At 37.7% G+C, this 1,012,500-nt stretch overlaps 10 protein-coding genes and 3 pseudogenes across 27 annotated transcripts in view; 7 read left to right on the top strand and 6 right to left on the bottom strand.

The window, feature by feature from the left end:
- Positions 1-64,751: 64,751 nt before the first annotated feature.
- On the top strand, positions 64,752-573,937 carry LOC129775497 (dipeptidase 1). 4 transcript variants are annotated; one of them, XM_055780303.1, is made up of 12 exons: positions 64,752-65,854; positions 147,978-148,067; positions 255,753-255,782; positions 433,171-433,286; positions 531,375-531,776; positions 531,841-531,997; positions 548,928-549,060; positions 549,138-549,535; positions 561,315-561,399; positions 572,405-572,480; positions 572,650-572,788; positions 573,074-573,937. In XM_055780303.1, exons 5-12 carry the CDS (start codon positions 531,622-531,624, stop codon positions 573,179-573,181), a joined length of 1,251 nt encoding a protein of 416 aa, XP_055636278.1. In that variant the 5' UTR covers positions 64,752-65,854; positions 147,978-148,067; positions 255,753-255,782; positions 433,171-433,286; positions 531,375-531,621; the 3' UTR covers positions 573,182-573,937. The 4 variants fall into 4 exon arrangements, with proteins under 4 accessions (XP_055636278.1, XP_055636277.1, XP_055636280.1 ...); XM_055780302.1 differs by having other exon boundaries at positions 255,753-256,468; XM_055780305.1 differs by lacking the exon at positions 147,978-148,067.
- Positions 99,374-124,282, bottom strand: LOC129774293 (uncharacterized). Its single transcript, XM_055778010.1, has 2 exons — positions 123,281-124,282; positions 99,374-99,541 (listed from the first exon to the last, which is right to left on the bottom strand). Exons 1-2 carry the CDS (start codon positions 124,280-124,282, stop codon positions 99,374-99,376), a joined length of 1,170 nt encoding a protein of 389 aa, XP_055633985.1.
- LOC129774292 (uncharacterized) lies at positions 179,013-199,968 on the bottom strand (annotated as a pseudogene).
- On the top strand, positions 528,543-528,619 carry LOC129780890 (U4 spliceosomal RNA; annotated as a pseudogene).
- A 120,467-nt stretch (positions 573,938-694,404) lies between the features above and the next one.
- On the bottom strand, positions 694,405-695,505 carry LOC129774291 (zinc transporter ZIP3-like). Its single transcript, XM_055778009.1, has 2 exons — positions 695,009-695,505; positions 694,405-694,948 (listed from the first exon to the last, which is right to left on the bottom strand). The coding sequence occupies exons 1-2, from the start codon at positions 695,503-695,505 to the stop codon at positions 694,405-694,407; spliced, it is 1,041 nt and encodes a 346-aa protein (XP_055633984.1).
- A 72,580-nt stretch (positions 695,506-768,085) lies between these two features.
- LOC129780975 (U4 spliceosomal RNA) lies at positions 768,086-768,154 on the bottom strand (annotated as a pseudogene).
- Positions 768,155-808,104: 39,950 nt separating this feature from the next.
- Positions 808,105-902,477, top strand: LOC129776558 (ABC transporter G family member 20). Of its 5 annotated transcripts, XM_055782267.1 has the most exons (10): positions 808,105-808,260; positions 808,787-808,924; positions 844,934-844,983; positions 894,953-895,253; positions 899,701-900,642; positions 900,698-900,914; positions 900,974-901,151; positions 901,211-901,397; positions 901,454-901,719; positions 901,776-902,477. In XM_055782267.1, exons 4-10 carry the CDS (start codon positions 895,009-895,011, stop codon positions 902,075-902,077), a joined length of 2,337 nt encoding a protein of 778 aa, XP_055638242.1. In that variant the 5' UTR covers positions 808,105-808,260; positions 808,787-808,924; positions 844,934-844,983; positions 894,953-895,008; the 3' UTR covers positions 902,078-902,477. The 5 variants fall into 5 exon arrangements, with proteins under 5 accessions (XP_055638242.1, XP_055638239.1, XP_055638241.1 ...); XM_055782264.1 differs by lacking the exon at positions 844,934-844,983; XM_055782266.1 differs by lacking the exon at positions 844,934-844,983 and having other exon boundaries at positions 808,119-808,245.
- Positions 902,478-962,171: 59,694 nt separating this feature from the next.
- Positions 962,172-965,077, top strand: LOC129779051 (odorant receptor 10a-like). Its single transcript, XM_055786305.1, has 6 exons — positions 962,172-962,497; positions 962,583-962,772; positions 962,892-963,282; positions 963,347-963,445; positions 963,518-963,670; positions 964,439-965,077. Exons 1-6 carry the CDS (start codon positions 962,221-962,223, stop codon positions 964,493-964,495), a joined length of 1,167 nt encoding a protein of 388 aa, XP_055642280.1. The 5' UTR covers positions 962,172-962,220; the 3' UTR covers positions 964,496-965,077.
- Positions 965,078-970,387: 5,310 nt separating this feature from the next.
- Positions 970,388-971,602, top strand: LOC129774290 (uncharacterized). Its single transcript, XM_055778007.1, has 3 exons — positions 970,388-971,179; positions 971,241-971,381; positions 971,441-971,602. Exons 1-3 carry the CDS (start codon positions 970,388-970,390, stop codon positions 971,600-971,602), a joined length of 1,095 nt encoding a protein of 364 aa, XP_055633982.1.
- A 14,673-nt stretch (positions 971,603-986,275) lies between these two features.
- Positions 986,276-988,733, bottom strand: LOC129776642 (CLIP domain-containing serine protease B4-like). 11 transcript variants are annotated; one of them, XM_055782393.1, is made up of 7 exons: positions 988,545-988,725; positions 988,152-988,487; positions 987,794-987,884; positions 987,625-987,739; positions 987,178-987,555; positions 987,011-987,110; positions 986,276-986,946 (listed from the first exon to the last, which is right to left on the bottom strand). In XM_055782393.1, exons 4-7 carry the CDS (start codon positions 987,713-987,715, stop codon positions 986,343-986,345), a joined length of 1,173 nt encoding a protein of 390 aa, XP_055638368.1. In that variant the 5' UTR covers positions 987,716-987,739; positions 987,794-987,884; positions 988,152-988,487; positions 988,545-988,725; the 3' UTR covers positions 986,276-986,342. The 11 variants fall into 11 exon arrangements, with proteins under 11 accessions (XP_055638368.1, XP_055638369.1, XP_055638370.1 ...); XM_055782394.1 differs by having other exon boundaries at positions 988,373-988,487; XM_055782395.1 differs by having other exon boundaries at positions 987,817-987,884; positions 988,373-988,487.
- Positions 988,734-994,905: 6,172 nt separating this feature from the next.
- The window catches only part of LOC129780303 (phospholipid-transporting ATPase ID), a 145,255-nt gene continuing 127,660 nt past the window's right edge, over positions 994,906-1,012,500 (top strand). Inside the window, exon 1 of the mRNA XM_055788407.1 lies at positions 994,906-995,178. The gene's annotated coding sequence lies outside the window, so the exon portion shown is untranslated. The remainder of the gene's footprint in view (positions 995,179-1,012,500) is intronic.
- On the bottom strand, positions 1,002,187-1,003,323 carry LOC129780305 (uncharacterized). The gene is made up of 2 exons (XM_055788409.1): positions 1,003,011-1,003,323; positions 1,002,187-1,002,723 (listed from the first exon to the last, which is right to left on the bottom strand). The coding sequence occupies exons 1-2, from the start codon at positions 1,003,034-1,003,036 to the stop codon at positions 1,002,441-1,002,443; spliced, it is 309 nt and encodes a 102-aa protein (XP_055644384.1). The 5' UTR covers positions 1,003,037-1,003,323; the 3' UTR covers positions 1,002,187-1,002,440.
- Positions 1,003,812-1,006,268, top strand: LOC129780304 (mutS protein homolog 5-like). The gene is made up of 2 exons (XM_055788408.1): positions 1,003,812-1,005,975; positions 1,006,038-1,006,268. The coding sequence occupies exons 1-2, from the start codon at positions 1,003,814-1,003,816 to the stop codon at positions 1,006,240-1,006,242; spliced, it is 2,367 nt and encodes a 788-aa protein (XP_055644383.1). The 5' UTR covers positions 1,003,812-1,003,813; the 3' UTR covers positions 1,006,243-1,006,268.

The following is a 1,012,500-nucleotide window of genomic DNA, read 5'->3' as shown; positions in this document are numbered from 1 at the left end:
GAGTAACACCAAAAACTTTCTAACGGCCCATATCATTCCTGTTCTTGATTGGCCACCGTGTAGTCCGGACTTAAATCCCATTGAGAATGCTTGGGGAATTTTGTCAGCAAATGTATTCGCACAGGGCAAGATATTTGAAACTAATGGACAGTTGAAAAAAACTATCATCAACGAGTGGGCTAAAATTACTCCGAACACGGTAAAATCCCTCATTCAGTCTATGCCAAGGAGGCTGCAAGAGGTTATTGTGAAGAAAGGCGAAGCAACACACTACTAATGACATTTGTTTCGATTTTAGACTGGAAATAAGGTGAATAAATACTTATTTTCAAAGTGGTGTTATATTTATTTCCACCTCAAAATAACGAGATAAACGAACACTTTATGCATAGCCCTTTAATTCAATTGCTCGACCAGAACCAAATGATAGGTAATCGTTCTAAGATTCTAAAAATACAATAACAAAATATCTTTGATCGAGAACTTTGCAAAAAGGAACATTAACAGGGATGGCGTTATATATATTTCCACCAGTGTATTTGGGTACGACTCATATGTAGTTTTGAGCCAAAAAATACCCAATTTCTGTGGAAAACTCATATTTCTTCCAACCCAAACGGAATACAAACTTTTATTTGAAACAAAAATACTCATGTTTTGTCATTTGTCGAATTCATTTGGAATTTCTCGAATACAAATATAAATAATAAAATATATTAAGCTGTTGGAGGTTCAATCGAATGGTTTTTATTCTACATCACAATCAGTGTTTTTTCATATCGTATGTGTGTAAGTAATGCTGTAGAAAAATTTACAAATTTTTGTATATTATTAGGTTTTCTTTTTATTGAAATAATAAATCAATCTGTCATTTGAGTATCAGTTTGAGCTTGGATAGTGTGTACACTTTGTAGTTGCTCTCCATGATTGACCTGAACCAGCGAAATTGTACAACGAACACTTTGAATGACGCTTGGGTGTAGCAAAAATCCAAAAATTATACTATACAGCATTTTTCGCAGAACGGCAACAAAAAAATTGAACCGAATCGGTTATGCGGTAGTGACGGTAACGGTGACAGCAAGTGGGCGTTCCAAATTTCAGTTTGCTGCTGTAAATACCTTCTTCATATCCGGCTTATAATCCACTGCAAAAAAAGTCAATTAACCCGGAAACAATGCTCGAATTGACGAAAAATGAATGATCGGTCGAAAAAAAATTACCAATAAGTCCGAACATATTACGAAATTCAGACAATCTCACTCCCGGCAAAAGAATGAAAACATAAATTCGCTTTTTAGTACTTCGATTATTACGTTACTAACGTTTCAATGTAAAGTGTTGGTTGGCCGATGGTTTGCACGGTTTTGTAGAAGCAACTGAAGATGGTTGATTTAAAATTAAATTTTTTTATGCTGTTTGATCAATGGAAGCAACCTTTTTTTTTGTAGACGCGCTTTCAAGTACATTTTGCCCTTTATTGGGCCTGATCACGAACGTCACTTCACGGTGAAAACGAAGTGAATTGTATATAACCTTATTACGGCTGTCACCGTGTGTGTAGAATCCAGAAGAGTTCATCTGTCGTGACAACTTTGATGAACTCGATGTTATTATGAATACCACGATACTTTCATGTCACGGAGAAAAACAGGTATATTTGTCACTTGTGTTTTAGATGGTGAAAGCTAGTCACGCGGAATGGAGTAAGTTTAATTTCGTATTTATTTAGCTTTTTTGCTATCATTTTGAATCTTGTATTGTAACAAAAGATAAACAAACAGCAATTTACCTGCCTGGTGGCATTTTTAGAATGAAATTATGACGTATCCAGAGGACTTAAATTTGTTTATTTGGATTCGGTAAATGTGCCATGGGATGTAATTAAGGATTAAAAATGTAGTTCCCGTAGGCCCATTGAAACATGGCGGAGGTCTACTTCCGATTGTCCTGAATGAACAGAATTTTTGTGTTTCTATTTTTAGGATTAGACTAAGAGAGAGTTGCAACACCATAAAATGGCAATGGAGGCCACTGGCCCAAATACGATCATGATTGATTATATATAATATTGATTTGCTGATATTTTGAATATAAAATAATAACTGAAAAGTTTTTCCAACATTGCAGAGCTAGTTTTTTGTAATTCGAACATTCACAATTGGCGGACCAGACCAGAATCAGGACGATAGTTATAATTTTTTACGTTATAGATATTCTCAACGGTATTGTTTTGAAGACATACTTTGAATGAAAGAATATTAAAAAAGTGATAATAAGTTTCAAAGAAGGAAAAAATTAGTCTATCATTGCAAAGCATTCACAAGATACTGTTTTTAAATTCTTCTCTAGTTCTTTTCCCATAATGTTGATATCCGTCTAAAGAAAATCTGAATCACTTTCCGCTTTTGTCAAATTCCTTGAAACCCATCAAATGTTTTCTATGAGGATAATGCTTCTGACCGACCAGTTTTTGTTTGAATAATTAAACCAAACCTCATGTCCCGTATATCAAATTACACAAGAATTGGAAGGATAAGAGGATTAAAATTAAGTATCCCATATGGGAGTAGCTCAGACTATACTGATCGTGAGGTGGATAAATTCGGGTTTGTTCTGAGATATAGAAAATATTATTATTCATCAAAATTGTAAAAACGGTTCATAAAAAATGATTTTATATATTTCTCACTATTCAAACGAGTAAGACAGAGCTAAGTACAAGAGTATGCGAGATTTCGATTATTAAACATAATAGTCATGTTTTATCTCTAGCGTAAAATTATATTCCCATATGTTTAACAATTACATTATTCCCGAGCAACCAAGTATTCCTCCTCATCTTTGAGCCAGCATTTCGCGAACGTTGTTTCGAGAAATCCCAAGATATCAGAAAAACGTAAAGCTGGTCCTGTTATTGTTGTTAAACCGGTAGAGTTGATTCAAAGTAACGATAGTACCCGAAATGAAATAAAGAAAAAACTCGATCCAAAAATACATAATGTCCGCAGCTTTCGAAACGGGAAAGAAGGCTCGATTATTATAGAGTGTACAACAGTAGAAAAATGTAATTCGATAAAATCCGATATTGAAAGCAAATTAGGTGAAAATTATAAAGCTGTTGTCCCGAAACCATTAAAACCAAAAGTGAAAATTTTGGGAATGTCTGATCGGTATTCATCTGATGTTTTTATAGATTTGTTGAAAAGTCAAAATGAAAACATCGGGATAGGTGACGTTAATGTGGTTGCTATCTATGAGAATCCACGCTTCAAGTACAATAAATATAACGTAGTGCTTGAAGTTGACAGTAAGTCTTTCAAAAATTTAATAAGCGCTGAAAAAGTCAACATAGGATGGGATCGGTGTCCTGTAGTAGAAACATTCAATGTTATTAGGTGCTTCAAATGTGGAGAGTTCGGCCATATAAGTAAAAATTGTCCAAATGATGAAAAATGTTCTAAATGTAGTAAGCAACATTCCACATCTGAATGTTCATCGATATCGACCGAATGCGTTAACTGCCGAAAAATGAATAAAGAACGTAAGCTAAATTTGGACGTCGGTCATCCAGCATATAGTACAGACTTCCCAGTTTATAGAAACATTATAGAAAAGAGGAAATCTATCATTCGGTACGAACAATAGCAAACAACGACAAGTGCTCGAAGTAAAAACACTAATATTCTGTATTTCAATATTGCTGGGTTGCCTACACACTTCAGTGAATTGAAACTAATTGTAGATAACGAACGTCCATCGTTGGTATTTCTCACAGAAACTCATATAGTAGATGCGGAAGCTTTCGACCAATACTATATTTTGGGTTATAGAGCTGTTTTTTGCTTGTCGCACTCCAAACATACTGGAGGGGTTGCTATGTATATCCAGGAATCAATATGTTTCAACATTCGGTTCAACGAAGCGATTGATAACAATTGGTTTTTGGGTATAGTTATCGAGAGAGGCATTCAGATTGGAAATTACGGACTATTATACCACTCTCCCAGTTCTAGTGACCAGCGTTTTATTGAAGTTTTAGATAACTGGTTAGAGCATTTTTTAAATTTCAGTGGAATTAATATTATCGCTGGTGATTTCAATATTAATTTGTTTGATGGCCTGAACTCTTCCCAATTGAAGTGCCTGATGAATTATTTCGGATTAAAACAAACGGTTTTTGAAGCTACACGAATTACCCAGTACAGCAAAACACTGATTGATCATGTTTATACAAATTTCGACACGGTTCAATCATTTACCGTTGACGAACTGAAAATAACTGATCATGAAACTATATTTATTAATTTCCATGATACTAACTGTGAAACAAATGATAGAGTTTTGACAAAGTGCTGGAAGAATTATTCGAAGGAGGCTCTGTGTGCTCTTGTAACTAGAAGCTTGGATTCTTATCCGGTATCGGGTGATTTAGAAACCAGGGCATCTTTTCTTACAGATTCTCTGCGAACATGTACTAAAAAACTAGTCAAACTTAAGATGGTCGAGACTGAAAACACGAGCTTTTGGTATTGTCTTGACTTAGTGCGAATGAAACGTACGAGGGATAGATGTTACAAAAAGTTTCGTAGAACTAATAGTGCTATCGATTGGCGTTATTATACAGTTGCTCGCAATAATTATTCGAGATCGTTGAAAAAAGCCAGAACAGATCATATCCAGAGAAAGATCGATCAGAACAAAAATAATAGCAAACAGTTGTGGAAAATGTTAAAAAGGTTGATGATATCTAAAAACAGTTGCCCGCGATCCATAACTTTCGAGAATTCAGTTATAACATCAGAAAACCTAATAGCCAATAAGTTCAATTCATATTTCGTTGACAGTGTTTCACTTATTAATGAAAGTATCGATTTGGTAAGTGAACCTGACGAAATAGTACAGCCGACGGCCAGTAGATGTAAACTGGATTGTTTTCACCCAATAACTTTTGCGGACCTTAAAAGAATTTGTTTTGCACTAGAAAAGTCGGCTGGTATTGATGACGTCAATGAAAAAAATGTTCAAGATTGCTTTCATGTTATTGGACATTACCTGCTGGACCTGATAAATGATTCATTAAGAACTGGGCACGTGCCCAAAGTTTGGAAAGAATCTTTAGTGGTTCCAATACAAAAAATTGCTGGGACGATTAAATCCGAAGAGTTTCGTCCTATCAATATGTTGCACACTACAGAAAAACTGCTAGAATTAGTCGTTAAAGGCCAGCTGGTGAACTATTTGAATAATAACTCATTACTAGCACCAGAGCAATCGAGATATCGGGAATCACATTCCTGTGAAACCGCCTTGAATTTGGTGTTAGCTAAGTGGAAGGAATATATCGAGAACAAAGAAGCGGTCATTGCAGTGTTTTTGGATTTGAAACGCGCGTTTGAAACTATTTCCAGGCCCTTGTTGTTACAGACTCTGCGGCGCTTTGGTTTAGAGGGTTCGGCATTCAAATGGTTTGAAAGTTATTTGAGTAATCGAATACAGAGAACTGTTTTTGCTTATTCTGTTTCTGAACCAATAGCTAGTACGTTCGGTGTTCCACAAGGAAGCGTGTTGGGGCCTATTTTATTCATAATGTACATAAATGACATGAAACGAGTCTTACGTTTTTGTGATATAAATTTATTTGCGGACGATACAGTTCTGTTCATAGCAGCTAGAAAATTGGAATCCGCAGCATTGCACTTAAATGGAGATTTGCATTGTCTTAGTAGTTGGTTGAATTATAAGCAGTTAAAATTAAATGTTGGAAAAACCAAGTACATGGTATTTTCTTCGAGATATTATAACACCGAGTGTTTGGTAGAGATAAATGGTGAGACACTTGATCGCGTTAGAGAGATAAAGTATCTTGGTGTTACTATAGATGAGAAACTGCTCACATAGATAATGTCATCAAAAAAATTGCAAAAAGATACGGTATCATGTGCCGTTTAAGAAATGAGTTGACAATTTCGAGTAAAATTCAATTATATAAATCAATAATATCGCCACACATAGACTTCTGTTCATCCATTCTTTTTCTTGCTACTGAAACATAAATGTTGAGGCTACAACGTTTACAAAATAAAGTAATGCGCTTAATTTTGCGTTGTAATAGATTCACTTCCTCAGCTTTCATGTTAAACACGCTTCAATGGCTATCTGTGAAGCAAAGGATTGTATATTTAACTATGGTGTTCGTTTTCAAAATTATAAATGGATTGCTGCCTCGATATTTGTGTGATCGAATTGAAAGAGGAAGTGATATTCATAGATATAATACCAGAAATGCAGACGAAGCACGAACGCCTAACTTCTTAAGTAGAGTGTCACAGAACTCCCTATTTTTTAAAGGTGTAACTTATTTCAATTCGATGCCTAGGCACATTAAAAGAGCAACCACATTAGTGGATTTTAAACGAAGTGTATTTCACATATCAAAAATGTAATATAAATGGTTAAATTGTAATGAACGAAGTTGTTTTCAACGAATTGTGTTTGTGTATGTGTATGAAAGAATGAACTGCCATCTTCGTCCCAATGATAATGAAGGATTTTTTGTATGTTTATAAAAATGAAAAGAGAAAAAAAAGAAAATAGAAAGTAGTCTACATAAGTTTGAGCACGCGCGCGATAATGCAGCCATGAGAAATCTGAATTGTGATAACGATTGGAACATGGTAGAGTTTGTTCTTATTGTGGAATTGGATATGTTAGTTTCGTTAAAAAAAAGCACAACTATGATTGGGGTTCGTTTAAGATCGAGGGAACGACTGTTGTCAAGTAAAGAAGGCTCAATAGCTATTTCTGAAGGATCAAGCAGACAACCGTCAGAATGAAGGGATAGGCTACAACCTGAAATTCATCCAACGGGTCAAATGTTCGATTAATCTGAAGAGTTAATAGTCTGACAATTTTGGCAGTCAGGTTACAGTGAACTCAGAAGATGCTATGGGATAGCTTGACGGGACAGCCAGCGTTTCTTCTTGAGATTTGACTGAACTGAAAGATTTGCTGTGACTTCTTACAAACACGTCCGAAGAAACTTTTGAATAGACGAAGCTAAGTGAAATACCGATATCACAAAGAGGTGATTTCATATCTGCAAATTAAATCAGTTCGTTTTTATTTGTAAAACTGGTTATGTATTAATTAATTATCAACTAGATAATCGACCAACTCAAACCTATGTAGGGGAATGAGGCGGGACCTTCATTATTATTATATCTTCACGAAGTTCATTTTTACACGCAACTGTCCGTGACAATGATAATAGACACAAAAAGATTGAGTGAAGTGTAAGTGACGTGAAAGCGGCAGTGGCAGGCCCATTGTGTCTGTCATAATGGATAGACAAGACATTTTTCTACAGTCACATATGAGGGGCTCAGAATGCAAGGGGTGTAAGTGACTTGATCGATTTCTCTTCGTCAACTTTTTCTTTGATTTATAACTTAACTGCAAAAACGTTCCAATTTGAGTTTGCTATAGAATCTGATAGATGATGTTCTGACCTACCTTCCACATTGTCAAATACAGCTGGGAATGAGTTTGCAGCTAAGTTATGACTAAAAGAGAGAGTCGATGTAGAGAAATCGATCAAATCTCTTACACCCCTTTCATTCTAAGCCCCTCATATGGTCTTTCACACCATAATTTGTCGAACTTTGTTGGTGTAAACGGCTTCCGTTTCATTTGGTTAGGTACTCAATTCACAATTCAATTTTTTGGGCATCGATTTATCGAACAGTACCCGAACACTCGGTTTTAATTGATTCTGCCTTTTGGGACTTCGTTTTGGCTGCTTTTGCCGCCGATGAGTCTGCAGGACCTCCTTGGTACACATAACGTTAGTCGTTGAGGTACCTTTTTCGCCACGTCTCGCCTTTATGCTGATGGATGTTACTTGTAATAATCTCTTGTCTCTTTTATCGTTTCATTAAAGGACCAGCAACACTAGGGTGTCCACCACGTCTTGGGAAATCTGAAGAAGTACTTTGTTCTCCATACTTACGTAATGTGGCCAGAGCTGTTCCGATGCTCATACCATCATCCGTAGATAATCTTCTGACCGAACAATCACTCAATAAAATCCATTTTCGTTGATCGGATAAAAGGTCACGCTTTTTCAAACGTCTTCTTCGTACGAGGGTATGATGATGCCTGAAAATATGCTACAACTATTTCATTTGGATGTAAACAAAAGGACGCAGCCAAAATTAGATTGAACATTGCAAGTAATTTGAAATGACAGTTAATCGTTACTGTATTCATACTTATCGGAACAATTTCTTTTTTATTTTGTTTGCAATGATCGCAAATCATATTCTTCTTTGTTATTATTTCAAATGCCGTTCTGAATCATATTTCGGACACGTTGTTGTAATATCTTGAAATGCTTAATGCACTGATGATATAACTATCAATTTAATATCAAAATTGCTTCCTTAAAATAATCCCTTGGTTTCACTATCATTTCACATTAGAACTACATTTAAATTATAACAGAATCGGCAGAAACCTTACAACACTACTCATTTTCGTTTGTGTTTGACGTTTCCATAGCGTGAGCACGTAGAATTTACCCGTTCATAATCATTTAAATTTCTCCCGTGTTTCATCAGTTCTCATCATTGTTAACAGTTTACTATGATTGCTTGGTAAGTGTTTCGCAGTTGACTATAAAATATAATCAAGTGTAATGTAATTATCGTCCAAAAAATTACAAAATAAAGTGACCGAAATTTGAATTCAATCTGTCCGAAATTTGATTTAGTGTACGAAGTTTGATTCTTATTCGCTTCATTTGAAATGCATTTTATTCGATGATTTTTTGACGTAGAACTACGCCTTTCATTAAGGGTGCCAAATCAGAAAAAAAGGTCGCGTTTTTATGAAATAAAGTTAACGTTAATAACTATTTTTGCCGCGAACGGATATTGGCGATTTACATACCAAACGAATCGGAAATCCCCTAAGATTTGTTTGATATTATATAAATCACAATCCCCTGGTGTGTACATAGTTAAATTCATGAAAACTATAAGCGTTTCCATTTCCCCATACATTTGTTTTGCTGATTTGTGTGCTTTCCCGAACAGAGCTGTCAATAACGAGCAACTTATCGACGAACAACGAAGTGGAAATCGTAAGATTTCAAGTCTCCGTGAACAAAGGAAAGGAAGAAGAACGAAGGGGAATATTTGCCTCGAGTATAAACAGTGGATCTCGCTGAGGCAAACTTTAAGTCTCGTTCTGTTTTCAAAGCAATGAACATCGCTTGTTCTTCCTTGTTTTGCGTCATCACATGCCTTCGTTTCGGACTGAGCTGTGGACGCGACCAAGTTATGCTGATGTCTCTGGTATTGCAATCATTGCATCAAACTGACGTCATTGCATTAAGTTTCTGATCTACACAATTGTGTGGGGAGTCATCAAGCTAGGCTATCGTCGGCTCACCAAGAAAATAAATGTTATGGAATTTGGTTCATAACCCGTACGTAAACATAGTGCGGGAGGGAAAAATTTGCGTTGGGGTGTTAGAAATGAATCTCTGCTGAGGAAAATATTCAGTCTTTTTCCAAGCATTCAATGAATTAAACTGACGGTATGGCGAAGCAGGCGTTTAGGTTATGCGCCAAAAAGATATTTGGGGAATTCCAAGCATCTTGATTGTCGCGCTGGAATGTTATAAGTTATTTGGGTTCACGTGCCAGTTGCAAAACTACTTATAACTATTTGCGCTAATCTTGATCATAATGAAGCAATGCTACTCTTTCGAAGTTGTTGAGATTAACAGAAAAAGTTTATTTCATTTATTTAGTCACCAAGAAAGTAAATGTCGTTCTGGAAATTTGTAAGTGATTTGGTTTCGCTTGCCAGTAGCAAAACTTTCTCCACTAAGGATGACAGCTGCACTTATCTTGAGCATGGAAAAGTAGTGCAACTTTTTTTCGAGTCCAGAAATATTAACAGGAGCGTTTCTATTGAGAATAGCGCAAAATGATGAGAAGTGTTTATATTTTTAGTAGCTTCAAGCCACCGATGTATGGCTCTGCATGCATGCTATGACGAACGTTTGTTTGGCGCTTGGTTGACGTTGTACGAATGATGTGCGATTCTACTGAGGCAATACTAAATAACATGTAGCATGATATTTGATACTTGCAAGTATTGACATTGTTGTTGTTTCCATGCGGTGTCAAAGATATATTGATGTAGTTATGAGATGTGGAATAATGATGCTGGTACAACAAGTATATAATCGACTGTAGCTGAGTCTATGTCTATTGCGAAAAAGGCCACCGGAATAGCGTTCGAGATAAATTTTCAATGCATTGACATGAAACAAATTGCGCCATACGATCAGCTAGTGTATTTTTCTGCGAGGGCAATTCTATAAAATTCTACAAAAAAAGAAAACCATTTCAGGGCGATCAAACCAATCTACTAAACAGTTATTTGTAAAATTTCACAGCATTATAAAATAATATCCGAAGTTATCAACAAGCGACTTGTATAAAATAACAGTGTAGTTATACGTCAACAATGCGGTCGTATCTTGGACACAACCTCCTATAATTTTTTATGTTTTCAATCAAATAGGTACCAAAGTAGAAAGCTTAAAAGTATATTGAACTAATTTATTAAAAATATCAACCAAATAATACCTGTGAATAAAGTTTAGATCTGTTTTCTGCATCATATGGCTTAAGCGTCCGAAATATGATTCAGAACGGTACGAGCGCAAAAAAAAAAAATAAATATCGATATCATTTGAGCGGTGCTACAAATTGGTCAACATAATAACAACGTCATGTTTCGGCAAAGCTTTGTTTCATCGGCATCTGGGAAGAATGCATACAACTCAACCGGGAATGTTTATGTAGGTATGTTAAAAGGAGAATTTTCTATCGCTTTAATTTTTTTTGTTTCCGAAAACGATAGTTAATAATGCATTTAATACTGAATGGAGAGTCTAGATTCGTTAAGATACAGAGATATAGTCAGTTTTGCATTTTTTTTTGTAAAAATCCATTGGATCATTATACCATGAGGTTGCTACTGGCATCCAACTCCATGCTTTTAAGAGCCAATATCAATGATTTTTTTTATGATTCTATAGGAGGACCCGGGTTCCCCAAGGCATTGAGTCAATAGTAAACTTCGATTGCGTTGCACTATTCTTTGCTTCGGATTTGGTACATACTTTCATGTTGTGCATATCGTAAGGAGGGGGAGGAGGAAAATCGACGATTTCAATAAGTGGAGTCGTTTACTCTCCGTTCATAATAAATTAGCTCTTCTAGATGTTTGATATCCTCAGAAAGGTTAAGGTACCGTGTACACTGACAAAATTTTTCTGGATCAAAACCATATAGTTTATAAAAAAACAACACAAATGCTCCCAATATTTTGCTAACAATCTCCCAATGCGAATTACCGCTGTTATTCCACTCGTAAAGAATCTGCTCACCGCGACAATAATTTCTGAATGCAGCATAAACCACAACTAGTTTCATTATATGCGTCCGATTCACCTGGCAGAAGTTTTCCGTGCTTTTTCTCAGGAGAACTGCCTGGATAGGCAATGCAATTCCAGTGACCGGCTTCAATCCTTCATAAATCCCCCTTCAAGGCTCGTTCTCCCTCAAGGGTTAGCCCCAATATGCTGATTCGCCGCAGTGCAATTCGACGAGGTAGATATATGAAAACAACAGATCATTATCAAGATGAGTGTACCTTTTCAACTCCGGCAATGTTTTCTGAAATGTATGCTGTTTTTCTGCACCTTGTCTAACCGTTGCTCATCGCACCGAACATTCCACGGAGGTAGGCTGTTGGGCAGAGGGCGCAAATGTTTGTTTTTACCGAGTAATACTTCTCCGTGTGGTATTATTGGCCACTGAAGTTGCCGTTCGGAGAGAGCTAGGAACACGTTATAATAAAGTGTACACGTAGAAAATGTGAAAGACAAATCGTGTTTGTGTTTGTATTGTCTGTTAAATCACTTAAACATTGAAATACAAGACCCAATCCTAGCGAAATATTAGATGACGTTCATGATTAGAACTTCATACCATGAATTGTAGAATTCCTAGCGACGTCATCGAAGGATTAAATTGCGACGCAATAATTCCATTCATTTCATGGTTAATAAATATCTTTTAGCTTCAAATGAAAAAAAAAGGATTCTAACGAGGCTGTATACCATCCAATCTTATTTCCGAGCGCAAAAGATAGGAACATACCACCGATTGGAGATCCTGTGGTTATTTCAGAATGAAATATTGCATTGGCGATGTTCATAGGGCTGCATCCTATCTGTGCTTGCTGCCGCCCAACCGTAGCCCAATAGCAAACCCTCTAAGAAGGAATGAAATGCCACCGATCAGGCCCAAGCTGCAGCAAGATTCCGACCTATCTGGAAAATGTCGAAAAGAAACAATACAAAAACCCTACCAGGATTCAACGCGATTTAAGTTCGCTTCCATTGCATACCCACCAGACGAATGCATCCTTTGTTTGCCCAACCAGCAAAATGAATTAATCCATTGGGAGTACTCCCCGTCTGCCGCGAACGCATCCCACTCACCCATCCGACTCGTCCGACCAGGACCGGAAAAATTATATAAATTCCTGCAGTTCCCCGTTCGCGGCGTTAGCATTTGCTCATCCTTTTTTTTGTATATCTAACAAAAAAAAAAAAATATTTGCCATCCGATTCAGCTAATCCGGGCCTTCACTCGCCTGCAATTTTAAGCGGGATGGAAAAAGTACCCCAGTTCGAAGTTCGCCATCCTTTTTAACGCATCGGAACAGTAAAAAAATTCAACATAAAAACGCCAAGTACAATTCAACAACAATGTGTGGCATTTTCCCCCGATTATGCACCCACCCTCACACAATTCGGAAGTGTCCCTTTCGTGCGAATGTTTTCCACTTTGTATGTGAACTGAAACGGAAAAGAGTTGTCCAACTTTATGCTTCATTTAGCCGGTGGTACTATTAGTGCATTTTTGAATTTTGAACATGTACCAGCAGCAAACTCGCCATGTCCCCACTTCCATTCCAGAGAATTAGACTAACTAAAATGAAGCTGCTGTCCCTCGGCAATAGTTATGAATCAAATGCACCCGCTCAAAACTAATCTGTCATTTGCAATGGGATTGGGATTCGGTGGACATAACCACCCTCTTCTAATGAATCCCCGGGAGTTTTATCCGCCGATTGGGCGAATGAGAAGGTATGGGATGTTGGGAGCAATCATTTACACTCACTAAAAGCCATAGTATGTGTGTGTGGGATGGAGCAATGTAATTCGATCTATTTTATAGCATCATCGTAAATCAAATATAGCCATAGCTGGATGAATTCAGAATGAATTTTAGGATTGTGCCAATGATGATGATGCTTACAGTAAAAGGTGTCTCAATAAGAGCGATAGGAGTAATTCCAAATGAAATCGACAAATGACAAAACATGAGTATTTTTGATTCGAATGAAAGTGTGTATTCCGTTTGGGTTAGAGGAAATATGAGTTTTCCACAGCAATTGGGAATTTTTTGACTCAAGCGTAACTTTTGAAAAGGGTGATTTGAGTAAGAGAAATTTTTGATAATTTATATCTCAAAAACTATGAATCGTACCGAAATAGTGTCTTAGAAAGAGTTATAGAGTATTGATGGTTGAATATGAAAAAATGTACACTGAGAAAAAAAATTAGTACTTTTTTTTATTTACAAAATAAAAATTCAATTTGCGATTATAAGCGAATTCATAATATCTCATGAAAATGACGGCATAACACGACAAACATATTTAAAGGGCCTATTTACTATAAGAAAGACAATAAATTACAAATTTTTTTTTAAATATCTCGAGAATGGCTACATTTAGAAGGAGATTGATAATAACCTTTTTTGTTTTAAATAACATCAGGATTCAGGACTGCTAACATACAAAAACTCGAAGTTTCGAAAATTCCTAAAAATTTGATGTTCCACAAAGTTCATCAAAAATAGTTTTACCATCTTGGGCCCATTTTTTTATATTTTCCACATGGCTTCTATTTTAATGTAAAAATTGAAAAAAATATAAAAAAATACAAATTTGTCGATATCGCAAATTAAAATTTTATTTTGTAAATAAAAAAAGAGTACTAATTTTTCTTCTCAGTGTATATTTTTTTTTTCAAATTAAGCCAACAATACTCTATAACTCTTTCTAACGCACTATTTCGGTACGACTCATATTTTTGAGATATCAATTATCAACGATTTCTCTTACTCAAATCGATACGCCCTTTTCAAAAGTTACGCTTGAGTCAAAAAATGAACCATGATGATGTATTTGGAAAAGTTGTTGGAAATTATAAGCAAATTCATAACATTTCATGAACATGACGGTATAAGCACGACAAACATACTAAAAGGGATTATCTTTATGTATAAAAGAGAGTTTTTCCAAACGTACGTATAACTCATCATCACGGGAGAACGGCTGATCAGATCTTCGTCGTTCATATATTTTGTGAGTTTGTCTTCACCCAAATTAGAATGATAGAGTACTTTGGAAAATATTTGTGATGATTTGAAAAATTCGAAAAAAAATGGCTATGCACATCTTTATATATAATAATAATATAATATAAGAATAATATAATTTAAAATAAAAAGGGAAAATTCGAAAATAAGAGGTACGCATATGTATGTTACGCTGTGAAAATCATCATTTAGATCAATTTTGCAGATCTGAACGATGACATACGAACTCTCTTGAAGTATATTCGTTGTTTTTACCAACCAAAATATTCTCTAGAAATACATTATATGGCAGAACAACGTTTGCCGGGTCAGCTAGTTTACTATTAAAAAGACAATAAATTAGAAATATTTTTTTAAATATTTCGAGAATGGCTACATTTAGAAGGAGATTGATAATAACCTTTTTTGTTTCAAATTACATCAGGATTCATAATTTGTGGCTAAAAATGATTGTTAACATATAAAATTCCAAGTTTCGAAAATTCTTAAAAATTCGATGTTTCACAAAGTTTGTCAAAAATAGTTTTACCATCTTGGGCCCATTTTTTGAATGACTTCTATTTTGTATTCAAAAATCAAAAAAATAAAAAATATGTATTTTGGATATTGCAAATTGAATTTTTATTTTGTAAATAAAAAAAAGAGTATTAATTTTTTTTCTCAGTGTATATTTTTTTCATATTCAACCATCAATACTCTATAACTCTTTCTAAGACACTATTTCGGTACGACTCATAGTTTTTGCGATATAAATTATCAAAGATTTCTCTTACTCAAATCGATACGCCCTTTTCAAAAGTTACGCTTGAGTCAAAAAATTCCCAATTGCTGTGAAAAACTCATATTTCCTCCAACCCAAACTGAAATAAAATAAAACGCAACAAAAAATATTGTTATATGTTATAAATATTGAGTTTTTATCCGATTATCACCAAATTTTCAGGGAGTAAAAAGAAACAAGCTTTTTCAAGTTTTGGCATCATTCATTTCATTTATTCATTTTCTTTTCAAGATATATATTTTCGTTGAGGCCCATGTGCCGACAATTTTTGCCTTACGACTATGTTAGTAGGAGGCGATCTGGCGTGGTGGTAACATCCATACCTCGCACGCAGAGATCACGAGTTCAATTCTCACTCCCGACATTCTTCCAAAATTGGGAGTAAAAGTGACGAACCAACCGAAATGTGTTGAAGGTTACTGTAATAGAGAGACTATGTTAGTAATATGTACCCGATTACTCGCGGTTGGCTCGAGTTTAGTATTACATTGTATTCTCTTATATGGGATGTTACAGTCTCCAATGCTCTGTACGTGTGGCCGACAAGGGATACGACGCTCCCCTAGTCTGTACCTCATATCAATCGTGGTGCATCTCTCTTGACTCGAATCCAGGGTAGAATGGTCACTGGTCGGCACGATCTTCAGCTCAGCTCACCTTGGCCTTAACCTCAGCCATAAGGTTCTGCACGACCTCAGAATCGACAGTTTTTTTTGCATGTTAACCCATGCTTTCTTCACTTCTTTTACATTCTTCGTTTTATAAGGTGCCCCTTCATAATGGCCCATTATTTTTCTACTGGGCGAAGTTCTGGAGTGGTTGGGGGGTTCAGACCTTTCAGCACGAAATCCATATCATTTGCCTTATAGCACTCTAGTACGTCTTTCGTGTCGGATCGTCGTGAGCCTTCAGGAGAGAGAGAAGCCGTCTTTGGAGACACTTTTCCGAATGCACCTGTCCATTCATGGTGCTTACGGTAACGAAGGGTGTACTCCGCTTTCCCCTAGTACAAACTGATTGTCACATTAAGAAGTTCTTGGCGAACTTCGACATCTTCTGTGTCCGGAGGTTCTCGGGAACATCAAACTTATCCCTGGTGGTCACATTCCGGTTTCCTGGAATCTAGTTGAAATGCGCCTTCACATATATCTCGTCATCCATTACGCAGCAGTGCACTTTCGTCAACTTCTGGTCGCATAACTTCCAGGTACGGATTTTTGCGACCGTATTCTGTTTATTGTCACGATTTGGGGACTTCTGAATCTTAACTCTTTGTGATCGCTTGTCTGCTCTCAGCATGTTATTTGAAAGTGTCTCAAGAGACAAAATATTTTTTCTTCTAAAGCGAAAAGTTCTGATAATCTCGGACCACAGAAATCAGTATTTGACTAACTACTGGTTTAAATTATTTTAAAGTAGTTGTTTTTAAAGAGCAAAAAAATTGTTTGCATGAGTGTATTATGTAATATGAATAATCTATGTAGAAAAGTGCTGATCTTTTCGGATACACATTGCTGGCATTAATTACACATTTATTACATCAATGACAAAAGTGTCTCATATTAGACGGATCATAAAACTAAAATTATGTGTTGATTATACTTCATATGATTTACTCTTGGAGAGGGTTTCGGAAGATTTCACACAAAGACGAATTATAAAATATAAGCTTTATATAAAAACACCATATCAAAACACATTGTTAAATTAACACACATAGATAGTTTACAAAAAAAAAATAAAATAAAAAGGATGTTTATTTTCCATAATCTTGTATTTATCACTGCTTTTTCAAGGAAAAATAATTCCGACCAGTACGACACCGACAATACGACGAGTCCAGCTTGAGTTTTGGTATTCTGCACGAAAGTCTTGCTCACATGCAACTTTTTAGCCACATCTCGAACTGAGGCGTTCGGTTTTCGTTTGGGTACTCCCTCGAAGAATTGGCCGATTAGCTTTTGTTCCTGTTGGATTGCAATTCTGGGACCCTCACCACAAGACATGACATGTGGTTTCAATGAAACTGCTAAATTAACCGTCCACCGCCCATGTTGTTTTATTTATCTAAAAAAACCTACTCCACTTTTATCACGAATTTCCGACTTTCAACATAAAATACTTCTAGCAGAAAGCTGCCAGCATAAAAACAATGTGTATTTGTGATAGATGAAAATATTCTAAAGACATTCTAGTGGGGATGAACATTAAAAATAATGTCTGAATAATTTGAAAAGAGAATCCGCAGAGCCCTGGCTTGGGCTGTAGAGGGTTAAGGTGAGCAAACAGAAGCGTAAAACTAAGGAGTTGTCTGGGCTCGTCGAAGTACGAGAAAACGGAACAATAATGTGGAAAACCAGCACTTGTAATGCATCAATATTCTGGTAGTCTGAATAAAGTTTGTTACATGAATAAAAAAAAAAGTTGAATTCATAGACTGATGAATAAATGTAATGCACTTGCATTAGCATATAGAATTAGGAATGGAAAAAATGGAAAAGAAATGGAATAAGTTTTGTTCTTCACAAGTATGAACGCGGAATAAATAGTCCTATTCCAAGAAAAAAAAGCCCGGGTAGAGTTTCACCTATTATTTCACGAATGGATGGCGACAAAACAAATAAGTAAAAACCGCGAGCATAATTTACGCTTACAGGGATCCAAAAAGCATCAAAGCTGCTCGGTTCGTGGTCATGTTGTGCTGCGTACTCCATTCAACGTCATTTTAATGAGAATAGTTGGGCAAACACGGTGGAAAAAGGTTAACCAAATGCCAAACTGGCTCACGGCTGGACACATGATAGCAAAACCCACACACACACACACCCACACACATTCACACATAAATGACATTTGAAACTCAATTTCAGACTTTCGTTATTATAATATCTGCTGGGTTATGTCCTGTTTGATGTTCTCGAGAAATTTCCCACTTTTTACTGAAGGTCGGTGGTGCTGGTTGGAGCGCTCGAAGTTGTATAAATATACGGTGCCGTCGTGTGATGCTACTTTTAACACGCGGGATTACCTCTTGGACACTTTTGCTGTTCAATGTTATCCAACAGAAATACCTTTTGAATGCATGAAATATCTTCAACATTTTCATTGAATAATACATTGGGAACGCTTCTAAAAACGAAATATAATTTACATATTCAGGACCATTTACGTCATAAGCATTGCTATCTGTATTCATGAACAAACACTCATTCTTTTGAATTTTATCTTTCCAGCCTGCGTTTTCTTGCAAGTCAGCACCTTTCTGATGACGCGAGATCTTCAAATTCCCCGGGTGAACCCAGTGATTCTGACTTACTGTGGAAGCCCTGGAAGCCCTGGAGCCACCGACTCAGTCGAGCGGTCAGCTGGTCCCTGCAATCGAAGTCGTCCTGGCCCTGTGGTCAGAGATGCCAACCTTCCTGATTTTTCTGGATTTCCCAGACTTTTTAGCACGCTCCCTGATATCCTGACGAACACTCAATTTATCCTGATTTTTCTGAAACGATCCTGATTTTTCCTGATTTTTGTACTCTTTACATTATTCGTAATAAATATACTGGTTTCCATGTCAACGTTTTCTGTCATGATAATTCTCACTTGTATATATCTTACATTAAGTTAATTCTCTAGACGCAAAGCTGTACTTAACTTTTTTATCTCTACCCTCAATTGTTTCGTGGCTTTTCAAAACATTGCTAGGAAATTTTATGAAACCAGATTGTCTGATGAATTTATGAAATTACAACGAGATTAAGTTTCAGGAACAACATTGCTTTATTCAGGATAATGTGTATGAAGATGTATCCTCAGAGTTATTAGTGTAGAAATACGTTTCAGAGTGTAAAATTACTAAAGAAAAATATTTTCAATCCACGGTCAACATAAAAAGATTTCATATGTTATTTGTTCGTCTGATTCAAAGTAGAATCAACTTTAACCCCTTCACGTATAGCGTCGACCCACACTTGTTGCGATGAGACTGTGCCAGAACGTACAAAATCGAACCTCATTCGTGGTCTATCGATGTGAAATGGATACATGCTTCAGGTGTGTGATGATGCGGGACTGATGTAAGTAAGTAAGATGTACACACTCAACAGAGTATCGAGACGAATCAATGTTCTCGTGTTTGGGCCCTGCTGTAGGAAATTAAATCATACGGCAAGGGGTTAATGATGGGATTATGGTTGATATATCTATAACCGTACTAAATATCATAAAAAATAGGAAAAAAATTCAACAAGTCTTCCACTACTGATATGCTTTCCTCATTCATTCCAAAGCATGGATGATGAATTTAGTAAAAAATCTATATTGATTTCTCTGCAATTGTCTGTAGAGATGCTGTAGTTTTTCGGAAAAGATAAAAACGATGAAAAGGTTAGGCGAAACACTAGCATTTCCGCATATGCGAGGATTTATACCATGCTTATTAATTCTTTTACATAACCTGTCTTCGTCCGAAGAAAGATATACTCTGTTTCTGGTGGGATTTGGAATGGATTCTGTATTATGAGCTATTACCAAGCAACCTGTTTATCACATGTATGGCTCGCAGCAGTTTTCGACGAGCAAGCATACATGTTCTGGGAGGATAGAATGTTTAAGTTGTGTGAAAGATGGCGAGAGATTGTGAAACAGAACCATGGATATAAAATTAAATTATAATGCTTTGATTGAAAATTATGTTTTTGTTTTCCCAAAAATCGACATTAACTTTTCGGACAACCCATTATGAGTTATCCTGATTTATCCTGATTTTAATTTTCATTCTTCCTGATTTTTTAAAATTATAGTTGGCAACCCTGTCTGTGGTCGAGGCTGATGAAAGGGATCTCCAACTTGTGTTGACAGGCAAGTATCTTATTATTCGTGATGTTCCTTCTCCTGATGCTTCGTCAAGTTGCAGCGTCGCCGATGCGAGCGATTCATCTGACCTTCTCGTGTATTGCCAAAACTTTGGTGGAATGAACATGATCGATCACCCTCTCCACGACAATACCCGACGCTTATCGCATTTCAAGAGCGAAGTTATTAATCTTAACAACCGTATGCTTTACATCTGCTTTGTATGTGAGGAAATGTGTTAGCCGATTTTTTACGTAGGATTGCGTCTACTGGGAAAAAATACAAATTGAAAAATGGAAAACCGATGGCATCGCGACAATTCAAGTCATTTAACTCAGCCGTTTCCTGATGGATTTACGAGATATTTGTGTCAATTTATTTGGGCGTTCCTTCACAGTTTATTCCAGTGAAGCAAATTATACATTTTATGAAACCAACTAACGAACAGTTGAAAAATGTAAAGCATTGTCCAAACGAAAATTCCGCGTTCTGATTGGTCGATTGGTAATAGCAATCCGTGCTCTATCAGTTGCTCCTTCAATAAGCATACCAGACTGTGCAATGAAACATGCGTTTGGTTTGATTTATTGCTGCGCCAAATCTTACGCCTGATTCCTATGTTAAGTGTTATTCTAGACAGCGGGCAGAGTATGCCAATGTCAAATTAACGACAATGTTGCCCACAAGTACTGGGTTGTCACAGCTTCTTGAAGTTAGGACGACGATGTTGATATTTTCGGGTGCGAAAAATATTGAATTGATTCCCCTGTTGTTTTTTTCATAGACCACTACCATTGCAAAGCCTGCTGTACAAACTGGTCGACCGAAAATCGCGTTTAGGAGAAGAAAAATATTGCAACGTAAACAACGCTTTTCTACTAGCAAAACTCTCGTGAACTGCGTAGCAAAATCGAGGACTTCATGACTACTGAGACTAACAGTGGGCCAATTACTCAGGGAAGCAATCTTGACCCTCTGCTATTCTCGCTATACAACAATGACGCAACTTCACTTCTGGAGAACGGGTGCTACTAAAGTATACATAGAAGACACAAGAATCTTCGTGACCGATGATAATGAATATGATTGTCACCGGCATTAGGAGGTACTGGACAAAATTGTATATTAGTGCTGTACCAACAACTTGACCCTCAGGGGGTCTCCGTAGCCACATTGGTTGCGCGTTCGCTTAGTAAGTGATCGATCGTGATTTCAAAACTCAGTGCCCTCATTGACCATCTTTGTGTTGTTACAGAATAACTACGTCCACGCAACAATCATCAGCGATGGAGATCGATCCACGGTCGAAATAAGATCGATTCATCCTCTGCTCTGCTCTGCAAGACACATCGGGCTGCTGTTCTATAAATAACTCAACAATGATCAATCAACTGTCTCCGTTGTCTGGTCAAACTGGAGAATGGAAGAACAGAAGGAAAACTCTTACGCCTAAATGGCTACTGTGTAAATGTGTACCAAATGCAATGGTATAGAAGGGAAAACTCTAATGCCGAAAATGGCAACTTTGTAATGTGCTAATAATAGATATGATAAACATGTACACATGTACACGATTTAAATTCGGCTCTGTTACAGCTAAAATGCTAATGAGCCTAAAATAAACAAAAGGGATAAAAAAAAACTTGACCCTCAGTGTTCCGAAGTGCTACGTCATCGGTTTCCATCGCAATAAAGCCCCTCTGCGATTCACAATCATCTTGGATTTGTACCACAGTACCGTAATGGGTCACATTGAGGCTATTCAACGTAAATCCGACAAATTTGCGCTTCGCGACTTAGCGTGGAAATATTCTGTCGATCTGTTCGCTTACCAGAATAGATGACAACTGCTGGGATTGGAAACGTTGGAACAAAGGAGGAAGAACTCAAAAGCCGTTTTTTACTGCCAATCAACTAAACGCCGAGCTTGTCGCTTCGGACCTCGTGGTCCATGTGGACATTTACATTCCTAACTACGCACCCAGGACCTCCGGATTGTTTCGCCTGCCTACAGGCCTGCGTACAGGACAAAGCAATGATGCGTAGTTTTAATGCCGTGTTTAGTTTATATGAATTCAATTGAATACTCACTCAGTTTCGCACAAGGCTCCGAAGGAATTAGAGTTAGATATTATGTATAAGGACCATACAACGTTGACCGGAATTAAATAAATAATAATTAACGGCTAGAGAAATTGGTGCGAGAGCGGACCTCTAGTCAACGGGTTCAGCCCGTAAACCGAACGCTGCACAGAACCCGCAGCACAAGAAATCACCATGGCAATGCTGCACCTGAAAATGATGCTGCGATTGCACGACGTCACTCGCCCACTTTGACAGACCGACAACGATTATTATATCTGCACAAGGTTGGAGACGGGCATGTCCGGTAGACCAAGGATACTGAAAATGTTCAACGAGAAGTTCCCACGAGTTGCTGGCTAACTAAAAAGGAATAAGCTTTACACAACTGGGTATGAATAAGCTTCACAGACGAGCTATTTTATCGCACAACATGCTATCTCCGGCTGAAATAGAAACTATCAAGATGGAAGTGCAAGGGGAACTGCGTAGAGAGAGTGGAGAATCGAGCGATATGTCGAGAAGGAACTCTGTAACTCTGAGTACTTCGTTCGCTAGTGAAAGACGTGAATCGATTGCACCACCACCGGATCCAGTGGAAGGGCCTAGAGAATAAGAACTGACAGAGGATCAACTACGAGGTCAACTAATGAACGAGTTAGCTTTCTGTACACAAGATTCCGAAGTTGCAGTATTCTCACCGACTGACGATTACCGTTCAAGTACTCTACCAGGAAGTTCTACCTGTTTACCGGAAGTCGTAAAGAACCTAGAGGAGCTGCAATTTGCCCTTTATTGTGGAGCTGTAGCTGTTGTACGGACGTTGGGAATGTGCACCTTTCACCAAGACGATAGACAGAACCGCGTACTCTCCAAAAAATCGAAACCTGCTTGGATGAGACGCCTGGAAGGTCGTATCCAAACCCTCCGAGTAAAAATCAGTCGACTAACGCAGAACAAAATGGGGAAGTCGATCACGAGATCTGATTTGTGGAGTTGCTGAAAATGTTAAGCCGGCAGAGATCTCTGATCTTAAGGAAAACCGCAGTGTTCTATCAGAAAGGTTGAGACGTTATACGGAATGTACGAAAAGGTATGCGGATAAATTTTTGTTCAGTATGAACGAGAGGGTGTTCTACAGCCGGACCAAACAGAAACGAAACAAGTACGATGGTGGTCTTACTAAGATTGACGAAGCTACCCAGTTTTGATCAAGCTAATGGGAGAACCCCTTGCAACACCGAAGTAACAGGATGCGGCTGGCAGAGGAAGAGGAATATAGAAACGGACTTGAAGCAATGCATTTTTTTTTACTTTCACTTCGTCTTAGATTTAAAAAAAACATCTCACAGACTGACAAATCTTAAATACTACCTAATATTCCTAATTCTACGTTTAAAAACACATTTAGATACATTAAAATCGAAGTGACATTGAACTTTATTAAACGCACGGAAGCAGCTGGACAAAGATAAAGATTTGCCCGTACGACGTTGTATGCGGCCGTATTGCCAATAGCTGTCTTTCGCGGAGCTGTCTGGTGGGAGCCTAAACCGTATCTCGCTGATTAACTCCGCACAGTCGATGTTTCCGGACAATAAATCAAAGACAAACAGACGTTGAATTTTCTTCCGCCTCGCCGAAAGCGTTTCTATATCAATAAGCATTCAGCGACTCTCGTAATCAGGAAGATGAACGGGATCATTCCATGGCAGTTGTCTTAAGGCGTAGCGGATAAAACAGCGTTGCACTTCTTCGATCCTGATGATGTGCGTCGTATGGTAAGGAGCCCACACGCATGCTGCGTATTCAAGGACACTTCGAACCATTGAGCTGTACAGAGCCTTCAGCGTGTACGGGTCACGGAAGGACGGGTGGTTCCGCCGGATAAACCCTAGAACAGTGTATCCTTTTGCGATGACGTTGTTGATGTGTTCGGTAAACTTTAGTTTGATGTCGAGAATTACCCCGAGATCTTGAATGGAGTTAACGCGATCGATAACAGCAGAACCGATGATGTAGTCATGGGACAGAAACGATTGGCGCCTTGTAAATGTGATTGTCTTGCACTTGCTGATGTTCAACTCCATGCCATTATCAGCACACCATGCAACCAATTCGTTCACGTCAGCTTGTAGAGCACAGCAGTCAAATATGGAAGAAATTTCCTAAATATTTTTAGGTCATGAGCGTAGAAAAGCTTACCAGACCTCAGCCGGCTGGCGAGATCATTGACGAAGCGAATGAAAATCAAGGGCCCAAGAACGCTCCCTTGAGGGACGCCGGATGAAATATGATATGTACGGGAACGAGTAAATACTTCCAACTCTCACGAAAGCTTTTCTATCGGTTAGATACGAGCTGAGCCACTCAGTTATCCATTCAGGAAGTCCAATATGTTTGAGTTTCGCGATAGCCAGTTCGTGGGGGACTTTATCAAAAGCTTTCGAGAAATCAAAATAGATAGCATCTACCTGACTGCGACTTTCTACAGTTTCCGACAGAACGCTTATGTAACTCATCAGATTTGAAACGGTTGAACTTTTCTTCACAAAACCATGTTGAGCATCAGTTATGAACGAACGAACCACATTAAAGAGACTCCGGTGGACGAGTTCTTCAAAAACTTTAGCAATGCAGCATAGTATCGAGATTCCTCGGTAGTTACCAATGGCGTGAACACTACCAGACTTGTGAATTGGAGTGATCGATGCCATCTTCCACACCTCTGGAAACCTACGCTCGCTCAGGGAACGGTTGAAGATTGTGCTGATAGGAGTTTTCAATGCATCTGCACATTCCTTTAGAAATGCTGGAGGTAGACAGTCTGTACCGGCACCCTTGGAAGCGTCAAGGTTTTTCAAAACTGCAGTACGTCATTTGGAGCGAAAGTTAATAGCGGAAGGTTTATGTCAAACGATGGAATGTTTCGACCAGCCGCTGATAAACTGGGAGTGTCACGATTGTGCACGCTAAATTATGCCGAGCCCTAGTGTTAGCGACTTTAGTTCCGATGCGCGGATAGAACTCGGAATCGAAAAGTGTATGGACAGCTCCACAGTGGACGATTAATGGAGACTGGAGCATTCCGCATAAACGAGAGTTAAGTGATACAAAATTTGGTGGAAGGCAAATTCTATAAGTACCTGGGATTTCAGCGCCCAGTGAAGCAAAATAACATCATGAAAGCAAAAAGAACTTCATGGGACGCATCCCCAGCGTTTAGAGCAGGGATTCCCAAACTAGTTTTGGCGATAGACTCCTTTTCCAGAATTATGTAATACCTCAGATCCCTATAGCCAATTTTTCTCCTATTCATACAAATTACTCACCAATTCAAAAACTTTGCTTAGGTTAGTAAGCTTTACATCAATTTAACATCAAAATTCAACGAAATAACTAGACATTCAGTAAATATCAAACATGAACAAAAATTGTGATCTGATGGATGATCATGGATACTTATTATAGTAGATCAAAAGCTATGAAATATTGAAGAAGTTCATTTTTGGGAAAAGGGGAAAAATGATTTTCCGTACCATCGGTTAACATAGCATAGCTGTAATCATAGCTCAAAAACAAAACAAAATCGCACATCTGTTTTTGGATATGTTATACAAAAAATACCTCAGCTTTCAAGTGAAAGAAAAAGTCCGAAGCCTTATAAACTATTAAAAAAAAACAATCAATAATACCGAAAGCAAAATTCAAATTTTCAACAGATGTAATTCAGTTGTTCAAAAGTTTAAAAATTTTTTTTTAAAAAAGGTATTTTTGGAAAAAGGGTAAAACATTGATTTTTCGGATCATCCTAATTTGCGAAAAGGAACAAAACTACCACTTTTCACGAGATTCTGAGAACCACTATATCGGTTTGGCATGGAATGGCTGTAAAATCCGTAAATATGGTTCAATATTGGTGAGTTGAGGCCTCGAATCTTAGTTCATTTTCAAATAATTTCTTTGTTTTGTTAGAACTTGTTCAAGCTTTTTTACTTGCCGAATTTTTCGTCTTGAGCACCATGTGCACGCAGTTTTTGAAATTACTACAGTCATACTTTGTGCTAAAGTATTTATCATTCTAATGACAATACAATATTTTATAACTTAAACAGTATCTTGAATGTTTCAAATAAGAATTTGAATTATTAGGGGTAATAGGGGTCAATTTTCAGACTTCGTTGAACCCCAAAATCAGTTTTCGTTTTTATCGACCCCTAGGAAACCAATATCGACCACAAGGAGTCGACTACTTTGAGAATCCTTGGTTTAGAGTAAGCGCATATTAACAAAGTATTATCAAACACGTGGCTGGTGCAAGGTGAATTCTTTTCTGAGACAGTAAACCATTCCAAACCAAGTAGCCATTCAAGACCAGATAATAGCGACCAAAAACTACCGGAAGTACATCTTGCACGAAAACGTTGTCGACTGTTGCAGGAAGTGCAATAACGTAGGAGCGAGGAGTAAACACGTCATAGCCGGATGTGGAGCGCTAGCCGAATTAGCTTATCTCAATCGTCACACCTCGATTGCCAAGATTGTTCATCAACAGCTAGCATCAAAACGCAACATGGAAAATCAGTTGGTTCCCTACTACTGGTATGTTCCGGATCCGGTTGTGGAAAATAGCTGCTACATGTTGTACTGGGATTGGAGATCATTACGGATGTCCGAATACCAGCTAATCGCTCTGATATTGTGGTCTACGATAAAAATAAGAAATAAGTACTGATAATAGACATCGCAATACCGTTAGATATTTGCCCATTGTCAGATACAGATTATTTTATCCATTCCTTGGAGTTTTAGACGATAAAAAATACGTGCAAGCAAAGCAGCTGTCTGAACATGCAAAATGGCCGAACCTACCAGCATAAGTGGAAGACATGAGACATGAGACAACATAACGCAACAAGAAATCAATAATCGAATATGTATGCGTAATCCGCAGAAAATCAAAAACTGCGATACTTTCTGGGCAACCATTGTACTCATCTACGTTGAAAAATTGTTGAAATCTACCAATTCACACGGTAGTAATAATATCACAAAACAAAAATTGTTAAATTATCCAAAGTAACCCCACACGACGGTACAGGCATGATTGTTTTAGTTGTCGCCCGCAGGTAAATGCAGCGTTCAGAGTTTGCGTTGGTATCTATGTTAACATGCTAATGACATTCAGTGCAGAAATTATAAAGGCAGAAGGTATAAGATCTCTTCTATACGAAAAAAATGAAAACAAAAGTTAAATGTCTCTGTGTAAACATCCAACGAATGGCGATTCTGGCCGGAAAATCAAACTCGTCTAGGGCAACATTTACTGTGAGCTTATGGTTTGTGGAGATCTAGGATCTGTTACCACTAATGATGCTGTACAGTGCAATAGTATTTGAAACAGTTAAATATAACTTCGGTCGAAGAGACCGGACACGAGGGACAGGATAGCCGCAAAATAAAACTGCTGCCACATTTAAGAGTTTTAACCCCATTTCGCTTATGGGACTGGGAACGGTGGGAGAACTCTGAAATGGAGGTGGTTGAGTGGAGAGTCATTAGTTACTACGGAAACAGAATCCCTGTTATTCTGTACGGTTAGATGAATCCGATTATAGCTTACAGAAAAAGTTCGAATCGTTCACTATGCGAGAATGAAAAAAAAAAACAACAGAATAAACACCCTTCTCAGGGGGTCAACAAATTATAAACGAGTGATAATGATTTAATCTTCGAGCTGATTTAACAATACCTAAAGAATATCATTCTCCTTTTGATAGCCTATGTGATTAATCGTTCTCTTCATTAGGTACGCATCATCTAAAAATGATCTCGCGAATTCATTAAAAACAACACTAATTCCGTTCTCCATTCAAACATTTTTTGCATATCATTGTGCAAAGGAGAAACGAAAAAAAAGAAGGCTCCAAACAAAAGACAAACTTTTCTCCAGCCCCGCAGGGTAAGATTTTTTTAATCATCGTGCGGTGCGTTTACTTTTTAGTTTCCGCCATCATTTAGCGGGAAAAACTTCCCGAATAATGTTTCGTTCACGGCTCGCAACCCCCTTCTCCAGAATAATTTGTATACGCTTTGTCACAATGGAATAAAAAAAGAAGATACATGCGATCAAAAAAGGACGCATCCTGGGCGGAAAACACTGCAATAATGTGCCTCATTTCCACCAATAAATGAGACAAAACAGAGCGCGAAACGAGGATCGTGTATCCGAGTTCAGTCAGCCGTGAATGGTACATGTGAACACTGTGGTAACGGTGTCTCTTCAGCCAAAATATTGTTGCTTTGTATTCCAGGTTTGGCTTGTCATTTCCAGGAAGGGAGGAAAAAAAATAAAACAACGAACACGCGCTCGCTCAATTGCGGAAATGTTTATTTAAAGGCTGTCAAAGTGTAGGAAAACTTTTTCCGGTAAGTTTCGCTGATTCAGTAGTGGTGTTGCTGGTTTTCCGCAACAAATACTTTGGGGCGCTCAATGGTGGTACGGGGGGATGTATGGCGAGCAACATGATAAGGGAAACGAGCATTAAAGCTCTGCTGGCTGAGGTGGGTCATGATAGCGTGAACTGATTTGGAAAACACAGATCAAAGTGTCAAACGAGTTAGCACTCTCGGATACACGCTGGAACGCTGGAAAGGTCAAATTTTGTTCATTGTTTTTGGTCAATGTGGCCAAATAGATGTTAAAATAACACGTTCATTTTTGAACTTATGACACCTATGTGTTCGGTATTAAGTATTTTTAACAATACTCGAGTGTGTCGCGACTGGAGTCAATGTCAAAATCGAAAAATAGCTTTATATACATTTAAACGTAGAGCTACGTTTAACCGGAAAATATATGATATAAAATGAGAATCTAAAATCCGAACATGTAACGAAATAATGAAAGAAGATTACATATATACAAATCAAACTATTGAACAATTGAACACTTGAAAAAAGTCGATTGAAACGGTTGAAAAACATTATTCAACAAAATAAATTAGAAGAGTGGTGTCCAAGATACGCGCGCTTTGTTCCTGAAACATTTTAGAAATTTGAGAACGAGACGCTTTATTGCAAATATTTGGTAGCACTGACAAGGACCGATGAATGAATGCTTGCACTGAGTATGGGACACGGGCGCAACAAAATCCCAAATTGAACAGAATGTCAAATCAACTCTAAGCATTAACATGCATTAACATGTATGTATGGAATCAGGAACGATACTGAAACATTGAATCTATTAAATGTCCAAGTAGTTTTCTAATCTCTTAGAAAAATACATCTCCAATGCTCCCCAAAACACATTTTCCTAAGGAAATAATCCACAAATTATACTATAAAGCGCCTTCCGCCGAACGCCAACAGAAAATCCGAATCTGATCGGTTTTGTGGTGATACCGGCGGCTCACAGTGGGCCCTAAAAAAAGACGGTCAAGTTTTTTTTCTCGTCCTACCTTACATTTTAGAGGTTGGATGTCTCCAGAGAAGCTGTTCATAATATTGATTTGGATGATAAGGCTTTTTCTGACTTAGTGACACAAACACAAATCGATTCTGAAATTAACATGTTGTAAATAAATATCAACAGTAGATTATATATGAAGGAAACTGAGTGAAATATTGAGTAAAAAGCAAAATAAAATTTGGCATAAAAAGTGATGTACACGAAGTATCCGACTCTTAAAAAAGGCGTACGCATATTCCGAACCCTGACGGAATAAATGTCGTTGAGTATTGGTACACAAACGTGCACTGTTCCGGCCAGAGCCAAGGAGGAACTCAAAAAAAAAGAAACACACTTTATTATCTTCGCATCAATTTATTTAAAAAAAAACACAAATAATTTCAAATTACACTATAACTAAAACCTCTAAACCAAAACACAAAAACACAGAAGGCTCACCTGAAACAAAAGAATATGGATTAATTTGTTAATCGAATTGTTACTTACCTCATTTTATTGTGCAGGAGCTTCAAAGGGCACACAATTACCTGAAATGTAAATTGAAGTCAAAAGTATTATTGGAAACAATAAACTTACCTCAAAAGACGATATCCAAACAATAACAATTCATCAGAGAACAAACTGACTTTTCTAGAAAGGTATCAGACAGGGACAGAAAAATTCTATTGCTATAATATAAGGTCTATTGTTTATAGTGAACATTCTAAAATAACCCGAGCAAAGATACCATCCACAATAGAATTCACTAGAGCGTATATCATATAAATAGGCCACGTAATGTACAGAGCATCATTCGTTAATAAACCATCGTAGAGTTTAGTCTGACTGACTTCTGCAAATTTAAATTCGGAAGAAGGAAATTCTATACGCTGTCCGGTTAACATTTTCTCCGTCTAAATGTGAAATTTGGCATAGCCAGAAGTACTGGCGGAAACATGCACATTTTTGTATACACTCATACCTCGCTTTACAGCCTAGATACGTTCCAGGGCCGCTAAGAACAAAGCGGTAGGTATAACGAATCAATTATTCTAATACGAATTCATACAAATTCTACTAGATCGGTTTAAAATTTGTTTAGCAAAATGCAAATCGATAATCGACAAATCATTTTTGGGTAAAGTGGAAACAAAATGATTTTTCGGACCATACTAAAATGAAAAAGGGCGCCCTAATAAAACAAAAATGAAAAAATACTGGTCTAATGTTTAGCGATAAAGAACAAAATTACCACTTTTGACGAAAATCTGAGAACCACTCGGATCGGTATGGCATATGTCATATCTAATTTCAAAAAGTTACAGATCAATTTCCCCGGTTGCTATTTTCATGTAGGGGTCTCAATCCAATGATTTTTGCCATACATTACAATGTGTGCTCATTTAGAGAAGTAATACTGTAGAAAAATGCACACATTTTTGTATTTAATTGTTTTTTTTTTATTATTGAAATTGAAAACACCTTCCAGACATACCTGCTTTAAATCGAATTTACTGCCCAATAAAATTATACATGATTAAATGAAATTGATGGTAAGTGCTAGCTAATAAATTAAACTTAAATCTAAAATAATAAATATAAGAAATCTTTTTGTGCCATTGACATTTGGTTGCTTTCCAAAGATATGAAAAATTACTGTTCGATTTTTCAAACGCTTGGTGCAAAATGGATTAGGGTATTCAAGCTGAGATTGGTAGTGAATGTAAACTTCCGCAGAAGCGAGACAGAGACATATTAAGTAGGTGAGACATTCTTAAAAAAGACATTGACTTTTGTGGATTGGAACAATTTTGAGGATTATGTGTATCAAAAACCGATCAATGCAGATATCTTCATCCCACGTATAAGTGCCAGTTTAGAAAATAGTTATCCGATGGTTGAAAAAGCACTGAAACCCCCGTCAAAAACGTTGAGGTAGGTTCGAAAACAGCAATGAAATATTTCCAACAAGTCTGTAATCGTTCTAGAAAGATTATTGACGAATTTCATGCCAACTCGTCTTCGGAGTTGGCAGCACCATCTCAGTTAGCAGTGAAACGTTGTGAGTGTAAATACATGAGTCTTTCAAGCAACTTTGCATACTTGAAATATTCAAAAAAGAATTAGACTATTTTTTGGAAGGGCCAACAATCTTTCCTTAATTTTTTACAAAAATACTATAACTTCAAAACTGTAATACATAAAAAATTCGAGTCAACGGATGAAATGTAGGAAATTATTTAAATTTTCATAAAAAAACAAATATTTTTTGAAAAAAAATTTCGCTGAAGAAAAAAATATTTTTAAAATTTAAATTCATTTTTCTCAAAAACGTATATTTTTAAAATTCTCAACAAAAAAAATATATATGAATAGACCTTACAATTTCCAACAAGTCGTCCATACATCGGAAGATGGGCACTTTTACAGGGAAAAAGTTTTTCTAACAACTTTTTCATGTTTTCTTTGAAAAAATTACAACTAAACCTAATTTTGTTTAAAATCAAGATAACAATATAGTGTATTCGACAAAGTTTTAGATCTTATTAAAATATGAACTTTCGTCGAAGACGTCAACTTTCTATCTTTTATAGTTTCTGGAATATAGGGCATTTTTGTAAGGAGAGCTTCTTGACATGTTTCTGAATAGAAAACAAATATCAGAGCATGTAAATAGCGATAATTTATACATACAAATGTTACGAATTAAACATTAACAGTAACTTTTTAAACAAAAATAAGAAACAGTTGTTGTTCGAAAAACTTTTTCCCTTTAAAAGTGCCCATCTTCCGATGTATTGGTGACTTGTTGGGAATTGTATGGGCTATTCATATCTATTTTTTCAGAATTTCAAAAAACATGTTTTCGAGAAAAAATATTTTTTTGTTTTAAAATTTGATTTTTTTTATTCAAAAATTTGCTTGATATTTTTTAATGAAAACGTAAATAATTTCTTATATTTCATTCTTCGATTAAAATTTCGTAGGTCTGATAGATTTTGTGTGGGAATTTTTTTGAAATTTTGAGTTTTTTTTTCAACTTTTTTTCGAGAAATCTTACTTTAAAAGCTGTAAGATCTACAAAATGTTGATTATAGAATGAAATGTGTTTTTTTTAATTCTAAAAAATATATATATATATTTGGATACCCCATACAATTTCCATCAAGTCACCAATACCTCGGAAGATGGGCATTTTAGAGGTAAAAAGTTTTTCGAACAACAACTTTTTCATGCTTTTCTTTAAAAAATTACTATTAATGTTTAATTTGTAACATTTGTATGCATAAATTATCGCTATTTACATGCTCTGCTTTTTCTTTTATTCACAAACATGTCAAGAACATGTGAATCGCGAGAATTTACACACAAAAATGTAACGAGTAAAACATTTTTTTGCAGGGCTCTCCATACAAAATGCCCAAAAACTATAAAAGATAGAAAGTTGACGCCTTCGACGAAAGTTTTTTAATATGATCTAAAACTTTGTCGAATACACTATATCACTATGATGACTTTAAACCCATGACCCATGTGTTTACACCCACAACGTTTCGCTGCTATCTGAGATGGTGCTGCCAACGGCCAGTCGAGTTGGCATGAAATTCGTCTATTGAGAAACATGGAAATCATGGAATATTTTCGTCTAATAATTCAACTCACAAACACCAGTTAGTCAACGGGTTGAATGGAAATTGCCGATATGGTTGCGGATTATCGACAGCAGGTCTACCAACGACCGGACTTAGATAAACATCTTCGCCTGTAGAAACGTTGAGTTTGAGGATCAATACAACAGCGCCGTTTAAATGAATGAACTGTTAGATTTCCGTCGAGGATAGTATCGATGAAGCTAAGTCCAGAGCAAAACACTGCGAATTTTAAAGTTCAAGTTCCTGTTTGCCTTTGAAATTAAGCTCGATTATTGAAAGAGAGCTGTGGAGATTTCTCAATCAAAGATTCTTTAGAGTGTGACTAATGGAGGATTTGTTGCTCAGATCTGAATTGAATGTTAAAGCGGTTAGTTAGGAGCATGTTCAACATTGCTTCCGAGATGGGGTTTTAGGAGCTTCAGAGAAATATAGTCATCTTCATATTTGTGGAGGATGAAACATCCAGGCATTAAAAATTGAAGATTGGGGATTACGATTAACAATCGATCATCTTTACTTCAACATGGCAATACCGCTAAGGGAAAGTGCAACAATTAGATCAAGATGTGTTTCAGACTCTTCCGGAATTCCGGAATCAAGAATTCCAGATAGAACAAGTAACACCTTGCACAGGCTACAAACCCTGCAAATTGCCCTGTGAGTGTCAGTGTTGCGAGGGACTTTGTACGTGATTTATACAATAGTGGAAGGAATAAATTAGAGTGCTGTTTGAAGAAACGTTTCAAAAAAATAATTGCAGGTATCCTGATGAGCGTTTCCTCACTGGCCTTGTAACAACAACTTAAACAGCAACCAATCAAAACAGGTGATGTCTTCGCCATATTATCAGTTGACAAAATGGCAAATTAGGGCACACCGTTCAATTAAATGAGAAACTTAGGCGTAAAAATTTGTCCGCCCCCAAAATTTCGAGGACTGTGAAAATCATCACTATTTCATTAAATGAAGCATCAATTATTCCACCCAAATTTAAATCAAAACTCGGCAAACACAAACACATCCTCTCAACGCACTGATGGTCGAATGTGACAGATAATGGTCTTTATTCCACGAACCCCTGACAGACACCATCCTCTGGTCCACCCAACCATTTCCCAATCCGGCGAGATGTGAATTGTAAAAGCTCAATTAATTCGTGGCCATTGTTGATAACATCGATCGATTGTGGATGGCTGATGTTGCTGCGGCGCCGTTACCCCCCATCCGGTTAGTTCTCTGTCGTGATTATTGATGTTCGATCAAGTGTTCCATTTCGGGGCAATTGTTTCCCCGCTGATAGCGCCGGTCGCTTGGTTGTGGAATGGTGGGGGCTTAATCGGTTGTCGTTGCCGTAGGTGTTTGGACGATTTCAACTGAATCTGAGCCCAGGGGCCACCAGAGGAGGAGATGTTTTGCGGTCGTGAAACAGTTAGTGCAATTACCAAAATTATGAGCTCCGTTAGTTCGCTGGTAATAGGTGAAATGGGCTTTTGCTTCTGTTGAAAAAGGGCGACAAGTTGGAACAATGGATGATTCGAAGCGTGATGCCGAGTTGATCATATGGAATATCGACTGGTTCGCGCTAATCCCCGGAACCAGCACTGCTTTTTTACTACAATCTGAGATGGAAAGTTATATGTCGAGTTGTACTGAAATTTATTGCGGTTTAACAGGGATAACGGTTTATTTTTTGGTTTTCCGAAAATAATCCAACCCACAATATTCGTATCGACATTAATAATCTTCACCATCATTGACAAAGTTCCCATGATGGCGTGCGGTGTTACGTTTTTGCGCCAATTTTTTTTTTGCTATACAAATTGCGCTTTGAGCTTTCGAATCCACAATCGTTTGTACGGGTACCGGTATTGATTTGGTGGATACTTAAATTCACCAGCAACAATGAGCACTGCCAAAACCACTGGCTGCAAACAGCTGTCATTACCGTGCACATGATGGCCGCACAAAGTGATGCTGTGGCTTCGACATCAGTAGTTATTGCAGAAGCTGATGATAGTATTCAACCGCACCCGTTTCCCACGAGTCGTTGATCCGTCGGCGGAATTAAGTTCAGCCCGAGTATAGGTGAGTTTGGATGCAGTTGATTTTCTGATAGGATGGTTGATTTGTGAAATTATAGTTCTGCCGACTACAGGTTTCGTTCGATTTTGACAATGATTTGTGCGTTCGGTACTCGATTCGAATTGATATCCGCATCCCGCATTGTATCGACTTTTGCGGAGTCCGATACTTGCTTAACAGACGTGTTGCTGCGGGAATGAGAAACTGGATGGAGAAGGAAAGTCTTGATTGATGTGCGTTCAAAAACGTTATAATGATGAGCTGACATCCACTTACTGTTGAATGTTGCAGTTCTCCCAGAATAAATCAGTATCTTTTCCTACACATAGGCTAATGGACGCTAACTGTTTATTGCAGTATGATCCTTCCTCTGAAACTGTCAATGTTTGATAATATCAGCAAACCTTCAAATTGAGTGATTGTTTGTGCTGTGCTGTGCAAATCGTTGCTTTGTGCATTGTGCATGTTGGAACGTGTATCGTCAAGCGTCAGGCTCATAAAGTGAATGACTTCAAGGGACACGCTCACATTGCATCGTCGCATTTGCTTGGCTCGCATATGGCTAGTCCGCTCGAACAGCAGGTTGCGCAGTGCGTCCAAGAACTAGATACCCCCCCTTGTATCTAGTACTTGCTTGTATATAAGCTCTGTTCCTTTAACATTCCAATTTATCTCGTGAAAATCATCCGGTGTTACCTTCAGCAAAGGTCGTTCAGGGTATCGTTGAATGGCTGTTTGTCAAACACATTTTCCATCCAGGCAGGGGTCCCGCAGGGAAGTCTGCTGGGCCCTTTGCTGTACAGCCTTTACACTACGTGGAGAAGAATTTGAATAGGTGTTCCGCTTTGGTTCGATCTCTGTACCCTCTGATCTGTCGACGATCCCGTCTCTCAAAGGTGAACAAACTGGCCGTCTACAATCAAATCATAGCTCCTGCCATCCTTTATGCAATTGTGGTGTGGGGGTCATGTGCTCAGACTCACAGGAACAAACTCCAATTGGCGCAAAATCGTGCATTGAGGATGATTCTTGATCGTCCTTTTGACACAAGGATCTCGGATCTACGCCTAGAGGCTTATATCCAAAAACTAGATGCAATTATGTATGAAACAAAAGCTAAATTTGTTGAGAAATCTAGATCCTCTGAATTTGACCTGATAAAAAATTTGTATATAGTGGATTAGTTAGTTAGTTAGTAGTTTATAAGTAGTCTCTTTCAAATTTAATTTCAAACAATACCATTAAAATGGTGAACAACTGTCAAATTTAGAATAAGGAACTTTTGCTCAACAGTATGATTTTAAATCCAAAAGCCGAACCAAAGATGTAAAGCCCAGACTGTGTCACTTGAACTGTAAAATATGTATTCAAATAGCAAAACATCTGAATAAAAATGCATTTAAGTTGTAAAAAAAAAAGGACGCGCTCAACATTTGCTTTCTCTCTCATTCCCATATTCACAGGCTAATATATCCTGGAAGACACAGCGCACAGCATAACTACTCCTATCTCTTTCACGCTATTGCTGTACATAACGATAGAATAAGATTCGATCACTGAGTTAAGCATTTCATTCATTCCTGTATACATTTTCTTCGAATAAAGACGTTATTAAAACGAGCTCTTGTAGTGATTATTTATTTTAAAAAGGAACCTGCGAATTGGCCACGATACTAATTCATGGCGACCATGACGTTAGAGTGCTAAAATTAAACAGTGAAAAAGTGTAGCAATAAACAGTTTTATAAAATAACGAACAATTTATATGTTGCTCGCTCGCAGTGCAATTGAAACGAAGCTAGACATTGCTAGTGTTGTAACGCAATATAGCAAGTGATACATTTGCAATTACATCGCGCGTGATCAAGGCAAAATCACAAGAATGCTGAAAAATATGTATCTGAAAAAACTGTGAACAGTAAATGTGTCCGAAAAATATTCAATACTCGTGTGAAAACGCCGATTTTTCGCGATATTTGGAACGGTCGAATCTTGAGTGTGGCGAGTGCATTTTGTTTAAACTGTTTTCGTTCGATTAAAATTTGTGTGTCATGCTAACGTATATTATGGCGTAAAGTATCGCAAGGAAAATTCTGCGAAAAATTGTGTGTATATGTACATATGATGAACTTAAAAACAAAGTGAAAATGAACAATGGAATTATTTAACCCGATTCAGCATGATTTAGTGTCCAGCCAGTATTTAGCTAACAAAAAGGTATAATTTTTACTAAACAAAATTAAAATTTAATAACTAAAATGACGCTAGTCTATATATGTAGAATATAGAATTAATGTAGTTAACATTTTTTATTAAATTATTTTTATTATGTTCATTAAATGTTATTATATTTTTTTATATAATTATCATTATATTCAAATATTAATTTTTCTTCCCTCTATTGTACGTAAAAAGTATACCTAATGATACAGTTTATTGAGGTAAATTTGGAAATTGTACTCAAAATATTGAGCAATTTAAAAAAAATCAATATATAAGAAAATAACAACCGAAACTTTACAAGATAAATTGCAATACACGAAAGAATTATATACTGAGATCGAAGAATAGCTTATTATACATGAATCAAAAATTTCGGAACAAAAATTGAAAGTTTTGATCAAGGTTTCTAGAGAGACTAGCCACGAAATAAAAGAAATAATACATAAAAAATTAAAGGAAAATAACTAGAAAGATATAAACGAGGAAACCATGGTAAATCCAAATCATCAAGCAGATGCACCATTTGATATGAAAATGGCAACTGCTCTGGTTCAAAGCTAGCGGATTAGATGCATTTATTGACTCGATAGAATTATTAGCAGAGTTGATACCGCAAGCACAAACTGCCATAGCAGTAAAATTCATAAAGACCAGACTGAATGGTAAAGCACGATATGCTCTATCACCGAATCTTCAGACTATACAAGACATTGCTCAAATATTCAACGTCAGAAATTCAAATTTTAGAGCAAGAGGACGTGAAGCACACAGCGATAATTATCAAAATAATAGTTTTCGTCGAGATCATCAAATAAACTATGATTATACTCCCTCTACGAGTAACTAGCTACTACCAGAATAATAATATGAGGAACAACTATAGAGGCAAATTCAACTATCGAGGTGATACTCGAGGCAAATATAATAATAATAGAAGAAATAATTACAATCACTTCAACCAAAGTAGGATTGGACAGGGATATCATGTGTATTATTCACAAACGGAAAACTGTCAAGTCCCCCAGCAAATACTAGTTGGGGGATACCACGAAAGCAACGAAAGAATATCAAATCAAACCACGCAACAAACTTCGCAAATGCAACCAAACCAGTAACAAAATGTACACCAACATCCAATGAATTTCAGACGATGAATAAGACGTGTTACCAAATCAACACGAATTGTTCAAATTTCATCTTTATTTGTCTAGCATTTTCAAATACTACATGTACATTATTAGTATATTCTGGAGCTGAATTGTCGATTTTTTAAATTACCCGTATTTATCAATCGCCATTTATAAACACAAATGAAAAATATACAATAACAGGAAAAAATAACCTACCAGTACAAACTTTAGGATCAACTTTAACAAAGATACTTCTTCCAGACAATATAACAATCGAGCACACATTTCAGTTGGTTGGCTTTTCCAATACCAACTGATGGTAGTTTAGGCCGAGATTTTTTGACAAAATTTCGCTGTACCATAAATTATGACACATGGATATTATCTGGAAATTTTAATTCTGTAGGAATCGAAATTCCTATTGAGGACAATTTAAATGGAGAATTTATTCTTCCGCCACGTTGGGAGGTACTGAAACAAATTTATACCGTAGAATAATTTGAAGATCAGGTTCTGATAGCGAATGAAATTAGCCCAGGTTTGTTTTGTTCGAATGCTTTGATAAATAATTACAACAAATTGGTAAAAATCATGAACACAAATTATTATTTTGTAAAAGTAAACAAAAACTTTTCAAAAAAATTGATACCATTGAAAAAATATGACATTTATTCGTTTGATAAGTTGAACGATGAGAATCGAAATATGAAATTATTACCAGAACTAAAAACCGACCACATACCAAGTACTCACAGACAAAATTTAACTGAACTATACTTGAGATATAACGATGTATTTGCTTTAAAAGAAGATACACTTACGTGTAATAATTTTTATAAACAGTCCATAAATTTAAATGATAAAAATCCAGTCTATATTAAAAACTATAGAATTCCTGAAACCCACAGAAAAAAAATAAATAGTCAAATAGATACAATGTTAAATGATAAAATAATTCAACCATCGATTTCACCATACAGTTCTCCAATTTTATGGTTCCAAAGAAATCGACCAATGAAGATACAAAATGGCGACTTGTTGTAGATTTTAGGCAGCTTAATAAAAGAACAGCTGCTGATAAATTTCCTTTACCCCGGATTGAAGACATATTAGACCAGTTGGGTAGAGCCAAGTACTTTTCAACTTTAGATCTGATGTCTGGTTTTCATCAGATTGAAATCGAACAAAGATAAAAAAAGTACACCGCTTTTTCAACAACGACAGGTCACTACGAATCCAATAGATTGCCGTTCAGGTTGAACATTTCTCCCAACAGCTTTCAACGAATGATGACCAATGCACTCAGTGGTTTACTACCTGAGTGTGCTTTCCTGTACATCGACGACATTATTGTTATCGGTTGTTCAAAGGGTCATCATTTGAAAAAATTAGAATGCGTTTTCAGGAAACTTCAACATTTTAACCTCAAACTAAATCCAGAAAAGTGTCATTTCTTCTGTACATATGTTACCTATTATCTCAACATGGTATATTACCTGACTAGTCTAAACATGATGTCATAGTAAACTATCCCAAACCTATGAATTCAGATGATGTCAGAAGGTTCGTAGCCTTTTGCAACTACTATCGGAGATTCATCCCCTATTTTTCGGAAATAGCATCACCTTTAAATGTATTACTAAAGAAAAATGCTAAGTTTGTTTGGAGTGAGGATTGCAAAAACGCTTTCAATGAATTAAAAAACAAATTGATTTCTCCGCAAATACTCAAGTTCCCGGATTTTACCAAAAATTTCGTACTATGTACAGACGCGTCGAAAAATGCATGTGGTGCAGTTCTATCACAACCATATGGCAACATCGATCTACCGATTGCTTACGCAAGTAGAACTTTTACTAAAGGAGAGCGACATAAGTCCACAATCGAACAAGAACTTACAGCGATTCACTGGGCTATAACTCACTTCGACCGTATTTATACGGCAGACGATTTATCGTTAGAACAGGTCATCGTCCATTGGTGTACTTATTTTCGATGATCAAAACTGACAAGAATGAGGATAGATTTAGAGGAATTCATTTTCGATGTTAAATACGTGAAAGGAAAAGAAAATGTCGGTCCCGACGCCTTATCACGTATCAGCATTGAATCCGAGGAACTCAAAAATCTACAAGTATTGCCAGTACAAACCAGATCTATGACCAAAACACAGCAACAAAATCCGAGTTGAATTCAGACTACTAACAATATTGAACACCTCGTAGCTTATGATTCTATTAATAATATAGATGCATTTAGCATGCCAAAATTGATGTTTTTGATAAGAAATAATGATATTAATATAAAAATGTTAAGGAAAAATGTGAAAAAGAATCTTGCCCTAGCGCATTTTCCTTATGTATTAAAACAGTTCGATTTAAAAAAATATATATTGACAATAAATGAATTGGCGGCCAAACTTGAAATTAGGAAGCTAGCAATTGCAAATGATGATTCAATATTTTCGCTGGTAGATAAACAGCTGTTCAAAATGACTTGTAATAACATATTGCAATACGTCGAAATAATAATTTACAAACCGGCACAGATTATTAAATGCAAAAATGAGATTAATAAAATAATTTCGGAAAACCACGATACCCCTTCGGGCGGACATGTTGGTACATCAAGGCTGTTGAAAAAGTTAAGGAGCTCATATTATTGGGTCAATATGAAATCAGCTATTAATAATTATGTGAAAAACTGCACGAAATGCAAGCAAAATAAACATACACTGAAAGCTAAGGAAATATTTATTGAAACTACAGCACCAATGAAAGATTTTGATGTCGTGTCCATAGATACGATTGGACCATTTACGAAATCCATTAGTGGAAATCGTTATGCATTGACAGCCCAATGCGATTTAAGTAAATTTATTATAGCTGTACCTATAAGAGATAAACAAGCAAAATCTTTAGCAAAGGCGTTTGTCGAAAATTGCATCCTTGTACACGGTTGTCCTATATCAATTAAATCTGATTTGGGAACCGAGTACAAGAATGAAATATTCCAACAAATTTGCAAATTTTTATCTGTGGAGCAGAAATTCTCTACTGCTTACCATCCAGAAACTATTGGCAGTTTAGAAAGAAACCATCGCTGCCTAAACGAATATCTACGTCAATTTATAAACGAACAACACGATGACTGGGATACATGGCTTCCTTACTACGTATTCAATTTAACACAACTCCACATTCCGTTCATCAATATACACCCTTCGAATTAATATACGGGAAACAGGCAAACATACCACAATCTATCCGAAATTCTACTACCATTGTTGAACGAGAAGTTATCAAAGCTCTCCTTTGAGCAGAAAAAACCAGCGTTTTTATGGAAACTGCTAAAAGCTATTTATTTCGATAAGTTCAAACGTAAATATTTCATTTCATTTCCTACTTACATTTGGTTGCCTTATCTTCTTTAGTTCAACAATTATTCTTTTATTATCGTATGCCTTAAATTTACTTTCTTTATTCAATTCAATCTACTTTCTTTTTCTTCGACTATCGTTTTTCTACCATCTGTCATTTCTACCTTGTCATTTTTGGACGACTCACACACAATCAACTGTGGGAACTAGGGGACTTGCTGATTCTTCCTCAAACGCCGTAACATTCCCCGGACCGTAACACTGGTCAGCTCTCACCAGACCAGTTTTACTAGGACTCAGATCTAATACAGCCAGCTTTGCTACTGGCCTCAGAAGAACTCCTGCAGTAGTCTGTACCCATGCCTTACGCACTCGACCATCTGGACCGGCACGTACGCCCAAAACTCGTCCTCGAACCCAGCCATTGCGTTTCTTATCATCGACTATGATTACAACATCCCCTTCTTTCATCGGTCTCACTTCTCCAAACCATTTGGTTCTCCGAGTTATCGTAGGCAGATATTCAATTATCCATCTTCGCCAAAACAAATCAATCATTCTCCTACAGAAATCCCAATCGCTACGGCATACAGCTTCCGTGTGTTGGATCGTTCTAGACGGCTGCAACCCCATTGGAACTCATGAGCAAAAAATGATTTGGTGTTAAAGCTTCTTGATTGTCTTCGTCAAGTGGAATGAAGGTCAAGGGCCTTGAATTGACGATTCCTTCCGCTTCAGCCAATACCGTGGCAAACATTTCCTCCGTAGGAAGCTTCGTAGTAGAAATGGCGTAGAAAGCTACTTTGATGGAGCGTACCATTCGCTCCCATGCTCCACCCATATGGGGCGATGATGGAGGGATAAACAACCACTTCGTATTAGCGTTTGTGAATGTATCAGCCAACTGTAAATTGATCCCTTTGCTCTCACTTTTGAGATCGTTGCTAGCGCCCAAGAAATTTGTTGCGTTGTCACTGTATATCTCGGACGGTGATCCACGCCGAGCCACGAAACGTCGAACTGCCATCTTGCATGATTCCGTGGACAAAGAGTGTACGACCTCTAGGTGAACAGCACGAATGGACAAACAAGTGAATAATGCCACCCAACGTTTAACATTACTCCGCAAAACTCTGATGGTGATGGGGCCAAAGTAATCCACGCCCACAAATGAAAATGGACGCTGAAATGCTCCCAATCTCGCAGCTGGGAGAGGACTCATTCTCGGCACCTTCGGAACGGATTTGACGATCTTGCACCAGGGGCATTCTTTAGCTACTTGTCGTACAACTATTCGAAGATTTGATACGTGAAAGCGTTGTCTCATCTCATTGACCACCGTTTCTTTATTCTCATGCAGGAACTTCCAGTGATACCACATGACTACGAGATCCGTGACATAGTGTCCACGTGGGAGGATTATAGGGTTCCTGGTATCATAGGACGCAAACGCTGCTTGACTGATCCGGCTTTCCATACGCATAACGCCATTGGCATCCAGAAATGGACATAATTTTAACAATTTGCTATTGCGATCTGAACTCGGTTTCGTTTCTCTCGTTTTTTCTTGAAGTGCAGATATTTCTTGTGGCTAAAACTCCTTCTGAATTGTTCGGAAAACCCATGCCTCCGCTAATGCCAATTCTTGCTGCTCTAATGGGCCCTGAGTTGTAGTGGCCTTATGAACCTTCGCATTCACGTTACCAGCAAACCGGATCACGTATCCGACAGTACGGATTAATATTCGCCACTGCGAAAATCGTTTCCAATCGATTCTTGAATCTGAGACATGATGCTCCATAACCCATTTTGTACATTGCTCTTCGTCGGTCTCAAAATTTGCTTCTCCCGATGAAGGCCAAAGCTCGGCCCTCGTGTATAAAAAATCCAAACCGGCTCCAAACTTAGTTCACCTTTCCATTTTGTAGCGTCATCAGCGACGTTTAAATCGGATGGAATCCAGTTCCACTCTCTGGGATTTGTCTTCTCGAGAATCTCTCCTATCCGGAAACCTACGTACTGGCGATATTTACGTTGATCAGAACTTATCCATCCCATCACTGTTTTGGAATCTGTCCAAACAAACCTTTTTGCAATTGGTAGAGAGTGCGTCGCGCATATTTCTTCCACCAATCGAGCACCGAGAACCGCAGCTTGGAGTTCCAATCGTGGCACTGAAGTTAGTTTGAGTGGAGCCACCTTTGATTTTGCGGCCACCAGTGAACAATGTGCTAAACCAGCTACTTCCGCTCGTAGATACGCAACAGAAGCAAATGCCACTAAACTAGCATCCACGAATACGTGCAATTGGATGTTCGAGAGTTCAGAAGTAGGCTGCCCCGGAAAGTAGCATCGCGGTACTCTCGTCTTCTCCAATGCAGAGAAAAGATCCACCCACTGTTTCCAACGTTGTTTCAATTTTTCAGGTATTTTCTCATCCCAGTTTGTATTACTTCGCCACACATCCTGAATGATGATTTTTCCGTGGATTATAAAATGAGACAAGAATCCTAACGGATCGTAGAGACTCATCACGGTTCTCAATAAGGCCCGCTTGGTAGGCCATTCAGGAGTGTCTACAAATTTTACCGAATACGTGAACACATCTTCACGGGGTTTCCATAAGACTCCAAGAACTCTTTCCGATCCACCAGAGACTTCATTTGCAAACTCCTTCACTTCGGCGGACTCTAATTCACCCAACTTCCGAATAACTTTTTCCGAATTGGACATCCAACCTCTGATTGAAAACCCTCCTCTTGAATGGATGAACGTTACTTCTTCCGCTCTCTTTATAGTTTCTTCCTCGTTGTCCAAACTATCCAGATAGTCGTCAACGTAATGCTTACGTTTTATAGCATCAGACGCATCTGGGTATTGTTCGCTATATTCACTGGCATTACAATTTTTAACGAATTGTGCTGAACACGGCGAGCTAGCTGAGCCAAAGGTGGCTACGTTCATAAAATAAACTTGCGGTTCTTGTTTAGGGTCTTCCCTCAGCAGTATTCGCTGCGCTTGTCTATCGCATTTTCTCATAACCATCTGATGGAACATTTCCTTAACATCGGCACATATTGCCACTGGCCGTTCTCGAAACCCTGTGATTACAGTTTTCAACGGTACGAGTAGATCAGGTCCTTTTAACAGCATGGTATTTAAGCTAACGCCATCTACTTTGGCGGATGCATCGCAGAAGATGCGAATTTTCCCGGGTTTCTTGGGATTGATAGTTACTCCGAGAGGCAAATACCAGATTTTATGAGGATCTGCTTCAAGTAGTTCTTCTTGGGACGCCTTTTGAATGTAGCCTTTAGCTTTATAGTCTTCAATCTGCTTTTTCACAGCTTCACCCAGCTGTGGATCTACAATCATTCGCCGCTCCAGGCACTCTAACCTTTTCCTTGCCATGAAGAAACTATCGGGAAACTCGAACGCGTCGAACCTCCACAATAAGCCGATTTCAAATCGGGATCCAATTCGCTTGGTGGTGTTATTTAAAATACGCTTTGCTCGTAAATCTTCTTCTGATTCTGGTGTACATTGAGTTGCTACTCCCATACTCTCTAATGAAAAATATTGCCTTACCAATTCATGTAACGCCTCGTCTCTCTCTCCGTACATTGACATATATGTAGATTAAAACCTTGAAACCTTGAGTTGTCGTTACCAATAAGAATTTTGGGAACAGCATCCAGATAATCTTGGATCGGCAAATCTCTCAGATACGGGTAGGCTCCAATCAGGCGCTCGTAGCATAGGGATTGATTTGGTAAACCTAATTTCTTTACGGTATGCGCCTTGGCAATTACGTACTTCCGCTGCCGTTGACCACCGGATATCTGCAGTGAAACTTGTCTGGAATCATGCTCACATCGAGTGACGCCGGCGGTCCAAGTCAAGCACAAATTACTGGAACGACCTTCCACGCCAAGGACTTCGGCAAGGGAACTCTCTATAAGCGTAACTGATGAGCCGTCATCTAAGAACGCAAACGTCGTAATTGAACGTCCCTGTCCGTAGAGTGTCACCGGAATTATGCGGAATAGTGACCCTTGGCCTACTCGATGATGGTTCTGGACAGCAGTATTACTCGAAGTGGCCGTATTCATAGTCCTTTTGTTAGAATGTAACAAAGGATGGTGCCGATATTCACACCCATCAATATGACAGCGCTCTTTGGATCTGCACGGACGTCTTCCGTGAGAAAATAAACAAATGCGACAAAGTGATAATTTTTGCACCAACTTCCAGCGCTCATCAACTGTCAATTTTTTAAAAGAATCGCAACTTTTCACTCTGTGCTGTGAATCTTTGCATATCAGGCATTGTTTTATGCCGAAACTGTTATCCACCGGCTTCGGGTGACTATCTGAGGTAGTAGCTTCTGCAGAATGAGAATTGCAGTAATTCTTCTCCTTCATCCGATGATGAGGGATTTTCGTGTCCACCGTCAACGTGACCTCGGTGGCTGCCGATACTATCGTCGACATGTACGAAGCGAATGTGCGAAGGTTAGCTCCCGGCTGTTGCCGTTTAACCATTGCCCAGTCCAGTTTGAGATTTGACGGCAACTTATCGACTAGCTCGAAAAGCAATATGGGGTTGTTCAAATGAGCCTCTTGCTCACCAGCCTGCAGGTGATCGCAGAGGTTCTGAACTGCCATACCAAATCCTATCAAAGTCTCCAGCCATTCGCTATCCAACTCTTGACGAGTAAAGTTCAGTGTCGGTATTGTGCGTTGCCACTTTTGCTATTGTGCTATTGGTACGAGTGAAGGTCATTGCTGTCCGCTTTCGACCTGACCTTTTGTGAAGTGGAACGAAGGAACAAAGGAACCAGCGCTCTTGCAGCGAGCCGGATTGCGGCTGTTGAACTGATTCGGCATAACGGGATCGCCATCGCGTGACTGTCGCAAACGGGATTCATCATCACGTGGCTGCGTAAGCTATTCTTGCGCTATTGTGTTGTCTCCGTAGCGCATAGCCTCTGTCTCTCCCTGATTAGGGCAGTAGAGCGCATTATTGGAACAACTTATATATTAAGGTACACATATTTATTATTAATATTATTATTCAATTCATTTGTTCATTGTTTGATATTATTATCATTATCATAATTTTTTTTTTGCTATTTTTTTTAAGATTATTGTTAAAATCAATAATAATTTAGAAATAAGACAGAAATTTTTGTAAAATGGAGAATAGTGGAGGATTTCCAGAGATGGAGACCCCGATAATGAATCTCATATAAGATCTGGGAAAAAACATAAACGAGTCCCTCATAAGGAAGATAATTCTTCTGGGGACGAATCCGCTCATCCTACCAAGCCCCCCTCTAAGAAAATTGCAAGCCTCCCTTCTCAACCCACTGTTACTTCCACTCCCCCTCTCCCATCATCGATTTCGCTTCCCCCTTCTGATGCCTTCGATCCAACCCAATCCTCGTTTTCGTCCTCATCCTCATCCTCGTCCTCGTCCTCGTCTTCCCCCTCTGTTGTCTCCGCTCCACGTGTCAGAGTTTATCCAGAAGATGCACCTGGAACTGGCCCTTGGGTTGTTTTCCTCCGGCCAAAACCGAAAGGAAAAAACCTTAACGTGATTCAGATCATGAAAGATCTGGCCAGATACACTTCTGTATCTGAAATTCGCAGGGTTAGACCGAACAAATTGCGAGTTGTCGTGAATGAACGGAAACACGCAAACGAGATTGTTGCTGATCAACATTTCACTCTCGAATATCGAACATTTATACCCTCCCATAACGTAGAAATTGAGGGGGTGATAACTGAAACGGGTCTGACGAGCGAACAAATAAAAGCAGAAGGAAAAGGCAAGTTCAAGAAGCTCCCCTCAATGGAAGTGAAAATCTTGGACTGTTGCCAACTCGGGAAACTTTCCCATGATGGGGACCAAACTAAATTTACGCCGTCAGACTCGTTTCGAGTCACCTTTGCTGGTGCCGCCCTCCCTGACTACGTTATGGTGGACAAATTGAGACTACCTGTGCGACTCTTCGTGCCAAAGCCCATGACTTGCAACAAATGCAAGTCAGTTGGTCACACTTCGGATTATTGTGCCAACAAGGAGCGCTGTGCCACTTGCGGAGAGCAACATGAGGGGAAATCCTGCAGTGCGACTGAGCATAAATGTCCATATTGCGGGGGATCCCCACACGAGCTCTCAGTTTGTGAAAATTACAAGAGTCGCTGGGAGAAACAGAAGCGCTCTTTGAAGGAACGCTCGAAACGCACTTTTGCGGATATTTAAAAGGGCGCTTCTCCACTGGCCCAACAACAACAACCGATCAACACACAAAATGTCTTCGCCACGTTGCCCGTTGACGAAATAGAAGCGGACACAGCTAACGGGGGCACACCGTTCATTTTCCAAGGGAATCCCCGGCGCAAAAATATGACCACTCCCAAAGTTCAAGGACAAGCCCCTCCGGTGATACCCCCTGTTAGCATGCCTAAAAAATCGAGTGCAGCGGACAAGCAAAATCAGGTTCCTCCTGGTTTCCGTGGGAATAATTCACCTTCGAATGGCCCAGCACTCGAGGGGACATCAAAAACCCCAACTGTCCCTGTTATTCCGTCCAGTTCAACTTCCCAATCGGGATTTATAAAGTTGTCTGACCTTTTGGACCAAATCTTCAAGTGTTTTAATGTTTCTGACTCCATCAGAACCCTTGTCATCTCAATGCTTCCAGTATTAAAGACAATTTTGCAACAATTGATGCAAACATGGCCCCTCGTTGCAATGATTATCTCTCTTGAAGTCTAATTCAAATAGAGAGGTCGGAGATATCACTGTTTTACAGTGGAATTGTCGTAGTCTTATCCCTAAATTGGATACATTCAAAATTTTAATTCATAACTACAATTGTGATGTTTTTGCTCTGTCCGAAACTTGGCTTTCTTCGCGAGATGATATCTCTTTCCACGATTTTAATATTATACGCTTGGACCGTGATGATAGATACGGAGGGGTGCTTTTGGGGATCAATAAGTGCCACTCATTTTTTAGAATTGACCTTCCACCTATTGGAGGGATCGAAGCTGTTGCTTGTCATGCAAACATCAGAGGCAAAGACCTCTGTATTGTCAGCTTGTATTGGCCTCCGAGAGCTGCGGTTAGCCGCAAACAACTTGATGACATGTGCTCACTCCTTCCTGAGCCACGATTGATCTTGGGAGACTTCAACTCTCATGGAACTGCCTGGGGGGAACAGTACGACGACAATCGTTCATTGTTGATATATGACCTTTGTAACAGCTTCAATATGACCGTTTTGAACACTGGGGAAACAACACGTGTACCTAAACCTCCTGCTAACCCAAGTGCTCTTGACCTCTCGCTTCGCTCGAATTCACTATCGTTAGATTGTAAGTGGAATGTAATCCAGGACCCCAACGGTAGTGATCACTTGCCAATCAAAATTTCCATCACCATTGGGTTGAATTCTTCTGAATCTATAAACATGGTATATGACCTCACAAGACACATTGACTGGAAAAAATATGCGGACGCGATTGCTCTAGCCATCAATTCCAGAGATGGTTTACCTCCATTGGAGGAGTATAGCTTCCTTTCTCGTTTGATCTATGACAGCGCGGTTCGCGCTCAAACGAAACCCATCCCAGGTTCCACCATTTCCCGAAGGCCTCCCAATCTATGGTGGGATAGCCAATGTTCCAAGCTTTATGTAGAAAAATCGAATGCATTTAAAGCTTTTCGGAAACGTGGAACTCCTGAAAATTTTCAAACGTATTTAGCCCTTGAAGATCAATTTAAAAACTTAATCAAAGGGAAAAAACGTGCTTATTGGCGAAATTTCGTGGGAGGTTTGTCACGAGAAACGTCAATGAAAAAATTATGGAAAGTGGCTCGAAACATGAGAAATCGCTCTTCAACGAATGAAAGCGAAGAATATTCACATCGATGGATTTTTAATTTTGCACGGAAGGTTTGTCCTGATTCCGCTCCTGTGCAAAAAATTGTTCGAGATATACCACAAGGTAGGTGCGATCTTGATTCCGAGTTTTCGATGGTAGAATTCTCTCTTGCTCTGCTCTCATGTAACAATTCTGCTCCGGGATCGGATAGAATTAAGTTCAACTTGCTGAAAAACCTCCCTGATGTGGCGAAACATCGCTTGTTGAATTTATTCAATCGGTTTCTGGAGAATAATATTGTTCCAGATGATTGGAGACAAGTACGAGTTATAGCTATTCAAAAACCCGGAAAACCCGCGTCCGACTTCAATTCGTACCGCCCAATAGCAATGCTGTCTTGTATACGGAAATTGTTGGAGAAAATGATCTTGTTTCGCCTTGATCGATGGGTTGAAACGAATGGCCTACTCTCAGATACACGATATGGGTTCCGCAGGGGCAAGGGGACGAATGATTGTCTTGCGTTGCTTTCTTCAGAAATTCAAATGGCTTACGCCGAAAAAAAACAAATGGCTTCAGTATTCTTGGACATAAAGGGGGCCTTCGATTCTGTTTCAATAGAGGTTTTGTCGGACAAATTACACTCTCGGGGTCTGCCGCCTCTATTGAATAATATGTTATATAGCTTGCTTTGTGAGAAACATTTGAACGGAGATTCGGCAGTAAGTCGGGTCTCTTACATGGGCCTCCCCCAGGGCTCATGTTTAAGCCCCCTTTTGTACAACTTCTATGTAAGCGACATCGACAATTGCCTTACACAAAATTGCAGCCTAAGACAACTTGCAGATGATGGAGTGGTGTCTGTCGTAGGACCAAACGAATCCGACTTGCAAGGACCCTTACAAGATACTTTGAACAATTTTTCAACCTGGGCCATTGGGCTAGGGATCGAATTCTCCACGGAGAAAACAGAGATGGTGGTTTTTTCTAGGAAGCATAGACCAGCAAAACCAAAGCTTCAACTTTTGGGTAAACCGATCACTCATGCTATGTCATTCAAGTATCTTGGGGTCTGGTTCGGCTCCAAATGTACTTGGGGGGCCCATATTAGGTATCTGAGTAAAAAATGCCAACAAAGAATAAACTTTCTCCGTACAATTACCGGCACCTGGTGGGGAGCCCACCCAGAAGATCTTATAATGTTGTATCGAACAACTATTCTCTCAGTGATGGAGTATGGCAGTTTCTGTTTTCAATCAGCTGCCAAAACACACCTCATTAAACTCGAGCGAATTCAGTATCTTTGTCTCCGTATCGCGTTGGGATGTATGCCCTCAACGCATACCATGAGTCTCGAGGTTTTGGCAGGCCTACTCCTACTAAAAGCTTCAATTTATTATCTCTTCGGTTCTTCATCCGGTGTAGGGTCATGAACCCATTGGTGATCGGAAATTTTGAGCAGCTGATCGAGCTAAATTTTCACTCCGGGTTCATGAGTTCATATCATGAATTCATCTCCATGCAGGTTGATCCTTCTTCGTATATTCCCAACCGTGTTTGTTTCCCTGACTACATCAATTCCTCTGTGCATTTTGATCTGTCCATGAAGCAAGATATCCATGGATATTCAGATTACCAACGATCGAGGATCGCTCCAACGATCTTCGATGAAAAGTATGGGGGTATCAATTGCGATAATATGTACTTTACTGATGGGTCCACTATAAACGAGTCCACAGGATTTGGCGTGTTCAACGAATTTTTTAGCACCTCACACAGTCTTCAGAATCCTTGCTCAGCGTATATTGCTGAATTGGCAGCAATTCATTGGGCGCTGGACAGCGTCGCCTCACGACCTGTTGAACACTATTACATTGTAACGGATAGTCTTAGCTCTGTCGAAGCTATCCGTTCAGTGAGGCCGGAAAAGCACTCGCCGTACTTCCTTGAGAGAATACGAGAAATTTTGAGTGCTTTATCCAGACGCTGTTATGTCATTACCTTTATCTGGGTCCCTTCACATTGCTCCATTCCGGGTAATGAGAGGGCTGACTCATTAGCATAGGTAGGTGCAATTGAAGGCGATATTTATCAGCGTCAAATCGCCTTCAATGAATTTTATTCTTTAGTCCGCAAAAATACCATCGCTAACTGGCAACGCAAGTGGAATGAAGATGAATTGGGCCGGTGGTTTCACTCGATTATCCCTAAGGTTAGCCTCAAACCGTGGTTCAAAAGTCTAGACTTGAGTCGGGACTTTATTCGCACCTTCTCCCGACTCATGTCCAATCACTGTTCGTTAGATGCACTACTCTTCCGTTTCAATCTTGCCAGCAGCAATCTCTGCGTTTGTGGCCAAGGTTATCACGACATCGAGCACATTGTTTGGTCGTGCGAGGTGTATCTGGTCGCCAGATCGAATTTAAAAAACTCCCTTCGGGCCCGAGGAAGACAGCCCAATGTGCCGGTGAGAGATGTGTTGGCTCGGTTAGACCTTGATTACATGTCCCATATATATGTTTTCCTTAAAGCTATAGATCTTCGTGTGTGATTGCCCCTACATCCTTATACCCTCCTTTCCTTCCTTTGCGTGTAATTCGTCCCCTTGCTATAAATAGTAGAATAAGTTGAAATGTAAATACACTATAGATATACGAATAGATTTATAAATTGAGTGTTCATCAACATTGTTACAATTTCCTTATATCCCATCCTTCTCCTAAAAATATGTCACCCTCCTAAACTCGGGTACACCGCGAGTAATCGGTTTTCCACCTTACTAACCATAGATGTAAGAAAATTGTTTATATATATATATAGTTTTAAAATTATATTTAAGAATTCGGCTCCTTTAAACTTAAGTAACTGAGCCTGTAAAAATAAACGAATTAAAAAAAAAGCAGTGTTGCGCGGTACAAAAAAATATGTTTCCAAATTTTAATTTTTTTCAGAATTTTAAGATCTAGTACTGGTTCAATTTATATTCAAATATATTTGGATTTGTTTTTTGATATTTGTGATTTTTCTCAGAAAATTTCATGAACTGCACGGTTCGAAAATATCTAATAAATTTTTGATAATTTGATTTTTAATTAAATTCTTTATTTTTTCTTTTCTGATTATATTATATTCGTGTATTCGTAAAAAAAAGCCCCGAACCATATCACTTGCGCTTTGGAAAATATAGTATAGGGTACCAAAAAAGAAAATTATTTTTTCTGAATCCTTATATGATTCACCATAAGAGCTATGGTTAAAAACGTAGTTTTTCTTTGTTCACGCCATTCTCAATTGCTTGGAAGAATGAAGATAGATTCATGATTAATTATTGTTATCACGAAGACAATACACAATCTCACAAGTGGCAAGCCATAGGAAAGTGGGGAAAAAGTCGTCAACCTAAGGAATATGCCCATTTCCTGCGTCCACTGTCGCTACAATCTCCGTTTTTCGAAGAATATTGTAGTTCAACTTACTGTTGTTCAAGATAGCCAACGGTTTTTACTATTAAAATTGAACATTGTAAGCCGTTAACCATCACTGACCACATTGCCCTCAAATGACAAAACACCGGTCGAGCTCGTTTATATGCAGACACGATTATAACGGGTGTTAAATAAAAAATGAGAATTTTTTCAATCACATATAACATTTTTTTTATTATTTTTTTCCATCGATTTCAGTATTTTTTATTGATAACATAATGTATTTTCTTCAAAAAAATGTCAGTGAATGTTTGAGTAAGAGCCGTGGTCTGCTGTTCTACGCAACTTTGTCGCGATGCTCTCACAAGAACGTTGTACGGCACTTACGTCCATTTTCCGGATACAATTCCGGATTCTTGTAGTCAGTTGCTTCGTGTCCTTGGCCCTCCAATTGTTTTTATACACTAGGGCACTGAGTGAACCAAAGAAATCCTCTATTAGGCGGCACTAGGGCAAGTTTGTTGAGTTACGTTGACATTTTTTTGAAGAAAATACATTATGTTATTAATAAAAAATACTGAAATCGATGAAAAAGAAAAAAAAAATTTTATATGCGATTGAAAAAATTCTCATTTTTTATTCAACACCCGTTATATGGCTCGATTATACACAATTAAAAAAACCCTTTTTTTATATTTAAAATATGACTTATTTAAAAAAAAAGTAATATTCAACGTTGATGTTATTATAAGTACAGTAGAGTACAAATTGTGATTTTCGAGGATTCTTATTGAAGCCCACCAGGAATTGTTTAAAATTATATTGCAGCGAAGGAATAAAGGAGTCGGGTGTCAAAAAACAAATGGTAGAGCAGTTGGAGAGCTTCTATTTGATTGATAGAAACAATCGGGCTCTTTATGAATTTATGGGATAAAATTAATAATAACACCTTCAAAACCACCAACTTTTAAGATTATCACTTCCAGAATGTTATTCAAATCCTCCAATTTAGGTGTTTCACAACTATATCCTGTTCTTAATTTTCTCATCTTTCATACGAAAGCAACAGAAACGTCTGACATAGCGTACTTTTTAAAGTAGAGCCAGTATGAGACAAACAGAGTCCAAAACCGAAAAACTTCTATGACTCTGTCGTTGTTTACATTTGACCATATGCGCAGAAAGATTTTTTTCATCAAATATGATCGTCAATCATGTTTTCGTCAATGATGTTTTCTGACTTAAAGGGGATAACTCAATAAATTATATATTATTATTATTTTTTGACGTAGGACTACGTCTTTCATTTCTATACCGGGGTGTAAAATCAAAGTTTCGAAAACGAAAGCGTTACGCCGGAGACCGAGATTTTGAGTGTTAATAGCTCCTAAACAACTGTACGAAATGGTATGATAAACACTTCATTCGAAAGATAAAATGTCTACGCGTTCTATACTTGTTACTTTCTGATCCAAAAACTTGTTTCAATAGTCTTAAATTTGCTTTCAAAATAGGCTATTGAAATCACCAATCGGTATATAAGCGAGCGCCGCTCGGAAATCCACTCAGTTCTAATTGAACAGCGGTTGGAGCATGTTGTCGCTGTTGTGGTGAAGCTCTTCATTTATCATGAAAGCGCGGATGAACGGTGTCACCAAGAGCCTGTTTGTGCACCTTAGGCCAGAAGGGAATCCATCAGGAGGAGAGTGATGCTACAAACGGTTCCCCGGGAAGATCTCGAAGCAGCCGCTACACACACACACATACACGCACGGAATTCTTTCCGTTTGGATCGAAAAAGATCCGGAAAATAATCTGCCAGTTCCTCTAGGAATTTAAAAATACATTCATGTGAAAGAGTTTATTTTAATGTTTTCTATCCATGTAACACTGTGACCAAATATGTATCAATCAAGTGCTATTAACAGATGGTTATCGAGTTAGCATTAACCACTGGTGGGCTTCCAGTATCGAGGAAAATGTGGAAATATCTAATCGTTACTGAAAATAATCTGCCAGTTCCTCTGGGAATTTAAAATTACATTCATATGAAAGAGTTTATTTTAATGTTTTCTATCCATGTAACACTGTGACCAAATACATTAGGTTTTGTGATTTTTCAATCAATCGCAATCAACAGGATAGCTTCTGAAGATTATTCTTCCCCATCAGTAGGATATTTCCGTATCCAATATTGGATGCATAAAACCTTGTGCCTCCAACGTAACGCTCTCGTTTTCGAAGTTCTCCAAATATTCATTCATTCAGAATGAATTCAGATTCAACTTCATACAAATGATCTCTAAATCAACGATAGTCCTACGTCACCCTTGCGGTTATACCATAGATATGACCCACTTCCTGTTTTTTTTATATTCAAAAAACCAAAGATATAGTTTGAACCTGGGTAGACTGTACAATTCGTAGTAGCTCTCCATATTTGACCTGAACCAGCGGAATTGCACAAAGAACACACTGTGTTGGATACAACAATTAATTATAAATTCGGTGAACCCCCCGACATAAACTATTTTGCTGCATAGGTAAAATCGTTTCGTCTTCAAACTTCACTAACCAATACCAAAGGAATGAATCGAAGCTAGAAAGGAAGAGAAAACAATAAACAAAAAGGAAGTATTGTGACTATAGGACACCTAGGAGGATAAGCCGATTTTTTAAAACCCAAAACCATATTTCCGAAATATTGTAAAACTATTGTAAATAAAGTAGTGAATTGTAGTTGTATTCTAAAAATAAGAATAAAGTTGTGTAGTTAGGCGTTTTGAAGTGAACGAAGTGTTTTGCAAAATTAATTTACATATTTCGGTGATTCGAACTTCAAATAGTCAATAACGACGCCGGCCATGTCCTTACAGTCACCAAGGGGAAGGGAAGGAATGTTAGTATGATATTCGCCGCCCGAAGGCCAGAAGGGTCGCCTCTATAGCGTAGGTTCCCTAGGTTTTATGTGACCACGACGGTATATTTTATGATTCATTTTTGTCGAAGTCGTATTTTTTAAATATCTATTTTTGCGAGTGTTCTTTGATAGAAAGGACATCGTGTGTTCTGTCGAACCAAAATTTATCTCTGAGTTAGATAACACGAGAAAGTAGCATTCACATTGCCTATGGTATTAACACAGCAGTCATCAGTATACGCCCTCACAGTTTTATCGATTGCGATCTCTGTTCGCCCCCATTCGCCGCCGGAAGGGAAATTTAAATGTCGATCTCGTGCACCTTCGGTACGCTCCCAGCGTTCTAAATTGGAACCGCCAGCGCTAAGTAGAAACGCCATTTCTGTCTTCCCGATTATTGCGCCCAATTTGAAATTATAATTCAAACTACTCACAGATAATTTCTCCCACTCGGATACAATAACAAACAACAACACCACCAAAGAGAGTAGCACCCTTGTCAACGGTATTTTACTTGTTTGCGGAAATGAGTTTTGTGCCGCCTTCGCTTCCATCACCCCCGGCCAGCAACAATCCTCCAGGGTCTTGTTTGATACGGGATGGCAAAAAGTGGCTCACCGCCAGGATGTCATTCGACACGCGGACACGGTGAGTGAACAGGATGAGCGAGGGATTGCTGTAGTGTGTGAATGACGGTGAGTGGGAGAAAGAGAGAGAGATGGACAGAGAATGGACGGCGAATAGAACAGTTACACGACAGTAAATTAACTCCATCTACCGCAGAACAAAACAAGCAGTGGTGTCACTAACTAGAGCATCAAAGTGGTCATTCGTAATTGGTGACGAAGGCCGCATTCACATCGAAAAACATGAATGTCCCGGTTCGGGGTAACACAACCCATCGGGTTAAATGGTCCCCATAGCCAGGTGAAAAGTCAAACGGGACCGTGTATTGATGCAATCCACAGGAAAACCACATGAGAGGGTGTATTGTGTGTATTATTTTTTGTTATGACCAGTGAAGCCGATTGGCGCGGAGCTTTGGAATTATTGTGCAGCGGTTGTAAAAAAAACAAAACACCAAAATGCAATGCTCTTTACAGGGTGGTAGGCTTGGGTAGCCTCAAAAAATTGTATGATGCGCATTAAACAAACAATGTTAGCCTTTAGAAGTTGTTGTGAAGAGCGAAAACTTGGGCTACTTCAATCCCCAAAAAAAAAACATCCCGAAAGTAGAATAAACGTTCGCCCCGAGTACTCCTCCCTTTTAATTGCTCATTAGGTTTATCCAAACAGAACAGCTCATAAACTCCAGCCTCGCTTTCCCTTGGGGCCGATGAGCATACAACAACAAAGAAGATTGTTTTTGTATTACAAATTTACTATATCTCATCCAGCGAATTTTCCCACACAATAATAGCCGGTATAATTTAGGCTTTGTTTTGCTTTTGGCAGAATAAAATAAATTACTTGTGAGCTGAGTGCGCTAAGACAAAAAGTATTCCGCCGGTCGCTTGTCGGGTTCTTGAAGCTGACGATTCCGTTCGCAGGATCCATTTTGTCGGGCTTCATGGATCATATCAATTCATCTATTCGCGCGAAACAAAACAAAACTCATTGATATGTGCTCCACCTGCACAATAGGTATATTCTCTCGACGAATCCTAACCTAAGTTACACATTCGGGTGTCGTGCTAGGCTCGAAAAACGATGGATTTTTTTTGGGGAACAACTTCGTTTTTCGAGGTGTGAAAACTCGTGACAGAAGAGACCTTTTCCCGAGAGAAACAAGGACCATCCGAGGGGAGAGTAGCGCATGAGCATTGATAGGTAACTCTTTCTCCCACTCTCGCTTTCATTCTCTCGCCGTTAAATTGCGATCCTTGGCGTTAATCCGCTGATTCAAATCGAATCAAGTTTTTCACAAACAATGCAACTTCAGCGTTGAATAGCGGTAAACGATGTAGATACAAGTTATTTAAATGAATTGTTTTATGAATGATGCTTGACTTTTTTCTTCACCTTCTTGAATCGTACGAATGTTAATCGATAAGCTTTTCAAAGCACGTAAATTTATAAATCAGTAGTCAACTGTAACCGTTCTGTAGTTTAGATAACAAAAGAACTACGAATTAGTATAAGCCCAGCATCAGTATAGTATGCCTACAGAACATATGTTTGAAACGAAAAATATGAATGGAAAATACATTTATCATTAGATTTTATATCTCATGTAGTAGGAGGTATTGAAGGAAAATTGTTTCTGATAATGATTATTATGATAATGAAGTTTCAGTGAGAATATTGTGATGTTATTTTAATAATAGTTGAATAAGTAATAAAGTGGAAGAAAGAAAATTGGCAGAATGGTGAATGACAAAAAAACAGAAGAACAAATTTTCCCGAATTTATTCTCAAATTTTAATAAATAACATATAAAAATTTATTTTTACCGATTTTGCACTTTATTTCCTCATGAAGACATTCGAAACTTTGAGCGGCCAAGTTCTAAATGGAACATACTTTTATTCTGCGTGGAGTGAAGGTACCTCCTTTAGATTACCACACCTGAAGGCAGATTGTTAAAACATTGAAACCTCATTATTAATAAAGGTTAAACACGGAAATCTGGACACCTTTTAAAGATAGGTTTTTTAAATTTTTTACGCTTCAATTAAGACATTTTTGAATATTTTTTCCCAAAATTCCAGTTAACCCAGTTTAGAGCGTCAGTCGTGTCCCTGTTCCCGCATAGACCTTAACCATTGTTGTCAACGCAATGTAAAATTTCTTCTATTATCGTTCCGAGAATTATCAGAAGATGCGTTCCAAGCAAAATTTCGGAGAAGGCTCCTCCAGAAAATAAATTAGATATATGCAAAGAATTATATTGTAAGCCATTCCCCATGTGATCCTACCGCCAGTCTAATGATATAAATTGAGCTGTTGCTTTCCAAACACAAAAGACAAAAATTTCAACAATGTGGGAGCAAAATTATTCATTGGCGCTTTTCAAGCTGGTAGCCCATCCACAAAAGAGATATTAAAAGTTATTTACAATTTTTACATAATTAGAAAAACATGATTTTTTTTTTGCTTGGAGAGAGCCTGTGTTCATTTAGACGTATTTTTATGTTTTTTGGTGGTTGGGGTCTATCAGATCTATAATTCAGTTTTGACGAATTCGTGCATAGTTTTCAAATTGGAAGTTGCGTCAAAGACATTGCAAGCCGGATGGAAAGAAGAAGAATTTCCAAAAGCGTGAGTTGTGTTTATTGTTATAGTTACCACTAACACAATCGATTTCGAACTTTTCATTGGAATTCTACGAAAGATGCTGAATAGTATTGTTTGTGAACTTCTTGTTTGGGAATTATGTTTTTGGAAGCGTTGGAGATGTAATTTTGCTAAGAGTTACAGAATAATAAATCGGATATTCGATAAGTTATCTGAATTAACAGCCCTTGTTGTAATTCTACGTTTCTTCGTTAATGCCCCCAACATTACCCGCCCTTTTTTTCTGAAATATTTATTCAATATGTCCTCTTGGACATTATCTATACCCCTGCCCCCTCACCATGGACAAGCGTGGACATCTTCGTATCCCTTACCCTGCCTAAATTTGTTCATGTGGTATTTGTAAAACTCCTAAGGTCGACGGAAATGTGTAGTTTTGCACTTTATGTTTAAACTGACATTCTTGTGATATGTAAACATTTCACATTGAATGTAAATATTTACGTAATGTCTACTAAAAATCTGGTGAAAATTTAAACTAATCTAACCTCAAGGGGTATTCTAGTGTGGAGATACGAATTTCGGATGTTTTTTAGAGCTCAGAAAAAACACGACAAATAATTTTTTACCATCCATTTTATCATTATATGCTTATCTATCTTTTCACAATAAAACACAAAATACAAAAAAATACAAAAAAAAAAAATTGTAAGGGGTTGTATCTAGGACACGACCGCATATTTTCGACGTAGAACTACGCAATTATATCATGCAATCCACTTGTTTACCACTTCGAATATTATTTTAGAATTATGTTCTTCGTAACAAATAAATTTTATGAACGTTTGATATTAGGCTGTCAAAAAAGTCCTGCGGTATTTCCGCGAGGTGTCGTTGTAAGCGCGTAGTTCTAGTTGTATTCATTGTATCGAGTCATACTATAGCTTGTTGGAAAGGTATAATATAGTCCTTGACAGTGTTTTGTTTGGTTAAGTCGTTCGTGAGTTATAGTGTCGCAAATATGGAGCAAAATAAAGAGAAAATCCGACATATTTTACAGTACTACTATGACAAAGGCAAAAATGCATCTCAAGCTGCCAATAAAATTTGTTCAGTTTATGGACCCGATACAGTTTCCATTTCCACCGCACAACGATGGTTTCAACGTTTTCGTTCTGGTGTAGAGGTCGTCGAAGATGCGCCACGCTCCGGAAGGCCTGTCGTCGAAATTTGCGACAAAATCGCTGAATTAGCCGAGAAAAACCAGCATAGTAGCAGCCGTAGCATCGGCCAAGAGCTGGGGATAAGTCATCAAACCGTTATTAACCATTTGAAGAAGCTTGAATTCACAAAGAAGCTCGATGTATGGGTGCCACACACGTTGACGCAAAAAAACATCTTTGACCGTATCGACGCATGTGAATCGCTGCTGAATCGCAACAAAATCGACTCGTTTCTGAAGCGGATGGTGACTGGCGACGAAAAGTGGGTCACTTACGACAACGTGAAGCGCAAACGGTCGTGGTCGAAGCCCGCTGAAGCGGCTCAGACGGTGGTCAAGCCCTCATTAACGGCCAGGAAGGTTCTGCTGTGTGTTTGGTGGGATTGTCAAGGAATAATCTATTATGACCTGGTTCCCTATGGCCAAACGCTCAATTCGGACCTGTACTGCCAACAACTGGACCGCTTGAAGGTAGCACTCATGAAGAAGAGGCCATCTTTGATAAACAGAGGCCGCATTGTCTTCCATCAGGACAACACCAGGCCACACACTTCTTTGGTGACGCGCCAGAAGCTCCGGGAGCTCGGATGGGAGGTTCTTTTGCATCCGCCGTATAGTCCGGACCTTGCACCAAGTGACTACCACCTGTTTTTGTCCATGGCGAACGAGCTAGGCAGTCAGAAGTTAGCCACAAAAGAGGCCTGTGAAAATTGGCTATCCGAGTTTTTTGCCAATAAGGAAGCGAGCTTCTTTAACAGGGGTATTATTAAGTTGGCATCTCGTTGGGAACAAGTCATCGAACAAAACGGCGCATATTTGACTTAAACCAGATGATTGTAACTAATTTTATGAACAAATGAAAATTCAAAAAAAATAACGCAGGACTTTTTTGACAGCCTAATATGATGCCTAGGACTACCAAAATATGTGGAGGGATGAATTGTCAAACGTTCATTGTATTTTACATTTCCCTCTAAAATTATTGCACATCTCATGTTTACGTAGTTCTCGAACCGCGAAAGTTCATTCACCTCTGGTATCTGAAAGGATGATTTTCCCAGGCTTCTCAATTTAAAAGTACGTTTTAGGGAAACATATTCCGGTCTGCACAACGACAAGCGAGTACAAAATTACTCAACACCAAAAAATACCCCCGACTTGCATGTATATTTGCAAAGCGGATTTCCACAGGTACATCGATTTTGAGATCTGTGTTGGGGAAACCGTAAATCGGGTCTATCAAAACTTGGCAGTTAGGGCGTTTAGATAACGTTTGACATTTTACAGTTATTCAATTGTTCATCCAATGAAAAATAATATTTTATTAATTGTGATAGACGCGTAGAAATATTTCCTATCAATTGGTGCAAACATCTTTCCGATCTGTTAAGAAATGTTCGAGTTATAAGCATTCGAAATATGGGTAGGGTTAGCACACAAATCGGCAGAACAAATGTACAAGGAAGTTCTTCCAGTTCACAGTGAAAATAGTTATTAACGTTAACTTTATTTCATAAAAACGTGACCTGTTTTCTGATTTGACACCCTTCCTGAAAGACGCAGTTCTACGTCAAAACAATTAGCGAATTTAAGTTGCGAACTGGACTGTGAAACCGCAAAAGCAATACTTCAAATTGAAGATGACATACATAACTGATTTGCAGCCCAGTTAACGTACGCCCTGTTATAGATAAGTCCAGTTAAAGATATTCCAGTTAGCGGTTGACTTCAGTATATGACGGGTTGACGAACATATTACGGTGGGTTTAGACTAGTGATATAATCATGTGAAGATATACGAAGAATTTATAGAAATCGCATCAACCGTTTACACTAGCGCGAACTTATATAATGAATATATTAATATTTTCGGTGAATGACGATTTTTTTTGTGTTCACCGATCCACATATACTTCGTCTACCATTCCACCCTGTTATGTGTCACACTGATATTCATTAATCATTTTCAGTTAGATAATTGAATAACCTGCCAGAATATGTATTCTACGTATTCTACGTAATAGAGGACCTCTTTTTTTTCGAAAATAGTGAAACATTGAACAAAAAACTGTATCTGATAATGATTTTTTATATTATAATGACAAGCTTTTGTGGTAATATTAAGAAATCTGTAGACAAAAAGTAAAAGTAAAAGTCAGGACAACATTCATAAACCACCAAAAAATTATTTTAATTCAAAATATGACGATTTGAAACTAATTTCGGACCTTCTAATCACATAATGTATCTTTCTTTCACGTCAACTTCAAGATTTAATAAATGTCCCCTTATGGAGTAAAAACTACAAAAATCAGGAAGAATCAGGATCATTTCAGTAAAATCAGGCAAAATCGAGTGTTTGTCAGGATATCAGGGAGTGTGCCAGAAAGTCTGGGAAATCCTGAAAAATCAGGTAGGGTTGGCATCTATGACTAGAATAGTTACAAGCTGATGAAGTGAGGGGGTTCTAAAACATTGTGCTATGGCATACACGATTCCAGTGATTCTGGTTATCTAAAACAAAAAAATCTAACAGATTCTGAATCAAAAAAGATGCTGCTATTGCATGAACCTCAGCCAAGTCAAACATATGTTTTTTGACTAAATGACGGCCGTGTGAAGAGAAAAAATGCTGTCTTTTACGTTTCAAGATTTAACAAAAAAAGAAAATTTTAATTTTTTTTTTTTCATGTGACAGAGAGATGCATTCAGTATGTTTATATAAATTCGACATAAATCGGTTCAATAGAACTTGAAATATCGTGTACGCCAGTTTAAAAAAACTAGTTTCGAGATAAAAGTATTTTGTTTTTATCCCATTTGTTTATTTCAGGCTCATTAGAATTTTTAACAGTAACAGAGCCGAATTTTAATCGTTTACATGTCACATGTTTATCACATCTATAATTAGCACATTACACAGTTGCCTTTTATCGGCTTTATAGTATTCCTTCTATACCATTGCATATGGTACATTACATTTCACAGTAGCTATTTAGGCGTAAGAATATTCGTTCTGTTCTTCCATTGTCCAGTTAGACCGGACAACGGAGACAGATGATATGACCATTGTTAAATTATTAATAGAATAGCAGCCCGATGTTTCTTGCAGAGCAGAGCAATTGTATGGATGAATCGACTTTATTTCGACCGTGGATCGAACTCCATCGCTGATGATTGTTGCTTGGACGTAGTTATTCTGTAACAACACAAAGATGGTCAATGAGGGCCCTGAGTTTTGAGCTCACCATCGATCGCTTACTAAGCGAACGCGCAACCAGTGTGGCTACGGAGACCCCCATATAAAAGCATTTGAAGTTGATTGTTATGACCTTATTATATAAGATACCGCATCACAAAAATGGATCAAAATCGATAAATAATGGTGTTATCGAAAAGTCTTTCCTAGGATATATTCTTGAATGCTTGAGCTTCAGAAATATGAAATTTTTTTTTTTCAAATTTATAGACTAGAATACTGCCTTAACAGAGAAATAAACCGAACATTTATTTACATCAAAACAACGTATTCTGGTTAATCGAATATAATCGATTTATATTTATATACACCCGTTCCGATGCATATGATCGTCAGTGCCGTCCGAGTGCCATTACAAATTAACGGATTGAGCACTTGCAGTCTCATCCAGCCGGCGCTCTCTCTTTTACGAACAATAACAAAAAGTAACTCACCTACTCTCGCGGGCTGAATCCTTTCGCTCTCGCTGTTCCATCCTCCTGTTCGAGTGTGGAAAGATTTTTGCGTGCTTCCTTACGCTTCGCTCTCACGCTTCGATAGCACAGCAAGTGCGGGAACCGCGGGAGCGCAGAAAGGCAACATTCGCAAATCCTTGTGTGTTCCTGTTATTTTCTCAATCCCGACCTCCCCGGCTTCGGTCGTCCGCGTTTCGTTCCGAAGCCACGCGTTGATGGTGCTGTCCGAGGTCCGCCTGAAAGTAGGCCAACTCAGTTGCTCTCGAGCGGTGTTCCGAGATAAGCGTCTGTACCGTTTGCTGGTCCACAAACGGGTTCTTTTCCTTTCGTAGCCCACATTCCTTCGGTTGGGGCAGCATATGAGACTTTACATATACCCGTCATTGCCGCCGCCATCTCTGTGAAGCAATTTGTACGCGCGCGGGTGTGTTTGTTGTTGTTCTGGTCCTCCGACCGTGGTGTATCCGAATTCGCGATTTTCGTGGTCGCCAAGGGTGGGGGAATCGATCCGAGACGCAGGCAAAAGGAATGTGTGTGATTCAAAGAGCGGCAGAAATAATTTTTGGTTGCTCCTTTTTCGGTGGGGGCTGAAGGGCCCACATTCGCCGCAAGCCATGGGCGGTTGAAAATTGATTATTAATAGCGTTAAAGCGGCAGGACCGAGCCCTTCAGTGGTTTTACATTACATTGAATAAATCCGGTATGGGCGGAGGAAAGCTCCAGAAATGTGTGGGGGTTGTTGCGTTGTGCGTGAGAAGTGCTCATCGATTTGTTCGTATCTCTTGCCATAAATCAAAATATATGTGTGCCATGACAGTGGCGGGGGTGTTGCAACATTAGTTTAACTTCAGACGTGATCTGCGTTCCTGAGGAGAAGAAACAAGAGCCCAAAACCTGTGAGTGAATTGTTTGCCGGTCTAGTGAGCACCAGATTGCAAAATTTGTGGCACAAACATGTCGAATCAGTGTTAGACAACTAAATCGATTTTGCTAATCTCGTTGGTATGTGTGCGCTTCAAGCTGTGGTAACAGAAATGCTCAAAGTGCCAGTGGAAGGGTTTACATGAAGTAGGAAAATTATCAGTGATTTTGTGAATCAGCCAGAAACGTAAACGACAACCGTCACCTCAAATACAACGAAAATTCTTGCTGACAGTTTGAATATACCCGGCGAACGAGGATTATCAGCGAGGACCACCCGCAGCGAACGGGAAGATCCGACAGTGACAGACAGAGAGGGAAAGTGATCGACCCTTAGCACAAAGTGAGTCCCATTTCCGTTTAACTTTGTATTTGAACTAGTTCAACAACCCGGAGCTACTGTCAACCTAACCCGGTCCAGCCGAGGAGAAGCAGTGTGAGGAAATCTTTTGCGGAAATTACCGCTATCTCTGCTTCGCTGTCGTCTGCTTCCTGCTGTCATTCCCAACCACTCCGTTAACTTTGCAAAACTGACCCGCTTTGTAGTGCGGCCTTTTCTATTTCCACCCACAGTGGGAAGGCTTACGTAATTCCATTGTCAAGAGAGGCGACGGGAAATCGCGGCATGGGGCGTGGAGCGAGCGCTATCGGTTTCATCCGAGTCATTGTCGGATCCGTTATGTTTCATTTCGCTTCCATCACCACGAAGTGCCAGCCCATAATTTGCACTAATTTATCTTTCAACTTTTGTCCGTGTATGTTACTCATTGCCGTCATCATCGTCATCCTTCCAATTGCCAGATGGTGTAGTCATACACATCCTCGCCGGTTCTGTTAGCGGCGTTTGTTTGTTTTGTTTGTCGTTATTCCTTGTTAGACGAATCGGATGATTCAGGCGTTCGCCGAGATGAATTACTGCTGATGATGATGATGGACATCTGCTGGCTGTTGCTACTTTCTGAGGAATGTCCTGTCGAAACGGTGTTCCGTTAGTTGATGGCTCAAACGTGAACGATTTGTTAGAAAATTCTAAAGCAGCTGTGACGAAAGGAAACTCTCCATCGCTGGCGTTAATCATTCCCCGTCGAAGAAATGGTCATACAGGTTACCCCCGCTCACAGATGGGAATGATTCATTATATGCGTGAGGATAAGATAGGTTTTTGATATGATAGATGGAATAGATTTTTGATGGAATGGGTTCGAACAGTTTATCACTCACATTTCTGTTCAAAAATCTGATGAAGGGTGAGGACTGAAGGGATACTAAAATGATTAGGGAAATGTTGAACTATTACTACCGACTTGTCTGTATTTCATGTATGAAAATGATCAGAATGTGAGCTATTCTTCGCGCCGATTTCTTTTATCGATCTATTCCGGTGTTTTATTGTACTTGTTAAAAGGCTTATATCATCAACAATTTCGAATATGAGAACACTGTTTAACGCCATAAGGAAGTATATATTTTTTATATTCAAATGTTGGGAAACATTCCTTGAAAAGTCAAGTGTAGAAACAACCCTTGAGTGAGAGCAATTATGATTAATCTGTAAAATCTCTTTTATGAAATTTGTTTGTGTTTATTTATGTTTATAATTTTTGATAATTTAAATCATATACCAAAGAAGAGCGCAAAAGTAGAAAATATAGGAAATTTAAGGCAAATTTACAACAAACATTATAGAGAATTCTCGTCAGAATTTTATATGTAAAATTAAAATGTAATTCTTAAAAATAACAACCACTCATTGGGTGTCGATTTAGGACTTACGGGATTTTTTCAGATAACGTAAGGTGTTTCCGCTTACTGTAGTGTAAAGTAATGCAATAGGACGTTTCAATTTTAAATATTAGATTTTATATTTTTAGTAGCACGTAAAACGGTAAAATTCTGGGTTGAAGGGAGCAGGAAACAAAGTCACATGCAACCCAATCCTCTGCGTTGCGCTCAGTGTTGCCACATGTACAGATTTATCTGGAAAGGATTACCGATTTTTTTTTCACTTGAGATAGTTTAATATTTTCTTACATCGTAGCTCCCGGATGCGGTTAGTAATTATGTGAGTTTTTTCCATGCCATCGAATTCGCCCCGCAATTTTCTCCACGATCTTCCGTGCCGTAAAGTCGCTGATCCCGTGTTCCTTCGCCATTTTCCGCGCGTTCACAGTATTGGCCCGAATCGTCTTTTTGATGGCAGCGGTAACCCTCGAGCTGATCTTGGGCGAGCTGTGGCCACCTTCTCGGATAGTTGTCTGTTTGTTTTCTCGGTATAAGACCCTTTCCACCGGAACACGGCGATTGAAATGTCTTTTCGTTTTCGTCATCAAAAACAATGTGATAATTGAATAATTTGGCATCAATTCTTGAAATCCGGAAAGTTTAACAAATGGTTGTGTCCCATTCGCCGGAAAACCATTCACCCGAAACACGTTTACCCGAAACACATGTACCCGAATGAAATTCACCCGAATGCAACAAATACCCGAATGTAACAAACATCCGAATGCGATATTTATCTGAATGGAATGTTTACCCGAATGAGAATGAAAGATTCCGACAAATCAGATTATGAGTTTCGTCGAATCTCCTGTTGATAAATAAGATTACATCAAAACAACATGAAAAAGCAACAAAACTACGAAGTGAAATGATAAATTGTAATGAGGAAATTTGAAAATGATTTTGAAGACTTCGCGGTGTCATTTCTGAAAATTAGTGTAGACACAATTGACATGCCGTCTTCCTTCCTTTCCGTATTGATATTTAAATCCATGAGATCATTCAAAAATGAGCATGGGTTATGGAATATTTCGAAAATTAAACAGGTAGTTTTAACGTAAAAAATTTAAGCATAAATGCCATGAGAACGTGGAAGGAATTGATAAAAGAAAAGGTATTCACGTATTTACCACCCCAGTTTTTATATTAAATTTATTATTCCGTGATAAAACTTATTCTGAGGTCAACGTAATGGAGACGAAGCCCCATTTAACGAGGATAAAGAACCTAGGCGGCATCAAGCCGCCGAGTTGACGCAATCCGAGTCGGCCGCCAACCCGCAGTCGGAAGCGGCGGCCTCTCGCAAGCAAACCTGTGTTCAACCGATTGCCCGGTTTGTTTGAAACATAGGAGACGATCCTTTAGTTAGGTTAGGACGGCATACCTGGTGCATTACGGTCGGCAGTCAACTCAGATTGCATCACCTTGTCGGCTTGAGACCGCCTCGGTTCCTCATCCTCGTTAGATGGGAACCGCTTCCATCACAGTGATCTCAGAATAAATTTTATTACGAAAAAAAAAAATCATAATAACAGTTGCACTTTAGTGCCATAATACGTATGTACCAACACTGTCAGCTTTCTTTTAAGTGGACGGGTTGAGTCATCCATATGAATAGATACATTTTATAATACGTTATAAAACTGCATTATTTCACTTTTCATTATTTTGAAAAGGATTTTATCCTACGCCGCTATTTCTCAAATTGCACTACCCACAAAAAATACGAACTTTTTGGATGGAAATGAACGTACAAGACAAATATGATCTTTTTATAATACTCATCAGAAATAAATATATACAATTACTTCCTAATAATAAAATTTGCGTATTATTCGAATGTATCCTTCTTTCGGGTAAGTTCGGGTTGATGTTACATTCGGGTGATTGTTACATTCAAGTAACTGTCGCATTCGGGTAAATGTTACATTCGGGTAACTGTTATATTTGAGTAATTGTTGCATTCGGGAAAAAGTCGCATTCGGGTAGCTGTCTTTCGGGTGAGTGGGTTTCGGGTAAATGTGACACAATCTTAATGAATAGGGGCTTTAGTTTCTGAACTGGTCAGCTTGTTTACCAGATCAAAACCCTATCAAGACCTCGCGAGGAGTGATCGTACGAATAGTACATGCATCTTACAAACAGTGTGAGTGATTTGAAGAGCTTAAACGAGAAGTATCCTCTGCGTAGAACTAGATACACACTACACCATGGCGCAGCTTGGTCAAAACCACACCGAATGGGTTGTTTGAACTGTTTGAAAACTAAAGATGACCTACGAATTAGAAACTCGTTGTGATTCATGTGAAATTAACGTTAATTGTGTAAAGGAGTGAGAGTTTTTCCATCTGGTTCTATAGTTATGCACTGGAATTTTTGTTTTGTTGGATGTTTCGCGCCTGAACACAACAATAAAGTTCAAATGGCCAGTTTTATAAATGAAGATAGTTATTATTCCCCACACTATGTAGTTCAATTCAACCGACCTCTTACATATCTCTGGAAACTGAAACTGAAAAAATGGAGCGGTTATATAGTTATGAAACGTGTATAACGAGAATTTGTAAATTCAAATCTGCTAGCTGAACATTTTTCAATTATTATTTTTTAAGTTGGTACTACTGTCAGTGGTCCTAATGTCAATTTTGAGCGCGATTTGTTATTTCAGTTGTTTACAGTGTCATTAAAAACAAGTTAACTCTTTTTGCTCGGTGATTTTTGATATGATGTTGTCCATTCGGAGTTCCTCCTGGAGAGCAAAACGGTCAATAAAGTTGACTTGGTGTTATGAGGCGTTTGAGAGAGGAAATTCGTCGCAAAAGCCCGGATTTGTGAAAGAACAATACTTGGATTTAGCACCACGATAATGCATCTGCTCAACGATCGATCATTGTGAACCTATTTTGGACCAAAAATGGCACGAATGTGATTGAACAAGCAACGTACTCTCAAGATGTGACCCCGTGTGACTTTTTCCTAATTCCAAAACTCAAATTACCGCTTCGTGGGACCCGTTTTGACAGTATTGAAGATATAAACACGAATTCGCTGCGTGAACTGAAGGAAACTCATGAATACATCTATAAAAAATGATGGGTCTGGGCCTAGGGGACGAACGGGGTCTTGACATAGGACTGTGATTGGGTGTAGTAATTGCATTGAATTGAGTTTTTTTTTATTGTTCCAAATTTGTATTTTTTTTTCTCTTTTGATAAATCAAATGGAAGCCCTGAAAAAAACCGTTCCTTTCTTGTATGAACTTGTATCTTTTCAAGGGGTTAGACGAGATAACGAGATTGAATCCGGAACCACATTCTGTTCAAAAATATACACAGAAATACCATTAAAGCAATTACTACCCTTTTCTTCTGTTTATTCGATTGTGCAGAAGAAGACACGGAGTCATCATTTACCATTGAACACTTGTCTGGATAGATAAGATAAACATAAATATAAGCCTAAGTTAAATAAACCTATGACTACAGAAATGTATTATAGATAACAATAGCATTTTCTCGTTGTCCGGAATATTGTTTGAAGGGGGTTGTAATAACTTTATAGCCAGGTGATTTATATTAAGTATCATATGGCCATGAGTGCTCTCTTGGTAAGTTCGTGTAGCTGATTTAGGGAACTGATCTCGTTGGGTGCTAAGTTCTGCTTATGTATAGGGAAGGTAAAGTAGAATGGACAAGTGCATTTGAAGAAGTGAAGTGTACTTCCAAGGAAGACATCGTGACTACTCAAGCTATCATAATCTGATATGCGTGAGTATACCCATTCGAACTTAAAAATCAGTAGCTAGTTGAATTCATTAATTGCATTTTTACATAACCAAATAACATGCTCAATATTATGACAGCCTGGACCAAAGTTACAAAAATTGTTAGAAGCAATACCTACACGATAAAGACGTGAATTGAGCCCGAATTGAGCGATCTTTGGGGATAATAGAGTAAAACTATCTTCCAAAATCATCTCTCCATTGATTTTGCCAACTTATAAATGACTATTTGTCCGGAAAATGGAAAATAACTCGTGATACGCATCGACTCACATTGTGAGCTAACGCCGAATTGCAGGCAAAAAGATTACTCGTTGCGTCGAAGAGGAAAGCCAGTGGTTGGTGCAATCGGAAAAACATATCCATTTTTATCGTCAAATTATTTAACTTTTTCACTATATAGTAATGCATTGAAATCCGGACGCTTAAGCGCTTACGAATATAACTTCAACCACTAAAAAATATTGACATATCATAGCACTAAAAATTAGCGTTCCTGTGGAATCAGAAGGCCTTCATCTATGTTATGAATCACAGAACTCCACAAAATCATGTTATATTTGTTCAAAATTTGAAATTTCTTTCATCGTGTCATGATTTTAAATCCGGACACTTTTTTAATCATGCTTTGAAATCCGGACACTTTTGCTTTTAAATCCGGACACCTGTTCTTTTTGCAATTCTTTGAGATAAATTATTTATTAATTATTGTAGAACTTATTAACGGGTGCGTCATAAGTAGCGGGAATAAATGGAAACGGATTTGGTACAAAAGTTATTTATTAATTCAATTATTTATTGGCGCCATTTATATATATTTTCAAAATCCTATCAATATGAGTATCAAATGAAAGGGCTTGATTAGTAGAATACAGTAGTTTATGGAAAATGTAAATCCAAAATGGCGGCCGCTACAAAATGGCGGATTGCATATTTTCTCAGAACCCCATCAATATGGGTATCAAATGAAAGAGCTTGACTAGTGGTATACAGTCATTGATGAAAAATATAAATCCAAGTTGGTGGCCACTACAAAATGGTGGATCACATGTTTTCTCAAAACCCCATCAATATGGGTATCAAACGAAAGCGATTGACTAGTAGAACACGGTTATTCATGAAAAATGCAAATCCAAAATTATGAAGAAATTGATGAATGGTTATATTGTAGAGAAATATACTAATGATACAGATAATGTACTAAAAACTTTAAAATAAAATAATTAAAAAACACTTTTTTAAGTTCAACGGTTTCATTATGATTAAACATAATAACAATACAGATGATGTACTAAAAGCTAGAAAATAATTAGGCATGTAGCAATTAGTAATTATCACACCCCTTTCTTCATTAATCTAGGGCATTGATGAGACTAAAATAAAATCGTGGGGCATGTAATGAAACAACAAACTGAAGGTAATGGCCCCGTCACCATTTTGAATTTGCGTTTTTCGTAAATAAGTGTGTTCTAATAGTCAAGACCTTTCATTTGGTACACATTTTGATGCAATTTTGAAAAAAAAATATGAATATGAAATTCGCCATTTTGGGCTTTCAAGATTACGAAATACGCAGTTTTATAATGACTGCAGAGATAAAGGTGTGTTCCAAATTTCAGATCAATCGGTCAACAGTAAGGGGGTGAAATTTTTATAAATGTAGGACAGCGCTACAGAAAAAGTTACAAAGTTACCCACGTACATACAAACAGGTCATATAATCGACCCCGTCCTGTGTACCGAAGAGTTTTGCGGTTTCCCGGATCGAAAATCTTTGCTCCACACTCCATACTCCATACTAAGGCTTCTAACATACCCCTATGCAACTTCTTCAATGAGAAATTTAATCGTCAACTTTTGACCGTCCGGATTTAGAATCATTTTCTGAACGTGCTTTTTATTCCGGACATAGGTTTGTGAAATTCACATTGATTTTTGATTTTTAACATTTTTATGTTCACAGCTAGGTACCATGTTTGACACTAAACTAAATTGACACAATAGTAACTATCAGGCACATCAATTCAACATGCAAAAAATGTCATGGTTTTAGCATAATATTGAATGTAATGAAAAAGTGTCCGGATAGAAAAGCGTCCGGATTCAGAAGCATCACTGTACTTTCTGTTCGTGTTCAAGCAAATTTTTTTGAATAATTTTCTGTCTAATACAACATATAACACATACATATGTCGAAATAACGATTTTGAGCAATATGCGCTTGAAATCTCTTAATGAAGCGTTTCGATGACTGGATTATTTTGAAGGTGATTTTAAAAATTTAGATCAAGCATTTTCTTTAAAAACACAAAAAAAAATTCGTTCCTTTATTAGTGAAAAAAAAATGCGGACAATATGGAATGCTTACATCTATGTCACTACTAACAAAACAGTAGTTCGTCAATGGCAAGAACACTCTAGAAATAAAAAAAAATCAGTGGCAGGTCATCGACATAAAATGCTTGGGAAACATTAAAAGAGAAATGTTGCTCAATAACCGCGAATAATCCATAATATTATTAGCAGAAGAAACGAACATTGCAATGTAAGTTTTGATTGAACGGAATTTCATGTCGAAATATATCGCGCTGATCTCGGTAAAGACTTTGTTTCTTCTGTTGTTAACGATATGCTAAATACGACACGCAATAAATGCGATTGTTCAATCTACCAAGACGGTTAAAAACGATTTTTGCTTATGGGTGAGTTGCTGGCCCATCAGTGATTTCATTTTTAATGAATTGACATCGCATAGCACCCGAACTATATTACTTAAAATCTCTGTGATCTTCTTGTTATAGAGCATTGTTACAACTCATGAGTATCGTGAGCATCGTTTCATTTTCCAACTGAGAACAACATGTTTTTACCAATCTGGGTTAAGGGGCATAATTCGGTGGAATAGCTGTAATCTGAGCGAAAAACTGGAAATGCGATGGGTTTCATTTCTATTGGTTGTGTGGAAGAAATTCTTTTTTTTTTTCGCGCAATCATAACCGCTGCAGCTGTTGCCGAAACTAGTTCCATCATCAGAGAACCAGTGGTTCTATTTCATGCCAGAACCACGTAATTAGTTTCATGCGACACACTGCCATGAGCTGAAATTACGTTCGGCAGCGCGCTTTTACATGGTAACATGTGGGAACGAATTGGTTCTCTCGAGCTGAGAAGAGTCCTTGTACCGCAACGTCCCCAAAAAATAATGAATAATAAACAACAGCTCGGTGGATGTTAATTAGTAGATTCGATAAATACCACTACCCACGATAGCGAACTTCTGGCCACGGATCGATTTGTTCATCTGGGATAAGTGAAAACAAGCATTCGCTTCCCCTCAGATGATCTCAATAAACTGACCCACCCCAAATTTCACCCCACAACTTTTCTTTCCCAGTGCCACTGCGTCGTGACGAGATCTCGCTATTGATTTCCTATCAACGCTTTCCGGACTTCTCCCTGTGCCATCCCATCCAATATCGTAAAAGTGTTCCTCCCTCTTGCCGGCGGAAAAATCCATAACTTTACTTTCTCTCCAAAGCCAAAATTTTCTTCGCCACTTCACCAGATGCGTTAGCCAACTTGTTTCCATTCCGCTGGCTCGTCGTTTTGCCACCAAATTTATGCTCCGTGTGTGTTTCGTTTGCCCGCTCGCACTGGATGTACTTATTTCCGACGGAAGCAGTTTTGATACAATCAGAAAATTGGCTGGCGGTTATCGCCATCCTCGAGGCTCCGGATGAATGCTTGTTTGTAGCTGTGGCACCAGGTCAAGTGACGCGCAACAGTGTGGGGAACCCGTATGAGCGTGACACTAAAATCGTTTCGAGTGCATTCTTCATGCACCCGACCGCGACAGCGAATTGCATGGGCATGAAAGCTCTTTATTTATGCTAGTGGAACATTTTTATGTTTCACGAAGGTGTCTCTGAGGGTACCTCTTGGTGACGGAACGGAGGTTGTTGCAAGTTCGTTAAGGAAACAAAGTTCTTTGCTGTCTCTTCCGTGGATGGGGATACGGAATTGAACAATGATTTTAGACCAGGATACCACTGAGGCAATATTTAGGAAAACATCTAAACTGTGGTCCAACAAATCGCAGAGATGCATAAAAAAAACCATTATATTCAATTTTTTCCCTCAAAAATGTAGAAGTTTTTACAATTGGATTGGAAATACATTCTATCGAATATGTACCGGGATTTTGTGTTTTCGTGAAAATGCTTTATTTACCATCTTAATTTATATTTTCCTTCTGAAACAATACACTTTTTCCAACAAACAATCTAGTCATCGAAGCACTTTTTATAGGTAGCTGTATTCAGGAATTGCCTTCAGTTCACGCAGCGAATTCATTTTTATGTCTTCAATGCTGTCTAAATGGGTCGCACGAAATGGTAATTTGAGTTTCGGAAAAAGGGAAAATGTCATGTCTCGTTGCCAGTAACTATACGTTGGACGAACGTGGGATCAGATTTTGATCGTTCAAGCATATCTTCAGCCACTTGGTTGCGATGAAATTTTTGAACAAAATTGAGCTCTTGTGGCACTAGTCTTCGACTTCGAAACATCACCTAAAATATAACGAACAGTCTTTTGAAAGATATTCTTAAATTGAATTTTTCAGACATAATTTTTAAATTGAAAGACATTGCGATGGATTTGAATAGAAACCATTTTACTTTTTTCAGGAACGAGAAATTTTGTTCGAAATGTATTAGATTTTTCAACACTTTTTGTGTTCTTCTCAGATCACTGTGCAATATTTATGAAGGTTAAAATACAACCAGATGATTTCGTACCGCGAGGTCGTGGATATTGGAAATTCATCAATTATTTTTTGAAGATACAAGGGTTGTATTGATTGAAGGAAACAATTTTCGAATTCATTTGAATTCAACATATTTGCTGCGTAAGTAAAGAATTTGAACAAACGCCAAGTCATATAAGGTACCTTGGTTTTGATGGCTGTGTTAGGAAACACATGTCCGTGGGAGCAAAATTCTCCCAACTTGCATGTATTTGCAATGCCAATTTCCACAGGTGTCTTGGTTTCGATGGCTGTGTTGGGAAAACCGTAAATCGGGCCAATCAAAACGGAGCAGCTATGCCGTTTAGATAGCGCTTGACATTTAACAATTGCTTATCTCATGAAAAATACCATTTTTCAGATTAATCACTCACGCCAAAAAAAAACGAATAGTTCCTTATAAAAATTTGTTTCGTTCCGTTGATGGTAACATTGCATTCCCCACTTCGGGACGATAATATTCGGCTACTCGTTCAGTCTGATCGGATGGTTTTCAGTGTCAAGATGTACAATTTACAAGAACGTGTATTTTTAGTCAAATCGTATTACTTGAGCAACCGAAGCCTTAATGAAACGTTGTCCTCTTATGGTAAGAATTTCAACATTTCCGGACGTCGATTATTTCCGCTGGGGGTACGTGTAGGACCGTTTCTATGTTAATAAGCCACAAAATTTGGAGGAACTTAAACAAGAAATAACTCGGATTTTCAACAGCATCGAACTAGTAATATTTATTAGAGTTGTGCATGAATAATTTTGTTCACCGTTTAAAACGCGTTATCGAAAAAAGGGGTGGTCACATCAAAAATGTCCTGAAATAAGCTTTATTTTCGTGTTTTAAAAATAAAAATCGGTTCACTTTTGTAGAAGTTATTAAAATTTGTTGCGTGAGCGTTTAATCTGATGGACCCTGTATTGATTGTGATAGCTGCGTAGAAATATTTCCTATCAATTTATGCAAACATCTTTCGGATTTATTAAGAAATATTCGAGTTATAAGCATTCGAAATCTATCAATTTTTTCCTGCATATTTAGTTCTTAAGTTTTCATTTTACCATCCCCCCCCCCTTTTTTTTGCGGTTAGACATAGTCCCACGACAAAAAAGGAGGTTGGGAACCAAATATAGTACTACCACGATTATCTGCGAGCGGATGATACGCAGTGCTCATAGATCTCACAGATCTCGACGACTCGTGCGTTATAAAACATTTGGCATAAAAATCAATTTGAAAACCCCGATTTCCTGTACTCTCCTCTAGGGTGATTTTCCGGTTTTCAAAAAACATGCATTCATGTATTGGATATTTTATCGTGCAAATAAATATTTCGCACGAAGTTTCATACGAAAAATCGAGAAGGCCATTTTCATTGACACACTAAACCATACATTTTGCCTCGTATCTCGAAAAAAGACTAAGAGCCAGAGTGTCGATTTTCGACAAAAAACAAATGTTTCGATATGACAGTAGATCTCGACGTTTTATGCAATTTTAAGACTTTTGGTATCAAACAAAATTTCTAAAGCAACATTTTCATGTTCACAATTCATTTCATGCTCGAATCGCTTCTTGATTTCGTGCAGTCATCCTGAAAAACTGACTAGAAATGTGAGAGAATGGCTAACCGAAGATATCTATGTTAGGGAAAATTTCGATTTAACGACCACGAAGCTTTCGTATGGTCATTTTCTGAAATCATCAATCCAGACACCGAGCGTTGAGGATCGTGTGACTGCCGATTGAAGAGTCGTTTGGGAAAACGTATCTATCAATTTTCACTCATCTCAGAATCGTTTCAAAGCTTTTGGATTCTAAATGATATAATTACAAATCGTGGAAAATTACAAGCGTATAATATAGGGAACATGACTTCTGACAACTGCGACAAATGTGGTTTAGTCTGTAACCCGCGACGCTGGGAAAGCGTGCGAGCCAGTCGCTACCGGGGCTTTTACGTAGATAAGCGGCTGGCTTGTGCGCCACTCCTGCGAAGAGAAGACCAGCCGCCGCCGTGTTTGCTGTAGTTGCCCGGCTTTGAGACACCCAACACCTGAGGGCGGGTTTGTCCTTTTGTCGCTAAACTCGGTTTGTTCCGCGACTGTTGGCTGCGCTCCAAAGAGAGATCCGCGACACCGTTTGTCCGCGTTCCGAATTTCACTCCGGTGGTTCTCAATGAACACCGTTTCTACTGAAATTTTCATCACTGGATCTACCTCAATGATGATCGGTCCCACCCACCTTGAAGCTTGCTTCAGAAGAGGAAGCAGGGGTTGAAGCTGTATGCAACAACAGAAACGAGTCTCAACCCTGGACTCGTGTCCTCACACTGAAAAATCTATTCGGTTTGACGGGTTTTAGGCCACACCGCGAGCCAGTAAATACGCAAAGTTTTCCTTGCATAACAATCAAGAGCTACATAAACATTTATTTACAATAATAATTTTTGAAACAAATTAATTATATATTTCCCCACAACGGATTCATTTCAGATATATCTGAGACAACATAAATTACGAACATTATTTTCCTTAAACATCTATATAAACATTTTATTTGGTAATTTGGGTTTCGATCCTCTGAGACCCATCGATTCTCTGAACGGCACGTTTCCTAACTACTCTGTCGCCTCATCTCATCCAGGCTTTTCTTTCTGCCGACGGACTTGCGCTCACTGTCGGTAAGAACACTCTTCAAAATCTAGTGTGGCATTTATTAGTTGTGTGGTTCTTCTGTCTCTATTTATTCCCTACATGCGCATGTATTAGTTACGGAAATAAATAGATTTGTACTCACGACCTAGGATTTTACGTGGTTCTGCTTTACCGTCGTTCGCTGCAGACGGTGAATGGGACAATGAATCTCGAGTACGCACACGGACGAGTGACGGCTCCGTGCTGCGTACTGTGTGCTGTTTTCCCTTTTGGCGCGAGTGCCGTCTTGCGTACCATCAAGGTGTGATGGTAACTTCCAACCTCGCACGTGGGGTTAGTAAGCGGCTTTTTCTACATACCACATAAAAAAACGAAATACCACAAAAGCCACAATAGAATTATTGTAATTTTAGCCACGTGCCACGTTTTAGGCTTACCTCCAATTGGGTTTGCTGGTGCACTGGAGAGTATCTAACTTCTTCAGCGTATCAATTAATTCGCACTACTAGTTTTCTAATCTCACTACATATTACAAAAAAGGAGGAAAAAACAGGATAACCTTTAGTATACCAACTGCGATGCAACTTACTTCCCGACTTTTACCTTCAACACGGGTAACACGCGGTACAAAATCACTAACCGCTTCCGCCTTCTTCCACGGACAAAGTCGGAATGGGCGACCACACTTTTCGATCCTCAGATCAGCCAGATATTCATTGGAATTTACTTTTCCGTACATACCTAATATCACTTCTCTGTTAACTCACCGACATATAACCATCAGTGAATAAAATATCAAAATATTAAACCACTCAAAATGCTTAATATTGAAGCAGCTAAAATTACATCCACACGCGGAATCATGCATGGAAAATGTAACTATACAAATCAACCATCTGTCCATATTACCCCCACTACCGTATTACCCGCGGTTCCCCTAACACCAAGCGGCATTACGGTTGACAATAAGAGTAATTACCTTCAATTCAAGGGTAATAGAACCTTCGATGTTTGTTTTTAGAAGGGAACTACGGGAATTGAGATGGAACAATAGAAACGTTTCTGAAATCTATTTTGGAAATTTTGAGAACATTTCTTGATCGTAACGTAAGAAATAGACAACAAAAGCAGAAAAAAATATTTGAGGTTAGTTCATGAAAGTAATTGGAGATGTTATGAATGTTGAATACGAAGCAGGAAAATGGATAATGAGAAAATTAAAAATGCTGTTGCAATTGCATTCAAAATAGCATTGGTTAGGTTAATAATATACATTTTTTAATATATATATATATATATATATATATATATATATATATATATATATATATATATATATATATATATATAAAATGGAGAAATAATTAATACGAAGCAGAAAATCGGATAACGAAAGAATTTAATATTCAATAAGTAAAGTTAAGAATATAACTTGTATAACATCTGTGAAAAGAACAAAAAAAATATAAGGTTGTGTTCAAGACACGACCGCATTGTTGACGCAGAACTACGCTGCAATTTAATTCAAGTCGCTTGTTATATTTTATAATGCCACGAAAATTTAGAAATAACCATTCTACCAGTTTGATCGCCCTGAATTTTTTTTGACGTGGGACTACGTCTAACCGGAATATACGGGGGGTAAAATGAAAACCTAAACACAAAACATGCAGGAAAAAATGCAAGATTTCGAATGCTTATAACTCGAACATTTCTTACTGGATCGGAGAGATGTTTGCATCAATTTATAGGGAATATTTCTACGCATCTATCGCAATTAATAGAATGTTATGTTTCATTAGATAAACAATTGATTAACTGTGACATGTTGAGCGTTATCTAAACGCCCTAACTGCCTTGTTTTGAGTGGCCCCATTTACGGTTTCCCCAACACGACCATCAAAACCAAGCAGACTTGTGGAAATCGGCATTGAAAATACATGAAAGTAGGGCGAGCTTTTGCTCGGTGTGTTCCCTAACAGAGATTTCAAAACTAATGTGCCTGGAGAAATTGGCATTGCAAATTCATGCAGGTCGGAGGTATTTTTGTTCTATAGAAGTTGAAGTTGTTGGTTCATGCAAGTCGGGGGTATTTCTGCACCCGCAGTTTTGTTTTGCATAGCGGGTACGGGTACGGCTACGGGTACAACGTTTTTGCTCGGTTATTCAAGATTGCATTGAAGGATATGCCTTCATATGTTCAGCTCACAGAATTTCTAAGCACACCATTTGATGATTAGGCAAAATGTTGATAACCATTTGCTGCGATAACGCCTATTGATTAAACAATATGCGTTTAAGGTACATGTTCGAAACTGAGTGCCTAAAGTTCATCAAATCAAGCAAATTCGCAGTTCGAGAAGTACATACACTTGAGAGATGCAAACTTTAGGGGTAGAAGTAAAATAAATAATCGTTTGATAATTCTTCCGTTCACATATTTTGTCCTATCCATCATACCAAATGTAAAAGGACTGTCATTAAATTTACTTGAAACGAAGAACATAATCTATCACAATGCATGAATCGACATTACATAGCCTTTGTACAATAATTTTACTCACATTTAATTGAATTGGAAAATTGTTTCATTCAATCAAAAATTTAATCAATACAAACAAATGATTGCTAAGCTAAGATAGTCCCACGTCAACCTTGCGGTTATATCATAGATATAACCCACCCATTTTTTTATTGTAGAATTATTTGACGATAATTGTTTGATGATTCATCCTTGTGCTCGCAGAACAATACATGCTCGAGATAAGCACTGCTGCAATTCTTAGTGGAGAAAGTTTTACTACAGGCAAGCGAAACCAAATCACATACAACGTTTCAGAACGACACTTACTTTCTTGGTGACTAAATAAACGAAATAAACTCTATCTGTTAATCTCAACGACCTCGAAAAGAGTAGCACTGCTTCATTATGATCAAGATTAGCGCAAATGCAATCCTAGTTGAAAGCAGTTTTGCGACTGGCACGCGAGCCCAAATAAATTAATAACTTGATGTAACTTATTGAATATCTTGGTATTTCCCAAATAGTTTTTTGGTGCACAACCTTAACATCTGCTTCTCCATAGCGTCAGTTCAATGCATTGATGACAGAAAACAAACAATGTTAACTGCTTGGAAAAAGGTTGAATGTTTGCCTCAGCAGAGATTCATTACCAATACCCTAGCGAAAATATTTCCCTCTCGCTATCTCCCCTCCTTGTTTATATTTATCATTACGATTGAATAATTTGCAACACCAAACAATCATCAATCATAGCATAAAAAATTAGGCGATAGTTGCATCGTTACAGGGCCAATGCACACGGGAGCAGATATAAATGAGGTTTCTTGCTTGATACTTTGAACTTCTTCAGTTCATTCGTCTGTAACCTTCAAAAAGGCCCTTGGAAAACTTTACTTTATCCATAACATTACTCCTCCACCCCTATTGCCTTGAGAAAGGCATTCGATCCCTCGCCGTCCAGCTCGCCCAGCAACAATGTTGTTCAGTCGATTTCCTCACGAAGAATGAAAGTTTGCCTCAGCGAGATCCACTGTTTATACGCTAGGCCAGGGGTTTTCAAATGGTGCTCCGCCGGAAATTTGTGCTCCGCTAAGTTATAGCAAATGCTCCACTTGAAAACCCACCTTGGAATAAAACAATCTTTAATTCGATTTCACAGCGCATACAGTGCTTTATTTTGTTTACTTCGGGTAAAATGCCGTGTAACTGCGGCACGCAACCGAAATATAGTTGTTCCCAGTTAGGTAATGTCAATGCAAGTAGGATTTGTTTTGTTGATGGAAAAATGTAGGTGCTCCATCTATTTTTTTTTGCTATAAAAAGTGCTCTGCCATAAAAAAAATCTGAAAACCCCTGCGCTAGGCCAATATTCCCTTTCGTTCTTCTTCTTTTCCTTTGTTCACGGAGACTTTACATCTTACTATTTCCTCTTCGTTGCTCGACGATAAGTTGCTCGTTATTGACAGCTCTGTTCGGGAAAGCACAGAAATGGACAGAACAAATGTATGCGGGAATGGGAGTGCTTCCAATTTTAATTAATTTAAACCATACGTAGACTATGGTATTATAATGTATAGCATATCAAACAAATCTTAGGGAATTTCCGATTCGTTTGATATGTAAATCGCCGAAATTCGTTCGCGGCAAACATAGTTATTAACGTTAACTTTATTTCATAAAAACGTGACCTGTTTTCTGATTTGGCATTCTTAATGAAAGACGTAGCTCTACGTCAATAATTATAAAAAATCTTTTTACTTGAATTACAGTTCGCACATCTGGATACCCTATGCTGTTATTTATTGCATAGTAATGATTTGAGATATTTCATTGAAAGAATATCATTCTGAAAAATCTGATCTGTGTCTGAGTAGACTATACCAACTCATTAGGATCGAACAAGACAAAATAAATACATTTCAGTTCATTCAAGATGACTGATTTGAAATATTTTTGTTTTTTTTTAATATTCTGTTGTCTTGTCGAGGTTGCGTTACTTTCTGTGTATTAGAGATAGGAAATTGCGCTACGTAGGAGGGGGGGAGGGAGCACCCGTGCCCGAGTGGTTAGCGTCTCACATTATCATGCCGGGTGTTCGGGTTCGATTCCCGTTCTGGTCGGGGGATTTTTCCGCAAAGAAAGTTTCTTCAACTTGCACTGTGGTCACGCGTATTCTAGAGCTTGCCCCTCGGAATACATTCAAGGCGTGTTATTTGGCTTAAGCATTCTCAATTAAGTATTAATAAATGACACTAGTTAATGCATACGTTGAGACGGTAAAAGTTCCACAGGGAACGTTAACGCCATTCAAGAAGAAGAAGGGGGGGGGGAGGTGGTCCAAAATCCGGATTTTTAGCGTTACGTAATTTTCGCACGAAGCCTAACGAAATGTTCTTCAATGTATAGGTTATCTTCACTGACGAAGAAAAGCTCAATTTGGATGGTCCGGATGGTTTCAACGGGAACTGGCGTTATTTACGGAAGGAGCAACAGTATTTTTCAACCAAGAATTTCGGTGGAGGCTCGTGCATGGTTTGGGCGGGATTCTGTGCTACCAGAAAGCTCAAGATAGCTTTCATATCATTCAAGGATTATATACATGTTCTGGAAGAGAGGTCTCCTATCGTTTTTGCGTGGATATCGTCACAAAAAATTCACATTCCAGCAAACCAATGCTACTGTTCATGCAAGCAAGGAAACTAAGCAATGGATAAAGGACCAAAAAATATTTTTTGGACTGGTCGGCTCACTCTCCAGATTTGAATCCTTGTACGCAGAATCTACACTGAGGGGAAGCGGTTTCGGAAACATGGAAAAATATCGAAAAATCCGTTCAGCAGCGTTTGGCAAATAGTATTCCAACTCGAATTTTCCAGGTTATTAGTCGAAATGGCAAGGGTACCAATTATTGACATGTAAATCAGCCGATCGTTTTGAGTTTTTCATTGATAGTTCTTATGAATTTAGAAATGGTCTTATAGAAACTGTACAGCAGAAATTATCTTTTTTAAGCACAATAAATGAATAAACAACTCTTTTGAACGAAATTGACGTTAAACATACTTTATTCTAAGCATTCAACATTGTATGAATGCATCTTGTTGAAATTCTAACTGTTTGTGTTGCATCGAGATAGAATCAGGGTGGTCTTATAGAAGTTGGACAGAGTGTACAAGGGAGTATTAGACGACCCGATATGCTCCTGTGGAATTTTTATTTGTCAGAAAACAATATGTTGGGAAGATTCCCGGACGAAGTAGTTGCTTGGTTCTGTTAAACCTAGAGATTTTCTGATTCTCAGTAAGCTTAACGTGCGTAAACGTCGCTTTTGAGTTGCCTCAGTGAAATCCCGGCTTTAGAACAAACGAGTGCAATATACAAAATTCAATTCCTAACGAGAGTTAGATCGCAATCCGACAACATTCAGTGCTGTTAGTTTAATTTTTAGAAAGATCGACTTGTGCACAATAGAAAAGCCAACCAGTTTGCCAACCATTTCGAGTTAGCAAATTAGAGAAGTTTCCTCATCTGGACAGATGCACTGATTGCACGAAACTGTCATAACCTCCCCCCATTCCCCTCTTTGCTTGTTTTCTTTGAATATGCTACGTAATTATTCGTCCGTAGCGAATGATAGTCCAGCGTCAAAACAACTACCACACTGACTGTAAAATTAGTTATTCAAGCTTAAATTGCTCATGATATGTTTATGATGCGGTCGTTGCAGCTGAACAAGACCGCAGCACCGAATTAAGTTGAAAATATGCTTAGAACCAAGTCTGTTTTTTTCTGATTCCCAAAGAGCCGAGAGTAACTTCATTGTTCAGCCGAAATGCTGACCGGGAGGACAGAACGCAAGACACCGAGAAAGTGTGTATGTATATGGGGGACACATATGTGTGACTTAATTCTGCAAAACCCTGTCGTTCCCGAGGCTATAAACTATATGATCATGATAATGTTCTTTCGCTTCACGAGGAGGGAAAAAATGAAGAGGGAACAGCAAGACTCCATTGCTTCTTGGCGGTGGGAACAGAAAAAAAGGTCAGAGCAAACAAAATCCGGCTACAAGCCACACGGGTGTCGTTGGGCCCTACCGTTTGTTTGATAGCTAGTGCGTGTTTGGTATTTTTCTTTACGAGAATGACTTTTCGTCCCATGTACTTGTACTCTTCTGCGGCAGCTTCAGTGCCTCTCGATTTGGATCTTTCGGTTGAACAGAGGGAGACGAGGAGGCACACCTTGTTTGCTTAGGTCCTCCGAATGTTGGAGAGTCAACTTGGCCAAGTTTTCCGACACAAGTGTCCGTAAAAACACACACACACAAATCTGTACTCGGAACTTTGTGTTTTTGCGATGTTAAACCGACTATTAACAACCCAAATGAAAGTCAGATTCTACTAATCGGGTAGGCTGGGAGGCAACCTTTTATTGGGTATCGATCGACGGCACTGCAAATACCGATGGTTTAATGAACTTTGTTTCGATTTTTATTGTTTGATCCAATGGCTGGGGTGGAGTGTGTTCCGGTGCGAAAGAGTTGATATTCATATACTGGTGTAAGAACCGTACGTTATGTATGATAAACATTTGGATAGTTTTTGTTTCGTACATATTAAAGTAAGTTGGGCAATCAGATACGTTTCAAAATGATGAAAGATTGTTTACGGATGCGCTTGAAAAGGAGCAAATCTGTTCATCTACAGTGCTTTCATAGTAAGAATATAATTCCGTGCTACCGTGAAGCAACGAATACAATGCACATTGCTTGGTATCTATCATTTGATTTCTACAGTGAATAGATTGCGTTCGAAAAATAGAAATACATGCTCGTAACGTATTCTTGAAGTTCCAGTCTGTACGAAGGAATGTAAATGGTAAAATCGAATTCAGACAAATTCACATCATATACATCACATCAAAGTCATGATCCAACGAGGTATCGAGCTACTCTTATAACGATGGAGAATGCAACTATCGAGGTGTTCGTAATTTTGTTTTTTCCGCACCGGCAGCATTATCTGTTGCTATGGGATTTTAATATACAGCGATGTATCGATCATATCACTGTGCGTTTTTATCTCATCCTGTTTATATCACTCTTGCTTTTATGACTAAAAATGTTTCGATTGTATCACGTTTTCCAAAACATAATGCATAATAATGTAAAATGTTCTTAGTCAGAAATAAGTCAGAAATACAATAACAAATAAAGGGAATCTTCGATATAACGTACCCTCGATATAACGTCACTCGATATAACGTACACATTATCAAAGTCCAAAAAAATATTTTTTTGGATATTTTTTTTCTGAAACAAAAATAAATTATCTCTATTTTGATACTACAGCTTGTGTTGTAACTTTAACCAATCCCTAAATACAACTGTTTTGTGATTCCGAATTCTGAACGAATCAAACTTCAATCAACATAACGAAGGGAAACATCATGAGAAAAGTTGGCTTCGTCTTCTAATTGAGTCCTTACTCAAACAGCAACACAATAAAGGAATATAAACTACGTTTCAGAGTTCTTTATTATGCTTCGATATAACGTACAATTCGATACAACGTACAATTTTGAAAGTAAAATGTACGTTATATCGAAGTTACCCTGTATATATAATATTTCCCAGCATTCATGCCAACTTTAGTCATCGCCAGGTATACGGGAAATTTTCTTACTGTGTAATTTCCAGCAAATACCATTTTTTAACGCCCCTCGTACTATTTTGATGAATTCAGAATCATTAACTATGAGTTATTCTGAGCGACTTTCTCTTTGATTGTGTGGAATGATGTTTCCTAAATTTGACCCGTGTTGGAGACATTAGTAGAGAGTTTTAAAAATAATAGTTGTTGTTGAAGTTCTATTGATACATTGTTTGAGCTGGTTTTGTTACGATTTATGTTGCTCTCAGTCACCGAGGGTATATGGTCTGCCAAAACGAACCAAGCGCCATTTTTTAAAAATTGAGTTACTTACACCACTGCACAATGGTCCAGGAGATGCATTCAAGTGGAAATTAGCATTTAGAGCTCGACAGTTATTCTCTAGACAAAAACTGTCTTAGACAAAGTTGTTACTCATGGTAGAGCGCTCGTTTTTATGTTGTCAAAAATAGGGTGACCAAAATTTTCAATGAAATAAAAAATCTAACTTTCTTACCTTTATAGATAGAGGTAAATATAGTTCGACAATATTGTAGCTCCAATTATTTTAGACATCTTTGTAGAGCAAAGTTTTTCTCTATCTCTTGAAATAACCGATATAGCGCTTTTTTTTCTAAGTTACTTTAGGGTCACCATGAAAAAAAAACTATTTTTTTGCTCTAACTTTTATGTTTCAAATTTTATATGCAAACTATCGTCGAAAGACTTTTAGAGTTTACTAATACAAACATTTTTCGATGCAGAACTTGTCAATATCTCAACTTTACTCCAAGTTATTGATACTTATTCCCAAAAAACATGCTCTTTTCATTTGTTTGTCATTCTTTCTGGGGCAAACATAAACAAAGTTTATTGGCGGCATTTGAAAGAGCATATTTCACTCTACATAATGTGTGATTTTCAAAACTATGTTATTTTTTGCGTTTGAGTAAATTAAAATTGAAATCATGAGTTTTTGGTTAAAAAACCATTACTCAAAAAACAAAAAATAACATAGTTTCGAAAATCACATATTATATAGAGTGAAATCTGTTTTTTCAAATTCCGTCAATAAACATTTTTTATGTTTGCCCCAAAAAGAATGACAAACAAACGAAAAAAGCATGTTTTTTGGGAAGAAATATCAATAACTTTGAGTAAAGTTGAGATTTTTACAAGTTCTGCATCGAAAAATGTTTGTATTAGTAATCTCTAAAAGTCTTCCGAAGACAGTTTGCATGAAAAATTCGAAATATAAAAGATAGAGAAAAAAAAAACAGTTTTTTTTCCATGGTGACCCTAACGTAACTTAGAAAAAAAGCGCTATATCGGTTATTTCAAGAGAGAAAAACTTTGTTCTACAAAGATGTCTCAAATAATTGGAGCTACAACATTGTCGAACTATGTTTACCTCTATCTATATAGATAAGAAAGTTAGATTTTTTATTTTATCGACAATTTTGGTCACCCTATTTTTGACAACATAAAAACGAGCGCTCTATCATGAGTAACAACTTTGTCTAAGACAGTTTTTGTCTAGAGAATAACTGTCAAGCTCTAAACGCTAATATCCACTTAAATGCATCTCCTGGACCATTGTGCACTGGATGCAGAAAATAATAATCTATCAACTGTAAAATGACCATGACATTCGGACAATTGACAACAGCCCCTAAAAAAAATCGATATAGCAGACTATAAAAAAAACAAAATTGCATTCAACCGAAGCGAACCATGAACCCACAATAAAGGGTGTGTCACATCAAATTGCATCACGGAAAAAACGCTGCAGAAATTTAATTTTTAGGAATTATATCTTCAGCTTTCGCTTATAATCAGATAAGAGTGTATAGATCACATTGGCCATGCTTCACTGTCAATTTTTCGTAAATTTGGAAAAATGTCGTCGAACGAAAATGAGCGTCGTGAATTAATCCTGCACACTCATTTCGAGAATCCGGAGTTGTCACATCGGGACATCGGTAAGATGTTGGGAATCGTCCAATCCACGGTCAGCAGAGTACTAAAACGATACTTCGAGAACCTAACCATAGACCGGAAGGTGAAGAACGGCAAAAATGGATGCTCCTTCAGTGTAAAAGATCACAAGCGCGTAGTTAAGCAGTTTAGACGTGATCCGAGAAGTTCGGTCCGGGATGTCGCCAATAAGCTGAATTTGTTAAGTTCATTCGTTCAGCGGACCAAGCAGCGGGAGGGCCTGCGTACATACAAGGTTCAGAAGGCTCCTAACCGCGACGAAAGGCAAAACATGGTGAGAAAGACGCGAGCCCGGAAGCTGTACACCGAAATGCTGATGAAGCCGCATTGCCTGGTAATGGACGACGAAACCTACGTCAAAGCGGACTTTCGTCAGCTGCCGGGCCTGTTGTTCTTCTCCGCAGAGGACAAATTCAGCGTTCCGGAGGAGATTCGCAAGCAGAAACTATCCAAGTTTGCCAAAAAGTACATGGTGTGGCAAGCGATCTGCTCTTGCGGAAAGCGGAGCGCCCCCTTCGTGATGACCGGCACGGTAAACGGGCAGGTTTACCTTAAGGAGTGCCTACAGAAGCGCTTACTACCACTATTGAAGCAGCACGAGGGCCCGACCATCTTCTGGCTGGATCTCGCTTCGTGCCACTATTCAAAGGACGCGTTGGAGTGGTACGAAGCCAACGGGGTCACCTTCGTGCCAAAGAAAATGAACCCGCCCAACGCGCCGGAGCTTCGCCCAATAGAGAAATATTGGGCGATTATGAAGCAGGCCCTCCGGAAGAACCCAAAAGTTGTCAAATCGGAGGCGGACTTCAAGAGAAAATGGATTTCTGTTCAAAAAAAACTACAACCTGACGTTGTACAGAACCTTATGGACGGGGTAAAGAGGAAGGTGGGAGCATACGGGCTTGGGCTCGAAGTATGAATAAAAAGAAAATGCCAAAAGTTGTTTAATAGTTTTTATTTTACTGTCTAAAATTTTCAAAAGGATCGGTCTACTGGACGAATTTCTACAGCGTTTTTTCCGTGATGCAATTTGATGTGACACACCCTTTATGGCATCAGACGATAGTGATCGTTTACTCCAAGAAGGCAGATCCGAATCTTCAACAGATTTTTCTGTTTCGGGCCGCTCCTGGAATCAAATGTCGTCGGGATCTGGTAATCTTTGGCTGCAAAGAGAACGAAGTTTTGCGTGTCTAGCAGCAACGAAATTTAGTTTTTTTTTTCATTTTCATAAAGGTTCTGCATCAGAAATTGACGAAGATGTGTACTTACAGCATGGAAGAGAGTATTGTATTTGACATCCTGTTTGTAACAAATGAGCGATTAAATGATAGATCTGATCAGACATAGTCAATTAGTGGGAGCCCAAACTTCAAATTGAAATATCTCAAAATACTGTTTTTGGCGCTTGGTTCGTTTTTGGCAGAACCCCGATCATATTTCGTTGGTTCCAGAAAGCAACACAGCCTATGTCGCAAGGCTTTGACTATGACCGTGATTGAGTGGGCACGGGTACTACAGCACGGCTGGTACGGCTATCATATTAGTACTGAATCATTACAAAATATGACACTACAGAAGCAATAACTTTTGGATCTGACTATACGGAAATGGGAATTTCACGGTTGTGTCCTACATTGAACTCATAATTGGTCGGTGTTAAGTCAGACCGGACCATGTGACATTTTTCTGATTTCGAGATAAACGAGCTTGAAGTTTGGTGCTATAAGGGGTTTTCGTTGAGTATTCAAAACTATTTCGATACGCTATTCCTGTTGCATGCATATTTTTTCAAATCTGATCAATTACTTACCAAATATTCAACCTGATGCAATCAATAACTCGTAAATTTCAATTTTGCGACTTGGTCCCCTCTGACTTAACACCGATCAATTGATCTCAGACTCTGAAGATAATAATAATATGAATAAAATCTCACCAGGAAGAAATTAGCGATGAGAAAATTTTAACAGAATTTCCAAAAATCCGGAAGTATATTTTTCGAAGATACGACTTTTTGAACATTGTCAAATTTTACTATTCGTTTCGTCTATTTTCTGTATATTACAAATGAAATCTGAATCTTTTCTCTGGCTTCAATCGGTTGATACCACGATTAATTCTGGAGTGTTATGTCATGAACTGGAAAAAAATGAATGATCCGCTCGAACAGATTCAGTAGGAACGAATCAGAGAAACTTCGATATATTAATTCCGAATTTTGAGCCTAAAATCCTTACCGTATGCGTGATAATGTTTGCATATAATGCTTTGGTTTTCTTTGCATACACGTAAGCTATATCTAATATCACAATAGGCTGATGAAGTAACAGCGTATTCGTGATTTTTCCCACGCGCAAATGTCACAAAAAGACTTTTCAATCGCCGCGGGAGTGTCCCGGTGGACCGTGAAACCGAGAAAAGAGAGGACAACTGTCCGCGAAGGTGGCCACAGGTCGTCCGAGGTCATCTTGGATTCCGAGGGTTATCGTTGCCATCAAAAGGAAGTTTCGGGCGAATCCAGTGCGTGATACATGAGAGAGAGAAACGAATACATTTTGGGGAGAGTCACTTCAATATGCATTGAAGTCCATTTGACTAAACGCCCGAATGACTGTAGAGACATGTTGACGGAGAAACTGCTGGAAGAAGCCAAAACTTATTTCCAATTGAATATGAAGGGGAATTTCGTAATAGTCCGCTGACTATCCTCAGTTGAATATGATTTTGCCAAGCCCTGCATTTTACCAACCGTATGTAAAATGAATGTCAGATGCAATGCAAATCCCTACCAACGATTGGTACACGTTATTGATATATTCGCGGATAGCAACAACACATATGAGTAAATTATTTTCAATAATTTTCAAACATAGTTAGGGTATATGTTAAACCGATAAACCGACGGCTTATACTGCCGGTTTGACAAAAAAAAAGTCATATATACCATTTTTTTTCTAAAAGTTTAGTGACTCGTTATCTTTCCTAGATCGGGTTCATATTTCTTCTTATTATTAGATGGCACTTACCCTCCTAAAAGAACCTCGACTACTCAACGTAATATTACTTGCATCGTTTGAATGAAGCATTTAGTGGAGATTACTATGCCAAATAACACGACCTGAAATAATTTTGAGTGGTAATTTCTATAATACGCAAGTATACGCAGGTTACCCCCCTCCCCTCGACATGGGTAACGTTAACCATTCATCCATGGACTCCACAAATCGAAGTATTCTAACAAAGCTAAATTAAAGGTTTGTCATATTTTTTGCCTTATATTTTGTTGATTCTACGGTTTATTCTAAAGCGCTTGCATGAATGTAGTCTAATGCGTAGTTAATTGCTATATTACCTATTTGTTTCTATCCCAGTATTTCAGGTAAATAAAGTTCACATCAGATTGATTCCTAACCTAGCCTTAACTGTGCTAGCGAATCCCGTCTCCATCAGGAGGATATAAATAAGAAATGCTTGCAAATGTCTATGTTTAGTAGAGTGAAGTTTTCATAGCTTAACTTCATTTTATCCTAGCAGTTCAAATTTTGCTTTTTGGTATCGCATTAGCAGTAGCTAAAGTTTAATATTATTCATCTTCTATTCCAATACTATTAAATTTGTTCTAAATATTTTTACCTAATTGCGTCTGTATCATTCTAATTAACACATTCGAATGGCTAATTCCTACTCTGTAATTAGCCCCACCAGAAGCCGGGTTCTCGGAGAAGGTCTATTCGACCGTTCTTTGGAAAAAATATGTTCTATTACACGATTTACTGCACACCTCCACAAAACGCTCCTTAAGGGCGGAACGCAATACATCATCGGTAATTATTATTCGCACGCTATTCACGCTGAATTCAAGTAGACAAATTTCTCACAAACGAAAATTCCCAAAACGTGTTGCAGATTAAGTTGAAACTTTTTTTTTCTAGACAAATAATTCACCCACGCTCGCACAGTTCTTCGAAGCTCCGAATAGAATTATTTCCTTCCTCCTTCACCGTGGTAACCATCGTTCCAACTTCTTCGAATCACTCGAATGTTTGACTACGAACAGCCCATATCTTGATCCATTGTGAGTGCCAGGACTGCAGGGAGGAAGAAAAGACACCATCCATCCGCTGGATGTTTTTTTTTCACATTGATCACAAGAGGTCTGTGGGAAATTAACCTTCTTGCTATTTTTCCACGCCGTCTGACCACTGTATATTGCGCTTTTTAAATTCAATGTGTGGGCGTTGGAGTTATTCTCACTGAGGAAATATTTGCAGGATTACTCCATATTTCGGATTATGGGTGCAATTTGTTCATTCCTCCGGGAATGGGTTGAACGAATCGGGTTACCTGGACTCGTGAAAGCCATTCAAAACTACTGGAGATGGCGGAAAGAAAAAAAAACTAAATAAACCATCACTCCCCGGTAGGGTGGAATGATGTGGCATTCCACTCGGAAACATTTTTGAAATGTAGCGCAAATACCCACACAAAAGAACTGGCAGCTTTATGCGCATTATCCTTCGCTGATGTCCATCATCGCGAACGGTGCGAGACACTGTGAACCACCGAAATGTATCCCCGCTTCTTTGGACGGTCCAGATAAGACTCGTCATCAGCCAGTGCCAGAAAGAAAAAGGGTCGATGTTGTGTCAGACAGCTTGAGTGAAAGGTTGATTTCTGTTTCTGATGAGGTTTTTTTCTCGTTGGCTTTTCACGGTATCCTATTTTGTGGCCAGTTTCGACAAAAATTCGAATTTAGTTTTTAGCACAATGTACACGTTTTAGAGTTTAAATTCCGCCGGAATCGAATCAACGGTACTAGAATTTTAAGATATTTTTCCCTGCGAATACTGACAATCCGCTCTGCCGATTTTAGTCCAACGTGAAGAATGTAATTAGCCCCATGAGAGTAGCGCTACGGGGACCGCCTCTGGGCAAATTCTGGAAGCCGGATGAAGAATGAAACTGCTCAGCAGCGGCTCAACCAGATCTTTGACTTGCTTTCCAGCGAACGCAAGCACGTTGCCACCATTTGTGGAGATTTTCTTTCCTTGTTTGCCGGTTCGGAATTCCTACCTTAGGAAAAGTATCCGTCTTAGGAAATCGCTGAATCATCTTATCTTGAAGAGGGGAGCAATACGTGGGAGGAAAATACCTCACACAAAGTCTAAATCCCAACTAATTCGATCAAGCGACTGGCTGAGGAGCACGGAGGATTGTGATGGCGATGATGAGGATGATGTTAATGATAGATATCGCAGAAAAATGACGAGCTCCAGTAGCTTGGGAGTGCGTGAATTTTTCTGCTGACTACGGAAAATGTAGGCAGTAATGTTCAACAGGTATTTTCTCGTAGAGCAAATTTCGATGTAATGATACCACACCTATAGCTGGCCTAGCTTCAATTCCAGCATTTAAGATAGACATGTAACATGCAAGGTATGCAAGGCGTTGTCATTGGCAGTTGAGTAACCTTAACTGAAATTTCAATCTGTGTGGTTTTCGTAAAAAGAAATTTGCTGAATCGATATTTCTTACAAGTTCGACCTTGATTCCAGTGGAGAACGCAAATTGTTTGAGCGTCGTCTTAGAACATCATTTTCGATTGATTTTTCTTTTCTTGATTCAGCTCCCATGATTTTTTTTTCATTATTATAGAGATTTTCAGCCCCGGGCTGGTTCATCTCTTTAGTCTCTTTAGTCTTTAGGGCTGGTTCATCTCACAGTTTCTATTGGTTATTTGTAACCTTGTATATCTGTGCTCTTGGCGTTAACTGCTTTTCCCAACTATTCAGATTTGGTGGATGAGACACAGTGCCGTTCGGTTATACCAAATAGTTGGATAGAATTGCGGAAAACCGAATTCAGCCACGATTTGCAATCATGACCGAGGACTTTGTCTGTATAGTAATTTGCTCTTGTCCCAGAAGTTGCTAAATGGTTCGCTTTCTCGTCTCCGAGGATGCCGCAGTGGTCTGGTATCTATTCGAAAACATTATTGGGTAAGGCGCTGCCTTGTATGCCTTGGATTCATGGGTGACGTGAACGTGAAGAGGATAGGGCAGTGATAACGCTGGCAGAGTCAGTTAGTATCTGGAGTGATTTTTCTGGAGCTGTGGTAGTTGCTATGAAGATTACCATGGCTTCGGTGGTGAATATTGAGCATGACTTGGGCAGATGATAAGAAGCGCAGAGGTCCGTTCAACCAATGCCTATCCCAGCGGAACTTTTTGAGCCATCCGTGTAGGGAATACAATGACCGCTGTATTTTTTATTCAGGCAATATGGGACCGATTTTCGTAGAACGATGGATTTATCTCTAGCAGGGCCCGAAATATTCGAAGATGAAAAATGAAAATCGACTCTCCTCTCAGTAGCGTCACTTCGACTAGGACTACTTCGGCATTCGCCATCAACATGATTTAAATTGATTAGAAAAAGAAATTGACGAGTATTGAGCGCGAGGAAGACTGATGAACTATTCTAGTGAATGATTATTCCAATTAACGTGACTAATGATTACAAATCTGCCTCTTCATTCAACCTGACTTCAAACCACACTTCTACTTCCTTTGATATGAATCTTCTTACCCGCGTACACAATCTTGTTTTTACGTCCATATAAAGTGAAACGAAAACTTGATTTCTGATGTAAATATGCAGTTACATCATTAATGGACGGTTTATTGTTTACACACCGTGAACCAGAGGTGCCAGGTTTGAAGACATGTCTTCATTTTGAAGACATTCGACTTACTGTGAAGACATTCAATTTTGTGAAGACATTATGAAATATATGAAGACATTTCAGTATGATAGCGTGCCTGGAATTTTGAGAGATCTTATTTAAAAGAAATTCTAACTATTGGTCGAAATATCGTCAAAAAATAGGGCTTTTGTGTCAGTGTCTTTCGCTCGCTTTTTATCAGTGTCACTTGTTCACTTTTGTTTCATATTAATCAACATAGACTTTTGTCCCGGGGTCATTCACTTGCTTTTTCCAAACTTTTCCAAGCTGAAAATCCACAAGCATTAGGGTGGCAGCGAAGATGGTCATATCAAATTTCAAAAACCGACCATGTACATTTTGTTTATTGGCACAAAAAAATGACCTGTGCAAAGTTTCAGCTTGATCGAACATGAAAGCGCTCAAAGTTTTGATTTTTTGATCCTTGAAAATTTTTCCAAAGGGAAAATTTTTCCTCACTCCCCAGTGAGGGAAATTTGGAAAATCGAAATTTTGTTTTCGATGCTAAATGTCTTAAAAATGTATAAAACGTCGAGATCTAGTGTTATCTTCAAAAAAAATTTTTAATCGAAAATCGACTTTTTGGGACTTGAGACTGAGAGGCCAAAACAACAAAACTTCGAGTGCTTTTAGACACCCCTAAATCATGTCCGATCGAACTGAAACTTTACACAGGTCATTTTTTTGTGCCAATAAACAAATTATACATGATCGGTTTTTGAAATTCGATAATTATTTTTTTCCATACCTTCATTGCCTCTCAGGCTAAGTCCCAAAAGGTCGATTTTCTCCCGAACATTTTTTTTGAGATAACACCAGATCTCGACGTTTCATGCATTTTTAAGTCATTTGGCATCGAAAAAAAAAATCGATTTTCCAAATTTCCTTTACTCCGCTCTTGGAAGATTTTCAGGAATCAAAAAATCAAAACTTTGAGCGCTTTGAGGCACCCCTAAATCATGTCCGATTTAGCTCAAACTTTGCACAGATCAGTTTTTGGGCCAATAAACAAAATGTACATGGTCGTTTTTTGAAATTCGTTGATGAAATTTTTTCCTTACATCCCTTAACAAGCATATAGAATGAATTCAACAACAAAACGACCTTTACTTCAAATTCTGGAGAACTTGCAGCGGTCTAAATACATATTGTCTCTAGAAGGCATTAGTTCATTTGAGCTCGTGGATTCGAATGTATTGTAAAGGGTGTGTCACATCAAATTGCATCACGGAAAAAACGCTGTAGAAATTTAATTTTTAGGAATTATATCTTCAGCTTTCGCTTATAATCAGATAAGAGTGTATAGATCACGTTGGCCATGGTTCACTGTAAATTTTTCGTAAATTTGGAAAAATGTCGTCGAACGAAAATGAGCGTCGTGAATTAATCCTGCGCACTCATTTCGAGAATCCGGAGTTGTCACATCGGGACATCGGTAAGATGCTGGAAATCATCCAATCCACGGTCAGCAGAGTACTAAAACGATACTTCGAGAACCTAACCATCGACCGGAAGGTGAAGAACGGCAAAAATGGATGCTCCGTCAATGAAAAAGATCACAAGCGCGTAGTTAAGCAGTTTAGACGTGATCCGAGAAGTTCGGTCCGAGATGTCGCCAATAAGCTGAATTTGTCAAGTTCATTCGTCCAGCGGACCAAGCAGCGGGAGGGCCTGCGTACATACAAGGTTCAGAAGGCTCCTAACCGCGACGAAAGGCAAAACATGGTGGGGAAGACGCGAGCCCGGAAGCTGTACACCGAAATGCTGACGAAGCCGCATTGCCTGGTAATGGATGACGAAACCTACGTCAAAGTGGAGTTTCGTCAGCTGCCGGGCCTGTTGTTCTTCTCCGCAGAGGACAAATTCAGCGTTCCGGAGGAGATTCGCAAGCAGAAACTATCCAAGTTTGCCAAAAAGTACATGGTGTGGCAAGCGATCTGCTCTTGCGGAAAGCGGAGCGCCCCCTTCGTGATGACCGGCACGGTAAACGGGCAGGTTTACCTTAAGGAGTGCCTACAGAAGCGCTTACTACCACTATTGAAGCAGCACGAGGGCCCGACCATCTTCTGGCCGGATCTCGCTACGTGCCACTATTCAAAGGACGTGTTGGAGTGGTACGAAGCCAACGGGGTCACCTTCGTGCCAAAGGAAATGAACCCGCCCAACGCGCCGGAGCTTCGCCCAATAGAGAAATATTGGGCGATTATGAAGCAGGCCCTCTGGAAGAACCCAAAAACTACAACCTGACGTTGTACAGAACCTTATGGACGGGGTAAAGAGGAAGGTGCGAGCATACGGGCATACGAAGTATGAAGAAAATGCCAAAAGTTGTTTAATAGTTTTTATTTTACTGTCTAAAATTTTCAAAAGGATCGGTCTACTGGGCGAATTTCTACAGCGTTTTTTCGTGATGCAATTTGATGTGACACACCCTTTATTTTTATATTTTTACTAGTTGGGCCTATACTATACCATAGATACCTAGATACCTAGATTTTTTCAAACGACCACTTCACAAATCGAAGGTTCTTGGGTTACATGATCAGTTTTATTGATATGGTTTTGAGTTACAACAAAAACTTTTGAACTGAAATAAACGAACTAAGTTATCACAGTTCCGTTTTTGTGTAAGAACTGGATCTATATTAACTCAATCATCGGTCTATCAAGTCAATTATAATTTCTAAACTCATCAAATATTGTTCGCAGCTGCGCAGTATATGCTTTGTTCACATTTATTGAAATAAACTACAAAACCTCAAGGTAAGTTTAATGAAATGCGCTATATAACAATACAACCTAGAATAAGCATTGAATAAGCTATCAAACTTTGTTTAAATGTAAGGTTTATTTTCCTCCCATATGATTGTGAAGACATATGAAGACATTTTTTCGTTCCATGGCCAAACATTTGAAAATAATACCTGGCATCCCTGCGGTGAACTCAAACTAACGAACTTAGACAATTATCAGGTATGCTATAAAGGTCCTCGTGTAGTATTAGTAATGTGTACAGTTTGGGAGGAATTGTAAACAAATTGTTCACTTTGTCTCCGAGTGATAATTTTGTGAAAAAGCATATATAAAAATGGGTTTATATAAAAAAAATTTACAAATTTGTCAGCGTTTCTGAACACAACACTGCACGCTATTTTATATGTGTGACTAATTTTCGTGTACGATACGAAAAAATCGAGCTCACCTACAGTATATGTTAAACCACGTTGAACTCAAACATCGGTACAAGCATACGTGATACGTGCGTTCACTTTGGGGGGAGTCACTTCAATATGCATTGGAGTCCATTTGACGGAGAAGAATGAAATACGATAGACGAGTCGTAGAGTGAGATGGCAATAAAACGCCCGAAAGACTGTTGAGTCATGTTGACGGAGAAACTGCTGGAGGAAGCCAAAACTTATTCCCTATTGAATAGGAATGCAAATTTCTTCATAGTCCGCTAACTATCCTCAGTTGAATATGACTTTGCCGAGCCCTGATCTCTAGTTTTGAACTTGCCTCAAATATTATCATCGTCTTGGATTTCGGGGAAACTCCAGTTCCTCGGACCACAGTGAGGGAGTTCGCATATTGGTGGCAGGATGAGATTGCAATACTAATTTGATAAACCACTGGCTAACTAAACTATCTCAGTATATATTCAACATGTGAGATAGGAAGAATCCCCAAATCCGCACAGGCGGCATCAGCAACAGTCGAAGGCAGCAAGCATGATTCGGTACGGATTGCCTCGTTGTATGTTGAAACTAGTTGCTTTACAAGTAACTTAGTTACTGAGGATAGGAGTTCTGTGCCGTAATGAAGTGTTGTTTCCACGATGGACCAGCTAGAACTTATTCAGTATGCTGAGAACGGTGGTTTTGGCTATTGGAGGGAGGCGTTATAGCGTGGAGTATCAGATATCATCTGGACCGGCGGAGTTTCCTTTGCTATCGGCCGGTGCTTGATTAAGTTTTGCTATGTAGAATGATTGATTGACGAATGTCGGTTCGGAGTCGTTTAGAACCAGAACGTTTTCCAGTAGATCTATCGAAACATTTCTTCGCGTAAAGGTGGTTTGAGACTGTCGGAGTGCAGAAAGGTCTTTGAAATATTCCAAAATATATCTGGATGCTAAGGTGGAAAACGCTTGGCCACACGATGCGTTTTTCTTCTCGCTTTTATCCCGCCTTTAGTTTCTGGAGACCATCAATGAATCAAATTTGTTTTTAAGACAGTCTCAGTAGCTGCGTTGTGTAGAATACCCAGGAGTTCTGTAACATCGTTTGGCACATTGTCATTTAATTTTTCGTCTCGCCCTATCCCAGCGTGGTCTTCGCGAGGTCTCTGGCTGAGACTCGCCGAGATTGATCAGGATTGGATAGCAGTCGCTCCTCATAGGTTCACTGACACGAAGTTTAATCGCTGAACATTTATGCTTAATTGAAGCACGCGGAACTTTCGAGTAACTAGATTTTTCTCCAAATGGGTTATGGGCAGTGTTGCCAACCTACAATTTTTTCTTGGATATCGTACAGTTTTTTAAAGTATGCCAGCAAAGTAGTCAAAGACACAAAATCTCCAGTTTTTTTTCAAATTTCTACAGTTCTATCCAGTTTTTTTTTTATTTTTTCGTCATTTTCAAATGTTTTACTCTCCCAAATTCTACTCTTTGGGCCCATACTTGTTTACACTAGAATGTGTTTGACATAGTAAGGTTCTGTGGGCATTATATGAAAGAATCGAGTAGTTGTGTAAGAATATTTACTCCTATCTCAGCTATAATCAGTTACGAAGCACTAAGTTTGATGAAATTAAAATTCTTTTAGAGTTGAAACCCTTGAAAATGCTTCAATCGTCAGCCACGCAATGAATGTCATTGGAAAGTGTTGTCAAACGTATATTGGAACGCTACAAACCGCTCGGAATTTATTTTGGTTGTTCAAGTAAATAAGAACTACGTGAGTCTTTTACCATAATGATTTAATGATTAGCTTTCTTGTCTTATACTCCAAGCATGGTGAGCAAAATTGTTCAAGAAAATAAGAGCTACGTGAGTCCTTTACCATAATGATTTATTGATTAACTTTCTTGTCTTATACTCCAAGCATGGTGAGCAATATTAACATAAGCGAATATCCGAAACTATTCACTTATCATTTGAATATTTCAAGAATAGTCAGGACACTTTTGGATAACTTTTTTTAAGGCAGACTGTATGAAAAATATAATCATTCTGAACCACGTACAGTTCGATAATAAAAATTATGTCAGTTTGGATAATGTTTATGTAGGTGACGCGACTGAAAAGTTGATCCATGGATATTTGTCCGTATGTAAAATTTCAGAATCGAATTGAATTGCTGAATTGATGACTGATTCGATAAGTTTTTACATTGCGCTCTGCAAACAGTAATTGATCCAACTAATGTCATAGAAAGGTAGCATCTGTCAACTGTTTCGCTTCTACAAAGTCTTCCGAATGTCTGCGATCGAATATATTCAGCATACAAATTGAACGAAACAAAACTAAGAAATAGAATTGGAACAAAAACTATACGAAGAATCCCAGCTTCCAAGCATTATGTGAGTATGCATACAGAACGGTCAGGATTAGTTACAACGACACAAAATATAAAACGAAAGTGTAATGTTAAAATGTATGATCACAAAGAGGATAAAGAAAATTAAAAATGTTACGGTACTCACGTATTGAAATAAATTCATTTTCATTATGAATTTATTTTTTTCGCAATAAAATTTATTATGAGGCCAATGTAATGGGGTCGAAATCCTTCAGTTAGGTTCGACAGAGCGTTAGCGAGCGTCGGACGGCATTCGTTTGCCTAGGGCCTAACGTTTGCCGGTTGATTTTTGCTAACATGTTGACACTGTCACTGTATATTTTTATTTTTATTGTTAATGTGAACATAATTGAAAAAAAAAATTTAAGAAAAACAATTATTCAAGCTTTTTTTCAGTTTATTCCAGCTTTATGCATTTTTTTTTTCAATTTTCCAGATTTTTCAAAAATTTGGTTGGCATGAGTTATTTCAAATTTTCAAATCAGGTGGAGATGCCTATTACCCTTTATTTTAAATTTTGAATTCGATGGAGACTTCGGGTACTGGCATAGCTCTTTCTGGTTCATGTGCCCTAGTACATCAATGCGTGCTTGAAATCGAACTTAACACTTTACCGTCCGCATTATTCATAAAAAATTAAGCGCTTGGCTTCGGCAACGTCAATTCGGATTACTTGGCTTGTCGACGGCCGTTCTTGACATAATCGAGAAATTATAAATTGTTTGGTTATACTTATTTCATCGTTAGTTCTCATATGTTCTCAACCCTGTTCCCATACTTTCATAAAATTTCGAAGATATACATACGTAAATATTGCAAACCTATCCATATTCCCCTCACTATATGTACAAATGTTCTACTTTCCGATCTGTTTCACTTTCAGTAAAAAAAAACACTTTTTTGTTAAACATTTGGTCCATTAATTCGAAAAATAGCATATTGAATTGCAAGAAACTGCATTTAAGTTTGGGGAAACATGAGTTTCGAAAGATATAATATAGGTTCTTCTTAACATGTCCGTATTCCCCCCACCACCCCTATATATAAAAAATATATAGCAGGTTGTGTTCAAGACACGACTGCATTGTTGACGTAGAACTTTAATTCAAGTCGCTTGTTTATAACTGAGGATATTATTTTATAATGCTACGAAAATTTTGACATAACCATTCTACCAGTTTGGTCGCCCTGAAATGAGTTTTTTTTGCTGTCATCCTTGGTGGAAAAAGTTTTGCTACTGGCAAGCGAAACCAAATCACATACAAAATTCCAGAACGACATTTACTTTCCTGGTGACTAAATAAACGAAATAAACTCTATCTGCTAATCTTAACAACCACGAAAAGAGTACTGCTTCATTATGATCAAGATTAGTGCAAATGCAATCCTAGTTGAAAGTAGTTTTGCGACTGGTACGCAAAACTGGAACCCAAGTAAATTAATAACTTTTTATAAAATATTGAATAACTTGATAATCCCCAAAAAAAATTTTGGTGTACAACCTAAACACCTGCTTCGCCGTAGCGTCAGTTCTAAGCATTGATGCAATATCAAAGTCACCAACGAAGCTTGTATGATGACAGAAAATAATGAATGTTAACTGCTTGAAAAAGGCTGAATATTTGATTCAGCAGAGATTCATTACCAATACCCTAGCGCAAATATTTCCCCTCCCGCTATCTGCCCTCCTTGTTTATATTTATCATCACGACTGCATAATTTGCATCACCAAACAATCGTCCATCATGGCATACAAAATAGACAGAGTCAATGCAAACGAGAGCAGATACAAATGGGGTTTCAGCGTAGCGAGATAAACTATTTTTTACGTACGGATTATGGAGCACGCACGTACCCACACAAATATCCATATATCGATGGCTTGAAGCCACTAAATATTCACACACTTATCTCCGCTTTGCGCTCTTCTCAACAGAAGCCTTTTCTGTTAAAATTGGCAGTCTAGATTAGCTTTGCTGTCATCCTTTGTGGAGAGAGTTTTCCTACCGTCATGCGAAACCTACATTTATTTTCTTGGTGAGCTGACGATAGCCTAGCTTGATGATTGTGTAGCTCAGAACCTTAATGCAATGTCGTCAGTTTAATGCAATGGTTGCAATACTAGAGACATAAGCGAGTGAGTAACTTGGTCGCGTCCACAGCTCAATCCGAATCGAAGACATGTGATGACGCAAAACAAGGAAGAACAAGCGATATTCATTGCTTTTCCTTGCTTGTTGAATTAGAGAGACTTTAAACTTCTTCAGTTCATTCGTCTCTAACCTTCAAAAAGGTCCTTGGAAAACTTTACTTTATCCATCATATTACTCCTCCACCCCCATTACCTTGAGAAAGGCATTCGATCCCTCGCCGTCCAGCTCTCCCAGAAACGATGTTGCCCAGTCGGTGTCCTCACGAAGAATGAGTTTGCCTCAGCAAGATCAACTGTTTATACTCTAGGCAAATATTCCTCTTCGTTCTTCTTCTTTTCCTTTGTTCACGGAGACTTTACGTCTTACAGTTTCCCCTTCGCTGCTCAACGATGAGTTGCTCCTTATTGACAGCTGAGTTCGGGAAAGCACAACAAATGTATGAGGAAATGGGGATGCTTCCAATTTTCATCAATTTAAAGCATATACAGACTATGGGATTGTATTGCATAGCATATCAAACAAATCTTAGGGAATGTCGGATTCGTTTGGTATGTAAATCGCCAAAATCCGTTCGCGGCAAAAATAGTTATTAACGTTAACTTTATTTCATAAAAATGTGACCTGTTTTCTGATTTGGCACCCTTAATGAAAGACGTAGTTCTTCGTCAAAATGTCAAAAATCAAAAATCAATGTAAATTTCACGAACCCATGTCCGGAATAAAAAGCACATTCAGAAAATGATTTTAAATCCGGACGGTCAAAATTTGACGATGAAATTTCTCATTGAAGGGGTTGCATAAGGGTATGTTAGAAGCCTCAGTATAGAGTGTTGAGCAAAGATTTTCGATCCGGGAAACCGCAAAACTCTTCGGTACACAGGACGGGGTCGATTATATGACCCGTTTGTATGTACGTGGGTAACTTTGTAACTTTGTCTGTAGCGCTGTCCCACATTAATAAAAATTTAACCCCCTTCCGGTCAACAGGGGGTGATCTGAAATTTGGAACATACCTTTATCGCGGCCGCTAAAAAATAGCAGATCTAATATTTTCTCTAAACCCCATCAATATGGGGTTGGGCTTGACTAGTAGAACACAGTTATATATATGAAAAATTCAAATCCAAAATGACCGCTAAACCCCATCAATATGGGGAAAGGGCTTGACTAGTAGAACACAGTTATATATATGAAAAATTCAAATCCAAAATGACCGCTAGCACAAAATGGTGCTATATATATTTTTTCCAAATCTCATCAATATGGGTATCAAACGAAAGTAGAACACAGTCATTGATTAAAAATGTAAATCCAAGATGGCGGCCGCTACAAAATGGCTGATCACATATTTTCTCAGAATCCCATCAACATGAGAATCATTGAAAGGCTTGATTAGTAGAATACAATTATTGATGAAGAATGTAAATACAAGATGGTGGCCACTACAAAATGGCGGATAACATATTTTCTCAGAACCCCATCAGTATGGGTATCAAACGAAAGGGATTAACTAGTGGCGGCCATTTTGGATTTGCATCAATGATTGTATTCATATTGATGGGGTTTTGAACAAAAATTTGGCGCCATCTTGTAGTGGCGGCCATTTTGGATTTCCATTTTTTATGATTAACTATTCAATCTCTTTCATTTGATGCCCATATTGATGAGATTTTGAGAAAATATATAATCCGCCATTTTGTAATAGCCGCCATCTTGGATTACATTTTCCATAAATTATTGTATTCTACAAATTAGGTCCTTTCATTTGATAGGATTTTGCAAACATGGCGCCATCTTGTAGTGGTCATCTTGTGAAAATACAATAAATAGTTGAATCAATGAAAAACATTTGTATCAATCGTGTTTCCATTTAGTCTCGCTACTTGTGACGCACCCGTTAATAAGTTCTACAATAATTAATAAATTATTTCTCTCAAAGAATTCCAAAGAACACACGTGTCCGGATTTAAAAGCGAAAGAAGAAGGAAAGCGACCGATTGCTTCTGATGCTCTACGCGAACTGTCCCATGATTTAGCATTGCCACGAGTAATCTGTGCCGGTAGCTTTTCCGTGAAAAATGAACAAGTAAAGATGGTTTCATATTATTTTGACACGGTCGAATAATCATCCAAGAGAGGAGACATAAAATCGAGATTTAAAAAAAAATTGATGCCAAATATCTCAGAATAGCATGAAACGTCGAGATTTACTGGTATGTTATGTCATTTTTTTTTGTCAAAAATTAACTTTTTGGCGCTTCATCGATTTTTATCGATTTTTGATAGAATTTTTTTTCGAGATAACAGTAGATCTCGGTGCTCCATATAACTTGAATAAATTATGTATCAATATTATTTCATGTACCATGGGTGATTTTCGGCTTTCAAAGAACTCAACTTTGACGGCTGTGCGACACTAGTGATTGAAGTCTGATTGAGTTAATATTTTGCATAGGATAGTTTTTCATGGGAATCAACATTTTTAAGAGAGTCCCGTTTGAAAATGAGAGATGACCATTTTATTTGGCACTCTAATGTGTATATATATAACTGGTCCGATCAGACAAAGCCATCACAAAATTTTCGAATCGAATATTACTTCTGACCAGCGCCGTGTCGTCTCGTGTCGGCTAATGAAAACCGGCTTCATGTAGCGGCGAGGCACAATTCATCTGCCGAGAGTAGAAAATATCTCATGTGAGTTCTATTTCAGTCTAGTTTTACCCAGCAGTCTGTCAACAACACATGTTAAGGCTAAGTGTCAATTTAGATATTTTTAAATTGGATTCTCACACGTAGCGAGATGCGACTAAACCATGGCTTTTTACAGGTCCAATGGAGATTTCTACTAAAGAGTTAAATATGATTGTTATATTTCCCTACTTCATACAATGATACCCGAAAAGAGAAACAGGCGAATTGTGTAAAAAGGAAGTCCTATGTCAACAACGCAATTGTGTATTAGACCACACCCTTGTAATTTTTTACTTTGGAAAAACAGATACATTAATCATCTTCGACAACAATGTTATGTACGCGAGCCCTCAGATGAGCATGACTAAATTCATGACAAACGCAAACTCTTCCGAAGAAGTTCCGTGTAATCAACACTCGTTCTCTCGCGGAAGTCACAATTGACGATAGGAAAAATAAACTCGGCTCACAGCCACAGGAAATCGAAGTATGTGTTCAAATCTGACTTGCCGTCGGTACCCACTTGAAGGCGGCGTTTGGCGTCATGCTGTGTACCACATCCCATTCCACCGCCGGTTTTGTTTTATCGATTCGCATGCCACCGCTGATCGGTCTAACCAGTTCTTTGGTTAGGGATTTTCTTCTTCTTCTTCTTACTTTCATCCAACCAGCCAGGAAACAATCCTTAAGTGTCACATTATTTATTTGCCCCGGGAGAAGTTTTGTTCGATTCGTTTGATTGCGGTGCCTGCTGCTGAGTTTCCCACTTTCCGTTTGTTCTTTCTTTTAAGGAAATCGATAGTATAGGTGATTACTGCTGCCGGCCTTCGTCATGCTTTTTGTTATTTATAAAACGAAATGGGAGTTGATATCAATACCAGAACAACAACGAAAAAATCCCACACTGAGAGGAAGTGGATGATTCCGATAGAACGACATCTGGTAGTGTAATATTGTATTTGTCAACACTTTGGAAGAGTTGGGTTTTTTGCACTGTTGCGGAGAAGATTTGTATTAGATTGTCAGTGGGTGTCGATGAACATCCGATTAGAAGAAGAACACTGTGTGATGTGTTAACTCAGTTCACCTGGAAAGGGTAAAGTCTGGAATCTGAGACGTTTTCTAACTGTAAGTTATCACGCAGCAAAGGCATTCTTCGGCATTCTTTTGCTGAGCTCTACCGAAAGTGCTTCAACTTTCTTCTATTCCACGAATGGAACGGGAATCGAAGTTGGATGTTTGCTACTGTCCCGTTTAAATATTTGAATATGTTTCGTCTGTAAACTTCTGGCTGTTTCAGCACATCAATTACATAATAGCTCTATTTGCGAACAGTAACAATGGGAGGGATGTTACGTGAATTCCACTCGAATAACAAGCGACAAGAAATTTAACTTACATAGGATTGTGACTGCGGAATGAAGATATTAAACGAAGAATATTGGGAGGATAGCTCTCTTCCTAGTAATAGAGTCATACATGTTATAATCTGAATACCTTTCATTTGCTGTATAGAGATCAAAAATCAAAAGATACATATTTTTTGGGAATGGTATACCTACATTTGGGAACAAAATCGGAGATAACGTCTGCGATAGAAGGTTCGAAAAAGGCGTTTCTTCTCAATTTTGAAAACTCTGCCAAATTCACAAATATATGTATGCAAAAATGGAAGCAAATTAGTCTGAAGTACAGTTGTTCACTCTACTGAGTTCATTTGAGTGCTAGGGAAAGTCAGCTCTAGCATACTATCGGTACAAAAGGCTTCTCAAACCATGAAAGAACCACAACCGAAATTTATTTCGAAAAAAAAGTTTGGATCTCTCCATTGAGTATTGAATTCATCCGGATCTATGAAAAGTTTTTAAATGAATTTATGTGATTTATTAATTAATTTCTATTAATGCTATTCATTTCCAGTGCATGTTGATGTTATATAGAGGAGACTGCATACGTGCATCTTTATGGCGAATTTGTGAATTGATAATTGTGATAATTGTGATGTACTTCAAACTTTTGGGGGAACATTTCCACAGAGTTCTTTGTCACATTCTCTAAGTATCTGGGTAGCACTTCGTATTGAATTGCACGGATTTTGAATAATTTGACGTTTGTCATGTACTGAATTCTTTGGTTGTTTTGATCAGAATTTTGACCATTTAACTTCGATCTACTTTATTCGATCGCTTAAGTCTTCGGATAATTTCTCGAATATTTATTCAATTATTTATTAACATCGTCATTATATCATACAGACTGAAAATAATATCACTTAAGTTACCTCCGAATTCTACGAATAAAACCTTGCAAGGTTGCGGAGTCCATGGAAGATGAAACGATCCGAAACGGTTTTACATAGTTTGCGAACGAGAGGTTGAACGATGACAGCAGGATTCCCAGGACGTTCACAAAGATGTTGGAAATCAGCGGACCGAGTACATTGCCTAGAGGTGGGAGAAAATCCACTCGGAGATCCGCATGATCCGTTCCGGGAAGCCCATGAGTTTCATCTTATAAACAACGAGAATGTGTGGCATAGTATTGAATGCTTTTGTGAAGTCTCGCGAGTCAGAGTTAATTCGTAACAGATCTAATTTGTTGTTGTTTATCTGTGTTTTTTCTCTTTGGCATGAAGTCATCGGGTTTTCGTTTTTCTAAAGATAACATGAAAAAATAGTTGCTAGAAAAAAAACTTCTTCTGTACTGCCCAAATATGCATGGTTGACGTAACCACCAACACCACTAAGTGATATAAAACGCTTTTGTCTTGTTTTTAGCTGACTAATCATGACTGGGAATAATTTATATAGAATAATCTGTCTCTATTTGATAAATATTAACGATCAAAAGTGACCCGGAGGAGTTTTATGATTCTTGTTATTTTTGTTCAATTGGAAAACACAATTGATGCTTATGTCAGCCATGCATAATTGTGCAGAGTAGCAGGGCCCTTTTTCCGATGTATGGATTGACTTGTTGGTGATTATTTGGCTATTCATATAATTTTTTCGAGAATTTAAAAGAATAGGTTTTTGAGAAAAAAGAGTTTAATTTACGCCGAAAAAGCGTAATTTTTCAAAAAATTGTATTTTTCCATGAAAATTCAATTTGAGTTAGGTGTGGAGGCGATCTGGCGTAGTGGTAACATCCATACCTCTCACGCAGAGATCACGAGTTCAATTCTCACTCCCGACATTCTTCCAAAAATGGAAGTAAAAGTGACGAACCAGCTGAAATGTGTTGAAAGTCACTATAATAGAAAAAAAAGAATTTGAGTTACAATTTTTTGTAAAAATTGAGAAAGAAACTTTGGCCTTGAGCTTGAGCTTGAGCTGGGTAGAACACATCGAATGACGCTTGGGAGTAGCAAATCATTTTCATTGTGCAAGTTCCGGTGATTCGAGCGTTGAATAGTCAATAACGACGCCGGCCACGTCCTTACAGTCACCAGAGGAAGAGAAGGAATGTTAGTATGATATTCACCGCCCGAAGGCCAGAAGGGTCGCCTCTATAGCGTGATTCCTTAGCGGATATCATGGAAGGGATAGTTGTTAGTGGGGGGAGGTAGGAATCAGGATTCACTGTGGTGAGTGATGTGGTTAGGAGTTTATTCAAAGGAATGGATAAACTCCTAATCACAGCATAATAACCTTTTCATAATAACCACGGATAACAGCTATTACACCCATCCTCCTTGGAGCTTTGGACCCTCTGCTCTGGTTCTCAATAGTTTCAGGTTCTTTTTCGAACATTCTGCTATAGAGATCCGTCATTCTCAGGTTAAAGAAAACAATTTTGGCCTTATTCAAAAAGTATTCAAATATGCGAGGGACCTCGGTGCGGGAAGTTTTGGAGTGGAAAAAAGTACATGTGTTCATTTTACATAGAGTATGAGAGTACCATAACTGCATCGGGTTTCTTGAATTTGTCGAAGAAATATTGCTTTGGTTCATTAATCGAAGTTGTATCCATTTTTCGCATAAACTTCTTTCCAAAAGTGGCATCATTTCATTGATCACTGATGAAACTGTTGGTTGAGCCATACCAGGTGAAAAGTTTCCTCCTACATTAATTTGGTACGACCCACTGGCCAGAAGGTTCAAAGCGGCCGCTAATTTTGAAGCTGCAGGAATAGCAGTGCTTCTGAAATATGGTTGTATATAAAATATTTTAAAAATGATTCTCGGCTAAGCCTGAAATACTACCCAAATCTTAAAACAAAAGAATAATTATTTGTAGAAATCGTATATCAGACAAACTCACTCATTTTCACTTAGCGAAAGACTTATATCCCTCAACTCCCTCCTGTGGAATAAGCGTGGTCTCTTCTTCACTATCGCTGTCGTGAAAAAACATTTCGCAGTATTATTTTTAATCACAATTCATTCAATTCATTCAATTCATTTTTAATCATTTCATTTGTTACTTTGGAAAAGATACTCAACACCGTTATTTATCTCATTGCACAACCCCTACAATATATATGAATATTTGGATAAAAGTGTACGTACCAACCAATGCTAGTAAATGGGATAAAAATCAATATTGTAAATGTTCATTTCTTATTTATTTCAATAAATTGAAAGGACTGAGAGTATATGGGGAAAACGACTTTGACTTTGTCGTTGGGAAATGGCTAAAAACACTTTGATTTGAAATTATACAAAACATTTCTCTCGTTAGCTAAGTATTTTCCGGAAAAAATGTACATCGAGAATGCTTAAGGTGAAGGTGGAACGAAGCCATTGTAGTAGTATAGGTAAAATCACGTGTTCTTACGAGGTAATAGTGTTTGTGAGAGAAGAGCAAAGCACACCTTTTGTTTAGATTTTTGTACGTAAAATTCACTTATCAGACTGTGTGGAGCTTCACTGGCACGAGTCTTAGAATACATTTGAAAAAATAACAATTCAATACTAAAGTAAAATGTATGAACGAAGTGTTCCGATGAACAATTGCTAATTTAAATATATATACAAGGTGTATTTGCATATGAAGTAAAATTCTGATTATACTCGAGCATTACAAGAGCGAATTTATAACGCATGCGAATTGGGGCTCGAACTTGATAATTCCTTAATATTTTCCTTCGTTGATCGTATTTTTTCACATATTCACGTTGGAGAGGAGGGTTAGGCTCTTCTCTTCGTTGGCCGAGGCATTTTGATTGAATGTAATACTTTTCCGTCTACTTTTTTTTACAGCAGACGTAGCCGTGGCAGTGTTACGAGCTCTGTACCTTCTTAACCAAAGTTGTTAAAGTTGCTAAAACTTACATTATAGTCCCATTAAACGTGAAAACAATAATTGTATTGATATCAACACAATTTCATTTTATTGATTTTCATGACATGAAACGCTATGACTCAGAAATGCCAAAAAGATATTGTTGCTTTCACCAATACAAACAAAACCATTGCGGAAAATTGAAAAATGAATTCAACTTTCAGAGTACTAGCTCGAGTTTTCCGACGTTTTCCACTATACATTGCGACGGCAGATGAAAATTTAATATCTTGTGAGTAATCGATTAGAGTTTGGTTGATATTACTTGATGGGAAGTGTGCGAAAACAATCATTTTCTCCACACTGTTTCGCAAAATTATTGATTTTGGGCGAGGGGTGAGGGAGAGAGATGAAAGAAATGAGCGCCATTGTGGCAGCCATTTGAGGATTCCTTCCACCGTCACCTTGAAATTTGAATTTCGATTTTAAAAAAGTATGGAAAAAATTGTCCGTGCATTTATCCACTGGTATCGGAGATGAATTAATTTTAAGTCTCCACAACAAAGGAAAAGAAGGAGAAAAATCGCTAAGATTCTCTACAATTTTTTCTCAGACACCATGCTTCTCCATAACTCTCGATTACTGATGGAAGCATAATTTTTGTCCTGCACTCTGCTCTCTCAAAATAAAACTATTTAGTAGCTCAGTTACAAATTAACATTTAAGGGCAATCATAACGGTTTAAATCATAACGGTTTTTGTTGCATGAGTGTTAGATATGACTTTTGCTATTGTTGCCCTTGAAACCCTTCACCCCTTGTGCCCTAACCAATCGAAGTCTGGTGGTATCATGTTTGAGGTAGTGTGTGAGAAAATTGGCAGAAAACATGTTATTTATTAAAGGGGGACTTTAGAAAGTCGAAAAAATCGTTTTTTTTTGCATTTTAACATTTTCCCAACTACCAACATCATAATAATTCCTATATTGGCATCGAAAAAGTGCACCCGTGGCCGAGTGGTTAGCGTCTCATATTATCATGCCGGGTGTTCGGGTTCGATTCGCGTTCTGGCCGGAGGGTTTTTCGTAAAAGAAATTTCCTTCGACTTGCACTGTGGTCACGCGTATTCGTATTAAGAAATCTCAACTAAGTATTAATAAATGACGCTAGTCAATGCATACGTTGAGACGGCAAAAGTTCTACAGGGAACGTTGACGCCATTCAAGAATTGGCATCAAAAAATAAAAAATACACTTTCAAATATACGTAACCAATCCCCGAAATGCCTGAACACTCAACCGTAATTCCAATATCCGAAAAAAAAAATCACGTAATTCCGTTATTTTTCGACCATCCAGAGTCTCCCTTGAGCTTCTAGAACATAAACTGCTTCATTGGCCATTCAGTCATTTAATATTACATAGAATTTTTTCCACCACACCATACTATACCGTATTTTAGTTCTGTACGAAAATAGAAAAAACCAACATAATATTTAACACATCGCTATATTTATATGGTTATGGTGTAGATTATCACAACAGGCGGTTGATAAATTCCCAGGCTATGGCATAAAGAAATTATACATAAATTATTTCAAGAACAAATATAATATTTCAACGTTAAGGTGAAGGTTAATTAGCTATCATAAGTACAGTAGAACAAAAAAAGTTTATTTGAAGTTTTTGATTGATGATGATGATGATGATGAATGATATTTCAGCAAAATTAAGAAAGATGTTGTGGCCAAAGAACAAATTGTAGAGCGGTTAGAAAACATCAATTTGGTTGATAAAAACAATCAAGTCTATCATGAATTTTTGGAATAAAAAGAACAATAACAGCTTATAAAAAAGTAACTTTTATGTTTTTCACTTCCGAAATGTTATTAAAATCCATATATTTAGACGCTTCACAACTATATTTTGTATTAAATTTTCTCATCTTTCAAATGAAGGCAATATAATCGTCATACTCAGCGTACTTTTTGAAGTAGAGCCAGTTTAAGGCAAACAGATCCAGGATCAATTTTTATATAGATTTTGTGGACTAACGCCGTTTTTTGCCAACTAAGTCAATAGCAAATATAATCAATCCTATCAAACACCTTTCCTTTGATCTGATAAAACCATGTCGTACAGAAATATTTTTTTTAAAACACAAGAAAACGAAAGTTATGAATCGTTCATTCCGAGGGTACGCAGAGCATTTTGTATTTGTGGTACAATTTGCGATGAACTGCTCCTCTAATTGAATCCAAACTTAGAAAAATCGGCTAAATAAATGGGTAAACGTATCAACATGGAAAGTTCACAGGTGTTCAGGACACACTAGGCTTTTAAAGTTTTCTAAACAGCCTTCCATTTTGCGATGCGAGCATTAGTTATTGAATTATACATCACCAAATACGAAGAGCAAATTTTTCATTGAAATAAAAATATCCCTGTATTGAAAGATTCTACAGGAACCTTTCCGGGATAGAATGTAAACTGGTTGATAAGGTTAATTGAATTTTCAATTGACTTAGTTGAAAGAAATTAGGTTAGTCTACAAAATCTTTGAAAAAACAGAAAGAAATCGATTTCTTATTTCTTCTCGATATTGTTGTCCACTTTATCTAAGCACGCAAAGGAAAACATATGTTCGTAAAATATTACAAATCACGTTTTAAAATGATGTATATACCATTGTCATGGGTTGATGGGAAATTTGGCTCGCACTCTGTTCCTCTAATTTTTTTTTGTCGTATAACCAAGTCTGTTTATAATCGGGTCTAACCTGTATTTTTAAGCGTTTTATTTTTCCAAAGTATTTTTTAATTCTCCATCGCAAGCTAAGCCCAAATAGTTTTTTTCAAGACCAAAATTTCTAAAATCCAAAATTCCGATTCCTGAGCTATCATAATCGAAGCGTCCTTCTGCCGAAGGACCTTCCGTTCCGGTCAATGGTCAGAGCTACCACCCGCGCATATCCTAATTAATTATGTCTAAGTCATGTCCTACGAAAGATGTGTCCATTTGTTGTCCTCCATAAATTAACTCAAGACCAATCTGAAAGGCAATCTGAAACACACGTTTGAGATTTTTTGGCCATCGAAATTCCGAGTAGAATGTTTTGAATGAAATAAATAACTTCGATTATGTTAATAAATCTCTTGTTCAGTTCACCTTAGAACGCGCCTTGTGTGAGGGAACACCTGAATAAACATCAAAGTGAAGATACCATGGATACTTGTGATGCTCGAGACGCCAGATTTTTTGAAAGGCGAAACCCCTTTTCTGATAGAACTCAAATTTCCATTTACAACAACGAAAGGAAATATCTGCCCAAATGATGAAAGTCCCTTGATTTGTGGGGTCTATAAATATAGATTGTTCATTCTCCAATGAATAGGAGGCTTCCACTTCATCCTCCGAAACAATAAATTTTTCGAAAGGTGTAAATGGTGTTAAATGGAAAATAAAAACCGACCCTTGTAATCGAAACCGATTTTTTCTTTCAACCGTTGTCCACCTCCTCCCCACCTACGGTCATTGACAAACGAGATGATAAATTGTGAGCATCAACTTGATCCTTTTTTTTTTGGCGCTTTCCATCGTCCGGTATTATTTTATTCAATCTTCGCACAACAAGTTCACGTTCCGCGCGTTGCGAAAGGATCCAATAAATCGAGACCGATATTAGCTTCAGGAACACGCCGGGTTGCATGCTGTGGCAGATTAGAGCACAGTGGAAAAACGAACTTTCCCGGTAGAGATAAATCATTCACGCTGTTTCATTCGCAATCCACCACCAGCTGCAGCAACAACAACGAAAAATGCTGCGGGCATCCGCTGGCTTTGTTTCATTCTGGACATGATTTTGGCGAGAACAAATAAGGAACAAATTTGGTTCATGCTATCTTCGTACTTTCAATGCTCTGCCAAAGTAAATAAACATCGTCGGAAATAACTTCTCCCCATTTTTCCCTTCTCCCATTTTTTTCCTTCAATTGCCCCGTTTGAATTTTCTTTTCTATCACTGGGAATGGGCTCCCACTCGGATGAGGGTGAACGTCCATAAGGGGGAGTATTATAATAATAGCAACAATGAAGGCAATAAAATTGTAGAAAGCAAATAATTTAAAATGTCTTCAAGGCAACGCAAATTATGGGGTATGGTGCCGACCAACATGTGTACAACCGATAAGCATCTGTTGTATAATTTGTCCTTTTTCCATTGGCTGGTTTCCCGCTTGACAAAAGTATTAGTATGCCGGTGATGTTCGGCAAAGTTCGTTCCTTCGGCATTTTGCGAAGACACATTCGTTGATTCTCCACGCATAATTTATGATGATGGCGAATTTCGATGTTCCGCCTGATGACGCTGTGCGTACTATCCTCCAAAACTAACAACAGAAGAAAGAAGATAAAGTAAGAATGTTCTTCCGTCGGTGGATTTTCCCCCATTTATCATACCAAGTCGCTGCCGAGTAGCGACTCACGATCGCTCTGAAGAAAAATGAAGAAAAAAGCCCTACGACACCGGCTGAGCGTTGACTTATTCCGTTCTATATATTTTTTTACCCCCGTAGGGTATTTAGATGGACAAATCGGATCTTTTTTTCTTGCACGAAAAGCGCGCTTTGAATGAAGATCAGCCGCTCAGGAGGCCCTTGACAGATGAGACGCCTCTCCAAAGCGAGCTGTTTTCACTCATTAGCAATCGCCCTTCGGTAGAGAAAACCTTCGGTGGGGGTTCTTCTTCGGGGGATAATCTCTAATCTACTGCGAAACTTGTTGAGCTTGTGAATCATTTCATTTGAACTACTTCAAATGCCATTCGAGCCGGAGCTAATTGAATATGCAAACGATATGCGGAAGAGCTTCGGAGACTCATGCAATTTTTCAATTTGTACGACGTAACCCCAGATGACGGCAATGGGGGCGTAATCGTTTTCATGTCAAAAATATTAACATAGCGTGTGTAACACGTTTTGTCATCATTAGTGCCAATCAATCAATTTCTACTCAACCGCATTGGTACCCGCCGTCGATGAGGCCGCCGAAGAGCTAGGAAAAATAAAACCAGGTCGGGTTAGTTCATTGTTCAAAGGGGGTGTTGAAGCTGGCTATCACCTGTCAAGTTACGCTCCATTGGAACGAACGCGTCAAGATCAATCAAGCGGAGTGTTTGTGTTGTTCTGTTATTGCAAAAAAAAAAAAAAAAAAAAAAATGCTCCACAGAGAAGAGTCACAAAGCCGCAATAAGTGGTGCAATATTCACAATCGGTAAACAAAATATAATGGATTTTCAACAATGCATCGATTGGATTTAAATTTTTTTCATGAAGTAGTGTATCATAAAGGCGAGGTTTGAGTATAATTTATGACGAACTTTCGGTGTAATTGAAATCATAGTAGCTCTGATTGCTAGTGTTTTTTCCTCGAGCCGTCTATCTCTAAAATATTGTTAGATCTGTTTGATATCCGAAGATGCTGTTGATTGTACACAATGTACTGTTTCTATTTCGCATCGAATGAGATGAAGTTGCTTAATAACGAGGCTAATCTGAAGAAGTAATGTAAAATGTGTGAATATTTACATTATTAAGTTGTATAAGATGCTCATAAAGATCTGCCAGTTTAGAATCGTAACGTTATCCATCTGATATATTCCAAAATCTGTCAGATTTGAAATGAAACGTTATTGGAAGAAAATTTACGTATTGTAGTTCATAGACACATGAATGAAAATTCGAACTTTGGGTTTGATACGAAATCAAACCAAATACATAATTTATTAGATTCATTTGTATTGAATGAGCAAGTGGAAGAGTACAGATTACTTGTGCCAATTGACCAACCAGAACGCGGGATTTTCGCTTGGTCGATACATGACATTTTTCAATTGTTCGATAGCGAGTTTAATAAAATGTATAATTTTCTCCATTCGAATAAATTGTTAGGGAGCTCCCAAGTCCACTGATGCAAATGTCTCATAAATCCGTTAGGAAATTACTGAACAACAAGCTCTCGAAATATGATTTTGTGTTTTTCAATTTGTACCCACAATAGTTCCCTAAAGTCGAATTCCTACGTTAAAAGTAAGAATAAAACGAGTTACTTTGATACTTGTCAATGATGATGATGATGATGATGATGATGATGATGATGACGATGATGATGATGATGATGATGATGATGATGATGATGATGATGATGATGATGATGATGATGATGATGATGATGATGATGATGATGATGATGATGATGATGATGATGATGATGATGATGATGATGATGATGATGATGATGATGATGATGATGATGATGATGATGATGATGATGATGATGATGATGATGATGATGATGATGATGATGATGATGATGATGATGATGATGATGATGATGATGATGATGATGATGATGATGGTCCCGCCACCTTCCCCTACAGAGGTTTGAGCAAGACGAGTTATCTAGAAGATATTATTTTTTCTCAGCTTTGAAATCTGTTTAACAAAAAAACCAAAAATTATTATATATTACCAACAGGTATAAATTCAAAAAAAATTATTTTATTACATTATCAAAAGAGAAGCCAATATTCAGTGTTGTCCTCCGCAGAGCCGATAGGGTCCCGACAAGGCCCTTGCAGCCAATTGGTCCACCAGAGCACAAGTCCAACCTCCAGTCTAGTTTTGGATAGACAATGATCATCCAGAGAAGTCGAGAAATTTTCCTTTACGAAAAAATCCTAGACCGGTTCTCACAAAAACTTTTATTTTATATCCTTTATATCTGTGCGACGCGCACGAGGCTCAAACTTTTGTAGACTACTTTTATTTTTTTTAAACTAATACAAAAGAAAACAACAAAATAAAAAATAAAAATAGTCCATCATCACCAAGATCATGACACACATAATACTGATAAATTCAAATTTAAAAAAATTATAATAAAATGGAAACAAATTCTACATTGTATAATCCATTAAAAACTTCGTCTAATAAAGTATTCGTTGAAAAAAAAATATAAATAAAATCTGCAATAAACTGTCCACACAAAATTATCCGTTCGTAAAAAACATCGTCAGTTACTATTCTTCGTCAAAAATTAAAAAAAAACATTAACTCAGCTGTTAAAAAAATACAGCTCTAATGTGTGAAATACAGTGCCTCTTAAATTCTTCAAGTGTTGTAGCGCATTTAATATGTCTTGGCATCGAGTTGAAAACATTTATTCCTTTGAAATACAGCGAATTTTGTGAAGCACATGTCAAGAATAGTGCTTCCTTGGCCGAGTGGTTAGCGTCATAACTAACATTCGATTCCCGATCTGGTCGGGGGAATTTTTCGTCAAAGAAATTTCCTCTGACTGGCACTGTGATCACGCGTATTCTAGAGCTTGCCACTCAGAATGCATTCAAGGCGTGTTATTTGGCATAGAAATCTCAACTAAGTACTAATAAAAAATGACGCAAGTAATACTACGTTGAGACGGCGAAGTTACTCTAGGAACGTTAGTGCCATTGAAGAAGAAGAAGAAGAAGAAGAAGAAGAAGAAGAACATGTCAAGAAATTGGTTGTTCTCAATTCATTCGCGTTTCTAGTGTTATATCTATGAAAATCACTTCCTCTTTCAACTCGATCACTCAAATATCGAGGCAGCAAACCGTTAACTACTTTGAAAATGAACACCATAGTTAAATAAACAATTCTTTGCTTCACGGATTGCAGAGCGTCCAGCATCAAAGATGAGGAAGTGAACCTATTACATTTTAGCGCTGTAACCTCGATATTTGTGTGTTATTGGCTAAAAATAGAATGGAAGAACAAAAGTCCAAATGAGGAGAGATGATTGATTTGTACAGTAGTATTTTGCTGTGAATGGTCAAATTGTTTTTCAATCGACATAAGATTTCATACTTTTTGGCAATTTTCTTGATGACATTGTCAATGTGAGTGTTGAACTTGAGTTTGTCATTAATAATCACGCCAAGATATTTGATTTCCCGAACGCGATCAATAGTCTCATCATCAATTACAATAGAGAAGTTTTCATTAGAACGATTTCGCGAAATTACCATATATTTAGTTTTACTTATGTTCAATTTTAGCTGCTTATACTTCAACCATCTGCTTAAAGAATGTAAATCTCCATTCAAATGTAGCACGACCTGATTCAAATCATTAGCTGCAATGAATAACACAGCAAAAAGATTGATGTCACAGAATCGTAAAACTCGTCGCATGTCATTGATGTACATAATAAATAAAATGGGCCCTAATACAGTTCCCTGAGGTACTCCAAGATTATTCCCTACGGGGCTGGAAATGAAATTATTAAAAATAGTCCGTTGAGTTCTGTCATACAAATAACTTTCAAACCATTTATATGCAGTACTCGCAATTCCAAAGCGCTTAATCGTATTCAACAACAAGGGCCTAGAAATTGTCTCGAAAGCGCGTTTAGGATCCAAGAAAACAGCAATGATGGTATCTTTACATTCTAAATTCTCTTTCCGTTTTGCTAACACCAAGTTCAATGCAGTTTCACAGGAATGACCTTCCCGATTGTTCTGGTATTAGCAAAGCGAGGTGCAATCGAGGTGCAGACTCTTCAACAACAAAACATTACGGAATGTTCGAATTCTTTGGTTGTTAAACTATTGCTGTAGTTATTTGGAATATAGGCTTGAATAGAAAATGACTTCCTTGGAGCACCTTTGTTTTTAAAATGTGATGGTGGTGTTGGGGGGATGTTACGTATAGTCTTTCGAGTACTCGGATAAACCAGCAACGATTGAGGCATTTTGAAACAACATTACACGGATCATTACATCACTACATAGATCCGAGCGAGCTAAATCGTACAATGATTCCATTTGCGATACGACACACTACTTTTTTATTCTTCCAAATCACATGACAAGTGATTCAGCTTGTTTGATTTTCACCTTTATACTGTTTTTTGAAATTAAATTTTGATATGATGATTTTTTCATAAGACTAATTCAATAGTTTTGTTTTCTTTAAATACAAATTGATAACCTACACATAATTTAATATCTTACTTAGTTTAATTTTGTTTAGTTTAATTTGTTCCTTATAACGCTGTAAACAAACTTGCACTCGGAACATATAGCTTTCAATAACCTGTATAGATAGGTTATATAGTTCTATATGTTCCGAGTATATGTTCCGCTATATGTTCCGAGTGCAAGTTTGTTTACAGCGTTATAAGGAACAAATTAACCCTTTTTTGTCACCCGGCATTTTTGATATGATGTCAATTCGGAATTTCGTCCGGAGAGCCAAACGGTCAATACAAAGTACTATCTTGGCGTTATGAGGCGTTTGAAAGAAAAAAAATCGTCGCAAACGTCCAGATTTGTGGAAGGATAGCATTTGGATTTTGCACCACGATAATCCAACGATCATTGTGAACGAATTTTTGACCGCAACTGGCACGAATGCGATTGAACAAGCACCGTATTCTCCAGACATCACCCCGTTCGACTTTTTCCTATTTCCGAAACTCAAATTACCGCTTCGTGGGATTCGTTTTGCCAGCTTTGAAGACATAAAAACGAATTCACTGCGTGAATTGGAGGCAATTTCTGAATACAGCTATAAGATGTGTTTCAAAGACTGGCTTGTTCGTTGGAAAAAGTGTATCAGAAAGCATTTCATTTTCGACAGAAAACATATCATTTCATGCCTTGAAGCGTCAAAAAGGCAAATAATGTCATCTGTCCTCCAACGCTTTAAAATGTTTGTATGTATGGGAGCAGACATCTCTTTCTTTTTTTCTTTCTCATTTTTTTTGAGGATTGCACCCAAAAAAAAAGTCCAAACGGCCGGCTGGAATGCAAGACTGTTGTATACGATACGATATCCACATTGCTAATGATGCTGTTGGTGAAGAGCGTGATAATATTACATCTCATTACAAATTGAATTTGGAAAGTGTTTTCTAATTTTACTCCTAGAAAACGCTTTCCAGCATAAAGAAGATCTATATCCATCTCGATCTGGGCTGTGGCCAAGTAATGCGTGCTTATTTGAAACATATCTCTTGTTTCGCTCGCTCGTATTAATCTTATATTGCCATACTATATCTATATATATAAAAATGGAATTCTGTCTGTCTGTCTGTCTGTCTGATTCTTATGGACTCAAAAACTACTGAACCAATCGACATGAAAATTGGTATGTAGGAGTTTTTGGGGCCGGGGAAGGTTTTCATGATAGTTTGATGCCCCTCCCCCTTCTCTGAGAGGGGCTGCCATACAAATGAAACACAAATATATGCGTTACTCGAGAATCAATCAAACAAATGAAACCAAATTTGGCATGTGAAGGTTTTAGGGTGTGTTGGGTAGCTGGTTCGATGCCAATACGCAGGACCCTATCCTGCGTTTCGTCGACCTGGGACTGTCGCGGTTTTCCTTCCTGGGTTTATAATTTGGGGGGTGAGTAACCACCAAATAAACACAGCACCAACTTGAATATGCACTACAGTCTGTTTATTTATAATTCACAACTCATATATTTACAATTCATTCACATTTATATTATTTACAGGTAATTTTAATATGACATAAATAATTTGACCGTTCCAATGGCCGTTTCTTCCAACTCTCTTTTTTATAAACCTTCTATTTTTCATCTTCTTTTTTGTTTCTTATGATTTCTTGTTTGTCTTCCTTTCTCCTATCTCTTTCTCTCCTTGTTTTGTATCATGGTTTTTTTGTGTTGGTAAATTTCAGGTTTCCAAAGCCAACGAAGGTCACCCATGCAGCAAATCATAAAAGTGGGGGTTTACCGAATGTAAAATATTCTCGGATTGTTCAGTAACCAACATTCTCGCCCGCGCTGAAATTACTTAATTTCTGAAATGATAAATAAACCTCTCGCATACTGGATTGGCAGCTCTCCTAAATTTTCCTTGATGATATTTCTAAACCTTTTATCCTTTTTGTATTCCATTTCTCAATTATCGCATTTCCTTCCTAATTTCCCGATTATTGCATTTATCAAATCTTCAAATTGCCCAATCCTGGTAATTCCTTTTTACCATTCTGATTTCATCCCAAGTTCCTTCTAAAATCTTGCTCTCTTGGCAGCACAGGATTCTTCAAAATTTCTCAAATTCATCGTGGTGAATCTTCTCCATGAAGGCTTATCTGTTGATTTTAGGTTCAATAATTCTCTCCCATTGGTATAGTTAAATATTGATGTGCGGATATTGCGTCGTTTGTTTGACCCATCCTTGATAAATCTTTTATCAAAGTTTAATTCTTTGGATGTTGTGGAAATATTACAACATTCTACGCGAGTAGTGCTTGGTATACTAAAAGTCCCTGCAATCACCCATCCGAATACCGAGTCTGTCAGCTCTGGTAATCCGTTCCCGATATAAAATTGACTTCCCGATTTGAAAAATTTGTTGAAATGTTGTATTCCGAGAATCAGGTCTATCGGTTTTGATCTCGAAAATGCTGGATCTGCCAATTTCAAGCCCCTTGGTATTTTCCAATTTCTTACAAATATGTTTGAAGTTGGTAGATTGTCTGTCACCTTATCAAGCAATCGGAATTCCATCTCACACGAAAATCCTTCTACTCTCGATCTAATATTTGCCTTAACCTTTTGTTTTACCCTTTTATTTGTTTTGCCAACGCCGATAACCGATGCTTCTGCTGGAACCCTTTGGAGTCTCATGAGGTGACAAAACTGTTCTGACATGAAGTTGTCCTCAGATCCCGAATCTAGCAATGCTCTTGCTGGATAAGTGATCCCTTTATCATCTTCCACAAGAATGACAGCCGTTGCTAGTATAACCGATGATTCCTTGGTTGATATTGTGTTTGATGAAACTATTGCAGAAATGTTCGAATGTTCACCATTTGATTCCATTCCAGCTCCCCTAATTTCTGGTGAAATATTCCCTTGGTTTGATGACCTCTTCACTGCACAATATTGAGGTTTGAAGCATATCAATGTATGGTGTTTCTCCATGCAATTCCGGCATGCATATCGCGAGTTACAGTCGGTTGCTTGGTGTCCCCTCCGGAAGCAATTCCGACATAGCGAAAGGGTACGGATCAAATTATCACGAGCGGATATTGTCATCTGTTGGAACTTCGGACATTGGTAAAGGAGATGGAAACCTGGACAAACTACACATTGTTCCCTGGACGATATCAATGCGTTATGGCTAGTTTTGGCTAAAGGTATTTTCCCCTTGAATTGTTGTGAATAATCCTGATTCGCCTCGACGGATTCTTCGGGAAGTGAACTAAGCACCCTTATTCTCCTCTGTAGGAATTCCGTTAAATCTTCGATCGTATTATGCTCCTTTGGAGTAGAATGCTCCTCCCAGCTTCTGCGTGTAGTTGGATCCATTCTCGAACACAACACATCCAGTAGCAATAAATCCTTGTAATCGGCTGGTTGTACTAGTTGATCCAAAGTTTTAACGATACTCTCAAAAGCTTCTAAAAGTGACTGCAGTTCGGCTACCGACTCTCTTGTAACGCTTGGTAAATTAAAAAGTGCCTGCACCTGCCTACGCTTGAGCATCTTGCTATCATTATAGCGTTTCATTGACGCATCCCACGCTATCTGGTAATTCGCTTTGGTGATTGCGAGCGAGTCTATCAAAGACCTAGCTTCTCCTACTAAGCACCCCTTTAAATAGTGGAGTTTTTCTACATCTGGTAAGTCTGTTTTGCAATGAATCAATGACAAATACAGATCCCTAAAGCTCAACCACTCATCAATGTTGCCATCGAAGGTCTGCAACTTGATTTGTGGGAGTCTAACGTGCTCATGGATTGGTTGTTGGTTGGTAATTGAAAGGTTCAACTTCTTCTCTGGCTCCTTGACCTTCTCAAGTAGCAAAGATTTCGCCCTGTAATAACGATCGCCAAATTCCGATCGTTTCCTGGAGTAGGTTTCGTCATCGTCATTGAAATCTTCGTGCATCTCGATCTCCATTGTTGTGTCGTTGAGCTGATCCCATAATTCGTCCAATTTCTCTATACGAACTGTCGCTGCAGTCGCTGGAGTGTCATCATCCATCGAGTCGACAAAACGGCAAATATCGTCGAACATTCCCAATAGAGCCTTCAACCTCGTTTGAAGCGCCTTAAGTGAAGTATTCCGCGTGATTGGTGCCATAATTCCCAAAGTTGTTTCGTAGGATAGGAAATACAAATTATGTAGTACTCAAAAACACCAGCCACGGCTGGGCATATACTGTGAACTGACCTACGGAATAATTGTTGGTTCTAGTATCCAAAAGCAGTGTGCCGGCTGATCATCGGAATCACATCTGCTGCTCCTCATTAGTAAAACGTGTAATTTTCAAATTCGAGTACCCCTCGGTTACACGTTCCACAAAAATTCAATCGAATGCCAAACCAATACCAGTGTGCAAGATGGAAAACGTGGGTGTAGTAAACAATAACAAACTCCAGCTTCGGCTGGACATATACAGTTCATAAACTGACCTTAACAAGAATAAGGGATTCGATGTGCGGTGATTTCTACGGTAAGCGGTGCGATTAACCGGTGTTACGATGTGATTTCGTACTTTGGTCCTCAGTGATGACAAAATAGTGCGATGACATCCGTTGGCCATATGATTTTGCCTTCGGCTGGGTTTGTGTTGTTTCTCCGATGGTGATATATAAATAAACAGTTGGTGTAGATTTTGCCAAAATGTCTCAGCAGCGGCTGGACATATCTCGTGTATATATTTACCTGGACAAACCAGGAATTGAAGCCGACGAAATGTTCTGTGATGCCACAGTGTACCGTATGTGTTGTGCCAACCCGTATTTTGACATTGATTCCCAGCGAAATGATTGATCGCGATTGCCCTGGATGGTGTGCGTGCGTGGATCCCGTATTGTTTCTGGAGAACCAGGAGTTGCACCCGGTGTTATGATGAATCAATGTATCGGTTGTGATCAAGTATGCTCGATGGATTGGATATGCCTTTGTTTTCGTTGATCACGTGATGTTGTTCGATGACCCCAAATGTTGTTTGTTTATATCTCATATCTTTGTTTGCATATCATTTCCTCTGGTAATTTATAAGGTAATTGATGATATAGTGATCAAACTAGTAAACAAACCGAGCCGTATTCGGTTGTATGATGTGAGTTCCTCAGCGGTTGTGTGGATTATTTTAATGAAGAATCGCTTTTGGTTGTGTGTGTTGATTCCGTTGTTTCTCGAGTTGTGAAATGTAAATAAACGCGTGGTGTAGATAACAATAATTATCCCAGCATCGGCTGGACATAAACTATTTGTTTATTTACCTGGACAACCAGGATTTTGAACCTGGTGTTGAAGTTGAAGTGTAGAATCGAGTGTTTTTGATATGTTCCTTTCCTGTTGCCTTCGGTCGGATTTACTGTAGTGCGAGTCAGTATGATGTGGATTGGATATTATTGATGCCAGTTATTGGTTGGTGGTGCAGTGGAATTCAGTTGAGTTGGTTGTGATGGCGGATCTTCGGTTGTGTCGTAGAATAAACAATGGCGAATCCCCAATTCGCTGTTGTATTGGCCCAAGTGATGGCGGATTTTCCTTTTCGTTTGATATAATTTGGCTGCTGAATCCTTTCCGTTTATCCGGTTCGAAGGACCAATGTTGGGTAGCTGGTTCGATGCCAATACGCAGGACCCTATCCTGCGTTTCGTCGACCTGGGACTGTCGCGGTTTTCCTTCCTGGGTTTATAATTTGGGGGGTGAGTAACCACCAAATAAACACAGCACCAACTTGAATATGCACTACAGTCTGTTTATTTATAATTCACAACTCATATATTTACAATTCATTCACATTTATATTATTTACAGGTAATTTTAATATGACATAAATAATTTGACCGTTCCAATGGCCGTTTCTTCCAACTCTCTTTTTTATAAACCTTCTATTTTTCATCTTCTTTTTTGTTTCTTATGATTTCTTGTTTGTCTTCCTTTCTCCTATCTCTTTCTCTCCTTGTTTTGTATCATGGTTTTTTTGTGTTGGTAAATTTCAGGTTTCCAAAGCCAACGAAGGTCACCCATGCAGCAAATCATAAAAGTGGGGGTTTACCGAATGTAAAATATTCTCGGATTGTTCAGTAACCAACAGGGTGCAATAAATGTTTTTACGGTGGTTAGACACTCCACCCCCTCTCTAAGGGGGAACTGACATACCAATGAAATACTTATTTCTGTATAACTCGAAAACTAATCAAGCAAATGGAGCCAAATTTGGCATGCGAAGGTTTTAGGGTGCAATAAATATTGCTATGGTGGTTAGACACTCCTGCCATACAAATCAAACGCAAATTTCTGCATATTCGAGAATTAATCGAACAAATGAAACCAAATTTGGCATGTGGAGGTTTAGGATGCAATAAATGTTTTTTTTTTCTTTATTATAGTGACTTTCAACACATTTCGGCTGGTTCGTCACTTTTACTTCCATTTTTGGAAGAATGTTGGGAGTGAGAATTGAACTCGTGATCTCTGCTTGAGAGGTATGGATGTTACCACTACGCCAGATCGCCTCCTGCAATAAATGTTTTTACGGTGGTTAGACACTCCACCCCCCTCTCTAAGGGGGAACTGACATACCAATGAAATACTTATCATGTCATGGCATTTTCCGTCATTTGTAACAACATTAACATTTAATGTAACAAATCGGAATGACAAAACATGAGCTTAAAATCAATTTTGGGTGTAGAACGAACATTGCATTTGGATTCTGAGCGTGTGATTGTGATGCACTTGATTCGCAATCGTATATTTTGATTGTGCTTGGCTGCTGTATTAATTCAAACTATTTGAAAATTGGTATACTAAAGGGTGTGTCACATCAAATTGCATCACGGAAAAAACGCTGTAGAAATTCGCCCAGTAGACCGATCCTTTTGAAAATTTTAGACAGTAAAATAAAAACTATTAAACAACTTTTGGCATTTTCTTTTTATTCATACTTCGAGCCCAAGCCCGTATGCTCGCACCTTCCTCTTTACCCCGTCCATAAGGTTCTGTACAACGTCAGGTTGTAGTTTTTTTTGAACAGAAATCCATTTTCTCTTGAAGTCCGCCTCCGATTTGACAACTTTTGGGTTCTTCCGGAGGGCCTGCTTCATAATCGCCCAATATTTCTCTATTGGGCGAAGCTCCGGCGCGTTAGGCGGGTTCATTTCCTTTGGCACGAAGGTGACCCCGTTGGCTTCGTACCACTCCAACACGCCCTTTGAATAGTGGCACGAAGCGAGATCCGGCCAGAAAATGGTCGGGCCCTCGTGCTGCTTCAATAGTGGTAGTAAGCGCTTCTGTAGGCACTCCTTAAGGTAAACCTGCCCGTTTACCGTGCCGGTCATCACGAAGGGGGCGTTCCGCTTTCCGCAAGAGCAGATCGCTTGCCACACCATGTACTTTTTGGCAAACTTGGATAGTTTCTGCTTGCGAATCTCCTCCGGAACGCTGAATTTGTCCTCTGCGGAGAAGAACAACAGGCCCGGCAGCTGACGAAAGTCCTCTTTGACGTAGGTTTCGTCGTCCATTACCAGGCAATGCGGCTTCGTCAGCATTTCGGTGTACAGCTTCCGGGCTCGCGTCTTCCCCACCATGTTTTGTCTTTCGTCGCGGTTAGGAGCCTTCTGAACCTTGTATGTACGCAGGCCCTCCCGCTGCTTGGTCCGCTGGACGAATGAACTTGACAAATTCAGCTTATTGGCGACATCCCGGATCGAACTTCTCGGATCACGTCTAAACTGCTTAACTACGCGCTTGTGATCTTTTTCACTGACGGAGCATCCATTTTTGCCGTTCTTCACCTTCCGGTCGATGGTTAGGTTCTCGAAGTATCGTTTTAGTACTCTGCTGACCGTGGATTGGACGATTCCCAGCATCTTACCGATGTCCCGATGTGACAACTCCGGATTCTCGAAATGAGTGCACAGGATTAATTCACGACGCTCTTTTTCGTTCGACGACATTTTTCCAAATTTACGAAAAATTGACAGTGAAGCATGGCCAACGTGATCTATACACTCTTATCTGATTATAAGCGAAAGCTGAAGATATAATTCCTAAAAATTAAATTTCTACAGCGTTTTTTCCGTGATGCAATTTGATGTGACACACCCTTTAATCATCAAAATCTGTTCGCCGTTAGCTGTAAACAAAGCATGTGAACAGAAGTAGAAAGTTATAGTAATGGTTGCGTTGTTGTGACATCGTTTCGATGAGGTAGAAAGCCATCTATTCGCTCGTGACGTTCTCTCTCTCTCTGCGACTATATAACGAACGCTGCATTTGATTTGCAGTGGTTCATGAAAATTGTAACTCACAGAAGCATAAATAGAACCTTATAGACAGCACGGGTAGGTAAGCACAAACTTGTGCAGAACAATTGTATGGAATAGTGGGAATGCTTCCAATTTTGTTAATTTTGACCATTTACGGATTATGAAATCGTAATGTATAGCATGTTTAACAAATCTCAGGGAGTTTCAGATTCGATTGGTATGCAAATCATCTAAATCCGTACGATGTAAAAATAGTTATTAACGTTAACTTTATTTAATAAAAACGTGACCTGTTTATGATTTGGCATCGTCGATGAAAGTCGTAGTCCTACGTCAACAAAATTACACGACCACAATTTCGACGTAGAGCTACGTAATTACATTATTTAATCCGCTTATTTTTCATCTTGAAAGTGTGTTCATTCCACCTGAAAATCCATTATACTCATTGTCGCTTCCCAAACTTGTGATAGGAAGCTCCAAGTCGTCAACGCGAATGAACTTCTCGCTCCAAAAACAAATAACATCGCTCCGTCTGTGCTACAGGTACGTATTGAGAACCGGCTGCCTGACAATATAAATGTATCATGTATTTGTCGGTTCATGCCGGTATGTTTCTGATAAAACCTGTGCGAACTATCGAGAAATGGCGAAGCCTAATCGCAGTGGCTCCTCTCTCCTCTCCCACTGTCCGTACAACAAACGATTCATTTGATTTGTGTAACACGAATATGTCAGCATCTTTGGGTTCTTCTACAACAAATTACTGATGAAGGCAATCGTCGAAAGCTACCAGCGCTTTTCGTTTATTTGGTTCCGTCCTCATTCACGATTGATTTGCGCTGCCAACTCACACCAAACTTTTGACGTAGGATTACGTCTTTCGGGAACATATTGAGGTACAAATTGAAAATCGAAAATCGAGTACATCGTGAAAATTGTCCAATTTCGAACATCTATTGCTCAGTCATTTCATAATGAAGTGAGATTTCGGCACTCCATAACAATTTTTTTATATTGAAGGCAATAATATATGTCATGAATCTAACTATCGAACAAATGAAAAATCTCAACCCCTATCCTAAAGGAATTCTGAATTCCACTTCTGAAAGGTCGAAATTGACGACACATGCAGCTGGTCTCTCACAGAGACTTCAAAACCAAGCTGCCTGGGGGAAATCGGCATTGCAAATATATGAAATTCGGGGCATTTTTGTATTGCAAGTAAGGTGAGTGATACAATTAATTCTAGCAAATAAAATATGAATTTGGAACTTTAATGTTGGTTGCTTCGTGAAATATCATATTAATGACCGATCGTGTATTGTGAAAAATTTAGCACAAGTGTAAGTGTAAAATTGTATATGGTTACAGTTGTGTTAAAAATGACTTGATATATATTTTTTTATCCCTTTTGTTTATTTTAGGCTCATTAGCATTTTAGCTGTAACAGAGCCGAACTTTAATCGTGTACATGTCACATGGTTATCGTATCTATTATTATCACATTACACTGTTGCCATTTTTCGGCTTTTGAGTATTTCCTTCTCTACCATTATATATGGTACATATTTACACAGCAGCCATTTAGGCGTAAGAGTTTTCCTTCTGTTCTTCCATTATCCAGTTAGACCGGACAGCGGAGACAGTTGATTGCTCATTGTTGAGTTATTTATAGAACAGCAGCCCGATGTGTCTTGCAGAGCAGAGCAGTTGTATGGATGACTCGATCTTATTTCGACCGTGGGTCGATCTCCATCGCTGATGATTGTTGCGTGGACGTAGCTATTCTGTAACAACACAAAGATGGTCAATGAAGGCCCTGAGTTTTGAACTCACGATCGAACGCTTACTAAGCGAACGCGCAACCAATGTAGCTACGAAGACCCCCGACGATTTATTTCAATTTTCATAAATAAAGACCAAGGTGTGTTCCCGCTCGAGAACTGGTCGTTTGGTTTAAGCTGTCTGTTATGTTGTGTTCATTTTCACCAAAGGAAAATTTATACGGCGAGAAAAATTGGAAAAGTGAAGAAATATTAGAAAAAGTGATTTCATCTGCTCTACATATAGTATTAGGTGTTGTCAGTCCAATTAAAATTCGCATTGGGTTGAATAAACACTCAAAAAGTAAAAATTATAAATGAAAATTACCTTTCCCATTTCAAATATGTTTCCTCTATAATAGAGTAACATGTTTTTACTGATGAGAGAAATTGATAATTGTGTTCGGTATTGGTAATTATCTTATATTACATTAATGAGTTTTTTTCCTATATTTCATCCAAAACGGCGATGTAATTCTTCGAACATATCAAAAATCAACAGAGAGCCTTATGGAATCCTACGTCAAATGTGCGGTCGTGTCTCGGACACAACCCTACTGTGACTTTTTCCTTTTCACACAGATATCGATAACAAACTATAAACACCTTTGCTCCTATTTTCCGCTTGAGGTGGGATTGAACACCAGAACATCCAACACTAAGGTTTTCCTACTGGAATTTGAAAGCATGCTTCCATGGAAGTTGTATCTGTATAAGTGCAGTGTATGTTTACATTCAAAAATTCTGTATACTCTTCCATATCCGCACTAATACAAAAAAATCCCGTATACTGCTGACATCTTCTTTGTCGTAGCACACTTTGATACAGAGGGCCTTCTCTTCTTCGAGGGTTTGTAGTGAATGTGAACGAAAATGCACTGATGTTACGCAATATTTTCCATTCTTGTATCAAGATGATGTGTATATGTGTGTAAAATCAACATAAGGCATGAATGATGTCCGCTCGATGCGTTATGCTTGCTAGCTCGCTCGCAACTGTAGTTTCATTCCGTTCCATTCCATATTTAGTTTTAAACTTCCTCAGTTCATTCGCCTCTAGCACTGAGAAAGGCCCTTGGGGGAAGGAACTCTACTTCATATTCCTTCTTCACCTGTCTTAATAAAGACAATCCGTTTCCGCTCGACGCTCATCGGCAACGATGTTGCTCCGATGGCCACCAAACGAGAAGTGGTGTGGTTTCAAATCGCGAATGGCTTATTTAAACAAAATAAGTTGAAATCTAGCAGTTTAGTTCAGTTCTTTGTTTTAAAGAGGCTTTAAACATTCCAGTTCATTTGCCTCAACAAAAAAACTAGCAGAAACGGGTGTATCAGTTGCTTGTTTTTGACGGTACGGGACGGTAAGCACACAAATCTGCAGAACAAATGTATGGGAAACTGGAAATACTTCCAGTTTTCATTAATTTAAACCGTTTAGGGATTAGGGAATTGTAATGTATAGCATATGAAATAAATTTTAGAGAATTTTCGATTCGATTAGTTTGCATATTATCAGAGTTCGATCGCTGTGACTCATTAACTTATTAACGTTCTCGTTATTTCATAAAAACGTGACCTGTGACCTTCTGGTTTGGCACCCTTCCTGATCTACGTCAAAAAAGAAAGACAGAAAAATGAATAAAGGTAATGGCGAATAGTAGTGTGCAGGAATATCGCGAGCAAGAGATAGTTTCCCATACTAAATCAAGAAATGTTTTGTATACTCGCTTAAATTAATTGTCCATGGGTTCCAGCAGACATTACATAAGCCTATATCTAATCTGAAAAAAAAGTTATCTGAAGCAACACACGAAGCCAGCTTTCAACAGAAAATGAATTGAATGAATGAATTTTAATGAACCAAAATATGTAGGGAAAATAATAGGGGCTCAAAACGAAAGGAGTGTGAGTGACATTACTGTTTTTTCTGCATCGAATCTCCTTTTGGTCAGAACTTAGCTGCAAACACATTCCCAGCTGTATTTGAAAAAATGAAATATAGGTCAGAACCTCCCCTATCGGATTCTGTAGCAAACTTAAATTGGAACGTTTTTGCAGTTTAGTTATTAACTAAAGAAAAAGTTGATGAAGAGAAATCGATCAAGTCACTTACACACCTTTCCTTCTGAGCCCCTCAAATATTTGAGAAAACATAGAATAAACTCACATTTAATTTCAATGTCTTCCGTTTTCACATATCTTGATAAACCAATTAATCAAGAGTCATTGAGCACTGAATATAAATTGGTTCGTTTAATTAGACACATGGGTAAATATAGATACTTTAGTAGGAGAGGGTGGCCTAAACCAACTATCTAAGTTATAATGACACCTAGGGTACCAAAAACATAAGCTTTTCGTCGACTTGAGTATCGAATTGTATAGTGATATTCGATTACTTTTTGTTTTTCCTGTTGGCGTGGGTAATGAGTTGGATATGAATGGAGAGAAATAAAGAGCCAAATAAGAAGTTACTTTTTTCGACATTTTCAAAAATAGTATCCCTTAAGTGATCCCACACGGATCTCAGGAAAATTGTTTCAATGCTGACAATTGACCTTACACTGCTTCCTTCATTATACAAATCCACAATCTTGTAGAGATTGTAGAAAATATCTTGTAGATATTTTGTTTTCATTGCTTCAATCGCCGAATTGAAACCCGCCGCATTTATTTACGTAGATAGTTCTCAAACTATTGAGCGACTGAAGAACCATTCCAACGGAAATAAAAATGAGTATTTATAAGTATTATTTATTCCAAAATCTTAGTTCAACAGTGTCAGCAGTATTTTACTTTGTTTACTAAAAATTAATTCAACGGTGGCCGGCAATTCATTTATGGTTCACAATTGTCGTTGACATCTCATCAATCAGTGCAATTAACGTCATGTGTTACACACGCGACCATGTCCCGTAAATGAACACCTACGCGCAAGAAATACACCTTTCTGTCGGCAGTCTTCCGAGGATCCCAGCGCGCACATAAACAAAACTTTCGCTCGTAAAACAAAACCAGCAAAGTTTAAGTTTAAATTAAATTAACAATCCCGAGAAGGAGGGTGATCGGCGCGCACGCGGCTGAGGACTATCATGGAAGCACCGGAGATTTGCACAACGTCAGTAATATAACACTTTTTAGCTAATTGCCTCGAAGGACTACTGAGCCCCTAGCGCTTCTTTGGAGGCCATAACCGGAGACGAAGGCCGACTAAGTGTTGATTAGTGATTAATTATGGAAAGCCCTCAAAACGGGGAAGGTGGCGCTATCATAATGGATCAGATGTCTTAAACTTTCATGAAGGGGTTCCGTCGCCGCCCCGGTGCTTCCGATTGCGGCGAATGGAGTTTCCCAAGACGGACGAAAGGTGAACGCTCGTTAGTTTGGCTCGTCCTATGTGCATGGGCCAGAAAATCCCTAGCTCATTCCAAAGTTTTCCATTTCGAGATGGTTACTGCTGAGTGGAACGGATTGTTCCGGTTCCACCCAATTGCCAGCTAGCTTTCGTTTCCACCGACTCGCATAATACATTTCAAACTTTGCAACAGTCTGTTCAAACATTTGCTGTGGATTAATATTGACAAAGTTGAATTAATGATCAGCAGTCGGGTTGGATGAGTCTAACTTTATCAATGTAAATATGCTTTATGAACTAGACGAAAAGGATAGCATTATGACAGTTTCAATGTTTTCAACGTGAGAATGTGGCACTGGAAATAAATTTATGTTCTGAAGTGAATACTCACCATAAGCTTGAAATTTGTCCTTTTTCACTAGACAATAAAAGAATTGTTCTATAAATGTTAAGTGCAACTAAGGAAAGAGCAGAAACCCCAAGTAAAGATCATCCACTGCACCGCGTCGTGGAGGCCCTAATGATCTCATTAAACTTTTATTGAAACACTGCCAGAAAACGAGCTGATAAACAGTTTCACCGAGTATATACCTTCTTCAGACAGCAGTTCCAGTTCACAAAAGAAACCTACCTTTGAAGGATGCTGGGGAAGTTTTGGAGGCGAGCCATAGTCCAGCTCGTCACCTTTCCCAAATGTTATGTCATGGTGTGCCAGTTCCCTCTAGCAACTACACACACTCGTGCAACCACCTAGAACAATGGTGACCTTTTGTACGGCTTTTTATTTTGAGAAACACCACTTCCTCTCTCAACTCCCACCATCTAAGATGACCATCAAAGAATGACTTTAATGAATCCGCGCATCCCTGATGCAACCATTTCCTCCCTCATGATGTTGCACCGGTTTGGATGAAAAGGGGACCCAGAAAAAAAATTTACGCCCAGCGAAAAAGCTCAACCCGAGTAAGAAGAGCATAAAACCAAGCAGCAATGGGCCACAAAAAAGCGCAGTCCGGTGCTAACGAAGAATGTATGCTTTTTATCTCCTTGTCGTTCTTGTCCTACTGCTTTGTCTGTTTAAACAGGCGAGAAGCGAGTTAGTGCTCTCACTCCAGGGATAGCGAAACAAACAGGAAAAGTGGGGAAAAATTCTCTGCACCGAAACCAGGGCGCCACATGGAATTACGTAACACGTGTTAAACGTGCTGCGGTACTGCTGTTGGGATTTGGTCTGCCGGCTGATATGGCCGAAATTAAGGTATTAAACTTTTGAGCAGTGTCACACTCCGGGGAAATACATTGCACGAATAGCGTTGCTTGGCGCGCTAGAGAGGCACATGGAATGATAACTGTGGCAGTTGGTTGTTCGTGAATCTACTTTATAAGTACAGTGCTAAAAGAGTATTTTATGCGGCATTTGATTTCAAAACGAATGCTCAACGATGTTAGATACGGTTGTTAGCTCAGGGTGTTTTAAGGAAATATTCGGGTTTGTACAATAGTTCACAAATGTTACCAAATGATATTTGTTCTACCTCGAAAGCCACCAGCGATCTATCGATACATCAAGTTTACTTAGCGCTTGGTTCAAGCTATTTCGCACCTCTAGAATATAGCGAGTAGCAATCCCTCGCCAAATCAGCCGGGCGCTGATACGACCCACTCCATTTTTTTTTTAAACTTGGTACTTATGATGGAAACTACCTAAAACCACAATTTTAATTATCATATGACCTATTTGAATTACGATTGATTTTTTAACACGTTGAGCTCCTGATTGTTCTTGCTGCACCTTTCATTCAGTCCGCTTTAAGAGTATTTTCACCAGTGTTCGAAATCTTCAAAGATGAAAAACGAAAATCGACTCTCCTCTCAGTAGCTTCGCTTCGACTAGGACTATTTCGGCATTCGCCGTCAACATGATTTGGAAAATGAATTGAAGAGCGTTGAGAGCGAGGATGACTGATGGACTATTCTAGTCAATGGTTATTCTAAAAGACGTGACTAATGAATACAAATCTGCCTCTTCATTCAACTTCACTTCAATCCACACCACACTCTGACATGAATATTGTTACCCGCGTATAAAGTGAAACAAAACTTGATTTCTGATGTAAAAAAAGTAGTTGCACCATTAATGGGCGGTTTATTGCCTACCCATCGTGAACTCAGACCAACAAACTTAGACAGTCATCAGATATGCTATAAAGGTTAGTATTAGTAAATAGCATGCAAAATGGCGTGTAGTTTGGGAAGAATTCCAAACAAAATTTTAGTTCACTTTGTTTCCGAGTTCAATTTAGTGAAAAAAACCATACCGAAGAAAGGATTTATGTCAACAAAATTCACAAATTTGTCAGTGTTTCTGAACACAACTCTGCACGCCATTTTCAATGTGTGAGTAATTTTCGTGTACGATACAAAAAACAGGAAATGGGTTATATCTGTGGTATAACCGCAAGGGTGACGTAGGACTATCCTTGATTTAGTGATCATTTGTGTTTAGTTGCAACTGCATCAATTCTGAATGAATGAATAAATGAGTATTTGGGGGATTTCGAAAAAGAGAGCGTTACATTGAAGGCAAAATATTCAGCAATAGAAGCAATCACACTAAAGTTTTACAATACATAATACATTGCTTGTATTGTGATATGATTTGTATTCCTTTTCCAATAGACACAATATCTGTTGCATCAAATCAGTCTACATAATTTTAGCGTTCGTATTTTGGTCGCAGTATTATATGGATAGAAAACATTAAAATAAACTCTTTCGCTTGAATGTTTTTTTTTCAATTCCTAGGGGAACTGGCAGATTATTTTTCAGCAACGATAACATCTTTCCGGAATCTTCTCGATGTTGGATGGCAACCAAACGAAAATAGTTTCGCGCGTGTATGTGTGGTGTGTGTGTGGCGGCTGCTCCGATGTCTCCGATGTTTTTCGATGCTGATACTCTTTTAGTCGTCTTCTCTTCTCCTGATGGATCGGCTTTTCTGCGCTCCCTCACTGTTACAAACAATCTGAATGCGTTTCAGGTCAGGTCAGGCCAGGTAAAGGGATCGAGGCCTCGCCGTCCAGCTCGTTCAGCTCGTTCAGTAACGATGTTGTCTCGTCGATGCTCTCACGAAAAATGAATGCGTTTCACGATGATGATGATGATGTTGGATTAAAGAGGCTTTAAACTTTTCAGTTCACTGCGTTTCACCACCAGAGTATCGCTTGAGTATGCTTTTTGTCCGTGATTGAATCGAGAGAAGGTGTGGTTTACGATGGCAATTTGGAAGGCAAACTAGAAACGAATGAACTCTCTGAGTTTGAAACTTTCAGCTACTGAGCAATAACCGATTGAAAATTATATGATTTTCGCTTTGCGAAACATTTTCCGTTGCGCGCGCATCCAATATTGGATACGAAAATATCCTACTGACGAGGAAGAATAATCTTCAGAAGCCTTCCTGCTAATTGCACTTGACGATAACGATAACATCTTTCCAGATTCTCCTCGATACTCGAAGCCCACCAGTGGTTAATGCTAACTCGATAACCACCTGTTCATTGCACTTGATTGAAAAATCACAAAACCAAATGTATTTGGTTGCAGTGTTACCGATTATATACCGATTGGTAATTTCAATAGCCTGTTTTGAAAGCAATTTTAAGGCTATTGAAACAAGTTTACCCTTTATGAATAGTTAGTGAATTATTTATATTCACTACCTACTACTCGATTTATATAGTTTTGTTGAGAAACGTGGTATACCTTCATTCCCCTGTATATTTCGACATTTTGGGATAACCATTATTAGCTAAATAATTAAATTACAACTAATGTCACGCAAAATAGCACTGTAGCTTGGAATGGTTATTGTTAGCTCGCTTGAATAGTCAGCAATACAATTATTTCTCTCTTCATTCACAAATACAACAAAATATAGAAAAAGCAATAGCAAAAATGTGTAATGCAATGGTTTTGTATCACAACCACACATAAAAATCTTTCTGATATCAAATGACCCGTTGCGGTAATTAGGGCAGATTACATATATTTCTCATTAAAAAAATAACAAGAGAGGAGTAAACACTGAAAAATGCATTCGATGTATGTTTTAAGAAAAGTAGTGTAAGCAAATGATGTTGTGAAAAAGTAATTTGCAAGAAAATGTTGACAAAAAGTTTAAAATGGATCATTTGACCCCTCGTGGTAGGTTTAGTGTTAAATAAAGGGCTAGACTAGTAAAACACAGTATATCATCAAGAATTCAAATCCTAGATGGCCGCAGTCACAATATAGTCAATTACTTCTCATTTCATTCGGTTTCATTCAGCTTGACCTGTTTGTATGTATGATTGTATGTCTGTAGGGTTGTCCCACATTAATATAAATTTGACCCCGTTCCTGTTGACTGATCTGAAATTTGGAACAAATCTTGTCTCTGTTGTCATTATGAAACTGCGAATTCCATGATCTTGAAAAAACCAATTTGGCCACCGCTATAAAATAGTTTATTTCATATTATCTTTAAAAAAATGTTAATTGGGAAATGTGTATCAAATAAATGGACTTGATACGGAGAACACATAACATTATGAACAACACAAATCCAAAAAATTTGCCGCCACAAAATGGACGACTTTGTATATTTGCGATCCCCTCACTATCGATATCAAATAAAATTATTTGACTAATAGAATACAGTACATAATGAAAACATTCCGAAAAAAAAAATAGGTAAGATGTTGGAAATTGTAGAGAAATGTATCAATGCTACAGAAAATATACTAAAAACTAGCAAAGCTTTTTATGTTGAATGGTTTCATTGCGATTAAACATAATAATAATACAGAGAGTGTACTAAAAGTGCTCCCGTGGCCGAGTGGTTAGCGTCATAACTAACATGCCGGGTGTTCGGGTTCGATTCCCGTTCTGGTCGGGGGAATTTTTCGTCAAAGAAATTTCCTCCGACTGGCACTGTGATCACGCGTATTCTAGAGCTTGCCACTCAGAATGCATTCAAGGCGTGTTATTTGGCATAGAAATCTCAACTAAGTACTAATAAAAATGACGCAAGTAATACTACGTTGAGACGGCGCAGTTCCTCTAGGAACGTTAGTGCCATTGAAGAAGAAGAAGAGTGTACTAAAAACTTAAAAATAATAAGGCAAGTAGCAGTTAGTAGTTATCACACCCCTTCTTTCATTAATCAAGGGCATTGATGAAACTAAAATAAAATCGTGGGACACGTCGGATTTCCACTATTCACAGTTAGTGGTTTCATCAGAAGCCCCACGAATTTACTTTAGTATCCTTATTTTGTAACTGTCAGTCCCAGTGATTAACGTTTATAACGAAAATCTGAATGTCAGTCCTTAGGGACTGACACGGAGCTGCACGTGTTGAAGGACGTATTCAAAATCATTGATCTTTCCTTCGAAAAATCGTAACTCAAGACCCAGATGTATGAATAAAATATGATATTTGACAAAGTTGTTGTAAAATCTATGTACTATTTAGTAAAAATAACATTTCAAATGCACTGTTAAAAAGTCTTACTCAAAAACTGAATTTAATATCGAAAATTTTTATACCTCAAAACACCCCCATTCGACCTTTTTTTGTATATTTTAATTGGAGAACACTCCCAATTTCACAAAATTCGATGAGAAGTGCAGAAAAATACAGATATGAATTTATGAAATTTCAATACTTAGTGAAAATTAGAAAATTTAAGAAAAGAGTTTTAGAGTGGTTAGCGTCCCACATATTAATGCTGGACGTTTAGGTTCGATTCTCGTTCTGGCCGGGGGATTTTTCGTCAAAGAAATTTCTTCCGATTTTCACCGTGTTCACGCGTATTCTAAAGCTTGCCACTCCAGAATGCATTCAAGGCGTATTATTCGGAATATAAATCTAATAAAAATGACGCAAGTAATACCTACGTTGAGAAGACAAAAGTTCCATTAGGAACGTTAAGAACATCCAAGAAGAAGGACATAAAAAAGGAATCTCCATGCGATTCTACATGGAAACTTTATATAACGTTTCACTTGAGATATACAAGTTTTTAATATAGAATTCAAATTTTGAGTAAGATTTTTTAGTTAAAATGTTGTTTTTCCTAAATTGTCAATAATTTTCCAACAACTTTATCAATCATTATATTTTAATCAGGTATCTGGATACGATTAACGATTTTATGAAACATAAAATTCGATGATTTTGAGTACGCTTTTTCAAAAAATTAGTCGTAATTTAAATTGGTCATATGATAATGAAAATTGTGATTTTAGGTAGTATCCATCATTTCCATCGTAAGTTTCAAAGAGTTTCAAAAAAAGTGGAGTGGGTCAGGTCAGCGGCCATCTGATTTGGCGTAAAATTGTTCTATAGGGATGTATCCATCGGGTCAATATTAAACTTGTCATTAGTCTGATTTTCGGAATGTTCTGCCGGAGTCTGGTCAATCTCTATTTTTTCTTCTTCCCTCGATACAAGTGGATGTCTTTCCATACGTAAGACTACGTCTTTCAGTAAGGGTGCCAAATCAGAACACATGTGTCGTTTTAGTGAAAAAGTTTTACCGTTAATAACTATTTTTGCTTCCAATGAACTGATGATTCGCATACCAACTGAATCGGATTTTTTGAAGATTTGTTTTATATGCTATACAATACGATTAATAATCCGTAAATGGTTCAAATCAAAGAAAATTAAAATCCATTTCTTTTTTCCATACATATATGTTCGTTCTGTGCAGTTCAGTGCTTTCCTATCCGTGCCTTCAGTAACGAACAACTAATGTAGCAGCGGTGTACAAATGAGGTTTATATATCACTGCAAATCAGGTGCGCGTAAATTGCTCGCTCGAAATGTAAATGCAGAATTCGTTTTTGCGGAAACTGTGGAGAGAGAAAATATTGCAATTTAAACTCCACCCTTTTTCAACTTATTAGGGTTTGGATAAGTTAATCGCTTTTTCAGCATCGCGTCTTTCCTGATGTTTCCCAATTTTTCTCGATGCAAAGTCCAAAAGCGAGATCATCTTGGAGTGTCGATGATATTGTGAACGGAAGATATCGCGCTTAGAGGTTTGGTTTGGTGGAGGTAGCGCGTAGATTTCCATGCCTCTGGTAGATAGAGCTTCCGTTTTTTTGTATCGCATGCACATATTGTTAGTTTAATTATACGTTGTCAAAAACAGATTGATTGGTTAAAAATGTGGAATAATGGTGCTGGTGGAACAAATATATAACCACCAATGACCGAGAGTGTGTGTGAATTATGAATCAACCATTTTTAACTACATTTATAAAACCACTCAAACCATCGGCCTTTTTCAGAGCCACCAAAATCCGGGGAGAGTTGTTTATAAAATTTCAATGTATTTCAAAACTTCGGACATTGTTTTGGAATACATCGAAATTCTATAAACATTTCAAAACTTCGGATATTGTTTTGGCATACTTCGAGATTTCATAAATAACTCTTCACAGATTTTGGTGATAATCAAGCGAATTGAATAAAATAATTTCCAAGTCCTAATTTAGCAATACGGTCGCCACTTGGACATAACCCATTGTTATTTTTCTAAATACTTAATAATAGACTTCACGATTTATATTATTATCCCGCGAATGCTTTTTGTGTTCGTTATATAGGAATTCAATTTCTTATTCAATTCTGATTCTTAAAGTCTGACTCACAGTTCCGAAGAAACAAGAAGAGAGTTCAAAATTGTCCAAAAAGATTATAGTCATCAGTTTTGTTTTTGATGCAACGGGAATTTTAATAAATTATTACCTTCAAATCATTGATACAATAACAGGAGAATTGTTTTTTAGTACTCACCAGATGTTCTAAATACGAAATGATATCATTGTTCTTTTGAATAACTAAACCGATTCCCCAATTCTGCTCTCCCATTCACAACATACATTTGGTCTGCCATTCCATGCTAAATCGATATAGTGATTTTCAGAATTTCATGAAAAGTGCTAAATTTAATCTCTATCGCAAAACATTAGATGTGTATATTTAATTTTTTCATTAGGGTGACCATTTCAATTTTAGGGATTGATACCCTTTTTCCAAAAACGACCGATCTGACCGATTTAGATGATTGACATATCAAACTAAAGAAAATTAGCTGGTATTTTCAAAAAAATAAAAATAAAAAAACCAGAAAAAAATTAGAATTTTGTTTTCGTAATTATTGGTTGTATCTGTTTATATAGTTTTCATGGTAGTGGGACCAAGGGCGCTTTTTTAAAAAAAATTCTTGATAGCTGATGATTTTTTACATAAAAAACCTGAAAAACAGAGATGTGTTCTTTTTATTTTTTGAGTTACTATTTTTCAAAATTAACATGTTTTTAGTTTTCGTTCAATATTCCTGTGCGACTAGAAATAAATTTCTATTGCAAGTGTAATATTGTTTCAAGGCATATTAAACTAAGCTCATTGACTTTAATTTGATATGTCGATTATCTGAATCGGTGCAGTAGTTCAAAAGTTATGACTTTTTAAAAACATCATTTTTGGAATAAAGGGAAAAATGATTTTTCAGACCATCGGTTGACTTTGAAAAAATCATAATTCAAAAACAAAAAAGAACACATCTCTGATTTTTAGATTTGTTATGTAAAAAATCCTCAGCTTTCAAGAAAAAATATCGAAAAATATAGCGCCCTGATCCATTGACCATAAAAACTACAAAAAACAGATACAATCAATAACAAAAAAAAAAACAAAATTCTAATTTTTGGGAATTCTTTTTTTAGAAAAAAAACCAGCTAATTTTCAAAACGATTTTTTTAATTATACCCTAATGAAAAAATTAAAAATACAGGTCTAATATTTTTCGATAAAGAACAAACTTTTCTCAGAAAACACGTTTCACGAAAATCTGTGAACCACTATATTGGTTTGGCATGGAATGGCTGTGTCTTGAGAAATACTGATTCAGCGGGTGAGTAAACAGCCGCTAATCGGATAGGTTGAAACCCTTCAATCCGACACTCCGAAGTTTATGCATTGAAAACATTCCGAGTTGTATTGCAAATCGTATTCATGAGCCCAATCTGCCCAAAATTCCCAGAACAAAAACTACTCTCTATGCTTCCAAACGCTCCAACAAATTCAGCCCAGTTAGGTACCGATTTTCTAGGCCACACTCCCATAAATGACGGTACCGCTTTCATTCAATTATTTCAGCGTCGGTTCGTTAGGGGAGTCCTCTTTGTTTTTTGTCATTTTCCTCCAAATGCCTACGCCTATTGAGGTGCCATACCACGGTGACTCAATCGCTGCCGGGATCAACCGTGAAACTGTCATCCCCAGCACTACCGGTGCAGCCCGGCTGGAAGTGGAAGTTATTGAAAATCCCGACACAGTTTCCCGCCCGTGTAGACGAAGGCGATGACGACGAGGATGGCGCATTGTGTTCGGTTTCAGTGCTCGTTACACAACCTTCATAGTGGCAGGTCATGCCAGGTGGGAAAAATTTTGCGGCTTTGAAACCTTCGGTGGCCTCGCTTGTGGAACGCGTTGTTCAACAAACCACCGAAGCGCGTTTCTCGTTGATTATTGAATGTGTGTCACCGTGGCTTTAAAGGCGACTGTTTTGATACACCACCAACCGAGCGCACCGGGGGAAACGCATCTCACAGTGGCAAAACCACAAATTGAGTGTTTCGAAACCGTTGCCATTCCGTTACATCTCGAGTTGCTGATTCTCTGTACTTGTATTTCATTTGTAAGTAGCTTGACATTCTCGTACTTCATGCTAAGACAGAATATATGGCTATCGGAATTAATAACAGAACCGGAAATTGGTTCCGGTGTAATGGATTCTTCCTTTTTCACCCACCGTTCAGACACGATGGTCACTTGTTAGATTCGCCCCATGTGCGAGGGATGCGACGAAATTGTCCTTCGCCTGGGACTGACATATCAATCTTTCCGGTCTTCGGGCGTGGTCCTGGTGAGATTAATGTTTCACAGCGGGTTGTCTCTTCGTTGAAATATATTTATCTGCTGAAGGATAGGCTTGTTACAGGAAATAGGTCAAATGAGAAACAGCGGTGCGTGAGAATCTACGACGGGTGGGGATGTGATATCTAAAGCATCTGATTCGGAAGTGTGCTGAAATTTGTCGGAAGGGAATGTATTTTAATGAAAGCCAATGAGTTACTATTTTATACAGTAAATCATAAATCGAATTATTGCTGCCCGAGTACCTCTTACGCTAAAGTATCGAGTTTATTCTCACTCCTGACATTCTTTCTTCGGAATAAATGTAAAGCTGTTGGCCGAGTGACGAACCAGCCAAAAGACTGAAAGTCACTATAGACCAGGGGTGGCCAAACTTTTGAGCATTACGGGCGACTAATTGTTCAAATGTTAGGCTGCGGTCTACCAAAGTTGACTGTATCAAAAAGTCATTAGAAAATGAATGTAGTACTAGATAATACAACAAAGTTTTAACCCTCCTGTCCTCCCGCACGGTGTCATAGACTGTATATATCAACAAATGCCACACAATATGATAAACAAGTTAAAACTGAAATATTATTGAAAATATAACAAATAACCATTAGAAAAGTGTGTAAAATACATAATCTACGTTGAAGACATTTCTAAAAATTTATCGTGTTGTAGAAACATGCACAAAAGATGTTTATAAAAACGTCCAATTAGAAAATCAAATAACCAATTATTCATGTCGCATTACAAGTCTGTCCAATTAGCTAGATGTCCAATTAGAGGCGAATCACTGTATAACTAAAAGAAAAAAAAACCAGAAAATATTTTATCTTTAACTTCGTCCACTTTGAATAGTCTCAATTGATTTCTCCTCATAACAAAATTTTGACCGTGAAAGAGATAATTATAGGAAGAACATAGGTAATTGACGAATTTACGTTGGATTTAAAACCAGATGGCGCAGCGAGTAAAATGATGATGTTTTGTTTTTTTTTTGTATGGAATTGGTTCAAATTTTTTAGAAAAATCAGAATTTATCTTAAAATTTCTTCACGTATTCTTTCTACGCTAAGGTTAGAGGTTAGAAAAGTATATTTTGAAGAATGTGTTGGTATAAGTGTTATAACTTTGATTTTTTTCGACTAGGTAAACGATGAGTAGCATGTGTTGTACTAAAAATACTGCAAATCCTTCTTGTGTCGGTTCTTACATTATCAATGATATCATCCAACTTAATGTGATATCGATTTCATTACCATTATCCACAGTATTCATAACCTGTATGCATTATCAAACTCAAAATTTTCGAAATTTATCAATGACTTTGGTCCAATCGCGTGTTGTAACCAACGTAAATATATAAAGCCATAACTTTCTTACCATATACTGACGACATTTAATGGTTGAAATGAATCTAAATAGAAATAAAGTGAATAATCACGATCGAATCTTGTCTTCCAGTGCGTAGAATAAACAAACATTATCACTTTCGTAGTCCTGAGCTCTAATGTAGGTGTCGCAAGAGCTGATTCAGCTTTGCGTAAATTCGTCAATACTGATAAATATTCAATGATAAATCATTCTATAAACTAAAAATAATTATCGGTTACTAAACAAAATTTATTTTCTGTAAAGTTTCATCGTTGATTTTCTTCAAATTGCCATTTATGAACATACAAATCATTTATTTTCCATAAAAATACAGCTAAGATGATTATTATATTCCTCAATTAACTAGAAAAATAAGAACTATCTATCGGAAATGTTGGCCCCTATTATATAAAATGAATCGAACGGTCAATTCGATCCTTATAACTATCACACCGAACAAATTTTCGTATTTTGTAAATCGATAGAGTCTTATCGAATCGGGTTCTTTCTGGAATGTCGACGAATTGCATATTTTGAAATGTTTCTTAGAGAAAAATATCTGGAATCAAACAAGCAAATCAAACAGCTCAAAAAATTATGCCGACAGCTTTCGCCCGATTGTGTCTATAGCAGCGAAATAGAGCTAACGGGCAAAATTCTGTTCAACTAGTATTACATAAAAGGACCCAATATTTATTATTAGAAATTAATAATTTCTCATTCATCACTGTTGTTCCATTCATTATAATTTTTCTTGAATTTTTTGCACTATTAATTCACATTACTTATCATAGTTTCAAAGTTACAATACTTCATTAAAACCCGCATTCGCAGTCTTCAAAGGCGAAGTTTTCTTCAAAAATTTAGTTTTCATTAATATTCGAAACCTTATGCCTTATGTGACAATTTTTTGCTTTGTTACAAGTTATGGTCGAACAACTGGATGTGTTAATATTAAATAACAACGATTTGAAAGAAAATATTAAAGCGGAAACTTTAATGATGAAATATCTACTCTTACAACTAATATGTTTGAATGAGGTGAGCATAAACACCTTATAGAAAGATCACGACAAAAGGACTACCGTTTAGTCATCCCTGCTATAGACGAATTTCATGCCAAATCGACTGCCCATTGGCAACACCATCTCAGATTGCAGTGAATCGTTGTGGGTGTAGAGACATGGTCAACTTTGAATACGTGAAATTTCAAAAAAAAAGAATACTTTTTGAAAATGGCCGAAGTGTTTTTTTTAATTTTTTTTCACAGAAATTTCTAGCTCAAAATATATAATTCCTATGAAATTTTGATCAAAAAATGAAATACTCTTGGGTGACTTGTTGGTAATTGTATGGGAAATTAATATAATTTTTGTTCAGAATTTTGAAAAACAAACAACTTTTTCATGTTTTCTTTAAAAAATTACTATTAATGTTTAACTAGTAACATTTGTGTGTATAAATTATGGCGATTGATATGTTCTGCAACCTTTTTTTTTCTATTTAGAAACCTGTCAAGAACATGTAAAACGCAAGAATTTACACAAAACAAAGTTACGAGTAAAACATTATTTTTCATAAGTCTCCATACAAAAATGCCATATATGAAACTATGAAAAATAGAAAGTAGACGTCTTTGACGAAAGTTATTGTATGGGCTATTCATATATATATTTTTAGAATTAAATAAATACATTTTTGAGGAAAAATTATTTTAATTTTTTTTAAATTTTTTTTCAGGGTAATTAAAAAATGGTTTTTTTGTTTTTTTATGAAAATTGAAAATTTTCTACATTTTATTCTTTAATAATTTGTTTTAGTTATAATACTTTTTAAGTCAGAAATTTTTATAAAAAATTTGGCCCTTTTTTAAAAAGTAGTCTAATTCTTGTTTTCAAGCATGCAAAGTTGCTCAAATGACCAATGTCTTTATACCCAAAACGTTTGACTGCAATATGAGATGGTGCTGCCAACTCCCAAGACGAGTTAGCATGAAATTCGGCTATAATACATAAAAAAGTGTATTATTGATGTGTAGTATTTTCCAGCATTATTTTAATGTTTCTGTATAATACTAGATCCGCTTGTAAATCTGAAGCACCTTTATACAGTATCTCTTAATTCATTTAAACTGTCTACAGCTCACATACTTCCAGTTTGTCGTTTGTACATGTCTAATTTTTGATGTAACATCCATTGGAGTTGATGTACTCTCTCTGGAGATTTTTTTCGAATTCTTCAGAACGAAGCATCCACAATAATGTAAAAAAAATTTAAAAAAATCAATCATCTGATTGCCTTCTGACTAGTGTTTTCCCCAGCGCAAACAATGTATCTCTGGCAATCTAAATTCAATTAGCTATATTTATTATTCAACACCAAACAGTACTTCTGGCAAAACTTTTCCTGCTGCCGAAGTGTACGATCAAAGTGGTTGTGATAAATGATGGATACACACTTGAGTGACGTTGACCTCGTCAGAACAGGAAAAAAAACTTGGAAATATTCGCCTGGTAGCAACAGGCGAACTTTGAGACGGTGCCTCGGAATTGAGTTGTCGTACCAGCGGGCTGAAATTTGTCAAAACTGGGCTAGAGGGCGCACCTCACGGCGGGCTAGTCACAGCACATGATTAATGATTTGCCCGCAAAACATTGTTCGTGCAGTGAAGAATTGTTTGCATGTGGTTTACAGGGTGAGAGATTGGCCTAAAATCAATAAAAACGAAATGTTCAAATCGCCCGGGAAACTCTGAAAAGTTGCACGAGCGAATGGTAAGTAGCGGAAGCAGATTGAATTAATTGCTTGGAAAACATTTCCCAAAGTTTTTGACCACCGTTCGGGTGAATCATCCACCATTTTACGCCGGTAAAAAGCGTCGGATGCTAATTGTATTACCCGACAGTTCACAAACAAAGCAAGAAAGTGCTCTCGATATAAATCCCAACAAAGAGAAAAAAACGATCCATCATAATTTCATCCCAATTTTTCTGTTCTTCCATCCACAGGCATCTGATCTGAACATAAAATCAGCCATCATTACTTCAAAATGGTTGGCTTAGGTACGACCGCAACGGGGAATTAAAACCATTTATCGGGTGAGTACTGATATTGCGGATTGAGCACACGTTCAAACAATATCCATATATCAGGAGTATTTTCCCACGATATGAAAAACAAAAAAAAACTAATGAACACGTTCTTCGGGTGATTAGGGCGGCTTATAGGCGCCCTCTCCCTACTCCGGTTTCACTTTCGGATGGGGTATAATTGATTATGTTCACGAATGGTTTGGTCCTTGGTTCGCACGGTTCAAAACAGCGAAGCCCACTTTTAACGATTTGACGGGGGGAAACCCATCGGCGATTTACTGTGGTGGAAGTGATTCCCGTTTAGCATATCGTCTGGTCGTAAAAAAATGAAGCGAACCGAGAAAAGTCGTAAAAAGGTGAACGTCAGACTTATTCTTGGTTTGTTGCTTGCTGTTTTTAGGGTTCCTAAATGAGCTGTGACTAAAGAGAATGGCGACCGATGGGTGAAAATGAGACTCCAACTAGAGATTCTTTTTTTTCGTTGTACCACCTTTCGAGGGCTTCCCAGAAGGTGGGCATCAGTTTGTTTCGGGTGATGTCGAGAAATTATCGAAATGGCTTGTAACAGCGAAATTATGTGGAATGATATTTCTTGCGATAAATTTTATATTTTAGGAGGTGATTATACCGTGACTAGTTGGGGGGAAGTGAGAGAAAGTCAGCCGATGGTAAATGTTTTCGTTGGGATGCTATCGGTACGAAAGCAGTATTGTGTATAAAGTTTTCACCTGAATTGGGGATCAAAGGGGAGATTCATCAGCGAATGGAAGGTTTGCGAGTGCCGGGCAGTGTTATCCGATGGGAAAACGTCTGCACAAACATCTTTTGGCTCCTTGATATGATGTTTCCAGATCTTCCAGTTTTCTGGCTGGCTTTCCAGCTGTTCAACAAGTGTTGTCGTTCGATGAAAAAAAACAAAAAATTTGTTGTCAAAAATCAAGTTTTCTGGTGAAAAAACGACGGAATAGGTTTCTGGGCTGTTCAAAAAGTCAATTTTTGACAAGAAAAATCAAGATTTTTTCAAATACAAAAATGTGTTCCCATCACATAGAACACATATTTAATACGGAATAGTCAATTTTCATTCGAAGCTCAATTTTAGAAATGGGCTTTGAGAAATGAGAAATCAAGTTTTCCAATTTTTCCCATTTTACTCTAAAATTTTCATTTTTGTATGTCGTAACAGCAATCATTGAAGTTGAAGTTGTGTCACAATTTGAACTCAATCGGTACCGAATTTTTCGAGGTGTGTGGTGCAAAACAGAAACGAACAGAATATTTTTATATACAACCATTCCATGCCAAACCAGAAGTAGATACAGTAGAACCCCGATTAAATAGTCGGGCAAGCTCACCGCAAATAACGAAAATCGCGGATAACGCAATAAAGGACTAAAATGATGTGCAAACACGAAAAAAAGATGTATGGAAACTTTTTTTTTATCAATACACAGCTACTCATTAAACTATCCATCTGTAGGATCGGGAACACCAGTGGCCAAATAATGTAAAAGTCACGAAAAAAATGAGCATATCACTCACTGACAAAGGAATGCCTATATATTTATTATAGAACTCGCTTTCGCAAATAATCCGCACCTCGGATCATCAACTCGCAGCTAAATGGGGTTCTACTGTAGTGGTTCTCAGATTTTTGTGAAAAGTGGTAGTTTTGTTTCTCATCGCAAATTATTAGACCCGTTTTTTATTCTTCAGAGCACCCATTTCCATTTTAGGGTGGTCCGAAAAATGAATGTTTTCCCTCTTTTTCTATATTTTTTCCAAAAATGACTTTCTTAACTTTTGAGCTATTGGACATTGTGACCGGATTGTTCTTGCTGTACTTTCCATTGAGACCGCATCATGAGTAATTGCACAATATCAATGTCGATTCTCGCTACCAAAGATACTTATTGTGAAAAAAATAAAATAGTCAGAAATTCCACTAGAAAGTAGATACATGTCGTAACACATTCGAAAACAAACCAGGGTCTGGTTTTTTTGCATGTTTAGTAACCGTTAGTCTCACCGATTAACGTTTTTCTGAAGAAAAGCTCAATCAGGGCTGCCACATATACGGAATATTCTGTATTTTGAAGATTTTTCGCCAAATTTCAGATACAGAATCTGAATCTGAATCTGAACAGAATTACAGATTTTCAGCAAAGATACAGAATTAACGGAAATTTTTCAAATTTAATTTTAAATATTGAATTTATTACAGTGTATACATAGATACCTTGTTTATAAAAATATTGAACGCAACGCAACGAGATGACTTTCGTTGGAGGCAGTGGCTAAGCGGAATCTTGAGCGATTTGAAGAGCTTAAACTATTCTTTTCGTTCCATGTTAAGCATGACGACAATCAATTCGCCAATCGTATATTGACTCATTTAAACGATCCTATAACTAAACCGATTTTACTGTTTCTAAACTTTGTTCTACTGATCATCAATAACGTCAATTGCGCTTTTCGATCAGAAAGCTCTCAACTTTGCGAATTTTATAATAAGACAAGGATGTTGTTGTTGATCATGTTGGGTAATTTATGTTTGGAGACCTACGTGCAACGATTCGCTGGTGCTAACCTTGATGTGACAGTTTTTGAAGACTTTCTGAAGAAGCCTGAGGATGTTTACGTTGGTATCGATGTAGAAGAAGCTGAAAAATGTATTGGATGCAGCTAGCAAGCTGACCTTCAAATTGATTTGTCGTGACTTCTATATTGAACTCGTGAAACAGATTTCAAAGCGATTTGATTTCAGCTATCCGGTTATCAAGCTACCAAACCTTAATGATTTGATGCGCCGATTTCCTCATTTCGTTGAAGTAGGTAATAGACAAGGGTTCGTTAACGAAGTCAGGCTACTCAAGAGGAATCTTATGGGGCAAAAATTGAGTGACTCAAATATAACTTGGTCCCAGCTGTTGGATGTCAAAAGGCGCGATGAGAAATTTTTGTACCCATTGCAAAGGTCGTTTGTAGGACACTTTTTGATAACATTCATCAGCGTGTGTTGAGCGAATGTTTTCGCTTTATAATGCCAACAAAACAGAGTTTTGTTGGCATTATAAAGTTTTTTTAATTAGTTTTCGAGTTATGCAGAAATTAGTTTTTCATATGTATGACAGTCCACCTTAAGAGAGGGGGGAGGATTGTCAAGCCACCATAGAAACATTTGTTGCACCCTAAAACCTCTTTATGCCTAATTTGGTTTCATTTTCTTGATTAATTTTCGAGTAATGCAGAAATTTGTGTTTCATTTGTATTGCAGTCCCCCCTAAGAGAGGGGGGAGGAGTATCTAACCACCGTAAAAACATTTATCACATCCTAAAACTTTCAAATGCCAAATTTGGTTTCGTTTGCTTGATTAATTCTCAAGAAATACAGAAATTTGTGTTTCATTTATATATATATATATATATATATATATATATATATATATATATATATATATATATATATATATATATATATAGTATCGGTTCGAGGAGGAGCTTCAAGGATCAAATTGACTTAACATTTGAAGACAAAGTTCAACAAAACCATACATAAACATAATACAATTCAGAGGATTTTGAAAAAAACCATTTTATGATTTATTTTGTTCTATTGATTTGACTTAGCAACCAATAAATGAAATGCTAAAAATATAGATATACAGATTTTCCATAAAATTATACAGAATTAAATGTGGCAACCCTGAGCTCAATGTCAGCCCCTAGGGACCGACACGGGGTTCGATTGTTTAGAGTATTTCCCTTTCACTTTTCACTTCACGCTTTGAGCGGGCACTGGTTTATATACAGATTTGTGTGAATAGTCTGTTTTCAAAGCTTAAAAATGTTTAAGCTATTGAAACAATTTTTCGAGTCAGTAAGTAGCAAGCATATAAGTCTTGTACATTTTATCTTTTGTTTAAAACGATTATCATTCCATTTCGTTGATCCGGAGCTTAAAGAAGGAATGGATTCCTCTTCGGAATTACTCAGCAAAAATAATATTCCTCTACCCAAATAATTGGAATTTGTATACAAATTATTTTAGAACGTTGCTTTCATCAATGTGATTTCATTGATATGGTGAAATATCAAACATCAAATAATAAATATAAAACATTTCGTATTCTTCACTATCAAATCCATAACCAATGGCACCCATCTTTATCGAATTATCATCGATACATGTTTCGTTCAGTACGGTTACAGAAAAAATTGAATGTGGAGAGAAGAGCATAGTGTTTGAAAGAGCGAGCGAGACCATCTTCGTGTCGCTTTTCAATCACAACTAAATGGATTTCCGGGCGGGCCCCAGCTTATATACCGATTTGTATAACTATTAGACATTTTATCTCTTAAATGAAGTGATTATCATACTACTTCGTTTAGCCGGCAAAGAGATACTAACGCTCAAAATCTTGACCTTCAAGCGTCATGCTCTCGTTTCCGAAACTTAGCCTACACACCGGTATGGGCGGTATGGGCAAAATCCAGCCCCCGGCCAAGAGGATATGATCCGCGAGTCAAGATGTGTTGCAAATTTAGCTGTCATTGCCAAACTATCAAACTACTCGGTGAGCTCAAGGCAGATCTGTGAAACAAGGTGCGCCCATTCGTTAATCATAATTAACTCGAAACAATCGTCAAATTCACGAAAATTTAAAGAAGGAAGTTTTGCAATCTTAAAATTTGAATGGAGATCAAGTTATTCGATTACTTAAAACACGACGTTTTAATTAACATTTGGGTATACATTTCACAATACACAAAAATTACAAAAACTCGCTATTATGATATAATAGCATCATCAGACACAATTCCAGTTCAATATTACGTAATACGTAATACAGAAAAGTAAATTTTCATTCATTATTTTTTATTTTAGAAGTGTGTTAATGTCATCCTGTAAATTCAGCCATTACAATTTAAAGAGTGGTTTTCATATTTTGACCCACCAGGCGGTATGTTAAGCGCCTTGATTTACACCAGCTTGAGAGTTTGGCAGACTGCAATGACATTTTTTTTGTTTCTAGTATGAAACGATCTGAGTCAACGCAAAATACCGAGTTTATCGATCCTAACCGATCGATAAACTTTTACTTAGTCGCGGCAATACATACACACACACTCTTTACAGATGCACGGGCCGAAGGTTGTGCAGTCCACTGATCATTCAACAAGAGCCACAGGTTGTACCGCTCATGACAACTCTACACGAGCTGATGATTGCGCCGGCTAGTGACCATTCTATCCTGGATTCCTCGAGTCGAGAAAGACGCACCACGCTAGATATGGGGTACAGACTAGGGGGGCGTTGCTGATTAATGGTCAGCTGCATCCCAATAGGAAGTATCCCGTGTCGGGCACACGTACAGAGCATCGAAGACTGCAACATACCAATTATGAGAACACTTGTAATACTAACCTCGAGCCAACCGCGAGTAATCGGTTACATATTACTAACATAGTTGTAAGACAAAAATTGTCAAAATATTGGATTCCCGGCCCCGTCAGGCTAACGCCACATGTGCCTTAATAAAATATATATTTTGGGAAAAAAAAACGCAAAATACCATATTAACGCAAGTTATTGGTGAGCGGGAAGGTAGATTCATGGGCATTGCGGATAACAAATGCATTTGAAAAAGGAAGAGAGTAGAAGGGAAAAGAAAATTATACATACACGCATATTGAGTCTATATTGACTCACTCGTTATTTTATTTCGTGCGATCCTTGCAAAGGAGTATTCATGCATCGAATGTTGTTCTCCACTTGTTTGTTATGTTCACTCTCAGTCCCGAATAAAGATGATCGGCGAGTGAAAAATGATTCATCGTGCAATCTCACGATTGCTTACTGCATTCTCTTCGCCATGATTATTAAAAGCATATACAAGAGTGATTTAAAATTAGGTGTGAAGAAATGAGCGAATGAACTTTTCCATACTTGCACACCGGTACAGGAATGAAAGACCTAGTCCTACGTCAAAATAAACGGATTTCACCCGTATAAACTAAAATGAATCAATTGAAAATAACTCTGGCTGAACCGAAAGGAACAAGTAAGAAATTAATTTCCATTTATTGGTTTCTAAAACTACAAGCCTTGCTCGGTGAATCTTTCTTTATGGAAGAATCGTGTAAACATTTCATAGGAACAGGACGATATTGTTATATCGCCAAATCTGAAATGGGAGACAGATGGTAACATGTTCACGACCCAACACTGATCGTGGGCAAACGCGATATTTGAAATGACATTATCATCAACCCTTCATCACGTTGGTAAGCGGCTTTGTGTTGTGTAAAACTAGGATGGAAATTTGCGAATAAAATCCGGTCAATTACAATAACGAACAAAAAATAAAATGCTCTGTTCCAACTCGTCCCACATTTCGGTTGGCTTTTTGTCACATGATCGTTGGCAGCTGGCACAAATGAATCCCAGCGAAAAACTGTCAGTCAATCTGTTTCCGATGGCATAATTTAAACACGAGGCCAGTTTCTCACACTCATTCAGCCAATATTTACCCCTTTCGGTTTCATTTGTGGTGCATTTTTTTCCCTACTGTTAACTTTGGGAAACTTTCTCGCTTTCCGGTTTTTCCATCTCGCCCCCGGTGGGTTGGATGGAAGAACAAGGAAACACCCAGGTCGTTTTTGTCGGAACATCTCATCCTCAAGTATGCTAATGAGAGTGCTATTCTCCAATCTCTGTCTTGATGTTATTTTTGGGCTGAAATGAAGACGGTGATGCTGCGGGACAGGGGAGGGGCAGTGCGATAATGGTCAGCGAACGCATACATGAGAAGGCGCTTTCCGAAAGAAAGACAACACAATAATGAAGATTAATAACGAAATCATGGATAAGCGCGAAAAACGGGCACAAACAATATCTAGGTCGTGCCAAATTCTAGCTTCCCATGATATTTCCCCCGAAGCGTGTGGCAGTCCATTAATCTGTCCGTTCATGCTGTTCTGACGGTTCGAACCTTTGTGGCCTTTGTTTGATTATTGTTGTTTTCGTTGTCGTAGCTGTATATGGAAATATGCCAAGAGATGTACGATAATTGTTGATGGATTGGAGGAAATTATTGTGTATATTTTCTCTCTGCTTCCCGCATCGCACCCACTCGCGCTTTGTGCGTAGCTGTGTAGAGTCCTTGAACGACTCGATCCTGTGTGGTGTTTGTTCTTGGAGCGAAAGAACGAATTGGTTCAGTTCGTTTGTGTTGTTCATTTTTATTTCTTTGGGAAGTTTCATTGAATGGGCTCGAAATTTGTTGATGCGATTACTCAACACTCACTTTTTAAATTTAATCCCTGTTAATCCAACGCCTCATATTTCCGTGCCACTTTCCGGGAAAGTGTCGTTGAGAAAAGATCGGAACCACGTCAGGGCTGCTGCAAACTTCGGGAAGGGCCCTGTGTGTACACACTAATCATAAACATAAAATAAAACTATGTTAATTTCACTCGACTGAGCATCAATGTGAGCAACCGGCAAGAGCCATAACAGAGGCAGTCTGCTGAGCAGCGATGATAGCGGATGATAAAACAATAAAACACTGCAGGCTGCCTCTCTTCGGAGCTGTGCCGGCTCGAAAACAAAAGCATCCTTAGCATCCTGAGTGGGTAGAATCATGCAGGGGGTGGGCGAGTCGAGAAACGACTGAAAGGGATTGAGAGTAGTTTCATTGTATTGTATTGGAATGAATTGCGATTACGATTTGCTTCTGTTCCAAAGTGTGCCATATCACTGCGCTCGCCGCTTTTCGGTGTCTGTGCGGGGGTGTTGTCAGAACGAACGAAAAAGAAAATAATGTCGAATTGGTATTTCAATCAAGTTTTGTTGCAAATTCATTGCTTGTTAGAATGCTTATCCAATGTTAGATAGACTCGAAGACGGAATCTGTACCTTGATTGAGTTCAGATGCACGGTACAGTTTGTTCACAAGAACACACACAAAAAAAAGACGCTCGACGTTTTCAGTAATAAGTAGCTTCTTGAAGCATGGCCATATTAAACGCATTTATCGGGCTTCTTGGGATCAACCGTTATCTATTTTTTTTTTGAAGTTACAGCATCCAACATAGTCCCGAAAGCATAAAAATGTTATGACCCCAAATAGCATTCAGAGCATACAGAAAAAAGCTTTCAGCGCATCTATTACAAGCTTCAGCCAAATTGCAAAGACCTCGTAAACTATTTTTCATCAGCATAATCCTCCCGATGATGTGATGGGAGCTGTACAGATGATGCAAATGTTTATCAGTTTAACGGGAGCGTGGAAATGGCCGCACATACACACACACACACACCCATCCACCTGAAACAAAACAAGTGGAGAGAATTCTTCCTGTGCGCCCCGCTGCCACCGGACGATCCCGATCCCTTTGCCACATTTTTGGTTTCATTTTCGAGATTAAATTTCATGGAAATTTTCTCCCATTCAACCGACCGGCAGCGAGGAGCAAGCACCGGATCCCATCACAGCATGTGAGCATTTTCTGGGGCACCGGGTTAACAAGTTGGCAGCTATTTACTTCCCGACCGTTTGGCCCCAGTTGTGGGAGTGAACTGTGCGAAGCACGTTGCAACAAATTTCAGGATCTCCCACCCATTCAACGCAGTATTACGCTCGATGGAGTGCAAAACAGGCGATGGAGGAAAAGTTATGCCCTTCTGCGTTGTTCTTTTCATATGTATCGTCACTATTGTGTGCGAAACTTTGCACAGTATGAGCATTCAGATTGAATTACGTGAAATTTTTGGTGAATATTTGCGCATTAAAAATATTTCTTCTTCGTTCTTATAGGATCCTCAATAGATGAAAATGATGTGATTCAATGAAAATATTACTTGAAAATTCTGTATCGGACAGGGTATTTGCAATTGCCAACGAAAAGTAGTGAACATTGAAACTGGAATTTATAATGAGTTGCATTTACAAGTTGAGAAACTGTAATCAATGCAGAGAATCTATCCAGCCAAGTAAATGTAAGGTGCAAGAAAAAACTTTGTACTGAACTAGATGTGCGCATATTTTGAGAATGCATTTAGAAGCAGACGGTTTTAGTCGGTACTGTTGGAGCGACTCAGATTAAACCAATCAGAACGCGGGATTTTTGTTTAGATGATGCTGAGATAGTGGAGGGGATGGTTAGAACTGGGATAGTTTAACAAGCTAATTTGGTATCAGTGAATCCATAAACCTAGCTACCTATTGATATGTGGCGTTGACCAAAACCCAACTCGTTTTGTATGGATCAAAGCTGAGCACATTTGAGCACGATTTATATTTTTTTAGATGGATCAATTGTTGATAACACAGTTTATGTAATGACGAATTTCATGCCAACTTGTCTTAGGAGTTGGCAGCACCATCTCAGCAGATAGTAGTGAAACGTTGTGGGTGTAAAGACATGGGTTAATTAAGAAACTTAGCATACTTGAAATATTGGAAAAAAAATTGGACTACTTTGTGGAAAAAGACTATTTTTTTTCTTACTTTTTTACAAATAAAATTATAATTTAAGAACTATGATACCTACAACATTCTTGACAAAGGATGAAATGTAGGAAATTGTTTAAATTTTAACAAAAAAATACCAAAAATTTTTTGGAAAAAAATTTCGCTGACAAAAAGTTATTTTAAAAATTAAAATTAATTTTTCTCAAAAACATATTATTTTAATATATATATATATATATATATATATATATATATATATATATATATATATATATATATATATATATATATATATATCTTCTTCTTCAATGGCACTAACGTTCCTAGAGGAACTTCGCCGTCTCAACGTAGTATTACTTGCGTCATTTTTATTAGTACTTAGTTGAGATTTCTATGCCAAGTAACACGCCTTGGATGCATTCTGAGTGGCAAGCTCTAGAATACGCGTGATCACAGTGCAAGTCGGAGGAAATTTCTTTGACGAAAAATTCCCCCGACCAGAACGGGAATCGAACCCGAACACCCGGCATGTTTGTTGTGACGCTAACCACTCGGCCAAGGGAGCACCTATATATATATATATATATATATATATATATATATATATATATATATATATATATATATATATATATATATATATATATATATATATATATATATATATGTATATGAATAGCCCTTACAATTTCCAACAAGTCGTCCATACATCGGAAGATGGGCACTTTTACAGGGAAAAAGTTTTGCGAACAACAACATTTTCATGTTTTCTTTGAAAAAAAAAACCACTTATCCTAATTTTGTTTAAAGTCAAGATAGCGATATAGTGTATTCGACAAAGTTTTAGATCTTGTTAAAATATAAACTTTTGTCTAATACATCAACTTTTTATCTTTTATAGTTTTTGGAATAAAGGTCATTTTTGTATGAAGACTCCCGAAAAAAAATTATGTTTTGCTCGTAACATTTTTGTATGTAAATTCTCACGTTTGACATGTTCTTGACATGTTTCTAAATAGAGAAAAGTTAGCAGAGCACATTACATTGCGATTATTTATACATAAAAATGTTACGAATTAAACATTAATAGAATATTTTCAAAGAAAAAATATGGAAAAGTTGTTGTTCGAAGAACTCTTTCATGTAAATGTGCCCATCTTCCGATGTATGGACGACTTGTTAGAAATTGTAAGGGCTATTCATATATATATTTTTGAGAATTTAAAAAAATGCTTTTGAGAAAAATTAATTTTAATTTTTAAAATAACTTTTTTGTCAGCGAAATTTTTTTCCAAAAATTTTTGGTATTTTTTGTGAAAATTTCAACAATTTCCTACATTTCATCATTTGACAAGAATGTTGTAGGTATCATAGTTTTTAAGTGATAAATTTTTGTAAAAAATTGAGAAAATAAATTTGGCTTTTTCCAAAAAGTAGTCTAATTATTTCTCGAATATTTCAAGCATGCAAAGTTGCTTAAATAACCCATGTCTTTACACCCACTACGTTTCACTGCTATCTGAGATTGTGCTGCCAACGGCCAGTCGAGTTGGCATGAAATTCGTCTAATGCATTTACAAATTTATCGGAGTCAGACTGTGAAATATGGCCTATTTCCTCTTGTAATCGACTTCAACTTCAGAGAAGATAATCCAACAACACATGTTTACCTTTGATCAAATTTGAACCATTGAAACAGTTGAGAAAACTGGTGGCCATATAGGTGCCACTGCCCGTTAACCGGTGCCGCTGCCTTGTAAAGGGTGTGTCACATCAAATTGCATCACGGAAAAAACGCTGTAGAAATTTAATTTTTAGGAATAATATCTTCAGCTTTCGCTTATAATCAGATAAGAGTGTATAGATCACGTTGGCCATGGTTCACTGTCAATTTTTCGTAAATGTGAAAAAATGTCGTCGAACGAAAAAGAGCGTCGTGAATTAATCCTGTGCACTCATTTCGAGAATCCGGAGTTGTCACATCGGGACATCGGTAAGATGCTGGGAATCGTCCAATCCAAGGTCAGCAGAGTACTAAAACGATACTTCGAGAACCTTACCATCGACCGAAAGGTGAAGAACGGCAAAAATGGATGCTCCGTCAGTGAAAAAGATCACAAGCGCGTAGTTAAGCAGTTTAGATGTGATCCGAGAAGTTCGGTCCGGGATGTCGCCAATAAGCTGAATTTGTCAAGTTCATTCGTCCAGCGGACCAAGCAGCGGGGGGGCCTGCGTACATACAAGGTTCAGAAGGCTCCTAACCGCGACGAAAGGCAAAACATGGTGGGGAAGACGCGAGCCCGGAAGCTGTACACCGAAATGCTGACGAAGCCGCATTGCCTGGTAATGGACGACGAAACCTACGTCAAAGCGGACTTTCGTCAGCTGCCGGGCCTGTTGTTCTTCTCCGCAGAGGACAAATTCAGCGTTCCGGAGGAGATTCGCAAACAGAAACTATCCAAGTTTGCCAAAAAGTACATGGTGTGGCAAGCGATCTGCTCTTGCGGAAAGCGGAGCGCCCCCTTCGTGATGACCGACACGGTAAACGGGCAGGTTTACCTTAAGGAGTGCCTACAGAAGCGCTTACTACCAGTATTGAAGCAGCACGAGGGCCCGACCATCTTCTGGCCGGATCTCGCTTCAGGCCACTATTCAAAGGACGTGTTGGAGTGGTACGAAGCCAACGGGGTCACCCTCGTGCCAAAGGAAATGAACCCGCCCAACGCGCCGGAGCTTCGCCCAATAGAGAAATATTGGGCGATTATGAAGCAGGCCCTCCGGAAGAACCCAAAAGTTGTCAAATCAGAGGCGGACTTCAAGAGAAAATGGATTTCTGTTAAAAAAAAACTACAACCTGACGTTGTACAGAACCTTATGGACGGGGTAAAGAGGAAGGTGCGAGCATACGGGCTTGGGCTCGAAGTATGAATAAAAAGAAAATGCCAAAAGTTGTTTAATAGTTTTTATCTTACTGTCTAAAATTTTCAATAGGATCGGTCTACTGGGCGAATTTCTACAGCGTTTTTTCCGTGATGCAATTTGATGTGACACACCCTTTATAATCACTTTACTGTGTCGTTGGTTATTCAAAAATCAAAACAATATTTCTAGTGCAGCAAGAAAAAATGTTTTTTTTATATAAATTTACGAAGAAAAAATAGAAAATTTGCATTATTCATCAAATACACTATGAATTTTTTTCTAAAACTGCATCATTTTACACAGTAGATCGTTTACAGTGAAAAACTTATCAACTAGTTGCTTGTTTTCAACGAATTCAAACAGAATTTTCTGTCTGCGCTCTAAAGTCGTGGTTTTGTTAAATAAAAAGCTACTCCCAAATTAATATCGTACATTTTTAGCAGCCCAAAAAAAAATGATAGTGTTGCCAGATACCTTTAAAATTTCTTGGTTAAGTAAAATATTGAAATAATTTTCCAAGTGCATCGAACTTTTTTTTTTTTGGGTGGCAATGTAGTTAGTTGCCTCGGCCTTACAAAGGGTTAAATAGATTTAAGTAAATTTTACGCCCAGTAGTAGATATCCTAGTGGATTTAGAGCAAATAATCGATGTAGACTCCATATTTCAAATATGACGCGACGGAAATTGAGTCACGAATAATGTCGTGAATCCTAAAGTAGCAAAGAAGAAGGACAAACAAATCTAGAATATTCGATAGGCTTCGAATTCACGAAAAAAACCCCATCGATCTTTCCTTTTTAGCCGCCGAACAAATAAGTTAGTTCTAGTGACGATTGGAAGTGATTTTCTTTCGTTCGAGCATGTAGAAAAGAAGAGTTTTCGTAATTTTAATTTGAATTTCTTTCCCAGAGATTTTCGAAGTTTTCTTTAATATAAAAAACAATTAAAAGTGGGTCATTTATTCATATAGAATACAATAGGCTTTTGTGTAATTCTTACTTTTGTTTGTGAATTATTGTAGGAAATTTCTACAGAGCATAAGTTGCAGCTGTTCTTTGCGTACCTAGAAAACAGGTCCTTGTGGCTCCTAGTGCGTGTCAATCGAACAAAAAACAGCAAAACATTTTTTTAGTGTGAAATGTCACCTTAACAACGAGCATAAATTTTGAATATATTGACCAATACTATACGAGATATCGATCACTAAAGAGAAAATCGAGAGAATAATAGATTTTTCTCCCAATATGATATTAATTACACTATTAGTTTTGTATGAATGATTGACTTTCAAATTCGATTTTAAACATTATCCAGTCATTTGAGTCTCGTAGCATTTACACGTAAAGGAAAGCTGTAAATTTCAAGCAGTCGCCATAAAATTCATAGAATGAGATATTGAAATCTGTCAAAAAAAGAAACAAAAGTAAAAAAAAATACATATAATGCGTATAAGAACAGTATTATAACACAGCGAGATTCTAGAGCATTTGAGAGAAACAAGGTCATCCGAATGCCATTAATCTGGATAGAACGTTTACCCGAATGGTAAGGAATTCAATTGTGTAAATGATCTTGATGATAAGTAAAAATCAATGAATACCACCCGACATAAAAGCTCATTTTCGAAAAAGGAGTATTTCTTGGAAAACATTTATTTATTCAATAATATGCTTGTTCGAATTCATCGAATTCATCGAACATCGATGGAATTCAAATACAGGTCGGATTCGATCATACATTGTCTCCAATTTCTTCTCACATATAATCGAAACATAAAGAAAGAAAAAAAAAAAAATATATATATATATATATATATATATATATATATATATATATATATATATATATATATATATATATTTAAAAAAAAACGTTTGTTTACCTCAAACTGACTCTACTTAGATAAGTGCGGTACGTAGGACGATTCTGTTGCTTCCATTAGAAAGATGAGAAACCTTAGTACTAGATATAGCTGTGAAGCATCTGAATTGGTGGATTTAATTAACGCTTTGGAAGTGAAAAACATAAAATTTAGTGGTTCATAAGGTCTTATTATGAATTTTATCTTAAAAATCCATAATAAACTTGATTGTTTCTATTGATAAAATTAAAGCTCTCTAAATCTAACTTCTATCTTTTTCAATTTCGCTGCAATATCTATATAAAAAATTCCTGTTGAACCTTCAATAAAAAACTTCAAAAATCACGACTTTAACTCCACTGTACTTATAATAGCCAATTCATTTTCACCTTGAAGAATTTTCACCTTATTTAAGAATGAAGTTAGTCAGTCGGTATTCAATGATTAAAATAAAATTAGAGGAGGGGTAATTTTAAAATAAAATTAGAGGAGGAGTAAATTTTGAGTAGCCAGCTACTTGGTTGGCGCTTAAAAATCAGTCATATGTTTTAAAACTATTATTTTTGAACAAAAGAACACTGCTCGTGGATGAAATCATATTACAAGGGGTTGCCAGCTTAAAGATTGATTGATTATTTCAATGTGTGCGCCATTCTGACAACTGTCATTTGTTTTTTATTAAGTTTGCTTTGCCATTTCGCCATGAACAAAACAACGGCTGCAATTTTTTTTCCCGAAATCATTGTTTCGACATAATCCTCCATTAAAGCAAGCATGGATAGTTTGCGCACCACTTTCCCTTTACGGGACAACGCATCGTCAGAGATGCTACTTTACGGTGCTTGATGCGCTGGATGGGCCAGCACTATGGATGATTTTCATACAAGCAATATTTCTACTTGTTATGATCGAAACAAGTTGCTTAAGATTATTTGTTACTATATTACGGTCAAATTTTGATAATGCGTGTATTTTTGTATTTAAAAAAGAAATTATGCATGTATTTGGTCGGAATTCAGACCCTCCCCCTTTTAGTGGATGTCCTCCCATTCTAATACGTTTTTAACCACCTCTAATATTTAAGGAACATGAAGGGGAAGAGTGGTAAAAACGGACACCTTAAGTATTTTTTTTCGTGAATTCCACAAAAAATATATAGCTATCTCGCCTTAAATTGATAGTCTAGGTCTTTTTTTATAATAAAACTTGTCTTTGAGGAAAAAAATTCACAAAAAGAATGTGTCCGGCATCCTCGAAAAAATAAGATTGAGTCGGGAAAGACGGACACTTGGCGAATAGAATAGACACCTGGGGTGGGAAAGATAGATACTAACTGAAAATTCATGTTTATGTACTCGATAAGTTATGAAGGTCTTCAAATAGGCCTTAACACTTTCGATGCCCCGTCACCCAGATATGAGAGACACTTTCCTTGCTCAAATTGAGTAGGATTTTTAGAAGGAATTTAATAGAATATGCACCTAAATGTAACAATATGTGTTTTACAGATTGAATTCACTTTTGTTCTTAAGTTCCCTAAGAATAGAACTCACGTGCTCGATACCTAAATTTATTATACAGTTTTGTTAAATTTATTATATAGCGAATCAATTCACTGATACTTGCTTAACCGATATTTGTTGAAGTGAGTCGAATCTGAATAGCTAGAACTTGCATTGGATACATAATAAATTTATTATACTAACAGGTAGCAGGACAGGACTTTGGGAGGGTTGGCGGACTTCGGTACAGCTATCTTCAGACGCTCTTTCTCGGTGATTGCCTGCTGCTCAAACACGTCCGAGCTAGACTAGGCAACGAGACTAACCTTGATGATTGTATGAATAAATTTCACGTAGGTAAATTTTTTTATGTACGCTTTAATCACTCGGCTCGACATGGGTTAGTGAAACACAACTATTTGTTTTGATTTTAAATTTTTTTCGGTCAAAAGTTAGACATTACAGTAAATTTATACAATATTACTTATCAGCCACATTAATTCAACATGTAAATTATGTTTTGGTTTTGATATATAAAATCTCAAAAGCATAAACGCAGCCACAGGCCCGATTCAAAAGTGTTGATCTTAGTTCTCATCAGTTTTTGTGCTCATTTCCCTCCACAATAAAAAACCATTTCTTCGAGCAGATTCAGGCCATAATAATTAGCGCAAAGATTCCGGTACTCTCGACGTAAAACATGCCAAGGAAACAACACCCAAATGGCAAAGCGTTTAACGTTGTCGGAATCACTTTTGCTTCCCCTCTCGACAGAAGGTTTCCGTGCGGCGTTTGTGTGCGTTCAACAATCGTGTTTCGTTTTGCCTTCTTCCACAAAAATTTCCGTCATGCCAGGGGCTGTTTGTGGAACATGTTCTTTCCTCTTAGTAACTCTGTTCCTTACGTGAGAACACTACATGTTTTTCTTGTCGAAACGTTGCATGCTTAACTTTTTGAACTATTATTCCAAGCCATATGCATGGGCGGGTGGAACTCGGGCTCATATGCTCTTCCTTCATAATAAGATGTAAAGGAACAAGGATTCTGCATAAGAGCAAATTCTACCGAGTGATGTAAGTATGGAGGAACGTTTACTTTTAAACTTCGTGAGATGATTAAAATAATTCCAGCGAGCTAGGTTCCGTTAGCGGAAAAAGTTGAATACTTCGTTGGTTGGTTTTTTGTTTCTGTAAAGCAGCACTGTACAGAGTCAGCTTCATACGTTCTATTATACCACAATAAAACACACACTAAAATAATTTCAAATATAATTATATCAAACAAAGTCAATGGAAAGCCGCAGTATGAACAATGCCGCCTCGAGCGTAATAACTATGAAATAGAAGCAAAATCGTAAAAACAAATAAAATAGATCGAAAGGCCCAACCGATTTCACTCTCATAAGAAATCGCGCAACACGCCGATAGAACACTCTTCCGCTGATTTTGAATATAGCGAAGCCAAAGCACCCCTCGATTATCATGCGCCGAAGCAAAACAGATGGAACGAGGGGTCACCTCGATGGTAACAAAGTTCGCTCGAAGCTCCAAGGTCTAGGTTCGCTCGTACGCAGCGGCCCGGCAAAGCTGAATATGCTTCAAGTCTTTATCGCTCCACGCAAGTTCCTTTCTCTCGGCATGAAATGGAACTCAAGCAGACACTAGTCGGAAACCGGAAAGCTTCGCCTCAAAACGGATAGCGCGCTAGATTCGCATATCCATCGCAGGCAAACCGGCACACACGCACACAGGAGTCGGGAAAACAACTTCGAGAAAGCTTCTCACACATTTTGCACCGACAACCGGTAGCAGCGTTTCGCTGCTGATGGCCCCCCTTGGTACACCCGGACCTCCGCCAGGATGGTGAAAGTGGGAGGTCGGATGAACAGCACAGACACTTCCGTTAGATTTGCTTCTAGCTGCCGGAGATCCCTCCGGACGCAGAGGCCTGTCTGTGTGCATAAATGAGTGTGTGTGTGTGTGTGTGGCGGGTGAAGGTGGTTGAGTTTAGTAGGGTGGGAGAGGGCTATATTCATTCCTGCGATAGTTTCCATCTCTCGTTCTTCAACGGTGAGAAATTCCTGCTAAATCGTTCGTCAAGAGGCTATCGACTGTAGAATGAATGCATAATTTATGATTATAAATATGAGGTTCCTGGTTGTGCTATCAGTGTCACCCGTTCGAGCGAAACGCTCTTTTAAGGATCGGAAAAATCGGAGACTATTGTGATCGATGTCTCAGATATTGTAGTTGTCAATTCACAGCTAATGGCATCTTTCGTGACTTTGTTATGTTAGTTATTGTATATTTTTAGATGCAAAACATCAGTCGCATGCATAATATATTTTGTTTATATCGGACGGGAGACAAAGAATATAGATCTGGTTCAGGAGGAATATAGTCGTTCCATAGCACCAATCATTTTGCTCTAATCGAATCGAATCTGTACGCATGTTCTTATATTTCGAATTATTGATTTTTTTTCACAAAGAGATTGCGATTATTTCATTTATCATAATTCAAACTGTATTACTTTTTTTTTTAATAAATGTTCACCAGCATCATCCAATACCAGATTGAAAATTATGGTAGATGTTATTCATTCTTTTAGAATGTTACTAAAGGTTAGATATGGAGAATACTTTTGCATCTTTAATCCCTCTCTGAACCTGAAAATGCTTCAAATTAGTGCAAATAACGCAAGCTAAAATAATACATGGTCAAAGTGAACAGATTTGAAATTGAAGTAAATTCGATAAAAAGCGATAAAAAATCATTTTAACCGATGTACTATTTTGTTACTAAGATATACTGCCGTTCTACGCATAGTTGTCACATGTTCCAAAATCAGCAACTGAGAAAGACGCATTCAAAGTTTTCTAGCATATTTGTCTACCGAAAGCTTTAAGCATTTCGTTTCAGCAACACACTGGGGTTTTATAAGCAGAAAACTTTTGTCAAATGGAATGTGAAAAGATCCCCTCTTATGAATCAATCAATCTTGGTTACGGGCTTAAAATTTATGGTGGAATAGTTATGCATAGAATATCAACATTGGACAATCAAACGTGATGTTGTTTTCTGAAATACTGGGAACAAACAACGAGTTTTTTTTGTGTTTTTCCGAAAGATTATGCATAAAAACATCGTTTTGTTAAGAAAAGTGAAAATTGTCAAAAACTAACATGGTAAAACCATGAGTAGAACGGCAGTATAGCCTCGTTTTAAAATTCGATGAAAAGAAATGCTTGTTATATGAACTGATATCCCTCAAACGGGTTGTAGCAATTGAAGTGTAGAATGTATCATCCGCCACTTCATTATCCAGAATGTTGTGTTCCTACGGCTTTTATAGATATTTGTGATTTTTTTCACTATAAGAGCTATGGTGAAAGAATGAGTTTTTCTCTTTTTTTTCCTCATTCTCAATTGACTTGGAAATGAAAATTTGAGAAAATACTCAAAGTATATCTACTATGGTGTACCACGACAAATTGTAACAAAATTCTATCCCCGCGTAAAAAATCCTGGGTGTATAGAATTTATATAATTTTTCAAAACTGTTTTTCGATGATTATTTTTTGAACTATTTATTATCAAATACGAATTCGAAATTATTCGTTCATACAATAATATCTCAGTACTGCATGGTCCACAACAACGTTATAGAAATCAAATTAAAGATAGTTAATTGGATTTGCTATCTTTGAAAAAAAAAAAAAGGAAATCGATTTCCCATTTCTTCCCGATATTTTTATCCACTACATCTACATTAGGGTGCCAATGAAAATGGTCATCTCTAATTTCAAAAAGTTACCTCATTAAAATGTTCACCACCTCGAAAAAACACCCTATGCCAAATATCTGCTCATTAGGACTTAAGGGAGAGTGGCGCAAAGGGGTCAAAGTTTGAGTTTTTTAAAAATCGAAAAATCACCCAAGGGGGGAGAAACGGAATCTGGGTTTTCGAAAATAGTTTTTTGATGCCAAATGTCTTAAAATTGCATGAAACGTCGAGATCTAGTGTCATCTCGAAATTTTTTTTTGTCAAAAATCGACACTCTACAAATCTTAGTATTTTTTTCGGTATACGAAACGAGAAGTATGGTTTTGGTTGCCAATAAAAACAGTTATCTCGATTTTTCATTCGAAACTTGCTACGAAATGTTGATTTGCACGATAATATACCCTATGCAAAATATTAGCTCATTCGGACTTCATTTACTATCACAAACGTTAAAATTTGAGTTTTTTTGAAAAACGAAAAATCACCGAAAATCGAGGTTTTAATATTTTTTTTTGCTGCCAAATGTCTCAAATGTCGATTTTACGTCTGAAAAATCGATTTTTGAAAAAAACATTTTTTTTAGATAACTGTAAATCTTTACGTGTCATGCAATTTTAAGACATTTGGCATCAACTTTTTTTTTATAAACCCCGATTTCCGATGATTTTGCCGTTTTCAAAAAACTCAAATTTTAACGTTTGCGACACCAGTAAATGAAGTCCGAATGAGCTAATATTTTGCATAGGGTATGTTACCGTGCAAATCAACATTTCGTAGCAAGTTCCCAATGAAAAATCGAGATAACTATTTTTATTGGCACCCTAAACCATACTTTTAGTTTCGCATTCCGAAAAAAAAACAAGTCTCAGAGTGCCGATTTTTGACAATTTTTTTTTCGAGATGACACTAGATCTCGACGTTTCACGGGTTCGATTTCCGTTCTGGCCGAGGGATTTTTCGTCAAAGAAATTTCCTTCGACTTGCACTGTGGTCACGCGTATTCAAGAGCTTGCCCCTCGGAATACTTTCAAGGCGTGTTATTTGGCTTAAGAAATCTCAACTAAGTATAATAAATTGACGCTAGTTAATGCATACGTTGAGACAGCAAAAGCTTCACAGGGAACGTTAACGCCATTCAAGAAGGCATCAAATTTTTTTTTTGAAAACCCCGATTCCCTTTACTCCCCCCTTGGGTGATTTTTCGATTTTTAAAAAAGTCAAACTTTGACCGCTTTGCGCCACTCTCCCTTTAGTCCGATTGAGCTGAAATTTGGCATAGGGTGTTTTTTCGAGGTGGTGAACATTTTGTATAGGGTAACTTTTTGACATTTTAGGGTCGATTTTTTCCCATACATTCATTGGCACCCTAATCTACATACATTGAAATTATGCTTTAAATGCTTTAAAGAAATTCATATCCCATCTTCATGCGTTGATTTTTCACGGTTTTCAAGCATTTCAAAAATCGCATAAAAATTTCAACTTTGCACTCTGTTCCTTCATTTATTTTCGATTGTGAAAAAGTTTTATTTCCATTTTCGATAAATTTATTAATTTCCCTCCTACTATTTGTATACATTTTGGCCCATACCTTTTCTTAGACTCTATTCCAGCCAACGAAAACTTGGCTGAAGATGGATAAAAGTATTCTCTATCCAATGAGTAATATCAAAAAATGTGTTGGTTCCTTTCAAATAACTTTTTTCAATTTTCTTTGAATTAATTTATTTCCCCCATACAAGTTGTATAGGTTTTGGGCTATAACTTTTCTTAGACCTTTTTTCCGACCAATGGAAATTTTGCTAAAGATAGAAGAATGTGTTTTGGGTCCTTTCAAATAACTTTTTTTCAATTTTCTTTAACATAATTAATTTCTTCCATACAAGTTGGCTTATAACTTTTCTCATACCGTTTTTAATAAATTTGTAGCTGGAAGGTATGTAAAATAACTTCTATAACTCTATTCGAACAACTTTTTTTTTGATTTTCAAAATTCTGTAAATTGTCCTATATTAACACATGCTCACGTTTCAGTCTATAACTTTTCTCTGGGCCTTATTCCCGAATACACTACACGTGAAAACAATGTGGAGTGAGTACAACCTTATTCCGGATTGCACGCCACTGTAAACATTTGGTTGAATTCATTATGAATACACCAAGTTCATCCACCGATGTTATTCTGGTTTACACTTCACGCTCTCGTTTGTGTAAACAAAGCGATTCCCCGTGCTCATCATAATCATACACTCTCCCAAAAAGTTAGTATATATGACGAGTTTTTTGGTAAATATTTCCAATGATTAATAATATTTGAATCTACTTGAATCTATTTTTCAAGTGCGTTTTGGTTGAAAAAAAATTCTTACAGCTTTTTTTCCCCATACTGTCAAACGTTTCTCATATAAAAAGAGCAAACGTTTTCATCACTCGGGCTTTGTTTATTAACCTTTTGTGACTGAAATAGAATTGAAATAAAGGTTGTAATTTGGGTAATTCGTATTTTTAGAAAGGAAAAAGTTCAAATAATACAACTCTAGTGTTCGAAATAATTAAAACCTAACATTTGGCGAGAAGTAAAATTGAATTCCATTCCACGATTGGGTCTGATCCACGGCTACAAATTAGGAAAAAATACACAATCATTACCACAAATAGCTACGCCAGACTACTCAATTCTCACCATTATCCTCTCCCTGGACCAGCGTGTAATTACTTTTCAGCCAAACACAATCGGGAAATATAACGAAGCTGACGAAACCCTGGCGGCATTAGGTGAGGCCTGCTCTATGCCCCGTTGCAATATTGACTTGACGCGCAGCCTCAGTGGATACGGAACCTCTGTCGTGACGAATCCGGAAAACATCCAATTGATCGAACCACCTATCACAATCTGCAAAGCGTTTATGAAGTTGTCCTTGACCAAATCCAATAGCATAAAGATGAATTTAGGACTCGACAGGGTTCGTTTTTGTGTTTCGAAGTACCCAGATTCCTTATTATTGAAGTAATGTCTTCAAATTCTCCCGCAGCAGACGAGGACGAATCATTGCTATCCAATATGTATCAATATTAATTAAAGAACATAAATTGAATTGATTGTCAAGAATATTACTTACCTGTCCCGAATTTGGGTTAATTCGACCTTCTTCTGTGAAGAAATCAATATCGGAAAGTAGTGCCGTTCAACTCAATTATCTACTCGGTAATTAGACTAATAATGTTATTTTCACATTTTCTTCGCGGTTGCCAGTAATGACAATCGTAAAAAATACTAACACCGCGAAGTAAAATGAATCATTCGTTGGTAGGGATGTGTATTGCATCTGACATTCATTTTACAAACGATTGGTAATATTTACAGAAAATATGTACATTCTACTAATGTTTGAATTACAAAAGATTTGGAAGCTTTTTTTTAGTAATCCATTTTCTGGGTGTATCGACACAACTCGAGGATAAACAAAATAAAATACAACTGACGTTTCTCTTAGAAACGACATTGGAAATGAACACACGGTCATTTTGGTATCCACTCCACTTAATACACGAAGTTCATTTTTACACTTCACGAAACGGGAATAAGTACAACAAAGTGAAGTGAGATGTAAGGGTAGTGGGAACGTAAGTGTACGTGGATACGGGAATAAGGCCCTCTGTCACGATCAAGAAAAAAATGAATTATGTGGAAAGAGGAATGATTCAATTCTCTATCTAATTAGCATGATTTTGAAGGTTGTTACTTGGTAAACAATCAATTTATTTCAATTGAAATAATTCATTATTCATTAAATCCAGCAAGACGCTGAACAGAAACATGCACGCAACAAAAACTTTTATTCACTAATTTCACACAAGTCCGTAAAGAAGGAACGCGAAAACGAGAAATCTCGTGTGCGGTCCACAAAGTGTTAAAAGAGCACAGGTGCTAACATATGAGAGCTTGAAATGGTTATGGAGGCATAATTCAAGTTCTACTAGGTAGCTTTCGATTCCCCTACCAGAGCGGAATCCAAACTGTCGTTCGTTCAAGAGCTCCTCTCTTTCTAGCAATCTCTTCATTTTTTTTAAATACTTGCAACAGCATTTTGACACGATTGGGAGGTGCACATGTAAAAAAAAACATTTCGTTGCGTTCCATTTTTCACAAATCAGAAATGAAATTTGTTGTTTAAGCAAATAATAGTGTGTTCTGACTGATCGTCAGACGAGTTAGGAGTGGGTACCAGCCTCTTTTAACCATACGATATTTTATAACATTTGTGGACGAAAATTGAGGTTCGAATAACCTAATAAAATCGCGCGCACATAATTTGTTTTTAGAAGCTTAAATTTTTTTAGTAAGGGAACTACGATAATTTAAAATGTGTTGTTAATTTAAATGAGTGTACATCGTTATACAAAATTAATCCATTCAATTAATTGCTTTCAGAAACATCCATTAATCACGCACAGTTATTCTCTGACCACTGTTCGGTCAGGCGGTTTCCTCTTCAGAAACACTTTACCACTTTCAGAATTTTCATCCACTCGTACCATAAATAACCATAAAACAATAGGCCTTAGTCATCGCTGGAAATCAAAACATATTTTTATCGCCTTCGGAAGTAATCACCCATGTTTTGCGCCGTTCATCACGGCTAATTTTAGGCTCTGCCCCCATCTGCCCGTCCATCCGTTAATTCGTTAATGCGGCGCTAGGATCGCACCGCTTCCATGTGCAAAGCCTTGCTCGTTTTCCCATGGAAAATCGGGCACTTGCCGGCATTGTATTTTCCGTTGGTACGCACGCACGCAGACTGGCAATCCTCCCTCGACCCTTGATGGTACTTCGGTTCATTTTTGTTTCTTGTGTTTCTTTTTTGTTTCGGTCGATGGCAAGGTGAATGAGTTGTAAATTTATTTACATCCTCTGGCATTATTATTCATGGGCCGAGAGTTGTAAATAATGAACCAATATTATGACCCAGCGATAACGAAAAAAGGAAAGGATTTGAAAGAGAGGTGCTCCATGGGAGCGTTAACATCTGTTTAAGTCTTCAAAATCATTAACAATGATAAATAAATGTACCACCCCATACAACGGGTTTAGGAAGTTTTACATCATGGGGTAATTTATTTTCATGACAAATTTTGTCTGGTATGTCAAGTTGTTTCCAGGAAGGAGCCATATTTCGTGAATTTTGTTATGCTTCCAAGACTAGATAGAAAAGGGTTACTTGCGCCGAGTAATTATTAGAGATGAAAATTAAATATATTTTGATAATTTGCAACGCAAATTGATTCACCAACTTATCAACGCCGGACCCCATACTGCAAATGACGTCTTAGGAGTTGGCAGTACCATCTCAGATTGCAATGAAACGTTGTGGGTTTGAAGACTTTGGTCATTTAAGCAACTTTACATACGTGAAATCTCAAAAAAAGGAGAAAAAAAGGGTCTGAGTCTAGGGGCATGGATGTTTTTTTTTATGTAATTCTTTCCATTGTTCAGAAATCTGTTATTTTGACTCTTTTGAAACACCAAATGGTGGCCCTTAAAAAGTCCGTTTGTTATCTGCACTCATAAATTAGCTTTCTTGCCAGAAATTCAACTGTTCAACTGTCTAACTGAAAATGATTAATGTATAACATTATGACACATAATAGGATGAAATGGTAGACGAAGTCGGAATCGGTAAATAATTTTTTTTTGTCATTATTACATTTTGTCATTAAAACATTGACTAATGTTGAAAATACTTACAATTTCGTGATATTTTCAGGCAAAATACACATGAAATCATTAATTTTTAATAGCTATGGTATTGTAAGTCATTGGGAGTAGTAGCTTTATCAGTGAAATAATGTCCGTTGGCAGCCTATGTGCTTCATTCCCGTACACACTTCACGGTGAGAACGAAATGAACGACACGTCATCGAACTAAGTTTTACGAGTTAGTAAAGCGTCAAAGATAATAATGGGTCAGTCAGTCAGTCAGTCAGAATGAACACATTTCGACTAGAAATTATTAATGAAATTTAGCTTCTTCGGTTCAAATTAGTGTTCAATGTGAATGAAAAACTTTGTTTTCATCATGTGATGAAATAATCTCTTGTAAAAATTGTATCTGCCTTAAAGCGACGCGTGTGGAGTCAGACAAAGAAAGTACACATCCAAATGCACACGCAAACGTTAACGGTTAACGATCGAAGTCAACGTCAAAGTCAAAGTAATCATTAAAACGCAAACATAAACGCACTTGCGCACATGCACATGGATGCATACGAAGAGTTAATCAGAAGTATTTGATCGCAAATTTGATAGTCAGCGCCACTCGATGAACCAGGCGTGTGCGAGCCATTGATGGCAAGTGCCAGAGAGAACGTGTAAACAATCACATTGTAAAAACTGGGGGTCGGTTTAGAACCATCCCGACTTTTCCCAACGCTAGAATAAAGAGAGCCAGAAAAAAGTCACCATGTTATCAAATTGTCAGCGTTATGACTCCTTTCATTTGACACTACTGAAAATTCGGTAGAAAGTACCGTTCCTGAGATACAAAGAGGGGTAAGTTCTGGATCACCAGTCGCGTTAGGACCACATTCCCCTATAGGATGTACCTTTAGAAAGGGAAGGGGAGTTCTCAGAGGAAAGTGAGAGGTATTAAGAGTAATAAAGAACATAAAAAAAGTATACAGTTTGCTACAATAAGGTGAAATTCTCATTTAATACAACTTTTTGATTGTGTGACGTGACAACGCTTCGTGGAGACTGTTTATTCGCACAGAGCGCGTTGTCGTATCACAAAATGAATGCCGATTTTTGCAATGTTCTTGCGAGTTTTTTGAAAAAACTGAATATACAGGAATCACCGTTCATCTTTTGTTGACAAATCATAGAACAAAGTTTATTTGTATGTTTTGAAACGGAATTGAAAATACAACATTAATGTTCAAAAGATTGAAACCGCAAAAAGACAGGGGTTGTCACGTCACAAAAGTATTGGGCTGGCAACAAGCGAATTGAACTGTAAAATATGCGCCAACTGAAGATTCTTGTAGGAAATTTTCTCTATTTTACTTTAATATCGTTTACTATTTGGAAATCGTTTGATTTATACATGAAAACGAAAAAAAACTGTTTTTAGTGAGTCAAAACGTTGTCACGTTACGCTGGAATTGGGTCTAGAACGAATTATTGCACACAATCTTGTGTTACATATAACATTTACGGGAATAATACATGATTTAACTTTGCATACGCTTGCAAAACATTCCTCTTTTCTACGTTAAATTGCTCACTGGTTTTACTATTCACACTGTTGATGTCTCTGGTGAAAATGCTGGATAAATTTGCCGTCTAATGGTGTATATTATAATATATATCGTAAGAACGATTTTGCGTGATATGCATTTGAAAACTATTAATTTTTTGATACATTTTTCGTAGAGTAACCCCTATATAGATCAAAGGCGTAGTCCTACGTCAAAAAACTACTTTTTGAAAGAGGCGAAAGTTTTGAAGTAGGATTACGTCTTTCGGGAACATATTTGGAGTACAAATGGAAAAATGAAAGTAACCTTAAAATATGTCCAATTTCAAACGCTTATTACTCAGTCATCTCGAAATAGATTGATGCGATTCTTGCGTCAATCGAATTCGGCACTCCATAACAATTTTTTACATTGAATAAAATAATATTTGTCATGAAACTAACTGTCGAACATTTTAAAAATCTCAACCGTTATTCAAACGTAAATACAGGAAAACCTGTTTTTTTGTACGATTTTTTTATGCGATTTTTTGTGCGGTCCCCATACCCCGCACAAAAAAAGGTTTGCCTGTACCGCGTTCTGATCAGTCGAAATAGAAGCTACAAGCTTTCTGTTGTACTCACAATCAGTGTTGCCACACGTACAGATTTATCTGGAATGGTACAGATTTTTTAGTTATTTTTGGTAAGATTCTGTAGGGTACAGAGTACAGATTTTCATCAAAAAGTACAGATTGGTATATGTATATTTTTTCCGCGGATGATTTTTTTTACATTTGAACAAAGCTACATTAAGGTACATGATTACTCTTACGCTGCAGTATCGCTTGGTGCGGCAGCTCGAAAATATAATAAATGATTGTATGCAATCTAGATTCGGACAAACTATGTATAAACATCATCAAACACACGAATGATGAATGAAATGTAAATGTGAAATTAGTAGTAAATAAATGAGTATTTTTATGGTATAAAATGGATTTTTCTCTACAACGAATATTTTTGGTGGTACAGATTTTTGGAAGAAAAAGTACAGATGAGTAAGCATAAAAAGTTTCTTTAACAAAATAATCCAAAATGCTGTGTAACGCCTCTATATTTTCCCCTATGTAACGCTCTAGGTATTGTCCCAAAGTTTCAAAATATTCATTGGAATTTGTTCTGCGACACCTCGTTGCTTCAGAATCGGTACCACCAGCAAGGTACCGATTTTCAGACAGCATCCAGCTCTCAACAGCATAATAATTATTCGTGCACTAAAAAAATGGAAAATACATCATCTAATATACCTCAAGCAATACCCAAAATACTCGGACACTTCACTTCATTCCCTACATCCGAAAAAAAATTAAAGGTTCCGACCAAAAGGAGCAGCCACAGTAGCAGCGAAATACGGTTCCCCCAACACAGACTTCAAATCCAAGGTGCCTGGGGAAATCGGCATAGCAAATACATGCAACCCGGGGGTACTGTAGTGGTTGTGTTTAATTATAGAGACTTTAAACCTTTGCAGTTCATTCGTATCCAGTCTTGAGAAAAGCCTTTGAGGACAACTTAAACTAAACTCCATGTCTTGAGAAAGACTCTTCATGTTCGCACTACGCTTGTCAGCAATCGGTGCCCACTATACAAACATCAAACAGAAAGTGTGATGAGATGAAGGAGATGACATGTTGGAAATTGTATGGACTATTCATATCTCTTTTTTCAGATTTTTAAAAACACATGTTTTCGAGAAAAAAAATGAATTTTAATTTAAAAAAAAAATTCCAATAATTTTTTTTTTCAAAAATTTGTTTGATATTTTTTAATGAAAAGTTAAATTATTTCATACATTTCATTCTTTAACCAACATTTTGTAGATCTTACAGTTTTGAAAGATTTTTCAAAAAAAAATTTAAGAAAACTCAAAATTTCCAACTAAAATTTCTCACAAAATATCTCAGACCTACAAAATTTTAGTAAAATAATGCAATGTAGGAAATTATCTATGATATAATTAAAAATATTAAACAAATTAAAAAAAAAATCAATCGAAAAAAATATTTAGGAAATTTAAATTAACACTTCTCGAAAACATGTTTTTTGAAAATTGTGGAAAAAAAGGTATGAATAGCCCATACAATCTCCAACAAGTCACCCATACATCGGAAGATGGACACTTTTACAGGGAAAAGTTTTTCGAACAACAACTTTTTCATGATTTCTTTGAAAATTTACTATTAATGCTTAATTAGTAACATTTTTGTGTGTAGATTATCGAGATTGACATGCTCTGTTTTTTTCTATTGAGAAACATGTCAAAAACATTGCAAATGCGAGAATCTACTCACAAAAATGTTACAAGTAAAACAGGAAGTTCAACATAAAAATGTTATATATTCCAGAAACTATGAAGAATAGGAAATTCACGTCTTGAACGACGATTCCATAATACAATAAGATCTGAAACTTTGTCGAATATACTATATCGTTATCTTGACTTTAAACTAAATTAGGATTCGTTGCAATTTGCTCATAAAAAAACATGAAAAAATATGGAGCCGTTTGTTTTTTACGAGAGCATCAATTTCTGACTACATAACCGCCTCAAAACGCAGAATTTTGGCAGCTACAACAGATTGGCATAAGTTAAAACAAATATTCAACATATATTGAATATACCATTCTTTCATCCACCCACAGACATATTTCGCGATTGAGGAAAACAATATTCTAGGAATATTTGCTAAATTTTGAAAGCTAAATTTCAACGAAAGTTGACTTCGACAAAACGCACAAATGTGATTTGTTATGCAATTCTGAACGTCGACTTCTAATGGATGACATTTGACTTTCTTTGCGCCGACGCTCTCATCAGCCCTAGTTTGCCATCCTAGGAAGAGAAGTGATGGCGCGGAACCATCACGCCGACACCCTACTGAGCCACTAATGCATCGGTGGTTCGGGGTTGGATTCGCCTGGACTGAATTCAATGCAAATAAAATAAGTGAAATCGGATTTGGGGATTCCCAACGAATGAACAAACACAAAAACTCAAACATTGATAAAAAGGGTGCGAATAGAAAAAAAACTCGCCGATAGAAACAAGTTAAGGCTGCGATAAGGCGCAAGTTCCCCTTTTCGCTCACCCGTCACGAGTTTTTACAAAACTTTAAACTCATTCGACTGAAATTCCCTCTGACGGAACTGATGGGCTAGCTGAAAAATGGAAGGCGCGAAACGGGCTACAATCCTAGATAACAAGATTAAAAAGCGACTTTCTGCGGTGAGAAAGCTCCAACTGATTAGGATGTTTTGGAATGATTTTCAATTAGCCGCTGTTTGGTCCAGTGCGATGCGGTGAGTGGGGAGGAGATGATTTGGAAGGTTGAATCCTGTGTAATGAATTTCCCGCGAAGGCATTACGAAATTAAACTTCGCTAAAGTCTTTTGGTTCAATTGAATTCAACCACAAGTTAAAGTGGAAAGATCAAGCCCGGAATGAATTCATGTGAATCCATCACCTTGGTTAGCAAAGTTTGAGGAGCTTGTGACGAGTTCTTAGAACTTGGACATTTGAGGAGGGCAATCATTTCTTTTATTATTTAATTGCGTTCAATTTCCGTGAGTTACGTGTGTTTGTGTAGAAGTGAAAGTTGAGAAGGAATAACTACCTTTTGAGAAAAATCACCTATCGCCTCAATTTGGTCCAATACGTATGAAACGCTATTCCAATTCCCGATAGGAAGAAAGAAGCAAATAAGTAAACCGGTCTATGGGAAACAAATCGCAGTGAACGGATTATTCTCGAGATCTAGGGACTGTCTGCTTATATTTCCTGTCGCTTTCTACAGCTTCTCTCGATACAGGTAGAGTAAAATCCTATTTCCGATTTATTTCCTCATTCAGAGCTGCAGAGAGGCAAAACAGACGGTAGATGAATCTACTCGAAATGTGATTCGGATGAGATTGGATCGATTTACAGATTAGGAACGAAGCTGAACATACTGATGAGCAAAATCGATCCGCACCACTGTCATCTACAGATAATGGTTGTCAGCTTTTACCGGGATTATCAAGTCGAGCACTGTTGCAAATTTAATTTTTCCAATCGATTGATTCACTAGTTTAATTAATTTGACATTTCACACTTACAAACATATTAATCGTTATAAATTGTCGGTAAACTGTTGAACTTCAATGGTGCCAGTGAAATCTTCCTGTCTATGGGTTTATTGTTTTGTTCTTCGGATTTTTTGAACTGCTTGAGCACGATCAGATGGGTTGTGATGGACGACACTATCTGTAAGTATCGGGAATGTAGAGGGCTTTCGATAACATCAAATAAACTCACTCCGATAGCGATGGTCAAATCAATCGGAAACAGTCCACAAGCGCTGATCCTGGGTGAATCGGACATCATATATGCGATAATAGCGTCTGCCTAGTTCGAGATCAATCGGCATGTACGACGGGTGTAGAACGAAAAAAAAAATTCTGAATGTTACACCGACATTGACATTGAAACAGGTAAGTGTGAATGAATTTATTCTGACTCGTGTGTTGTGTCCCAACCTGTAAGAATTGCCGTGAATTTAGTAAGGTGCTAGGGGACCGAATTGACGGTTCGTAATGCCGTGCGCTATGTGAGGAGTTTTTTTCTCCGTTTGTTTAAATTGTATTAACACTATCAAATATGTTGTCATCGAAGACAGGATCTGTAAATTTTAAACAAATTTCAAATTTATAAACTAAACATATGTCAACAAATATTACTCACCTCGGAAACGACAGACAAATTTATCGGAAATAATCCATAGGCGGTGATGTCAAGTGTAGAGAATGACATAACCGCAATCAGTTCATCCGCCTAACAATGTTTTGTTAAATAAATTGAAGTAATGTAATCAGTCATTTAATCGATACTATTCAGCCCCATGCTTTAATCGTTTAAACAAATGTATTGAATATGAGAAATAGTTCACGGCATTAATGAATTACTATTCATTACTTCATTACTATTATTATCATCCTCGATATTTACGGGTTTCGAGACCTCCGAGGGCAAACTACTGTTTTTAATTCCAGATTAGAAAATTATTTCGGGTGGTTTTCGCTGCTTCCTTTTCAGCTAGGATTTTGTTTTCCATTGGTAATTGGTTTCCATTGGCCTCTGCTGGAATCCTATTTACCACGATGTGAGACTAAAATAAAATAGTGGGGCATATGATAGAACCAGTAACTGCGGCTAATGGAATATCCGATGTGCAACACGATTTTAGTTTAGTTATTTTCGTTATTATGAAATACGCATAATTATACAGCCATTCCAAACCGCTATACTGGTTCTCAGATTTTCGTGAAAAGTGCTATATTTGTTCTTCATCGCAGAATATTGGAACCGGTTTTTCTTTATTTTTTCATTAGGGTGCCCATTTCCATTTTAGGGTGTTTTTGAGATATGAATTTCCAAAGTTCCCCGATGGTTAAAAAAATAAAAAATTTCCCCCTTTTTACAAAAAACACTGCTTTGAAAAAACCATAACCTTTGAACAACTGGACCGATTCAGATGATCGACATATCAAATTGAAGGCAATGGTCTAGTCTTCTTTGAAAAAATCTTACATTTGCGAAAAAAATGGATATTTGTTTCAGTAATTATTTATTGTGTTTTTCATGTTTTTCATGGTTTTCTCGGTTAAAGATAGGGGGCGCTTTTTTTATATTTTTCTTGATAGCTGAGCTTTTCACATAACATATATAAAAATCAAAAATGTGTCTTTTTTCGTTTTTGAGTTATGATTTTTCAAATTTAACTTGTTTTCAGACTTCGTTCAATATTCCTATGTAACTAGATTAGATCTATGCGATTGGAATCCGTTTTTTCGCAAGTGTAATATTTTTTTCAAAAAAGAATAGCTTATTGGCTTTAATTTTATATGTCGAGAAATCTGAGTCGGTCCGGTAGTTCAAAAGTTATGAATTTTTAAAAAAGTCATTTTTGGAAGAAATGGCAAAAAATGATTTTTCTGACCATTGATTGACTTTGAAAACTTATAACTTAAAAACGAACAGAATCACATCTTTGATTTTTGGATATGTGTAAAAAATCCTCACCTTTAAAAAAAATATAAAAAAATATAGCGCTCTCAAGTCCAAAGCGTTGAAAACAACAAAAAACAAACACACTCAATAATTACGAAAACAAAATTTAAAATTTTATGTTTTTCTAAAAACAATCCTACTAATTTCCATTAATTTTATATGTCGATCGTCGAAATCGGCCCAGTAGTTCAAAAGTTATGAATTTACGAAAAAAGTCATTTTTGGGAAAAAGGTGAAAAAATGGATTTTTTGGACCATCCTAAAATGGAAATGCCTATTAAAGCCTATTAAAAAAACAAAAAAATACGGGTGTAATATTTTGCGATAAAGAACAAATATAGCACGTTTCACGAAAATCTGAGAACCACTATATCGGTTTAAAATAGAATGGCTGTATAATGACAACATAAATAAAGGATCTTTCATCTAATACCTATATGCAGGTGTTGCATGAAATAATGTAATTGGCCATTTTGTGACTGCGGGCAACTTGGATTTGCATTTTTCATGATCTACTGTGTTCTACTAGTAAAGCTCTTTCATTTGATACCCATATTGATGAGTTTATGAGAAAAAATGTAGTCCGCCATTTTGAAGCGGCCGCAATCGTGGATTTTTAAGATCATGGAATACGCAGTTTCACAATGACAGCAGAGATAAAGGTACCTTCCAAATTTCAGATCAAGCGATAATGAATAATGAATAATGAATAATGTGAATAATAATGTGCGATAATGTCAATAAGAATGGGATCAAATTTCCATTAATATGGGATTCTAGTAACAGACAAACAAACTGCTCAAGCGAAATAAAACCGTTTAAAAAATGGACTGATATTAGCGATTTTTCATACAATTACCCTGCCACCTGGTGGTGAATCTATCTATGCATCGTCAATATTAGCAACACTGTTGTGTACAGAAAAAAATGACCACGTTAAAAGTTGGCAACAGCATCGTGACATCGTGAGGCCCTTGGACATCGCGAGGCACTTCGTGTCCGCCGCATATAGTCGATCCGGCATTTGCAAAATCCTCTCCTCTCTGGAGAAAGTCGAAAGCGTCGCCATGGTCATAATGAATGACGAGACCTACTTGAGGCTGGACGGTAACGAATGACAGGAGATACGATCAACAAGATGAAAATATCAAAGCCGATGTTCTTTTCTTCGGGGCTTGCGGTAAACAGAGAGATATACAGTACGAAGTGCCTGCCGGAAGTTGCCACCTTCTTTAAGAAGTATCACGCGGAGGAGTATGTGGTCTTTTGCCCAGACCTGGTCTCGGCTCATAATGCTCAGAGATCACTGGAGGTTTGACTGGGTGAAGAAAATTGTTGTACCGAAGACCGACAACCCTTCCAACGTACCGTTGCTGCGACCGATAGAACATTTTTGCCTGTTTTTTTAGTTAAGTGTTTGAATCCCTTGCGCTGATTGAGATTCGAACAGTCAACCAAGTCTCAAATGATATAATAAATCATCAGACACTCATGTTTTTTGATCCTTCAGGTCGACTATACAGCGGTCTCGTCGATTTTGTTCGCTGCAGAACGCAAGTTTGCTTTGAACTGTTAGTTCCCGAATGACGTAATATTGCTTTGGAAAATTCAGTTTGTACAATACATAACGTTTCTGTGTCAATACAACCCTAAAATTTCAGTACTATTCAGAGAATATAGAAGACGAAGACTGTATTTTACTGGTAAAGGCCGGTTTAGAGTTCCTGTGAACGTGAACTTGAACAGGTGGTGGAATAGGACAATCATTTCACGGTGAACTACATTGCGAACAAACAACTCAAAAAATAGTGGTGAATAGAATGATTTTGTTCACGTTCACGTTCATATTAAAATTTCGACAGTGAACGTGAAGTAAATAAACATCGATCTTCAATAAAGTTATTCGGATAAAATATACAGTTGTTCACGAATCAACCCAAACCAACGAAGTTTTTTAATCCGCGCAGAGATCCGATTGATTGAAATTGTATCCATATCAAAATTTTCATTGAAAACTTGAGAATTGCTAAACATATCCTTTTATAGTTCACGGTGAAATAATTTTCAGAATGCCTTGGGACATTCGAACGTGAACATGAACGTGGAAATATTTTGACGTCTATATTCACCACTGTTTTCACGTTCACGTTCACCGAAGTCGGTGAACTATGTTGAGTTCATCAACATCTCGATTCCACGGTGGAAATTCATAACTGTTGTGAAATATTGAATTAATTCATTTTTATCAATATGAATTGTGTTTAAACATGTTTTTCAACTAGAAAATTTTTCTTCCTATCGTTTCAAGATGTTTTAGTCGCGTTTTATATATGGACTGATGAATTATTAACAAAAAAGTGTTTGTCCGCGTTCACGGGAACTCAAAACCTACCTTAAGGAACAATAATTTTCAGAAGTTTTCCTGTTATTAGCATCATTTGCATCTTGATAGAATAAATTACAAAAAGAATGTTTTTGGTCGCTGTATTGTATTATAAGTGTAAAACCCAAACAAAAAATAAACTCTTTCGCTTCAAAGCATTTTTGCGTTCTGAAAAGAACCGGATTTGATTTGCTGATAAAAAAAAAATCTTTCATGTTGAGCGTGATGTGTGGCGACGCAAGCTTTTCTCGAAGCCGCTGCTGCTCCCTTTGGCTTCTGTGCAGCGGTTTCTGAGGATTCAGTTGACTTTTGCTTTAAGGAAGCTGCACCGGTAGTAGCAACAGCTTTCTTCTTGCTGATCGCCCCAACTTTTGACACCAGCAAGTTTGGCTTTTTTGGGCAGCGTTTGCTGTTTTTTTACTCCCTGGTAGCAGCGGCGGATTGTTTGCCAACAACGATTATATTTTTCGGCTTCTTCTAGGCGGCTATGCCCTACTCTTTTTCCATCAGACTTTTCTGATTTCTGAGCTAGCACCAGATTATATACAGATTTTTGTGATTTCAACAGCATGCTTTCAAAGCACTTTTTAAGCAATTGATACAAGTTACAAGAAGTAATAATCATATAACACGTAGATATTTTATCTTTCGAATGAAGTGATTATCATACCATTTCGTTCAGCCGAAAAAGAGGTATTCACGCTCAAAATCTTGTTTCTCCAATGTAATGTTCTCGTTTTCGAGACCAGTATAGAAATTAAAGTCGTAGTCCTACGTTAAAAGCTATGCGAATAGTCGTTGGAATAGGCACCTAAGTGTAATTGTAGGATATGTAGTGAAATAATAAAATTATAACCATATCATCATAATGTTTATACTACACTTTTTATTAATTTATAGTGCGCATGGTTTGTACTGCAGCTTTTTGAAAAACCCATATAATATGACTTTGCCATGTGTTATTGTTATCAATTCATCTTCAAATTAAAAAAAAATATTGCTAGATCATGTAAGAGTTGTCCACAAACTAAGATTGATCTTCATTCTATAATTTATCCGCAAGTTGGGCTCCGCAAGGAACTCAGAAAAGTCGCTTTGAACGTGTTAAGCGTTGAGCTTCAATGATGAGCCGATAACACGAGGACCTATTAAAGGAGGTATTCCATCAAGCAGGGGTATAATCTTCATGTAAGTGGTACCGGAGCTTGAAGAGGTTAGGTTAGCTTTATATAGGCCAAAATAGGTTCGGATAAAAGGCACTGAAGGTCTTTTTTCCGCTTGAGACAGTCAAAAGGCGATTGGGATACATGACCAATTCGTGGCTGAACAACCTCTCTGCAGAGCGTTGCCCGCGTGTGATGGAAGCTTGGTGGAGCACCGTCTCGTCAGCCTGCGCATGAGGTACGATAAGGTGTTGCTTTGTGTGATTATACGAAGGACTCACTGGATGTCAGGTATAGCAATCCGTGCATGATAAAGCATCTTTTCCGTATGGAAAGCATGAAGATGATAAAGAGTATTCTATTGATCATGGCCCCAGACACTTAGGATTGGCCATTGAGGGTAAGAACTATTGAAATAGGTGTAGTGAAATATATATGGAAATATTTTTCAAGAGAAAAAATAAAAGCGAGATTCTCCGAGATCTATAATAGAACATAGTTAGCCTCTCAATTCGAAAAAAAAAGAATATGCGCTAGAAGTAACATTCATCCGAGACATACATAATTCATGGGATGAAAAGTCCCGGGATTTTTTATGAAAACAATCGTTTAATGGGCAAAGCTGTATTTATTCCTCAACATAGTTTCCTTCGAGGGCAATACACTTGGTATAGCGAGTTTCCACTATTTCGATTCCTTTTCTGTAGTATCAAACGTCTAAGTCTTCGAAATATGCCATAACGCCACTCTGCAGACTGTCTCAGGAGTGTGGTAATGGATCCACGCTTCATCCATTGTCACAAAACGTCGAAAGAAGTCCATTCGATTACGCTTCAATAACGCCAAACCGGTTGTTGAATCATCAACGCGCTGCTGTTTTTGGTCGACGGTCAGGAAACGCAGCACCCATCGCGCGGATAGCATTTTCATGTTCAAAATGTCGTGCAAAATGTATCCCACTCGTTTTTTTTAAATGTCTACGGTCTCAGCTAACTCGCGTAACTCAATTTTACGATCGTTCGAAACGGGTCGGTGCGCTTGTTTTACGATTTCTGGATTCGTAGCCTCATTTGGCCTTTCAGAGCGCGGTGTATCTGCGGTGTTTGTACGACCCATTTTAAATTCACTAAACCACCGATAAATTGTTGTTCTCGAAGAAGCAGAAGATCAAAAACATTCCGTCAACCACTGCATTGATTGTTCAGAAGTTTTTCCCATCAAAAAACAATGTATGATCAAAATACGATATTTCTCTTTTTTCCATTTTCCATACGAATGTTCAGGTAGTGACACTAAAACAACTGTAGTTTGTGAACAAATAAACGAAATGTGATGAAACTTCAAACATAAGCTAGCGACGGATGAGCCTCTCAAAATGAATCTTGTTCATTTCTAGTTACGCCTTCTATTGAGAAATCCCGGGACTTTTCAGCCCATGTAGTATAAAGAAAGAAGCTCAACCGGCTTGTGTTATATCTGAACCTTGTATTTAAACATACGAGCAGCTCCTTACTATACAACAATGAATAACGCAACTCCATTTTCGTAATACGATGGATGATCAAGGTGGATATTATAATCATATATTCGCAAGCACATGATGACACATGGGGTAATGGTCACTTGTTTGTTTGGTAGTATCCGTATTTATGGTCACCTTAAGACTGAAGAGTTTCATGACTTTTGATTTGCTCTGTACTTCAGTAGAGCTGTCTCATGTCAAAATGTGTATGGTAAATTATTTTGGTTTGTCCAGTCGAAAATATGATCTTGATTTGTCCAGTTCTTTGAATGCTCTAGTTCAGCGCACCTGTGTCAAATCAGGTATTCAAATGTTTCCAAACATAAGAATAAATTTGAAGACGAAGACAATATAGGAGTGCGTTTTATCACACTGAAATCCATTGTCACTTTCGAACGAAGATCAATTTCGTTAGCGCAAACATCAAATGGACTAACAACGCTTGTCAATATGTGATTGTGGAACATATGCGAATTGAATTTTTAAAATTTTTCCCATTTTCCTTCAGAGATTTCCGAAATTTTTCAATTGTCATGTTTGGTTGAAATATGTGTATTATTTTTATGGGACCCTCTCTCCGTTCCAGAGGAGGGAGTGGTGTCATACCATCATAGAAACATTTCTCGTACCCAAAAACCCTCACATCCCAAATTTGGCTCCATTTGCTTGATTAGTTCTCGAGTTATGCAGAAGTTTGTGTTTCATTTGTATGGCAGCCTCCCCTTAGAGAGAAGGGAAGAGTGTCGAACCACCATAGAAACGTTTATCGATCCCTGTTACCCATCTTCGACCCATCGATATAGAACAGGATTGAACCATTACGAACATTGGGGCCAGCTTCATCTCATACTGAACGAGAACGAGAATTTACTGTGTTGAGTGCTCACCCTTAGAATGACCAAAAAAGGTTGTATCCTGAAGAAAATCTATATTATGAATGGTTCAATATGATGACAGTAAACTCAAGCAATGTGAAATGCAAAATCTACTCGAATTTCTTTTGAAAAATAATTTTTGGTTTGTCCGGTTTCTAAAACCGGGCAAACCATGATAATAATTTCTCTTTGAAAGAAATTGTTAAAAACATAAAAAAATTTATAATTTGAACACTTCATGGTATTATTAGCAACTAGAGACTTTGGGCTTTTCAACAAACCCAAACTTGTCTTGATTATATGTTATTTTCATGAAGAAAAATCGATTTGCATTTACTAGTTGGACTTAAATTGGACAAACCAACATCATTTACCTTATAAAAACAGAAATCGCTCTCTCAGTAGCCCTTCGAAAACTTTAATTGCGAATGTAGGTGAATAGGTCCAGCTTCTTTCTTACATGTACCTACTATTTCAATAATGTTTTAAACAAACTTGGAACAACGCATAAATTTATCCCATGGAATTCTCTTTATACGAGGGCCGTTCAAAAAATAAGTTCCAGTGCCTCAGAAATCGCGGAAAAATAAAGTTAGGACAAAAAACAAGACGTTCGGCGGTCAACGATTCGATAACACTGAAGAAATTCGTGACACAGTTACATTGTACTTCAAAAAAGTTGACTACTACGCACTTCGCGCTCGGAATAGAAAAACTCGTGCCACGCTATGAAAAATGCCTCGAACGTTACGGCGATTATGTAGAAAAATAGAAAATAAAACGTAGATTACGAAAATCGCCTTGTTTTTTGTCCTAACTTTATTTTTCCACGATTCCTGAGGCACTGAAACTTATTTTTTGAACGACCCTCGTAAAGGGTTTTCCATTCCGGGCTTCCGAAAGTATACAGCCCTGCGCTGACAACCGTTTGACATAGCTGTCACCCAAGCGTCATATCGTTAGTTGAATGTCTGCCATTTTACAATATGAATCGTTTTAGCATCGCACAACGTGTTAATTCTGTTAAATTATACTATGAAAATGATGAAAACCCGGCAAATGTTTTTCGAGCATTACGGACGGATTTTGGTCGCCATGGACGGCCTACAGAGCACACAATCGCTAATGTAGTGCGTAAATTCGAACAAACTGGATCCGTAGCGGATATTGTAAAACCTGTGCATCATCGTAATGTTCACTGTTTTCCCAGCAGCTGTATATTAATCTTTTGATAGTATAAGTTCAATAAGTTTATCTTCCCTCGAAACAAAAGGAATAAGCGCTGAATCTGTATTCACAAACCACAACGCCGAGGAAACTCGCATTCAACTCACCTTTCTCCTAAAGTCCTCCTCGCTCGATTTGAATTTGAGCCGATGAAGATAGCAGATCAGCTCGTGCCATCTGCGACGGACATTCTCGCCGCTGGAGAACAGTGCCCAAAACTCAACTCCGTGCAGCACCAATAAGCTGCAGGCAGCCGCTGTGTAGATTTCCCAGCCTTCGTTTGCGAAACCAGACTCGATGTTATTGAGCAGGTAGTACAGTTGTACAGTTACGCAGATAAAAGCCGACAGCAGCGAAAATACGACCTGTCTGCCAAAGCATTCGTTAATTTTGGCGGCCAGACACTGCAGCTGTTCGACCACCTCGCGAACGCTTTGGATCGAATACATCCGGTAAATGTCATGTCGATCCTTTATGTTGGTCAACGTGGCGACTCGGATCAGCTTCTTACCTGCACCTGCTGACGATGAAATCAACTTGTGCTGTTCAGTTTCGTTCGGAATCATTCTGCAAGAAAATAAAAGTTGAATAAACAGGATACAGGATATAATCTCTGTCCGTGGACAATAACAATAACAATGGAAGGAAAACAATAGGGAAATTACTTCAAACCCTTAAGCAGTAGCGTCGATCGATCGGACAGGAATAGTATGCATCCGATGAACTGGAAATTGAATAGCAGTAGACCGAACTGAAAATATAAAAAAAATAGAGAGAAAAGGGTGGGTGAAAACAGTCATTCGGAAAATTAAATGTTTTCATTTTTTGTTTTCCCCTCGCGGCAGCTGGGATCGTGTACGGAACGGATGAAATTGGAAAAGTGGCGAGCGGAATGTCCCTGCTGCTGGGGGTGACTTTGACATAGTTCATTGCAATCGATTGTAAATTTCCAACGGTTTTAGAAATTAATTGGCTTGTCTTCGACAAATTGTGCTATTGAGTGGGTGGTTCATTTCGCGAATTTAGTGCTCTGAGGAAGCAAAGCGAAAAATTAACACACTAAAAATGTATGTAGCTGGCGTAAGGCACGATGTCGGTGGCAATACGAGAGCTGTTTTATTCGCAAATTGTGACTGCAATTCGCATTTTATTTCTGCTCTGCTACCAAGTGCCTGGCGTAATTAACTTTACGTGCCATAAAGCAGCGCATTTAACGGCGGCGATGGGACCGAGTGACATCAATAATGTAAGATTGTTGTTGTTGTTGCATTGAGCGGGTGCATTATTACTAGATGCCTCTCGGAGGTCTTGACGGTATGTTTTCGTAAACATGCGGATGTGTTCACGACTTGAACTTTAGTTTTCTTCTGGATATTTCGTTTGGTTCCAGGTCTACTTCATGGGTGGATAAAAAAAACCAAACACCCTCCTATAGTTCCTGGTGAGTCACTATCGATGTGGGTTGTCTGTCTCTATCCCGATGGAACGTAATTCATCTTCTATTGATTGAAAAAATTGGCAAAATAACAGGTCCGAATAAAGGTTAGGCATAGTGAAGCAGCTCATACTAGATTCGCTGCGAATCCCACACATTAAAACCTTCCTAACCGTCAATCCTGTTTTGGCCATCGTTTGCGCCTGCGCACCGCGTTTTGGCCATGATTTGGCCATTTTATCGGTCAGCATCTGCCTCTGAAATCGACCTATTTTGTTGCCATTCAATTGCGATTCGCAGATAGAAATTCGATGAGATTTTTTGCGCGCAATTTTGCCCAAAAAATCTCATCAATACCTACATAGAGCTTCTTTTTGTATGTAATCTGCACCAGTATAAAAACGACGAAATTAAAATCACACATGATTGAAAATATGATTATTAACACTTATAAAAATGAAGTCTGGCTGAAGTCGAAATAAAATAACAATAAATAGCAGAAACATGGTGTATATTCGTTTTTCTGTTGTTCATCTTTGATGCAACCACAAAATATTCTGAGAGCTGTATTTAGTTTAGTTTAGTTTATTTATAAATCATGACTTAAGACTAAGTGCTCTCTTGGCCGAGTGGTTAGCGTCATAACTAACATGCCGGGTGTTCGGGTTCGATTCCCGTTCTGGTCGGGGGAATTTTTTGTCAAAGAAATTTCCTCCGACTGGCACTGTGATCACGCGTATTCTAGAGCTTGTCACTCAAAATGCATTCAAGGCGTGTTATTTGGCATAGAAATCTCAACTAAGTACTAATAAAAATGACGCAAGTAATACTACGTTGAGACGGCGAAGTTCCTCTAGGAACGTTAGTGCCATTGAAGAAGAAGAAGAGACTTATGACTAATGCCTTTTTCTTGCCATATCGGTAGCATGTAGGTATAACACCATATGCATTAACTTTATACTTATACAACCAAAATTACTTAAAATTAAATCCTCTGTTGGAAAAATGAAGTGCAGCCTTTCTTGAACATTGCTTCCGAACAATCACGTTTTAAATCAAGTGGGAGTGAATTATAATACACCATATCCTTCACGAAAAACGATTCTCCATTAAGAACAGTATTATGAACCGGAACAACGAAACCCGTGGTGCGTCTCCCTCGAAGTGGCGTAAGCTTGGAAAAAAAGATAATTTGGTGCTCTCCGATTCAGAATCTTTTAACGTAGGACTACGTCTTTCATTTCTATACCGGGGTGTAAAATCAAAGTTTCGAAAACGAAAGCGTTACGCCGGAGACCGAGATTTTGAGCGTTAATAGCCTCTTAAACAACTGAACGAAATGGTATGATAAGCACTTCATTCGAAAGGTAAAATGTCTACGCGTTATATACTTGTTACTTTTTCATCCAAAAACTTTTTTCAATAGCCTTAAAGTTTGTTTCAAAACAGGATATTGGAATCACCTATCGGTATATAAGCGAGCGCCGCTCAGGTATAATTGAACAGCAATTGGAGCATGTTGTCGCTGTGTGATGAAACTAATTTCGTTTATCATGAAAGCGCTGATGAACGATGTCACCAAGAGCCTGTTTGTGCACCTTAGGCTAGAAGGGAATCAATTAGGACGAGAGTGATGCCACTGAGAAGGCGACCAAGAAAGTAACAACATCGAAAATTGGTTCCGCTTGAGGCATCGGAGCAGCCACATCACACACATACACATACACGCGCGCAACTCTTTTCGTTCGGTGGTTATCGAGCACCGCGCAGAATCCGGAAAGTTATCGTTGCTGAAAAATAATTTGCCAGTTCCCCTTGGAATTGAAAATTACATTTAAGCGAAAGAGTTTATTTTAATGTTTTCTATTCATATAATACTGCGATCCAATGCATTTCGTTTTGTGATTTTTCAATCAAGTGCAATTAACAGGAAAGCTTCTGAAGATTATTCTTCCCCAGCAGTAGAATATTGTCGTATCCAATATTGGATGCATTAAACCCTGTGTCTCCATTGTAACGCTCTCGTTTTCGAAGTCCCCAAATATTCATTCATTCAGAATGGATTTAGATTCAACTTCAAACAAATGATCACTAAATCAACGATAGCAGTGATTTAAGCAATTTTAGCTTCGTTTGCACAGGTTTGCATAGTTTGCAATTTCGTACGAAATATTATCTTTCCAACGTCTCTAATTTTCCAACGTTCCTAATATAACCCGATCACACTTTTATAACTCAACTGTCATCTACGTATTGAAACATACTGGATTTTTTTACTGCAAAGTAAAGCAAATTAGGTTCAATGTATCGTCGATTTTTGTTAATAGAATCTTAGAATAAATAAATTATATCTAAACATATATAAAGTACGTTTAATGCTGATCTGGAAGGTGTATGATATGAGGGGCTTAGAATGCAAGGGGTGTAATTGGTTTGATCGATTTCTCTACATCGACTCTCTCTTTTGGTAATAACTTAGCTGCAAATGCATTCCCAGCTGTATTTGACAATGTGGGAGATAGATCAGAACCTCAACTATCGGATTATATAGCAAACTTAAATTGGAACGTTTTTGCAGTTGAGCTATTAACTGAAGAAAAAGTTGATGAAGAGAAATCGATCAAGTCACTTACATCCTAAGCATTCTAAGCCCCTCATATTATATCATGTTATCATTCAAATATCGTTTAATATATTTGACATACGAACTACATTTCAACTTATTCACGAGGTACCGTTCTGAATCATATTGCGGACAACATCATATTTCGGACACTTTGTTCTAATATCTTGAAATGCCTAATGCACTGATGATATAACTATAAAATTAATATCACAATTGCTTCTTTAGAGTAATCCCTTGGTTTCACTATCACTTCATTTGAGAATTACATTTGAATTATTACACAGTAGGAGAAAATTCATCCAAAATCCAAAATCCACTCATTATCGTTTGTGTTTGACGTTTGCTTAGCGTGAGCACGTAGAATTTACCCGTTCATAAATATTTAAATTTCTCCCGTGTTTCATCAGTTCTCATCATCGTTATCAAGTTACTGTGATTGCTTGGTAAGTGTTTCGCAGTTGAATATAAAATATAATCAAGTGTAATGTAATTTTCGTTCAAAAAATTACAAATAAAGTGTCTGGAATTTGAATTCAATCTGTCCGAAATTTGATTTTTTTTTACAAATAGTGTCCGTAGTTTGATTCTCATTCGCTTGATTTGAAAAGCATTTTATTCGATGATTTTTTTTATGTTTTCAATCAAACAGGTAACAAAGTAGAAAGCTTAAAAGCTAATTGAACTATTTTTTTTAAAATATTAACCAAATAATACCTGTGCATAATGTTGAGATCTGTTTTCTGCATCATATGCCTTAAGCGTCCGAAATATTATTTAGAAAAATAATATTAATATACAGCCATTCCATGCTAAACCGATATAGTGGCTCTCAGATTTCCATGAAAAGTGGTAGTTTTGTTCTTCATCGCAAAATATTAGATCCGTATTGTTTTATTTTTTTTAGGGTACCATTTCCATTTTAGGGTGGTCCAAAAAATCATTTTTTCTCAACTGTTTTCAAAAATTCAAAACTTTTGAACCACTGAACCAATTTAGATGATTGACATATCAAATTGAAGCTTATGAGCTAGCCCTTCATTACAAAATTTTGAACCAGAAAATTAAATGGATTTTATTTTCGAAATTATTGATTGCAGTCGTTTTTTATTGTTTTCATGGCTTTGGACTAGAGGGATATATAGCGCTGTTTTTTCTTGAATGCTGAGGATGTTTACATAACATATCTCGATATCAGAGATGCTTTTTTTTCGTTTTTAAGTTATGATTTCTCAAAGTCTCAAAGTCTCAAAGTTGCCCTTTCATCCAAAAATGCCTTTTTTTTGAATTCATAACTTTTGAACTACTGGACCGATTCATGTAATCAACATATAGAATTGAAGCCTTTTTTTTTAAAAAAAAACTTACACTCGCGAAAAAAAATGGATTCTAGTCGCATAGATCTAGTCTGGTTGAATAGGAATATTGAATGAAGGCTGAAGACAAGTTAAATTTGAAAAATCATGATTCACAAACGAAAAAAATACATCTTTGATTTTTGGATAAGTTATATAAAAAAGACTCAGTATTCAAGAAAAAATACAGCGTCCTGTATCTTTAACCGAGAAAACTATGAAACACAATCCATAATTACGGAAACGAAAATCCAAATTTTTCGCAAAAATTATATTTTCAAGTTTCAATTTGATTGTCGATCATCCGAATCGGTCATGTAGGGCAAAAGTTATGAATTTTTGTAGTGGAAGAAAGGCGGAGAAATTGTTTTTACGAACCATCAGTTAATTTAGAAAAATCATATCTCAAAAACGATAAAGAAGCATCTCTGATATCAGCAGCAGCACCCCTCTGAGTGCAGCAGCAGCACCCCTCGAGCAGGCTTTTATGCGCGAATAATATTTCCACTTACCTTTGGAATGCTGAATGCTAGCCAGTAAAACAGCGTCCAGATCAGGTTCCAGTTCACGCCCATCATGTAGTTCAGGGAACTCGAAACTCCACCGCAGATGATTGTGACTATTATGAGGGTCAATTCCAATTCCGTTTGTTAAAGATAGAAAACAAAAAAAAACAAAAATAGAGAAATTGTTTATTTCTTATGGGCTATAAATTGGGATACAGTTCGTGCTTTTTATCTCTTCAATCACATTCAGGATCGCTTTTTCCGATCATCGTCCCGTTTTTTATAGGCATTCAGCATTCAGTGTAATCAGCAGAAAAAATAACTTCAATGAATACTAGAAGCTCTGCAGGTCGAACTCGATTACAGACTATATACTGACTCGATTATAAATGATTCGATTATATACAACTTTGAACTCGTTTATATACGATTCGAGAATATTTGTTTATCAGAAGCTTTAAGAATTTCAGTTTAGTAATACACTGGGTTTTTTATAAGCACTAATCTATTGTGTGGAATAAATTATATTTTTTTATATATTGCACTGTAGTTTTAGCTAATTAGACTTAAGTTAATAATTATGTAGTTATAATATATTCAAATAGTTTTAAAATGTATTGCTTGATGGTGGCTCTTTATCCACTTTAGCCTAATTAAATCAATAAAGGAAAAAAAAATATTGTTTGATGAAATGTGACAAGATCCTCTCTCTTGTATGTTTGATTCGAATGAAAGTTTGTATTCCGCTTGGGTTGGAGGAAATATGAGTGTTCCACAGCAATTGTGAATTTTTTTAATCAAGCGTAACTTTTGAAAAGGGCGTATCGATTTTGGTAGGAGAAATCTTTGATAATTTATATCTAAAAAACTATGAGTCGTACCGAAATAGTGTCTTAGAAAGAGTTATAGCTTATTGATGTCTTCACATGATAAAAGTATACACTGAGAAAAAAAATCAGTACTCTTTTTTTTATTTACAAAAAAAAAACTTTAATTTTAATGAATTTTCGAAACTTCGAATTTTTGTATGTTAACAATATTTTTTAGCCATAAATTATGATTCCTGATGTGATTTAAAACAAAAAAGCTCATTATAAATCTCCTTCTAAATGCAGCCATTCTCGAGATATTTTGAAACATATTTCTAATTTATTGTCTTTTTTATAGTAAATATTCCCTTTTAATATGTTTGTCGTGTTATACCGTCATGTTCATGAAATTTTATGAATTTGCTTATAATTTCCAACAACTTTTCCAAATCCATGATGATGTATATTTTTGATTTATATGTTTAGGAGTTACGTTGAAAATCATTTGAGCACATGTGGGTTAATATAAAACGATATTAAAACATGTTTTTTTTTATCTTAATACAAACTTTTAACATGTTATACATGTTGCGCCAACAGAACACAACATTTATAAAAAGAAAAAAATATAATTCTCTACAATTTGGTCAAATAATTCCTATATTTATCGGAGTTTAAGAGATACTAATAATAATACTAGAATTTTTGGCATTTATTTTTTATTAACATTTATTTTTATCAACTAACAATTTTTTTGTATATAATTTAATTTTTTCATTATTTTCTTATATTTCTACACACATTATGATAACTTGCTGCATTGTCGTTAGAGTACAACTTTGCTGCTACTTCATTCTCGGGTACAAGTACAAAAGAATGATACCTTTGGGTACCTGGAATTTGTTTGGTGTTATCATACATGCTACTCAATTCTTCCACACCCTGATCATATTCTTCTTGTGACATATATGAAAATGACAATTTTGTAAGATAGTCTTCTTTTCGCCTGCTAGCCCAGTCAAATAACGTTTTTGCACTCGTAATCGGATGTTCATGCTGCCTAGCCAAACTAGCTCTTGTTGCCATCCGTTTTAATGAACCACCAATTACATCACAAGGTCTTTGCCGTGTGATGTTGCAAAAAAATGCCATTCAGCGTCAATGTCGTATTTCGACTTAAACTGACTTAAACTCGCAAAATTTTTCCTATTTTTATACTGGGATGCAGCACCATCCGACGTGAATTTTATTCTTTTACCTGCATTTGTTGTTTCAAAAATGTTACTAATTTAGAAATAAATACTTGCACAGCTATTGTATCATGACTTAAAACTTCAGATATAACTACAAAGCTTAAGTTTGCCAGAGAACCTTTTTCATCTCTATAATAAACAACGAATGGATGGATTGTTGCTTGATCATTGTTCCAGTGATGACTTTGAACTTCATCTCGGAGCACAAATGAATAATTTTCGGAAAAATCGCAAATCACAACAACCTCATTTTCTTGCAAATTAGCTTTTATATTGTTAAGAAATATGGACTGTTGTGTTTTAATGTAATCATGAGTAAGTAATTTTTCTATTTTTTCGCGAAAATACGATACAAATTCTTCCACCGGTTTTACAAGAGTTTCTATGTCGCATCGATCAGTAGAAATCCATAGTGCATAAGTGATTTCAATTAAATTGCGTTCCTGAAGCTCATCTAGAAACCAGTTTCCAAACTCGTCCATTGTTGGGCATTTTTTACATTCACGAAGGTAACAGTATTTTGATCTATTTGATATGTTACATAGTATTTTTTCCATATATTCTCTGCATTCAATGCTAATTCAATTTTTTGAGACTATGATTTCCTGAACTACTCAGCAATTTGCAATGCTTCGGACGCATTGATGCAAAAGACCTAAATCCAATTTTGCAATTTGGATTAAGTTCCTTAAATCTGTTGAAAGTTTCTCGTAATGGTGTTATTAATAACCTTTTTTGGATGTGTTGACGCTTCCCATCTTTGGCTACAGAAACATAGTCTCTTTCTCCAGGTAATGATCGACTGATATCGTTGTCATTATAAAATTCCAAAACATGATTTTTAACATCTTCACTTAAACTTGGTCAATATTTGCTATGTGGTGTCGACAATACGCCTTTGGCATCTGCCAGTTTTTTGGCTTGAATTGCCATATATTTATTAACGCCAAATTCTTCTTTCATTTTTTGCATGGACCAAGACTTAGGCAAAACTGTGAAAATTCTAACTTTTTCTGATCTTGTTGTCTCTGTGTGGTCAAATTTCTCCTTGAGCTGATTGATAATATCATCAAAATCTTTTGCCTTTTGTTTAGAGTTCGACTCTTCGTCTTCTTCATGTGAAAAGGAAAATAGATTTCTTTTAATGCCTTTAGAAATTTCATTGAGTTTTTGTTCGGGGTAACTATCCTGTCCAAGTCTTTTCGTCATTATTGCTGAAACGTTAATACCGGCGATTCCCTTGTTGAATAGCTCAATTTTGTACGCTCGGGAATACTCTGGTATATTGCTGTTTTGGGAATTTTGCGAAGATGCTGAAATGACTGAAACTATTGATGGTACTTCTTCTAAAGTAATTCCTACTGCTGTACTGATCTGCTCCTCAGTATTACACTGCTTTGGTTTGGAAGAGTATACAGATAAACGGCATGATCCGCAAATTTTTTAAGATGTATCTAAAAGGATATTGCATCCCATTGACTTAAGTTTCTCAATCATTGACACGGTTAAGAAACGTTTTTCAGATGAACATTTCTCACCGTCTTTCGGAAACGGTCTACAACACGAAAAAAAAAATTTGTAGTCCATTGTGGTATACTGTTATTCACTCTATAAGGAAGATTGTTCGACTGATGAACGATGTTTGAATATGAGTAACTTTATATACATTATAGAGGTACCTTAAAGGTACCTGACCTTATATACCTGTACAGAGGTAGCTTAAAGATACCTGACTTCAGGTATAATCTAGGCATAACGTAAACAAGTTAATTATATTTGTACCCATAACGTCCGGTTGAATCAACAAGGTGTATTTGTTGTTGGGATTTCAATTCTACTGTTCGTGTTTTGATTGTGTAACACGAATAATATGTTAAAAGTTTGTATTAAGATAAAAAAAGATTTTTTAATATCGCTACATTTCGTGTTAACCCACATGTCTTCAAAAGTTGTTCAACGTAACTCCTACACATATATTTTTACCATAATGATGTATTTGGAAAAGTTGTTGGAAATTATAAGCAAATTCATAAAATTTCATGAACATGACGGTGTAACACGACAAACATATAAAAAGGGAATATTTACTATAAAAAAGACAATAAACTAGAAATACTTTTTAAAATATCTCGAGAATGGCTACACTTAGAAGGAGATTTATAATGAGCTTTTTAAATCACATCAGAAATCATAATTTTTGGCTAAGAATGATTGTTAACATACAAAAATTCGAAGTTTCGGAAATTCATAAAAATTCGATGTTCCACAAAGTTCGTCAAAAATAGTTTTACCATCTTGGACCCATTTTTTTAAATTTCTACATGACTTCTATTTTATATGAAAAAATTTAAAAAAAAATAAAAAATATGTATTTTGGATATTGCAAATTAAAGTTTTTTTTTGTAAATAAAAAAAAGAGTACTATTTTTTTCATGTTTAGACATCAATACGCTATAACTCTTTCTAAGACACTATTTCGGTACGACTCATAGTTTTTTAGATATACATTATCAAAGATTTCTCCTACTAAAATCGATACGCCCTTTTCAAAAGTTACGCTTGAGTCAAAATTTTTCCAATTGCTGTGGAAAACTTATATTTCCTCCAACCCAAACGGAATACAAACTTTCATTCGAATCAAAAATACATGTTTTTAAAATCTGCATTTTTTGGACGATTTCATTCGGAATTGCACGCAGGTCACAGTAGATCATGCAAGAACCAAATCCAAGATGGCCGCAATCACAAAATAGCAAATTACTTTATTGAACGGTTTTATTTAGCTTGAACTGTTTGTATGTACGTTTGTATGTCTGTAGGGTTGTCCCATATTGATAGAAATTCGACCAATAGGAACTGACCGAATTTATAAAACACCTTTATCTCTGCTGTCATTTTAAAACTGCTTATCTTAAAAAATCCAAGTTGGCCGCCGTTTCAAAATAGCTGATTCCATATCATCTCAAAAAAGATTGATTGAGATATGTGTATCAAACGAATGAACTTAATTTGGAGAACACACTATGTATTTTCTGCAATCAAGTCAATATCGGTATCAAATGAAATTGTTTGACTGATAGAATACAGTACAATGGTTTTATTGTAGAGAAATATTCTAATGAAACAGATAATGTACTAAAAACTAGAACATAAAATAAGTAAAACAAACTTTTTAAGGTAAACGGTTTAATTGTGATTAAACATAATAATGTACTAAAAGCTAGAAAATAATTAGGCAAGTAGCAGTTAGCAGTTATCAGACCTATCCTCTATCACACCTCTCCGTCTTATCTAGGGAATTGATAAGACTAAAATGACCATGTCAAACCGATATGGGGTTCTCAGATTTTCGAGAAGGTGTTTTCGAAAAAAAACAAATGACTTGAAACTACTTACGAGTGCATGCAAGCATGGATGCCCGTCGCATCTTTGCGTTCACCATCGTAGACGAAATACTGAACAGAGATCGTATTTTCTCATCACAAAGTGCGAACATTGTCAATATTTCGCTAAAAACGGCTCTATGGCGAATAGCAAGTATTATTGCCGATATGAAACTAACTGCATTTGGAACAAACTGTGAAATGGAAATAATATTATTTTGGTTAGTCATCGGTTGCACTTGCGATAACAATGATACCTCACCTGAATCCAGTTGGCTACATTGGAGGTATTCGAGGTGTTGCTGGCCTGCCAGTAGATGCTCACCAAGCAGAAGGTGTAGAACACAAGCACCAGAAAGCTCGGAAGCAACTGCTTAACGAAATCGGTCGTCGCATTGCGTGAAACTGCACCATCTAGTCGGAACGGACACAAACCAAATAGTTTCGAGATACTGTAGAACAGTTTTATTGACTTCATTGCGGTTATCGTTATGCCGTGGTTCAACTCGTAATTGGAAATTCGGGTTTATTTGTTAATCAGCTGTACACTTTCTTCTTGCTATAATTGACACTTGATGCAACGAATCGAAAAAACAGAACGATAAACTTTCATTCACATCAGAATTCGATCGAAAGCGAACGCGACCAGCCTGGCAGGAATCAAATCTCAGCTTGTAGCGCCCGGTGGCGCAGTAATTGGAAAACTAGCTCAACCGATCCGAACTTTTGTTCGGTGCTTCGTTGTTTCGTTCTGGTCATCAACACTGAGTTTCGTCCTTGCGTCCCGACGGATACGCTGAAATTGATTCAATAATAAAACTTTTGTTCCGTTCGAGCCATGCATTGTGTTCACCCAATGGCGATTACCAAACGACAATTAGTTGCAACACGCAGCGCTCCAAAGGGTGAAAGTCGCCATCAACGCCCGGATATTTTTTCTCGCCTTTCTTTCCTCGGACTGACGCAGGGTGAGGAGTATCGTTGCAAATATTCTGGTCATTGGGTGGGTGGGCGCACACAACAAAAGAACCACTGATTGTATTGGGCAAGCGGCGTCCAATCGGGGCGCTGCGTTGAGTCGCTGCCGGGCGTAATTAGTTTTTTGGAATTGATGAACTTGTTTGCCGGTTGCACAACCGCTGGCAGTTTCACGACGTGATTTTCGGCATACGATGAACAGGAGGAACCCAATTTAAGTGGATTCGACGAAATTACCATTCCACCAATTAGTAGCACCGGTAATGCAATCAATTTCGAGCTTGCGGAAAAATATAATGGATGTTCTCGTTTCCCATAACGAGAAGGAATTAGATACCGCACGAAACGCTCTGTAATGCAATGAAATACACGAGTCCCGATAGGATTCCATGCCTACACCAAAAGCAAATTTTAATTTGATATATTGCCACTCAGTAACTAATTTCGATCCGTGTGATCGTGTCGATCTCACCGACCGTGATAAATTGGTGTTTTGTACACTAAATAAAAGGCTTTTCAAACCCTGTTTTCTGTTTACAGCTCATTGAATTTGAAGCTCCGAAATTATCACCCATCTATTAATACGCGAGACGTGTTTGTGTTGAAAATTTGGCCGAATTGTCATTCGCTTACGTCTCGACTCGAGCACGATCAGTTTTTCTCCTTCACAGGGACACGACATAGTTTCTGGTAAATTAGGTGTAAACTCCTTTTCCCCGGCAAACGATGAACCATTTATGGAATGCGATTTGTTTGCAACCACGCGGGAAAAATAATGGTCCGTGTCGGTATTCGAATCTGCGATGTATTAATATCCAATTTCAGAGCCCCGATCGAACAGAGCGGAATGTGTGCTGTGGAACTTCAATTCATTCAAATTAATTCACATTCCAGACGTTGAAAGAGAATGCTAATTAAGTGATGTATTCAATAGCCAAGCTTTGATTTGCTGGGTGAATCGAAATTTCAAAATGTTTTTCTATTGGGGCATTGAAAACTGTGGCTTTTATGCCTTTATTGAGTTCATATTATTCCATTAATTGGTTGCTTTATAATCCATTGCCACAAACCATGGGATCGTTATTGATTGAAACATTTTCTATTATGTGCGACCGATGTGTTTTTCAATTCTGTTATTATCGAGGCTTGTTTGTTTTGATGAAATTTTGATCATAGATGACATCAAACAACACCATTTCAGAAGATTCCGTTTGTAATGTCATGTTTTTTTTTACAAGCTTGTCATCAATGTCATTAATAATTATCGCAAATTTGGTCATTTGATCCAGCTTTCAGGTGAAAAAGAGTTGTTGGACCAGGAATAGTGTATACAGCATTAATATTATTTTTATAAACAATCAAGTTGATCATGCAATTTTAGGAGGAAAGTCGAAAAAAAAAACTCAGAAAACACTGAATTATTTTTGTTTAACTTAATTCCACTAATTCAACTACTTAACACCAAATTCTCTCAATTTTCGAATGGGAGCAACCGATATTTTTTTCTAAGTGGCGTACTTCTTTTTTAGAACTAGTTTGGCAGATCTCAAAACAAGAAAAGTTCGAAAACTCTGTCATAAGTGGGATATAGATAATCCATAGAAGGATCTTTGAGATCTTTCAGTAGTAGTTAAAGCTACAACACCTAGTACAGGATTTGCATTGATAGGTGAATTAGATACTGCATCACAAAAGTGCTTGGAAAAAAATATTCAAGACGCTCGAATTGTAGATTTTTCAACCATACGGGATAAAACGTTGATTGCTTGAAGTGGAATATAGTAGCGAATTTTTAAGAGAAAATAAGCCTATTTGGAAGAATATTAATTGAACAATTTTTCAAGTTAGTACAAATATCCTGTATAAGATAGTGTCATGTTTTTTATAAGTGGCGAAGAAATCTTGTACGAGAATTGTTTCTGATAATAGTTTTGTATTGTTGGGTCTTCTTCTTCTTTTTCTTCTTCTTATTAGATGGCACTAACGATTCTATAGGAACTTCGCCGTCTCAACGTAATATTACTTGCGTCATTTTTATTAGTACCTAGTTGAGATTTATATGCCAAATAACACGCCTTGATTGCATTCTAAGTGGCAAGCTCTAGAATACGTGTGGGTACAGTGCCAGTCGAAGGAAATTAATTTGACGATAAATTCCCCCGACCAGAACGGGAATCGAGCGTCCGGGTCAACTTTAAACTTAGACGAAGAATTGGAGACATAACTCGATCAAGATTCGTGTCAAACGCAAACAGAGTTTGCAGAATCATTGGGAGTAACGCAACAAGCTATTCCTATACGATTCAAAGCCGCAGTATACATTCAAATACGAGGAAATTATGTTCCCTACAAATTGGAAGCAAGAGATGTCGAACGGTGATTTTGCATGTCCGAAATATTGCTTGAATGGTATAAAAGAAAGTCTTTTTTGCATTGAATCATTACCGCAGACGAAAAACGAACTCACTACGACAATCCAAACACAAAAGATCGTATGATCACCACCAAAGCCGAATATCAATGGTGTCAATGTTATGCTCTGTATTTGGTGGGATCAAAATGGTATAGTCCACTATGAGCTGCTAAAACCAGGTCAAGCGACCAATGGAGATATCTACAGGCAATAATTGATCCGTATAATAATATTTTTTCAACAAAATCTCTATATCGTTAAGGTATTTTCTACCATTTCCAGAAAACTTGTAACTTCATTACATTGAATGTTTATTTGATACGAGCTCTAGACGAGCTTGTATAAACGTGAAGAAGTGGTTTTCCATGCATTCGGTAGGAATGTCCCCACATCCCATCTGCGGACCACCTGAATCCACCAGATTGCTCTTTTCTGAGTATCTTGCAGGCAAGGTTTGATCGAGGATGAAAACATTTTTCTGAAACATTGAGTAGCAACTTCAACTTCAACGAATTAGGGAACCTGTAAGAAATAGAGTCGCCCGTTGGTGTTTCATACGTTAATTGATAAACGGGGAAATTAATTCAATTTAAATATTTCAGGAACTTCATTTCATCTACCTGAGATCAATCCAAACTGAAATTTCTTTTTTTCTTATTCTCGTTCTAGGTAGGTATGCCTTTATTGTCCACTGATAATTGGATCTCTATAAACTGGTATGGCGCTATTCATCCTTAATACAGAGCGAACTCGATTATTTACAGTCTCTATTTTCTTTTCACTGTATATAATCGAGACAAAAAAAAAGTTTTTTTATTCGTTTATTATGCATGTATTTTCATTTTCTGAATATAAGAGAAGAATTTGATTTTTGATTCATCATCTTGAAGTCAGAAAGCACCTTCCTCATATGAAAAAAATAAATTTATCTTTATGAAACTTATATGAAACTTTTTTTTTGTTTCGGACTATGTTGCCTCAACCTGACTCTACATTGAAAAGAACGCTATGGAAGACGATGCTGTTGCTTTAATTTGATTGATTAGAAAATTTAGTACAGGATATAGAAGTCCAACATCTAAACTAGCGGATTTTGATAACGTTTTGGAAGTGAGAAACTTAGAAGTTAATAATTTTTATTGTGTCGTTATTAATTTTATCCTAAAAATTTATACTAAACTTGATTGTTTCTATCAATTAAATTAAAGCTCTCTAACCGCTTTACAAATTGTTCCTTGAAATCCAACACCTGTCTGTCTTAATTTGGCTGCAATATCGAATTAAACAATTCCTGGTGAAGGGGGTCTCCGTAGCCACATTGGTTGCGCGTTCGCTTAGTAAGCGATCGATCGTGAGTTCAAAACTCAGGGCCCTCATTGACCATCTTTGTGTTGTTACAGAATAGCTACGTCCACGCAACAATCATCAGCGATGGAGATCGATCCACGGTCGAAATAAGATCGATTCATCCATACAACTGCTCTGCTCTGAAAGAAACATCGGGCTGCTGTTCTATAAATAACCCAACAATGATCAATCAACTGTCTCCGCTGTCCGGTGGTCCAACTGGATAATGGAAGAACAGAAAGAATAATCTTACGCCTAAATGGCTACTATGTGAATGTACCATATGTAATGGTATAGAAGGAATACTGGCGAATAACAACTGTGTAATGTACTAATTATAGATATGATAACCATGTGACATGTACACGATTAAAATTCGGCTCTGTTACATCTAAAATGCTAATGAGCCTTAAAAATAAATAAATGGGATAAAAAAAAATTCCTGGTGAAAATTCAAGCAAAATCTTCAAAAATCACAATTTTTACCTCACTGTACATGTAATAGCCACTTAAATTTCGCCTTAACGTTAACAGGTTACATTTATTCTTGAAATAAGTCATATTTAAAAAAATAAAAAAATTGTTTTTCAAACTGTATATAATCGAATCACATATAATCGAGTCTGTATATAATCTAGTCCGACCGGTATATGAACCGATATGAAAAAGGTCTACCGTAAAAATTGCTTCGATTCTGCACAAATCTTGTATATTAATTCTGTATTGAAAGGCCTATAGTTGTATTATTTTTATATCGTCACTAGGGAGCACAATCCTTAATTAGGGAAATCATTAATAGTTTTGTTCACCGATTGCGCCTAATGCACCCATTTGTGGAAATTTAGAACGATTGAACTGCTTGGTCGATTTTAGACATTTTGAATTGAATGTATGGGACTTCTTAATACATCGTTTGATTTAGGCTCGTTAGAATTTTTAGCTATAACAAAGCCGGATTGAATCATGTACATGTATATGTCCTCGAATAACACACACTATTAGGGGAAGTGGGGGCATAGTGGTCACCCTAAGGAATATGCCCATTTCCAGCGTCCACATACCGCTTAAATTTCCGTTTCTCGAAGAATATTATAGTTCAACTCATTGTTGTTCAAGATAGCAAACGGCTTTTACTAGAAAAATTCCAAATAGTACACTTTTCATCATTAGGAAAAAAGGTGTAAAATTGAACGTGGAAAAAGTGGTCATCTAGGGGGGGGGGGGTGGTTAGGCAAAGTGGTCACACGCACATATCAAGCTAAATGGGATTGATTTATGCGTTTTTTCGTCAGAATTTGTTCAAATCATATTTGATATAGTAGGCACATGTATGGAATAAGCTTGGCCTATTCACCTAGAGTCTCAATTTTAATTTTCTCATGCATCCAAAAACGTAGTAAGAAACACATAACGTTCCGCATAATGAGGCTTGGTTTAGTTGGAGTGGCATATTTATCCAGGGTCTAAGCCACAAAAGGATTTTATTCAAGAGCAGAATGTGATGATGTATATCAGCTTTAGTGAACATATCATTGTAAGTTGTTATTCACCTATGACCACTTTGCCACCAAACATGAAAATAATTTCTATGCTAATTAATTGCTACGATTAAACAAAATATATGTTCACCTCTCCTAGAATATGTTAACAGTCGTCCAAACTGATGATTTTTCCAACATATCAGATTGAATAAACTAAATTTCACGAGAAATTCCTTAGATACCATGCGCACAGAACTACGACCTAAATGTTATCGAGAGAGCAATTTCTGTTTTTATTTATATTTTGACATGCGACATCTCTACTGAAGTACAGGGTGACTCAAAAGTCATTAAATTCTTCAAACATAAGGTGACTATCAATACGGGATCTATAGTCAATAGTTATGCTACCAAACAAGCAGGTGACCACTTTGCTCCCACTACCCCTACCTGTTTGCTCCACTGTTAATTTAGACTGTACAGCGAGACAGATTAAACGAAGCTTCCATGAAAGCTTTCTTGTTGCTAGTAGCAGAGCGTGTTTAACTCTTTTCCGTAGGGGAAGATGGGGTAAGACCGCCCGGTGGGGTAAAACGGGCCGCTTCCAGTTTTATAAGAAATCCTCAGTTTCTTGGCAAATATGTTACACAAGAAGCATGATTAGTCTATTTTTGTCGTTTCGAAATATTTCTTTCTGCGTTAAAAGGTATGTAAAATGTAATATAAAATGCTTGAAAAGTGCAAAATAATGTAAAAGGTGTTCTGAGGGGAAGACGGTCCACTTTCGACGGAGTTAAAGCGCCATACGTCGTGATATTGAATGATTTTCATATCACATATTGCTCGTCTCTTTACACACAAATACCCCGAAAGTACATAAGGAAGTCGTCGAATAATCGTCCTTATAGATTCCGATAATTTGGTAAATTTTTCACGAATATTTGAAAAACTCTGCACGTGGAATATTGGTAGCCTTTTCAGAAGTTTGTGTGTAGTTTATGAACAACCCTAGACAACACTGTTCCTGTTAGTTTTGCCAGACTAAATTGTTTGAAAATAACATCGCTCCATCTTAGCCCGTCATGGTTCGTTTCACCCCACGGGTGGTCCTTGTTACCCCGCCAACGATAAAAAAGCATTTTTTCATCATTTCAAAAAATTATGAAAAAACGCAAAAAAAAGTTATACAATCAACAGTTATACATTTTTAGTAGTAGATTATTAGATACTCAATGATATGGAATACAACAAATAGGGGAAATCCTGAAGGACGTTTGAATGAAAATTGGTTTTCTTAGGGGGACGGTCTTACCCCGTCTTCGCCTACAACATCGAGTCTCACTAGTGGTGTACTTGCATAGAAAAAGAAAAAGAAAGCTCAGCATAGTAGTGAAATCACTTGATGTGTAACATATTAAATAATACGGGAAGTGGTCGAATGAAGAGAGGCTGAATCTCTATTAAACTTGATGATTGTTGCTTGGACCTAGTTATTCTATAATAACAGGTATAGTGTAGTTTCTTTTTATTCACTGTTAATAGATATATGAGCTTTTGTCTCATAAACCATTGCACAATGATCCAGGAAGTGCAATTAAGTGGAAATTAGAATCTAGAGCTCGACAGTTATTCTGTAGACAAAAACTGTCTTCGACAAAGTAGCGAACTGATTGGTTTCAGCTGCCGCTAATCGCTCGAAATGCAAATACAATGCTGAAGAAGGAAAGTACTGCGACGTAAGCTCCGCCTTTTCACCCGGTTTAGTTTGGAAGTACTTCGATCCGCGATTCATCAGTCATTAAGTTGACAACCAGGCGCCAGTGGATAGCTTAGTTTAGTTCTCCAAATTGGCCTTATTTAAGGAGGTATTCTAGTATAGAGTCTAGAATTCAGAACGCTTTTCGAGCTCCGAAAAAATAAAACAAGGAATATTTTTGCTATCCATTGTATCAGGTATCAAGTCGGACTCGATTATATGTGATTCGATTATATACAATTTTGGACCCGATTATTTAGTTTGGAAAAAAATATTTTTTAAATATGACTTATTTCAAGAAGAAATGTAAGCTTTCAAGGTTAAGGTGAAATTCAAGTGGCTATTACATGTACAGTGGAGTAAAAAATCGTGATTTTTGAAGATTTTGCTTAATTTTTTATCAGGAATTTTTTAATCGATATTGCAACCCAATTAAGAAAGTTAGAAGTTGGGTGCCGAAGAACAAATTGCAGAGCGCTTAGAGAGCTTTAATTTGATTAATAGAAACAATCTAGTTTAGTATAATTTTTTAGGATAATTAATGATAACGCATCAAAAATTATTAACTTTTAAGTATTTCACTCCCAAAGTGTTATTAAAAGCCATTAATTTAGATGTTGTACTACTATATCCTGTAACGAAATCTTTTAAATGAAAGCAACAGAATCGTCTTCCATAGCGTACTTTTTATAGTAGATCCAGTTTGAGGCAAGAGAGTCGAAAATAGAAAAAAATTCTATTACTCTAATATATCGTCTATCAGAATCTGGATAAATTTATTGTGAGAAAGGTGTTTTCTGACTTTAAGGGGATGAATCAAAAATCAAATTTCTCTTTTATATTCAAAAAACCAAAAATACATGCAAAAAAATCGAATAATTTTTTTTTTGCCTTGATTATATACAGGATTTGATTATACGAGGGTCACTATTTATATTTCGGGAATAGGAACAAAAACAAATAGTTAAGCTGCGAATATATTTTTATTGTTTTTCAAAGTACTCGCCACGATGATCGATACACTTTACAGCATGCGCTTAAACCAATTTTCAAAGCATTTATTCCAATCGACACGAGCCTTTTTTTGAGCGATTGTCAAACTATGTGGGATCCAACGTGAACATAATTTTCGCACAACTAAGTGTTCATGTAAAATCGCATATATGCTGGTGGAACTAATGCTTAGGGATGCCTCAATCTCACAATAGGTTACATGACGATCTTGCTTAATCATTTCGTGCACAGCATCGATGTTTTCTGGCACTACAGTCGATTTTGGACGACCTTCACGAAACTCGTCGGACAGCGAATTACGACCACGATTGAATTCACTATACCAGCGATACACAGTGGTTTTTGATGGAGCTTCAACGCCAAAAGTCAAATTAAGTTGATTGACGCACTCTTGTTCTGATAATCCACGTCGAAAGTCGTAAAAAATCATCGCACGAATATGTTCACGATTCAGTTACATTTTTTTGCCGAGATCAAACTTTCAACTAAATATAAAATAAACAAATAGCGTCCGTATGACAAAATGTTCTGAGTACGTATATCGTCAAAAATGTCAAACTTTACGATGGAACCGTCAGATGGACTCACATGACATCAGTGTTGCCAATTCCCGAAATATAAATAGTGACCCTCGTATACAGCGAAAAGAAATCAAAAACTGTATATAATTGAGTTATCTATTTTTTGACAATAAAACAAAAATTAAAAGTAAAAAAAAATATTAGAATAGTTACAAGCTGATGAAGTTGTGCCATGGCGCACACGATTCCAGCCTTTCTGGTTATCTGAAACGCATTGGTCTTTTTGAAGCAAATGAGCATAAAAATTTACAAAAGTGTATTCTTTTGATACATTATTACACCAGCAGCTCACACATATAAACAAGATACATTTAATGAAGGCGGCAAAAAGTTATATGGTAAAAAGAGTTTTGCGATGTTTTGATCTATTTTTTCCAATTTTGGAGATGACGATTTACTTACCTAAAATAACTGAAAAGTTCGAAACTACACCGTCAAGGAAACTTTCATTCTATAGTAGATGATAGTGCGTATTCGTTTTTGTGAAAAAGTTCAAGATATATTTTTTTAAATTCGATTAGTTCAAAAGTTGCTTGTGGGGCAAAGGTGCGCAGTGGCTGTGGGGTAAAAGTTCGCACTATTGTTTTGCTCTAAAAAAAATTTATAAAATGTTTTCAACAAAAATTTTAACGGGACCCACAAGAAGAAAACTGATTTGAAGAAATGTGGGTATAGATCACGTAAATAAAAATAATTTCTGTGGGAACTTAAGTGTTCGAAATGATTTATATCAATATATCAATTGTGGGTGGGACGAAGTTCGCCGGGTCAGCTAGTTTGTCAATAAAAACGGATTCAAATGTAGGACATTTTCGGACATCTTATATTGTCAGTCTACTCCCTCCCGTAAATTTCCACGTGGTGTGTTCGACAATTACGCCCACTCTTCTCCACCCATAAAAACCATAGAACACTCCCCTCCTGTCTACTGGACGGTAGTAAAATATTTAAAAAATATTATTTATTATTGCTTCATGCGATGGAGGGATGCATACAGATTGTATTCATATAAATTCGACGTAGAAAGGTAGAACTTGAGATATCGTGTACGCCAGGTTAAAAAAAAACTAGTTTCGAGAAAAACGCGTTTGTAGTTAATTGTTATGGCTGCACTAGATTAGATACCTCATCAATATTTTAATCTCTCGTTAACACGTTGAGCCCAGCGTCGGTCCCTAGGTAGGTAGGAAAGCGCTGACTGACTGGTACTGACAGTTATAAAATACGAATATAAAAATATATACGGTTTGTTTTCGGATGTTTCACAAAATGTGACTACTTTCAAGTCGAATTCCTGATTTTATTTTGTTTATACAACCAGTATCTTTGGGCACTGGAACCGACATTGATATTATGCAAACGCTCTTGATGCGGGCTAAAGGAAAAGCGCAGCAAGAAGAATTTAAGGCTTAACGTATTCAATAATTGGATTTGGGGTATATTCTTTTTAGGGTATATTCTTGAATGTCTAAACTTAAGAAAAATTATGCAATTTTTTTGGATGTTTTTCATTTTTCCAAACAAGACCTACCGAAAGCTTTTATATACCTATTACTACTAAACCGATTATTTCGACCAGTGTGATATTTAGTTGTTAAAATATAAAAAATTCAAAGGAAATAAACTGTATTTAGAAAATGTGTTATATTATTATTGGAAAATATTAAATAAAATTGCAAGACAAAATCTTGTGTACAAATGATACAATCAATCAGTCTGATCGGTCAGTAGTTCTAGGGTTAAGGCGAATGAATTGCAAATGTTCAAAACCTCTGTAATTAAAAATATCATCATCACCATTTGTGTTTTATTCTCGCTTATGGTGAAGGTGGAAGCTAGCCACAAATGGCTGCCACAATGGCGCTCATTTCTTTCATCTCCCTCCCTCACCTCTCGCCCGAAAATCAATAATTTTGCGAAACAGTGTGAAGAAAATGATCGTTTTCGCACACTTCCCATCAAGTAATATCAACCAAACTCTAATCGATTACTCACAAGATATTAAATTTTCATCTGCTTTCGCACCGTATAGTGAAGAACGTCGGAAAACTCGAGCAAGTGCTCTGAAAGTTAAATTTTCGTTTTTCAATCTTCTGCAATGGTTTTGTTTGTATTGGTGGAAGCATCGTTATTTTTTCGACACTGATGCCAAACAACATCATCGAAACAGCTATAAAAACCACTCAATAAAATATTATTCCGGAGTCATAGCGTCCCATGTCATGAAAATCAATAGAATAAAATTGTGTTGATATCAATACAATTATTATTTTTACGTTTAATGGGTCTATAATGTAAGTTTTAGCAACTTTAACATTGGGTAACAAAATTGTATTGCAGAGCTCGGAACACTGCCACGGCTGCCTATGCTTTCTAAAACAGTAAACGGAAAAGTATTACATTCAATCAAAATGCCTCGGCCAACGAAGAGAAGGGTTAAGGCTTTCCAACGTGAATATGTGAAAACAATACGATCAACGAAGGAAAATATTAAGGAATTATCAACATCGAGTTACTATGCGGAAGAACTTATTAATACCAAAAGTGCCCCAATTCGCATGTGTTATAAATTTGCTCATGTTACGCTCGCGTATAATCAGAATCATATGCAAATGCACCTTCTATATATATTTATATTTGCAATTGTTCATCGGAACATATCGTTCATACATTTTACTTTAGTATTGAATTGTTATTTGTTTTTTTTTTTCAAATGTATTCAAAGACTCGTGTCAATGAAGCGCCACACAGTCTGATAAGTGAATTGATCTATTTACGTGTGCTTTGCTCTTCTCTCACAAACACTATTACCCCATTTTTACACGAGGGTTTACCTATACTACTACAATGGCTAGCTTCCACCTTCACCTTAAGCAAACGAGCAGCGAACAACCACACACACACAAAGGTTTCGTCCGACGCGGAGTCTGAGGGCCAAATCGCTTCGGAGTGTCGATAGTGTGTTGTGAATGAAAGATGCAATTTTGTCTTGAAACAATGAACAAGATTCACCGTGTCGATTATTAGATGGACCATGATGTCCAGATCCTTTCGTGTAGCGAAGAGAAATTTAAATTCATCCACCTACTCCGTCATTCTTCAGGAGAGCGCTCCTCTTTGGTCTATAACCACCATTGTCCTAGACATGTACTTGCGCGCGGGTGTATCAATTTAGTGAAAATGCCATAACTGCAGATGGATGTCAAACCACTGATGAAACCACTAACCGTGGATAATGGATGGCTAGTAGGATTTCCATTATCTACGGTTAGTGGTTTCATCATATGCCACACGATTTTATTTTAGTCCCATCAATGCCCTAGATTAATGAAGGAAGGGGTGTGATAACAGCTTCCTTCTACGTGCTTAATTGTTTTTTTAGCCTTTATTACATTATCAGAATTATTATTATGTTTAATCACAATGAAACTGTTTATACCTAAAAAAGTTTTTTAACTTTTTTTTACAATAATCCTTAGAAAATTAATTCAGAACATAATTTTTATTGTATCGTTAATACATTAATTGTACGCTGATTGAGAAAGTTGAAAACATTTTTCGTATCCGTTTCTCTGAAAAAAAAATCATCCGAATCGATTTTTAATGACATTCGTTTAAGTGTTTCTAACAGTAATCTTCGAATGTCATACCGAAGTTTCATTGGAACGTCTACATTTCCCAAAACTGTTCCACCAACCAGCTATATAAAAGTTTCATTCTTAGTGAAAAAATAATCGTATGTCGCACGAATGACAATTGCAAAAAAAATTGTACTCGAACTTTTTTGCAGAATAGGATAGCTGATGGAAGATAGAATCAAGTTAGCCGCCATCTGGCAAATGGCGATGGGTTATATTCACGCTCGGTCCAAAAACGAAATTGCTGTATCACCACTATTAGTAGCGAGTAAGAATCGTACAGCACGCATTAATAAGAGCGACGATACAAGTGCCAGAACCACCGCCGCATATCATAGCGGAACATACAAGGATAAATGTGTCTATCATTTGACCTGTTCAACAGCGTATGGAAAGGCCTCCACAGGAAGCTCGAAGTGTCGAAACTTGGGATTTTAGCGAACCTTCCTATGTGGAGGCATTTTCTGCCTGGGAAATAATATGGTTCTATGGTTCCTTGAATTTCACCAAATTATATTTGCCCATCTCGTGTTTCAGTTTCCCTCGAATATACTCATTTTACCCTACTAGCCCCTCTTCACGGGAATATGTTAGCACAGTCTGGCGAAGGGATGAGCAAGAGTATGTTTTAATCCACGCCACGGTCGATCCTTCCCCCCTTCCCCTCTTTTACGATGCCACCGCTTCTACCATACGTTAAATAATGGTCAACCGAGTTAGTATCGGTTACGGTGTAATGGGATAATAATGTGGTGGGAAATGTTTGCTGCAGAGCACAAATTGATGGTTCCATGTTAAACTGTCTGGCCGCTAATGTCTCACATAAGCCTCGCTACACGGCACACGTGTCGCGTTTACGCTACTTATTTATTATACCGGCCAAATATGTATGAGATTTGCGATTCACGGAATAAGTCGATGATTCGGTATGAATTTACAATAACGATCGTCCTTCTGGGAAATTATGTATTTCATTTGTAGGTAACACAAGAGGTATGGATGATAAAAACGTATATGTAGAAGGAAAATATCATCTTTCCTGTCCTGCTTTACTGGACTATTTCAGTGTTCACCATTGGAACTATTTAACGTTCACATCCACAAATTGCGGCCACCCGAAGTCAACAGTGAAACCAGACCACCCGACTCCCTCTTACAAGCCCAGCAATGCTGGCCCAGAGATCTACGACAAGATGTGTCGTTTTCGGGTAAAGTGACGTGCTCTCGTTAGTTTTATTCGTCTCCCGAGGAAACGCACAACAATAGATATAATCCGATGGGTTCAGCTGCTCTGGATACGAACATGGTTTGCATGTGGTAGGGTTTTGGTGTTATCGTGGGGTCAAATTTGTGGACAATTTAATTGGATGCAAATCCTTCGCCCCAAGCTGGGAACGACCTCGGTCATCATTTATAGAAGAAACGCAACCGGAGAGCTCTGTGTTCGCCGAACGATGATGGCTGAGGATGAAATATTCCCTACGGTTGATAGCGTTTCAATAATCGTTGTGGTATCGAACGACCGACCGACCATCATTTGCTATCGCAGCATGGTTAGGATACTCGCGTAACTCTTCACCGTACGATAGGGCATTATATTACTACACAAGAGGATACAATTAGTGAGCGTTTCTGTAGTGAAACGCGGTTTAAAAAACACTGGCATATATGCATGTTTTCAATTGCAATCGTTTAAAATATAATGATTATCAAATATTAGTGAATCTAGTAAATCCTCAAAAGTAACCAATTCGTTGAACGTTTCTTTGAGGTTGAACTGGCTGTGGCTGTTTTTTATTCCTTGAACCAATCGTATTCTTTTCACATTCTTTCATCTGTTTCCAATTCACCAGATGAAAAGAATCAATGAACCGAATTGATCTTTCTCAATATTTGTCGTTTTATGTTGTCTGTGAGGACGAAATCCTCCGAACAAAAGCAGCGAGTTTTGCGAGAAACGTTCAATCTCTTCCAGCTGTTGAACGAGATCCGCGTTTGGGAAAATAACTGATTCTAGAGAAGACGAAAGCCGTTGCTCAGTGACAAACGCTTTCGATGTTGATCGATTTAGGCTGTGTTGAATTTATGCTTTCAAAATCTAATGAAGCATAGTTTTGAGATCTTTCAGGATGAATTTCTTCTCCCCTGCTAAGCATCAATTCATCCCCTTTTGTTTCGTCAGTAGATCTGGAGCAAGAATCAATCAGTATTTCATATCAAATGACAAATCGTTCCCGAAATAATAGCTTATGGTGCAGAGTAATAGGTGAGCAAAGTTAGATCAGAAGCAACGCGCATTAAAGCAATATGGTAGTGCAAAAATGTTTTTTTGGTTAGCATGCCTTACTTAAATTCTTTGGAAATCAGAATAATCCGGAAGGTTGATGAAGGCATCATACTATATAAGTTAAGAGTTGTAACGTGCTTTGAAAATTAATAATACTAATTTCATTCGAAGCAGTTGCCAATGCGATTTTCTTTACATGAACGTGTCAGATGGGATGGTTCTAGATCTCATACATTGCGTTTTGTACAAAGTGGCCAGTTCGGATGAGTAAAACAGTAAGGAAACAATACGTTTTCTGACAGATCCAATGTATTTCGCTGTAGCTCAACTTCTTGCAGAAGACTCTATACTAGATCAGCTGATATGACACATTCCCGACTGGATGATATGCCTAATGGGTTTAGATTGCATGGATTTCCAAATTCGAATGTTGGGTGACATGGGACATGGTATATTTCGCCATTACGGTTCTGCTGGAATTTTCAACCATGATAAGGGTGTCTATTGAAGTGTCGAGCTATATCCATTTTTCGTAAGGAAAACATCTCATTAAAAAAAAAAAAAAAATCATGAATATTGTAAAATCCCGCACTGGAATAGCACACCCCTGCTTGCGTATGGAACTGCTTGTGGAACTCGCACTTCACAATAGAGCAATTCTACCCGAAATCAGCCGGCCGCTGACCCGACCTTCTTGGTTTTCTTGAAATTTGGTACCATATGATGGATATTACTCAAAATCACAATTTTCATTATCATATGACCAATTGAAGTTACAACTGATTTTTTAAAGGAAAAAAAGAAAAATAACGTTTTGAATGCGCTGTCAAAAAATCTTACACAAAAATAAATTTAATATTGATCTTTGTATCTGAAAACCAACGGTTGACGTACAGTGGTGCCGTTGTAAACTCACCAAAATGAAGATAAAAATTTTTGAAAACTTATAGAATTCCAATACTTTAAGAAATCGTAACCATTCAAGGAAAGTAGCATAAAAATCGAATTTACATGCGATTCTACATGAAAAACAATACAAAACGTTTTATCCTAGGGCTGACCGTTCTCGAGATATAGTAAAATGTCGGATCCTCAGTCGTAGTATCCAGCAGAAGTATGAATTTTTGAATATCTCACGAGCATGATTTTAATTATATTGAATTGGTCACATCTCTAGAACGGTGAGTCATAGAATAAAATGTTATTTATGGTTTTTCATGTTCAATTGCATATACATACTATTTTTCATGTTACTTTTCTTAAATGGTTACGATTTCAGAAAGTACTGAAATTTCATAAATTTTCAAAATTTACATCTCCATTTTGGTGAATCTGACATGGCACTACTATGCTTTAAATCAGAAGTGTTTTTCAATAGAAATATACAGAAAAATATCGAAGGGAGCGGTGTTTTGGGATATAAAAGTTTTTATATATAATTAAATTTTTGAGTAAGATTTTTTAACATTTGCATTTAAAATGTTATTTTTCTTAAATATTCCATTGATTTTCCAACAAACTCTGTCAAACATCATATCTTAATCAGATATCTGGATTTTGAGTTAAGATTTTTTGAAAAAAAAATCAATGATTTTGAATACGCCCTTCTAGAAAATAAGTCGTTATTTAAATTGGTCATATGACAATGAAAATTATGATTTTGGGCAGTTTCCATCATAACAACCAAGTTTTAAAAAAAATCGGTGAGGGTCGGGTTAAGTTTTAGAAATACGAAAAAGTCACATTGGGCTATACCGAGAGAGTATGGTCAATCATATTTGTGTCATTTCTTGTCGAATATTTGTTCACAATGATCAATTGATGAGCTGGTGCATTTTCGTGGTCTAAGATTAAAGTGTTAGCCTTCCACAAAACAGGCCGTTTGCGACGAATTTTCTCTCTCAAACGCCTCATAAAGCTAAGGTTATACTTTTATTGACCTTTGGCCCTCCTGAAAGATTTCCGAATGGACATATCAATATTAAAAATCTCCAAACAAAAACGGTAACTTGTTCTTAATGACAGATTGCGCTAAAAATTACGAATCGTTCTTTCTGAGAGTTGCGTGAGATTTTGTACTTCTGATATGATTTGCGAATCAATGCTCGTTTAATTTACTCCAAACTTTGAAAAATTGGCTAGAAAAAACGGCTGAACACATCAATATGAAACGTTCACAGATGTTCAGGGAATACACTAGGTTAAAAATTTGCCTGCAAACATTTGAACTTACTGCGATCTTTGCAGAATTACAATGGATTTTGTAAAGCACTATAAAAAAAGTCACAGGAGGGTTGTGTCCGAGACACGACCGTATAGTTGACGTAGGATTCCGTTATGCTATCTGTTGATTTTGGATATGTTAGAAGAATTACATCGTTAAACTATTTGATAATGATTTGGTGGCCCTGAAAAGGGCCATTTTGTTTGGTTGTTGGATATTGTTTGTTCTCTCCACCAGTGTTCACCGAGTGATGATGACAGAAGAATGGTAAACAGTCGTTGGATGGTGCGTATCAGATAAAAGAAACCGAAGTGGAACGATATATGGTGAAAACCGCCCTCTCTGATCCTAGACGAGATGCCTCCTATGTTATGTATGGATTAAATAAAGAAAAAAAACTCACCAATGTAGTATAAGATAATTACCAATACCGCACACAATTATCATTTTTTCCCACCAGTAAAAACATGTTACTTTAATATAGAGAAAACATATTTGATTTGGAAAAGGTAATTTTCTTTTATGTCTTTTACTTTCTGAGTGTTTATTCAACCCAATGGGAATTTTAATTGGACTAACAATAACACAACATACTATATACTATATGTAGAACATAAGAGGAAATCATATTTTCCAATATTGTGCTAAATTTTTTCACAATACACGATCGGTCATTGATATGAAATTTAACGAAACAACCAACATTAAAGTTCCAAATTTTATTCACTAGAATTAATCGTATCACTCACCTTACTAGCAATATAAAAATGCCTCCAAATTGCATATATTTGCAATGCCGATTTCCCCCGGGTACCTTGGTTTTGATGTCTCTGTGAGGGAATACATTTCGGTAGGAACAAAAACTTCCCCTATTTTGATGTATTTGCAATGCCGATTTCCCCCAGGCAGCTTGGTTTTGATGTCTCTGTTAGGGACCCGCCGCATGTGTCGTCAATTTTGCCCAATCAGAAGTGGGTATTTCCGTTAGGATAGGGGTTGAGATTTTTCAATTGTTCGATAGTTAGTTTCATGACATATATTATTTTCTTCAATATAAAAAATTGTTATGGAGTGCCGAAATCGGTTGACGCAAAAAATTGATCAATCCATCGTGAAATGACTGAGCGATAAGCGTTTGAAATTGGACAATTTTCACGATGCGCTCGATTTTCGATTTTCAATTTGTGCCCCAATATGTTCCCGAAAGACGCAATCCTACGTCAAAACCTTGTTTTTGGCACTCTTTTGAAATCGATGCAAAAAATTTAAATAATTTTTTTTCTTCGTCAAAGTAACGAGTGCAGAATTGGTTGGAGTTTTCAAAACTGCCTTTCGATTTGCGTTGCGATGGTTGTTTATTGAATTATTCATCATCGAAAACGAAGGAGTAATTTTTCATTCAAACTGAAATATCTCTGTGTGGGAAGGTTTTTGGATTGGATTTGCTGTTGGCTTGATTAGCAAAAAATGTGTTCAGAATATTCTTGAAAAAACTAAAAAAAAATCGAATTTTCATTTTTATCCCCATATTGTTGCCAATTACACCTACACTAGGGTGGCAGCGAAAATGGTCATGTTAAATTTCAAAAACCGACTGTGTACATTTTGCTTATTAGCCCAAAAAAATGACCTGTACAAAGTTTCAGCTCAATCGGACATGATTTAGGGATGCCTCACAGCTCTCAAAGTTTTGATTTCTTGATCTTCGAAAATCTTCTAAGGGGGAGTAATGGAAATTTGGAAAATCGATTTTATTTCCGATGGCAAATGTATTGATAATGCCTAAAACGTCGAGATCTAGTGTTATCTCGAAAAACAATTTTGGCCGAAAATCTTTTTTTTTTGGGATTTAGCCTGAATGGCCAACAAGTCTAAACTTTGAATGCTTTGAGGCTTCTCTAAATCATGTCCGATTGAGCTGAAACTTTGCATACGTAATTTTTTGGGCCAATTAACAAAATGTACATGGTCGGTTCTTTAAATTCGATATTTTTTTCCATACCTTCCTTGCCTCTCAGGCAATGTCCCAAAAGGTCGATTTTCGGTCAAAATGATTTTTTCGAGATGAAACCAGATCTCAACGTTTAATGCATTTAAAGTCATTTGGCATCGAAAATAAAATTTCGATTTTCCAAATTTTCTTTACTCCCCCCTTGGAAGATTTTCGAGGATCAAAAGATCAAAACTTTTTGGGCCAATAAACAAATTGTACATGGTCGGTTTTTGAAATTCGAAGAAGAAATTTTTTCCATATATCCATTGCCACTCTAACCTACACACACCAAGATAAAAATATTTACGCAAAATATTCTAATACCTTTGTATCTTCAAAATTATGTACATCCCATCGATATGCGTTGATGTTTCACGAAGTTACAGCATGTCAAAAATCACTTAAAATTTCCGATCTCGCACTCTGCTCCTCTAATTTTTTTGTCGAGTGCATATAGTTCTTCATATAAAATCACATATGGACTCAGTTTTTTACATAACTATGATTTCGTAAAGTATTAAAATTTAACTAAATTCGAAATTTTCCAAATCTCATATTTTTATTTCGGTCAGTCAAAATTTTTTAAATTAGAAGGGATTTCCAATGTAATATGCACTGCGGGGGATACGTACATCGTAAAAAACCGCGTTAATTGGAAAATCATGTCATCTAACGTCAGAAAACCATGTCATCTAAAATCTACGTAAGCATCGTGATAGAGTGCGGCACTAATTTCTGTCATAAGCGCTTGGTTCCGTCTCTGATTACCCTCATTTGCTCTAAGGGAGCATGAATTGGTCACCGCATTGTTTGATGAAAACAACAGTGTCGGTATTGAATGTTCACGAACGGTGCAATCGATCGATGTAGGGATTGTAACTCGCGTAGTGTATTTCCAAGAAGAATCTATTTCTACATCGAAGGATCATCCTGTTTTGCACACCAACGTTACCGGACACTTCGAGTGGATCCGTGCGGTAGCTTTTATAAGTTTTAGAATTTTGAAAACACAATTTTGGCTTATCCTTTTGGTATCACTCATTCGAAACATAAAAGAACTACGGGTTATGTTTGTTACTTATTGATCCAAAACTTTGTTTCAACAGCTCAACAATTGCTACAAAAATTGATACTGAACTCACAAAATTCTATGAATAAATGCTTTAAAATCCACTCTGTCATAATTTTCCGTCGGCGAATTTTGCTCGCCCTGGTCAATCCCGTATCCATTCTGCTACCGTGTTGAGCGAACGTGCAAAATTTTTCACACTAGAATACATTCGCCGAATATGAACGAACGAAGCATAGAAAAGAGCTTGCACTTTTCTGCAATCTTTCGAAATATCCATTCAGTCACAATTGTTCAGATGCAACCTCAAACAAATCATTACTAAACCAACGGTAGTCCTACGTTAACGTTGCGGTTGTATCATAGATATAGCCAGCATCTAGTTTATTTTTATGTTAATTTCACTTTTAAAGTAAGATGTCCAACAGGTTATTTATTCTATATGTTATTTTTCCTAGAAGCTCCGTTGATTTTAAAACTAATATGTCGAGAATCTCACTCAGATTAGATAGCTTACTTTTAAGCTTTGATGTTTTGGGTTTTTTTAAACTGATTGTGAATAGTTTTTTTTTAAATCGTAGTTGTAATTGTTCACATGCCCTTCAATTTTTACCAATGATTTGGATATGAGACGGGTCGCCGTGAAATTCGTAGCAAACTATTTCAATTCCGACAGAAAACAGAATCGCATTAACATGGTTGAGGAGCTTTTGGACTCTGTCCGCGACGGCCCAAATTTACTCCAGAGAGTCATAAATGGTGAAAATCTTGGCTTTATGGTTATGAGGTGGAGACCAAAGTTTGAACCACTCAATGGAAACTGATGAATTGGAATAGGCAAAAATCGAAAATGAGCCAAAACACGTGCAAGCAAAGCTGCTACCGCAATCTAACACGTTCGTCATCCAAAGTGGCTTTTCTGAGTTTCTTGCGGAGCCAAACTTGCGGATAAATTATTAAATGAAGATCAAACTTAGTTTTGTAGACAACTTTTACATGATCTAGCAATATTTAATTTAATTTGGAGATGAATTGACAACAATAACACATACCAAAGTCATATTATATGGGTTTTGCAAAAAGCTGCCATACAAACCATCCGCACTATAAATTAATAAAAAGTATAGTATAAACATTATAATAATATGGTTATAATTTTATTATTTTTGACGTAGGACTACGTCTAACCGAAAATATAGGGGGTGAAATGGAAATCTAGGCACTGAACAAGTAGGAAAAAATGCAAGATTTGGAACGCTTATAACTCGAGCATTTCTCAATAGATCGCAAAGGTTTTTGCATCAATTGATAGGAAATATATCTACGCATCTATCATAATGAATAACATTTCATTTTTCTTGAGATAAATAATTGAATAATTGTGAAATATCAAGCATTGTTAAAATGCACTATGTGCCCATTTTTGATTGGTCCATTTTGTGCTCCTCAAATCGTACCGACCAAAACGGGCAACCAGAGCAGCAGCGAGATAGACTGAAGCACGATTGGAAAGGAAAAAGAAAAAAATGAACGAAACATTGGTCGCAGTCTCACACATGCGTAATTCTCGAGCCAGCCAGTCAGCTTAAAAATCCCCGCTCCGCTGCCGTAACGATCATTCTCATTCAAACCGTACACCACATCGGTTCGCATTACAACACATCAACAAACCAACCCAAGCAGCCATGTCTGGACATGGTAAAGGAGGAAAAGTGAAGGGAAAGGCAAAATCCCGCTCGAACCGTGTTGATCTGGAGTTCCCCGCAAGGGTAGCTAGGCCGAGCGCGTTAATACCAGTGCACCAGTCCACCTAGCCGGCGTTATATAGTTTCGGCCGTCGAAGTGATCGAGTTAGCTGGCAAAGCTGCTCGCGACGATAAGAAAACCCGCATTCGGAACAGAACACATTCGGTTCGGGAGACATCAAGACAACAGGCAGTTGCAGCGAGTGGCGAGTGGCAAACGCAATCACAAAACGGCATCAGGTAGCAGAAGAAAAAAGTTTGTTCTTTATACAAACTGCTTTGGTGGTAAATGCAGAACAAGGCGGCATCGAGGGCGTTCGAAATGGTTTTTTTCAAAACCACGAGTACTAAGTTTTCTAAATTGGAACCATTCCATAAAACAAGGCGCTTTTCAGGGCCATTAAACCTTCCAAAAAAGAGTTTAGGAAATACAGTTCAATGCTTTCTAAAACAATATCCAAAATAATAATAAAACACAAATTGATTTTGTCATAATTTATTTGCCAGGATATGATGAGTATGTGAATTTGGCAGTTGTTCTGAGCTTATTGATTTTCACCAACTCTTAAATTGCTTCTAGATTGAAAGTACAGTAATTTACACTTATCTCGACATTTAGCTAATTGGACGGACCTGTAATGCGACATATTTAGTTGGACATTCCTCATTGAAAGCCGACACTGTACCACTGTCATCGCAAATGTTCAATTACAGGTTAAAATTACCTCCAATCCGATACTGAGTGGTGGTAATGCGACGTGCCATTGAATGTAATTTACTGTAAAATATGTCACAAGCTGGATGGGAAGAAATTTTCCAACTGTGAAAGCTGTGGCGAGTGGCAAATGCAATCGCTAAACAGCAAGGTTTAGCCGAACAAGATGGGGATATCGAGTGATAACAAAAACACAACACCAAAGGTTCTTCTCAGAACCATCAACATATTCATAAAGAGTAAATAGTAAACTAATCCATTTTTCAGGTAGATAGGTAGGTATTCAAAAAAAAATAGGTAGGTAGGTAGAAGAAAATAAAACAATATATTTAAAATATATATTTAACAAAAGCTGTCCCCTTTGCATAGTCCTACGTCACTCCGGTTATGTCCCCGACATTACCCACCCGTCTTTTTTACATATCCTATAGTTACGAATAGGTGCCTATTCTATCAAATTCCTTTTGAAAATCCTATTCAATTTGAACGAGGAAAGTGTCACCCATATTTGTGTGACGGGGCGACGAGAGGGTTAACTGAACATTCAAAATGGCCGAACTTGTCGGCATAATTTGAAGACATGAGTACTAACATAACGACATAAAAAAATGAAATATACGTAACCCGTATTTTTTTTAACAGACCTTGCTTTTTACATAACACTTTTGACGTAGGACTTCGTCTTACATTAAGGGTGCCAAATCAGGTCAACAGCTCACGTTTTTATGAAATAAAGTTAACGTCAATAACTATTTTTGCTGCGAACGGATTTTAACGATTTGCATACCAACCGAATCGGAATTTTCTAAGATTTGTTTGATAGATTACTATCATTACAATCCGATAGTCTGTATAGGGTTCAAATTCGCCATACATTTGTTCTGTCCATTTGTGTTTCTGTTTCCCGAACAGAGCTGTCAATGACGGGTAACTTATGCAGCCGCTAGAATATAGAATATAGGGCGATAGCGAAAAGAGAATATTTGTGAGGTAAACTCCACCCTTGCATAGTGAGTGAACTGTCGCTAGCGTATAAGTATTGCATCCTCTCTGAGGAAAATTCTCAGAAACAACCCGATACAACAAATATCGCTTATACTGTTCGTCTTGTGTTTTATGTTTCCCCTCGAGCTGTGAACGCTAGCGAATATTTCACATGAAGTGCATCTGGCGTTGCAGTGCATCTGGAAACTTAGAACTTGTTCATTTCCTGTATATGTGAATAGCACATCCTCAATACTTTTAGTTGCCATTCATATTTGCTTTCGTGCGCATCGGCTCTGTTCTGATGCAATCAGCTCATAGCTTATTTGGCGGTTTTGAACGAGAGTCGAGAAACGATTTTTCGTAAGCGGTCAATCTCGCGATGTTTCATTTTCATCTCGCTGCAACTGTGTGCATCTGTTAGATGCGTGTTTGATGCTTTTTGATGCTTTTTGATGCACGGAAGATGCCTTTCGTGAAATACTCAGTGCAATGCGTGCATTGATATAAAGAAATCAATTGCGACATATGACCAATTGGGTGCTCCCGTGGCCGAGTGGTTAGCGTCATAACTAACATGCCGGGTGTTCGGGTTCGATTCCCGTTCTGGTCGGGGGAATTTTTCGCCAAAGAAATTTCCTCCGACTTGCACTGTGATCACGCGTATTCTAGAGCTTGCCACTCAGAATGCATTCAAGGCGTGTTATTTGGCATAGAAATCTCAACTAAGTACTAATAAAAATGACGCAAGTAATACTACGTTGAGACGGCGAAGTTCCTCTAGGAACGTTAGTGCCATTGAAGAAGAAGAAGAAATATGACCAATTGGTGTATTGTTCTCGCAAATGCAATAAAGATTCGTTGCTTTTCGAAATGATTCTACAAAACCTCGCAAGCCATTAAACCTTTTCAGGGTATCCGGAACTTTTTACTAAAGAGTTATTCATGAAATTTCGACATATTCGTAAATAATATCAGATATGATAAACCAACAAATGAAAAAAAAAAGATTGCGTAGTCCTACGTTCCAAGCGGTCGTGTCTCGGATACAATCCCTCGAATTTTTTTTCAATTGTTCCGAATTGATTGTGCGGCGACATTAGATGGATATGTTGTTTTGATATTTCACTGTGATAAAACTGAATTTTAAACCCCTACATCGTTAAATCGAAAATGAGAGGAATCAAAGTGTGACAAAAACCCACGAAAGCCCCTATTGAACTTTCAGTAAGGATCCAATTCCACCTCTGATTACCCCTTAAAAAACAATTTCCCGTCTTTTTTATTAATCATTTCTTGGTGCTTCGGCTCTTTACGATTCGCCCGAAATCCTCTCATTTACGAGTATTCATTGTTGTTATTCTTTCGCAGTCCGAACCGAGAGTAACTGCGTCTGAAGTGTGCCCTCCAAATGCCAAATTGAACCAATTGCAAGAATCTCAAGAAGTAAACCCGGCATGGATTTGTCCGCATTGCCTTGCGGTGGGGGTGGGGGCGACTGATTCCATTGCCATTGTGTTTACTGATAGCAGATTTTGGCGACCTTTTTGATCCATCCGAACAAGAATCGGGTTTTCCTTTCCGATTTTCCCATTCACACGCGCACAGCCCGTTCTCCTCACCCAGGTGACGGGTTGGTTTCGAATCCATTGCGGTGCGATATTGGTTCAATTTAAAATTTGTTATTCAATCGGATTTCGGCATTCGAGCGGACTGGAGGCTGTGCTCATCGACCGGTGCTTCAATGGGAGGAATAGAAAATAATACTGCTGATCAAAGCCGCTTGGAAATATATTTTTCCCCTCGCGTTTGGCTCGAGATTATTTTATTGCGGTGCGGCCGTTCGGATTTCGCTGAACACATTTTATTTCCTGCAGTGATTGCGCACCCTGGCTGCCCGAGGATTAGGAGATAAAAATCAAGCGATTGGAAACGGCTTGTGGCTAGCAAAACCGGTGGCACGCACCGCACCGATCTGATTCTATTCATCAAATCCCGCTAAACAAGTAAGGCTTCTCGTATTACACGGAAAGCCATTTTCAATTATCTCGCTTCATGTTTAAATATGTCCAAACTTTGACAATAGCTGCCATATGAAGCATGCAACTTATTTTTAATGCCCCTGCCAAGTCATCCTTCATTACGCAAAATTAATGTAATTAATATTTAATCTAAAATATTCCACGCCAAAGCAGAGCTGTTCCGGGTTGGCGACGAAGATGCTTGCTTCCGCAGCGCGTACCCCACCCATCATTCCGGTGAAGTGGCCCGTTTTCTAAACACTTTATTAATGTCGGTAATTTTCTCGCCTCGGTAGCTGCTATCGCATCGTTCATTGAAATGATGATTCTTTTAATTTTCACAAGCCATTAGACGCGCGGCGCGGGGTTCATGGCGTCCAGCCACATACAAATACATACGCGCATACACGCACACACACATATTTTACGCGGTTGTGGCTTCCTTTTCGAGCGAGAGAAGCGGATATAGTTAGCATGGGACTATTCGAGATTATGGGATCTGGGTTGGATGTGGCTTCATATTCACTGGAGAGAAAAGGATTATGAAAGATGAGATGGATAGTGCTCTGTGGACAGACAGAGGATCACACTTTTAAAGTGATGGAAAACTTAACTTTCCTCAGTGTCTCACTATATAATATTGCAAACACAGTTGATATCAGTGCTCCCATGGCCGAGTGGTTAGCGTCACACCTAATATGCCGGGGGTTCGGCACAAAATTGAATTTTTGGTATAAATACGCTCAAACATTCATGTTATCTTACCAATCGCAGAACTCTTCATTGATTGATTGACCCATTTGACCAATTGAAAATTTCCTTTCACTATAAATTTCCTACTACTTCTACCAAAACTCGTCATCATAATACAACATTGTTTTCAGACACAATTCTCGTTCATTATTCTTCAATCACTTGCAAATAACATGATTCTCCGATACAGAAAATATGATAAAATAAAGACAGCTCAAATCGGACGAAACCTTCACATGCAACATTTGGTTCCAATTGCTTGATTAGTTCTCGAGCTATGCAGAAATTTGTGTTTCAATATTTGGGAATATTTCTTCTAGAACCTCTAGAAACTACGGTTTTATTTAGCTAAAACTTGAATAATTCAAATTTATTGCTTTACGTCCATAAAATCGCCGATAGAAGATCGTCACAAAACTGCTCGACAATGTGATCAATTGAGGTGAATTGGGGATACGGTTTCTGGTTATAGATCACTACATCGAACCTAATCTCAATATTCTGTTCTATTTTTTCTAACGCAAATTTTGACATTTCTGTAGTGTTTCTTTTGACCACCTTGTTGCCAATCTTTTCGCACTCCACTCACCAAGAATGTAGAATAAAAGAAATTAATAAATCGATGCACGGAGCCTATCCTTAACTTCGGTTTGAAGTTTTTCTGTGTGGCTTGTTTTGGCTCCCATTCATTAACATTTGAATAGGGATTTGAGGGAATTGGAACGAATGGGAGCTGAAACAAAACACTCAAAACTGTCGAATTGACGTCTCCTGGCACTGATTTATGCAGTGATCTATGTATTAGAATTCTGGAATAATTTTCAATTAGGTCCCACAATATTATTCCAATACTAAAACGAGCACATTCAATACCAAAACAACACTGCTCAAGTATCACTTTGGTATTCAAATTATCAAATTTTGGTATCTATTAGATTTATCTCTCCAATTTTTTAGTCTTACTCGTCGGTATTTTACTTCTTATATTAGACTTGTCCAAACCAAATATTTGTATCAAGATCAAAATGAGCTATCGTTTAGTACCATGAAAAACCATGAAAAACTATTATCCTATTGATGTAAGCGGAAGCAAGGTTACTTGGGTTTTATATTAATATCAATACAAGTCAAGGGAGAATATCTTTTGAACTTTAGAATGATTTGGGGGATCTATAACATCTGATATTTATACAAACTCAAAGCTCTATGATTCATTTTTGGTAAGAGTTTCTCGTATTCTGCACCATTCGCACAGAATTTATATACTAAACATCGTTTCTCACTTGTGTGATGCACGCCTCATTTTATAGACACACACACATCAAATTCTAGCTTTTTTTTCGATCGTTCTAAACAAAGCATAGAAACAATAACGCGCCTCCACACCAACCGCATGCACTTGTTTGAAGAAAAACAACTCAACAGAGAAAGCAAACCAGATTCAAGCGCGGTGTAAAAACAAGTATAGAAATGCGGCGCAAAATACGGCGAAAAACGCGTCGCAAAACTCGGTTCATAAACGATGCTGACAACAAAACATTTCATCTGGGTTTCAGAGCGTGCTCATTCGCCACAGCGCATGTGTATACAAGAAGTGAGAGCTCAACTGAGTACAAAAAACTTGTGACACATCAGCACCGCATTCTGAAGACTACGTATAGCAGGGAAACAGACAGAAGGAAATCGAATGTTGATCACGAATGGAATTATTTTTTTTTTTTTTATTAATTCGTTTATTTTTGCAGGCTCAGTAACTTAAGTTTAAAGGAACCGAATTCTTAAATATAATTTTAAAACTATATATATAAACAATTTTCTTACATCTATGGTTAGTAAGGTGGAAAACCGATTACTCGCGGTGTACTCGAGTTTAGAAGGGTGACATATTGTTAGGAGAAGGATGGGGTATAAGGAAACTGTAACAATGTTGATGAACACTCAATTCTTAAATCTGTTCGTATATCTATAGTGTTTTTACATTTCAACTTATTCTACTATTTATAGCAAGGGGACGAATTACCCGCAAAGGAAGGAAAGGAGGGTTATGGAATCATTGGGATTTGGGTTATTTACTTGGGGAAACTTTTCCTATGCGGTCCCTAACCGGCCCTAACTGCATAGAAAAAGATTTTTTCAAGTTGTGTAGAGAAATCTATTTTTTAAAGTAACTGGTAAAGTTTTGTACGATTTTTTGTGCGATTTTTGTTGTTCGGTCTCTATCCCTCGCACAAGAACAAGTTTGCCTGTACAGTGTCGGAACATTAGTCATAATGTCCTGCAGCATATGGACTCTATATTATTTCACAAACATGATTTTAATTATATAAAATTGATCATATCTCGAGAATGATTGACCCTAGGATTATATGAATCATAATTATAAAAGATTATATAAAGTTTTCCGAATCGCATATAGATAACTTTTTTTTTTCTAAATTTCGAAATACCAGAAAATCTATAACATTTTTTTGTACTGTGTATTTTTTTTAATTATTTTATTTTTATTATTAGATATTTGAAAAAAGAAACAGCTTGAAGATATTTATCAATCTAGAAAGGCCGTAAGAGCTCATTTAAATATGAATTAGAGTAGTACTGAATGTCGAAATCCCAAAAAAAAATTTTTCAGAAATTCAATATTTTTTTAGTACTAAAATTTTTCTTGATACACCGTGGTAAGATGCACATTCAGTATTTTTTTCAAATGTTTGTCTTGGAGCTATTGAGGATGGCGTGAAATAAACGAAAAATTACGTTTTTCACTATAGATCCTACGTCAAACCACATAGGGATTCAAATAAACCGCCAAAATTTCTTATTTAATATCCTTTACAATATTTACAATACAGCTAGTGATTTGGTTTGGGGGCACTTTTTACTCCCTTACCCGGCCAGGCCCTTTGTTTTAAATTTTACTAGAAAACCCTTTGAATGGTTTTCTAGTAAAAATATATTTGAAAATATCGAAGTCAATTTTTGAGTAAAATTTTTAACGATAGGTTTGAATTGTTTTTTGTCTAAATAGTTTAAGAATTTCCCAACAACTCTGCCGTACATCATGTTTTAGTGGGACGTCTGGATTTTGAGTTACGATTTTTTTGAAAAAGGAATAATGATTATGCATACGTCTATCATAGAAGTCTTGATCCTTATTGGCGATAAACTCTAGCAATAGATTTTTACAATCTTCTCTTCAAACCCAATTTCTTATCACTCTAGAAATTTTGCAATGTGAGGAAAAGGTGGTAATCGCTTGGTGCCGGGTTCGGGCTATATGGTGGATGCATTAAAATATCCCAATCAAACTCTCGGAAATGGGGGCCCTGCGTTGTCCTGATGGAACACAGAACCTCTTCTGTTAGCCAGTTTTAAACTTTTTTGGTCAATCGCTAGCTTCAAACAGTTCATTTGTTGACTGTGAAGATCTCAATTTAGTATATTTTACTAAAATAAAAATAAAACAAAAATAAAAAAAATTGGAAAAAAATATCAATGCACGTATTTTACTGTTTCAGTATCGACACCATACACACTGTTCGGGCGCAGGCGCGACCCGTCAAATTATTTGCACAATTATCGCTCGCTGGAAAACTTAAACTCTTCAAGGGTAGTTCTTAAATGAACTGCTCGTGATAATTGTGACTCAGGTATTCAACGTTATAAAGACGAACGAATGGTGTCTCGATTAACAATAAAGGTATTTTATTTTTGGACTGGAATTTACACCACTGCGTTCGCACGGATAGCTGCACCGTCGGAGAGATGCAACTGTACCCCTTTTGCTGTTCTCCTTCTGCTGCTGCTGTTGCTGCTGCTGCTGCTGTGGTTATTATTGCTGCTGCTTACTGCTCGGTGGTCGACGTCAAACTGCACTCTGCACGATGATTTCGGAATATTGCTTGGTGGTGGAATGAAAACTGAACGTGGAGCGCATCGTGCTCGCCACTTTTATAGCGGATTGCATTGTTGCGCATATTCGGTGGGCGTGGTTTAGGTTGCTGAATATTTGTTCGGCACTCGGAGCGTCGGGCGCGAACATTCTCCCCCGGTTGGAAATTATTTTTCAATTTGCAAATATGGTTGTTGATTTTCTTTGTCTTCAATTGGTAAAGGTGCAAGCTTGCTGGTCGTCAGGAAGGTTCCTTGAAGTTGTCATCGGTCACTCAAAATCGTTGTAGGATAGCCGCTGGTCCAGAAGTCCAAGTGTATCGTCGTGAAGTTGTTCTTGCTGCAGAATTCTGAAGTTCTGTGATGAAAGTCGGATTACACGAACGATGAATTGGTTTCAAAACTGTATGATGTGGATGTTTTCTGGACGGATATTCTTCTTCGTTGATTTATCGACAATGATTCAAATTTTTGTATTTATCGATGACTGGTTTGTATGGCGTTTTTGGATTTTCCCCTTTCGGCTGTCGTTTTTCCAAGAACAGGAAACGTTTCGGAGCAAGTGCGCTGGAGTTTCTCATCTGAGTTTCATCACGTTGATAAATTTGATGAAAATGGTTTCGAATTTTTCTACCTTCTAATAACACAGGCTCGGTAATATTCACTGCAACATTAGCACATACTGGATTCGGCAAATCTTCGGTATTTTTGTACGATCCAGCAATGACCCATCCAAATTTGGTCTCGTGTAGTGTAGGCAAGTTATCTGCTAACTGCAGTTGAGTTCTTTGAAGGATTTGGAAAAATAATTCTACCCCGATAATCATATCTACCTCATGCGGACGGTGGAATTCTGGATCAGCTAGTACAATTCCGGACGGGATATTCCAAGGTTCTACGTTCACTCTGGTGATGGGAATTATGCCAGTGATCTTCTCCGTTATTAAGCAATTAATATCGGCTGTAAAATTGCTGCATCTGGATTTGATGTGTACGCCAACTTGATGACGAACATTTGACCTTGATCCTCCTATTCCGATTACTGGTACATTTGCAGGGTGTCTTTGTAAACCTAGTTTCTTAACCATCGATTCTGTCAAAAAGTTCACTTGGGAACCTGAATCGAGTAATGCACGAACCTGATACGTTTGACCATTTCTACCCGTTACGTTCACCATGGCTGTCATTAGGAACACTTGGTTACTTGTCTGCTGGATTGCACTAGAGCATATGGATCGTTCCATAGCGATTGGGTTATAATTAACGTCACTTGGTTCCTTCCTGGATTGGCTTGGATTTTCTTCGATCTGAGTTTGTTGCACATGGAGCAATGTGTGGTGACGTCTTGCACAAATTCCACATGTTTTGGACGATTGACACGACGATACACGATGTCCCTTACGTATGCAATTAAAGCACAAGTTGGCTTCCCTCACCTTGAGTTGTCGCTGTTCTATGCTCAAACTAAGGAACGATGGACACTTGTAGTTTTGATGTTCTTCAATACAAATTTCACATAATACATTTGAGGTTGTTGCAGCATGTGATATACTCAATGGATGATTGGGTGCCTTCATTGAAAATTTGAGGTTGTTATTGTTTGGATTCATTACTTTTGTTGGATTCGCTGACTCGCATCTCTCTAAAACTTGACAATGATCTTTCAGGTATCTGATGGTTTCTTCCAGGTCGGGTAACTCTCCATGCTTTAATGTTTTCTCATAATGTTTACGTGTTTCAGTATCGAGACATCTAGTCAATAAATAGTTTATAATTAGGCTGGAGGTTGCGTCTATGGGTTGATTCATAAATTTCAATCCCTCCACGTGTCGGGCACAGATTTCTAATAAATTTCTCAATTCCTTATAGCCTTCTCTTGACATCACCTTCATAGATAATAATCCATTGATGTGGGTGTCGATGATGACCCTGGGATTCTCAAAACGCTCTACCAGAAGCGACCAGGCTTGTTCATAATTATTATCGTTTATCATTTTCGCACTTACAATGCCTGCTGCTTCATTCACTAAGGCGTTGTTTAAGTAATGCAGCTTGGTCGCGTCGGAGTCTCCACATCTCCCAATGATATCCGTGAAGAGCGCCTTAAACTTGGGCCATCCTTCGTAACTTCCATCAAAAGTCGGTATCGGCGCCTTCAAAGGTTGTTGTTGCACAATGATTTGGGGCATTGCCTGGTTCACACCGGCAACCGCCATTTGGGTTGGAGTGGTTTGAGCTTGGAAAAATTCCATCAATTCGTTGATTTTTACGATAGCATCTGTATGAATAAAATCGAATTCATCGAGCTGCTGGTCTTCTTCTTCTATTTTCCCAAAGGCGATTTGCGAGATAATCTCATTGTGTTTGCACACAAATTCCGAATAGTGCAACTCCAACTTTTTTGAATATGCCTTTATTTGAGCCACGTTAATACGAGATGGATTTGTTAATGATTCGTCGAGCAGCTTCACGATGGCGGTAACGCGCATCTTTATTTGTCCGCGCTGATAAACGAGTTGTTTAATTTGCTCCATGGCTTCAGTAATGACAAGAACTTTTGATTTCGGGGAATGTTCAATTGGCATCACACACGCGAACAAACTTAATCGGTGAAACGTGCACTGTACTGCTACGAAAACTAAACCGGCGGCGACGACTGACGAATCACGGTTAGATTACCACACGCGGATCGATACGAAGTCAATAAAACACGCACTGGCATATACAGCCACGAACAACTGAACGGCGACCGCGACTGAATTTATCGTTAGTTAAATTCAAAACACTCAGATTCATAAAATGGAAAACACTTTTGTCACGTATAGATTACCCTTGTGATTTCCAATTATTTCTTTTCCACTCTACTCGCAAAATTAAAATCTCCTTGGGCGTTGGTCTGCGTCTCGTGGATAGCTGTACTCGCTGGTAATTTCGATGCTTGCTGGATTTTTATTCGCTGGTAAATAACTTCGAAGCTCACTGGTTGGCTGGACTGTTCCTCACAGGATGGAATCCGGTTCGAAGGACCATGTTCGGGCGCAGGCGCGACCCGTCAAATTATTTGCACAATTATCGCTCGCTGGAAAACTTAAACTCTTCAAGGGTAGTTCTTAAATGAACTGCTCGTGATAATTGTGACTCAGGTATTCAACGTTATAAAGACGAACGAATGGTGTCTCGATTAACAATAAGGGTATTTTATTTTTGGACTGGAATTTACACCACTGCGTTCGCACGGATAGCTGCACCGTCGGAGAGATGCAACTGTACCCCTTTTGCTGTTCTCCTTCTGCTGCTGCTGTTGCTGCTGCTGCTGCTGTGGTTATTATTGCTGCTGCTTACTGCTCGGTGGTCGACGTCAAACTGCACTCTGCACGATGATTTCGGAATATTGCTTGGTGGTGGAATGAAAACTGAACGTGGAGCGCATCGTGCTCGCCACTTTTATAGCGGATTGCATTGTTGCGCATATTCGGTGGGCGTGGTTTAGGTTGCTGAATATTTGTTCGGCACTCGGAGCGTCGGGCGCGAACACACACCAATCGCAATTTCAGCGGCCTGGCTTGCATTTTCGCATTTATAAAAGAAAAAAGTATAAAATGTACCGAATTTTCTCTTTGTTGACCTCCATTGTTAACACCTTGTAACTCAAAACTGAATGGAACAAACAAGAAACAGTAAAAGATTTTTCTAGTGTGAAATGTCACTTTTACAACGAGCCTTAACTTGAAATTGTATGATCGATATTACGCGAGATATTGATCACTAAAGCCAGCAATCGAGAAAATAATGGATAACTTTTTCCCCAACCTAATAAATAAAAATCTCGTGTCACGGTGTTTGTGGTCGAACTCCTCCGAATCGACTGATTTTCCGGGTCAGCTAATGATAATATAAAATTGTGATTTTGGGTATCCATTTGGGGGCGGTATAAAAAAAACTGAGAGGGACGCATAAAAATCTGCCGTTTTCGGCAGATTTGACGTGGAATTGCTCTATAGGTTCATTGATGGATCATGTTCCCATATACTTTTGTGCTTTTGAGTTCGAAAAATATGCGTGATTTCTGATTTGCTAACCTATCAGATGCACCGGAAATTATTCAACTTGTGGAAACCATAATACTATACAACTCGGTTGAAGGTAAAAAGAGCTTAATGCGTCGAGATTACAGTTAAATACGGATAAATAATACACAATATCATTCTGGGAAAAGACGAGTGTTACGCTTGAGTTTTTGTTCAAAGGTTGTTTTTTTCAGAATTGTTTCAATATAATTTATCTGTTTTTAATACCAGAACAATTGAGCGATATTATTTTGCATCCATCCGGGACATGAACGTGGCTTTTTTTTCTTTGTCAGAAAATTGATTATAACATGCCCATGTTCTTCATGGAAAGTGTGTCCCACGAAACGAAACAAAAGCAAATAAATTTTTCTCTTCGTACATGTTTTTTTTTTGTTTTTCCATGGGAGAGAAAAAAAACTGATTTTCCGGCTATTGACGATGTTGGCCACTTGTATTTTCACACCGAGAAGTATGAACACATTTTGTTATTCTTCCGCTGGTATCCCTTTAGGGTCGTTTGTTTCACTTCCGGAGCCGCAAAATGTCGATTACGTTCGGACGGCAAGCGGAATCCTCCGTCGGTGGGAACTGACCGTGCATTTCGCCGGAAAGTGAACAGATGTTTTTCGTTTCACACATCAAAGAGAGTTATCGTTTCCGGCTGTGATTAATTGGCTGTGAGAATTCCCTGCTTGGATGCTTATCCAGGATTGGCTTTTTTCTGTGGCCCGGAGAAAAGGATTCCTCCGGAGATTGCGGCACGGGTGAAACTATAAAGATGGAAATCACAATCCCAAAGTATAATAGACTTTCATCCACCCGAGAAGTCATTTCGACAGAAAGCTGTCGCTAAAGAATCTCTGTCTCACATATTTATCGGGAAAGTTTTGCTTCACAAACCGGTGAAGAAATGTTTGGGCGAATTTGGCTCCTACGGTTGAGGTCACCGATGTTACTCAATCTGAACGTGGTATTGGGCGGAGGATTTCGTCCGAAATATGGTCAGCCATCAAATCACGAGGGAAAAGAATGACGAAATCCGATCCGGGTTCTGTTGGAAAAAGAAGATTGACGCCGATGGAACGAACGAAAAACTTTTACCATTCGAAAGGGAGAAACTTTCACAATAACTTTCGCTAGTTAATAAAACTTGTTTTTCGTTTATGGCCAATATCGAAATTTAACAGGCCAATATCGAAATAAATCAACAATGGAATGCAAACGAATGAAGCGATTTTCAAATCCGAACTGAAATACTTTACATAATTTGTGTCAATGGATTAGCGCTAATTTTCTGACTTTATCTTGAAAAGCGTTCGTTTCACAAATTCTGGCGGCGAGAAATCAGATTGCTGCTCAAACGATGGGTTTAGTTGGCGGCAATTTAATGCGACCTGTCGTACTAAATCCATCCGCTCTTTTTACTCAGTAGCAAAACAACAAAACCGAAATTAGAGAGATCGATTCAACTATCAGAGCGACTCGGCATTCAATTCCCACGTGCAGTTTGGTTTCCGCCGCAGTTTTTGAGCCCAATATCCCTCAAGAAAAGATCCGTGTTGGGTGAATGTGTACCATTCCGCTTCGCAGGACCCAATGAAGATGTTCTCATTTATCACAGCCCAGCGTTGACAGAGGGAACCACGAAGAAGGAGACGGGGCTTTCTGATGGAAAGATACCGAACGGTTGAATTCCATTTGCTTCGAAGCGGAGATGATGGAGGATTCCATTCACCTGCCATGGGACGGGATGGGTTGGGGATGGGATTGTTTCCACGAAGGAGGCTGAAGAAATATACATCTTAAAGTTTTAATTTGAATGTTTTCGGCACCCGCCGGAATTCCGAACGTCGGCCCGTTTCGTTAGTGAAACGAGTTAGAGTATCGGAATGTGAAATAAAATTTCACGCTCGAAGAATTTCTGAACAAACAATAAACCCGCTAAGCTTGCGAATTAATAACAGGAACGCGTGGTTATCCCCAATCTGCTCCAATAACGTGAAACATTAGTTTCTCATGGCTACAAGAATACAAGATTCGATAAATCCAAAAGCGTTATTTTCGTCATAGTTTTTGGATTGGAATTTGACAGGTTCAATCAAGAATAATAAGCGTATGAAGAAGTTTTGCGCATCAATTTCTCCACTGGCTTTTCCAATGGCACGGGTGAAATTGACTCACATTCACCCGAAAAACGTTTACCCGAAGCACATTAACCCGAATGTAAAAAATACTCCAATTACTCTCACCCGAATGCGACATTTACCCGAATGTAACATTTACCCAAATGAAACAAATACCAGAAGGCGACATTTATCCGAAAGCGACATTTACCCGAATGCAGCATTCACCCGAATGTAACAAATGCCAGAAGGCGACATTTACCCGAATGTTGCATTTATCCGAATGCAACATTCACCCGAATTTAACGTTTACCCGAATGAAGAAAAATTTTGACAAATCAGATTATGAGTTTTGTCGATTCTCCTGTTGATAAATAATATTAAATCAAAACATCATGAGAAAGCAACAAAAATACGAAGTAAAAAGAAAAATTGTAATGAGGAAATTTGGATACTTTGCTGTAATTTTAAGAAATTAGTGTAAGTCGTCTATTATCCTTTCCGTATTGCCCTCTAAGGTTGAGACATATCATTCAGAAATGAACACCGTCTATACAGTGATAGACATTCGTTTAGCCGCACTTGAAAAAAAACTTGAAACACTTACAAAACAACTAGGAATGTTCTTTTTATCGGGATACTTATTTGCTGTAGTGATAGTATATTTAAGTCATTTTTATTGAAAGGACGTGCGTCACAATCACACACACACACACACATACAAGGCGGCATCGGTGGATATAAACATTCAAACGTCGTTTTTTTTCCCGAGACATACGTTTAGCCGCAGGGCATAAAATCGAATTTTCGCATAATCACCAAGCCTTTATCTGTGTTTTTTGAAAAAAATAATTCGGAATGTTCAATTTACAAGATAAATATTAGATGTGCAACGTAAGAAGTTGGTCAGATTAGTGATTTATGTAGAATTTAAAGGAATGGCGACAGGTATTTTATTGACGGAAGAGGGGCGGAAAATAATAAAGATATTCAGTGAACTAAAGTTTTATAATCGCTCGATCGTAACAAAAAATCGTCTATCTGAGAAAGTGGTACGGAATTTCTTTAAATAGTGCCATATGGGATATAACGACCAACAAATGGGAACAACGAAGTTACTTTGCGTCTTAAAGGTCGAATAAGACACGAAGCAACCAGGAAACGATGTCCTACTCATTCATTAAGGCAGAATCGGTTGTTCCAGTAACGAAGGACATAATGCGCGCATCTTGAATGAGTCTCCAAACATCATTTGGAAGAAACTTCAAGGGAAGCCGAAACTGACCGCCACCCATAAGCAGAACCATCTCATTTTCGCCCGGCAATACATGGAATGGAAACTAGATTGGAGAAATGTTGTATTTTCCGGCGAAAAAAGTTCAATTTGGATGGTCCGGACTGTTACAGTTACTATTGATACAATTAAAGTCAACGGCATGCCGTCGATTGCAATCCCATAGAGAACCTATGCAAAATCTTGGCCGAGATGGTCTATGCAAAAGGATGACAATTTGACAACATTTCCAGTCTCAAGGCAGTAATTTAGGAATGTTGGGCTATAATCAATATGGCAACACTTTAAAAGCTATCTGACTCGATTCCAAATCGAGTTTTCAAAGTGATCCGAAATGGAGGTGGACATAATAAATATTAGCTACCGATTGGACTCGAAATTTGCCGCACAATTTTTTATTTATTGAAATTTTAGGATGCAGCTAAACGAATGTCCACCCTGATTCCACATATTTGAATTACTTAGAAAACAAAAAGTGAATTTATACTTTTTTTTTAGAATGAATTCGATGAAAATAAACAAAAATCGTCTTTTATGAGCAAAACTGTACAAAGAATTGACTTGCTTTTAAAAATATTGAGGAAAAATAGGGTGCGGCTAAACGAATGTCTACCACTGTAGAAAATTTCGAAAATTGAGCAGGTAGATGCAACAAACAAATTTTAAAGCATAAATGCCTTGAAAATGTGAAAAGAATTGGTAAGAAAATTAGATGGTTTATATCTATGATATAACCGCAAGGTTGACGTAGGACTACCGTTGGCTTAGTAATCATCTGTTTGTATTGATTAAATTATTGATTGGATAAAACAATTTTCGAATTCATTTGAACTCAACATATTTGCTGTGTAAGTAAAGAATTTGAACAAAGCCATGTTATGTAAGGCACCTTAGTTTTGATGGCTGTGATAGGGAACACATTTCGATGGGAACAATACTTCTTCGAACTTGCATGTACAATAGAACCCCGATTATCCCCGTAATAGTCTGGCTAGCTCATCGCAAATAACGAAAATCGCGGATAACTCAATAAAGGACTGAAATGAGTTCGAAACACGAAAAATAGATATTTCAGCATGAAACCAATGTTTTATCAATACAGAAATCATTAAACTATCCATCTGCAAGGTCGTGTACACTAGTGGTCAGATAATGTGAAAGCCATGACAAAAAAAAGAGCATGAAACTATCACTCACTGACAAATTCCGGGAAGGTCTATGGATTTACTATGGAACTCGCTGTCGCGCATAATCCGCACCGCGGATCATCCGTTCGCGGATAATCGGGGTTCCACTGTATTTGCAATGCCAGTTTCCCCAGACACCTTGATTTTGATGGCTGTGTTAGGGAACATACTTCGATGGGAACAAAAAAATTCCCCCTCTCACTTGCATGTATTTGCAAAGCGGATTTCCCCAACATTGATATTGAAGTCTGTGTGGTGGAAACCGTAAATCGAACCAATTAAAACGTGGCAGGTAGGGCGTTTAGATATCGCTTAACATTTCACAGTTGTTCAATTTGTTTAACTACTGAAAAATAACATTTTATTCATTGTGATAGATGCGTAGAAATATTTCCTATCAATTGATGCAAGCATCTTTCCGATCTATTGAGAAATGTTCGAGTTATAAGCATGCCTAATCTTTTATTTTTTCTGCATGTTCTGTGTTTAGGTTTTCATTTGACACCTCATATATTCCGGTTGAACGAAGTTCCACGTCAAAGAATGACACTTACATATAAACGCCACCACAGCGTGATTATTATCATGAATTCATTTTGTCGCAATGAAATTTATTCTGAGGTCAATGTAATGGAAGGAAGGCGGCCTCAAGCCGCCAGGGTGGCGCAATCCAAGTCGGCCGTCGGAAGCAGCGACCTCTCGCATACACACCTGTGTTCCATTGATTGTCCGGTTAGTTTGAAACGAGACGATCCTTCAGCATTCCAACATCTTTTTCATAAATCAAAAACTTAGCTTTTTACAGGAGGTTCGACTGTCTAACTGAACATTATGAATCAATATCACATAACAGGGTGGAATGGTAGAAAATATGTCGTCATTGATTACAATGAATATAAAGTTTATGCGGAAAGTACAAACAAAATGTTAAAAATACTTATGGTTCCGTGATATTTCGAAGCAAGGTACACATGAAATCATAAAGCTGCTTTTTTTAATGGATAGCTATGGTATTATGCTTTCTTTGCAGCCATCTCACTAACCCACGCCACCATCAACATCACCCTTATTCCTGCACATTGACAGGATTTCTAATTTGTTTGATAGAACGAATTATTGCAACCAATTTTGTGTTGCATACAACATTCACTGAAGCTGAAAGAAAGAATGCATAATACATACTTTACCTTTACATTCGTTCGCAGAACATTGATAAAATTGCAGGATAAATTTGTCGTCTAATGGTATATATTATAACATATATCGCAAGAAAGATTCTGCGTAATATGCATTTGGAATCTCGTAATTTTTCGTTACATTTTCCGTAGAGTGATACCCTCATATAGAAATCAAAGACATAGTCCTACGTCAAAAGTAATCTACATAGAGCAGCTCGATGTAAATTTCCGTCTGCAGAAAATAAGGTTTTCATTATTATCGCGTAATTTTTTGGGGTATTTTTCGTTACTTTCCTTAACCCTTCAAAACCCAAACTTTTTATTTGCGTGAATAAACTATTGTTGATCATATTTTTGTTGAGAAAATCGAAAAACACAACGGTAATTTTTTGAAGTTACGGCTTTTTTATTTACACCCCAAAACCAGTAATCCTCCTTAAAGTGGAGTTGGGGGCATCCGGTCGAAAAAAAATCATTTTTCTTTTGATCAACTGGTATGGTTATTCCTTATGATGGAAAGCATAAAAACAATTCTGGTGTAAATTGGTGTCGCATTCAAGGTATATGACTTGCGTTTCCGATGTGCATCTCGGGTTTTTGCAAGTCCTCTTTCCGGATATCTGTAAAATGATCCATTCTATCATGCCTGACATCAGAGGGTGGAAAATACGCTCGCTTCGAAGTGGATGGTTTCTTTGTGGTGATCATACGTGGGCGACTGGGAATTTTGCAAAACATTTGGGCTTGATAGGATTTCTTAACCTCATTCCGTAAGTTCGGTAAATGAATATATAAATGAGGATTCAAAAAAAAATCTGATTTTTTTGTTTTTAAACTTCGGATCAGTTGTACTAGCGGTTTCAGTGAACTTTCCGGGTCCTACAAGTGAGCCTGACACATTTGACTGCTTTTTTTTTATTTTTTTTTTTAAATTCGTTTATTTTTACAGGCTCAGTTACTTAAGTTTAAAGGAGCCGAATTCTTAATTAAATTCGATCTGGCGACCAGATACACCTCGCACGACCAAACAATGTGCTCGATGTCGTGATAACCTTGACCACAAACGCAGAGATTGCTGCTGGCAAGATTGAAACGGAAGAGTAGTGCATCTAACGAACAGTGATTGGACATGAGTCGGGAGAAGGTGCGAATAAAGTCCCGACTCAAGTCTAGACTTTTGAACCACGGTTTGAGGCTAACCTTAGGGATAATCGAGTGAAACCACCGGCCCAATTCATCTTCGTTCCACTTGCGTTGCCAGTTAGCGATGGTATTTTTGCGGACTAAAGAATAAAATTCATTGAAGGCGATTTGACGCTGATAAATATCGCCTTCAATTGCACCTACCTTTGCCAATGAGTCAGCCCTCTCATTACCCGGAATGGAGCAATGTGAAGGGACCCAGACAAAGGTAATGACATAACAGCGTCTGGATAAAGCACTCAAAATTTCTCGTATTGTCTCAAGGAAGTACGGCGAGTGCTTTTCCGGCCTCACTGAACGGATAGCTTCGACAGAGCTAAGACTATCCGTTACAATGTAATAGTGTTCAACAGGTCGTGAGGCGACGCTGTCCAGCGCCTAGTGTATCGCTGCCAATTCAGTAATATACACTGAGCAAGGATTCTGAAGACTGTGTGAGGTGCTAAAAAATTCGTTGAACACTCCAAATCCTGTGGACTCGTTTATAGTGGACCCATCAGTAAAGTACATATTATCACAATTGATACCCCCATACTTTTCATCGAAGATCGTTGGAGCGATCCTCGATCGTTGGTAATCTGAATATCCATGGATATCTTGCTTCATGGACAGATCAAAATGCACAGAGGAATTGATGTAGTCAGGGAAACAAACACGGTTGGGAATATACGAAGAAGGATCAACCTGCATGGAGATGAATTCATGATATGAACTCATGAATCCGGAGTGAAAGTTTAGCTCGATCAGCTGCTCAAAATTTCCGATCACCAATGGGTTCATGACCTTACACCGGATGAAGAACCGAAGATATAATAAATTGAAGCGATCTTTTAGTGGGAGTAGGCCTGCCAAAACCTCGAGACTCATGGTATGCGTTGAGGGCATACATCCCAACGCGATACGGAGACAAAGATACTGAATTCGCTCGAGTTTAATGAGGTGTGTTTTGGCAGCTGATTGAAAACAGAAACTGCCATACTCCATCACTGAGAGAATAGTTGTTCGATACAACATTATAAGATCTTCGGGATGGGCTCCCCACCAGGTGCCGGTAATTGTACGGAGAAAGTTTATTCTTTGTTGGCATTTTTTACTCAGATACCTAATATGGGCCCCCCAAGTACATTTGGAGTCGAACCAGACCCCAAGATACTTGAATGACATAGCATGAGTGATCGGTTTACCCAAAAGTTGAAGCTTTGGTTTTGCTGGTCTATGCTTCCTAGAAAAAACCACCATCTCTGTTTTCTCCGTGGAGAATTCGATCCCTAGCCCAATGGCCCAGGTTGAAAAATTGTTCAAAGTATCTTGTAAGGGTCCTTGCAGGTCGGATTCGTTTGATCCTACGACAGACACCACTCCATCATCTGCAAGTTGTCTTAGGCTGCAATTTTGTGTAAGGCAATTGTCGATGTCGCTTACATAGAAGTTGTACAAAAGGGGGCTTAAACATGAGCCCTGGGGGAGGCCCATGTAAGAGACCCGACTTACTGCCGAATCTCCGTGAGAAAAGTTCAAATGTTTCTCACAAAGCAAGTTATATAACATATTATTCAATAGAGGCGGCAGACCCCGAGAGTGTAATTTGTCCGACAAAACCTCTATTGAAACAGAATCGAAGGCCCCCTTTATGTCCAAGAATACTGAAGCCATTTGTTTTTTTTCGGCGTAAGCCATTTGAATTTCTGAAGAAAGCAACGCAAGACAATCATTCGTTCCCTTGCCCCTGCGGAACCCATATTGTGTATCTGAGAGCAGGCCATTCGTTTCAACCCATCGATCAAGGCGAAACAAGATCATTTTCTCCAACAATTTCCGTATACAAGACAGCATTGCTATTGGGCGGTACGAATTAAAGTCGGACGCGGGTTTTCCGGGTTTTTGAATAGCTATAACTCGTACTTGTCTCCAATCATCTGGAACAATATTATTCTCCAGAAACCGATTGAATAAATTCAACAAGCGATGTTTCGCCACATCAGGGAGGGTTTTCAGCAAGTTGAACTTAATTATATCCGATCCCGGAGCAGAATTGTTACATGAGAGCAGAGCAAGAGAGAATTCTACCATCGAAAACTCGGAATCAAGATTGCACCTACCTTGTGGTATATCTCGAACAATTTTTTGCACAGGAGCGGAATCAGGACAAACCTTCCGTGCAAAATTAAAAATCCATCGATGTGAATATTCTTCGCTTTCATTCGTTGAAGAGCGATTTCTCATGTTTCGAGCCACTTTCCATAATTTTTTCATTGACATTTCTCGTGACAAACCTCCCACGAAATTTCGCCAATAAGCACGTTTTTTCCCTTTGAACAAGTTTTTAAATTGATCTTCAAGGGCTAAATACGTTTGAAAATTTTCAGGGGTTCCACGTTTCCGAAAAGTTTTAAATGCATTCGATTTTTCTACATAAAGCTTGGAACATTGGCTATCCCACCATAGATTGGGAGGCCTTCGGGAAATGGTGGAACCTGGGATGGGTTTCGTTTGAGCGCGAACCGCGCTGTCATAGATCAAACGAGAAAGAAAGTTATACTCCTCCAATGGAGGTAAGCCATCTCTGGAATTGATGGCTAGAGCTATCGCGTCCGTATATTTTTTCCAGTCAATGTGTCTTGTGAGGTCATATGCCATGTTTATAGATTCTGAAGAATTCGACCCAATGGTGATGGAAATTTTGATTGGCAAGTGATCACTACCGTTGGGGTCCTGGATTACATTCCACTTGCAAACTAACGATAGTGAATTCGAGCAAAGCGAGAGGTCAAGAGCACTTGGGTTAGCAGGAGGTTTAGGTACACGTGTTGTTTCCCCAGTGTTCAAAACGGTCATATTGAAGCTGTTACAAAGGTCATATATCAACAATGAACGATTGTCGTCGTACTGTCCCCCCCAGGCAGTACCGTGAGAGTTGAAGTCTCCCAAGATCAATCGTGGCTCAGGAAGGAGTGAGCACATGTCATCAAGTTGTTTGCGGCTAACCGCAGCTCTCGGAGGCCAATACAAGCTGACAATACAGAGGTCTTTGCCTCTGATGTTTGCATGACAAGCAACAGCTTCGATCCCTCCAATAGGTGGAAGGTCAATCCTAAAAAATGAGTGGCACTTATTGATCCCCAAAAGCACCCCTTCGTATCTATCATCACGGTCCAAGCGTATAATATTAAAATCGTGGAAAGAGATATCATCTCGCGAAGAAAGCCAAGTTTCGGACAGAGCAAAAACATCACAATTGAAGTTATGAATTAAAAATTTGAATGTATCCAATTTAGGGATAAGACTACGACAATTCCACTGTAAAACAGTGATATCTCCGACCTCTCTATTTGAATTAGACATCAAGAGAGATAATCATTGCAAGGAGGGGCCATGTTTGCATCAATTGTTGCAAAATTGTCTTTAATACTGGAAGCATTGAGATGACAAGGGTTCTGATGGAGTCGGAAACATTAAAACACGTGAAGATTTGATCCAAAAGGTCAGACAACTTTATAAATCCCGATTGGGAAGTTGAGCTTGACGGCGAAACAGGGACAGTTGGGGTTTTTGATGTCCCCTCGAGTGCTGGGTCGCTCGAAGATGAAATATTCCCACGGAAGCCAGGAGGAACCTGGTTTTGTTTGTCCGCTGCACTCGATTTTTTAGGCAAGCTAACAGAGGATATAACCGTGGGGACTTGTTCTTGAACTTTGGGAGTGGTCACATTTTTGCGCCGGGGATTCCCTTTGAAAATAAACGGTGTGCCCCCGCTAGCTGCGTCCGCTTCCATTTCATCAACTGGCAACGTGGAAAAGGTATTGTGTGTTGAGATTGGTTGTTCTTGTTGTTGGGTCAGTGGCGAAGCGACCTTCAAAATTTCCGCAAATGTGCGCTTCGAGCGTTCCTTTAAAGAGCGCTTCTGTTTCTCCCAGCGACTCTTGTAATTTTCACAAACTGAGAGCTCATGTGGGGATCCCCCGCAATATGGACATTTATGCTCAGTCGCACTGCAGGATTTGCCCTCATGTTGCTCTCCGCAAGTGGCACAGCGCTCCTTGTTGGCACAATAATCCGAAGTGTGACCAACTGGCTTGCATTTGTTGCAAGTCATGGGCTTTGGCACGAAGAGTCGCACAGGTAGTCTCAATTTGTCCACCATAACGTAGTCAGGGAGGGCGGCACCAGCAAAGGTGACTCGAAACGAGTCGGACGGCGTAAATTTAGTTTGGTCCCCATCATGGGAAAGTTTCCCGAGTTGGCGACAGTCCAAGATTTTCACTTCCATTGAGGGGAGCTTCTTGAACTTGCCTTTTCCTTCTGCTTTTATTTGTTCGCTCGTCAGACCCGTTTCAGTTATCACCCCCTCAATTTCTACGTTATGGGAGGGTATAAATGTTCGATATTCGAGAGTGAAATGTTGATCAGCAACAATCTCGTTTGCGTGTTTCCGTTCATTCACGACAACTCGCAATTTGTTCGGTCTAACCCTGCGAATTTCAGATACAGAAGTGTATCTGGCCAGATCTTTCATGATCTGAATCACGTTAAGGTTTTTTCCTTTCGGTTTTGGCCGGAGGAAAACAACCCAAGGGCCAGTTCCAGGTGCATCTTCTGGATAAACTCTGACACGTGGAGCGGAGACAACAGAGGGGGAAGACGAGGACGAGGATGAGAATGAGGACGAGGACGAGGATTGGGTTGGATCGGAAGCATCAGAAAGGGGAAGCGAAATCGATGATGGGAGAGGGGGAGTGGAAGTAACAGTGGGTTGAGAAGTAAGGCTTGCAATTTTCTTAGAGGGGGGCTTGGTAGGATGAGCGGATTCGTCCCCAGAAGAATTATCTTCCTTATGAGGGACTCGTTTATGTTTTTTCCCAGATCTTGTATGAGATTCATTATCGGAGATCTCCATCTCTGGAGATCCTCCACTATTATCCATTTTACAAAAATTTCTGTCTTATTTCTAAATTATTATTGACTTTAACAATAATCTTAAAAAAAATAGCAAAAATAAAATTATGATAATAATATTAAACAATGAACAAATGAATTGAATAATAATATTAATAATAAATATGTGTACCTTAATATAAAAGTTGTTCCAATAATGCGCTCTACTGCCCTAATCAGGGAGAGACAGAGGCTACGCGCTACGGAGACAACACAATAGCGCAAGAATAGCTTACGCAGCCACGTGATGATGAATCCCGTTTGCGACAGTCACGCGATGGCGATCCCGTTATGCCGAATCAGTTCAACAGCCGCAATCCGGCTCGCTGCAAGAGCGCTGGTTCCTTTGTTCCTTCGTTCCACTTAACAAAAGGTCAGGTCGAAAGCGGACAGCAATGACCTTCACTCGTACACGATTCACTCGTACACGATTCACTCGTACCAATAGCACAATAGCAAAAGTGGCAACGCACAATACCGACACTGAACTTTACTCGTCAAGAGTTGGATAGCCGACTGCTTTTTAGTAGTATATATTTTTGTTCTTCAATTTCCTGGTCATTGTAGTATTCACCATCGCTCCCGAAGTCGTCTTCAGGATCTACTTCGTCATAGCTGGTAAACAAACCTATGAAAGTAGAAGGGTCTGAGCCTAGGACACGGACGGAAGTTTGACGTAGGACTATGATTGTTCAGAACACTTGATTAATTAAATATAATTCTTTTCATTGTTCAGAAATCTGTTAGTTTACCTTTTTTGAAATTCTAAATAGTAGCCCTGAAAAAGGGCCGTTTGTTGTATGTATTCATAACCCTCAAACGGTTTGTAACAAACAAAGAAAGACAATAAGCTTCTGGTAGAAAGCTCAACTTTCTAACTGAAAATGATCAGTGGGACGCATAACAGGGTGGAATAGTAGATGAAGTATATGTGAATCAGTGAACAAAACAAAATATATCGTCATTGACTACATTGAATTTAAAATTAATGAATGAATTTATCATGAAGTTGCATTATTTTTAATGAAAAGCTACGCCAGTGTGATTTCCATTGTCTTAATCTTATTATTTTTTTTTCTGTGAAATAATGTTCGTATGCAGTTATCACAAACGTGTCGTATTGGTTCAACTGCTCAATCTATCATAGAAGGAATTAAGTCATTGAGAATTATGAATATGAGTCATGAAGAATATTAATATTTCATTTCGTTTAATTTTTGTGATGCGATGTAATGCCGATCTCAATAAGTCTTCGCGTGATAATCGCTATCTCCTCCTAATTAATGGACGATCACTGTATGGGAGACACTCTCCTCGTTGCTTTGATGAAATCTCGCATGAAGCTCGAGTGATGCATAAAATCTTGCATCTGATTACTTTAGGATCTTGGATCTTGGTTAGATAGAACGAATTGCACGCAATTTTGTGTTACATACAACACTCATGGGAACGAAGTTGGAAGAAAGAGTGCACAATACATGATTTACCTTCGCATCCGCTCGCAAAACATATCTGTATTATTTGTTAAATTGCTCACTTGTTTTATTATTTCCACTGTTAATGTCCCAGGCGAAAAAATGCTGGATAAATTTGCCGTCTAATGGTATATATTATATTATATATCGTAAGAACGATTCTGCGTAACATGCATTTGAAAACTCTTAATAAACGTTACATTTTTCGTAGAGTGACCCCCTATATTGGAATCAAAGACGCAGTACTACGTCAAAAACACAAAAATAGACTCAATTTCTGCAAAACAGCTGTATCCGATGTTAATTTTCAGTAGATTACACCTCAGCAGGAGTCTGATTTTTTTTTGCTCAACTGCCCAACACCGTCTCAAGGATAACCCGCCTTTACCGAAAAACTGTAATTTTTTGTTACCATAACAATAACTTGATGTCAAACGTAAAATGCTAATCAAAATAAACTTACCGACCAATTTTTCCACCAATGAAATGTTCAAAAAGTGTGTTTGTTTTTCGTTTGGAGTGCGCGACCGAAATCGAATAATTTTTTTTTTCCTCTTTTATCTCGAATTTCCGGCTTTCAAAATAAAATACGTTTTTAGAACGTAATCCGAATCTGTCATTCCGAATGCCGGAAGCTATTTTAGACATAAAGAAAGAACAAAATTACAAAAAAAGCGCTTCTAACTGATTTTGGTCAAGCCTTTTAGGTCGATCATTTTAAGGCCTATTTGAAGACCTCCAAAACTTATCGAGTACATAAACATGAATTTTCAGTTAGAGTCCATCTTTCCCTTCAAATGTCTGTCTATCCCGACCCTTCCTTATTTTTGTTGATGCCGGACACATTAATTGAGCGAAATGTATGTCTTTCAAACAATTTTTATTATAAAAAAAACCTAGAATATCGATCCTAGGTGAGATAGCTATATATTTTTGTGGAATTCACGGAAAATCGACTTTTACTTAAGGTATCGTTTTTTACCACGCTTCCCCTACATAAACTTCTCGAGTGGTTGACGCATTTATATATTTACATTTTCGAATCAGTACATGACGAAAAGCCAACCGGTTCTACATCCATCACATCATGTAAAAGCTTTCCAATTTGCATTGTAGATTTGCAGCCCATGAAGCTCAACTTGTCCACATTGATGTAATTTTAAATCTATTCCAAATCTCGCAAACAACCATCGGGTAGGTATTTACGGAGAAACAAAGTAATAAGCTGAGATTACATCTTATGCCCAGGCCGGGTTGCAATCCTTTTAGTTCGAGGAGTTCGTCTCCGGTGCAGCGATGAGTTTTATTTCATGCTCCCGACAGTCGGGAAACAAAAACGAGAGCGAAAAGTTCCCTTCGCTTTGTCGAGAGTCGGGGTAAAATAATACCCACTCCAGATCCTTGCATCGACTCGCTGCAAGCATTCTTCAAAGCTCAAGCGGCCCAAGGTTTAGTCTGGGCTAGTACTTGGACTTCCTCCCGTTGTAATCACACACAAACACACACACACACTCCACCACTCTCCATCTCCTTTAGCAGTCATCGTCGTGACTTGTTGAAAATTCACTGAACCCGGTTTAAAGGTGAACTTAGAGATGACGACGAGGAGAAGTGCAGCGTTCACATGCTACAAAGTCATCAAAAATGTGGAGTGCTCTCGTGGAAAACGTGAAACTTGGCGCTGCGAGCCAAACTGAGAAAAATGCCACATCGAGGGATGCCTTTTTGTGCAGCGAAGACTGTGTGTATTCACTTGGGTCTTATGGCTTTCCTCAATGCAATAATAATAAAACGAAACGGTGTGTTTGTGTTTGCTTGATGCGCTACGAGTGACACGAAGGAACAACAAAGGACGACAGACGAACGGGATGCATGGTGACAGCTAGCAATATGGGTCTTTTGCAGGGATGAAAGAATCCAGACGAGAACAAACCATATTGGAAAAACTGTGAATAATAATCAAGCAAATTTGCCATCGAATCCGATGGCGTCGAATCTGCTAGTTGAGACATTTCTGAAAATGCACTTCCCATCAACTACCCAGATTTGAATAAATCCCTGTCGACACGATGGGCTGTCACGTGTTCTAAAAGCACAGCTTCCCTTCAAGTATGCATAATGGGTTGTGAGGTGTGGAGCGGTGGCATGTGCTGGTGGCAACCCTGAATCGACATACACAGGAAATGACTACCCATTGAGCTGGAGCATGGCACAATATAAGCAAGCTCAAGTGTGAATGGGGCTCTGTTTTTACACGTTTCCACTTGTCGTCCGCTTCTTCGTTTGTTCGCAAATGGTCGAGGAGCGGCACGAGACGCGACATGGATGTACTTCCGTCAACTGTAGTTCTTTGAGCTGCAGCAAAGTGTGATGTACTAAATGTCGACTTTTGTGTCAGGAGTGCAAATGCAGATGATTAAAAAATGGCTGCCGTTCCGTCATAAATAGTAACGCCCAGAGCGCCGCGTCAGCTGACATTTCGCTGTTTGTTCGAAAACGGCCCGCAAGGAATGCTCAGGCATTGTGCTGCGTGGAGAAGCTTCTGGAAGTAGGTCACCTGTCCACGTCACGGTTTATGTGAAGAGTAGAAAGAGCATTAAATGTGCCACCGAAGCATTTGTCTCTCACTAGGGTTCGTAACGATTCCCGAGAGAATTGTTTCCAGATAATCCTGCCAATGGAGCAAGACTAATCACATTTTTTTTGGACACTACGTTTCTCTTGAAATATTGCTATGGATTAAATGCATAGACGATTCACCAATAATTTTGAACCTGCCAACTCTTCATTAGTTGCTCTGTAATTATAAGAGACACAATCAGGAGGAAATTGAAACTGAAAAAAACGCTGTGTGAAAACGCTTGCAGAACTGAGATACAAATTGGTTGGAATAGAGTGTCTGCTGTACTATGATTTTATCAACCCGATCGGTTTGAGCAACAATCATTGTGTTGAGAAGGAAATCTGCTATATGTTCCAGATTCACCTCGTTTTAGATGCCCCGCAATGGCTGGCGCTAATAATGCGATCGGTTGTACACTCTGTGGGCACAATACTGTTCAACATTTTTGTATATTTCTGTTTCATTGAAAAAAATCGTGTGGGTAATGTCGCGACATAGAAGAGACATAGAACTACACTAATAAATTTATTAATTTATATATACAGCACGGACTCGATTATATACAGTTTTTGATATCTTTTCACTGTATATAATCAAATCATGTATGTAATCGAGCCAAAAAAAAATTTTATTGGTTTTTTTTTGCATGTATTTTTCGTTTTTTGATTCATTCCCTTAAAATAAATTTATCCAGGTTCTCTCAGGAGGTGATAGACGATCATATTTGATGAAAAAAATCCTCCTACGCATATGTTCGAATTTCAACAATGGCAGAGTTATAGAACTTTTTTTTTGTTTCGGACTCTGTTACCTCAGGATATAGTAGTGAAACAACTCAATTAAGGGTTTAATAATTTTCATTGTTTTATTATTAATTTTATCCTAAAAATGTATATTAAACTAAATTGTCTCTATCAATTAAATTGAAGTTCTTTAACCGCTCTACAATTTGTTCTTTTACGCTCAAATTAAGAAAGATAAAAATTTGGCTGCAATATCGATATAAACAATTCCTGGTGAAAATGCAAGCAAAATCTTCAAAAATCACGATTTTTACCCCACTGTACATGTAATAGCTACTTAAACTTCACGTTAACGTTGAAAGATTACATTTTTTCTTGAAATAAGCCATAATTGAAATTCAAAAAAAAATTGTTTACCAAACTGTATATAATCGAGTCCAAAATTGTATATAATCGAATCACATATAATCGAGTCCGACCTGCACATCCATTCCATGCCAAACCGATATAATTTTCAGACCTTCGTGAAAAGTGGCAATTTTGTTCAATATCGCAAAATATTAGGTCCGTATATTCTATTTTTTTATTGGGGTCATCATTTCTACTTTAGAAAAACATTTTTTCTCATTTTTTTCAAAAATCACTTTTTTTAAAATTCATAACTTTTGAACTGCAGTACCGATTCAGGCGATTGACGTATCAAACTAAATCCAATTAGCTGTTTTTTCTGGTCATCACAATATATACTGGATTCTAGCTGCATAGATCTGGTCTAGTCACATAGGAATATTAAACGAAGACTGAAAACATGTTAAATTTGAAAAATCATAACTCAAAAAAAAGAACTAAACACCTCTCTGATTTTTGGATATGTCATGTAAAAAAATCTAAATTTTTTAGAAAAAAAATAGCGTTTTTGGTCCCGAAACCATTTGAAGCATAGAAACAAATACAATCAACCAAATAACCACGAAAACAAAACACAGCTTAGCAAGCGTAATATTTTTTCAATAAAGACTAGCTGATTGGAATTGATTTGATGTGTCGATCATTTACATCGGCCCAGTAGATCAAAAGTTATGAATTTTTGTGATGGGAAAAAGGTGAAAAATGATTTTTCAGTTCTAGCCGATGATGAAATTTGAAAAACCGTAACGAAAAAAACGCCCCTCTTATAATTTATGTTATGTTTAATGCTTTCAGCTTTCATGAAAAAATATAAAAAAATAGACGCCCTTGGTCCCAAGACCATGAAAACCATAAAAAAAACAAATACAATCTATGATCACGAAAATTGAATTCAAATTTTCTGCAACTGTAGTCATAAAAAACTAGTTGTGCCCTGCCATGCTTTGCTGTGGCACATTGTGGTTGTATGGTTGAGCTGAATTTTTCATTTTTTTTATGTTGTTGTGTTTGGTTGTTTTGTATATTGTATCATAGTTTGAGCTCAATCGGTTCCGTACTTTTCGAGTTTCTAACGCGCACACAAAAGAACAGAACATTTATTATATATATATATATATATATATATATATATATATATATATATATATATATATATATATATATATATATATATATATATATTAGGCTGTCGATTGATATGTCGATCATCTAAATCGGTTTAGTAGTTCAAAGGGTATGAATTTTTGAAAATAATTTGTCATATCATTTTGTCTAAAAAATGAGAAAAAAAAAGATTTTTCGGATCACCCTAAAATTGGAATTGTGACCCTATTAGAAAAAAAAGGATAATAGGAGAGAATTATGTCAAATCATCAAAGAAACATCTGTAGTACCTCTCACATGCCAAGTTTGGCTCCATTGGCTTAAATAGTTCTCGAGTTATGCAGAAATTTGTGTTTCATTTGTATGGCATCCATCCCCCTTAGAGTAGAGTAGAGAGTATCCTTTCACCCACCCATATCGTAGGGGATATCCATCGTTGTTGGTCATTTAGACCCATTATCAGCAAACCGGAAGTCAAAACTTGATTGTATTCGTTTTCCGCTCGTCAGTTATTTTCACTCATTATCTATATAATTGGGGATGTATGTCATTTCCGGCCAATCGGGAGTAGTTTCGCTGCAAAAAATTGAAGGTCGATTTAGGACCATGGGTGGGTGGACTAAGGACCACAATTTTTGAAAGTGTCGAAAAAAATGACTTCCGATTTGACCTCTGTTTTCCCCCTTTTTATCACTCATGAACCACACCGACTAGCATAAAACGTAGTTTAAGAGTTATAGTATTCATTTCAATACCGAAAATTATTGTGTAACAAATTTATGTAATGAATTTTATGTAACAAATTGCCGTTGCAAAAAAGGATGTAGGAGAAGGTGGCTCTGACCCGACCCCCTAAATTGCAACCATTCATCGCATAAAATTCTCGTTTTTTGACGATTTCGTCATAAAAGTGAATACTGTAACTCTTAAACTATGTTTTATACTGGTCGATGTGGATCATAAGTTCTAAAAAAGGAAAAACAACAGAACAGAGAAAATCGCACGAGAAAAACGAGGAGGCAACATTATACATACAGAACAGAAGAAAAACAAAGGGAAATCGAACGTTGATCATGAATAGAATCATTAGTATTAGGTGTACCGATAAGTTTCTTCGGTTTTACAACAGATGGCGTAACTTGATTATTATTCCAGTAAATCAAATTTACAGGCATTCATTGGAAAGCTACTGTCATTGCGCGTCTTTTTCAGTATATGTCAGAAAGTTGAAGCGTAAACAACCTAGATTTTCCACTTCCAATATGTCGAATTTCGTACCAACGAGAGTGTTTTTGCGGGGAGTGTTACTTCATTACTTCAATATGAAGAAAAAAGCTGCGAAATGTCATCGCATTTTGGTGGAAGTTTATGGTGACCATGCTCCAACTGAGTGAACGTGTCAGACGTGGTTTGCACGGTTTAAAAGTGTTTATTTTGACTTAGAAGACGAAGAACGTTCCAGACCGCCAAAAAAGTTTGAAGATGAAGAATTGGAGGCTTTACTCGATCAAGATATTATCAGATACACTTGGAGTAGCTCAGCAAACCATATCCGATCGTTTAAAAGCAATGGGAATGATCCGAAAGATAGGACATTGGGTGCCGTATGAATTGATGCCACGAGACGTCGAACGCCGTTTTTTCACGTGCGAACAACTGCTCCAACGGCATTAAAAAAGGGTTTTTTGCATCGAATCGTTACTGGCGATGAAAAGTGGGTCCATTACGACAATCCTAAACGTCGGGCAACGTATGGATACCCCGGCCATGCATCAATTCACGGCCAGAATGTTATGTTATGGTGGGACCAGCTGAGTGTGGTGTACTATGAGCTGCTAAAACCGAATGAAACCATTACGGAGTAGAGGTCCTCCGTAATGGTTTCATTCGGCAATTGATGCATTTGAGCCGTGCACTGAAGGAAAAACGGCCACAATACCAGCAAAAACACGTTAATGTTATTTTGCAGCACGACAATGCTCGGTCACGTGCCCTAGAAACCGGTCAAAACATACTTGGAAACGCTGAAATGGGAGGTCCTATCCCTCCCGCCGTATTCTCCAGACATTGATCCGTCCGATTACCCCTTTTTTCGATCGATGCAACATAGCCTGGTTGACCAGCACTTCTCCAATTTTGATGAAGTCAAAAGTTGGATCGATTCGCGGTTAACCTACAAACCGGCCAATTATTTCCGCAAAAGGGTTCCGTGAATTTTCAGAAAGAAGGGAAAAAGTTGTGATTAGCGATGGGCAATAGTTTGAATATTAATTTGTAACCATTTTTTGCAGAATAAAGTATTAATTAAAAAAAAACGAAGAAACTTATCGGTACTCCTATTATTTGGGTTATTTACTGAAGGAAATTTGTGTAATTGTGTAACGTAAAACTGTTTTTGAAGCTACTGGTGAAGTTTGATACTATCTTTTTTATGCAATTGTTTTTTGTGCGGTGCCTATCTCTCGCACAAAAACAGGTTTGCCTGTTTTAAGGAAGACGATATACATTTCTCCAAACTAAACTAAATCAAACCACAGAATGAAAGATTTTTTATATTTAGCTGCCGGCGAGTCAAAACAGAAAAAAAAGTCCGACGAGCTGAACAAGAGAAAGAACGACAGTAACCCATCAGTTCCAAATTGAATTTGATTGTCCCACAGCGTGGAATCCATGACGGCGACTCGATCGTACAATGTTTTCAAAATCATTTTCTACTAATCTCGTTTCAGTAAATCACAAAATAAAGCATCATTATCAGCCTGAATAACGGTCTGATCTTTGGAAGTGTTTTATACGATTTCCGTCAATCACAAAGTCTCACTTCAAGCGCGCTGTTTACTCACGAAATTTCCATCCTTCCAGGCACAATCCAAAGCGCCCTACAGATCATGCTCTGATGTTGGGATTTTGCTCCCGCAATTGAAATGCTACTCCCAAATGTGCTCCCACGGTTTCGGCTTCATTCGCTATATACATACATTCGAGCACCTACCTACGATAACCTAGATTTTCCTCTTTCTTCCGAATCGTTACAGGTAGCAGCAGCCCTGTTGGCAAATAAAAAGGTACGAAAAAGAAACAAGCAAGCTGAATGGAACATAAATTGGAGAGACGATAAATTTTCTTTGCCCCCCAACCAAAGGGGCTGGCAGGCAGTGGCCTGGCAAGGTTTGAGGGCACCCAATAAAAGCAAAGAATACGAAAAGAGTTGGGAATGTAGTGTGCTTCGGTTGATTTTTGCCGTTGCTTTTTCTATAGGGGGTTGGGAAAAGCACCATTAAAACGAGGACGGTTGCTAACGTTTGGTGTTTTCCAAAATAAATATTTTCCATCCGATCGGGGGATATTGTGTGTGAAGAAAAGTTTCGCAACGCTCGAGAGATGCCGACGGGGGTAAACGGATAAAAAGTATTTATCTCGGCTGCCTTCCCGCAGGAAAGGTTTTCCTCTTCAACGGCAAGTGCAAAGTGTCGCGCCAGGAAGGCAGGAATTGAGCCCGGCGACATCCCAAGAAAGTCCCAAATAAATCAAGGGTGAACATAGTTGAAGAAAAACAACAAAAAAACGAACTTTCACCGTCCGACACCAGCATTACCGGCGGCTTGGGGTTTGTGACAAATGTTATTGTGACCCGTTTCAAGCGTCAATTTGTTCGACGAGGTGAGCGTAAATTAACTCCCCCGAAACATTGACCGGTGAATGGACAGAAACACGGCGTCGGGAAGTGAACCACCGGGAGAAACAAAAAAAGGTAAGTTATAATGAAATTGATGAATATTGCACAGGATAAAACAATATTTTAGTGGACAATGAATTCATTAAACATGCCAGTAGAAATACACTCAATTTCCTTCGTATTAATATGTTGTTTCCTTCCATTTCCACTAAGGACTCAATTTCATCGAAGAGTCATGTGTCTACATGATATGACTATTACACGCAACTACGTTTACGTAAATATCTTAATATTCTGGCTCTGACTAAATATCATGATAATAACCGCGCAGTTATGGTCATATTACGTGTAACACGATCTGCCAGAAGATCTGAGGCGAGAGGAATTAATTGCGAACAGATACCCCGCGCGAGTGCAAAATAGAAATAACCGTTGCCATTATTACTAACATTTTTTCCCCGGTCCCCACCTTTATTGGGCCAATCCTTTACGATTATAGCTTACTTCACCCACAACATTTGTACACGTGACGAAAATCGCGCCTTGGAGCTGATACGACCCCGACCCCTTACGCGGAATCTGAAATTCGTTTTTTTTTCTTCACCCGAGAAGGGTAGTGTCGAAAAAAATTCCGAGACAGATGTATGTAACGGCATGTGAAAATGGATCCCCAACATGCTATCGTGATTCGATCTTGTGTTTCCCGTCGTCCCGTACTAATGGTGTGACGTTATATCGTTGCCACTTATTTTTCCTCTTCGCCGGGTTTTCAAGTGCCACTTTGAATCTGGGCGTCTCTCAGTGATTTCGGCTTCGGGGACCCCTCAACCACAAATCACGCCAGGGCCACGGTGGCATTCAATTTATTTCTGGTGGCGTATAGGTTATCCTGAGGGAGTGAAGGAAGGAAAAATGTAACAAAAATAAGTCTTTGGATCTTGGATTGTGTGTTTTGTGTTCAGAAAATTCAATTTTACCAGCTTTTCAATGGATATTTGTGTTTAGATTGAAACCAGTATTGACTGGTATATTACCAGTGCTACCATGGTTCCTTGAAAACTGAACATTTTTCGACGGTATGTTTCTTCGGTTGTTAATTATGTCTCAATGATTGATTATAAACATCTGACCTTCCATGGGATTAACAGTAACAATGTTTGCATAATTCGTTATGTTTTTTTTAAATTCAGATGTTTGTTAGTTTTTTTTTATTTTTTGTTATTTTCTGTTTTTTTTCATCTTTTGCTTCTCTTCTTCTCTCTCTCTCTCTCTCTCTCTCTCTATATATATATATATATATATATATATATATATATATATATATATATATATATATATATATATATATATATATATATATATATATATATATATATATATATATATATATATATATATATATATATATATATATATATATATATATATATATATATATATATATATATATATATATATATATATATATATATATATATGTTCGTGGTCAAACTCCTCTAAAACGGCTCGACCGATTTTCATGAAATTATGCACAGAAAATTTGGTATGCATAAGAATAGGACGTAAACTACAGGGTTTTCCAACTTTAAATTCCGAAAGTAAATTGAAATAAAACACACTTAGAATTCGAATTTCGATGAAACTTTTATTTCAAATAAAAGTTTGGTTTATGTCATTATGTGTGAAATACAACATCATTCAAATGTCCACCTAGGGCTTCCTCGCACACCTTAATCCGGAACAGGTAATTTTCGCTGACTTTTCGGCACATATCGCCCCATATCTCGGTCATAACTTCACGAATGTTGTCTTTCAAATGTTCAAGCGTTTGCGGAGAGTTGGCATAGACACGGTCTTTCGCATAACCCCACAAAAAAAAAGTCTAGCGGGTTCAAATCGCATGATCTGGACGGCCAATTGGCATCACCAAAACGCGAAATTATGCGTCCCTCAAATTTCGTTCGCAATATGGCCATGTTCGGTCGTGTTGTGTGGCACGTGGCGCCGTCCTGCTGAAACCACATGTCATCCGTATCCATATCTTCAATTTGTGGCAAAAAAATCGGTTAACATGTGGCCACAGCGCTCACCATTCACAGCTACCGTCTCGCCGTCCTCATTTTCAAAGAAATACGGCCCGATGACTCCACCAGACCATAATGCGCACCAAACAGTGACTTTTGGCGGATGCAATGGCCTCTCAACAATCACGTGTGGATTTTCTGAGCCCCATATACGGAAATTTTGGGTGTTCACATAGCCACCGAGCTCGAAATGTGCCTCATCGCTGAAGAAAATTTGATGCGAAAATTCAGCATTTTGCTGCTGTTGTTCGTTCATCCAATCGACATATGCCCGACGCATTCCATGGTCACCACGCTCTAATTTTTGTACCAGTTGGACTTTATATGGATGTAGGTGCAAGTCCAAATGCAAAATTCGCCACAATGATGTGTTTGACAAGCCCAATTGCTGAGCACGCCGTGGAATCGAAACATTCGGGTCATTCACTTCATCGAACTTTCATTCTCACATGCACCAATACCCTCAATTCGGCTAAAATCATGCGTATTGTCGGCGAGCAAGAAATCTTTTTGAATAAACGTAATGAATTTTTGAAATTCTCGGTTTGCAAGGTGACGATCACGTTATTGTCATCAATTCTAATAAGACGCCGACTGGAAAACACGTGTATGCATGCAATGCGTATGTTGTTGAAGACATTGCTGGAGTCATGGTAGGCGACTGCACAGCGACGCCGGAAATTGTGATTAGAAAAAGAAACAATAATCTGGAGTTCATCGTGGACACCCACCTTTCAAACGACGCTCTTCATCTTCTTCTTCAACGGTACTAATGTTCCTAATGTTCTTAACGTTCATCATCTCAAAGTAGAATGACCTGCGAACGATATAGAGGTACAGAGCGAACGACTGCGATTCTAGACAATCAGAAGCGGTGGTGGATCAATAAAGAAATACTAAAAACGGCGGACAACAATCCACAAATATCAACAATACTCATATTAATGTTGAGTGAATAAATGAATGAATAAAGCAATATGGCTGTGTTTCAAATTCAGAATACCGATGTGAATACTCCTTGATTGAATGACAACGACGGAATAATGCGTTACCAAATTGGTCGGTGCATCAGCTCCAATGAAGTTGTCTGGCGTATCTTTGGTTTCCCAGTTTATGAACAGACCCAGCAATTATAAATTCAGCCGATTATCTCGAAACCGGCAAACGTGTATTTTTCACCATATAATTTTTATGTCAAAACAACGTTTACAGGGTCAGCTAGTAGTTAATACAGGAAAGCATTGCAAATTTTAGCATTCTTTCGGTGCTTGAACATTGAATAATTGCGTAAATAATGAAGTGTTAAAGATAAAATTGAAAGTCACTGGAAGTCACAAACTTTCGAAGTATTGATCATATTTGCAAGATGGGGGAATTTCTGAAAAAAATGTTCTTAAAGGTCAACTTTTAGTACAAATTCCAATTATTTTGATAATAAAAGTATTACGATGATCTTTTATAATTCTAATGGTAATATCAAATCACACGCTTGTGCTCAAGGGTGTGTCACATCAAATTGCATCACGGAAAAAACGCTGTAGAAATTCGCCCAGTAGACCGATCCTTTTGAAAATTTTAGACAGTAAAATGAAAACTATTAAACAACTTTTGGCATTTTCATTTTATTCATACTTCGAGCCCAAGCCCGTATGCTCGCACCTTCCTTTTTACCCCGTCCATAAGGTTCTGTCCAACGTCAGGTTGTAGTTTTTTTTTTGAACAGAAATCCATTTTCTCTTGAAGTCCGCCTCCGATTTGACAACTTTTGGGTTCTTCCGGAGGGCCTGCTTTCTATTTCTACAGCGTTTTTTCCGTGATGCAATTTGATGTGACACTCCCTTTATTGGTACTGCTCAAAGTATTAGTTTTCGAAAATTTTCAAATTTATGTTCCACACATTTTAAAAAAATTACAAAAATATTCTTTTTTTTATGTTATTTGCATTGCCCCAGTAACAACAAAAAGTTTTTCGAAATGTGTGCCTCAAAACAGGCACACATTTTTTCAATTTTGATTGACGACAATAAATAAATAAAATATAGGGTAAAATGATTTAAACAACATTTCTTATATCTTCATTCAATTCTCCTTTTTACTTCCTATAGTCCAGTGATTTTCAACCGGTGGGAAGTTCCCCCCTAGCGGGGAAGTAGGTCATTAAAAGGGGGGAATTGTGCAAGGGAATCATTTTTTTTTATTGTAATCATATACAAGCAAATTTGTTACGAATATAACTTGAAACCCGTTTATATTCCTACATTACTGATAGGGGTGAAGAATTAATCCCAGTAATTTTCGTAAAAGGGGGAATTGAGAAAAAAAGGTTGAAAACCTCTGCTATAGTCCATACTGCAGCATTTTTTTCAAGGAGGAATAGTTCGAAGGGTTTGTTTTACGTTTACATGTTCATATACTTTCTATCAAATACATACCGGGATTTTGTAATTTTAAATCTTTTCGCTGAACATTTTTCAATTTTATTTATAGTTGGTATTACTGTTAGTGGTCAATTTTGAGCGTGATCTGCCTTTGGGTTTGTTAACAGCATCATTAAGAACTATAACTTTTTTCATGCTCGACAATTTTTGATATGGATAATACTATTGGTCAAAGACATTGAGTCAAATTTTGTGTTGCAAACAATATTTCTTGTTTCGAAATGTTAAAAAAGTTTCAAAATACATTGTCGAACTATGTCGAAAACACGGGTGTATGAATGATAAAACGCATTCAAAGATGGCCGAGAAGAGATGAACATTTGCCTCGTCAAGGACGAGCATTCACTTCTTCAATTGATGAAATCACCGTCAAAACAAAAGGAATACTGCTCCGAAATTGTCATTGAGGTTTGAGAGAGCTAGCCCGTGAATTAATTATCTCTAACGAAACCTTTTGTCATATTTAGGTTGATATTTTAGGCATGAGAAAAGTTGCAGCTTGACTAGTGCCAAAAGAGCTCAATTTTCATCAAAAAACTCATTGCAAATAAGTGGCTGAAGACATGATTGAACAATCAAATTCTGATTCCACATTTAAGACATGAAAACCAATTCATTGGGTGAATTGAAGAAAAAATCGTGAATAAAACAATAAAAAGAGTTTCGGTGACCGAACTGATCGTTGGAAAAAAGATTATTGCTTTTAGAAGGGAACTATTTTGAAGACAATAACAAAAATTTAAATGATAAATAAAGCTTTAAAACACAGTTTTCCGATATATATTTGACAGAATGCACACCAAGATAAAAGCATGTTCGTAGCATATTATACATTTTAAAGACGAAGCATTAAAATGATGTTCATCTCATTTTCATGTTTCAAGTTACAGCATTTGAAAAATCAGCTAAATATTTCAACTTTGCACTCTGTTCCTCCAATTTTTTTTGTCGAGTATACTTGAGAAGCTGAGTGATTACTTTTCTTATGACTGAGTTCTGCATTGAGGTTGTGTAGCACTAACTGCATTCGCAAGCAAACGAGTTTGCATGGCCATTCAACACGGTAGCAAAATAGAAACTAACGCACGATTTCGGTTTCGTCAGGTTGCTTGGATTTGTAGTCTGTATTAGAAAATCACCTTGTGGCAGGTGAAAGTGTATGAGAATCATATTCTTTTTCTTGGGTACGATTTCATAATGTGACGATGTCTGTAGTGGACTGGACAAATATGTACAAACACATATTCTTTTACTCGGGTGCATTCGCAAACGAACGATTTTGCATGTCCGTTCAACGCGGTAGCAGAAGAGAAACTGGCAGAGGTTGGCTAGCCAAGTGTCATGCATCAACCGCTGATCAATTGGTGGCTTTATATTCTGGTTGATTTATAGTGATTTCGATAGTTCGCTTTCGGAGCAGTTTTTGAGCTATCTAGACAAGTTTTCGGGGTCAATATATAACCTAAGATAAGATCAGACAACTGGATTCTTACTCTTATTCGTCGTCCAAAAACGAAGCCATGACATAAAGATGCCAGGGTTGCCAAATATTAAAAAATTTCTGATTTTTTATATTTCTGTTTTTCTAAATCGTAACATTTGGTTGGTGCGAATTTCAACTATGCAATCTCAAGAAAATGTTTCAAAAGGATAAACAAATTCTTTTAAATACCCATACCTATAATATAATAATGATATCCATAACAACTCGCCCAAGATTGTCTGGAGAGTCTTTTCTCGTTGATTCGTGCAAAACAACGGCGCTCAACTTCATTGCAATTCAGGAACAACTTGAAAATTGTGACTCTTTCGCAATACATGACCGTAGTACCGAATGCTTCGTATACAGCCAATACACAAGAACATCTTGATGGAATGATGTACTTGCTATCGGAGCGTCGCGAAGAATGTTCAGCCCTGAAATTGATGGACAGTGAAGCAGCATCGACATCATATCGAATTTCAGCTTCATCTAAGATTAGTGAGAATGTAGATGACATGAATATTGAATTCGACTATGAATACACCGTCGATGAAGCGAAAACTTTCCTCGACAGAACAGAACAAAATTCGTTGTTCTATATAGCTGGTTACACCATCAAAATAAGTCAGCGGGAAAGAACATGTCAGCAATGTAACAAGAGATTGGTAGTCAGCAAAACACAACCTGAATTGTGTCTAAAGTGGTTATAATTTTTATCAGTGTATACATCTCAATAACCCTCAGTGCTACACTGCCTATCCACAATGGAGCGGTGTACGCTTATGTCAAAATTCTATTTTATCAGAACTGTACAAAAATTTAATTCAATAAACAACGTGTTTATCTTTGTTTTGATAATTTCCGTTTTTATCTTTATAAACTACGGATCCCATTAGTATTAACCATCTCTTTTTTTCATATTTACGAGATAGAGCTATCAACTCTCCAATTTGCATAGTGAATGATGAGATTTTCCATTTCTTCTTAACAATGGAAAATATAATCCGAAATATGAAAACGCATTAGGGACCTAACGAAGCTAAATTGACAAATTAGTGTTTTGAAATTTTTTTTTCCATTGAAAAAAAAACACACATACATAAACTTGTATATAATTCCTTCACATTTCCTTTCAACTAAATATCATAATATTCATAAAATTCACTATTTCTAAATTCAATCCAAATCCAACGCTATTTATTTTTATTGGCAACATTGGAAAAATCGACTTTGTTCACTAAATTTATCGAAATCAACCAATCAGTGACGTCAGCGACTGACAGAAATTTGGTGCGTAAAAGACCCCCTTGTCTGATCTCATCTTAGATATAACGAACGTGTCTTGTAGACAGAGATGTCAACCTTCCTGATTTTCCAGATTTTTTGGCATGTCCCTGATATCCTGACAATCACTCAATTGTGCCTGATTTTTCAGAAATGGTTCTGATTTTTACTGATTTATGTACCTTTTACTAATTTTCAAACTACGTGTAAAATCGCGAAAGGCTGTTGAATGTGGAATAAAATAGAATAAATAAGACTCTATATAGAAAAACATAGAATAAATGTAAGTTTATAGATAGACACACATTTATTATATTTTATTATGCTTTTTTTCCTGTACCCTGTACTCCAAACGTAACGCTTTCGTTTTCGCAACTTACATTCTAGTACAGAACGTAGTCCTACTTCAAAATATTTTTTCACTACTCGACTATGGACAATAGACGATTGCATTATGGTAGAGTTAGTACGTTTAAGTGCTCATTTTTACGCTCATTTTTATGTTGTCAAAAATGGGGTGACCAAAATTTTCGATAAAATAAAAAGAAAATATTTCTTATCTTTATAGATAGAGATAAACCTGATTGGACAATACCGTAGCCCCAGTTATTGTAAATAACTTCGCAGAACAAATATTTTTTGTACCTCTTAAAAAATCGATAAAGGGTGTGTCACATCAAATTGCATCACGGAAAAAACGATGTAGAAATTTAATTTTTAGGAATTATATCTTCAGCTTTCGCTTATAATCAGATAAGAGTGTATAGATCACGTTGGCCATGCTTCACTGTCAATTTTTCGTAAATTTGGAAAAATGTCGTCGAACGAAAAAGAGCGTCGTGAATTAATCCTGCGCACTCATTTCGAGAATCCGGAGTTGTCACATCGGGACATCGGTAAGATGCTGGGAATCGTTCAATCCACGGTCAGCAGAGTACTAAAACGACACTTCGAGAACCTAACCATCGTCCGGAAGGTGAAGAACGGCAAAAATGGATGCTCCGTCAGTGAAAAAGATCACAAGCGCGTAGTTAAGCAGTTTAGACGTGATCCGAGAAGTTCGGTCCGGGATGTCGCCAATAAGCTGAATTTGTCAAGTTCATTCGTCCAGCGGACCAAGCAGCGGGAGGGCCTGCGTACATACAAGGTTCAGAAGGCTCCTAACCGCGACGAAAGGCGACGAAACATGGTTGGGAAGACGCGAGCCCGGAAGCTGTCGAAGCCGCATTGCCTGGTAATGGACGACGAAACCTACGTCAAAGCGGACTTTCGTCAGCTGCCGGGCCTGTTGTTCTTCTCCGCAGAGGACAAATTCAGCGTTCCGGAGGAGATTCGCAAGCAGAAACTATCCAAGTTTGCCAAAAAGTACATGGTGTGGCAAGCGATCTGCTCTTGCGGAAAGCAGAGCGCCCCCTTCGTGATGACCGGCACGGTAAACAGGCAGGTTTACCTTAAGGAGTGCCTACAGAAGCGCTTACTACCACTATTGAAGCAGCACGAGGGCCCGACCATCTTCTGGCCGGATCTCGCTTCGTGCCACTATTCAAATGACGTGTTGGAGTGGTACGAAGCCAACGGGGTCACCTTCGTGCCAAAGGAAATGAACCCGCCCAACGCGCCGGAGCTTCGCCCAATAGAGAAATATTGGGCGATTATGAAGCAGGCCCTCCGGAAGAACCCAAAAGTTGTCAAATCGGAGGCGGACTTCAAGAGAAAATGGATTTCTGTTCAAAAAAACTACAACCTGACGTTGTACAGAACCTTATGGACGGGGTAAAGAGGAAGGTGCGAGCATACGGGCTTGGGCTCGAAGTATGAATAAAAAGAAAATGCCAAAAGTTGTTTAATAGTTTTTATTTTACTGTCTAAAATTTTCAAAAGGATCGGTCTACTGGGCGAATTTCTACAGCGTTTTTTCCGTGATGCAATTTGATGTGACACACCCTTTATAACACTTTTTTTCGAAAATGCGTTAGGGTTTCCATGAATAAAAAAAATTAAAAAGAAACTTTTTAAGTTAAACGGTTTAATGTACTAAAAGCTAGAAAATAATTTGGCAAGTAGCAGTTAGTAGTTATCACATCCCTTCCTTCATTAATCTAGGGCCATGATGAGACTAAAATAAAATCGTGGCGTTTGACGAAACAACTAACTGTGGATAATAGAAATCCAACGTGACCCACGATTTTATTTTAGTTTCATCATGGCCCTAGATTAATGAGATACAGGAGACGCCTAAGACGCCACGAAACCCACGATCGGACAAAAGGAAGAGGGATACCCCAGGGGATGAAGAAGACCTGAAGAAGGTTAAAAATGACAACCTGGAAAACAAAAAGGAAGGTGAAGGCAGTGGATGGCGAACTGTCGAAAAACAGACGGAGAAACGGAAGAAGAAAGAAGAAAAGAAGAAAGGTGTGCAGGAGACAAAAAAAACCAGGCCCAGACGCGAGCGAAGTAAGGGAGATGCTCTGATCGTCGAGGTGAAGGAAGGAGTGACTTACGCATCACTCCTGCGGAAAGTGAGAGACGATCCGGAGTTGAAAGAACTGGGAGAGAATGTGGTGAAAACCAGGCGCACCCAGAAAGGAGAGATGCTCTTCGAGCTCAAGAGGGATCCGGCGGTCAAAAGTTCAGCCTTCAAGGAACTGGTTGCGAAGTCGCTCGGTGAGGAGGCGAAGGTGAGGGCTCTATCCCAGGAATCAGTGGTCGAATGCAGGAATCTCGACAAAATCACGACAGACGAGGAGTTAATGCGCGAGTTAATAGAACAGTGTAAGCTGGACAATATACCAATGACGATCCGTATGAGGAAGGCGTATGGTGGCACGCAGACGGCGTCGATACGGCTCTCAACAGTCGCAGCCAATAAGATGGTAGAAACGACCAAAATAAAAGTTGGCTGGTCGGTTTGCTCGCTGAAGATGGTGCCCCGGGTGGCCAAGCGGATGGAGAGATGCTTCCAGTGCATGGGCTTTAGACATCAGGCAAGAAGCTGCACAGGCCCCGACAGGTCTGAACTGTGCAGGAGATGCGGTGAGAAAGGGCATGTTGCGAGAGACTGCACGAAGCAACCGAAATGCCTGCTCTGCAAACCAGAGAACGGCAGCGACCATGCGACAGGAAGCTTCAAGTGTCCCTCGTATAAGAAGGCGTTAGCAGAATCGCAGTAACGGAAATAATTCAGATCAATCTGAACCATTGCAACACAGCTCAGCAACTGTTGTGGCAGTCGACAACAGAGACAAAATGCGACGTTGCAATCATAGCGGAGCCGTACCGAGTACCCCGTGATAATGGCAGCTGGGCGACGGATAGCTTAGGGATTGCTGCAATACAGGTGATGGGCAGATATCCTATCCAGGAAGTGGTTGGAGGTTCACATGAAGGTTTCGTAATCGCCAAAATTAATGGAATCTTCATGTGTAGTTGCTACGCACCCCCGAGATGGACAACTGAGCAATTCCACCAGATGCTAGACGCAATGACCGAGGAACTAATCGGTAGAACACCGATCGTCATTGGAGGCGACTTCAACGCGTGGGCGGTGGAGTGGGGAAGTAGATGCACCAACATCAGAGGGTACAGTCTACTGGAAGCTCTAGCAAAGCTGGAAGTAACGTTACTGAACGAAGGTACCACCAGCACTTTCCGGAAAGATGGGCGCGAATCCATCATCGACGTTACTTTTTGCAGTCCGTCGCTGTTGGCGAGTACGGAGTGGAAAGTGTGCGAGTCGTATACGCACAGTGATCACCAGGCGATCCGGTACAGAATCGGTCAACGAAACCACGTGCTAGTTCGGAGGACAACAAGCGGAGAGCGGAAGTGGAAGACGAATGCTTTCGACAATGACCTTTTCGTCGAAGCACTTCGTCTAGATAGCGGAGCTTCAGATTGGAACGCAGAAAAGTTGACAGATCTACTGGTGAGAGCATGCGACACTACCATGCCGAGGAAAGTTGTACCAAAAAATGGAAGACGCCCAGCTTACTGGTGGAACGACTCTCTTCGCAACCTTCGCGCTAGCTGTCTTCAAGCCAGAAGACGCGTTCAGAGAGCACGAAATAGCGCTAATAGAGAGGAACGTAATACGGTGTACCGAGCAGCTAGAGCCGCCTTGAAACGGGGAATTACACTGAGCAAAGCGAACTGTTTCAAGGAGCTGTGCCGAGATGCAGATGCCAACCCATGGGGCAACGCGTATCGAGTCGTGATGGCGAAGATCAGAGGACCTGTGACGCCCGTCGAATCGTGTCCCGAGAAGCTGAAGGTCATTGTGGAGGGTTTATTTCCGATGCATGATCCTACGATATGGCCACCGACACCGTACGCCGAAATAGCTACCGAACGTTCTCAAGTTTCCAGTGAAGAACTGGTAGCAGTGGCGAAGAGACTGCAGGTAAACAAAGCGCCCGGCCCCGACGGAATTCCCAACGCGGCCTTGAAAACGGCGATTCAGGCGTTCCCGGACATTTTCAGGATAGTGCTACAGAAATGCCTGGATGATGGTCACTTTCCTAAGAAATGGAAGATCCAAAAGTTAGTGTTGCTGCCAAAACCAGGAAAGCCCCCGGGGGTACCAACATCCTATAGGCCTATATGCCTGCTGGATACTCTTGGGAAACTCTTGGAAAGGATTATCCTCAATAGACTGACGAAATGTACGGAGAGTGACCATGGTCTGTCAAAGATGCAGTTTGGATTCCGGAAAGGCAGGTCCACCGTTGATGCTATCCGGACAGTGGTTGAAAAAGCAGAGAAGGCATCACAGCAAAAGCGGAGGGGCGACCGACACTGTGCTGTAGTAACGATCGACGTGAGGAATGCTTTCAACAGCGCTAGCTGGCAAGCCATTGCCGAGTCCCTACACCGTATGAAGGTTCCTGGGTACCTGTGCAGAATTCTAGGAAGCTACTTCCAGAACCGCGTCCTAGTCTACGAGACGAGCACGGGGCAGACAACGTTGAATATAACGGTCGGAGTACCACAAGGCTCTATCCTGGGCCCAACGCTCTGGAACGTAATGTATAACGGAGTACTGAATCTGAAGCTTCCCAAAGGCGTGGAGATCGTGGGCTTCGCGGATGATATCGCTCTCACAGTGGCAGGCGAGACACTCGAAGAGGTGAAGATGCTTGCAACCGAGTCCATCGTCTCAGTAGGGAACTGGATGCAAGCAGCGAAACTGCAGATTGCTCATAATAAAACGGAAGTATTATTGGTGAGTAACTGCAAATCCGTGCAGCGAGCGGAAATCACAGTCGGGGAACACGTGATAACTTCTAAGCGTAGGTTGAAATACTTGGGAGTTATGATCGACGACCGGCTGAATTTCAACAACCACGTCGACTACGTCTGCGAGAAAGCAGAGAAGTCCATTAGCGCGATAGCGAGAATAATGCCGAATAACGCAGGACCTTGCAGTAGCAAAAGGCGTCTCCTGGCTGCTGTATCCTCGTCCATACTGCGGTACGGAGCACCAGCCTGGTCGGCGGCTCTCGAAACCCACCGGAATCGTAGAAAACTGGACCGTACGTTTCGGCTCATGGCGATGCGAGTTGCGAGCGCGTATAGGACGATCTCGTTGGAGGCAGTCTGCGTTATCGCCGGCATGATCCCTATTGGCATTACTCTGGCGGAAGACAGAGAGTGCTACAGACGAAAGGAAATCAGGGGTATCCGGAAAACAGCGAAAGTAGAATCACTCTTGAAGTGGCAGCAGGAATGGGACACGGCGGAGAAAGGCAGGTGGACGTATGGGCTCATACCGGTACTATCGACCTGGCTGAACAGGAAGCACGGGGAGGTGAATTTTCATCTGGCACAGTTCCTGTCTGGACATGGCTGCTTCAGGCAATATTTGCACCGGTTCGGGCACGCAACGTAGCCACTCTGTCCGGAGTGTGAAGATGTGGAGGAAACACCAGAACACGTGGTATTTGTGTGTCCCAGGTTCACCGCAAGACGCGAGGGGCTACCTGCCCTTCATGCCGGGAACATAGTAGAGAAAATGTGTCGCGACGAGGGCACCTGGAACGCTGTGAACAGTGTAATCATACACATCATGTCCGAGCTACAGCGGAAGTGGAGGGCCGACCAGCGTAGTAATAACCCCTGACCATAGAAGAGGAACTAATGCGAGGGCTGTTGCAAAGTGTAGTACCCCACGAGAGTCGTTGTGACGGAGTGCGCGTTATGTTGGAGGGCACTGCCTAATCGGCGCTCCGTTGGGAAGAGAAATCCTGCGAGGGTGGCTGTGACGGGGCGCTCGTCAAGATGGAGGGCGCTTCCTAATCGGTTCACGTCTCGACAGGTGAGAAACCCCGCGAGGGTGACTGTGACGGGTTGCGCGTCATGTTGGAGGGCAATTCCTAATCGGTACACGTCTCGACGGGTAAAAGGAAGCCTGTGCTGCGGATGTGCGTGGCGGAGTACAACGGAAACGTAAATGAGATGTATAGAGAAAAAGGGAAGGATCAACGCTAGTTAGCGTTGAAAACTCGTGAAGTGCATGAGCACAGCCGCCCCCTGAAGTAGTCGCCTGGATGTGGTCCCGGGGGGAATGAGGCTACGAGTAGAGGGCTTGGTTTTTGTGGGTGCGATCCCCACTCGACGTCTGGGTTATCCCTTCCCAGATAAGGCTGGAAGAGCGTTCCTCACCTCTATAAAAAAAAAAAACAAACATACAAACATACAAACATACAAACATACAAACATACAAACATACAAACATACAAACATACAAACATACAAACATACAAACATACAAACATACAAACATACAAACATACAAACATACAAACATACAAACATACAAACATACAAACATACAAACATACAAACATACAAACATACAAACATACAAACATACAAACATACAAACATACAAACATACAAACATACAAACATACAAACATACAAACATACAAACATACAAACATACAAACATACAAACATACAAACATACAAACATACAAACATACAAACATACAAACATACAAACATACAAACGTACAAACATACAAATTACAGGGAAAACTAAATAAAACCGTTCGAAAAACGTTTTTTTTCCAGCTTTTATATTTCAAGTTCTACATCAAACTGTATTTCGAAGACTTTTAAAGAACAAAGACAAACAATTTGCGATGCAAAACAATTTGCGATGCAAACAATTAGTTAGTTATTTATATTTCTTCCCCAAAAATACGCCCACTTTATTTGTTTGTCGTTCTTTCTGGGGCGAACATAAAAAATATTTATTGGCGGCATTTGAAAGTGCATATTCGACTATACCTAATGTGAAATTTCATTTTTAATTTCATTAATGTTTTTTTTTGTATTTGAGTAAACTTTCATTTCATTAATGTTTTTTTTTGTATTTGAGTAAACTAAAATTGAAATCATGAGTTTTTGGGGTGAAAAACCATCAATAACCTTGAGTAAGATTAAAATATTGATAATTTCTGCATTTGATATATAAGAGTTAGAGCAAAAAAAAAAACGTTATTTCGTGGTCACCCTAATTCAGATTTTGACGAAGGACTACGTCTACTGGACCGATTTAGATGATCGACTTTTTAAACTGAAAACATTAAACTTTTTCGAAAAAAATATTACACTTGCAATAAAATTGGACTTTGTTTTCGCAATTAAAGATTGTATTTGTTTACATGGGTAAAGATAGAGTGCTCTATTTTTTTATTTTTTCTTTGAAAGCAGTGTTTTTTTTTACATTACATTTGATTTTTCAAAATTAATTTTTTCTCCATTTTTTTTTCTAAAAATGATTTTTTCAAAAATTTATAACATTTGAACTACTGGACCGATTCGGATAACCGACATATCAAGTAGAAACTTGCGGAAATATGATTTTGTTTTTTTAAGTATTGATTGTATTTGTTTTTTATAGTTTACTAGCTGACCCGGCAAACTTCGTCCCGCCCAAAATTTATTGTTTGTCATTTTTATTTTGTTCGAATACCTTCAAACATTCACGTTCTCTTCCTAAGCGCAAGTTAATGAGTCCAATCGCAGGACTGTTCATTGATTGATCTTCTAATCGACCCCGTTGAATTTACCTTTTACTGAAAAATTCCTAGTATTTCTACCAAAACTCATCATTATAATGTCAGATTATTTTCAGACACAATTCTCGTTCAAGATTTTTCAACCACTTGCAAATAACATGTTTCTCCGTTACATGGAATAAATGTTTGATACAGATAATATGATAGAATAAAGACATACCACTCCACTCTTCTTAGAGAGGAGGGAGGAGTGTCTATTCACCATAGAAACGTTTCGTGCCCCCTGAAATCTTCACATGCCAAATTCGGCTCCATTTGCTTGAGTAGTTTTCGAGTTATGCAGAAATTTGTGTTTCATTTGTATGGCCACTTAGAGAGAGGGGTGGGGTGTCTAACCACCATAGAAACATTTACTGCACCCTAAAACCTCCATATGCCTAACTTGGTCTCATTTTCTTGATTAATTCTCGAGTAATGCAGAAATTTATGTTTCATTCGTTCTCGATTAGTTTTCGAGACATGCAGAAATTTGTCTTGCACTTGTATGGCAGCTCAGAGAGAGGGTGAAGTGTCTAACCACCGTGAAAACATTTATTGCGCCCTAAAAGCTCCATATACCTAATTTGGTTTCGTTTGCTTGAATTATTCTCGAGTAATACAGAAATTTGTGTTTCATTTGTATGGCAGCCCCTTAGAGAGGAGGGAGGAGTATCTTATCACCATAGAATCATTTATTGCACCTCAAAACCTCCGGATGCCTAATTTGGTTGCATTTTCTTGATTAATTCTCGAGTAATGTAGAAATTTGTGTTTCATTTGTATGGCAGTCCCCCCTTAGAGAGGGGGAGGGGTCTCAAACTATCATGAAAACCTTCCCCGGCCCCAAAAACCCCTGCATACAAATTTTCATGTCGATCGGTTCAGTAGTTTCCGAGTCCGAGACAGACAGAAATCCATTTATATATATATATATATATATATATATATATATATATATATATATATATATATATATATATATATATATATATATATATATATATATATATATATATATATATATATATATATATATATATATATATATATATATATATATATATATATATATATATATATATATATATAGATATAGCTTAGAATAGAGGGCGCTATATATTTTTTTTTGGAATGCTGAGGTTTTTTACATAACATATCTAAAAATCAGAGAAATGTTTTTTATAGTTTTTGTCTTATGATTGTTCAAATTTAATATGTTTTGGTTGCGCAGGTTCGGAATAAAATTAGTTCATCTGTTATATTTTTTCCAATCGATTCACTAGGAGTGAGACTCGGTATTGTAGGTTGTAGGGTTAAGTCTAATTCGGGGAGCTTATTTTTACGCATACCCACTTTACGATACGGTTACACCTATTTAATTAAAGTCAGTTTTTCCATTTTCCCTGAAAGTTCATCTTCCATTACGGCCTCGACGAATCAGCGAAAGCAATTGTCGACGAACGCTTTGCCACAATTCAACCTCCTGATTGGATTTATCTCCACAAACATCGTTCCGTCGAGGGGCGAACCTGTACCTGTTTTAGTTAGTTCTTGTCTTTTTTTTTACCCAAACAATTGCTGTTGAGCTGTCGGAAGAAGCGCTTCTCGTTGATCTCGTCAGGACGGAACCTGCCGTCCAAGCCAGGTCGACCTCGCTTATGCGCCCTGCGGCTCCCAGTACAAAACATACGGCTAAACGGCCACGAGAAGATAAAATTCAAATGTATAAGCTTATCGCAGTGAGCGCATTTTTCCCCATCTCACAGATGTCACTTTCAAAATTGGGTCCTGGTCCAGAGTTTCCCTTACAATTTCGTTTCATGTATTTGCCATTCCGTTCTGTTTTCGTTTCTAGTGCCCTTCGCACCCATTCCCAGGCCGTAGCTCAGCTAGTGAAACATCAAAAGCTGCCCCGTGCAGTGTTCGAAATTCGAGCAAAGCGGCGGTGGGATAGATCTAGTTAAAATTAAAAGCACGTTACGGAAAGCAGCACTGAGTGGGTGGAATCTTTCCCTAAACCACAGCTGCATGGGCGCGGGGTTGACATTTGGAGTACGGCGTAGAGCTGTAATTGTCATCACCCACCGAGAAGTGGAACAATGCCCGTGGAGCGGAAAAAAAGTTACACGTGATGGATACAAATTGTGTCAGTTCTGGTCAGCGCATTTTGTGCCACTCGCATGGGTTTTTCCGAACTCCGATGTTTCTTTTTTCTCCGCGGTTAGCGAATACATTCATTGTACTGGGAAGAACGTGTTGTGCTAAAACAGTTAGCTATGGAGTAGAGTTAAGGAAAGACTGTTCCATGTTTTGCCAACAATCCGTAAATGGTCACTAATTCCCTTCTATTCATTGGGCGTTATGATTCGTTAACTCATATCAAAACCATTTCTGTTTTATTCTTCAATTCAGTGGAAATGAAACATCCCATCAGTGCGGAAACAAACAGCTTGCATTTTATTACGACCTACATTAAACTCTATATCTCTCCAGTTCCAGCAACTACCACCATAGAATACCCCACTCTATAGATCAATAACTCACAACTTGGCCTCGTTGCCGGAAATAAAAACCTCCCTCAACGAACGGGACGAATAATAATAATTCCAAATCCGAATTCTTTTCCATTCCTCAACTCGGGCAGTCACAACGCACAAATCATGCCCTGAATCTCTGCTTATGTTCCTAATGACCAATAAAGTATTCATAGATCTGTCTTGGTTTTGTTGCGTGTGTCGTACTGCTCGAACAACAACATATCATCAGACTTCATAGTCCAAATTGTTTCGTCTTCGCTTTCCTTCGTCACTACCCGGAAGGTCACCGAGGTATGAGGGAGTCGAGGAATGGTGATTGTACATAATAAAGATATAAACATGCCATTAATTCTCGGGTATCCCTGGCAGTCAATTTCCGTTAGCTGTTGTTGTGTTTTCTTATGTACATTGTCTTGAGGAAGAAGAAGAAAAAAAACATCAAACCCGGAGTTGTACTTGATGGGAACTGTTCGTCTGAGCAATGCTCGTCCGGTGTGAGGAAGTGACTTAGAAGTAATCGAAGAAGAGAAGAAAAAAAAAAGTATAGCATGAAGGAAGAACATTCCAGGAGAACATGATCACGCAGCAATATCCTGCTTAATAGCAAACAATCTCACTCGCTGACAGTATGCGGGAGGATATAGAACCAAAAAACAGCGTGGAGGGGAACGGAAGTTAACGGTTGGGCCAATATGGCTAAATTGAATGCCATTATATCAGCGGCAGCGCTTGGTGGAAGAAATATGGCACAGGTTGGCTCCCAGTGGAATTCCTCGTGGAGGGTTGAGTCCATTACAGCAGCGGAAGTGAAGAGAAGTAATTGTTGGTGTTTTTTGTATTATATGGTTAAAAAAACGTAGTTTTAAATGTTTGTCGTTATTAAAATCTGTTTTAACCCGTATGTCGCTCAGCGCGTTCCGTTCGTGTTTCTCGTGGAGCTCGATTGTCTCTCTGACACCAATTTCCATTATGAAAGCTCGTATGTAAGTGAGAAATGTGTTTTCTAAATTTGAGTGGGAGATTAAGAAAATTAACTTTTCTTTTATATTCAAAAAACATGCTACATGTTCGTCTTGCGTTACATAATATGGACGCGTCCCAAACCCGTTTTTCATGATACGTAATTTATGTACCGCACCGTAGCAATCAGTGTGACGTAAAACATAAACAATATCATCAATATAACATGAAAGGAAAATCTTAATATTTGTATCAATAGTTAAATTTTGATATTCGGTCTATTTCTCAATTATCATAGAATTTATGGAGCAGTCAGAATGATTCAAACACACCACATGAATTTCATATTTTAGATTATCGGCGCTAGCTTCTGTCTTCTGGCAGCGTTCATTCAATATTCATTTCGTCCATACTGGACCTAACAATTCATTACATTATATTTACTGCCATCGACCGAACTGTAAACAAAACAAGGGAATCCGATTACCAGAAAAATTATCCATAAGCGCAAGCGAGTATGGATATAGATCAGTTATGCTAGGATCACTCCGACGTAGCCCAACCAACGATGCACTATGGACAATTTCCATACGAGCGAGCGGACGAAAATATTTCCATAATTTTTTCTTCACTTCTGGTATTTTTTTCCACTTGTTATGATTCAAACAAGTTACCTAAGACCATTTGTGATTTTTTTATATTTTTTCTAGAAAGCTGAGGATTTTCCACACAACATATCTAGAAACCAGAGAGGCGTTTTTCTTCGTTTTTGATTTATGATTTTTCAAAGTTACCCGATGGTCCAAAAAATCATTTTTTCCCCATTTTTTTCCACTACAAAAAATTATAACTTTTGATCTACTGGACCGATACAGATGATCGACATATCAAATTAAAGCCAATGAGCTAGTCTTGTTTGAAAAAATATTACACTTTGAATAAAAAGGGATTTTGTTTTCGTAATTATTGATTATATTTGTTTTTTATAGCTTACATCGTTTCGAGACCAAGGGCGCCATATTTTTTATATCTTTTTCCTGTAAGCTGATGTTTTTTCACATAACATATCCGAATACCAGAGAGGTGTTATTTTTTGTTTTTAAGTTATAATTTTTCAAAGTTGTTATGTTTTCAGTTTTCAACATTTCTATGCGACTAGACCGGATGTCTGTGATTATAATCCAATTAACTGGTAAATTTGTCATTTAAAAAAAAAAAGCTAGCCAGTAGGCTTTAATTTGATAAATCGATCATCTGAATCGGTCCAGTAGTTCAAAAGTAATAAATTTTTGAAGAAAGTCATTTTTGGGAAGAAAGTGGAAAATGATTTTTGCACCATCGGGTAACTTTGAAAAATCATAACTCAAAAACGAAAAATAACTCCTCCCTGGTTTCGAGATATGTTATGTGAAAAATCCTCAGCTTTCCAGAAAAATATAAAAAACTATAGCGCCTTTGGTCCCGAGACTATAAAAAAAAACGAATCCAATCAATAATAACGAGAGCAGAATTCAAATTTTCCGCAGGTATAGTATTTTTTCAAAAAAGACCAGGTGATTGGCTTTAATTTTATGTATTGATCATCTGAATCGGTCTAGTATTTCAAAGGTTATGAATTTTTGGAAAAAGGCATTTTTGGCAAAAATGCAAAAAAATGTTTTTTTTTGAACACCCTAAAATGGAAATGGTCACCCTAACAAAAAAAATTAAAAATACGGGTCTCATAATTTGCGATAAAGAAAAAAACTACCACTTTTGACGAAAATCTGAGAACCACTATATCGGTTTGGCATGGAATGGCTGTACATTTATCCGTGAAAAAAATAACAAGAGAGGAGTAAACACTGAAAAATACATTCGATGTATGTTTTAAGAAAAGTAGTGTAGGCAAATTATGTTGTGACAATGTAATTTGCAAGAAAATTTGGACTAAAAGTTTCAAATGGGTCATTTGACCCCTCGTGGTAGGTTTAATGTTAAGTGATATCTTGACAAATATTGCGAATATTTTTGAAAGCTGTGAGTCGTTTAAGTCGTGAGTTTAAGTCTGTGAGTCGTAGTGCTCCCGTGGCCGAGTGGTTAGCGTCATAACTAACATGCCGGGTGTTCGGGTTCGATTCCCGTTCTGGTCGGGGGAATTTTTCGTCAAAGAAATTTCCTCCGACTTGCACTGCGATCACGCGTATTCTATAGAGCTTGCCACTCAGAATGCATTCAAGGCGTGTTATTTGGCATAGAAATCTCAACTAAGTACTAATAAAAATGACGCAAGTAATACTACGTTGAGACGGCGAAGTTCCTCTAGGAACGTTAGTGCCATTGAAGAAGAAGAAGAAGAGTCGTTTAATAGGAGACATATTTTCACTAATTTCAATGCATAATACTTAACTGTATACATAGTATAAATAGTTATTATTCAATAATTCACCAAAGTTTGATGTGTAGATAGCTATCAAATAACACCCCAGAAAAATCTCATGCCGAGCATTATACAGAACTACTAAAATGTTAAATATTGGATAGAGTGATTCTTTTATGTATAACCATATGAGTCATTGCTGATTTTGAATATCAAATAAGTTTTTCTATTGGAATTTCAACATTTTCGAAATGATATCTTATTTACGCTGAGTGGGGGTGAGAATGATTCAAACATAAAATTGAACATATACAACTATGTTACAATTTACATTAGGGTGGCAGCAAAAATGGTCAAGTAAAATTTCAAAAACCGACCATGTACTTTTTGTTTAATGGCATAAAAAAAATGATTTGTGCATAGTTCGAGCACAATCGGACATATTTTAGGGGTGCCTCAAAGCACTCAAAGTTTAGATTTTTTGATCCTCGAAAATCCTCCAAGGGTAATTGATTTTGGTTTGTCCAGTCGAAAATACGACCATGGTTTGTCCACTGTTTTGAATGCTCTAATTCAGCACACCTTTGTCAAATCAGGTATTCGAATGTTTCAAAACATATAAATAAAATAGTCTTTTCCATGATTTACAGTAGTTTTATAGTATATTTTTACGGATTCACATGTTTTAAAGGATGATAAATACACTTTCTATTGATGTTAATGCGCTCCTCAATTGAGCTAACTTTTAATCAATCACCAGATGATTATTCGGCACGTATTCATACCTTTTCTGGATTATAACACTCACAAATATTGTAAACATCATGCTTGCACACCATTTGTATCAGATTTTCGGAGCTAAACCATTAAATTAACGCATTTCGATGACTTCAATTCTGATCATGAGTTGACCAATTAATTAATGTTGTTTTGTCCACATGATTTCTATGGCAACCGCTTGGCGCGCTGCAGTTTGTTTATTTTGTCCTTCACACATGGCAGAAATAAAGTTTGTTTAAAGGGTGTGTCACATCAAATTGCATCACGGAAAAAACGCTGTAGAAATTTAATTTTTAGGAATTATATATTCAGCTTTCGCTTATAATCAGATAAGAGTGTATAGATCACGTTGGCCATGCTTCACTGTCAATTTTTCGTAAATTTGGAAAAATGTCGTCGAACGGAAAAGAGCGTCGTGAATTAATCCTGCGCACTCATTTCGAGAATCCGGAGTTGTCACATCGGGACATCGGTAAGATGCTGGGAATCGTCCAATCCACGGTCAGCAGAGTACTAAAACGATACTTCGAGAAGCTAACCATCGACCGGAAGGAGAAGAACGGCAAAAATGGATGCTCCGTCAGTGAAAAAGATCACAAGCGCGTAGTTAAGCAGTTTAGACGTGATCCGAGAAGTTCGGTCCGGGATGTCGCCAATAAGCTGAATTTGTCAAGTTCATTCGTCCAGCGGACCAAGCAGCGGGAGGGCCTGCGTACATACAAGGTTCAGAAGGCTCCTAACCGCGACGAAAGGCAAAACATGGTTGGGAAGACGCGAGCCCGGAAGCTGTACACCGAAATGCTGACGAAGCCGCATTGCCTGGTAATGGACGACGAAACCTACGTCAAAGCGGACTTTCGTCAGCTGCCGGGCCTGTTGTTCTTCTCCGCAGAGGACAAATTCAGCGTTCCGGAGGAGATTCGCAAGCAGAAACTATCCAAGTTTGCCAAAAAATACATGGTGTGGCAAGCGATCTGCTCTTGCGGAAAGCGGAGCGCCCCCTTCGTGATGACCGACACGGTAAACGGGCAGGTTTACCTTAAGGAGTGCCTACAGAAGCGCTTACTACCACTATTGAAGCAGCACGAGGGCCCGACCATCTTCTGGCCGGATCTCGCTTCGTGCCACTATTCAAAGGACGTGTTGGAGTGGTACGAAGCCAACGGGGTCACCTTCGTGCCAAAGGAAATGAACCCGCCCAACGCGCCGGAGCTTCGCCCAATAGAGAAATATTGGGCGATTATGAAGCAGACCCTCCGGAAGAACCCAAAAGTTGTCAAATCGGAGGCGGACTTCAAGAGAAAATGGATTTCTGTTCAAAAAAAACTACAACCTGACGTTGTACAGAATTTTATGGACGGGGTAAAGAGGAAGGTGCGAGCATACGGGCTTGGGCTCGAAGTATGAATAAAAATAAAATGCCAAAAGTTGTTTAATAGTTTTTATTTTACTGTCTAAAATTTTCAAAAGGATCGGTCTACTGGGCGAATTTCTACAGCGTTTTTTCCGTGATGCAATTTGATGTGACACACCCTTTATGTAGAATGTGTTGAGGTGAACACCTTTAAAATGCCCAATAAAAGGCAATATTCTGAAAAAAGCCTAAATTATGAATGGATCAATATGATGACTGTAAACTCAAACAAGTGATTTCTAAAACCAGACAAACCATGATCATTTTTTGGACAACCTATGATCAGAGGTGTTCAAACCATGATCATAATTTCTCTTTGAGGAAAATCGTTGAAAAACATAAAAATTTGAATAATTTCAACGCCTTATGGTAGTATTAGCAATTAAAGACTTGGGGATTTTTCCCAAACCCAAACTCGTATAGACTATATGTTATTTTCATGAAGAAAAATCGATTTGCATTTACTTGTTGCGTAAAAACACCCTAAATTAGACAAACCAAGATCCTTTACCCTAGAAGGATTTTTTCATCAAATATGTCCGACTATCACCTCCTAAGATTCTGGATATTTTTTTTTGTGTGAGGAAGGTGTTTTCTGATTCGGATTACTTAGATTGTTGCCGCCCGTTCTTCACATTATCGGGAAATTATATATTGTTAAGTTTTACTAATCTCATCGTTAGTTTTCATAAGTTCCAATCATGTTTCCCTGCTTTCATGAAGTTTCGAAGATATGCATACGTAAATATTACAAACCTGTCCATATTCCCCCCTCTATACGTCCATGCGGGTTATCGTCGAAAAAATGTTCTACTTTTCGATGCTGCGCCGGTCACTGAGATAGTATTCGCATGTAACCACTGTGATGTCGCCGGACGCCAAAGTGTTAAATGAAAATCAAATAAGTATGGATGGTGTAAACACCATAGAGTGGCTATAAATCAATGGAGGCGCATGATAGTCTAATCCAGGGGTTCTCAAACTGTTTTGGGCAAGAGACCTCTTTTCCAGAATTAAGTCATACCTTAGACCCTCATAGTCAAATTTCTTTAAAAATCATATCTTCATGTTTTTTTCCTTACTGAATGATTATCAATTTGCAGACATTGCAGTTGGTTAAATGAAGAAACTGGACATTATTTTCTCCCGGAGGCGATCTAGCACCTCTCACGCAGAAGGTCACGAGTTCAATTCACATCCCGACATTCCTCCAAAAAATGGAAGTAATGTGACAAACCAGTCAATAGTGTTGAAAGTGTTAAATACAGAAACAAAATATTTTCTCATCATATTCAACAAAATAAATAGAGATAAAATTTAGTAAATCTCAATCTCAAATACAAATTACTCACAAACTTTGAAAACATTCAAATCGCAAACCAATCTATCAACAACTACCAAAATATCAAAATACGGTTGAATATTGGTTAGTTAAATCCTTAAATCTCTGCGTTCGTTGATTTTCAAATGGATCCTTCGGTTTCGCGTTGTTTGTAACCATAATGAAGCCTTTTTCGACAAAGTATGATGATGAAAAAACGAAAAGATATTTTTCAGCAATGTCTCACACCGCAGGATACTGTTTTCCAATGTTTCGTTAGAACTAGAAGATCTAAAAACCTTGGTTGTACTCCTGCCTCATCTGTGCTGATGATAATCAACTTTTGCATTATCACCTTGGCTCATTCCATGTATGTGATATAGTACTGATTTATTATCCATTGAGGAATTTGAAAATTTTGAAGATCTAATAACATTTTAGTAAAATCCTCGTGTAATGCGCCCAAGTGAGTGACATGTTATAATATAACATGGTCTTGAAGCTTTTGTGTTAATTTTGACAAATGCGGAAACTGTGAATACTTTCTTCTGCTTAAATTTTGTTTTGAAAGTTTTGTTAGAAGGGCCGATATTATTGATATTGTTTCAATCAAGTTGAAATCTGAAACACAAATTAAAAAAAGCTGAAAATATAGCTGAGCAAATAATCGAGTGTTCAAAGAATTGCTTCGAAGGTTTTTGATAGCACTCATAACATGAAATAACATGATGCGATCTAGGGCTCAGATTTATTACTACTAAATATTGTCTGTGAATCAGGCGGTGAATGGCCAGTACCTTACGCAGTTGAAACTTTGAGTGAGCTGTAAAACCACGATGACGACCAACCATAAATGGTGCACCATTAGTCTCAATGTTCTTCCATGGAATACCTTTATCGGTAAAAAAAAACCCGATCGATTCTCCTCTGGTATCAGTCCTTATATATGAAACAAAATAATTTCTTGGCACATATTTTCATCTTGAATACATCGAACATACCCTAACAACAGAGCTTCATTGCTGGGTAATGTAGACTAGTCCAGCTGGAGAGAAAATCTGTTGGTCTATAATAAATTGAAAAACATCTTTCGCTCTTCGCGACCCATCTCAATTTTCCTAAAATAATTTAAAAAAAAATTGTTGCGCCATGCACATAGATGACCAAGCATCTTGGAAATCCTTTTTCAATCACTTTATTCTAGTTCACTTCATTTAGCTATGTAAATACCTTTAATCTCTTGAATTAAATTAGAAGTTGAGTACATTAACATTCAAGCTCCAACATATTACAGAACGCATATAAACTTGCAACCTAAGGGCAAGCTTGTTATACAGTAAAATATCTGGAACGTGTTTGGACATGAACTTGATGATGACTTCCTTCGTGTTAAAACGCGTATATGTTAAAATGCAGAGAAATGTTAAACATGCCTGAAGGACTCGTACGCTCAAACACATTATCTTGCACGAACCTGTTAACGTTTTTTTTTTACTTGCCGAATTTTTCATCCAGTACTTTTTGTCCTTTTTTATTTTCATTTTGTGCACGCTCATCATTTTGTTGAGTTTCTAAAATGAACAGCAATAATATTTTCTACTAAGATATTAATCATTCTCAGGGTTGCCACATATACTGAATATTCTGTATTTTACTGATTTTTCGCCATATTTCAGATACAGTCATAAGGATGTTTTTGGGACACTTTTTGATAATTGCACATTCATCAGCGTGTGTTGAGTGAATATTCTCGCTTCACAATGCCAACAAAACAAAATTCGGAAATCGGTTGGCTTCCATCGATCAATCTAAAATTGATGGAAAATTTAAGAAATGCAAAGTTCAACAAAACCATGTGTAAACATCATAAAATCTATTATTAGAAAACTTTTTTTATGATTTATTCTGTTGTATTGATACACCTTAAGCAAACCATGAATAAGAACAATAAATTCAAAATGAAAATAAACCTTTCATTTCATTTTTCCGTTAGTTTTTTGATACATTTTTTTTGCTAAAAATACAGACATACAGATATTTTCAAAAAATTTTACACATTTTGCCACATTTGATGTGGCAACCCTGGTCATTCTTATAACAGGGTGATTCACTTAACACAACTTATGGAGCATCTTGAATATTTCAAATAAGAACTTTTGTTATTTCATAGGGGTCGACTTTCAGACCCCGTCGACCCCCAAAATCAATTTTCGTTTCTATTGACCCCTGGGAAAACGAAATCGACCTCAGGGGGTTGATATTGACCACTTTGAGAAACCCTGGTTTAATCGTATAGGAATGGACTGAAAATATGTTTACTTTGAAAAATCATAACTCAAAAACGATAAAAATCACATCTCTGATTTTTGAATATGTTATGTAAAAAACTCTCTTTAAAACTCGCTTAACTTACGCTTACGCTTAACGCTTAAACTTAAAAAAACAAACACGGAAACTGAATACATTTTTTTTCAAGTGTGATATCACTCCAAAGAAGAATAGCTAATGAGCTTTGATTTGATATGTCGATCATCTAAATCGGTTCAGTGGATCAATAGTTATGAATTTTTAAAAATGTAAATTTTTGAAAAAAGGGGAAAAGTTGATTTTTCGGACGGAAACGAATACTGTAATAAAAAGTAAAAATATGGACCTTTTATTTAGCGATAAGGAACAAAATTATTAATTTTCACGACAATCTGAGAACCGCTATATTGGTTGGAATGACTGTATAATTAACATAGCCTAAACATTTTCTTGCACATGAATACCAAAAAAAAAAAACAAATAAAATTTGTTATTTGTTTATTGTAATGATTGCTTTTTCCTTCATTGGAAAGTTGTTTTTTTTTTGTTTTCACCGAAATTGTTCCATCATATATTTTCTGCCGCTTCCACGACAACAAATTACTTTTACAGTTCTCAGTACTAGAGTGCACTCGTACTCCATCCGTTCCGATCCCTCCATGTACGAGTATTGCATGCAAACTGATCAGGCCGAACTAGCGAAAACACATGAATATTCATTAGCAATTAAATTACCCTCCTCTTATTTGCAAGACATTAAACCTCGGCGACGAAAATTGCTTTATCGCTTTCATCGAACAAAAAAGACATATATTAACATGCAAATATCTCGCCATTGGGAAGTTTCCATTTTCTGGCCACCGCCAGCCCGGATCGTTCCACGCGGCCTTCCGAAACGCCTCTGGCCATGGTATCGCGGGAAGCGAACGGCCTCGTTCCTAACTGAGCTACAAATGTGAAACATTCGGTTGGATCGTAAACAACATTACGCGAATGTTTACTCCAATGGAAGGCCAATACATGAGTTATTCCGGCATTGCTAGGGGTAGGGGAACGGATGCTTGGAAGCAAATTCGAAATTATCAATATTAATCCAACCAATTGACGTGGGCGACGGTATGAAGGATCTCGTTGCTTGTCGTTTGATGGCAACATTTTATTCGTGTCGAAGATTCCCTTCCATAAATATGTCGATCTCAAGCGCGATATACACGCCCAATTTGTGTTCCCCTGGCGCTCTCGTTATGCTTCTGCTGGAGAGCGAGATGTAAACACATTTTGGATAATGCTCTCGGCAAATTGTATGACATTAAAATAATATGAAATTTTTCGAGTGCTTCCACTGCCATTGTAAAATATCGCTGCTGTCTTCGGGGCCGCTCACTAGCCGGGAGTGTGTTTCATTTTCCAGGCCTCCAAGCCTGAAGGGAAAGCGACCAGGAGAGCAGTAAAAGTGGCGTCAGAATCACGATCACGGGGCGGGTCGGACCGTGTTCAGAAATGGCCCTCATAAACATTATTATTATCAAGTACAACATCATCAACAGCATGTTCTCGACTACTTTTGAGTCGTCGTTAGGCTTCAGAGCTCTGCTCCACCCGGTTGCCGCCTGACTGAAGCAGGAGGCTGTTAACAGAAAGCGAAAAGCTTCCTGAGAGAGTGGGTAAAATAGCAACAAGCACTGCTCCTGGCTTCGTGTTTTACACATTTAATTTGCCGAATATTGCTAGGCAAATTAATTCAACTCATCTCACTTTCTTCTTCCACCGTGAATCCGTGCAGGCATAATCACACGAAGAATGGTTGTTCACGCTAAACAGCATCTAATCTGCGCTTAATTTGTTTGTCTGGGGCGATACGTTTAACCCGTTTTCTTCGAAGAAGTGAAAAAGTCCTCTCGGCATTTGCAAATTAAACCCGAGGGGAAAAGATTCGAAGCAACTCTAAAAGCAAATAAAATAAAAAGCTGAAATCGGTGAACAGCGTTAAGACCGTGATGTTGATGAGGAATGATCTAATTGAATTGAAATATGACCCATTGTCGGAAGCGACTACAACTTTTGTAACTTCAATCTGCCTCTGATATGGTTGATGGCTCGCCGAATTTCTTCATCAAAAAGTTAAATTGTGAGAGTTCGCAGCAATATTCCAAAGACAACACGCTGAGCTGGTTGCAAGCACGTTTCCCATCTGGGCACCACGCCCCCCACTTCGATGTGCCGGGTAAACATTTCATTTTAAACGCAAACATCGTTGTGTTTTGTGTTTCCTTTTTTTTGTGTGGTTTGTTTTTCTTCTACTCATCAAACACGTCTCTTGCCTCGATAAATGGATTGGGTACTTCACGTCGAACGAAATTTCTGTCACCGGTGTATGGAGAGAAAAGTGATTATTTCTCTACGGCACGGCTCGATGCAAAAAGTTAATTAATTTAAACATCACACCACTGCGCTCGTTTGGTTTCTCGGAAAAGCCTTCCCCGATAACCGATTCTACGGCAACGAACGTCGAACGTGGAATCAATCAATGGAACGTGGTGTGGCATACAAATTGATGAAGTAGTTTTGAGCCAAGCGGAAGAGACGAACAGATCCTGGAATGGCGCCGTGTCGGCGTCCAATATTCCACCGAAGTGCCTCCAAATGCTAAAAAGTATGATACATGCCAAGCGGGAAGTAGCAAAATAAACACGCATCGGCATGAATGTTTTGTGTGTTTGTTCTCAGTGGGCGGAACGTTTGAAAAGCTTTTCTCCCCTCCCCAAAAAATATCTGAATTTTTTATGCCCCGCCACTCTCGCGAGGGATCGAATTGCGGAAATTGGCAGTTTTGTAGCAGATTAACAGTCGGCGTACGGCCGGCATGTTACGGTGATGTCCACTTATGGAACAGGTCGCGTGTACCTTTCCCCCGACGGATGGTTTTGTTTGGCATCCGTTGCCTGCCGATGTCCAACGCAAAAGTGGAACGGAAAACAAAAAAAAAATGGAACACACTGCTAATACCTATGGGAACAGCGATGGTTAGTTTGCACATTGAAATTCTGAATAGTTTTGCTTTTTTTTCAACTACCGCGGATGTACGGCATTAGAGAAACAGATATGGCCGTACAACTTTTCGTGCATATTAACTTTGTATGTTTGCATTTTAGATATGGGTAATACCTGGACGCTTTCCGGGTTAAGCCGCATGATGTGGCAGTAACAGTAGAATATAGTTCTGAATAGGCATTCTGTTTCTCGATAATTTTATTTCAAAACAAGCTGACCCGGTGAACTTCGTCTCGCCCGAAATTATTTTGCCTTAGGACTATTGATTTCTATATAGGGGGGTCACTAGGGCGCCAATGAATGTATGGTAAAACAATCGACCCTAAAAAAAAGTTACCCTATACAAAATATTTACCACCTCGAAACAACACCCTATGCCAAATATCAGCTCAATCGGACTTAAGGGAAAGTGGCGCAAAACGGTTAAATTTTGAGTTTTTTGAAAATCGAAAAATCACCTAAGGGGGGAATTTTTGATTTTTCGTTTTTCCAAAAAAAACTCTAATTTTAATTTTTCCTAATTTTTATTTACTCCCCCCTTGGACGGTTTTTTGATTTTCAAAAAAACTCAAACTTTGACCGCTTTGCGCCCCTCTCCCTTAAGTCCGATTAAGCTGAAATTAGGCACAGGGTGTTTTTTCGAGGTGGTGAAAATTTTTAATGAGGTAACTTTTTTTGAAATTAGAGATGACCATTTTCATTGGCACCCTAGGGGTCACTCTACGAAAGATGTAACGATTTATTAAGAGTTTTCAAACGCATATTACTCAACATTGTTATTGCGACATATATTGTGTTATTAGACAGGAAATTTATCCAGAAATTTTTTGCTTGAACGAACAAAAATTGCAGTAAAAAAAGTTAAACAATTTGACGATTAAAGTGGGTATGTTTTTTGATTGCTCTAACCACTCACTTTGCTCCCCGGCGCAACGCGCAATCTTTTTGGCTGCAACTCGGCGTTAGCTCACAATGTAAGTCTGTGCATATCACGAGTTATTCTCCATTTTTCGGACAAAAGGCATTTCTAAGTTGGCTGAATCAATAAAGGAATGATCTTGGAAGATGGTTTTACTCTATTGGGCTTGAGCTTGAGCTTGGGTAGACTGTAGTTGCTCTCCTTGATTGGCCTGAACCAGCGAAATTGCACAAAGAACACACTGAATGACGCTCGGGAGTAGCAAACCATTCTCATTGTGCAGGTTTCGATGATTCGAGCTTCAAATAGTCAATAACGACACCGGCCACGTCCTTACAGTCACCATGGGAAGGGAAGGAATGTTAGTATGATAATCGCCATCCGAAGGTCAGAAGGGTCGCCTCTATAGCGTGGTTAAGCTATTATCATGGAAGAGATAGTTGTTAGTGGGAAGAGGTGAAAATCAGGATTCACTGAGGTAAGTGATGTGATTATTTAAACGCAAACTATCGACCACTGTACAAAACAAAAACCTAAAAATCTCGTGTTGCGACACGCGGCAGAAATTATCTTAAGGTATCCTGAAAAGGAAAACCTGTAAAATGAATTGGAACGACTATACAATCTATTATTTATCGCATGTACTTTTTATCGAAATCTAATCGCGGCAGCGGAGAGTTTGGGCAACTTGAGAAGGTAGTATAGAGAAATCTACATAATCTATTATTTGTCGCACGCATTTTTGTTTCGAAATTTAATCGCGATGGCGGAAAGTTATATTTGGGAAACCCGAGAACGTAACCGAGGTAAATCTATATATTCTATTTATTATCGCACGTACTTTTCATCGAAATAACTTTCCGCATTATCTTGTCGATGCTGTTGTAGTGAATGTGAACGAAACTGCATTGGTATGTTGTAATATCTTCCATTCTTCCATTCTTTCATTCTTTATTTATTATTTACATCAATGACATGCGACGAGCTTTACTATACATGTCGGACTCGATTATATACAGACTCGGTTATATATAATATTGGACTCGATTATCTACAGTTGGGAAAAAAATATTGTTTTTTATATTTTAAATATGGCTTATTTCAAGAAGAAATGTAACCTTTAAACGTTAAGGTGAAGTTTAAGGGGGTATTCTAGTGTAGAGACACGAATTTCGGACGTTTTTTCGAACTCCGTAAAAATAAAACAAAGAATATTTTTACTATCCATTATATCATTATTCGTTTATCTATCTTTCAACAATAAAACAAAAATAGGACGGAAAAAATATATTCATAATTAGAATAGTTACATGCTGGTGAAGTGAGGGTGTTCAAAAAAAAGTTGTGCCATGGCGTACACGATTCCAGTCCTTCTGGTTATCTTAAACAAAAAAATCGAACAGATTCTGAATCAGTAAAGATGTCGCTATGGCATGAACCTCGGACAAGTCAAAAACATGGGTTTTAACAAAATGGCGGCCGTTTGAAAACAAAAATGCTGTTTAAAACGTTTTTTTTTTGCGTTTACCGATTTTTTAAAAATAGTAAAATTAAAAAGTTATAATTTTTTATTGGTTCATGCGATAGAGAGATGTATGCAGATTATTTTCATATAAATTTGACATAAATCGGTTCAGTAGAACTTGAGATATCGTGTACGCCAGTTAGAAAAAACTAGTTCCGAGAGAAACGCGTTTGAAGTTCATTGTGATGGCCGTAACAGGTTAGATACCACATCACTAAGATGGCTCTAACTAGGTAAATAATAGGATTTTCGATAAGTCCTTTCTAGAGTATATTCTTGAATGCCTAAACTACAGAAATATGGTAAAAAAAAAATTTCGATTTTTTCAGATTTCTAGACTAGAATACCCCCTTAAGTGACTATTACATGTACACTTGGGTAAAATCGTGATTTTTGAACATTTTGCTTGAATTTTCACCAGGAATTGTTCATATCGATATTGCAGCCAAATTAAGAAAGATAGAAGTTGGGCGTCAAATTGTAAAATTGTAAATAAATGGTAGAGCGGTTAAAGAACTTCAATTTAATCGATAGAAACAATCTAGTTGAATATAATTTTTCAGGATAAAATTAATAATAACACATTAAAAATTATTAAATTTTAAGTTTTTCACTTCCAAAATGTTATTAAAATCCACTAATTTAGTTGTTCCACTACTATATCCTGTACTAAATTTTCTCATCTTTCAAATGAAAGCATCAGAATCGTCGTCCGTAGCGTACTTTTTAATGTAGAGCCAGTTAGAGGCAACAGAGTCCGAAACAAAAAAAAAGTTCTATAACTCTGTCATTGTTGAAATTCTAACATATGCGTAGGAGGATTTTTTCATCAAATATGATCGACTATCACTTCCTGAGATAATTTGGATAAATTTATTTTGACGTAGGACTACGTCTTTCATTTCTATACCGGGGTATAAAATCAAAGTTTCGAAAACGAAAGCGTTACGCCGGAGACCGAGATTTTGAGTGTTAATAGCTCTTAAACAACTGAACGAAATGGTATGATAAACACTTCATTCGAAAAATAAAATGTCTACACGTTATATACTTGTTACTTTTTGATCCAAAAACTTGTTTCAATAGTCTTAAACTTGCTTTCAAAACAGGCTATTGAAATCACCAATCGGTATATAAGCGAGCGGCGCTCGGAAATCCACTCAGTTCTAATTGAACAGCGATTGGAGCATGTTGTCGCTGTTGCGGTGAAGCTCTTCATTTATCATGAAAGCGCGGATGAACGGTGTCACCAAGAGCCTGTTTGTGCACCCTAGGCCAGAAGGGAATCTATTAGGAGGAGAGTGATGCCACAAACGGTTCCCTGGGAAGACATCGCTACACACACATACACGCGCGGCTATTAACAGGTGGTTATCGAGTTGGCATTAACCACTGGTGGGCTTCCAGTATCGAGGAAAATGTGGAAATATCTAATCGTTACTGAAAAAATCTGCCAGTTCCTTTGGGAAATTTCAAAATATATTCATGTTAAAGAGTTTATTTGAATGTTTTCTTTCCATGTAACACTGTGATCAAATACATTTGGTTTTGTGGTTTTTCAATCAATCGCAATTAACAGGATAGCTTCAGAAGATATATTCTTCCCCATCAGTAGGATATTTCCGTATCCAATATTGTATGCGCCCGCAATCGATTATTGCTCAGTCGCCGAAAGTTCCGAGCTCAGAGAGTTCATTCCCCTCTAGTTTGCCTTCCAAATTGCCATCGTAAACCACACCTTCTCTCGATTCAATCACACACAAAAAGCATACTTAAGCGATATTCTGGTGGTGAGACACATTCATTTTTCGTGAGGACATCGACAAGACAACATCGTTGCCTAACGTGCTGGAGGAGGTGGACGGCGAAGGATCGACACATACACGCGCAGAACTCTTTCCGTTAGGATGCCATTCAGCATCGAGAAAGTTCCGGAAAGATCTAATCATTGCTGGAAAATAATCTGCCAGTTCCTTTGGGAATTTTCAAAATATATTCATGTGAAAGAGTTTAATTGAATGTTTTCTATCCATGTAGCACTGTGACCAAATATGTTTCAATCAAGTGCTATTAACAGGTGGTTATCGAGTTGGTATTAACCACTGGTGGGCTTCCAGTATCGAGGAAAATGTGGAAATAACTAATCGTTACTGAAAATAATCTGCCAGTTCCTCTGGGAATTTTCAAAATATATTCATATGAAAGAGTTTAATTGAATGTTTTCTATCCATAAAATATCCATATAATACATTTGAGTTTGTGATTTGTCAATTAAGTACAGTTAGCAGGTTAGCTTCTGAAGATTATTCTTCAGAACAAGGTTTTTCTTATCCTATATTGGATGCATAAAACCTTGTGCCTCCAACGTAACGCTCTCGTTTTCGAAGTCTCCCAAATATTCATTTATTCATTCATTCAGAATGGATTTAGATTCAACTTCAAACAAATGATCTCTAAATCAACGATAGTCCTACGTCACCCTTGCGGTTATACCATAGATATAACCCACTTCCTGTTTTTTTCATGTGAGAAAGGTGTTGTCTGTCTTTAAGGGGATGAATCAAAAATCAAATTCCTTTTTTATTTTCAAAAATACGAAAATACATGCAAAGAAAAACAAATAAAAATTTTTGTTTTTGACTCGATTATAGAATTCAGGATTCGATTATATACAGTGAAAAGAAATCAAAAACTGTATATAATCGAGTCCGCGCTGAATTGCGATATTAATCTTTTTGATGATGATACTGTGTTATTCATTGCAGCTAAGAATGTATATGAGGTCGTTTTACACTTGAATGGAGATTTGCGTTCTTTAAGTAGATGGTTAAAGTACAAGCAATTGAAATTGAATATTAATAAGACTAAATATATGGTAATCTCGCGAAATCCAATAAATGAAAACGTCTCTATTGCGATTGATGATGAAACCATTGATTGCGTTCGAGAGATTAAATATCATGGCGTTGATGACAAACTTAAGTTCATTACTCACATTAACTATGTCATCAAGAAAATTGCCAAGAAGTATAGAATTTTGTGTCGACTAAGAAACTAATCTCTATTTGCAGTAAAATACAGCTATACAAATCAATCATCTCTCCTCATCTAGACTTTTGTTCTTCCGTTTTGTTTTTGGCCAATGAAACGCAAATATCGAGATTAGAGCGCTTGAAGAATAATTTTGATTTTACAATGTAGCAGGTTCATTTCCTCATATTTGATGCTGGACGCTTTGCAATGGTTATCTGTGAAGCAAAGAATTGTGTATTCAACTATGGTGTTTATTTTTAAGGTAGTTAACGGTTTACTGCCTCGATATTTGTGTGATCGAGTTGAAAGAGGAAATGACTTTTATATAAAGGGTGTGTCACATCAAATTGCATCACGGAAAAAACGCTGTAGAAATTTAATTTTTAGGAATTATATCTTCAGCTTTCGCTTATAATCAGATAAGAGTGTATAGATCACGTTGGCCATGCTTCACTGTCAATTTTTCGTAAATTTGGAAAAATGTTGTCGAACGAATAATAGCGTCGTGAATTAATCCTGTGCACTCATTTCGAGAATCCGGAGTTGTCACATCGGGACATCGGTAAGATGCTGGGAATCGTCCAATCCACGGTCAGCAGAGTACTAAAACGATACTTCGAGAAGCTAACCATCGACCGGAAGGAGAAGAACGGCAAAAATGGATGCTCCGTCAGTGAAAAAGATCACAAGCGCGTAGTTAAGCAGTTTAGCAGTGATCCGAGAAGTTCGGTCCGGGATGTCACCAATAAGCTGAATTTGTCAAGTTCATTCGTCCAGCGGACCAAGCAGCGGGAGGGCCTGCGTACATACAACGTACAGAAGGCTCCTAACCGCGACGAAAGGCAAAACATGGGGGGGAAGACGCGAGCCCGGAAGCTGTACACCGAAATGCTGACGAAGCCGCATTGCCTGGTAATGGACGACGAAACCTACGTCAAAGCGAACTTTCGTCTGCTGCCGGGCCTGTTGTTCTTCTCCGCAGAGGACAAATTCAGCGTTCCGGAGGAGATTCGCAAGCAGAAACTATCCAAGTTTGCCAAAAAGTACATGGTGTGGCAAGCGATCTGCTCTTGCGGAAAGCGGAGCGCCCCCTTCGTGATGACCGGCACGGTAAACGGGCAGGTTTACCTTAAGGAGTGCCTACAGAAGCGCTTACTACCACTATTGAAGCAGCACGAGGGCCCGACCATCTTCTGGCCGGATCTCGCTTCGTGCCACTATTCAAAGGACGTGTTAGAGTGGTACGAAGCCAACGGGGTCACCTTCGTGCCAAAGTAAATGAACCCGCCCAACGCGCCGGAGCTTCGCCCAATAGAGAAATATTGGGCGATTATTAAGCAGGCCCTCCGGAAGAACCCAAAAGTTGTCAAATCGGAGGCGGACTTCAAGAGAAAATGGATTTCTGTTCAAAAAAAACTACAACCTGACGTTGTACAGAACCTTATGGACGGGGTAAAGAGGAAGGTGCGAGCATACGGGCTTGGGCTCGAAGTATGAATAAAAATAAAATGCCAAAAGTTGTTTAATAGTTTTTATTTTATTGTCTAAAATTTTCAAAAGGATCGGTCTACTGGGCGAATTTCTACAGCGTTTTTTCCGTGATGCAATTTGATGTGACACACCCTTTATATAATACTAGAAACACGGGTGAAAAAAGAACACCACATTATTTCCTAACAGCCAAAAATCATTCATTCTAATTTTTGACAACGAGTCTTATACGAACGGATATCTTAAGGGGGTAGTACACTATGAACAACATAAAAAGTATGAGATTTCGCGGTTTTTTTTTCAACGAGAAAATAAATTACTATGATTAATCTGATATCACAGTTTCATTAAGTACATATTGCTTAACAAACAAAAAATCAATTGGTGTCAATTGAACTGTCCCCCGAATAGCCGCAACCGGTTTGTTAAACCCTTTCAGTCAAAACCTTGTAAACTGGTGGGAGTTCTACAAGTTTTTCTAGTGGACCGATTCCAACCGATGTTTTTTTTTACTTAATCTTGGATATATTTCCTGTCATCGTACGTAGGATCTTTTCGAAATATTGATTTTATTTTTGGGAAAAAAATTGCATTTTCGCCACAAAAATCGAGATGAAAACATTCACCAAAATTTTATTTTTCAAAATATAAAAAAAAATCCTACGTACGATGACAGGAAATATAGTGGAGAAACTTGGAAAACCAATTTCATCTAAATCGCATGGACCGTTCCGGAGGTAGAACTCCCAACAGTTTGCAAAACGTAGATTCGAGAAAAACACATTTTAAATTTTGGATCCGCGCTCCTTACACAAAAACTTAGGTCCATTAATTGGCTTGTAACTTTGGAACGGAGCATCGGACAAGCCTGGGATAAAAACTACAGTAAAGTAGACAGCCTAGAGAACATCCTTTGAGAAAAAAATATTTTTTTTATTTTTTTCAAGTTTCCATAGTGTACTACCCCCTTGATGTGAACAGCTCGGTTAGACCTTGATTACATGTCCCAAATATATGTTTTCCTTAAATCTATCGATGTTCGTCTGTGATTATCCTTATATCCTTATACCCTCAATTTCTTCCTTTATGAGTAATTGGTCCGCTTGCTATAAACAGGAGAATGAAATGTAAATTCACAATAGATGTACGAATAGATTTAAGAATTGAGTGTGTGTGATTATCAACATTGTAATAATTTCCTTATACCCCATCCTTTTCCTGAGAAAAATATGTCACCCTTCTAATCTCGAGTTCACCGCGAGTAATCGGTTTCCCACATTACTAACCATAGATTTAAGAAAATTGTTCATATATATAGTTTTAAAAATATATTTAAGATTTCGGCTCCTTTAAACTTATGCAACTGAGCCTGTAAAAATAAACGAATTTATATAAAAAAATAAACATTGGAAATGAATTTTATATGTTCGTTGTGCAGCGCTCACATGCTCGCTCGAGACTGTTATTTCAAATCGCGGATGTCTTCTACCAAATAAGTTGGAACCGGGCGGAAACGAATGTATTAGTTGCTCGTTAATAACGGCACGGGTAGGAAAGCTCACAAATCGGCAGAACAAAATGTATGGGAAAATTCCATGTTTCCAGTTTTTATTAATTTACACCGTTTAGGGATTAGGAAATTGGAATATATAGCATATCAAACAAATCAGAGAGATTTTCCGATTTGATTGATATGCAAATTATCAGAGTTCGTTCGTGGTGAAACTAGTTATTAACGTTAACTTTATTTCATAAAAACGTGACCTGTTTTCTGATTTTCCACCCTTCCTGAAAGACGTAGTTCTACGTCAAAATATTATCATAAAGCAATCCCACGTCAAATCAATCGGAACATGCCGATTTTGATCTCGATCTTCTTGAAACATTGTACATAAGTTTACAACTACCCAATTATGGGAAAATCGTCATCACAGATACTAAAGTTGAGTGAACATTCATTTTTGAAGCCTCTATAGAATAACAAATTGAAGTTGAAGTTATTGATTCATGGAAGCTGGGGGTACTTTTGTATCCGCATGCGTTTTTGTACTCTGAAATGTGTTTTCCTAAAACAGACTACAGAAGCGGGTACAAACACAACACTCATTCAGTCAATAATTTAAACAATACAAAAAAAAAGATTACTAAGTCAATGGTAGTCCTTCGTCAACCTTGTGCACACCCATTTTTATATGCGACTTTTTCTGTGCGGTATATTAAAAAGATAATATTTATTGAAAATAACGGCCATTGAGCTTTTTCAAGCGGTTTTATTTAATTTGACCGGTTTGTATGTTTGTCTGTAGGATTGTCCCACTTGCACACTATATTATGAACAACATAAATCTAAAAAGGTCACCGCCACAAATCGGTCTACTATGTAATTTTTGCAACCCGCTCAATATCGGTATCGAATGAAATGATTTAACCCATAGAATATAGCACATCATGAAAACATTCCGAAAAAAATGAAGTGAGAAATAAATAATTTAAAAAAAAAGTTGTTGAGAAATATGCTAATGATATAGATAATGTACTTAAAACTAGAATATTTCGTTTTTATTTCAGTCTCATCAATGCCCTAGATCAACGATTTTCAACCGGTGGGGAATATGGTCATTAAAAGGGGGAATTGTGCAAGAGAATATTGCACATTTAATTCGCCCAGAAGATTTATTATTAGCAAAATTATTAGCAAAAAATTGCCACAAAAATTTTTTGGATACGCTAAAGTTTGCGATCCTCGACAAACATTCCCATATCTGAAATGTAATGTTCAATTGAACATCTTCAAAATGTTTGAAAGACTTTCGTGATATGAGGTGTACTTTTCCATAATGTTCTCAAGAATTACGATTTTGGCGGAAATATATACCTTTACATATCTTTTTTGTAATCAGATACAAGTATAAAATCAAATTTATTCAGAATATAAATTGAAACCCATTTTTATTCCTTCATTATTTTACTGATATGCTACAGACTTTTTTTTTATAAAATACTGACAGGGCGAAATCACTGAGATTAAGTTTCGTTAAGGGGGGAATGGAGTAATAAAGGCTGAAAACCACTGTCCTAGATTAATAAAGGGAAAAGTGTGATAACTGCTTATTGCTACTTGTCATCTTTTATTTAGTGTTTAGTACCTTGATCTGTGTTATTATTATGTTTAATCACAAATCAACCGTTTAACATAAAAAGTTTTATTTGTGTTTTTGAAGTTTGTCCTAAAATACATTTGTTTTTTTCAAAAATTGCCCTTTGATCAGAATAATCGTTCCATCCGTAGAAAATCCCTGTATGTACTACTATCCCGGAAGCATGTATAAAATTTCATCTGAATATATTAAGGTCAGACAGAATTTCGAACATTTTCAAGTTATTCCAGTAGTAACGACTCTCCTGCATGAGAGTCGAGAAAATTATAAAGTTACAAGTCGGATTTTCTGTTGGAACAATCAGCTGACAAGATAATTCGTAGTTGTTAATTGAATTTCGTTCTCTGCTTGTCGCCTGCCTCGTTTGGCGGATGACCTGAAAATATTGATCATATAATTACGTGATGAGTCTCAGCAACATACATCATCATCATTTCGGAGCTGAGCCACTTCTCATGACATAAAATTTAATTTCTGACCTGTCTCCGCGCAATGGCTGCTAATTCATTATGCTGCACCTAACGACGAAAACAAGTCAGCAAAACATCCATCAACGTTGTCTCATCTGTTGTTCGTTGCTCGGTGCTTCTTCCCGCGGGGTTACTAGCGGAGGGAGGAATGATTTCAATTTGCATTTCTCGTCCCGCGAAAACAATCCTTCTACTCGAGCTTTGGGGCAAATGCACTCTCCGTGACGCTTGTTGCTCCTGGGAATCACTCCACCCCGACAGTGCCTAACCGAAGAGCCGATAGATCTTTGGGGAAAGTGGCACATCGAAAGTGCCGAAAATATTGGGTAAATGGAAGGACTGTAAAGAGGTCCCTTCAACTGTGTTGATCATCGGAAAGGGGTGGCAAGTGAAAAGTGTTTGCAAACATCGATGAAGAGTAATCATAACGAAGTATGTATTACAAGTGTACTCCACAGTTCTGGAGAGAACGACCGGATTCATGTTCGTTTGCAGCGATGCCACAAGTATAAGGAGCACTTTGTTGCTTTCCTTTTCCACTTTCCTACTTTCCTTGCCACTGTGAATATAATGATGATGATGATGATGATGACGATGATGGTAGCGATAGTAAGACTGCTGCTGCTCTAGTGTCTTCAACGCTAATTTATTTAATTTGAAACATTGTCTTTGATGCGTCCTTCGTCCGTTATGCTTCCGTGGATTTGACGCTCTGGTGATTGACAAAGAGTTCTACAAGAAACTGACTTTGTAGATGCAGATAGTTTGGTAATTGAATCCAGCGCTATCCAAGTTGTCAAGCATGAAATCCAGTTAGTTGAACTTCAAATTCTGAACGGCATTAGACCGAATCAAATTTACATTGGCGAGTTAGTGTGAATCATTTCCAGCGAGTGCTGAGCTTCCAATGTTATTCAAACAAAATTTGCAAGCAAATGATGCTGTCAAATCCTCCTGCGAACATTCACTTCGAATTCAATCGACAGGCTATCTCCTATAATCATGCTCTCTTTTGTTCTTCGCTTCACTTGATGTGGCCACATGACTGAGCATCGAGTCCCGATGGCGTCGAATCCTCGCAGCAAAGCTAATTTTCTTCGCCCAAATGGTGCGTGGATGGATCCGCATGGTTTGATTCGGACCCGTTGCTGAGTAAATATCAACCCACACCATGCGCGGTGCGGCAAATTATTCCGGAAGCGGTTAGAGTACAAATTTACAAAGAGCCATTTTTCGGGTGGTACCGTGTGGGGTGCCGTGTATCCTCCAATCACCCCACCAGGGAGAAGTTCAAGGAAAAGCCCACCCGAAAAACTGGGTGCCACCGCGGCAAATCTCATTACCGGTAATGGACTTGGTGCGTGCCTGGAGTAAACAAATTTCAACACTGCCGAATTAGGAGAAGGTTGAGGAAACTATCGGAGAAGGCGCGCGCGTGAGTCGGTAGCGACGGTATATCGTTATATTATTTATTCATGCAAAAATGCTGAATTTTTACAAGTTGATTTATCGTGTCGGCATGAGACGGTGTATGCGGTGAAAGTTGGGTTGGGTTGGAATTCATTAAATCGCGGTTGGAGCTGTTGGGCGTGTACGAATTGATCTTTCATGTTATTTCGAGCGATTTTAAAATGATGTAATGATCGGAAATACCATGGATTTTCTTTTATGTTGCGGAAATGTGAATTTAATTGAAATGAAATTTCTGCGGCAGTTTGGAACAACTATTGGAATTTTATCAGTATAGTTAGATCTGCAATACAAAAATTGATTCGTACTATGATAATACACTCGACAAAAAAATCAATGGAACAGAGTGGGAAGTCGAGAATTTCAAGTGATTTTTGATATGCTGTAACTTTGTAACAAAATCAACGCTCGTAGATGGGATGTACATCATTTTAAAGCTCCAACTTTCAGGTATTAGAATATTTTGCGTATATATTTTTATTTTGATATGTGCAAGTTTAGTGGCCAACAAAATCGGGAAGAAATTAGAAAAACATTTTTTTCCTGTTTTTCAAAGATTTTGTGGACCAATATAATTTAGGTTTTTTTCATTTGATTCCTACAACGATCCTGTAGGACCTTTCCATACAGATATATTTCTGTTTGAATGAAAAATTATCCCTTCGCCTTTGATGATAAATGATTCAAGAGGTAATGATCGCACCGCAAGTCGGGGAGCAGTTTTGAGAACTCCAATAAATTCAGTACAAAGTTAATTTATTGCTTCAACGAAAAAAAATTCATTTAAATTTTTCGCATCGATTTCAAAAAAGTCCCGAGAACAAGTTTTTTGTAGAGTTTTAGAGAATCATTTGTAACTCAAATAATCTGTAAAGAAAACAAGAAACGAAAATCAAACACGATTCAGCGTGTGGATGTAGTTTTTGCTGCATCGATATTAATCATTTAAATTCAAAATTCAATTCGCTGATGGATATTTTTCGGTCTTGAAACCAACAAAGAAGCGACATTAGGTTTGTACGGAAAAGTAAATTCATTTGTGAGTGCATAATTTAAACTATTAAAATAATTGTACTGACGGAGTATGACGGACAGTTGCCAGTGGGAGTGAAATGGAGTGCGAAAAGTCTGTTCATTCTATTTCTAAGGAATTCGCTGTGTATATGAACGGAAATTGAATCGCCAAAGATGGACTGTCTAGATTAGGTTCTCAAACTATTTCGGGCAATAGACCCCTTTTCCAATATTAAGTGATACTTCAGACCCCTATAGGCAAATTTTTTAAACCAATATATATTTCTAGTTTTTGTTTTTTTCATATAAAATTCTTACTAATTTAAAGACTTTGTGGTTGGATAACCTTTCATAATTCCGTAACAACTATATTGTCACCCACAGAAAATATATTTTCAAGAAATCATTCAACCCTCCAAGACACTTTGTGTCTTTACTACATACTTTGTAGAAACCAGAATGCTTATCGGTGCTCTGAGAAAGCCAGCTTCCCAATCCCTTCGGTGAAATCAGTGATGCCATTTTGAATAACTGTTTCAATACAATTAGCACAAACTAGCTTTCCAAACCAACTCAATAAAGTCAAATTGGACTGTAGAATTTTTCATTTTTAGATCTGGAAAAATCTGGACAATTTGCGGAAAGTCTGTACTAGACAGAGGACGATCAGGATATCTGGATGCTTTACCAAAGACTTGAAGATTTCAGACAAATCTGGAAGTATGGCGACCGTTATTTAACCCTTTGAGGCACAGAATTTAAGAAAATTAAAATACCTATGTTGCCCATAAATTTTATATCATTCAAAATTGAAAAAAAAATGGTGTGTTGTCATATGATGATAAATCTTGCCAACGCAATATATTTCTGACATTTACTTATGGCGTTGCCAACCACTTTACATAGGAAGGTTCCGAGAAAAATGTATGAGCATGCAAATTTGTATCCCTGCTGGTGACTTTCTTTCTATTTCTACTAATGCAATCTTTTGAATTCAATTAGTAAATGGGTGTATTTAAACTCCAACAAATTTCAGAACGCCAAATGCACTTGCCAAATTTTGCATCTAATGCGAATTTATGCGCGCTCATCTATTTGTTGAGTTTTTGAAAAGTACAACAATAATACTTTCTACTAGAAATCAAGCTGGATCACGTAACACAACTTATACTGTATCATGGAAGCTTCAAACAAGAACTTGTGTTAAATAATGGGAGTCAATTTTTAGACCTCGTCGACCCCCAAAATCAATTTTCGTCCATGTTGACCCCTGAGAAACCAATATCGACCGAAAGGGGTCGATATCGACCACTTTGAGAACCCCTGGTCTAGTACTGACTGGAACCAAAAGCAAAATATTTTAGGGTCTGTCCGTTTGTACTATTGAAAAGCATAATATCACTTCTAGGTGGATTAATTTGATTTTTTTCAACATGTACATTTATTAGTGATGAGTTCAGACCTTGGTTGAATAAAATTATTCCTCTCACGAGGGATAAACTTCTACGCTTCGTACGACCACTTTTGTAAATTGGCTAAAGTATTTCGAACACCAGTATATTGAATTGTAAGAAACTGCATTAAAGTTTTGGGAAACAGTATTCAGATTTCCATGGAAAGTAGTAATTTTGTTCCTTATCGCAAATAAGGAACTTATCTATATTTTTTATTTTTCATTAGGGTGCCCATTTCCGTTTTATGGTGGTCCAAATAATTAATATTTTACCTTTATTTTTCCCAAAAATGACTTTTTCCATAAATTCATAACTTTTAAACTGCTGGACCGATTTAGACGATCGACATAGAGTAATTCCAAATGAAATCGACGAATGACAAAACATGAGTATTTTTGATTCGAATGAAAGTGTGTATTCCGTTTGGGTTAGAGGAAATATGAGTTTTCCACAGCAATTGGGAATTTTTTGACTCAAGCGTAACTTTTGAAAAGGGCGTATCGATTCGAGTAAGAGAAATCTTTGATAATTTATATCTCAAAAACTATGAGTCGTACCGAAATAGTGTTTTAGAAAGAGTTATAGAGTATTGATGGTTGAATATGAAAACAATGTACACTGAGAAAAAAAATTAGTACTCTTTTTTTATTTACAAAATAAAAACTCAATTTGCAATATCCAAAATAATTTTTTTTTTCATACAAAATGGTTGTCATGCAGAAAATTTAAAAAATGGGCCCAAGATGGTAAAACTATGTTTGACGAAATTTGTGGAACATCGAATTTTTAGGAATTTTTGAAACTTCGAATTTTTGTATGTTAGCAATTATTCTTAGCCACAAATTATGAATTCTGATGTGATTTAAAACAAAAAAGGTCATTATCAATCTCCTTCTAAATGCAACCATTCTCGAGATATTTAAAAAAATATTTCTAATTTATAATCTTTTTTATAGTAAATAATCTCTTTTAATATGTTTGTCGTGTTATACCGTCATGTTCATGAAATATTATGAATTTTCTTATAATTTCCAACTTATAATTTTGATTGATTGAAGTTTGTATTAAGATAAAAAAGATTTTTTAGTTTCGCTACGTTTTGTATTAACCCACATGTCTTTCGTAACGTAACTCCTGAACATATGTCTTTACCATAACGATGTATTTGGAAAAGTTGTTGGAAATTATAAGCGAATTCATAAAATCTCATGAACATGATGGTATAACACGGCAAACATATTTAAAGGGCCTATTTACTATTAAAAAGACAATAAATTACAAATATTTTTTTAAATATCTCGAGAATGGCTACATTTAGAAGGAGATTGATAATAACCTTTTTTGTTTTAAATAACATCAGGATTCATAATTTGTGATTGACTGAATGATGACTGCTAACATACAAAAACTCGAAGCTTCAAAAATTCATAAAAATTCGATGTTCCACAAAGTTCGTCAAAAATAGTTTTACCATCTTGGGCCCATTTTTTAAATTTTCTACATGACTTCTATTTTATATGAAAAAGTTGAAAAAAATATAAAAAATACATATTTTTTGATATCGCAAATTAAATTTTTATTTTGTAAATAAAAAAAAAGAGTACTAATTTTTCTTCTCAGTTATATTTTTTTCAAATTAAGCCAGCAATACTCTATAACTCTTTCTAACACACTATTTCGGTACGACTCATGTTTTTTGAAATATAAATTATCACAGATTTCTCTTACTCAAACCGATACGTCCTTTTCAAAAGTTACGCTTGAGTCAAAAAATGAACCATGATGATGTATTTGGAAAAGTTGTTGGAAATTATAAGCAAATTCATAAAATTTCATGAACATGACGGTATAACACGACAAACATATTAAAAGGGATTATTTACTATAAAAAAAAATTAATTAGAAATATTTTTTTAAATATTTCGAGAATGGCTACATTGAGAAGGAGATTAATAATAACCTGTTTTGTTTTAAATCACATCAGGATTCATAATTTGTGGCTCAAAATGATTGTTAACATACAAAATTTCGAAGTTTGAAAATTCCCAAAAACTCGATGTTCCACAAAGTTCGTCAAAAATAGTTTTACCATCTTGGGCTAATTTTTTAAATTTTTTGCATGACTTCTATTTTGTATGAAAAAATTTAAAAAAATAATTAAAAAATATGTATTTTGAATATTTTAAATTGAATTTTTATTTTGTAAATAAAAAAAAGAGTACTAATTTTTTTTCTCAGTGTACTTCTTTCTCATATTCAACCATCAATACTCTATAACTCTTTCTAAGACACTATTCCGGTACGACTCATAGTTTTTGAGATATAAATTATCAAAGATTTATCTTACTAAAATCGATACGCCCTTTTTAAAAGTTACGCTTCAGTCAAAAAATTCCCAGTTGCTGTGAAAAACCCATATTTCCTCCAACCCAAACGGAATACACACTTTCATACACAAAAAACCGTTTTTAAGTTATGGATTTTTAAATGTTCGTGAAATCATTTTCTCCTGCGTAATTATTCGTAAACAAAATTAAATTTTTCAGGAAGTGCAATATTTGTCAAAGAGGATTTGTTAATTGGCTTCAATTTGATTATAGATTCTCTAAGTCGAACTATTACTTCAAAAGTTATGAATTTTTGGATAAACCCATTTTTGGAAAAAGAAGGGGAAACAAATTTATTTTTCGGGCCACCCTAAAATGGAAATGGGCACTCTAAAAAAATAAAAAATAAGAGTTTAATATTTTGCGATCAGGAACAGAAAACTTTTCACGAAAATCGGAGAACCACTGGCATAGAATGGCTGTATGCATACGCACTCCAACATAAACATTCACTCCTCTCCCTCACCCACAATCTCTTGAAAACGAACGTTACGAATCGTTCATTCTGAGAGTCGCGTAGCATTTTGTACTTCTCCTCTAATTTACTCCAGATTATGAAAAATCGGCCAGAAAATACGACGGAACTTATCAATATGAAACGTTCTCAGGAATGTAAGGAATGCACTAGGTTAAAAATTTGCTTGCAAACATTAGATATTGCAGAATTTTTTTTAAAACACTACAAAAAACCTGTATTTGGCACTTTTTTGAAATCGATACGAAAAATTTAAATAAATATTTAAATGATTTTTTTTTCGTCAAAGCAATAAATTAACTTTGTACAGAATTTATTGGAGTTCTCAAAATTGCCTCCCGTTTTGCGGTGCGATCGTTACCCTTGAACTATTCATCATCAAAGATGAAGGGGTAATTTTTCATTCAAACATAAATATCTCTGTATGGAAAGGTCCTACAGGAACGTTTCAGGAATCAACGTCTCCTACGATTTCAGTAAAGCCAATTTTGATGGCATTAATAATTTTCTTTCTTGTGTGAAATGGAACAAGGTTTTCCACGATTGTGACGCCAACCTCGCTGCATCAACTGTTTCTAGATTTGGACTAATGCCGATCTGCAATATCGTAAGGGAGTATTCTAGTGTAGAGGCACAAGCTTTGGACTTTTTTTCGAGCTCCGAAAAAATATGAATATTTTTACTACAGACTCCGTTCGATTTTGGCACGTTTCGTTTTTGGCACCGTTCGATTTTGGCACATGTGCCAACGGTTTTTCTTAAATCCGGTTTTTAGTTTTCTCGTCTTTCATTCAACTAAATTAAACTCAATAAAAGAAAAATATTATGATCCTTTTTGTTGCCTATATAAATGGCTGGAATCGGTGAACTGGTTCCGGAATATGGCCGGAACATGCTAATGTAATGGGCATGATCAAAGCAGGGCTTAGAACCGTACTATGCCCATCCTATGAAAATTACTCGGGATTTAAAGACTAGTCTATTAGAGGTCATATCTGGTGTCTAGGTCGTCAATGGCCACATGCGGACTTGCTTTGGTTGCGTATCGAATACTTCTGGGGTGGCCATTCTATTATTGAACCTCCAACAGCATGTAGTCAATTGGTGAACATAATACATGCATAGGACATTTCTGGTCTCATCTGCATGTACCCTCACCCCGTAGTTTCAACCCTTGGTAACATTGGAATGTTACACTCTTAAGGTGAAATCGTTGAGCTGCCTCTGCGTTTTTTTGTTCTCTGCGAGATGTAGTTTGTCTCGGTACCTTGTTTTGGAAACTTGTATTACCTGTTGGCCCATATGGGCTCTAGTAAATGTATCACATTTGGCGGCAGAAACATTACCTCTAGAAAGCCGTCATCCGAAATCAGCTCATGTTGGGAATGATGGGCCGTGCAATTGTCAAGAAGGAATGACCTTTGGTTTGATTTCATCCTGTAATTTTTCGAATATTTGGTACGAGAGACTCGTGAAATCACTTCTGAAATATGTTGCGAGTCATTCATGCATTTTTAGATGTGGCATATTTAACAGGAATTTAAACGTTTTCGTAACCCCTTGGGTTCTATGTTTTTCCAATCATAAACTTTGGGAATTTATGAGTACCCGTAGCATTTGCGCAATGCAGAAAGGTCACTCTATCTTTTTCCATCTTCAGCCCCGAAGCAGTATACTCTTCAGTGTTGTTTGATCGTATTAGTTTTTAGTGCAAATCGTTGGAGCCAGTGTTGGAAATAATCATCTTCGCTAAGATCAAATGCATAGATTTTCGAGTTAGGTTGCATCGAAAACCTATATATTCTAAACGAAAATTAAAATGACAGATCCAGGCAACCATTGAATATGAGCAAATGAACTTTTGTCTTTCAATATTTTGATGTTTATTTTTTCCACCCAGTGTCATTTTCATCTTGATTATCGGAAACGTCAGAACTGAATTTCATTTCAGCCAAATGAATATCAGCTGTTGTTAACTTCTAACCAGAGGCTGCTGTGTGCGGTTGGGTTTTGCAGTTGCCGGATGCCATAATCGGAAATACCTTATGAAATTCCTGATGTCGCAAATGAATTGACGGTAGCTAAAACCACTTGTTGTATCCATTCTGCATATGCCGTTGCTACCGTCTCGCCAAATAAAATTTATTTTGAACTTAAATTCACTGCCAGAACGAATATCGTTTCGGATGTGATGAATATCAATTTGTTGCTTTTGATATTCAAAGTATAAATAACAGCGAAGTTATAAACCCCACTCAATGTCGCATTCATTCATTATAGCAAATTTGCTCATGCAACAGCGATATGAACAAAATGAACTCGTTTGTTAGTGTCATCAATATAATGAGGGCAGTGTGTTCCAAGCTGAAAAAAGTCATTTACACTGGAACAAAATCATATTCGTTTCTCGTGAATATTTGATGATATTCTAAGACACTGGTTGGAGCTATTGTGTTGAACGTTAATAAATGTAGTTTAGAAGCCCAATTCTGAGAATCTCTGTAGCTGTGAATCATTGTATCTGTGAATTAGTATCCAGTGTACTCTTTCCGATGTACCGTGGTAACATTCAAAAGCTGTAATTATGGATCGGTAAACCTTAGTTCCAACGGCTACCATTACTACACGCATGCACCGAACATTTGGATTTAGAACACAACGTAGGGTATGTGACCACCATATACCATAGTGTACCCAAGGAGAACCGAATCAACGGCTTTGTATAGCTGTTCAGCAGTTAATATTCGCTCTTGCACGTTAGATAAGAAATCCAGTTTGTAGGGTTCCACGCTTGAGGCATCACTAAATAGTTTCTCCTTCGAAACCTTCAGGCGCCGGATGTCAAAACAAGTTTCGCCCTTTTTGCAAAATTTGTGGCTTTTGCAAAAAAAATTTTCTGGCTTTTCCTTTTTTTATTTCATTCCTATTTAAAATACCTGCGAGGTAAAACTGCAACGAAGGCGGCCGAAAAAATTCGTGCAGTTTATGGACCGGATTCTGTAGCGATTCGCAAAGCACAGCGTTGATTTGATCGATTTCGTTCTGGTGTAGTGGCTGTCGAAGATACACCCCGTACTGGTGGGCCAAACGTCTCGGAAACCGATAATATCGTTGAAATCATCCAAGCAGACCGGCATGTGAACACACGCTCGATTGGCCAGGAACTGGGTATAGACCATAAAACCGTTTGGAACCATTTGAAGAAGATTGGATTCCAAAAAAAAACTGGATATATGGGTGCCACACGAGTTGACGCAAAAATTTTTTAGACCGAATCAACGCCTGCGATGCACTGCTGAAACGGAACGAACTCGACCCATTTTTGAAGAAGATGGTGACTGGTGATGAAAAGTGGATCACGTACGACAACCTAAAGCGAAAAAAGTCGTGGTCGAAGCGCGGTGAGCCGGCCCAAACCATCGCCAAGCCCGGATTGACGGCCAGGAAGGTTTTTCTGTGTGTTTGGTTGGATTGGAAGGGAATCATCCACTATGAGCTGCTCAACTATGGCCAGACCCTCAACTCGGTTCTCTAATGTGAGCAACTCGACCGTTTGAAGCAGGCGATTGACCAGAAGCGGCCAGAAATGATCAATAGGAATGGTGTTGTTTTCCACCAGGACAACTCTCGGCCTCACATATCTTTGATGACCCGCCAGAAGCTGCGGGAGCTCGGATGGGATGTCCTATTGCACCCATCGTATAGTCCGGACCAGGCTCCAAGTGATTATCATCTCTTCCGGTCCATGCAAAACGCTCTTGGTGATACTAAGTTGGCCTCAAAAGAGGCTTGCGAAAACTGGCTGTCTGAGTTTTTTTTCAAATAAGGAGTGGTGGTTTTATAAGGGGAGGATAATGAAGTTGCCTTCTAAATGGCAACAAATTTGCGAACAAAACGGCGCATATTTGATTTAAATTGGATAATTTTAAGTATGTTAAATAAAGCGTCAAATTTCGATCAGAAATACGACATTTCTTTTTCCTCAACCCTATATGTAATGGAATTTTCAAAAAGTCCTTTCTAGGGTATATTCTTGAATGCTTGAATGTTTGATTTTTTCCTCAAATTTCTAGACTAGAATGCTGCCTTAAGTAGATGAAGCGAGCTGCCCTCAGACGGTTCACCAAGTACCGCACGAAATCTACTAGGAATACATACTTGAAGATAAACAACGAATATAAGCGGCTTAACAACTGTGTGTACAACGCTTATTATGACAATCTGCAAAGACGCCTCAAGAGTAATTCCAAAAGTTTCTGGCGCTACGTCAATGAACAACGGAAGGAATCTGGATTGCCCTCAACGATGACCAAGTGCAACAGTGCAACATGAAAGGAACTAAAATCCTCCCTGGTTTCTGGCCCAGACGGTATTCCATTACTTGTTATCAAACGTTGCATGCATTCACTAGCGAAAACACTCGCAACAGAGTTCAATCTATCATTGAACACTGGCGTATTTCCGAACTGTTGAAAACAGTCGTATGTTTTCCCTATGTTTAAAAGAATTGTTTCGAATTATCACGGTATAGCTGCGTTGAGCGCCATGTTCAAAATGTTCGAGCTGGTCGTCCTTCATGAGCTAGAGTACAGATTTACACCATATATTTCTTAGGATCAACACGGATTCATGCCGAAACGTTCAACGACAACTAGCCTACCTTGCTTCGCATCCCATGTAATACACCAGATAGAGAATGGTCAGTAAGTGGACGGTATATATACAGATTTATCCGCAGCATTTGATAAAATGAATCATCAAATCGCAGTTGCTAAATTTGATAGATTAGATATGAATAGTGATTACCTAAGTGATCGTAGCATGTCAGTCAAGGTTGGTGACCATGTTTCGACACTCTTTCCACTTTGGTTCGGTGGTCCCTAAGGAAGTCACCTGGGACCGTTTTTATTCCTGCTGTACATGAATGATGTCAACTTCGTTCTGAAATGTCTCAAACTCTCGTGTGCTGATGACCTGAAGCTGCTCTACACAATAAAGCAGCCACAAGACGTAGTTTTTTTTTTGCAACAACAGCTAGAAGCATTCGCTGAATGGTGTTGTATTACCCAAATGTCACTAAACGTGTCCAAATACGTTGTGATTCCATATGGACGCAAACACTCTCCTCTCTTTACTTCGGTTATGCTTTGGAAGACGTGCGATCACAGCGAGAATCGACTGTTAAAGACTTGGGCATCCAGATCGACCCGAATCTAACATTCAAAGATCACATCGCATTAGTCGTGTCTAAAGAATTTTCGCAGCTGGGATTCGTCAAAAAGTTTAGGGATGTATATTGCTTAAAAGCTCTGTACTGTTCAATTGTGCACCCTATTCTGAAGTATTCGTCGGTCATCTGGTCTCCTTACTACCAGAATGAAATTCAACACATTGAGGCAGTACAGCGCAAATTCGTTCACTTTGCTCTACGTCTGCCTAGAACCGATGCACTCTCATAAATTTGGAGTTACTATAAGAGAAATGCAACGTGTTCTAAGCATTGGAGACATCCTGCAAGGCAATACGGATTGTCCTACTCTGCTCGACGCTTTAGAAATCAGTCTTCATACGCACTCGTTCCTCAGTACCCCTACTGCTAGAACCAATTATGGTTTACATGAACCATTGCGGAGTATGTCTTGTCTTTTTAATAGGTGTTACCATGTCTTCAATTTTAATGTGTCGCGTGAAAAACATAAGTTATGTTGCTTTATTTTCATCTACAACTGCCATTGGGGTACAATTTTACCTGTAGACCAAATAAACAATAAATAATCAGGTTAATTGGAATTGTTGGTTATCAAAACATTGTGTTGACAAATGAATTAAAAAGTTATAAAAAGTATCATGTAAAAAAGGTCACACTTATGCCCAACAAGCATCGTGCTCGAATTCCAATAGCTATGTTCGTGTGTGTGTCATGTCGGACTCATTTGGGATTACCCTCGTAAATGTTGTTCTTTTGATTCAATCATATTGTCTTCTTACTCCAACTCGCGTTGTCTTGTTTCATGCATTTTCTACGTAAACGGGAAAATTATTCGCGCCAGCAGTAGGTGCGAAGCAGCGCCTGAATAGATGTGGGATACATGGTGGTCCCCCTACTTCTACCCTTACCTCCCACTCCGTCCACATCGATCTTGTGAACCGTCATCTGGCGTTCATTAGAGCATCCAACAAGTCGCAAACCGACGACATTAGCGGAACCCCAGCAATCCGTCATGAGTGGAAAAAATTGAAAAAATAGCACCATTCACAGGAGTCACATTGCCGTTACCCGCCATTAGCAGATATACCTACTCTTTTCGCTGCCTTTGGTTCTTTCAAACAGGGCACGGAAGAAACAAATCGAGGCCTCAGATGTGCAATGTGGTACAAGGATACGAGCGAGCGAGCGAGAGAGGGGCAAAAAAGAATACCTCTCTAATTATCCCAACGATTACTAACCTAATTTTCCAGCTCATTAAAAGTAAGCCGAGATAAATTGTGCGTCTTCGTGGCGTTCGGTCCGCTGCCGAGGAAATGGTAGCGTCCGGTGGTGCGGTTTTAATGGCGCTCTTTTGTGTACTTTTTATCGCGATCTCATGAGCAATTCGTTTTGATTGCATCAAGATGTGCTTCCGGGTTCCGTTTGCATTAGCTGAATAATTGCTTCGCTTCGCACCGTCCGGTGAAATCGGAGCGGTGCGCTCAGATTTGAATGCCTGGCTCCCGTACCTGTCCCGATCGTTAAGCTAATTATAAATTGTCCAGAAGAAGTGATATTAAGAGCAAATAAATCTCTGCCTAGTACAAAGAAAGATTTGTTACGAAGGGATTTTCGAGTCGTGTTGTTTTGACATACTTGTTGTGTAAGTTATTCACAATTGTGAATTGAATCAGACACATAGTTGAATTCTCGCGGTAGATAAGCATTTTTTTTGTTTCAAAATAATTGAATAATATAAGCTGAATGTGTGTTTTATGACGAACACATTCACCTGTACACACTACAAATGAAAAAAAAAATATTGTATCTATAGATTCCTTCATCCGTGGGGCAAATTTATCACAGGGGTGAATTGATACTGAAAAGCAACTTGCAAATGACATCATGCGACATATCGAATTTCATGATTTGTCAAAATCAGCACACTGGTATCCATTTTAACGGGTTTCGGCCACTAGGTTATCCTAGATGGTCTCCGGATGACCTGCAAATTAAACTTTAAATCGAGATATGAGAAAGGCGTGACTACACCTTTATATAGACTAAATCATAATTGTGTATCCTTAAACCCTGAATTACCATTTTAATGGCCGTAGGCAAAGAAATCAGTAAATTTATATACATTTTTGGGCATATTGCACTAGAAAAAACTTGGATCAAAGCTCTAGTTTAAAATTTTCCACTTAAAAAAATCCACACTAAAGCTTACGGATATTTTTTTTAACAAACATTTCCATAACGCTTTGTGATCTTAGGCAAATTGGTCGCGATTTTGAGAAAAATGTGAATACTTCCTTAATTTTTTATTGATATTTAAACCTAATTATTTTTAAAGCCATTACTGGTTGAAAAATAATTAGGTTTAAATATCAATAAAAAAATTAAGGAAATATTCACATTTTTCTTAAAATCGCGACAAATTTGCCCCCGGTATACGGAACCATGATTTTATTTTTGTTTCTTTTCTGATAGCCGTAATTCATTGAAAATGTATTAGGAAAAGTATGAACTCTGGTTATAAAAATAACGCAGGAGGGTTGTGTCCGAGAAACGACCGCATAGTTGACGTAGAATTCCGTTAGGCTTTCTGTTGTTCGCTGATTTTGGGTATGTTTCAATGAATTACATCGTTAAACTCTTTGATAGTGATTTGGTGACCCTGAAAAGGACCGTTTTGTTTGGTTGTTGTGTATTTTTTGTTCACTCCATCAGTCTCCAACCGAGTGATGATGACAAAAGGATGTTGATTAGTCGTTGAATGATGCGTATCAAGATAAAAGATGGTGAAGTGGAATGAGATATGATGAAAGCCGTCTCTGTGGCTCTGGACGAGATGGCTTCTGTGTTATGTATGGATTTTTTTATTTTTTTTAATCTATATTATAGTGATTTTCAACACTTTTGGCTGGTTCCTCACTTTTACTTCCATTTTTGGAAGAATGTGAGAATTGAACTCGTGATCTCAGCGTGAGAGGTATGGATGTTACCACTACGCCAGATCGCCTCCACATTATGTATGGATTAATTATCATTATCGAACACAATCATCAATTTTTCTCACCAGAAAAACATGTTACTTTATTATAGAGAAAACATGTTTGAAATGGAAAAGGTAATTTTCTTTTATTTTTGTTTATTCAACCCATTTCCATTTTCGCATCAAAACCAACGGAACACGATGCTATATTCACAAATGCGAATTTCAATTGGACTAACAGTATCTAGCTGTGAGTGCGAATGTGAGTGTGAACATTGTCAACATATCCTGATATCCCTTCCTTTTCCTGAAGAAAAATGTCACCCTTCTAAATTCGAGCAAACCGCGAGTAATGGCTTTCGTCGTCCAGAACGGAAGACGTCCCGCTGTATTTTTTGGTCATCCACCGACACTGTGATTTAACCGTCTCAATCTGCTCCTCCGTGTACTCCGGCAACCTCGTCTTTTTCCTGCAGACGATTCCTTCCATCTTGAGGGTCCGATGGATCAATACGTGGGAGCAGCCATATTTCCGACCGGCGACACGCAGGCTGGTTGCGTCCTTGTTGTCAAACAGCTTCTTTAACGATGTCTTCCTCTGCTTCGTCATTATCGTCATCGGACGACCACTTCCGACCTTCCGCTCTACGTTCAGGGAACCCAGGATACGATATACCGTACTGACAGGTACATTTTCTTCCTTAAAATGTGCCACCGTGAACTTTTTTCCTTGCTGGAAATGCGTTTCGTAGAACCGTACAATGCGTTTGCGGAGCACGTGCTGTTTCGACGCCATCTTTGCTTTGACTAAATTCAAACTAGCAAAACCAAACACGCCTACTGTTTCTAGGGAGCCCAAAGAGCAATTTTCTTGGAGAAAGAAAATTTTACGCTCTATATTTGAGTTACTGAAAGGTATTGAAAAAATTCTCATTTTTTATTTAACACCCGTTACTTGTAACTATACAGATAGGAGTTTGGCTCCTTTAAACTTATGTAACTGAGTCTGTAAAAATAAAAGATTTAATAAAAAAAAAGTATCTAATACGATATTTAGAGCATATGGGAAATCACTTTTTCGAATATTCCTTCACTTCTCCATTTTTTCTCGTCACATGAACTTTCCTTGGGTGAAAATGAAAAAAAAAACAAAACAGACGACTTAAACCGGACAATCTGTTCTCGAGCGGGAACACACGATGTTTTTTGTTTATGAAAATTGAAGTAAATCGTTTCATATTTCAAGTCATTTTAACACAACCACTACCATATACAATTTTACACTTACATTTGTGCTAAATGTTTCACATTGTATGATATGAAATTTCACGAAGCAACCAACATTAAAGTTCCAAATCTAAATTTTATTTGCTAGAATTAATCGTATCACTCCCCTTAATTGTAATGTAAAAATGCCCCCGATTTCGATATATTCGCAATGCCGATTTCCCCAGGCTCATTGGTTTTGAAATCTGTGTTAGGAAACACATTTTGATGGCAACAAAAGCTCCCTCAACCAGAGTTGCCAATAATATTTTTCGAAAAACTGGAAAATTATTCTTAAAAAAAAAACTAGAAGAAAACTGGATCCTGTAAAACCGTTTTATTTTAAGAGATTTATATAAAATGATTCCGTTTTACCCATTTCAATGCTTGAGAAATACAATTGGCTGCGAAGTCTCGTGTAGTATTAATATGTAGTTCATAAAATGGCGTAATAAACCATTAATTAATCATATCATCCGAGCAGATCAAAATGAAGTTTCCCGCCACTCGAACGTTACTCTGAAACAATATTCGAGGATATTTTTTTTCCAGACATGGTTTTATTTGGGTAAATCTTAAAACATCTCGAATTTTTTGCTCTATGTCATTACAATAAATGATCAGCACACCTGATCTCCAATGTGATTAATTGAGGTGCATGGGGACACGGTTCCTGGTTATGGATCGTTGCATCGAACCTGATCTCAATTCTCTGTTCTTGTTCTTCGTAAGCGAATTTTGACATTTCTGTAATGTTTCTATTGATTGTTTTCCACACTCACAAATAGTTTAAAAATGTTAAGAGCAAACAAAAATTATTAAAAATAAACGAACTACATTTTTTTCGTCAATTAATGCTCGCGTTCAAAATCATAAGGTCCCAGCTAACATTTTGGCAGGAACTGAAATTTCAGTATTATTGACTTCAAAAGTATTATTGACTTCAAAACTTCTCTAAATTTAATTACAATTCAATTTTACTCCTCGCCAAATATTAAGTGTTTATGATTCTCTCTTTCATCAAGTGTTTATGATTCTAAACGCCGGAATCATATTATTACACAAATTACAAAACTTATTTCATTCGAGTTCACATAATATACAGAAAATCAGGATCAATGCATAATACATTAATGAACATATTTCAGCTGTCGAGCTTTGTTTTTCTCATTTTCCAAAGTTTTTCCGTGTTCTGACGGCGGTTTTGCCGCCGACTCGAATCGTGTGACCTCGGCGGATTGGGCCGCCTAGGTTCCTTAAACTCGTTAGATGAGGACTTTTCCCCCATTTAATTATTCTTAGAATAAATTTTATTGCGAAAAACTAAATTTATAATGAAAAGTATGCACCGGAAGCGTTAATATATAAGTATCGTAACATTTTTAATTTTTCTCATCCTTTTTGTGACCACACATTTCAACATTATGCTTTTGTTTTACATTTTGTGTCAATCTCACTAATCCTGACTGTTCTTTACACATGTCTACATAATTTTTAGAAGCTAGAATCCCTCGCATAGTTTTTATTTCTGTTCTGTTTCTTAGGCTTGCTTTGTTCAAATTGTATCTTGGAAGCAATTGTTCCACGGTTGCTGAGGAATGTGGCAGAATCAGAAATGTTGGAATAATTTTGCTCAATTTGGGAAAAGTTAAATTATTGTCATTCATTTTTAGTGACAACATTTTTACCCAAAAGAATGAAGCAGCCTGGCGTTCGTTCACAGTGAAGTCAGAAAAAAACAGATTATCGATATCCTGAATATAATTTCGATCGCAAACATTCGGAAGACTTTGTAGAAGGGGAACATTTGACATATGCTTCCTTTCTATGACCTTAGTTAAATCATTTTGATGATCAAATGATTATTGAAATTAAATTCTTTTAGCACTCGTTTGCAGAATACAATGTGAAAACTTCTTCAATAGTGCCCTGGATAATCTTGCTCATATGCAAAGCAAAAAGTTTGGGACTCTCGCTTTGAGATAATCTGTTAATATTGTGCACCATGCTTAAAGCATAAGACAAGAAGGTTGAATAAATAGTCTTTACGGTTACCCGTCATAGATTTAACGTAGTTATTATCTACTTGAACAATTGTTGTACTTTCAAAGGTTTCAACTCTAAGAGAGTTTGATTTTCAGCAAACTTTCTGCTGTAAAAATTGGAAAAAGCTGAAGATTTTTTGCCTTTGGCTGTTTTGCTGGCGTGGTTAAACAAAAACTGGCAACATCCAGGAAAAACTGGAGCATGGCAACTCTAGCGCCAAGCAATAGTTCTCATTCAAATTAAAACAATTTTATTCGGCGGGTCTGCTGTTCTGATAGAGAGTTAGTTGATTCACACCACGGTATTCGTGGGCACTGCACCTTCGTGATTCGCTTCTTTGAATAATACTCCGTATAAAAAAAAATATTAACGTGGAAAGATAAGAGAATAGTCACGATGCTGGGTATTGCATTGAACCTACAATATGATTGGCCCAAATTCTTCACTTACGAATTAAATGAAAGAAACAAAACATTTTCTTGAAGCTAATAGGTACCTTGTCGAAATGTGCTTGTTAGTTTAAAATGTGCACATTCTGAGTATATTAAAAGATAAACTTGGTCCACTCCGACTGAACGGATCATTGAAAAATGCTGGTCCTCAGCGTGAATGATCGCAAAATGTACTATATTAGGGTGCAATTTAAGCTGTAGCGATGACAATGAATTCCAATTTGACGATTCTATTGACGAATACTGTCTAAGATAATTGAAAATGGGCTTAACATGGTTGCCGTGCAATCTTATTCATGCCAGCAGTAGATGGCAGAGACTATTATGCTGAACGCAAACAAATGTGTATGCAGTTCCAAACTCAGAATCCTTCTCGCCCTAATTTTCATAGTATAATGGCACACTTATTTAATGGCACACATATTTCGAAATAGTTCAGTCATAGTGAACCAACTCTTAAAAAATGCTTCATTTGGTTCAGTCAGAGTGCACCATGTACGTATAGGCAGCCAAATAACTGTCTTTTTTGGCATGGTATTTGATGTTTTTTTACTACTATCAAACATCAAAGTATTGCCACAGAGTAGCTAACATTTCTGAGAACAATATTGGTCGAAAAAAATAAATGTTCGTTTTTTCTCGAAATCATAAAAATGTCTTCTTTTCTTTCTTTTTTTTCTGTATTATAGTGACTTTCAACACTTCTGGCTGGTTCGTCACTTTTCCTTCCATTTTGGAAGAGTGTCGGGAGTGAGAATTGAACTCGTGATCTTGAGCGTGAGAAGTATGGATGTTACCTCCACGCCAGATCGGCTCCTATAAAAATGTCACATGGTCCGGTCTGACTTAACACCGACCAATTATAGATCATATAGCCACATTAAAATACAAGTAAAATATCTGTCTTTCTTTCATTTTTTATTTTGTGATTTATTTTCAGAAAATGCACTGAACCCTTCGCATCATTTTAAAGCTATTTTCAGGTATTCGAATATGTTACGTATATATTTTTATCTTGATGTGTGTAGGTGTAGTGGGCAACAATATCGGGAGGAAATGAAAAATCTCTTTTTCTTTGTTTTTTTCAAGAATATTCTGGACTAACACAATTTTTTGCTAGCCAATTCAACAGCAATTCCAATTAACCTTATCAACCAGTTTTTATTTGGTTCCAAGAACGTTCCTGTAGGACCTTCCCACACCGAGATATTTCAGTTTGAATGAAAAATTACCCCTTCGCCTTGATGATGAATAATTCGATAAATAACCATCGCATGATGAATAATTCGATAAATAACCATCGCGCCGCAAGTTACGAATCGTTCGTTCTGAGAGTCGCGTAGGATTATGTACTTCTGACACGATTTGCGACTAAATGCTCTTCTAATTTACTCCAAACTTTGAAAAATCTTCTAGAAAAAACGGCTGAACTTATCAATATGAAACGTTCACGGATGTTTAGGGAATACACTAAGCTAAAAGCTTGCCTGCAAATGTTAGAACTTACTGCGATCTTTGCAGAATTATAGTGGATTGTGTAAAGAATTATAAAAATCCTGTTTTTGACACTTTTTTGAAATCGATGCAAAAAATTGAAGTATTTTTTTTTTGTCAAAGTAACAAATTATCCTTGTGCAGAATTTATTGGAGTTTTCAAAAATGCCTTTCGATTTGCGGTGCGATGGTTGTTTATCGAATTATTCATCATCAAAGACGAAGGAGTAATTTTTCTTTCAAACTTAAATAATTAGGAGTGGCAAGGTCCTACGGGAACGTCCTTGAAACCAAATAAAAGCTGATTGAAAAGGGTAATTGGATTTGCTGTTGAGTTGGTTAGCAAAAAATGGTGTAAGTCCAGAATATACTTGAAAAAACAAAGAAAAATCGATTTTTCATATCTCCCCGATATTGTGGCCCACTACACCTACACACACCAAGATAAAAATATGTACGTAAAATATTCTAATACCTGAAAGTTGTAGCTTCAAAATGATATGCATCCCATCGATATGCGTTCATGTTTCACGAAGTTACAACCTGTCAAATATCACTTAAAATTTCCGATTTCGCACTCTGTTCCTCTATTTTTTTTTGTCGAGTGTATAATGTAACTCGAACCAACATATATACATGAAATTTTTCTTTGTTATGGCTTACTGACCAAATGACATCTCAGAAAACAATTAAAATTGGTTATGCTCAGAGGTAATCCCAAATGATCCCTATACGATTCCTATCCCTATTCAACTGAAATCGGAACAACTAAGGAACGATTGAAACACTCAGCTCAGTACACCAATCAAAATCAGCAACACGAAGAAATGGCGGCTTTCGCAACATAAATCACTTCGTACGGGTCACACCGAATGTGGCGATAAAATCTCAAAGTCACCCTCTCCAGCTTCGGAAAGTTCTGTAATCTAGACCAGCAGCAGAAACTTTCCGCTGAGCACAGAGAGGCAAGCAGTCGAAGAAAATAAAACACGAAACCAGCATCACCACCGAAATTTCCTGACCCAACAAAGAGCCATAATGAGCGGATCTTCTTTCTGGGGACGTTCTCGATCAGCTCGCAACGCAGCAATCGCTCAAACTGTCAAGCGAATAAAACGAAACCATGGCATGGGGCCATGGGTCTGAAGGAATTTCCCCCCATTCTCGCCCCGGGGAGCAGCAGCTTCTTTCGTAGCGGATATAAATTGTATGCAAATAGACTGTCGTTGGTTTCCTTCCGACCGTTCGCAGCAGCACACGATCACGGGGAGTACCTCCGGCTCTCGGGATGGCGCCTGGCAATACATTACAGCTGCGAGCTCTCCGGCGGAGTAAGAGGGAAGTTAAATTGACGTTCTTTTTAAGTTTGCTGAGCGATGCAAAATATACACTCACAAACACACTGGGACATTTATTCAAGCTTCAGTCTGTTAACACTCGGATTTCAGCGTAAGTACTCGACTATGCTGGAGGGATTTTGGAGCCAACTGTTTGACATTGCTGTTGTTCGCATTCGGCGAGTGAGATTTGTTGAAATTAAAAGCAGTGTTACGCCTGGAGCTATTTGCGTAAATTCGCTGCGATTATCTGAGAAATCGTATTATAATTTAACAATTTCTCAAAAGTGTTGTTTGTTTTTAATTTAATTGGACCTCACCAAATCTAGATAGACTCCAATCGAGTTCGATAATCTACGAGAAAAGTTCTGCTATTACAAAGCGTTTCCACCCTATCACGATGGGCTTAAATTGCTTCGACTGTCAGCCAACCTATTTTCGGATACCATATCATCGTCAACTGGGTGCAACTTCACTTTGATCTATATGCAGGATTATACATTCCATCGTACCGGCGTACCATTCGTAAATCACAAACAAATGAATGTTTGAGGGTAATTTCCGCGATCTAAAAGTACACTTGCAAAAAGAGCACTGCAAACATCAACCGTCGACTGAAACACGGAGCAGCTGGTATACAATGGCGCGACCAAATTGGCCTGAATCAAAACTTCCTACGGCGAGCACTGTTATTTCCGGCAAACACCAGTAACTCCACATCCACCGGTCTACCCTTCTCTAGCGAATCCCACCATGTTCTACGTCAGACCGAACATTCCTGTTAGGAAAGCCACGAGACAGAGAAAGTGCCGAGGCAACATGACGTTTGAGCACAAACAGAGCGCCACTCGGTTCTCGGCTAGGCCGAAAAGCTACAAAATCATGAATTATTACTATTCAACTCCAAGGATTAACTCGTGGCCACCATATGTGACCGAGTTGGACAGGGTTGGAGTAACGCTCGTAATGGAGTGGAAAAGTGAATTATTTATATTTTTATACAGAGGATCGCAAACATAAATTATTCGTCGTTTTTTGGTAATGCTAGAGAGTGCAGCTCGATGGTTTCATTATTCCGTGATCTGGCCCTGCTTTGTCACCATAGTGAACACTGAGAAAAGACCCGCGACTGAACAAAAATTACAACGTTGTTCCATATCCATTTTTTTTTTGAGCACTACGCTTACAACCTGATGTCAGTCATCAAGTGTGAAATCAGCTAGGCTTTGTCATTCCACAATTTTCACGGCACTCGTTCTTTCTCTCCATCGGAAACTAACCATAAGAAGGATTATTCCCACTCCAGCGCAACTAATAATTCATTCCGCCGGGCGGAATATGCTGCGAGTGAACCCATAAAAGCATCCCTTTGCTCCCGCTCACCCAGCCAGAAGGGAACTGTTGGTAATCCGGCTTACGGCTCCCCTTCGGCAGGAGATTCTGTCCCAGAACGTGCCAATGGGACGGTCCCACTCGAGAGGTGCCACGGAGGACATAAACAATAATGGACTAGAGTACGATAATTAAGATGGATAATAATGTCACACTTCGCTGGACACTGCTAAGCTCTCGGCTAAGACGATTCTGCAAAGCCCGGGCTCGAGTTGAATTGGGTAGTTTGGGGGTATTGTGTGCTAAGCGGGACACGTGTTTATCAATTATTCAGAGCCAATCGATGGATACCGGAGCGGGGCTGACAGGAGGAGCATGTAATTCAAGGAGCATCGATCAAATCATCATTTTATCACATTTCCGCGAGTTCGGAGTAGAATGTTTATATTAACAGTGAGGCCACGGATCATCAGATCACAAGAGGTGCGGTATAAAAACAAGAAGTGGGTTATATCTGTGATATAATCGCAAGATAGACGTAGGACTCGGTAATCATTTATTTGAAATTGCATCTGAATGAATTCTTAATTAATGAATGAATGAATATTTTGAAAGAATGCTGAAAGTTTTGCTTTATAGCGTATTTCAACCCTTATCGAATTTTTCAATTCACCGGATTCAATAGTGCTGACAATTCCTGGACGTCCCCGTGATTTGAATCTGTTCTCATTCCAACTGTCCCCTCCAATGCGTTACGTGATAGGGAAACGATATGAGACTTAGGATAAACGAATAACACCAAATACGTAGCAGATGCAGAACATTTTATTCGCGGAGTACAACCATTTAATTTATACCAAACTACATTTATTTCTACAATTGAGCCTTTGAGGATGATGATACCGAGTTAACTATGGCGAATTAAGAGAGTCATTTTTTTTCTACTACATTTTGTACTACTAAGATGGAAAGCGTTAGTCTTTCTGGCTGCGTTCTTGTTTCTAAGCTCCGTATCTACTATCAACTGTAACATAGCGTGTGGGTGGATGAGTATAAGTATGGAATTGTTTTTAACATAAAATTCAACTCTTTCGAACTTGTTAGTGGTCCCGAAACGAACCGCTGGAATTTGAGTGGCCTTGTAAAAGCAACTGAAAATGTTTGATACGTGATTCATTTTTGTTTTCTTGACACGTGTTTAACAAACGGTCAACAGGAAGGGGGTTAAATTTCAATTAATGTGGTACAACGCTACAGACAAAGTAGCAAAGTTACAAAGTCACAAACTAACAAACGGGTAGATAAATCCGTTTAATAAATTAGTGCAAACATAATTATATTACCGTGAGAAAATTCGTTTTTTTTTTATGATTCGATTATCCGGGCTGAAAAAAATCAATACTCCGGATAATCGAATCCGACCTGTGTTGATATTATTTTAATCTCAATTTTTTATATTTTTATATCAGAAAATTCCTATTTATATGTTTTATATGCTATTTTGTTGAAAGATCTATGAAAATTCCAAAAAATAAAAAAAACCTGAAATCGGTGTAAATAGCGTAAAGTGCTATTGAAATTTTGTTTATTGTTTTCCGCAAGTATCAAATCGCATATCGTCAATCTTCGCGGTTGCGATTAAAGTTCTGTAAAGCGTACTTACTTTAGAATACCAATGGCCACTATCGAAAAATTAAAATTATAATCCTCGCAGTAATATAATCTGAACCGCAGATGCACATACAATTAAAACATTGATTTTTTATTATTTCCCCGGGGCCTCCGTAATTTTCACTCCAATTCACATTAGAGAAATAATCAATGTTTTCAATGGTGTGAATTAATTAACTCTCAGAATAAAATTATTAAATTTTTAATGAAAATTATTATGTGATGTTTTCTGAATACTTAAGACACCAAATCTTGCTTGACTCTTTACTCAATCAGTTCTGAATTAATCTAGAACTGAATCATGTTTCTATAAATTACGTAATTTCCTACAAAATTTATTAGCATAAAACAAAATCATTATCAGGCACAATTTTCATTCGAGTTTTTGCAAATCCATTGCTATTATTTGATGCCAAAGAAAAGTGCCAGGCTGAAATTTTTTTTGACGAAAACCATTGGTGTAATTTTGATCACTGGCGTTAAAGAAACCCCATTGTTCATTTTTTTTAAATTCTCAGAAAATCAAAAAAATGTAGAAATCGAAAATTGGCCGAAATCTTTTTTTTTCTGTAGAAGATTCAATTGAATGATTTTTTTCCTACGCCACAATGTGTGTTCTTATATCAAAGTAATACTGTAGAAAAGATTACATATTTTCGCGTTTTATTAGGTGTTGTTATTTGTTATGTTATATTATGCACTTTTCGCACATAGTTGCTATGAACCGATTTTATTGCAAAATAGAATTATACAAAATTGAATGAGATTGATGGTAACTGATAGCTAATAAATTAAGCTATCTTCTTCTTGAATGGCATTAACGTTCCCTGTGGAACTTTTGCCGTCTCAACGTATGCATTAACTAACGTCATTTATACTTAGTTGAGATTTCTTAAGCCAAATAACACGCCTTGAATGTATTCCGAGGGGCAAGCTCTAGAATACGCGTGACAGTGCAAATCGAAGGAAATTTCTTTGACGAAAAATCCCCCGGCCAGAACGGGAATCGAACCCAAACACCTGGCATGATAATGTGAGATGCTAACCACTCGGCCACGGGTGCACGGGTTAAGCTATCATTTGATGCCAAAACATAGTTGTTTCTCAAAGCCATTGCAAATTATCAAATTTTTAGTTCGATTTTTAGAACACTCGGTACGATATGGGTTCATGAATAAAGTTTTAGAGTAATTTTGAATATTAATATATTGTTATTTTTCCTAGATAGTCGATTATCTTTTCAAGTACCTTGTCATCATATTTTGATCGGACAGCTAGCTTCCGATTTTGTCATGACAAAAAATTAAGGGTTGTGTCCGAGATGCTTTTGTCAGGCTGTTTGTATTCTTAGTCCGTGTTAGCGAGACACGTTGTGATCTGCACAAATGCATGCGGGCGTTAAGGCACCCGCAGCTTACATGTATAATGAGTTGACGTGATTATGATGTTTTAAATTATAGAGGATTAAAACTTTCTCAGTTAATTGGCCTCTATCCTTGAAAAGGCCATATTATAAATTCCTGCATTGATAACGATTGTTAATGGCTGTTCAAATCGATTGATGCAAAAATCTGGCAGATCCATCATTAAATTATAAAGCAATAAGCACTCAAAATAGGACGATTTTCGTGACGCGATTAATTTTTATTTTCTTTATTTGTACCCCTAACATAACAAGTCGTAATCCTACGTCAAAAAATGTCAGCGATTATGGATACGACCATGAGTAAAACAAGTCAAAATAATAACTGATCATTAGATTATGGAAACCGCAAAAGGTCTTTAATAAATCGTAGAGGATCGGGGCATCGGAAGACTGATATTTTTCATTATTTGGTCACTCAGACGATCGAGAACCTCTTCGAAGTAAATTCATGGCTGGATTTCTCCCCTTTTTATCAGTTAGACAAAATTCTCGTCGCATTCCGTACCCGCCAACGAGATTGAGGACGCTGAGGTCCTCATGAATAATGCATTGCTTCTGCCAGCTCCAATTACGCCTAATCCGGTAATCACCTAGCAAAAGCTGATAGTCTAATCAAGAGCCAATTACTTCCTGCTCACGGAGCTGCCAAACCTCGGCTGCCATTAGGTATGATAAAATTCATACCAGGCACCGTCACGAGTAAATCATTATACGCGCCTCCCCGCCGTAAGTCATCACCTTTCTCGATGTACAATCTGTCACTGCAATCAGTCAGGCGCTGACAGGACGAAAGCGAAGAAAAAATCCTGATGGGGCGCATAAGCGTGGGTTATTATTAGGAAATTATTCTAAATCGCTCTCACGCTGGTTGCGCTGCGGCGTTGCGTTCGCCCATGACAGCTCGTGTGGGTCGTCAGGGTTCGGAACAAGCTGACAGCTCGGGTGATGCGACCTCTATTGCGGGCGTGTATTGACGACATATTTCCAAGGATAACATTGTCATTCAGCCGAACCGGTGCTCGTCGCTCGGGGGACCGTAATCAGTGTCATAATTTTTAATAATAAAAATTCAAATTTCAGATTTTTATTAAACGTTTGCACGTCTTTTGCCATCAGTTTTTGTCGGGTCTCTAGAGTTAGTGCGCTGTGAGATTGCTTCCTGAGTTTTTTTTTGTGTGTGTGTCAGTCGCTGCGAATGGAAACACAAAATCAGTGCGGGGATGCTGCGGAATATGAAGGGTATATCAAACAAAAAAAGGACGCGATGGAGGAGAAAAAGAACATAATAAATAATTCCGGACGCTCTCAGCACGAACACTTGGTGTGATGAAGCTTCACTGAATATCACATCGCGGGTCTTGTGGCCCAACAGATGCGAAACCCGCCGTTGTCCTTTGTCAAACGTATTACATTCGATACAGGAGAGCTGCTACAATACTGGCTGCCGAGGGTCTTCACTAAGTTTCCTCAAATAAAGTGGTTTATCGTTCCCCAAAGTGTACTCAGAGTGAAAAGAAAGCCGCCAATGCGGATGATAATCAGGTGTTATGTGATTCCGGGTTTATGAATTATGCATTTCAAACTGACACTTTTGATTTCGAAGCCGAATTTGTTTCGGTGCAGTGCAGTGCATGCGAAGTTATATATGCGTGTACGATGCCTCAATTGACTAAAAATGTTTTAATGTTAAATGGTTTTTTTCTGCCCAAATTATTTCTGATGTTTGATACCAGGCACTCAAAAAATAAATTATAACCCCAATTGGGGTGATAGAATATTCAAAGTCCAACAGCCATTGCGCTGTTTTCAACAAGTTCAATAATTCAGCTTTCCAATCAAACAACTTTTCGCAATCTTTCGAAGCGTCTATTGTTTCCCGATCCAATAGCGTTCATAATGGCATAGTTTGCATAATTTACACATTCCACCTCTATCTTCGTTGCGGAAACAACTCATAACTCTCACGTATCCGTTTTCTGCTCCCCCGCCAGTAAAGCATATTGGTGTGGTTCCGAGTCCTACGACGTGCAGGGTTGCCAAACCTACCGATTAATTCAAGAGTCACTAGTTACATTTTTTTGGGTTATGCAGAAATTACAGTTTTTTTTTCATTACGTTCTAATATTAGTTATGGCTTAATTATTTGATTATGACTAAATTTTTGGTTTCATTTCTTTCCAGTGTAATTTTTGTATCACCTTGCCTATTTCAATTGTTTATTCTATCACCTACTTCACCTGTTTCATTCATCATTGACATTCAGGTATGACGTGATCCTGACGTAAAGGTTCGAATGTCTGCGTCATGTATGTGTCAAATAAATAAATAAAACTATTTGTATTTCCCCCACAAAAACAAAGTGAATTCAAAGTCCGAAAATGCGCTCAAACTGTCAAAAAAACTACCATTTTGTCTTTCTTTGATACTTGTTGTCGTTTTGAGGATTAAAACTATCAATTGGTTTTCGAGGCATGAATGCTAAGTATTCATCTTACCACGATAAAAAACCCGTAAATTACAAACAGTATGCCGTATTGACAGTCATCTTATGTTTGAAGAATTTAATGACTTTTGAGTCACCCTATACATCAGTAGAGCTGTCGCATGTCAAAATATAAATAAAAACAGAAATTGCTCTCTCGATAGCCATTAGGCCGTAGTTCTGTGCGCACGGTATCTAAGGACACGAAGGTATCTAAGACACGAAGCCAGTTTGAAAATGTTCAAATTTGAATGAAAATTTTTACATCATGTTATTTAATTACTTGAAACACTCATTTCTGACTTTTATTTAACCATTTGTCTATACATTTGCAACATTCTTAATGAACCTTTCCATTATAATATTCTTCAGAAACAATTTTCGTACCAGAATTTTTTCTTCTTCTTCTTCTTTCTTCTTATATGGCACTAACGTTCCTAGAGGAACTCGGCCGTCTCAACGTAGTATTACTTGCGTCATTTTCATTAGTACTTAGTTGAGATTTCTATGCCAAATAACACGCCTTGAATGCATTCTGAGTGGCAAGCTCTAGAATACGCGTGACCACAGTGCAAGTCAGAGGAAATTTCTTTGAAGAAAAATTTCCCCGACCAGAACGGGAATCGAACCCGAACCCCCGGCATGTTAGGTTTGACGCTAACCACTCGGCCACGGGAGCACAATTTTTTCACCACCTGCAAAAAAAAGTGTTTTTCATTTAAACAGATTGCTAATTTGGTACGGAATGGTTATTTTTCATTCATAATTTTAATTTCAAAAACGTGTTCATTCCACCTGAAAATCAATAAATTTTTTGAGGCTCACCCAAACTAGTAAACGAAGCTCAATGCCATCAATGCGGATTTTTTACGTGTTTAACTATAAGCGCAAGATAGCAGCATTAAACATAAATCGGATATGACATCAATCGTTGGGTGCTAATTTTCCGTCCCAAAGAGAAACCTCTGAGAGTGTCCCAAATTAAGATCTGACGTCTATGTCTTAGAAATAAATAAAGTCAATAAAGATTTAAACTTCGCGATGCGCTCACATATTACAAAGATACCAACCCGATAGAGAAGAACTCTTTTTTCACTGATGAATCTAGAGTTTATATTTCGGCACACATTGTTGAAACCGATGGTGTTGTTTCGGGAAAAAATCTTCAACCAGAAAATTTTGTAAAAACTAAGGGTATCTCCTGTAATCTGAATATTCATCATATTAAAGTTTTGGAGGTCAATTTAGGGTACAGAAAACAAGTATTTTCCATCTTATTTAGAGTGTCCTTCGAAGGCACAGCGCTTTCAAATTATGTGCTATTAATAAACTTCGTCTCCCAGTTCGGTTATATACTCCTAGAATAATGACTTGCTCTAATTACTCACAGCTAGGTCACAAAATCCTACTGTTGTAATAAAATGAAATGTTCAAAACAAGGAGACGTCCGTGATGAAGACACTTGTAACAAGGATGCTGAATACAAATTACGTTCGATTAAACTCAAGCGGTCACTTTAGAATCGTTCTAATCAATCCTTCACTGATAGGCTCAAGGTAGCTTCTTCTCATGAATCCGAAATTACAGAAAATCCTTACTGTGTTTTATGAGAGGATGATGAATTGAATTCTCCATTTGATCCAATAATCACAAGAAGATCCAAGAAGAGAAAAAAAACTTCCTCCTCCAGGCCTTCTAAAAAGAGGAACAAACACTAACAAACCAGAATCATCTTCTAATTACCCTGCTCCTTCCAAAAATAACCCTACTTGTTTGGGAACCTCTAACTATGACGTTAATTTCCCCAAATTGTCAAGTATTCCCAAATTTACTTCTTAATCGATTCCTGAACCCCAATCCTTTTCAGGAGATATTTCCTTTACATAAATTGTTCGATGGATTTTTGATATTTTTGGAACAGATTCATTGACGTTTGGCTTCCCTCTATCAGTCAGATAGCTAAACAAATGATTTGAAAGTGACCCGTCCTCTCGTTCATTAATTTCGATGCTTAAATTATTGAATAAGTCAAAGAAATCCACTATTTTACAGTGGAACTATAGAAGTCTTCTTCCTAAACTTGACTCTTTCGAGCAAATGCTCCATTTTTGGATATCTCATCATACCATTATATCATATCTGAGACATGGTATTGTTCGGACAATGTGTTAAACATCCATGATTTCAATTTTATTCCCTTAGACCGTGATGATTTCCATGGAGGAGTTACCGTAGGTATGACGAAAGGTCACCTATTTCATAGAACTCCTCTTCCTTTAGTCACAGAAATTGAAATGGTTGCATGACAGGCACGTATTTGGGGTACAACCAAAATAAATTTTTAGCACATGTTTTGGCTTCCCGATTGATTACATTAAATAAGCCTAAAAATAACAGAAAATGCGCTTCTCTCCAATACTTGTATATCATATCTATTATATACTAGCTGTACCCTGCCACGCTTTGCTGTGGCACATTTTGGTTGCATGGTTGAGTTGATTTTTTCTTTTTTTATGTTGTAACAAAAATCCTAGATGTGTTTGGTTGTTTTGTATATTGTATCATAGTTTGAGCTCAATCGGTTCCGTACTTTTCGAGTTTTTGACGCTTACACAAACGAACAGAACATTTATATATATATATATATATATATATATATATATATATATATATATATATATATATATATATATATATATATATATATATATATATATATATATATATATATATATATATATATATATATATATATATATATATATATATATATATATATATATATATATATATATATCGATAAATTTTAAATCACTTCGGAACACAATTTCAGTTCATAATTTTGTCAAACACGTGGAAAAAAGATGTTTCCATCTCATAGAACACATTCATTACTGAATAGTCAATTTTCATTAGAAGCTCAATTTCAGAAACGCGCTCTGGTCATATATAAAATCATTTTTCTTCCAATTTTCCAATTTTTTATGCCGTAACAACACTCCTTGAAGTGGATTGTATATTGTTTACAACTTTGAGCTCAATCGGTTCCGTACTTTTCGAGTTTTTGACGCGTACACAAACGAACAGAACATTTTTATATATATAGAGATATGCTACATCAATATAAGATAAATTTGTACGAGCGAAACAGGATACACATTGCAAATAAGCACGTATTGAAGATTTTCGTGTAGTTTACCAAATACACGGCGATTCTCGTTTATGTTCTTCTTTTTACTCTTAGAAAACACTTTCCAACATCATTTAACAATGAGGCGTAATATTATCACGCATTTATGCAACAGCTCCACAACCTTGTATTCCATCTGGCCTTGGTTATATCCCCGTTGGCATCGTATGGATTTGTTTTTCGATCACAAAAGAGATGGAAAAAAAGAAAACAGAAAGAGATGTTCCCATACATACAAACATTTAAAAGCTTTGAAAACAGCTCATTATTCGCTCATTTGACCCTTCAGCACACGGAAAAGCATTATTTCTGCCGAAGATGAAATGTTTTCTGCCAACGCTAATTTGGGTGTTGTGATTTGTTTTAGGAGATTTCAACTTTCATGGGTGAGTCTGTTGGTGATCAACGGGCCAATTTGATTTATGACCTTTACGTGGACTACTACATATCAATTTTCATTACTCTTTGGAAAGTTGCTAGAAAAATGAGAAATTCAACTCTGAATGCATAAGTTGAATGTTCAGAAAGATGGATCTTTGATTTCACCAAAAAGATATATATACAGACTCAGCAGCCGCACCTCCTCCCTTCTTTGAGACATCTGATGATATTGAGCCTCCGTTCAGTATGACTGTATTATTTCTTGTTTATGTTTCATACAACAGCATGACTACGAGTACAGAAAGGATCAAATTTATTTTGTCGGAAAACCTTATCGGGAAGGCGAAGAAACCTTTTATGAAATTGTTTAATACTTTTCTTGAGCAGAACGTTGTTCCGTACGAGTGGCGACACATTAGAGTTATAGCTATTCTGAAACCATAAATCTACGTCTGATTATAATTCTTCTAGACCAATTACAATGCTCTCCGGCATTCGAAAATTACTAGAAACAATGATTCTCTGTCGTTTCGATAACGGGGTAGAATCTAATAGGGGAAATGCGGTTGAAATTAACAGGGTTGGTAAAATGAACCAGTGCTCAAACTTCAATAATTTAACTAAAAACCAATTGATACTTCTTGATTATGCTATTTTTAGAACATGTCAAGCTATAACATAACAGGTATAACAGGGTGTATATGGATGAAACTGTCAAGTGTAGAAAATAATAAATAAAACAGAAATTTCTCTCGGGGTAGCCATTCGGATGTAAATTTGCGCACATCGTATTTTTCCCGTGAAATTTAAATTATTCGACCTGATATGATCGACAAATCATCAGTTTTGACGACTGTTCACATATTCAATGGGAGGTAAACAGATATTTTTGTTGATTTCGACGATTAACTCGTATTCGAAATTTCTTTGTTGTTTGGGGCAAAATGAGCCACTACCGGATAACGACTTTTAATGTTATGTTTTCTGAAGCTGATATATCAAATGTTGCTCTTCAAAGAGTTTCTTTTGTTGTTTTGACCCTGGAAAAATACGCCACCCTAACCAAAACCAAACCTCAATATGTGAAGCGTTATGTGTTTCTTACTACGTTTTTGTACGTATGAGAAAATTCTAATTACTACTCTAGGTAAATTGGCCCAGATTATTTCATGAGTATACCTACTTTCTCAATAATGGTTCAAACAAATTTGGATATGAAACAACGTAATCTAACCCATTGAGCATAATATGTACAGGTGTTCATTTTAACTGCACGCTTAAAAAAAATGTTCTTTTTTCTTTGAATGAAATATGTACTATTTTTATTTTTATTCCTCAGGGTGTTCATTTCAACCACTTTTCCCCTAATCTTCTCCCGCATTCGCAGTTCGAGTTTTGTGAAGGCAAAGGAACTAATGCGCTGCTTTCATTAGAAGTTGACATCGTCTTGAAAAAGTTTTTACATATGATAGAGCGCTCATTTTTGCCCCACATAAAAAATGTTTGTTGGTGGAATTTGAAAGAACACATTTCACTAATGTCAAATTTCAGAATGACAACAAATTTCACTCTAAATACAGGGTGGGCCATTTAAAGTGGAAGGATTTGTTTTTGCAATAGCAAAGTAAAGAAGTGGAATTTAAAAAATTTTTTTTTTGAAATTCATTTATTTTGGTCCAAGGAGATTTGTTCTAACTACTTTTTGATTATGATATCTCGTAAATGACCGCCTCTGGCATTTTCTTTCGGTCTTTCGGCATTTTCCATCACTTTGCCCAATGTTTCGGCCGATATGGCAGCAATTTCTTGTCGGATATTGTCTTTCAGCGCAGCCAGGGTCCTTGGTTTACCAGTGTATACCTTGGATTTTAAATATCCCCATAAAAAAGTCAGGAGGCGTCAAATCAGGTGATCTCGGTGGCCAGTCATAATCGCCGTTTTTCGATATTAATCTTCCGGGGAACATTTCGCGCAATAATTTGGTCGTGGCAGCCGCTGTATGGCATGTAGCGCCGTCCTGTTGGAACCAGTAATTGTCCAATTCATTTTCACGAACAAATGGCAATAAAAAATCGCCTAACTCTTGCGAACGATGGCGACCTGATGTCGATGGAGTCTCTGCAACACTGGCTCGAACGGCATCAATATTCTCGTCGAAACGTCTTGGTCGTTGTCTGGACAGATGACTGGCATTACCAACACTACCAGACGATATAAATTTGGCATATAATCGACGTATAGTGTTGTCTCCAGGCGATGTTTTAACTTTATTTTTATTTTTCCACGCACGTTTTAACACAATTGAGAAGTTATTTTGAATGTACAGCTGAACAATTTCAGCGCGTTGTTTAGGTGTGTATTGTTCCATGGTTAAAATTGTACTGAAATGACGCTTCCAACGCGGTATGACATTTGTTAATCTGACATCTCTGTCAAAAGTTATGGGGTTGCCAGATGCTTCCACTTTAAATGGCCCACCCTGTAATATATGACTATGGTATTTTTCGTGTTTGAGTAAATTAAAATCGAAATCATGAATTTTTCGATGAAAACCCGCCAATAACTTTGAGCAGGATTAAGATATTGACAAATTCTGCATCGCAAAATGTTGGTATTGATAAGCTCTTAAAGGCGTACAAAGACAATTTTGATGTAGAAATTTAAATACAGGTCGGACTCGATTATCCGGAGACTCGATTATTCGGAGTATTTTATTTTTGATTTTCGGAAATTTTGAATAATTTGTATAATAATTCTATATTGAATAGCTAATATGGGTATCAAACGAAAGGGCTTGACTAAAAGAATACAGTTATTTATGAAAAATGCAAATCCAAGATGACGGCCACTACAAAATGGCGGATTTAATATTTTCTCAGAACCCCATCAATATGGGTATCAAATGAAAGGGCTTGACTAGTAGAATACAGTTACTTATGAAAAATGAAAACCTAAGATGGCAATCACTACAAAATGGCGGATTACTTATTTTCTCAGAACCCCATCAATATAGGTATCAAATGAAAAGGCTTGACTAGTAGAACACAGTTATTTATGAAAAATTCCCAAGAATGTATCAAAAGAAAGTTCTCGACATAGCAGATAATGAAAAATCCGATTTCAAGATGGCCGCAGTCCCCAAACAACTAATTACTTTTTGAAGGGTTTCATTCAGCTTGACCTGTTTCTATGTATGTTTGAATGTTTGTTGGGTTGTCCCACATTAATAGAAAATTGACCCCATTCCTATTGAATGATTGATCTGAAATTTGGAACATACATTTAATTCTACTGTCATTATAAAACTGCGTATTCCATGATCTTGAAAAATTCAATTTGGCCGCCGCAAAAAAAATGGCTGAATGGCTTGATTTGGAGGATACACTACACTATGAACCACATAAATTCGAAAAGGTCGCCGCCACAAAATGGTCGATTATGTATTTTTTTCAACCCCCTCAATATTGGTATCAAATGAAATGATTTGACTAATAGAATACAATACAGGTCGGACTCGATTATATGTGATTCGATTATATTTAACGTTAAGGTGAAGTTTAAGTTGCAATTACATGCACAGTGGGGTAAAAATCGGGATTTTTGAAGATTTTGCTTGAATTGTTCATATCGAGGAATTGTTTATATCGATATTGCAGCCAAATTAAGAAAGATAGAAGTTTTGTGTCAAAGAACAAATTGTGGAGCGGTTAAAGAACTTCATTTTAATTGATAGACATTCTAGTTTAACATAAATTTTTAGGATATAATTAATTATAACACATTAAAAATTATCAACTTTCAAGTGTTTCACTTCAAAAACGTTATTAAAATTCACTAATTTAGTTGTTCCACTTCTATATCCTGTACTAAATTTTCTCATCTTTTAAATGAAAGCATCAGAATCGTCTTCCGTAGCGTACTTTTTAATGTAGAGCCAGTATGAAGCAACAGAGTGATACCTTTTTCTATAAAATTCCTAGTATTTCTAACAAAACTCATCATTATAATATCAGATTATTTTCAGACACAATTCTCGTTCAAGATTTTTCAACCACTTGCAAATAACATGTTTCTCCGTTACATGTAATAAATGTTTGATACAGAAAATATAATAGAATGAAGACAGCCCTAAATCGGACAATTTTTTCCCCCAGAAAGGTGAGAGGAGTGTTGAACCACTTTAGAAACGTTTCTTGCCCCCTAAAACCTTCACATGCCAAATTTGGTTCAGTTTTCTTGATTAGTTCTTGAATTATTCAGAAATGTATGCTTCATTTGTATGGCAGTCCCCCCTCAGAGAGAGGGGAGGAGTGTCTATTCACCATGGAAACGTTTCGTGTCCCCTAAAACATTCGCATGACTCCATTTGCTTGATTAGTTTTCAAATTATGCAGAAATTGTTTTTCATTTGTATGGCAGCTCCCTCTTAGAGAGAGGGGTGGAGTATCTAACCACCGTGAAAAACATTTATTGCATCCTAAAACCTCCACATGCCAAACTTGGTTTCATTTGCTTGATTAGTTCTCGAGTAATGCAGAAATTTTTGTTTCATTTGTATGGCAGCCCTCCCTTAGAGTCTAACCACCATAGAAACATTTATTACACTCTAAAACTTTCACATGCCAAATTTCGTTCCATTTGCTTGATTATTTCTCGAGTAATACAGAAATTTGTGTTTCATTTGCATGGCAGCCCCCCCTTAGAGAGGGGGTTGGAGTGTCTAACCACCATAGAAACATTTATTATACCCTAATACCTCCACATGCCAAATTTGGTTTCGTTTGATCGTTTAACTCTCGAGTAATGTAGGAATTTGTGTTTCATTTGTATGGCAGCCCCCCTCAGAAAGGGGGGAGGGGTCTAGAAATATCATAAGAACCTTCCACGACCCCAAAAACCCCTACATACCAATTTTCATGTCGATCGTTTCAGTAGTTTCCGAGTCCATAAGAATCAGACAGACAGACAGACAGAAATCCATTTTTATATATATAGATTAGGGTGATCATAAAAAACCGTTTTTTTTGCTTTAACTTTAATACATCAGAACTGTCTTCGTACGACTTTTAGAGCTTATGAATACCAACATTTTTCGATGCAGAACTTGTCAATATCTTAATTGTATTCAAAGTTATTGATTGTTTCAATTTTAATTTACTCAAACACGAAAAATAATATAATAACATTGAAAATCACATATCATGTAGAGTGAAATATGCTCTTTCAAATGCCGCCAATAAACTTTGTTTAAGTTTGCCCCAAAAAGAATGACAAACAATTGAAGAGAGCGTATTTTTTGGGAAGATATATCAATAACTTTAAGTAGAGTTGATATATTGACAAGTTCTGCATCGTAAAATGTTTGTATTAGTAAGCTCTAAAAGTCTTTCGAAGACAGTTTATATGTAGAATTTGAAATATAAAAGTTTTTATTTAATTATTTCATAAATACAACAGGCAACAGGATGTATAAAATACCATTCTATTTGTTATGGAGTACGGAAATTTTTACTTCATGTCCGCTGCCTGTACTTATATTCTGCATCTGGAGAGGATTCAATATTACTGTTTACGTATTGCTCTAGGATGCATGCAGTCAACACATACAATAAGCCTAGGAATTCTAGCTGGGATACTTCCTGTACGCTTTTTCGAGTTGTCATTCCGTTTTTAATACACTGTTAAACACTTAATCCGAAAGTGATACCAAACTTTAAAAAAATGTTAAGCTCAGACGTTCAAACTAGGCGAATGTCCCGGTAGCGTTGTCCTACTCACAGAGGCTTTTCCCTATTCATAAACACGGCTCATTGTTAGTTAGCGTTGCAGAGCCATTTGAAAATAAATTCAGTACAAAAAAAATCAATACAAAATTTCTGAAAAAGTCTTCCTATTGGCAACCCTGATGCCGTACCGGATGGACCGGGTATGGTGAAAAGTTCGGCCTGTGGTTTATCGTGACATCGAGAATAAATAACATTCCCAATTGTTTCCGACGACGAGGGTCTGCTCAACTAATCGACAAGCATTTGAATTATTGAGGTTTAAAATTTATGTTTTGTTACCGCATACTTGCGCCCGGCTAGTCAACACCGAGCCCAGATGTGATGATCCACAATTCCGGTGCTGAATCAGGTGGACACGTGCCGATTGGTGGGAATGTAGCTGCGGCTCAGCCGATATTTTCACGATGCCATTTCCCTTCAGTGAGAGAGCGGACATGACTCACGAGGGGTCTCTCAAATTTGAAACTATTATATCGAAGGTGGTGAACAGATAAACTAGAACGAAGATAAGTGAAATGTTCAAAATGATAATGATGTGAATATTATGTGCCACATGTTTTCTTCTGAGTCGAATAAATGTTCTGAAAATCATCAAATCATCGATAACTTTTTCCACCCCTCGTTCCGACCGGTTTTGGTTTGAGCTATGCTGAGGACACGCCTATATCGGGCGATCATATTGGATTATTTGGCCTCTAAATTTTCCGGCTCAACTCGTCGAGAGTTGGGCGCTTTGTGGAACTGGGAAATGAATGATGACATTGCAAAATTTATGCATCCAAATCTTTCGCATCGGCACAGGCACAAAAGTGCCAATCGTGACAAATTCGGCATCTCTAAACTTCGCGAAAGTCCTCCTACTCTGCCGTTGCGTTCGATGTTGATATTGCCGCAGCCCATGAGAAGGCAAGCAGAACTGACATTTCTGTCCGATTGGAGTTCACTGGCACCTGGTGTCCGTAAGCCCGTTCCTGCTCACAGAGTGGGAATTCTTTTTTATTTGCGAAACAAATGCTGATTGGTTCATTGCTTGCATGGAAATTTTACCCAGGTGGCAATCGACGAATCGATTTTGAAAAATATGCTTTCAGACGACCGTTGTTTAGTGCTATTATTTTATTTTTTATTGACATTGAAAAAAATCATTTCATAGCATTACCGATACGCTTTGGGGCATTCCGTTTAAGGTGGTGAAATTTCCCATAAATTATCTGTTGATTATCAAACAAATTAAAATTGAAGTCATTGAAGTTAGTCACAGTCTGCACTTCGATATTCAAACTTTGTTCATAATCCAAACAAGTACTATTAGTTTGTGCCGGAATTTTACAACCCAACTTGTCGATCCCATTCCCAAGCCTTTCGTCTCAACAAGCGCTCAAATCAAAAGTTTACGACGCCATTGCAATTACCGGGCTGGATTAATGTCGTGGAAGTAATGTTACGACACACGAAATGGTCCTGTTTTTCCGAATCTCTCCATTCCTATTTCGGGAATCTCTGTCGAAGGCACTCTTCCAGCTAATCATCCGCTGCCGATCATTATCGTTTCCTCCAATTTGTCCAATGACGAAGCCGTCGTCGGTGTCCTCGACAACGATGACACCGATTGCGGCAGTAGACATAACAGTGCAACACACTGACGTGCACACATCACTCACATAAATGTCGTACCAATCACATAAAAATAAATTGGAGCCAATAAACGGGGATGATTATTTACACCACTTCAGCTGTGAATTCCCATCGGAGCGTGAACGGAGCACAATGAAGAGGCGGTGGTCTGGAAGTTCGTCCTGCGCCTCCCGCGGGATCAATAACAGTCAAACAGAGACTCGTTGCTACATTTGTTGACAGCGCAACTTCCAGCACCAATCACATCCCTGGCCACAACTGGTGCCATGGTAGCGACGGTCGGTTCATTACTTAGTATGGATATTGGATGGGAGTGGATTTGCCGTACGCGTCGAACTCATTAGACGAATCCAATTTTGTTTTGCTGGGGAGAAAGTGGAGAAGTTGCCCAAGATTTACGAAGTTATTCGACCGAGAATCGTACGAAACATATTCGAATTTGTACCACTCTTGAAAGGTGGACCGGGTTGAAATGGAATTACAGATGAAAGAAGAATACGGTGTCGGTCGGTATTTCTCCGCAATCGAAATGGAATTGTCTATCTTTTTTTTCGGGACCCTACTTGCCAATCAACGTTGAATTCAGCGAAGAGTAAACACTAATCGTCTTACTTTTTCCGTCTAGTTGCTTCGTCTGGGCATAGCTGAAGGACTATTTTCGTAGCTTCCCGTCGTAAATCGGGTGGAGAAACTGTTCGTCCATATGTATCACAACGTCAGGATGGTATTTCGTTTCAGCAGTAATTATATGTAGATTGGAGCATTTCCTTTAGGAATGGAATGAATGGGAATTAATTGAATATCCTCTGTTGTTATATTATGTTTGATGGTTCTAGATCCAGAAGTGATTTGGTGATCGGCTTCCTCGGTCATATCGTATCGGCCGCATATCTCATTTCACCGAGTCTTCAATTTTTTCTATCGTGAATAGCACTTCAACCCTAGTGGAGAAATTTCGCAGTAAAAACAAAAAAAAAAAAAAACCAATCGTAGAGCAGTCTTAGAAGATTTAATTCGCTTGTAAGAACAATAACATAAATAATGAAGTTTTGAGAAATAAATTGAAGAACATAAATTTGAAAAAAAACAAAAAATTTAAATTTCACTTCATTTTCCTATCTAGAATAAGGGTTTTCAGATCTTATTATCGTTTGAGCAAAATATTTGACGGAGCACTGAATATTTATTTTTCTAAACTTTAACGGTGTATAACGGTCTGAACACTAGGGTGCCAATGAAAATAGTCGTCTCGAATTTCCAAACGGGATTTGATTCCTGTTGTATGAAACGTCGAAATCTACTGTCATCCCAGAACATTTTTTTGTCAAAAATTAACCTTATGGAATGAAACACGAGGCAGAACATATGGTCTATGGGGAACTTCGACGAAAAGGTTTCTAAGACTGTCCTCAACTTTTCCCAAAGTATTTTTATTTATTCAAATTTGTTTTGAATTTTTATGCTTGTTTGAGCATAGTTATAGGAGTACCGGTAAGTTTTTTCGTTTTTTCTCAAAAAATAATGCTTCATTCTGCGAAAAAATAATATTCTAAGTATTGCCCATCGCTAGACAGAACTTTTTCCCATCTTTCTGGCAATTCACGGATCCTGTCTCTGCCCAGAGAGGTGTCTTAGTGGAGTTTCGAAGATTGAGTAGAGTATCCTGTCTACAGCGCGTAATCTCTCCGTCCAGATAGTTTCTGAACATAGATCCAGACTAATAGAGATGAGAATAGACTGGCGACCCAATAAGTGAAAAGGCGTGATCGAATATAAAACCTGTTCACGTTAAATTCCGGACACTTTTCTTTCAGTGTAGTTTATGAAATATTTCACTAATCACTAATGACATATTTCACTTACATGACAGCTGAAACCCTCCTCTTTATTTAGATGACCAACATGTTAAGATTCTTCTTCAGTTTGGCGTCGAATCAAGTGGAAGTACGCAAACGCATTTTGCGCGAATGGCAGCAAAATCCACGCGATCTCGCCAAAAAGCTAAAACCGCCGAACAGTACCGTGTTTAGTGTGTGCAAATCGTTTGACCAGTGCTTAGCTGCGGATCGGAAGGTTGGAAGCGGAACAAATCGAAAAGTATGCTCCCGACAGATGGACCGAAAGGTGGTTGCCATTATTGAGAAACATCACAACCTTTCAGTTAGAAATGTGGCTCGAAAGGTTGGAAAATCAAAATCATATGTACAAAAAGTGAAGCAGAGGCATGGAGTGAAGGCGTACAAAGTAAAAAAGGTGCCCAATCGTGATGATAAACAAAATTTCACTGCAAAAATCCGTGCTAAGCTCTACACCCAGTTTTTGCAAAAATGTCCATGCGCCATAATGGACGATGAAACTTATGTTCTCGAAGACTTCAAACAGCTTCCGGGTCTCGCTTTTTATACTGCAATGCGAAGGAATGCTGTAGCCGAATGTTTCCGGACCAAGAAGCAGTCTAAACTCCCCAAAAAGTACTTGGTTTGGCAGGCCATATTCAGTTGTGGCCGAAAATCCAAATCCTTCGTCTCCACCGGCACTATCAACAAAGATGTCTACGAGAAGGAATGTCTCCAGAAGCGGTTGCTGCCATTCATAAGAAGCCACGCCTCTTCAGCGTTGCTTTGGCCAGAGTTGGCCTCTTGTCACTATGCAAAATCCAACCTTGAATGGTATAATGTACATGAGGTCAAATATGTGCAAAAACAGCAAATCCACCGAACTGTCCAGAACTTCGCCCAGCGGAAAAGTACTGGGTTCTGATTAAGCGAAAACTATTCGAAACTAAGAAGAAAGGCATTAATGATTTCAAGATGCGATGGAAAAGCGCCGCCGCCAGCATATCTGAGGATACTGTACGGAACCTAAAGGCAGATGTTCTCAAGAAAGTTTGTGAATTTCACAGACAACGTAATTAACATCGAAGTAAGCTTTCCTTGTTTTAGATATAAGTCTATTTTACTGAAATAAACAATCGGTTTTGTTGTGTTACGTGAATTTTTGTTTTACTGGCATCATCTCGGTGTCCGAAATTTAACGTGGACAGGCTTTAGTCAATAATATGATCTATACCGATCGAAGGATTTATTGCGACTGAATCTGTTCTGAATATTTCTTGCCTTATGTATACGACTGATCTCATAGTCATTTAAATAGCGCAATTGTTGTAGTTGCGTCTAGAATATTTGCCATATACAATTACGCTTTGTATAGTGGGTTCGTTTCCACGCGTTCCTGTCCTTTGACAATTTGCTTGTTATTGTTTCTGTGTTGTGATTGGTTAAACGTTGTTCTGTTAAACTGTTGTGTTGTTTTTCAGTTTTGCCCGTCTGGGCCGTAGCAGATCCCTTGGCGGAAATAATCGGCCGGTTCGTCGGCTAACCACGAATCGATCCAATTTTTGACTTCATCAAAATTGGAGAAGTGCTGGTCAACCAGGCCATGTTGCATCGATCGAAAAAGGTAGTAATCGAACAGAGCAACGGAACGGAGTTTCATTCGGTTTTAGCAGCTCATAGTACACCAAATCCAGCTGGTCCCACCAAATAGACATCATAGTCTGGCCGTGAATATTCCGCGCGGCCGTCGATGTTAATGCATGGCCGGGATATCCATACGTTGTCCGACGTTTAGGATTGTCGCAATGGACCCACTTTTCATTGCCAGTAACGATTCGATGCGAAAAAAAACCTTTCTTTTATGCCGTTGGAGCAGTTGTTGGAGCTGCTCTTTCGGATCATTTCCATTGCTTTTAAACGATCGGATATGGTTTTCTGAGCTCTACTCCAAGTGTTTCTGCAAAGTCTTGTTGCGTTTGTGACGGATCTTGATCGAGTAAAGCCTCCAATTTTTCATCTTCAAACTTTTTTGGCGGTCCGGAACGTTCTTCGTCTTCCAAATCTAAATTATCACTTTTAAACCGGAGCATAGTCCCCATAAACTTCCATCAAAATGCGATGACTTTCCGCAGCTTTTTTCTTCATGTTGAAGTAATGAAGTGACGCTCCCCGCAAAAACGCTTTCGTTGGTACGAAATTCGACGTATTCAAAGCAGTGTCTTAGAATATCAACAAATATTCACGAGAAACGAATATGATTTTGTTCCAGTGTAAATGACTTTTTTTCAGCTTGAAACACACTGTCATCATTATTTTGATGACAATAACAAACGAGTTCATTTTGTTCATATCGCTGTTGCATGAGCAAATTTGCTATAATGAATGAATACGACATTGAGTGGGGTTCATAACTCCGCTGTTATTTATACTTTGGATATCAAAAGCAACAAATTGATATTCATCACATCCGAAACGATATTCGTTCTGGCAGTGAATTTAAGTTCAAAATAAATTTTATTTGGCGAGACGGTAGCAACGGCATATGCAGAATGGATACAACGACTGGTTTTAGCTACCGTCGAGTCATTTGCGACATCGGGAATTTCATAAGGTATTTCTGATTACGGCATCCGGCAACTGATATTCATTTGGCTGAAATGAAATTCAGTTCTGACGTTTCCGATAATCAAAATGAAAATGACACTGGGTGGAAAAAATAAACATCGAAACATATTGAAGGACAAAAGTTCATTTGCTCATACTCAATGGTTGCCTGGATATGTCATTTTAATTTTCGTTTGGAATATATAGGTTTTCAATGCAACCTAGCCCGAAAATCTATGTATTTGATCTTAGCTAAGATGATTTTTTCCAACACTGATTCAAAGTGAAAAAAACTATGTTGTTTGCGCATCAACTTTTTGACATATACTGAAAAAGACGCGCAATGACAGTAGCTTTCCGACGAATGTCTGGATCTTTCGGGATTTTATTATCTGAAAAAAAATCCATTTAAAGTTTCCATAGAACGCAATGCCGCTTTTTTATTATTACATAACATATGTACTTTCATTTTTCGTTTTTTTCCTTCTCTTCTTTCTTCTTTCTTCTTTCTTCTTTCTTCTTTCTTCTTTCTTCTTTCTTCTTTCTTCTTTCTTCTTTCTTCTTTCTTCTTTCTTCTTTCTTCTTTCTTCTTTCTTCTTTCTTCTTTCTTCTTTCTTCTTTCTTCTTTCTTCTTTCTTCTTTCTTCTTTCTTCTTTCTTCTTTCTTCTTTCTTCTTTCTTCTTTCTTCTTTCTTCTTTCTTCTTTCTTCTTTCTTCATTCCTCTTTCTTCGTTCTTCTTTATTTATAACACACTACCAAACGAAACAAAGACAAGTTTTGCAAGGAGCGTTTTAAAAACGATTTAGATGTGTGACCTGTTATATATTTAATATTACGGTGTGGATTAACGAAGTATTGACGGATAGATTACTGTTTTTGTGCGTATATGTTTATCTGTATGATGTACTATTATAGTGATGGTATATCCATTACTCTCCATTTCAAGAGTCGATCGATCACATTAGGAGATGTTATCGGAATCTGGTAAACTGGGACTTTTCTTGTAAATTCACGGCCAGTACGATGTAGGTACTAGGTTCAATTCAATTTGATCTTGTAAGGATGTAGGTCAAGATCATGAGAGACTGATTTCGGTCTTCCTCAATTGATGCGCTAGCGGCAGCAATATTCTCGACACTACGGGCACTCCTTTGTCTCACTGGCACAGGAATATTTTGTACTGTGCCTGTGGATTCAAATTTTTCCACTAGACACTCAGTTGTTGATCTGGCAGGACGATTATGACGACCACAAATTGGACGTAGCGCTCTTAAAAATGAGGCCATTGACTCCGAATTTCGGTAGTAAATTTTTATAATCTCGACTCATCGTTGGGTCTTTTATTTTTCCATTATAAAATGCCAAATCTTACTGAAGAGAAATGTCAAGAGAGCGAGAGAAAATATGGCGTCATTTGCTGTCTCTATCGGTCTACTTTTGTAGCGTCCCTATTGAAATACCCGTTACTATACTTTTCATTTAACTATACGGATGGTCTGTATCTGAGAGAGAGGAGCCAGCTCGCGTTTGTTGTGATCACCGTTATGTCAGCGCGAACCAGTCACGGTGAACCAAGGAGAATTATTGAAATATGTAGAAAATTTCAACATGAAATTTTTTTTGCAAGACATTTTATGTGAAAATAATTTTGACGTCGGACTACATCTTTCATTTCTATACTGGGATGTAAGTTCGAAACTTCGAGAACGAGAGTGTTACATTGGAGAAACAGGATTTTGAGCAATAAAAGCTCTTCGTCGGTTAAAAGATATGGTATGATAACCGCTTCATTCGAAAGATAAAATGTCTACGCGTTATATGGGTGCTACTTATTGATCCAAAAACTTGTTTCAATAGCTCAAAAATTGCATTGAGAGCAAGCTATTGAAATCACAAAAATCTGTATATAAGCAGGTTCCAGCTCGGAAATCCTCTTAATTATAATTGTATAGCGGTTAGATCAATTTGGAACAGTTATTACTAGTTTTTCCGTGATAAATTGCGTGTTTCATTCGATAGATCCGAAAACCAAATCCTCAAAAATCGCTGCATGCAAGCCGAAAACGCCGAAGCCGTAGAAATCAGCAGCAGCTTCGAAAAAAACTACCATCGCCACACATAACGCACAACACGAGAGAAAACAAGATAGTCTTTTCAGCAAATCAAATTCAGTTCTTTTCAGAAAGAGTTCTTTTTGTAATTTCTTCGATCAAGTGCGATCAACGTAAGATTACATCTTTCGAGCACTTATTAGGGGTACAATGAATCTTGAGGAATTCATTCCTGCTTGACACTCGCACAAACAATGTTCACTCATCAATGTCACAAACGGGAAGTAGGTGTTGTGAGGGAGGGCAGAGTGAGCGCAACATTTATGTAGACTGATTGGAAGCGACAGATATGTTGTCTATGAGAAATGGTATACAAATTATATCACACATAAAAGGGAGAAAGAATCTTGACCCTTTTAGTTTTGTGGGCATGACTAATTAACCTTCACTATCGGTCAATTCGATTGGATCTTCAGTGATACTATTGTCTTGATTAGTGACCTGCATGTCAAATTTAAAATTTGTAAATGAATGGTGATGGGCAGGAATATCATGGCAAAGATGACGAGAGACTGGTAAGATAATTCTCATCTTCATCCGAATCGTGATCACTGACTGTTAAAAATTCAGACACAGCATCCTTTTTAGTCAACCTATTAGGCTGTCAAAAAAGTCCTGCGGTATTTTTTTTTTGAATTTTCATTTGTTCATAAAATTAATTACAATCATCTGTTTTAAGTCAAATATGCGCCGTTTTGTTCGATGAATTGTTCCCAACGAGATGCCAACTTCATAATACCCCTGTTATAGAAGCTAGCTTCCTTATTGGCAAAAAACTCGGATAGCCAATTTTCACAGGCCTCTTTTGTGGCTAACTTATGACTACCAAGCTCGTTCGCCATGGACAAAAACAGGTGGTAGTCACTTGGTGCAAGGTCCGGACTATACGGCGGATGCAAAAGAACCTCCCATCCGAGCTCCCGGAGCTTCTGGCGCGTCACCAAAGAAGTGTGTGGCCTGGCGTTGTCCTGATGGAAGACAATGCGGCCTCTGTTTATCAAAGATCGCCTCTTCTTCATGAGTGCTACCTTCAAGCGGTCCAGTTGTTGGCAGTACAGGTCCGAATTGAGCGTTTGGCCATAGGGAAGCAGCTCATAATAGATTATTCCTTGACAATTCCACCAAACACACAGCAGAACCTTCCTGGCCGTTAATGAGGGCTTGGCCACCGTCTGAGCCGCTTCAGCGGGCTTCGACCACGACCGTTTGCGCTTCACGTTGTCGTAAGTGACCCACTTTTCATCGCCAGTCACCATCCGCTCCAGAAACGGGTCGATTTTGTTGCGATTCAGCAGCGAGTCACATGCGTCGATACGGTCAAAGATGTTTTTTTGCGTCAACTTATGTGGCACCAATACATCGAGCTTCTTTGTGAATCCAAGCTTCTTCAAATGGTTAATAACGGTTTGGTGACTTATCCCCAGCTCTTGGCCGATGCTACGGCTGCTACTATGCCGGTTTTTCTCGGCTAATTCAGCGATTTTGTCGCAAATTTCGACGACAGGCCTTCCGGAGCGTGGCGCATCTTCGACGACCTCTACACCAGAACGAAAACGTTGAAACCATCGTTGTGCGGTGGAAATGGAAACTGTATCGGGTCCATAAACTGCACAAATTTTATTGGCAGCTTGAGATGCATTTTTGCCTTTGTCATAGTAGTACTGTAAAATATGTCGGATTTTATCTTTATTTTGCTCCATATTTGCGACACTATAACTCACGAACGACTTAACCAAACAAAACACTGTCAAGGACTATATTATACCTTTCCAACAAGCTATAGCTATAGTCGAGTCATAATACAATGAATACAACTAGAACTACGCGCTTACAACGACACCTCGCGGAAATACCGCAGGACTTTTTTGACAGCCTAATATTATTATTTCCATTGGACACGAACAAAATTCCCTCAAAATGCATCTGAGAGAAATGTTAACTCTTTTCATTGGAAGATTAGCACTTATTTTATATATTTCACATACGCTGCATATTCAAATTGCATCAGAGAATATACAATCATCGCCCACATTGCAAAAATCGATTCAACCAGTGAAAGAATGAATGAATGAATGAAAGAATTCGTGAAAACTGATTGAACGATCGGAAAAAGTCACAAATGAACTCAAAACACTCATAAATTCACACAAGATCTCCACCGACAAACAGATCATTAAAATCAGTTTGCTTCTTATTTCGGATATTGTTTACAAATCATCGCAATAATTCTTTAGGACAACTATATCGAAATCACCAGAATTTTAAAAAAAACTTGTTTGAATGGGCCGATGCTGCTGGAAGCCATGATGTGGACTGACCTGGTACATCTTTTATTTTTTGCTACATGATCAGAGTTCAAATTTTTTACCCACCGTATACTACTGTTAGACGCAGTCCTACGTCAAAACTCAAACCGGGAATAAAAACGCACAAATGTACTCACCAACAAAGGTTCACGTCAAGTTTGAACACTTTTCTCATGCATGAATGACAACAACTTGCTTGATTGAAATTTTCAGATTGGAATTTTCTTGATGAGAATGCGTAAAAATAATAAGAAGAAAACAAACTATCTGTCATTCAGATAGCTCCTCTCTCTCAGGTACGTATTGCATTTTTTCGCGAAACCCATATACTATTACTTTGGCATGTGTTATTGTTGTCTATTCGTCTTCAAATTATAAAAAATATTGCTAGATCTTGTAAAAGTTGTCAAACTAAGTTTGATCTTCGTTTAAAAATTTATCCGCAAGTTGAGCCCCGCGAGAAACTCAAAAACGTCGCGTTGGGCGACGAACTTGTTGAGGAAGGAATGGATTCCTCCTCGGAATTACCCAGAAAAATAATACCCCCCTTCCCAGCAATTGAAATTGACGATCGATTACGGTATGCATATAGAAATTATTTTATAACGCTGCTTTCATCAATGACGAATTTCATGCCAACTCGTCTTAGGAGTTAGAAGCACCATCTTAGATAGTAGTGAAACGTTGTGGGTGTAAAGACATGTCATTTAAGCAATTTTGCATACTTGAAATATTCGAAAAACAATTAGACTACTTTTTGGAAAAAAAAACATTTTTTTTTCTTATTTTATTACAAAAAATTATAACTTAAAAACTATGATTGGAGGCGATCTGGCGTAGTGGTAACATTCATGCCTCTCACGCTAAAGGTCACGAGTTCAATTCTCACTCTCGACATTCTTCCAAAAATGGAAGTTAAAGTGACGAACCAGCTAAATGAGTTGAAAGTCGCAAGTCACTATAATCCAAAAAAAAAACAATGATACCTACAAAATTATTGTCAAAGGATGAAATATAAGAAATAGTTTGGATTTTCACAAAAAATAACCAAAAAAAATGGAAACAAATTTTATATATTAAAATATATATATATATATATATATATATATATATATATATATATATATATATATATATATATATATATATATATATATATATATATATATATATATATAAGTTAAAGAAGTTAGGCCTTTGGGAAGGTTTTTAAAAAATTATAAACGAACTACCTCACTTGAACATCGAATTATGACTGACTTTATTCCTTACTAATTAGCCTGAGCTGAGTTCCCTAACGCGGCGTACGGTTATGCTGATTCTCCAGTTTGGTTCCGGTGAGTTCGATCGTGGTGGACTTCGACCTGGCCAAAGCGCTGAGCCTTAGGATTGTGTATCGAACGATAGGTCGATGTTTCGATGGGTCGTTGGTATCGATGATGTTGACGGTGCAAATATTCAGGTCGATGCGCCGTCAATGATGATGCGCTGTTTGTTCATGTGTCGCCCGGAGAACTGATGCGTTAGCTCTATTGGAAGTGGGTCACCGCTGTTGTTCGGTGGTTAGTTGATCTGTTCGTGTAGTACATGGGGATGTGGGTGTTAACTACTCTCTCCCTAATGAAGATTCGTCTCGAATCTTAAGTTGTTTTCTTCGGAGGTACAATTCGATGAGGCTGCTAGAATTGAAACCGCTGTTGTTGATTGTTGCATAGATGAACTTCTGCGAGTATCGTTGAAGTTGTTTGTGCTGGGTTTTCTAGTGATTTGTCTTGTTGGGTTTGATCTGAGGAGAGGGAAGATGTCATGCTTTTTGTGTTAGCATAGGGTTTTACCTCTGTTGATACATTTCGTGGTGTGGTGTATACTCCAATATGTTTCTTCAGGCTCATGATTGCCAATCCTATGATCATGGCTGCGAGTGGAATCAGGAATCCAATCATAGTATGTTGCAGTGTTATGTGGTCTCTTTGCAGTTTATGGATGTGGTCTCGGTTTTCAATTCTAAGCAGGTTTACTTGTTGCAGATCAGGTTGGTTGAAGATTACTGTTGGCTGAAAGTTCACTCCGATTGTTGAAATAGTTCTGATCTCGTGATGATTAATTGTCCTCTTGTCGTCGTATTTGCTTCCATTGATTGAAACAGAGCAGTTTGGATATTTGATCAGTAGAGTTCCCGTTATCTGTCTCGATTTGATGTTGCAATTTGAATCCAGAAGAACGGATTTATCAGCGTTTCTCACGATCAGCGTGTGGTCGTCGATAGGCTTAATGTCCATTCCGATGCGATGTTCCTCGTAGGGGCAAGATGCGTTGATTCCTCTTAATGCGTTGTCGATACAACCGTCGCCTGTTAAATTCGTGAGCTCCTGTCTTTGGCAAATTCTATAATTTTCAACAATTGTACATTCGTTATTTATTCCTAGTGTCAGTGTTTTACTCAGAACAGCTGAGTTGTAGGGTGTCGATATAATTCTGTTTTTTCTTGGTAATGTTTCAAATCTAATATATTGGAACTTTTCTGACATAAATATTGGGATCTTGATCACAAATATTATTTTTGTACTTTCATGATGTGTTTCTATACTAAGAAATTCATAAATTTGGTCAATATTGTTAATGTGAATATTTTGTTCTTCTAACTTTTCTAGTACAAACTCTGTTTCATTATTGTTTAATATTGCCCTAGATAAAATCCCTATTTTCGATAGTTGTACAATTTCAAAAATGTCTCTTAGTTGGTTGTTTAGTAGATCTAGATTGAAAAATAGATCGTGAACTATTCCTTTTAAATGATTTTCATATTCTGTGTTTACGTTATTGGCAATTCTCGATATTCTTCTTAAAACCTCAATTTGGTTTTCATTTACGTGTCTAATTAAATTGTTAATTTTAGCTTCGAATTCCTGATTGATTCTGATTTGTCGGTTGTTGTTGTCAATAAGTGTGTTGGTTTTGGTTTTTGAATTTTCTATCGTTTGTCGGATTAATTGTAAATCGTCGTCGTCTAAATTGCCGGTCAATGATTTGATAAACGTTCCTAATGGGTTTAAGAGTCCTCGTTTCTGTCGGTGTATGGGTTTCAACTGTTTGTAATTGTCGGAAATTTGTTTCATCCTAATGTCCAATGTTTTAAGGTATGGTTTCGTGAAATTTTGTCGTTCGAACTGGTGTAACGTATACTGGAGGTTGGTGAAACTACTTTCGAACTTTTCCAAATCCACGATGTGGAGATGGAAATGTTGAGATGTGATAATCTTCGCTTCTCTCTCGCTAAATGCTATTATTCCATCATGTCGTGAGAGGTCTGTTATCGTCACTTCTGCTGTAACATCAAGGGCTAATCTGGAATAGAGAAATATGTGAGTACTACTTTGGGTTTCGAGACGTCATTTTCTTTGACGTCTTATTTTTGTTTTATGTATCGTTCTTCCATTCTGATCTTGGAAGGTTTTTGTGTTATCTCTTGCGATTTGATATCGTTTATACTTATCCTTTGTTTTACTTTTGACCCCTTGGCGCGCGACGTATACAGTTTCGTCCACTTCCAGTGATGGGTCAGCTTCCTTGTTTTTGTTGTGGTGCTGTAAATCTTGTTTTTGTTTTTTAATGAGAGCTAATGTTGCTTCATTGTATATTTCATTCCTTTTCCTAACAATTTCTTCAATGTTACTCGGTCTCACCTCTCCCTCTTTTATTCCAAAGAATACTTCTTTGGGTCGCATCTTGGTTGAAGAGTGAATAGTGTCGTTATAAAGTGCTACAGTGACTCTAAACAACTCTTTCTTACTTAATCCCTCATGTTTCGATCTACAACAGCGAAACATTTCTGCAATTGTTGAGTGAAATCGTTCAACGATTCCATTCACTTCGCTTTTATTAGATGGTGTGAAATATGTTTCAATTCCTAGTTCTTCTAACATGCCTCTTACTTCAACAGACTTTAGTGCTGGTTCATTGTCACTGACCAAAAGTCTGGGTATCCCATATGTTGAGAAGAATTTTGTCAGTCCTGAACGGACGTCAGGAATCGATCTCGATTTAATTGGAAAAAGTGTTTACCGGTTTTTCGGTACATGCGATAAATTCCGAGTCATCGGTGTCTGCCGAATGTTGCGTAGCAGCGTCTGATGAAGAATCATTTTGTTCTTCATTCAGATTTAAATTTTGGGGAATTCTAGAGAGGCCATCGGCAACGACATTTTGTTTTCCGGCACGATATCTTATATCGTAGGAATAGTCCATTAAAGCAATCATCCATCTGGCAATTTTACTTGATGGATCTTTCAAGTTCACGGCGCAAGTAAGCGGCTTGTGATCTGTGTATAAAATGAATTTATTTCCGAAAAGGTACGGTCGGAAATATTTGGTTGCCCAATAAATAGCTAGTAACTCCTTCTCAATAGTGGAGTACTTTTCTTCGGTTTGACTGAGTGTTCTCGATGCAAAAGCAACAGGTTTATCTCTTCCGATTGGACCTTGTGAGAGAACAGCTCCTATTGCGTATTTGGATGCATCTGTTGTCAATATGAAGGTTTTTTCGAAATCTGGGTGTATTAGAATAGCGCTGCTAGAAAGTATCTGTTTGCACTTGTTGAATGCTTTTAGAAATTCTGGAGTATGTTCTACTTTCTCATTTTTCCGAAGACATTGTGTTAGCGGTTTCGTTATCCGGCTGAAATCCTTTATGAATTTTCTATAGTATCCCAGTGTTCCTAAGAAGGATTTAATGTCCTTCTCGGTTTTGGGAATTGGCCAATTTTGGATAACTTCAATTTTTTCTGGGTTTGGTTTTACACCTTCTTCATTCACCACGTGACCGAGGAAGGAGACCTCTTTCTTCAAAAATTCACTTTTGTCGAGCTGTATTTTTAAGTTGGCTTTTTTAAGAGCAGCGAAAATTTTATTTAAGTTGTTGCAGTGTTCTTGTAAACTGCTGCTGAATACAATGATATCGTCCATATACACTAGGCAGATAAATCCGGCTAGGCCTACCAGCACAGCATTCATTGTTCTCTGAAATGTTGCCGGGGCGTTTTTCAGCCCGAATGGCATTCTTAGATATTCGTAGTGGCCGTTCTCAGTTGAAAATGCAGTTTTTTGAATATCGTCTTTTTCCATCAGAATTTGGTGGAATCCCGAAGCTAAATCTAGGGTTGTAAAATATTTACTTCTCCCTAATTTATCTAGGATATCCGTGATATTCGGTATGGGGAATTTATCATCCACAGTTTTAGCATTGAGCTTTCTGTAATCAACGACGATTCTCCATTTTTGAATACCTGCAGCATCCGCTTTCTTCGGAACGACCCAAATGGGTGAATTCCATGGTGACGTAGAAGGACGAATTATGTTTTCATCAAGCATTTTCTGAATTTGTTTGCCGACTTCCTCTTTATGGCAATGAGGATACCTATAGCTTTTCTGATACACAGGTATCTCATCATGGGTCAAAATTTTATGTTTCACAACATTAGTAGCTGTAAGGGGTTCGTTGTCGAGGTGAAAAATATCTTGATTTTCCTCAATGACATTGATCAAACTATTTTTCTCTTCTCTGTTTAAATGATCCAGACGAAGTTGGTCCATAAGTTTTCTGAATCTGTCAGGACGAGCTTCCAAAAAATTGAATTCGTTTTGCTCAACCAAGCATTCAAAGTTATTAAGAGTGATCTCAAGTGGATAATCTAATGAAAGTGTTTGATTCTCAGTTGAACTGTTCTTGAGACTGACAATGGCTTTATGACCTACTGCTTGGTATAAACCAGCACATATGAAAAGGTTTGTATTGATTTCGAGATCATCTTCTAGTAAAAAATCACCTGATTGCTCGGAAACTGGTATCTCTATATTATGAATGGTTTCTCTTGAAATTTCCTTTGAGAAAGGTTCTGGATGTTTTCTGAGCATCTGAAGTTTTGTTCCTAATATGGTTATGGAATTGTCATCTGTTTCAATCTTCGCTTTAAGTTCCTGAAGCGTTTCATACCCAATAAGGCCGTGGAAAAAATTATGAAAATCAAAAATATGAAATTTGAACGATTTATCAGTTAAGTCGGGAAATGGATTGAAGTCGACATATCGTTCAATTTTGTGAGTGCCTGAGATGTTGGAGACAACAGTTGGTGTAGGCAGCGCAAAGGATTTTTTCACAAATCGGGGGCATAAATAATTTTTGTTAGCTCCCGTATCTATCAATAATTTCAATCCAAACCCTTGACGTGTGGGAATTTCCATGTAAGGGATGAAATTTTTTGAGTTTACCTGGGGAAATGGGATGTGCTTTCCAGTTGAAAATTTAGGTTATCGACTGCTTCGCTAGAAGTTTCTTGTTCGTAGGTCTCATTGGAAGTTTCTTGCTCATTTTCTAAATGTATTTCTGAATGGTCTTCTTCGTATGAATAATTATCCATTGGCGTTGGGTAGTAATCGTGGTGATAACTTGCCAAGGGATAACATTGATACTCGTATTGATACTCTTGAGCGTTTTGTTGAGTTTGTTCAATATTTCTTAATTCCGTTATCCGTGCTGGTCTCGGTGGGACAGCAGGAAAGAATTGGCTTCTTGCATTATAATTATGCGGTGGTCTATTAACGTAATTTACATATTTAGAGCGAATGGATTTATCAGCATTCATTGGACTCGGTAATGCTTTCCGAAGTTGTCCATTGTTGGTATTATTGCCCTGAGGTGGAGCTGGAAAACGAGGCGTAAAGTTTGGTCTGGTTGGAATACTTTCATGCTGATATGATTGATATGGTTGACGGGGAATAAATGGTCGATGATTAAACATCGGTTGACGAGTTTGTAATTGAGGATAAAAATGTATTGGTTTGGGTAAACGTGGTGTTAAAGTCGGTTTACTTAAGCCCGTACGACTTTGATAGTTACGTTCTTCTACCGCAGCATCAAATGCTTGTTTTATATTTCTGGGTTGACGTGCACGCACGTTCCCTCCAATCGGCTCTTTCAGCCCTGCTAGGAAAACCTGTAGAGCATTTTCCTTATGCGTCGAGTTTCTATCATTTTTAATATTCTCTTCTCTTGGAGAAATATTAGTATTATTAATTAGTAAGGATAGAAGATTTTGTACTTGTCCAAAAAATTGTTCAACTGATCCGTTTTGCTGAAGTTGAAACAGCTCGCGGGTAAGTGTGACTGAGTCACGTTTATCATTATAATAAGCGATGAGATTTGCTTTAATCTCATCCCAGTTGAGAGAAGTTCCATAAGTTTCTAGGACTTGGTCCGCTTCATTAATTATTTTGCTTCTTATAGCTTGAAGCCAAATTTGCTCGAAAGGTGTATTTTTAATAGGTTCCATGAATGGCATAAAATGTTCGACGGACCTAATGAAACTATGCAACTTAACGGGATTGCCGTCGAATGGTTGCAGTTCTCTCACCGCTTGGGGTGTTTGGAGAGATTTCGTAATCTTTTCAGCCTGTTCGAATATTCTGTTTGTTTCTTCAATTCGATTCATGTTCTGTCTAGGGGGTAGTAAAGGATTCGGTTGAGGTGGAGGAGGAGGTATTGGGTTAGGAGAATTGTTCATTTCCGTGTTCATTTCTCGATTTCTTAAATTATAGGGATGGAAACGGTCCATCAAATCCTATATCTCGGGGGTGAAGAAATTTGATTAGTTTTTCTTTAGAATTTTCTTAAATCTAAACGCGATATTTTATATGGCGATTGTTTCTTACAATCTAAACGCGGCTGGCTACACACGGCGCAGATATTCTCTCTGCTGTGTAGACACTGTGCTTTCGACCGGGGGAAATCTTATTGTACCGATCGCATCTACCACAGATATTCACTCTGCTATGCGATCAGTCTCCTACGCGGTGTGAGATTAGCACTTCACCGTTGGATGGTCTGATAAGAACTTTCCGCACTAGTGGAACTACAGATATGCTCTCTGTTTGTTACACACTAGTTACTCGCTACGCGAGGTGGTCTACTTGCACATACGTTTAATTTCTTTTGATGATGATATTATTAATATTTATGCAGATATCAATTCTGCCACATTGGGTGTTTTAACTTTAGTTATATAGAAGGTATAAGATAATAATTGTGGAGAATTACTTACATGGAGAATAAAACTAATATTCGCAGAGTGGTTCTTCCCGATAGCACCTTCATTGATTGATCTGATAAATTTCTTCTTTGAAACAAACATTAGTAATGTTCAAGTCTTTTTCGAAGCACACGTATTGTCTTTTGTATTTGGGCCTCTTTTTCTCGTTATTCAGTTAAACTTCACTTTGCACTAGATTATTTCTATTTTCTGTTAATCCGATATTGTTCTGCACTTAATCAATTCGATCACTATTTCATATCTATTTCGAAACACTTGAGCGGTAATCGCATCCTACCGACTGCGCCAGTTAAAGAAGTTAGGCCTTTGGGAAGGTTTTTAAAAAATTATAAACGAACTACCTCACTTGAACATCGAATTATGACTGACTTTATTCCTTACTAATTAGCCTGAGCTGAGTTCCCTAACGCGGCGTACGGTTATGCTGATTCTCCAGTTTGGTTCCGGTGAGCTCGATCGTGGTGGACTTCGACCTGGCCAAAGCGCTGAGCCTTAGGATTGTGTATCGAACGATAGGTCGATGTTTCGATGGGTCGTTGGTATCGATGATGTTGACGGTGCAAATATTCAGGTCGATGCGCCGTCAATGATGATGCGCTGTTTGTTCATGTGTCGCCCGGAGAACTGATGCGTTAGCTCTATTGGAAGTGGGTCACCGCTGTTGTTCGGTGGTTAGTTGATCTGTTCGTGTAGTACATGGGGATGTGGGTGTTAACTTATATATATATATATGAATAGCATTTACAACAATTTTCAACAAGTCGTCCACACATCGGAAGATGGGCACTTTTACAGGGAAAATGTTTTTCTAACAACAACTTTTTCAACAAGAACAACAACAACAAGATAACGATATAGTGTATTCGACAAAGATCTCAAGACATCAACTTTCTATTTTTTATAGTTTTTGGAATATATGTAATTTTTGTATGAAGACTCCTGAAAAAATAATATTTTGCTCGTAACATTTTTGTGTATAAATTCTCACGTTTGACATGTTCTTGTTTCTAAATAGAGAAATCCCAAAAAGTCGATTTTCGGGCAACAAAATTTTTTCGAGATGACACCAGATCTCGACGTTTTATGCATTTTTAAGTTGGCATAAAAAAAAAATCGATTTTCTAAATTTCCTTTACTCCCCTTTAAAGATTTTCGAGGATGAAAAAAATCAAAACTTTGAGTGCTTTGAGGCACTCTTAAATCATGTGCGAATGAGCTGAAACTTTGCACAGATCATTTTTTTGGACCAATTAACGAAATGTACATGGTCGGTTTTTGAAATTTGACATGACCATTTTCGCTGCCACCCTAGGGCACAGCTTATATACAGATTTGTGTGGTTTCAATAGCTTGTTTTCACAGCAATTTTTAAGCTATTGACACAAGTTTTCGGGTCAATTATCAACAATCATAGAACTAATTTTTTCTTTCGAATGAAGTGATTATCATACTAATCTTCTCAGTCGGCAAAGAGGTAGTAACGTACAAAACTTTTCATTACAAGCGCTCTCGTTTTCGAAGCTTTGAACTCACGCCCTGGTACAGAAATGAAAGATGTAGTCCTACGTCAAAATATCTTATCGCGTTTCATTCTTCGCAAAGCAACAAAAAAATATGTTTGCGTAAATTATTATGTATGCTGACTGAATTCTATCGAGAAATTTAAATTAATGAAGAAAGTACCACAAGCGTTAGTAATGAATACTAGAATTGTTTACATCTCCATCCAACATTTGCGGATGGAAGCTAAATTGAGCCACTTTTGAAACAAGCCTCGTATTGAATAACCAACCGCTCAGAAAATAATTCTATATGTATGTGCATCTACACGCAGAAGTTGTGTTCGCACATGTTCCGAGCAATTTCAAAATTATTCTCTGAATATAAATTAAAGCCATTAATTATGTGCTATCATTTTGGAGTGCAGCTGCCTTCAAATTTCAAATCCATTCCAAACGACAGTTGATGAACGATACAAACATTCTGTATTCAATTATTTTTCCATTCTGTCATTGCCAGATGAACACCAATCCATAAACAGTTTATACAATTATTTTTTCATAATGGTTTAAGTGGAGAGAAAGCGAAACGAAGTAACGACCGATTGGATCTCTAATTTTATTGTATACTGTTTTTCTCCACCAACGCGGTTGATTTTTCGAATCGCATTCAGTCAACTCACAAACATAAAGCTAATTTTGCATGGGACAATGAATTGTTTTGGCCATCCGAGTCATCGCGAATACCCATTTTTATTTTGGCGTGGATTATTTGCCACTCCGTTGACTCCCGTCACTGGTTGTTTGCCCGGCGCCGGGAATGGATTCTGATGAATTAGATTGATGAGATGCAGGATATATTTTTTGTGCCTTCGTTTGCTTTGCTCGCCTAGCTTTTGTTTGTGTTTGGCTGTTTGTGTGAGTGGGTGTTTTTTTTTATTGTGAGTGGCGTTCAGATCAGTCCCGCCACAAAATGTCAAACCGAACAGCACATGTCAACTGATAAAGCGTTTCGTTCGTTCACTGCAACATTTGAACAGGGGACAGCCCGCATCGGTGAAGTGATGGTTGGAATTCGCGCCGGACCGTGTTATTTCCTAAATTTAGAAACAATTGTATTTTCTTGTTCATCCCACCTAAATCGGATTAGCCTGCCGAAGCGGAGAATATTTTAGCATCACGAAATGGTCGAATGAAGGCGTGCTCTTTCGCACGAGCAGCTTGATTAGAAATCACGGAATTGTTTTATCTTGATTGGTTTGTCGTATATGCGAAATTTGATTTGCCTATGTTGTTCATTAGGGTCTTGTTGCCTTTAGATCATTGTTCGCAATATGTTCGCGGAAAGTCACAACGAAACAACACTGTCGGAGTATTTGACATGAGCTTACACACATTTAGCGGAAGGAGTTTTGTGCAGAAATATGAGGAGAGCAAATTACGCATACACAGCACGGTAGGATTAAATGTTAGCTTTTCAAGATGAACAATTAATCCAGGCTTTTGCTTTTATACCTGTCGAGCTTATGCCCTCACGATGGATGATTGAATTTATTTTTGCCAAATCCCTGAATCTCATTATGGGATTCTCACGAAAACCTATCATATATATTGATCTGTTGCCGAAAACGCAAAGTTCAAATGTGCCCATCGCGAAGCTAACAGTAATTATGCTACCGGCATGTTTGCAAGTAAATATTTAATATTCATATGAAATATATTTGCATGTGATTTACGAGAGCCTTCGCCAGGCACCATCCTACATAGAGCCTACATAGCACAAGTAATGTGATGAAAATGCGGTCAGAGGTGGTTGGGGTGGAAAGGCACAGATACTTTCAATTAATTGAATTTATTATCTACCTTGAGGATATAATGAACATCTATGTCAACAACAACAACAACTTCATGTGATAGATTGTCAGGAAAACAACAAGTAAAAAACGAACCCAAACCTGAGGCAAGTGTTCTCTTTCGAATTGCGGGGAGAATGTGTGAGTGAAAAGTGGAATACATTGAATCAAAGTCATTATCCTTTTCATAAATAACACAACAAAGGAGCGCTGATGGGATGCCAATTGCCGCTCGGGTGATGGGGAGGCCGGGTGACATTTTTATGTTCACCACATGTTCGGAGTCCGCCTTTTTGCTGATGATGAAGGGCTGGTCTCTGCGGGTGCCTGATGTTGAATGGGATGGTACTGAATCCCGGAAGCTCGCACAATGATGCAGCGATGGTAGTCGTCTTTCATTCGCAACGCGCGCCACAATACGCTTCCGAAGAGGCGCAAAGCTGGAATGAAGTGTTTACCGCTCTCACGGTAATTACAGCGACAATTATGGACTCGAGTGACAGTATGTAAATGTGTTCGGAAAGATAACATAGTTGCACTACACGGTGTTGTCGTGTATCGTGAAAATGGGAATTTGTTGATATTGATGTCGATAGTTACTTAGTGTAGGGATCAAACATTTCCAAAGCTATTGATATAGTAGAAATTGAGATTTACACGTACAGGTCGACTCGATTATATATAGTCGACCTTTTTTTTTCAACAATTATTTTCAAATCCTATGCATAATCGAATCTCAAGAAAACAATTTTTTCATTAATGTATGAATGTCAAACATTAATAGAAAAATAGCTTTTTTTGTGATTCGATTATGTATTGGACTTGAAAATTAACGTTGAAAGTGAAATTGCGATTATATATAATCGAGTCCGACCTGTATTACAATTAATTATATCCTCGTGAGCAAAGAAAAGAAAACCCAATTTTCTCTGGAGTTTCTGATTTTATTTCAGACTAGCTGACCCGGCAAACTTCGTCCCGCCCAAAATTTGTATTTTGTTATCAATACCTTCAAACATTGACGTTTTCTTACTATGAGCAATTTCATGGATCCAATCGCAGAACTGTTCATATATTGATCTTCTAATCGACCCCATTGAATTAACCTTTTACTATAAAATTTCTAGTACAGGGAAACTTCGATATAACGTACCCTCGTTATAACGTACCCTCGATATAACGTCACTCGATATAACGTACACATTCCCAAAGTGTAGAGGAAAAAAAATTCAATATTTTTTCCTGATAGAACAATGAATTATCTGTATTGTGATGCTAAAACAAGTTATGTACCTTCAATCAATCCCGAAATACAGTTGGTTTTGTGATTCGGGATTCTAAATGAATCAAGCTTTAATCAACAGTACGAAGGGAAACATCATGAGAAAGGCTGGCTTCGTCTTCTGATTGAATTTATTCATTAACTTTACTAAAGCAGCATCACAATAATGTATTATAGACTACGTTTGTGAGTTCTTTATTATGCTTCGATATAACGTACAATTCGATACAACGTACAATTTTGAAAGTGAAATGTACGTTATATCGAAGTTTACCTGTATTTCTAACAAAACTCATCATTATAATATCAGATTATTTTTCAGATACAATTCACGTTCAAGATTTTTCAACCACTTGCATATAACATGTTCCTCCGTTACATGGAATAAATGATTTATACAGAAAATATGATAGAATAAAGACAGCCCTAAATCGCACAATTTCTTCCTCGAGTTCTGCTCTTATCAACACATTCGGTGATACTTTTTTATTGGTATAGATATAAGAAGATATAGGAGCGCGTTTCATCGTGCGTGGAACATATGGGAATTTAATTTTCCGAATTTTCCCTTTTTCCTACAGAGTTTTCCGAAAATTTTCAATTGTCATGTTTGGTTGGAATATTTTTGGTTGAAATATGTGTAATATTTTTATGGGACCCCCCTCCATTCCAGAGGAGAGAGAGGTGTCATACCATCATAGAAACATTTCTCGTACCCAAAAACCCTCACATCCCAAACTTGATTCCATTTGCTTGATTAGTTTTCGAGTTATGCAGAAGTTTGTGTTTGTGTGCCCCCTGTAATTTGTGGTTCATTTGTATGGCACCCCCCATTAGAGAGGGAGGTGGAGTGTTTAACCACCATAGAAACATTTATTGTACCCTAAAACTCAATATGCCTAATTTGGTTCCATTTGCTTGATTAGTTCTCGAGTTATGCAGAAATTTGTGTTTCATTTCTTTGACAATACCAATTTTCATGTTGATCGGTTCAGTAGTTTCCGAGTCCATCAGAATCAGACAGACAGACAGACAGACAGACAGAAATCCATTTTTATATATATAGACTAGCTGACCCGATAAACTTCGTCCCGCCCAAAATGTGTTTTTTGTTATCAATACATTCAAACATTCACGTTTTCTTACCAAGCGCAAGTTCATAAGCCCAATCGCAGAACTGTTCATTGATTGATCTTCTAATCGACCCCATTGAATTTACCTCTTGCTAAAAAATTCCTAGTACTTCTACCAAAACTTATCATTATAATATCCACTTAATATTATACCACTTGCAAATAATATGTTTCGTGCCTCCTAAAATCTTCTCATGCCAAATTTGGCACCATTTGCTTGATTAGTTTTCGAGTTATGCAGAAATTTGTTTTTGATTCGTATGACAGCTCCCTCTAAGAGAGGGAGGAGCAGTATCTAACCACCGTAAAAACATTTATTGCACCCTAAAACTTTCACATGCCAAATTTGGTTTCGTTTGCTTTATCGATTCTCGAGAAGTGCAGAAATTTGTGTTTCATTTGTATGGCAGCCCCCCTTAGAGAGGGGGAGGGGTCTCAAACTATCATGAAAACCTTCCCCGGCCCCAAAAACCTCTACATACCAATTTTCAAGTAGATCGGTTCAGTAGTTTCCGAGTCGATAAGAATCAGACAGACGGACAGAAATTCATTTTTGTATATATAGATTTCAAGAATAGCTCATTTCATGTTATAACACAAAACGGATATAAAGTTACTGACCTAGCCGCTAAATGGTGGCTTTACTCTTTTCTACAATCGTCACGAGAAATAAAAAACGACCACAAGTAAAGAATAACGACAAAACATGATAAATATCCTTAGGCATTGTAACATGATTGATCATTAGTAATATTTTGTCGCTGAAAATTCATATTAGTTCACTAACTCGCATTTGTGAACAATTTATCTGCCAACATTAAAGAAACGTCGTCCTTGTTCGGGTCCTTCCAGGGAATCGAAAGCGGCTTGTTTTTACAGGACTTTTTCTTGTCGTCGCAAACTTCGCCATTCAATAACATTTCAACGGTTGTTTTGTGCCGTGTCGAACGTTGTATTCATCATTGCCGTCCCGAGCAGTCCCTTCCGTGTACTGAATTTAATCTGGCTCAACAAATACATGCTTCATTGACCAATATTATCGTTCGGCTACCCTCTTTTCCATTTTCTAGCGAAGTTAAGCGGATTAAACGTCGAGTGGACTCCAGAACCAGAACCAGACGTGATGGGAAAGCATGTCTCGAACTGAACTAAATTGTGCACTCGTGATATCTAAAATGATATCTAAAATCAAATTCGAGCACTATAAATTGTGCTCGAATATTTGGGATTTCTGTATGATGAAGAAGATTATATGTTTCTCGATGGACTGATTGCGGGAAAATTAAATTGTAGCGTTCGAAAGATTTATTGACTAGAAATCAAATTCATGTAATGACTAATACTATAATCATTTGTTCTTCTGATTTCATATTAATTCGCTCATTTTTATTCTCTTTGCAGGTAAATAATTCGAATAGTTTCAAACACTGGAGTGGGAGCAGACATCAAAGGGTTTGCTATTTATATATGTTATATATACAGCTTCTATTTATTTCAATGTAACGATCCTTTTTTTTTTTGTTTTGCCAATGGAGAAAGAGAATGCGTGCGTACGTTTATTTCAAATTAACTTACACAGTATGATGTCACGTTGGTAGAGAATGAATTGAAGTGTCGTTAAATCCAAATCACATCCGATCAGCGAACAATGTCTTGGTTATTTTAAGATCTATAATTACCATATCGTCCAACTGTATTGGGAATTGTTAATCAGCTCCTCAAATTCGAAAAAAAGTTAGTGAACAATTTTAGCGAATGTGTTCGAGTTGTCTAAAACCGAGAGAAAAGTACAGTTTCGTTCAAAATAATAGCAGTGCTGATTTAAAATCTGAAATAAGATAATAATTTGTAATTAGCGCTTTGCTCCCAATTTTCTTCATAGTGTATTTTGAACAGAGTTTCGATAGAACAAGTGTATGGTATTGGTTGCAAAATTTTATTTTATTATTCAATAAAATAATAATTTGTTCAAAAAAGTTAGTGTTCAAAAAAATAACAGTACTTCAGTCAACACCAGGAAAACATGATTAAAATGATGAAAGATTTCGAAGTTGTTCTGTAACATGATTATCCACCTTAGTACTTTGTGGCGTAGCCCTTAATTCTTAATAACAGCAGCACACCGTTTCGGCATAGAGTCCACAAGTGCTTGGCAGCGAGAATCGGGTATTGCAGCCCACGAATCACGAATTACAGACCATAATTCTTCCACATTTTTTGGTCTGGCTTCAGAAATAGCGCATTTGACATTTCCCCACAGATTTTCAATAGGGTTTAAGTCTGGAGACTGCGCTGGCCACTCCATAACCTCAATATTCTTCTCCTTAAACCACGCCTTAGCAGGTTTGCTCGTGTGTTTAGGATCGTTGTCCTGCTGTCCTGCTGCGCTCACCCATTTTAGTGGCATTTCCTCCTCAGCATGAGGTAACATAACCTCACTGAGTATCTTGGTGTAGCCATGTTGATCCATGATGCCTGGTATGCGATAAACTGGCCCGACACCGTTGTACGAAAAACTTCCCCATATCATATTTTTTTGCTCCGCCGTGCTTTACTGTCTTAACCGTGTACTGCGGTTGATATTCCGTATTGCGTGGACGTCTCACATACTGACGACAACCTGTTGACACGAACAAAACTATTTTGGACTCATCCGTCCACAAAACATTACTCCATTTTTCTTTCGGCCAATCGATATGCATTTTAGCAAATTTGAGGCGATTCGAAACATGACGTTTTGTCAACAATGGTACTTTCCGAGGACTACGTGCGTATAGTTTGGCTTCTGTCAATCGTCGTCATACTGTAACAGTGCTTACAGTTAAGTCTAGTTCATCTTTGATCTTATTAGAAGACAAAGTTGGATCAGTCCGTGACATCTTGATGATTCTTCTATCAATTCTTTCGGAAGTGCAACGTTTCCGGCCACGAGTTTCCAACTTGTCTTTCCATTGCAAAGCATTGCTTATCATTTTGGCCGAGCACCCCACTGTTTGCTGTACTTGTCTGTAAGTTTTGCCTTGATTTATCAACGTTTTAATAAAATTGCGCTGCTCCTCAGAGCAATGTTTTCCGCGACCTATTTTCTGCAATACAAACAAAACAAACATATTTTCTTGCACATATCTTAGTTTTTATATACTTATCGAATAACAAAATAGCAAAACTTGTATAAAACTCCGAATCGATAATATTTTGAACAACGCGAAACGGACTCAGCCGGAAGTGTCAAATGAAATATACACTGAACGAAATTGTATTGATATAAACATAATGTGTTTTGAACGGGTGATGACACCTTTATATAAAGGGTGTGTCACATCAAATTGCATCACGGAAAAACGCTGTGGAAATTCGCGCTTCTGTAGGTACTCCTTAAGGTAAACCTGCCCGTTTAGCGTGCCGGTCATCACGAAGGGGGCGCTCCGCTTTCCGCAAGAGCAGATCGCTTGCCACACCATGTACTTTTTGGTAAACTTGGATAGTTTCTGCTTGCGAATCTCCTCCTGAACGCTGAATTTGTCCTCTGCGGAGAAGAACAACAGGCCCGGCAGCTGACGAAAGTCCGCTTTGACGTAGGTTTCGTCGTCCATTACCAGGCAATGCGGCTTCGTCAGCATTTCGGTGTACAGCTTCCGGGCTCGCGTCTTCCCCACCATGTTTTGCCTTTCGTCGTGGTTAGGAGCCTTCTGAACCTTGTATGTACGCAGGCCCTCCCGCTGCTTGGTCCGCTGGACGAATGAACTTGATAAATTCAGCTTATTGGCGACATCCCGGACCGAACTTCTCGGATCACGTCTAAACTGCTTAACTACGCGCTTGTGATCTTTTTCACTGACGGAGCATCCATTTTTGCCGTTCTTCACCTTCCGGTCGATGGTTAGGTTCTCGAAGTATCGTTTTAGTACTCTGCTGACCGTGACGATTCCCAGCATCTTACCGATGTCCCGATGAGACAACTCCGGATTCTCGAAATGAATGCGCAGGATTAATTCACGACGCTCTTTTTCGTTCGACGACATTTATCCAAATTTACGAAAAATTGACAGTGAAGCATGGCCAACGTGATCTATACACTCTTATCTGATTATAAGCGAAAGCTGAAGATATAATTCTTAAAAAATTAATTTCTACAGCGTTTTTTCCGTGATGCAATTTGATGTGACACACCCTTTATTCATGTGATTAGTTGATAACATCAACCATCCATACATGAATAGTAATAATAATATAGAAATAGGCTTAGGCGCTGCTTTTATTTTGAACACAACTGTATATACAGCCATCGGCCATGGTCACAAACAAAAGACGCTTGCATAAATTTTAATTTTAAGTGTATTCCGTGTAAAGTATATCCATAACATTTGTCTTGAATTGATCAAATTCAACCTTTCTCTCTTTGCAGTCCCAATCTTTCTTGAAAAACGTTTCAGCTGGCACGCACGATATTCAGTGGGATTTCATCCCAAATCTTCTCCGAGCGTTGCTTGAAAGTATTTACAGTCAATTCTGCGGTGCTGCAGATATCCGATTATTTCGTTGGTTGTGGTGATCCTATAGCTGGAAAAAAATTTCGAACGAAAACAAAATTTCACAATCACCATGCCGCTTGAGCAGCTGTTCACATTTTTCGACTTTCTGCTTTTCAGTCAAACCGTGCACCCATTGTTTTTCGTATGGAATTCCTCAGGGTTGACTGCGAAATATCCAGTTCCAGAGCCATTTTACGTCCAGACAGACCAGTATTCCATCGAGTTCGTTATCTTACTCGGTTGATGACTTCCGGACTCCTCACAGTGCATATACGGTTTGGTTACAGGATTGGGGAGTATTTTTCAATAACCGGTTTCCTTGAATAGCTTGATGGTAGGAAAGATGAATCTTTCGTTTATTCCGAGTAGCTTCAGCTTCTTTAAAATATCACACATTCGATTATTGTTCAAAATATACTCATCACAAGTCCTCTTTTTGCGTTCATGGTTACTACGATTCATAAACCGTTGAAAATTCAGAACAAACTTGCAAGCTGTGTTGACATTCAGATACACTCTGAACGAAAAATATGCAAACACGTCTGTGATTAACCTAACTTTAATTAACCCTTTGCGGCCGGAATCAATTTCCCCTGAAAGAGATTCTCTTATATTTCCACGCTGATAATATTCTATTTATACCGAGTACCGTTACCTATTATTCATAGAAACTTTTTATGCATTCGTGAAATAGTTCACTAGACATTAAAATTACCTTAGAAAAAATGTAAACTATTACATAGTTGAATAAAGTATTCAGATTAAATCTTTGCTGTGGTGGCTGTGAGCAGAAAAACGACCGCAAAGGGATAAAAACGTCCAAAAACACTGACAGTTTTTACTACTCATCATGTAGAGTCTTCTAAATTTTACATCTCTTTCGTAGACGTGCTCCCGTGGCCGAGTGGTTAGCGTCCCACACACCGGGGGTTCGGTTTCGATTCCCGTTCTAGTTGGGGGAATTTTTCGTCAAAGAAATTTCCTCCGACTTGTACTGCGGTCACGCATATTCTAGAGCTTGCCACACCAGGATACATTCAAGGCGTGTTATCAGCCATAGCAATCTCAACTAAGTACAACTAATAAAAATGACGCAAGTAATACCTTAGTTGAGAAGTCAAAAGTTCCACTGGGAACGTAAGTGCCAGCCAAGAAGAAGAAGTTCGTGGAGGTCTCTGCGGACGGACAATGGACTTTTCCTTTTTTGAACGTCGGAACAGGAAACTACAGTAACAAAGTTAGAAAATTATTATTCAAAAGTTCGCATTAACCGACACGGACCGAAGCCGAATGTTTGACTCTTTTTGACACATAACATTTGCTCAAGGTGTACTGGTCAAATATATTCGATACAAAACACGGCAAGCGAATATTCAATTATTGGATGCCTAAAATATTATTTCGGTCTGCTTTTGGAACCTGTCGGTACATGGTTAGGTTACCTTAAATATTTCAGTCGATTTTTTTTCCATGTTCGATGTTTGACATTGTTCGCCACTGTTGAAAATTGAAGAGTAACAAACAAAATAGTGTATGACAAAATTCAAACCAAACTTTATCTGTCAAAAAGTGTCAAATATTTCACCTCAAATGGAAGCCCTGAATAAATCGTTTCTTGTATGAACTTGTATCCATCAAACGGATTAGATGAGATAATGTAATAGAATCCGGAGCCACATTCTGTTCAAAATTGTACACAAAAATACCATTAAAGCCAATACCTACGGCGGCTTGCACCCTTTTCTTCTGTTTATTTAATTATGCAGATGAAACCAAGTAGTCATTATTTATCATGTTTAAACACAGGTCTAAATAGTTAAGATCTACATACATATAAGCCTAAGTCAAATAATATAGTATAGATAAAAATAGCATTTTCTCCTTCGTTGCCACGTTTTCCGGAACATTGTTTGTAGGGGGTTTTAATAACGTTATAGTCAGGTGATATATATTGAGTATCCTATGGCCATGAGTGCTCTCTTGGGATGTTCGTGTAGATGCTGTAGTGAACTGATCTCTTTGGGTGCTGAGTTCTACTTATGTATAGGAAAGTCCCTCCTATATGGAAATTAAAGACATAATCCTATGTCAAAATCAAAATTGAGCCGTACTTTTCGAGGTGGGCCAAGTCACCCCGACTTGCCCTACATATCCTTTTTTCAATTCCCTTGTGTTTCTGTGTGTGATTTATGTACGTTTGTCATATCTGTTGAAGAAAGGGCGTCTGGCCTGCTCAAAAGTCGGAAATTGAAAAAGCAAAAATTAATCGCGATTAGTACGGTATGCTTGTGGAGCTAGCACTCACGATATGTATACGTGAACAGGATTATCATTCCAGATTCAGTATTCAATCTGTTCAGAGTCAGTCTGTACTACACACATGGGTGTATGAGTTCTGTATAGATGATCGGTCAATTTCTGATTCCATTCGTTATTTACGGTTTTCGAAACCCTCCACTGCTGTTTTTTGAGCCGTAATGTTCGGAATGTTATAATATGGGGTTGTGTTAACAGTGTTAGCGGCGCTCCCGTGGCCGAGTGGTTAGCGTCCCACACTATCATGTCGGGGGTTCGGGTTCGATTCCCGTTCTGGCCGGGGGATTTTTCGTCAAAGAAAATTTTTCCGGCTTGCACTGGTCACGCGTATTCTAGAGCTTGCCACTCCAGAGTACATTTAAGGCGTGTTATTCGGCATAGAAATCTCAAACAAGTATTACTAATAAAAATGACGCAAGTAATGCTACGTTGAGAAGGCAAAAGTTCCACTGGAACGTTAGAGCCATCCAAGAAGAAGAAGAAGTTAACAGTGTTAAGTAGAAAAATTCAAAAATATATTTAAATACAGTTCCAACGAAGCAATGTTGCCGAGTCCATATTCAATTCGGATTAGAATACATCAATTATCGATTATTATGAGCTCCTCTGGTTGATCAAATTCAACATGAGTCGCCTTGATTTGCGTTATCAGAATTTGTTGGGAGATAAACGAACAAATTTCGGTTAAAAAGAACCCGATAATTGCACGTATCGTGCTTTTAACTTTCGTAGCTCATGCGTTCGTCGCTCTAAAACCCGTACTTGATTGCTTATAAAAAAATGTCAAAAATTATGTTTAATTAGTTTTAGTTTATTAGTTTGAAGTGGTTTCATTTTATTATGAAAAATCCCAGCAAATGTTGAATTCAAATAAAAGATGTTGCCACATGATGGTTTACCAAAATTAGCACCTTTGCAATATTCCATTTCTGTCCAACCTCATTACACATGACCAACAACGATGGATTGAATTAGGAAATTCATCCAACCTTACGAGCTTCGCTCGATCCCAAACGCACTCAAACCTCAAAAAAAAAAAGGCCAGGATGGCTCCCGGCGACTACGAGTTTGCTCATCGAAGCTGAATCCGACCAAAGGCGGAAGCGTTCGTTCAGCCCCACTTCCAATCACACTCATTTGCATTCCCTCTTTTGACGTTTCGCAAATTAGCTTCGATTGTCACCGTACCGTATCTCCACCGCGATTGTACCGCTGCACGGAGCGGTTCCGTCAATAAAGCATCCACAAATTGAAGAAATATCCTTTCCAATTTCTGTCACTTCGATAGGATTTGCTTCGGCAGAAGAGCAACGGCAGCAGGCAGCCTCGGAAGGAAACTCATTAAAAGCTTTTGATGGGAAATTGAATATCGATTTTGGAGCGGCTCCCGGCACACCTACTCTCTGTTTGCTTCCTTTCACAGATCGCACCTGACGATGGGTGTTGGGAACGAGTCCTTGTGCAACACAATCACACAAAAAATAAGCTCTCGCATCAAATAACAACATCCTGTGGCTATAACACGTTCTAAGTGAAATAAAAGCAATCACGTATTTCATTGCCCTCATTTTCTCGTGCATTTTTTCTTCTGTTCCGATGCTAGGGCTGCTGCTTGGTCTTCTCATTCCAACCATAACAAGCTAGACCTCGAAGTACCGGCGGTTGAACGGATTTTATACGAAGCCGTTTTTATGCTTTCTTCCCTCTTGCTTCCGTTATTGTGTATATTTGCAGTCAGCTGACCGGCGGACCCAAACAGCTGCAGTGTGAGACCCTAGCTCGCCTTTCGCAGTCATTTTTTATGGTTGGTCCATTTTTTGCCGCTGTCGTAAGCTAATGTGGCGCTGTTTCGCGTTCATTTCACCCGGTGCCTTCTTTAGCGCATATATGAGGCCAATTAAAAGTACATACATTCATTAAACGTTGGTTCGTTTATTTTGCCGCGGCAGGACTGCTTTTTAGCGCCCATGTACCATGCTGCACACCGTTGAAGATACGCGCTGCCCAGCAGGGTGGGTTTTGCTCGGACTAGTTCGAGGAAGCTAATTTCCCGTTTTGAGGTGAAAAATCTAATGCGAAGTGAGCTAAATAGGATAACAGGTGTGATGTAATTAAATGAAGTGAGTTGAGCCATTGCTTGAATGGGAGCTTGACGATATGGAATGTGTATCTATAATGAAACTTTATAAATAGGAACATGTACTTTTAATAAACATTGTAAGGATTGGAATTCTTGTTCATCATCGCTCTTTCACTTCTACATTTTCGTCTATTTGAGAGATTTTGGAAAAAAATACTGAAAATGAAATAACGCGTCAAACATCGTGTTATCAAGTTTCGATGAGTTTGAAAGTCATCCATTATGTTTTTGGTCTCAATTGGTGCTACACTCAAACATCGAGCTTCTTAATGAGAACAGCTTAGCACAATTCATTTAAAACAGTTTTATAGTCGATCTTTAGCATCTGGACGATGCTACGACTACTAACATGCCGGTTGACTTCGATTATTTCTATGATTTTATTATTATGTTATGTTTTTATTATGATGAGAATAAAATAAAATCGTGGCCCATATGATGAAACCACTAACTGTGGATAAAGGAAGTTCTATTAGACACGTCATTTCATTTGATACCGATATTGAGGGGGTTCCAAAAAATACATAGTCGATCATTTTGCAGCGGCGAACTTTTATATCTGTTGTTCATAATGCAGGGTGTTCTCCAAGTCAATTACCGATTAACTTTTTTTTAGATAACTAGATATAGATTATTTGAAACTATAGCATTCCGGGATACGCAGTTTTATAATGACAACAGAGATAAATGTGTGTTCCAAATCTCAGATCTATCGGTCAACAGCGAGGAGGTCAAATTTCTTATAATATGAGACAACTCTGCAACTATAAAAACATCATACCATATTGTGCCGGCGGCCATTTTGGATTTAAATTTTTCGTCTAAAACAAATCTATCGATCGCAGCTGGAGGACGTTGGGAAGGTCGGCGGTTAAGAAAATAGCTCCGATGGGATTCGAACTCCAGTTGTTTGGATTATCAAACATCAGCTACCTTGCACGGTTATCTGGAATATAATTCTAGAGCAGTTGAAATTCGTACATATGATACGAAAGAGATGCAATCGGTTTTAAAAATCGAAAAAAAATCCTCGCCTTGTTACAACCCATGGATCAAATTATTATTCAAATGGTCAAGCCCAGCTACAAACAATAGCTCATGCGTGAGTTTTTTGGACCCCAAAAAGCTCACCCAGTCTATGACATGGTTAAGCGAATCAACATTAAGGATGCTATGTTTTGGGTGGTCTAAGCTTGGGACGAGGTATTGGTTAATTCCATTGTCAAGTCATAGAAAATGCCGATATCCCGTTGTCGGTTGTAAGAGAACGCATACTTTCGATTCAGCGGAAATGGATGGACAGAGACAATACCGTGCATGACGAAGAAGTGATGTTTGAGGCTCTGAACGATGATGAAATAGTCAACATTGTTTTGCATTCAAATACATCTTTGTACGATGATTTACCCTGTTTTTAAAAAAAGTCAGTAAAAAGGACGTCAGCAACTATTGAGGTATCGCTTGCCTTTGTTCTATCTCCAAATTACTTGTAATAATTGGGTTGGGCACTATCTCCCATGCCTGCAGCAGTTACATCTCCGACCAACAACACGGTTTCGTGCCCAAAAGGTCTACTTCCACAAATCTGGTGTTGTACTCATCGTTCATCGCCCGCTCTCTTCAGTCTCGTAACCAAATCGATGCTATTTATGCAGATTTCTAAGCCGCGTTCGATAAAATTAATCATGACATCGCTGTCGCAAAACTCCAACGCCTTGGGTTCCATAGTTTTCTTTGAAAATGGTTACACTCATATCTTACTGATCGTGTGATGTCAGTGAAAATCGGCGACACCGTTTCATCTCCTTTTCGGGTCATATCGGGCGTATCTCAAGGAAGTCATCTCGGTCCTACATATTCCTGCTTTATCTCAATGATATTAGTTTTTGCGTAAAGTGTCACAAACTTGCATACGCGGACGATTTTAAATTATCAGTCAATAGTGACGATGATGCGATATTCCTTCAGCAACAACTCGATATTTTCTCTGAAGGATGCGAGACAAATAGAATGGTTTTGAATCCAGCAAAATGTTCAGTCATATCGTTCACGCGGAAACGATCGCCTGTTACATTTTCGTATAGAATACGAAATATCCCCTTAAACCGTGTTATGACTATCAAGGACCTTGCTATCATCCTAGATTCCGAGCTAACATTCCGCGATCATATCTCGTACATCATCAACAAGGCATCTAGGGTCATAGGCTTCATTTTTCGCGTCACCAAGCTGTTCAAAGACGTACATTGTATCAAAGCTCTCTATTGTGCTCTAGTCCGCTCTACTCTTGAATACGCGTGCATAGTATGGTCTCCCTACTACCAAAATGGAGTCCAGCGGATTGAGACTATCCAGCGAAAATTCGTCCGTTTCACCCTACGTTACTTTTCCTGGAGGGATCCTTCGAATCTACCAAGCTATGAGGATCGTTGTAAATTGATCGGACTCGATTTGCTGAGCTTACGTAGGGATTTAGCGAAGGCAACTGATCAGATCTGATTTCTTCGAAAATCGACTGTGCTGATTTTCTTCAGTTGATCAAAGGTTAAGCCTTCGTAACCTGCGTTTTCATACTTTTCTCCGACTCCCTCACTCTCGTACAAATTACGGTTACAACGAACCCGTATCGAGTATGAGTATGTTGATGAAGATGAAGAGTCCGAAAATTGTAATTAAAATGAAACAGCCTAGCACTCCGGCGGAGCACGTAGGGAAAGGGTTAAATGGAATCGATAAAGTTATTACTTGGGCTGAGGAAAACGGAAAACGGAAAAAAATCCTGTTGCTAGAATTACGTGCAACAATTTTAGAGAAAATTTACTATAGTTAAATCACAAAATGTTAGCTTTCAATTCTTGCTTTGTTGCATATTATGTACATGAGAATGACTTTCTGCAAAAATGTTGGTTCCCGCGAAAAATACCCTATGCAAAATTTCAGCTCAATCGGCCTTTTTTTACTAGTGTCGCAAAGACGTCAAACTTTGAGTTTTGAGCGGTCAAACACCCAAGGGATATTATCAAAAATCGACTCTCTAGGACCTAGATGACAAAAAAAAATCGAGATGACAGTAGATCTCGACGTTTCATGCAATTTGAAGATGTTTGAAATCAAACAATATTTTTCCAAAACTCCGAAATCATGTACTCCCTCATGAAATGTACATTTTACTCCCAAATTAATGTACATTGGGCGATTTTGCGGTTTTAGAAAAACTCAAACTTTGACGTCTTTGCGACACTAGTAAATGAAGTTCGACTGAGCTAAAATTTTGTATTGTGTATTTTTAGCGGGAATCAACATTTTTCAGGAAGTCGCTTTCGGAAATTTGAGATAACCATTTTCTTTAGAACTCTGATGCACATGAAAAAAAAAATATATAAATTAAATTATAATTAATAAAATAATTATTTGCCAAACAAGTTTTATTAATTTTACTTCGCGATAATGTCGTTATATATGAAGATGTTAATTAGACATCTTTTAAGAATCCAAAAAAAACCCTGATCATCCTAGCTACACTCATGTTTCATTAAATTATCATATTAGGTATGTTTGAACATTAATTCAAAGTATTCATTTGAATTTAGAAATTTCTGCGTATATAAATCTACTGCGGATAATCGAAACTAATTGTATGGAACAACCCCTATTTCAGCCCCCTTTCCTACCAAGCTACGTTCAATTTTGTTCAAATGATCAAATTTATAAAGCATATTAACAAATTATTCAAAATTTCTGATCTAAGAAAAAATCGAAAATTGAATACTGCGGAAAAATATCTGGATAATCGGTTTTTTTTTTGTCTGTATTATAGTGATTTTCGGCGCTTCAGAAGGCACACTTTTTGAAAGGCAAATTGCTTATAATGAATTTTTCCACATTCCTCGTCAGTATACGCTCGTAAGTTGGCAGCGCATGTGGAGTGAAGATGAGTTCGGTCGTTGGTTACACACGATTATCCCTAAGGTCTCGACGAGTGCATGGTTCAAGGGATTGAATGTAGGTCGTGATTTCATTCGCGTGATATCTCGGCTTATGTCCAATCACTTCAACCTAAACGCGCATCTCTATCGCATTGGGCTCGCAGCAAACAATCTTTGTGATTGTGGCGATGGCTACCACGACATCGAGCATGTTGTCTGGTCGTGTATCCGGTTCCATGCTGTTCGCTCTCAGCTCTCTACAGCACTGAGAGCACAAGGCAGACAATCGGATATCCCCGTCCGGGATATCTTAGGTAGCCGTGATCCTGATCTTCTGCTTCATCTATACCTGTTCCTCAGAAACGCCGATGTCAACGTTTAATAATGTTTCCTTCGTTGTGTCCCCGTTTCATATCCCTCCTATCCAAACGATAAACTTTTACTTAGTCGCGGCAATACATACACACACTCTTTACAGATACACGGGCCAAAGGTTGTGCAGTCCACTGATCATTCAACAAGAGCCAAAGGTTGTACCGCTTATGACAACTCTACACGAGCTGATGATTGCGCCGGCTAGTGACCATTCTATCCTGGATTCTTCGAGTCGAGAAAGACGCACCACGCTAGATATGGGGTACAAACTAGGGGGGCGTTGCTGATTAATGGTCAGCTGCATCCCAATAGCAGGTATCCCGTGTCGGGCACACGTACAGAGCATCGAAGACTGCAACATACCAATTATGAGAACACTTGTAATACTAACCTCGAGCCAACCGCAAGTAATCGGTTACATATTACTAACATAGTTGTAAGCAAACATTGTCGAAATATTGAACTCCCGGCCCCGTTAGGCTGACGCCATATGAGCCATAATAAAAATATATATTTTGGATAAAAAAAAAAAAATATAGTGATTTTCAACTCATTTGGCTGGTTCGTCACTTTTACTCCATTTTTGGAATGGAATAGATGTTTGATACAGAAAATATAATAAAATGATGATATCTGAAATGGGATGACTCTTTCCTCGAGTTTTACCCTTACCCTTCTAGTTGCAGAAATTTGTGTTTCATTTGTATGGCAGCATGTCATGTTGAAGTCTGCGTCTTGTTAGAGCTCCGCAGTTACAGAGCAAATGTTCCGAGGTTTCACTTTCGGCATTACAAAAGCGACAAATATCATCTTTTGCTAAACCTATGTTTTTAAGATGGTATTTACTCGGACAGTGTCCTGTTACGAGACCAGTGAATGTGCTAAAGTCTTTCTTATTAAGGCTCAGCAGTTGTTGAGTTAATTTATTATTCGGCGTAATACATTTTGTTGCTTGTTTAAGTTCTGTAGCTTTCCAATTGGCTGTCACTTCCCTGTTTTCCGATTTCTTCAGCTCACTTTTCCACACAGTCAGAAACTCCACAGGTTCTGAACCAGTGAATGGTGAGTTTGAGCCGTTTATGGCAAGTTCATCTGCTCGCTCGTTGCCCTCTATACCTCAATGACCAGGAATCTAGTACAGTTGTACCGAAGTTATCTGACTTAATTGCCGTAAAAGGGCATTCATTCCCAGACAATTTTTGAAGAGCATTTAAAAGCATTTAGAGCTTTAAGTGTCGCTTGACTGTCTGAGATTATGCAGATGTGAGCATGTCTTTGCTTGCTTAGTTCTCGAGTTATGCAGAAATTTGTGTTTCATTTGTATGGCAGCCCCTCCTTGGAGAGGGGGGAGGGGTCTTGAGCCACCATAAAAACATTTGTGCTCCCTGAAATCTCCTCATGTCAAATTTGGTTTCATTTGCTTGATTAGTTCTTGAGTTATGCAGAAATTTGTGTTTCATTTGTATGGCATTCCCCCTTAGAGAGGGGGAGGGGTCTCGAGCCACCATAGAATCATTTATTGCCCCCTTAAACCTTCACGTGCCAAATTTGGTACCATTTGGTTAATTAGTTCTTGAGTTATGCAGAAACTTGTGTTTTATTTGTAGTTTGAGCTCCAATATTTCCTGAACTGATTCAATCCCTTCTTTTGTCTTTGAGCTGTGCTTTTGCATTTGAAACATAAACATTCAAAGGAAATGCATTTTCACGACAGTATTAGTGCACTTTTGGAATTTACATTCTCTGTGCTTTAGTAAGAAAAATATACAAGATGTTTTTTCTTTATTGTAACGCTATATGAAATGGGAAAAAATACCATTGACCTTTCAAAAAATCTGTGAGTTCTGTGTGAAACACAAGAAATTTGTAATCTGTATCTACAGATCTTGGTTTAAAAAAATCTAAAAAATCTGTAGATACAGATATTGTGTAGATATGGTAACCCTGTTCGAGATGCATCTATCGGTGCTTGCTTACTGGCCGCTATTAAAACCATTAAAACATGTGTTTTATCATCTTGTCTCAGGAAACAAACCTAATTCGGTCCCAGAATTGAAGCTAGCTGCTCAAGCATATACGAGCCCGTGAATTTATTTAGGAATAAACATGGAATTTTGTTACGTTAAATGGCAGTCAGCAAAGAGAAAATTCGGTACATTTTACACTTTTTATTTCATAAAGGCGAAAAGACAAGCCAGGCCGCTGAAATTGTGAATGGTGTTAATGGTGCTGATACTGTAACATAACATATGTGCATTTTTTTTATTTCAATCAACTTATTTAATTTTTTTCTTTTTTTGACGTAGAACTACGTCTTCATTAAGGGTGCCTTCCCTACCCATGCCGTCAATAACGAGCAACTTCTCGGGGATCAACGAAGGGGAATGATTTAAAGTCTTCGTGAACAAAGAAGATAAAAAGAAGAAGAAGGACGAAAGGGAATATTTGCCTAGGCCCAGAGCATAAATATTGGATCTCGCTGAGGCAAACTTTCAGTATCGTTCTAGACACAAAGCAATGAACATCGCTTGTTCTTGCTTGTTTTGCGTGATCGTCTTCGTTTCGGATTGAGCTGTGGACGCGACCAAATTACATACTCGCTGATGTCTCTGGTATTGCAGTAATTACATCAAACTGACGCCATTGCATTAAGGTTCTGAGTTACATAATTGTGTGGGGAATCATCAAACTAGGCTATCATCGGCTCATCAAGAAAAAAAAAATGTAAATGAATTTTGTCTGTGATTTGGTTTCGCGTGAAAGTACCAAAACTATCTCCATCAAGGATGACAGCTAAGCTAATCGAGACCGGAAATATTAATAGAAAGGGCTTCTGTTGAGAAGAGCGCAAAGTGAAGGACTTGAACAAAATAACAGCGTAGTTCTACGTCAACAATGTGGTCGTGTCTTGGACACAACCTCCTACAATTTTTTAAATGTTTTTACTTTTTTTTAGTGTAATATACTGACTTCAGATCGCTACTGCCAACAACTGGACCGTTTGAAAATAGCGATTGACTAGAAACGTTCAGAATTGACCAACAGAAATGATGTTGTGTTCCATAAGGACAACGCAAGTCCACACATCTCTATAGTGACTCTAGGAGCTTGATTGGGATGTTTTAATGCATCCACCATATAGTCCGGACCTGGAACCAAGCAATTACCACATTTTCTCGTATTGCTAAACTTCCTGAGTGAGATTTAAAAAAAAAGTGAAGAATCGATTGCTAGAGTTTTTTGCCAATAACGCCCAAGACTTCTATGAAAAAGGAATTATGAAGCTACCTTTAGAATGGCAACAAATTACAACAAAATGGTGCATTGTAACTTGACCAAAATGGCAGAACTGATCACGACTGCTGATTGCTATTGGTTGAAACCAAGAGACGTCTTTGTCATTTTAAATTGGGAAGTCAGCTTCTATGATAAAACTTCTCTGCTAAAAAAAGAATAGCACCATTTGCGGAATTTATACAAAGGACTTTCGAGTATGTCTGAATCCATTTTGAAACCATTAAACTTTCATCTCTTTTCTTCCTCCGATTTCGGAATGAATATGTCAAAGTTTTTCCTGAAAACTTTCTTTCAAAACTTGCATACCCTTTTAATGACTCAATGTGGCTCAACTGCACCATAGCGTAGCAAAAGCTTCCACCATCCCACGCATCGAATGTCGGATGTTAATTAACCTGTCGCGGAATCAACTCTCTGGATCCGGTGCCAGTCACAGCTTGATTGCATTTTAATAATTGAATCAAATTCGTGTTCGTGCTCAATCAGCGTCGGATCATAGCAGCAGAGATTTCATACGAATGGGACAATATAGTGCCAGAGGCAAAGTGGCTAAATTCGGTACGAATAAACAGAAAAAAAGTAGAAACAAGTGACATAGCAACGTGACAAGACAAACTTTGGCATCGCTCCTCGGCTGGCGGGAGAACCGGAAATTCGAGGAAACGAGCCAAGTGTCGACGAGCACTCGATGATGTTCTATTTCCCACGAATAAACGACAGAAATAATAAACCTATCAGACCACATGTCGCAACAACCTGTTTTGTCAGTGATTGTTGCTGTTTCCCCCGACCCTTTTGCCCCCAGTCGCTATTGCGCTACGTAGGTGTATTGAGAATATGTATCCACCACGTGCCAGCATCTTCCCACCCTCTGAAAACTGCTCGAAAATGTCATGATGTTGGAGGGCAAGTTTTTTCACGCGCGTCAGCTGGAAAAAAGCTGTTTTGTGGAAAGGAAGCACGGCGCGGGAAACGATAATGAGACAGATCAAATCATCGTTATCATCGGCAGACAGCGTTCGTATCCACGGGCGGCTGCTGTGACAGCAGCCTATTTAAGGAACTTGCAATGTGACCTGGCGGCGGCAATTCGTGCCGATAAGTACCTGCCCGCGGCTAGGAAATAATGGTGATACCATGTACTAGACTCTGGGGAAAGTATAAATCCACTATAAGACTTTTTTTTATCTGAAAACGTTGATTTTTGAGCAAAATTTCGCCGTGGATAATGAAGTTTTTCTAGAAGGACTTATGCTGAACCAAACGTCAGGAATGATTATTATGAATGACAGAATAGAAATCCATATTCGCCGAATTGGATTAATTTTAATTTATTGATAGCTTCCCCCTCCGTTTCGCATTAAAAGAGAGGGAGCAAAGATGGTTGATCTATCATCCACAATATCCACTTATCTCCGGCGCCTTCTACTTGTTGAAACAGACGTCTTAATTGCAATCAACCCTCAACCATTTCCGGGACAGAAGCTGAAAGCAAAATGCTTGACATCTTCCCTGTTGGTCAAAGCCAATCAAAGCAACCCTATCATCCTTTCTAACTCATATCCGGTACCAGAGTTACTGGAATGCCCATACCGATGCAAGCATCACTTAGATCAGCAGGAATCTAACATTTTAAACAATTTACATTCTGCTATACTTTGCTGGTTGTGGCAGTCCTTTATAACGAGGAACTAGGATGCGAATCGTCGTCTTCTATGTGGGGGGTCAGAAGAATCAAATATTTATGCATCAGTTTCGCATCAAACCTTGCCGCTGTCCATACCGGCTCGTAGAAAGCTCCGAGAAAATTTGACATCAATCGGTCGGTGGGAAAGAAAATGGATGGTTTCTGTTTTCCAGTGTCTTTGAGTGGATCGGAGCACCACTCAAAGGAGAGGTTCTACCATCTGCAGATTGTTCCACTATGGATGCTGCAGGGAGTGTATCATGTTCCATCGCTTACAGAGCTATTATCTTCGTGTCACACCATACCCCTTCACCCACGGTCTCAACCATGAGAATGAAGGCGTTTAATGCACGACGATCGGATTTGGTGTTTCTTCTTCGGATAGGCCAGAGGAGGAAGCATAACAGTTTACCCTAGGAGATATTGGCTGGAATTCCACGGACTGTCCGGGTTCTGGACTGTGCGGAAATTTCCCTAACATGATTTGAGAAGGGAAAGTGGAAAAGCTTTTTGTTATGAGTGCCTGGTGCTCAACTATTAGATATGAAATAGAATGTCATCTGCAGTATTGCAATTCTGGTATGCTTTTGGTTGTTAATTTCCAAGAAAAATTGATTGAAACATTTCAGAAAGGATAAATAGATAACCAAATCTGAATTCTACTAGAACTAATGAAGACATTGTTCAGTTTTCGGATACAATTTCGTAATGTATCTCTTTCGGATCACAGTTTTTTTGCTTGTTTATCTGTATCAAATTTCAATTGTATCAACTGGACATCCTTTATTTGTTTTATAACAATTGGCAGGATTTTTTATATATCTCACATTTTGATTGACAAAAATAGTTTGCATGCCGATTTTACTGTTCTAGAAATGTTGACTTGTATCTTATTTGGTCGTTGTTTAGTTGGACCGGACTTAGTAACATACACTAATTATGATTTCGAGCAGAGATTGAAATGTTCACCGATTTGAGTGAAAAAACATTTTTGCCCACAGGGAAAAATAGTTGAGAAAATAGGAGGCGAGAGAATGTTATACGATGATTTTTATTTTTCGGTGAGTTATGATTGCCGAAAAATGGTTTCGTTGATGCCGATAACGGTTTTTCACTTCTTCAGTACAGCTGAAAACATTGCATGAAAATATGCGATGACATCGCATTTCATCGTGAAGTGAACAAGGGATGGGTTAATATTTTTACAATTCAGACGCTGTCCAAACGCAAGTCGTTTAGACGCTGTCTAAACAGGCTAACGTTACTAAAGTTAGCTCTGATTTTTTGCTTCATACTTTCAGTACCAAATGAGAGACGAAAAAGCATTCTTTCCCACATCTCTTTCTCTCTGAAAAAGAACGTTCGGTGAAAAGGAAGAAACGAAAAATCCAACATTGCACGACTCATCGAAGACTCGATTGATTGACTGAATACTTTTCTAGCAGACGAGCGAGAATTTCCATCTCTGTGCCTCTCTGATTTCAAGTATAGGAGAAGTGTGTAATACGCACTCCCTAAGCGAGAATTGATTTATCTTGACCGTGCTCTTAAAATTTAAGGTAACAACTACGTCAGTACGTGGATTAGTTAACCCTCAGTCATCTGTAATCGTTCTGTATTTTTGATACTGAATAACAAAAGTGCTACGAATTTTATTTTGTCAAGTGCCCAAATTCTAAATTTCCAATCATACGGTGTTAAGAGCTCAGAGAAACAGCTTGTATGAATGAGAGATTCCATCAGTCTATTCCCTTCATGCCCACCAGCGAAGAGAAGAAACCGTTCCTCCGGTGAGCGTGTTCTCCCAGTATTCGTGCATTAATTCTCCAGTCCGCGCTCTTGTTTTCTTGCATTCTCTGAGCACATAATATAGATGCCAGATATGAAGACATGTTTTCGTTTTGAAGACATTTAATTTTGTGAAAACATACTGAGGTCATTTCAAAGTATGTGAAAAAAATTGTTTGCGTGATTAATCGAACGTGATTTAGAAATATCGTGATGGTTTGCTCATTTTTGTTCATTATGATTACATTTGAAGACATTTATTCATGCCATGCAGAGATATTTGAAAAAATCATCTGGCATCCCTCACATACAAGCTCTCGTAAGAATGTTTTACGGCCGAAAGCGAGCAAATTTCCCCGATCGAGGGTATGCCATACTGCCCGATGGTAAGCTGATGTGGAAAACATCAAATTGAGAAAGAAAAGAATCCTTTCTTACCATTTCCCTCATCTGATATTAGGCTGTCAAAAAAGTCCTGCGGTATTTCCACGAGGTGTCGTTGTAAGCACGTAGCTCTAGTTGTATTCATTGTATCGAGTCATACTATAGCTTGTTGGAAAGGTATTTAGTCCTTGACAGTGTTTTGTTTGGTTAAGTCGTTCGTGAGTTATAGTGTCGCAAATATGGAGCAAAATAAAGAGAAAATCCGACATATTTTACAGTACTACTATGACAAAGGCAAAAATGCATCTCAAGCTGCCAATAAAATTTGTGCAGTTTATGGACCCGATACAGTTTCCATTTCCACCGCACAACGATGGTTTCAACGTTTTCGTTCTGGTGTAGAGGTCGTCGAAGATGCACCACGCTCCGGAAGGCCTGTCGTCGAAAATTGCGACAAAATCGCTGAATTAGCCGAGAAAGACCGGCATAGTAGCAGCCGTAGCATCGGCCAAGAGCTGGGGATGAGTCATTAAACCGTTATTACCCATTTGAAGAAGCTTGGATTCACAAAGAAGCTCGATGTATGGGTGCCACACACGTTGACGCAAAAAAACATCTTTGACCGTATCGACGCATGTGAATCGCTGCTGAATCGCAACAAAATCGACCCGTTTCTGAAGTGGATGGTGACTGGCGATGAAAATTGGGTCACTCACGACAACGTGAAGCGCAAACGGTCGTGGTCGAAGCCCACTGAAGCGGCTCAGACGGTGGTCAAGCCCTCATTAACGGCCAGGAAGGTTCTGCTGTGTGTTTGGTGGGATTGTCAAGGAATAATCTATTATGAGCTGCTTCCCTATGGCCAAACGCTCAATTCGGACCTGTACTGCCAACAACTGGACCGCTTGAAGGTAGCACTCATGAAGTAGAGGCCATCTTTGATAAACAGAGGCCGCATTGTCTTCCATCAGGACAACGCCAGGCCACACACTTCTTTGGTGACGCGCCAGAAGCTCCGGGAGCTCGGATGGGAGGTTCTTTTGCATCCGCCGTATAGTCCGGACCTTGCACCAAGTAACTACCACCTGTTTTTGTCCATGGCGAACGAGCTAGGTAGTCATAAGTTAGCCACAAAAGAGGCCTGTGAAAATTGGCTATCCGAGCGAGCTTCTATAACAGGGGTATTATGAAGTTGGCATCTCGTTGGGAACAAGTCATCGAACAAAACGGCGCATATTTGACTTAAAACAGATGATTGTGACTAATTTTATGAAAAAATGAAAATTCAAAAAAATACCGCAGGACTTTTTTGACAGCTAAATATATTCACTGGGAACTCGACTTAATAAATATGACCCACAGTTATCGCCTCTGAATCAGTTTCAAGCAATAAAAACCTTATAGAAATGATGTAGAAAATTACATCGAAAATCGCTTCCAAAGAAAATTATTTTTCTTATTTTTTTAAAGCATGTTACAAATCTAAAACTTGCGTGGTAGGATTCGATCATTGACTAGCACGATTGCCTATATCCATTGCATTTCTATTCTTGCTAGTTTACGAGAAAATCAGGCGGGTCAAATTGCCCGGCAGGCGCGTTTTAGACACATCTCCCCTAAATCGAACTTAAAGTTTGTGTAGTTTTGGTAGCTTCCAGTTATTCTACTTAATTGTTTTTCTTTGGCACGGTAGTGTGATGGCATTACCAAAAAACATCTTTAACCCCTTGCCGTATTATTTAATACGTCACACGTCAAGTGATTTCACTAGCCTGCTGGGCGTTCTAGCGCCGTATGTTATTCAAGTACCCACGAGTGAGACTTGATGTTGTACGGGAATGGGTTAAGGTAAATCAAGAGGATTTTACGCCCAACATTTCATTTGAAATTCCTTCCATTTTCTGGTTGTTAGAAAAACGTGGCTTCTCTCGGGTCGCTATGGTCGCATGCACTTGGTCTACTCTGACTGTATTACCACAGGGTGTCGACTTAAAATCCGAAAATAAATTCCCTGATATTCCCTGATTTTCCAGTAATTTTCCAGAAAAATTCCAGTTGTAGACTAGTAATTAAATTATTCAAAAGTATTTTAGCTGTAGCTCCTAAAACATTTAGCTAGCTTAAACAATGAAATTTAAGAACGTCTGTCGATTTTTTCCACTAAATGAATTGTTTGTGATTTTTAATTGAGTTTCACGACGACTGACGAGTTTCGTAAAAGATTTTAAAAAATGGATATACTAATACAGTTCATAGTTATTTTGAAGGAGTCTCAAATACTAGCACAGAATTTAACATTTTAATTTTGATTCGGATCAATTTCATGTAACTTCAATTTCATGTAACTTGATGCTATCCTTCCAAAGTGAAGTATAGCATCACAAACTTGTCGCATAACACAACCGTTTCCTCCCACATATTTTCACATTCACATTCGCTAATGGAAAAGCCCTCTCAACGTTGAGGATTCTAACGAGAGACAGAAGACCATTTTGACTAAAAACTTCCGTAACCAACAACCAAAATCCGTCAAATATCAAACAAACCAATAGTCAAAAGCTTCTCGAATCGTTTTCCCTCCATTTTCTATCGGAATCAATGATGGAAAGATCAAGGATACTTCAACGCAGTGCTTCACATCTCAGACGAAATTTCAAGATTTGTCAGTCGTAAAATTTTGGCGAGTTTTTTAATTCTTTGATGAACCATGAAAAATATACAATCCGAAGCTACCCGAATTCAAGAGCTTTTTTCCTTCATTTTGAAAAACCAGTTGCAGCTCGCGTAGTATGACCAATTCACGTTCATACCGTCCATCGACACGAAAAGAAGTTTGTTCAAATATATAATTCCCATGCCTTCTTTAAAAGCTGCAAGTTCATCCCTGATGCTTGAGAATGTCCCAAAAACATTGACGTCATATAACGATTCACCAAACCAAAGGTTATGATCTGCCAAAATATGACATTTAGATCCATCTGTGGTCTCTTTGTAGTCTTGTTCAAAGACTCGCCGAAACCAATAATCAAATTCTAATTGACGGAATTTCATTTTTTCCAGATTGGTGACGAACTTCCCTGATATTCCCTGACTTTCCCTGATATTGTTTGAATTCCCGGATATTCCCTGATTTTCAAGGATATTCAAGGTAGTCGACACACTGTGCCATTTCTCTATCACGAGTAATGAACTGGTTAAAAGAAAACGATTTCAAAAAGTACATATTGAAATTTCATATTTTTTTCAAATTCATACCACCATTGATGAGTCCGACACGGCATCGCTACACGTTAAATTTTGTTAAATTATAAGGGGTTTACAGTATAAAATGGGTGGGTTATATATATGATATAACCGCAAGCTTGACGTAATACCTTAGCTTAGCAATATTTTTTTTGTATTGATTAAATTCTTTATTGAATGAAACAATTTCCCAATTCAATTTAATTCAATATATTTGCTTTGTGAGTAAAAAGATTGAACAAATGCCATGTAGGGTCAATTCATGCAGTGTGATAGATTATGTTCATCGTTACAAGTAAATTTAATGACAGTCCTTTCACGTTTGGTATGAAGCCTAGGACAAAATAAGTTTAGAAAATCGTGTTAGAAAAACATAGTCTAGTCTGCATAAAGGCAAGCGAGTACGAAAGTATTCGCAGTTTGCATGAATTTGAAATGCCGATTTCCTTCAGGTACCTTGGTTTTGAAGTCTGTGTTGGGAAAACATATTTCAGTCGGAACAAAAATACCGACTTACATGTATCTGCAATGCCAATTTCCCTACGCTACGCTCCCTACGTCTGTGTTAGGGAACACATTTCGGTGGGAACAAAAGCTCCCCCTACTTTCATGTATTTGCAATGCCGATTTGCCCGAGGCTGTTTGGTTTTGATGGCTGTGTTGGGGAAACCGTAAATCGGGCCAATCAAAACGAGGCAGTTTGGGCGTTTAGGTAATGCTTAAAATTTTACAGTTATTCAACTGTTTCTAGTGAAAAATAACATTTTATTAATTGCGATAGATGCGTAGAAATATTTCCTATCAATTGATGCAAACATCTTTCAAACCAGTAAGAATTGTTCGATTTATAAGCATTCGAAAACTTTCATTTGTTCCTGCATGATCTGTGGTTCTCATTTTACCTCCGGTATATTCCGGTTAGACGTAGTCCCACGTCAAAAATATCTAAGGAGATTGAGATATAAAATTATATTATATTAATAGTATAATACAGGTCGGACTCGATTATCCGGATTATTGATTATTTTTTCACTCCGGATAATCGAGTCATAAAAAACGAATTTTCTCTCGGTAAACGTAATACAATTATGTTTTGCACTTATTTATTAAACGGTTTTACCTAGGTTGATCCGTTTGTATGTTTGTGACTTTGTAACTTTGTAACTTTGTCTGTGGCGCTGTACCACATTAGTAGAAATTTAACCCTCTTCTTGTTGACCGATTTGTCTAAAATTTGGAACACATCCTTATCTCTGGTGTCATTATAAAACTGCGTATTCCATGATCTTGAAAATCCAATATGGCGGCCGCTACAAAATGGTGGATTATGTACATATTTTCTCAAAATCCCATCAATATGGGTTTTCCCAAGATCCCGTCAATATGGGTATCGAACGAAAGGGCTTGACCAGTAGAACACAATTATTTATGGAAAATGTAAATCAAAGATGGCGACCGCTATAAAATGGCGTATTACAAATTTTCTCAGAACCCCATCAATATGTATATCAAATGAAAGGGTTTGACTAATAGAACACAGTTATTTTTGAAAAATGCAAACCCAAAACATATTTTTGACGTAGAACTACGTCTTTCAGGAAGGGTGCCAAATCAGAAAACAGGTCACGTTTTTATGAAATAAAGTTAACATTAATAACTATTTTCACAGCGAACACATTCTGATAGTTTGCACACCAATGGAATAGGAACTTCTCTAAGATTCGTTTGATATATATCTAGTACAATTGACTAATGTATAAACAGTTTAAATTAATGAAAACTGGAAGCATTCTCATTTTCCCATACATTCGTTATGCCGATTTGTGTGCATTCCCGAACAGAGCTGTCAATAACAAGCAACTGATACATTCGTTTCTGCCCGTTTTCATCATATTTGGTTTGAATAAGCAATCCGCGATTTGAAGCCACACCACTTCTCATTTGGTGGTCATCAAAGCAACATGGTTGCCGCAGAGCGTCGAGTGGGAGAGAATTATTTTCATATCGGGTGAAGGAGGAATTTTGTGTGCTAGTGCGGGAATGGAAGAGTATCCAGAATTTTGGGATATAGATTTACACTGCATTTATTTAGATAAACGTATATTTCATGAAATGATGCTTTCAAATTCAAGCAGGGTAACCTTACTGTTGCATGTTGTGGGGTTCGATCACATCTCAAGCGGAATATAGGAGCAAAAGGGTTCATAGTTTGTGATCGATATCTGAGTGGGATGGAGAAAGTCTGATGCGAGTTGAACCAAATAAACGAGAAGTGCTGATAGCTTTCGACTCTACTCGACTTATTCGAATCTACTTAAGTAATAAAACATTAAATAGCTATGCTAAAAAGATACTACAAAAATTTCTATGCATTCTAAAATAATATCTGAAATGATAAACGAGTGGATTGAATAATATAATTCCGTAGTTCTACGTCCAAAACTGCAGTCGTGTCCTAGATACAACCCATTACAATTTTTTCAAAACCTGATCAATATGGGTGTCAAAATAAAATTCTCGACTAGTAGAACATAGCAGATAATGAAAAATCCAATTCCAAGATGGCCGCAGTCCCCAAAAAACTAATTACTTTTTAAATGATTTCATTCAGCTTGACCTGTTTCTATGTATGTTTGAATATTTGTAGGGTTGTCCCACATTAATAGAATAATTTACCACGTTCCTGTTGACTGATTGATCTGAAATCTGAAATTTATGTTGTTTCTTATGTTTTGTGTTCTCCAAGTCAAGCCATTCAGCCATTTTTTAGCGGCGGTCAAATTGAAATTTTTCAAGATCATGGACTACGCAGTTTTATAATGACAGTAGAATTTAATGTATGTTCCAAATTTGAGATCAATCAATCAACTGGAACGGGGTCAATTTTCTATTAATGTGGGACAACCCTGTAAACATTCAAACATACATAGAAACAGGTCAAGCTGAATGAAACCATTTAGAAAGTAATTAGTTGTTTGGGGACTGCGGCCATCTTGAAATTGGATTTTTCATTATCTGCTACGTTCTACTAGCCGAGAACTTTCTATTGATTGAAGAGATTTTGAAAAAAAAATGGCGCTATCTTGTGGTGGCGGCCATTTTGGGTTTACATTTTTCATAAATAACTGTGTTCTACTAGTCATGCATTTGAAACCCATATTGATGGGGTTCTGAGAAAATATGAAATCCGCCATTTTGTAGTGGCCGCCATCTTGGATTTGAATTTTTCATAAATAACTGTATTCTACTAATCAAGCCCTTTCATTTGACACCCAATTCAATGGTGTTCTGAGAAAATATGAAATCCGCCGTTTTGTAGCGGCCGCCATCTTGGATTTGCATTTTTCATAAATAACTGTGTTCTACTGGTCAAGTCCTTTCATTTGATACCCATTAGCTATTCAATATAGAGTTATTATACAAATTATTCAAAATTTCCGAAAATCAAAAATAAAATACTCCGGATAATCGAGGCTAAAATTCCGGATAATCGAGTCTCGATTTAATTTTTTAGTAAGTTTTTCCAATAATGTATTTGAAATGTTATTTTTACCGAAATAGTTCATTGGTTTTCCTACAACTTTATGAATTTTCGAAAGAAACATCTATAATGTTAATTACCCTGTTTTGACAAATCAATCGTAATTCAAATTAGTCATATGATAATGAAAATTGTGATTTTTGGTAGCTTCCACTATAAGTACAAACTTTTAGAAAATCTGAGAGGGTCGGCAGCGGATGGTTTTAATTTATGTAAGAGGGAAGCTACTTATGTTCATTTACATCGAAATCGAATGTGAGTCAGAGTCAGACCAGGAAAATGTGCTGGCCAGAGATCTCGCGTTCTGATAACAATTCACGTTTTAGAGTATTTCCAATAGCGGAATTGCCCAGGTGTCCTGCTGCAATGAGAAAATCTGAATTTATGTTGGCCTATATTGGCATATAGCATAGACAAAAACACATCCATTCCAACTGTTAGAAACTCTAAATTCACACAACTTTACATTAAGCTTTACATAGCAACTGCATACTGAAGTACCGGAAAATCCCTGGGAAACACAGTCAGTGCTGTAGTATCTGAGATTACGTTCGTTTTTTTTATCTTCACCCAACCACGATTCCCATCGTCCAACCAGCCATTTGTTACCATGGAAGTGTTTCTGACTCTGCAAAAGTCTCCACGCTGGAAAGGACTTGATGGACTTTACAAACTTCACGAAACTCAGCTGGCTTGTGTCAGCATTTAATTTCAAATTACATGGTAATCTACTGCTCCTCGGCTCGGCTGACAACGCCGTTTTTGGATATACATGTATATGCGTTTCTCTGTCGGCTTAAGAAAGGCTTACTTCAAGATGGTTGGTCGGATGTTTCCGTGAGCGTACTTTGTCATTGCTAGGGGAAAGTTTTGATGATGAAATGGAGCTGACCAATGGTAATTTTACGACGCTGCAGCCCAGGGCCGGAACCAACCGTCGTACGTTTCCGGGATGCAAAATTTGGCTACCTTTAAATTTTGGGAACTTTGGGATGCTTTTATTTGCATGATCCAAAACATTTCTCAAACTTCGTCCCGAATAGCCGTCAGCACGGGGAGCTGAAAGGAAAGTACGGAAAATAATGTCTTCCGCAATTGAAACCAGACGAGAGTGTGGCGAACAGTTACTGACTGAAGCCAGCTGGAATGAATTTTGCGAGGGGAAGCCAGAATGAAATCTCAGCTACGTAACAGTCCCGAGCAACTAATTAATATTGTTGGATGAATGGTTTGCGCTTGGCGGATCTTCTAAGGGTTGAATTGGATAGAATATGAATGATAGCGAATGCAACAGTAATTACGACTTGTAGCGGATGCGAAACGGTGAGGGACCTATTTAGTGATTGACAACGAGCCTTTCCATTTTTATCTGATTATAAATATTTTTGTCTCATCATAAAGTTCAAAAATTCTAATGACATCCGTAGATGTTTGAGCAACAGACAAACAATTAACAAGAGAATAATAACAACTTTACCGTAATATAGCATCCATCTTCATTACGTTTCAGTTCAGCTGCGATTTTCTATAAATCAGTGAGCATAATGAAATCACAGAGTGCGCATTTCAAAATCTTCTGCATGCACAATCCGACAGTCTGTCCCGTGACGGTTCCGCTTCCTCGGACCCTTTTCCCCTATCAGAAACACAAAAATCATGACGAGTAAGAATTAACTCACACCCCGACTAACGTGGCAAAACCGAGAAAGCGCGAGATTCGAAATAAAAGGTAGAGACGAATGAGAAATTTTCGTAATAATTCATTTTTATGGCCTCGCCGGGTTCGCTTACTTTTTTTTTTGTTTTCTCCCGTTCCCGATTGGCGCAACGCTTTTCCGGTTCTCGAGCGAATTTTCTTTTCATTTCGTCTCTTTTCATTTTATTTTATTGTTATTAAACCTATGTGCACTTCGGAACGTAAATACATTATGAACTAATAAATTATTCGAGCATGAAGAGTGATTTCTGGTTCCTGCCGGAGGCTTCGGGTAGAAACGTGTCCGGATGAACGTACAGGAAAAAAAATACTCATATGAGCGCACATAAACATGTACATACTGTCGATGCTTACACACCCATCGATAAGTGAGTACTCTCTACTCTCTACTAGTTTCAATGTTGTGGAAAATATTTATTTTCCCCGCTGCGAGCAAACGGGAGTTTTGGATTTAGGGCGGTTTGGAACCTTTCATTTCTTTGTTTTTTTTTTGATTAATGGATTCAAATTGGATCCTGTTTATTGTGACCCAAAGTGAGTTTCGTGGTTCATACTCACGCTGGCTACAAAAGGACTGTAACCAGTTTGGGTTAAAAGTTAAAACGATCAGTTTGAGGTTAATAGAATATTATTCTCTTTGGTAATCGATTGATTTATTGCCGTTTAGGCTTAATGTTTCCCGTAGGGGCCAAACGGGGTTCACTGGGTAAGTCAAGCTAGAATATGCCGCGCCGTGAAGGGTGGAAGGTGGGAGACCCCGAATAAACTTTCCTTTTTTTCGGAGTGAAACCTTGTATTATGAAATCATGTTGACGACGCAACATTTCAATTCATTTTTCAGCTTTCAATATACACCCTGTACTCAGGGTGCAAATTCAATCTCTCCCGTTGAAACCAGTGTTGATATGATTAGGGCGACTTGGGTGTAAAAAACGCTTTTTTCCGTTTCCACCCATTCCTAGAAAAACAAAAAAACCTTTTCCCCGCTTCAACCTTAAGCCAGCTGACTTCAATCGCATCCCTTTCTTTATTTCTCTAGCCCATCTATCCCAACGCAACTTTAGCCAGCCACAAAGCGCTCGATCTTGCTGCATTCATCTTTTGTTTGTGTCCTTGGGCGTCATGGGGTTTCTTGAAGCTCACTACGCTACCACAACCACTATGCTACGTGAAATCAAAGCTGCAAGTGAATCGGAGCGCGATGGAGATGAAAACGCTTTGCCATACACAAAATAAAGAGAGAGGAAAAAAAAGGATATGAAACACACACACACACACACTTCGCACTCCAAGGACGACGATGACGGCCACGGGCTCTGATGGTTTATGTTTATTTTATGGTGAATTTTAATTATTTTTAATGATGATGCTCGACAGTAAATGATAAAGCATGTACCGCACGCTGGAGAGGTGAAAGACGGAAAAAGAGCAGAATCACAAGCACGAGGACCAATCTGGGTGGGGCTTTCAGTGGCGTCGAACTTTGGGCGGTGCGTTAACATTGGTGGACAATTTTTATCCCGCTTAGTCTTTGGTAAATTAATTTAAATATCAATTTTAAATTTAATTAGAATGGTAATATGAAAGTATGTTCCCCCTCGGATTAATGGCTGCCATCGGAAAACCCAGCCAGGTGTCAATCTATTGTATGGAAAAATTAACCGTATACATACTTTTTATAAAATCGCATCTTTCCTTTCAAAAATTCCCAAAAAAAAACGTTTTATTTATGTTTCTTGAAATTTCTTAAGATTCTCATCTAATTAAAATTGTGTTGGCAAATATCATATTTTTGTAGTTTTTTGTCATATATTTTGACGTAGGACTACGTTTTTGATTGCTATATAGGGGGGTCACTCTACGAAAAATGCAACGTTTATTAAGAGTTTTCAAATGTATATTACGCAGAATCGTTCTTATGATATTTGTTATAATATATGCCATTAGACGGCAAATTTATTCAGCATGTTTTTCACCTTAGACATCAACAGTCGAAATAATAAAACAAGTGAGCATTTTAACAAACAAAAGAGGCATGTTTTGCAAGCGGGTGCGAAGGTAAATCATGTATTATGCTAGGAGGATGGCAGTGATGATAATGCGAGGACTTGTTGAGATCGGCATTACATCGCATCACAAAAATGAAACGAAATAAAATATTAATAATCTTCATGACTCATATTCATAATTCGCAATGACTTAATCCCTTCTATGATAGATTGAGCAGTAGAACCAATACGAGATGATTGTGATAGTCTGCAAACAAACATTGTTTCACCGAAAAAGCTTCTGCCAATAGTGAGAATAACACATAGGTTTAGAAAGAAATAACAATAGCACCATTTAAAATAAAGCAACTTCATTATTTCATGTGTATTTTACCTCAAAATATCACGAAATCGTAAGTATTAAGTATGTTTTGTTTCTTCCCCATAAACTTAAGTATGTTTTGTTTCTTCCCCATAAACATCATATTCAATGTAATCAATGACGATATATATTTTGTTTCGGTTACCGATCCTCATATCCTCCATCTACCATTCCACCCTGTTATGTGTCAGACTGATATTCATTAATTATTTTCAGTTATACAGATCCTACCAGAAGCTGATTTTCTTTTTTTTTCGTTACAAACAGTTTGACGATTATGAGTACATATAACAAACGGCCTTTTTCATGGCTACTATTTGGAGTTTCAAAAGAGTTAAACTAACAGATTTCTGAACAATGAAAAGAATTACATTAAAACAAAACAACTGTTCGCAACATCCACAGTCCTACGTCAAACTTCCGTCCGTGCCCCTAGGCTCAGACCCTTCTACTTTTTTACAATACATTTAATTCACTACTCTACAAAATACAGTTAAACAAACTATAGCCTATGTTATATCTATTTCTCAAATATTACAAAAGGTGATGTTTTCTTAAAAAAAAATTATATTCCAACATGTTCGCCATTTCGACTGTCGAGCTGTCGTCTATAAGAGCAATCGGAGGGAACTAGTGACGATGCTTGGTGCGCTTTGTGTGTCTGTGGAATCATTTCCGTTTTTTATTGAAAAATGATTCCGGTCAGAATGTAGCAGTTAATGGCGACCGCTATAGGATAATGATTGGTGGAAGTTATGCGTAGACTCTTGGATTATGGTATAGAGACTAAATACGTGGTATCTGCTTGAGGTTCAAACGATTTGTGAGAAAATTTATTTTATCAACCCTGGCAAATCAACAACATGTTACTATGGTAATAACAGCGATGTTGCTAACTGTAATACGTGAGCTGCTATGATCAACAATGATCACCGTTTTTTGCATCACAATTGAATGCCCTAAATGTGGAGAAGTTGTGGTTTCATCAAGACGCTGTAAAATATTTCACCGCTCGTGTAGGTATCTCAGGAAGCATGTTTATTGTTAATTCTGTCACCAATACTTGTAATAAATTTTAAATCAATAATTCTTTGCTCCACCTATTTATTCCTTGGTTCTTAAATTAGTACGATCTTGACAAAAAACTTCAAACGCTTCGAAACTATTGGGTTGAGGATTAAATTCGTAGCGTAGATTTTTTTAAACATAAAACATTAAGTATATCAATAAGTTAATCAATTATACATTCGCCGCAGTTATTTTTTTCCGACAATTTACGACTGGTTTGGCGACCTTCAAAATTGGACGTCATCGACGTCGGTGTCGCCATTTTTGAACTTTGAAAGCCATTCCCGTGCTGTAGACCTTATCCATACTCGTCGCAAATTTCCTGAACTACTTCGGCAGCTTTCTGACCTCGATGAAAAGCAAAAAAGAACATATTCCATTTATAAGCCTCAAAACTAATAAAAAATTCAATTACTCAAACATACAACTATCATACAGGGTTTTCCATATCGGGCCTCCGAAAGTATACAGCCCTGCGCTGACAACCGTTTGACATAGCTGTCAACCAAAGCGTCATATCGTTAGTTGAATGTCTGCCATTTTACAATAATTTTATTAAATTATACTATAAAAATGATGAAAACCCGGCAAATGTTTTTCGAGCATTACGGACGGATTTTGGTCGTCATGGACGGCCTACAGAGCACACAATCGCTAATGTAGTGCGTAAATTCGAACAAACTGGATCCGTAGCGAATATTGTGAAACCTGTGCATCATCGTGATGTGCGTTCGGCCGAAAATATTGCTGCTGTTGCTGCCAGTGTGCAGGATGACCCGAATGTTTCGATTCCACGGCGTGCTCAGCAATTGGGCTTGTCAAACACATCAATGTGGCGAATTTTGCATTTGGACTTGCACCTACATCCGTATAAAGTCCAACTGGTACAAAAATTAGAGCGTGGTGACCATGGAATGCGTCGGGCATACGTCGATTGGGTGAACGAACAACAGCAGCAAAATGCTGAATTTTCGCATCAAATTTTCTTCAGCGATGAGGCACATTTCAAGCTCGGTGGCTATGTGAACACCCAAAATTTCCGTATATGGGGCTCAGAAAATCCACACGTGATTGTTGAGAGGCCATTGCATCCGCCAAAAGTCACTGTTTGGTGCGCATTATGGTCTGGTGGAGTCATCGGACCATATTTCTTTGAAAATGAGGACGGTGAGACGGTAACTGTGAATGGTGAGCGCTATGGCCGCATGTTAACCGATTTTTTTTGCCACAAATTGAAGATATGTATACGGATGACATGTGGTTTCAGCAGAACGATGCCACGTGCCACACAACACGACCGAACATGGCCATATTGTGAACGAAATTTGAGGGACGCATAATTTCGCGTTTTGGTGATGCCAATTGGCCGTCCAGATCATGCGATTTGAACCCGCTAGACTCTCCGCAAACTCTTGAACATTTGAAAGACAACATTCGTGAAGTTATGACCGAGATACCGCCCCATATGTGCCGAAAAGTCATCGAAAATTACCTGTTCCGGATCAAGGTGTGCGAGGAAGCCCTAGGTGGACATTTGAATGATGTTGTATTTCACACATAATGGCATAAACCAAACTTTAATTCTAAGTGTGTTTTATTTCAATTTACTTTCGGAATTTAAAGTTGGAAAACCCTGTAGCTTTGTAGCGCAGAAAGAGTTCTATCGAATGAATACTTATTTTTTGCAAACAGCAAACAAATCGTTTTATTTAAGCTTTTGAAGTTTTGTGAAGCTGGCCTACATGATATCTCAAGTTCTACTGAACCGATTTATTTGATGTGAATAAATACCTATACTTCCTCTATCGCATGAACCAGTCATTATTTTTAAATTTTACTATTCAAAAAAAAAGGAATCGTCATAAGACATGCTATCGTCATATCGTCAAAAAAATGGTTTTGACCTGTCCGAGGTTCGTACCTTAGTAGCATCTTTACTGGTTCAGAATCTGTTCGTTTTTGTCAAGATAACCAAAAGGGCTGGTGTACACCATGAAACAACTTTTTTTAACCCTCTACTTTACTAGCTTGTAACTATTCTAATTTTGATTATTTTTTTTCCGTTAAGTTCTAGTTGTATTGTTGAAAGATAATAAAATAATTAAATGATGAATAGTAAAAATATTCTTTGTTTTATTTGTTCAGAGTTCGAAAAAACGTCTGAAAGTCATGCCTCTACACCAGAATACCCCCTTCATTTAAAAACAAACTTGCGTCTCCATAATAACAGTCTCGACATATAGCATTAATGGAGACGCATCGGTGTTTCAAAATAAAACAAGAAACACTGAAGATTGAAGGAAGCCACAAAAGGCTGCCACAATGATGCTCATTTCTTTCATCTCCCTCCCTTACCCCTCGCTCGAAAATCAATAATTTTTCGAAACAGTGTGAAGAAAATGGTCGTTTTCACACACTTCCCATCAAGTAATATCAACCAAACTCTAATCGATTACTCACAAGATATAAAATTTTCATCTGCCGTCGCAAGGTATAGTGGAACACGTCGGAAAACTCGAGCTAGTGCTCTGAAAGTTAAATTATCATTTTTAAATTTTCCGCAATGGTTTTGTTCGTATTGATTGTTATTTTTTCGACGCTGATGCCAGACAACATCAACGAAACAGCTATAAAAACCACTCAATAATCAAAACAAACTGTGTAATTTGCTCTTCTCTCACGAACACTATTACCCCATGAAAACACGTGCTTTTACCTATACTACTACAATGGCTTCCTTCCACCATCACCTTAACATTTAAATGATATATGTACAAGTCGGATTCGATTATGTACAATTTTAGACTGGATTATATACAGTTTGATAAATATATTTTTTATGCATTTCAAATATGATTTATTTCAAGAAAAAATGTAATATTTCAACGTTAAGAGGAAAGTAAAATGGCTATTATAAGTACATTCATTCATTCGGGTGACGTTCCACAACTGTTTTCTATATTAAATTTTCTCATCTCTTAAATGTAAGCATCGGAATAGTCCTAAGTAACGTACTTTTCAAAATAGCAAACATAGCACGAACCAAAAAAAAATCAATAACTCTGTCATTGTTGAGATTCGGATAATTCTATCAAAATACCTTCTATCGATTCATTGATCCAGCTATGTGTTGAAAAGAAATGCTACAATCTATTTAACAGTTCTTTAGTGATAGCGTTTTATATAACCCACTTGATAAAATCCTGGAGAAAATCCAAACTGGTCTATTACAGTCCATTGCAAGTCATGGTCGATTTTAACGAATGCTTTATCAAATACCACTCCCTGCAACCTGCAACTGCGATTGAAATTGAATTTCTAACACATGATTAATACGGTTTTTGATAATATATTATGGTCGGTATCGGAACAATGAACGTCGTTGATTTTTCTAACTATACTGACTTCATATTAAATTAGAGCTTGATGATATTTACCTAGAACTAAAAAATGATTACACAATGTTAGTAAGAGATTCGTAATAATCCATGACTTTTTCTGTTTTGATCGCAAGTTCTATTTTGTCCAGCGCAAGCTCGACCTATCATTCTGGTATAGTCTCTTCTCAAGATTAACTAGTGTATTTTCGTAGTTTTGGGTGTTTTTTGGAAGATCAATTATTTCACAGAGGAAATTGTGATTGGGATGATCGATTGATAAAAGATATTATCTAGAAAAAATACAGCCAAACATTGATCAATTTAGATTTAGATTTAACTATCATGATCTCCAGTTGAACACCAACGTTTTGATTTAGTTTCTCCACGAATTTCCTGAAAAAATGATGTTTTACTCGTTACATTTTTGTGCGCGAATTCTCTCGTTTGTCATGTTCCTGACATGTTTATAAATAGAAAAAAAGCTTGCAGAATATGTCAATCGCAATAGTGTACACACAAAAATGTTACGAATAGAACATTAATATCTATATTTTAACCTAAACATGAGAAAGTTATTGCTAGAAAAATTCTCTCTCACTAACAGTGCCCTTTTCTTCGTTTATGGGTGACTTGTTGGCAATTGTATGGACACTGTTACACTGTTACAGGGAAAAAGTTTTTCTAACAACAACTTTTTAATGTTTTCTTTGAAAAATTTACTATTATTGTTCTATTCGTATCATTTTTGTGTGCATACTATCGCGAATTACATGTTCTGCAAACTATTCCTTTACAGAAACATGTTAAGAACATGCCAAACGCGAGAATTTACACACCAAAAAGGTTACGAGTAAGATATTATTTTTCCAGGAGTCTCCAGACAAAAATGTCATATACTCCAGAAACTACAGAAGATAGAAAGTAGATTAAAAAGTTCTTAAACTTTATCGAATACACTATATCCATACACCTTGCGATGCATGGATAACTTGTTGGTCATTGAATGGGTTATTCTTTTTTTTTCTGAGGATTCCAAAACAAAACTTGAAAAATGAATTTCAATTTCCAAAATGTATTTTTTAAGGTTTTTTTAAATATTTTTTACAATTTCCTACAATTCATTGTTGAACCAAAATTGTGTACTATAGTTTTTCAGTTAGAATTTTTTGTAAAAAATCAAGGGAAACAATTTTGCACTTTTCAAAAAGTAGTCTCTTTTTTGGAGATTTCAAGTATGCAAAGTTGCTTAAATGACCAATTTCTTACACCCACATCGTTTCACTGCAATCTGAGATGATGCTGCCAAATTCTAAGACTAGATGGCATGAAATTCTTCATATATTGAAGGGAAAGTTATCATGTTTAAGTGCGAGTATCATGTAAAGTGCGAAGTTGAACTTTTTAGGTGGTGGTTTTTGAAATGCCGGTTGGCAGTTTTAGTGTTAAGCTACCGTAAGAAACGAGCCAACAATACGTGTTGAAAATAACTTTCCTATGTTTCCCGCTTCCAGAAAAAAACGTCAAAATTGGACACATGAGAACCCACTGTGCGGTGTTAGCATCCCTAAATGAGTACCCCTCTCAGACACGGGTCGCACGTGCAGGACAAAAAGTATAATTAAACTTTCATACTCATCGCGCCTTCATCAGAAGATGATGAAGACGACCTTCTGCGAGAGCCAACCAGAGGCAAACAAAAAAAAAGTTCATGGAGATAAAAGCCAAGGCGCGCTTCAACACTGATGACCTACCCAAAGATCCTCCTGCCGGCGTCCTTTTGATCGCCCATTGGACTTGATTGCCGCGCTTAGATTGATGAGCTTTTCTTCCGCACACCGTCTCTGTCGTCCTTTTGGGATAATCCTCTTTTCTTGCTTGATGGCTGGACTCGGAAAACAGCTTATACAGTTTCTGCATTCAGATTGTATATCACTCTTGTCCCTCAAACATCTGCCGACCCTTTGCGTAAAATAAAAATTCACTTGACTAAATGGAAAACTTCTCCTGATGAGCGAGAAAATGTCGTCGGCGACGACGGGTTGGGTGGTGATGGTGATGATTTTGCTTTACATGATTTGTGGCCAGCCGGAAGCAATCTAAAATTTATGACCTTCATTGAAGCTGTAATAAAGTCATCAACGAATGGGTTGAATCGCTCACGCCCCCTGTCTGATTAAGCCGCAAAGAAATATTGACATTCACTGCCGGTTGAGAAATATTTACCCATTTACCGAAATAGGTCGTTCGGGGGTGAGTTACGATTCAACGAGACCAACGAGCAAACCATCAAACGATGGTTAAATCCAATAACGGGGAACAATTATACCGCTCAAGTTTCCAACGATACTGAGATAATGACATGTTTGATAGCTTTTTTTGATTACATAATAAACGGGAATCTAACCATGATTTATGATGACTCGGTCACACATGAGCTCATGGGATAATCAGTTGCTGAAGATGAAAACAAAAAACAAACGATCCTTCAGTAAATCAATCAAACTCTCGTCTACAACATTCTTGGATACGGGAATAGTCACATTCATGGAATTGTTCCCCGAGAAGCAATTATACAAGCCGAAGAATGTATCCTTTACGAGCTTCATGGCGCAACCGAACGTATGATTGTTTGCCAGCAAATAATTTATCTTGATTAATATTCGGAATGCTGGTGCGTTCCTTCCATCCTCGGCCAAAGTTGAGACCACGCGATATAATGCTAATCCTCTCATGCGCGAAACTGTCGTGTCTGATAGCAAATCATTCGACTTGCTCGTGTTCTCATGCCTGCTTAGGGCAAAGATAAATAGAAACCACAGCAGAATTACCATACATAGTGGGTATTATGTATCACTACTGTGTGTTCGTTTGGCTTTGTTTGCGATACGCATGTCAAACAAAGGTATGCGCTGATAGGGAAGGTCCTTAACCTACAGTGAGGGTTCCAACTAATGTGTTATCATGAAACGGAAAAATATTTCCAGGTTTAGATATCGTATGCCATAAAATAAAATGGACTACCGGATGGCGATGCAAAATATCATCAAAAGAAGGAAAACTACATTCAATTGTACAATTTTTCTTTAAATCCAAGGTTTATTAAGCCTTCTACAAAAATGCTTCGATGTTCTTTTGCCATGTCAGATTAAAAAAAAGGATGCCAGCATGTTTTTTAAGCTTTTTCGGGGCCTTAGCGATCAGCTTCTTTTCCGTTTTGGTCACGAAATAATTGGAGTAGATCCTCCGTTTGTATTTTTTTTTTATTTTAAGAAAAAAAGCAGTCGAAGTACATAGTTTGTTTGTCATAACGTAATTATGAGAATCCTAAGCGCAAAAAAGGGGGACTCTTAAGCCGGCTCATCCACTGGGAAGCCAAACCGTTTCGGTCGAAAGACGATGCTCTGTGTGTGGTGGTACCAGGATGGTATGGACGGTACAAATTGCTATCGACAACAAATGATAAATTTGAATTTTGCATTGAGGGATAAAAAAGACCGAAATGGGCCCGAAGAAACGATGAAGTGATATTACACCTTGAACACGCACTAGCGCACACCGCTAAAGCTGAAAAGGACGCAAAAACAACCTTGTATTCCCCAGATCTGGCCTCATCAGATCATCACCTTTTTGATTCAATGGGACATGCACTTTTAGAGCAGCACGTCAAATGGTTTTCGTCGAAACGTAAAAAAATTTTATTGGAAAGGAATTCATGATTTACCTGAGAGATGGGCGAAATGTGTAGAATCAGACGAGAATTACTTCGACTAGAAACATTTTGAGGTTCTTCTGAAAATTACCTTTTTTTTTCATCAGAAAAACTCGCACACCTGGTAGGTATTGTGTCAGCCAATTACCAGGCTCATGTACATTTCACTTCCAAAATTGTACGTTATATCAAAGCATAATGAAAAATTCAGGTACTTATATCATCTTATATCACTTTTTTGTGTTGTTTGGAAGGGGTAAGTAAATAATGATAAATAATGTTCAACTAGAGGATAAAGTAAATAATGATAAATAATGTTCAACCAGAGGATAAAGTAAATTTTTCTTATGATGTTTCCCTTCATACTGTTGATTAAATCTTGATTCATTTAGAATCCGGAATTATAAAACCAGTTGTACCTCGGAATTGGTTAAAAGTACAAAACATGTTTTTATATCAAAACATAGATATTTTATCGTTCTTTCAAAAATGATCATTATAGAAAATATTTCTTTACAGTTTTGATGAATCCTCCATCATAGTTTGGTCAACAGTGGCCATATTGTTCCACGATCTCTTCGTGTATTCAGCATTCCGAGTAACTTTGGCAACAATTCCGCAATTCCACTTCGCAATTGCCCAAGATTTTTCGATTGAGCGGAATTGGGGGCAATTGAGAGGATTGATGTCTTTTTCAATGTAATCGATCCCATGGTCATGGGGTACCACTGAAGCACCCCTCGACTGTAAGTTACCAAATCTGGCTAAAAACTTCACCAGAAGTTACTGCAGGTATTCTCCCCTATACATTTTCGAGTACATTGTCTTGATTGTGACGAAAACCTTGGTCACACCTTGGCTTCCGATCGTATATTCCACTAAGACGCGTCCTCAGATCCATCAGAACCACCCTTGCACGTTCACGAAATCGTTTCAGTACATCATGCACTGTCGGTTTAGCCGATTTTGTGATTTGAGTACATGGTCACGTCGGATTTTTAATGTGGCTGTTGGAATGCTATCATCCACCCAACACTACATCACTGATATTATAACCACTCTGAGAATTGAACGATCTTGAGCACAAGAAGAGTTCACAATTGGTAACGGCTGTGAGAGCCATGTATGTATGTGGGTCGTTTAGGTTTGTTCTGTTATTTTGTTGTATATTCGAAGACAGAAGCAATAGACAGGCAAAGTAGAGAGAAAAGATTGTCCAGTCAGTTCAGGTTAATAGTCATCAGTGTTATTACTTGTAAAATTTGTTGTGTTATGTTAGAATAAATGTAAAAAGTCGTTGAAAATAAACGTTGTTTGTGCTGTTGCTATGAAGTGCGTGGTCATTTATTCATCGTTCATTTTCATCCTTCGAATCATGCAATAATTCCGCACACCCAACAATCAAACGAGTGTTCGTCCACCCACCACCCATTGGAATACAGCCTGCGCGAAAGGAGTTTGGGTGGAGTTGATCAGTGGCTGTCCAAAATTCATTTTCTTCTCTCGACATCCATCCTGCACAACTTCTTTAAATGGAAACTGATCAACCTGAACTGTCTGTGTTCCTAAAATTGTATTGAGGAATGACTATACACCCATACCTCGCTTTACGGCCTACATTCGTTCCACGAAATTCGGCCGCAAAGCGAAAAGCCGTATAAGGAATCAATTATTCTAATACAAATTTATACAAATTCAATCAGATCGGTTCCAAATTTGTTAAATATGTAATACGTCGCTGCCATACGTATGAAACTCCAATTTCTGCAATACTCGAGAATTAATCAAGCAAATGGAACCAAATTTGGCATGTGGAGGTTTTAGGGTGCAAGAAACGATTCTATGGTGGTTAGAAACTTAGTTAGAGAAATTAAACACAAATTTCCGCATGACTCGAGAATTAATCAAGCAAATGAAAGCAAGTTTGGCATGTGGAGGTTTTAAGGTGCAATAAATGCTTTTACGGGTGGTTAGATACTTTACCACCTCTCTAAGGGGGAGCTGCCATACAAATGAAAGGGAAATTTCTACATAATCCGACAACTGATCAAGAAAATGGAGCCAAATTTGTCATGCGAATGTTTTAGGAGACACGAAACGTGTCCATGGTGAATAGACACTCCTCCTGTCTCTCTGAGGGGGGAGGGGACTTCCATACAAATGAAACATACATTTCTGCATACTTCAAGAACTAATCAAGCAAACTGAACCAAATTTGGCATGTGGAGGTTTTAGGGGGCAAGAAACATTTCTAAAGTGGTTCTACACTCCTCTCACCTTTTTGAGGGGGGGGGGAATGTTTCTGTGATGGTATGACACCCCTCCCTCCTCTGGAATGGAGAGGGGGTCCCATAAAAATATTACACATATTTCAACCAAAAATATTCCAACCAAACATGACAATTGAAAATTTTCAGAAAACTCTGAAGGAAAAGGGAAAATTCGGAAAATTAAATTCTCATATGTTCCACGCACGATGAAACGCACTCGTATATCTTCTTCTATCTATGTCAATAAAAGAGTATCGTCGAATGTGTTGATAAGAGCAGAACTCGAGGAAGGAATTGTCCGATTTAGGGCTGTCTTTATTCTATCATATTTTCTGTATAACACATTTATTCCATGTAACGGAGAAACATGTTATTTGCAAGTGGTTTAAAAATCTTGAACGAGAATTGGACCCATGAACTTGCTCATGGTAAGAAAACGTGAATGTATAGGTATTGATAACAAAAACAAACGTTGGGCGGGACGAAGTTTGCCGGGTCAGCTAGTATCACAATAAACTTAATCCTTAACCTTTCTAAGGCGTGTGATTCGAAAGCATAACTCCGCATCAAACATCACAAACCAACCAAAACCGACAATCTTCACCGAGTGCATGTAATCCTGCTGCCATCTTCGATTGAAGCATCAATGTCTAATTACCATCGTACAAACTTTAATTGCCTGAGTGGATGCATGTACTCGCGGAGTCAAGCGAATGAATTAGCCAAAGCTATTAAGTTTCCCACACGCGTCGCTCCCTTACCGCGCCCAGACTCAGATTACTCTCGGGAAACTTTCCCACCCAGCTAACGAGTTCGAAGTACCGAGATCTTCGTTATCCACCACCTACCACCTCCTCCCCGCACCGTTGCTTCGAATCACTACATTCTACCATTTGACTTGACAAGGCAAAACCGATTTTGGCGGAGCCCGCGCGAGGGGAAAAACTTGTTATTTCCCCGCAATAACTCTGCTAGCTCAGGCTAGGAAAAACTGACACTCGGAGAGCACCCATCTTCCACTGCCAAACCCACAACCCAGCGAAAAATGAGAAAACACTTTAATGCATAATGTATGACGATGAAAATGAATGTCTCAAACTAGTTGGAATAAATTTACGTTTTGTGTAAGCTCGGGAAAAACTTGTTCCCTTCTACTTTTGCTAGCCATTTTGAGTTCCCTTTTTCCCCGTTTTTTTTTGCGCTGCCCACCCATATCTGTGTATACAGTTGTAGTGAAGAAGCTTTTGAAAGTAATCACCGCATACCCCACTCAAGTTTCTTCGGTCTCCTTTCCAGTGTTAGCGTGGCGTTTACGTGGCGAAACAGATCCTCATGTTAGAGCTTTGGCTAACTTTGCGCTGAGTGGGAGAAAGAGAAAGCTGTGCTGTCTGCAATGTTGGATCATCCAATGCCGGGATGTGCATTACGTTGTGTATTTCCACCCCCGAAACTTTGCTATTTTGCTATGTCCTGAAAATCAGGACTCAGTACTGCGCTGTATTTGCACCGAGCACTCCACGTAATGTAGGAGGTAATTGGATTTGGAAATTGAAATGACTGGCTTCAGTGTAGTCCAGTGCTGAACAGAAAGCTATTTTGGTTTTGAATATTTATAACATCATTTAAATTGGAAAAACTGATCGTACGTGCGAATCAAAATGGCTACAATTTTGAATCACAATTCCATCCGTTTCATGGCAAGCATTTCTGCGTACTCGACGTTGGTGTCTAATTGTTAAATAAAGCTAAATTTGTTAACCAAGAACAACTGTTGACAATAGCAGTCAGTGCCTATCCCAGATAACACTCGTCGAGCTAGGGACTAAAACTGCACTACATTTTCCCAAATTCGCTTGAAACGTTCTCGGATGGCTCTACTGCTTAGGTTGTAGTGGATAGAAAAGATTTCTTGGTTAATTGCATGGTGCACCGCTGGGTACAACCCTGAAACTTCCACATTTCAATAACAACCGCGATGTCGCTTCACTTTAGACATTGAGGGTAACAAGCATTTTTTTTTTGAATAATGGAAAAATTAAACGAAAATGTTTCTCGCCGGCTCCTGCACGAACCAGTCATTAGAAAGAAAATTTAATTTTACGCTTCTAGGATGAATAACGAAATTCATTGCACCGTTCGTTGTCTCGGGGTTCTTTCGTATTTTTTGCGAGTTCCACACAAATGTTTACCACAGAAGGCACTCTTTCTAGATGTCCTTTCGTTGTGTATGTATGTGTTTGTATGTTTACTAGAAAGAATATATGCATGAATGGACTTTTGGAGCTTGTTTTAAAACTAGCTCTTGTCTGCGCGTAGTTTTTGGCAAATTTGCATAAAAGAATAACTCGTAAAATATTTTTCCAAGAACGAGACGGAATGGAATTGTCTTCAAATTTGCCGCTCACTCGAAACGATGGAATGACGATTCCACTTGGCTTCATCACACAACGCTAATAATGCATTGCATTCTTCCGTACCAGCGCAGATGGGTGATTTGGTAGTGCTCCAACTGGGAGAATGACAATGCACTTGGTACGATTGGTTCGCTGTGTTATTTTTTCTCCTCGGTGTCTCTTTCTATGCTGAGGCCACACTCTATATATGCAATCTCTTCTCAAAAATGTGGCCTAGCTTCCTCTCCCCACTCGGCATTTATTCGGCAAAGAACGGGGCTAACAAGCCACATTAATATTTATTAAAATATGTTATTTGGCCGGAATCCCTCTTTTCCGCCTAGCTCACGTTCCGGTGGCGGCATTGGCCTTACTGAAGGGAAAGTTCGATTCCGAAATTATGCAAATCGGAGCTGCCGTTTCTGCTGCTGCCATATAGCTCATTCCGATTCCGTTGTGGGCTCAATTCATGGACTCGGAGCCAAACTTTACCCGAGCGGGGCTAATCATTTGATGAAATTTATATTCCCGACGAACCGTACGAGCGGATGGCAATGCTTGTGGGTGAAACAACGACGGAATTATTGATATATGAATATAATCGTATCCCGATATGAGATTTCAATAGGATTATCATCCCTGCGTTGTTGGATTACATTTCAATATTGGAAACGATTACATTGATAAACAGTGCCGGAAGAATAGATGATGAATTTGGGAGCTGAATTAATATTACGACTATACCGTAGCGTTCGCCAAGCGTGCTCATCGGGTAGCCAAAGCATCAGTTTCCCGCTTTTATTCATGCATGCTTTCGCAATCGGAAATGTTGCGATTTAAATCCAATCAAAAACATCGAATGATGGAATTCCAATCAAGCTTCATCCCGTTTTTATTATTCTACTTGAATATCATTAATATTTCGTATTAGAACTCTTAAAGAAAAAGAAAAAAAATATTTCCATTGGAAGCTTACAGCAATAAAAAGAATAAGGCCGTCCGCAAACGGGTCAACTGAAACACGATCTCAACTTGTCCTCATCTCAGCTGTCAAACTTGAGTTCAACTTCGATCCGCACACGACGAACCTCGAAACTGACAGGTATCATTAAATTTTGTCTGTCATCCTTAAATCGCAGAACCTCACTCTGGAGCTTTTGTGAAGCGACAAAGACAATGGATTTTTATGTGAAATGAACACAGTTTCAAAATAAAAATTATGAAGAAAAAATTACCTTTTCGTGTCAAATACGCATTCTGTGTAATTGAATATCACATTTTTCACTACTGGAGAAACAATCTTGATCGTAAATGATGTCTGAAGATAATTTTATATGATTATAATTAGTTTTTGTGAGATTATCAGAAAAAAATATAGAAAAAGGATTAAATTAAGGTCAGCACCACGTGTTTTCAATTATTTAATAATATCAAATAAAATATTAATTCAAATTTCAACGATCTAAAACTGCTTTCAGACCTGCCAATCTGATGGAGATTGTAATTTGTCATATAAACAAATATAAACAACATATAAACAACGCCATAGATGTCGACACCGTAAAATTTCTTTGACGAATCAGTTGAACTAACCAGTGATGCCAGGTTTGGAAATAAATCTGTTTACATGGTTTACATGTTTACAGGTTTTTGAAACCGACAATTTCACACTTTTCCGCACATGAAACATATAAGTAAACTGCTATAGTGAATTGAAAATATTCATTTTGCTTAAAACAAATATTTTTGTTCAGCAACAGAATCTATTTCATGTTCATGTTGTATCATCATACACTGCGTTTCACAACTATAGAACCACTCATTTTTTCTAAGTTTCCAGAGATATGTAAGAAGTCGGATGCATTTAGGTATATAATGTAGGACATAAAACTATCTTCATTTGAAATACTGGCCGTTTGAACTTTATTGTTGTGTTCAGGCGTGAAACATTCAAAAAACAAAAATTCCACTGTTTCATAACTATAGAACCAGATGGGAAAATTCTCACTCATTTACAAAATTAACGTCAATTTCACATGAATTACAATAAGTTTCAAATTCGTAGGTCATCTTCAGTTCTCAATCAGTTAAAATAACCCATTCGGGTTGGTTTTGTCCAAGCTGCGCCATGTTGTAGTGTGTATCTCGATCTACGCAGAAGATACTGCTCGTTTAAGCTCTTCAAATCACTCATACTGCTTGTAAGCTGGAACTACTATTCGTACGATCACTCCTCTTACGATCATGATTGAGTTTTGATCTGGTAAATAAACTGACCAGTCCAGAATCTGAAGCCCCTATTCAATAGACCATGCCTTGACTTTCCGGATGTTACGAATTGATACCAAATTACCCATTTATCACGGTGTTTTTGATCTAAAAACAGAAGTAAACGATTCTAAAGTACTTCATTGCACTTCTGACTGTACATTGGTGTTGATGAAAAGCTATCTGAACCAGGCCGTTTTGAAAGTATGTTCCTTAAACCATCAAACTGCCGCCTGTAAAGTTACGAGTTGAAAAATTACATGACACGTTCCGTAAGTCCTTCCAGTATGAATAAATTCTATTCAAGTTGTATTTATTTTTATCAGAGTAGTTCTCCTGATAGAGTGAAACCCATGGGATTAGCTGCCACATTAGTTTTTGGACCCGCAGATTTGAAGATGAGATTTTTATGGTTTGGGGAGAAATCCTGGTTTAGGTAGCTTACCATCAAATCGAATGAACAGTCAGAGGTGCAAAGAAGTACTTCAGAATCATTTACTGCTGTGTTTACATCAAAAACAATGTGATAATTAGGTAATTTGGCATCAATTCATAAAATCCGGGAAGCCATGGCATGGTTCAAAGAATAGGGCCTTCAGATTCTGGACTGGTCTGTTTATTAACCAGATCAAAACTCAATAAAGAACTTATGAGGAGTAATCGTACGAATTGTAGATGCAGCTTACAACCAGTATGAGTGATTTGAAGAGTTTAAACGAACAGTATCTTCTGCGTAGAACGAGATACACACTACAACATGGCGCAGCTTGGTCAAAACCACCCCGAATGGGTTATTTAAGTTGATTGAGAACTAAAGATGACCTACGAATTAGGAACTTATTGTAATTTATGCGAAATTGACGTTAATTTTGTAAATGAGTGAGAGTTTTCCCATCTGGTTCTATAGTTATGAAACACTGAAATTTTTGTATTTTGAATGTTTCGCGCCTGAACACAACGATAAAGTTCAAACTGCCAGTATTTTAAATGAAGATAGTTGTTATGTCCTACACTATGTACTTCAATTCATCCGACTTCTTACATATTTCTGGAAACTCAGAAAAAATTAGTGCTTCTATAGTTGTGAAACGCAGTGTATTATGTTCATGTGGTTGAATATACAATTTTATTTCGAAATTCATATTCACAGAATTCTGAATTCATCTGTTATTAAACTAAAAGCATTTTAATCATAAAATACATTAATAGATTACTTAACCCTTTCACGTACAACACTCTAACTCCTCTCACTCGATATGACATGATTGTGCCAAAATGTACAACATCGAATCTCTCTCGTTGTACGCTTGCATATGACAATGCGCCAAGACGCTCAGCAGAGTTGTGAAATTATTCGATACGTGACCCATCGAAGCGTTCGCGTTTGGTCCACTCTTTTGAAAATTAAATCGTACACGAAGGGGTTAATATGGAAATAGATTATTCGAGCAGAAACAGACTGAAAATTTATCAAAGTTAATCGTTCATAAGAAAAATGTGTAAAAATTTTTAACAATTAAAAGTTGTGATTACAAAAGATAAAATATGTAATATGAGTCGATTAACCATTTACGGTCGTATGACTGCTCTCAGTCGCCACAGCAAGGAGCCGTACTAATATTATATTTTATGCAACCATATATTAGTTAACATTTTTTGGACAAATCTTAATGTCTCGTAAACCTGTTCACGAATCATTACGAAGCTCTTATGAATAGAAGATAACGGTACAAAACAAAAAAATATAGGAGGTTGTGTTCAAGACACGACCACATTGTTGACGTAGAACTACGCTGTTATTTTGTTGAAGTCCTCCGCTTTGCGCTCTTCTCAACAGAAGCCCTTTCTATTGAAATTTCCGATCCCGATTAGCTTAGCTGTCATCCTTGGTGTAGATGGGTTTGTTGCTGTCATGCGAAACCAAATCACACACAACATTTCTGAACAATTATTTTCTTGGTGAGCCGACGATAGCCTAGTTTGATGATTCCCCACACAATTGTGTAGTTCAGAACCTCAATGGAATGGCGTCAATTTGATGTCATAATTGCAATGCCAGAGACATCAGTGAGTAATTTGGTCGCGTCCACAGCTCAATCCGAAAAGAAGACATGTGATGACGCAATAACAAGCGATGTTCATTGCTTTGTATCTAGAACGATACCGAAAGTTTACCTCAGCGAGATCCGATATTTATGCTCTAGGCAAATATTCCCCTTCGTCCTTCCTCTTCTTCTTCTCTTCTTTGTTCACGGAGTCTTTTATTCATTTCCCTTCGTTGGTCGCCGATAAGTTGCTCGTTATTGACGGCATGGGTAGGGAGGCTCAGAAATGACAAATGCATGGGAAAATGGAAATGCTTCTAGTTTTCATCAATTCAAACCGTTTTCACACCTTGGGATTGTAATATGTAATATATGGCATTTTTAGAAATATATGATATCAGTCATTTTCTAGCTGCAGACAAACTGGATTTATTAACTGGATTTATTATATTATATTTATTATGGAAAATGCATAATAATAATGACAACATAAATAAAGGTGTGTACTAAATTCAAAAGCAAACAATCAAAAGGAAGGAAATCTGTCATTTGATTCCCATTTGCGGGAATTACATAAAAATGAAAATAAAGTAATTAGCCTTTTTGTAACTGTTGCCATCTTCAATTAATATTTTTCATAAATAATTGTGTTCTATCAGTCAAGCCCTTTCATTGGATACCCATATTGTCATCAATACAATAATATAGTAAAATTCAAATGCATAACGAGCACACATTTCTATTTGCTTTTTCATATTAATGAATCCTTGAAGCATATTTTATTTTTTGTAAACTCATTTGATAAAACAAACTTACACAGATTCACAAAAAATAATCTGGCATCTTTTTAACGAACCACAGAAAATAACGCGAACAAAAATTGAACGAAAATGTTGTCAATCTTGAACAGCGGCAACTCGACATGCTAGGTTGCTTCCAACAGGTTGATTCAACCTTGTCAACTAGAGATGTGCCATCCGCTCATGAGCTGTTCCGAAGAATCGACTCTTTGAAGTGAGTTGACGCGGAACAGCTCGCAAAAAAAATCAAACAGCTCTTCAGCTCACTTTGATGATGATGAAGGAGAGAAAAGAGCTGTAGAATTGAAGAGAGTGTGTGAGCTGTAAGATTCAAATGAACTGACCGTCTCTCGCTCTTCGTGTTAAGACATCAGTTTAGTTTCATTTGTCCCTCGTCTTTTCAACTGTTATATTCGCGTTGACGGCATTGAGCTTTGTTTACCAGTTTAGGGGGCGCCAAAAATAATAATTGGCTCTCAGGCAGAATGAACACGTTTTGACGTAGGACTACGTCTAACCGGAAGATATAGGGGGTGAAATGAAAATCTAGGCACTGAACAAGTAGGAAAAAATGCAAGATTTGGAACGCTTATAACTCGAGCATTTTTCAATAGATCGCAAAGATTTTTGCATCAATTGATAGTAAATGTATCTACGCATCTATCATAACTAATAACATTTCATTTTTCTTGAGATAAATAATTGAATAATTGTGAAATATCAAGCATTGTCCAAATGCACTTTGTGCCCATTTTTGATTGGTCCATTTTGTGCTTCTCAAATCGTACCGACCAAAACGGGCAACCAGAGCAGCAGCGAAATACAACGAGGCACGATTGGAAAGGAAAAAGAAAAAAAATGAAGAAACATTGGTTGCAGTCTCACACATGCGTAATTCTCGAGCCAGCCAGTCAGCTTAAAAATCCCCGCTCCGCTGCGGTAACGCTCATTCTCATCCAAACCGTACACCACATCGTTTCGCATCGCATCACATCACATCAACAAACCAACACAAGCAGCCATGGTTGATTATGGCAAAGAAGGAAAAGTGAAGGGAAAGGTAAAATCCCGCTCGAACCGTGTTTGTCTAGAGTTCCCCGCAAAGGTAGCTAGGCCGAGCGCGTTAGTGCAGCAGTGCACCAGTCCACCTAGCCGGCGTTATATAGTTTCGGCCGCCGAAGTGATCGAGTTAGCTGGCAAAGCTGCTCGCGACGATAAGAAAGCCCGCATTCGGAACAGAACACATTCGGTTCGGTGGACATCAAGACAACAGGCAGTTGCAGCGAGTGGCGAGTGGCAAACGCAATCGCAAAACGGCAGCTGGTAGCAGAAGAAAAAAGTTTGTTCTTTATACAAACTGCTTTGGTGGCAAATCCAGAACAAGGCGGCATCGAGGGCGTTCGAAATGGTATTTTTCAAAACCACGAGTACAAAGTTTTCTAGATTGGAACCATTCCATAAAACACGGCGCTTATCAGGGCCATTAAACCTTTCAAAAAAGAGTTTACGAAATACAGTTCAATGCATTCTAAAATAATATCCAAAATAATAATAAAACACAAATTGATTTTTTCATAATTTGTTTGCCAAGATCTGATGAGTATGTGAATTTGGCAGTTGTACTGAGCTTATTGATAGTTGGGGACTTTCCTGATCATTCAATTTTCACCAATTCTTAAATTGTTTCCAGATTGAAAGTACAGTAATTTACAATTAGTTCGACATTTAGCTAATTGGACGGACATGTAATGCGACTTATTTAGTTGGACATTTTTGTAAACATAGAGATCCAAATTATGACCCCACATTGAAAGTCGACACTGTACCACTGTCATCGCAAATGTTCAATTACAGGTTAAAATTACCTCCAATCCGACACTGAATGGTGGTAATGCGACGTGCCTTGAATGTAATTTACTGTACAATATGCCACAAGCTGGATGGGAAGAAATTTTCCAACTGTGAAAGCTGTTGCGAGTGGCAAACGCAATCGCTAAACAGTAAGGTTTAGCCGAAAAAGATGAGAATATTGAGTGATAACAAAACAATAAACTCTTTTTTTTTCCCAAAATATATATTTTATTAAGGCACATGTGGCGTTAGCCTGACGGGGCCGGGAGTCCAATCTTTTGACAATTTTTGTCTTACAACTATGTTAGTAATATGTAACCGATTACTCGCGGTTGACAATAAACTCTTTAGATTGAAGATTTTTGTGATCCTGAAAAGGACACTTTTTAGCCTGCATGTGAATCCAACAAGCGAACAAATCGTAATGAATGTATTTTTTTGCCATCGCTCCCTTTTAACGCTCATTTGTTCGTCTAATTGGACTCGCCCCTTTGGCTGAGTCTGCCGATTGGTCTCTATCCTGTGAGTGTGTACCGCTAGAGTACAAAACGCGCGGACCCCAAAAAATATTTCATTTTTTTTCAAGCCGTAAATCAGTGTGGTTGTATGGCATCGTTTCACATCACATCGCATCAACGGATTGATGCCGGAGCACCAGTATACCTAATAGCGGTTATAGAATTTCGGCCGCCGGAGTGCTCGAGTTGGCTTGCGAAGCTGCTCACGACAATAAGAAAACCAGCCTACAGCCTACAATTTCAGCGAGTGGCAAACGCAATCGCAAAACGGCAGCAGGTAGAAGAAGGAAAAAGTTTGTTTATACAGACTGCTTTGGTGGCAAAACCAGCCACCGTAAAACACGGCGCTTTTCAGGGCCATTAAACCTTTCAAAGAAGAGTTATTAAAAGTTTTTCACAATACCAATGCATTCTAAAGTGACATAATATGACATATAATATAAACTGATTTATTTTGGTTATGCTTGTTCTTGAACTTATTGGTGGTTGGGGTCTTTTAAATTGATCATTCAGTTTTCACAAACCCATACATGGTTTCCGAATTAAAACTGGCTTCACATTGTATGCAGGATGGCATTAACGAATTTTCTCGGTAGCAAGAACTGCTTTCTTTGGTTGATAACTGATGTTGAAAATTGACTGACGTTACATCTGCATTGTATAGAAAAATAACTAAGGAGCAACATGATGAGCTATGTATTTCCTGCTGATCTGTTCTTATTTTAAAGGACTTTAACCCGAAGGTCATCCGTCCCTGTATTTACTGTTGGTTTTTCAGAACGCTTATAGCTTGTTTATTTCTCGACAGATCGTAGAGTTCGTCTCCAAAACCTCAGTTCTTTTTCATTTTTATTTACTTTGTTTGCGGAGACTACAAATCTTACAATTCATTCGTCTCCGAAACCACAGTTTAAGGTACGGTAATGTGCTCAATAGTGAAATATATGATAGTGAATGAGCTGATGACCACCTATGCATTCCCTATCACAGCCATCATTTTGATTGTACGATATGTTCATACGCCGAAAGATGCTCGGCGTCGAACTTTTAATAAGTACAAAGCCTTCAGAAAAAAATCAAGAATAAATTTTGTAAAAAAAACGCAAACACACAACACCAACACCCCCAACATGTTCATAAAAAGTAAACAGTAAAGTAATCCATTTTTTCAGGTAGATAGGTAGGTATTCACGTAGGAGAAGAAAATAAAACAATATATTTAAAATATATATTTAGCAAAAGCTGTCCCCTTTGTATAGTCCTACGTCACTCCGGTTATGTCCCCGACATTACCCACCCGTCTTTTTGAAATTCAAATTATTAATGAAAATTAACTTCTGTGTATCAAATGAGTATTCTATTTCAATGAAAAACACTTTGTTTGCAGGCGGTGCAAAAATCTCATAAGATTTTTTTTTTTTTTTGAAGAAAACTTTCTATTGTAATGTAAAGCCTCAGTAAAAATGTCGGAAATGTTGTACTCGCCGAGTCTGTTGTAAATAATAGTCTGGAATACGTTTTTCAAGTAATTAATAATATGGTGTGAAAAATTTCATTTGAATTTTAACATTTTCAAACTGGCTTCGTGGCTATCGAGTTTGGGACCCAAATTGAAAGTCGGCACTGACAACTGAGCTGAAGAGCTGTTCATAAAGAACAGCTCATTTAGATGAGCTGATATGATCAGAGCTGTTCATCATGATGAGCTGATTTGCACACCTCTATTGTCAACTGGTTGCCCCGTGTGCGGACTACCATTTAATTTCACATGCTTTCAACCTGCGTCAAGTTGAAGTTGGTTTTCAGTTGACCCGTGTGCGGACGGCCTAAGGAGGGTGATATTCAAGACACGAACGCATTGTTAACGTATGACTACAATCGTATTGCTTTCAATTCGCTTGTTTATCACCTATTGTTATCGTAGGGAGAAACGAAATTCGATAATTATATTTTTAGTAGAGCTTTTTGGTGGCCCTGATGCGTAGTGTATTTTGGTAGTATATGGCAGATGGCTGTCTAGTTAGAGCGAACCTAAAAATAGCAAGTCACTGAGTCAATTTATGAATACCTCTCGCCTGATGTCACATTGACATGCTTTTCACCTTTTTTTATTTCATCCAGGCTTTAACATTGAAATTTCGCAACGTGATATGTGCGTAACCGACTCCGCATAAGCAGAACCAAGTAATAAGTAGCTATTTTACATATTACCAAGAGTAAAAAACTACTCCCTCTTGGGTGATTATTAGGTTGTCAAAAAATTCAAACTTTGACGTCTTTGCGACACTATATGTAAATAAAGTCCGATTGTGTAACCGGTACCGTTCACCAGTGATAGGTTCAGATGATAGGTGTTTCCAATTTCAAAATTGAAATTATTGAAATTATTTCGGTGGCTCTACATATTCATAATCATTTAAATCGAAATGATTTATTTCTGAATGTTCTCGGGAGCTGTGTTATCGGACACTGGTGTTTTGCCCTAGTTATAGGTTTGATTCTGAGGCCGCTTTATTATAACATAGCAGATCCGCATAATCTAAACTCACTGTAATATTTTTTCAAAGAAGACTTATAGGCTTAAAATTAATATGTCGAGCAGCTGAATCGGTCCTGTAGTTGAAAAAAAGCATTTTTGGATAAAAAGGAAAAAAATAATTTTTCGGACCATCGGATAACTTTGAAAAACCATAACTCAAAATCGAAACAAACGCCTCTCTGATTTTCGGATATGTTATGTAAAAGAAAAAATACAAAAAATATGGCGCCCTCTATCTTTACCCGAGTAAACTATAGAGATCCAACACAATCAATAATTACGAAAATAAAATCCAATTTTTTTCGCAAGCATAATATTTTTTCAAAGAAAATTAGCTTATCAGATTTTATTTGCTGTATCTTCTTTTTTCTCTATCAGTATTATAGTGATTTTCAGCACTTTTTGGCTGGGTCGTCACTTTACTTCCAATTTCGGAAGAAAGTCGGCAGTGACGATGAATCCTGACCTTTAGCGTGAGAGGTACGGATGTTATCACTATGCCAGATCGCCTCCCATTTGCTACATCGATCATCTAAATTGGTCCAGTAATTCAAAAGTTATGACATTTTTTCAAAAAAGTGGAAAAATTCATTTTTTTGGACCACCCTTACATGGAAATTGGTACGCTATTGAAAAAATAAAAAAAAATACAGGTCTAGTATTTTGCGATGTGGAACAAAACTACCAATTTTAACGAAAATCTGAGAACCACTATATCGGTCTGACATTAAATGGGTATATATCACTGCATAATTCAATGCCACAGACGTCAGTTTGACAGTTTTGCATGGTTTATTTCAGCTCCCGATAAAATTCGTCAAAATGAATGTCAAAATTCGCGTTAGAAGAAAAAGTACAGAAGATTGAAGTTAAGTTCAATGCCGTGATCAATAACCAGAAACCGTCTCCTTGCACCTCAATTGATCAATTTGTCGAGCAGTTTTGCGGTGATCTTCTATCAGCGTAAAAACAATCATTTTAGAAAAATAACTTCGCCTTCTTGAAATAAAACGGTTCTACAGGATCCATGTTTCTTCCAGAATATTGAAAAATGTTATTGGGAACTTTTGAAACCGCACCGTTGGCAGTAATAAAACAGTTTCGGTGCTGCTAAAAAAAAGTAGCGTGCCCACAGCGGTGTGCATCATTTTTTTATCCCCTTTGTTTATTTTAGACTCATTTTAGACATCATTTTAGTTGTTGCCATTTTTCGGCGTATTCCCTTCTATACCATTGCATATGGTACACATTTACACAGTAGCCATTTAGGCATAAGAGTTTTCCTTCTGTTCTTCCATTATCCAGTTAGACCGGACAGCGGAGACAGTTGATTGATCATTGTTAAGTTATTTATAGAACAGCAGCCCGATGTGTCTTGCAGAGCAGAGCAGTTGTATGGATGAATCGATCTTATTTCGACCGTGGATCGATCATCTCCATCACTGATGATTGTTGCGTGGACGTAGTTTTTCTGTAACAACACAAATATGGTCAATGAGGGCCATCGATCGCCTACTAAGCGAACGCGCAACCAATGTGGCTACGGAGACCCCCGGAGTGCATCATAGAGGCGAATGAACTGCAAAGTTTAAAGCCTCTCAAAAACAAAGAATCAAGCAGGGAGTACATCAGACGTTATCCAACCATCGAAGAGTGAAGACCAAAGTGAATTAGAAATTAGAAATAAAGTAGATATGAAAATGTGAAAAGTTATAGTCTCCAGTGTTTGCATTCGACCACATCATCTCTGTGTTGATAGAACTTACAAAAACGTTAAAGGGATCAAATGAAATTGGTCATATCTTAAGAACGGTTAGTCCTAGGTTGAAACGTTATATATAGTTTTCCATGCAGAATCAAATGTAGATTCAGTTTTTCATATTACTTTCCTTGAATTGTTAATGATTATGACCCACCTCATACCCTTACTAAGTTTTGAACTGGCCGATTTATCTAATAGATAATATTTATATTTAACCAAATAAAGATAACAGTATTATAAAACATAAGAGCGAACTGACTCTGTTGCAGTCATGAATTACTAACAACATAAATAGGTAAAAACTTTAAAAGAAAAACAATGGTCCTATCCGTATCGACATTAACATAATGATAATCCCAACTCAATATCATTGAAAGAGCTGCCAACATGACACACCAAGCAAACTCATATCGATAAGTCCGTAAAATTTAAAGTGAATAATTCGGCTATTTCAGTTTTTAGAATACAAAATTCTGTTATTTTCTGATAATGATAGTATACTCGTATATATCTAATGGTGGATATGGAAACATTTGTTGTTATGAAATGAATGCTATTTATTTGAACAATAAAATGTACGGACTCCACGATGAGAAAACATCTCCTATTTTTGAATATATTATGTAAAAAAACCTCAGCTTTCAAGAAAAAAATAAATAAAAATATAGCGCCTTCGGTTCCGCAACCATGTAAACTATAAAAAAATGAGTGGGTTATATCTATGATATAACCGCAAGGTTGACGTGGAACTACCTTAGCTTAGCAATCATTCGTTTGTATTGATTAAATTCTTGATTGAATGAAACAGTTTCCAAATTCAATTGAGTTCAATATATTTGCTCTGTGAGCGAAAAAAATGAACAAATGCCGTGTAAAGTCAATTCATTTATTGTGATTGATTGTTCTTCGTTACAAGTAAATTTAATGACGGACCTTTCACGTTTGGTATGATGACTAGAACAAAATATATGTACGGAAGAATTATCAAACGTTTGATGAACCAGCCTAAGGCTGAAAATCTTCCCAATAAAGACAAAAAAAAATTATCAAACGATTATTTTATTTTACATTTCCCTCTGAAGTTTACACCCCAAAAGTGTACATACTTCTCGAATCTCGAATTTGCTTGAAACTGGGAAGTTCATTCGCTTCTAGTGTCTACACGATTTTCCCAGGTTCCTAAGTTTAGAAGATCATGTTAGGACAGACATATTCCACTCTGCACAAAGGCAAGCGAGGACAAAAGTACTCGCAGTTTGCATTTATTTGCAGAGCCGATTTCCCCAGAAACCTCGGTTTTGAAGTCTGTGTTAGGGAAACACATTTCAATCGGAACAAAAATACCCCCGATTTGTATGAATTCGCAATGCCGATTTCCCCACGCTCCATGGATTTGAAGTCTGTGTTAGGGAAACACATTCCAGTCGGAACAAAAATACCCCCGACTTGCATGAATTTGAAATACCGATTTCTCCAGGCACCTTGGTTTAGAAATCTCTATTAGGGAACACATTTCGGTGGGAACAAAAGCTCCCCCTACTTTCGTGTGTTCTTCTTCTTCTTTTTGGCTTTACGAGGGTTTAAACTTTTCAGTTCACTCGCCTCTAGGCTCTTTCGTGTGTTTGCAATGCCGATTTCGCTGCTTGGTTTTAAAGTCTGTGTTAGGGAACATTTTTCGATGAGAACAAAAGTCCCCATACTTTCATGTATTTGCAATGCCGATTTCCCCAAGGCTGCTTGGTTTTGATGGCTGTGTTAGGGAAACCGTAAATCGGGCCAATCAAAACGATGTAGTTGGGGCGTTTAGATAACGCCTAATATTTTACAGTTATTCAATTGTTTATCTAATGAAAAACAACATTTTGTTAGTTGCGATAGATGCGTAGAAGTATTCCCTATCAAGTGATGCAAACATCTCTCCTATCCAGTACGAAATGTTCGAGCTATAAGCATTCGAAATCTTTCATTTTTTCCTGCATGTTCTGTGTTTAGGTTTTCATTTTACCCTCCATATATTCCAGTTAGACGTAGTCCCACGTCAAAAAACAAATACAATCAATAATTCCGAAAACAAAATCCGAGTAGTTCAAAAGTTTTTTTTTAATTTCTTTTCGCTGTTCGGAATTTGAGACAAAAGTGTTCGGAATCTGAGACAAATTTGATTAAACATATTTTTAAATTTTCACCATGAATATGCATTTGTAAATCAAATTTATTGTAGTCAAATGAAAAAAAAAGCTCTATTGTATACAAAAATCAAATCAATTTCGCAAAAAAGTACCATTTTGAGAGATGAGACACTGTTCAATGACCATCAAACCTTAAGTGCCCGCAATTTGAGACAAAACGCAAGTCTTACTATAAATAAAATCGCTAAAAAATAAAGCGCGGTCGTCGTGAACAGTCGTAAACGGTCGTAAATGTTCGTATTCTTGACGTAAACACAAACATAGTGAGAGAGTGAGCAGTGAGCAGCTGCGATGCGTTTTTTGTGTGAGAGAGTGTGTGCGTCTGCGTGTGTTCGTTTGCGTGTAAATTTGCGTGTATGTGTTTGTGTGTGCGTTTTTTTAGAGCAGCGAGTAGAGAGTAGAGAGAGTGGAAAGGAGAGAGTAGAAAGGAGAGAGGAGAGAGTAGAGAGAGTACTGAGTAGAGAGTAGATATAGTAGAGAATAGAGAGAGTAGAGAGTAGGTAGAGTAGAGAGTAGAGAGTAGGAAGAGTAGAGAGTAGAGAGAGTAGAGAGAGTACAGAGTAGAGAGTAGAGATAGTAGAGAATAGAGAGAGTAGAGAGTAGAGAGTAGAGAGAGTAGAGAGTAAAGATAGTAGAAAGTAGAGAGTGGAGAGAGTAGAGAGTAGAGAGAGTGAAGAGTAGAGAGAGTAGAGAGTAGAGACGGTACAGAGTAGAGAGTAGAGATAGTAGAGAGTAGAGAGAGTAGAGAGAGTAGAAAGTAGAGAGTAGATAATAGAGAAAGTAGAGAGTAAAGAGATTAGAGAAAGTAGAGAGTAGAAAGAGTAGAGAGTAGAGAGTAGTGAGAGTGGAGAGAAAGTGGAAAGTTTAATATAAAGAGCAGAGAGTAGAGAGAAGAGAGAACAAAGTATAGAGTAGATAGTAGGAAATGAAGAGTAGAGAGTTGAAATTCAAAGTCAAAATTGGAAGAGCAACAATTGATCGCAGAGAAAGAGTAGATGTTCGAGACATAGAGATATTTGGACTAAAAAAGAAACATTGAATAAAAGAAAAGAAAATAAGTTGCGAGAGTCTGTTTGAGTGCAACAGCAAAGCTATTCAAATGACTTTGCGGTAAACTTATTAAAACATAGAATTGGGCCGCTATATAAAATAGAAAATTGTCAGAAATTCGACGATTCGAAAAACATCGAAAACAAACATTTTTTATATTTCCTTATTTTGTAACTGTCAGTCCCTGTGATCAAAGTTTTTCTAACGAAAAATTCAACGTCAGTCTCTAGGGACCGACACGGGGCTCAACGTGTTAATCGATGTGCCCGTTAGTGCAGGAAGTAGAACAAAAGTTGAATCTCATTAGTGTAAGATTATTGAGGTTATGTTTAGTTAGTAACATCTCTTGGAAGATCACATATATAGTTTTTGGCAGATCGGTCTGTCTATTTGCGTTTCGCTTTCATTTGAGCTTGAGCTTGAGCTTGGGTAGACTGTACAATTGGTAGTTGCTCTCCGTGATTGACCTGAACCAACCAAATTGCACAAAGAACGCACAAAATGACGCTTGGGACTAGCAAATCATTCTCGTTGTGCAATTTTCGGTGATTCGAGCTTGGTCAATAAAGACGCCGGCCACGTCCTTACAGTTACCAGAGGAAGGGAAAGAATGTTAGTATGATATTCGCCGCCCGAAGGCCAGAAGGGTCGCCTCTATAGCGTTTATCATGGAAGGGATAGTTGTTAGTGGGAATAGTTAAGAAAAATCAGGATTCACTGCGGTAAGTGATGTGATTCTAAAAACATGAACTCTCAACTATTCGGCGAAAAGAGATTTTAAGAAAATATACACTCTTATCGAACCGGTCATGCATTTCGTTATTCATCGTGCGTAGTACATAGATATTTTTCGTGACCTGAGAAGGTCATAAGAAGCCTCTAAAAACTATTGGTCCGGCGAAATATTCCATCATTTCACGCGCATTGTCTTCATTCAATCCCGTTCGTAGCGATAGAGGGTTATATTTAAGAAACCTGAGAACCGAGAGAACTCCTCTAAAATTGATCGGCCCGGTGATATATTCCTTCATTTATCACGCATATGGTTTATAGAACTCCAATCGTAACGGAGTAAAATTTTCTTTGGGAAACCTGAGAAGATAGCCAAGAGAACTCCTCTATAACCAATCGATCCGACAATTTCTTCCGTTATTCTTCGCTCATACGCTTTATAGAACTCGTGACGGAAAAGAGTTATCCTTAGGAAACCTGGTTACCGAGAGAAATCAGCAATCAGTCGGACCTGTGATATATTCCGTAAACCATCGAGCATATTCTTTATCGAACTTTATCGAACACCCGCAGTTGCAGGAAAGACACTGTCGCTACGAAATACTTAGTCTAAACAACCAATCAAGTTATGCATTTTTCGCTTATATAAGTACATATAACACTTTTGAACAATTCTATTTGCGTTTCGCTTTCATTTGAATTGAGAAAGTCGAATTTTCTTTGAAATTTCAAAAATGTCTTTGAAATTTATTTTATCCGACCTGGTATCTTCGAAAAATCATCAGTTGAACGACTGTTTACATATTCTACACCCAAACTAGCGTTGGCAGAAAACATTTCATCTTTGGCAGAAATAATGCCATTTCGTGTGCTGGAGGGTCAAATGCGTAAATAATGAGCTGTTTTAAAAGCTTAAAAACGGTTTGTATGTATGCGAGCAGACATCTCTTTCTGTTTCCTTTTCTCATTTCATTTGGGATTGTGCCAAAAAAAAAATCCATACGACATCAATGGGGATCGAACCAAGGCCGGCTACAAAGATATTTCACACGACCACGCTATTCATATAGCTGCCAGCGCTGTTTCATAGAAGCGTGATAATATTACACCTCAGCATAAAATGAAGTTGGAAAATGTTTTCTAAGAGGTTAAAGAAGAACATGAACGAGAATATATCTTTCTCTGTCTGAGCCGTGTATTTGGCAAACTATACGAACAGCTTTCATATGCTTTCATTTAAATATGTCTCCTGTTTCGCTCGCTCATATTGGCTCTAGCATATATATTATACAAACGATATACGTGTAGTGGGGAGTAGTACATTTTCTGTTATTTTTCAGTTCATTCAGTGTAATAAATTGGGATGCCATAACATGTGCTAAAAATTAACTTTGGGTGTAGAAGAGGTAAATTTTTTTTTTATTTTAGTAACTAATTTGCATTCGAAACTACTTTGTTGTTTGAGCCACCACTGGACAACGACTTACAATGTTATTCTTTCCTTATCACGTGTTGCTCTTCAAGAGGTTCCTTTTGTGGTTTTGACCATGGAAAAATATGGCACTCCAACCAAAACCCAGCCTCTTTAACCCTTTGCGGTCGTATTAAATTTGTACATGGGTGTCGGACTAGACGGAATTATTTTTACTTGAAATAGCAGTGGCACATATCTTATAAAATCATGGAGGATAAACCAAACTTATTTTTTGTGAATTTTAGATATGCAGTAAATTGCAATGTGATGTTTTTCTATAAAAACTTATATTTTATAATTCTCCTTCGTTGGGTATCTTTCGAAAAAGTTCCCAACATGCAGTCCTGGTTTTTGACTTCATGTATAGCAGACATAACTAGTTTGCCGTCTTCCGCCCTTCATTTTTCTGTTTGAATATACAGGAAAATCATTGCTTCGTTAGGTTTTCAAGTTTTCTATTACGCCTTCCCCTAAGGCATTGGTGGCAACTTTTGTTTACACTGAGTACCCTTATCTATTACACATAGGTGCACCGTTTTGATTCGTGAACAGGTTCACTGGATATTAATATATTATTTTTTTATTTAAATCGTTTATTTTTACAGGCTCAGTTACATAGGTTTAAAGGAGCCGAACTCCTTACTGTATTGTTACTAGTATATAAACATTTTTCCTTAATTCTAATGTTAATAATATAGGAAACCGATTACTCGCGGTCGACTCGAGTTTAGAAGGGTGACATATTTTCTTCAGGAAAAGGAGGGGATATGAGGATATATTGACAATGATCACACTCACACTCTCAATCACACTCTCAATCACACTCATCACACTCAACTCTTAAACCTATCTTATATCTAATATGTATTTACATTTCATCTTATTCTTAAGAAGGGATCCGATCTCTCACAAAGGAAAAGGAAAAGGAAAAACTAAGGGTGTAAGGACAATCACACACGAAGATCGATAGCTTTAAGGAATACATATATTTGGGACATGTAATCAACGTCTAACCGAGCCAACACGTCTCTCACCGGCATCATGGGCTGCCTTCCTCGGGCCCGAAGGGTAACTACTAAATTCGATCTGGCAACAAGATACAGCTCGCACGACCAAACAACGTGCTCGATGTCGTGGTAACCTTGGCCACAAACACAAAGATTGTTGTCGGCAAGATTAATACGAAAGAGTAGCGCATCTAACGAACAGTGATTGGACATGAGTCGGGAGAAGGTGCGAATAAAGTCCCGACTCAAGTCCAGACTTTTGAACCATGGTTTGAGGCTAACCTTAGGGATAATCGAGTGGAGCCACCGGCCCAATTCATCTTCGTTCCATTTGCGTTGCCAGTTAACTATGGTATTTTTGCGGACTAAAGAATAAAATTCATTGAAGGCGATTTGACGCTGATAAATATCGCCTTCAATTGCACCTACCTTTGCTAATGAGTCAGCCCTCTCATTACCCGGAATTGAGCAATGTGAAGGGACCCAGACAAAGGTAATGACATAACAGCGTCTGGATAAAGCACTCAAAATTTCTCGTATTCTCTCAAGGAAGTACGGCGAGTGCTTTTCCGGCCTCACTGAACGGATAGCTTCGACAGAGCTAAGACTATCCGTTACAATGTAATAGTGTTCAACAGGTCGTGAGGCGACGCTGTCCAGCGCCCAGTGTATCGCTGCCAATTCAGCAATATACACTGAGCAAGGATTCTGAAGACTGTGTGAGGTGCTAGAAAATTCGTTGAACACTCCAAATCCTGTGGACTCATTCATAGAGGACCCATCAGTAAAGTACATATTATCACAATTGATATCCCCCTACTTTGCATCGAAGATCGTTGGAACGATCCTCGATCGAAGATAATCTGATGTTCCATGGATATCCTGCTTCATGGACAGATCAAAATGCACAGAGGAATTGATGTAGTCAGGAAAACAAACACGGTTGGGAATATACGAAGAAGGATTAACCTGCATGGAGACGAATTCATGATATGAGCTCATGAATCCAGAATGAAAATTTAGCTCGATCAGCTGCTCAAAATTTCCGATCACCAATGGGTTCATAACCTTACACCGGATGAGGAACCGAAGAGATAATAAATTGAAGCGATCTTTTAGTGGGAGTAGGCCTGCCAAAACCTCGAGACTCATGGTATGCGTTGAGGGCATACATCCCAACGCGATACGGAGACAAAGATACTGAATTCGCTCGAGTTTAATGAGGTGTGTTTTGGCAGCTGATTGAAAACAGAAACTGCCATACTCCATCACTGAGAGAATAGTTGTTCGATACAACATTATAAGATCTTCGGGATGGGCTCCCCACCAGGTGCCGGTAATTGTACGGAGAAAGTTTATTCTTTGTTGACATTTTTTACTCAGATACCTAATATGGGCCCCCCAAGTACATTTAGAGTCGAACCTGACCCCAAGATACTTGAATGACATAGCATGAGTGATCGGTTTACCCAAAAGTTGAAGCTTTGGTTTTGCTGGTTTATGCTTCCTAGAAAAAACCACCATCTCTGTTTTCTCCGTGGAGAATTCGATCCCTAGCCCAATGGCCCAGGTTAAAAAATTGTTCAAAGTATATTGTAAGGATTCTTGCAGGTCGGATTCGTTTGATCCTACGACAGACACCACTCCATCATCTGCAAGTTGTCTTAGGCTGCAATTTTGTGTAAGGCAATTGTCAATGTCGCTTACGTAGAAGTTGTACAAAAGGGGGCTTAAACATGAGCCCTGGGGGAGTCCCATGTAAGAGACCCGACTTACTGCCGAATCTCCGTGAGAAAAGTTCAAATGTTTCTCTCAAAGCAAGTTATATAACATATTATTCAATAGAGGCGGCAGACCCCGAGATTGTAATTTGTCTGACAAAACCTCTATTGAAACAGAATCAAAGGCCCCCTTTATGTCCAAGAATACTGAAGCCATTTGTTTTTTTTCGGCGTAAGCCATTTGAATTTCTGAAGAAAGCAACGCAAGACAATCATTCGTCCCCTTGCCCCTGCGGAACCCATATTGTGTATCTGAGAGTAGGCCATTCGTTTCAACCCATCGATCAAGGCGAAACAAGATAATTTTCTCCAACAATTTCCGTATACAAGACAGCATTGCTATTGGGCGGTACGAATTGAAGTCGGACGCGGGTTTTCCGGGTTTTTGAATAGCTATAACTCGTACTTGTCTCCAATCATCTGGAACAATATTATGCTCCAGAAACCGATTGAATAAGTTCAACAAGCGATGTTTCGCCACATCAGGGAGATTTTTCAGCAAGTTGAACTTAATTCTATCCGATCCCGGAGCAGAATTGTTACATGAAAGGAGAGCAAGAGAGAATTCTACCATCGAAAACTCGGAATCAAGATCGCACCTATCTTGTGGTATATCTCGAATAATTCTTTGCACTGGAGCGGAATCGGGACAAACCTTTCGTGCAAAATTAAAAATCCATCGATGTGAATATTCCTCGCTTTCATTGGATGAAGAGCGATTTCTCATGTTTCGAGCCACTTTCCATAAATTTTTCATTGACGTTTCTCGTGATAAACCTCCCACGAAATTTCGCCAATAAGCACGTTTTTTCCCTTTGATCAAGTTTTTAAATTGATTTTCAAGGTCCAAATACGTTTGAAAATTGTCAATGGTTCCACGTTTCCGAAAAGCTTTAAATGCATTCGATTTATCTCCATAAAGCTTGGAACACTGGCCATCCCACCATGGATTGGGAGGCCTTCGACGAATAGTGGAACCTGGGATGGGTTTCGTTTGAGCGCGAACCGCGCTGTCATAGATCAAACGAGAAATGAAGTTATACTCCTCCAATGGAGGCAAACCATCTCTGGAATTGATGGCTAGAGCAATCGCGTCCGCATATTTTTTCCAGTCAATGTGTCTTGTGAGGTCGTATGCCATGTTTATTGATTCAGAAGAATTCAACCCATTGGTGATAGAAATTTTGATTGGCAAGTGATCACTACCGTTGGGATCCTGGATTACATTCCACTTGCAATCTAACGATAGTGAATTCGAGCAAAGCGAGAGGTCAAGGGCACTTGGTTTAGCAGGAGGTTTAGGTACACGTGTTGTTTCCCCAGTGTTCAAAACGGTCATATTGAAGCTGTTACAAAGGTCATATATCAACGATGAACGATTATCGTCGTACGGTTCCCCCCAGGCAGTTCCGTGAGAGTTGAAGTCTCCCAAGATCAATCGTGGCTCAGGAAGGAGTGAGCACATGTCAACAAGTTGCTTGCGGCTAACCGCAGCTCTCGGAGGCCAATACAAGCTGACTATACAGAGGTCTTTGCCTCTGATGTTTGCATGACAAGCAACAGCTTCGATCCCTCCAATAGGTGGAAGGTCAATTCTAAAAAATGAGTGGCACTTATTGATCCCCAATAGTACCCCTCCGTATCTGTCATCGCGGTCCAAGCGTATTATATTAAAATCGTGGAAAGAGAGATCATTTTGAGAAGAGAGCCAGGTTTCGGATAGAGCAAAAACTTCACAATTGAGTTTATGAATTAGAAATTTGAATGTATCCAATTTAGGGATAAGACTACGACAATTCCACTGTAAAACAGTGATATCTCCGACCTCTCTATTTAAATTGAACATCAAGAGAGATAATCATTGCAAGGAGGGGCCATGTTTGCATCAATTGCTGCAAAATTGTCTTTAGTACTGGAAGCATTGCGGTGACAATGTTTCTGATGGAGTCGGAAACATTAAAACACGTGAAGATTTGATCCACAAGGTCAGACAACTTTATAAATCCCGATTGGGAAGTTGAACTTGACGGAAAAACAGGGACAGTTGGGGTTTTTGATGTCCCCTCGAGTGCTGGGTCGTTCGAAGGTGAACTATTACCACGGAGGCCAGGAGGGACCTGATTTTGCTTATCCGCTGCACTCGATTTTTTGGGCAAGCTAACAGGGGGTATAACCGGAGGGACTTGTCCTTGAAATTTGGGAGTGGTCACATTTTTGCGCCGGGGATTCCCTTGAGAAATAAACGGCGTGCCCCCGTTAGCTGTATCCGCTTCCATTTCGTCAACTGGCAACGTAGCGAAGACATTGTGTGTATTGATTGGTTGTTGTTCTTGAGCCAGTGGAGAAGCGCCCTTCAAAATTTCTGCGAAAGTGCGTTTAGAGCGTTCCCTCAAAGAGCGCTTCTGTTTCTCCCAGCTCCCAGCTTCTGTTTCTACCATCACGTAGTCAGGGAGAGCTGAGCCAGCGAAGGTGACTCGAAACGAGTTGGACGGCGTAAATTTCTTTTCTTCTCCTTCATGGGAGACTGTTCCGAGCTGGCGGCAACCCAAGATCTTAACAGTCGTCGAGGGCAGTTTTTTAAAACGGCCGGTACCTTCACTCGTAATGTATTCGCACGTCAAGCCCGTTTCGGTTATCACACCCTCAATTTCGACTATGTGAGAGGGAATGTAGACCCGATACTCAATTGTAAAATACTGATCGACAACAATCTTGTTTGCGTCTTTTCGATCATTCACGACAACTCGCAATTTGTTTGGTCTAACCTTCGAAATTTCCGAAACGGAGGTATACCTTGCCAGATCTTTCGCGATCTGCATGACTCTCAACGCCTTTCCATTTGGCTTAGGCCTGAAGAAAACAACCCAGGGACCGGTTCCGGGCGCATCTTCTGGATAGACCTTTACACGGGGAGTGGGAATAACAGGGGGGGAAGGCGAGGACGGGGATTGAGAGTGGGAAGGCGAAGGTTGAGAAGGAGCGGGAAGAACAGAGGGAGAAGACGAGGTTGAAGGTAGAGTGGGATCGTTAAGGGCAGATGGGAGATTTGCTAGTTTTTTTGAGGGAGGCTTGGTAGGGTTAGCTGACTCGTCCCCAGAAGAAGTATCTTCCGTATTTGGTACGCGTTTGAGTGACTTTTTTTTATCACTTAGGAGGGAACTAGAGTCAGAGACCTCCATATCCGAAGGTCCCCCACCCTCTGCCATTTTAAAATTGGCACTTATATTCTAAGTATTTTTTTTTAAATAATATTTCACAATAATAATAATTCACAAAAACAAACAAAAAAAAAACTTATAATTAATAAATATTTTCTCTCACTATATTCAATCTTATTCACCTATGAACGCACTCCAGTGCAGATGAACGGGAGCGTGCTGAAAGCTCGTTGGTGGTGGGAATGTGCCTACGACACCACTACACACAGTCGTCGGTGAAAGCTTACCCGCACTGTCACTGTTGGCACGATGACTCGGCGAAATCTCCAATGTCGGCGAAACAGCGACAAAACAAAAACCAATGCTTGGCTTTCCGAGGATGAAAGCCTCTATCCACTTGCAGGCAGGGCACTTCACTCACTATTCAGATAGCGAAATGAACTCTTCAGCGGCAAAAAAACAACAATCACGCGGTAACCGATAACGGAACTTGGACGCGACTTTCCTTCGTCTGGTTACTTCGGGCAATCGGCGAAGAATGGGATATTAATATACGTTGAGAAAAACAGAACTGATATGTCGTTGAATAAAGTATAAGATTAGTATATTTCCTTACTGTGGTGGCTAAGAGCAGACATGCGAACGCAAAGGGTTTAACCCAGCCCCAGTTAAACGTTTTTGTACGTATTAGAAAATTTCAATTACGACTCTAGGTGAATAGTCCCAGCTTATTTTACACACGAACCTACCATTTCAGACGGCGCCAGTGGTTGTATGGTTAGCGTAACAGCCTCACAATCCGATCGGCCTGGGTTCAATCCCAGCTGGCGTCGTTGGGATTTTCTGAGGCGAAAAATCTCTGGTTACGTCTTCCTTCGGAGCGGAAGTAAAAGAAGTTGGCCCGGCTCATGAGTTGTTGAGTCTGATAGGTAGGAACAGGTGGAGTCGCCTCCCTGATGTCGGTGATTGGCACTAAAGTGGCGGAAATAGGCCGACGAAAAATAAGCGAAGATAAAAAAAAAAAAAAACCTACCATTTCAACAACTATTTTCAAAAATTTAGATAGGAAATAACGCATAAATCTATCCCATTTAGCATGATATGTGTAAATGTTCATTTTACCACCACCATGTGATAATTTACCCCGCGGACAAAAAATATGCTCGATTCGAAGACTTTTTTCCTTTTGATGAAACATGTACTATTTTTATTTTATTTTATTGCAAAAATCGTTCGATGTCTTGAACAACACTCGGTTAGGCTAGAATATTCTTCGAAAAACAGGGGTTGTGGACGAAGTGAAAGGGCATATTCATTTCATCACCTCTTCCCCTACCGCTTTAATTTCATCCTTCGGTATAGATGAAAACCGTCCACCAACACCGGAACAGACAGAGACATTCTTCATTCGAGAAACTCTGCTCAAATAATCAGCGTACTCCGAAGACATACATCGTAATGATTGAATACATTATGGTATCTATCAGCCGATAAAAAAGTAGCATCTCTTGAAATAGCACTCGTTGCTTGGGCAAATCAACCAGAATTGCGCCAAAGATAAACGAAAATGAATGGAAAACTTATGTACAGAAAACTGAGGTGCATACATTTGAAGCCCCACTCTTTAGCTATAGAACTCAACAAGCCAGATTACTTTATATTCCATTTCAAAGAAAGGAAGAAAAAAAACATGACTAAAGGTAAGTGGACATGACAGGGCGTCAACGGCCACAACAGTATCGGTCGGCAGAAAAAGGATCAAACATCCATTTATCTAAATCATTCGATTTCTGTTTTCGTTCAGTTGAAAACGGGTGGAAGACAAGAAACTCAAACGAAACGAGCAGAGCACCTTCCGTTTGTTTACCCTTTTGCAAATGTTTTCTTCCGATCGAGATCAGAATACGGCCTTGGATGGTCCCTGCTGATAAGTGGCTCTGATATGTGGATTGGTTCATGCTTTACCCCCTCTCCTACATCAGTGTTTTCGGATGATGCAGCAGCAGCATAAGCTACTGATAGCTTCGACTATCCCAGCTAGTTGGTTTCACAGACTCTGATTATCTGCGGCAAATTATCCCCGGAATATGCGTAAGGCGGACTGGTACAATTTCCAACCTTTCTGGAAACGTTTGGACCCTTGCCATGATGCTCTCATCATCGGCATTGTTCACCCCAATCTGGAATCGGTCCGAGAACCTCACGGATCGAGGGTATCCAACTAGCCCTAGTGATGCTGTTGGAAATACTCACCGTAACCAGAGATAACGACGAAATTGTGCGAAATTGATTTCTCCTTCTCGGTATTTAGAGCTACATTGTGATAACGAACCGTACCACCAAAACTTGCGATGCTCCTCTGAGAGTTTGATTCGATACAAACGAAAGAGCAAACATTTACAGAATATCTGCACTGATTGCAGATTGAAGAGATATTGTACCAGAGGGGTCCTATAATTGGGAAAGTTTTCCTCAATCAGGCAAGTTTGCGATGGTTTAAGTTTGATTCGAATTTTGATAGCAATTATGTTTGAAAAATTGCAGCCGATGCAAAGTGCGCTGTTTTTGTGTCATCTGTTTCTGACCAGGAAAGACTAGCAACAAACTCGATAGCTCGGACGAGTTGTTGAGGATGGTAAAATAGTATAGTGTTATTTTCATCGAATGGTCATTCTTACACTCTCTATAAAATTCTTTTCCTCGAAAAACTTATTTGTTTTAGTCTTAGGAAAAAACGGACAAATATCGTAGAACGAGAGATTGTTTTGAGATAGAGTTTCTGCTTTAAAAAAAAATAAATTTAGAATTCATTTTTAGCAGTGTTTTTGATATGGTATTTATCTTTAATTATACATTGACTATAATATTTGAGCAAATTTAAGTTCGTTTTTGCTGATAAATTTGCCAATATGTAAGGGATTTGCAGCTGTGGACAGAAAACCAATGTTCTCGTCACAAACAAGACAATGGACTCGAAAATGTAGGGGAAATGCGGGTAAGACGAACAGGGGGGGGGGGGTATGAAGGACATGTGGTCGATTTGAACAGTTAACTGTTGAGTTTCATATTCATGTTGATTAGCACCCCTTCTACGTGTTATTTTATGATACTTGAACTACCCTATAACATGTACGGCCTGTCAAAAGTGGAAAAAGCAAACTAAAACAGAAAACCATATGTAAATCTGCGTGCGGATGTAATTTTTGCGGCTACGAAATTAAGCTTTTTGAGTGGTTTAACTCCAAATTTTGATTCACTGGAGCTTATCTTTCGGAAGGTACGTTAACATCGTAGCGATTTTGAGATGTACCAAACAGATAAATTCATTTGTGAGTGATAAATTCAAATGTTTCAAATAATCGTATAAGTGGGGGGAAACGGATAACTGCCAGTGAGGGTGAAATGAACAGTTTTTATAGCTGAAATAACCCTAGTATTTTTTATTTAATTTTTTTTTTCATTTTTTCCCCTCCACTCACCCCCATCTCGAAGAAACTCTTATTCGAGAATCCTAGAGTTGGGCACCAATTATTTTTTGCTGAAAAAAAAAATTTTAAGACAATTTACAATTCCACAGGACAAAACAAGATATTTAGGACTTCGTAGCAACTGGCTGCAGCCAGAAGAGAAGTAAATGATGGTATGTCCGTTAATGCTGCCGCGATCAAATACCAAATCCCTAGAAGTACATTGATCAGACTCCCGTACATTGGTGCTCCCGTGGCCGAGTGGTTAGCGTCATAACTAACATGCCGGGTGTTCGGGTTCGATTCCCGTTCTGGTCGGGGGAATTTTTCGTCAAATAAATCTCCTCCGACTTGCACTGTGATCACGCGTATTCTAGAGCTTGCCACTCAGAATGCATTCAAGGCGTGTTATTTGGCATAGAAATCTCAACTAAGTACTAATAAAAATGACGCAAGTAATACTACGTTGAGACGGCGAAGTTCCTCTAGGAACGTTAGTGCCATTGAAGAAGAAGAAGACATTGATCAGACGTTTGGCAGCACCTGAAATGTCTATGAGGAAGGGGCCGAGGGAGAGAATTTTCAGTGCGGAACAGGAACGTGAATTGGTGTGACATTTGTAGGACTTGAAATGTCGGTTTTATGGCATTAGAAAAAAGACGTGTCAAAACTAGCATATGAGTTAGTTGAACGAAAAACCCAAGGCCAATCCTTTTAACAAAGTTAAAAAAATGGAAGGGCGTGACTGGCTTGACGGATTTCTAAAGCGAAATCCTGAAATATCATTCCGAAAACTAGAAGGTACATCGGCTGTGCGCGCTCATACAGCCGTCATACAAAGAGCTGAAAAGGCGCAGATGAACTTTGTAACAGTACTGTGCTGCCCTCCGATTGCAGCAATACAATGCAGCCGCTTGACGTTACATTCATGGGGCCATTTAAGCGTCAGTATGCAAACGCCTCTGAAGTGTTCTTATTCCAACACCCAGGAAGAGTTATTGGTATAAAAGATGTTGCTGAATTTATGGGAACGGCATTTATCTGGATTTAGATCATCTGGAATATGGCCCTGCCACCGTCATGTGTTTCCGGATGATTCGTATGCACCGTCAGAGGTCACGAATATACAGGAGTTGAAGCCCGAAGAAAATCCAGTAGCGAATCAACCTCTTCCCATTATGCCAAAAGGACAGATTGTCGGTGAACAATAACTTGAGGTAAACACATCGTAGGTCGAGGTCACTAACAACAGCGTTCAAGAATCTAGTTTCAACGTTACACCAGAAGACATTTTTCAAAAGAAAAATTCAAAGAAAAAGCGAAAGGGTGAATTCTCAGTCGAAATTACATCTGAATCCAACCGCCAAGAGTTGGCGACAGCGGATGCTTCCAAGGAGATCAGATTGATTAAAAAAGTAAAAAAGACAGCAAAACGAACGAAGCCGGAAATATTCCGGAGGATATTCTTTGTGACCGGCGTGGATTGTGTTTCACTAACTCCATAAATGGCTCGGGATGGAGTAAATGTTTCAAATGTGCTACTCGTTTGCATAAAATTTGTCATGAAAGAAAAAATATATGCAATGAATGCATTTGATGAGTACACGGTGATCTGTATATTGAACCTCTTTACCAAGTAGTTTTACATAAGTTTTGTTTGCTTTCATGAATTGAAATAAGACTGATAAGAACAACCATTGAACGAAATATGTATTGTAACATTCATCTCTTCTCCTAACATCAAGACTATAAATTGCCAGAAAACTACACTTTTAATTTGAACTCGCCGATCTAAGTAAATGTGCCTATCTGTACTTCTATCATTCTAGATATGGATTTTCGGTCAAATTTTTTTTTCGAAATAAGACCAGATCTCGACGTTTTATGCATTTTTAAGTCATTTGGCATCGAAAAAAAAATTTCAATGGATCAAAAAATCAAAACTTTGAGAGCTTTGAGACACCCTAAATTATGTCCGGTGGAGGTGAAATTTGGCACAGGTTATTTTTTGACCCCATAAACAAAATGTACATGGTCGGTTCTTTAAATTCGATAATTATTTTCTTTCCATACCTTCATTGCCTCTCAGGCTAAGTCCCAAAAGGTCGGTTTTCGGCCAAAATTTTTTTTTTCTAGATGAGACCAGATCTCGACGTTTCATGCATTTTTAAGTAATTTAGCATCGGTAAAAAAAATAGATTTTTCAAATTTCCTTTACTCCCCCCTTGGAAGATTTTCGATTAATTCAGTTTTTCAACGTTCGAAATGAATTCATGACATCGCTGATACAATCGCGACAAATAAATTTCTACGCCTTGCGTATTATTTAACCTGTCCATATTCCCCCCACCATATAGCCACCGTTATACCCGCACCCCAAAAAAAGTTCAACTTTTCGGTCTGTTTTCATTTCAGTGAAAAACAATGGAAACACATTTTTGTGAAACATTTCACCGATTTATTCGAAAAACAGAATATTGAACTGTAAAATACTCCATTTAATTTTTTTTTTTTTTTTGAAAACTAGGTTTCCAACGACATAGAAGTTCTCCTTAACATGTCCGTCTTACCCCCAATTTCCCTATAGGGAAGAGTGCCTGCAGAAACGTCTCCTTCCGTTTATTAAAGCTCACAAGGGTCCCAGGTTGTAACCAATGATTTCAATGTTCTCGATTTTCAGGGTTATCCAGACTGTTTCATGCTATTTTTCTGATTTCTTCGTAATAATCATTATTTTCCCGATTTTTACTTCATAAGAATGAAAATCAACCGCGGTGAGGGTGTTTTGGCTTTCTGGCAAAATTTTCATGGTTTGGAATTCAAAGCGATTCGTCATATTTTCTTAGGTACTTAGTGACCTTAATAATGTAGGGAAAAAACCATCTCTAAGTAATCCTGATTTCATTTAGATTTCTATTTTATGCTTCCTGATTCCAACTAAAATGCTTATGAAACCCGGAACGTAATAATAATTTTCATTGACAAACCTCGCATTAAAATAATTGACTATAAATCGTTAGTAACAGAATTGTTCATTTTATACTTTTCTGTTCCCAAATTTGTGTGTTAAATTATATAATATATTTTTCATTCTCTGTCTTCTTACAGCTGCGTTAAAATGTTCTGATAAAGTCGGATAAATCCAATTCGAAACAACACGCACAAATGGCACGCACATGTGATCCTTGCTACCAAGATTTATTGATTGGCCTAGGCTATAATCGGTAAGTCTCAGTATTTTTCCGAAAACATAGTTCCGAAGAAAATGTATCTACCGTTCCCTCGATCCACTCACAATTCACCACATCCTCAGAATCCGCATCCGTGTGGGATCCTTGCCGCACTACCACCATGTTCCTCTACCCATGAAATCCAACTTGAGATTTTCCAATCCAATTTTAGAAGCACAAGAGGAAAAGCTTTCTTTCGATGGAGCAGCCGCGACTTACCAGAATGTTTTCCCCAGAAAGAATCACTACCTACCCGACGCTGATTAACCCTCTTTCGGGTCCGGGCCGTCGGGACGCAGGCCTAAACACCGACGCAGACACACATAATGAAAACATGTCATCATCAGTTTCATTTGGCATGTCCCCTTCGCTCTCTTGGGATAAAAAAACCGAAGGATTTTCTTTTTTTTGTTTCGTTCTTGGAATGTTCTTAGAACGAGACAGTCATGAGGAAAGCATGATGGGGACGGCATACTAAACCTGGGGGAAGCTAGCATTTGTTTTCTCTGTATGGTCCCCACTCAATCCAAAGCAGATTATCATTTTTGGGCAGACAAAAGATGATCAGTTGGATGCGAAATGAAGCGAGTGATATCCGGATGGCAGCAAGCATCTTTACTAGAGGACATGGGTATAATACGTGTCTATCGGGTAAAATGGCCGGAACTTTTTTTTTTAAATCATCAGGAATATAAATGAATCGTCAAAAATTTTGAGCATAAGAATGAATTGTTTCGAACTTGCAAGAGAATGGGGGAATATAGTGATTTACGCAATTAACGGTTAACCGACACAATCATTTGAAATAAACCTTCAAAACGTCAAGGAAATCTCGATAGAAGGCATTATTAAGGCAACGAGATTGCGAGTACATTTTTTTCGTAACGTGTTAAGAAATTTGAAAAAGAAAATCTTCTTTGTACGTTATCCGCATCGAAGATCCTAATTTGTAGCAATCTCGTGAATGTTCATTCAGTATGAATGAAACGAATACCAACTCGTCTTAGGAGTTGGCAGCGTCATCTCAGATTGCAATGAAACGTTGTGAGTGTAAAGAAATTGGTAAAACATTAGATTACTTTTCGAAAAGGGTCAAAGTTTTTTTTCGTAATTGTTTACAAAAATAATCCAACTCAAAAACTATACCTACAAAGTTTCGGCCAAAGAATTAAATTTATGACATTTTTTATGTTAATTTTCAAAAAAAAATATCAAAACATTTTTTTCCAAAATTTACACTAAAAAATTTTAAAATTAAAATTCAATTTTCTGAAAAACGCATTTTTTTAAAACTCTTAAAAAAATTATATGAACAGCCAAAAAGCCATCCATGCATCGAAAGATAGGCAATAGGGTACTAATGAATATATAGGAAAAAAACGATCCTCAAATTTCAAAAAGTTACAAACATACAAATGTTCACCAAAATGGCGCAAAATGGTCAAAGTTTAAGTTTTTTGAAAATTAAAAAAATCATCCAAGAAGGGGCACATGATTTGAAAACATGGCGTTTTCGAAAAAAATAATGCCGAATATCTTAAAATTGCATGAAACATCGAGAAGTACTGTCATATCGCTTTTTTCTGTCAAAATTCGAAACTCTGGGAATTTCGACGACACTCACAACGTTTTATTGCAATCAATTTAGAGTGCTAATGATGGTCATCTCGATTTTTCATATGGAACTTTGTGCGAAATGTTGATTTACACGATAAAATATCCAATGCAAAATATTAGCTCAATCGGATCTCATTTACTAGTGTCGCAAAAATTTGGATTTTTTTTTTTGAAAACCGAAAAATCTTTTCCATGTTTTCTTTGAAAAAAACACAAGTGTATTTAGAAAAAGTTTTAAATCTTATTGAAACATGGACTTTTTTCGAAGATGTCAACTTCTAACTGTTTCAGCTTCCGGAATATATTAAAACAATTTTTTAAGTGTGAAAAGAGTATTTTTTTATGTAAATTTAAACGATTTGCTTGATTATTTGACCAAAACGTTGTAGGTATTATAGTTTTTGAGTGAGAAATTTTTGTAAAAGAATAAGAAAACAACTTTGACCCTTTTGTAAGAGTAGTCTTTTTACTTTTATACTTTATACTTTTTTTGCTTAAATGACCAATGCATAATGGTCCAGGAGATACAATCAAGTGGAAATTGGCATTTAGAGCTGTCTTCGAAAGACTTTTAGAACATACTAATACAAACATTTTACGACGTAGAACTTGTCAATATCTCAACTTCACTGAAAATTATTGATATTTCTTCCCAAAAAATACGCTCTCTTCAATTGCTCGCCATTATTTCTGGGACAAACATAAGAAATGTTTGCTGACGGAATTTGAAAGAAAAAAATTTTACTCTAATAATATGTGATTTTCAAAGATATGTTATTTTTTGTATTTGAGTGAACTAAAATTGAAATCATGCGTTTTTGGGTGAAAACCTATCACTAATTTTGAGCAGTATTAAGATATTGACAAATTCTGCATCGCAAAATGTTGGTATTGATAAACTCCAAAAGTCGTACGAAGACAATTTTGATGTAGAATTTTAAATATAAAAGTTAAAGTGAAAAAATTGTTTTCTCATGGTTAACCTTATGCAACTTAGTTAAAAAACAAATTTGTGGGAAATATTTATTTTTTAGACAAAAACTGCATTCGACAAAGTTACAACATCTGATACAACGCTCATTTCTATGTTATCAAAAATAGGGTGACCAAAATTGTTTAGAAATAAAAATCTAACTTTCATATCTTTATATATAGAGATAAACATAGTTCGACAATGTTGTAGCCCCAATTATTTTAAACAACATTGTAGAACAAAGCTTTTTTCTATCTTTTAATATAATCGACTAGCTGACCCGGCAAACTTCGTCCCGCCCAAAATTGGTTTTTTTTTGTTATCAATACCTTCAAAAATCCTTATATCCTTTGCGTGCAATTGGTCCCCTTGCTACAAACAGTAGAATAAGTTGAAATGTAAATACACAATAGATATACGAATAGATTTAAGAATTGAGTGTGTGAGATTATCATTATTGTAACAATTTCCTTATATCCTTTTCCTGAACAAATATGTCACCCTACTAAACTCGAGTAGACCGCGAGTAATCGGTTTTCTACCTTACTTACCTTAGATTTAAAAAATGTTTATGTATAGTAATAAAAATATAATTAAGAATTCGGCTCCTTTAAACTTATGTAACTGAGCCTGTAAAAATAAACGAATTTAATAAAAATAATAATAAAATACCTTCAAACATTCACGTTTTCTTACTAAGTTTATGAGTACAATCGCAGAACTGTTCATTGATTGATATTCTAGTCGACCCCGTTGAATTTACCTTTTATTTTAAAATTCATAGTACTTCTACCAAAACTCATCATTATAAAATCAGATTATTTTCAGACACAATTCTCGTTCAGGATTTTCAACCACTTGCAAATAACATGTTTCTCCGTTACATGGAATAAATGTTTGATACAGAAAATATGATACAATAAAGACAGATTCCTCCCCTCTTCTCCCCTTAGAGAGGGGGGAAGAGTGTCTTTTTACCATAGAAATGTTTCGTGTCCCCTAAAATTTTCACATGCCATATTTAGCTCCATTTGCTTGATTCGTTTTTGAGTTATGCAGAAATTTGTTTTACATTTGTATGACAGCCCACCCTAAGAGAGGGGGAAGGAGTGTCGAACCAGCATAGAAACATTTATTGCATCCTAAAATCTCCACATGCCAAATTTGGTTTAGTTTGCTTAATTAGTTTTCGAGTTATGCATAAATTTGCGTTTCATTTGTATGGGAGCCCCCTCCCTCTTAGAGAGGGGGGAGGAGTGTCGAACCACCGTGAAAATAATTATTGCGCCGTATAACCTCCATATACCTAATTTGGTTTCGTTGGATTGATTAATTCTCGAGTAATGCATACATTTGTGTTTCGTTTGTATTTGTGTTAAAGAGAGGGGGAATGAGTATCTAACCACCATAGAATCAGTTATTGCATCATAAAACCTCCACATGCCAAATTTAGTTTCATTTGCTTGATTAATTCTCGAGTAATGTAGAAATTTGTGTTTCATTTGTATGGCAGTCCCCCCTTAGAAAGGGGACAGGGGCCTCGAACTATCATGAAAACCTTCTCCGGCCCCAAAACCCCTACCGAGTCTATAAGAATCAGACAGACATCAATTTATATATATATATATATATATATATATATATATATATATATATATATATATATATATATATATATATATATATATATATATATATATATATATATATATATATATATATATATATATAATATATATACCATTGTGCAATGTCCTCACACTCACGACGTTTTATTGTAATCACTTTTACTGTGTATGTACTAAAGTAAATGATGTTTACACTTGACTTCTGGTTAACTCATCAACATGCATACTTTATTTTTAAAAGCACAGATAAAATATTTACAAATTTAACTAAGAGAAGCATAGTATACGTTTCTCCCTTATATGTTCATTTTTTTATATTCTGATTGAGGGTGGGGAGGAATAATAAATAATAATCTTTCATTTAGAAACAAGGGCCTTTTCGCTCACAGCGGGGATTCATTGAAATTTACGTTTGTTCGCCTAAGCTGCTCGTTTGCTCCGGGTCTATATTTGTAGGCTATTTACACCGATTCGCAGAATATAAAGATTAGACATGATGATACAGTAAAATATGGATTGTCAAATAAGGAAAAGAAAAAATATCAATTTTCCAATGGTAATCTTGATGACATTGAGAAAAATAAAAACAAACCAAGAACTAGAACGGAATCCACCAACTGCGAACGTAACAATCATCATACGATTTGTACAAAAACAAAACCCGATTATTCATTGTTTGCGGAGATACAGAAAACTTCAAATCGAATTTCAACTCCTTGATCTGGCGTTAACAACTTCTTTTCCCACTGCAAATATTTTCGCCTCTTACCGCGTTTTTTTTTTTGTTTTGTTTGGTAAGTAAACGAATTCAATTATTTTACCCATGAATCCAATATGCCATAAATCTGCGAACGCAAGCTATCGCTCTTTTTGACACTCGGCCGAGCGCTGCTGTGTTTCCCCGTTTGGCTTTCAGTAACACGTACTGGTTTTCAGCTCTTATCTGCTCGCAAATCCCCCATTTTGTTGTGAGTTTTTTGGAGAGGTTATTTTAGTGCTCCTCGTATCCAAATACACGCACGATAATACCAGTGGCGGTTGAAGTCTGGAAGCAATACATTCACTCGCGCGCGCACTGAAAAACAACCACCGCACGAGAAAACAACAACAAAAAATGCTCCAACCGAAAACATATAATTTATATGTAAATGATGATGACACACTAACGCGTTATCCGGGGCTTGTTTTCGACCATCGTAGGCTCGGCACGGCAGGCTTGGAGCGAGCGGATTTCAACGCCCGGTGGAGCACGTATGTGACCCCCACCCCATACAGCATCATAAAGCACTTTTTGCTTACGCCGAATGTCACACCAAAAGTGCTGGATTTTCAATTTGAAATCAACGCCGCCGCAGCCGCGGTAACAGATGTGAGCGCGAGATTTCATGAATTTGAATCACATAATGCTGTATGATGAAGAATTTTTGAAAAAAAGCTTCGCTTGCGTAGGGATATACGAATGGGTGTTGTACTTAAACAATTAAGAATTTGCTCATTGCCAGTTGATCGTGGTTGGTAGAATCATGGTGGTTAGGTGAGATTAGTTATACGGAGTTTGTGTGTTTTTTTTAATTAGTACTAAGTGGAAATTCCCGTTCAATTGGTCATGCACAACTTGATGAGCATAAACCAATTTTTACGGTTAACGGATTACGCTAGACGAAGTAAGAAGGGTGTTATTTCGTACCAAACATAGCTCTCAGACAGAGCTGGCACAAGCTCTACTCAGTAAGGTTTGAGTGCATTTCAAAGATTGAAAAAGACAAATATGTAAACCACGCAGTTGAAAATGTGAAAAGTGTTTATGGTTCTGACACAGCCAATCACGTGCAATTTTGGTACTTAACGAATGTGGCTATAAATCGAAACATGCCTCTTTCAATACCACTTTTTTTCAAAGATGGTCCAAGACAATACATTTTGGTGAAATGTTTAATTGAATAGCATCCTTTTGCGTGCGAAATGAAACACTTGGGCGATGATAATGACTATAGCCCATTCGAGCAGTTTCAATCGTCAATGAGTTAGTTTGAGTTTTCCTAGCTGATCTTCTTCTAGGCTAGAAGTGAATGAAAAAATGAAACCTTCATCATTCAACACTACTATTACAATTCTAATACACAGTCTAACTCCAGCTAGTGAGCAATCTGAAGACTTTCATAACAAAATTAGAAAAAGCAAAATTACTTTGGAAGAGGAGGAATCGCGTCAATGCTCATGCCATCTGGTGAAGAGTGCTTCTGTATTTTTGTATAACACTATCACATCGTTGTTATTTTTACGCGAAAAACTTCGGCGCGATAGCCTACTCAGTGCAAAACGTGCCTAAACATAAGGGAACAAATTGTGGCATATGGCTTGCTTGTATAATATTTTCTAATTTGCCGCCCTTGAAGATAAAAGCAGGCCTATGTCAAAAATCAAATAACCTGTCAATCTAAATAAATCATTGATTCACGTTCATCTCCAGCCGTAGTGAATTATTCAAGTGAGTATTTACCGCACCAGATCGAACCCCTGTCAAGTGTTCCAACCCGGTTGGCCGCATACCACAACACATCAGAAATCGTCCGTCAATGAATCCGAATAATGTGTTATTACGGTTGCACGAAAGTGGGCGGACCGCGGGTGTTGTAAATCCAGGACGTGTTACCGCATTCATCCATCATGTGTTGTTACCACAGGCCCTAACCATCACGTCCGCAAAGGGTCTCGGCGCTACCAGCGGCGGATTCCAGTGCGAAAAACTAATTTATAGTCAATGCAGCGCTTGTACACGTCTGATCCCCTGTCGGGTTGGCCGGTGGCCAGCGATGAAACCGGACGTCGTGGTGCAAATCGTACACTCACAGGGGGGAAATTCATTGTGTTGTTTTTCGGAGGAAGAGTTCGATTATTTACGATTATATTGGAAAGTTATGTAGCAATTCCGTCACAATTGTTACAACAGCGCGTATCTTGCCGGTGAGTTATTAGTTCCACTTGTGAGATATTCACGATATTATTTGTTGTTGTTTGTTGATGAAACGAATAATGACAATAAAATCCTAGAAAAAAACATGTATCTGAAGGAATTCGTGGAACTGGTTGTGCTTGCGTGTTCTGTGTGTTCCTCGTAGAACCAGAAATACTTTCTCCAAACAAGGATAGTAGCACCAAAACAAATGTACACAATATAATCGTTTATGTATGAAATATGGGGACAGGATGGTCCAACTATCAATGTAGGTTCCATTTTCATGTTTTGTCTTTCTACAAACATTTTCAATTTATCACAGAACAGGTTTCACATAACATTCCGCAGAGCGGTGAACATGTCGATCTTTGTATCAGGAAAGTACGGCTCAGCATTAATTTTCTTTTAATATTGCAGAATCACATCGTTTACTTGTCGAAGCGAAGAAAATACCAGGTATATAAATATGATAGCGGAATTTACCAACAAATCTAACTGTCAATGTGATCCCCAGCATAATGCATTATTGGCAATAATGCTATGGCATCTAGCTAAGGTATTTCATTCAAAACAAAACTCTCTCGGTTCTTGAGTTATGAAAAAACGTTTTTCGGTCAGCATTGATTTCCTGCAACCATTTAAAAATAACTGCTGCATGATCGCATCGAATGCTTGTCTGAACTTACGGTTCATAAAATTTTAAAATTGTAATTTTGACGTGAGAAACGGAGAGCGTAAAAAACCTTCAAAAAGTTCGAGAGGTGGACTGATAGCCCTTATGGACGAAGCTCACAATCAAAAGCTATCGAAAAGACCCAATATTTAGGTCGGAAAACGGGTTCCACATGAGCTGAAGAAATTATAGCAGGGAAATCGAAAGATCACATGTAAAATGCCAGGTAGAAATACCAGGAAGCACTCCGGTTTCACAGAAGGATTTAAGGATTATGAGGCCAAGGCTGCATATGTGATTTCTACGTGTCGGTGGCTAATAGCGATATTTACATTTAGTGATTTAGTTGAAACAGAACTTTAAAATCAACAATGAATAAGCCAATTACAGATAAATCTTATTAGGAAAAGCATCGAACGATCAGAAAATTTGGGCTGCAAAAGGAGCTCTTGCCTTTCATACACATGGTTTGAAATTCGGAATAATGCGCATGTCATCAAAGATGTCTCTGAAATCACAAAAAAATATCGTACTCGTAAAAAGATAGAAGCCGCCATCTCCGAAGTGTTTCCACCGCATGGATCGTAAAATAAAATAAAAAATAAAAATATAAATAAATTTTATTATTTATATATATATATATATATATATATATATATATATATATATATATATATATATATATATATATATATATATATATATATATATATATATATATATAGTCGATTTTTTTACGATCAGCTTCCTCCTGCTAGCATGCATGTAGTTTTAAATGCATTGATCCCAAGCTCAATTAGCCCTGCTTCGTGTTTCAATCGGATATATATTTCCGCTGCAATCGCATAATTTTTTCCGATTATATTCACGGCATCGGCGAAGCAGATAAACTGACTTGTCGAAAATCGTGCCTCGCTTGTTGAAGCCCACTTTCCGCATAAACTCCTCCAGCGCCACGTTGAAGAGTAGACATCGAGAATCATCGCATTTTCGAAGTCCCCTGTAAGTGTCAAACAATTCCGAGAGATCGCTTGAGCTCTACACACCGTTCATCGTTCCTTGGTTCAGTCTTTTCAGCTTTTGGGGAAAGCGGTGTTAGTCCATCATTATTCATAGTTGATGAATCATATGCTGCTTTTATTTTCACGCAGAGTCAACGAGCAACCGGACATGAATTCGACCTAAAAGAGAATCTAGGATAGAATTTTATGGGCACCATTTAGGATCGTGATTGCACGGCAGTTCCCACAATCCAGCTTGTCACATTTGTATAGATTTGCTTGATTAATTCTCGGGTAATGCAAAAATTTGTGTTTCATTTTTACGGCAGCCCCCTCTAAGAGAGGGGGAAGGAGTATCTTAACACCATAGAAACATTTATTGCATCCTAAAACCTCCACATGCCAAATTTGGTTTCATTTGCTTGATTAATTCTCGAGTAATGCAGAAATTTGTGTTTCATTTGTATGGCAGCCCCCCCTTTGAGTGGGGGAAGGACTGTCTAACCATCATAGAAACATTTATTGCACCCTAAAACTTTCACATGCCAACTTTGGTTTCGTTTGATTGATTAATTTCCGAGTAATGCAAAAAATTGTGTTTCATTTGTATGGCAGCCCCCCTTTAGAGAGGGGGGAGGGGTCTCAAAATATCACGAAAACCTTCCCCGGCCCCAAAAACCCCTACATACCAATTTTCATGTCGATCGGTTCAGTAGTTTCCGAGTCTATGAGAATCAAACAGACAGACAGACATCACTCCATTTTTATATATATAGAAGATATAAATACATATATATATATATATCAAAGAATTTCAATGGTTTGGTCATAAACGTAACTTTGATAGGTGTCCTGATTTTTAACTTCGAACAGATGGTATCCCTATGTGCCGGTGAGAGATGTATTAGCTCGGTTAGATCTTGATTACCGTTCTGAATCATATTTCGGACAACATCATATTTCGGACACTTTGTTCTAATATCTTGAAATGCTTCATGCACTCATGATATAACTATGATATAAATTTAATATCACAATTGATTCTTTAGAGTGATCCCTTGGTTTCACTATCACTTCGTTTGAGAATAACATTTGAATTTTTTTTTATCTGTATTATAGTGATTTTCAACTCATTTGGCTGGTTCGTCACTTTTTACTTCCATTTTTGGAAGAATGTCGGGAGTGAGAATTGAGCTCGTGACCTTTAGCGTGACAGGCATGGATGTTACCACTACGCCAGATCGCCTCCGAACATTTGAATTAACACATAGTAGGAAAAAAATCAACAGCACCACTCACTATCGTTTGTGTTTATATAATCAAGTGTAATGTAATTTTCGTCCATAAAATTACAAAATAAAGTGTCCGAAATTTGAATTCAATCTGTCCGAAATTTGATTTAGTGTCCGAAGTTTGATTCTTATTCGCTTCATTTGAAAAGCATTTTATTCGATGATTTTCTTATGTTTTCAATCAAATAGGTACCAGAGTAGAAAGCTTGAAAGCATATTGAACTAATTTATTAAAAATATCTACCAAAAATTGTCTGTGCATAAAGTTTAGATCTGTGTTCTGCATCATATGTCTTAAGCGTCCGAAATATGATTCGGAACGGTACATATCCCAAATATATGTTTTCCTCAAAGCTATCGATATTCGTGTGTGATTGTCCCTATATCTTTATACCCTCCTTTTCTTCCTTTGCGAGTAATTGGTCCCCTTGCTATAAACAGTAGAATAAGTGGAAATGTAGATACACTATAGATATACGAATAGTTTTAAGAATTGAGTTTGATCATCAACATTTTTATAATCTCCTTGTATCCCATCATTGTCCTGAAAAAAATGTCACTCTTCTAAACTCGAGCCAATCGCGAGTAATCGGTTTTCTACCTGACTAACCATAGAATTTGGAAATTGTTTATATATCTAGAGGCGAATGAACTGCAAAGTTTAAAGCCTCTTAAAAACAAAGAATCGAATCGATTATATATAGTTATAAAAATAAAGTTAAGAATTCGGCTCCTTAAAACTTATGTAACTGAGCCTGTAAAAATAAACGAATTAATAAATAAAAAAGATGGTATCCCTATCCCAGGGGCACCATCAACAAAGCTTACACGGCCAAATCGCTATAGATGACAATGCTTTGTAAATGGTGCGATGAGAAGAGTTTGAAGAAGTGTACTATGAACTACTCAAACTAGGCGGAACCGTGAATACTGAACACCACCGACAAAAAATGATCAATTTGAATCGAGCTTCGGATGAAAAACGATCAGAGTACCAAAAACGGCTACACAGAGCGATTTTATTGCATGATAATGCTCCATCGCACATTGCGAAACCGGTCAAGGAAACAATTAAGTCATTTGTTTGGGAACACTTGGCTCCTTCCGAATATCACCTTTTTGTATCGATGGGACATGTACATGCTGAGCACTCATGTTTTCTTAAAAAAGCGAAGTGTATTTCACTTGTACACTTGGTATAACATTGATTAATGTTTCTAATTTTCCATATAATTTCAAAGTATTCATGACGTGAGAAACGTATAGCTGTCGAAAATGATTCTTTGTTTCAGAACTAACATTTAAATGTAGCAGCATCTCGCAAATCAATTGAAGGCAACTCAAAAAGTCGCCACCTAGCGCTGAATTTTAAAACACTATCATATTCTGTAACTTGGGTAGTGTTTACATACCAAAGTTGAGATTGATACGAGTTGTTGTAGTGGAATTATGACTAAAAATTTCAAAGACCTCCGCATAATGATGTGTTAATTCTACTATTTTCATCGCGGGTGAAGTAATGTATTATAGTGGAACACTTTGTTTCGATTAAATTGATTCAAAGGAAGTCTGATCCCGGTCGCTGTATCATTCTGGAAGACGCAAAAGTACTGAGACGAAGAGCTGAATGAAAGGTACCATTTTTTTCAAATTCCTAACAGCTAAGCATTGTTGGCCATTATAAAGAGTCTCATTACTCAAATTGGTACTTTTACGCGAAATTATTGTGGTTTTTGGATACAATAGAATCTTTTCTTTCATTTGTCCGCCATTAAATTGAGTTACAAATACTCATGGTGAAAAACTAAAAAAATATGTTTGACTACATTTGTCTCAAATTCCGAACAGCGAAAATGCGTTTGAAAAAAATCACTAGACCGATTTAGATGATCGATATATCAAATTAAAGCCAATTAACTATTCTTCTTTGGATAAATACTATACTCCCAAAAATTTGGATTTTGTGCTTCGAAACTTGATTCAAGTTCCGAATTTGCTAACGCACGCATTTTAACGCTGCTTTTGAAAGTCACTTTTTTGCAAATACTTAGTGTTATAAGTTATATACAGTATCGATACCTGTAAATGATGTTGAAATGAAGCCTACACCACAAAGAATGTTAAGATTTTTATCATTCAATTATTCTTAACATTAAAATTCAGTAAATTTACATTTAAAAATGAAGTGTTCGGAATTTGAGACAAAACGGTAATTAGAGTCTATACGCAATGTCTGAGTAAAATAATTAAAAAAAAAAGCCATGAATGGAATTACTGTGATTATGGATGACGAGAACATATGTTAGTTTCTGTCATTTTATCTGTATTTTCAATGGTTCAATGTTGTGACAAACGGAGACTAAAAGGTAAGCGTATCAATTCCGTAAATAATACCTTTGAAACCAGTGAACTTTTGTGCATCTTGTGACAAAAAGCTACGATAAAAGTGTAAAATACTACTATATTTCTCAAAAACCGACAAAAAAATCAAAACAACACGAAATGTGTTTGTTTGAATCTGAACATATGAAATTTCATACATTAGATATGTTGTCCTTGAAATCAAAAAGTATTTTTCGAGTCACAATACATGTTGTCAAATATATACCGGAAATTTGTATTTTTAAATAGAATGCTTTATTCATCATCTAATTTTATATTATCGTCTTCAAAATAAGCCTCTTCTGAAGCAATACACTTTTTCCAACGAACAATCCAGTCATCGAAACATTGTTTATAGCTGTATCCAGGAATTGCTTACAGTTCATGCAGCGAATTCACACTAGTAATGATGCGTTGAATGAACGTGGGAAGAGAGTTTGAAGGCATCACTTGATTGTGATGAATTTTTTGAAAAGAATGAGCTCTTTTTGACACTAGTCGTGCTGCGATTTTTCTCATACCCAAAAGCATGAACCAAAGTATGCCGAACGGTCTCGTGTGAGATATTTAATTCACGGGCTGGCTCTCTCAAACTTAAATAACGATTTCTGTGCACCATTACTTTCATTTTGTCAATGTTTTTATCAGTTGAAGAGGTAGATGGTCGTCCTTGATGTGGCCGTCTTTGAAGGTCTTACTATACTATTCCTACACCAGTGCGTTTCGGAACCATAAATTTTGTTTGCAACACAACATCCATATCAAAAATCGCCGAGCACAAAATGTAAACCATCTAAATGACATATCACGCTCAAAATTTACATTAAGACCACTGACAGTAGTACCAACTTAAAAAAAAACAAAATGTACAGCGGGAAGATTTTAAATTGATAAATTCCCGGTATGTATCTGACAGAATGTATATTGAATTTCACCTCATTTGGGGTACTTATGGGTCATAATTGAATAATTTAGAAAATGCAAAAATACATCGGCACGCATAAATTATGATTTAAATATTTCATCTATTTCTTCTGTAAGACACGGACTTACACTGCAGCGCTTCACCTTTTATAAAAATGTAGGAAAAATTCTGCTGAGTCTCTGAAGCATTTAAAAAAAACTGAAGCGTAAAAAAAATTACCTTTAATCTTCAACAATTTTATCAAATTAATTTTTTTCGAGTTATTCTCCAAATCATCAAATTATGCCCGAAATCTACATGTTCTAAGAAGGGACAGTCCAATCTCAAACATCTGTCTAACGATGTATAAGAAACCCTGGTTTAGGTGATTTAGTGGAAACCGTTGAAGATGGTTGATTGATGATTCATTTTTGGCCTCGCGGGAACAATATTTTATATATATATATTTCAAATATGTCTTATTTTAAGCGAAATTTTTTTTTAAATAAATTTTTGTTTACACTAAAAAACAAAGAAAAATATATGCATAAAAAAATTTACACAATACAATATTTACACGATTATATACACTGGAGTCACTTTTTACGCGGGGAATACGTGGCGCGTGAATAAAAACCGCGTAAATTCCAAAATCCGCCTGAAAAAACGCGTAAATACATAAATTCACGCAAAAGAACTGCGTAAATTCCAAAATCCGCGTAAAAATAAACCGCGTCAATTTGAAAATCCGTGTAAAAATTGAACAAACAGTGAATTATTAGTTTAAAATGCAACCTTTACTCTAGCAATTGAGTAAATGATGTTTTTGCATGCTACGATCATAATTATTGCTTCTACTTTTATTTTCCAGCTACTAATCAGTGATACTACAAAACAAAAATCGTGAAAAGTCACAGCACCGCGTAAATTTTGAAATCCGCGTTAAAAAAACCGCGTTAATTCCTAAAATCACGTAAAAATAAACCGCCTGAAAAGACACTTCAGTGTACAGTGAAAAGAAGTCGGAGACTATATATAATCGAGTCCGCCCTGTAATTGGCGCTTGTGACGGAACATAGTGCTTACGACGGAAATTAGTACCGCACCCTATTACGTGAATTTTAGGTGATTTTTTTTACGCGGACTTTCGAATCAAGCGTTTTTTTTACGAAGTACCTATCCCCCGCGTAAAAAAATCTGGCTGTATCACACAAACACATTTTTATCTTGGTGTGTGTAGATAGGAATGGACAATAATATCGAGAAGAAACGAAAAATCGATTTGTTTTTATTTCTGTATTTTATTTTTGTTTTTTAGCCGATCGATCATAGTTTGGAGTGAAGTAGAGGAGCACTTCAGCATAACAAAAATCACCTAAGTATTTCGATTTCGCACTCTGTTCCTCCAATGTATATAGAAGATGAGTAAGGGGCGATATTCGGAAATTTATAATGAAATGGTTGAGTAATAATCAGAACTACGTCTTTGAAGTGTAAAAAAACACCTACTTTAATTCCACTTTAAACAATTCCAAACCGCTCTCGAGCTTGTTGACCTAATCTGCCGTAATCTTGCAAAGTGACGCAAGCGCCACTGGGACGAATTTTCAGTACGGGACTTTTCGTAAAATTGCATGTATAATCAGCTTACGCGTACATTACGAAAATCTGATCTGTACAAATTGTGTGCATTTGATGGAAAAACATTGCCATCGGCTTGATTTTTGAAAAAATGCCGTTTCATTTAAGCTATGTTACCAACGCCAGTTTGTTGTGGATACTGCAAATTTTAATCGCTGTTTCCACAACCGATTGGCGTTCATCCATAAAAGTATGCGAGAATCTGTTTCCAATTATTTTCTCCAAAATGCCACTGTTGAGCGGAGCATGAGAAGGCATCAGGGAGAAAAGTTCTACACATTTTCCGACTTTGTAACATGTGTTGAACAGGCTAACATAACATAGAACCCGATTGTAACAATTATAGACAGCACCATTTTTTTCCAATCCAAAATGCAATTGAAAACATTGAAAACATAAAATAATGCCGTCCAAAATCATCCGATGTAAAGCAGATACAGTTTATGCGAGGATGTTTTGAGTTTTGTTACAAAATGCGTTTCGATGGAGGATTCAGAAAAGTGCAGCTTTTCACCAAATCCGACATTTACCCTTCAATCAACACTCAGCTTCAATCCATCTGAAAGAGAAATGAGCAGGTGAGAAATTAAACAGCGTCAAGAAGCTTTATCGCTTGATACCTGAGGATAGAAGACATCATTGCCATCGAAAGACATCAATTCTGGTAATCAATAATGAAATGAGTTTAAACTAATTAGTTCCAATTTTTATGTTCAATACGTGATCGATCAAGGATAATTTTTCCCTTTGAGATGAGTTTGATTTTATGAATGTAAATATTTGACGAGATTTATGCTCTGTTTATAAATCTACAAGTACATGATTTGTAGTTCTGAAACAAAATTGCTATTATAAATGTAGCACTGCATGGGGATGGACTGTTTTGAATTAAAATGTTTGGCATGACGAGCTTTTCGGAAAAGTGATTTTCATTATACCAAACGTTTATTACGGAAGATGTTTTATGTGAAGTTTGCTGTCCCTGCTAATCCATTCTATGCTATCAGATTAGATAAAAAAAATTACTTCGCATCACAATCAAATTACGACACACCATAGGGAAAATGGCGCTTGCGCCACTCCGTTTTTAGGCTTTTACGAGGTCATTTTTTCACATTTCTGTAAAACTCCGCAGTTGTTTGAAAGCCACCCGATTTTCAGTGTTACGTAATTTATACACCACGCGTTCGTTAGGTACACAAATTACGTAACGCTAATAAAAAATACGAACGCCTAGAATCGACCTTTTTGAAGGTCGGTCGCCCCATATTTTTTTTATCAAAGAGGTTATTCTTAAATTTCTTTACATTCTAAAATAATGTTTGAAGTAACATTTATATTGTTTGTTTTTTTTTTGTTTTTTTGATTTTTCTCATTAATTTACTTTCTTTTCTATTTTCACATTTAAATCGATAAGAAAAAACTCATTTCGCTCGATTCCCACTTATGGCTATGCTTTGTTTTGAAAATCATAAAGAAAAAAAATTGCTGTCCCCCAACGAGGCAATAAAACGGAGCACTCTTATTGCCGTGTGAAATGGCCAAAGTTTGATCAACCGAGCGCATTGCTGCCAAGCAGTATACTTGGAATTACGGAAGACAAATCACGTTTCTGTTGGTTTATTACGACATTATAAAATGCTACCCATAAAGCGTTGACTCTCTCGCTCTTTCTCTCTGACTCCACCAGGGATTTCCACCAGTTTCCACGTTTCCCACGCCAGACGATGCGTCACCTTTCGTAACCGAGGGGAAGTAAATATGGTCGCTGCGGGCGCAAAGTGTGACTCGATTTCATGATTCGTTCCTTCCCGGGCGACCCAAAAGGGAATGGGTTTGGTATGATGGATTTTTTTATTGGGGGAGATGCCGGTGTCGTTCCCCTTTCTCCCACGAGAGCGAAGTTTTAACACCACTTGCGTGAGCCTCCAATAAAAGGACCCAATTTGGTTGGCGAGTTAATTTTGAATTGCTTCGTTTGACCGCAATTCCGGGAATTAATTCGTGTTCTTAGTTTTCAATAGTTGGCTGTTGACCGAACCATAAAATTAGGTTTAGCGTTAGCAAATTGACGCATTCATTTACTTGTATGTTGTTTCAATTTCTTATTACAATTCGAGACCGCACATTCCGAACAATGCATCTTCAAATAAATATTGGAAGCAGTCAACCGGAATCAAACAGATGTTTTCATACCAGTCAAGCGGATACAGAAAAAATAACCATAACTCATCACAGTCGATAAACGTGGGCTGCAATCATTAGCAGCTCAGATGTTCTCGCACACGAGCAAAGTTTTGTCAGATTGATGACAAATTAATTAAAACTTTATCCCGGTGTATAAGACCAAGTCCAACGATGCCGTCGAGGGTGAATACAGGAAAAAGAAAGTACGAACAAAAGCAATCATCTGTGGATCATATGTGGGCCACCGCAGAGGTCCACCCCTCCCCAAAATCCCATCTTGATCCCAGCACCACACCATCCATGTTTGCTACTATGTTGTCGCATAATCACACCAACGCTAACATTTCGTGTTTTTTTTTTCTGTGCAACGCTCCAAACGATCCCTTCGTCAGACGTCGTGGTGATTAATGAAATTTTGTCGCAACTATCCTTGTTTGGAAGAAGGCTTTCTGCTTCTATGAAGAACGCACAAAAAAGCACGCCAACACAACCAGTTCCCCACACAACAAGGAGCAAAGACAAAGTTTCTGCTACGTATGATTAGATTCCGTAATGCCAACGCGAACCCATCATTTTTGGCCGCAAAAAGAGTGAGTGATGGAAGGAGCTGAAACAAAAAAAAACTTTGGCATGCGTTCTTCCTAGAAGCAGCATCAGAAAGCATAACCAGGCGGCAGAAGGCCTATTGAAAACTTAGAGTACCTACATGCTTTCGTTCCGCTGTCAGACCACGTTGGGTGCAACGTGGGTGTTGAATTGTAAAGCAGGACAATAGTGCTATGGAGTAGCAACCAAGGACAAAATTAGGCTAAAATTGTCACTATTTGAAACTTGATTTCGTCACAGTGTACGAGCGAAGTGTTACACAGGAAATGAGTGACGTAAACGTGGTGTGTGAGAAAAAGCGATTCTCCTGTTTGTCATTAGTCAGACATCATTGAATTTCACTTGCGAATGATGAGTCTCAATGAGTGTGACAAGATTCGGGGTGGGCTCTTCCCCGAATCAGGAAAAGTTTTCTGCTCTTATTTCACATGTGGCGGTTGTGTACATTTCCCGAAAACTAGCTTCGCGCGTTCGCTCGTCAAAATTATGATGCCGTTGCACGTGAGTGAGTAGCGATGATACGAACAAATGACATGGCGTGACACAGGAAAGCGGAAGTTGTGGGTGGGAACTTCCCGACTGCGTACGTGTTCCTGTGCGAAGTTGGATAAATTGTTTGACATGCTGTGCTTCGCGTATGGCAGTCCTCTTGTTGGGCACAGTGGATGAAATATCATTCGAAACTCTGTACACGAGGTTCGCATCCGTTGTGGGAAACTTTTGCTCAGTGTTTCTGTCATCAAAGTGGAGCAGTGACCAGTGAAATGAGACGTATATGCTATGGCTGACTATCAATCATATTACTGGAGATAAGAAATAATTTCAATATTCATACATTCATTGAATTTAGTTTGCTCTCAAACTACTGCTTCGAATAAGCAATATGTAATTTGTGGAGAAAAATATATTAGGTACTAGCTGACCCGGCAAACTTCGTCCCGCCCGAAATTAGTTTTTCAACCATTCACGTTTTCTTACTAAGTGCAAGTTCATGAGTACAATCAAGTCCAATCGCAGAACTGTTCATTGATTGATCTTCTAATCTATCCTTTTAAAATGCCTTTTACCATAAAATTCCGAGTACTTCTACCAAAACTCGTCATTATAATATCAGATTATTTTCAGACAGAATTCTCGTTCAAGATGTTTCAACCACTTGCAAATAACATGTTTCTCGGTTACATGGAATAAATGTTTGATACAGAAAATATGATAGAATAAAGATAGACCCCTCCATACAAATGAAAGGCAAATTTCTGAATGACTCGATAACGAATCAAGAAAATACCAAATTTGGCATGCATTTTTATTTTTGAATTTATTTTGTTCATAATGTAGTGTGTTCTCCAAGTCAAGCCATTTTTTAGCGGCGACTAAATTGATTTTTTTCAAGATCATGGAATACGCAGTTTTATAATAGCAGAAGAATTTAAGGTATGTTCCAAATTTCAGATCAATCAGTGATCAGGAACGGGGTCAAATTTCAAGTAATGTGGGACAATCCTACAAACCTGGGCGCTGGACAGCGTCGCCTCATGACCTGTTGAACACTATTACATTGTAACGGATAGTCTTAGCTCTGTCGAAGCTATCCGTTCAGTGAGGCCGGAAAAGCACTCGCCTGTTATGTCATTACCTTTGTCTGGGTCCCTTCACATTGCTCAATTCCGGGTAATGAGAGGGCTGACTCATTGGCAAAAGTAGGTGCAATTGAAGGCGATATTTATCAGCGTCAAATCGCATTCAATGAATTTTATTCTTTAGTCCGTAAAAATACCAACGCTAACTGGCAACGTAAGTGGAACGAAGATGAATTGGGTCGGTGGCTTCACTCGATTATCCCTAAGGTTAGCCTCAAACCATGGTTCAAAAGTCTGGACTTGAGTCGGGACTTTATTCGCACCTTCTCTCGACTCATGTCCAATCACTGTTCGTTAGACGCGCTACTCTTTCGTTTTAATTTTGCCGATGACAATATCTGTGCTTGTGGCCAAGGTTACCACGACATCGAACACGTTGTTTGGTCGTGCGAGGTGTATTTTGTTGCCAGATCGAATTTAGAAAACTCTCTTCGGGCCAGAGGAAGACAGCCCAATGTGCCGGTGAGAGATGTGTTGGCTCGGTAAGACCTTGATTACATGTCCCAAATATATGTCTTCCTAAAAGTTATCGATCTTCGTGTGTGATTGTCCTTATATCCTTATATTCTCCTTTTCCTTTTCCTTCGCGAGAAAGCAAATCCCTTCTTACTAACAATAGAATAAGGTGAAATGTAATTACATATTAAATATAAGATAGGCTTAAGAATTGAGTATGATGAATGTGAGTGTGAACATTGTCAACAAATCCTTATATCCCTTCCTTTTCCTGAAAAAAATGTCACCCTTCTAAACTCGAGCAAACCGCGAGTAATCGGTTCTCTACTTCATTAACACTAGGATTTAAATGTTTATATATACTTGTAACAATACAGATAGGAGTTTGGCTCCTTTAAACTTATGTAACTGAGCCTGTAAAAATAAACGATTTAATAAAAAAAAATCCTACAAACATACATACAAACAGTGCAAACTGAATGAAACTATTTAACACTAGATTGCCCAAGCAAGTCATTTCGACTGCTTTGCAATTTCAATTAGGAACGCTGTTATGTATATAATGACACAGTTTCTTAGAATATTCTGACTTTTTATACAACATATAACTGTGTTTATTAATAATTGTAGTTACCTCCCCCCTCCTTCACTTCCGGAGATATATATGTGTTATACCTATATAGCCCAAAAGCAGTCATTTTGACTGCTTGAGGAATTTTAAATAATAAAATGACTTTTATTACATAATTCACTAAATTTCGTATATTTCTTTTTTCGTATATAGTTTCGGAATTCTATTGGAAGGCAGTTTCCATTTCGATTACCGTCGCATGATAACATACAAGTACATGATAAATTGTCACATTGGGCGTATATGTACTTGATAAGTTGCAGTTTCTCAAAAAATCTAAAGTTGTAATTATTGTTCGAATCTTTATGCAGTAATATTTGCTCTAACAAGTTGTTCATTTTATTTCTCTTGAGGCCTAAATGCAGGAAATAAATGTCGAATAAAAATGAGTTATTGGAAAAGTAAACGAACATAAGTGAAGTGTGCTTCGATGTACTGTAGAATCAGATACAAAAAAATCTGAACTATCATGTGGAGATGAGGCAGATTGTATTCAAAGTGAAACATCTGACACTGAAGATAACGATGAGGAGTCGATCACCAATGATGAAAATGAAAATGTCATCAATATATCCGGGAAAAGGTGTAGGATGCTAAGCAGTGCAGACTCTGATGAAAGAACAAAAAAACACTTTCCAGGAGAACGGAACAGTCGTCGATGGTAGTGTGTGATCAAAATTTGACGAAACTGGTGTTCGTGGAAGTATTTTCAAGGGTGTGAAAGGGCCAACAGGTAACGCAAAAACGAGCATTGTGGCAGATGGTCTTATGTCGTTGATAATAGATAACAATATTATCAAGCATATAAAAAAACGCACAAATGTAGACTACTGAATTTTGAGGAATGATTGAATAACAGAATTATCTGAAATTTCTGCATTTATTGTAGTTTCATATGCTTTTGAAGTTTTGAGAATATTGAGAATAGTCAAGCTTGTTATCAACCAGGGCAAAATATTACAGTTGACGAGCAAATATTTTCGACAAAAACCAGATGCAGATTTTCACTGTATATGCCTAATAAACTCAACAAACTTGGCATACAATTGGAATGAATGTTTTGAATGGTGTTCTTTTTTGGAGAAATATCATCAATGCTTTTCAGTGAACACGTTGTTCTGAAACTTGTCAGACCATTTACAAGATGTTCATGAAATATCACGACCTATTTTCCCTAGCATGTCACTCGCGACAAAATTATTGGCAAAAAAAAACAATTCTCGTTGGAACCTGTAACCCGACATGCCTTCTAGGCGCGTGAGTCCTTCCTAACCGGGACTCTGCGCAGTCAAGCAGTTGGCTCAAGCGCCACTCCCGTAAGGGAGGCCAACCGCCGTGTTTTTGGTTGCCCGGCCAATGAGAATCGAACTCCCAGGGCGGGTTTTTCTTTCTTCCCCCAAAACCCGGTTTGTTTCTCAATTTGATCTGCGCTGTAAAGTGAACCCGAACACCGCTTGTCCAGAGGACAAGATTAAAGCCCGAGAGTGCGTGGACCGATCCCCAGACCACAAATTTCGGCAAATTTTCCTCACTGGACCAATTAGCGAAAATATTGTCCACAACGAAGCTCGCTTCGGAGCGTAGGAGTGGATGTTCAACTAACTGCAACAAAAAGGAGTCTCTTTGCAGACTCAAAACCTTTACAACAACAAAAAAATCAGTTGCCGGTACTTAGGCCACACCGCTAGCCAGTAAATTACTCAATACAATTCAAAAACAACAACAACAATTTACATCAAAAAAACTTATTTATTAAAATACAGGAAAACGAACTGCAGCATAACAACAAAACTTTTTTAAATTTATTTTACACATAACAAAAAGTTTAATCTACTCCAAGCTCGAACATCAAATCATTGGATTTGCAGACATAGCAATTAGCTCACTACACTAAAGGCACATATAAATAGATTTGGTAATGGCGGTTGACTTTCTAGTCATACTGCTATGGCTTCCCTATTCACTCACATTCAATGGCTATTGTGTGTGTACTTTTGTGTGGTGTTGCTTCTGTTCTTGCGCTCTATAGCGCACCTCTCATTTATTAGCGTGTTGAGTATTTTTTTCCCTACATGCGCATGTTAAAAGGAAAATAAAAATGGGTACTCACTACCATGGATTTACGTGGTACGGCGGCGAAGAGCGATGAACTTCCGCTGATGACGAGCCGCCGGGAGCGCGAGAATTTTGCTGGGGCCCTCGTGTTGACGGAGAGGGCCAATTCCAACGTAGCCGTGGGGTCAGAAGTGGTGCCACCTAGAAACAACACATAAAGAGCGCACACACAAGCCCTTTACCATAAAGCCACATTTTGCAAAAAAAACCCATGCTTACCTTCAATTGAATTTGAACTATTACGCACTGGAGGAGTAAATTTTAAATTTAAAATTGAGCTAACTGCGCTCACTAAAGAAACAAAAGAAAAAGAACAAACAAAGAAAAAAAACACAAATGAGCTACACTAACTATGGCGTGAAAAGTACCAACTACCTTTTGAACTACTCGCGATTTCACAAACGGAACTACACACTGCTGCCTCTTCCACGGGCCAAGTTGAAATGGAAGAATATTTCTTCGAAGTCCTCAGATCAGCGCAATGATAAAAAGGACCGGAACTACGCAATTATTAACGATATTAATAATACGTAGTCTTACCCTCAACCCCCTTGCCTACGTCTGTCCTCTTTTCAAACATTTTCGGGCGATTATCTTTAATCTCCCGAGCGCAGCTTAAATCGAGTCGCTCGCCGGATTCCGAATTCAAATACCAAGAAAACCCGCCAAAAACTCTCCCGGTTAAGGAAACGTGAATTTCTTAGAAAAAACTCACACGAGTGTCTAAGACATTTTCTGAGACGTGTCTTGGCTAAATTGAGCCGTCGAGTTACATCTGGCACTCAATTATAGCTAGCAGTGAAATCGGAAAGGGGAAAAGCACTCGCTTTGCAGTTCATCCGAAACATACACATATGAAAAGACACTCAGATTCCACACACGGGAGTTGTGTTGAAACTGACGTTCATACTCATAGAAACGAGGGGCTCAACAATACTGAAATCAGTGCAGCGCTACAAATCATTAGGGGAAACAAAAGGGAACTATCCAAATCAGCTTATTATACGGAAGATAACATGCCTCGTTTTTCAACTCTGTTATGTAAATCAGAGAATTGTGTTCTTACAGTATATAAAAGCGGACTACATAGAAGAGTAGCTGTTCTAGATTCTAAGTATGAATATCTGAAAATTTATATAAGTAAAAAAAACACATGAAGAGATTTCCGTTTTCATTTTCAAAAAAATACATAAATAGTCCTAAAATGATTTTTTTAAGTAAAATAATTTATGTATTGTTAATATTCACTATAACTTGTTATCTAACTGTGAATGATATAAAAAATATTGAAAATTATTTATATTTTTTTTTACACATCAGATATTATTTCGCAAAGCAAACATTTTGACTGCTTTTGGGCAATATATACTAAGTTCTAATGACACCAGAGATACAGCGCTACAGACAAATTTACAATGTTACAAAGTCACAAACATACAAACGGGTCAAGCTAGATAAAACCGTTTAATAAATAAGTGCAAATCATAATTATATTACGTTTACCGAGAGAAAATTCGTTTTTTTATGATTCGATTATCCGGAGTGAAAAAAATCAATACTCCGGATAATCGAGTCCGACCTAGGGTGACCATCTGTCCTGATTTGGCAGGACATGTCCCAATTTTGAGATCTTTTTGGTACGTCCTGATTTATTTTTCACAATCCAGCCTTTGTCCTGATTTTCATGAGAAATTCAATTTTGTTGCAGAATCAGAATTATTTTCATTGAATTATGTTTTTGAGTAAAACCTTTTTTATCGAAGACCAAAGTTTTATAAAGAGTAGTAGTTGTATCTTCCACGAGATCTTTCAACTATTTTCATTTACAGATTTTGGTTCACTGGCCACGGAGATGTTTTTGGGTTTTGTCTCGATATTCCAAGTTAATTTGTTTTTCAAAAGTCTAAACGAAAGTGTCATTTTATCGAAGAATTGCGCCAGAAGCACCCATTTTTCACAAAAAAAAAACACTTAAGGATTATGAGTCCAACGCTGCATACGTGATTCATAAGTGTCGGTGGCTCGTAGTAATATTTAGATTTAGCCATTTTTTGTAACAGAATTTTGAAACCAACAATGAAACATTACAGGTAGATCTGATTAGGCAAAGCATATCCAAACACCGAAACACTGCCAGAATTTTGATTTGGCATCCACTTCCAAATCCATTATAAACTATGTGATGCAGTAATCCAGCCGCTCATAAAATTTGGGTTGCAGAACGAGCCAGTCTTCAGCGTTGCGTTGCGCTCGAGTTCAATTCTCATCAGCGCGCGCTCAAAGAAAACTCGTATACTCTCTTGATACGAAGCGCACCGAACTCAGAAACAAGTGAACCCAAAATCAGCACGGCGCAGAATGCAGATACCAAACATCCCTTCTCACTTGTGTGGTACAAGTCTCATTCTATACACACGCACATATAAAATTCTAGCGCCCGTTTTGTCTCCGCTCGTTCTAAGCTAAGCATAAAAACAACAGTGCGTCCCCATACGCACCGCTTCAACAAAGAAAGCAAAGCAGACAAACAAGATTCGAGCGCAGTTTAAAATTGGGCATATACACCGGTGTAAGGATACGGTGCAGAAAGGATGTCCGAACTTTAAAGCAAGATATTTGATGACTCTGAAACCGCCAAAAAATCTCCTGTGCTCGTAAAAAAGAAGGCATCTTCTTCGGAGTATTTTCACCGTATGGATCGCCCAATAAATATGTTAAATAATAAATTTCAAGGGTTTTCATTTATTTATATCTCAAAGAATCACAATGGTTTGGTCATAATCGTAACTGTGACAGGTGTCCTGATTTTCAACTCCGACCAGATGGTATCGCTAGTCCGACCTGTATTACATTAGTTTGGTAGAAAGTAACCAGCTTCATCCATCACCCTGTTTTTTATCTTAAACTTGCGATTTAAATGGTTTTTTTTTGTTAAATTCAAACGAGAGAATATGATGTCAAGTTTACTCACTTAACCAACTGCAATGTTTTGGTGAGTATTTTGTATGAATAAGAAAAAAACTAGAGATAGATTTTTAACACTCGTATACTCGCGCATTGGTCTGTCAGACCGTGAAATCAATAATTCGTTCATTTCTCAGAAAATATCAACACTACGACTTTGCGATTCTCTCTAGCTTCGTTATTCGTCGTTCGTCATCGTTTAGCGTATCGCATGTGTTGGTACAAAGGGGACGTGTGCCACTTTTTTCACACTTTCGGTCTGACACACCGACGCGAGTATAGGAGTAACTTTTTTGGACAAGTGTCTTTTTTCATATTCTAGAATATTGTTGAATGAAATGTATAAATTAATGTTAGTGGCGTGGAATATTCATTGAATATAATGCATAAGATCATTACCGGACTATTCTTATTTGATTTCAGTCCCTTTTGTAACTGGATTGAACGGATCCATATATTAACTATTTTTCGTTATATTCATACGTTCAAAAGCAAAATATAAATGTTCGACTTTCGTATAGTTTTTCGCTAAATATAATGGTCATACATATACACACTTGTTAAAGGATTTCACTTGTGGAAGAATTGTAAACAGTAAACTATAAACTAGTCGGTGGCTTATGGTAATTTTTAACAGTTACAGTTTCGGGAATATTTTTTTATAATGCACAATATAGACAAGAAAACAAGAAAAAGAAAAGGAAGTTCCTAGTTCATTTTATATCATCTTTTTATGTCCCATCTAAAAAAAGGCATTAATTCTTAGTTTACCAAGAATACAGAGACAAAGAATATGCAAACTTCATATTCCACAACCTTTTTCATCTGGTAATTATCTAGAAGGCCGTTATACATTCTTCTCTTCGATGAAAGACCCGAAAAACACGTAACAACTGCATGAAATGTAAAAAATATGTTTGTTTTGACATGCAGTTATGCCATGATCTGATTCTTACTTCAATGAAACCACAATCGATTAATACCTTTTTTATGTTATTTTATAACTGTTTATACTTCCATGAATTATATTCAGTTGCTTACTTTTAATTAATAACAGTGAAAAATTTGAATTTCGTTATTTGTGTTGAAGTATCGAAAATTACTTTGTTTTGAGAAGGCTGAATACATAATGAATACAAACATAATAAAGACGAAGAAAACAAATTTTTTTAGTTTTTTCATTCAATCATACTCTTTTCTTCAAATAAATGCCAATAAAGCCTGAAAAATACACAATGGCAACATTACAGTGAAGTTCAATTTTCGGTCTGTGACACCGTGCGCGAGTATACGTGTTATGATTTTGCACGCGAGTACAGGAGGGTTAAATATGTTTGGGTATAACGATCTGAGGTATCATTTCATTCTGGCAAAGGGGTCTCTTGCCCAGAATAGTTTGAGAATGCCTGCTTTAGGGCATGGACCATGATTATTTGTTCAGCAATTGATGATTGAAAATTGTGAATTTAATCGTAATGAAAATTCAATGTAGTTAGATTCATGTTTTCATCGTAAAATGTTGTTAAATTTAAATTTTTTATATATTTTTTTATAAATTATTTTTTTTAGTCAGAAGTTTGTTATTAAATCTTTAATTTTTAACATTTAATAAAATCAATAAAATAAATGATATTCAAAATAACAGAAATTTAAAATGAATTAACACAAGTTTTTATCTATTGTATTAGTATTATTTACCAAATAATAAGTTATCTACTTACAACATAATTTAGTGAATTCTTGCATCAGTGAAATTTCCGAAATTCAAATCCAAAGATTTTTCGGTAGCAATCCAGATTATTTTAGGCAAAACACCGTTTTGTGTTTTTCCACTCTTCCGGTAGAAATGACTTACTTTCTTCTGATCTCTTTAAACGAGATCCTTTTTTTTGTTTACTTACTTGAGGTGGTAGGATTGCACCTAGAAAAAAAAATTATTACGCTCATATCATAAATCATTTACGCTTTATACAGGGAAACTTCGATATAACGTACCCTCGTTATATCGTACATTTTACCTCGATATAACGTACACATTTCCAAAGTGTAAAGGAAAATTTTTTTCAATATTTTTTTTCTGATAGAACAATGAATTATCTTTATTGTGATGCTAAAACAAGTTTTGTACCTTCAATCAATTCCGAAATACAGCTGGTTTTGTGATTCCGGAATCTAAATGAATCAAGCTTTAATCAACAGTACGAAGGGAAACATCATGAGAAAGGTCGGCTTCGTCTTCTGATTGAAGTTATTTATTAACTTTACTAAAACAGTGCTCCCGTGGCCGAGTGGTTAGCGTCAAAACCTAACATGCCGGGGGTTCGGGTTCGATTCCCGTTCTGGTCGGGGAAATTTTTCTTCAAAGAAATTTCCTCTGACTTGCACTGTGGTCACGCGTATTCTAGAGCTTGCCACTCAGAATACATTCAAGGCGTGTTATTTGGCATAGAAATCTCAACTAAGTACTAATGAAAATGACGCAAGTAATACTACGTTGAGACGGCGGAGTTCCTCTAGGAAAGTTAGTGCCATATAAGAAGAAAGAAGAAAACAGCAACACAATAATGTAATATAGACTACGTTTGTGAGTACTGTATTATGCTTCGATATAACGTACAATTCAATACAACGTACAATTTTGAAAGTGAAATGTACGTTATATCGAAGTTTACCTGTACTCATTTAAACGATCCTATGACTAAATCGATTATTCTGTTCCTAAAATCTGTTCTACCGCTCATCAATAACATCAATAAAAATACAGATTCTTTTGTAAAAATATACAAATACAGATATACAAATTTTTTTAGAAAATTTTACAGAATTAAATGTGACAACCCTGCATAACACATAACCTCCAAAACAGCAACACGTTATCTAACGTTATCTTACTGTGCTAAATAAAGTATTGGAGTGTACGTAACAATAATGGATTTATTTTACCCCAACTCAACAAAACAACTTTCGAGCTTCACTCCTAAAATGTTTCTCTCATTTAACCATCCAATGTATCGTCAGCTCAATACGCGTCATTCTCCGCAAGCGCACGGAAGCTGTTTTATCAAAACATGCACGTGGAACGCTTCAAAATATCTAACGACATACACTAACAAGCTTATCAGCCAGTGCGAACGACATGATTCGTTCAAGATGCTGTGCTCCTCCGGCAATGTATGCGATACGGTTGTACATGAGCCGATAAAGCGCTGCGGCCACAAAATGGCTGATCAACATCACGCGGGTGCGAGGTGCGTAGGTAGATGCGTACCCCTCAGCACCCCCGTGAGCTGTGGGAGCGGACGGTGTAGTAGTACAGAATAACTAATTACTGTCAATAACGTTCAGCCGGCATTCGTAACGGAACGGCCTGGCGGAGCGATTTCGTTCCGGATGGAAGCCAACGGGGCGACGATTTGACGAGAACAATGTGTCGTATGAAGACGGCAGGCGTTTTGGGGAATGCGTTGGTCGAATGAAGCGTGGTACGATGTTCATTTAGTTGTGTATGTGTGTGTGTGTGTGTGTGTGTATGTGTGTGTGTGTTTGTTCGTATGTGTGTCGTGCGAGGAATTGGGTACACGGTTGGAACGGACCCGCCTGCCAGCAGATGGAGTCGACGAGATAAGGAGTCGTCACGCTATCATATTGCTCGTCTGTTGTTGGGCCACCCGGATGTCTAGTGACGGGATATTGATGCTGATGGCCGACAACGATGTTAAAACGCTCCACTGTAGAAGCTCTTTTCTACGGGTTATTGATTAATATAAATGGCGTTTCGATTGACTTGGCGGACGATTAATTTCCTCCGGGTACAGATACTGTTGACTCTGGGATGGATGGAGAAGAATGGGAAAATTACTTACATATGAGCGTTCCGGTATGTTACCGAACAAATCGAGCGAACAGCAGTTATGTGCTCTAACGGACAACATATACACTTCGTGTTTAAATACCACTGTTTCTAACAACGCATGAGAATGGCTATTTATTTAATGAACGTGCACAACAGGTCTCGAAACTCGCTCAAGTGCAAAGGTTTCAGTCAGTTTTGGAGTACGGAATCTCTGAATTACTTCGCTATTTCTCCAAATAGTAACATTATAACATTATAACAGTTATCGATGTCTGTTTATTCTACATGTATTGCTGCCAACAAAGGCACCAAAAATTTAAACCAACGAAATTCACGACTTCAACACGGCTTGAACAAATCAAGCAGAAAAGGAAGCAGCTGGGAGATTCCGTGCAATTTTTCAAAGGTGGGGTTCTGTTTACCGCTTTTTTGTACTCTCTGTACTTTTCAAACACATCAGAAACTGCAGCTCATGCAGGACAGCAGCACCGGAAGCTTTTTACGAAGCGGATGTTGGCTTAAATTTCAATCTTGATAGATACCGTTTCATGTTCATGTTCATGTTCTTTTTTTGTTTGTTCATTGTTCACTTGCGATGAGCTGGTTTGTACGGCTAAATAAACAATTATAGTTTGTTTCGGCTAAAATTCGGAATCAAGAAATCAGTTTCATTTCAGCGAAAGAAATTTTAAATATGCTAGTAAAATGCACTTTCTGAAAACAACTAATGTTTTTTTTTTCTAATGACGTCGCGATCTTTTCATCGAATACCCCGGTGAGTCCCCTTGACACTCTTTTAAAGCGTCCGTTCAGTAACTGTCCAGTATTTCTTGTTTAAGGAGAATCAGAGGCATTTTGGTACATTGTGGTAATGTTGGCCAATTTATAGTTCGCGTTGAACAGCAGATCTCGGGAGGGATATTTCATTATCGTACATCACACGTTAGTTTGAGATCTGTTCTATTGTAGTGCGACGTGAAACAATTCCTCTGATTTGAGACTACTTACGAAGCAAGACCGCCAGAAAAGAGGGTCACTGGAGAATGTAGAAGAATTTCTACCAGGAGGAAAGAGGATGGAGGATCAGTTGAATTACAAAAAAAGGCGAGTAGTTTTGAGTAGTTTTGTGATGTGGTGTTACAAATTGAACTTCTCGACTTTGTCGGAAAGGCAATGGACGATGATGAGAACTCCAGTCAATTGTTGGAACGTACTCAATTGAAGAATGCCAGAATTTACAAAAAAAATTAAAATTATTATTTTCAGAATCAAGCATATATGAAATAAAGTGATGATATTGTGATCAAAAATTGGATCGATTCGTGGTTAGCCGACAAACCAGCCGATTATTTCCGCAAAGGGATCCGTGAATTGCCAGAAAATGGGAAAAAAGTTGTGAGTAGCGATGGGCAATACTTTGAATATTAAATTTGTAACCATTTTTGCAGAATAAAGCATTGATTTCTGAAAAAACGAAGAAACTTACCGGTACTCTTATTATAATACCTACTATGAAACCTCCACTTCCCAAATTTAGTTCCATTTGATTGATTAGTTTTCGAGTTACGCAGAATGTTTTTTTTTTCTTTTATATTTTTTCGAACCATCGGTTAACTTTTAAAAATCATATCTCAAAAACGAAAAAAAAACATCTCTGATTTCGAGATATTTTACGTAAAAAAATATATATATAAACTAATATTTTTAGTCCGAAGCCATGATATCAATAAAAAACGACTGGAATCAATAATTACGAAAATAAAATCCATTTGTTTGCGAGTTCAATATTTTTTAGTAAAAGACTAGCTCATTGGCTTCAATTTGATATGTCGATCATCTGAATCGGTTCAGTGGTTCATTTTTGGGAAAATGTGGAAAAAAAATGATTTTTTGGACCACCCTAAAACGGAAATGGCCACCCTAATAAAATAATACGGAACTAATGTTTTGCGATAAAGAAGAAAATTATCACTTTTGACGAAAATCTGAGAACCACTATTTCGGTTTGACATGGAATGGCTGTATAGATAGATTGGCGAAGAATAAAAAATCAAGTGATTTTCGACAACTTTTATGACTTTTAATGTTTTTCCATCAAGAGAGTTTTGCAGTGATCGCAAAAACTGATGGTCAGGCGAGGCAAGGTTCAATCTGTACAACGGACGCATCAAAACTTCCCATCTAAGCTCTGAGCTCCCTCAATTCTTAGCGCGTCATCAAACATTTGTGTGTTGTCATGATGGAACACAACCAAACCATTTTTTAATGGATTCATGTTCCGGATGTAGGACAAGGTGGCCCTGACCCGGCCCCCTAAATAGCAACGGCCATTCATCACATAAAATTTTCGTTTTTTGGCGATTTCGTCATGAAAATGAATACTATAACTCTTAAACTATGTTTTTACTGGTCGGTGTGGTTCATAATTTAGCACTTATGAAAAAACAGAAAAAACAGAAGAAAGATAATCGCACAAGAAGAAGGGGGAAGCAACGTTAGACATACAAAACAAAAGGAACAAAAAGGAAATCGAACATTTTTCACGAATGGAATCATTAGGATTTGGGTTATTCGCTTATAGGATTTTTTATATGCGGTCCATATTCACCGCATATTTTGTTTTCAAATTGTGTAACGAAAACTGTTTTTTGAAGCTACAGGTGAAGTTTAAATTTTGTATGCGGTGCCTATCTCTCGCACAATAACAGGTTTGCCTGTATTACAAATTTTGCGTCTCACAATATCATGCCGGGTGTTCGGGTTCGATTCGCATTCTGGCCGGGGGATTTTTTGTCAAATAAATTTCCTTCGACTTGCACTGTGGTCACGCGTATTCTAGAGCTCGGAATACATTCTAGGCGTGTTATTGGGCTTAAGAAATCTCAAATAAGTATTAATAAATGATGCTATATAATGCATACGCTGAGACGACAAAAGTTCCACAGGGAACGATAACACCATTCAAGAAGAAGAAGAAGTAGAAGTATTACAATTTTACATGGAGTAGTACCCTTCAGTGGCTTAGGTGGCCGATTGCAATCAAGACGTGTTATATCTGGAATGGAAATTTCAACCGAACACTAATAAAAAGACGCAAGTTACACTATATTGGTAAGGCAAATTTCTCTTAGGAACTTTACGCTATTAAGGTGGTAATACACTATGGAAACTTGAAAAAATTAAAACAAATAATTATCATTTTTCTCTGGGATGTCTACTTTACTGTAGTTTTTGTCCGAAGCTCCGTTCCAAAGTTACAAGCCAATTAGAGGACCTAAGTCTTTGCATAAGGAGCGCAGATCCAAAATTTAAAACGGGTTTTTCTCGAAACTAAGTTTGGCACACTGGTATTAGTTCTACCTCCGAAACGCTCCATCCGATTTCGATAAAATAGTTTTTCCTAGATTCTCCATTAAATGTACTGTCATCGTACCATTTTTTTATATTTTAAAAAATAAAATTTTGGTTTGGTTGTCTCTATTTTTAAGTAAAGTCTCGGACGTAATATCCTGAGTTTACACATCGCTTTTACTGGAAAACATTCAAAGAGGATCATCTTCCGAGATACAAATGAAATACAAATTTCTGCATTACTCGAGAATTATTTAAGCAAATGAAACTAAATTTTGCTTGTGAAGGTTTTAGGGTGCAATAAATGTTTGACGGGGGATGGTTAGACGGTTTGATGATGATGGTTAGACTCTCCACCCCCCTCTCTAAGGGGAGGGAGGGTTGCCATACAAATGAAACACAAATTTATGAATTACTCGAGAATTAATCAAGCAAACGAAACCAAATTTGGCATGTGGAGATTTTAAGATGCGATAAATATTTTTATAGTGGTTAGATACTCCTCCCGGCCTCTAAGGGTGGGTTGTCATACAAATGAAACACGAATTTCTACATTACTCGATAATTAATTAAGCAAATGAAACCAAATTTGGCATGTGGAGGTTTTAGGGTGTTTTTCGGTGGTTAGATACTCCTCCCTCTTCTTTAAAGGGGAGGGGGGGCTGCCATACAAATGAAACACAAATTTCCGCATTACTCGAGGATTAATCATGCAAATGAAACCAAATTTGGCATATTGAGGTTTTAGGGTGCAATAAATGTTTCTATGATGGTTAAACTCTCCACTTTCTTCTCTAAGTTGTTGTTAGAAAAACTTTTCCCATGTAAATGTGCCCATCGTCCGATGTATGGAAAACTTGTTGGAAATTTTAAGGGCTATTTATATCTATTTCTTTCAGAATTTTAAAAGCATTTGTTTTCAAGAAAAATTAATTTTAATTTTCAAAATTTTTTTTTTCAATGAAATTTGATAATTTTGAATTTTAAATGATAATTTTAAATGAAAACCAAAATAATTTTCTACATTCCATTCATTGACTAAAATTTTGTAGGTCTGATATTTTTTTTTGTAGGTTTTTTGTAAATTTTGAGTTTTTTCAACTTTTTTTCGAAAAATCTTAATTTAAAAACTATAACATCTACAAAAAGATGGTCAGAGAATGAAATGTAGGAAATTACTTAGGTTTTCATTAAAAATTATCAAAGAATTTTTTGGAAAAAAATTTCATTGAAAAAATATATTTTGAAAATTTAAATTCATTTTTCTCGAAAACATATGCTTTCAAAATTCTGAAAAAATAGATATAAATAGCCCTTAGAATTTCCAGCAAGTTTTCCATACATCGGACGATGGGCACATTTAGATGGAACAAGTTTTTCGAACAACAGCTTTTTCATTTTTTTCTTTGAAAAAATACTATTAATGTTTAATTCGTAACATTTTTATGTATAAATTATCGAAATTTACACGCTTTGCTAACTTTCTCTATTTGGAAACATGTCAAGAACATTTGAGAATTGTGAGTGAGTATTTACACACAAAAATGAGACGAGCAAAACATAATTTTTTTCAGGAGTCTTCATACAAAAATGACTTATATTCCAAAAACTATAACAGATAGAAAGTTGACGTCTTCGACAAAAGTTCACATTTTTATAAGATCTAAAACTTGGTCGAATACACTAATCGTTATCATGACTTTAAACAAAATTAGGATAAGTTGTATTTTTTTCAAAGAAAATATAAAATATCCAATTAGACTTATCAACCAGCTTTCATTTGATTCCAATAACCTTTCAGTACAGAGATACTTTTGTTTGAATTAAATATGTCCTCTTCGTTTAAGAATAGTTCAATAAATAATGATCGCATCGCAAATCGAATGTCACTTTTGGAAACTTTTTTGAAATCGTTGCACAAAAATTGAGTAATTTTTTTTTCGTCAATGTAACAAATTATCCTTTTACAGATGATTATACTTCAAGAATTAACAACACCTCAATATAAAGGAATATAACGATGTTATGCCTAAAAATCAATAGCATACTGAGAACAAAAAAAAATTAATATTCATCTCGAATCACAATTTAAAAGGGAAATAATCCGAAAATCCTCCATGGTACTTGTCGGTCTCGGTTGTATACAGTTTGAAAAAAAAAATCCTGTTTGTGTTTCAAATATGCCTTATAAAATATAATATTTCAACGTTAGGGTGAAAGTAAATTGGCTACAATAAGTACAGTGGAATAGAAATCGTAATTTTTGATGATTTTAATCAAAGACACACCAGTAATTGCTCAAAATTTTATTGCAGCGAAAGTAAAAAAGATAGAAGTTGGGTATCAAAAACCAAATTGTAGAGCGGCTAGAGAGCTTTAATTTTGTTGATAGAAAGAATCAAGTTTATTGTGCATTTTGGGATAAAATTAATAATATACCATTAACTTTGAGGTTTATTATGTCTTCTGAAGACTGCATTTCACGCCTTCTCACACCGTTTCAATTCTGTTCACGAGTGTGGTTCGTCATAATCATGCATAAGCCAAAATCTTCATCATGAGTCAGTACACGTTAAAGCATGGGAATGTGTTAAGAAATAAGATCTTCTTCACAACTGTATTTCACCATGGCAGCAGTTCTCTACCCTCATGCTTCACCAATTCATGCCAAGTTTTACTCCACCGAAACACTGCTATCACATTTTCGTTTCATTTTTGCTCGCTAAAATCAAAACATTATTCAGTGCCATTAAAACCTCATTTGCCATTAGACAACAATGGTCGTGTCCATAATAACGATCGACCGACCACGGGGAAGACCCCAGCGAGCGCGGGTGGGAATGTTCCGGTGGAGGATATTCTCTCACGGAATGTTCAGTAAAATTCTTCATTAACTTTAGACAGGAATGTGCCATGTAATGGCAATCATGGCCAAAGCGAGCACTATGCGCAACTTTCTCACACCGCTGAAAATCATCTTACTTCGAATGTTTGCACGATAACGATTATGACACCGCTCGGCGCGAAATGTCCACTAATATTAATTAATGTTGAAGGCGGGTGAGTTTTCGAACATTTTTCAAATCGCATCCTTTGGTCGGTGGTTTGCATGCCAAAAACTCACGCCTCGTTGTTTGATGGATCGCGAGACATCCGTTGGAAATAAAAAAAAATCAGGGTTCACATTCCCCGGAAGCTCTTTCGAGCCCTCGCGACACGGCACATTAAGCTTATTTAACATTGGACGATTATCGTAATAAGCTTTAACGATTACGGTTCTAATTTCCATTCCCACGAGGCTTCTTTCAGCGAATTCATTTCGGCCGCGAGCAAAGCCTAACGATGTAACTTTCCGCGAGAGTCAACGCGAAGAAATGCTGTGATTATTCTAATTTGGTCCCTTCCACAATACGTAGGAGCAAAACAAAGACGTTGCACAACACTGCGGGGGAGCCCAAATTAGTCAAACCCAAAATCAGACCTCGCTGGGCCTGACGATTCAAATTATGATATTAATCACTTCCTCATCCATATTATTTTACGACGACGACGGCCGTTCAAATTAATTGACATTTTCGTGGACCGGGTTTGCGTTTGTTGCCAAATGTGTTAATGAATATGGTCATTTTAACGAGCTTCAGAGAAATTGAAAATGTTGATACCCTCCACGAAACGTAGTTCCTGTGCCCAGGAAAAAATAACAATAAAACTCATAGCTCTTCTTGGGAAGCGCGATTATCCACATACAGGTCAAACACCGAAGGTAGCTCTGCAAATGGCCGTAATAAAACATGGACCCCATCCGCTGGGCTAGCCACGTGGCAACTCAATGTCAGTCGGGAGTAGCAATAATAATGAACTGAAAATTACTTCACATTACTTCCCCGCCGTGACCTACGAGCTTTGGTCTAGCCCATCATAAATCGCCGGACCCAAATTAAGTATTATTTATGATTTTAAACTAAAGAATGCACAATACCGACGGCACGGGAATCCAGGTGGAGGTCTAGCACCGGCCGAACGTGAGATTGGCGTGTTGTAGGGTAAGAGTGTGATTTATCACGAGATTATAGTAATTACAGGCGCTGTGGGGGCAGGATCTCGGGTCACGGCGCTGGTTTCGGTGAACATGAGTTATTTTACGCAGGTGTTTAATGACGGAGGAAGACGATTGCTTTGGACCGAGATGGATGCCGTGAGATCGGAAGAAGGTTGAATTAAGCGGTTGGTACCCATCGACTGGGGAACCTGAGTCGGTAATTATTTCGGGTAGCATTGTTTCCCTGACGCAATTTCAAGAGGTTCGTCCAACCTAGGAAACATTGAAAGGGATTACACTAGAAGGTTTTTACGATGAAAATCGGATTTGAAGAGAAAAAATTAGAGGGCTCTGAGGGACACGACCGTAATATTAGTGTAGGACTATAGAATGATTTTACTCAATTCGCTTCGCTTCGTATATGTTTCAGATAATGAAAATAATGTTCGTGAAATAATAGAAAGAAAACTTCTGTTGGACATTACAATTATGGTTCCGACACCGTGTGGAAATTTTACAAATATTATTTTCATTATAAATATTTTTAAGAATATTGAAGAGGTCATGTTTTGAACTATGATTTTTTTAAATATTATATTCAACTTTTGAGTAAGATATTTAACGGTATATTTTCTATGTTTTTATTTCTAAATGATTCATTGATTCCCAACACTTTAACTGTACATCATATTTCAAACAGAATCTGGATTTCGAGTAATACTTTTTTTTATGCGTCCTTATCAAATTGGTTATTTGATAATGAAAATTTTGATTTTAAATAACTGCCACCATATCTACAAAGCTTCATAAAAAATGAAGAGGGTAGAGGCAGGAGTGAGCTAATTTAGTGTGGAAATGCTCTGAAAAAATTTCGCTGTTCCACTGAAACACACTATTATAATATTGAATTATCTTTAGATGCGATTTTCGTATAAATTTTTTTCCCACTTGCAAAAAATGTGATTTTCATGAATATAAAATACATATTCAGCCATTCCATGCCAAATCGATATAGTGGTTCCAAGTTTTTCATGAAAATTGGTTGTTTTGTGCATTATTACAAAAATATTAGACCCGCATTTTTTCATTAGGGTGCCTGTTTCCATTTTAGAAGTTCAAAAGTTTTGAATTTTTGAGAAAAAGTCATTTTTGGTAAAATAGGAAAAATGATTTTTCGGACCATCTTAAAATGGAAATGGGCACCCTAATGAAAAAAACATAGGTCTAATATTTTGTTATAAGGTACAGAACTATCAATTTTCATGAAAATCTGAGAACCACTATATCGGTTCGGCATGGAATGGCTGTGTTTGATATGAAAATATTAATTCATAATTTTTATTTTGAAAGGGTGTTCATCCAACCTGAAAATTAATTATTGTCATTGTCGCTTCCCAAACTCAAACAAATTTTAAAACATTTTCTTCAACAATATTCCAGCTCAATATAGTCAACGAATTTTCTTCCTGTTCCAAAAACAAATATGTCCGCTCCGTCTGTGCTCCCGGTTCGTACTGGAAAGGTATTTGTAGGCCCTTGTCCGCCTTAATTGTACTTGGCGTATAGCAGAATCAACCGCAACCAGTAGGGGAACCGCGGTAATACGGACAGTTGGGGTAATATGGTCAGGTGGTTGATTTGTATAGTTACATTTTGAATTTCAGATTTCTGTTAATGAGAACACCTTCTACATGTTATTTTATAATATTTAAGCCACCCTATGGCAATGAATACTGATCAAAAGTGGAAAAAAGAAACAAAAACCGAAAATCATACATGATTCCGCGTGTGGATGTAATTTAAGCTACTTCGATATTAAGCATTTTGAGTGGTTTAATATCAAAATTAAATTCGCTGATGATTATATTTTGGTTTGTGAGTTAACAGAGAAGCGATATTAGGTATGTACGGTAAAGTAAATTCATTTCTGAGTGAAAAATTTGAATAACTGAAATAATTGTACTGGTGGGTAAAACGGACAGTTACCAGTGCACAATGGTCCAGGAGATGCATTTAAGTGGAAATTAGCATTTAGAGCTCGACAGTGAATCTCAAGACAAAAACTGTCTTCGACAAAGTTGTTACATATGAGTAAGCTCTCATTCTGATGTTGTCTAAAATAGGTTTACCAAAATTTTCGATGAAAAAAAAATCTAACTTTCTTATCTTTATAGATAGAGGAAAAAATGGTTCAACAATATTTTAGCCTCAGTTATTTTAAACAAATTTGTAGAACAATTTCATCATGGTCACCCTAATGAAACTTAGAATAAAAAGCGCTATATCGGATATTTCAAGAGATAGAATAAAAATTTGCCGTACAAAGCTGCTTAAAATAATTGAGGCTACATTATTGTCGAACTATACTTGCTTCTATCTATGAAGAGAAGAAAGTTAGATTTTTTATTTAATCGAAAATTTTGGTCACCCTATTTTTCATGGCATGAAAATGAGCGTCCTATCATTTGTAACAACTTTGTTGAAGACAGTTTTTGTCTAGAGAATAAAGATCTTCCATAAAGTTGTATTATATCTAAGTTGCGTTAGGGTCACCATGAAAAAACGGGTTTTCTGCTCTAACTTCACAAATACAAATACAAAAACAAAAAATAACATAGTTTCGGAAATCCCACATTATGTAGAGTCAGTTATGCTCTTTCAAATGTCGTCAACGAACATCTTTTATGTTTGCCCCAAAAAGAATGACAAGCGAATGAAGAAAACATATTTTTTGGGAAGAAATATCAATAACTTTGAGTGGAGTTGAGATATTGGCAAGTTCTGCATCGCAAATCATTTGTTATAGTAAACTCTGTAAAAGTTAGAACAATAGAACCGTATTTTATGGTGGCCCTAACGCAACTTAGAAAAAAGCGCTATATCGGTTATTTCAAGAGATTGAAAAAAACTTTGTTCTAAGAAGTTTTCTTAAATAACTGGGGCTATAACATTATAGAACTATGTTTACCTCTATTCATAAAGATAAGAAAGTTAGAATTTTTATTTGTTCGTAAATGTTGGTCACCCTATTTTTGCCAACATCAAAATTAGCGCTTAATCATATGCACTAACTTTGTCGAAGACAACTTTTGTCTAGAGAATAACTGTCGAGCTCTAGATGATAATTTCCACTTAAATGCACCTCCTGGACCATTGTGCAGTGAGAGTGAGATGGACTGTGAAAAGTCTGTTTAATCTATTCCTATGGAATGCCCTGCGTCTATAAATGGAAATTAAATCGCCAAATGTGGACTGTTTAGAAGCTAACTGGAACCAAAAGCAAAATAGTTGAGGGTCTGTCCGTTTATACTGCTAAAAAGCACGATATCACTTTTAGATGTATTAATTCGATTTTTTCATCATTTAACAGACATTCGTGATGAGTTCAGACCTTGGTTGAATAAAATTATCCCTCTCGCGATCGATAAACCTCTACGCTTCATATATTACAAACCTGTCCATATTCCCTCCACTATATGTCCATATTACCCGCATTGAAAAAAATGTTGTAGTTTTCGGTCTGTTTTAATTTCAGTAACAAACATTGAAAAACACTTTTTTGTGAAATATTCGGCCAATTAGGTACAAAAACAGTATATTGAATTGCAAGAAACTACATCAAAGTTTTGGGAAACATGAGTTTCCAATAACATTAGAATTAATGAAAAATGTTTATATATACTTGTAACAATACAGATAGAAGTTTGGCTCCTTTAAACTTATGTAACTGAGCCTGTAAAAATAAACGATTTAATTAAAAAAAATGAGTTTCCAAAGATATAATTGAAGTTCTTCTTAACATATCCGTTTTACCCCCACCTCCCCTACAGGCTTATTTAAAAAAATATTCACAAACACATCAAACAAATTCAAAAACATTTTCTTCAGAAATATTCGTATCGAATGATGCCACTTGAATGCTGTCGTTTCATTTGTCAAGAAATGTCATGCTTCTGGTGAGTCGCCGTTAAACGAAGAGCACAATGGTTCTGGTGAGTCAGCGGACGATATTTGATTTTGTCATCTGCATAGCACTATCCTCGTGTTTCCAGATGAAGCTTGAGCGCAATGAAATATATCACCTCCATAGGCCTTAAAATACAAAAATATAGTAAAATAAAAAAATATACTAAATCGTACAGACATATTGGAAAGCGGCACGATATAGTTGGGCATTCCCAGTATTTGTCCCACTTGACGATTAGCGTTTTGAATAGTTTGATCCTGCAGATTGCGATTGCGTTGCGGACTCAACAGTTTCCTTGGGTGGAGACGAGCACAACACAATAAAGCCACAGTAAATCATACGATCAGCTTATCAGAAAAGATTATACGACGAATCTCATGCCAGCTCGACTTCCCATTGTCAGTACCATCTCAGATTGCACTGAAAAGCTGTGGATGTAAAGACATTGGACATTGAAGCAACTGTGCATACTTCGAATCAGAGTTACCAATTTTCTAGTTTTTCCTATATATTGCCAGGTTTTTTTAAGCATGCCAGCAAAACAGCCAGAGGCAAAAAATCTCCAACTTTTTTTATTTTTTCTTCATTTTCAAGTGTCTCGCTCCCCCAAATTATACTCTTTTATGCCCAGACTTGTTTATGGACAATACAGGCAAACCTATTTTTGTGCGGTCCCTTTTTGGGTGATTTCTCGTTTGTGCGACTCTTTTTGTGCGATTTTATTATGACAACGGGTCTTGAATCACACAAACTAATCGCACAAAGTCACACAAATGAAAAATCGCACAAAAATAGGTTTTCCTGTATATGCATGTAAACCCATGCTTGAGAGAATCGAGCAGCTGTGTGAGAATATTTACTCCCATCTCAGCTATAATCCGTTACGAAGCAGTAAGTTTGCTGAAATTCCAACTCTTTCAGAGTTGTACTCTTTGAAAATGCTACAATCTCCACCCACGTGGTGAATTTCATTGGAAAGTGTTGTTAAAAGTATAATGGAACGTTACGAATCGCTTTGAATTTATGTTGGTTTTTCAACTAGATGAGAAAGAATAACGTAAGATCTATGACGGGTAACCGAAACGACTATTTATTTAAACTTCTTGACATATGTTCTAAGCATGGTGAACAATATTAATAGATTATCTGAAAGCGAGACTCCCAAACTATTTACTTGGCATTTGAGTATTTCAAGATTATTCAGGACACAATTGGATAACTTTTTCAAGGTAGACTATATGAAAAACATAACCAATCTGAACAAAATACAGCTTGTATAATGTTTATGTAGGTGCCAATGAATATTTTTCCGTTTGTAAAATTTTAGGCAGCGCCGTAGCTGAATTGAAGACCTTTTCGATAGTTTTTTTACATTGCACTTTGCAGTCATGTTTTAGAACGATTTGATTTCAATGATCATTTGAAATTATTTCAACATTTCTGATTCTGCCGCATTACTTAACAGCCGTTGAACGTTTGTTTTCAGAATACAATTTGAACAAAACAAACCTAAGAAACAGAACAGGAATAAAACCTATGCGAGGAATTCTAGCTTCTAAAAATTATGTAGACATGCATAAAGAACAGTCAGGATTAGTTAGAATGACACAAAATGTAAAACAAAAGCATAATGTTAAAATTTGTGATCACAAAAAAGATGAGGAAAGTTGAAAAATACTACGGTACTTATGTATTTACGCCACCGGAGCGTAATTTTCACTATAAATTAATTTTTTTCGCAATAAAATTTATTTTGAGGGGGCGAAGTACCCATCTAACCAGGATAAAGAACCGAGGCGGTTCTAATTTTTTGAATTGCACTGACAAAAAAAATTAATATCATTTTTCTCAAAACGTTTTTTCATTCTCAAAAAAATATATGAATTACCCTTACAACTATCAATAAGTCATCCATTCATCGAAAGATGAGCTCTTCCACAGAGAAAAAGATTTTCGAACAACAACTTTTTCATGTAAAAATTACAACTAATTCTAATTTTGTTTAAAGTCAAGATAGCGTTATAGTTTATTCGAAAAAGTTCTAAAGCTTATTCAAATATGAACTTTTGTCGAAGACGTCAACTTTCCATCTTTGATATGATATTGATATTTGATTTGATCTGTAATACATGCTGTTTTTGTACTGGAGACTCCTGAAAAAATTAATGTTTTACCTGTATAATTTTTGTGTGTAAATTTTGCGTTTGATACGTTTTGGACATGTTTCTAAGAAGAAAGAAGTTGGCAGAACATGTCAAAAGTGATGATTTGCAAATGTTACGAGGTAAACATAAATAGTTTTTTTTATCCCATTTGTTTATTTTTTTAGGCTCATTATCATTTTAACTCTAACACAGCCAGGTTTCAATCGTGTTCATGTACATGTTTATGGTTCTTTAAATTGTAAATCACATAGTAGTAGTAGCCATTTAGGCATAAGAGTATTCTTTCTGTTCATCCATTGTTCAGCAGACCGAACAGCGGAAATGGTTGTTATTTATGCCACAACAGGCTGATTTTTCTTGCAGAGTAGAGCAGTTGTGTGGCGTGGATCGATCTTCATCGCTGATGATTGTTGCGTGGACGTAGATAGTCTATAACAACTCAACGATGGTCAATTGAGGGCCCTCAATTTGAACTCACGATCGATCGCTTATTAAGCGGACGCGCAGCCAAGTGGCTACGAAGACCCCCCCCATTAATAGTTATTTATAAGAGAAAACAAGAAAAAATTGTTAAAAAAAACTATTTTCCTGTAGCAGTGCCCTCAGTTCGATATATGGATGAGTTTTTTCAGTTCAGTTTTTTTTTTGAAAAGCGTAAAATCATCCAAGAGTAACATGAAATCGGAGCTTTGAAAAAAGAAAGGTGATGCCAAATGTCTTCAAATTGCATGAAACTTCGAAATCTACTGTCATCTCGATTTTTTTTGTCATCTAAAACCCGAAATTCGATTTTTGATAATATTCCTTGGGTGATTTTACGGGTTTCAAAATAAACTGAAACTCTGACGGCTGTGCGACACTAGAAAATAAAGTCCGATTGAGCTGAAATTTTGCATAGGTCTTTTTTTTCCATACATTCATTGCCACTCTAATGTGCATAATATGCAACAAAGCAAAAATTTGAAACTAGCGTTTTTCTCTAAAATATGTTTACCTAATTCTCTCAGCAGGAGTTGTCTTTCCAATGGCAATCCGATTTCCTCAGCCGAAGTAATAACTTTTTCGATTCCACATATGGCTATTCCATTTGAATCCCAATTTTCGGACTCTTCATCTGCATCAACCTGATGTAGTTCCAAAACTGATGGAGCATTCGCACCCTCGGCAGTCGAAAAACCGAATGTTAACCATCGTAGAAGTGAGTGAAAAAAAAAATCAATCTTCCGGATAATCGAGTCCGACCTGTATTTCATTCCTCGTCCTAAATTTTGTAGGTCTTATAATTTTTCAGTTAAAACTATTGAAAAACTAGAAAAAAAAATAAAAATTTCAAAACATGTGTTCGTATGAAAGCATTTTCCATTCAAGTAACATTGCGTACTTGAAATCTAAAAAAAATCTAGACGACTTTTTGAAAAAAGACAATTTTTTTCTTCAATTTTTACAGAAAAATATAAATAAAAACTATAACCCCTACAACATTTTGGTTAATGTATTAAATATAAAAAATTTTCATTTAAAAATATAAAACAGATTTCTAAAAACAATTGCACTCAAAAAATATCTTGAAAATTAAAATTTATTCACAATTACAACTTTTTTTCGGATTTTAAAAGAAATTATAATTTTTTTTTAATTATTTTTTGGGTATTAAAGTAATTTTAATTTGTTTGATATTGCTGAAACACAAAGCAACATAGAAAATTGTAATGACTAAATCTGGAAATTTAGGGGGAGATTATACGGGAGATTTAGATAATTTTGACATAAAAAAATCTAAAGCATAAAAAAGCATGAAAGTGCGAAAAGAATTGGCAAGAGAACAAAATGTATTATTTTATAGATTTTTCTTTTGTGTTGATTTTATTAGTTATCAATATTCGTATTGGATTTACCAAATGTAAATATATAAATTTAAAAAAATCAGTCTAAAATTGTATATAATCGAATCATATATAATAGAGTTAGTATATAATCGAGTCCGACCTGTAGTACTGAATTGGTAACATTAGCATTCCAATATTTCAAATTCAAAGATGAGACATAAATGGAACTCCTGTCATGAATATCGTCGAAATCGATAAAAATAAGTGTACATATTTTTTCCAAATCAATGAAATTTCTCCAGTGATACACAAATTTAATCACAAATTAAATAATCCCGAACAATTGAAATTGCTCTTAAATGACAAAACGTAAAATTGGGGCAAAAAATATCAAACTGTTCAATTGGAACATCGGATAGTACATCCAAGCATTCCGTGTTGCCAAGCAACAAAATATGAACGGTGGGTCACTGTTGTTTTTTTCACGTTTAGTTTGTTCTCTGAATTATACCGTTGTTTCACATCTCGCAATGTATTTTATCGCTAGACTATCCCGTTTCGCGCACTCTCTCTTCCTTTTCACTATGCCTCTGTCCACATAAGCCACTGGATTTTAATGTATCGTTACATTTAACAAATGGACGCAATTAAAGCAGCCCCGCTGTGATGAATAGTTTTGTTGTTTGGGGTACCTTCCCTGTCATTAAGCAAGGATTGAACCATATCAGGTTGTTTGCCTAATGGCACGGAATAAAATGGATCAATGACATAAATAATATCTGCGATAATAGCATAATTCATCTTCCACAATTTCTATAATAACAATGCCGAGATGCTAACGGCGACGAATTCACGATAATTTTCAAGACCAACGTTAAAAGACTCCCAATCGGCCATTAGTGTGGTTGCCCTTCATTCCCCTTAAAACCATTATTCATATCCTATTAAAATCTTTCCTTTGTCCAGACTGATTCTCGAAACATTTCCAAACAATACTGATAAGATTTTAGAAAAGAACGGTGATAAATTACATTTTGCTCCTTCCGTTCACGTCGGAATCGCACCTTCCGGCCGCCCAAATGCCAGTGGAGAGAGAGAGAGAGAGAGAGAGAGAGAGAGAGAGAGAGAGAGAGAGAGAGAGAGAGAGAGAGAGAGCGACTGGGAACGAGCGACTGAGAACAAAACTAGCAGCCGAAAGGAAGCGCAAACTACCGACACCCTCAAAAAACGATTCCCCAAAGTACTCTGGAAACATCCCATTAAGGAAAATGATTGCGAGCAGATCGAAGGAAACAAGTAACTTTTAATCAGATTCCAACTTTATCCTATTGGTTGGCTTCTCGCCGAGGAACGGTTCCATGGGGCGAGTATCCCTTTCTGGCGGCTCGGTTGTACACATCGAACAATGGATGCCACCTTCCGGTGCACCTTATTCGATTAAGAAAGCGCAGCGTTATAGAAATATGCTCTCTTATCGAATGTCTCCAGTGCGGACGAAAAAGTTTTTGTCCCTACCAAAGTTGTGCCTGTACTGTCATCGTCAGCAGAGCGACACCAATGATGATGATGATGCTGATGCTGATGATGGTGATGGCGGCATTGGGGGGAGGTTACAGCTTGCAACTTTTTACAGCAAGAGTTCCCCGGTAATTGCATCTCGCGAACGCGCTTTCGGTAACTAAATCAATAAAGGACTGTTTTTACCGGCTTGCTCTCAGTCGATGGCACCAGATGTGTCTGTATGTGGGTGTGTGTATGTGTGGGTGGTTGAATCGGTGGGATGAAGATGCTGGCGAACACAAAATAAGGAACTTTCTCCGCTTCACTGACTATATTGCATTGTACCCAATTGGATGAGCATCGACAAAAGGCGCCGGAAGGGTGTCTCTCCGTCTTTCACCGTGCAAAGACGAACTTTGCCACCCTTGCCACCACCCAATTGTACACCCCCGTGATGAGGCGGAGGACTTGTTGGACCTATCGGCTTGGCAATGGAGGCGGCCGCGGCGGTGGATAATACAAGATAAGAAACGGAAACTTATTTAAGTGGCGATCGTCAGAATGGAACAAGAAATTGGACCCTTTGTCCATCCTGTGCTTTATAGTGGTCTTGTCATTTATTTTTTCTCTCTTCTAGTTGTGCATGGGACAATGGGCTTTCAAATGGCCTTTTGTGTTCGTTTTTATATGAATTTTTATACCCATTGACACGTGTCAAGTAGAAAGTCGATTCGAGAAGCGCTTACGAATATCATCGTCCAATGTTTTCATTTATCGAATCGCTTCTCCGAAGTCAGAACTAACGGTATCTCTCTCCATTGTGATTGGTAGATGTTACGTCAACTGAAGTTCATCGCATTTTTGCTGTACAGTTTACAAGAAGCAAAAACTAACTGGTCGTATGAACAAGCGCCTACACGAGGGCCAGAAGTTTTAACCACATGCCATACGAACGGAGAAGCAATATAATGAAGTTTTAATCAGAAGGGACGAGATAGGCCGTACACGAGTTACCAGCATAAACCAGTTGAAGAGGGTCCAAATCAGAGTCAACCAAAATTTTGCTTTTTACCGTCCGGAATCCAATTGAATGGGCGGAGTGAGGAGAATTTGGCGGTATTGTTGGGCGACTGAACGTTCGCTTCGGGTCCCCTGTCAACTAGTTAAGTTCGGACTTATTGTGGAAATAAAATAAAGTTGTCCGAAAGTTCCCAGGATAATTGGCTTTTGTTTTCTTGCGAACAATGGATATAATAATCACGGAATACTTCGAGTTTGTATTTTCTTCAGAGGCTTTCCACATTGTTGGTAGCGAAGACAGGCCCATGTTTTGTTCGAGTTTAGTACGCTCGGCATTAAGTCCCATTCACAATGTTTTCGCACAGAATCTTGAAACACTTTTGGGAATAAATGCGTGGCCCTTAGGGATAAGAATAGAATGACAAATGTCGAGCTTGTAACTGTACTTTGTGGAAAAGGATGGTGATTAGATGGAGAATAGAGGGAGTCCATGATAAAGTTTAGACTATTCATAAATGGTACGTCCGATTATTTTGATATTTGCATAGAAGACTTCAAAACAGGTTCTGCTGCTTGTAAACAGTTTTTAACACTCCTTTTTAAATTTAAAACAAGCGTGAAGTAGAGAGTTTTGCCATGCAAGTAGGAGGAATAATGATTATATACCGTCGATGGGGGTAAAAATGGGTCAAAAAAGGTAGTTTTCGAACTTTTTGTTGAATAACTATCGTTGATTAGAGTAAAACACAATTCTGATTATGTAGAAATGTTCTCTAATGATGAACACTCGTAAGTGTTCAAGTCATTGTTGAATAATATAAATTTTTAACTGAACTACAATTAAATGAAATTTGACCCTATCGGTCAAAGTAGTGAATATTACTTTCTATTAATAATTGTGTTTAGAAATCAATTTCTCAATAATTTCAAGATAATTTAACAACATGTAATTGTCTTGAATGATTATTTGAGTTACGAAAACAGTGTCAATCCACCAAGAAGTGCGATGGAAATGTTTATATGCAGCCAAAAACAATTACAATCAATAATTACGACCACAAAATCTGGATTTTTTCAAGTGTAATGTTTTTCAAACAAAGTTAGCTCATTGGCTTTAATTTGATATACACCCAGTTTTTTTACGTGGGGGATACGTACCTCATAAAAAAACCGCGTTGATTCGAAAATCCGCGTAAAAAAACCGCGTTAATTCGAAAATCCGCGTAAAAAAAACAGGTCACCTAAAATCTTCGTAAGCATCGTGATAGAGTGCGGCACTAATTTCCGTCATAAGCGCTGAGTTCCGTCACAAGCACTGATTACCGTCATATGCTCTGATTGAGCATGAAACGAAATGTGAGCGGAGCGAGCGATGTAATATTGCTCTGGTCTTTTTTTACGCGGTACCCGCGGTACCCCGTAAAAAAACCTTGGTGTATCGATAATCTAAATCGGTCCAGTAGTTCAAATGTTATGAATTTTTAAAAAAGGTTTTTTTTTTGGAAAAAGGGGGAAAAGTTGATTTTTCGGACCACCATAAAATAGAAATGATCACCCTGATGAAAAAAGTAAAAAAATACGGGTCTAATATTTTACAATGAGGAATAAAACTACCAATTTTCATGAAAATCTGACAATCACTATATCGGTTTGGCATGGAATTCAAAGGGCCTGGCCGGGAAATTTTGGTAGTTTATTTGAACCTCTATGTGGTTTGACGTAGGATCTATAGTGAAAAACGTACTTTTTCGTTTATTTCACGCCATCCTCAATAGATCCGAGATAAAAATTTGAAAAAAATACTGAATGTATATCTTACCACGGTGTATCAAGAAAATTATAACAAAAAATTTCATCAAAAATTTTAGTACTAAAAAAAATAATTAAATTCTGAAACTTTTTTTTTTTGGTTTTAGAGATTCAGTACTACTCTAATTCATATTTAAATGTGCTCTTACGGCTTTTCTAGATTGATAAATATCTTCAACCTGTTTTTTTTTCAAATATCTAATAATAAAAAAAAATTAAAAAAATACACAGTACAAAAAAAAATGTTATAGATTTTCTGGCATTTCGAAATTTTGAAAAAAAATATAACTTTGAGATCCACTCCTGCTCAAATTTTTATTTGAATGCGTTCGTATGTGTCTTTTTTCTACATGTGGTGTAATTTTTCCTGAATTTTTAATTTTTAAGAGCATTGTGTGACACAAAAATAATTTTCTTCCTCGTCTGCACTATTATTTTTATTTTTTTGAAATCGATTATTTTATTGTATTCGTGGTTTTCAATTGAAAGATTCAAATAAAAAAAACAAATCGGATTTGTGGTCTAAAAGTTATATATTTTTTCAAAATTTCGAAATGCCACAAAATCTATAACATTTTTTTGTACTGTGTATTATTTTTTTTTTATTATTTTATTTTTATTATTAGATAGTTGAAAAAAAAAACAGCTTGAAGATATTTATCAATCTAGAAAAGCCGTAAGAGCACATTTAAATATGAATTAGAGTAGTACTGAATCTCTAAATCCCAAAAAAAAATTCAAAATTTAAATATTTTTTATAAAAAGTATAAAAATTTTTGATGAAATATTTTTTTGATAATTTTTCTTGATACACCGTGGTAAGATGCACATTCAGTATTTTTTTCAAATTTTTATCTCGGATCTATTGAGGATGGCGTGAAATAAACGAAGTTTTCACTATAGATCCTACGTCAAACCACATAGGAGTTCAAATAAACCGCCAAAATTTCTTATTTAATATCCTTTACAATATTTGCCATACAGCTAGTGATTTGGTTTGGGGGCACTTTTTACTCCCTAACCGGCCAGGCCCTTTGTGCTTGACCCATTCTCACCCCCACTCAGTGTAAATAAGAGATTATTTCGAAAATATTGAAATTCGAATGGAAAAAAAAATTTATGTTCAAAATCAGTAATGGCTCATCTGGCAAGACTTTAAAGAATCATTCTATCCAATATTTACGATTTCAGTAGTTCTGTATAATGCCGAGCATGAGATTTTTTCTGAGATGTTATTTGATGGCTATTTACACATCAAACTTTGATGAATTATTATATAATAATTTGTTCTACAGTTAAGTATTATGCATTGGAAGTTGTGGAAATATGTCTCCTATTAAACGGCTCACAGCTTTCAAAAATATTCGCAATATTTGTCAAGATATTACTAATAGTTACTTTCTCCATTTTTGACTCAATTTCACCCCCATAACCCACTTATTCACCCCCATCATCGGTACGTGATTTTATACGCTCACCTGCGAAATCCATTAGCGTCCGTAGGTGACCTCAAAAAATTACTAAATATAGCTATAAAAGGAAGGTACTTGATAAACGGCTTTCAAGGCTGCTCGTAATCAAATTTTAAAGCGAAACAGTGCATCGTGAACTGTGATTGAAAGTAATCCGAAAAATCGAAGCTGATTCCAATATCTTAAATCGAGTTTAGGGGAAAAAAAATCGATACTCCCCTAACATGTAAACAAAAATACATTTTATGAAATAATCTTCTCTGGTATGATAGCTCAGATTTGTATTCTCTGGCATGGCCTATTCGATTTTGTGTCTGTAGATAAATCCGCGTTCCGGTTGCTTAGAAACTAAGTCAATAATGAACTTTAAGAATTACTTCTTTTGTGAGCTTCCTGCATAATTTCAATCAAAGGTTTCAGTTTTCTTTTCTATTAGTTCTTCCCTCGTGTAATGTAGTTCGTATAACCTTCAAGATACACAAACAGTTGTGAAATCAACAGAAATGTGGAATCTGGGATTTGCGTCTGCGAGGCGTGTTCTGGCCATTTTTTGGACACCAAATTTATTGCACAGGTCTCAAGTCGCTTTGTTCCCAATTGAAGAAAGATCATCTGTACATATTTTTATCTGGGAGTTTATGGGTGTAGTGGACAACAATGCCGGGAAGAAAAAAAATCGATTTTTTTCTGTTCTTTCAAAAAAATTGTACACTAACACAATTTTTTGCTAACAACTCAACAGCAAATCCAATTAACCTTATCAAGCAGCTTTCATTTGATTCCTAGAACGTTACTGTAGGACCTTTTCATACAAGGATATTTTAGTTTGAATGAAAAATCACCCCTTCTTGATGATGGATAATTCAACAAATAATTATTGCACCGCAAATCGAAAGGCAGTTTTGAAAACTCCAATGAATTCTGCACAAGGATAATTTGTTACTTTGACGAAAAAAAATTTAAATGTTTTGCATCGATTCTAAAAAAAGTGCTCAAAACAGAATGTTTGTAGTGCTTTGCAAAATCTGTTTTAATTCTGCAAATATTGCAGTAAGTTCTAATATTTGCAGGCAAATTTTTAGGGTAGTGTATTCCCTCAAAATCTGCGAACGTTGATACGTTTAGCAGTTTTTTCTAGCTGATTTTTCAAAGTTTGGAGTAAATTAGAGGAGATTCAATCGCAAATCGTACCAGAAGTATAAAATTAGGTTGCTAATGAAAATGGTCATCTCGAATTTCAAAAAGTTACCCTCATAAAAAGTGCAACACCTCGAAAAAAAAACTCCCTATACAAAACATCAGCTCAATCGGACTTAAGGGAGAGTGGCGCAAAGCGGGGAGTAAATGGAATCTGGGTTTTCGAAAAAAAAATTATACTAAATGTCTTCAAATTGCATGAAACATCGAGATCTACTGTCATCTCGAAAAATTCCCCTTACTCTCCCCTTCGGTAATTTTTTGATTTTCAGAAAATTCACACAAAGCCAAACGATTTGCACCACTCTTCCTTAAGTCCGATTGAGCTGAAATTTTGCATAGGGTGTTTTTTCGAGGTGGTGAACATTTTTAATAAGGTAACGTTTTGAAATTTTAAGGTCGTGTTTTTCTCGTACATTCATTGGCACCCTATACAAAATGCTACGTAACTCTCAAAATGAACGATTCGTAACTTTCTTCTTTTTGAGTTTGTGGGTGAGGAGTACGTGTATTGGTGGAAATGCGTATGTATACGTAAGAGTATCATCACTTCTTGCAATCTACGTACCTACAAACGCATGAAAACGAAAGTTACGAATCGTTCATTTTGAGAGTAGCGTGGCATTTTGTACTTCTGGTGCGATTTGTCATTAAACGCTCCTCTAATTTACTCCAAACTTTGAAAGTTCGGCCACAAGAAACGGCTAAACGTATCAATATGAAACGTTCACAGATGTTCAGGGAACTTACTGCAGAACTTGCAGAATCATAGCAAATATTGTAAAGCACTATAGTAATCCTGTTTGTGACACATTTTTGAAAACGATGCAAAAAAATTAAATAATCGTCAAAGGAATTATGCTTATGCAGAATGTATTGCAGTTTTCAAAACGGCCTTTCGATTTGCGGTGCAATGATTATTTATTGGATTATCCATCATCATAGACAAAGGGGTAATTTTTCATTCAAACTGAAATATCCTTGTATGGAAAGGTCCTACAGGAATGTTCTACGAACCGACTGAAAGCTGGTTGATAAGGTAAAACAGAAAAATAGATTTTTTATTTCTTCCCGGCATTGTTGTCCATTGTTTCCGGCATTTCCGATTTCGCACTCTGTACCTCTAATGTTTTTGTCAAGTGTATATATTATACACAAATTCGCCTCTCGCTTGAGCAAATGCTGTACCAGTATGGATGGATATCCCATTTCATTATACTTTTATGCTTGTTTAACCCTTTCCCGTACAACATCGAGTCTCACTCGTTGGTACTTGAATAACATAGGGCGCTAGAACGCGCAGCAGGCTAGTGAAATCACTTGATGTGTGACGTATTAAATAATACGGCAAGGGGTTGAAGAGATGTATGACTATGTCAAAAAATGTGCTAAAAATTAATTTTGGGTGTATGAGCAGCCTGAAAAGGTTACTGAGAGAATACCTGTTCATCAAAATGGATTGGCGATATCTTACAAACAGACCGACATTATATGTATGGTGAGATTTCTATTTTTTCACGTAACGTTCTATAAATATATACACACGACGGCTCATAAGGTCTTTATGAGCAGTCTAGAAGGCTACCTACCTACCTTTTCATCCCGATGTATAACAAACCGACCGACATTATACGACTCGTCGTATAGAAAAAAAATACTCGTGATTATTGATTGTATTTGTTTTTTTTATGGTTTTCATGGTCTCGGGACCAAGGGCGCTATATTTTTTCGTGTTTTTTCTTGAAACCTGAGGATTTTTTACATAACACATCCAAAACCAGGGAGGCGTTATATTGTTCTTGAGTTATGATTTTTTTTAAATTAGCGATGGTCCGAAAAATCATTTTCACTTTTCCAGAAATGACTTTCTTCAAAATTCATAACTTTTAAATTACTGGGCCGAAATGGGAGCTCTATAAAAAATTTAAAAATACGGGTCTAATATTTTGCGATAATGAACAAAACTACTACTTTTCACGAAAATCTAAGAACCACTATAGCGGTTTGGCATGGAATGGCAGGGAATCTCTATGGACAACCTGACAACCGATGATTCATCACAAACGGACCAACGATTGTATGGCTTATCGTATCACGAAATTCCTCATTTTTACGCAAAGTTCCGTAAACATGTATTTTTAAATATTTTTATAAGCCTCTTACAAGGCGGGTCCATTGCCATTGCCATTGATTTTCCCAGTCGAACTATGTTCCTTTGAAGGGATCTCTTAAAAGTAAAAATCCACCATCTACAGCGAAAAATATATTTTCAAACACGCTTTGAGTGCAACACATGATGATAATTAGCACGACCTTCTCTCACAAGGCCACCGATTCCTAATTAATAATGCTGCTCGAAACTGGTTGTTTAGCCTTTTTTAAGGCCAAGGCAACTCTATTGCCACCCAAGAATAATATTTTTTTCGCTGCACATGAAATATTATTTCAATTTTTTAGGCCACGAATAATGAACGATGTTAATTTGGGAGTTGTAATTGTAACAAAACCACAATTTTAGAGCGCCGAAAGAAAATTCTGCTTAAAATTCGTTGAAAATACAACAAGTTGATGAGTTTTTCACCGTAAACACTGGATCTATTGTATCATGCAGTTTTTTTTTCAATAAAATAAATAGTGTATTTGATTTAACGTTCAAGTTTTAATTTTTTCTTTGTAAGTCGAAATATTGTTTTTATTTTTTCATTATTGCGTCTTTGAAAAGTGAGTTTTAAAGGCAGCGGCAATTAGTGCCTTTGGAGTAAAGGCAGTGGCAACTATATTGCCACCATTTTTTTCCGCTGTTTCAATAGTTTTTTTTTTCAATGGTAAATATGTGTTCTTCCTCATGTAATAAATATGTTCTCTGAAGTTTAAGTCGATTCCTTGCCTAGTTTCCACGACCTTTTAAAGGGTTAACTAGTTCGATTCATTATTCAACCCTATCAACCCCTCCCCCTTAAGTAACGCAATTCCGATCTCTAACACACAGTAAGTAATGCAATTTCTTAACGCAATAAATTCTAACTCAAAAGCTACAAGATCTTCAGAATTTCGGTCATAGAAAAAAATGTAAGAAATTGTTTGAATTAATTTAAAAATAAAAAAAATGACATTGAAAATTATTTTTGTTTAATTAAAATTCATTTTCTTGAAAACATCAGTTAGTAAATACTATACAGCATTCATAAATACATTAACCTTACGTTTCAAGACGAACTGGCGTGAAAGGGTATATGGAGGGTGAAAGTGTCTAAGAACCATAGGTGGATGGGCGATGGTGAGTGGTAACCTTTCCTTTTATCCACCTATGGTGAGATGTAATTCTTTCTTATTTTATTTTTATTTTCTTAGTTTCAACTTATTACCAGCTGGTTTTTTCTTCCAAGCGATAGTTATTGCTGTTATTAATAATTCGGTGGTGGAGAAATGACAATGCTCAAGAATTATTTCTTTCCGATTATCCATTTCCCGAAAAATGGAACATTTTCCAAAATCTGCAAAGTACAAATATGCTGCGAAAAATAACAATGGTATTGTGGGTTGGGAGAGTATCATTTAGTTGAATAGAATCATCATTAAGGTTTTCTTCATCAATGAGATAGCCCATAGGATCCGTCGGAAGGATATTCTCATAATATAATCTCATTAAATTCATGGTTCCACGTACTGATGATTTCCTTCACCTCCTCCAAACACGAAATTATACGGACCGTTGCTATCACCTTAGGTGACCTTTTCAACAATACTTGCTAAATTAATCGATGCTTACGAACATTCACAATTGAAAATCTATTAATATAAAAATGGATTTCTGTCTGTCTGTCTGTCTGTCTGATTCTTACGGACTCGGAAACTACTGAACCGATCAACATGAAAATTGGTATGTAGGGATTTTTGGGGCCGGGGAAGGTTTTCGTGATAGTTTGAGACCCCTCCCCCCTCTCTAAGGGGGGCTGCCATACAAATTAAACACAAATTTCTACATTACTCGAGAATTAATCAAGCAAATCAAACCAAATTTGGCATATTGAGATTTTAGGGTGCAATAAATGTTTCTATGGTTTCTATGGTTCTACAAATTTTGGGCGGGACGAAGTTTGCCGGGTCAGCTAGTGCAAAAATAAATTTAAAGAACATTTCGCCTTCCAAGGTAAAGAAACCAGGAAGCGCTGCGGAGATCAGATGTGTTGGTAATGATTCAACAGAAAAAATGTTCGTTATGGCTAACGTTCGATTTTTCAAACACTCAATTCACCCACCTATTTTTTCCTGTAGGAGGCTCAATCGAATGGGGTTTGCCCTACATTACAATTCTTTTATCTTTTTTTCTGTATACTGCAGAAATGATCACATATTTTTGTATTTGATCGTGTTTTTTTTCATTGAAATTGAAAACACCTTCCGCTATTATTGTTTTAAATCGAATTTATTGTCCAATAAAGTTATACAAAATTGAAAGAAATTGATGGTAAGTTGTAGCTAATAAACTAAGCTACCATTCGATGCCAAAACATTACATATGGTTACTTTTAAAAGCCATGAAAAATTAACGAATCTGCTTTTCGATTTTCCGAACACTTGGTAGGATACGGGTTAATCATCACATAATGTCTATGATGATAGTATTGTTCTCGAAGCAGAATATTCGAAGTGTCGTTCTCTCGGAAAATAAAACGCCTCTTCCTTGCTAACTATCCATATTCCCACACGGCATGATTCAGCACATTTGTCAGAGCGTTTGCATCCTCCACCCCACCCACAACACACTTCGATAGCTTGGTGTGGAGAAATTTTAGTTTGAGTTTGCAAAGTCACTATTTATAATGGATGTATACGCGTCTCGTCCCGAAAGCTACTTTGCGCATCATGAACAGGCGATTTCAATGAACAAAACAACCGCTGCGTCATGTCAAGGCGTGATGCTATCAGCAATTGTCAGCAAACCTTGCACACCTTCTGTTGGCACCGTAAATAAAAGTGATTAATTATACTATGTGTGGTTGTTGTGTTGAATTCGAGCAGAGCTGCCAATGAACTTAGGAAAAATAGCTTCGGAATGACCGAGGAGCACTTCTCAGCGGTAACAAGAAAAAAAAACCACTTGTGCACTCCGATGCACGGAAACCCACCAATCGCGTAAATCGCTCTAAACATTTCGAATGTTATGAAACCATCAACCGTTACGGAAAACCCTCCCAGGAAGGCACAAAATAACATATTTGTTACATTGTCGCTCTGAGCGCCGCAGCCACAGCTCTGGATGAAGCAATCTAGTGTAAATTTTACGACCTCAGCCATGGTCGGAGGGCATCGTTTCTAACCAGATCCAGCTGGCATCTATAGCGGTGCAACTCGATGGTTTCAGCACGAAGAATAGCGTCAGAAAAATCACAGCGCCATAACCATAAAAATAGCAAAACAACGACCAATGCAGCAGCTATCGGGCGGAGTGAGCAAAAACTGTGAAAAATAAGGAGCAAAAAATGTTTCGTCGTATAAATAGACATTGGAAAACAATTCGTGATAAATTACCATTTGTTATCATTGTCGCAAGGGGGGAAATTTATTTGTTTGTTTTCAGTACGGAACTTTCCATTGCCCCATGCTTTTGTTTGGATGCGCGTGGCGGACTGGTTGAGTAGGAGGTTGCAGGGGTCCGAACTGCTGTTCAGTTGGGCCAGGGTGTTGTGAGGATGTAGTTAAAGCTTACCGTTCCCGTGAACTGTGAAGAGAGTCACACCCAACTGACGGAGATTTCGCGTGAGAAATGCAATCGCGAAACGATTCCATAGGAGGGAGAAGTCATCGAGGCACGTAAATGTGAATTGCGAATTGTCAGAAACGTTATCCTCAGGGGAGGCCGAGAGCTAGGTCTCCAATTTGTCATGGATTTGTCACGATTTTTGCTCGATATGCATCCGATGAAATGGTGTAAAATACAACTGTAGAATTGGAATGTGAGAATTGTAGTTTTGGCTGTTTCTTTCTCAATTGTTCACATTGCAATTCATGGATTCCATCATTCAGTATGGCATCTTAACATGATGGTATTAAATTCTCTGTACTAGTCTAGAAACAGTATTTGGAGTTAGGAAGCTGGAATATTTCAATGAAATATGATTAGTATAAATCTACTAAGTCGATTGGAAAATTCGCGGTACGACTCATAGCTATGAATAAGACTCGAGGTTACCACTTCGATCTAGAACTGCGACAATAAACTTCTATGAGGACTGAGCCATGGAGAATCAGATCCAAAACAAGCAAAGGGCTGAAATTCACCCAAGAAGGCTCCACGTGACAAAATACCTGACTTACAGAAAAAAAAAGTATCATCCATATGACACAGTAACTTTACATACCAGCAATGTTAAACACGAAATTGGTTGTTGATTCATACTTTCCCAGTGCGAGAACAAAAAACGAACTGGAAATTTGAAGGAGTTTGGGTATTTATGATCAATGCATGTATCATACTGAGTGTGCATCGCGAACGTTATTACTTTTTGATTAAAGAAATAATAAATTTTGTAGCTTTTTTCTAGTTTCGTTGGGGTTACCAGGAAAAAACGGTTTTATGCTCTAACTATTATATTTCAAATTCTACGTACAGACTGTCTTCGAAGAGCATACTAATACAAATATTTTGCGATGCAGAACTTGTCAATATCTCAACTCTACTCAAAGTTATTGATATTTCTTCCCAAAACATACGCTCTCTTCATATGTTCGACATTCTTTCTGAGGAAAACATAAACAATGTTTATTGGCGGCATTTGAAAGACCACATTCCACTCTATATAATCAAATATTTTCAATATCTCTATCCTACTCAATGTTATTGATATGGTTTTCACTGAAAAACTAATGATTTCAATTTTAATTTACTCAAATATAAGAAATAACACAGCTTTGAATATTTCACATTATGTAGAATGAAATATGCTCTTTTAAATGCCGCCAATAAATATTTTTTACGTTTGCCTCAGCAAGAATGACAAACAAATGTAGGAAGCATATTTTTTGGGAAGAAATATCAATAACTTTGAGTAGAGTCGAGATATTGACAAACTCTACATCGCAAAATATTCATATTAGTAAGTAAGTTCTAAAAGTTCTTCCAAAACAGTTTGTAGAATTTGAAATATAAAAGATAGAGCAACAAACGGTTTATTGCATGGTGCCCCTAACGCAACTTAGAAAAAAGCACTATATCGGTTATTTGAAAAGATAGAAAAAACTTTGTTCTACGAAGATGTCTCAAATAACTGGGGCTACAACATTGTCGAACTATGTTTACTTCTATCTATAAAGATAAGCATGTTATATTTTCTATTTCATCGACAATTTTGGTCACCTTATTTTTGACATCATAATTCATCATCTCTTGTATGTCTCTTAAGATCTTTCCCATGTTATTCCTAATCCCAGCGATCTGCTTAAGTTGACAATCCAGTATAATGTAAATTTTACCGCACGAACAGCTTATTAGACTTTAGGCAAGTCTTTTTTTTTGGACCCAACTCAAAAGTTATACATTTCGTTATACAGTTTCAATAAAACTCTATTCCTAGATAGGTGCGAGGTACAACTACAAAGGATAACTCAATGGAATCAATTTTCCTCAAATCTTAAGTTTATTAGGCCATCTTTAAAAATATTGACCGGAAATCCTTACGGCAGTTGGGCGGAGCATTCATGGCCGATGAAAAGATGAATGCCGGCATGTTTTCAGCTCTTTTGAGTCTTGGCGATCAGTTGCCTCTGCGTTTTGGCTACGAAATTATTGGAGTAAATCCTCAGTTTGAGGTTGTAGTATTTTTGATATTTCGAAATTGGTCCGGATATCGGAAAGTGAACTACTATCGGGCCGGATACCGGATAGTAGAAAAAAAATCAATAATTTGTCACTAACACGAGATAACTTATATGTTTTTCAAAATTAAATTAATATTAACTCGTAACATTAATTCATTAACACAATCACTTTCATGATAAACTGGCTTATCCGGCAAACTTCGTCCTGCCTACAATTGCTTTTCTGATTTAAATAATTTCGAACACTCACGTTCCACGAAAATTATTTTCCTGTGCGCGATCTACACTGCGTTTCACAACTATAGAACCACTCATTTTTTCTGAGTTTCCAGTGATATATAAGAAGTCGGTTGAATTGAAGTATATTTTTTTATCCCATTTATTTATTTATTAGGCTCATAGCATTTTTTAGCTGTAAAAGAGCCGGGTTTTAATCGTGTACATGTACACATGTTTATGTTTCTATAAATTGTAAATTACACAGTAGTTAGTAGAAGCCATTTAGGCGTTGAGTTTTCCGCTCCATTACATTATGGTAAATTACACCGTAGTAGAGATTTAGGCGTAAGGGTATTTTTTCTGTTCTTCCATTGTTCAGCAGACCGGACAGCAGAGACAATTGATATTGACCATTGTTGGGTTATTAATATAACAGCAGCCCGATGTTTCTTGCAGAGCAGAGCAGTTGTATGGATGAATCGATCTTTGTTCCACCGTGGATCGATTTCCATCGCTGATGACGGTTGCGTGGACGAGTTATTCTATAACAACACAAAGATGGTCAATTGGGGGGGCTAAGTTTGATCTCACGATTGATCGCTTGGTAAGCGAACGAGTAACCAAGTGGCTACGAAGACCCCCAATTGAAGTATATAGTGTAGGATATAACAACTATCTTTATTTAAGGGACTGGCCATTTGAACTTTATTGTTGCGTTCAGGCGCGAAACATTCAAAAACCAAAATTTCAGTGTTTCATAACTATAGAACCAGATGGAAAAACTCTCACTCCTTTATAAAATTAACGTCAATTTCACATGAATTACAATAAGTTTCTAATTCGTAGGTCATCTTTAGTTCTCAATCAGTTCAAAACCCCATTCGGGGTGGTATCGACCAAGCTGCGCTATGTTGTAGTGTGTATCTCGTTCTACGCAAAGGATACTGCTCGTTTAAGCTCTTCAAATCACTCATACTGTTTGTAAGATGCATATACTATTCGTACGATCACTCCTCATAAGTTCATGATAGAGTTTTGATCTGGTAAACGAGCTGACCAGTCCAGAATCTTAAGCCCTTATTCATCAAACCATGCAATGTCTTTCCGGATTTTATGAACTAATGCCAAATTACCCAACTATCACATTGTTTTTGATGTAAAAATAGCAGTAAATGATTCTGATGTACTTCTTTGCCTTTGCCTAAACCAGGCCTTTTTGAGAGAATTCTCCCCAAACCATAAAAATCACATCTTCAAAGCTACGGGTCCCAAAACTAATGTGGAAGCTAATGCCATGAGTTTACCAATTTCAAGAAAACTTCACTGATTAAAAGAAATCCAAAACTTGAATAGAATTTCTTCATACTGGAAGGACTTGTAATGCAATGTAATGCGTGTAATGCAATTTTTCAACTAGTAACTTTGCAGGCGGCAGATTGATGGTTTGAGAAGAAAATTTTCAAAACGGCCAGGTTCAGATAGCTTTTCATCAACACCAATGTACAGTCAGAAGTGCAATGAAGTACTTCAGAATCATTTACTGCTGTTTTTACATCAAAAACAATGTGATAATTGGGTAATTTGGCATTGGTTCATAAAATCCGAAAAGTCATGACATGGTATGATGAATAAGGGCTTGAAATTCTGGACTGGTTAGCTCGTTTACCAGATCAAAACCCTATCAAGAACTAATGAGGAGTGATCGTACGAATAGTAGATGCAGCTTACCAGCAGTATGAGTGATTTGAAGTGTTTAAACGAGCAGTATCCTTTCCGTAGAACGAGATACACTCACCGTCGCCCCCCCCTCGACAGATAGTCGAACACCAGATGCTATCCCTGGTCTTTATGCACAATGCTACAGTGCGTGCGGCAACTCTCGGTTGAGACAACGATACCTCATATCCATATCCCTAACCTGATCCATCCCACAAAAATTGTTGCCCCTCTAACCTCGAGTAAACCGCGAGTAATCGGTCGAAACCTACTAAACATAGATTTAAGTTGAAATTCTGTAAAAACAAATCATGAATTAGTGGCTCCGCAAAGCTCATGCGATTGAGCCTTACAAATAAATGAATTGGAAAAAAAAAAACGAGATACACATTACAACATGGTGCAGCTTGGTCGATACCACCCCGAATGAGTTATTTGAACTGATTGAGAACTAAAGATGACCTACTAATTAGAAACTTATTGTAATTCATGTGAAATTGACGTTAATTTTATAAAGGAGTGAGAATTTTTCCATCTGGTTCTATAGTTATGAAACACTGGAATTTTTGTTTTTTGAATGTTTCGCACCTGAACCCAACAATAAAGTTCAAATGGCCAGTCTTTTAAATGAAGATAGTTGTTATATCCTACACTATATTCTTCAATTCAACCGATTTCTTACATATCTCTGGAAACTCAGAAAAAATTAGTGGTTCTATAGTTGTGAAACGCAGTGTATATTCGCAGTATATAATTTCTTCTTTGACATATACATCTGACGCAGACTGAGACACATCCTGATACTGACTGTTCAAGTCCGTTGCTCCGTTTTTGAGTTAAATCGTGCGGAACGGACACCAAATCATTTTTATTTAAACCCATACCTATTGAATGTAACATGAAGTTGTTTCATGTTATTATTTTATGTACAAATGTATGTACTATTTTATGTATGTATAATAAATCATGTTACATGTTTAACAAATTGGGAACCGATAGGATTGAATTTGTATGAATTTGTATTAAATAATTGATTCGTTATACGGCTTTTCGCTTTGCGACCAAGTTTCGTGGAACGAATATAGGCCGTAAAGCAAGGTATGGGTGTATATAGGATTTTTAATCGACTGATTACGCTTTGCTTCGTAGCCTGGCCAGAGAACATTCTTTGACTGTAAACACTACTAAAAGGCGCCAAATGATAAACTCTAGCAAATCTTGTCAATTGGAGGTATTGCTTCATGTTTAATGACCACCAAACGTATTGAACGTGATTACGATCGATTCGAAATATGTTCGCATAACAGTAGATTTCGTTAGCAAAGGGATGTTTTTACTTTTTCTCTGCACAGAGGCACCCTAATCGGTATTAAATATGAGGGACTCAGAATGCAAGGGGTGTAAGTGACTTGATCGATTTTTCTTCATCAACTTTTTATTTAGTTAATAACTCAACTGCAAAAACGTTCCAATTTTGGTTTACTATAGAATCCGATAGATGAGGTTCTGACCTATCTTCCACATTGTCAAATACAGCTGGGAATGTATTTGCAGCTAAGTTATGACCAAAAGAGAGAGTCGATGTAGAGAAATCGATGAAATCACTTACACCCCTTTCATTCTAAGCCCCTCATATATGATAAACGGTACCCTAGCGGTATCATATATAGTTTACGACCTATTCTCATGCCTACCAAGTTTTTTTATGTATAATTTCATCAAAACCGGTCGAGCCGCGACGTTGGTTATTACGTTATGTGTTTCTCATTGCGTTTTTGTACATATGAGAAAGCTTCCAGGACTCCATGGTTAAGCTACAACATGCTCTTTTTTTTCAATTAAACGGTTTTTATTTCAATTTTAAACATCAGATACATTGTACAATTTGTTTACGTTTTACATTTTTTTTTCTCCTTTTCTTTATACCGCTACCTAATTCTATATGTTACAGGATGCCGTTTTCCCGCGGCCGTCTCGGGGTTAAAATGTTAATCGTTAGTTGGGAAGGGATCTTAGTCTACACTAACCTAACTTAATCTAAACTATACCGATTACCCGCGGTATTCTCGGGATTAACCTACAGCACACTGACATTTCCTCACTCACACAACCATACGCTCATCCAGTCATCCATTACAACACATTCACCCAGTCACCAAACTCTTTTTTATTAAATATTCCTAAATTCCTTCTTTTATCGTATAACAAATTTGCCACATTCCCTTCAGAAAAATTTCTGATGTTGTATTCGACAGCTACTGTTACTAACCGCTTCGAAAACGGGAAGTGTAGCCGTATTTCGATGCATGAAATGGGCATATTCCCACCGCTCCCCCTGATGTTTGGGAATAAAACAAACCTGACGATTCTATTAGGTGTTGTTTTTTTCATGGGCCTTTTTGGGAAAAAGTTTCTATTTTACCGAGTAGAGGAAGTGGTGGTAAAACGGATATGTGAGGAAGATTTAATTGTATCTTTGTAAACTCATGTTTGCCAAAACATGAATGCAGTTTCGTACAATTCAATATATTGTTTTCCATTGAGACTTTTTCCTACTTCCGAAACTTAAATTACCAATTCGTGGGATTCGTTTTGACACCATTAAAGACATCAAAATGAATTCACTGCGATAACTGAAGGCAATATCTTAATAGAGCTTTAAAAGTGTTTCAAATTATTGGATTGTTCGTTGGAAAAGCGTATTGCTTCAGAAGGGGCCTATTTTGAAGGCGATTATATAAATTTAGACGAAAAATAAACCATTTCCTTTAAAAACACAAATTCCCGATTTAAGAGATGAACCAGCCTACGGCTGAAAGTCTCTATAATAAAGAATAAAAAAAACAAATTCCCGAAATATATCGCTTAAGGCATATGATGTCATACAGATCTAAACTTTATGCACAGGTATTATTTGGTTGATATTTTAAATAAATTAGTTCAATATGCTTTTAAGCTTTCTACTTTGGTATCTATTTGATTGAAAACATAAAAAAAATCATCGAATAAAATGCTTTTCAAATGAAGCGAATAAGAATCAAACTTTGGACACTAAATCAAATTTCGGACACTTAATTTTGTAAAAAAACATGGATGTGATAACGAAAAATAAATTTTGGGCGGGACGAAGTTTGCCGGGTCAGCTAGTAGAGAATAAAAAGGGATTTGGCCGGTTCTGCAGCCCATCATGATTTTCAAACGCGTGTTTTGTAGGGGATTGTTCCATTTAGGCGCTTTTTCTCACTGCGAATAAGTGGCGCTTTTTCTCACTGCGAATAATGTACCTAAGGTCTAAAAAACTGAAAAAAAGAATTTGTCAAATATGAGGAGTTGGCTGGAGTTGGAACACACACATTATATTCTAGGCGTGAGAATTATTATCACGCGTTAAGCTGGAGCTGAAGAATTTGAGATATCAAACACAGGAGAGCTCAACTAACCAACGATGATTCTGGGAGAATTATTCCTAGACAAGTAATATTTATCGATTCTTTCACTGTTAATGTTGCTATTGATGATATTGATACTCTTCCAAAGCAATGTTCATCTCATTCTCGCAAATAAGTCATGTTCTGTTCAGGGTTAAACAACTCAACCAACCAAGTCACCCATTTTGGGTCGTTTTTTTCCTCAGCTCACAGCTCAATTGGCTTGTTATCTCAAACTCTCACCACTTGCGAACTTTCGACACCTTGACAACCCAGTTCATGGCATGACAAAGGAGACTAAAAAGTTTCAGATCCACCCTTCTCCTCTCGGCATTTGTATTTTACTTCATCGTTCGTGTAGCTCATGCCACGACTTGGTGGAAACAAAATGAGAACAGAGAAAAAACCCTTCCGGTCTGGAAATGTTCTCACGTTTCGTCCTGTTGACCCCAATAATGGTCCGACTACACCTCCGTTTTTTTTTTTGCACGACATCGGGCACAAACTGTCATCCTGCGATAACAATGATGAATGAGAAAGCCAAATAGTAAATCCGCAGAGATGAGATGGCATCCCATCCAAGGGTATTCTTTTTTTCCCCTATCCTGCCGATGGTGAATTACCTCCCATTCGCTTGAAAGCCAGCGGTTCGTGATCGGAAAAGTCAATTTTCTTCCTTTCATTGCCACTATCGTGGTCGTGGTAGGACAGCGTGGTTACAGCACTTTTCACCAATGGTCACGTGGAATTTCACCGTAGTTACATGGTGGTTTTCTCGGTCCGATGAGCGTCAACGCCGAGTGGTGACATTTTGCGTCTTGTTTAGTTGAAATCCACATTATTGGACCTTGGAATGTTTATACATGTACATAGAAATGGCACAGATTTCAGATTCATTCCTCTGTGGTTGGTTTGACAATATTGAGTTTGTGACACACTTGCAATGGAAGGAGATAATGTTTACCGAATACCTAGAACAAACACCAAATCAAACATTACCGAACACATCGTTCACAAATTTCTGTGCAATCTCTTTGATATTCAGTGGCCGTGACTGCGTGGCGCCGAAATGCGAGTAGCTTCCGATTCATTATTTGCAATGTTTTGATGCTCACTCAGTGGGGAAATCCAATCAAGCACAAAACATGAAATATCGGAATGGCAACGCCTCCGCCTTTTTTTCTCCACCCCGCAGTGTATTGAATCTCTTCCTGATCACCGACGAAGATGACTATGATGGTGGCGATGGAAAAAATGATAACGCAGTGACGGTGATGGATTTGAACCGATCGGAAACACTTAGTAACCACTTTCGCGCAGTAAAAAAAGTCTTTCCGGAATGGTGGCTCGTGCCCTCGAACGAACGATAACATGCAAACAATAGGTTGGATAAATGAGGGTCATTTTTAACGTAGAGTTTTTTTTCTATATATTCTATTTGAATCCCATTCTGGTTTGCTGAAAACGAGGGAAGCATTTTTTTATTATATCAGGTCAATCGTGCAATATAGTTTAGGGGAAGGAGTAGAGCTATTTTGTTCAGTTGATAAATTAAACTTGTAATTGATATTGTTTTTTCCCGATCAATTAATTAGAACTGGTTTCATACATTTTACAAAAAAAGTTGTATAGCTCAGAGATAACCGTACAGAATTGGTCATTTTTGCCTCTGGCTCAGATTCCGATGAGGCCTCCCTGAAAGAGTTTTCTTCGCAGGTGAATGGTTGGTGTTAAACATTTATGGTTGTTGTTTTTTTTTACTTTTTGGCGTTTAACATTTGGCCTCACATCGAACATTTCGTATTCTCCGCTATCGAATCCATAGCCAATGGCACCTTTTGACGTGGGATTACGTCTAACCGGAACATATGGAGGGTAAAATGAAAATCTAAACACAGAAAATACAGGAAACAATGAAAAATTTCGAATGCTTACAACTCGAACATTTCTTAATTAATTGGAAAGATGTTTGCATCAATCGATAGGAAGTATTTCTATGCATCTATCACAATTAATAAAATGTTATTGTTCATGAGATAAACAGTTGAATAACTGGAAAATGTCATGCGTTATCTAAACGCCCTAACTGCCACGTTTTGATTGGCCTGATGTACGGTTTCCCCAACACAGACGACAAAACCTAGGAGCCTGGAAAAATCCGCACTGCAAATAGATTCAAGTAGGAGGTATTTTTGTTCCTACCGAAATGTGTTTTTCTAACACCTACCTCTAAACTGAGGAGCCTGGAAAAATCGTCATTACAGATACTAGAGGCGAAAGAACTTTCAAAGTTTAAAGTTAAAGTTAGTATAAAACGTAGAAGTTGAAGTTGTTGATTCATGCAAGACGAGGGGTACTTCTGTACCCGCATGTTTTTTTTATTCGCACTCCGGAATGTGTATCTAACACGATCTACAAAAGCGGGTACGAACACAACGCTTTGGCTCGGTTATTCAAAACTGCATTGGAAGATATGCCTTCATATCTTCTGCTCACTGAATTTCTACGCATACCGTTTGATGATTAGGCAAAATGCTGTCATTAAATTTACGAGGGTCGTTTAAAAAATAAGTTTCGTTGCCTCAGAGATCGCGAATAAAAAAAAGTTAGGACAAAAAATAAGGTGATTTTCGTAATCTACGTTTTATTTTCTATTTTTCTACATAACCGCCGTAACATTCGAGGCCTTTTCCATAGTGTGGCACGAGTTTTTCTATTCCGAGCGCGAAGTGCGTACCGTCCAACTTTTTGAAGTACGATGTAACTGCGTCACGAATTTCTTCAGTGTTATCGAATTGTTGACCGCCGAACGCCTGTTTCATCACCGGGAATAAGTGATAGTCGCTGGGGAGTAAGGAGGATGCTCGAACACAGTCCATTTGATTTTTTTCAATTGTTCTTGAGTTACGCGAGCAGAATGGGGCCGCACATTATCGTGGATGAGGAACACTCCTTTCGTCAATAAATCTGGCCTTTTGTTCTTCATCGTGGTTCTTAATCGGTCCAAAACTTCACAATAGGTGATGAAACAAGCGTTCGGCGGTTAACAATTCGATAACACTGAAGAAATTCGTGACGCAGTTACACCGTACAGTAAAACCTGTTTTTGTGCGTTTTTTTGACGTAGGACTACGTCTTTCATTTCTATACCGGGGTGTAAATTCGAAGTTTCGAAAACGAAAGCGTTACGCCGGAGACCGAGATTTTGAGCGTTAATAGCTCCTAAACAACTGAACGAAATGGTATGATAAACACTTCATTCGAAAGATAAAATGTCTACGCGTTCTATACTTGTTACTTTTTGATCCAAAAATTTGTTTCAATAGTCTTAAAATTGCTGTCAAAACAGGCTATTGAAATCACCAATCAGTATATAAGCGAGCGCCGCTCGGAAATCCACTCAGTTCTAATTGAACAGCGATTGGAGCATGTCGCTGTTGTGGTGAAGCTCTTCGTTTATCATGAAAGCGCTGATGAACGGTGTCAACAAGAGCCTGTTTGTGCACCTTAGGCTAGACATGAATCCATCAGGAGGAGAGTGATGCCACAAACGGTTCCCCGGGAAGATCTCGAAGCAGCCGCTACACACACACACACACACACACACACATACACGCGCGGAATTCTTTCCGTTTGGATGCCATTCAGCATCGAGAAAGATCCGGAAAATAATCTGCCAGTTCCTCTGGGAATTTAAAAATACATTCATGTGAAAGAGTTTATTTGAATGTTTTCTATCCATGTAACACTGTGATCAAATATGTTTCAATCAAGTACTATTAACAGATGGTTATCGAGTTAGCATAAACCACTGGTGGGCTTCCAGTATCGAGGAAAATGTGGAAATATCTAATCGTTACTGAAAATAATCTGCCAGTTCCTCTGGGAATTTAAAATTACATTCATGTGAAAGAGTTTATTTTAATGTTTTCTATCCATAAAATATCCATATAATACATTTGGGTTTGTGATTTGTCAATCAAGTACAGTTAGCAGGTTAGCTTCTGAAGATTATTTTCAGAACAAGGTTTTTCATATCCTATACTGGATACATAAAACCTTGTGCCTCCAACGTAATGCTCTCGTTTTCGAAGTCTCCCAAATATTCATTTATTCATTCATTCAGAATGGATTTAGATTCAACTTCAAACAAATGATCTCTAAATCAACGATAGTCCTACGTCACCCTTGCGGTTATACCATAGATATAACCCACTTCCTGTTTTTTGTGTGATTTTTTGTGCGATTTTTATTCTTGTGTGGTTTTTTTGTGCGGTGTATGAAAAGAAGCATATTTGACGAAGTTATCGTCCATTTAGTTTTTTTTTTGATGGTTTTTATGCATTTCAGTGCGAAAAAAGCATATTTGCGTCCCAATTATCCACTTCTGAAATCATTCCCCTTCTCTCATCAAATGCATTAAGTTTTTCTAAGTTTTTGCATGACATAATTTCTAACAGCAACACGTTTCGACTTGCAACTAAAAGCACAAAACAGCCACGCGCAACTGAAAAGACAAAGTGTCCCATCGCAAAGCAGGGAAACAAAAGGAAATTGAACGGTGAATGGCGTGGATTTGAGTTATTTTCTTGGGGGGAAACTTTTTTTATGCGGTCCCTATCTACCGCACAAACAAAGTTTTTTTCAAAATGTGTACCAGACACGATTTTTTAAAGCTGCTGGTGAAGTTTTGCACGTTTTTTTTATGCGCCTTTTTTTGTGCGGTCCCTATCCCCCGCACAAAAACAGGTTTGCCTGTACTTCAAAAAGTTGGACGGTACGCACTTCGCGCTCGGAATAGAAAAACTCGTGCCACACTATAAAAAATGCCTCGAATGTTACGGCGATTATGAAAAATAGAAAATAAAACGTGATAAAATAAACGTTTTTTGTCCTAACTTAATTTTTTCGCGATTTCTGGAGCACTGAAACTTATTTTTTGAACGACCCTCGTACTTGTGACGAAGAACATAATCTATCACAATGCATGAATTGGTGTTACATGGCATTTGTTCAAATTCTTTACTTACTAAGCAAATATGTATCCTGAGAAGGAAAACTTGTACCATTAATTAGATTTTCAATTTCTCGCACATATTTGTTATCGAAATCCAATCGCAACCGCGAAGTTTTAACTATAGAGAAACCTGAGAAGGTAACCGAGAGAACTCATCTAGAAACTATCGCTCTCCATTATAATATAAATTAACACACTAGAGCTACTACATTTATACTAGTTCCATATTTTGGTTAGATTTGATGAACTTCTGTGCGAAAATGGGGCCACTCGAATCGTATGCAAGCGCGAGAAGTAAACAGCTACACAGAATTGCACCGGTGCGGCTGTCAGTGTTCCCTCGCTCCACCCGAAATCGGCCACACCAAGCGAACAAGCCTGTCTCCCTACTACAGTTATCGTACAATCAAACCATCATATGTACTCGGATTCAATATAACTGCACTCAAGGCTACGTTGACAGTGGATCCGAGCTCACACAAAAATTTGACTGCACAACTGACGACAAAAAACAAACTGACGAGAAAAAACAAACCACTCTGCCCGCTCGAAGCAGCGAGTCCAAACAAAGCGAGGGAAAGCAATGTATCCACACCAATACCGTCCAATGCAGCTGCAATCCCACGACCGTACACGTCTCGTATTGCCACACTCTCGCATACAGTCGCATCCACCATCACAGTACACGAGAGTGTGTGTGTGAACACTGATTCTGATTTTAAAATCCAAGTTCTTCGACCCTTTGAAAAAAAGGCTCAACATAGAATCGATGAGGAAAGACATTCGAAATACAAGCTACAAATACAAATACAAGCTAATCACAATCTACACAAACTACTTTAGATACGCAACATAAAGTGAATTCTGATAACTCCATAATGTGAGGCACATCCTGGCACATCCATCCAGTTTACATTGTAGGAACTGCTGCAGCCCAGTTAACGAGCACCCAATCTGAGACCAACCCAGTTGAAAACACCCAGTTAGAGAACGATTACTGTGCTGTACTGCAATACAAATGAAACAACTTAGACCTGTCATCAGTGAAACCGAACATTAGAGACGCATTCGCTAGAAATGATAATAGGTTAAGAGAGAAAGGAAAGCCACCAGCCTATAAGTGAATCCCACTCTCCGAATCAATCCGACACTCGCTCAGAAACATGATACATACACACATATCCGCCCGTCAATTCTACTTCTTCGAGTTATTGGCTGCAGCGGGAACTCCTGTTTTGATTAAGATTGTATTTAAACCTGAAACCGTTAACAGTTACCGGAATCCGAATTAAAAGAACACAGCAGCCATATGAAATGAAATGAAATCGTAGATCTCTACCCACACCCACAAGAAATTAAATGCAATGTTAATAATATGTATGAGATAGGAATGAAAAATAAAACTTAGCTCGTATCCTCAGCCAGCGATGTCAGCGTTTCTTTTCGATGAGAGACGTTCACTACGGCGGTGCAAAAAATCAAATCTTCATACTCGTTAGCAACTCCAAATCAATCACATGAAGCTAAGCATAAATTTTCCCATAACAAATATTTGTAAACAGTCTTCGCGAAACCGATTACGCGACGATAAAAACACACACGCAACTGAGAGCGCGAGAACTGAGAGAGCCACGAAAACGTGAGCGTGACGAACAAGAGCACATTGCGAGAGTACCGACAATTAGAAGCACAACGTTAGAGAAAATTCTAACTAACAAACAAATACGAGCCGAAATAAAGTCACAGGAGGGTTGTGCCCGAGACACGACCGCATATTTGACATAGGCTTCCGTTAGGCTTTCTGTTGATTTTGGATATTTTTGAAGAATTACATCGTTAAACTCTTTGATAATGATTTGGTGGCCCTGAAAAGGGCCGTTTTGTTTGGTTGTTGGATATTGTTTGTTCACTCCACCAGTGTTTATCGAGTAATGATGGCAGAAGGATGGTAAACAGTCGTTGGATGGTGCGTATCAGATAAAAGATACCGAATTGGAACGAGATATGATGAAAACCGCCCTCTGTGATCTTAGACGAGATGCCTCCTGTGTTATGTATGGATGAAATAAAGAAAAAAAAAACAATTATCAATTCTTCTCATCAATAGAAACATGTTAATTTAATATAGAGAAAACATATTTTAAATGTAAAAGGTGATTTTCTTTTATAATTTTTACTTTCTGAGTTTACACCAATATGTTCCCGAAAGACGTAATCCTACGTCAAAATAGCTTCTCTGGATCTGTGGAGTCACTTTTTATTTTTATTTCACTATAAAACATGGAATTCAACCGAATTTCACTGGTTTTCATTCCACTAGAACAATGTTCATCAGTTTCACTGACACTTCAAACGGCAGGAATCGGAAGCACATCAAGGTCAAAGCACGGAGCGCAAAAACACACGTCCACTCCTGTAAATGTAAACGATTTGCTGGTCTAAAACTCAAAAAAAAAATCTGAAATCACTCCGATTGACTTCTCTTTTTTTCTTATCTTTATTAAATAAGAATGGAACGCTAAAAGTGTTGGAAAGCACAGAACTCAAGGAAGGAATCGTCCGATTTGAATCGTCTTTATTATTTTGGTATTCGTTTCTGTCCATGAATCAATATTACAGAGAGAAAAATCGGAAAATTGTCGGCAAATTCTGAAGGAAAATGAGAAAATCGGGAAAATTTAATTCCCATATATTCCAAAATCACATCGTGATAAGCATTATTAGTCCGTTAGATATTTGCGCTAACAGGATTGATATTTGTTCTAAAGTAATAATGGATTTTCAGGTGGATTAACTCGTGTTTTAACGTGTTTCAAGCATTCGAATAATATCGAGTAAATTAATGGCCTCACACCACCGTATTTGTTGACGGCCATCGCGAATTTATTGATTTTTTTTTCTATTATAGAGTCTTTAAACTACAAACCGGGTCAGCTAAATTTATTCGTTTTTAAGCCAATTCGTGATGAGGACTGAAGTTTAATTCCGGAGTATGGGAAAAGTGTATTTTTTACAGAGAGGGTTTGAAAGTGATGTTATAAATTTCAATAATTCTTGTTTTGTTTTGTTTATCATTTTCTGATGATTTTTCGAGAGAGTGTACCACCATACCACCAAGGACTAAGAATCGACGAAGAACCAGAAAAGTCTTTATAAACATAATCGAATTCCAGTTGTTTAGACACGTGGTGAAAATAGTTTTTTTTCCTTGTGACCTTTTGATCTCGCTGAATTCGCTTCTACTTTCCAGCTGTCATATTCACCCACGCCATCATTTGTATCCCATCACAAACCCAAACAGAACATATTTGGCCGTCTTCAACATCATCTACAAGTTGGCCGACCAGCTACGCGGTCTGCGTCTTCTTTACATCCCCACGATGCGCCACATACCCAGCGAATTCCGTAACTTAAAATTTTCACTTCGCCTCACGCCAAAACCACGTTGAATACACAAGCTGTCGAAGGGATGCCTCCAGAGTGCACACGTTCCGTTCGCTGGCACAATGTGTAGCCACCCACCAGAAAGACGGTGTAGATTGTGTGGGCGGAAATGGAATCACTTCAACAAATGGAGTTTTGATAGAGATTGGTGATAAAAATATCAATTTGGGCACATAAATATGCAGCTCCCGCAGCGCGCCCGTGCCTGGGGTAAAAAATAAATTTAGAAACTATTCAGGTAGTGTGGTTTTCAGCTTGGGATTGGGAGCTTATGTCACTCAAAGGGAAGAATGCAGTAGAGATTATGCGAACGACAAGTTCTACCCGAAAATGTGGATTAAAATATGACCAAACAAACAGTATCCCCAAGTGAAATAATTTGCAATAAATTAATTTTCTGCTGTCTCGTTAGGAAAACACAAACTCAATGTTTTATATTATGAAAGACAGAAAACCACCCCTACTGAGCTCACTAAAAATCTTGTTTTAAATTACTCACAATTTTACGGGCCCCCGTCCACCGTCCTAACGAACACTTCATTGGGGGAAAACAACAACGGAAAAAATACAGTGGCTGGAAAGCTTTCAATTTTAATTTTATAAACAATTTATTGCTTTGAAAGAAGGAAAAACATCCCTCCCTCGGTTGCCCTTTTAACTTCGGAAAAACTTCGGCCAAGCTTCGACTCGACCCGAGATGAGGGCAGTAGAGTTATAAAACCTAGAAAAATGTACGCCGGGTAGAAAAGTGGCCAATAAAGAGTGGAAGCATATTCTACGACTGGAAAAAAAACCCTGAAAAAAAACTAAATGCTGTCGGATATAGTTGTTCGGCGATATGAGGGGTGAACCTTCGGCTCTGAAGAACGCCGACTCCCTCGGGTCATATTTCTTCCCTTAAATTGTTCTACAGAAAGTATTGGAGAAGCAGAGCCGATTTAGTTTATCGAAAACTTTCAGATTATTAAACATCCCATCTGTAATATGTTATTTAAGATTGAAAATAATCGCACACGAAGGATAGAAGTAGCTGCACCGAAAAAAACATGCACTCAACTTTTTCAATATTCCTGTGGAGATTTCATCTCGAAGCTGTAAACATTGTTTTTGCCTACGAATGCTTACAGCTTGAAGCCAGTTACATGCGCTTCTCTTTTGAATATGAAGAATACCAAAATAACATATCAATAGCTTCACAACTCCATTTCAAACATATTTCACGAAATATCATCATTTTATAATCAAATTATTAAAAACAGGTCCCATTGAGTTTATAAGTATGGAGTTGTATTGAGCTGGAAATATTAGGCTATTGTAAATTTCACTACTTTATACGCAAATAAAATAGAGACGAATCAGGTCCTACACCCAAAATTATTTTTTAGCACATGTTTTGGCATCCCGATTTACGTTAAATGAGCTTGAAGAGCTTTTTCTAAGTTTCCAGAGATATATAAGAAGTCGGTTGAATTGAAGTATATAGTGTAGGATATAATAACTATCTTCATTTAAACGATTGGCTATTCTAACTTTATTGTTGTGTTCAAGCGCGAATCAATCAAAAAACTAAAATTCCAGTGTTTCATAACTGTAAAACCAGATGGAAAAACTCTCACTCCTTTAAAAAATTAACGTCAATTTCAGATGAATTACAATATGCTTCTAATTCGTAGGTCATCTTTAGTTCTCAATCAGTTCAAATAACCCATTCGGGGTGGTTTCGACCAAGTTGCGCCATGTTGTAGTGTGTATCTCGTTCTGCGCAGATGATATTACTCCTTTAAGCTCTTCAAATCACTCATACTGCTTGTAAGCTACATCTACTATTCGTACGATCACTTCTCATAAGTTCTTGATAGGGTTTTGAACTGGTAAACAAGCTGACCAGTACAGAATCTGAAGCTCCTATTCATCAAACTACACCATAACTTTCCGGATTTTGTGAATTGATGCCTGTTCATCACATTGTTTTTGATGCAAACAGTAGTACATGATTCTGAAGTACTTCGTCGTACTTCTGACTGTTCATTCGTGTTGATGGTAACCTATTCAAACCAGGTCGTTTTGAGAAAATTCTCCCCAAACTGCTCCCGTACAAAAAAACATTTAAAGCCTTTGAAAAGGTGTTTTTATTTGTTCACTAGCAAGCCCGGCAAACTTCATCCCACCCAAAATTTATTTTTTCGTTATCACATCCACGTTTTCTTACTAAGCGCACGTTCATGGGTCCAATCGTAGAACTGTTCATTGATTGATCAACTAATCTACCCTTTTAAATTATTTTTTTCTATAAAAGTTCAGTACTTCTACCCAAACTCGACATTATAACATCAAATTATATTCAGACACAATTCTCGTTCAAGATTTTTCATCCACTTGCAAATAACATGTTTCTCCGTTACATGGAAATGTTTGATACAGATAATATGATAGAATGAAGACAGTCCTAAATCGGACAATTCCTTTCTCGAGTTTTGCTCTTATCAACACATTTGGCGATCCATTTTTATTTATATAGAAAGAGGACGATATAGGCGTGCATTTTATCACATTAAAATCCATTTCCGCTTTCGAACGAAGATCAATTTCGTTACCGCAAAAATTAAATGGAATAACAACGCTTGTCAATATGTAATTGTAGAACACATGCGAATTGAATTTTTCGAATTTTCCCCATTTTCCTTCACAGTTTTCCGAAAATTTTCAGTTGTCATGTTTGGTTGGAATATGAGTATTATTTTTATGAAACCACCTCTCCGTTCCAGAGAAGGGAGAGGTGTCATACCATCATAGAAACATTTCTCGTGCCCAAAAACCCTCACATCCAAAATTTGGCTCCATTTGCTTGATTAGTTCTCGAGTTATGCAAAAATGTGTATTCCATTTGTATGGCAGCCAGAGAGAGTGGAAGAGTGTCGAACCACCATGGAAACGTTTATCGATCCATAAAACCTTTATATGCCAAATTAGATTTCATTTGCTTGACTAGTTCTCGAGTTATTCAGCGCACATCCCCCTCTCACTGTAGAGAGGAGGAGGAGTGTCAAACCACTTAAGAAACGTTCCTTGTCTCCTAAAACCTCCACATGCCAAATTTGGTTCCACTTGCTTGATTAGTTTTCGAGTTATGCAGAAATATGTGTTTCATTTGTATGGCAGCCCCCCCCTTAGAGAGGGGGGATGAGTCTCGAACTATCATAAGAACCATTCCCGGCCCCAAAAACCCCTACATACCAATTTCCATGTCGATCGGTTCAGCAATTTCCGAGTCCATAAGAATCAGACAGACAGACAGAAATCCATTTTTACAGATATAGACTTCACCCTTCAGCACACGAAAAAGCATGTTTGCTAATTGTGGATAATGGAAATCCAACGTGCCCCATGATTTTATTTTAGTCTTATCAATGCCCTAGACTAAAGTTTATTTTTACTTATTTTATTTTCTAGTTTTTAGTACATTATCTGTTTCATTAGAATATTTCTCTACAATAAAACCATTGCACTGTATTCTATCAGTCAAAAAATTTCATTCGATACCGATATTGAGTGGATTGCAGAAAATACATAGTGTGTTCTCCAAGTCAATTTCGTTCGTTTGATACACATATCTTAATCAACCTTTTTTTTTAGAGATGATATGGAATCAGCTATTTTGTAGCGGCGACCATGGAATTGGATTTTTCAAGATAAGCAGTTTTAAAATGACAGCAGAGATTAAGGTATTTCATAAATTCGGTACCCTACAGACATACAAACATACATACGAACAGTTCAAGCTAAATAAAACCGTTTAATAAAGTAAATTGCTATTTTGTGAATGCGGCCATCTTGGATTTGGATTTTTCATGATCTGTTGTGATCTACTATTCAAGCCCTTTCATTTGATACCCATATTGATCGGGTTTTGAGAAAATATGCAGCCCGCCATTTGCTAGTGGCAGCCATCATAGATTTGCATTTTTCCTAAATAACTGTGTTCTACTAGTCAAGCCCTTTCATTTGATACCCATATTGATGGAGTTTTGACATAATATGTAGTCCGCCATTTTGTATCGGCAGCCATCTTGGATTTGTATTTTTCATAAATAACCGTGTTCTACTAGTCAATTGATACTCATATTAACGTGGTTTTGAGAAAATATGTAGTCCGCCATTTTGTATAGGCAGCCATCTTGGATTTGCATTTTTTCATAAATAACCGTGTTCTACTAGTCAAGCCCTTTCATACAAACATACAAACATACAAACATACAAACATACAAACATACAAACATACAAACATACAAACATACAAACATACAAACATACAAACATACAAACATACAAACATACAAACATACAAACATACAAACATACAAACATACAAACATACAAACATACAAACATACAAACATACAAACATACAAACATACAAACATACAAACATACAAACATACAAACATACAAACATACAAACATACAAACATACAAACATACAAACATACAAACATACAAACATACAAACATACAAACATACAAACATACAAACATACAAACATACAAACATACAAACATACAAACATACAAACATACAAACATACAAACATACAAACATACAAACATACAAACATACAAACATACAAACATACAAACATACAAACATACAAACATACAAACATACAAACATACAAACATACAAACATACAAACATACAAACATACAAACATACAAACATACAAACATACAAACATACAAACATACAAACATACAAATATACAAATATACAAACATACAAACATACAAATATACAAATATACAAACATACAAACAGATTACATGGCAAGCTAAATAAAACCGTTTAAAAAAGAATCAAATTGAAAAAATGGGAACTTTCTATAGCAGTATTTCTTCACGTAATAATCTATTTTTATACTAAACTTTCTTCAACTAAACTTTCAGAAGTTGTTTAGAAATCTCAATTCTATTGGGTCTATTGGGTTGGGGAATAAGTTCATAGCGTTTTTATATTTCTTTATTTTACAGCGATTTGTTAGCTGTTTGGCAAAGGGTAAGTATTCATTCGATAGAACTCAATCTGCTTTACAAAAATATGTCAATTGTAATTTTGAGTCATTTAATTTTTGATAAGCTCTGAGGCTTAACCCGAGACATTTGTGACGTGTATGGAGAAGATCTACAGCATGGAAACGGTATACAAAGTTCAGAAATGGTAACTTAAACGGTCGATGACACGTCCCTTCTGGATTTGATTAAGAACGTCTCAAAACACTTTTGAAGCAGAATGGTCGCCAACCCAGTCGTGAATTGGCGGAAAAATGAACAGCGGCGATTATACAAATTATATAATTGATAAATATTGTTTTTCGTTCAAATAAAAGCTACGCAAGTTCTAACCCAATATATATATATATATATATATATATATATATATATATATATATATATATATATATATATATATATATATATATATATAAAACAACTCCATGTTACAATAGAATATGTGTGTATACAGCAATTCCATGCTAAACCGATATAGTGGTTCTTTACATCGACATCGAGAAAAGTTTTTTTTTTGCCTTTATAGCGAATCATTTTAGGCCGTAAGTCGAAAACGTACCTTAATTGAAGAGGGCCGTTACAGCGAAATGCCGTATAAAGAGCGGCCGTATAGCGAGGTATAGGTGTATAAGAATAAATTATACGGGTTAAGAAGAATTCCGCACGTATATGTCGAAATAAACTAATGAAAACGATAGTTACGAATCGTTCATTCCGAGCGTACGCAAAATATTTTGTACTTCTGGTACAGTTTGCGATGAAGAGTTCCTCTAATATACTTCGAAGTTTGATCGAACGAGTAAAAAAAAAACGCTGAATGTATCAATATAAAACCGTCACAAGGGTTTTGGGGATACGCCAGGCTAGAAATTTATCTACTTACATTAGAACGTATTACAATATTTACAAAATTACAAAAGATTTTCTGAAACACTACAGAAAACTTATTTTTGGTACTCTTTTAATATAGATGCAAGAAAATGAAATTATTTTTTTTCGTCAAAGCAACAAATTATGATTGTACAGAATTTATTGAGGTGTTGAATTAAAAAGAAGAAAAAAGAGGAAAAAATATAGGGAATTGCGCCCAGAACCCGACCACATTGATAACGTAAAAACATTTTTTTCGTTCGATTCCCTCTTCGGATATCATTTTTGAATGCGTCAAAATTTTAGTATTAACCCATTATTATAAATGTTTGTCAGCCCTCAAAAGTCCGATGGCTTGCGTGATTTTGTCGCAATTCTCTCGTATCTCTCGTTCTCTCAAAAAGCCAATTTAAAAATATGATTTTATCCTTGACAAAGGATGTTGACTGCTTGCTATCTAGAACGATACTGGAATAGAGACAGCTTATACAGTCTAACCTAATGTTTTTGTACATTTTTATTACATATCACCAAACAAAGTAACAATGTTTTACGTACAGTGGTATCGTAGTAAACTCACTAAAACGGAGATATAAATTTTTGATTTTTTTTTTAAATTTCAATACCTATATAATTTTTTGTAACCATAATATGAGAATAAGTTTTACATGAAAACTATATAGTCTGAGTCTAAAATTTCTATACGATGTCGGAACCCTAGTCGTAATGTCCAGCAGCAGTATGCATTTTCTAATATTTCACGAACATGATTTTGACTATATTAAATTGGCTATGTCTCGAGAACGGTTAGTCCTACGATGAATGTGTTATATATAATCTGCTGATTAGCTGAAATGAGACTTTGATTTAAATCGCGAATGGTTTAATTATACCGAAAAAGTTGAAAACGGGAAGAAACCCGTTATTGACGGTACGGTAGGTAAGCACAAAAATAGGCAGACCAAATGCATGAGCAAATGGGAATGTCTCCAATTTTCATTAATTTCAATTATTTACGGATTAGAGAACAGTAATGTACAGCATTTCAAACAAATCCGATTCGATTGGTATTTAAATCATTAGAGTTTGTTCGTAGTGAAAATAGTTATCAATGTTCACTTTATTCCACTGTAGACTTAGCTGATCAACCATGCAAAGATTGCTTTCGTCTCTTTCAAAGCCCAATCAGCGGACTTTCTACAAAACCGATGAACGACAAACCTGATTGAGGATAAATAACTGTCAACAGATTTTGAATCCAAGATGACCTCTATGAGCTATCAATATCTTATCATTCCTAATGGAAAGCACTGTATAATCTGTTGCTGAAATCCGAAATCCGATAGGATGTGAAGTCAGAATTATGATATTGACTTGTACATGTAACATGTAACTTAATATTTGGAATCGGGATTCGATTAACAGACACAACATGATTTCGAACCCGAACATGGATCTTATTCTGGAATTTGGACATCAAATTTGAGATTGTTGACCGAAATATTTCTGTAACGTGACAACGAAAATCTCGAAGATCTGCGAAACGATATGGATTCCCTGAATACATCCTGAGAGCCAAGATGGATAATGGATAATAGATTGAAAAATGCACATATAGTTTATTCATTTTAAAAAATCATCTTTTTTTTTGAAAAAAAAATAATTGACACTAAATTTTGAACAACTTAAAAATCATCAGGCATTTTGTTTGTTACAATTTTGGAGTGTGAACATTCATAGCCAATACATGATCACATTTATAGTATGGAGAAATTTTAGGAAAACATTTCTTCAAAGTTACTTCTGATATATTTTATATACATGTCAGACTCGATTATATACTGGCTCGATTATATATGATTCGAATATATACAATTTTATGCTCCTTGTAAAGTTAAAAAAAAATATTTCAAATATGACTTATTTCAAGCGAAAATGGAATATTTCAACGATTAAGTGAAAGTAAATTGGTTATTATGAGTACAGTGAAGTAAAAATCGTGATTTTGGTAGATTCTAGTTGAAGATTCACCAGGAATTGTTTAACATATTGCGGACCGCTCACGAGTTTTTTCGTGTTTCGCGTTCCATCTGTTACGGATGGATCACGAAATAACTCGTGTTTTCTACGCTTAATGTTAAATCCTTGGTTTGCCAAGAATCTAACAAGGCCTACCGATGGTTCGCCGTGATCTCATCCACATCGAAGGAAACGATCTCTTTCATGGAATCCGAACAAATAAAGCGTTCAATTTTGCCCAAAAACGTGCGGTCCTTAATGTGTTAAAATGATATTGCAGTGAAATGAAAAATGATAGGAGTTGGATATCAAAGAGCAAATTGTGGAGCGTTTCATGAGCTTTAATCTGGTTGATAGAAACTTTTTAGTTTATTATGTATTTTTTGGATAAAATTAAGAATAACACATTGAAACCACTAACTTTTAAGTTTTTCACTTCTAAAATGTTAAATTAGTATCAATCTCACTAATATGGAATTTTCACAATTGAATACTCTATAAAATTTTCTCATCTTTCAAATGTAAGCAACATAATTGTCCTACGCAGCGTAATTTTCGAATTAGAGCCAGTTTCAAGCAAACTGAGCCCGAAACAGAGAAAAAGTTCAATAACTCTGTCATTGTTGAAATTTGAACTTATGCGTAGATGGATTTTTCTAATATGATCCACTAAAACCTCCTAAAAGAGTTCGGATTTTTTTATGTGAGGAAGGTATTATAAGACTTCAAGCGGATGAATCAAAACTTAAATTCTTCTGTTTCAATTAACAAACTAAAAATATGTGTTTAGAAAACAAATAAACAAAATTGTTTTTGACTCGATCATATACAGTGAAAAAAATCGGAGACTGTATATAATCGAGTCCGCCTCGTATGCATTTCATATACATATTACGTTACCGGATTACGTTGAATATTTGAAAATGAACCAAAAGTTAACCTTAAAGATTTTTCCTACTGACGTTTCTCCATTCTGCTAATGTGATAAGAATCTCAGGTATGACTTTAAGTTTAAGCCTTCCAGGTTTTAAATAAAAAATTACGATTTTTGAGTTATTCAAAATTCAATGTTTATTTTTTATATTTTCTTTAGGTTTTTTTTCTTAGCGTATATTTTAAGTCTTATGAATCCCCTACAATTCGTTTTTGTGTACAACCAACGATTTTCCTACAGCTTACATTTTTAAAAATAAAGTTCATACTAAAAGGCATACGCTCTGTTTAAATAAATGTAAAAAGTATGTCCCGTTGAGTATACTCAGTTTCCTAAGGCAAATGCGTGTGCAATGTTCCATTCAAATGGGTGCTACTCGAATATATATGAATTGAGTACACAGTGATGTTCACTTTGTGCCGTAAGTTCCAATATAAATTCAGGGTTATTTGTCCCTCATTAAAACTCAACTCACTCCCGAGGCGTTCGTCGTCTAATCACATTTCGTATTCTCTTTGATCTCCTCATGATTATAACCTTTTCTGATCCAATTTAGATTCTAAAGCAGACACCGAAAAATTTAAAAAAAAATACCAGCAAATTCTCATATGTATCGCCTTCCATCCCGCTCGGTCCGCTATCTCTGCTATCGTCCCTTCAAAGCGGACACACTTTATGACTTATTCAAGATCTGACCCCAAACGATACATCCGTGTCACGTTTACCTGCTGCACCCAAACATGTGGAAAATAGAAAATTCTCAAGGATACCATTTCCCTGTTTCTCTTGCCGCTCTTCAAATCGTCAATGGAGATGGGTGGGTGATGCTGCAAATAGGAACAGTTGCAATCGCTTGGAGATATTTCCCAGAGCTTATCATTAAATTGCAAATAACGATCGCCTCAAAGTGTGCGATTGTGCAACCGACCATGGAAAGTGGGTTTTGTTAATCTGGATTTCGAGATGAACGGAGAGTGCAGTTATTTGTCTCGTTTGCTTCACTCGGGATACCCATTCATAGTTTGTCTGGCGACGATGAGCATTTCCCAAGCGCCGAATGAAATTGTCCGAAATAGTTTAGAGCTTTCAAACGGGCGCTTCTCTATACTTTCTGGTAGCATCGTTGGTTTTTTTTCCTCTTCTGACAGACATGCAAGAAGATTGCACTCGCAAAAAGGAACTTTTGACCCAAGCTCTGGCTGGAATCAAAAATGAGAAAACCGAGACAAGAAAGCGAATGATCCGTATCTGTCTAGGATCAAAGCGTTGGCACATACCCACACAGCTATCTCATTTGTGTACATAAAAAGTGGTCTTCTTTGGAGTAGAAATCAATGCCCGATCCCGAGAGAAGAAGGGAAAAATGCATTCCCAAAAGGCACTACTACACACGGCATCAGGATTAAAGTGTGGTTTTGTATTACGTATATCTTCTACTGCTTGTGTCCATAAGAACACGTATCATCTGGAGTTTTTTCTCACCTTCGTTCTCCAACTGGCGAGGATGTGGTTTCACCTGGCAGAATATCGAACCATGTGTCCGTCGGTGTACTTGTGGGGTAAGCAATGATACCGGTATTGATCTTGCCACCAAAGAAGCGTTTTGCTCTACGTTCTCTCGGAGGGCTCCGTTCTACGGCAAAGTGTTGTGTATTCCATTTCAATGCCCACGAATGCGAATGTGCAGTCACTGGAAGCCTGCTAGATTTCGATTCGTTGTTGATAGCTTTTGCCAGAAACGGCTGCAGAATTCACTCTTCAACCTGGTGAGAAATCGAAACAGAATCCAGCCAGCCACTTGTTTGAATTTAATGATCGAAAAACTTTGAGACTTCATTTGGCTAGTTGTTTTTAATGATTTAGTTTTTTTTTGGCGAACTGAACATTCGTTCGAATGTGTTTTTTTATTGGCTTAGTCCCAATCAAAAATCTTTGCGTAGCTGGGAATTCCAGCTAAAATCAGAAAGGTGTCTGATAGACAGTTTCCGAGTTATTATTTTCGGCACTTATTTAGGGAACAACCTATAAACAAGCAGTATTACAGCCATTCAATGCCAAACCGATATAGTGGTTCTCAGATTTTCGCGAAAAGTGATAGTTTTGATGTTGATCACAAAACATTGGAGGAGGCGATCTGGCGTAGTGGTAACATCCATACCTCTCACGCAAAGATCACGAGTTCAATTCTCACTCCCGAGTAAAAGTGACGAACCAGCCGAAATGTGTTGAAAGTCACTATAATAGAGAAATAAAAAATAACAATAATAATAATACAAAACATTGGACCCGTATTTTTTTTATTTTTTATTAGGGTACCCATTTCCATTTTAGGGAGGTCCGAAAAATCTTTTTTTTTTAGCCCCTTTTTCGTCGTCCAATAGTTTGAAGGTTATGAATTTTACATTAGGGAGATCTATAGCTATAGATGAATTTATTCACGTGAAAATAGGTTTAAACGGGTGAGAATAACAATGATAACCTTATTCGAGGTGCATATAAATTGTGTTCGGTTATTGTGGTTTTAATGTCATCTATTGTTCTCGTGCTTAATGGAATCGCATTTGAAAATTTTGAAAAAGAGTCAACTATGGTGAGCAACTTTTGACCGTTTAAAAAGAAAATGTCAATGTGGACTCTGTCGAGAGGTTTTTGCCCGAATGTGCTTTTTCTAATTAGTTTGGGTGGATTTCTGTCATATTTGGCTTTTTTGCAAATATCACAGGAATCTACAAAAATGTTGACCTTTCGATCGAGTTGTGGGAAAAAGTATGTTTGAAGAATTGGGTTCCGGTTTTCTTCGATTCCTCTGTGTCCGTATTGATGTATTCTTCTGATGATCTCGTCCTGCTCGGCATCCATTCTGACGTCCTCCATCATAGTCTCTGAAATGAATACTTTGTAAATATCAATTGAAGAAAAATGGTTTTTATACGTCTCCTGCATTAGTTGTGCTAATGAGATAGGTACTTTTATACAGCTTAAACCCTTCGGATTCAGGGTCCGTTTCAATGTTTCTACTATGTCCTCTTCGGTGTATACTCTGTTTACTTTTAAGTGTGTGATACTTTGGGAAAATTTGTTCATATGCTGCAAGTTCTATGTTTCCTATCTTGAATATGATTTAAGTCCGGAACACATTGATATGTCTCTCAGTATACCGAATAAAGTAGTCATCACTTGTATCCGCTGAGTGTACCGTCATTTCGTCACTTTCATTTTCTGAAGGTTCGTATCCTAGCTCAGAAGGTTCAACGTTTAAGGAAAATGATGATTGCGAATGTGCATTCAAGTATTTTTCTATGTTTACGCGCGACAACGCGTCAGCGACAACGTTTTGTTTTCCTGGTTTGTAGATTAATTCATAATCGAATTCCTCTTATAATTCTGTGGTTTGAGTTCGTAAAAGAAAATGTTAATGGTTGGTGGTCGGTAAATATTTTAAACCATCTACCTTAGAGATATGGTCTGAAATGTTTCACTGCCCATACTATCGCGAGAAACTCTTTTTCAGAAGTAGAATATCGTTCTTCGTTTTGTTTAATGTTCGTGAGGCGTATGCGATGGGTCGGTCGTTACCTGCTGGCCCTTGTGACAAAACTCCACCAATAGCGTGGTCACTCGCATCGGTTGTTAGTGAAAATTCTTTGCTAAAATCTGGGTAGATTAATACGGGGTCAAGCGTCAAAAGTTGTTTACACTTTTCAAAGCATGTTACTACTTCTGGTGTAATTTCAAATTCAATGTGCTGTTAATGGCTTTACAATTTTTGTGAAATCCTTAATAAATTGCCTGTAGTAGCCAAGCATTCCTAGGAATTGTCTTACTTCTTTTTCGCTTTTTGGTATTGGCCATATTGCTTCAATTTTGTCGCTGTTGGGTCGTACTCCGTCTTCAGAGACTGTATGACCTAAAAATTGAGTTTCTTTTCTAAAGAACTCGCATTTGTCAAGTTTAATTTTTAATCTTGCTTCTTTCAATTTTGCGAAAACTTACGATAAATTTTTCAAATGCTCTTGAAGTGAAAAGTCGCTGGGGCATTCTTCAAGCCAATGACATACGAGTAAACTCATATTTGCCACCATTTACGGAAAATGCAGTTTTTTCTGTGTCTTCCTTCGCCAACTGAATTTGGTGGAAGCCAGAAACTAAATCAATTGTTGAAAAGTATTTAGCCCTTCCCAATTTGTCCAGAATGTCTGTTATCTCTGGGTTAGGGTACATGTCGTTAATGGTTTTTTCGTTTAGTTTTCTGTAATCTATAACTAAACGGATTTTCTTCTGACCGGACGAGTCTGATTTCTTAAGACGCGTCCACACTACGCCGAGCGGCCTTGGCCGCCCGGTAATCCGACTAAATGTGGACGTACCTCCCGGGCAGCGTTGTCAATGTTCCAGTTTAAACTGGATTCTTCCAGCTTTTTTTCTTCGATCTAGTCAAACAGTTAAACCTTGAAATCTTCCAGTTTTTTTCAAATATTGTCCAGTTTTATCCAGTTTTTTTTATATTGTGCTTTAGTTTTACCAATTTTATGTGAAATAAATTCACAATGTATAAATATTATCCCTCCCTCACCCTTTCTATTCCTTAACCAATTTCGTTTTTTGACATTATTCGTTCGATCGATCAAAGAGGTATTTGCCTTGGATCGATATTTCTTTTCTTAACACTCTCAGTGTTATTTTCCTCCTGCTTACACTTCCGAATTCAATACGATTAGTACGCAGAGCGTGTGGTGTCTACCCAAGCAGCAACGTTCTAGGTTTATATACATATTATATGTTCTAGGTCCTCCAAAACATGCTGAAGTTCAGACCAATTGATCTACCATTTCAACAACGACTGGTGCAATGTTTATAACAAGAAATCTAACCCTAAATGGTTCATAGAGCCCGCGTGCTATGCTGACTTTGAGTTTATATAAGCATTTTATGTTATAGGTCCTCCAATTCATTCTGAAGTTTAGAAGATCATAGGATCAATGTGCTCCATTGACTTTAATTGATATGAATATTAAACCCAAGTAATATTGCTTCCGTTTACATCCGTTTACATCAATCGACCCTTCAACGAAATGAAAATCCGAAAATCTCATGTGTCACAACATGCAGCAAAGATTATTTTTAGGTTACCTAAAAAAGGAAAACCTGTAAAATTAATAAGACCGGCTGTATCTTCCTCAATCGAAATCCATTCCATCCAATCCAAAAGAGCTTCTCACAATTAAAACCTGAGTAGGTATCCGAGAGAACTTCTCTAAAATCAATCGTCCCGGCAATACGTTATTCATAGCTTTATAGTACTCCATTCGCGACGGCGGAGAGTTAACTTTGGGAAACATGAAAAGATAACCGGAATAATTCTAAAATCAATCGGACCGGCGTTATATTCCGTCATTCATCTATATTGATATATAAGTTCTGATGTTAAGCGGCCCTTACACGATCAGTAGCATTGACATTATCAGTAATGACAATAGTAGCAAAAATCACTCCATTCCGCATTATCATTATTCTTCAACCCTACACGATCATTCTTATCACTTGCAGGAATGCAGCAACTCTAGCCTTCATAGTCGTAAGAGAAATCAACACATTTTCGAAATTAAAATTATCAATGTAAATTAAATTTATTGTGTCAAATAAACATCTCCATCAATAACTTGGAAGGTTTTCTGCAAACAATGAAAAAATCTTAATCGAAACTTGTTTCTAATAATGATTTTTAACGAACATATAGGCAATTTGATCTTTTCTTATAATGGTTTTCAGTAATGGATGAAGAAGGTACAGAATAATTTGTTATGAGCATCTGTATATTAACCATCGCGAAAAAAATTGTAACGGATTTTCAGATGGAATGGGCAAACTTTTAAAATCAAATAATATAAATGAAAATCATTTTCTTCCCATCAAATATGTTGCTCTATGTAGTAGAGTAACTGGTTTTCCGCATATGGTGAAAAAACCTTAAACTAAAATAATATCTGAATTCGATTCGGGTATAATTTTATTTTATAATAATAAATTTTAGTAGGGATTTCAGAAAAATTATAAAAAATTGATTAGCTAAGGTTCAGTGCTACGTATTTTATGCATTCTAGTAACAACAAGTAATAACTTTCATTCAAATTTTAGATATTTAAAATTCTCTTGGGCCCATTAACCCGATAGAGAATAAATTTCCTCCCAAACATAGATTTTAACACAAGATGTCGCACAGTATCCTAGACACCACGAATGATAGTGTCCCTGCCCTATTACAGAAATGATGGAGCGAGATCAGAAAATCTGGATATGCATCATTATTGCCCGTCATATCATTTTTTAAAATCTTACACGATCATTGTTATTGTCTTTCTGACGAAGTAGTGTCATTATTACTTATCGTGTAAGGGACCCTTTATGTTTAATTTTATGGGTGAACGTGAGTTTGTCTTGTTCAATATAAAGGACGTCTTTGAATTTAGCTATCAGTCCTCTCAAAGCGCGTCTCTCTCCATTGTTCATGTGGTGGTCTCGAATAGTGTAGTTAATAGGGTCAACTTGTTTTGGTAAATCAATCAAATCGAACGGGTCATTTTCATTCATTTCTTTGTATGGTTAATCGCGGAGTGTGATTTTGTTGGAATTTATTTCCAGTGATGTTTTTAAATGGTTTTGTGCAGCATAGAAGGCTGAATACCTTGACTTCTGTAGAGTCCAGGCAATATTGTGAAATTTTTGAAGGGTTTTTATTCGTTAATAAAAAATTTCTCCATCTCTCTTGATTTTAATTTTGATGAATTGAAATTCTTGTTCTATAAAATTTATCTTGTATTCTTCGGGGAATTTTCTCTTCATTTGATTTGTTTTTCTCCCAATTTTCAAAGTATTCTTACGGATATCGATTTGAGCATTTAAATCTCGTAATGATTCATAGCCTATCAACCCGTCAAGAAACTTATGAAATTTGAAAATACAGAATTTCTATTTTTTATTAATAAGGAATGGATCGCATAGGGCGGATTTGTTTATTGAGTGTGTCATGCTTACGATTGTGACCTTAATTCCCGACTCGGTTTTGCAGTTGTTTATGTTAACGTGTTCTGGGGCAAGATAATTTTTGTTCGCACCTGTGTCGATCAAAAATTTCATTTCCCCTTTTGAAGTTGAAATTGAAACGTAAGGTATGAAGTTATTGTTGGTTATTTTCTTGTTTGTGGTATTTCGTCCACGTGAAAATTTAGCTCATCATCAACGAGGTAATTATCGTCGTCTGAGTCATGTAATGAATCATCAACTTGCTGTGAGGTGTCGGATTCTTCTTTACGTATACTATTGCCCTCATGATTATTTGTTTCCGCACGAGACCTAGCGGTTCTCATTGAGACGTCTTCGTCACCTGGTATATTTCTGGTGGTTTTAAATTTCCCTGAACTGAACGTTGTTGCTATTGTTCATATTTGTTGGCTTTACTTTAGTCGAAGAAACGGGTGAGTCGATGAAACGGGTGAGTATCATGAGGCTCACCAGATTATTGATGGCTTTCATTCAGAGCCTATAATCTTCCATTGTTGCTGCCGATGATTTTATGGCAGTGTCGATAGTCTTGATTCTATTGTAGTATTCTGGTAGCTGTAGCGTGCAGAATTCACAGCTACGGTTCCGCCACTGTTCTAAGGATTTTTGAAGGCGAGTGGCTTAAGCGCCAACTCTAAGAGGACCACTCGCGCGAGATTTGCCCGGCAAAGGACCAGTCTTGCAACTGGCCTCGGAAAATTGTTAAAGAATCGCTCGAAGAGTGACTCATCCCAAAATGTTTCCTAAACGCTTTCCTATGCCTTGCTCGGCTTCTCGCTCAAGGATCGGAGGAAATTCGCAAGAGGACCTGGTGGAAAAGGACGCAACCAAAATGACCTGCTGTTCAAATTTCACCTTTCGCTTCAGAGACACGAGTGAGATTCAAAGAACACTCAACAAAATTATAATACTCACAAACGTATATGTTCACCCGAGACTCAGACGGTTTTTCCAAATAACGAAACAAAAAATATTCTATTTAAACATTCATTAACTTAGCTACATTACAAATATAATTTCCCTAAATTCCCTAATTCCTAACCCTACTGTATACACGTGCGTCTCCATTTGAAAATCAAAGCGCCGTCGATATTATATTCCGTGATCACTCAGCTCAGTTCATCATTCAAAAAAATACCCACCCACATGCGCATGTTCATAAAAGGTTGGGTACTCACGGTTTGAACTCAAACTGGCTCTGCCCGGAGTGCAGTTGTAGCGTAGCACTCCCTTCCGACGGAAATGGCTTTGTCGGGAACTTTGACTCCAGATCGTGGGGTCAGCAGTGCGTCCAGCGATGTTCCGAGCCTCGAAGATGATACATGTTCGAGGGAACAATAATCCCAAATAAACCGCCGTCGAACGGCTGTTCGACGCAATCAGTATAATTGCTTTATGGTTTGAAAAAAGCTTGACTTTACCTTTGGAGCTTTATTATTTAAAGCACACACGAACTTAACGAACTCCTAATATTCAAATTTCTTCCGCTAATTTCCCTATCAAATAGAAGTAACACAATTAACACATTTGGAAAAAAACGTCCAAACCAAGACCAAAAATTACTCCTAAAGACACACCGCGACGCGATTTCGAAAAAATCGCACTCCTGCCTCGTCCATAGATTGGGTCAAAGTGAACGAGCAAAAAGTATTACGGTTGCTTCAACAATTAACCCTTTTCCACCAGGAGAACAATATTTGCCGAAGCAAATAATGTTCTTTTTGAACCGCGAATTTCCCCAGATCCCCAGTCATGCAGCCAAACAAGTCACAATTGTCCGCTCTTTGTTTCAAGGTTGAGCCAGCTAATTCTCGCGATTCTTCCACGAAACCTGGCTTCTTTATTTTCCTCGCGCATGAGTGACCACTTAGAGCGTCGCTTAAGCTACTCGCTCCTGTATTGGTGTGGCGGAACATGAGCTTTACCTTGCTCTAAGATGTTGTGTTGCGTACAACAGCACAACGATTTCATGCAAGTTATGAACATCGTTGTGTGCAATGATCGACGGAAAAAAGTCTGTTTCATTTGTACTGAGTACTTATGTTTCATCAGAAGTTTGGCAAGTGTGGCTTAATGATGCACGGAACAATATTAAAATATTAACATAATAATTCCACCAACAAATAAATAAATAAATAAATAAATAAATAAATAAATAAATAAATAATTTAACTTAAAAGTAAGTGTTTATGTACAACACAAAAACAAAATACATAATACTTAACCAGAAAAACAAGAAATGCTAAATACTCCAATACACAAATGTACACCTGTTACATAGTTCCGGCATATTCCAGCCATGCCTGAGTTTCCTTTTTGTTGCCTGAGAATGTTGGCAGATTTTTGTTGGGATCAGGTGTTCTGAACTGTAAGAACGGGTCGTCAGCTTTCGCTTTCAGACTATTTATAGTACCTATCAGTTCATTCTGGTTTTCGGTTAAGTGTTTTATGTGGCTGAGCAAAGCCTCGATCGTCATTTTTATACTTTGGATATCAAAAGCAACAAATTGATATTCATCACATCCGAAACGATATTCGTTCTGGCAGTGAATTTAAGTTCAAAATAAATTTTATTTGGCGAGACGGTAGCAACGGCATATGCAGAATGGATACAACAAGTGGTTTTAGCTACCGTCAATTCATTTGCGACATCAGGAATTTCATAAGGTATTTCCGATTATGGCATCCGGCAACTGCAAAACCCAACCGCACACAGCAGCCTCAGGTTAGAAGTTAACAACAGCTGATATTCATTTGGCTGAAATGAAATTCAGTTCTGACGTTTCCGATAATCAAGATGAAAATGACACTGGGTGGAAAAAATAAACATCAAAATATTGAAAGACAAAAGTTCATTTGCTCATATTCAATGGTTGCCTGGATCTGTCATTTTAATTTTCGTTTAGAATATATAGGTTTTCGATGCAACCTAACTCGAAAATCTATGCATTTGATCTTAGCGAAGATGATTATTTCCAACACTGGTCGTCTATCTTCTACTTCGCGAGACAGGGCAGTGACGTAGCATCGTAGATGAAGTCGTAAGCAGACTGCGACTTGCTCGAGGTGGTCGCAATTCATTAGCGGAATAAACTCGCTGTTGAGTTGAGCTTTAACGGCGATTAGCGCTCCACCTCCCCGAGAATGCTGGCTTGATAACCGGCTCCGATCACAGCGATAGAATATGTAGTCGGTCGAGATCTCAGCACTATCAATGTCCTCCCGCAGCCAAGTTTCAGTGAAGACCAGGACATCGTAATCGCAACTAGTTAGCTGCAAACGTAATTACGCTGTTTTGGTGCGTATACCTCTGACATTCTGATAATACACGGAAATAAGACGTTCAGAGGAGCGCGTTCTCATTCCGACTCCAGAGGTTGAGGATGAATAGGGAATATCGGATGGTGCTGACGATTGACTGAAATCGTTTGGACTATCAGGTACTAAAATCAGCGGTATACGAGCATCGGACGTGTACTTGCCTGTGGATACAGTTTGGAAGTCCCCGTCTCCTCACCCAAACACAGGACCGGAACGACTGTAGGGTACTAGCGATATGAACTTGACTGTGATGGGGGAATAAGGGGCTACCAAATTGCTTGAATCTTTGCGTCCCGGGATGACAGCGTCTGGTTTAAAGGTGTGACTGGAGATGTAGGCTTGGTTTCTAGTATCAACATCGATGTGTTAAATGTCAAATGTTGAAATGTTAAATGTTGAAAGAAAAAGTTTTTCAATCACTTACAGGAGAATGTTTATCTGCATTTCCTGGAGTCCGGGTAGGTTGTGCCGGTTTGTAGATTCGAACCCAATGGCGGGATAACTTCTCCTGGCAGCTGCGAGACCTTGATGTCCACTCAGGTGTCTCATTAGTCTGTCTGGTGTCTGCTCCGCTTCAAACTCGGCAACGATGTTCTAGATTTACACTCTGTTAGCACTGTACACTTTTGTTCACCATTGGCCTTTAGACTGCGCCAATCACTTTTGTCTCAAATTCCGAACACTATTTTTGTCACTGACTCATATTCCGAATACTTTTGTCTCAAATTCCGAACAGCAAAAATGCATTTATACTCGCAAAATAATGGATTTGGTTTTCGTAATTATTAATTGTATTTGTTTTTTTTAGTTTACATGGTTTCGGGACCAAGGGCGCTATATCGGTATCGATACCTGTAAATTATGTTAAAATGAAGTCTAGAACCCAAAGAATGTCAGGATTTTGATTATTAAATTATTTATAGCATTAAAGCACAGTAAATTCACATTTAAAAATGAACTGTTCGCATCTTGAATCATGCGTAGAAACTTGATTCATATTCCGAACACTAATTTAAATGAACATTTCTGCATAAAATATCATTTTTTTGACGTAGGACTTATCTTTCATTTCTATACTGGGGTGTAATTTCAGAGTTTCGAAAACGAAAGCGTTACGTCGGAGAACGAGATTTTGAGCGTTAATAGCTCCTAAACAACTGAACGAGATGGTATGATAAACACTTAATTCGAAAGATAAAATGTCTACGCGTTCTATGCTTGTTACTTTTTGATCCAAAAACTGGTTCCAACAGCCTTGAAATTGCTTTCAAAACAGGCTACTAAAATCACAAATCAGTATAAAAGCGAGTGTCGCTCGGAGATCCACCCAGTTATGATTGCGCAACGATTGAGGTACCATCGCTGGAATGAATGGTTTTTTCTCTAACACAGAATTCAAAACCATGGAGCCAAGGGAAATCAGCATTGCAAAATAGATATAAGCAGCGGATACTTCTGTGCTCACTTGTGTTTCTGCAAATTGGAATGTTTCTCTAACATAGACTTCAAAACATTGGAGCCTGAGGAAACTGGTATTGCAAATTAGATACAAGCAGCGGGTACTTTTGTACTCGTTTGCGCTTTTGTAAATTGGAATGTTTCCCTAACACAGAATTCAAAACCATGGAGTCTGGGGAAACTGGCATTGCAAATTAGATGCAATCAGCGGGTACATTTGTGCTCGGTTGCGTTTTTGCAAATTGGAATGTTTCCCTAACACAGACTTCAATACCAGTGAGCCTGAGGAAACTGTTATTGCAAATTAGATACAAGCAGCGTTAGATACTTTCGTACTCGTTGGCGTTTTTGCAAATTGGAATGTTTCTCTAAGGCGGCTCACACACCAGAGCAGTAATGAACTAGCAAGCTGCAATACGCAATGTGCAACAGGCAACATGCTTTGTTGTGCTTCGCATACCGAAGCAATAAAAACGTCTGACATTATGCAAACAATCTACTTAATGAACGAAACTTGCCAAATTATGGGCGATAAGTTGCTTTTCAACAGACACGTTGTTTTGCTAGCGATATATATTGCCCTACAAAGGCGATAGCGATATCGTATTGCGTCGGTGTGCGAGATCAACAAAAATTCAATGGAAAAACTCATTGATGATAATATTGCTTATTGCATGTTGATAGTTGCTACTTGCCTATTGCTCCGATGTGCGAGCCGCCTAACACAGATTTCGAAACCATGGAGCCTAGGGAAACTAGCATTGCAAAATATATGCAATTTGTGGGTACTTTTGTACTCGCTTGCGTTTCTGCAAGTCGGAATGTATCCCTAACACGGATTCCAAAACCATGGAGCGTTGGCATTGCAAATGAGATGCAGCGGCGATATCGTACTCAATGATAACCACTACCATAATGAATGAATTGACCTAAATTGGGATTTTTTGCAATTGAATTCGTAAATTGTTTCATTCATTCACTAGTTCAATAAATAATTTAATCAAAACAAACAAAAGATTGCCCTGTGCAGCGGCGATATCGTACCCAATGAGGAACATCCAAGGGACGATAATTGCTAATTGAAAAAACACAAATGATTACTAAGCAACGGCAGTCCTACGTCAACCTTATATATCATAGGCATGACCTATCCACAGTTTTTTCAACCATTTATTGTACAGGGTTTTCCAACTTTAAATCCCGAAAGTAAATTGAAATAAAACACACTTAGAATTCGAATTTCGATGAAACTTTTATTTCAAATTAAAGTTTGGTTTATGCCATTATGTGTGAAATACAACATCATTCAAATGTCCACCTAGGGCTTCTTCGCACACCTTAATTCGGAAGAGGTAATTTTCGATGACTTTTCGGCACATATGGGGCGGTATCTCGGTCATAACTTCACGAATGTTGTCTTTCAAATGTTCAAGAGTTTGCGGAGAGTTGGCATAGACACGGTCTTTCGCATAACCCCACAAAAAAAAGTCTAGCGGGTTCAAATCGCATGATCTGGACGGCCAATTGGCATCACCCAAACGCGAAATTATGCGTCCCTCAAATTTCGTTCGCAATATGGCCATGTTCGGTCGTGTTATGTGGCACGTGGCGCCGTCCTGCTGAAACCACATGTCATCCGTATCCATATCTTCAATTTGTGGCAAAAAAAAAATCGCATGGGCCATAGCGCGCACCATTCACAGTTACCGTCTCGTCGTCCTCATTTTCAAAGAAATATGACCCGATGACTCCACCAGACCATAATGCGCACCAAAAAGTGACTTTTGGCGGATGCAATGGCCTCTCAACAATCACGTAGGGATTTTCTGAGCCCCATATACGGAAATTTTGGGTGTTCTCATAGCCACCGAGCTCGAAATGTGCCTCATCGCTGAAGAAAATTTGATGCGAAAATTCAGCATTTTGCTGCTGTTGTTCGTTCACCCAATCGACGTATGCCCGACGCATTCCATGGTCACCACGCTCTAATTTTTGTACCAGTTGGACTTTATATGGATGTCCAAATGCAAAATTCGCCACAATGATGTGTTTGACAAGCCCAATTGCTGAGCACGCCGTGGAATCGAAACATTCGGGTCATTCTCCACACTGGCAGCAACAGCAGCAATATTTTCGGCCGAACGCACATTACGATGATGCACAGGTTTCACAATATCCGCTACGGATCCAGTTTGTTCGAGTTTACGCACTACATTAGCGATTGTGTGCTCTGTAGGCCGTCCATGACGACCAAAATCCGTCCGTAATGCTCGAAAAACATTTGCCGGTTTTTCATCATTTTTATAGTATAATTTAACAAAATTAACACGTGCGTGTGCGATACTAAAACGATCCATATTGTAAAATGACAGACATTCAACTAACGATATGACGCTTTGGTTGACAGCTATGTCAAACGGTTTTCAGCGCAGGGCTGTATACTTTCGGAAGCCCGAAATGGAAAACTCTGTAGATTCTTATCATTTTATGCACTTGACATGAAAACAACAAAGGAAATAGTTGAAAAAACTACAAAAAGTGAAAAATTAACGATGCTTGTTTTTCACAGAATTTGCTAACGAAAATATTTTATCATTGGTTTTGACTGTCACTTTCTCGCAAATGCCTAATATTATCAATTATAGGCTGCATCGATATCTGTAAATGATGATAAAATGATGGCTATAACCCAAAGAATTTCAGGGTTTTGATTATTTAATCATTTATAACATTAAAGTTCAGTAAATTTACATTCGAAAATGAAGTGTCATGCGTAGAAACTTGATTCATATTCCGAACACTACATCAATATTAATTTTAATGAAGATTTCTGCATAAAATATAACTTTTTTTCACCCAGTTATTGTAGGTTCATACATTCTCTAGCACTTAACATGAAAACAGCAAACAAAATAATTAAAAAAAAACTACAAAAACTGAAAAATTAACGATGCTTGATTTTTACGGAATTTGCTAACGCAAACATTTTATCATTGGTTTTGACTGTCACTTTTTTGCAAAAATATTATAAATTATAGGCTGTATTGATATCTGTGAATGATGTCAAAACGAAGCCTATACCTCAGAGAATATCTGTGTTTTGATTATTCAATTATTTATAACATAAAAGTTTAGTAAATTTACATTTAAAAATGAAGTGTTTGGAATTTGAGACTGTTCGTCATATGAGACAAAACGGCTACTACGGAGACTACTGTGCATCCTCGAGAGCCGCTTGTGTTCTATAGAACCGATCGACGCTCAACTTCAATCAAGGCAGAAAATAAAGAGAATTGTTATTTACGGGTTTTGCCAATTTGCGTCCGGAGGAATAATCCTATTTGTCGTCCACAAAAGGGTTTGCCTCGGGTAACTTTGCTTCGACTGTGCTCTTCCTTCTCCAATCGGAATGGTTACGATCAATAATTGCTGACGGGATTGAACAAATCATCAACTCGATTCGAACGGGAATAGGATCAAATTTTAATCAACAATCCAGCGTTTGACCATTATCCGGTTCCCAACCGAATGTTGATTCTGATTCAACTGCAGATGATGTCACATTGTGCGGTTAATCCCTCAGAATGCCTCCTTCCATCCACACATGTGGGAGTTCGATTACGAAGAAAGCTGATTATGTTCGTTCTTTTCTCATACATGAAATCACGCACACACAGGCACATCAACGGTCTGTACCTTATGAAGGACATGTTTGCGAATTATACATAATGAAGTTCAAACAAGAGTCTGGCTCCAACTGGTTCCGGCACATGCCGATGAGCGCTTGTGCTCGTCTATTCTCGATGGATTGTTGAAATTTGAAAATATCTGCTTTTTTATCTCTTTCCAGATCCGATTAAAACTGCCGTCGTTGCGAGGGCTACCGTTTCATCGAACGGCTCGAAAGCTGCCATCATCAGCCTGGCTTATTCAAACCCGTGGCAGTCGGATTAAAGCAGGAGCGTCGCATTGGCTGCGAAGATTGAGACGACCTTCGTCATTTTTTTATATCGAAACCGACGTCACCCTTGCCGCCGCCGCCGCCGCCGCCACCAGACACCATCACCGTAAGTTGTGGTGGGTGCTGGGTGGGGGCCATGCGTCGCCGGAAGCCTGTCGAGGGCTTCCTACTGTGTGGTCTCTTCTTCTGGACGCTACTGGTGCATCTGATCTCGACATGTTTGGCGATACAGCTGGAGGAACGTATGGAGATCGTGCGAAAAGTGCTGAAGGAAGTGCCTTTGATCGATGGGTAGGTTAGAGTTATCATTGTCTTCACATGACGTTAGCAGTAATCGTATCAATTTTTCCAACAGTCACAACGATCTGCCATGGAATATACGCAAATTTCTCAAGAACCAGCTGCGGGAGTTTCGATTCGGCGAAGATCTCCGCGATATCACACCATGGTCAACGAGCGCCTGGAGTCACACCGATTTGCGCCGGTTGAAGGAGGGAATGGTAGCAGCACAGGTAAGAACCAACATGATATTTCGACGACTGAAGACGAAGAGCGAAGGAAAAACAAAACGTTTCCTCAACAGTCCCTCCCCTGATCCCTGATGGCCATTAAGTGCAGGCTCACGGGCGCAAATTTTGTTCCGGAAAACTGTTGTTTTTGTGTCGTTCCACCCACCCATCCTCCCCTGCTTCCACACACTCAAACCACGACAAATGAATCGATGATGATTGCGAGAAGTTTGTTTCGAGTCTCTGTGGGCTCAGGTTCGGTTTTCCGGATGATGACGCAGATAAGTGTTCATCATCGAGCTGTTGGGAGTGTTGTTCTGGGAGTAAGGCAGCCCCACTTTAGTCGGTCCGATTTTTGTCGTTTGTTGTTATTATGACGACTAGAGAAGAAACGCACTGTCTGCAAACTGATTTCCGTTATGCTGTGTTTGCTTGTGTATCTTCGCACTAGAGGGTTCTCATAGAAACTATAGCAGACCAATTTTCGTTTCGAGATCTGGAAATTTGGAAATTTCGTCGGAAAACCCGCCATAACTCGGAGTGTCGTTCAGTCAAACCATTATGATAGACCGTTCCCTTCAAATGGTTTTTTTTCGCATCTGAAATAAACATGAATCCATTTCATTTCCGCAAGCCCTCCCGAGGAAGTAAATATTTTTACGACCTTTTTTTTCTTCTGACCATAAATCTCGTCCTTTTCGCATTACCTTTTTTATGTTTGTCTTGTTTTTTTTCTCTCTACATCAGCCGGAGATAACGGTGGGAAAACACAGAAAATCTTTGCTCTGCATCTGGGCTACAATGCTCAACTGCCGGCTGCGATTTGGGTGGAAGATACTTGAGCGGCACTTTCGCTTGATGTCTAGAGTTATATACTCCACCCACCGCCGGCAAGAAATAGGGAGGGGTTGCCTGCAGTCAGGTTCTACCGAGGAGAAGGCCGAGCAAATGGAAAAAATAAAAGTGAAAATGAAAGTCTAGTCCGTGCGAAATGAAGACGATCTTGCTGTCTGGTGGTCGCCTGGAGCAATCCCTCTTCCACTACGGTCGGCACTAAATCATATCTCTTTATTCGTCTGGAAATGCCTTCTGGTACTGTCGGACTGTCGGTCGGTCGGATGCTGCGCTTGTATGTTTGCGGTTTGAAATATTGGAGGGTAATAATGATAATGGAGTATATCTTGCGATAACGGTTCTCGATAGTTTTCGAATGTCTATTTGAATGATTCTGATAAATAGGTTGTGGCACCAGGAGTTATCAGTTATTGAAAATGATGCTTCCAAATTAGCCCGACCTTGTTGTGGGTCATTTATAATTCAATGAGGGTAAGTACCGAACATTTATTATACATTTGGAGGCAATGGAAAGTTCTTCTACTTCTATCGTGATACGTTGGATACAAAAAATGAAATGAATAGAACTACAGTACTACAGTGATGTCCAAAATAAAAAAAATTAGGCCTTTACCTCGAGGAATGGGTGAAAATGTGTTTTTGTTAATTGTTAAGACACCGGTGAACTGTTTTTCCGTCTATACAACCTGGATGAGATAGACCTTGGTTACCACTGTTGTCATCGACGGATAACATTTTTTTTTGTTATTGTTGACAATTATTGGATGAAATAAATTGATTGAATAAAGTGATGAATAGTGGAAGGAATGAAATATTTTAGAGCTGAAAAGATTAGGAGAATTGAAGAGAGAAATTAAATTATACGAATATTTAAATAAGATATAAGTTAGCAAGATAGAAACGAGAACAATGAAGATTAGCGCAGACGTAGAAATTTTATTTTCAAATACAGAAATTCCAAGATTGCAAAAAATAAAAAAGAGACTGAAGAACAGTGAAAGGTTGGAAAAATTGCAAAACGAAGAAAGTATTCATGTAATTTTCTTCTCGTAAATTATTGTTTAAGAATAATTATTATAATATAAACTTTTCACTTTTGAGCCGTTGAAAAATAAATACACGAGCTACAACGAAGTAGTTTGAAATCGATGGGAACTCATAAAACACGTCCCGATATAAATATAAAGTCATTTGTTATATTTAACAAAAATATATCGCAATAATCTTCCTGAATCTTCATTCAAAAAGCAGAATCACTTTGGTATGACCATCTCAAAAACCACGAAATCCAAAAATATAAAAGTGTTGTCTACATTGATTGGCGTAGGACTACGACTAGGACTACGATATTATTATTTGTTTACTGTTTCAGAATGAAAAGACATTTAATAACAAGCTCGGAAAAACTTCGTGAGTTTTCCAGGTGAAAAAAGAACTTCTTGAAATAAACATTATGAATGTAAATCAACTTTCCTGTATCGAATATGTATTCTTTGTAATAGAGTAACACATGTTAAACATGTGGTAGAAAAAGTTTTAAAAAAGTGTGTCTGATAATGATTTTATATTATGATGATGAGGTTTTAGTTGAAATTCTGGGAAATGCTATCAGATTAGCAGGCCCGAACGAAATTTAATGAAAGTTTATCTCTGCAGTATTTGAAAACACACAGTCTTGACCCTTATAGCTCGATAAGGGTCAAGACTGTGTGTTTTCAAATACTGCAGAGATAAACTTTCATTAAATTTCGTTCGGGCCTGCTAATCTGATAGAAAGCATAGTTTGTCGACCCACTTTCTTCGTCATACGGATAAGACGAATAGTATCCGACTTCATATCTCAAGTAGACATGAAACATAAACCGAAACCCAAAATCGTCCGTTGAAGTGTTTTTTCAGTCATTTGGCTCCTTGGCACAAAGGCACAGATAATTAGAGTTTTAAAACCGGTTCTTTCGTTGTTTTTAACACATTGCGGACCGCTCACGAGTTTTCTCGTGTTTCATGTTCCATCTATTACGGATGGATTACGAAATAACCCGTGTTTTCGACACTTGATGGTTAAATCCTTCGTCTGCCACGAATCTAACAAGGCCTACCGATGGCTCGCCTTCGTCTCATCCACAACGAAAGAAACGATCTCATTCGTGGAATCCGAACAAATGAAGCGTACAAGTTTGCCCCAAAACGTGCGGTCCTTAATGTGTTAATATGACTGTTGATATAATTTTGAAGTTATCGAGACGAACAATTTTATTCATTTCAAAGCATTAATATTTCAACGCATCATGATCTTTTAAAGCTAACTCTCAGTCTAACAGAACTGCTTCTGTTCACTGACTGTAGTGAGACAAGAATCTGTTTCTGTTTCAGGAACCTCAACCCGAATGTAATATATCCCTGAGAGTAAAAATTGTAAATGAAATTTTTGTTCCCGGTGCCAGGGCGAATATTATGAATAGGGAAGGTGCGGATAAAACGGACAGTAGGGGTATAATGGACTGGTGGTTGATTTGTATAGTTGCATTATGAATTTCAAATTTATGTTGATGGGAACCCATGCTATTCTATAATATTGAAACCATCCTATGACTATATATACTGATGGAAAGTGGAATAAGGAAACAAAAACGAAAATCAAAAATGATTCCGCGTATGGATACATTTTTTGCGACTTCGATATTAAGCATTTTGAGTGGTTTAATTGCAAAATTGAATTAGGTGATAGTTATATTCCGGTTTGTGAGTTAACAAAGAAGCGATATTAGATATGTACGTAAAAGTAAATTCATTCGTGAGTGGCAAAATTTAAATTATTGAAACAATTGCATTGGTGGGGTTGAAATGGCCAGTCACATCCAAGATCACATCCAATGCTTGATGGAGAGTGAAGGGAAGAATATTGAACTCTTTTTTCTATTGCTTTCTCTGTTTGTTCTATTTCAGTTACTGGACACACAAACATTGAGAGAGAGTAAAATTATTTCTCTCGCGAGCGATAAAATTCTACGCTTCGTATGTTATGAACCTGTCCATATTCCCCCCACGACATGTCCATTATACCCTCATCGATAAAAATGTTCTACTTTTCGGCTTGTTTTAATCTCAATAAAAAAACATGTAAAAACACATTTTTATAGAACACTAGCTGATCCGGCAAACTTCGTCCCGCCAAAAATTTGTTTGATGTTATCAATACCTTCAAACATTCACGTTTTCTTACTATGAGCAAGTTCATGGGTACAATCCCAGAACTGTTCATTGATTGATCTTCTATTCGTCTCCGTTGAATTTACTTTTTACTATAAAATTCCTAGTATTTGTAACAAAACTAATCATTATAATATCAGATTATTTTCAAACACAATTCTCTTTCAAGATTTTTAACCACTTGCAAATAACATGTTTCTCCGTTACATGGAATAAATATTTTATACAGAAAATATGATAGAATAAAGACAGCCCTAAATCGGACAATTCCTTCCTCGAGTTCTGCTTTTATTAATACACAATTGGCAATCTTTTTTTTTTTTTTGGTATGGATAGAAGAAGATATAGGAGTGCGTTTCATCATATTAAAATACAATTCCAGTTTCGAACAAATATCAATTTCGCTAGCGCAAACATCAAATGAACTAACAGCACCTGTCACTATGTAATTGTAGAACATATGGGAATTTAATTTTCCGAATTTTCCCTTTTTCCTTCAGAGTTTTCCGAAAATTTTCAATTGTCATGTTTGGCTGGAATATTTTTGGTTGAAATATGTGTAATATTTTTATGGGAACCCCTCTCCATTCCAGAGGAGGAAGGGGTGTCGTACCATTATAGAAACATTGCTCATACCCAAAAACCCTCACATCCCAAATTGTGCTTGATTAGCTTTCGAGTTATGCAGAAATTTTTGTTTCATTTGTATGATATCCCACCCTTAGAGAGCAGGAGGAGTGACTAATCACCATAGAAATATTAACTACATCCTAAAACCTCCACATGCCAAATTTGGCTTCGTTTGCTTGATTAATTCTCGAGTAATTCAGATTTTTTTTTTTCATTTGTATGGCAGCCCCCCCTTAGAGAGTGGAGAGTCTAACCATCATAGAAACATTTATTGCACCCTAAAACCTTCACATGACAAATTTGGTTTCATTTGCTTGATTAATTCGCGTAGTGCAAAAATTTGTGTTTAATTTGTATGGCATCTCCCCCTTAGAGAGGGGGGTGAAGAGACTAACCACATTTATTGCATCCTAAAACCTCAAAATGCCTAATTTGGTTTCATTTGCTTGATAAATTCCCGAGTAATGTAGAAATTTGTGTTTAATTTGTATGGCATGCTTTTCAGTTTTGGAAAACATGAGTTTCCAAAGATACAATTAAAGTTCTTCTTAATATGTCCGTCTTACCCCCACTTCCCCTGTATTTGTACGGTGCAGTTAACTGAATTGACAAATAAAACAATACCGAATAGGAGAACGTAATACGCACCTATACTACGAAGTTAACTCCCGATTTGTTTGTATGCAGCGTGGAAACAAAAATGTTTCTACATACTACCAGTGTTGCCACATTTAAATCTGTACCAGAGCGGTCATATGTACCATCAAAAATATTTGTTGAAGAGACAAAAATAATTTATTAGCATTGAAAAAACAAATCATTTATTCACTAAAAATATTACATTTGCAAGTCATTCGTGTGTTTGATGATGCTTTTTTTGTAATTTTTTTTAATCTATCATTTTTTTTAAATTGTCGAGCTGCCACGACGATCTTTGACCAAATTCTTTGATCTCAAAATAGCGTTCATCGTATCGTTGCTGAGCCGATTTCAAAGCTTATTTTTGTTCTTAGTATATTCAGAAAAAATCGCTCGACAGTTGCCTAGAAGTGAGGCATAGTGAGAACGTTACAAACAAGGCATCGAAACGGCCGAAAAGGCGAGCGAACCGTCAATTCATTTTAGGCATCCAATGTTTGCCCATCAAACCCTGCACATGCTCGTTTTCTGAAATTGGGATTTAACTGGGATTTAACATTGCCGTAGACTTGAGCGTCAAATCATCAAAATCGAATCTTTTTCTCATTTGTTTGATCAGCTCTACGAAGAAACTACGACAAATATCCTTTGAAATGATCTGCCTTTCGCTGTCCATTGTTCTAATAAATTCTTCTGCTGCTATTTCAACCTGAAATTCTTGTCGCTTTTCAAATGATCTTCAAATTCAATAGCATTGGACATTACCAACGTAAGATTCTTCGCGGATATTAGCGAGAATGATCTATTTTTTTTTTGGGCAGACTTATCTCACTTCTTAACTAGGCGAACCTAGCCAGAATTTTCACCTGCCCCCGGGCTTCTGAATGCCAAAGGGGGACTAGGCTCTGCGGAATGCACGTATCTGCATGCTCGTGCTGTTTTAGTCCTGACCGAGGAATTGTCGGACAATCGCGCAGGTGCTAAGGATGACCGACTTTTGGATGCCGGCCAATTCCTTCTCGATGTTCAACACCTTTAGCGCTTCCAGAAGTGTCTTCGGGATAATTCCAGTTCCAGAGAGAACGACTGGAACAATTCTTGGGACCTCCCTTAGCCCCCACAGTTCCTTGAGCTCCACGGCCAATGGTCGGTACTTGCAGATTTTGCGACCGTGGGTCTCCTCCAGATTCTGGTTCAGTGGAATAGCGACATCGATGATGGTGACTTTGCGGTCGCTCTTGTCGTAAACCATTATATCTGGGCGGTTGTGGTGGATCGAGAGGTCGGTCAGAACAGTGCGATCCCAGTACAGCTTGAAACGGTCATTTTCCAGGACAGGTGCAGGCAGGTACCGGTAGTTTGGTACGTTGTCTTCCAGTAGAGCACATTGGAGCGCCAGTTGTCGATGAACAATACGGGCCACGTTGTTGTGGCGCTCGGTGTAGGCTGCGTTGGCCAAAACGGGACAGCCTCCCATAATGTGCTCTATGTTTTCACCTGGTTGATGGCACATCCGGCAAATGTCATCAACGTCTTGATGCCAGACGTACCGCCTGCAGTTTCTCGTCGGCATTATCCTGTCCTGGATGGCTATCATGTCGGCTTCTACTACTGAAGAGAGTTCACCACGCGTTAGCCACAGATTAGATGCGGCCTTGTCGACGTGTGGCCGGTCCAGTTGATGGGGGTGGGCACCATGCACTGCCTTCTGCTTCCAAGCTGCAATCTTCTCCTCCACTGTCTGCAGATTGCAGTTGAGTTGGTACTCCGCTTGCGCCAAGTGCAGAGCGCTGTATCCTCTGTCGGCGGCGCAGACAGCCCGGTATAGCGCGTTTTGGTTGGCGCGTTCTGCGAAGTACTCTCGCAGTTGTCGTACCTGGGCAACACACAGTGCAGAAATGTCGACGATTCCAAGTCCCCCTTCTTTGCGTGGTAGTGAAACTCTCTCCAGTGCCGATTGAGGATGGTGCATTCCGGCCTCTTTGAATGCTTTCCTCATCCTCCTCTCAAGGTCCTCTAGGTTAGTTTTGCTCCATTTGACTACACCAAAACTGAAGGTCAGCAGGGGAACCGCGAATGTGTTGATCGCGCGTACCTTGTTCCCCGCGTTGAGGAAAGTCCTCAGGACACAGTTCACTCGACTCAAGAACTTGTCTCGCAGCTCCGTCTTGATGTCGGAGTGGCGAATCCCGGTGAGCTGTCGGAATCCAAGATATTTATAGGATTCGCCACGAACCATGTCTCTTATAAACTCGCCGTCATAGACCTCGTAGCCTCCGGATTCGGTAAGTTGTCCTTTCAGCAGGTGGACACAGCGACACTTGTCGAGGCCGAACTCCATACAGATTTTTGATACAGATACAGATTTTTTATTTTTTTTTTTTATTTAAATCGTTTATTTTTACAGGCCCAGTTACATAGGTTTAAAGGAGCCGAACTCCTTACTGTATTGTTACTAGTATATAAACATTTTTCCTTATTTCTAATGTTAATAATATAGGAAACCGATTACTCGCGGTCGACTCGAGTTTAGAAGGGTGACATATTTTCTTCAGGAAAAGGAGGGGATATGAGGATATATTGACAATGATCACACTCACACTCTCAATCACACTCTCAATCACACTCATCACACTCAATTCTTAAACCTATCTTATATCTAATATGTATTTACATTTCATCTTATTCTTAAGAAGGGATCCGATCTCTCACAAAAGAAAAGGAAAAGGAAAAACTAAGGGTGTAAGGACAATCACACACGAAGATCGATAGCTTTAAGGAATACATATATTTGGGACATGTAATCAAGGTCTAACCGAGCCAACACGTCTCTCACCGGCATCATGGGCTGCCTTCCTCGGGCCCGAAGGGTGACTACTAAATTCGATCTGGCGACAAGATACAGCTCGCACGACCAAACAACGTGCTCGATGTCGTGGTAACCTTGGCCACAAACACAAAGATTGTTGTCGGCAAGATTAATACGAAAGAGTAGCGCATCTAACGAACAGTGATTGGACATGAGTCGGGAGAAGGTGCGAATAAAGTCCCGACTCAATTCCAGACTTTTGAACCATGGTTTGAGGCTAACCTTAGGGATAATCGAGTGGAGCCACCGGCCCAATTCATCTTCGTTCCATTTGCGTTGCCAGTTAACTATGGTATTTTTGCGGACTAAAGAATAAAATTCATTGAAGGCGATTTGACGCTGATAAATATCGCCTTCAATTGCACCTACCTTTGCTAATGAGTCAGCCCTCTCATTACCCAGAATTGAGCAATGTGAAGGGACCCTGACAAAGGTAATGACATAACAGCGTCTGGATAAAGCACTCAAAATTTCTCGTATTCTCTCAAGGAAGTACGGCGAGTGCTTTTCCGGCCTCACTGAACGGATAGCTTCGACAGAGCTAAGACTATCCGTTACAATGTAATAGTGTTCAACAGGTCGTGAGGCGACGCTGTCCAGCGCTCAGTGTATCGCTGCCAATTCAGCAATATACACTGAGCAAGGATTCTGAAGACTTTGTGAGGTGCTAAAAAATTCGTTGAACACTCCAAATCCTGTGGACTCATTCATAGAGGACCCATCAGTAAAGTACATATTATCACAATTGATATCCCCATACTTTGCATCGAAGATCGTTGGAACGATCCTCGATCGAAGATAATCTGATGTTCCATGGATATCCTGCTTCATGGACAGATCAAAATGCACAGAGGAATTGATGTAGTCAGGAAAACAAACACGGCTGGGAATATACGAAGAAGGATCAACCTGCATGGAGATGAATTCATGATATGGGCTCATGAATCCAGAGTGAGAATTTAGCTCGATCAGCTGCTCAAAATTTCCGATCACCAATGGGTTCATAACCTTACACCGGATGAGGAACCGAAGAGATAATAAATTGAAGCGATCTTTTAGTGGGAGTAGGCCTGCCAAAACCTCGAGACTCATGGTATGCGTTGAGGGCATACATCCCAACGCGATACGGAGACAAAGATACTGAATTCGCTCGAGTTTAATGAGGTGTGTTTTGGCAGCTGATTGAAAACAGAAACTGCCATACTCCATCACTGAGAGAATAGTTGTTCGATACAACATTATAAGATCTTCGGGATGGGCTCCCCACCAGGTGCCGGTAATTGTACGGAGAAAGTTTATTCTTTGTTGACATTTTTTACTCAGATACCTAATATGGGCCCCCCAAGTACATTTGGAGTCGAACCAGACCCCAAGATACTTGAATGACATAGCATGAGTGATCGGTTTACCCAAAAGTTGAAGCTTTGGTTTTGCTGGTCTATGCTTCCTAGAAAAAACCACCATCTCTGCTTTCTCCGTGGAGAATTCGATCCCTAGCCCAATGGCCCAGGTTGAAAAATTGTTCAAAGTATCTTGTAAGGATTCTTGCAGGTCGGATTCGTTTGATCCTACGACAGACACCACTCCATCATCTGCAAGTTGTCTTAGGCTGCAATTTTGTGTAAGGCAATTGTCAATGTCGCTTACGTAGAAGTTGTACAAAAGGGGGCTTAAACATGAGCCCTGGGGGAGGCCCATGTAAGAGACCCGACTTACTGCCGAATCTCCGTGAGAAAAGTTCAAATGTTTCTCACAAAGCAAGTTATATAACATATTATTCAATAGAGGCGGCAGATCCGAGAGCGTAATTTGTCTGACAAAACCTCTATTGAAACAGAATCAAAGGCCCCCTTTATGTTCAAGAATACTGAAGCCATTTGTTTTTTTTCGGCGTAAGCCATTTGAATTTCTGAAGAAAGCAACGCAAGACAATCATTCGTCCCCTTGCCCCTGCGGAACCCGAATTGTGTATCTGAGAGTAGGCCATTCGTTTCAACCCATCGATCAAGGCGAAACAAGATCATTTTCTCCAACAATTTCCGTATACAAGACAGCATTGCTATTGGGCGGTACGAATTGAAGTCGGACGCGGGTTTTCCGGGTTTTTGAATAGCTATAACTCGTACTTGTCTCCAATCATCTGGAACAATATTATGCTCCAGAAACCGATTGAATAAGTTCAACAAACGATGTTTCGCCACATCAGGGAGATTTTTCAGCAAGTTGAACTTAATTCTATCCGATCCCGGAGCAGAATTGTTACATGAAAGGAGAGCAAGAGAGAATTCTACCATCGAAAACTCGGAATCAAGATCGCACCTATCTTGTGGTATATCTCGAATAATTCTTTGCACTGGAGCGGAATCGGGACAAACCTTTCGTGCAAAATTAAAAATCCATCGATGTGAATATTCCTCGCTTTCATTGGATGAAGAGCGATTTCTCATGTTTCGAGCCACTTTCCATAATTTTTTCATTGACGTTTCTCGTGATAAACCTCCCACGAAATTTCGCCAATAAGCACGTTTTTTCCCTTTGATCAAGTTTTTAAATTGATTTTCAAGGTCCAAATACGTTTGAAAATTCTCAATGGTTCCACGTTTCCGAAAAGCTTTAAATGCATTCGATTTATCTCCATAAAGCTTGGAACACTGGCCATCCCACCATGGATTGGGAGGCCTTCGACGAATGGTGGAATGGTGGAGCAATCGCGTCCGCATATTTTTTCCAGTCAATGTGTCTTGTGAGGTCGTATGCCATGTTTATTGATTCAGAAGAATTCAACCCATTGGTGATAGAAATTTTGATTGGCAAGTGATCACTACCGTTGGGATCCTGGATTACATTCCACTTGCAATCTAACGATAGTGAATTCGAGCAAAGCGAGAGGTCAAGAGCACTTGGTTTAGCAGGAGGTTTAGGTACACGTGTTGTTTCCCCAGTGTTCAAAACGGTCATATTGAAGCTGTTACAAAGGTCATATATCAACGATGAACGATTATCGTCGTACGGTTCCCCCCAGGCAGTTCCGTGAGAGTTGAAGTCTCCCAAGATCAATCGTGGCTCAGGAAGGAGTGAGCACATGTCAACAAGTTGCTTGCGGCTAACCGCAGCTCTCGGAGGCCAATACAAGCAGACTATACAGAGGTCTTTGCCTCTGATGTTTGCATGACAAGCAACAGCTTCGATCCCTCCAATAGGTGGAAGGTCAATTCTAAAAAATGAGTGACACTTATTGATCCCCAATAGTACCCCTCCGTATCTGTCATCGCGGTCCAAGCGTATTATATTAAAATCGTGGAAAGAGAGATCATTTTGAGAAGAGAGCCAGGTTTCGGATAGAGCAAAAACATCACAATTGAGTTTATGAATTAGAAATTTGAATGTATCCAATTTAGGGATAAGACTACGACAATTCCACTGTAAAACAGTGATATCTCCGACCTCTCTATTTAAATTAGACATCAAGAGAGATAATCATTGCAAGGAGGGGCCATGTTTGCATCAATTGCTGCAAAATTGTCTTTAGTACTGGAAGCATTGCGGTGACAATGGTTCTGATGGAGTCGGAAACATTAAAACACGTGAAGATTTGATTCACAAGGTCAGACAACTTTATAAATCCCGATTGGGAAGTTGAACTTGACGGAAAAACAGGGACAGTTGGGGTTTTTGATGTCCCCTCGAGTGCTGGGTCGTTCGAAGGTGAACTATTACCACGGAGGCCAGGAGGGACCTGATTTTGCTTATCCGCTGCACTCGATTTTTTGGGCAAGCTAACAGGGGGTATCACCGGAGGGACTTGTCCTTGAACTCTGGGAGTGGTCACTTTTTTGCGCCGGGGATTCCCTTGAGAAATAAACGGCGTGCCCCCGTTAGCTGTATCCGCTTCCATTTCGTCAACTGGCAACGTAGCGAAGACATTGTGTGTATTGATTGGTTGTTGTTCTTGAGCCAGTGGAGAAGCGCCCTTCAATATTTCTGCGAAAGTGCGTTTAGAGCGTTCCCTCAAAGAGCGCTTCTGTTTCTCCCAGCGAGCCTTGTATGTTTCACAAGCTGAGAGCACGTGTGGGGATCCCCCGCAATATGGACACTTATGCTCAGTCGCACTGCAGGATTTCCCCTCATGTTGTTCTCCGCAAGTGGCACATCGTTCTTTATTGGCACAATAAGCAGCCGTGTGACCAACTGACTTGCACTTTAGACAAGTCATTGGCTTTGGAATAAAAAGTCGCACGGCTAACCTCAATTTATCTACCATCACGTAGTCAAGGAGAGCTGAACCAGCGAAGGTGACTCGAAACGAGTTGGACGGCGTAAATTTCTTTTCTTCTCCTTCATGGGAGACTGTTCCGAGCTGGCGGCAACCCAAGATCTTAACAGTCGTCGAGGGCAGTTTTTTAAAACGGCCGGTATCTTCACTCGTAATGTATTCGCACGTCAAGCCCGTTTCGGTTATCACACCCTCAATTTCGACTATGTGAGAGGGAATGTAGACCCGATACTCAATTGTAAAATGCTGATCGACAACAATCTTGTTTGCGTCTTTTCGATCATTCACGACAACTCGCAATTTGTTTGGTCTAACCTTCGAAATTTCCGAAACGGAGGTATACCTTGCCAGATCTTTCGCGATCTGCATGACTCTCAACGCCTTTCCATTTGGCGTAGGCCTGAAGAAAACAACCCAGGGACCAGTTCCGGGCGCATCTTCTGGATAGACCTTTACACGGGGATTGGGAATAACAGGGGGGGAAGGCGAGGACGGGGATTGAGAGTGGGAAGGCGAAGGTTGAGAAGGAGCGGGAAGAACAGAGGGAGAAGACGAGGTTGAAGGTAGAGTGGGATCGTTAAGAGCAGATGGGAGATTTGCTAGTTTTTTGGAGGGAGGCTTGGTAGGGTTAGCTGACTCGTCCCCAGAAGAAGTATCTTCCGTATTTGGTACGCGTTTGAGTGACTTTTTTTTATCAACTGAGTCAGAGACCTCCATATCCGAAGGTCCCCCACCCTCTGCCATTTTAAAATTGGCACTTATATTCTAAGTATTTTTTTAAAAATAATATTTCACGTTAATAATAATTCACAAAAACAAAAAAAAAAAAAAATTATAATTAATAAATATTTTCTCTCACTATATTCAATCTAATTCACCTATGAACGCACTCCAGTGCAGATGAACGGGAGCGTGCTGAAAGCTCGTTGGTGGTGGGAATGTGCCTACGACACCACTACACACAGTCGTCGGTGAAAGCTTATCCGCACTGTCACTGTTGGCACGATGACTCGGCGAAATCTCCAATGTCGGCGAAGCAGCGACAAAACAAAAACCAATGCTTGGCTTTCCGAGGATGAAAGCCTCTATCCACTTGCAGGCAGGGCACTTCACTCACTATCCAGATAGCGAAATGAACTCTTCAGCGGCAAAAAAAAACAACAATCACGCGGTAACCGATAACGGAACTTGGACGCGACTTTCCTTCGTCTGGTTACTTCGGGCAATCGGCGAAGAATGAGACGCGAGAATGATCTAATGAAAATATTTTAGTCGGAGAAATTTTTAATAAAACGTAAAATGATTCGTGGTTCAGTGCCCAAGCTCAGCCAGACAACGCCCCGTAATATACAGGGTGGGCCATTTAAAGTGGAAGGATTTGTTTTTGCAATAGCAAAGTAAAGAAGTGGAATTTAAATTTTTTTTTTTGAAATTCATTTATTTTGGTCCAAGGAGATTTGTTCTAACTACTTTTTGATTATGATATCTCGTAAATGACCGCCTCTGGCCTTGACCGCAAAATGTGTCCTTTTTTCGGCATTTTCCATCACTTTGCCCAATGTTTCGGCCGATATGGCAGCAATTTCTTGTCGGATATTGTCTTTCAGCGCAGCCAGGGTCCTTGGTTTACCAGTGTATTTCTGGATTTTAAATATCCCCATAAAAAAAAAGTCAGGAGGCGTCAAATCAGGTGATCTCGGTGGCCAGTCATAATCGCCGTTTTTCGATATTAATCTTCCGGGGAACATTTCGCGCAATAACTTGGTCGTGGCAGCCGCTGTACGGCATGTAGCGCCGTCCTGTTGGAACCAGTAATTGTCCAATTCATTTTCACGAACAAATGGCAATAAAAAATCGGCCTAACTCTTGCGAACGATGGCGACCTGATATCGATGGAGTCTCTGCAACACTGGCTCGAACGGCATCAATATTCTCGTCGAAACGTCTTGGTCGTTGTCTGGACAGATGACTGGCATTACCAACACTACCAGACGATATAAATTTGGCATATAATCGACGTATAGTGTTGTCTCCAGGCGATGTTTCAACTTTATTTTTATTTTTCCACGCACGTTTAGTTAACACAATTGAGAAGTTAAAGGGTGTGTCACATCAAATTGCATCACGGAAAAAACGCTGTAGTAATTCGCCCAGTAGACCGATCCTTTTGAAAATTTTAGACAGTAAAATAAAAACTATTAAACAACTTTTGGCATTTTATTTTTACTCATACTTCGAGCCCAAGCCCGTATGCTCGCACCTTCCTCTTTACCCCGTCCATAAGGTTCTGTACAACGTCAGGTTGTAGTTTTTTTTTGGAACAGAAATCCATTTTCTCTTGAAGTCCGCCTCCGATTTGACAACTTTTGGGTTCTTCCGGAGGGCCTGCTTCATAATCGCCCAATATTTCTCTATTGGGCGAAGCTCCGGCGCGTTGGGCGGGTTCATTTCCTTTGGCACGAAGGTGACCCCGTTGGCTTCGTACCTCTCCAACACGTCCTTTGAATAGTGGCACGAAGCGAGATCCGGCCAGAAGATGGTCGGGCCCTCGTGCTGCTTCAATAGTGGTAGTACGCGCTTCTGTAGGCACTCCTTAAGGTAAACCTGCCCGTTTACCGCGCCGGTCATCACGAAGGGGGCGCTCCGCTTTCCGCAAGAGCATATCGCTTGCCACACCATGTACTTTTTGGCAAACTTGGATAGTTTCTGCTTGCGAATCTCCTCCGGAACGCTGAATTTGTCCTCTGCAGAGAAGAACAACAGGCCCGGCAGCTGACGAAAGTCCGCTTTGACGTAGGTTTCGTCGTCCATTACCAGGCAATGCGGCTTCGTCAGCATTTCGGTGTACAGCTTCCGGGCTCGCGTCTTCCCCACCATGTTTTGCCTTTCGTCGCGGTTAGGAACCTTCTGAACCTTGTATGTACGCAGGCCCTCCCGCTGCTTGGTCCGCTGGACGAATGAACTTGACAAATTCAGCTTATTGGCGACATCCCGGACCGAACTTCTCGGATCACGTCTAAACTGCTTAACTACGCGCTTGTGATCTTTTTGACTGACGGAGCATCCATTTTTGCCGTTCTTCACCTTCCGGTCGATGGTTAGGTTCTCGAAGTATCATTTTAGTACTCTGCTGACCGTGGATTGGACGATTCCCAGCATCTTACCGATGTCCCGATGTGACAACTCCGGATTCTCGAAATGAGTGCACAGGATTAATTCACGACGCTCTTTTTCGTTCGACGACATTTTTCCAAATTTACGAATAATTGACAGTGAAGCATGGCCAACGTGATTCAGCTTTCGCTTATAAGCGAAAGCTGAAGATATAATTCCTAAAAATTAAATTTCTACAGTGTTTTTTCCGTGATGCAATTTGATGTGACACACCCTTTATTTTGAATGTACAGCTGAACAATTTCAGCGCGTTGTTTAGGTGTGTATTGTTCCGTGGTTAAAATTGTACTGAAATGACGCTTCCAACGTGGTATGACATTTGTTAATCTGACATCTCTGTCAAAAGTTATGGGGTTGCCAGATGCTTCCACTTTAAATGGCCCACCCTGTACATCTTGTTTTCCTCGAATACAGCTTTACCACTCCCCTCGCCAAACTCAACGCCACGAAAGTTATTGAAGAATTGAAATTGAAGAATAAAGTTAAATCTGCTAAGGTTATAGGGTACTTGATGCAAATATAACAAAATTAGGTGACTGAATATCTTCGGTTTCTAAGAAACGCCAATTTCTTTACGAAGTATTACTTTTGTATCTGTCTTATTCATTAGTTTTTGATTTGATTGCGTTGTAGTAGAAAATCAAATTCAGGGACTTTAATCTCATAAACAACGTATCCTATCACAAGGCATTAGTGGGCTCATGAATAATATTTCCGAAAGGTGAAAACCCATCTGTTATAACTCCATTAGTTAATTAAAGCCCATCATAACTTGCGAATCTCTCACTCTGCTCGAATTTTACGCACTCATTCCGAGCATTATTAGGTATGATATGCCAAAATCACAGATTATTACTGCCAGACACTTTCGAGAGGTTTTATCTCTTCGTGACGCCCCCGAACGGCAACAAATACGAGGGCAGTCACAGGGGAGGGGCAAGACACGCAACGAACCACTTTGTTATTGCCACTTTATCCGTTTTATTGCCCTCGTCGAGCTACATTTTCCGGCCGGTGGCCATGTGTCTCCGAAGGCCAAACTAACGGCCATCGTCCTGACGACGGCTGATGGTGTGTAAATCACGCCGTCATCTCTTTCATTTCCTGCAGGGTATCATCCCGTTCGATGGTGTTGCGGAGCAATTTACGATCTGTTCGTGATCCCCCGGAATTCCCTCATACCCACTGCCGGTCGAAAACATTTTTACGGCGAAACTTCTTCGTCGGCATTTGGACACATAATTCATAACGTCTCTATTTCTACTGTGTGTCTGTCATTCCAGTTCTGGTCAGCATATGCGCCCTGCTCCTCACAGCACCTAGATGCCGTACAGCTGACGTTAGAGCAGATAGACTTAATACGCAGATTAGTGAATCTCTACCCGCAGCATATGGCTCTCGTGACGACAGCCGACGGTAAGCGGCAGACGTTTTAATTGATGATGCGATTTTTTACTGAGATTCTTTGCCCTCTTTCCATTTACTCTCGGTAGGAATCGAGGAAAGCCATCGCACCGGAAAGCTGGCCAGTCTGATCGGCATCGAAGGCGGCCACTCGATCGGGACCAGTCTTGGGGTGCTGAGAACGTTCTATCAGTTGGGAGCGCGCTATCTCACCCTCACACACACCTGCAACACTCCGTGGGCCGACTGCTGCAAAGTTGATGAACCGGGCCGGGTTCCCCACATTGGGGGCCTGTCCTACTTCGGGAACCTGGTCATAAGTGAGATGAATCGGCTCGGGATGATCGTGGACCTGTCCCACGTGTCCGTGCCGACGATGCTCGATGCGTTGGCCCATTCCCGGGCGCCAGTGATATTCTCCCACTCGTCAGCCCACGCCATCTGCAACAGCTCGCGGAACGTGCCAGATCACGTGCTCAAAAGGCTGGTAAGTTACTTGTAGTGCTGCTCTTATATGAAACTTTTCGATACATTTCCTTGTTCAAAATAGTGTAACCTTTTTTTTCTTAATTTACTTACTTAGAAAAACTTCTTATTAGGTAGGAAACTGAATGAAATTGAAATGTGTTTAAAAGGAGATAGACAAAGAGAATGAGTCCAGCAACATTTTGTCAACGTAAAACGTTATTTCTTTGAAAAATATACTTGTTCATGTTTATCAATCTGTTTCTGATTCAGTGACTTGCGGGTACCGGAGATGCTCCGGATTTGCGGAACATTTGATGAATGCTGATTTTTTCATCATGTATTTTGTTTTCTATTTTGATATTCTAACTTCGAGGCTCTTTTGAATAGTCCGTGCAAAATTAAAAACTACCTAATTCTTTGGGGTAAACCTTTCTCATTTTTTCTACATAGTCTCCTTTTAGGCTTATACACCTCTCCCAACGGTGCCCTAGATTATTGATCCCTTCCGAATAATGGAATTTGTTCAAGTCTGAAAAATAGCCATTCGTTTCTGCAATCAACTCCTCAAATAAGGGAACAATTAGTAGTCCGAGGGAACCAAGTCTAGAAGTTGAGAAGCAAGTATCGCTCTAATACTCGTCATTCGCAAACTTGAGGTGACCCCTTCAATATGACAACAAACTTGAAATGTTCTTTTTGTGTTCTTTCTAAGCATTCCCTTCTATCACACTGTTAAAAAATGTTACTCAAAAATTGAATATAATATCAAAAACTTATATATCTCAAAACGCTCTCTCTTAGATATTTTTTTATATATTGACGTAGGACTACGTCTTTCATTTTTATACCGGGGTGTAAAATCAAAGTTTCGAAAACGAAAGCGTTACGCCGAAGACCGAGATTTTGAGTGTTAATAGCTCCTAAACAACTGAACGAAATGGTATGATAAACACTTCATTCGAAAGATAAAATGTCTACGCGTTCTATACTTGTTACTTTCTGATCCAAAAACTTGTTTCAATAGTCTTAAATTTGCTTTCAAAATAGGCTATTGAAATCACCAATCGGTATATAAGCGAGCGCCGCTCGGAAATCCACTCAGTTCTAATTGAACAGCGATTGGAGCATGTTGTCGCTGTTGTGGTGAAGCTCTTCATTTATCATGAAAGCGCGGATGAACGGTGTCACCAAGAGCCTGTTTGTGCACCTTAGGCCAGAAGGGAATCCATCAGGAGGAGAGTGATGCTACAAACGGTTCCCCGGGAAGATCTCGAAGCAGCCGCTACACACACACACATACACGCACGGAATTCTTTCCGTTTGGATCGAGAAAGATCCGGAAAATAATCTGCCAGTTCCTCTAGGAATTTAGAAATACATTCATATGAAAGAGTTTATTTGAATGTTTTCTATCCATGTAACACTGTGACCAAATATGTTTCAATCAAGTGCTTTTAACAGATGGTTATCGAGTTAGCATTAACCACTGGTGGGCTTCCAGTATCGAGGAAAATGTGGAAATATCTAATCGTTACTGAAAATAATCTGCCAGTTCCTCTGGGAATTTAAAATTACATTCATATGAAAGAGTTTATTTTAATGTTTTCTATCCATGTAACACTGTGACCAAATACATTAGGTTTTGTGATTTTTCAATCAATCGCAATCAACAGGATAGCTTCTGAAGATTATTCTTCCCCATCAGTAGGATATTTCCGTATCCAATATTGGATGCATAAAACCTTGTGCCTCCAACGTAACGCTCTCGTTTTCGAAGTTCGCCAAATATTCATTCATTCAGAATGAATTCAGATTCAACTTCATACAAATGATCTCTAAATCAACGATAGTCCTACGTCACCCTTGCGGTTATACCATAGATATAACCCACTTCCTGTTTTCTTGAAAGGAAACCCTTCTAATCAGTCTTCGGAATGCAACTCGGTGCCGATGTGCAACTTTTTTTTGCACCCAGTTGAACTCTCATTCCTTGCCCACACATGCGCTCGGGTGAATCAACGCGCACCGAAACATAGTTGAAATGTTTTGTTGTCAACACCGTTTGCTTTAAAGTTCGAACATCCTTACTTCACCGTATCCTTACACCGGTTTATATACCCAGTTTCAAACCGCGCTCGCCTGACGCTTGTCTGCTTTGCTTTCTCTGTTGAAAGATTGTTGATCACACAAGCGTATACGGTTGGAATGGAGGCGCGCTGTTGTTTTTATGCTTAGCTTAGAACGAGTGAAGATATAAGGGGCGCTAGAATATGTGTGTGCATAAAATGAGGCGGGCATCATACAAGTGAGCAGTAGGGATTGCATTACCGTGCCAAATTTTTAATAAACGGTTATCAGGTAATGAAAATTTCTTTACTGGTAAAACCGGTAAATTACCATTAATAAAATACCTAGAAATTAACCATTTTCTTGAAGAAACGGCTTTTAATGATAATAATTAGTTTACAATAAAATGTTTTTGCTACTTAGTTTGCTGCTTAGGGACATAAATAATATTGACTTTGTCGTCTTCTGATCTTAATTGGATCTCATGAACGAAATTCCCAGAAGAGAAAAACACACGTTCATAGTTTACTGATGTTGGGCGTACAGTACGAAAAGCATCGAATACTCTTGTCATGTATTTGCCTCTGGTACCCCCTGTTAATACCTTTGATTGATGCAATGGTCGTTCAAGTTTTCTCTTGATGCTCAACTATTCTGCAGGTTGTGCATCGTCCAGTGGATTTTTCCCTCCTGTTGTCCAGCTACTGAAATCTGAACTCACGAACGATTTCAAACGCCTGCTTGATCAATGCAATCCGCGACGGTTGATAGAAGACGCCGAAGTCATCATTAATTGTGTCACGACCACGAGCAGAATGATTATTCATATACGCGAACAAATCTGCCTATACAAACCGTTTATCCTTTCCTTTATCTTTTCAATCAGGGCTTCAAGTAGCTGCTTCGAGATTTCTGATGGTTTTCCGATAGCTGTTCTAACATAAATTGCAATCCGACATCAGCTTCATAAAGGGTGCAGCTCTTTCGCCATAGCAGTTTAACAGCGACGAGAACTGGCTCGAGGGCTTCAATCAATTCCTTTATCGTTGTCTGTTCTTCGTCGTTGAAGCTCGGAGGTTCTAGAATCGGCGCAACACTGTCAGTTTTTTTTTCGATGTTATATTGATTCTCGAGTAATATTTAGATATTATCCATATTACCATATTATTTATGATGTAAAAAATAAATTACCGAAATTACAGGTTATCGATTGTATAACTACCGGTAATTCAGTGATGAAAAATGATCCGGTATTACCGGTAAAACCGATTAACAATCCCTAGTGAGCAGCGATGTTAAGTATCTGAATTCTGCGCCGTGTTCATTTTGCGTTAGTTAACGGACGGATTCACCCGAAGATAGCAACGATGCAATTATGGCACGTAGCAGGCTTCGGATTACATCAACAAGCACCGAGATTGGCGACCACCGCGAGATCGTAATTAAATATATTGTTTTGGCTAGGGACTGTGCAGAGAAAAGGACTTAGGTTTAGCATTTAATATTATTCGAAATAAAGATAAATCTGAAATAAACGTCCGAACCAAGTGGATCATTTTTTTTAAAAAGATATCACCTGGTAGAATAAGTTAACTCGCTCACTTGTTTCTGAGTTTGGTGCATTTCGTACCAAACGTGTTTATTACACGTGTTTATTATGAACGCGCGCTGATGAAAATAAAACTCAAGCACAGCGCAGCGTATGTTTTCTGAAGACTGCTTCTTATTTAACAAGGTATGGAAATGTTGCAAATTAAAAAATATATATTGGAAAAATATTGAGAGAGTTTAGAGATAATTTTTTTTAAATATTAAATTCGATTTTAGAGTAAAATTTTTTAACAGTGCATTCAAAATATTATGTTTCCTACATATTTCATTGAATTTCAAACAACTTTATCAAAAATTATATTTCAGATAGACATCTGAATTTTGTGTTAAGATTTTTTAACAAAAGATCAGTGAATATGCCTTTTAAAAAATCAGTTCCAATTTAAATTGTTGTTATGATAATGAAAATTGTGAATTTGGGTGTGTAATGGGATCATTTGTTTGAGAAATCCCATAAACGCCATTTTTATCAAAATTGACTGTTTGGCAGATTTTGAGACCTTGAAGGTACCAACATCGACCATCAAAATTTCAGAAAAAGTTATTTCTACGAACCCCCTCAAATTGGGGTTGCAGATATTCGTTTGTTTGAGAAACCCCATAAGTTCTCCATGGTTCTAAAGCACAAAGAACACTAAGCTGAGTGGCAGGCAAAGTTCCGTAGTACTCATCAAATACTTTTCTTATTTTAGGAAATGCAAAAAGTATTTTAAAATATACCCGATCTTCCTCCACACCGTATTTTTGCATTCCTTATGCATTAAAAGTAAAACAAACAATACTTATCCAAAGCCCCCCCCTCCTTCTCCTACCTCCTTTAATGCAGATCATAACTAATAAATATCCCCATTCTTATGAACATTTAAAGTACATAAAATTGAGTTCAATCACTTCAAACCCGCTAAATCCACCACTGATTTCTCGTTTGTTTGAGAAAGCCCCTAAGTCCATCAACTTTAAAAGCTTAACCTGTTATATTGATGAAATAGTGGCCCCAAATAACATGTTATGGGTCTAATAATCGAACCTCATACCAACAAATTGGAGGACCAGGTCAAAATTTTGAGAAAAAGAATTTTTAGTCGTTTTGACGCAAGAGCGTCTAGTGGACTTATGGGGTTTCTCAAACAAACGATTCAATTACTCTTGCCGGATGTTTAACTCTCTTTGCAATCCAATTGTATGGTACACCCTTCTTGTACAAGTGTATAGATTTACATACTAACGTTCAATATCTCTTCAATTAATGGTGGATATTGATTTCAAACACACAAATCAATAGATAATATCGCCAGCAATTGTTTTTGCCTAAGACATATGATCGGCGTTAAGTCAGACCGGATCATGTGACATTCTTAAGATTTCGATAAAAACAAACTTGACACAAAACAGATTTATTTGGCTTCTTATACATGGTACTTTCTGACTAAACCAATGAACCAATTCGTTAACACTTGGTTCACTATGACAGAACAATTTTAAAATATTTTTCAATAAATTAACAGTTATAAGTCAAAGTATGTACCATTCGCCATTCTGTTATGAAAATTAGAGGGAGTAGGGGTATGGGGAAGGAATGGCGTTAAAATATAGTTTTGTTCAGCATAATAGTCTCTACAATCTACTACAAGCATGAATTTGATTGCACGGCTTACATGTTCAATCAATTACCATTTTCAATCATCTTGAGGAACAGGAACACTGAATAAAATCGTCAAATTCGGATTCATTGTCATCGCTACAGTCCAAACTAACGTTTGTATTAAAAAAATGGACTTTTTTCGGATGGTGATAAAAAAAACTAAGACAGATAATTGAGTTCGATAAATTTCCCATGGAAGGGATTTATATTAGCTTACTTGCAAAAAAAATTCTACGCCCTTGCGAGCGACCTTCCGGACCACCAGAACATTCGCCATGGCGGACGAAAACATACGTGTAGGCATATTTTTGCGTTCTTTCTTAGTTTTATTTATCAATTCCTTCTCAGTTTTTGCAACAAATTTGTTAGAGTAGATCTTACGCTTCAGATTTGCCCGAAAATTTTCGATGAGATGCAGCTGGGGACGTTAGGCGGGTTCGTCGACTTGGGTAGATCCGGCCTGAACACCGCGTATTCGCCCTTATGGTAATTTTTGATGAACGACGCAACTTCCGGCGAGCACTTCGTACTATAATTTTCCCCGTTCGAGGCCAGTCCGGAGCTAAAGAAGAGTGGTTTTGACATCCCCTTCTCGCTGATTGTCAGCCACAGCAGCACCTTCTTGGGGAATCGGTGTGTGAAATAAACTTCACTGCGGAGTTCGCTTCCTTCATGGGAGAAGTAAAATACGAAGTGCCCTGCCAGTCGTTGCCAAAAAGGGTGAGATAGGTTCGCCGGGAAAATCGACTTGACCATCTTATTAAACCGCTCAACAGCTCCGAGTCCAGTGGACGGGACTTCCGCATCCTGACATGTATGTCCATGTTCGCCAGGTACTTTTTCACTGTTTGGTCGGTTGCATCGACTTCCCAGTCACTTGTAGTCACTTTTCCCTCGATCTTCCTCTTCAGCATCCTTTGGAGCTTCTTGTCGCTCAGAGTCGTCGGCCATTCCAGAATCGAGCTTTCTTTATTTCGTAGTTTTTTCGTAGTACTTCTGACTGTTCATTCTTGTTGATGGTAAGTTATCTAAACCAGGCCTTTTTGAGAAAATTCCCTCCAATCCATGAAATTCCCATCTCCAAAACTGTGACTTTATCAGTTCGGTTCGCAAATTGCAGTTTGGTTTGCAAATATTCTGCGCTAGATCTTCTTCATGTAGTACAATGCATCAGAAGTACAGATAACACAGAAGTATTAGGTCACAAAATTCTGGTAGGAGGGACCGTGCACTTGATCCAGTATTTGAGTAGCACAATACACCAGTGACTGTGATCAATCCATAAATTGGTTTCACAGCTTAATAAAGAGCACTCCATTGAGTTTGCGACAATCTTTTAATAGCACACCTGTGTGGCTCGGAAACATTTCTCAGCGATCAGTTGAAACTGCGAAAAATGAGTAAACAGATTGAACAGTTCTAAAAATGTCACACACTGTAGATTCTTAGCAAAACCAGGTTGTGCTCATAACTCCAAAGAGAAGTCTACAAACCCTATGGATCCGGCTTTTTTGTTTTGCTTTCTCAACAAAACCCGAACTCCTTCAGTTGATCCTGACATGGTTGGAGCGCTCGATAGCATGCGAACAGCTTTTGCAGCTTTTCCCACCCAAAACGAAACAACTAGGAATTGGTTCTATCTGTGATATAACCGCAAGGTTAGCATAGGACTACCATTGGCTTAGTAATCATTTGTTTGATGTTGCATCTAAATCAATAAAATAACCAATAAAAAAGGATGAATGGATATTTTGTTTTTCCTTGGAATTGTCTTGCGGTCGGTTCAAATATATACAAAATAATATTCTTTCGCTTGTGATCTTTCGACACTCAAATTTTCAAGACAACGTTATTCAATCCCCCGTACATCCGAAATACATTTTCCGTGATAGAAAAAACCATCACGGAAACACCTAATTAGCTTCCCAAATGTGTGCGAAATCATATTTTACCCCTTGGGTGCATTCACGAGCAAACGATTTTGCATGTCCGTTCATCACGGCAACGAAAGAGAAACGAACAAAGGTTGGCTATCCGACGCATTATGCATCATGCATTAATCGCAGACCAATCGAGACCGAAACGAAATTTCAAGAAGCTATCGCTGTTTATAAGGATTTTATAATTGTAGATATTTTTTTTATAATTTAAATAGTTTGCTTTCGAAGCAGTTTTGAGCTATTGAAACAAGCGCCCCCCTACACTACGCCACTGATTCTACACTATATACAGAGTGACAAAAAAGTCCGGTCACACAGGAAAATCTCAATATTTCAAAGAATAAGAAGAAAATCTGAAATTGGCTTTCATAGCTTTATTCAGTTCATAAAGATACTTCACAGACGATATCTCGGAATCACACCACCTTTCTCTGATCGAACCAGCTTCAGACGTCTCGGAAAGTCGTCGCAAGCGGCGCGCACGTGCTCCATCGGCATCTCGTCCCAGATTTTCGTGATAACTCGCTTGAATTGCTCCAAATTTGTTTTTTTATAGTCGTTCAGCTTCGACATCATGTATCCCCACACGAAATAATCCAGTGGATTCAGATCCGGAGACGACGGAGGCCATTCATTCTTCGAAATGAAATCGGCCAAGTTTTCCTTACACCACGCCTGAACAACCTTTGCGGTGTGGAATGGGGCGCCATCTTGCTGGAAGCAGTAGTAATCGTCTTCAAACGATAGTTCAGCTTGAGGCAGAACATTTTTCTTCAAAACCATGTCCAGGTACGCTGCGTTGATTTTGACCCCTTTATCGATAAAAATAAGAGGCAGTTTACCTCTCTTGCAAATGGCTCCCCAAACCATCACTGACGTCTTATTTTGGAACCGGGAAACGTTCAGTTTGTCCGCAAGAGCTTGCTGGAGGCTCACACTCCAAACTTGATCATTTTGGCGATTGACTGTTTGCTCCAAAACGAACAGCTTCTCGTCCAAAAAAATAATCTCGTCATCTGCGCGCCAACCGAGCAACTCTCGCGACCGTTGGTACCTCTTGTCCTTTGTAGCTTTGGTAACCCCATGAACCACCTGTTTTTTGTACGGTGTAAGTTTTAAATTCTTACGCAGGAGCAGGCGGATTGATTCTCGGTTCATTTTAAGGTTCCTGGCCAGCTTCCGTGCAGATTGGGCGGGATTCCGGCGAATCCGGTCTCGTATAATCTTTTTCAGCCTTGGAGTTCTCACAGACCTTGGTCGTCCATATCGTGCCTTGTCCTCGGTGCCTCCGGTCTCTAGGTACCGATTTATGGTCCGGTACACGAATTTCCGGTTGATTCCGAGCGGTTTTAGGTGTTTGAATATGTGTCCGGGTTTGTACCCTTTCACATATTCAGCGATAACAGCTGCTCTTAACTCTGCCATGGCTCACAACTCAATGTAAACAAACTGCACAGAAACGAAATTCTGCCACTTTGGGCAGCAAAGTTAGCCCTTTCATTTGACATATAGATGGCACCAGAGAGATGCAACGTGTAGGCTACAGGCGACCGCAAAAAAGTGTGACCGGACTTTTTTGTCATCCTGTATGTTCTTCAATTCAACCGACTTCTTACATATCTCTGGAACCTCAAAAGAAAATGCTCCTATTAATTACTTAGTACTGAAAATGGAGTGGTTCTATAGTTTTGAAACGCAGTGTAGTAGAGACACCAAATTTATTCTGCAAAATTTTCAACGAAGCAACGTTTCGGCAAAATAAACTTTGTTTGTAACACAAAATTTTACACAATATCTTTGACCAATAAAATTATCCATATCAAAAATAGTCGAACAAAAAAAGTTAACTTGTTCTTAATGAAACTAAATGACAGATCGCTCTTAAAAATTGACATTATTGACTTTAAACTTTAAAAGAAAATTGAAGAATGTTTAGCGGAAGATTTTAAATTACAAATTACCGGTATACATTTGAGAGAATATACATTTCTTGTTCATCTTACCACCACCATATGTTCATTTAACCCACACTAAAGGGTGTGTCACATCAAATTGCATCACGGAAAAAAACGCTGTAGAAATTTAATTTTTAGGAATTATATCTTCAGCTTTCACTTATAATCAGATAAGAGTGTATAGATCACGTTGACCATGCTTCACTGTCAATTTTTCGTAAATTTGGAAAAATGTCGTCGATCGAAAAAGAGCGTCGTGGATTAATCCTGTGCACTCATTTCGAGAATCCGGAGTTGTCACATCGGGACATCGGTAAGATGCTGGGAATCGTCCAATCCGGGGTCAGCAGAGTACTAAAACGATACTTCGAGAACCTAACCATCGACCGGAAGGTGAAGAACGGCAAAAATGGATGCTCCGTCAGTGAAAAAGATCACAAGCGCGTAGTTAAGCAGTTTAGACGTGATCCGAGAAGCTCGGTGCGGGATGTCGCAAATAAGCTGAATTTGTCAAGTTCATTCGTCCAGCGGACCAAGCAGCGGGAGGGCCTGCGTACATACAAGGTTCAGAAGGCTCCTAACCGCGACGAAAGATGATGATGATGACCCACCTCATACCCCTACAAAGGTTTGAACTGGCCGATTTATCTAATCGAAAACGAAAGGCAAAACATGGTGGGGAAGACGCGAGCCCGGAAGCTGTACACCGAAATGCTGACGAAGCCGCATTGTCTGGTAATGGACGACGAAACCTACGTCAAAGCGGACTTTCGTCAGCTGCCGGGCCTGTTGTTCTTCTCCGCAGAGGACAAATTCAGCGTTCCGGAGGAGATTCGCATGCAGAAACTGTCCAAGTTTGCCAAAAAGTACATGGTGTGGCAAGCGATCTGCTCTTGCGGAAAGCGGAGCGCCCCCTTCGTGATGACCGGCACGGTAAACGGGCAGGTTTACCTTAAGGAGTGCCTACAGAAGCGCTTACTACCACTATTGAAGCAGCACGAGGGCCCGACCATCTTCTGGCCGGATCTCGCTTCGTGCCACTATTCAAAGGACGTGTTGGAGTGGTACGAAGCCAACGGGGTCACCTTCGTGCCAAAGGAAATGAACCCGCCCAACGCGCCGGAGCTTCGCCCAATAGAGAAATATTGGGCGATTATAAAGCAGGCCCTCCGGAAGAACCCAAAAGTTGTCAAATCGGAGGCGGACTTCAAGAGAAAATGGATTTCTGTTAAAAAAAAAAACTACAACCTGACGTTGTACAGAACCTTATGGACGGGGTAAAGAGGAAGGTGCGAGCATACGGGCTTGGGCTCGAAGTATGAATAAAAAGAAAATGCCAAAAGTTGTTTAATAGTTTTTATTTTACTGTCTAAAATTTTCAAAAGGATCGATCTACTGGGCGAATTTCTACAGCGTTTTTTCCGTGATGCAATTTGATGTGACACACCCTTTACAAAAAAAAATCTCATTGGTCTGTTTTTATTCCTGTAAAAAACCATGTGTTGTGAAACATTTGACGGAATAATTCGGGAAAAATGTATTAAACTACAAAAAGGTTTTGGCGTTTAACTTTTGGAAAACATAAATTTTCATAGATACCTGCTTCTTCTTAACCTGACTTAATCTTTACGTGTTCCCCCCACCCCACTGTCATTTTGAAATAAACACCATAAGAATTTGAATGAAGAGTTTCAGCGCGATGCTATTTTGTAAATTAGGTAATTCCACCAGATACACCGTGAGCTGGTTGATATTCGTCAAAGAGAGAAAACGCCTAGCAATGGTCAATCTTCCACGCGCTGATTTGCCGTGAGTATCGAATAAAACATAAAGAATGAAAAGGAAGTTGAGGGTATTCTTTTTAATTTTGCTTGCGAAGCCCCTACATATTCTGACACAACTAGAAAAAAGAAATCAACTTTCTTGTGGCAGGTTTCATGAACATGAAAAAATGTAGCATGATGCTATGCACTACAATGTTTACGAATTGCCATCCCAGTAAAATGTAATGTAAAAGGCAGAACACCTTATTTCTAAAGCCGCAATATATATATATATATATATCTCAGCAAGCAAGTACTCTATCATTATTATTCCGAAGATTGACTGCAATATGGTTCATCGTTTTTTAATTTTTTGTCCATTCCCGGACCTCGAATTAGCATAATTTGATGAAGTTCTATATTCTTATCGTTATCATCGTCGTCACCATCTGCCTTCACCAGCGAAACGAACCAGAATAATTAAATAAAAACAAGAAATTAATTAAAATTGCCTTTTTTGTGTTTCCTGCCCCCCTGAGTTGTGATCTGTCCCCTGCCAAAAGGCCGAACCTGTTACCTCGGGGGCGGATACTGTCGGAAGCTGTTGTCGGAATTAATGCGATGTTTTCTCTCTCTCTCCTCTCATTTCTCCTCACCGTGCGTACAAACATCTCACCATGAACACTGCCGGGCTGAATCAACAATGTCTTCTCCGCGTGGACAACGGCTCGACCACATGTGACTGACTACCGCCCGAATGGCTCTGGACCCGGTCAAAACCACATCTGCAACCACACTGACCGTTCGTCCCGAACTGAAGTCTGCCAACGGTGGACTGGTGATGGTTGCATTCTATCCACATTTCGTTAGCTGCGGCGAGAAGGCAACCCTCAAGGATGTTGTCGGTGAGTTTAATTTATATTAAATTTTCTTGAAGAGTCCCTCCCCCGCAATTACCGATCCCATTTTTCTGATGGGGTTTCATCCGATGCTGCGGGAGAATGAACAGAAGTTTGTCTAGAAGTTGAAAGAAGGTTCGTTTGACCGGCAGCAGGCTGGTCGGCCGATCAAATCTGGTGTACCAAAGTTGCTTTTGGCTAGCACTGCCGGGTGCGGATGTTAAAAATTCAATGGTGCAGTTATTCCTGTTACACAAGTTGCCTACAACGACGGAAGTAATATTCGCTGCCCGGATGGATGAAAGTAAAATCCTTCCGGCTGGCTGACGATCACGGCGGATGAATTTATGATTTTCGGCCAATTAAACCGAGCCCATATGCTTAGATTTTGGTCTAAAAATCACATAAAGGAAGTGCCGCCATGTCCTTTACCGCTGATTGTTATAATGCTATTGTGGGATCGCCCGCTCTTCCCTGTTTCTTTTTCATTAAAGTTGAACAAGTCGATGGAATTTAATATTGTGTAGCAATCTTGTCGGAGTGGAATGTCTTTGCTTGTGCGTCTTCTTCTGACAATGTCTAGAGGATTCAATTTAGAGCTGCTGTAGAAGCTTCCAGTTATACATATATTGAAAAAAGCATTGAGATAGTTAGCAGAAGATTCCCAAAGGTTATTAAATAATGAAAATTGTTGTCACGCATTGCTTCTCTTCGTTGCTGTGATCGTAAAAAACATCTCAAACTCCCTCATCGCGGCACGATAATTATTTTTCATTCAATCAAATTCCTTCCGATTATTCCGACGGAGTCTGCCTCACCAGCTTGAACGGTGGCGACTCATAGAGACTATAAAAAACCATAGGACAAACTCAACAGAAAACGTCAACCAAATATGATGATTGCCTCGCGAACCACACTGGACTTTTCCTTCCCGAAAGTACGCACCAAAAAGGGGTTAATTGGATTGAATTCGCTGCTGGGAAGCTTCTTCATTTCTTTGAAACCTTGGTTCCGCTTCCGAGAGCAATCACGAGAACGCGCCTAGAGGATGCTAATCAGACGACTAGTTTCGAATCTATTATTGGATGTCGTTTGATCTATAATTACGATCCTTCGCATCGTTTAGTCGACGTCGCGACTTGATGCGGACAAGTGATGGAACAAAGAATGAGTTTCGTTGGGGAGTGGGAAAATGTGACGACCGTTTTTCGTGAGAATATATACGTTTTTCGATACGACACCGAGAAAAGCCCGCGTTCGAATTAGCTGAAAAGTGCGAGCGAAGATTAATTGCACAACCAACTTTGGCCGGTGCGCCGACTCTGCTACAAATTCGCTGCTCTGCCCGGGGGGGATTCCATCTGCTGTGCGGAGCAAAATCCGTGCAAAACACAATCAAAGTTGTATCGTAGTTTCAAGTTTGTTCCCGGGAGGAAATTTTCCCAGAAGAGATTTGTAAGATCTGGTTCGCTAAATGAGGTGGGGTGGAATTGGGTGGGATGGAGTTGGTGCTTATTGGTTGGTTTTACTCGAACAGAAATGCACGGTCAACACTCAGCATCTTCAAAGTTGAAACCATTTGTTATAATGAACAACCGAATGTGGAAAGCCAGCACATTAAATCCAATTGAAAAGTGTGGATTTTGATTTGTTCGCAATCTACCAGTTTTTTTTTTCAGAAACGACCCGGTATATCATAATTAGATTTTTTAGTCATATGCTGAGACGGCTACTGGCAATATTGTGGATATTAAAGAATATGACACATTTGAATATATTTCGTGTTCAGGAATGGATTAGTTAACGCCTCATCACATTGAACACCAATAGCATAGTTTAACATTGAAAATATTAGGTTGGCGAAAAAGTAATCCATTATTTCTGGGTGAAATTCAAAATCTTTGTTATGAACCGTTTTATTGTAAAATATGTTACCATCCTAAAGGTAGCTTCATAATGCCTCTCTCACAAAAATCCTGGTCCTTATAGACGAAAAACTTTTGCAAAGATTTTTACAATTTTCTCTTGATCCCAATTTCTTGTAATTACTCGGTGCCAGGTCCGGACTATATGATGTATGAATTAAAATGATGTTTTTGGTAGCGAGATCAAGCTCCTGGATTTGTGTGGACTTGCGTTATCCTGACCTAACACAACGCCTCCTTTGTTGGCCAATTCTGGACATTTCTGGTCAATCGCTAGACTCAAACGGTCCATTTGTTGTCATTTGTTGTTTTGTAGAAAATTTAGTGTATTGCACTGAACAAAATTTAAAAAAAATCTTTTCATTTTTAAAAAATATTATGAATTAAAAAAAATGGGGGTCTCCGTAGCCACATTGGTTGCACGTTCGCTTAGTAAGCGATCGATCGTGAGTTCAAAACTCAGGTTCCTCATTGACCATCTTTGTGTTGTTACAGAATAGCTACGTCCACGCAACAATCATCAGCGATGGAGATCGTTCCACGGTCGAAATAAGATCGATTCATCCATACAACTGCTCTGCTCTGCAAGATACATCGGGCTGCTGTTCTATAAATAACTCAACAATGATCATTCAACTGTCTCCGCTGTCCGGTGGTCCAACTGGATAATGGAAGAACAGAAAGAATAGTCTTACGCCTAAATGGCTACTGTGTGAATGTACCATATGTAATGGTATAGAAGGAATACTGGCGAATGGCAACTGTGTAATGTGCTAATTATAGAAATGATAACCATGTGACATGTACACGATTAAAATTCGGCTCTGTTTACAGCTAAAAAATGCTAATGAGCCTTAAATAAATAAGTGGGATAAAAAAAAATTGCACAACTAAATGTAACCAAAAAAAACAGCAAAAGATTTTTTTAGCTTGAAATGTCACCTTTACAACGAACCTAAACTTGAAACTGTATAATCGATATTACGCGAGATATTGAATACTGAAGTCAGGTACCGAGAAAATAATGGATTATTTTTCCCCAACCAAATATCGTTTGATAATACACAACATGTTTGATTCTGATACTCCGAATCGCGGAGTTTACGATGTAGGTCGCGGAGCAGACTTTTCTCCAAGAGCGTGTCCTTCGGATGCTTGGACAACATTCGAAATCGAAGCCACCTCCGAAAGACTGATTGCCAAAAATGGTTGCTGTTGTAAAAAAGCATCATCAAGATGAATATATTGTGTTCTGATCGGATCTAGCTTCATGTCATTACGAAAAGGCCACTCTGGATTGGTTGACCGCACATAACATACCGTTCGTACGTAAAGAAGACACTGTCTTATTGTTTCACACCTTACATGCACATTGTATGGATTTGTGCAACGAGGAATTGGTTTTTAAAAAAACATTTTTTTTTTATAAAACCTGTTTTTATTTGGTCCCGACTTACCCATCGAATTCAGTATTCAAGAATTAATGGGTTACTTTGCAAGCATCAAAGGTTTTAAGGGAGTATTCTAGTGTAAAGGCAAGAATTTCGGACGTTTTTTAGAGTTCTGAACAAATAAAACAAAGAATATTTTTACTATCCATTATTTCGTTATTTTTTTAGTTGTTTGTAACAATACAACAAGAGTTGAACGGAAAGAAATATTCAATGAATGATTAGTGGGAAGGAGAAGTGAGGAGGTTAAAAAAAATGTGTGTCATGGTGCAAAAAAAAACACTGCGTTTCACAAAAATAGAACCACTCATTTTTCCTGAGTTTTCAAAGATATGTAAGAAGTCGGTTGAATTGAAATATATAGTGTAGGATATAATAACTATCTTCATTTATAAGACTGACCATTTGAACTTTATTGTTGTGTTCAGGCGCGAGATATTCAAAAAACTAAAATTCCAGTGTTTCATAACTATAGAACCAGATGGAAAAACTCTTACTCCTTTACAACATTGATGTCAATTTCACATGAATTACAATAAGTTTCTAATTCGTAGATCATCTTTAGTTCTCAATCAGTTCAAATAACCCATTCGGGTTTGTTTTGTCCAAGCTGTGCTGTGTTGTAGTGTGTATCTCGTTCTACGCAGAGGATACTGCTCGTTTAAGCTCTTCAAATCACTCATACTGCTTGTAAACTGCATCTACTATTCGTACGAATACTCCTCATAAGTTTTTAGCAGGTCTTTGATTCGGTAAACAAGCTGACCGGCCCAAAATCTGAAGCCCCTATTCATTAAACTATGCCATGACCTACCGGATTTTATAAATTGATGCCAAATTACCGAATTATTACATTGTTTAAATGCAAACACAGCAGTAAATAATTCTGAAGTACTGCGCTGCACTTCTGACTGTTCATTCGTTTTGACGGTGAGTTATCTAAACCATGCCTTTTTGAGAAAATTCTTCCCAAACGATGAAAATCGTATCTCCTAATGTGGAAGCTTAACCCATGGGCTTTACTATTTCAGGCGAACTTCTCAGATGAAAATAAATTCAACTTGAGTAGAATTTTTTCATACTGGAAGGAGTTACGGAACGTGTCATGTTATTTTTATACTCGTAATTTTGCAGGCGGCAATTTGATGGTTTGAGGAGACTATTTTCAAAAAGACCTGGCTCAGATAGCTTTTATTAACACGAATGAACAGTCAAAAGTGCAACGCAGTACTTCAGAATCATTTACTGCTATTTTTGCATCAAAAACACCGTGATAATTGGGTAATTTGGCATCAATTCATAAAATCCGGAAACTCATGGCATGGTTTAATGAATAGGGGCTTCAAATTCTGAACTGGTCAGCTTGTTTACCAGATCAAAACTATGTCATGAACTTATGAGCAGTATTGGTACGAATAGTAGTTGCAGCTTACAAGCAGTATGAGTGATTTGAAGAGCTTAAACGAGTAGTATCCTCTGTGTAGACCGAGATACACACTACAACATGGCACAACTTGGTCGAAACCACCAGAATGAGTTATTTGAACTGATTGAGAACTAAAGATGATGTACGAATTAGAAACATATTGTAATTCATATGAAATTAACATTAATTTTGTAAAGGAGTGAGAGTTTTTCCATCTGGTTCTATGGTTGAGAAACACTGGATTTTTAGTTTTTTGAATATTTCGCGCCTGGACACAACAATAAAGTTCAAATGGCCAGTCTTATAAGTGAAGATAGTTATTATATCCTACACTATATACTTCAATTCAACCGACTTCTTACATATCTCTGAAACTCAGGAAAAATGAGTGGTTCTATTGTTGTGAAACGCAGTGTATATTCATATCAAATTTGGAAGAAATCAGTTCAGTGGAATATCGTTTGCGCCAGCTTGAAAAAACTAGTCGTCAGGACCGTAGTAGATTAGTTACCGCATCACTTAAATCCTATCTAGGGTATATTCTTGAATGTCTAAACTTCAGAAATATGAAGAAAAAAAAATAGATTCTTCTTAAATTTCTTGGCTAGACCAATCAGCACTTTCGTCGCCCATCACCCAGATACGGGTAACACTTTTCTCGTTCAAATTGAATAGGATTTCTAAAGAAAGTTTGATGGAAAATATAAATATGGGCTGTGTAGAAAAATCATAAAAAAAACATTTTAATATGATATGATTTTATGTATCTTGAACCGATTTCTTTATACCCTCATAATCGAGATGAAAAATAGAAGGTGGGAAGATTCACGGGTTTTGGTTGTGTTGAACTTTGATTGTGTTAGTAGCCAGGAAGATAGGAGGTTCACAAACCAGGAATACCAGTCAGTTACTCAGTATTAATTGGTTGCTGTTGACACCAATGTATTTGTTATATCAAAATTTAAAGTCTCTTTTTAAACATTGTTTCTTTAATGAGACCCCACAGGAAACATCTGCCACTCTCCCATCGCCGAAGCGGTGTTTTTGAAGACAATCGTCGACGATGGTGTGGCTGAGCAATGAAAAGTAACTGTTCCACTATCGGTGATTGGCACGTAGGTAATCGGCTAAATCACCGTGCACTATCCGCTGCTGTAATGAATTCTTGTCTCAAATTCAGAGAGGTGAACTTTTAAATCATTTGTATATCTTCCATTGACGAATTTATAAAGTGCGCTACTATGTGTGACGTCCCGTCACCATGAAGTCAATGTAAAGGAATGAACTGTCAAATATTATCCCATAGAAATAGTATGGTAGCATTCAAATACAACATCACCGGCAACTTTGACGTCATCAAAACAATTCCAAGAGAATAGTTGACGGGACGGTAACGGTGATGTGTATGTGTAGCGCACTTAAGGGGGACCCCGGTCTGGAAAATCGAAAAAATCGAATTTTTTTTTTGCATTTTTCGAAAGCTTATGCTTTTAGGAATGATGGTCTAGGTCCTAGGATTTTTCGATATTTGATTTCGTTGGAAAAATACAGCCAAAAGTATAAAATCACCTCAAGGGATATAGTATTGCTGTACGAATTTTTGAACGTGTTTTCAACATTTTTCAACATCTCATTTATTCAATTTTTATGAGCTTCTAAACAGCGATTTTCCATAAAAAATGATTCATTTTTAACAAAAACGACCATCGTTTTGACAATTTTTCGAATTTTAAAAAACCCCTATGTAAAGTTTTAGGAATTGTCATAAAGTTTCAAAATATTTATTGGAATTCGTTCTGAGACATCCCGTTGCTTCAGAACCGATATCACCAGCAAGGTACCGATTTCAAATCATCAAACTGTCAACAGCGTAATAATCATTATTCATGCAATCAAAAAAATCGAAAATACATCTTCAAACATACCTTAAACAATAACCAAAATACTCGAACACTCCACAGGGATGCTACCATTGCAAAACCCGCAGTGGGGGACTAGCATGTCTGACACATGGGTTGAATCACTTTGATTAGTACGGCCATGATCGGCCATCGTTGCCATTGGTTATAACACTTAATGGAAAAAATCGCTACTCCCCCACGAAGTAATCGATGATACCATCCTGAGGCAAGAACCAGTGAGGGAACTTGTTCTTCAGCATAGATAGGTTTCTTTCAAATCCGCTTCCGGTATTTCGCGGAAACCAGGCGTTTTCGTATCATCCGACAGTTTTTGCAGTCTGATTGTTCTCTGCATCGTCATGTTCCGTAAGAAATGAGAAAATTCTACCGGCAGCCATTTGATCCATGAGCTAATCTGCGAAAAATCTCTCAAGCCAAACCGAATTTACCTCAACCAGCTTCTTCGGGTTCAGAGACCTATTCCAGCGGCGACGAGAAGCGACCGGTTTTGGCAGCACCTGTCGCATAGACCGCTTGAATGATCCCAGTAAGTTTTACCCTTCTGATTTTGCATTGAGAGTGCCAGGAATAGCCGAAATGAATCCTATCAGCCGACCGAACTTGACTACTCTTACTCCACAGTGGCATTCCGAGCACCAACCATATGGTTCAAGTGCTCACTTCAAGAAGGTCGGCTGATAATCGAATCTAAACATGGATTTGTCTGCCTCTATCGGTTCTATTCATCCGTGCCTTAGGCACCGACTGTATATTTCAGAACTTGAAAGCTTTATTGAGTGCCTCCTCTGGTGTTTTCGCTGGCTTGAGCGAACTCAACTCTAGTTGCTCTTAAGTTCATCAGCATATCCTGGCTGGGGATTTGGCCACCTACAAATAGCCGGATATTACATTACCGTCGATTCATTGGTTCCAGCGGACGAACAAAACACAGCGCTTTTTATCGTACTTTCAATTGATCCTCGGTCCACCTTAGCACTTTTGTCATTATGCATCTTGTTTTTCTTTTTCTTATTTAACTTAACAGCCTTTCCTGGGCAGCTTCCATTTGTCGTGGCTGATATCACACCATTTGTCAGCGTCACAGATTTCTTCTCAAAATAAAATTTATGTAATGCTGCTCGGTGAAATTTGAAACAGTGACAGATATATATTTTCTTCGCGATTGCCAGGAATGACAATCGCCGAAGTCACCAACACCAAGTAGTAAAATGTACCAATCGTTGGTAGGGATGTGTATTGCATCTGACATTCATTTTTCATACGGTTGGTGATATATACAGACAATATACAATATGTGCATTCCACTAAAATTTGCATTACCAAATATTTGGTAACTTCTTTTACCAAATATTTTTCTGGGTGTGTAAAAACTTGCTAAACCTACCTACGTTCATATTGAAAGTCTACTGTACTCTAGTGTATTTAAAAATCCGACCAGAAATGGTTGGAACGTATATTTGCATGTTATTCCAATTCAGTTCCCTTACTACCAGTACTTTGCATGAAAATTTTCAAACGCTTCTGCTTTATACTGAACAGAACTCCAAATGTCTTAGGCAACTTTGGCGAAATCATTGAAAAACTCAGGTTTTTTGTCGTTTTCGAGGTATTGAGACCAAAGAGACAGTTAGTATCATGAATGAGACTTTTCCTTAAAACGAAAATGCCAAAAATTATATTTATTATATCAGAATCTCTTGCAATTGCGTTGCTGCGTTGCGAGTTGCAGAACACGAAACAAGACAAATAACACGAAACAAGACAAATGATATATCAATCAGAAGACAATTGTGAATTATTCTTGAATTATTATTAAAGGCGGTGAATAAAGGCGGTTATGATTCTTTGTACTTTTTTGTAGCGAAAGCATACCAAATTTGTTACTACGTTTAAGATGAAGATATTTCAGTTTTAAATACATGAATTACTTCAGCTTGAAATTGATGCTACCGGTGAAAACCGTTGAAATAACCTATAGCAGATAAGGATCGCAATAGAGTCTGCAGCAAGATTTGCTATGTTAGAAACTCAGTTTAAAATCGTAGGCGAAAAAAAAACAACTAAAAGAGCAAACATTGGAGAAAGGGTTGAAGAAAAGAGACATAGTGACATTTGGAGGTAAAAACAAACAAAATTACGAGAATCGATATAAAGTGAAGCTATTCCAATGACTATGCGAGAAGCTTATAAAAATAAGAGACCGGGCCGCTAGTAGTCCAATTAATTAATGTTGTTTTCTCCACATGACTTCTATGGCAACCGCTTGGCGCGCTGCAGTTTGTTTATTGTGTGCTTAGTGCATGGCAGAAATATAGTCTCTCTGTGTTGAGTGTGTTGAGGAGAACACTTTTGAAATGCCCAAGAAAAGGCAATATTCTGAAGAAAGACTAAATTATGAATGGATTAATATCATGGCAGTAAACTCATGCAATGATAAATGCAACATCTGATTGAAAATTCGAATTTTTTTATTAATAAATGGTGATTTCTAAAACTGGATAAACCATGATCATTTTTTGGACAATCTATGATCAGAGGTGGTCAAACCATGATCATAATTTCTCTTTGAGGAAAATCGTTAAAAAGCATAAAAAATTGAATAATCCCAACACCTTATGGTAGTACTAGCAACTAGAGATTTGGGGCTTTTCAGCAAACCCAAACTCGTATCGATTATGTGTGATCTTCATGAAGAAAAATCGATTTGCATTTACTAGTTGCGTAAAAACACCCTAAATTGGAGAAACCAAGATCATTTACCCTATATCAAACGAATATTAGAGAATTTCCGATTCCATTTGAATTTGAATAGTTGTGAAAATAGTTATTAACGTTAACTTTTTTTCACAAAAACGTGACCAATTTTCTGATTTGGCACCCTTCCAAAAAGACGTAGTTTTACGTCAAAAAAAATGGTTTCTCAAAAAAATCCTCAATCGGTTGCCGTTGCGGAAAGTTCGTTGGATTCTTCTCTTCAAGCATAAAGTCGATATTTTGTTGATCGAAAACTCCAATCCATCACGAAAGTGTTAACATATGCCAAAGTTAATTGTATGACATCTATATGTGGAATACCGAACGCTGCCGAAATTACAGGAGGTTAATAATCTTGCAGATTGAAAATTCTTACAAGATTTATGTTCACCTGTTTTCTTTCTTCCAATTCAACCGAGTTCGGCAATTGCGTTAGCTGAATAGATTGTCTGACGTGTTATCGGATTATTATGTAGCATTTGCATTCATCGAAGCGCTGTGAAATTTGAACCATCGTTGATTATCCCTTTCCTTGTCTGAAGCAGTCTTGGGTTTGGTTGGGAAAATCGTGAAGCATTTCGTCTGAACGGTATAAAGGATCTCGAATCTCTCCTCTGAAAGCCTCTCGCGACAGAGGAAAGAGTAGCGCCATCAAGATTGATCTCATGACTTTGCAATTAAACTCAGAGTTACAGCGGTTCACACGGCAACGTCGTTAAACTGGGATGCTGCAAAGCTTAAAGTACCCCATCCACAGACGCCTTTCTAAAAGAAAAAAATACCGTTCGATGAAAAGCGGAATGGACGATAAATCCTTTGTTGACTAAGTGATTTAATGGATTAACTGCGATGCTCCCGATTCACTTTGAATACATCGGAACCCCAGCTCTCATTTTTTCTGTCTTACAACATGAAAGACTGCTGCAGCTGACTTCGCAAAAGTTAATCGCTACCGGGGGATAAAAGTTCATCAAATTGTGTCCGCCTGAGAGTGACGTGGTGGAGGGGAAGCTATTACCGGAGTTTCATAAGACCAACAAAGGAGAACGGGGATTGTTACCTACCACCAGCGCCACCAGAGAATAGGGAGAAACTTTTAATTAGCACTTCCGTTTCTCGTTCTCTGACCAATGATTCATTTGGTCGTCTCAACGGTTGCGGTGGAACTGATGATTTCCTCGCCAATTTCCTTCCCACCGAAACCACAACGTCAACGATCAAAGCCTATTATTCTGTCCTCCTCGGGCGGCCAGAATCGCTCCCACACCGCTCACCCATTTGTATTAACAAATTGTTTTAATTAAGGACTCAATTTTTAATTAAATTACATGTTTCACCTTTTTTCTGCGATTCGTCATCGTTGTCGACGGTGTGTTGCGGTCATTACACGTGGGCCCGACGGTGCTCCGTTGGATCAACTCTCGTAACTCATCATCAACCTTTTGACACCCGGGGGCAATTCGGACATGTTCGGCGAATTTCCTCCATGGATGGAAACTCATTTTTCTGTGGTAATTCCTCGATACGACCCAGCGCACATAAATCATATCCGGGATGTGGCCGGAGTGGACCACGTCGGCATAGGTGCCGGCTACGATGGCGTTAATCTGTGAGTATATTTTTGACAAAAATAAGAAAAACAAAACTTTAATGCATTCAATATTCTAAAAAAAATACTACAATCGTCTATTTTTCACTTCATTTCTCCCCTCGTCCATACCTTTCGGCGTGACTGCCGAACCAATAAATTGGAAACAACCGCTCGGCTTCATCTACAGGGTGCCGCAAGGGCTGGAGGACGTCTCACGGTATCCGTATCTATTTGCCGAACTGTTGCTGTCGGAAAAGTGGACCGAAGAGGATATCGCCAAACTGGCGGGGAGGAATTTAATTAGAGTTTTCAAACAAGTAGAACAGGTGAGTGTGGCCGTGAAACGGATTTTGTTTCCGGTGCTCTTCATTTCAATTAAGCCAAAGTTGAGTTTCCGTCGGGTCGTCGTCAGAATTTATTCCCAATTAACGGTATTAATGGATTCGGTTTCGATTGGTCGATTGGTTTTGAAATTGTCACGAAACGTCTCCACTAAACAACCTGTTGAATGTAGGTGAATTTTCGCTTCGGTATCCGAATTTCGTTTTTCCGCATTGTTCGGAAGTTATAAATGACAATTTAGACTGTTCTGAATATGTATTAATTCCCAGGTACGCGACCAGCTGGATGCTCAGGGCATGCTACCAATCGATCAACCGATCCCACCGGAGGACATTCTCGGGAGATCCTACTGTCGCTACTCTGGCCCGCGGACGTGACGCAAAAGGAACCTCCCCGTAAGCTAGTTATTCCCGTGAACCAATCAGACCCCCGTTCGAAGAGTATCAATTGTTGAAAGAGTGAAAGCGTGTGAAAGATTGTATGGCAAAGAGAACATAAACGAGAATTACACCGGCAAACAAATTAGCACTCAATTTGTACACAAAATACTAACAATACTAGCATAAAATCACCCGAACATACAAAATAATAAAAAAAATATTTCACCAAACATTGGCACCGAGAATACGAGAGATAGGAACAATCAATGAAACAGAGTTCGGTTCTCCTGTTTGCATCCATAGATGAGACGAGGTGTGTTCGCATATCATAAACTAACTCGACTGGAGTCACTAACAAAATACATACACACAAGGGCAAACTAGTAAAATAAAGTTTAAATCCAACGCGAAATAAATCATCATGAACTCACTACCGAATTTTCCAAAAACAACCAAATTTACGTATATTTTTCTAAGATAGAACAAACAAAGCAAAGCAGATCTATCACCGAAAAACAAAACAGTAACGGCGTGAGAAGAAGTCCTCGCTGCTGAACAGAGCGCGTGTGAGGGCCGATTGCATCGAGCGTAAATAAGCGTAACTTCGAGGAACGAAATAAAATTCTAAACGAGAAATTTTTAGGCTAATGTAAAAAAAAACTGAACAAAAATGAAACCAATGAAAGTTAATCAAATAATAACTGTGTAGAAATTACTGAAACTGTTACATACAATAAAACAGATGCGACGCAAACAGTCATTCGATGTTTCATTTCACCCCCAACTGTCGAGAGAGAGAGAGAGAGGGTTGCGAATAATTTATCCGAAAAGATTCATTGTTACCCATTCCATTCCGAACATCGATCAAGTCGCGAACCTCGATGATGGTAAGTTGGCGAAGAGTCGGTACCAAAAGCAGCCGCTCTCACTGGATGGCGGTACAGAGCGCTATCCGAAGTCGAGTGGCGCGGAAAGTCCTCGCGATAAATCATAATTACTGGCACACGATAAATCATAAATCAAGCTACCCATTATTAGATACGCAGTCAAATGAGGTATGAACCAGATCGACGCTAAAGCCGGGTAAGTAGCGAGAGTAACGACCGATGCTTGCAAGCTAATTAAAATAACTTTCGCAAAGATTTTCTGGATGGATGAACGCTAGGGTGGTGGTATTTTTTCTTGGTGGATAAATTGTCTGCATTTGGATCCGTTCTATTTCTTCGGCATTAATTCAACAATAATAAGGGTAATAAGGGTAATGATTCCCTCCTATACCTATACAATAGAGTGCCAATGAATGTATGGGAAAAATGTGACCTTCAAATTTTAGAACGAGACTTTCTGCAAAACATTGATACCCGCGAAAAAAATTCTATTTGCAAATTTTGGTTTAATCGAACATCGTGTAATCGGGGTTTTCAAAACAAAAATTTCGACCAAATGTCAAGGATACCATAGCAAAATCAATGTTCCTGGTTTCAAACATTCTCTTTATCTTAGTATTTTTCTAGAAAATCTGTATTGATATTGGTATACAAATTATGAGTTCGATTTTTTAGCGTAGTCTCAGCAGAATCATTTGTCTGCCTCATTGATGGAGGCATAATGGAAGTTTACACAGTTTTCTGGATAAGTTTGGATAAGGATAAGCTATGAATCCATGAACGGGGAGAATCATTGAGAGAGATGTTTCTTTCTTGTCTAAAATCTAAATAAGACAAATCGGAGGCGATCTGGCGTAGTGGTAACATGCATGCCTCTCACGCTAAAGGTCACGAGTTCAATTCTCACTCCCGACATTCTTCCAAAAATGGAAGTAAAAAGTGACGAACCAGCCAATTAAGTTGAAAATCACTATAATACAGATAAAAAAAAAATAAGACAAATCATGCTAATCGACATTCTGTTGTCGACGGTAACGGTATTGAATTAAAGGGACTTTAAACTCTGAGAGTTCATTCGTCTCTTACATGTTGTCGACATCAATCAAACGTTCTTATATACTTCCACAAAATATCAAGAGTTCTCTGGTGCATTTGGTTGAATAAAAGTCAGAAATACGTGTTTCAAGTAATTAAATAACTGATGTTAAACTTTTTTTTTTCATCCATCAAAACTTTCAGTTACTGAGTAATGCCATACAAAATGAAACACAAATTTCTGCATTGTTCGAGAATAAATCAAGCAAACGAAAACAAATTTGGCATGTGGATGTTTTGGGGTGCAATAAATGTTTCTATGGTGGTTAGAAACTCCTCCCCCCTTCTCTAAGCGTGGCTGCCATAAAAATGAAACACAAATTTCTGCATACCTCGAGAACTAATCAATGGAACCAAATTTGGCATGTGAAGGTTCTAGGAGCCAAGAAACGATTTTATTGTGGTTCTACATTCCTCTACTCTCTCTAAGGGGAGGCTACCATACAAATGAAACACAAATTTCTGCATAACTCGAAAACAAATCAAGCAAATCGAGCCAACTTTGGCATTTGGAGGTTTCTATGGTGAATCAACAAGTTTCTGCATAACTCAAGAACTAATCAAGCAAATGGAACCAATTTTGGTATATGGTTGTAGGGGGCAATAAATGTTTCTATGGTGGTTTGACACTCCTCTCCCCTCCCTGCGAGAAAGAACTCTAGACGGACACGTCGATGTAACTTAAGGACTACTTTATCGCACGTTACTCGCTAGACCTCTGTTGTGTGCAAGATTTCGTAGGTTTTCGGGTTGAGTAAACGAAGTCGTTTACTCTCGAAATGCAATTGTCCATCGGGACACCGCGAATGCAAGTGCTTTATTCAGTAAATTGTCGGTTTATATATACGAACCTTAAGCTAAGAAATCTACCTCCTAAAATATAAGGGAATTTTCATTTCCCTCTTCTCTATATACTATCGACAACCAACACTGCGTTGATTATCGCCTAAACTATCAACTTAATTAGTGAATTTTAATAACATTTTGGAAGTGAAACACTTAAAAGTTAATACTTTTTGATGTGTTATTATTAATTCTATCCTAAAAACTTCTATCAATTAAAACGAAGTTCTTTAACTGCTCCACGATTTGTTCTTTGACGCACAACTTCTATCTTTCTTAACACATTACGGACCGCTCACGAGATTTCTCGTGTTTCGCGTTCCGTCTATTACGGACGGATTACGAAATAACCCGTGTTTTCTACACTTGAAGGTTAAATTCTTGGTGTGCCAAAAATTTAACAAGGACTACCGATGTCTCGCCTTCGTCTCATCCACATCGAAGGAAACGATCTCATTCGTGGAATCCGAAAAAACGAAGTGTTCGAGTTTGCCTTAAATCGTTCGGTCCTTAATGTGTTAATTTGGCTGCAATATTGACTTAAACAATTCCTGGTGAAAATTCGAGCAAAATCTTCAAAAATCACGATTTTTACCCCACTGTACATGTAATAGCCACTTGAACTTCACCTTAACGTTGAAAGGTTACATTTCTTAATGAAATAAGCCATATTTGATATATAAAAAAAAAAATTCCAAACTGAATGTAATCGAGTCCAAAATTGTATATAATCGAATCACATAGTATAGAGTCTGTATATAATCGATTCCGACCTGTACTGTATTCTATTAGTCAAATCATTTCATTTGATACCAATATTGAGGGGATTGCAAAAAATACATTGTCAACCAGTTTATGGCGGCGATCTTTTCGAATTTATGTTGTTCATGGTGTAGTGTATTCTCCAAATCAACCCATTCAGTCATTTTTTTGCGGCGGCCAAATTGAATTTTTCAAGATCATGGAACACGCAGTTTTATAATGACAATAGAATTAAATGTATGTTCCAAATTTCAGATCAATCATTCAACAGGAACGGGGTCAATTTTCTATTAATGTTGGACAACCCAACAAACATTCAAACATACATAGAAACAGGTCAAGCTGAGTGAAAACTTTCAAAAAGTAATTAGTTGTTTGGGGACCGCGGCCATCTTGAAATTGGATTTTTCATTATCTGCTATGTTCTACTAGTCTAGAACTTTCTTTTGATTCATTTTTTGGGCATTTTTCATAAATAACTGTGTTCTACCAGGCCAGCCTTTTCATTTGATATCCATATTGATGGGGTTGTGAAGAAATATATGTCAATATATGTATTCTATTAGTCAAGCCCTTTCATTAGATACCCATATTTATGGGGCTCTGAGAAAATAGGTAATCCGCCATTTTGTAGTGGCCGCATCTTAGATTTGCATTTTTCACAAATAACTGTGTTCTACTAGTCAAGCCCTTTCATTAGATACCCATATTGATGGGGTTCTGAGAAAATATGAAATCCACCATATTGTAGTGGCCGCCATCTTTGAATTTGCATTTTTCATAAATAATTGCATTCTACTAATCAAGCCCATTCCTTTGATACCCATATTAGCTATTCAATATAGAATTATTATACAAATTATTCAAAATTTCCGAAAATCAAAAATAAAATACTCCGGATAATCGAGTCTCCGGATAATCGAGTCCGACCTGTACTTCTACGCTGCGCGGCAGTGGTTGCCTGCTCTGTAATGTTTTCCTTTGGATCATAATTCTTTCTCTATTTGCCCTTTCTATGTGCCTTTGCTAAAAGATGAAATCCTATCTTTAAGTGGAAACAGTGACAGCTAGTAGAACACAGTTATTTATGAAAAATGCAAATCCAAAATGGCCGCCACCACAGGATGGCGTCATATATATATTTTTTCAGAACCCCATCAACACATTTTTTTATGAAAACTGAAAATCCAAGATGGCGGCCACTACAAAATGGAGGTTTACATATTTTCTCAGAACCCCATCAATATCGGTATCAAATGAAAGGGCTTGGCTAGTATAACACAGTTTTTTATGAAGAATACAAATCCAAAATGGCCACCACCACAAAATGGCGCCAAATATTTTTTTCAAAGCTCCATTAATATGGGTATCAAATGAAAGTGCTCGACTGGTAAAACACAGTAGATCATGAAAAATCCAAATTAAAGATGGCCGCAGTTCCCAAATAAATAATTACTTTTTAATAGTTTCATTCATCTTGTCCTGTTTGTATGTATGTTTGAGTGTTTTTAGGGTTGTAAGGGAATGGGGGGTATGCCCGACCCCCTAAGGAAAAGTATTGTTTTGTGAGATCTGCGGGCACATATTGATATGTTTCCTCCACAGAATCATTGTCTAGTTTATTTGCCATGAGATATAAGGAATATCAGTACATTTAAACGGTAATTTTCTCAAGTAATAGTCAATTTAAAAAACTGCCATAAAAATGAAGCTCATCAACCAGTGCGGGTGAAACCGGCACCCCATGGGGGTAACACCGGTACCCTATGGGGTAAGACCGTTATTTCAATTTCTCAATATATATACTTGGCAACAGATGAACCAGTTGGAATGTGACAGTCGGTAAATAGAAGGTATTCTAATTCTAAATATCGCTGTCGAGTATGGTTCCAATCGCTCAACCGATTCACACAACAAGTTCCGATGAACATGGAATATGGAGAAGAAATCACCAAACCACACCACAATTCAATTACAAGTTTAATGGAATCTAGGACCACATTGAACACTTACCGGTGCTCAGTTTTTCTTCTTACTTGAATCAATATCCGTCATACGACGCTTTTAATCACACTAGCATTCGACTTGAAATCACAGAGAAGAATGAATTCATGACTGTAGGTGAATTTTTTCAGGTTTTTGGGCAATAAAACTAATTAAATTATGTTTAGTTGTAATTAGTTTATTATTTTTCGTTCAATGATGAAGTTCATTTAATTTTATCGAACAGCTTAAATCCAACATTAAATTTACATCAGTAGTTCAAAAGTCGTGGAAGCACGTTTGATAGAAACTCCACTAACAATATCCTCTTTTGCAAGGGTGAGGTTCTCCTGGGACCAACTCCCTCGATTCGTTTTCCTTTGGTAGCTGGGAGGCATCTGAAATTGATGGAAAATTTGTCTTAGAAACTAAACGCAAACCATGCCAGGATCCCCCACTGAAAGGGTGACGGACTTACCCCGACAGCACACATTTTTCAAGAAGACTATTTCTATTAACTTATTGCTTTAACTTACCTCAACTCGAATCCCAGTGATTGCTAACAATCCAGGGGACAAACTGTAGAGCAACGGAAAAGAGGTTGAAACCGCGTTCAACAATAAAAGCTTAAACTTCACTGACGGAAAATTACATCCGGCTACATATCATCGGCACTCGCGTTTGTTTTGATTCATATTTTGACAATTGACGGATCACGGTGGGTTCGATGTGATTGAAAACGTCTAAAATAATAAATACTAACATGTAGAGTATTCAAAAACGTAGTTAATCAGAGTTTTCTAGTAAAACTCAGGGGGTGCCAGTCTTATCCTCAGTGGCGGGCTTACCCTCCCTTCCCCTACCACAATTATTGAAATTTGACCCCGTTATATATACGTTATGGTACATATAACTGCAAAAATGATCAAAAAGGAGGCATTTCATGTGCAGACAGATTAAACCAAATGTCAAAAAACAAAATATTGAAATATTCAGAGATTTTAGGAATGATTATAAATAGAAATATACCATGTTGAAGCAAAACAATGATCAGAAAGATGATATACTGTCAAAAATTGATTATGTGTTTCCTTACATAGATGTCATTGTAGATTAAATGTTTTCTCAAACGAATACGAGCACTACAAATTTTTGGATGAAATCTTAGATATTTTTTTTTATACATAACAAATAATTAACCGATTCTAATTTTATTCAGTCTCAATATCTTGATTATTGTTTCATATAGAGTGAACCAAGTACTTATTGACAATGAAGGCCCTTCGTAGTCAACCTCTTAATACGTGTCTTGTCGCAGTCGTAATATTATAAAATATTCGTGAGGGTAATTGCGAGTAATGGGGGAATATTAGAAGGATTCAACAATGCAAAAAAATAAGTTTCGAGCTTTTTAGGTCGTTTTGAGATTTACTCAAAACTTAATAAAATGTCACTTGGTTTGCTTTGATTTAGGGCCGACCGTATTCTATATAATTATTTTTTGTAATGAAACAAAAAAATTAACGAGATATCATACAAAGTTTAATGAAAATGCGAGTGGAAAAATGGGTAAATTCTACTCTGACTTCTGGTTTGTAGTGCACTCGCTACCGACTTCAATTCACAATGTCGCTTGGTATACAATAAATCGCACCAATACCAAATTGTTGTCGATGATGAGTCATTGCTGTTTTTAATTGAAAATTACTTTACTTTAACACTTGATAAATATGCATTTGTATCTAAAGTTTACATTCTTGATGGTACGTAATCGGTACGAACTATCGAGTAATGGCGAAGATTAATCGCAGTAGTTCCTCTCAGAGCTGTAATTTGTCACTGTCACTGCATATATTTGAGCTACTGTGACGACCATTGCAACATTACTATCAAAGACGTGCAACAAAATATAAACCGACAAAACCAAATTCTTCACTCTTTGATGCTAAATAATTTGTCTGAGTGTTTTGACGATCAAAGCATGTTGCAAGTCAGCGCACTCTGATCGTCAAGACTAGAAATACCATGTCACTTGATGCAATGGAAGTTTACACGTTTACCATTTGTTGGTGCACGGTTTACACGGTGCATTTGTTTACATTGAGCTACCCTTCTTATATAAAATGCTAAACCTTCGAGGACTTTACACTAAACAGACTTTCAAATACGTGAATTTCGATATCGGGCAGAAATTTCAACGAAGAGACAAATTTCTTCATTATTTCAGCATGTAGAGATTGTTCAAGCTTTATCCAATTATTAAGCGTCTTTCAGATTAAACGCTCACACAAAAAAATCGAATAGCTCCTTATAATTTATTTTTTTGCTCCGTCGATGGTAACACTGTATTCCCTACTTCGCGACGATAATATTCGGCTACTCGTTCAGTCTGATCGGATGGTTTTTAGTGTCAAGATGTACAATTCACAAGAACGTGTATTTTAAGTGAAACCGTATTACTCGAGCAACCGAAGCCTTAATCAAACTTCGTCCTCTTATGGTAAGAATTTCAACATTTCTCGTCGTTGATTACCTCCTCCGGGGGTACGTGAAGGATCGTTGCTATGTTAATAAGCCACAAAAATTGGAGGAACTTAAAGAAGAAATAACTCGGATTTTCAACAGCATCGAAGTCGCAATGTTAGAGTTGTACATGAAGAATTTTGTTCGCCATTTAAAACGCATTATCGAAAAAAGGGGTGGTTACATCGAAAAAGGCCTTTTAATAAGCTTTATTTTCGTTTTTTTAAATAAAAATCGGATCACTTTTGTGGAAGTTATTAAAATTTGTTGCGTGAGCGTTTAATCTGAATGACCCTGTATTTTCGGTTGCCTAAATGTTTTGCTTTCGCTCACACGTTGTCTCGTGTTCGACATAGTATTTGGTATACAATAAATCGCACCGATACCAAATTGTTGTCGATGATGAGTCTAAGTGAGTGCATATATTTTGTAATTGTTTTTTTTTATTGAACCCTACTTTAGAGCAACACTTAATAAATATGCATTTGCATCTAACATTTACATTCTTGATGGTACGTAATCAGGTAATTGAAGAAAAATAAAATATAAAAAAGTGAGTCGATATTTTAATGTCTGTTCGAAAACCTCACAGAGCACACACCCACATTATGTTTTCGAATGAGTGAACGAAATCTGATTGTGTGAGAGAGAAGCTGTGATCAGTCTGCTGATAAATCGATGCAACCACAGTGATTTATCAGCAAACTGGGTTCGAATTGATTCTGTTCTGGTTCAGTTGCAATTGCCAGCGATTAATGTGGCTTTCCATGGATTGATATATGTTGAAAATTATACGGTCAATTTTTTCCGCTACTTTAACCTTGTTGTCCAAGGATGGTAATGATTTTTGATTTAAATTCAATCTCATTTTCCGCTATGAAATCTCTCGCTTTATTTGTATGTTGCCACAATAAAAAATGCGCTGTTAATTCATGAAAAAATCAATATTTTTTATGTTAAATTAATTTTCAATTTTCATGTGACTAAGAAGTACGTAAATGTGAATATATTATACAAGATTTTGTAAACTAAATTCAACTGATGATATTTTCGACAATACTCCATATAGCCAGAGCCATAACCCATAGTTGAAAAAAAAATTATTCTAGATTTACATGATTAGTGAATTCGAGTTGAGTATTGATTCAAGACTAATGGTTTCGTTGGTAGAGAAAAGTGGGACTTTGTTTAACCTTTTTGTTAATTTGATTTAAGGAAGTATTCTAACGGGTGTTAAATAAAAAATGAGAATTTTTTCAATACCTTTCAGTAACTCAAAAAAAGAGCATAAAATTTTCTTTCTCCAAGAAAATTGCTCTTTGGGCTCCCTAGAAACAGTAGGCGTGTTTGGTTTTGCTAGTTTGAATTTAGTCAAAGCAAAGATGGCGTCGAAACAGCACGTGCTCCGTGAACGCATTGTACGGTTCTACGAAACGCATTTCCAGCAAGGAAAAAAGTTCACGGTGGCACATTTTAAGGAAGAAAATGTACCTGTCAGTACGGTATATCGTATCCTAGGTTCCCTGAACGTAGAGCGGAAGGTCGGAAGTGGTCGTCCGGTGACGATAATGACGAAACAGAGGAAGACATCGTTAAAGAAGCTGTTTGACAACAAGGACGCAACCGGCCTGCGTAACGCCGGTCGGAAATATGGCTGCTCCCACGTATTGATCCATCGGACCCTCAAAATGGAAGGAATCGTCTGCAGGAAGAAGACGAGGTCGCCGGAGTACACGGAGGAGCAGATTGAGACGGTTAAATCACAGTGTCGTTGGATGACCAAAAAATACCGCGGGACGTCTTTCGTTCTGGACGACGAAAGCTATTTTCCGCTGTCCAAAACGCATATTCCAGGAAATGATAATTACTACTCCAGCGACAAGTCATCCACACCGCCTGAAGTGAAATACAAGTTCAAGCATAAGTTTGAAAAAAAGGTTATGTTGTACATCGCTATTTCCGACCGGGGAATTTCAAAGCCTTGGTTTAAGCCGAGCGGTCTGGCAATCAACCAACAGATCTATCGAGAAGAGTGCCTCGATAAAATCCTGCTGCCGTTCCTGAACGAACATCACGCGGATGGGAAGCACGTCTTCTGGCCGGACAAGGCGTCTTCCCATTACGCCAAGAAGACGCTGGCGTATCTTGAGGAGAAAAAGATACCGTTCGTGCCGAAAGATCGTAACCCAACAAACTTGCCCCAGTGCCGCCCAATAGAGGATTTCTTTGGCTCACTCAGTGCCCTAGTGTATAAAAACAATTGGAGGGCCAAGGACACGAAGCAACTGACTACAAGAATCCGGAATTGTATCCGGAAAATGGACGTAAGTGCCGTACAACGTTCTTGTGAGAGCATCGCGACAAAGTTGTGTCGATCAGCAGACCACGGCCCTTACTCAAACATTCACTGACATTTTTTTTAAGAAAATAAATTATCTTTCTAATAAAAAATACTCAAATCGATAAAAAAAAGCTTTTTTTTATATGTGTTTGAAAAAATTCTCATTTTTTATTTAACACTCGTTAGTCTAGAAATTTGAAAATAAATTCCTTCATATATCTGATGTTTAGGCATAAAACAATATACTCTAAAAAGGACTTTTTGAAAATCCCATTATTTTTCGAGTTATAGCCATTTTAGTGATGCGGTATCTAACCTGGTACGACCATAACAATGAACTTCAAACGCGTTTTTCTCGAAACTATTTTTTTCAAACTGATCTATGCCGAATTTATAAGAATACAATCTGTATGCATCTCTCTATCGCATGAACCAACAAAAATTACCGGTTTTTCAATTTTACTATTTTCAAAAAATCGGGAAACGTACAAAAACAAGTTAAAAACAGCATTTTTCCTTTCAATTGGTCGTCATTTTTAAAAAAAAATGTTTTTGACTTGTCCGAGGTTCATGCGATTGCAGCAACTTTACTGATTCAGAATGTGTTCGATTTTTTTGTTCCAGATAACCAGAAGTGCTGGAATCGTGTACGCCATGGCACAACATTTTTTTTCCAGCTCAACTTGTCAGCCCGTAACTATTTTAATTATGAATATTTTTTCTCTGTTTAATTTTTGTTTTACTGTTAAAAGATAGACAAACAAATAATGAAATAATAGATGGTAAAAATATCCTTTGTTTTATTTATTTCGGAGCTCGAAAAAACGTCCGAAAAATTCGTGCCTCTACACTAGAATACACCCTTAAATTCATTGAAATTTCCAGCTGTGTCAGAGCTGGGTTTAATCATGTTTATTTTATCGATACATATATTTCACAATGTCGTCTTTCAACGTGGGAGTTTTTTATCCACTGTTCAGTTAGACCGTAGAGTAGGACATTTGATATGTGTTTCCATTGTTGTGTTGTTAATAACACAAATAGAGCTAAAATTATTGATGATTTCAGTGCATTTTTATTATTTTCTGCCGAATTAGTGAAAATATGAACTATACTCATCTGAAGCAATGAAAACCATACATTTCATATGTGTAGAACAGTAATCGTATTTCTTTTGGACTCGAAACAACCGACACCGGCAAACTCTTTCGAAAGGAAATTTATTGCACCAGCAATGAACGTATCAACAGATGAATCAAAATATACCATCAAACGAATGGAATCGGATTCGCACTAAAGAGAATTTTCATTATCGTCCTCTCAATCGGACAATTCTGTGCTGGTGATTATATTTAGTAAGGGGGTCTCCGTAGCCACATTGACTGCGCGTTCGCTTAGTAAGCGATCGATCATGAGTTCAAAACTCAGGGCCCCCATTGACCATCTTTGTGTTGTTACAGAATAACTAAGTCCACGCAACAATCATCAGCGATGGAGATCGATCCACGGTCGAAATAAGATCGATTCATCCATACAACTTCTCCGCTCTGCAAGAAACATCGGGCTGCTGTTCTATAAATAACTCAACAATGGATCAACGACTGTCTCCGCTGTCCAGTCTTAACTGGATAATGGAAGAACAGATAGGAAACTCTTACGCCTAAATGGCTACTGTGTAAATTTATACCATTTGCAATGGTATAGAAGAGAATACTCTAACGCCGAAAAATGGCAACTGTGTAATGTGCTAATTATAGATATGATAAATATGTGACATGTACACGATTAAAATTCGGCTCTGTTACAGCTAAAATGCTAATGAGCCTAAAATAAACAAAAGGGATAAAAAAAATTATATTTAGTTCCATTTAGTTCCATTTGAAAGTTCCATTATTTTCGAACGAAAATAAATACGGAGATATGTCTGATTCGAGATAATCATAAATTATTGTCGGATATGTTGTAATTAATTTCGAATCGGTATTGATTCCAATTTTGGTTCCAGCAATTTAGCTTCTGATCATGTTCGAAAGGACAAGTCTCACTCACTTATTCAAAGCATCTCTCGTATCGATGAATTCTAAATTTCAGAATGGTGAACCTCAAACATAAAAACCAAAATTATAGAACTGTATTTGGAAACCTAACTCTGCAACTGAGCAAGGATTAGAAGGATTCTTCAGCTGATGGAATCAAAAAACCTGTTGAATGTTGGCACAAAAGTGTACACTCTGGCCAACTTCTATAAGACCACCATGATTCTATTTCGTTACTACGCAAACAGTTACAATTTCAACAAGATACGTTCATACATTGTTGGATTCTTAAAATAAAGTATATTTAACGTCAATTTCGATCAAAAGAGTTGTTTGTTTATTTATTGTGCTTAAATATGATAATTTCAGCTGTCCAGTTCCTATAAGGAGCTGTCCACATATCACGTGGATAAAAAAATCATTATTTTAGACACCCCCCTCCACCGTGGACAAACGTGGACGTTTCCTACACGCCTTCCCCAATTGACCACGTGGACATTTCACCTTTTTTTCGGAAATTCAAAATAAAATTGAACTTCGCTGAAATTCTGTTTTGAGGATGTTTCTATTTTCTATTCAATGTTTTTATGAAAAATGTTAGCTTAATTGATAATTACGGTTTATTCTAAATTATTTCATTCGCTCTCCAACATTGTCCTGGAAGTTATTTGTATCGCTCTTTAATTTCATTCAAATTTCATTTATATTGTCTTCATGTTCACCACAAAAATCTGTACCGAAAATTGCTTTTGAATCTATTTTCGGATATTCTTTAGTAATAACAGACGTAAGCTGTTTCAGTTTTCGAAAAAATCAGGCAATGAAATCAAAGGCTTAATTAGAAAACAGATCTCGAAATCTAAAAAACAAAGCATAAAACCGATATCGACACCATCATGCTGTTCTATTTATGAAACTGTCATATTGTGTTTTGTACTGACTTGATTAACACTCGAATTGCGGCTCAAACTTATAAACGTCATTCAGTGGTCAATTGCTGATGCCGTAGTATTTGGTGGATACAATGAATTTAGTCAATAAAAAAATAAACCTGCACTATCATCGGGGTCGATGGTTTCATTTACCAATGATTATTCTGTTCAACTTCGTACAAGTCTAGCCGACTTGGACGAAAAAAATCGAAAATGTCATTCTGATAGACACACAACTATTCGATAACATATATTGGGTCCTTTGAAAAGTATCCGCGGTTTTCTGTCCAATATTGGAATGACATATATCTTCATTGAAAATTTATTCTATTCGAATATAAGCCAACTGTTTTCTAAAACCACTCGTCATATTTCTGGTCATATTATAGTTCCATCCACTTAGAACTTGTGAGGTTTATGGCGAAAACGGTGGACATATCCCAACCAATCTCACATTGTCATAATAGAAGACAACACTTTTCTGTTTATCAATTCTGGTGGTTTCTTCAACCTTGCATCGTGGTGATATTCAGTTGTTAACAACACAATTTTTTATTAACCTTTTAGCCATTTAACTCCTCATAACCATACGAGAAGTAATTGTTGGAATTTATCGAAGCTTCGTATAAGCATTATACAGATCTTTTTGTAAAGTCACCAGACACAGAATACAATAAAGTTTTCTAAAGTTGTCCACGCGGTATGTGGACAGTCCTAGCATATCAACCCGTATTATGACAACCATGACATTCTTCTGGTGAAGATTGCTGTGGGAGTGTCTAATAGTGGTTTATTGCACTCACCTCAAGATTTTTTTGCTCAACATAATTGACTTGATTCTGCATTGAAGGTCACGATTTGCTTGTAAAACGGTGTAGTTTCATTCCCAAAAAATTAAAAATTTCAATGGAGAAGAGCAGTTCTCCAAAAAATACAACCCATGCAGCCATGAAATAATTTGTTGTTCATTTTAGATTTTCGCAAAACCTTTAAAGTTCTCGAAAGAAACAAACACTATCTAAACCCCGTGACCGGAATACAACGCCGCAGTACTGCAACAGAAACAACCGCTTAGAAATAGTGTAGTAGGCTAAGAATATTGTGGCGCGGAAAAAACACTGCGTCGCAAGCGACGGTGTCTCGCACGCAAACCTGTGTTTCCCTGATTAGCTTAGCAAACCTGTGTTTCACGGTTAGCTTGAAACATAGGATACGATGCTTGAGCAATGTCGGACGGCATTCGATTGCTAGGTGCATTACGTTTGTTCAGTTAATATATAATATATAAACTATAATTTGCTTTGAAATAGTCGTTTTCTGCGGCGTTTTATTCCGTATCTATGAAAACTATGTCGTGCATTTTTAAAATGATTAGATTCTAACATTATTAAGTGGATTCTTTGGGTGCGATTCTTTGGTGGACGAGTATTTTATATTTCTGGTGTAATGTATGATCCTGTTCTATCGATGGGAACAAATCGATCGCTCCCAGTTCGTGTGCGTTAATTTTTAAGCGAAGAATTTCAACGATATGAAGAAAATATGGCTCAGGAGTTCGGCTCCTTTAAACCTATGTAACTGAGCCTGTAAAAATAAACGATTTAAATAAAAAAAAAAAAAAAAAGAAAATATGGATATTCTATTGGGTATCAGTCTCAGGCAGCTCAACTCTTTTATGATTAATACGGAGGGCGGTAAATTGAAGCTTCACGAAAATGCAGAGCGGATTTAATTAATTTTTGATTATATATTATGTATGAGTGTTTTGGACATTATCTATACCCCCTCCTCTCTCACCGTGGACAAGCATGGACATTTTCGTACCCCCTACCTCCCCTAAAGTTGTCCACGTGGTATTCGGCCCATTTCGTGCTAAGCCCATTTCGAAATTCATAAGTATATTATCAATGAAAAATTCAAAACAATCGGCTGATTACATGTCAATAATTGGCAAGCTTGACATTTCGGCTAAAAACCTGGAAAATTTGTGTTAGAATATTATTTACCAAATGGTGCTGCACGATTTTCTCGATATTATACACATATTCGTCATTGTTCCCATACATATCCGTCATTGTTCCAATGTTTCCGAAATTGCGACATTGAGCTTCAATCGTGGTGTACCGTTTTCCCTCAGTGTAGATTCTGCGTACAACGATCCCCCGAAGACTTTCAACAGGATTCAAGCCTGGAGAGCGAGCCGGCTAGTCCAAAAAAAATTTTTTTTGATCTTTAATCCATTATTAAGTTTCCATGCTGATATGAATATGATATGATATGTGAATTTGTTGTGACGATATCCACGCAAAAACGATAGGAGAGAGAATACCAGAACATATATTTAACCCTTGAATGATGTGAAAGCTAGCTTGAGCTTTCCGATTGCACAGAATCCCACCCAATCCATGCACGAGCCTCCATCAAAATTCCTGGTAGAAAAACACTGCTCCTTCTTTCGTAAATCACGCCAGTACCCATTGAAACCCTCAGAACCGTCCTAATTGAACTTGTCTTTGTCAGTGAAGATAACCTATACATTGAAGAACTTTTCGTTATGGTATATAGCAATATGTATTCTGTTCGAAACATTATTTGACACAACATACCATGTCGCAATGTTGGTTCATGTGAGCTTTGGCAAAACTTAGACGTCTTCCGCAGTGAGATGGTGTAAGATGTGGGGCTTTAACCTTATAAACTCTCTTTATGTGAGGATTTTTTACCAAAACACAATTAACATTCAAATTGATATATTGTTTCATTTGCATAAGCGATTTTGAGGTATTCGAAGCTGTTCTAGCTATTTCCCGCTTATTCCGATCAGGGAGCTTCGATTCACGTGGAGCTCTCTTCTTCTTACCGATTCGTCAAATAATTGAGCAATACTTGATGGGATCGTCCAATCCGAGAAGTAATTTCTCTGATACCAACATTTTCTTGGTGGAATGTATCGATTTGTCTTCCTTTTCTCTCCGTTAGCACTTTTCCCTTTGGCATTTGACAGATTTATGGATCAAAACAACTAAAACAACGAAAAACTGAAACTTGAAACTTGACGCTTGAAAAATACAAAACCTTTGGTTCACGCTCAGCGCTTGCACACACACATATGAAAATCATGCAGTGTATGGTAGTCACCAATACCAATACACTGGAATATAAGTTGAAGCATTGTTTGTTTACTATGGCATGAAGCAGCCAGATCATCACCTGGTCTTATAGAAGTTGGACAGAGTTTATTGGAATTAATGGTGATTATTGAGTTTTACTTTCTTCTGAACTTGGTAATTCTTTTTCACCCTCTAGTAGCAGTTTCATCCAACCCTAGTACATTTGTTTAAGAATAATCTAGGGGTTACTTGTACGGTATGAGTATGGAGCTCTTGAAAATACGTTTGACATTTATTTAAAATTTCAGCATTATATTTGACATTTGAAAAAGTTTGGAGATAACCATCCTTCTGTGGGTTCGACTTTGGATAGACTGTATACCTCGTAGTTGGTCTCCGTGATTGACCCAGCCCGTGAAAATAACCAAATGGCCAATATCGACGTCATTCACACAATATACGTGCATCGAAGCCCACAAGATATTGTTTGAATCATTTGAATGTTTTTAACCATATTAACATTATAACTTGCACATTGAAGTAATCGATTTATTCAATTGATTTTAAGAGAACTTTAAAATATACAGTAGAAGAGAAGAAGAATTAAAAAATATGTTTTTTTAGTTATTACAAATAATAAATAAACATATGGTATGGCTTAGAGCCTCAAGAGCATCAAGATTGATTGATAAATAATATGTATGGAAAAACTTGTATGATAACATACAAAACAGCTAAAAATTATTGGCTACATTCCCCCAGCGATCATTTGTTTTCAACAATGAAGAATCTCCTGGAGGCAAAATCCCCTTCACACGAATCAATCTCATTAAACTTCGTTTTCGTAACAAGTCCCCCGTTACTTAGTTGTGCGAGTTTGGAAGACACCAACCAATGCTTTGGCATTATCATCCTTTCCATAGCAAACAGACAGATACCGTTTACGGGCGCCCCACTTGCTCCCCAAGGACTCCTTCGAGTACTTGTGCTTCTCTGGCTCACGTTTTCCAACTCTCTAACAAAGAGAGTAAAAAATTTAATGAGCAAATGTTTCAGACAGATTGCTTTCTTTTGCTGTGTTTCGTTTCGGCGTATGCGAATAAATGTGAAATCATAACTTTTCCCACATTCTTCTCGTCTGGCGCTTTGCACCCTCGCTCTTCCACTTGTCCTTCCTGAGTTCACGCGAAAAAGTTTTGAGAAAGTTGGTGAAGAGCCATGACCGGAAAAATTCATAAGAAATAAACTTAGCACGACCCGCACGAGGGGGTGAAGGCGAAGATAAAAAGTACCGCAAATGTTTCATTTCGATGGCGCCTTTTACTCATTTCCGCTGATGGGTTTATTTTCTCCCTACCGGCCAAAAATTCAGAAGCAAATCCGGTAGGGCGGCCGTCATCATTATCATCATCATCATCGCCATCGCCACCGACGGATCCTCGCCGGCGATGAAAGGCCTCGCACCATTAAAAAGGGGTCGCACAGGGGGAAGAAAAATCGTTCAAATCCATCTTAGTCGGAGAATTGTTTCGAAACGTTGGGCCAGATTCCCAAGTCCTGTGCTGAATGAATGACTGATTGCGATATGTGGCTGAATGTGTAAAAGGAAGGAATCAGAGTTGAGATTGGCGTAATTTTCCAGCTTCAAAATGCTCGCGAACAGGGGAAGATTTACGGCTGTTCGCGTTGTAGCTTTTCATGAAATTGTTTTTCGTTGAGTTTTATTTTTTCGCGGATAGGGAGTGCCTTTTCCCGTGTAATGGTAATCATTGCAGCGATCACGTGGAATGTAAATAAGATTTATTTTCGAGAACAGAACACACATCTCTTGCGTACCAAGCGAATGGTATTAGTCCAATCATCGATGCGTCGACAAGCGTACTTTTCCCGAATGTATTTCTTCGCTTCGAAGAACTTTATTTATGAAGGCAAAATTCATTTCAGCAGTAATTTGTCAAAAAATACCCCACAATGGAAACAACCCAGAAGGTCGTTTCCATCTGTTCCCACGCCCCCACAACAACAAATTGTATGTCCACGGTGAACCGATGGAGATTCACTTTATAATCCGGAAGACGGATTCCCCCCGGGGTAATCAAATTAGCCCCGCGGAGTTTGAGTGGCATCTGCGAAAAAATAAGCTCCACCGCAGGGCATCGTAACGGATAACGACTCTCCCGGGGCAGGCGGTGAGCAACGGTGAGCGAGCTGCTGAAATATCTTTCGGCTGCTCGAGTTCTTCGCGCCCGGTATCCGTATGTTTACAGCAACGATCCGCCAGCCCCGGCCATAAATCTTGTCGGCTTCTCTAATTTGCATTTAGCAGAGGGACTGTCATCTTCATTCGCGCCTTCGCTTCATCAGCTAGCAGCGGGGCACAGTGATAAAAATATTCGTAAACTTGCTCGCCATTCCCACGGGGAGGAGTTGGTGTTTTTCGTCATTTTCACCTGGCCGGATCATTGTTTCGAAAAATGACCTTCTCAGACCCCCCTTAATTCCACTCTGGTTTTTTGTTCTCCAATATAGGTCCCCATCAATACTCGTCGATTCAAATTTTCGTTACTTCCTTCGTTAAAAATTAGATCAAGAAACAAAATAAACTCCTAGAAATGGATCTTCCCAGTTTCTCAACCCTATTGAATTTTATGCCAAAATAGGTTCGGGTCGTCTGTAAAGGGTGTGTCACATCAAATTGCATCACGGAAAAAACGCTGTAGAAATTTAATTTTTAGGAATTATATCTTCAGCTTTCGCTTATAATCAGATAAGAGTGTATAGATCACGTTGGCAATGCTTCACTGTCAATTTTTCGTAAATTTGGAAAAATGTCGTCGAACGAAAAAGATCGTCGTGAATTAATCCTGTGCACTCATTTCGAGAATCCGGAGTTGTCACAACGGGACATCGGTAAGATGCTGGGAATCGTCCAATCCACGGTCAGCAGAGCACTAAAACGATACTTCGAGAACCTAACCATCGATCGGAAGGTGAAGAATGGCAAAAATGGATGCTCCGTCAGTGAAAAAGATCACAAGCGCGTAGTTAAGCAGTTTAGACGTGATCCGAGAAGTTCAGTCCGGGATGTCGCCAATTAGCTGAATTTGTCAAGTTCATTCGTCCAGCGGACCAAGCAGCGGGAGGGCCTGCGTACATACAAGGTTCAGAAGGCTCCTAACCGCGACGAAAGGCAAAACATGGTGGGGAAGACGCAACCCCGTAGCTGTACACCGAAATGCTGACGAAGCCGCATTGCCTGGTAATGGACGAAGAAACCTACGTCAAAGCGGACTTTCGTCAGCTGCCGGGCCTGTTATTCTTCTCCGCAGAGGACAAATTCAGCGTTCCGGAGGAGATTCGCAAGCAGAAACTATCCAAGTTTGCCAAAAAGTACATGGTGTGGCAAGCGATCTGCTCTTGCGGAAAGCGGAGCGCCCCCTTCGTGATGACCGGCACGGTAAACGGGCAGGTTTACCTTAACGAGTGCCTACAGAAACGCTTACTACCACTATTGAAGCAGCACGAGGGCCCGACCATCTTCTGGCCGGATCTCGCTTCGTGCCACTATTCAAAGGACGTGTTGGAGTGGTACGAAGCCAACGGGGTCACCTTCGTGCCAAAGGAAATGAACCCGCCCAACGCGCCGGAGCTTCGCCCAATAGATAAATATTGGGCGATTATGAAGCAGGCCCTCCGGAAGAACCCAAAAGTTGTCAAATCGGAGGCGGACTTCAAGAGAAAATGGATTTCTGTTCAAAAAAAACTACAACCTGACGTTGTACAGAACCTTATGGACGGGGTAAAGAGGAAGGTGCGAGCATACGGGCTTGGGCTCGAAGTATGAATAAAAAGAAAATGCCAAAAGTTGTTTTTATTTTACTGTCTAAAATTTTTTATTTTACTGTCTAAAATTTTCAAAAGGATCGGTCTACTGGGCGTATTTCTACAGCATTTTTTCCGTGATGCAATTTGATGTGACACACCCTTTATCTGCAGTTGTGAGAAAATTTGAATTTGCAAAATAGTATGGGATTCTCTCACAACATCATCCAGAAAGTTGGGGTTGGTTATACATCAGAGGAGGGCTTCGATGAGGATACCTTACTGAACTATATATAGAGCATTTGGGATGTCTAACACCAGTTTAACGGCACACTTCTGATAGAACATCAGCTTTGCGAAGAAGTAATAGACATTGAAACATCAAAATTTGTGGTATGACAAATGCTTACATCTTGAATATCGTGTTAGACTGGTAAGCTGATCGTGGTATCAGAAAATCTTTCAGAAACAATAAATAATTACTTCATTATTTGGTGTCTTTGCTACACAAACTTTCAGTTGGTTGTTGTAAATACAATTCTTCAATTCTAGAGGGATTCTTACGATGAATTTTCATTGAAGATCAAGTCTTTTGACTTGAATTTCTGACAATACTGTGAATGAAAATACGTTCAAATACTGATTGACATCAGGCTTCGGTTCCCCTCTTCTCCGCCAGTGATGGAATAATTGGGTTCGAACTGAAATTTGAATGAAATGTAGCAGTATTTGCAATTAAAGATTTACGTGCGTGCTTCATAACTCATATGTACAAATAGCACTTCTTCGCTTCGTTGAAGCCCCATTTATATCTGCTCCCGTGTGCATTGGTCCTGTCGCGATGCAACAATCACGTAATAACGGGTGTTAAATAAAAAATGAGAATTTTTTCAATACCTTTCAGTAACTCAAATAAAGAGCGTAAAATTTTCTTTCTCCAAGAAAATCGCTCTTTGGGCTCCCTAGAAACAGTAGGCGTGTTTGGTTTTGCTAGTTTGTGCTAGTTTGAATATAGTCAAAGCAAATATGGCGTCGAAACAGCACGTGTTCCGCGAACGCATTGTACGGTTCTACGAAACGCATTTCCAGCAAGGAAAAAAGTTCACGGTGGCACATTTTAAGGAAGAAAATGTACCTGTCAGTACGGTATATCGTATCCTGAGTTCCCTGAACGTAGAGCGGAAGGTCGGAAGTGGTCGTCCGGTGACGATAATGACGAAGCAGAAGAAGACATCGTTAAAGAAGCTGTTTGACAACAAGGCAACCAGCCTGCGTGACGACGGTCGGAAATATGGCTGCTCCCACGTATTGATCCATCGGACCCTCAAAATGGAAGGAATCGTTTGCAGGAAGAAGACGAGGAGTACACGGAGGAGCAGATTGAGACGGCCGGAGTACACGGAGGAGCAGATTGAGACGGTTAAATCACAGTGTCGTTGGATGACCAAAAAATACCGCGGGACGTCTTTCGTTCTAGACGACGAAAGCTATTTTCCGCTGTCCAAAACGCATATTCCAGGAAATGATAATTACTACTCCAGCGACAAGTCATCCACACCGCCTGAAGTTAAATACAAGTTCAAGCACTAGTTTGAAAAAAAGGTTATGTTGTACATCGCCATTTCCGACCGGGGCATTTCAAAGCCTTGGTTTAAGCCGAGCGGTCTGGCAATCAACCAACAAATCTATCGAGAAGAGTGCCTCGATAAAATCCTGCTGCCGTTCCTGAACGAGCATCACGCGTCTTCCCATTACGCCAAGAAGACGCTGGCGTATCTTGAGGAGAAAAAGATACTGTTCGTGCCGAAAGATCGTAACCCAACAAACTTGCCCCAGTGCCGCCCAATAGAGGATTTCTTTGGCTCACTCAGTGCCCTAGTGTATAAAATCAATTGAAGGGGCCAAGGACATGAAGCAACTGACTACAAGAATCCGGAATTGTATCCGGAAAATGGACGTAAGTGCCGTACAACGTTCTTGTGAGAGCATCGCGACAAAGTTGCGTCGAACAGCAGACCACGGCCCTTACTCAAACATTCACTGACATTTTTTTGAAGAAAATACATTATGTTAATAATAAAAAATACTGAAATCGATGAAAAAAAAATTTTTTTTATATGTGATTGAAAAAAAATCTCATTTTTTATTCAACACCCGTTATTTTGATGCGATAAAGGAACGATTGTTTGGTAGTGCAAATTATGCCACCGCGATAATAAATATAAACAAAGAGGGGGGTACCAGAAGAGGAATATTTCCGCTCTGGTATAAATAATGGATCTCGGCTGAGGCAAATATTCAGATTTCTTCTTTATTCGAAGCAGCTAACATCGCTTGTTTTCCGCCATCATAAGGGCTTTGTTGGTGCCTTTGACATTACATCAATGCATCGAACTGATGCTATGGCGAAGCAGGCGTTAAGGTTGTGCGCCGAATAATTATATGAAGAAAATTTTGCTTGCGCCATAGCGAATGTCGTGCTGGAATGATGTGAGCAGTGTTGCCACATTTAAATATGTACCAGAGGTGTCAAAAATCTTACTCATCTGTACTTTTTTTTTTAAATGTACAGAAATGTAGAGAAAATAATTTATTGGCATCAAAAAAATATTCATTTATTTACTTCAAATACAGGGTCTTTCAGATTAAACGCTCACGCAAAAAATTCGAATAGCTCCTTATAAAAAAAAAATTTCGCTCCGTCGATGGTAACACTGCATTACCCATTTCGGGACGATAATATTCGGCTACTTTTTCAGTCTGATCGGATGGTTTTTAGTGTCAAGATGTACAATTTACAAGGACGTGTATTTTTAGTGAAATCGTATTACTCGAGCAACCGAAGCCTTAATGAAACTTTGTCCTCTTATGGTAAGCATTTCAACATTTCTCGTCGTCGATTACTTCCTCTGGGGGTACGTGAAGGACCGTTGCTATGTTAATAAGCCGCAAAATTTGGAGGAACTTAAAGAAGAAATAACTCGGATTTTCAACAGCAACGAAGTCGTAATGTTAGAGTTGTGCCTGAAGAATTTCGTTCACCTTTTAAAACGCGTTCTCGAAAAAAGGGATGGTCATATCGAAGATATCCTAAAATAAGCTTTATTTTTGTTTTTTGTTGCGTGAGCGTTTAATCTGAGAGACCCTGTACTACATTTACATTTGCAAGTCATTCGTGTGTTTGATGATGCTTATACATAGTTTATATATATAGTAGATTGCATACTATAATTTAGTTTAATTTTCGAGCTGCCACCACGATGTTTGATCAAATCCTTTGATCTCAAAATAGCGTTCATCGTATCGTTGCTGAGCCGATTTCAAAGCCTATTTTTGTTCTGATTATATTCAGAACAAAATCGCTCGACAGTTGCAGAGGAATGAGGCATAGCGAGAACGTTACAAACATGGCATCGTAGCGCCGAAAAGGCGAGCGAACTGTCAATTATTTTTAGGCATCCAATTTTTGTCCTCCAACCCTGCACATGCTCGTTTTCTGAAATTATGATTTCCTTACGAAGTAATTTTATCTTTGGGCTACAGAATAAATTATCCACATCTTGTACATCACCATTGTAGAATCCTAGAAACGCTTCTAATACAACGTTAATGCTAGTCAAATTGGAAAAGTTTCTGGGATTTAACATTACCGTATATTTGAGCGTCGAATCATCAAAATCGAATCTTTATCTCTTTTGTTTGATCAGCTCCACAAAAAAAAACTGCGACAAATATTTAACCTAAAATTCTTGAAGTTTTTTTCAAATTATCTTCATATTTAATAACATTGGACATTGAAAAAATAAAAATCTTTCAGCTCTTCATGTAGCATCGTGAATTCAGGTTTTTCAGCCTGTAACAAACGATTCAATCTGTTGATCTGGGGCAAAACATACGTCGCACCGTCCGACACGAATCCTTTCAGACGATTCTTGTAAGGAATTTCGTCCTTATGAAACTGATCAATCATTGGATTGTAAGTCGCAAAACTGCCTTCAACGAAGATGGCATTTGCGCTAATCTTGATCATAATGAATTATTGCAACTCTTTTCGAGGTTATTGAGATCAACAGACAGAATTTATTTCGTTAGTCACCAAGAAAGTAAATGTCGTTCTAGAATTTTGCATGTGATTGGGTTTCGATTGCCAGTAGCAAAAATTTCTGCACTAAGGATAACAGCTGCGCTTATCTCGAGCATGAGAGAGTGATGCACCTTTTATCGAGGCCAGCAAAATCAACAGAGGCGTTTGTTTTGAGAATAGCGCAAAATGATGAGAACTGTTTATATTTTTAGTCACTTCAAGCCACCCATGTATGGCTCTGTATGCATGCTATGTTGAATCATCAATCAATTATAGTCAACTGATTCTACAATAAACAGTTATTTCTAAAATTTCGCAGCATTCTAAAATAATATCCGAAGTTATTAACAAGCGACTTGAACACAATGACAGCGTATTTCCACGTCAACAATGTGGTCGTGTCTTGGACACAACCTCAATTTTTTCTCGAACTTTTTTCAAAAATGTTCTCATCATAACATCGGTCTTTGGGAAGAAACAAACACAATAAAATAAAGGCAGCTCAAATCGACAGATTCGTTCTCGAGTTTCACGCTTAGCAACACGTTTGGTGATCCATTTGTATTTTTATAGATCACTTTCCATCACAGAAATGGAAATAGAGTAGTAACAATATTATGTATAATTTTCATCCAGTTTATAGAAATGCTGTTTAATAAATAAATAATCAAATTTTAAATCAGATGGTTTTCCTGCGCGTAGGCAGACGTCGTACAACTGCTTCTGCAAGAAGCACGAATGTTTTAAATTTATCACTCTAATATTCATAGCGATTTCATGTGTTGCATTATATGAAGTTCCACATGATTAAGTGGTTTTGAATTGATGAGTCTATTATGGTGACTTTTAACTACAAATGCCATTCGTCCCTAGCCAACGAATGTTCTCAATTTTAAACTAATGATCAGTATTTGGTAATATTTCGATCAATATTGAATGATACACAATGTGTCATGCAAGTAACCTCTCACGAACATATAACTAACTATGAGTGGATCATTCAAATACTTGTATGAATGACAGTAATCACTTGTGTTACACTAAATGATTAAACAAAGAGAAGAACGAAGACTATTGATTGCAAATCCGAACTGTACCTAACATCGCACACCATTTTCGAAGCCTGCATACAAGTTTGACCCGCATATATCGTCCCGTTCTACTATAGCGAAAACCACTGCACAGACAAGTGCAGAGCGAGAAGCGATACCAGAAAATTTACGTCATAATTCGGTCACCATTTTCGGAGAGTAGCTAATGGGAAAAGAGCTAAATCGAGAGAGTTCTTGTTTCTCACTGGAGCGGTGTTGCTAGAAAAACTATGCGGTCTGTATGAATATATATTTCAAGGGAGAGCGGCTTTAAAAATGAAAATATATAATCTGACTACCCTTCCCTTAGCCTCTATCGAGCTAAATAATCATATAGTTTGCATTCTCTGAGACTTAAAAATCTGGATCTGCTACATTAGTTGAATGTGAACCATTCGCTTTGCGTAGTCCGTATGATCCTGCTGATTCATGATACATGGATAAGTTCGATATGTATATGTTAGAGGCAAAGAATAAAATAAACTTTCTGCACCCAAAACGTACATGACGGTTTTACATGCATGCTGGTGTATCATGAAGTGCGAATCGATACAGAGTTGTCTCGTTCTCTTTTGTGTCGTGATTTGTAGCACGTAACAACAAAATAATGCCGCTGGGGGAATGATTTCTGTAAGATCATATTTGAATGAACGAAAGCGATTTTTTCAGTGAATGGATCAATTGGCAAACACTGCTAATGATCGTTCGCCTAGTAAGCGGAGACCATTTGGATTCGGATACCATAGTATATATTGTGGCGATGTACCCTTATCATTACAAAAGTTATCGCATCGAAAAATTTAAACAGCTGTTGAAATCGTTGGGCTTCGTGAAAATATTGTATCTTCTCCCATTAAAATGGTGAAAGCCTGAAAGCCTGATACTAATGATGACTAACGATGAAACGCATATAGAAACTATAAAGAAGGTAAGACAATATTCTGAATGTAGGTGACGTTTATTGCATAATCCGAAACAACCCTTTGAAGTTCACTTTGAACATTAACGGTTATGCCACATTACCCTAACTGAAAGTTTTTTTATAGACGTTCTATAATTTTCTATATCATTATCAATTGGATCACCATTGATCGACGGGATAACGACGACATGTTCCAAAAGTTCCATACACTCTTCATGGACTTTGAGTACAATCCTTTGGCATGTATGTTAGGCATTCTTGAATTTTCAAATTTTCAAATTTTCAAAGACGAAGTTGAAGAAAATGTTAAGTCAAGACATTTATCGCATGTGAAAATGAACAAGTCATGATGGAGGATATTTTTAAACAATAAAAACAATAAAGTAAAATATAAATAGTGTAGCTAGACATTAAAGAAATGCAATTCATTAATAGAAATGATAGTTTAAAAATATAAAAACAAACGAATATTGTTCTGGTGTTTACAAAAATATGTCCTACGACTACGGACTACGGTTTGGTTTCTATATATAGCCATTATTTGCCAAACCGATATAGTGGTGCTCAGATTCTCGTAAAAATTGGTAGTTTTGTTCATTATTGCAAAATATTAGACACGTATTTTTTTATTTTTTCATTGGGGGGGGGGGCATTCCCATTTTACAGTGCTTCTAAAAATCAAAATTTCATAACTGGTAACTTTTGAACTACTGGAACTATTTAGATGATCCACATATCAAGGTGCAGTTGTACGGATGAATCGATCTTCGTTCCACCATGGATCGATTCCCATCGCTGATGATTATTGCGTGGATATAGTTATTCTATAACAGCACAACGATGATCGATCGCTTAGTAAGCGAACGCGCAACCAAATGGATACTAAGGCCCCCCGAAAGAAAATGCTTTATTTATCATCGGAATTATGCCCCTTTTGAAACAATACCAATAGGTCTTTTTTAGCTGTCTTCAGGAATTGCCTTCATTTTACGCAGCGAATTCGTTCTTATGTATTCAATTATGTCAAAACGGGTCCTACGAAATGGTAATTTGAGCTTCAGTAATAGGAAAAAGTCACACGAGACCATATCTGGAAAGTACGATGCTTGTGCAATCACATTTGTGCCATTTTTAGTCACAAGTTCGTTCACAATGATCGATCGATGAGCTGGTACAATATCGTAGTGCGAAATCGAACTGTTATTATTCCACAAATCTGGCCGTTTGCCAGATAATACACTTTATTAACCTTCGAAAGAAATTCCTAATGGACAACATCACGAATATCGAAAAATACAGTCAACATTACCGTCGCTTTTGATCGGCATTGACGTGGTTTTTTCGGTTTCGGCTCGATTTCAACGGTCCATGCTGATGACTGATGGCTTGTTCGCTAGTCATACTTGTATACCCAAGTCAAGTCGCCAGTAATAATGCGTTCGATAAACGTAGGATCAGAATTTAATCGTTCAAGCACGTCTTGAGCCACTTGATTGCTATGATTTTTTAAAAGAAAATTGAGATCTTTTGGCACTAGTCGTGCTGTGCGTTTTCTAAACATCAACCAATATAAAACGAACGGTCTCGTAAGAGATATTTAATTCACGGATTAGCTCTCTCAAATTTAAATGACGATTTTCGAGCACCATTCTATTTATTTTGTCAATGTTTTCATCTGTTGAAGAGGTGGGTGGACGTCCGTGACGTGGCAAATCGTTCATTTCTTCGCAGCCATCTTTGAATGCCATACACCCGTGTTTTCGACATAGTTGAGTCACCAAATGTATTCTGCAATATTTTGTACGTTTCGGCACAAAAAAACATTGTTTGCAACCATAAATTTCACACAATATCTTTGACCAATAGGATTATCCATCGCCGAGCTAAAATCGCCGAGTTAAAAATTAGCTGATATATAGTGTATGAGCACTGGTGTATTTTTCCATCATATTGAATTGGTTAAAAAATGACGGTGTTGTAACAAATATATCATCGCCCGTGACCAAGTGTGTATCAAATGCTTAAAAATCCACCACTATAGCTGTTATAACTATGATACGAAGAACAAGAATGTTCACGATTAACACTCAATACAATTTGTTCTCGTAATCTTCAATTAAATTGAGCAGACCAAAAAATTTTACTTAAGCGATATTTCTAAAATTTCGATGGATTCTAATATAATTTTCGTGATTTGTTTTTGGGTCGTTTGTGATTTTCCGATCGATCATTAAATTTTCGCGAATTGGTGTTGTTTTAGATTCAAGGTGGAAACTCACATTCAAAATGTGAATGCCGCGCAAAGTAATCACACTCCACGACAAGGCCATTCAGAAATATCTATGAATTGCATGTTCAGTTATTTTTTTCAACATAATGTTTAGACGTTTCAAAATCTGGTTTGTGGTACCCAATTTTTAGAAGAAATGTATCAAAATAACACGCACCAGTTGCTCGAATCAGGGTTGCCAAATAAAATATTCAATAATCAGGAAGAATGAAAATAAAAATCAGGAAGAAATCAGAATAGCTTATATTGAGTTGTCCGGAAAGTTCGTACCGATTTTGGGAAAACAAAAACATAATTTTAATGGCAAGCTTAGATATATTCAATTTCATTCTGCATTCTATAAGCTTATTATTTTATTCTACAACCTCCTGCCATCATTCGCCATCTTTCAGACAAGTTAAAAATTCTATCCTTCCAGAACATGTTTGTTTTCTCGTATGCTAGTCATACAGTTAAATTTTCTAACATAGAAAACATATGCAAAATCACCAAATGAGGAAAGCATGTTATTTGATCCGATTATAGATACATTTACTATAATTTCACCATTACAGTTGATTCTACTTTGGATCTGACGAGAAAATGTGGTATAAAATCTTTTTATACTGACATTTAATTCAAAATGTTTCTATTTAGTAATATAAGGTTGGGGAAAAAGTAATCCATTGTTTTTGGGTGAAATCCAAAACTATTTTTAACATGCTTCGGATTGTCAAATATGCACTATTTTGTTGTAGAATTGGTTCCCATTCTAAAGGTAGCTACCTTGATAACGTCTCTATCATAGAGGTCTTGATCCTTATTGGCCAAAAAACTCTAGCGATAGATTTTTATAAACTTCTCTTGATCCCAATTCCTTATCACTTTGGAAATTTCGCAACGCGAGAAGATGAATCGCTTAGTGCCAGGTCTCGACTATATGGTGGATGCATTAAAACATCCCAATCAATCTCTCGGAATTGTGTGGCCTTGCGTTGTCCTGATGGAACACAACAACTCTTCTGTTGACCAATTCTGGACGTTTCCGGTCAATTGCTAGCAACGAACGGTCCATTTGTAAAATTGTAATAATTAATGTAATGTAAGCTATTATGGTACTTCTCATTTTCAAACAGGAAAACTTTGAAAGGGATCCCAGTAAATGTTTTACGAATAATTTTCATTCTGATAAAGTAAATAGTACAAACATCAAGAGAAATTCGCTTCAGAAAAATCAGGCAAAATTCTATCAGGTTATCAGGGAACGTCCCAAAAAGTTTGGGAAATCCTGAAAAATCAGGAAGGTTGGCATCTCTGGCTTGAATGTCAAACAATCCATCTGGTAAAATGAAGAACCTAAAACTAAACAATTCCCAGATTATATAACATTCAAGTTTACGGCTGATAGAGTCCAGATCAATATTCTCTGTACCACGAAAAGGATATTCTTGTGTAAATAATTTTTTTTCGTCATTAAAAATTCAATCACATTTTTTTCTACAGTGTTTTCTACATTCGTGAAAGGATATCATGTTACGCAATCGCCCCACTTCACGTTTATAGCTATCTATATCAGCTCATTAATCATCCCACATGTTTCCCGAGCTTTTTATTTCGTTTGTTTTATAATCGATTGCCATTACCCAGGGGACAATCGGTATGAAGAAGTATCGCTTGACGAGAACATCCAACCACTGGGGCACGAAACAAACTCTAAATCCAGCCTGTTTCGGGCTGCAATCATCCGTAGTTGATAATTTTTCGCTAGCTGATGTAAATCTTGAAGGATTTCCCGGTTGATCGTCATCTTAAGAGTGACAGTCCAGAAGGGTTCAACGGAAGATGGATGAAGTGAACGCAGATAGTTGTTGGGCGAAAATAAAAAAAAAATAACGTTGAAGGTGTGATACATTTTCTGACTTTTTTGTTGCATATTTTTTGTCAGATTTCTCCGTGTCAAGTTTGAGTAGTTCTGGATTACTGTCGTAAAAATTTGCAACGTTACTCACTGTCGTATATCTCATTTCACGCCGAACGAGAAGTGTCACTCATGTCTCCAGAGTCATTTCACTATTTCGATGGTACAACATAGCTGCTAATAGACAGTCACGTTTGCTTTTCTTGACTTCTCGGTTTGTGGATTTAAGGCTGATTCACATACGACGATTTTTTACGTTGGCCGTAATCCGGGCGGCAATGACAACACGAATGAACGACTTGTCATCTTTGACATTTTTTTCAACCAATCATTATGGACGATGACGTTTCGTAATACCGCTGATAAAGAATAATGTGAATATATTTTGTAGTCGCACCGTTCCGTGACACTGATGTGCCGTTAAGCGTGAATGGATCTTTATTCGACAAGTTGTAGCTTCCCAAAACTTACCCGGCGCCCGAATAAATAAATGGATTTCTGCTGGAGCATTCGTTTATTCGCATATCTCGTCAGCGCGTGAATTGGACCGACGTTAGCATTGTGTTGAAGCAAAGCAGCGTGATATTGGTTGAGCAAAATAACAGTGAGAAACAACCGAACCCAGAGGAAGAGATTTGACATTTGACATATGATTTGGGTTGTGAGTTGTGTGGTCTCTCCACAGGAAGCGTTTATAACAAACATGTTTTTTAGCGTTGCAGAACTCCAGCGGGAATTCTCGCTCCCGATTTGAAAACGTGAGTGATTTGTCATCTTGTGATACAAAGCAATAGAAATGAACCGCGACATTGCCAAGCAAAATCCAACAATGCTGGAGAAACACAGAGAAACAAACTTAATATCATGCTCAATCACAATCGAATCTTGCATTGAACCATTATGCAAAATTGACTACGTATTTTAGAATCAAACTCCGGAATAATATCGAGACATCGGATCAGAGCTGTGGTTGAGTAGGTTTCTTCTGTTTGATCCGCTTCCGGTGGTTACACCAACGTCGATAATGCTCATCCCCATGATGTCCAATAACTAAAGCATCGCGCAAGCACAGCTGCTGATTGATCCCGAGCGTAGGAGCGGATGTGAGTATTCGTTCGAACCAAACAGAAGCAGACCATTGCTGATGGCATTTGGTGTCATATTTCATCTTGGGGATAATATGGTGTTCCATTTTGCCATTGTCACACACGGAGGATGCATTTAGACTGAATCAATATTGTAAAGCAATCAGGAAGACATGTAGCAGCATTCTGATCGAATCAAATACCAGTTGTGGTCGCCCTGGTTGTAATGATGGATAAAGAATGCTTCAATATATAACAACTCTACGCCATATGGGTGAATCCATCAGACTCGACCAGTTTTTGTTTAGTGCTGGAAAGTACGCATTTTTTTAAATTGTTTTAACAACACTGAACTTCAATTTTAAATTTCTCGAAAATGGATGCTTTAAAGAAATTTACTATCAAATGTTTTATTATTTGAAATTACCACCCGAATCATAATGCATCATTGGAATACTTTTAGTCTCAAAATAGTTGAAATTTTAAAAAATCTGCAAAAAGTTTACCTAGAAGAAACATTCCCTAGCAAATTTTTTTTAACACTTATTATCTACCCATAGGATATCTAAGCAGCTAAGGTTGTTGAAAAGAATACATTTAGTTTTAGGAAAAATGATTAACTCGATATAATGCGTCACCTTCAAATAACAATCTCCACCAGTTTGCAAATAGAGCAATTCACGCAAAATCAGTCGACCTCTGCCTAGACTGATCAATTAATTCAGGTATGAAAACTGGTTACGTAGGCCCAAAAAAATGGAATATAATAAACGTTATTAGCCACTTTCGCTACGAATGATTTTTAATGATTTGCACACCAATCGATTTGGAAATTTCCTTAGATTTGTTTGATGTATACATTCTGATTCTCTAATCCGCAAAAGTGTTGAATTAACGAAACTTGCAAGCAATTTTTTTCCTTATGTTGAGAGGTTTTACACGATACATAGAATGGAAGAAAAATCAATTGCAATTTTGATCGATGGGTGAATTCGAACATTGTCTTCGGGTTCAAAGTGGCGTCAAGGTGCAGTGTATTCCAAATCGGATGCCTTTAGCAACCGGTTCTCGCATGTGTGTTATTGGGAATCTCGTCGAGAGAGGTCTAAGTGTTTTCGATGGTGCTTTGCGCTCCAAACGTATTTCGTGCTAACCTGAAATGATGCAGAGGAAGAGACTTGAACTACGGCAGGCAACACGGATCAACTCGGAGTTGGAAGAAATTTTCGAAGCTTCTGGCGGAACAAGATGTTGCCACCTCGAAAATGAAAAGCGCTGAGAATGCTGGGCATTGTTTCCGGGTGAAAGTGTCTTGAAAGTCCAGTATGTCTCAAGCCAGATAGAATAACGCTGTGTTCTTCGGCAAAAATGAAGATGAAAGTTTGTTCCGCAACGTTTGTTCTAGCCGGCAATAATTTTGTAGTTTTACGTTAACAATGCGGTCGAGACTTGGACACCAACCTTCTAAATTTTCTGAACCTTGTAGCAACCGCTCAAAATCACAATTTTCATTATTAGGAAACAAAATTTAGGAAAAATAACATTGTAAACACAACGTTAAAAAAATCGTACAAAAAAATGAGTTCAATATTAAAATTTTTAATAGCTGAAACATGACCACAGGTTGTTTTTCCAACATTGTCCGTTCCTGGATTACCTGGACATAGTCTGGATTCCGAGTTATTATTTTTGATAAAGAAGAGTCAATGATTCTAGATATGCCCTTATAAAAAGATCAGTCGTGAACAGTGCTGATAACTGTCAAATTCAAGCACTCAATATTAACGACAATGACTAAATTTAACCTTCTCCTATCAACATTTGACTCTGCACTCACTCTACGAATGACAAAATCAACTATGTCCAAACTATTTTCGTCTGTCGTGAATGACTGAGTTCGACAATGTTATAATTGAGAACTCGATGTTTGATTCTTTCACTAAGGATCGTTAACAATTCGTATACACCAATGACCAAACACAAGCGTCAGCGGATCAGACAGAGTAAACTCACTCATCCCTTTCGTCAATCATCTATTTGAATTGTTCATGTCACACTCATACAAAGAACGAACGTAATGAAAACGAAAGAGACAAACAATTATTTGCGCCCCAAATCCTCACTACCCTTAGAAAAATCCTCGATCGAAAACTACTAAATACATTTGGTAATGCAAAATTAGTAGAATGTACAAATTTTTTGTACATATTGTCAACAAACCCGCATCCCTACCAGAGATTAGTATATTTTACTCGATAACATTAGTAAGCTTGGATATTGTCATATCTGAAAATTGGTGAGAAAAGCGCGTATTAACCATTTTCATTGTTCCCATAAGGCAATACGGAGGTATAATAAGGATATAATTCTGATACGTGCATTTTCGGCGAGAAAATGTAGCCGATATTGGGCTTCCGAATCATGGTTCTGCTTGACATATGTGTTTATTAGTACGGTCGAAAATGACTATAGATTGGTAGTATTTACCAAAAAATTCGTTATATTTACTAATTATTTCTCTCAGTGTACTTGTTTTGCTTACATCTCATTGGTAGCATTGCCAGTACATGCAGACCTACCCGTTTCAAATTTCATTATCGTCAAAAAATAAATATCATGAAATGTTGAATGTATCATGTTGGTTCTTTAAGAGATCACAAAGCAAATTCTTTAAAACTTATTTGGAGCGTGTTTTCAAACAATCCTTTGCCGCTCATAACGTTTTGTTGTGAAAAGTACAAGATACATTACTCTTCCATTATCTATAGTTGAAACCAAATATACAATAAACAAAAAATTTTTGGCCACACTGTATACAGCAAAATCAACATGTCAAAAATCAACAAGCGACGATTGTTGTTATATCGAATGCATTCCTATGTTAGTGTTTCAAACAACGGACATCGTATCCTAATAATAATTCCGCGGCTTTTAACGTACCCCTCCTGCTTGACGTTGGAATTCGCTCTAATCTCGCAACCATCCTGTAAGTTTCATCTTCACCAGAAAATCACCGACAGTTTTAGCTGAAGCCAATCAAACCAGATGAACTACAATGTGAATAAGACTCAGTGCTTTTGAATACTGTGATTTCTTGGCTGTCCTGAATCATATGCTGACCCTTTTTTTGTTCTCTAACAAAAGTTCTAGCGATGATTAGCTGACTCGGTTGAAAGTTAACCGTGAAATCGTGATGGGCGAATGACATCTATCACCGTACTATGGAGACCTCTGGGTAAATGGAAATCTGGATACACTAAGTCTTATTTACATCGGAGTTCATTTGGTTTGTATTGTTTTGGTTAATATCGTGTGGAGACCTTTCTGAAGCCCTCAATCTTTTTATGTTTTTCGTAGTCAATTTCTAAACATTCTTTTGATTTTTAGCTACATATTTAGTTGCTATTCGTCGACGCAGGATGGATCGAACAAGGGTACAACATACAGTTTGACGAATCACGTATCTGTATATGATGAATAATCGTTACAAAGCAGATGATGTGCGGGACTGATTGCACTGTGGTTAAACAGAAAAATTTAGAGAAATTCTCAGCAAGCATCAGGTAATAAATATGTACAATGATCTTCCCAAAATTCACGTTTCTGTTCTTATTACAGTTTCATCTACCTGCAATTCAGTATGTAGCAACTGTCTAATAAACTGAAAACCGTTCAACCCTCAGTATAAAGTGTTTCATTGGTTCATCTTATAAACTGTATGAAGATGTTGCGATGAGTAAATCGTAAATTGTATTTTTAGATTCAAATGTTTATAATGAACAATAAAATATTGTTTTTGAAATGTATCGTTATATAAAATAGAATTTTAATTGCACTGCGGAAAGTAGAGTTCAAATTGTCGGTGCTGGTTCCGTTGGTTCCTTGTAGCCATACAGTGTTACCATTGTACGTTCAAGTAATTCCTTATTGAGCTTGATTAGCAAAGTGTTTTCTAGTGATTCATCTCCAAGTGATACTCGATGATTAGATAGAACAAGAGCCAAAGCGCTGAAACTTCTCTCAACGGAAACTTGAGTGGATGGGATTGAAAAGACCACCATAGCTACAGCGCAAAGCTCGGGATGTGTATTTTTTCGTTCTTGCCATTCGAGACTTGTTTTTTTATATCATTAATGACCTTCAGCCATCGTATATAAAATTCCGACAATGACATGTGTACGGCTTGCATGTCCTTGGTGCAAACATAAAGGGGCTTAAAAGCCACATGATAATCGTTTATAAATTTCCAGTGATTTGAGAGATCTGAAAAAAAACCCACAGATTTCGGGTATCTGAAAACGATAAAATTCCTACCCAATTCTGGAAACTCTTCTCCCAAATTTTTTGAGATTCGAAATTGTCAATCATTTTGTATACTCCAGCCCATCGAGTTTGACTCCAGATTGGTGGATATTTAGCGGTGTGAAATTCGAAATACGTTTTGTACTTTATGTTTCTGCAGCGTTTGGCGATCTCAGTAATTTCTTTCACATTGTTATCCATTTTGTTCACAACATCGAATATTGCGAGTTGCAGTGTATGAGCCGCACACCTGACAAGATTTATCTGGTTTTGAAGTTCCTCCGATAGCTCATAGGTTAGTTTTTGCTCGATTGCATACTCTCCATCTTCGTCGTAATCTCCGGTTATCAGCATTTTCTCTAGCTCTTTTTTGAGTTCCTTAACAGCTGACACCATATTCGCCCCGTTGTCCACAGTTATTGCAAATATTTGGTCAAGGGTTACACCATAGCTTCTAATTACCTCCAGAATTTTTTCCTTGAGCATTTTGGCTGTTTGGCGCTGATTCACCTCCAACATGCCTGTTCATCACGAAATAAGAGACGATGGGAATAAATTGGAATAATATACCTTATTTATACGTACCAAGCGTACGGACGATGACCTTGTCATGCATTTCAAACTGTGCATTTATACCTAATACTTTCCGGTTAAACCTCGACGCCGAATCAACCTTAAGACAAACCAACTGTCCTTGCATTTCTTCGGTCAGGAAGAATCGAATTTTTTCAGCAACGTTTTTCAGATGATCCCTAATATTTGTTCGATTTGAATTAACACCCAACACTGTTCCAATAGGGTCAAATAACTGTTTGAAACCTTCCCATTCAAAGCAGTTGAATGGTAGGTTATGGAAACTAACAAGTTTTACTGCCGAGTCAACATACAGTAGTTTGTCGATAGGAAATGACCGCTTTGATACCTGTCGAGGCTTACTGGCGGAACTTCCATTATCCGAGAATAAGTTTTGTGACTTTGCCACTTCAAAATGTTGGGTACGAAAATGTCTTATAAAGTTTCCAATATCGTATGATGTTTGGGTGTATGTACATCTACTATCTGTATCGATCCGGCAAGAGGCCGCATTGCCGTTCCTGATTATGAATTTGGATACAATAGATGTCATCGAAGGTTTTTCTGTCTTGCGCTTCCTGGATTTTCCGCTTGACGGTGTAGGTGAATCCATTTTTTTCACTCCGATTCTATGACCTTCGAGGAGATCTTAGTCAATTACAAACGAATGACAAAATTAGCGAGCAAAATTGACAAAAACGAAAATGACTTTCAAGACACTTTTTTGTCAGAGCAAAACGACACAAGAATGAACTTACAAACAACCGTAATGAATGACATAAGCATACAAGGGTCAGTGCCAGTCTAGCGAAATAATCATTTGTTTTCGAAATGTCACATGTAAGGCTATCAAAAGTCGCTGTGAAATATTAAGGTATGCAACTGATTGAAATATTTCAGTGTTTGAGGGTCGGCTTATACTGTCGAAATATAGCAGCACTGGTCGTGAATAAAATCTATATAAATAAAAATGTGGAAATGGATTTTCAGGAAATCCAAATGTGTTGATAAGCGCAAAACCCAAGGAAGGAATGGTCCGACTTAAGACGTCTTTATTTTGTTGTATTCGTGTTTGCCCGTAAAGCAATGTTTTGCTGTGAAAAAAAAATTTAAAAAAATAATCCCTTAATCCCATAATTCACTTTTCTGTATCAAACATATATTCCATGTAACGGAGAAACATATTATTTGCAAGTGAATCACGAATCATCTTGAGCGAAAATTGTGTCTGGGTATAAATTTACATTAGAATGACTAGTTTTGGTGGAAGTAACAGGAAATTTATATTGGGCTGTCAAAAAAGTCCTGCGGTATTTTTTTTGAATTTTCATTTGTTCATAAAATTAGTTACAATCATCTGTTTTAAGTCAAATATGCACTGTTTTGTTCGATGACTTGTTCCCAACGAGATGCCAACTTCATAATACCCCTGCTATAGAAGCTCGCTTCCTTATTGGCAAAAAACTCAGATAGCCAATTTTCACAGGCCTCTTTTGTGGCTAACTTCTGACTACCTAGCTCGTTCGCCATGGACAAAAACAGGTGGTAGTCACTTGGTGCAAGGTCCGGACTATACGGCGGATGCAAAAGAACCTCCCATCCGAGCTCCCGGAGCTTCTGGCGGGTCACCAAAAAAGTGTGTGGCCTGGCGTTGTCCTGATGGAAGACAATGTGGCCTCTGTTTATCAAAGATGGCCTCTTCTTCATGAGTGCTACCTTCAAGCGGTCCAGTTGTTGGCAGTACAGGTCCGAATTGAGCGTTTTGACATAGGGAAGCAGCTCATAATAGATTATTCCTTGATAATCCTACCAAACACACAGCAGAACCTTCCTGGCCGTTAATGTGGGCTTGGCCACCGTCTGAGCCGCTTCAGCGGGCTTCGACCACGACCGTTTGCGCTTCACGTTGTCGTAAGTGACCCACTTTTCATCGCCAGTCACCATCCGCTTCAGAAACGGGTCGATTTTGTTGCGATTCAGCAACGATTCACATGCGTCGATACGGTCAAAGATGTTTTTTTGCGTCAACGTGTGTGGCACCCATACATCGAGCTTCTTTGTGAATCCAAGCTTCTTCAAATGGTTAATAACGGTTTGATGACTTATCCCCAGCTCTTGGCCGATGCTACGGCTACTATGCCGGTCTTTCTCGGCTAATTCAGCGATTTTGTCGCAATTTTCGACGACAGGCCTTCCGGAGCGTGGCGCATCTTCGACGACCTCTACACCAGAACGAAAACGTTGAAACCATCGTTGTGCGGTGGAAATGGAAACTGTATCGGGTCCATAAACTGCTCAAATTTTATTGGCAGCTTGAGATGCATTTTTGCCTTTGTCATAGTGGTACTGTAAAATATGTCGGATTTTCTCTTTGTTTTGCTCCATATTTGCAGCACTATAACTCACGAACGACTTAACCAAACAAAACACTGTCATGGACTATATTATAGCGCGCAAAAATACCTTTCCAACAAGCTATAGTATGACTCGATACAATGAATACAACTAGAACTACGCGCTTACAACGACACCTCGCGGAAATACCGCAGGACTTTTTTGACAGCCTAATAGTAAAGGGAAATTGTAAAGATACAATTAGAAAATCAATCAGTGGAGAGTTCTGTGATTGAACCCACGAATGTTCACTTAGTAAGAAAACGCGAATGTTCGAAAAAAATTGTGTCAAACGATTAATATTAGGCGAAGTTCACCGGCTTAACTAGTTGGTAATGAAATTGGATGATGAAAATAGTGATTTTTGGTACCTTCCACCATACGTGACGAGGCAGCGGTCGACTGACTTAGCGTGGAATTGCTCTATAATCCGTTAGCTTCACGAATTATTACACTTTAATAATTCGACTTCCATTTCCGTAAACATTTGCAACTTCCGATTTGCAACTAGCAGGTATTTCTTGTTCCATATTTTTATCTCAAAAACTATAATTCCTTCAACCATTGTCGACTTATCAAACAAAACATGTTCATCCATTTGAACATGTTTTACTAATGCTACTTTAAACATCTGGTTATTTACAAATGAACTTTAATATAATCAATAGATTCTGTTACCGCGATCAAGTCCTTTTTCGGATATGGGAATCAGTGCCTACGATTTTTGGGATAAGTTCTAGAAAAAATGAGCTTTTATTGCTCCACCAGTTATAAACGAAACGATAATTCGGTGTGATGCGTAGAAGGTTTAATGCGATACTAATCCTATTGCTTGAATCTGTCTATCTTCTAAGTGAGAGAATAAGTGACCAGAGATGATGCGACAGCTCTCTTTGGATAGGGGTCGGATGCTGCGACAAAACTCCCTAATTCACGTTAGGCGTGAACAGATTCTATTGTGTTTCTCCCAGACTTGCTTGCAACGCAGAATCAATTTTTTTTTCGCAGTTTCAGAAAGTTTGGCATACTATGTTTCACTTAAATCAACTAGAGTTTTAAGAACAGTTTGCATCTACTAGTTAAAATACATCTCTCCTTTCACGTTGAAGTATTCTAATAAAATTATTAAAAAGAAAAACAAACCCGATAAATGTGTGGAAGGTCACTAACCGATCTCTAGTATATAACAACCATAGTTTGAGACACGAGTTTTCGAACAAATCGCGTACTACAACTACAACAACGTACTACAAATTGTTCTCTTTATACTCAAAATACGGTATAGATTTATAAAAAAACGGGACAATAAAAAATGGTCGAAAAACGGTACTATCCGGTTCAAAGAGGTACGTTTGGTCAGCCTACCTCTGCCTCCACCTTCACAGATTTTTTTGAAACTTTTTACATAAGTTGGTAGCTACCTAAAATTACACTTTTTGTTATCAGATGACTAATTTTTATTACGATTAATTTTTTATAAGGACGTGTCCACAATAGTATACCTTTTTTTTCGGCAGAAATCTTACAACACCTTCATTATCGTTTATGTTTCATGTTTCCTTATCGTGAGCACGTAGAATTTACCCGTTCATAAATATTCAATTTTCTCCCGTGTTTCATCAGTTCTCATCATTGTTAACAGTTTACTGTGATTGCTTGGTAAGTATTTCGCAGTTGACTATAAAACATAATCAAGTGTAATGTAATTTTCGTCCAAAAAATTACTAAATAAAGTGTCCGAAATTTGAATTAAATCTGTCCGAAATTTGATTTAGTGTCCAAAGTTTGATTCTTAATCGCTTCATATGAAAAGCCTTTTATTCGATGATTTTTTTATGTTTTCAATCAAATAGGTACCAAAGTAGTAAGCTTAAGAGCATATTGAACTAATTTATAAAAAATATCAACCTAATAATACCTGTGCATAAAGTTTAGGTCTGTTTTCTGCATCATATGCCTTGAGCGTCCGAAATATGATTCAGAACGGTAGATGCCTGATTGAAGTATGATGCACGGAAAAGTTGTTCGGAAATCAATGAACTATCGTTTTGAATCATATTTCGGACACTCAAGGCATTTCATGCAGAAAACAGATCTAAACGTCATGCACAGATATTATTTGTTTGATATTTTTAATAAATTCGTTCAATATGCATTTAAGCTTTCTATTTTCTATCTACTTGATTGAAAACATAAAAAGTATCGAATAAAAGTGTTTTTCCATTGAAGCGAATAGGAATCAAACTTCGGACACTATTAATGGAAAAAAATATAATTTCGGACAAAATGGATTCGAATTTCGGATACTCTGTTTGCATAATGGTTTCTTGTGGTTTTAAACTCAATTTATATTTCTAAACGTGAAAATAACAACAACTTGGCTTGTCTCAAAGTGTAACCTTCCATGCACACAAATGTCTTAAAAATGGTCTACAACCATTGATGGCTAGTAAACTTGTAATATAACGGTTACCACTTGTTTTTTTTTTTTAATTAACTTGAAATAATTTTAACAACCTCTTTTGTGATATTTGCAAGCATTTACCTCTTTCCCTATTTTCCCACCAAATTCTTGTCGTTTATTGATGTTTCTTTATGTTGTTACTTCATGGTTTAAAATACCGTAGGGGTTATATTTCTAAATGATAATTATACATTTGAATTCAAGTTATTTGTTGTTCATAGTAACGAAATAATTCATGGTTATTCATACAGCTTCAATCTTGATGCTATTACTCTCGCGGGGTCAGACGGACCTCCCTCTAACCTCAATCCCTGGTCTAAGCCTCGGAGATTGTTGAGGTTGGGCACTCAAGGCCTCTTTTATTGAGGCTAGCACGAGCTTGAGGCCGTATGCCCTCAGGGTCGGCTTTCCTCGTGTTTGAGGTGATTTCGCGTATCAAAGGCTCACTATCACTCAATGCAAAACAGGTAAGTATATAATTTTTTTATATTCTTATTGTTACCTAGGTTACAATGCCTGTGTGTGTGTAAGTGTGGTGTGATGGCCGGCCGGCTGCTGCTGATTCTGATGCGTTCTCTAGCGGGATCAAACGGGATCTCGTGGCTGTGCTGGTACTGATCCACCCGAAGAGCTGGTTTATCCTGTAGTGGCTTCACGGTTACAAAGAGTTAAGATCACTGGGCTAAATTGGATGCTGTGCCATGAAATCAGCACACTTTCAACGGCTTTCTTAGCGGGAAAGTTAACGGATCCTATTAACAAAATAGATGTCAGGCTACTGGCTATCCTAGCATAGCCAGTAGCTGATCTTATTCGGTCTGAATAAACTGGCCGCTGGTTCTTATTTAAAAATCATACCTGATTCCTTTAATCTTTTTGATTTTTTTTTTTTTTTATCCAAAATATATATTTTTATTAAGGCTCATATGGCGTCAACCTGACGGGGCCGGGAGTTCAATATTTCGACAATGTTTGCCTTATAACTATGTTAGTAATATGTAACCGATTACTCGCGGTTGGCTCGAGGTTAGTATTACAAGTGTTTTCGTAATTGTGATGTTGCTGTCTTCAATGATCTGTACCTGTGCCCGACACGGGATACTTCCAGCAACACCCCCCTAGTCTGTACCCCATATCTAGCGTGGTGCGTCTTCTCGAGGAATCCAGGATAGAATGGTCACTAGCCGGCGCAATCATCAGCTCGTGTAGAGTTGTCATGAGCGGTACAACCTTTGGCTTTTGTTGAATCATCAGTGGACTGCACAACCTTTGGCCCGTGTATCTGTAAAGAGTGTGTGTATGTATTGCCGCGACTAAGTAAAAGTTTATAGATCGAATAGGAGGGATACGAAACAGGGACACAACGAAGGAAAAATCATTAAACGTTGACATCGGCGTTCCTGAGGAACAGGTATAGATGAAGCAGAAGATCAGGATCACGGCTACCTAAGATATCCCGGACGGGGATATCCGATTGTCTGCCTTTTGCTCTCAGTGCTCTAGAGAGCTGAGAGCGAGCAGCATGGAACCGGATACACGACCAGACAATATGCTCGATGTCGTGGTAGCCATCGCCACAATCACAAAGATTGTTTGCTGCGAGCCCAATTCGATAGAGATGCGCGTTTAGGTTGTAGTGATTGGACATAAGCCGAGATATCACGCGAATGAAATCACGACCGACATTCAATCCCTTAAACCAAGCTTTCGTCGAAACCTTAGGGATAATCGTGTGTAACCAACGACCGAACTCATCTTCACTCCACATGCGCTGCCAACTAACGAGTGTGTCCTGACGAGGAATGTGAAAAAATTCGTTATAAGTAATTTGCCTTTCAAAAAGTGTGCCTTCTGAAGCGCCCACCTTAGCTAGCGAGTCCGCTTTCTCATTCCCCGGAATCGAGCAATGAGAGGGAACCCATGCTAAGGTAATCTTGAATAATTTTTCGACCAAAACACTCAATAGTTGTCTTATTCTTGTTAGGAAATAAGATGAGCGTTTATCAACTTTCATTGAGCGGATTGCCTCTATTGAACTGAGACTGTCTGAAAAAATAAAATAGTGGTCGATGGGCAATGTTCCAATGATCCCTAATGCGTAATATATCGCACCCAGTTCAGCGACATACACGGAACAACCAAATCTTTTTGATGATCGATATCTATTATTCTGTCACTGTTAAACTGAATGATCTTGATGGTTATAGTGCATGTTTTCAGCACCGAGCTACCAGGAAATGCCAGATGCTACTCTTGCCAAGTAGCAAATTCTAGATTATTCCAAATTCCTTTTCTCCTCCCATCGCCTACTATTTTTTTCCATGTTCGTCGACTTACGCATCAAGGATTGCAGCTTACATAAGGTAGGTGTATGTGTTGTGTGTGAGTTGTTATAAATTATTTTGTTGACTTACATATAGAGATATATTTTGAAGCGTTATATTAAAACATAAACCTAGAGCCTAAATAACTTCGCTTTTTTAATTCGTAAAATTTTCACTTTTTGCCCATTTTTAGTTTTTCAAGTTTTTCTTTCTGGTTCATCCGTTCTTTATGCTTCCTCAACTTAGCTAATGTTTGTTTTTTTTCTTTTCCTTTCCTCATGTTTTGGCGCTTCGTCATTTCAATCAATTGCATCGTAGGTTCTACGTCTTCATACAACATATCCCAGGACTCGCTTGTGGCCACCGTGAGAGTAACGTGAGGCTTATTTTAACAGTGAGTTGATGAGTTGCCAGGATACATGGTAGCATAGGGAGGGTTCACCGTTTCTTTTGTTCATCCAGTTGCACATTGTCCACTAATTATTCAGCTTCCCTCATATCTATCTGCTAGTCTGTGGTTGAAAAATATAGGTATTATTTATACAAGATTTAATTTTTTTAGGTGCGCTATATTAATCTACGCTTTGCATCTATAATAGAACTAAAAGCTCTCATTGTATTATAACCAATTTCAATTGAAGAGAAATTACATTATACTTGATTATTATTAATAGTCAACTTCGAAACACTTACCAAGCAATTAGAGTAAACTGATAGCGGTGATGAGAACTGATGAAACAAGAGAGAAATTTGAATATTGATGAACGATTAAATTCTACGTGCTCACGCTAAGCGAAGGTCAATCACAAACGATAATGAGTAGTGCTGTTGGATTTTATCCCACTATGTTATAATTCAAATGTAATTCTCATTTAAAATGATACTGAAATCAAGAGGTTACTCTAAAGAATCAATTGTGATATTAATTTTATAGTTATATCATCAGTGTATGAAACATTGCAAGATATTATTGCGAAGTATCCGAAATATGGTGATGTCCGTAATATGATTCACAGCGGTACATATATTTCAGAGGATGGGAATTCAACCCGATAAATCTAAATATAGAACAATATTAAATTATCCTGTACCGCAGGAAGACCGATATGTTGAAGGTGGAAATGGATGTTCAGGTGGAATAACGCATAAATAAAAAAGGAAGGCCAAATGTGTTGCTAATCGCAAAATCCGAAGAATGAAAGGTCCCTTTTGAGCCGTCTTCATTTTGTTGTATTTGTTGTATTCTGCCCATAGAACAATGTTATAATGAGAAAAAGTTTAGAAATATGTTCTAAAGAATCTTCCAAATCCACCATATATTACCTAATTAATCCACCATTATATATAACATAATCAATCCACCTTGGTTTGTTGTATTGATTTCGCCTCAAAAAGGGAGGAAACTTATGGGACGCCCAAATATATAACAGAACAATACTCGATCTGATTTCAACGATGCTCTCTGTCAAAAAATCAAGACAAATCACGAGCCAGGAGTCGCAAAAAAGTTTTCGACTTTTATTAATATTCTCTGACTTTTACCAGAACCCTCGTCGTGGACTTGATTATTTTACTGCCCAATAATACGAGCTTCTCCGGCAGATGGCACAGCCCACAAATGTTTCTAGTTTTCTGATGAACCCTTGCTTAATTGAGCCTCGCACAAAATTCAATCCATTGCGAGAATCAAACGCAGTTCCACTCACTTATCTTGTGATGATTTTCCCACGACTCTCCTCGTCACCGTTCGTCGTTGGATCTTTTACTATGCGGACGTGTCCACCCTTCGACCTTCCACTAAACCAATCGGGTTCGTTTTGGGACGAGAAAAACTATTTATCCGACCGTCATTTTGCTCTTAATCATCATTACGGCACATTTCCCAACCAATTTCGTGCGAAAAGATTCCTAAAAACCTCTTCCAAGTGGCACAAACAGATCCTTGCTCTTTCCAGTGTGATAGTTTTCTGAATTAACTAAAAGGTGTGAAATCTTCGGGGCTTTTTCATTTCAGTCTGTTTATTTGACGGTTCGAAGAGACTAATTTGAGTCTTTTCAAGGCTTGACAGGAAATGAGATGAGATTGGCATGGAAGAATCGACCTTGCTAGATTCGATATGTTTTCACGCCGGTGGAAGCGAAATGATATTTACGAACGAATGTAATGAGGACGTGTTAGTGTTGGTTTCAGTTCCTTCGTCTCACCTTCAATTATCAAGAAAAAATGAACGATGTAGAGTGTGTCCTGTTTGCGAACCAATTTTACGTATCCGCTTATAACAAATTGTAGTTCTACAATTTGTTTTCAATTATACTGCTTAAATTTTTCGCTTCCGTTCAATCCTCTTTAGTATTTTAGTGCAGACACAGCTCAGACCTGGGAGGGATTGTTTTCTCTCTGTACGCGGTATTATTACTTCGTTCTGAAAGGATTGCCATCCATAACCTTCCAACGTGAGGGAGGACCGACGTGTGGATGATCATCGTTCCCGATTGTCACCCCGTTTCGAGGGGTAGCTTTGCACGCCACCGGCGGCAGCAAGATGGATTGTTGTTATTTACAGCGATTGATGTGAGTAAAGCTGCCGCCGGAAGAGTAACGAATTTTCCGTGTCTTCCATCCCGTTGCTCTATGGAATCGAAACTATCCAACGAATATTTAGAGATGACTCTCGCTGCATTAGGGATAACTCAAAAATGATGGAAAGCACAACACAACAACTTTCGCGAGCTGTAGTTTCTGGATCATCGATTATATGTGGATTTTTTTGCAACAGATCGATTTTTGTTTGTTTGAAAATGAAGTGACTAATTAAACATTAAATATTACTATTTTGTTGATGGCAGAAAACGAAGTATTGCGTCGCTGCTTCAATATTCGTCAAACACGCCATTGTTTAAAAGAAAGTTTTTTTCAAATATATTACTATGATTCTAATTAACTCTCCTCTTTATTTTTGAGACAAAGTACAGACATTAGTTTTTCCTTATAGAAACAGATGAATTTCAAAAAATATTCAGAACAAAAATATTAGACACGAAAACTTCTAAATCTTTTTACTAACAGTTCCAAGTATTTAATGAATGAGAGGTCCTCCTCTAGAATTATTGAACAACAAACGTTATGTACGCAATTCTTTTTACACAGTATACTTTCAACTGCTCCCACTTTTTCCTTCACAAATATACAGAGGATGGTCACAATAATATAATCAAATATTTATGCTCGAATTAAAAATGATAACTCTCATTCATTTTGATTACATTATCATGAGAATGGATAAATTTTCTTGAGAACATCAAACATTAATTTGATGTTTTCAATGTTAAATTTTATGCGAAGCAGTACAGTAACGTCTCGATTATATCACTGGGCGTTTTTATCACTCTCGAATTTATCACTGAGAATGTTTCGCTTTTATCACGTTTCTCGAAAAATGAGAAATAATATGAAAAGTGCAATCTGCCGTGAAATTATTGAACGAAAAAATGAAATTTAAGCAGAAAAAATATTTTAGAGCATTCATGACGCCTAACGTGATTAGCCGTATTCAGGAGAAAATTTCTTTGTGATGGATTTGTAGTGTATACCACCAGTGCTGCCACATTTAAATGTGTCCCAGAAGGGAAACAATCTTTCTCATCTGTACTTTTTAATCAAAAAATCTGTACCATTGCACAATGGTCCAGGAGGTGCATTCAAGTGGAAATTAGCATTTAGAACTTGACAGTTGTTCTCTAGACAAAAACTATCTTCGACAAAGTTGTTACATATGATAGATCGCTCATTTTTATGTTGTAAAAAATAGGGTGACCAACCTTGTCGATGAAATAAAACATATAACCTTCTTATTTTCATAGATAGAGGTGAACATAGTTCAACAATGTTGTAGGCCCAGTTATTTGAGACATTTTTATGGAACAAAGTTTTTTTCTATCTCTTAAATAACCGATATAGAGCCTTTTTTCTAAGTTGCGATAGGGTCAAAATGAAAAACTGTTTTTTGGTCTAATTTTTATATTTAAAATTCTACATGCAAACCGTCTTCGAAAGACCTTTAGAACTTACTAGTACAAACATTTTGCGATGCAGAACTTGTCAATATCTCAACTCTACTCGAAGCTATTTATAATGCTTCATCAAAAATACGCTTTCTTCATTTGTTTGTCGTTCTTTCTGGGTTAAACATATAAAATGTTTATTGGCGGCATTTGAAAGAACATATTTGATTTCACATAATGTGTGATTTTAAAATCTATGTTAATTTTTGTATTTGAGTAAATTAAAATTAAAATAATGTATTTTTGTAGGATTAAGATATTGACAGGTTCTGCATCGCAAAATATTCGTTTTGATAAGCTTTAAAAATTATTCGAAGACAATTTTGATGTACAATTTTAAATCTGAAAGTTAAAGCAAAAAACCCATTCTTTCATGGTTACCCTAATAAAACTTAGAGTAAAAAGCACTAAACTTCAGGAGATAGGAAAAAACTTTGTTCTACAAAGCTGCTAATTAAGGCTACAACATTATCAAACTATATTTAAATCTATCTATAAAAATAAGAAGGTTATATTTTTTATTTCATCGACAATGTTGGTCACCCGATTTTTTATAACATAAAAATGAGCGCCCTATCATATGTAACAACTTTGTCGAAGACAGTTTCTGTCTAGAGAATGAAAATCTTCCATAAAGTTGTTTTTAGCGCTTTCTATCTAAGTAGCGTTAGGGTCGCCATAAAAAAACGGGTTTTTTGCTCTAACTTTTATATTTCAACCTCTACACCAAAATTGTCTTGGGACGACTTTTGAAGCTTATCATGACCAACATTTTGCGATGCCGAACTTGTCAATATATTAATCCTACTCAATGTTATTGATTGATTTTCACCCAACAACTCATGATTTCAATTTTAGTTTACTCAAATACAAAAACTAACATAGTTTTGGAAATTACATGTTATATAGATTGAAGTATGCTCATTCAAATGCCGTCAACACACATTTTTTTATGTTTGCCACAAAAAGAATGACAAGTGAATGAAGAGAGCGTATTTTGATGGATGAAATATCAATAACTTTGAGTGAAGTTGAGATATTGACAAGTTCTACACCGAAAAATGTTTGTATGTAGTATTAGTCTTTCGAAGACAGTTTGTAAGAAGAGTTTGAGATATAAAAGATAAAACAAAAAAAACAGTGTTTTTCATGATGACTGTCTCCGCCCAGAGGGGTATCTGAGTGGAGTTCCGATGAGTTGATTGTAGTTTAGAGTTGAGTAGAGTATCCTGTCTACAGCGCCAATAATGTATCCGCCCAGAGAGGCATCTATACTGATCGATGAGTTTATTGTGACTGACCCTACTGAACATGCTTTGCCCTATTTATATGATTCCCTTTGGTCATTTGAATAATATGGCTTATACTTTTGGTCGGGTTTCTTCTAGAACTTTCGCTATAACAATTGAGCTTTGATTCTCATAGCAATATTGTTTCTGTCAAACTAAGTGTTATTGTGATTATTGTGTGTTGTACAAATAATGTTTTATGTTTTGTTCCCGATGAAAAGGTGAGTATCGATTAATAAACAAATATGTAGATGCGTTAATTATTATTCTTTTCCAGTTGCGGATTCAGGATGAGTGTTGATTTAAATGTGTTTAGTGTTTTAGTGTTAAATGGTGTTTGTTGTTTTGTAACTTTAAAGTTTTGTTTAGATTTAAATAAAGTGTTGAAAATTACATTGTGTATTTTCCTTTGATGTGGTCCGGGCCGCGACAATGACCCAAACGCAACTTAGATAAAAGGCGCTATATCGGTAGAGATAGAAAAAGTTGTTCTACAAAGGTGTCTCAAATAACTGGAACTACAACATTGTCGAACTATATTTACCTCTATCTATAAAGATAAGAAAGTTAGATTTTTTATTTCATCGACAATTTTGGTCACCCTATTTTAGATAACATAAAAACGAGCGCTCTATCATATGTAATAACTTTGTCGAAGACAGATTTTGTCTAGAGAATAACTGTCGAGCTCTAAATGATAATTTCCACTTAAATGCATCTCCTGGACTATTGTACATTGTGCATTGGAATTATTCATTGTAGAGAAAAATCATGAAATATATAAAATACTTATTTGTTTACAAGAATATATTATATTTCACTTGCTTAATTTATATCTAGATTTTCTTACTACAAAAACTAGTACTTACGTATTAACGCCGCCGGCAATTTTTATCATGAACTAGCTGACCCGGCAAACTTCGTCCCGTCCAAAATTTATTTTTCGGTATCACATCCACGTTTTCTTACTAAGCGCTGTTCATGAGTCCAATCACAGAATTGTTCATTGATTGATCTTCCGAACTACCTTTTAAAATTACCTTTTACTATAAAATTCCTAGTAATGCTACCAAAACTCGTCATTATAATATCAGATTATTTTCAGACACAATTCTCGTTCAAGATTTTTCAACCACTTGCAAATGACATGTTTCTCCGTTACATGGAATAAATGTTTGGTGACAGCGAAGTCACCAGCTAACGGGAAGACGACCCACACGCGGAAAAAATCTGTACCAATCTGTACTTTTTGACGAAAATCTGTAATCTGTAACGTACAGAATCTGTACCAAAAATAACGAAAAAAATCTCTACCTTTCCAGATAAATCTGTACGTGTGGCAATACTTTATACCACATATGTCTTTGGAAGCTCAAAAGCATATTATTTTTTTATTTTCTTAAGCTCAGCATAAAAAAAAATGAGATGAGACGCACGAGATTCGAGTTTAAGCCTTGAACGAGACAGTCATCCTTTTTTTGTAATAGATTTATTTTCGTGTAGTGGCAATAAGGCGATATAAGCTAATGAAAACAAAAATACAAATCACAAATCGCTCAACAATTCGGATTACATTGTACGACAATCACAAGAATGCTAAAGTAGAAGGATTAGTTTGTGAAACTTTTTTTTTACACTAAAAGCAAAAATAAGAAAAAATAAATATGATGCTGAAGGTAGAATTGTTTTAATGTTTAAATTAATTGATGTACTTACTTTAATGGAAAACACAGCAAGCTAGAATCGGCTGTATACGGCTGTGATAGTATCTGCGTCGTTTAAGTTCAGCGATTCTTGTCTTAATTCTAAAGTATGTGCAATGTATAATTCCAAAGAACAATTTTTCAATTACTTCAAGACTAATGATTCGACCGTTGGCCAGGTATATAATTGCAATGAATCTGCCTTATTTTTCAAAATAATTACCAGAGAAACGTTAACTCATTTGGAGTGAAAAAGGCGTCGCATGAATCAAAGCTGACAAAAACCGGATCATTTTCATGTTACAATTTGTCTGGTACTCATAAACATCCATTGATGATAATTGGAAAATAGAAGAACCCTCGATGTTTCAAAGCGGAAACTATTTCTTGAATGCTTCTAAAATCAGTTTGTTCTGGAAGTTCCCGAAAAAGACTACAACCTAGGGGTGTTTCGAAAATAGATAACTGCATTGTGAACCATTGCTTGTGGGGATGAATTTTCCTATGGCGATGGACTGATGAACACTAAACCTACCGATGTTTTATGTATACCTATTCCTACCACAGCGGGTCAAGTGACCCTTTAGAAATAGTTAGTGAACAATGTCAACGATTTATATATTATTGTCGAGAAACATGGCATACTATCTTTCTCCTGTATACTTCGACATTTTATTAGCAAAATTAGCAAAATAACAAAATAATGAAATTACAATTTTTGAAACGCCAAATTGCACTGCTGCTTGGAATGGTTACTGTTAGCTCGCTTGGATATTCAGCAATACCATTAACTCTAATCATTCACTGTTTATTCACAAATATAACTAAACATATAAAGCAACAGCAAAAATGTGTAAGGCAATGATTTTGTATCACAAGCACACATACAAATCTTTCTGATATCATATGAATGTTTGCACGGGTCAAATGACCCATTGCGGTAGTTAGGGTAGATCACATATATTTCTCAGTAGAAAAAACACGAGAGGTGTAAACACTGAAAAATACATTCGATGTATGTGTAAGTAGTGTTGGCAAATGATGTTGTGACAATGTAATTTGCAAGAAAATTTTGAAATTCTGAAGACAGCATTTCTGTGTCCACCTTATTTATAATTACTGATCGTGGTAATAAAATAGTGGTATCGGACCTCGAAGAAGGAAGAATATTTCACACACAACTTCCCGACAGCCAAATTATCGGTATAGTGAATGATCCTTCAGAGAAGAATGAAGATACTAATGTTGGGAAAGATGGAGAGGAAAAAAAGAAGAAGAATAGTTACTGTAGTCAACCGGAAGAAGCAGCTCTGAAAAACAGAATGCAATTCATTCAAAACTTCAATCCAAAATTTGAATAATACGATAGAATGGGAAAAACAAAACCACTTAAATTTAGCTACAATGTCTTTCACACAATTTCTTTGAGAAAACAAAAAAATTGCAATGAGAAAAGCACTGCAACTATAATCTCGTTATATCATGTTATACTGTGTTGTTTTACGTGTCCATGTAATAAATATTGTATTAATAAATGTGTTACTATAAATTTTGCATGTCGCTCGGAAAATAATAAATCATGCATATTGGAGGGAAAAAAGATTTTTCTTTTGATAAAATTATCTGTTTCGAATATTTCACGTTTCCATTTTATCACGCCAAATTTTTTTTTGAGCGTCATATAATCGAGACGTCACTGGGTTTCGTGAATTCTCCAGTTGCTTTTATGACTTAAACATTACGAAGTGGCATAGTTGCAATTCATGGTTCCGGTACTTTTGTTTGGTATGATTTTTCCACACTTTGCAAATTTAAGTCGGATGGGTGTCCAGTCTAAAGAATGAGTACACCTCTGTTTAAGAGCGTTTGTTATGAATATAGTTTTGTGGCAGAGTCATGTATAAATATATAGTCGTCACCTGGAAACTATGCAGCTGCCTGTGGAGGCTCAAGCGTATGCAAAAAAATCCTAAAGCTGATTTAGAATCTACCACCCTGGACGAAAACAACGAAGGTGCAGGAGATGGCTTGTCTGGATACCGTACAGCCGAGGTTTGACAACTATTGCTCGAAATATTAATGCCTTGTTTTAATATGTATATTGTTACTTTTGAATCCGGACACTTTTTCATTATATCCAATATCATACCAACACCAGAAAAACTCTCCGGAGCTCAATCTTTATTTCGCTTATTATATGTCTATTCCGAAGCAATTCGCATTTTCGAAGATACACTATAGACATTTATTAAAGCTTGAATTTGGCGTGAAAGAAAGATACTCTACCAGATTAGCGCGCCCAAAGGCAGTTTTAGATCATTATATTTTGAATGAAAAGAATTACTTGATGCTTTTTAATGCTTAAAACGCGTAATCCTAACTCTTACTTAACTATTTGCCCATAAATTGACTGCTATTTTCATACAAGCTCATCATTATAACATAAAATTAATATTCGATACAGCTTTTGTCACCATTTTTTTTTTGTCATCATAACATTGGTCTACGGAAAGGGACGAATACAACAAAATTAGGGCGGCTCAAATCGGACCATCTCTTCATCGGGTTTTCCGCTTACCAACGCATTTGGACTTGCATTTTTATTTATATAGATAGAAGATATAGGACAGCGTTATTTCGCCTGAAAATCCATTTCAACTTTCGAACAAAGATCAATTTCGTTAGGGCAAACATCAAACGGACTAACAACCTTTATCATGATGTAATTGTAGAACATATGGGAATTGAATTTTCCGCGTTTTCCGAATTTTCCAGCCTTCCTTCAGAGTTTTTCGGAAATTTTCCGATTTTGCTCTCCGCTATATTGAACTACGGGAAGAGACGAATACATCAAAATAAAGACTCAAATCCCTTTCTCGGGTTTCCAGCTTACAAACACATTTGGCCTTCCATTTTTGTTTATGTAGATGTGGTGTTATATTCTCGTGCATTGTCTTGACGGTGCCAGTGGTGTTTTGGTTAGATTCGTTGTGTAGAACATCCTCACAACCCAGCAGCCACCCTGGGTTCAATCTCAGTTTGGCATCGCTTGGGATTTTCGGGTACAATTCCAAGCTGACATTCAGTCTGAGATATTGATAAGTCTGCTCCATACATACAAACATTTCACCCTCTCAGAAACAGTACACAGCGCGGCAACAAGGTACTGATATGTGTGCATTTGCTGCTGTAACACAATAAAAAACAACTTTTCTACCAAGAATGATATCTTTTTTTCCAACGCTGGTTTGGGTTTATGAGTTTTCTATCCGAAAAACGCTCCAAATAACAAAACAAATAAAATCGCTCTGAGTTATGCTTCGATGCCAAAGTCTGCTCATTTGCAACGGTTCATACAGTGATTCCCAATTCGATATGCTCACGAGATAAACATCGGCTCCAATTCATTGACTCCACATTGACAGTTGAACGTATATCCCATCGATTCCTGGTGGCAACCCACCGAAGACGCACACCCGGCAAGGACGCATTGTAATTCAAGCCGGAAGCCGCGGGCAATCAACAAAATGTGCGCGGGAATGAGCAACGCTGGTGGTAATCGGCACGGTGCCCACGCAAAACCATGTCGAAACTGAACCCGACAGAGAGGTGGCACGATTTGCTGCATACCAATTGCGGGCGGGGTAAATATTGACTCTCGTAGAAAATTGTGTTTACCGTATGTGAGCAGACACCAGTAAATGTTGCGTACAATAAATAGAGCCAAGCGCTCAGCGAGGACGGTTACCCCCGACCGAACGTGGCTGAACTCGTGATAAGGACTATCGACGGGTGGGCTCTAGGATGGAGGGTGGATTTTTACAAAATATAAATCATGTTTCGTTCGAGGATATTGGGTTTTACGTGTTCATTTTCTACGTCGAACTGCATCTAAAAGTGGGATGACGTCCCCTTTATTGTTGTGTACTAGTATTATGATTATAAGCAACTGGTGGGAAATTCGAGGCTGTCTTCGCTAAAAATAGTTAAAAAATTCAGTTCAAAATAATTTTATTCAAAGGGCCTGGCCGGGTATGGGAGTAGAAAGTGCCCCAAACCAAATCACTAGTTGTATGGCAAATATTGTATAGGATATTAAATAAGATATTTTGACGGTTTATTTGAACCCCTATGTGGTTTAACATGAGATCTATAGTGAAAAATGTACTATTTCGTTTATTTCACGAAATCCTCAAAAGCTTCGAGAAAAAAATTTGAAAAAAAATACTGAATGTGCATCTAACTATGGTGAAGCAAGAAAAATTATCAAAAAAAAAATTCTCCAAAAATTTTAGTACTAAATTTTGAAAAAAATTGATTTGAAATTTTGATTTTTTTTTGAAATTTTGAAAAAAAAAATTTTTGGGAGGTAGAGATTCAGTATTACTCTAATTCATATTTAAATGTGTTTCTACGGCTTTTCTCGATATGTGTAATTTTTTTCAGATTTTTTGCAGTGTAGCGCGGTAAAAAAATATATTTTTTTTATATTTCCAAAGAGTCTGGCTGGGTAAAGAAGTGAAAAGTCCCCCAAACCAAATCACCAGCTGTATGGAAAATATTGTATTGGGTACTAAACAGAACACTTTGGCAGCAGTACCATATATTTGAGTCCTTATATGGTACACCATAGGATCTATGGTGAAAAATGCACCTTTTCGTTTTTTCACACGATTCTCAATAGCTTTGAGACAAAAAAAATAAAACAATATATTTAAAATATATATTTAACAAAAGCTGTTCCCTTTGTATAGTCCTACGTCACTCCGGTTATGTCCCCGACATTACCCACCCGTCTTTTTCTTTTTCCTTTTCAATCGTGCTTCATTCTATTTCGCTGCTGCTCTGGTTGCCCGTTTCGGTCGGTACGATTTGAGGAGCACAAAATGGACCAATCAAAAATGGGCACATAGTGCATTTGGACAATGCTTGATATTTCACAATTATTCAATTATTTATCCAAAGAAAAATGAAATGTTATTCATTATGATAGATGCGTAGATATATTTCCTATCAATTGATGCAAAAACCTTTGCGATCTATTGAGAAATGCTCGAGTTATAAGCGTTCCAAATCTTGCATTTTTTCCTACTTGTTCAGTGCCTAGATTTCCATTTCACCCCCTATATCTTCCGGTTAGACGTAGTCCTACGTCAAAAATGGAAAAAATACTGAAAGTACATCTTACTTAGGTGTATTGATCAATATTTTCAAACAATTTTTTCATCAGAAAATCAAACACTAAAAACAAAATTTAAATTAATTTTTATTTTTGTTCTAAATTAAATTGTATTTTTTTTCATTTTGAGATTCAGTACCACTCTAGTTTCTATTCAAAATTCGTCCTATGTCTATTTTAGGCATATGTGATTTTTTTCAGAATTTTAGAGTGTTTTTCGTGGTACAAAATTTTTTCTATATATTTTCAGGCATTTCGAAATTTTGAAAAAAAATACTCTGAGACCCAATTTTACTCTAATTTTTATTTAAATGCGTTCGTATGTGTAGTTTTTTTCCACATGTAGCGTAATTTTTTCTTGAATTTTAAGAGGATTGCGCAAAAAAAAATTGTTTTTTTTGGCCTTTGGGCATTTTTAATTTATTTTGAATTTAGAGACATATTACTGCTTTAATAATGTTTAACTTTTTTTTCATATGTCCAAATTTTGTCGGTATATTTAGAGCATTGCGCTATACAATTGTTTTTCTCGTATCTTAAAATATATGAGATTATATTTACATTGGATTCAGATGGTTTACCAAATTCATAGAAGTCAGCAGTACGATAGAGCTCTGTGAGAAAAAAAATAAAGTCCTTGTGGAAAGATCATTCGGATTAATGAGAAGAACACTTTTAAAAAATCCGAATCGTTTTTATTTTTGACGTGGGACTACGTCTAAACGGAGTATATGGGGGGTAAAATGAAAACCTAAACACTGAACATACTGGAAAAAATGAAAGATTCCGAATGCCTATAACTCGAACATTTCTTACTGGATCGGAAAGATGTTTGGACCAATTGATAGGGAATATTTCTACGCTTCTTTCGCAATTAATAAAATGTTATTTTTCATTGGATCAACAATTGAATAACTGTAAAATGTTAAGCGTTATCCAAACGCCCTAACTGCCTCGTTTTGATTGGCCCGATTTACGGTTTCCCCAACACAGCCATCAAAACTAAGCAGCCTTGGTGAAATCGACATTGCAAATACATGAAAGTAAGGGGGTTTTCGTTCTCACCGAAATGTGTTCCCTAACACAGACTTCAAAAACAAACAGCGTTGGAGAAATCGGCATCGCAAACACATAAAAGTAGGGGGTATTTTTGTTCTACTGAGATGTGTTTCCTTAACACAGACTTCAAATTCATGGAGCGTAGGGAAATTGGCATTGCAAATACATGTAAGTCGGGGGCATTTATGTTCCAACTGAAATTTATGTCCCTAACACAGACTTCAAATCCATGGAGCGTGGGGAAATTGCAAATTCATGCAAGTCGAGGGGCATTTTTGTTTCGACTGAAATATGTTTCCTTAACACAGACTTCGAATCCATGGAGTGTGGGGAAATTGGCATTGCCAATTCATGTAAATCGGGCGCATTTTCGTTCCGACTGAAATGTGTTTCCCTAACATCCCTAACTAATTTCCCTAACTCCAAATCCATGGAGCGTGGGGAAATTGGCATTGCAAATACATGCAAGTCGGAGGCATTTTTGTTCCGACTGAAATGTGTTTACCCAATACAGACTTCTAAACCAAGGTGTCATCATATCAAGCGTAAAAAAACTGTCATTAAATTTACTTATAACGAAGAACATAATCATGAAACAAGTACCGTAGGAATAATATTTAACTTAAAAAAACATTGCATCATTAATATATGTAGCCTACATTTGTTTGACGAAAATGAATAAATAAATCTATCACAATTCATGAATTGACCTTACATGGCATTATACAATCTTTTTACTCACAAAGAGAATATATTGGATTCAATTGAATTCGAAAATTGTTTCATTCAATCAAAAATGTAATCAATACAAACAAATTATTACTGAGCTAAGGTAGTCCCACGTCAGCCTTGCGGTTATATCATAGATATAACCCACCCATTTTTTATTATTTCAATCTTACAATTAAAAACCACGAATACAATAAAATAATTGATTTTAAGAAAATAAAATTAATAATGCAGACGATGAAGAAAAATATTTTTGTGTTTCGAAATACTCTTAAGAATTTAGGAAAAAAATCGTCACATGTATAAAAAAAAGACACATACGAAGCCATTTAAATAAAAATTAGAGCAAAAGTCGGTCTGAAAGTTATACTTTTTTTTCAAAATTTCGAAATGCCAGAAAATATATAAAATTATTTTGTACTGCGTTTTTCATTTTTTTATTATTAGATTTTTCGATGAAAAAATAGTTTGAAGATATTTATCGATACACCTTAGTAAGATGTACTTTCAGTATTTTGTTATATCTTTGTCTCAAAGCTATTGAGAATGGCGTGAAAAAAACGAAAAGGTGCATTTTTCTCCATAGATAGATCCTATGGTGTACCATATAAGGACTCAAATATATGGTACTACTGCAAAAATGTTTTATTTAGTTCCCTATACAATATTTTCCATACAGCTGGTGATTTGTAATCCTATACAATATTTGCTATACAGCTAGTGATTTGGCTTGGGGGCACTTTTTACTCTCTTGCCTGGCCAGGACCTTTGAACATGTAATAGATCCTATGGAAATTTGCCACTTCTTAACGAAGTCCCAGAAGATGGGTTATGTTTAACACTGGTCTGAATCCTTGATAAGTAGGTGGATATTAACACTTGTCTCCGCCCAGAGAGGTTTCTGAGCAGAGTTCTAGAATGACGAGTAGAGAGTAGACTGCCTACCCGATGTTCTAGTAGAGATAGGATCGAATATCGTCAAAATAGATTTGATCTATACTGATCGATGGGTGTATTACGACTGACCGATAATAATTCCATTCCATTCTTTGTTTTTGAGAGACTTTAAACTTTGCAGTTCATTCGCCTCTAAGTCCGATAATAAACATGCTTTGCCCTATTTATACGTCTACTGCCATAGTCTTTTGAATAGCGCAATTGTTATTTGGTTTGCGTCTGGAATATTCGCAATAAACAATTACTCGTTGTATAGCGGGTCCGTTTCTATTCGTTCCCTATCGTATGACACTTGTCTTGCTATTGTCTGTGTGTTATGATTGTTGTTTTGAACTGTCTTCCACCGCTAGTGGTATTTTGCGTGATAAAGGGTGTGTCACATCAAATTTAATTTTTAGGAATTATATCTTCAGCTTTCGCTTATAATCAGATAAGAGTGTATAGATCACGTTGGCCATGCTTCACTGTCAATTTTTCGCAAATTTGGAAAAATGTCGTCGAACGAAAAAGAGCGTCGTGAATTAATCCTGTGCACTCATTTCGAGAATCCGGAGTTGTCACATCGGAACATCGGTAAGATGCTGGGAATCGTCCAATCCACGGTCAGCAGAGTACTAAAACGATACTTCGAGAACCTAACCATCGACCGGAAGGTGAAGAACGGCAAAAATGGATGCTCCGTCAGTGAAAAAGATCACAAGCGCGTAGTTAAGCAGTTTAGACGTGATCCGAGAAGTTCGGTCCGGGATGTCGCCAATAAGCTGAATTTGTCAAGTTCATTCGTCCAGCGGACCAAGCAGCGGGAGGGCCTGCGTACATACAAGGTTCAGAAGGCTCCTAACCGCGACGAAAGGCAAAACATGGTGGGGAAGACGCGAGCCCGGAAGCTGTACACCGAAATGCTGACGAAGCCGCATTGCCTGGTAATGGACGACGAAACCTACATCAAAGCGGACTTTCGTCAGCTGCCGGGCCTGTTGTTCTTCTCCGCAGAGGACAAATTCAGCGTTCCGGAGGAGATTCGCAAGCAGAAACTATCCAAGTTTAACATTAGACTCGTATTTTTTTTTGTTAGAGTGTTCATTCTCATTTTAGGCTAATCCGAAATATCGACTATTTCCCCTTTTTTCCAAAAATGACATTTTTCAAAAATTCATACTTATGAACTACTAGACAGATTTAGACGGTCGACATATCAAACTAAAGCTAATTAGTCATTCTTGGAAAAATGCTACGCTTGCAAAAAATCCAGTTCTTGGTTTTTTCATTATTGATTGTATTTGTTTTTTATAGTTTTCATGGTCTCGAGACCAAAGGCGCTATATTTTGACGTGGGACTACGTCTAACCGTTGGGGGGGTAAAATGAAAACCTAAACACAAAACATGCAGGAGAAAATGAAAGATTTCGATTGCTTATAACTCGAACATTTTTAATAGATTCGGAAAGATGTTTGCATCAATTGATAGGGAATATTTCTACGCAATCAATAAAATGTTATTTTTCATTAGATAAACAATTGAATAACTGTAAAATGTGAGGCATTATCTAAATTCCCTAACTGCCTCGTTTTGATTGGCCCGATTTACGGTTTCCCCAACACACCCATCAACACCAAGCAGCCTTGGTGAAATCGGCATTGCAAATACATGGAAGTATGGGGACTTTTGTTCTCACCGAAATATGTTCTTTAACACAGATTTCAAAACCAAGCTGCGTTGGAGAAATCGGCATTGCAAATACATGAAAGTCGGGGGTATTTTTGCTCCGACTGAAATGTGTTTCTCTAACACATACTTCAAATCCAAAGAGCGTGGGGAAATTGGCAATGCGAATACTTGTAAGTCGGGGGCATTTTTGTTCTGACTGAAATGTGTTTCCCTAACACAGACTTCAAATCCATGGAACGTGGGGAAATTGGCATTGCAAGTTCATGCAGGTCGGAGATGTTTTTGTTCCGACTGAAATGTGTTTGCCTAACACAGACTTCAAAACCAAGATGTCATCATACCAAACGTAAAAGGACTGTCATTAATTTTATGTTTCATCCAATCAAAAATTCAATAAATACAAACAAATGATTGCTAAGCTATGGTAGTCCCACGTCAACCTTGCGGATATATCATAGATATAACCCACCCATTTCTTTTTTATATTTCTTATGGAAAGCTGAGGATTTTTCACATAACATATCTCGAAATCAGCGAGGCGTTTTTTTTCGTTTTTGAGTTATGATTTTCCAAAGTTACCAAATGGTCAAAAAAATCAACCATAAAACCATGAAACCGAGACCATGAAAACTATAAAAGACGAATACAATCAATAATGACAAAACCAAAACCTAGAATTTTTGCAAGCGTAGCATTTTTCCAACAATGACTAGCTAATTAGCTTTGGTTTGTTATGTCGACCGTCTAAATCGGTTCAGTAGTTCACAAGTTATGAATTTTTGAAAAATGTCATTTTTTGAAAAAGTGGAAAAATTTTAATTTTCGGACCACCCTAAAATGGAAATGGTCACCCTAACAAGAAAATAAAAAAATACGAGTCTAATGGTTTGCGACAAAGAACAAAATTTCCACTTCCCACGAAAATCTGAGAACCACTATATCGGTTTGATATGGAATGTCTGAATAAATATAGCTGTGCTAACTGTTCTTATTTTGTAGGTGCGGACTAAGGCATTTGAAAGTGTTTATGTTACATTTTTCGTAGTTTAGTTTGATTGTAGTGAAATTAATAATAATGTCAATAAAGTGTGAAATGAGATAAAATGTGTTTTTTCTCTATGTGCTCCGTCTGGATCATAACAACACTGATTTGGGGGGTCTCCGTAGCCACATTGGTTGCGCGTTCGCTTAGTAAGCGATCGATCGTGAGTTCAAAACTCAGGGCCCTCATTGACCATCTTTGTGTTGTTACAGAATAGCTACGTCCACGCAACAATCATCAGCGATGGAGATCGATCCACGGTCGAAATAAGATCGATTCATCCATACAACTGCTCTGCTCTGCCAGACACATCGGGCTACTGTTATATAAATAACTCAACAATGATCAAACAACTGTCTCCGTTGTCCGGTGGTCCAACTGGATAATGGAAGAACATAAAGAATACCCTTACGCCTAAATGGCTACTGTGTGAATGTACCATATGTAATGGTATAGAAGGAATACTGGCGAATGGCAACTGTGTAATGTGCTAATTATAGATATGATAACCATGTGACATGTACACGATTAAAATTCGGCTCTGTTACAGCTAAAATGCTAATGAGCCTTAAAATATATAAATGGGATAAAAAAAAAACACTGATTAGTACAGCATTTTTACTCTTCTAAGATGCCCATGATCGCTTTCAGACTTTTTATTTTTAATAACATTGCGAGTAAAACATTAATTCATAGTTTGCTGGAGGTGTGAGATGTTCGCCTTTTTCGTTGTACATAGTCAATAAGCACTGGGTTTGTCATGAAATATTAATACTATTTCATCCTAATATCTGGTCAGCCATAGGGAATACCAATCAACGGCACCTAATTCCACTTTAAGATACCTACCATCGCAAGACTGAAAGTCGCAACAATGATACTTATCAGACTCGGTTTCTTCAATGAGATCATCACTGTTCTCGTTCAAAACAAGATAAAGGGAACATAGCAGGGATACGGTCGATTCAATAAGATCAAGTTGTTCTGGAAGACTGACAAAAATGAGATCGAGAAGTCTGTCGTTCACATTTACGTACGTTAAATTGGATTTATTGCAATCCAATGTTAAACATCGTTTCTCATACAATTCGAAAATATTAATAAAACATACACATAGTAGAAGAGCGTGACGCCTATAGGACACTACACGGAAAACCCGAAACCAATCGATCATGCAGACAAATTCTTTAATTTGAATCAATGATTTAATCTGTTCGAAGCAAATAACCCCCTTCCATCATCGGATATTACCGCTGAGCATAAAGTTTTTCGAAGCGTATTATGTTCCAACACTTTTTTTTGGCTCCAACACATTTATCGAACATACTGTTTATTTCTTTCCTTCCTCCATACTGAGTAATACACTCACCAAAATTGAATTATTCCTGTGCGTACTTATAAATTAATTATTTCAATATTTGACAACGTGATCTGCACACGTATGCTCGCGTTGATCCAATCGGCAACGAGTCATGAACTGAAAAAACAGAATACACCCAAACTGCGGGTGGGAGAGCGATGTGATGAAATACCCCGCTGACTTAAAATCTACTCAAGCGTTAGGTTGCACGAATAATTCGGTTCACAGTGGAGTCAGTGCCTCAATTTGTCAGCGAAGGGAGCGAGGATTGTGTTTCGTTTTCTATCATTTTTGCACCACGCTAATATGAGGATAATTATGTTGTCTTGTTCGTTCCTTGTTACCCATTTCGCACGCAACTTACCTTGATTTATACCCATCTGTTCTTTCCGGAAAACTAATGATATCCGGTAGCCTGCAAAATAGTTTGTGCTCACCGTTGCTCGTCCCGCTACCTCTTTGCTCTTCTCACGCACCACAACCTTTTCCCATGCCAGTAACAAAACTTTGCCACTCATAAACAACTTTATTTTATCTCCTATCGTGTTTCACACTTCCAGAGCAGATCGCCCCCTCCTCTCGGAAACACGGGCAACCCTGCCCTCGAACTAAGCGACGACAAGGAGTTCATTAACACGGTACTTGTTTCCTGAGATCGGCGCTTGGGCGAAAAAAGTTACAACCAACCTCTTCCATTTTTTCTCCCGTTGTTTTTATTCACTCCATAAAGGGATTAATTCTCGGAGAAAGTCTCCTGGAACACCCTATCTTACTGCTTCTTGAGTGTTCGGTGGGGAACGAAACAATCCACGTAACATCTCAACGGATATGCCTCGTCTCCTACTATAACTTCTTGGTCACATTAAATGGGTTCGTGTGTGTATGTTCAGCTGCTATCGTCTGTATCTTTTTTTCCGTTTTTTTTGCTACGCCTCCCAGGTGGAAATTACTACCTACGCTAGGAAAGAAACATCCCAACAGAAGGAACAAGATTGGAGATAATTGTTTGTTAAACAAGTGTTATTTATTTTTTCATGGAGTGTAATTCATTCGCTTTCGGAGGCTCATTTTAGCGTTTTATCGCATTCGGCTCTTTCACTTACGCATAGGTTTGTGATCATGATAATGAGACATTTAGCTGTTCCTTTTTTTTCCAAAATATATATTTTTATCAAGGCTCATATGGCGTTAGCCTGACGGGGCCGGGAGTTCAATATTTTGATAGTTGTCTTATCATCAAGTTATCTTATCAAGTTTCTGTAACCGATTACTCGCGGAAGGCTCGAGGTTAGTATTACAAGTGTTCTCGTAATTGAGATGTTGCTGTCTCCAATGCTCTGTACGTGTGCCCGACACGGGATACTTCCTATTGGGATGCAGCTGACCATTAATCAGCAACGCCCCCTAGTCTGTACCCCATATCTAGCGTGGTGCGTCTTTCTCGACTCGAGGAATCCAGGATAGAATGGTCACTAGCCGGCGCAATCATCAGCTCGTGTAGAGTTGTCATGACCGGTACAACCTTTGGCTCTTGTTGAATCATCAGTGGACTGCACAACCTTTGGCCCGTGTATCTGTAAAGAGTGTGTGTATGTATTGCCGCGACTAAGTAAAAGTTTATCGATCGGATAGGAGGGATATGAAACGGGGACACAACGAAGGAAACATCATTAAACGTTGACATCGGCGTTTCTGAGGAACAGATATAGACGAAGCAGAAGATCAGGATCACGACTACCTAAGATATCCCGGACGGGGATATCCGATTGTCTGCCTTTTGCTCTCAGTGCACTAGAGAGCTGAGAGCGAGCAGCATGGAATCGGATACACGACCAGACAATACGCTCGATGTCGTGGTAGCCATCGCCACAATCACATAGATTGTTTGCTGCGAGCCCAATGCGATAGAGATGTGCGTTTAGGCTGTAGTGATTGGACATGAGCCGAGATATCACGCGAATGAAATCACGACCTACATTCAATCCCTTAAACCAAGCACTCGTCGAGACCTTAGGAATAATCGTGTGTAACCAGCGACCGAACTCATCTTCACTCCACATGCGCTGCCAACTAACGAGTGTGTGCTGACGAGGAATCTGAAAAAAATCATTATAGGGAAGTTGCCTTTCAAAAAGTGTGCCTTCTGAAGCGTCCACCTTAGCTAGCGAGTCCGCTTTCTCATTCCCCGGAATCGAGCAATGAGAGGGAACCCATGCTAAGTTAATCTTGAATAATTTTTCGACCAAAACACTCAATAGATGTCTTATTCTTGTTAGGAAATAAGATGGGCGTGTATGTGTATGGACTATAAGCAACTACCTGTGTATGGACTATAAGCAACTACTTTGCAAGAAATATATTTTTAATAATGGTCAAATATTTCATTTTTTATCCATTTACTCTCAACTTTATGCAGCTTAAGAACACTTTCATCGTCCTCCAACCGTAATTCTTCGCGAGGTACATAACCAATTTCTTTCGTTAAAATCGTCACTTTGAGCTGGAAATACGATCTTTAGTTTGGTTGATATTCTTCTTCTTCTTAAATGGCCTTAACGTTCCCTAGAGGAACTTCGCCGTCTCAACGTAGTATTACTTGCGTCACTTTATTAGTACTTAGTTAAGATTTCTATGCCAAATAACACACCTTGTATGCATTCTGAGTGGCAAGCTCTAGAATACGCGTGAGCTCAGTGCAAGTCGGAGGATATTTCTTTGACGAAAAAATCCCCCGACCAGAACGGGAATCGAACCCAAATCCCCGGCATGTTAGGCGTGACGCTAACCACGTGAGCACTTGGTTGATATGATTGTTACAATTTAAAGATAAATGTTCTCTGATCTCAAAAATAGCCTCGTCGCTTGACGAAGCGCTTTTGTCTACATCAAGAGCAAGGTCAAGGCCAATCAACGATTGGTCAATTCCAATGTCTGCCAGTGTGATGTTTCAACATTTCACGTCCACATCAAATTACAACGTTGTTTCCTAAATGTTTTCAGAGTCTCAGGTGGAATCCTACGATTCAGTTCATAGAGGAATATTGTGGTAGCGATAGTCTTATCCACAGGTTCCACGGGAATCAACGAAGATTTTTATTTTTGTGTTTATTTCGGGTATCTGAACATGGATCAAGGAGAGTTTCATGATCAATGACTTCGGTGTTCCATGGATGCAGGCCACGCTTTCCAAATTTTCAGTATATGGTCTATGTTTTCATTGAAGCGAAGAGCGAAATCCGTTTCTGAAATCATTGTGCCTCCATTTTCAAAACGCCACTCAACGAGTGGAATATCCAAACAGCTTCCATTGGTTTGAATAATGAAACGTCTGTTTGACTGAATGAAAGAAGTGGAGTTTGGAAACAGGAGAACCGGAATAATCCCGTGATTTTTAAAGAATTGAACCGTGTCGTAAGTCGCATGGGAGCGTTGCCCATCGACAAAACCACCGACCGATAGATCAACATTTTTCTTAGGCAACCAAGGATAAAACGAGATACGCCGGTCATATACTCGTAACATTCTAAATTCAGTTCGTTCAATGCCCCATCCGCTTGGTATACTTTAAAAGTGGAAAAAAGCCAAAGACCCAGTGATTAGAAAAGTGTCGGATTCACGATTTGAAGTATCAAAGTGCCATTGCTGATGAGAGGATGATGCTTCAAGAAACGCAGCTTCCATCTTCGTGGTGGTATTTCGTATGAAAATACTCCAATCCACGTTTACTTGGAGTGCCTCTTCACAGATTGGATAATCTGCGGCGGCCATGTGTTTCAACCAGCTCACGATCTCTTGCACTGCAGTGGATGACAAAACAGTGGGTTTCCCAGCAGCATCTCTGCGATTAACGAAGTTTTTCCTAACGTACAGCGTAGCTACAGGTAGTGTTCTTCTTCTTCTTGGATGGCACTAACGTTCCAGTGGAACTTTTGCCTTCTCAACGTAGCATTACTTGAGTCATTTGAGATTTCTATGCCGAATAACCCGCCTTAAATGTACTCTTTGTGGCAAGCTCTAGAATATGCGTGACCACAGTGCAAGCCGGAAGAATTTTCTTTGACGAAAATTCCCCGGCCAGAACATGAATCGAACCCGAACCCCCGGCATGATAGTGTGGGACGCTAACCACTCGGCCACGGGAGCACTACTGGTAGTGTTACCACATTTAAATTTGTAACAGAGAGGTCAAAAATCTTACTAATCTGAACTTTTTTTCCAAAAAATCTGTACCATCGAAAAAATTCGTTGTAGAGAAAAAAATAATTTATTCGCATTAAAAAAATACTCATTTATTTACTACAAATACTACATTTACATTTGCAAGTCATTCGTGTGTTAATTATGCGTAATTATGCGTAGGGGAATTCAGAGAAAACCCGACAGGTAGAAGCAATTTCTTGAAAATTTTCCGATGTCCCCTGTACACACTTGTCATTCTTGTTTCGAGTCACCCCACAGCTGCTGTCAAAACAAACAACAAAACAGAACCGACTATCAAACAGAAAACAGTCCATGTAAAATTTTACTCGTGGAATTTAAATGTTTAAGTCGGTAAATTTTGGTATATTCGATACTTTTATGGACTTAATTAATCGTAGATCATTGTTCAGTATAGTTTGTGAGATGGTAGGTGGTGTTGTTGCTTATCAATGCTCGAAAACATGGTATTGAAATTTCGAGTCCATTCGGGGTAACAGCGACACCTTCAGTCAGGGTAAAACCGACACCTGGTTTGTGTTTCACAGACAGGAAAAATGCATTCTTACTTTTTGTAGATTCCTCGTGTTTATATTCGAAAGACGAAACGGCTGATCTGAACTGATAAAACAGCCAAAACCAACAATGAATCAGGCATGTCAACAAAAAAGCCTTGCAGAGCTATTGGTAAATTGTACAATGAATCGAAGCGCCGAAAACCAACCCTGCACATGCTCGTTTTATGAAATTGTCATTTCCTTACGAAATAATTTTATCTTTAGGCTACAGAATTAATCCTCCACATCATGTACATGTCCATTGTAGAGTCTTGGAAACGCTTCTAATACAACGTTAATGCTTGTCAAATAGGAAAAGTTTCTGGGATTTAAAATTACCGTAGACTTGAGCGTCGAATAATCAAAATCGAATCTTTTTCTCATTTGTTTGATCAGCTCCACGAAACAACCTGTGACAAATATCCTTTGAAATGATCTGCCCTTCGCTGTCCATTGTTCTGATAATTTTTTTCTGCTGCTATTTCAACCTAAAATTCTTGTCGCTTTTCAAATGATCTTCATATTTAATATTAAACAACGAAAGATTCTTCGCAGATATTAGTGAGAATGATCAAATAAAAATCTTTCAGCTTATCATGTAGCATCGTGAATTCAAGGTTTTCAGCCTGGAACAAACGATTCAATCTGTTGATCTGGGGCAAAACATATGTCGCACCGTCCGACGCCAATCCTTTCAGACGATCCTTGTAAGGGATTTCGTCCTTATGAAAGTGATCAATCATTGCATTGTAAATGATTTTAAGATCAGCAGCACCAAGCGATACTGCGGCGTAAAAGTCGTTATGTACCTTAATGTTGCTTTGTTCAAATGTAAAAATTTTCTCAAATGGAAAAATTCTGTACCAAACTGTACTTTTTGACAAAAATCTGTACTCTGTACTCTCTCTCTCAGAATCTGTACCAAAAATAACGAAAAATTTCTGCCATTCCAGGTAAATCTGTACGTCGTTACAGGAATGTTACATAACCATGCTGTAGCTCGGAAAGATGTTTCAGCTTATCATAGCTGCAAAAACTCGTTGACCATTTTCGTTTTTAGTCTTAATTTCACGCATTTCGTTGTACGCACTGCATAATATCTTTTTATATATTTTTTTTTTCTTTTTGCTTGGTAACAGTTTAGTTTGAGGGCCAGTTATTGCTGCTATTGATCCATGTTGAACTTTTTAGTGAATGCTCCAGAAGGTCTACAGGTAAAAGGTTAAAAGGTCAAAAGAACAAAAGATCGACAAACAAAAGGTCGAAGGACAAAACATCGAACAGATATAAGGTCGAGACCGGACAAAAGGACGAAAAAGTCGAAAAGACATAAAGATGAAAATGGACAAAAGCAAAACCTTTCGTTGTCTTTCCAACCTTTTATCCGTTTGACCTTACGTCCATTCGAACATCGGTTTTCGATAGATTTTTTTTTTACTTTAGGAATTTGTTATCGTTGTTTTGCGTGTGTGACCAACGATTTGCGAGGAAAAGACTTACAAACAGTGTTAGATCCTTTTTGATTGTAGCTCCAGAATTGGAGTGACCTCTTAGTCTAATTAGTGAACTATTGCTGTATTTGTCAGAAAATAGTATGTTTTAACATCAACAATTCGAATCAAGCGTTGAAACATGATTCATCTTACGAGCACTACTTTAATACTAATTTTAATGAAGAATCCTTCATTAAAGATCACTTGTTCATCCATTTATAGTAGATACCTACCATTCTAGCACTTAACACAAAAATAGCGAACCAAATAGTGAAAACAACTACAAAAACCGATAAATTCATGATGCTTGTTTTTTACGGAATCTGCTAACGCAAACACTTTTTTACTGGTTTTGACTTGTTTTGTAAATTCTTAGTATTATAAATTATAGGTTGTTTCGATACCTGTAAATGATGTCTTGGGAAAGGGTATACCCCAAAGAATGTCGGGGTTTTCATTGTTGAATTGTTTACAACTTTAATGTTCTGCACATTCTTTCAAATATATACCGGGAATTTATGTTTTTAAAGAAAAGGCTCTATTCATCATTTAAATGTATATAATCGCCTTCGAAATAGCCTCCTTCTGAAGCAATACTCGTTTTTATGTCAATGCTGTCAGAACGGGTCCTACGTAGCGGTAATTTGAGTTTCGGAAATAAGAAAAAGTAACACGGGGTCAAATCACCAGTAATTATGCGTTGGATGAACGTGGGATCAGAATTTGATCCTTCAAGCATGTCTTCAGCCCCTTAATAGTAATAAAATTTTTGAAGACTTTTTTTTTGGCACTAGTCGTGCTGCGACGTTTCTCATGCTCAAAACATCAACCAAAATATGATAAATAGTCCGGTGACGTGACGTGGCAAATCGTTCATTTCTTCTCGGTCGTTATTGGATGCCTTATACTATTTATACATTCGTGTTTTCGACATAGTTGAGTCACCAAATGTAATTTGCAAAAATTTTGTCGTTTCGCACAAGAAATTTGCAACACAAAACTTCACACAGTGTTTTTGACCGATAGATTTGTCCATATCAAAAATATCCGAGCAAAAATGTAAACTTGTTCTCAACGACGTTGTAAACAAACTAAATGACAGATAGCACTCAAAATTGACATTAAGAGCACTGACAGTAGTACCAACTTAAAAAAAATGAAAAATGTTTCAAAAAAGATTTAAAATTTCACATTCCCGATATATATTTGACAGAATGTATAACGTACCCTGTGGAATGAACGATTCATACGTTCGTCGTTCATTCCAAGGGTGCGCCTAGTAGGGTAGGGTGGGGCTAGTTGGTCATTTTTGAATAAAGTTGGCTATAACTTTGTAGTACGAAGTTTTGCGTTAGAATGATATGTACCACAATGAAGCTTACCTTTTACCCTTTCAATTAAAAATAACCAGAGAATCAATTATTTGACATTTTTCTTGTATTTAACGTCTTTATATTTAAGAATAAATTGACCAACTAACCACACGGGGTAAGTTGGTCAATAATAGGCAGGTTTTTTGTGGCAAATAACAAATGTTTTTCTATTAGAAGTTTGCTTCATTATAAATTAATTAATTAAATCAAAACAAAAACAAAAAGGTTTTCCGGTTACATACCTTTTCTACAATTAGTATAATGAATATGGTTTGGATTACAACCAAAATTTTAAAGCTGAAATAAACAAATAGAATTATCATAGTTCCGTTTTTGTGTGAAGAACTTTCCTCTGATATTATGGTGAATACATTTTCTCGTACCATGTCACGACTTTTGAAAAATATCACCTGGCATCCCTGCGACGCACAACCGCTTGCATTCTTGCTTACATTTGTTTTGATGACACTTGTACCGTTCGCCCCTAAGTATATAGAGATTGCAATTCGCTATTTTTCATCCATAGATCGCTAATTTTTTCGACGCTCAGATTCCCAGATATCGTCACTGACCAACTTACCCCTATGACCAACTAGCCCCGCCCTACCCTACTTTGTTATCCGATAATTTCCCTCGAATTCCATCAAAACTGTGATCAATATTTTTAGGAATTTCGAGATACGTTAGACTAGAGATACATCTGTTTACTTAAGTACATGCTGCAATATTTGAACAATAATGATAAATTTTGGAAAAATGTACAATCATTTTGATGATGATACTTTGTAAAAATCAGAGTGGAAATTTTGAATAATAATTTTCCGACGAAGCAATATTTAGACTGATTTTAAAATATATTTAACTTGTTATGATTCCAAAACTGATCTATTCACTGTGCGATAATTATTACGAACAATATTCGAAATCGAAGGGTAAATTTTTCGTTCAATTTCATTTTTTTTTCAATTTCAATCGAAAATATCACTGTAGCGAAAAATTCTACTGAAACGTTTAAAAACGTTAAAAAAAATCTTCATTATAAGCAACAAAATTGTAATACGTAGCGTAATTTTTGAATTCGAGCCAACACGGCCCGAAACAGAGAAAAAGTTCAATAACTCCGTCATTGTTGGAATTCGATCATATGCGTAGAAGGATTTTTATCATCAAATATGATCCTCTATCACCTCCCGAAAGAGTTCGGATTTTTTCTATGAGAAAGGTATTTTAAGGCTTGAATCAAAAATTAAATTCTTCATTTATAATCAAAAAACAAATAATATATGTATAAAAAACAAATAAAAAATATTTTTTTTTGACTCGATTATATACAGGACTCGATAATATGCAGTGAAAAGAAATTGACGAATGTATATAATCGTGTCCGTGTTGCATATGGCCCCATTTTGTGGCGACGGCCGTTTTGGATTTGCATTTTTCATCAATAACTGTGTTCTATCAGTCAAACGTGCTAAATCGTTACGTGGTTAATATAAACATCCTACAATTTTTAACACTCTATTTATTTATAGAAAGATTTGTACTGATGATCTTTATCAAAGTTATATAGCTCTGCCACAAATAAAGACCCACATACAATAAGTCACAGTCGTTCTAGTCAGCTGAAGGATTTCGTTCAAAACATTGGTTTATGGCCCCGGAAGGAGTGAGAAAAGCAGTCCTCTGTAGCAAACATCTGTTCGTACCCTAAAACACTCCCTCGGGCGTTTCAGCATCAATCACACTTCCCATTGTCAATAATACAACAGCCGCAACTTGATTCAACTTGGTAAGCCTACTCTCCCTTATCACACCCGAACAGTATCAATTGCAAAAGTCAACCTAATTCCCTGCATTAAGATAATATAAAACTTTTCCGATTCCCGAGTATTTTACGGTATTTATGACTTTCAATTTTCCACTGTATAGCGGCCCGGGTTTGGCTAATTGGTAAAGTTTGATGGGGGAAAAAGTCCGGAAAACGAGTTTCCACGCCGATCGGCCACAAGTACCGCAGCAGTTTGCATTTGTATCCCATTTGACTCCCTTCGAACAGGCATGAACAGATTGCCAACGCTGTTTCAATTCTGACACGTATATTTGTTATAGATATTTACTTTAAATTGATTCATTATGCAAATGTGTTTACGATCCGATGGGTGACGGCTGGCTTGTAGCAACTTTTTATCGAAACCATTCGGCTCATCGGGCCATCATGGGCGGATGGGGTGAAACCTGGTTTCTCTGCTACAAAACACCGAAGGCGATGGGAAAAGTTTTCCGAGTTTGACCACTTGCGAGTCCGTCCAGTAACCGCGTGAAATAAATTAAAACAAATTTTAACAAACATGGTTCAGGCTTGTTCGGTCGGTGTTTTAGGGCGTTGCGAGTTGTGTGTCACTTGTGTAGGATGCAATTTGCAAATTTATCCACATCTGGACTTCAATTAATAATCCTGATATCACAGGCGGATGGCTTTCCTTCCTACTTCATTGAAGTCTGTCTTAGCCTCAGTGAGGTATTAACGATTCATAAGAAAAACATTCATCCAATATTAATAACGTTGTTGATTAGCGCCTAACTTCGCCATCGTCTCGGAACAAGTTCCGCTTGTTTCCGTGGCGCAGTGTAACTCTATCATGCCGCAAATTAGTCTGAAGACGAAGCGAAATTAATGCGACACATTTGCATAATTCAATGATACGGATAGTTGGATTTCCTACCACTGCTGGCTGCTGGTTGCTGCCTTTTGCAACAGGCGCGGATGGAACCATCTTGGGTAGCACTGAAAACTCATTCACAGTTTTGCATGCATCTTTTATCTTGGAGCTGCTGCGCCAAGGTGAGAGCGCTCCGACAGCGGATGCAGATGCAACCGGTTTGAGGCATGTGTGTGTGTGTGAGTGTCTATGTCTCGGTTATAAACCTTACGGAGCCTCTGCCAAAGTGCCTCCATTCCGGAGCAGGCAATACCACCGAGAGTGCTACACTAACGGAACCTCCTTGCTATCAACACCCCGCCATACCGGAAAGTGGCAGTTGAAACGGAAGCGAGCATAAGCGTGTAATTGCATTCCTTTCCATCTCGGCTTCGCGAGACTCCCCCAGGGAGCAGGCGGAGGAGTCTCTGCGCATACAAATAGAATTTTGCTACAATCGTTGATGGAGGAAGGCAAAAAGTTTCAATTATTAAAAATGATTTGCTGCGATTGCTGTCGTTGAAGGATCTTAATTGGAGGTTCCTTACACCCGCTGGAGCGAGCTGTTTGACTGTGAATCGTAAATCAGTTCGACTGGTTTCATCGGTTTCGATTCAATGGACTGGAATGTGATTAAATCGGTGGTGCTTTCATTCTTCTCTTTTTTCCGATCCATTGCTGCGAAACTTTTTCTCCAATGCACTTCCGACGTAAACAACGAAAGAACCTACGAATTCGGCGCAACTTATTTGCCTGTGTAACTTGTAACTTGTAACTTGATACTTTGTAAAATACTATTCTATAGATTTCGTGATTCGGAAAATATAACTAACAACAATCGAATTTGTGTGCTATTCAACTTGTGGGTTGTTTCAACTTGACTTGGAACTTGTCATCTCGCAATATGGAATATTTGACAATCGATCGATGAGTAGAGCTTGTTTTTCACAAGAGGTATGATTCCGCTGATTTCGCTTCCGCTCCGAAACATGGAATGGTGGAAGAATTGCCCTAAACAGTTCTGTGAGTTTCCGACGAATTTTTGAACATGTAAATATCTACCATCACGGATATTTCCACACCAAAGATGAATTAAAATTTCCTCAAACTGATGAATCAATTGAGAGAGATATTGTGCTGATTATACCAAAAATTAACAATCCTTCATTTAAAAAAAAACATTTTTTTTCGTAGGATTGGGTCTTTCAATGAGGGTGCAGAATCAAAAACCAGGTTTTGACAGATTTTGATAATTGATATACCACTCAAATCGGAAATTCTCTAAGATTTGTTTAATATGCTAAACATTACAATACCCTAGACTGTAAATGGTTAAAATTGATCAAAATTGGAAGCATTGTCATTTTTCCATACTATTGTTCAGGCCATAAGCGATCTCTCTCGCACCATGAATAAGGGGAAGTCAACACATCGGTGAGGAAGTATTTCTATGTGGGAATCTGGAAATCAGTCGCACGTTAATCGATCACTCGAAACACAAAAGCAGAGAACAAACACTGCAAAATGTGAACGGACACTGCGTAGAAAGGAAATATTTATGCTTCGCAAAGTTGCTTATTCTCACGGTTAGAGTGCAAAATCAGAGCATTTGTAATTTCTATTAACCAGTCTTGTTCCTGCCAGCGAACGGGTCGATAGTGTGTCGTGTACTGAATGAAATCGTTGGTGTGAGTTTGTTCGCAACTTAAAAATGTGTTACAAAACGTTCCTTTCCGTGCCATCCGGTTGAGAGCGCCTGTGTATTTCTTGATCACACGCATACATTGTTGTTGTTTTAATGTGTTACCAAATGTAGATTGGTTACCATCAGGGTTTCCAACCTTACAGTTTTTTTTCTGTATATTGCCTTTTTTTAGGGATGTCAGCGAAACAGCCAAAGGCAAAAAATCTACAGTTTTTTTTTATTTTCACAGTTTTTTTCTATTTTTCGGTATTCTTAGATTTCTACTCCCCAAAAAATATATTCTTTTATTCCATTTGTGAGAATCCTACTCCCCTCCACCAACATCGAAGACCTTTATGACGATTATCGTCTTTCTCTATCTATATCTATATCTATATACAGCCATTCCAGGCCAAACCGATATAGTGGTTCTCAGATTTTCGTGAAAAGTGATAGATTTGTTCTTTATCGCAAAACATTAGACCCGTATTTTTTATTTTTTCAGTAGGGTGATTATTTCTATTTTAGGGTGGTCCGAAAAATTAACTTTTTCCTCTTTTTTTCCAAAAATGACTTTTTTTCAAAAATTTATAACTTTTTGTCTACTGGACCGATTCAGATGTTCGATATATCAAATTAAAGCCAATCGCCTTGTCTTTTTTCCGGAATACTAAAGCTACAAAAAGTTTGAATTCTGTTCTCGTTATTATTGATTGTATTCGTTTTTTATTGTTTTCATAGTCTCGGCACCAAGGGCGCTATATTTTTTATATTTTTTCTGAAAAGCTGAGGATTATTCACATAACATATGTCGAAACCAAAGAGGCGTTTTTTTCGTTTTTGAGTTATGATTTTTCAAAGTTAACCGATGGTTTGAAAAATATTTTTTTCCTCTTTTTCCAACACGAAAATTCATAGCTTTTGATCTACTGGACCGATTCAGATGATCGACACATAAAATTTAAGCCAATTAGCTAGTCTTTTTTGAAAAATATTAGAAAATCAGAGATGTGTTATTTTTCATTTTTATGTTATTATTTTTCAAAGTTAAAATGTTTTCAGTCTTCGTTAATATTTCTAGGCGACTAGATTGGATGTATGCGACTAGAAATCAATTACTTGGCAAATGTGTCATTTTTTCAAAAAAGACATTTTTGAACAAAGTAATTTTTGGAAGAAAAGTGAAAAATGATTTTGTAGGTATGTAGGTGCTTCTATCGGAAAGTTGATCAATGAATATTTATTGGTATGTAAAATTTCACACAACGCCGTTGTGATTTCAATACCAATTCGACCAAGCTTTATATTACACTCTGCAATCAAGCTCTAAACCATTTCAATTTCAATGATCCTTGATTCATCCACAAGGCGATAATTGATCCAACTATTGTCATGGAAAGGAAACATATGTAAATTGTTCCTAATCCGAATATTTACTAGCGAAATGATATCCAGGAAGTAGAACATGAATAAAAAACTATGCGAGGAACTCTAGCTTTCAAAAATTATGTAGAAATGAAGAATAATGAAGCAAAATAAAGCAAAGTCTGAATTAGTTAGAATGACACTAAATTTAAAACAGAAAATGTATGATAGAAACAATGTATGAAGAAAATAATAATAAATGACACAGTCACTAATTTTTATTGTTAACATTGACAAAAAATAGATTCTTCCAGATTATCCAGTTGTTCAATTCAAATTTTCCCAGCTTTTTCAAAAATTTGGTTGGCATCTTTGAGGACAGCATGGAGGATTATGTGAGCACTTAAAACGAAATTCATTTTAACCCGATAGCATACGAGTCTACTGACGTTTCACCGAAAATTTCGTTATCGTTGATCGTACGCACGTTCCTTTGGGAGGAAGATACACTCCATGTTTAAGTTGAGACAGATCATACAAGCAGAATCATGAAAGATGTTCTGCCGACGGAGCTAATAGCATGACCGGTCCAAGACGTCATTAGGAGCGTATACAGGGAAAGACTGCCCAGACTAGATCACACTAAAATGTATTTGTCATAGTATGTGCCTGTATGAATCATATGTATATAAACACATGCCTGAGAGAATCGAGCAGCCGTGTAAGGACATCTATTCCTATTTAAGCTGTAGTCCTTTACGAAACAGTTAGTTTGCTGAAATCAAAACTCTCTTAGAATTGAAACCCTTGAAAAGACTGCATCCGTCAGCCACGCGCTGGCTTCGATTAGGAAGTGTTGTTAAGGGGTATTCTAAAAATAAAACAAAAAATAGTTTTACTCTCTATTACACACACATACAAGGCGGCATCGGTGGATATAAACATTCAAACGTCGTTTTTCCCCGAGACATACGTTCAGCCGCAGGGCATATAAATCGAGTTTCCGCATAATCACCAAGCCTTTATCTGTGTTTTTTGAAAACATACTTAGGAATGTTCAATTTACAAGATAAATATTAGATGTGCAACGTAAGAAGCTGGTCAGATTAATGATTTACGTGGAATTTAAAGGAATGGCGAAAGGTATTCTATTGATGGAAGAGGGGCGGAAAATAATAAAGATATTCAGTGAACAAAATTGTACTAATCGCTCGATCGTAACAAAAATTGGTCTATTTGAAAAAAAAGTCGAAATTTCTTTAAATAATGCCAGAAATATGGGATATAACGACCAACAAATAGGAACACCAAAGTTACTTTGCGTCTTAAAGGTCGAATAAGACACGAACTAACCAGGAAACGATGTCCTGCTCATACATTAAGGCAGAATCGGTTGTTCCAGTAACGGAGAGGCATATTGCGCGCATCTTGAATGAGTCACCAAACATCATGTGGAAGAAACCCCAAGGGAAACCGAAACTAACCGCCACCCATAAGCAGAACCATCTCATTTTCGCCCGGCAATACATGGAATGGAAACTAGAATGGAGAAATGTTGTATTTTCCGGCGAAAAAAGTTCAATTTGGATGGTCCGGACTGTTACAGTTGCTATTGGTACAATTTAAGTCAACGGCATGTGGTGAGATCGAAGCGAAACTTTAGGGCGGAAATTTGACAGTGTGGGGAGCAAGCTTCTCATTTGTTTCATTTTCACCCAAATGAATTCCGAAAAGTATCTTCAATTACTGGAGGACGTTTTGATTGGCCATATTGAGAATAACGCTACCGAGGATGTCGTTTTTTCAGCAGGATTATAGATAGATAGGATAGATCCACGTTTCCAAGCAATCGAAGGCATGGTTGGCGAGAAGGACATTCCGCTTCTTGAATGACCTGCTGGCAGTCGATTGCAAACCCATAGAGAACCTATGGAGAATCTTGGCCGAGATGGTCTATGCAAACGGTTGACAATTTGATTACATTTCCAGTCTCAAGGCAGTAACTCAGGAATGTTGGGCTATAATCAATATGGCAACACTTTAAAAGCTGTCTGACTCCATGCCAAATCAAGTTTTCATAGTGATCCGGAATGGAGGTGGACATACTAAATATTAGCTACCGATTGGACTCGAAATTTGCCGCACAAAATTTCTTTTATTGAAATTTTAGGATGCGGCTAAACGAATGTCCACCCTGATTCCACATATTTGAATTACTTAGAAAACAAAAAGTGAATTTATACTTTTTTTTAGAATCAATTCGATGAAAATAAACGGAAAAATAAGTCAATTCTTTATACAGTTTTGCTCATAAAAGACGATTATTTTTAGGAGCAAAACTGTATAAAGAGTTGACTTATTTTTTAAAATATTGAGGAAAAATAGGGTGCGGCTAAACAAATGTCTACCACTGTATTTCGGACACTTAAGGCATTTGATGCAGAAAATAGATCTAAACTTAATGCACAAGTACTATTTGGTTGAAATTTTTACTAAATTAGTGCAATAAGCTTTAAAGCTTTCTACTTTGGTGCCTATTTGAAAAAACATTGAATAAAGATGTTTTTCAATTGAAACGGATTAGAATCAAATTTCGGACACTATTTATGAAAAAAATTAAATTTCGGACAGAGTGAATTCAAATTTCGGACACTCGGTTTGCACAACGGTTTCTTGTGATTTTATGCTCAACTTGTATTTCTGTACAATTACTAGTGCAATAAAATGATCAAACATGGGAAAAATGAAGTGTTCGGGTATTTGGGTATAATCAGTACCTTGGTGGTGGTATCGGTTCTGAAGCAATGGCGTGTCGCAGAACGAATTCCTAAGAATATTTTGAGACTTCAGGACAACACCTAAAGCGTTACATAGGGATTTTTGAAAATTCGAAAAAAAATCCAAAATGGCTAAATCGGTCGATTGATTCCTGAGATATCGGTACCATCAGCTAAAATAACACGGTTTCGAGAAAAATGCGTTCTTAAATTCGTACAACAATGCAATATCTCTTAAGGTGATCTCATACTTTTGACTGTAAAATTCTTACGAAATCTAATATCGAAAAATCGTTTTAGGACAAAATTTGTGAGGGTATAAGCTTCCCAAAAAATGCAAAAAAAGAAAATTCGATTTTTTCGACCTTCCTGCCCGGGGTCCCCTCTTAACCGCAATAGAGCCTGTTTTGATTTCCATCTGTTTCGTTCATCCCTCAACGTATATATTCTATTACTATTAATTAACATGATGTTTATTGATATTTGTTATAATATTACTAGTCTATATTTATATATCTCAAATGCGCTCTCATCCATCCACTTCTATCCGCCCACATCCGCTTTGCATGTTGGCCAACACTGATTCTGAGGATTTCCTAAGAATTTTGGTTTTTGATTTGCAGCAGTACGGATAGATGATCCTGCTCGAATGGCATCCAAAGCGTATTCAACTTTGTCCTTGTTGTATTTACGCTTCGCATCCATAATAAACCTGAAAACACACATTGTAGTATCACCAATTTTAATTGTCCGAAATATGAATCGTAGGAAAAAAATCGAATCAAATTTCAGACATTTTATTTTATAATTTTTTGAAGAAAAATTACAATTAATGAAGTATTTTTTATAATCAAGTGTGAAACACTTACCAAGCAATAATAGTTAACTGATAACGATGGTGATCAGGGATGAAACACGAGAGAAATTGAACTATTAATAAACGGTTATATTCTACCTGCTCTGGCTAAGTGAACGTCAAAAACAAACACAGATTTTTGCCTACTATGTTATAATTTAAAAGTAAATCTAATATAAAATGATAGTGAAACCAAGGAAACGCAGGAAATAATGATCACATTGATAATCGAAAATTGTAAGAAACTTCTCGAATTGAACTACCAATCGAGATCCAAGGATCTGTACTAACACTACATGTCCCGATAAATGAAACCTTCATCAGTTATTTTCAATAATGTCAGGTTCCTGTACTTCTTTTGACTTCGATATTTCTATGTGGTTCGTCGAATTCCAGATCATTTTCAATTATCGGTGATCGTTCGTATTTTTGCTTCAAAATAAAACCATATCAATTCTAGAAGAATGTTTCTCACTGAAGGTTCAAACAATCAACAATCAAAAAACTCACAAATAAAATTTAAGAAATGAAATAATCAACCTGCAAATATTACATTTTAGTAAACGATTATCATCTTCCCAAATCTCCGCAAAATCGTAACCAAAATTGAAAATTACGAATGTGTTTCACATGTTTTCAGCAGCTTCCAACCATCTGCTAGTAAGGAGTCAGCATAAATCATCCGACGCTGCATTTATAATGGTCTTCGAGCGAAAAATGTGCGAGAGAAAAAAAAACGAGTCAAGTACAACGATAAAATTGAATTACACTCCCTTTCTTTATCCCCAAAAATTGAGCAGAGCTGAAATGGTTTTTACATTCACTCACAGAAATCAAAATCAAATGAAAAGAAAGAACCCTTGCCGATCCTGCAGCGGCTCAAGACAAAGAAGAGAAGGACAGTAAAAAATAAAGAAATGGCTCCACACACCTACTCCAAGATGGCAGTGAAGCAGACAAGGACGACTGGAATGGTCCATCCAGCCGAATCCAGCCAGCATCATCCCGCTCGATATGCCACAATCACTAAAACGTGATTTGACTGGAGAATCGAAAGTGCAACTCTACCGCCAGGACATTTGGGTTTTTATTTCCCGAAGTTCATGTTATTTGAAGACGTTTTGCTGGGGACAGAATGCGGAGGCTCCCTCTGCAGCAAACCGTGCCACAGAATCGACACAATTGTCTTACAACGGTGGTAACAATGGAACGATGGACCGATGAGGATGCGGAGAGAAAATTACGATCGAGATTTGTTCATGATTGCAGGAGCCTCCCCAGTGCGGTGCAAGTGTGTGATCCGAGTGTCAGTACGAAGCGGTGTGTTTATTTCACGAAAAATTTAAAAAAAAAGTCAATCCTAACATTTTAGGTGGAATAGCTCCTGGGATAATAAAACAATTATTGAGGGATCAATACCATTATTATCAGTAACTATTGTTTTTGTTCGTTCACTGCACTATCAGACTACCGTCTTCATGTGGCAAGTAAAAAATAGGCTTATGCAGATGTTGCCACGGTCCGTTTGACGATGACGACGCCGGTGCGGGACGGAGAAAATCCTGAAATATATCGGTTTGGATTTAGTAATACCGAAAAACAGATGCTTTCACTTACGGGCACCGAAATCAAATGTGAAGTGATTTTCACATTTCAACGAGACGAGTGAATTTTATATATGTGCTTTTGCGATTTTGCCCTCGCTGCCTTACTAGCGCCCAACAGCACTTCTTGAGCATGTTGTGTATAAAAAATTACTGACATCATTCTCGATTTTTTTCATTTTTCCTCGCTTTGCCTCATTGAGCGCGGGAGTGAAAACTTCACACTGTGAACCATTGTGTTTCTCTGTTTACGACGTATACCCGGGGTATCAAAACTCAATTTTCACGAGTGTAAACGACGCCAGAGGGGGGTGGAGGAGTGGTTGCTTGTGTGTGGAAATCGGCTGCTGGCGCTTTTCTTTTTGTCTTCCCAAGTTTTCTTGCCAAATGGATGTGTCTTGAGCTGCGACTGTAGTGCCTCTTCCGCAGTCTGTTAAGCAAATGGAATTGCTTTGGCATGTGTCAAATAAACAATCATTATTTTCGGTATTATGAGAAATCGATTTCTTCGCCGTTCGATTGCAGAAGGTAGTTTCTGTGTTCATGCAAGCAGGATTAGTGTATCACTCTAGGTTCAGACGGTTCGTAATCGAAGTACATTGCTAAGCAAAAATTGTGAATAAATGGAGATTTCATAATTCTTTCGATACGTTTGGTGGATGTGAATAGTAATGTTTAAATATAGCACATCTTAGGTTAATTAGGATACTCCAGCTCATTTGTGTTTACAAATTTTGGATAATGAAAAAATTATATTTGGTCCTCCAGCTTTTTTTTAAATTATGATTTATTATGACCGCACTGCATGGTTAATGTAAGGAATGGTTGCTAGCATCTCGATATATGATGAAAGGGGTTGATACTTTCTGGGCACTGATTTATGCAGTACGCATGCCAGAAAAGAGTTATGAGACAAAGTGGCTTTACGACAGTGTCCGTCTTACACAGCATGACTGCGAAAGTAGTGTTCATTGACCAGATTATTCCTGGTTGGTCTGTCGCCATGGGATGAACATAATTCGAAACCGGTCAAGCGGAACTACAAGATGAATACGAGCGGAAACGAACTGGAACTGAGAGCTGTTCTTTTTTTTGTCCTTGGTAGAACATAAATATTAAATTTGACAAACTTCTTTACACATAATTCTCGAGCGCAAAGTTTTCCGCTCAACCCTCTGGGGGACAGGGGAAACTTTTCTGGGGAAAAATGAGGTTTTGATTGTGGTACAACCCAAAGTGTGTGTGTTAAGTGCGGTCAGCTGGGAAGACCGGATGGGACGGCAGGGAAAGTTTACGCATTAGGCATGGTTGAAAACATTTCACGCCGTTCGATTGGTGGACCGATTGGGAGCAAATTTATAAATACACAATAAAATTCGATTTAGTGACTCTTACAGTAGAAACCCGAATATCCACTAAGGCGAGTTCCGTAGTAGTTCTATAGAGCTTCCCGAAATTCCTCATTGAGAGGTAGGCACTTGTTCTTTTGTTTTGCTCATGGCTTTCACATTATCTGACCACTGGTGTACACGACCTTACAGATGGACAGTTTAATTATTTCTGTATTGATGAAACATAGTTTTCATCCTGAAATATCTTTATTTATTGTTTTTATTTTTAAATGTTTTTCTCATTTTTAGTTCTTTATCGCGTTATCCGCGATTTTCGTTATTCGAAGTGACCTTGCCATACTGTTTCGCGGATAATCGGTGTTCTACTGTATTTTTATGGATTTCGCCGTTTTTAAGAAACTTAAATTTGTTTCGTTCATGATTTATTTGCTCCCTGCAATGCCTTTATCTCACACTTTCCACTCTTTCATTCAGTTTAACATTGATATAAGGCGAACTAACGCCAACGATCAAGATGAAGTGTTATGTGATAGAGGAAATGGGCTCAAAACGCACCTACCAGGCAAAATTATATGAATGCAAATCATATGGCTATCCTGATAGTTAAAGATAGTATCCTGCTATACAAGTTCGATACTTGTCATATGCTTTTAATAAATAATAAAATTAATTTACTTTCGAAGTGGTGGATTTAGAGGCGACAGCCATTAAGTATTCAATATTCATTGAGTTGAGTGCTTAGTGGGTGACTCAACGAAAAAAACCGTAAAGAAGGATGTATTGAACGAATTTCATGCCAACTCGTCTTAGGAGTTTGCAGCGATTAGCAGAGATTGAAATTAAACATTTTGTGTGTGAAGGCATTGGTCATTTAAGCAATGTTCCAAACTTGAAATCTCCAAATAACTAAAGGCCCAATTTTTTTCTTTATTATTTTAAATGATTGTTAACTCAAAAACAATAAAACCTACAGAATTTTATTCAGAGAGGAAAATCTAGGAAATTTTTCAATGAAAAAAATGCAAAAAAAAATGTTTACATTCAAAAAAATATTTAAAATTTGGAAATTATTTTTTCTCGAAAGCATTTTTTTTTTTTTGAAGTTCTCAAAACAATAATATGAATAGCCCATACAAGAACCAACAAGACATTAATATATCGGAAGATGGGCACATTTACAGGGAAAAAGTTTTTGTAACAGCAACTTTTTCATGTTTTCTTTGAAAAAACACAACTAATTCTAATTTTGTTGAAAGTCAAGATGTGGATATAGTGCATTCGACCAAGCTTTAAATCTGATCAAAATATAGACTTTTGTCGAAGACGTCAACTCTCTATTTTTCATAGTTTCTGGAATACCGTAACTCCACCTAATTCTGCGCGTCTCCTAACCCTACGCGCTCTTGTGTTTTTTAGACTAAATACACCAATTGATTATTGGTTGTGCGTATTTATACTGTGGAATATTTAAATTCCTTTTTTGTCTTTGTTATCACCCGGTATTTCACCAAAAATGTTTACTTGTGCGAAAAAAAAATACAGGAGGATTGTGTCCGAGACATCACTGCATAGTTGACGTAGGATTCCATTATGTTGCATACTGATTTTGGATATTTTTAAAGAATTACATCGTTAAACTCTTTAATAATGATATGGTGACCCTGAAAAGGGCCGTTTTGTTTGTTGAGTATTTTTTGTTCAATCCATCACTGTTTACAACCGAGTCAAAAAAAAACTCCCCACTGCACAATGGTCCAGGAGATGCATTTAAGTGGAAATTGGCATTTAGAGCTCGACAGTTATTCTCTATACAAAAACTGGCTTCGACAAAGTTGTTACATATGATAGAGCGCTCGTTTTCATGTTATCAAAAATAGGGTGACCAAAATTGTCGATGAAATTAAAAATATAACTTTCTTATCTTTCAAGATAGAGGTAAACATAGTTGGACAATGTTTTAGTCCCAATTATTCGAGACATTTTTGTAGAACAAAGTTTTCTTCTGTCTCTTGAAATAACCGATTTTCTGCCTTATTTCTAAGGTGCGATAGAGTCACCATGAAAAAAAACTGTTTTTTCGCTCTAACTTTTATATTTTAAATTCTACATACAAACTGTCTTCGAAAGACTTTTAGAACATACTATTACAAACATTTTTCGACGCATTACTTGTCAATATCTAAACTTGGCTCAAAGTTGTTGATGTTTCTTCCTAAAAAAAAAGCTCTCTTCAATTGCTTGACTCTTTCTGTTGCTTGATTCTTTCTGTGGCAAACATAAACAAAGTTTATTGACGGCATTTGATAGAGCATAGTTCACTCTACATGATGTGTAATTTTCAGAACTATGTTATTTTTCATGTTTTTTTTTAAATTGTGTTAAAATTGAAATCATGAGTTTTGGGGTAAAAAACCTTCAATAACTTTGAGTAGGGTTAAGATATTGACAAGTTTTGCATCTCAAAATGTTGGTCTTGATAAGCTCTTGATAAGTCGTACGAAGACAGTTTTGATGTAGAATTTCAAGTATAAAAGTTAGAGCAAAAGAACCCGCTTTTCCATGGTTACCCTAATGCAACTTAGAAAAAATGTGCTATATTGGTTATTTCAAGAGATGGAAAAAAACTTTGTTCTACAAAGATATCTCAAATAACTGGGACCACAACATTGTCGAACTATGTTTACCTCTATCTATAAAGTTATATTTTTTATTTAATCGACAATTTCTTTTTTCACCCTATTTTTGATAATATAAAAATCAGCACTCTATCATATGTAACAAATTGGTCGAAGACAGTTTTCGTCTAAAAATAAATATCTCCATGAAAACCGGTTTTAACTCTAACTATTATATTTAAAATTCTACATCAAAATTGTCTTCGTATGACTTTTAGAGATTATTATTATATCGACTTTCAACACTTTTGGCTGGTTCGTCACTGTACTTCCATTTTTGGAAGAATGTTGGGAGTGAGAATTGAACTCGTGATCTTAAGTGTGAGAGGTATGGATGTTAGAGCAAGAAAAGGAAAAAAATCACTTCAGCTAATTTGTATGTAACTACCTATGACAATAATTTAATTATTTTAATTAATACGTTTGTCTTTACCACTTTTCTATCAAATCTCACCCGCGGAATATGAATCTCTCAGGACAACTATCTTTTTGTGGGTCATACATCAAACATATAATGCAAATAATGGCTATGTTGTTTAACAATGTTGGTAAATAAATAAAAAACATTCCACCCAAATTTACATTTTATGAGTGGGCAGCGTTAAGAATAAGTTTTTTTAAAGTGCGCAGCATTAGGCACACATCATATTTTCTCAAAAATATTTTTTTAAGTAATTTTCTGAAGCAAATATTCGCGGTTTTTATTTACAACTAGCTGACCCGGCAAACTTCGTCCCGCCCAAAATAAATTTTTTTGTTATCAATACCTTCGAACATTCACGTTTTCTTACTAAGCGCATGTTCATAGTCCAATCGCAAAACTGTACATTGATAGATCTTCTAATGGACCCCGTTGAATTTACCTTTTATTAAAAAAATCCTAGTACTTCTACCGAAACTCAGATTATTTTCAGACACAATTCTCGTTCAAGATTTCTTCACCACTTGCAAACAACATGTTTCTCCGTTACATGGAATAAATATTTGTTACAGAAAATATGATAGAATAGAGACAGACCCCTCTGCTCTACTCCACTTAGAGAGGGAGGAGGAGTATCTATTCACCATAGAAACGTTTCGTGCCCCCAAAAATCTTCACATGCCAAATTTGGCTCCATTTGCTTGATTGGTTCTCGAGTTATGCAGAAAGTTGTGTGTATACCCCCTTAGAGAGAGGGGAGGAGTGTCGAACCACGTTTTGCATCCCCTAAAACCCTCGCATGCCAAATTTTATATTTTGTTGATTAGTTTTCGAGTCACGCAGAAATTTGTCCTTCATTTGTATGGCAGCTTGCGCCTTAAAACCTCCATATACCTAATTTGGTTTCGTTTACTTGATTAAATCTCGAGTAATTCAGAAATTTGGGTTTCATTTGTATGGCAGCCTCCCCTTAGAGAGGGGCTGGAGAGTCTGACTATCATAGAAACATTTATTGCACCCTAAAACCCCAATATGCCCAATTTGGTTTCATTTTCTTGATTATTTCTCGAGTGATGCAGAAATTTGTGTTTCATTTGTATGGCAGCCCCCCCTTAGAGAGGGGGGTGGAGAATCTAACCATCATAGAAACATTTATTGCACCCTAAAACCTGCACATGCCGAATTTGGTTTCATTTGCTTGATTAGCTCTCCGTTACCCTCAATTGTTTTCTGGCTTTCTAAAACAGTGCTAGTAAATTTCAAGAAACCAGATTGTCTGACGAATTTATGAAATTACAACGAGATTAAGTTTGAGGAACAACATTGCTTTATTGAGGATAATGTTTACATAGATGTATTCCCAGAGTTATAAGTGTAGGAATACGTTCCAGACTGTAAAATTACTCAAGAGAAAATTTTTAAATCCACAGTCAATATAAAAAGAATTTATATGTTATTTGTTCGTCTGATTCAAAGTAAAATCAACTTTAATGATGGGGTTATGGTAAATATATCTATTTAGTGAAAATTTCAATATTGATTTCTCTGCAATTGACTGTAGCTGTGGTTGACTGCTGACAAATGCTGTAGGTTTATCGGAAAAAATATAAACGATCAAAAGATCAGGCGAAACACTAGCATTTCCGCTTATGCGATGTGGATTCTGTATTATGAGCTACTACCAAGCAACATGTTTTTCACATGTATGGCTTGCAGCAGTTTTCGACGAGGAAGCAAACATGTTCTGGGAGGATAGAATATTTGGCGAAAGATTGTGAAACAGAACCATGTATATAAAATCAAATTATAATACAGGTCGGACTCGATTATATATAGTCGACCATTTTTTTCAACAATTATTTTCAAATCCTATACATAATCGAGTCTCAAGAAAACAATTTTTTCATTAATGTATGAATGTCAAACAATCATAGAAAAATAGCTTTTTTGTGATTCAATTATGTATTGGATTCGAAAACTAACGTTGAAAGTGAAATTGCGATTATATATAATCGAGTCCGACCTGTACTTTGATTGAAAATTATGTTTTTGTTTTCCCAAAAATCGACATTAAATTTTCGGACAACCCTTTATGAGCTATTCTGATTTATCCTGATTTTTATTTTCATTCTTCCTGATTTTTTTAAATTATAGTACCCTGCAACCCTGGCTATAACGAAAAATTAAAGAAATTCCGATTAAATCAGTGTTCATATCACCAAAATAATTCGTAGTAGAAAGTGTTGTTAACGATCAAACTAATTCATCTAAACGTGACATGTTTTCCCAACTGGCTTAATTCAGTTTTCAGGATCACTATACAGAGAGCCATCCTTAACCTCGGATCTAGCGCACGGTGTTGTAATGAGACGCGATTGATCGTCCAATGCACGGGCAAGCAATTGTGATGAGGGTCAAAACCGCCAATGATGATGCCGGTGTTGTTAATTATTCGACAAAACTAAACTCAATTTGGGAAACAATTTTGACCGAAGCTCGAGATTGGTTCGGCAGGCAAGTGGACTGTGAATATTTGATGCCGATCCGACCTGCATCGTTTGGAGGGTTTTGGGACCCACGAAAGGATTTATGAGCGGACTGAAGTGTATTTGAATTCGTAAAATCTCTCGCCGGAACCAATTTCCGTTCGGATGCAGCTGTGGCACACGTAAACACTAGTTAACTACTTCAGCTTTGGAATGCTCGACAGTCTGAATAACTTATGGAGGGATCGCACGGACTCAGCGATTGTTTTGAAAGCTCTTTCGGTCGGCGTAGCGTTTGACAAAGGTTGTGCTTATTCAAATGTTCCACGTTCTCACAACCTAAATAAACCTTTTCCAAGTGTTTGCAATCGCACCCTCCGAAGCAAATATTGCCATAGATTTCAGCAAATCATACGCGCTTTGCATAATGTTACACTTGAGCAATCCTCGAGCATCTCTGAACAGCATTAATAATCGAAACGGAGAGTATCCTCCGAGAACAATGTACACGCACGGAAAATGTGTATGCAATTTGCATATAAATTTGCCACTGACAAGCTGCTAATCGTCGGCGGTTGGCCACTCGAGGGCGACATTATCAAACATGACAAGTAATTTGTCAATAAGCTCATTATGGCCTGATAGCACCGAACGCTAACACGCCCACACACACACATTAGGCATGGATACAGTGTCCCTGGGCTGTGAACTGCAGCTGACATTCCAAGCGATGCCTTCGGATCCATTAAATCACATTTTCCGCCTACCCGAGTGAAAACCAGTTCCGTCCCTCTAGCTACCTCTCTCGCTCTCTCTGTTTCCCTGTCATCCGCCCAGCGTTTCAACGAGTTTGCTGAGCAACTTTCCACCAACCCACCGCCGTTCGAAAAGTTCATAAAACTGTTTTAAATTGTAAAGCATGAATACGGAAGGCCGATTAGAAAAGTTTCCAGGCCGATGTTTGGAACAACAGCTGCCATTGATTATGTCCCACGGGGAAACGCCGGTTCCCACTCCTTTTGTATGCGTACATTTTGTGTGTGTGAATGGCGGCGATTCGACAGTTGGAAAATTAAGCCGACTGGGAAATATGAGACAAATAAATAGGTTTTTCCTCGTCTTGAACAGTTTCAATTGAGTTTCGAAGAAATTCTAAACGAGGGATGAGAATTATTTGTGCCGCTTTGAACAAGTTGATAACAAAGGCGTAAAGTTGAAATCAGTTGATTTTTGTGTCTGATACTTGTGGAACAATTATTCGATCGGGTAAAATATTTGGGTGGGGAGACAACGCTTTGAGTCGGATCCAATAAGTCGATAGACTTTGGATTTTGGAAACCCTTTACGGATGCTACCTCGTGATGATTTTTTTTTCATTTTTTCTTAAATATGTTTGGGATATGTTGGAAAAATGATTTTCCAAAATACGAAATTGTTAAAAAGCCGCTGATATTCCAAAAGTATGTATTCGAAGCTCAGTTTTGTTTGAGCACAAGTTTGTGATGTACTATGGGGAAAATGAGATTTTACAGTTTCATTTTAACGCAGGATAAAACGCAAGCCAAACTGCCAAAAATACCGATAGTATTAATGATCCTAATACAGTAACTGACAACCATGTGTATTTTCGTTTCGTTGTTTCCGTAGAGGTAATTTTTTTATTGCACGAAAACCGCTCGAAACCATTTGGATAAAACGCTATATGAGTTAACACGTTAAGCCCCAAATTTTTCTTGCTGCGTATTTCATTCAGCCCGCATCAAAAGCATTTGCACAACATCGGTGTCGGTCCCAGTTTCCAAAGATACTTATTGTATGAATAGAAAATAGTCAGAAATTCGACTATAGACGAATTTCATGCCAACTCGTCTTAGAAGTTAGCAGCACCATCTCAGATAGTAGTGAAACGTTGTGGGTGTAAAGACATGGGTCATTTAAGCAACTTTGTATACTTGAAATATTCGAAAAACAAGTAGACTACTTTTTGGATAAAGCCAAATTTTTTCTTAGTTTTTAACAAAAATTTATAACTTAAAAACTATGATACCTACAAAATTCTTGGCAAAGGATGAAATGTAGGAGATGTTTAAATTTTCCCAAAAAAATACCAAAAAAATTTCGCTGACAAAAAAATTATTTTAGAAATTAAAATTTATTTTTCTCAAAACCTTTTTTTTTTTAAACTCCCAAAAAAGCTTTTTCATGTTTTCTAAAACTTATTCTAATTTTGTTTAATGTCAAGATATCGATAAAGTGTATTCGACAAAGTATTAGATCTTGTTAAAATATAAACTTTTGTCCAAGACATCAACTTTCGATCTTTTATAGTATTTGGAATATAGGTCATTTTTGTATGAAGACTCCTGAAAACAATAATGTTTTGCTCGTAACATTTTTGTGTGTAATTTCTCACGTTTGACATGTTCTTGACATGTTTCTAAATAGAGAAAAGTTAGCAGAGCATTTGAAATGATATAGTTTATACAAAAAAAATTTATGAATTGAACATTAATAGCATTTTTTCAAAGAAAAATATAAAAAAGTTGCTGTTCGAAAACCTTTTTCCATGTAAATGTGCCCATCGTTCGATGTATGGAAAACTTGTTGGAAATTTTGAGGGCTATTTGTATCTGAATGAAAAGTAGGAAATTACTTAGGTTTTCATTAAAAATTATCAAAGAATTTTTTGGAACAAAAAATCATTGAAAAAAAATATTTTGAAAATTAAAATTCATTTTTCTTGAAATCATATGCTTCCAAATTCTAAAAAAAATAGATATAAATAGCCCATAAAATTTCCAACAAGTTTTCCATACATCGGACGAAGGGCACATTTACATGGAAAAAGTTTTTCGAACAACAACTTTTTCATATATATATATATATATATATATATATATATATATATATATATCTATATATATATATATATATATATATATATATATATATATATATATATATATTTAAATACTATTAATGTTTAGTTCGCAACATTTTCATGTATAAATCATCGCAATTTACATGTCAAACGTGAGAATTTACACACAAATATGTTACGAGCAAAACATTATTTTTTTCAGGAGTCTTCATAAAAAGTGAATTATATTCCAAAAACTATAACATATAGAAAGTTGAAGTTTTCGACAAAAGTTCACATTTTAATAAGATCTAAAACATTGTCGAATACACACAAAATTAGGATAAGTCGTATTTTTTTCAAAGAAAATATAATAAAGTCGTTGTTAGAAAAACTTTTTCCCTGTAAAAGTGCCCATCTTCCGATGTATGGACGACTTGTTAGAAATTGTAAGGGCTATTCATATATATATTTTTGGGAATTTAAAAAAATATGTTTTTGAGAAAAATGAATTTTAATTTTTAAAATAACTTTTTTGTCAGCGAAAATGTTTTCCAAAATATGTTTGGTATTTTTTTATGAAAATTTAAACAATTTCCTACATTTCATCGTTTGACATGAATTTTTTAGGTATCATAGTTTCTAAGTTATAATTTTTTGTAAGAAAATAGGAAAGAAAATTGACTCTTTCCAAAAAGTTGCAAAGTTGCTTAAATGACCAATGACATAATTCTTTTCTAGCCTTGAAAAGGAACAATTGAAAGATCAAAACCAACTCTCTCGTAGCCTATAAAAGGAGAAATTCTATTTTTTTCAAATAAATTCTCAGCTTCAGGTAAGGATGATGACTGTTCACTGGTTGAAGAAAAAACGGTTTTGTTAAGGAGCAACATTCCGCATCGATTGATTGAAAATATGGAAGTAGTCTCGCTAAACAGGCCTACAGTGCGACAAAATAATTGATTATTATGGACAATTTTTGTCCTATCAGATGCGGACAGGAAGATCAACATTTCTAACATAAGCCTTGTCGAATGGAGAAATGTTTACCCTGTTCGAATATGCATGGTTGACGTGACCACCAACACTTTCATTGATGGGAAAACGAGTTTTCTTGTTTTTAATCGAATTAACATAACCGTGGACAATTTAACTAAAATAATCTGTCCCGAATGGACATATTATTATATTTACTAGCTGACCCGGCAAACTTCGTTCCGCACAAAATTTATTTTTTGTTATCAATATCTTCAAACATTCACGTTTTCTTACTAAGCGCACGTTCATGGGTTCTATCGCAGAACCGTTCATTGATTGATCGTCCCTTTAAAATTACCTTTTGCTAGAATATTCCTAGTACTTCTACCGATCCTCGTCATTACAACATCAGATTATTTTCCGACACAATTCTCGTTCAAAATATTTCAACCGCTTGCAAATAGCATGTTTCTCCGTTACATGAAATAGATGTTAGATTCAGAAAACATGATAGAATAAAGACAGCCCTAAATCGGACAATTCCTTCCTCGAGTTATACTCTTATCCATTCCATTTTTATTTATATAGATAGAGGAAGATATAGGAGTGCGTTTTATAAAATTAAAATCCTTTTCCACTTTAGAACAAAGATCAATTTCGTTAGCGCAAACATCAAATGGACTAACAACGCTTGTTACTATGTAATTGTAGAACATATGGTCGATGTTAAGTCAGAGGGGACCAAGTCGCAAAATTAAAAATTTCGAGTTATTGATTGCTACATATCACATTGATCAGATTTGGAAAATCACGCATGTAGCAGGAATGATTGATAGAAATTGTTATGATTGATTAACGAAAACCCTTCATGGTATGCAGTCAGAGCGGACCATGTACCATTTACCATGGCGATATGGCTCTATATCATGTGCAGACAGAGTGGACCATGTATCAATCATTTGTATATCGAATTTAAACAATTTTCAAGCGCCGAATTCAAACCAACAAATGTCCCTGAACCCGTTAATGTAAAATGTGCACATTCTGAGTATATTATAAAATAAGCTTTGACCACTATGACTGAACAGATCAGTGAAAAATGCTGGTCTCCAAAATGTACTATTTTGGAGTGCGATTTAGACTGTAGCGATGACAATGAATTCGAATTTGACGATTCTATTGACGAATACTGTCTAAGATGATTGAAAATGGGGAGTTTCTGCTTTGACATGTTTGTCGTGCAATCATATTCATGCCTGTAATACAAAAGATGGCAGAGACTATTATGCTGAACGCAACCAAATGTTTATGCAGTTCCAACCTCACACCCCTTCTCGCTAATTATTATAGCAGAATGGCACACTTTGACTCACAACTGTTAATTGATTGAGAAATATCTCGAAATTGTTCAGTCATAGTGAACCAAATCTTAAAAAATGCTTCATTTGGTTCGGTCAGAGAAGACCATGAACGTACAGGCAGCCAAATAAGTGCCTTTTTTGGCATGATACTTGATGTTTTTTTTACAATTATTGTGCGTCAAAGTATTGTCAGAGAGTGGCTAACATTTCTGAGAACAATATTGAACGAAAAAATTAAATGCTTTGAAAATTTCAGAGCACTGAACTTCAAGTTCGTTTTTTTCGTAATCATAAAAATGTCACATGGTCCGGTCTGACTTAACACCGACCATATGCGAATTGAATTTTCCGAATTTTCCTATTTTCCTTCAGAGTTTTCAGAAAATTTTCAATTATCATGTTTGGATGAAGTTTGTGTTTAATTTGTACGACAGCCCCCTTCCACTTAGAGAGAGGGTTGGTGTGTCGACCCACCATAGAAGCATTTATTGCTCCTTATAACCTCCACATGCCAAATTTGGTTCCGTTTGCTTTATTAGTTCTTGAGTTATGCAGGAGTTCGTGTTTCATTTGTATGGCAGTTCCCCTTAGAGAGGGGGGAGGGGTGTCGAACCACCTTAAAAACTTTTATCGATCCCTAAATCCCTTTATGCCAAATTTGGTTCCATTTGCTTGATTAGTTCTCGAGTTATTTAACCCCCCTCCCCTTTAGAGAGGGGGAAGGATTGTCAATCCACCATAAAAACAATTATTGCCCCCTAAAACCTCCACATGCCAAACTTGGTTCCATATACTTGACTACTTCTTGAGTTATGCAGAATTTTTGTTCATTTGTATGACAACCCCGCTTAGAGAGGGGGAAGGGGTCTCGAACTATCATAAGAACCTTTCCGGCCCCAAAAACCTCACATACAAATTTTCACGTCGATCGGTTCAGTAATTTCCTAGTCCATAAGAAGACAGACAGACAGAAATCCATTTATATACGTGAAGCATTCTGAAACAACTGTCAGTAAAATCGTCAAAAATCGAAAAATGCATTTATTAAAAAAAATCAATTACAGGCTTTAAATTAAATACACGATTAAATACACGATTCCCAGCGAGTTTTCCACTTTTAAAAGGAATGATAAAATAAGTTTTCTCCGAGCTTCTTTAAAATCGCTTCCGATGCTTTTACTGATATATTTTTGGTGAATCGACGGCTTTTAAGGTTTTTTTCAGCTCAGGAAACAACGAAATATCACAGGGAGCCAAAGCTGGGGAGTAAGGAGAGTGTGGCATAACTTGAATGTCGTTTTTCTACAGGTATTCGGTTACAATTCGAGCGGTATGCGGCGTCGCGTTATCGAAAGTGAAAACCACTACGATTTCAAAACACATATACTCATCCGCTAGGGGGCAATACTGACAGTTGTTATGGAAACAGAAAAGCAGGCTCTACACGCTCAAGAACCTTCAAGATAAGCCAAAGATGACTAATATAAAACAAGGCATCATCACAAAAGGCTCTTTTCAAACGAAGCATTCCTATGACTACACCGTGGATATGAAAACACTTGAATTGTTTCAAAACCTTCGTTCAATTTATATTAATCTTATTCGTTCACAATAAGATTAATTTGAGAAGCGATTAGACGAATTCATGAGTAGTAAACCTAAAAACCTGGTCTGAAATAAGTGAAGATAGATAGAATGTGACCAAAGTAAAAATAGACACCAATTAGATAGATGTATCAATCTTAAATAAAGTTTTGTTCAATTATAAAAATTCTACTCCTTCGGAACAACCAATCCGGGATATGTACGAGTGACCTCAGTAAATCTATTAACACTTGAAGTGACTGTTGATGAGCTCGTGGAGGATTACCAAATTTGACTTCCATATTCTGAAGTTTAAGGTGACTTTCAACATTTTTGGCTGGTTCGTCACTTTACTTCCATTTTTTTAGGAAGAATGTCGGGAGTGAGAATTGAACTCGTGACCTTTAGCGTGAGAGGTACGGATGTTACCACTACGCCAGATCCCCTCCACAGGTTTTTCTTGTATATGCCCTCGGAACTTGTTTCAGCTATGTCACTGGAACCTGCGGAACTGGATTCTAAAAGAATTAATAACTGTGGGTCCATTTGATATACAAAAAAGAATATATCCATTGCTGAAACTATGGTTAACTCTGACCTTTTTCAAACAAAGTGTCTTCAGCTTAGAGCGACGCCATTATTGCATACAAATGGCTATTACGTCAAAAGGGGTTTTCAATAATTCTCAAATGTTTCCGAACAAATATACCATGTTTTTATATTAAGCGTATGTACAGCATGGTAAAGAATCTGAATCTGTGTAAAGGTGAATTTTGGTCATGTTGGCGCTTACGTCAACCATGCATCTTTCTGCGGTTAACGCTTAGTTTGACCAAACTATTCGATTACAGAACTCACCTTTTATTAGGAAGATTACTCAATTAGCACGTTCAGAAAAATTATCAATTCAAGAAAGTCAGAATTACGTCGTTACTGAAATAAGTTGAACTATTCTGAAATCGATATTTGGCATCGAGATGCTGAACCATGTCGATACACTTCCACTATTATGTTTTATTCATTGCGGTCTATTACTCGTTATTTGATGATACAAGCACCGAAACCTGATCAAACAGTATTATATTCCTAATTGCGTAGAATTCATATGCAGGATTAGTTTGCTATCTGAAATAATTAAATAACCACGAAAGCAACAGAATATTAGACCACTTGAACGGGCGAATTCCCGTCGCAACCTTGTTCCGAGAAACACACGACACACGCACACCCGTTCCAATTTCAACTCAAATGGTAAACATTTGCGCTCGTCCTAACCGGAGGATAAACTACTAGCCAACAGCTATGCCAATCGGCGGGCAAATGTGCCAATTGTGGTGGGAAGGAAGTATGTAATGGGGTAAGGTGATGTTTCCAGTCCATTGCGTAGCTGAGAGACAAGACGACATTGATCTATGTTCCGAACGTGACGGCAAATCAAAATGTGAGATGCGATGCGACGTGTATCGACACAATCGAAATGGATATCAGCACATGGCGGGATATCGTCGGTGTGGGCGTCGACGAGAACAATCTATTGATGGAAGATATGCTTCCTTTGCTGCGGGCTTTGCTGGAAGGTCCAGCGGAAGTCGATCTCATACATCTCACAATAACTCGGAGCAGGCCACAAGCAACTCATTCGGAATGATAAGCATTCATGCTCTGTGTCGTAAATGTAGCAATTATAGTAGTCTAGAACAAGTTGCTATGAAAACCTTGTAATCTTCCCGAAGAATTGAACTGATGCACATAATCGAAACCATTTAGCAATCTATAGAGAGATTACGGAGTATACAAAAACAAAATAATCGAAAAAAAAATATTGTAAATGCATACGTCCCAACGGCACTTTCTCAAATGTGGACTAGGATATACAACAGTCCCGCAACCCAATTTCTACTTTGACTACAAGTCAAAGACACTCATTTCCATTTTCACCGCACACTGAACGAGTATTTAATTACTTCTTGTACTCTTGAATTGGGTCCCATTTTGGGTTTCTTGGGACTCAAGCACAGGGAAATATGTTTGTGTTTGTGTAGTGCATTGAATGGCATCTTTTGTGGTTAACTCATTTACACTAGTTTTAGCATAATAGCCAGGACAAGTTGTATGCTAGCAAAACTTTCTAGCTCGACGGTTATTCTTGCGAAACTTAAAACGAAGAGATCGCCGGATTTCTCCAGCAAAGATCAAGAAAACTCCCCTTGCAGAGAAGATACATTTTTGGTAGAGAAAATCCCACCGAGACAACTCGACACTTCCCAAACTGTTCTGCATGTAAAAGGCTTCAATTGCATTGTGTCCACGCTCGTATGCAGACAGCACGGAAGTGCATCCGTCCTGCATCACTTCCACTTTCTCCTGCTTACATTCTCCGCTCAGTGTTGTGGTGGCAAAACTTTTCGGTAAAGGCTTCCTTTCATTACACACACTCACCTATACACCTAGCCCGATTAGTGCCACTACTGTTACGTAACCACAGATATAAGAAAATGTGTGATGAAGTTGTTTCTTGCTGATACCTTTCCGCTCAGAGTTTGCCCTCCGGAAGTCGATGCTCTTGCTGGCTGGCTATGCTATAAAGATGATTGCAATGGGACGGAGTAGTGTCATTTTAAAATTTTAGAACATTTTCAAATGTTTAATGGGATAAGTAAAACAGATCGTACTCGATTATATACAATTTTAGACTCGATTATATACAGTTTAAAAAACCATATTTTTGTTATATTTTCAATATGGCTCATTTCGAGAAAAAATATAAAATTTAAACGTCGAGGTGAAAGTTAATCGGCTACAATAAGTACAGTGCACAATGCACAATGGTCCAGGAGGTGCATTTAAGTAGAAATTAGCATTTACAGCTCAACAGTTATTCTCTAGACAAAAACTGTCTTCGACAAAGTTGTTACATATAATAGAGCGCTCTTTTTATGTTATCAGGAATAGGGCGACCAAAATTGTCGATGAAATAAAAAATATAATTTTCTTATTTTTATACATAGAGGTAAACATAGTTCGACAATGTTGTAGTCCCATTTATTTGAGAAATCTTTGTTGAACGAAGTTTTTTTCTATCTCCTGAAATAACCGATATAGCGCATTTTTTCTATGTTGCGTTACGGTAAACATTAAAACAACTGTTTTTTGCTTGTATATTTCAAATTCTACATGCAAACTTCTAGAGCTTACTTATACAAATATTTTTAGATGCAGAACTTGTCAATATCTCAACTTCACTCAAAGTTATCGATATTTCTTCAAAAAAAAAAACGCTTTCTGCAATTGTTTGTCAATCTTTCTGTGGCAAACATAAACAAAGTTTATTGGCGGCATTTGAAAATCAGAGTTCACTCTACATGATGTGTGATTTTCAAAACTATGTTCTTTGTTGTGTTTGAGTAAATTAAAATTGAAATCATGAGTTTTTGGGTAAAAAACCAATAATAACTTTGAGTAGGATTAAAATATTGACAAGTTATGCACCGCAAAATGTTGGCATTGATAAGCTCTAAAAGGCATACGAAGATAGTTTTGATGTAGAATTTGAAATATAAAAGTTAGAGCAAAAAAACCGCTTTAATGCAACTTAGGAAAAAGCGCTAAATCGATTATATTAAAAGATAAAAAGAATCTTTGTTCTACAAAGTTCATTTAACAATTGGGGCTACAATATTGTCGAACTATGTCATAATTGGCATATGATAAAGCGCTCATTTTGATGTTGGCGAAAAAGGGTTACCAAAATTTTCGATGAAATAAAATATCTAACTTTCTTATCTTTATAGATAGAGGTAGATATGGTTCGACAATGTTTTAGCGTCAGTTGTTTTAAGGAAATTTGTAGAACAAAGTTTTGTTCATATCTCTTGAATATCCGATATAGCGCTTTTTTGTAAGTTGGATTAGGGTCACCATAAAAAAAACGTTTTTTTTTTGCTCTAACTTTTATATTTCGAATTTTACTTGCAAACTGTATTCAGCTTACTAAGACAAACATTGTGTGATGCAGAACTTGTTAATATCGCAACTCTACTCAAAGTTATTGATATTTCTACACAAAAAATACGCTCTCTTCATTCGCTTATCATTCTTTTTGGGGCAAACATAAAAACTGTTCGTTGATGGCATTTGAAAATATTTGTCTTGATAAGCTCTGAAAGCCGTTCCAACACAATTTAGAAAAGACATTTTTCAAAAATTCATGACTATTGAACAACTGAACCATTTCAGATGATCGACATATCAAATTGAAGCCAATAGTCTATCTTTAAAAAAACATTTTTTTTTTTATAAATTAGTAGCTCAAAATTTATGAATTTTTGAAAAAATGTCATTTCTGGAAAAATATAAAAAAAATAAGAGAAAATATATTTTTCGGACCACCCCAAAATGGAAATAGATACCCTAAAGAAAAAGAAAACTAACTCATAAGCTTCTATTTGATATGTCGATCATCTGAATCGGCCCAGTAGTAGTGAATTTTTGTAGAAGAAAAAAAGGGCAAAAATTGTGTTTTCGAACCATCGGTTAAGGGGGGATCCCAGTCTGGAAGTTCGAAAAAAAATTTGTTTTTGCATTTTTGGGAAGCTTAAAACCTCAGAAATTTTGTCCCAAAAGGATTTTACGGTATTTGATTTCGTTGGACAGTTACAGCCAAACGTATGAAGTCACCTCAAGGGATATAGTATAGCTGTACGAATTATTAAACGCGTTTTTATCGAAACCATGTTTTTTCAACTGGTGGTATCGATATCTTAGGATCTACTCGGCCGATTTAGCTGAATTTTTTTATGAGTATGTAAGAAAGAATTATCTAAGGCGTTACATAGCCGTTTTTTGATATCTCATTTTTTCGTTTTTTATGACCGTCTAAACATTGATTTTTCTTGAAAAATAACTCATTTTTAACAAACATGGCCGTCACTTCGGCAATTTTCCGAATTTTCAAAAACCCCTATGTGACGCTTTAGGTATTTTCCTAAGGTAAGGTGGCGCAAAGCGGTCAAAGTTTGAGTTTTTTGAAAATCGAAAAATCACCCAGATGGAGTAAAGGAAATCGGGGTTCTCGAATTTTTTTTTTTTGATGCCAACTGTCTTAAAATTTCATGAAACGTCGAGATCTAGTGTCATCTCGAAAAAAAAAATTTGTCTAAAATCGGCATTCTGGGAGTACGAAACGAAAAGTATAGTTTTGGGTGCCAATAAAAAAAGTTATCTCGATTTTTCATTCGGAACTCGCTACAAATTATTGATTTGCACGATAATACACCTTATGCAAAATATAATCTCATTTCATTTGCTGGTGTCGCAAACGTTACGTTTTTAAATACCCCGATTTCCGGTGATTTTTCGGTTTTCAAAAAACTCAAATTTTAACGTCTGCGACACCAGTAAATGAAGTCCGATTGAGCTAATATTTTGCGGGTATATTATCGTGCAAATCAACATTTCGTAGCAAGTTCCGAATGTAAAATCGAGACAACTATTTTTATTGGCCCCCATAACCACACCTTTCGTTTCGTAGTGCAACTTCCGGCAGGCACTTCGTACTGTATATCTTTCCGTTCACCACAAGTCCCGAAGCCTGGCTCTATATGTTGATTTATATCTCTCTGAAAGAAAGTACAATGTACTTCGAAGTACTTTGAATGAAATGCATCCAAATTTGCCAACAAGTCTTTATGCATTGAAACAAGAAAAAGCGAAAATAACTCCTAAATTGATCTCTGCGACCGAGACGTCTGCTGAAGTAGATTTACAACATCTTATGAATTGCACCTCCGCTAGCATCGTCAAAGAAATTTCGCTAATGACTTCAACTTCAGTCAATCTCGTCTGTAAATGGGGTTTTGACGGTAGTTCAGGGCATAGTGCATACAAGCAAAAGTTTACGGAAGCAGGAAGTTCAGACGAAAGTTTGTTGGTCTTTGCACTGGTTCCCTTAAAACTGTTCGACTCCGCAAATAACGCTATCATCTGGATGAATCCTCGGCCAAGTTCAACAGCGTACTGTGGACCGCTTAAATTTGTGTTCACGAAGAAAGACTCACAAGCTATTCTAGGCATTCAGTCAGAAATGGAGAAGAAAATTAAAGCGTTACAGATTTTCATCATCAACAACGATAGCGCTCAGATCGTTGTAAGTTTTGAATTCCATCTTACTATGATAGATGGAAAGGTGGCAAATGTGCTTTCCGGGAATAAAGCTTCTGCAAAATGCTTAATTTTTTTATCTTTTCCGAAAGAGATGAATTCATCGAAGGCTGTTGAGACAGTATCAAATACCGAAACTTACAAGCTAGGCGTGTCACCACAGCATTGCAAGATAAAATGTTTCGAATGCGTAATTCACATCGGTTACAGGTTAGCATTATAGAATGTTTAAGAGTGTATAAATAATAACTATCATTCATTTCAACCTGGCAACCTAGCAACAATCTCTGCGTCTGTGGTCAAGGTTATCACGACATCGAGCATGTTGTTTGGTCGTGCGAGGTGTATCTGGTCGCCAGATCGAATTTAGAAAACTCCCTTCGGGCCCGAGGAAGACAGCCCAATGTGCCGGTGAGAGATGTGTTGGCTCGGTTAGACCTTGATTACATGACCCAAATATATGTTTTCCTTAAAGCTATCGATCTTCGTGTGTGATTGTACCTATGTCCTTATACCCTCCTTTTCATCCATTGCGAGCGATTGGCCCCCTTGGTATAAACAGCAAAATAAGTTGAAATGTAAATATACAATTCATATACGAATAGATTTAAGAATCGAGTGTGATCATCAACATTGTAACAATTCCCTTATATCCCATCCCTTTCCTGAAAGAATATGTCACCCTCTAAACTCGAGTAAACCGCGAGTAATCGGTTTTCCACCTTACTAACCATAGTGTTAGGAAAATTATTTATGTATAGTTTTAAAACATATATTTAAGAATTCTGCTCCTTTAAACTAATGTAACTGAGCCTGTAAAAATAAACGATTTATATAAAAAATAACCAGGCAACCTGGCAAGTGAAAACTGCTGAACATATGCAAGAGTATGAAAGCAGGAAGCGAGAAATTCAAGAGGCGTTCAAGTCAAGGATGGGTCTAGTTGTCGACAAGCTGAAACCGGAGTATGGTTCAAGCAATGACGGCAACACTGCACGAAAATTTTTCTCGGATCCACAAACAGCGCGGAAATAACAGGGCTAAGTGTGGAGCTGATAACGAATTTCGCTACAATTCTCCGTATAATATCGTCGGGGCGAAAAATTGAAATGTCCAAATACCAAAAACTATTGTCGGATACAAGAGATCTCTACATAAGCCTATACGGATGGTATTTTATGACTGTAACTGTACATAAGTTATTGGTACACAGTTTAGATATTATGGAAGCATTTAATCTGCCTATTGGCCAGTTATCGGAAGAGGCTTTAGAAGCTACACACAGGCTGATCAGGAAGAACAGGTTGAAGCATACAAGGAAAGCATCAAGAATGTACAGTAATAAGAACTTGGTGAACTATATGTTGCTTTCTCCTGACCCTTCCACAGCAGGGAAGAGAAAAACTATAGCAAATAATCATCACACGGATGTCAATGATATTTCTTCTTATTTTGCTGATACAGTTGAATTTTATTCTGTTTGTCTTTTTAATGAAACTGAATGATTTACAAAATAATCGAAATATGTAAGAAAAGAAATAAGACATAAGCTTTCTCATCACATTGATTAAAAGAGGTGTACTTATTCATAAACGAACAAATATAACAAAATAGAGAAAAAAAAATTACCTTTAAGGTAAATTCCAAAATAATAAATAAATAATAAATAGTGTAGAGTTTCTCCTGCTATACAATACATGTATGGAATGTAAAAATGTGACCCTAGAATAAACATTTAAAAATTGAAAAATCACCACAGTTGCGTTTGCGTAACTTTGCCATCGGATAAAAAATAAAAGATTATATTATTTGTGTATTATCTAAACAGGAGAAATATTCCGGGAAGCATTTTATTTCTTCATAACATTATTGATTTAAGAAACTTTTGCGATTATGTACAAAAAAACATAAAGCATCTTTTATGCAAAGAGTAAGAATATATAAATCAAACATTGCCCTACAGTAAAATGTATTTATTTGTTAAAACTGAAGCATTAGCAACTTAGACGAAAAAATGTATAAAAAAATGAAAAATCACCACGGTGGCATTTAGGTCACTGTGTCGTCGGATGAGATATAAAAGACACTTTTGCGATTACGTATAATACATAAGTCTTTAATGCAAACAGTAGATTTCATCATAACTAACATTATACCTATCCGAAAAAATGACTATAAGGGTTGTTTTGATTTTTGTCCCGCATTCCCATATATTCAACGCACTGTGCGACGTCGCGCTTCGCCGGAAAGATGTTTTTCATCAGTACCGTTCTGAATCATATTTCCAACAACATCATATTTCGGACACTTTGTTTTTATATCTTGAAATGCTTAATGCACTGATGATATAACTATCAAATTAATATCACAATTGCTTCTTTAGAGTAATCCCTTGGTTTCACTATCATTTCACATGAGAACTACATTTGAATTATAAAATAATTCAAATGTATTTTTACAACACTACTTATTATCGTTTGTGTTTGACGTTTCCCTAGCGTGAGCACGTAGAATTTACCCGTTCATAAATATTTAAATTTCTCCCATGTTTCATCAGTTCTCATCATCGTTAACAGTTTACTGTGATTGCTTGGTAAGTGTTTCGCAGTTAACTATAAAATATAATCAAGTGTAATGTAATTTTCGTCCAAAAAAGAACAAAATAAAGTGTCCGAAATCTGAATTCAATCTGTCCGAAATTTGATTTAGAAGTCCGAAATTTGATTTAGTGTTTGATTCTTATTCGCTTCATTTGAAAAGCATTTTATTCGATGACTTTTTCATGTTTCCAATCAAATGGGTACCAAACTAGAAAGCTTAAAAGCATATTGAACTAATTTCTTAAAAATATCAACCAAATAATACATGTGCATAATGTTTAGATCTGTTTTTTGCATCATATCCGAAATATGATTCAGAACGGTACCTTCAGCTGCTGTTTGGGCGGCCCAAGGTGTGAAATGATGAAGCCACCTTGCATTAGATCTTCAGCTTCTGCTGCAATTTACGGTTGCGCAGCATATTCGGGCGGCGGAACCGCTCGATGCTCTCGCCTTTCCCCCGAAGTAATAAAATGTTGTGGCTACCGCAAATCGAATGATAGTGGCATCGAAGCATTCTTGAGGAAGTCTTGATAAACGCAGGATTCAAGGCAAGTTGGGTTCATTGAATTATCTTTCGTAGTTTCTTTTTTCATCACCATCCGAAATTAGTTTATTTTTTAATGCATACGTTATTATGCAAGCACACTTCACTTCTGAAAGCAATTCACCCAATAATGAATTATTTTAAGTTATTTCAGCTATCACTTCTCTTTTCTTAAAGTACTAAATGCTTTCCTTTTCATCCATTGTGAGCAATTGGCCCCCCTTGCTATAAGCAGTAAAATGAGTTGAAATGTAAATATTAGGCTGTCAAAAAAGTCCTGCGGTATTTCCGCAAGGTGTCGTTGTAAGCGCGTAGTTCTAGTTGTATTCATTGTATCGAGTCATACTATAGCTTGTTGGAAAGGTATTTTTGCGCGCTATAATATAGTCCTTGACAGTGTTTTGTTTGGTTAAGTCGTTCGTGAGTTATAGTGTCGCAAATATGGAGCAAAATAAAGAGAAAATCCGACATATTTTACAGTACTGTTATGACAAAGGCAAAAATGCATCTCAAGCTGCCAATAAAATTTGTGCAGTTTATGGACCCGATACAGTTTCCATTTCCACCGCACAACGATGGTTTCAACGTTTTCGTTCTGGTGTAGAAGTCGTCGAAGATGCGCCACGCTCCGGAAGGCCTGTCGTCGAAAATTGCGACAAAATCGCTGAATTAGCCGAGGAAGACCGGCATAGTAGCAGCCGTAGCATCGGCCAGGAGCTGGGGATAAGTCATCAAACCGTTATTAACCATTTGAAGAAGCTTGGATTCACAAAGAAGCTCGATGTATGGGTGCCACACACGTTGACGCAAAAAAACATCTTTGACCGTATCGACGCATGTGAATCGCTACTGAATCGCAACAAAATCGACCCGTTTCTGAAGCGGATGGTGACTGGCGATGAAAAGTGGGTCACTTACGACAACGTGAAGCGCAAACGGTCGTGGTCGAAGCCCGCTGAAGCGGCTCAGACGGTGGCCAAGCCCTCATTAACGGCCAGGAAGGTTCTGCTGTGTGTTTGGTGGGATTGTCAAGGAATAATCTATTATGAGCTGCTTCCCTATGGCCAAACGCTCAATTCGGACCTGTACTGCCAACAACTGGACCGCTTGAAGGTAGCACTCATGAAGTAGAGGCCATCTTTGATAAACAGAGGTCGCATTGTCTTCCATCAGGACAACGCCAGGCCACACACTTCTTTGGTGACGCGCCAGAAGCTCCGGGAGCTCGGATGGGAGGTTCTTTTGCATCCGCCGTATAGTCCGGACCTTGCACCAAGTAACTACCACCTGTTTTTGTCCATGGCGAACGAGCTAGGTAGTCAGAAGTAAGCCACAAAAGAGGCCTGTGAAAATTGGCTATCCGAGTTTTTTGCCAATAAGGAAGCCAGCTTCTATAACAGGGGTATTATGAAGTTGGCATCTCGTTGGGAACAAGTCATCGAACAAAACGGCGCATATTTGACTTAAAACAGATGATTGTAACTAATTTTATGAACAAATGAAAATTCAAAAAAAATACCGCAGGACTTTTTTGACAGCCTAATATACAATAGATATACGAATAGATTTAAGAACTGAGTGTGATCATCAACATTGTAAAAATATCTCACTCTTCTAAGCTCTAGTAAATCTGGAGTACCCGGTTTTCCACCTTACTAACCGTAGAGTTAGAAAAATTGTTTATATATAGTTTTAAAAAATATATTTAAGAATTCGGCTCTTTTGAACTTATGTAGCTGAGCCTGTAAAAATAAACAAATTAAAAAAAAAACAAACGCTTTGAATATTTGATTGAGCTCAAATGCAAGAAAAATAAAACATAGAATAATAATGGTACGAGCTCTCAACCTAAAGCCATAGTTTAATTTAAACCATAATATAATTTATTCACGTTGCTTACTAATTGGTCAGCCCATTGCCGTCCACAGCACACTCCGAGCAGAACAAAAGCAAAATGAACATGAGTGAGTTTGCCAGGATTTTCTTTCAGACACCGTAGAAAACAACACCCCCGGAACTGATCCCATAGACTTCGGTTGTTGCTGTTCTCGTCAGTGTAAAAACATCGCCTCGCAATGTAATTGCAAGCCCCAATTCCAAACCCATGCATCCATTAAAACAATAGCGAAGCAAACGGGACAATGCAATTCAAACTCAATGTGGAATGTGTGAAAAACAGCTTCCCCTCTGCACAGTGACCTGTTTGCCGTGGCGTGTTTATTCATTTATGTTGTACAAATGATTTAAATGCATTTTAATTATTTATTTGTATTTTTCAGGCGGTTCCCCATTACTTGTTTGCATCGGGGCTAGACTCTCTTTCTTCTCTTCACAAACAACAAGGTGCGGTTTATGGGACAGGGCATGTGGCACCTACCTACCATTCCAGACAGGCCAGCCGAGCCGAATAATGACTGTGTGGAAATGCTTTGTCCCCCATGTGAAAGGGGTAACATAAATTGGATTATGTCGGACCGTCCACTGCGAACAAAAAAGACGCATTCGATGGTATTCAGCCGGGCAACGAGAGAGACGTTAGACAAATGCAAATTACATTTGCACCCTAACCAAAATTATCTGCATTATTTCATCGCACTGACTAATGTTTTTCTTGCCGGAAATTTTATCCTGTCGCTTGTATGGGAAAAGGGATGACCACTTGAGAAGAACCATTCAAACTATGTTCGGAATCGTGTGCAAGGACAGCATGGAAAAGCAGCACAGTTGACAGTATAATTGATATCACTTAATGTGCTCATTCATTTTGCATTGAAATGGATCCAATAAATCAGATTCTGATTTATGTAACGTCATTATAAAAAGCTCTTTTCGGTGGGATATTGCGCCACAAGTGGCGCGTGGGGATAGCCCCTCCGGATCCCTGAGGTTACGTAAAGTTATTCGGAAATTTATAATGCCATGCTGCTGGTGACCACGATGGGGTTTGTCTGAAATGTGGTTCGGTTGGGATTTAAGTTTGTCTGTTTTTTGTGGCGAAAATTCCGAGTACGAAGTATTGAATTTGTGTGTTTCATTGATTGATAACGTTCATTTATTTTTGACAAGTTTTGAGGATTTACACTAGACATTTGCATATCCAAAATTTGTATGGTAATGCAGGTAACTTTCCTTTTTAACAAATTTCCAATGTGTCATTAGACAACCTTAGTGCAGCAAAAGGTCGATTCAAATCAGTCTGAACAGATCCCGGCTGGCATGAATTCAATTGATCTATTTGCACAAAATGGATAATGTGCAAAGCATCCATAGATTTCAACAGCTTTAAGCTTCCACTGCTTCGCGCTAGCAACAAAAAATATAGCTCTCGAGGTGCAGAAGAAAAACTTTCCCATTGGCGGTAAGGTGTGGCAAATTCAATAAAATAAATAAAATTTCCATGAAAAAGTTGAGCAAATAAAATCAGCAAAAATACATCTCATGCTTTGATGACAGTGGGCGGCGGCAGCCGAGAGGGGGAAACAAACTTGCCGCCCGTTTTGATCGTCCCTGAGGCACCAGGGGAAAAGTTGAAGACACCCAGAAAACCGATTCAACCACTCTGCACATTCCAAGTGGTATTGGAAACAAAAGGAAAACTGAGAACGAATGTAAATTATTTCCACCCGCGCACAGTGCAATGTACCGTTTTCCTCTCTCCGTAGATTTTTCTGATTGCTGCCAAAAGGCTATTGAATTTGTCCAAATTGAAATTCACTGTGATGGTTGGTTGTTTTATCTCACGTTCTGGTGATATGAAATTAAGCTACTCTCAAAAATGTTCAATAGAATATTGAAGATCGGTAATGAATATAACGTGGTCTCTCATTGTACCTCAAACTGTGAACGGTTTTAATTTTTTTTTTTTTTCAAAAAGGCACAACTACAATCTGTTGTAAAACTTTACCACGCTACAACCAAGTAAAGGCAAGCGAGAAATAGCGGCTGCTGCGAAAAGCAAAACATGCTCGAGATTTTTCCTGTAGGATTCCATCAACAACAACAACAACAAAAAGGAAAAAAACGAGACCAAAGTACTTAAAAACTTATTCCCACGGTTTGATTACCTAGGGGCGAAACTACTTGATCCGATGCTTGTTTGAGTACAAATACCTCACCGGCCCAGGCGTTCTTCCCTTTCGCTCCCAATGCTTTACGCTCGCTCTTGACCCTGTGCATTTGCTGGGATGAGCAATGAGTTGCATCTCTGCATCCGAGTGCGTTTGAAAGGCAGTTGAACTAGGAAGCAGTTTTGAAATGCTGCAAGCGTCAGAGCATTGAGTTTGTATGGAGTTTTTGATAGAACTATTTTGCTATCGCGTTGCTACACCTCCTGATGACACCCATTACGGAATGTGGTTTAATTAATTTTGAACTCTTTTCTTGTTTTGAACTGTTGAATTGTTTTGCGAATAAAATTAATTCTATTCTAAAGACACGAACCATTGACCATGACTCTGATTGTACTATTTATCAGAGTGATAAACGAAATAACGAATTATTTTTTGAAGCATACGCGCGATTGTTCAATGTTGGTTTCATTCGATGCAACAAATCCACGAAAGAATAAATTCGAGCGATTTTAATCAAACCTTGTTGAACTTGATCAATGGAAACGCATGGTTACACATTTTTGGAGCTACAGCTACTTGGTCGTCACATAGCTAATATCTTCTTCTATATCAGGTTATGCGTGGAAATTACTTTGGAGACGTCATTAGTATTAAGGGGAAATTCTAGTGTAGAGGCATCATTTTGGACGTATTTTCGAGCTCTGAATAAATAATACAAATAATATTTTAAGCATCAGTTATTGTATTTTTGACGTAGGATTACGTCTTTCGGGAACATATTGGGGTACAAATTGAAAATTGAAAATCGAGCACATCGTGAAAATTGTCCAATTTCGAACACTTATTGCAGTCATTTCATGATGGATTGATGATATTTTTGCGTCAATCGATTTCGGCACTCCATAACAATTTTTTATATTGAACAAAATAATATATGTCATCAAACTAACTATCGAACAATGAAAAATCTCAGCCCCTATCCTAACGGAAATACCCACTTCTAATTGATCGAATTGACGACACATGCGGCGGGTCCCTAACAGAGACATTAAAACCAAGCTGCATGGGGGAAATCGACATTGCAAATACATGAAAGTAGGGGCAGCTTTTGTTCCTACCGAAATATATTCCCTAACAGAGACATCAAAACCAGGCTGCCTGGGGTAAATCGAAGTTGCAAACACATGAAAGCAGGGGCAGCTTTTTTCCCACCGAAATGTGTTCTTCAACAGAGATTTTAAATCAAAATGCCTGGGGAAATCGACATTGCAAATATATGCATGTCGGGGGGACGCATATCCCCCCGACATGCGAATAAAATTTTAATTTGGAACTTGAATGTTGGTGGCTTCGTAAAATTTCATATTACAATTTCAATCGTTCATTGTGAAAAATTTAGCACGTGTGAGTATAAAATTGTATATGGTAGCAGTTGTGTTGAAAATGACTTGATATATGAAACAATCTATTTTTTTTAATTTTCTATAATCTAATTTTCGTAAATAAAAACGTTCTCGCTCAAGAACGGGTCGTTAGGTTTAAGCTTATTGTGTTCATTTTCACCCAAAGAAAGTTAATATGGCAGGAAAATTGGAAAAGTCAAGAAATATTACAAAAGTGATTTCCCATATGCTCTACATAAAGTATTAGGTGCTGTTGTCCAATTAAAATTCACATTAGATTGAATAAACACTCAGAAAGTAAAACATATAAAAGAAAATTACCTTTTCCATTTCAAATATGTTTTCTCTATATTGAAGAAAAATTGATAATTGTGTTCGATATTGGTAATTATCTTATATTACATTGGTGAGTTTGAGTTTTTGTTCTTTATTTCATCTATACATAACATAGGAGGCATCTCGTCTAGGATCAAAGAGGGCGGTTTTCATCATATCTTGTTCCACTTCGGTATCTTTTATCTGATACGCACCATCCAACGACTGTTTACCATCTTTCTGTCATCATCACTCGATAAACACTGGTGGACTTAGCAAACAATACCCAACAACCAAACAAAATGGCCCTTTTCAGGACCACCAAATAATTATCAAAGAGTTTTACGATGTAATTCTTCAAACATATCCAAAATCAACAGATAACCTAACGGAATCCTACGTCAACTATGCAGTCGTGTCTCGGACACGATCCTCCTGTAACTTTTTGGTTACTGATTTGATTATATATAGAGAACTAGATGACCCGGCAAGCTTCGTCCCGCCAAAAATTTGTTTTTTGTTATCAGTACCTTCAAACGTTTTCACGTTTTCTTACTATGAGCAAGTTCATGGGTTCAATCGCAGAATTGCTCATTGATTGATCTTCTATTCGTCTTTTTTCTATAAAATTCCTAGTATTTCTTACGAAACTCATCATTATAATATCAGATTATTTTCAGACACAATTCTCGTTCAAGATTTTTCAACCACTTGTAAATAACATGTTTCTCCGTTACATGGAATAAATGTTTTATACAAAAAATATGATAGAATAAAGACAGCTCTAAATCGTTAAATTCCTTCCTCGAGTTCTGTTCTTATCAACACATCCGGCGATTCTTTTTTTTTTGTATAGATAGATAAAGATATAGGAGTGCGTTTCATCACATTAAAATCCATTTCCAGTTTCGAACAAAGATCAATTTCAATAGCGCAAACATCAAATGGACTAACAGCCCTTGTCAATGTGTAATTGTAGAACATATGGGAATTTAATTTTTCTAATTTTCCTTTTTTCCTTCAGAGTTTTCCGAAAATTTTCAATTGTCATGTTTGGTTGGAATATGTTTGGTTGAAATATGTGTAATATTTTTATGGGACCCCATCTCCATTCCAGAGGAGGGAGGGGTGTCATACCATTATAGAAATTTTTCATACCCAAAAACCCTCACATCCCAAATTGTGCTTGATTAGTTCTCGAGTAATGCAGAAATTTGTGTTCCATTTGTATGGCAGCCCCCCCTTAGAGAGGGGGGTGGAGTGTCTAACCACCATAGAAACATTTACTGTACCCTGTACCCTTGCTTGATTAATTCTCGAGTAAATTAGAAATTTGTGTTTAATTTGTATGGGAGCCCCCCTTAGAGAGGGGGGAGGGGTCTCAAACTATCACGGAAACCTTCGCCGGCCCCAAAACCCCTACATACCATGTTTCATGTTGATCGGTTCAGTAGTTTCCGAGTCCATAAGAATCAGACAGACAAACAGACAGACAGACAGAAATCCATTTATATATATATATATATATATATATATATATATATATATATATATATATATATATATATATATATATATATATATATATATATATATATAATTGACAGTTGTTGTATACGGTATAAATAGGTAATGTTGAAATTAGTTCAGTTGAAATATTCACAATATTGTGAACAATTGGGTTGATATAAAAAAATACAGTTATAGTAGTTTGCAGTATAGGTAAGTTGTGTATATTTGTATTATATTGAGGAGGAAAAATATTCTAAATATATATATTTTTATCTAGTTTTAAAACCTAACCCAAAAATGCAAAAATGTTACAGAGGAAATAACAGACTCAAGAGAAGACTTTGCTGATATCGATCAAGATGTTTATGAAATTAAATGCTGAAATTTGACCACTATCTGAATAATAGATGATCAATCATAAGAAAAAATGTTTGTTTCCTCAGAGAGCAACCGTAAAGAGAATCAATTTACGTAGACTAAGAAGAATGTTGATACTGTGGTCATCTTTGGATGAGAATGACCGTTAACATAGCTATAATTTCTCCCGATGGAACTATCTGCACAAAACACTGAATGCACTCCAGGAAGCATATAAATAAACAGCATTTTCAAAGCAATAATTGGAGGGGTAGAGTGTGTGTGTGTGTGTATATGTGAAAAAACGTATGTATATGTGTGAATATCATCACTTCTTACAATCGTCACACCCACAAACGCATGAGAACGGAAGTTACGAATCGTTCATTTGGAGGGTACGCATAGCATTTTGTAATTTTGGTACAGTGTGCGATGAAGTGTTGTTCTAATTTACTCCAAACTTTGATCGATCGGCTAGAAAAAACGGCCGAGCGTATACATATGAAATGTTCACAGGACTTTAGGGGATACACTATGCTTAAATTAAACTGTTAACATTCCAATTTACTGTAATATTTGCAAAGTTACAGAAGATTTTCTAACAAAGTATAAAAACGTAATTTTGACACATTTTAAAAGCAAAAAAATCAAATTTTTTTTCGTCAAAGCCACAAATTAACTTTATACGGAATTTATTGGAGTTTTCAAAACCACCTCTCCGTTTGCGATGTGATGATTATTTATTGAATTATGTATTATCAAAGATTCAGGTGTAACTTTACATTCAAACATAAATATCTTTGCATGTAAAAATCCTACATGAATGTTATGGGAATCAAATGAAAGCTGTTCAATAAGGTTGATTGGATTTGTTATTTAGCTGGTTAGCAAAAAATTATGTTAGCCTACAAAAAGTTTGAAAAGACAGAAAGAAATCGATTTTTATGACTTCTTGATATTTTTGTACACTACATCTACATACATCCAGATAAAAATATGTTCATAACATATTCCAAAACAAGGAAGTTTGAGCTTCATGATGATATGCATCCCATCTTCATAGGTTGATTTTTCAAGAAGTTTTTCGAAAATCACTTTGCACTTTGCACTCTGTTTCTCTAACTTTTTTGTCTTTTATGTCTACATAAAAATACAAATTGGGGGTCTTCGTAGCCATTTGGTTACGCGTTCGCTTACCCATCGATCGATCGTGAGTTTCAAACTCAGGGCACTCAATTGACCATCTTTGTGTTGTAACAGAATAACTACGTCCACGCAACCATCATCAGCGATGGAGATCGATCCACGGTCGAAATAAGATCGATGCATCCATACAACTGCTCTGCTCTGCAAGAAACATCGGGCTACTGTTCTATTAATAATCCAACAATGATCTATATCAACTGTCTCCGCTGAACAATGGAAGAACAGATAGAATACCCTTACGCCTAAATGGCTACTACTAACTACTGTGTAATTTACAATTTATAGAAACATAAACATACGTACATGTACACGATTAAAACCCGGCTCTGTTACAGCTAAAATGCTAATGAGCAACAGCCTAATGATCCGATCGGCCTGGGTTCAATCCCAGCTGGCGTCGTTGGGATGTTCTGAGGCGAAAAATATCTGGTTACGTCTTCCTTCGAAAAGGAAGTAAAAGAATTTGCCCGGTTCATGAGTTGTTGAGTCTGATAGGTAGGAACATGTGGAGTCGCCACCCTGATGTTGGCACATACATCCAGATAAAAATATGTTCATAACATATTCCAAAACAAGGAAGTTTGAGCTTCATGATGATATGCATCCCATCTTCATAGGTTGATTTTTCAAGAAGTTTTTCGAAAATCACTTTGCACTTTGCACTCTGTTTCTCTAACTTTTTTGTCTTTTATGTCTACATAAAAATACAAATTGGGGGTCTTCGTAGCCATTTGGTTACGCGTTCGCTTACCCATCGATCGATCGTGAGTTTCAAACTCAGGGCACTCAATTGACCATCTTTGTGTTGTAACAGAATAACTACGTCCACGCAACCATCATCAGCGATGGAGATCGATCCACGGTCGAAATAAGATCGATGCATCCATACAACTGCTCTGCTCTGCAAGAAACATCGGGCTACTGTTCTATTAATAATCCAACAATGATCTATATCAACTGTCTCCGCTGAACAATGGAAGAACAGATAGAATACCCTTACGCCTAAATGGCTACTACTAACTACTGTGTAATTTACAATTTATAGAAACATAAACATACGTACATGTACACGATTAAAACCCGGCTCTGTTACAGCTAAAATGCTAATGAGCAACAGCCTAATGATCCGATCGGCCTGGGTTCAATCCCAGCTGGCGTCGTTGGGATGTTCTGAGGCGAAAAATATCTGGTTACGTCTTCCTTCGAAAAGGAAGTAAAAGAATTTGCCCGGTTCATGAGTTGTTGAGTCTGATAGGTAGGAACATGTGGAGTCGCCACCCTGATGTTGGCACTGAAGTAGCGAAAATAGGCCGACGAAAAGTAAGCGAATATATAAAAAAAAAGTCACGAATCACACGTAACAGTTTTAAAACTGATCCTCTAAGGAATACACCATGTAGATATTCATATAAAGAGTATCGTTTTCATATAGTAACGTAACGAACGAACGAACAACATCCAGTCCACCATCCTAAACACCAATCCGTTCAATTTTCCACTATATAGTGTGTCTGTGTTTACACAATCGACGATCAATGTTTAAAATTCGTCTATCAAAATCAATTCCAACTTAATTTTTCATCGTAGCGCTTTATCAAAAGCTCATAGAAATAATGCAATTCCGAACACTCGAACACGGTAATAAGAGTGAGAGCGGAGGTCGTTTCACCATCATCCAAAAATCCCATCGACATGATTTTAATTTTAATGAAACAGCACATAAAACGGTAAAACATTTAGCGGGATTTCACGGCGCGCTGTAATCGCAAAGGATGTCACACCGCCCACAGAACCCACCCGCGACTGCTGCTCGTTCCGACCCGAGTATCGTTTGCGAATTACGTTAATATTTGCCGCACGAGAAATTAAAACAGAATAACATGCAATTTCGTATTAACTAAATCAGCAATTTCCGCCGCTTTTGTGGTATTCGTCGATCCGTCGCGATATATGATCTGCATAACAAGGGTCTATCTTTGTGACTGGAAACGGTGTGGGTGCAAATGAATGCAAGCGGTTGCAGACAGTTCCTGGCGCGTGGTAATGAGTGACATCATTAAACCGTAAACCAGAATCCCTGGATTGTGTTTGGCTGAACAGAGCCTGTTACGCAGCCGGATTTCGGAATATTTGGGTTATGATAATTGAAATGTGACCACACTTAACAACCCGCTGAGGGGGGTGCTTCATCGACACACGCCTCCTCTCGAATGTGTGTATATGTATGTGAACGTGTGCGTGTGAATGTAGTCGGTTTTTGTTTTCATCTTTGGAAGTTAACCGCAGAATCAGGAAACTATTACGCTAAAACTAACCGCTAATGGCTGAATGATCAGGATGAATTACAAATTGTGGCTAGATGAGATTCACTGTTGAATCAAAGAGCTAATCACACAAACCTTCTGTTGTTTTTCTTTTTGACGTAGGACTTCGTCTTTCATTATTGGTACCAAATCAGAAAAGTTGTGACGTTTATACGAAAAAAAAGTTAACGTTAATAACTTTTTGACGTAGAACTACGTCTTCGATTCTCATATAAGGGGGTCACTCAACGAAAAATGTAACGTGTATTAAAGGGGTATTCTAGTGTAGAGACACGAATTTCGGACGTTTTTTTCGAGCTCCATAAAAATAAAACAAAGAATATTTTTACCATCCATTATTTCATAACTTGTACATCTATCTTTAAACAATAGAACAAAAATTTAACAGAGAGAAAATATACATAACCAGAATAGTTAAGAGCTGATGAAGTGAAAGGGTTAAAAAAAAAGTTGTGCCATGGCTTAGGGAAAATAGGGGCATAGTGGTCACCCTAAGGAATATGCCCATTTCCAGCGCCCACATACCGATTTACATTGCCGTTTCTCGAAGAATATTATAGTTCAACTCATTGTTCTTCAATATAGCAAACGGCTTTTACTATAAAAATTCAAAATAGTACACTTTTCATCATTAGAAAAAAGGTGAAAAATCGAACTTTTTTTTGACTTGGAGGTAAAGTGGTCACTAGGGTGCCAATGAAAATGGTCACCTCGAGTTTCAAAAAGTTACCCCATAAAAATGTTCACCATCTCGAAAAAACGCTCTATGCCAAATATCAGCTCAATCGGACTTAAGGGAGAGTGGTGCAAAGCGGTCAAAGTTTGAGTTTTTTGAAAATCGAAAAATCACCCAAGGGGGGAGTAAAGGAAATCGGGGTAGGCGTAGTAAGGAACACATAACGTTCCGCATAGTGAGGCTTGGTTTAGTTGGAGTGGCATATTTATCCAGGGTCAAATCCACAAAAGGATCTTCTTCAAGAGCAGAATGTGATGAGGTATATCAGCTTTAGTAAACAGAACATTGTAAGTTGTTATTCACCTATGACCACTTTGCCCCCAAACATGAAAATAATGTCTATACATATTGAAACATGTTTTTTTGATAAAATTGCGGCTGTTTGAAAAACCAAATGTGATTTGAAACATTTTTCTTACGTTTCCCGATTTTTTAAAAATAGTAAATTTAAAAAATATTATTTTTGGTTCAGAAGTTCATGCGATAGCGAAAATGATTGTATCCATATAGATTCGACATGAATTGGTTCAGTATAACTTGAGGTATCGTGTACGCCAGTTTGAAAAAAAATAGTTTCGATAAAAACGCGATTGAAGTTCATTGTTATGGCCGTACCAGTTTAGATACTGCATCACTAAAGTGGCTCTAACTCGGTAAATAATAGGATTTTCGATTAGTACTTTCTAGGGTATATTCTTGAATGCTAAACTAAACTACAGAAATATGAAAGAAAAGAAAATTGGTTTTGCAAATTTCTAGACTAGACTACTGCCTTAAGAGTTTTCAAATGCATATTACGCAGAATCGTTCCTACGTTATATGTTATAATACATTCTTGAATGCTAAACTAAACTACAGAAATATGAAAGAAAAGAAAATTGGTTTTGCAAATTTCTAGACTAGAATACTGCCTTAAGAGTTTTCAAATGCATATTACGCAGAAACCGATGTTTTTATGCACAATCTTCCGAAAAAACACAAAAAACCTTATTGTTTGTTCCCAGTATTAAAAAAAACAACATCAAGTTCAATTGTCCCATGTTGATATTCTAGACATAACTGTCCCACTATGTATTTTTTTGTAGATCTATAATAAATGAATCGATTCAAGTACAGGAATGTTATGTGCATTATTCATATAATAATATAAACTGCTAGGAGTGCTTTTGAAAGAAAAGGGTCATCCATAAACCACGTACACTTTCAGGAAAAGAGGAGATTTGGTAAAAGTATACGATTTGTAAAAAAAACCAGAAATGTATGCATCAAGAGAGAAGAAAAGAAGGACTGAATTGACTGAAAATGAACTTACGTGGCCCCAATTGGTAGCCCCAATTGGTATAATCTAATGGAAGTGTAATATGTAAATTGAATGTGACGGCAGCATAATAAACATTGAAATATTTTGGTATATGTTTTTAATTTTTTTATTTTTAGGAGATCTATCATTTTAAGCTCTATCACATGGTAAATAAAACGCTTTGTAAATGAAAAAGTATATAAGCATTAATTTGTTGGCATGTTCTCGAAAAAAACCTTCTTGGCTTCTGGAACAACTGGAAGTATTGCTGCCAATAACAATTTCTTCCGTTGCTTTTGAATTCCTCTCGGAGCTTTTTGCCACTTCATGCTGCCATCTAACAGAAAGTGACCAGCTGCAAGCATCTTTTGCTGTTTCTTAGATAGCAAAACACAATAATTCAGTTTCTTGCTGTCAACAACATCAGAATAGCCGATATCATACCGACCTTTAGCAATTCTGACCCTTCTAAAATTCTCAATATATGGCCGCGGATTTAATTTATTGAGAGTGTATTGAGTAACGACAAATTCAGTTTAAAAAAAATGTATGCTCTGCATGTCCATCACATCGAAGCGCTTCTTGGCCCCTCCAACAGCCTTTTTGAAATCTTCGAAATCCACTACTCGGTCGTGTCGCATGGCAGTTTCAACAGCAGCATGAAAACTGTCAACCGCCATGAACGTATGACCGGATTCGAAGTATTTCAATACAATCTCCTTAACGTCAACTTTATTGTCGTTCAATAGGAGAACAAGATGTAGGAAAAAGTTCCAGTACTGATACTAGGGATACTACATTACTATATACTACACACCGATACCACTTGCTACGGCACCAATTATGTTTACTTTTTTATGCTATGACACTGTCGTTTTACGCATAGTTCTCAAATATTACTTTTTGACAATTTTCACTTTTGCTTCATAAAAGAATATTTTTATGCATAATCTTTTGGAAAAACACAAAAAACTTATTATTTGTTCCCAGTATTAAAGAAAACAAAATCAAGTTCAACTGTCCCATGTTGATATTCTACGCATAACTGTCCCACCATGCATTTTAAGCATCTAATCCACCTAGATTGCTTCAATTGAGGGAATCTCTTCACATTTCATTAAACAATAGCTTAGTGCTTATAAAAAACCCGGTGTATTGCTAAAATGAAATGCTTGAAGCTTCTGCTAGACAAATGTGTTAGAAAACTTTGATTGCGTTTTTCTCAGTTGCTGATTTCGGAACATGGGACAACTATGCGTAGAACGGCAGTATAGTGGTTCTCAGATTTTCGTCAAAAGCGGTCATTTTGTTCTTTGTTGTAAAACATTAGACCGCATTTTTTTTATTTTTTCGTTAAGGTGCCCATTTCCATTTTAGTATGGTCCGAAAAAATCAACTTTTTCTTTTTTTTTTTTCCAAAAATGACATTTTTCAAAAATTTATCACTTTTGAACCACTGAACCGAAATAGATGATGGATATATCAAATTGAAGCCAATGAGCTAGCCTTTTATTAAAAAATACTGAACTTGCAACAAATGTGGATTTTTTCGTAAGTATTGGTTATAGTCGTTTTTTATTGTTTATTGTTTTTGTCTTTGGACTAGAGCGCGATATATTTGTTTATATTTTTGAGATTTTTTTACATAACATATCTCGATATCAGGTAGTGCACCCGTGGCGAGTGGTTAGCGTCTCACATTATCATACCGGGTGTTCGGGTTCGATTCCCGTTCTAGCCGGGGGATTTTTCGTCAAAGAAATTTCCTTCGACTTGCACTGTGGTCACGCGTATTCTAGAGCTTGCCCCTCGGAATACATTCAAGGCGTTTTATTTGGCTTAAGAAATCTCAACTAAGTATTAATAAATGACGCTAATTACACCCAGTTTTTTTTTACGCGGGGGATACGTACCTCGTAAAAAAACCGCGTTAATTGGAAAATCCACTTAAAAAAAACCATGTCACCTAATGATATATATCAAATGGGACTATCTTCACGTAGAACGGAAGTAAAAAGTTGAGTGTTGCTCGCTTCCGAAAATCCATAGTTTTTCCTGCAATTTCGTTGGAATAGCTGCCCGTAAAAACCCGGTCCCGTTGTACCGCCCGGCGAGTTCTCCGTTACCCAACACTTCAAATCCACGTAAGAATCGTGATAAGGTGCGGCACTAAGCGCTAAACTCCGTTACAAGCACTAATTACCGTAATTTGCTCTGAGGGAACATGAGAGAAAAATGTGAGCTGAGGGGGAGATGTGATATTGCACTGGTCTTTTTTTACCTTTTATTACCGCGTAAAAAAACCCCGTTAATTGGAAAATCCGCGTAAAAAAAACAGCGTTAATTGGAAAGTCCACGTAAAAAAAACCGCGTTAATTGGAAAATCCGCGTAAAAAAAAATTCGTAAAAAAACCGCGCAAAAAAAAACCTGGGTGTAATGCATATGTTGAGACGGCTAAAGTTCCACAGGAAATGTTAACGCCATTCAAGAAGACGAAGACTCGATATCAGAGATGCAATTTTTTTCGTTTTTTAGATATGATTTTTCAAAGATAACCGGTGGCCCGAAAAATCACGTGACCCTTCTACTTTTTTTAGATATCGTTACAATCTCCCGATTGTATTGCTAGGAAACACACAATGAGTGCAAATGAAGACCCTTGATTTGTGTTCCTACGGATACACAATTGTTCAAAGTATGAATTAATATGTTTTTCGATATACTTCAGGCTTAAAACATTGAGATACCCATTAACCTCAACCCGCCCGCGAAGTTTAATTAAAAGCTCTCATTGGTTTCTGATCATAGCAGCATCATCAGCAAAATTGTTTAAATTTTCATCCCGTATCTCTACACAGGAAAACGTTTTCGGCAAATCATTAGAATGTGTTGTTTGCCGGCGCTGCCTGACGAGGATATGACGAGCAACTCCAGGTGTGTTGTACGTGTTCTTTATAGAACGAAAACTTTCGTAAAACTCTCCGTCGAATTTTGTTTCTAAACTAGCAGCAACATTCAAAATAACTGAAGCATTATGTTTCACGAGGAACATTTGCAGTTTTGTTCTTCTGTCGTACGCCGGCGATTTACTTGCATACTTGTATTGTATTATGCTCTTGCAAAATTAGCGACTAAACTATAAATTCGATCCGCGCAAAGACAGCTTCCGGTTTGTCCTCAAAGCTTGGATCGGAGCCGGTGACAATCCTGTCGCAGTCTTCATATAATGAACTAGTTTCATTAGTTAACTATTCAATGGAGAATGTTTTCGGAGAAACGGTTGCAGTTGGTGCTTGTTTATGATCAAGGCGGGTAAGAGCCTCGGAGTATTCTGTTGAATTATTTATGTTGATGATATGAATAGCGCTAATTAACTTGTGCTGATGATGGTGATGAGCAAACTTTGACGTTGATCATTCTAGATGGGGCGGGACAGTGAGCGAAGGATGTTCCTTGCCGTGAATCGGCCGTATAAAAATCATTACGCAACGTCATGGATACTTTGCCGACATCAAAAGAAAAAATTTACACTAATTTTGTGTAATGTTCACTATTGTATTTATTTTATAAAAACACTCAGAGAAGCCATCACGGCAAAACCACAAATTACCGCTGCTAGTTGCATGATACCATATGCATTATCAAACTGCCGTTTTCCGCGCTCTCGTGGGATTATTTCGCTCACCGTCACATAAAGCAACGTTCCCCCGGCAATGGCCTGCAATGCGGGTACCGCGATTCCATTAAAATCCTCATCCAATCCATCGAGCATCATTCCAACGCCAATTCCACCAACAGATCCCAGTGAAAAAAAGAGAATTTGTATCGAACTACGGCACCGGTCACCTTTTCCATGGTTATAAATTTCCAGACCCAAGCAAAAGGCAACCACGAATTTGTGCGCACTGACGGCCGCTAACAGGAGCAACACCTTGGCGGGGCTGCTTTGAACTCCAATAGCCAAGCCCTCCAGCAGGGAATGAACGCAAAGCGCCAGAAGCAATCCGACAGTGCGTGGTGCTGGTTGGGTTACATCCGTTGGCGTCAACGATAGTTCGCTACTCATGCCCGTAGAACCGTTATGATTACATTTGCTAACCTCCCTAAAAATTAGATTTAACTTGCCATTACTTCGAAACAACAAAACTCTATTTCTACCCAACAGTGAAATTAAATCCGCGTCACAGAAACGTTGCTGCTGCGAGTCCACACTAGCAACGTGTAGGTCCAGTAATTCATCGACAGCGTATATCAGAAAATATCCCGCACAAAACACCAACTCCGCATAGTTTGGGAGTGACTCCCGCACGTCCGGTAGAATATGAACCAGTGCCGTTGCTAGGAGAACTCCTGCTCCGAAGCAAAGTAGCGCGGAAACGACCCTCGATCTGTTGCCACTTTTTCCATTGCTCAGGTACAGAGGAAAAATTCCGCTTACGAAACTTCCCACACCAAGCACCAGAATGGCCAGCAATTTTGAACCGATAATTGTGAAACTCGTAGATGGTCTCCAATCCATGGCAACTATCACTCGAGTGTGCGGCTGGCTGTGAACTGTTGGCCCCCTACACAGAAAGCAATTAGAAATCCGACTAATAAGCATATCAATAGCGAAATCGAATGCGTAAGGGGGCGTATTGTCGCTGTTGGTAATGGGCATTTAGCCGCACGGAAAAAATCTCGATTGTTTATTCATTAACGCTGGTGAAATGAACCAAGTGGGAGATTATCGACGGACGGATTAGAAAAATTGATCTTTGTTGTTTTGATTTAATCGTACGTCTGATCATGGGAACTCAAATGGATTCATTTTGATCCGGATTACATGTCATTGCGCAACAATCGCAGGACATTAATGACTGCTAATGAGGTACGCTATTAACAGGGATTAATTACACTGAATATAGAGCGATCACACACCATATTAACTGGCTGCTACTCCGAACCTCTTTTAATGTTTTTTAACTTTGTACAAACGGTGACGTCTACCCGAAATTTCAATTAAGGTTATCATATGACCAATTTTAATTGCAACTTTCTCGAAACCAGCTGTCCAATATAATGTTCCACAAAGTTTTTGGGAAGTCGAAAACTTTCTAGGGAAAATATAATATTGAAAACACTGTTTGAAAAAAATACTCAAAACTTTAATTCAATATCAGAAACCATTTGGTCGGTGTTCAGTCAGACCGGACTAAGTAACAAAATAAAAAAAATTGTAAATAGTAGCAAACAAACAAGAATTTCTGAACCTACATTCAACTTTTATCAGATCACACTTATATTGCAAACGGCCAGGTTTATGGCATAATGTTTTTTTGATTGATCAGCAAAAACTGATAATAGTATGCAGTCAGAGTGGAGTAGTTCTGACAACTAGAAAATGGAAGGAATTTCAAATTAAATTATGGAGTTCTTTATATCAGAAGATTATTCCCTTTGTCTTTCAGTGAACACGGGAAAGAAACTAATATTGTTTTTGAATGTATATTAGGGTGTCAATGAATGTATGGGGAAAAATCGAGAAAAATCGAAAAATTTCAAAAAGTTACCCCATACAAAATGTTCACCACCTCGAAAAAACACCCTATGCCGAATTTCAGCTCAATCGGACTTAAGGGAGAGTAGCGCAAAGCGGTCAAAGTTTGAGTTTTTTGAAAATCGAAAAATAACCCAAGGGGGGAGTCAAGGAAATCGGGGTTTTCGAGAAAAAATTTGATGCCAAATGTCTTTAAATTGCATGAAACGTCGAGATCTAGTGTCATCTCGAACAAAAAATTTTTTGTCAAAAATCGGCACCCTGAGACTTTTATTTGGAGTACGAAACGAAAAGTATATATGTAAAGTTTTACTACAATAGATCAAACTAATGGTCGCAGTTGTACAATGCTCCTACAGAAGAATGGTTTTGGGTGCCAATAAAAATAGTTATCTCGATTTTACATTCGGAACTTGCTACGAAATGTTGATTGGCACGATAATATACCCTATGCAAAATATTAGCTTATTCGGACTTCATTTACTGGTGTCGCAGACGTTAAAATTTAAGTTTTTTGAAAACCAAAAAATCACCGGAAATCGGGGTTTTTGAAAAACATTTGATGCCAAATATCTTAAAATTGCATGACACGTGGCATGACCTTAAAATTGCATGACACGTTAATTTTTTGAAACCTCCATTTTCGGTGATTTAAAAACTCAAATTTTAACGTTTGTGACACGAGTAAATGAAGTCCGAATGAGTTAATATTTTGCATAGAGTATATTATCGTGCAAATCAACATTTCGTAGTATGTTCCGAATGAAAAATCGAGATAACTATTTTGATTGGCACCCAAAATTATACTTTTCGTTTCGTACTCCGAAAAAAAAGTCCCAGAGTGCCGATTTTTGACAATTTTTTTTTTCGAGATGACACTAGATCTCGTTTCATGGAGTTTTGAGACATTTGGCATCAATTTTTTTTCGAAAAGCCCGATTTTCTTTACTTCCCCCTTGGGTGATTTTTCGCTTTTCAGAAAACTCAAACTTTGACCGCTTTGCGCTACTCTCCCTCAAGTCCGATTGAGGTGATATTTTGCATAGGGTGTGTTTTCGAGATGACCATTTTCATTGGCACCCTAATGTACAGTACACGGACAAAACAATATGACCGCAGTCTAATGAAATCTTCAATCAAGCCTTTTAACCGTCAATTTGAATTATGTTCATGCGACACCTCGTGGCGAGCACGTGACTACTATGACAAAATGTTACACACACTTCAAGCCACCGGAAACAATCATTTCGATTACGACGCGTCGAAAGCTGCGCAAGCATCAATAACCGCGCGACAAAAAAATAAGACCAATTTTGAATTCTACCGGGTTTTGCGATTTTGCGAAGTGTTTTAATAAAATTAGTGATGTTAACAGTCAAAAACGTGTGCTTTATCTTAAAAAAGCAGAAAATTTCTTTAGACTGATATCAAAATTATGGAAAAAGAACTAGAGAATAAATTAAAAATTATTAATTTAAAAGCTGAAACTTAAATATTCTTTCATTCAAAGTATGTGTTCAAAACAATATAGTCGAAAATATCTATTACGTAAAAACAAAAGATCAATGGCCTTATTCGATGTAACTATCGTCCTGATTCGGGTCTTGTTCACCAATTGCGAATGTTTGAATTACAAAAACCAGCTCTACAATGTTGGAAAATCATTACAGTTATTATTTTATATTCAGAATAACAACAAATCTATTCTATACATAATCAATCATAATGATCGTTTCGTGCCAGTGGCCTCCATTGCAATTTTATGGGGTCGCAACTCTCTGTTAGTCTAATCCTTAAAATAGAAACAAAAAATTTCTATTCATTTAGGGCAATCGAAATAAGACCTTTCGCCATGTTTTAATTGGCTAGTCCTATTTAGTCCTCAATTACATCCCATAGCGCATTTATCGAATCCAAATAAACAAATTTACGTTCTCTGGATGCGTCATGATTTCGTTCTAAAAATGCCACCAAGCGGGTAAATTGCTGTTTGTTTATCTTTTCTTTCTTAAATAGCAAGACAAGATTCAAAATGTGAGCAAAAAAGCTAAAGAAATCCGAATTCGGATTTTCGGTCCCTAGGGGCCCACGTTGAGCTTTTTGGTAGAAAAGTGCTGACTGACTGGGACTGACAATTACAAAATAATAAAATGAAAGTGTATACAGTTTGTCTTCGGATGTTTTACAAAATGTGGCTACTTTCTAGTCGAATTGCTGACTATTTTCTTTTTATACAATAAGTATCTTGCGGAACTGGGGCCGACACTGATATTGTGCAAACGCTTTTGATACACGCTGAATGTAAAGCAAGAAAAAAATCGGGACTTAATGTGTTAGAGAGTAACTAAGGGCTGTAGAAAAAACAATTGGGAATATTGTTTGAAGCTATCAAAACTACACAACTTTTACTGTGTTCGTGCCTTTATGCCAGTTTATTGCATTTTATCTTGAAATAGCTATACTTGTCCTAAACCCGTTCTAACCTAGACACTACGGTACTTAGCACAATTTGCATACTTTGGAAGTTGTATAGTGGCATAGAATTCTCACCAAACAGAGCCCAGACATTACCGGTTGTTAAACTTCAGATTTCAAACAGTCTAAAGTTAGTGAGTGTTTAATGTTTTTTTTATTTTTATTTTTTACTCAAACTGCTCTACTACTCGTTCACTCAATTTCTATCGCTCTTCAATCCACTGGAAGCGCCTGCCTGGCATAAATTTAGGTGGTTTTTAGAATCCCTCTATGGTCCCCAATAGTAGACATGCGTTTTGAAACGTACTTATTCGTAATCTCGTTATTCGTTATCAAGTGATGGTGATTCGAGCCCTCTTCTTTCACACACGCTCTGCTGTTTATAGCAAGTAACATCGAATGACTAGTGCTATTATTAAAACAACAATGGAAACTTCATACCAACTGTCCCGCTGGGTACGGTCTAACTCCGAACAGTGGAACAAAGAAGTACTTCACTCTTACGCCGAAAAGGTGACATTGTTGAATTTACCAAATGTTATCAAAAAAATTAAAGTGCACACAATTCAAATCCGGCTCTGTTACCGCTCAAATGCTAATGACTTTAAATAAAATAAACAGATGGGATAAGAAACAAACTTATCTTATAGTGATGGACAAAATAAATAATACGTTATCGCCAAAACACATTTTACAATACGGTTACGTTATTTCTAAACCAACTAAAAATGTATTATGCACCAAATGTTTTATACATCTCGATCATCATGCCTTGGGACAATATTAGCATTGTCAGTTTTGATATCTGGCAGCACTGCAACGTTTCCTGGATTCCCTCTGTTTTAAGTTTATGTATGAACTTGAAATAAAAAATTCCATGATTACCGATTGAAAAAAAGATTTGCATAGTGAAAAGTTGCCACAAAAGTACGCTGTATCGGTTGGAGCTATGCAGCGCATATGGAAAATGTACGAAACGCAAGAAATCGTAATGAATGTATCCGGTAAAGGGCGCAAGCAGTGTACAACTAATCCTGATTATGCCAGGATTATTCGATTGGCTAAACAAAATCCGAAGTGTTCATCGAGGAATATCATGGAAACAAAAAATCTTAATGTTAGCAGACGTACTGTGCGCCGTCGGATCAACGAAAGTGATTTAATAATCTGTTGGCAGCTAAGCACCCTTTCGTCAACAAACGGAACAAGAAACGGTTGGAGTTTGCCACAAAACATGCTGGAATGTACGGAATATATTAGAGACCGACTACATGTTTCAACAAGACAACAATCGAAACACGCTGCGGAAAAAAACCACTGCGTTCTCCATATCAAACCGAATTTAACTACTGGAATGACCTCCATAGTCCCACGATTTAACTACCATTAAGAATTTGTAAGGTTATTTCGATGATAAAGTGCGCAAATCAGAGGTTGCCAACAAAAAATCCTATTTTGAAGCTCTTGAAACATCGTGGGAACAAATTGACCAGAAATATTTACAAACCTATCGAGGGTAAGCCACGACGAGAGGAAATCGTAATTTATTAACGCACCCAAATATTAACGGTTGTATAAAGCTTTTCTGATCATCCTTAAATGAAGAGTGTGTGTCCCTTCTATAGTACATACATGGCTTTCATCCCGGTTTAAATCAAATGCAGAGAAAGTACTGCTCTCTCTGATAATAATATGTATTGACCCATTCCAGCGTGACGTGACAACGGTTTGACTCACTAAAAACAGATTTTTTCTCGTTTTCATGTATACATCACACGATTTCCAAATGGTAAACGATTTTAAAGTGAATTTGAGAAAATTTCCTACAAGAATCTTCAGTTGGAGAATATTTTGCAGTTGAATTCGCTTGTTGCCAGCCCAATACTTTTGTGACGTGACAACACCTGTCTTTTTGCGGATTCCGACTTTTGAACATTTTTGAATGTTGTATTTTCAGTTCCGTTTCAATACATTCAAATCAACTTTGTTCTATGATTTGGCAATGAAAGATGAACGAAGATTCCTGTATACTCAGTTTTTCAAAAAACTCGCAATAACATGCATTTTGACGGCATGCATTTTGTGACGTGACAACGCGCTCTGTGCGAATAAACAGTCTCCACGAAGCGTTGTCACGTCACACAATCAATAAGTTGTTTTAAATAAGATTTTCACCGTATTGTAGCAAGCGATATACTATTTTTTATTACTCTGAATACTTTTTACTTTCCTCTGAGATCTCCCCTTCCCCTTCCAAAAGTCCATCCGATAGGGGAAAGTGGTCCTAACGCAACCGTGCTTCCTACTATATTTTCAATGGTGTCATAATGCTGACAATTTGATAATATGGTGAATTCTCTTCATTCTAGCGTTTTAGCGCCATTTTACGTTTTCATTCCTCCAAAATCAGAGAAGAAATATATTCGACCTGTGTGCAAAATGAGCTCTATGTTCTTTTAGTTTGTGAAACATTACGAAACAAGGCAAATTTCATTGTTTATGGTATGTTCATCAAAAAAAAGCTAAATAATTTGAATCTACCTGTTACCTGTAATACACGGTATGTCTTTATTTGGGAAAAGTCGGGGTGGTTCAAAACCGACCTCCTGTGTTTATATCGTGATTGTTTAACACGTTCACTCTAGCGCTTGCCATCAATGGCTAGCACAATCCTGGTTCATCGAGTGGCGTTCACTACAGCGGGAACGCAGTTGATTTTGCTATCAGAAACTTTTGATAAACTCACATACCTGTGCAATGGCGTTTATTTTTGCGTATTGAAGATGATTTTGACTTTAACGTTGACTTCGATCGTTGATCGTTAATCGTTGATGTTTGCGTGTACATTTGTATGTGCACTTTCTTTGTATAACTCCACACACGTCGTTCTAAGGCTAAGTTCTTCCCACTCAAACATTATCGCCCTCTCACTTAGATCCTATCTCTCACTATCAAACATTATTCTTTTTTTATTACTCTTCGTGCACCCATGGTTATATGCCAACATTATCATTCACGATCGTATTGTGGGATTCCATGCCATTTCGGGCCTTTTATATCCGTTTTTAACGAACCGGAAGTCAGCATCCTCAATTCTAAAATGGCATCGGAATACGACATTCGACTTCCGCTGGTAAGCCCATATCGTATGGGTTTTCCATATTTTTTTAGCATTTAATAATACCATCAGCAAACCGGAAGTTGAAATAAGATTATATTTTATATTATGGAATCTACGTTCATATACTGTTGATAAAACATAGGAGAAATATCATTTGTATGTTTTGAAACGAAACGGTAATTAATGAAATTAATCATTAATGTTCAACAGTCCGAAACAGCAAAAAGTCAGGTGTTGCCACGCCACAAAAGTATTTGACTGACAACAAGCCAACCTAACTATAAAATATTCTCCAACTGATGATTCTTGTTGGAAATTTTCTTAATTTTACTATAACATCGTTTAATTTTGTGTGCTGTATTCGTGAAAACGCAAAAAAAGTGTTTGTAGTGAGTCAAAATGTTGTTACGTCACACTGGAATGGATCGAATACTATTCGTGACTTGACAACAACTTCTGGAGGCAGTTGATACTTCTCTATTTGTGGACCGATTTCATTTGATAAACTAAAAAAATGCTCATTTTTGTGAGGTGACAACGCTGCAAAATACCTGTTTTTCAAATGCTTGTTTCTCATAAATTACAAAATGAAACGTAGGTCACGGCTCTTCAAACAAGCATTTAATCACCCATTCAATGGTATATAGACATTGAAATTTGGTTAAGCATGTGCAGAGATATATCAAGAAACATAAAAATAGTGAAAACCTAAAATATTTTAAATATAATTGAGTAGTTTTTTAAACTCGCCTCTCTCAAAGGTTGGTGCATAAAAATTAAATTTGTTGCAAAAAATTTATGATATAATTAGAGCTTATTCAAATAACGTTTTCAATTTTCTCCTAATACTAGATTTGAAATTTGGTTTTCTGGTGCATAACCTCAACCAATGAGTCTATTGCAGAAATCGGTTACATTCTATGCCTGATTGTACACCATTTGTTCTTTGCACTGAAGCACTCAGAATTACTTACATATTTGTTTGATATTTGGTTTGAATGTTTTCGTCACAGATCTCAACAAAAACTGACTCATAGATTTCAAATAAAATTTCAAATATCGATTTTTTAGAAATTTATTAGCCTCACTTTTTTCTAAAAAATAAATACGAAACGATAATCCCAAGATATCGTTCGAAAAAACGAATTCCCGCGCCTTAAATTACCGTTCTGAATCATATTTCGGACAGCTTTATATTTGGGACACTTTGTAATAATATCTTCAAATGCTTAATGCCCTGATGACATAACTATAGAATTAACTAGCTGACCCGGCAAACGTTGTTCTGCAAAAAAAACATTTTTCTAGTGAATGTGTTGGTTTCAACAACTAACTAATGTATTGTAATTGTATTTCAATGTTTAAACAATCTACACATACGTGGAACATTCGTGACTCTTGTGTTCATACTTGTATTTGACATACCGAGGAATAGATCGCCAAGTCGATGACCACCGACAAAAACAAAAAAAAAACCATTCCTTGAATACTATTCCCGATGTATTTCATTTACGAATCTGACATATTTGTTCTCCTGAACGTTAAATGTAAAATGAAAAAAGGAATATATTTTTCTCGTAAATGAGATAAATTAATTTAAAAAATCAATATAAATGTCGTTGTTCCAAATGTGTTGTTCTTCATCGAACCATAGAACTTAACATTAATATGAACATTGAATGTTTTGCTCGGCTGAGGCGAAATCCAGTAGGTACCACGATAGAAAGCTTAAAAGCGTATTGAACTAATTTACTAAAATTATTAACCAAATGATATCTGTGCATAAAGTTTAGATCTGCATCAAATGCCTTAAGCGTCCGAAATATGATTCAGAACGGTACATGCCGACAACGGCCTTCACTTCGATTCAAGACAAGAATCAGGACAACGGCGCACTCATCGCAAAGAATTATTCTTTGAAATGTGATACTGTAAACAAACACAAATACACGGACCGGAGTGGGCAAACATTTGGAAAGTTTGTGAAAGAAGCAGACGTGCGGCATCCAAACATGCTATCATATCGTCATGGAGTATCCGGAATATACATGGACAGCGTACTTCTCCTGTCTCTCCTTACACAGTCTCCTAGTAATATGGAAATTGAAAAGCATGAAAGCATTTGGTCGACCTTGATGTTGCAGCATCTCCTTTGCGGAGTACAGCTTGTGCATCCGACGCTCGGGATATCATAAAAGTGTGGGAATTGTATTCGCACTGGGTCGTATTCACACATTCATACAGTCGGGGAAGGAAGTGTGAATATAAACCATCAGAACAACTATCGAGAATGAAGTCGAGGGCTAAGCATCGGATCTCCGACACTATTTCACACTCTCGTTCCAATAGCAACCACTGGCACTGATGATGATGCTGATGGCGGTGATGGAGGTGAGAGCTCCTGCACATAAATATTTCCAAGGTAGACATTCACTCAGTCTGAACAAGTTCATCTGGCTGGCCGAACGGTTCGGTAACTCTTCCCACTTCCCGCTTGCACTCGTGCCGTCATATCACTCCCTACTTACATATTCGAGTGTTCACATTCATCGCCAAGAATCGACTGCACGTAAATATGTTTATCTTCCTGTTGCTGGAACTGGAGCGGGAAGCACTGGAATAGAAGGGGGAAGTTGGTGATGTTCAACCTTGCGTCTTGCCGTTGGTGTACTCTTCAACAGAGACGAAGCAAGATTTGAATAAGCAGCTTCAGAAAGCAAAATAAGGTAGGATTGTGTCAATAATCTCATCGAGATGCTGAGTTGCGAGATTCTGATGTCGTTCAGTGATGTCAAATTGTGGAAGGAAATGAAATTCGGGTAGCTGAATCGGGATTAGTTTTGCAGAACCAACAATTGTGCCGAGTTTGAAGTTTGAATGTCATATTGGATACAGATTGCCTGTTGTGTGCCGAATAGAAATGCTATTGATCTGCCGAAATTCACTATTTTTGCAATACTGTTTTCTTTGAAACGTACAGAGTAGTGTTTGTAACGTTGATTGTTTGTGCCAAGTGCACGGAATATCTATAAAAAATGGAAGGCTAAATGTCGTTGTTAGTCTAATTGGATTTAGTGTTTGCGGAATTAAGCTTCGTGTTCCGTTGGTGTGAAGTGAAAATGGCAATAGATTCTAAGCTGGAATAACGCGCTTCGAAAGAATTCATATCAAAAAAATAATTTTGAGCGGGACGAAGTTCGTCGGTTCAGCTAGTAGGATATAAAAGTAGAATATGTTTCATTCTTTATTTGTAAAGCTAGGAAGTAAAACATTCAGATCAATACACAATTACAATGAACAATGAATCTGACGTGAACACATCTTTTCCTTACTGTTTCATATACTAAAGTACGCATATTTTTCCCAAACAACGAAACATTTAAAAAATAGACTAATTTTTAAGAATGTTTTAGTACTTTTTACTTTTTTACTTTTTTTTCAAATTGTGAACAGATAAGTGGCAATCGAAATGAGCTAATTATATGGATGCTTCACTATTTGGCAACTCCGGTTAACTCCATTTTTTGAATATTAATAAAAAAATCTTTTTAGCCATTGAATAATAAATGAGGGGCTTAGAATGAAAGGGGTGTAAGTGATTTGATCGATTTCTCTACATCGACTCTCTCTTCTGGTCATAACTTAGCTACAAATACATTCCCAGTTGTATTTGACAATGTGGAAGATAGGTCAGAACCTCATCTATCGGATTCTATAGCGAACTTAAATTGGAACTTTTTTGCAGTTGAGTTATGTAACTAAAGAAAAAGTTGATGAAGAGAAATCGATCAAGTCACTTACACCCCTTGCATTCTTAGGCCCTCAAATAATAATAAATCATATAATATTTTATCATTTTTCTCAACATTTTGTTTTATGGAGTTAATCGATTTGGCAATTGAAACATCCATATATAGAAATACAGCCATTCCAAGTCAAACAGAAATAGTGGTTCTCAGATTTTCGTGAAAAGTGATAATTTTGTTCTTTATCAAAAAACATTAGACCAGTATTATTTATTTGTTTTTTCGTTAGGGTTACCATTTCAATTCAAGGGTGGTTTGAAAAATCAATTATTTCCACTTTTTCTAAAAAATGACCTTTTTTAAATTCATAGCTTTTGAACCACTGAAACGTTTTGAATGATTACGGTTAAATTCGAGAAATCATACCTATCACAAAAACGAAAAAAATGCATCTCTGATATCGAGATATATTATGTAAAAAAATATATCAGTATATTTCACCACAATATATCAAACTAATGGTCGCAGTGGCTCAATTCTCCCACAGGAGAAGAATATCAGTATTTCATCGTTGGTATTTTAGATATCCGATTACGTTTGTGATCGTTTCGTTAGGGAAATCTTTAGGAAAACGCTTTGTACACTTTCCATCTGCCATGCAAGCTGATAAAAGTTTTAGATCACCAAGTTTTGATGTTTTATTCTTTAAATTTCCTTGTATTTCCGCCAAAATTTTATCCATAATATAAAATCACTTGCTGATCCGGCAAACGTTGTTCTGCCATATAATTTATTTCAATTGATTCAATCTATTATTTCAATCTGTTAAAATTGATCGAATTTGATCGATAAAATAAAACAAAAGAAACGATTTGAACGAAAGTGTGTTTCATGGTTATACACTGCGTTTCACAACTATAGAACCACTAATATTTTCTGAGTTACCAGTGATATGTGAGAAGCCGGTTGAATTAAAGTATATAGTGTAGGATTTAATAACTAGCTTCATTTGAAAGACTGGATATTTGAACTTTTGTGTTGTGTTCAGGCGCAAAACATTAAAAAAACAAAAATTCCAGTGTTTCATAACTATAGAACCAGATGGAGAAACTCTCACTCCTTGCTAAATTAAAGTCAATTTCACATTGATTACAATAATTTACTAATTCGTAGATCATCTTTAGGCCTCAATAAGTTCAAATTACCCATTCGGAGTGGTTTTGACCAAGTTGCGCCATGATGTAAAGGGCGTGTCACATCAAATTGCATCACGGAAAAAACTCTGTAGAAATTAAATTTTTAGGAATTATATCTTCAGCTTTCGCTTATAATCAGATAAGAGTGTATAGATCACGTTGGCCATGCTTCACTGTCAATTTTTCGTAAATTTGGAAAAATGTCGTCGAACGAAAAAGAGCGTCGTGAATTAATCCTGCGCGCTCATTTCGAGAATCCGGAGTTGTCACATCGGGACATCGGTAAGATGCTGGGAATCGTCCAATCCACGGTCAGCAAAGTACTAAAACGATACTTCGAGAACCTAACCATCGACCGGAAGGTGAAGAACGGCAAAAATGGATGCTCCGTCAGTGAAAAAAATCACAAGCGCGTAGTTAAGCTAAACTGCGTGATCCGAGAAGTTCGGTCCGGGATGTCGCCAATAAGCTGAATTTGTCTAGTTCATTCGTCCAGCGGACCAGGCAGCGGGAGGGTCTGCGTACATACAAGGTTCAGAGAGCTCCTAACCGCGACGAAAGGCAAAACATGGTGGGGAAGACGCGAGCCCGGAAGCTGTACACCGAAATGCTGACGAAGCCGCATTGCCTGGTAATGGACGACGAAATCTACGTCAAAGCGGACTTTCGTCAGCTGCCGGGCCTGTTGTTCTTCTCCGCAGAGGACAAATTCAGCGTTCCGGAGGAGATTCACAAGCAGAAACTATCCAAGTTTGCCAAAAAGTACATGGTGTGGCAAGCGATCTGCTCTAGCGGAAAGCGGAGCGCCCCCTTCGTGATGACCGGCACGGTAAACGGGCAGGTTTACCTTAAGGAGTGCCTACAGAAGCGCTTACTACCACTATTGAAGCAGCACGAGGGCCCGACCATCTTCTGGCCGGATCTCGCTTCGTGCCACTATTCAAAGAACGTGTTGGAGTGGTACGAAGCCAACGGGGTCACCTTCGTGCCAAAGGAAATGAACCCGCCCAACGCGCCGGAGCTTCGCCCAATAGAGAAATATTGGGCGATTATGAAGCAGGCCCTCCGGAAGAACCCAAAAGTTGTCAAATCGGAGGCGGACTTCAAGAGAAAATGGATTTCTGTTCAAAAAAAAAACTACAACCTGACGTTGTACAGAACCTTATGGACGAGGTAAAGAGGAAGGTGCGAGCATACGGGCTTGGGCTCGAAGTATGAATAAAAAGAAAATGCCAAAAGTTGTTTAATAGTTTTTATTTTACTTTTACGCTCTTGCGGATCGGTCTACTGGGCGAATTTCTACAGCGTTTTTTCCGTGATGCAATTTGATGTGACACACCCTTTAGTGTGTATCTCGTTCTACGCAGAGGATACTTCTCGTTTAAGCTCTTCAAATCACTCATACTGCTTGTAAGCTGCTTCTACTATTCGTACGATCACACCTCATAAGTTCTTGATAGGGCTTTGATCTGTTAAACAAGCTGACTAGTCCAGAATCTGACGGGAATGACGTTACGACGTGAAACGATGGTAACTCATGTGTACTGTAAAATGTAATGTCAAAATAATTCATCCGCAGTAAATTTGCTCTCTATCAGATTAGCAGACACGTATGCAATTTTAAATTGTTATAATTTAAATGAAAACTTTTACCCGATGTTGTTTTTTAAATACTTAGAAGATGTAGCCCTGGTGCACCCGTGAACGAGTGATTAGCGTCTCACATGATCATGCCGGGTGTTCGGGTTCGATTCCTGTTCTGGCCGGGGAATTTTTTCGTCAAAGAAATTTCCTTCGACTTGCACTGTGGTCACGCGTATTCTAGAGCTTGCCCCTCGGAATACATTCAAGGCGTTTTATTTGGCTTAAGAAATCTCAACTAAGTATTAATAAATGACGCTAGTTAATGCATACGTTGAGACGGCAAAAGTTCCACGCCATTCAAGAAGAAGATGTAGCCCTGACCCTATCTTAACTATTTTTCTATAAATATACTTGCATTTCCGCCAAAACTTTATCCATAACATAAACTCATTATCAGAGGCAATTTTCGTTCAAGCTTTTTCTTCACTAGCAGATAATAGGCCGTATTTTTTTTTTCTCTCTTTTTTAGTGACTTTCAACACATTTCGGCTGGTTCGTCACTTTTGCTTCCATTTTTGGAGGAATGTCGGGAGTGAGAATTGAACTCGTGATCTCTGCGTGAGAGGAATGGATGTTACCACTACGCCAGATCGGCTCCACAATATGCCGTATGAATAAAAACTAAATTCACCTTTACTTTACTTCATTCGAGCAGTCGAGCAATGAGATTAAGTTTTTACTACGTTTGGTATGGATAAAAGAAACAACAAAGTATTTACTTTTCGAAAATGGATGTTTAGCTGATTTCGTATGAATAACACAGCATTCATCAAGTATTTACTTCGTTATTATCAAGTATGCTCATGAGCATACTTTGGATCTGAAAACACTATCATTCGTTTTGATGTCATATCCGATTTATGTTTAATGCTGCTATCTTGCGCTTGAAGTTAAACACAAGTTAACGATCCGCATTGATGGCATTGAGCTTCGTTTACTAGTTTAGGGGAGCGTAAAAAAATTGATTGATTTTCAGGCGGAATGAACACGTTTCTAAAATTTAAATTATGAATGAAAAATAACCTTTACGTACCAATTTGGCATTCTGTTTAAATGAAAAACACTTTTGTTTGAAGTGGTGAAAAAATCATGTACGAATAGTGTTTGTGAAGACAACTTTATATTATAATGAAAAGTTTCAGTAATGATGTTGGAAATGTATAGACAAAGGGTTAAATAAAAGTCGGAAAAAAGTGTTTTAAGTGATTAAATAACATGATGTGAACATTTTCATTCAAATTTTAACATTTGAAAACTGGATTCGTGTCTTCTAATATGATAGGTATTACACTAACGAGATAGGGACCCAAACTATGGTCCCTAATTGAAAGTCGCCACCAGACGTCGACACTATTCCTTTTTTATCGCGAATTCAAGCTTTGTCCAAAAAAAAAACGTTTTGAAATGGAACCTAAACACACTATGTTCGAATTCGAAAATCAAATTAGTAAAGTAAACTTTTATTCATACGGATTCAAGTAAATACTAGGAAAGTTTACTTTACTTGGAAACGGGCAGAATAAGTAAATACTTTTTTTTTATTCATACGACCTAATGTATTACTCTGATGCACAATAGACGGATCTGGAATTTGCGAGGAAATTACGGCATTAGCAAAGGCTGTGTCGGTGTTGCGCATGATAGCGTCTCGAAAGTGAATGTATTCTTTCTCACGCCGCTTCTGTTGATTGTGTCGTAGGAATGGCGGTCGTTCGCTCTCTACCTCTGCGTATGTGTAGACCATGAATTATTGGCACAGCTCACGACATCGTAGAATGACACCGAGATTGTCACCTCGCAATCCGAGACTAAATGATTTGAAGAATTTTAATAATTTATTGTGCTCTTTCGAAAAGGCTTCCAGCTCACCGACGATGCACCTGACTTTAAGCGAAATGAGGTTACTTGCGCATACGGCGCATTTTATCATTCAACAATAATAATAACATAGATAAATTCGATTTTGTTCAAGAAAAACAACGACAGTTGAATTTTTTGGGTTTCGTTTATACAAGAACGCTAGAGTCGCGATTGAAAAATAGAGCATGGGGGTTAGAAGGTGAGAATTTGGGGTATATGTATTTTTTGAAGAAATTTCCTCCGACTTGCACTGTGATCACGCGTATTCTAGAGCTTGCCACTCAGAATGCATTCAAGGCGTGTTATTTGGCATAGAAATCTCAACTAAGTACTAATAAAAATGACGCAAGTAATACTACGTTGAGACGGCGAAGTTCCTCTAGGAACGTTAGTGCCATTGAAGAAGAAGAAGAAGTATTTTTTGAAGCCAAATTTGAAACAAAAATACAAAAAAAATTTCAGAAAAATTGTTTCTTTTTCTGCACAGGGTCACCCTAATCGGTATTAAATATACATTAATCGGTACCTTAGCGGTATCATATAAAGTTTACGACCTATTCTCATGTCTACCAAATTTTTTGTGCATAATTTCTTCCAAATCGGTCGAGCTTTTTCGGCTTTTTTTTATATATTTTATATATAAGAGATTTTTATATATATACAGCCATTCCTTGCCAAACCGATATAGTGGTTCTCAGATTTTCGACTTTTAAGACTAATCAAACTAAACATATGTGTATGATGTGTTCTTTGCTTTTGACATCCAACCGAATACATCCAGCAAATTGTAGGAACACGTATAATATTATAATGAAGCTCATTGTAGACTTAATTTTTTATTTGAACGCATGTGCATAACGCTTTTGCCTGGCAATAGCAGAGGCTGTCTCAGCATTGCTCATGATAGTGTCTCGCAAGTGAATGATTTTTTCCTCACATCGCTTTTGTTGATCGTTGTCCTAATTGCAGTGATTTGCTCGCTCTCTGTCATCGCGTACATGTTGACCATGAATAGTTGGCACAGTTCACGCCATCGTAGAATGATGTTATCCTCATGCGTCGAATCATCATACGATACACATAAAAATCCATCGAGCTTTTTTTGGTTCGTTAAAGGACTAACCACATGTTCTCAAATAGTAATTCAAAAGAAATGATGAAATAATGACGTGAATCAGAACCTGTGGCTGTTTAAAGTTTATGTGAAATCCGTCTTATTCATTCAGAACGGCCGGGAAATTTTCGTCAAATACGTTTCTTCTGATTTGAGCTGTGGTCACGCATTACCTAGACCTTATCACTCAGAATACATTCAAGCTGTGTTGCTTGGCATAGATATCTCAACCGAGAACCAATAAAAATGACGCAATTGATACTGCGTTGAGCGACGAACGTTAGGAACGCTGGCGCCATTGAAGAAGATGGAGAGCGTCGTATGAACGGAGTGTGTTTACAATGAACTCCAGATTATTGTTTCTTCTTCGAATCACAATTTCTCGCGTCAGTGTGCAGTCGTTCAACAGGATTCCATCAACGCATTCGCTTCGAATCTGCTGAATGCTGAATATGCGTGCTCTCAAGCTGGTGATTTTCAGTGTTATGTGTATGATTTGAAGAATTTCATTAATTCATAGTGAATTCAATAAGGCTTCCATGGTTCCCTGGTGTACGCCTTTGTTGAAGCGAATTGAGGTCACTTGCTCATGTGTGGATGAAACTACGATGAAGCAAACGTAGCACCATTCTGTCATTCAGCAACGTAATTCACGTAATTCGTTCTTATTGAAAAATGAACAACAGTAAAATTATTCGAATATTGATCATATAAACATGCTAAAATCACGATTGAAAATAGGGAAAGAGGGTTATAACCCCTAATTTTTGTGTATGATTTGAAGCCAAATTTATAAAATATATTCAGTTTCTTTTCTGCATAGGGTCACTTTAATCATTATTAAATATATGATATATAGTTCACGACCTATACTCATAGCTACCAAGTTTTTTGTGCATAATGCCATTTCAGAGGAGTTCGGCCACAAACACCGTGACACGAGAAGTAGATTTTCCCGCTAAGTGCTACATGTTTTGAAGCTTTATCATGAGATAAACGATTATTTGTTGCTTTTCTTTTGGTATTACGGTTGCCTTCAAGGACAATTTCTATAGTTCAATCGGCGTAGTTTTTTATTCAAATTATTATACCATGAATAACACATATGAGGTAAAATTATTGTGAAAACCAAATGATATGACGTTCTTCGATCTAATTTCACTCATGTTAGAATTTTCTAAAAACACAAAATACGTTCATTCAAATTACTTATCATCAATAGACTAAACATTATTCCTGATAATACCAACTGTCAACATCTGTGGCTACAAATCCACCCGCATAAACGATTCAGCCAATCGATCTTACATAGGTAGAATTTGAAAACTATTGTTATTTTTTATGCGACCCAGAGTAGATGGAATAACGCTACATCGCGCCGCGTCTATTTATCGGATTCACAAATTTGAATCCAATCACGCCAATTCACCGCTGTCGCAACATTGAATTTTTTCACGGTTGTGTCGTAAAATTGTCTGGGACCGATAACAATATGTCGTCAAGCAGCGAGATTTCATCCATTCCATCGGCTGGCGCATCTCACTCAAGGGAAAAATTTTCCGGTTCCATGAAGATGTTTTGCGATTCAGACTGACACATATCAGCTTTTTTTCCTGGAAGTGGAATAATATGCGGATTTAAAGTCATAATCGGAAGCCTTATTTCTCTTCTACAACCTGTTTTGGGGGTCCCGTCTTGTTTTTTAAGCACTCCAATCGAGCGAATGTCATGAGTGAACTTTCTGAAAACTCAATTAAATCATGTATCCATAACAGAATTGTCTGAAACCCTACTTTTTGTTCTATTTAGAAATTATGCGGTTGTCGATCTTATTTTTATGACAGGAATATTCTGTACGACAAATTCTTTTTATCGTGTTTTCATTATTGGACGATATGTATCCAAAACATTCATTACAGGAAAGTACAGTTTAATCAAGTACACACAAACTAGCGTTGGCAGAAAACATGTCATCTTTGGCAGAAAAGATGCCATTTCCTGTCAAATGCGCAAATAATGAGCTATCTTGAAGCTTTAAAAAGGTTTGTATGTATGCGAGCAGACATCTCTTTCTGTTTTCTTTTCTCTTTTCATTTGGGATTGTCCAAAAAAAAAGACCATACGACGTCAATGGGGATCGAACCAAGGCCGGCTGGAATGCGAATCTACTTTACACGACCACGCTATCCATATAGCTGCCAGCGCTATTATAAAGGAGCGTGATAATATTACACCCCATCATAAAATGAAGTTGGAAGGTGCTGCCATACAAATGGAACACAAATTTGTGCATTACTCGAGAATTATTAAAGCAAATGAATCCAAATTGAGCATGTTGAGGTATTAGGGTGCAATAAATGTTTCTATGGTGGTAAGACTCTCCATCCCCCTCTCTAAGGAGGGGCTGCTATACAAATGAAACACAAACTTCTGCATTACTCGAGAATTATTCAAGCAAATAAAACCAAATTGGGCATATTGAGGTATTAGAGTGCAATAAATGTTTTTATGGTGGTTATTCTCTCCACCCCCTCTCTAAGGCGTGAGGGGGATGGTCTGCCATATAAATGAAACTCAAATTTCTGCATTACTCGAGAATTAACAGCTATCCATTAATGAAACCAAATTTGGCATGTCGAGGTTTTAGGGTGCAATAAAAGTTTTTACGGTGGTGAGACACTCCACCCGCTCTCTAAGGGTGGGCTGTCATACAAATGAAATACAAATTTCTTCATAACTCGAAAACTAACCTAGCGAATGGAGCCAAATTTGGCATGTGAAGGTTTTACGGGGCACGAAACGTTTCTATGGTGAATACACTCATCCCCCCTCTCTAAGGGGGCTGCCATACAAACGAAACACAAACTTCTGCTTAACTCGAGATCTAATCAAGCACAATTTGGGATGTGAGGGTTTTTGGGTATGAGAAATGTTTCTATGATGGTATGACACCCCTCCAAACATGACAATTGAAACTTTTCGGAAAACTCTGAAGAAAAAAGGGAAAATTCGGAAAATTGAATTCCCATATGTTCTACAATCACATAGTGACAAGTGCTGTTAGTCCATTTGATGCTTGCGCTAGCGAAATTGATCTTTGCTCGAAACTGGAAATGGATTTTAATGTGATGAAACGCACTCCTATATCTTTTTCTATCTATACCAAAAAAAGGATCGCCGGATGTCAAAAAATAAATTTTGGGCGGGACGAAGTTTTCCGGGTCAGCTAGTTTTTTATATTTTCTCATGAGACCTTTACATAACATCTACAAAAATCAGAGAGATGTATTTGATTCTTTTTTAAGTTGTGATTTTTGGAAGTTAACCGATGGTTCAAAAAATCAGTTTTCCCCTTTTTCCAAAACTTACTTTTTTCAAAAAATTATAACTTTTGAAATGCTCGGCCGATCCAACATATCAAATTGAAACCAATGCGATAGTCCTTTAAGATTACGATTGGAAATAATTCGGATTTTATTTTCGTAATTATTGATTGTATTTGTTTTTTTTTATACTTTACATGGTTTAGGGACCAAGGGCGCTATATTTTTTAGATATTTTTCATGAAAACTGAAGGTTTTTTTAGATAACATATCCAAAAATCAAAGAGGTGTTTTTTTTAGTTTTTTAATTATGATTGAGATTTGGGGTAAATTTAGCAGTAATACTTTACTCAAAGAAAATCTGCAATTCAAGCACATATTCAATGGATAATAATTTCAGTGACATGTAACCTACGATTTTTTTTATTTAAACAAAGAAAATTGATACTTTATTTAAACCTGCTTTAACTTATTGAAGGATTACTCTTTAAAATTTACTTTATTTGAATGAAATCAAATAAAACTTAATCCAATTAAATCTTTCTAATCTGAAACTAATGGAATTCTGCAACTGAATACTTGAATCGGTTAGGAGATCATTTTTTGACGTTGTTTTCAATGTGGTGTTTAATGATTTCATTGGTGGCCTTTAGACTAATTCCAATTTTACAGAGGCGAATGCCAAATTAGGCAAAGCCTCTACAAAAATAATAATAAAAAAAATCAAATGAACAAATTTATTGCTTTTTAAGGCAGGTATTTGGCTTCTTCGTAACCTAATTGGTTGCGTGTCCGCTACTAAGCGAACAATCATGAGCTTATAACTCAGGGCCCTCAACTGACCATCTTTGTGTGTTATTATAGCTACTACATTCACGCAACAATCGTGTGACGGTAATCCCAGTCCCTTACTGCTCAACATTACGGACTGCTGCATCGGTAATTGGAACCTAAGTGCTGCGGACTCAATTCACTTCATTTTCAAGTGAATTCATGCATTTTTTCAAGTGATTTCTTGCAATAAATTCACATACCACCAGAGATGCCAGATTTACAGATATGTTTGTAAATTCACAGACATATCTGTAAAATACTTTTAATTTTTGTTGCAAACTTTTTGGATATAACAATATTTCACAGGTTTATGTAAAATGAGAGGCTCTATTCATTACATCAAATATATTTGACTCACCGTATGACATTTTTCCATAGTTTTAATAAATAAAAAGTTTTCATATTTAGTTTATATCAATACACATGACGTTAGACCTATTTTTTAAGTCATTCATTAACACCTTGCCGTCCAGCGTAACCACAGTGGTTAGCAAACGACAATGAGTTTATTCTCAAAGCCCTAACTGAACATCTTTGAGTAATATTAAGATTGACAACTTCCAAGTGTTAACGTAGATTGTTTCGTCCCAGTTCATGAGCATCCATTCAATCTCGAACTGTTAGTCTATATCTATCTATATAAATAAAAAGGGAAAGCCAAATCTGTTCGTAAGCGAAAAACCCGATGAAGGGATGGCCCGATTTTAGCCGTCTTTATTTTGTTGTCATTGTCTCTTCCCGTAGATCGATATAGTGGAGAGCAAAATGGAAAATTGAATTCCCATATGACGAAAATTACATCATGATGAGCGTTGTTCGACCATTCGATATTTGCGCTAGCGAAGTTGATCTTCGTTCGAAAGTGGAAATGGATTTTCAGGCAAAACAACGCATTCATATATCTTCTATCCATCTATCTATATAAATAAAAATGGTAAAAATGGAAGGCCAAATGTGTTGCTAATCACAAAATCCGATGAAGGAAAGGTCCCTTTTGAGCCATCTTCATTTTGTTGTATTTGTTGTATTTGTTGTATTCTGCCCATAGAACAATGTTATGATGAGAAAAAGTTTAGAAATTCGTTCTAAAGAATTCATATCAAAACCAAGGCGCCTAGAAGTATATCCTAAGGTGGGCCAACTTGCTAAAACCACTGTTCAGCCATCTTGGAAGTCTACTGTGTTTTGTTTGTAAACAAAACACAATACGCTTGTGCCCAAGCTCGCTCGTGGTCAATCTGTCTCTTTCACAATTCAAGCAAATATTTCCCCTTCTGTTCTCTTCCGTACAGTTTTCATATACCGCTCCCCTAACCAACTTAGTGACGAAACGGCCTCACCTTAGGGCATCCGCACCAATGCGTTACTATTCAAGGCTTCTAGTCTCGAGTTTTAGCCGTTGCCAATTTATTAACACGTCGATTTGCGCACCCGTCGTTGCTATCGCGGTTGCTATAGTATCACTTCTTTTTCGCATCGCAGGTTGCTAAATACGATTGCTATTACTAGAAGAAATGACAAGTGTCAGTTGATTCTCTTTTCGTCGCATTCATTTTTTGGTAGATAAATGTAATATATACACTTCCGAAATAATACTTCAGAGCAAAATCACAAAAAAATGAACACAAGACGAATGAAACCCACAACAGATGTTTGACATTTCTTGGAAATGGCAGCACTTGGTTCGGTTGCTATCGCGTTGCCAAATTTGTTAACTCACTATTCACCGAGAGGCAGATTACTATTTCCCACACCTGAACCGCAACCACCAGTGGGGTTGCTGCGTTATGGTGAGGGTTGTCAAAATGTCTGTAACAACGCATTGGTGTTGATGCCCTTGGGATATACTTCTAGGCGCCTTGATCAAAACAATAATTTTGGGCGAGACGAAGTTCGCCAGGTCAACTAGTATGTATATATACAGCAATTCCATGCGTTCTCAATGGGAAAAATGAATTTTTGGACCACCGGTTAACTTTAAAAAATAATATCTCCAAAACGAAAAAAAAATTGCATCTCTGAAATCGAGATATGTTATGTAAAACAGCCTCATCTTTCAAAAAAATATAAAAAATATAGCGCCTTCTAGTCCAAAACCATGAATACAATAAAAAAAACGAATGCAATCGATAGTTACGAAAACAAAATCCATTTTTTTGCAAGTTCAATATTTTTAAATAAAAAGCTAGCTTATTGGCTTCATTTAGATATGTCGATAATATAATCCGACTCAGTGGTTCTGAAGTTATGAATTTTTGAAAAAAAGTCAGTTTTAGGAAAAAGTGCGGAAAAAAATATTTTTCGAACCACCCTAAAATGGAAATGGTCACCCTAACGAAAAAATAAAAAAATACCGGTCTAATGTTTTGCGATTAAGAACAAAACTACCATATTTCATCGAAATCTGAGAACCACTATATCGGTTTGGCATGGTATGGCTGTATATATGCAAAATATACATATACAAAATATACATTAATATACAAAAGACAATCTTACGTGCATCGCGATGTACAAATCTATGAAGATTAACGTTAAAAGACATTTCTACAGATCCGCACCCTTTTACAGATATTTCCACATTTTTAACAGACTTTCACATATTTTTACAGACTTTTTTTGAAAAACGTCTGGCAACTCTTCGTTCCACTTTTGATCGAATGTTTTCAAATCACAGGAGTAAACATTTACGTGACTGTGACTTCGTATTTATGTGACTGTGATTTCGTTTGTTTTTATTTCGTTCGGAGAAATAATATATCAGGGAAAGTGCACATTAAATATAAAAAAAATGCTCAGTGAAAATTTGCCCGAATACGAGTGAAATTGTTCGCGTTAGCTTTTATCGTATACCCTCGGAAACGTATTTACAGACGCGCTGGGTCGATTTTTGCGGAGACGACAAACTAGTTCCGAATAAGGGTTCCCGTATCTGTGAAGTGAGTACTATATTTCAATTATTGAAAACCAAAAATGTAGCAAACCTTTCAAACACATTTACAGATTACAAATACATCGTTACATTTCGACCGGAAAAGAAATCTCGTGAGTAACCGTAATGCCTTCTCCACAATTAAGCCGGTAGTTGACTCAGAAGATTACGTCCATCATCAACACGAAGCGCAGATTGCTTTACCGTTATATTCATTACCAGGACTAGCGGATCATAATTAAGCGGATTTCATTCGGTCAGCTTCACTAGCAAAGCTGTTTCCACCGACGTTAGAGAAAAAAACGTCTACAGAACATTTCATTTTACTATGTATATACGAATCGAAATTCGCCAATATCACCAATGCTCCCACATTAAAATCTTGGAGTGCACTAAGCGTTATTCGTAGGTTGTTTATATTCTGTCAGGTTCTGATACCTTGCAATATAAGATGCTCTTTCAGAGATGCAATGGTCAATTAAAAAAATGACGGAAAAATGTAGTTCGTTCATTTTATAACTTTAATTATTTTTGCTTTTGATAACAATACCTTTTTCATAGTGTTGATTATCATAAGAAAAATAACACTCCTGATCATTGGATATTTTTTGACAGCCGTTTTGATTCAGTGCGCACTACCTAGATTGAAACTTTTAATGACACAACAATGCAAACCTCATAACAACAGTCCCGCTGTGTCCAACTGTGAACATTCGAACAATAGGAATACTCTTACGCCTAAAAATGGTTGATGTGTAATATATAACATGAGAGAAATGTACACAATAAATTCGGCCCTATTACAGCTGAATTGCTAAATGAGCCTAATGAAAATAAATAGATGGGATAAAAAAGCAGGTATTCGCTTTTAAGAAACTTATATCTGATTCTTCCTCCGTTTAAAATAGAAGTCAATTCTAATCTCTAACATAGTGCCACAACTTTCCCAATTCGTCAAAACCCCTCAAATAAGTCAATGACATAATTCGAATCTCATCAAACCCGCAAAGCACTGAAATTGTTCTACCTGTTTCCGAAGACAGTTTCGACTTATGTCGCCATTTTCACTGCAACCAGAAAGCATAACAATGGACCGAAGCATTCGGGGCTGATCAACGAGGATTGGCTTCGGTGGAGAGGAAGTTTTAATTGAAAAGCGCCCCGTTCCACATCCACGAAGCGCCGTACTATCCGTCGAAGCCACACCGGGCGTTCACCGTGAACTCAGTTACAGCGTAAGTGCGCAGTGCCAGGAACTGGCAGATAATAAATTAACTTGTTTCTCTGCAATCACGATGATAAAGAGGAAACAATAAGATCCGAACGAGAGTGGCGGTGGTTTTCGCTACAGATGGAAAGCGGGAAGTGGGCGGTTCGCTTCTAAAGAGGATTTTAATGGAAGTTGACGGCATTTCCAGACTTCTGTATGGGGTACAATCATTTGTCAACTTAAGTTGCGGTTTGAACTATTTTTGGCCACTTTTCAACGGGTGAGATTCACTTCATTGGTTGATGTGATAATTTCCTGGTTCCTATATCGCAAACAGACTCTGTCAGTGTTTGTAAAATTGTTCAAATTCTACTGTATCATTCAATATGCTTTGAAATCATAATAAAATTCCATAGAACTACATTTGGACTATTAAAACAGTTCAACAACAGTCCCGGGAGATAACCGCCGGAAGGCTTTGGACACTGCGAAAAGGATTTGTCCCAAAACTGCAGACATATACTAGGCTATATCATTCTGCACGGAAGCAACATAGAACCGGTACTGCTCTTCGTAAATCTAACAGCTTCTGCTCCTAGCATAATGAAATTAGATGTTCAAGCACATAAATAAATTATGGGACTTTGGAGAATCTCTTCTTGGGGAGGCAGAGCAAGCAAGTGTAGGGGCATTGTATGTTTTCAGGAAGTGTTGGACGATTTGTTTTTATTGGAGTGCTATTTTAAATGAAAATATATTCAGTTATGATGACTCGACGGTATCTGAAGGCGACTAGCATTAGGTGTGGTTGAACACTGAATACTGTAATGAAGAGAAAAAGTTAGAAGAATTTATCACCGAGCACAATATGCTGTTAAATTACATTACTTTTAAAGTGTACAGATAATGGTGAGTTATGGAGCAGTAGAAGTGCAGACAGCAGAAAACTGTGGTATTATTTATCATCAATAGTTTCCAATTATTGCTCTAATCAAACTGGAATGGTCTTGTTTCAAAGACCACAATAATTTATACGACTATCAACTATTCCACTATTGATTATTGAAATGATGCACATAAATGTTTTCTAAAAACTAACTCTCTCCTCTTTCATCTATATTCGTTAATGATTAAAACATTGCGTTAGAAAACTCATGTGCATGCTTGCAGAAAAGATTGAGAAAATATTTTGGATCTCAAAAACGATTCATACATTGACTAAAACGGAACACAATTCAATAGAGTCACAAAAAAGGAAACGGGTTTATAAACATTCCACGGCGTCTCGCATTTTTGCTTGATTTATATACATCCCCAAACTTCCCGCTAAACACTTCATTTATTTTCGCCGAAAAAGGATCCCACCACTTCCGTTTTTTGTACACTAACGAACAGGTCCGGCAATCACTAAACGGAGTAACTTTGCGTACTTGTTTTTGTTTTTGAAAAATTGTTTCATTTTGGTTTTGTCAGAAAGTGTATATTCTCTTACGGTTTGGGAACGCAGGGTTTGCTCTCGTGCCGTTCTCATGATAGCCGACTCACACGACTGACCCTGGAAACGAATCCTCATTGCCCGTCAGCACTCATAATAAGCTCCATCGTTGGCTACGGCGGGAGGATCGGTTTATTCTTCAAACTCGCATACTTCATTTCGACGAACCATCGACAAAGTTTTGGCGAGCAGAGGATCGAAAGAGAAACAACAGTAGCAAAAATGCAGCGTGGGAATCTTTTCAGTAGGTCCGGTATCAGCCACAGCACCACACTCTGCACGAATTCATATCGTTGTCAGTTACTTCGTCGATGATGGAGGAAGCCATCGGCGAAATAATGTAACCCCAACGAGAAAGGGTTACCGGAAAATTAACTGTTGTCGACATGCAAAGTTTTGCGCTTTCCCCTGTCCTATAACTGGATTGGGAATGCTCGATATTTGCGCTTTTGAAACTATTTTAAAAGTCTAGAAAATTTCAGTGTCATCTTCACAATGGGGAATAACAACTGTCAAACTTCCAAGCTCAGTGGGTCGTATATATATTTTTTGATTTCGTCGCTGCGACGCATCGGAAGCCAAAGCCAACAGTAGATTTTGCATATATTATATAACCATACCAAACCGATACGGATGAAACATCATAACCCAAAAATGGTAAAAATCATATCTCTAATTTTTGAATACGTATAAAAACATCAGTATTAATAAAATATATATTAAAAATATAGCGCCCTCTATCAATTTAAACTATAAAAAACAAATACAAACAATGACTACGAAAACAAAATCCAAATTTCTGCAAGTGCAATATTTTTCCAAAGAAGACAGATTCATTGGCTTCAATTCAATATATCAATCATCTGAATCGCTCCAGTAGTTCAAAAGTTATGAATTAAAAAAAGGCTTTTTTGGAAAAAATGGGAAAAATAGATTTTTCGGACCAGTCTAAAATGGGAATGGGCACCCTAATGAAAAAAAAAAAATACAGGTTTAATATTTTGTGATAAAGGACAAAACTACCACACTTCACCAAAATCTGAAAGCCACTATATCGGAATGGCATGGAATGGCTGTATAGGGCACCCATTTCCATTTCAGGGTGGCCCGAAAAATATGTTTTTTCCATTTTTCCCAAAAATATGTTTTTTTAAATTTATAACTTTTGAACCACTGTTTCGATTCAGATGATCGATATATCAAATGGAAGCCAATGAGCAAGTCTTCTACAGTAGTTTGCTTTCGAAGAATAACAGCATTGAAGGAAATTGGAAAACCGTCAGCAGGTAACTTTTAACGACAAAAAAATCAGAACCACACGGTTAACGTAAAGAAGAAAACGTAGAATAAAAAAGTCTGGTGCATGCGAATATACACACAGATGTGATATGAAATTGATAGCAAGAATTTTTCTGTTATCCAGATGGTCAATATTTACCAGTTTTCGCATGGAGTATAACGTTTCACCAATCGATGGAAAATGAATACGATACAGTAATCTTCCGTATATTATTAGTTCAGTTTTTGTGGAATGTTTCTATTTTAAAATAACTGTTGTTTCAAGAAAAGAAAAGAAATCAAGTTCTAATGTAAATCCGAAAGAACATTTCACACAATCAAATAACGTTACGTTCCAGATTGTATCCATTACTTCTCCCAACAACACGTTTAAACCTGTTTTTAACCCTAATATACTTGCGCAAATGGTCTCCCAGACCGACAATCAATAATTATGTTTTGAGGAGGATGAATTCAATAACTTTAAAAACTGAGTGAAGGCGAAGAACACATATTAATAGAATATCACGTTTTCTGCAAGGATTATTGAACAGATTTTCTTCTGTTAAGAACTTAATAACAGAAAAGGTTACAATTATGGTTTATTTTTGAGGAGGATGAATTAAATGACTTTAAAAACCGAGTGAAGAAAACATGTTTTCTGGAGTTTCTTCATTCAATTATATCTTTTCCTTCAAATGAATACCAATATCGCCTTAAAATACACAATATCAATAGAACAGAGACACGTACAGTCTGTGATGAGTTTTGTTCATAGTACACGCGGTTTGCTGGACAGAGTTGTTGGCTTTGTTTTACAGTTTAACTAGTTTTATTTTGTCTCGATTTTCGAGCTTTATCCGATCAAACATCAAAGATTCTTTTGATGAATCCTGAGTTGAACTGAATGCAAATGCGTCTTGGCTTCCTTCGTCGAAAAAGCTCATGAAATAGTCCTCCACGAAGCCGCTGTTGTTTACTGATGCTGCAATTGTACATTGTACATCTATTTTATTCAATTTTCAAAATAACGAATATGATATTTGTAGTAAATAGAAAATCCGAAACTACAGGGTCGAGGAATTTCTTAATTCTCTAGTAGTTCATAAGGTGTATTCGCTTTTAAGGAATAAATATAAAGGATATAGGAAGGATATAAAGGAAATATAAAGGATAAAGGACTCTAGAAAGTAAATATTTCAACCAAAATGTTTTCATACAGGACATACAAGAAAAAATACATCTGGAAGAAATGCACTCCAGAAATGCACTCGAAATGGCCCGAAAGATGCTTCGGGAAGGAAATTGAAAGCGTCGGAATGTGGCGAACCTCGGTATTTCTGAAGCAAATCTGGAAGGAAGAGGTTCATGTTAGTAAGTAAGTCTATGATTTAAATATTTCTTTTACGAACATTTCAACTTCTGTTATGATGGTCAGTGAGCACCTTCCCCGGTTCGGACCAGTAGTCGAAAGTAGTGATGAAACGGATAGTAGTTTTGCCGGATACCGGATATCCGTCAAGCTTCGAGGCCGGATATCCGATAGCCAAATATTTGGTTCATTATTTGCGAATACGAAATTCTCCCAGTTTCTGCAATTGTTTATCAAGCAAATAAAGGATTACATTTTAGGAAGCAATAAATATATTTTTACAGAAAAATAATGAACTATGATAAGGTTTCTCGTGAAGAATAAATATTAATAGAGTATTAAGTTTTCTGCAAGGAATATTGAACAGATTTTCTTCTGCTATGAACTTAATAACAGAAAAGGTTAAAATTATGATTTTTTGGGGATATATTGAAATAATTTTAATACTAGTCAAGAAAGAGTAAGTACAGGTCGGACTCGATTATCCGGAGTCTCGATTATCCGGAATTTCAGACTCGATCATCCGGAGTATTTTGGTTTTGATTTTTTCGATCGAAAATTTTGAATAATTTGTTCATATACTTTATGAATATGATTATTTGAACAAATTTGTACGAATCTAGATAGAGGAGAGGGCTGGAAAAGGGGTTGGTCAATACAACTAGTTTCGATTATCCGCAGTAGATTTATAGTCCTTTGATTTATTGGATTCTCAAAAGATGCCGATTTAGCATCTTCATATGTTACGATATTATCGCAAAATAGATTTAATAAATTTTTTTTCTTGCAAATTATTATTTATTTCGGTTCAAAAACAAATTCATGAGTAACGATGTGCATTAGAATGCCAGTGAGAATGGTAATCTCAAATTTACGAATGGGACTTCCTGAAAAATATTTATTACCTCGAAAAAATACACTATACAACATTTTAGCTCATTCAGACTTTACATACTATTGTCGTAAAGACGCCAAAGTTTGAGTCTTCCGAAAACCATAAAATCACCGTTCATGCGTTCTTTTACAGCCGACAACGGGATATCAACATTTTCCATGACTTCACAATGGAATCAGTCGGTACCTCGTCCCAAGCCTCGGCCACCCAAAACATAGCATCCCTAATGTTGATTCGCTTAACCATCTCATCTCATGGCTCCTGGATGCCAAGTTTTTGCTTGTATTTGGACTTCATCATTTGAATAGTATTCTTCCCCCATGGGGCGCTAGTCAGTTTGTGGCTAAGATACTGCATTATACAAATAAGTCAGTGCAAATCATAGTCATTTTACGTTTACCGAGAGATTTCCTTTTAATTTTTTTGTGATTTGATTATCCGGAAAATTCGATCATGCGGAGTGAAAATAAAATAAACATTCCGTTTCATCTCTAGTCGAGAGTGAACAGTCTGAGAAACTGATCAACCATTGCAGACCATTGGACAAAACGATTTTTTCAAAGATTTGGTGTTTTTGCGAAAGCCATCAAAGTCCAGCGTGGATACAACCAGGTTACAAAACTAGAGGGACGAAATCTAGCATGCATCGTATGCCTTTTCGAAATTTACAACAAATCAGTCTAGCCAGCAAGTAATCAACTACCCATCCCTTCTTAGATGATACCTACACACGCTACTAATGATAAATGATTAATTTTTGATACAAATTATCTCAAAAGTTTATTTCAATAAGTGCGATCTTTTACCCCATAAGCTGTGAACTTGTGCCTCCACTATCTGACAAAAGTCCGCATTTGACAGTATGTATTATAATAAATATTGGACAAGCAAAACTCGAAGTATTTATAGATTGCGTTTCGAAGGTTATATGGTCGGTGTTAAGTCAGACCGGACCATGTGACATTTTTTTGATTTCGAGAAAAACGCGCTTGAAGTTTGGGGCTATAAGGGGTTTTCATTGAGCACTCAAAACAATTCCGATGCGTTATTCCTGCTGTACGCGTGATTTTTCAGTTCTGATCAATGTGGTATGTAGCTTACGAAATGCTTAATCTAATGTAATCAATAACTAGAAATTTTCAATTTTGCGACTTGGTCCCCTCTGACTTAACACCGACCATATATACTTACTATTTGGTAAGCAAACTGAACCCTATTGGCTTTTCTTGTAAAAGTTATTAGACGACAACTGTTAGGTGCGCACCTGCGAGCATTAGCACATCGAAAAGTTATATTTTCATCGCATAGCATTTTTGCTTTGCGATTCAATTCTGAGAGCGACACCACTCTATCACAAAGCGATTCGATCCAAAGCTCCGAGACTAAGCACCCAATCGGATCAGGAAACGAAAGTAAAGCGACGGCAGAAACTAATGAACGAATCATAAAATGATACAAGCGAGCATCAGTTTGAGTTTTTTTTTCACATAACATATCCAGAAGACGGAGAGGTGTTTTTTTTCGTTTTTGAGTAATTGTTTTTCAAAGTATCATATTTTTTTTTTTAATAGAGTAGAGACCAAATTTTTCGCAAGTGTGATATTTTTTTTCAAGAAAGACTAGCTCAGTGACTTCAATTTGATATTTCGAGAATCCGAATCTGTTCAGTAGTTCAAAAGTGAATTTTTATAAAAGTCATTTTTGGAAAAAGGGGAAAAAAAGTTTAGACCATCGGTTTTTTTCTCAAAAAAGACTAGCTCATTGGTTTCAATTTGATACGTCGATTATCAAAACCGGGTCTGTAGTTCAAAAATTATGAGTTTTAGAAAAAAGTCATTTTTGGAAAGAATGGGAAAAAAATGATTCCTCTGAACGCCCTAAAATGAAAACCCAACGAAAAAATAAAGAAATACGAGTCTAATATTTTGCGATAAAGAACAAAACTACCCCATTTCGCGAATTGGCTACCTACCCAATTTCGCGAATCTGGGAACCACTATATCGAATTGGCTTTGAAAAAATATGATATTTGCGAGGAAGTAGAATTTTATTTTTTAATTATTAATTATCAATTGGTTTTTGGACCGAGGGCCCTATATTTTTTTTTTCTTGGAAGCTGAGATTTTTTACATAACATATCCAAAACTATGAGAGGAGTTTTTTCTTTTTTGAGTCTTGATTTTTCAAAGATAATTGCTGGTCCAAAAAATATTTTTTCCCATTTTTCCAAAAATGACTTTTTCGAAAATTCAAAACTTTTGAACTACTGGACCGATTTGGAAAAAAATCATACTTGCGAAACTATATCACTTTACCACACTATCGGTTTGGCATGGAACGGCTGTAATATATATACATTCTATCAAATATACACCGAGAGTTTGTTTTTTATCATCTATATACTCTTTTACCAACGAACAATTTAGTTATCGAAACACTTTTTAGAGCCGTATTCAGGAATTTGTATGCTTATAAAGGGTGTGTCACATCAAATTGCATCACGGAAAAAACGCTGTAGAAATTCGCCCAGTAGACCGATCCTTTTGAAAATTTTAGACAGTAAAATAGAAACTATTAAACAACTTTTGGCATTTTCTTTTTATTCATACTTCGAGCCCAAGCCCGTATGCTCGCACCTTCCTCTTTACCCCGTCCATAAGGTTCTGTACAACGTCAGGTTGTAGTTTTTTTTGAACAGAAATTCATTTACTCTTGAAATCCGCCTCCGATTTGACATCTTTTGGGTTCTTCCGGAGGGCCTGCTTCATAATCGCCCAATATTTCTCTATTGGGCGAAGCTCCGGCGCGTTGGGCGGGTTCATTTCCTTTGGCACGAAGGTGACCCCGTTGGCTTCGTACCACTCCAACACGTCCTTTGAATAGTGGCACGAAGCGAGATCCGGCCAGAAGATGGTCGGGCCCTCGTGCTGCTTCAATAGTGATAGTAAGCGCTTCTGTAGGCACCCCTTAAGGTAAACCTGCCCGTTTACCGTGCCGGTCATCACGAAGGGGGCGCTCCGCTTTCCGCAAGAGCAGATCGCTTGCCACACCATGTACTTTTTGGCAAACTTGGATAGTTTCTGCTTGCGAATCTCCTCCGGAACGCTGAATTTGTCCTCTGCGGAGAAGAACAACAGGCCCGGCAGCTGACGAAAGTCCGCTTTGGTTTCCGTAGGTTTCGTCGTCCATTACCAGGCAATGCGGCTTCGTCAGCATTTCGGTGTACAGCTTCCGGGCTCGCGTCTTCCCCACCATGTTTTGCCTTTCGTCGCGGTTAGGTGCCTTCTGAACCTTGTATGTACGCAGGCCCCCCCGCTGCTTGGTCCGCTGGACGAATGAACTTGACAAATTCAGCTTATTGGCGACATCCCGGACCGAACTTCTCGGATCACGTCTAAACTGCTTAACTACGCGCTTGTGATCTTTTTCACTGACGGAGCATCCATTTTTGCCGTTCTTCACCTTCCGGTCGATGGTTAGGTTCTCGAAGTATCGTTTTAGTACTCTGCTGACCGTGGATTGGACGATTCCCAGCATCTTACCGATGTCCCGATGTGACAACTCCGGATTCTCGAAATGAGTGCACAGGATTAATTCACAACGCTCTTTTTCGTTCGACTACATTTTTCCAAATTTACGAAAAATTGACAGCGAAGCATGGCCAACGTGATCTATACACTCTTATCTGATTATAAGCGAAAGCTGAAGATATAATTCCTAAAAATTGAATTTCTACAGCGTTTTTTCCGCGATGCAATTTGATGTGACACACCCTTTATGTCTTCAATCCTGTTACAACGGGTCCCACGAAGCGATAATTTGGGTTTCGAAAATAGGAAAAAGTCACACGGGGTCATATCTGGAGATGGATGGGACGTGGGACTAGAATTTTATCGTTCAAGCATGTCTTTAGCTACTTGATTGTAATGAATTTTTTGAAGAAAATTGAGCTCTTTTGGCACTAGTCATGCAGCTCTCTTGCCCAAACCATCAACCAAAATATTACGAACGGTCTCGTGAGAGATATTTAATTCGCGGGCTAGCTCTCTCAAACTTAAATGACGATTTCCAAGCACCATTCCTTCTGTTGATGTTTTCATTATGCTGAAAAGGTTGGTAATCCTTGATGTGGCGAATCGTTCATCTTCAACCATGTTAGATTCATTCTTCGGCATAAGCTTCGAGTAACCGGTCGTGTGCTGTGAGCGTCTCCGTTGAAGCATTGTTTTCGGTTACCGTTGGCTGTTATTATTTTTTGTTGTCGCCCGGGTGTGCTTTTTTCGCGCGTTTTCGAATTGTTCGAGATATCGTGGAACGCAGTGTGAACTCGGAATTGGTGAGAAAAGCTGAATCGTCAAAGCCTGGCAAGGCCTGCCGGCTTTCAGTTATCGCCGATTTGTCGCCATCGCAGTCGAAGTCGGACATCGGTGGTCAGTTGCACGCACACAATACCAGCGCGATTCGCTGCTAACTTACAGCAGTGTGAAGGAGAGCATCACTTCTTAGTGGTGTGTGATAGTACCGAGCGCTCAAGCGCTCCGACTGAGAAGCAAGCAGCGGTTGCCAGTTCATCAGCACTGGGGTGCATTGTGGTGAATAGAAATAAATAAGATATAAGATTTATTTTTTTTTTTAATTTTTTTTTTTAATTATTATTATTATTATTAAAAACAAATTATTAGAATATAAGTACGAATTACAGAATGGCAGAAGGAGGGGGAGGATCTCCAGATATGGAGATCTCTGATGATGACTCCCCTCTGGTTGAAAAAAGTTCTAATAAAGGAACAGCGAAGACACTTAAACGCGTTCCTACATCAGAGGATGTTTCGTCCGGGGACGAGTCTGCTAACTCTAGCAAGCCCCCCTCTAAAAAACCTGCAAATACCTCCTCTCCAACCCCCCTCGCTCCTACAACAGCTCAGATTTCGCCTCCCCATCCTGTTGTCCCCGATCCCCTTCAATCCTCGTCATCTCCTTCTCGTCCTGTAGTCTTCTCTCCACGTGTCAAGGTCTATCCTGAAGATGCACCTGGAACTGGTCCGTGGGTTGTTTTCTTCAGGCCTAAGCCAAACGGAAAAGCACTTAATGTTATTCAGATCATGAAAGATCTGGCAAGATACTCCTCCGTGACAGAAATTTCGAAGGTTAGACCGACCAAACTGCGTGTTGTCGTAGCTGATCGGAAAGACGCAAACGGTATTGTCGTCGACCAGAGGTTTACCCTGGAATATCGTGTCTACGTGCCTTCCCATGACGTAGAAATCTCGGGGGTGATAACCGAAACGGGTCTGACGTGCAAATCAATTATGGAAGGAGATGGCAGATTTAAAAAGCTGCCTTTGATTAAGGTTAAAATCTTAGAATGCCGACAACTCGGCAAAATCTCCCAGGAAGGGAAAGAATCGAAATTTACGCCGTCCGACTCGTTTAGAGTCACTTTTGCTGGCTCCGCCCTCCCTGACTACGTTATGGTGGACAAATTGAGGCTACCGCTGCGACTCTTCGTGCCAAAGCCCATGACTTGCCTGAAATGCAAGTCAGTTGGTCACACAGCAGCTTACTGCGCCAACAAGGAGCGCTGTGCCACTTGCGGAGAGCAACATGTGGACAAATCCTGCAGTGCGATTGAGCAAAAGTGTCCATATTGCGGAGGAACTCCGCACGTGCTCTCGGCTTGTGAAACTTACAAGAGTCGCTGGGAGAAGCAGAAGCGCTCTTTAAAGGAACGCTCGAAGCGCACTTTTGCGGAAATTTTAAAGGGCGCTTCTCCATTGGCCCAACAGCAACAACCTTTAACCGCAAACAATGTCTTCGCTTCGCTGCCAGTTGACGAAATGGAAGCGGATACAGCTAACGAGGGCACACCGTACATCTTCCAAGGGAATCCCCGGCGCAAAAATGTGACCACTCCCAAAGTTCAAGTACAAGCCCCTCCGGTTATACCCTCTGTTAGCATGCCTAAAAAATCGAGTGCAGCGGACAAGCAAAATCAGGTTCCTCCTGGCTTCCGTGGGAATAATTCACCTTCGAACGACCCAGCACTCGAAGGAACATCAAAAACCCCAACTGTCCCTATTTTACCGTCAAGTTCAACTTCCCAATCGGGATTTATAAAGTTGACTGACCTTGTGGCTCAAATCTTCACATGCTTTAATGTTTCCGACTCCATCAGAACCATTGTCATATCAATGCTTCCAGTATTAAAGACAATTTTGCAACAATTGATGCAAACATGGCCCCTCCTTGCAATGATTATCTCTCTTGATGTCTAATTCAAATAGAGAGGTCGGAGATATCACTGTTTTACAGTGGAATTGTCGTAGTCTTATCCCTAAATTGGATACATTCAAATTTTTAATTCATAAGTTCAATTGTGATGTTTTTGCTCTGTCCGAAACTTGGCTTTCTTCGCGAGATGATCTCTCTTTCCACGATTTTAATATTATACGCTTGGACCGTGATGACAGATACGGAGGGGTGCTATTGGGGATCAATAAGTGCCACTCATTTTTTCGAATTGACCTTCCACCTATTGGAGGGATTGAAGCTGTTGCTTGTCATGCAAACATCAGAGGAAAAGACCTCTGTATTGTCAGCTTGTATTGGCCTCCGAGAGCTGCGGTTAGCCGCAAGCAACTTGTTGACATGTGCTCACTCCTTCCTGAGCCACGATTGATCTTGGGAGACTTCAACTCTCACGGAACTGCCTGGGGGGAACAGTACGACGACAATCGTTCACTGTTGATATATGATCTTTGTAACAGCTTCAATATGACACTTTTGAACACTGGGGAAACAACACGTGTACCTAAACCTCCTGCTAACCCAAGTGCTCTTGACCTCTCGCTTTGCTCGAATTCACTATCGTTAGATTGCAAGTGGAATGTAATCCAGGACCCCAACGGTAGTGATCACTTGCCAATCAAAATTTCCATCACCATTGGGTCGAATTCTTCTGAATCTATAAACATGGCATATGACCTTACAAGACACATTGACTGGAAAAAATATGCGGACGCGATTGCTCTAGCCATCAATTCCAGAGATGGTTTACCTCCATTGGAGGAGTATAACTTCCTTTCTCGTTTGATCTATGACAGCGCGGTTCGCGCTCAAACGAAACCCATCCCAGGTTCCACCATTTCCCGAAGGCCTCCCAATCTATGGTGGGATAGCCAATGTTCCAAGCTTTATGTAGAAAAATCGAATGCATTTATAGCTTTTCGGAAACGTGGAACCCCTGAAAATTTTCAAACGTATTTAGCCCTTGAAGATCAATTTAAAAACTTAATCAAAGGGAAAAAACGTGCTTATTGGCGAAATTTCGTGGGAGGTTTGTCACGAGAAACGTCAATGAAAAAATTATGGAAAGTGGCTCGAAACATGAGAAATCGCTCTTCAACGAATGAAAGCGAAGAATATTCACATCGATGGATTTTTAATTTTGCACGGAAGGTTTGTCCTGATTCCGCTCCTGTGCAAAAAATTGTTCGAGATATACCACAAGATAGGTGCGATCTTGATTCCGAGTTTTCGATGGTAGAATTCTCTCTTGCTCTCCTTTCATGTAACAATTCTGCTCCGGGATCGGATAGAATTAAGTTCAACTTGCTGAAAAACCTCCCTGATGTGGCGAAACATCGCTTGTTGAATTTATTCAATCGGTTTCTGGAGAATAATATTGTTCCAGATGATTGGAGACAAGTACGAGTTATAGCTATTCAAAAACCCGGAAAACCCGCGTCCGACTTCAATTCGTACCGCCCAATAGCAATGCTGTCTTGTATACGGAAATTGTTGGAGAAAATGATCTTGTTTCGCCTTGATCGATGGGTTGAAACGAATGGCCTACTCTCAGATACACAATATGGGTTCCGCAGGGGCAAGGGGACGAATGATTGTCTTGCGTTGCTTTCTTCAGAAATTCAAATGGCTTACGCCGGAAAAAAACAAATGGCTTCAGTATTCTTGGACATAAAGGGGGCCTTTGATTCTGTTTCAATAGAGGTTTTGTCAGACAAATTACACTCTCGGGGTCTTCCGCCTCTATTGAATAATATTTTATATAACTTGCTTTGTGAGAAGCATTTGAACTTTTCTCACGGAGATTCGGCAGTAAGTCGGGTCTCTTACATGGGACTCCCCCAGGGCTCATGTTTAAGCCCCCTTTTGTACAACTTCTATGTAAGCGACATCGACAATTGCCTTACACAAAATTGCAGCCTAAGACAACTTGCAGATGATGGAGTGGTGTCTGTCGTAGGATCAAACGAATCCGACCTGCAAGGACCCTTACAAGATACTTTGAACAATTTTTCAACCTGGGCCATTGGGCTAGGGATCGAATTCTCCACGGAGAAAACAGAGATGGTGGTTTTTTCTAGGAAGCATAGACCAGCAAAACCAAAGCTTCAACTTTTGGGTAAACCGATCACTCATGCTATGTCATTCAAGTATCTTGGGGTCTGGTTCGACTCCAAATGTACTTGGGGGGCCCATATTAGGTATCTGAGTAAAAAATGTCAACAAAGAATAAACTTTCTCCGTACAATTACCGGCACCTGGTGGGGAGCCCATCCCGAAGATCTTATAATGTTGTATCGAACAACTATTCTCTCAGTGATGGAGTATGGCAGTTTCTGCTTTCAATCAGCTGCCAAAACACACCTCATTAAACTCGAGCGAATTCAGTATCTTTGTCTCCGTATCGCGTTGGGATGTATGCCCTCAACGCATACCATGAGTCTCGAGGTTTTGGCAGGCCTACTCCCACTAAAAGATCGCTTCAATTTATTATCTCTTCGGTTCTTCATCCGGTGTAAGGTCATGAACCCATTGGTGATCGGAAATTTTGAGCAGCTGATCGAGCTAAATTTTCACTCCGGATTCATGAGTTCATATCATGAATTCATCTCCATGCAGGTTGATCCTTCTTCGTATATTCCCAACCGTGTTTGTTTCCCTGACTACATCAATTCCTCTGTGCATTTTGATCTGTCCATGAAGCAAGATATCCATGGATATTCAGATTACCAACGATCGAGGATCGCTCCAACGATCTTCGATGAAAAGTATGGGGGTATCAGTTGTGATAATATGTACTTTACTGATGGGTCCACTATAAACGAGTCCACAGGATTTGGAGTGTTCAACGAATTTTTTAGCACCTCACACAGTCTTCAGAATCCTTGCTCAGTGTATATTGCTGAATTGGCAGCAATTCATTGGGCGCTGGACAGCGTCGCCTCACGACCTGTTGAACACTATTACATTGTAACGGATAGTCTTAGCTCTGTCGAAGCTATCCGTTCAGTGAGGCCGGAAAAGCACTCGCCGTACTTCCTTGAGAGAATACGAGAAAATTTGAGTGCTTTATCCAGACGCTGTTATGTCATTACCTTTGTGTGGGTCCCTTCTCATTGCTCAATTCCGGGTAATGAGAGGGCTGACTCATTAGCAAAGGTAGGTGCGATTGAAGGCGATATTTATCAGCGTCAAATCGCCTTCAATGAATTTTACTCTTTAGTCCGTAAAAATACCATCGCTAACTGGCAACGCAAATGGAACGAAGGTGAATTGGGCCGGTGGCTTCACTCGATTATCCCTAAGGTTAGCCTCAAACCATGGTTCAAAAGTCTGGACTTGAGTCGGGACTTTATTCGCACCTTCTCCCGACTCATGTCCAATCACTGTTCGTTAGACGCGCTACTCTTTCGTTTCAATCTGGCCGGCAGCAATATCTGCGTTTGTGGCCGAGGCTACCACGACATCGAACACGTTGTTTGGTCGTGTGAGGTGTATCTTGTTGCCAGATCGAATTTAGAGAACTCCCTTCGGGCTAGAGGAAGGCAGCCCAATGTGCCGGTGAGAGATGTGTTGGCTCGGTTAGACCTTGATTACATGTCCCAAATATATGTTTTCCTTAAATCTATCGATGTTCGTGTGTGATTATCCTTATATCCTTATACCCTCCATTTCTTCCTTTATGAGTAATTGGTCCGCTTGCTATAAACAGGAGAATGAAATGTAAATTCACAATAGATGTACGAATAGATTTAAGAATTGAGTGTGTGTGATTATCAACATTGTAATAATTTCCTTATACCCCATCCTTTTCCTGAGAAAAATATGTCACCCTTCTAATCTCGAGTTCACCGCGAGTAATCGGTTTCCCACATTACTAACCATAGATTTAAGAAAATTGTTCATATATATAGTTTTAAAAATATATTTAAGATTTCGGCTCCTTTAAACTTATGCAACTGAGCCTGTAAAAATAAACGAATTTATAAAAAAAAAAAAAAAAAACCATGTTAGATTTATATTTCTATGTATTTCCTATATATTTGAAAGATGTCGAGCTTCCATTCGCTGTTTCCTGTTCACCCCTGAGTCTCCTCAATACTAAGCTTATTGGTAAGTCTATCCAATCCTTCCTCACATTAAAACACAGGAAGGAGTGAAAAAATAGTGCAACAACCACATTCAAAAACGAAATAAAGCATATGATACAGTGTTTCGAAGATTCTTGTCTGCATTATTTGATGTGCTGCATTCGGTGTCCTGAATGGTTAGCGACCACAAACTGACCAGCAACTCGTGTGCGCTTTGTGCATATGTATTGATCCATGGATAGTGTTTTTAAATTATATTATGAAACAATAACCATGACAGTTGTCAGTATAAATAAGCTTAGCGACAGGGATTTTTACAGTCAGCTCTAGTACTGCCACACTGAAATAATACAACTGAACAGGTTCGTGTAGTGGTATAATACTGTCAGTTTGAATAGGCAGCTAAATAATAGCTTGAATAACATATTCAATTTGATTTGAATTCGACTTAGAAAATAATAAATCAGGTCCAATAAAGCAAGTCAATCCCAATTGTACCGCCAAAGTTAACAGAAGTGTTAAATAAAATTTATTACAAGCCATTAGTCGATCCAAAGTGTATATTGAATTTTTCTAAGTTCCGATTAGAAATCAACGATCCTGCCCTAACATTTGGTGCCATGACCAGGATTAAGAGATTTCTTTCCCGATTCCGTATCGCAAGAAAATTCAGTGATTTGGATCTCCGTGTCATCATAGTGGAGGAATTATTTTCCGGTTATTGCATTAACCAATCCTCATCGCAAATAGTTCCCGCCTGTGATTCACAAATTATACAAGGCCTGTGAAAAAAGGCTACACGGTACGTGTAATTCCAATCCTGCAGGTATTCTCGTGAGATACCTTGAGATTTTTCTCTCGTTTTATTTAATTCCGGCGGATAATATCATCAACGGACCGCATACATCGCTGGAGGACGGAGGACTGATCGTGATACGAAATACGAATAATACAAGGCATTACGCTCGCCTTGAAAAGGTTAGTAGCGTTCCAAAAATTCTATTTCCTGTATCCAGTTCTACCGGGTCTTTTCTTTTTCCCACCGGTTATCAACTTTCCCGCTCACAATGGATGAGGATCGCACAATGCAGCGACTCACAAATCGCCGTGTATCGCTGATATCATCGCTGGGGAGAGCGGAACAGTTCGTGGAGAATTTCATCGCCGATCGCGACGCATCGCAAGTGCCATTGAGGATAGAGAGTTTGGACACGATATGGAGGAAGTTAGACGACGTGCAGACGCAACTGGAAATTGACGAAGACACCGATGAAAGTATGGCCAATACACAAATACGATCCGATTTTGAATCGGTCTATTTCCGAATAAAAGCCACTCTAAAATCCTATCTACCCTGTATCCCTTCTTCAATAAACACGACTCCTAACTCTGCTATCTCTGGGCTCTCCGGTATAAAGCTTCCGACCATCTCGTTACCAGAATTTGATGGAGACTATAATCAGTGGTTGACTTTCCACGATACATTTTTCGCCCTCATACACTCGAATGCCGATGTATCCGATATTCAAAAATTTCATTATCTCCGTGCTGCAGTTAAAGGAGAAGCAGCGCAAGTAATTGAATCCATTTCAATGTGCTCCGCCAATTATTCAATTGCATGGCAAGCATTAAAATCCCGTTATGCGAACGAATATTTGCTCAAGAAACAACATTTGCGAGCTCTTCTTGATTGTCCTAGAATGAAGAAAGAATCTGCCGCCGCTTTACATAATGTTGTTGACGAGTACGAACGTCACACTAAAATCCTTCACCAGCTCGGTGAGCCAATCGAAGCATGGAGTACAATACTCGAACACCTTTTGTGTCTGCGTCTTGATGAAGCAACACTAAAGTCATGGGAAGATTACGCAACGACAATCGAAATACCAGATTTCAAAAGTCTAATCGAATTTCTACAACGCAAAATTCGTGTGCTTGAATCCATGTCTGTGAATAATCAATCATCACATCCCATGAATTCACAAAATCACAACAACATAATTCGCAAACTTCCATTCACATAAATCACAACACATACTTCTGCTGAAAAACAACAAAGAACATGTCATGCTTGTGACCAACAACATCCACTGTTGAGATGCCCAACATTCGAAAGAATGAGTCCAACTGAACGTCTCAATCTGATAAACAATCGCCGTCTCTGCCACAACTGTTTTCGCCAAGATCATGTTTCCCGCAATTGTCCATCCAAATACACCTGTCGTCACTGTAAAAGAAGACACCACACTATGCTACATGCCAGTTTCTCCGTGAATGAAACACCAATTATTCATCCAACACCTGTAAATGATTCAAGAAATTCATTTTTCCAACGATCCGCCAGCATAACAAACAATCGTCAGTTTGTTTATGATCATCAACCGCCTGTCACATCTTCCAATCATACCACTGTTGAATCGAACAGTGCTCCACTATCGAATTCGAACGTTATGCTATTAACTGTGGTATTATTAGTTGTCGACGCAAATGGAACTGTGCATCCTGCCAGAGCAATGTTGGATAGCGGTTCGCAATCCAATATCATGAGCGAAAAATTATGCCAACTGTTGAAACTCAAGAAACATAAAATTCAACTACCAATATACGGCATTGGAGAATCTACATCCACCGTACAACATTCAGTTCACACACGTATACGATCCAGAAGATCCAATTTCGAGCTTGATTTAAGCTTTTTGATAATGCCTCGTATAACCATCAACTTACCTTCCGCTACATTTCCCATTGAGAGTTGGAAACTACCGTCTGATTTGTTCTTAGCAGACCCAAACTTCAATAAAACCGGAGCAATCGATATTCTTTTGGGAGCAGAACATTTCTTCACGTTTGTGAACCCTGGCATGAGAATCGATCAAGCGGACAAGCCTTCCCTGATAAACAGTGTTTTTGGCTGGATCATGTCCGGTCGAATAAACATACCTCGTGAACCATGCCTGACAAGTTGTCATGCGATACTTACCGATCCTCTTCATGACGCATTAGAGCAATTTTGGCGTATAGAAGAAATAAGCAACCGTCCCAACTACTCCGAAGAAGAACGACAATGCGAAGAACATTATGCTGCGAATTTTTCTAGCACTTCCGAAGGTAGATACATAGTAAAATTACCACGACAACAGAACTTGGATTGTATGCTAGGCGATTCAAAATCGGTAGCTCTCCGCCGATTCGAGATTTTAGAGAAACGATTTTCAAATAATCCAGAATTGAAACAGCAGTACCATGACTTCATGTTAGAATATCTATCCCTCGGGCACATGAAGCAGGTATTCCCACCAGAAAAAGAAAACATCAGGACATTTTATTTACCACACCATCCAGTATTCAAGAGCTCCAGCAGCACAACAAAAATGCGTGTTGTCTTTGATGGATCAGCCAAAAGTAGTACCGGCTATTCCCTGAATAATGCGCTTCAGGTTGGGCCAACCATGCAGGATGAACTTCTGACTCTATTAATTCGGTTTCGTAGATATCCGATCGCATTAGTGGCTGACATAGAAAAGATGTACCGTCAGATATTAGTACATCCAGCCGATACTCACCTCCAAAGAATTTTCTGGCGCTTCAGTCCTCATGAGCCAATATCAACCTACGAATTACAAACCGTTACATATGGCCTAGCCCCATCTTCATTTCTCGCCACTCGAACCTTACAACAATTGGCTGGAAAACTGGAAACAGTTATCCACTAGGTCGTACAGCATTAATGAAAGGATTTTATATGGATGACCTAATAAGTGGAGTAAACTCCACAGCAGAAGCAATAGAAACACGCCAGCAACTCGATGAACTTCTATCCAAGGGAGGTTTTTGCCTGAGGAAATGGTCATCAAATCATCCAAAGGTGCTTGATGGACTCGAACCACAGCAAATCGGTATGAGTCCTGTCCTTAAATTAGGGCCCAATTCTGCAATTCGGGCTCTTGGCGTCAGCTGGGAACCGCACACAGACGAGTTTTCCTTTCCGTTTGACCACAGTGAAGATAAATTTCCGCCCACGAAACGATCCATCCTTTCATGTATCGCCAGACAATTCGATCCACTTGGTTTGACCGCCCCAGTCACGATAAAAGCAAAAATTCTTCTACAAGAGCTCTGGTTACTTCCATGTGGATGGGATGAAGATGTTCCTGAAAGAATAGAAATGAAATGGAAAAATTATTGCTCAGAATTACCACAAATAACAAATTATAAAACCAAAAGGTTCGCATTCCTACCCAATTCAACTGTGCAGTTGCATTTTTTCGCCGATGCATCAGAACGAGCATATGGTGCATGTGGATATGCCAGATCCACCGATTCCAATGGGCAAGTGGACGTCCAATTAATAGCTGCTAAATCCAAAGTCGCGCCGTTGAAGCAGCTCTCCATACCAAGACTGGAATTATCAGCAGCTGTTCTAGCATCCAGATTGTATTGCCGAATAGTTGAAGCCTTGAATATGAATATATCTGCTACATATTTCTGGTCCGATTCTTCTGTGACTATTGCTTGGTTACGATCACCTCCGACTACGTGGAAAACTTTCGTGGCTAACAGGGTTTCAGAAATCCAACAGGACACCCATGGATCACCCTGGAACCATATAGCAGGAAAGCAGAACCCTGCAGATCTCATAACGCGTGGAATAGGCGTCGAAGATTTCGTCATTAATGACCTATGGCATCATGGACCTCCGTGGCTTAAATTATCGCCCGATGAATGGCCATCGTCAACAACTGATCATGATGCATCTGAAGAAGTGCTAGAAAAAAGAAAAATTGTATTAGTCACACAAGCACAACCGAACATAAACAGCATGTTTACGATTTTTTCCACCCACACAAAATTGCTCCGAGTAACTGCCTACTGTATCCGATTCATCACATCGTGTCGACGTCGTTCACCAATAGTTCCTGGAAGCAAATTGATACCACTTTCCGTCGATGAGCTTTCGAATTCCTGCAAGAAATTAGTAAAATTAGCCCAAGCAGATGTGTTTCATGAAGAATTAAGGGAATTAGGGAAGGGATAAACATTACCGAAAAATTCATCATTGCGTCTACTATCACCATTCATAGACACTGAAGGGATTCTCAGAGTAGGCGGAAGACTAAATCTATCTGATCAATCTTACCTCACAAAGCATCCTATCCTCCTTCCTGGCTTTCATCCATTCACACGAACACTTGCACAACATTATCACCTGAAATTGTTGCATGGTGGTGGCCGTGTAACGCTAGCTAAAATGCGCCAAGAATATTGGCCAATTAACGGAAGACGAATAATAAATAGCATAATTCGTAATTGCTATCAGTGTGCGCGCGCTTCGCCCACACCCGCTAAACAACAAACTGGTCAATTGCCACAACAAAGAATAACTCCAAGTCGCCCATTCTCAGTAGCTGGAGTAGACTATGCTGGCCCTTTGTACATAAAACCGATTCACAAGAGAGCATCACCAACAAAAGCATACATTTGCATTTTCGTATGCTTCACCACGAAAGCCGTGCATATAGAACTGGTGAGCGATTTGTCAACACCAGCATTCTTATCGGCCCTAAGAAGATTTATTTCCCGGCGAGGCCGCCCAAATCAGATTCACTCCGATAATGGGAAAAATTTCGAAGGAGCACGAAACGAATTGCACGAACTTTACCGGCTACTACGAAACGAAAATGCAACACAACAAATCACAAATTTTTGCACAAATGAAGGCATACAATGGCATATGATTCCACCAAAAGCGGGGCTCTGGCAACCCTATCCCAACCAATTGAAATTGAGCGTAGGCAGCATAAAGCAGGGCTCGCGCTAAGGGGGCTCACGTTTTGTTTACTGTTTGGAGTCATATATGTTAATATTTGATTACGTTGGATAGTTTCCTTTGGCAAGCAATGTTTTTATACCCACCCGGAAGCTTTCATGGCGATTTGCAATTAAAATCACTGCTACAGGATCGCGTGGAGCACTTCATTTTTAAATTTAGGTTATGATTTCTATGCTCATGAGTTTCTATGCTGGCTACAGAATGGCGGCCATCTTAGCAATCCCTTGACCAAAAGCCCCCCACTTCGTCTTAGCAAATAATAAATCAGGTCCAATAAAGCAAGTCAATCCCAATTGTACCGCCAAAGTGAACAGAAGTGTTAAATAAAATTTATTACAAGCCATTAGTCGATCCAAAGTGTATATTGAATTTTTCTAAGTTCCGATTAGAAATCAACGATCCTGCCCTAACAAACCATTTTCTCGGAAGCGTAGCGTGAATAAAACTAGAAATACTAGTCTTTCGTAATTGCATTCGAATAATTCGCTAATAGTTGTCTCCCAGTTTGTAACACATTCCAGACACGAGGGAGGCATTGATGACGGCCAGAGTTTCGCCTAGAACGAGGACACAAAAAACTGTCACATATCACATTGAAGTATCATCGTGCAGAAGAACGCCGAATGAATTATGTATGAGTAAATACGAGAGTTATTCGTTCTGGTCCGAAAAGTGCCGATGTGTGAGCGTTGAACTTGCGTCATTCTACTCCAGTATATCCGGTTTGAAACTCAGGGCATAATAAACTAACGGATGCTAGAAGGGCTAACCTCATTTCCACCGAAGGGACGACAGCATGTCGTGCGAGAAAGAACAAACTAATCCATGTCAAGGAGGAAAGAATATCGTTCGGCGTGGGTGGGAGAAAGTCCAGGCAAATGCGACTTTTCAAGAATAGGAATAAATTTCCGGAAAAGTTAGCCGTTTAGTTTCAACATCTCGATTCGAAATAGCTGTTACAAATGTTAATATTATTACTCAATCTGCTTTTGATTGACGGAACTCGATGCTCATAATTCCACTTCTTGTGGCTATATCTTATTTCTAACTTAAAACAAGAATATTTTTCGATCGTGGAGCACTCGGAAGGCACTCGGAGTAATTTGATCCTTTGCGTGGGATTCTGCCTATGAGCCTCACGGCGATCAACCCAGAGCTGCCACATCCCAGGAAGGCTTCTCACGCAAGCAAACCTCTTTTCTCGATCCATTCACAACTCCTTCCGGCCTGGACTCCCGAGTCAACTACTTTATTTAACCCAAGCTTACCATCACTGCTAATCTCGTCTTTTCTCCGACACACCTCAACTGGAGCTTACCGGCATTGCAAAACTTTGCACCAACTCTCCAATTTACAGTAAATCTCCGCTATTCTAATGAGCGAAAAGGATTATAATTAACAAAGTTACTTGGCAGTTTCGCGCCGGTTGCCGGCATCGGTTGCTGGCGTGAGTAATCGCCCGCCGGTATGAAAAAGTACCTACTCCGGTAGAAGAATTTATGATGCCGATGGCTCGTGATTGCACAAATTGATTCTAATTACGGCAGCAGCCGTCCGGGAAGAAGGTCCATTGAAACGCTCTGCCAATTAACTGAGTGTGATGGAATTAAAAATGATCTCATTTGCATAACGAAATGACGTAACGGAGCAATAACGAAGAATCGTTTGTAGCTAACAATAATAGACAAACCAAGAAGTTGAGCCAACCTCTCGGCCGGACATAAAAATACCATCAGGAACTATCCTTCAACAATTTTCGCATCGTACCTAGAACAGACTGATATGGATTAATCCGACATAAGGTAAAATCAAGGCTGACAGCATACATCGAATAAATCCTCGTATAGCCTCGAAGCTAACCTTTTTTATGCTCGGCACAGAATTTGTATGCGCGTAGGTGGACACAATGTGTCGTGGAAAGCCTTTCGCTGGGAACAAGTAAATCCAATCGAGTTTTATGAGCCTGCATTGAGCGTACACATTCTGCAGTTCGAACCGAATGCATCCTTCCGATGTCGTTGCTCAGAATTAATGGAATTCTGCTGCGTCTTTGCTTTCCGGCATTGATCCGAAGGATTTGTGTGTATGTGATGGAGAAGGGAGGGGGGAAGCTGGGTCTTCATTTGGTATTACCGGGGAAGATAAAATCATTCGTCGAACGTCGAACTAAGGTTGTGCCGGAATAAGCACAACAGTCGGACAGGTTGGTAGGACGATACAACTTTTCCTTCCCATGGAGATAAGCGTTGAGCTGTCTGATGGTCAAAAGGATAGGTCAAGCTTTCAGCTGGATGTTCTGTTGTAATGGATTTACTTTATTGAGTAAGTGATATAGTGCTCACTCTATGTATTGACTTTTCTATCTCTGGTTACCTGAACTTCAAAAGGGTTCTTTTCAGATTCACTCTACTTTTTTTTATCATCCTCTAGTAAATGATTTAATTAGATTTTACCTTGCGAAATTAAACACCATAACAAATTTTCATTTCCTAAATATTGTGCGGTTACGCCTTTAAATGAAATCTGCTTTCATATTACATGCAAAGGCTACGTAAATTTTGTTATCAGTGAAAATATTATGATGGAACATATGATAGGCATGATAAAAAATTGAGTAGTGTGACTTCAGTTTCTATTTACCAATGTCTGAAAAGGCTACATCCAAACTAGCGTTGGCAGAAAACATGTCATCTTTGGCAGAAATTATGCCATTTAGTATGCTGGAGAGTCAAATGCGCAAATAATGAGCTGTTTTAAAAGCTTAAAAATGGTTTGTATATATGCGACATCTCTTTTTTTTTCATTCCAAGAAACGTAAAGAATGTTCCATTATAATGTGGTTCTAGAATGGTGATTACGATTGATACGACACATGTCATTGAAATTTGATGCTTAATATGGCAATATCGCTATCATCCCATCAGTGGCGTCGACTGGGTAGTGCGGAGAGGGCGGACCGCCCCCGGGTGCACGATTTTAGGGGTGCAGAATGAATAGAATTTATATGAACAGATTGGATAAATATGATTTCTGACGAGGGAGTAAATCGACTCTACCGCCCCGGGTGCGACACAGACTCTTCTATGGGTGCAAATGTTTCTACTTTTCTGGCGGAGGGAGGGGTGCAAATCAACTCTTCCGTCCGGGTACAAAAGCTTCACTCGACACCACTGCATATCACATACTAACCAACACCAATCAATTTATAAACAATCTGTTGTGAAACTCATTAAGGTTACTAACCCTGTTGTTCAATTAACTCCAACATGTCTTGATAGAAGCTGGACATGGGTGGCCTCCACCGCTGTAGTCGCTGAAACTGAAAGCGCCGGGCAGGGTAGGAAAGACGGACACTCCTGTATGATTACATTAAGGGTGCAAAATCAGAAAACAGGTCACGTTTTTATGAAATAAAGTTAACGTCAATAACTATTTTTGCTGCGAACAGATTTTAACGATATGCATACCAATCGAATAAGAAATTTTCTAAGATTTGTTTGATATGCTATACATTACAATCCCACAGTCTGCATATGGTTTAAATTGATGAAAATTGGATGCATTCCCATTTTCCCATACATTTGTTTTGTCCATTTGTGTGCCTTGCCAAACAGAGCTGTCAATGACGGCCAACTTATGCAGCCGCTAGAATAGAAACAACGGAGGGGATAGCGAAAAAAGAATATTTGCGAAGTAAACTCCACCCTTGCATAGTAAGCTGTTTCTAGCGTATAAGTATTGCATCTCCTCTGACGAAATTCTCAGAATCTTGCTATGCCCAAAACAATTAAGGTTGCTTATTCTGCTCGTTTTGTGTTTTATGTTTCCCCTCGAGCTGTGAACGCTAGGGAATATTTCACTTGAAGTGCATCTGGCATTGCAATTAACACAACCATCCGAGCCATGGCAAAGTAGAAGACAAAAGAGAAGAGTACAAATGATTATAGGTCGCTTCTACCCATCAGTGTTTGGCTTTGTGTGCGTTGCTTGTTTTCATTACGCGAATCTTAGAACTTGTTCATTCCCTGTACATGTGAATAGCACACACTCGATACTTTTAGTTGCCATTCGTATTTGCTCTCGTGTGCATCGGCTCTGTTCTGATGTAACAAGCTCCTAGTTTTGTTGACGGTTTTGTCCGAGAGTCGAGAAACGATTTTTCATAAACGGTCATTCTCGCGATGTTTCATTTTTATCTCTGCAAATGTGTTCATCTGTTAGACGAGTGCTCGATGCCTGTTGAATGGCGATGCACGGAAGATACCTCTCGTTAAATTGTTAAATCTCGTTAAATGTAATGCGTGCAATGATATACAGAAACAATTTGCGACATATGACCAATTAGTGTATTGTTCTCGCAAAGGCAAGAAAGAATCGTTGCTTCTCAAAATGATTCTACAAAACCACGCAAGCCATTCAACCTTTTCAGGGTCCCCGAAACTTTTTATTGAAGAGTTATTTATGAAATTTCGACGTATTCGCAAATAATGTCCGAAATTATTTTAAAAAAAAAGTTTGCGTAGTCCTACATCATAAGCGGTCGTGTCTCGGATACAACCCTTCGAATTTTTACAAGGCTCATATGGCGTTTGCCTGATGGGGCTGGAAATTCAATGTTTTGACAATATTTCTTATTAGCTATGTTAGTAATTTGTAACCGATTACTCGAGGTTGGCTTGAGGTTAGTATTTCATTTTATTGTCATAATCGGGATGATCTAGTCTCCAATGCTCTATACATGTGCTCGATACGGGATACTTCCTATTAGGATGCAGTCGATCATTAATCAGCAACGCCCCTAGCCTGTACCCCATATCTAGCGTGATGCGTCTGTCTCGACTCGAGGAATCCAGGGTAGAATGGTTACTGGCCGGCACAATCATCAGCTCCTGTAGAGTTTTCATGAGCGCTACAATCCTCAGTTCGTGCTGAATGATCAGTGGTCTGCACAACCTTCGACCCGTGTCGTTTCTGTAAAGAGTATGTGTATGTATTGCCGCGACTAAATAAAAGTTTATCGATCGGATAGGAGGAATATGATACAGAGATCCAACGAAGGAAACATCATTAAACGTTGACATCGGCGTTTCTGAGGAACAGGTATAGATGAAGCAGAAGATCAGTATCAAGGCTGCCTAAGATATCCAGGACAAGGATATCCGATTGTCTGCCTTGTGCCCTCAATGCTCTGGAAAGCTGAGAGCGGGCAGCATGGAACCGGATACACGACCAGACAACATGCTCGATGTCGTAGTAGACATCGCCACAATCACATAGATTACTTGCTGCGAGCCCAATGCGATAAAGATGCGCGTTTAGGTTGTAGTGATTGGACATAAGCCGAGATATCACGCGAATGAATTCATGACCTACATTTAATCCCTTGAACCATGCACTCGTCGAGACCTTAGGGATAATCATGTGTAACCAACGACCGAACTCATCTTCACTCCACATGCCAACTTACGAGCGTGTGCTGACGAGGAATGTGGAAAAATTCATTATAAGCAATTTGCCTTTCAAAAAGTGTGCTTTCTGAAGCGCCCACCTTAGCTAGCGAGTCCGCTCTCTCATTCCCCGGAAACGAAAAATGGGAGGAAACCCATGCTAAGGTAATATTGAATAATGTTTCGAGCAAAACACTCCATAGTTGTCTTATTTTTGTTAGGAAATAAGACGAATGTTTATCAACTTTTATTGAGCGGATTCTCTCTATTGAGCGGAGTCTGTCTTGAAAATGAAATAATGGTCGATGGGCAATGTTTCAATGATCCCTAGTGCGTAGTAAATCGCACCCAGTTCAGCGACATACACGGATCAAGGATCTCTGAGTTTGAAAGAGGCACTGGAGGCATTCATTGAAGATGCCGAAGCCTGTGGACCCGTTTATGTATAAACCGTCTGCGAAGAACATTCTATAAGATATAACTTTACGATATTGTGCCGAAAATATCGGCGAAACTACATCAGAGAGTAGATGATCTGAGATTCCATGGGTTTTTTGACGCTTGGACAGATCAAAAATGAATTGCAAAAACACGGGAAGCAAACTTGGTTGAAGATGCCCGGCGAAGGGTGGCTAATCAAGTCGGGACACCCCACGAAAAGAAAGGCAAACATATTGTTTTGAAAACAATTTGATTATCTCCTCCTTCATATGCCCACTAACTACGTTTGTAAGTGCAACCAGATATCATGGACGAATTGGCAGAGTGGTTTTTAAAGCGTAGTCCGAATTTGTCATTCCGAATGCCGAAAGCTATTTTAGACATGAAAAAATGAGAAAAATTACAAGCCCTTCTAGGTGATTTTAGTCTAGCCTTTTTGTTCAATCATTTTTAAGGCCCCCAAAATTTAACGAGTACAAAACTCAATTAGTGTCCAGCTTTCACCGCCAAGTGTCCGTCATTTTAGGCTCAATCTTATATTTTCAAAGATGCCAGACACATTCATTTCTAAAATTGCTGCTTCAAAGACAAATTTTCTTATAAAATGAGACCTGGACTATCAATTTTTGGTGAGATAGCTATATATTTTTTGTGAAGTTCACGAAAAAAAATCAACGTCTTTACCACAATTCCCTACAGCTAGACACGAATGGAAAATCTGAAGACAAAGAATTAGGCACATCACTCTATAATAAATTTTGTATCAAACACAAACAGTGCATGAAGAATCATTGGGAGTAACTAAATAAGCTATTCCTAAACGACTCGAAGCCGTATCATAAATTCAAAAGCAAGGAAAATATGTTCCATACGAATTGAAAGCGAGAGATGATGAACGGCGGTTTTGCATCCGTGAATTAGCAGAAAGATGGGACCGTTTTGTTGGTTTTTGTTGTTTCTGTAAAAAAGATTCGATAACATGCGAAATGCTGAATTGTAGGTGTTGTGCTTCGGCACGGCACATACTAATTTTCCTTAACATTGAGGAATTTTGAGCTCCCATGCGTAGGCTGACCCAACCTACCATTTTTTCAACCATTTTGGATTGTCCCGTCTTTTTATCAATTATCGTATTTTGAGTATGAAGAACAAATATTTGTAATCATACCCTGTTGTACTACGATTTATTTGGAAACCCATGCTTTGAATTTCTTCTCACTAGAGATTAGTTAGTGACCTTCCGAACATCTATTCGCCTTGTTGAATGAGATGATGAATCTGTCATTAAAGTTGCTGTTAATTTTGATGATTTTATTAGAATTCCTCAACATAAAAAGGAAGAAGTATTTTTGACATATGAGGTGCAAAGTGTTCATAAGGAATACAGAAGGTCCTATCCAAGAAACCACTTTGGCTGGATATGGGGTAAAAAGGCAGTTATGTCGTCTTGAAATTCTTCTTTAAATCACTATATTATAGTTTGGTTTGATGTGTGATTGCTACAGGGAGCACAATTCTGACAGCACAACTCAAAGACATCGGAGTCGAAGAGCAAATGAAAAAGTGGAACGAGTAAGAGTTTCAGTTGAGCAATCACTGAGACGGTCTGTGCGCAAATATGTTGTTGCTACGCTTTGGGTCCCATCTCTATAAAATCATATCAACTCAAGAATTAAACGGACGTAATAATGTCAGTCGTAAAAAGCTTTGTGAAGAAATTAACGCTCGGCAAAGTCATATTCAACTAAGGATAGTCAGGGGGCTATGAAGAAATCCGCATTCGCATGCAATTGGAAATTAGTTTTTGCTTCTTTCAGCTGTTTCTCCGTCAACATGACTCAACAGTCATTCGGGCGTTTAGTTGCTATCTCCCTCTACGACGCTTTTCATTTCATTTCTCGCCGTGAAATGGACTTCACGGCATATTGAAGTAACAGATTGAATTCGTTTCTCTCTCTAAATGTAAATAGTATACCAAGTATATTACTCCCCGTTTTTTTCATGAAGTGCTAGGCAAATATTTTCAACATGACAGTTGTACAGTGTATTTTAAATTAGCTTCCTTGTATTGGTACCCACAATACAGGTGATGTAATATACCTGGTATTCTATTTACGTTGTCTCTCTCTCGTGTATCATGTATACATGTATGTATGCATTGAGTTTGAGTTCACGGTGGGTCAACAATGAAGTCGTCTATTAATGGTGTGACTACTTTTATGCATCAGAAATCAAGTTTTTGTTTCGCTTTATATAGACGTAAAAATAAGATTGTGCTCGCGGGCAACGAGATTCATGTCAGGGTGGAGTAGTAGTAATGGATTGGAGCCATGTTGAATGAAGAGGCAGATATGTATTCATTCGTCAAATAGAATAGCCATTTGCTAAAATAGTTCAATAGTCATCCTCGCTCCTATTTAAACATGTAATGTTGACGGCGATTGCCGATGTAGTCCTACTCGAAGCGAAGCAACTGTAAGGAGTGTCAATATTCATGTTTTGTCTTCGAAAATGTTGGACCCTGGAAGAAATGCTTCCGACAAACCCTTTACACGCGCGCTCATAAATAATGATGAGGATCGCTTCCACCTGAGTGGGTTTTTAAACAAGCAGAACTTTCTGTGTTGGGTGGTTGTCAATCCAAGGGAACCCAATATATATATATATATACAAAAATGGATTTTTGTCTGTCTGTCTGCTTCTTATGGAGTCGGAAGCTACTGAACCGATCGGCACGAAAATTGGTGTGTAGGGGTTTTTGGGGACTGGGAAGGTTCTTATGATAGTTCGAGACCCCTCCTCCTCTCTAAGGGGGGGCTGCCATACAAATTAAACACAAATTTATACGTTACTCGAGAATTAATCAAGCAAATGAAACCAAACTTGGCATGTGGAGGTTTTAGGGTGCAATATATGATTCTATGGTGGTTAGATACTCCTCCCCCTCTCTAATGGGGGGCTCCCATACAAACGAAACACAAATTTATGCATTACTCGAGAACTAATCAAGCAAATGGAGCCAAATTTGGGATATAAGGGTTTTTTGGGTAGGATAAATGTGTCTATAATGGTATGACACCTCTCCCTTCTCTGGAATGGAGAGGGGGTTCCATAAAAATAATACACATATTCCAACCAAATTGATCTACATTCGAAAGTGTATAATAATTTCATAGCAAATATTTTTCCCTATGGACCATAAAAGTAAATAAATGAAGAGTTGGGTTTATTATATCGGTATTTTATTTATTGCTTTGTAATACACAAAACATAATAAAAATTATTAGAAAATAAGAATAAAAAAATAAATAGTTATAGTATTCTACGAAAAAAATTCGTTCACTTGTGGAGCACAAGTGGACACTGCACATAACACATTTATTATGTGGTCTTTGTTATGTCAGACCGGACCATGTTTGACAGTTCTTTTTTTTTTTTGGTTCAGAAACACATTTGCTGCCTTGGACATACGATTTATTTTGATGTTCAGTAAAAAATATCGATTCAATAATAATTGAACAATCGATAACGATTTTTGTAGAAGGGAATAATATTTCCCTTGGTCGTGTAAGGGTTAACGGAGAAGCGATATTAGGTATGTACGGAAGAGTAAATTAATTTGTGAGTGGAAAATTTCAATTATTGAAATAATTGTACTGGTGGAGTGAAACGGACCGTTTGCCAGTGGAAGGGAGATGGACTGTGAAAAGTCTGTTTAATCTCTTTAGCAAACCACTCTCATTATGCAAGTTTCGGTTATTCGAGCTCTAAAGGTTTACTTATAAACGAAGGTTAGAGTGTAATAAGGGACTTATTTCCCCCACTAGTGGCGTTGCGTATTTATCATGTTACATACTCTGTTGCGCAAGTCTTCAAGAAGCATTCCGTAAGTAACTACTTCACGCATTACGAAAATCAGCTCGGAAACTTGTCGATAATGGAACTGCATGGATATTCATTAAAACTTTGCCTCCTACGCTCAATTTATTTGCGTTTGTGTGCACACCATACACAAGCGAACTCGACATAGCTTCATTTGTGACACTTTGCCCCAACGAGTCGTGATCGAAATGGCACCGCTTCTGGTACCAAAACCATACACGACAACACTCCGGCAGTCTCAGGGCTGCTTCTGTAGTGAAACTAAATCAATTTTATCGATCCCATTTGAGCAAAATCCCGAAGTGGATGTTACCATTTTCATTTTCTATGGGTGTTTTAATTATTGACTGTCGGATTCCAAACCGGAAATGATGGTTGGCTGCGTTCGAATTAATGCGGCCCGTCTCAACAAAATTATCCCCCTTGATAGCAAATTCAACTCGAGAAATAATTCTCAATTTGTGGCCACAATTAATTTTATAATGGAACAACCGTAATTGATTTTATGAACAACTCTTTATTCCGCAAATCACGAGTGATAACAGTTCGGATCGAGAGCGTCAATCGCAAAAAGTAAAATTGTCTTCATGGTTTCGTTTTCCTCACTCCCTCTCAAAAACTGACCACAAAGCTCTGCGGCTGGGCCAAGTCATTTCACTCAAAACATGCCGGAATTTGTTAATGAAAAGATAGCTAAATATACCCACCTTCTTTCTAATTGGGGCTCTGTTTTCTTTTTTGTACAATCTGAAAGCACTAATTCTGGCCCAATTTGTGGTATCACTTTCTAGTGGTCGCCTCGGGCTGTCCCAGTGGCCTGTCTGGGTTGGTTTAAAAAAGGCTTTGCTGTCTCCGAGCCTGTGTGCCAATAAACAACCACTAGACTATGTCACATTCCAACAAATCCCAGCATTTTTTGGGCCGGTAGAAAGGGGAGGTGTTTTTTTTTTGTTGGACTAGAAAAAATCTTCTAAAGAGTATCAACCATCGGTTGTAAACAGTATTATCTTTTTTAATCGGCTTTACCATCTCTGCCCATTTAATCTGATAGACGGGTACAGATTCAAACATACGCATGCATGTGATTTGAGTGTATTTGCTCGTATGTCAGGTTGGATGTGGAGAACGGGGTAGCACCGGAAGCGATTCGGATTGCTGGCTGCTGGAAATCCTCATGGTAAACATCTCGGGAGACAAAAGATGCAAGACGGAACGGAAATGGTTGCGGTAATGAAATTTAATCAAAAAGTTTCCCAATTTTAGTTGCTCCCAACCGTTGCTTTTGCTCTCTGCACTTGAGCGCAATGGGTGGAAACGTTTTGTTTGCTGTTCGGTGGTGTTTAATGGTCCGGTCGGCTACAAATTCATGTTAGGGTCGTTTTCATACGTGTGGTTGGAAGGGGAAAAACAAGTACCGGCAGCTCAATTTGATGAAGAGTTTTAATTGGGAACCCAAAAGTTTAATTTGTATTTTTTTCTCGTTCCAAATGTGAGTTTAATAGGAAAACTAATTTAACAGTTGATGCAGATACATCCAATTGATGTTCTTCACAACATGATCTGGACGTAAAGAGACTAATTACTCAAGTTTGGTTCAATAGAAGAAAACGTTCAATTACTTAATACAGCAGATTGTCAGGTCAACTTCTAGAGAATGGACTCTTCAGCACTGATTGAACACCTCGAATGAATAATTGAATCGTTTGTTTGAGAAACCCCATAAGTCCATTTGACGCAATTGCGAGAAAACGACAAAAAACTGTTTTTCTCAAAATTTTTACCTGGACCTTCAATTTAATGGTATGAGGTTCGATTAGTAAACCCAAAACATATTATTTGAGACCAATACTTTATCAATATAACAGCTGTAGCTCAAAATATAACGCTTCAAAGCTGGTGGACTTAGGGAGTTTCTCAAACAAACGAGAAATCAGTGTTGTATTTGGCACTTTTGAAGTGATTCAATTCAATTTTATATACTTTTTATGTTCATAATGTTCATATCAAGTGAGAATGGGGCTGTTATGCTCTGCATTAACACGTTGAGCCCAGCGTCGATCCCTGGGGGTGGGAGGGTTTCCTTGGGGCGTTTGGCCGGCTAATTTTCGTTTTGAAATCCAATACCGCGCCACAATGTCTCTAGCCTACTACACTTTTTCTGAGTGGAAGTGTCTCTTGCAATCGTTTTCTGCAGCATTTTATTCCGGGAACCATATTTGCAACCCCAATGAAAGGGGGTTCGTAGGTTTTCTTAAATTTTGATAGTCGATGTAAATACCCTCAAGAACTCAAAATCTGCCAAAAAGACAATTTTGATAAAAATGGCGTTTATGGAGTTTCTCAAACAAACGATTCAATTATCCTATCAGTGCATTGAATCTGCGTTACCAAGGAAATTCATTTTGTTTAAATCAGAACAATTATTATACTCCGGCGAATATAATTAGAAATCTCCATCCGATGTCCAACAACGACAACACCATCTTACGTGTCAACATAAGGTAAACTTTTTCCACAAGGTGTTAAAAACAATAAGTTGAGCATTTCTATCGACACCATATTACCGACCAACTTTCGTATCGAGAGTTTGTTCATTTGATTGCGATCTTAATTGCAAAGCATAGGATTTCGATTCTAACCATTAATTAAATTCTGTAAATACTCACATTGTGATTGGAACGACGATTCCAGCAAACCGTACTGCCTAGCTGATCTTATTGAAACCCAAGACATTCGATCCGTACTGCATTTGATTTTCTGCCGGAAGATATCCCTGCCCCTCGGTCAATCCTCTCACATTGCACGTTGTATGGGGGAAGAATAGAAATTGCTGTCAATAGTATAGGTCCGATTACCAGGTGGGCTCTCGCTTCGAGTGGGTGAATGAAGAACAATACCCTCATTATTGGCCTAGGGGGAGTGTTTGATTGGAGAGATTCACGGAATTATTGATAATCACCATTGAATCAATTTACTCTCCGATGAAACGAAGCATCCATGATGATGTTGTAGATGTGGACTGGCAAGGCCGGCGCCCTTTGGGTGTAACAATATAACACTAGATTCGATCTTTACTTAACATGACATTACATAAATTGAGCTGAAAAACTCAATTTGCAAAAGCTTCTGCTGGAGCCGACAATTCTTTCAAACGATGTTATTTCGGACAATATCCGCGAAACAATCTGGGAAATATTTGGCGATAGCTTGGAAAACTTTATACATTGTGCAAGTAGATCAAACAGATCTAATCTACTCGAGATGCGATAAAGTAGTTACTGAGTACATAGTGGATGAACCAGAAGAGCAAATAACTTTCAACGGTAGCTACTAAGAAGAATGGTATAATATGACTTTTCAATAACTGTAGAGACATTTCGAAGAAATTCAAAACTAGGCGAACTATTTGAATGTTTGGTTCTTGACCACGTCTTTCAATTTAAGGAGGGGGCTGAGTTTCGTTATTGGAAATGAGCGACATGTAGCGAAACTTGAGGAGACTCCAAACGCATATTACGGAGAAAAAAATCGTTATTGACGAATTTCATTCCAACTCGTCTTAGGAGTTGGTAGCATCATCTCAAATAGCAGCGAAACGTTGTGGGTGTGAACTTTTAAGCAATTTTGCATACATGAAATATTCAAAAAAGAATTAGACTACTTTTTAAAATGGGCCAACATTTATTCCTGATATTTCCCAAAAAAAAATTAACTAAGAAACTATGATACCTACTAAATTCAAGTCGAAAGATAAAATGTAGAAAATTATATAGATTTTCATAAAAAATATACCTAAATTTAAAAAAAAATGTATTTTAAAAATTAAAATTCATTTTTTTAAAAAGGAATATATTGATTTTTGTATTTTTTTTAAATTCTCAAAAAAATAATATGAATAGCTCTTAAAATTTCCAACAAGTCGTACATACATTAAAAGATGACCACTTTTACAGGGAAAAAGTTTTTCTAAAAACAACTTTTTCATGTTTTGAAAAAAATACAACTAATCCTAATTTTGTTCACAATCAAGATAACAATATAGTGTGACAAAGTTTTAGATCTTGTTAAAATATAAACTTTCGTCGAGGACGTCAACTTTCTATCTGTTTCTGAAATATAAAGCATTTTGGAATGGAAAATTATGTTTAACTCGTTACATTTTTGTGTGTAAATTCTCGCCTTTGACATGTTCTTGACATGTTGCTGAATCGAAAAAAAGTGAACAGAGCATGTAAATCGCGATAGTTTGTACATACAAATGTTACGAATTAAACATTAATGGTAACATGAAAAAATGAAAAAGTTGTTGTTCGAAAAACTTTTTCCCTGTAAAAGTGCCAATCTTCCGATGTATGGATGACTTGTTGGAAATTGTAAGAGCTATTCATATCTATTCTTTCAGAATTTAAAAAAAAAACGTGTTTCCGAGAAAAATAAATTTCAATTTTCTATTGTTTTTCTTTCAATCTATCAATCTATCAGACCTAAACAAGGTCTGATAGATTTTGTGTGAGAAATTTTTTGAAATTTGGAGATTTATTCTTTCGAAAAATCTTATTTCATAAACTATAAGATCTGCAAAATATTGCTTAAAGATTGAACTGTAGGGAATTATTTATGTTTTCATTAAGAAATATCAAGTAAATTTTTGAAAAAAAAAATTTCGAACATGATCTTTTTCATGTTTTACTTTCGAAAAATTACTATCAATGTTTAATTCGTAACATTTGTATGTATAAATTATCGCGATTTACATGCTCTGCTAACTTTTTTTTTATTAAGAGACATGTCAAGAACATGTCAAACGCGAGAGTTTACACAAAAAATGAAACGAGTAAAATATTATTTTTTTCAGGGGTCTTCATACCAAAATGCTCTATATTTCAGAAACTATAAAATACTATAAAATATAAATGACGTCGAATATTCATAGTTTAATAAGATCAAAAACTTTGTCGAATACACTATATTGCTATCTTGATTTTAAACAATATTAGGATTAGTTGTGATATTTTCAAAAAAAACATGAAATAGTTGTTGTTAGAGAAAAATGTATCCCGTAAAAGTGCCCATCTTCAGATGTATAGACGACTTGTTGGAAATTGTAATAGGTAATACGTTTATGAGAAAAAATTGATTTTTAAAATATTTTTTTTCAGCGAATTTTTTTTTTCAAAAAAACTTTAGTTTTTTTTTATGAAAATATGAATAATTTTCTACATTTCATCCTTTGACCCGAATTTAGTAGGTATTATAGTTTTTGAGCTATAATTTTTCTGTAAAAAATAAAGAAAAAAAGTGGCCCTTTCAAAAAGGCAGTCTAATACATTTTTGAATATTTCAAGTATGCAAAGTTGCTTAAAAGACCCATGCGCTTACACCCACAACGTTTCGGTGCTATCTAAGATGGGGCTGCCAACGGCCAGTCGAGTTGCCATAAAATTCGTCTATTGCGATGTATGTTATATATACCAATAGACGAGAAAAAAAAATTGTTATGACGTAAATGACACAAATAGTGACAATTTAAATATTTAACGAATAAAATACAATTGTTTCCCACTCGCCCTGAAAAGGAACAGTTGCGTTCTAACTCGATCTCGTTTATGAAGGCGGTATTGCGAGTGGACAGTAACAATTGATGATCTAGCCTTACAAAGGAAATGATCATCAGTAAGCATTTGTGAAAAGTGGTCTCAACGATTCAGAAGCAATGATTTTGATATAGATGATAAATAAAATGGAAGTCACCTGACAAAAACCTACGGCCAATCCAATTCTTCTGAAGTACTCCTTAGTGTGCTTTGGTATTGGAGGGTTACCTACATGAAATCAGGAAACAACACAAGAAAACTGTTGAAAATATAAATTATATTAATAAAGGTAAAAATCCAACCTGTGCCAATCATGTGCCGTAGACAGCGAACGACTGCGATTCTTACGACACAAGTAACAGAAGCGGCGCGAGGAAGATAAATTCACTTGCGAGACTCTATCATGAACCACACCGACACAGCCTTTGCTATTGCCAAAAAAACGCTATTCCTTGTCGTGACATTACAGCACGTGTTCAAAGAGAAAATTAAGTCTTTAATGAGCTATATTACAGAATTACATCATTCGGCTCCACACATTGCTGGATGTAATCGGTTGAATGGCATAAACGAGGATTACCTCAAAAATTTGTACCTAGTCGTTAACATCGTTAGTCGACAAAATGCACCCTTGAGTTGATCGATAGTGTAATTTTAATAAATTTTCGGGTGGAATAAAAACTAAGAATGAAAATTACTTTTACCATATTGGTCATGTGTTGTATGTTACAGACACTTTTTGCATGTGGGAAAAAATCTTGAACGAAAATTGTGTCTGATAATGATAACCACTGATAATGTCTGATAACGATACATAACCAATTTTATATTATGATAATAATGTGCGCGAAATATTAGAAAATACATACTGCTGCTGGACATCACGACTAAGGAGGCGGTGACATTGGATGCGAAAATATGGCCGTACGAATAGTATGCAATCGTGAAAGTAAACAACTGCATAGAATCGTATTGCTATGGTTAAATTAGATATTAGCGAGCACTCACGAGCCGCTCATTTGAACCGGTTCCTTTGAAAGATCGTACGATCCACGATTCTTTGAAAATGAGCCACGGCTTTTAAATGAACGGCTCTTTAAAAAACCACGGTTCAAAAAAGTACCGCTGTTCGTAAAAGAACCGTGGTTCTTTTAAGAGCCGGCTTATTTGTAAAGAACCGTGGATCGTACGCTTGTCCTGGCGAAGAAATATACGTTTCCCATTCTAAATTTGCCAACAAAATATTTGTTTCTATTTTTGAGACATGCTGCTTTTTTTTGTCCCATTTATTTATTTTAGGCTCATTGGCATTTTAGCTGTAACAGAGCCGAATTTTAATCGTGTACATGTTACATATTTATCATATCTATAATTAGCACATTACACAGTTGCCATTTTTCGGCGTTAGAGTATTTTCCTTCTATACCATTCCATATGGTACACATTTACACAGTAGCAGCCATTTAGGCGTAAGAGTTTTCTATCTGTTCTTCCATTATCCAGTTAGACCGGACAGCGGAGACAGTTCATTGTTGAGTTATTTATAGAACAGCAGCCCGATGTGTCTTGCAGAGCAGAGCAGTTGTATGGATGAATCGATCATATTTCGACCGTGGATCGATCTCCATCGCTGATGATTGTTGCGTGGACGTAGTTATTCTGTAACAACACAAAGATGGTCAATGAGGGCCCTGAGTTTCGAACTCACGATCGATCGCTTACTAAGCGAACGCGCAACCAATGTGGCTACGGAGGCCCCCATGCTGCTTTTTAAACGGGTTTATTTAGCGGTTTGTATGTGGCGTCGTGCAAAAGTTACGTAACGCGAGAAGAGGGAGGAAAGGGCTCGAGGTTGCGTTACTTAATGTGTATTAGAGATAGGAAATTGCGTTACGCAGCGGGGGAAGGGCGTCAAAAACCGGATTTTTAGCGTTACGTAATTTGTGCACGACGCCTGTTTGCAAATTTTAGCGGACTACATATTTTCTCGAAACACCATCAATATGGGTATCTAATGAAAGGACTTGACTAGTAAAACACAGTTATTTATGAGAAATGGAAAAATATTTCAGTAGCGACCGTTATAAAATGGCAAACTACATATTTTCTGAGAACCCCATAATATGGGTATCAGATGAAAGGGCTTGACTAGTAGAGGTTGTTTTTTGAAAATATTATGTGGTCCGACGTCTTCAGTACCATGTGAACGAATTTTCCCAAAAGCAGGACAAGTTTCCAGTGAAGGTAGTAGTAGACTTTAATCAGATAACATTGAAAAGATAATGTTTATTAATCAAAATATGTAATGAAGACTATTGTGATGGAAATGTATCAGAAAAAAAACCCTCAGTAAAGTAATATTTTTACTATTCCCTACACCAATTATTGTTTTATACTATTCTAGCTGACCCGGCAAACTTCGTCCCGCCCAAAATTTGTTTTTTGTTATCAATGCCTTCGAACATTCACGTTCTCTTACTATGAGCAAGTTCATGGGTCCAATCGCAGAACTGTTCATTGATTGATCTTCTAATCGACCCCGTTGAATTTACCTTTTACTATAAAATATCAGTACTTCTACCAAAACAAGACATTATAATATTTGATTATTTTCAGACACAATTCTCGTGCAAGATTTTTCATCTACTTGCAAATAACATGTTTTTCCGTTACATGGAATAAATGTTTTATACAGAAAATATGATAGAATGAAGACAGCCATAAATCGGACAATTCCTTTCTCGAGTTTTGATCTTATCAACACATTAGGCGATCCATTTTTTTATGTATATAGATAGAAGACGATATGGGAGTGCGTTCGCTAGCGCAAACATCAAATGGACTAACAGCGCTTGTCACTATGTAATTGTAGAACATATGGGAATTTTCCCTTTTTCCTTCAGAGTTTTCCGAAAACTTTCGATTGTCATGTTTGGTTGGAATATTTTTCGTTGAAATATGTGTAATATTTCTATTGGACCCCTTCTCCATTCCAGAGGAGAGACGGATGTCATACCATTATAGAAGCATTACTCATACCCAAAAACCCTCATATCCCAAATTGTAACTTGTGTGTGTGTAACTTGTGTTTCATTTGTATGGAAGCACCCCCTTAGAGAGGGGGTGAATTGTTTGACCACCAGAGAAACATTAATTGTACCCTAAAACCTGTATGTGCCTCATTTGGTTCCATTTGCTTGATTAGTTCCCGAGTTATGCAGGAATTTGTGTTTCATTTCAATGGGAAAACCCAAACATCACCAACCTCCCCCCCTCCCTCAGGAAGGTGGGAGGAGTTTTGAACCACTTTAGGGATGTTTCATGCCTGGAGTCTATGCACCATAAAAACGTTTCGTGTCTCCTTAAACATTCGCATGACAAATTTGGCTTCATTTGCTCGATTAGTTTTCGAATTATGCAGGAATTTGTCCTTCATGTGTATGGCAGCTCCAGCTTAGAGAGGGGGGTGGAGTATTCAACCACCGTAAAACATTTATTGCACCCTAAAACCTCCACATGCCAATTTGGTTTCATTTGCTTGATTAATTCTCGATAAATTCTCGAGTTTCATTTGCTTGATTAATGCAGAAATTTGTGTTGCATTTGTACGGCAGCCCTCTTTAGAGAGGGGGGAGGGGTCTCAAACTTTCATGAAAACCTTCCCCGGCTCCAAAAACCCCTACATACCAATTTTCATGTCGATCGGTCCAGTAGTTTCCGAGTCCATAAGAATCAGACAGACAGACAGACAGACAGACAGAAGTCCATTTTTATATATATAGATATATAGATTCATTACATATCCGAATAAACCACTTCTTGAAAAGAGCCGTCGAGCCGCTCAATTGAACCGCCTCTCTTCATTGAGCCCACCGTTTGCCCATCTCTAGGTTACATTGCTTCCCCTCGTCAGTTATTGTGCAACACAATTTTCGTATGTACTCCGATCCAATGTCACATTATCCTATGGTTCCGACATCGTATGGTAATTTCACAAACATTAATTTCATGATATAAAACTGATTATATCTCAAAAACGATTAGTCCTAGGATAAGACGTTATACGGAGTTTTTCATGTAAAATTACATCTAGCTTATATTTTTTATGTCATTTTCTTACATGGTCTTAAATTGTATTGGTTCGAAATGTACTGAACTTTCATCCGAAGCAACACTACTATACGTAAAACTTTGCTCCGTTAAAATGGCTTTCTAATGAAAATATTTTGATGTTCTTTTTTCTAAATGGATCATTCATTTCTTACCAATTTTGCTATAAATTATTTTCATTATTATCAGACATCTGTATATTGATTTTTTTTTTCTCAATTTAGTGTATGTTAGCATTGTATATAAACATTGGCGGTGACAGTACAGGCAAACCTTTTTTTGTGCGGGGGATAGGGACCGCACAAAAAAAGTCGCATAAAAAAATCGTGCAAAAGTTCACCAGTAGCTTTAAAAAATCGTGTTCGGTACACATTTTGAAAAAAAACTTTTTTTGTGCGGTAGATAGGGACCGCATAAAAAAAGTTTCCCCCCAGAAAATAACTCAAATTCACGCCGCTCACCGTTCAATGTCCTTTTATTTCCCTGCTTTGCGATGGGACACTTTGCTTTTTCGGTTGCGCGTGGCTGTTTTGTGCTTTCAGTTGCATGCCGGAGCGTGTTGCTGTTAGAAATCATGTCATGCAAAAACTTAGAAAAACTTAGAGCATTTGATGAGAGGAGGAGAATGATTTCAGAAGTGGATAATTGAGACGTAAATATGCTTTTTTCGCACTGAAATGTATATAAACCATCGAAAAAAACGATAACGATAACACGATAACTTCGTCAAATATGCTTCTTTTCATGCACCGCACAAAAAAAATCGCACAAAAAACCGCACAAAAACAGGTTTTACTGTGTGTCACATTTTCAATTTTCGTATTTTTTATATTTTACATTTTGTGTCATTCTAAGTCATAATTATACTTTTCTTTATACATGTCTGTATAATTTTTGGAACCTAGAATTCCTCGCATCAAGTGTTAATAAGCAAAGTATGTATGTATGTAAGTATGTGCCAAGCCATAACGAAAAGTCTGGATTTGTCTGTTTGTCTTTTCAAATCAACCCTTTCATTATTTGTGCTTTGAATTGCGATTTTTGTTTGAATATTTTTAATATCTGCACGATACAGTGACTAGTACAGTTCATGATGAAATGTGTAGGACCAGCTACTCCAAGACAGCTTCATATAATGCCCCTATTGACATCACATGATTCGCACCTTCTGTACCAACTCCAGTGAACTTACTTAGCGAATAATCTTGAACAATGAAACATACAATACTCTCAAATTCGGTAATTTTTCAATCAAATTTGCAATCAAAAAACATGATTGCGCAAATGTATGATGAGTTCCTCGAGTTGACCGCCTCCCAGGGAATTTGTGATCATAGCCAATTTTGTCAGATTTAGTACATACTTGTCGCATAAATGAAGCAATTATTTCAATTTCTGTACCTACCGTTTCAACGTTGATATCTCCATTTTTGCAAATGCCATTACATGATATATTCAGATTATTGTTAGTCGCGTTGCGAGGAATGCGAGTGGCGAGTAAAATGAGAAAAAAATATTTCGATTCAACTCTATTAATTTACGTAAGGTATTTTACGCAAAAATAACTGGCAATAACCAGGAAAATCTGGAAGATTGGCAACTATGGTTGTCAATGAGTCAATGGAGGACCAGTCTGAAGTGTTTGGAATGATTCCCACTGGAAGACGTCTCGTAACTTGTTTCAATCATTCGGGTGTAGCACCGGAAAAAAATTACTGGTGACCCAGCAAGAACTGAATCTACCGCAGCATCTGCTATTGCAGGCTATCAACACGAGGTGAAATTCAAACTTCCATATTGCAGAACACTTGTTGGAACAAAAACGGACTTCTCTTCATGTAGCGGAAAATTACATACTCCCTATATAGACGACTCCACACTGGTGTTTGATGAAACAGTGCGTTAGATCTTTGAACCATTTGAAGAAATAATAAAAATTGAAAATTCTGAACTCTCCAGGGTATCCAATATAATTCCGCATGTTGATGCAAGAAAAGTATTTGTTGATGAGAAATTTTTTTTTCTAATATTCGGTATCCGGCCGAAAAGCAAAAAATTGGCACGATAGGCCGGATAACGGAAAGTTATCGGATATACTGTACTCTGAATTGTCTCCAGTTACGTCTGATCGGAAGATATTGGGATCTGACGAAAAGAAATGCTTTCTGGAAAGAAGCTGGATGTTGAGAAGGTCAAAAATTACTAACAAATCTGAAGTAAAGTTGCCGGTAACGTTATTGAGGAGTCTGGACATGTTCTTATGGCTGGAGTGAAGCGCAAAGCTTGAGATATTTATATGAATAAACCATATCCCATACTTATGAATTAAATAGTTACATTAGAAATCTAAAGCTTTGTATTTGTTTTATTTGGGTGTTCAGATAATTCCGGTTACAGACTTTAATAGGAGATCACAATTAACTATCAGGATTGCCCATAAGCTATGCTTTTATATTCTTTCTGGCTTCCAAGAATTTCAAGTGGGCCTTTTGGCCCGATAGGAACATATTATGTCTATATCTCTTATATTCGAAATTCCACAGTTGCGCCGGTGCATCGTAGAGTTGAGTACTTTTTGTTGAAAATATCGTTGTTCATTTGCGGCACATCATTTTTCTCATTCAAAGTGTTTCTGCATTCGCAAGTCACAACACAAAGCACTCAGTGTTTCAAGCATCCACACTAAGTGTCGAGTGCTATTATCTCCGCAAATTTTGTCTTCGAAATTATTTTCCGTACAGCTAGGAATGATAGAGGAAAGTGGCCCTGACCCGACCCCCTGAATGGCTTTTCATCACATCAAGTTCTTGTTTTTAGGCGACTGCGGTTCAGCCCTTTAACTATGATTTCTACTGGTCGGTGTGGTGGATGAATATTTAAAAAAGGGGAAAACAGAGGCCAAAACCGGAAGTTTTTTTTTCGACAACTTCAAAAATGGTGGTCCTAAACCGACGTGTTGGGGGAACACTTCATGCATATATGCATGAGTCAACAGAAGCACCCTAGGCTTGCATGTATTTGCAATGCCGAATTCCCCAGGCTCCTGGGTTGCAAAGTCTGTGTTGGGGAAACCGTACTCCGCTGTTACACTGGTTGCTTCTTTTGGTCGGTTCAATTTGAGGAGTACAACTCGGGGCAATCCAAACGTGGGATTTAGGGCGTTTAGTTAATGTTTGACAGTTCAAAATTATTTAATTTTTATTTCAAGAAAAAAGAAAATTTAGTTCATTGTGATAGATGCGTAGAAATATTACCTGTTAATTGATGTTACGTTTTTGGCGATCTATCAAGAAATGCTCGAGCTATAAGCATTCGAACTCTTTTCTTTTTTTCCTACACTTTCTGTGTTTTGATTTTTATTACAAGAGAGGGTCCCCTACATCAAACGGTATTTGTCTTGTTTTTGATAAAAGACCAACAAAGTCTGATCCACTCAAATTCCATCCGATTTGGCCTGATTGTTATCAGTACCTTCAAATACATCTTTTCTGTTCGCGTTTGATTACGTCGTACAAGGTAGATTTACAATTTTAACATTTTCGCGGATTTTAGAGTGGACTAATTCAAATATATATTCATCCTTGTGAAATTGATTCAATAATTAAATTTTCCAGATTGAGAGGACGCATCCTGTATTACAGGATTCACTGCTTGAACCCTTCTGTGCGGCTGTTGGAATCATTGCTGAAAATCATCTGAGAAAAGGATAATGGTTTTTTTTTTCATTTTTTCAGCTATGATCTCCTTCGACCTAGTCACTCTCCATTCCCTTTTCCGTTCTGTGATCAAGTGGCGCTTTACGCTGGCTCTGGAAGACTCTTGATGATCCCTCGCATATTTCCTGATGAAACGTTACGGATTATGAAAAATCAGCTGAACTTTCATAGATTGTCTACTTCTGAGCTTCCAGAGTTCAATACCGTATCTATACAATACTATCGAAAATTGAATGGAATTTCCATATAACGAAAGGATATTATTTATTTCAGATTCTCATAGTTTATGAATTTTCACTTTTTGTGTATAACATTTACATTTTCGGTTTTCCGTTGCTTTCCCTCCTCTGAAGTCAAGTCGAACAAAATGTGTCAACGCCGACATGAAAACGTTTCGGTCCCGTTAAAATTTCGCAACAGCATTAACAAGCGCAAGGACAACATGACCGCTAGTTGTTACAACATGACTCCTCATTAAATCCATGGACCTGCAGCCCGAAATCGATAGCTCTCTGCAGCCACACGTCCTCTCGGGGAGGCAAAAGAACCCAAAGTCATTCAACCGGAAAATGAAAACTGCTTCACGACCCGCACCCCGCACCGCACACAGTCACTGATCTCCGCGGTCTTTCCGCACAGCTTCACGTGTGCTTGGGAGCCAAAGTCGACATCACACGTTCCCATTTCCCGCCGATCCGGTGGAATGAAAGATAGCAGCTGTGGGTAATGTAGAAGCCCGAAGCAAGGGGCGGACAACCATCCTCGAAGTTGTGTTGTGTTGTGGCTCCCGCCAAATGGAGGCTGGCCGTTTCGGGCAGTAATGTGGCGGTGGGAGTTGAGCACTGATGCACTGCTTATCCTTCCCCGCAGTATTCAACCGACGGAAAAAGGAAACGCACGACAAAGGGGTAAAAACGATAACCCGAAACACCATGGACGGAACTTTACCTTTTTGCGTCCTCGGATACAAGCCACCATCGGGTGGGAGAAAGAGACGATACGTTCGGAATCAAGCAGAATTTGGCCAACCATTTGGTACTGTTTACACACCGTTCCCAGTAGCAATCGTTGGCGCGAAGAAACACATTAAAAGCCATTAAAAACACGAAATTGAAACACGTTCCAGCTGCATTGTAGCAAAACGAGTGAGAAAAAAAAATCGGACGATACATATAGATGATTTACCGTTGCTTTGGGATCCAGGACTGTTAAAAGTTATGGCAGTTATATTTTTTCCCCTTCCATAAGAAAGCAATTGAAACAAATAGCAAATAACGGAATAAATCCCAGAGAAGAGAAGTAATCGGATAGCTTTCGAATGAGGAAAAAATACTGTTATGAGATACGTTGTAAGTACCCGCGAGGAAGCTTAGTCATTTTATATTTCATGCTGGTAGTTGAATTTGCTCACTTTTGCCCTCAATGAATCACTTCAATAATGAACCTAATTGAAGATTTTCCAATTAATTTAAATCATTTAACTCAGTCGAGTGAACAGTGAATCAATTTACCTGAGAAGAAATTACTTTGCATATCAAAAGCCATTCTAGAACGCTAGATAAAGGATGCAAACAGACCGAAATTGCAAACTGTTGACTAGGTTTATAGAACAGGGCTCCCTCGTCGGTTGTCAGATCACGTTGACGTTTTCTGGTTTGTACCCCGTTCATAACAGCCATTAAAATCAATTTGCTGCTTAATTAAGTTTGCTTCTACCAACTCCGCGTCCACTGCCATCAATTATATCGGTTCGGTGCGATAAGGCACTCCACCAGCATCAGTTACACAGGACCAGTAGTGACTCGTAAAAGTAAATCTTTGCTGATCAACTGAGAAAGGGGAATGAATTTTCCATAGATGCCCTGAGTGGTGCGGAAGGAACGCAACAATAACTAACCCATCTTGGACCGGTCAGATACTGGCGTTCTGTTCAGTGATATAACTTTTTCTTCAGACAGTGAATCACAATGCTTCGGAGCGTCCGTACCACTTTGCAGTAAATCAGCTAACCCTGTTTATTGAATTTACCGCCACTTTTATAGCATAAGAATTGCTGAAGCATTGCTGGCAAGATTCCGATAGTTGGTCTTTGTCTCTGGAGTATTCAGTAGTAGCACTGTCATGTTATGCTCATGCGGTTAGTATGGGAAAAGATGAAACGACAATTGTACATTTACATCATTTTGTAGTCTATCGTGGTTTATTTTGAGTTGAGTATAGAATCTGTACAGAAATATTGATAGCATATTTTGTGATCGATACTGCTGATTAGAATAAAAACGTATCTCCATGAAATATTCAAAAATCATTCGTTCTAGGTTGTTAAACATATTCATACTCCCAACCACTGTGGCCACATTTAACAAAAAATCTGTACGATCGAAATTATTCGTTGTAGAGAAAAAACTAATTTATTAGCATGAAAAAATGCTCATTTATTTACACATTTACATTTGCAAGTCATTCGTGTGTTTGATGTTTTTTATACATAGTTTTTCTGTATCTATTTTGCATACTATCATTTATTAAAATTTTCGAGCTGTCAAAGAGATGTTTGATCAAATATATTGATCTCAAAATAGCGTTCATCGTATCGTTGCTTATTCTTGTTCTGATTATATTCAGAAAAAATCGCTCGACAGTTGCGAGGAGTGAGGATTAATGAGAACGTTACAAACAAGACATCGAAGCGTCGAAATGCGAGCAAACCGTCAATCCTTTTTAGACACCCAATTTTTGTCCACCAACCCTGTACATGCTCCTAAGGTAGTGAAGACAGTCGAGGAACTGAAGAAAGTATGGGTTTATATGCAAAAAACGGTTGATTCACAGGTTGTGCAGAATCTTATGGCCGGGGTTAAGGCCAAGGTGCGGGCATTTGCGTATGGACTGTAAATAAAATACGAGTAAAATGGTAAAATGAAGTTTAATAGTTATTTTTCAATCCCTGAAAATTTGATGGCAATCGGATGAAAACTCGAATTTTGCGAATCAATTTTATGTGTGGCAATTTCATCGTGGACACATCATACAACACCTCCCTCCTCCCCACTGGATGATGCCTGCACACTCTAATAATGATGCTTCGCCCGCTGATAATGATAAAGCATTTATTTTTGTTACAAGTTATCTCAGAAGTACAATTCAATAAGTGCGCACTGTTGTCCCCACATGTTCTGTGTTAATGTTTGAAGGTATTGATAACAAAAAATAAATTTTGGGCAGGACAAAATTTACCGGCTCAGCTAGTAAATAAATAAAGATGTGTGGAATTTATTTATTTAACAAATTTATTGGACGAATTATTGCGTTGAAAATACTCCGGAGATGACACGTTCTGTTTTTTTACGAGTATAGGAGATTTTTTGGCGGTTTCAGAGTCATCAAACAACAAGTTCAATAATACCGGAGTACAAGCCACGGGTATGAAACGCAAGAGCTTTTTCTGCAATCCAAATTTACCAAATAATTCAGCAGGAATTTGGAAGTGGATGCCAATCGAACATTCTGCCAATTTTTCGGTGTTTGAATATGCTTTTCTTGTTGATTTAAAACTTCTGTTTACACAAAATAGCTACATCTATATACCGCTATGGGCCACCGACACTTATTGATCACATATGTAGCGTTGGTCTCATAAACCATTTGTGAAAAGGGGGTACTCTTTTGTGAAAAGTGGGTACTTTTGGTGCAATTCGTTTATACATTTAAAAACTATGGATGGGTTATACCTATGATATAACTGCAAGGTTGACGTAGGACTGCCGTTGGCTTAGTAATCAATTGTGTTTCTTCAATTAGCAATAATCCCACCTCGGATGATCCTCATTGGGTACGATATCGCCACTGCGCAGTGCTATCTTTTGTGTGTTGATTAAATTATTGATTAAAATAGTGAACGAATGGAACCATTTACGAATTCAATTGCAAACAAATCTCAATTTAAGTCAATTCATGCATTATGGTAGTAGTTATCACAGCAAATAGTTATCAACATTTTGCCTAATCATCAAACGGTTTGCGTAGAAGTCAATGCAGTCTTGAATAATCGAGCCAAAGCGATGCATTTGTACCCGCTTTTGTAGACCGTAATAGCAAAACGAATTCTGGAGTGTATGTTTGGGGGTATAAAAGTATTGCCGACTTGAATGTATCTGCAATGCCGATTCTCCCAACTTCTTGGTTTCGGAATCTGTATTGGGAAAACACATTCCGGTTTGCAAAAATGCAAGCGAGTACAAAAGTACTCATAGTTTGCATCTTTCCCCAGGCTTCATGGTTTTGAAGTCTGTGTTAGGGAAACATTCCAATTTGCAAAAACGCAAACGAGTACGAAAGTTCCCACTGCTTGCATCTAAATTTCTATGCCGATTTCCACAGGCTCCATGGTTTTGAAGTCTGTGTCAGAGAAACATTCCGATTTCCAGAAACGCAAGCGAGTACAAAAGCTCCAGCAGCTTACATCTAATTTGCTATACTGATTTCTACAGGCTCCATGGTTTTGAAGTCTGTATTAGAGAAACATCCATCTATTCCAGCGATCGTACCTGTGTAGTATGATTTCAAACCCCGTTCCAAAGTCCATCTTAAAACTCCCAATATACAAATTATCCTTCTCCTCATGGGCTGCAGCGTAGTCCGCCTCCGCGTGGTGCAGCCTGGGTAATGCTAAATGGACTACACAACCCCTAATCCAAGATGTGATGCGACCCTTGTCGAGGGATGGATGGTGAGGGGGGTTTCATCAAATACCTAGCCGCTAACGGAGCCTATGGGGGTACCAGAGCGCAACCCATCAGTAATAAATGCTCTTACTGTGTTACGGCAGGGCACTGACGCAGTGGACCGTATATTTCCCTAGCGACTCGTGGGATCCAAACAATGAGCACAACAAACCCAGTTCTATTCTGATTAAATACGCGACCGTACACAAAGTCGTCGTGACACTTTACGATTTCTCATGAAATCGATATGCGCGCTTATGAGCGCAGTAAGCAATTCTATTTCTTGACACCATTCACATCGAACACTGCATTCGATTGATTGGCTATTCCCCTTTGAAATCGACTTGGCTCCTCCCAATGAAACTCTCCACAAACTGTTGGCTAAGTTAGCTTAAGACTTTTGTAACTAGCATTAAGAGAGTTCTTGTATGACACTCGACGCGGACGGCCGCGTGGAGCGACGAGAAATAAATAAAGTTTTTTTGAATAAAAGTATAACTTAATTAATAGTAATAGAAAATGGCGACCGTGACAGGACTAAACTGCAATCTTCGGATCCGTCTGTGCTCGTTCGTTAATCTGCTGGGATGTGGTTCTACTACGGTGTTATACTTTATTGAGTGATAATCGCAATTTTATACAGCCGACCCGTTGACGGGTGCTTCGAAATTACGTGCTTCATAAACATTTTGCTGTGATCATATTAGAGGTGATTTAAATTTAGTTATTACAAAAGAGTTCCTAAAAGTGATACAAACAACTTCTGTCAACTTCAGTCAACGTTATCCTGCTGTGATAGTGTGTGAAAGTATTGAACTTCGAAAATTGAAAGCTGCAGCGCAGCGATCTAGGTTGAGGCCACAGACTCTGTGCATGGCAATTGTTTACGAACCGGATCGCAAGTTGAAACCTGTTCAAAATGATTTGCTAAACTACAATCTTCGTATGGACAGTGTTTATAAATACAATCTCCAAAGTGAAAGTCGTGATGTGCTTTTAGACGGAGTCTAGACTTAATGAGTATGCTTCAGTGAACGAAAAAATTACTTGCCAATTCTACGGAAATAACGGCACCAGAGTGTAATTAGCATGCGCAGACAAAAAGCGTTTATTACCGATAATGATCCCAAAATCGAGCAATAACAAGTGAAAAAAAAACGGTTGCGTAAAAAAAAAGAGACAAGCAGCAGATTGTGTCGAGTGTGAGATCTTTGGAGGCAGTGAATGTGTGGCAACAGGAAAATCGTCGACTCAGAAGGAGGTTCCCGGACGCGAATCATCCGCCAGTGGTAATGGTTCGCAAGTGGTCCTGATTTGTATCCCCCACGAGTGAAGACGGAATTGTGAAGCGGAACCGTATTCCAGTGTGAGCAGTGAAAGCAACGTTCCAGCAGCATGCAGCCTATGTGCAATTAGTGCAGAAACTGTGAATATCATCATCAGCCAGGAAAGTTTTGGTGTGGTTCGATCAGCAGCAAGCAGCATGAGCAGCAAGCAAAGTGAGCAGTGTGAGCAGCAAGCAGTATGAGCAGCAAGCAAAGTGAGCAGTGTGAGCAGCAAGCAGCATGAGCAGCAAGCAAAGTGAGCGGCGTGAGCAGTGCATCAAGCGACGGTGGTCCAAGGACAGTACTCAAGTAAATGATTAAAATAGTTTTTTTTTATATATCTGTAGATTATACTCGAGGGAATGCAAATAGCACCCAACAAAAAAATAAACCCCCTACACAAAACAAAACAAAATTGAGTGAAGTTCACTTAAGAAAATTTTTTTTTTATTACACAAGAATGATATGATGAAATAAGAGTGATTTATACAAAAGAAACAAAAAAAAATGGGGAAGACTTAATAAATGAAATACAAGTGAATCATATACAATTAAATAATTGTTATCATTTAAATTGCAGTAGCAATTAATGAAATACGAATGTAATACGAATATTATTTTTTTTTTCGCTCTAAAAACGAATATTAAGAAAACGAACTAATATGGGATTAATTAATACAAAGAAGGTTACAAATTCAAGAGACCCTCAGGTTACGGTCCTTAACTATCTCGAACAACATTCGCAGTTTCACGAGACTAATGAGTCTATCCTGTGTGTAGTTCTAGTTATCGTACTATTGCTTGCGATTGCAAAAATTTATAAGGCATATAAAAATTGTACCCGATCGGAAGCTCTGAGAGCAGCAAGATCTGTTGCTGGACTACAAGAGACAGCTTGAAATATACATATATATACCTTATTATTATTTTTTTTTGCAAATTTTTGTAATTCTGATAAAAGAACGAATACGAAAATGATTAAAGACGAGCTCCAAGAGTTCCTAGAATTATTGGAAGCGGTTAGCAAGGGCAAAGGCGAAGGACCTTTCGCACCCGATAATGAAGTATTTGAACACTGCAATAATCCTAATACATGGGAAGATGTACTAGATAGAATCGATGAATTACCTGGAGATGATCCAATCACTTGGTTAAAACTCCCAGGGCAAAAGGAAAGAAGAAAGCAGAGATTAGCTAACAAACAAAATAAGAATCAAAAGAAATACTAGTTAATAAACAGAAAAGGCATTATAATCGCAATATCTTGTATTTTATTATTATGAAAGAACAAATACTATACGAAGTAAATATATAATGAGTTGTGTTAAAGTCGTATAATGAAATTTGTAAGAACTATGTGTTAAATGGACCAACTGAAGGAAATTGAATCATATCTAAAAAAGGAATACCAGAATTTAAATAAAAATAAAAACAGACCACGAACATTGCATAATATAGAATCTAAAAGGCAACAATTGCAAGAAAATATAGCCAAATATAGAACTGTATTAAAATCGTTTGAATATCGACTAGGAGCATCAGTTTGGAATGATGAAGTTGAAACTTATGGTGCTCTGAAACAAATATACCAGAAAGCCATAAAAATTTTAGATGAATCAGAAGTAATACAAAGGGAATACGACAGTGAACCGGAAACATATGGAAAATCCAGTTGTTCGTTACACCCTTTCAAATTAAACACTGAAGACTCATTATTAAGAGTAAAAAGCGAAATTAATTTGATTAAAAAGAGAATCAAATTAAAAATACTGGTAAAAATTTTAATTTGGTATTTCGAAACACGTAAACCAAGCAAAATGGCATTAAGCATCAAAACAGCTGCTGAATTGGCAACACTGATACCCACCTATGATGGAAGTCCAGGTGGAGTAAGATGTTTTATAGATGCAGTTAATCTGACTAGTACAATAGTACCAGAGGAAAATAAGGCTGCAGCTATTCAAATAATCTTGACGAAATTGAGTGGTAAAGCGAGAAATTTATTCTCCGCCACCCCAACTGATTATGACGAAATCACAACGCGAATAAAATCAAATTGTGAAGAAAAAGGGACTTCTGATTTAGCAGTAGCTAATCTGAAAAATTTGAAATTGAAATCTGTTAATGAAATCGAGAATTTTACAAAACAACTCGAGGTTCTAACAGATAAATTGAAAGACACTTATATTAGAGAACAAATTCCTGACAATGTGGCTAGGAAAATGTCTCAAAAGACAGCCATTCAGACCCTTATAAATGAAACATCAAATAAGGAAACAAAAATGATGCTGAAGATTGGTAAATTTGATAATCTCCAAGAAGCCATCAATGTCATGGTGGAGAATGAGAAAACGGAAAATAGAGACACAAATGCCGTAGTACTACATTCGATCAAAAACAGACAACCAAATAATTTTGGTCAGAATAATAACAAATATATAAATCGCAATTCTAACCATAGAAATCCAATGATGAACGACCGATTTAATCAGAGAAATTATTCTCAAGGCAGATATCAGAATAGATATCCAAATAACAACAGAAACTTCAATCGTAATTGGCAACAATATCCCGTTAGTAGAAATTTCAACCAAAATATTAATAGAAATCCTAACGGAACTTTCAATAGAAACAACATTCCAACGAGAATGTACGTTGCTAATCAGCATGACATTCCTCGACTGAATAATCATACAAGCAATAATCGATTTTATCCACAGAACGAATTAGATAAGAATTGCCAAGCTTTGATACCGTTCAACAACAATAATACAAATAACCATAACAATTTCAAACCCCGTTTCAAAGTCCATCTTAAAACTCCCAATATACAAATTATCCTTCTCCTCATAAGCAGTTGATTGTTTCAAAATAAATGACTCATGCGTGGTCACTTCAATTTACGATTCCCACGAAACATTCCTCAAGCGCAACTGCATTATTTCGTTAATTGTTTTTCTCCCACATTCGTCCATGTAAACAAGCCAACATGCGCGGGCGATATGAATGCACCCTTACATCATGTCGCGCGCAGCTAAAGGCAATAAACCAGAAACCAAAACAAACCCAGTTCTATTCTGATTAAATACGCGACCGTACACAAAGTCGTCGTGACACTTTACGATTTCTCATGAAATCGATACGCGCGCTTATGAGCGCAGTAAGCAATTCTATTTCTTGACACCATTCACATCGAACACTGCATTCGATTGATTGGCTATTCCCCTTTGAAATCGACTTGGCTCCTCCCAATGAAACTCTCCACAAACTGTTGGCTAAGTTAGCTTAAGACTTTTGTAACTAGCATTAAGAGAGTTCTTGTATGACACTCGACGCGGACGGCCGCGTGGAGCGACGAGAAATAAATAAAGTTTTTTTGAATAAAAGTATAACTTAAGTAATAGAAAACCTGAAACGTTGCGCAATCGTAACTGAGTGGATTTCCGAGCGGCACTCGCTTTTATACCGATTGGTGTGATTTCAATAGCCTGTTTTGAAAGCAATTTTAGGGCTATTGAAACAAGTTTTTGGATCAGAAAGTAACAAGCATATAACGCATAGACATTTTATCTTTCGAATGAAGTGTTTATCATATCATTTTGTTCAGTTGTTTAGGAGCTATCAACGCTCAAAATCTCGTTCTCGGGCGTAACACTTTCGTTTTCGAAACTTTGAAATTACACCCAAGTATAGAAATGAAAGACGTAGTCCTACGTCAAAAAATTAACCTGTGATATCGAGACAAAACACAAAAACATCATAGTGGCCAGTGAAACAAAATCTCTAAATGAAGTTCTCGTGAAGTTCTACTCTTCATATGCGCAGGAAATTTTGGTCTTCAATAAAAAAAGGTTTCACTCAAACAATACACTGAAAATAATTCTGATTCTGCAACAAAATTTAATTTCTCATGAAAATCAGTAAAAAGCCGAAATTGAGAAAAATAAATCAGGACGCCCAAATAGATCCTAAAATCAGGACACGTCCTGCTAAATCAGAAAAGATGGAACGTTGGTGCTTAATGTAACTTCAAAAACAACTCACTTCTAATTATTATTTGAAGTTAAGGATATACAATGAATTTTTAGTTGCAGAAAGGCACATAGGATGTCGTCGCGGAAAGGCAGTTCATTGACAGCGTTGCGGTAATCACTTCAATTTTCAGTTTTACACCGAAGACAACAATTCTCACCACTGGAAATACCTTCTCCACATGCGCTGTCCTTTGCCGCCAATTTCAATCCGGAGAAAATACTCAAATTCACTAAAATCGAATGATCGATCGAAAACAGCCACCAAAAAGTCCGAACACACTCCTAAATTCACACAAGCTCTTTCATTGCAAAATGTTACGAAAATCAACTAGCTTTTTGTTATTTCGGATATTACTTTACAATGCATCGAAACATTTCGAACAACTATCTTGTAGAAAGATCCAGTGACCCCTAAAAGGCACGATAAATGGTTTTGTACAGCTGAATATGGATTGACTCATTCTTACCGTCGCGAGAGCGATTCACTCGCAGGAGCTGATAATATGTTCAAAATTGTTTTCTTATAACAATGCAGCAATGCAGTATTCATAGCTATTTCGCAAGTGACACATCCGATCACAGGCGATTATATATTCGTTCCCCCACCACCATTATTGGACATTTCACGAATTTATGACGTTTTTTTGAACTCTGAACATATTGTATAAAACAAAGAATATTCTTACTATCCATTTTTTAATTATTCGTTTATTTATCTTTTAACGAAATAACAAGATTTAACGGAAAAAAATAGAAATGTCTGGGCTTAGAGGCACAGACGGAAACTTGACGTAGGACTTTAAGAGCAATGGCTTTTGAATTAAATAACTGTTCAGAAATCCGTAAATTTAACTCATTCAAAGCTCCAACTGGTGGCCATATGATAACCGTTTGTTATATGAACTGAACTGAACTTCAAACAAGTTGTTAGAATTGTTGTGGTAGCCGGAAGAACTAATTAATAATAATAATAGTTTCTATTTTCAAAAGTAAACTCATGAAAGAAGATATTCCAACATTAACACGAAAAACTCGACATTCTCTGGTTTTCTTGTATCGATGTTCATATGATATGGTATGATTCATATGAGATATCTTATAACCGTGAGTGCTGCCTAGTGAAATTTGTATGCATTTGATAGTGAACTGATCCCAACGGGTGTCGAATACGAAATGAACAAGTGGATTTGGGAAAGCTCCAACAGAGATGCGATAAATCACGCGAGATGTAACAGCCTTTAGCGTGATGGAGGTGATATGATAGCGATCGAGCCATGTAAGATATGGACGTTGTTAGAATATATGTACTAGAATATGAATCTGGAAAAAGAATATCACTCAAAAAAACTAAGAATGGGTTATACCTATGATATAACCGCAAGATTGACGTAGGACTGCCGTTGATTTAGTAATCAATTGTATTTCTTCAATTAGCAATAATCCCACCTCGGATGTTTCTCATTGGGTATGATATCGCCGCTACGCAGAGCTATCTTTTGTTTGTATTGATTAAATTATTGATTAAAATAGTGAAAGAATGAAACTATTTACGAATTCAATTGCAAAAAATCCCAATTTAAGTCAATTCATGCATTACGGTAGTAGTTATCGCAGCAAATAGTTATCAACATTTTGTCTAATCATCAAACGGTATGTGTAGAAGTTCAGTGATATGGCAGTCTTGAAAAATCGAACCAAAGCGTTGCATTTGTACCCGCTTTTGTAGACCGTGTTAGCAAAACGAATTCCGGAGTGTAAAAATAAAAGTATTGCCGACTTGAATGTATCTGCAATGCCGATTTTCCCAACTTCTTGGTTTCGGAATCTGTATTGGGAAAACACATTCTGATTTGCAGAAACGCAAGCGAGTAGAAAAGTAATGCCGATTTCCTCAGGCTCCATGGTTTTGAAATCTGTGTTATGGAAACATTCCGATTTGCAGAAACGCAAGCGAGTACCCGCAGCTCGCATTTATTTTGCAATGCCAATTTCCCCTGGCTTCATGATTTTGAAGTCTGTGTTAGGGAAACATCCATCCATTCCAGCGATTGTACCTCAATCGCTGCACAATCATAACTGAGTGCATTTCCGAGCGGCACTCGCTTATATACCGATTGGTGTGATTTCAATAGCCTGTTTTGAAAGCAATTTTAGGCTATTGAAACAAGTTTTTGAATCAGAAAGTAACAAGCATATAACGCGTAGACATTTTATCATTCGAATGAATTGTTTATCATACCATTTCGTTCAATTGTTTAGGAGCTATTAACGCTCAAAATCTCGTTCTGCGGCGTAACGCTTTCGTTTTCGAAACTTTGAATTTACACCCCAGTATAGAAATGAAAGACGTAGTCCTACATCAAAAAGTCTGAATTGTGAAACGAGTATAACTTTCCAATTTTGGAACGTAAGTTATTTTCGTGGGGATACTTGTTGTATATGCCGGAAGCTTTTTTTCGATCTTCGGATGTTCTCGTTATGAAATACGTGATTTTGTTCCGTCATTGTTTACTATTTTGACTATCGTTATTATTGGAAGACAAATAAGTTTTGAGGGTTTTCTTCTAACTTCACAGCTATATTGTGCTTGTATACAATTGTGTACACGTTAATAATAAAGGATTTTATTATTCAGCCAATTCCCAATGGATAGTTGAATCTTTCCCAAACCTTAGGCCTGTTAATTTTAAGAATGACACGGATCTTGATCCAATATCACCTCTTATCCAAGCTCAATCACAATTGCAGCATTGGCTTCTCGTCATGAATGTTTGGTTTGTTACATACAGGTCAGACTCGATTATATATAGTCGACCATTTTTTTTCAACAATTATTTTCAAATCCTATACATAGTCGAATCTCAAGAAAACTATTTTTTCATTAATGTATGAGTGCCAAACATTAATAGAAAAATAGCTTTTTTGTGATTCGTTTATGTATTGGATTCGAAAATTAACGTTGAAAGTGAAATTGCGATTATATATAATCGAGTCCGACCTGTATCTGGGCTTACCCCACGATGGTTCGGTTGTCGTTGTAGATCCTTCTTCTTGAATACTATTTTACTATACTATTAGAATTTGCTAATACTAAGTTATAACACGCCTTGACTGTATTCCGAGGGGCAAGCTCTTGAATACGCGTGACCACAGTGCAAGTCGAAGGAAATTTCGTTGACGAAAAATCCCCCGGCCAGAACGGGAATCGAACCCGGCATGATAATGCGAGACGCTAACCACTCGGCCACGGGTACACATTTCGTTGAAGATCCACTTCCTCGATTGTCACGATTCGATGCAAAAGTTCTTCCGATTTTGCCTCTGGAGTAATTGTTCGCATGTAAATATCGAATTCCTTCATCTCCTGGGCTGTGTGGTATTGCGGATTCGAAAATTAACGTTGAAAGTGAAATTGCGATTATATATAATCGAGTCCGACCTGTATCTGGGCTTACCCCACGATGGTTCGGTTGTCGTTGTAGATCCTTCTTCTTGAATACTATTTTACTATACTATTAGAATTTGCTAATACTAAGTTATAACACGCCTTGACTGTATTCCGAGGGGCAAGCTCTTGAATACGCGTGACCACAGTGCAAGTCGAAGGAAATTTCGTTGACGAAAAATCCCCCGGCCAGAACGGGAATCGAACCCGGCATGATAATGCGAGACGCTAACCACTCGGCCACGGGTACACATTTCGTTTAAGATCCACTTCCTCGATTGTCACGATTCGATGCAAAAGTTCTTCCGATTTTGCCTCTGGAGTAATTGTTCGCATGTAAATATCGAATTCCTTCATCTCCTGGGCTGTGTGGTATTGCGGAACTGAATTTTCTCGTTTTGGCATCTTACCCATGACTTTGAGAGGGTTTGCAACCGCTAAATATGGTCCCAAAAACACCTGCAGTTCTGCGTTTCCCTTTACGATCTTTTTCACACAAAGGTTCGCATGGTTAGGACACAATGAAAATAAATTCCGAAAAAAAAGTAGAAGGGTCTGAGCCTAGGGGCACGGACAGAAGTTTGACGTAGGACTGTGATTGTTCAGAACACTTGATTATTTTAAATGAAATTATTTTCATTGTTCAGAAATCTGTTAGTTTAACTCTTTTGAACTCTAAATAGGCCGTTTGTTGTATGTACACGTAACCTTCAAACGGTTTGTAACGAACAAAGAGAGACAATAAGCTTCTGGCAGGAAGTTCAACTGTCTAACTGAAAATGTTTCATGAATATCAATGGAACACATAACAGGGTGGAATGGTAGACGAAGTATATGTGAATCGGTAAACAAAAAAAAATTATAACGTCATTGATTACATTGAATATGAAATTTATGGGGGGGAAGAAACAAAAAAACAAGTTGAAAATACTCACAATTTCGTGATAAAATACACATGAAATCAAGAAGTGCTTTATTTTAAATGGATAGCTGTGGTATTGTGATTTATTTTCATTGTCTTATTCTTATTATTAGGCATCGGGAGCTGTAGCTTTTTCGGTGAAATAATGTTCGTTTGCAGACTATCACAATCAAGTCGTATTGGTTCTACTGCTCAATCGATCATAGAAGGAATTGAGGAATTGAGAATAATGAATATGGGTCATGAAGAATATTTAATATTTCATTTCGTTTCATTTTGACGTAGGACTACGTCTTTCATTTCTATACCGGGGTGTAAAATCAAAGTTTCGAAAACGAAAGCGTTACGCCGGAGACCGAGATTTTGAGCGTTAATAGCTCCTAAGCAACTGAACGAAATGGTATGATAAACACTTCATTCGAAAGATAAAATGGCTACGCGTTCTATACTTGTTACTTTCTGATCCAAAAACTTGTTTCAATAGTCTTAAAATTGCTTTCAGGACATGCTATTGAAATCACCAATCGGTATATAAGCGAGCGCCGCTCGGAAATCCACTCAGTTCAAATTGAACAGCGATTGGAGCATGTTGTCGCTGTTGTGGTGAAGCTCTTCGTTTATCATGAAAGCGCGGATGAACGGTGTCACCAAGAGCCTGTTTGTGCACCTTAAGCCAGAAGGAAATCCATCAGGAGGAGAGTGATGCCACAAACGGTTCCCCGGGAAAATCTCGAAGCAGCCGCTACACACACACACACACATACACGCGCGGAATTCTTTCCGTTTGGATGCCATTCAGCATCGAGAAAGATCCGGAAAATAATCTGCCAGTTCCCCTGGGAATTTAAAAATACATTCATGTGAAAGAGTTTATTTGAATGTTTTCTATCCATGTAACACTGTGACCAAATACATTTGGTTTTGTGATTTTTCAAACAATCGCAATTAACAGGATAGCTTCTGAAGATTATTCTTCCCCATCAGTAGGATATTTCCGTATCCAATATTGTATGCGCCCGCAATAGATTATTGCTCAGTCGCCGAAAGTTCCGAGCTCAGAGAGTTCATTCCCCTCTAGTTTGCCTTCCAAATTGCCATCGTAAACCACGCCTTCTCTCGATTCAATCACGCACAAAAAGCTTACTTAAGCGATATTCTGGTGGTGAGACGCGTTCATTTTTCGTGAAGATATCGACAAGACAACATCGTTGCTGAGGGTGCTGGTCGGCGAAGGATCGAGATCTGCCCTGAAACGCAAGCAGTTTGTTTGAAACTGTGAGGGAGCACAGAGAAGCCTATCCTTCAGGAGAAGAGAAGGTGACCATCGAAGCAGCCGCTACACACACATACATACACGCACGGAATTCTTTCCGTTTGGATGCCATTCAGCATCGAGAAAGATCCGGAAAATAATCTGCCAGTTCCTCTGGGAATTTAAAAATACATTTATGTGAAAGAGTTTATTTGAATGTTTTCTATCCATGTAACACTGTGACCAAATACATTTGGTTTTGTGATTTTTCAATCAATCGCAATTAACAGGATAGCTTCTGAAGATTATTCTTCCCCATCAGTAGGATATTTCCGTATCCAATATTGGATGCATAAAACCTTGTGCCTCCAACGTAACGCTCTCGTTTTCGAAGTCCCCCAAATATTCATTCATTCAGAATGCATTCAGATTCAACTTCAAACAAATGATCTCTTAATCAACCTTTGCATCCGCTCGCAGAACATACCTCATTTATTTGTTAGATTGCTCACTTGTTTTATTATTTTCACTGTTGATGTCTCAGGCGAAAAAAATTCTGGATAAATTTGCCGTCTAATGGTATATACTATAACATATATCGTAAGAACGATTCTGCGTAATATGCGTTTGAAAACTCTTAATAAACGTTACATTTTTCGTAGAGTAACCCCCCTTTATAGAAATCAAAGACGTAGTCCTACGTCAAAATTGTAAACGTGCTATTAATCAGGCAGCGATGAATCTTGTTTCTAGGTTCACCAATTCACCAATGGTTCACCAATGATTCTTCGACAATACGGCGCATTTCTACGGCCGATGTCTCTAGGCAATTTGCATCCAACCTCTTAGAAACTGCTTCTACCAGGTCACTGTGACCACTGTGGATTCATTTCACCTCATTAACGTTCATTTCATCCCGCGTTTGATTGAATATCCGATAAACGGTCAGCCAATAACGCCAAGTTAATTGACATTCGCACCACGTTATCCCCATTCACATCGTGAATTACTACCAAGGCACCGCACACGAGCGGTAATTTACTGCACCGTTTGTTAATTAATTTTCGCCCTTCGCACGTGCGAAATCGATGAAAGCGAAAAAAAAATGGTCGGAGGAATCGCAATGCCATTTTGAAGTCAAAATTGTACCAAGTTTTCCAAAATCGTGTTATTTGCCATGCCGCACAGCGATAGGGACGTGCCCGAAATTTCTATCCTCCAAAATACCGGAGGAAATCTTTCCCGTGACACTCGTCAAGTGCACCCGTATTAGGCGTCGAAGTCCAGAGCAGTCGGCCGTCAGCATTAGCAATTTTCCGATAATTAATTTCGATCGTTAATTAAATTGCAATCAACATGCGTGTGATTTCTATCACGCCCAGAGGAGTGGTCGTGTTTTGGGGTCAACCGCTTCGTCGGCTCGCTTGTCAGTGTCGGGAGCGCAAAATCGACAAAACGGTGCTATGTGTTATTAGCCGGTGCCGTGGCTTCCCGGGAACCCCGGGATGAACGGCAATGGACAACAGGTAATTTATGTAGCATTAGGATGGGGAAAACTGGTGCTCGAACGGTTCATCCTGTGTTGATTCCGTCGTCGCAATAAAGGCTCGGTTTTCTAGTTTTAAAGTATCCCTAGCCATATGGCATCCGATTCCTACACGTTATAAGTTTATTGTAACAGGAAGTCCAGGAAAATCAGAAAACACGGAGAGAGGAACATTTGCCGTTCGGATGGAAATTAAATCTGCTAGCCGATATCCGGAGCACGTTTCGGTGCTGATAATTTCATCAAGATCAAAATGCTATCGTATGACAGCTCGGAAGTTGTGACACATCCTGAATGGCAATCCAACCGAATAGGAAAACTGCGTGAATTGTTGTGTCGGACACAAAAGAGGAACAAAAGTTAATGATTGTTTGTGCGTGTTTGATAGTTGATGCCATTGCTGGTTTTGGAAGCTTTTTGCACAGTGCAGTACACATTTCCGGTGCCACGCAACAAACGTCCAGACACAACACAACAAAGATGGCTTCATCTGGTTGGAAATTAATTTAAAATTCATTCGTGATGCGACACATGGATGTTTGTGGGGCTGGGAGAACATTCGAATGTGTTGATATGGAGCTTGAAATCAGCATAATTAATTTACGATTCAAACGTGATTTTGATTGCCTACGGCTATGGGGTTGTAATGTATTGCAGTACGTATGAACATAGCCTTGGGACTCGAAAGCAATAAATTTCCTTATGAATTTCACCAACCTGTCAATATTGAATCCACAGACAAACTAAAATAAAAGATTTGTTCTAGCAAAGCTACAAAGATATTTCACTCTAGGTTTTTGGAACATTGACATACTTTGTAAGAACATTGACTTCTACCTACTTTCAAGTTCATGTCGATCAGCCACAATAATTCATTTCTGTAGGACATGTAGCATGTAGCATCATTGAAAGGGCTATAAGTTAGATATAATTTTCATGTGAGTAGTTTACTTTTGTAGAGAAATCGGTGAAATTGTTTTTTTTTTATTTAAATCGTTTATTTTTACAGGCTCAGTTACATAGGTTTAAAGGAGCCGAACTCCTTACTGTATTGTTACTAGTATATAAACATTTTTCCTTAATTCTAATGTTAATAATATAGGAAACCGATTACTCGCGGTCAACTCGAGTTTAGAAGGGTGACATATTTTCTTCAGGAAAAGGAGGGGATATGAGGATATGTTGACAATGATCACACTCACACTCTCAATCACACTCTCAATCACACTCATCACACTCAATTCTTAAACCTATCTTATATCTAATATGTATTTACATTTCATCTTATTCTTAAGAAGGGATCCGATCTCTCACAAAGGAAAAGGAAAAGGAAAAACTAAGGGTATAAGGACAATCACACACGAAGATCGATAGCTTTAAGGAATACATATATTTGGGACATGTAATCAAGGTCTAACCGAGCCAACACGTCTCTCACCGGCACATTGGGCTGCCTTCCTCGGGCCCGAAGGGTGACTACTAAATTCGATCTGGCGACAAGATACAGCTCGCACGACCAAACAACGTGCTCGATGTCGTGGTAACCTTGGCCACAAACACAAAGATTGTTGTCGGCAAGATTAATACGAAAGAGTAGCGCATCTAACGAACAACGAACATTGGACATGAGTCGGGAGAAGGTGCGAATAAAGTCCCGACTCAAGTCCAGACTTTTGAACCATGGTTTGAGGCTAACCTTAGGGATAATCGAGTGGAGCCACCGGCCCAATTCATCTTCGTTCCATTTGCGTTGCCAGTTAACTATGGTATTTTTGCGGACTAAAGAATAAAATTCATTGAAGGCGATTTGACGCTGATAAATATCGCCTTCAATTGCACCTACCTTTGCTAATGAGTCAGCCCTCTCATTACCCGGAATTGAGCAATGTGAAGGGACCCAGATAAAGGTAATGACATAACAGCGTCTGGATAAAGCACTCAAAATTTCTCGTATTCTCTCAAGGAAGTACGGCGAGTGCTTTTCCGGCCTCACTGAACGGATAGCTTCGACAGAGCTAAGACTATCCGTTACAATGTAATAGTGTTCAACAGGTCGTGAGGCGACGCTGTGCAGCGCCCAGTGTATCGCTGCCAATTCAGCAATATACACTGAGCAAGGATTCTGAAGACTGTGTGAGGTGCTAAAAAATTCGTTGAACACTCCAAATCCTGTGGACTCGTTCATAGAGGACCCATCAGTAAAGTACATATTATCACAATTGATATCCCCATACTTTGCATCGAAGATCGTTGGAACGATCCTCGATCGAAGATAATCTGATGTTCCATGGATATCCTGCTTCATGGACAGATCAAAATGCACAGAGGAATTGATGTAGTCAGGAAAACAAACACGGTTGGGAATATACGAAGAAGGATCAACCTGCATGGAGACGAATTCATGATATGAGCTCATGAATCCAGAATGAAAATTTAGCTCGATCAGCTGCTCAAAATTTCCGATCACCAATAGGTTCATAACCTTACACCGGATGAGGAACCGAAGAGATAATAAATTGAAGCGATCTTTTAGTGGGAGTAGGCCTGCCAAAACCTCGAGACTCATGGTATGCGTTGAGGGCATACATCCCAACGCGATACGGAGACAAAGATACTGAATTCGCTCGAGTTTAATGAGGTGTGTTTGGCAGCTGTTTGAAAACAGAAACTGCCATACTCCATCACTGAGAGAATAGTTGTTCGATACAACATTATAAGATCTTCGGGATGGGCTCCCCACCAGGTGCCGGTAATTGTACGGAGAAAGTTTATTCTTTGTTGACATTTTTTACTCAGATACCTAATATGGGCCCCCCAAGTACATTTAGAGTCGAACCAGACCCCAAGATACTTGAATGACAAGTGAAATTGTTGTTTCTAATCAAATATTAACACCCCGGGTAACTTTAATCTCATGAATAATTTTAGCATGTGGGAAAAAGTATAAAACCTAAACCATACATTAGGAAAAAAATACAAGCGATGGAGCAACTTTTAAAATGCTCCCAGAGAAAAAACCGTTTGATTAGTCTGTTCCTGACTTTCGGATGACGATATATTCGAATGTCAGGAACAGACAAATCAAACCTAAACATTACCCTTAAACATTACCCTGAAATATTTGATATGAAATATTACCCCGAAATATGTAAACAGTTTCATCTAAATAAATATATTTTTCAGAGAGTTATGTCAACTTCTAGATGATAAAGGGTGTGTCACATCAAATTGCATCACGGAAAAAACGCTGTAGAAATTTAATTTTTAGGAATTATATCTTCAGCTTTCGCTTATAATCAGATAAGAGTGTATAGATCACGTTGGCCATGCTTCACTGTCAATTTTTCGTAAATTTGGAAAAATGTCGTCGAACGAAAAAGAGCGTCGTGAATTAATCCTGCGCACTCATTTCGAGAATCCGGAGTTGTCACATCGGGACATCGGTAAGATGCTGGGAATCGTCCAATCCACGGTCAGCAGAGTACTAAAACGATACTTCGAGAGCCTAACCATCGACCGGAAGGTGAAGAACGGCAAAAATGGATGCTCCGTCAGTGAAAAAGATCACAAGCGCGTAGTTAAGCAGTTTAGACGTGATCCGAGAAGTTCGGTCCGGGATGTCACCAATAAGCTGAATTTGTCAAGTTCATTCGTCCAGCGGACCAAGCAGCGGGAGGGCCTGCGTACATACAAGGTTCAGAAGGCTCCTAACCGCGAGGAAAGGCAAAACATGGTGGGGAAGACGCGAGCCCGGAAGCTGTACACCGAAATGCTGACGAAGCCGCATTCCTTGGTAATGGACGACGAAACCTACGTCAAAGCGGACTTTCGTCAGCTGCCGGGCCTGTTGTTCTTCTCCGCAGAGGACAAATTCAGCGTTCCGGAGGAGATTCACAAGCAGAAACTATCCAAGTTTGCCAAAAAGTACCTGGTGTTGCAAGCGATCTGCTCTTGCGGAAAGCGGAGCGCACCCTTCGTGATGACCGGCACGGTAAACGGGCAGGTTTACATTAAGGAGTGCCTACAGAAGCGCTTACTACCACTATTGAAGCAGCACGATGGCCCGACCATCTTCTGGTCGGATCTCGCTTCGTGCCACTATTCAAAGGACGTTTTGGAGTGGTACGAAGCCAACGGGGTCACCTTCGTGCCAAAGGAAATGAACCCGCCCAACGCGCCGGAAAACGCCCAATAGAGAAATATTGGGCGATTATGAAGCAGGAAGCTCCGGAAGAACCCAAAAGTTGTCAAATCGGAGGCGGATTTCAAGAGAAAATGGATTTCTGTTCAAAAAAACTACAACCTGACGTTCTACAGAACCTTATGGACGGGGTAAAGAGGAAGGTGCGAGCATACGGGCTTGGGCTCGAAGTATGAATACAAAGAAAATGCCAAAAGTTGTTTAATAGTTTTTATTTTACTGTCTAAAATTTTCAAAAGGATCGTTCTACTGGGCGAATTTCTACAGCGTTTTTTCCGTGATGCAATTTGATGTGACACACCCTTTAGGCAAGATTCTACCATTCTTATTATTTCTATCTATTCTCTGTATATCATTAGCCCTTTTCGTATCCCGTAGTACGTCAGCGAATGTATATCCCGCATAAAAAATTGGCACCATCAGCACTATTAGCAGTATCACCATCTCCCCCGACCGGAAAAATAGCGCCCATGAAATAAAATGGTAAACTCTCCGAATGGTTATTGCCGAAAACATGTGTCCCGGTCTGGCGTTATGTTGCTTTTTGTTTCATCACTCCCAACACTCCGCGTCAAGGCCAGTGTTTGTCAATGGGCATTACGAGCATTTTACAACAGCATCCAGAGCGTATGTATACATGTATCTGGTGGGATAATTTTTACATTCGTTTTATTTTTCCGCATTCAAAAGATGGCGAAACGTGCGAAACAATAACAGTAAAAGTGAATCTCTGCGAAACGACCAAAATTACTAGCCACAAGAAAATCTCCTATCGGGCAACTTTTTTCTGCCCGAAGTGAATTTGGCTGGTGGTTATGTTATTTTGATGGCTGGGTGTTTAAAATGCCTGAAAACGGATTGCGGTAGGCAGAGCAATGCTATGGGACAAAAACTGTTGCAGTTATGTACCGAGATGTTCATTTCGCCGAGGATTTGGTAATACACGAGAATAGCAGGTGATATAAAAATATAGGCTGATCAAATAGTTCGAGAATGAAAACGGGACAAGCAAGCAGAAAAAAAACTATAGGAGGTTGTGTTCAAGACACGACCGCATTGTTGACGTAGAACTACGCTGTGGTTTAATTCAAGTCGCTTGTTTATAACTGCGGATATTATTTTATAATGCAACAAAAAATTTGAAATAACCATTCTACCAGTTTGGTCGCTCTGAAATGTTTTTTTGACGTAGGATTACGTCTTTCGGGAACATATTGGGGTACAAATTGAAAATCGAAAATCAAGCACATCGTGAAAATTGTCCAATTTCAAACGCTTATTGCTCAATCATTTCATGATGGATTGATGAAGTTTTTGCGTCAATCGATTTCGGCACTCCATAGCAATTTTTTATATTGAAGAAAATAATATATATCATGAAACTAACTATCGAACTATTGAAAAATCTCAACCCCTATCCTAACGGAAATACCCTCTTTTGATTGGTCACATGCGGAGGTTCCCTAACAGAGACATCAAAACCAAACAGCCTGGGGGAAATCGGCATTGCAAATACATGAAAGAAGGGGGAGCTTTTGCTCCCACCGAAATGTGTTCCCTAACAGAGACATCAAAACCAAGCTGCCTGGGGAAATCGACATTGCAAATACATGAAAGTAGAGGGAGCTTTTGTTCCCACAGAGACATCAAAACCATGGTGTCCGGGTGAACTCGGCACTGCAAATATATGCAAATAGGGCGAATTTTTATATTGAAAGTAAGGTGAGTGATACGATTAATTCTAGCAAATAAAATTTAAATTTGAAACATTAATGTTGGTTGCTTCGTGAAATTTCATATCAATGACCGATCGTGTATTGTGAAAAATAGGTGTAAAATTTTATATGGTAGCAGTTGTGTTAAAAATGACTTGATATATGAAACGATTTATTTCAATTTTCATAAATAAAAACCAAGGTGTGTTCCCGCTCGAGAACGGGTCTATCGATTTAAGCTGTCTGTTTTGTTGTGTTCATTTTCACTCAATGAATGTTTATACGGCGAGAAAAATTGGAAAAGTGAAGAAATATTAGGAAATGTGATTTCCCAATATGCTCTACATGTAGTCTAGTATAGGTGTTGTGAATCCAATTAAAATTCGCATCGGGTTGAATAAACACACAGAGAGTAAAAATTATAAAAGAAAATTACCTTTTTCCATTTGAAATATGTTTTCTCTATATTAAAGTAACAAGTTTTTACTGATGAGAAAAAATAATAATTGTAATAAATAATACCGAACAACCAAACAATACGGCCCTTTTCAGAGCCACCAAATCATCATCAAAGAGTTTACCGATGCAATTTTTCCATCATATCCAAAATCAACAGATAGCCCAACGGATTCCTACGTCAACTATGTGGTCTGTCTCGGACACAACCCTCCTGTGACTTTTTTATTGTAGAATCATTTGATGATTCATTCTAGTGCTCGCAGAACAATCCTAGTTGAAAGCAGTTTTGCGACTGGCACGCGAGCCCAAATAAATTAATAACTTAATATAACTTATTGAATAACTTGGTATTCCCCAAATAATACTTTGGTGCACCACCTTAACACCTGTTTCACCATAGCGTCAGTTCAATGCATTGATGACAGAAAACAAAGTTAACTGCTTGGAAAAAGGCTAAATGTTTGCCTCAGCAAAGATTCATTACTTATACCCTAGCGTAAATATTTCCCTCCTTGTTTATATTTATCATTACTACTGCATAATTTGCAACACAAAACAATCGGCAATCATAGCATAAAAAATAGGCGATTGTTGCATCGTTACAGGGCCAATGCACACGGGAACAGATACAAATGGGCGTAGCGAAGATGAACTATTTTTACGTACGGGTTATGAAGCACGCACGTACGCACACAAATATCCATATATCGATGGGTTGAAGCAAGTAAATATACACACATTTATCTCCGTTCTGCGCTCTGCTCAACAGAAGCCCTTTCCGTTAACCCCTTCCCGTATTATTTAATACGTCACACATCAAGTGATTTCACTACTCTACTGAGCGTTCTAGCGCCTATGTTATACAAGCTCCTCACGAGTGAGACTCGATGTTGTACGGGAAAGGGTAAATATTGCCAGTCTACATTAGCTAAGCTATCATCCTTTGTGGAGAGAGTTTTCCTACCGTCATCCGAAACCAAATCACTGACAACATTCTAGAACATTTATTTTCTTGGTGAGCTGACGATAGCCTAGCTTGAAGATTCCTTACACAATTGTGTAGCTCAGAATCAGTTTGATGAAATAATTGCAATGCTAGAGACATCTGCGAGTGAGTAATTTAGTCGCGTCCTCAGCTCAATCCGAAATAAAGACATGTGATGACGCAAAACAAGAAAGAACAAGCGATTGTCATTGCTTTGAATACAGAACGATACTGAAAGTTTGTCTTCCTTCCTTGCTTGAGACTTTAAACTTCTTCAGTTCATTCGTCTCTAACCTTCAGATAGGCCCTTGGAAAACTTTACTTTATCCATCATATTACTCCTCCACCCCCCATTGCCTTGAGAAAGGCATTCGATCCCTCGCCATCCAGCTCGCCCAGCAACGATGTTGTTCATTCGATTTCTTCACGAAGAATGAAAGTTTGCCTCAGCGAGACCCACTCTAGGCAAATATTCCCCTTCGTTATTCTTCTTTTCCTTTGCTCACTTTACATCTTACAATTTCCCCTTCGTTGCTCGTCGATAAACTGCTCGTTATAGACAGCACTGTTCGGGAAAGCACACAAATGGACAGAACAAATGTATGAGGAAATGGGAATGCTTCCAATTTCACCAATTTAAACCATATACAGGCTATGGGATTTTAATGTATAGCATATCAAACAAATCTTAGGGAATTTCCGATTCGTTTGGTATATCAATCGTCCAAATCCGTTCGCGGTAAAAATAGTTACTAACGTTAACTTTATTTAATAAAAACGTGACCTGTTTTCTGATTTGGCACCCTTAATGAAAGACGTAGTTCTACGTCAAAATAAACAAAAATATATAATATTTGCTAAAAATTTGATCGAGTAAATAAAACTTAGAACAAAATCAAACAATCTAACATTTTGAATATGCCTGGTATGTTCTCTTTTTCTAAAGATCGCCCAATCCTAGTTAGCACACAAATCGGCATTACAAATGTATGGGAGAAAGGGAATTCTTACAGTTTTCATTAATTTAACCGTTTAGGGAATAGAGAATCGTAATGTATAGCATATCAGCATAACAAATCGTAGAGAATTTCCGAGTCGATTGGTATGCAAATCGTCAGAATTCATCCGCTGTGAATATGGTTATTAACGTTAATTTTATTTCATACTAGCTGACCCGGCAAACTTCGTCTCGCCCAAAAATTTATTTTTCGTTATCACATTCACGTTTTTTTTTACTAAGCGCACGTTCATTTGTCCAATCGCAGAACTGTTCATTGATTGATTTTCTAATCTACCCTTTAAAATTACCTTTTACTATGAAAATCCTAGTACTTCTACCAAAATTCGTTATTATAATATCAGATTATTTTCAGACACAATTCTCGTTCAAGATTTTTCAACCACTTGCAAATAATATGTTTCTCCGTTACATGGAATAAATGTTTGATACAGAAAATATGATAGAATAAAGACAGCCCTAAATCCGACAATTCTTTCTCGAGTTTTTCTCTTATCAACACATTCGGTAATCCATTTTTATTTATATAGATAGAAGAAGATAGAGGAGTGCGTTTTAACACATTAAAAATATCCAATTGTCATGTTTGGTTGAAATATGTGTATTATTTTTACGGGATAACCTCTCTATTTCAGAGGAGAGAGGGGTGTCATACCATCATAGAAAATTTTCTCATATTCAAAAATCTTCACATGCCAAATTTTGCTCCATTTGATTGAGTAGTTTTCGAGTTAGGCAGAAATTTGTGTTTCAATAGAAACGTTTATCGATCCCTAAAACCTCTATATGCTAAGTTCAATTTCATTTGTTTGATTAGTTCTCGAGTTGTTCAGCCCCCTCCCCTCCTCCTTTATAGAGAGGAGAAAGGAGTGTCAAACCACCATAGAAACATATTACGCATATTACACAAAATAGTTATTGCGATATATACCATTAGATACGAAATTTTTCCAAAAACATGTTTGCTTGAAGCATGAACAGTGAAGATAGTAAAACTAAGTTATCAATTTGACGATTAAAATAGGTATGTTATTTCGATTTTACTCGCCACTCGTTCTCCCCCACAACGCAACGCAACGATCTTTTTTCCTACAATTCGGGTGTTAGCTCACAATGTAAGTCGATGCGTATTATGAATTATTCTCCATTTGCCAATTATAGGCATTTATCAGTTGGTAGAATCAATTGAGGGATGATCTTGGAATGATCATGGAGATGACCTTGGGTGGTTTTACGCTATTCTCCCCAAAGATTTAATGAGAGCCTGGTTCAACAGGTTAAACGTTGATAGAGATTTTATTAGATTTATGTTCAGGCTGTTGTCCAAGCAATTCGTGCTCAATTTCAATTTTTATCGTGAAGGTATTTCTTTTTATCCCATTTGATTATTTAATTAGGCATTTTTTTAACTGTAACAGAGCCGGATTTTATTAATATACATGTTACATGTTTTATCGTATCTATGAATTGTACATTACCTAATAGTAAAGTGACCAGATGGTCAAAGGTCTAACGCGGGACATAAAAAACGAATCTCATTTATTCGTGAAACACTTAACATGTGTCCTTGAAATTAAACCTGATCTGTATTATTTCTTTCTAAGTATCGTCATTCAGTTGTGATTTTTCGGTGGTTTAGATTTTGTTTACGCCTGAAAATCACTCGCTCAGTTAGAGCATTAAAGCCTGGCAAGCACGATTCAAATCCAACAATTTTCTTCAAATTACCAAATGGAATGCTCGAAAATTTCAATCCATTTTTGACGTGGGACTACGTCTAACCGGAGTATATGGGGGGTAAAATGAAAACCTAAACGCAGAACATGCAGGAAAAAATGAAAGATCCCAAATGCTTATAACTCGAACATTTCTTACTGTATCGGAAAGATGTTTGCATCAATTGATAGGGAATATTTCTACGCATCTATCGCAATTAATAAAATGCTATTTATCATTGAATAAACAATTAAATAACTGTAAAATGTTAAGCGTTATCTAAACGCCTTAATTACCTTGTTTTGATTGGCCCGATTTACAGTTTCCCCAACACAGCCATCATAACCAAGCAGCCTTGGGGAAATCGACATTGCAAATATATGAAAGTGTGGAGATTTTCCCTAACACAGACTTCAAAACCAAGCAGTGTTGGATAAATCGGCATTCCAAATACATGAAAGTTGGGGGTATTTTTGTTCCGACTGAAATGTGTTTCCCCAACGCAAACTTATAATCCATGGAGCGTGGGGAAATTGGCATTGCAAATCCATGCAAGTCGGGGATATTTTTGTTCCGACTGAAATGTGTTTGCCTAACACAGACTTCAAAACCAAGGTGTCTGGGGAAATCGGTTTTGCAAATAAATGCAAACTGCGAGTCCTTTTTTTTTTCGCTTGCCTTTGTGCAGGGTAGAATATGTTTTCTGAACACGGTATAAGTTGAAGTTGTTGATTCATGCAAGCCGGGGGTACTTCTGCACCCACATGTTTTTTTTTTTTGCAATCCGAAAAGTGTTTTCCTAACATGGATTACAAACACGGAACACGGTACGAACACCACGCTTCCGATCGGTTATTCAAGATTGCATTGAAGAATATGCCTTCATATCTTCTACTCACTGAATTTCTGGCACTGAGTACCTGAAGTTCATCAAATCAAACAAATTCGCGGTTTGAGAAGTACGTACACTTGAGAAATGCAAACTTCAGAGGGAAATGTAAAATAAAATAATCGTTTGATAATTCTTCCGTTCACATATTTTGTCCTAGGCATCGTACCAAACGAAAAAGGACTGTCATTAAATTTACTTGGTACGAAGAACAATCTATCACAATGCATGAATTGACTTTGCATGACATTTATACAATCTGTTTACTCACAAAGCACAAATATATTGAATTCGATTGAATTCGGAAATTGTTTCATTCAATCAAAAATTTAATCAATACAAACAAATGATTGCTAAGCTAAGTTAGTCTCACGTCAACTTTGCGGTTAAATCTTTTTTTTCATCCAATTTAGTGTTACTTATGCTTTAAAAAATTGATTTTAGAATGGCGATGAAAAAAAACTACAAAAAATAATTCAATGGAACAAATTTTCATTAAATATTACGTTTATTAAGCCTACAACAAAAATTATTCAAGGCTGTTGATAAGCAGCAGCAGCACTGTCAAGCAACTTCATGATTTATTTCATACTATCAGCTTCACCGCACAGCAAAGAAGTTGGACATCCTGAGACACTTTGTGTCCGCCAGACATAGCCGATCTGGTATTTACAACATCCTCTCCCTGTCGCTCCTTAAGCCGGGAGATCGAAACAACCGGCCAAACGGTGAAGGAGAATCTGGCCAAAATGGACATTTTTATACGGAAGCGTCAGACGAGACCGGTAGTATCTGCGCAGTTGGCAATCACCCAGAAGGAGTAGCTTGAGGTGCTGGTGAAAAACTTCTTTCCGGCGAAAGAAGTGAAAAACTTCTATTCGTACTCATAATGGAAGACGAGACGTGCTTCAGGCTAGAATTCAACGAATGGCCGGGGATCGGGTACTTTACGTTCCCGAGGTAAGCGATGACGTCGAATATAGCATCCACATCAAGTTCTCGAAGAAGGTCCTTCTCTGGCAGACAAGAAGGGAATGTCCAACCGCTCTTCTTTCGAGTCTTATGGTGAACGGGGAACGAATACGAAGTGCTTGCCGAACCTTGCGAAGGTGATGTGGTCTTCATGCCGAAACGGGGATCAGCCCATTATGCCAAAAGATCACTGGAGAATGGATAATGGATCGGCTGGAGATAAACATTGTCGCGTAGACCGCCAACCTTCCCAACATACCCCAGCTGCGGCCTATAGAAAACCAAATTTGGCATGTTAAAATTGTAGGGGGCACGAAACATCTCTACGATTGATAGACACTCCTCCCCCCTCTATAAAGGGGAGAAGAGGGAGGGGTCTGTGTAATCTGATATTATAATGATGAGTGTTGGTAAAAGTACTAGGAATTTTTTAGTAAAAGATAAATTCAACGGGGTCGATTAGAAGGACAATCAATGAACAGTTCTGCGATTGGACTCATTAACTTGCGCTTAGTAAGAAAACGTGAATGTTTGAAGGTATTGATAACAAAAAACAAATTTTGGGCGGGACGAAGTTTGCCGGGTCAGCTAGTATGGTATTAATTGATATCACTGAGCATGGATTGCTCACGTAAAGATTCCATAATATCACAGGATGTGAATATTGTATTGAATTGCTGCAAATGTGGTGATTATGGATATTACTGATCATGGATTCCTCACGAAAACATTCATCTAGTTGAATTACAGGATGTGAATTTTCTATGTAACTACGATAATAATAATTCCCATTGAATACCAGTAATTACTAGTAATCAGTAATTGAGCATGGATTGTTCACGGTATGATTTGGAGTATGGTAGTTTTGAATGTTCACGACTGCAATATTTGTAGAGAGAACAGTAAAAAAAATATAATCAATTGAAATTCAGTTCACTCAGGTGTTTGATAAATTGTTTGAAGATCATGCGATTTAACACTGTTGGACTACTTTTGTGCGCTTTGTGAAGTCTCCGGTCTAGGCCGATGAGCCGCAGACGATTGACAACTCGAAAGACAACATCCACCATGTTATCACTGACATACGGCCTGATTTCAAATTCCGGGTTGTAGATGATATTAGATCGCCAAATACAACACCGAGTGTCGGCCATTGACATTGTTTCTCATGGACAGTCCCAAAGAGATGAAGATGTGTTCATATGGTAAATAAAAAAAATTGCTAGTTGATTTTGTCCTACTTTTACCAATTTTTTCCACTATGAAATAACCTAGAGAAGAACTCACAAAATTAGTAAACACGTGGCGATGACTTTGCTGTCGCAATAGCGTCATTGTTCTAAAGTGTAATATTCTGACGAACTCCCGTTTGCCAGAAGTGAGCAAGCAAATGTTGGTGTAGAGACAGGGACGACGGTTTTGCTATCGTGGCCCCAGTTGTCGCCAATATTAAGTGCGATGTAAAGTTTAATCGGTTCCACCCCCTTCGGAACGATGAAAACCCATTAGCATCCTCCAAGAGTGGAAAGCGAAAGCGATAGCAACACGTTTGTGTCCCGGCGGTATGCGATAACGCACCCTTCGCGATTACTTTAGATATGCTCCAGAACTCATGCTCTTCATTGAATCGCTGACTCCTCGTGTTTTTGTGGATGTTACTCGAATTTGGGAGGCAAGTCGGAAGTAACATGAACATTTCCAATGAAATCACCAAACATATTATATATAGGAGAAAGTATTGTTGCAACTTCAGAATATAAATCCCATCCGATACGATCGGTTGTAAATTCAGAGCTGAAAATATGCATAAACATATATCAATACGACAAACCGAACATTCGCCCACTGGGATTTCATCTTTGAAGAGAATGATCGAGAAATAGATAAGAAAAGTCCAAAAAGTGGTACAATTTTAATTGGATTCTGTTCTTTCGTTCCTTTATATTTTCCCCGTTAGCCACCCTCTCCTGTGTTTATCTGGTTCTAATCTGCATGAACTCTCGGAATTCGACATGTGTTTGGCTTTGTTTATGGGGAACATATTTTATTTAGTGTCCATTCAACCAGTAACAACAACAACAATACATGAACACAACCCCGTCCGAGATGATGTTTAGGGGCAGATATTGTCTAACATTATAGGATTATCGGGCATTCCTCATGTGGTAGGAATAAATAATTGAAAGTTGTTTTATCTATGCACTACGATCTCTAGACGATTATAAAATAGAACTCTGCTCACAATGTGTATTACATAAGCTTCTTCAATTAATTGGCTTTACACAATCCCACAGGACGGTTTTTTTTCTCTCCATGGGAACAGAGATTCCAACAATGAAAGGGTTTAAAATGGTTGTTAATCTATTTGTATATTTCGTTAAATATGAACAAAAAATAATAAACTTAATTAATTTCAACCTCTAAGGATTTAGCGAAATTATGGTTCGATTGAAACCTCGAGAACGGAGCTCGTAAGTGATTGAATTTATTGCTGAAATTTCATTGTCTATGCCAGAGTAAGCAATTCCTGTTGAAATAGTACAAATTCCCCAAACCCACCATCGTAATAAATCGAGTTGATATTTTCCGATACAATTTTCCAATTGAGAGAATTATTTGTATACATATTCTTCTGCACACTATCGATGTTTCCCCCGCTTAACCGAACTCCGACACAGCAGAAAGACAGATTAACTGCAATGACCATCAATGTAGCATACTCTTGGGGGCTTTTACTCGTATCTCGGGCGAACGAAAGCAACAAGTTCCACTGAGGGCGAGGCGAAACGATGCTTATTCATCCGTCCGGCACTCGGAACAGGCGCATAGTACATAGCATGAAAGCTTGCTCCCAAGTCTTCCAGTTCGACTACCAACCACCCACATCACCCAACTCAACGAAATAGACCATTCATCTTCACTCTTATAAATCACACCTATTGTTCGAGTTCATTGCACGTAAAGCCACACGAACCCTTGTACTGCAGTCAGTGGAGTTTTTCCCAGATGGAAAGCACCTTCGGGTGGATCCATGCTAGGTGAAGGAATGAACGATCCGTTGGTCGATTGTAAGCTGTCGTCTTCTTCGACTCAACAACAGCAACAAGAATCAAGACGAAATGGTCCAGTTTGGCAAACAAATCAATTGCATCATTTCATTCCGCAAACGAACCGACCGATAGCAATTGTACCTAGGAACCAAATCCGGCGGACAGACCTCTTTGCTTGACAGCATGATGGAATTCCTTCGACTTGACTTTGGCTGAAACTGAAGCATTCGATTGCTAAAGTGTAGGGCAAACCAACTAATCGCAATCGTAAATCAAATGCTCGTGAAGCATCAGACATCAACAACAAGCTGCATGAGATAAGTGAAATGCAGCAAATTCATTGTCGGGGCGAATCTCACTGAAACGTTGACTTTGACGAATTGATTCCAGCCAGGAAAAGACCGTTCGGGACGGTGTGTTGACAAGATGGTTCACTAAATACATTTCGGATGTTAGAGTTGCGTTGTCGATAAATTTTTCCGCACTCGAAATGTTCAGAAAACTTATCAAAGCTGGTATTACGATATTCCCACCCACTATTAACTTGGTGAAACAAGAATAGCACTACAAAAATAGAATTAATTTGTTTATCCTTTGCGCCAACTCTGCGGGGCGAATCACTTTTTGCAGTTTTATTGGAAGGAGCTTGTACTTTGAATCATTCGATAGAAGGAAGTTGAACTCATGGTCTTTTACTTTCATGTAGAGAGATCATTTTGTTTGAATGGAATATTACCCCTTCGTTTAGTTAGATGATGAATCGAAAGACAGGTTTGAAAACTCGAAAGAATTCAATACACGGTTAGTTTTCTTGCTTTGACGGAAATTTTTTTGCATCGATTTGAAAAAACGTCCAAAAAACAGTTTTTTTGTTGTATTTTAGAATGTCTTCTGTAATTTTGCAAATTTTACAGCAAGTTCTAAATTAAACAGAAATAGTTTTAGCCTGGTACAGTCCCTGTGAACGTTTAGCTTTTTTTCCGCCAATTGATCGAAGTTTTGAGTAAAATAAATAAGTATTACATCGCAAATTGTACCAGAAATATAAAATGCTAAGCATACCCTCGGAATGAACGACTCGTAACCTTCATTTCCATGCGTTTGTAGGTATTAGAATTGCAAGGAGTTATGATATTCACACATCAGGGGAAATCAGGGTAAAACCGACACCTTTTGATTTTTCAGTTGAAAACTGACTTGAAAAGAGCAATTCCAAATGACAAAACGTATTCGTATTTTTGATTCGAATGAAAGTTTGTTTGTTTTATTTTTACAAAAAAAAATTGCAATATCTAAAATATATATTTTTTATTTATTTTTTTAATTTTTTCATACAAAAGGTGTGCAGAAAATTAAAAAAATTGTTACAGCATGATAAAACTACTTTTGACGAACTATGTGGAACATCGTAACTCCTAAACATATATTTTTACCAATATGATGTATTTCGAAAAGTCAAAATCATAGGTAAATTCATAAAATTCATGAACCTATGTTAACATGTTAACATGCTAACGATATAACACGACAAACATCCGAAGTTTCGAAACTTCATAAAAAATCTATGTTCCACAAAAATCGTCATAAATAGTTTTACCATCTTGTACTCATTTTTTAATTTTTTTGCATGACTTCTACATTATATAAAAAAAATATATATATATATATTTTAGGTATTGCGAATTAAAGTTTTTTTTTGTAAATAAAAAAGTACTCATTTTTTTAATTTAAATTTTTTTCTCGTTTGGACATCAATACTCTATAACCTTTTCTAAGACAGTGTTGCGGTAGGACACATAGTTTTTGAGATATAAATTATCAAAGATTTCTCTTACTAAAATCGATACGCCCTTTTCAAAAGTTACACTTGAGTCGAAGGATTCCCAAACGCTGTGGAAACTTCTATTTCGTCCATCCCAAACGGGATATAAATTTTTGTTCGAAAAAAGAAAGAAGAATTAGACTACTTTTTGGGAAAAAACGAAAATTAGACACTTTTAATTTAATTTTTTTTCTTCTAACAATTTATCTTTTTCATGTTTTCTTTGAAAAAAAAAAAAACTAATCCTAATTTCGTATAAAGTCAAGATAGCGATATTCGCAAAGTTTTAGATCTTATTAAAATATGACTTTTTGTCGAAAACAAACTTTCTATCTTTTATAGTTTCCGGAATATATGACAATTTTGTGTGGAGACTCCTGCAAAAATAATGTTTTATTTGTAACATTTTTGTGTTTAAATTTTCGCGCTTGAAAATAGAAAAAAAAAACTTTGCAGAATATGTCAATAGCGATGATTCATACTCTAAAGAGTTACGAGTGAAATATTATTTGTAAATTTCAAAGAAAACATGAAAAACTTGTTGTTAGGATAACTCTTTCCTGTCGCAGTGCCCTTCTTCCGATTATGGATGACTTGTTGAAAACTGTAAGGGCTTTCCAGGTTTTTTTTTTAGAATTTAAAAAAAAACGCGTTTTAGAGAAAACTGAATTTCAGTTTTTTAATTTTTTTTTTCAGTGTAATTTTTTTGTAATTTATTTTTATATTTTTTCATGAAAATTCGAACAATTTCATACATTATAGTTTTAACCAGAATTTTGTAGATATTATAGGTTTTTTTTTGTTAGATGACTTTTGTCCTCACATCCACAATTTTTCACTGTTATCTTAGATGGTGCTGCCCAGTGTTGGAAAAAATCATCTTCGCTAAGCTCAAATCCATAGATTTGCGAGCTAGGTTTCATCGAAAACCTATATACTCTAATCGAAAATCACAATGACAGATCCAGACAACCAGTGAATATGAGCAAATGAACATTTGTTCTTCAATATGTTTTTAAGTTTATTTTTCCACCCAGTGTCATTTTCGTCTTGATTATTGAAGACGTAAGAATTGAATTTCATTTTAGCCAAATGAATATCAACTGTTGTTTATTTTCAACCTGAGGCTGCTGTGTGCAGTTAGTTTTTTTTATTTAGTTCAAACTTTTATTGTACTGCTGCTTAAGTCCTTTTCGATCAACGCAGGTATAAGGAAGATTATGATATGTAATCCATTTGACCATCGAGTCTAGAAGCAAATGTTTATAAATTGCCGATGTCGCAAATCACATGACGGTAGCTACAACGAGTGGTTATCCGTTCTGCATATGCCGTTGTTACCGTATCGCCAAATAAAATTCTGCGCGATTTCTTGAGAAGTTCGTTCCATCGAACTCTAGCATTTTTGTTCTAAATGGTCCATCCTGACTATTTTTTTTTATGTTTTGAATTTTGACTCGAATTCACTGCCAGAACGAATATCGTTTCGAATGTGATGAATACCATTTTTTTGCCTTTAATATTAGAATATAATTAATGACGAAATTATGCAAATCTGTTCCCTGTACCGCACAGAATATGTACCAAAAATAACGTAAAAATCTGACCTTTCCAGATAAATCTGACGTGTGACAACAATGCCCTGGATCGGTTTGGATGATCGATATATCGAATTAAAGCCTATTAGCTAGATATTACACTTGCAAAAATTGGATTTCGTTTTCGTAATTATTGACTGTATTTGATTTTCAAAATTTACATGGTTTAGAGACAAAGGGTGCTATATTTTTTCAGAATTTTATTTTATTGATTTAAGTTTCTACGTATAATATCGAATGATTGGGCAGGATTAGAAATTATAATGACTATTGATAATGTAACCATGTTACAATCGCTGTAAATCAATATAGGCGCATGATAGTCTAGTCGCATAGGATTATTGAACGAAGACAGAAAACATGTTTACTTCGAAAAATCATAACAAAAAACGATACAAATTACATCTCTGATTTTTGTATATGTTATGTTAAACTTTCAAGAAAAAATATAAAAAAATATAGCGCCCTCTATCCCTAAGCCATGTAAACTATAAAAAACAAATACAATCAACAATTACGAATAGAAAATCATTTTTTTTTTTTGCTAGAGTAATATATTTTTTTGAAATTTCATTGGCTCTAATTATTAGACCGGTAATTTTCTATTTTTTCATTAGGGTGACCATTTCCATTTTAGCGTGGTCCAAAATATCAACTGGCTTTTTAAAAAAACTTCTGAAGTACTGGGCCGATTCCTATGATCAAAATATCAAATTAAAGGCAACTAGTCTTCTTCGGAAAAATATTACACTTGAGCAGACTTGAGAAGAGATTTTTTCAGAGCAGACTAATTGGCTTCAATTTGATATGTTGATCATCGGAATCGGTTTAGTAGTTCAAAAGTTATGAATTTAAAAAAAAAGTGTTTCGGAAAAAAGGGAAAAATCGATTTTTTGGACCACCCCAAAATAGAAATCGGCACCCTAATAAAAAAAATAGAAAATACGTGTCTTATATTTTGCTATAAGAAAAAAAAACTACCACTTTTCACAGAAATCGGAAAACCAGTAAATCGGTTTGTCATGGAACGTCTGCAATAATAAATTTTATATTTTTTCTGCAAATTTTCCTGCATTTTTCAAGCAAAAAAAAAACCAAACTCTCGAAAAAAACACCCTTTATAACAGAATTATTGAGATTCTCTTTTCTTTGGGCTCTATCTTTATTTAACTAGCTTCAATTAAAAAATGCGCTACATTAAACAATTTTGAATGATGAGCAAATTTGCTACTGGATACAGTTGTAAAACATTTTAATCGGTGTAATAACGTAACATTTAGGAGATCAAAAAACATTAAAGCTAGCGTTTTACGTTTTTCTTACTAAAAATAAAACAACTCACCAAAATGAAGATATGAATGTTTGAAAACATATGGAACATCAATACTTTGTGAAACAGATTTTTTTTTATAAAAAATAGATTGCACATGTGATTTTTCATGTAAAACTCTATATAACGTTTTATCCTTGGACTAGCCGTTCTTGAGATGTAACCATGTTTGTCGGAGTCGGAATCTTGGTCATGATGTCCAGCAGCACTATGCATTTTTTATAATTGCACGATGGGTTTTTCCTGGCCCACAAACATATTTTCTGGTAAAGATTCCGTCACAAGACCGTCTGATGACGTTCGCTTCACTTCGGACATTATTTTAGAATACACTGGAGTCGCTTTTTACGCGGGGGATACGTGTCGCGTAAACAAAGACCACGTAAATTCCTAAATCCGCTTAAAAAAAACGTGTAAATCCTAAAATCCGCGTCAAAATAAACCGAGTTAAATTCAAATTCCGTGTAAAATTCTGACAAACAGTGAATGATTAGTTTAAAACGCAATCCAAATTTTAACAATTGATTAACTGAATTTATTTGCATGCTACAATCATAATATCTGTTTCTACTTTTATTCCACAGCTACTAATCAGGGATACAATACAAACTTATTTCGTGAAAAGTTACATTAATTAGCACATTAAATTTTTATAAAACGTGTTTTCAAGCATTCCAATGGAATGCTTGAAAATTCCAATCCATTTTTCAACGATCTTAGTGTAAACGCATGAATTGTAGAAATGGACTAATTTCGGATGGCGATGGAAGAAAAACTACAAAAGATAATTCAATGGACAAAATTTTCTTTAATAAATGTGAGATTTTAGGAAAAAACGAGTGGTATAAACATTTTGGGAGAACCTCAAACGGAAGACTTCCTCCAATAATTTCATAGCCAAAATGGAGAGACAGCTGACCGCCAATGCCACGAACAGGTTAAAGAACATCCCGGCATCCATCTTTTCATTGGCCATGGTTAAGGCTCCGGCCAATTTCCGTTAGGCCGCCCGGCACTATATTAACGATACTTCATCAACCAACTCTGACTCTTTCTATCCAGCATACACTAGTTGTCCCGGCTTTTTTTGACATGTTGAGCCCCGACCGAGCTAGGGGATCGAAAATGAGCCTTTTCTCTGAATCACGTCGATCCCTGTGAGTCAATGTCATGAGTTGCAAGTTGCAAATGAGTCCCAAGTCAATAGGAGACTTTATAAAAATAATTTTACAATTTGTTGCTGTCGTTTCCAGATGACACTCACTTAACAAAAAGTCCACGCTCTTGAACAGTCTGCCAAATTTTTTTTTTGAGGTTCATCTATTTAAGAAAATCTACTTGATCAAATTGTACTATTGAAATAATTGATAGCGCGGGACATTTTTGCTTCTTTTGCCAAATGCGGGACGTTTCGCAGGACGTAATCTAACGCGGGACATTTTGTTGAAATGCGGGACGTCTGGTCAGTTTACTTATATGTTCTACAATGACATCGTTGTTAGTTCAATTGGATTTTGCGTTTGCGGAATTAAATTTCGTGTTTCGTTGGTGTATAGCGAAAATAGAAATGGATTCTCAGATGGAATAACGCGTAGAGGGTCAACCCAAAGAGCAATCAATGTGACAATAAGTGTTTTGAACGAATTAAGCGTCATCACATTACGTCAAAAAACACAATCGATCCTGAGAATCCCATTCGAACCAATTTGTACCCAAAAACCACAACCTGTCGAATCTGTCCCAATGTCGCCCAATCGAAGATTTTAAGCTCCTTGGTGTACTAAAATAACTGGAGTGCCACGAATCGCAAAAAAAACTGATTGGTAGAATCAAGAGATGCATTCGCAAAGTTGACATGAAGGCCGTACAACGCTCCTGTTTCGACATCACACGGAAGTTGAACAACCGGTTACGGACCGTTTTGACCGTGTATCTCTGATTTCAATAAATCAAATCTTCTGCAAGTATGTTTGTCTTTTTTAGACAGTTTGAGAAAGAAATTCCAAAATGTTTATTGTCACCCCACAAGCATCGAAAGGTTGTGGATCCGTGGTCGTGGTAACATGTGCGTTTTGTTTTCTTTAATCATGAAGAATGTGAACGTGCTTGTAAAACAATAAGTGGCTACCGCCTATACCTCTATAATTTGTTCCTGTTGTGTTGTTATACAAATAAGTCAACTAAATGTTGACGTGACTGGGAGAAAATCAGAGCTCATACTCAACTATTCTGCATTCCAACACCATAACATTATTAATCTAATGATCGACATCAGAGTCCGAAGGTGTTTCGAGTGTAGTTCTCGTCGGTCATAGCAGATCAGAACACCGAACAGATCAATAATCAGCAAGTAACAACTAATACATGGGTACGTGGGTATGTGAGCCATTAATGAATACCAATAAATAACCGAATACTTATCATTTCAACTATTTCCTGTTATGTCCAAGAGTCACAATTCTACTTACCATGGAAGGCAATGTTTTTGGACGATCCACACTGGAATCGTCCACAGCACATATTTCATAAACAACTAAGGATACCAAAAGGTCGCCCATAATTTACTTCATCCTAGCCCTTCTCGTTACGGCTTCAGTGCACATTGGTCCGGCATTCCGGTGTGTCATTGCATCTCGCGGTAGTTTACCTTGCACTGCAGTGAACCTCGAAACCGGCTCCGACTGGGAGGAAAGAACAAGTTTCGTTCGGACGCAATGCGGAAAGTGAAGCAAAACGCAATAAACTGACGTACTCTCAATGCGTCAGCTTGGTCAGCTTCGGATGATTGTGTTTTGCTTCACTTGACGACATCACGCGCAGTTGCAGCCGCCGCAAGTGATTCCACCGCTAGAGGGAAAGTGCGCCATTGGGTTTACACTTGGCGGCCGCCACAATGAATCAACGAAATTGCTTACATTATGTCAGTTTCGCATCAGGTACTAACTTTAAGTATCGTGATGCCGTGAATAGTCAAGATCGTCGTGTGATTACGAAATATCCAAGACATGGAATCGGAGGGAGCGATAGTGTAAATTGACGCGAGTGATGGACACGGGTAAGTAAGAGCGCGCTAAAAAGTGTACTTTTGATCGCAATTAACTTCGTCGACAGCCGTCGATGTGACAATAGTGGGTCAAGGTGAGTCGTTCAAGGCGCGTCAGGGGCACATCTCGCAGGTGCTCCCACCAAGTACAGTGATAACGATTGAACGCGGTGTCAATATGTCGCGCTTGGATCGAGGATATCCGAGCTCGAATCATGACCCGAGAAAGATGGAATAGCTAGCGCAAGGGTGATTCCGGTATGCAAAACAAAAGGTGATTATTCAAACTAGTCACAGTACACATTAGTCATGCAAACACGGCACGTAAAAAACGGTTAATCATAACGTTACCACCGGAAAAGCCTAGTTTGTTGTTCTAGCTTACTTCTATATTTCCCTAGATTTAACATGAACTTGAACTTGCACCGACATAGCGCCATTATTCGCACGTCTGGCACACCGCACATACCCTACACTCACACCATGCAGTCCAACTTGTTCATAGCAAAGAAACTCTCGGAGTGACAATTTTTTTCTGCTTCGCCGGTGGCTGTAAACATAGTGGTTGGCGCATGAGCTGCCGTCGCACTTGTCTGTGACCTTCGCCTAGAGCTTTGTGGACAAGACGGACGGGTCTAGACAGACAGGTTTGATAAGCTGCGTCCGATATTAGGCGGTAGCCACTTAACGCGTCGGCTTCCCTTACGTTGGGCAATGATGTAATGTGATGGAATTCGAACAGATGGATCAATTCGATCGGTTAGTGTTCTATGTGAAGATTTGTGCCTCCATTTGAGTGCTATTTCGACATAGGACTATGTCTTTGATTTGTATATAGGGGGGTCACTCTACGAAAAATTTATTTATCTTCTATCTATATATATAAAAATGGATTGTGTCACATTTATCCGAAACCCATTCACCCGAATGACAGTTACCCGAAAGACATTCACCCGAATTCCAATCACCCGAATGTAGCAAATACCCGAAAGCGACAGCTACCCGGATGTAACATCTACCCGAATTGACACTTACCCGAATGCGACATTTACCCGAATGCAACAATTACCCGAATGTAACATTTACCCGAATGCGACAGTTACCCTAATGTAACAATTACCCGAATGTAACAGCTACCCGAAAGCGACACTTACCCAAAAGAAGGATATATTCAAATAATACACAAATTTTACTATATTTGTATTTGTATTTGTATATTTAATTCTGATCAGTGTTATATAAAGATCATATTAGGCTGTCAAAAAAGTCCTGCGGTATTTTTTTTTTTTGAATTTTCATTTGTTCATAAAATTAGTTACAATCATCTGTTTTAAGTCAAATATGCGCCGTTTTGTTCGATGACTTGTTCCCAACGAGATGCCAACTTCATAATACCCCTGTTATAGAAGCTTGCTTCCTTATTGGCAAAAAACTCGGATAGCCAATTTTCACAGGCCTCTTTTGTGGCTAACTTCTGACTACCTAGCTCGTTCGCCATGGACAAAAACAGGTGGTAGTCACTTGGTGCAAGGTCCGGACTATACGGCGGATGCAAAAGAACCTCCCATCCGAGCTCCCGGAGCTTCTGGCGCGTCACCAAAGAAGTGTGTGGCCTGGCGTTGTCCTGATGGAAGACAATGCGGCCTCTGTTTATCAAAGATGGCCTCTTCTTCATGAGTGCTACCTTCAAGCGGTCCAGTTGTTGGCAGTACAGGTCCGAATTGAGCGTTTGGCCATAGGGAAGCAGCTCATAATAGATTATTCCTTGACAATCTCACCAAACACACAGCAGAATCTTCCTGGCCGTTAATGAGGGCTTGGCCACCGTCTGAGCCGCTTCAGAGGGCTTCGACCACGACCGTTTGCGCTTCACGTTGTCGTAAGTGACCCACTTTTCATCGCCAGTCACTATCCGCTTCAGAAACGGGTCGATTTTGTTGCGATTCAGTAGCGATTCACATGCGTCGATACGGTCAAAGATGTTTTTTTGCGTCAACGTGTGTGGCACCCATACATCGAGCTTCTTTGTGAATCCAAGCTTCTTCAAATGGTTAATAACGGTTTGATGACTTATCCCCAGCTCCTGGCCGATGCTACGGCTGCTACTATGCCGGTCTTTCTCGGCTAATTCAGCGATTTTGTCGCAATTTTCGACGACAGGCCTTCCGGAACGTGGCGCATCTTCGACGACCTCTACACCAGAAAGAAAACGTTGAAACCATCGTTGTGCGGTAGAAATGGAAACTGTATCGGGTCCATAAACTGCACAAATTTTATTGGCAGCTTGAGATGCATTTTTGCCTTTGTCATAGTAGTACTGTAAAATATGTCGGATTTTCTCTTTATTTTGCTCCATATTTGCGACACTATAACTCACGAACGACTTAACCAAACAAAACACTGTCAAGGACTATATTATAGCAAAAATACCTTTCCAACAAGCTATAGTATGACTCGATACAATGAATACAACTAGAACTACGCGCTTACAACGACACCTCGCGGAAATACCGCAGGACTTTTTTGACTGCCTAATATTTGTCTCATACTTTCATTTCCATTCAAAAAGTATGTTTCGTGGAAAGTACAATTCGAGAAATACTGGCATTGAATAAAATCCTTTCCAAAATAATGAAAAGTGAAAGAATGCTGTTTTATAACTTTTATAGATCAATTTATCTTTATAGATCAATTTATCTTCGCTCGAAAGTGAAAATGGATTTCAATGTGATAAAACGCACTCCTATATCGTCTTCTATCTATTTAAGAAAAATGGATCGCCTAATGTGTTGATAAGATCAAAACTCGAGAAAGGAATTGTCCGATTTAGGGCTGTCTTCATTCTATCATATATCCTGTATCAAACATTTATTCCATGTAACGGAAAAACATGTTATTTGCAAGTGGATGGAAAATCTTGCACGAGAGTTGTGTCTGAAAATAATCTGATATTATAATGTCTTGTTTTGGTAGAAGTACTGATATTTTATAGTAAAAAATAATTTTAAAGGGTAGATCAGATAATCAGTCAATGAACGGTTCTGCGATTGGAACCATGAACGTGCGCTTAGTAAGAAAACGTATTTTATAACGAAAAATAAATTTCGGCTAGTAAGAAAATAAAAATATATACGGTTTGTTTTCGGATGTTTTATAAAATGTGACTACTTTCTAGTCGAATTGTTGACTATTTTCTATCTATACAATAAGTATCTTTGGGAACTGGGACCGACACTGATATTGTGCAAACGCTCTTGATGCGCGCTCAATGGAAAGCGTAGCAAGAAAAAAACGGGGCTTAACGTTGTAAAGAGATTAGAAGCGGAAATTGAGTGACGTGTACAGAAAGTACAGTCCCCTCAATTCCCGATTGCAATTTATCACTGAATGCGGCTTGCAGCCTATTAGCAACGCACGAAAGCTCTCTAAGCAAACCCAAACCTAAGATCGCAAACATCGATCGCGTTTTGATTGATCTGCATGACGCAGCATTCGCACACCGCCTTCTGATTCTGCGTCAACCTTTCATCGGCTTGTGATTTCATCCGCGTCGATCGTATCGGTCTCGTCTGACGCGCGATAAAGCCCAAACGGTAGCAGACCCAGCCCGCCCCGAAGAATCCATCGCCTCGTAGTCAGGCTCATCGGAGGAGAAGTTGCTTCTTTTTATTTTGTCGTATACCCCTTCCCAAGCAACACATTTCGCCGGCTACGATCGCCACTTGCTGTTGCACATCGAGTTTTTCGCAAGCGCAACGCGCCACACATTGGCAGTTTACTGTGAGATTCTGGTGCGATCGGTCTACTGTTTCCCCCCACCGCGCGATAAATGGTCTGTCGCGATTTATCCGCCTCCGACGAGAGTTCTAACTTTGTTCACACGCGAAGTCAATCGTTACTCCAGTGAGTACGGCGTATGTAAGTGATCACCCCGCTTGGGAATTGGTATTCAAATGATGCAGATCTAAGCGTTGATACTCTGTGAACTTGTTAGTACAAATCGAAGCACGCATTAGAAAATTTCCGCGTTTGGGAAAAATCACCTCGGGGTTAGCGTTGTGTTTCAGCAATATCGCGCAAGTCATCGGAAAGTAAAGGAAACTGATCGTTAGCGGTTACGTTTCAAGGGAACGGTATTGTGCGTAGTTGTGCCTGAACGCGTGCTTTTCAAGGCCGTTGAAAACGTTTCAATAGCTGCAAACAGATAAAATCAATAAGTTGGTGTCATCTGGGAGAGAATCGGGGAAAAAAGTGCGAATTGAAATAGCAACAGTGCCGGGCTCAGAGCTATCTTTGCCACGTTTCATTTTTGTGAATGAAACTTTTCGATCAGTGAATACTTTAGAGTCATTTTGCTTCCAGAACGACAAAGAAAATAAAGGCGTGCTTCGCTTTGGCAGTGATAAAAGTGGCTGAGTGTGGTTTGTGTTTTGTTTATTTACAGCTTTGCGCAAACATTTGCCAGCGAAGAATTCGTTACTAGCATAGTGGTTTATTTTGGTCGGCACATTCTTCATCGGAGCTTCCCCGCGAATAAGTTTCGCTGAAACAAATAGGATTGTTCATTTTTTGTTCTATTCAGGTAGGTTCGTCACTTATGACAAAACAAGTTTCTGTCGATGTCGTTTTGACTGTCGTCGGGAAAAAACAACAAACGTTCATAACGTTGGAATTCTACTGCAACCTAAAATTTATTTTTTAGTTCGACGGTAATTCAATGATTGAATAACCGTTTTATTTGTACACAGAAAAATAAGCAAAGTGGATAGAACCTGCGAGCCATTTCGCGCAAACTCGCCTATGAGATTGGCAACACAATCTCGGAACATATAGAAACTTTGTGGCTGTGATGATATTAGCTAATTAACACGTTAAGCCCCGCGTGGTCGTCGTCGGTCGCTGTGAACTTTTTGTTAGGAGAGCGTTTGTCACTGGAATCGACAATTACACAGAAACAAAAAAAATTAAATATGATTCATTTTCGGATCTATTAAAAAATATGACTATTTTCCAGTCGAATTTCTAACTAACTTCTTATTATCGAACAAATCATTGGAAGCTGGGACCGACACTGATATTGTGCAAGCGCTCCCCGTTAGGTGCTTTTTCGCTCTCTCAGTGTGGGCTAAATGAAAAGCTGAGCAATAGCAGTGCCGGGCTTACGTGTTAAGCATCTTCTTATAATTATAATTTTTTTTTAATTAATCCTAACCTGCATTCCGGAAAGGCCAAAGCTGAACATTTTGACCCTTTGTGGTCTGCTCTCAGCCACTATAGCAAGGAATCTAAACACTAAACACTTTGTTCAACAATGTAATAATTAAAAAAAATCTAAGCGAATATCAATGTCTAGTGAACTTTTCCACGAATGTATTAGGAGCAGGGCTTGGAAATATCGAGCTTATTAAGTAATATTAGAAATATATTTTTATCAGTGTAACGTGTTTATTTTGCTTGGCGATATTGCTATCATTCATTCGACGTCAACAAAATTTATTGCTGTGTTCATTCATATTCGTTCTGTTCTAACTGAGCTTTCTCCGAAGTTCGAATCATGAAAATTCATTCACATTTATTCATTTCCATTGAATTGTCAGAAATGTTGTGACTGTTAGTTTCCAATGTCCTGGAAAGTGTGTGACTTTCTCATTGAGGGAGTGTTTTGCTTATTCTGAAGAGTGTTGTTTCAAAAGAGCAAGATCAGCTCGAACATTCACAGATATTGCTAAAGATTACATAGGCTTGGACGGCGAGGAAACGTTCTGCAAAATCGATCTGATTAGTGAATGCAAACTTCATCACCCAAAACTGAACGTTGGCAATTTCATCCACCCCTGCCGATAGCAACACTCGGAATTATCTAGCGAATGCGATCTGCTGGAGGAGTTTGATCCGAATTTCGAGACAAACGACACACTTACGGCCATCCCTCGAGTGAATATAAGTGAAAGAATGTCACAAGCTCGGTGGCCAATGAGCCATTGTAGGTTTATTTGCATCGATATTTCCATCGTAAAATTAAAATAAAATCGATTTCTATGTAATTTAGTTGTTTCGCAAATATTTTTAATTCAATTGTAACAGAATTCACTTTTTGGTCAGTCACGCAGTCAGTTGCACCTCTGGTCGTTTTAACCTAATTTGCTGTTTAATTTTCACCGCAGAACTAAACACACCTATACTTTTCCACGTCGGAATTGGAGTGTTTCTGAAGCATTTCTGATAAATAGAATTGGAATTGTATATTCAATATGAGGGGCTTAGAATGCAAGGGGTGTAAGTGACTTGATCGATTACTCTTCATCAACTTTTTCTTTAGTTAATAAATCAACTGTAAAAATGTTCCAAATTAAGTTTGCAATATAATTCGATAGTTGAAGTTCTAATCTATCTTCCACATTGTCAAATACAGCTGGGAATGTATTTGCAGCTAAGTTATGACCAAAAGAGAGAGTCGATGTAGAGAAATCGATCAAATCACTTACACCCCTTCATTCTAAGCCCCTCATATGTAAGTGACTTGATCGATTTCTCTTCATCAACTTTTTCTTCAGTTAATAACTCAACTGCAAAAACGTTCCAATTTTAGTTTGCTATAGAATCCGATAGATGAGGCTTTGACCTCTCTTCCGCATTGTCAAATACAGCTGGGAATGTATTTGCAGCAAAAGTTATGACCAAAAGAGAGAGTCGATGAAGAGAAATCGATGAAATCACTTACACCCCTTTCATTCTAAGCCCCTCATATGTAAAATGAAAACATTTTAACTCGCTTGCTTGAACTGTTTCAAAAAGCCTCTTCCTCGGCACACACTGTGCTTGCTGTGATTGTGACGCTTGGCATTGGTTCATTTTCGGTATCCCGAATGCAATGAACGAATGTGGCCTGAAATTTAGCAGAAATGATTGATGTGAAAAAGATAGTTCCAAACACTGATAAGGAGTTTCTAAGAATAAAAGGTGACGGTATTCGATATAAACAAAATATTATTAGTATGGAAAGATAAGAGGATTTCTTTCAAGGAATATTAATTCCGACCACAAAGGGTTAAAAATTCGATCTAACCCGAAAATGACAAATCCTACGGAAATATAGCATATGGATGACTATGGGATTGGTCGTAATTTCCAATAACAAAATATAAAAAATCATAATTGAAATATACACAGAAAAAATGCATTTTAAAAACACTACATATTTCCTTTAAAAGGTCATTTCAGAACTGACAGATTTTTTTCAAGATAGACTATAAACTTTGCTACTAGTCATCAAAAAAAAAGTGGAGTCGATCTGGCACAGTGGTAACATCCATACTTCTCACACTAAAGATCACGAGATCAATTCTCACTACCGACATTCATCCAAAATGGTGAAGTGACGAACCAGCCAAAAGTGTTGAAAGTTACTACAATACAGAAAAAAAAATTATCCAAAATCATCCAACAACAAAATGGGTATATATATGAAATATATTTATCACAATTTATTTATTTCTACGCGGGAACTAAAGAGTGTTTTAGTGTGAAACACCGCAACAAAATCAAATACTTGTTGTATTTTGCATATTTTTATGATAATCAATTGAAAAATTGTAAAACTCTACACTCAAACCGATACAGGTATTAATATTCATAGGTATTTATGATTTCGCCTATATAAGCAGTGTTGCCACACGTACAGATTTTTTTTTTTGTTACAGATTCTGTACGGTACAGAGTTCAGATTTTCGTCAAAAAGTACAGATTGGTACAGATTTTTTCCGCGTGTGAAATTTCTTACATTCGAACAAAGCAACTTGGCAGCAACATGACGACTTTTACGCCGCAGTATCGCTTGAAGCGATTTTTTAAAATTTTTCACTCATGATGGTACGCAATCTAGATTAAAAAAAACTCTGTATAAGCATTATATAACACACGAAAGACTTGCAAATGTAAATGTAGTATTTGTAGTAAATAAGTGAGTAGTTTTTCATGCTAAATTTCTACAACGAATATGTTCGATGGTACAGATTTTTGGACGAAAAAGTACAGATGAGAAAGATTTTAACCCCTCTGGTACAGCTTTAAATGTGGCAACACTGTGCGACGAGTGCGAGTTCGTGATAGTATTCGAGAATAAAGATTTTGTATCGTGATACATTTTTTATACGAAAATTTGTTTTGTGCAAATCGGTTGCGTGACTTAGGCGCCACCCTGTATATGTTCACAAAAAAACACAACAAAGTAACAAAGTAAGTTACAAAATAAGAAAACAAAAATATATATGGTTTGTTTTCAGATGTTTTACAAAATGTGACTACTTTCTAGTCGAATTTTGGACTATTTTTCTACAATAAATATCTTTGGGAGCTGGTACCGACACTGATATTGTGCAAACGCTCTCGATGTGGGCTGAATGGAAAGCGCGGCAAGAACTATTCGGGACTCAGCGTGTTAATTTTTCCTAAAAAGGTGGTTTTTGTACACATATTGCTTTCTTGACTTTGAAACATGAAAAAGTTGTGATTAGAAAAACTTTTTCCCCGTAGAAGTTTCCATGTATGGATGACTTGTTGGTTATTATCTGGGCTAATCCTATATTGTTTCAGCGTTTTTACTATTTTTATCTAGATTTTTCGAATAGATTTTTTTCGAACATTTCCAGATTTTTCGTCTAGTTTTTTTTCGGACAAAGTTGTTTTTAACATCCATGAAGTTTCACTGCAATCTAATGATGCTGCCAACTTCTATGACGAGCTGGCCTTAAATTCGTCGTATATTCCATTATGGTTTTTTTCGGCATTTTATTGGTACCCATGTCTCTCAAAATGGTCAATTCGGTACATTTTTCAAGATCGTCTTTTTTCTATTATTCTTCCAAAACATAAGTATATGCTGTCACCGAAGCTGAGATCAATTATTTATGCGCCTCGACCCACCTTGTATGCCTTGAAAGAATGTGTAAGTACGAAGAAAAAAAAATTCCTAAAAACTAACGCCCGAATTGTATGCTAAAAAGTTACTTGTTGTGTTGTGGGAGAATACGAGCGGCAAGTGAAATCGAAAAAATATACCTGTTCAATTCGTTAAATTGTTTACACATTTGACTAAAAATGTCTAAATCACTTTTCCGTGTAATGGTATATACTACAAGGCGTCGTGCACAAATTACGTAACGCGATAAGGTGGGAAGGGGGGTCGAGGATGCGTTACTTTCTGTGTATTAGAAATAGGAAATTGCGTTACGTAGGGGGGGAGGGGGCCAAAATCCGGATTTTTAGCGTTACGTTATTTGTGCACGACGCCTAACGAATGCCGTAATAATTATTTTGCTTAGTGTGTGTTTGAAATCTCTTCAATTTTCGTTACATACCTCATTTTTAATTTCTCCGAGTGATATAGAAATTAACGACGAAATTCTACATTTAAAACCAGTAGAATTTGAAAGCCACCGCGTAGAATAGAATCTTCAGGTAGCGAAACGTGATGCTCCAGGAATGAAGCGCTAAAATACAGAATTAAAACACCCAAAATACAAAATAAATAAAAAATTTAAAAAAAACGACCAGATTTTTTGTTTTCATCTGTTTTTCATCAAAAAATTTCAAAAAAATCATAAAATTCTTTCTTCTGTATAAAAAGGCAGAGAAGAGAAGTCAGTTCAAAAACCATTGCAACGAATGTAGCTCGTCCCGTTTCAGTTTAGGTTGAGAGAGCTGGCTGGGCAATTCTAAATTCATTCGGGAGGCGATCTGGCGTAGTGGTAACATCCGTACTTCTCACGCTCAAGATCATGAGTTCAATTCTCACTCCCGACATTCTTCCAAAAATGGAAGTAAAAGTGACGAACCAGCCAAAAGTGTTGAAAGTCACTATAATACAGACAAAAAAGGCACAGGAGGGTTTGTGCCCCAGACACGACCGCATAGTTGACGTAGGTTTTCGTTCGGCTATCTGTTGATTTTGGATATGTTTCAAGAATTACATCGTTAAATTATAAAATGATTTGGTGGCCCTGAAAAGGGCAATTTTGTTTGGTTGTTGGGTATTTTTTGTTCACTTCACCAGTGTTTGACGAGTGATGACGACAGAAGGATGGTAAACAGTCGTTTGATGGTGCGTATCAGATAAAAGATACCGAAGTGGATCGAGATATGATCAAAACCACCCTCTGTGATCCTAGACGAGATGCCTCATGTGTTATGTATGAATAAAATAAAGAAAAAAAACTCACCAATGTAATATAAGATAGTTACCAATCTTTTTCTTCTTATATGGCACTAACGTTCCTAGAGGAACTCCGCCGTCTCAACGTAGTATTACTTGAGTCATTTTCATTAGTACTTATTATTATTATTATTATTTATTCACTCTCATAGCGTAAGACTGCAGTCTTTTTAGTGTTATAAAGTTATGAAGTATGGTATGAAGTGCGTTGGTAATTTGTAAAATAATAACAATCCTTCTAATACTACAAACTAACTATTTCTCGACCGATTGAAATAATCCATACATTGCTTCCTGAACACGAATGATGACTCTTGATTTTGGAGATTACAGCGAAGTGAATTCCATCAAACAACACCTCTCACAAAGAATGTTGTGCCATAGAGCGACGAATTGTGGGCGGGTATCACGAACTGCCGAGTTCTTGTACTTCGAAATGGCTTCAATTTTTCATATAGATATGTGTTCTTGTTGTAATAATTTTATGTAATAATATACAAGATCTAGCTTCAATAAAATTGTGGAATGAATATCCTAAGAGTGAGTGTTGTAAGTGTGAGACAGAATCCATTCGACCCAAATTGAAAATAAATTTTACGCAAGAATTTAGTGCAACTCTGAGTCTGTCTTGAACTCAGATTGCAGCACAACTAATTACAAAATCACAGGATATAAAATGTGGCAATATGAAGCTTTTAAATAATTTGAATTTAGTCGAATAATGCAAAACGTGTTTTTTTTGAGTGCAATGTTCGAAGACAAGAATAAACTCTACCACATTGACTCAGTATGTGCTTATCCCAATTAAAATCGCTTTGTATAATAAAACCTAAACTTGATGCGGAATCTACAAAGCTAATTGTTTCGTTGCCGATGTTTATGTTTGGAAATTCTTCATTCATATTACGTCGAATAAACAATGCTTGCGTTTTTTTAGCATTGAGTTTCAATAAATTTTGAAATGACCACTTTCTTATTGCTTCAAGGTCTTCATTAATTATGCCACTAGTTTCATTCATATTTCTATTATTACAATTGAAATATAATTGTACGTCGTCTGCAAATAAATGTATGGAAGAGTTCCTGATCACACTTGGCAAATCATTGATGTAGAGACTGAAGAGAATTGGGCCTAGAACAGAGCCCTGAGGAACACCAGAATAAACTGGCAAAAAACGGGATAATATCTGATTACAAGAAACTGCTTGTTGACGGTTGACCAAATATGAATGGACCAAAGAAACTGCGCTCCTGTTGAAATTGAAAGTATTTTCCAGTTTGTGGCACAGTAAAAGATGCGAAATAGTGTCGAACGCCTTAGAAAAATCTAAGAAAATTAACACAAACCTATTGCCTTTATCTAAAATAACACCAATGTCATCACAAATTTTTAACATTGCAGTTTTAGTGCTGTGGCCGGAACGATAGCCAGACTGAAAGGGCAATAATAGATTATTATTATGAACATAGGAACATATCTGGTTCTTCAGCAACCTTTCGAAAACTTTGGACAATGCGTTCAAAATGCTGATAGGGCGCAAATTGTCTATTGAAGCTAAATTTGACTTTTTTCGGGAGTTTATATATACGACAATATACGACGAATAATATTCAATAAAATTTGTAATTTTGCTACAGAAAACGATTTAATGAATCGATTGGAAGAATAAATTATTCAATCATTTTTATTATACATATCATCGTATCAATTTACAATTATTTTTAAGAACTCCATCCATCGCTTCGTGCTCATCTTGAAAAGGCATTCAGGGAAAAGTTTCCCGATCAATTATCGATGCGATTTAATTGCTGCTTCAATCTTCGCAATAGCGGTACCAGGTATAGCACACACCACTACTCGTATACGATATGAATGGCCCCTGCCCAAGCTGTGAACGGGGTTTGTTCGAGCTCAATGTAAATATTTATAGAGTGGATTTGTGCACTCCAAACGATGCGATTCGTGTAACGCCCAATCACCAGATTGACGTTTGAGCGGGATTACGAAACGCACGCGTAGATTTCCGCCACACATTTCGATTGGTTCGAAGGTCGTTCCACCCGGTTCACGGTTATCATTTTTCGAAAACCTGAATGTGTTGCGGTTCTTGACTTTTTCAGAAAAATATCTCTCCGAAATAATCTAGAAACTTGAAACCAAAAATTTGCATTTTTGTCATTGCCTCAGGAAGTCCAGTTTCTAAGAAAACTTGTTGTTTTTATCGCCATCAACCGACTCGCAACATTTTCGTCCAAAATCGACGTCGCGGATATAAATTACTTTGCTGAATGCATACAACTGGCACAAAATGTGTATCTCAGATACCTGCTCGTGATCGACAAATATTCTTCTCCGCTTTTGCCATGAGTTGTCAGAGGGAAACGAACATGTTTGCCAACACACTCGTCTCGGTCTCATCGGACCGGTTTACCGTATTATTGCTACTGACAGCGCCGTGTGGTTTCTATGTCGTGAGTAAACCACCACGCGATTAGCACACATTAACGGAAAATAGTAAACAACCTGTGCGCGACGGAATCGACCATGGCAATGTTTCTGGGCGGTTGATTCTACGTGACAATTTTGCTTCCTCATGCCGGTCGTTACCCTCGATTCTTCTGGGATTGAGCAATTGGTTCGCTGCGTTATTCAGGTGTCGACGGACATTATGCAACTACCTGCACTAAAAAAAAAACCAAACGTTGTAAATTCGAGTTCCCCGCAAGGTTGGTTTAGTTGACTCATGGTCAATGTTAAGCTCGAACAAGGTCAATGTGTGTGTGATGTTTTCCATGAAATCTGAACGTTCATGAAGCCTGAACCCTGAAGCGACATTACTCTGGTTTTGTGTAATGAAACGATGCCTCATAACATGGATTCGCATTCACCGTCTTTGTTCACTAGCATTACAGCTCCCGAATGAGTTCACATGCGGAAAAAACCAGTTTCGCCCACTCGCGAAGAGGATAATAGTTTGAACATTGTGAAGAAGCGGCGGTTCCAGAAAATTGTTTCTGGTTGGCAAAAGACGTTGAATTTTCCGATGTCATGTTTGTTCAGCGAATCATGATGGAGAAATATGAATGTTTTTGAATCTAGTAAATCGAAAGTTTCAATATATTCGACAACGAGGTTTTATAATTTCAAATGAGGCGCTTTTTCAACACTTGTCGTAGAAAAGCGTTGTGCTTAGTGAACCCAAGTAGTGTCGCTGCTACGAGTGTCTTATAAAAATCCGGTGCAAAAATAAAAACTAATTAATTGTTTGGGGTAAACCTTTTATATTTTTCAACATAGTCTTCTTGTAGACTTATACACTTCGTCCAACGCTGCTCTAGTTTGTTAATCCTTTCCGTATAATAGGATTTTCCCAAGTCTGACAAATAGTCTATGAACTGCGCAGCTTGTTCTAAGAACGCCCTTTTCACAATTTGTTCTCATCAATGCTATCCTGAGATTAAGCTGATTTTTACAATATCAAACTTCGCCAATCATATTATTCATTTATTTGGCAAAGATCATGAACATTTAACCATCCGCAGCTGCCTTCAATCAGGTAATCAATTTGCCAGCTTATATTAACATGTTTCTTTGTTTGCTTCATCCCCAAATGATGATAATTACACGAAGGCGTGTACAACTAGGAGAAAAAGTTCTCCGATAATTCCTGCTGATCGTCTGTCCACAGAAATCCTAACCGATGGTACACATCACCGAATGACATTGCGGAATTTTGCTTACTTCTCCGGGTTTCCGAATCATACACATCATCATGACGCTGCCAAGATGAATACAGGCGTTGAGTCGTTGCTCGGGGTAATCGGGTACTGGGTGCTAATTGACGTCATAAATGTCGCACCGTAATGATTGTACAAATATAAGTGCATTGCCTTTTTGTGCGAAGAACAACTATCATTATGATGAATTTAGCGAAGATTATTTCTTGGTGAGTGCTCAAAGCTGTTAATTGGTCGCTTATTGATAGTTGGAGTGTGCGTCAGTATTGTGCTTTGGAAATTTTTAGTCTGATTGTACGTCAGTTTTTCAAGTGGCAAGTTATGGTCCCCAAATGATTGCTACGTCAGGAAAAGCAACAGGCGCATCACGCCACGTTTCGCGCCAATGAACGAGTTGATAGCTAAAACTAATAATCAGCATTTTTAGGCTATAAAAGAGTTAGCGCCATGTGGCTCAATCTCTTTTTCGCGTGTAGATCGGTGCAGTGAGGTTTAAGTATTTGACTTTAAGAAAAGTGAATAATAAAGTGTTTTTTAAAAACTCGTTTGTTCAAAGAACAAACATAACTGGCGCAGCGCGGTGCGGATAAGTATCGAAGTGAACTAAAAGAGACCCAGCGACAGGAACCGAGAAAAGCCACGTCATCCAACAGGGGATTAATCACCAGGAACGACGCTTCATCGAGGAACGACAGCTAAGGCCCGCTTCGATCTTGTGAACACATGTGGAAAATAATAACGTAAGTCATTTTTATCCTTTTACTGTGGAAAAATTGCAAAAGCAAGAAAATGCCTAGCAACCGATCAAGTGAAATTGAGCAGCTCCAAGCTACTGTGGCTGAGCTCCAAGAAATGCTGCTTAGCAGTGGAAGACAGTTTGACAATTATAGACTGCCTGACCCGATTCGAAACATGTCTGAATTCACAGGCATCAAAAAGGAATTACCTGCCTGGCTTGAAGAGCTAGAAGAAATATACCAAATGTACTTAGTGAAGGGAGACAACAACGCTCCCGACACGATACCCAGCCACTATATGAGGGCTATTAAAAATAAAATAAAAGGTGATGCGCGCACCGTTCTATGCGCAAACGGAAATCCTAATACCATACCTGGCATAAAACGGGTTCTGTCGGAAATTTATGGCGATCAGAAAGATCTAGCCACAAACTTGTCTCACCTATTTCACATGAAACGAGGTGATAGAAATAACCATAAATTTTATACGGATGTAAAAGAATTATCCACAAAAATCAAGATGAACCTATCGCTTAATCCACTGCAAACAAATGATCTGATTGAAATACTAATAGTTACCAAATATTTAGACAACATAGGCGAGCCACTCGCATCCATAATAAGACAATCCAAACCTACCACATTAGAAGATGCATACCAATCGGTATGCATCAACCAAAACGCTGAGGTGCGAAATCGCCCATCATACAGTAAATTCCCACGACAAAAAGACAACTACAAAGACAAACCGAACAGCAACGGCGAAGCGAAATCCAATCCCCCTCGCTTCAAACCCGCGGCAAAACCATTTCATAAGAACAAAGCCGAAGTTCACAATAACGAAGTGAACGACGACACCGACAACGACAAAGACAATGACAATGACGATGACACTGCAAGCGAAACAGGAGACGAAATAAATTTTCAAACCGTTCGTGTAGCAAACATGCCAACATGAACTTTATTCCATACCTGCGCCTGCCCACCACGAAGGGATATTTAAATTTCCTAGTGGATACTGGCGCTAATAAATCATACATCAACCCTGAGCACGTTAATATATCGACAAAAATTAAACGACCAGTCGTTATAAATAACAAGAACGGAAAGTTTCTTATAGATCGCGTGGTAAACACAAATTTGCTCCCGGAAGTATCCGATGAAAAACTTCCGTACTATGTCTTCAGATTTCATGATTTCTTTGACGGCCTTATAGGCTATGAAAATTTAGCTGCCATGGGTGCGGTAATCGACACCTCCAGAGCATTTGTTACATTTAGTAATCGTAGATACACGGTGTCAAAATATTTCCCCACTTCTATCAATTTCCACGGCACCGATGAAAACCTATTCGAAATCTGCACCACAACGAACGGCTCATTTTTAATTGATAAGGAAATCGGTTTGAATCCTAACGTAATTTTAAAACCAGGCGTTTATGAAGCAAATAATTATAAAGCTTTCGTGCATCTAACCAAGAAAGGTGAACAAGGCCACACGGCACTTCAGCCATTCCCTAGTGACGCTTTCGAACTAGAAATCAATCATCAGAAGGTAAATCCTCGTTTGAATTTCCCATCAGAACACCTGAATAACGAAGAGAAAAATGCTTTGATCAAAACACTCAGATCATTCAAAGACGTATTCTTTGCGGATGATGAAAAGCTAACCTTTACACACGAGGTAAAGCATTCTATTAATACAACGGATGAAAAACCCATCCATCAAAAAACATATAAATATCCTTACCACCTCCGTAAGGAAGTTTCAACCCAAATTACAAAAATGTTGGAAAACGGTATAATTAGAGAATCCTCTTCACAATGGACCTCCCCCATCTGGGTCGTACCGAAAAAACTCGACAACTCTGGGAAACGAAAATATCGCATTGTTGTCGATTATAGAAAATTGAATGAAAAAACCCCGGCGGATCGATATCCGATTCCTGAGGTGAGCGAAATCTTAGACCGACTAGGAAAAGCTCAGTATTTTACAGTGCTCGACTTAGCTAGTGGTTTCCACCAGATTGAAGTCGACCCTAAAGACATCCCGAAAACCGCTTTCAATATTGATAATGGCAAGTACGAGTTTCTTCGTATGCCATTTGGACTGAAAAACGCGCCTGCGACTTTTCAGCGTCTTATGGATACAGTGTTGAGAAAACATTTAGGGATCCGATGTTTCGTCTATATGGACGACATCATCATTTACAGTACTAATCTTCAAAGTCATTTAGAGGACATCAAAAAAGTTCTCCAAACCCTTAGGGATGCGAACTTGAAAATTCAATGTGACAAATCCGACTTCCTTCGAAAGGAAGTAGCTTTCCTAGGACATGTCGTCACAATAGACGGGGTAAAACCCAATCCTAATAAGATAGAGGCTATAAAGTCTTGGCCTCTACCAAAAACCTCCAAAGAATTAAAATCGTTCCTCGGAACTATAAGTTATTATAGACGATTCATTCCTAAATTCGCCCATATTGCAAAACCCATGACTTCAAAACTCAGAGGTAAAAATAAAATCATCGATATTGATCATGATTACGAGAGAGCATTTGAAGAGCTAAAAACAATCATGACAACAGAAACACTTTTGGCTTACCCTAACTTCGATAATCCGTTTATTCTTACAACGGACGCATCAAATGTTGCCATTGGGGCAGTTCTAGCTCAATTACATGACGGAAAGGAACGGCCTATTGCATACCTATCCAGGACATTGAGCAGAGCTGAAGAAAAGTATTCAGCCACGGCGAAAGAGCTTTTGGCCATTTATTTTGCTGCCAAAACCTTTAGACCGTACCTTTATGGTAGAGAGTTCACGATTTATACGGATCACGAACCTCTTACAAAGGAATTAAAGTTAACAGATTCCACGGGAAGAGTTACAAGACAAAGGCTCTACTTGGAACAATTTGATTTTAAAATAATTTATAAGAAGGGCAAGCAAAACGTTGTTGCTGATGGCCTTTCAAGGATTCCACGCACAGAATTGAACCTAAACGAAGAACTATCTAATCAATTTTTCGATAATGACCCGATCTATGGACCAGAGATCATTAATAAATATGCGAACCAACTACTTATTTACAGAGCAGATGATGCCGCAAAGAGTCCATACCTTGCGTGTATGGTTTTTCCAAACCATTTTCGTCATATATTTCACAAACCTGACTATACGGAAGACGACATAAAAGACATTCTGACAAGACACTTAGATCCGACGAAACTAAATGGTATTTTTGCCGACCTGAATATTGCCCGAATGTGCCAACACATTATCGATACAAATTTTAAAAATATTAAAGTTCATTTAACTAATATCAAACTTCCAGATTTAATTTCAGGTACCGATCAGAACGAATTTATAAGAAAATGTCACAGCTTCAATCATCGTGGATACAAACTAACATACGAGGAAGTACAGAAGTCAGTCTTCTTTCCCCGCATGTTGGCTAAAGTGAAAGAGTTCGTCAAAAACTGCGAATCTTGTAAATTTGCTAAGTATGAACGAAGACCATTCGTTATACCTCATTCTAGACGAATCTACAATGGACCATTCGAAAATGTTTTCATAGATGTCTTTATAAAGGAGACTGAAAAATTTCTTACTGTTGTAGATTCATTCTCAAAATTTGCACAGATTTACAAGATCATGCATGAGACAACAGATGAAATTCAAGAAACACTAATAAAATACTTCAAAACGTTTGGCATTCCCAAATTAATTACTTGTGATCAAGCCACAAGCTTTCGAAATTCAAAATTCAAAGAATTTTTGGAAAATTATGGCATCTCCTTGCATTTTGCCAGCTGCAGTGACAGTAATGGTATCGTGGAACGATTCCACAGTACTTTGCTAGAAATGTACATGGCCAATCAGAAAAAAGTAGAGAATCTAAATTTATACGAAGGTCTTGCCATGATCACAGCGATTTATAACGAAACCAAACATTCGTCAATAAATTTAAAACCGAGAGAAGTTATTTTCGGCACTTGTAGTTCTCTCAATCCAATAGAAATCAACCTATCAAAACAAAAAACATTACAAAACGCAAAGGACTCATTAACGAATCAGGCACACAAACAAAATTCGAAAATACCTTTAGTAACTAAAGAAGAATTCAAACAACTAAACAAACAAAGATTATTGGTGAAAGGCAAAGCTAAGCCCACACCTAGAAGACATAGATACAGACTAATAGACATTACAAATGAGACAGAAAAAACAGTAACCGACCAGGCCGGAATTAAAACACATAAAAAACACATTAAGAAAAACTTTACAGATAACTAAGACACAGACTTTTCTATTACAGACTATGGCTCTGGCTTTGGACAACGACGAATGGCAAAATTTTAGTACACGATTTAGACAAGAGCCCGGTAGCAATCATACATTTAGGAAAAGCTTATGTAAGCAACAATTATTTTAGGATACTGCACCGAGTAGATCTCATTAAATTACAAAACTCTGTTGAAACACTTTTATATCATGCAAAAACAAATATAGATTCAGCTGATTTCCTAAGCGTATTAATTCAAACTAAAGTAACGAAACTAGAACAGACATTTTTGAAATTAAAACCCTCTACTAGAGTTAGAAGATGGGAAAAACTAGGTTCACTTTGGAAGTACATTTCAGGTAGCCCCGATGCAGAAGATTTAAGGATTATAAACTCAACTTCAAATAGTCTGATAAATGCGAATGAAAAGCAAATCAAAATTAATCACATATTCGAAGACAGAATTAATAAATTAACAGAAAAAGTGAATAACGTAACAATAATACTGAATAATACAGCATTGAAAAACGATAAGGATTTCAGATCAGTAGGTTTGCTCTTTTGCTTAGATGAACTCACACAACAATTAGAAGATTTAGAGGAGGCAATAGTTTTGGCTCAACACAACATCCCAAGCAGCAGAATTATCAATGCAGAGGAAATCACGAGAATTCATCATCTTCTGGAAGGAAACAATTTTATAGCAGGAGCCTTGGACTTCGCTAGTGCATACGTGGTTTCATCCAAGGAATCCATTGCCTACATACTGAAGGTACCACGAATCAAGGATGCTGAATATGATCTCAACTTCATCGAACCAGTTATCTTCAATAACTCCCGTATATCCATCTCAACCAACTATTATCTACAAGGTCCGTCATCTTTTGCGCTAAAATCCCTCTGCGAAATGAGTAGAAACGTCTATGTATGCTCAAGTACGCAGCTTGAACCAATAACCAAATGCATTCAACAATTGATGAGAGGTGAATCAGCTACATGCCCAATGGAAAGAACCTACACCAATGGTATTATCAAACGAGTCGATGACTCAAACGTGATTATCAATGACGCGGAAATATCAATAACATCGAACTGCTCATTGAATCATAGAAAACTTAAGGGATCTTTCCTCGTACAGTTTTCAAACTGCACACTTTTTATCAACGACGAAATGTACTCCAACATTAATAAAGAAGTTCAACTGGCATCATTCGTTCCAACAACGGGATTGACGGTAAATTTTACTACGATTACAAACAAATTCCCTATAGAATACTTACAGAAGTTACATCTGGAACAACGTGGTCATATCAAACACATCAATCTAAGGACAGATAACATCCAATGGAAACTCGAACTCTTTGGGTGGACATCGTTTGGATTCGGTTCAACAATAACAATTATTTTCATCGTAGCTCTATCATTTTGGATCTGGAATAGACTCCCATCGAGATCATCAATGTCGCATCTAGAGGAACTTCAAAGTCATCAGAACCCGGAAGAACCATCGGAACCTAACAGACAAACTCGCCCGAAGATCACTATGGTACCGCAAGCATAAATCCAGAAAACAGAAAGCCGAGGACGACTTTCATCCCAGGGGGAAGCCGTCAGGAAAAGCAACAGGCGCATCACGCCACGTTTCGCGCCAATGAACGAGTTGATAGCTAAAACTAATAATCAGCATTTTTAGGCTATAAAAGAGTTAGCGCCATGTGGCTCAATCTCTTTTTCGCGTGTAGATCGGTGCAGTGAGGTTTAAGTATTTGACTTTAAGAAAAGTGAATAATAAAGTGTTTTTTAAAAACTCGTTTGTTCAAAGAACAAACATAACTCTACAATAGTTTTATAATTAGTAGTTTACGAACAGTACCACTTAATCTATTAATGGTAGAGACAGTGCACATACACGAAATGTGACAGTAGTGCTCAGCAAAAATTAATCAATCTAACTGTGTACCGAGAAGTTAAGAATCGTGTTATTACACGGTGTTTTGCCCATTCCATAACCTGATAGTCACATACAAATGGTCGTCTACTTATTAAAAAGTTTTCATCTAACCCCCATTACGTCAACACGAATGTCGCGTTCAATTGATGGCATATGTTTAGGAGTTACGTTGAAAAACATCGCTACGTTTTGTATTAACCCACATGTCTTCAAATATTTTTCAACGTAACTCCTAAACATATATTTTTACCATAATGATGTATTTGGAAAATTTGTTGAAAATTATAAGCAAATTCATAAAATTTTAAAGTGTATATTTTTTCACGTTTGGACATCAATACTCTATAACTCTTTCCAAAACATCATTTCGGTAGGACTCATAGTTTTTGAGATAAATTATCAAAGATTTCTCTTGCTAAAATCGATACGCCCTTTTAAAAAGTTACACTTGAGTCAAAAAATTCCCAAATGCTGTGGAAAACTCATATTTCCTCCAACCCAAACGGAATACAAACTTTCATTCGAATCAAAAATACTCATGTTTTGCCATTTGTCGATTTCATTTGGAATTGATCCAAATGTAAATATCTAAGTTCAATAATTTCAGAAAATTATTCCTTCTTTGACAAATGCGCTTCTCCTTCACGCGGTGTCAATTTTCTCATTCTAACCCAGAGAAAATATATCTCTAACAATCAAAACCATTTTGAAGTTCATCATATGTATTGCAATGGAATGTACTGTTTAATTGATTGGATAATAGAGCGGTAAAAAATTAGTCACTTCAATTTACATAACTAATAGTTCTACTTGCGTTCGCTAATTCAGATTAGCCCCCCAATGTCGAAGCTGCTTCGAACATCGGAAGCAAGTAGCACAATTAAGTCATTGTGACATAGAGTCTATAGTATACATCATACCCGGCGAACTTCGTCCCGCTCAAAATTGTTTTGTTAGTTCTTTCTATGATTGTTTTTTTTTTGTACATCCGCGATTGATAACAGGTGACTCCTCTCGAATTCCAATCAGAAAACTAATCAGACTCATTTAGAATTCAATGGGATTCGACACCCTTCAATTATAGTGTGTGGCATGCCCAGTTTTGGCAACACCGACATCGTCAGTTGAGCGATCAAGTGAGCTGGGCTCACCGTTCGGCCTCGGGACTATCCCGCGGACGCTCAGGGACACACATTTTGGCAATCCTGCCAGGAGCGAGAATTAAACAGTATAATCGGAAATCGCTTTAAGGTGAAGGTGAAAGCTAGCCATTGTAGTAGTATAAGTAGACCCACGTGTAAAAATGGGGTAATAGTATTTGTGAGAAAAGAGCAAAGCACACGTAAATAGATCAATTCACTTATCAGACTGTGTGGCGCTACATTGACACGAGTCTTTGAATAAATTTGCAAAAAATAACAATTCAATACTAAAGTAAAATGTATGAACGATATGTTCCGATGAACAATTGCAAATATAAATATATATAGAAGGTGCATTTGCATATGAAGTAAAATTCTAATTATACGCGAGCGTAACATGAGCAAATTTATAACACATGCGAATTGGGGCCCTTTTGGTATAAACAAGTTCTTCCGCATAGTGTGATGTTGATAATTCCTTAATGTTTTCCTTCGTTGATCGTATTGTTTTCATATATTCACGTCACGAGTGTAATACTTTTCCGTTTACTGTTTTTGAAAGCATAGGCAGTCGTGGCAGTGTTCCGAGCTCTGCAATACAATTTTCTTACCCAATGTTAAAGTTGCTAAAACTTACATTATAGACCCATTAAACGTAGAAATAATAATTGTATTGATATCAACACAATTTTATTTTATTGATTTTAATGACATGAAACGCTATGACTCAGGAATAACATTTTATTGAGTGGGTTTTATAGCTGTTTCGATGATGTTGTCTGGCATCAGTGTCGAAAAAATAACGATGCTTTCACCAATACAAACAAAACCATTGCCGAAGATTGAAAAATGAAAATTTAACTTTCAAAGCACTAGCTCGAGTTTTCCGACGTTTTTTACTATACAGTGCGACAGCAGATGAGAATTCAATATCTTGTGAGTAATCGATTAGAGTTTGGTTGATATTACTTGATGGGAATTGTGCGAAAACGATCATTTTCTTCACACTGTTTCGCAAAATTATTGATTTTCGGGCGCGTGAGGTGAGGGAGGGAGTTAAAAGAAATGAGCGCCATTGTGGCAGCCATTTGTGGCTAGCTTCCACCTTCACCTTATACCGAAATATTTTCAGGGACTTTGCGTGGGAATCAGGTGACACTAAAGTTGCTCGTTTTCGAAGTGCATTTGGTGTAATTGCCAACGTGTGTGAAATATTCCGAGCATAAATTATAAAAATCTGACAAAAATCAGAAAAATCTGAATGATAGCAAAATTGAAACTTGTTGCCAGAAACAACAATTTATTCTTCAATTGATACAGCTCAATACTTTGGTTGCCGTAGCGCAGAGGTTTTCAGGCTTTTTTTATGGCAGAGCACTTTTTATAGCAAAAACTTTTGACGGAGCACCTGCATTTTTTAATCCTTAAAACAAACCCTATTTGCATTTACATAACCCAACTGGGAACAACTCTATTTCGGTTGCGCATCGCAGTTACACGACATCTGACCCGTAGTAAACAAGATAAATCACTATATGTCCAGTGAAATTGAATAAAAGAATGCTTATTTTTCAAGGTGGGTTTTCAAGTGGGAGCACTTGCTATAACTTGGCGGAGCACAAATTTCCCGCGGAGCACCATTTGAAAACCCCTGCCATAGGGTAACAAAACAACATGTTTTTTTTTACATTATGTTCTTGTGTTTAGTAGGTGATATTAAAAAAAATAAGTACTGACCCACATCAGTTTTGTAAATAGATTGGATTAATACATATTACTTCATAATAACGCATTGAAACTCAAGATTATGGGTCATATATTAATAATGAGCATTAATCTAAAGATACACAGAAGAAAACGAACAAATTATTAACACCGATGTGTTCAATTTTTTTAAATTTAGTAACGTACATATAGATAAATCTTTCATTAAATATGGATCGGGACGACCCTACGATAAAACTATAGAATAAAAGTGAATAAGCGTGGATCGAGACGACCGCACAAACGGATACGGCTCTGGGCGACCGTATGGATACAAAAGAAAATGAAAATACATGAGGATCGGGACAACCGTGTGGTGCAAAAATGGAAGTAAAAATATTTGCGGATCTGGACGACCGTATCAAAAAATGATAATGATAAGAGTGCGGATCGGGACGACCGTGTGTATAAATGGACGTAAAAAGCTGGTTGATAATATAATTGTAACTTGGATTTGTAACTTGGATTTGCTATTGATTCAGTTGGTGAAAACTTTGAGTTAGTACACAAAATTTAAAAAAAAACCAGAAAGTTATTTCTTCTCTATATTTTTGTACATTACATCTACACATACCATGATAAAAAAAAATTGTTCGTAAAATATTCCAAAACATTTAAACTATAAAATGATGTACATACCATCTCCATGCGTTGATTTTTCACGAATTCACATCATTTCCAAAATCGCTTTTAATTTCGACTTCGCGCTCTGTTCTCCTTTTTGTTTTGTCGAGTATCTAAACGGGAGCTTCTGTTTTTGGAGAAAATGCTTTATTTATTGAATTGAAGCAATTTTTTATTGAATTTATTGAAGCAATATACTTTTTTCCACCTTTCCAACTAACAATCCAGTCCAGCTGTATTTAGAAATTGTCTTCGGTTCACGCAGCGAATTCGTTTTTATGTCATTAATGCTGTCGAAACGGTCCAACGAAGCAGTAATTTAAGTTTCGGAAATAATAAAAAGTCACACCCATATCTCGCCGCCAGTAATTATGCCTTGGATGAAAGTGGGATCAGAATTTGATCGATCAAGCATGTATTCAACCATTTTTTTTGGCTCTAGTCGTGCTGCAACTCTTTCGATGATGAACAAAAATATAATAAACGATCTTGTGAGAGATATTAAATTCATGGATCAGCTCTCTCGAATTAAAATGACGATTCCCAAGTGACACAGCTATGCTCAACCTGCGGGCTCTTCTGGTTGGCCCATCTGGTGTGTATGTGTAAAGTTTGTTACTTATACACAAAAATCTATCGATATGCGAAGTCAACACTGGTCAGGGCTGCATGTCGTCGAAAGAGGTTGAGTACCACTGTCCGAGCACCATTCCTTTCATTGTATCGATGTTTTCATCAGTTGAAAAGGTGGATGGTAGTCCTTGATGTGTCGTTCAGCTATTCTCGGCCTTCTTTGAATGCCTTACACATAGCCAAGTCACCATATGTATTCTGCAACATTTTCAACGTTTCGTGACAGTAGTAGGGGAGAGGGGGGCACATTCGGACACTTTTTTTTTCTTGATTTTTCATATTTTTTGTAAACTTAAATAAAATCCTGAATTCATCCTGGTTGTCATTTAGACATCAATGTATGATATGTTAGGGGTGTTAGGGGTCTGTGTTGATGCGATTACAAATGGTTTTGAATATTATTTTTTGAATGAATTTTTGAAAATTGCCTTTTTCTCCGAATGTGACCCATGTGTGGGGCAGTTGCGGACAGTCCTGGGGCACTTTCGGACAACGAAAAAAAAAATTAAAATTTTATGTTTATCAACAATTACTTCCGTTTCCTCTTATTTCCAGCATATTCTGCATTTTTCTGTTGATCAGTATTTGTCTGCTATGAGAGTCAGTAAAAAATCGTGATTTTGCTTTCTTCCGTTTTCGAATGGTGGTTTTTCCGCGGTGAAGTTTTTGGAAAAGGTTCAACATTTTCCGGGGACAAAGTTACCAAAGCAAAATCTATCTGCGCTGTAGATGCAATGTTTTGCAGCATTGTTGTATTACCCGATGAGACAGTTGCTACCTCCGCTCCAGAAGGTGAAATCTTTTGAGCATTCAAAATCCTTGTCTGAAAAAAAAACATTCTTGAGAATGGATAGCAACCAGTCATTTTGAATCCAGCTAGGATATTACTCAGATTGAAAGAAGCATTATAAGCTGATGCAACTATATCTGAAAGGTCGTGTATAGAAATAGTTTTTCCAGGATGGTTGAGTAGCCAATCGTTCTGGGAAACTGAGAGCTTTTGCTTGAAAGGACCCATAATTGAAACATCCAGCGGTTGTAAGCGATTTGTGTCATAAGGTGCAATTTTCAAAAATCATGAATTGTGCAATTTTCTCGGCAATATTTGATTGTTTTCGAAGTGCAATGACTTTTTGATTGATTTTTGATTTGTTGAAATTGATTCGTTTACGTTGCTTTTTGCTACATTTTTCAAATGTTCCAGAACATTGAGAAACAGTTTTCCCGTTATGCAACCGTTAGTTGGGAAATTATCAAAGACAATGGACCCAGTTGGACCACCTGTGAGCTAGAATCATGAAAACGTTCTATTCGAAACTAGTTCGATAGCTCTTTCCTTCTCATGAAGTATTAAACAGTGTCCGAATGTGCCCCTCCACCATCCGAAGACAAATCATAATTTTATCTAATAAATAGACGTTTATTTCCCCGTTGTATGCACGTTTTTTGCATTTCATATTAATTACTAACTGATGTGGTGTACTTAAATTTCTAAATCGTTAACAAAGGAATTAGGGAAATACTTACAACTTCAAGCTCAAAAGTTTCGAAACGTGTATGGAAAAGGGCACTGTGTTGTTTTCGTAAGTAATCAACGACCAGGAGATGTCAAACCATATGACATATGTTGGTGGAAGGGCTCTTAACTTACTTATATTTTCAATTGGTTGAAAATTATACCACTTAATTTTTACAAGCGTTGTCCGAAACTGCCTCCCTCTCCCCTACTCACTTAAAAAAATAAGTAATTTAAAAAATATTCTGCGGGAAGATTTAAAATTACAAATTCCCGGTATACATTTGACAGAATGTATATCGGATGGTGACGAACACAACACAATAAAGACAGCTCAAATCTTGTTATGATGAGTTATACATACGAACAGAACATTTGTTTCATGTATAAGATATCGTAATTACAATTTTTTATTTGACATCGTGTGTTTGCTCCTCTTCCACGCTGTATTTCTTTTATTATCAGGAGTTTGACGAAGTTAATAATATAATTATTCAAAAAGTAAGATAAAAGTAAGAGACTAATTCTTTATTCGGGTAAGTGTGTTTCGGGAGAATGGTGTGCAAGTAAACGTTATAGGACTTTTTCTGCATAGTGGAATCATTTACGTTTGACTGAGTCAACTAAACCAGTTGATTCAACGTTTATATACGATGATGTAATTTATAGAATATGAAGTTGTAGCCAGAAGAACCTTAAAACAAGATGGTACAGATAAGGGAAGCTTTAAGGTAACCTTTGCAACACCTTTCGCTTTAGTTCGTGAATGGGGCGAACAAAAAATAAACCACACAAAACACACCAAAACACACAAAAATTGCCCTCAGCCAGCGGGGCAAGGTTAACATGCTCTCCGTAAAAGTCATAATTCGCTAATCTAGCGTTATTGGCGATCGCAATAGCCAATAAAACTTTTACTACACCATACATTGCGCTCGTGCCGGAAAAGTTTTATTGTTGGCTGCGTCGGATTCGAATATAAATGGAGCGTGTTGTATTGGTTGTCGTTATTTTGTACAGAGTAAATACACCACGGCTTGGAATCGTTTGCAATCGAGTAGAACCCAAAGGTTCATCGATTCAAATCTCTACCTTCAGCTTTCGGACATGGTCTTGCTTGTGTGGAGAAAAGAAAATTACAAGATGAAAATAAGTGAGGTCTGTATTTCGTAAAGGACTCTCACCGACAGTGAATGGGGATTTCCGCGATCAGCGCAAAAAATAGCAAGGCAGATTGGAGGCAGATTATCCCAATCATCAGCTCAATTTTATTCTAAGCGTATTACTAAGATAAAATCCACGCTGCTGTATAATCACTCATCCATCAGATTCGCTCCGTCATTCTCATCGACGAATGCTTACAGCGGCAACACCTTCCGGTAACGCTAGCGTCTACCAGTAAGGCAGGCGGCAGACACCTGCCGGTCAATCCACCGTGACTGTTGAGAAAATTACGAAACGAAATACCTCCTAACCCTGCTCGCGCTCTCTTAACCGGTCGACTTGCTTCGATCTGCTTCCTTAGAACGAGGTGCACTGCTAGTTGTATTAATTAGTGCCTTTGTTCAAAGTGCAGTTACAAAATCGCTACAATGAAATGCGGGTGGGCCATTATGGAGCGTTCGGAAGGGCACTGTTCCGCTTAATACATTGTTTTAATTAGAATAATACTTTTCCCTTTTTTTCTAGGTGCGTCTAGCGTGTTGATCGTTCTCCTAATGCTGATCACTTCTTTTTCCTTATGTTAATTCACTATGTGTCAATCGTTTGAAGTGAATTGGAAATTGAACTAGCAGGACGGTTAATGACTAAGAAAAATCTGTAGAACAGTAACGAATGAGCGTGCATGATTAGTGCGAATATTATTACCCAGTCAATGACAGAATTTAGTCACAAATTCATCGGTATATCGTATTATCAAACTAAAATAAAATTGTGCATAAATTTAAATCATTCAAATAAATAGAGTTTTGTATATGATATTTCATTTAGAATACAAAGCATTAATTTCAAATTATATAGGGAAAATTCAATAAGAATACGAACTTTTTAGACACAAATCTCTATATACCTCGTTATACGGTCGCTCTTTAGATGACATTTCGCTTGAACGGCCCTCCTCAATTAAGGCATGCTTTCGATTTACGGCCTAAAATGATTCGCTATAACGACAAAAAACATTTTTTCGATGTCGATATACAGCCATTCCAGACCAAACCGATATAGTGGTTCTCAGATTTTCGTGAAAAGTTATAGTTTTGTTCCTTGTCGCAAAATATTAGACCCGTATTTTTTATTTTTTCGTTAGCGTGCCAATGAAAATGGTCATCTCGAATTTCAAAAAGTTACCACATAAGAAATGATCACCACCTCGAAAAAAACACCCTATGCCGAGTTTCAGCTCAATCGGACTCAAGGGAGAGTGGCGCAAAGCGGTCAAAGTTTAAGTCTTTTGAAAATCGAAAAATCACCCAAGGAGGGAGTAAAGGAAATCGGAGTTTTCGAAAAAAATGTTTTGATGCCAAATGTCTTCATATTGCATGGAACATCGAGATCTAGTGTCATCTCGAATTTTTTTTTATCAAAAATCGGTATTCTGGGACTGAGTTTTTTTGAAGTACGAAACGAAATATACGGTTTTGGGTGCTAATAAAAATAGTTATCTCGATTTTTCATTCGGAATTTGCTACGAAATGTTGATTTGGATGATAATATACCCTATGCAAAATATTAGCTCATTCGAACTTCATTAACTGGTGTCACAAACGTTAAAATTAGAGTTTTTTTGAAAAACGGAAAATCACCGAAAATCGAGGTTTTAAAAAAAAATTGATGCCAAATGTTTTGAAATTGCAGCAAGTTCCGAATGAAAAATCGAGATAACTTTTTTTATTTTCACCCAAAACCATACTTTTTGTTTCGTACTCCGAAAAAAAAGTCTCAGAGTGCCGATTTTTGACAAAAAAATTTTTTCGAGATGACACTAATTCTCGACGTTTCATGCCATTTTAAGACATTTGGCATCAAAGTTTCTTTTTCGAAAACCCCGATTTCCTTTACTCCCTCCTTGGGTGATTTTTCGATTTTCAAAAAACTTAAACTTTGACCGCTTTGTGCCACTCTTCCTTAAGTCCGATTGAGCTGAAATTCGGCATAGGGTGTAGTAAAAATTTTGTATAGGGTAACTTTTTGAAATTTTAGGGTCGATTTTTCTCATACATTCATTGGCACCCTAGTGCCCATTTACTCAACTGGTCAACTTTTATCGCATGAAAATGGTGTTTTCGTGTTGGTGTTGGTGTTTCGGTCATGATCTACTGATCTCAATTTTTTTACAAAAATCGGTACTCTGAGACTTTTTTTTCGAATACGAGGCAAAACGTATGGTTTAGGGTGCCAATGAAAATGATCATCTCGATTTTTCATATGGAATTTCATACGATGTGGATTTACACGATAAACATTTTTTGGGTATTTTATCGTGTAAATCAATGTATATACATGTTATGCATGTATTTTTCATTTAAATTGAACTAGCTGACCCGGCAAACGTTGTTCTGCCATATAATTTATTTCTAGAGAATATTTTAGTTGATAAAAATAACGAATATATATCAAGGGAGTTTGCATGTTATCGTTCTGATCTGTGCGTATCTCTTTTTTTCGAATTTTCCCTTTTTATGTTAAATATCCTTCTTTTATGTATAAATATATGATAGTAATTTTTCCCGTATTTTTCTAATCATCTCAAATATTTGCCAAACTATTCAATTGTTCTAATTAGGGTGAAGATAAACTCAACGATATATAAACGACGCAGATCTGATCAGCTGTTCTTCTGTGATGATATTTTTCACGTACGTGGGAAAGAGATAAAAAGATAAAAAGATGAAATGCATTTTGATTGATAAAAAATGATTTTTCATAAATTTGGAACCGATTCGAATGAATTTGTATGCATTTATTTTGAAATAATTGATTCCTTATACGGCTTTTTGCTTCACGGCCAAATTTCGGGGAACGAATGTAAGCCGTAAATCGAGGAATGGGTGTATATATTGTCAAAAAAGTCCTGCGGTATTTTTTTTTGAATTTTCATTTGTTCATAAAATTAGTTACAATCATCTGTTTTAAGTCAAATATGCGCCGTTTTGTTCGATGACTTGTTCCCAACGAGATGCCAACTTCATAATATCCCTGTTATAGAAGCTCGCTTCCTTATTGGCAAAAAACTCGGATAGCCAATTATCACAGGCCTCTTTTGTGGCTAACTTTTGACTACCTAGCTCGTTCGCCATGGACAAAAACAGGTGGTAGTCACTTGGTGCAATGTCCGGACTATACGGCGGATGCAAAAGAACCTCCCATCCGAGCTCCCGGAGCTTCTGGCGCGTCACCAAAGAAGTGTGTGGCCTGGCGTTGTCCTGATGGAAGACAATGCGGCCTCTGTTTATCAAAGATGGCCTCTTCTTCATGAGTGCTACCTTCAAGCGGTCCAGCTGTTGGCAGTACAGGTCCGAATTGAGCGTTTGGCCATAGGGAAGCAGCTCATAATAGATTATTCCTTGACAATCCCACCAAACACACAGCAGAACCTTCCTGGCCGTTAATGAGGGCTTGACCACCGTCTGAGCCGCTTCAGTGGGACCACGACCGTTTGCGCTTCACGTTGTCGTAAGTGACCCAATTTTCATCGCCAGTCACCATCCACTTCAGAAACGGGTCGATTTTGTTGCGATTCAGCAGCGATTCACATGCGTCGATACGGTCAAAGATGTTTTTTTGCGTCAACGTGTGTGGCACCCATACATCGAGCTTCTTTGTGAATCCAAGCTTCTTCAAATGGTTAATAACGGTTTGATGACTTATCCCCAGCTCTTGGCCGATGCTACGGCTGCTACTATGCCGGTCTGTCTCGGCTAATTCTGCGATTTTGTCGAAATTTTCGACGACAGGCCTTCCGGATCGTGGCGCATCTTCGACGACCTCTACACCAGAAAGAAAACGTTGAAACCATCGTTGTGCGGTGGAAATGGAAACTGTATCGGGTCCATAAACTGCACAAATTTTATTGGCAGCTTGAGATGCATTTTTGCCTTTGTCATAGTAGTACTGTAAAATATGTCGGATTTTCTCTTTATTTTGCTCCATATTTGCGACACTATAATTCACGAACAACTTAACCAAACAAAACACTGTCAAGGACTATATTATAGCGCGCAAAAATACCTTTCCAACAAGCTATAGTATGACTCGATACAATGAATACAACTAGAACTACGCGCTTACAACGACACCTCGCGGAAATACCGCAGGACTTTTTTGACAGCCTAATATAAAAATTCTCGTTTCGCGATGTTCATAGCCAAACTCCTCCGAAACGGCTCGACCAATTTTAATGAAATTATGCGCAAAACTTTTGTTAGACATGAGAATAGGTCGTAAACTATATTACATACCGCTAGGATACCGATTACCGTATATTTAATACCAATTAGAGTGACACTATGCAAAAAAAAACATTTTTTTGATTAAATTGAATTTTTTTTTGTTTATTTTTAGAAAATTTGGTTTCAGAAAAAATAAGAACCAAAATTTTCATCTTATCAACCCCGTCTAATTTTTTTATTATTTTTTTCGCGTTGTTAGTATTTTTGTAAACACAATATCCAAATAACAAAAAAAATAATCGTCGCTCAATTTTCCAACAGGACGAATTCATTTACGTTGTTCAATGGCCAATGGTACGCTTCATCGAACTTTCACCCACACATGCGGAAGTAACCTCAATTCGTCTGAAGCTAGGGACATCGATGAGGTACTGGAAACCTTTTCGAATTTTTTTTTAGTATTTGATTTTTTGATGAAAAACTTGTTTGATAATATTGATCGATACACCTTAGTAAGATGTACTTTCAGTAATTTTTCCATATTTTTGTCTCAAAGCTATTGAGAATAGCGAGAAAATAAAACGAAAAGGTACATTTTTCACCATAGATCCTATGGTGTACCATATAAGGTCTCAAATAAATGGTACTACTGCCAAAATTTTATGTTTTGTACTCTAATCGATATTTTCCATACAGCTGGTGATTTGGTTTGTGAGCACTTTTTACTCCCTTTCCCGGCCAGACCCTTTAGAAATATAAAAAAAAAATTTTTGTACCGCGCAACACTGAAAAAATGAAAAAATCACACATATCTAGAAAATCCTTAGGAACACATTTGAATATGAATTAGAGTAGTACTGAATCTCTAAATCCCAAAATTTTTTTTTCAAGATTTCAATATTTTTAGTACTTTGATTTTTGATAAAAAATTTTTTTGATAATTTTTATTGATACACCGTAATAAGATGTACATTCAGTATTTTTTTTATATTTTTATCTCGAAGCTTTTGAGGATGGTGTGAAATAAACGAAAAAGTACGTTTTTCACTCTAGATCCTACGTCAAACCACATAGAAGTTCAAAAAACCGCCAAATTTTCTTATTTAATATCCTATACAACATTTGTCATATAGCTGGTGATTTGGTTGGGGGGCACTTTTTACTCCCTTACCCGGCCAGGCCTTTTAGCTACAGTTTTTTTTTCATTCTAGAAATTCTCTAGAATATATTTGGAAGGATTACATTCACATAATAATAAAATTAATGTGATTTAATAAAACTTCTTTTTTCTTCATTATAGTGATTTTCAACACCTTTCGGCTGGTTCGTCACTTTTACTTCCATTTTTGGAAGAATGTCGGGAGTGAGAATTGAACTCGTGATCTCTGCGTGAGAGGTATGGATGTTACCACTACGCCAGATCGCCTCCTCATTTAATAAAACATAAATCAGAACTACTAGACCGCATCGTATTGAGTAAATATTAGTCATAAAAGACAGACGCGTTTCTCCCGGAGCTAAATGTTTCGTATTATTTACTTTTTGAATTCTGTGATTTTTTAAATAACAAAAACACATAAAACGCCATCGGTTCAATCCTTTCCATTTTTCCATTATTCTGATTCTGATATATTTTTTCTAAAAGAATGTACCACTTTATTTTAAAAAAAAATAGAAGAGTGGTGTCCAAACTACGACCGCATTATTGAACTATAAAATTATTTCATATATCTCACTTATTTATTCTTGTTTGAAATTTAAGAATTGACATTTTAGTAGAGTTTCAGAGTGCGATTTCTTGAAAATATTTTTTATATTCTTTAATTGAAATTCAACTACATTTTTTTCTTTGACCTTTGGCCTTTGATTTTGAAATGTTGTAGGTCTTAAGACGCGTCCACATTACGCCTATCGGCCTTGGCCGCCCGGTAAAGCCGACTAAATGTGGACGTACCGCCCGGGCTTGCCGACGTGCCGAAAACCGACTCGAATCAAACCGAACCCAACCCGAAACAAGTGGGTCCGGTTCGAGAAAGTTGAACCAAAACAAAACGAAGTAAATTAGCGTTGACGACATTGTGCTTCGTGTGTTCGTGACGACTTCGAGCATCGGATGGGACTTCGGCTTCGTGCACCCAATGGGGCGTCCACATTACATAACGAACCGAATATGCAGCCTGGTACAGACCGATCGGCATCATTCGGCATGATGTGGACGCGCCTTTAGAGTTTTAAAACATGATTTCCTGCATTTCTCTCTCTATGACTAAAATTTGGTAGACCTTATAGTTTCAGAGTTATAATTTTTCTTAAATATTAAGAAAAACTGTTTGACCCTCTTCAGAAAGTAGTCTTTTTTTTAATTTCAGGCATACAAAGTTGCTTAAATGACCAATGTCTTTACACCCACAACGTTTCACTGCAATCTGAGATGGTGCTACCAATGGCCAGTCGAGTTGGCATGAAATTCGTCTATTACAAAACCAGTGGCAAAAAAAGAGCTTCTCAAAATTCAAAGACATTTTCACTGATTTCAAATCAAAGTTAAATCGAACCTGTATTCATGTACTCAAATTTCTAATTTCAACAAATCATTACTGCTTTCCCAATGATTGTTTTCATGTGAGAGTGATTTTCTAAAATTCGACCGAGCGTAACTTCTTAAATTTGATTTTTTTTTAATGGTATCATTTGCTCACAATTGCAAAAGCAATCATTAGCATGTATTTCCCGACTTGATTGGTAAATCAATTTATCCGATATTAATATGAATGATTAATGAGTTCAAATGTAATGCTGTATCGTCCCGCTGCATGAGCATAATGCATTCATTCATTTATCGCTTGATGACGTCTCTCTCTTACATCGTACGGCGGTTATTCCACCGACGAACTTTGAGGTCGAGAACACTTGTCGGGGATGATAACACTTCAGAACAAACTCGCAGCAAGTTGATCCAGATGAGCACTAGTCAGAGTGGCGCATATACAAGCATCACGCCGACAGCATCCACTCGCAGGTCAACATCGCGAAAGCAAACATCGCTGGCGATGCGGAACACAACTTTTCCCGTCCCGGGATGCGCTTTTCTTTGCTGCAGACTTTCCACAACAGCTCATAATAAAGCAATTAGCCAAGACAGCACTCGATATTAGCCTGTTGCAGTTTTACTATTTTCTCATTCGGAGCTGGAATGAGTAGGAGGATGGGTGGGTTATGTTATTTTCTTCAACCGGTTGGAATTAGTTAGAAGCAATAACACAATGACCGGATATGAGAGCGCTTTGCCTCGTGACCAACTATTCAACATACGGGTGGGTGTGTTTGTGTGATTAACCACAGCACTAAACGTTGCGGGACAAGTTGGTGTTACAGGAAGTCAATTATAACGCATGCTGTTAGTTGTGTGGATTTGTTGATGATGGCTAACGTAATGCTAATTCGTTGCATTATAAAAAATAGGGTTATAAAATGGTTATAAAATGAGTTCATTCTTACATATATGTATTAGACTACATCTAACAAGAAAATATGGAGAAAAAAATAAAAACCTAAGCACTGGAAATCTAAGGAATAATGATGATTTTTATATCACTTTCTTGTATAAGAAGAGTTTCTGCCGCAAAAGATAATACAAGTGACGAATATCGAAACACATAGTCAGTTTTAGCGAGTTCAAAAGAATTTGCTTGGTGATCTTTTAAGGTTAAGTATATATCGTCAATTAGAGAAATATTGAAAGGGTTTCTTGGCGGTCTCAGGTTGTCAAAAATAACCTCCCCGATTGAATAAACATATATAGATCGAGAGTTTTTAAAGGAGTTTTTTATGACCTTCTCAGGTCAGGAAAAATATCTATGTACTACGCACGATGAACAACGAAATGCATGACCGGCCCGATAAGAATGTATATTGTTTCATGCGTTTCATGCAATTGTAAGACATTTGACATGAAAATTATTTTTCGAATACCACGATTTCATGTACTCCTCCCCTGGGTGATTTTTCGGTTTCAAAAAAACTCTCATTTCAACTGTCTCCGCTGTTCGGTCTCACTGAACAAAAGAATGAAAGGAATACGGTTACGCCTGTAATTAACAATTTATAGATACGATTAACATGTTACATGTAGGTGAGGTGGGGGTAATACGGACACGTTAAGAAGAACTTCAATTATATCGTTGGAAACACATGCTTTACAAAACTTAAAAGCAGTTTCTTGCCATTTAATATAGGAGAGGAAGGGGTTAAACGGACATGTTAGGAAGAACTTAACCTGTTATGGAACAAACAGAGAAAGCGAGCGAAAAATGAGTTGATTATTCTTACCATCACTTTTCATCATGTGTTGGATGTGATCTCAACGCATCACTTCGGCCCACCAGTACAATTTTTTGAATAATTTAAATATTCCACTCACAAATAAATTTACTTTGCGGAACATACATAATATCGCTTCTCTGTTAACTCACAAACTGAAATATAACCATCAGTGAAATTAATTTTTATATTAAACCGCTCAAAATACAAAGAAAACATCAAAATATCAAAGACACTAAAACTACATCCATACGCGGAATCAAGTTTGATTTTCAGTTATTGTTCACTTTTTCAACTTTTGATCAGTATTCATTGTCTTAGTGTGGTTTAAATATTATAGAATAATATGTAGAACATGTTCTCATTTACAGGAATTTGAAATTCAAAATGTTACTATACAAACCAACCACCTGTCCATATTACCCCCACTGACCTATTACCCGCACTTCCCTTACACGATAAAATCCGGCTCTGTTACAGCTGCAATGTTGATGAGCCTAAATAAATAATAGGGTAAAACATATAGAAACTTAAAAAAAGCATTTGAAAACTGCAGTTCGACCTGAAAGAACGGAAGGATCAGTTATTGATTTTGATAAAGAGCAAGACCCAGACTAGGAAACTTTGTTCTTTCTATTATTCCTATCAGGACCCAATATCTTTACCCTGGGTTTGATTTCCACTGAGTGAACCGATTTTATAGAAAAATACTGCCATCCACGAAGTACTAGAACGACGAGCAACTAGAGTCGCCAACGCAAAAGGGACTCTGAGTCGCGGTGAGACTCTAGATTCCGCTCGACAACATCCGGTCAGACACGTCACACTAACAAACACACAAATTTCTACATCCGAATAAAGAAATCTAGTGTGTATTTCACTTGTTAACTGAATCTTTTGCGTCAATTACAAGTGAAGAAATGAAATTCGATTGGACAAACTTCCCACTCCAGAACTTGTGGGTCAAATTGGTTTACTACAGGTATGCTACATGTTTTGTATCATACACAAATTTATTCACACAAATTCTGAACAAAACATGCAGCATTGCCATGTTTTGTTTAGAAATTGTAAAAATTTAGAGAATTCTGTTATTTGAAACAAGTTTTTCCGTCTGTGTTCTCTTGCAAAATTGAGCTCGATGAAAACTGTATTGTTATTTATTATTAAAGCAGTATAATTGGAAAAATACCTTGATGATATTCTACGATTTACCTTTTATGTTGTACTTATTGATATTGTTTATGTGTTACATTACACTGATTATCATTTTTAAGGGAGTATTTTATTGTAGAGGCATGAATTTCGGATGTTTTTTCGAGCTCTGAAAAAAAAAACCAAGAATATTATTACCATCCATTATTACATTATTTGTTTAGCTATCCCTCAGCAATACAACAAGAACTAAACGGGAAAAAGAACATTCAAAATTAGAATGCTTAAAAGCTGGCGAAGTAAGGGGGCTCAAAAAAATGGGCCATGGAGTACACGATTCCAACCCTTCTGGTTCTCTAAAACAAACAAAATCGAACAGATTCGGTATGAGCCTCGGACAAATAAAAAAAAATTAACAGAATGGTGGCAGCTAAAAAAAAATCTATTTTGCACGATTTTTATGACGTTTTATTTTTTTTATAAATAATAAAATTGATTTTTTAATGGTTCATGAAAATTTATTCGCATCAAATTTGAAATGATACGTATCGTGTACGTCAGTTTGAGAAAAGTAGTTCCGAGAAAAATACGTCCGAAGTTTTGTGTCAATGCATCACCGCAACATTAAAGTGGCTAAGACTCGGTAAATAATGTGATTTTCAAAAACTGCTTCCTAGGGTATATACTAGAATGTTTTTCCTTCAGAAACATGAAGAAATAAAATCCCGTCCCTTTTTCTTCAAATTTCTATACTATAATACCCTCTTAATGAGAACTTATTTTCAAGCTAATACTGCTACGAAATGTAAAATTATTTTCCAATACACACCGAATAATTGACTGATTTTAATTTTCCAAGTCTAATAGACATTCAAAGACAATGCCCATGTTTGTATAGGAGACGTAAGCGACAAAATGAACAAAATCGACTTTTTCGCTGTTTTGCATTCCACGCAATGTAAAACGTTTGCTCAATATGCAAACAAACATTTTTTGTTCGAAAACATTCGAGCAATTTAAAAAAGAACGTTTCCGAAAAATCACTGTTTGTCCGCATGACAGACGTAGTTCCATACAGCTTTCATACATCGTTCGAAAATCAACAATTATCAGTATTATGTGCTATAAGCTAAATCTACATTTGAATCACATTCTTTGTAGAGTCCAAGCATGCCTGTCATGATTGTGTTTTATTTCTTAGTGTTTCCTAATAGATGAATATAAGAAAGCATTGAAACACTGCTCATATAATTACTGTTTTCCGTACACTGCACTACGATGAACAAAGAGAAGCAATTGTGTTTTTTTAATGTTATAATTACCTAAATTTCTGCATTTGAATCTTCAAGTAGATAATGAAATAATCAGATCAGTAGTTAAAATTAAAATAATATTGGTTCTTAGTATTATAACTCCTCGGATTCAACATCGAATTATTTCACATAACCAGTATTTATTCATACCGTTGGTGTAAGTCACTCCACCATCTTTAAATGATTTATGTTGCTAAAATCACCAACATTGCAGATTTCCTTCACAAATTCAATTAATTGAAAAACACGAACCTGCTGTTCATATCATATCCCAGAGTATTCTTCAGGGAAAAAGTACCATCATAGACTCGCAACAAATCAAGAGCACCTTTTCCAGACATTTCACTGAATTTCTTCCAAATCTTCTTGATTTTATCCGATAACAACTGACACTACCGACGGAAACATTTTGACTATTATCGAAAATGTAAATACTAACGCAAAAGACAGAGCAACCTGATGATTACGTCTAGCTATGCGAACAAATGTTCATTGAAACGATTGATTGTCCGCATAAATAGACGCAAACGTTTTCCAAATGGAAAAAAACAGGAAGTGGGTTATATCTATGGTATAACCGCAAGGGTGACGTAGGACTATCGTTGATTTAGAGATCATTTGTTTGAAGTTGAATCTAAATCCATTCTGAATGAATAATAAATGAATATTTGGGGGACTTCGAAAACGAGAGTGTTACGTTGGAGGCACAAGGTTTTATGCATCCAATATAGGATACGAAAAACCTTGTTCTGAAGAATAATCTTCAGAAGCTAACCTGCTAACTGTACTTGATTGACAAATCACAAACCCAAATGTATTATATGGATATTTTATGGATAGAAAACATTAAAATAAACTCTTTCGCTTGAATGTAATTTTCAATTCCAAGGGGAACTGGCAGATTATTTTCCAGCAACGATTAGATATTTCCACATTTACCTCGATACTGGAAGCCCACCAGTGGTTAATACTAGCTCGTTAACCACCTGTTAATAGCACTTGATTGAAACATATTCCGGAACTTTCTCGATGCTGAATGGCATCCAAACGGAAAGAATTCCGCGCGTGTAGGTGTGTGTAGCGATGTCTTCCCGGGGAACCGTTTGTAGCATCACTCTCCTCCTGATGGATTCCCTTCTGGCCTAGGGTGCACAAACAGGCTCTTGGTGACACCGTTCATCCGCGCTTTCATGATAAACGAAGAGCTTCACCACAACAGCGACAACATGCTCCAATCGCTGTTCAATTAGAACTGAGTGAAATTCCGAGCGGCGCTCGCTTATATACCGATTGGTGATTTCAATAGCCTGTTTTGAAAGCAATTTTAAGACTATTGAAACAAGTTTTTGGATCAAAAAGTAACAAGTATAGAACGCGTAGACATTTTATCATTCGAATAAAGTGTTTATCATACCATTTCGTTCAGTTGTTTAGGAGCTATTAACGCTCAAAATCTCGGTCTCCGGCGTAACGCTTTCGTTTTCGAAACTTTGATTTTACACCCCGGTATAGAAATGAAAGACGTAGTCCTACGTCAAAATATGTTTTAATCCGAAATATCTCCTAGGCCCTCTTTTTGCCGATAATAGCCTTCAACTGGACAGGTTATTTAATTGGAAATTTACATGGTTACGCATGTAGGCAAAAAAATAACAAAAATGCGTTTTCCAACACTAATGGTGGTGATTACTTCTCCTATGTAAACATGGGCAGTGTAGTCAAACACTAAATTCGATTCATTTTGTAGTCGTACCAATTACAACTTAGTTTAAATAACATCAAATAACCAATATTTACTTTATTTTTGCAGGTAATACGAACACAAAAACGAGGCAAACTTGAATACACACTATATCTAAGGTAATTGATATAATTTCATATGAAGAGCACAAGAATGGTATAGCAGAATTATTTGTACTGTGGGCACCGAGATCAAGTTCACTTTAGAATAAACTCAAACCAACAGCGGATTGTTTGGAAATACCACGATGCAGCCTTTGATATTATTATCATAATACGTGATTACAAATCCACTTATCCTTGCCGACCGACGCTATTACTCATCCTATCTGTCGAGACTCAAATCACCCGGAACACTGGTCATACTTTTGCCGTTCAAACGTGAGTACAGAGCGACGTGCTAAAATAGTCAATCTGTAAACAACCGTAATCGTGAGAGGTTTATCCTGCTGTGAACGTCCGGGAAAACCGGTTTCGAAGATTGCTCGATTAGTCAGAATTCATCTTCTGATCCACCTAGTATATCTGAAAGCGATTTCTTCTCCGAATTGTTGTTTCCGCTCCAATTGTCAAGCAAAACAATTCCGGAGAACCGCTCCGATTCCACAACAGTAGCTGTACCCGTTAATGATGATGACGAAAGATGTTTCGGGTAATATAAATCAAAACTGGAAACCGAGACACATTTTGGGAAATGGTTATAAATCTGATATGTAATGCTTTTGTTCCAGGATATTTCAAATATTTATTTTGAATTTGTTGTCATCAGTATTTTTTATTGGGATCAACAGAAATGTAATGTTAATTAATTTAAACCAAGAACGTGTTCTGGCTCAAGAGAAACAGTCGACCGCGTTTTTCGATTATAGAATACGATTGTACAATGTTATGCAATGATCTCAAATTAATTAGTTCTGCTGTGTGCCAGGTAAGTTCCTTCTCAACCGTAAATCCTTGCATCACGGAAGCTCATTATAGCGGTTGCATGGATTCTAGCAGTCGTTAGTTTATTGGTCATGGTGTAACATTTCTGCTAGGCTTCTGCTCGTACGTTATGGTATGAACTCACCTTGAAAACGTTCCTACAGTCAAGCATACGTTCGTTACAGTTCAGGGATTGCGAGCCCGGTCTAACTTATTTTTTCCACTCCATCCATTGTGGTCATTTGTGACTCACAATACATGGAAACGAAAAGCGCGCAACAAACTTACATTCGAGAGCGAGAGCTTTAAGTGGAGCACTCCTCGACAACAAACTAGAATGACATCTCAAAGCTTCGTGCTAATAGCTGCTAAATAAACACATAATCGCTGACTTGGGGTTGCGAGAAAAACGAAAACAGTTACTTTCATCACATCGTGAATAGATTCCATGACGTTTATCTTCCAGAATCATCAAGACAAAAATCCCATTCCACTGCCCTGCAACCTAAGTGTAACGATTGCAGAGGGGCGCAACGGCAGCCAAGGTGAAAAAGCGCCCAGTGTGGAAGAAAAATGGCACCATTGACGTCGGAGCCCTAAACAATAATTCTCGCTCCGCGCCAGTGCAATCGAATGCAACAGCCAACAGCTGCTAGCTATGCATTGCACCCCCGGAGGGAGGTTTAGCAAGTTTGCACACATAAACAAGCCTTAAGGCAAACCGTATTCACGCCGGACGCGAATGTATCTTCCACTAGTCACCGGAAAAGTACCGACGTCGAACGAGAAATAAATTTTCCTACCCCGAGTCATGAGTCATGAACTTGAACGTGGAACATATTGCCAAGGCTTCTTTCGCGCGGTGGAAACATTGTTTAGAGCGAGATTCAGAGTCATAAAATAATCGATACGCTGCGAATTCCCCGAGTGACATCTGGCGTTTGTGGCTACACTTGCCATGTACTTGTAGGAGCTGGTCATTGACAAGATCGGCCTTCAAGATCGCGATGATGGAGTTCACTTACGAAATTATGCACTTGAAGCGCACGTTAGCCAATTCTGTTTTGTAGATAATGGTAGTGTTCGGTGAGTTTTCTCGTTAGCGGCCCTGACTGCGTTTAATGGGAATCGAATTACGTTTTGATTTTGATTCATCGTCGGGGTCAACCGCAATACCGCCAATGAGATTGGCTCCATCAACTGTTGAAATGTTGTAATTGACATGTGCAGAGTGAATAATTCCACTCGATGAGCAGATGATGGGAGATTATTTTGCATCAAAATTTGAGATAAAAACAGAAACACATGAGCACATAGGTGAACCATTACTAGCTGTAGTCACCGACACAAGGTCTCATCGTATTGATTCCACTTTTTTTGTCTTCTTTTCGTGGCTATCTTTCTGACCGATAACATTTCATAATGTCTTTATTTTTCTTTGCAACTAGGAGACGCAAAAAATGTTCGTATTGTTACAAATCGAATTGAATGTTAATGAACTTGGAAATCAAATCAATCAAACACGTTCTGCCAGTTCCTGCATGTGCCTCCCAGAAGTCAATCTTCCCATCTTTTACGTTTTACACCAGAGTTTCACATGCATAAAGAAGGTTGGTCCTGAACCATGGGGGCATTCTAGGCCCACCATTTCCAAACATGAAGTACACAATGTAATTAAAGGCTGAAAGCGCAAAAAATATAGTTTGACGGGGGTCAGTGGTTATCTTTTCCAATGGATAGTTTAGTCAAAAAATGAAAAAAGGCACGATTATTTTTTGTTTTGTTTTGTCGTCAACAAAAAAAATTATATATGAGGTACAGAAAAATATTTTTTTTTGCTGGCGACTTCAGCCTTTAGTTGTATAGTAAGACTGTTTTTCTATGTTTTCTATCAACCGGTGAATTCAATCTGTTCCAGAGATAATCGATATCATTAACACACCTCTTCATTCTTAACAGGTTTGCGAGTTTAAACAAATCAAAGTAAAAATATAATATATATTAAATAAATGGTAGCGAGTTTAAATTGTATATTCTTCTAGATGAAGAAAACAAATAATTTTCAGTAGATCCTCAGATTTTGTTTTTATTTTATTTATAATCCTCATTTGAACTTTAAACTTTTTTTTTGTTTCGACGCAAACCAGAATTCAAAAAAATTAGAAAAACGAATTAAATATTTTATTTTTCGTTAGCGCAAATTGTTTTAATTTTTTTGTTTTATATCTTTTAATGAAAGTTCAAACAAATTTCTACATTTCCTTCTTTAACCTTTTTGACATCTAAAGTATAAAAAAGAACTTCCTAAAAATATCCAATCACCAGAATGTCCCAACACACAATTTCAATTCCAACATCCGGAAAAAAATCACGAAAATGCGTTATGTTTCGACTTTCCAGAGTAGGGTCCCCCCTTAAGGTCTTTAGCTTGTTGATGGTCTTCTAAACTCCACAAATCGTATGGGGTGATACAACGTTGTGATTCACTGTGATTCTTTCTCTTCCAGGATGTGCTTTTCTACAGAGATAAGGTAGGGTGCTACGTATGCTCCTGTTTTTGGTGCAGTAAACTCGATGAGTCTTAGGTCACTTCGTTCGGTTCGTGGATGGGATTTCCAATTACCGGTCTTCAGCTTAGCATCAGCTCTTGACCGACCTGAGGTCGTATTCAAGCTCCGGCTACGCGTACAATTCCTCGTTTTCAGTGCTAGATGGTGAATGTGGACTAGTGGAGGAAATTCATGATCATTTTGACTGAGGTACAATATATTTGAAAAAAAAAATTATTATAAGACAAAAAAATTATTATATATTTGAATTTTTTTTTATTATAAGACAAACAGTGAAGAAATTAAAACAAATAAACAATTTAACGAATAAAGTATGTAGGACTCCATATGAAAGGACTAGTTCGCCAAAAAGATTGAGCGAACGGTCGTTCTTTTTTAAAGAGCGGTAGTTCGCCATACGAACTGATTCCGAACGAACTGTTCGGGAACGAATGAAGTATAGCTGAACCAAACACACATGGATAGCAGATTACGCTGGAAGGAACGAAAATATAAGGATGACGTTTAGAGAAAACAAAAAAACATAACAATAGCAAAGTCACTAGCAAAAGTCATGTAACACCGTCGCTTATTTTGTTAACCCTTTTTTATACTCGCGCAAACGGTCGCACAGAGCGAAAATCAATAATTTTGTTTTGAGGAGGCTGAATGACTATTGAAACTAAATAAAGCTGAAGAAAAAATATTAGGTTGGGGAAAAAGTAATCCATTATTTTTGGGTGAAATTCAAAACTAGTTTTAATATGCTTCGGATTGTCCGATTTGGGTGAAATATACACCATTTTGTTGGAAAATATGTTGCCATTCTAAAGGTCCTCATAAGCGAAAAACCGTAGCAAAAGTTTTTAACAATCTTCTCTCGATCCCAATTTCTTATCGCTCTGGAAATTTTCCAATGCGAGAAAAAGGTTATAATCATTTGATGCCAGGTCCGAACTATATGGTATAAAATGCATTAAAACTTCCCAATCAAACTCTTGGAATTGTGTGGCCTTGCGTTGTCCTGATGGAACACAATACCTCTTCAGTTGGCCAATTCTGAACGTTTCTGGCCAGTCGCTAGCTTCAAACGGTTCCTTTTTTCGACAGAGAAGATCATAATTTAGTGTATTGCACTTAAAATTTTTTTGTTAAATTAAAAATAAATTAAAAATATTTTTAAAAATTTAGAAAATAAATTAAATTGCACGTATTTTTTTTTAAATAAATTAAATTTCACCATAAACATCAATCACAATTTCAGCGGCCTGGCTTGCATTTTCACATTTATAAAATGAAAAGTATAATATGTACCGATTTTCTCTTTGTTGACCTCCATTGTTAACACTCTGTAACTCATAACTGAATGAAACAAACAAAAAACAACAAAAGATTTTTTTCAGTGTGAAATGTCACCTTTACAACGAGCCTAAAAATTGTATGATCGTTATTACGCGAGATATTGATTTCTAAAGCCAGCCAACGAGAAAAGAATGGATAACTTTTTCCCCATCCTAATGTTTTCTGGAACTTTTTCATTCAATTATATCTTTTTCTTTAAATAAACACCAATAACGCCTGAAAATACACAATAGCAATACTACAGAGACACACACAGTCTGTTACACCGTACGCGAGTATACGAGTTATGATTCTGCGCACGAGTTCAGGAGGGTTAATGTATGCTCAATTTGATTTTTAGAATTGGTTTCATCATTACAATTAAATTTGATTCTCGGCAAAGCTCTAAATCATCAATTGAATGCATTTTTGTCAATTCATGTTTAATTTTTACATACTTTTTGTTTATCAGAAAAAAATCCGGAGTAAGCTGAGACAATTCAGGAATTGGATGAACAAATAAACTTCTAGCAGTAAAGTTAATTGAAGAAATGTGTTTTCGTTGTGTTCAATCCGTTGTTTGGCCTATTGCATGTACGAGTTATCGTGATTTTCCCAGTTTATTTACCTAGTAGGGGAAGGGGAGGAATTTGGGCCCCCTAAGCAAATCGCCTAATATTTCCAAACCAATACGGTCTAAATACAAAATGTCACGTTGTCACTGAGCTACACTTGTTTTCTCTCAATTAATAATGTTTAATCATTATATCAAGATTCAAATTACCAATTATATCATAAAATAAAAGAGGTGATTTTTGGACACTAAAAATTGATGCGGGGTGATTTGATCCAGTGTGTATTTCAAGAATATACTTATGTTTATGTTAATAAATTCACGATAATATTCCAATCAGTAACAGTGTTCTGGGATCGATACCAGCAGTGTTCCCACATTTTAATCTGTACCAGAAGGTAAAAAATCTTTCTCATCTGCACTTTTTCTTCAAAAAATCTATACCAAAAATCTGTACCATTGAAATTATTCATTTTAGAGAAAAATCATGAAATATGAAAAAATACTCATTTGTTTACTAGAAAATATTATATTTATATCTAGATTTGCTTACTACAAATACTAGTACTTACGTATTAACGCTACCGGTAATTTTTATTATGATTTTATTTTTCCGTAATGAAATTTATTCGGATGTCAATGCAACGGGGCGAAGTCACCATCTAACGAGGAGAAGACCCCAAGCCGCCGAGGTGAAGCAATCCGAGTCGAATTCAATGTACATTAACATTTGCTAGCCTCAGATCACTCGTGCGTTTGATTATGCTTATACATAGTTTTTCCAAGTTTAGATTGCGTACTATCATTCAATAACATTTTCGAGAGAAATTTCACAAGCGGAAAAAATCTGTATCAATCTGTACTTTTTGATGAGTGAAATAAATCTGTACGTGTGGCAACACTGAATACCTGGTGTCTTGGCCAGATTTCACACCATAAAAAATGTATTGAGACCATTTTGAATTCTGCATGGATCTGTGCACTGTTGTTCTAGCATTTTCAAACACCTTCAATGCTTGGTCGAAGACAATCCGTCCTTGATGGCCTGCGTTGCTCTTTCAAGCTCCTCCTTCTTCCAACGTTGTCTGCCCATCCATCCATCCATCCATTTATGATATCCATTAGACCAAAGAAAAGCCTCAAACCTGTAGGACCAATTCACCCCACAGAAACGTGTCCATGTCACCCCACACAAACTCAGGGCCCTCATTGACCATCTTTGTGTTGTTACAAAATAACTACGTCCACGCAACAATCATCAGCAATGGAAATCGATCCACGGTCGAAATAAGATCGATTCATCCATACAACTACTTTGCTCTGCAAGACACATCGGGCTGCTGTTCTATTAATAACTCAACAATGATCATATCAACTGTCTCCGCTGTCCGGTGGTCTAACCGGATAATGGAAGAACAGAAAGAATACTCTTAAGCCTAAATTGCTACTGTGTAAATGTACGATATGCAATGGTATAGAAGGAATACTGGCAAATGGCAACTGTGTAATGTGCTAATTATATATATGATAACCATGTGACATGTACACGATTGAAATTCGGCTCTGTTACAGTTAAAAATGCTAATGAGCCTAAAATAAATAAATGGGATAAAAAAAATGTCACCCCACACAATGTGCAGAAATTAAAATGCAATTTATTTCATTTATTGTTATCAAACTTACAGTTTCGCTGCATCAAATTGTTCCAGGACGAGGTCGATATGACCCGTTTGTATGTACGTGGGTAACTTTGTAACTTTGTAGCGCTGTCCCACATTGATAGAAATTTAACCCCCTTCCTGTTGACCGATTGATCTGAAATTTGGAACACACCTTTATCTCTGCGGTCATTGTAAAACTGCGTATTTCATAATCTTGAAAATCCAAAGTGGCCGCCACTATGAAATGGTGGATTTCATATTTTCTCTAAACCCCATCAATATGGGTATCAAATGAAAGGGCTTGACTAGGATAACACAGTTATTTATGAAAAATTCAAATCCAAAATGGCCGCCAGCATAAAATGATGCCATATATATATTTCAAATGAAAGGGCTTGATTAGTAGAATACAATTATTGATGAAAAATGTAAATCCAAGATGGCAGTCGCTGCAAAATGGTGGAATACATACTTTCTCAGAACTCCATCAATATGGGTATCAAACGAAAGGGATTGACTAGTAAAACACAGTTATTTATGAAAAATACAAATCCAAAATGGCCGCCACCACAAAATGGTTCCATATATTTAGAACATAGTTATTTATGAAAAATGCAAATCCAAAATGGTTCACGTCAGATTTCCATTACATACAGTTGGTTATTTCATTACATGCCCCACGATTTTATTTTAGTCTCATCAATGCCCTAGATTAATGAAGAAAAGGGTGTGAGAATTACTAACTGCTACTTGCCTAATTATTTTCTAATTTTTAGTACTTTTTCTGTATTGTTGTTATGTTTAATCATAATGCACCGTTGAACTTAAAAAGTGTTTTTCAATTATTTTATGTTTACGTTTTTAGTACAATATCTGTATCATTAATATATTTCTCTACAATAAAATCATTCATCAATTTCTTCAAAATTTTGGATTTGCATTTTTTATGAATAATCGTGTTCTACTAGTCAATCTCTTTCGTTTGATACTCATATTGATGAAGTTTTGAGAAAATATGTATTCCGCCATTTTGTAGTGGCCGCCATCTTGGATTTATATTTTTCATGAATAACTGTGTACTAGTCAATACCTTTCATTTAATATCCATAATGAAGGGGTTTAGAGAAAATATGTAATCCGCCATTTTGGATTTACATTTTTCATAAATTACTGTATTCTACTAATTCATTTGATACCCATATTGATAGGATTGTGAAAATATATATAAATGTCGTCATCTTGTAGTGGTCATCTTATGAAAATACAATAAATAATTGAATTAATAAAAAACACTTTTGTACCAAACCCGTTTCCCTTTAGTCCCGCTACTTATGATGCATCGTTAATAAGTTCTACAATAATTAATGTAAAATTTAGGATAATTACCGATTCCGAACTCCGAATAAATGCTCGCGAACCGGCCTTCAACGTAGAATGTATTTCGGATTTGCTATAGACGACGTACTCGGGTGAATTCCAGTAGATGAAAGAGAGTGATTTATTGGATGCTGTTCTTTTTATAGGAGTTGCGAACAATGGTATTATGTGAACAATTTTTGTGTATGTTAACATTGGTATGGGTACATGATTTATAACGCGTGTAACACTTCCGGGAATGTAGCAGGGGTGTTCATGACCCTTAGGCGTTACATTCATTATATTTTTAATTTATTTTCAATCCACACTTGGTATTTAACAATTAACAAATAAATAAAAAAAATTAAAAAACAAAAGTGTCCGGATTTCGAAGTATGATTAAAAAAGTGTCCGGATTTTAAATTACGACACGATGAAAGAAATTTCAAATATTGAACAAATATAACATGATTTTGTGTAGTTTTGTGATTCATAACATAGATGAAGGCCTTCTTATTCCAATGGAACGCTAATTGTTAATTCTATGATATGTCAATATTTTTTAGTAGTTGAAGTTATATTCGTAAGAGCTTAAGCGTCCGGATTTCGATGCATTACTATACATACGGTTCAACAATAGAAGGAGATGACATTATAAAAAAACATGTTGAGTCGTACCTTCTGAGATAAAGGGGTGGTCCAAATCACCCCAACTTACCCTAATTAAAAAAAACTAAATAACATACAAATTAGAAAATATCCTATCTAATCTAACGATATTAATGCCAAGACATGTGAAGCTGCCTATGTTTGTTGGGTTCCAGCCAACATTCAATGTTGAGAGAAAGAACGGTTCAAAAGAACTGGTTCACTTAGTTCACGGTTAGGGACTGAGCCGAGACTAGGGTGCCAATGAATGTATGGGAAAATAACGACCCTAAAATTTCAAAAAGGTACCCTATACAAAATGTTTACCACCTCGAAAAAACACCCTATGCCAAATATCAGTTCAATCGGACTTAAGGGAGAGCGGTCAAAGTTTGACTTTTTTGAAAATCGAAAAATTACCCATAGGGTAGTAAAGGAAATCGGGGTTTCCGAAAAAAAATTTGATGCCAAATGTCTTAAAATTGCAAGACACATCGAGATTTACAGTTTTCTAAAAAAAATGTTTTTTTCTTAAAAATCGAGTTTTCAGACGGAAAAACGACCAAGCACAAAAAAAAATTTTTTTCACAATTTTTTTTTTCGAGATAACAGTAAATCTCCAAGAGTAATGCGATTCCAAGACATTTGGCACCAACAAATTTTTTTGATAACTCCGATTTTCGGTGATCTTTCATTTTTTCAAAATAACTCAAATTTTTACGTCTGTGACACTAATAATGAAGTTCGAATGAGCTAATATTTTGCAAAGGGTATATTATCGTGCAAATCAACATTTCGCAGCAAGTTCCGAATGAAAAATCGAGGTAACTATTTTTATTGGTACCCAAAACCATACGTTTCGTTTCGTATTCTGAAAAAAAAAAGAAATAGTCTCATCAATGTCCCTTATAAATGAAGGAAGGGGTATGATAACTGCTAACTGCTTCTTGCCTAATTATTTTCTAGCTTTTAGAACATTATCTGCATATTTATTATGTTTAATCACAAAGAAACCGTTTAACTTAAAAAGCTTTTTTTACTTATTTTATTTTCTAGTTTTTAGTGTATTATTTGTATCATTATCATATTTTTCTATAATAAAACCATTCAACTTTTTCAAATTTTTTTATTTCTTACCTAATTTTCCTCGGAATATTTTTATGATGTACTGTATTACCGACATTGAGGGATTTGCAAAAATACATGGTACCTACCCCACAGACATTCAAATATACATACAAACAGATCAAGCTGAATGAAACCATTAAAAAAAGTAATTGGTTATTTGGGGACTGCGGCCATCTTGGATTTGCGGCCATGGTGTCGCGAGCCGCAAAACAAAAATGAATGTACTACAAAATTATAACCAGCGAGAAATAAATATTTAAAAAATTCAAGAATGAAACTCTTTATTACAAATATTTGGTAGCACTGACAAGGGACAGCGAATGAGTGAGGAACGCGGACATCAACCAATATTTATAGATTTTTGTATATGAGTTCGAAACATCATACACACCAGATGGGTCAACCAGAAGAGCTCGCCGGGCCGCAGTTTGAGTAACGCTGATCTACTACGTTCTAATATAGATTCCTATATTATTTGAAAAAAAAAATCATCGTTTCACCGTTTTGTAGTGGTGGTCGTTTTGGATTTGAATTTTTCATATATATCTTTGTTGTACTAGTCAAGCCCTTTCAATTGATACTCATATTGATATGGTTTTTATAAAATATATATATTGGGCCATTTTGTGGTGGAAGCCATTTTGGATTTGAACTTTTTTTTATAAATAAATGGGATCTACTAATCAAGTTTTTTTATTCGATACCCATATTTATGAGGTTCTGAGAAAATATATAATCTTCCATTTTGTAGCGGCCGCCATTTTGGATTTGCATTTTTCACAAATAACTGTATTCCACTAGTCAAGCCCTTTCATTTGATACCCATATTTATATCATTCTGAAAAAAATATATGGCGTCATTTTGTGGTGGCGTCCATTTTGGATTTGAATTTTTCATAAATAGCTGTGTTCTTCTATCCAAGCCCTTTCATTTGATACCCATATTGATGGAGTTTTTAAAAAAAATATATGTGATGCCATTTTGCGGTGGCGGCCATTTTTGATTTACATTTTTCATAAACAACTGTATTCTACTAGACAAGCCCTTTCATTTGATACTCATATTGATGGGGTTCTGGAAAACCCCAAATAGATGGGGTTTTGAGAAAATATGTAATCCGCCATTTTGTGGCGGCCGCCATCTTGGGTTTTCAAGATCATGAAATACGCAGTTTTATAATGACTGCAGAAATAAAGCTGTGATCCAAATTTCAGATCAGTCGGTCAACAGGAAGAGGGTCAAATTTTTATTTATGTGGGATAGCGCTACAGACAAAGTTACAAAGCTACAAACGTATATACAAACAGGTGAAGCTAAATAAAACCGTTTAAAAAAGGCGACCGATCGATTAATATTTCCACAGAGACGGGTTTCTTAATAAGGATTTTTATGAACAACTAGCTGACCCAGCAAACTTCGTCCCGCCCAAAATTTGTTATTTGTTATCAATACCTTCAAACATTCACATTTTCTTACTATGAGCAAATTCATGGGTCCAATCGCAGAACTGTTCATTGATTGATCTTCTAATCGACTCCGTTGAATTTACAAAACTCATCATTATAATATCATATTATTTTCAGACACAATTCTCGTTCAAGATTTTTCAACCACTTGCAAATAACATGTTTCTCCGTTACATGGAATAAATGTTTTATACAGAAAATATGACAAGCGCAGTAAATTGACAGCCCTAAATAGGACAATTCCTTCTTCGAATTCTGATCTTATCAACGCATCCGGCAATCCTTTTTTTTTTGTATAGATAGAAGAAGATATAGGAGTGCGTTTCATCACATTAAAATCCATTTCCAGTTTCGAACAAATATCAATTTCGCTAGCGCAAACATTAAATGGACTAACAGCACTTGTCACTATGTAATTGTAGAACATATGGGAATTTAATTTTCCGAATTTTCCCTTTATCCTTCAGAGTTTTCCGAAAATTTTCAATTGTCATGTTTGGATGGAAAATTGATAGTTGAAATATGTGTAATATTTTTATGGGACCCCCTCTCCATTCCAGAGGAGAGAGAGTGTCACACCATTATAGAAACATTTCTCATACTAAAAAACCCTCACATCCCAAATTGTGCTTGATTAGTTTTAGAGTTATGCCGGAATTTATGATTCATTTGTATGACAGCCCACCTTTAGAGAGCGGGAGGAGTGTCTAACCACAATAGAAATATTTATTGTATCCTAAAACTTCCAAATGCCAAATTTGGTTTCATTCGCTTGATTAATTCTCGAGTAATTCAGAAATTTGTGTTTCATTTGTATGGCAGACCCCCCCCCCCTTTAGAGAAGGGGGGTGGAGAGCCTAACCATCATAGAAACATTTATTGCACCCTAAAACCTCAATATGCCTAATTTGGTTTCATTTGCTTGAATAATTCTCGAGTAATGCAGAAATTTGTCTTTCATTTGTATGGCAGCCCCCCTAAGAGAGGGGGTGGAGAATATTACCACCATAGAAACATTTATTCCACCCTAAAACCTCAATATGCCTAATTTGGTTTCATTTGCTTGAATAATTCTCGAGTAATGCAGAAATTTGTGTTTCATTTGTATGACAGCCCCCCTAAGAGAGGAGGGTGGAGAATATTACCACCATAGAAACATTTATCGCACCCTAAAACCGCAATATGCCTAATTTGGTTTCATTTCCTTGAATAATTCTCGAGTAATGCAGAAATTTGTGTTTCATTTGTATGACAGCCCCCCTAAGAGAGGGGGGTGGAGAATATTACCACCATAGAAACATTTATTGCACCCTAAAACCTCAATATGCCTAATTTGGTTTCATTTGCTTGAATAATTCTCGAGTAATGCAGAAATTTGTGTTTCATTTGTATGACAGCCCCCCTAAGAGAGGGGGGTGGAGAATATTACCACCATAGAAACATTTATTGCACCCTAAAACCTCAATATGCCTAATTTGGTTTCATTTGCTTGAATAATTCTCGAGTAATGCAGAAATTTGTGTTTCATTTGTATGGTAGCACCTCCCTCCCCCTTAGAAAAGGGGGGTGGAGAGCCTAACCATCATAGAAACATTTATTGCACCCTAAAACCTCAATATGCCTAATTTGGTTTCATTTGTTTGAATAATTCTCGAGTAATGCAGAAATATGTGTTTCATTTGTATTGTTCGATGACTTGTTCCCAACGAGATGCCAACTTCATAATACCCCTGTTATAGAAGCTCGCTTCCTTATTGGCAAAAAACTCGGATAGCCAATTTTCACAGGCCTCTTTTGTGGCTAACTTTTGACTACCTTGGTGCAAGGTCCGTATATACGAAGGGTGCAAAAAAACCTCCCATCCGAGCTCCCGGAGCTTCTGGCGCGTCACCAAAGAAGTGTGTGGCCTGGCGTTGTCCTGATGGAAGACAATGCGGCCTCTGTTTATCAAAGATGGCCTCTTCTTCATGAGTGCTACCTTCAAGCGGTCCAGTTGTTGGCAGTACAGGTCCGAATTGAGCGTTTGGCCATAGGGAAACTGCACAAATTTTATTGGCAGCTTGAGATGCATTTTTGCCTTTGTCATAGTAGTACTGTAAAATATGTCGGATTTTCTCTTTATTTTGCTCCATATTTGCGACACTATAACACAGACTCTCCTATTTTTTTTATCTAATATGATCCTATATATGTATATAACACAATTAAAAAAAGTTGATTTTGATTCGATTATGTACAGGGAAATGAAATTAGAAATTGTATATAATTGACTCCGCCCTATATAACAGAGTTTGACGAGAATTCAGAAATTGCAAGTACATAGTTCTCTCTATGCATATAGCTATCTAAATTGTACCTCAGCTGCACCTAACTCGCCATCATTTGAAGTAATTTATGCTCGCAATCTGCGCTGAAGTTAGCAATTTCACAACCGATTCCGTCCACGGGACACACATTTTCTCTGCCATGGAATGATAACCACATTCATCAAAAATGCCGGGCAGTCCCATCGCACCTTTCGTTTACAATTCCCATGAAGTACCTTCATCTCAACATGGTCGGACTGGATGGACTCATTTCTGCACTTTCCCCCCCACTGAGTCCCATCTAGCAAAACAAGAACTGCTGCATGTGACGATGCGTTATCCTAACGGTGCGATATTCCGTCATTATGTGCCTCCGTCTGGGGTGGCTATTTCGTAACTCAAAGCGCACATTATGTCTCATTACGGTAATTCTGGAGAGAAATGTAATTTGGGAAGCATTTTTCACATTTTCCGTGCTTCCCATTTCAAAGAACTGTAAGTCAGCAGTGGAGTGTTGGTAGGGACTGTTGGAGGGAAACTTGCCGTTGTAATGGAACTTGCTTGTCCAATTAGGATTGCCCCGGTATATATCATTTCCGGTTCCTGACTCTCGAAGGAATTGGCTGCGAGTTTCATTTGAAAAATTAATGAAATGAATAAGCGTATTTCCTCTATCAGTAGCACCACTATTTGTCCAGAATCAAATACAAAAATATGCATCTGTTTATGCGATTGGAATTTGTCTAAAACTACGGTCAACCAGAAACACACGACAAAGATAAATCTCTGTGCCAATGTCAGCCATGCTAATTAGGTTGCTCAAATTTGAAATCACCTAACCAGCTTTCTCCGGTCGCATCAGATTCGGATGGTGCAAAAAATTCCGCTTCGAAAAATTATAACTTATACCTGCTCCTCATGTATAATTCAAAACCCTGTTAAATGTGTACATATCGTCTCGCAGAGCATAATTCGCTCGACTCGACGGAACTTTGAAGGCAGTTCCGTCGAGTCGAGCGATATGCTCATGTATGTATGAATATTTGTATCTCCCATAGCTGAATGAGTAAAGACTCCTTCATTCACCAAAAAGCTCTCGATCGAGTTCGACCAGGCAAAGTGGCCAAACTCAACTTTGAATATATTATTGCTCGAATGAAACCGTAGCGGTGCAAACATTTCCCCCCAAAACAATCAAACCTCGTGCAGGTACACAGCCCCGATGCACACTGTAGAGAGCAGTAGTTTTGGCGCTGGTAGAACAATGCATAAACATTCTCTCGATAGCCGCAAGTCTGCACCTTCGAATTTTATTCACTGGGCTCCATCCTCGATACGGCCGTTTCAGGGCTGGCACTTACCTATCGTAAATTTTTTGCACCATTCTTCGACTTTTGGGTGGATCACTCCCAGTCCAATTTTACCGCCTGCTACTTCCCAGTTTTTCCGTTCCACATATCGTTAGGTTGGACTTGTGTTTGGGTATATGTGAAAAACTGTATGCATCCGAAATTATGGCACTACCGGAGCAAATCTAATGTCTAGCTGTTGTTGCATTATTCCGCTCATATTTCTTCACTTCCGACTGCAGCAGCAGCACAATGCAATGCAATGTGCTTTGTGCAGCAGCAGCCGCAGTAAACACTAAAAGCAGTTCCCTACACCTCGGGGGCCAACGGGAGAAAGGAATAATTTTTCAATTTAAAAAGTGTTACGGAAGATTATTCACACCTTAAACTGCATTGTAGGGGGATAAAAAACACCTTGAATTGGATCGGACGGCATAACCGCTCTGTGTGCAACGTTATATGGTTTTGGAATACTCCGGTTAATTTCAGTGAGCTTCTCATCGTCTGTATTGGTAGTCGGTGAAATTTGAAAGACGGTGGTTAAACCCTCATTAGACTACACGAATACAATGCGTTGACATTTAAGAGGACTGGTGGTTGGACTGGCCACCCACTCAAAATATCAATTTTGACTATAACAATACGACTTTTACTAATAACAAATTTTACTAAAAAGATAAATAGAACTTTTTTTAAGACTGGGGAAAAATTGTCACTTGATTGGGGTAAAACGGATGCTTGTATATATCATACTAAATGGGATGGATTCATGCGGTGCTATATCTTTCCTTGTCCAAATTTGTTTAAATCATTATCGAAAAAATAAGTACATTTTTGAAATAAGCCGGGCCTTTTCACCTAGAGTCGTAATTGAAGTTTTATCATGCATACATAACATAATATGAAAAGTCACAGGAGGGTTGTGTCCGAAGCACGACCGCATAGTTGACGTAGGATTACGTTAGGCTATCTGATGATTTTGGATATGTTCGAAGAATTTCATGGTTAAACTCTTAGATAATGATTTGGTGGCCCTGAAAAGAGCCGTTTTGTTTGGCTGTTGGGTATTGTTTGTTCACTCCAGCAGTGTTTACCGAGTGATGATGACAGAAGGATGGTAAACAGTCGTTGGATGGTGCGTATCACATAAAAGATACCGAAGTGGAACGAAATATGATGAAAACCGCCCTCTGTGATCCTAGACGAGATGACAGGAGGCATGTATGGATGAAATAAAAAAAAAACTCACCAATGTAATATAACATAATTACCAATACCGAACACAATTATCATTTTTTTTCATCAGTAAAAATATGTTACTTTAATATAGAGAAAACACATTTGAAATGGAAAAGGTAATTTTGTTTCATAATTTTTACTTTCTGAGCGTTTACTTAACCCAATGCGAATTTTAATTGGACTAACAACCACCAATACTATATGTAGAGCATATGGGAAATCACTTTTTCTAATATTTCTTTACTTTGCCAATTTTTCTCGCCGTATAAATTTTCCTTGGGTGAAAATGAACACAACAAAACAGACAGCCAAACGACCTGTTCACGAGCGGAAACACACCTTGGTTTTTATTTATGAAAGTTGAAATAAATCGTTCCATATATCAAATCATTTTTAACACTACTGCTACCATACACAATTTTACACTTAAACTTGTGCTAAATTTTTCACAACACACGATCGGTCATTGATATGAAATTTCACGAAGCAACCAACATTAAAGTTCAAAATTTTAATTTTATTTGCTGGAATTAATCGTATCAATCACCTTACTTGCAATATAAAAATGCCCTCGACTTGCATATACAGTAGAACCCCGACTATCCGCGAAATAGTCGGGCCAGGTCATCGCGTATAACCAAAATCGCGGGTAACGCAATATATGACTAAAAATGAGGTACAAACACGAAAAAAAAAATTATAGCATGAAAACAATGCTTCATCAGTACAGAAATTATTGAACTATCAATCTGTAAGGTCGTGTTCATCATTGATCAGATAATGTGAAAGCCAAGACCAAAACAAAAAAAAGCAAGACTCTACCATTCACTGAAAAATTTCGGGAAGATTCATATAATTACTAGGGAACTCACCTTCGCGGATAATCGAGGTTCTACTGTATTTGTAATCCCGATTTCCCCCGGGCACCTTGGTTTTGATATCTCTGTTAGGGAATACATTTCGGTAGGAACAAAAGCTCCCCCTACTTTTACCTATTTGCAATGCCGATTTCCTCCAGGCAGCTTGGTGTAGATGTCTCTGTTAGGGAACACATTTCGGTAGGAACAAGAGTTTCCCCTGCTTTCATGTATTTGCAATGTCGATTTCCCCCAGGCAGCTTGGTTTTAATGTCTCTGTTAGGGAACATATTTCGGTAGGAACAAGAATTCCCCCTACTTTCATGTATTTGCAATGCCGATTTCCCCCAGGCAGTTTGGTTTAGTTGTCTCTGTTAGGGACTCGCCGCATGTGTCGTCAATTTCGACCAATCAGAAGTGGGTATTTCCGTTAGGATAGGGGTTGAGATTTTTCATTGTTCGATAGTTAGTTTCATGACATATATTATTTTGTTCATTATAAAAAATTGTTATGGAGTACCGAAATCTATTGACGCAAAAATCTCATCAATCCATCATGAAATGACTGAGCAATAAGCGTTTGAAATTGGACAATTTTCACGATGTGCTCGATTTTCGATTTTCAATTTGTACCCCAATATGTTCCCGAAAGACGTAATCCTACGTCAAAAACATAATGCTTTGTGTATAAAGGATTCACCTACATCCATATAAAGTCCAACTGGTACAAAAATTAGAGCGTGGTGGCCATGGAATGCGTCGGGCATACGTCGATTGGATGAACGAACAACAGCAGCAAAATGCTGAATTTTCGCATCAAATTTGCTTCAGCGATGAGGCACATTTCGAGCTCGGTGGCTATGTGAACACCCAAAATTTCCGTATATGGGGCTCAGAAAATCCACACGTGATTGTTGAGAGGCCATTGCATCCGCCAAAAGTCACTGTTTGGTGCGCATTATGGTCTGGTGGAGTCATCGGGCCGCATTTCTTTGAAAATGAGGACGGCGAGACGGCTATGGCCGCATGTTAACCGATTTTTTTTGCCACAAATTGAAGATATGGATACGGATGACATGTGGTTTCAGCAGGACGGCGCCACGTGCCACACAACACGACCGAACATGACCATATTGCGAACGAAATTTGAGGGACGCATAATTTCGCGTTTTGGTGATGCCAATTGGCCGTCCAGATCATGCGATTTGAACCCGCTAAACTTTTTTTTGTGGGGTTATGCGAAAGACCGTGTCTATGTCAACTCTCCGCAAACTCTTGAACATTTGAAAGACAACATTCGTGAAGTTATGACCGAGATACCGCCCCATATGTGCCGAAAAGTCATCGAAAATTACCTGTTCCGGATCAAGATGTGCGAGAAAGCCCTAGGTGGACATTTGAATGATGTTGCATTTCACACATAATGGCATAAACCAAACATTAATTTGAAATAAAAGTTTCATCGAAATTCGAATTCTAAGTGTGTTTTATTTCAATTTACTTTCGGAATTTAAAGTTGGAAAACCCTGTATATTAAAGAACCATCCGATTCATTATTTTCCCCACTCAAATAATTGATATTAATATAATCTATTATAATTTTTTTTTAACAATTCACACTAAATTTGAAATTTATAAGTATCTGCACTTGTAACGGCTCGATTACAACTATTTTTCTCTTCTTTTATTTTTCTCGAACTTCGTTCGGTACGGTGTCATTTTTAAATACGGTGTCAGGCATTTTTAAATTGCTAAAATTTGTATGACATTTTTTTTCGTTATTTAATTACTTGAAGTGCGTTGTCCTGACCCTAATTTAAACTATTTTCTATAAGTTTTCAGATATTCTCACAAAAACTTACCATTACAATATAAAATTATCATCAGACACAATTTTTGTACGACATTTTTTCACCACTTGCAGGCAAAAGAGATTTACATCCACATAGAGTACTAAATTGATTTGGGAAAAAAAACTCATTCATAAGTTTCATTTTAAGGGTGGGTTCATTCCTTCTGCAAACCCATATTTGTGGAGCTTCAGATATTCACTGCAAGGGTTCCTCAATGCCGTTAGTATAATCCTACAGTGAAATCGCCCGATACAGAGAGGAAATATTAAGTGTGGCTTACCTATTCGACCGTTGTCTGCTGAAGGAGGAAATTATGTGAAATGTGTGCTGCTACTGCTGCTATGATATAACACCAACATCACTGTTATACTGTCAGCTGCAAGGGGTAGGGCATTGTGTATTTAATGTTTCTTCCACGCATCTCACAATATTGTCATGCTCACTCCCCCAATTCGTAATACGAAGTTCAATGCCGTCAACGCGAATAACGAAATTGAACGAACAACTTACAGATGTCTAGTGCAGCTAGTTAACTAGATTTTTCTCTATATATATGTATATCTCTATATATATATATATATATATATATATATATATATATATATATATATATATATATATATATATATATATATATATATATATATATATATATATATATATATATAAATGGATTGTTGTCTGTCTGTCTGATTCTTATGCACTCAAAAACTACTGAACCGATCGACATGAAAATTGGTATGTAGAGGTTTTTGGGGTCGGGGAAGGTTCTTATGATAGTTCGATACCCCTTCCCCCTCTTAAAGAGGTGACTGCCATACAAATGAAAAACAAATTACTGCATTATTCGAGAATTAATCAAGCAAACGAAACCAAATTTGGCATGTTAAGTGTAATGCAATAAATGTTTCTATGGTGGTTAGACACTCCTCCCCTTCTCTAAGGGGGGGTGGCTGCCATACAAATGAACCACAAAAAAAAATTTGGCAAGTGAAACATCGAAATATGGAAATTAAACACGTTTTCAATAAAAATTCGCTGCAAGCGATGAAGATCAACCTAACATTCATGATAATCACATGAAATTTTTGAGAGTAATAAAAGTGCCTAAATGCAGGCTTTTCGAAGTTCGTTCATGCTGTTTTCTTTCAATATACCAGACAAAGTTCACGCGTCTCGACTCTTGTATTATACTTATTATGACAGATATAGTGTTGAGTTTCAACAGAAGAGAATTCATCCGACACTGGGGAAAACCTAATTCTTTCATTCATGAATAAATTTTGATAGTTTGTGGCACTGATCGGAACACTTCTGATAAGGTCAGCCACAAGTGGCTCAGTCAAGCATATGAAACCGGTATATCTGCTTTAGTAAACAGAACGATGCGACTCTTAGCAAAGTGCCACTTAAGGGGGTAGTACACTATGAACACCATAAAAAATATGAGATTTTCGCGATTTTGCAAGGTTTCTAGTGGACCGATTTCAACCAATTGGTTTTTCACGTGATTTGGATATATTTCCTATCATCGTACGTAGGATTTTTTCAAAATATTGATTTTTAACGAAATTGCGACATTTTTTGTAAACAAATTGTGTTTTTGCCTCGAAAATCGAGATTCAGCATTCACCAAAATAGTATTTCTCAGAATATCTAAAAAAATCCTACGTGCGATGACAGGAAATTTAGTGGACAATCTGGGAAAAACTATTTCATCAATATCGGATGGACCATTCCGAAAGTAGAGCTCCCACCAGTTTGTAAACATGGTTTCGAGAAAAACGCGTTTTAAATTATTAGCTACATTTATTTCGTTTATTTTACATTGTATCCTCAGTCTGCAATCCCTGGACCAATAAAAACGTCCTTCAACGCTTAACATGTTATCTTATCGTTATCTATCGCTTAACATGTTATCACTTTTTTGTTGCTAGCTGCTTCTGACAATCGTACCTCTGCTCGTTCTATTCGTTCCTTATCCGATTTGTTGCAATCCGGTCCAATTTCAAGCTTAGGTTCTTTAATCATCTCCAAAACTCCCTGTAGGCCATCATTGAAGTTACAGGTTGCAATATTTGCTGCAATTTCCAAAACTTTTGGCTTTTGGTTGCATGACTTTTGATTGCAAATCCACCGCTATGGTCACGATAGTTAGCGAATCAAGTTGTTCGACTCCTTGATCGACAAATGCACATAGGACCAATTCAAAAACCAATCTAGATGTATCCATCCCTTATATTGTTTGATAACATTGGTAGCCAGGAGGATATCCATTCCCGTAAGCAACTTATGTATGCGTTACGCGTATTCTTCACGTACTTTTTAAGGCAGTATTCTAGTCTAGAAATTTTAAAAATATCAAAAATGTTTTCCTTCATATTTCTGTAGTTTAGGCATTCAAAAATATACCCTAGAAAGGACTTATCGAAAATCCTATTGTTTACCGAGTTCCTGGTACGACCAAAACAAAGAACTTGAAACGCGTTTTTCTCGAAACTAGTTCCTTCAAACTGGCGTACACGATATCTCAAGTTCTACTGAACCGATTCATGTCGAATTTATATGGATACAATCTGCAGACATCTCGCTATCGCATGAACCTCTAAAATATGATATTTTTTAAATTTTACTATTTTTAAAAAAAATTGTTCTTCAAACGGCTGCCATTTTGTCAAAAAAGGTGTTAGAATCAATACTGAAATTGATTTTGGTATTTGATATTTTGGTGTTTGGAAATTGATCTTGCCATGTGCCTGAGCCATGTGCTTCATTGAGCGAAGGCAAACTTTTCTTCTGATCAATAGGTTTTGTATCAGCGCTGAGCAATGTTATATTCAACTGAGGATAGTCAGGGGACTATGAAGCCATCGGTATTCAATTGGAAATGAGTTTTTGCTTCTTCCAGCAGTTCTCCGTCAACGTGAACAGTCATTCAGTCATTCGGACCCTCTCGTCGCTAACTGTTCTAACAAAGCTCCGTCTCATTCCATTCTTCACCGTCAAATGGACTTCACGACAAATTGAAGTGACTCCCCCAAACTGAATTTGTTTCTCTCTCTCATGTGTCGTGTATGCATGTATCAACGTAAATAGAATATCAGATATATTACATCGCTAATGTGATCCACACTTTCTGCAATACAAATAAGCTAATTTTAAAAATGCTGTACAACTGTCATGTTGAAATTATGTTTTGCTATTTATCGTTGTCTACCACTACATGAAAAAAACGGGGAGATTTATAACTTGGTATTCTATTTACGTTGTGCATGTATCGATGTTTGAGTTCGCGGTGGTTAAACAATAGAGCCGTCCATTAACACTTTTTTGCATCAGAAATTACGTATTCGTTTTATTTTATATAGAAGTTAGAATAAGATTGTGTACGTGGGCAACGAGATTCATGTCGAGGTGGATTAAAGTCAGATTGAATGAAGAGGCACATTTGTATTCATTCGTTACGTCAATTAGAATAAACATTTGCTAAAAAAGTTGATCAGTCATCCTCGCTCTTAACGCTCATCAATTCATTTATATTCAATGCAAATGCCGAAGTAGTCCTAGTCGAAGCGAGGCGACTGAGAGGAGAGTCGATTTTCATGTTTCGCCTTCGAAAATGTTCTATAGAGCAATTCCACGCCAAATCAGACAAAAAAAATAAAACAATTACCTAACCCTCTCCATTTTTTTCGATACGTGGTTATTATATTTCGAGAATGGTTAGTCCTAGGATGAAACGTTAGATATAGTTTTTTCATATTGAATCACATGTAGATTCTATTTTTCATGTTATTTATCTTGAATAACTACTATTTCAGTATTGAAATCCAATAAATTTTCAAAAAATTCATATCTCCATTTTGGTGAATCCGACACAGCACCACAGTACGTCTTCTTCTTGGATGGCACTAACATTCCCAGAGGAACTTTTGCCTTCCCAACATACGTATTACGTGTAGTGCTTAGTTGAGATTTCTATGCCGAATAATACGCCATGAATGTATACTGGAGTGGCAAGCTCTAGAATACGCGTGACCACAGTGCAAGTCGAAAGAAATTTCTTTAACGAAAAATTCCCCGGCCAGAACGTTAATCGAACCCAAACTCCCGGCACGATAATTGGTGACGCTAACCACTCGGACACGGGATCACCACTATATGTCTAACTTTGTGAAAATACAAGGGGTTTCGAATAAAAATATACAAAAAAATATCGAGGGGAGTTGTTTTGAGATATAAAAGATTGTCCGATTTGTTGTAAAGCTTGTTAACCTTTTAAAGGTAGCTTCATAATGCCTCTATCATAAAAGTCTGGGTCTCTATCATAAAAGTTTCTGTGTTTCCTTTTCCCTTTTCATTGATTTTCAGACAACTTTATCAAACATCATATTTTATAAGACATCTGAATTTGAGCTACAATTTTTTGAAGAAATGAGAATGATTTTGAGTACGCCCTTTTAAAAAATCGGTCGTAAATAAAATTGGTCATATGATAATGGAAATTGTGATTTTAGGTAGTGTCCATCATAAATGCTAAGTTTCAACAATTTATATTTTTTTGGGAAAAATAACACTTTTTTTAAATGTTCAATGTATTCTATATTTTTCAATGTATTGTTATCAGAAAGTTTTTTTTTAATTATACAAATTGGCATATAGTGGTGCGGTGCCGAACTCTTCTAATTGAAGATATGAATGTTTCAAAATTTCTGAAATTTCAATACTTTGCGAAATCTCCGTATCTATTCCAATCCATATCCAAAGTAATACGAAAAATAGGATCTACATGAGTTTCTCTGTGAAAAGCTAAGTGCAACATTTTATCCTAGGAATCACCGACTATAGTACCATGTGCCTACTTTGATTTATAACGTTTCTCTCATTTCGCTTATTTCGCAACTTCGTATTTCGCTCAGCCGAAAATACGAAAAATACGAGCCGAAAGATTTCATCAAGAGACTAGTTTACTCTTGATGAAATCTCACCGCCAGGGCTCGGCATAGTCATCTTCAACTGAGGATAGTCAGCGGACTTTGAAGAAATTTCCCTTCGTATTCAATTATAAATGACTATTGACTTCTTCACGCAGTTTTTCCGTCAACATGACTCAATAGTCAATCGGGCGTTTAGTCGCTATCTCCCTCTACGACTCGACTATCTCATATCATTCTTCCCCGCCAAATGGACTTCATTGCATTTTGAAGTGACTCCCCTCAACATGAATTCGGGCCTGATTCTCGAATACAATTCGAATACACTTCACGGTGGAAACGGAATGAAACGTATCCGCGATGACAACGGTACGGTGTCGACATCTGGATACGAGATTAGTTTCCCTCTAAACATATCATTATAATATCAAATTATCTTCAGATGAAATTTTTGTGTGAGATTATTATATCACATGAAGAAAACAAAGTTTTCCACACACATTGAATACCAGTTTGATACGAAGAAGTTAATTTTCATTAATGGTTTTTTATTTGAAAAGTGCTCATTCAGTTTGAAAACTCATTATTATCTTCGACACTTCACTAACTCCTAAAACGTAGGTCAATGGTGTGAAGTTTATTTCGTTTCCACCGTGAAGTGTATTGGAGAATCAGGCCCTTCGTTTCTCTTTCTCTCTCATGTATCACGTACACTCTTAGGAAAAATTGATATATATGACGAATATTTTGGTAAATATTACCAACGATTAGTCAATTTTTGCAATACGAATTATTCGTACATATTGCGCAGTACATATAAGCCGTCGGTCTAACGTTATTTTTATATATACTCTAAACATGTTATGTTAACCCAACTTTCATGTATGCATTGTTATTGATTCATTTAGTAATTATTGAAATATTGTATGCATTTGTAGTAATTTATTGAACAACATCACATTGCATATTAATTTATGGCATGGCCATTGCAGCGCCCGACATCTTATCCTGCATCGATTGAGTCTGATCCGCGATTACAAATTAGGAAAAAAAATGCACAATGATTACTACAAACAGCTACGATAGACTACCCAATTCTCACCATTATTCTCTCTCTGGACCAGCGTGTAAATACTTTTCAACCAAACACGTTCGGGAAATATCACGAAGCTGAGGAAGCCCAGGTGGCGTTTGGTGAGACCAGCTCTATGCCCCGTTGCAACATTGTTTTCGTTCAGCCGGCAGAAAGGTATTATCGATCCACATCTTGTTCCTCCAATGTTATGCCCTCTTTCACGAAACTTTGAACTTACACTCCAGTATAGGAATGAAAGACGTAGTCCTACGTCAAAACAAATATTTTTAACAGAATAAAGGGTGTGTCACATCAAATTGCATCACGGAAAAAACGCGCTAGAAATTTAATTTTTAGGAATTATATCTTCAGCTTTCGCTTATAATCAGATAAGAGTGTATAGATCACGTTGGCCATGCTTCACTGTCAATTTTTCGTAAATTTGGAAAAATGTCGTCGAACGAAAAAGAGCGTCGTGAATTAATCCTGTGCACTCATTTCGAGAATCCGGAGTTGTCACATCGGGACATCGGTAAGATGCTGGGAATCGTCCAATCCACGGTCAGCAGAGTACTAAAACGATACTTCGAGAACCTAACCATCGACCGGAAGGTGAAGAATGGCAAAAATGGATGCTCCGTCAGTGAAAAAGATCACAAGCGCGTAGTTAAGCAGTTTAGACGTGATCCGAGAAGTTCGGTCCGGGATGTCGCCAATAAGCTGAATTTGTCAAGTTCATTCGTCCAGCGGACCAAGCAGCGGGAGGGCCTGCGTACATACAAGGTTCAGAAGGCTCCTAACCGCGACGAAAGGCAAAACATGGTGGGGAAGACGCGAGCCCGGAAGCTGTACACCGAAATGCTGACGAAGCCGCATTGCCTGGTAATGGATGACGAAACCTACGTCAAAGCGGACTTTCGTCAGCTGCCGGGCCTGTTGTTCTTCTCCGCAGAGGACAAATTCAGCGTTCCGGAGGAGATTCGCAAGCAGAAACTATCCAAGTTTGCCAAAAAGTACATGGTGTGGCAAGCGATCTGCTCTTGCGGAAAGCGGAGCGCCCCCTTCGTCATGACCGGCACGGTAAACGGGCAGGTTTACCTTAAGGAGTGCCTACAGAAGCGCTTACTACCACTATTGAAGCAGCACGAGGGCCCGACCATCTTCTGGCCGGATCTCGCTTCGTGCCACTATTCAAATGACGTGTTGGAGTGGTACGAAGGCAACGGGGTCACCTTCGTGCCAAAGGAAATGAACCCGCCCAACGCGCCGGAGCTTCGTCCAATAGAGAAATATTGGGCGATTATGAAGCAGGACCTCCGGAAGAACCCAAAAATTGTTAAATCGGAGGCGGACTTCAAAAGAAAATGGATTTCTGTCCAAAAAAAAACTACAACCTCACGTTGTACAGAACCCTATGGACGGGGTAAAGAGGAAGGTGCGAGCATACGGGCTTGGGCTCGAAGTATGAATAAAAAGAAAATGCCAAAAGTTGTTTAATAGTTTCTATTTTACTGTCTAAAATTTTCAAAAGGATCGGTCTACTGGGCGAATTTCTACAGCGTTTTTTCCGTGATGCAATTTGATGTGACACACCCTTTACTTGAACATGGTCAAACGCAACTTTACCGTCATGATGAATATCCAGTTCTCAAAAACGCTACGCGTTCATAGAGTGATTCGTACGACAACTCTGTGCAACCGTCAATCCTGCAGTGTGTGAATTCATCTAGATTATAGTTCGTGACAGAAGGATCAGCATAACAAATGAACAATGTTGAACATTTTGATTAAATACATCATTCATGCCTTCATAGTAAACCGATTAACGATAGCGAACTCGGTAACTTCCGTCACGCGAAGGGCTAACTTTCGTGATTGGATAAACGACAATGTGACCAACACAGTTTGCCTCAAATGTACCAGTAATCACCCATGGTCACACATGTGACGTCTTTCTCTGATTGCGTGTTCCAATAGGCAAATGGACGGATTTCGCGCCAACTCGACCTGATGTTGGCATGACCCTCTCAGAACTTAATGAAACTTTCTGGGCGTGAAGACCTTACATCAAGCATCTTAGCATTCCTAGTTTTCCGAAAAAAGGGCTAAATATTTTTGATCAGTTTTTTAAATTTTTTTTTACTCGCAAAAGGTAAGTCCTACAATGAAGTGATCTATGGAAGAGTTTTAGGAAAATAATTGAATTTTCAGAAAAACATGCAAAAAAATATTTTTTGATATCCTACACTGAAAAAAATTGATTTCAAAAACTAAAAGTCTATTTTCTCAAAATGGTCATCTCAGATTTTGATGAAATGGCAGATAAATGGTAGATAAATATGTGCCCATTACCAGTCATGACCGACAGTAAATGTAAAGTGACGGAAAAGAAATAGCATTATTTTGATCTCCAGGATTTGCAAGGATTACAAATGCAGTGCTGATATTAACAACCCTAAAGGTCATGCCAACATCTGGTCGAGTTGGCCCGAAATCCGTGTTTGTTGAGTTGTACGGTTACTGTTAGAAAGTAAAATCAATGTATGATAGATGCGGTAGTAGTGGCAAGTGCATCAGCATTGGCACCATTCTCATAAGTACAATGGCATCAGATTTTGCACTACTCCATTTATACTCAGCCAAAACTGATGCATGCCAAAACTGAAACATTTTCTAACTATTGCCAACACTATCACACTCTACTCATTTACGTACCTTCTGCATTATCGAACTCCAAACCATTTGATGTAGCTTGTGAATCTTCAATATTTTGGTTAGTTTTATTCTCATTTACCCGTGTTTTTTTTCGTTGGAACACACCTATTGTACCAAAACACTGCCAAACAAGATTCAAAAATTCACATTGTATCATCCAACGGATGGGTATATCCCACCAATCGTATTTTCTCTATTACTGTTGATGTTAACCAACGTAGTTTATTACGGTTACACTTGGGGTTGTTAATACTAGCACTGCATTTGTAATCCTTGCAAATCCTGCAGATCACGGCTTGACTAATGTTGCTAAACAATGTCACACTTTTCTTTGTTGAATTCTGATGATTACACAGAAACACAATAATGCTATTTATTTTCCGTCACTTTACATTTGCTGCCGGTCACGACTGGTAATTTTCAAACAACTGCAGAGCCGCTTTATTCATCCTTTAGGTATCTATACAATCCATTTATTATTATCATATCTACAGTGACTCCTCATAGATACCTAAATTAACAACAACTATTCGATACCTGACCGACCGATCAAGAGATTTTTGGCAGATGGCTATTGTTTGAGAACTGTCGTTGCTCTCTGAGTTGAAACATATTGTATTTGACTACAAAAACAAGCTGAAAACTGTACTTTAGCATCCAAGGGTCACCATCAATCCATTTTACCTGTTATTTTTTTTGTCTATAACGGTAAAGAAATAAAAAAATTTTTGAGAAAAAAAAAATTGTTATAAAAGCTTTTTTGCCTTAAATATGCACAAGTTGCGATGTATGAAAGAGTTGTAGGGCACATATTTATCTACCATTTATCTGTCATTTCATCAAAATCTAAGATGCCCATTTTGAGAAAATCGACTTTTAGTTTTTGAAATCGATTTTCTTCAGTGTAGGATTTTAAAAAGTATTTTTTCAGTATTTTTTTCTGAAAATTCAATTACTTTCCTAAAACTTTTCCATATATTCCATATATTTTTGTAGGACTTACCATTTTCGAGTAAAAAAATTGTATAAAAAATGAGCAAAAATATTTACCCCTCTCCATATGATAAATTTTCGGAAAACTAAGTATGCCAAGTTGCTTAATTAGGTAAAGTTTTCACGCCCAGAAAGTTTCATTAAGTTCTGAGAGGGTCATGCCAATCCCATAGACGAGTTGGCGCGAAATCCGTCAATGGCAGAATGAGAAGCTAACTTTGTCATTTCAATCATATTTCGAACTTAATTGAATAGATCATCTTAGTGCACAGTTAGACCAAGGAATCAACGTATATATCTGAATATCACTTAACAACTTTTTCCACGGATATTTTTATAATACCCGCAAACTCGCGGGCTTGCGAACCAAGGCAACTACGCTTTACAAAGTAACAAGCAAAAATTGTAGCGCGTGATGCTTTCTGAACTCAAGGACCTCTACCTTCTTCTGAATATGTGTATTTTCGCCTCGCTGCACCATTCCTCTCAACAACGGTAAAAACTATATAATTAGCGAATTAATTCCTCATTTCATAGCACCTTCCAAGCGACCCTTGGCCCATGATCATCGTTCGTAAGTCGACTTAGAATGCGAATTGTTCCTCGTTTAGCCCTGTCCCGTCTGCATCCGAAGGGCGGAAAGGCGGAAAGGCGGAAAAACATCTCATCTCACCACGACATTCGCCTCCGCGTCACCCCGAATGAGCGGGTCAATAGTTGTTTATTTTTACCTCCGCCAATGTCACGGTCTCGCGAGGTTTCAACTAATCGTTGTCGCGAGGGTTCTCGCTTGGTCAATCAATGTGCATACCCATTTGAGTTTTGCTGGTGAGTGTTCGACTGTGTGTCACTCGATTCGGTGGGTACTTTACCCCTTTTCAGTGTATGCTAGAAACGTGATGGGCGGAGTCGGTACCTACATATGTGTGAGATACTGTGTGCTGCACCCGGCACGAATGGCTGTTGTTTTTCATCTCGGCGCTACTTCCTGCGAACGACCTTACTGACTATGGGTGATGGGATGGTAATTACTGGCTAATGTTACGCTTAAGTGTGATGAATGTTGTGTTTACGGGTTAACACTCTGATTAACACAGTTTGATGAATAAAGGTGACATGCTTAGTGATCGAATTGATTGAAGTGAGTTCGTGTTAAGTACAGGTCGGACTCGATTATCCGGGATTCGATTATCCGGAATTTTAGACTCGATTATCCGGAGTATTTTATTTTTGATTTTCGGAAATTTTGAATAATTTTTATAATAATTCTATATTGAATAGCTAAATATCAAAAGAAAGGGCTTGACTAGTAGAATGCAGTCATTTATGAAAAATGCAAATCTAAGATGGCGGCCACTACAAAATGGCGGATTACCTACTTTCTCAGAACCCCATCAATATGGGTATCAAATGAAAAGGTTTGACTAGTAAACACAGTTATTTATGAAAAATGCCCAAAAATGTATCAAAAGAAAGTTCTCGACTAGTAGAACATAACAGATAAAGATGATGATGATGACCCACCGGGGTATGAGGTTTGAAAGAAGGTTTGAACTGGCCGATTTATCTAATAGATAATATTTATATTTAACCAAATTAAGATATCAGTATTATAAAACAAAACAGCGAACTGACTCTGTTGCAGGCATGAATTTCTATAAATCGAACATCATAAATAGGCAAAAACTTTAAAAGAAAAAAAATGGTCCTATCCGTATCGACATTATCATAATGATAATCCCAACTTCAGACCCAAAGCTTTTTTAAGGCATGTCAAGAAAATTTCCAGGAGGGTCTCCGTAGCCACATTGGTTGCGCGTTCGCTTAGTAAGCGATCGATCGTGAGTTCAAAACTCAGGACCCTCATTGACCATCTTTGTGTTGTTACAGAATAGCTACGTCCACGCAACAATCATCAGCGATGAAGATCGATCCACGGTCGAAATTAGATCGATTCATCCATACAACTGCTCTGCTCTACAAGACACATCGGGCTGCTGTTCTATAAATAGCTCAACAATGATCAATCAACTTTCTCCGCTGTCCGGTGGTCTAACTGGATAATGGAAGAAAAATACAATACAGAATACTCTTACGCCTAAATGGCTACTGTGTAAATGTACCATATGCAATGGTATAGAAGGAATATTGGCGAATGGCAACTGTGTAATGTAATGTGCTATAATTATAGAGATGATAACCATGTGACATGTACACGATTAAAATTCGGCTCTGTTACAGCTAAAATACTAATGAGCCTGAAATAAATAAATGGGATAAAAAACCCGGGAAGATCCTTGACAGATTGGGAATCGAACCCAATATCTAAAAGTATCATGATAGAGATCTGCCACATTCAGAAATACTCGATATAACCGAAAAAAAAACACAATTTCAAGATGGCCGAAGTCCCCAAACAACTAATTACTTTCTGAATGGTTTCATTCAGCTTGACCTGTTTCTATGTATGTTTGAATGTTTGTTGGGTTGTCCCACATTAATAGAAAATTGACCCCGTTACTGTTGAATGATTGATCTGAAATTTGGAGCATACATTTAATTTTACTGTCATTATAAAACTGCGTATGATCTTGAAAAAATCAATTTCGCTGCCGCAAAAAATGACTGAATGGCTTGATTTGGAGAATGTAACATAAATTCGAAAAGGTCGCCGCCACAAAATGGTCGACTATGTATTTTTGCAATCCCCTCAATATTGGTATCAAATGAAATGATTTGACTAATAGAATACAGTACAAGTCGGACTCGATTATATGCCATTCGATTATATACAATTTGGAGTCGATTTTATTCAGTTTGGAAATTTTTTTTTTGTATTTCAAATATGACTTATTTCATGAAGAAATGTAACCTTCCAACGTTAAGGTGCAGTTTAAGTGACTATTACATGTACAGTGGGGTAAAAATCGTGATTTTTGAAGATTTTGCTTAAAATTTCACCAGGAATTGTATATATCGATATTACAGCCAAATTAAGAAAGATAGAAGTTGTGCACAAATTGTGGACCAGTTAATGAACTTAATTTTAATTGATAGAAACAATCTAGTTTGATATAAATTTCTAGGATAAAATTAATAATAACACATTAAAAATAACTAATTTTTAAGTGTTTCTCAAATTTATTAAAATTCTCTAATTTAGTTGTTCCACTACTATATCCTGTACTAAATTTTCTCATCTTTCAAATGAAAGTATCAGAATCGTCTTCCGTAGCGTACTTTTTAATGTAGAGCCAGTATGAAGCAACAGAGTCCGAAACAAAAAAAAAGTTCTGTAACTCTGTCATTGTTGAAATTCGAACATATGCGTAGGAGGATTTTTTTCATCAAATATAATTGTCTATCACCTCCTGAGAGAATCTAGATAAATTATTTTTTTTTCATGTGAGAAAGGTGTTTTTTGACTTTAAGGGAATGAATCAAAAATCAAATTCCTCTTTTATTTTCAAAAAACGAAAAATACATGCAAAAAAACAAATAAAGAAAAAAAAATGTTTTGACTCGATTATCTGGAGAGAAAAAAAATCAATACTCCGGATAATCGAGTCCGACCTGTACTTCGGATACTAATTTGAATAATTCAGAATACTTCAATTTTCGATATCGTAATTGGCGACGAACTTTTTTTGAAACAATTTTAATTTTATTTTTCATGTGGTCCCAAACAATCGCAGCCTGTGTTAGTAGCCTTGGCAGCTCATTATCAGCAATTTACTTTTGCAGTTGAACCCCGGCTTCGCCGCGTTTCGGTAACGGCTTCAATTATATCCACTAACTATTGGTCCTTCATGTGAACTTCTGAAGCAAAAAAAAGACTAAAGTGTTGTTTTTTGCCAACACAACGCAAGTCCCGCCCATTTTTAGATCAGGATTATTTTCAGGCACCACAACCTGGAGAACATCGTAGCACCACATTCTGTGGCTGGCGCTTCCCACGGTGATGATTTAGCGCTCTTCCCTCCCCGATTTGGACCGCAGCAACATTTGATTGTCTGTATCTGCAGTTCTGCGAAGAAAACTCTTTGTTGCACTTAGAAAAGTTCACCATACGGTAGTGCCATAAATCTTTGCTGCTAAGTCGGAGTCGGAGTCAGAGAGTAGCAGTTGTCGCACACATTCGTCGACGGTTCCGCAGCTGTCAACCTCCTTTCCCGTGTGGTTTAGTCGGTGTGTGTTCTTTTTTGCCCCTTTGGAACTTCACCGGAGTGCCTCTGAGTTTTATGTAAAAAACCAAAAGTACTGTAGGTTCAATTTTTCACGCTCGCAGTCCGGTGAAATAGACAGCGAAATTTATTGACTCTAATCTTATACCTTGGGCCGGAAGTGGTGTGTTCTAAGAATGTCATATATCCACTAACTTGCTACTAGCAAAATCCTTTCACTTCACACTTGAATAAGCACGAGGGAACGTTCAATCACTTGATCAAGTTTAGTCGATGTTTGCAATACATTCAGGTCAATTATATATTATTTAGGGAGCAAATACGGAGATGTGAGAGATTGACTCACTCAGCGAAACAGAAATAGCACCATTGATTTTTGCACTATACGGAAATTATAATCAACATTCATCTAAATTTATTTTGAAAATGTGGTCTTACCGAGATAAAATAATTCAAGTTCATCAAATATAATAAAATGATGACATCTCAAATCGGACGATTCGATCCTCGAGTTTTGTGCTTACCCCTTTGCCTAATTAGTTCTCGAGATATGCAGAAATTTGCATTTAATTTATATGGCGGGGAGCTCCAACCTAAGCGAAGGGGAGGAGTATCGAACCACCATAGAAACATTTATTGCCCCCTAAAACCATCACATGCCAAATTGCTTTGCTTGCTTAGTTCTTGAGTTATGCAGGAATTCGTCTTTCATTTGTATCACAACCAGAGATGCCAACTTTCCTGATTTTTCAGGATTTCCCAGACTTTTTGGCACGCTCCCTGATATCCTGACAAACACTCAATTTTCCCTGATTTTTATAAAACAATCCTGATTTTTCCTGATTTTTTACTTTTTTGCTAAATCAGAAAACAAAACCACATAGATATACTGGGAGTTTTGCAGTTGTTTATGAGAACTGTCATAATAGTCTACATTAAAAAGTTTTCCGGCCCGCGCTTATATAATGCATACTCTTTCTTTCGATTATACTCAATTTGTTTGCATTTTCAAAGGTACAGTGTCGACATTTATAAAATTTTGAAGTTGACGTGAAAGAAATATAATCTATAAGAATCATATGCCCGAAGGTTCTCGCAATTCAATCTCAATAAAACGAAGATTAGAAACAGAATACGAACGGAAACGATGAAAGAAATATTAGCGACCAAAAATTATGTACAGTTAAATTTAAAACGATTTCGCAACAAATAACATCCAATTATAACATCTTTTTTATTCAACTGTAATTATTATTAAAAAGGGTTTCATTTCTTAGAGAATATATATTAAATTGTTTGTCAAGCAAGAAGTTGCAAGAACGATCCGTGAGACATGACCACTGAATTAGCAGGTTCATTACATATGTTTAAAATCTCCGTTCATGAGCATCAATTGAAACATGAAACATTTTTCAAAAAAATAGTAGGCAACCCTGATCACAACTCACCTTTAGAGAGGGGGAGAAGTTCTGTACCACAATAGAAACATTTATTGACTCCTAAGACCTATACATGCCAAATGTGGTTCCGTTTGCTTGATTAGTTCTTGAGTTTTGCAGAAATTTGTGTTTCATTTGTTTGGCAGTCCCCTCTTAGAGAGGGGAGAAGGAGCCCTAAACTATCATAAGAACCTTCCCCGGCCCCAAACGCCCTACATGCAAATTTTCACGTCGATCGGTAATTTTGGAGTCCATTCGTAGATAAATTCGTAACGACACTGTATTTTCCAATCTCAGTGACCACTCACTGATAGTGTCGTGATTTGAAATACACGGTACCAAAATGAAAACTAAATTAAACAAAATCGACCACGGTAAACTGGACGCGTGGTTTTCTAATTTCTTAAATACAGTGACATGCAGATAGAATGTTGACCAGTGTCCAACCAATATCTCATCGACAGACAACACGATGCTACATAATGTTCCAGAATCATCTCTGTCGAGGTCAGTACCAAGGATAATTATTGCCCTACGAAAATTGCTGAATCACTAATATCTAAATCATGGATATCGAAAAAGACACTTACTGAAAAATGGAAACGTAAAAACATATACTGTGAACAAATGTTGCACAATACGAACTAATCCAAAAATGTGGAAAAAATTAATTTGATTTGAGGACGTTAAAAAAAATATAGGAGGTTGTGTTCAAGACACGACCGCATTGTTGTTAGTGGAGAAAGTTTTGCTATTGCCAAGCTAAGCCAAATCACATATAAAATTCCAGAACGACATTTACATTCTTGGTGACTAAATAAACGAAATAAACTCTATCTGTTAATCTCAACAGCCTCGAGAAGAGTAGCACTGCTTCATTATGATCAAGAGTAGCGCAAATTCAATCCTAGTTGAAAGCAGTTTGGCGACTGGCACTAGTAACTTATTATAACTCACCAAGATATTCATGGTATTTCCCAAATAATTTTTTGGTGCACAACCTTAACACCTGCTTCACCATAGCGTCAGTTCAATGCATTGATGATAGAAAACAAACAATGTTAACTGCTTGGAAAAAGGCTGAATATTTGCCTCAGCAGAGATTCATTACTAATACCCTAGCGTAAATATTTTCCTCCTCCTATTTCCCCTCCTCGTTTATATTTATTATTATGACTGCATAATTTGAAACACCAAACAATCGTCAATCATAGCATAAAAAATTAGGCGATTGTTGCATCGTTGCAGGGCCAATGCACACGGGAGCAGATACAAATGGGGTTTAAGCGTAGCGAAGATGTACTATTTTTACATACGGGTTATGAAGCACGCACGTACGCACACAAATATCCATATATCGATGGGTTGAAGCAACTGAATATACACACACTTATCTCCGTTCTGCGCTCTGCTCAACAAAAACCCTTTCTGATAATATTGCCAGTCTAGATTAGCTTAGCTGTCATCCTTTGTGGAGCGATTTTTGCTGCCGTCATGCGAAACCAAATCACTGACAAAATAAAATTCCAGAACATTTATTTTCTTGGTGAGCTGACGATAGCCTAGTTTGATGATTCACCACACAATTGTGTAGCTCAGAACCTTAATGCAATGCACCAGAGACATCAGCGAGTGAGTAATTTGGTCGCGTCCACAGCTCAATCCGAAACGAAGACATGTGATGACGCAAAACAAGGAAGAACAAGCGATATTCATTGTTTTGATTACGGAACGAGACTGAAGGTTTGCCTTCCTTCCTTGCTTGAGTCTGTAAAACTTATTCAGTTTGTTCGTCTCTAACCTTCAAAAAGGTCCTTGGAAAACTTTACTTCATCCATCACATTTCTCTTCCACCTCCATTGCCTTGAAAAAGGCATTCGATCCATCGCCGTCCAGCTCGCCCAGCAACATCGTTGCAGTCGATTTTCTCACGAAGAATGAAAGTTTCCCTCAGCGTGATCCACTGTTTATACTCTAGGCAAATATTCCGCTTCGTTCTTCTTCTTTTCCTTTGTTCACGGAGACTTTACGGCCCTGATTCTCGAATACACTACGAATACACTTCACGGTGGAAACGGTATGAAACGCATTCGCGATGACAACGGTGCGGTGTCGACATCTGGATGCGAGATTAGTTTCCCACTAAATTCATCATTATAAGATCAAATTATCTTCAGATTAAATTTTTGTATGAGATTATTATATCACATGAAGAAAACAAAGTTTTCTACTCACATTGAATACCAGTTTGATACGAAGAAGTTAATTTTCATTAATGATTTTTTATTTGAAAAGTGCTCATTCCGCCTGAAAACTCATCATTATCTTCGACACTTCACTAACTCGTAAAACGTAGTTCAATGGCGTGCCGTTTATTTCGTTTCCACCGTGAAGTGTATTCGAGAATCAGGCCCTACATCTTACGATTTCCACTTCGTTGCTCGTCGATAAGTTGCTCGTTATTGACAGCTCTGTTCGGGAAAGCACTCAAATGGACAGAACAAATGTATGAGGAAATGGGAATGCTTTAATTTGCTTCAATTTAAACCATATACTATATACTATGGGATTGTAATGTATAGCAGTAGAAGCTCGATTATCCGCGAGCGGATGATCCGCGATGCGGATTATCCGCGAATGCGAGTTCCCTAGTAATTCTATAAACCCTCTCGAAATTTGTCAGTGAGTGATAGAGTCTTGCTCTTTTGTTTTGGTCTTGGCTTTCACATTATCTGATCACTGATGTACACGACCTTACAATAGGATAGTTCAAAAATTTCTGATAAACCATAGTTTTCATGTTTGTACCTCATTTTTAGCCCTTCATTGCGTTATCCGCGATTTTCGTTATACGCGTTGATCTAGCCCGACTATTTCGCGGATAATCGGGGTTCTACTGTATTTTACAAACACTGCTCAGTTGTCCAGCGCAGTCCCTAAACATAGCGATAATATTTCATCCATGAATTCCGAACACGTCCTAAATACGATGTTTTTGTATCCCTCAATACAAAATGAGGTACTGTTGACAATAAATGATGACCTTGAATAACAAAAACAGTCAAATTCAAACTTTAACAATTGTCGACAGTGTATATTCGAAAACGCGAATCGTTCGGAATAGACAGATAATAAATTAAGATTATACATTATGCAAGTGCGAATCGGAATTTTTTTATGAATTCTTTTATGACAGTTGACATTTCCAACCTGGAAACCTTTGTATATTTATTACGGATTATTTTTATCATTCGGATAAAGTGAAAAATGCAAAAAACAGTTCTTTTCATGGATATTGGTAAAATTAAATGTGATTTAGATCCCTTAAAAGAAATTTTTCACTGGAACTCATACCGAATGAACTGCAAAGTTTAAAGCCTCTTAAAAACAAAGAAAGAAGAAGAACTCATACATCGCTTCATTTGTGCTTCCCCGTTCATCCCTTTCTTGTGTGTGTTTATGTGTTTTTTGTTTTGTCTGTTGTAAAAAAATAGTGCCCGACTCCAGGAAACATATAACAGAGCTTCTTCGTGGTGGGGCGAGCAGAGGGATTAAACAATAAAAGAAAAAAAAGAAAAACAGGAGAAAAATAGTATTGGCCAATCGTCAAATCACCGTTAAGCGGCCCTTACACGATCAGTAGCATCGACATTATCAGTAATGGCAATACTAGCAAGACACACTCCATTGGGTATCATCATTATTCTTCAACCCTACACGATCATTTTTATTGCTTCGAGGAATGCAGCAACTCTAGCCTTCATAGTCGTAAGAGAAATATACACATTTTCGAAATGAAAACTATCAATGAAAATCAATTTTATTGTATCAAATAAACATTCACATCAATAATTTGAAAGGTTTTCTGCAAACAATGAAAAAATCTAGAACGAAAGTTGTTCCTAATAAGGGTTTCTAATTATAATTTCAACAATTTGATCTGTTAATATAATGTCTTTCGGTGATGGATGAAGAAGGTTCAAAACAATATGTTATGAGCATTCGAAAACCATTTTGAAATTCTTTTCATTGATCTATTCACAATTTAAAACTGTAATTTTCAATAGTAATCTCAATAGCTTATGCTTGGTTCATTACCATTTAATACCTTCGTAGATGTCGACACCGTATCTAACCCGTATGCTTCACCCGCTCATTTGGGCATAAGATGTCGACACTGCACTGTGGCTCTCGCGAATAACCATTTTAAGCTTCGTGCTCCATCATTGTGAAGCGAAAATGATAAAGGGTTCTCAAGTAGAAGAAACAAACTTTTAAAATCAAAAAGTATAAATGAAAATCTTTTTTTTTCGCATCGAAGATGTTGCTCTATGTAATAGAGCAACCGATTTTCTGTAAATGGTGAAAAAATCTTGAGCTAAAACTAATTCTGGTGGTAATTTTATTTTATACTAATGAGTTTTAGTAGGGATTTCAGAAAAATTTATCAAGTAAGGTTCAGTGCTACGTGTTTTATGCATTCAAGTAACAGCAAATAATAAGTTTCATTCAAATTTAAGAATTTTAAATTGCTTTAGGCCCATAGATTATAGACATAGATTTTGACACAAGATGTCGCACAGTATCCTAGACACCTCGAATAATAGTGTCCCTGCTCTATTACAGTAATGATGGAGCGAGATCAGAAAATCCGGATTTGCATCATTATTGCCATTCATATCAATTTTGTCAACCTTACACGATCATTGTTATTGTCATTCTAATGAAGTAATGTCATTATTATTTATCGTGTAAGGGGCCCTTTAGAGACGTTGTTGAGATCCTAAACAAAGAGATTGTCTCGTGCCATGCGATTTTTACCAATGATTTGGGTATAAGTGGAGAAATAAATACCAACAAGATGCAACAAAATAAAACAACGAAAATCGAATATACGTAACTTGCGGAATTTCGAAACCACACGCGTACTTTTTTACAGACCTCGTGTATTTGAACTGCAATGAGAAAAAATGTAAACTGAAAAAACACAGAATCGCAACAGTATGTATGCTCGAAACTTCCTTTTTTGTTGTTTGCAACAAAATAATTATTCCAATCATAGCCCGATATGCTACCGTTGTCATTGCGATTGCATTCGAACACGCACTCCTGGGCTAAATCGACGAACACAACACAAGAACCAAATAAACGCGAATGGGCGTCGTTCGATTGTAAACGGAACCATTTCCGTTGGTTGATGATAATTGAATTGAAAAGTTCGGCTTCTCCAATGCCACAGCTGTAAGCTTGTGGACGGAGGATGGGCATGGAGGCCAAGTGGTTCCAACTAGAATCGAGAACGAATCACTGCCTGCTACATTTGCAAACTGTTGCAATAGCTTTGTGCGTGTTATGGCACTCCAATCGCCGGAGCAAAAATTTGCGAAAATTGCTCGCACGATTTTCCGACCTGCATCGAAAGCACACAGTCACTGCACGCTAATGGGAAACTTTTAATTGAAATAAAAAATACTCAACTCGTCGAGAGTCGGAATCGGGAAAGGAAATCTCACTGACTAATTCGATTGATTCACGCGAAGCCAAGCGATGAAGTCAAAATTGGATCCAATTCCACACCTGGTGGATATGGAATTGTTTTTCGTTCGCTGTTTTTTTTGCGAATGTCCAAATTGTGCTACGAAAAATTTCGGGTGCGAAGTTTCCACAACAAAAATCAAACTCATTTAACGAAAGTAATGACATGATATCGATGAACACAAGCTGCTGCAAAGTTTTGGGGAATCCCACAAACGATCTAAAGCTTTAACTATCCGAAAAACAGTCGATGATTGGAAACCGTAATGCCTCTCAAAGAATTTCAATATCTCATTACATCATATTGGTGCTTTTTTTCTTGGTCCTAATACTTTTCCTTTTTTTTATAACTTTTAGTCGGCATACGCAGTTATTGGCATCAATGTGCAATTGGAAATTACATTCACGACGGTTTCAGTATCCCGGTATTCTTGCTTGTCAGGTGAAAGAAAAGTTTTCGTGGCGTATTGTGATTGGCAATGAAAAGTGAATCTACTACGACAATCCCAAAGGGAAGGAACCATGGGTAACCAAAGGACAACCATAATTGTTGCAGTCAAAACGTAATATGAGGGATCTCTCCATTTGATTGGATCAACGAGAAGAAAAAATAGCTTTCAACCATTCAAAATGAACCCTTTTTCTCGAGAATTGCGATTTTTCTCATCCAATCAGAACGAAGCGCGAAATCAGGATACAATTCTTTGAGTTTTTACTGCGAAGAATTACGAATGTCCCAATACAAAAGGAACACAACACTCTGAATGGATGGAACAATATATCAAAATGATTGCTCAGCTCAGTTATGCCTATGCAAGTAAAAGCAAGCATAACACATACCTGTAAAAGCAAGCTCGGCCACATACTTAAAACAAGGAAACACTAACGTAGCTACAACAAGAAACTCTTCATAATCCGGCGTAGCTAACATTATTCTTCTCCATCACAATGCTCGACCGCATGCCGCATACGTAATATACAAAACTGGAAACCCTTGAATGTTTCACCCTATCTTCCATTTGTCCCGAACACTGCTTTTGCTGATCATTTTTTTACAGCAGTGCAACAAATTTCGTCAACGGTTAAATTGATTTTCGGAGATCGAAAATTCACTCAGTTTTCAAATTACCTACAATTCGTTTTCGTTTTCCGAGATGGAATCAATCTGTGCATGGGGTTATTTATATGACAGGATCGCATTGTTTTCGTAGCACTATGACATTATTTTTTCTATCCCATCAGGCTCATTAGCCTTTTTAGCTTTAGTACTCGCGCGTAAAATCGTAACTTATATACTCACAGATTGTGCATGTCTCTGTAATACAGTAACGTCTCGATAATATCACGTTCAATAAAAAAAATCGAATAGTCAAAAAATCCTAAATAATGCATATTTCAAAAACTTCTAAGTCCTGAATTTAATATGGTTGACGATTCTAATGTTTCTCGGTAGATTAGTTTTATATTTCGAATTATTCCCTGAGCCATTGATTGAGCAATAGGTGCTACATTTGGAATTTGTAGAAAAAGCTCATATTAATCAATTATCAGAGAAAATTTAGTCCCCTCAATGGTGCGTACAGCAGTTATCCATCATCCAGTTTAATGTTGTAGTTTTTTTTAAACTCACAAGCTTCCGAAACAAACTTATTTTGGAATCATTCATAAGATAGTTGCCGATTCACCCAGCAACAGCAGAACCTCGGCAGTACGCTGGAAGTGATTATTCTTTGAAACATCGGAGATTTTTTGATCTTCCGATTATTATCAATGCCAGTTGAGGAGTATCAGTAAAATATGAACACGATAAGAAATTTATTCGGTTTCATCAGTAATGGTGTCCGCAACATTTTCCTTTTCTCCGAATAAATTAATGTAATCTTTTGATATTTTCAAATGTCTAGACTCGTTGCGATTATCGAGATAATCAGTTGAAAAACAAACAATATTTGAAAAACAAACGAAACTCTTTTTAGAATTAAGGCACTACTATATCAGAGCGATGCAAGTGCTCCAATATTACGTACGAATTTCTTAGTTTCTAAGTGAATCGTTTTTTTTAGTTTGTTTAAAATGTTATCTTTGATGTCCAACTCTCTGGTGCTCTGGTTACGTAAGTCTTGACATGGAAGTGGTAGGATATCGTCAGAAATCTAGACAAAGCTCACATTTTTTAAAACATACCAACGATTGGATTCACGTCCCGGAGGATTTTTATCTCGCCTATTTATCGATTCAAAGGAATAAATACAAACTTCAATTCGCAAAAGCTGTCACAAAAATTGTATCACTGCTACCTTCAAATGGAACTGTAAGTGTTCACGAAATAAAATACTGTACTACTGATTCTTACAAACATCAAACTTGACAATAAATTCTAAACAATCAAAGAGAAAGTTGCTCAGAATCATTCATAGTTGTTAATTCTGAGCTTATGAAAATAGTTCGAGGGGCTTTTAAAAGAAATGCGCAACATTCGATACAATTCCCAAATTAAGGAAACTTTTCGTAAGCTACGTTAATACGGATGATCTCTAAAGGCGGTATAAATACTTGAAAATATTTTTTTCTTCTTAATCCTCATTTTCAATCCGAATTGAAATTTGCATATTATTTCTTTCAATAACTCCATTCAGTTCTAATAGTCTTTTTATTCAGCCATCTCATTGATTCTCGGTCTCGGTCTCGGTCTGTCAGACGCGAGTACAGAAAAGTTAACAGAGCCGGATTGAATCGCATACTTTTTCATTTTATTAATGATATTCATAGATGGTCAAACTGAGAGCCCTGACACGCAACTAGCTTGGCTACGAAGACACCCAAAATAATTTTATTCAGTTTTCTTTTTTATCACTTGGGGTGGTATTTTTTTTTTGTTTATCCCATTTATTTATTTAAGGCTCATTAGCATTTTAGCTGTTACAGAGCCGAATTTTAATCGTGTACATGTCACATGGTTATCATATATCTATAATTAGTACATAACACAGTTGCCATTTTTCGGCGCTAGAGTCCCTTCTATACCATCGCATATGGAACACATTTAAACAGTAGCCATTTAGGCGTAAGAGTTTTTCCTTCTGTTCATCCATGATCCAGTTAGACCGGACAGCGGAGACAGTTGTTTGATCATTGTTGAGTTATTTATAGAACAGCAGCCCGATGTGTCTTGCAGAGCAGAGCAGTTGCATGGATGAATCGATCTTATTTCGACCGTGGATCGATCTCCATCGCTGATGATTGTTGCGTGGACGTAGTTATTCTGTAACAACACAAAGATGGTCAATGAGGGTCCTGAGTTTTGAACTCACGATCGATCGCTTACTAAGCGAACGCGCAACCAATGTGGCTACGGAGACCCTCTGGGGTGGTATTTTGGCATGCTTCGAAATTTCACAAATAACTCTTATAAATATGATATAAAGTAAAGTGACAAGTTGGCCATATGTAGCTTGTTTCCTTATGTCAATGCACGCATAGCACTGAGCATGCAACATTCTTTTTTTTTTTGTATATTTTAACAGCTACCGCGGCAATCTTTTTTGCAGTTGACACACACACTTCCTCAACCACTAACCTTAACCTTTCTGCCATTGGTAATGAATAAAACTGACGACTGAAAATCAGCCTTCACCGAACAAAATTGCACTGCTATATGCAATGTCTTCCATTCACAAAACCTTTGGCACTACGAACTATTCTGACGTAGGAAAACGTCTTCCTGTGAACAAACTCAGTGCAATGCATGCATTGACATATGGAAACAAATTGCTACATATGGCCAGCTTGTGTATTTACTTTACTCACTGAATCAGAAAACAGGTCACGCTTTCATGAAATAATGTTGACGTTAATGATCATTTTCGCTGCGATCGAATTTTGAATATTTGCATACCAATCGAATCGGAAAACTTATAATCTAAGATTTGTTTCATATTATATAATAATTGTATACGTCTGTCATATGAATCGGTTCAGTACTTCAAAAGTTATGAGTTTTTGGAAAAAGGGGAAAAATTCATTCACTAGCAACTGCTTAAAAGTTATTATTTTTTTATTATAATATACCACTGGCTAATTTTGAGTACTGTCAACTGATTTTAACATTATCAGCTAATAATTATTTAATTTTAATAACATTTCTAACATGTCAGTAAGCTTTTTTTTTTTAATTGTGCATGAAAGATGTTTATGAGCTATTGTGTTACGGTTTATCTCATGTAAATGATAAATTATCATTATTACTTTTTATATTCGGTATCCGGCCGGATAGTGGCTTACTATTTACCCAAGAAACTGCTGTAACTGTAAAAGTTGTATAGCAAGCTGCAAGGATTTCCGATTAGTTTTGCGTTTAGGGTAAGTGGGGGTAATTTGGACCCTCTAAGCAAATCGCCAAATACTTCCAAACCAATGCGGTTTAAATCAAAAAAGTTACATCGTACACTGAGCTATACTTGTTTTCTCTCAATCAATAATGTTTAATCATTGTATCAAGCTTCAAACTACCAAATATATGATGGAGTATAAGAGATGATTTGACATTTAATGGGGTGGGGTGTTTTGGTCATTGTTGTGGATGATATGAATAATGTTTGTGTTTCATCGAAAAAACATACTTATGTTTATGTAAAGTAATTCAGGATAAAATTTTAATCAGTAACCGTGTTCTGGGATCAATACCAAGTGTCTTGGACAGAAGCCAGACCAGAAGAATTGCATTGAGACCATACAATGCCTTTCCAGCAACGTAAATTTAAGGTACAAAAGGATGACGTTACCCAACATGTAGCTTACCCTAGATATTCGATGACAATGATTATTAAATGTGATATTCTAGGCGCTTCATAAATCCATTAAACCAATCTCTTCCGGTTTTGAGATAGAACGGATGAGTAAGCTTATTTTTTTCGGACACTTCCAATTCCATTTCCCGGATATCATGTGACGTCAAACCATATAGTTGATTTTGTAGGTCGAGAATATGATTGACCATCTCCAGTTCCTGCTGAGGAAAGATGGAAAAGATGGTTCTATGTGATTCTCCGGATGCAATCGACGAATTTTGCATGAATCTCATCAGTGTTGTTCGATCAATTTCAAACACTTTCGATACTTTGCACAAATAAAATCTATCCTTGATGGCCTGCGTTGCTCTTTCAAACTCTCCCTTTTTCCCACGTTGTCTGTTCATCCTTTTTTGTAGTTCCGTGGCATCCGGAATCAATTAGACCGAAGAAAAATTTCAAACCTGTATGACCAATTCACCCCACACAACATGCAAAAATTTAAAAGCCATTTATTTCATCGATTGTTATCAAACTTACTGTTTCGCTACATCAAATGGTTCCTCTCGTAGGCGAACCGAAATTTACTGCACAATACACGTAAAGTTTGTTTAATCAGTGAAAAACAAAACATCATAAAAAATCCAAGTTGAGTCGTACTTTTCCAGATAGAGGGGGTGCCCAAATCACCCCCACTCACCCTATATTCAAACCGATTTCCAATAAGTTTAAATGGACCATTTTGCCCGATATAGGCGTTTTATACATTATTTTTCTCTATCATTGGAATCCGAAACACCGAAAAGAATTGACGATGTCAGGAGATGTAGAAAAATTACAGCAATGGAAGCATATTCATTGTGCCAAGGCTCAGAAAGTTGGTATGCATTATGAGTTGCTTAAGCTTTCTGATTCTATCACTCTGTGATACTATTAGCGGAAGGTCGGGAAACATGGACACCTATGAATGATTGATAAATTACATTTTTATTTTAAACTAGCTAACCCGGCAAACTTCGTCCCGCCCATTTACTTGATTCATTATTGAGTAATGCAGAAATTTGTGTTTTATTTGTATGGCAGCCACCCCTAAGAGAGGGGGGAGGGGTATCTAACCACCATAGAAACATTCATTGCACCCTAAAGTTTCCATATGCCTAATTTGGTTTAATTTGCTTGATTAATTCTCGGGTAATGCAAAAATTTGTGTTTCATTTGCTTGATTAATTCTCGAGTAATGCAGAAATTAGCGTTTCATTTGTATGGCAGCCCCCCCTTTGAGTGGGGGAAAGACTGTCTAACCATAATAGAAACATTTATTGCACCCTAAAACTTTCACATGCCAATTTTGGTTTCGTTTGATTGATTAATTTCCGAGTAATGCAAAAAATTGTGTTTCATTTGTATGGCAGCCCCCTCTAAGAGAGGGGGAAGGAGTATCTTATCACCATAGAAACATTTATTGCATCCTAAAACCTCCACATGCCAAATTTGGTTTCATTTGCTTGATTAATTCTCGAGTAATGCAGAAATTTGTGTTTCATTTGTACGGCAGCCCCCCCTTTGAGTGGGGGAAGGACTGTCTAACCATCATAGAAACATTTATTGCACCCTAAAACTTTCACATGCCAACTTTGGTTTCGTTTGCTTGGTTAATTTCCGAGTAATGCAGAAATTTGTGTTTCATTTGTATGGCAGCCCCCCCTTAGAGAGGGGGGAGGGGTCTCAAAATATCACGAAAACCTTCCCCGGCCCTAAAAACCCCTACATATAAATTTTCATGTCGATCGGTTCAGTAGTTTCCGAGTCTATAAGAATCAGACAGACAGACAGACATCACTCCATTTATATATATATATATAAATTTGAATAATGTACAAACTTACAATACATTGTATCAATTCACTCGATACTCACTGTGTACACTCAGTTGGCCGTCTGTCAAAATTGTGAATAAAACATTTAAGTGATCTACAAAGAACAGTTGGATGTAAATTTTCATCTGCAGAAAATAAGGTTCTCATTGCTAACAAGTATTTTTTTTTATATATATATTTTTCTTTACATAAGTATTTTAGCATCACTTTCCTTTCATTTCACTGAATCAGCGGTAAGTTTTCTCATTTTCATTCCAGCAATATTGATATTAAAAGAATACCAATCAAGTCGGGTAATACGGACATTCCACCAAAGGGAAAGACAAACATTTTGTTTATAAAACAATTTATCTACTCCTTCTTTTTTTCAACAAATGCCTACAAACTACGTTTGCAAGAGCAACCAGAAATCATAAAACGTGATTCGAATCTGTCATACCGAATGCCTATTTTAGACATGAAAGAATGAGAAAAATTACTAGCTCTTCTAGGTAATTTTAGTCAAGCTTTTTCGTTTCATAATTTCTAAGGCCTATTTGAAGACCTTCGAAACTTATCGAGTCCATAAACTTGAATTTTCAATTAGTGTCCGTCTTTCCCGACTTATTCTTATTTTCTCAAAAATGCCGGACGATTTCATCGCCACCAAGCGTCTGATATTTGGCATCCTCCTCGTCGATTTCTTCGGACTGTGATATCTTCGCAGCAATGCTATTCAGCTTCTCTCTTACGACTGACAGCGGAATATGATCATCATCTTTGATTTCAGCTCATCTACGTTGAAGTGAGGTGAATAAATGTCTAACACCTGCTGAACAAATTCACAAAAAAAAACCATTCTTTAAATAGTCCTCTATTCATTCAAGGATTTTTTGATGCCCTGTAATACACAGGTAACTCCTTCAGGTTTTTTAGCACTCGAGGCATGAGTGTGACCCTTTATTTGTTGATTTTGTAGCCAGCCATTTTGTAGTAGCCATTTTGTTTTTATCAACCAATGTTTTTGTTGGGATATCCTTGACGCTTTCGTCGGCATTGAATATCTGGCACAAAAATAAATCATTATCACGAATCTGTGCAGCGAACTTTTTTGTGTATTGTTTTGTGTATAAGTGCAACGTTGTTGGACAATATTTGCGTTTTATGAACCTCTCAGCATAACAGCAGCTGCCAAAGTTCCCTTTTTTAACCATCTGGCCGAAAATGTTTTCACTTGAACCTGAAGCATTTCAAACACTTCCGCTTTGCTAAAGATACATACAAAATAAAATATTTATCGGTTAACAATAAACTAACACGTTTCAGTCCTTTTGCTAGATTACGCGACATACCCATTTTCTAAAACTTAACGGTTTAGTCGACTTGCTTAAAAGAAAAGTTGTCCAATAATAGAGTTGTTTGACAGTTAGTTCTCTGTTACACGTTCAAATACTAACATCGACATTTTCAGCACTTTACAGAGCGTTGTTCGACTAAAGAATTAAAAAAATATATTGAAAACTAAAAATGAAAATAACACCTAAAAAGTTACATTATATCGAGCTACGTTATATCGAGGTATAGTCAAATCTTACAGGGGAATAATTTATCTCTCACCTGTAACAGTATCAGACAGTATCAGTATAGAATTACCTCAAAAGACCTACCGGTCCCGCCTAACAAGGAATACCTAAACATCCTGAATACCAGGCAAATAAGGTAGCAGCAGAGACACTAACAAGCATATCTGTGATATTTTAACACAAAACACCCAATAATCTAAATGTCACCACAAGCGGAAACCTTTCTAGTTTAATTTTTTGGAAATCCGCATTTGAAAACAATTTTTCCAGATTATCGTAACAATTTAACATTGGAAACGTCCTGCCTAATTTTAAAACTTCATGAAGTAGAGAGATTTAATCAACATAAATACACACATTGTCCAACAAATAACGATAATTGCTAGACACCAGGTTTTTTTTCTACTTCTTCTTTACTTCAACCGTTGCGCAGCAAAACTTTTCCTTTTGAGCAATACGACTAGTAAAGCGATGCAGGCGTGAAAACCCCAAAGCATTGCATCCTGGAGACCACCCTCTCCGCCCATCCAGAAGTACAAAAAGTAGAAAACCAACGGCTATTATTAGAGCTCACGTGGTATGTTGTGCATAAAGTTCCACTACGGCATGCATAAAGTTGCTAATAGCGGAAAACTAGCGTGCATCGCCCATTGCGGCTACCAAATTGAGACAAGAAGTACATGTAGCTTGCCATATAGTGCTTTATAGACCAGCCTAGTCTATAAATACCGGTGGCCACACGCAGTTTACACTAGTTGCTCGATAAAAGCGAGGAAAAAAAATCCGAGTGTATGAACACTCTGCCTGGAACACTTCAAGCGAGAAAAATTCCATCCACATGCCGAGCGCACGGATGTGGAACAATATGAAGCTATACAATTAAAAACAGAGTGGATTTGTCCAATGGTTTACATTCGCAACTTATTGCGGTTTCGCCACGAAATTTTTCCTAATGACATAACTGGCCAAATTGGGGCAAACCTCAGAATGTAATGTAAACCTCTGACAACACGAACAAACAAACTAAATTCCACAGCGACAATATGCACAATCTCGAAAACGTTCTGCGTTCAACCAACAAATAATCCGCCAGGAACAATAAATGAGACCACGAAAGCGAAACTATATTTCGGAAGCTATATTTCCGGGACAGAAATAACCAAAAACCAAGTTCGGCAATGGGTTCGAATTATTTAATCAGTTTTAAATCTGTTTCTCAAAATAATTTCGATTAATTAACCATCTTTTACATAATATCTACTTGAGTTCCAGATGCTGTGCATAGTTTGAACACATCGAAAAAAGGTTACTATGAAGTTGTAACAACGTCACCGAAAACTTGCCAGTTAACGCTTCGCTGGAGGCAATCATCACGGAAAACTGAGGGTGGTTTTGTCCATTCCAAACCATTGCTTCCCTGGAACGTGTAATGAATAACAATGCCAATTACATATGCACAGCTTCACCACATTCGAGCAATCCGCGCTTGACTACCATTTCGTTCGCCAATTTTCTCTGGTCGAAAAAATGTTGCCAACCACGGCAAGCAGCCAATGTTTACGGGTTTTCAAAAAGCATTTTTTTTAATACGCCTTTTATCATCATGCGTATCGGTTTGCATAGATTCACCACTACAATTAAGCACAAAACGCGCGCTCGTGCCGCCAAATCGAATAGTTTTGGGATGTATTCAAACCCTTCTAACGAACTGTTTGTATTTTGGTTTCCCATTTCAGAATAACGCTACTGCTCCCACCGGTTAGCGAATCGGAAACGCTCAACAGTTGTAGCGATGGATGTGGAATCCGAAGGCGTGCAGCCAGTTCAAACGGCCGGCAATGGCCATCCAGCGACCAGCGACGATGTGCATTTGGATTTAGCCACGCGCCGGCGAATGTTCATGTCACAACCCTCGACGGTGGCCATCCGGCGGCAACAGGCAGTCTGCGTTCGTCGAGCACACAAAATCTATGGTACCAAGAAGAACCCCAACGTTGTCCTGGATGGACTGAACATGACAGTGCCGAAGGGATCGATGTGAGTTCATTAGTGTATTGCATGTTACGCACATATATTCGTATAGCTGTAATTTACACTGTCCATACAAACACTGACGGAGAGCTGTCCATCATGGAGATATTATTCTCCCAGCCCATCCTGTCCAGAGACAAAACTCAAATGCTCGCTGTTTTCACTAACCAACTGACGAAACTCCAATCCCCGGCCGTGTGCGGGCGGAAAGTGACACATCAAAGAATTTTCCTCTTGACGCAATTAAATTATTCGTCTGTTTGTCTATTTGGTTTCGTCTGCTTCCGTTACCGCAATATTTGGCAGAACCATGGTTCCAAAGGTTTCGATTTTTTCGCACAATTCCATTCATCGCATCCAACCCGAAACTAGATATGGGTGGGGGATAGGTAATTGTGGACTGGCAGGGGGAAAAAGAGCAATGTTTATGTGCCCCGAACTGTGAATAATTAATTCAATATTGGATTATTTGCGGCAGAGGAAACGGAAGGCAGTAATATTCGCGAGTAGAATATATTTCACGTGCGATGAATGAGCTCTATATGGGATTTTTTTATATGAAAATAGTAAACATAAGTTGTAGTAGGGGAAGGTGGCCCTGACCGACCCCCTTTTTTGCAACGGTAATTCATCACATAAAGTTTTGATTTTTTGACGACTTCGGCATTGAAATGAATACCGTTCTGAATCATATTTCGAACGCTTAAGGCATATGATGCAGAAAACACGTCTAAACTTTATGCACAGGTATTATTTGGTTGATATTTTTAATAAATTAGTTCAATATACTTTTAAAAGCTTTCTACTTTGGTACCCATTTGATTGAAAACATAAAAAGTTCATCGAATAAAATGCTTTTCAAATGAAGCGAATAAAAATCAAACTTCGGACACTAAACAGCAATTCCAAATGAAATCGTCCTAAAAATGCAGATTTTAAAAACTTGGTATTTTTGATTCCAATGAAAGTGTGTATTCCGTTTGTGTTAGAGGAAATATGAGTTTTTCACAGCAATTGGGAATTTTTTAACTCAAGCGTAACTTTTGAAAAGGGCGTATCGATTTTAGTAGGAGAAATCTTTGATAATTTATATCTCAAAAACTATGAGTCGTTCCGAAATAGTGTCTTAGAAAGAGTTATAGAGTATTGATGGTTGAATATGAAAAAAATGTACACTGAGAAAAAAAATTAGTACTCTTTTTTTTATTTACAAAATAAAAATTCAATTTGCAATATCCAAAATACATATTTTTTTATTTTTTATTTTTTTTTCATACAAAATAGAAGTCATGCAGAAAATTTAAAAAATGGGCCCAAGATGGTAAAACTGTTTTTGACCAACTTTGTGGAACATCGAATTTTTAGGAATTTTCGAAACTTTGAATTTTTGTATGTTAACAATCATTTTTAGCCACAAATTATGAATCCTGATGTGATTTAAAACAAAAAAGGTTATTATCAATCTCCTTCTAAATGTAGTCATTCTCGAAATATTTAAAAAAATATTTCTAATTTATTGCTTCTTTATAGTAAATAATCCCTTTTAATATGTTTGTCGTGTTATACCGTCATGTTCATGAAATTTAATGAATTTGATTATAATTTCCAACAACTTTTCCAAATACATTTGGTTCATTTTTTGACTCAAACGTAACTTTTGAAAAGGACGTATCGATTTGAGTAAGAGAAATCTTTGATAATTTATATCTCAAAAAATATGAGTCGTACCGAAATAGTGTGTTAGAAAGAGTTATAAAATATTATTGGCTTAATTTGAAAAAAATGTACACTGAGAAGAAAAATTAGTACTCTTTTTTTTATTTACAAAATAAAGTTTTAATATAGATATAAAAAAAATGTATTTTTTTCATTTTTTTCATATAAAATAAAAGTCATGTAGAAAATTTAAAAAATGGGCCCAAGATGATAAAACTATTTTTGACGAACTTTATGAAACATCGAATTTTTAGTAATTTTCGAGACTTCGAGTTTTTGTATGTTAGCAGTCATTTTTAATCACAAATTATGAATCCTGATGTTATTTAAAACAAAAAAAGGTTATTATCAATCTCCTTCTAATTGTAGCCATTCTCGAGATATTTAAAAAAATATTTGTGATTTATTGTCTTTTTAATAGTAATAAATAAGTAAATAAAATAGTAATAGTAATAAATAAGCCCTTTAAATATGTTTGTCGTGTTATACCATCATTTTCATGAGATTTTATGAATTCGCTTATAATTTCCAACAACTTTTCCAAATACATCGTTATGGTAAAGACATATGTTTAGGAGTTACGTTACAAAACATTCGAAGACATGTGGGTTAATACAAAACGTAGCGAAACTAAAAAAATTTTTTTTTCTTAATACAAACATCAATCAATCAAAAAAATTATTGGAAATTATAAGAAAATTAATAAAATTTCATGAATATGACGGTATACACGACAAACATATTAAAAAAGATTATTTACTATAAAAAAGATTATAAATTAGATATATTTTTTTAAATATCTCGAGAATGGTTGCATTTAGAAGGAGATTGATAATAACCTTTTTTGTTTTAAATCACACCAGAATTCATAATCTGTGGCTAAGAATGATTGCTAACATACAAAAATTCGAAGTTTCAAAAATTCCTAAAAATTCGATGTTCCACAAACTTCATCAAAAATAGTTTTACCATCTTGGGCCCATTTTTTAAATTTTCTACATGACTTCTATTTTATATGAAAAAATTGAAAAAAATATAAAAAAAAATGTATTTTGGATATTGCAAATTGATTTTATTTTTTTTATTTACAAAATAAAATTTTAATATAGATATTTTTTTATATCTATATTAAAATTTTATTTTGTAAATAAAAAAAAGGGTACTAATTTTTCTTCTCAGAGTATATTTTTTTCAAATTAAGCCAACAATACTCTATAACTCTTGCTAACACACCATTTCGGTACGACTCATATTTTCTGAGATATAAATTATCAAAGATTTCTCTTACTCAAATCGATACACCCTTTTCAAAAGTTACGCTTGAGTCAAAAAATTCCCAATTGCTGTGGAAAACTCATATTGCCTCTAACCCAAACGGAATACACACTTTCATTCGAATCAAAAATACTCATGTTTTGTCATTTGTCGATTTCATTTGGAATTACTCTAAATCAAATTTCGGACAGATTGAATTCAGATTTCGGACACCTTATTCTGTAATTTTTTGGACGAAAATTACATTACACTTGATTATATTTTATAATCAACTGCGAAACACTTACCAAGCAAACTGTTAACGATGATGAACGTTAAGCAAACATCATATACAAACGATAATGAGTAGTGTTGTCAGACCTTTGCCGATTATTTTATAATTCAAATGTAGTCCTCATATTAAATGATAGTGAAACCAAGGGATTACTTTAAAGAAGCAATTGTGATATTAATTTTCTAGTTATATCATCTGTGCATTAAGCAATTCAAGATATTAGAACAAAGTGTCCGAAATATGATTCAGAACAGTATAAGATATTTTGATCACGTATGCATAAAAATTGGACTAATTTGGATGGTGATTGGAAAAACACGAAAATTAATTCCATTGAACGATTACTAAACAAAAATCCTTCGGCACCCACAGTGATCTCTTGGTATAGTGAGTCCAGTGGCGTCGAGCAAAAATTCAATTTCATTCAATTACAAACATTTTTTAAAATTTTTTTTTTCTTATTCAACATGTACTCTATGGTTAAAAAAATACACTTTATTTAAATCAATTACAAACATATCATAACATATTATAAATCCAATCGTGATTGTGATGTTGATGATGTTTATGAAACACTTTGAAACTGCAGCCCTGGTCCCTACGTAACTATTTGTCTAAAATGTTCCTATCATTTCCGCTGAAACTTTATCAGCCAATTGACTGCCTTGAATTGTTTGAAGAAAATTAAGCTCTTTTGGCACTAGCCGTGCTGTGACCTTTCTCATACCCATAACATCAACAAAAATATGACGAACGGTCTCGTGAGAGAGATTAAATTCACGGGCTAGCTCTCTCAAACCTAAATGACGATTTCTTAGCACCATTCCTTTTATTTTATCGACCGTCTTTGGATACCTTATACCATTCGTATACCTTTGTTTTCGACATAGTCGAATCACTCAATGTATTCTGTGATATTTTCAACGTTTCAGCGCAAGAAGTTTTATTTCCAACACAATATTTCACACAATATCTTAGACCAATAGAATTATCAATATCGAATTTTATTCTACCGCATATTTTCATCGATTATGTCCTTCGTACGTATTGAAGGACGTATATATACGGCTTTCGCAGTAGAAGGCTAACTTCTCGGTGAATTTTTATCCAAGGAAACTACCACTCATTAGCCAAACTATAACAAGCGCTTACTAGCACTATGATCTAGCCTCACAATTTTATTTCCAGCTATGGCCTCCTGGGAGCATCGGGTTGCGGCAAAACCACCCTTCTCTCCTGCATTGTCGGTCGCCGTCGCCTGAACTCGGGTGAAATCTGGGTTCTCGGTGGCCATCCAGGATCGCGTGGATCGGGTGTTCCAGGACCACGGATCGGTTACATGCCCCAGGAACTCGCTCTTTACGGTGAATTCACTATTCGAGAAACGCTGATATACTTCGGTTGGATCTGTGGCATGGAAGCAGCCCAGGTGGATGAAAAAACGGATTTTCTGGTTAAACTGCTCCAGCTACCGAACGCCTCCAGGTTCGTGAAAAATTTGTCCGGTGGACAGCAGCGGAGGATGAGCTTAGCTGCGGCATTGTTGCACTCCCCGGAACTGTTAATTCTGGATGAACCTACCGTTGGGGTTGATCCTGTCCTTCGCCAGAGCATTTGGGATCATCTGGTAGAAATTGTCAAGAACGGAATTACCACGGTGATCATCACAACGCATTACATTGAAGAAACCCGGCAGGCACACGTCATCGGGCTGATGAGAGGGGGAAAATTTCTCGCCGAAGAGTCACCAGCCGACCTGCTCACTCAGTACCATGCCGAATCACTGGAGGACGTTTTCCTCAAACTGTCCGTTCTGCAGAACATGGGAAAACGGCGCCGTTCCTCGATCGCACAGGAAGTGGTGGAAGCAATCCGCGTCCCTGCGATAGCCAACCCAGCGTTGGATCTGTCCCCCGAGGAGGATCACGGCGAAATATCGGGTGAATTCGGTGATAACATATCCATGTCCTCGCGCGGGCCCGACTCTATTACACCCGAAATCCAAGCTCCTCCGCTACCACCGGAAGAAGAAACCAAAGTTCCCCTCATCGAGTACTTTAAGTTCATCAAGCTGCGTCACATGCAGGCGCTCATCTGGAAAAATTTCCTCTGGATGTGGAGAAATGTTGGGTGAGTTGATATGTTTACCGCAGATGCGAATATTACTAACAAAATCGAGTTTCAGAGTGATGGCGTTCATAATTGGTCTGCCGGTAGGACAAATCATACTCTTCTGTTGGGCTATCGGACACGATCCGGTGGGTTTGAAGGTGGCAGTCACGAATCACGAGCTGGAACAGGCCAATATTTCCCTTTTAGAGTGTCCAATTTATTCTGGGTGCAATTATACGATGTTGAGTTGTCGATATTTGGAAAATTTGAAAAATAGGAGCGTCGATGTGGTGAGTATTTGAATGTACCGGACCAAGCTTTGCATTAGTTAAATGTTTGAACATTCTAGCAACTATATGAAACTGAGGCGCAAGCCCGGGAACAGGTATCCCGAGGTAGGGCATGGGCCTCGATGGTCTTCTCACACAATTACTCCGAAGCCCTAGTTGAGCGATCGGAAAGTATACGAAACGTGGAAGAGTGGACTCTGGACGCTGCCAGTGTTGCCGTCACCATGGACATGTCGAGTTAGTACTAGAAGCTAATATTTTGTACACATGAGTAATATATTGGTCATTTCTTACAGATCAACAGATCGGAACGCTGCTCTATCGGGACATACAATACGCGTATTTCTCTTTCATCGAAAGCATCCTTCGGGACTGTGATGTGAACCCGTCCAACGGACGTCTGCCGATTCAGTGGAATAAGCCAATTTACGGCGAAGTGACGCCAAACTTTACTGACTTTGCGGCACCTGGAGTTATTCTAACGTATGGTAAACATAAATAGAAAACCGGTCAACTTTATAACTATATACTTCTTGCAGAATAATTTTCTTTTTGTCAGTTGCACTAACCTCTGGTGCGATGCTGATCGAACGAAATGAGGGCATTCTGGAGCGGTGTTTGGTTTCCGGTATCACCGGTGTGGAAATTTTGTTTTCTCACGTGACGACCCAATTTCTGGTGATGTGTGGCCAAACGGCTCTGGTGATTGCGTTCAGCTTCTACGTGTTCGATATCACCAACCATGGGGATATAGTGTGGGTGATACTGCTTACAATACTGACCGGATTATGTGGAATGTGTTTCGGTATGTTATGAGAGCGTAGCGTTAACATTATTTTACTAACACTCAATTCCCTCAAGGGTTCGTCGTTTCCTGCTCCTGTGATAACGAACGCTCCGCCACTTACATGGCGATGGGGAGCTTCCTCCCAATAGTGATGTTATGTGGTATCATCTGGCCCATCGAAGGGATGCATCCGCTGGTGAAGATCTTCTCCGTATTCTTGCCCCTCACCAAATCAACCGAATCTCTTCGTTCGATGCTGCAGCGCGGCTGGCAGATTCAGAACCCGAACGTGTATCTAGGGTTCGCCTCCACCGGAATCTGGATTGTGATATTCCTGACAGTTAGTATACTGCTGCTCAAGTTTAAAAAGGGCTAGGCCTGATTTGTCTCAAAATATAGTTTATGTTAATGATAAAGGCTTATTAGGGAATAGTTTAACACACTGTTGTTAGGTAGGAATACAGATTTGCCAAGCAATCAATTCTTATGAATTTCCACTAGCTTATGCTGACTTCGTTGTATTTCCAAACGGAGAGAACTGACAAGAGGTAATTTCGATGATTTTATGTTGTGTGCTAAGATAGACCATGTATTTGTATATAATCCTGACAATTAATTTATAAATCCCTCAAAAAGATCTATTCGACTCTAGATTAGATTGTAGTGTCTCCCCGGGTAATTCCTATGTGATGGTTTACTTCTGAGCCTCTATGCTCGTTACCGATGCGCTCGACGAAGCGCAAGTAAATAAAACTAATTATTCGGAATCCACCAAACGCTGCCTTTCGTTACCCCAGATAGCCGTTACACTCATCGCTGATTAATTTCCCCGTCTGTATCAGATAAAACAGGATTTAATTAATGCTTCCACAATGCATTCGCTATCTCGATCGCAAAGAGCTCACTCGCCGGGATTATGGTTTCTGTCGTTACTCATTCGATGTTTATGCAAATTTATTATCCTTCCAACTCTCCCGCTGGGTAATATGCTTCCTTCTTGGTATCATTCTCGTACGGGGCTCCCGCCAACATTGCCCAAGATCATCGATGATGCTGAACGCAAATTGGCGGCAAAGCAACTCATTTCTCACTGAAATTGTGTCTATCGGTAAGTTTCTTCGCCCATCTGCCCACTGCTAATTTACATCTGATTGAGTGGTTAATTAATAGTAGCGGCAAATAGACCATAGCTAATGTGCAAGGATGCCGCTGGGAACCGAAGATGCCTTTTGCAACAAATGATAGAGCCTAAGCTATCGCAACCACGCACGATGCGAGCTAATGCAATAAATATCTCATAATCAGCTCTGGTGGTATAGTGGCGCAAATTATGTTAGAACGTCTCTGCGGATGTGTTTAAAGCTCTAGGCATTCAAAATCTAAAATTTCTGCCCATTTCATAGCAGTGCTATTGAAGTTTAGTATAAAGCAATTCCATGTCAAATCAGCCAAAAAAGAGGCGATTTTGAAGCGACCCGCTCCGATTTGTTTGAAATTTTGTACATATGGTGTCAGCTACTCAAAATTACAAGATTACGGATGTTTTTTCTTAAAGGACATGTGCAGTATCAATAACCTTTTCTAAAAAATCGTAACTCAGATGTCTGATTAAAATATAATGTAGGGTAAAGTTGTTGGAAAGCCAATGAACTATCGGGAAAATATATATATTTTAAATGCACCGTTCAAATTTTTTACTTTAAAATTGAAATCCATATTACAGACTAATATATCTCAAAAAAAACCACCTTCGATATTTTTCTATATATTTATATTAGAACACTCATTCAATTCAACAAAGATTGACATATAGTGGTACCGTGACTCACCAAAATCACCAAAATCTCACCAAAATCAATAGAGATATGATTTTCAATATGAAATAATAGAAAATAAATACTGCTGTTGAAATAAGAACTGAGGTTCCGACATCGTATTGGAATTACACAAATATTATTTTCATTATATCAAATTGGTAATATCTCGAGAACGGTTAGTCTAAGGACAAAATGTTATGCATGTATTGAGATAACTCCGCCTGCGAATGACGGATCTCAAAAATAGCATGTCCGAATAGGAACCTGAAATTATTTAGAAACCAGAGCAGTGGGTCCTAAGCCCCAGAAAAGAAGGATGATTGTAATAGCTGTTATCCATGGTTATTATGGAAAGAAAGTAATGGATAAACCCCTAAACCAAGGTGTGACGCGATCCGTGCCGAGGGATGAATGGTAGGCAGGGTTTAAACCTTACCGTTAACGGAGCCTGTGGAGCACCATGGCACCCTCCACAGTATCCCTATCTGCATTAAGCCAGTCACTGATGCAGCGGACCTTCTTAAAATTCTTACTCAAAAATTCTTCTATGACTGAAAAAAAACTTCTATGAATAATCTACATCCAAATGAACAAAACGAGTAGTCGAAACTAACGCAGTACACTAAGGATCTGCAAATAAATCTCCATCACGCTGAAGCAGCGTCGAGCGTGCTGTATAGGAGGATTATCGAAGACGGTATGAATTTAGCTTTAATTTAAGAGCCTTGGGTCCACAAAGGAAGAATACTTGGTGTTCATACTGGCTCATGCAATTCTATGCATTCTATGACGACAAGCATGACTCCCCAAGAACTGCTGTTCTAGTAAAAGCAAATTATAAATGCTTTCCTATGACAGAGTTCACGGGACATCGTCGCGATCAGAGTTGAGATACCAACCGCCAAGGGAAGATCCGACATAATAATTGCGTCGGCTTATTTCCCTGGCGACGTACTTGGGCACCTCCCCAAGAGGTTGCGAAGTTCGTAAATTATTGCAGAGAAATCAAAAACAACTTCATCATCGCCTGTGATGCTCACGCTCATCACACTTTGTGGGGTCTCTCTTCAAACAACACTGACATTTCCAATACAGGCAATGAACCAACGTTTATAAACGCTATCAGACAAAAAGTTCTGGAACTGTGCGCACTGTGCAGTCCGGTAATTTCTGTGAAAATATTTATAAAAATTGTATTAAAAATGGGACATACCACAATAGTTCAAAATAATGGCAGCAATGGCTCACACCCAACAAGGTGTATTGAGATAAAAGGTCATCCATTAGCGACATGACAGTTTGGTGTATTCCTTTCATTTTATTTCATTTATTCATTGCAATACTTGTAGAGTAAGATTTTTTGACGCAGAACTACGTCTTTCATGAAGGGTGCCATATCAGGAAACAGGTTACGTTTTAGTGAAATAAAGTTAACTTTAAAACTATTTTTGCCGCGAACGGATTTTGGTGATTTACATACCAAACGTGTCAAAAATTCCCTAAGATTTGTTTGATATGCTATACATTACAATCCCCTGGTGTGTAAATGGTTAAAATTCATGAAAACTATAAGCGTTTCCATTTTCCCATTCTGTTGATTTGTGAACTTTTCTACCATAACGAGCAACTAATCGCTTCAACACTCTGGAGACGGTTGAATGGTGAATGTTCAACATTTTTCCCAACTGCCGGTGTGACAGGTCAGGAAATTCTAGGTGGTTGGAAAGAATTTGTTCTCTCGACTCGCGTTGGTTCGACTCCATTTTCGTTGAATCGAAAAACACGACTTCGAGTTTGACAGCATGTAGACAATACACATCAATGAGAAAGTGTGCAAAATTTGATTGATTTTTACCCAATGGTAAAAAAGTTATGCCCTGTTGAATGTGTCGCAATAATTTCGTGTTCGCCCTTTATCAATCATTACTTTTTTTCCAAAAATGACTTTGTTCAACCGATTAAGATGATCGATATATAAAAGTCATTTTTTCAAAAAAGCTAATTGGCTTTACGATTAGCTTTTTTGAAAAAATGGCACATTTGCCAATTAATTGAATTCAGGTCGCATACATCCAGTCTAGTCGCACAGAAATATTGAACGAAGACCGGAAACGTGTTAACTTTGAAAAATCATAACTTAAAAACAAAGAATAACACATCTCTGATTTTTTATATGTTATGTAAAAAAGCTTTCAAGAAAAAATATAAAAATATAGCATAGCTTGGTCCCGAAACCATTCTAACTAAGAAAAACTAATACAATAAATAATTACGAAATCAGAATCCTTTTTTTTCGAAAGTTTAATATTTTTCAAGAAAGACTATCTAATTGGTTTTTATTTTATTTGTCGATCATCTGAATCGGTCCAGTAGATCAAAAGTTATGAATTTTTGTGTTGGAAAAAAGAGAAAAAAATAATTTTTCAAACCATCGGTTCACTTTGAAAAATCATAACTCAAAAACGAAAAAAACATCTCTCTGGTTTCGACATATGTTATGTGAAAAATCCACAGCTTTCAAGAAAAAATATAAAAAAATATGGCGCCTTCGGTCCCGAGACTATGAAAACAATAAAAAACGAATACAATCTATAATAACGAGATCAGAATTCGAATTTCCTACAAGTATAGTACTTTTTCTTCAAAAACCAGCTGATTGGTTTTAATTTGATATGTCGATCATCTGAATCGGTCTAGTAGTTCTAAAGTCATTAATTTTTGAAAAAAGTCATTTTTGAAAAAAAAGAAAAGAAAAAGTTGATTTTTTGGACAACCCTAAAATGGAAATAGCCACCCTAATGAAAAAATATAAACAAATACGGGTCAAATGTTTTGCGATAAAGAACAAAACTACCAATTTTCACGAAGCTCTGAGAACCACTATATCGGTTTGGCATGGAATGGCTGATATATGAGGGGCTTAGAATGAAAGGGGTGTAAGTGATTTGATCGTTTTCTCTACATCGACTCTCTCTTTTGGTCATAACTTAGCTGCAAATACATTCCCAGCTGTATTTGACAATGAGGATAGTGATGTCTAAATTTTTCATTTATTCGATTATCGATTAATCGTTGGGACATTTTTCAATATTCGATTCATTCGAATAATTCTCTTTCAATATTCGATTAATCGAACGAATATTTATTTCTCGAAATAATCACGTATCACGTTGTCATTCTGGTCGCGTGATGTTAGATGTTGGATAAAAAAAAATATATAGCCTAATTCTAAGCCTAAAAATGCATTAACCTTGAGAAAGATTCCTTCTTTCATTAATCGCGATTACAGTGACTATTATTCGATGTAAAGGGTGTGTCACATCAAATTGCATCACGGAAAAAAAACGCTGTAGAAATTTAATTTATAGGAATTATTTCTTCAGCTTTCGCTTATAATCAGATAAGAGTATATAGATCACGTTGGCCATGCTTCACTGTCAATTTTTCGTAAATTTGGAAAAATGTCGTCGAACGAAAAAGAGCGTCGTGAATTAATCCTGTGCACTCATTTCGAGAATCCGGAGTTGTCACATCGGGACATCGGTAAGATGCTGGGAATCGTCCAATCCACGGTCAGCAGAGTACTAAAACGATACTTCGAGAACCTAACCATCGACCGGAAGGTGAAGAACGGCAAAAATGGATGCTCCGTCAGTGAAAAAGATCACAAGCGCGTAGTTAAGCAGTTTAGGCGTGATCCGAGAAGTTCGGTCCGGGATGTCGCCAATAAGCTGAATTTGTCAAGTTCATTCGTCCAGCGGACCAAGCAGCGGGAGGGCCTGCGTACATACAAGGTTCAGAAGGCTCCTGACCGCGACGAAAGGCAAAACATGGTGCGGAAGACGCGAGCCCGGAAGCTGTACACCGAAATGCTGACGAAGCCGCATTGCCTGGTAATGGACGACGAAACCTACGTCAAAGCGGACTTTCGTCAGATGCCGGGCCTGTTGTTCTTCTCCGCAGAGGACAAATTCAGCGTTCCGGAGGAGATTCGCAAGCAGAAACTATCCAAGTTTGCCAAAAAGTACATAGTGTGGCAAGCGATCTGCTCTTGCGGAAGCGGAGCGCCCCCTTCGTGATGACCGGCACGGTAAACGGGCAGGTTTACCTTAAGGAGTGCCTACAGAAGCGCTTACTACCACTATTGAAGCAGCACGAGGGCCCGACCATCTTCTGGCCGGATCTCGCTTCGTGCCACTATTCAAAGGACGTGTTGGAGTGGTACGAAGGCAACGGGGTCACCTTCGTGCCAAAGGAAATGAACCCGCCCAAAGCGCCGGAGCTTCGCCCAATAGAGAAATATTGGGCGATTATGAAGCAGGCTCTCCGGAAGAACCCAAAAATTGTCAAATTGGAGGCGGACTTCAAGAGAAAATGGATTACTGTTCCAAAAAAACTACAACCTGACGTTGTACAGAACCTTATGGAAGGGGTAAAGAGGAAGGTGCGAGCATACGGACTTGGGCTCGAAGTATGAATAAAAAGAAAATGCCAAAAGTTGTTTAATAGTTTTTATTTTACTGTCTAAAATTTTCAAAAGAATCGGTCTACTGGGCGAATTTCTACAGCGTTTTTTCCGTGATGCAATTTGATGTGACACACCCTTTATTCATATTTTGATTTCAAATTATTCGATACAAAATTAATCGATTATAACTTCAGATATTCGACTAATTGAATTAATCGAGCGATTAACCGACGTCTCTAAATGTGGAAGATAGGTAAGAACCTCATCTATCAGATTCTATAGCAAACTTAAATTGGAACGTTTTTGCAGTTGAGTTATTTACTAAATAAAATGTTGATGAAGAGTATTCGATCAAGTCACTTACACCCCTTGCATTCTGAGCCCCTCATATAATTACAATTTGGTAAGCAAACTGAATTTTGTTTGCTTTTATTTCAAGAGTTATTGGACGACAACAGTTAGGTACGCAACCATGCCCCGCACTACTCTACGTTTTACTTTGTATCCAGAAAAAAAAGTCTCAGAGTGTCGAAATAAATTCTGAGTCGATCGTTGTTGTTGCCAAGTAGGGGAAAGTCGGGAAAGACGGACACTCCTGTATAATTGAAAAATTACATTTTTATTTTGAATTTTAATGATGTTGAAACTTACAATACAGTGTATCAATACCTATGACACTTACTGTGTACACCTAGCTGGCTTTCTGTTAAAGTTATTAATAAAACAAAAAAGTAATCTTTAAATAGCAGCTCGACGTAAATTTTCATCTGCAGAAAACAAGGTTCTCATTGTTATCGAGTAATTTTTTGGAGTATTTTTCGATACGTGAGTGTCTTACCATCACTTCTCTTCCAGTTTATCGAATCAGCGGTGGAGTTTTCTCATTTTTACCCTAAAAATATTGATGAAAATAAAACACTAATCAAGTCGGGTAAGACGGACACTCCACCAAAGAGAAAGACAAACATTTTGTTTTTAAAACAATTTGATTATCTCCTCCCTCTTTTTTAACAGATGCCCACTAACTACGTTTGCAAGTGCAACAGATTTTTTAATCTAATCTAAATCCTAAAACGTAATCCGAATTTGTCATTCCGAATGCCGGAAGCTATCGTTTTAGATATGAAAAAAATGAGAAAATTTACAGGCCCTTCTAGGTGATTTTAGTCTAGCCTTTTTGTTAGATCATTTTTAAGACCTATTTGAAGACCTCCAAAACTTATGGAGTACATAAACTTGAATTTTCAATCAGTGTCCATCTTTCCCGACTCAGTCCTATTTTTTCAAAGATACCTGACACATTCATTTTGCAAAATTTCTGCCTCGAAGACAAATTTTATTTTAAAAAGAGACCTAGACTATCAATTTGTGGTGAGATAGCTATATTTTTTTGTGAAATTCACGAAAAAAAAATCAACGTTTACTTAAGATGTTCGTCTTTAGCACCCTTCCCCTACTGGTTGTTTTTAAGTGGATAACAGCAAACGAAATGTCTATTGTGTACGAATAGCCTGGACCGTCATTAGCCACGGCCAAAAGTTATTTAATAACAACGTAAGTCCAAATGTTATAAAAACCTCTATGATAAAGTTCTTTTCGGCATTCGGTTTTAAACTGTCGCTAATACCATCGTTGGAATTCACTTTTCCATTCAACCTTCTCCAACAATCCTACACCTGATCCTACACTAGCACCATTGTCAGGAATATTTTAAATAAGTCAAAATTTCGATTAACTTTATCCTCTGTAGAGCTAAACTTTCCACATTTATAGGTAAAATCTCAACCAGCTAACTCCCTTCCCCCCAGCACCAAAGTTGAAGTGCAGAGTCATAAAGCATTTTCCAACGACTGTCACGTGATAACTCCCGAGAGTAGTTAATGCTGCAGAACTTGTAATCCGGACGAGGGGGCAGAGCACAACAGAAGGATAAAAACAGAGAAAACTTTCCAATCCCGCGCAAAGAAGGGCTCAGCGCGGGATAGAAATAATTGATTTTCCCCGCAGAGCTTAGGGTGCATGCTGTGCTGTGACCACAGAGCAGCTCGTGTGCTTCCCGGAAGCTCGGCAAGACACTGGCCGGTGAACAGCATGAAAGGCGGGAGAACTTTGATAATTATCGTTGCCGGAAATGATTCGCTATCAACCGCTTAATGGTGTGCTAGCGTCGCTTCGGAAATCTGGTCAAAACGTATTTAATTTCCCATTTGAATTAAAAACTCCATTATCGCACGAACCTGAAAATGTGCCAGGATATTTAATTTAGCTACAGTTTCTAACTGCAAATTCGATTTGGCCGCCACATGAATCCCGGTGGATTGTATATACCTACACCTAAAACGTTCATGGGACGCGTAGAAGTATGTTTCATTTTCATTATCGTTTTATGCATCGGGGCGATAATTTGTTTTTGGACCGTTTTACTGTAATTTTCATCACGAAAAGCGTCGGTTTCGAGTGGCCATCGGTCCGTGCTTCCCACAGCGTCAATGTGAATCTAAAGTCACAGTGCAGGAAGGGAATCGTGTCTCCACTCGCCATCCAATTTCGCCCATCCTCTCGACAAAGAACTACTCCTGCTAGCATGTAGGTGGGGTTACACGGATTCTATCTGACACGATGCTAGCAATCCCCGGCGCTCTGAACATCCAAGAGAAAATGAGTCCATGAGTGGTGTTCTGCCATCAATTTCAATTTTATTGTTATTTTAGAGCATTAAATGGATTGCGTACCTGAACCAGGGAATTGTTTTCACTGCGGGCGTCGTCTGGGGGATCTTCGCAGACACGTATGTCGTCAACGGCGGCGCACACCCGTTTACTCCTTCGACGATGCAGGACAAGACACTCGGTTTCGAGCGGGAGTTCGTTGTCCGGGGACATCGTTTCAAGTTTATTCTCCGCAAAGTTTATGAAGCTTTTCCAATAAAAACAAATCCTCTTTACGACTTTTCAGCTGCTTGGCACACACTCTGGTAGAACCAAGTAATGGGTGTAAACTCACTCAGGGGCGTGTTTATTGGCTGATGCAGCTTATTGGAAACCGAATCTTCCGAATGGGGTTTCTTTCAGCGATGATGGGTATCTGAAATAACGTCGAAAAATCCTATGCTATGAATCCAATCATTGGAGAACTGTCTCAATTTACTTGCCTATTAGAAATATTTTATTTTTTATATAAATTAATAACCCAAAGCAATTAATCACGCAAATTCGGCACGATTTGCTTTTTATTTTGACTTGTTTGTGGTGGTTCTCGGGGTCAGAACGGCATTGGTGTTCATCAAACCAAACTTGATGAGAGTTCCGTATAAGTTCTGTTGATACGGTGTTTAACCCCTCTTCAACTCTGAAGACGAAGCTTTGGATTTATTTATATTGTTTTCAATATGTGAGCTTCATCACCAGTTTTTTTTTCTCTAGTAATGTGACCTTCAACACATTTCGGCTGGTTCGTCACTTATACTTCCATGTTTGGAAGAATGTCGGAATTGAGAATTGATCTCTGCGTGAGAGGTATGGATGTTACCACTACGCCAGATCGCTTCCACATTCATCAGCAGTTGCGAAAACGTGAAACAATATCTATAAGAAACAAAATAAGTAAAAAAAACATTTTGAGTTAAACGGTTTCATTGTGATTAAACATGATAATAATACGGATAATGTACTAAAAGCTAAAAAAAAATAATTAGGCAAGTAACAGTTAGCAGTTATCACACCCCTTCCTTCATGAATCCAGGGCATTGATGAGACTAAACACAGTCACATACTAGAATCTGGATGAAGTCCGCTTTCACATATGTCTCGTCATCCATTACGCAGCAGTGTTGATGACGTCGTTAACTTCTGGTCGTACAACTTCTGGGCACGCCTTTTTGCTACTGTATTCTGTTTCCGTCACGGTTTGGAGACTTCTGGACCTCAAACGTACGTAGGCCTGCTCGAGTTTTGGTATTCTGCCCGACAGGCTTATTCACATGCAAATTTTCAGCCACATCTCGAACTGAGGCGTTCGATTTCCGTTTAAAGGCCCCAACCATCTCGTTAACCTGGCGGCTTTTTTCGGATATTCGCTTCCGATCAACAGTCAGACATTCTTCGAATCGTTTTATGATACCAGACACCGTAGAATTCGAGATTCCCAACTTTTTTCCAATGGTACGATGCGACAGATCCTTATTCTCGAAGTACTCTTGGAAAAACTTTTTCGCGCACGCACTGTTCTTTCGTCACCATTTTGAAAACTTTTGCGCACCTGATGAAATCAACTCACAGAGTGTAAACAATACCCATTAAACTATGTCTACTCAAAATTTCAATTAATTTTACCCAACGGATCAGAAGATAAAGCAATCTGAGAGTGAGCAGATTTTAAACAGTACACCCTTTAATGTTTATGTAGGTCCAGCTATCGAGACACAACGCCGCAGCTGATTACAAGAACAATTCGATAAAGTATTAGATAACACTGCAATAAAGCTCTAAAACATTATAATTTCAATAATCCTTTAATCATCGAAACGGCAATTATTGATCCAACTACTGCCATAGAAGGTAAGCATACGTGGATTGTTCCCCTTCTACAAAGACTTACAAGGGTGCCAAATCAGAAATAATATGATTGAAGATGGGGAAAGAGTAGAGTTTTCCAAGGGCCTTTTTGAAGGCTAGAGACGAAAGAACTGAAAAAGTTTTAAGTCTCTTTAATTCAACAGGAAAGGCAGGAAGGATGACAAATCTTCAGCGTAGTTCTGTATTCGAAGCAATGAACATCGCTTGTCCTTCCATTTTTTGTATTATCACATGTCTTCGATTCGGATTGGGCTGTGGACGCGACCAAATTATTCACCGGCTGATGTATCTGGCATTGCAATCATTACATAGAACTGATGCCATTGCATTAAGGTTGTGAACTACACAATTGTGCAAGGAATCATCAAGTAGCCTAGCCATCGGCTCACCAAGAAAATAATAGTTATGGAATTTCGTGTGTGATTTGGGTTCTCATGACGGTAGTAAAACTCTCTCCACCAAGGATGACAGCTAAGCTATTCTAGACCGGCAATATTAACATCAAGGGCCTCTTTTGAGAAGAGTGCACAACGGAGATAAGTGTGTGTAAATTTGGCTGCTTCAAGCCATCGCTATATGGATATTTGTGTGCGTACGTGCGTGCTCCATAACCCGTTCGTAAAAACAGTACATCTTCGCTGCGTTGAAACCCCATTTGTATCTGCTCCCGTATGCATTGGCTCTGTCGCGATGCAACAATCGCTCAATTCCTTGATGCTATGATGGACGATTGTTTGGTGGTGCAAATTATGCATCCGTGATGATAATTATTAACAAGGAGGGGAGATAGCGAGAGGGAAATATTTGCTCTGGGGTATGAGTATTGAATCTCTGCTGAGGCAAATATTCTGTCTGTTTCATTGATCCAAGCAGATAAAATCGTCATAATAGTCGTCGTCATAAGGGCTACATTGGTGCCTTTGACATTGTACAATGCATTGAGCTGACGCTATGGTGAAGCAGGCGTTAAAGATTGGTGTCTTTGACATTGTACAATGCATTGAGCTGACGCAATGGCGGAACAGGCGTTAAGGTTGTGCGCCACATAATTATTTGGGTAATACCAAGCTAGACCATCGTGAATGTCGTGCTGGAATGTTATGAGTTATTTGGGTTCGCGTACCGGTCGCAAAACTGCCTTCAACTCGCATTGCATTTTCGTTAATCTTGATCATAATGAAGCAATGCTACTCTTTTCGAGGTTATTGAGATTATCAGAAAGAGTTTATTTCGTTTATTTAGTCACCAAGAAAATAAATGTCGTTCTGGAATTTTGAATGTAATTTGGTTTCGCTTGTCGGTAGCAAAACTCTCTCCACTAAGGATGACAGCTGCGCTTATCTCGAGCATGAGAAAGTAATGCAAGTTTTTTCGAGGTCAGTAATATTAATAAAAGCGTTCCTTCTGAGAATATCGCAAAATGATGAGAAGTGTTTATATTTCTAGCCGCTTCAAGCCACCAAATGAATGTATGGCTCTGTATGCATGCTATGCTGAACGCTTGTTTTGTGCTGGATGGTTCACGTTGTACGAACGATATCTAGAGGTGCGATTCCACTGAGGCAATACTAAATAACATGTAACATGATATTTGATACATGTAAATACAGTATTGTTCTTGTTCCCATGCAGTGCCAAAAGTAGATTGATGTAGTTATGAGATATGGAATAATGGTGATGGTGCAACAAGTATATAATCGACTGTAGCCGAGTGTATGCGAATTCCAAAAAAAAACCACCGAAATAGCGTTCGAGGTTGTTTTTTAATTCATTCACATGAAACAAATTGCGACATACGATCAGCTAGTGTTCTGTTCTGCGCGGGTAAGAATGAATCATCAATCAATTATCGTCAATTGATTCTACAATTTAAAAAAAAATCATTTCAGGCCGACCAAACCATTCTACTAAACAGTTATTTCCAAAATTTCACAGCATTTTAAAATAATATTCGAAGTTATACACAAGCGACATAAATGAAATAACAGCGTAGTTCTACGTCAACAATGCAGTCATGTCTTGGTCACAACCTCACATAATTTTATTTATTTCTACGCAATTTTTCAATTCATTCTCACTTTCATTTGACTCCTTCTCCCTTCTCCTGATTTGTTTTATTGGGACTTTGTACCTAAATTTTTCTAAACGTTCCTTTGACGGAGGTGTTAAGGTGATGATGATAATGATGACGTATGTATGTATGCATGTATCGTTAGTGACGATTTCATCAGGCTCCTGGATTTAGTAGTCCGTGTTAGGAGAACACTTTCCGATCTGAACAAATGTTTACAAGCACAAGTTTACCCGCAGCTTGCAACTGATGATGTCTTGACGTATGAAAACATTGTGCTACCAAAACTATGTCTGTGATTTGAAATGCATGACGTGGTCATTAACTTAATCCCTATCACATTTTATTAACGAACATATAACAATACTACTGTAATCTCGCAAAGTGGTGTAAGTGCCAAAAATGACTTTTTACTTTTTTGTTATCGATCAGAACAGAAATTTACAGAAATGTAAAAAGTCACAGGAGGGTTGCTCAACGGCAACATGCTTCCTCATGTTTCGCTCAACGGCAGCATGTTGGAGAAAATGATTGGAAACAGATTCTCGCATTCTTTGATGGATGTACGTCAATCTGATGTGGAAACAGCAATTTAGATTTGATGTTTCCGCAACAAACTGGCGTTGGTAGCATAGGTTTAATAAAACTGCATTTTTTCAAAAATCAATCCGATGGCAATGTTTTTCCATTAAGTGTACACATTTTGTACAGAATCGATTTTCGTAATGTTCACTTATGCTGATTATACATGCAATTTTAAGAAAAGTCTCGTACTGAAAATTCTTCCCTCTGGCGCTTGCGTCACTTTACGAGATTACGGCAGAATACCTTAAGATGAGTCTTCCTCAACAACACGAATAAACGATGTGGAAGAGAGGCGAAATCCGAAATCAGGGGTGACATTGCGCATTTCGAAACGAGTGATTTTTGTTCGTTTTGACCATTTTGACATGCCTTTGACCAGCTTTGTTTACGAACCCAAATATTTTACATTTCTCTATGAGACAAATTTTGCTCTAAATCTAGTACACCGAAAATATGAACTTGAAAAATATACATAATACTAAAACCACTTCGATTTGAGTTCGAATTTTCTCGAAACGAGTTACTCGTTTCTAAATGCGCAATGCCACCCCAGCTTTTCTGTTTTACAATTATTCAATCTTTTGTTTCAAGAAGTATACAGTTTTCTTTATTGTAATAGATTCGAAAACATTCTCAATAATCTTCAATCGATTTATGAGAACATATCTACGATTTGTCGAGAAATGTTTATGTTGCTTCTTTAACTTATTTTTTTACCGTGCAAATATTTTGCAGCGCAAACCATTATCAGAGCAGCGAAGCCAGAAAGTTTTCCAAATTAACTCTCATACGTTACGGATGAGTACTGCACTGTTTTATGGCACGTTGTCCAGATACTCCCATTTATTCCGCGCGGCGATGAGGTGAGATGGCTCAAGTGACTGCATTCCCGTAGGCGAATGGCGTGACTATAGTTTGTCACTAAGTGAGATTTGAAGTCGTGTCCTCCTATGTTATCGATTCGGGTATCAAAAATAAGTTGAAAAGTAATGTAGCTTCCATAATGAAGCGAGAAACTTTGCTATCTCACGTCACTCGCCACGTGGAATAAGGGGGACTGAAACACTGAAGTTATTTAATATCCAAGTAGTTTTCCAATGTCTCTTAGCAAAATTACATCACCTACGCTTCAAAAAACATAATTTCCCAAGAAATCAATTATGCTATACAGTACGCAGCACAGCTACAGAAAATCCGAAATCAATTGTTGTGAAACGAATTTTCTCCATCGGTTTTTAATCGGAGAATACAGCTTCTTATTCATACTGAAATTCGCTACGCCTTGACGTGACTTAAAACCAGGAAACAATACACGAAAAGTCAACAATAAACCCAAAATACTCCTAAATTCACACAATCTCTTCCATCAGAAAATCAACTTTAAAACTCATCGCACTTTTTGTGATAACTCTAACTCTAACTATTTAGTGAAAATGTTAGTGGCCCTGAAAAATTGCCATTCTGCTGAAAAGGGATTTGTGCCGCCGCTGTCATCCGGTCGCTAGATGATTAACTGAATGAGGCAATTACGATGCAGTGTATCGATAGCAAAAAATGTGTCGCTGAATGTGTGGAATCGATAACGCAATTGCGGACGCTCACAGCTGCTCTGCCGTAATCTCGCAAAGTGACGTAAGCGCCAAAGTTGATGTTTTCATTTGACATAGGACTATGTTATTGATTTCTATATAGGAGGGTAACTCTACGAAAAATGTAACGATTCATTAAGAGTTTATTAAACGCATATTACTCGAAATCGTTATTGCGACATATGTTGTGTTGTATACTAATAGACAGGAAATTTATCCAGCAATTTTGATAATAATTAATTTAACTGACTGCTGATTTAGAGGCTCGAAAGGGTATACTCACGCATATCAGATTATGATAGCTTGAGTAGTCGCGATCTTACTATATGTATATCTTCCTTAGAAGCCCGGTTCACTTTCTTGAATGCACTTGCCATTCTACTTTCCCTTCCCTATACATAAGCAGAACTTGGAACCTAATGAGATCAGTTTACTACAGCAGCTACAAGGACTTCCCAAGAGAGCACTCATGGCCATAGGATACTCAATATACATCAAACAATGTTACTGACAACGTGGCAACGGAGGAGAAATGCTATTTTTATCTATAATAGATTTATGTATTCATAGATTTATTTCACTTAGGCTTATAACTAAATAAATCATAACTATTTAGACTCTATATAATAAAAAATGGTGACTACTTGACTTCTTCTGCATAATTGAATAAACATGAGAAAAGGATAGTAATGGCTTTAATGGCATTTTTATGTACATTATTGATTATTTATGTACATTATACAATTTCATACAGGAAACGGGTTTTTTCAGGGCTGCCATTTGATGTATCAAAAGAGAAAAAAATACAGATTTTGAACGATGAAAAAACTCTCTTGAAATGATGATGATGATGATGATGATTTTTTTTTCTGTTCATGTTACTCCTGTTGCTTCATTCATTATCACAGATGCGTACACCCAAACTAGCGTTGGCAGAATATATGTCATCTTTGGCAGAAAAAATGCTTTCTCTTGTGCTGTAGGGTGGAATGCACACGTAGAGGACCCTTTTTAAGAGTGTTAAAATGTTTGTATGTATGGAGCAGACATCTCATTCTCTCAGACTGAATGTCTGCTTGGAATTATATAAAAAAAAACAAACGATGCTAAAGCAGGCATTGAACCAAGACCGGCTGGAATGTAAGACTGTTCCACTCGATCGCGGTATCCACATAACCACTAGTGTAGTTATGCTAATGCATGAGAATATTACACCACGTTATAAAATGAAGTTGTATCTTAAAATGTACACATAGTATACAAGTACACAAGTATTTTTTGAAAGTTGAAGGAGTACGTAAACAACGTGAATCTTTAACCGTTTTTTTAATTGCTTTAATTGTCTTTTTATTATTTTTATTTCACTCATATTGCTGCTATATTGATATTGCATATATATTATAAATAAACTCGCCTCCCGCTTAAGTAAATGTTGTAACAGTATGGATTAATAACACATTTTAACTCATTTAATGTTATGTTTGAGTATGTCAAGCAATGTGATAAATATTAGTTTTGGGTGTACAAATATTTCCAATCGATTGATGCAAACATCTTTATGATCTATTAAGAGATGGTAGAGTTATAGGCATTCAAAATCTTGCATTATTTCCTTCATGTTCATTGTCCAAAGTAGTAGTCCGTAGTCCTACGTCAAAATGAAAAAAAAACCTGGAACAGCTAACTACTTCCATTTGATGTTTTTTCGTGGATACCTAGACACTGAGCATGGCAAACACAACTGACGATTTTCAATCTAGCAGCATGATTGAAAACCCTCAATTTCTGACTCCGGACTGACCATTAACCGAACATTAGAGGAAGCATAGTGTGTTTCGTGATATTTTCTCTATAACAGCGCAACCAATCATTTCAATATCCTCAATTGAATCTTGATTTTTTTTAAATTTCCATTTAATTATTTCCGACAGTCTCGAAAAGAACGCTTCAGTGGTAATTTTTTTCATTCCCATGCAGCAGCAACTCAATTGAATTGAGACGCGAAAAACCCTTTTTCCATCTCACTCGGCAAAGTTTATTGTTAGCATGCACATGAATGCCATCGACACCGGGCGGAAGAAACGGAGGAAAATTACTACACCTTCTCGCACTGCGACTTTCATTTACCCAGCTTTTTTATCCATTGGTATCTGCATACACCAACCCCCAACCAATGCGGGTGAAACTTGCGAAACTAGTTCGACTGACTAGCTGGAAAAGCGTCCCCAGGAAGAAGAAAAGGCATAATTAACGGGAGCGCTATGAATAATAACTCTAAAATGACGCTCTGATGAATTAATTATATATAATTGGAAAATTTATTCTAAATGAAAATAATGAGCAGCCGCCGCTGTGTAACCGCAATACCACTGCCAATAAGCTGAATTGAAAGGCCGAGATATAAGTTGATCTGCTGGTAGGACAAGAGTGAAAAAACTTCTCGTGAAGAAAAGCTCCCTCGAACGACCCAGCACTCGAAGGGACATCAAAAACCCCAACTGTCCCTATTTCACCGTCAAGTTCAACTTCCCAATCGGGATTTATAAAGTTGACTGACCTTGTGGCTCAAATCTTCACATGCTTTAATGTTTCCGACTCCATCAGAACCATTGTCATCTCAATGCTTCCAGTATTAAAGACAATTTTGCAACAATTGATGCAAACATGGCCCCTCCTTGCAATGATTATCTCTCTTGATGTCTAATTCAAATAAAGAGGTCGGAGATATCACTGTTTTACAGTGGAATTGTCGTAGTCTTATCCCTAAATTGGATACATTCAAATTTTTAATTCATAAGTTCAATTGTGATGTTTTTGCTCTGTCCGAAACTTGGCTTTCTTCGCGAAATGATATCTCTTTCCACGATTTTAATATTATACGCTTGGACCGTGATGACAGATACGGAGGGGTGCTATTGGGGATCAATAAGTGCCACTCATTTTTTCGAATTGACCTTCCACCTATTGGTGGGATTGAAGCTGTTGCTTGTCATGCAAACATCAGAGGGAAAGACCTCTGTATTGTCAGCTTGTATTGGCCTCCGAGAGCTGCGGTTAGCCGCAAGCAACTTGTTGACATGTGCTCACTCCTTCCTGAGCCACGATTTATATTGGGAGACTTCAACTCTCACGGAACTGCCTGGGGGGAACAGTACGACGACAATCGTTCACTGTTGATATATGATCTTTGTAACAGCTTCAATATGACACTTTTGAACACTGGGGAAAAAACACGTGTACCTAAACCTCCTGCTAACCCAAGTGCTCTTGACCTCTCGCTTTGCTCGAATTCACTATCGTTAGATTGCAAGTGGAATGTAATCCAGGACCCCAACGGTAGTGATCACTTGCCAATCAAAATTTCAATTCCAGAGATGGTTTACCTCCATTGGAGGAGTATAACTTCCTTTCTCGTTTGATCTATGACAGCGCGGTTCGCGCTCAAACGAAACCCATCCCAGGCTCCACTATTCGTCGAAGGCCTCCCAATCCATGGTGGGATAGCCAATGTTCCAAGCTTTATCAGGATAAATCGAACTCATTCAAAGCTTTTCGGAAACGTGGAACCATTGAAAATTTTCAATCGTATTTGGACCTTGAAAATCAATTTAAAAACTTGATCAAAGAGAAAAAACGTGCTTATTGGCGAAATTTCGTGGGAGGTTTGTCACGAGAAACGTCAATGAAAAAATTATGGAAAGTGGCTCGAAACATGAGAAATCGCTCTTCAACAAATGAAAGCGAAGAATATTCACATCGATGGATTTTTAATTTTGCACGGAAGGTTTGTCCTGATTCCGCTCCTGTGCAAAAAATTGTTCGAGTTATACCACAAGATAGGTGCGATCTTGATTCCAAGTTTTCGATGGTAGAATTCTCTCTTGCTCTCCTTTCATGTAACAATTCTGCTCCGGGATCGGATAGAATTAAGTTCAACTTGCTGAAAAACCTCCCTGATGTGGCGAAACATCGCTTGTTGAATTTATTCAATCGGTTTCTGGAGCATAATATTGTTCCAGATGATTGGAGACAAGTACGACTTATAGCTATTCAAAAACCCGGAAAACCCGCGTCCGACTTCAATTCGTACCGCCCAATAGCAATGCTGTCTTGTATACGGAAATTGTTGGAGAAAATGATCTTGTTTCGCCTTGATCGATGGGTTGAAACGAATGGCCTACTCTCAGATACACAATATGGGTTCCGCAGGGGCAAGGGGACAAATGATTGTCTTGCGTTGCTTTCTTCAGAAATTCAAATGGCTTACGCCGAAAAAAAATTAGTATTCTTGGACATAAAGGGGGCCTTTGATTCTGTTTCAATAGAGGTTTTGACAGACAAATTACACTCTCGGGGTCTGCCGCCTCTATTGAATAATATGTTATATAACTTGCTTTGTGAGAAGCATTTGAACTTTTCTCACGGAGATTCGGCAGTAAGTCGGGTCTCTTACATGGGCCTCCCTCAGGGCTCATGTTTAAGCCCCCTTTTGTACAACTTCTATGTAAGCGACATTGACAATTGCCTTACACAAAATTGTAGCTTAAGACAACTTGCAGATGATGGAGTAGTGTCTGTCGTAGGATCAAAAGAATCCGACCTGCAAGAACCCTTACAAGATACTTTGAACAATTTTTCAACCTGGGCCATTGGGCTAGGGATCGAATTCTCCACGGAGAAAACAGAGATGGTGGTTTTTTCTAGGAAGCATAGACCAGCAAAACCAAAGCTTCAACTTTTGGGTAAACCGATCACTCATGCTATGTCATTCAAGTATCTTGGGGTCTGGTTCGACTCCAAATGTACTTGGGGGGCCCATATTAGGTATCTGAGTAAAAAATGCCAACAAAGAATAAATTTTCTCCGTACAATTACCGGCACCTGGTGGGGAGCCCATCCCGAAGATCTTATAATGTTGTATCGAACAACTATTCTCTCAGTGATGGAGTATGGCAGTTTCTGTTTTCAATCAGCTGCCAAAACACACCTCATTAAACTCGAGCGAATTCAGTATTTTTGTCTACGTATCGCGTTGGGATGTATGCCCTCAACGCATACCATGAGTCTCGAGGTTTTGGCAGGCCTACTCCCACTAAAAGATCGCTTCAATTTATTATCTCTTCGGTTCCTCATCCGGTGTAAGGTTATGAACCCATTGGTGATCGGAAATTTTGAGCAGCTGATCGAGCTAAATTTTCATTCTGGATTCATGAGCTCATATCATGAATTCGTCTCCATGCAGGTTGATCCTTCTTCGTATATTCCCAACGGTGTTCGTTTTCCTGACTACATCAATTCCTCTGTGCATTTTGATCTGTCCATGAAGCAGGATATCCATGGAACATCAGATTATCTTACACCTCATCCGGTGTAAGGTTATGAACCCATTGGTGATCGGAAATTTTGAGCAGCTGATCGAGCTAAATTTTCATTCTGGATTCATGAGCTCATATCATGAATTCGTCTCCATGCAGGTTGATCCTTCTTCGTATATTCCCAACCGTGTTTGTTTTCCTGACTACATCAATTCCTCTGTGCATTTTGATCTGTCCATGAAGCAGGATATCCATGGAACATCAGATTATCTTCGATCGGGGATCGTTCCAACGATCTTCGATGCAAAGTATGAGGATATCAATTGTGATAATATGTACTTTACTGATGGGTCCTCTATGAATGAGTCCACAGGATTTGGAGTGTTCAACGAATTTTTTAGCACCTCACACAGTCTTCAGAATCCTTGCTCAGTGTATATTGCTGAATTGGCAGCGATACACTGGGCGCTGGACAGCGTCGCCTCACGACCTGTTGAACACTATTACATTGTAACGGATAGTCTTAGCTCTGTCGAAGCTATCCGTTCAGTGAGACCGGAAAAGCACTCGCCGTACTTCCTTGAGAGAATACGAGAAATTTTGAGTGCTTTATCCAGACGCTGTTATGTCATTACCTTTGTCTGGGTCCCTTCACATTGCTCAATTCTGGGTAATGAGAGGGCTGACTCATTAGCAAAGGTAGGTGCAATTGAAGGCGATATTTATCAGCGTCAAATCGCCTTCAATGAATTTTATTCTTTAGTCCGCAAAAATACCATAGTTAACTGGCAACGCAAATGGAACGAAGATGAATTGGGCCGGTGGCTCCACTCGATTATCCCTAAGGTTAGCCTCAAACCATGGTTCAAAAGTCTGGACTTGAGTCGGGACTTTCGCACCTTCTCCCGACTCATGTCCAATCACTGTTCGTTAGATGCGCTACTCTTTCGTATTAATCTTGCCGACAACAATCTTTGTGTTTGTGGCCAAGGTTACCACGACATCGAGCACGTTGTTTGGTCGTGCGAGCTGTATCTTGTCGCCAGATCGAATTTAGTAGTCACCCTTCGGGCCCGAGGAAGGCAGCCCATGATGCCGGTGAGAGACGTGTTGGCTCGGTTAGACCTTGATTACATGTCCCAAATATATGTATTCCTTAAAGCTATCGATCTTCGTGTGTGATTGCCCTTATACCCTTAGTTTTTCCTTTTCCTTTTCCTTTGTGAGAGATCGGATCCCTTCTTAAGAATAAGATGAAATGTAAATACATATTAGATATAAGATAGGTTTAAGAATTGAGTGTGATGAGTGTGATTGAGAGTGTGAGTGTGATCATTGTCAACATATCCTCATATCCCCTCCTTTTCCTGAAGAAAATATGTCAACCTTCTAAACTCGAGTTGACCGCGAGTAATCGGTTTCCTATATTATTAACATTAGAAATAAGGAAAAATGTATATATACTAGTAACAATACAGTAAGGAGTTCGGCTCCTTTAAACCTATGTAACTGAGCCTGTAAAAATAAACGATTTAAATAAAAAAAAAATAAAAACAAATTTATTGATCACCGGAAATCTTCATCTGTATTCCAGTCATCGTGATGGATGATCTGTTTCAAACAATTCTTTCTCCAAATTTGTGCTGGGGAAAAAATTTATGGAACCTATAACATCGACACTAGTCCACCTTTCGACTTTGAACGATTGCCTTTCTGTCTAACCCTTGTATCGGCGATGATGGACAGGTCGGATGCTCGGTACACAGTGGAATGTTGCATTCTCCCGTACATCAGCTGTCCATCTTCATTAAAATCATCACCGGCGGTAGATGCTATCGTTGTCCGCTATAACAGACGTCGGAGTGATTCGATTCGGATACCATGTGATGCCAGTCTGCGTTCCAACTGTTCGTTTGTTGGTGCAGTTCAACATTCTTCTGGCTGGAAACCTGACTGAAGCAGAAAATCCTGTGGCAGGATACGAGCAAAAACAAATGAACGACCGTTCTGTGTTCCTTAATGAGCATCATAAATCTGCTCCATTTCCCACCGACTGCTGAAGTAATAGAATGGGAGTACACAAAACATACATCGAGAAGCCGGATGGTCTGAATGAGAGGAAACCAGATCGGACAGGATGAACTGCTAACCTAGAGAGCCATCCTGCAGAATGGATGCGTTTGAAGGTTTGTGGGAAATATGTGATAAGAACGCGAATGAAAGGACTGTTTTGCCTAATTTGGCGTATGGAGTAGTTAACCGGAGTAGCCTTTTGACGAATCGGCCATCGACCCAAGCTGCAAGTGCTCCCAAAAATTTTAGAGTAACTGCATGAATTGGGAACAGTTAAAGCATAACGCAGAACTGTCCGTGAATGCTAGGATCCCATGCAGAACAAGTGTATTGCACAAATGCCCGATGCTCCGCTTTCAAAGTAATTATTTATGAACTGAACAAAAAAACAATGGAACATCGGGTCATTTGCATGCCAATCGAATCTGAAATCCGAAAAGATTTGTTCATTATACATTACGTTACATTGCGATTCCCTAGTCAGAATTTGGTTTAAATTGACGAGAACTCGAAGCAATCTCATTTTGCCATACATTAGCTCTGTTCTAATCTGGAGCATATGGAATAGGGTGTCCCAAAACCATATTTTTTCAGATCGGTTTTCAGACTGGTTGGTAATGACAACTGTCATTATAACTTCCATAAACAAATTTCAAGTCCGCACTTGTAAAATGTTTCATTTTTACGTTTATTGTCTATCTATTCTAAAGCGATTCGCGTTGTCGACAATTATCAAAGCTTGGATGTGGCGTGAAAATAAGATACTTCTCAGATCAGCATACCTGAAAGCAGTTTCAAATCGTTATATTTTGAATGAAAATAATTTCTTGAAGTTTTTTGAGTGCTTCAAACACGTAGTCCGAAATCTAACTTAACCATTTGTTTATACTTTCTTGACGTAGGACTACGTCTTTCATTTATGTACCGAGGTGTAAGTTCAAAGTTTCGAAAACGAGAGAGTGACGCTGGAGTGCAAGGTTTTGCACGTTAATACCTCTTTATCGGCTGAATAATCACTTCATCCTAAAAATAAAATGTCAACGAGTTATATGATTGTCACTTATTGGTCCAAAAAATGTTTCAACAGCTTAAAAATTGCTTTGAAAGCAAGCTATTGAAATTATCATTGCTCATTGATGATGATTGGTGATCGCAATGTGTTCCCGAACACGGACGCAAAATCTAGGCACCTGAAGAAAGCGTCATAGCGAATACATGCAAGCTGCGACTTCTTTTGCTCGCTTGTGTTAATGTTTGGGAAGCCATAGCGGACACATGCAAGGCGTGAGTACTTTTACTCGCATCAGTTTCTGTTCTGCTTTCGAATGGAACAGTCATGAAAAATTGCTTGCGTGTGAGTGCGTCCAAGCGAAGGAATATTCGCATTTACGAATTTGACTTGGTGTTCCCGTGATGCAATCCAATTGAGGAATTTACGCAAAGCTGAAACAGCTCATGCTCATGCATTCTATGCACTGGAAAGCGGTCGTGATTATTAATTTTCTTTCTATTTAGAGTCATATCAACCATTAAATGTATTCAGTATATGGTAAGAAAGTTAGGGCTTTGTATATTTACGATGATTCCATCACGCGATTGGACCAAAGTCATTGATAATCTTCGTAAATTTTTAGTTTGATAATGCATACAGGCTATGAATACTGTGGATAATGGTGATGAAATCGATATCATATTAAGTTGGATTATATCATTGATAATGTAAGGGCAGATACAAGAAGTATTTGCAGTATTTTTAGCGCAACACATGCTACTCATCGTTTATCTAGTTAAAAAAAATTAAGTTACAACCCTTATACCAAGCCATTTTTCCAAATATACATACCACATTGTAAAATGGTGATTTTCTAACCTTTTTAGCGTAGAAAGAATACGTGAAACCGGGAAATTTGAAGCTAAATTCAGATTTTTCTAAAAAATTTAAACGGCCAAAAAAACAAAACATCATCATTTTACTCGCTGCGCCATCTGGTTGTAAATCTAACATAAATTCCCCAATAGCATCAGTTTCTGTTCTTCTGCTTTTCTGCTTTCAAATGGAACAATCATGAAAAATTGCCACGTCACGATAAAAACGAAATGAATTTTATGCAAAGTTGTATAGACTTTATTTCGTTTTCACCGTGAAGTGGCGCCCTCAGTTTCTATTCTCCGCATGGAGTGATCATGAAAAATCTCATTTTATTCTCACGAAAACAAAAATGAATCATGTATCAAACATCTTCAGTTGCTTTTACAATGCCACTCAAATTCCATCGGTTCGTTTCGGGACCACCAACAAGTTCGAAAGAGTTGAATTTTATGTTAATAACAATTCCATAATTATACTCATAAAACCACACGGTTACAAGAAAAACTTTCAGCAATCTTTCAAAATATTCATTCATTCATTCATTCGTTTAGAATTGATTCAGATGCAATTTAAAATAAATGATTACCGAGTCAACGGTAGTCCTACGTCTACCTTGCGGTTATATCACAGATATAACCCACTTCTTGTTTTTTGCTATTTTCATAAAAAAAACCATCATAAAACAGGTCGGACTCGATTATCCGGAATTTGATTATCCGGAAGTTTAGACTCGATTATCCGGACAGCAGGAATTGTCTTCAAAATGGCAATCCGTTTTCCATAGCCCAAGTAATACGATTCCACAAACCTCAAACTTCACATCCTCGTCGTGTACGGTATGGTCCTGGTCAATCAATTTCTGCAGAATCGAAAGTATGCGTTCTTTTACAACCGACAACGGGATATCAGCATTCTCCATGAATTTACAATGGAATCGGCCGGTACCTCGTACCAAACCTCGGCTACCCAAAACATAGCATCCCTAGTGTTGATTCGCTCAACCATGTCATCGAACTCTCCTTGGCATCCAAGAAGCTCACGCATAAGCTTTTGATTGAAGTTGGACTTTGACCATTCGAACAATATTTTGGTCCATGAGCTGTAACAAGGTGATGACTTTCTTCGATTTTCAAACTTTACCACTCCCCCCAGTGGGCGCCAGACAATTTCTGGCTACGACACTGCAATATACAAATATATGAAGGCAAGTTATAGTTATTTTACGTTTACCGAGAGATGTTCTTTTAATTTTCTTTACGATTCGATTATCCGGAAAAGTCAATTATCCGGAGTGAAAATAAAACCAACATTCCAGATAATCAAGTCCGACCTGTATTATTATTCGATACATTTTTGATTAATAGGTACTTGTCACAATTTGCGATAAGAAATGTGTTTCTCTATAACGTATCCGATAAAGTAAATTCTCATTTATAATTCTTATTCTAAAAGTGCGTTTATTCCAATTCGTAATAAGAATTCGCTTCACAATGACAGAAAACCAAACTCGATGCGGTCAACGCGAATTAAATAAATAAACATTGAGGATAGAGCTTCGAGATTGTTTTCCTTTCATTCCAGACTCTTACTTCAAAAATAACATATTATTTGGCAGATTTACAATGCATAATATGTAATATTCTTATACCGTTCAAAATTTGATTCGTAGGCATTTGAGAAAAAAGAAATCTGGAGTCCCTGCATAATCATCCGCAAGTCATGCAATTGATCCTCTGTATTCATTCATTATTTTCGAAACACAGGATCCAAGACAGTCGCTTTCGGAAGAAGAGTCGATTCTAATGAAGAAATGAAACGGCAGGAATCAGTGATTGTGGCAGTGCCACACAATTCCCCTTAAATGGATTGCATCTACATTGCGACTTGCTTCATAAACGCAACGAAAATTTTTGGAGTCTGGCTGGAATGTACTATCTCATTAACTAAACAAACCGGATATTGCCCGTACAGATTATCACAGGTTCAGGTCCCGGCAAAACACTTAAGGGCAAGAACTTCGACTCTATGGACAGACAGGTATTTACCGTGGATAGTTTTCGACGAGAAAGAAAATATTCTGATAGGATAAAATTTTTGAGCTGCGTGAAAGATGACGAAATATTGTGAAACAAAACTGTGCATATAAAATTGATCGAATGAATGTCTACATATAAAAATGATGCTTTCGGCAAAAATCTATCAACACTACTCACTATCGTTTGTGTTTGACGTTTGCTTAGCGTGAGCACGTAGAATTTACCCGTTCATCAAAATTTAAATTTCTCCCGTGTTTCATCAGATCTCATGATCGTTAACAGTTTACTGTAATTGCTTGGTAAGTGTTTCGCAGTTGACCATAAAATATAATCAAATGTAATGTAATTTTCGTTCAAAAAATTACAAAATAAAGTGTCCGAAATTTGAATTCAATCTATCCGAAATTTGATTTAGTGTCCGAAGTTTGATTTTTATTCGCTTCGTTTGAAAAGCATTTTATTCGACGATTTTTTTATGTTTCAATCAAATAGGTACCAAAGTAGAAAGCTTAAAAGCATATTGAACTAATTTATTGAAAATATCAACCAAATGATGCCGTTGCATAAAGTTTAGACCTATTTTCTGCATTATATGCCTTAAGCGTCCGAAATATGATTCAGAACGGTACCTCAGTAGAGCTGTCGCATGTCAAAATATAAATAAAAATGGAAATCGCTCTCTCGGTAGCCATTCGACCGCATAGTTTTTTGCGCATCGTATTTGAGGAATTTCTCATGAAATTTAGTTTATTATATCTGATATCTTTGACAAATCGTCAGTTTAAGGTACTGTTCATTCTAGGATAAGTGAATAGGTATTTTGTTTAGTCACAATGATTAATTCGTGTAGAAAGAACTTTGATGTTTGAGGACAAAGTGGTTAGTGGTGAATAACGAATTACTATATTCTGTTTACTAAAGCTGGTATATTTTATCACATTCTGCTCTTAAAGGGGTCCCTTTTGTGGCTTTGATCATGGAAAAATATGCCACACCAACCAAAACCAAGCCTCATTATGCGAAACGTTATGTATTTCTTGCTACTTTTATGTATGTATGAGAAAATTTAAATTACGACTTTAGGTGAGTAGGCCAAGCTTGTTTCATACCCGTACTTTTTTTCCCCTGTTGGATGTGAACCACTGCGTCCATTATTCTGAACTATTGTGGTATATCCCATTTTTTTGTACTCCGCTTCAAGCTTACCTACTACTTATTGATGAAAAAGTAGACTGAAAGCTATAGCGAGATAGGTGCCAATCAGGAATACTCTGTTTGATAAATTTTATAATCCTGATCGGCGACGCAGACCAAATTTCCTTGGGCTCCAAAATAGCCTTATCAAGGTATTGCAGTCTGCGTCTAGTTAGAGCTCCACAATTACAGAGCAAATGTTCCGAGGTTTCACTTTCGGTATAACAAAAACGACAAATATCATCTTGCACTAAACCTATGTTTTTGAGATGGTATTTACTCGGACAGTGTCCTGTTATAAGGCCTGTGATTGTGCCTAAGTCTTTCTTATTAAGACTCAGCAATTGTTGAGTAATTTTAATACTCGGCGTGATAAATTTTTTTGACTGGTTAAGTTGTACCGCCAACCAGTTGGCTAATACTTCCCGGTCTTCCCAGTTCTTCAGCTCACCTTTCAACACACAGTCAGATATTCCACAGAAAGGTTCTGGACCAGTGAAAGGTGAGCTTGAGCCGTTCCTGGCAAGTTCATCTGCTCGCTCGTTTCCCTCTATTCCACAATGGCCAGGAATCCAGTACAGTTGTACCGAACTTATCCGACTTAGTTGCCGTAAGAGGAGAATGCATTCCCAGACAATTTTTGAGGAGCATTTAAATGCATTTAGAGCTTTAAGTGCCGCTTGACTGTCTGAGAATATGCAGATGTTAGCATGTCTATATTTTCTTTTAAGGCAGACATTTGAGCATTCTATTATCGCAGCTATTTCTGCTTGAAAAACTGTTGGCCAGTTTCCCATAGCTACAGAGATTTTTGTTCTGGGACCATACACTCCAGCACCTGTTCTGATTCCCATTTTTGACCCATCAGTGTAGAACATGATTGAACCATTACGAACACTGGGACCGCCTTCATTCCATATTGAACGAGAAGGCTCGATTACACTGTATGGAATGTCGTAGTTAGTCCTAGGTTCCATCCAATCACTGTTCATCTCTGAGGATGGTCCTACGGGTAAGAGATTCAGGATGCTCAAGTGACCACTTTTGTCTCCGTCTAGTATTTTTTTCCATTGTTTAAGCTTTAGAGCGCTTGCCCGCTTGGGCATCAATAAGTAGAGCGCCTCTAACTGAACATGTTGGTTCAGAGGTAGCAAGTGAAGGATAGCCTCCAGTGCCTTCGAGGGTGTGCTTCGCATTGCTCCAGTAATTGCAATGCATGCTAGTCGTAGGAGTTTGTTTAGCTTTTTTGTAGCTACAGTCTCCTTGGTCTTTGGCCACCAGACTAATGAGGCATAGGTTATTCTAGGCCGCACAATGGCAGTGTAGACCCACATTACCATTTTTGGTTTAAGACCCCATGTTCTTCCTATCATTTTAGAACATGCCCATAGGGCTGTATTGGCCTTACTGATTATTGCATCTAAGTGCGCATTCCAGTTGAGTTTAGCATCTAGGATAACACCTAGATATTTCACTGAAGCGCTGCATTTTATTTCCACTCCCCCAAGATATAAAGACTGCAGATGCTGTTTTTTCTTTTTGGTGAATGGAACAATTGTTGTTTTCGAGGGATTTATGCTCAGACCTTCTGTGGTACACCAATTTTGTATTAGGTTTAAGGCCATCTGCATTCTGCTCGATATCACGTCGTCGAACTTGCCTCGTATCATTATGACTAGATCATCGGCGAAGCCCACAATTTCAAAACCTTTTGCCTCTAAACTTGTCAGAAGGTCGTCAACTACTAGTGACCAAAGGAGAGGTGATAGAACGCCTCCTTGTGGGCAACCCTTTGTTGCAATCACATAATTAGACGACCCGCCCAGCTCCGAGGTGATTTTTCTTTGTGTGAGCATGCCATGGATCCATTCGACTATACAGTTATCAAAGTGTCTTCTTCTCATTGCCTGTGCCATTGATAGATAAGAAGTATTATCAAAAGCACCTTCGATGTCAAGAAACGCACATAATGCGGTTTCTTTTGACAAGAGAGATTTTTCAATTTTTGTCACAAGCATGTGTAGTGCTGTTATTGTGGATTTGCCTGATTGGTAGGCAAACTGGTATTTGGATAGTGGGTGTTTGGGCATGAATACAGACTTTATGTATTCATATAATACTTTTTCCATAGTTTTCAACAGTATTGATGATAAACTAATTGGTCTAAAAGCCTTTGGAAGTGATTTGTCGCGTTTTCCCGCTTTTGGGATGAAAACTACTTTCACAAGTCTCCATATCGAAGGAATGTGCAAGTATCAGACTTGCCTTAAAGATCTCGATTAGAGACGGAATTAGTTTTGATTCTCCATTTTGAATCAAGGCTGGAAAAATCCCGTCTGCACCTGCAGATTTGTAAGGTAGAAAGGATCTCACCGCGTTTGCTACTCTGACCCTCGTGAAGACTAACCCAGCAACTATGTTAGCGACATCCTTTGCACTTTCGGGTCCTATGAGACGCCTTCGAGAGCATATTGTGTCGCCATTATAGCCAGGATTTGTGTCCGAGTGGATAGATGTAGATCCCGGAAAGTGAGTCTTCATCAGTAAGTCTAGTACTTCTGAGGGGGTTTTTGTGAACGAACCGTCGTCCTTTTTAAGCAATCCAAGCCCGTTCGAGTGGTCTTTTGCCAAAGTCTTGTTGAGTCTAGCAACGATTAGGCTATTTTCAATGCTTTCGAAGTTATATACCCAGGATTTTCGTTTAAATCGTCTCAGTTCTCTACTGTACTCAGTTAGGGCTCTCTTATATTGAGACCAGTCCGAGGTAATTTTTGCTCTGTTGAACAATTTACGCGCCGTTTTGCGAAGCCGTTCGAGCCTTTTATTCCACCAAGGAACGTTTCTTGTCGAAGAAACTTTTCTCAGTGGGCAATTACTGTTGTAGGCAGAGATTATCGTTTCATTTAATTCTTTTGTAGCTGATTCAATCTGTTGAATCGACCTTATTTTTGAGTTTAGAGTTTTAGACTCGAGTTCAAGTGCATACCGATCCCAATTGGTTTTTTTGGGATCTCGGTATTCTCTATGAACTTCCATGCCACCATTCCATTCAAAAATAATGTGTCTATGATCAGACAAAGACGCCTCATCGGAAACGTGCCAGTTATGGATATTTTCTTGAATAGCCGGACTGCACAGCGTTAGATCTAAGACTTCTTGTCTGATAGCGTTAATGAAGGTTGGTTCATTCCCTTTGTTAGCAATATCTATGTTGTTTGACGAGAGAAATTCTAAAAGACACTCACCTCGGTAGTTGATATCCGTACTTGCCCACATGGTGTGATGAGCGTTGGCATCACATCCGATTATGAAGTCCTTGTTAATTTCCCTGCAGTAGTTTACAAACGCCGCTACCTCTCGTGGAGGAACCTCAGGAACGTTGCCTGGAAAGTAAGCCGACGCAATTACGATGTCGGCCCTTCCTTTGGCGGTACTTCCACTCTGATCGCGACGATGTCCCTTTGAATGAACTCTGTAATAGGAAAGCATTTAATGTTTGCATTTACTAAGACAGCAGCTCATGGGGAGTCATGCTTGTCATCATAGAACAACTTACATGAACCTGTTTGAATACCTAGTATTCTTCCTTTGTGAACCCAAGGCTCTTGTATAAGAGCTAGATCCACAGCGTCTTTTGTAAACCTCCTGGATAGCACGCTGCGCTGCGACGCTGCTTTGGCGTGGTGGAGGTTTATTTGCAGAACTTTAGTGTTCTGCATTAGGTTGGGTTATCCGATCTGGTGGTTCATTTGGGAGGATCGGAGTCCCATCTGTTTTTTTGAAAATCAGGTCAGATTTTTTGCTTGTTCCAGCTTCCGTATTCGTATTAGATCTGGGATGGGTATAAAGAAACTCACCTTTTTTACTTGGCACAATCGAGGTTCCTAACCTGTTTGCGATAACCATTGAGTTCGTACCGCTTGGGCCGGGAATACTCAGGATACCAAGCTTCTTGTTTTTCGGAGAATCTTCACGAGGGCGCTTTGGTTTTCCAGAAACCCTTCTGCCGACTTCTTGAGTTTTTTGTGGTTCCACTATTTTGGAGTCACTAGTCTCTGAAGACTTCAGGTTTCCTGGGTTTTTGGAATTTTTAGGTTCCTCGTTTTTTGGCCCCAGATCTCCTTTGAATACACCGGAGCATTTATGGATTATGACTTGGCGCTGCTTTGGATTTGTTTTCCTCAGCTTAGTTTCGCCAAATCGGAAGTTTATGTTGAAGTTTGTGCTAGTTAGTTGACGCATCGAAGCTTCGTCGACTGTTAGCGTCCAGTCCGCGTGAATTTCGTTGGGATTGTCTCTCTTTAGTATTCGCCATTTATCGGTGGAGAGATTTTCATTTTGACTCTCAATGAGGCTTTTGAGTCTCTCGTCGCTGAATGTTGCGCTTTGTGGGAAAAAGGCATGGAGAATTTCTGGACGCGGAATATTTTTGGCGTCTAGAGCAACCAGTTTGATGTTGTCGTCTAGGATTATCCCGGGAACCACTTTCTTCAACCATTCCGAAGTTTGATGATCTTTGCACGAAAGGATTAGATAACCTGACTTATACGAGCAATTTTTTTTTTTCAAAAAATTTGGGCTTAACCGGCTCGTTTCTTTGTTGCTCTATTGCAGTGAGTAGAGCATTCTGGATGGAATCTAACTGAGCCGTAGTAAGATCGGTGTTGGGATAGTCCTCCGGGAGTATTCCAACTTTGATCTGTTCCAAAGCTTCCTTGAAGGAGATTCCAGTTTCGACAGAAGTTATTGTGCAGTCTTTGTTTTGAAGAGTGTTTCGAGCATCTTTTTTTTTGCTCGTTCAACCCCGCTCTTTTACGGGGGCAGAGATTTTGTTTGGATTTTTTGAGAATCGGTTTTTCGTCACTACTAGGTAGTTCCGATCCTCGGGGGCGTTTTGCTGGTCCAGAGATGTGCTGACTCAGTGCTTGCTGCCGAGCTTCCTTTGCAGGGATCCCGGCTGCGACCAAGTTCTTCAGCCTCCTTCTCTGACCCTTGGTGAGGTTTTTCTTCCACGAAGAGTGGACCTCAGCTGAATCTAGCGCTTTAGGTTCAGTTTTTGTAGTGACGTTACTTTCGTCACTATCATCCTCTAGCGACTCACAACGAGTCGGGGTGTTGAGGATGGAAGAGGAACAGGACTGGACATCCGCAGGTGCGTCACTCAGTACTTCATCCTCTTCGACATTCATAGAGTCGACCTCTATGACGATTTTTTCCGACAGAGAGAGGCTGCCGGAACCCGGAAGATTTTTGTTTTTTGTTGAATTATTCATGAAATTCCCACGAGTTGCGCGGTAAAGAAGTTCAACTGCATCAGTGACCCGCTTAATGCAGAGGGGGCAGACGATACTGTGGAGGGTGCCCTGGTACTCCACAGGCTCCGTTAGAGGCAGGGTATTTGATTGAAACCCCCCCAACCATTCATCCCTCAGCACGGGTCGCGTCACACCTTGGATTAGGGGTTTATCCATTACTTTCTTTCCATAATAACCATGGATAACAGCTATTACAACCATCCTCCTTTTAGGGGCTTTGGACCCACTGCTCTGGTTCTCAATAGTTTCAGGTTCTTATACGGACATGCTATTATCAAGATAATTTCAGGTTCTTATAAGGACATGCCATTATCGAGATCCGTCATTCGCAGGCGGAGTACCCGTACTTACTACTTCAATAATGATTTAAACAAATTTGGACAAAAAACGCATAAATCTATCTCATTTAGCATGATATGTGCAAGTGACCACATATCATATTACTGCTGTTCTACGCATAGTTGTCCCATGTTACTTTTTGACAATCTTCATTAGACGATGTTTTTATGCATAATCTTCCTGAAAAACACAAAAAAACTTATTGTTTGTTCCCAGCTTTGAAAAAACAACATCAAGCTCAATTGCCCCATGTTCATATTTCAGGCATAATTGTCCCATCGTATATTTTTGTAGCTCCATAATAAATAAATCGGTTCAATTACAAGAATTTTATGTCACGCTTTCAGCAGGGCTAATGCAATTATTTCTGAGTTGGAAGAACGAACTAATTCTCAAACAAACAAACAAAATAAGTGTACACGTGTAGGGGAGAGGGAGGCAAGTTGGCGACGTTAAGCTTTGGCGAGCCCTGGATCTTGGAAATATTTTTTTTTAATATTGATGCTGATTCATATAGCGAAGTGTTTTCTATCATATTATCTATAGGATGGGCAAAAAAACTAAAAAACTTGTCCACCCAAAAGCTTTGCGCAAAAAGCGTCGAACTCGCCATCTTGCCTCCACGTGGTCAAAAAAAATTTTTTTTTGTGCTTGGTCGTTTTTCCGCCTGAAAAATCAATTTTTGACAAAAAAATTTTTTTTGAGATAACTGTAAATCTCGACGTGTCATGAAATTTTATGACATTTGGCATCAATTTTTTTTTAAAAACCCAGATTTCGTAGCAAGTTCCGAATGAAAAATCGAGATAACTAATTTTGTTGGCACCCTAAACCATATTTTTCGTCTCATATTCCGAAGAAAACTAAGTCCCAGAGTATCGATTTTTGACAAAAAAAATTCTTCGACAGTGACAAAAATTTTTTTTCGACGTTTCATGCAATTTTTCTTCGAAAAACCCGACTTCCTTTACTCCCTCTTTGGGTTATTTTTCGATTCGATTTCGAACTCAAACTTTGACCGCTTTGCGCCACTCTCCCTTAAGTTCGGTTGAGCTGATATTTGCCATAGGGAGTTTTTTCGAGATGGTAAACATTTTGTATAGGGTAACTTTTTGAAATTTTAGGGTCGATTTTTTCCCATACATTAATTGGCACCCTAGTGTACACTTTATATCGAATGCCTAATAACAATGAGATTTATATTCTGCAAAAGTGTTGCAAATCACTCACTGAATTCTCACCACTGTGTGATACATAAGCGATATAACTACCATATACTACATTCCGATGATACTTGCTATGGCACCAATCGTGTTTATTTTTTTATGCTATTAAACTGAATTTTTTTTTAACGCATGTTGATTTTTGGCAAATTTCACTTTTCTTCATAAAACGATGGTTTTATGCATAATCTTTCGGAAAAACATAAAAAAAACTTATTTGTTTGCCCTCAGTATTTCAAAAAAAAACATGAAGTTCAATTGTCCCATGTCGATATTCTAGGCATAACTGTTCCACCATAAATTTTTGAACCCGTAATCAAACTTGATTGATTCAGTGATGGGAATTTTTCAGATTTCATCAAACAATAGTTTACTGCTTATTAAATTCCGGTGTTTTGGAAATTGAAATGCTTACAGCTTCTGGTAGACAAATATGTTAGAAAACTTTGATTGCGTTTTTCTCAATTGCTGATTTTGGAAAATGGGACAATCATGCGAAGAACGGCAGTTTACCTCCAAACCAAAAAAAAAAGTCCAATTTTTCATTTGTTTCTAATGTTGAATATATACTATTCAATATTTTCATAGTAAAAGGCGTTTGCTATCTTCAATAACAATAAGTTTACCTACAACATTCTTTAAAACCAGGGTTTGAAGCGGTATGTGGACGCAGTAAATGGGCGTATTCCTGATGGTATCCACTATGCCCCCATTTCCCCTACGCGGGCAACTCTGTGAAATATTTCTTCGATGTACTAATTTGAGTATTTTACATAAAACTAAAATTAGCACGTCGACAGTTCAACGTCGTGTGAACGTGTTAAATGATTACGAAGAAATAAAATTAAGAGTCACCTTGGGACCGCCTTTTAGGGATCGATTTAGGCTACCCACCTTTCTACGTAGGACTAGGTTTAACAAAAGGATGTAAAATGAAAATCTAAATACTAAACATGTAAGAAATAATGAAAGACTACGAACGCTTATAACTCGACCATTTCTTGATAAATCGCAGTGATGTTTACATTAATCGATTGAAAATGTTAATACAGTAGAACCCCGATTATCTGTAAATCTATAGGCCTTCCCGGAATTTGTCAGTGAGTGGTAGGCTCATGCTATTTTGTTTTGGTCATGAGTTTCACATTATCTGTCCACTAGTGAACACGACCTTACAGATGGATAGTTTAATGATTTCTGTATTGATAAAACATAGTTTTCATGCTGAAATACTTTTTTTCGTGTATACACCTCATTCATAATCCTTTATTGCGTTATTCGCGATGTTTGTTATTCGCGATGAGCTTACCAGAGTATTCCGCGGAAACAAAGGACAACATTATTTTCAGTAGTATGAACGGACATAGTCTCAACTGTCACTTCTGTCTGCAGTCAGCTGGTGACCAGTCCACATAGACACGCTTATAAACACGAGGTATTCCTTAGGAATAGAATGAACGGACCTTTTACTGCCCTACTGACAACTGTCCATTTCGACCCACCAGTACAATTGTTTCGACAATTTCAATTCTCCACTCACAAATGAATTTACTTTTGTTTACCCAACATCGCATTGAAGTTAACTCACTTACCGGAATATAACCATCAGCGAATTTAATTATGAAATTAAATCACTCAAAATGCTTAATATCGAAGCCAAAAAAATATATTCACATGCTTATCACTTATGATTTTCGATTTTTGTTGCCCTTTTCCACTTTTGAATAGTCGTTAATTTTGTAGGGTGGTCCAGGTTGTGTAGAATAGCATGTGGGAGAGTTTCTCATAACCATAAATATTTAATTCTGTAATTATTCAAATCATCTTACCTCCTTTCTCCGTCTTACTTGAGTTTCCTCTAAGAGTAACGAGGCTCTAACTTGCACTTATACATTGTCAGTCATTGAAGCTCCATTATAATTAATTTAATACTCATATGTTATAACTTGTTCAGTGGTTCCCATATTTATCATGGGTGGATTTCCTTTTATATTTAATAAAACTTATGGACATACAATTATCTACAAAACTCTAGTGCAGCGTTGTATGTCAATCAATGTCATGAACACGCCATTTTTAACGAAGTTTCCCTCAGATCGCAATGCTCAGTTATTTATTTTCTGTTCGAATTGTATTACCCAAAGGTTCAATAAAGTATTATCATGAGTCACGGTATAAACATCTCATATATTTTATTGAAAATTCCATAAACGGCCGTTTGACTCATTGTAATTCATGAACGGTGATACAATTTTGATAAATTTGTGCTTTCAGTCATATTTATACCACCTCCTAATCTAGCTGATGAATAATGACTGTGCACTTCATATACTTCTGTTTTGTTCGGGCATCAATTGATCATTTCCTATCCTAACCAATCGAAGTCCCCCGTTTGTATTCTAGCCCCTACAAATGAACATTTGATTCAATCGAGGAAAAAGGATTCGTTCAACCGAGACCCATCGAAGTCAATTTCGGCTGGGAAAAAGGATTTCCATTTATTTCATGTGTTACTGGGTTTCCCCCCTTTCTCGCTTCGCACCCGGACGGCGTTGATGCGAAACGGATGACCGCAATCATTCTATCGAAGGACCTACCGCAAGACAACACAAGCAATTACAAAAGAAAGCACAACGAACCCCCCGCTGATAAGGACGGCCGGTCCTTGCGTCCTTGCTCCAGCAAACCACGCACATTGGCGCAAACATACATAGATCCCACTCTTCCGAAACGTGGGTTTATGAATCGATTAGACAGTAGCAAAAAATGGATAGGAAAAAAAGATAATTTCCCACGAGTTTACGCTGTGTAGGTCGCAATTGGGGAGAGTTGGCTGAAGTGTGACAATAAATCATCTGGATGAACCTACTATTTGGCACAAAAAATGCTCTCTATGGAACTTATGATTGAGTTTCGTAGTGTTTTAGAGAGCCGAGGCTAGGGGGTCTCCGTAGCCACATTGGTTGCGCGTTCGCTTAGTAAGCGATCGATCGTAAGTTCAAAACTCAGGGCTCCCATTGACCATCTTTTTGTTGTTACAGAATAACTACGTCCACGCAACAATCATCAGCGATGGAGATCGATCCACGGTCGAAATAAGATCGATTCATCCATACAACTGCTCTGCTCTGCAAGAAACATCGGGCTGCTGTTCTATAAATAACTCAACAATGGATCAACGACTGTCTCCGCTGTCCAGTCTTAACTGGATAATGGAAGAACAGATAGAAAACTCTTACGCCTAAATGGCTACTGTGTAAATGTGTACCATTTGCAATGGTATAGAAGGGAATACTCTAACGCCGAAAAATGGCAACTGTGTAATATGCTAATTATAGATATGATAAATATGTGACATGTACACGATTAACATTCGGCTCTGTTACAGCTAAAATGCTAATGAGCCTAAAATAAAACAAAAGGGATAAAAAAAAGAGGGCCGAGGCTGTCAGCTCACTCAAAACCATTCCGGAGGTTATTATCGAAAATTTGTTATTTTTACTGAACTTTGAATGCAAAAACGATGCAATTTCGATGGATCTTTCATTTGCGTACAGCCTTTGAAGATATATTTATAGTGAATGTCAACTCTGGACAATGAATGTGCAATGATTATCATACGAAAGTTGTTGCCTTGAAATCAATCGTTCTTTCTGGTGTGTGGAATTGCTATCAATTTGAAATTCAGAAAACGTATCAATAATGTTTTGAAGGCACCCGTGGTTGTGTAGTTACCATCAGAGCCCGAAATCATACTTCGGCATTCGCCGTCAACATAATTTGCATAGACTATACAAATGAATTGACTAACTATGGAAGTGAAGTTATTCTAACTGACGGGACTAATTAATACAAATCTGCCTCTTCATTCAACTGACTTCAATCCACATTTCTACCCCCCATGGAACGAAATTGTTACCCGCGTACGCAATCTTATTTTTACGTCCATATAAAGAGGAACGAAAAAACACAGGAGGATTGTGTCTGAGATACGACCGCATAGTTGACGTAGGATTCCTTTAGGTTATCTGATGATTTTGGATATGTTTGAAGAATTACATCGTTAAACTCTTTGATAATGATTTGGTGGCCCTGAAAAGGGCCGTTTTGTTTGGTTGTTGGGTATTGTTTGTTCACTCCACCAGTGACAGTGATAGTGCCATAAGGATAGTAAACAGTCGTTGGATGGTGCGTATCAGATAGAAGATGCCGAAGTGAAATGAGATATGATGAAAAACCGCCCTCTGTGACCCTAGACGAGATGGCTCCTGTGTTATATATGGATGAAATAAAGAAAAAAAACTCACCAATGTAATGGGGGAAATGAACATTGTTGGCAAAATGAACCAGTGCTCAAACTTCGATAACTTAAGTAAAAATCAATTGATACTTCTTGGTTATCCTATTCTTAGCATATTTGAAGCTATTTAAGACACCCTGTTATGGATGAAACTGTCAAATGTAAAAAATAATAAATAAAACAGAAATTTCTCTTAATTACATCCATTAGGATGTAATTTTGCGCGCATCGTATTCAAGGAATATCCCGTGAAATTTAATGTATTCGACATGATATCCTTAACAAATCATTAGTTTGGACGACTATTCACATTTTCAATGAGAGGTAAAGAGATATTTTGTTTGATTCCAGCGATTAATTCGCATTTGAAATTAATTTGTTGATTGAGGCAAAATGAGCCACTTACAATGTTATGTTTTCTAAAGATTATATACCTTATCACATGCTGTTCTTCAAGGGATTCCTTTTGTTGCTTTCACCCTGGAAAAATATGCCACCTCAACCAAAACCGAAACTCAATATGATATGTTTTTCTTACTACGTTTTTGTACGTATGAGAAAATTCTAACTACTACTACAGGTGAATAGGCCCAAATTGTTCCATACATATACCTACTTTATCAATAACTAGCTGACCCAGTAAACTTCGTCTCGTCCAAAAGTTGTTTTTTGTTATCAATACCTTCAAACATTCACGTTTTCTTACTATGAGCAAGTTCATGGGTCCAACCGCAGAACTGTTCATTGATTGATCTTCTATTCGATCCCGTTGAATTTATCTTTTACTATAAAATTCCTAGTATTTCTAACAAAACTCATCATTATAATATCAGATTATTTGCAGAACAATTCTCGATCAAGGTTTTTCAACCACTTGCATATAACATGTTTCTCCGTTACATGAAATAAATGTTTTATACAGAAAATATCATAGAATAAAGACAGCCCGAAATCGGACAATTCCTTTCTCGAGCTCTGCTCTTATCAACACATTCGGCGATCCTTTTTTTGGTATAGATAGAAGAAGATATAGGAGTGCGTTTCATCACATTAAATTCCATTTCCAGTTTCGAAAAAAGATCAATTTCGCTAGCGCAAACATCGAATGGACTAACAGCACTTGTCACTATGTAATTGTAGAACATATGGAAATTTAATTTTCCGAACTTTCCCTTTTTCCTTCAAAGTTTTCCGAAAATTTTCTTTTGTCGTGTTTGGTTGGAATATTTTTGGTTGAAATATTTGTAATATTTTTATGTGACCACCTCTTCATTCCAGAAGAGGGAGGGGTGTCATACCATTATAGAAACATTTCTCATACCCAAAAACTTCGAGTTATGCAGAAGTTTGTGTTTCGTTTGTATGGCAGCCCCCCTTAGAGAAGGGGGAGGAGTGTATTCACCATAGAAACGTTTCGTGTCCCGTAAAAATTTCACATGCCAAATTTGTCTCCACTTGCTTGATTAGTTTTCGAGTTATGCAGAAATTTGTGTTTCATTTGTATGACAGCCCACCTTTAGAGAGCGGAAGGAGTGCCTAACCACCATAGAAATACTTATTACATCCTAAAACCTCCACATGCCAAATTTGGTTTCGTTTGCTTGATTAATTTTCGAGTAATTCAGAAATTTGTGTTTCATTTGCATGGCAGCACCTTAGAGAGGAGAGTGGAGAGTCTAACCATCATAGAAATATTTATTGCACTCTAAAACCTTCTTATGCCTAATTTGATTTCATTTGCTTGAATAATTCTAGAGTAATGCAGAAATTTGTGTTTCATTTGTATGACAGCCCCTCCTTAAAGAGGGGGTGGAGAGTCTAACCACCATAGAAACATTTATTGCATCCTAAAACCTCTATATGCCTAATTTGGTTTTGTGTGCTTGAATAATTGTCGAGTAATGCAGAAATTTGTGTTTCATTTGTATGGCAAATTTGAGAGGGAGGAGGGGTCTCAATCTATCACGAGAACCTTCCCCGGCCCCAAAAACCCCTACATACCAATTTTCATGTTGATCGGTTCAGTAGTTTACGAGTCCATAAGAATCAGACAGACAGATAGACAGACAGACAGAAATCCATTTATATATATATCGATGATTCAAACAAATTTGGACATGAAACAACGTATAAATCTAACCTATTTAGCATAATATGTACAGGTGTTCATTTTACCATAACCAGGTAATCTCAACACGAAAAAAAAAGTTCGATTGTACAACTTTTTTTTATTTTAATGAATTATGAACAATTTTTACTTTTTCTATTAAAAACCGTTTGATATCTTGAACAACAATTAGTTAAGCTATAATATTCTTCGAAGAACGAAGATTGTAGCGGTATGTGGGAGCAGTGAACGGGCATATTCTTCAGGGTGTTCATTTTAACCGCTTTTCCCATATAAGATAATTATCAATACCGAACACAGTTATCAATTTTTCTCATCAGTAAAAACATGCTACTTTAATAATGAGAAAACATATTTGAGAAGGAAAAGGTAATTTTCTTTCATAATTTTTGTATTTATTCAACTCAATGTGAATTTTAATTGGACTGACAGCACCTAATACTATATATAGGGCATATGGGAAAATTTTTCTCGCCGTATGAACTTTCCTTGGGTAAAATTGAACACTTCAAAACAGACAGCTTAAACCGAACGACCCGATCTCGAGCGGGAACACACCTTGGTTTTTATTAATGAAAATTGAAATAAATCGTTTCATATATCAAGCCGCTTTTAACACAACTGCTACCATATATAATTTTACACTTACTCTTGTGCAAATTTTTTCACAATACACGATCGATCATTGATATGAAATTTCACGAAGCAATCAACATTAAAGTTCCAAATTTAAATTTTATTTGCTAGAAATAATAGTATCACTAACCTTACTTGCAATATAAAAATGTCCCCGGCTTGCATATATTGGCGATGCCAATTTCCCAAAGCAGCTTGGTTTCGATGTCTCTGTTAGGGAACCGCCACATATGTCCTCAATTTCGATCAATCAGTAGTGGGTATTTCCGTTAAGATAGGGGTTGAGATTTTTCAATTGTTCGATGGTTATTTTCATGACATATATTATTCTGTTCAATATAATAAATAGTTATGGGGTGCCGAAATCGATTGATCGATTGATGCAAAAATTTCATCAATTTATCATGGGACTGGACAATTTTCACGATGTCCTTGATTTACGATTTTCAATTTTACCCCAATATGTTCCCGAAAGACGTAATCCTACGTCAAACTTGGTTTCTGATGCAAAAAGTAGTCACTTCATTAATTGTCTGTTTATTGTTCACCCATCGTGAGAAACTAACGAACATAGTCAGTTATCAGGTATGCTCTAAAAGTCCTCGCGTTGGTATTAGTAAACAACGTGCAAAATAGCGCACAAACAATGCACGCTATTGTATACGTGAGAGTACTTTTCGTGTACGATACAAAGAAATTTAGCTCACCTGTAGCGTGTGCCAAACCTCGTTGAACTCAAACATCGATGCATGTATGAGTGATACATGAGAGAGAGAGAGAGAGAGAGAGAGAGAGAAATGAATTCATTTTGGAGGAAGTCACTTCAAAATGTAATGAAGACAATTTGACGGGAAAGAATGAGATGAGATAATTGAGTCATAAAGGGGGAAAGCGGCTAAACGCCCGACTGACTGTTTAGTCGTTTTGGTGGAGAAACTGCGTGAAGAAGCCAAAAGTCATTTCCAACTGAATACGGTGGGGAATTTCCCCATAGTCAGCTGACTATCCTCAGTTGACTATGACTATGCAGAGCCCTAGTTACCATTACAGACTAACACTCTATCCGAATTGGAATTCCAGTGGACGCCGCTGTAAATTCTATGACGAAGAATCTCTGGTTACGTCTTTCCTCGGAAGTAATGTCTATCTGTTGCACCGGTTCATGTATTCTTGGAACACTGAAAGGTAGTATCCAGGGGAACCCTTGATTATTGAAACAACGAAAAAATAATCAGAAATGAAGAAAAACTCGCATTATTTTTGTGTTTGACGGTCATAATTTAAAAATGGAGTATTTTGTCAAAAAGCCGAAATCCACCGCCTGGAATAGTGCAAATAACCTTCAACTTACCAGCAGAATCAACTTTCTATCTGCCCATAGCTAGAATCCAGTGTCGCAACGAGCAATGATGCTTTCATTTCCGGCAACTGTTTGCTCACAGATTTGCCAGTGACACCGACCGCTGCCAGGATCCGGCAGTTCAAACTGAAAAGATTATGTCATAAAAGCGATGTTGGGAAAGTGGGAAAACAAATGAAGCTTTTGTCTTAAGTCCATCAGTCTGGATTTGCATCTCTTTATTTATTCAGCCATCGTCATCATCTCCCAGTGGCGTCCTCTTATCTTCCGCATCCCCTTCACTTCGATGCAAGGGTTCTGGGGTGTTCAAATATTACACAAACAAACCAGAACATCAAGATAAATGCCTGCCTGGCCGGGAATACATAGCGTTGTGTTCCGGGGGGAAATCTTTCGACTCTGGCGCCATATCAGTGCGTAGCTTTTCGGTGAGGGCAGTCATCAATCACGACCAGCCAAGCAACGGGAGCGGGAGGATCTGCTCGCTGCACAGACGGGAAGATGTTCGAGGTGTTGTTGAGCAAATTCAACACCAAATGCAGACACCATCGCACTCACATTCGTACACACGGGCAGATAAATAATGTCGACAAACAACAGCAATAACTGAAGTGCAAAATAGATAAAGGAAATAAATATTCATACCTGTTTATCATATAAATACATTCATAAATTCATCAAAACAGGATGTGCATCCTGTCCAGCAATCAGCCAAAATGGTAGTCAAAATGATTGGACACATATTCCTAGATGATGTGATCGAATGCCTGGCATCTCGATTTGTGGTCCAAGCATATTCAACATCTTGATGTTTCAGGATTCGCTTACTTATTCATGCTATGATTGCTTTGTGCCAAACAATGACATTCAAACAACTCATTCGCCTAATCCTTTTAATTTTTCAGAATATGAGTTTCTCTGAAATTATATATATATATATATATATATATATATATATATATATATATATATATATATATATATATATATATAAAGGTTGTGTCACATTCACCCAAATACCATTTACCTGAAACACATTTACCTGAAGCACATTTGCCCGAATATAACGTAAGAAAAAATTCTGACAAATCAGATTATGAGTTTTTTCGAATTTCCATAATTCATGTCTTAGCAAGAAAGCAACAAAAATACGAAGTAAATTGAAAAATTGTAATGAGAAAATTTGGAATAATGCTGGAGACTTCGCAGTGTTATTTTTAGAAATTAGTGTAGGCACTTCTTTTTTTTCGTGTTGTCCTTTAAGATTAAGATATAATTTAGAAATGAACACGGGCTATGGAAATTTTTGAAAATTGAGCAGATAATTGTAACGTAAAACTTACAAAGCATAAATGCCTTGAAAATGTGAGAAGAATTGGTAGGCACTTACGTATTAAACCCTACCGCGACGTTATTATTATGAATTAATTTTGTCGTAATGAAATTTATTGTGAGGTCAACGTAATGATGACGAAGTCCCCATCTAACGAGAGTAAGGAAGCGAGGCCGCCTCAAGCCACCGAGGTGACGCAATCTGAGTCGGCCGCCGACCCGCCGTCAGAAGCAGCGCCGTCGGAAGCAGTGGCTTATTAACATAGTAACGGTCCTTCACGTACCCCCAAAGGAAGTAATCGACGACGAGAAATGTTGAAATTCTTACCATAAGAGGATAAAGTTTCATTAAGGCTTCGGTTGCTCGAGTAATACGATTTCACTAAAAATACACGTTCCTGTAAATTGTACATCTTGACACTTAACACCATCCGATCAGACTGAACGAGTAGCCGAATGTTATCGTCCCGAAGTGGGGAATGCAGTGTTACCATCGACGGAACGAAGATTTTTTTTTATAAGGAGCTGTTCGATTTTTTTGCGTGAGCGTTTAATCTGAAAGACCCTGTATATATGTTTTTCATAACTTTAAATACTACTTTTGGGTAAATGTTACTTTCGTGTTAATGTTGCATTCGGGTAAATGTTGCATTCGGGGAAATGATACATTCGGATATATCATGAATTCGGTTAAAGGTCGCATTCGAGTGAATGTGCATTCGGGAAGATATTCCATTCGGGTACTTGTCGCATCCGGGTATTCGGGATGTCTTTGAGGTAGCTGTCGTTCGGGTAAATAGGACACAATAAAAAAAATCAAACTTGTTACGATTTATAATGTTTTTTCACATTCGATTTCATACTCTTCAAGCGATTTTGAATTATGGAAAAAAAATTTGCAACTCTGAAACTAATAGAAATTGTAAGCGAAACGGAATGCATTGGAAAGGGATCTAAAGGGTGTGTCACATCAAATTGCATCACGGAAAAAACGCTGTAGAAATTTAATTTTTAGGAATTATATCTTCAGCTTTCGCTTATAATCAGATAAGAGTGTATAGATCACGTTGGCCATGCTTCACTGTCAATTTTTCGTAAATTTGGAAAAATGTCGTCGAACGAAAAAGAGCGTCGTGAATTAATCCTGTGCACTTATTTCGAGAATCCGGAGTTGTCACATCGGGACATCGGTAAGATGCTGGGAATCGTCCAATCCACGGTCAGAGTACTAAAACGATACTTCAAGAACTTAACCATCGACCGGAAGGTAAAGGACGGCAAAAATGGATGCTCCGTCAGTGAAAAAGATCACAAGCGCGTAGTTAAGCAGGTCATGGGATGTCGCCAATAAGCTGTATTTGTCAAGTTCATTCGTCCAGCGGACCAAGCAGCGGGAGGGCCTGCGTACATACAAGGTTCAGAAGGCTCCTAACCGCGACGAAAGGCAAAACATGGTGGGGAAGACGCGAGCCCGGAAGCTGTACACCGAAATGCTGATGAAGCCGCATTGCCTGGTAATGGACGACGAAACCTACGTCAAAGCGGACTTTCGTCAGCTGCCGGGCCTGTTGTTCTTCTCCGCAGAGGACAAATTCAGCGTTCCGGAGGAGATTCGCAAGCAGAAACTATCCAAGTTTGCCAAAAAGTACATGGTGTGGCAAGCGATCTGCTCTTGCGGAAAGCGGAGCGCCCCCTTCGTGATGACCAGCACGGTAAACGGGCAGGTTTACCTTGAGGAGTGCCTACAGAAGCGCTTACTACCACTATTGAAGCAGCACGAGGGCCCGACCATCTTCTGGCCGGATCTCGCTTCGTGCCACTATTCAAAGGGCGTGTTGGAGTGGTACGAAGCCAACGGGGTCACCTTCGTGCCAAAGGAATTGAACCCGCCCAACGCGCCGGAGCTTCGCCCAATAGAGAAATATTGGGCGATTATGAAGCAGACCCTCCGGAAGAACCCAAAAGTTGTCAAATCGGAGGCGGACTTCAAGAGAAAATGGATTTCTGTTCAAAAAAAACTACAACCTGACGTTGTACAGAACCTTATGGACGGGGTAAAGAGGAAGGTACGAGCATACGGGCTTGGGCTCGAAGTATGAATAAAAAGAAAATGCCAAAAGTTGTTTAATAGTTTTTATTTTACTGTCTAAAATTTTCAAAAGGATCGGTCTACTGGGCGAATTTCTACAGCGTTTTTTCCGTGATGCAATTTGATGTGACACACCCTTTACATTGTCGGACAAAACATTAAGACAACTGCTCAAACAAAAAACGAAAGTGACAAAACCATGAGAAAAAATAATCCAATTCAGTGCTTCAATCCATTTATAATAATTTATTTGCATTGTTCGAGGAAATTTATAACATCTGTACTTAAAACAATAGTCATTCATTAAAAAAGGCGTTTCAGGCATACTTAACAACTAAAATGACACGACAAAAATTATGAACGGTTTTACAATTCTTGTTAACAAAATTAAAAACAAGAAAACTCATACCGTGAAAAGCTTCTAACAGTTCAGTCGAAAAGTTCATAAGGTTGACGTCTAGATGGCGCCTCTTGCAAAAATATACTTAACTATCACCAAGTACCATCTTTCAATGGATACGTGTAAAAATTCGACAGCAATAGGTCGATTGAATCGTGAGTTACAGCATTGAGAGTGAAGCAACTTTTGTTATTGTGAACAAAATGGAAAAATCCGAATCTCGTGTATTGATGGCAAAATTGCATGAATTGAGCTTCGAATTGCTTCCGCATCTACTGTATTCTCCAGATCTGGCCCTCAGCGACTATTTTCTGTTCGCAGACCTGAAGAGAATGCTCGCTGGCAAGAAATTTAAGACCAATTATGAAGTGATTACTGAAGCTGAGGCCTATTTTGGAAAAATCGAAAGAGTACTATAATAATAGTATCGAAAAGTTGCAAAATCGCTATAATCGCTGTATCGCCCTCGAAGGCAATTATGTTGAATAATAAAATTGAATTTTCAAAAAAATAGTTTTACTGTGTTACCTGTGTTACTTTTCAGTCGAACTGTTAGGTCCGTGTAATTTTAGTCACACATCACTTCACGCTCCCGGTTCGGCAAGGATTTCACCAACTTCTGATACGTGGTGACCGGGATGGCGTACCAACACGCTTGGACCCTAGTCCACAATTGCTGCTGATTCTTCGACTTCTCCGTGTACACCAACCTTTTCACGATTTCCCATAGGTTTTCGATAGGGTTCAGATTCGGTGACTGCGTTGGCCACTTCATGACGCTGACTTTGTTATCCTAGAATCACTTTTTGACGGTCTTGGCGGTGTAGAGGTACTGATTCATAATCTTGGAGAATCGCTTTATGGCAGAGTCATCCTTCGCGGTTGTATTCCTTGGGCGTCTGGACGTTTCGGATTGTTTGCGGTCGTGGAGGGCATTAGGTTTTGGATCGTCCCAAGTACTCTGAGATTTCGCATTGTTTGCCATCCGCTGTGTTTCCGTGCAATGCGCGCAAAAATCGAAGATGAACCAGAACACGTGTATGAAAAGCAGTTGTCAAAATCAACTGAACATTCAAAATAGCCGTACTTGTCAGCATAAGTGAGAGACATGAGTACCAACATAATGACACAAAAAATCTAGAGTCGAATATACGTAACCCGCGTAAATTCGAAAGTCACGATACTTTTCGAACAGAGCTCGTATATTATTCACTAGCTGACCCGGCAAACTTCGTCCCAAAATTTGTTTTTTGTTAGCAATACATTCACGTTTTCTTACTATGAGCAATTTCATGGGTCCAATAGCAGAACTGTGATTGATCTTTTAATCGACCCCATTGAATTTACCTTTTACTATAAAATTCCTAGTATTTCTAACAAAACTCATAATTATAACATCAGATTATTTTCAGACACAATTCTCGTTCAAGATTTTTCAACCACTTGCAAATAACATGTTTCTCGGTTACATGGAATGAATGTTTTATACAGAAAATATGATAGAATATAGACCTAATATCGGACAACTCCTTCCTCGAGTTCTGCTCTTATCAACATATCCGTCGATCCTTTTTTTGGTATAGATAGAAGAAGATATAGGAGTGCGTTTCATCACATTAAAATCCATTTTCAGTTTCAGTCGAACAAAGATCAATTTCTAGCACAAACATCAAATGAACTAACAGCACTTGTCACTATGTAATTGTAGAACATATGGGGATTTAATATTCCGAATTTTCCCTTTTTCCTTCAGAGTTTTCCGAAAATTTTCAATTGTCATGTCCATATGCCAAATTTCGTTTCATTTGTTTGCCTAATTCGCGAGTAATGTAGAAATTTGTGTTTCATTTGAGCTTCTAACCATCATAAACACATTCATTGCACCCTAAAACCTCCACATGCCGAATTTGGTTTCATTTGCTTGATTAATTCTCGTGTAAAGTAGAAATCTGTGTTTCATTTGTATGGCAGCTCCCCCTAAGAGGGGGGGGGGGTGGGGTGGAGTATCAAACTACCATTAGAATATTTATTGCACCCTAAAACCTCCATATGCCAAATTTCGTTTCATTTGTTTGATTATTTCTCGAGTAATGTAGAAATTTGTGTATCATGTGTAAGGCAGCCCCCCCCCCTTAGAGAGGGGAGTGGAGAGTCTTACCACCATAGAAACACTTATTTCACCCTAATACCTCAATATGCCCAATTTGGTTTCATTTGCTTGAATAATTCTTGAGTAATGCAGAAATTTGTATTTCATTAGTATGGCAGCCCCCCTTTAGGGAGGGGTGGAGAGTCTAACCACCATAGAAACATTTATTGTACCCTAAAACCTCTATATGCCAAATTTCGTTTCATTTGCTTGATTAATTCCCGAGGAATGTAGAATTTTGTGTTTAATTTGTATGGCAGCCCCCAGGGTCTCAAACTATCACGAAAACCTTCCCCGGCCCCAAAAACCCCTACATACCAATTTTCATGTTGATCGGTTCAGTAGTTTCCGAGTCCATAAGAATCAGACAGACAGATAGACAGAAATTCATTTTTATATATATAGATACTATCCTCAGAATAATTGTCGCATTGTGCATAGCTAGAAAATAATAATTTGAAACCATATTTCTGAATTTTTGTAGCATAGATAAGTCATCCCTGAAATTATTGACAATATGTCAATTTAACAGTCACCTAATGATTTCAAACAATTATTCCGCACCTACTGTTCTCTTCTTTCTCAAAATAGCCGGGCTAATAGCAATGTTGGTTCCAATTATACCATCATTTTCTCCCGTTGCAGCAGTGGGCAATCATTCGCATGCTTGCCTCCAGGAACATGAACATTCCAGCAGTATGCGTTTCCCAAGCACACCCATGGAGGACACGGGATGTCCTGCTGCTATTGCTACCGCAGAAGTAGTGCGGAGGGTCGTTTGAAATCTCCCCATCGATGATTGCATTACGCTAAGATAAAGCTACGAGAGTACTCGTGTTGAACAACACCAGTGAGCCACCACTAATGGAAGTGGGGGATATAAAGATTGGTTAGCTGTGAGCAATCATTCTGTACGGTGCGATCCGAGGGGTGATAAAGTAGCGAGAAATAAATACGACAGCGTCGAAAATATGCGTTTTTATTCTGACAAGATAGAAATTAATCAAAATATAAAACCGAAAATTGAGAGTCTCAACTAATGGTAATACCAAATATACATATCAGGTCAAACTGCGGTACCCACCGGTCGATCATGCAGATCCACACACGGTACGCTATATTTCATATCTTGCTGAGGGATGAAATTTGTGCGGGTTGCACGGACCTGTCTAATGCTCCAGTCCGGTAGTTCTGGTCATCTGCAGTGAGTTCTCTTCCGAATGGCGCAGAGTACATGACCACGCAGTGGTTGTTTTAAACTCCCCCGTTTATCGCCACTGAAAAGGATGTATCTCGAATATAACCCAACGATGAACGAATGCAGACAACTCTTCGTAATTCCAAATGTTACCCCTGGACATCCTATGCATGTACGCGCGTTCATGATTACGCCTTATTGTACCCAGGGGGAAACTTCCGGTTCGGAGAAATCAACAAACCGCACAAACCTTAACTAATACAGATCAGCTTCTATGAGATCAGTTAGTTCAGCACAACCTACTGGTCGGCCACTGGGTGATGGCACTTTTGTCTATGTTGCGTGCCAATGGACAAGCCTCTTTAATTAAAAAAGAAAATATATCCCAGATGGCGCCGAACTACATCACTTCACCTCCATTGACGCCTCACCGACTGAAAATCGAACTACGTTCGTGGGCAGGAAGTTTCACCATATCACTCTTAGCAGTTAGCAACACACTGATGTTTAAATCTATTCGTCAAGCAGAGACATGTACATCCTGAGGGATATGAACCCCGAGTGTTGTGATAATGAAATTAATTAAAATCGCTTCATCCCGGACACAGAGCAACCGGTCATATTGGATACTTTCGGTGGTATTGTTGCTAACCTGGGCCATAACGGAACGGTCGTAACATTGCATCCCGGTTCTGGCTCACATACGATACTCCTACGACATCCCACTAGCATAACAATCTGGGACGTGAGTGAGAGAGGATAGCGTTCGACAGTTTAATCCATCAACAATGGCAAATTGCAGCTGCAATAAATCAACGTGCCATAGAACTATTTAATGTTATCCAACGGACTGTCATCGTTGGTTCAATTCAATGCTAATAAACCTAATTAAGTATTTTGTTATGTGGGGAATTGCGGTTTCTAAACTATTGGTTTGTATGGAATATTGTTTCTACATTTGCATTGCTCTTTTCCAATTAGGGATGTGTTCCCGTGTGTCGAATTCAAACTTTTTTTTTATTTCTCATTATTATTATTATTATTATTATATAGAGTTATGGCACTTCTCAGCATTGAGCTGGAATATTCACCTACCCCCGGGCTTCTTAAATGCCAAAGGGGGATTAGGCTCTGTGGTATCTTTTTTTTTCTTCTTTTTTTCTCTTTATAATAGTGTCTGCACAATCATCGTGTTCTAATTATGGTGATTCAGGAACCGTCGCACTATGTTACACGTTCCAAGAATCACCGCTTTCTGCATAACCGCAAGCTGCTCTGTTACTTGCAGCTCCTCCAATGACTGCGTGAGAGAGTGTGGAACTAAACCAGTAGCAGAGATCACTACTGGTATAATACGGATGCCTTTCAAATGCCACATTTGTTTTAGTTCTTCTGCCAAGTCGTGATACTTGGTTATCTTGGCAGCAAACGTAGATTGTAGATTGTGGTCTAACGGTACTGCAATGTCTATTATCAGCACTTCTTTCTTATTTTTATCGTAGACCACAATATCAGGGCGATTAGCTGGTATTCGGACATCCGTAATAATCTCGCGATCCCAGTACAACTTGTAGCAGCTATTTTCCAAAACCGGATCCGGAATATACTTGTAGTAGGGTACCAACTGATTTACCAAGTTGCGTTTTGATGCTAGCTGTTGATGAACAATCTTGGCAACCGAGTTATGACGATTGAGATAAGCTGATTCGGCTAGCGCTCCACAGCCGGCTATGACGTGTTCTATCGTCTCTCCTACTTTATTGCACTTTCTGCAACAGTCAACAACGTTTTCGTGCAAGATGTACTTCCGGTAGTTTTTGGTCGCTATTATCCGGTCCTGGATGGCTACCATAAACCCTTCTGTTTCAGAAAAGAGTTCACCTCGCACCAGCCACGTGTTCGATAATACTTTGTCGATATGCGCTTGCTCTAAACGATGGGGGTGTGTCCCATGAAGTTCCTTTTGCTTCCATGATGTTGTTTTTTCTTCTATGGTCTGCAAATTGCAGCTAAGTTCGTACTGCTCCTGCGCCAGATGCAGGGCACTGAATCCACGGTCCGCTTCACAGACAGCGCGATAGATATCGTGACGGGTCTGACTTTCCACGAAGTAACTCCGCAACTGCTGGATCTGGGAACTGCAAAGCGCTCTAATGTCAGTGACACCTCTTCCTCCTTCAACACGTGGCAAGGTGAATCTTTCTATGGACGACTTTGGATGGTGCATACGGTGCTTTGTGAACGTCACTCTCATTGCTCTTTCTATTGTTTCTAAATCGGTTTTCGTCCACTTCCGCAGCTATTATTATTATTATTATTATTATTATTATTATTATTCTGGAGAATGAATTAAGTAAACGGAATAAAGTTTGGCATGTGGAGGTTTTAGAATGCAATAAATGTTTCTATGGTAGTTAGATACTCCTTCCCTCTCTCTTAGGGGGGGCTGCCATGCAAATGAAACACAAATTTCATCATTACTCGAGAATTAATCAAGCAAATGAAACCAAATTAGGCATGTGGAGGTTTTAAGGTGCTATACATGTTTCTGTTGTGGTTACACACTAACCCCCACCCCCCCTCTCGTGCCAAACAAATGAAACACAAATTTCTGAATTATTCGACAATTAATCAAGCATATGAAACCAATTTTGGCATGTGAAGGTTTTAGGGTGCAATAAATGATTCTATGGTGGTTAGATACTCCTCCCCCCTCTCTTATGGGGGGGTCTGCCATACGAATGAAACACAAATTTCTGAATTACTCGAGGATCAATCAAGCATATGAAACGAAATTTGGCGTGTGGTGGTTTTAGGGTGCAATAAATGATTCTATGATGCTTAGATATTCCTCCCTCTTCTCTTAGAGGGGCTGCCATACAGAAGAAACTCAAATTTCTACATTACTCGAGAATTAATCAAGCAAATGAAACCAAATTTGGCATGTGGTGGTTTTAGGGTGCAATAAATGTTTTTACGGTGGTCCCCTCTAAGGGGGATCTGCCATACATACGAAACACAAATATCTGCATTACTCGAGAATTAATCAAGCAAATAAAACCAAATTGGGCATATGGAGATTTTAGGGGGCACGAAACGTTTCTATGGTGAAACGACACTTCTCCTCCCTCTCTAAGGGGGGCTACCATACAAATGAAACACAAATTTCTGCATAACTCGAAAACTAATCAATCAAATGGAGCCAAATTTGGCATGTGAAGGTTTTTGAATATGAGAAATATTTTTATGATGGTATGACACCCCTCCCTCCCCAGAAATGGAGAGGGAGTCCCGTAAAATTAATACACATATTCCAACCAAACATGACAATTGAATTTTTGAATGTGATAAAACGCACTCCTATATCTTCTTCTATCTATATAAATAAAAATGGTTCACCGAATGTGTTGATAACAGCAAAACTCGAGAAACGAATTGTCCGATTTAGGGCTGTCCTTATTCTATCATATTTTCTGTATCAAATATTTATTCCATGTAACGGAGAAACATGTTATTTGCAAGTGGTTGAAAAATCTTGAACGAGGATTGTGTCTGAAAATAATCTGATATTATAATGGCGAGTTTTGATAGAAGTACTAGGAGTTTTATAGTAAAATGTAATTTTAAAGTGTAGATTAGAAAATCAATCAATGAACAGTTCTGCGATAGGACCTATGAACGTGCGCTTAGTAAAAACACGTGAATGTCATAACGAAAAATAAATTTTGGGCGGGACGAAGTTTACCGGGTCAGCTAGTGAATAATAAATGGATTTTAATGAAGATATATTTTTTTATCAATTCATCTGGTAAGTAAGCCCAATGTGCTCCTTCGTCGTCGATCGTTGGGAGGGGGAAGAAGGAGTGGCGTACCTTATAACGTTCTCGTTGGTGGCAGGCGAAATGCTGGTCCCGGTACGTCCAATACCTGTCCAGGCAGTTCTGCACTCGGTCCAGGTGTTCCGTGTTGGAAAATTCCTTGATTCAGCCAAACTCCCCAATGGCGGTATTTCGGTCGCTTTCTGATATCCTGACGATGTGGTTTTCCACGCTTTCTAGGCCGTTAGCAGTAGATCCAGAACAAGTGTGGTCAGAGATTATATACCTATATGCACGTGATAACCTATATGCACCAACCAACGACTAATCACCATTCTTCAGTCATCATCACTCGGTTGTGAAAATTCACTGGTGAGTGAACGAACAATACCCAACTACCAAACAGAACGGTCCTTTTTAGGGCCACCAAATCATTATCAAAGAGATTAACTATGTAATTCTTCAAACATATCCAAAATCTACATGTAACAGATAGCCTAACGGAATCCTTCGTCAAATATGCGGTCATGTCTCGGACACAACCTCCTATGACTTTTGTTTCCCTAAAATAGATAAAAAAATTACATAAAAAACTTTTGAACAAATTAAATCGAATTAGCCATTCTTCTTTAACACTCCTATACTCGCCCATTGGTCTGTCAGACCGAGAAATCAATAATTCGTTCATTTGTCAGAAAATATCAACACTACGACTTTGCGATTCTCTCTAGCTTCGTTATTCGTCGTTCGTCATCGTTTAGCATATTGCATGTGTTGGTACAAAGGGGACTTGTGCCACTTTTTTAACACTTTCGGTCTGACACACCGACGCGAGTATAGGAGTAACTTTTTTGGACAAGTGCCATTTTTCATATTCTAGAATATTGTTGAATGAGATGTATAAATTTATGTTAGCGGCGTGGAATATTCATTGAATATAATACATAAGATCATTACCGGACTATTCTTATTTGATTTCAATCCCTTTTGTAACTGGATTGAACGGATCCATATATTTACTATTCGTCGATTAGTTAGATTCATACGTTCAAAAGCAAAATATGAATGTTTGACTTTCGTATAGTTATTCGCTAAATATAATGGTCAAATACACACTTGTGAAAGAATTTCACTTGTGGAAGAATTGTAAACAGTAAATTATAAACTAATCGGTGGCTTATGGTAATTTTTAACAGTTACAATTTCGGTGATATTTTTCTATAATGAACTATATCTACAGGAGAACAAGAAAAAGAAAAGGAAGTTACTAGAAATCCTTTTATATAATCGTTTTATACCCTATCTAAGGCATTAGGCATTAGTTCTTAGTTTACCAAGAGTACAGAGACAAAAAATGTTAGAAATATACAAGCTTTATATTCCAGAACCCTTATCATCTGGTAATTATCTAGAATACGTTATACATTCTTCTCTTTGATAAAAAAAAACCCGAAAGCACGCAACAACTGCATGAAATGTAAAAAATATGTTTGCTTCGAGCATGCAGTTATGCTATGTTCCGATTCTTACTCCAATGAAACCACAATCGATCAATACGTTTTTATGTTATTTTAAAGCTCTTTATACTTCCATGAATTATACTTAGTTGCTTACTCTTAAATAATAACAGTAAAAAATTCGAATTTCGTTATTTGTGTTGGAGTATCAAAAATAACTCAGTTTTGATGAGGCTGAATTAGATGACTATCAAAACATAATAAAAACGAAGAAAACATATTTTTTGGAGTTTTTCATTTAATCATACCCTCTTCTTCAAATAAATGCCAATAAAGCCTGAAAAATACACAATGACAACATTACAAAGAAGTTCAATTTTCGGTCTGTGACACCGTGCGCAAGTATACGTGTTATGATTTTGCACGCGAGTACAGGAGGGTTAAAAAGAATAATACACTTGCAAAAAAAAAGATTTTGTTTTCATAATTATTGTTTGTATTGGGTTTTCATAGTTTACATGGTTTCGGGACCAACAGCACTATATTTTTAATATTTTTTTTCTCGAAAGCTGAGTTTTTTTTTTGCCTAACATATCCAAAAATCAAAGATGTGATGATTATCGTTCTAGGGTTATGATTTTCCAAAGCTAACATATTCTCAGTCTCTGTTCAATATTCAATCGCAAGCCCAATTAGCTTTATCATCCAGCTTTCATTTGATTCCTATAACTTTCCTGTAGGATTGAAAGGTAATGTTGTTTGACTGATAAAATTATTTGATGATTAATTGTTCAATAAATAATCGAAAACCGAAAGGCAGTTTTGAAAACTCCAATAAATTCGATAATTTGTTACAATGAAAATAAAAGTTTTCTGCATCGATTTCATAAGAGTGTCAAAAACCTGTCTTTCGATTTACGATGCGATCATTATTTATTGAACAACAAGCTGATCCGACGAACTTCGTCCCTACCAAAATAATTTTTTTACATGAATTCTTTCAAACATTCACATTTTCTTACCGAACGAACGTTCGTGGATTCAGTCGCAAAACTCTCCATTGATTGATCTTTACAATTTCAATTTGGTTCTATACAATTTCCATTTACTATAAATTTCCTATTACTTCTACCAAAACTACACTATAATATAAATATATTTTCAGACATAATATTCGCACAAGATTCTTGATTCACTTGCAAATAACATGTTTCTCCGTAACATGGAACAGATGTTTGATACAGAAAAGTAAATTTTCACTCATAATTTTTATGTTCCTAACTGAGAATGATTTTCGCTTCCCACTAACGAAACAAGAAGCTGAATTCCGCAAACGCGAAATCCAATTGGAACTATTAAATTTATTTAACCTTCTCTCAAAGTTTTTCGAAAATTTCATTTTTTTGCGCTTAGCAAAACCTTTTATTTTAATTTATATAGATAGATAGAAGATATCGCGTTATTTCGTCCAAAAATCCATTTCTATCGATGTTTGCGCTATCGAACTCAATTTCGATAGCGCAAACATCGAATGAACGAACAACGCTTATCATGATGGAATTTTCGAACATATGGGAATTCAATTTTCCGATCTTTCTTTAGAGTTTTCCGAAAATTTTCCGATTTTTCTCTCCACTATATTGAGCTATGGGCAGAGACGAATACAACAAAATAAAGAAGGCGCAAATCGGTCCATTCCTTTAGCGAGTTTTGCGCTTAGCAACACATTTGGTCTTCCATTTTTATTTATATAGACAGAAGATACAGGAAGTGCGTTATCTTCGAATCATCTTCGAACAAAGATCAATTTTGATAGCGCAAACATCGAATGGACTAACAACGCTTATCATGATGTAATTTTCGAACATTTGGGAATTTAATTTTCCGAGTTCTCTGGTTCTGGTTCGTGAAATATTCCAAAACTTGAGAGTTTGAGCCTTAAAATGGTGTACATCACATCTTTATCCGTTCATTTTATTTTTTTTTATCTCATTCGTTTTATTTATTAGGCTCATTAGCATTTTAGCTGTAACAGAGCCAGGTTTTAATCGAGAACATATACATGTTTATATGGTTCTATAAATTGTAAATTACACAGTAGTAGTAGCCATGTAGGCGTTAGGTTTTCTGTTCCATTACATTAAGGTAAATTACACGTAAGGGTAAGGGTATTCTATGTGTTCTTCCATTGTTCAGCAGACCGGACAACGGAGACATTTGATATTGATCATTGTTGAGTTATTAATAGAACAACAGCCCGATATTTCTTGCAGAGCAGGGCAGTTGTATGGATAAATCGATCTTTGTTCCACCGTTGATCGATCTCCATCGCTAATGATGGTTGCGTGGACGTATTTATTCTATAACAACGCAAAGATGGTCAATTGAGGGCCCTGAGTTTGAACTCACGATCGATCGCTTAGGAAGCGAACGCGTAACCAAGTGGCTACGAAGACCCCCTCGTTCATTTTATGCAGAAAAAAATGTACTTATTCCATAATGAAAAATCGGCAATAACTTTTGGGGCAACCCGATATTTTAGCAATCATAATTGATTCAAGTCTCAGCGTTTAACATGATAATCAAGAATTAGACTTTATAATGATCCGCATGAAGTCGTATATACAGTCATTCCATACCAAAATTGGTAGTTTTATTCTTTATCACAGAATATTAGACTCTTATTTTTTTTATTGTTGCATTAGGCTGTCCATTTTCATTTTTCCCACCAAAAACTATGGATGGGTTATACCTATGATATTACCGCAAGGTTGACGTAGGACTCCCGTTTGCTTAGTAATCAATTGTATTCCTTTAATTAGCAATAATCCCACCTCGGATGTTCCTCATAGGGTACGATATCGCCACTGCGCAAAGCTATCTCTTGTGTGTATTGATTAAATTATTGATTAAACTAGTGAATGAATGAAATTATTTACGAATTCAATTTCAAAAAAATCCCAATTTGAGTCAATTCATGCATTAAGGTAGTAGTTATCGCAGCAAATAGTTATCAAAATTTTGCCTAATCATCAAACAGTATGCGTAGTAGTCCAGCGAGCTGGTGACATGAAGAGATATCTACCAATGTAGTCTTGAATAATCAAGCCAAAGCGTTACATTTTTACCCGCTTTTGCAGACCGTGTTGTAAAACTAATTCCGGAGTGTAAAAATGCATGGGGGTACAAAAGTATTGCCGACTTGAATGTATCTGCAATAACGATTTTCCCAATTTCTTGGTTTCGGAATCTGTATTGAGAAAACACATTCCGGTTTTTAAAAACGCAAGCGAGTACAAAAGTACCCTTAGTTTGCATCTAATTTGCTATGCCAATTTCCCCTGGCTCCATGGTTTTGAAGTCTTTGTTAGGGAAACATTCCAGTTTCCAGATACGAAAGCGAGTACCAAAGCACCCGCTGCTTGCATCTATTTGGCAATGCCGATTTCCCCTGGCTCCAATGTTTTAAGTCTGTATTAAGGGAACATCCAACCATTTCAGCGATCGTACCTCAATCGTTGCGCAATCATAACTGAGTGGCTTTCCGAGCGGCGCTCGCTTATATACCGATTGGTGTGATTTCAATAGCTTGTTTTGAAAGCAATTTTAGAGCTATTGAAACAAGTTTTTGGATCAAAAAGTAACAAGCATATAACGCGTAGACATTTTATCTTACGAAGATGAAGTGTTTATCATGCCATTTTGTTCAGTTGTTTAGGAGCTATTAACGCTCAAAATCTCGTTCTCCGACGTAACGCTTTTGTTTTCGAAACTTTGAACTTACACCCCAGTATAGAACGAAAGACGTAATCATCCTTTTCCCGTTTTTTTCAAAAATTCATAACTATTGAACTGCTGGACCGATTTAGATGATCGATATATCAAATTGAAACCAATCTTCTTTTAGTATTCTTGAAAAAATATGACAATAACGAGAAAAATGATTTTGTTTCATAATTATTGATTTTTTATAGGTTTCGGGACCAAGGGCGCTTTATTTTTTATATTTTTTCTTGAAAGCTTTGGTTTTTGATGTAACATATCCAAAAGTCAGTCATAGTACATATGCAGCAATTGAAAAAGAAATCTTATAAAAATCAGAAATTTGAATTTGTCTAGAATATGAAAAATAAATCAGAACACCCCTAAAAAATCACAAAATCAGGACAGATGATATCCCTAATAATGATGTAATTTTCGAACATTTGGGAATTCGATTTTCCAAATTTTCCTATGTTCCTTCAGAGTCTAAAAATAGATAAATACAACATATAGAAGGGTCAAATCGGACCATTCCTTCTGCGAGTTTTGCACTTAGCAACACATTTGACCTTCGATTTTTATTTATTTAGATTATTCATCAAAGACGAAAGGGAAATTTTTCATTCAAACATAAATATCTCTGTATTGAAACGTTATAGAAATCAAATGAAAGCAGGTTGATGAGGCTTATTGGGTTTGCTATTTTTGTCCACTACATCTACATACACCAAGATAAAAACTGGTTCGTGAAAAATCAAATTTTCCACTTCTGTCCAAAAACGATTTTTTTCTAGAACTCATAACATTCCAACTGCTGGACGGGTTCAGATGATCGAGATATAAATTTGAAGCCAATGAGCTAGTCTTCTTTGAACAAATATCACACTTGAGATAAGTCCGAATTTTGTTTCCGTAATGATTTATCAAAGTTAACTCAAAAACGAACAAAATTACAGAAATCAATAGCAAACCACACGAAGATTGGAACAGTGTCCATTGGATACGTAAAACATGGGAAATATTTGACAAAAAACTTTCATGCTATTCTCGATCGACAGAAATTGTTGTAACTCGCTGACAACTGCATTGAAAAAGGTGTAAACCAACGCAGCTGGAGAACAGAATAACCATCCATTCGAGTCAATCGAACGCTATCATTAATCACAGGTCAACAGGTTGCAACCTGTTGACATATATTCTCATAATTCGCAAAGTGTACATGAATAAATAAAATAAGGTTAGTTTATTTTCTATCTGAAACCATGCCAACGACCGGTCCAGACGCATAGTGCTCCGTTTAAATATGCCAACACTCAGATGAAACTCCCAGTTTACCTTCCGAAACAAAAAAGTTCACAGTGAGTTCCGAAATGCATCGAACGGAAGGCGTCCAATACCAACCATTCCAGCTCCAGCGGAAGATGTTTCGTATAATGGGCTATTATCCTGGAGATGACTGGTTTACTCATTGGAGTAGAATTCCAGCGTTCTTTATTCAATACTTTGGACAAATGTGGTTGTTCTACTGGGAAGTGAGATACTCGGTGATATCTTGGAGCGAGGGCGAACTTATGGCTGGTCTGGAATCGTTCTGCCCAGCGCCGTCCAGGTTGGCCGCACTTCTGAAGTGTTTGTATTTGATTGCTCAGCGTAAAAGGTTGCGTAAGCTGATAAACAGACTGCAGGAACTGTTCAATCGTAAGTTTGTGTGGAATGGTTATGTGGCCACTGAATCTAATGAAATTTGCTGTTCCTATTTTCTATTTTGGTTTCGATGACTCAGGAAAAGAATCCCTAGAAATACCTAGCAATCAGTGGGCAACCTATTGGGGCTACCAATTCACCTATTGGGAGCTGCTGTTTACCAATCTGACGTGTTGGTTCTTTATAACGCTACCGGTGGTGGCCATGGTTTATCATTCAATGAAGGAACCCGATGAACCGAGAATTTTTTTGTTTCCTATCCGATTAGAGTGAGTATTTTTCATTGTTTAAAACAAAATTTGTTTTCGTTTGATATTTAACGATCGTTGAGCGACAAAAAACAACGCTGCATATCGCTAAATCACATTTATATTTCCGCAATCGACAGTCTTCCGTTCGAATACCGCAAATCTCCGCTGTTCGAGATATGCTACGTAATCGTTTGCTATCTCGGCTACACGGTCATCCTTTTGATGGCCGGAAGCGATGGTCTCTTCATTGGCAGCTGTTTGCTCATCTCGAGCCAGTACCGCATCGTCCAGCGGCAGCTGCAAGCATTGGGCGACAACGAATGGCCCGCTGCTACCGCTTCAAAGGACAATTACAGCGATGAAGTGGAAAACGAGCGGATCTTCGAACAGCTCAAGTTAATCACCCAGCGGCACAAGCAAACGATTGACATCACCAGCGAGATGTCAGACCTGTTCCAGCCAAACGTTTTTGCCAGCATAACGATTGCGTCGATCAAGATAGGGCTTGCCTGTATCACTTTGATGAAGGTAAGTGTATAGTTCTTCAGATTTTTTTTGGTTTAATCGCGAATCATGAAGTGGTTCCTTTTAGGCCGAAGGCTTCGGGAAACTGAAATTCATATGGTACACGTTGGGAGTATTGACGGAGATATTTGTGTACTCGTACGGTGGAACTCATCTTATGGAAGAGGTATAATTTGCTAGGATGAAAACAACGCCCTGTTGGACGGGATAAGTGTATTGATTTTCCGTTTGATTCTAGAGCGAGAGAATAGGCGATAGTGCTTACGACTTTCCCTGGTATCGATACAGAAAGGATGTCCGACAGTTGATTCAGCTGATGATGATTCGAGCGCAGAAACCATCCCGCATTGAGGTGCCGTTTTTCGAAGCATCGTTCGTCACATTTTCAACGGTAATTAGACGATGCACTGCATCCAGTGTTGAAAAAAATCATCTTCGCTAAGCTCAAATGCATAGATTTTCGGGCTAGGTTGCATTGAAAACCTCTATATATTCCAAACGAAAATCAGAATGACAGATCCAGACAACCAGTGGATATGAGCAAATGAACTTTTGTTCTTCAATATGTTTTGAAGTTCATTTTTCCACCCAATGTCTTTTTTATCTTGATTATTCTTGATGCCGGAATTGAATTTCATTTTAGCCAAATGAATATCAGCTATTGTTTACTTTTAACCCGCTTTTAACCCGGCTGTGTGCGGTTGGTTTTTATTTATGCCGTTGTTACCGTCTCGCCAAACAAAATCCTGCGCGATTTCTTGCAAAGTTCATTTCATCGAACACTGGCGTTTTTGTTCTCTAATCGGCCAAGCCTGACTATTTTTTTTAAATTTTGAATTTGGACTAAAAATCAATGCCAGAACGAATATCGTTTCGAATGTGATGAATATGTGACGAAATGAACTCTTTTGTTATTGTCCTCAATGCAATGAGGGCAGTGTGTTTCAAACTGAAATAAAATCATACTCGTTACTCGTGAATATTTTTGATATTCTAAGACACTGACTGCATCTCAGCATTGGTATGCTCGCGGGAGATCCCACAATTTTATTATTTGCTTGATATTCTGATAATTTAATCGTATCGTATTGGCACTAGCATTCCGAAAACAATTAATTGTCAATTAATCGCCATTCTCTGCTTCCTTTTTCTCTCACAGATCCTCCAAACGGCCGGCTCGTACGTTACATTGATGCAAACATTTGTGGAAAATTAAACTATGGAAATAATTGCAATATGCAACTGCATTCCGCACTTACTAATGATGCTTGAGGCAAACGAGAGAGCGAGATATAGTCGAACTTAATTTTGAGCAAACACCAAGCCGCGGAGTAAACACACGAACACGCCCACACAAAGTCATCTTCTAGAGCAAGCAAGCGCCCCGGAAGACATTAGCCCTATACAGAACCGGTGCTCTCGCTTCCGAATGCTACTGTCCATCCAATTCCCGCACCCCCCATACGAGATCCAAAGCGGGTATCGCCACCGGTTACGTTCCTAAATCGATGCCAACTTTCCAACGTGAGCAGCGAACATCGAATTTCCGAACCGCCTCCAGGTCCCTCTTATCATCGGAACAAATGGCGGGGCGCGAAGCTGTAGCAAAATCGCACCTCAGAGTAGCACCTGTTTTTAAAAACGTTTCGCTACGGACGCTATGGACGATTCACAGGGCAAGCAATCGAAAGCGCATAGTCACGTGAAGTACAATCGACACGGTGAGAAGGGTAATTAAATTTCCCTGCAACCATTAACAATAGCCAAAGCCTTGAAACGTCGTTTGGGACAGACTCCAAGTGCCTGGAGTTGTGCTAATAGCAAAATCTCTATCACAGATTCCACGCTAATAGTGCGGATGTCGTCCATTGTGTCCAGTGTGAGCACTTGGTTATTTCACAAGTGCATGAAATTTTCAGCAAGCATATTCACAAAATTCACCGCAAATTGTAGCGGAAATAAAAAGCATCAAGCTAGGTTCGTCTTATTAATTTGATCTCCAGATCTGGTGTTTGGTGAAGCGAAATTTCATGAATCACTCTTAAGTAGAAAGTTTCGGTGAGCCTGAGATGGATAATGACATGCGTGGCTTTGTAGAATCAGTTCTAGAAGCAGCGATATTTTCCTGTCTTTGAGAGAACAATACACAAACTGGTCATATGTCGAAATTCGTTTTTTATGTCAATGCACGCATTGCACTGAGTATTTCGCCCCTGGTGGTATTTTTCGCATTTGCCACACATACTCGATCACATGCGATTAAATATTTGTTCCACCAGCACCCATCGTTATTCCACATTCCTTAACCTCTTCACCATATAAACCAATAAAAACTTCAGAGAACATAATCCTTACATAAAGAAGAACACATGTTTACCTTTGAAAAAATTTTAACTATCGAAACAGTTAAACAAAATTGGTGGCAATATAGTTGCCAGTACCCGTTAAAGGTTAAAGGGTTAATCTCAAATACACTGCTATGTAAATTCACTTTATTGCGCCTTTGGTTATGCATAAATGAAAACAATATTTCTAGTGCAGCGAAAAAACCTGTTTTTTAATAGAGTTTCAAAGAAAAAAATTGAATTTTTCATCAAATACACCATTTATTTTATTGAAAAAAAACTGCATGATAAACACAGTAGATACTAAATAGTACGTTTACAGTGAAAAACTTTTCAACTTGCTGCATTTTCAACGAATTTAAACGACGCTCTAAAATCGTGGTTTTGTTACATAAAAACAATTCCCAAATTAATATCGTAGATGTTTAGCCCAAAAAAATGGAGTATTGCCAAAAATCTTCAGAAGGTTCTGGCTAAGCAAAATATTGAAATTATATTCCACGTGCAGCGAGAAGAATATTTTTCGTTGGTGGCAATGTAGTTGCCACTACCCGTAAAAAGGTTAATATACACACCCATATTCATTTTATACTCTTCTCAAAAATAAACTCTTATTCAGTGTTATTAGCCTAGATAGGGGACGATTACTTGGTGAGGCGCAGTTCCAATTGTATTGCGTAGATGTCATCCTTAGTGGAGACAGTTTTGCGACTGGAACGCGAAACTGAATCACACATAGTATTCCAGCATAAGAATAATTTTCCTTCTGAGCCAGCAATGATGGCCCAGATTGATTTTCCCATACATAATTTGTCAAAAAACATTATGATACGCCTGCTTTACCTTGACTCGGCTCGATATGTTGATTGCAATCAGTGATCCCCGATAATCGTTCGATTAATCGATTAATCGAATACTTCCTACAGAAATTGATTATTAATCGAACGAATACTGCACATCCAACAATCGAAGCGAACGAATAATTTACGTCGATTAATCGATCCAAGCGCAGAGAGAAAAAACGTACGGTCGCTGCAGTTTTATCCTGAAAATCAATCATTATCTTTGACGCTCCCGTTAACTGGTGAACGAAGCTCAATACCGTCAACGCGAATTGAGCTTCGTTTACGACTTTAGGGGAGCGTAAAAGATAATAATTGATTTTCAGGCGGAGTGAACACTTTTTTGATTCCATGTGGCTTTCTAGCAAATGAGAAATATTAGTCTAACTAATCATTTTTCTCAGTGTTGCGATCAATCGATTAATCGATTGATTGGGGCGATTAATCGTATCGAATAACAAACTGCTGAAAACTATTCGATTAGCTGATGAACGAATAATTTCAAAAATCACTAATTGCAGTGCCAGATATGCACAGCGAGTGAAATATTTGCTCGCGTCTACAGCTCGAGAGTGAACGAAGACGACACAAAACGAGCAGAATAAGCGATGTACGCTGTTTTGGGTATAGAAAGTGACTGAAAATTTTCCTCAGAAGAGATGCGAGATTAATACCCTAGCGACAGCGTACTTACTGTGCAAGGGTGGAATTTATGTCGCAAATATTCTTTTTTCGTTATCCCCATCGTTGTTTCAAATCTTGCGACTACATAAGATGCCAGTTAATGATAGCACGGTTGGGTAAGCACACAAAAAGGACAGAACAAGTGTATGGGAAAATGGAAATACTTTCAATTTTCATAAATTTAAACCATTTCCGAAAAAAATCATTGACCTGTACGAAATTCTTTCAATCAATGGTTCATCAATTCGGCTATTATTTAAAAATGAAACGAAATTAGTTCTTAGTAGAGCTTTTTTTCCGAAATCGTCCATTGAAGCGTTCATTTTCAACGTCTTTCCCTGTGACCATGTGCAAAAAATGATTCAAGTCAACACAATAACTTGGGGGTCTCCGTAGCCACAATGGTTGCGCGTTCGCTTAGTAAGCGATCGATCGTGAGTTCAAAACTCAGGGCCCTCATTGACCATCTTTGTGTTGTTACAGAATAGCTACGTCCACGCAACAATCAACAGCGAATGGAGATCGATCCACGGTCGAAATAAGATCGATTCATCCATACAACTGCTCTGCTCTGCAAGACACAACGGGCTGCTGTTCTATAAATAACTCAACAATGATCAATCAACTGTCTCCGCTGTCCGGTGGTCCAACTGGATAATGGAAGAACAGTAAGAATACTCTTACGCCTGAATGGCTACTGTGTGAATGTACCATATGTAATGGTATAGAAGGAATACTGGCGAATGGCAACTGTGTGTAATGTGCTAATTATAGATATGATAACCATGTGACATGTACACGATTAAAATTCGGCTCTGTTACAGCTAAAATGCTAATGAGCCTCAAATAAATAAATGGGATAAAAAATAAAAAAAAACACAATAACTTATTTAACGTACACGAACATTTAGAACAACAAAGTCATCTTACTTGCAACCCCTAGAAAATAGAAAGGTGGTGTTCAAGACACGACCGCATTATTAACTACGAAATTATTAATTCAATTCGCCTGTTTATCTCTTCCTATATTACATTTTGTCAAATATATACCGGGAATTAGTGTTTTTAAAGGAAATGCTTTTTTATTATCTAAATTTGTATCATAGCCTTCAAACTAAGCCCTTTCTGAAACGATACACTTTTTCTAATAAACAATCCAGTCATTGAAACACGTTTTATAGCTGTATTCAGGAATTGCCTCCAGTTGACGCAGCGAATTCGTTTTTATGTCTTCAATGATGTCAAGACGGGTCACACGAATCGGCAATTTGCGGCGAAGCGGTAATTTTGAGTTTCAGAAATAGTAAAAAGTCACACTCATGTCTCGTCACCAGTAATTATGCGTTGGATGAACGTGGGATTAGAATTTGATCGTACATGCATGTCATTAGCTACTCGATTGCGATGATATTTTTGAAGAAAATTGAGCTCTTTTGGCACTAGTCGTGCTGCGAGTTTTGTCATGCCCAAAACATTAACCAAAATTTGACGATCAGTCTCGTGAGAGATATTGCACGGGTTCGCTCTCTCAAACTAAATTAACAAATCGGTGGCAAATCGTTCATTTCTTCTCGGCCATCTTTGAATACCTTATGCCATTCAAACATACGTGTTTTCGACATAGTTGAGTCACCAAATGTACTCTGCAACATTTTCAACGTTTCAGCACAGGAAATTTCGTTTGCAACACAAAATTTCACACAGCATCTGTGACCTATAGAATTAACCATATAAAAAATCGCCGAGCAAAAACAATATTTGTTCTAAATGACAAACCAAATGACAGATCGAGCTAAAAAAGGAACGTCAAATAAAATCAAGGGAAACTTCAATGAATTGTTTGATTCGCGTTAATCGTGAAATTGGATAAACAAAAGGTTTCCATTGGAAATTTTGCATTGGGTGCGACAACAGGTGTGGTTGTCATGCGAAAATAATGTCAATTTTTATAACATCTTCTTCTTGGATGGCGTTAACGTTCCCTTTTATAACATCTCAAACAACTAAATCTTCAAATTGAATATGACGTCAATCGTTTACGAAATTCTGCTTTTTAACTGAACCAAAGCCCAGTTAACGTTCGCCCAGTTAAAGAACAGTCCAGTTAAACCAGGTTCAGTTATCGACTGATTACTGTAGTTGAAAACATTCAAGCAACGGAATCATTTCGTGGACTAGCAGCACAGGACCGACGCAGGAGCAATATGATTGCTATACAAAATCCCGGTGAGAAGCAAATACGGCCCGCTTCCGCCACAGACACGTCACGCTATTGTGAGAATAAGTTCTCAAACTCAATCCAACATTCGGGAAATGCTGCAGAGATTTTAGTGATGTGATTTCGTTCAATCAGGTTATCAACTGCAATAATGAAATCGAGCAATATAAATCTTGGCAACGTTTTCACACTATTTGAGTAAAAAAAACTATATATGTCACAGGAAACAAATAGAACCAATTTAGTGATGATTAAATCAACGGAGGAAACTGTGTCATTGGTATTTTCGTACTCAAACAGGTATGTTATGCTATGGACAAACAAAAGTAATGGTAGAAATAGAAGCACCATTGCGAAATGTTCTTTGGGTTCGCCAACATGCCATGCGCCGAATTTGCATTATTTATTAAAGACAGGAAACGACGATTGATCGACATCATTTCTTTCATTGTCCCGATATAACGAGAATGTGAACTTTTTAATGATATTAAAGGGGTGTTAACCGTTTTATAATAGTTGTTGATAATCGTACGTCATAAATACATAAATTTGCGGTCTCAGGTCTATCTTCCAGAAATATGAACCAAAACAGCGGTACAATTAATTTACAAGGGCTGGTTCAGGACTTGATATTGCTGATTAGGTATATTTTGTTGGGTTCTTCCTGACTGACAAAAGTTCAATTAAGTTCATCGCCAATAACTAATCAAAAGAAAACATCGCTCATCGTAAGGATTTTCGAAATAACCGAAGTTTGAAAATTACCGAACCAAAACATGCACTTGAATGAGGTTACTCATGTCGCTGTGAAAGTGAACTGGTAAAATTTTAATAACATGCAAATACGGCCATGCATTAAATTGATTTGTTAACTTGTAATCAATTTGAACATTGATTATAAACATATAGCATGAAAATTACTTTAAAACGATGTCGAAGCGCATGTCATCGATCAAACGGTTTCAGTATTTAATAAATAATGCCAATTCTCCACACGGCTCACTTCAGTGCTTTTCAGCATGTCATACCCTAAAGACATTTCGCAATGGTGCTTCTATTTCCACCATTGCTGCTGTGTGCTGATGGCATTGTATCCGTTCAAGTACGAACGCACCAAAAACTGTTTCCACCTGAGCATTCCACTGCTTATTGCTTCAATCATCACTAAAATGATAAAATTGTTATTGAACCTGTTCGCGATGGGATTTTTCTCGAACAGCAAAAATACATTGCAATTCCAGCTACTGCCAACTTCCTTCAGTTTTATCGTCGACCTTATATCCTGGATTCGAGTCCTAATGCTGTTGATCACTCATCTGATCGGATTGAAGGAGTACGCATCACTACTGAATTATAATGTTTCCCTGACGAGACGCCTGCTGAAGCATTTCCCAGATGTTAAGTTGAAGGAGAGCCTGATCTACCAGAAATTGTTTCCCCTAAGAGTGTGCATGGTGATTAATACCTTCTTTTACATAATCAAATCCCCGATTAGTGAAAAGTTTGAAAAAATCAATATGATTTGCAATGTTTCTACATATTTGAGTGGATTTTTTCTAACGGATCAGTTTATTTGTCAGCTTGAAACTATTGAGAGGTGTATCGAAATTTTGAATGATCGCATAAAAATTGTGCACTACAAGCTATGCTTCATGCATGCTGGATACAATGAAGTGGATTATTGTGAGGATATCAATCAAATCGCGATTGCTCACTCAAAAATTTACGGACACTTCCAGTCCATCCTAGGATTTTATTCGATACATATGTTCCTATGGCTTCTAATCGTCTGCGGATGTATCTTGTTGATGGTAAAACCAAATGTCCATGAAATAATTACGTTAGTACAAAGTGGTCATCTATTTATTTCAGATATTCCAACAGTTTTGTTACTTGTATTACCACCTCGGAAAAAATCAGTTTTTGGCGAAACTTAATTCTATTGTGCTGCTTATGTTTTTATGCATGGAAACATTGCTTGTCGTCTACAAATCCATCGCAATTCCTTTGAAGGTATACTATATAATTTATTGAACTATAATTTCAAATAAAGAATGTTTTCTGTGGTCTAGCAAAAGATTCTTCAGAACATTGTGCAAAAATTGGCATTTCACAAATTTAGGGATGATCGTCTGCGACGAATAGTGGGTCATCAAATCAAAATGGTTTGTAGCAAAAATCATTATTTTCTTACTGTCGAAGGTCCTGCTGCTGTTAATCCAGATAAAGCATGAAGAGATGGAAGTTCGTTTCATGGGAATGGAGACAATAGATCGTACTCTCTTCCTAAGGGTACATAAACCGTCAATTCGAAGTTTCGATTTAGTTCTGATTCGTTTGGTGTATTATTTCAGATTGTTTGTGTCGTCTCATCCTACTCTGTTTTGATGGTACAGTTCCATCTGCAGAATACCTTAAGTAGTACCTCAACTACGATTTAATTTCGGCAGTGCAATTCCCGACGTTTTTTATGCTTGAACTTCTCGCGTCAGCAACGTGATTATGTGAACACTCATAATTGGTATTCTATATTCTTATTTCAATCTCATCTATTATTACATTTATTTAGAATAAAATTTATTTTCGTTTATAATCTGATCTTGTTTGAACCATTAAGTACTTCAAAAACTTAAAAATGAATTGCATTATCAACTGACAGAACAACGGCCAAGACACGCTTCCGGAACGCACGACAAATATCAATAACTAGCTGACCCGGCAAACTTCGTCCAGCCCAACTTTTGTTTTTTTGTTATCAATACCTAATACCTTCAAACATTCACGTTTTCTTACTTTGAGCAAGTTCATGGGTTCAATCGCAGAACTGTTCATTGATTGATCTTCTAATCGACCCCGTTGAATTTTCTTTTAACTATGAAATTCCTAGTATTTCTAACAAAACTCATCATTATAATATCAGATTATTTTCAGACACAATTCTCGTTCAAGATTTTTCAACCACTTGCAAATAATATGTTTCTCCGTTACATGGAATAAATGTTTTAAACAGAAAATATGATAGAATAAAGACAACCCTAAATCGGACAATTACTTCTCGATTTTCTGAATTTCGAGTAATGCATAAATTTGTGTTTCATCTTTCATCATCGTTCGTGAGTTATAGTGTCGCAAATATGGAGCAAAATAAAGAGAAAATCCGACATATTTTACAGTACTACTATGACAAAGGCAAAAATGCATCTCAAGCTGCCAATAAAATTCGTGCAGTTTATGGACCCGATACAGTTTCCATTTCCACCGCACAACGATGGTTTCAACGTTTTCGTTCTGATGTAGAGGTCGTCGAAGATGCGCCACGCTCCGGAAGGCCTGTCGTCGAAAATTGCGACAAAATCGCTGAATTAGCCGAGAAAGACCGGCATAGTAGCAGCCGTAGCATCGACCAAGAGCTGGGGATAAGTCATCAAACCGTTATTAACCATTTGAAGAAGCTTGGATTCACAAAGAAGCTCGATGTATGGGTGCCACACACGTTAACGCAAAAAAAACATCTTTGACCGTATCGACGCATGTGAATCGCTGCTGAATCGCAACAAAATCGACCCGTTTCTGAAGCGGATGGTGACTGGCGATGAAAAGTGGGTCACTTACGACAACGTGAAGCGCAAACGGTCGTAGTCGAAACCCGCTGAAGCGGCTCAGACGGTGGCCAAGAACGGCCAGGAAGGTTCTGCTGTGTGTTTGGTGGGATTGTCAAGGAATAATCTATTATGGGCTGCTTCCCTATGGCCAAACGCTCAATTCGGACCTGTACTGCCAACAACTGGACCGCTTGAAGGTAGCACTGATGAATAAGAGGCCATCTTTGATAAACAGAGGCCGCATTGTCTTCCATCAGGACAACGCCAGGCCACACACTTCTTTGGTGACGCGCCAGAAGCTCCGGAAGCTCGGATGGGAGGTTCTTTTGCATCCGCCGTATAGTCCGGACCTTGCCCCAAGTGACTACCACCTGTTTTTGTCCATGGCGAACGAGCTAGAACGAGCGAGGCAGTCAGAAGTTAGCCACAAAAGAGGCCTGTGAAAATTGGCTATCCGAGTTTTTTGCCAATAAGGAAGCGAGCTTCTATAACAGGGGTATTATGAAGTTGGCATCTCGTTGGGAACAAGTCATCGAACAAAACGGCGCATATTTGACTTAAAACAGATGATTGTAACTAATTTTATGAACAAATGAAAATACAAAAAAAACCGCAGGACTTTTTTGACAGCCTAATATCAAAGCCTCAAAGGGGTTCCCATTAACAGAAGTAGGGGAGCCGCGAGTAAGACGGATAGTGGGGGTATGATGGACAGGTGGTTGATTTGTATAGTTGCACTATGAATTTCAAATTACTGTTGATGGGAAACCCTTCTACATGCTATTCTTTAATATTTAAACCATCCTATGAAAATGAATACTGATCCTAAATACTGGAATAGAGAAACAAAAACCGAAAGTCGAACATGATTCCGCGTGTGGATGTAATTTTTGCAGCTTCGATATTAAGCATTTTGAGTGGTTTAATTGCAAAATTGAATTCTCTGATGGTTATATTTCAGTTTGTGAGTTGACAGAGAAGCGATATTAGGTATGTACGGAAAAGTAAATTCATTCGTAGGTGGTAAATTTAAATTATTGAAATAATTGCACTACTGGGGTGAAATGGACAGTCACATCCATAATCAAATCCAATGCATGATGGAAGGTGAGGGGAAGAATATTGAGCTCTTTTTTATGTTGCTTTCTCTTTTTGTTCTATTTCAGTTACTGGACGCACAAACACTGAGAGAGAGTGAAACCGATAAACCTCTACGCTTCGTATATATTATGAACCTGTCCATACAACCAACCACCCTCCCCCCCACTACATAACCATTTTACCCGCACCGATAAAAATGGTCTACTTTTCGTCTTGTTTTATTTTCATTAAAAAACATGAAAAACACATTTTTATAAAACATTTGGCCAGTTTTTTCGAAAACCAGTATATTGAACTGTAAGAAACTGCTTTTAAATTTTTGGAAACATGAGTTTCCAAAGATAAAATTGAAGTTTTCCTTAACATGTCCGTCTTACCCCCATTTCCACTAATATTGTTTATATGTTTTTATTTGGAAGGAATAATTCTTTTCTGGAACAACTAGCTTCAGATGAATTGGAGTTGGAGTTGGAGTATGTTTTTGCATTAGAACCTGATCCAATTATGAATAAATAAACAGATAAAAATAAGATTTTATAGAGAAATAAACGGAACAACACCTCGCCTTAAGCTCCGTTTTTGAGTTAAGCACGATTTCAATTAAAATAGTTCAGCACTGACAAGAAATATATGCAGACTGTTGTATAAATCTGAACGATAAAACTTATCGACGTTGTGCTTTTGTAGCTACAGCCACATCAACAGTGGTACTCACTAGCAGAGATAGATGCTTCTACAAATACTTTAGACAGCGGCTACCAGACGGCGGAAAATAAGCTCTCATTCATCGCTGAAGCTCGAAAAGTTTTCAAACCGCTCGACAGCACATGCGTAGGAAATAATTCCGTTCCATGAATTAAGCTTTTGCGATTATTTTTATTCCACTCTGTTACTACACGTTATTCCGGTTATCATTGGTCACACTATGGACTTTCAGCTTGTTTTCGTTGTCGCTGGACACTGATTGATTAACATACAGGGTCCTCCTTCCTCCCGCCGAATGTAACCTCGACGACAGACACACTCATCTGGGCAACGGATGCATTGAATATTGCTAACATCCCGATTTTCGCAGCTCGGCTGGGCGCAACCTCCACAGCATTTGAAGTATTCGTTAGGTGGACATTTTGCTGTGGTCACATGACAAAACTATAATTAATTTCACCAATAGTGATATTCAGGAGAGTAATGCTTACTTATCTCCGTTCCGGATGGACACTTGGCGGAGCAAGGTGTTCCTTCAAAGGGCGTCGACTGAGCGGTCGCAGCCAGGCACACAACAAATACCAGAATCGCGGAGATCATCTTGTTCATTCTATCGTACCACTTAAATCTGCTGATACGACGAGACTCCCAGACTATTTATATCGATTCCAGAATCGTGAGAAAATGAATCACTTTAGGCAACGTATGTATTTGATTGTAATCCCAGCAGGGAGAACACTTCATAAGAAGCAAACATTCATTTCGAAAAATGCACATAAGTACGTGTCCACAGCTCGCCGGACTTGTTCGGTCACGTTGTTGAGTTATAGCGACCAAAAGCAACGAATACTCGATAATCCACAGAACAATGGCGATTGCTGGAATGTGTTACCATACGCTGGGATGAATATGGAAATTATGGTGAACTTATTCCGTTAATTACCTCTATTGGTGGACAGAAGAACAGCAAAATCTGTTTTATATACTTTTGTATGGCCATGGAATAAAGGAATTTAAATGGGGTGGAAGAACTAAAAGCTGAACACGTAAAAATCCGGACGTATTAAAACACTGCCATTAAGGTATTTTAGAGCATTTTTTTTCAAATTTTACGGAATCAAGCTAAGAGTGTATTGAATCACAGTAGGCATTGGTTGTCAGGATAAGAAGTTGTTTGAGGTTTGTTTGAAGAGGAATCCTAGGTTCTATTTTGTAATTTGTGACGTTCCATTTTGTAATTTGTGAGAAACAAGCATTTAAAAAACAGGTGTTTTAAAGCGTTGACACGTCACAAAAAAAGAGCATTTTTATAGTTTATCAGATAAACTTAAGATCAAACATTTTTACCTTCTCAGGTTGAAAAATATATCGTCGACTCTGTCTTTCTGTGACTGCTTTTAGTCGAATTTCTGACTAGTTTCTTTTTATACATATTTTATATATATTTATGTATATTTTTGGAAGCGGAAACCGACACTCATATTGTGTAAATGACCATGATGCGGACTGAATGGAACGCACAGTAAGAAAAATTCGGGAATCAACGTGTTAATAAATTTCTCGACGACCTTTTCAGGTTGCCCAAAAATAACATTAGTTGTGGTGATTGAAGAAATATATTAAAATGTGACACGCGTGATGGATGAAGTTCGGGAGTTTTAAGCAGCTTTCTCGGTGACCTTCTCAGGTCAGTAAGAAAAACTACGTACTGCGCACGACTAATAACGAAATGTATGGTCGGTATGATGAAAATGCGTATTGTTTTCGAAATCTCGTTTCTCCGAACAGTAGAGAGTTCGCGTTTCCAGAATCAAACCACTCACCGCAGTGAACCCTGATCATTCGTACCTATTCCCAATAAGAATTATTGCTTCCATGATAATGACTAGGGAACCACGCTATAGAGGTGACCCTTGTGGCCATCGGGCGAAAAATATAATACTAATTTCCCTCTGAAATTATTACACATCCCATGTTAACGTAGTTCTCTTCATTAACCTCTAGTATCTGAAATGACGATTTTCCCAGGCTACTCAGTTTAAAAGTACGTTTTAGGCTAAGACAAGACCAGACAACTGGCTTCTTACTCTTCTTCGTCGTCCAAAAACGAAGCCATGACATGAAGATGCCAGAGCTGCCAAATATTATAAAATATCGGATTTTTCAAATTTCTATTTTAATGAATCGTAACATTTGGTTGGTGCGAATTCAATGATTATTGCATATTTTCAAATAGACAATCTCAAAAATATGCTTTAAAAGGATAAAATAAGTCTTTTAAATACCCATATCTATAATATAATCGTTTCCAAAACAAATTTGGGATTTTTTTTAGCAAATAAATCTAATCTGACAACCGTTACAGCGTTATGCTGATTCTCATTGTCTGAACCAAAACATTCTATCTTATTATATGAGCAGGAATACAACCAAAACAACGTTAGGAAGCCATTTTATTCATACAAAACGTAATTCAAAAATAAAAATGAAGTGTAAAGCCTTAAATTGTGAGCGAAGGACGGATACTCATCCTGAGTATAAATTTTATCGGTTCCCTCAAGACAAAAATATTCGGAAAGAATGGATTCGATTTTGCGTGAACAGTGAATTAGAAGTTCCATTCTTTGAAATCAAATCAAGCACAAGAATATGTAGCGTAAGTATTAAAAACTAATTCTAAAACATATCCTAATACTAGTATATATACAGGCTCATTTTGTTGATGGGAAATACAATGAAAATGGAGTTACGAAAATTCCGACCTTAGCTGCATCCGCGAATGAGGAATGGGAAGAGATACAAAGTATTGAGAACAATTATGATTTGGTTGACGTATATGAAGGAGATAAACAACTACAGGAAGAAATATTTCGTTTGAAACATCAAATTTCCAAGCTGAAAAGGTAGTGTGTCAAAAAATATGTTATTTTCTAATATTTTATATTGATGTAACCGTTAATAGAATTGTAAAACAATGGAAGAAAAAATGCGGATATCTGACCTCGAGAATTCGTGGAAAACAACCCTTGAAGAAGCTTTTCAGAGAAGATCAAATTAAGCTATTAACAGGAGAGGTTAAAAAAGTGAAACGTTGGTCCAATGAAACGATTACGGAAAATTTACAAATTCGGTTTGCATGTCAAGGTGGATACGACAAGCTTATTCAAAAAGGCTTCCCGAGGACTCTACTACGCCAAATTGAAGGAGTTCGTTTCAGTCCTGGTATGTAATTATAATCATATGTCTCATCGCATGTTAATATATGAAATGATATTTTGTAGGTATTCTTGAAGATATATTCGAGCTGCTACAACATAAAGTCTCCACAATGTCGGTTGAAGAAAAGGACTGCGGATTGGTTCTAGACGAAATGAGCATAGACGAGGCAAATGAGTTTTGCCAAAATACGAAGCAGTTTGTTGGAACAACAACGCTTCCTATGTCCAAAACTTTAGCCTGTAAAGCTTTGGTATTCATGCTAGTTGGAATCGCAGCGCGCTGGAAACAGGTGGTTGCTTTCGAGTACACCGGCAACTCTATACAAAAAGAGTTTTTGAAGAATGCTGTATTGTCTGCAGTTTCAAGAGCAGAGGGAATCAGTTTGCGTGTCCATTTTATAACAACAGATTCCGGGTCCGAAAACCAGCGCATGTGGAAGGATTTGGGGATCGATATTCGTCGCAAAAATGAGACATTAAATGCTGCGATACCTCATCCAAACGCTGAGAACAGAATGCTAGAGATCATACCCGATCCCGTACACGTATTTAAAAATACAGTACATGGCTGGTTGAACAATGTCTACCTGAAAGTTCCGGATTGGTATGTTCGTGAAAAAAAGCTAACATCCAATATTGTTCATCGAGACCATTTAACCACAATCGTGAACTCCGAAATAAACAACACGTTGCGGCTTTGTCACAGACTAACGGCCTCGGATGTGTGCTTTGACAACAGAACATCTTCAATAGATAAAATGAAAGTATGCAACGCAACAAAATATTGCAACAGGACGGTGGCTGCAGCATTGAAGTTTCATGCGGAAATACGAGAATTACCGGAGCTTCTTACTACCGCATGCTTCATAGAAGACTTTGCTCGATGGTTCGAGCTTATCAATAATAGGGCAGAAGAAAAAGTATTTTGTTTGAATGATCCTATGAAATATGACGAGGATATCGCTCATCTGAAGACCATGGTGCGGTTAATGTATGATCTCCAAGTAGGACACGGATATTGGAAACCATGGCAAACAAGTGTAATCGTTTGCACGAATGCAATTGTGAGGTTGACAGATCGGCTTTTGCATGAAGGACACCCACAAATATTTACATCGCGGTTCGTCCAAGATTGTCTGGAGAGTCTTTTCTCATTGATTCGTGCAAAGCAACGACGCCCAACTCCATTGCAATTCAGCAATAACTTGAAAATTGTGACTCTTTCGCAATACATGACCGTAGTACCGAATGCTTCGTATACAGCCGATACACAACAACATCTTATTGGATTGATAGATTTGCTATCAAAGCGGCGTGAAGAATGTTCAGCCCAGAAATTGATGGACAATGAAGCAGCATCGACATCATATCGAATTTCAGCTTCATCTAATTCTAGTGATAATGTGGATGATATGAATATTGAATTCGACTATGAGTACACCGTCGATGAAGCGAAAACTTTTCTCGACAGAACAGAACAAAATTCGTTGTTCTATATAGCTGGTTTCATCATCAAAAAAATTATTCAGCGGGAAAGAACATGTCAGCAGTGTAACAAGAGATTGGTAGTCAGCAAAACACAACCTAGATTGTATCAACCGTCTCTTTTTTCATATTTGCGAGCTACAGCTTCTAACTCTCCCATCTGCATAGTGAATGATGAGACTTTTAATTTCTTCTTAGCAATGGAAATTCTATTCCGAAATATGAAATCGCATTTGGAACCTAACGAAGCTGATTTGCCGAAGAAAATGGCAGGAGAAATGTATGTTTTGCCATCCACTTTATTCCATTGTGAAAAAACAAGGAATGACATTATAAAAAAATTTATATCTTTTCGTTTAAAAAGCGGAGAAAACAAAAAAACAAGGAAACGAAAATTTGATAGCAGGAGCATGGCATGGTAGAAATAAAATATATTAGTATCAGAAACCAAATAGATTATTATTAAACTAAACTTATGTCCATTTCCATTTTAGTGTTGTCCGAAAACTCATTTTTTCCACTTTTTCCCAAAAATGACTTTTTCAAAAAATCATAACTTTTGAACCTCTGAACCGATTCAGATGATCAATAAATCTAATTGAAGCCAATGAGGTAGATTTTTAATAGATAAAATATTGAAAAAAGTATTGAACTTGGAAAGAGGGTTCTAGAGAGGTGTTTTTTTCGTTTTAGAGTCATTATTTTGTAAATTTAACATGTTTTAAGTCTTCGTTCAATATTCTTATGTGACTAGACTAGACCTATGCGACTAGAATCCTATCTTTCCGGTAAGTGTGATATTTTTTCAAAAAAGATTGGCTTATTGGCTTCAATTTAATATGTCGATCATCTCAATCAGTTCAGTAGTTCAAATGTAATAAATTTTTGCAAAAAATTATTTTTGGATAAGAGTGGAAAAATGATTTTACGGACGACCGGTTAACTTTGAAAAGTCACTCAAAAACACAAAAAAGCCTATCTGATATCGAGATATGTTATGTAATAAATCCTCAGCTTTCAAGAAAAAACATAAAATATAAAAACATAAAAACAAAACACATAAAAATAACAAAAAACAACTACAATCAATAGTTACGAAAACAAAATTCGATTTCTTGGCAAGCCTAATATTTTTCCAAAAAAGATTAATTGGCTTCAATTTGATATATCGATCATCTAAATCGGTTCAGTGATTCAAAAGTTATGAATTTTTAAAAAAGGCACTTTTAGGAAAAAGTTGAAAAAAATGATTTTTCGGACCACCCTAAAATAAGAAAAGGTCACCCTAACGAAAAAATAAAAAATACGGGTCTAATATTTTGCAATAAAGAAAGAAACTACCACATTTCATGGAAATCTGAGGAGCACTATATCGGTTTGACATGAAATGGATGTATATATATATATATAAAAAATTTTCAATTCAATCAAAATATAGTAACAAAATAATTAGGTAAAACGTGTATACAATTCCTTCACATTTCCTCTAAACTAAGTATCGTAATATCAATTAAATTCATTTTTTTCTAAATTCAATACAAACCCAACGTAATTTATTTTTATTGGCAACACTGGAAAAATCGACTTTGTTTACAAAATTTATCGAAATCGACCAATCAGAAATCAGAACGACTGACAGAAATTTGGTCCGTATCTGACAGAAATTTGGTCCGTAAAAGACCCCCTATTGTCTGATCTTATCTTAGGTTTTAGGGAAACATATTCCGGTCAGTGTTGCCACCTTGAAATCTGTATTTCCGAGCTAAAAAATCTTTTTTATCTGTAGAGAAAATAGAAAATCTTTATTGGAATTTGTATTGCGAATTTTGCTTAATATATTCTGCTTATCCATATTTTTAAGCTCGTGACCACTCGTATAGATTGCCAGTAGTTTTCTGAATAAGACTTTTTTTCAATTTTCAGACATATGCAAAAGTTTACTGTGCAATTTTTTTCTCGCAAAGAGGTCTAATTTGATAAAAATGTGTAATATCTTACATTGAGAGTTTATGATACATAGAGAATTATGCCAAATAAAAAATAAAAAGAATAAAAAAGGTATTTTTGAGAAAAACCGACGGAAAGAGTTTATTTAATTTAGTTTCACGTTATAAACATTCATTTAATGCTCACTTTCTTCGTGGTGTTTGTACATGGTTTTGCAGAATTTAGCCTTGATGTCGTTCGACAACTGTACTGAGGCACTTCCCGCTCGGATTTTAACAAATAATTTCGATTTGATAGTTTCTGTAGCGAGACGGTTTCAAACTTTTATTTTGTTCGCATTATATTGCGAAAAAATATGATTTTCATCAATAATATATTAGACACATTTGACGGTAGCAAAAATTATTCAGTTCATTACTTTTTGAATTATCTGATTGAGTTTGTTGATTGTTGCGTAAAATTATCAAATATTTAAAGATTATTATTGTTACAAAATCGGTATGAAATCTGTATGGATATCCAATAATCTGTAATCTATATACATAAAAATGGATTTCTATCTGTCTGTCTGTAAGGGTTTCTGGGGCCGGGGAAGGTTTTCGTGATACTTTGAGACCCCTCCCCCCTCTCTACCATACAAATGAAACACAAATTTCTACATTACTCAAGAATTAATCAAGCAAATGCAACCAAATTAGGCATCTGGAGGTTTTAGGGTGCAATAAATGATTCTATGGTGGTAAGATACTCGTCCCCCCTCTCTAAGGGGGGAGCTGCCATACAAATGAAACACAAATTTCTGCATTCCTCGGGAATTATTAAAGCAAACGAAACCAAAGTAGGCATGTGAAGGTTTTAGGGGGCAATAAATGTTCCTATGGTGGTTAGACACTTCACCCCCCTCTCTAGAGGAGGGGGGGTTGTTCTGCCATACAAACGAAACACAAATTTCTGCATTACTCGAGAATTAATCAAGCAAACGAAACCAAAGACGGCATGTGAAAGTTTTAGGGTACAATAAATGTTTTTACGGTGGTTAGATACTTCTCCCCCTGTTTTTGGGGGGGCTGCCATACAAATGAAACACAGATTTCTGCATTACTAGAGAATCAATCAAGCAAATGGAAGCAAATTAGGCATATTGAGGTTTTAGGTTTTTTTTAATTTCTGCATAACTCGAAAACTAATCAAGAAAATACCAAATTTCGTCAGGACACACTCGTTAGTTGGCAGCGCATGTGGAGTGAAGATGAGTTCGGTCGTTGGTTACACACGATTATCCCTAAGGTTTCGACGAAAGCTTGGTTTAAGGGATTGAATGTCGGTCATGATTTCATTCGCGTGATATCTCGGCTTATGTCCAATCACTACAACCTAAACGCGCATCTCTATCGCATTGGGCTCGCAGGAAACAATCTTTGTGATTGTGGCGATGGCTACCACGACATCGAGCATATTGTCTGGTCGTGTATCGGGTTCCATGCTGCTCGCTCTCAGCTCTCTAGAGCACTGAGAGCAAAAGGCAGACAATCGGATATCCCCGTCCGGGATATCTTAGGTAGCCGTGATCCTGATCTTCTGCTTCATCTATACCTGTTCCTCAGAAACGCCGATGTCAACGTTTAATGATGTTTCCTTCGTTGTGTCCCTGTTTCATGTCCCTCCTATCCGATCTATAAACTTTTACTTAGTCGCGGCAATACATACACACACTCTTTACAGATACACGGGCCAAAGGTTGTGCAGTCCACTGATGATTCAACAAAAGCCAAAGGTTGTACCGCTCATGACAACTCTACACGAGCTGATGATTGCGCCGGCTAGTGACCATTCTATCCTGGATTCCTCGAGTCGAGAAAGACGCACCACGCTAGATATGGGGTACATACTAGGGGGGCGTTGCTGATTAATGGTCAGCTGCATCCCAATAGGAAGTATCCCATGTCGGGCACAGGTACAGATCATTGAAGACAGCAACATCACAATTACGAAAACACTTGTAATACTAACCTCGAGCCAACCGCGAGTAATCGGTTACATATTACTAACATAGTTATAAGGCAAACATTTTCGAAATATTGAACTCCCGGCCCCGCCATATGAGCCTTAATAAAAATATATATTTTGGATAAAAAAAAAATACCAAATTTGGCATTCGAAGGTTTTGGGGGACACAAAACGTTTCCATGGCGAATAGACACTCGTGGAGTCGATCTGGCGTAGTGGTAACATCCATGCCTCTCACGCTAAAGGTCACGAGTTCAATTCTCACTCCCGACATTCTTCCAAAAATGGAAGTAAAAAGTGACGAACCAGCCAAATGAGTTGAAAATCACTATAATACAGAGAAAAAAAAAAAAAAGAATAGACACTCCTCCCGTTTCTCTGAGGGGAGAGGGGTCTCCCATACAAATAAACCACAAATTTCTGCATAACTCGAGAATCAATCAAGCAAACGAAACCAAATTTGGCATGTGGAGGTTTTAGGATGCAATAAATGTTTCTATGGTGGTTCCACACTCTTTCACACACGACTTTTTTAGGGTGGGCTGTCATACAAATGAGAAACACATTTCTGCATAACTCGAAAACTAATCAAGCAAATGGAGCTAAATTTGGCATGTGAAGATTTTAGGGGGCACGGAACGTTTCTGTGGAGAATGGATACTCCTCCCCCTCTCTAAGGGGAGAAGAGGGGAGGGGTCTGTCTGTATTCTATCATATTTTCTGTCTCAAACATTTATTCCATGTAACGGAGAAACATGTTATTTGCAAGTGGTTGAAAAATCTTGAACGAGAATTGTGTCTGAAAATAATCTGGTATCATAATTATGAGTTTTGGTAGAAGTACTAGGATTTTTTTTAGTAAAAGGTAAATTCAACGGGGTCGATTAGAAGATAACTCAATGAACAATTCTGCGATTGGACTCATGAACTTGCACTTAGTAAGAAAACGTGAATGTTTGAATGTATTGATAACAAAAAACAAATTTTGGGCGAGACGAAGTTTGCCGGGTCAGCTAGTCTGTATATACAGATTCTTGGTCAAAAAACATGCTGGAAATCTGTATCATTACAGAAAAATCTGTATATGTGGCAACACTGATTCCGGTCTGCACAACGACAAGCGAGTACAAAAGTACTAAACAGCAAAAATTACCCCCGACTTGCAGGTATTTGTAAAGCAGAATCCCCCAGGCACATTAATTTTGAAGTCCGTGTTAGGGAAAAAACAACTCGGTGGGAACAAAAATACCCCCGACTTGCATGTATATTTGCAAAGCGGATATATATTGTATATTGTATGTATATTGGACGCTTGACATTGTACAGTTATTATATGAAAAATAACATTTTGTTAATTGTGATAGACCCGTAGAAATATTCCCTATCAATTGATGCAAACATCTTTCCGATCTGTTAAAAAATGTTCGAGCTATAAGCATTCGAAATACGAAATACACAAATCGGCAGAACAAATGTATGGGAAAAAAGGAAGTTTTCATGAATTTATACCGTTTAGAGATTAGTGAATTGTAATATATGGCATATCAAACAAATCTTAGAGAATTTCCGATTCGATTGCCATGCAAATCAAGAGAATTCGTTCACAGTGAAAATAGTTATTAACGTTAACTTTATTTCATAAATACGTGACCTATTTTCTGATTTGGCACACTTCCTGAAAGACGTAGTTCCACGTCAATAAATATATATTTGGAAAACCCATACGAATTAGGTATTGGGTACAGTTGTCTTACCAGCTGAAATCGAATATCGTATTCCGATGCCATTTTGGAATTGAGGATGGTGACAAAAAGACCGGAAATGGCATGAAATCCCACAATACGATCAGAAATGATAGTGTTAGCATATATTCATGGGTGCGCGAAGAAAAAAGGAAACAATTTTTATAGTGAGCAGACAGGATTTGAGTGAGAGGGAGTTAATGTTAGAATGAGGGAAAACTTAGCCTTGGAGCTTCAAAAGTTATAAATTTTTAAAGTGGAAAAAGGGGGAAATTTGTTTTTTCAACCACTTTGAAAAATCATATCTCAAAAACGAAAAAAAGACATACCTGATATTGAGATATATTATGTAAAAAAAATCTCAGAATTCAAGAAAAAAACACCCACTAGTCCAAAGCCATGGAAACAATAAAAAACGACTACAATCAATGATTACAAAAATAAAATTCATTTTTTTTTCATCAATATTTTTTAATAAAAGGCTGGCTCATTGGCTTCAATTTGATATGTGGATCGTCTGAATCGGTTCAGTGGTTCAAAAGTTATGAATTTTTAAAAAAGTCATTTTTGGGGAAAAAAAGTGGAAAAAATTGATTTTCGGACCACCCTAAAATGGAAATCCTAATGAAAAAAAATAAAAAATACGGATCTAATGTTTTGTGCTTAAGAACGAAATTGCCACTTCCGACGAAAATCTGAGAACCACTATATCGGTTTGGTATGGAATGGCTCTGTATGTATATACACGGAACTGAAAATACAACATTAATATTTAACAGTCGGAAAGCTAAATGTATTTTTCTGTTATTCTTTGTTATCAAACCTAGTTCGACAGTTTGTACCATGAGTGCATTGAGTAGAAGTTTATTTTTAAATATTATCGGCGACCCTGTAGGATTGGTTGGAAACGCATGTTTATTTACAACCTCTCAACCAATCAGCAGCTGGTGGGACTTTGACAGTTTTTTGATCTTGAATACGAATCCTCTATGGGCAGGTCTCGTCTCAGGTTGTGGCTATTGCAAGTTGAAATGTTTCGTTAGATTGACAACTAAGCATCGTGGAATATCTCAAGCAATCATCAGTAAAATCTTAAAAAATAGTTTTGATTCATAGGTTTATTGTCCAGGTGAAAGTTGAAAATTATGACTAAAACGTGTTACATTTTCAAGGTTCAATATTCTCTAGAATCCAGTCGCTGAAACGATTTACTTTCGTATACACTCCGGGTATATCTTTCTGAGCACACTGCTTCCCAAAGCTCACTACTCCAGCCAGATAGTAGGCTTTCTGTCCATTCGACATAATCACGTCCATCAATGGTCCCCCTGAGTCCCCTTTACATGAGTCTTTGCCAGCTTCTCCCCCAGCACAAATCTGTCTATCGTTGATGTTCGCCATTCTGTACTGTTGACGGCACTCTTCAAGCGTTACTCCATTCAGCTCCACAAAAAGCTTGTACCGACTTCTGCGTTCGGTCTCCGTTCGTCCCCAACCAGAAACGAACATTTTCGATAATACGTACGATTTGGAAGCGAAGCGGGCTCCAAGCGGAAGACAGATAGGCATTACAGTTTCCGAGTAGCGTGCTTTCCTAGACAAGTGCAGCAGAGCGATGTCGTTGTGAACTTCCGTTTTTCTATCGATAAAATGTTCATGAACAATAGCTTTCTCTACATCGATGTCCTGTACCCGTTCGTAACAGATCCTCCCGTCTTCTTCGCAGTCCGGATCGTTCTGGGTGTCCCATTCACCAAGCCGGACGGCGTTACTGTAGTGGAAAAAAAAGGTTCAACGTAAATCCCGAATCCACTCACCCATAAACTTTTACTCACATCTTCCATGTCTCCGGGATACCAGCAATACAGTGTGCAGCCGTGACAACGTACAACTCATTGATCAATGAACCTCCACAGTGAAACGCATATTCATCATCTGAAAGTGACCAAGATTCCGAATAAATTCATGTACGAATATATATGTTATTTCCACAAAAACATACATCGCTGATCGTAGTGTTGCACCAAAGCCATCCAGGGAAACTGAGTGATTTCGGTACGCTCGCCACCCACAATTCGGTTGCTGTAATGGACGCCACAGGCAGGTGCAGAAGGCAACAATTTTAGCTTGTTGGGAAATGATGGTCTACTGTCGGATTCGGTTGAATTAATCATTGGCACGATTTGTGGCGGTGACCCAGAAGGTTCGACACAACAGACTAGTGCCTTCTTTCCATGGATACCACACCGGCTAGATTCGATGAAACTTAGATCCTTGCTGTTCAACATGAGTTTTTGAAGAACCGGCCGAAATGAATTACATTCCGCTATGGGAACGCACGAGCCGGTTTTGTTGGTTGGAGTAGTGCATGTACTCCAATCTGCAAAATTAGAAAAACAAAACGTTTTCGGGTTGCTGTCGGAAAAAAAATCATTACAATACAACTTACACAGAGTGTGTGCACTTGTCATGCTCACAAAACTGAGTATGAAAGCTAGAGTTTTGACGAGTATCATGTTTCTGGTCATTATCACGGTCATCGCTGCTCAAAAGGGAGCAGATGTCTGAAATAATCGAATCTTAACGAACGCTTAAATATGAGTAAAATCTATCTGTACCATATGAAGGTACGAAAACGTACAGGTCTACATAAAACATCGTACAGTTTATTCTGAACTAGCGCTCGGTTTCCTAGAAAACCGTATTTACCTGGAACGATCATATACACAGAGTTTGAACATATCACATCCAACTGAGCTTTGATAATATATTTTCAATCAGTTCCAATGGTACTCCAACTCAATTTGGAACCATACAGGTAGGTGTTATTCAAAAGATTTACTGATATGTCCACTTCAATTATATAATGCACACAGACCACAGTTTTCTCTCAGTTTCATTGTTTTCTTATTGATTAATATAACATCGGTAGAACTATACAAATTTCCTCACAAGTACAACTATTGTTTCACCGACCTAGTTTAAAACACGTGCACTCTAAACGGGGTGTTGTTTAGTATTGTTAACTAAACACCAACAACAATATGATGATTTATTCCGCTTCCCCATGAACTAAGGCAAATATATTATTCATCACCTATTGTGATTCAGTGCAGCAAACATATGACGATCTTTCAGCATGGTCAACGAACACTGGTGCACATTTTTGACAACAAGAAAAGAGTGCAAACACTCACCAACATTTTCGGACCTTCATTCAATAATCCAATTGTTCTAAAGTTTAAGTTAGTTTAAGTTTTCGGACCTTCATTCAATAATCCAATTGTTCTAAAGTTTAGTCCTTGACCACATCTATAAAACAAACGAAAAAATTAGGATTTTTACTTCCACAGTTTTTCAAACACGTACAATATCCAATAATGATAGTTATAATAAATACCCTATCATTTTCCCCCATTTGTTTGCTAGTTTTGTATGCTGGATGCTGCGATATTCTTTTTTTGTGATTGGCAGATACTCTATACAAAAGAGAAATAGAGACACAATCGAGATTTCTTTCTGTCAGTGACTTCGAGCAATTTTTAAGTTCTCGTACTGCGGACTGAAAAAAAGTAGTACATAATTGAAGGGTGGGACGATCAAAATTTGGTCATCATGAATTTGACGTACCACTTTTGAGCAAGCATTTCAAAAACGTGAACACTAGGGTGCCAATGAATGTATGGGGAAAATCGACCCTAAAATTTCAAAAAGTTACCCTATACAAAATGTTTACCACCTCGAAAAAACACCCTATGCCAAACATCAGCTCAATCGGACTTCAGGGAGAGTGGCGCAAAGCGGTCAAAGTTTAAAGCAAATCAAAAAATCACCCAGGGGGGAGTAAAGGAAATTGGGGTTCCCGAAAAAAAATTGTTGATGCCAAATGTCTCAAAATTGCATGAAACGTAGAGATCTAGTGTCATCTCGGAAAAAAAATTTTTTTTTCGAGTACGAGACGAAACGTATGGTTTTAAGTGCCAATAAAAATAATTATCTCGATTTTTCATTCGGAATTTGTTGCGAAATGTTGATTTGCACGATAATATACCCTATGCAAAATATAATGAGCTACTATTCATTTATTAGTGTTGCAGACGTTAAAATTTGAGTTTTTTGAAAACCAAAAAATCACCGGAAATCGGGGTTTTCAAAAATTTGTTTTTGTTAAATCAACTTTTCAGACGGAAAAACGTACAAAGGTCAAAAACAAAATATTTTTTTACAATTTTTTTTTTCGAGATAACAGTAAATCTCGACAAGTAATGCAATTTTAAAACAATTGGCTTCAACTTTTTTTTTTTGAAAACCCCGATTTTCAGTGATCTTTCGTTTTTCAAAAAAAAAACTCAAATTTTTACGTATGTGACACTAATCATTTGGCGACCTAACGTACAAATCTACACCTAGGCGGCGCATCGGTGAAAGTGATGATGGTTTGAAATTTTGCTATGTGAGCTTATGAAAGGTTTGTAGTTCTTTCCATAAATTACAATGTTATAATCATAAAAGATTATTTGATTGCGACGAGTTTTTAAGAAATTTAATTCTGTGCAATTTTATATATAACATGTTATTTCATTACCTCTTTCAGTAGTGAAAATTGTATAAATGTTGCCAATAGTTGAATCAAAAAAGGAAATTCGAGAGCACAATTAAAAACAAGTTGAAAAATGCATGGTTCCTGCATGTGAGAACTACCTTGGAAATACCGGAAGTAAAATATACGTGATTTGTTTTTGAGTTTTAGGTTACCTTATCATCATTTTCTTAGTTCAAAAACTAAATCCAGATGTCTCAACGATCGTTTACGTTTTGCGTTAGATCGCCAATGAAGTTCGAATGAGCTAATATTTTGCAAAGGGTATATTATCGTGCAAATCAACATTTCGCAGCAAGTTCTGAATGAGTAATCGAGATAACTATTTTTATTGGTACCCAAAACCATACGTTTTGTTTCGTATTTCGAAAGAAAACTAAGTCCCAGAGTGTCGATTTTTGACAAAAAAAATTCCAGATGACACTAGATCTCGATGTTTCATGCAATTTTAAGACATTTGGCATCAACAATTTTTTTTCGAAAACCCCGATTTCCTCCCCCTTGAGTGATTTTTCGATTTCCAAAAACCCAAACTTTGACCGCTTTGCGCCACTCTCTCTTAAGTACGTTTGAGCTAATATTTGGCATAGGACATGTTTTCGAGGTGGTTAACATTTTTTATGAGGTAACTTTTTGAAATTAGAGATGACCATTTTCATTGGCACCCTAGTGAACACCCATCATCATGTAGGTGTGTACGTGTAGAATCATTCCTCTATTTTGATTTCTACGTTTGCTGTTCAGTTCTCGAAACGGCGTTCAAGAAAGATAACAGTTCGCCTGAAAAGTTCATAATGTTGACGTCTAAATGACGCCTCTTGCAAAAATCTATTTGACTATCACAAAGCACCATCTTCCAATGGATACGTGTCAAAATTTGACAGCAATCGGTCGATTGGTTCGTGAGTTGAAGCATTTGGAGTGAAGCAACTTTTGCTATTGTGAAAAAATTGAAAAATTCGAATTTCGTGTAAAGGGTGTGTCACATCAAATTGCATAAGGTTCTGTACAACGTCAGGTTGTAGTTTTTTTTTAACAGAAATCCATTTTCTCTTGAAGTCCGCCTCAGATTTGACATCTTTTGGGTTCTTCCGGAGGGCCTGTTTTATAATCGCCCAATATTTCTCTATTGGGCGAAGCTCCGGCGCGTTGGGCAGGTTCATTTCCTTTGGCACGAAGGTGACCCCGTTGGCTTCGTACCACACCAACACGTCCTTTGAATATTGGCACGAAGCAAAATCCGGCCAGAAGATGGTCGGGCCCTCGTGCTGCTTCAATAGTGGTAGTAAGCGCTTCTGTAGGCACTCCTTAAGGTAAACCTGCCCGTTTACCGTGCCGGTCATCACGAAGGGGGCGCTCTGCTTTCCGCTTGCCACACCATGTACTTTTTGGCAAACTTGGATAGTTTCTGCCTGCGAATCTCCTCCGGAACGCTGAATTTGTCCTCTGCGGAGAAGAACAACAGGCCCGGCAGCTGACGAAAGTCCGCTTTGACGTAGGTTTCGTCGTCCATTACCAGGCAATGCGGCTTCGTCAGCATTTCGGTGTACAGCTTCCGGGCTCGCGTCTTTCCCACCATGTTTTGCCTTTCGTCGCGGTTAGGAGCCTTCTGAACCTTGTATGTACGCAGGCCCTCCCGCTGCTTGGTCCGCTGGACGAATGAACTTGACAAATTCAGCTTATTGGCGACATCTCGGACCGAACTTCTCGGATCACGTCTAAACTGCCTAACTACGCACTTGTGATCTTTTTCACTGACGGAGCATCCATTTTTGCCGTTCTTCACCTTCCGGTCGATGGTTAGGTTCTCGAAGTATCGTTTTAGTACTCTGCTGACCGTGGATTGGACGATTCCCAGCATCTTACCGATGTCCGGATGTGACAACTCCGGATTCTCGAAATGAGTGCGCAGGATTAATTCACGACGCTCTTTTTCGTTCGACGAATTTTTCCAAATTTACGAAAAATTGACAGTGAAGCATGGCCAACGTGATCTATACACTCTTATCTGATTATAAGCGAAAGTTGAAGATATAATTCCTAAAAATTAAATTTCTACAGCGTTTTTTCCGTGATGCAATTTGATGTGACACACTCTGTATTAATGGCAAAACTGCAAGAATTGGGCTTCGAATTGCTTCCGCATCCACCGTACTCTCCAGATCTGGCACCCAGCGACTATTTTCTGTTCGCAGACCTGAATAGAATACTCGCTGGCAAGAAATTTAAGACCGATGATGAAGTGATTACCAAAACTGAGGCCTATTTTGAGGAAAAACAGAAAGAGTACTATAAAAATAGTATCGAAAAGTTGCAAGATCGCTATAATCGCTGTATCGCCCTCGAAGGCAATTATGTTGAATAATAAAATTGAATTTTGTAAAAAAAATAGCTTTACTGTGTTACTTTATAAACTTTCCAGACGAACTGTTAAGTAACGCTTGATTCTGATCGCGCAACACCAAAATCCAACCTTTCCGCACGCTAAGATGTTAAATGTGGCCATATTAACTATAGCGAGTTTATGATTGAAATGATCGGGGAACGTTTATCGACTGCCAGGAAGCCAGGAATTGAGGAATATTGGAAGCCAGAAGCTGCAGCGACGGTGAAAAAATGACTTGCACTTTTAAGCGGAACCACAACCTTCCAACCCGAGTCGTCGTAAAATCAGACTTCAAGCAGATCCAGAGACAGAAGTTTTACACGGCGATGGGAAGTGGGAAGGTGGCAGACATTTTCAAGACCATGGAAATATCCAAGTTCCCCAAAAATACTCGATTTGGCCGGCCATCTGCACCTTTGGCCGGAAAAGCGATATGCGGCAAACTCGTTCTGTTTTTGCCGGATCCAACATCCTGTCATTATGAAAAGAAGGCAATGGAATGATATGATGAAAATAAGGTGATGGTAGCTCTAGCTCCTTGCAGACCTACAAAGCATGAGAGTCTTTCAGGACTCCCGGTGTAACTTTTGCTTGATCTGATAGTGTTTTATCAGTGATCAGTTGGTTTGCAGCAGTCATGATGAAAACAGTCCAGTAACTGCGCTCGATGCTCTGTTCGCACCCCGGAACGAAGAAATTGGACATTTACCGGACCTGGCCCCGACCCACTATGCCAAGAGATCACTGGAGGAGATGGACATGCTGAAGATAAACGTTGTACTGAAGACCGCCAACCCTACCAACGTCCCCCAGAATCGGTTCCAATAATTTCATGGCCAAAACGGCATTTGCTTCACCATGAAATTATAGGAATAGAAGGCCACAAAATAAGCTGAAGAACATATCGACATCCATCTTTTCATCGGCAATGATTAAGATTCCAGTTCCGGTCGCTCGGCGAGACGTCAACTTTTTTTTTAAAGGCTTAACAAACGAAGGATTTAAGTGAAAGAAAAGTTGTTCAATAAAGTTATCTTTTTTATTTTTTTTCCGTTGCCATTCGAAGCTAGTCAATTTTTAATACATACGCAATAGAGAATTTAGGGCGTGATAAAAAAAACCACAGGAGGGTTGTGTCCGAGACACGACCGCATAGTTGACGTAGGATTCCGTTAGGCCATCTATTGATTTTGGATATGTGTGAAGAATTACATCGTTAAACTTTTTGATAATGATTTGATGACCCTGAAAAGAGCCGTTTTGTTTGGTTGTTGGGTATTGTTTGTCCACTCCACCTGTGTTTACCGAGTGATGATGACAGGAAGATGATAAACAGTCGTTGGATGGTGAGAATCAGATAAAAGATACCAAAGTGGAACGAGATTGAGAAAACCGCCCTCTGTGATCCTAGACGAGATGCCTCCTATGTTATGTATGGATGAAATAATGAGAAAAAAACTCACCAATGTAATATAATGTAATGCAATGTTATATAAATAATTACCAATACCGAACAAAATTATCAATTTTTCTCATCAGTATAAACATGTTAATTTAATATACAGAAAGCATATTTGAAATGGAAAAGGTAATTTTCTTTTATAATTTATACTTTCTGAGTGTTTATTCAACCCTATGCGAATTTTAATTGGACTAACAACACCTAATACTATACTATATATAATACTATATAATACTATATGTAGAGCATATGGGAAATCAAATTTCTAATATTTCTTCACTTCTCCAATTTGTCTCGCCGTATAAACTTTCCTTGGGTGAAAATGAACACAACAAAACAGACAGCCTCAACCAAACGACCCGTTCTCAAGCGGGAACACACCTTGGTTTTTATTTATGAAAATTGAAATAAATCGTTTCATATATCAAGTCATTTTGAATACAACTGTTACCATATACAATTTAACACTTACACTTGTGCTAATTTTTTTACAATGCATGATCGGTCTGATGTCTCTGATGTTCTGATGTCTCTGTTAGGGAACACATTTGGGTAGGAGCAAAAGTTCCCCCTACTTTCATATATTTGCAATGTCGATTTCCCCCAGGCAGCTTGGTTTTGATGTCTCTGTTAGGAACCCGCCGCATGTGTCGTCAATTTCGTCCAATCAGAAGTGGGTATTTCCTTTAGGATAGGGGTTGAGATTTTTCAATTGTTCGATAGTTAGTTTCATGACATATATTATTTTCTTCAATATAAAAAATTGTTATGGAGTGCCGAAATCGATTGACGCAAAAATTTCATCAATCCATTGTGAAATGACTGAGCAATAAGCGTTTGAAATTGGACAATTTTCACGATGTGCTCGATTTTCGATTTTCAATTTGTACCACAATATGTTCCCGAAAGACGTAATCCTACGTCAAAATATTATAATTGATAACACATTCGATTGCTAAGTCAAATATTTTGTAGTTTTGAGCACGCCAAAAAAGTAAAAATAATATTACTCTGCAATACTGTGTTTCATTAAGTGGCTCCCAGTTTCTTCAATGTTTGTGTGCGCAGTTTCTGCTGACAGTAGTGAATAAATCTGTACGATACAGTTTTTCCTCCTCCTCACCCTTGCACGAGACCTCGCGAGACAAGGTACTATCCGATGACAGCGTCTTTCTCAGTCGGCGTCGTCTCTAGCACACCGCACGGATGTAAACAAAACAAAACCAAGCGAGCCAATCATGTATGTGCCTCGATAGCGCGCCTGCTCCGATGCTGTCATACTCTGCGAGTTGTGTTTATGGTTGAATGAATGGAATCCGTGTCGCTCGCTGAGAGATCCGATTTCTAGTGTACAGAAAAGGTGGCGGCGGGTAACGGGTTTGTCGCGCGTGATTTACGAAATTTCCAGTGCAGCGTTTCGCGTTATTCGACCTTTTCAAACGGCGTTGACGAAAACAATATCGCGGTTTGTGGACAGTTTATGGCTGTCTTATTCGAGGCCAGAGTGATCTGCTCAAAGTGCTTACAAACCCTCGGGGGGAACGAAATAGTGTTGGTGAGTGCTGTTTGGATGAAATAAGATTGTTGTTCAAAACATAACTACTACAATTTTTTCTGGTGTAAACCAGATACAAGGTTCTACAACAAAATCAAATGTACCAAATGATCTCCAATCAACCATGACAATTGGCGACCATGAGAAACACCGGCCAAGGCAATTTAACGACACTTAGCCTTCGCACCTTCTCGGTGTGTTTTCGGTTGGGGTGTATCGAACTTTATTTACTTCCATCCGAATTCGGTTGCTCTGGACAGGGAGCATCACAACGACGGATTGTACCATCGAGTGTAGTCTAATTATAGGGACTCCAACTTTAACCAATTTTTGATAAATATTTTTAGCAGCTTGTCTGACATTTAGAATTTACTCCAAATATAAATAAATGCTCGTGTATAGCCAATGGTGCGGCAAAACCTCGCATTTATAGTGAACATTGTGGGATGTGATGGAATTTGCAAATGAAATTCGAGCAGTGCTCAGTGCCAGATGCTCAACTGGGTTTTAGTTAACACCGGTAAATGTTAGCAATCGACCGTTGACTTGATTCTAAGATAAACAATGAGCTTCATTAGGATTTTATAGCTTTCGAGAATATTCAGTCGTGCTGGAAGTTGTGCATCATACGAACAGCGGAGAATACATTTGTCTCCAATACTTTTTGTTTGACAAGGCGGGTGATCATTTATTCAATTTTTAAAACAACTCTGAAGGTGAAACTTTCAAAACTTCAAAACAAACGTGTCGCCTGAAGGTTGACCTTCAGAGTAGTTTTAAAAATTGAATAATTGAATACCCTCCTTGTCAAACAAAAAGTATAAGAGACAAATGTTTTCTCCGTATCGTCTTCTATCATATAGCCAACAATGCCAGTGTTACTGATTTTTCAGAATAATCCACACTATTTAGCACGCTTCCAGATATCCAGATTAATTTTTGCCTGATTTTTCTGGAATAATCCTGCTTTTTCCTGTTTTTTTTTTTTTGCTTTAACGCGGATTTTCCAATTAGCGCGGTTTTTTACGCGGATTTTTCCAATTAACGCGGTTTTTCTTACGCGGCTACCGCGTAAAAAAAGACCAGAGCAATATTACTTCTCTCACTCCGCTCACATTACGTCTTCATGCTCCGTCAGAGCATATGACGGTAATTACGGAAATGACGGAAATTAGTGCCGCACTCTATCACGATACTCACGTAGATTTTACGTAGGAATACGTCTTACATTAAGGGTGCCAAATCAGGAAACAGGTCACATTTTAATTAAATAAAGTTAACATTAATAACTATTTTTGCTGCGAACGGATTTTAACGATTTGCATACCAATCGAATCGAAAATTTTCTAAGATTTGTTTGATATGCTATACATTACAATCCCATAGTCTGTATATGGTTTAAATTGATGAAAATTTGAAGCATTCCCATTTCCCCATACATTTGTTCTGTCCATTTGTGTGCTTTCCCGAACAGAGTTGTCAATAACGGGCAACTTATGCAGCCGCTAGAATAGAAACAACGAAGGGGGATAGCGGAAAGAGAATATATTAGAAGTAAACTCCTCCCTTGCATAGTGAGTAAACTGTCGCTGGCATATAAGTATTGCATCTCCTCTGAGGAAAATTATCAGAATCTTTCTGTACCCGAAACAACAAAAGTCGCTTATTCTGCTCGTTTTGTGTTTTATGTTTTCCCTCAAGCTGTGAACGCTATCGAATATTTCACATGAAGTGTGTTTCGATGTTTCATTTTTATCGCTGCAACTGTGTGCATCTGTTAGACACGTGTTTGATGCCTCTCGTTAAAAACTCAGTGCAATGCGTGCATTGATATAAAGAAACAAATAACGACATATAACCAATTAGTGTATTGTTCTCGCAAAGGCAAGAAAGAATCGTTGCTTCTCGAAATGATTCTACAAAACCACGCAATCCATTAAAACTTTTCCGGGTCCCGGGAACTTTTTACTAAATAGCTATTTATGGAATTTCGACGTATTCGCAAATGATGCCCGAAATGATAAAACAACCAATTGAAAACAAAAGATTGCGTAGTCCTACATTCTAAGCTGTCGTGACTCGGATACAAACCCTTGATTTTTTTACGCAGATTTTCCATTCACGGGGTTTTTTTATGCGGATTTTCCAATTAACGCGGTTTTTTACGAGGTACGTATCTCCCGCGTAAAAAACCTGGGTTGAACCGAGAGCGAACGCTCTAGTTGTATTAGCTCACTTACTGAAGTTTCCTTCGACGAAAAAGGCCACTGACTCTCTATATATCAAGAATTATTCATAAAATTTATTTGAAGTTATTGGGGTTTATCGAGTATGTAAAATAAAGTTTTTTTTAATCTGACCTATTGATTTGTTTATTTTTACACTCACGAACCACATCAACTGATTAAAATCACAGTAAAAGCAGCTTACTATACATTTCAATGATTTAGCGAATCGGTTTAGGACCACACTCGCCAAGCAGTCCTAATTTATTTCTGATTCTTTTATTTTTATGCTTCTTGATTTATGGAAATTTTACTTGGCAACGCTGCAACGAACAGATGCTGCTTTCATCTTTTTCGTTCAAACCCAAGTGATCATCGTTTTTTTTTTTTATCCCATTTATTCATTTATAAGGCTCATTAGCATTTTAGCTGTAACAGAGCCGGGTTTTAAGTGTGTACATGTACATATGTTTATGTTTCTATAAATTGTAAATTACACAGTAGTTAGTAGTAGCTATTTAGGCGTTAAGTTTTCTGTTCCATTACATTATGGTAAATTACACAGTAGTAGCCATTTAGGCGTAAGGGTATTCTATCTGTTCTTCCATTGTTCAGCAGACCGGACAGCGGAGACAGTTGGTATTGATCATTGTTGGGTTATTTATAGAACAGCAGCCCGATGTTTCATGCAGAGCAGAGCAGTTGTACGGATGAATCGATCTTTGTTCCACCGTGGATCGATTTCCATCGCTGATGATGGTTGCGTGGACGTAGTTATTCTATAACAACACAAAGATGGTCAATTGAGGGCCCTGAGTTTGAACTCACGATCGATCGCTTGGTGAGCGAACGCGTAACCAAGTGGCTACGAAGACCCCCTAAGTGATCATCGTTGTAGTTAATCCATTTCTCATCCCCAGTAATGATCACCATATTTATGTCGGGAACATAACCGGAGAGACGTAGGACTACACCAAAGGTTGTCAATTTGAATAACTTATTGAACATCCAAGTAGTTTTTCACTATCTCTTAGCAAAAATACACCATGCTCCTAAAAACATCATTCCAACTGAAATAATCTACAAATTATTTCATGCAGCACCTTTCGCAGAACGGCAACAGAAAATCAGAAATCGACTGTGTTGGCGGCAACTATAGCTATTTGAATGATTTAAAATGATCGATCGGAAAGTTCCCAACCACCAATAAGCACATAAACACTTCAGTAGTATTGATGCATTCAAAATGTATTCCGCTGTTACTTTAGTAACTCTAGCGCATTAAAATAATGCTTGAAATGTTACATTAATTCAATCGCTTATCTAGATATTTAGTGATGGATGCGTAAAACTATTTCTGTTCAATTGATGCAATCATTTTAACGATCTATAAAGAAATGGTTGAGTTCTGAGCGTTCAGAATCTTCTATTATTTCCTACATGTTCAGTGTTTAGATTTTCATTTTACCCTCCATATATTCCTGTTAGACGTAGTCCTACGTCAAAAAGTATAAACGGTCTTAACGATTGGTCTTCAGGAGCTAAATGTTGAAGAAGTGCGAGAATGGATCATCCAGCTTCCTAAAACTACACCATCGAGCGCCACAATGTAAAATAATATTGTTTGAGTTGTATATTTACAAAATATAACTAGACTCAACAGCTGAATGAGCTGTCAGTGCGAAATCAAAAACTGTTTCTGATTTCCACTGACACTCCTAGAGTACAACCAATACGATGGACGAATGAATTGCTTCGTTACCGGCGTCGTTCTATCCAGGGCCCAGGGTCTTACTATCTAACTGGTTGTGCTCTGTGTTAGATGAAGGTAATTTATAGCGCTTTAAAGGCAAAATAGCCAGACAAAATTATTCCGATTTGGTTCTGATGAACTTTTCTTCTTTCTTTTGAAATTCCTCTCGCAGATGAATCCTTCGAACGATACTCTGGCTCGCATCGAAATTATTATAATTTCCAATTTCAACACAATCGGAAAGTCCTGGGTTTGCTATGATCCTGCAAATCGAATAATATCGAATCGAATATGTGCAATATTCCCTTGCCCATTTCCCCCTTTTAATGATCAAATTCCCCACCGGTTGAAAATCACTGCTGTAAATAAATGAATAAAATAAAACTAATAAACCTTTACTGTCTGGAATGTTATGTTTAGGGTAGCCAAGAACACTTTCAAAGATTTCTCTTTATTGTCTCCACACCAGGGCTCGGAAAAGTCATATTCAACTGAGGACTCAGGGAACTATGAAGCCATCGGTCTTCGCATTCAATTGGAACTGAGTTTTTGCTTCTTCCAGCAGTTCTCCGTCAACATAAATCAAAAGTCTCGTCGCTAACTGTTCTAACGACGCTCCGTGCTCATTTCATTCTTAACCGACAAATGAACTTCCCTGCATATTGAAGTGACTCCCCAGGCTGAATTCGTTTCTTTCTCTGACCCGGCAAACTTCGTCCCGCCCAAAATTTGTTTTTCGTTATCACATCCACATTTTCTTACTAAGCGCACGTTCATGGTTGATCTTCTAATCTGCCCTTTAAAATTATTTTTTACTATAAAAGTTCAGTACTTCTACCAAAACTCGACATTATAATATCAGACACAATTCTCGTGTAAGATTCTTCATCCACTTGCAAATAACATGTTTCTCCGTTACATGGAATAAATGTTTGATACAGAAAATATGATAGAATGAAGACAGCCATAATCGGACAATTCCTTTCTCGAGTTTTGCTCTTATCAACACATTCGGCGATCCAGTTTTATTTATATAGATAGAAGACGATATAGGAGTGCGTTTTATCACATTAAAATCCATTTCCAGTTTTGAACGAAGATCAATTTCGTTACCGCAAACATCAAATGGACTAACAACGCTTGTCAATATGTAATTGTAGAACACATGCGAATTGAATATTTCGAATTTTCCCATTTTCATTCAGAGTTTTTCGAAAAATTTTAATTGTCATGTTTGGTTGGAATATGTTTGGTTGAAATATGTGCATAATTTATATGGACCCCCTCTCCTTTCCTGAGGAGGAAGGGGTGTCATACCATCATAGAAACATTTCTCTTACCCAAAAACCCTTACAGCCCAAATTTGGCTCCATTTGCTTGATTATTTCTCGAGTTATGCAGAAGCTTGTGTTTCATGTGTATTGGAGCCCCCCTTTAGAGAGGGGGAGGAGTGTCGAACTACCATAGAAGCGTTTATCGATCCCTAAAATATACTAAATTTGATTCCATTTGTTTGATTAGTTCTCCAGTTCTGCAGCAATTCCCCCCTCCCCCTCTTCAGAGAGGGAAAGGAGTGCCAAACCACCATAAATCATTTATCGCTTCCTTAAACCTCCATATGCCAAATTTTGTTTCATTTGCGTGATTAGTTCTCGAGTTATGCAGAAATTTGTGTTTCATTTCTATGGCAGTCCCCCATAGAAAGGTGGGAGGAGTGTTGAACTACCTTAGAAATGTTTCTTGCCCTCTAAAACCTCCAAATGCCAAATTTGGTTCCGTTTGCTTGATTAGTTCTTGAATTATGCAGAAATGTATGCTTCATTTGCATGGCAGTCTTCCCCTCCCTCAGAGAGAGGGGAGGAGTGTCTATTCACCATAGAAACGGTTCGTTTCCCCTAAAACCTTCGCATGCCAAATTCGGCTCCATTTGCTTTCGAGTTTTCGAGTTATGCAGAATTTTGTCTTTCATTTGTATGGCAGCTCCCCCCTAGAGAGGGGGTGGAGTGTCTAGCCCCCATAAAAACATTGATTGCACCCTAAAACCTCCACATGCCAAATTTGGTTTCATTTTCATGATTAATTCTCGAGTAATGTAGAAATTTGTGTTTCATTTGTATGACCTGGTATTGTATTCACGTTGTGCATGTACCGATGTTTGAGTTCACGGTGAATAAACAATGGGGTCCTCCATTAATTGTGTAACTAATTTCTTGCATCAGAAATCAAGCTTCCGTTTCACTTTATATGGACCTTGAAATAATATTGTGTACGCGGGCAACGAGGTACATGTCAGGGTGGACTCCACCTGGTGGAGTAATAGTGGTCAGGTTGAATGAAGAGGAAGATTTGTATTCATTCGTCATGCCAATTAGATTAACCATTTGCTAGGATTGAATTGACTAGAAATGACATGAATTAGTCATGTTGACAACGAATGCCGAAGTAGTCCTACTCGAAGCGAAGCGACTGAGGAGAGGAGAGTCAATTTTCATGTTTCGTCCCCACACTCTCAAAATCTTGCTCTCGTATTTGGTTATCGAGTTCATGAAATGGAAAGAAGTATAAATGGATAAATGACATTCGTATTGTGTTTGACATGAATCTCTCTTGCGCTATTTTCTTCGGTAATGGAATGTTTTGACTTATATAGTTGCAAATAACCTATAGTCGCGTGAATGAAAATCAGATCAAATCGGTCAAAGCTTACAAGAGTGTATTTTCCTCTTTTATTCGACAAGCACCAGACAGGACGAATCGATTAAATAACTTTAACCCATTACTGCCCAGGTGTACAAAAACTTGATCCAAATGGCATGAAACTTTCTAGTCCATAAAGGTTTGTCCCGAAACGAGGGGGAAACGCAATATTTTGGTTTGGAGTTCTTTGGAAGTTGAGATATCTGACGTATGATATTTAACACGCTGAGCCGATACAGTATCAAAAATAGAAATTATTTGAATACGTACGTACATACGATTTTATTTCATAAAATTCAACTTCAACAACCATTTTCATGGTTTATTAGCACTTTCATGTACTGCCGTTCTACGCTTAATTGTCCCACGGTTCAATTCCTAGAAATTTGTACATATCCGGTACGGTCACACGGAATCTTGTATCTCCTCTTAGCAGTGCGTCTTTGTGGTGATTAGTCCGACGAAATCTGCGTCGAATAGGTGATGGAACATATGAACGGCAGGCCATTTATGTTTCGAGCAGAGATCACTAAGATCAGGTGAATGTCCTTCAAGAACAACGGCTGCATCTGCATCCAAATTTAAGGTCATTTTTCCCAGTGTCTGGCTCTCCGCTTCTTGCTGCTGTACGAGGAGTATTCTTGTGATTGGCCTCGTTCAATGTTGCTCTCGACATTCACTTGTTTGCCAAAACCGGAAGGGCCGTCCTCCGAGTCACTATCTCCAGCATCCACATCGCTGTCTCCGCCGCTTGGGGGCACGATGACAAAGTTAATGTCATTTGTTGATACTAGATTTTCGAAAGCGTCGTCGTCCAAATCAATCAGATAATTGTACAGCTCCTCTGGATTATCGGGAAGCTGATATATCCTATTGAGAAAAAAATATACCGTAGTTGCACAGCGTATGAAATTTCATACGCTCAAAAGTAAACATAGATTTTTTTGTGGTTTCATAATTTTCTTCAGATTTTTTGCTAGATATCATTTTTTACACTCATCTAGTAGTGTTGTGTCACAGATTTGAGCAATTTAGAATCCTTTAAGAGGTAAAACTTTGATAAATTTATGTTTACTTTCTCGACTCCATTAAACTCGAACTTTGCAAGCTTCAATACAAAACAAAACAACAAAAATGACAGATAAAATGACACTGACACAAAAAAACACTCTTGAATTGTCATGTGGTATTTAAAATGCGCTTAACACTTTAGTTTCATCAAAAACAGTTTTTTCAAAAAACGGGCTTTTTTGCGTATTAAATTTCATACGCTGGGCACTAATAGGTTAATGACTTCAATCTGCCCCAAATAGGCCGTGTCATCTCATCATCATCGAAACATCCGGGATTCAGTCGAGAAGAACACAAACTGAGTAGGATGAATTAGCTTTTTCGAACCCCGAATGGTCAAGCAAAGCTACATTGCATGACGCGACAGTCGAGAGCAACTTCTGCACTGATGCAAAGTGAACGGTGTGCAACTCACGGTCTTCGGAGCGAATTAATTGATTGCTGGATATCATTCTCTGTTCGTGACACGTTTCGGGTAGTGGTGGTCAACCCGTCCCGGCTTTGAACTTGTACACGTTACTAGTAATTGTTAATAAATAATAGATCAGCGTAACAAGTGCAAGGTATCGCTTAAAATTTGCATAACCACCCTTCAGTGAACATTGAAATACAACTAAATACGATTTAAGCGAAAGATGCCGATCGAATGTCGCCAGTTGTTGCAGTTGATTGCATAATGTATAGGAAATTGATTTCTTGCGCGTTGTGCGCAAGTGTTGTGACTGAACCTCCCAGAGATTCAGGGTCAGATGCAGGCTAGCTAGTGGGACTATTCGCTGGAAATGACTTTGCTTCGTTGCGTGTTTGATCATTTTCAAAACCAGTTCGTTTGCAATTCTTTTCACACTGTACGACACCTCCTCTCTGTCTGATTTTTGTAGGGTTACCAATGGATCCGGAATTCGAGAGTTCGACAGGAGAAAGCAAAATCCTTTCCCTTTGCTGGAGCTCCGGAATCCTAGCTGCAGCCTACTACGATATTGATCAGTTGGAAATTTGTGCTATTCAGCAGGCAGCAGAACCACGCCCCCAGTATGCTTTGCTCAAGAACCTTGTTCGTCAGTACGGTCCTTTGTTCTGTCTGATAAGCGGATCGAAGCATTTCTTAGACGACATTCCAGAGTTGTTAGAGCTGCCGGAAGGCACGAGAATGAAACATTTCAATGCTGGAAAGATTGAACCTTCCGAGAAGGCGCGCATCTGTGACTTTGGACCTAACGCGCTTAAGGCCAGTATTGCGAAAGTACTTGCTACAAACCTTCCGGGAATGCCGGCACAGGCTTCCGATAACGATCGCCGAATGTTCATAGAAAGTGTTCTTCCGTTTGATCAGGAATTGCTGGTTCATGCGGTTGGATGTTTGCTTACACTGCTGGATCGCATCGCATCGGAAGACAATTGCCCCGTGGTGACAAGGATCAATATCGTAACACCTAGTTCGCAAATGATCATCGATGAGCTTACGTTCCAAGCGTTACAGATATTCAATTCACGATTGCATCCCTCGGGATTCAAAAGATTTCTGGGTAGCAGTTCGTGTTCACTGTACGATTTGCTCAACAGATGCTCGTCCAAAATCGGAAGGGAGGAGTTGAAAGTGACGATGCAACAACCTGTGCGCGATCTGCGTGAACTTAACCAACGTTTGAATACGGTTCAATGGCTCAGTAAACCATGCAATTCAGGGGTTGTACGGGAAATGAGAGATTTAATAGGAAACTTGTCAAAAATTCAAATGTCATACAGGAAGATTGTCACAAAAGTGGCAAAAAATAGTGATTGGAAATCATTCAAGAAAAATGTTTACTACGCTTATTTGCTGTGCAAACTTTGCAAGCTCTGTTTCTCATCCGATGAAGCTTTTCTTCATGAAGGACCCATTGAGGAGCTTTTTAAGTTTGTCGCAGAACCCAACAATACTCTCAAACAACTGCTCTTTTCCGTGGATAAAATAATTGATTTGGAAAAAGGTGAACAAGACAACAAATTCACTGTTAAAAGGGGGGTCGACCAGGAGCTCGATCGTATGCGGAGCAGCATTGATGAAACTCAAATGGCCTTACTGGAAAGTTCCCGTTTAGACTTAGAACATCTCCCCATCGATGTTGATGATCTTTATGTGACGTATCTCCCCAGCTATGGATTTGTATTTAGTACCAATTATATCGACGATTTGAGGCAGCCTGGAATTCTGGAGCAATCTGCGATGGACTTAGTTCTTCAATCAGACACTACTATATACTTCCAGAATAATGTTTGTAGAGAACTCAATATCCAGTACAGTGATATTTTGGCAGCTATAAATAATCGTGAACTTGCGATCCATGACAAATTGGTAAATTACATCAATCAAGTGATGCCCGAGCTACTGATGGTTCTGAAATTCATCGCTAAACTGGATGTTCTTCTGGCCTTCGCTTCGGTAGCCGAAAGCCAAAGCTACGTACGCCCGAAGGTAATTGATGAAAAAATCTTGCAGATCAAGCAGGGCAGGCATCCGCTACTGGAGCAATTTAAAACATACCGTCCAAACGATACTGACATCACTTCTCAAATTGAAAAGTTTGTGAACATTTATGCGTCAAATAAATCCACTGGAAAGACAATTTACCTGAAGGAGATAGCACTAATTTGCTACTTGGCACATATTGGTTGTTTTGTCCCTGCAGAGTCCGCCACGATTGGCTTGTTGGATTCAATTTACACCCGTCTCGATTACCCTGAATCTATTTTCAGTGGAAAATCTTCGTTTATGGGCGAACTCTACCAAATGTCCAATATTTTATTGAACACTACGTCGAAATCCCTAGTTCTGATCGATGAATTCGGAAAGGGTACAACCTATTCTGAAGGAAAGGCTTTACTTATCGCCAGCATCGACCATTTGCTTCAGAAGACCCATCAAGCTCCCATAGCTATCGTGGCAACTCAGTTCAATTCCATAGCAAATTATTTGGACGAAAACCAATTTCTACGAGTTTACACTACTCAACCGAACGAATGCACTAAAACAAATAATAATTCAAACACAGATTTCCACCCAGAAAACCTGTAAGTTTTTGCTTGAACGTTACAATTCCGATCCCAAACCTCATTAGGAATCTCACTTTCAGCTGTCAAGATCTCTTCAACACAGTCACGCAAACGATAACGCTAACCCTCATCAAGAAGTTCGTATGCGGTGAGGTCGCCGAACCTGCAGCGGTTGCCGAACTATACAAATCCGTACCTTTTTGTTCCGAAGGTCAAGTCGAATCCCGCCCCTCTTCGTCAGGATTGGCGAAAATCAGTTGCTCTGATAAATCTTTCAAATTCTAACCTCATACGCAGATTACTTATTCACATTCCACCAGTAACTACTTTATTACTCTTCGATTATTAAACAGAAGCGGGTTCTCGCTGACCATGGAAACATTTATCAGGTTCCGTGTCCACTTCACCGTTAGTAAACAAACGGGAACCTAACTCTCTCCACCCATCAGCTCTTGGAAATGGCGCTCAATGGCGTTGAAGGGTGAGAACAATATGTGGGGTACAGATTCAATCAATATCGCATGGGGCACCGATTCACATGTCTATAATTTATAAATTATTGATTTTTTTTCGACACGTACGTGGCACACCAAACCTTCACATTGGCCGACTCAGATATTAGACTGTACTTTCCATTTTACTCCAACCGAGCGCCGCTGACGGTCAGGTCATGTATGCGTGCGTGTGTGCACTCCCCACAGTGCCTAGCATTTTTTTTATTCTGTACGAGAGTTTGGCGTGTCTGGTATAGTAGCGGTTATTCATCATCATCATCATCATATTAAACATTATCGTTTGATTGGTAGTTTTCATCAACGTTACGGTTCAGACCGATTCATGGAACGAAACACATATACGCATTTGACGCGTGCCGTTTTATAAAATGACTTTTCGGCGACTCAGAGACTGAGCAAAAAAAGATAAGCTGGAAGAATTTTTATAGAAAGTAAACATTGTCGCAAGGTATGACGATGCCAAAATGTCCTAGATTGCTATCTACAGTCTATCGCAAAATTGAGTGTGCACATGCCACTCGATAGTACTCTCCATTTATTTGATACAAAATATCTTGAATACATTTCTCGCGTAACTTTTGAAAAGGTCCAATGTAACATTTTCGTCAACTCGAGAAAAATGAAGTTGAAGACCCGAACATTATTCCGCGAATTGTCTTAAAAGGTATCGATCTTTATCACTACTTTTACCACTAGCAGTCAATAATAACTCTGAAAAACCAACCGTAACAGTTGTTCCGTGATTTGAGCTTAAATTTGAAGCCTCGGAGCGAAAAATGTTACATTGGACGTTTTGACTGCCCCTGTTTGCACATTGGACATATTACGTTTCACGATAAGATTTTGAAACTAACTACTGAAGAACAATCGAAACATCAGTATTCATTCTAAAGACAGATTATTATTGTCATCACTCGTTGAATTGCACTAACATAGATAACAACACCTGAAAGAAACAAAAACTCAAAACGACCGAAGTACGACTTCGTGTTGTTTTGATTGCTTTGTTACTTTGGACGTTTCGAGTGTCGGAGGAAAGAGGCGTCTGAAGTAACAGCCGAGTGCTTAAAATCCGAATCTGTACATTGGATATTTTTTGCATCGGCGATTAAAAGATGAAGAAGATAGATACGTGAACGATTGTTTTTGTAATGCATTCAATGATTGAAAACTAATAGCGTGCATCCATTAACTCGATTTGTTTACATTTGTTACATAGGACCTTTTCAAAAGTTACGCGAGATTTCTTCTTTTGATGCACATTGATAACACACACATTTAACTAACTATGCACGCAAGAAAAGTTTTTTGCTAATTATCTTTTCCAAAAACAGCAAGTGGGTTATATCTATGGTTTAACCGCAAGGGTGACGTAGGACTATCGTTGGTTTAGTGATCATTTGTTTGATGTTTAATCTGAATCCATTCTGAATGAATGAATAAATGAATATTTGGGGGACTTCGAAAACGAGAGCGTTACGTTGGAGGCACAAGGTTTCATGCATCCAATATTGGATAGGAAATTATTCTACTGATGGGGAAGAACAATCTTCAGCTTTCCTGCTTACTGCACTTGATTGACAAATCACAAAACCAATTGTATTTGGTCGCAGTATTATATGGATAGAAAACATTAAAATAAACTCTTTCGCTTGAATGTAACTTTCAATTCCAAAAGAAACTGGCAGATTATTTTGCAGCAACGATCACAGCTTTCTGGATTCTGCTCGATAACTAGCAAACGAAAAGAGTTGCGCGCGTGTATGTGTGTGGCGGCTGCTCTGATGCCTCGACCGGAACCAATTTTCAATGCCGTTACTCTTGGTTGCTTTCTTCACAAAACAAAATGTATTCGGCCACAGCATTATATGAATAGAAAACATTAAAATAAACTCTTTCGCTTGAATGTTATTTTCAATTCCAAGTGAAACTGCCAGATTATTTTTCAGGAACGATAACATTTTTCCGGATTCTTCTCGACTCTTCTCGAAGTCCACCAGTGGATAATGTTAACTCGATAACCACCTGTTAATTGCACATGATTGAAACATCGCAAAACCAATTGTATTTGGTCGCAGTATTATATGGATAGAAAACATTAAAATAGAGTTTATTTTCTTTCGCTTGAATGTAATTTTCAATTCCAAGGGGAACTGACAGATTATTTTTCAGGAACGATCACTTTTTTCCGGATTCTTCTCGAAGGGTTGCGCGCGTTTATGTGTGTATGTGTGGTGGCTGCTCCGATGCCTCAAGCGGAACCAATTTTCGATGCTGGTACTTTCTTGGTCGCCTTTTCAGTGGCATCACTCTTCTCCTGATGGATTCCCTTCTGGCCTAAGCTGCACAAACAGGCTCCTGGTGACACTGTTCATCAGCGCCTTCATGATGAACGAAGTTAGCTCCACAACAACAGCGACAACATGCTCCAATCGCTGTTCAATTATAACTGAGTGGATTTCCGAGCGGCGCTCGCTCATATACCGATTGGTGATTTCAATAGCCTTTTTTGGAGGCAATTTTATAGCTATTGAATCAAGTTTTTGGATCAAAAAGTAACAAGTATATAACGCGTAGACATTTTATCTTTCGAATGAAGTGTTTATCATACCATTTAGTTCAGTTGTTTAACAGCTATTAACCCTCAAAATTTCGATCTCCGGCGTAACGCTCACGTTTTCGAAACTTTGATTTAACACTTTGATTTGATTTAACACATAGAAATGAAAAACGTAGTCCTACGTCAAAATATGAAAACAATCTCCATTCTATTAAATTTCTCCAAACAAATTAACCTTTTTAGTAAGTTCTGTGCGAATTAGCATACTTTTTTCCGTCAGTTTGTGACGTCAACACCTCACCACTGCTTGGGCAGTGTTGTTTTTTGTTTTTTGTAGATGTTTGAAAAAGTTTTTTACAGGGCTCTGCATAGTCATAGTCAACTGAGGATAGTCAGCTGACTAGCTGACTGGCTATATCCTTATTTAGTTAGTAATGACTTTTGACTTCTTCACGCAGTTTCTTCGCCAAAACGACTAAACAATCAGTCGGGCGTTTAGTCGCTATCTCGCTCTACCAACTCGACTATATCATTTCATTCTTCCCAGTTAAATTGTCCTCATTGCATTTTGAAGCGACTTCCCCCAAAACGAATTCATTCCTACCTTTCTCTCTCCCATGTACGTGTGCATGCATCGATTTTTGAGTTCAACGTGGTTTAACATATGAGCATACTTGATAAATGTCTAAGTTCGTTAGTTTGAGTTCACGATGAGTAGACAATAAACGGTCCATTGATGGGGTAACTTATTTTTTGCATCAGAAATCATGTTTTCGTTCCTCTTTATATGGACGAAAAAATTTCGTTCTAGTCGAAGCGAAGCTACTGAGAGTAGAGTCGGTTTTTTTTCACCTTCGAAGATTTCGGGTCCTAGTTTTTTACAAAAATGGCAAGTAAGAGGAAAGAAATAGATATTGTTAAACGTACAATGATAATAAGTAAGACTTGTCGGGAAACGAAATTGCGGGAAATAGCAGCTACTGTCGCAAGAACCCACCCTACAGTAAAGAAAATCATTAAAAAAATACAAAGGAACCATGGAAAATATCCCGGTAGAGAACGCAAACGGATCCTATCTTCTGATGATGAACGGGTAATTTTTTTATGCCCTCTACTCACCTCCATCTCGAAGGAACTCTCGCTTGTCGAACAATGCGAAAAAAACCTGAAACAAACGTTCCTCAATTGACAACCGAAGTAGCCGGCATCATTAAAAGACCTGTCAGCACAGATACCGTCCAGAGAGTAGAATACAGAAACAATCTGAGAGGTCGTGTTGGCCGGGTTTGACAGTAGAAACCCGATTATCCGCGAGCGGGTGATCCGCCCTGTGGATTATTCGCGACTGCGAGTTCCATAGTAAATTAATAGGCCTTTCTGGAATTTGTTAGTGAGTAGTAGGCCCAGGCTCTTTTGTTGTGGTCATGACTTTTACATTAGTTAGCCACAGGTGTACACGACGTTATAGATGGATAGTTTAATGATTTCTGTATTAGTAAAACATAGTTTTTATATTGAAACATCTTTTTTTCGTGTTTGCATCACTCTTTTAGTCCTTTAATGGGTCATCCGCGATTTTCGTCATTCGCGGTAAGTTTGCCTGACTATTCCGCGGATAATCGGAATTCTACTGTAGCTTGAATTAACACATTATGTTTTTTCATCTGTAATTTTCCCAGATCTTCTTGTTCTACACATTTTATAGCGGAGTGTGAAGAAACACACAACTTAGACTAAAGTGCATTCGCTAGCGCAAAGAATGACCGAGTTCAACGTTTAAAAATTCCTAACACGTTGGTAATTTTCATTCACTTTCTTACCATCACATTGTCAGTTCACTTTGGGGTTCTGATTTGTATCGTGAAAAGTACTGTATTTTGCTATTTAAAGTATAGTAATTTACTTTTCATGCGACATTTTTCTAATTGGACAGACATGTAATGCTTTCATTCCTGATTTCTACAATTTCAGAAGTTTATAAATTTTAATTGCAATCGCAAAAAGACTAACAGAAATTAAATGTCCGCTTGCAAATCTGGCAACTCAGTCTGGAAGTCCGTGAGGTAAAACGTCAACATCATGCATCCATTTGAAACGTCACGATATTGATGCCCAAAAATCTGAAAATCCGGATTTCTGCGTTGTCGGCCATTTTCAGTTGTCATTATGCTCTCAAATGGTCCGCTTAAGGCATATGTAAACAGACCTAAGGAGTTCTGGAACAAGGTCTTTTATACGGATGAGCCGAAAACCAATCTCCATGAATCAGATGGAAGTCGGATGGCGTGGGGGAAACCAGGATCGGTGCTTCAGATTCAGCATTTGGTTACCACAGTAAAACACGGCGGCGGTAGTCAGTTGATGTATGTTACATTGGCGGATTCTGGTACTGGAACTATGAAGTTTATTGATTCTGCGATTCTGCGAAAATTGCTTAATTGATCTTCCTGAAACGTAACCTGCAGTCTCCCATTCAGAAATTGGGTCGCCATCATGTTTACTACTTTCAACAAAATAATGACACGAAGCAAACTAACTTCGTGGTGAGGATATGCCTGTTCTATAATGTTCCAATCTACTCAAAATACCTCCGCAATCACCGGACTTGAACTCTATTGAGTATCTATGGTGCGAAATCAAGAACCTTCTGAAGAATAAAAATCCAGAGAACACAGCGGAGCTCAAAACGACGATTACGGAGATCTGGGAGGCACTTCCGTCTACAGTGACCAGAAATCTCGCCTCGGTGCTTGCAGGAAGTGCTGGACGCCAAAAGGGGGCCATACCAAATACTAGGGGAATTGAGTTTTAGTATCTGTTAACATTTCTGAACTGATTTCAATTTTCTTTTTAAGAAAAACTTGAACTGTACATCCAATTTTGCCACGTCTTAATTGGAGATTTTTTGTTTGTTTTCAAAATATGAGGTAGAAATGTGACCAGTTTAATTTTTTTCTTATCACTACATGAGAGTAAAATGGATCGATTTTACGATCGATAAGTCGCATTTATTTATTTACTTTTCAACCCCGAAAAACTCAAAAATAACAAACCAGCACGATATGTATACTTAATTTTGAGATTGACTGTATACGAGAAACAAAAGTGAGTTTACTGTCGTTTGGGACGTTTTGTAGTCTTGTCTACCAGAAGAAAACGTATCAATGAGTTTAACCTCCCCTTCCATGGCACCGAGTTGTTTGTTCATCGCACTATAATTATAAACTTTCATCAGTTTACAATAAAGCTTATTCATTCAATGTGACACAAATGTAGTTCAGTGTTTCGATGTCCTCCAGCACATGGGATTTTAGAATTAGAAGCGTTAGCATAGTCTCAAATTTCTACGAACTGAAATGACTGTTTTATCGCTGCCATAAAGATTTCAGGCATGTCACAAATTTCATGTGTATAAGGGTGCATTCATGAAAGAAAAAGAATCTCTTTGATGCTAAAGTGTGTTTCAGT

The sequence above is a fragment of the Toxorhynchites rutilus genome, chromosome 3 (genome assembly GCF_029784135.1).
Source record: "Toxorhynchites rutilus septentrionalis strain SRP chromosome 3, ASM2978413v1, whole genome shotgun sequence".
Lineage (NCBI taxonomy): Eukaryota > Metazoa > Arthropoda > Insecta > Diptera > Culicidae > Toxorhynchites > Toxorhynchites rutilus.
The sequence above is the reverse complement of the archived record's forward strand: the minus strand, read 5'-3'. Positions and strand labels throughout refer to the sequence as shown.

What these genes read in the sequence shown, in the direction of transcription:
- LOC129779051 (XM_055786305.1), top strand. Translation starts at nt 962,221, where the DNA reads ATGTTTCGTATAATGGGCTATTATCCTGGAGATGACTGGTTTACTCAT. An exon ending in CCTGTATCACTTTGATGAAG is followed by an intron (nt 963,283 to 963,346) that starts GTAAGTGTATAG and finishes GGTTCCTTTTAG; the next exon opens with GCCGAAGGCTTCGGGAAACT. An exon ending in GAACTCATCTTATGGAAGAG is followed by an intron (nt 963,446 to 963,517) that starts GTATAATTTGCT and finishes GTTTGATTCTAG; the next exon opens with AGCGAGAGAATAGGCGATAG.
- LOC129774290 (XM_055778007.1), top strand. Translation starts at nt 970,388, where the DNA reads ATGTCATACCCTAAAGACATTTCGCAATGGTGCTTCTATTTCCACCAT. An exon ending in GCGGATGTATCTTGTTGATG is followed by an intron (nt 971,180 to 971,240) that starts GTAAAACCAAAT and finishes TATTTATTTCAG; the next exon opens with ATATTCCAACAGTTTTGTTA. An exon ending in CCATCGCAATTCCTTTGAAG is followed by an intron (nt 971,382 to 971,440) that starts GTATACTATATA and finishes TCTGTGGTCTAG; the next exon opens with CAAAAGATTCTTCAGAACAT.
- LOC129776558 (XM_055782264.1), top strand. Translation starts at nt 895,009, where the DNA reads ATGGATGTGGAATCCGAAGGCGTGCAGCCAGTTCAAACGGCCGGCAAT. An exon ending in TGGATGTGGAGAAATGTTGG is followed by an intron (nt 900,643 to 900,697) that starts GTGAGTTGATAT and finishes ATCGAGTTTCAG; the next exon opens with AGTGATGGCGTTCATAATTG. An exon ending in CGTCACCATGGACATGTCGA is followed by an intron (nt 901,152 to 901,210) that starts GTTAGTACTAGA and finishes CATTTCTTACAG; the next exon opens with ATCAACAGATCGGAACGCTG.
- LOC129774293 (XM_055778010.1), bottom strand. Translation starts at nt 124,282, where the DNA reads ATGGCACCAATCACGCGGAATACTTCACTTAAGGCGCTTCAAACGAGG. An exon ending in CGTCCAGGGAACAATGTGTA is followed by an intron (nt 99,542 to 123,280) that starts GTTTGTCCAGGT and finishes GCACTCCGACAG; the next exon opens with TCTCAAACCACCTTTACGCG.
- LOC129780304 (XM_055788408.1), top strand. Translation starts at nt 1,003,814, where the DNA reads ATGGATCCGGAATTCGAGAGTTCGACAGGAGAAAGCAAAATCCTTTCC. An exon ending in GATTTCCACCCAGAAAACCT is followed by an intron (nt 1,005,976 to 1,006,037) that starts GTAAGTTTTTGC and finishes TCTCACTTTCAG; the next exon opens with CTGTCAAGATCTCTTCAACA.
- LOC129774291 (XM_055778009.1), bottom strand. Translation starts at nt 695,505, where the DNA reads ATGCCCATTACCAACAGCGACAATACGCCCCCTTACGCATTCGATTTC. An exon ending in GACGCGGATTTAATTTCACT is followed by an intron (nt 694,949 to 695,008) that starts GTTGGGTAGAAA and finishes TCTAATTTTTAG; the next exon opens with GGAGGTTAGCAAATGTAATC.
- LOC129780305 (XM_055788409.1), bottom strand. Translation starts at nt 1,003,036, where the DNA reads ATGACAATTCAAGAGTGTTTTTTTGT. An exon ending in ATTCAAGAGTGTTTTTTTGT is followed by an intron (nt 1,002,724 to 1,003,010) that starts GTCAGTGTCATT and finishes TTTTCTCAATAG; the next exon opens with GATATATCAGCTTCCCGATA.
- LOC129775497 (XM_055780305.1), top strand. Translation starts at nt 531,622, where the DNA reads ATGCGTCGCCGGAAGCCTGTCGAGGGCTTCCTACTGTGTGGTCTCTTC. An exon ending in GAAGTGCCTTTGATCGATGG is followed by an intron (nt 531,777 to 531,840) that starts GTAGGTTAGAGT and finishes TTTTTCCAACAG; the next exon opens with TCACAACGATCTGCCATGGA. An exon ending in TCTCGTGACGACAGCCGACG is followed by an intron (nt 549,061 to 549,137) that starts GTAAGCGGCAGA and finishes TACTCTCGGTAG; the next exon opens with GAATCGAGGAAAGCCATCGC.
- LOC129776642 (XM_055782387.1), bottom strand. An exon ending in GACAAGTGCACACACTCTGT is followed by an intron (nt 987,556 to 987,624) that starts GTAAGTTGTATT and finishes CTAATTTTGCAG; the next exon opens with ATTGGAGTACATGCACTACT. An exon ending in GCAACACTACGATCAGCGAT is followed by an intron (nt 987,111 to 987,177) that starts GTATGTTTTTGT and finishes GGTCACTTTCAG; the next exon opens with ATGATGAATATGCGTTTCAC.